Source organism: Nothobranchius furzeri, chromosome 17 (genome assembly GCF_043380555.1).
Source record: "Nothobranchius furzeri strain GRZ-AD chromosome 17, NfurGRZ-RIMD1, whole genome shotgun sequence".
Classification (NCBI taxonomy): Eukaryota; Metazoa; Chordata; class Actinopteri; order Cyprinodontiformes; family Nothobranchiidae; genus Nothobranchius; species Nothobranchius furzeri.
Window position 1 is genome coordinate 19,228,027 of NC_091757.1, and position 1,034,831 is coordinate 20,262,857.

Below are 1,034,831 nucleotides of genomic sequence, written 5' to 3' on the forward strand. Positions count from 1 at the left end.
TCAGTCAGACCCATTGTTGACATGTGGCAAGACGCTCCTCGGGGCGCGTCTTTCCTGGGCCTCTCTCCTGGTGGCGCTCAGTCAGACCGAGTGCTGACATGTGGCACGACGCTCCTCGGGGCGCGTCTTGCTTGGGCTTCTCTCCTGGAGGCGCTCAAAAAGACCCAGTGTTGACATGTGACAAGACGCTCCTCGGGGCGCGTCTTGCTTGGGCCTCTCTCCTGGAGGCGCTCAGTCAGAACCAGAGGTGACATGTGGCAAGACGCTCCTCGGGGCACGTCTTGCTTGGGCCTCTCTCCTGGAGGCCCTCTGTCAGACCCAGTGTTGACATGTGGCAAGAGGCTCCTCCGGGCGCATCTTGCTTGGGCCTCTCTCCTGGAGGCCCTCAGTCAGACCCATTGTTGACATGTGGCAAGACGCTCCTCGGGGCGATACTTGCTTGGGCCTCTCTCCTGGAGGCGCTCAGTCAGACCAAGTGCTGACATAAGGCAAGAGGCTCCTCGGGGCACGTCTTGCTTGGGCCTCTCTCCTGGAGGCGCCCCGAAGAGCATCTTGCCACATGTCACTACTCGGTCTGACTGAGCGCCTCCAGGAGAGAGGCCCAATCAAGACGTGCCCCGAGGAGCGTCTTGCCACATGTCAACAATGGGTCTGACTGAGGGCCTCCAGGAGAGAAGCCCAAGCAAGAAGCGCCCCGAGGAGCGTCTTGCAACATGTCAACACTGGGTCTGACTGAGCGCCTCCAGGAGAGAGGCCCAAGCAAGACACGCCCCGAGGAGCGTCTTGACACATGTCAACACTGGGTCTGACAGAGGGCATCCAGGAGAGAGAGCCAAGCAATACGCGCCCCGAGGAGCGTCTTGCCACATGTCACCACTGGGTCTGACTGAGCGCCTCCAGGAGAGAGGCCCGAGAAAGAAGCGCCCCGAGGAGCGTCTTGCCACGTGTCAACACTGGGTCTGATTGAGGCCCTTCTGGAGAGAGGCCCAAGCAAGACGCGCCCCGAGGAGCGTCTTGCCACATGTCAACAATGGGTCTGACTGAGGGCCTCCAGGAGAGAAGCCCAAGGAAGAAGCGCCCAGAGGAGCGTCTTGCCACATGTGAACACTGGGTCCTACTGAGCGCCTCCAGGAGAGAGGCCCAAGCAAGACGCGCCCGGAGAAGCGTCTTGCCACATGTCAGCACTCGGTCTGACTGAGCGCCTCCGGGAGAGAGGCCCAAGCAAGACGCGCCCCGAGGAGCATCTTGACACATGTCTCCTCTGGGTCTGACTGAGCGCCTCCAGGAGAGAGGCCCAAGCAAGACGCGCCCCGAGGAGCGTCTTGTCACATGTCACTACCCGGTCTGACTGAGCTCCTCCAGGAGAGAGGCCCAAGCAAGACGTGCCCCGAGGAGCGTCTTGCCACATGTCAACAATGGGTCTGACTGAGGGCCTCCAGGAGAGAAGCCCAAGCAAGACGAGCCCCGAGGAGAGTCTTGCCACATGTCAACACTGGGTCTGACAGAGGGCATTCAGGAGAGAGGCCCAAGCAATACGCGCCCCGAGGAGCGTCTTGCCACATGTCACCACTGGGTCTGACTGAGCGCCTCCAGGAGAGAGGCCCAAGCAAGAAGCGCCCCGAGGAGCGTCTTGCCACATGTCAGCACTCGGTCTGACTGAGCGCCTCCAGGAGAGAGGCCCAAGCAAGACGTGCCCCGAGGAGCGTCTTGCCACATGTCAACACTGGGTCTGACTGAGCGCCTCCAGGAGAGAGGCCCAAGCAAGACGCGCCCGGAGGAGTGTCTTGCCACATGTCAGCACTCGGTCTGACTGAGCGCCTCCAGGAGAGAGGCCCAAGCAAGACGCGCCCCGAGGAGCATTTTGACACATGTCTCCTCTGGGTCTGACTGAGCGCCTCCAGGAGAGAGGCCCAAGCAAGAAGAGCCCCGAGGAGCGTCTTGCCACGTGTCAACACTGCGTCTGATTGAGGGCCTTCTGGAGAGAGGCCCAAGCAAGACGCGCCCAGAGGAGCGTCTTGCCACATGTCAACAATGGGTCTGTCTGAGTGCCTCCAGGAGAGAGGCCCAAGCAAGACGTGCCCTGAGGAGCGTCTTGCCACATGTGAACACTGGGTCTGACTGAGCGCCTCCAGGAGAGAGGCCCAAGCAAGACGTGCCCCGAGGAGCGTCTTGCCACATGTCAACACTGGGTCTGACTGAGTGCCTCCAGGAGAGAGGCCCAAGCAAGACGTGCCCTGAGGAGCGTCTTGCCACATGTGAACACTGGGTCTGACTGAGCGCCTCCAGGAGAGAGGCCCAAGCAAGACGCGCCCGGAGGAGCGTCTTGCCACATGTCAGCACTCGGTCTGACTGAGCGCCTCCAGGAGAGAGGCCCAAGCAAGACGCCCCCCGAGGAGCATCTTGACACATGTCTCCCCTGGGTCTGACTGAGCGCCTCCAGGAGAGAGGCCCAAGCAAGACGTGCCCCGAGGAGCGTCTTGCCACATGTCAACACTGGGTCTGACTGAGTGCCTCCATGAGAGAAGCCCCAGCAAGACGCGCCCCGAGGAGCATCTTGCCACATGTCAACACTGGGTCTGACTGAGCACCTCCAGGAGAGAGGCCCAAGCAAGACGCGCCCCGAGGAGCGTCTTGTCACATGTCACTACTCGGTCTGACTGAGCGCCTCCAGGAGAGAGGCCCAAGCAAGAAGCGCCGTGAGGAGCGTCTTGCCACATGTCAACAATGGGTCTGACTGAGGGCCTCCAGGAGAGAGGCCCAAGCAAGACACGCCCCGAGGAGCGTTTTGACACATCTCAACACTGGGTCTGACTGAGGGCCTCCATGAGAGAAGCCCAAGCAAGACGCGCCCCGAGGAGAGTCTTGCCACATGTCAACACTGGGTCTGACAGAGGGCATCCAGGAGAGAGGCCCAAGCAATACTTGCCCCGAGGAGCGTCTTGCCACATGTCACCACTGGGTCTGACTGAGCGCCTCCAGGAGAGAGGCCCAAGCAAGAAGCGACCCGAGGAGCGTCTTGCCACATGTCAGCACTCGGTCTGACTGAGCGCCTCCAGGAGAGAGGCCCAAGCAAGACGTGCCCCGAGGAGCGTCTTGCCACATGTCAACACTGGGTCTGACTGAGTGCCTCCAGGAGAGAGGCCCAAGCAAGACGTGCCCTGAGGAGCGTCTTGCCACATGTGAACACTGGGTCTGACTGAGCGCCTCCAGGTGAGAGGCCCAAGCAAAACGCGCCCGGAGGAGCGTCTTGCCACATGTCAGCACTCGGTCTGACTGAGCGCCTCCAGGAGAGAGGCCCAAGCAAGACGCGCCCCGAGGAGCATCTTGACACATGTCTCCCCTGGGTCTGACTGAGCGCCTCCAGGAGAGAGGCCCAAGCAAGACGTGCCCCGAGGAGCGTCTTGCCACATCTCAACACTGGGTCTGACTGAGTGCCTCCATGAGAGAAGCCCCAGCAAGACGCGCCCCGAGGAGCATCTTGCCACATGTCAACACTGGGTCTGACTGAGCACCTCCAGGAGAGAGGCCCAAGCAAGACGCGCCCCGAGGAGCGTCTTGTCACATGTCACTACTCGGTCTGACTGAGCGCCTCCAGGAGAGAGGCCCAAGCAAGACGTGCCCCGAGGAGCGTCTTGCCACATGTCAACAATGGGTCTGACTGAGGGCCTCCAGGAGAGAAACCCAAGCAAGAAGCGCCGCGAGGAGCGTCTTGCCACATGTCAACACTGGGTCTGACTGAGCGCCTCCAGGAGAGAGGCCCAAGAAAGACACGCCCCGAGGAGCGTCTTGACACATCTCAACACTGGGTCTGACTGAGGGCCTCCATGAGAGAAGCCCAAGCAAGACGCGCCCCGAGGAGAGTCTTGCCACATGTAAACACTGGGTCTGACAGAGGGCATCCAGGAGAGAGGCCCAAGCAATACTCGCCCCGAGGAGCGTCTTGCCACATGTCACCACTGGGTCTGACTGAGCGCCTCCAGGAGAGAGGCCCAAGCAAGAAGTGACCCGAGGAGCGTCTTGCCACATGTCAGCACTCGGTCTGACTGAGCGCCTCCAGGAGAGAGGCCCAAGCAAGATGCGCCCCGAGGAGCATCTTGACACATGTCTCCTCTGGGTCTGACTGAGCGCCTCCAGGAGAGAACCCCAAGCAAGACGTGCCCCGAGGAGCGTCTTGCCACATGTCAACACTGGGTCTGACTGAGCGCCTCCAGGAGAGAGGCCCAAGCAAGACGTGCCCCGAGGAGCGTCTTGCCACATGTCAACACTGGGTCTGACTGAGCTTCTCCAGGAGAGAGGCCCAAGCAAGACGCGCCCCGAGGAGCGTCTTGCCACATGTCACCTCTGGGTCTGACTGAGCACCTCCAGGAGAGAGGCCAAAGCAAGACGCGCCCCGAGGAGCGTCTTGTCACATGTCAACACTGGGTCTGACTGAGCGCCTCCAGGAGAGAGGCCCAAGCAAGAAACGCCCGAGGAGCGTCTTGACACATGTCAACACTGGGTCTGACTGAGGGCCTCCATGAGAGAAGCCCAAGCAAGACGCGCCCCGAGGAGAGTCTTGCCACATGTCAACACAGGGTCTGACAGAGGGCATCCAGGAGAGAGGCCCAAGCAATACGCGCCCCGAGGAGCGTCTTGCCACATGTCACCACTGGGTCTGACTGAGCGCCTCCAGGAGAGAGGCCCAAGAAAGAAGCGCCCCGAGGAGCGTCTTGCCACGTGTCAACACTGGGTCTGATTGAGGGCCTTCTGGAGAGAGGCCCAAGCAAGACGCGCCCCGAGGAGCGTCTTGCCACATGTCAACAATGGGTCTGACTGAGGGCCTCCAGGAGAGAAGCCCAAGCAAGACGCGCCCCGAGGAGCGTCTTGCAAAATGTCAGCACTCGGTCTGACTGAGCGCCTCCAGGAGAGCGGCCCAAGCAAGACGCGCCCCGAGGAGCGTCTTGCCACATGTGAACACTGGGTCTGACTGAGCGCCTCCAGGAGAGAGGCCCAAGCAAGACGCGCCCGGAGGAGCGTCTTGCCACATGTCAGCACTCGGTCTGACTGAGCGCCTCCAGGAGAGAGGCCCAAGCAAGACGCTCTCCGAGGAGCATCTTGACACATGTCTCCTCTGGGTCTGACTGAGCGCATCCAGGAGAGAGGCCCAAGCAAGACGTGCCCCGAGGAGCGTCTTGCCACATGTCAACACTGGGACTGACTGAGTGCCTCCAGGAGAGAGGCCCAAGCAAGACGCGCCCCGAGGAGCGTCTTGCCACATGTGAACACTGGGTCTGACTGAGCGCCTCCAGGAGAGAGGCCCAAGCAAGACGCGCCTGGAGGAGCGTCTTGCCACATGTCAGCACTCGGTCTGACTGAGCGCCTTCAGGAGAGAGGCCCAAGCAAGACGCGCCCCGAGGAGCATCTTGACACATGTCAACACTGGGTCTGACTGAGTGCCTCCTTGAGAGAAGCCCCAGCAAGACGTGCCCCGAGGAGCATCTTGCCACATGTCAACACTGGGTCTGACTGAGAACCTCCAGGAGAGAGGCCCAAGCAAGACGCGCCCCGAGGAGCGTCTTGTCACATGTCACTACTCGGTCTGACTGAGCGCCTCCAGGAGAGAGGCCCAAGCAAGATGTGCCCCGAGGAGCGTCTTGCCACATGTCAACAATGGGTCTGACTGAGGGCCTCCAGGAGAGAAGCCCAAGCAAGAAGCGCCGCGAGGAGCGTCTTGCCACATGTCAACACTGGGTCTGACTGAGCGCCTCCAGGAGAGAGGCCCAAGCAAGACACGCCCCGAGGAGAGTCTTGCCACATGTCAACACTGGGTCTGACTGAGCGCCTCCAGGAGAGAGGCCCAAGCAAGACACGCCCCGAGGAGCGTCTTGACACATGTCAACACTGGGTCTGACAGAGGGCATCCAGGAGAGAGAGCCAAGCAATACGCGCCCCGAGGAGCGTCTTGCCACATGTCACCACTGGGTCTGACTGAGCCCCTCCAGGAGAGAGGCCCAAGAAAGACGCGCCCCGAGGAGCGTCTTGCCACATGTCAACAATGGGTCTGACTGAGGGCCTCCAGGAGAGAAGCCCAAGCAAGACGCGCCCAGAGGAGCGTCTTGCCACATGTCAGCACTCGGTCTGACTGAGCGCCTCCAGGAGAGAGGCCCAAGCAAGACGTGCCCCGAGGAGCGTCTTGCCACATGTCAACACTGGGTCTGACTGAGTGCCTCCAGGAGAGAGGCCCAAGCAAGACGCGCCCCGAGGAGCGTCTTGCCACATGTGAACACTGGGTCCTACTGAGCGCCTCCAGGAGAGAGGCCCAAGCAAGACGCGCCCGGAGAAGCGTCTTGCCACATGTCAGCACTCGGTCTGAATGAGCGCCTCCGGGAGAGAGGCCCAAGCAAGACGCGCCCCGAGGAGCATCTTGACACATGTCTCCTCTGGGTCTGACTGAGCGCCTCCAGGAGAGAGGCCCAAGCAAGACGCGCCCCGAGGAGCGTCTTGTCACATGTCACTACTCGGTCTGACTGAGCTCCTCCAGGAGAGAGGCCCAAGCAAGACGTGCCCCGAGGAGCGTCTTGCCACATGTCAACAATGGGTCTGACTGAGGGCCTCCAGGAGAGAAGCCCAAGCAAGAAGCGCCGCGAGGAGCGTCTTGCCACATGTCAACACTGGGTCTGACTGAGCGCCTCCAGGAGAGAGGCCCAAGCAAGACACGCCCCGAGGAGCGTCTTGACACATGTGAACACTGGGTCTGACTGAGGGCCTCCATGAGAGAAGCCCAAGCAAGACGCGCCCCGAGGAGAGTCTTGCCACATGTCAACACTGGGTCTTACAGAGGGCATTCAGGAGAGAGGCCCAAGCAATACGCGGCCCGAGGAGCGTCTTGCCACATGTCACCACTGGGTCTGACTGAGCGCCTCCAGGAGAGAGGCCCAAGCAAGAAGCGCCCCGAGGAGCGTCTTGCTACATGTCAGCACTCGGTCTGACTGAGCGCCTCCAGGAGAGAGGCCCAAGCAAGACGTGCCCCGAGGAGCGTCTTGCCACATGTCAACACTGGGTCTGACTGAGCGCCTCCAGGAGAGAGGCCCAAGCAAGACGCGCCCGGAGGAGCGTCTTGCCACATGTCAGCACTCGTTCTGACTGAGCGCCTCCAGGAGAGAGGCCCAAGCAAGACGCGCCCCGAGGAGCATTTTGACACATGTCTCCTCTGGGTCTGACTGAGCGCCTCCAGGAGAGAGGCCCAAGCAAGAAGAGCCCCGAGGAGCGTCTTGCCACGTGTCAACACTGGGTCTTACTGAGGGCCTCCAGGAGAGAAGCCCAAGCAAGACGCGCCCCGAGGTGCGTCTTGCCACATGTCAGCACTCGGTCTGACTGAGCGCCTCCAGGAGAGAGGCCCAAGCAAGACGTGCCCCGAGGAGCGTCTTGCCACATGTCAACACTGGGTCTGACTGAGTGCCTCCAGGAGAGAGGCCCAAGCAAGACGTGCCCTGAGGAGCGTCTTGCCACATGTGAACACTGGGTCTGACTGAGCGCCTCCAGGAGAGAGGCCCAAGCAAGACGCGCCCGGAGGAGCGTCTTGCCACATGTCAGCACTCGGTCTGACTGAGCGTCTCCAGGAGAGAGGCCCAAGCAAGACGCGCCCCGAGGAGCATCTTGACACATGTCTCCCCTGGGTCTGACTGAGCGCCTCCAGGAGAGAGGCCCAAGCAAGACGTGCCCCGAGGAGCGTCTTGCCACATGTCAACACTGGGTCTGACTGAGTGCCTCCATGAGAGCAGCCCCAGCAAGACGCGCCCCGAGGAGCATCTTGCCACATGTCAACACTGGGTCTGACTGAGCACCTCCAGGAGAGAGGCCCAAGCAAGACGCGCCCCGAGGAGCGTCTTGTCACATGTCACTACTCGGTCTGACTGAGCGCCTCCAGGAGAGAGGCCCAAGCAAGACGTGCCCCGAGGAGCGTCTTGCCACATGTCAACAATGGGTCTGACTGAGGGCCTCCAGGAGAGAAACCCAAGCAAGAAGCGCCGTGAGGAGCGTCTTGCCACATGTCAGCACTCGGTCTGACTGAGCGCCTCCAGGAGAGAGGCCCAAGCAAGACGCGCCCCGAGGAGCGTCTTGACACATCTCAACACTGGGTCTGCCTGAGGGCCTCCATGAGAGAAGCCCAAGCAAGACGCGCCCCGAGGAGAGTCTTGCCACATGTCAACACTGGGTCTGACTGAGCGCCTCCAGGAGAGAGGCCCAAGCAAGAAGCGACCCGAGGAGCGTCTTGCCACATGTCAGCACTCGGTCTGACTGAGCGCCTCCAGGAGAGAGGCCCAAGCAAGACGTGCCCCGAGGAGCGTCTTGCCACATGTCAACACTGGGTCTGACTGAGTGCCTCCAGGAGAGAGGCCCAAGCAAGACGTGCCCTGAGGAGCGTCTTGCCACATGTGAACACTGTGTCTGACTGAGCGCCTCCAGGAGAGAGGCCCAAGCAAGACGTGCCGTGAGGAGCGTCTTGCCACATGTCAACACTGGGTCTGACTGAGAACCTCCAGGAGAGAGGCTCAAGCAAGACGCACCCCGAGGAGCGTCTTGTCACATGTCACTACTCGGTCTGACTGAGCGCCTCCAGGAGAGAGACCCAAGCAAGACGTGCCCCGAGGAGCGTCTTGCCACATGTCAACAATGGGTCTGACTGAGGGTCTCCAGGAGAGAAGCCCAAGCAAGAAGCGCCCCGAGGAGCGTCTTACCACATGTCAACACTGGGTCTGACTGAGCGCCTCCAGGAGAGAGGCCCAAGCAAGACACGCCCCGAGGAGCGTCTTGACACATGTCAACACTGGGTCTGTTTCACACTCGCCCTTTCGACCGCAGCCCTCCGTGGGTCGCTCCCAGTTCTCTGGTGCGAGCGACGGCGGTAATGGCGTGAACCCAGTCCTCAGACGTTGTTCACGTGACCTCGAACACGCGTCCGCTGTCGGAACGCGCGCAAGAATGGTGCCGCTTTTGTCTCATGAGCAAATGGATATCGGACACCATTCAATGCGGTCACACACTCCATTTTCAGTCCGCTCCTCCTCCCTTCAACGGGATCGTGGAGACAACGTTCACGTCACAGGAACAGTCTCAGGCCCTGGAGCTGGAGCTACAGGAACTTCTGTCCATGGACGCCATTTCCCAAGTCCCTCGCGGACAAGAGCTCTCAGGCTTCTACTCCCACTACTTTGTAGTACCAAAGAAGTCAGGAGGAATGAGACCAATTCTCGACTGTTACGACCCCAACCTGTTCTAGAATCCAGGGAGGTCTAACACAGAAATGTGAGAATAAAAAGAAAATGATCTGACACCAAGTCACAACCAAAGAAGAAGTTTTATTAACAAAAATTCACTTATATTCAATTCAAGTTTATTTATAAAGCGCCAAATCACGACAAGAGTCGTCCCAAGGCACTTCACATAATAAACATTCCAATACAGGAAAGTTCATTAAGCCAATCAGAAATAATGTTTCCTATATAAGGAACCCAGCAAATTGCATCAAGTCACTGACTAGTGTCAGTGACTATACAGCAAAGAAGCAGGACTTAAGGGGAAAATGTTTGACGACACATCTTTATCATCTTAATTCGTTTCCGGAAGAGTAGAAGAGGGTGATTTAACGGGACTAGAAATGTCACTCTGAGAACCAAATAAACTGGAGATATCCAAAACCTCATGTGTTCTCTTAGCTTGAGATCGTGTACACACACAAGTGGGGAGCACTCCTGCGGGAGCCTCCTCACATTCTCCAGATGAGATGCCCTCATTGTTCACCACTGGGGGAGGAATGACCGCACCTCCAGCCAAGTCATTCCCTAAAAGAAGAGCTACACCTTCCACAGGCAAGGAAGGGCAGACTGCTACTTCACATGATGCAGTAAAAAGTCCACTCCGTGAGTAAAGTCCCGAGAAGGGGCAGCCAGAAACTCCTTCAAATTAAACATTCTCACGTTAACCCACAAAACCAGAAACAAAACACGGGTTCTCAAAGTAACACCACTAAACAAAATTAACCTGGACGAGCCCCCAATATGTTACGACCCCAACCTGGTCTAGGATCCAGGGAGGTCTAACACAGAAACGTGAGAATAAAAAGAAAATGATCTGACACCAAGTCACAACCAAAGAAGAAGTTTTATTAACAAAACGCGTCCCTAAGGGAGAAGCCCTGGTTAATAAACGAAGGGGAGTTTAACGTATGCTGCAGAGACTTAAAACTGAGGATTTAAGAAACTTAAAGAGCACTAAAATGAGAACTAAAACTCACTGGTTCCAAAAGTGAAACCAGGAACAACAGAAGCTTGCCCGGCGGCCTTACCAAAAAGTCCACTGGTGACTAACTCACCCACACAACCGACAGCTCTGTTAAGAGCAAAAGGAAAACGAATATCAGCCAGAATGTTTTCCCAAGCAGGTGGAAATTAACCATCCGGGGGCAACTATGACTTCTACAAGTTCTCAAACACAAGTCTCTTTAATCCTCTCCTCTCCAGTCCTCTCAAACTGTCCTTCTCCTTCCTCTCCCTGTCTCAAACTGTCCTTCTCCTTCCTCTCCCTGTCCTTCTCCTTCCTCTCCCTGTCCTTCTCCTTCCTCTCCCTGTCTCAATCTGTCTGTCTGTCTGTCTGTCTGTCTGTCTGTCTGTCTGTCTGTCTGTCTCTCTCTCTCTCTCTCTCTCTCTCTCTCTCTCTCTCTCTCTCTCTCTCTCTCTCTCTCTCTCTCTCCTCTTTCAGTTCTCTCCCCCCCTTTCCTCTCAAACTGTCCTTCTCCGTCCTCTCCGTGTCTCAATCTCTCCCTGTCTCAATCTGTCTCTCTCTCTCAGTCCTCTCTCTGTTCTCTCCTTCAGTCCTTCAGTGCAGCGCTGATTTTAGCTGCTCCAGCCGGGGATTTCCTGATGCGCATCAGCTGCGTGAGTGTGGCTGGGCGCTCTCCAGGGTGCTGACCATGGTGCTGCAACAGAGCGGAGTAGAAGCCGGGCGCTGGGGAACTCAGGGATCGTAACATCGACCTTTCCCTGTTCAACTGCTCCATAGCAGTGATGCATTTCCGTATGTTAACAATGAGGCAAGTTCTAGAATACGTGCGCTCCAGGGACTGGTTCACGTCAATAGACCTGAAAGATGCATACATTCACACCCCAGTAATTCCCAAACACCGGAAGTTCCTGCGTTTTTCATTCAAGGGAGTTCAATACCAGTTCAATCGTCTCCCTTTCGGCTACTCACTAGCCCCGCGCACCTTCTCCAAATGTCTGGAGACCACTCTGCAGCCATTGCGCACGGCGGGAATGAGGGTTTTATTTTACCTAGACGATCTGCTCCTATGCGCCCGGTCCAAGGACGAGGTGTCAGAGCAAACCAGGAAGTTAACAGAGCATCTGTCAACCCTGGGGTTTTCCATAAACTGGGAAAATAGCTCCATCCTTCCATCCCAGTCAATTGTGTTTCTTGGGGTGGAGCTGAACGCCTCCCTAATGAGAGCACGTTTGTCTCCGGCAAGAGCAGCAGATCTCACCACGGTGATCTCCCGCTTGCAACCCCGCAAGATCGGGAGAGCCCTGTTAGTCATGAAACTTCTGGGCATGATGGCTGCAGCCCATGCTGTGGTGCCATTAGGTTTACTGCACACGAGACACCTACAGCGTTGGTTCATCTGCCTCCGGGTACACCCGATACGTCAGAAGAGACGTATGAGGGTTCCCCCTTCAGTGGGCAGAGACCTCGCTCACTGAGGGAATCCCTGCATCCTCTCACACGGGGTCCCCATCGGACGTCCTACGTCACATGTATCTGTTTTTACGGATGCGTCACTGTTGGGATGGGGGGGGGGGGGCACGTGCTTGTCCCATATGGTGGCAGATCGCTGGCCCTCCCACATGCACGAACACATAAATGTGTTGGAGCTTATGACAGTGAGAAATGTGATCAGACACTTCGCTGCCCTTCTCGAGGGCCGTCATGTCGAAGTTCACACAGACAACCGGGTGGCGGCAGCCTACATAAATCTCCAAGGGGGAATTCGATCCCTCCCACTATTGCTCGTAGCCACAGATTTACTGTGTTGGACACATGTCCACCTGTTGTCCATCAAAGCCACCTACATTCCAGGGGTCCTGAATGTGGCAGGAGATATCCTGTCGAGAGGGGGACCCCGCGACTCCGACTGGCGTCTTAATCCCGCACTGATATCACAGATTTGGATCAAGTTCGGGGAACCCTCTGTGGATCTGTTCGCGGCTCGCGAAAACGCTCAGTGTCGCCTGTAGTTTTCCCTGAGTCCCAGGGACCAGCCCCTGCTTAGATCGGACGCCTTCTCACGCCAGCCCTGGCCTCAGACGCTCCTGTATGCGTTTCCTCCGGTCCCACTGATTCCCCGTCTCCTGGACCGAGTTCGGTCGGAACAGCTCTCGGTAATTCTGGTAGCTCCCAGACGCTTGTCCGCGTCATGGTTTCCGGACCTGCAAGCGCTAGTGTCCGGCTCCCCGTGGAGGCCCCCATGGAGGGCGGACACCCTTCTCCAGGCGGATGGGATAATCAAACATCCTCCAGAAAGAGGCCAACGGCTGTGGGTCTGGCCGCTGAGCGGTCACGCTTAGAGGCTTCTGGGTTGCCGCATGATGTGGTCGCCACAATTCAGAGTGCGCGGGCGCCTTCTACCGTCACATCCTATGCTGCTAAATGGGCAGCTTTCCAAAAATGGTGCACAGAGCGGAATGTTCAAGCGCTTTCCTGCCAGCTGGCGGATGTCCTATCATTTCTGCAGATACTGGTGGACAGGGGCCTCGCATTCAACACTATTAAATCATATGCTGCAGCTATCTCATCCTGTCACCAAGGTTTTGGAGATAGATCTGTTTTCAATCATCCCCTCACAAAACATTTTCTAAAAGGTGTCAGAAGGAACAGACCTGTGTCCCACCTGCTATTTCCTCAGTGGGACCTAACGGTGGTTCTGCGCGGCTTATCTGAAGCCTCATTTGAACCCTTGGACCAGTTCTCACTCAAGTTCCTGTCACTCAAAACTGCCTTGCTGCTGGCGCTAGCATCAGTCAAGAGAGGGAGCGACCTAACCGCCCTCTCAGTGGCTCCCGCATGCCTCAGGATCCGGGAAGATGGCGGAGCTGCTGTTCTATTCCCCAACCCAGCCTTTGTGCCCAAAAACATTTATACTTCCTTCAAATCCAGGTCATTTTCATTGGCTGGACTTTTTCCTCCTCCCCATAATTCTGATGAGGAGGCGGCTTCCCACCTTCTGTGCCCGGTGCGCGCGCTCGCACGATATGTGTCACACACTTCAGGGATTTGCCGCTCACAAAGCCTGTTTGTGCACTACAGAGACTCTTCCCTTGGACAAGCGCTGTCGACCCAGCATCTTTCACACTGGCTGTGTGACGCCATTTCACTCGCTTACACATCATCAGGGCGGGATCCTCCTGAGACACTCCGGGCTCACTCAACCAGAGGGATTTCCTCTTCTATGGTGCTCCACAGTGGTGTGTCGATGGAAGACATTTTTCAGGCTGCTTCATGGGCTTCCCCATGTCCCTTTACACGTTATTCACGAGATGTGTCTTCAGGTTCCTTCACTTGTTCAGTGCTTGGACCTCAGCAGGCTGAGTGAAAGCATTATGGCACCACATCAGCCCTACTTCAATGAAATTCATCCTTTTGTGGATGATAATTTTAGTGGGGGCCCCACTCTTCTCTCTGGCTGCCTCAGCCTTTTAAGCCCTGGGCTGAGAATGAGCGGCCCTCGCTAAAAGGAGACATGTTGGGTGTGTTCATTTGGTTGACCAGTGTGGCGTAAACCCATCCAGCTGTGCATTATTCCAATAGCAGTTAGCTTAAGGGCTAAGACTAGACAAAATAGAACGTTGGTTACGTATTGTAACCCCAGATTCTATGAGTCTAGTCGCAGCCCTTAAGCCAATGGCCCCACTGGTTCTGTTAGGACCAAGAGCCATCGGAGGCGAACAGTGGAGTCGCTCCACTTATATACCCACAAGGGGTGCCCTCCATTGGTGGGCGTACATTTAAGCTCTTCATGATTGGCTGATGCTGAGATCATCCTTCCAATAGCAGCTAGCTTAAGGGTTGTGACTAGACTCATAGAATCTGGGGTTACAATACGTAACCAACGTTCCTCTCACTATGGATATCAAAGCTAACAAACAGGTTGAATTTAACCACTCACTAACTAAACCCACCTTTCTCTGAAAAAACTGTGTGACATACTGACGCCCTCTCTTCTGCCTGTCCTCTTTCTCCTTTCTTTCTTTCCTTTTCCGTGACTCAGACATATTTTTACTGATGCCTCTGCTGTCTGACGGCTGCGTGAAATTAATTAGTCAAAATAAAGTAGGGACCTCTGAATAAATATACATTTCATTAAGATTAAAAGATTGTTTAATGTCTTAAATGAGCAAAAATACTGCAAAGTAAAGTACTTGTGATTTTTAAACTTTATTTATTTTTTATTCAACTTTGAAACTTTTTTGGGCCCCTGATGTCAAACTGGTCGGCTGGATACGGGAGTTGAGCTTGTAGAGAGCCTTGCCTCACAGACGCATAAGTGATAGCGTCGGTGAAACGCCGGCTCTCGGTTTAATCTAGGAATCCCCGAGCGTTCGAGCGTCAATGAAGTGACAAGGAAATGCTGGGTTTTCCCGAAGTAAGTAAGAACACTTACTGTGAGCTGAGAGTTCGTACGATGGATCGGTTGCTTGGAAACTCTGATCATACATCCGAAGAAACGATGACTGAGAGGTGAGCTGGGGAGGCGACTTCTGTATATAGTCGCGGTCCGTGACGTAGGTGCGACGTGGAGGGAATCACCGCAAGGGGTATACTGGGAGTTGTGGTCCATGGTGGAGGCCGGCTAGCTGGGAGAGGCTGGTTTGGGGACTTGGGTTCTGACAGGACAACCCCCCCCCCCCCCCCCCCCTGTCAGGGACGGCTTCTGAAGTCCCAGGGCCGCCCCGGCGGTTCCAGAAGTTAGAGATCAGGGCAGGGTCCAGGATGGAGCGGGCCGGTTCCCAGGAGCGTTCCTCAGGGCCGTAGTCCACCCAGTCCACGAGGTACTGCCATCCCCGACCCCTGCGACGGGCGTCCAGGATGCGCCGGATGGTGTAGATTGACTCACCGTCGAGGAAGCGGGCAGGCGGAGGCGCAGGAGCCGGAGGCGGAAGCAGGGAGGATTCCACATAGGGCTTGAGTCGGGAGATGTGGAAGGTGGGATGAATGCAGAAAGTCGCCGGTAACCGCAGCCGGTACGAGACTGGGTTGATGACCTTCTGTATTGTGTAAGGCCCGAGGAACCAGGGAGCGAGCTTTTTGGACCCTGCATGGAAGCGGAGTTCTGCGGTGGACTCCCAGACCTTATCCCCAGGGACATAGGAGGGACGAGGACGATGTCGGCTGAGTTGTTGGCGAACGGCCGTTGGCTCGGGTAATGGAAGCTCATGCTTTGATCCAGGCATTCTTGCAGCGCCTCACTAGGGATTGCGCGGCAGGTACAGCAACTTCTGTCTGCTGGTGGGCGAAGACCGGGGGTTGGTAGCCATAGCAGACCTCGAAAGGAGACATATGAGTGGTTGAAGAGGTGTGAAGGTTGTGGGACAGCTCTGCCCAGAGGAGGTATTTAGGCCATTGCGAGGGTTGGGCCGAGACAAAGCACCGGAGGTACCGATCTAGCTGTTGGTTAGCCCGCTCCGTCTGACCATTGGTCTGCGGGTGATAGCCTGAGGATAGGCTGACCGATGCACCCATTAGGTGGCAACAGGCTTTCCAGAATCGGGCCGTAAACTGGGGACCCCGGTCAGAGACCACATCAACAGGGAAGCCGTGCAGGCGCACCACGTTCTCCAGGAATATTTCCGCCATGCGTCAGGCCGAAGGGAGACCCGGAAGGGCGATGAAGTGGACCGCCTTAGAAAACCGGTCAGTGACTGTGAGGACCGTGTTGAGGTTGTTGACCGGGGGGGGGGAGTCCTGTCACGAAATCCAGACCCACCTGGGAGCACGGATGGCTGGGCACCGGAAGAGGTCTGAGGACACCAACAGGGGCCTGGCTGGGTGTTTTGGAGCAGGCGCAGATGTCACAGGCGCTAGTGTATTCCTTAACATCTCTTGCCATGCAAGGCCACCAGAGTGCTCGTTGGAGGAACCTCAGAGTTCGAGAGAACCCCGTGTGGCCAGACACGCGTGACGAGTGGGTCCAGGAGAGCGCCTCGCTGCGACATGATGTAGGGACATAGAGATGACCCGCGGGGGTCTCTGGAGGTGCGGGGTCTTCCCGGAGGGCGTTCTAGATAGCCTCCTCCAACGGCCACCTTAGGTGGACCAGGAAACGGTGCTCTGGGAGAATTGGTGCGGGCTCGGACGTGGGCGTGGAGTGTGTGAACTGGCGGGAGAGGGCATCAGCCTTCTGGTTCCTAGTCCCAGGGCGGTAGGCAAGATGGAACTCATAGGGCTCGAAGAAGACGGCCCAGCGGGCCTGGCGAGGATTGAGCTGCTTGACTGATCGGATGTGAGTCAGGTTCTGGTGGACCGTCCAGATAGTGAAAGGCTGGGTGGTGCCTAGAAGCCATTGTCTCCACTCCTCCAGCACCCATTTTATGGCCAGCAGTTCGCGATCACCCACGCTACACTTCTGCTGGGTGGCGGAAAACTTCCTAGAGAAGTAGGTGCAGGGATGGAGTCTGTCATCGGGATGGCACCGGCACGACGTCCGAGGCATCGACTTCGACCACGAAGGGCTCCGTAGTCTCTGGATGGCGGAGGATAGGGGCCGACGTGAACCGGGTGACCAGGTGGCGGAAGCCCGAATGACGTCTGGTGTCAGACGGAACGGTTGGCCGGGAGGGCTTGGTCGGGTGAGGAAGGTGAGCGGTGCCACAATGGTGCTGAAGTTCTTAATAAAACGGTGGTAAAAATTGCAGAAGCACAGAAAACTCTATAGCTGTTTTAGGCTCGTAGGAAGGGGCCAGTCAGCGACCGCCTGGACCTTCTGAGGGTCCATGGTTATGACCTGATCCGAGATCATGAAGCCCAGGAATGAGATAGCCCGCTGGTGGAAAGAGCATTTCTCGGGCTTGCAGTATAGGTTGTTGCTCAGAAGCCGGGTCAGGACGGCACGAACATGGTGGAGGTGTTCGGCCTTGGACTTGGAGTAAATCAAGATGTCATCCAGGTAGGCAAACACCCACCGGCCCAGCATGTAGCGGAGAACATCGTTAATGAGGCGTTGGAATACGGCGGGGCTATTGCACAACCCGAAGGGCATTCCCTGGTACTCCCAATGACCGGTGGGGGTGATGAATGTGGTCTTCCACTCATCCCCAGCTTTGATGCGGACCAGATTGTAGGCGCTCCGGAGGTCCAATTTTGTGAACATCCACGCCTAGGAGATGGAGTCCAGAGCAGTCGTGAGGAGTGGCAGGGGATGGCGGCCCCGATAGTGATTTTGTTTAGACCCCGGTAGTCTATACAGGGACGAAGGTCACCTTCCTTTTTCTTCACAAAGAAGAAGCCTGCAGCACCCAGGGAAGAGGAGTGAAACCCTGCTGGAGGGCCTGGTTGATATACTCCTTCATAGCTCTGGTTTCGGAGGGAGAGAGAGAGAAAAGGCGCCCACGGGGAGGACTGGTACCTGGTTGTAGCCTGATCTCCATGTCATATGGGCAGTGAGGCGGCAGTGTGGTGGCGCATCGCTTATCGAAGACTGCAGCCAGGTCTCGATAGGGTAGTGGCGGATTGGGCGGTAGAGGACCAAGACCACCAGCCGGGAGGTCTGCCATGGACGGAGGAGGAGAGAGGTGGGCCTGGCACTGGGTCCCCCAGCCTAAAAGGCAGTTCTGGGACCAGGAAATCTGGAGGTCGTGGAGACGGAGCCAGGGGAACCCCAAGATTAGAGGAGAGGAGGGAGCAGAGATGATGAGAAAGTGGAGGGTTTCCAAGTGGCCTTGGAGGACCATCTGGAGTGACTGGGTTCGTTCTTGGACAGGATAGGGCTGGAGAGGTCTGCCGTTCACCGAGGTCACCAAAACAACTCATTCCAGGGGAGTCAGGGGGATCCGTAGGCGTTTAGCCAGATCCACATCCATGAAGTTGTCGGCGGCCCCTGAGTCCACCAGAGCATGCACGTGATGTGAGGTCTCATCGTGTAGGAGGGTGACAGGAAGGAGGAGTCAGTGGGAAGAGGTAGAGGCAGAGGGTGACCCAGGCTGAGCTACCCCGATACTCAGTGGGTTCCTCCGTTTCCCGGCCGTAATTGGCAGTCCAGGCACCGGTGGTCGGGAGAGCCACAATAGGCACAGAGACCCTCGCGCCACCGTCGCTGTCTCTCCTCCGGGGAAAGGTGGCCTAGCTGCCTAGGCTCCTCAGTAGAAGTGGGTCTGGAAGCTGGCATTGGTGAACAAGGAAGAGGTCCGGGCGCTCTGAGTGGGCGAGTGGATGATCTGGGTCGAACCAGAACCTGCTGGTCGATGAGCAACGCCAGGTCGGCAACCTCATCCAGGGTCTGGGGTAGTTCTCTTCCTGCCATCTCGTCTCGGATGTAGGGCGCCAACCCCTCCAAAAAAACAGCTCGAAGGGCAGAGTCATCCCACTGTAGTTTGGCCGCGATGGTGCAAAACTCTGACGCATAGGCGCACACAGAGCGTTCACGTTGGCGGAGCTTTAAGAGACGTGCTTCAGCCCCCACTTCCCTACTGGGTGGAACGAAGGTCTTCCTGAGGGTGGCCACAAAAGCAGCATAGTCATTGCAGGTAGGGGATTTAGAATTATAAAGAGCAGCGGCCCACTCCTGAGCGCGTCCAGAAAGCAGGGAGGTGAGGTGCGCAACCCGAGAGCGGGCAGTGGGGAAGCGTCCCGGTTGGCACTCGAATTGCATATCGAGGGAGGCGAGCAGACCATCTGGGCTCCCAACCTCTCCATTCCACCTCTCCGGTAGGCTGAACTGCGGCTCCTCCTTAGGTGGAGCGAGGGCTTGCTGCCGGAGAGCATTGAGGGATGTGGTCAACTGAAGGGTGAGGTCGGTCAGGGAGTTCACCTTGGTGTTGAGCCGATCGACCAAGGCGTGGAGCTGAACTATCTCCTTCTTCATTTGCTCAAACTCCGCTGGGTTAACGGACTTAGTCATCCTGTCAGACTGGTCGGCTGGATACGGGAGTTGAGCTTGTAGAGAGCGTTGTCTCACAGACGCGGAAGTGATAGCGTTGGTGAAACGCCGGCTCTCGGTTTAATCTAGGAATCCCCGAGCGTTCGAGCGTCAATGAAGTGACACGGAAATGCTGGGTTTTCCCGAAGTAAGTAAGAACACTTACTGTGAGCTGAGAGTTCGTACGATGGATCGGTTGCTTGGAATCTCTGATCATAGATCCGAAGAAACGATGACTGAGTGGTGAGCTGGGGAGGCGACTTCCGTATATAGTCGCGGTTCGTGACGTAGGTGCGACGTGGGGGGAATCCCCGCGAGGGGCATGCTGGGAGTTGTGGTCCATGGTGGAGGCCGCCTAGCTGGGAGAGGCTGGTTTGGGGACTTGGGTTCTGACACCTGACAGCTGTGGGCCCTTAGAATCTTCCTAATCTTTCACCGCTTTACGGCGCCCCGGACGTTACTATTGTCTAACATCATTTTTTTGAAAAATAACCGTGTGACCAACACAGAAGGAAGACACTGAAAGAAAAGCTGTGTTGTGACCACAGCTAAACATCTGTTGAATGTCAGCAAAAACAAGCCCTGAAGTCCTATGAATCCATGATAACAGACATGCACGTTACTCAAACTTTGTTGTGGCCTTATATGATGCTTGGAAGTGTTCTTTTTGTTTTTAAGGGATAGTGAAAATGATGTTGAAAAAATCAAAAAGTTAATTATTGTGCATTTAATGGAGGTGTAAGAAACCCTAGTCCTGGAGAGCTGCTACCCAGCATGTTTAGAGGCTACACAGCACTAACACACCTGATGATAATCGGCAGGTGATTAACATGCCTCTGTAGAGCCTCATGAGCTGCTGAACATGTGAATCAAATGTGTTGAAGCAAGGAAACCTCTAAAATGAGCTAGATAGTTGCTCTCCAGGACCAGGGTTCCCTACCCCTGCTTTTATGTGTGAGTGACTGGATGAGTGACCAGCGGTTCACAACTTTTTCCCACAAGCACCCTCTTGTTTGTGTCCAACATGAGCCAAGCACCTTACAACCACAATCCCTACGCACCCACGCACATCAAAAGTGAATGATTCTACATTTTATATATCCATAAGGGTTGTAACTCTAATACACAGTGTTAATTGTACAATTGTTTGTGTCCTGAGCAGTTTATAAATTTAATTTTGAAAAATATCATCTTTAGAACCTCACAACTTCATCACAGACACAAGTGTGTGGACCCCCTGCAATCTTGTGGAGAACCCATTAGGGTGCCAGGTACCCAGGGTTGGGAAACACTGCTATATATGGTTTAATGGAAATAGAAGCCGTTTACTGTTTGCCCCTCTACTCATTTATTTGGTAGTACCTATGTAAAAAAAGATCCATTCCATCGGTATGTGACATGAGAAGATCTAAACACGTGTACTGATAATACCAATGATGTAAATTTTAACTGATCATTTGTAGTAAAGATTAACAGTTATGGCATGAAATTGAGACTATTACTTTACTCTGTCTACATCATCTGTTTACATAAGCATGATGATGGATATACTGACTGTCCCACAAACTAGGTACAGGTCTAGAGGTGACCGGGCTTTCTCGGTCTTGGCTCCTTCTCTCTGGAATGAGCTTCCACTTGATATTAAACTGTCACCGTCGCTGCATGTTTTTAAGAGTCGTTCGAAAACTCATTTTTATCGTTTAGCTTTTATGTGACTTGTATGCTTTTATGCTCCCTGTTTACATTTTGTATGGTGCTTTTATGTCTGTATGTTGTTTTTATCTCTTTTTTATTCTATCTGTGTTTTTACTGTATTTTATGTTCAGCGCCTTGGGCTCCTGCAAAGGCAGTGGAAGGTGCTGTACAAATAAAGATTGATTGATGATGCACATTATGGAAAACAGTTTTCACTTTTGATTCATAAGCAACGTATTACTATTTTGGGAGAGTTGAGTTTGTATTTTAAATCTTTTTCATTGTTCAGTCAACTATTTGTGTGTGTGTGTGTGTGTGTGTGTGTGTGTGTGTGTGTGTGTGTGTGTGTGTGTGTGTAGTACATTTTAGTGTATGGTGCCTTTTCAGTTGACATATTTGATTTGTGATTTGTTTTTGGAGAAGCAGAGATGAGCAGGTGCATTGTTTTGATCGGGGCGACGGTGGCACAGGAGTTAAGTGCTCGCCCCGTAATCGGAAGGTTGCTGGTTCGAGTCCCGCTCAGTCTGTCGCTGTCGTTGTGTCCTTGGGCAAGACACTTAACCCACGTTGCCTGCTGGTGGTGGTCGGAGGGACTGGTGGCGCCAGTGCTCGGCAGCCTCGCCTCTGTCAGTGCGCCCCAGGGCAGCTGTGGCTACATTGTAGCTCATCCCCACCAGTGTGTGAATGTGTGTGTGAATGGGTGAATGACTGATTGTGTTGTAAAGCGCCTTGGGGGGTTTCAGGACTCTAGAAGGCGCTATATCAAATACAGGCCAAATTATTTAACCTCGTAAAAACGTTCATATGCAAATGACCAAGTGTTAATGATCCAAAAATAAAAACTTTGACTGTTACATTTTGAAAGTATTGTTAAAGAGTACTAGGAAATTGGTTATCAGCAGGGGCCATTTGTGTGTCACTACAGTTTACAGTAAAATAAATGAAAAATCAGAGATGTATTTTTTTCACAAACGTGCTTGTTGGAGTATGTAGAGCCGGTTACTGTTGACCAGCAGGCATGATTTTGTGACAACAACTTTTACAGTGTAGGAGCTACAAACATTTCAATGATTTAAAAATTCAACAAAAATCAGACAAGTATGTTTTCTAAAAAGTAAATGCTGTAAATGCACAGTTAGAGATTATTTTTTAAATATTCTGTAGAAAAAATACCGAGGTCCAGACCTCAATGTCCTCAATGGTAGATACGGCCATGGTGGTGTCTAGTAGTGGGTAAATGTTTTGTTTTTACTCACGCAGCTCTACACAGATTTCCATGGGATCAGAAATCAAAACCTGCAACACTCCTTTTCTTGACTGGACCTGTAGGGTACAGGGTAGGGTACAGGGTCCTAACAGCCCTTACCCTCTGGGGGGTACTTCAGGATTATGGGGTACCAGGCCCTCTGATACGGGCTGTTAGGACCCTGTACGACTGGTGTCAGAGCTCGGTCCGCATTGCCGGCAGTTAGTCGAGTTCATTTCTGGTGAGAGTTGGCTGCCCTGATGCAACTGGGTTTGTACTAGGGATGTGACAAAATATCGCGATACAAAACATGACGAAATGCATCGAGGTAAAAAAATATGGACCACGAAATTAGGCTAGGCGGCACTGCTGCATGATTTGTGTAGTAGTAGGGCAGGCCTACAGTCTATGGTGACAGGCTGATAGCACCATCTCTGCTGATAAAGCAGGGTAAAACTAAACAAAATAAAATAAATAAATAAAAAACATCCGGGGAACGGTGCAGTGCGTCGTGACGTTAAGTCACAGCGCATGTTGTAACAACAACACTGCAGGCTACAGCGAGCGAACAAATATTAGCATTAGCACCAAGTTGGTGCCACCAACTGCCTTGCCCCGAAAGAGCAGAACAATGGAGTCAAATGAGGTCAAAACTGAGGATGCTCCTCCTGGATACAGGTCATCTGTCTGGCAGTATTTTGGCTTTCCTGTTAAAAAAGTCAATAACGGCAACAGAGTAACGGAAAAGACCAAGACTGTGTGTAAGCTATGCTATGCTGTCATTCCGTACACCACCTCCAACACAACAAACATGAACCACCACCTTCAACGTTACCATAAAAATGTGAAGACGGCCTTGGCGAAAACAAGCCTACCGAAAGGACAGCTGACCATGAAACAAGCACTGACACCAACTCTACCTCCGTCAAGTCCACGTGCAAAACAGATAACCCGGCTCATTGGTGAGTTCATAGCGGACTACATGGCTCCATTTAACATAGAAGCGAACAGAAAATTCATCCAAATGTTCAAGGTGCTGGAGCCCAAGTTTAAGATGCCATGCCGGGGACATTTTTCAGAGAAGGTAATCCCGGAAATTTACAATGAAACGAAACAAAGCGTGAAAGAGTGTCTAAAAAATGCCGACCGCGTCGCTCTGACCACCGACAGCTGGACCTCGCGTGCAACACAGAGTTATGTCACCATTACGGCACAAGTCATCATCGAAAAATGGGAGAGTAAAAGCTTTGTGTTGCAAACTCGTGAGCTAAGTGAAAGTCATACTGGTGTTAACATAGCTCAAGTGTTGAGAAATTCACTGAGTGAGTGGGAGCTAACAAGGCCACACACAACCATTGCTTGTGTCACAGACAACGCGAGCAACATGGACATTGCTGTGAGAGAGAGCGGTCTCCACCCTCACATCAAGTGCTTGGCGCATGTTGTGAATCTGGCCAGTAAGAGAGGCTTGGCTGTATCCCGCGTTGCGCGCCTTCTTGGTCGTGTGCGAAGAATAACTACATTTTTTCACAAGAGCACTACGGCCACCGCAGTCCTGACCAACAAGCAAACCCAGTTGTAACTGCCTCGGCATAAACTCATCACCGATGTCCAGACCAGGTGGAACAGCACGTAGGAAATGCTGGCGCGCAACCTGGAGCAGCAAGCAGCTGTCTCAGCAGCGTTGAGCTGCCCAGAAATCCGAAGGAATGCGAGAGAAATCGACACTCTGGATCACACTGATATATCAGATGTAGAAGACATAGTGAAACTGCTTAAGCCACTGAAGACAGCAGCAACTGTTGTCTGTGATGAAAAAGAGCCCACTGTTTCACTGATAATGCCACTGAAGTACATGATCGAGCAAAGCATGTCACCAAACGAAAATGACACACAGACCATCGCCAACATGAAATCTTACTCGACATCTCGGACCGATGCACCGGGGACTGTAATGATGTGCTGCAGGAGTGCACAGCGCTTGACCCACGATTCAGAAGCCTGTCCCATCTGAATGATGAACAACGTGAGTCCATCTATGCCCGAATATGTGAAAAAGCTTCAGCACTTCATGAGCAGCGCAACCAGGTAGGCTAACTTTTATTGGGGAAAAAGAGGTTTCCTGCTGCATGTGTGTAACTGTATGTATGTGCAGGCCAGAGTCTGAAAACTTAGTTCTCATGTTTTTTTATTAGTCCATCAGAGAGAGAGTGAATGAGAGTGAAGGACAGAAATGTTTAACTAGTTTTTCTATTTTATTTATTTTCAGACCAGTTACACTGATGAAAGAACCACTAGGGCCAGTGCTTCAACATCAGAGGCAGCAGCAGAGCAGGCCAGGGTCATGGTTGAGGCAGCACAGGGAGCAGAGCAGAGCCAGGAAGAGCCAGTAGAAGGAGAAAGGCAGATGCAGGATGCAACACAGCCTCCCCCACCAAAGAAGACAGCGTTGGAAGATCTCCTTGGGAGCTCCTACACTACTGTTGAGACAGTGCAGACCAGCAGAGGGATTGAAATGGAGATACTCTCCTACAGGAGTGGGATTCCCATCCCACTCAACAGAAGTCCACTTGAGTGGTGGAAAGTTAATGCTTATGCTTACCCCATACTTGCCTCCCTTGCCAAAGCCTACCTTTGCATTCCTGCTACATCAGTGCCCAGTGAGCGTCTTTTCCACAGCAGGAGACATTGTGTCTGCTCAGAGATCACTGATTACACCAGAACATGTTGATATGTTAGTTTTTTTGAAGAAGAACCAGTCCTGAGATAAGACAACCAAGGCCTACAGCAGCACTAAGGGTGTTCCTGTTTGTGTTTGGCCTGTTAGGCCTTGTGTTTCCCTGTGTGCAACTGGAAAAAAAATAAACAAGTTGTTATTATACAGTAATATTTTTTTTCTTTTTTTTCTTATCTGATATCGTATCGTGACGTATCGTTTCGTGCCTCAGACATATCGAGGTGCATCGTATCGTGAGTTTAGGTAGATCGTCCCATTCCTAGTTTGTACTGTATTGTATAATAAATAATTTTATATTTGACGTGTTTGATTAGAAACTATAAATGTTTACTAAATATATTTGTATATGTCATAACCTGCCTTCATTTTATTTCTTAAGAGTAAAATCCCTCTACTGTGGATTTAGTTCTGTGTTATAATCCAACCCCTCCTCTTTAATCCGGGCTTGGGACCGGCAGAAGTGACCCAAAAGGGAAACTCTGGCAGAGTTAGTTGGATTTTTTTTTTTTTTTTTTTTTTTGGTGCTGGACGAGAAGCTCGTCCATTTGCCCTTTTCTGTCTGCTGTTATCTTTTTAATGCGTAACAGATTTAGGTGTTACACCTCTGAGCCAGAATCTTCTCCAGAACAGAGTGAATGCTGCCCAGAAACAAGCTGTTTCCTCTCTTACTGAAATGCACTCTGTCTGGGAGAAAAAGGGTGTTGTTGAAGAACCTGAGCTCAGGATGCTCGATGACCAGGCCCCCAAAGCTCCTAACGGCCTTCCTCAGTAAAGAATTAACCTGTTTTCTGTTGCTGTTAATTCTTCCTGGTCGCCCGTATCGCCACGACTGCCGTTCGTTGATGGCGGAAAAGGCTATTCTCATTTCCGGAAAGTCCTTATGGAGGTGGGACAAATCCTTTTGGATCTGAGAAGCCAGTTCCACCGGGGAAACGAGACCCAGATCGTTTCCTCCGGCGTGGACGACCAGAATATCTGGAGGACCGTGTGTGGGAGCCTCGGAGTAAAACCTGGGAAGGACACCGCCCCAGCGCATGCCTCCTTTGCCAAACCATTGGACCTTAGCTCTGAGTCCAAAGTTTGTCCCAAACTGCCGCTGAGCCGCCTCTTCACCCCGTCTGATGTAACTGGATCCAATAATCCAGATTACTGGAGTTCGAGGCTTCTCAGACTTGATGGTAGATGCAGTTTTTGGGGGTTCGGAGACAGTTTTGGGTCCTGAATCCGTCCCTTTCCTACGACCTTTGAGACGGATCATAGTGGGACGTTTCTGCTGAGGTGTGCCTTCTGACAGCCGCAGCCTTTTAGCAGCGCTGGGGAAGTCAGAGTTCTCGTGACCTCCGTCACTCAAACGCTTTCTTTTCCCCAACAGCTGAATGCGAGGAGTATCCTGGAGTTGGACAGAGGACGTCTGTCTTTTCTCCACTAAGGAAATTCCTCGGTACCTTGCCAGCGTTTTATATCTTTGGTCTTGTCGATTAGCCCGTAAAACAGAGGAGTTTTTGCTGGAGATGGATGTTAAACCTCCACTGGTGTCCACAGACGCGGCTGTCTTGAAAAGGACACTTGGTTCCTCAAAGGGCTGAATCTGACGAGACTTGTCAGGTTTTGATGCAGACAGACACAGGTTTTGTGTTTCTGCAAAGCTAGTTCCTCTGTAGCTAGCCAGAAGCTCATATCTGCGTCGTTTGTGAAGCGACTGTAGCTCAGAGGACCTTAGCCCTGACTGGAAAGCTGGTTGGCTGTTTGACAGAACAAAGACCATTTTGCACTCTAGGATTTCCGAGCAGTGAATAATTTAGCTATAAATATTCACCAAATGCACCAGATTTCTCTGAAGGAAGCTGTTAAAAGATGTTGTTTACACAAAACCAACAAGTTTTCTGAGAGCAACAATCCGTCCAACCTCCTTCTTCAAAGCAAGTCTGATACTGACTGACCACTGACTGCAGACCTTTATGTATATGTCCATGCTGCCAGCGTCAGTCATAAAGGCTTTGTGACGTCATCACGCCACCTGCGCTTCTGTGCGTGCAGACGATTACAATTGTACTGCTGCGCATGCGTGAACGCTGTGGCCGTCTTGTGTGTCGGGTTTCTGTCTCCAGAGGGTCCGGTCCGGTCCAGTTGGGACAGAAAGAACGTTTAGCTGCTTCTGCAGGTTCTAATGAAACACTTTTAAACACTAAAGACTAGAAATGGCAGTCCTACCTGTAAATACGAGCTCAATGAAGCACGTAAAAGTAAATACTTGAACTTTGCGCACATGCAGCAAAAACAGTAGAATTTAACGAAGCACACGGCAGGTCTCCATGGCAACAAGGGCTCGCTTCCACGTTACGTAAAAGGGGTGGACAATGGTTTCCGGCGCTGAATCCAGGAAGTAGAGAAAACAAGACTGACCAAACAGAAAAACTGTCATTAGAAAATATCATTAACATGAAATCAGGCAGATGAAGTCAGTTGTCTTAACCACGGTGTTTCAGGTAAATGTAAACCGTCTGTTGGACCAATGTCGCCCTCCTGTGCCTGTTTGCTGGTACTGCACCTAAAATATTGACATTATTCTAATGGTTCTGAAAGAAAATGAAACAACTGTAATAAAACCAGAAAATACACCCATGCACCAAACATCTTCATCACGCTGTTGTAAAAACCATCTCTGACATTTCCTCTCCCTGGCTCGCACTGGTCAGCGAGGCGCTGTCTGCATTTTCACTGCTCATTAATGGCGCCCAGTCAGACGCAAGCACGTGCAGCATGGAACGAGACACGTGTGTTAAAATGTATTTGTACAGGATTTAAAAAGCTGACAGTGCTTCACAATAAATCTTAAGGCACCATAGATTAAATTAAGGACATAAATGCAAAAATAAAATAGATAAAACAAAAAGTCATACAGCCAAAATCTAGTTAAAACCATGATACATAAATCAGCTGCTGTTAAAAACAACATAGAGATGATTTTATTACCGGATGTAGTATGTTTGTGTCCCTGCTGCATAGTTCTGGAAACCCAGTTTTGTTATTGGTTGTTTTTAGTGGTTGAAGGTTACTATAATAGCTTACTGCCTTTGTGTGTTTACCTCTAATCTTATTAATTTCCCTTTTTCTTTTCTGTAAGTGTTTGTGCTGCTCTAGCAAATGAATTTCCCCACTGACATTACTGTTCTATTCTATTCATCCACCTGGGACCAGTGCTCTAAAACATCTCCTGTTGTGTGAAAAACGGGTGTGGGAGTTTCTACACCAGCCCACGACTAGAAGATCTTAGACTGTCCCCGTGTCCCCGTGATGGACTGACTGATGGAGTTCTGTAGCAGCTCCCTGAGACCACACTGAGAAATAAGCATGGGGGAGAGATAGTGGGTGGGTGGGGCTATTTTGATTGAATTTATTATTTATTCATTTTATTTATTTATTTACTTACTTTTTAATCTTCTGAGTCTTCTGAGTGACGTCAGCGTGACGCGTAACTTCATGTTTTGCTGCACATCTCGACATGTCATGGCAACATAATTGGGGTGGCTCGCTCTTGGTCTCTTAGTCTAAGTTGAATTACTGAAAAAGATGGACTTTTACACAATATTTACATTTTTCCAGTTTCACTTGCATGTCCTCCATCAGATTTCTAGATGACCTGGTGTGACTTTTCCAAAGTGATGATTTGTGCTGGTTATTGTTATAAAATTTAACCTCACGGTTATTGTGACCAAAATTATCACGGTTTTCGGTATTATCACGGTATTTTTTTAAATGTGTTACATTTTCAGACAACTAAATAATCCCTGTATACCAGGAATTTATTGTCCTCAGTTTGTGTCTAAGTTTTGCCTAAAGTTTGTCATTTTGTAATTATGTTGTTTATTCCTTTACATTTTTCCCCTTTAGTCTTTAAAATACCAATATTTGCCCATAACTTCTTAATGTTTGTCTGTTTGATGTCATCATTTTAAAAATATTAGATCAGATGATACTCAGGCCCTGTCCACACGTAGCCGGGGATCTGCCAAAACGTAGATATTTTTCTACGTTTTGGCCTGTCATCCACACGAAAACGGAGTTTTTTCACACGAAAACGGATCTTTTTAAAAACTCCGGCCAAAGTGAAGATCTGCGTTTTCTCCGTTTTGGGTGTCTGCGTGTGGACAGACAAAACCGGAGTTTTAAGGTCCGCAACGTCACTTTCCGTGACAAAAAAATGCTGACATCACGTGTGCGACCTGTGTTTACACTAGCCGACAGCATGGATGCCCTCAGAGCTGCGCTCGCTTTATCAATCGTCCAAGCGCTTTTTGCTTGTTTGTTTTTGCAAGCAGAATTACTGCTGCTTGCGGAAGACCACAGACGAAGGACGAGGTTAAGAACGGGGGAAGTACTGCCGCCTACAGGTCTGGCATGTCCTTAACAACGTATTTATCCGGGTACGTGTGGACAGAGTTTTTTTAAAACGAGGTGGTGTGGATGCAAGTTTTTGGAGGGGCGGATATTCGTTTTAAAAAGACCCGGCTACGTGTGGACTAGGCCTCAGTACGCCTTCTACTCAGATACCTTTTTACCCTTACTGTCATGAGCTGGGGTGAGTACTCTCTTCCTCTCAACCATCTGTGAGTCTCTTGCCAGGAGAGGGAGTGGCCCAGCTGTTCCTGATCAGTGGGGTGTTTTCCTATTTAAGGTGGATGGAGGACACAATTCGACGCCGGAAGATTGCCTCAGCGTGGTAGTAGCCAGCCACTCGAGTTATCTCTAGTATTTCTTGGATTAATGTTATTCGTAGTGTTTAGCTCTAGTATTTTTGGATGTTGACCTTTCTTGCTTCGCCTGGATCTGATTTGGATTTTTACCCTTCTTCAGGATTCCTGTCGGCCTCTTTAGATACTTACCTCTACTCCAGGATTTGGATTTTCAGCACGCGGACCATATCACCAACCTCCATAACCCACCTCTCATCTCAACCCAGTGCCCCATCCACCAGGACGCCCCGCTTCTCTCCACCTATGCTCCCTCTCCTGCGCTTCCCCCCGGCTCTCTACCTCTCCCTCCTCCAGCCAACATCTACACGCCCCACAGGATGTTCTGCTGAACACCTCTGCCTAGACCCCTGCACGGACCTAAAATCTGAGCCCCAGCCCGACCCGGCCCGAAAAGGTTTTCAGGATTCTCTGGCCCGACCCGAGCCTGACTTTTTTTAACCAACTAAATGAAAACAAAGTGCGTCAATCCTGACCAATGTGTTAAAAGACGAGCAGGATCCGATCAATTTGTTTTTCCCTCGTTTACCGCCACGGAGATAACGGCGCACTGGCTCTGGTGGTAATCAAGTTAAATTTGATCTCTTTCCAACAATTTTCACAAGCAAACAAAACAGTCTAAAGCAGGGCTTGTGTTGACCGGATAGTTACCGTGTTTGGCTGTTTATTTTGACAGAGAAAAAATAGAAAGAATTATCCCGACGCATGCAGACAAACTGACAATTTATTCGTTACACACATCGCAGATGTAGCTAAATCACCCAAGAAAAGATTCCCATCTGAACATCTGAGCTGCTCAGCGCATATGTGCACAGCGAGCTGAAGTTGTGGAGAGGGGCTTGGAGCGCATCGCAGAACCAGAGCGCATGCGGGAAGGTTCCTCCCACTGAAGCGAGTGTTTTCCAAACCCTGTCTCTCAGAGAGACTTGTCCCTTAGAAAATGTTCCCTGATTATGAAACTTTGGCTGAATAGTGCTTGTTCCTGTCTCCAATGTGCGACACATCCAGGAGGAGAATCCCAGAATCTCTTCAGCCCAGGAAGCGCCTATGATTACGCACAAGCGTGACCCGTCAACCCGGTCTCACAGTAAGACCGGGTTGGACCTGTTCAGGTTTACGCAGACAATCTTTACATAGAATTGACTTACAGATATAAAATTAATTCAGTAAAATATAAAACATTTTATTTAAATATCCATTCATTATTTTACAAGCACAGAGAGCCGCATCAGAAGGATGGGAGAGCCGCGGGTTGTGACATGTTTTCTCCAGGACCAGAGAGGACGCAAACTCAATACATCTCTTTTATTGTGAGGTAATAGGAGCGATTTGTGGCAGCGGCAGCACGAGTGGCACTTGCAGTGGCAGCTCTGACTCTTCCGGGTGGTGCCACGGCTTTTAGTGGCACCTGCCACTGCTGCCATGGCTGCTGCCACAGCTGCCACGGCCCATGCCACTGCTGCCAAGACACTTCCAGGTGGTGCCACGGCTTTTAGTGGCACTAGCCACGTCCCCTGCCTCTAAAAGTCGTGGCACCACCTGGAAGTGGTGCCACGACTTTTAGTGGCACCTGCCACTGCTGCCACGGTACCTGCGGCTGCCATAGGCTGTAGTGACCTCAGTAATTGCAGCACTTATTGCATCATCGGCCTCATCATGCCGTTTTTATTTTTTACTTTATTAACAAAATCAAAACAAACAAGGCTGTCACCGAAAATATTTGAAATATTTCAAGCGGTTGACAAATGCATTTCCCAGTCACTCCAGGCATATACAGTGTAATGCAATCAGAAGCATTAATGCATTTATTTTTTCCATCATTTTTATTGCTCCCACAGACGAATCTGTGACAGCTCTAGTGGAAGATCCACAGACACTTCCGGGTTGAAGACCGGCGGGTCACCGGCCTCCGGTACGGAGTCAGGAAGCAGGGGAGCACCAGAGGCAGATGAAGAGCTTCCAGAGCAGTTCTCAATTTCTGAAATAATTTATGACAACTGAAAACAACATGAAAATTACATTTAGAACTTGCAACAATTACCACATGACACTACACCATAAAATAAATTATGATGCAAAATAATAATAAAATAAAAATAAAATATCATCAACAAACAAAAAATGTTCAGAGGTTGATATTTCAGCATTATATTTCAAACATGTTTGATTCATTGGACTGTAATTTAAAGAACAAGAAACTCAGACATTGTTTCGTACAACTCAGTTATAGATTGGTTATTTTCTGATACTACTTTTAGAGATGTTGTAAATTGTTTTATTTCATTTTTAAAATGGTTAATGTTAGGCTTGCTGTTTTTCCATTTAGTTTTATGTATATGGTATTTTCCCATGATGAAAATAATATTCACCATTTTGGATATCTTTTTTGGCAGAGCATCCATGTAGATCAACACTTTAGATTTGTTAAGCCATACATCATTTCTCTCAATATTTAATAATCGATAAACATCCTCCCAAAAACCAGTTGTTACTGAACACGAGAAGAAAAGGTGCTCAATAGTTTCACATTCTGTCATACAAAAGACACACCGGTTCACTTCAAAATTAAATCTTTTTCTTAATGTTTCGGCAGCTGGATTGATATTATGTATTATTTTGAATTGAATTTCGTTCAACTTGGGTGCAATTGGCCATTTAAGATAGCTGCATGGCTGTAGTTTCCTTTCCTGTGATTTTTATTTTCTTTGATTTGTCAATATCATAGAATAACTATTTTTAACATACTTCCAAGTACTTTGTTTTTACATTTTTGTTCACCTTATTTAAATTTGCCAATTTTCAACTCAGGAAGTTTAATCACCACATTTGAATTAAGCAAGGTATTTTTAATCATGAATTTAAGGGAAGTGGAATAGCTCTACTGATTTGATTAAACTCTCTAACAGAGCATTTAAAATTAAATTTTTCGACAAAACATTCAAATTGTAACAAATTGCCATTTTTATCCATCAAATCTGTCACATATAAAATCTGTTTGTCATACCATTCTTCTTTGAATTTAGTCTTCCTATTAATTACAATGGCTCTATTATTCCACAAGGTGGAGCTATGCGGTGTAAAGTTGTGGCTGAATATCATTTTCCAGTAGAGCAGAATTTGTTTATGGAAGTCAGATAGTTTGATTGGTAATTTATATATTTCAAAGTCACATTTTAACAGGAATTCTAATCCTCCAACCTTTTGGAAAATATATTTTGGTTTGTGGAACCATATAGAATACCATATAGAATGTGTCTGTGAAGGTTCTCAGTCATCCAGGTCATTGTAGTCTAAGGAGCTTTGAAAGAAAAGCGTCTGGACTTAAAGCACCGTCCCTGTTACTCTCTAAATATGTACAGTAAATACAAATACAAATTTATACAATATTACTAAAAGAAGAATTACTAAACAGAGATTTATTCTACAGGATAAGGTGTAAATTGGCCATGGTAAAATTTATAAATAATGTGTTATTGACAAGAACGTACATTGGAAGTTATACAGAACTAAAGAATTTAATGACTTTCTCTCCAACCTCCCAATTAATTTTATAATTTTATTGTTCATTTATTATATTTATTACTTCCTGTTCCAGACTGAAACAATCATCCAGCATTTGGAAAGAGTCCTGTCACTTTCAGGAACTACATCTGTGGATCCTCATTTCATAACAGATGTTATTCTGCCCGAGGTATGTTTATATGACACTTATAAATATAAAAAAACACAACTTACTAGTATTTGTAATGTTTTGTAACACAAGCAGGAAGAAGTTGGATGCTAAAATTACATTTTCACCAACAGAAAATAGTGCCTTCACAATAATAATGTGGTCAAAGATCTGCATAATGTAGATTCTAACTTTTTCCAAATTAATTTGATGTAAAATTGTTTTATAGGCTCTGATTCAGTGGGTGCAGACTACAAATGTCATCTGCCGTTTTCAAGCAGAAGACTTGCTTATGAAGACCAAGCCATTCATTGACAATGAAGGGTATAGTAACATTTGGGTGCTGACTCCTGTTAGGAGCATGTATAATAAGCTGAAATTTTGAAACGCTATGATTTCTCTGACCTCACAGAAAAGCAGAACTGGCCATTAATGATGACACTCCAAAGGTAAAGCACACATAACAAGTATAGTATATAGTACATATGTATATATTTACAGTGAGGGCGGAGGGTGTTTGATGTCCCGGGAATTTTGCAACTTCTACTTCGAAATCAAAGAGGGGTTTTCAGCATACATGCATAAACATTGCATGTATATATATAAATATGTGTGTGTGTGTGTGTGTGTGTGTGTGTGTGTGTGTGTGTGTGTGTGTGTGTGTGTGTGTGTGTGTGTGTCTGTCATTTTCACAGGAAAGCGGTATTTTGGCAGACACGCTGGCAGCAGCCGAGTGGGTAAAGGGAACACTGTTCGAGGGAATGGTTAAAGTGCCATCCGTTCTGTCCATGGATGAGGAAGAACAGCAGGAAGTCCTTGAGGCAGTTCAAAGCTGGAACGAGGACCATGATTATGACTCTCCAGCAGAACATTTGACTTTTGCTTTTGAAAATAAAAATGACTATGACAAGTTCTGTTCCTTTATCATAGATGAGAAGAACCTCAAAGTTTTCTCCAGATTTGAGGTACAAGACTAAACAGCATAGGTCTTGGTTTTAATAAAGTTTTATTGTGTTCTAAGTCTTCTTTATTGGAGTCCCTTCACATTACAGAGAGTGATAAATCTATATACACAATACAAAACTTTATTGTTGTAAAATCACAATATCTATTAACAATAAACTACATTCCCAAATCTGTTGTAGTGACAAACAGCCTTTTCACTTCCAAGTTGTTTAAAATGTACTGCAATAACCATTTTAAGCCGGCAGCAGCGCTGGACTGACCATAGGGCATAGCGGGCAACTGCCCGCTGGGCCGACCCTTTCATCTTTTATGGGCCGGTGTCTTTTTTTTTTTTTCCTGGCCTCTAGTTGTTGCGGACAACTTGCCCGCGCCGCCCCACGCGACGCCTCGTAAAAGTTGGTGGATTGGCCAATTGGTAATAATACACTCTGGGCTGGACCAATAGCCAGAGGTCTGATGCACCCGCCAGTTGTTTGTGAATCTCAGTAAACAGACAGACGAGCTTTACAAAATGGAGAACAAAAAACGGAAAGGAGGAGCGGAGAAAATTCGACTAAAAAAGAAACTGGCCCTTCAGGCTGATGCTGGCACATGTGTTAAAATCTCACAGTTGTTTGGTAGTGAAGGTTCAAGTAAAATCAATTTAGGAAGTGATGGAGCCTCAGCCCAGCGACAGGTTGGAGAAGAAAAGAGGGAGGAGGAGGAGAAACCCGAGCCGGTGTTGTGCCATAAATTGACTCGCTGCCAAAAAATGATTAGCCACCGCGGGATCGCGCACGGTTAGGTAATTGCATTTCTAGACAAAATTCCCCAGGATTTCGCCCTAAAACTCGGCATATCTAGCAATATGGACATTCAGAAAGCAAAGATAACCTCTTCCGGTACTTAAACAGATGTTTATCGCGGATATTAGTGTGCAGTGTTTGTGGCACCCTGCGCGGGAGCACGAGGACGTGCTTGTGGAAAGAGGGAGGAAGATGTAGCTATGTGAGCGTCCTGTCACAATGTCCCGATTGATGATGCGCCCTGGCTACTGGGCTAAGGAGATGCCTCTTTGGCTGACTGGTTAGAGCGTATGACTCTCGCCCGGGAGTCTGGGGAACGAATCCTGCCCGGGCACTCCTTTCTGCACCTTGCCACATTAGTTTTTCCAGTTCGGAAGTTGTTTTAAGTGTTGCTATTTGTCTTAAACGTTCACAATGAGGATATATTAATCCTTTTTGCAATATTTGCGATTGAAAGATGGTTTGTGCCACAAACTTTGTGGTAAGAACTGGCTTTCTTTATGTTACAGCCTTGATACTAAAAAAATAAATAAACAATGTAAAATGGCACCCTGTATTGAATGTAAACGTTGTATAAATGGAAATAAACAATTCTCCAACGATTTAATTTTTCCCCCTTCCTTTCTTTAGTCCACTTGACATGGAGCCACAGTTAACTAGTTTGGGGCACATTTTTACTTGAAAAAAAGTATTTAAAATGATCAAGCTTTGGCTTTAATGACACTGTGTAGGTTGCTATCTATACATTACGTTGCTCTATTTAAAAGTAACAAGATAAAAGCACTTCAGCACATAAAATTAAGATTGTCACTTGCCAAATAGACTACACCCTCCCGTTTACCTATAAGAAATGCCTCAAAATATCTTTAAATTCTTTATTGATGATTTAATTGTAGACAACTAAAATGGCATTTTACTTGCCAAAAAGTGATTGAATCGCTAAGATTTTCATGGAGGCTAAAATTGACCAAATAAGGGTTTTATGTATTATCTGTTGATGTTACTGTACTCATACTGCCTACTGTATCATCAAAAACACCCCAAAAATGGCAAAAAAAGAAAAAAAAAGAAGATAATTTCCCTTGCCAAAAATTGATTACAGTGTCCTGGTCACGTGTAAAGGGTTACATTTACCTAAATATTACTTTATTTATTATCTCTTGATGTTATTAGTGCCATCACAGGACGCTGGGTGTCTTTCACATTCATAAACACTTCAAAAATGGCAACAAATGATCATTTCCCTTGCCAAAAATTGATTACAGTGTCCTGGTCACGTGTAAAGGGTTAAATTGACCTAAATATTACCTTATTTATTATCTCTTGATGTTATTAGTGCCATCACAGGATGCTGGGTGTCTTCCACATTCATAAACACCTAAAAAATGGCAACAAATGATAATTTCCCTTGCCAAAAATTGATCACAGAGTCCTGGTCACCCATAAAGGCTTAAATTGGCATAAATATTACTTCATTTATTATGATGTTGGGTGTGTTCCACAATCATATTCGAATAAACATGAAAATATTCTGTCCGAATATCTGTTTCTTGTTATAAATATAACAGCATGAAGGATTTACAGTTAAAATAGGAGAAACACGTGACTCCCCAGGAAGGGTCGTAACACCACTCGCCTCATGCACATAAGTGAACAAATCAAAGCAGCATGGAGACACTCCGTCTCCAACCACCTCTCAGGCAGCAGCCTGCACTCCCAAGTTCTATACGTCACCAGAACATAAACAACCGCAACACAATAAAAGCAGTGTTATACAAAATGGAAGGCCTGTAGTGTTTATTCTCTTACAGTAACAACTTATCAACTTTTTGGAGGAATTTATTTCAGAATTTTTTGGTTTTTATTAATTGTGCAATAGAAAAGTAATCACTAGATTAATCATCTAAATAGTCATTAGAATAGTCAACTATTCAATAAAATAATCGTCAGAATAATCATTTTAAAAATAATCAGTTACCCCCAACCCTACCTTTTAGAATACCAGGATAGGAAGGATGGTGTAGGTTTACGTTTATTAGATTGATACATAAATACTACCAATAAGAAAGTGTACGTTGGTGTGTGTCAGAAACAGCGTAAGGCTTACCCCCAAATTCCTCTACCTCCGCTCCGCTGCGCTCCGCTCCGACACGAACGCCGGAGCAAAATCGGTCCCGTTCTAGTCAATCAGAGCAATTCCACTACTGCGGCCGTGCTCCGGCAGTGCGGCGCCGTGCGGCGACCTCTGTTCCGGCGTCCGGCAAAAATAGAATCTATCCTATTTTTGCCGGACGCCGGAGCACCTCCGCAGTAAATGGACAGAAATCACAACGGCCCAACAGGAAAAGGAGCAAGCACATCTTCCGTTTTTCACAATAAATCGCTAAACAAAAGGCGTTTTTTGTTTCATATGCACAGGTTTAACAACTTTTAACAACTATCAATGGCGGCTGAAGTTTAAATGCACAAAAATAAGCCATAAATACAGTTGCCACTATCAAAGTAGTCACACTTTGTTGATCCAAACACTGCTGATCTCTCAACACAAATGATGGGCAGATTAAACAGCTCATTTCCGATGCTTCTCCCGCACAACGGGTGTTTGGATCTAACTTCCGCGTTTATTGCTCGGACTGTATCGCAAGATCTCGAAAATCCCGCGCATGCTTGTTTACACACCTCAGGTCTCCGCACCGGAGCGGAGCCGTTGTAGAGCGGGTACCAGTAAAAACTGAGTTCGGAAGCGAGCGGCTGCGGAAGGCGGGGGCGGACCGGAGCGGAGCGGAGCGGAGCGGAGCGGAGGTAGTGGAATTTGGGGGTTAATGTCTTTTCCAAAAAAAACAGGTGATGGGCCGGTCTCCAGTCAAAATGCCCGGGCTGAATTTTTGTCCCAGTCCAGCCCTGGCCGGCAGATGGCGTTATCTGCTGCGATTGCAATGACAGTATTGAGAAAACTAACAGTTTATCTCTTTTTATTCCACAATCCACATTGGTAGCAGTTGTCATAAATTATTTCAGAAATTGAGAACTGCTCTGGAAGCTCTTCATCTGCCTCTGGTGCTCCCCTGCTTCCTGACTCCGTACCGGAGGCCGGTGACCCGCCGGTCTTCAACCCGGAAGTGTCTGTGGATCTTCCACTAGAGCTGTCACGGATTCGTCTGTGGGAGCAATAAAAATGATGGAAAAAATAAATGCATTAACGCTTCTGATTGCATTACACTGTATATGCATGGAGTGACTGGGAAATGCATTTGTAAACCGCTTGAAATATTTCAAATATTTTTGGTGACAGCCTTGTTTGTTTTGATTTTGTTAATGAAGTAAAAAATAAAAACGTTGGCATGATGAGGCCGATGATGCAATAAGTGCTGCAATTACTGAGGTCACTACAGCCTGTGGCAGCTGCAGGTACTGTGGCAGCAGTGGCAGGTGCCACTAAAAGTCGTGGCACCACCACTTCCGGGTGGTGCCACGACTTTTAGAGGCAGGGGGTGTGGCTAGTGCCACTAAAAGCCGTGGCACCACCCGGAAGTGTCTTGGCAGCAGTGGCATGGGCTGTGGCAGCTGTGGCAGCAGTGACAGCGGCCATGGCAGCAGTGGCAGGTGCCACTAAAAGCCGTGGCACCACCCGGAAGTGTCTTGGCAGCAGTGGCATGGGCCGTGGCAGCTGTGGCAGCAGTGACAGCGGCCATGGCAGCAGTGGCAGGTGCCACTAAAAGCCGTGGCACCACCCGGAAGAGTCAGAGCTGCCAACGCAAGTGCCACTCGCGCTGCCGCTGCCACAAATTGCGCTCGATCCAGCTGCGTAATTTCTCCGAGTTTTGCGGTTGCGGGCGGGAGTAGATATGCACACTACGGGTGCGGGCGGGAGTAGATATGCACACTACGGGTGCGGGCGGGAGTAGATATGCACACTACGGGTGCGGGCGGGAGTAGATATGCACACTACGGGTGCGGGCGGGAGTAGATATGCACACCACGGGTGCGGGCGGGAGTAGATATGCACACTACGGGTGCGGGCGGGAGTAGATATGCACACCACGGGTGCGGGCGGGAGTAGATATGCACACTACGGGTGCGGGCGGGAGTAGATATGCACACTACGGGTGCGGGCGGGAGTAGATATGCACACTACGGGTGTGGGCGGGAGTTTAACGCAGGGGCGGCATTAGGCCTGGCTACTTGGGCAGAAGCCCCGGATCTAAATCGCAGAAGTAACATGCAGTACCAAAGTCCAACAGAGAGGGAGCAGCTGGCAGTAGTTTGTATACAGCCTGCCTGAGCCTCCACCACTGAAGAAGAAGCCCTTCAGCAGCCGGCTTCTTCTGCACTCTCTGCCTGAAACGCATGAGTGAAGATGGACATAAGGACGTTTTTTAGACCAAAAGTACGGCGACAGAACCGCAGCTTTGATGAGACTGGTGTTGACTCAGGTTTGTGAGTCTTGAAAATATTTGTTGTGCTGCTGGTTTGCCTAAAGCTAGCTTACTATCAGGTAAATTTGTTGGAGAAAGAAAGGGAATATTTACTATCATCTCACACTAAACACTAACAGGAACAATACTCTGACCTGAAAATGCTTAATATGTAGCTTCAGATTAAAAATTATGTGGTACAAGACAAATATGATGTTGACCAGTGCGTGTCACGTGTGTGTGTGTGTGTGTGTGTGTGTGTGTGTGTGTGTGTGTGTGTGTGTGTGTGTGTGTGTGTGTGAGCGTGTGTGTGTGCGTGTGTTAAGCCCCGGATGTTCTTCAGTCCTTTATCCGCCCCTGGTTTAACGCTGCAGTTGCAGGCGTTAATGGTCAGAAATTCAGCGGGAGCGGGATGAAGAAAACAGTCCCGCGCAGGGCTCTACTATGTTGCGTTTGTGTTTCGTTTTTTTAATGAAAAAGATTCGAAGGGAGAAAAAAATATAATATATATACTTTATATTAGTGTTTCAGTTTTGCTTAATTATGTAGGTCTACATGCATTCTTACTTATTTACATATCATTTTCACCAGCTGTCTCTCATTAAACAGTGAATTTCCTTCAACAGAATTAGCAATATCACTCCCAGGGGCTCCCAGGGGCAGATAAGAGTTGGTCTCTCTCCGAGAATAATTATGAATTTAACAATGATTACTGCCTGATGACATTTTCCCACATCTGCAAAGCTCACTGGAAGGACACAAACCGAGGACAATATTTTCCTGATATAGGGTTTATTACTCAAGTAAGTGTCATGTTTGGAGGAAGGTACCTAACCCAAGACATGCAGAATGCAACATAGACCAAAAACGGATGGTAAAATGATTTATTTATAAAGGAGGAACTTAGGATGCACAGATAAGTCTGTGATTGGAACTGCTACGACAGCTCAGCGTCTGGAGGAGGGAGAACACAGGTGAGCATAGGTTCTGATTCAGAAGTCCAATGTAGGCAGAGGTAGAGCCCTGCACTGAAGCCCTAGGCCCTCGTGTCGGCCCGGCCCGAGGGCCGTCGGGCCGGGCGCCTTTATTTTTAATCGAATTCATTAAAAAAACGAAACACAAACGCAACATAGTAGAGCCCTGCGCGGGACTGTTTTCTTCATCCCGCTCCCGCTGAATTTCTGACCATTAACGCCTGCAACTGCAGCGTTAAACCAGGGGCGGATAAAGGACTGAAGAACATCCGGGGCTTAACACACGCACACACACACGCTCACACACACACACACACACACACACACACACACACACACACACACACACACACACACACACACACACACACACGTGACACGCACTGGTCAACATCATATTTGTCTTGTACCACATAATTTTTAATCTGAAGCTACATATTAAGCATTTTCAGGTCAGAGTATTGTTCCTGTTAGTGTTTAGTGTGAGATGATAGTAAATATTCCCTTTCTTTCTCCAACAAATTTACCTGATAGTAAGCTAGCTTTAGGCAAACCAGCAGCACAACAAATATTTTCAAGACTCACAAACCTGAGTCAACACCAGTCTCATCAAAGCTGCGGTTCTGTCGCCGTACTTTTGGTCTAAAAAACGTCCTTATGTCCATCTTCACTCATGCGTTTCAGGCAGAGAGTGCAGAAGAAGCCGGCTGCTGAAGGGCTTCTTCTTCAGTGGTGGAGGCTCAGGCAGGCTGTATACAAACTACTGCCAGCTGCTCCCTCTCTGTTGGACTTTGGTACTGCATGTTACTTCTGCGATTTAGATCCGGGGCTTCAGCCCAAGTAGCCAGGCCTAATGCCGCCCCTGCGTTAAACTCCCGCCCACACCCGTAGTGTGCATATCTACTCCCGCCCGCACCCGTAGTGTGCATATCTACTCCCGCCCGCACCCGTAGTGTGCATATCTACTCCCGCCCGCACCCGTAGTGTGCATATCTACTCCCGCCCGCACCCGTGGTGTGCATATCTACTCCCGCCCGCACCCGTGGTGTGCATATCTACTCCCGCCCGCACCCGTGGTGTGCATATCTACTCCCGCCCGCACCCGTAGTGTGCATATCTACTCCCGCCCGCACCCGTAGTGTGCATATCTACTCCCGCCCGCACCCGTAGTGTGCATATCTACTCCCGCCCACACCCGTAGTGTGCATATCTACTCCCGCCCGCACCCGTAGTGTGCATATCTACTCCCGCCCGCAACCGCAAAACTCGGAGAAATTACGCAGCTGGACCGAGCGCAATTTGTGGCAGCGGCAGCGCGAGTGGCACTTGCGTTGGCAGCTCTGACTCTTCCGGGTGGTGCCACGGCTTTTAGTGGCACCTGCCACTGCTGCCATGGCCGCTGTCACTGCTGCCACAGCTGCCACGGCCCATGCCACTGCTGCCAAGACACTTCCGGGTGGTGCCACGGCTTTTAGTGGCACCTGCCACTGCTGCCATGGCCGCTGTCACTGCTGCCACAGCTGCCACAGCCCATGCCACTGCTGCCAAGACACTTCCGGGTGGTGCCACGGCTTTTAGTGGCACTAGCCACGCCCCCTGCCTCTAAAAGTCGTGGCACCACCCGGAAGTGGTGGTGCCACGACTTTTAGTGGCACCTGCCACTGCTGCCACAGTACCTGCAGCTGCCACAGGCTGTAGTGACCTCAGTAATTGCAGCACTTATTGCATCATCGGCCTCATCATGCCAACGTTTTTATTTTTTACTTCATTAACAAAATCAAAACAAACAAGGCTGTCACCAAAAATATTTGAAATATTTCAAGCGGTTTACAAATGCATTTCCCAGTCACTCCATGCATATACAGTGTAATGCAATCAGAAGCGTTAATGCATTTATTTTTTCCATCATTTTTATTGCTCCCACAGACGAATCCGTGACAGCTCTAGTGGAAGATCCACAGACACTTCCGGGTTGAAGACCGGCGGGTCACCGGCCTCCGGTACGGAGTCAGGAAGCAGGGGATTACCAGAGGCAGATGAAGAGCTTCCAGAGCAGTTCTCAATTTCTGAAATAATTTATGACAACTGCTACCAATGTGGATTGTGGAATAAAAAGAGATAAACTGTTAGTTTTCTCAATATTGTCATTGCAATCGCAGCAGATAACGCCATCTGCCGGCCAGGGCTGGACTGGGACAAAAATTCAGCCCGGGCATTTTGACTGGAGACCGGCCCATCACCTGTTTTTTTTGGAAAAGACATTAAGCCTTACGCTGTTTCTGACACACACCAACGTACACTTTCTTATTGGTAGTATTTATGTATCAATCTAATAAACGTAAACCTACACCATCCTTCCTATCCTGGTATTCTAAAAAGTAGGGTTGGGGGTAACTGATTATTTTTAAAATGATTATTCTGACGATTATTTTATTGAATAGTCGACTATTCTAATGACTATTTAGATGATTAATCTAGTGATTACTTTTCTATTGCACAATTAATGAAAACCAAAAAATTCTCAAATAAATTCCTCCAAAAAGTTGATAAGTTGTTACTGTAAGAGAATAAACACTACAGGCCTTCCATTTTGTATAACACTGCTTTTATTGTGTTGCGGTTGTTTATGTTCTGGTGACGTATAGAACTTGGGAGTGCAGGCTGCTGCCTGAGAGGTGGTTGGAGACGGAGTGTCTCCATGCTGCTTTGATTTGTTCACTTAGGTGCATGAGGCGAGTGGTGTTACGACCCTTCCTGGGGAGTCACGTGTTTCTCCTATTTTAACTGTAAATCCTTCATGCTGTTATATTTATAACAAGAAACAGATATTCGGACAGAATATTTTCATGTTTATTCGAATATGATTGTGGAACACACCCAACATCATAATAAATGAAGTAATATTTATGCCAATTTAAGCCTTTATGGGTGACCAGGACTCTGTGATCAATTTTTGGCAAGGGAAATTATCATTTGTTGCCATTTTTTAGGTGTTTATGAATGTGGAAGACACCCAGCATCCTGTGATGGCACTAATAACATCAAGAGATAATAAATAAGGTAATATTTAGGTCAATTTAACCCTTTACACGTGACCAGGACACTGTAATCAATTTTTGGCAAGGGAAATGATCATTTGTTGCCATTTTTGAAGTGTTTATGAATGTGAAAGACACCCAGCGTCCTGTGATGGCACTAATAACATCAAGAGATAATAAATAAAGTAATATTTAGGTAAATGTAACCCTTTACACGTGACCAGGACACTGTAATCAATTTTTGGCAAGGGAAATTATCTTCTTTTTTTTTCTTTTTTTGCCATTTTTGGGGTGTTTTTGATGATACAGTAGGCAGTATGAGTACAGTAACATCAACAGATAATACATAAAACCCTTATTTGGTCAATTTTAGCCTCCATGAAAATCTTAGCGATTCAATCACTTTTTGGCAAGTAAAATGCCATTTTAGTAGTCTACAATTAAATCATCAATAAAGAATTTAAAGATATTTTGAGGCATTTCTTATAGGTAAACGGGAGGGTGTAGTCTATTTGGCAAGTGACAATCTTAATTTTATGTGCTGAAGTGCTTTTATCTTGTTACTTTTAAATAGAGCAACGTAATGTATAGATAGCAACCTACACAGTGTCATTAAAGCCAAAGCTTGATCATTTTAAATACTTTTTTTCAAGTAAAAATGTGCCCCAAACTAGTTAACTGTGGCTCCATGTCAAGTGGACTAAAGAAAGGAAGGGGGGAAAATTAAATCGTTGGAGAATTGTTTATTTCCATTTATACAACGTTTACATTCAATACAGGGTGCCATTTTACATTGTTTATTTATTTTTTTAGTATCAAGGCTGTAACATAAAGAAAGCCAGTTCTTACCACAAAGTTTGTGGCACAAACCATCTTTCAATCGCAAATATTGCAAAAAGGATTAATATATCCTCATTGTGAACGTTTAAGACAAATAGCAACACTTAAAACAACTTCCGAACTGGAAAAACTAATGTGGCAAGGTGCAGAAAGGAGTGCCCGGGCGGGATTTGTTCCCCAGACTCCCGGGCGAGAGTCATACGCTCTAACCAGTCAGCCAAAGAGGCATCTCCTTAGCCCAGTAGCCAGGGCGCATCATCAATCGGGACATTGTGACAGGACGCTCACATAGCTACATCTTCCTCCCTCTTTCCACAAGCACGTCCTCGTGCTCCCGCGCAGGGTGCCACAAACACTGCACACTAATATCCGCGATAAACATCTGTTTAAGTACCGGAAGAGGTTATCTTTGCTTTCTGAATGTCCATATTGCTAGATATGCCGAGTTTTAGGGCGAAATCCTGGGGAATTTTGTCTAGAAATGCAATTACCTAACCGTGCGCGATCCCGCGGTGGCTAATCATTTTTTGGCAGCGAGTCAATTTATGGCACAACACCGGCTCGGGTTTCTCCTCCTCCTCCCTCTTTTCTTCTCCAACCTGTCGCTGGGCTGAGGCTCCATCACTTCCTAAATTGATTTTACTTGAACCTTCACTACCAAACAACTGTGAGATTTTAACACATGTGCCAGCATCAGCCTGAAGGGCCAGTTTCTTTTTTAGTCGAATTTTCTCCGCTCCTCCTTTCCGTTTTTTGTTCTCCATTTTGTAAAGCTCGTCTGTCTGTTTACTGAGATTCACAAACAACTGGCGGGTGCATCAGACCTCTGGCTATTGGTCCAGCCCAGAGTGTATTATTACCAATTGGCCAATCCACCAACTTTTACGAGGCGTCGCGTGGGGCGGCGCGGGCAAGTTGTCCGCAACAACTAGAGGCCAGGAAAAAAAAAAAAAGACACCGGCCCATAAAAGATGAAAGGGTCGGCCCAGCGGGCAGTTGCCCGCTATGCCCTATGGTCAGTCCAGCGCTGCTGCCGGCTTAAAATGGTTATTGCAGTACATTTTAAACAACTTGGAAGTGAAAAGGCTGTTTGTCACTACAACAGATTTGGGAATGTAGTTTATTGTTAATAGATATTGTGATTTTACAACAATAAAGTTTTGTATTGTGTATATAGATTTATCACTCTCTGTAATGTGAAGGGACTCCAATAAAGAAGACTTAGAACACAATAAAACTTTATTAAAACCAAGACCTATGCTGTTTAGTCTTGTACCTCAAATCTGGAGAAAACTTTGAGGTTCTTCTCATCTATGATAAAGGAACAGAACTTGTCATAGTCATTTTTATTTTCAAAAGCAAAAGTCAAATGTTCTGCTGGAGAGTCATAATCATGGTCCTCGTTCCAGCTTTGAACTGCCTCAAGGACTTCCTGCTGTTCTTCCTCATCCATGGACAGAACGGATGGCACTTTAACCATTCCCTCGAACAGTGTTCCCTTTACCCACTCGGCTGCTGCCAGCGTGTCTGCCAAAATACCGCTTTCCTGTGAAAATGACAGACACACACACACACACACACACACACACACACACACATATTTATATATATACATGCAATGTTTATGCATGTATGCTGAAAACCCCTCTTTGATTTCGAAGTAGAAGTTGCAAAATTCCCGGGACATCAAACACCCTCCGCCCTCACTGTAAATATATACATATGTACTATATACTATACTTGTTATGTGTGCTTTACCTTTGGAGTGTCATCATTAATGGCCAGTTCTGCTTTTCTGTGAGGTCAGAGAAATCATAGCGTTTCAAAATTTCAGCTTATTATACATGCTCCTAACAGGAGTCAGCACCCAAATGTTACTATACCCTTCATTGTCAATGAATGGCTTGGTCTTCATAAGCAAGTCTTCTGCTTGAAAACGGCAGATGACATTTGTAGTCTGCACCCACTGAATCAGAGCCTATAAAACAATTTTACATCAAATTAATTTGGAAAAAGTTAGAATCTACATTATGCAGATCTTTGACCACATTATTATTGTGAAGGCACTATTTTCTGTTGGTGAAAATGTAATTTTAGCATCCAACTTCTTCCTGCTTGTGTTACAAAACATTACAAATACTAGTAAGTTGTGTTTTTTTATATTTATAAGTGTCATATAAACATACCTCGGGCAGAATAACATCTGTTATGAAATGAGGATCCACAGATGTAGTTCCTGAAAGTGACAGGACTCTTTCCAAATGCTGGATGATTGTTTCAGTCTGGAACAGGAAGTAATAAATATAATAAATGAACAATAAAATTATACAATTAATTGGGAGGTTGGAGAGAAAGTCATTAAATTCTTTAGTTCTGTATAACTTCCAATGTACGTTCTTGTCAATAACACATTATTTATAAATTTTACCATGGCCAATTTACACCTTATCCTGTAGAATAAATCTCTGTTTAGTAATTCTTCTTTTAGTAATATTGTATAAATTTGTATTTGTATTTACTGTACATATTTAGAGAGTAACAGGGACGGTGCTTTAAGTCCAGACGCTTTTCTTTCAAAGCTCCTTAGACTACAATGACCTGGATGACTGAGAACCTTCACAGACACATTCTATATGGTATTCTATATGGTTCCACAAACCAAAATATATTTTCCAAAAGGTTGGAGGATTAGAATTCCTGTTAAAATGTGACTTTGAAATATATAAATTACCAATCAAACTATCTGACTTCCATAAACAAATTCTGCTCTACTGGAAAATTATATTCAGCCACAACTTTACACCGCATAGCTCCACCTTGTGGAATAATAGAGCCATTGTAATTAATAGGAAGACTAAATTCAAAGAAGAATGGTATGACAAACAGATTTTATATGTGACAGATTTGATGGATAAAAATGGCAATTTGTTACAATTTGAATGTTTTGTCGAAAAATTTAATTTTAAATGCTCTGTTAGAGAGTTTAATCAAATCAGTAGAGCTATTCCACTTCCCTTAAATTCATGATTAAAAATACCTTGCTTAATTCAAATGTGGTGATTAAACTTCCTGAGTTGAAAATTGGCAAATTTAAATTAGGTGAACAAAAATGTAAAAACAAAGTACTTGGAAGTATGTTAAAAATAGTTATTCTATGATATTGACAAATCAAAGAAAATAAAAATCACAGGAAAGGAAACTACAGCCATGCAGCTATCTTAAATGGCCAATTGCACCCAAGTTGAACGAAATTCAATTCAAAATAATACATAATATCAATCCAGCTGCCGAAACATTAAGAAAAAGATTTAATTTTGAAGTGAACCGGTGTGTCTTTTGTATGACAGAATGTGAAACTATTGAGCACCTTTTCTTCTCGTGTTCAGTAACAACTGGTTTTTGGGAGGATGTTTATCGATTATTAAATATTGAGAGAAATGATGTATGGCTTAACAAATCTAAAGTGTTGATCTACATGGATGCTCTGCCAAAAAAGATATCCAAAATGGTGAATATTATTTTCATCATGGGAAAATACCATATACATAAAACTAAATGGAAAAACAGCAAGCCTAACATTAACCATTTTAAAAATGAAATAAAACAATTTACAACATCTCTAAAAGTAGTATCAGAAAATAACCAATCTATAACTGAGTTGTACGAAACAATGTCTGAGTTTCTTGTTCTTTAAATTACAGTCCAATGAATCAAACATGTTTGAAATATAATGCTGAAATATCAACCTCTGAACATTTTTTGTTTGTTGATGATATTTTATTTTTATTTTATTATTATTTTGCATCATAATTTATTTTATGGTGTAGTGTCATGTGGTAATTGTTGCAAGTTCTAAATGTAATTTTCATGTTCCTCATCTGAGGTCATTTGTATTTGCTTTATTCTTCAGTACGTTGAATGTAGGTTACATTTTAAACTGAATGTATGTGAAAACGAAGATTGAAATAGTTACAAAAAAGTTGTTTAAAATGTACTGCAATAACCATTTTAAGCCGGCAGATGGCGTTATCTGCTGCGATTGCAATGACAATATTGAGAAAACTAACAGTTTATCTCTTTTTATTCCACAATCCACATTGGTAGCAGTTGTCATAAATTATTTCAGAAATTGAGAACTGCTCTGGCGCTCTCCATCTGCCTCTGGTAATCCCCTGCTTCCTGACTCCGTACCGGAGGCCGGTGACTCGCCGGTCCTCAACCCGGAAGTGTCTGTGGATCTTCCACTAGAGCTGTCACAGATTTGTCTGGGGGAGCAATAAAAATGATGGAAAAAATAAATGCATTGATGTTTCTGATTGCATTACACTGTATATGCCTGGAGTGACTGGGAAATGCATTTGTAAACCGCTTGAAATATTTCAAATATTTTCGGTGACAGCCTTGTTTGTTTTGATTTTGTTAATAAAGTAAAAAATAAAAACGTTGGCATGATGAGGCCGATGATGCAATAAGTGCTGCAATTACTGAGGTCACTACAGCCTGTGGCAGCCGCAGGTACCGTGGCAGCAGTGGCAGGTGCCACTAAAAGTCGTGGCACCACCTGGAAGTGTCTTGGCAGCAGTGGCATGGGCCGTGGCAGCTGTGGCAGCAGTGGCAGCAGCCATGGCAGCAGTGGCAGGTGCCACTAAAAGCCGTGGCACCACCCGGAAGAGTCAGAGCTGCCACTGCAAGTGCCACTCGTGCTGCCGCTGCCACAAATCGCTCCTATTACCTCACAATAAAAGAGATGTATTGAGTTTGCGTCCTCTCTGGTCCTGGAGAAAACATGTCACAACCCGCGGCTCTCCCATCCTTCTGATGCGGCTCTCTGTGCTTGTAAAATAATGAATGGATATTTAAATAAAATGTTTTATATTTTACTGAATTAATTTTATATCTGTAAGTCAATTCTATGTAAAGATTGTCTGCGTAAACCTGAACAGGTCCAACCCGGTCTTACTGTGAGACCGGGTTGACGGGTCACCCTTGTGCGTAATCATAGGCGCTTCCTGGGCTGAAGAGATTCTGGGATTCTCCTCCTGGATGTGTCGCACATTGGAGACAGGAACAAGCACTATTCAGCCAAAGTTTCATAATCAGGGAACATTTTCTAAGGGACAAGTCTCTCTGAGAGACAGGGTTTGGAAAACACTCGCTTCAGTGGGAGGAACCTTCCCGCATGCGCTCTGGTTCTGCGATGCGCTCCAAGCCCCTCTCCACAACTTCAGCTCGCTGTGCACATATGCGCTGAGCAGCTCAGATGTTCAGATGGGAATCTTTTCTTGGGTGATTTAGCTACATCTGCGATGTGTGTAACGAATAAAATGTCAGTTTGTCTGCATGCGTCGGGATAATTCTTTCTATTCTTTCTCTGTCAAAATAAACGGCCAAACACGGTAACTATCCGGTCGACACAAGCCCTGCTTTAGACTGTTTTGTTTGCTTGTGAAAATTGTTGGAAAGAGATCAAATTTAACTTGATTACCACCAGAGCCAGTGCGCCGTTATCTCCGTGACGGTAAACGAGGGAAAAACAAATTGATCGGATCCTGCTCGTCTTTTAACACATTGGTCAGGATTGACGCACTTTGTTTTCATTTAGTTGGTTAAAAAAAAGTCAGGCTCGGGTCGGGCCAGAGAATCCTGAAAACCTTTTCGGGCCGGGTCGGGCTGGGGCTCAGATTTTAGGTCCGTGCAGGGGTCTAGGCAGAGGTGTTCAGCAGAACATCCTGTGGGGCGTGTAGATGTTGGCTGGAGGAGGGAGAGGTAGAGAGCCGGGGGGAAGCGCAGGAGAGGGAGCATAGGTGGAGAGAAGCGGGGCGTCCTGGTGGATGGGGCACTGGGTTGAGATGAGAGGTGGGTTATGGAGGTTGGTGATATGGTCCGCGTGCTGAAAATCCAAATCCTGGAGTAGAGGTAAGTATCTAAAGAGGCCGACAGGAATCCTGACGAAGGGTAAAAATCCAAATCAGATCCAGGCGAAGCAAGAAAGGTCAACATCCAAAAATACTAGAGCTAAACACTACGAATAACATTAATCCAAGAAATACTAGAGATAACTCGAGTGGCTGGCTACTACCACGCTGAGGCAATCTTCCGGCGTCGAATTGTGTCCTCCATCCACCTTAAATAGGAAAACACCCCACTGATCAGGAACAGCTGGGCCACTCCCTCTCCTGGCAAGAGACTCACAGATGGTTAAGAGGAAGAGAGTACTCACCCCAGCTCATGACAGTAAGGGTAAAAAGGTATCTGAGTAGAAGGCGTACTGAGGCCTAGTCCACACGTAGCCGGGTCTTTTTAAAACGAATATCCGCCCCTCCAAAAACTTGCGTCCACACCACCTCGTTTTAAAAATAACTCTGTCCACACGTACCCGGATAAATACGTTGTTAAGGACATGCCAGACCTGTAGGCGGCAGTACTTCCCCCGTTCTTAACCTCGTCCTTCGTCTGTGGTCTTCCGCAAGCAGCAGTAATTCTGCTTGCAAAAACAAACAAGCAAAAAGCGCTTGGACGATTGATAAAGCGAGCGCAGCTCTGAGGGCATCCATGCTGTCGGCTAGTGTAAACACAGGTCGCACACGTGATGTCAGCATTTTTTTGTCACGGAAAGTGACGTTGCGGACCTTAAAACTCCGGTTTTGTCTGTCCACACGCAGACACCCAAAACGGAGAAAACGCAGATCTTCACTTTGGCCGGAGTTTTTAAAAAGATCCGTTTTCGTGTGGATGACAGGCCAAAACGTAGAAAAATATCTACGTTTTGGCAGATCCCCGGCTACGTGTGGACAGGGCCTGAGTATCATCTGATCTAATATTTTTAAAATGATGACATCAAACAGACAAACATTAAGAAGTTATGGGCAAATATTGGTATTTTAAAGTCTAAAGGGGGAAAATGTAAAGGAATAAACAACATAATTACAAAATGAAAAACTTTAGGCAAAACTTAGACACAAACTGAGGACAATAATTTCCTGGTATACAGGGATTATTTAGTTGTCTGAAAATGTAACACGTTTAAAAAAATACCGCGATAATACCGAAAACCGTGATAATTTTGGACACAATAACCGTGAGGTTAAATTTTATAACAATAACCAGCACAAATCATCACTTTGGAAAAGTCACACCAGGTCATCTAGAAATCTGATGGAGGACATGCAAGTGAAACTGGAAAAATGTAAATATTGTGTAAAAGTCCATCTTTTTCAGTAATGCAACTTAGACTGAGAGACCAAGAGCGAGCCACCCCAATTATGTTGCCATGACATGTCGAGATGTGCAGCAAAACATGAAGTTACGCGTCACGCTGACGTCACTCAGAAGACTCAGAAGATTAAAAAGTAAGTAAATAAATAAATAAAATGAATAAATAATAAATTCAATCTAAATAAGCCCCACCCACCCACTATCTCTCTCCCATGCTTATTTCTCAGTGTGGTCTCAGGGAGCTGCTACAGAACTCCATCAGTCAGTCCATCACGGGGACACGGGGACAGTCTAAGATCTTCTAGTCGTGGGCTGGTGTAGAAACTCCCACACCCGTTTTTCACACAACAGGAGATGTTTTAGAGCACTGGTCCCAGGTGGATGAATAGAATAGAACAGTAATGTCAGTGGGGAAATTCATTTGCTAGAGCAGCACAAACACTTACAGAAAAGAAAAAGGGAAATTAATAAGATTAGAGGTAAACACACAAAGGCAGTAAGCTATTATAGTAACCTTCAACCACTAAAAAACACCAATAACAAAACTGGGTTTCCAGAACTATGCAGCAGGGACACAAACATACTACATCCGGTAATAAAATCATCTCTATGTTGTTTTTAACAGCAGCTGATTTATGTATCATGGTTTTAACTAGATTTTGGCTGTATGACTTTTTGTTTTATCTATTTTATTTTTGCATTTATGTCCTTAATTTAATCTATGGTGCCTTAAGATTTATTGTGAAGCACTGTCAGCTTTTTAAATCCTGTACAAATACATTTTAACACACGTGTCTCGTTCCATGCTGCACGTGCTTGCGTCTGACTGGGCGCCATTAATGAGCAGTGAAAATGCAGACAGCGCCTCGCTGACCAGTGCAAGCCAGGGAGAGGAAATGTCAGAGATGGTTTTTACAACAGCGTGATGAAGATGTTTGGTGCATGGGTGTATTTTCTGGTTTTATTACAGTTGTTTCATTTTCTTTCAGAACCATTAGAATAATGTCAATATTTTAGGTGCAGTACCAGCAAACAGGCACAGGAGGGCGACATTGGTCCAACAGACGGTTTACATTTACCTGAAACACCGTGGTTAAGACAACTGACTTCATCTGCCTGATTTCATGTTCCTGATATTTTCTAATGACAGTTTTTCTGTTTGGTCAGTCTTGTTTTCTCTACTTCCTGGATTCAGCGCCGGAAACCATTGTCCACCCCTTTTACGTAACGTGGAAGCGAGCCCTTGTTGCCATGGAGACCTGCCGTGTGCTTCGTTAAATTCTACTGTTTTTGCTGCATGTGCGCAAAGTTCACGTATTTACTTTTACGTGCTTCATTGAGCTCGTATTTACAGGTAGGACTGACATTTCTAGTCTTTAGTGTTTAAAAGTGTTTCATTAGAACCTGCAGAAGCAGCTAAACGTTCTTTCTGTCCCAACTGGACCGGACCGGACCCTCTGGAGACAGAAACCCGACACACAAGACGGCCACAGCGTTCACGCATGCGCAGCAGTACAATTGTAATGGTCTGCACGCACGGAAGCGCAGGTGGCGTGATGACGTCACAAAGCCTTTATGACTGACGCTGGCAGCATGGACATATACATAAAGGTCTGCAGTCAGTGGTCAGTCAGTATCAGACTTGCTTTGAAGAAGGTGGTTGGACGGATTGTTGCTCTCAGAAAACTTGTTGGTTTTGTGTAAACAACATCTTTTAACAGCTTCCTTCAGAGAAATCTGGTGCATTTGGTGAATATTTATAGCTAAATTATTCACTGCTCGGAAATCCTAGAGTGCAAAATGGTCTTTGTTCTGTCAAACAGCCAACCAGCTTTCCAGTCAGGGCTAAGGTCCTCTGAGCTACAGTCGCTTCACAAACGACGCAGATATGAGCTTCTGGCTAGCTACAGAGGAACTAGCTTTGCAGAAACACAAAACCTGTGTCTGTCTGCATCAAAACCTGACAAGGCTCGTCAGATTCAGCCCTTTGAGGAACCAAGTGTCTTTTTCAAGACAGCCGCGTCTGTGGACACCAGTGGAGGTTTAACATCCATCTCCAGCAAAAACTCCTCTGTTTTACGGGCTAATCGACAAGACCAAAGATATAAAACGCTGGCAAGGTACCGAGGAATTTCCTTAGTGGAGAAAAGACAGACGTCCTCTGTCCAACTCCAGGATACTCCTCGCATTCAGCTGTTGGGGAAAAGAAAGCGTTTGAGTGACGGAGGTCACGAGAACTCTGACTTCCCCAGCGTTGCTAAAAGGCTGCGGCTGTCAGAAGGCACACCTCAGCAGAAACGTCCCACTATGATCCGTCTCAAAGGTCGTAGGAAAGGGACGGATTCAGGACCCAAAAGTGTCTCCGAACCCCCAAAAACTGCATCTACCATCAAGTCTGAGCAGCCTCGAACTCCAGTAATCTGGATTATTGGATCCAGTTACATCAGACGGGGTGAAGAGGCGGCTCAGCGGCAGTTTGGGACAAACTTTGGACTCAGAGCTAAGGTCCAATGGTTTGGCAAAGGAGGCATGCGCTGGGGCGGTGTCCTTCCCAGGTTTTACTCCGAGGCTCCCACACACGGTCCTCCAGATATTCTGGTCGTCCACGCCGGAGGAAACGATCTGGGTCTCGTTTCCCCGGTGGAACTGGCTTCTCAGATCCAAAAGGATTTGTCCCACCTCCATAAGGACTTTCCGGAAATGAGAATAGCCTTTTCCGCCATCAACGAACGGCAGTCGTGGCGATACGGGCGACCAGGAAGAATTAACAGCAACAGAAAACAGGTTAATTCTTTACTGAGGAAGGCCGTTAGGAGCTTTGGGGGCCTGGTCATCGAGCATCCTGAGCTCAGGTTCTTCAACAACACCCTTTTTCTCCCAGACAGAGTGCATTTCAGTAAGAGAGGAAACAGCTTGTTTCTGGGCAGCATTCACTCTGTTCTGGAGAAGATTCTGGCTCAGAGGTGTAACACCTGAATGTGTTACGCGTTAAAAAGATAACAGCAGACAGAAAAGGGCAAATGGACGAGCTTCTCGTCCAGCACCAAAAAAAAAAAAAAAAAAAAAAAAAAACAATCCAACTAACTCTGCCAGAGTTTCCCTTTTGGGTCACTTCTGCCGGTCCCAAGCCCGGATTAAAGAGGAGGGGTTGGATTATAACACAGAACTAAATCCACAGTAGAGGGATTTTACTCTTAAGAAATAAAATGAAGGCAGGTTATGACATATACAAATATATTTAGTAAACATTTATAGTTTCTAATCAAACACGTCAAATATAAAATTATTTATTATACAATACAGTACAAACTAGGAATGGGACGATCTACCTAAACTCACGATACGATGCACCTCGATATGTCTGAGGCACGAAACGATACGTCACGATACGATATCAGATAAGAAAAAAAAAGGAAAAAATATTACTGTATAATAACAACTTGTTTATTTTTTTTCCAGTTGCACACAGGGAAACACAAGGCCTAACAGGCCAAACACAAACAGGAACACCCTTAGTGCTGCTATAGGCCTTGGTTGTCTTATCTCAGGACTGGTTCTTCTTCAAAAAAACTAACATATCAACATGTTCTGGTGTAATCAGTGATCTCTGAGCAGACACAATGTCTCCTGCTGTGGAAAAGACGCTCACTGGGCACTGATGTAGCAGGAATGCAAAGGTAGGCTTTGGCAAGGGAGGCAAGTATGGGGTAAGCATAAGCATTAACTTTCCACCACTCAAGTGGACTTCTGTTGAGTGGGATGGGAATCCCACTCCTGTAGGAGAGTATCTCCATTTCAATCCCTCTGCTGGTCTGCACTGTCTCAACAGTAGTGTAGGAGCTCCCAAGGAGATCTTCCAACGCTGTCTTCTTTGGTGGGGGAGGCTGTGTTGCATCCTGCATCTGCCTTTCTCCTTCTACTGGCTCTTCCTGGCTCTGCTCTGCTCCCTGTGCTGCCTCAACCATGACCCTGGCCTGCTCTGCTGCTGCCTCTGATGTTGAAGCACTGGCCCTAGTGGTTCTTTCATCAGTGTAACTGGTCTGAAAATGAATAAAATAGAAAAACTAGTTAAACATTTCTGTCCTTCACTCTCATTCACTCTCTCTCTGATGGATAATAAAAAACATGAGAACTAAGTTTTCAGACTCTGGCCTGCACATACATACAGTTACACACATGCAGCAGGAAACCTCTTTTTCCCCAATAAAAGTTAGCCTACCTGGTTGCGCTGCCTATGAAGTGCTGAAGCTTTTTCACATATTCGGGCATAGATGGACTCACGTTGTTCATCATTCAGATGGGACAGGCTTCTGAATCGTGGGTCAAGCGCTGTGCACTCCTGCAGCACATCATTACAGTCCCCGGTGCATCGGTCCGAGATGTCGAGTAAGATTTCATGTTGGCGATGGTCTGTGTGTCATTTCCGTTTGGTGACATGCTTTGCTCGATCATGTACTTCAGTGGCATTATCAGTGAAACAGTGGGCTCTTTTTCATCACAGACAACAGTTGTGGCTGTCTTCAGTGGCTTAAGCAGTTTCACTATGTCTTCTACATCTGATATATCAGTGTGATCCAGAGTGTCGATTTCTCTCGCATTCCTTCGGATTTCTGGGCAGCTCAACGCTGCTGAGACAGCTGCTTGCTGCTCCAGGTAGCGCGCCAGCATTTCCTACGTGCTGTTCCACCTGGTCTGGACATCGGTGATGAGTTTATGCCAAGGCAGTTACAACTGGGTTTGCTTGTTGGTCAGGACTGCGGTGGCCGTAGTGCTCTTGTGAAAAAATGTAGTTATTCTTCGCACACGACCAAGAAGGCGCGCAACGCGGGATACAGCCAAGCCTCTCTTACTGGCCAGATTCACAACATGCGCCAAGCACTTGATGTGAGGGTGGAGACCGCTCTCTCTCACAGCAATGTCCATGTTGCTCGCGTTGTCTGTGACACAAGCAATGGTTGTGTGTGGCCTTGTTAGCTCCCACTCACTCAGTGAATTTCTCAACACTTGAGCTATGTTAACACCAGTATGACTTTCACTTAGCTCACGAGTTTGCAACACAAAGCTTTTACTCTCCCATTTTTCGATGATGACTTGTGCCGTAATGGTGACATAACTCTGTGTTGCACGCGAGGTCCAGCTGTCGGTGGTCAGAGCGACGCGGTCGGCATTTTTTAGACACTCTTTCACGCTTTGTTTCGTTTCATTGTAAATTTCCGGGATTACCTTCTATGAAAAATGTCCCCGGCATGGCATCTTAAACTTGGGCTCCAGCACCTTGAACATTTGGATGAATTTTCTGTTCGCTTCTATGTTAAATGGAGCCATGTAGTCCGCTATGAACTCACCAATGAGCCGGGTTATCTGTTTTGCACGTGGACTTGACGGAAGTAGAGTTGGTGTCAGTGCTTGTTTCATGGTCAGCTGTCCTTTCGGTAGGCTTGTTTTCGCCAAGGCCGTCTTCACATTTTTATGGTAACGTTGAAGGTGGTGGTTCATGTTTGTTGTGTTGGAGGTGGTGTACGGAATGACAGCATAGCATAGCTTACACACAGTCTTGGTCTTTTCCGTTACTCTGTTGCCGTTATTGTCTTTTTTAACCGGAAAGCCAAAATACTGCCAGACAGATGACCTGTATCCAGGAGGAGCATCCTCAGTTTTGACCTCATTTGACTCCATTGTTCTGCTCTTTCGGGGCAAGGCAGTTGGTGGCACCAACTTGGTGCTAATGCTAATATTTGTTCGCTCGCTGTAGCCTGCAGTGTTGTTGTTACAACATGCGCTGTGACTTAATGTCACGACGCACTGCACCGTTCCCCGGATGTTTTTTATTTATTTATTTTATTTTGTTTAGTTTTACCCTGCTTTATCAGCAGAGATGGTGCTATCAGCCTGTCACCATAGACTGTAGGCCTGCCCTACTACTACACAAATCATGCAGCAGTGCCGCCTAGCCTAATTTCGTGGTCCATATTTTTTTACCTCGATGCATTTCGTCATGTTTTGTATCGCGATATTTTGTCACATCCCTAGTACAAACCCAGTTGCATCAGGGCAGCCAACTCTCACCAGAAATGAGCTCGACTAACTGCCGGCAATGCGGACCGAGCTCTGACACCAGTCGTACAGGGTCCTAACAGCCCGTATCAGAGGGCCTGGTACCCCATACTCCTGAAGTACCCCCAGAGGGTACGGGCTGTTAGGACCCTGTACCCTACCCTGTACCCTACAGGTCCAGTCAAGAAAAGGAGTGTTGCAGGTTTGATTTCTGATCCCATGGAAATCTGTGTAGAGCTGCGTGAGTAAAAACAAAACATTTACCCACTACTAGACACCACCATGGCCGTATCTACCATTGAGGACATTGAGGTCTGGACCTCGGTATTTTTTCTGCAGAATATTTTAAAAATAATCTCTAACTGTGCATTTACAGCATTTACTTTTTAGAAAACATACTTGTCTGATTTTTGTTGAATTTTTAAATCATTGAAATGTTTGTAGCTCCTACACTGTAAAAGTTGTTGTCACAAAATCATGCCTGCTGGTCAACAGTAACCGGCTCTACATACTCCAACAAGAACGTTTGTGAAAAAAATACATCTCTGATTTTTCATTTATTTTACTGTAAACTGTAGTGACACACAAATGGCCCCTGCTGATAACCAATTTCCTAGTACTCTTTATCAATACTTTCAAAATTTAACAGTCAAAGTTTTTATTTTTGGATCATTAACACTTGGTCATTTGCATATGAACGTTTTTACGAGGTTAAATAATTTGATCAAAACAATGCACCTGCTCATCTCTGCTTCTCCAAAAACAAATCACAAATCAAATATGTCAACTGAAAAGGCACCATCCACTAAAATGTACTACACACACACACACACACACACACACACACACACACACACACACACACACACACACACACACACACACACACACAAATAGTTGACTGAACAATGAAAAAGATTTACAATACAAACTCAACTCTCCCAAAATAGTAATACGTTGCTTATGAATCAAAAGTGAAAACTGTTTTCCATAATGTGCATCATCAATCAATCTTTACTGGTACAGCACCTTCCACTGCCTTTGCAGGAGCCCAAGGCGCTGAACATAAAATACAGTAAAAACACAGATAGAATAAAAAAGAGATAAAAACAACATACAGACATAAAAGCACCATACAAAATGTAAACAGGGAGCATAAAAGCATACAAGTCACATAAAAGCTAAACGATAAAAATGAGTTTTCGAACGACTCTTAAAAACATGCAGCGACGGTGACAGTTTAATATCAAGTGGAAGCTCATTCCAGAGAGAAGGAGCCAAGACCGAGAAAGCCCGGTCACCTCTAGACCTGTACCTAGTTTGTGGGACAGTCAGTATATCCATCATCATGCTTATGTAAACAGATGATGTAGACAGAGTAAAGTAATAGTCTCAATTTCATGCCATAACTGTTAATCTTTACTACAAATGATCAGTTAAAATTTACATCATTGGTATTATCAGTACACGTGTTTAGATCTTCTCATGTCACATACCGATGGAATGGATCTTTTTTTACATAGGTACTACCAAATAAATGAGTAGAGGGGCAAACAGTAAACGGCTTCTATTTCCATTAAACCATATATAGCAGTGTTTCCCAACCCTGGGTACCTGGCACCCTAATGGGTTCTCCACAAGATTGCAGGGGGTCCACACACTTGTGTCTGTGATGAAGTTGTGAGGTTCTAAAGAAGATATTTTTCAAAATTAAATTTATAAACTGCTCAGGACACAAACAATTGTACAATTAACACTGTGTATTAGAGTTACAACCCTTATGGATATATAAAATGTAGAATCATTCACTTTTGATGTGCGTGGGTGCGTAGGGATTGTGGTTGTAAGGTGCTTGGCTCATGTTGGACACAAACAAGAGGGTGCTTGTGGGAAAAAGTTGTGAACCGCTGGTCACTCATCCAGTCACTCACACATAAAAGCAGGGGTAGGGAACCCTGGTCCTGGAGAGCCACTATCTAGCACATTTTAGAGGTTTCCTTGCTTCAACACATTTGATTTACATGTTCAGCAGCTCATGAGGCTCTACAGAGGCATGTTAATCACCTGCCGATTATCATCAGGTGTGTTAGTGCTGTGTAGCCTCTAAACATGCTGGGTAGCAGCTCTCCAGGAGTAGGGTTTCTTACACCTCCATTAAATGCACAATAATTAACTTTTTGATTTTTTCAACATCATTTTCACTATCCCTTAAAAACAAAAAGAACACTTCCAAGCATCATATAAGGCCACAACAAAGTTTGAGTAACGTGCATGTCTGTTATCATGGATTCATAGGACTTCAGGGCTTGTTTTTGCTGACATTCAACAGATGTTTAGCTGTGGTCACAACACAGCTTTTCTCTCAGTGTCGTCCTTCTGTGTTGGTCACACGGTTATTTTAAAAAAAAAACGATGTTAGACAATAGTAACGTCCGGGGCGCCGTAAAGCGGTGAAAGATTAGGAAGATTCTAAGGGCCCACAGCTGTCAGGTGTCAGAACCCAAGTCCGCAAACCAGCCTCTCCCAGCTAGCCGGCCTCCACCATGGACCACAACTCCCAGCATGCCCCTCGCGGGGATTCCCCCCACGTCGCACCTACGTCACGAACTGCGACTATATACGGAAGTCGCCTCCCCAGCTCACCACTCAGTCATCGTTTCTTCGGATCTATGATCAGAGATTCCAAGCAACCGATCCATCGTACGAACTCTCAGCTCACAGTAAGTGTTCTTACTTACTTCGGGAAAACCCAGCATTTCCGTGTCACTTCATTGACGCTCGAACGCTCGGGGATTCCTAGATTAAACCGAGAGCCGGCGTTTCACCAACGCTATCACTTCCGCGTCTGTGAGACAACGCTCTCTACAAGCTCAACTCCCGTATCCAGCCGACCAGTCTGACAGGATGACTAAGTCCGTTAACCCAGCGGAGTTTGAGCAAATGAAGAAGGAGATAGTTCAGCTCCACGCCTTGGTCGATCGGCTCAACACCAAGGTGAACTCCCTGACCGACCTCACCCTTCAGTTGACCACATCCCTCAATGCTCTCCGGCAGCAAGCCCTCGCTCCACCTAAGGAGGAGCTGCAGTTCAGCCTACCGGAGAGGTGGAATGGAGAGGTTGGGAGCCCAGATGGTCTGCTCGCCTCCCTCGATATGCAATTCGAATGCCAACCGGGACGCTTCCCCACTGCCCGCTCTCGGGTTGCGCACCTCACCTCCCTGCTTTCTGGACGCGCTCAGGAGTGGGCCGCTGCTCTTTATAATTCTAAATCCCCTACCTGCAATGACTATGCTGCTTTTGTGGCCACCCTCAGGAAGACCTTCGTTCCACCCAGTAGCGAAGTGGGGGCTGAAGCACGTCTCTTAAAGCTCCGCCAACGTGAACGCTCTGTGTGCGCCTATGCGTCAGAGTTTTGCACCATCGCGGCCAAACTACAGTGGGATGACTCTGCCCTTCGAGCTGTTTTTTTGGAGGGGTTGGCGCCCTACATCCGAGACGAGATGGCAGGAAGAGAACTACCCCAGACCCTGGATGAGGTTGCCGACCTGGCGTTGCTCATCGACCAGCAGGTTCTGGTTCGACCCAGATCATCCACTCGCCCACTCAGAGCGCCCGGACCTCTTCCTTGTTCACCAACGCCAGCTTCCAGACCCACTTCTACTGAGGAGCCTAGGCAGCTAGGCCACCTTTCCCCGGAGGAGAGACAGCGACGGTGGCGCGAGGGTCTCTGTGCCTATTGTGGCTCTCCCGACCACCGGTGCCTGGACTGCCAATTACGGCCGGGAAACGGAGGAACCCACTGAGTATCGGGGTAGCTCAGCCTGGGTCACCCTCTGCCTCTACCTCTTCCCACTGACTCCTCCTTCCTGTCACCCTCCTACACGATGAGACCTCACATCACGTGCATGCTCTGATGGACTCAGGGGCCGCCGACAACTTCATGGATGTGGATCTGTCTAAACGCCTACGGATCCCCCTGACTCCCCTGGAATGAGTTGTTTTGGTGACCTCGGTGAACGGCAGACCTCTCCAGCCCTATCCTGTCCAAGAACGAACCCAGTCACTCCAGATGGTCCTCCAAGGCCACTGGGAAACCCTCCACTTTCTCATCATCTCTGCTCCCTCCTCTCCTCTAATCTTGGGGTTCCCCTGGCTCCGTCTCCACGACCCCCATCTTGGGGTTCCCCTGGCTCCGTCTCCACGACCTCCAGATTTCCTGGTCCCAGAACCACCTTTTAGGCTGGGGGACCCAGTGCCAGGCCCACCTCTCTCCTCCTCCGTCCATGGCAGACCGCCCGGCTGGTGGTCTTGGTCCTCTACCGCCCAATCCGCCACTACCCTATCGAGACCTGGCTGCAGTCTTCGATAAGCGATGCGCCACCACACTGCCGCCTCACCGCCCATATGACATGGAGATCAGGCTACAACCAGGTACCAGTCCTCCCCGTGGGCGCCTTTTCTCTCTCTCTCCCTCCGAAACCAGAGCTATGAAGGAGTATATCAACCAGGCCCTCCAGCAGGGTTTCACTCCTCTTCCCTGGGTGCTGCAGGCTTCTTCTTTGTGAAGAAAAAGGAAGGTGACCTTCGTCCCTGTATAGACTACCGGGGTCTAAACAAAATCACTATCGGGGCCGCCATCCCCTGCCACTCCTCACGACTGCTCTGGATTCCATCTCCTAGGCGTGGATGTTCACAAAATTGGACCTCCGGAGCGCCTACAATCTGGTCCGCATCAAAGCTGGGGATGAGTGGAAGACCACATTCATCACCCCCACCGGTCATTGGGAGTACCAGGGAATGCCCTTCGGGTTGTGCAATAGCCCCGCCGTATTCCAACGCCTCATTAACGATGTTCTCCGCTACATGCTGGGCCGGTGGGTGTTTGCCTACCTGGATGACGTCTTGATTTACTCCAAGTCCAAGGCCGAACACCTCCACCATGTTCGTGCCGTCCTGACCCGGCTTCTGAGCAACAACCTATACTGCAAGCCCGAGAAATGCTCTTTCCACCAGCGGGCTATCTCATTCCTGGGCTTCATGATCTCGGATCAGGTCATAACCATGGACCCTCAGAAGGTCCAGGCGGTCGCTGACTGGCCCCTTCCTACGAGCCCAAAACAGCTATAGAGTTTTCTGTGCTTCTGCAATTTTTACCACCGTTTTATTAAGAACTTCAGCACCATTGTGGCACCGCTCACCTTCCTCACCCGACCAAGCCCTCCCGGCCAACCGTTCCGTCTGACACCAGACGTCATTCGGGCTTCCGCCACCTGGTCACCCGGTTCACGTCGGCCCCTATCCTCCGCCATCCAGAGACTACGGAGCCCTTCGTGGTCGAAGTCGATGCCTCGGACGTCGTGCCGGTGCCATCCCGATGACAGACTCCATCCCTGCACCTACTTCTCTAGGAAGTTTTCCGCCACCCAGCAGAAGTGTAGCGTGGGTGATCGCGAACTGCTGGCCATAAAATGGGTGCTGGAGGAGTGGAGACAACGGCTTCTAGGCACCACCCAGCCTTTCACTATCTGGACGGTCCACCAGAACCTGACTCACATCCGATCAGTGAAGCAGCTCAATCCTCGCCAGGCCCGCTGGGCCGTCTTCTTCGAGCCCTATGAGTTCCATCTTGCCTACCGCCCTGGGACTAGGAACCAGAAGGCTGATGCCCTCTCCCGCCAGTTCACACACTCCACGCCCACGTCCGAGCCCGCACCAATTCTCCCAGAGCACCGTTTCCTGGCCCACCTAAGGTGGCCGTTGGAGGAGGCTATCTAGAACGCCCTCCGGGAAGACCCCGCACCTCCAGAGACCCCCGCGGGTCATCTCTATGTCCCTACATCATGTCGCAGCGAGGCGCACTCCTGGACCCACTCGTCACGCGTGTCTGGCCACACGGGGTTCTCTCGAACTCTGAGGTTCCTCCAACGAGCACTCTGGTGGCCTTGCATGGCAAGAGATGTTAAGGAATACACTAGCGCCTGTGACATCTGCGCCTGCTCCAAAACACCCAGCCAGGCCCCTGTTGGTGTCCTCAGACCTCTTCCGGTGCCCAGCCGTCCGTGCTCCCAGGTGGGTCTGGATTTCCTGACAGGACTCCCCCCCCAGTCAACAACCTCAACACGGTCCTCACAGTCACTGACCGGTTTTCTAAGGCGGTCCACTTCATCGCCCTTCCGGGTCTCCCTTCGGCCTGACGCATGGCGGAAATATTCCTGGAGAACGTGGTGCGCCTGCACGGCTTCCCTGTTGATGTGGTCTCCAGACCGGGGTCCCCAGTTTACGGCCCGATTCTGGAAAGCCTGTTGCCATGTTTAGAATTTATAATTAAGAAATTAAAGATTCTCAAACGATCCCATCTCTCTCTCTTTTCTTGTCTCAAAGTCAATACAGAGTGTTTAATTAAACTCCCTGATGATAAAAATAGCCTATTCTTCTGATTATAAAAAGTGATCTACTTACAGTGTATTAAAATACAACTCTAGATAGTTACATCACTCTATTCCGTTACAGTTTCTTACACCTCCATTAAATGCACAATAATTAACTATTTGATTTTTTCAACATCATTTTCACTATCCCTTAAAAACAAAAAGAACACTTCCAAGCATCATATAAGGCCACAACAAAGTATGAGTAACGTGCATGTCTGTTTTCATGGATTCATAGGACTTCAGGGCTTGTTTTTGCTGACATTCAACAGATGTTTACCTGTGGTCACAACACAGCTTTTCTCTCAGTGTCTTCCTTCTGTGTTGGTCACACGGTTATTTTTCAAAAAAATGATGTTAGACAATAGTAACGTCCGGGGCGCCGTAAAGCGGTGAAAGAATAGGAAGATTCTAAGGGCCCACAGCTGTCAGGTGTCAGAACCCAAGTCCGCAAACCAGCCTCTCCCAGCTAGCCGGCCTCCACCATGGACCACAACTCCCAGCATGCCCCTCGCGGGGATTCCCTCCACGTCGCACCTACGTCACGAACCGCGACTATATACGGAAGTCGCCTCCCCAGCTCACCACTCAGTCATCGTTTCTTCGGATCTATGATCAGAGTTTCCAAGCAACCGATCCATCGTACGAACTCTCAGCTCACAGTAAGTGTTCTTACTTACTTCGGGAAAACCCAGCATTTCCGTGTCACTTCATTGACGCTCGAACGCTCGGGGATTCCTAGATTAAACAGAGAGCCGGCGTTTCACCGACGCTATCACTTCCGCGTCTGTGAGACAACGCTCTCTACAAGCTCAACTCCCGTATCCAGCCGACCAGTCTGACAGGATGACTAAGTCCGTTAACCCAGCGGAGTTTGAGCAAATGAAGAAGGAGATAGTTCAGCTCCACACCTTGGTCGATTTGCTCAACACCAAGGTGAACTCCCTGACCGACCTCACCCTTCAGTTGACCACATCCCTCAATGCTCTCCGGCAGCAAGCCCTCGCTCCACCTAAGGAGGAGCCGCAGTTCAGCCTACCGGAGAGGTGGAATGGAGAGGTTGGGAGCCCAGATGGTCTGCTCGCCTCCCTCGATATGCAATTCGAATGCCAACCGGGACGCTTCCCCACTGCCCGCTCTCGGGTTGCGCACCTCACCTCCCTGCTTTCTGGACGCGCTCAGGAGTGGGCCGCTGCTCTTTATAATTCTAAATCCCCTACCTGCAATGACTATGCTGCTTTTGTGGCCGCCCTCAGGAAGACCTTCGTTCCACCCAGTAGCGAAGTGGGGGCTGAAGCACGTCTCTTAAAGCTCCGCCAACGTGAACGCTCTGTGTGCGCCTATGCGTCAGAGTTTTGCACCATCGCAGCCAAACTACAGTGGGATGACTCTGCCCTTCAAGCTGTTTTTTTTTGGAGGGGTTGGCGCCCTACATCCGAGACGAGATGGCGGGAAGAGAACTACCCCAGACCCTGGATGAGGTTGCCGACCTGGCGTTGCGCATCGACCAGCAGGTTCTGGTTCGACCCAGATCATCCACTCGCCCACTCAGAGCGCCCGGACCTCTTCCTTGTTCACCAACGCCAGCTTCCAGACCCACTTCTACTGAGGAGCCTAGGCAGCTAGGCCACCTTTCCCCGGAGGAGAGACAGCGACGGTGGCGCGAGGGTCTCTGTGCCTATTGTGGCTCTCCCGACCACCGGCGCCTGGACTGCCCATTACGGCCGGGAAACGGAGGAACCCACTGAGTATCGGGGTAGCTCAGCCTGGGTCACCCTATGCCTCTACCTCTTCCCACTGACTCCTCCTTCCTGTCACCCTCTTACACAATGAGACCTCACATCAGGTGCATGCTCTGATGGACTCAGGGGCCGCCGACAACTTCATGGATGTGGATCTGGCTAAACGCCTACGGATCCCCCTGACTCCCCTGGAATGAGTTGTTTTGGTGACCTCGGTGAACGGCAGACCTCTCCAGCCCTATCCTGTCCAAGAATGAACCCAGTCACTCCAGATGGTCCTCCAAGGCCACTGGGAAACCCTCCACTTTCTCATCATCTCTGCTCCCTCCTCTCCTCTAATCTTGGGGTTCCCCTGGCTCCGTCTCCATGACCCCCATCTTGGGGTTCCCCTGGCTCCGTCTCCACGACCCCCAGATTTCCTGGTCACAGAACCGCCTTTTAGGCTGGGGGACCCAGTGCCAGGCCCACCTCTCTCCTCCTCCGTCCATGGCAGACCGCCCGGCTGGTGGTCTTGGTCCTCTACCGCCCAATCCGCCACTACCCTATCGAGACCTGGCTGCAGTCTTCGATAAGCGATGCGCCACCACACTGCCGCCTCACCGCCCATATGACATGGAGATCAGGCTACAACCAGGTACCAGTCCTCCCCATGGGCGCCTTTTCTCTCTCTCTCCCTCCGAAACCAGAGCTATGGAGGAGTATATAAACCAGGCCCTCCAGCAGGGTTTCACTCCTCTTCCCTGGGTGCTGCAGGCTTCTTCTTTGTGAAGAAAAAGGAAGGTGACCTTCGTCCCTGTATAGACTACCGGGGTCTAAACAAAATCACTATCGGGGCTGCCATCCCCTGCCACTCCTCACGACTGCTCTGGACTCCATCTCCTAGGCGTGGATGTTCACAAAATTGGACCTCCGGAGCGCCTAATCTGGTCCGCATCAAAGCTGGGGATGAGTGGAAGACCACATTCATCACCCCCACCGGTCATTGGGAGTACCAGGTCACGCCCTTCGGGTTGTGCAATAGCCCCGCCGTATTCCAACGCGTCATTAACGATGTTCTCCGCTACATGCTGGGCCGGTGGGTGTTTGCCTACCTGGATGACATCTTGATTTACTCCGAGGCTGAACACCTCCACCATGTTCGTGCCGTCCTGACCCGGCTTCTGAGCAACAACCTATACTGCAAGCCCGAGAAATGTTCTTTCCACCAGCGGGCTATCTCATTCCTGGGCTTCATGATCTCGGATCAGGTCATAACCATGGACCCTCAGAAGGTCCAGGCGGTCGCTGACTGGCCCCTTCCTACGAGCCTAAAACATCTACAGAGTTTTCTGTGCTTCTGCAATTTTTACCACCGTTTTATTAAGAACTTCAGCACCATTGTGGCACCGCTCACCTTCCTCAACCAACCAAGCCCTCCTGGCCAACCGTTCCGTCTGACACCAGACGTCATTCGGGCTTCCGCCACCTGGTCACCCGGTTCACGTCGGCCCCTATCCTCCGCCATCCAGAGACTACGGAGCCCTTCGTGGTCGAAGTCGATGCCTCGGACGTCGGTGTCGGTGCCATCCCGATGACAGACTCCATCCCTGCACCTACTTCTCTAGGAAGTTTTCCGCCACCCAGCAGAAGTATAGCATGGGTGATCGGGAACTGCTGGCCAGAAAATGGGTGCTGGAGGAGTGGAGACAGTGGCTTCTAGGCACCACCCAGCTTTTCACTATCTGGACGGTCCACCAGAACCTGACTCACATCCGATCAGTCAAGCAGCTCAATCCTCGCCAGGCCCGCTGGGCCCTCTTCTTCGAGCCCTATGATTTCCATCTTGCCTACCGCCCTGGGACTAAGAACCAGAAGGCTGATTTCCTCTCCTACCAGTTCACACACTCCACGCCCACGCCCGAGCCCGCACCAATTCTCCCAGAGCACCGTTTCCTGGCCCACCTAAGGTGGCCGTTGGAGGAGGCTATCCAGAACGCCCTCCGGGAAGACCCCGCACCTCCAGAGACCCCCGCGGGTCATCTCTATGTCCCTACATCATGTTGCAGCGAGGCGCTCTCCTGGACCCACCCGTCACGCCTGTCTGGCCACACGGGGTTCTCTCGAACTCTGAGGTTCCTCCAACGAGCACTCTGGTGGCCTTGCATGGCAAGAGATGTTACGGAATACACTAGCGCCTGTGACATCTGCGCCTGCTCCAAAACACCCAGCCAGGCCCCTGTTGGTGTCCTCAGACCTCTTCCGGTGCCCAGCCGTCCGTGGTCCCAGGTGGGTCTGGATTTCGTGACAGGACACCCCCCCGGTCAACAACCTCAACACGGTCCTCACAGTCACTGACTGGTTTTCTAAGGCGGTCCACTTCATCGCCCTTCCGGGTCTCCCTTTGGCCTGACGCATGGCGGAAATATTCCTGGAGAACGTGGTGCGCCTGCACGGCTTCCCTGTTGATGTGGTCTCCGACTGGGGTCCCCAGTTTACGGCCCGATTCTGGAAAGTCTTTTGCCACCTAATGGGAGCATCGGTCAGCCTATCCTCAGGCTATCACCCGCAGACCAATGGTCAGACGGAGCGGGCTAACCAACAGCTAGATCGGTACCTCCGGTGCTTTGTCTCGGCCCAACCCTCGCAATGGCCTAAATACGTCCTCTGGGCAGAGCTGTCCCACAACCTTCACACCTCTTCAACCACTCATATGTCTCCTTTCGAGGTCTGCTATGGCTACCAACCCCTGGTCTTCGCCCACCAGCAGACCGACGTTGCTGTACCTGCCGCGCAATCCCTAGTGAGGCGCTGCAAGAATGCCTGGATCAAAGCACGAGCTTCCATTACCCGAGCCAACGGCCGTTGCGCTCGCCACCAACTCAGCCGACATCGTCCTCGTCCCTCCTATGTCCCTGGGGATAAGGTCTGGGAGTCCACCGCAGACCTCCGCTTCCGTACAGGGTCCAAAAAGCTCGCTCCCTGGTTCCTCGGGCCTTACACAATACAGAAGGTCATCAACCCAGTCTCGTACCGGCTGCGGTTACCGGCGACTTTCTGCATTCATCCCACCTTCCACATCTCCCGACTCAAGCCCTATGTGGAATCCTCCCTGCTTCCACCTCTGGCTCCGGCACCTCCGCCTGCCCGCTTCCTCGACGGTGAGTCCATCTACACCATCCGGCGCATCCTGGACGCCTGTTGCAGGGGTCGGGGATGGCAGTACCTCGTGGACTGGGCGGACTACGGCCCAGAGGAACGCTCCTGGGAACCGGCCCACTCCATCCTGGACCCTGCCCTGATCTCTAACTTCTGGAACCGCCGGGGCGGCCCTGGGACTTCAGAAGCCGTCCCTGGACGGGGGGGGGGGGGGGGGGGGGGGGGGGTGTCCTGTCAGAACCCAAGTCCCCAAACCAGCCTCTCCCAGCTAGCCAGCCTCCACCATGGACCACAACTCCCAGTATACCCCTTGCGGTGATTCCCTCCACGTCGCACCTACGTCACGAACCGCGACTATATACAGAAGTCGCCTCCCCAGCTCACCTCTCAGTCATAGTTTCTTTGGATGTATGATCAGAGTTTCCAAGCAACCGATCCATCGTACGAACTCTCAGCTCACAGTAAGTGTTCTTACTTACTTCGGGAAAACCCAGCATTTCCTTGTCACTTTATTGACGCTCGAACGCTCGGGGATTCCTAGATTAAACCGAGAGCCGGCGTTTCACCGACGCTATCACTTATGCGTCTGTGAGGCAACGCTCTCTACAAGCTCAACTCCCGTATCCAGCCGACCAGTCTGACATCAGGGGCCCAAAAAAGTTTCAAAGTTGAATAAAAAATAAATAAAGTTTAAAAATCACAAGTACTTTACTTTGCAGTATTTTTGCTCATTTAAGACATTAAACAATCTTTTAATCTTAATGAAATGTATATTTATTCAGAGGTCCCTACTTTATTTTGACTAATTAATTTCACGCAGCAGTCAGACAGCAGAGGCATCAGTAAAAATATGTCTGAGTCACGGAAAAGGAAAGAAAGAAAGGAGAAAGAGGACAGGCAGAAGAGAGGGTGTCAGTATGTCACACAGTTTTTCTCAGAGAAAGGTGGGTTTAGTTAGTGAGTGGTTAAATTCAACCTGTTAGCTTTGATATCCATAGTGAGAGGAACGTTGGTTACGTATTGTAACCCCAGATTCTATGAGTCTAGTCGCAACCCTTAAGCTAGCTGCTATTGGAAGGATGATCTCAGCATCAGCCAATCATGAAGAGCTTAAATGTACGCCCACCAATGGAGGGCACCCCTTGTGGGTATATAAGTGGAGCGACTCCACTGTTCGCCTCCGATGGCTCTTGGTCCTAACAGAACCAGTGGGGCCATTGGCTTAAGGGCTGCGACTAGACTCATAGAATCTGGGGTTACAATACGTAACCAACGTTCTATTTTGTCTAGTCTTAGCCCTTAAGCTAACTGCTATTGGAATAATGCACAGCTGGATGGGTTTACGCCACACTGGTCAACCAAATGGACACACCCAACATGTCTCCTTTTAGCGAGGGCCGCTCAGCCTCAGCCCAGGGCTTAAAAGGCTGAGGCAGCCAGAGAGAAGAGTGGGGCCCCCACTAAAATTATCATCCACAAGAGGATGAATTTCATTCAAGTAGGGCTGATGTGGTGCCATAATGCTTTCACTCAGCCTGCTGAGGTCCAAGCACTGAACAAGTGATGGAACCTGAAGACACATCTCGTGAATAACGAGTAAAGGGATATGGGGAAGCCCATGAAGCAGCCTGAAAAATGTCTTCCATCGACACACCACTGTGGAGCACCATAGAAGAGGAAATCCCTCTGGCTGAGTGAGCCCGGAGTGTCTCAGGAGGATCCCGCCCTGATGATGTGTAAGCGAGTGAAATGGCGTCACACAGCCAGTGTGAAAGATGCTGGGTTGACAGCGCTTGTCCAAGGGAAGAGTGTCTGTAGTGCACAAACAGGCTTTGTGAGCGGCAAATCCCTGAAGTGTGTGACACATATCGTGCGAGCGCGCGCACCGGGCACAGAAGGTGGGAAGCCGCCCCCTCATCAGAATTATGGGGAGGAGGAAAAAGTCCAGCCAATGAAATTGACCTGGATTTGAAAGAAGTATTAATGTTTTTGGGCACAAAGGCTGGGTTGGGGCATAAAACAGCAGCTCCGCCATCTTCCCGGATCCTGAGGCATGCGGGAGCCACTGAGAGGGCGGTTAGGTCGCTCCCTCTCTTGACTGATGCTAGCGCCAGCAGCAAGGCAGTTTTGAGTGACTGGAACTTGAGTGAGACCTGGTCCAAGGGTTCAAATGAGGCTTCAGATAAGCCGCGCAGAACCACCGTTAGGTCCCACATTGGAAATAGCGGGCGGGACACAGGTCTGTTCCTTCTGACACCTTTTAGAAAACGTTTTGTGAGGGGATGATTGAAAACAGATCTACTCTGGAACCAGTTGCCACCCTCAGTTAGGCTGTCCCCTTCTCTGCCAGTCTTTAAGAATCACCTAAAAACACACCTCCTCCGCTTGGCGTTTCCAGAACATGTATGATTTTGGCCCTCTTTTATGTTGAATCCATTCCACAGTTTTCATTGGTACACTCAATCCATCCACTCAATCCAAATGTGTTTCACACATTTGTCCTTTACCAGAATGTTTCATCTATCTTGTAATTTCCATTTTGTATTTTGTAATTTGTATTTTGTAATTTGAATTTCTTTTATTGTTGATTTATTCAATATATTTACATACAACTGTACCATGTTTAGCGCTTTGGGCTTCCTGACAGGGTTGCGGAAGGCGCTTTATAAATAAAACTTTGATTGATTGATTGATTGATTGATTGATCTCCAAAACCTTGGTGACAGGATGAGATAGCTGCAGCATATGTTTTAATAGTGCTGAATGCGAGGCCCCTGTCCACCAGTATCTGCAGAAACGATAGGACATCCACCAGCTGGCAGGAAAGCGCTTGAACATTCCGCTCTGTACACCATTTTTGGAAAGCTGCCCATTTAGCAGCATAGGATGCGATGGTAGAGGGCGCCCGCGCACTCTGAATCGTGGCGACCACATCATGCGGCAGCCCAGAAGCCTCTAAGAGTGACCGCTCAGCGGCCAGACCCACAGCCGTTGGCCTATTTCTGGAGGATGTTTGATTATCCCATCCGCCTGGAGAAGGGTGTCCGCCCTCCATGGGGGCCTCCACGGGGAGCCGGACACTAGCGCTTGCAGGTCCGGAAACCATGACGCGGACAAGCGTCTGGGAGCTACCAGAATTACCGAGAGCTGTTCCGACCGAACTCGGTCCAGGAGATGGGGAATCAGTGGGACCGGAGGAAACGCATACAGGAGCATCTGAGGCCAGGGCTGGCGTGAGAAGGCGTCCGATCTAAGCAGGGGCTGGTCCCGGGGACTCAGGGAAAACTACAGGCGACACTGAGCGTTTTCGCGAGCCGCGAACAGATCCACAGAGGGTTCCCCGAACTTGATCCAAATCTGTGATATCAGTGCGGGATTAAGACGCCAGTCGGAGTCGCGGGGTCCCCCTCTCGACAGGATATCTCCTGCCACATTCAGGACCCCTGGAATGTAGGTGGCTTTGATGGACAACAGGTGGACATGTGTCCAACACAGTAAATCTGTGGCTACGAGCAATAGTGGGAGGGATCGAATTCCCCCTTGGAGATTTATGTAGGCTGCCGCCACCCGGTTGTCTGTGTGAACTTCGACATGACGGCCCTCGAGAAGGGCAGCGAAGTGTCTGATCACATTTCTCACTGTCATAAGCTCCAACACATTTATGTGTTCGTGCATGTGGGAGGGCCAGCGATCTGCCACCATATGGGACAAGCACGTGCCCCCCCCCCCCCCCATCCCAACAGTGACGCATCCGTAAAAACAGATACGTGTGACGTAGGACGTCCGATGGGGACCCCGTGTGAGAGGATGCAGGGATTCCCTCAGTGAGCGAGGTCTCTGCCCACTGAAGGGGGGAACCCTCATACGTCTCTTCTGACGTATCGGGTGTACCCGGAGGCAGATGAACCAACGCTGTAGGTGTCTCGTGTGCAGTAAACCTAATGGCACCACAGCATGGGCTGCAGCCATCATGCCCAGAAGTTTCATGACTAACAGGGCTCTCCCGATCTTGCGGGGTTGCAAGCGGGAGATCACCGTGGTGAGATCTGCTGCTCTTGCCGGAGACAAACGTGCTCTCATTAGGGAGGCGTTCAGCTCCACCCCAAGAAACACAATTGACTGGGATGGAAGGATGGAGCTATTTTCCCAGTTTATGGAAAACCCCAGGGTTGACAGATGCTCTGTTAACTTCCTGGTTTGCTCTGACACCTCGTCCTTGGACCGGGCGCATAGGAGCAGATCGTCTAGGTAAAATAAAACCCTCATTCCCGCCGTGCGCAATGGCTGCAGAGCGGTCTCCAGACATTTGGAGAAGGTGCGCGGGGCTAGTGAGTAGCCGAAAGGGAGACGATTGAACTGGTATTGAACTCCCTTGAATGAAAAGCGCAGGAACTTCCGGTGTTTGGGAATTACTGGGGTGTGAATGTATGCATCTTTCAGGTCTATTGACGTGAACCAGTCCCTGGAGCGCACGTATTCTAGAACTTGCCTCATTGTTAACATACGGAAATGCATCACTGCTATGGAGCAGTTGAACAGGGAAAGGTCGATGTTACGATCCCTGAGTTCCCCAGCGCCCGGCTTCTACTCCGCTCTGTTGCAGCACCATGGTCAGCACCCTGGAGAGCGCCCAGCCACACTCACGCAGCTGATGCGCATCAGGAAATCCCCGGCTGGAGCAGCTAAAATCAGCGCTGCACTGAAGGACTGAAGGAGAGAACAGAGAGAGGACTGAGAGAGAGAGACAGATTGAGACAGGGAGAGATTGAGACACGGAGAGGACGGAGAAGGACAGTTTGAGAGGAAAGGGGGGGAGAGAACTGAAAGAGGAGAGAGAGAGAGAGAGAGAGAGAGAGAGAGAGAGAGAGAGAGAGAGAGAGAGAGAGAGAGAGAGAGAGAGAGAGAGAGAGAGAGAGAGAGAGAGAGAGAGAGAGAGAGAGAGAGAGAGAGAGAGACAGACAGACAGACAGACAGACAGACAGACAGACAGACAGACAGACAGACAGACAGACAGACAGACAGACAGACAGACAGAGTGACAGACAGACAGACAGAGTGACAGACAGACAGAGTAAGGAGAAGGACAGTTTGAGACAGGGAGAGGAAGGAGAAGGACAGTTTGAGACAGGGAGAGGAAGGAGAAGGACAGTTTGAGACAGGGAGAGGAAGGAGAAGGACAGTTTGAGAGGACTGGAGAGGAGAGGATTAAAGAGACTTGTGTTTGAGAACTTGTAGAAGTCATAGTTGCCCCCGGATGGTTAATTTCCACCTGCTTGGGAAAACATTCTGGCTGATATTCGTTTTCCTTTTGCTCTTAACAGAGCTGTCGGTTGTGTGGGTGAGTTAGTCACCAGTGGACTTTTTGGTAAGGCCGCCGGGCAAGCTTCTGTTGTTCCTGGTTTCACTTTTGGAACCAGTGAGTTTTAGTTCTCATTTTAGTGCTCTTTAAGTTTCTTAAATCCTCAGTTTTAAGTCTCTGCAGCATACGTTAAACTCCCCTTCGTTTATTAACCAGGGCTTCTCCCTTAGGGACGCGTTTTGTTAATAAAACTTCTTCTTTGGTTGTGACTTGGTGTCAGATCATTTTCTTTTTATTCTCACGTTTCTGTGTTAGACCTCCCTGGATCCTAGACCAGGTTGGGGTCGTAACATATTGGGGGCTCGTCCAGGTTAATTTTGTTTAGTGGTGTTACTTTGAGAACCCGTGTTTTGTTTCTGGTTTTGTGGGTTAACGTGAGAATGTTTAATTTGAAGGAGTTTCTGGCTGCCCCTTCTCGGGACTTTACTCACGGAGTGGACTTTTTACTGCATCATGTGAAGTCGCAGTCTGCCCTTCCTTGACTGTGGAAGGTGTAGCTCTTCTTTTAGGGAATGACTTGGCTGGAGGTGCGGTCATTCCTCCCCCAGTGGTGAACAATGAGGGCATCTCATCTGGAGAATGTGAGGAGGCTCCCGCAGGAGTGCTCCCCACTTGTGTGTGTACACGATCTCAAGCTAAGAGAACACATGAGGTTTTGGATATCTCCAGTTTATTTGGTTCTCAGAGTGACATTTCTAGTCCCGTTAAATCACCCTCTTCTACTCTTCCGGAAACGAATTAAGATGATAAAGATGTGTCGTCAAACATTTTCCCCTTAAGTCCTGCTTCTTTGCTGTATAGTCACTGACACCAGTCAGTGACTTGATGCAATTTGCTGGGTTCCTTATATAGGAAACATTATTTCTGATTGGCTTAATGAACTTTCCTGTATTGGAATGTTTATTATGTGAAGTGCCTTGGGACGACTCTTGTCGTGATTTGGCGCTTTATAAATAAACTTGAATTGAATATAAGTGAATTTTTGTTAATAAAACTTCTTCTTTGGTTGTGACTTGGTGTCAGATCATTTTCTTTTTATTCTCACATTTCTGTGTTAGACCTCCCTGGATTCTAGAACAGGTTGGGGTCGTAACAGTCGAGAATTGGTCTCATTCCTCCTGACTTCTTTGGTACTACAAAGTAGTGGGAGTAGAAGCCTGAGAGCTCTTGTCCGCGAGGGACTTGGGAAATGGCGTCCATGGACAGAAGTTCCTGTAGCTCCAGCTCCAGGGCCTGAGACTGTTCCTGTGACGTGAACGTTGTCTCCACGATCCCGTTGAAGGGAGGAGGAGCGGACTGAAAATGGAGTGTGTGACCGCATTGAATGGTGTCCGATATCCATTTGCTCATGAGACAAAAGCGGCACCATTCTTGCGCGCGTTCCGACAGCGGACGCGTGTTCGAGGTCACGTGAACAACGTCTGAGGACTGGGTTCACGCCATTACCGCCGTCGCTCGCACCAGAGAACTGGGAGCGACCCACGGAGGGCTGCGGTCGAAAGGGCGAGTGTGAAACAGACCCAGTGTTGACATGTGTCAAGACGCTCCTCGGGGCGTGTCTTGCTTGGGCCTCTCTCCTGGAGGCGCTCAGTCAGACCCAGTGTTGACATGTGGTAAGACGCTCCTCGGGGCGCTTCTTGCTTGGGCTTCTCTCCTGGAGGCCCTCGGTCAGACCCATTGTTGACATGTGGCAAGACGCTCCTCGGGGCACGTCTTGCTTGGGTCTCTCTCCTGGAGGCGCTCAGTCAGACCGAGTAGTGACATGTGACAAGACGCTCCTCGGGGTGCGTCTTGCTTGAGCCTCTCTCCTGGAGGTTCTCAGTCAGACCCAGTGTTGATATGTGGCAAGATGCTCCTCGGGGCGCGTCTTGCTGGGGCTTCTCTCATGGAGGCACTCAGTCAGACCCAGTGTTGACATGTGGCAAGACGCTCCTCGCGGCACGTCTTGCTTGGGCCTCTCTCCTGGAGGCGCTCAGTCAGACACAGAGGAGACATGTGTCAAGATGCTCCTCGGGGCGCGTCTTGCTTGGGCCTCTCTCCTGGAGGCGCTCAGTCAGACCCAGTGTTCACATGAGGCAAGACGCTCCTCGGGGCGCGTCTTGCTTGGGCCTCTATCCTGGAGGCGCTCAGTCAGACCCAGTGTTGACATGTGGCAAAACTCTCCGCGGGGCGCGTCTTGCTTGGGCTTCTCTCTTGGAGGCCCTCAGTCAGACCCAGTGTTGACATGTGTCAAGACGCTCCTCGGGGCGCTTCTTGCTTGGGCTTCTCTCCTGGAGGCCCTCAGTCAGACCCATTGTTGACATGTGGCAAGACGCTCCTCGGGGCACGTCTTGCTTGGGCCTCTCTCCTGGAGGCGCTCAGTCAGACCGAGTAGTGACATGTGACAAGACGCTCCTCGGGGCGCGTCTTGCTTGGGCCTCTCTCCTGGAGGTTCTCAGTCAGACCCAGTGTTGACATGTGGCAAGATGCTCCTCGGGGCGCGTCTTGCTGGGGCTTCTCTAATGGAGGCACTCAGTCAGACCCACTGTTGACATGTGGCAACACGCTCCTCGGTGCACGTCTTGCTTGGGCCTCTCTCCTGGAGGCGCTCAGTCAGACCCAGAGGAGACATGTGTCAAGATGCTCCTCGGGGCGCGTCTTGCTTGGGCCTCTCTCCTGGAGGCGCTCAGTCAGACCTAGTGCTGACATGTGGCAAGACGCTCCTCCGGGCGCGTCTTGCTTGGGCCTCTCTCCTGGAGGCGCTCAGTCAGACCGCGTGCTGACATGTGGCAAGACGCTCCTCGGGGCGCATCTTGCTTGGGCTTCTCTCCTGGAGGCCCTCAGTCAGACCCATTGTTGACATGTGGCAAGACGCTCCTCGGGGCGCATCTTGCTTGGGCCTCTCTCCTGGAGGTGCTCAGTCAGACCGAGTGCTGACATGTGGCAAGACACTCCTCGGGGCACGTCTTGCTGGGGCTTCTCTCCTGGAGGCGCTCAGTCAGACCCAGTGTTGACATGTGACAAGACGCTCCTCGGGGCACGTCTTGCTTGGGCCTCTCTCCTGGAGGCCCTCTGTCAGACCCAGTGTCAGACCCCGTGTGGTAAGGACACGATCACGCCGACCCTATTGTTGGAGAACCTGCTGAGTTCGTCGAACAAGTAGACGCCGGATTGGGCGCGGGCACCCGCTTGTTTTAGAGGCGTTTTCGCGCAGCCTCTACCCTGCACAACCGCTCGTGGCCGCACTAGCTATATTTATCTTTATTTGTTTCACACACACACACACACACACACACACACACACACACACACACACACACACACACACACACACACACACACACACACAGGCCCTTGCGTGCAAACCCCGGTCAGGCCTGCAGTGTACACATCAGAGACATGATGTTCTTTCACAGAACTGAGGTTGTTCATTACTAAATGACTTTTACAGGAATATTGTTATTATACTATTCAACAGGTTGATCATAATAATGTGTATTAAACCCACAACCTAGCACTGAGGACAGAGGGACTTTATTTAAATTAGTACTTAATGGAAACGATACATAATGATACATAAGAGCCATGTCATACATTCAGCCTAGGAATAGTAGCATTGTGCACTATGAAAAATATACACATCAATTGCTCGAATCCCATTGTTGCAAAGTAAAACTCTAATAAAACTCTAGTCTGACATCAACAGAGAAGACTTAGTGTATGTACTACAAATACAGCATTAGGATTTCGAGTGGACCGTGCACCTTGTGAACCATCAGAGGCTTATGACGCAACATATCTTCCAGTTGCTATTAGACAAGTTATAATTCTCAACCATTTTTCGGAACTGGTTTCTTGGGTCCGTGAGTAAATGCCAAATGAGATGATAGTCCTTAAGTAAGTTCCTGTCGATCCCATGTCACGCTCTTGCCCATCAGCCGGTGAACGCTGAGACGGAACTCGATGAGAGCGATGTATTTTTTAAGTGCTCCGAATGTACTTCTAACAAGCGTGCGATTCACTTCGTGAGTAAACCGCAGCTGCAGCTGATTCAAACAGTCGAGCCAACTTTCTACATCACAATATGCGTTTTGTAGTTAGTCGAGTTACCTTTTGTGTGGCGTATGCACGGGTCGTTAGCGTCCAGCTCCCGGCTTATAGAGAGTCCTGCATTGACACAGACGTCAATACATCTCGATGTCATGCAACACACAAAGTCTGTCGCATACAGGTGGGTTAACACACATGTACGATGTTTGCAACGGCGCGCCCGTTTACAATGGGACACGACGATGATCATTGTTAACCAAACTCTTGTTTCTCACGACTGGTGGTAGCGTTGTCTCCTGCACCTGGTCTTCGTGCACAGAGGGTGTTGTAATGTGCTCGTCATAGTCGCAATCGTTGTCACTCGAATCCGTTGTTCTCACGACAGGTGGTAGCGTTGTCTCCTGCATGTTGTCTTTAAGTGCGGCAAGCGTTGTGCTGTGCTCGTTATAATGGTTGTCTTCGTACAAAGGGGGTGTTGAATACTCCTTCGCGAGTAGTCTAGGAGGTGGTGTGATGGGACGTATCTCAGAGGCGTTATGTGAGCGTACCACCATGGCCTGAGCAACTGCGACTACTGAGAGTACACCCAGTACAGACAGCGAGATCATTTTTTTCTTGGGTGTTGTACTTGTGGGTACAGCCGCTTTAATGGCAGTGAGAGCAAGTGGTCAAATGTATTAATAGGTCACTAGCAGAAACTAAGGCACGTGGTCAGAGTGTAATCGTAACCACCGTAGCTCTTGTCATAATTTAATATACATAGAAATCAGAAACGGGCATGTCAGGATAGACATCGCGAGTGATAATGCGGCCAGTATCTGTGTGCGCTTGAGAGCACCTTGTTGTTCTACTGTGGTGCCCACGCGCGCCGGGTCTGTAAATGTCATCGACCTTCTTTATATACGCATACGCTAAAGACCGTATATTCTCTATGGATTTGAACACGTCCTTTGTTTTGCGTAACGCTTTAGCTGTCTCGAGCGTGATGTTGTGAGTGTACGCCAGTGTTTCGCGTGCACCGAGGTCCGAAAGGGCGTGCGCTACAACTATTAACCTTGGTTTGGGAGTGTGGCGAAACGCTCGCTCCGCTGTAATGGGCAGATGCAATGTTATCACCTGGTACGTTTCGTTAGTCGGGTCGTAACACACCGGTCCGTGTCACGGACCGTCACATTGTATGGGGCAAAGTAAGGACAACACGCCGCCGACCGTGAGTTCGCACTCGACCGTGGTGGTGTTGTCGATTTGCAAAGGATCCCATATGCCTCTCCAGTCGCAATGAGGCACATTGTAGTCTACGCGACCGTCGGTCACCATAGCTTTCGTCAGCCAACACACTCAATTGCCCTTCGAAACATCGGCGATCAACGTGAGCGTAGAGGTCGCTGTCGCTTTACTGTACGCCAGGATATCCGTGTGTGAGTGCACGCTCGACGTCGATTGACAACCGGTCATGTCAGACCTGATCAGACCTTCCGAACACATGACCATTAGTTGTTGTGCGGCCGAGAGTATCGCAATCATACCGTTGAGATGTGTAGAAAGCGCGTACACGCCAGCCTTCCAGGTTTCAAAAGTTTCCAGCAGTCTAGAGGGACTTGTCTTAGCGCGCACGGCTGTGCTGAATTTGCGTTGGGTAGACACAACGGCTTCGACCTCGCTTAGGATCTTGTGGGCTCATGTACTCGTGGTAGGCCAAGACGTGTAAAGTCGAGCGCGGAGACGTCCCGAACACTTGACCCGGTTTTGTTGTGGCGATATGCGTGTCCAGTAACATGGCAAAGTCCGCGTGTCTAGCGTGTATTGATTTTACAGCTCGCTCATACCCCAACAGTACGGTCCGTAGAAGTTCGTTCACTTGTTTCCATGCGCTCGTGGAACACAGGACATCGCAACCTCTGTGATACTCAAGTAAAGCGTCACACACCAGCTGCTTGCACGTTGGAAATACAATCGTTAGTAACTTCTTACTCCAATCTATGTTGAACTCGTATAGTATGTATATGGGCGGTTGCGGCGGTTTGCGCATTTTCTATCTACCCTCCGCTAATATGACTCTGTGGTCTGTCTCCTGAGATGGTGCGGTTGGAACTTGCGAGAGTGCACTATCGACGGTCGGCGTTTCCATTTCGTCAACTGTGCCATTTTCAGCCGCTAGCAAACGGCAATCGACGGTCGATGCGAGACACCAACATAACGTTAGACAGCGACCCTCATGCCAGTTTTCTGTAGTACTGGTTGTAGTTTCTGGTGCACACTCGATACGCCATTACGATCACAATTACGTTGATTAATAAATCCAGTGTTGTAGCGACTGCAGCCAGCGCCGTCGCGCAACTCGTGTCGGTGTTATCTCTCGATACTTTCATTCGTATCCAAGCGTATGCAGAATCTACGGATCTGGTGAAGTTGCTTGTCAGTAGCTTGTGCACGTTTGATATGGCACTTTGCGCGAGACTCACACAACCTGCAGTGGCGACCGTCGCGTCAGTGCAAAGTTTTTCCGATATATCACTCGCAACATCGTTTGTCATTTGCTGTACACTGCGCACACTGGCCGCGAGGTCGCAGAGAGGGTCTTCGTTACGAGTTGTGTAATATCCGCTGACTTGCCGATTCAATTCTGGTGGCGCTGACCCAAACGAGAAAGCTTTTAAGGCGCATGTCGTGGTAACTCTGGTAGCGCCGTGGTTGACGAGGACGATCATCTTTAGCAATAGTTCATCTCGAAGCACAACGATGGTGAGGGCGACGGGTTGGCCGGTTCCGCCTTCAGGCCACTCGGTTGCCGCTAGATTGCCCAATGCCACACACGCAGACGAACCCTGTACACACTCAATGACCCGTGTGCGATCGTTGATTTCTGCTAGTACGTTTGCTAGTTCTACGTGCTTCCACGGATCGGGCGTGGGCACACGCTTGTTTTAGAGGCGTTTTCGCGCAGCCTCTACCCTGCACGACCGCTCGTGGCCGCACTAGCTATATTTGTCTTTATTTGTTTCACACACACACACACACGCACACACACACACACACACACACACACACACACACACACACACACACACACACACACACACACACACACACACACACAGGCCCTTGCGTGCAAACCCCGGTCAGGCCTGCAGTGTACACATCAGAGACATGATGTTCTTTCACAGAACTGAGGTTGTTCATTACTAAATGACTTTTATAGGAATATTGTTATTATACTATTCAACAGGTTGATCATAATAATGTGTATTAAACCCACAACCTAGCACTGAGGACAGAGGGACTTTATTTAAATTAGTACTTAATGGAAACGATACATAATGATACATAAGAGCCATGTCATACATTCAGCCTAGGAATAGTAGCATTGTGCACTATTAAAAATATACACATCAATTGCTCGAATCCCATTGTTGCAAAGTAAAACTCTAATAAAACTCTAGTCTGACATCAACAGAGAAGACTTAGTGTATGTACTACAAATACAGCATTAGGATTTCGAGTGGACCGTGCACCTTGTGAACCATCAGAGGCTTATGACGCAACATATCTTCCAGTTGCTATTAGACAAGTTATAATTCTCGACCATTTTTCGGAACTGGTTTCTTGGGTCCGTGAGTAAATGCCAAATGAGATGATAGTCCTTAAGTAAGTTCCTGGCGATCCCATGTCACGCTCTTGCCCATCAGCCGGTGAACGCTGAGACGGAACTCGATGAGAGCGATGTATTTTTTAAGTGCTCCGAATGTACTTCTAACAAGCGTGCGATTCACTTCGTGAGTAAACCGCAGCTGCAGCTGATTCAAACAGTCGAGCCAACTTTCTACATCACAATATGCGTTTTGTAGTTAGTCGAGTTACCTTTTGTGTGGCGCATGCACGGGTCGTTAGCGTCCAGCGCCCAGCTTATAGAGTCCTGTATTGACACAGACGTCAATACATCTCGATGTCATGCAACACACAAAGTCTGTCGTATACAGGTGGGTTAACACATGTACGATACCTTTTGTGTGGCGCATGCATGGGTCGTTAGCGTCCAGCTCCCGGCTTATAGAGAGTACTGTATTGACACAGACGTCAATACATCTCGATGTCATGCAACACACAAAGTCTGTCGCATACAGGTGGGTTAACACACATGTACAATGTGTGCGATGGCGCGCCCGTTTACAATGGGACACGACGATGATCATTGTTAACCAAACTCTTGTTTCTCACGACAGGTGGTAGCATTGTCTCCTGCACCTGGTCTTCGTGCACAGAGGGTGTTGTAATGTGCTCGTCATAGTCGCGATCGTTGTCACTCGAATCCGTTGTTCTCACGACAGGTGGTAGCGTTGTCTCCTGCATGTTGTCTTCGCGTGCGGCAAGCGTTGTGCTGTGCTCGTTATAATGGTTGTCTTCGTACAAAGGGGGTGTTGAATACTCCTTCGCGAGTAGTCTAGGAGGTGGTGTGATGGGACGTATCTCAGAGGCGTTATGTGAGCGTATCACCATGGCCTGAGATACTGCGACTACTGAGAGTACACCCAGTACAGACAGCGAGATCATTTTTTTTCTTGGGTGTTGTACGTGTGGGTACAGCCGCTTTAATGGCAGTGAGAGCAAGTGGGTATATGTATTTATAGGTCACTACCAGAAACTAAGGCACGTGGTCATAGTGTAATCGTAACCACCTAAAGTAGCTCTTGTCATAATTTAATGTACATAGAAATCAGAAACGGGCATGTCAGGATAGACATCACGAGTGATAATGCGGCCAGTATCTGTGTGCGCTTGAGAGTACCTTGTTGTTCTACTGTGGTGCCCATGCCGCCGGGTCTGTAAATGTCATCCACCTTCTTTATATACGCATACGCTAAAGACCGTATATTCTCTATGGATTTGAACACGTCCTTTGTTTCGCGTAACGCTTGAGCTGTCTCGAGCGTGATGTTGTGAGCGTACGCCAGAGTTTCGCGTGCACCGAGGTCCGAAAGGGCGTGCGCTACAACTATTAACCTTGGTTTGGGAGTGTGGCGAAACGCTCGCTCCGCTGTAATGGGCGGATGCAATGTTATCACCTGGTACGTTTCGTTAGTCGGGTCGTAACACACCGTTCCGTGTCACGGACCGTCACATTGTATGGGGCAAAGTAAGGACAACACGCCGCCGACCATGACTTCGCACTCGACCGCGGTGGTGTTGTCGATTTGCAAAGGATCACATACGCCTCTCCAGTCTCAATGAGGCACATTGTAGTCGACGCGACCGTCGGTCACCATAGCTTTCGTCAGCCAACACACTCGATTGCCCTTCGAAACATCGGCGATCAACGTTTGCGTAGAGGTCGCCGTCGCTTTACTGTACGCCAGGATATCCGTGTGTGAGTGCACGCTCGACGTCGACTGACAACCGGTCATGTCAGACCTGATCAGACCTTCCGAACACATGACCATTAGTTGTTGTGCGGCCGCGAGTATCGCGATCATACCGTTGAGATGTGTAGAAAGCGCGTACACGCCAGCCTTCCACGTTTCCAAAGTTTCCAGCAGTCTAGAGGGACTTGTCTTAGCGCTACGGCTGTGCTGAATTTGCGTTGAGTAGACACAACGGCTTCGACCTCGCTTAGGATCTGTGGGCTCATGTACTCGTGGTAGGCCAAGACGTGTATAGTCGAGCGCGGTGATGCCCCGAACACTTGACCCGGTTTTGTTCTGGCGATATGCGTGTCCAGTAACGCGGCAAAGTCCGCGTGTCTAGCGTGTATTGATTTTACAGCTCGCTCATACCCCAACAGTACGGTCCGTAGAAGTTCGTTCACTTGTTTCCATGCGCTCGTGGAACACAGGACATCGCAACCTCTGTGATACTCAAGTAAAGCGTCACACACCAGCTGCTTGCACGTTGGAAATAAAATCGGTAGTAACTTCTTACTCTACTCTATGTTGAACTCGTATAGTATGTATATGGGCGGTTGCGGCGATTTGCGCATTTTCTATCTACCCTCCGCTAATATGACTCTGTGGTCTGTCTCCTGAGATGGTGCGGTTGGAACTTGCGAGAGTGCACTATCGACGGTCGGCTTCTCCATTTCGTCAACTGTTCCATTTTCAGCCGCTGACAAACGGCCTTCGACGGTCGATGCGAGACACCAACATAACGTTAGACCGTGACCCTCATGCCAGTTTTCTGTAGTACTGGTTGTAGTTTCTGGTGCACACTCGATACGTCATTACGATCACAATTACGTTGATTAATAAATCCAGTGTTGTAGCGACTGCAGCCAGCGCCGTCGCGCAACTCGTGTCGGTGTTATCTCTCGATACTTTCATTTGTATCCGAGCGTATGCAGAATCTACGGATCTGGTGAAGTTGCTTGTCACTAGCTTGCGCACATTTGATATGTCACTTTGCGCGAGACTCACACAACCTGCAGTGGCGACCGTCGCGTCAGTGCAACGTTTTTCCGATATATAGCTCGCAACATCGTTTGTCATTTGCTGTACACTGCGCACACTGGCCGCGAGGTCGCGGAGAGGGTCTTCGTTACGAGTTGTGTAATATCCGCTGACTTGCCGATTCAATTCTGGTGGCGCTGACCCAAACGAGAACGCTTTTAAGGCGCATGTCGTGGTAACTCTGGTAGCGTCGTGGTTGATGAGGACGATCATCTTTAGCAATAGTTCATCTCGAAACGCAACGATGGTGAGGGCGACGGGTTGGCCGGTTCTGCCTTCAGGCCACTCGGTTGCCGCTAGATTGCCCAATGCCACACACGCAGACGAACCCTGTACACACTCAATGACCCGTGTGCGATCATTGATTTCTGCTAGTACGTTTGCTAGTTCTACGTGCTTCCACGGATCGGGCGTGGGCACGCGCTTGTTTTAGAGGCGTTTTTGCGCAGCCTCTACCCTGCACGACCGCTCGTGGCCGCACTAGCTATATTTATCTTTATTTGTTTCACACACACACACACACACACACACACACACACACACACACACACACACACACACACACACACAGGCCCTTGCGTGCAAACCCCGGTCAGGTCTGCAGTGTACACATCAGAGACATGATGTTCTTTCACAGAACTGAGGTTGTTCATTACTAAATGACTTTTACAGGAATATTGTTATTATACTATTCAACAGGTTGATCATAATAATGTGTATTAAACCCACAACCTAGCACTGAGGACAGAGGGACTTTATTTAAATTAGTACTTAATGGAAACGATACATAATGATACATAAGAGCCATGTCATACATTCAGCCTAGGAATAGTAGCATTGTGCACTATTAAAAATATACACATCAATTGCTCGAATCCCATTGTTGCAAAGTAAAACTCTAATAAAACTCTAGTCTGACATCAACAGAGAAGACTTAGTGTATGTACTACAGATACAGCATTAGGATTTCGAGTGGACCGTGCACATTGTGAACCATCAGAGGCTTATGACGCAACATATCTTCCAGTTGCTATTAGACAAGTTATAATTCTCGACCATTTTTCGGAACTGGTTTCTTGGGTCCGTGAGTAAATGCCAAATGAGATGATAGTCCTTAAGTAAGTTCCTGGCGATCCCATGTCACGCTCTTGCCCATCAGCCGGTGAACGCTGAGACGGAACTCGATGAGAGCGATGTATTTTTTAAGTGCTCCGAATGTACTTCTAACAAGCGTGCGATTCACTTCGTGAGTAAACCGCAGCTGCAGCTGATTCAAACAGTCGAGCCAACTTTCTACATCACAATATGCGTTTTGTAGTTAGTCGAGTTACCTTTTGTGTGGCGCATGCATGGGTCGTTAGCGTCCAGCTCCCAGCTTATAGAGTCCTGTATTGACACAGACGTCAATACATCTCGATGTCATGCAACACACAAAGTCTGTCGTATACAGGTGGGTTAACACATGTACGATACCTTTTGTGTGGCGCATGCATGGGTCGTTAGCGTCCAGCTCCCGGCTTATAGAGAGTCCTGTATTGACACAGACGTCAATACATCTCGTTGTCATGCAACACACAAAGTCTGTCGCATACAGGTGGGTTAACACACATGTACAATGTGTGCGATGGCGCGCCCGTTTACAATGGGACACGACGATGATCATTGTTAACCAAACTCTTGTTTCTCACGACAGGTGGTAGCGTTGTCTCCTGCACCTGGTCTTCGTGCACAGAGGGTGTTGTAATGTGCTCGTCATAGTCGCGATCGTTGTCACTCGAATCCGTTGTTCTCACGACAGGTGGTAGCGTTGTCTCCTGCATGTTGTCTTCGCGTGCGGCAAGCGTTGTGCTGTGCTCGTTATAATGGTTGTCTTCATACAAAGGGGGTGTTGAATACTCCTTTGCGAGTAGTCTAGGAGGTGGTGTGATGGGACATATCTCAGAGGCGTTATGTGAGCGTATCACCATGGCCTGAGCAACTGCGACTACTGAGAGTACACTCAGTACAGACAGCGAGATCATTTTTTTTCTTGGGTGTTGTACGTGTGGGTACAGCCGCTTTAATGGCAGTGAGAGCAAGTGGGTATATGTATTTATAGGTCACTAGCAGAAACTAAGGCACGTGGTCATAGTGTAATCGTAACCACCTAAAGTAGCTCTTGTCATAATTTAATATACATAGAAATCAGAAACGGGCATGTCAGGATAGACATCACGAGTGATAATGCGGCCAGTATCTGTGTGCGCTTGAGAGCACCTTGTTGTTCTACTGTGGTGCCCATGCCGCCGGGTCTGTAAATGTCATCCACCTTCTTTATATACGCATACGCTAAAGACCGTATATTCTCTATGGATTTGAACACGTCCTTTGTTTCGCGTAACGCTTGAGCTGTCTCGAGCGTGATGTTGTGAGCGTACGCCAGAGTTTCGCGTGCACCAAGGTCCGAAAGGGCGTGCGCTACAACTATTAACCTTGGTTTGGGAGTGTGGCGAAACGCTCGCTCCGCTGTAATGGGCGGATGCAATGTTATCACCTGGTACGTTTCGTTAGTCGGGTCGTAACACACCGGTCCGTGTCACGGACCGTCACATTGTATGGGGCAAAGTAAGGACAACACGCCGCCGACCGTGACTTCGCACTCGACCGTGATGGTGTTGTCGATTTACAAAGGATCACATACGCCTCTCCAGTCTCAATGAGGCACATTGTAGTCAACGCGACCGTCGGTCACCATAGCTTTCGTCAGCCAACACACTCGATTGCCCTTCGAAACATCGGCGATCAACGTGAGCTTAGAGGTCGCCGTCGCTTTACTGTACGCCAGGATATCCGTGTGTGAGTGCACGCTCGACGTCGATTGACAACCGGTCATGTCAGACCTGATCAGACCTTCCGAACACATGACCATTAGTTGTTGTGCGGCCGAGAGTATCGCGATCATACCATTGAGATGTGTAGAAAGCGCGTACACGCCAGCCTTCCACGTTTCCAAAGTTTCCAGCAGTCTAGAGGGACTTGTCTTAGCGCTACGGCTGTGCTGAATTTGCGTTGAGTAGACACAACGGCTTCGACCTCGCTTAGGATCTGTGGGCTCATGTACTCGTGGTAGGCCAAGACGTGTATAGTCGAGCGCGGTGATGCCCCGAACACTTGACCCGGTTTTGTTCTGGCGATATGCGTGTCCAGTAACGCTGCAAAGTCCGCGTGTCTAGCGTGTATTGATTTTACAGCTCGCTCATACCCCAACAGTACGGTCCGTAGAAGTTCGTTCACTTGTTTCCATGCGCTCGTGGAACACAGGACATCGCAACCTCTGTGATACTCAAGTAAAGCGTCACACACCAGCTGCTTGCACGTTGGAAATACAATCGGTAGTAACTTCTTACTCTACTCTATGTTGAACTCGTATAGTATGTATATGGGCGGTTGCGGCGATTTGCGCATTTTCTATCTACCCTCCGCTAATATGACTCTGTGGTCTGTCTCCTGAGATGGTGCGGTTGGAACTTGCGAGAGTGCACTATCGACGGTCGGCTTTTCCATTTCGTCAACTGTTCCATTTTCAGCCGCTGGCAAACGGCCGTCGACGGTCGATGCGAGACACCAACATAACGTTAGACCGTGACCCTCATGCCAGTTTTCTGTAGTACTGGTTGTAGTTTCTGGTGCACACTCGATACGTCATTACGATCACAATTACGTTGATTAATAAATCCAGTGTTGTAGCGACTGCAGCCAGCGCCGTCGCGCCGGTGTTATCTCTCGATACTTTCATTTGTATCCGAGCGTATGCAGAATCTACGGATCTGGTGAAGTTGCTTGTCACTAGCTTGCGCACGTTTGATATGGCACTTTGCGCGAGACTCACACAACCTGCAGTGGCGACCGTCGCGTCAGTGCAAAGTTTTTCCGATATATAGCTCGCAACATCGTTTGTCATTTGCTGTACACTGCGCACACTGGCCGCGAGGTCGCGGAGAGAGTCTTCGTTACGAGTTGTGTAATATCCGCTGACTTGCCGATTCAATTCTGGTGGCGCTGACCCAAACGAGAACGCTTTTAAGGCGCATGTCGTGGTAACTTTGGTAGCGTCGTGGTTGATGAGGACGATCATCTTTAGCAATAGTTCATCTCGAAACGCAACGATGGTGAGGGCGACGGGTTGGCCGGTTCTGCCTTCAGGCCACTCGGTTGTCGCTAGATTGCCCAATGCCACACACGCAGATGAACCCTGTACACACTCAATGACCCGTGTGCGATCGTTGATTTCTGCTAGTACGTTTGCTAGTTCTACGTGCTTCCACGGATCGGGCGTGGGCACGCGCTTGTTTTAGAGGCGTTTTTGCGCAGCCTCTACCCTGCACGACCGCTCGTGGCCGCACTAGCTATATTTATCTTTATTTGTTTCACTCACACACACACACACACATACACACACACACACACACACACACACACACACACACACACACACACACACACACACACACACACAGGCCCTTGCGTGCAAACCCCAGTCAGGCCTGCAGTGTACACATCAGAGACATGATGTTCTTTCACAGAACTGAGGATGTTCATTACTAAATGACTTCTACAGGAATATTGTTATTATACTATTCAACAGGTTGATCATAATAATGTGTATTAAACCCACAACCTAGCACTGAGGACAGAGGGACTTTATTTAAATTAGTACTTAATGGAAACGATACATAATGATACATAAGAGCCATGTCATACATTCAGCCTAGGAATAGTAGCATTGTGCACTATTAAAAATATACACATCAATTGCTCGAATCCCATTGTTGCAAAGTAAAACTCTAATAAAACTCTAGTCTGACATCAACAGAGAAGACTTAGTGTATGTACTACAAATACAGGATTAGGATTTCGAGTGGACCGTGCACCTTGTGAACCATCAGAGGCTTATGACGCAACATATCTTCCAGTTGCTATTAGACAAGTAATAATTCTCGACCATTTTTCGGAACTGGTTTCTTGGGTCCGTGAGTAAATGCCAAATGAGATGATAGTCCTTAAGTAAGTTCCTGGCGATCCCATGTCACGCTCTTGCCCATCAGCCGGTGAACGCTGAGACGGAACTCGATGAGAGCGATGTATTTTTTAAGTGCTCCGAATGTACTTCTAACAAGCGTGCGATTCACTTCGTGAGTAAACCGCAGCTGCAGCTGATTCAAACAGTCGATCCAACTTTCTACATCACAATATGCGTTTTGTAGTTAGTCGAGTTACCTTTTTGTGTGGCGCATGCACGGGTCGTTAGCGTCCAGCTCCCAGCTTATAGAGTCCTGTATTGACACAGACGTCAATACATCTCGATGTCATGCAACACACAAAGTCTGTCGTATACAGGTGGGTTAACACATGTACGATACCTTTTGTGTGGCGCATGCACGGGTCGTTAGCCTCCAGCTCCCGGCTTATAGAGAGTCCTGTATTGACACAGACGTCAATACATCTCGATGTCATGCAACACACAAAGTCTGTCGCATACAGGTGGGTTAACACACATGTACAATGTGTGCGATGGCGCGCCCATTTACAATGGGACACGACGATGATCATTGTTAACCAAACTCTTGTTTCTCACGACAGGTGGTAGCGTTGTCTCCTGCACCTGGTCTTCGTGCACAGAGGGTGTTGTAATGTGCTCGTCATAGTCGCGATCGTTGTCACTCGAATCCGTTGTTCTCACGACAGGTGGTAGCGTTGTCTCCTGCATGTTGTCTTCGCGTGCGGCAAGCGTTGTGCTGTGCTCGTTATAATGGTTGTCTTCGTACAAAGGGGGTGTTGAATACTCCTTCGCGAGTAGTCTAGGAGGTGGTGTGATGGGACGTATCTCAGAGGCGTTATGTGAGCGTATCACCATGGCCTGAGCAACTGCGACTACTGAGAGTACACCCAGTACAGACAGCGAGATCATTTTTTTTCTTGGGTGTTGTACGTGTGGGTACAGCCGCTTTAATGGCAGTGAGAGCAAGTGGGTATATGTATTTATAGGTCACTAGCAGAAACTAAGGCACGTGGTCATAGTGTAATCGTAACCACCTAAAGTAGCTCTTGTCATAATTTAATATACATAGAAATCAGAAACGGGCATGTCAGGATAGACATCACGAGTGATAATGCGGCCAGTATCTGTGTGCGCTTGAGAGCACCTTGTTGTTCTACTGTGGTGCCCATGCCGCCGGGTCTGTAAATGTCATCCACCTTCTTTATATACGCATACGCTAAAGACCGTATATTCTCTATGGATTTGAACACGTCCTTTGTTTCGCGTAACGCTTGAGCTGTCTCGAGCGTGATGTTGTGAGCGTACGCCAGTGTTTCGCGTGCACCGAGGTCCGAAAGGGCGTGCGCTACAACTATTAACCTTGGTTTGGGAGTGTGGCGAAACGCTCGCTCCGCTGTAATGGGCCGATGCAATGTTATCACCTGGTACGTTTCGTTAGTCGGGTCGTAACACACCGGTCCGTGTCACGGACCGTCACATTGTATGGGGCAAAGTAAGGACAACACGCCGCCGACCGTGACTTCGCACTCGACCGCGGTGGTGTTGTCGATTTGCAAAGGATCACATATGCCTCTCCAGTCTCAATGAGGCACATTGTAGTCGACGCGACCGTCGGTCACCATAGCTTTCGTCAGCCAACACACTCGATTGCCCTTCGAAACATCGGCGATCAACGTGAGCGTAGAGGTCGCCGTCGCTTTACTGTACGCCAGGATATCCGTGTGTGAGTGCACGCTCGACGTCGATTGACAACCGGTCATGTCAGACCTGATCAGACCTTCCGAACACATGACCATTAGTTGTTGTGCGGCCGAGAGTATCGCGATCATACCGTTGAGATGTGTAGAAAGCGCGTACACGCCAGCCTTCCACGTTTCCAAAGTTTCCAGCAGTCTAGAGGGACTTGTCTTAGCGCTACGGCTGTGCTGAATTTGCGTTGAGTAGACACAACGGCTTCGACCTCGCTTAGGATCTGTGGGCTCATGTACTCGTGGTAGGCCAAGACGTGTATAGTCGAGCGCGGTGATGCCCCGAACACTTGACCCGGTTTTGTTCTGGCGATATGCGTGTCCAGTAACGCGGCAAAGTCCGCGTGTCTAGCGTGTATTGATTTTACAGCTCGCTCATACCCCAACAGTACGGTCCGTAGAAGTTCGTTCACTTGTTTCCATGCGCTCGTGGAACACAGGACATCGCAACCTCTGTGATACTCAAGTAAAGCGTCACACACCAGCTGCTTGCACGTTGGAAATACAATCGGTAGTAACTTCTTACTCTACTCTATGTTGAACTCGTATAGTATGTATATGGGCGGTTGCGGCGATTTGCGCATTTTCTATCTACCCTCCGCTAATATGACTCTGTGGTCTGTCTCCTGAGATGGTGCGGTTGGAACTTGCGAGAGTGCACTATCGACGGTCGGCTTTTCTATTTCGTCAACTGTTCCATTTTCAGCCGCTGGCAAACGGCCGTCGACGGTCGATGCGAGACACCAACATAACGTTAGACCGTGACCCTCATGCCAGTTTTCTGTAGTACTGGTTGTAGTTTCTGGTGCACACTCGATACGTCATTACGATCACAATTACGTTGATTAATAAATCCAGTGTTGTAGCGACTGCAGCCAGCGCCGTCGCGCAACTCGTGTCGGTGTTATCTCTCGATACTTTCATTTGTATCCGAGCGTATGCAGAATCTACGGATCTGGTGAAGTTGCTTGTCACTAGCTTGCGCACGTTTGATATGGCACTTTGCGCGAGACTCACACAACCTGCAGTGGTGACCGTCGCGTCAGTGCAAAGTTTTTCCAATATATCGCTCGCAACATCGTTTGTCATTTGCTGTACACTGCGCACACTGGCCGCGAGGTCGCGGAGAGGGTCTTCGTTACGAGCTACTCTGGTAGCGCCGTGGTTGATGAGGACAATCATCTTTAGCAATAGTTCATCTCGAAGCGCAACGATGGTGAGGGCGACGGGTTGGCCGGTTCCGCCTTCAGGCCACTCGGTTGCCGCTAGATTGCCCAATGCCACACACGCAGACGAACCCTGTACACACTCAATGACCCGTGTGCGATCGTTGATTTCTGCTAGTACGTTTGCTAGTTCTACGTGCTTCCACGGATCGGGCGTGGGCACGCGCTTGTTATTAGAGGCGTTTTCGCGCAGCCTCTACCCTGCACGACCGCTCGTGGCCGCACTAGCTATATTTATCTTTATTTGTTTCACACACACACACACACACACACACACACACACACACACACACACACACACACACACACACACACACACACACACACACACACACAGGCCCTTGCGTGCAAACCCCGGTCAGGCCTGCAGTGTACACATCAGAGACATGATGTTCTTTCACAGAACTGAGGTTGTTCATTACTAAATGACTTTTACAGGAATATTGTTATTATACAATTCAACAGGTTGATCATAATAATGTGTATTAAACCCACAACCTAGCACTGAGGACAGAGGGACTTTATTTAAATTAGTACTTAATGGAAACGATACATAATGATACATAAGAGCCATGTCATACATTCAGCCTAGGAATAGTAGCATTGTGCACTATGAAAAATATACCATCAATTTCTCGAATCCCATTGTTGCAAAGTAAAACTCTAATAAAACTCTAGTCTGACATAAACAGAGAAGACTTAGTGTATGTACTACAAATACAGCATTAGGATTTCGAGTGGACCGTGCACCTTGTGAACCATCAGAGGCTTATGACGCAACATATCTTCCAGTTACTATTAGACAAGTTATAATTCTCGACCATTTTTCGGAACTGGTTTCTTGGGTCCGTGAGTAAATGCCAAATGAGATGATAGTCCTTAAGTAAGTTCCTGGCGATCCCATGTCACGCTCTTGCCCATCAGCCGGTGAACGCTGAGACGGAACTCGATGAGAGCGATGTATTTTTTAAGTGCTCCGAATGTACTTCTAATAAGCATGCGATTCACTTCGTGAGTAAACCGCAGCTGCAGCTGATTCAAACTGTCGAGCCAACTTTCTACATCACAATATGCGTTTTGTAGTTAGTCGAGTTACATTTTGTGTGGCGCATGCACGGGTCGTTAGCGTCCAGCTCCCAGCTTATAGAGAGTCCTGTATTGACACAGACGTCAATACATCTCGATGTCATGCAACACACAAAGTCTGTCGCATACAGGTGGGTTAACACACATGTACGATGTGTGCGATGGCGCACCCGTTTACAATGGGACACGACGATGATCATTGTTAACCAAACTCTTGTTTCTCACGACAGGTGGTAGCGTTGTCTCCTGCACCTGGTCTTCGTGCACAGAGGGTGTTGTAATGTGCTCGTCATAGTCGCGATCGTTGTCACTCGAATCCGTTGTTCTCACGACAGGTGGTAGCGTTGTCTCCTGCATGTTGTCTTCGCGTGCGGCAAGCGTTGTGCTGTGCTCGTTATAATGGTTGTCTTCGTACAAAGGGGGTGTTGAATACTCCTTCGCGAGTAGTCTAGGAGGTGGTGTGATGGGATGTATCTCAGAGGCGTTATGTGAGCGTATCACCATGGCCTGAGATACTGCGACTACTGAGAGTACACCCAGTACAGACAGCGTGATCATTTTTTTTCTTGGGTGTTGTACGTGTGGGTACAGCCGCTTTAATGGCAGTGAGAGCAAGTGGGTATATGTATTTATAGGTCACTAGCAGAAACTAAGGCACGTGGTCATAGTGTAATCGTAACCACCTAAAGTAGCTCTTGTCATAATTTAATATACATAGAAATCAGAAACGGGCATGTCAGGATAGACATCACGAGTGATAATGCGGCCAGTATCTGTGTGCGCTTGAGAGCACCTTGTTGTTCTACTGTGGTGCCCATGCCGCCGGGTCTGTAAATGTCATCCACCTTCTTTATATACGCATACGCTAAAGACCGTATATTCTCTATGGATTTGAACACGTCCTTTGTTTCGCGTAACGCTTGAGCTGTCTCGAGCGTGATGTTGTGAGCGTACGCCAGAGTTTCGCGTGCACCAAGGTCCGAAAGGGCGTGCGCTACAACTATTAACCTTGGTTTGGGAGTGTGGCGAAACGCTCGCTCCGCTGTAATGGGCCGATGCAATGTTATCACCTGGTACGTTTCGTTAGTCGGGTCGTAACACACCGGTCCGTGTCACGGACCGTCACATTGTATGGGGCAAAGTAAGGACAACACGCCGCCGACCGTGACTTCGCACTCGACCATGATGGTGTTGTCGATTTACAAAGGATCACATACGCCTCTCCAGTCTCAATGAGGCACATTGTAGTCAACGCGACCGTCGGTCACCATAGCTTTCGTCAGCCAACACACTCGATTGCCCTTCGAAACATCGGCGATCAACGTGAGCTTAGAGGTCGCCGTCGCTTTACTGTACGCCAGGATATCCGTGTGTGAGTGCACGCTCGACGTCGATTGACAACCGGTCATGTCAGACCTGATCAGACCTTCCGAACACATGACCATTAGTTGTTGTGCGGCCGAGAGTATCGCGATCATACCATTGAGATGTGTAGAAAGCGCGTACACGCCAGCCTTCCACGTTTCCAAAGTTTCCAGCAGTCTAGAGGGACTTGTCTTAGCGCTACGGCTGTGCTGAATTTGCGCTGAGTAGACACAACGGCTTCGACCTCGCTTAGGATCTGTGGGCTCATGTACTCGTGGTAGGCCAAGACGTGTATAGTCGAGCGCGGTGATGCCCCGAACACTTGACCCGGTTTTGTTCTGGCGATATGCGTGTCCAGTAACGCTGCAAAGTCCGCGTGTCTAGCGTGTATTGATTTTACAGCTCGCTCATACCCCAACAGTACGGTCCGTAGAAGTTCGTTCACTTGTTTCCATGCGCTCGTGGAACACAGGACATCGCAACCTCTGTGATACTCAAGTAAAGCGTCACACACCAGCTGCTTGCACGTTGGAAATACAATCGGTAGTAACTTCTTACTCTACTCTATGTTGAACTCGTATAGTATGTATATGGGCGGTTGCGGCGATTTGCGCATTTTCTATCTACCCTCCGCTAATATGACTCTGTGGTCTGTATCCTGAGATGGTGCGGTTGGAACTTGCGAGAGTGCACTATCGACGGTCGGCTTTTCCATTTCGTCAACTGTTCCATTTTCAGCCGCTGGCAAACGGCCGTCGACGGTCGATGCGAGACACCAACATAACGTTAGACCGTGACCCTCATGCCAGTTTTCTGTAGTACTGGTTGTAGTTTCTGGTGCACACTCGATACGTCATTACGATCACAATTACGTTGATTAATAAATCCAGTGTTGTAGCGACTGCAGCCAGCGCCGTCGCGCCGGTGTTATCTCTCGATACTTTCATTTGTATCCGAGCGTATGCAGAATCTACGGATCTGGTGAAGTTGCTTGTCACTAGCTTGCGCACGTTTGATATGGCACTTTGCGCGAGACTCACACAACCTGCAGTGGCGACCGTCGCGTCAGTGCAAAGTTTTTCCGATATATAGCTTGCAACATCGTTTGTCATTTGCTGTACACTGCGCACACTGGCCGCGAGGTCGCGGAGAGAGTCTTCGTTACGAGTTGTGTAATATCCGCTGACTTGCCGATTCAATTCTGGTGGCGCTGACCCAAACGAGAACGCTTTTAAGGCGCATGTCGTGGTAACTTTGGTAGCGTCGTGGTTGATGAGGACGATCATCTTTAGCAATAGTTCATCTCGAAACGCAACGATGGTGAGGGCGACGGGTTGGCCGGTTCTGCCTTCAGGCCACTCGGTTGTCGCTAGATTGCCCAATGCCACACACGCAGATGAACCCTGTACACACTCAATGACCCGTGTGCGATCGTTGATTTCTGCTAGTACGTTTGCTAGTTCTACGTGCTTCCACGGATCGGGCGTGGGCATGCGCTTGTTTTAGAGGCGTTATTGCGCAGCCTCTACCCTGCACGACCGCTCGTGGCCGCACTAGCTATATTTATCTTTATTTGTTTCACACACACACACACACACACACACACACACACACACACACACACACACACACACACACACACACACACACACACACACACACACACACACACACAGGCCCTTGCGTGCAAACCCCAGTCAGGCCTGCAGTGTACACATCAGAGACATGATGTTCTTTCACAGAACTGAGGATGTTCATTACTAAATGACTTCTACAGGAATATTGTTATTATACTATTCAACAGGTTGATCATAATAATGTGTATTAAACCCACAACCTAGCACTGAGGACAGAGGGACTTTATTTAAATTAGTACTTAATGGAAACGATACATAATGATACATAAGAGCCATGTCATACATTCAGCCTAGGAATAGTAGCATTGTGCACTATTAAAAATATACACATCAATTGCTCGAATCCCATTGTTGCAAAGTAAAACTCTAATAAAACTCTAGTCTGACATCAACAGAGAAGACTTAGTGTATGTACTACAAATACAGGATTAGGATTTCGAGTGGACCGTGCACCTTGTGAACCATCAGAGGCTTATGACGCAACATATCTTCCAGTTGCTATTAGACAAGTAATAATTCTCGACCATTTTTCGGAACTGGTTTCTTGGGTCCGTGAGTAAATGCCAAATGAGATGATAGTCCTTAAGTAAGTTCCTGGCGATCCCATGTCACGCTCTTGCCCATCAGCCGGTGAACGCTGAGACGGAACTCGATGAGAGCGATGTATTTTTTAAGTGCTCCGAATGTACTTCTAACAAGCGTGCGATTCACTTCGTGAGTAAACCGCAGCTGCAGCTGATTCAAACAGTCGATCCAACTTTCTACATCACAATATGCGTTTTGTAGTTAGTCGAGTTACCTTTTTGTGTGGCGCATGCACGGGTCGTTAGCGTCCAGCTCCCAGCTTATAGAGTCCTGTATTGACACAGACGTCAATACATCTCGATGTCATGCAACACACAAAGTCTGTCGTATACAGGTGGGTTAACACATGTACGATACCTTTTGTGTGGCGCATGCACGGGTCGTTAGCCTCCAGCTCCCGGCTTATAGAGAGTCCTGTATTGACACAGACGTCAATACATCTCGATGTCATGCAACACACAAAGTCTGTCGCATACAGGTGGGTTAACACACATGTACAATGTGTGCGATGGCGTGCCCATTTACAATGGGACACGACGATGATCATTGTTAACCAAACTCTTGTTTCTCACGACAGGTGGTAGCGTTGTCTCCTGCACCTGGTCTTCGTGCACAGAGGGTGTTGTAATGTGCTCGTCATAGTCGCGATCGTTGTCACTCGAATCCGTTGTTCTCACGACAGGTGGTAGCGTTGTCTCCTGCATGTTGTCTTCGCGTGCGGCAAGCGTTGTGCTGTGCTCGTTATAATGGTTGTCTTCGTACAAAGGGGGTGTTGAATACTCCTTCGCGAGTAGTCTAGGAGGTGGTGTGATGGGACGTATCTCAGAGGCGTTATGTGAGCGTATCACCATGGCCTGAGCAACTGCGACTACTGAGAGTACACCCAGTACAGACAGCGAGATCATTTTTTTTCTTGGGTGTTGTACGTGTGGGTACAGCCGCTTTAATGGCAGTGAGAGCAAGTGGGTATATGTATTTATAGGTCACTAGCAGAAACTAAGGCACGTGGTCATAGTGTAATCGTAACCACCTAAAGTAGCTCTTGTCATAATTTAATATACATAGAAATCAGAAACGGGCATGTCAGGATAGACATCACGAGTGATAATGCGGCCAGTATCTGTGTGCGCTTGAGAGCACCTTGTTGTTCTACTGTGGTGCCCATGCCGCCGGGTCTGTAAATGTCATCCACCTTCTTTATATACGCATACGCTAAAGACCGTATATTCTCTATGGATTTGAACACGTCCTTTGTTTCGCGTAACGCTTGAGCTGTCTCGAGCGTGATGTTGTGAGCGTACGCCAGTGTTTCGCGTGCACCGAGGTCCGAAAGGGCGTGCGCTACAACTATTAACCTTGGTTTGGGAGTGTGGCGAAACGCTCGCTCCGCTGTAATGGGCCGATGCAATGTTATCACCTGGTACGTTTCGTTAGTCGGGTCGTAACACACCGGTCCGTGTCACGGACCGTCACATTGTATGGGGCAAAGTAAGGACAACACGCCGCCGACCATGACTTCGCACTCGACCGCGGTGGTGTTGTCGATTTGCAAAGGATCACATATGCCTCTCTAGTCTCAATGAGGCACATTGTAGTCGACGCGACCGTCGGTCACCATAGCTTTCGTCAGCCAACACACTCGATTGCCCTTCGAAACATCGGCGATCAACGTGAGCGTAGAGGTCGCCGTCGCTTTACTGTACGCCAGGATATCCGTGTGTGAGTGCACGCTCGACGTCGATTGACAACCGGTCATGTCAGACCTGATCAGACCTTCCGAACACATGACCATTAGTTGTTGTGCGGCCGAGAGTATCGCGATCATACCGTTGAGATGTGTAGAAAGCGCGTACACGCCAGCCTTCCACGTTTCCAAAGTTTCCAGCAGTCTAGAGGGACTTGTCTTAGCGCTACGGCTGTGCTGAATTTGCGTTGAGTAGACACAACGGCTTCGACCTCGCTTAGGATCTGTGGGCTCATGTACTCGTGGTAGGCCAAGACGTGTATAGTCGAGCGCGGTGATGCCCCGAACACTTGACCCGGTTTTGTTCTGGCGATATGCGTGTCCAGTAACGCGGCAAAGTCCGCGTGTCTAGCGTGTATTGATTTTACAGCTCGCTCATACCCCAACAGTACGGTCCGTAGAAGTTCGTTCACTTGTTTCCATGCGCTCGTGGAACACAGGACATCGCAACCTCTGTGATACTCAAGTAAAGCGTCACACACCAGCTGCTTGCACGTTGGAAATACAATCGGTAGTAACTTCTTACTCTACTCTATGTTGAACTCGTATAGTATGTATATGGGCGGTTGCGGCGATTTGCGCATTTTCTATCTACCCTCCGCTAATATGACTCTGTGGTCTGTCTCCTGAGATGGTGCGGTTGGAACTTGCGAGAGTGCACTATCGACGGTCGGCTTTTCTATTTCGTCAACTGTTCCATTTTCAGCCGCTGGCAAACGGCCGTCGACGGTCGATGCGAGACACCAACATAACGTTAGACCGTGACCCTCATGCCAGTTTTCTGTAGTACTGGTTGTAGTTTCTGGTGCACACTCGATACATCATTACGATCACAATTACGTTGATTAATAAATCCAGTGTTGTAGCGACTGCAGCCAGCGCCGTCGCGCAACTCGTGTCGGTGTTATCTCTCGATACTTTCATTTGTATCCGAGCGTATGCAGAATCTACGGATCTGGTGAAGTTGCTTGTCACTAGCTTGCGCACGTTTGATATGGCACTTTGCGCGAGACTCACACAACCTGCAGTGGTGACCGTCGCGTCAGTGCAAAGTTTTTCCAATATATCGCTCGCAACATCGTTTGTCATTTGCTGTACACTGCGCACACTGGCCGCGAGGTCGCGGAGAGGGTCTTCGTTACGAGCTACTCTGGTAGCGCCGTGGTTGATGAGGACAATCATCTTTAGCAATAGTTCATCTCGAAGCGCAACGATGGTGAGGGCGACGGGTTGGCCGGTTCCGCCTTCAGGCCACTCGGTTGCCGCTAGATTGCCCAATGCCACACACGCAGACGAACCCTGTACACACTCAATGACCCGTGTGCGATCGTTGATTTCTGCTAGTACGTTTGCTAGTTCTACGTGCTTCCACGGATCGGGCGTGGGCACGCGCTTGTTATTAGAGGCGTTTTCGCGCAGCCTCTACCCTGCACGACCGCTCGTGGCCGCACTAGCTATATTTATCTTTATTTGTTTCACACACACACACACACACACACACACACACACACACACACACACACACACACACACACACACACACACACACACACACACACACACACACACACACAGGCCCTTGCGTGCAAACCCCGGTCAGGCCTGCAGTGTACACATCAGAGACATGATGTTCTTTCACAGAACGGAGGTTGTTCATTACTAAATGACTTTTACAGGAATATTGTTATTATACAATTCAACAGGTTGATCATAATAATGTGTATTAAACCCACAACCTAGCACTGAGGACAGAGGGACTTTATTTAAATTAGTACTTAATGGAAACGATACATAATGATACATAAGAGCCATGTCATACATTCAGCCTAGGAATAGTAGCATTGTGCACTATGAAAAATATACCATCAATTTCTCGAATCCCATTGTTGCAAAGTAAAACTCTAATAAAACTCTAGTCTGACATAAACAGAGAAGACTTAGTGTATGTACTACAAATACAGCATTAGGATTTCGAGTGGACCGTGCACCTTGTGAACCATCAGAGGCTTATGACGCAACATATCTTCCAGTTGCTATTAGACAAGTTATAATTCTCGACCATTTTTCGGAACTGGTTTCTTGGGTCCGTGAGTAAATGCCAAATGAGATGATAGTCCTTAAGTAAGTTCCTGGCGATCCCATGTCACGCTCTTGCCCATCAGCCGGTGAACGCTGAGACGGAACTCGATGAGAGCGATGTATTTTTTAAGTGCTCCGAATGTACTTCTAATAAGCATGCGATTCACTTCGTGAGTAAACCGCAGCTGCAGCTGATTCAAACTGTCGAGCCAACTTTCTACATCACAATATGCGTTTTGTAGTTAGTCGAGTTACCTTTTGTGTGGCGCATGCACGGGTCGTTAGCGTCCAGCTCCCAGCTTATAGAGAGTCCTGTATTGACACAGACGTCAATACATCTCGATGTCATGCAACACACAAAGTCTGTCGCATACAGGTGGGTTAACACACATGTACGATGTGTGCGATGGCGCGCCCGTTTACAATGGGACACGACGATGATCATTGTTAACCAAACTCTTGTTTCTCACGACAGGTGGTAGCGTTGTCTCCTGCACCTGGTCTTCGTGCACAGAGGGTGTTGTAATGTGCTTGTCATAGTCGCGATCGTTGTCACTCGAATCCGTTGTTCTCACGACAGGTGGTAGCGTTGTCTCCTGCATGTTGTCTTCGCGTGCGGCAAGCGTTGTGCTGTGCTCGTTATAATGGTTGTCTTCGTACAAAGGGGGTGTTGAATACTCCTTCGCGAGTAGTCTAGGAGATGGTGTGATGGGACGTATCTCAGAGGCGTTATGTGAGCGTACCACCATGGCCTGAGCAACTGCGACTACTGAGAGTACACCCAGTACAGACAGCGAGATCATTTTTTTTCTTGGGTGTTGTACGTGTCGGTGCAGCCGCTTTAATGGCAGTGAGAGCAAGTGGGCAAATGTATTTATAGGTCACTAGCAGAAACTAAGGCACGTGGTCATAGTGTAATCGTAACCACCTAAAGTAGCTCTTGTCATAATTTAATATACATAGAAATCAGAAACGGGCATGTCAGGATAGACATCACGAGTGAAAATGCGGCCAGTATCTGTGTGCGCTTGAGAGCACCTTGTTGTTCTACTGTCGTGCCCACGCCGCCGGGTCTGCAAATGTCATCGACCTTCTTTATATACGCATACGCTAAAGACCGTATATTCTCTATGGATTTGATCACGTCCTTTGTTTCGCGTAACGCTTGAGCTGTCTCGAGCTTGATGTTGTGAGCGTACGCCAGTGTTTCGCGTGCACCGAGGTCCGAAAGGGCGTGCGCTACAACTATTAACCTTGGTTTGGGAGTGTGGCGAAACGCTCGCTCAGCTGTAATGGGCGGATGCAATGTTATCACCTGGTACGTACATATCTACTCCCGCCCGCACCCGTAGTGTGCATATCTACTCCCGCCCGCACCCGTAGTGTGCATATCTACTCCCGCCCGCACCCGTGGTGTGCATATCTACTCCCGCCCGCACCCGTAGTGTGCATATCTACTCCCGCCCGCACCCGTGGTGTGCATATCTACTCCCGCCCGCACCCGTAGTGTGCATATCTACTCCCGCCTGCACCCGTAGTGTGCATATCTACTCCCGCCCACACCCGTAGTGTGCATATCTACTCCCGCCCGCACCCGTAGTGTGCATATCTACTCCCGCCCGCAACCGCAAAACTCGGAGAAATTACGCAGCTGGACCGAGCGCAATTTGTGGCAGCGGCAGCGCGAGTGGCACTTGCGTTGGCAGCTCTGACTCTTCCGGGTGGTGCCACGGCTTTTAGTGGCACCTGCCACTGCTGCCATGGCCGCTGTCACTGCTGCCACAGCTGCCACGGCCCATGCCACTGCTGCCAAGACACTTCCGGGTGGTGCCACGGCTTTTAGTGGCACCTGCCACTGCTGCCATGGCCGCTGTCACTGCTGCCACAGCTGCCACAGCCCATGCCACTGCTGCCAAGACACTTCCGGGTGGTGCCACGGCTTTTAGTGGCACTAGCCACGCCCCCTGCCTCTAAAAGTCGTGGCACCACCCGGAAGTGGTGGTGCCACGACTTTTAGTGGCACCTGCCACTGCTGCCACAGTACCTGCAGCTGCCACAGGCTGTAGTGACCTCAGTAATTGCAGCACTTATTGCATCATCGGCCTCATCATGCCAACGTTTTTATTTTTTACTTCATTAACAAAATCAAAACAAACAAGGCTGTCACCAAAAATATTTGAAATATTTCAAGCGGTTTACAAATGCATTTCCCAGTCACTCCATGCATATACAGTGTAATGCAATCAGAAGCGTTAATGCATTTATTTTTTCCATCATTTTTATTGCTCCCACAGACGAATCCATGACAGCTCTAGTGGAAGATCCACAGACACTTCCGGGTTGAAGACCGGCGGGTCACCGGCCTCCGGTACGGAGTCAGGAAGCAGGGGAGCACCAGAGGCAGATGAAGAGCTTCCAGAGCAGTTCTCAATTTCTGAAATAATTTTTGACAACTGCTACCAATGTGGATTGTGGAATAAAAAGAGATAAACTGTTAGTTTTCTCAATACTGTCATTGCAATCGCAGCAGATAACGCCATCTGCCGGCCAGGGCTGGACTGGGACAAAAATTCAGCCCGGGCATTTTGACTGGAGACCGGCCCATCACCTGTTTTTTTTGGAAAAGACATTAAGCCTTACGCTGTTTCTGACACACACCAACGTACACTTTCTTATTGGTAGTATTTATGTATCAATCTAATAAACGTAAACCTACACCATCCTTCCTATCCTGGTATTCTAAAAAGTAGGGTTGGGGGTAACTGATTATTTTTAAAATGATTATTCTGACGATTATTTTATTGAATAGTCGACTATTCTAATGACTATTTAGATGATTAATCTAGTGATTACTTTTCTATTGCACAATTAATAAAAACCAAAAAATTCTCAAATAAATTCCTCCAAAAAGTTGATAAGTTGTTACTGTAAGAGAATAAACACTACAGGCCTTCCATTTTGTATAACACTGCTTTTATTGTGTTGCGGTTGTTTATGTTCTGGTGACGTATAGAACATGGGAGTGCAGGCTGCTGCCTGAGAGGTGGTTGGAGACGGAGTGTCTCCATGCTGCTTTGATTTGTTCACTTATGTGCATGAGGCGAGTGGTGTTACGACCCTTCCTGGGGAGTCACGTGTTTCTCCTATTTTAACTGTAAATCCTTCATGCTGTTATATTTATAACAAGAAACAGATATTCGGACAGAATATTTTCATGTTTATTCGAATATGATTGTGGAACACACCCAACATCATAATAAATGAAGTAATATTTATGCCAATTTAAGCCTTTATGGGTGACCAGGACTCTGTGATCAATTTTTGGCAAGGGAAATTATCATTTGTTGCCATTTTTTAGGTGTTTATGAATGTGGAAGACACCCAGCATCCTGTGATGGCACTAATAACATCAAGAGATAATAAATAAGGTAATATTTAGGTCAATTTAACCCTTTACACGTGACCAGGACACTGTAATCAATTTTTGGCAAGGGAAATGATCATTTGTTGCCATTTTTGAAGTGTTTATGAATGTGAAAGACACCCAGCGTCCTGTGATGGCACTAATAACATCAAGAGATAATAAATAAAGTAATATTTAGGTAAATGTAACCCTTTACACGTGACCAGGACACTGTAATCAATTTTTGGCAAGGGAAATTATCTTCTTTTTTTTTCTTTTTTTGCCATTTTTGGGGTGTTTTTGATGATACAGTAGGCAGTATGAGTACAGTAACATCAACAGATAATACATAAAACCCTTATTTGGTCAATTTTAGCCTCCATGAAAATCTTAGCGATTCAATCACTTTTTGGCAAGTAAAATGCCATTTTAGTTGTCTACAATTAAATCATCAATAAAGAATTTAAAGATATTTTGAGGCATTTCTTATAGGTAAACGGGAGGGTGTAGTCTATTTGGCAAGTGACAATCTTAATTTTATGTGCTGAAGTGCTTTTATCTTGTTACTTTTAAATAGAGCAACGTAATGTATAGATAGCAACCTACACAGTGTCATTAAAGCCAAAGCTTGATCATTTTAAATACTTTTTTTCAAGTAAAAATGTGCCCCAAACTAGTTAACTGTGGCTCCATGTCAAGTGGACTAAAGAAAGGAAGGGGGAAAAATTAAATCGTTGGAGAATTGTTTATTTCCATTTATACAACGTTTACATTCAATACAGGGTGCCATTTTACATTGTTTATTTATTTTTTTAGTATCAAGGCTGTAACATAAAGAAAGCCAGTTCTTACCACAAAGTTTGTGGCACAAACCATCTTTCAATCGCAAATATTGCAAAAAGGATTAATATATCCTCATTGTGAACGTTTAAGACAAATAGCAACACTTAAAACAACTTCCGAACTGGAAAAACTAATGTGGCAAGGTGCAGAAAGGAGTGCCCGGGCGGGATTCGTTCCCCAGACTCCCGGGCGAGAGTCATACGCTCTAACCAGTCAGCCAAAGAGGCATCTCCTTAGCCCAGTAGCCAGGGCGCATCATCAATCGGGACATTGTGACAGGACGCTCACATAGCTACATCTTCCTCCCTCTTTCCACAAGCACGTCCTCGTGCTCCCGCGCAGGGTGCCACAAACACTGCACACTAATATCCGCGATAAACATCTGTTTAAGTACCGGAAGAGGTTATCTTTGCTTTCTGAATGTCCATATTGCTAGATATGCCGAGTTTTAGGGCGAAATCCTGGGGAATTTTGTCTAGAAATGCAATTACCTAACCGTGCGCGATCCCGCGGTGGCTAATCATTTTTTGGCAGCGAGTCAATTTATGGCACAACACCGGCTCGGGTTTCTCCTCCTCCTCCCTCTTTTCTTCTCCAACCTGTCGCTGGGCTGAGGCTCCATCACTTCCTAAATTGATTTTACTTGAACCTTCACTACCAAACAACTGTGAGATTTTAACACATGTGCCAGCATCAGCCTGAAGGGCCAGTTTCTTTTTTAGTCGAATTTTCTCCGCTCCTCCTTTCCGTTTTTTGTTCTCCATTTTGTAAAGCTCGTCTGTCTGTTTACTGAGATTCACAAACAACTGGCGGGTGCATCAGACCTCTGGCTATTGGTCCAGCCCAGAGTGTATTATTACCAATTGGCCAATCCACCAACTTTTACGAGGCGTCGCGTGGGGCGGCGCGGGCAAGTTGTCCGCAACAACTAGAGGCCAGGAAAAAAAAAAAAAGACACCGGCCCATAAAAGATGAAAGGGTCGGCCCAGCGGGCAGTTGCCCGCTATGCCCTATGGTCAGTCCAGCGCTGCTGCCGGCTTAAAATGGTTATTGCAGTACATTTTAAACAACTTGGAAGTGAAAAGGCTGTTTGTCACTACAACAGATTTGGGAATGTAGTTTATTGTTAATAGATATTGTGATTTTACAACAATAAAGTTTTGTATTGTGTATATAGATTTATCACTCTCTGTAATGTGAAGGGACTCCAATAAAGAAGACTTAGAACACAATAAAACTTTATTAAAACCAAGACCTATGCTGTTTAGTCTTGTACCTCAAATCTGGAGAAAACTTTGAGGTTCTTCTCATCTATGATAAAGGAACAGAACTTGTCATAGTCATTTTTATTTTCAAAAGCAAAAGTCAAATGTTCTGCTGGAGAGTCATAATCATGGTCCTCGTTCCAGCTTTGAACTGCCTCAAGGACTTCCTGCTGTTCTTCCTCATCCATGGACAGAACGGATGGCACTTTAACCATTCCCTCGAACAGTGTTCCCTTTACCCACTCGGCTGCTGCCAGCGTGTCTGCCAAAATACCGCTTTCCTGTGAAAATGACACACACACACACACACACACACACACACACACACACACACACACACACACACACACACACACACACATATTTATATATATACATGCAATGTTTATGCATGTATGCTGAAAACCCCTCTTTGATTTCGAAGTAGAAGTTGCAAAATTCCCGGGACATCAAACACCCTCCGCCCTCACTGTAAATATATACATATGTACTATATACTATACTTGTTATGTGTGCTTTACCTTTGGAGTGTCATCATTAATGGCCAGTGTTGCTTTTCTGTGAGGTCAGAGAAATCATAGCGTTTCAAAATTTCAGCTTATTATACATGCTCCTAACAGGAGTCAGCACCCAAATGTTACTATACCCTTCATTGTCAATGAATGGCTTGGTCTTCATAAGCAAGTCTTCTGCTTGAAAACGGCAGATGACATTTGTAGTCTGCACCCACTGAATCAGAGCCTATAAAACAATTTTACATCAAATTAATTTGGAAAAAGTTAGAATCTACATTATGCAGATCTTTGACCACATTATTATTGTGAAGGCACTATTTTCTGTTGGTGAAAATGTAATTTTAGCATCCAACTTCTTCCTGCTTGTGTTACAAAACATTACAAATACTAGTAAGTTGTGTTTTTTTATATTTATAAGTGTCATATAAACATACCTCGGGCAGAATAACATCTGTTATGAAATGAGGATCCACAGATGTAGTTCCTGAAAGTGACAGGACTCTTTCCAAATGCTGGATGATTGTTTCAGTCTGGAACAGGAAGTAATAAATGTAATAAATGAACAATAAAATTATAAAATTAATTGGGAGGTTGGAGAGAAAGTCATTAAATTCTTTAGTTCTGTATAACTTCCAATGTACGTTCTTGTCAATAACACATTATTTATAAATTTTACCATGGCCAATTTACACCTTATCCTGTAGAATAAATCTCTGTTTAGTAATTCTTCTTTTAGTAATATTGTATAAATTTGTATTTGTATTTACTGTACATATTTAGAGAGTAACAGGGACGGTGCTTTAAGTCCAGACGCTTTTCTTTCAAAGCTCCTTAGACTACAATGACCTGGATGACTGAGAACCTTCACAGACACATTCTATATGGTATTCTATATGGTTCCACAAACCAAAATATATTTTCCAAAAGGTTGGAGGATTAGAATTCCTGTTAAAATGTGACTTTGAAATATATAAATTACCAATCAAACTATCTGACTTCCATAAACAAATTCTGCTCTACTGGAAAATGATATTCAGCCACAACTTTACACCGCATAGCTCCACCTTGTGGAATAATAGAGCCATTGTAATTAATAGGAAGACTAAATTCAAAGAAGAATGGTATGACAAACAGATTTTATATGTGACAGATTTGATGGATAAAAATGGCAATTTGTTACAATTTGAATGTTTTGTCGAAAAATTTAATTTTAAATGCTCTGTTAGAGAGTTTAATCAAATCAGTAGAGCTATTCCACTTCCCTTAAATTCATGATTAAAAATACCTTGCTTAATTCAAATGTGGTGATTAAACTTCCTGAGTTGAAAATTGGCAAATTTAAATAAGGTGAACAAAAATGTAAAAACAAAGTACTTGGAAGTATGTTAAAAATAGTTATTCTATGATATTGACAAATCAAAGAAAATAAAAATCACAGGAAAGGAAACTACAGCCATGCAGCTATCTTAAATGGCCAATTGCACCCAAGTTGAACGAAATTCAATTCAAAATAATACATAATATCAATCCAGCTGCCGAAACATTAAGAAAAAGATTTAATTTTGAAGTGAACCGGTGTGTCTTTTGTATGACAGAATGTGAAACTATTGAGCACCTTTTCTTCTCGTGTTCAGTAACAACTGGTTTTTGGGAGGATGTTTATCGATTATTAAATATTGAGAGAAATGATGTATGGCTTAACAAATCTAAAGTGTTGATCTACATGGATGCTCTGCCAAAAAAGATATCCAAAATGGTGAATATTATTTTCATCATGGGAAAATACCATATACATAAAACTAAATGGAAAAACAGCAAGCCTAACATTAACCATTTTAAAAATGAAATAAAACAATTTACAACATCTCTAAAAGTAGTATCAGAAAATAACCAATCTATAACTGAGTTGTACGAAACAATGTCTGAGTTTCTTGTTCTTTAAATTACAGTCCAATGAATCAAACATGTTTGAAATATAATGCTGAAATATCAACCTCTGAACATTTTTTGTTTGTTGATGATATTTTATTTTTATTTTATTATTATTTTGCATCATAATTTATTTTATGGTGTAGTGTCATGTGGTAATTGTTGCAAGTTCTAAATGTAATTTTCATGTTCCTCATCTGAGGTCATTTGTATTTGCTTTATTCTTCAGTACGTTGAATGTAGGTTACATTTTAAACTGAATGTATGTGAAAACGAAGATTGAAATAGTTACAAAAAAGTTGTTTAAAATGTACTGCAATAACCATTTTAAGCCGGCAGATGGCGTTATCTGCTGCGATTGCAATGACAATATTGAGAAAACTAACAGTTTATCTCTTTTTATTCCACAATCCACATTGGTAGCAGTTGTCATAAATTATTTCAGAAATTGAGAACTGCTCTGGCGCTCTCCATCTGCCTCTGGTAATCCCCTGCTTCCTGACTCCGTACCGGAGGCCGGTGACCCGCCGGTCCTCAACCCGGAAGTGTCTGTGGATCTTCCACTAGAGCTGTCACAGATTCGTCTGTGGGAGCAATAAAAATGATGGAAAAAATAAATGCATTAATGCTTCTGATTGCATTACACTGTATATGCCTGGAGTGACTGGGAAATGCATTTGTAAACCGCTTGAAATATTTCAAATATTTTCGGTGACAGCCTTGTTTGTTTTGATTTTGTTAATAAAGTAAAAAATAAAAACGTTGGCATGATGAGGCCGATGATGCAATAAGTGCTGCAATTACTGAGGTCACTACAGCCTATGGCAGCCGCAGGTACCGTGGCAGCAGTGGCAGGTGCCACTAAAAGTCGTGGCACCACCTGGAAGTGGTGCCACGACTTTTAGAGGCAGGGGACGTGGCTAGTGCCACTAAAAGCCGTGGCACCACCTGGAAGTGTCTTGGCAGCAGTGGCATGGGCCGTGGCAGCTGTGGCAGCAGCCATGGCAGCAGTGGCAGGTGCCACTAAAAGCCGTGGCACCACCCGGAAGAGTCAGAGCTGCCACTGCAAGTGCCACTCGTGCTGCCGCTGCCACAAATCGCTCCTATTACCTCACAATAAAAGAGATGTATTGAGTTTGCGTCCTCTCTGGTCCTGGAGAAAACATGTCACAACCCGCGGCTCTCCCATCCTTCTGATGCGGCTCTCTGTGCTTGTAAAATAATGAATGGATATTTAAATAAAATGTTTTATATTTTACTGAATTAATTTTATATCTGTAAGTCAATTCTATGTAAAGATTGTCTGCGTAAACCTGAACAGGTCCAACCCGGTCTTACTGTGAGACCGGGTTGACGGGTCACGCTTGTGCGTAATCATAGGCGCTTCCTGGGCTGAAGAGATTCTGGGATTCTCCTCCTGGATGTGTCGCACATTGGAGACAGGAACAAGCACTATTCAGCCAAAGTTTCATAATCAGGGAACATTTTCTAAGGGACAAGTCTCTCTGAGAGACAGGGTTTGGAAAACACTCGCTTCAGTGGGAGGAACCTTCCCGCATGCGCTCTGGTTCTGCGATGCGCTCCAAGCCCCTCTCCACAACTTCAGCTCGCTGTGCACATATGCGCTGAGCAGCTCAGATGTTCAGATGGGAATCTTTTCTTGGGTGATTTAGCTACATCTGCGATGTGTGTAACGAATAAATTGTCAGTTTGTCTGCATGCGTCGGGATAATTCTTTCTATTTTTTCTCTGTCAAAATAAACAGCCAAACACGGTAACTATCCGGTCAACACAAGCCCTGCTTTAGACTGTTTTGTTTGCTTGTGAAAATTGTTGGAAAGAGATCAAATTTAACTTGATTACCACCAGAGCCAGTGCGCCGTTATCTCCGTGGCGGTAAACGAGGGAAAAACAAATTGATCGGATCCTGCTCGTCTTTTAACACATTGGTCAGGATTGACGCACTTTGTTTTCATTTAGTTGGTTAAAAAAAGTCAGGCTCGGGTCGGGCCAGAGAATCCTGAAAACCTTTTCGGGCCGGGTCGGGCTGGGGCTCAGATTTTAGGTCCGTGCAGGGGTCTAGGCAGAGGTGTTCAGCAGAACATCCTGTGGGGCGTGTAGATGTTGGCTGGAGGAGGGAGAGGTAGAGAGCCGGGGGGAAGCGCAGGAGAGGGAGCATAGGTGGAGAGAAGCGGGGCGTCCTGGTGGATGGGGCACTGGGTTGAGATGAGAGGTGGGTTATGGAGGTTGGTGATATGGTCCGCGTGCTGAAAATCCAAATCCTGGAGTAGAGGTAAGTATCTAAAGAGGCCGACAGGAATCCTGAAGAAGGGTAAAAATCCAAATCAGATCCAGGCGAAGCAAGAAAGGTCAACATCCAAAAATACTAGAGCTAAACACTACGAATAACATTAATCCAAGAAATACTAGAGATAACTCGAGTGGCTGGCTACTACCACGCTGAGGCAATCTTCCGGCGTCGAATTGTGTCCTCCATCCACCTTAAATAGGAAAACACCCCACTGATCAGGAACAGCTGGGCCACTCCCTCTCCTGGCAAGAGACTCACAGATGGTTGAGAGGAAGAGAGTACTCACCCCAGCTCATGACAGTAAGGGTAAAAAGGTATCTGAGTAGAAGGCGTACTGAGGCCTAGTCCACACGTAGCCGGGTCTTTTTAAAACGAATATCCGCCCCTCCAAAAACTTGCATCCACACCACCTCGTTTTAAAAAAACTCTGTCCACACGTACCCGGATAAATACGTTGTTAAGGACATGCCAGACCTGTAGGCGGCAGTACTTCCCCCGTTCTTAACCTCGTCCTTCGTCTGTGGTCTTCCGCAAGCAGCAGTAATTCTGCTTGCAAAAACAAACAAGCAAAAAGCGCTTGGACGATTGATAAAGCGAGCGCAGCTCTGAGGGCATCCATGCTGTCGGCTAGTGTAAACACAGGTCGCACACGTGATGTCAGCATTTTTTTGTCACGGAAAGTGACGTTGCGGACCTTAAAACTCCGGTTTTGTCTGTCCACACGCAGACACCCAAAACGGAGAAAACGCAGATCTTCACTTTGGCCGGAGTTTTTAAAAAGATCCGTTTTCGTGTGAAAAAACTCCGTTTTCGTGTGGATGACAGGCCAAAACGTAGAAAAATATCTACGTTTTGGCAGATCCCCGGCTACGTGTGGACAGGGCCTGAGTATCATCTGATCTAATATTTTTAAAATGATGACATCAAACAGACAAACATTAAGAAGTTATGGGCAAATATTGGTATTTTAAAGACTAAAGGGGAAAAATGTAAAGGAATAAACAACATAATTACAAAATGACAAACTTTAGGCAAAACTTAGACACAAACTGAGGACAATAATTTTCTGGTATACAGGGATTATTTAGTTGTCTGAAAATGTAACACGTTTAAAAAAATACCGCGATAATACCGAAAACCGTGATAATTTTGGTCACAATAACCGTGAGGTTAAATTTTATAACAATAACCAGCACAAATCATCACTTTGGAAAAGTCACACCAGGTCATCTAGAAATCTGATGGAGGACATGCAAGTGAAACTGGAAAAATGTAAATATTGTGTAAAAGTCCATCTTTTTCAGTAATTCAACTTAGACTAAGAGACCAAGAGCGAGCCACCCCAATTATGTTGCCATGACATGTCGAGATGTGCAGCAAAACATGAAGTTACGCGTCACGCTGACGTCACTCAGAAGACTCAGAAGATTAAAAAGTAAGTAAATAAATAAATAAAATGAATAAATAATAAATTCAATCTAAATAAGCCCCACCCACCCACTATCTCTCCCCCATGCTTATTTCTCAGTGTGGTCTCAGGGAGCTGCTACAGAACTCCATCAGTCAGTCCATCACGGGGACACGGGGACAGTCTAAGATCTTCTAGTCGTGGGCTGGTGTAGAAACTCCCACACCCGTTTTTCACACAACAGGAGATGTTTTAGAGCACTGGTCCCAGGTGGATGAATAGAATAGAACAGTAATGTCAGTGGGGAAATTCATTTGCTAGAGCAGCACAAACACTTACAGAAAAGAAAAAGGGAAATTAATAAGATTAGAGGTAAACACACAAAGGCAGTAAGCTATTATAGTAACCTTCAACCACTAAAAACAACCAATAACAAAACTGGGTTTCCAGAACTATGCAGCAGGGACACAAACATACTACATCCGGTAATAAAATCATCTCTATGTTGTTTTTAACAGCAGCTGATTTATGTATCATGGTTTTAACTAGATTTTGGCTGTATGACTTTTTGTTTTATCTATTTTATTTTTGCATTTATGTCCTTAATTTAATCTATGGTGCCTTAAGATTTATTGTGAAGCACTGTCAGCTTTTTAAATCCTGTACAAATACATTTTAACACACGTGTCTCGTTCCATGCTGCACGTGCTTGCGTCTGACTGGGCGCCATTAATGAGCAGTGAAAATGCAGACAGCGCCTCGCTGACCAGTGCGAGCCAGGGAGAGGAAATGTCAGAGATGGTTTTTACAACAGCGTGATGAAGATGTTTGGTGCATGGGTGTATTTTCTGGTTTTATTACAGTTGTTTCATTTTCTTTCAGAACCATTAGAATAATGTCAATATTTTAGGTGCAGTACCAGCAAACAGGCACAGGAGGGCGACATTGGTCCAACAGACGGTTTACATTTACCTGAAACACCGTGGTTAAGACAACTGACTTCATCTGCCTGATTTCATGTTAATGATATTTTCTAATGACAGTTTTTCTGTTTGGTCAGTCTTGTTTTCTCTACTTCCTGGATTCAGCGCCGGAAACCATTGTCCACCCCTTTTACGTAACGTGGAAGCGAGCCCTTGTTGCCATGGAGACCTGCCGTGTGCTTCGTTAAATTCTACTGTTTTTGCTGCATGTGCGCAAAGTTCACGTATTTACTTTTACGTGCTTCATTGAGCTCGTATTTACAGGTAGGACTGCCATTTCTAGTCTTTAGTGTTTAAAAGTGTTTCATTAGAACCTGCAGAAGCAGCTAAACGTTCTTTCTGTCCCAACTGGACCGGACCGGACCCTCTGGAGACAGAAACCCGACACACAAGACGGCCACAGCGTTCACGCATGCGCAGCAGTACAATTGTAATGGTCTGCACGCACAGAAGCGCAGGTGGCGTGATGACGTCACAAAGCCTTTATGACTGACGCTGGCAGCATGGACATATACATAAAGGTCTGCAGTCAGTGGTCAGTCAGTATCAGACTTGCTTTGAAGAAGGTGGTTGGACGGATTGTTGCTCTCAGAAAACTTGTTGGTTTTGTGTAAACAACATCTTTTAACAGCTTCCTTCAGAGAAATCTGGTGCATTTGGTGAATATTTATAGCTAAATTATTCACTGCTCGGAAATCCTAGAGTGCAAAATGGTCTTTGTTCTGTCAAACAGCCAACCAGCTTTCCAGTCAGGGCTAAGGTCCTCTGAGCTACAGTCGCTTCACAAACGACGCAGATATGAGCTTCTGGCTAGCTACAGAGGAACTGGCTTTGCAGAAACACAAAACCTGTGTCTGTCTGCATCAAAACCTGACAAGTCTCGTCAGATTCAGCCCTTTGAGGAACCAAGTGTCCTTTTCAAGACAGCCGCGTCTGTGGACACCAGTGGAGGTTTAACATCCATCTCCAGCAAAAACTCCTCTGTTTTACGGGCTAATCGACAAGACCAAAGATATAAAACGCTGGCAAGGTACCGAGGAATTTCCTTAGTGGAGAAAAGACAGACGTCCTCTGTCCAACTCCAGGATACTCCTCGCATTCAGCTGTTGGGGAAAAGAAAGCGTTTGAGTGACGGAGGTCACGAGAACTCTGACTTCCCCAGTGCTGCTAAAAGGCTGCGGCTGTCAGAAGGCACACCTCAGCAGAAACGTCCCACTATGATCCGCCTCAAAGGTCGTAGGAAAGGGACGGATTCAGGACCCAAAAATGTCTCCGAACCCCCAAAAACTGCATCTACCATCAAGTCTGAGCAGCCTCGAACTCCATTAATCTGGATTATTGGATCCAGTTACATCAGACGGGGTGAAGAGGCGGCTCAGCGGCAGTTTGGGACAAACTTTGGACTCAGAGCTAAGGTCCAATGGTTTGGCAAAGGAGGCATGCGCTGGGGCGGTGTCCTTCCCAGGTTTTACTCCGAGGCTCCCACACACGGTCCTCCAGATATTCTGGTCGTCCACGCCGGAGGAAACGATCTGGGTCTCGTTTCCCCGGTGGAACTGGCTTCTCAGATCCAAAAGGATTTGTCCCACCTCCATAAGGACTTTCCGGAAATGAGAATAGCCTTTTCCGCCATCAACGAACGGCAGTCGTGGCGATACGGGCGACCAGGAAGAATTAACAGCAACAGAAAACAGGTTAATTCTTTACTGAGGACGGCCGTTAGGAGCTTTGGGGGCCTGGTCATCGAGCATCCTGAGCTCAGGTTCTTCAACAACACCCTTTTTCTCCCAGACAGAGTGCATTTCAGTAAGAGAGGAAACAGCTTGTTTCTGGGCAGCATTCACTCTGTTCTGGAGAAGATTCTGGCTCAGAGGTGTAACACCTAAATCTGTTACGCGTTAAAAAGATAACAGCAGACAGAAAAGGGCAAATGGACGAGCTTCTCGTCCAGCACCAAAAAAAAAAAAAAAAAAAAATCCAACTAACTCTGCCAGAGTTTCCCTTTTGGGTCACTTCTGCCGGTCCCAAGCCCGGATTAAAGAGGAGGGGTTGGATTATAACACAGAACTAAATCCACAGTAGAGGGATTTTACTCTTAAGAAATAAAATGAAGGCAGGTTATGACATATACAAATATATTTAGTAAACATTTATAGTTTCTAATCAAACACGTCAAATATAAAATTATTTATTATACAATACAGTACAAACTAGGAATGGGACGATCTACCTAAACTCACGATACGATGCACCTCGATATGTCTGAGGCACGAAACGATACGTCACGATACGATATCAGATAAGAAAAAAAAGAAAAAAAATATTACTGTATAATAACAACTTGTTTATTTTTTTTCCAGTTGCACACAGGGAAACACAAGGCCTAACAGGCCAAACACAAACAGGAACACCCTTAGTGCTGCTGTAGGCCTTGGTTGTCTTATCTCAGGACTGGTTCTTCTTCAAAAAAACTAACATATCAACATGTTCTGGTGTAATCAGTGATCTCTGAGCAGACACAATGTCTCCTGCTGTGGAAAAGACGCTCACTGGGCACTGATGTAGCAGGAATGCAAAGGTAGGCTTTGGCAAGGGAGGCAAGTATGGGGTAAGCATAAGCATTAACTTTCCACCACTCAAGTGGACTTCTGTTGAGTGGGATGGGAATCCCACTCCTGTAGGAGAGTATCTCCATTTCAATCCCTCTGCTGGTCTGCACTGTCTCAACAGTAGTGTAGGAGCTCCCAAGGAGATCTTCCAACGCTGTCTTCTTTGGTGGGGGAGGCTGTGTTGCATCCTGCATCTGCCTTTCTCCTTCTACTGGCTCTTCCTGGCTCTGCTCTGCTCCCTGTGCTGCCTCAACCATGACCCTGGCCTGCTCTGCTGCTGCCTCTGATGTTGAAGCACTGGCCCTAGTGGTTCTTTCATCAGTGTAACTGGTCTGAAAATAAATAAAATAGAAAAACTAGTTAAACATTTCTGTCCTTCACTCTCATTCACTCTCTCTCTGATGGACTAATAAAAAAACATGAGAACTAAGTTTTCAGACTCTGGCCTGCACATACATACAGTTACACACATGCAGCAGGAAACCTCTTTTTCCCCAATAAAAGTTAGCCTACCTGGTTGCGCTGCTCATGAAGTGCTGAAGCTTTTTCACATATTCGGGCATAGATGGACTCACGTTGTTCATCATTCAGATGGGACAGGCTTCTGAATCGTGGGTCAAGCGCTGTGCACTCCTGCAGCACGTCATTACAGTCCCCGGTGCATCGGTCCGAGATGTCGAGTAAGATTTCATGTTGGCGATGGTCTGTGTGTCATTTTCGTTTGGTGACATGCTTTGCTCGATCATGTACTTCAGTGGCATTATCAGTGAAACAGTGGGCTCTTTTTCATCACAGACAACAGTTGTGGCTGTCTTCAGTGGCTTAAGCAGTTTCACTATGTCTTCTACATCTGATATATCAGTGTGATCCAGAGTGTCGATTTCTCTCGTATTCCTTCGGATTTCTGGGCAGCTCAACGCTGCTGAGACAGCTGCTTGCTGCTCCAGGTAGCGCGCCAGCATTTCCTACGTGCTGTTCCACCTGGTCTGGACATCGGTGATGAGTTTATGCCGAGGCAGTTACAACTGGGTTTGCTTGTTGGTCAGGACTGCGGTGGCCGTGGTGCTCTTGTGAAAAAATGTAGTTATTCTTCGCACACGACCAAGAAGGCGCGCAACGCGGGATACAGCCAAGCCTCTCTTACTGGCCAGATTCACAACATGCGCCAAGCACTTGATGTGAGGGTGGAGACCGCTCTCTCTCACAGCAATGTCCATGTTGCTCGCGTTGTCTGTGACACAAGCAATGGTTGTGTGTGGCCTTGTTAGCTCCCACTCACTCAGTGAATTTCTCAACACTTGAGCTATGTTAACACCAGTATGACTTTCACTTAGCTCACGAGTTTGCAACACAAAGCTTTTACTCTCCCATTTTTCGATGATGACTTGTGCCGTAATGGTGACATAACTCTGTGTTGCACGCGAGGTCCAGCTGTCGGTGGTCAGAGCGACGCGGTCGGCATTTTTTAGACACTCTTTCACGCTTTGTTTCGTTTCATTGTAAATTTCCGGGATTACCTTCTCTGAAAAATGTCCCCGGCATGGCATCTTAAACTTGGGCTCCAGCACCTTGAACATTTGGATGAATTTTCTGTTCGCTTCTATGTTAAATGGAGCCATGTAGTCCGCTATGAACTCACCAATGAGCCGGGTTATCTGCTTTGCACGTGGACTTGACGGAGGTAGAGTTGGTGTCAGTGCTTGTTTCATGGTCAGCTGTCCTTTCGGTAGGCTTGTTTTCGCCAAGGCCGTCTTCACATTTTTATGGTAACGTTGAAGGTGGTGGTTCATGTTTGTTGTGTTGGAGGTGGTGTACGGAATAACAGCATAGCATAGCTTACACACAGTCTTGGTCTTTTCCGTTACTCTGTTGCCGTTATCGTCTTTTTTAACCGGAAAGCCAAAATACTGCCAGACAGATGACCTGTATCCAGGAGGAGCATCCTCAGTTTTGACCTCATTTGACTCCATTGTTCTGCTCTTTCGGGGCAAGGCAGTTGGTGGCACCAACTTGGTGCTAATGCTAATATTTGTTCGCTCGCTGTAGCCTGCAGTGTTGTTGTTACAACATGCGCTGTGACTTAATGTCACGACGCACTGCACCGTTCCCCGGATGTTTTTTATTTATTTATTTTATTTTGTTTAGTTTTACCCTGCTTTATCAGCAGAGATGGTGCTATCAGCCTGTCACCATAGACTGTAGGCCTGCCCTACTACTACACAAATCATGCAGCAGTGCCGCCTAGCCTAATTTCGTGGTCCATATTTTTTTACCTCGATGCATTTCGTCATGTTTTGTATCGCGATATTTTGTCACATCCCTAGTACAAACCCAGTTGCATCAGGGCAGCCAACTCTCACCAGAAATGAGCTCGACTAACTGCCGGCAATGCGGACCGAGCTCTGACACCAGTCGTACAGGGTCCTAACAGCCCGTATCAGAGGGCCTGGTACCCCATACTCCTGAAGTACCCCCAGAGGGTACGGGCTGTTAGGACCCTGTACCCTACCCTGTACCCTACAGGTCCAGTCAAGAAAAGGAGTGTTGCAGGTTTTGATTTCTGATCCCATGGAAATCTGTGTAGAGCTGCGTGAGTAAAAACAAAACATTTACCCACTACTAGACACCACCATGGCCGTATCTACCATTGAGGACATTGAGGTCTGGACCTCGGTATTTTTACTGCAGAATATTTTAAAAATAATCTCTAACTGTGCATTTACAGCATTTACTTTTTAGAAAACATACTTGTCTGATTTTTGTTGAATTTTTAAATCATTGAAATGTTTGTAGCTCCTACACTGTAAAAGTTGTTGTCACAAAATCATGCCTGCTGGTCAACAGTAACCGGCTCTACATACTCCAACAAGAACGTTTGTGAAAAAAATACATCTCTGATTTTTCATTTATTTTACTGTAAACTGTAGTGACACACAAATGGCCCCTGCTGATAACCAATTTCCTAGTACTCTTTATCAATACTTTCAAAATTTAACAGTCAAAGTTTTTATTTTTGGATCATTAACACTTGGTCATTTGCATATGAACGTTTTTACGAGGTTAAATAATTTGATCAAAACAATGCACCTGCTCATCTCTGCTTCTCCAAAAACAAATCACAAATCAAATATGTCAACTGAAAAGGCACCATACACTAAAATGTACTACACACACACACACACACACACACACACACACACACACACACACACACACACACACACACACACACACACACACACACACACACACACACACACACACACACACAAATAGTTGACTGAACAATGAAAAAGATTTACAATACAAACTCAACTCTCCCAAAATAGTAATACGTTGCTTATGAATCAAAAGTGAAAACTGTTTTCCATAATGTGCATCATCAATCAATCTTTACTGGTACAGCACCTTCCACTGCCTTTGCAGGAGCCCAAGGCGCTGAACATAAAATACAGTAAAAACACAGATAGAATAAAAAAGAGATAAAAACAACATACAGACATAAAAGCACCATACAAAATGTAAACAGGGAGCATAAAAGCATACAAGTCACATAAAAGCTAAACGATAAAAATGAGTTTTCGAACGACTCTTAAAAACATGCAGCGACGGTGACAGTTTAATATCAAGTGGAAGCTCATTCCAGAGAGAAGGAGCCAAGACCGAGAAAGCCCGGTCACCTCTAGACCTGTACCTAGTTTGTGGGACAGTCAGTATATCCATCATCATGCTTATGTAAACAGATGATGTAGACAGAGTAAAGTAATAGTCTCAATTTCATGCCATAACTGTTAATCTTTACTACAAATGATCAGTTAAAATTTACATCATTGGTATTATCAGTACACGTGTTTAGATCTTCTCATGTCACATACCGATGGAATGGATCTTTTTTTACATAGGTACTACCAAATAAATGAGTAGAGGGGCAAACAGTAAACGGCTTCTATTTTCATTAAACCATATATAGCAGTGTTTCCCAACCCTGGGTACCTGGCACCCTAATGGGTTCTCCACAAGATTGCAGGGGGTCCACACACTTGTGTCTGTGATGAAGTTGTGAGGTTCTAAAGAAGATATTTTTCAAAATTAAATTTATAAACTGCTCAGGACACAAACAATTGTACAATTAACACTGTGTATTAGAGTTACAACCCTTATGGATATATAAAATGTAGAATCATTCACTTTTGATGTGCGTGGGTGCGTAGGGATTGTGGTTGTAAGGTGCTTGGCTCATGTTGGACACAAACAAGAGGGTGCTTGTGGGAAAAAGTTGTGAACCGCTGGTCACTCATCCAGTCACTCACACATAAAAGCAGGGGTAGGGAACCCTGGTCCTGGAGAGCCACTATCTAGCACATTTTAGAGGTTTCCTTGCTTCAACACATTTGATTTACATGTTCAGCAGCTCATGAGGCTCTACAGAGGCATGTTAATCACCTGCCGATTATCATCAGGTGTGTTAGTGCTGTGTAGCCTCTAAACATGCTGGGTAGCAGCTCTCCAGGAGTAGGGTTTCTTACACCTCCATTAAATGCACAATAATTAACTTTTTGATTTTTTCAACATCATTTTCACTATCCCTTAAAAACAAAAAGAACACTTCCAAGCATCATATAAGGCCACAACAAAGTTTGAGTAACGTGCATGTCTGTTATCATGGATTCATAGGACTTCAGGGCTTGTTTTTGCTGACATTCAACAGATGTTTAGCTGTGGTCACAACACAGCTTTTCTCTCAGTGTCGTCCTTCTGTGTTGGTCACACGGTTATTTTAAAAAAAAAACGATGTTAGACAATAGTAACGTCCGGGGCGCCGTAAAGCGGTGAAAGATTAGGAAGATTCTAAGGGCCCACAGCTGTCAGGTGTCAGAACCCAAGTCCCCAAACCAGCCTCTCCCAGCTAGCCGGCCTCCACCATGGACCACAACTCCCAGCATGCCCCTCGCGGGGATTCCCCCCACGTCGCACCTACGTCACGAACCGCGACTATATACGGAAGTCGCCTCCCCAGCTCACCACTCAGTCATCGTTTCTTCGGATCTATGATCAGAGATTCCAAGCAACCGATCCATCGTACGAACTCTCAGCTCACAGTAAGTGTTCTTACTTACTTCGGGAAAACCCAGCATTTCCGTGTCACTTCATTGACGCTCGAACGCTCGGGGATTCCTAGATTAAACCGAGAGCCGGCGTTTCACCAACGCTATCACTTCCGCGTCTGTGAGACAACGCTCTCTACAAGCTCAACTCCCGTATCCAGCCGACCAGTCTGACAGGATGACTAAGTCCGTTAACCCAGCGGAGTTTGAGCAAATGAAGAAGGAGATAGTTCAGCTCCACGCCTTGGTCGATCGGCTCAACACCAAGGTGAACTCCCTGACCGACCTCACCCTTCAGTTGACCACATCCCTCAATGCTCTCCGGCAGCAAGCCCTCGCTCCACCTAAGGAGGAGCTGCAGTTCAGCCTACCGGAGAGGTGGAATGGAGAGGTTGGGAGCCCAGATGGTCTGCTCGCCTCCCTCGATATGCAATTCGAATGCCAACCGGGACGCTTCCCCACTGCCCGCTCTCGGGTTGCGCACCTCACCTCCCTGCTTTCTGGACGCGCTCAGGAGTGGGCCGCTGCTCTTTATAATTCTAAATCCCCTACCTGCAATGACTATGCTGCTTTTGTGGCCACCCTCAGGAAGACCTTCGTTCCACCCAGTAGCGAAGTGGGGGCTGAAGCACGTCTCTTAAAGCTCCGCCAACGTGAACGCTCTGTGTGCGCCTATGCGTCAGAGTTTTGCACCATCGCGGCCAAACTACAGTGGGATGACTCTGCCCTTCGAGCTGTTTTTTTGGAGGGGTTGGCGCCCTACATCCGAGACGAGATGGCAGGAAGAGAACTACCCCAGCCCCTGGATGAGGTTGCCGACCTGGCGTTGCTCATCGACCAGCAGGTTCTGGTTTGACCCAGATCATCCACTCGCCCACTCAGAGCGCCCGGACCTCTTCCTTGTTCACCAACGCCAGCTTCCAGACCCACTTCTACTGAGGAGCCTAGGCAGCTAGGCCACCTTTCCCCGGAGGAGAGACAGCGACGGTGGCGCGAGGGTCTCTGTGCCTATTGTGGCTCTCCCGACCACCGGTGCCTGGACTGCCAATTACGGCCGGGAAACGGAGGAACCCACTGAGTATCGGGGTAGCTCAGCCTGGGTCACCCTCTGCCTCTACCTCTTCCCACTGACTCCTCCTTCCTGTCACCCTCCTACACGATGAGACCTCACATCACGTGCATGCTCTGATGGACTCAGGGGCCGCCGACAACTTCATGGATGTGGATCTGGCTAAACGCCTACGGATCCCCCTGACTCCCCTGGAATGAGTTGTTTTGGTGACCTCGGTGAACGGCAGACCTCTCCAGCCCTATCCTGTCCAAGAACGAACCCAGTCACTCCAGATGGTCCTCCAAGGCCACTGGGAAACCCTCCACTTTCTCATCATCTCTGCTCCCTCCTCTCCTCTAATCTTGGGGTTCCCCTGGCTCCGTCTCCACGACCCCCATCTTGGGGTTCCCCTGGCTCCGTCTCCACGACCTCCAGATTTCCTGGTCCCAGAACCGCCTTTTAGGCTGGGGGACCCAGTGCCAGGCCCACCTCTCTCCTCCTCCGTCCATGGCAGACCGCCCGGCTGGTGGTCTTGGTCCTCTACCGCCCAATCCGCCACTACCCTATCGAGACCTGGCTGCAGTCTTCGATAAGCGATGCGCCACCACACTGCCGCCTCACCGCCCATATGACATGGAGATCAGGCTACAACCAGGTACCAGTCCTCCCCGTGGGCGCCTTTTCTCTCTCTCTCCCTCCGAAACCAGAGCTATGAAGGAGTATATCAACCAGGCCCTCCAGCAGGGTTTCACTCCTCTTCCCTGGGTGCTGCAGGCTTCTTCTTTGTGAAGAAAAAGGAAGGTGACCTTCGTCCCTGTATAGACTACCGGGGTCTAAACAAAATCACTATCGGGGCCGCCATCCCCTGCCACTCCTCACGACTGCTCTGGACTCCATCTCCTAGGCGTGGATGTTCACAAAATTGGACCTCCGGAGCGCCTACAATCTGGTCCGCATCAAAGCTGGGGATGAGTGGAAGACTACATTCATCACCCCCACCGGTCATTGGGAGTACCAGGGAATGCCCTTCGGGTTGTGCAATAGCCCCGCCGTATTCCAACGCCTCATTAACGATGTTCTCCGCTACATGCTGGGCCGGTGGGTGTTTGCCTACCTGGATGACGTCTTGATTTACTCCAAGTCCAAGGCCGAACACCTCCACCATGTTCGTGCCGTCCTGACCCGGCTTCTGAGCAACAACCTATACTGCAAGCCCGAGAAATGCTCTTTCCACCAGCGGGCTATCTCATTCCTGGGCTTCATGATCTCGGATCAGGTCATAACCATGGACCCTCAGAAGGTCCAGGCGGTCGCTGACTGGCCCCTTCCTACGAGCCCAAAACAGCTATAGAGTTTTCTGTGCTTCTGCAATTTTTACCACCGTTTTATTAAGAACTTCAGCACCATTGTGGCACCGCTCACCTTCCTCACCCGACCAAGCCCTCCCGGCCAACCGTTCCATCTGACACCAGACGTCATTCGGGCTTCCGCCACCTGGTCACCCGGTTCACGTCGGCCCCTATCCTCCGCCATCCAGAGACTACGGAGCCCTTCGTGGTCGAAGTCGATGCCTCGGACGTCGTGCCGGTGCCATCCCGATGACAGACTCCATCCCTGCACCTACTTCTCTAGGAAGTTTTCCGCCACCCAGCAGAAGTGTAGCGTGGGTGATCGCGAACTGCTGGCCATAAAATGGGTGCTGGAGGAGTGGAGACAACGGCTTCTAGGCACCACCCAGCCTTTCACTATCTGGACGGTCCACCAGAACCTGACTCACATCCGATCAGTCAAGCAGCTCAATCCTCGCCAGGCCCGCTGGGCCGTCTTCTTCGAGCCCTATGAGTTACATCTTGCCTACCACCCTGGGACTAGGAACCAGAAGGCTGATGCCCTCTCCCGCCAGTTCACACACTCCACGCCCACGTCCGAGCCCGCACCAATTCTCCCAGAGCACCGTTTCCTGGCCCACCTAAGGTGGCCGTTGGAGGAGGCTATCTAGAACGCCCTCCGGGAAGACCCCGCACCTCCAGAGACCCCCGCGGGTCATCTCTATGTCCCTACATCATGTCGCAGCGAGGCACACTCCTGGACCCACTCGTCACGCGTGTCTGGCCACACGGGGTTCTCTCGAACTCTGAGGTTCCTCCAACGAGCACTCTGGTGGCCTTGCATGGCAAGAGATGTTAAGGAATACACTAGCGCCTGTGACATCTGCGCCTGCTCCAAAACACCCAGCCAGGCCCCTGTTGGTGTCCTCAGACCTCTTCCGGTGCCCAGCCGTCCGTGCTCCCAGGTGGGTCTGGATTTCGTGACAGGACTCCCCCCCCCGGTCAACAACCTCAACACGGTCCTCACAGTCACTGACCGGTTTTCTAAGGCGGTCCACTTCATCGCCCTTCCGGGTCTCCCTTCGGCCTGACGCATGGCGGAAATATTCCTGGAGAACGTGGTGCGCCTGCACGGCTTCCCTGTTGATGTGGTCTCCGACCGGGGTCCCCAGTTTACGGCCCGATTCTGGAAAGCCTGTTGCCATGTTTAGAATTTATAATTAAGAAATTAAAGATTCTCAAACGATCCCATCTCTCTCTCTTTTCTTGTCTCAAAGTCAATACAGAGTGTTTAATTAAACTCCCTGATGATAAAAATAGCCTATTCTTCTGATTATAAAAAGTGATCTACTTACAGTGTATTAAAATACAACTCTAGATAGTTACATCACTCTATTCCGTTACAGTTTCTTACACCTCCATTAAATGCACAATAATTAACTTTTTGATTTTTTCAACATCATTTTCACTATCCCTTAAAAACAAAAAGAACACTTCCAAGCATCATATAAGGCCACAACAAAGTATGAGTAACGTGCATGTCTGTTTTCATGGATTCATAGGACTTCAGGGCTTGTTTTTGCTGACATTCAACAGATGTTTACCTGTGGTCACAACACAGCTTTTCTCTCAGTGTCTTCCTTCTGTGTTGGTCACACGGTTATTTTTCAAAAAAATGATGTTAGACAATAGTAACGTCCGGGGCGCCGTAAAGCGGTGAAAGAATAGGAAGATTCTAAGGGCCCACAGCTGTCAGGTGTCAGAACCCAAGTCCGCAAACCAGCCTCTCCCAGCTAGCCGGCCTCCACCATGGACCACAACTCCCAGCATGCCCCTCGCGGGGATTCCCTCCACGTCGCACCTACGTCACGAACCGCGACTATATACGGAAGTCGCCTCCCCAGCTCACCACTCAGTCATCGTTTCTTCGGATCTATGATCAGAGTTTCCAAGCAACCGATCCATCGTACGAACTCTCAGCTCACAGTAAGTGTTCTTACTTACTTCGGGAAAACCCAGCATTTCCGTGTCACTTCATTGACGCTCGAACGCTCGGGGATTCCTAGATTAAACAGAGAGCCGGCGTTTCACCGACGCTATCACTTCCGCGTCTGTGAGACAACGCTCTCTACAAGCTCAACTCCCGTATCCAGCCGACCAGTCTGACAGGATGACTAAGTCCGTTAACCCAGCGGAGTTTGAGCAAATGAAGAAGGAGATAGTTCAGCTCCACACCTTGGTCGATTTGCTCAACACCAAGGTGAACTCCCTGACCGACCTCACCCTTCAGTTGACCACATCCCTCAATGCTCTCCGGCAGCAAGCCCTCGCTCCACCTAAGGAGGAGCCGCAGTTCAGCCTACCGGAGAGGTGGAATGGAGAGGTTGGGAGCCCAGATGGTCTGCTCGCCTCCCTCGATATGCAATTCGAATGCCAACCGGGACGCTTCCCCACTGCCCGCTCTCGGGTTGCGCACCTCACCTCCCTGCTTTCTGGACGCGCTCAGGAGTAGGCCGCTGCTCTTTATAATTCTAAATCCCCTACCTGCAATGACTATGCTGCTTTTGTGGCCGCCCTCAGGAAGACCTTCGTTCCACCCAGTAGCGAAGTGGGGGCTGAAGCACGTCTCTTAAAGCTCCGCCAACGTGAACGCTCTGTGTGCGCCTATGCGTCAGAGTTTTGCACCATCGCAGCCAAACTACAGTGGGATGACTCTGCCCTTCGAGCTGTTTTTTTTGGAGGGGTTGGCGCCCTACATCCGAGACGAGATGGCGGGAAGAGAACTACCCCAGACCCTGGATGAGGTTGCCGACCTGGCGTTGCGCATCGACCAGCAGGTTCTGGTTCGACCCAGATCATCCACTCGCCCACTCAGAGCGCCCGGACCTCTTCCTTGTTCACCAACGCCAGCTTCCAGACCCACTTCTACTGAGGAGCCTAGGCAGCTAGGCCACCTTTCCCCGGAGGAGAGACAGCGACGGTGGCGCGAGGGTCTCTGTGCCTATTGTGGCTCTCCCGACCACCGGCGCCTGGACTGCCCATTACGGCCGGGAAACGGAGGAACCCACTGAGTATCGGGGTAGCTCAGCCTGGGTCACCCTATGCCTCTACCTCTTCCCACTGACTCCTCCTTCCTGTCACCCTCTTACACAATGAGACCTCACATCAGGTGCATGCTCTCATGGACTCAGGGGCCGCCGACAACTTCATGGATGTGGATCTGGCTAAACGCCTACGGATCCCCCTGACTCCCCTGGAATGAGTTGTTTTGGTGACCTCGGTGAACGGCAGACCTCTCCAGCCCTATCCTGTCCAAGAATGAACCCAGTCACTCCAGATGGTCCTCCAAGGCCACTGGGAAACCCTCCACTTTCTCATCATCTCTGCTCCCTCCTCTCCTCTAATCTTGGGGTTCCCCTGGCTCCGTCTCCATGACCCCCATCTTGGGGTTCCCCTGGCTCCGTCTCCACGACCCCCAGATTTCCTGGTCACAGAACCGCCTTTTAGGCTGGGGGACCCAGTGCCAGGCCCACCTCTCTCCTCCTCCGTCCATGGCAGACCGCCCGGCTGGTGGTCTTGGTCCTCTACCGCCCAATCCGCCACTACCCTATCGAGACCTGGCTGCAGTCTTCGATAAGCGATGCGCCACCACACTGCCGCCTCACCGCCCATATGACATGGAGATCAGGCTACAACCAGGTACCAGTCCTCCCCATGGGCGCCTTTTCTCTCTCTCTCCCTCCGAAACCAGAGCTATGGAGGAGTATATAAACCAGGCCCTCCAGCAGGGTTTCACTCCTCTTCCCTGGGTGCTGCAGGCTTCTTCTTTGTGAAGAAAAAGGAAGGTGACCTTCGTCCCTGTATAGACTACCGGGGTCTAAACAAAATCACTATCGGGGCTGCCATCCCCTGCCACTCCTCACGACTGCTCTGGACTCCATCTCCTAGGCGTGGATGTTCACAAAATTGGACCTCCGGAGCGCCTAATCTGGTCCGCATCAAAGCTGGGGATGAGTGGAAGACCACATTCATCACCCCCACCGGTCATTGGGAGTACCAGGTCACGCCCTTCGGGTTGTGCAATAGCCCCGCCGTATTCCAACGCGTCATTAACGATGTTCTCCGCTACATGCTGGGCCGGTGGGTGTTTGCCTACCTGGATGACATCTTGATTTACTCCGAGGCTGAACACCTCCACCATGTTCGTGCCGTCCTGACCCGGCTTCTGAGCAACAACCTATACTGCAAGCCCGAGAAATGTTCTTTCCACCAGCGGGCTATCTCATTCCTGGGCTTCATGATCTCGGATCAGGTCATAACCATGGACCCTCAGAAGGTCCAGGCGGTCGCTGACTGGCCCCTTCCTACGAGCCTAAAACATCTACAGAGTTTTCTGTGCTTCTGCAATTTTTACCACCGTTTTATTAAGAACTTCAGCACCATTGTGGCACCGCTCACCTTCCTCAACCAACCAAGCCCTCCTGGCCAACCGTTCCGTCTGACACCAGACGTCATTCGGGCTTCCGCCACCTGGTCACCCGGTTCACGTCGGCCCCTACCCTCCGCCATCCAGAGACTACGGAGCCCTTCGTGGTCGAAGTCGATGCCTCGGACGTCGGTGCCGGTGCCATCCCGATGACAGACTCCATCCCTGCACCTACTTCTCTAGGAAGTTTTCCGCCACCCAGCAGAAGTATAGCATGGGTGATCGGGAACTGCTGGCCAGAAAATGGGTGCTGGAGGAGTGGAGACAGTGGCTTCTAGGCACCACCCAGCTTTTCACTATCTGGACGGTCCACCAGAACCTGACTCACATCCGATCAGTCAAGCAGCTCAATCCTCGCCAGGCCCGCTGGGCCCTCTTCTTCGAGCCCTATGATTTCCATCTTGCCTACCGCCCTGGGACTAAGAACCAGAAGGCTGATTTCCTCTCCTACCAGTTCACACACTCCACGCCGACGCCCGAGCCCGCACCAATTCTCCCAGAGCACCGTTTCCTGGCCCACCTAAGGTGGCCGTTGGAGGAGGCTATCCAGAACGCCCTCCGGGAAGACCCCGCACCTCCAGAGACCCCCGCGGGTCATCTCTATGTCCCTACATCATGTTGCAGCGAGGCGCTCTCCTGGACCCACTCGTCACGCCTGTCTGGCCACACGGGGTTCTCTCGAACTCTGAGGTTCCTCCAACGAGCACTCTGGTGGCCTTGCATGGCAAGAGATGTTACGGAATACACTAGCGCCTGTGACATCTGCGCCTGCTCCAAAACACCCAGCCAGGCCCCTGTTGGTGTCCTCAGACCTCTTCCGGTGCCCAGCCGTCCGTGGTCCCAGGTGGGTCTGGATTTCGTGACAGGACACCCCCCCGGTCAACAACCTCAACACGGTCCTCACAGTCACTGACTGGTTTTCTAAGGCGGTCCACTTCATCGCCCTTCCGGGTCTCCCTTTGGCCTGACGCATGGCGGAAATATTCCTGGAGAACGTGGTGCGCCTGCACGGCTTCCCTGTTGATGTGGTCTCCGACTGGGGTCCCCAGTTTACGGCCCGATTCTGGAAAGTCTTTTGCCACCTAATGGGAGCATCGGTCAGCCTATCCTCAGGCTATCACCCGCAGACCAATGGTCAGACGGAGCGGGCTAACCAACAGCTAGATCGGTACCTCCGGTGCTTTGTCTCGGCCCAACCCTCGCAATGGCCTAAATACGTCCTCTGGGCAGAGCTGTCCCACAACCTTCACACCTCTTCAACCACTCATATGTCTCCTTTCGAGGTCTGCTATGGCTACCAACCCCTGGTCTTCGCCCACCAGCAGACCGACGTTGCTGTACCTGCCGCGCAATCCCTAGTGAGGCGCTCCAAGAATGCCTGGATCAAAGCACGAGCTTCCATTACCTGAGCCAACGGCCGTTGCGCTCGCCACCAACTCAGCCGACATCGTCCTCGTCCCTCCTATGTCCCTGGGGATAAGGTCTGGGAGTCCACCGCAGACCTCCGCTTCCGTACAGGGTCCAAAAAGCTCGCTCCCTGGTTCCTCGGGCCTTACACAATACAGAAGGTCATCAACCCAGTCTCGTACCGGCTGCGGTTACCGGCGACTTTCTGCATTCATCCCACCTTCCACATCTCCCGACTCAAGCCCTATGTGGAATCCTCCCTGCTTCCACCTCTGGCTCCGGCACCTCCGCCTGCCCGCTTCCTCGACGGTGAGTCCATCTACACCATCCGGCGCATCCTGGACGCCTGTTGCAGGGGTCGGGGATGGCAGTACCTCGTGGACTGGGCGGACTACGGCCCAGAGGAACGCTCCTGGGAACCGGCCCACTCCATCCTGGACCCTGCCCTGATCTCTAACTTCTGGAACCGCCGGGGCGGCCCTGGGACTTCAGAAGCCGTCCCTGGACGGGGGGGGGGGGGGGGGGGGTGTCCTGTCAGAACCCAAGTCCCCAAACCAGCCTCTCCCAGCTAGCCAGCCTCCACCATGGACCACAACTCCCAGTATACCCCTTGCGGTGATTCCCTCCACGTCGCACCTACGTCACGAACCGCGACTATATACAGAAGTCGCCTCCCCAGCTCACCTCTCAGTCATAGTTTCTTTGGATGTATGATCAGAGTTTCCAAGCAACCGATCCATCGTACGAACTCTCAGCTCACAGTAAGTGTTCTTACTTACTTCGGGAAAACCCAGCATTTCCTTGTCACTTTATTGACGCTCGAACGCTCGGGGATTCCTAGATTAAACCGAGAGCCGGCGTTTCACCGACGCTATCACTTATGCGTCTGTGAGGCAACGCTCTCTACAAGCTCAACTCCCGTATCCAGCCGACCAGTCTGACATCAGGGGCCCAAAAAAGTTTCAAAGTTGAATAAAAAATAAATAAAGTTTAAAAATCACAAGTACTTTACTTTGCAGTATTTTTGCTCATTTAAGACATTAAACAATCTTTTAATCTTAATGAAATGTATATTTATTCAGAGGTCCCTACTTTATTTTGACTAATTAATTTCACGCAGCAGTCAGACAGCAGAGGCATCAGTAAAAATATGTCTGAGTCACGGAAAAGGAAAGAAAGAAAGGAGAAAGAGGACAGGCAGAAGAGAGGGTGTCAGTATGTCACACAGTTTTTCTCAGAGAAAGGTGGGTTTAGTTAGTGAGTGGTTAAATTCAACCTGTTAGCTTTGATATCCATAGTGAGAGGAACGTTGGTTACGTATTGTAACCCCAGATTCTATGAGTCTAGTCGCAACCCTTAAGCTAGCTGCTATTGGAAGGATGATCTCAGCATCAGCCAATCATGAAGAGCTTAAATGTACGCCCACCAATGGAGGGCACCCCTTGTGGGTATATAAGTGGAGCGACTCCACTGTTCGCCTCCGATGGCTCTTGGTCCTAACAGAACCAGTGGGGCCATTGGCTTAAGGGCTGCGACTAGACTCATAGAATCTGGGGTTACAATACGTAACCAACGTTCTATTTTGTCTAGTCTTAGCCCTTAAGCTAACTGCTATTGGAATAATGCACAGCTGGATGGGTTTACGCCACACTGGTCAACCAAATGGACACACCCAACATGTCTCCTTTTAGCGAGGGCCGCTCAGCCTCAGCCCAGGGCTTAAAAGGCTGAGGCAGCCAGAGAGAAGAGTGGGGCCCCCACTAAAATTATCATCCACAAGAGGATGAATTTCATTCAAGTAGGGCTGATGTGGTGCCATAATGCTTTCACTCAGCCTGCTGAGGTCCAAGCACTGAACAAGTGATGGAACCTGAAGACACATCTCGTGAATAACGAGTAAAGGGATATGGGGAAGCCCATGAAGCAGCCTGAAAAATGTCTTCCATCGACACACCACTGTGGAGCACCATAGAAGAGGAAATCCCTCTGGCTGAGTGAGCCCGGAGTGTCTCAGGAGGATCCCGCCCTGATGATGTGTAAGCGAGTGAAATGGCGTCACACAGCCAGTGTGAAAGATGCTGGGTTGACAGCGCTTGTCCAAGGGAAGAGTGTCTGTAGTGCACAAACAGGCTTTGTGAGCGGCAAATCCCTGAAGTGTGTGACACATATCGTGCGAGCGCGCGCACCGGGCACAGAAGGTGGGAAGCCGCCCCCTCATCAGAATTATGGGGAGGAGGAAAAAGTCCAGCCAATGAAATTGACCTGGATTTGAAAGAAGTATTAATGTTTTTGGGCACAAAGGCTGGGTTGGGGCATAAAACAGCAGCTCCGCCATCTTCCCGGATCCTGAGGCATGCGGGAGCCACTGAGAGGGCGGTTAGGTCGCTCCCTCTCTTGACTGATGCTAGCGCCAGCAGCAAGGCAGTTTTGAGTGACTGGAACTTGAGTGAGACCTGGTCCAAGGGTTCAAATGAGGCTTCAGATAAGCCGCGCAGAACCACCGTTAGGTCCCACATTGGAAATAGCGGGCGGGACACAGGTCTGTTCCTTCTGACACCTTTTAGAAAACGTTTTGTGAGGGGATGATTGAAAACAGATCTACTCTGGAACCAGTTGCCACCCTCAGTTAGGCTGTCCCCTTCTCTGCCAGTCTTTAAGAATCACCTAAAAACACACCTCCTCCGCTTGGCGTTTCCAGAACATGTATGATTTTGGCCCTCTTTGATGTTGAATCCATTCCACAGTTTTCATTGGTACACTCAATCCATCCACTCAATCCAAATGTGTTTCACACATTTGTCCTTTACCAGAATGTTTCATCTATCTTGTAATTTCCATTTTGTATTTTGTAATTTGAATTTCTTTTATTGTTGATTTATTCAATATATTTACATACAACTGTACCATGTTTAGCGCTATGGGCTTCCTGACAGGGTTGCGGAAGGCACTTTATAAATAAAACTTTGATTGATTGATTGATTGATTGATTGATCTCCAAAACCTTGGTGACAGGATGAGATAGCTGCAGCATATGTTTTAATAGTGCTGAATGCGAGGCCCCTGTCCACCAGTATCTGCAGAAACGATAGGACATCCACCAGCTGGCAGGAAAGCGCTTGAACATTCCGCTCTGTACACCATTTTTGGAAAGCTGCCCATTTAGCAGCATAGGATGCGATGGTAGAGGGCGCCCGCGCACTCTGAATCGTGGCGACCACATCATGCGGCAGCCCAGAAGCCTCTAAGAGTGACCGCTCAGCGGCCAGACCCACAGCCGTTGGCCTATTTCTGGAGGATGTTTGATTATCCCATCCGCCTGGAGAAGGGTGTCCGCCCTCCATGGGGGCCTCCACGGGGAGCCGGACACTAGCGCTTGCAGGTCCGGAAACCATGACGCGGACAAGCGTCTGGGAGCTACCAGAATTACCGAGAGCTGTTCCGACCGAACTCGGTCCAGGAGACGGGGAATCAGTGGGACCGGAGGAAACGCATACAGGAGCGTCTGAGGCCAGGGCTGGCGTGAGAAGGCGTCCGATCTAAGCAGGGGCTGGTCCCGGGGACTCAGGGAAAACTACAGGCGACACTGAGCGTTTTCGCGAGCCGCGAACAGATCCACAGAGGGTTCCCCGAACTTGATCCAAATCTGTGATATCAGTGCGGGATTAAGACGCCAGTCGGAGTCGCGGGGTCCCCCTCTCGACAGGATATCTCCTGCCACATTCAGGACCCCTGGAATGTAGGTGGCTTTGATGGACAACAGGTGGACATGTGTCCAACACAGTAAATCTGTGGCTACGAGCAATAGTGGGAGGGATCGAATTCCCCCTTGGAGATTTATGTAGGCTGCCGCCACCCGGTTGTCTGTGTGAACTTCGACATGACGGCCCTCGAGAAGGGCAGCGAAGTGTCTGATCACATTTCTCACTGTCATAAGCTCCAACACATTTATGTGTTCGTGCATGTGGGAGGGCCAGCGATCTGCCACCATATGGGACAAGCACGTGCCCCCCCCCCCATCCCAAAAGTGACGCATCCGTAAAAACAGATACGTGTGACGTAGGACGTCCGATGGGGACCCCGTGTGAGAGGATGCAGGGATTCCCTCAGTGAGCGAGGTCTCTGCCCACTGAAGGGGGGAACCCTCATACGTCTCTTCTGACGTATCGGGTGTACCCGGAGGCAGATGAACCAACGCTGTAGGTGTCTCGTGTGCAGTAAACCTAATGGCACCACAGCATGGGCTGCAGCCATCATGCCCAGAAGTTTCATGACTAACAGGGCTCTCCCGATCTTGCGGGGTTGCAAGCGGGAGATCACCGTGGTGAGATCTGCTGCTCTTGCCGGAGACAAACGTGCTCTCATTAGGGAGGCGTTCAGCTCCACCCCAAGAAACACAATTGACTGGGATGGAAGGATGGAGCTATTTTCCCAGTTTATGGAAAACCCCAGGGTTGACAGATGCTCTGTTAACTTCCTGGTTTGCTCTGACACCTCGTCCTTGGACCGGGCGCATAGGAGCAGATCGTCTAGGTAAAATAAAACCCTCATTCCCGCCGTGCGCAATGGCTGCAGAGCGGTCTCCAGACATTTGGAGAAGGTGCGCGGGGCTAGTGAGTAGCCGAAAGGGAGATGATTGAACTGGTATTGAACTCCCTTGAATGAAAAGCGCAGGAACTTCCGGTGTTTGGGAATTACTGGGGTGTGAATGTATGCATCTTTCAGGTCTATTGACGTGAACCAGTCCCTGGAGCGCACGTATTCTAGAACTTGCCTCATTGTTAACATACGGAAATGCATCACTGCTATGGAGCAGTTGAACAGGGAAAGGTCGATGTTACGATCCCTGAGTTCCCCAGCGCCCGGCTTCTACTCCGCTCTGTTGCAGCACCATGGTCAGCACCCTGGAGAGCGCCCAGCCACACTCACGCAGCTGATGCGCATCAGGAAATCCCCGGCTGGAGCAGCTAAAATCAGCGCTGCACTGAAGGACTGAAGGAGAGAACTGAAAGAGGAGAGAGAGAGAGAGAGAGAGAGAGAGAGAGAGAGAGAGAGAGAGAGAGAGAGAGAGAGAGAGACAGAGTGACAGACAGACAGAGTGACAGACAGACAGAGTGACAGACAGACAGAGTGACAGACAGACAGAGTGACAGACAGACAGACAGAGTGGCAGATTGAGACAGGGAGAGGAAGGAGAAGGACAGTTTGAGAGGACTGGAGAGGAGAGGATTAAAGAGACTTGTGTTTGAGAACTTGTAGAAGTCATAGTTGCCCCCGGATGGTTAATTTCCACCTGCTTGGGAAAACATTCTGGCTGATATTCGTTTTCCTTTTGCTCTTAACAGAGCTGTCGGTTGTGTGGGTGAGTTAGTCACCAGTGGACTTTTTGGTAAGGCCGCCGGGCAAGCTTCTGTTGTTCCTGGTTTCACTTTTGGAACCAGTGAGTTTTAGTTCTCATTTTAGTGCTCTTTAAGTTTCTTAAATCCTCAGTTTTAAGTCTCTGCAGCATACGTTAAACTCCCCTTAGTTTATTAACCAGGGCTTCTCCCTTAGGGACGCGTTTTGTTAATAAAACTTCTTCTTTGGTTGTGACTTGGTGTCAGATCATTTTCTTTTTATTCTCACGTTTCTGTGTTAGACCTCCCTGGATCCTAGACCAGGTTGGGGTCGTAACATATTGGGGGCTCGTCCAGGTTAATTTTGTTTAGTGGTGTTACTTTGAGAACCCGTGTTTTGTTTCTGGTTTTGTGGGTTAACGTGAGTATGTTTAATTTGAAGGAGTTTCTGGCTGCCCCTTCTCGGGACTTTACTCACGGAGTGGACTTTTTACTGCATCATGTGAAGTAGCAGTCTGCCCTTCCTTGCCTGTGGAAGGTGTAGCTCTTCTTTTAGGGAATGACTTGGCTGGAGGTGCGGTCATTCCTCCCCCAGTGGTGAACAATGAGGGCATCTCATCTGGAGAATGTGAGGAGGCTCCCGCAGGAGTGCTCCCCACTTGTGTGTGTACACGATCTCAAGCTAAGAGAACACATGAGGTTTTGGATATCTCCAGTTTATTTGGTTCTCAGAGTGACATTTCTAGTCCCGTTAAATCACCCTCTTCTACTCTTCCGGAAACGAATTAAGATGATAAAGATGTGTCGTCAAACATTTTCCCCTTAAGTCCTGCTTCTTTGCTGTATAGTCACTGACACCAGTCAGTGACTTGATGCAATTTGCTGGGTTCCTTATATAGGAAACATTATTTCTGATTGGCTTAATGAACTTTCCTGTATTGGAATGTTTATTATGTGAAGTGCCTTGAGACGACTCTTGTCGTGATTTGGCGCTTTATAAATAAACTTGAATTGAATATAAGTGAATTTTTGTTAATAAAACTTCTTCTTTGGTTGTGACTTGGTGTCAGATCATTTTCTTTTTATTCTCACATTTCTGTGTTAGACCTCCCTGGATTCTAGAACAGGTTGGGGTCGTAACAGTCGAGAATTGGTCTCATTCCTCCTGACTTCTTTGGTACTACAAAGTAGTGGGAGTAGAAGCCTGAGAGCTCTTGTCCGCGAGGGACTTGGGAAATGGCGTCCATGGACAGAAGTTCCTGTAGCTCCAGCTCCAGGGCCTGAGACTGTTCCTGTGACGTGAACGTTGTCTCCACGATCCCGTTGAAGGGAGGAGGAGCGGACTGAAAATGGAGTGTGTGACCGCATTGAATGGTGTCCGATATCCATTTGCTCATGAGACAAAAGCGGCACCATTCTTGCGCGCGTTCCGACAGCGGACGCGTGTTCGAGGTCACGTGAACAACGTCTGAGGACTGGGTTCGCGCCATTACCGCCGTCGCTCGCACCAGAGAACTGGGAGCGACCCACGGAGGGCTGCGGTCGAAAGGGCGAGTGTGAAACAGCTGGAAGAGGCTGATCCGCACCGCAGAGCGTGGAGTCCAAAGATAAAGGATGAGTGGGAGCCAGACCCGCGCATGGGAACGACAAAGTGCCAGCAGATGGAGCCGCTCACTGTGTCGCCGCGTGTGGTCGTGATAGCGCCATGACATCCCGTCCCACCCTACGTTGTGGGGGGAGCGGGATGTGTTGGGCCTGGCTGGAAGCTAAGGCCGGTGCGCAAATGGAGCGCACCCTTACAGCTGCTCGTGTAATATGACTGACTGTGTGAACATGCAGGTGTGTCGCAGTGCTTGGTGTGGGGAACATGTGTGAGGATTCGGCAGAGGATTCTGCAGAGGACTGTAGGATTGTGCTCTCAATGTGACGTTTTTTGGGTTTTATTTCAAAACCAAAATCATTCACAGAGTTAACATTACAGTCAGAAGCACACACATTCCCCCCAACGAGTCATTTTCGTGGTTGCTTTCGGCGAGGTTCTTGCGACTGTGACGGCCAAGACGGTGTCTGCTTCGGTTCCACCTCAGAGGGAGAACGGCTCTGTGGGGCGGACGGAGAAGCTGGGCGTCTGAAGTTTCAACACCGTTCGTCCCATCCTCTGGAGGAATGGCCAGAGTGAGAGGCGGATCTAGGGTGGCCCAGGTCTCGCACCGTGGCTGACAGTTCAGCTGTCTTCTGAGCCCTCTCGATGACGCTCCTAAGATGGGGTCAAACAGAACGTCAGAGGTGATGGGGCCTTCCTGCATCTCTCCATGCAGGTGTTCAGGAATGGAGGGCAGGGCCTTGAGCCACAAGGCCCGCTGGATAAGGGTCTGCCAGGCAGCAATGTGAGCAGAATCGGTGAGCACAGCAGCGCACAGATTGAGAATGGCATCAGCAGTTTTAGTAATGATGGTTGAGGACCCTGTGCTGGTCTGATGCGGAGAGACGGCATCCATCCCTCTTTGGATGGTGCAGCTCTTCTTTCTAGGAATATAGCCAGTTTTATCAGATCTCCATGACAACCCAGGGTCCAGACCAGGAAGCAGAGTCGTAGTTTAACCCACCCCTCTGCAGCTTCTGTACTGTTACCCACCCACTACCCCATAGAGACAGTGTCCTGCCCACGGCCAAAATCACACAGATTAAATATCAGGCTTAATAAAGCAAATAATGGAAATCTCATAAATATTAGAACAAATTCAACTGAGCAGAAAACTAGAAAAATTAAATGTGGGTTGTTGAACATTATATCCATTTTTTCTAAGACTTTGTTAGTTAATGAGTTGATTTATGATAATCAGATCTCTTTGCTCTCTCTCACAGAATCCTGGCTGCAGCAAGAGGACTATGTTAGCTTAAACGAGTCGACTCCTTCAAATTATTTAAATCATCACATTGCTCGAAGTACAGGGCGAGGAGGAGGAGTGGCAACCATTTTTCATTCGGATTTATTAATCAGTCCCTTACAGATTAATAGCTACAGTTCGTTTGAACATCTTATTCTTAGTTTTCCTAATCCAGATTGCAAAACTGTAAAACCACTCTTGTTTGTAGTTTTATATCGTCCACCAGGCCCTTACTCTGAGTTTTTGGATCAGATCTCTGATTTTTTTATCTGATTTGGTGCTAAATACTGATAAAGTCATTGTAGTGGGGGATTTCAACATTCATGTGGACATCGAAAATGATTGCCTCAATGTAGCCTTTAGTAATATCTTAGACTCAATTGGTTTTACTCAAAGAATACATAGCTCCACCCACTCCTGCCATCATACATTGGATCTTGTTCTGACTTATGGCATTGAGTGTGAGGAAATAACAATCTTTCCACATAATCCAGTCCTCTCGGACCACTTTCTGATAACCTTTGAGTTTTTTATAACTGAGTTCTCGAGACATGAAAGTAAATTTCATTATAGTCGGTCTCTATCTGACAACGCAGTTGCGTCTTTTAAATCAACTGTTCCATCTTTACTGTCCTCAGCATCTCAGAGGCATGTAGCAGAGGGCAATATTTTCAGTTCTAGCCCCTCACAAATTGATGCCTTAGTTCATCATGTGAATTCCTCTTTACGTGTGGCATTAGATGATGTTGCCCCTTTAAAAAAGAAGGTAATTAGGGACAGGAAGTTGGGGAACCCTCAACATCTGTGTCTTCTGACGTATCGGGTGTACCCGGAGGCAGATGAACCAACGCTGTAGGTGTCTCGTGTGTAGTAAACCTAACGGCACCACAGCGTGGGCTGCAGCCATCATGCCCAGAAGTTTCATGACTAACAGGGCTCTCCCAATCTTGCAGGGTTGCACGCGGGAGATCACCGTGGTGAGATCTGCTGCTCTCGTCGGAGACAAACGTGCTCTCATTAGGGAGGCTCCACCCCAAGAAACACAATCGACTGGGATGGAAGGATGGAGCTCTTTTCCCAGTTTATGGAAAACCCCAGGGTTGACAGATGCTCTATTAACTTCCTGGTTTGCTCTGACGCCTTGTCCTTGGACCGGGCGCATAGGAGCAGAACGTCCAGGTAAAATAAAACCCTCATTCCCGCCGTGCGCAATGGCTGCAGAGCGGTCTCCAGACATTTGGAGAAGGTGCGCGGGGCTAGCGAGTAGCCGAAAGGGAGACGATTGAACTGGTATTGAACTCCCTTGATTGAAAAGCACTGGAACTTCCGGTGTTTGGGTATTACTGGGACGTGAAAGTATGGGTCTTTCAGGTCAATCGACTTGAACCAGTCCCCGGAGCGCACGTATTCTAGGACTTGCCTCATTGTTAACATGCGGAAATGCATCACTGCTATGAAACAGGGAAAGGTCGAGAATTGGTCTCATTCCTCCTGACTTCTTCGGTACTACAAAGTAGCGGGAGTAGAAGCCTGAGAGCTCTTGTCCGCGAGGGACTTGGGAAATGGCGTTCATGGACAGAAGTTCCTGTAGCTCCAGCTCCAGGGCCTGAGATTGTTCCTGTGATGTGAACGTCGTCTCCACGATCCCGTTGAAGGGAGGAGGAGCGGACTGAAAATGGAGTGTGTGACTGCATTGAATGGTGTCCGATATCCATTTGCTCATGAGACAAAAGCGGCGCCATTCTTGCGCGCGTTCCGACAGCGGACGCGTGTTCGAAGTCACGTGAACAACGTCTGAGGACTGGGTTCGCGCCCTTATCGCCGTCGCTCGCACCAGAGAACTGGGAGCGACCCACAAAGGGCTGCGCTCGAAAGGGCGAGTGTGAAACAGCTGGAAGAGGCTAAACCGCACCGTAGAGCGTGGATTCCAAAGATAAAGGACGAGTGGGAGCCAGACCCATGCATGGGGACGACAAAGTGCCAGCAGATGGAGCCGCTCACTGTGTCGCTGCGTGTGGTCATGATAGCGCCATGACATCCCGTCCCACCCTACGTTGTGGGGGGAGCGGGATGTGTTGGGCCTGGCTGGAAGCTAAGGCCGGTGCGCAAATGGAGCGCACCCTTACAGCTGCTCGTGTAATATGACTGACTGTGTGAACATGCAGGTGTGTCGCAGTGCTTGGTGTGGGGAACATGTGTGAGGATTCGGCAGAGGACTGTAGGATTGTGCTCTCAATGTGACGTTTTTTGGGTTTTTTTTCAAAACCAAAATCATTCACAGAGTTAACATTACAGTCAGAAGCACACACATTCCCCCCCCAACGAGTCATTTTCGTGGTTGCTTTCAGCGAGGTTCTTGCGACTGTGACGGCCAAGATGGTATCTGCTGGCTCTTTCGAAACTGTTGGCTGCCAACTCTCTGGTCCCGCTGAGATGGAACCTAAGCAGGAGGCCGGCTCGGTGGGGTGGGCGGAGCAGCTGGGTGTCTGAAGTTTCCGCGCCATTCGTCCAATCCTCTGGAGGAACGGCCGGAGTGAGAGGCGGACCGAGGGTGGACCAGGTCTCACACCGTGGCTGACAGTTCAGCTGTCTTCTGAGCCCTCTCGATGACACTCCTAAGATGGGGACCAAACAGAACATCAGAGCTGATGGGGCCTTCCAGCATCTCTCTGTGCAGGTGTTCAGGAATGGAGGGCAGGGCCGTGAGACACAAGGCCCACTGGATAAGGGTCTGCCAGGCAGCAATGTGAGCAGAACCGCTGAGTACAGCAGCACACAGATTGAGAATGGAATCAGCAGTTTTAGTAATGATGGTTTTCGACTCGTCAGGAACGTCAAGCTCTTCCACCATTTTGGAAATGACAAAGGCAAGAAGGGCAATGTTATTTCCTGCAGCGCCGGTCTGGAAGGCACACTGGTGTGCGCGATCAGTGAGCTGCGTCAGCAGCTGGTCATGCTTAGAAGCGGGAACTGCTCGCGGGCCAGTGAGGTAGTTCTTGGCACCAAACAGCGAGGCCAAGTCCGGCTCCAGTGGAGGAACGGATGGCCAGCCCTGGTCGGAGAAGCACTTGACCTTGGTAATGGGCGCATATGTGGAAATTGCAAGTGGTGCTCGCTGCAGAACCACAAAGGCGGAGCTGCACCAGAAGGTGGAGCTGCACCAGAGTCAGCCCCGCCCATTCCAGAATCAGCCCCGCCCATTCTATCGGAGTCAGTCCAATTCCTTCCAGTTGTCAAGACTTTATAGCATTCTGGAACCAAAGAGGGTGTTATAGCTAAAAAATGCAAGATTGGGGAGGGAGTTGAGAAGTGAATTGAACAGTTTTTGTAAAGGTTCCATATAATTAAAAATCTAACTTTTGGAACTTTTAATCATGTTATATTGTCATTTCCTCATAAGAAACACGCCAAAGCCATTTTTGGCCTCATTCATGCATTTTCTTCCCATCTCAGCTTCAATTTGGTCTCCTCCCCCAAAGCGGGTCTGGTCTTGGTTCTCAAATCTGGATATTCTGTGAATTTTCTGACAAATTATTTCTGAAATGACTTCTACTGAGACAACGCCAGAAAAACCATACATCCCATCTACAAAGACACACCAAATAACATAATAAAATAAAACGCCCTCTAGGTTTTATCAGAAATGGTGGTGTAGTGGTGATGGTGTCAGGTTGACATGCAGTTTTGCGCAGGTTCGCCTCCCAGCAGTGGAAATATTCTATAATCTATTTTCCTCATTTCTAGCTACACTTGCCAGTACTATGTTTACAACAATTTACTGGTATGCCGTTTAACATATAATGACTAATGTGTTTTTTTTATTTATTCATTCGTTTATTTAGCCAGTGTGAGTCCATTTGTGAGCAGAGTTTCAACTAAAATGCTGTTTAGGAACGACCAAATTCAAAGAACTTGTAGAGACATAAATATTTTGCTGAAAATGAACATTACAACTAAAATATGAACAAATTAAATGTTTCAGCTGGCTGAATAGATTGTTGCCGACCCCACCGAGAATCGAACCAGCATCAGCTGAGGGGAAAGCAAAACGTAAGTCAGACGATCTTGCCACTGGACTACCAGAACCCACAGGGAGAGGGTACATGCTGTTGTACAGGACTTTTGTTAGAGCGGCTGTGGGCAGATATTCGCTACGAGAAACCTTTTTATTTCGGGATATATTCAGACTTTGTCATGTAGCAAGTTATATTTATCTTGTTTAACTGGAGCACAGAACATAGCATTAACGACTGTAAACTAGTAACAGCCGTAATTCATGTGGGTCAGGTCAGTTTGCGATAAAGTTGAAAACAAAAACGGAAGTCAGTGGGCTAGGCTGAGTTTGCGTGAATGGGCGGGGTTGACTCTGGTGCAGCTCCACCTTATGGTGCAGCTCCGCCTTTGTAGTTCTGCAGCGAGCACCCTCTCGGAAATTGGCAGTTTGACCTTAGCAGGTTCGGAGAATGCGGCGGACCAGCAGCTCATGGCAGCGGGGAAGCGCGGCCAGATGGGGTCTGGACAGCGCGTTTGTGTTGCCCCGAAAATTCCCGCCAAATCATCTGCTTCAGGCGGAGCCGGTTCTGGCACGGCTAGCCCCTTGCGGACTGCAGCCGCGGAGATGATGGCAGGTAGCTCCTGGAGCAAAATCGATTATCAATATCTAATCCGATCGATTCCGATCCGATATTGATTCAATTCAGGTCATCAATTTAAAAACATTTTTGCAGTTACCATAATTCCATGACTGCATAGTTGTGCAGTATATTGATAATATTGACATTCAATGATACATTAACTGCATTTGAATGTTTCTGGATACTTGAAGTGTGTAAGTTTTTGCACAAGACTGTGAAACAGTTGTTTAAGGTTCTGTACCTTTTAATTTCTATTTGCATAAAGTAAAACGAAAGCCGTTAATTTTAAGCTTTCTGCTTCTGTTTACATTTGCACTGGCAAATAATATCTTTTTTCATATGGTTAAACTTATCTGAATAAAAATGGCATTTGCTTTCAACAGCAATAGCTTTTGGCTGAATTCCTAACATCTGAATTTAATGATGTCCTAGAAAACACTGGAAACACTTAACATTCTTGGAGAGGAACTGGTCCTTACAACTGTTTTTAATGGCCAATATTTCATTAATGTATCATTGAATGTATCATTGAAAACTTCCAATGTACGTTCTTGTCAATAACACATTATTTATAAATTTTACCATGGCCAATTTACACCTTATCCTGTAGAATAAATCTCTGTTTAGTAATTCTTCTTTTAGTAATATTGTATAAATTTGTATTTGTATTTACTGTACATATTTAGAGAGTAACAGGGACGGTGCTTTAAGTCCAGACGCTTTTCTTTCAAAGCTCCTTAGACTACAATGACCTGGATGACTGAGAACCTTCACAGACACATTCTATATGGTATTCTATATGGTTCCACAAACCAAAATATATTTTCCAAAAGGTTGGAGGATTAGAATTCCTGTTAAAATGTGACTTTGAAATATATAAATTACCAATCAAACTATCTGACTTCCATAAACAAATTCTGCTCTACTGGAAAATGATATTCAGCCACAACTTTACACCGCATAGCTCCACCTTGTGGAATAATAGAGCCATTGTAATTAATAGGAAGACTAAATTCAAAGAAGAATGGTATGACAAACAGATTTTATATGTGACAGATTTGATGGATAAAAATGGCAATTTGTTACAATTTGAATGTTTTGTCGAAAAATTTAATTTTAAATGCTCTGTTAGAGAGTTTAATCAAATCAGTAGAGCTATTCCACTTCCCTTAAATTCATGATTAAAAATACCTTGCTTAATTCAAATGTGGTGATTAAACTTCCTGAGTTGAAAATTGGCAAATTTAAATAAGGTGAACAAAAATGTAAAAACAAAGTACTTGGAAGTATGTTAAAAATAGTTATTCTATGATATTGACAAATCAAAGAAAATAAAAATCACAGGAAAGGAAACTACAGCCATGCAGCTATCTTAAATGGCCAATTGCACCCAAGTTGAAAGAAATTCAATTCAAAATAATACATAATATCAATCCAGCTGCTGAAACATTAAGAAAAAGATTTAATTTTGAAGTGAACCGGTGTGTCTTTTGTATGACAGAATGTGAAACTATTGAGCACCTTTTCTTCTCGTGTTCAGTAACAACTGGTTTTTGGGAGGATGTTTATCGATTATTAAATATTGAGAGAAATGATGTATGGCTTAACAAATCTAAAGTGTTGATCTACATGGATGCTCTGCCAAAAAAGATATCCAAAATGGTGAATATTATTTTCATCATGGGAAAATACCATATACATAAAACTAAATGGAAAAACAGCAAGCCTAACATTAACCATTTTAAAAATGAAATAAAACAATTTACAACATCTCTAAAAGTAGTATCAGAAAATAACCAATCTATAACTGAGTTGTACGAAACAATGTCTGAGTTTCTTGTTCTTTAAATTACAGTCCAATGAATCAAACATGTTTGAAATATAATGCTGAAATATCAACCTCTGAACATTTTTTGTTTGTTGATGATATTTTATTTTTATTTTATTATTATTTTGCATCATAATTTATTTTATGGTGTAGTGTCATGTGGTAATTGTTGCAAGTTCTAAATGTAATTTTCATGTTCCTCATCTGAGGTCATTTGTATTTGCTTTATTCTTCAGTACGTTGAATGTAGGTTACATTTTAAACTGAATGTATGTGAAAACGAAGATTGAAATAGTTACAAAAAAGTTGTTTAAAATGTACTGCAATAACCATTTTAAGCCAGCAGATGGCGTTATCTGCTGCGATTGCAATGACAATATTGAGAAAACTAACAGTTTATCTCTTTTTATTCCACAATCCACATTGGTAGCAGTTGTCATAAATTATTTCAGAAATTGAGAACTGCTCTGGCGCTCTCCATCTGCCTCTGGTAATCCCCTGCTTCCTGACTCCGTACCGGAGGCCGGTGACTCGCCGGTCCTCAACCCGGAAGTGTCTGTGGATCTTCCACTAGAGCTGTCACAGATTTGTCTGGGGGAGCAATAAAAATGATGGAAAAAATAAATGCATTGACGCTTCTGATTGCATTACACTGTATATGCCTGGAGTGACTGGGAAATGCATTTGTAAACCGCTTGAAATATTTCAAATATTTTCGGTGACAGCCTTGTTTGTTTTGATTTTGTTAATAAAGTAAAAAATAAAAACGTTGGCATGATGAGGCCGATGATGCAATAAGTGCTGCAATTACTGAGGTCACTACAGCCTGTGGCAGCCGCAGGTACCGTGGCAGCAGTGGCAGGTGCCACTAAAAGTCGTGGCACCACCTGGAAGTGTCTTGGCAGCAGTGGCATGGGCCGTGGCAGCTGTGGCAGCAGTGGCAGCGGCCATGGCAGCAGTGGCAGGTGCCACTAAAAGCCGTGGCACCACCCGGAAGAGTCAGAGCTGCCACTGCAAGTGCCACTCGTGCTGCCGCTGCCACAAATCGCTCCTATTACCTCACAATAAAAGAGATGTATTGAGTTTGCGTCCTCTCTGGTCCTGGAGAAAACATGTCACAACCCGCGGCTCTCCCATCCTTCTGATGCGGCTCTCTGTGCTTGTAAAATAATGAATGGATATTTAAATAAAATGTTTTATATTTTACTGAATTAATTTTATATCTGTAAGTCAATTCTATGTAAAGATTGTCTGCGTAAACCTGAACAGGTCCAACCCGGTCTTACTGCGAGACCGGGTTGACGGGTCACCCTTGTGCGTAATCATAGGCGCTTCCTGGGCTGAAGAGATTCTGGGATTCTCCTCCTGGATGTGTCGCACATTGGAGACAGGAACAAGCACTATTCAGCCAAAGTTTCATAATCAGGGAACATTTTCTAAGGGACAAGTCTCTCTGAGAGACAGGGTTTGGAAAACACTCGCTTCAGTGGGAGGAACCTTCCCGCATGCGCTCTGGTTCTGCGATGCGCTCCAAGCCCCTCTCCACAACTTCAGCTCGCTGTGCACGTATGCGCTGAGCAGCTCAGATGTTCAGATGGGAATCTTTTCTTGGGTGATTTAGCTACATCTGCGATGTGTGTAACGAATAAAATGTCAGTTTGTCTGCATGCGTCGGGATAATTCTTTCTATTCTTTCTCTGTCAAAATAAACGGCCAAACACGGTAACTATCCGGTCGACACAAGCCCTGCTTTAGACTGTTTTGTTTGCTTGTGAAAATTGTTGGAAAGAGATCAAATTTAACTTGATTACCACCAGAGCCAGTGCGCCGTTATCTCCGTGACGGTAAACGAGGGAAAAACAAATTGATCGGATCCTGCTCGTCTTTTAACACATTGGTCAGGATTGACGCACTTTGTTTTCATTTAGTTGGTTAAAAAAAGTCAGGCTCGGGTCGGGCCAGAGAATCCTGAAAACCTTTTCGGGCCGGGTCGGGCTGGGGCTCAGATTTTAGGTCCGTGCAGGGGTCTAGGCAGAGGTGTTCAGCAGAACATCCTGTGGGGCGTGTAGATGTTGGCTGGAGGAGGGAGAGGTAGAGAGCCGGGGGGAAGCGCAGGAGAGGGAGCATAGGTGGAGAGAAGCGGGGCGTCCTGGTGGATGGGGCACTGGGTTGAGATGAGAGGTGGGTTATGGAGGTTGGTGATATGGTCCGCGTGCTGAAAATCCAAATCCTGGAGTAGAGGTAAGTATCTAAAGAGCCCGACAGAAATCCTGACGAAGGGTAAAAATCCAAATCAGTTCCAGGCGAAGCAAGAAAGGTCAACATCCAAAAATACTAGAGCTAAACACTACGAATAACATTAATCCAAGAAATACTAGAGATAACTCGAGTGGCTGGCTACTACCACGCTGAGGCAATCTTCCGGCGTCGAATTGTGTCCTCCATCCACCTTAAATAGGAAAACACCCCGCTGATCAGGAACAGCTGGGCCACTCCCTCTCCTGGCAAGAGACTCACAGATGGTTAAGAGGAAGAGAGTACTCACCCCAGCTCATGACAGTAAGGGTAAAAAGGTATCTGATTAGAAGGCGTACTGAGGCCTAGTCCACACGTAGCCGGGTCTTTTTAAAACGAATATCCGCCCCTCCAAAAACTTGCGTCCACACCACCTCGTTTTAAAAATAACTCTGTCCACACGTACCCGGATAAATACGTTGTTAAGGACATGCCAGACCTGTAGGCGGCAGTACTTCCCCCGTTCTTAACCTCGTCCTTCGTCTGTGGTCTTCCGCAAGCAGCAGTAATTCTGCTTGCGAAAACAAACAAGCAAAAAGCGCTTGGACGATTGATAAAGCGAGCGCAGCTCTGAGGGCATCCATGCTGTCGGCTAGTGTAAACACAGGTCGCACACGTGATGTCAGCATTTTTTTGTCACGGAAAGTGACGTTGCGGACCTTAAAACTCCGGTTTTGTCTGTCCACACGCAGACACCCAAAACGGAGAAAACGCAGATCTTCACTTTGGCCGGAGTTTTTAAAAAGATCCGTTTTCGTGTGGATGACAGGCCAAAACGTAGAAAAATATCTACGTTTTGGCAGATCCCCGGCTACGTGTGGACAGGGCCTGAGTATCATCTGATCTAATATTTTTAAAATGATGACATCAAACAGACAAACATTAAGAAGTTATGGGCAAATATTGGTATTTTAAAGTCTAAAGGGGGAAAATGTAAAGGAATAAACAACATAATTACAAAATGAAAAACTTTAGGCAAAACTTAGACACAAACTGAGGACAATAAATTCCTGGTATACAGGGATTATTTAGTTGTCTGAAAATGTAACACGTTTAAAAAAATACCGCGATAATACCGAAAACCGTGATAATTTTGGTCACAATAACCGTGAGGTTAAATTTTATAACAATAACCAGCACAAATCATCACTTTGGAAAAGTCACACCAGGTCATCTAGAAATCTGATGGAGGACATGCAAGTGAAACTGGAAAAATGTAAATATTGTGTAAAAGTCCATCTTTTTCAGTAATGCAACTTAGACTGAGAGACCAAGAGCGAGACACCCCAATTATGTTGCCATGACATGTCGAGATGTGCAGCAAAACATGAAGTTACGCGTCACGCTGACGTCACTCAGAAGACTCAGAAGATTAAAAAGTAAGTAAATAAATAAATAAAATGAATAAATAATAAATTCAATCAAAATAAGCCCCACCCACCCACTATCTCTCTCCCATGCTTATTTCTCAGTGTGGTTTCAGGGAGCTGCTACAGAACTCCATCAGTCAGTCCATCACGGGGACACGGGGACAGTCTAAGATCTTCTAGTCGTGGGCTGGTGTAGAAACTCCCACACCTGTTTTTCACACAACAGGAGATGTTTTAGAGCACTGGTCCCAGGTGGATGAATAGAATAGAACAGTAATGTCAGTGGGGAAATTCATTTGCTAGAGCAGCACAAACACTTACAGAAAAGAAAAAGGAAAATTAATAAGATTAGAGGTAAACACACAAAGGCAGTAAGCTATTATAGTAACCTTCAACCACTAAAAACAACCAATAACAAAACTGGGTATCCAGAACTATGCAGCAGGGACACAAACATACTACATACGGTAATGAAATAATCTCTATGTTGTTTTTAACAGCAGCTGATTTATGTATCATGGTTTTAACTAGATTTTGGCTGTATGACTTTTTGTTTTATCTATTTTATTTTTGCTTTTATGTCCTCAATTTAATATATGGCGCCTTAAGATTTATTGTGAAGCAATGTCAGCTTTTTAAATCCTGTACAAATACATTTTAACACACATGTCTTGTTCCATGCTGCACGTGCTTGCGTCTGACTGGGTGCCATTAATGAGCAGTGAAAATACAGACAGCGTGTCGCTGACCAGTGCGAGCCAGGGAGAGGAAATGTCAGAGATGGTTTTTACAACAGCGTGATGAAGATGTTAGGTGCATGGGTGTATTTTCTGGTTTTATTACAGTTGTTTCATTTTCTTTCAGAACCATTAGAATAATGTCAATATTTTAGGTGCAGTACCAGCAAACAGGCACAGGAGGGCGACATTGGTCCAACAGACGGTTTACATTTACCTGAAACACCGTGGTTAAGACAACTGACTTCATCTGCCTGATTTCATGTTCCTGATATTTTCTAATGACAGTTTTTCTGTTTGGTCAGTCTTGTTTTCTCTACTTCCTGGATTCAGCGCCAGAAACCATTGTCCACCCCTTTTACGTAACGTGGAAGCAAGCCCTTGTTGCCATGGAGACCTGCCGTGTGCTACGTTAACTGCTGTTCTCCCTCTACTGTTTTTGCTGCATGTGCGCAAAGTTCACGTATTTACTTTTACGTGCTTCATTGAGCTCGTATTTACAGGTAGGACTGACATTTCTAGTCTTTAGTGTTTAAAAGTGTTTCATTAGAACCTGCAGAAGCAGCTAAACGTTCTTTCTGTCCCAACTGGACCGGACCGGACCCTCTGGAGACAGAAACCCGACACACAAGACGGCCACAGCGTTCACGCATGCGCAGCAGTACAATTGTAATGGTCTGCACGCACGGAAGCGCAGGTGGCGTGATGACGTCACAAAGCCTTTATGACTGACGCTGGCAGCATGGACATATACATAAAGGTCTGCAGTCAGTGGTCAGTCAGTATCAGACTTGCTTTGAAGAAGGTGGTTGGACGGATTGTTGCTCTCAGAAAACTTGTTGGTTTTGTGTAAACAACATCTTTTAACAGCTTCCTTCAGAGAAATCTGGTGCATTTGGTGAATATTTATAGCTAAATTATTCACTGCTCGGAAATCCTAGAGTGCAAAATGGTCTTTGTTCTGTCAAACAGCCAACCAGCTTTCCAGTCAGGGCTAAGGTCCTCTGAGCTACAGTCGCTTCACAAACGACGCAGATATGAACTTCTGGCTAGCTACAGAGGAACTAGCTTCGCAGAAACACAAAACCTGTTTCTGTCTGCATCAAAACCTGACAAGTCTCGTCAGATTCAGCCCTTTGAGGAACCAAGTGTCTTTTTCAAGACAGTCGTGTCTGTGGACACCAGTGGAGGTTTAACATCCATCTCCAGCAAAAACTCCTCTGTTTTACAGGCTAATCGACAAGACCAAAGATATAAAACGCTGGCAAGGTACCGAGGAATTTCCTTAGTGGAGAAAAGACAGACATCCTCTGTCCAACTCCAGGATACTCCTCGCATTCAGCTGTTGGGGAAAAGAAAGCGTTTGAGTGACGGAGGTCACGAGAACTCTGACTTCCCCAGCGCTGCTAAAAGGCTGCGGCTGTCAGAAGGCACACCTCAGCAGAAACGTCCCACTATGATCCGCCTCAAAGGTCGTAGGAAAGGGACGGATTCAGGACCCAAAAGTGTCTCCGAACCCCCAAAAACTGCATCTACCATCAAGTCTGAGCAGCCTCGAACTCCAGTAATCTGGATTATTGGATCCAGTTACATCAGACGGGGTGAAGAGGCGGCTCAGCGGCAGTTTGGGACAAACTTTGGACTCAGAGCTAAGGTCCAATGGTTTGGCAAAGGAGGCATGCGCTGGGGCGGTGTCCTTCCCAGGTTTTACTCCGAGGCTCCCACACACGGTCCTCCAGATATTCTGGTCGTCCACGCCGGAGGAAACGATCTGGGTCTCGTTTCCCCGGTGGAACTGGCTTCTCAGATCCAAAAGGATTTGTCCCACCTCCATAAGGACTTTCCGGAAATGAGAATAGCCTTTTCCGCCATCAACGAACGGCAGTCGTGGCGATACGGGCGACCAGGAAGAATTAACAGCAACAGAAAACAGGTTAATTCTTTACTGAGGAAGGCCGTTAGGAGCTTTGGGGGCCTGGTCATCGAGCATCCTGAGCTCAGGTTCTTCAACAACACCCTTTTTCTCCCAGACAGAGTGCATTTCAGTAAGAGAGGAAACAGCTTGTTTCTGGGCAGCATTCACTCTGTTCTGGAGAAGATTCTGGCTCAGAGGTGTAACACCTGAATGTGTTACGCCTTAAAAAGATAACAGCAGACAGAAAAGGGCAAATGGACGAGCTTCTCGTCCAGCACCAAAAAAAAAAAAAAAAAAAAAAAAAAAAAATCCAACTAACTCTGCCAGAGTTTCCCTTTTGAGTCACTTCTGCCGGTCCCAAGCCCGGATTAAAGAGGAGGGGTTGGATTATAACACAGAACTAAATCCACAGTAGAGGGATTTTACTCTTAAGAAATAAAATGAAGGCAGGTTATGACATATACAAATATATTTAGTAAACATTTATAGTTTCTAATCAAACACGTCAAATATAAAACTATTTATTATACAATACAGTACAAACTAGGAATGGGACGATCTACCTAAACTCACGATACGATGCACCTCGATATGTCTGAGGCACGAAACGATACGTCACGATACGATATCAGATAAGAAAAAAAAGAAAAAAATATTACTGTATAATAACAACTTGTTTATTTATTTTCCAGTTGCACACAGGGAAACACAAGGCCTAACAGGCCAAACACAAACAGGAACACCCTTAGTGCTGCTATAGGCCTTGGTTATCTTATCTCAGGACTGGTTCTTCTTCAAAAAAACTAACATATCAACATGTTCTGGTGTAATCAGTGATCTCTGAGCAGACACAATGTCTCCTGCTGTGGAAAAGACGCTCACTGGGCACTGATGTAGCAGGAATGCAAAGGTAGGCTTTGGCAAGGGAGGCAAGTATGGGGTAAGCATAAGCATTAACTTTCCACCACTCAAGTGGACTTCTGTTGAGTGGGATGGGAATCCCACTCCTGTAGGAGAGTATCTCCATTTCAATCCCTCTGCTGGTCTGCACTGTCTCAACAGTAGTGTAGGAGCTCCCAAGGAGATCTTCCAACGCTGTCTTCTTTGGTGGGGGAGGCTGTGTTGCATCCTGCATCTGCCTTTCTCCTTCTACTGGCTCTTCCTGGCTCTGCTCTGCTCCCTGTGCTGCCTCAACCATGACCCTGGCCTGCTCTGCTGCTGCCTCTGATGTTGAAGCACTGGCCCTAGTGGTTCTTTCATCAGTGTAACTGGTCTGAAAATAAATAAAATAGAAAAACTAGTTAAACATTTCTGTCCTTCACTCTCATTCACTCTCTCTCTGATGGACTAATAAAAAAACATGAGAAATAAGTTTTCAGACTCTGGCCTGCACATACATACAGTTACACACATGCAGCAGGAAACCTCTTTTTCCCCAATAAAAGTTAGCCTACCTGGTTGCGCTGCTCATGAAGTGCTGAAGCTTTTTCACATATTCGGGCATAGATGGACTCACGTTGTTCATCATTCAGATGGGACAGGCTTCTGAATCGTGGGTCAAGCGCTGTGCACTCCTGCAGCACGTCATTACAGTCCCCGGTGCATCGGTCCGAGATGTCGAGTAAGATGGCGCTTTTCATGTTGGCGATGGTCTGTGTGTCATTTCCGTTTGGTGACATGCTTTGCTCGATCATGTACTTCAGTGGCATTATCAGTGAAACAGTGGGCTCTTTTTCATCACAGACAACAGTTGTGGCTGTCTTCAGTGGCTTAAGCAGTTTCACTATGTCTTCTACATCTGATATATCAGTGTGATCCAGAGTGTCGATTTCTCTCGCATTCCTTCGGATTTCTGGGCAGCTCAACGCTGCTGAGACAGCTGCTTGCTGCTCAAGGTAGCGCGCCAGCATTTCCTACGTGCTGTTCCACCTGGTCTGGACATCGGTGATGAGTTTATGCCGAGGCAGTTCTAACTGGGTTTGCTTGTTGGTCAGGACTGCGGTGGCCGTGGTGCTCTTGTGAAAAAATGTAGTTATTCTTCACACACGACCAAGAAGGCGCGCAACGCGGGATACAGCCAAGCCTCTCTTACTGGCCAGATTCACAACATGCGCCAAGCACTTGATGTGAGGGTGGAGACCGCTCTCTCTCACAGCAATGTCCATGTTGCTCGCGTTGTCTGTGACACAAGCAATGGTTGTGTGTGGCCTTGTTAGCTCCCACTCACTCAGTGAATTTCTCAACACTTGAGCTATGTTAACACCAGTATGACTTTCACTTAGCTCACGAGTTTGCAACACAAAGCTTTTACTCTCCCATTTTTCGATGATGACTTGTGCCGTAATGGTGACATAACTCTGTGTTGCACGCGAGGTCCAGCTGTCGGTGGTCAGAGCGACGCGGTCGGCATTTTTTAGACACTCTTTCACGCTTTGTTTCGTTTCATTGTAAATTTCCGGGATTACCTTCTCTGAAAAATGTCCCCGGCATGGCATCTTAAACTTGGGCTCCAGCACCTTGAACATTTGGATGAATTTTCTGTTCGCTACTATGTTAAATGGAGCCATGTAGTCCGCTATGAACTCACCAATGAGCCGGGTTATCTGTTTTGCACGTGGACTTGACGGAGGTAGAGTTGGTGTCAGTGCTTGTTTCATGGTCAGCTGTCCTTTCGGTAGGCTTGTTTTCGCCAAGGCCGTCTTCACATTTTTATGGTGTTGAGGGTCTGACCTCATGAGGAAATTACTATGCAGTGATTTTCTCCAAAATGACTGTGCTTAAATTGCTCTGAAAAGCAAATAATCACATCAGCGCCAAGAAACTTCATTTCCCATGATGCTTTGCACACGGAAGCATTGGGTGATGTCACTGCCTAGTACCAGAAACACGTTCTGCGCATGTGCGGGAAGCCGTGGAGCTTTTCCCGCGAACTAAGACCATAAATCTTCAGCAGAGACAAAGAAACCTCGTTCTTTTGCCCAGGATACCTGGCGGTAAGGACACGCTTGTCGAACGCTCCGACAACTTGAGCACGCGGAAGCTCTAAGTGCCCAAGTTGAGCCACGCAACCGCTGGAAACCACTCCACCATCATCGGGACCTGACTGGGAACGAGCGGAGCTCCATTCAGCTCTCAGAGACGCTGTAAGTTGTCAAACTCAGCACAAAAGAAACTTCGTTCTCTTTGTGTCCAGCCCGTGGAGAAACACTCGTGGAGCCAAACAACGGAGAAAGCATCAAACCGACGGATGACGCTGAAAACTGTGGAGAAAAACGGAGAACCGTCAAATCATAACAGCGGGGGACGCCTTGCTGCTCTTCTGGTGATCAGAAAACTCATTTTTTCTCTCTCCTTTTCTTCTCCCGTTTCCTCTATAGTCCAGAATAAGCAATAAAACCGCGCTATTGCTTAAAAAGTAGCTTCGTGTTTTCCTCTTTCGCTCCCAATTCGTCCTTCGGGTCATTTTGAATAAATAAACTGCTTATTGATCATTGTTTGGTATCTTTAAATGTTTTCTGCTTGGCCACGTGGTTAAACTAAAAGATATTATTCGTGATTAATCCTTTGTGTTGTTTCATGATCCTTTGAAATGTTTTGAGTGAATTTAAGGTTAAGTTACTGATGATTCTAAGTGCCTTGGAAGTTAAAGTGCAAGTTGCCACTCACACTTTAGCCAGACAAAGGGGTCAGCCATCTTGCATACAGACTCCATTTTAGAAACACACACACACATACATACACACAAAACACCTTGAACATTATTTTGAATATACATCCTTTTATTATATCACATGGTTATTATTCATTTATGCCACTGTCTATTCATTTGACAAATTGTTAATTAAACGTTATAAAATTCAGATTTTCGTCTCCAGTAGCTTTGTTGTGTCGAAGAGAAGTCTCTGCTCCAAGGATTCTACGAACTTCAAGAAAGACTGATAAGAGTTTTGGATTCAATTTTTCCCCGGTTAAAGGGGAATGGTGCCCCGTATATCTAAGAATATCTTAATTAATTAATAAATCAGTAAATATTTACATATTTACAGAATTTATTGAAGAATCCAAAAGTAAGTTGAAGCTTACTAATTGTTCGCTCCTAATAACCCCAACATTAATTGGTGCAGCCCGCGTGAGGCTTGGATACACAGAGATTTCTATCCGGCACAAACAAACAAATAAATCCAAAGAGCTTGAATTAAAAATAATCAGTTGTTCAGCCTTGAACCAGCAACAGAGTGGTGCTGATTTCGCTGAGCAGGAAGCTGCATCGAACTCTCACCAGTAACTCAGTGCTTCTTTAAAGGTGCAACGTGTAAATTAATTCTGGTTGACTTTTAGGTTAAAATTCAGTTTTTCCTTAAAGGTGCAACGTGTAATTAATTCTGGTTAACCTTTTAGGTTAAAATTCAGTTCTTCATTAAAGGTGCAGTGTGTAAGTAATTCTGACTAACCCTTTTAGGCTAAAATTAACTGCTAATTTAGCGACTTTAACTCACAGTGGCTATTATAACTAACTGAAACCTTCACTCAAAGACTGATAACACCCTGTTTGCTAATATTCTGAAGGAATAACTAGCATATTTAACACTGCAAGTGTTGTAAGACGTTGCTACGGCAACGCACCAGCTTTTGCTAAAATACTGAAAGGAATAGTATTTTAAGCGTCAGTCACGGCATTCCGTGCAATCTTAAAACGCTAAAACCTGTGCGCACAAAGGTTAATTTAGTGTTTTTCTGCTACAAAGCTAGCAGTTTGCTGCCAAAAGGTGCAGTTTGAGCTATCTGCAGAAGCTCTACTAGGCTATTTTGGTTCGGTTGTTAAAATGGAGGGACAGAGTAGTGAACTGACCAACTCCCAGCAACCAGGTGGCGCTGCGGCCCACAAATGTGAACCTGGCCTACTTTCTGGACAAATATTGTCCAAACTGGTCGCGGTTGCTCGAGAACCCGACTACCCTTCTAGGGATTTCACTGAAGAACAGCGTAGCGACGAGCTAGAAGCTGTAATTGACCAAATAGAAAACCTGGATGGTACAAAACCAATCCAGGTTCACTTAGCTAAGTTAGCCCTGATCCTCTATCAGAGAGGACTCCAACGTGGTCAGAAGATCATGAACCTCCAGAGTATGCTAGCTGAAAAACAGCGAAATGGAAGGCCGATCGAGGAAGACAACACCAGCACCGATTCTGGGGAAGATGGGGAGAAGACCCCGCCCCCCTCTGCTGATGACAACAGACAGTGGGAAGGGGGGAAACACCATGACTCTCTGGACGGACGCACGCCGCAGGGGAGAGATGAAGCTCATCTGTCCCAACCTGCGGCCCCGTTCCCTACACACACTATAGGGCATTCAGGACCACCTAGGGGCCGAGGGCAGTTCGCCCTCGAACCCCAGGTTGGACCACCACCCTCATCTTCACGGCCTTCTCAATTAGTGAGAAGCCGACCAGCCGAGCGGCACCTCTATTTAGACCGCTCCCCCAGTCCACGAAGGGTGCAAGGTGCCGATTGGGGTTATGCACCCCAAGCTGCACCTCAACCATCCACCCATCCTAGCTACTCCGGTATTTGGCATGCTGATAACCAGCTGCAGGACAAAGCATCATACGCCAGTCCGTACCCGGACAGAGCGTATTACGCAGATGCCCCAGTTGAAAGACGCAGGCTGCACTACGCAGACGTGCCCCGGGAGGAGGACCTCCCAAGACACCCACGTGACGTACCAGCAGCCCGCCACAGCATGCCGGACCCCAATTTGGGCCCCAGGAGTCAACATTGGGAGCCCAGAGCACACCAGCGATATCCAGCGCCCTCTGAGACAGACGGTGGGTCAGAGTCAGAGGATGACGCGCCGTACCGTGAGTCAGGGCTCCGTGTACGTCAAATTGAATCGCTAGCTAAAGACATAGAACGCTTTGATCCTAACACCAATGAATCCAATGTCGACGATTATCTCAGGGAGATAGAACGTTGTCTGCTTGATCTTCCAGCACCCTCTTCAAGGGAAAAGCTCAAGCTAATTTGGAAAACCACATCTAGAACGGTGCACGGTTTCATGGAAACTCTACCACCTGACATTCGAGATCGGTACTCCTCGCTCTGCCGAGCGTTGAGGGATGAATACGCCACGTATGCAGACTCTGCGTCAGCTACAATGGGGGCCTTCTCCATCAAACACTGGAGAAACGAACCCCCCAGAGAGTATTATCGCCGACTAAAAAGTGCTTATTTCCAAGGTCGAAACGGTCCTGGGCTCAAGGAAGACCCTGCCTTCAGATCCCTGTTCATTCACAACCTGCACGAGTGTGTTCGCTCCGAAGTCTCAATGTATTGTCGGATGAAAAAACTGACAACTCAGGAGGTTAGGAGATACGCCCAACAGGCTTGGGAAGCTGGCGGAAAGCCCCAAAAGCCTGACGCACATCACCGCGTCATGCACCTAGCTCCCGACACCGAGCCGCGTTTGGAGCTTGAAGGCACAGAAGCTCCACCCACTAAGCCAAAATCTGCTAAACCTAGACCTGCTAAACCGCGAGAGCAGTCCCAATCTCCTCAACAGGGGAAGGGGGGTGCTAATCGGCCGCCTAGGTCTGGACAATCAGACAGGAAGTGGCCCAACCAAAACCAACGGCAGGTAGGTTGGAACAGTGGAAGGTTTAAGGAGCGCCGCCAACAGGTAAGTCCCGAACGCAAGTCCGCAGAGGAGTACTTGACCAAAGCCGACCTCCAGGAGATGTTTCAGCAGTTCCTAGCTAAACAGAAGGAACAGCTGAGATCTGCAGAAGAGACCCCTGCACCAAAGTCTTCTTCTAAGAAGCCAGACCCAGAGCCAACGTCCGCATGACTAGGTGTGTCTCAAACCCCCAGCGTGGCCAGGACCTACCTGATCAGCTGGGGGAACACTACTGGTAGATCACAGGAGTCTCCTGAAATCTACCCCCCAGAGAAACCTGATACTAAATTTCTGAAGTTCCTTGGTGACTTAACAAACCATGATAATGCTCACCGTTTGTACTGTAGCACCAACGTAGGTGGATGCATACAGGTTGATGCTCTGCTGGATACCGGCTCAGAAATCACCCTGATGTGCTCCACACTGTTCCATCGCGTGTCTGACACCATGCGGTCGCTCGGGAAACCAGTCCAGGTAGAACCCTGTGACCTGAAAATCACCAGCTACACCCAGACCCGGGAGTGTATCACTCACCGGGCGTGGCTGGATATCACCTTCCAAGACATGACTCTGGTTCACCCGTTTTATGTCTGCCAGCTAGACACTGAACCACTTCTCATTGGTCAGGACCTGCTTGAACGTCTAGCTCCCCTCATCGACTGCCAGAAGGGTCAACTGTGGGCCCAGGTGGACACACCTAAGCCCTGGAACCCGGATAGCAGCCGACCATCCTCCATTCTTGAAGTCAGCATAAGTGAGCAGCAAAACCCTTGTTCCAAGGTCATGCCCCTCCCTACAGCTCCCACAGACGATGTCCGCCTGCAAAGGCATGAAACCGCTCCTGGAACTCCGTTCCGCACACATTCATCTTTTCTCTGCTCGCTGAAGAACGTCAGCCTGCAGCCATATGCACCACACATAGTTGGTGGTCTTACCATCAACTGCACCCACATCTCAGATGCTCGCCTTGCTCTTTGGTCTGAAAAGTCAGCCATCAGCCAGCAGACGTTTGAACACCTGCGTCAGAAGGACCCCCTTCTGGTCAGTGTGACACGTAGCCATCGGCTCTTGTCACCTACTTGGCCGCAGAGGCTCCTGAAAGCGCCAGAGGTCTGCTCTCTGACTATCCAACTTGGAGCAAGACAGCTCACACATACATTCAGCATCATACCACAGCTTGATCCACCTGCACTCATTGGAGCAGATCTGCTGGTTCGACTCGGTGCCCAGCTGGACACTTGCAATCAAGTCCTTTGGGCCCGGACCACACCATCCTCTGAGCCTGGCTCAGAAGGCCCTGAACACTTGCTGTCCGGTCAGACCATTCCACAGGCCTGCCGTGCAGTGGTTGAGGCCAGCACGGTTCTGCCCCCACTGGTCAAAGGAGTGCCTGTTCGTCTGACTCTGATGAAGCATCAGAAGCTGACAGGCACACAGGCCTTCTTCCAGCCATCACCACACTTCTTGGAGCTCAACTTAGCCGTCTGTGGCACGCCACTCTTGGAGCTGAACAATCGTTCTACCTACTTGTTGGTCGAAAATCCGACCCGGAGTCCTATCCACATGCCGGAAGGAAAGCCCTTGGGCATGCTGATAGATAGCTCATTCCATGACTTCGAACTTTCAGTCCCCGTGATCGGACAACTTCCGTTGTTCTTGAATGACAGACAGGTTGGTGCAGACACATTCAGTACGTTCCCCTCACAAATGATTACCATCAAGCGGCATGAAGCCCTTCCTGAGGAACCCATTTGCAGTGCAACCTTAGATACTGACGGCGGTCAGTGTCTAACGGTTTTTGCAATAAATACTCAACCCTCTGAGTCACCGGTTGAAAGCCCGGAACACCAGAGACCCTCCTCCTCTGAACCTTATGACGGCTTTGAAGCCGAAGTCAGCCAGCAGCTTGACAAAGCGGATGCGCTGGAATCAGAGGAGCAGAGAGCACAGCTTAGAAGCCTGTTCTATGAGTTTCAGTCCGTTTTATCCAGGGACTCCCTGGACTGTGGACTCACAAACCTGCATACGGTTCGCATTCCGACGAACCCAAATGCCCCTCCTACTTTTGTACGTCAGTACAAGATTCCCCTCGCTGCGTATGAGTCGATCCAGGAGATCCTCGATCAGCTGAAGGAGAAAAACATCATCAGAGAGTGTAACTCCACTTACAACTGTTGGGGTTATTAGGAGCGAACAATTAGTAAGCTTCAACTTACTTTTGGATTCTTCAATAAATTCTGTAAATATGGGAATATTTACTGATTTATTAATTAATTAAGATATTCTTAGATATACGGGGCACCATTCCCCTTTTTCCGGGGAAAAATTGAATCCAAAACTCTTATCAGTCTTTCTTGAAGTTCGTAGAATCCTTGGAGCAGAGACTTCTCTTCGACACAACAAAGCTACTGGACACAAAAATCTGAATTTTATAACATTTAATTAACAATTTGTCAAATGAATAAACAGTGGAATAGATGAATAATAACCGTGTGATATGATTGAAGATGGATGTGTTTGCATGTGATGGAGGATGTATGAATGGGGTCCTTTGTTCTCACAAAGGAGTAGTGTGTATGTGTGTGTGTGTGTGTGTGTGTGTGTGCGTGTGTATGGATTCAAAATGGAGTCTTGAATACAAGATGGCTGACCCCTTTGTCTGGCTAAAGTGTGGGTGGCAACTTGCACTTTAACTTCCAAAGCACTTAGAATCAGTAGTAACTTAACCTTAAATCACTCAAAACATTTCAAAAGATCATGAAACAACACAAAAGATTAATCACAAATTAATATCTTTTAGTTTCAGCCTGGCCATGACAGAAACCATTTTAAGATACCAAACAATGATCAATAAGCAGTTTATTCTTCAAAATGACCCGACTGACGTGTTTGGGACGAAAGAGGAAAGCACGAAGCTACTTTTTAAGCAATAGACGCGGTTTATTGCTTATTCGAGACTATAGAGGAAACGGGAGAAGAAAAGGAGAGAAAAAAATGAGTTTTCTGATCACCAAAGCAGCAAGGCGTCCCCCGCTGTTATGACTTGACGGTTCTCCGTTTTTCTCCGCAGTTTCCAGCGTCATCCGTCGGTTTGATGCTTTCTCCGTTGTTTGGCGTTCACGAGTGTTTCTCCACGGGCTCCGCAGTTCTGTGTCCTCAAACATCAGCTGGAGGGGAGCAGAAACGAGCAGATCTGATGGGCTTGCAGTTTAGTTTCCAGCAGTTCCGTGGGCTCAACTTGGCACTTAGAGCTTCCGCGTGCTCAAAGAAGTCGGAGCGTTCGACAAGCGTGTCCTCACCGCCAGGTATCCTGGGCAAAAGAACGAGGTTTCTTTGTCTCATTCATGATTTATAGTCTTTGAAGTCGCGGGAAAGCTCCAAGCTCCCGCCTCCCGCAGATCGTGTTTCTGGTATTAGGCGGTGACGTCATCACAATGCTTCCGTGTGCAAAGCATCATGGGAAATGAAGTTTCTTGGCGCTGATGTGATTATTTGCTTTTCAGAGCAATTTAAGCACAGTCATTTTGGAGAAAATCACTGCATAGTAATTTCCTCATGAGGTCAGACCCTCAACATTCCCCCTTTTGGTTTCGGGAATCGCGCCCAAAGCTCGATCGTCGGAAGCACAGATGGGTTTGTTCCTCATGAACGTAGGTCGACTTGATTGTCGGAAGCACAGGTGGGTTTGTCCCTTAGGACGTTGGTCTCCTTGGACGCCTTTGTCTTTGGTCTTTGTCTTGGATCCTGGCGCCTTTGGTCTTTGATCCTGGTCAGGCACAAAGAGGATAGGAAACGGGATAGTCCCCAACGCGCATAACGAGAAGAAGCCACTCACGCAAGTGGTACGCAATGATGATGTCGTCCATGCGAGAGGTAGTAGTGTAGAAGGAGGAAGGTCGGTGGGCGGTTAACTCCACGAGTGGACACAAAGGCATCTCACCGCCGGCCATACAGTTCAGTTTATGGAGCACGCGGTGATGTACGAGGTCCATAGTTCGCAAACGCGCATTGACCTATGTGGTCCCAAGATTCCCCCCTTTTTGGTCCAAAGGGTGGATCAGGACAGTCTTTGGGCTAAAACAAGGACCATAAAACTAAGAGGTACTACAATGTGCTGGTGTGTCAGACAGAGTCATTGACAGACTGAGCTGGGCCGGCACATAACCACTAGTCAATATGTGACCAAGTAAGAAACAAAAATACAGAAAACCCAAAAAAAAAAAAAAAAAAACATATAACATCCAAGAAAATTCATAGCAACCTTGAGGTCTCATAAAATACATTCTTAGGTCATACATTCAGTGTGTAGCTTATAAAGAATGTGACATACTGCAACACTCAGATAAATATGTGAGGTAGACTAAAATGAGAACTACTCTTAGGGTTACAAAATAATAAAGAAAATGTTGCTCACCCCCTTTAGACAGGTGTGGTACATTCACGCTTGGATTCTCCCCGAACGCGGTCACGAGGCACACCGTAGGTGAGCAAGTGCATCTTATCTTGGAGTTTCTTAACACGCCTGTAGGCGGAATAAGCTATCACGGCCGTGATGAGCCATCCCATCCCCAGGGCGACCAATGTGCAGATTAAGGTGGTATAATCTGTGTCAATGTAGCGTCTTGGGTATCTATTCATGGGCGTCAAAGTAAGTTCACGCGGGGTTTGTGTGAACTTAACAAGTTTGGTTCCTTCAATCAGTAATTGTTGGTCAATTTCTAAATCGATGGTAAAGTTATAACCCTGGAAAGTGTCCATGATCTCAATCTCCGAATCATGCTGTTCGAGGTTGAGGTGATGGAGTGCCAGGTTTTCCAGGTGTACAATTGCACCTGGCGGAACTGAGAGGAAAAAGGTTTGGTTCGGCAGTTGTAACTCAGTGGCAACGTTATGCTGGTCATAAGTTACAAGGGCCGAGTCTACTGGGGTGCTGATAAGCCATCTGTCGCCTGCACGTTCCACTCTGGTATCCATGTCAACATCTTTTAACGTGACCGTAGCTTGGCAATTCTGCAGGGGCGCATCGCTCCTGAGGCCGCATTGATAATTGGCAACGTCTCGGACAAATGGGTTACCAAGACACACCCAGTGAATATCTTTGGTTTTTGTGCATAAATCTAAGTTAGGAGTTAGATAGAGTTTGCTATCAGCATCTTGGTAAGCAAGGAAGCTCGGAGTTTTAAGGTGGAAATGTTTACCGTTTTTCCAAAAACCAACGTTTAGCATGGACTTAAGCCTATAGATGTGAGGTGTCTCAATTATGGGAACATTTAACAGGAAACCGAGTTCTAATTTTTCTGCATCAACGTGAATGGGAATTGCACTGCCTAGGCTGTACGCTAGGTGGATTTGTGAAGTGTGTACAGTGGAGGGAGTAGCAGCAGTCAAAACATCTTTGAGCAGATCCATTGGTACCAAATACGCAGGAATGCGACCTTCAACCAGGCTGTCCAGAGTAGAACCAATTTCCCTGAGCAGGTCCTGCATCAAATCTCTCACCACTCGTGTGTACACAATATCCTGATGTATGGTGTCAGACAAAGTCTTGATTGCACGTAGAGATTCATTAATCAGAGCAGAATGTAGGTTGACCGTTACAAGAGTACCCTGTAAGGTTTTAGTAAGAGCTTCCTGTTTGCGGTCTAGGAGGAGGAGGTTCCCCTGGATCTCTGGCATCTCATCCTGGAGTTCGGCAATGTGTCGTTGGACAGTCTTAAGACTAATTGTGTTAGCCGCCGAAAGTCCAACTGAAAAGAGGGAACCCACCGCGGACACCGCAGCGATGAGTCCACCTAGAAACCTTTTTGGGCGGTTATTTTCTCCGAGGTCATCTTCAGTGACTATAAATTTTTGAAGTTGTGCCAACATGTAAGCGGTGGTGCGCTTGGCATGTTGAACAGTACCAATAATGGACTTGTGAGGAGGAGGGGCCGGTATCACGTGTTTGTGATAGACGTCCCACGGGTCCAAACGGACAACGATACGTTGCGTATGAATGCGGCAGTGTGTGATCAACAATCCGGGGTTGTCTTGGAGGACCATCCCGGTTGGTGGTCCCGGTTTAATGATGGCTGATGGAGTGGCTGCCGTTGATCCAAAGAGGATGCAGAAGATCCAGAGGAACTCCATCCTGTAATGGAGAGACTCGTGGTTAGTGAAAAGAACGGCGGGGGGGGGCTTGGTTCTTTGTCGGTTAGTACATGTTAGTGGGTTAAACGTGCACTTCCCCCCCTTTTCCATTTCCATGCATAGAACTATATAGCGACTACGTCTACCTCCTGCGGGGAGTCTGGTCTCTGTACCCGCGGGGACGGTTTGACGTAGGGTTTGATTTGGTTTGCATGCACCCATTTGTAGACAGGCTCCTGTCTCGCTTTGGTGATGCGTAACCTGTATGCAACTGGAGAGAGTTTTGCCACGATCTCAAATGGTCCTGACCAGCAGGGCAGGAACTTCTTAGCTTTGCGTGCCGGTTGGGCGAACCGAAAGTAGAATACTTTGTCACCCACCTCGTATTCGCGGCTGGTTGTCTTTTGGTCGTAGTAGGCCTTAGCGCCTTCTACGTTGGTCTCCAGTTTCTTCTGAGCGTGCGCGAACGTAGCTCTGAGGTGTGTTTTCAAGTCTGCCACATACTGATGAGCGGTATAGGCAGTGGCAACACTGACATCCTCTGGGTGATACAGGAGGTGCAGTGGTAGAGTCATCAGTCTGCCGGTCATCATCTCAAAGGGCGTAACCCCCGTGGATCGCTGTGGAGTGGACCGTATGGCCATCAGGACCAGAGGGAGCTTGACGTCCCAGTCCTTCCCAGTGGAGCAGACGTACTTTTTGAGCATGGGGACGACCGTGCGGTTCATCCGTTCGACCTGTCCGGATGACTGTGGGTGATAGGGGAGGTGGAATCTCACTTCCACTCCCAGAAGTTCAAACAGGGACGTCATTACACTGGATGTGAAATGAGTTCCTCGGTCAGAGTCAATGCAGAGTGGAAGTCCCCATCGACTGAAAACGTGGTTAATCAGCAGTACAGCGGTTGTGACGGCTGTATCGTTTGGCGCTGGAAGGCACTCAACCCACTTTGTGAAACTGCAAGTTACAGTTAGCATATATTTGTTTCCTCTTGCCGATTTGGGAACCGGTCCAACCCAGTCGATCTGCAGGTGGGACCAAGGGAAGGTTATTCCCCTGCGTTGCAGTGGTGCTCTAGCAAGCGGCTGGGAGGGTTGAAACTGGGCACAGATGAGGCAGCCTTGGACATAGCTGTGTACGTCCTTGGACATCGACGGCCAATATGCTACTTCTGTCAGTGACGCGAGGGTAGCTTTTGCTCCGCGGTGACCTCCAACCGGAGTGTCGTGGGCGTAGGCAAGCATCACTCCTCTGTGGTCGAGTGGAACAACCCAGCGCGGCGGGCTGTGATCGTCACGTATGTAAACTAACAAATCGTTTTGTAGTTCCAGATGCGCGAGTTGACGATGCAGGGTTACCAAATCTCGGCTTGCGCCAGTAGGTGGTGACGGTTGTTTGGACATCGGGCCCTTTTGGAGAAGCTCGCGGATGAGCTTCAGGTCAGGATCTTGTTCCTGCATGGTGACTAGGTCCGCGTCATGTGGTCGTCTGCCTAGAAACACGGGTACCCCAATGTTCTGAGGTTCGTCTGCCTGGCTAGCATGGCGACGAGTAATCGCGCAGACCTCGTGAACGGCCTTGGGTGGAAGCCACTCGTCTTTGAATTCCCAGCAGGTTCCCTGGTCAGCACCGAGCTTAGCAAGGCGGTCCGCTTCGTCATTACCATCTTTCTCTGGACCTAGGGTCCTGGAGTGACCTTTGACCTTTTTCCAGTAGACCATTATGCCTTTCTCAGTGGTGAGCAGATCACACGCTAGGAATAACTCCGAGTGTTTCACGTCTCTGTTCCTGGCGTTTTTCATGTGGTTCTCCTTCCACATGGGGAAGTGAGAAATGAAGCTGTGTCTAGCGTAGTTTGAATCAGAGCAAAGGACGATTTGAGTGATGTCCAAGGCTGCCGCCTGCTGGAGGGTTATCAACACTGCAGCAATTTCGGCGTACTGACTAGACTTTTGGCCCAACAGGTAGTGATTTGGTTGCTTAGTGTCACAGTCCACCCAAACGACTCCAACCCCGGCACGGAGCTGGCCTTCGTGAAGGTAGGAGCATCCATCAGTGTAAACTTTCGGAAGCCCTTGGCAAACATTCTCATCAAAGTAGCGATGATTGGATGCGGTTGGGTAGACTGCGGCAGGTGTGTCCAGGGGGCCCATGACGGAGTCAGAGTCACAGTGCTGGCAGCCTGCTAGCCCTTGTCCTAGCGCTAGCTTGGTGTTCTGACCATACTTGACCTCAATGTTATATCCTTGGAGCACCATCATCCACGTCGCAATGCGGCTGTTTGACACTCTTCCTTCGCGCAGACGCTGGCTGTTTAGGAAGGTGACAGGCTGATGACACGTTTCAATGATCACTTTCTGTCCACCGATGTAACTACGAAAGTGTTCGACAGCCCAGACTGTAGAGAGGAGGGCTCTCTCACAGTCTGAGAACTGGAGTTCCACCTTGCTCAGAGGCTTGCTGGCGTATGCCACAACTCTCATGTCCTGGTCGTGTTTCTGCTTCAAAGCAGCGCTCAGGCAGTGAGAGGAGAAAGTCGCCTCTATGTAGAACTCTTTATCCTTGTCTGGGTAAGCCAGACAGGGTGCGGACGCCAACTTCTGTTTTAGGAACTGGAAGGAGAGTTCTTGGGGTCTGTCCCACACGAAAGGTGTGTCGTTCCGAAGCAGCTCAGTGAGGGGCCTCGCTGTTTCAGCGTACTCCTCAATGAACTGCCTGGAGTAGTTGCAGACTCCGAGGAAGCTCCTGAGTTCGGTCAGATTAGCTGGGGCTTTGATGTCCTGAATGGCTCTAATGCGTCCCGCTTGGGGCTCGACTCCATTAGGGCCAACCAGCAGTCCAACATACTCCACTTTGGTTCGACACCACTGTCCCTTGAGAATCGCCAATTTAGCTCCGGCGTCAGCGAGCTGTTGCAGCACGTGACGGAGTTCGGCCAGGTGCTCCTCGAAGGTTCGACTCCTCATCAAGATGTCATCGACATATATGAGGTTCCCTCTGGAAGCAGCATCTGACATGGCTTTGTGGAGGAAGATGTTGAACTCGGCAGGTGAGTTAGAGTAGCCAAAGGGGCAGCGAATCCAAGTATATTGGCGATTTCCAAAGGAGAAAGCCAGTTTATACTGGTCCGCCGGCTCAACCTTCATGGTCCAGAAGCCGTTGGCTACGTCAACCGTAGAGAAGAAACGAGCATCTCTGACTCTGGCTAGCTCCTGATCTAAATGGATCATAGGCCACCTGGAGAGAGGTACTTGTTTGTTCAGTGCACGATAGTCTATGGTGAGACGCCATTTCCCAGTCGGTTTCAGAACCGGCCAGATGGGAGAGTTGTAAGTGGAGTTACACTCTCTGATGATGTTTTTCTCCTTCAGCTGATCGAGGATCTCTTGGATCGACTCATAAGCAGCGAGGGGAATCTTGTACTGACGTACAAAAGTAGGAGGGGCATTCGGGTTCGTTGGAATGCGAACCGTGTGCAGGTTTGTGAGTCCACAGTCCATGGAGTCCCTGGATAAGACGGACTGAAACTCATAGAACAGGCTTCTAAGCTCTGCTCTCTGCTCCTCTGACTCCAGCGCATCCGCTTTGTCAAGCTGCTGGCTGACTTCGGCCTCGAAGCCGTCATAAGGTTCAGAGGAGGAGGGTCTCTGGTGTTCCGGGCTTTCAACCGGTGACTCAGAGGGTTGAGTATTTATTGCAAAAACCGTTAGACACTGACCGCTGTCAGTATCTAAGGTTGCACTGCAAATGGGTTCCTCAGGAAGGGCTTCATGTCGCTTGATGGTAATCATTTGTGAAGGGAAAGTACTGAATGTGTCTACACCAACCTGTCTGTCGTTCAAGAACAACGGAAGTTGTCCGATCACGGGGACTGACAGTTCGAAGTCATGGAATGAGCTATCTATCAGCATGCCCAAGGGCTTTCCTGCCGGCATGTGGATAGGACTCCGGGTCGGATTTTCGACCAACAAGTAGGCAGAACGATTGTTCAGCTCCAAGAGTGGCGTGCCACAGACGGCTAAGTTGAGCTCCAAGAAGTGTGGTGATGGCTGGAAGAAGGCCTGTGTGCCTGGCAGCTTCTGATGCTTCATCAGAGTCAGACGAACAGGCACTCCTTTGACCTGTGGGGGCAGAACCGTGCTGGCCTCAACCACTGCACGGCAGGCCTGTGGAATGGTCTGTCCGGACAGCAAGTGTTCACGGCCTTCTGAGCGAGGCTCAGAGGAAGGTGTGGCCCGGGCCCAAAGGACTTGATTGCAAGTGTCCAGCTGGGCACCTAGTCGAACCAGCAGATCTGCTCCAATGAGTGCAGGTGGATCAAGCTGTGGTATGATGCTGAATGTATGTGTGAGCTGTCTTGCTCCAAGTTGGATAGTCAGAGAGCAGACCTCTGGCGCTTTCAGGAGCCTCTGCGGCCAAGTAGGTGACAAGAGCCGATGGCTACGTGTCACACTGACCAGAAGGGGGTCCTTCTGACGCAGGTGTTCAAACGTCTGCTGGCTGATGGCTGACTTTTCAGACCAAAGAGCAAGGCGAGCATCTGAGATGTGGGTGCAGTTGATGGTAAGACCACCAACTATGTGTGGTGCATATGGCTGCAGGCTGACGTTCTTCAGCGAGCAGAGAAAAGATGAATGTGTGCGGAACGGAGTTCCAGGAGCGGTTTCATGCCTTTGCAGGCGGACATCGTCTGTGGGAGCTGTAGGGAGGGGCATGACCTTGGAACAAGGGTTTTGCGGCTCACTTATGCTGACTTCAAGAATGGAGGATGGTCGGCTGCTATCCGGGTTCCAGGGCTTAGGTGTTTCCACCTGGGCCCACAGTTGACCCTTCTGGCAGTCGATGAGGGGAGCTAGACGTTCAAGCAGGTCCTGACCAATGAGAAGTGGTTCAGTGTCTAGCTGGCAGACATAAAACGGGTGAACCAGAGTCATGTCTTGGAAGGTGATGTCCAGCCACGCCCGGTGAGTGATACACTCCCGGGTCTGGGTGTAGCTGGTGATTTTCAGGTCACAGGGTTCTACCTGGACTGGTTTCCCGAGCGACCGCATGGTGTCAGACACGCGATGGAACAGTGTGGAGCACATCAGGGTGATTTCTGAGCCGGTATCCAGCAGAGCATCAACCTGTATGCATCCACCTACGTTGGTGCTACAGTACAAACGGCGAGCATGATCATGGTTTGTTAAGTCACCAAGGAACTTCAGAAATTTAGTATCAGGTTTCTCTGGGGGGTAGATTTCAGGAGACTCCTGTGATCTACCAGTAGTGTTCCCCCAGCTGATCAGGTAGGTCCTGGCCACGCTGGGAGGTTGAGCCACGCCTAGTCATGCGGACGTTGGCTCTGGGTCTGGCTTCTTAGAAGCAGACTTTGGTGCAGGGGTCTCATCTGCAGATCTCAGCTGTTCCTTCTGTTTAGCTAGGAACTGCTGAAACATCTCCTGGAGGTCGGCTTTGGTCAAGTACTCACCTGCAGACTTGCGTTCGGGACTTACCTGTGGGCGGCGCTCCTTAAACCTTCCACTGTTCCGACCTGCCTGCCGTTGGTTTTGGTTGGGCCACTTCCTGTCTGATTGTCCAGACCTAGGCGGCCAATCAGCACCCCCCTTCCCCTGTTGAGGAGATTGGGACTGCTCTCGCGGTTTAACAGGTCTAGGTTTAGCAGATTTTGGCTTAGTGGGTGGAGCTTCTGTGCCTTCAAGCTCCAAACGCGGCTCGGCGTTGGGAGCTAGGTGCATGACGCGGTGATGTGCGTCAGGCTTTTGGGGCTTTCCGCCGGCTTCCCAAGCCTGTTGAGCGTATCTCCTAATCTCCTGAGTTGTCAGTTTTTTCATCCGACAATACATTGAGACTTCGGAGCGAACACACTCGTGCAGGTTGTGAATGAACAGGGATCTGAAGGCAGGGTCTTCCTCGAGCCCAGGGCCGTTTCGACCTTGGAAATAAGCACTTTTGAGTCGGCGATAATACTCTCTGGGGGGTTCGTTCCTCCCGTGTTTGATGGAGAAGGCCCCCATTGTAGCTGACGCAGAGTCTGCATACGTGGCGTATTCATCTCTCAACGCTCGGCAGAGCGAGGAGTACCGATCACGAATGTCAGGTGGTAGAGTTTCCATGAAACCGTGCACCGTTCTAGATGTGGTTTCCAAATTAGCTTGAGCTTTTCCCTTGAAGAGGGTGCTGGAAGATCAAGCAGACAACGTTCTATCTCCCTGAGATAATCGTCGACGTTGGATTCATTGGTGTTAGGATCAAAGCGTTCTATGTCTTTAGCTAGCGATTCAATTTGACGTACACGGAGCCCTGACTCACGGTACGGCGCGTCATCCTCTGACTCTGACCCACGGTCTGTCTCAGAGTGCGCTGGATATCGCTGGTGTGCTCTGGGCTCCCAATGTTGACTCCTGGGGCCCAAATCGGGGTTCGGCATGTTGTGGCAGGCTGCTGGCACGTCACGTGGGTGTCTTGGGAGGTCCTCCTCCCGGAGCACGTCTGCGTAGTGCAGCCTGCGTCTTTCAACTGGGGCTTCTGCGTAATACGCTCTGTCCGGGTACGGACTGGCGTATGATGCTTGGTCATGCAGCTGGTTATCGGCATGCCGAATACCGGAGTAGCTAGGATGGGTGGATGGTTGAGGTGCAGCTTGGGCTTGTGCATAACCCCAGCCGGCACCTTGCACCCTTCGTGGACTGGGGGAGCGGTCTAAATAGAGGTGCCGCTCAGCTGGTCGACTTCTCACAGATTGAGAAGGCCGTGAAGATGAGGGTGGTGGTCCAACCTGGGGTTCGAGGGCGAATTGCCCTCGGCCCCTAGGTGGTCCTGAATGCCCTATAGTGTGTGTAGGGAACGGGGCCGAAGGTTGGGACAGATAAGCTTCATCTCTCCCCTGCGGCGTGCGTCCGTCCAGAGAGTCCTGGTGTTTCCCCCCTTCCCACTGTCTGTTGTCATCAGCAGAAGGGGGCGGGGTCTCCTCCCCATCTTCCCCAGAATCGGTGTTGTCTTCCTCCTCGTCATCCTTCTGCCTTCCATTTTGCTGCCTTTCAGCTAGCATGCTCTGGAGCTTCATGATCTCTTGATCATGTTGGAGTTCTCTCTGATAGAGGATCAAGGCTAACTTAGCTAAGTGAACCTGGATTGGTTTTGTACCATCCGGGTTTTCTATTTGATCGATTACAGCTTCTAGCTCGTCGCTACGCTGTTCTTCAGTGAAATCCCTAGAAGGGTAGTCGGGTTCTCGAGCAACCGCGACCAGTTTGGACAATATTTGTCCAGAAAGTAGGCCAGGTTCATAGTCGTGGGCCGCAGCGCCACCTGGTTGCTGGGAGTTGGTCAGTTCACTACTCTGTCCCTCCATTTTTAACAACCGAACCAAAATAGCCTAGTAGAGCTTCTGCAGATAGCTCAAGCTGCACCTTTTGGGCAGCAACTGCTAGCTTTGTAGCAGAAAAACACTAAATTAACCTTTGTGCGCACAGGTTTTAGCGTTTTAAGATTGCACGGAATGCCGTGACTGACGCTTAAAATACTATTCCTTTCAGTATTTTAGCAAAAGCTGGTGCGTTGCCGTAGCAACGTCTTACAACACTTGCAGTGTTAAATATGCTAGTTATTCCTTCAGAATATTAGCAAACAAGGTGTTATCAGTCTTTGAGTGAAGGTTTCAGTTAGTTACAATAGCCACTGTGAGTTAAAGTCGCTAAATTAGCAGTTAATTTTAGCCTAAAAGGGTTAGTCAGAATTACTTACACGCTGCACCTTTAATGAGGAACTGAATTTTAACCTAAAAGGTTAGCCAGAATTAATTACACGTTGCACCTTTAAGGAAAACTGAATTTTAACCTAAAAGGTTAGCCAGAATTAATTACACGTTGCACCTTTAAGGAAAAGCTGAATTTTAACCTAAAAGGTTAGCCAGAATTAATTACACGTTGCACCTTTAAGGAAAACTTAATTTTTAACCTAAAAGGTCAACCAGAATTAATTTACACGTTGCACCTTTAAAGAAGCACTGAGTTACTGGTGAGAGTTCGATGCAGCTTCCTGCTCAGCGAAATCAGCACCACTCTGTTGCTGGTTCAAGGCTGAACAACTGATTATTTTTAATTCAAGCTCTTTGGATTTATTTGTTTGTTTGTGCCGGATAGAAATCTCTGTGTATCCAAGCCTCACACGGCCGCACCAATAAAATGTTGGGGTTATTAGGAGCGAACAATTAGTAAGCTTCAACTTACTTTTGGATTCTTCAATAAATTCTGTAAATATGGGAATATTTACTGATTTATTAATTAATTAAGATATTCTTAGATATACGGGGCACCATTCCCCTTTTTCCGGGGAAAAATTGAATCCAAAACTCTTATCAGTCTTTCTTGAAGTTCGTAGAATCCTTGGAGCAGAGACTTCTCTTCGACACAACAAAGCTACTGGACACAAAAATCTGAATTTTATAACATTTAATTAACAATTTGTCAAATGAATAAACAGTGGAATAGATGAATAATAACCGTGTGATATGATTGAAGATGGATGTGTTTGCATGTGATGGAGGATGTATGAATGGGGTCCTTTGTTCTCACAAAGGAGTAGTGTGTATGTGTGTGTGTGTGTGTGTGTGTGTGTGCGTGTGTATGGATTCAAAATGGAGTCTTGAATACAAGATGGCTGACCCCTTTGTCTGGCTAAAGTGTGGGTGGCAACTTGCACTTTAACTTCCAAAGCACTTAGAATCAGTAGTAACTTAACCTTAAATCACTCAAAACATTTCAAAAGATCATGAAACAACACAAAAGATTAATCACAAATTAATATCTTTTAGTTTCAGCCTGGCCATGACAGAAACCATTTTAAGATACCAAACAATGATCAATAAGCAGTTTATTCTTCAAAATGACCCGACTGACGTGTTTGGGACGAAAGAGGAAAGCACGAAGCTACTTTTTAAGCAATAGACGCGGTTTATTGCTTATTCGAGACTATAGAGGAAACGGGAGAAGAAAAGGAGAGAAAAAAATGAGTTTTCTGATCACCAAAGCAGCAAGGCGTCCCCCGCTGTTATGACTTGACGGTTCTCCGTTTTTCTCCGCAGTTTCCAGCGTCATCCGTCGGTTTGATGCTTTCTCCGTTGTTTGGCGTTCACGAGTGTTTCTCCACGGGCTCCGCAGTTCTGTGTCCTCAAACATCAGCTGGAGGGGAGCAGAAACGAGCAGATCTGATGGGCTTGCAGTTTAGTTTCCAGCAGTTCCGTGGGCTCAACTTGGCACTTAGAGCTTCCGCGTGCTCAAAGAAGTCGGAGCGTTCGACAAGCGTGTCCTCACCGCCAGGTATCCTGGGCAAAAGAACGAGGTTTCTTTGTCTCATTCATGATTTATAGTCTTTGAAGTCGCGGGAAAGCTCCAAGCTCCCGCCTCCCGCAGATCGTGTTTCTGGTATTAGGCGGTGACGTCATCACAATGCTTCCGTGTGCAAAGCATCATGGGAAATGAAGTTTCTTGGCGCTGATGTGATTATTTGCTTTTCAGAGCAATTTAAGCACAGTCATTTTGGAGAAAATCACTGCATAGTAATTTCCTCATGAGGTCAGACCCTCAACACAACTCTCCCATCTGGCCGGTTCTGAAACCGACTGGGAAATGGCGTCTCACCATAGACTATCGTGCACTGAACAAACAAGTACCTCTCTCCAGGTGGCCTATGATCCATTTAGATCAGGAGCTAGCCAGAGTCAGAGATGCTCGTTTCTTCTCTACGGTTGACGTAGCCAACGGCTTCTGGACCATGAAGGTTGAGCCGGCGGACCAGTATAAACTGGCTTTCTCCTTTGGAAATCGCCAATATACTTGGAACCGCTGCCCCTTTGGCTACTCTAACTCACCTGCAGAGTTCAACATCTTCCTCCACAAAGCCATGTCAGATGCTGCTTCTAGAGGGAACCTCATATATGTCGATGACATCTTGATGAGGAGTCGAACCTTCGAGGAGCACCTGGCCGAACTCCGTCACGTGCTGCAACAGCTCGCTGACGCCGGAGCTAAATTGGCGATTCTCAAGGGACAGTGGTGTCGAACCAAAGTGGAGTATGTTGGACTGCTGGTTGGCCCTAATGGAGTCGAGCCCCAAGCGGGACGCATTAGAGCCATTCAGGACATCAAAGCCCCAGCTAATCTGACTGAACTCAGGAGCTTCCTCGGAGTCTGCAACTACTCCAGGCAGTTCATTGAGGAGTACGCTGAAACAGCGAGGCCCCTCACTGAGCTGCTTCGGAACGACACACCTTTCGTGTGGGACAGACCCCAAGAACTCTCCTTCCAGTTCCTAAAACAGAAGTTGGCGTCCGCACCCTGTCTGGCTTACCCAGACAAGGATAAAGAGTTCTACATAGAGGCTACTTTCTCCTCTCACTGCCTGAGCGCTGCTTTGAAGCAGAAACACGATCAGGACATGAGAGTTGTGGCATACGCCAGCAAGCCTCTGAGCAAGGTGGAACTCCAGTTCTCAGACTGCGAGAGAGCTCTCCTCTCTACAGTCTGGGCCGTCGAACACTTTCGTAGTTACATTGGTGGACAGAAAGTGATCATTGAAACGTGTCATCAGCCTGTCACCTTCCTAAACAGCCAGCGTCTGCGCGAAGGAAGAGTGTTAAACAGCCGCATTGCGACGTGGATGATGGTGCTCCAAGGATACAACATTGAGGTCAAGTATGGTCAGAACACCAAGCTAGCGCTAGGACAAGGGCTAGCAGGCTGCCAGCACTGTGACTCTGACTCCGTCATGGGCCCCCTGGACACACCTGCCGCAGTCTACCCAACCGCATCCAATCATCGCTACTTTGATGAGAATGTTTGCCAAGGGCTTCCGAAAGTTTACACTGACGGATGCGCCTACCTTCACGAAGGCCAGCTCCGTGCCGGGGTTGGAGTCGTTTGGGTGGACTGTGACACTAAGCAACCAAATCACTACCGGTTGGGCCAAAAGTCTAGTCAGTACGCCGAAATTGCTGCAGTGTTGATAACCCTCCAGCAGGCGGCAGCCTTGGACATCACTCAAATCGTCCTTTGCTCTGATTCAAACTACGCTAGACACAGCTTCATCTCTCACTTCCCCATGTGGAAGGAGAATCACATGAAAAACGCCAGGAACAGAGACGTGAAACACTCTGAGTTATTCCTAGCGTGTGATCTGCTCACCACTGAGAAAGGCATAATGGTCTACTGGAAAAAGGTCAAAGGTCACTCCAGGACCATAGGTCCGGAGAAAGATGGTAATGACGAAGCTGACCACCTTGCTAAGCTCGGTGCTGACCAGGGAACCTGCTGGGAATTCAAAGACGAGTGGCTTCCTCCCAAGGCCGTTCACGAGGTCTGTGCGATTACTCGTCGCCATGCTAAACAGGCAGACGAACCTCAGAACATTGGGGTACCCGTGTTTCTAGGCAGACAACCACATGACGCGGACCTAGTCACCATGCAGGAACAAGATCCTGACCTGAAGCTCATCCGCGAGCTTCTCCAAAAGGGCCCGATGTCTAAACAACCATCACCACCTATTGGTGCAAGCCAAGATTTGGTAAACCTGCATCGTCAACTCACGCACCTGAAACTACAAAACGATTTGTTAGTTTACATGCGTGATGATCACCGCCCGCCTCGCTGGGTTGTTCCACTCGACCACAGAGGAGTGATGCTTGCCTACGCCCACGACACTCCGGTTGGAGGTCACCGCGGAGCAAAAGCTACCCTCGCGTCACTGACAGAAGTAGCATATTGGCCGTCGATGTCCAAGGACGTACACAGCTATGTCCAAGGCTGCCTCATCTGTGCCCAGTTTCAACCCTCCCAGCCGCTTGCTAGAGCACCACTGCAACGCAGGGGAATAACCTTCCCTTGGTCCCACCTGCAGATCGACTGGGTTGGACCGGTTCCCAAATCGGCAAGAGGAAACAAATATATGCTAACTGTAACTTGCAGTTTCACAAAGTGGGTTGAGTGCCTTCCAGCGCCAAACGATACAGCCGTCACAACCGCTGTACTGCTGATTAACCACGTTTTCAGTCGATGGGGACTTCCACTCTGCATTGACTCTGACCGAGGAACTCATTTCACATCCAGTGTAATGACGTCCCTGTTTGAACTTCTGGGAGTGGAAGTGAGATTCCACCTCCCCTATCACCCACAGTCATCCGGACAGGTCGAACGGATGAACCGCACGGTCGTCTCTATGCTCAAAAAGTACGTCTGCTCCACTGGGAAGCACTGGGACGTCAAGCTCCCTCTGGTCCTGATGGCCATACGGTCCACTCCACAGCGATCCACGGGGGTTACGCCCTTTGAGATGATGACCGGCAGACTGATGACTCTACCACTGCACCTCCTGTATCACCCAGAGGATGTCAGTGTTGCCACTGCTTATACCGCTCATCAGTATGTGGCAGACTTGAAAACACACCTCAGAGCTACGTTCGCGCACGCTCAGAAGAAACTGGAGACCAACGTAGAAGGCGCTAAAGCCTACTACGACCAAAAGACAACCAGCCGCGAATACGAGGTGGGTGACAAAGTATTCTACTTTCGGTTCGCCCAACCGGCACGCAAAGCTAAGAAGTTCCTGCCCTGCTGGTCAGGACCATTTGAGATCGTGGCAAAACTCTCTCCAGTTGCATACAGGTTACGCATCACCAAAGCGAGACAGGAGCCTGTCTACAAATGGGTGCATGCAAACCAAATCAAACCCTACGTCAAACCATCCCCGCGGGTACGGAGACCAGACTCCCCGCAGGAGGTAGACGTAGTCTCCACATAGTTCTATGCATGGAAATGGAAAGGGGGGGAAAGTGCACGTTTAACCCACTAACATGTACTAACCGACAAAGAACCAGGCCCCCCCCCCCCCCCCCCCCCCGCCGTCACTTTCACTAACCAAGAGAAACTCCTTCCTAGACCGCTAACAGGATGTACCTACTAAAACCTTACAGAGTACTCTGGTACCTACACTAGGCTCTGATTAATGAATCTCTACGTGCAATCAAGACTTTGTCTGAAACCATACCTCAGGATATTGTGTACACACGAGTGGTGAGAGATTTGATGTAGGACCTGCTCAGGAAAGTAAGTTCCACGCTGGACAGCTTGGTTGAAAGTCGTATTTCCCCGTACTTGGTACCACTGGACCTGCTCAAAGTTGGCTTGACAGCTGCTACCCCTCTACTGTGCACCTTTCACAAATCCACCTAGCGTACAGCCTAAGTAGTGCAATGCCCATTCACGATGAAAAAAAATTAGAACTCGGTTTCCTGTTAAACGTTCCCATAATTGTGACACCTCACATCTATAGGTTTAGGTCGATGCTGAACATTGGTATTTGAAAGGACGGTAGGCATTTCCACTTTGAACTAGAAACCTGACACTCCATCACCTCAACCTCGAACAGCATGACTCAGAGATTGAGATCATGGACGCTTTCCAGGGTTATAACTTTGCCTTCGATTTAGAAATTGACCAACAATTACTGATTGAAGGAACCAAATTTGTTAAGTTCACACAAAACCCACGTGAACTTACTTTGACGCCCAAGACGCTACATTGACACAGATTATACGACTTTAATCTGCACATTGGTCGCCCTGGGGATGGGATGGCTCATCACGGCCGTGATAGCTTATTCCGCCTACAGGCGTGTTAATAAACTCCAAGATAAGATGCACTTGCTCACCTACGGTGTGCCTCGTGACCGCGTTCGGGTAGACTCCAAGCGCGAATGTACCACACCTGTCTAAAGGGGGTGAGCAACATTTTCTTTGTTATTCTGTAACCCTAAGAGTAGTTCTCACTTTAGTCTACCTCACATTTTTTATCTGAGTGTTGCATTATGTCACATTCTTTATAAGCTACACACTGAATGTATGACCTAAGAATGTATTTTATGAGACTCAAGGTTGCTATGAATTTTCTTGGATGTTATATGTTTTTTTGGGGGGTTTTCTGTATTTTTGTTTCGTACTTGGTCACATAATAACTAGTGGTTATGTGCCGGCCCAGCTCAGTCTGTCAATGACTCTGTCTGACGCACCAGCACATTGTAGTACCTCTTAGTTTTATGGTCCTTGTTTTAGCCCAAAGACTGTCCTGATCCACCCTTTGGACCAAAAAAGGGGGGAATCTTGGGACCACATAGGTCAATGCGCGTTTGCGAACTATGGACCTCGTACATCACCGCGTGATCCATAAACTGAACTGTATGGCCGGCGGTGAGATGCCTTTGTGTCCCCTCGTGGAGTTAACCGCCCACCGACCTTCCTCCTTCTACACTACTACCTCTCGCATGGATGACATCATCATTGCGTACCACCTGCGTGAGTGGCTTCTTCTCGTTATGCGCGTTGGGGACTATCCCGTTTCCTATCCTCTTTGTGCCTGAACAGGATCAAAGACTAAAGGCGCCAGGATCCAAGACAAAGACCAAAGACAAAGGCGTCCAAGGAGACCAACGTCCTAAGGGACAAACCCACCTGTGCTTCCGACGATCAAGTCGACCTACGTTCATGAGGAAGAAACCCATCTGTGCTTCCGACGATCGAGCTTTGGGCGCGATCCCCGAAACCAAAAGGGGGAATGTTGAGGGTCTGACCTCATGAGGAAATTACTATGCAGTGATTTTCTCCAAAATGACTGTGCTTAAATTGCTCTGAAAAGCAAATAATCACATCAGCGCCAAGAAACTTCATTTCCCATGATGCTTTGCACACGGAAGCATTGGGTGATGTCACTGCCTAGTACCAGAAACACGTTCTGCGCATGTGCGGGAAGCCGTGGAGCTTTTCCCGCGAACTAAGACCATAAATCTTCAGCAGAGACAAAGAAACCTCGTTCTTTTGCCCAGGATACCTGGCGGTAAGGACACGCTTGTCGAACGCTCCGACAACTTGAGCACGCGGAAGCTCTAAGTGCCCAAGTTGAGCCACGCAACCGCTGGAAACCACTCCACCATCATCGGGACCTGACTGGGAACGAGCGGAGCTCCATCCAGCTCTCAGAGACGCTGTAAGTTGTCAAACTCAGCACAAAAGAAACTTCGTTCTCTTTGTGTCCAGCCCGTGGAGAAACACTCGTGGAGCCAAACAACGGAGAAAGCATCAAACCGACGGATGACGCTGAAAACTGTGGAGAAAAACGGAGAACCGTCAAATCATAACAGCGGGGGACGCCTTGCTGCTCTTCTGGTGATCAGAAAACTCATTTTTTCTCTCTCCTTTTCTTCTCCCGTTTCCTCTATAGTCCAGAATAAGCAATAAAACCGCGCTATTGCTTAAAAAGTAGCTTCGTGTTTTCCTCTTTCGCTCCCAATTCGTCCTTCGGGTCATTTTGAATAAATAAACTGCTTATTGATCATTGTTTGGTATCTTTAAATGTTTTCTGCTTGGCCACGTGGTTAAACTAAAAGATATTATTCGTGATTAATCCTTTGTGTTGTTTCATGATCCTTTGAAATGTTTTGAGTGAATTTAAGGTTAAGTTACTGATGATTCTAAGTGCCTTGGAAGTTAAAGTGCAAGTTGCCACTCACACTTTAGCCAGACAAAGGGGTCAGCCATCTTGCATACAGACTCCATTTTAGAAACACACACACACATACATACACACAAAACACCTTGAACATTATTTTGAATATACATCCTTTTATTATATCACATGGTTATTATTCATTTATGCCACTGTCTATTCATTTGACAAATTGTTAATTAAACGTTATAAAATTCAGATTTTCGTCTCCAGTAGCTTTGTTGTGTCGAAGAGAAGTCTCTGCTCCAAGGATTCTACGAACTTCAAGAAAGACTGATAAGAGTTTTGGATTCAATTTTTCCCCGGTTAAAGGGGAATGGTGCCCCGTATATCTAAGAATATCTTAATTAATTAATAAATCAGTAAATATTTACATATTTACAGAATTTATTGAAGAATCCAAAAGTAAGTTGAAGCTTACTAATTGTTCGCTCCTAATAACCCCAACAATGGTAACGTTGAAGGTGGTGGTTCATGTTTGTTGTGTTGGAGGTGGTGTACGGAATGACAGCATAGCATAGCTTACACACAGTCTTGGTCTTTTCCGTTACTCTGTTGCCGTTATTGTCTTTTTTAACCGGAAAGCCAAAATACTGCCAGACAGATGACCTGTATCCAGGAGGAGCATCCTCAGTTTTGACCTCATTTGACTCCATTGTTCTGCTCTTTCGGGGCAAGGCAGTTGGTGGCACCAACTTGGTGCTAATGCTAATATTTGTTCGATCGCTGTAGCCTGCAGTGTTGTTGTTACAACATGCGCTGTGACTTAACGTCACGACGCACTGCACCGTTTTTTTTTTTTTTTTTTTTTTTAGTTTTACCCTGCTTTATCAGCAGAGATGGTGCTATCAGCCTGTCACCATAGACTGTAGGCCTGCCCTACTACTACACAAATCATGCAGCAGTTCCGCCTAGCCTAATTTCGTGGTCCATATTTTTTACCTCGATGCATTTCGTCACATTTTGTATCGCGAGTTTTCGCCAAACGGTATTTTGTCACATCCCTAGTACAAACCCAGTTGCATCAGGGCAGCCAGCTCTCACCAGAAATGAGCTCGACTAACTGCCGGCAATGCGGACCGAGCTCTGACACCAGTCGTACAGGGTCCTAACAGCCCGTATCAGAGGGCCTGGTACCCCATACTCCTGAAGTACCCCCCAGAGGGTACGGGCTGTTAGGACCCTGTACCCTACCCTGTACCCTACAGGTCCAGTCAAGAAAAGGAGTGTTGCAGGTTTTGATTTCTGATCCCATGGAAATCTGTGTAGAGCTGCGTGAGTAAAAACAAAACATTTACCCACTACTAGACACCACCATGGCTGTATCTACCATTGAGGACATTGAGGTCTGGACCTCGGTATTTTTTCTGCAGAATATTTAAAAAATAATCTCTAACTGTGCATTTACAGCATTTACTTTTTAGAAAACATACTTGTCTGATTTTTGTTGAATTTTTAAATCATTGAAATGTTTGTAGCTCCTACACTGTAAAAGTTGTTGTCACAAAATCATGCCTGCTGGTCAACAGTAACCGGCTCTACATACTCCAACAAGCACGTTTGTGAAAAAAATACATCTCTGATTTTTCATTTATTTTACTGTAAACTGTAGTGACACACAAATGGCCCCTGCTGATAACCAATTTCCTAGTACTCTTTATCAATACTTTCAAAATGTAGCAGTCAAAGTTTTTATTTTTGGATCATTAACACTTGGTCATTTGCATATGAACGTTTTTACGAGGTTAAATAATTTGATCAAAACAATGCACCTGCTCATCTCTGCTTCTCCAAAAACAAATCACAAATCAAATATGTCAACTGAAAAGGCACCATACACTAAAATGTACTACACACACACACACACACACACACACACACACAAATAGTTGACTGAACAATGAAAAAGATTTAAAATACAAACTCAACTCTCCCAAAATAGTAATACGTTGCTTATGAATCAAAAGTGAAAACTGTTTTCCATAATGTGCATCATCAATCAATCTTTATTTGTACAGCACCTTCCACTGCCTTTGCAGGAGCCCAAGGCGCTGAACATAAAATACAGTAAAAACACAGATAGAATAAAAAAGAGATAAAAACAACATACAGACATAAAAGCACCATACAAAATGTAAACAGGGAGCATAAAAGCATACAAGTCACATAAAAGCTAAACGATAAAAATGAGTTTTCGAACGACTCTTAAAAACATGCAGCGACGGTGACAGTTTAATATCAAGTGGAAGCTCATTCCAGAGAGAAGGAGCCAAGACCGAGAAAGCCCGATCACCTCTAGACCTGTACCTAGTTTGTGGGACAGTCAGTATATCCATCATCATGCTTATGTAAACAGATGATGTAGACAGAGTAAAGTAATAGTCTCACAACATTTCAGTCATGCTGTGGTGTAGAGTACACCTCAGTGTTAAGACTTACAAAACAAAGACCCGCATATAGGCCTCCCTCACACACATACAAGTACTTGACAGATATGAGTAAAAAAGTGACATAGAGAACAATGACACTAATTGTAAATAATAAATTATCCATTCCAAAATACAAGTACTTTGCATATGAAAGAAAAGTTTGCGCTGCTTTCCTTAATGTGCATCATCATTCTTATGTAAACAAAGGACAATCAAGTCCTCGGCTCATAAATTTGAAGCTGTGCTGTCTTGTCCAGTACAACTCCATGTTCACACTTCCAACCAAACACCTACATGTTGTGGTCAGAAGTTTACATACACTTGTAAAAAATATAATATAATGGCTCTACTGAGTGTCCCGTTATTTCTAAAACTCTGATTTTTCTCTGATAGAGTGATTGGAACAGATACTTCTTTGTCACAAAAAACATTCATGAAGTTTGGTTCTTTAATGTCTTTATTATGGGTTAACAGAGAAAAGTGATCACATTTGCTGGGTCACAAATATACATACAGCAACATGAACTAGCAATTTTGGTGACTTAGAAACGTGTCAGTGAACTGAGCTTCATAGCATGGCCTCTTAACTTCTTGTGAGTGATTATGAGTGACTACAGCTGGTGACTTCTCTTAGGCCAGGTAAATAGGGCTCATTGGATACAAACGCCCACAAACGCTACAATGGGAAAGTCAAAGGAGCTCATCATGGATCTGAAAAAGCGAATTATTGACTTGAACAAGTCAGGAAAGTCACTTGGGGCCATTTCAAAGCAGCTGCAGGTCCCAAGAGCAACAGTGCAAACAGTTGTTTGTAAGTATAAGGTGCATGGCACTGTTTCATCACTGCCAAGATCAGGAAGAAAACGCAAGCTATCACCTGCTGCTGAGAGAAAATTGGTCAGGAGGGTAAAGAGACAACCAAGAATCACCAAAAAGCAGATCTGCCAAGAATTAGAAGCTGCTGGAACACAGTGTGTGTGTGTGTGTGTGTGTGTGTGTGTGTGTGTGTGTGTGTGTGTTACTTTCACATTCGCTAATAAAAAGTTAGAACAAGCAGTTGTTTAATTTATCACGTTTTGGATTCAAAGATGCACACACCAGCCAGAACATCTGGAGCCATGTGGCTTTAAGCATTTTAATTTTTATTTTTTGAGAAAAATAAACTGAAAAAAATATATATTTCATCATATTAATTTTATTCTAGACTAACAGAATGCAATAAAAAATTACAACATTTCTCGAAGAGCTATTTTCAAAATCTATTTCTTAATCATTTTTATTTTTACAGTAATTAAAAAAACTTGCAGTTACAACCTGCCTGATGACATTTTCCCACATCTGCAAAGCTCACTGGAAGGACACAAACCGAGGACGATATTTTCCTGATATAGGGTTTATTACTCAAGTGTCATGTTTGGAGGAAGGTACCTAACCCAAGACATGCAGAATGCAACACAGACCAAAAACGGATGGTAAAATGATTTATTTTTTTAATTACTGTAAAAATAAAAATGATTAAGAAATAGATTTTGAAAATAGCTCTTCGAGAAATGTTGTAATTTTTATTGCATTCTGTTAGTCTAGAATAAAATTAATATGATGAAATAAATATTTTTTTCAGTTTATTTTTCTCAAAAAATAAAAATTAAAATGCTTAAAGCCACATGGCTCCAGATGTTCTGGCTGGTGTGTGCATCTTTGAATCCAAAACGTGATAAATTAAACAACTGCTTGTTCTAACTTTTTATTAGCGAATGTGAAAGTAACACACACACACACACACACACACACACACACACACACACACACACACACACACACACACACACACACACACACTGTGTTCCAGCAGCTTCTAATTCTTGGCAGATCTGCTTTTTGGTGATTCTTGGTTGTCTCTTTACCCTCCTGACCAATTTTCTCTCAGCAGCAGGTGATAGCTTGCGTTTTCTTCCTGATCTTGGCAGTGATGAAACAGTGCCATGCACCTTATACTTACAAACAACTGTTTGCACTGTTGCTCTTGGGACCTGCAGCTGCTTTGAAATGGCCCCAAGTGACTTTCCTGACTTGTTCAAGTCAATAATTCGCTTTTTCAGATCCATGATGAGCTCCTTTGACTTTCCCATTGTAGCGTTTGTGGGCGTTTGTATCCAATGAGCCCTATTTACCTGGCCTAAGAGAAGTCACCAGCTGTAGTCACTCATAATCACTCACAAGAAGTTAAGAGGCCATGCTATGAAGCTCAGTTCACTGACACGTTTCTAAGTCACCAAAATTGCTAGTTCATGTTGCTGTATGTATATTTGTGACCCAGCAAATGTGATCACTTTTCTCTGTTAACCCATAATAAAGACATTAAAGAACCAAACTTCATGAATGTTTTTTGTGACAAAGAAGTATCTGTTCCAATCACTCTATCAGAGAAAAATCAGAGTTTTAGAAATAACGGGACACTCAGTAGAGCCATTATATTATATTTTTTACAAGTGTATGTAAACTTCTGACCACAACTGTAGGTGTTTGGTTGGAAGTGTGAACATGGAGTTGTACTGGACAAGACAGCACAGCTTCAAATTTATGAGCCGACGACTTGATTGTCCTTTGTTTACATAAGAATGATGATGCACATTAAGGAAAGCAGCGCAAACGTTTCTTTCATATGCAAAGTACTTGTATTTTGGAATGGATAATTTATTATTTACAATTAGTGTCATTGTTCTCTATGTCACTTTTTTACTCATATCTGTCAAGTACTTGTATGTGTGTGAGGGAGGCCTATATGCGGGTCTTTGTTTTGTAAGTCTTAACACTGAGGTGTACTCTACACCACAGCATGACTGAAATGTTGTGAGACTATTACTTTACTCTGTCTACATCATCTGTTTACATAAGCATGATGATGGATATACTGACTGTCCCACAAACTAGGTACAGGTCTAGAGGTGATCGGGCTTTCTCGGTCTTGGCTCCTTCTCTCTGGAATGAGCTTCCACTTGATATTAAACTGTCACCGTCGCTGCATGTTTTTAAGAGTCGTTCGAAAACTCATTTTTATCGTTTAGCTTTTATGTGACTTGTATGCTTTTATGCTCCCTGTTTACATTTTGTATGGTGCTTTTATGTCTGTATGTTGTTTTTATCTCTTTTTTATTCTATCTGTGTTTTTACTGTATTTTATGTTCAGCGCCTTGGGCTCCTGCAAAGGCAGTGGAAGGTGCTGTACAAATAAAGATTGATTGATGATGCACATTATGGAAAACAGTTTTCACTTTTGATTCATAAGCAACGTATTACTATTTTGGGAGAGTTGAGTTTGTATTTTAAATCTTTTTCATTGTTCAGTCAACTATTTGTGTGTGTGTGTGTGTGTGTGTGTGTGTGTGTGTGTGTGTGTAGTACATTTTAGTGTATGGTGCCTTTTCAGTTGACATATTTGATTTGTGATTTGTTTTTGGAGAAGCAGAGATGAGCAGGTGCATTGTTTTGATCAAATTATTTAACCTCGTAAAAACGTTCATATGCAAATGACCAAGTGTTAATGATCCAAAAATAAAAACTTTGACTGTTACATTTTGAAAGTATTGATAAAGAGTACTAGGAAATTGGTTATCAGCAGGGGCCATTTGTGTGTCACTACAGTTTACAGTAAAATAAATGAAAAATCAGAGATGTATTTTTTTCACAAACGTGCTTGTTGGAGTATGTAGAGCCGGTTACTGTTGACCAGCAGGCATGATTTTGTGACAACAACTTTTACAGTGTAGGAGCTACAAACATTTCAATGATTTAAAAATTCAACAAAAATCAGACAAGTATGTTTTCTAAAAAGTAAATGCTGTAAATGCACAGTTAGAGATTATTTTTTAAATATTCTGCAGAAAAAATACCGAGGTCCAGACCTCAATGTCCTCAATGGTAGATACGGCCATGGTGGTGTCTAGTAGTGGGTAAATGTTTTGTTTTTACTCACGCAGCTCTACACAGATTTCCATGGGATCAGAAATCAAAACCTGCAACACTCCTTTTCTTGACTGGACCTGTAGGGTACAGGGTAGGGTACAGGGTCCTAACAGCCCGTACCCTCTGGGGGGTACTTCAGGAGTATGGGGTACCAGGCCCTCTGATACGGGCTGTTAGGACCCTGTACGACTGGTGTCAGAGCTCGGTCCGCATTGCCGGCAGTTAGTCGAGCTCATTTCTGGTGAGAGCTGGCTGCCCTGATGCAACTGGGTTTGTACTAGGGATGTGACAAAATACCGTTTGGCGAAAACTCGCGATACAAAATGTGACGAAATGCATCGAGGTAAAAAATATGGACCACGAAATTAGGCTAGGCGGAACTGCTGCATGATTTGTGTAGTAGTAGGGCAGGCCTACAGTCTATGGTGACAGGCTGATAGCACCATCTCTGCTGATAAAGCAGGGTAAAACTAAAAAAAAAAAAAAAAAAAAAAACGGTGCAGTGCGTCGTGACGTTAAGTCACAGCGCATGTTGTAACAACAACACTGCAGGCTACAGCGATCGAACAAATATTAGCATTAGCACCAAGTTGGTGCCACCAACTGCCTTGCCCCGAAAGAGCAGAACAATGGAGTCAAATGAGGTCAAAACTGAGGATGCTCCTCCTGGATACAGGTCATCTGTCTGGCAGTATTTTGGCTTTCCGGTTAAAAAAGACAATAACGGCAACAGAGTAACGGAAAAGACCAAGACTGTGTGTAAGCTATGCTATGCTGTCATTCCGTACACCACCTCCAACACAACAAACATGAACCACCACCTTCAACGTTACCATTGTTGGGGTTATTAGGAGCGAACAATTAGTAAGCTTCAACTTACTTTTGGATTCTTCAATAAATTCTGTAAATATGTAAATATTTACTGATTTATTAATTAATTAAGATATTCTTAGATATACGGGGCACCATTCCCCTTTAACCGGGGAAAAATTGAATCCAAAACTCTTATCAGTCTTTCTTGAAGTTCGTAGAATCCTTGGAGCAGAGACTTCTCTTCGACACAACAAAGCTACTGGAGACGAAAATCTGAATTTTATAACGTTTAATTAACAATTTGTCAAATGAATAGACAGTGGCATAAATGAATAATAACCATGTGATATAATAAAAGGATGTATATTCAAAATAATGTTCAAGGTGTTTTGTGTGTATGTATGTGTGTGTGTGTTTCTAAAATGGAGTCTGTATGCAAGATGGCTGACCCCTTTGTCTGGCTAAAGTGTGAGTGGCAACTTGCACTTTAACTTCCAAGGCACTTAGAATCATCAGTAACTTAACCTTAAATTCACTCAAAACATTTCAAAGGATCATGAAACAACACAAAGGATTAATCACGAATAATATCTTTTAGTTTAACCACGTGGCCAAGCAGAAAACATTTAAAGATACCAAACAATGATCAATAAGCAGTTTATTTATTCAAAATGACCCGAAGGACGAATTGGGAGCGAAAGAGGAAAACACGAAGCTACTTTTTAAGCAATAGCGCGGTTTTATTGCTTATTCTGGACTATAGAGGAAACGGGAGAAGAAAAGGAGAGAGAAAAAATGAGTTTTCTGATCACCAGAAGAGCAGCAAGGCGTCCCCCGCTGTTATGATTTGACGGTTCTCCGTTTTTCTCCACAGTTTTCAGCGTCATCCGTCGGTTTGATGCTTTCTCCGTTGTTTGGCTCCACGAGTGTTTCTCCACGGGCTGGACACAAAGAGAACGAAGTTTCTTTTGTGCTGAGTTTGACAACTTACAGCGTCTCTGAGAGCTGGATGGAGCTCCGCTCGTTCCCAGTCAGGTCCCGATGATGGTGGAGTGGTTTCCAGCGGTTGCGTGGCTCAACTTGGGCACTTAGAGCTTCCGCGTGCTCAAGTTGTCGGAGCGTTCGACAAGCGTGTCCTTACCGCCAGGTATCCTGGGCAAAAGAACGAGGTTTCTTTGTCTCTGCTGAAGATTTATGGTCTTAGTTCGCGGGAAAAGCTCCACGGCTTCCCGCACATGCGCAGAACGTGTTTCTGGTACTAGGCAGTGACATCACCCAATGCTTCCGTGTGCAAAGCATCATGGGAAATGAAGTTTCTTGGCGCTGATGTGATTATTTGCTTTTCAGAGCAATTTAAGCACAGTCATTTTGGAGAAAATCACTGCATAGTAATTTCCTCATGAGGTCAGACCCTCAACATTCCCCCTTTTGGTTTCGGGGATCGCGCCCAAAGCTCGATCGTCGGAAGCACAGATGGGTTTGTTCCTCATGAACGTAGGTCGACTTGATCGTCGGAAGCACAGGTGGGTTTGTCCCTTAGGACGTTGGTCTCCTTGGACGCCTTTGTCTTTGGTCTTTGTCTTGGATCCTGGCGCCTTTGGTCTTTGATCCTGGTCAGGCACAAAGAGGATAGGAAACGGGATAGTCCCCAACGCGCATAACGAGAAGAAGCCACTCACGCAGGTGGTACGCAATGATGATGTCATCCATGCGAGAGGTAGTAGTGTAGAAGGAGGAAGGTCGGTGGGCGGTTAACTCCACGAGGGGACACAAAGGCATCTCACCGCCGGCCATACAGTTCAGTTTATGGATCACGCGGTGATGTACGAGGTCCATAGTTCGCAAACGCGCATTGACCTATGTGGTCCCAAGATTCCCCCCTTTTTTGGTCCAAAGGGTGGATCAGGACAGTCTTTGGGCTAAAACAAGGACCATAAAACTAAGAGGTACTACAATGTGCTGGTGCGTCAGACAGAGTCATTGACAGACTGAGCTGGGCCGGCACATAACCACTAGTTATTATGTGACCAAGTACGAAACAAAAATACAGAAAACCCCCAAAAAAAACATATAACATCCAAGAAAATTCATAGCAACCTTGAGTCTCATAAAATACATTCTTAGGTCATACATTCAGTGTGTAGCTTATAAAGAATGTGACATAATGCAACACTCAGATAAAAAATGTGAGGTAGACTAAAGTGAGAACTACTCTTAGGGTTACAGAATAACAAAGAAAATGTTGCTCACCCCCTTTAGACAGGTGTGGTACATTCGCGCTTGGAGTCTACCCGAACGCGGTCACGAGGCACACCGTAGGTGAGCAAGTGCATCTTATCTTGGAGTTTATTAACACGCCTGTAGGCGGAATAAGCTATCACGGCCGTGATGAGCCATCCCATCCCCAGGGCGACCAATGTGCAGATTAAAGTCGTATAATCTGTGTCAATGTAGCGTCTTGGGCGTCAAAGTAAGTTCACGTGGGTTTTGTGTGAACTTAACAAATTTGGTTCCTTCAATCAGTAATTGTTGGTCAATTTCTAAATCGAAGGCAAAGTTATAACCCTGGAAAGCGTCCATGATCTCAATCTCTGAGTCATGCTGTTCGAGGTTGAGGTGATGGAGTGTCAGGTTTCTAGTTCAAAGTGGAAATGCCTACCGTCCTTTCAAATACCAATGTTCAGCATCGACCTAAACCTATAGATGTGAGGTGTCACAATTATGGGAACGTTTAACAGGAAACCGAGTTCTAATTTTTTTTCATCGTGAATGGGCATTGCACTACTTAGGCTGTACGCTAGGTGGATTTGTGAAAGGTGCACAGTAGAGGGGTAGCAGCTGTCAAGCCAACTTTGAGCAGGTCCAGTGGTACCAAGTACGGGGAAATACGACTTTCAACCAAGCTGTCCAGCGTGGAACTTACTTTCCTGAGCAGGTCCTACATCAAATCTCTCACCACTCGTGTGTACACAATATCCTGAGGTATGGTTTCAGACAAAGTCTTGATTGCACGTAGAGATTCATTAATCAGAGCCTAGTGTAGGTACCAGAGTACTCTGTAAGGTTTTAGTAGGTACATCCTGTTAGCGGTCTAGGAAGGAGTTTCTCTTGGTTAGTGAAAGTGACGGCGGGGGGGGGGGGGGGGGGGGGGGGGCTGGTTCTTTGTCGGTTAGTACATGTTAGTGGGTTAAACGTGCACTTTCCCCCCCTTTCCATTTCCATGCATAGAACTATGTGGGTCTGCCAAACGCATAGTGAGGGTCTGCTGGGAACGCCTGGCAGAAGAACCTGTCAAGACGGTCTTCAACTCCCACCTCCGGCAGAGCTTTGACCACGTCCCGAGAGCAGTGGGGGACATTGAGTCCGAGTGGGCCTTGTTCCACTCTGCGATTGTCGAGGCGGCTGTTGCTAGCTGTGGTCGTAAGGTGGCCGGTGCCAGTCGTGGTGGCAACCCCCGTACCCGCTGGTGGACACCAGAGGTTCGGGGAGCCGTCAGGCTGAAGAAGGAGGCCTACAGGGCGTGGCTGGTCTGTGGGTCTCCGGAGGCAGCAGACAGGTACCGGATAGCCAAGCGGGGTGCAGCAGTGGCAGTTGCCGAGGCAAAATCTCGGGCGTGGGAGGAGTTTGGTGAGGCCATGGAGAAAGACTATCGATCGGCTCCAAAGAGGTTCTGGCAAACTGTCCGGCGCCTCAGGAGAGGAAGGCAGCAACTCGCTCACACTGTCTACAGTGGGGATGGGGAGCTGCTGACGTCAACTGAGGCTATAGTCGGACGGTGGAAGGAATACTTTGAGGAGCTCCTCAATCCCACCAATGCGCATTCCGAGGAGGAACCAGAGCTGGGAGGCCTGGGGATGGACTGTCCGATCTCGGGGGCAGAAGTTGCTGAGGTAGTCAAACAACTACACAGCGGCGGAGCCCCGGGGGCGGATGAGGTTCGTCCTGGGTATCTCAAGGCTATGGATGTTGTAGGGCTGTCATGGTTGACACGTCTCTACAACATTGCGTGGTCATCGGGGGCAGTTCCTAGGGAGTGGCAGACCGGGGTGGTGGTCCCCATCTTTAAGAAGGGTGACCTGAGGGTGTGTTCCAACTATAGGGGGATCACACTCCTCAGCCTCCCTGGAAAGGTCTACGCCAAGGTACTGGAGAGGAGGGTCCGATCGATAGTTGAATCTCAGATAGAGGAGGAGCAATGTGGTTTTCGTCCTGGCCGTGGAACTGTGGACCAGCTCTATACCCTTGCAAGGGTGATGGAGGGGGCATGGGAGTTTGCCCAACCAATCCACATGTGCTTTGTGGATTTGGAGAAGGCTTATGACCGTGTCCCCAGGGGCACCCTGTGGGGGACGCTCCAGGAGTATGGGGTGGGTGGCTTTCTGTTAAGGGCCATTCAGTCCCTTTACCAGAGGAGCGTGAGTTTGGTCCGCATAGCCGGTAGTAAGTCGGACCTGTTCCCAGTGAGGGTTGGACTCCGCCAGGGCTGCCCTTTGTCACCGGTTCTGTTCATCACTTTTATGGACAGAATTTCTAGACGCAGCCGTGGTGTGGAGTGTGTCGAGTTTGGTGGCAGGAGAATCTCGTCTCTGCTTTTTGCGGATGATGTGGTCCTCCTAGCTTCATCCAGCTCTGACCTTCAGCTCTTGCTGGGTAGGTTCGCGGCCGAATGTGAAGCGGCTGGGATGAGGATCAGCACCTCCAAATCTGAGACCATGGTTCTCGACCGGAAAAGGGTGGCTTGCCACCTCCGGGTCGGGGGAGAGGTCCTACCTCAAGTGGAGGAGTTTAAGTATCTCGGGGTCTTGTTCACGAGTGAGGGTAGGAGGGATCGGGAGATCGACAGGCGGATTGGTTCGGCGTCTGCAGTGATGCGGACGCTGAGCCGATCTGTCGTGGGGAAGAGGGAGCTGAGCCAGAAAGCCAGGCTCTCGATTTACCGGTCGATCTACGTCCCAATCCTCACCTATGGTCATGAGCTTTGGGTAATGACCGAAAGAACGAGATCGCGGATACAAGCGGCCGAAATGAGTTTCCTCCGTAGGGTGGCCGGGCTCAGCCTTAGAGATAGGGTGAGGAGCTCGGACATTCGGGAGGGACTCGGAGTAGAACCGCTGCTCCTCCGGATCGAAAGGAGCCAGTTGAGGTGGTTTGGGCATCTGGTCAGGATGCCTCCTGGACGCCTCCCCGGGGAGGTGTTTCGGGCATGTCCTGCCGGCAGAAGGCCCCCGGGTCGACCCAGGACACGTTGGAGAAGTTACATCTCCAATCTGGTCCGGGAACGCCTTGGGGTCCTGCCGGAGGAGCTGGTGGACAAGGCCGGGGAGAGGACGGCCTGGAGCTCCCTAGTTGGGATGCTGCCCCCGCGACCCGGACCCGGATAAGCGGAGGAAGACGACGACGACGACGAGAACTATGTGGAGACTACGTCTACCTCCTGCGGGGAGTCTGGTCTCTGTACCCGCGGGGATGGTTTGACGTAGGGTTTGATTTGGTTTGCATGCACCCATTTGTAGACAGGCTCCTGTCTCGCTTTGGTGATGCGTAACCTGTATGCAACTGGAGAGAGTTTTGCCACGATCTCAAATGGTCCTGACCAGCAGGGCAGGAACTTCTTAGCTTTGCGTGCCGGTTGGGCGAACCGAAAGTAGAATACTTTGTCACCCACCTCGTATTCGCGGCTGGTTGTCTTTTGGTCGTAGTAGGCTTTAGCGCCTTCTACGTTGGTCTCCAGTTTCTTCTGAGCGTGCGCGAACGTAGCTCTGAGGTGTGTTTTCAAGTCTGCCACATACTGATGAGCGGTATAAGCAGTGGCAACACTGACATCCTCTGGGTGATACAGGAGGTGCAGTGGTAGAGTCATCAGTCTGCCGGTCATCATCTCAAAGGGCGTAACCCCCGTGGATCGCTGTGGAGTGGACCGTATGGCCATCAGGACCAGAGGGAGCTTGACGTCCCAGTGCTTCCCAGTGGAGCAGACGTACTTTTTGAGCATAGAGACGACCGTGCGGTTCATCCGTTCGACCTGTCCGGATGACTGTGGGTGAGAGGGGAGGTGGAATCTCACTTCCACTCCCAGAAGTTCAAACAGGGACGTCATTACACTGGATGTGAAATGAGTTCCTCGGTCAGAGTCAATGCAGAGTGGAAGTCCCCATCGACTGAAAACGTGGTTAATCAGCAGTACAGCGGTTGTGACGGCTGTATCGTTTGGCGCTGGAAGGCACTCAACCCACTTTGTGAAACTGCAAGTTACAGTTAGCATATATTTGTTTCCTCTTGCCGATTTGGGAACCGGTCCAACCCAGTCGATCTGCAGGTGGGACCAAGGGAAGGTTATTCCCCTGCGTTGCAGTGGTGCTCTAGCAAGCGGCTGGGAGGGTTGAAACTGGGCACAGATGAGGCAGCCTTGGACATAGCTGTGTACGTCCTTGGACATCGACGGCCAATATGCTACTTCTGTCAGTGACGCGAGGGTAGCTTTTGCTCCGCGGTGACCTCCAACCGGAGTGTCGTGGGCGTAGGCAAGCATCACTCCTCTGTGGTCGAGTGGAACAACCCAGCGAGGCGGGCGGTGATCATCACGCATGTAAACTAACAAATCGTTTTGTAGTTTCAGGTGCGTGAGTTGACGATGCAGGTTTACCAAATCTTGGCTTGCACCAATAGGTGGTGATGGTTGTTTAGACATCGGGCCCTTTTGGAGAAGCTCGCGGATGAGCTTCAGGTCAGGATCTTGTTCCTGCATGGTGACTAGGTCCGCGTCATGTGGTTGTCTGCCTAGAAACACGGGTACCCCAATGTTCTGAGGTTCGTCTGCCTGTTTAGCATGGCGACGAGTAATCGCACAGACCTCGTGAACGGCCTTGGGAGGAAGCCACTCGTCTTTGAATTCCCAGCAGGTTCCCTGGTCAGCACCGAGCTTAGCAAGGCGGTCAGCTTCGTCATTACCATCTTTCTCCGGACCTATGGTCCTGGAGTGACCTTTGACCTTTTTCCAGTAGACCATTATGCCTTTCTCAGTGGTGAGCAGATCACACGCTAGGAATAACTCAGAGTGTTTCACGTCTCTGTTCCTGGCGTTTTTCATGTGATTCTCCTTCCACATGGGGAAGTGAGAGATGAAGCTGTGTCTAGCCTAGTTTGAATCAGAGCAAAGGACGATTTGAGTGATGTCCAAGGCTGCCGCCTGCTGGAGGGTTATCAACACTGCAGAAATTTCGGCGTACTGACTAGACTTTTGGCCCAACCGGTAGTGATTTGGTTGCTTAGTGTCACAGTCCACCCAAACGACTCCAACCCCGGCACGGAGCTGGCCTTCGTGAAGGTAGGCGCATCCGTCAGTGTAAACTTTCGGAAGCCCTTGGCAAACATTCTCATCAAAGTAGCGATGATTGGATGCGGTTGGGTAGACTGCGGCAGGTGTGTCCAGGGGGCCCATGACGGAGTCAGAGTCACAGTGCTGGCAGCCTGCTAGCCCTTGTCCTAGCGCTAGCTTGGTGTTCTGACCATACTTGACCTCAATGTTGTATCCTTGGAGCACCATCATCCACGTCGCAATGCGGCTGTTTGACACTCTTCCTTCGCGCAGACGCTGGCTGTTTAGGAAGGTGACAGGCTGATGACACGTTTCAATGATCACTTTCTGTCCACCGATGTAACTACGAAAGTGTTCGACGGCCCAGACTGTAGAGAGGAGAGCTCTCTCGCAGTCTGAGAACTGGAGTTCCACCTTGCTCAGAGGCTTGCTGGCGTATGCCACAACTCTCATGTCCTGATCGTGTTTCTGCTTCAAAGCAGCGCTCAGGCAGTGAGAGGAGAAAGTAGCCTCTATGTAGAACTCTTTATCCTTGTCTGGGTAAGCCAGACAGGGTGCGGACGCCAACTTCTGTTTTAGGAACTGGAAGGAGAGTTCTTGGGGTCTGTCCCACACGAAAGGTGTGTCGTTCCGAAGCAGCTCAGTGAGGGGCCTCGCTGTTTCAGCGTACTCCTCAATGAACTGCCTGGAGTAGTTGCAGACTCCGAGGAAGCTCCTGAGTTCAGTCAGATTAGCTGGGGCTTTGATGTCCTGAATGGCTCTAATGCGTCCCGCTTGGGGCTCGACTCCATTAGGGCCAACCAGCAGTCCAACATACTCCACTTTGGTTCGACACCACTGTCCCTTGAGAATCGCCAATTTAGCTCCGGCGTCAGCGAGCTGTTGCAGCACGTGACGGAGTTCGGCCAGGTGCTCCTCGAAGGTTCGACTCCTCATCAAGATGTCATCGACATATATGAGGTTCCCTCTAGAAGCAGCATCTGACATGGCTTTGTGGAGGAAGATGTTGAACTCTGCAGGTGAGTTAGAGTAGCCAAAGGGGCAGCGGTTCCAAGTATATTGGCGATTTCCAAAGGAGAAAGCCAGTTTATACTGGTCCGCCGGCTCAACCTTCATGGTCCAGAAGCCGTTGGCTACGTCAACCGTAGAGAAGAAACGAGCATCTCTGACTCTGGCTAGCTCCTGATCTAAATGGATCATAGGCCACCTGGAGAGAGGTACTTGTTTGTTCAGTGCACGATAGTCTATGGTGAGACGCCTTTTCCCAGTATGTTTCAGAACCGGCCAGATGGGAGAGTTGTAAGTGGAGTTACACTCTCTGATGATGTTTTTCTCCTTCAGCTGATCGAGGATCTCCTGGATCGACTCATAAGCAGCGAGGGGAATCTTGTACTGACGTACAAAAGTAGGAGGGGCATTTGGGTTCGTCGGAATGCGAACCGTATGCAGGTTTGTGAGTCCACAGTCCAGGGAGTCCCTGGATAAAACGGACTGAAACTCATAGAACAGGCTTCTAAGCTGTGCTCTCTGCTCCTCTGATTCCAGCGCATCCGCTTTGTCAAGCTGCTGGCTGACTTCGGCTTCAAAGCCGTCATAAGGTTCAGAGGAGGAGGGTCTCTGGTGTTCCGGGCTTTCAACCGGTGACTCAGAGGGTTGAGTATTTATTGCAAAAACCGTTAGACACTGACCGCCGTCAGTATCTAAGGTTGCACTGCAAATGGGTTCCTCAGGAAGGGCTTCATGCCGCTTGATGGTAATCATTTGTGAGGGGAACGTACTGAATGTGTCTGCACCAACCTGTCTGTCATTCAAGAACAACGGAAGTTGTCCGATCACGGGGACTGAAAGTTCGAAGTCATGGAATGAGCTATCTATCAGCATGCCCAAGGGCTTTTCTTCCGGCATGTGGATAGGACTCCGGGTCGGATTTTCGACCAACAAGTAGGTAGAACGATTGTTCAGCTCCAAGAGTGGCGTGCCACAGACGGCTAAGTTGAGCTCCAAGAAGTGTGGTGATGGCTGGAAGAAGGCCTGTGTGCCTGTCAGCTTCTGATGCTTCATCAGAGTCAGACGAACAGGCACTCCTTTGACCAGTGGGGGCAGAACCGTGCTGGCCTCAACCACTGCACGGCAGGCCTGTGGAATGGTCTGACCGGACAGCAAGTGTTCAGGGCCTTCTGAGCCAGGCTCAGAGGATGGTGTGGTCCGGGCCCAAAGGACTTGATTGCAAGTGTCCAGCTGGGCACCGAGTCGAACCAGCAGATCTGCTCCAATGAGTGCAGGTGGATCAAGCTGTGGTATGATGCTGAATGTATGTGTGAGCTGTCTTGCTCCAAGTTGGATAGTCAGAGAGCAGACCTCTGGCGCTTTCAGGAGCCTCTGCGGCCAAGTAGGTGACAAGAGCCGATGGCTACGTGTCACACTGACCAGAAGGGGGTCCTTCTGACGCAGGTGTTCAAACGTCTGCTGGCTGATGGCTGACTTTTCAGACCAAAGAGCAAGGCGAGCATCTGAGATGTGGGTGCAGTTGATGGTAAGACCACCAACTATGTGTGGTGCATATGGCTGCAGGCTGACGTTCTTCAGCGAGCAGAGAAAAGATGAATGTGTGCGGAACGGAGTTCCAGGAGCGGTTTCATGCCTTTGCAGGCGGACATCGTCTGTGGGAGCTGTAGGGAGGGGTATGACCTTGGAACAAGGGTTTTGCTGCTCACTTATGCTGACTTCAAGAATGGAGGATGGTCGGCTGCTATCCGGGTTCCAGGGCTTAGGTGTGTCCACCTGGGCCCACAGTTGACCCTTCTGGCAGTCGATGAGGGGAGCTAGACGTTCAAGCAGGTCCTGACCAATGAGAAGTGGTTCAGTGTCTAGCTGGCAGACATAAAACGGGTGAACCAGAGTCATGTCTTGGAAGGTGATATCCAGCCACGCCCGGTGAGTGATACACTCCCGGGTCTGGGTGTAGCTGGTGATTTTCAGGTCACAGGGTTCTACCTGGACTGGTTTCCCGAGCGACCGCATGGTGTCAGACACGCGATGGAACAGTGTGGAGCACATCAGGGTGATTTCTGAGCCGGTATCCAGCAGAGCATCAACCTGTATGCATCCACCTACGTTGGTGCTACAGTACAAACGGTGAGCATGATCATGGTTTGTTAAGTCACCAAGGAACTTCAGAAATTTAGTATCAGGTTTCTCTGGGGGGTAGATTTCAGGAGACTCCTGTGATCTACCAGTAGTGTTCCCCCAGCTGATCAGGTAGGTCCTGGCCACGCTGGGGGTTTGAGACACACCTAGTCATGCGGACGTTGGCTCTGGGTCTGGCTTCTTAGAAGAAGACTTTGGTGCAGGGGTCTCTTCTGCAGATCTCAGCTGTTCCTTCTGTTTAGCTAGGAACTGCTGAAACATCTCCTGGAGGTCGGCTTTGGTCAAGTACTCCTCTGCGGACTTGCGTTCGGGACTTACCTGTTGGCGGCGCTCCTTAAACCTTCCACTGTTCCAACCTACCTGCCGTTGGTTTTGGTTGGGCCACTTCCTGTCTGATTGTCCAGACCTAGGCGGCCGATTAGCACCCCCCTTCCCCTGTTGAGGAGATTGGGACTGCTCTCGCGGTTTAGCAGGTCTAGGTTTAGCAGATTTTGGCTTAGTGGGTGGAGCTTCTGTGCCTTCAAGCTCCAAACGCGGCTCGGTGTCGGGAGCTAGGTGCATGACGCGGTGATGTGCGTCAGGCTTTTGGGGCTTTCCGCCAGCTTCCCAAGCCTGTTGGGCGTATCTCCTAACCTCCTGAGTTGTCAGTTTTTTCATCCGACAATACATTGAGACTTCGGAGCGAACACACTCGTGCAGGTTGTGAATGAACAGGGATCTGAAGGCAGGGTCTTCCTTGAGCCCAGGACCGTTTCGACCTTGGAAATAAGCACTTTTTAGTCGGCGATAATACTCTCTGGGGGGTTCGTTTCTCCAGTGTTTGATGGAGAAGGCCCCCATTGTAGCTGACGCAGAGTCTGCATACGTGGCGTATTCATCCCTCAACGCTCGGCAGAGCGAGGAGTACCGATCTCGAATGTCAGGTGGTAGAGTTTCCATGAAACCGTGCACCGTTCTAGATGTGGTTTTCCAAATTAGCTTGAGCTTTTCCCTTGAAGAGGGTGCTGGAAGATCAAGCAGACAACGTTCTATCTCCCTGAGATAATCGTCGACATTGGATTCATTGGTGTTAGGATCAAAGCGTTCTATGTCTTTAGCTAGCGATTCAATTTGACGTACACGGAGCCCTGACTCACGGTACGGCGCGTCATCCTCTGACTCTGACCCACCGTCTGTCTCAGAGGGCGCTGGATATCGCTGGTGTGCTCTGGGCTCCCAATGTTGACTCCTGGGGCCCAAATTGGGGTCCGGCATGCTGTGGCGGGCTGCTGGTACGTCACGTGGGTGTCTTGGGAGGTCCTCCTCCCGGGGCACGTCTGCGTAGTGCAGCCTGCGTCTTTCAACTGGGGCATCTGCGTAATACGCTCTGTCCGGGTACGGACTGGCGTATGATGCTTTGTCCTGCAGCTGGTTATCAGCATGCCAAATACCGGAGTAGCTAGGATGGGTGGATGGTTGAGGTGCAGCTTGGGGTGCATAACCCCAATCGGCACCTTGCACCCTTCGTGGACTGGGGGAGCGGTCTAAATAGAGGTGCCGCTCGGCTGGTCGGCTTCTCACTAATTGAGAAGGCCGTGAAGATGAGGGTGGTGGTCCAACCTGGGGTTCGAGGGCGAACTGCCCTCGGCCCCTAGGTGGTCCTGAATGCCCTATAGTGTGTGTAGGGAACGGGGCCGCAGGTTGGGACAGATGAGCTTCATCTCTCCCCTGCGGCGTGCGTCCGTCCAGAGAGTCATGGTGTTTCCCCCCTTCCCACTGTCTGTTGTCATCAGCAGAGGGGGGCGGGGTCTTCTCCCCATCTTCCCCAGAATCGGTGCTGGTGTTGTCTTCCTCGATCGGCCTTCCATTTCGCTGTTTTTCAGCTAGCATACTCTGGAGGTTCATGATCTTCTGACCACGTTGGAGTCCTCTCTGATAGAGGATCAGGGCTAACTTAGCTAAGTGAACCTGGATTGGTTTTGTACCATCCAGGTTTTCTATTTGGTCAATTACAGCTTCTAGCTCGTCGCTACGCTGTTCTTCAGTGAAATCCCTAGAAGGGTAGTCGGGTTCTCGAGCAACCGCGACCAGTTTGGACAATATTTGTCCAGAAAGTAGGCCAGGTTCACATTTGTGGGCCGCAGCGCCACCTGGTTGCTGGGAGTTGGTCAGTTCACTACTCTGTCCCTCCATTTTAACAACCGAACCAAAATAGCCTAGTAGAGCTTCTGCAGATAGCTCAAACTGCACCTTTTGGCAGCAAACTGCTAGCTTTGTAGCAGAAAAACACTAAATTAACCTTTGTGCGCACAGGTTTTAGCGTTTTAAGATTGCACGGAATGCCGTGACTGACGCTTAAAATACTATTCCTTTCAGTATTTTAGCAAAAGCTGGTGCGTTGCCGTAGCAACGTCTTACAACACTTGCAGTGTTAAATATGCTAGTTATTCCTTCAGAATATTAGCAAACAGGGTGTTATCAGTCTTTGAGTGAAGGTTTCAGTTAGTTATAATAGCCACTGTGAGTTAAAGTCGCTAAATTAGCAGTTAATTTTAGCCTAAAAGGGTTAGTCAGAATTACTTACACACTGCACCTTTAATGAAGAACTGAATTTTAACCTAAAAGGTTAACCAGAATTAATTACACGTTGCACCTTTAAGGAAAAACTGAATTTTAACCTAAAAGTCAACCAGAATTAATTTACACGTTGCACCTTTAAAGAAGCACTGAGTTACTGGTGAGAGTTCGATGCAGCTTCCTGCTCAGCGAAATCAGCACCACTCTGTTGCTGGTTCAAGGCTGAACAACTGATTATTTTTAATTCAAGCTCTTTGGATTTATTTGTTTGTTTGTGCCGGATAGAAATCTCTGTGTATCCAAGCCTCACGCGGGCTGCACCAATTAATGTTGGGGTTATTAGGAGCGAACAATTAGTAAGCTTCAACTTACTTTTGGATTCTTCAATAAATTCTGTAAATATGTAAATATTTACTGATTTATTAATTAATTAAGATATTCTTAGATATACGGGGCACCATTCCCCTTTAACCGGGGAAAAATTGAATCCAAAACTCTTATCAGTCTTTCTTGAAGTTCGTAGAATCCTTGGAGCAGAGACTTCTCTTCGACACAACAAAGCTACTGGAGACGAAAATCTGAATTTTATAACGTTTAATTAACAATTTGTCAAATGAATAGACAGTGGCATAAATGAATAATAACCATGTGATATAATAAAAGGATGTATATTCAAAATAATGTTCAAGGTGTTTTGTGTGTATGTATGTGTGTGTGTGTTTCTAAAATGGAGTCTGTATGCAAGATGGCTGACCCCTTTGTCTGGCTAAAGTGTGAGTGGCAACTTGCACTTTAACTTCCAAGGCACTTAGAATCATCAGTAACTTAACCTTAAATTCACTCAAAACATTTCAAAGGATCATGAAACAACACAAAGGATTAATCACGAATAATATCTTTTAGTTTAACCACGTGGCCAAGCAGAAAACATTTAAAGATACCAAACAATGATCAATAAGCAGTTTATTTATTCAAAATGACCCGAAGGACGAATTGGGAGCGAAAGAGGAAAACACGAAGCTACTTTTTAAGCAATAGCGCGGTTTTATTGCTTATTCTGGACTATAGAGGAAACGGGAGAAGAAAAGGAGAGAGAAAAAATGAGTTTTCTGATCACCAGAAGAGCAGCAAGGCGTCCCCCGCTGTTATGATTTGACGGTTCTCCGTTTTTCTCCACAGTTTTCAGCGTCATCCGTCGGTTTGATGCTTTCTCCGTTGTTTGGCTCCACGAGTGTTTCTCCACGGGCTGGACACAAAGAGAACGAAGTTTCTTTTGTGCTGAGTTTGACAACTTACAGCGTCTCTGAGAGCTGAATGGAGCTCCGCTCGTTCCCAGTCAGGTCCCGATGATGGTGGAGTGGTTTCCAGCGGTTGCGTGGCTCAACTTGGGCACTTAGAGCTTCCGCGTGCTCAAGTTGTCGGAGCGTTCGACAAGCGTGTCCTTACCGCCAGGTATCCTGGGCAAAAGAACGAGGTTTCTTTGTCTCTGCTGAAGATTTATGGTCTTAGTTCGCGGGAAAAGCTCCACGGCTTCCCGCACATGCGCAGAACGTGTTTCTGGTACTAGGCAGTGACATCACCCAATGCTTCCGTGTGCAAAGCATCATGGGAAATGAAGTTTCTTGGCGCTGATGTGATTATTTGCTTTTCAGAGCAATTTAAGCACAGTCATTTTGGAGAAAATCACTGCATAGTAATTTCCTCATGAGGTCAGACCCTCAACACCATAAAAATGTGAAGACAGCCTTGGCGAAAACAAGCCTACCGAAAGGACAGCTGACCATGAAACAAGCACTGACACCAACTCTACCTCCGTCAAGTCCACGTGCAAAACAGATAACCCGGCTCATTGGTGAGTTCATAGCGGACTACATGGCTCCATTTAACATAGAAGCGAACAGAAAATTCATCCAAATGTTCAAGGTGCTGGAGCCCAAGTTTAAGATGCCATGCCGGGGACATTTTTCAGAGAAGGTAATCCCGGAAATTTACAATGAAACGAAACAAAGCGTGAAAGAGTGTCTAAAAAATGCCGACCGCGTCACTCTGACCACCGACAGCTGGACCTCGCGTGCAACACAGAGTTATGTCACCATTACGGCACAAGTCATCATCGAAAAATGGGAGAGTAAAAGCTTTGTGTTGCAAACTCGTGAGCTAAGTGAAAGTCATACTGGTGTTAACATAGCTCAAGTGTTGAGAAATTCACTGAGTGAGTGGGAGCTAACAAGGCCACACACAACCATTGCTTGTGTCACAGACAACGCGAGCAACATGGACATTGCTGTGAGAGAGAGCGGTCTCCACCCTCACATCAAGTGCTTGGCGCATGTTGTGAATCTGGCCAGTAAGAGAGGCTTGGCTGTATCCCGCGTTGCGCGCCTTCTTGGTCGTGTGTGAAGAATAACTACATTTTTTCACAAGAGCACCACGGCCACCGCAGTCCTGACCAACAAGCAAACCCAGTTGGAACTGCCTCGGCATAAACTCATCACCGATGTCCAGACCAGGTGGAACAGCACGTAGGAAATGCTGGCGCGCTACCTTGAGCAGCAAGCAGCTGTCTCAGCAGCGTTGAGCTGCCCAGAAATCCGAAGGAATGCGAGAGAAATCGACACTCTGGATCACACTGATATATCAGATGTAGAAGACATAGTGAAACTGCTTAAGCCACTGAAGACAGCCACAACTGTTGTCTGTGATGAAAAAGAGCCCACTGTTTCACTGATAATGCCACTGAAGTACATGATCGAGCAAAGCATGTCACCAAACGGAAATGACACACAGACCATCGCCAACATGAAATCTTACTCGACATCTCGGACCGATGCACCGGGGACTGTAATGACGTGCTGCAGGAGTGCACAGCGCTTGACCCACGATTCAGAAGCCTGTCCCATCTGAATGATGAACAACGTGAGTCCATCTATGCCCGAATATGTGAAAAAGCTTCAGCACTTCATGAGCAGCGCAACCAGGTAGGCTAACTTTTATTGGGGAAAAAGAGGTTTCCTGCTGCATGTGTGTAACTGTATGTATGTGCAGGCCAGAGTCTGAAAACTTATTTCTCATGTTTTTTTATTAGTCCATCAGAGAGAGAGTGAATGAGAGTGAAGGACAGAAATGTTTAACTAGTTTTTCTATTTTATTTATTTTCAGACCAGTTACACTGATGAAAGAACCACTAGGGCCAGTGCTTCAACATCAGAGGCAGCAGCAGAGCAGGCCAGGGTCATGGTTGAGGCAGCACAGGGAGCAGAGCAGAGCCAGGAAGAGCCAGTAGAAGGAGAAAGGCAGATGCAGGATGCAACACAGCCTCCCCCACCAAAGAAGACAGCGTTGGAAGATCTCCTTGGGAGCTCCTACACTACTGTTGAGACAGTGCAGACCAGCAGAGGGATTGAAATGGAGATACTCTCCTACAGGAGTGGGATTCCCATCCCACTCAACAGAAGTCCACTTGAGTGGTGGAAAGTTAATGCTTATGCTTACCCCATACTTGCCTCCCTTGCCAAAGCCTACCTTTGCATTCCTGCTACATCAGTGCCCAGTGAGCGTCTTTTCCACAGCAGGAGACATTGTGTCTGCTCAGAGATCACTGATTACACCAGAACATGTTGATATGTTAGTTTTTTTGAAGAAGAACCAGTCCTGAGATAAGATAACCAAGGCCTATAGCAGCACTAAGGGTGTTCCTGTTTGTGTTTGGCCTGTTAGGCCTTGTGTTTCCCTGTGTGCAACTGGAAAATAAATAAACAAGTTGTTATTATACAGTAATATTTTTTTCTTTTTTTTCTTATCTGATATCGTATCGTGACGTATCGTTTCGTGCCTCAGACATATCGAGGTGCATCGTATCGTGAGTTTAGGTAGATCGTCCCATTCCTAGTTTGTACTGTATTGTATAATAAATAGTTTTATATTTGACGTGTTTGATTAGAAACTATAAATGTTTACTAAATATATTTGTATATGTCATAACCTGCCTTCATTTTATTTCTTAAGAGTAAAATCCCTCTACTGTGGATTTAGTTCTGTGTTATAATCCAACCCCTCCTCTTTAATCCGGGCTTGGGACCGGCAGAAGTGACTCAAAAGGGAAACTCTGGCAGAGTTAGTTGGATTTTTTTTTTTTTTTTTTTTTTTTTTTTTGGTGCTGGACGAGAAGCTCGTCCATTTGCCCTTTTCTGTCTGCTGTTATCTTTTTAAGGCGTAACACATTCAGGTGTTACACCTCTGAGCCAGAATCTTCTCCAGAACAGAGTGAATGCTGCCCAGAAACAAGCTGTTTCCTCTCTTACTGAAATGCACTCTGTCTGGGAGAAAAAGGGTGTTGTTGAAGAACCTGAGCTCAGGATGCTCGATGACCAGGCCCCCAAAGCTCCTAACGGCCCTCCTCAGTAAAGAATTAACCTGTTTTCTGTTGCTGTTAATTCTTCCTGGTCGCCCGTATCGCCACGACTGCCGTTCGTTGATGGCGGAAAAGGCTATTCTCATTTCCGGAAAGTCCTTATGGAGGTGGGACAAATCCTTTTGGATCTGAGAAGCCAGTTCCACCGGGGAAACGAGACCCAGATCGTTTCCTCCGGCGTGGACGACCAGAATATCTGGAGGACCGTGTGTGGGAGCCTCGGAGTAAAACCTGGGAAGGACACCGCCCCAGCGCATGCCTCCTTTGCCAAACCATTGGACCTTAGCTCTGAGTCCAAAGTTTGTCCCAAACTGCCGCTGAGCCGCCTCTTCACCCCGTCTGATGTAACTGGATCCAATAATCCAGATTACTGGAGTTCGAGGCTGCTCAGACTTGATGGTAGATGCAGTTTTTGGGGGTTCGGAGACACTTTTGGGTCCTGAATCCGTCCCTTTCCTACGACCTTTGAGGCGGATCATAGTGGGACGTTTCTGCTGAGGTGTGCCTTCTGACAGCCGCAGCCTTTTAGCAGCGCTTGGGAAGTCAGAGTTCTCGTGATCTACGTCACTCAAACGCTTTCTTTTCCCCAACAGCTGAATGCGAGGAGTATCCTGGAGTTGGACAGAGGACGTCTGTCTTTTCTCCACTAAGGAAATTCCTCGGTACCTTGCCAGCGTTTTATATCTTTGGTCTTGTCGATTAGCCTGTAAAACAGAGGAGTTTTTGCTGGAGATGGATGTTAAACCTCCACTGGTGTCCACAGACACGGCTGTCTTGAAAAGGACACTTGGTTCCTCAAAGGGCTGAATCTGACGAGACTTGTCAGGTTTTGATGCAGACAGACACAGGTTTTGTGTTTCTGCGAAGCTAGTTCCTCTGTAGCTAGCCAGAAGTTCATATCTGCGTCGTTTGTGAAGCGACTGTAGCTCAGAGGACCTTAGCCCTGACTGGAAAGCTGGTTGGCTGTTTGACAGAACAAAGACCATTTTGCACTCTAGGATTTCCGAGCAGTGAATAATTTAGCTATAAATATTCACCAAATGCACCAGATTTCTCTGAAGGAAGCTGTTAAAAGATGTTGTTTACACAAAACCAACAAGTTTTCTGAGAGCAACAATCCGTCCAACCACCTTCTTCAAAGCAAGTCTGATACTGACTGACCACTGACTGCAGACCTTTATGTATATGTCCATGCTGCCAGCGTCAGTCATAAAGGCTTTGTGACGTCATCACGCCACCTGCGCTTCCGTGCGTGCAGACCATTACAATTGTACTGCTGCGCATGCGTGAACGCTGTGGCCGTCTTGTGTGTCGGGTTTCTGTCTCCAGAGGGTCCGGTCCGGTCCAGTTGGGACAGAAAGAACGTTTAGCTGCTTCTGCAGGTTCTAATGAAACACTTTTAAACACTAAAGACTAGAAATGTCAGTCCTACCTGTAAATACGAGCTCAATGAAGCACGTAAAAGTAAATACGTGAACTTTGCGCACATGCAGCAAAAACAGTTGAGGGAGAACAGCAGTTAACGTAGCACACGGCAGGTCTCCATGGCAACAAGGGCTTGCTTCCACGTTACGTAAAAGGGGTGGACAATGGTTTCTGGCGCTGAATCCAGGAAGTAGAGAAAACAAGACTGACCAAACAGAAAAACTGTCATTAGAAAATATCAGGAACATGAAATCAGGCAGATGAAGTCAGTTGTCTTAACCACGGTGTTTCAGGTAAATGTAAACCGTCTGTTGGACCAATGTCGCCCTCCTGTGCCTGTTTGCTGGTACTGCACCTAAAATATTGACATTATTCTAATGGTTCTGAAAGAAAATGAAACAACTGTAATAAAACCAGAAAATACACCCATGCACCTAACATCTTCATCACGCTGTTGTAAAAACCATCTCTGACATTTCCTCTCCCTGGCTCGCACTGGTCAGCGAGGCGCTGTCTGCATTTTCACTGCTCATTAATGGCGCCCAGTCAGACGCAAGCACGTGCAGCATGGAACAAGACATGTGTGTTAAAATGTATTTGTACAGGATTTAAAAAGCTGACATTGCTTCACAATAAATCTTAAGGCGCCATATATTAAATTGAGGACATAAAAGCAAAAATAAAATAGATAAAACAAAAAGTCATACAGCCAAAATCTAGTTAAAACCATGATACATAAATCAGCTGCTGTTAAAAACAACATAGAGATGATTTTATTACCGGATGTAGTATGTTTGTGTCCCTGCTGCATAGTTCTGGATACCCAGTTTTGTTATTGGTTGTTTTTAGTGGTTGAAGGTTACTATAATAGCTTACTGCCTTTGTGTGTTTACCTCTAATCTTATTAATTTTCCTTTTTCTTTTCTGTAAGTGTTTGTGCTGCTCTAGCAAATGAATTTCCCCACTGACATTACTGTTCTATTCTATTCATCCACCTGGGACCAGTGCTCTAAAACATCTCCTGTTGTGTGAAAAACGGGTGTGGGAGTTTCTACACCAGCCCACGACTAGAAGATCTTAGACTGTCCCCGTGTCCCCGTGATGGACTGACTGATGGAGTTCTGTAGCAGCTCCCTGAGACCACACTGAGAAATAAGCATGGGAGAGAGATAGTGGGTGGGTGGGGCTTATTTTGATTGAATTTATTATTTATTCATTTTATTTATTTATTTACTTACTTTTTAATCTTCTGAGTCTTCTGAGTGACGTCAGCGTGACGCGTAACTTCATGTTTTGCTGCACATCTCGACATGTCATGGCAACATAATTGGGGTGGCTCGCTCTTGGTCTCTCAGTCTAAGTTGAATTACTGAAAAAGATGGACTTTTACACAATATTTACATTTTTCCAGTTTCACTTGCATGTCCTCCATCAGATTTCTAGATGACCTGGTGTGACTTTTCCAAAGTGATGATTTGTGCTGGTTATTGTTATAAAATTTAACCTCACGGTTATTGTGACCAAAATTATCACGGTTTTCGGTATTATCGCGGTATTTTTTTAAACGTGTTACATTTTCAGACAACTAAATAATCCCTGTATACCAGGAATTTATTGTCCTCAGTTTGTGTCTAAGTTTTGCCTAAAGTTTGTCATTTTGTAATTATGTTGTTTATTCCTTTACATTTTCCCCCTTTAGACTTTAAAATACCAATATTTGCCCATAACTTCTTAATGTTTGTCTGTTTGATGTCATCATTTTAAAAATATTAGATCAGATGATACTCAGGCCCTGTCCACACGTAGCCGGGGATCTGCCAAAACGTAGATATTTTTCTACGTTTTGGCCTGTCATCCACACGAAAACGGATCTTTTTAAAAACTCCGGCCAAAGTGAAGATCTGCGTTTTCTCCGTTTTGGGTGTCTGCGTGTGGACAGACAAAACCGGAGTTTTAAGGTCCGCAACGTCACTTTCCATGACAAAAAAATGCTGACATCACGTGTGCGACCTGTGTTTACACTAGCCGACAGCATGGATGCCCTCAGAGCTGCGCTCGCTTTCTCAATCGTCCAAGCGCTTTTTGCTTGTTTGTTTTTGCAAGCGGAATTACTGCTGCTTGCGGAAGACCACAGACGAAGGACGAGGTTAAGAACGGGGGAAGTACTGCCGCCTACAGGTCTGGCATGTCCTTAACAACGTATTTATCCGGGTACGTGTGGACAGAGTTATTTTTAAAACGAGGTGGTGTGGACGCAAGTTTTTGGAGGGGCGGATATTCGTTTTAAAAAGACCCGGCTACGTGTGGACTAGGCCTCAGTACGCCTTCTAATCAGATACCTTTTTACCCTTACTGTCATGAGCTGGGGTGAGTACTCTCTTCCTCTTAACCATCTGTGAGTCTCTTGCCAGGAGAGGGAGTGGCCCAGCTGTTCCTGATCAGCGGGGTGTTTTCCTATTTAAGGTGGATGGAGGACACAATTCGACGCCGGAAGATTGCCTCAGTGTGGTAGTAGCCAGCCACTCGAGTTATCTCTAGTATTTCTTGGATTAATGTTATTCGTAGTGTTTAGCTCTAGTATTTTTGGATGTTGACCTTTCTTGCTTCGTCTGGAACTGATTTGGATTTTTACCCTTCGTCAGGATTTCTGTCGGGCTCTTTAGATACTTACCTCTACTCCAGGATTTGGATTTTCAGCACGCGGACCATATCACCAACCTCCATAACCCACCTCTCATCTCAACCCAGTGCCCCATCCACCAGGACGCCCCGCTTCTCTCCACCTATGCTCCCTCTCCTGCGCTTCCCCCCGGCTCTCTACCTCTCCCTCCTCCAGCCAACATCTACACGCCCCACAGGATGTTCTGCTGAACACCTCTGCCTAGACCCCTGCACGGACCTAAAATCTGAGCCCCAGCCCGACCCGGCCCGAAAAGGTTTTCAGGATTCTCTGGCCCGACCCGAGCCTGACTTTTTTTAACCAACTAAATGAAAACAAAGTGCGTCAATCCTGACCAATGTGTTAAAAGACGAGCAGGATCCGATCAATTTGTTTTTCCCTTGTTTACCGTCACGGAGATAACGGCGCACTGGCTCTGGTGGTAATCAAGTTAAATTTGATCTCTTTCCAACAATTTTCACAAGCAAACAAAACAGTCTAAAGCAGGGCTTGTGTTGACCGGATAGTTACCGTGTTTGGCTGTTTATTTTGACAGAGAAAGAATAGAAAGAATTATCCCGACGCATGCAGACAAACTGACATTTTATTCGTTACACACATCGCAGATGTAGCTAAATCACCCAAGAAAAGATTCCCATCTGAACATCTGAGCTGCTCAGCGCATATGTGCACAGCGAGCTGAAGTTGTGGAGAGGGGCTTGGAGCGCATCGCAGAACCAGAGCGCATGCGGGAAGGTTCCTCCCACTGAAGCGAGTGTTTTCCAAACCCTGTCTCTCAGAGAGACTTGTCCCTTAGAAAATGTTCCCTGATTATGAAACTTTGGCTGAATAGTGCTTGTTCCTGTCTCCAATGTGCGACACATCCAGGAGGAGAATCCCAGAATCTCTTCAGCCCAGGAAGCGCCTATGATTACGCACAAGCGTGACCCGTCAACCCGGTCTCACAGTAAGACCGGGTTGGACCTGTTCAGGTTTACGCAGACAATCTTTACATAGAATTGACTTACAGATATAAAATTAATTCAGTAAAATATAAAACATTTTATTTAAATATCCATTCATTATTTTACAAGCACAGAGAGCCGCATCAGAAGGATGGGAGAGCCGCGGGTTGTGACATGTTTTCTCCAGGACCAGAGAGGACGCAAACTCAATACATCTCTTTTATTGTGAGGTAATAGGAGCGATTTGTGGCAGCGGCAGCACGAGTGGCACTTGCAGTGGCAGCTCTGACTCTTCCGGGTGGTGCCACGGCTTTTAGTGGCACCTGCCACTGCTGCCATGGCTGCTGCCACAGCTGCCACGGCCCATGCCACTGCTGCCAAGACACTTCCAGGTGGTGCCACGGCTTTTAGTGGCACTAGCCACGTCCCCTGCCTCTAAAAGTCGTGGCACCACCCGGAACTGGTGGTGCCACGACTTTTAGTGGCACCTGCCACTGCTGCCACGGTACCTGCGGCTGCCATAGGCTGTAGTGACCTCAGTAATTGCAGCACTTATTGCATCATCGGCCTCATCATGCCAACGTTTTTATTTTTTTACTTTATTAACAAAATCAAAACAAACAAGGCTGTCACCGAAAATATTTGAAATATTTCAAGCGGTTTACAAATGCATTTCCCAGTCACTCCAGGCATATACAGTGTAATGCAATCAGAAGCGTTAATGCATTTATTTTTTCCATCATTTTTATTGCTCCCACAGACAAATCTGTGACAGCTCTAGTGGAAGATCCACAGACACTTCCGGGTTGAGGACCGGCGAGTCACCGGCCTCCGGTACGGAGTCAGGAAGCAGGGGATTACCAGAGGCAGATGGAGAGCGCCAGAGCAGTTCTCAATTTCTGAAATAATTTATGACAACTGCTACCAATGTGGATTGTGGAATAAAAAGAGATAAACTGTTAGTTTTCTCAATATTGTCATTGCAATCGCAGCAGATAACGCCATCTGCCGGCTTAAAATGGTTATTGCAGTACATTTTAAACAACTTTTTTGTAACTATTTCAATCTTCGTTTTCACATACATTCAGTTTAAAATGTAACCTACATTCAACGTACTGAAGAATAAAGCAAATACAAATGACCTCAGATGAGGAACATGAAAATTACATTTAGAACTTGCAACAATTACCACATGACACTACACCATAAAATAAATTATGATGCAAAATAATAATAAAATAAAAATAAAATATCATCAACAAACAAAAAATGTTCAGTGGTTGATATTTCAGCATTATATTTCAAACATGTTTGATTCATTGGACTGTAATTTAAAGAACAAGAAACTCAGACATTGTTTCGTACAACTCAGTTATAGATTGGTTATTTTCTGATACTACTTTTAGAGATGTTGTAAATTGTTTTATTTCATTTTTAAAATGGTTAATGTTAGGCTTGCTGTTTTTCCATTTAGTTTTATGTATATGGTATTTTCCAATGATGAAAATAATATTCACCATTTTGGATATCTTTTTTGGCAGAGCATCCATGTAGATCAACACTTTAGATTTGTTAAGCCATACATCATTTCTCTCAATATTTAATAATCGATAAACATCCTCCCAAAAACCAGTTGTTACTGAACACGAGAAGAAAAGGTGCTCAATGGTTTCACATTCTGTCATACAAAAGACACACCGGTTCACTTCAAAATTAAATCTTTTTCTTAATGTTTCGGCAGCTGGATTGATATTATGTATTATTTTGAATTGAATTTCTTTCAACTTGGGTGCAATTGGCCATTTAAGATAGCTGCATGGCTGTAGTTTCCTTTCCTGTGATTTTTATTTTCTTTGATTTGTCAATATCATAGAATAACTATTTTTAACATACTTCCAAGTACTTTGTTTTTACATTTTTGTTCACCTTATTTAAATTTGCCAATTTTCAACTCAGGAAGTTTAATCACCACATTTGAATTAAGCAAGGTATTTTTAATCATGAATTTAAGGGAAGTGGAATAGCTCTACTGATTTGATTAAACTCTCTAACAGAGCATTTAAAATTAAATTTTTCGACAAAACATTCAAATTGTAACAAATTGCCATTTTTATCCATCAAATCTGTCACATATAAAATCTGTTTGTCATACCATTCTTCTTTGAATTTAGTCTTCCTATTAATTACAATGGCTCTATTATTCCACAAGGTGGAGCTATGCGGTGTAAAGTTGTGGCTGAATATCATTTTCCAGTAGAGCAGAATTTGTTTATGGAAGTCAGATAGTTTGATTGGTAATTTATATATTTCAAAGTCACATTTTAACAGGAATTCTAATCCTCCAACCTTTTGGAAAATATATTTTGGTTTGTGGAACCATATAGAATACCATATAGAATGTGTCTGTGAAGGTTCTCAGTCATCCAGGTCATTGTAGTCTAAGGAGCTTTGAAAGAAAAGCGTCTGGACTTAAAGCACCGTCCCTGTTACTCTCTAAATATGTACAGTAAATACAAATACAAATTTATACAATATTACTAAAAGAAGAATTACTAAACAGAGATTTATTCTACAGGATAAGGTGTAAATTGGCCATGGTAAAATTTATAAATAATGTGTTATTGACAAGAACGTACATTGGAAGTTTTCAATGATACATTCAATGATACATTAATGAAATATTGGCCATTAAAAACAGTTGTAAGGACCAGTTCCTCTCCAAGAATGTTAAGTGTTTCCAGTGTTTTCTAGGACATCATTAAATTCAGATGTTAGGAATTCAGCCAAAAGCTATTGCTGTTGAAAGCAAATGCCATTTTTATTCAGATAAGTTTAACCATATGAAAAAAGATATTATTTGCCAGTGCAAATGTAAACAGAAGCAGAAAGCTTAAAATTAACGGCTTTCGTTTTACTTTATGCAAATAGAAATTAAAAGGTACAGAACCTTAAACAACTGTTTCACAGTCTTGTGCAAAAACTTACACACTTCAAGTATCCAGAAACATTCAAATGCAGTTAATGTATCATTGAATGTCAATATTATCAATATACTGCACAACTATGCAGTCATGGAATTATGGTAACTGCAAAAATGTTTTTAAATTGATGACCTGAATTGAATCAATATCGGATCGGAATCGATCGGATTAGATATTGATAATCGATTTTGCTCCAGGAGCTACCTGCCATCATCTCCGCGGCTGCAGTCCGCAAGGGGCTAGCCGTGCCAGAACCGGCTCCGCCTGAAGCAGATGATTTGGCGGGAATTTTCGGGGCAACACAAACGCGCTGTCCAGACCCCATCTGGCCGCGCTTCCCCGCTGCCATGAGCTGCTGGTCCGCCGCATTCTCCGAACCTGCTAAGGTCAAAGTGCCAATTTCCACATATGCGCCCATTACCAAGGTCAAGTGCTTCTCCGACCAGGGCTGGCCATCCGTTCCTCCACTGGAGCCGGACTTGGCCTCGCTGTTTGGTGCCAAGAACTACCTCACTGGCCCGCGAGCAGTTCCCGCTTCTAAGCATGACCAGCTGCTGACGCAGCTCACTGATCGCGCACACCAGTGTGCCTTCCAGACCGGCGCTGCAGGAAATAACATTGCCCTTCTTGCCTTTGTCATTTCCAAAATGGTGGAAGAGCTTGACGTTCCTGACGAGTCGAAAACCATCATTACTAAAACTGCTGATTCCATTCTCAATCTGTGTGCTGCTGTACTCAGCGGTTCTGCTCACATTGCTGCCTGGCAGACCCTTATCCAGTGGGCCTTGTGTCTCACGGCCCTGCCCTCCATTCCTGAACACCTGCACAGAGAGATGCTGGAAGGCCCCATCAGCTCTGATGTTCTGTTTGGTCCCCATCTTAGGAGTGTCATCGAGAGGGCTCAGAAGACAGCTGAACTGTCAGCCACGGTGTGAGACCTGGTCCACCCTCGGTCCGCCTCTCACTCCGGCCGTTCCTCCAGAGGATTGGACGAATGGCGCGGAAACTTCAGACACCCAGCTGCTCCGCCCACCCCACCGAGCCGGCCTCCTGCTTAGGTTCCATCTCAGCGGGACCAGAGAGTTGGCAGCCAACAGTTTCGAAAGAGCCAGCAGATACCATCTTGGCCGTCACAGTCGCAAGAACCTCGCTGAAAGCAACCACGAAAATGACTCGTTGGGGGGGGAATGTGTGTGCTTCTGACTGTAATGTTAACTCTGTGAATGATTTTGGTTTTGAAAAAAAACCCAAAAAACTTCACATTGAGAGCACAATCCTACAGTCCTCTGCCGAATCCTCACACATGTTCCCCACACCAAGCACTGCGACACACCTGCATGTTCACGCAGTCAGTCATATTACACGAGCAGCTGTAAGGGTGCGCTCCATTTGCGCACTGGCCTTAGCTTCCAGCCAGGCCCAACACATACCGCTCCCCCCACAACGTAGGGTGGGACGGGATGTCATGGCGCTATCATGACCACACGCAGCGACACAGTGAGCGGCTCCATCTGCTGGCACTTTGTCGTCCCCATGCATGGGTCTGGCTCCCACTCGTCCTTTATCTTTGGAATCCACGCTCTACGGTGCGGTTTAGCCTCTTCCAGCTGTTTCACACTCGCCCTTTCGAGCGCAGCCCTTTGTGGGTCGCTCCCAGTTCTCTGGTGCGAGCGACGGCGATAAGGGCGCGAACCCAGTCCTCAGACGTTGTTCACGTGATTTCGAACACGCGTCCGCTGTCGGAACGCGCGCAAGAATGGCGCCGCTTTTGTCTCATGAGCAAATGGATATCGGACACCATTCAATGCAGTCACACACTCCATTTTCAGTCCGCTCCTCCTCCCTTCAACGGGATCGTGGAGACGACGTTCACATCACAGGAACAATCTCAGGCCCTGGAGCTGGAGCTACAGGAACTTCTGTCCATGAACGCCATTTCCCAAGTCCCTCGCGGACAAGAGCTCTCAGGCTTCTACTCCCGCTACTTTGTAGTACCGAAGAAGTCAGGAGGAATGAGACCAATTCTCGACCTTTCCCTGTTTCATAGCAGTGATGCATTTCCGCATGTTAACAATGAGGCAAGTCCTAGAATACGTGCGCTCCGGGGACTGGTTCAAGTCGATTGACCTGAAAGACCCATACTTTCACGTCCCAGTAATACCCAAACACCGGAAGTTCCAGTGCTTTTCAATCAAGGGAGTTCAATACCAGTTCAATCGTCTCCCTTTCGGCTACTCGCTAGCCCCGCGCACCTTCTCCAAATGTCTGGAGACCGCTCTGCAGCCATTGCGCACGGCGGGAATGAGGGTTTTATTTTACCTGGACGATCTGCTCCTATGCGCCCGGTCCAAGGACAAGGCGTCAGAGCAAACCAGGAAGTTAATAGAGCATCTGTCAACCCTGGGGTTTTCCATAAACTGGGAAAAGAGCTCCATCCTTCCATCCCAGTCGATTGTGTTTCTTGGGGTGGAGCCTCCCTAATGAGAGCACGTTTGTCTCCGACGAGAGCAGCAGATCTCACCACGGTGATCTCCCGCGTGCAACCCTGCAAGATTGGGAGAGCCCTGTTAGTCATGAAACTTCTGGGCATGATGGCTGCAGCCCACGCTGTGGTGCCGTTAGGTTTACTACACACGAGACACCTACAGCGTTGGTTCATCTGCCTCCGGGTACACCCGATACGTCAGAAGACACAGATGTTGAGGGTTCCCCAACTTCCTGTCCCTAATTACCTTCTTTTTTAAAGGGGCAACATCATCTAATGCCACACGTAAAGAGGAATTCACATGATGAACTAAGGCATCAATTTGTGAGGGGCTAGAACTGAAAATATTGCCCTCTGCTACATGCCTCTGAGATGCTGAGGACAGTAAAGATGGAACAGTTGATTTAAAAGACGCAACTGCGTTGTCAGATAGAGACCGACTATAATGAAATTTACTTTCATGTCTCGAGAACTCAGTTATAAAAAACTCAAAGGTTATCAGAAAGTGGTCCGAGAGGACTGGATTATGTGGAAAGATTGTTATTTCCTCACACTCAATGCCATAAGTCAGAACAAGATCCAATGTATGATGGCAGGAGTGGGTGGAGCTATGTATTCTTTGAGTAAAACCAATTGAGTCTAAGATATTACTAAAGGCTACATTGAGGCAATCATTTTCGATGTCCACATGAATGTTGAAATCCCCCACTACAATGACTTTATCAGTATTTAGCACCAAATCAGATAAAAAAATCAGAGATCTGATCCAAAAACTCAAGAGTAAGGGCCTGGTGGACGATATAAAACTACAAACAAGAGTGGTTTTACAGTTTTGCAATCTGGATTAGGAAAACTAAGAATAAGATGTTCAAACGAACTGTAGCTATTAATCTGTAAGGGACTGATTAATAAGTCCGAATGAAAAATGGTTGCCACTCCTCCTCCTCGCCCTGTACTTCGAGCAATGTGATGATTTAAATAATTTGAAGGAGTCGACTCCTTTAAGCTAACATAGTCCTCTTGCTGCAGCCAGGATTCTGTGAGAGAGAGCAAAGAGATCTGATTATCATAAATCAACTCATTAACTAACAAAGTCTTAGAAAAAATGGATCTAATGTTCAACAACCCACATTTAATTTTTCTAGTTTTCTGCTCAGTTGAATTTGTTCTAATATTTATGAGATTTCCATGATTTGCTTTATTAAGCCTGATATTTAATCTGTGTGATTTTGGCCGTGGGCAGGACACTGTCTCTATGGGGTAGTGGGTGGGTAACAGTACAGAAGCTGCAGAGGGGTGGGTTAAACTACGACTCTGCTTCCTGGTCTGGACCCTGGGTTGTCATGGAGATCTGATAAAACTGGCTATATTCCTAGAAAGAAGAGCTGCACCATCCAAAGAGGGATGGATGCCGTCTCTCCGCATCAGACCAGGTTTTCCCCAAAAAGTTTTCCAATTATCAATATAGCCCACGTTGTTTTCAGGACACCACCTAGACAACCAGCGGTTGAAGGACAGCATGCGGCTAAACATGTCGTCACTGGTCCGATCAGGCAGGGGGCCAGAGAAAATTATGGAGTCTGACATTGTTTTGGCAAACTTACACACCGAAGCAAATTTAATTTTAGTGACCTCCGATTGGCGTAACCGGGTGTCGTTACCGCCAGCGTGAATAACAATCTTACTGTATTTACGCTTATGCTTAGCCAGCAGTTTCAGATAAGATTTAATGTCGCCCGCTCTGGCCCCAGGTAAACATTTAACTATGGTTGCTGGAGTCTCTAATGCCACGTTTCTGACTATGGAGCTGCCAATGATCAGAGTCGGCTTGTCAGTGGGTGCGTCACTGAGCGGGGAAAATCTATTAGAAACGTGGACGGGTTGGTGGTGGCCCACGGGCTGGGTTCTATGCTTCCTGCGTACCGTCACCCAGCCGGCCTGAGGTCCCGGCTGCTCGGGTTCCACTGGAGGGTCGCTACGGGGTTGTTCTGAGCTAGTTAGCCCCGCGCTAGCTAAGTAACTACGGCTGTTTACAGGTTTTTCAACAGCGCGGAGCCGGGACTCCAATTCTGACACCCTCGCCTCCAAAGCTACAAAAATGCTACATTTATTACACGTACCATTATCACTAAAGGAGGCAGAGGAGTAACTAAACATCTGACACAGAGAGCAAGAGATAGGAGACGGAGAAGCAGAGACAGAAGTAGCCATAGCCGTGCTGAGGCTAAGCTAACTGGACGAGCAGCAAACTGTTCAGTACCAAATAAACTGTGTGCAGACTCAAATGGTTCCCTAAAAGCTAGGTGGAACAACAGAAAATGTGCGTTTTAGCGTGCTTTTGTGCTACAATAACTCAGAGATATCCAAGTACAGAGAAATTAAATCAGCTTTAGCGAGCCCCAAACACCAAACAGCTACACGGAGTGCAACACTGAAAACAGGAAACAGGAAACGCCTTACCGCCAGGTGCAGCCTGTAATCCCAACGAATGAGGTGTCCCAGCAGCCATGCCGGAACCACAGTCGTCCAAGGCCAACGAGCCGGAGCACCACCCAGGAGTAGTCGATGCAGATGACGAGTCACGGATCCACCCCCAGGAAGCAGGATCCACACAAGCTCAGCAGAGGAGAGAGAGCACAGTGTAGGCACTTCAATGTAGACACGACAAAAGTGCATTTCATGTCATCAAAGAAATAAAAAATAATAAAAACCTAACTCTATGAGTGCCTTTTGTACTATGTGTTAGTTTTATGTGTAATTACCCATGAAGTGAAGAAATGGATGCAGCCCTGACTGTGTATGATGCAAAAAGGAATGATGCGAGAAGCAGAAAAATGAAAGAAACCCTAACTGGTATCAGTGAATCCTCACTGTAAATACTTGTGTCAGGACAGGGGCAAAATTGGTTATAGCCCCGTAGGATAAATCAAAGAATTGATAATCACAAACATAATTTTCACTGTAAAAATCAACTGGTCAAAGGTACTATAAAAAAACAGAAATGTAAATCAGTACTAAAATGTAAATCAGTGGTTAGTAATCATGTTCATGTTAATGTACCCTTAAGGAATTGTGATTAGTAAAGATTAAAAAAAAAAAAAATTTTGGACAACAGTACTATGTGACCTAACCCACTCACTGTTACCTGGCCTTCTACCTGACTCCAGGAGCCCACAGCACGTCCGTCTCAACACACCTTAAGTCTGCACGTGACGTATAACAGGAAAGACAACCATGTACACTCACAAACAAACAAATTTGTGTAACCAGAGATAGAAATCTGTGGAACCAACGGGACGTATTTATCACCCCCCTTTTGAAGTCGGTGGATTGTTGTTGTTGGTATCGGCCAAATCTGTGGGACCCTTGTGCAGTTTGATATGGTCCCTGTGTACCCATTTGTAGACGGGCGCCTTGTTTTTGTCGGCGATCTTGATCTGATACACGACCGGAGAGATCTTATCTGTAATCAGGTATGGACCCGACCATCTGGGCAAAAGTTTCTTAGCCAGCTTCCCCGAGGTCGCATTGTTGTTACCCGTTTTGGGAGCGAAAATGTAGTACCAGGCCTGGTCACCTACATCGAGTTCGGAATGTGAGGCTTTCTTATCGTAATAAGTTTTTCTGCCTACAGATGACTTTTCCAGAGATGCCTGTGCGAACGAGAATGCTGCAAGCAGGGGAGTTTGCAGGTTCTGGTCGTAGAAGTGATGGTTTAGAAGAGTCTGAGGGGGCCTGGCTGGCGGGACTGACGCGATGGCGTCGTCCGAGCAATGTTGGCACGAAGCCAAACCCATGCCAAGAGGGCTACGTCGGTTCTGGGCGTAGCGCACCTCGATATCGAAGCTTTGAAGAGCCAGCAGCCACGAAGCAATTCGCGAATTGGTCACCACACCATCTCTGATGCGCTGACTGTTAAGGAAGGTCACCGGCTGGTGCTGTGTCTCAATGATGATTTTCTGTCCGCCAATGTAGTTCGCAAAGTACTTAACGGCCCACATGGTGGAAAGCAAAGCCTTTTCACAGTCCGAGTATTTCAACTCAGGTCCAGGCAAGAGCTTACTAGCATAGGCCACGACACGCCTGTCGCAGTCATGAATCTGGTAGAGACCAGCACTCAAACAGTGAGCTGAGAAACCAACCTCAAGATGGAACTCCTTGTCACAGTCGGGGAGCGCCAAGCACGGAGCCGAGCACATGGCGGCCTTCAGGTCATCCATGGCCTGCTGGTGCTGCTCCGCCCACTCGAACGCCACATCCTTCTTCAACAGATTAGTCAGAGGTCGTGCCAACTCAGCGTAATGTTCCACGAACTGATGCGAGTAGTTACAGACCCCCAAGAAGCTGCGAAGTTCGGAGACGTTTGTCGGAGGTGTGATGGTGGCAACACCCTGAATCCTGCCAAGCTGAGGCTGCACTCCCTGTGGTCCCACAAGGAGGCCAACGTACTGAACTTGTGACCTGCACCACTGTCCCTTGGCGAGAGAGATCTTAGCACCCGCCGCCGCGAGCTGACCCATGACATGGTCCAGTTCGGCCAGGTGGTCATCCAACTTACGCCGACGAATAAGAATGTCGTCGACATAGATGAGTGTCCCACGCTCTCGAGCATCGGGGCAGGCCTTGTTCAAGAAGATGTTGAACTCAGCTGGCGAGTTGGAATGACCAAAAGGACACCGGGTGAAGGTGTACTGCCGGTTGGCGAAGGAGAAAGCAAGTTTGTGTTGGTCCGATTCGTGGAGGGGAATCGTCCAGAATCCAGACGCAATGTCAAGGGTGGAAAAGTACTTAACATCTTTCACTTTTGGAAGCTCCTGCTCCAGGCGTGCCATAGGCCACCTAGACAAGGGGACCTGTTTGTTGAGTTGCCGGTAGTCAATGGTAAGTCGCCACTTACCATTAGGCTTCAGTACCGGCCACAACGGAGCCGAGTAGGTGCTGTTGCAGGGTCGAATGACCCCGTTAGCCAAGAGGCTGTCTAGTCTTGGCCCTTAAGCTAGCTGCTATTGGAAGGATGATCTCAGCATCAGCCAATCATGAAGAGCTTAAATGTACGCCCACCAATGGTGGGCACCCCTTGTGGGTATATAAGTGGAGCAACTCCACTGGTAGCCTCCGTTATCTCTTCAAGCCAAGCTTAAGAGCTTTCTTTAAAGAGCAAATTATCTAGAAACAACATTCAACTCACCAGCCATGTCCAGCAATGCAAGGACCTGCCCGGCCTGCCAGACGGGCTCCATCTCCAGCGGCGACCTGCACGTCAAATGTGAGGTCTGTCTCGGGCTCATCACGCTGGCCTGGCCTTGACCCCCCAGGCCTCGTGCCCGTTTTGTGCTGCTCTGCCCATGGCTGAAAAGATCCGCCGGGTCGAGTACTTCACCCCCGCCGCTGACGAGGAATTTATGGTGGCTAACACATACTCGCTGGATAAGGCCTTACAGTTCTTCAATGTCGGCCAGGAGCCGGCTGGCTCCTGCCGACAAAACGATGTCATCGACAGTGAGGAGTACGGCGAGGTTGGCTGCCATAGCCCCTCTTCCCTCCTGGACAACACAGAGGTTGATGAGCTTCCCTCAGCGGGCTCCTCTGCTCCAGTTCCTTCTCGCTCCTCCCTGCCAGCAGTTAGAGCACTGCTCCAGGAGCTACCTGCCATCATTTTTGCGGCTGCAGTCCGCAAGGGGCTAGCCGTGGCAGAACCGTCTATGCCTGAAGCAGATGATTTGGCGGGAATTTTCGGGGCAACACAAATGCGCTGTCCAGACCACATCTGGCCCCGCTTCCCCGCTGCCATGAGCTGCTGGTCCGCCGCCTTCTCCGAACCTGCTAAGGTCAAAGCGCCAATTTCCACATATGCGCCCATTACCAAGGTCAAGTGCTTCTCCGACCAGGGCTGGCCATCCATTCCTCCACTGGAGCCCTTCTTGCCTTTGGCATTTCCAAAATGGTGGAAGAGCTTGACGTTCCTGACGAGTCGAAAACCATCATTACTAAAACTGCTGATGCCATTCTCAATCTGTGCGCTGCTGTGCTCACCGATTCTGCTCACATTGCTGCCTGGCAGACCCTTATCCAGCGGGCCTTGTGGCTCAAGGCCCTGCCCTCCATTCCTGAACACCTGCATGGAGAGATGCAGGAAGGCCCCATCACCTCTGACGTTCTGTTTGACCCCATCTTAGGAGCGTCATCGAGAGGGCTCAGAAGACAGCTGAACTGTCAGCCACGGTGCGAGACCTGGGCCACCCTCGATCCGCCTCTCACTCTGGCCATTCCTCCAGAGGATGGGACGAACGGTGTTGAAACTTCAGACGCCCAGCTTCTCCGCCCGCCCCACAGAGCCGGCCTCCCTCTGAGGTGGAACCGAAGCAGACACCGTCTTGGCCGTCACAGTCGCAAGAACCTCGCCGAAAGCAACCACGAAAATGACTCGTTGGGGGGAATGTGTGTGCTTCTGACTGTAATGTTAACTCTGTGAATGATTTTGGTTTTGAAATAAAACCCAAAAAACATCACATTGAGAGCACAATCCTACAGTCCTCTGCAGAATCCTCTGCCGAATCCTCACACATGTTCCCCACACCAAGCACTGCGACACACCTGCATGTTCACACAGTCAGTCATATTACACGAGCAGCTGTAAGGGTGCGCTCCATTTGCGCACCGGCCTTAGCTTCCAGCCAGGCCCAACACATCCCGCTCCCCCCACAACGTAGGGTGGGACGGGATGTCATGGCGCTATCACGACCACACGCGGCGACACAGTGAGCGGCTCCATCTGCTGGCACTTTGTCGTTCCCATGCGCGGGTCTGGCTCCCACTCATCCTTTATCTTTGGACTCCACGCTCTGCGGTGCGGATCAGCCTCTTCCAGCTGTTTCACACTCGCCCTTTCGACCGCAGCCCTCCGTGGGTCGCTCCCAGTTCTCTGGTGCGAGCGACGGCGGTAATGGCGCGAACCCAGTCCTCAGACGTTGTTCACGTGACCTCGAACACGCGTCCGCTGTCGGAACGCGCGCAAGAATGGTGCCGCTTTTGTCTCATGAGCAAATGGATATCGGACACCATTCAATGCGGTCACACACTCCATTTTCAGTCCGCTCCTCCTCCCTTCAACGGGATCGTGGAGACAACGTTCACGTCACAGGAACAGTCTCAGGCCCTGGAGCTGGAGCTACAGGAACTTCTGTCCATGGACGCCATTTCCCAAGTCCCTCGCGGACAAGAGCTCTCAGGCTTCTACTCCCACTACTTTGTAGTACCAAAGAAGTCAGGAGGAATGAGACCAATTCTCGACTGTTACGACCCCAACCTGTTCTAGAATCCAGGGAGGTCTAACACAGAAATGTGAGAATAAAAAGAAAATGATCTGACACCAAGTCACAACCAAAGAAGAAGTTTTATTAACAAAAATTCACTTATATTCAATTCAAGTTTATTTATAAAGCGCCAAATCACGACAAGAGTCGTCTCAAGGCACTTCACATAATAAACATTCCAATACAGGAAAGTTCATTAAGCCAATCAGAAATAATGTTTCCTATATAAGGAACCCAGCAAATTGCATCAAGTCACTGACTGGTGTCAGTGACTATACAGCAAAGAAGCAGGACTTAAGAGGAAAATGTTTGACGACACATCTTTATCATCTTAATTCGTTTCCGGAAGAGTAGAAGAGGGTGATTTAACGGGACTAGAAATGTCACTCTGAGAACCAAATAAACTGGAGATATCCAAAACCTCATGTGTTCTCTTAGCTTGAGATCGTGTACACACACAAGTGGGGAGCACTCCTGCGGGAGCCTCCTCACATTCTCCAGATGAGATGCCCTCATTGTTCACCACTGGGGGAGGAATGACCGCACCTCCAGCCAAGTCATTCCCTAAAAGAAGAGCTACACCTTCCACAGGCAAGGAAGGGCAGACTGCTACTTCACATGATGCAGTAAAAAGTCCACTCCGTGAGTAAAGTCCCGAGAAGGGGCAGCCAGAAACTCCTTCAAATTAAACATTCTCACGTTAACCCACAAAACCAGAAACAAAACACGGGTTCTCAAAGTAACACCACTAAACAAAATTAACCTGGACGAGCCCCCAATATGTTACGACCCCAACCTGGTCTAGGATCCAGGGAGGTCTAACACAGAAACGTGAGAATAAAAAGAAAATGATCTGACACCAAGTCACAACCAAAGAAGAAGTTTTATTAACAAAACGCGTCCCTAAGGGAGAAGCCCTGGTTAATAAACGAAGGGGAGTTTAACGTATGCTGCAGAGACTTAAAACTGAGGATTTAAGAAACTTAAAGAGCACTAAAATGAGAACTAAAACTCACTGGTTCCATAAGTGAAACCAGGAACAACAGAAGCTTGCCCGGCGGCCTTACCAAAAAGTCCACTGGTGACTAACTCACCCACACAACCGACAGCTCTGTTAAGAGCAAAAGGAAAACGAATATCAGCCAGAATGTTTTCCCAAGCAGGTGGAAATTAACCATCCGGGGGCAACTATGACTTCTACAAGTTCTCAAACACAAGTCTCTTTAATCCTCTCCTCTCCAGTCCTCTCAAACTGTCCTTCTCCTTCCTCTCCCTGTCTCAAACTGTCCTTCTCCTTCCTCTCCCTGTCTCAATCTGCCACTCTGTCTGTCTGTCTGTCTGCCACTCTGTCTGTCTGTCTGTCACTCTGTCTGTCTGTCTGTCTGTCTGTCTGTCTGTCTGTCTGTCTGTCTGTCTGTCTGTCTGTCTGTCTGTCTGTCTGTCACTCTGTCTGTCTCTCTCTCTCTCTCTCTCTCTCTCTCTCTCTCTCTCTCTCTCTCTCTCTCTCTCTCTCTCTCTCTCTCTCTCTCTCTCTCTCTCTCTCTCTCTCTCTCTCTCTCTCTCTCTCTCTCTCTCTCTCTCTCCTCTTTCAGTTCTCTCCCCCCCTTTCCTCTCAAACTGTCCTTCTCCGTCCTCTCCGTGTCTCAATCTCTCCCTGTCTCAATCTGTCTCTCTCTCTCAGTCCTCTCTCTGTTCTCTCCTTCAGTCCTTCAGTGCAGCGCTGATTTTAGCTGCTCCAGCCGGGGATTTCCTGATGCGCATCAGCTGCGTGAGTGTGGCTGGGCGCTCTCCAGGGTGCTGACCATGGTGCTGCAACAGAGCGGAGTAGAAGCCGGGCGCTGGGGAACTCAGGGATCGTAACATCGACCTTTCCCTGTTCAACTGCTCCATAGCAGTGATGCATTTCCGTATGTTAACAATGAGGCAAGTTCTAGAATACGTGCGCTCCAGGGACTGGTTCACGTCAATAGACCTGAAAGATGCATACATTCACACCCCAGTAATTCCCAAACACCGGAAGTTCCTGCGCTTTTCATTCAAGGGAGTTCAATACCAGTTCAATCGTCTCCCTTTCGGCTACTCACTAGCCCCGCGCACCTTCTCCAAATGTCTGGAGACCGCTCTGCAGCCATTGCACACGGCGGGAATGAGGGTTTTATTTTACCTAGACGATCTGCTCCTATGCGCCCGGTCCAAGGACGAGGTGTCAGAGCAAACCAGGAAGTTAACAGAGCATCTGTCAACCCTGGGGTTTTCCATAAACTGGGAAAATAGCTCCATCCTTCCATCCCAGTCAATTGTGTTTCTTGGGGTGGAGCTGAACGCCTCCCTAATGAGAGCACGTTTGTCTCCGGCAAGAGCAGCAGATCTCACCACGGTGATCTCCCGCTTGCAACCCCGCAAGATCGGGAAAGCCCTGTTAGTCATGAAACTTCTGGGCATGATGGCTGCAGCCCATGCTGTGGTGCCATTAGGTTTACTGCACACGAGACACCTACAGCGTTGGTTCATCTGCCTCCGGGTACACCCGATACGTCAGAAGAGACGTATGAGGGTTCCCCCCTTCAGTGGGCAGAGACCTCGCTCACTGAGGGAATCCCTGCATCCTCTCACACGGGGTCCCCATCGGACGTCCTACGTCACACGTATCTGTTTTTACGGATGCGTCACTGTTGGGATGGGGGGGGGGGGGGGGGGGGGGCACGTGCTTGTCCCATATGGTGGCAGATCGCTGGCCCTCCCACATGCACGAACACATAAATGTGTTGGAGCTTATGGCAGTGAGAAACGTGATCAGACACTTCGCTGCCCTTCTCGAGGGCCGTCATGTCGAAGTTCACACAGACAACCGGGTGGCGGCAGCCTACATAAATCTCCAAGGGGGAATTCGATCCCTCCCACTATTGCTCGTAGCCACAGATTTACTGTGTTGGACACATGTCCACCTGTTGTCCATCAAAGCCACCTACATTCCAGGGGTCCTGAATGTGGCAGGAGATATCCTGTCGAGAGGGGGACCCCGCGACTCCGACTGGCGTCTTAATCCCGCACTGATATCACAGATTTGGATCAAGTTCGGGGAACCCTCTGTGGATCTGTTCGCGGCTCGCGAAAACGCTCAGTGTCGCCTGTAGTTTTCCCTGAGTCCCCGGGACCAGCCCCTGCTTAGATCGGACGCCTTCTCACGCCAGCCCTGGCCTCAGACGCTCCTGTATGCGTTTCCTCCGGTCCCACTGATTCCCCGTCTCCTTGACCGAGTTCGGTCGGAACAGCTCTCGGTAATTCTGGTAGCTCCCAGACGCTTGTCCGCGTCATGGTTTCCGGACCTGCAAGCGCTAGTGTCCGGCTCCCCGTGGAGGCCCCCATGGAGGGCGGACACCCTTCTCCAGGCGGATGGGATAATCAAACATCCTCCAGAAATAGGCCAACGGCTGTGGGTCTGGCCGCTGAGCGGTCACTCTTAGAGGCTTCTGGGCTGCCGCATGATGTGGTCGCCACGATTCAGAGTGCGCGGGCGCCCTCTACCATCGCATCCTATGCTGCTAAATGGGCAGCTTTCCAAAAATGGTGTACAGAGCGGAATGTTCAAGCGCTTTCCTGCCAGCTGCTACAGAACTCCATCAGTCAGTCCATCACGGGGACAGTCTAAGATCTTCTAGTCGTGGGCTGGTGTAGAAACTCCCACACCCGTTTTTCACACAACAGGAGATGTTTTAGAGCACTGGTCCCAGGTGGATGAATAGAATAGAACAGTAATGTCAGTGGGGAAATTCATTTGCTAGAGCAGCACAAACACTTACAGAAAAGAAAAAGGAAAATTAATAAGATTAGAGGTAAACACACAAAGGCAGTAAGCTATTATAGTAACCTTCAGCCACTAAAAACAACCAATAACAAAACTGGGTATCCAGAACTATGCAGCAGGGACACAAACATACTACATACGGTAATGAAATAATCTCTATGTTGTTTTTAACAGCAGCTGATTTATGTATCATGGTTTTAACTAGATTTTGGCTGTATGACTTTTTGTTTTATCTATTTTATTTTTGCTTTTATGTCCTCAATTTAATATATGGCGCCTTAAGATTTATTGTGAAGCAATGTCAGCTTTTTAAATCCTGTACAAATACATTTTAACACACATGTCTTGTTCCATGCTGCACGTGCTTGCGTCTGACTGGGCGCCATTAATGAGCAGTGAAAATACAGACAGCGCCTCGCTGACCAGTGCGAGCCAGGGAGAGGAAATGTCAGAGATGGTTTTTACAACAGCGTGATGAAGATGTTAGGTGCATGGGTGTATTTTCTGGTTTTATTACAGTTGTTTCATTTTCTTTCAGAACCATTAGAATAATGTCAATATTTTAGGTGCAGTACCAGCAAACAGGCACAGGAGGGCGACATTGGTCCAACAGACGGTTTACATTTACCTGAAACACCGTGGTTAAGACAACTGACTTCATCTGCCTGATTTCATGTTCCTGATATTTTCTAATGACAGTTTTTCTGTTTGGTCAGTCTTGTTTTCTCTACTTCCTGGATTCAGCGCCAGAAACCATTGTCCACCCCTTTTACGTAACGTGGAAGCAAGCCCTTGTTGCCATGGAGACCTGCCGTGTGCTACGTTAACTGCTGTTCTCCCTCTACTGTTTTTGCTGCATGTGCGCAAAGTTCACGTATTTACTTTTACGTGCTTCATTGAGCTCGTATTTACAGGTAGAACTGACATTTCTAGTCTTTAGTGTTTAAAAGTGTTTCATTAGAACCTGCAGAAGCAGCTAAACGTTCTTTCTGTCCCAACTGGACCGGACCGGACCCTCTGGAGACAGAAACCCGACACACAAGACGGCCACAGCGTTCACGCATGCGCAGCAGTACAATTGTAATCGTCTGCACGCACAGAAGCGCAGGTGGCGTGATGACGTCACAAAGCCTTTATGACTGACGCTGGCAGCATGGACATATACATAAAGGTCTGCAGTCAGTGGTCAGTCAGTATCAGACTTGCTTTGAAGAAGGAGGTTGGACGGATTGTTGCTCTCAGAAAACTTGTTGGTTTTGTGTAAACAACATCTTTTAACAGCTTCCTTCAGAGAAATCTGGTGCATTTGGTGAATATTTATAGCTAAATTATTCACTGCTCGGAAATCCTAGAGTGCAAAATGGTCTTTGTTCTGTCAAACAGCCAACCAGCTTTCCAGTCAGGGCTAAGGTCCTCTGAGCTACAGTCGCTTCACAAACGACGCAGATATGAGCTTCTGGCTAGCTACAGAGGAACTAGCTTTGCAGAAACACAAAACCTGTGTCTGTCTGCATCAAAACCTGACAAGGCTCGTCAGATTCAGCCCTTTGAGGAACCAAGTGTCTTTTTCAAGACAGCCGTGTCTGTGGACACCAGTGGAGGTTTAACATCCATCTCCAGCAAAAACTCCTCTGTTTTACGGGCTAATCGACAAGACCAAAGATATAAAACGCTGGCAAGGTACCGAGGAATTTCCTTAGTGGAGAAAAGACAGACGTCCTCTGTCCAACTCCAGGATACTCCTCGCATTCAGCTGTTGGGGAAAAGAAAGCGTTTGAGTGACGGAGGTCACGAGAACTCTGACTTCCCCAGCGCTGCTAAAAGGCTGCGGCTGTCAGAAGGCACACCTCAGCAGAAACGTCCCACTATGATCCGTCTCAAAGGTCGTAGGAAAGGGACGGATTCAGGACCCAAAAGTGTCTCCGAACCCCCAAAAACTGCATCTACCATCAAGTCTGAGCAGCCTCGAACTCCAGTAATCTGGATTATTGGATCCAGTTACATCAGACGGGGTGAAGAGGCGGCTCAGCGGCAGTTTGGGACAAACTTTGGACTCAGAGCTAAGGTCCAATGGTTTGGCAAAGGAGGCATGCGCTGGGGCGGTGTCCTTCCCAGGTTTTACTCCGAGGCTCCCACACACGGTCCTCCAGATATTCTGGTCGTCCACGCCGGAGGAAACGATCTGGGTCTCGTTTCCCCGGTGGAACTGGCTTCTCAGATCCAAAAGGATTTGTCCCACCTCCATAAGGACTTTCCGGAAATGAGAATAGCCTTTTCCGCCATCAACGAACGGCAGTCGTGGCGATACGGGCGACCAGGAAGAATTAACAGCAACAGAAAACAGGTTAATTCTTTACTGAGGACGGCCGTTAGGAGCTTTGGGGGCCTGGTCATCGAGCATCCTGAGCTCAGGTTCTTCAACAACACCCTTTTTCTCCCAGACAGAGTGCATTTCAGTAAGAGAGGAAACAGCTTGTTTCTGGGCAGCATTCACTCTGTTCTGGAGAAGATTCTGGCTCAGAGGTGTAACACCTGAATGTGTTACGCCTTAAAAAGATAACAGCTGACAGAAAAGGGCAAATGGACGAGCTTCTCGTCCAGCACCAAAAAAAAAAAAAAAAAAAAAAAAAAATCCAACTAACTCTGCCAGAGTTTCCCTTTTGGGTCACTTCTGCCGGTCCCAAGCCCGGATTAAAGAGGAGGGGTTGGATTATAACACAGAACTAAATCCACAGTAGAGGGATTTTACTCTTAAGAAATAAAATGAAGGCAGGTTATGACATATACAAATATATTTAGTAAACATTTATAGTTTCTAATCAAACACGTCAAATATAAAACTATTTATTATACAATACAGTACAAACTAGGAATGGGATGATCTACCTAAACTCACGATACGATGCACCTCGATATGTCTGAGGCACGAAACGATACGTCACGATACGATATCAGATAAGAAAAAAAAGAAAAAAAATATTACTGTATAATAACAACTTGTTTATTTTTTTTCCAGTTGCACACAGGGAAACACAAGGCCTAACAGGCCAAACACAAACAGGAACACCCTTAGTGCTGCTATAGGCCTTGGTTATCTTATCTCAGGACTGGTTCTTCTTCAAAAAAACTAACATATCAGCATGTTCTGGTGTAATCAGTGATCTCTGAGCAGACACAATGTCTCCTGCTGTGGAAAAGACGCTCACTGGGCACTGATGTAGCAGGAATGCAAAGGTAGGCTTTGGCAAGGGAGGCAAGTATGGGGTAAGCATAAGCATTAACTTTCCACCACTCAAGTGGACTTCTGTTGAGTGGGACGGGAATCCCACTCCTGTAGGAGAGTATCTCCATTTCAATCCCTCTGCTGGTCTGCACTGTCTCAACAGTAGTGTAGGAGCTCCCAAGGAGATCTTCCAACGCTGTCTTCTTTGGTGGGGGAGGCTGTGTTGCATCCTGCATCTGCCTTTCTCCTTCTACTGGCTCTTCCTGGCTCTGCTCTGCTCCCTGTGCTGCCTCAACCATGACCCTGGCCTGCTCTGCTGCTGCCTCTGATGTTGAAGCACTGGCCCTAGTGGTTCTTTCATCAGTGTAACTGGTCTGAAAATAAATAAAATAGAAAAACTAGTTAAACATTTCTGTCCTTCACTCTCATTCACTCTCTCTCTGATGTACTAATAAAAAAACATGAGAAATAAGTTTGCAGACTCTGGCCTGCACATACATACAGTTACACACATGCAGCAGGAAACCTCTTTTCCCCCAATAAAAGTTAGCCTACCTGGTTGCGCTGCTCATGAAGTGCTGAAGCTTTTTCACATATTCGGGCATAGATGGACTCACGTTGTTCATCATTCAGATGGGACAGGCTTCTGAATCGTGGGTCAAGCGCTGTGCACTCCTGCAGCACGTCATTACAGTCCCCGGTGCATCGGTCCGAGATGTCGAGTAAGATTTCATGTTGGCGATGGTCTGTGTGTCATTTCCGTTTGGTGACATGCTTTGCTCGATCATGTACTTCAGTGGCATTATCAGTGAAACAGTGGGCTCTTTTTCATCACAGACAACAGTTGTGGCTGTCTTCAGTGGCTTAAGCAGTTTCACTATGTCTTCTACATCTGATATATCAGTGTGATCCAGAGTGTCGATTTCTCTCGCATTCCTTCGGATTTCTGGGCAGCTCAACGCTGCTGAGACAGCTGCTTGCTGCTCCAGGTAGCGCGCCAGCATTTCCTACGTGCTGTTCCACCTGGTCTGGACATCGGTGATGAGTTTATGCCGAGGCAGTTACAACTGGGTTTGCTTGTTGGTCAGGATGTCATGATCTGCCCCAGCCTCCCTGAATGTGTCTCTCCTGCCCTGATTAGCCAAATTGTTCTCTCCTGCCCCTGATTACTCTGCCCATGTGTTCCTGATTCCCTTGTGTATTTATACCTCCCTCCTGGTTGTTGTCTTTGTCGGTTCATTGTCGTTGTCCATGTTCGTTCGTCCTGTGCTCCTGTCCTACAATAAACATCTTTTTATTTTTTACATCCGTCTGCCTGCTCATCTGCCTCTGGAACCCACCACCACACATGGTCTGCCACCTCCACCCGCAGAACATGACAGAATGAACCGACCAAACCTGGACCTGTGGTGAGCTAACACACCTGTTCCTGGAGGATTATTTTTTCTTTTTGTCCCTTTCAGTTGTGGGAGATTTCTGGCCTGGAGTTTGTGTTCGGCGCATCCTACCTGTTCTCGGGGTGGTCGAAGTTCCTCTGGGAGATCCTGGCGCATCCTATTTATCTTCGGGGTGGCCAGGGTCGTTCTCCTCCAGCTGTTTTAGCCCCGTCCCATTCGTCTCCTGAAGCCGCGGATCCTGGAGCCTCAAGGGAGCTACACCGCCTACGCACGCCATTATTCTCCGGTGTGGTAGGGCTGGTCTCCCCGCTCTTCTCCGGCTTCCCTTCACCCGAGCCTCCGCTGATGGACCCAGCAGATCGGATGTGCACCTGCTCTGATTGGGATGTCGAGTACCTGCCGCCGAGCTGGGCTTCCACGCGTCGCTCCCGCTACTCAACCACTTCCTGGTCCACGCCTGCAGGTTCTCCACGCAGCAGTTCCTGCTGGGGCCTATGCCTGCTGCTGCAGTTCCTGCTGGGTCCCATGCCTGCTGCTGCAGTTCGTCTCTGTGTTCCTGGTGTCCTGTGTTCCTGGAGTCAAGTGTTCCAGTCAAGTCATCGTGTCAAGTCAAGTCATCGTGTCCAGTCTAGTCAAGTCATCGTGTCCAGTCTAGTCAAGTCATCGTGTCCAGTCTAGTCAAGTCATCGTGTCCAGTCTAGTCAAGTCATCGTGTCCAGTCTAGTCAAGTCATCGTGTCCAGTCTAGTCAAGTCATCGTGTCCAGTCTAGTCAAGCCATCGTGTCCAGTCTAGTCAAGTCTACGTGTCCAGTCTAGTCAAGTCTACGTGTCCAGTCTAGTCAAGTCTACGTGTCCAGTCTAGTCAAGTCTACGTGTCCCCTGTGCCCAAGTCTACGAGTCCCCTGTGCCCAAGTCTACGAGTCCGAGTTTCCCTGGACTGAGTTCTTGGACATGTCTGAGTGGTCGTAAGACGGAGTGCCGCCTGAACCAAGAGGCCTCTGCTCCGCAGCCTGGATGGTGTTCCTTGTTCCCTGGTCTCGTCTTCTGTGTTCCCTTGTCATGTGTGCCCTGGTCTGGTCTTCGTTCGTGTCTCCTGTGTTTTGTGGCTTGTGGGCGTCTGGTATCCGCCCCTTGAGGGGGGCGGTACTGTCATGATCTGCCCCAGCCTCCCTGAATGTGTCTCTCCTGCCCTGATTAGCCTAATTGTTCTCTCCTGCCCCTGATTACTCTGCCCATGTGTTCCTGATTCCCTTGTGTATTTATACCTCCCTCCTGGTTGTTGTCTTTGTCGGTTCATTGTCGTTGTCCATGTTCGTTCGTCCTGTGCTCCTGTCCTACAATAAACATCTTTTTATTTTTTACATCCGTCTGCCTGCTCATCTGCCTCCGGAACCCACCACCACACATGGTCTGCCACCTCCACCCGCAGAACATGACACAGGACTGCGGTGGCCGTGGTGCTCTTGTGAAAAAATGTAGTTATTCTTCGCACACGACCAAGAAGGCGCGCAACGCGGGATACAGCCAAGCCTCTCTTACTGGCCAGATTCACAACATGCGCCAAGCACTTGATGTGAGGGTGGAGACCGCTCTCTCTCACAGCAATGTCCATGTTGCTCGCGTTGTCTGTGACACAAGCAATGGTTGTGTGTGGCCTTGTTAGCTCCCACTCACTCAGTGAATTTCTCAACACTTGAGCTATGTTAACACCAGTATGACTTTCACTTAGCTCACGAGTTTGCAACACAAAGCTTTTACTCTCCCATTTTTCGATGATGACTTGTGCCGTAATGGTGACATAACTCTGTGTTGCACGCGAGGTCCAGCTGTCGGTGGTCAGAGCGACGCGGTCGGCATGTTTTAGACACTCTTTCACGCTTTGTTTCGTTTCATTGTAAATTCCCGGGATTACCTTCTCTGAAAAATGTCCCCGGCATGGCATCTTAAACTTGGGCTCCAGCACCTTGAACATTTGGATGAATTTTCTGTTCGCTACTATGTTAAATGGAGCCATGTAGTCCGCTATGAACTCACCAATGAGCCGGGTTATCTGTTTTGCACGTGGACTTGATGGAGGTAGAGTTGGTGTCAGTGCTTGTTTCATGGTCAGCTGTCCTTTCGGTAGGCTTGTTTTCGCCAAGGCCGTCTTCACATTTTTATGGTAACGTTGAAGGTGGTGGTTCATGTTTGTTGTGTTGGAGGTGGTGTACGGAATGACAGCATAGCATAGCTTACACACAGTCTTGGTCTTTTCCGTTACTCTGTTGCCGTTATTGTCTTTTTTAACCGGAAAGCCAAAATACTGCCAGACAGATGACCTGTATCCAGGAGGAGCATCCTCAATTTTGACCTCATTTGACTCCATTGTTCTGCTCTTTCGGGGCAAGGCAGTTGGTGGCACCAACTTGGTGCTAATGCTAATATTTGTTTGCTCGCTGTAGCCTGCAGTGTTGTTGTTACAACATGCGCTGTGACTTAACGTCATGACGCACTGCACCGTTCCCCGGATGTTTTTTTAATTTATTTTATTTTGTTTAGTTTTACCCTGCTTTATCAGCAGAGATGGTGCTATCAGCCTGCCACCATAGACTGTGGGCCTGCCCTACTACTACACAAATCATGCAGCAGTGCCGACTAGCCTAATTTCGTGGTCCATATTTTTTTACCTCGATGCATTTCGTCACATTTTGTATTGCGAGTTTTGGCCAAACGATATTTTGTCACATCCCTAGTACAAACCCAGTGGCATCAGGGCAGCCAACTCTCACCAGAAATGAGCTCGACTAACTGCCGGCAATGCGGACCGAGCTCTGACACCAGTCGTACAGGGTCCTAACAGCCCGTATCAGAGGGCCTGGTACCCCATAATCCTGAAGTACCCCCCAGAGGGTACGGGCTGTTAGGACCCTGTACCCTACCCTGTACCCTACAGGTCCAGTCAAGAAAAGGAGTGTTGCAGGTTTTGATTTCTGATCCCATGGAAATCTGTGTAGAGCTGCGTGAGTAAAAACAAAACATTTACCCACTACTAGACACCACCATGGCCGTATCTACCATTGAGGACCTTGAGGTCTGGACCTCGGTATTTTTTCTGCAGAATATTTAAAAAATAATCTCTAACTGTGCATTTACAGCATTTACTTTTTAGAAAACATACTTGTCTGATTTTTGTTGAATTTTTAAATCATTGAAATGTTTGTAGCTCCTACACTGTAAAAGTTGTTGTCACAAAATCATGCCTGCTGGTCAACAGTAACCGGCTCTACATACTCCAACAAGCACGTTTGTGAAAAAAATACATCTCTGATTTTTCATTTATTTTACTGTAAACTGTAGTGACACACAAATGGCCCCTGCTGATAACCAATTTCCTAGTACTCTTTATCAATACTTTCAAAATTTAACAGTCAAAGTTTTTATTTTTGGATCATTAACACTTGGTCATTTGCATATGAACGTTTTTACGAGGTTAAATAATTTGATCAAAACAATGCACCTGCTCATCTCTGCTTCTCCAAAAACAAATCACAAATCAAATATGTCAACTGAAAAGGCACCATACACTAAAATGTACTACACACACACACACACACACACACACACACACACACACACACAAATAGTTGACTGAACAATGAAAAAGATTTAAAATACAAACTCAACTCTCCCAAAATAGTAATACGTTGCTTATGAATCAAAAGTGAAAACTGTTTTCCATAATGTGCATCATCAATCAATCTTTATTTGTACAGCACCTTCCACTGCCTTTGCAGGAGCCCAAGGCGCTGAACATAAAATACAGTAAAAACACAGATAGAATAAAAAAGAGATAAAAACAACATACAGACATAAAAGCACCATACAAAATGTAAACAGGGAGCATAAAAGCATACAAGTCACATAAAAGCTAAACGATAAAAATGAGTTTTCGAACGACTCTTAAAAACATGCAGCGACGGTGACAGTTTAATATCAAGTGGAAGCTCATTCCAGAGAGAAGGAGCCAAGACCGAGAAAGCCCGGTCACCTCTAGACCTGTACCTAGTTTGTGGGACAGTCAGTGTATCCATCATCATGCTTATGTAAACAGATGATGTAGACAGAGTAAAGTAATAGTCTCACAACATTTCAGTCATGCTGTGGTGTAGAGTACACCTCAGTGTTAAGACTTACAAAACAAAGACCCGCATATAGGCCTCCCTCACACACATACAAGTACTTGACAGATATGAGTAAAAAAGTGACATAGAGAACAATGACACTAATTGTAAATAATAAATTATCCATTCCAAAATACAAGTACTTTGCATATGAAAGAAACGTTTGCGCTGCTTTCCTTAATGTGCATCATCATTCTTATGTAAACAAAGGACAATCAAGTCCTCGGCTCATAAATTTGAAGCTGTGCTGTCTTGTCCAGTACAACTCCATGTTCACACTTCCAACCAAACACCTACATGTTGTTTACATGCTGCTGTTTGCACATGTCACAACACCAAGGTGTCTTTTTGCTTGGCATCTGGAAGGCAGTCATTCCAAGGCAGAGCGTGTGAAACCATGTTGAACAACTTCCACGTTGAATCTAACAAGGACAAAGAAATGCATCCACATAACCTTTGTTACAGAGCACTTCATTACAATATTTGTGATCAATTTCATGCCATAACTGTTAATCTTTACTACAAATGATCAGTTAAAATCTACATCATTGGTATTATCAGTACACGTGTTTAGATCTTCTCATGTCACATACCGATGGAATGGATCTTTTTTTACATAGGTACTACCAAATAAATGAGTAGAGGGGCAAACAGTAAACGGCTTCTATTTTCATTAAACCATATATAGCAGTGTTTCCCAACCCTGGGTACCTGGCACCCTAATGGGTTCTCCACAAGATTGCAGGGGGTCCACACACTTGTGTCTGTGATGAAGTTGTGAGGTTCTAAAGATGATATTTTTAAAAATTAAATTTATAAACTGCTCAGGACACAAACAATTGTACAATTAACACTGTGTATTAGAGTTACAACCCTTATGGATTTATAAAATGTAGAATCATTCACTTTTGATGTGCGTGGGTGCGTAGGGATTGTGGTTGTAAGGTGCTTGGCTCATGTTGGACACAAACAAGAGGGTGCTTGTGGGAAAAAGTTGTGAACCGCTGGTCATTCATCCAGTCACTCACACATAAAAGCAGGGGTAGGGAACCCTGGTCCTGGAGAGCCACTATCTAGCTCATTTTAGAGGTTTCCTTAATTCAACACATTTGATTCCATTTTCAGCAGCTCATGAGGCTCTACAGAGGCATGTTAATCACCTGCTGATTATCATCAGGTGTGTTAGTGCTGTGTAGCCTCTAAACATGCTGGGTAGCAGCTCTCCAGGACTAGGGTTTCTTACACCTCCATTAAATGCACAATAATTAACTTTTTGATTTTTTCAACATCATTTTCACTATCCCTTAAAAACAAAAAGAACACTTCCAAGCATCATATAAGGCCACAACAAAGTTTGAGTAACGTGCATGTCTGTTATCATGGATTCATAGTACTTCAGGGCTTGTTTTTGCTGACATTCAACAGATGTTTACCTGTGGTCACAACACAGCTTTTCTCTCAGTGTCTTCCTTCTGTGTTGGTCACACGGTTATTTTTCAAAAAAATGATGTTAGACAATAGTAACGTCCAGGGGCGCCGTAAAGCAGTGAAAGATTAGGAAGATTCTAAGGGCCCACAGCTGTCAGGTGTCAGAACCCAAGTCCCCAAACCAGCCTCTCCCAGCTAGCCGGCCTCCACCATGGACCACAACTCCCAGCATGCCCCTCGCGGGGATTCCCTCCACGTCGCACCTACGTCACGAACCGCGACTATATACGGAAGTCGCCTCCCCAGCTCACCACTCAGTCATCGTTTCTTCGGATCTATGATCAGAGTTTCCAAGCAACCGATCCATCGTACGAACTCTCAGCTCACAGTAAGTGTTCTTACTTACTTCGGGAAAACCCAACATTTCGGTGTCACTTCATTGACGCTCGAACGCTCGGGGATTCCTAGATTAAACAGAGAGCCGGCGTTTCACCGACGCTATCGCTTCCGCGTCTGTGAGACAACGCTCTCCACAAGCTCAACTCCCGTATCCAGCCGACCAGTCTGACAGGATGACTGAGTCCGTTAACCCAGCGGAGTTTGAGCAAATGAAGAAGGAGATAGTTCAGCTCCACGCCTTGGTCGATCGGCTCAACACCAAGGTGAACTCCCTGACCGACCTCACCCTTCAGTTGACAACATCCCTCAATGCTCTCCGGCAGCAAGCCCTCGCTCCACCTAAGGAGGAGCCGCAGTTCAGCCTACCGGAGAGGTGGAATGGAGAGGTTGGGAGCCCAGATGGTCTGCTCGCCTCCCTCGATATGCAATTCGAGTGCCAACCGGGACGCTTCCCCACTGCCCGCTCTCGGGTTGCGCACCTCACCTCCCTGCTTTCTGGACTCGCTCAGGAGTGGGCCGCTGCTCTTTATAATTCTAAATCCCCTACCTGCAATGACTATGCTGCTTTTGTGGCCACCCTCAGGAAGACCTTCGTTCCACCCAGTAGTGAAGTGGGGGCTGAAGCACGTCTCTTAAAGCTCCGCCAACGTGAATGCACTGTGTGCGCCTATGCGTCAGAGTTTTGCACCATCGCGGCCAAACTACAGTGGGATGACTCTGCCTTTCGAGCTGTTTTTTTGGAGGGGTTGGCGCCCTACATCCGAAACGAGATGGCGGGAAGAGAACTGCCCGAGACCCTGGATGAGGTTGCCGACCTGGCGTTGTGCATTGACCAACGGGTTCTGGTTCGACCCAGGTCATCCACTCGCCCACTCAGAACGCACGGACCTCTTCCTCGTTCACCAACTCCAGCTTCCAGACCCATTTCTACTGAGGAGCCTAGGCAGCTAGGCCACCTTCCCCCGGAGGAGAGAGCGACGGTGGCGCGAGGGTCTCTGTGCCTATTGTGGCTCTCCCCACCACCGGCACCTGGACTGCCCATTACGGCCGGGAAACGGAGGAACCCACTGAGTATCGGGGTAGCTCATCCCGGGTTCACCCTCTGCCTCTACCTCTTCCTACCGACTCCTCCTTCCTGTCACCCTCCTACACGACGAGACCTCACATCAGGTACATGCTCTGGTGGACTAGAGGGCCGCCGACAACTTCATGGATGTGGATCTGGCTAAACGCCTACGGATCCCCCTGACTCACCTGGAATGAGTTGTTCCGGTGACCTCGGTGGACGGCAGACCTCTCCAGCCCTATCCTGTCCAAGACCGAACCCAGTCACTCCAGATGGTCCTCCAAGGCCTTTGGGAAACCCTCCACTTTCTCATCATCTCCGCTCCCTCCTCTCCTCTAATCTTGGGGTTCCCCTGGCTCCGTCTCCACGACCCCCAGATGTCCTTGTCCCAGAACCGCCTTTTAGGCTGGGGGACCCAGTGCCAGGTCCACCTCTCTCCTCCTCCGTCCATGGCAGGCCCCCCAGCTGGTGGTCTTGGTCCTCTACCGCCCAATCCGCCACTACCCTATCGAGACCTGGCTGCAGTCTTCAATAAGCGACGCACCACCACACTGCCGCCCACCCCCGGACCTTCGCATGGGCTCACCTGGGCTACAGCCCTGGGCCCCTGCGTGCTGGAGGCCCCGCCCTCGGTCCAAAATGCATTTTTATTTTTGTATGTAATTCTCTAACAAGATAGTACCATTTAGCTGAGAAGCACTGGGATTTGTTTTGGCAAACATCTATCATGAGTCATGACTGCTTATAATTGGTCCAAGTTTTTTCACTCTTTACTTCACGGTGGGCGTTTGCAGCCTGACACACCCCAGTGTGCGGCGGCTTGAACAGTGAGTGCTTCGTAATGGCGGACAAACCCAGAAAATACAATAGTGGAGCGCTAAAAAGAAAGAAGAAGAAGGAAAAGGGGGAACGCGACAAAGAGGTGCTTAAGAAAATACCCAAGCTAACAGGTTTTTTTAAACCACTGAGCGAAGATGGAGCTGCAGGATCTTCCTTGCGTTCTGTAAACATTAGCTTTGCTAGCAGCATTTCAGTTCGGCCAGCTGATGTTCTAGCAGTTGCAGAGGAAACAAAGACGCCAGACTTGGGGGAACCTGCTGAGACCATGTCCACCATGGATTATCTTTTCCCGCTGGAGAATGATTGTGGAAGATTGGCGGCAGAATCCGGGGCTGCAGAGAAGGCTAAGACGACGAACCCGGGGGGACCTACTGAGACCACGTCCACCATGGATTATCTTTTCCTGCCAGAGAGAGAATATGGAAGCTTGGCGGTTGAATCTGCAGCGGCAGAGGAAAAAAAAGATGCTGGACCCGACAGCACCTGCTGAGACCACCAACAACACAAATGATCTTTTCCTGTCAGTGAGTGATTGTGGAAAGTTGGCGGCTGAATCCGCGGCTGATGTTCCGGCAGCAGAGACGCTCGACCTGGAGGCATCGGAGACCACCACGTCCTCCATGGATTATCTTTTCCCATCGGAGAGTGATTGTGGAAAATTGGCGACCGAAAGTGCGTCTGGGCCACGGATTGAAACTTTGGATGAACCTTGTTACAGTACTAATCCAGCTTGCTGGGGAAAATGTGATGCATCTGTGCGTGCCTACTGGGCTGAGCGAGGACCGCAGAGCTGCCAACACATGGACGTAAATTTTAAAGCGTCCGAACGAGTGTACAAACAGCAGAAGCGGTTCTTCTCCAGATCGCACTTTAAACGCAGACTCGCCAATGGTGAGTATGTCCAAAGACAGTGGCTGCTTTTCTCTCCATCTACCGGAGCTGTGTTTTGTTTTGCATGCTGCATTTTCAGTGATGCTAAAAGCAAATAGTGCTTTGAAACTGGTTTCAGTGACTGGAAACATGCCACAAACCGGATGAAAGAGCATGAAAACAGTGAACATCACAGAAAAGCTATGCTAACATATGGGTCAGCTGCTGGAAGGATAGATACAGAGCTGGAAAAACAATTTGAATCTGAGAGTGCATATTGGACTGAAGTTTTGAGAAGACTTGTGTCTGTTGTGAAGTTTTTGGCAGAGAGAGGACTTGCTCTTAGAGGATCTAGTCATGTTTTTGGCAGGACTGATAATGGTAATTACCTGGGCCTTCTGGAGTTAATCAGCGAGTTTGATCCCTTTTTGAAGTCTCACATAGAGAAATATGGAAATGCAGGCGCAGGGACACCTTCATATCTGTCTTCTAAAATATGTGAAGAGTTTATTCAACTGATGGGTGATCGTGTTCTGTCTGAAATAGTCGGTGAAGTAAACATGGCCAAATACTATTCGATCTCTGTTGACTCCACACCAGATGTTTCCCACCTTGATCAGTTGACATTTATTCTGAGATATGTGTCACCTGAAGGGCACTCCCAGGAACGCTTTCTTAAATTTCTTCCCATAGAGAGCCATACTGGGGAAGCTTTACGTGAGCTTGTACTCAAGGTTTTGGGAGAAATGAACATTTACATTGCAAACTGTAGGGGGCAGTGTTATGATAATGCTGCCAACATGTCAGGAGTATATAAAGGACTGCAGGCACGTATAAAAGAAGTCAATGCCCTTGTTGAATGGGTTCCATGTGCAGCACACACCCTGAATTTGGTTGGGGTCAACAGTGTTAACTGTTGTTTTGAGACAGCTGATTTTTTCCAGTTTGTGCAAAACCTTTTTAACTTCTGCTCCAAGTCAACAGCACGGTGGAACATAGTGACAGCTGGACTCAAGCCCAATGCTAATAAGCGCATTGAAACATTGAAGTCACTTTCTAACACAAGTTGGGCTGCGCATGCAGATGCCACACAAGCAATATGTATAAACTATGCAAACATTCAGAAATCTTTAAAGAATATTGTACATGACACTTACCACAATGCAGCAACTAGAAATGAAGCCAGGTCACTTGATAAAAAACTGGACAAACTTGAAACTGCCTTCATGTGTCCTGTGTGGCATTTCATCCTCCAGCGCTTTGAAAAGACAAGTGTAGCGTTGCAGGCTGTGGAGCTAGACTTGTGCAAAGCTGTGGATTCGGTAAGATCCTTGAGGGACTACATTGGAGGTTTGAGAGATCAGTTTGACAGGTTTGAGTCGCAAGCAAAGGAGTTGTCTCCATCAGTTTCACATGTTTACAAAGGAAGCACTCAGAGACAAAAGAAAGCGAATGTAGCACTTGGTAAAGTGTACAGATAAAATGTCTGAAACATTGCATAAACCTGTTGAGAGTTGAAAAGTAAGTCAGCTACATTTGTTTCTGGTTAAGCTGTTACACATTTTCACCAGTAGAGGGCAGTTACAGTGCAGAAAGGAATGGGAAAAAAAGAAGAAAAAGAGGTCTCTAACATGCTTGGATCTGTATGATGATGACATGGTTCTGAGGTCCCCAATAAAACTCGGTTTTTCTACACCAAGTTGTCCTGGAGTGGTGTAACATTTTGGAGGTCCCACCGAGATCACGTTTAGGGACTACCTCATATAGTGGATTGGAAGACTGCAGAGAGACACGGTGACGGAGCGTGCCAGAAAAAGGAGGCTAATGCTAACGAAGAGCAACAGTCTAGCTAGCACAACGCAAGGTGTGCTTCTCCGGTCGGATACTCTGTAAGAGTATTTTTTTCGTCTTATTTGTCGTTCAAGCATGTCTGAGGACCGTGAAGATTTTTTGTTGGAGGTAGGGCAGAAGTTATGTGGACTATCCGTGGAAGAGCTGCTCAGAGTATGTGAACTGTGTGATATTACAGAAAAAAAAGATGAAGAAATTAAGAGTAAAACCCGCAGAGCTCTCGTTAAGCTTATTATCCAATTCTGTGAACGAGAAGATTTATTGCAGCGGGAGGATGAAGGCATGTCGGTGCTTCTGGAGCTAAATGATGAGCTGGTTTCGCTGGTGGAGGCGCGGTCAGCGGCTATCAGCGCGGGAGCGGTGGCCCAGTCGTTATCTTCAGACGCAAGGGCGTCAGTTTGTTTTCAGAATTGCTGGGGACAATAACCATACACTTGAGTGGGGTTTAAAAATTGCTGGGGACAATAAAGTAGGCTAGCACAGGGGTCGGCGGCTCTGGAGCCGCATGCGGCTCTTCCATCCATCTGATGCGGCTCTCTGTGCTTGTAAAATAATGAATGGATATTTAAATAAAATGCTTTATATTTTACTGCATTAATTTTACATCTGTATGCCAATTCTAAATGTAAAGACTGTCTGCGTAAACCTGAACAGGTCCAACCCGGTCTTACTGTGAGACCGGGTTGACGGGTCACGCTTGTGCGTAATCATAGGCGCTTCCTGAGCTGAAGACAATGTGAGATTCTGGGATTCTCCTCAGACGGCTCCTGGATGTGTCGCCACATTGGAGACAGGAACAAGCACTATTCAGCCAAAGTTTCATCATCAGGGAACATTTTCTAACCGACAAGTCTCTCTGAGAGACAGGGTTTGGAAAACACTCGCTTCAGTGGGAGGAATCTTCCCGCATGGCTCTGGGTGGCTCTGGGGTTAATCAAGTTTAATTGTTTCTCTTTGCAACAATCTTCACAGGAATGCAAAACAGTTAAACGGCAGGTTACATATATTTCCATTTGACTGTTTATTTTGACAGATGAACTCAAGGATGTTGGCTGGTTTGAAAGAATTACCCAGACGCACACTGATGCGCATGGATGAGCTGACATTTTAATCGTTAACGCACATCGCGGAGGTAAAATATTCCCATCAGAACATCAGAGCTTTATACTAGACACTGTGTTCAGCGCGGCTCGGAGCGCCCACGGTGGACAGTGAGCTGAAGATCTGGGGTTCGCAGCGCAGCACAGAACTGGCGCATGCGATAAGATTTCCTCCCACTGAAACAGTCTGGAAACCCGGTCTCTCTGAGGGATGTGTCACTTGGAAAAATGTTCTTTTTATGAAATTATGAAACTTTGGCTGAACAGCGCTTGTTCCCGTCTCTAATATGGAGACGCATGACGCGTAGAGACGTTTGATCACGCACAAAGTTTATGTGGAGCAGGAGCGGTCGGGCCACGGCAGGTGAAACGTTCCTAGCCTACATGAAGTGAAACTGTTTAATTGTAACATTAATATGTTACTGGACACACTGGTCTGGTTGCTTAGACCAGTGTTTGAAGTGGAACACACACACACACACACACACACACACACACACACACACACACACACACACACACACACACACACACACACACACACACACACACCAGTTAAATAATGCTGACAGCGTGGACTAGAAGCCAGGTGATGGTTTACGTATTTAAATGATGATCAGGCTGATGTAAAATGTAATCTCCATCCACATCCAGACACAATTCTCCTCTATTCTTTATCTATTTGCTCTGCTCTTGTCTGGGCTGACGTAGCTGATGGTGCGCGCGGCGCGCCTAACTAGTGGCTGATGCACATTTTATGCATTTGGAGAGGTGGGCTGGAAGCTTTGCTTTTACTGGAAGATGGTCCACTTAACGCACGGGTGTAGACTACATATTAATGACAAATGAATGAAAATTAAATTGTGAGTTTTTACTTCATATTTTAGAAATAAATATGACGGGGGAACACATTTATGACGTCTTTTTAAACGAAATTTTCTAGCGCGACCTGCCTGCTTCACTTAAGTCACTGCTTATTAAGGTTCGTACAGAATTACCGTGGGAAATGGGTAATAATGGCTCTTTGATGGGAACAGGTTGCAGACCCCTGGTATAAGATCTGAGCTGGTAAAACAAAAATCCTCATCAGCAGGCTTTTTTGAAAGTGGGGGGGACACAGCTGCCAATCACAAATTTTGCCGGGGACATGTCCCCGGCGTCCCCGGTTAAATTGATGCCTATGTTCAGACGGAGCGGGAAGGACGGCGGAGGCTGTGTACAAGGGGCGACTCGCAGCAGAGGGGGCGCTGTTGGAGCGGCGGCCAGGTTCTGATGACAACGCTGGAGCATCAGCCAGCTCAAGGGACATCAGCGGAGCACCAGGCGGCCATGATGACCTCGCGAGACAGCGAAATGCAGCGCCGAAGGAGAGACTCCATGGGCAACAGCGGCTGCAACGTTTCATCAGTGGGATTCAGAAAATGCTTCAGGATAAGTGGCCATGTGGGTGAGTCAGCAGCTAAAGACACACTGAGCTTCAGCAGCTTGGAGCACCAGATGGAAAGCGGATTGAAGAAGGGCTACTCTGAAGCTGAGATCGTGGAGGCTGTAGTGCGTGCCATCAGTCCTGGGTTAAAGCTAAGGAGCTACTTGGAGGTGTTGGGGTTATTAGGAGCGAACAGTTCGTAAGCTTTAACTTACTTTTGGATTCTTCAATAAATTCTGTAAATATGGGAATATTTACTGATTTATTAATTAATTAAGATATTCTTAGATATACGGGGCACCATTCCCCTTTAACCGGGGAAAATTGAATCCAAAACTCTTATCAGTCTTTCTTGAAGTTCGTAGAATCCTTGGAGCAGAGACTTCTCTTCGACACAACAAAGCTACTGGAGACGAAAATCGGAATTTTATAACGTTTAATTAACAATTTGTCAAATGAATAAACAGTGGCATAAATGAATAATAACCATGTGATATAATAAAAGGATGTATATTCAAAATAATGTTCAAGGTGTTTTGTGTGTATGTATGTGTGTGTGTTTCTAAAATGGAGTCTGTATGCAAGATGGCTGACCCCTTTGTCTGGCTAAAGTGTGGGTGGCAACATGCACTTTAACTTCCAAAGCACTTAGAATCAGTAGTAACTTAACCTTAAATCACTCAAAACATTTCAAAGGATCATGAAACAACACAAAAGATTAATCACAAGTTAATATCTTTTAGTTTATCAGCCTGGCCATGGCCGAAAACATTTAAAGATACCAAACAATGATCAATAAGCAGTTTATTTATTCAAAATGACCCGGCGGACGTGTTTTGGGAGCGAAAGAGGAAGACACGAAGCTACTTTTTAAGCAATAGCGCGGTTTTATTGCTTATTCTGGACTATAGAGGAAACGGGAGAAGAAAAGGAGAGAGAGAAATGAGTTTTCTGATCACCAGAACAGTGAAGCGTCCCTCACTGTTTTGATTTGACGGTTCTCCGTGTTTCTCCGCAGTTTGGCGTCATCCGTCGGTTTGATGCTTTCTCCGTTGTTTACCTCCACGAGTGTTTCTCCACGGGCTGGACACAAAGAGAACGAAGTTTCTTTTGTGCTGAGTTTGACAACTTACAGCGTCTCTGAGAGCTGGATGGAGCTCCGCTCGTTCCCAGTCAGGTCCCGATGGAGTTGGAGTGGTTTCCAGCGGTTGCGTGGCTCAATCTTGGGCACTTAGAGCTTCCGCGTGCTCAAGTTGTCGGAGCGTTCGACAAGCGTGTCCTTACCGCCAGGTATCCTGGGCAAAAGAACGAGGTTTCTTTGTCTCTGCTGAAGATTTATGGTCTTAGTTCGCGGGAAAAGCTCCACGGCCTCCCGCACATGCGCAGAACGTGTTTCTGGTATTAGGCGGTGACGTCATCACAATGCTTCCGTGTGCAAAGCATCATGGGAAATGAAGTTTCTTGGCGCTGATGTGATTATTTGCTTTTCATAGCAATTTAAGCACAGTCATTTTGGAGAAAATCACTGCATAGTAATTTCCTCATGAGGTCAGACCCTCAACATTCCCCCTTTTGGTTTCGGGGATCGCGCCCAAAGCTCGATCGTCGGAAGCACAGATGGGTTTGTTCCTCATGAACGTAGGTCGACTTGATTGTCGGAAGCACAGGTGGGTTTGTCCCTTAGGACGTTGGTCTCCTTGGACGCCTTTGTCTTTGTTCTTTGTCTTGGATCCTGGCGCCTTTGGTCTTTGTCTTTGTCTTGGATCCTGGTCAGGCACAAAACAAAAGAGGATAGGAAATGGGATAGTCCCCAACGCGCATAACGAGAAGAAGCCACTCACGCAGGTGGTACGCAATGATGATGTCGTCCATGCGAGAGGTAGTAGTGTAGAAGGAGGAAGGTCGGTGGGCGGTTAACTCCACGAGGGGACACAAAGGCATCTCACCGCCGGCCATACAGTTCAGTTTATGGAGCACGCGGTGATGTACGAGGTCCATAGTTCGCAAACGCGCATTGACCTATGTGGTTCCAAGATTCCCCCCTTTTTGGTCCAAAGGGTGGATCAGGACAGTCTTTGGGCTAAAACAAGGACCATAAAACTAAGAGGTACTACAATGTGCTGGTGCGTCAGACAGAGTCATTGACAGACTGAGCTGGGCCGGCACATAACCACTAGTTAATATGTGACCAAGTACGAAACAAAAATACAGAAAACCCAAAAAAAAAACATATAACATCCAAGAAAATTCATAGCAACCTTGAGGTCTCATACAATACATTCTTAGGTCATACATTCAGTGTGTAGCTTATAAAGAATGTGACATACTGCAACACTCAGATAAATATGTGAGGTAGACTAAAATGAGAACTACTGTTAGGGTTACAGAATAACAAAGAAAATGTTGCTCACCCCCTTTAGACAGGTGTGGTACATTCGCGCTTGGAGTCTCCCCGAACGCAGTTACGAGGCACACCGTAGGTGAGCAAGTGCATCTTATCTTGGAGTTTCTTAACACGCCTGTAGGCGGAATAAGCAATCACGGCCGTGATGAGCCATCCCATCCCCAGGGCGACCAATGTGCAGATTAAGGTGGTATAATCTGTGTCAATGTAGCGTCTTGGGCGTCAAAGTAAGTTCACGCGGGGTTTGTGTGAACTTAACAAATTTGGTTCCTTCAATCAGTAATTGTTGGTCAATTTCTAAATCGAAGGCAAAGTTATAACCCTGGAAAGCGTCCATGATCTCAATCTCCGAATCATGCTGTTCGAGGTTGAGGTGATGGAGTGCCAGGTTTCTAGTTCAAAGTGGAAATGCCTACCGTCCTTTCAAATACCAAAGTTCAGCATCGACTTAAACCTATAGATGTGAGGTGTCACAATTATGGGAACATGTAACAGGAAACCGAGTTCTAATTTTCTGCATCAACGTGAATGGGCATTGCACTACTTAGGCTGTACGCTAGGTGGATTTGTGAAAGGTGCACAGTAGAGGGGTAGCAGCTGTCAAGCTAACTTTGAGCAGGTCCAGTGGTACCAAGTACGGGGAAATACGACTTTCAACCAAGCTGTCCAGCGTGGAACTTACTTCCCTGAGCAGGTCCTACATCAAATCTGTCACCACTCGTGTGTACACAATATCCTGAGGTATGGTTTCAGACAAAGTCTTGATTGCACGTAGAGATTCATTAATCAGAGCCTAGTGTAGGTACCAGAGTACCCTGTAAGGTTTTAGTAAGTACTTCCTGTTAGCGTTCTAGGAGGAGTTTCTCTTGGTTAGTGAAAGTGACGGCGGGGGGGGGGGGGGTGGGGGTGGGGGTGGGGGGGGGTGGTGGGGGGGGGCCTGGTTCTTTGTTGGTTAGTACATGTTAGTGGGTTAAACGTGCACTTCCCCCCCTTTCCATTTCCATGCATAGAACTATGTAGAGACTACGTCTACCTCCTGCGGGGAGTCTGGTCTCTGTACCCGCGGGGATGGTTTGACGTAGGGTTTGATTTGGTTTGCATGCACCCATTTGTAGACAGGCTCCTGTCTCGCTTTGGTGATGCGTAACCTGTATGCAACTGGAGAGAGTTTTGCCACGATCTCAAATGGTCCTGACCAGCAGGGCAGGAACTTCTTAGCTTTGCGTGCCGGTTGGGCGAACCGAAAGTAGAATACTTTGTCACCCACCTCGTATTCGCGGCTGGTTGTCTTTTGGTCGTAGTAGGCTTTAGCGCCTTCTACGTTGGTCTCCAGTTTCTTCTGAGCGTGCGCGAACGTAGCTCTGAGGTGTGTTTTCAAGTCTGCCACATACTGATGAGCGGTATAGGCAGTGGCAACACTGACATCCTCTGGGTGATACAGGAGGTGCAGTGGTAGAGTCATCAGTCTGCCGGTCATCATCTCAAAGGGCGTAACCCCCGTGGATCGCTGTGGAGTGGACCGTATGGCCATCAGGACCAGAGGGAGCTTGACGTCCCAGTCCTTCCCAGTGGAGCAGACGTACTTTTTGAGCATGGAGACGACCGTGCGGTTCATCCGTTCGACCTGTCCGGATGACTGTGGGTGATAGGGGAGGTGGAATCTCACTTCCACTCCCAGAAGTTCAAACAGGGACGTCATTACACTGGATGTGAAATGAGTTCCTCGGTTAGAGTCAATGCAGAGTGGAAGTCCCCATCGACTGAAAACGTGGTTAATCAGCAGTACAGCGGTTGTGACGGCTGTATCGTTTGGCGCTGGAAGGCACTCCACCCACTTCGTGAAACTGCAAGTTACAGTTAGCATATATTTGTTTCCTCTTGCCGATTTGGGAACCGGTCCAACCCAGTCGATCTGCAGGTGGGACCAAGGGAAGGTTATTCCCCTGCGTTGCAGTGGTGCTCTAGCAAGCGGCTGGGAGGGTTGAAACTGGGCACAGATGAGGCAGCCTTGGACATAGCTGTGTACATCCTTGGACATCGATGGCCAATATGCTACTTCTGTCAGTGACGCGAGGGTAGCTTTTGCTCCGCGGTGACCTCCAACCGGAGTGTCGTGGGCGTAGGCAAGCATCACTCCTCTGTGGTCGAGTGGAACAACCCAGCGCGGCGGGCTGTGGTCGTCACGCATGTAAACTAACAAATCGTTTTGTAGTTTCAGATGCGCGAGTTGACGATGCAGGTTTACCAAATCTCTGCTTGCGCCCATAGGTAGTGATGGTTGTTCAGGCATCGGGCCCTTTTGGAGAAGCTTGCGGATGAGCTTCAGGTCAGGATCTTGTTCCTGCATGGTGACTAGGTCCGCGTCATGTGGTTGTCTGCCTAGACACACGGGTACCTCAACGGTCCGAGGTTCGTCCGCCTGTTTAGCATGGCGACGAGTAATCGCGCAGACCTTGTGAACGGCCTTGGGTGGAAGCCACTCGTCTTTGAATTCCCAGCAGGTTCCCTGGTCAGCACCGAGCTTAGCAAGGCGGTCAGCTTCATCATTACCATCTTTCTCTGGACCTAGGGTCCTGGAGTGATCTTTGACCTTTTTCCAGTAGACCATTATGCCTTTCTCGGTGGTGAGCAGATCACACGCTAGTAATAACTCCGAGTGTTTCACGTCTCTGTTCCTGGCGTTTTTCATGTGGTTCTCCTTCCACATGGGGAAGTGAGAAATGAAGCTGTGTCTAGCGTAGTTTGAATCTGAGCAAAGGACGATTTGAGTGATGTCCAAGGCTGCCGCCTGCTGGAGGGTTATCAACACTGCAGCAATTTCGGCGTACTGACTAGACTTTTGGCCCAACCGGTAGTGATTTGGTTGCTTAGTGTCACAGTCCACCCAAACGACTCCAACCCCAGCACGGAGCTGGCCTTCGTGAAGGTAGGCGCATCCGTCAGTGTAAACTTTCGGAAGCCCTTGGCAAACATTCTCATCAAAGTAGCGATGATAGGATGCGGTTGGGTAGACTGCGGCAGGTGTGTCCAGGGGGCCCATGACGGAGTCAGAGTCACAGTGCTGGCAGCCTGCTAGCCCTTGTCCTAGCGCTAGCTTGGTGTTCTGACCATACTTGACCTCAATGTTGTATCCTTGGAGCACCATCATCCACGTCGCAATGCGGCTGTTTGACACTCTTCCTTCGCGCATACACTGGCTGTTTAGGAAGGTGACAGGCTGATGACATGTTTCAATGATCACTTTCTGTCCACCGATGTAACTACGAAAGTGTTCGACAGCCCAGACTGTAGAGAGGAGGGCTCTCTCACAGTCTGAGAACTGGAGTTCCACCTTGCTCAGAGGCTTGCTGGCGTATGCCACAACTCTCATGTCCTGGTCGTGTTTCTGCTTCAAAGCAGCGCTCAGGCAGTGAGAGGAGAAAGTCGCCTCTATGTAGAACTCTTTATCCTTGTCTGGGTAAGCCAGACAGGGTGCGGACGCCAACTTCTGTTTTAGGAACTGGAAGGAGAGTTCCTGGGGTCTGTCCCACACGAAAGGTGTGTCGTTCCGAAGCAGCTCAGTGAGGGGCCTTGCTATTTCAGCGTACTCCTCAATGAACTGCCTGGAGTAGTTGCAGACTCCGAGGAAGCTCCTGAGTTCAGTCAGATTAGCTGGGGCTTTGATGTCCTGAATGGCTCTAATGCGTCCCGCTTGGGGCTCGACTCCAACAGGGCCAACCAGCAGTCCAACATACTCCACTTTGGTTCTACACCACTGTCCTTTGAGAATCGCCAATTTAGCTCCGGCGTCAGCGAGCTTTTGAAGCACGTGACGGAGTTCGGCCAGGTGCTCCTCGAAGGTTCGACTCCTCATCAAGATGTCATCGACATATATGAGGTTCCCTCTGGAAGCAGCATCTGACATGGCTTTGTGGAGGAAGATGTTGAACTCTGCAGGTGAGTTAGAGTAGCCAAAGGGGCAGCGGTTCCAAGTATATTGGCGATTTCCAAAGGAGAAAGCCAGTTTATACTGGTCCGCCGGCTCAACCTTCATGGTCCAGAAGCCGTTGGCTACGTCAACCGTAGAGAAGAAACGAGCATCTCTGACTCTGGCTAGCTCCTGATCTAAATGGATCATAGGCCACCTGGAGAGAGGTACTTGTTTGTTCAGTGCACGATAGTCTATGGTGAGACGCCATTTCCCAGTCGGTTTCAGAACCGGCCAGATGGGAGAGTTGTAAGTGGAGTTACACTCTCTGATGATGTTTTTCTCCTTCAGCTGATCGAGGATCTCCTGGATCGACTCATAAGCAGCGAGGGGAATCTTGTACTGACGTACAAAAGTAGGAGGGGCATTCGGGTTCGTTGGAATGCGAACCGTATGCAGGTTTGTGAGTCCACAGTCCAGGGAGTCCCTGGATAAGACGGACTGAAACTCATAGAACAGGCTTCTAAGCTCTGCTCTCTGCTCCTCTGACTCCAGCGCATCCGCTTTGTCAAGCTGCTGGCTGACTTCGGCCTCGAAGCCGTCATAAGGTTCAGAGGAGGAGGGTCTCTGGTGTTCTGGGCTTTCAACCGGTGACTCAGAGGGTTGAGTATTTATTGCAAAAACCGTTAGACACTGACCGCCGTCAGTATCTAAGGTTGCACTGCAAATGGGTTCCTCAGGAAGGGCTTCATGCCGCTTGATGGTAATCATTTGTGAGGGGAAAGTACTGAATGTGTCTGCACCAACCTGTCTGTCGTTCAAGAACAACGGAAGTTGTCCGATCACGGGGACAGAAAGTTCGAAGTCATGGAATGAGCTATCTATCAGCATGCCCAAGGGCTTTCCTGCCGGCACGTGGATAGGACTCCGGGTCGGATTTTCGACCAACAAGTAGGCAGAACGATTGTTCAGCTCCAAGAGTGGCGTGCCACAGACGGCTAAGTTGAGCTCCAAGAAGTGTGGTGATGGCTGGAAGAAGGCCTGTGTGCCTGGCAGCTTCTTATGCTTCATCAGAGTCAGACGAACAGGCACTCCTTTGACCAGTGGGGGCAGAACCGTGCTGGCCTCAACCACTGCACGGCAGGCCTGTGGAATGGTCTGACCGGACAGCAAGTGTTCACGGCCTCCTGAGCAAGGCTCAGAGGATGGTGTGGCCCGGGCCCAAAGGACTTGATTGCAAGTGTCCAGCTGGGCACCGAGTCGAACCAGCAGATCTGCTCCAATGAGTGCAGGTGGATCAAGCTGTGGTATGATGCTGAATGTATGTGTGAGCTGTCTTGCTCCAAGCTGGATAGTCAGAGAGCAGACCTCTGGCGCTTTCAGGAGCCTCTGCGGCCAAGTAGGTGACAAGAGCCGATGGCTACGTGTCACACTGACCAGAAGGGGGTCCTTCTGACGCAGGTGTTCAAACGTCTGCTGGCTGATGGCTGACTTTTCCGACCAAAGAGCAAGGCGAGCCTCTGAGATGTGGGTGCAGTTGATGGTAAGACCACCAACTATGTGTGGTGCATATGGCTGCAGGCTGACGTTCTTCAGCGAGCAGAGAAACGATGAATGTGTGCGGAGAGAAGTTCCAGGAGCGGTTTCCTGCCTTTGCAGGCGGACATCGTCTGTGGGAGCCGTAGGGAGGGGCATGACCTTGGAACAAGGGTTTTGCGGCTCACTTAGGCTGACTTCAAGAATGGAGGATGGTCGGCTGCTATCTGGGTTCCAGGGCTTAGGTGTGTCCACCTGGGCCCACAGTTGACCCTTCTGGCAGTCGATGAGGGGAGCTAGACGTTCAAGCAGGTCCTGACCAGTGAGAAGTGGTTCAGTGTCTAGCTGGCAGACATAAAACGGGTGAACCAGAGTCATGTCTTGGAAGGTGATGTCCAGCCACGCCCGGTGAGTGATACACTCCCGGGTCTGGGTGTAGCTGGTGATTTTCAGGTCACAGGGTTCTACCTGGACTGGTTTCCTGAGCGACCGCATGGTGTCGGACACGCGATGGAACAGTGTGGAGCACATCAGGGTGATTTCTGAGCCGGTATCCAGCAGAGCATCAACCTGTATGCATCCACCTACGTTGGTGCTACAGTACAAACGGCGAGCATGATCATGGTTTGTTAAGTCACCAAGGAACTTCAGAAATTTAGTATCAGGTTTCTCTGGGGGGTAGATTTCAGGAGATTCCTGTGATCTACCAGTACTGTTCCCCCAGCTGATTAGGTAGGTCCTGGCCACGCTGGGGGGTTGAGCCACGCCTAGTCATGCGGACGTTGGCTCTGGGTCTGGCTTCTTAGAAGAAGACTTTGGTGCAGGGGTTTCTTCTGCAGATCTCAGCTGTTCCTTCTGTTTAGCTAGGAACTGCTGAAACATCTCCTGGAGGTTGGCTTTGGTCAAGTACTCACCTGCGGACTTGCGTTCAGGACTTACCTGTTGGCGGCGCTCCTTAAACCTTCCACTGTTCCGACCTGCCTGCCGTTGGTTTTGGTTGGGCCACTTCCTGTCTGATTGTCCAGACCTAGGCGGCCAATCAGCACCCCCCTTCCCCTGTTGAGGAGATTGGGACTGCTTTCGCGGTTTAACAGGTCTAGGTTTAGCAGATTTTGGCTTAGTGGGTGGAGCTTCTGTGCCTTCGAGCTCCAAACGCGGCTCGGCGTCGGGAGCTAGGTGCATGACGCGGTGATGTGCGTCAGGCTTTTGGGGCTTTCCGCCGGCTTCCCAAGCCTGTTGAGCGTATCTCCTAATCTCCTGAGTTGTCAGTTTTTTCATCCGACAATACATTGAGACTTCGGATCGAACACACTCGTGCAGGTTGTGAATGAACAGGGATCTGAAGGCAGGGTCTTCCTCGAGCCCAGGGCCATTTCGACCTTGGAAATAAGCACTTTTGAGTCGGCGATAATACTCTCTGGGGGGTTCGTTTCTCCCGTGTTTGATGGAGAAGGTCCACATTGTAGCTGACGCGGAGTCTGCATACGTGGCGTATTCATCCCTCAACGCTCGGCAGAGCGAGGAGTACCGATCTCGAATGTCAGGTGGTAGAGTTTCCATGAAACCGTGCACCGTTCTAGATGTGGTTTTCCAAATTAGCTTGAGCTTTTCCCTTGAAGAGGGTGCTGGAAGATCAAGCAGACAACGTTCTATCTCCCTGAGATAATCGTCGACATTGGATTCATTGGTGTTAGGATCAAAGCGTTCTATGTCTTTAGCTAGCAATTCAATTTGACGTACACGGAGCCCTGACTCACGGTACGGCACGTCATCCTCTGACTCTGACCCACGGTCTGTCTCAGAGGGAGCTGGATATCGCTGGTGTGCTCTGGGCTCCCAATGTTGACTCCTGGGGCCCAAATCGGGGTTCGGCATGCTGTGGCGGGCTGCTGGCACGTCACGTGGGTGTCTTGGGAGGTCCTCCTCCCGGAGCACGTCTGCGTAGTGCAGCCTGCGTCTTTCAACTGGGGCTTCTGCGTAATACGCTCTGTCCGGGTACGGACTGGCGTAGGATGCTTTGTCCTGCAGCTGGTTATCGGCATGCCGAAAACCGGAGTAGCTAGGATGGGTGGATGGTTGAGGTGCAGGTTGGGGTGCATAACCCCAATCGGCACCTTGCACCCTTCGTGGACTGGGGGAGCGGTCTAAGTAGAGGTGCCGCTCAGCTGGTCGACTTCTCACTGATTGAGAAGGCCGTGAAGATGAGGGTGGTGGTCCAACCTGGGGTTCGAGGGCGAACTGCCTTCGGCCCCTAGGTGGTCCTGAATGCCCTAGAGTGTGTGTAGGGAACGGGGCCGAAGGTTGGGACAGATGAGCTTCATCTCTCCCCTGCGGCGTGCGTCCGTCCAGAGAGTCATGGTGTTTCCCCCCTTCCCACTGTCTGTTGTCATCAGCAGAGGGGGACGGGGTCTCCTCCCCATCTTCCCCAGAATCGGTGCGGTCTTCCTCCTCGTCATCCTTCTGCCTTCCATTTTGCTGCCTTTCAGCTAGCATGCTCTGGAGCTTCATGATCTCTCGATCATGTTGGAGTTCTCTCTGATAGAGGATCAAGGCTAACTTAGCTAAGTGAACCTGGATTGGTTTTGTACCATCCGGGTTTTCTATTTGATCAATTACAGCTTCTAGCTCGTCGCTACGCTGTTCATCAGTGAGATCCCTAGAAGGGTAGTCGGGTTCTCGAGCAACCGCGACCAGTTTGGACAATATTTGTCCAGAAAGTAGGCCAGGTTCATAGTCGTGGGCCGCAGCGCCACCTGGTTGCTGGGAGTTGGTCAGTTCACTACTCTGTCCCTCCATTTTAACAACCGAACCAAAAATAGCCTAGTAGAGCTTCTGCAGATAGCTCAAAACTGCACCTTTTGGCAGCAAACTACTAGCTTTGTAGCAGAAAAACACTAAATTAACCTTTGTGCGCACAGGTTTTAGCGTTTTAAGATTGCACGGAATGCCGTGACTAACGCCTAAAATACTATTCCTTTCAGTATTTTAGCAAAAGCTGGTGCGCTGCCGTAGCAACGTCTTACAACACTTGCAGTGTTAAATATGCTAGTTATTCCTTCAGAATATTAGCAAACAGGGTGTTATCAGTCTTTGAGTGAAGGTTTCAGTTAGTTATAATAGCCACTGTGAGTTAAAGTCGCTAAATTAGCAGTTAATTTTAGCCTAAAAGGGTTAGTCAGAATTACTTACACGCTGCACCTTTAATGAGTAACTGAATTTTAACCTAAAAGGTTAGCCAGAATTAATTACACGTTGCACCTTTAAGGAAAAACTGAATTTTAACCTAAAAGGTTAGCCAGAATTAATTACACGTTGCACCTTTAAGGAAAAACTGAGTTTTAACGTAAAAGGACAACCAGAATTAATTTACACGTTGCACCTTTAAAGAAGCACTGAGTTACTGGTGAGAGTTCGATGCAGCTTCCTGCTCAGCGAAATCAGCACCACTCTGTTGCTGGTTCAAGGCTGAACAACTGATTATTTTAATTCAAGCTAAGATTTATTTGTTTGTTTGTGCCGGATAGAAAATCTCTGTGTATCCAAGCCTCACACGGGCTGCACCAATTAATGTTGGGGTTATTAGGAGCGAACAATTCGTAAGCTTTAACTTACTTTTGGATTCTTCAATAAATTCTGTAAATATGGGAATATTTACTGATTTATTAATTAATTAAGATATTCTTAAATATACGGGGCACCATTCCCCTTTAACCGGGGAAAATTGAATCCAAAACTCTTATCAGTCTTTCTTGAAGTTCGTAGAATCCTCGGAGCAGAGACTTCTCTTCGACACAACAAATCTACTGGAGACGAAAATCTGAATTTTATAACGTTTAATTAACAATTTGTCAAATGAATAAACAGTGGCATAAATGAATAATAACCATGTGATATAATAAAAGGATGTATATTCAAAATAATGTTCAAGGTGTTTTGTGTGTATGTATGTGTGTGTTTCTAAAATGGAGTCTGTATGCAAGATGGCTGACCCCTTTGTCTGGCTAAAGTGTGGGTGGCAACATGCACTTTAACTTCCAAAGCACTTAGAATCAGTAGTAACTTAACCTTAAATCACTCAAAACATTTCAAAGGATCATGAAACAACACAAAAGATTAATCACAAGTTAATATCTTTTAGTTTATCAGCCTGGCCATGGCCGAAAACATTTAAAGATACCAAACAATGATCAATAAGCAGTTTATTTATTCAAAATGACCCGGCGGACGTGTTTTGGGAGCGAAAGAGGAAGACACGAAGCTACTTTTTAAGCAATAGCGCGGTTTTATTGCTTATTCTGGACTATAGAGGAAACGGGAGAAGAAAAGGAGAGAGAGAAATGAGTTTTCTGATCACCAGAACAGTGAAGCGTCCCTCACTGTTTTGATTTGACGGTTCTCCGTGTTTCTCCGCAGTTTGGCGTCATCCGTCGGTTTGATGCTTTCTCCGTTGTTTACCTCCACGTCTCAGCGTCTCTGAGAGCTGGATGGAGCTCCGCTCGTTCCCAGTCAGGTCCCGATGGAGTTGGAGTGGTTTCCAGCGGTTGCGTGGCTCAATCTTGGGCACTTAGAGCTTCCGCGTGCTCAAGTTGTCGGAGCGTTCGACAAGCGTGTCCTTACCGCCAGGTATCCTGGGCAAAAGAACGAGGTTTCTTTGTCTCTGCTGAAGATTTATGGTCTTAGTTCGCGGGAAAAGCTCCACGGCCTCCCGCACATGCGCAGAACGTGTTTCTGGTATTAGGCGGTGACGTCATCACAATGCTTCCGTGTGCAAAGCATCATGGGAAATGAAGTTTCTTGGCGCTGATGTGATTATTTGCTTTTCAGAGCAATTTAAGCACAGTCATTTTGGAGAAAATCACTGCATAGTAATTTCCTCATGAGGTCAGACCCTCAACAGAGGGGAAGGAAAACCTCACACTGACCAGTTTGAGACAAGTTCTAAAAGCCCATTATGCAGAAACGGATGCCACAGTACTGTATCAGCAGTTAACCAAGGCTACCCAGGGGGCGAATGAAACACCACTTGAGTTCCTGATTAGAGTCCTGGACTTATCCTTTTTGCATCTGAGCGTGCCCAGTCCAGCCTAAGGTACAACAAAGAACTTGTTCAGAGTCAATGTTTTCAGTCTATTAGAACGGGACTACTAAATGATAATGTCAGAGCAGAAATGAGATTGTATTTACAGGATGAAAACAGCAGTGATGAACTCTTGTTAATGAAAATGCAAACAGCACAGTACAATGAAAGCGAAAGGGCTTTGAAGGCAAAAGCCCACAGGTCATCATTTAGAACAGGACTAAATGTAGTTGAGCAGAATGTTGCCCATTCTGATCCGTGTACAAGCCAACCCGACACAAAGCCAGCTAAGTAATTTAGCAATCAGGGAACTTACAGGACAGGTAGCTTCACTTGTACAAACGGTTCAACAGGATAGGTCGAGTGACTCTGATGGGCAAACTAAGACATACAGAAAGTCAGCCCAGAGACCAAAAAGGCGGTGCGCTGCATGTCAACAAGAAAACAGGGACTGTGACCATTGCTTTAAGTGTGGCAGTAACTCTCACTGGGCAAAAGGATGTAAAGTAAGGGGAGCCCAGAAGCAGGGAAACTGGAAGGGGCTGTGACTGCGGGACAAGCCACAGCTTCAGCACCAATGTCCCAATGTGACAACATTCCCAAAGCCCAAAGGTTACTTCATGTATCACCAACAAGCTCAAGAAATCCCAAAATTAGGAACCAACCACAAAACATGTTTAATCTGAGTACCAAAAAAAGAAAAGTAGCGCAGCTAGTGGGTAAAAAGTGTCTAGTATGGTGTAAAATGAACAACTGTAAAACACAGGCCCTGTGGGACACGGGGGCCCAAGTTTCAATCATGAGTGCACGCTGGAAGTCAGATAACTTACCTGATTTAGAAGTCCACCCAATCAGTGATCTTCTAAGTGGGAATGAGCTTTTAGACCTGAGAGCTGTGAATGGATCAGAAGTTCCTTTCCAGGGTTGGGTAGAAGTTAGCCTTAGCCTTTGTGACCCAAAAGGGAAAACTTCTGCTCAGGATGAAGTTCTGGTTCCAATTCTAATAATTCGTGATGTGATGCAGAAACCAATAATAGGTTTTAATGCTACTGAGGAACTGATAAAAAGGGACACTACTCAGTCCAGTGAAAGTGTGTCTTTACTCTGAAATTCACTAAGAGTGGGATCAGGCAAAGCGGGAGCACTTTTGAACCTTATCCACACCTCAAGTAGTGAGACAGTTACCTACCCGATTAGATCAGGACGGACAGCTATTGTCGTACCCAGTGGACAGATGCATGGCATTAGTTGTTCCGTTAAAACAGGCTCAAAAGTACAACGTGAAATGCTTTTTGAGCCTGATGGAAACCTGTCATTAGATGAAGGCCTGAAATTTAACAGCCAGCTGCTGCTTGTATCAGGCAAGACCCGAAAAGCTAAGATCTATTTTACTAATGTTACCAAACATGACATTGTTTTGCCAGCTAAAACCCTTATAGGTAACAGAGAGAGTAACACACACCTTTCCCATGAACCTAAAAAAGCTCAGCTAGGTTCAGTTGGAGAAAAAGACAACTCACCTAGCTTACCTGAAGAGCCTTGGAACCCACCTGTCAGTCTGAGCCACCTTAACACAGAGCAGCAGGCAGCTGTCATGGAAATGTTGAAGGAGGAGTCAGGGGCATTTGCTAAACACAAAGAGGAAATTGGCCACATAAAAAATTTGAAAATGGATATTAAACTGACTGACCAGTTTCCTGTGGCCAAATCCTACAACGCGGTCCCTCGTGCTCTCTATGATGAAGTCAAAAATCACATTCAGGACTTGTTCAAGAAAGACTTTATTCGCAAATCAACCTCATCTTACGCTTCACCAGTAGTGTGTGTGTGTGAGGAAACGGGATGGAAGCCTGAGGCTGTGTATCGATTATAGGGGTCTCAATAAATAGACCATTCCAGACAGGCACCCTATACCGCAAATACAGGAGATAATTGATGGACTTGGCAGCAATATGTGGTTCAGTGTGCTCGACCAAGGTAAAGCGTACCATCAAGGTGAAATCAACGAGGATTCAAAAAAATACACAGCCTTTACAACACCTTGGGGGCTGTATGAATGGAATAGAATTCCATTTGGGCTTACCAATGCACCTTCAGCATTCCAGCGTAGTATGGAGGAAAGTCTAGAAGGCTTGAGGGACAAAATATGTACTCCATATTTAGATGATGTTTTGGTGTACAGTCAAACATTTGAACAGCATATTGAAGATTTGAGAACAGTTCTCAAACGCCAGCAGGCTTGGGGGATAAAACTAAGACCTGATGAATGTGACTTGTTCAAAAATGAAGTCCGCTATGTGGGCAAAATCATTTCAGCAGATGGACACAAAATGGATGAAAAAGAGGTGCAAGCAGTACAAGCTTTAAAAAACAACCCTCCAAAAAACATCAAAGAGCTGAGAAAGCTTTTGGGATTTTTGGGGTGTTATCGAAGTTATGTGCAAGATTTTTCAAGACATGCAAAGTGCTTGTACGATTTACTCTCAGAGGACATCAACCAAACACCAACGCAGTCAGCTAAGGCGGGACATGCTGCGCCCACCAAAAAAATCATATGGAGTGACAGTCACCAAAAAGCACTAGACTATCTGGTAGATGTTCTGACTAACCCACCTGTCATGGCTTATCCCAGGTTTGAGGACCCTTTCATCCTGCACATAGATGCATCGGAGGAAGGACTTGGGGCAGTTTTGTACCAGAGGCAGGACAGTAAGTTAAGAGTAATCGGATATGGATCGAGAACACTAACACAGGCTGAGAAAAACTACAGGTTGCACTCAGGGAAACTTGAGTTTTTAGCACTAAAGTGGGCCATTACTGAGCGCTTTAGAGACTATTTGTTCTATGCTCCCTCAGTGACAGTTTATAGTGACAACAACCCTTTAACCTATGTTTTAGGCACAGCTAGACTTAATGCGACAGGACACAGATGGGTTTCCGAGTTGGCAGATTTGAACATAACACTGAAATACCGCCCCGGGTAAAGTAACACTGATGCAGACTTTTTGTCCAGAACACCTTCTAATATGGACTCTTACATGCCAGAATGCACTGAGCTGTGCTCACCCGAAGTGTTAAGTGCATTACTAAATGCTATTGAAACACAGGAAGACCAGCAGCTGGATTGGATATCAGCTGTAACGTGCAGTCCAGAAGTAAATCAAATACTTACAGAAACCCAGCCAGATGTGAGGATCACAAAGCAGGAGCTACTACAAGCTCTAAAGCAGGACTCTACCATAGCTTATGTTCTAAACTTAAAGGGTAGGGGCACAAACTTTGACAAAACATTAGTGACCAAAGATCCCAAAGTAAAACAGCTGCTCCATGAGTGGAAAAAGCTTTTGATTTCTAATGACGGGTTGTTGATAAGAAAAACTGTGACTTACACTCAGATTGTGATTCCAGAATCATACAAAGAACTAGTCTATAAATACCTTCACTGTGAAATGGGTCACCTGGGGGTGGAGCGTGTGATGAATTTGGCAAGAAGTAGATTTTACTGGCCGAATATGTACAAAGATATTGAGTTTTTCATCACACTGGTGTGTAAATGTAACACACAGAAAAAGCCTACAGTTCAGTTGAGGGCCCCCATGAGTCACGTGCCTGCTACTGCACCCTTTGAAATGGTTTCAATAGACTATGTTCATCTCGAAAAAAGCAGGGGAGGGTATGAGTATATTTTAGTGTTACAGGACAACTTCACTAAGTTTGCTCAAGCGTACCCTACACGCAACAAGTCTGGCAAAACAGCAGCAGATAACATTTTTAATGACTTTTCCTTGAAATTTGGTTTTCCTGGTAAATTACACCATGATCAAGGCAGGGAATTTGAAAACCATTTATTCAAACAGCTGCAGACGTACACAGGAATGGCCAATTCGAAGACTACACCCTACCATCCACAGGGGAACTCAGTTGAAAGGTTTAATCGTACCTTGCTGTCGATGCTGCGGACCCTAGATGAGGAAAAGAAGGAACACTGGAGTGACTATGTAAACAAAGTTGTGCGTGCCTATAATTGTACAACCAGTGACTCAACAGGATACTCGCCCTTTTATTTACTCTTCAGTAGACATCCACGTCTCCCTATAGATGTAATTGTTGGACTGAGTGAGACTAACCAGTGCAAATCACATGAAGATTATGCTCACAAATGGAAACAGCAGATGAAAGAAGCATATGGCATTGCATCTAGAAACATTAAAAAGAACCTGGCAAGAGGAAAATCACATTATGACCAAAAGAGACAAAGTGCGGTACTCTCACCTGGGGACAGGGTACTCGTCAGGAACATGTCAGAGAGGGGAGGGCCTGGGAAGCTGCACTCTTATTGGGAGGATCAGGTTCACTTAGTGATCTCTCAGAGGGGGGAAATAGCCCTGTTTATGAGGTTAAGCCGGAGCGTGGTACAGGACGTGGTCGTATTCTCCACCGCAACATGCTAATGCCCTGTAACGCATTACCTCTCCCAAAAACAACAAGGGCTGAACCACGCCGCACTACGCAGACACAAAAACCAAGAGATCTCCCAGATGCATTGGACTATACAGAGAGTTCAGATGAGGAGGAACTGTATTGGTCTCAGGGAGCGAGGCACCACCGCTGCCAGCCTCAAGAGGATTTGATGGTGTCAGCCCCTGCTGCGGAAATTGCCCAGGACTCTCAGCAAATGAATTTGGAGCTCAGAGTGGATGCTGAAGAGTTCCAACCAGGCATGGGGAATGGGCAGGATAACACCGAACAAGACATCTTGGCATCAGCAAAAACTGCTGCTTCTCCAGATCAGCCCAGTGAGATGAACTCAGAACAGTCGGAACCACAGCTGAGAAGGTCTCAAAGAGAGAGATGCCCCCAGAAAATACTGACCTATGATGCGTTTGGGCAACCAGTTCAGGGAGTAATTGGTCATAGTGTTAACCCATTGTATGCCAGTGTACCCGCCTCTCCATTGTGTGAACAGTTTGGAGTACCTTGGACAGCTCTACATGGGTTTTACAATCCAGCCTATGTGCCAGTCAGTTACTGTTGAACTGTGAAGTACATTCCCAAATTTAAACTTATATAATTTTTTTTTGCACAAATGTATGAGTACTTTCAAGGTTTTACCAGTATGGTGACACAAGTATCTGATGCTTTTGGGATGGTAGCAGGATAAATGGGACTGATAGATGACAAGGTTAATTGTACAATGATGATTGCTATCTAAGTTGCTAGACTCCGGAGTGTGTGATGAAGTGATAGTAATGTGTCTAAGAGGGAAATATTTCTACATGGACCATTTAGGAAAAAACTCAGCATTGTTATAAGCCTATGCTTATCTGGTAAATGAGTAACATGTGATTCAGTCACTTGTGGTTCAATAGTTCAGTGTGAAAGTGATCTTAAACCACTGCTAAACCCTACCCTAATCCATACCATCTTGATATTGTCACTAAAAAAACAATAGTACATTTGTTTATTCTTGTTCAGTATTGTCATGTTTTGTCAATGTTGAGACAACATTTATTTAGCAGGGGAGGAATGTAGCACTTGGTAAAGTGTACAGATAAAATGTCTGAAACATTGCATAAACCTGTTGAGAGTTGAAAAGTAAGTCAGCTACGTTTGTTTCTGGTTAAGCTGTTACACATTTTCACCAGTAGAGGGCAGTTACAGTGCAGAAAGGAATGGGGAAAAAAGAAGAAAAAGAGGTCTCTAACATGCTTGGTTCTGTATGATGATGCCATGGTTCTGAGGTCCCCAATAAAACTCGGTTTTTCTACACCAAGTTGTCCTGGAGTGGTGTAACACAAATACAAAAGGAGAAAGTGCCACCACTTCAGAGGTGGAGCAGTCAGCGAGACACAAATTCTCCACAAGTGTTTTTTTGGTGGTTGTTGATAGACTACTTGCTGAAATGGATCGCAGGCAGAGGTGGAAAGAGTACTAAAATTTCCTACTTAATTACGAGTACCAATACTTTGATAATTTTTTACTCAAGGACAAGTAAAAGTACTTGCCTAAATCTTTACTCAAGTAAAAGTAAAAAGTATTGTAAATAAAATGTACTCAAAGTAAAAGTTACTTAGTTACATTTTTGTCAGCATCAGGGGCGGATTTAGGACTGAAGAAGATCCGGGGCTTAAGACACACGCGCGCGCGCGCACACAAACGTGACACGCACTGGTCAACATCATATTTGTCTTGTACCACATAATTTTTAATCTGAAGCTACATATTAAGCATTTTCAGGTCAGAGTATTGTTCCTGTTAGTGTTTAGTGTGAGATGATAGTAAATATTCCCTTTCTTTCTCCAACAAATTTACCTGATAGTAAGCTAGCTTTAGGCAAACCAGCAGCACAACAAATATTTTCAAATAAGACTCACAAACCTGAGTCAGCACCAGTCTCATCAAAGCTGGGGTTCTGTCGCCGTACTTTTGGTCTAAAAAACGTCCTTATGTCCATCTTCACTCATGCGTTTCAGGCAGAGACTGCAGAAGAAGCCGGCTGCTGAAGGGCTTCTTCTTCAGTGGTGGAGGCTCAGGCAGGCTGTATACAAACTACTGCCAGCTGCTCCCTCTCTGTTGGACTTTGGTACTGCATGTTACTTCTGCGATTTAGATCCGGGGCTTCAGCCCAAGTAGCCAGGCCTAACGCCGCCCCTGGTCAGCATAAAGATGGCTACATCAGTGCAAAACCACAACACCAGTTCACAACACGCTCATGTGTGCGCGCACGCACACACACACACACACACACACACACACACACACACACACACACACACACACACACACACACACACACACACACACACACACACACCATGACTAATTTAACTACACTGAACTGCTTTTTTGTCAACTTCAGGGTTCATTTCAAGATCCTGGTTCTGGTCTATAGGGCCTTACATGGACAAGCACCATCTTACATTGGTGATCTTCTTAGTCCCTACGCCCCCAGCAGGACCCTGAGGTCCAGTAATCAAAGCCTACTGGTTGTGCAGCACCAGGCTAAAGGTCAAAGGTGACAGATCATCTGCTGCTGTGGCCCCCAGACTCTGGAACTCTCTCCCCCTGAGCCTGAGATCAGTGGACTCAGTGGTCTCCTTTAAAAAGCAGCTGAAGACTCACTTGTTCAAGCTGGCTTTTGTATGACCTTCTTCACCTCTCTCTCTTTATTCTGCTCTCCCCACCTATCCCACCTTCCTCAGGATCCACTGATTTCCCTCTTTACTGTTCACTCTCTCTCTTTCTAACATTTATTTAATCACAATTGCCTATTTTTTGCTCATTTTAAATATATTTTTAAACATTTTCCAAATGTTTTTTTTTATAATTTGACATTTTTTGCTTTTGTGAAGCGCCTCGTGATTTTTATCTTGAGAGGCGCTATAGAAATGATATTTTCTTCTTCTTCTTCTTTTGTAATAATTTAATCTCTTATTCTGGAGTAAAATAAAGAAACAAGCTAAATCATCACATATGTGTGGCATCAAGGAGCAACTTCTGAGTTCAAACACAGGGATGGAGCACAATGTTTACACCTGAACAGTATCAGGATGTTTTAACTCACAGAGGCCTGCAGGTCTTCTGTTTTATGAGCTAAGCGCTGAGAATCCGCTTGTTCTGAGCGCTAAACATTATTTTGCCACTGCCGTGCGGAGCGGTAGGGAAACACGTTTCAAACACGGAACCGAGTCCGGCTACCGAACCGAGTGGAATTGTGATGACGTCACACCGGTGCGCGAAGGTGCGGATTCCAACCCACAGGAGAGGAGGGAGAGAGGAGGTAAACAGCGAGTGGATCACAGGGACTGATCTGATGTTTTGGAGCAGAAGTGTACACCCCCCCACCCCCCACGGTTCAGACGGGGCGCTCATGCAGGTGTCTCTTTCTGTTCCGACGCTGCTACACGTAATATTTTTACTGAATTAAGCCTATAATGTACTTTTAATCAGTAACGGATATGATTTAAAATGTAGCGAATTACAATTCTTTTTCAAAAACATACTCGAGTAAAAGTAAAAGTAAAACTACAGCTTTTAAAAACTGCTTAAAAAGTATAAATATACAAAAAAGCTACTCAATTACATTATAGTGAGTAAATGTAATCCGTTGCTTTCCACCTCTGATCGCAGGTATGCTGCATATGATAACCTCAACAACACTTTTGGCTTCCTGAACAACCTTTCTAATGTCACTGCCCAAGAACTACGAAACAAAGCCTCTAATCTCCAAAGAAAATATTCAGCCGATCTGGAGATGGACTTTGTAGAGGAGATTGTCCAGTTCAAAGATTTTATTCAGAGTAGAAGCTTCACTTCTGCTCCATTACTTTTACAGTTAATCAGAGAAAAAAACCTACAGAGCATCTTTCCGAATGTGGATATTGCATTTAGGCTTTACCTGACATTCCCTGTCACAAATGCAAGTGGTGAGAGATCATTCTCTAAGCTTAAAATAGTGAAGAACAGACTAAGATCAACAATGGGACAAGAAAGACTGAACAGTTTGGCTCTCATGTCCATTGAGAGTGATATAGTGAGAAGGCTGGACTTCAGTGATCTTGTCAAGGACTTTGCTGCCAAAAAATCCAGAAAAGTAAGCATGTTCTCAAAATGCTGATGGGTTTTAAAAACTTTGACAAATGAGTGAAAGAGCTTGGTTGCCTGATCCATCTTTTGCTTTGAGCACAGTCTTCTGTCTTAGTGGCAGATGAGTGCGCTTTTGCCTTTTGTTTATTTTTGTTTAAGTAATTTGACAGCAAAAGCAGAATTTGAATTGTATTAAAATGTTCAGTGTGTAAATGATGACCTAATGTTAGGTTATTGATTCACACAGCTTTTAGAAGCCAACGTTGAAATAACGTTTTCTTTCCATAAAATGCAAATCTATTCATTCAAGGATTATTGTATTGTGTGTGAATTGGTTTATTAAAGATGTGTGATCTAAAAAAAAGGTTTCAATTTGTAGTCCTTAAAATAATATAGTAAAATTATATGTGTGTGTGTGTGTGTGTGTGTGCGCGCGTGTGTGTGCGCGCGGGCGTGCGTCTATGCAACAATTTTGAAAAAGGGGGCCACCTAAATTGACTGAAGCCCATGGGCCCACAACCTCCTAAATCCGGCCCTGCTGCCGCCTCACTGCCCATATGACATGGAGATCAGGCTACAACAAGGTACCAGTCCTCCCCGTGGGTGCCTTTTCTCTCTCTCTCCCTCCGAAACCAGAGCTATGGAGGAGTATATCAACCAGGCCCTCCAGCAGGGTTTCACTCATCTTCCCCGGGTGCTGCAGGCTTCTTCTTTGTGAAGAAAAAGGAAGGTGACCTTCGTCCCTGTATAGACTACCGGGGTCTAAACAAAATCACTATCAGGGACCGCCATGCCCTGCCACTCCTCACGACTGCTCTGGACTCCATCTCCTAGGCGCGGATGTTCACAAAATTGGACCTCCAGAGCGCCTACAATCTGGTCCGCATCAAAGCTGGGGATGAGTGGAAGACCACATTCATCAACCTCATCAGTCATTGGGAGTACCAGGTCATGCCCTTCGGGTTGTGCAATAGCCCCGCCGTATTCCAACGCCTCATTAACGATGTCCTCCGCGACATGCTGGGGCGGTGGGTGTTTGCCTACCTGGATGACATCTCGATTTACTCCAAGTCCGAGGCCGAACACCTTCACCATGTTCGTGCCGTCCTGACCCGGCTCCTGAGCAACAACCTATACTGCAAGCCCGAGAAATGCTCTTTCCACCAGCGGACCATCTCATTCCTGGGCTTCACAATCTCGGATCAGGGCATAACCATGGACCCTCACAAGGTCCAGGCGGTCGCTGACTGGCCCCTTCCTATGAGCCTAAAACAGCTACAGAGTTTTCTGGGCTTCTGCAATTTTTATCGCCGTTTTATTAAGAACTTCAGCACCATTGTGGCACCGCTCACCTTCCTCACCTGACCAAGCCCTCCCAGCCAACCATTCCGTCTGACACCAGACGCCATTCGGGCCTTCCGCCACCTGGTCACCCAGTTCACGTCGGCCCCTATCCTCCACCATCCAGAGACTACGGAGCCCTTCGTGGTCGAAGTCGATGCCTCGGACTTCGGTGCCGGTGCCACCCTGTCCCAAGGTGGGCCCGACGACAGACTCCATCCCTGCGCCTACTTCTCTAGGAAGTTTTCCGCCACCCAGCAGAAGTATGGCATGGGTGATCGGGAACTGCTGGCCATAAAATGGGCGCTGGAGGAGTGGAGACAGTGGCTTCTAGGCACCATCCAGCCTTTCACTATCCGGACGGACCACCAGAACCTGACTCACATCCGATCCGCCAAGCAGCTCAATCCTCGCCAGGTCCGCTGGGCCCTCTTCTTCAAGCCCTATGGGTTCCATCTTTCCTACCGCCCTGGAACTAAGAACCAGAAGGCTGATGCCCTCTCCCGCCAGTTCACACACTCCACGCCCACGTCCGAGCCTGCACCAATTCTCCCAGAGCACCGTTTCCTGGCCCACCTAAGGTGGCCGTTGGAGGAGGCTATCCAGAACGCCCTCCGGAACGACCCCGCACCTCCAGAGACCCCCGCGGTTCGTCTCTATGCGCCTACATCATGTCGCAGTGAGGCGCTCTCCTGGACCCACTCCTCACGCCTGTCTGGCCACGCGGGGTTCTCTCGAACTCTGAGGTTCCTCCAGCGAGCACTCTGGTGGCCTTGCATGGCAAGAGATGTTAAGGAATACACTACCGCCTGTGACATCTGCGCCTGCTCCAAAGCACCCAGCCAGGCCCCTGTTGGTGTCCTCAGACCTCTTCCAGTGCCCTGCCGTCCGTGGTCCCACGTGGGTCTGGATTTCGTGACAGGACTCCCCCCGGTCAACAACCTCAACACGGTCCTCACAGTCACTGACTGGTTTTCTAAGGCGGTCCACTTCATCGCCCTTCCGGGTTTCCCTTTGGCCCGACGCACGGCGGAAATATTCCTGGAGAACGTGGTGCGCCTGCACGGCTTCCCTGTTGATGTGGTCTCCGGCCGGGGTCCCCAGTTTACGGCCCAATTCTGGAAAGCCTTTTGCCACCTAATGGGAGCATCAGTCAGCCTATCCTCAGGCTATCACCCGCAGACCAATGGTCAGACGGAGCGGGCTAACCAACAGCTGGGTCGGTACCTCCGGTGCTTTGTCTCGGCCCAACCCTCGCAATGGCCTAAATACCTCCTCTGGGCAGAGCTGTCCCACAACCTTCACACCTCTTCAACGACTCATTTGTCCCCTTTCGAGGTCTGCTATGGCTACCAACCCCCGGTCTTCGCCCACCAGCAGCCCAAAGTTGCTGTACCTGCCGCACAATCCCTAGTGAGGTGCTGCAAGAATGCCTGGATCAAAGCACGAGCTTCCATCACCCGAGCCAATGGCCATTACGCTCGCCAACATCTCCGCCGTCTTGTCCTTGTCCCTCTTATGTCCCTGGGGATAAGGTCTGGGTGTCCACTGCGGACCTCCGCTTCCGTGCAGGGTCCAAAAAGCTTGCTCCCTGGTTCCTCAGGCCTTACACAATACAGAAGGTCATCAACCCAGTCTCGTACCGGCTGCGGTTACCGGCGACTCTCCGCATTCATCCCACCTTCCACATCTCCCGACTCAAGCCCCATGTGGAATCCTCCCTGCTTCTGGCTCCGGCGCCTCCGCCTGCCCGCTTCCTCGACGGTGAGCCCATCTACACCATCCGATGCATCCTGGACGCCCGTCGCAGGGGTCAGGGATGTCAGTACCTCGTGGACTGGGCGGACTACGGCCCAGAGGAACGCTCCTGGGAACCGGCCCACTCCATCCTGGACCCTGACCTGATCTCTGACTTCTAGAACCGCCGGGGCCACCCTGGGACTTCAGGAGCAGTCCCTCGACGGGGTGGGTGGGGGGTGGGGGGGGTCCTGTCAGAACCCAAGTCCCCAAACCAGCCTCTCCCAGCTAGCCGGCCTCCACCATGGACCACAACTCCCAGCATGCCCCTCGCGGGGATTCCCTCCACGTCGCACCTACGTCACGAACTGTGACTATATACGGAAGTCGCCTCCCCAGCTCACCACAGTCATCGTTTCTTCGGATCTATGATCAGAGTTTCCAAGCAACCGATCCATCGTACGAACTCTCAGCTCACAGTAAGTGTTCTTACTTACTTCGGGAAAACCCAGCATTTCCGCATCACTTCATTGACGCTCGAACGCTCTGAGATTCTTAGATGAAACCGAGAGCCGGCATTTCACGGACGCTATCACTTCCGCGTCTGTGAGACAATGCTCTCCACAAGCTCAACTCCCGTATCCAGCCGACCAGTCTGACATCAGGGGCCAAAAAAAGTTTCAAAGTTGAATAAAAAATAAATACAATTTAAAAATCACAAGTACTTTACTTTGCAGTATTTTTGCTCATTTAAGACATTAAACAAACAATCTTTTAGTCTTTATGAAATGTAAATTTGTTCAGAGGTCCCTACTTTATTTTGACTAATTAATTTGACCCCCCCCCCCCCCCCCAACGGCATAAAATGGTACAGTTCACCTGGCCGAGGGTCGCGTAGCAGGCGAGGCCAGCTTCACGCAGCAGTCAGACAGCAGAGGCTGCAGTAAAAATATGTCTGAGTCACGGAAAAGGAAAGAAAGAAAGGAGAAAGAGGACAGGCAGAAGAGAGGGCGTCAGTATGTCACACAGTTTTTCTCAAAGAAAAGTGGGTTTAGTTAGTGAGTGGTTAAATTCAACCTGTTTGTTGGCTTTGATTTCCATAGTGAGAGGAATGTTGGTTACGTATTGTAACCCCAGATTTTATGAGTCTAGTCGCAACCCTTAAGCTAGCTGCTATTGGAAGGATGATCTCAGCATCAGCCAATCATGAAGAGCTTAAATGTACGCCCACCAATGGTGGGCACCCCTTGTGGGTATATAAGTAGAGCGACTCCACTGTTTGCCTCCAATGGCTCTTGGTCCTAACAGAACCAGTGGGGCCATTTGCTTAAGGGCTGCGATTAGACTCATAGAATCTGGGGTTACAATACGTAACCAACGTTCTATGTCGTATAGTCTTAGCCCTTAAGCTAACTGCTATTGGAATAATGCGCAGCTGGATGGGTTTACGCCACACTGGTTAGGTCAACCAAATGGACACACCCAACATGTCTCATTTTAGAGAGGGCCGCTCAGCCTCAGCCGAGGGCTTAAAAGGATGAGGCAGCCAGAGATAAGAGTGGGGCCCCCACTAAAATCATCATCCACAAGAGGATGAAATTCATTCAAGTAGGGCTGATGTGGTGCCATAATGCTTTCACTCAGCCTGCCTGAGGTCCAAGCACTGAACGATTGATGGAACCTGAAGACACATCTCATAAATAATAACGAGTAAAGGGACATGGGGAAGCCCATGAAGCAGCCTGAAAAATGTCTTCCATCGATCGACACACCACTGTGGAGCGCCATAGAAGAGGAAATCCCTCTGGCTGAGTGAGCCCGGAGTGTCTCAGGAGGATCCCGCCCTGATGATGTGTAAGCGAGTGAAATGGCGTCACACAGCCAGTGTGAAAGATGCTGGGTTGACAGCGCTTGTCCAAGGGAAGAGTCTCTGTAGTGCACAAACAGGCTTTGTGAGCGGCAAATCCCTGAAGTGCGTGACACATATCGTGTGAGCGCGTGCACCGGGCAGAGAAGATGGGAAGCCGCCTCCTCATCAGAATTATGGGGAGGAGGAAAAAGTCCAGCCAATGAAATTGACCTGGATTTGAAGGAAGTATTAATGTTTTTGGGCACAAAGGCTGGGTTGGGGCAGAAAACAGCAGACCCGCCATCTTCCCGGATCCTGAGGCATGCGGGAGCCACTGAGAGGGCAGTTAGGTCGTTCACTCTCTTGACTGATGCCAGCGCCAGCAGCAAGGCAGTTTTGAGTGACAGAAACTTGAGTGAGGCCTGGTCCAAGGGTTCAAATGAGGCTTCAGATAAGCCGCGCAGAACCACCGTTAGGTCCCACATTGGAAATAGCGGGCGGGACACAAGTCTGTACCTTCTGACACCTTTTAGAGACTCTCTTGGTTAGCTTGCTTCTCACACCAAACCTTCCGTCAGGAATCCTGGCGTGACCTTTGACCCAGCTCTCACCCTGGATTCTCATGTCAGTTCTCTTGTTGGCTCTTCCTTCTTCCATCTCAGGAACATTGCTAAGCTGAGTCCCATTCTGTCTCGCTCTGAACTTGAGACTGTTCTCTGCACCTTCATCTCCTCACGCTTAGACTACTGTAACTCTCTTTTCACGTGTCTGAGCAGAACCTCCCTGAACCGTCTACAGGTGGTTCAGAACGCCTGTGCTCGGCTTCTGACCAAGTCCTCCTAACACACCCACATCACCCCGCTTCTCCTCCAGCTTCACTGGCTGCCAGTGAACTTCAGGGTTCATTTCAAGATCCTGGTTCTGGTCTATAGGGCCTTACATGGACAAGCACCATCTTACATTGGTGATCTTCTTAGTCCCTACACCCCCAGCAGGTCCCTGAGGTCCAGTGATCAAAGCCTACTGGTTGTGCAGCGCACCAGGCTAAAGACCAAAGGTGACAGATCATTTGCTGCTGTGGCTCCCAGACTCTGGACCTCTCTCCCCCTGAGCCTGAGATCAGTGGACTCAGTGGTCTCCTTCAAAAAGCAGCTGAAGACTCACTTGTTCAAGCTGGCTTTTGTATGACCTTCTTCACCACTCTCTCTTTATTCGACTCTCCCCACCTATTCCACCTTCCTCAGGATCCACTGATTTCCCTCTTTCCTATTCACTCTCTCTCTTCCTTAACATTTTTTCTTTTAAATCGCAATTGCTTATTGCTCATTTTAAATATATTTTTAAACATTTTCAAAATGCTTTTTTCTATTTTTACAATTTTTATATTCTTTGTTTTTGTGAAACGCCTCATAATTTTTATCTTGAGGGGCGCTATAGAAATTATATTTTCTTCTTCTTCTTCTTTTAGAAAACGTTTTGTCAGGGGATGATTGAAAACAGATCTATCTCCAAAACCTTGGTGACAGGATGAGATAGCTGCAGCATATGTTTTAATAGTGCTGAATGCGAGGCCCCTGTCCACCAGTATCTGCAGAAATGATAGGACATCCGCCAGCTGGCAGGAGAGCGCTTTAACATTCCGCTCTGTGCACCATTTTTGGAAAGCTGCCCATTTAGCAGCATAGGATGCGACGGTAGAAGGCGCCTGCGCACTCCGAATCGTGGCGACCACATCATGCGGCAGCCCAGAAGCCTCTAAGCGTGACCGCTCAGCGGCCAGACCCACAGCCATTGGCCTATTTCTGGAGGATGTTTGATTATCCCATCCGCCTGGAGAAGGGCGTCCGCCCTCCACGGGAGCCTCCACGGGGAGTCGGACACTAGCGCTTGCAGGTCCGGAAACCATGACGCGGACAAGCGTCTGGGAGCTACCAGAATTACCGAGAGCTGTTCAGACCGAACTCGGTCCAGGAGACGGGGAATCAGTGGGACCGGCGGAAACGCATACAGGAGCGTCTGAGGCCAGGGCTGGCGTGAGAAGGTGTCCGCTCCAAGCGGGGGGTGGTCCCGGGGACTCAGGGAAAACCACAGGCGACACTGAGCGTTTTCGCGAGCTGCGAACAGATCCACAGAGGGTTCCCCGAACTTGATCCAGATCTGTGATATCAGTGCGGGATGCAGACGCCAGTCGGAGTCGCGGGGTCCCCCTCTCGACAGGATGTCTGCTGCCACATTCAGGAACCCAGGAATGTAGGTGGCTTTGATGGACAGCAGGTGGACATGTGCCCAACACAGTAAATCTGTGGCTACCGATTGAACTCCCCCATGGCGATTTATGTAGGCTGCCGCCACCTGGTTGTCTGTGTGAACTTCGACATGACGGCCCTCGAGAAGGGCAGCGATCTTTTCAGCCACGGGCAGAGCAGCACAAAATGGGCACGAGGCCTGGGGGGTCAAGGCCAGGCCAACGTGATGAGCCCCGAGACAGACCTCACATTTGATGTGCAGGTCGCCACTGGAGATGGAGCCCGTCTGGCAGGCCGGGCAGGTCCTTGCGTTGCTGGACATGACTGGTGAGTTGAATGTTGTTTCTAGATAATTTGCTCTTTAAAGAAAGCTCTTAAGCTTGGCTTGAAGAGATAACGGAGGCGAACAGTGGAGTTGCTCCACTTATATACCCACAAGGGGTGCCCACCATTGGTGGGCATACATTTAAGCTCTTTATGATTGGCTGATACTGAGATCATCCTTCCAATAGCAGCTAGCTTAAGGGCTAAGACTAGATGAAATAGAACTGTGTTTCATCTAATTATGGTAAATGGGTTGTTGTCCTAGTCCCTACCAGAATCAGCAGCTGATGATATGTCAGCAGGTGTCCCCTCACAACCCAATGAACCTCAAGAAGGTGAGCAATGTTGCATGTTAGCTAGCAGCCTCATTTAAGGGGTTCTCTGGGAATCACTTAAGGCTCTCTTCTCTATCAGTTATATTACAAAGGAATATAAAAAGGCTATTTTTGGTGATAAACACATTGTTTTTCCACATAATGATAATTATATATAAAAATCAGTAAAAATGTATAGATTGTTTTGGATGCTGGGCAGGTTGCAGTGTTGCCAACTCAGCGACTTTGTCACTGTTCCTAACAACTTTTTGACCCCCCTCAACGACTTTTTTTCCAAAAAGCGCCTAGCGACAAAGTTAGCGACATTTCTCAGGACCCGTTGCTACTTTCTGTAGAACTTTCATGTAGATATTCCCCACAGATTAGCAACAAAGAAACCATTTGCACTCTGAACCGTTCTTCCGGGAGTAAGGAAAGAGAACGATACTCTGCACATGTGCACGAGGACTGACCAATCATAAACCGTTTTCGGCCGGTCTGATTCGCTGAAGACAGAGCACAGCTGCAGAGCTGGAGACCGCCGATTTACGTCTGCTGCTTTCATATTACTGCAGGCTCACGCTTCTACTAGAGACGGCGCGGGGGCCATCTCTGGTTCTGCAGCCGTCAGACACTTTGGCTTTTCCTGCATTTGGCAAATGAAGTCATCGGGAGTTTCAACTACCGTCCCATTTAAACACGCAGCTCTGTGGCTCATCTGAATTTCCTTCAGTGACACAGGGATGGTTATACTATGAGACACCCGCTCCCTTTTGCTCGGTGCACCGTTATTATCACGATGGAGAGAATGCACAACAGAGAAGTTGAGAACCTATGAGGTGTAAAAAACAGCTTTTTAGGAAAATGTCTGTGAGAATGAGGAGAGCAGGAGGTCTGAGTTATATCCTACAACAGAACTGTTTGGATCACCACACCATATCTGTCTTAATGCCCCTTTATTGGTAGTTTTGGAATTTATTGTACATTTCAAAGCAATTTGGGCCCATTTTAATCATACTAATTAATAACTTTAACATATAACATAGTTTTTATTTTCCTCCCTTTTAGTCCTATATATATATATTAGATGCTATGGGGAAAACGAACGCTAATGTGGCGTGATGATGTCATCAATATGTAAATTAGCACGTGACATCATCTGGCGACATCTAGTGACTTTTGGGGGGAACTTCAGCTACTTTCAGTCAAAAACAGTTGGCAACACTGGCAGGTTGAAGCATTGTTATTTAGTCCGTCACTAAGTATGTCTCTCAGGAGCATTATTAATTATATCACTGTAAATAATAAATCTTGCTGTGTACAATCAGGCTGAATATATTTTTAGCTGTTTTTTTGTTGTTGAGAAAAATGGGGTTTCTAGAGACTTATAAACAAATTCATGCAAAGTTATCCAACTTTAAAATTTTATGTAACCCTAACTGACTTCGGCTTGAACTGTGTGCTTATTCATTTTGTGTCTGTGATGAAGGCATGGAGACTTAATAAAGAAGTCACCTTGTGAGCAGTGAATCCTTAATTTTTGTCAGTCATACAGAAATACTTGATTTCAAGAGGAAAGATGTCACATCCTGTCCTGTCTCCCCATTGTGTTCAACCTGCGTCTCTGTTAATTGCTCCCACCTGCCTCTCGTTTTCCAATCACCCAAGCTCCCACCCCGCTTGTATTTAAACCCCTCCAGTTCTGTGTCTCTGGTTGGCTCGTTGTTCCCATGTCCTGCGCGTGTTTATCATTAAAAGACTTTACCTGTCCCAGGTTGTCTTTCTGCCTGATTGCTTCCCAGCGTTTGGATCCTTACATCCGCTCCACTCACCAGCACGTCGTGATAGAAGACAGCTGAAAATGTAGTTATGTAAAGCTTTGACACAACATGGACATTTAATTAGATATCCAAATTTGAATTTGATCATCAAATAACATTTTAGAATAAACACATTTTAAGGGAGTAATAGGGAAAAGGAGATTAACACCTTTCAGCATTTCCTGCTTTTTCCAGCAGTGATATTGCTAATTCTGTTGAAGGAAATTCACTGTTTAATGAGAGACAGCTGGTGAAAATGATATGTAAATAAGTAAGAATGCATGTAGACCTACATAATTAAGCAAAACTGAAACACTAATATGAAGTATATATATTATGTTTTTTTCTCCCTTCTAATCTGGGAGGTTGGAACCCCAGCTCCAGCTATGGACAAGCCCCCAGGGGGCCCAACTTGATATTTTTTCATGGGGCCCAAAATCTCTGGCAGCCCCCCTGGTAATGTCACATATCAACATGCTGCCCCTGGAGTCTGCTTACAGCACTTGATGAGGGGACCAGGTGTGATGAATGAAGGCTGATGAGATGAATTATGGTGTATGCAGGTCAGGGCATGGCAGGGTCATGACAGTCCTTCCTCCACACGCTCTGTCTTTCCTTTTGTTGGTGTGGTTCATGCGCGGAGCGCGCTCCTGCATAAAATCCCGCGTCCTTGCTGGATTAACAGCCACTGCTTTCTCTTCACAAACAGTTTAATTTAAGATTTAAACATGAAACGGAAACCCTTCAGCAACGTGGGACAGTGTTTCAATTTGCGGGTAATTCTGGTCTCCCTTTACTACAGCAGCCACTCAGCTATGGAGGCTGCTGGCCTACGGAGGCTCGGAGCTGGACTCTGGCAAAGGTGAACAGGATCAAACTACTTTTGAGGAGGGAGAGCTTTGCTGCATTTTTGCTACTGAAATAAGACGTTTCAACCAAGCACTGTATGCTTTTTACATTTTACAAGTGTGATTAAAACATTTAGTAAAAATAAACCGTTTAAATTCTCACATTTTAGGGGTGCTGGGAGATGATTTAGGGGTGCTTCAGCACTCCCCAACATAGGCTAAAAACGCTCATGGTGCTGATGGCAATTCTGAACGAAATGAACAAGGTCCATGCCAAACCAACGGAAAAAAAGGTTAGAAGCAAGGTACGAAACAGACACTGTAAAATAATTATAAGTATTAAGATGTTAAAAGTATATAAATGTCAAAAGAAAACAATACATGAGCTAAGATCTACAACCAGGGGCAGTCCTAGCTCGTTTGGTGCCCTGGGCGATCACACTTCCTTATGCGTGATTTACTTGACCAACTTATTACAATATGTGATGCATTTATACCCCAAGGCATAAAGAAGGCAAGAGCAAAAAACCAAGTAGCCGTCGCCGCTGTAACATATGTTCTCCAAAAGTCACACAGCACTACCGAAAATAAAAAGGATTTTTCAATACCTAATACCCATTTTGCCGCCCCCATTGTCCAGGTCTAAAACTGCTACTGTTTACAGCAATATATTCCAATTCATGTTGATGAATATCTTTTATTCTTCATGTTTTCAAGGTTTCAAGTGTTTGAAATTTAAACAAAGTGCTTGAACTGTAAGTGATAGATACTGCAGGTGTGTGTGTGTGTGTGTGTGTGTGTGTGTGTGTGTGTGTGTGTGTGTGTGTGTGTGTGTGTGTGTGTGTGTGTGTGTGAACATGAGCAGCAAATTATCAGAAAGCAAAAGATCAGTCTTGATGAAATGTAGATTTGGGTTCTGATTAGGGTTGTCACGGTAACCGGTGTAGCGGTAAACCCCGGTACAAAAGTTGACAAAAATAATAACCGTCTTGTTTTAAAATATATATATTATCTTGGTGGGTTACCGTGGCTGCGGTGTAGGCGCGGTGACCCTTACCAGCCACCGTATCATCTGCTGAAGTTGCCGGCGGCACATGTGCGCTTTGTTTACGACCAAAACTTTCTTGAGGCTAAAGCTGAAATAATGACCAAAGGAGGAGACAGCAGCGCTCAGGACATTTATTATCCCTCAAAGAAGACAAAGTGGGAAGTACGGGCATTTTTTTTTGATATTTGAAGAATGCCGAGGGACAGTTGATAGAAGACGGCTATCCTGTTTGCAGCACGTGCAGAAAAAGTGTCTGTGAAAGGCAGCAACGCTTCAAATCTCATGACACATCTGCGTGACCATCACCCACAACTCTACAGTCAACGCAAGGCAAGCTAACGTTAGCGTTTTAGCTAAAATGCGTGATCCGAGGATTTGGGTTGAGGGAGAAAGCAACGAGTCGCTATATAAAGCAGCCGCAGCGCCGCTACCTGCATATAAACCGTGTCGCAGACACCCCCATGTTGAAATGACGCTATGCATTACGGGGCTCCCAGGGGCAGATAAGAGTTGGTCTCTCTCCGAGAATAATTATGAATTTAACAATGATTACTGCCTGATGACATTTTCCCACATCTGCAAAGCTCACTGGAAGGACACAAACCGAGGACAATATTTTCCTGATATAGGGTTTATTACTCAAGTAAGTGTCATGTTTGGAGGAAGGTACCTAACCCAAGACATGCAGAATGCAACATAGACCAAAAACGGATGGTAAAATGATTTATTTATAAAGGAGGAACTTAGGATGCACAGATAAGTCTGTGATTGGAACTGCTACGACAGCTCAGCGTCTGGAGGAGGGAGAACACAGGTGAGCATAGGTTCTGATTCAGAAGTCCAATGTAGGCAGAGGTAGAGCCCTGCACTGAAGCCCTAGGCCCTCGTGTCGGCCCGGCCCGAGGGCCGTCGGGCCGGGCGCCTTTATTTTTAATCGAATTCATTAAAAAAACGAAACACAAACGCAACATAGTAGAGCCCTGCGCGGGACTGTTTTCTTCATCCCGCTCCTGCTGAATTTCTGACCATTAACACCTGCAACTGCAGCGTTAAACCAGGGGCGGATTAAGGACTGAAGAACATCCGGGGCTTAACACACGCACACACACACGCTCACACACACACACACACACACACACACACACACGTGACACGCACTGGTCAACATCATATTTGTCTTGTACCACATAATTTTTAATCTGAAGCTACATATTAAGCATTTTCAGGTCAGAGTATTGTTCCTGTTAGTGTTTAGTGTGAGATGATAGTAAATATTCCCTTTCTTTCTCCAACAAATTTACCTGATAGTAAGCTAGCTTTAGGCAAACCAGCAGCACAACAAATATTTTCAAATAAGACTCACAAACCTGAGTCAACACCAGTCTCATCAAAGCTGGGGTTCTGTCGCCGTACTTTTGGTCTAAAAAACGTCCTTATGTCCATCTTCACTCATGCGTTTCAGGCAGAGAGAGCAGAAGAAGCCGGCTGCTGAAGGGCTTCTTCTTCAGTGGTGGAGGCTCAGGCAGGCTGTATACAAACTACTGCCAGCTGCTCCCTCTCTGTTGGACTTTGGTACTGCATGTTACTTCCGCGATTTAGATCCGGGGCTTTCCATCAAGCATCCGGGGCTTCAGCCCAAGTAGCCAGGCCTAACGCCGCCCCTGCGTTAAACTCCCGCCCGCACCCGTAGTGTGCATATCTGCTCCCGCCCGCACCCGTGGTGTGCATATCTACTCCCGCCCGCACCCGTGGTGTGCATATCTACTCCCGCCCGCACCCGTAGTGTGCATATCTACTCCCGCCCGCACCCGTAGTGTGCATATCTACTCCCGCCCGCACCCGTAGTGTGCATATCTACTCCCGCCCGCACCCGTAGTGTGCATATCTACTCCCGCCCGCACCCGTAGTGTGCATATCTACTCCCGCCCGCAACTGCAAAACTCGGAGAAATTACGCAGCTGGACCGAGCGCAATTTGTGGCAGCGGCAGCGCGAGTGGCACTTGCGTTGGCAGCTCTGACTCTTCCGGGTGGTGCCACGGCTTTTAGTGGCACCTGCCACTGCTGCCATGGCCGCTGTCACTGCTGCCACAGCTGCCACGGCCCATGCCACTGCTGCCAAGACACTTCCGGGTGGTGCCACGGCTTTTAGTGGCACTAGCCACGCCCCCTGCCTCTAAAAGTCGTGGCACCACCCGGAAGTGGTGGTGCCACGACTTTTAGTGGCACCTGCCACTGCTGCCACGGTACCTGCAGCTGCCACAGGCTGTAGTGACTTCAGTAATTGCAGCACTTATTGCATCATCGGCCTCATCATGCCAACGTTTTTATTTTTTACTTTATTAACAAAATCAAAACAAACAAGGCTGTCACCAAAAATATTTGAAATATTTCAAGCGGTTTACAAATGCATTTCCCAGTCACTCCATGCATATACAGTGTAATGCAATCAGAAGCGTTAATGCATTTATTTTTTCCATCATTTTTATTGCTCCCACAGACGAATCCGTGACAGCTCTAGTGGAAGATCCACAGACACTTCCGGGTTGAAGACCGGCAGGTCATTGGCCTCCGGTGCGGAGTCAGGAAGCAGGGGAACACCAGAGGCAGATGAAGAGCGCCAGAGCAGTTCTCAATTTCTGAAATAATTTATGACAACTGCTACCAATGTGGATTGTGGAATAAAAAGAGATAAACTGTTAGTTTTCTCAATATTGTCATTGCAATCGCAGCAGATAACGCCATCTGCCGGCTTAAAATGGTTATTGCAGTACATTTTAAACAACTTGGAAGTGAAAAGGCTGTTTGTCACTACAACAGATTTGGGAATGTAGTTTATTGTTAATAGATATTGTGATTTTACAACAATAAAGTTTTGTATTTTCTATATAGATTTATCACTCTCTGTAATGTGAAGGGACTCCAGAAGACTTAGAACACAATAAAACTTTATTAAAACCAAGACCTATGCTGTTTAGTCTTGTACCTCAAATCTGGAGAAAACTTTGAGGTTCTTCTCATCTATGATAAAGGAACAGAACTTGTCATAGTCATTTTTATTTTCAAAAGCAAAAGTCAAATGTTCTGCTGGAGAGTCATAATCATGGTCCTCGTTCCAGCTTTGAACTGCCTCAAGGACTTCCTGCTGTTCTTCCTCATCCATGGACAGAACGGATGGCACTTTAACCATTCCCTCGAACAGTGTTCCCTTTACCCACTCGGCTGCTGCCAGCGTGTCTGCCAAAATACTGCTTTCCTGTGAAAATGACAGACACACACACACACACACACACACACACACACACACACACACACACACACATTTATATATATACATGCAATGTTTATGCATGTATGCTGAAAACCCCTCTTTGATTTCGAAGTAGAAGTTGCAAAATTCCCGGGACATCAAACACCCTCCGCCCTCACTGTAAATATATACATATGTACTATATACTATGCTTGTTATGTGTGCTTTACCTTTGGAGTGTCATCATTAATGGCCAGTTCTGCTTTTCTGTGAGGTCAGAGAAATCATGGCGTTTCAAAATTTCAGCTTATTATACATGCTCCTAACAGGAGTCAGCACCCAAATGTTACTATACCCTTCATTGTCAATGAATGGCTTGGTCTTCATAAGCAAGTCTTCTGCTTGAAAACGGCAGATGACATTTGTAGTCTGCACCCACTGAATCAGAGCCTATAAAACAATTTTACATCAAATTAATTTGGAAAAAGTTAGAATCTACATTATGCAGATCTTTGACCACATTATTATTGTGAAGGCACTATTTTCTGTTGGTGAAAATGTAATTTTAGCATCCAACTTCTTCCTGCTTGTGTTACAAAACATTACAAATACTAGTAAGTTGTGTTTTTTTATATTTATAAGTGTCATATAAACATACCTCGGGCAGAATAACATCTGTTATGAAATGAGGATCCACAGATGTAGTTCCTGAAAGTGACAGGACTCTTTCCAAACGCTGGATGATTGTTTCAGTCTGGAACAGGAAGTAATAAATATAATAAATGAACAATAAAATTATACAATTAATTGGGAGGTTGGAGAGAAAGTCATTAAATTCTTTAGTTCTGTATAACTTCCAATGTACGTTCTTGTCAATAACACATTATTTATAAATTTTACCATGGCCAATTTACACCTTATCCTGTAGAATAAATCTCTGTTTAGTAATTCTTCTTTTAGTAATATTGTATAAATTTGTATTTGTATTTACTGTACATATTTAGAGAGTAACAGGGACGGTGCTTTAAGTCCAGACGCTTTTCTTTCAAAGCTCCTTAGACTACAATGACCTGGATGACTGAGAACCTTCACAGACACATTCTATATGGTATTCTATATGGTTCCACAAACCAAAATATATTTTCCAAAAGGTTGGAGGATTAGAATTCCTGTTAAAATGTGACTTTGAAATATATAAATTACCAATCAAACTATCTGACTTCCATAAACAAATTCTGCTCTACTGGAAAATGATATTCAGCCACAACTTTACACCGCATAGCTCCACCTTGTGGAATAATAGAGCCATTGTAATTAATAGGAAGACTAAATTCAAAGAAGAATGGTATGACAAACAGATTTTATATGTGACAGATTTGATGGATAAAAATGGCAATTTGTTACAATTTGAATGTTTTGTCGAAAAATTTAATTTTAAATGCTCTGTTAGAGAGTTTAATCAAATCAGTAGAGCTATTCCACTTCCCTTAAATTCATGATTAAAAATACCTTGCTTAATTCAAATGTGGTGATTAAACTTCCTGAGTTGAAAATTGGCAAATTTAAATAAGGTGAACAAAAATGTAAAAACAAAGTACTTGGAAGTATGTTAAAAATAGTTATTCTATGATATTGACAAATCAAAGAAAATAAAAATCACAGGAAAGGAAACTACAGCCATGCAGCTATCTTAAATGGCCAATTGCACCCAAGTTGAAAGAAATTCAATTCAAAATAATACATAATATCAATCCAGCTGCCGAAACATTAAGAAAAAGATTTAATTTTGAAGTGAACCGGTGTGTCTTTTGTATGACAGAATGTGAAACTATTGAGCACCTTTTCTTCTCGTGTTCAGTAACAACTGGTTTTTGGGAGGATGTTTATCGATTATTAAATATTGAGAGAAATGATGTATGGCTTAACAAATCTAAAGTGTTGATCTACATGGATGCTCTGCCAAAAAAGATATCCAAAATGGTGAATATTATTTTCATCATGGGAAAATACCATATACATAAAACTAAATGGAAAAACAGCAAGCCTAACATTAACCATTTTAAAAATGAAATAAAACAATTTACAACATCTCTAAAAGTAGTATCAGAAAATAACCAATCTATAACTGAGTTGTACGAAACAATGTCTGAGTTTCTTGTTCTTTAAATTACAGTCCAATGAATCAAACATGTTTGAAATATAATGCTGAAATATCAACCTCTGAACATTTTTTGTTTGTTGATGATATTTTATTTTTATTTTATTATTATTTTGCATCATAATTTATTTTATGGTGTAGTGTCATGTGGTAATTGTTGCAAGTTCTAAATGTAATTTTCATGTTCCTCATCTGAGGTCATTTGTATTTGCTTTATTCTTCAGTACGTTGAATGTAGGTTACATTTTAAACTGAATGTATGTGAAAACGAAGATTGAAATAGTTACAAAAAAGTTGTTTAAAATGTACTGCAATAACCATTTTAAGCCGGCAGATGGCGTTATCTGCTGCGATTGCAATGACAATATTGAGAAAACTAACAGTTTATCTCTTTTTATTCCACAATCCACATTGGTAGCAGTTGTCATAAATTATTTCAGAAATTGAGAACTGCTCTGGCGCTCTTCATCTGCCTCTGGTAATCCCCTGCTTCCTGACTCCGTACCGGAGGCCGGTGACCCGCCGGTCCTCAACCCGGAAGTGTCTGTGGATCTTCCACTAGAGCTGTCACAGATTTGTCTGGGGGAGCAATAAAAATGATGGAAAAAATAAATGCATTAACGCTTCTGATTGCATTACACTGTATATGCCTGGAGTGACTGGGAAATGCATTTGTAAACCGCTTGAAATATTTCAAATATTTTCGGTGACAGCCTTGTTTGTTTTGATTTTGTTAATAAAGTAAAAAATAAAAACGTTGGCATGATGAGGCCGATGATGCAATAAGTGCTGCAATTACTGAGGTCACTACAGCCTGTGGCAGCCGCAGGTACCGTGGCAGCAGTGGCAGGTGCCACTAAAAGTCGTGGCACCACCTGGAAGTGTCTTGGCAGCAGTGGCATGGGCCGTGGCAGCTGTGGCAGCAGTGGCAGCGGCCATGGCAGCAGTGGCATGTGCCACTAAAAGCCGTGGCACCACCCGGAAGAGTCAGAGCTGCCACTGCAAGTGCCACTCGTGCTGCCGCTGCCACAAATCGCTCCTATTACCTCACAATAAAAGAGATGTATTGAGTTTGCGTCCTCTCTGGTCCTGGAGAAAACATGTCACAACCCGCGGCTCTCCCATCCTTCTGATGCGGCTCTCTGTGCTTGTAAAATAATGAATGGATATTTAAATAAAATGTTTTATATTTTACTGAATTAATTTTATATCTGTAAGTCAATTCTATGTAAAGATTGTCTGCGTAAACCTGAACAGGTCCAACCCGGTCTTACTGTGAGACCGGGTTGACGGGTCACCCTTGTGCGTAATCATAGGCGCTTCCTGGGCTGAAGAGATTCTGGGATTCTCCTCCTGGATGTGTCGCACATTGGAGACAGGAACAAGCACTATTCAGCCAAAGTTTCATAATCAGGGAACATTTTCTAAGGGACAAGTCTCTCTGAGAGACAGGGTTTGGAAAACACTCGCTTCAGTGGGAGGAACCTTCCCGCATGCGCTCTGGTTCTGCGATGCGCTCCAAGCCCCTCTCCACAACTTCAGCTCGCTGTGCACATATGCGCTGAGCAGCTCAGATGTTCAGATGGGAATCTTTTCTTGGGTGATTTAGCTACATCTGCGATGTGTGTAACGAATAAAATGTCAGTTTGTCTGCATGCGTCGGGATAATTCTTTCTATTCTTTCTCTGTCAAAATAAACGGCCAAACACGGTAACTATCCGGTCGACACAAGCCCTGCTTTAGACTGTTTTGTTTGCTTGTGAAAATTGTTGGAAAGAGATCAAATTTAACTTGATTACCACCAGAGCCAGTGCGCCGTTATCTCCGTGACGGTAAACGAGGGAAAAACAAATTGATCGGATCCTGCTCGTCTTTTAACACATTGGTCAGGATTGACGCACTTTGTTTTCATTTAGTTGGTTAAAAAAAGTCAGGCTCGGGTCGGGCCAGAGAATCCTGAAAACCTTTTCGGGCCGGGTCGGGCTGGGGCTCAGATTTTAGGTCCGTGCAGGGGTCTAGGCAGAGGTGTTCAGCAGAACATCCTGTGGGGCGTGTAGATGTTGGCTGGAGGAGGGAGAGGTAGAGAGCCGGGGGGAAGCGCAGGAGAGGGAGCATAGGTGGAGAGAAGCGGGGCGTCCTGGTGGATGGGGCACTGGGTTGAGATGAGAGGTGGGTTATGGAGGTTGGTGATATGGTCCGCGTGCTGAAAATCCAAATCCTGGAGTAGAGGTAAGTATCTAAAGAGCCCGACAGAAATCCTGACGAAGGGTAAAAATCCAAATCAGTTCCAGGCGAAGCAAGAAAGGTCAACATCCAAAAATACTAGAGCTAAACACTACGAATAACATTAATCCAAGAAATACTAGAGATAACTCGAGTGGCTGGCTACTACCACGCTGAGGCAATCTTCCGGCGTCGAATTGTGTCCTCCATCCACCTTAAATAGGAAAACACCCCGCTGATCAGGAACAGCTGGGCCACTCCCTCTCCTGGCAAGAGACTCACAGATGGTTAAGAGGAAGAGAGTACTCACCCCAGCTCATGACAGTAAGGGTAAAAAGGTATCTGATTAGAAGGCGTACTGAGGCCTAGTCCACACGTAGCCGGGTCTTTTTAAAACGAATATCCGCCCCTCCAAAAACTTGCGTCCACACCACCTCGTTTTAAAAATAACTCTGTCCACACGTACCCGGATAAATACGTTGTTAAGGACATGCCAGACCTGTAGGCGGCAGTACTTCCCCCGTTCTTAACCTCGTCCTTCGTCTGTGGTCTTCCGCAAGCAGCAGTAATTCTGCTTGCGAAAACAAACAAGCAAAAAGCGCTTGGACGATTGATAAAGCGAGCGCAGCTCTGAGGGCATCCATGCTGTCGGCTAGTGTAAACACAGGTCGCACACGTGATGTCAGCATTTTTTTGTCACGGAAAGTGACGTTGCGGACCTTAAAACTCCGGTTTTGTCTGTCCACACGCAGACACCCAAAACGGAGAAAACGCAGATCTTCACTTTGGCCGGAGTTTTTAAAAAGATCCGTTTTCGTGTGGATGACAGGCCAAAACGTAGAAAAATATCTACGTTTTGGCAGATCCCCGGCTACGTGTGGACAGGGCCTGAGTATCATCTGATCTAATATTTTTAAAATGATGACATCAAACAGACAAACATTAAGAAGTTATGGGCAAATATTTGTATTTTAAAGTCTAAAGGGGGAAAATGTAAAGGAATAAACAACATAATTACAAAATGAAAAACTTTAGGCAAAACTTAGACACAAACTGAGGACAATAAATTCCTGGTATACAGGGATTATTTAGTTGTCTGAAAATGTAACACGTTTAAAAAAATACCGCGATAATACCGAAAACCGTGATAATTTTGGTCACAATAACCGTGAGGTTAAATTTTATAACAATAACCAGCACAAATCATCACTTTGGAAAAGTCACACCAGGTCATCTAGAAATCTGATGGAGGACATGCAAGTGAAACTGGAAAAATGTAAATATTGTGTAAAAGTCCATCTTTTTCAGTAATGCAACTTAGACTAAGAGACCAAGAGCGAGCCACCCCAATTATGTTGCCATGACATGTCGAGATGTGCAGCAAAACATGAAGTTACGCGTCACGCTGACGTCACTCAGAAGACTCAGAAGATTAAAAAGTAAGTAAATAAATAAATAAAATGAATAAATAATAAATTCAATCAAAATAAGCCCCACCCACCCACTATCTCTCTCCCATGCTTATTTCTCAGTGTGGTCTCAGGGAGCTGCTACAGAACTCCATCAGTCAGTCCATCACGGGGACACGGGGACAGTCTAAGATCTTCTAGTCGTGGGCTGGTGTAGAAACTCCCACACCCGTTTTTCACACAACAGGAGATGTTTTAGAGCACTGGTCCCAGGTGGATGAATAGAATAGAACAGTAATGTCAGTGGGGAAATTCATTTGCTAGAGCAGCACAAACACTTACAGAAAAGAAAAAGGAAAATTAATAAGATTAGAGGTAAACACACAAAGGCAGTAAGCTATTATAGTAACCTTCAACCACTAAAAACAACCAATAACAAAACTGGGTATCCAGAACTATGCAGCAGGGACACAAACATACTACATCCGGTAATGAAATAATCTCTATGTTGTTTTTAACAGCAGCTGATTTATGTATCATGGTTTTAACTAGATTTTGGCTGTATGACTTTTTGTTTTATCTATTTTATTTTTGCTTTTATGTCCTCAATTTAATATATGGCGCCTTAAGATTTATTGTGAAGCAATGTCAGCTTTTTAAATCCTGTACAAATACATTTTAACACACATGTCTTGTTCCATGCTGCACGTGCTTGCGTCTGACTGGGCGCCATTAATGAGCAGTGAAAATACAGACAGCGCCTCGCTGACCAGTGCGAGCCAGGGAGAGGAAATGTCAGAGATGGTTTTTACAACAGCGTGATGAAGATGTTAGGTGCATGGGTGTATTTTCTGGTTTTATTACAGTTGTTTCATTTTCTTTCAGAACCATTAGAATAATGTCAATATTTTAGGTGCAGTACCAGCAAACAGGCACAGGAGGGCGACATTGGTCCAACAGACGGTTTACATTTACCTGAAACACCGTGGTTAAGACAACTGACTTCATCTGCCTGATTTCATGTTCCTGATATTTTCTAATGACAGTTTTTCTGTTTGGTCAGTCTTGTTTCCTCTACTTCCTGGATTCAGCGCCAGAAACCATTGTCCACCCCTTTTACGTAACGTGGAAGCAAGCCCTTGTTGCCATGGAGACCTGCCGTGTGCTACGTTAACTGCTGTTCTCCCTCTACTGTTTTTGCTGCATGTGCGCAAAGTTCACGTATTTACTTTTACGTGCTTCATTGAGCTCGTATTTACAGGTAGGACTGACATTTCTAGTCTTTAGTGTTTAAAAGTGTTTCATTAGAACCTGCAGAAGCAGCTAAACGTTCTTTCTGTCCCAACTGGACCGGACCGGACCCTCTGGAGACAGAAACCCGACACACAAGACGGCCACAGCGTTCACGCATGCGCAGCAGTACAATTGTAATGGTCTGCACGCACGGAAGCGCAGGTGGCGTGATGACGTCACAAAGCCTTTATGACTGACGCTGGCAGCATGGACATATACATAAAGGTCTGCAGTCAGTGGTCAGTCAGTATCAGACTTGCTTTGAAGAAGGAGGTTGGACGGATTGTTGCTCTCAGAAAACTTGTTGGTTTTGTGTAAAATACATCTTTTAACAGCTTCCTTCAGAGAAATCTGGTGCATTTGGTGAATATTTATAGCTAAATTATTCACTGCTCGGAAATCCTAGAGTGCAAAATGGTCTTTGTTCTGTCAAACAGCCAACCAGCTTTCCAGTCAGGGCTAAGGTCCTCTGAGCTACAGTCGCTTCACAAACGACGCAGATATGAACTTCTGGCTAGCTACAGAGGAACTAGCTTCGCAGAAACACAAAACCTGTGTCTGTCTGCATCAAAACCTGACAAGTCTCGTCAGATTCAGCCCTTTGAGGAACCAAGTGTCTTTTTCAAGACAGTCGTGTCTGTGGACACCAGTGGAGGTTTAACATCCATCTCCAGCAAAAACTCCTCTGTTTTACGGGCTAATCGACAAGACCAAAGATATAAAATGCTGGCAAGGTACCGAGGAATTTCCGTAGTGGAGAAAAGACAGACGTCCTCTGTCCAACTCCAGGATACTCCTCACTTTCAGCTGTTGGGGAAAAGAAAGCGTTTGAGTGACGGAGGTCACGAGAACTCTGACTTCCCCAGCGCTGCTAAAAGGCTGCGGCTGTCAGAAGGCACACCTCAGCAGAAACGTCCCACTATGATCCGCCTCAAAGGTCGTAGGAAAGGGACGGATTCAGGACCCAAAAGTGTCTCCGAACCCCCAAAAACTGCATCTACCATCAAGTCTGAGCAGCCTCGAACTCCAGTAATCTGGATTATTGGATCCAGTTACATCAGACGGGGTGAAGAGGCGGCTCAGCGGCAGTTTGGGACAAACTTTGGACTCAGAGCTAAGGTCCAATGGTTTGGCAAAGGAGGCATGCGCTGGGGCGGTGTCCTTCCCAGGTTTTACTCCGAGGCTCCCACACACGGTCCTCCAGATATTCTGGTCATCCACGCCGGAGGAAACGATCTGGGTCTCGTTTCCCCGGTGGAACTGGCTTCTCAGATCCAAAAGGATTTGTCCCACCTCCATAAGGACTTTCCGGAAATGAGAATAGCCTTTTCCGCCATCAACGAACGGCAGTCGTGGCGATACGGGCGACCAGGAAGAATTAACAGCAACAGAAAACAGGTTAATTCTTTACTGAGGAGGGCCGTTAGGAGCTTTGGGGGCCTGGTCATCGAGCATCCTGAGCTCAGGTTCTTCAACAACACCCTTTTTCTCCCAGACAGAGTGCATTTCAGTAAGAGAGGAAACAGCTTGTTTCTGGGCAGCATTCACTCTGTTCTGGAGAAGATTCTGGCTCAGAGGTGTAACACCTGAATGTGTTACGCCTTAAAAAGATAACAGCTGACAGAAAAGGGCAAATGGACGAGCTTCTCGTCCAGCACCAAAAAAAAAAATAAAAAAAAAAAAATCCAACTAACTCTGCCAGAGTTTCCCTTTTGGGTCACTTCTGCCGGTCCCAAGCCCGGATTAAAGAGGAGGGGTTGGATTATAACACAGAACTAAATCCACAGTAGAGGGATTTTACTCTTAAGAAATAAAATGAAGGCAGGTTATGACATATACAAATATATTTAGTAAACATTTATAGTTTCTAATCAAACACGTCAAATATAAAACTATTTATTATACAATACAGTACAAACTAGGAATGGGATGATGGTAAATGGTAAATGGCCTGTATTTGATATAGCGCCTTCTAGAGTCCTGGAACCCCCCAAGGCGCTTTACAACACAATCAGTCATTCACCCATTCACACACACATTCACACACTGGTGGGGATGAGCTACAGTGTAGCCACAGCTGCCCTGGGGCGCACTGACAGAGGCGAGGCTGCCGAGCACTGGCGCCACCGGTCCCTCCGACCACCACCAGCAGGCAACGTGGGTTAAGTGTCTTGCCCAAGGACACAACGACAGCGACAGACTGAGCGGGTCTCGAACCTGCGACCTTCCGATTGCGAGGCGAGCACTTAACTCCTGTGCCACCGTCGCCCCACATGATCTACCTAAACTCACGATACGATGCACCTCGATATGTCTGAGGCACGAAACGATACGTCACGATACGATATCAGATAAGAAAAAAAAGAAAAAAAATATTACTGTATAATAACAACTTGTTTATTTTTTTTCCAGTTGCACACAGGGAAACACAAGGCCTAACAGGCCAAACACAAACAGGAACACCCTTAGTGCTGCTTAGGGATGAGTACCGAATTCGGTACTTTTTAAGGTACCGACCGAATTCCACAGTACCGACCGAACACCGATTCACGTCATTTCAAACGGTGCCACGTTTCGGTACTGCCAAGACAGGTGCGCATGCGCAAGAGCATTATGTCGCCGGTCCCTGCGAGCCAGTTGTAAACAGAGCAAGCATGGTAGAAAGAAGAACGCACGCTAAAGCTTGGGTCCACTTCACTAAATGTGATGGGTAACTGGGTGATGAAACTAGCGACAGACAACGATCTAAGTGAGACATCCTCATCTTAATCTGCTCCAGTAGGTAAATAAAATGTTTAAGATAACGTTACCTTGATTTGTTAGCTTCCGTTTCGCTAATGGTGCGTTCGCTTTCTCCTCGGAACTCCGAATTTCCGACTAGAAGAACATGAACGCGCTCTAAAGTTTGGCTTTACTTTACTAAATGCGACGGGTGAATGGGTGAAGGTAAAACCAGCGACAACGATCTAAGTTTGATCCATCATCGTTTTAATCTGCTCCAGCAGCTAAATAAACTGTTAAAGATAACGTTAGCTTGATATTTTAGCTTCCATTGCCACCGTTATCAGCTAATGGTGCGTTCGCTTTCTCCTCGGAAATTCTAACTTCCCAGTAGGAAAAATCATATGAAAAAGGACGGCAAAAGGAATGAAGATACACAGTAAATTTAGTTCACAGTAAAGATGTTTGCTTCAGTTTAATTATCAGCTTATAAAACTACAAGGACGAAGTTAAAATACAAACTTGTATGTTATTTATCATGATATTTATCAAATATGGTTATATATTGAGAAAAATATATATTTAATTATAAAAGAGAATTAAAATAATAAACACTCAAAAGTATCGAAAATTGGTACCGTTAAGTACCGGTATCGACTCGTAGGTACCGGGAATTAGTACCGGATCGATTCAAATGTCAAAGGTACCCATCCCTAGTGCTGCTATAGGCCTTGGTTATCTTATCTCAGGACTGGTTCTTCTTCAAAAAAACTAACATATCAACATGTTCTGGTGTAATCAGTGATCTCTGAGCAGACACAATGTCTCCTGCTGTGGAAAAGACGCTCACTGGGCACTGATGTAGCAGGAATGCAAAGGTAGGCTTTGGCAAGGGAGGCAAGTATGGGGTAAGCATAAGCATTAACTTTCCACCACTCAAGTGGACTTCTGTTGAGTGGGACGGGAATCCCACTCCTGTAGGAGAGTATCTCCATTTCAATCCCTCTGCTGGTCTGCACTGTCTCAACAGTAGTGTAGGAGCTCCCAAGGAGATCTTCCAACGCTGTCTTCTTTGGTGGGGGAGGCTGTGTTGCATCCTGCATCTGCCTTTCTCCTTCTACTGGCTCTTCCTGGCTCTGCTCTGCTCCCTGTGCTGCCTCAACCATGACCCTGGCCTGCTCTGCTGCTGCCTCTGATGTTGAAGCACTGGCCCTAGTGGTTCTTTCATCAGTGTAACTGGTCTGAAAATAAATAAAATAGAAAAACTAGTTAAACATTTCTGTCCTTCACTCTCATTCACTCTCTCTCTGATGTACTAATAAAAAAACATGAGAAATAAGTTTTCAGACTCTGGCCTGCACATACATACAGTTACACACATGCAGCAGGAAACCTCTTTTCCCCCAATAAAAGTTAGCCTACCTGGTTGCGCTGCTCATGAAGTGCTGAAGCTTTTTCACATATTCTGGCATAGATGCACTCACGTTGTTCATCATTCAGATGGGACAGGCTTCTGAATCGTGGGTCAAGCGCTGTGCACTCCTGCAGCACGTCATTACAGTCCCCGGTGCATCGGTCCGAGATGTCGAGTAAGATTTCATGTTGGCGATGGTCTGTGTGTCATTTTCGTTTGGTGACATGCTTTGCTCGATCATGTACTTCAGTGGCATTATCAGTGAAACAGTGGGCTCTTTTTCATCACAGACAACAGTTGTGGCTGTCTTCAGTGGCTTAAGCAGTTTCACTATGTCTTCTACATCTGATATATCAGTGTGATCCAGAGTGTCGATTTCTCTCGCATTCCTTCGGATTTCTGGGCAGCTCAACGCTGCTGAGACAGCTGCTTGCTGCTCCAGGTAGCGCGCCAGCATTTCCTACGTGCTGTTCCACCTGGTCTGGACATCGGTGATGAGTTTATGCCGAGGCAGTTACAACTGGGTTTGCTTGTTGGTCAGGATGTCATGATCTGCCCCAGCCTCCCTGAATGTGTCTCTCCTGCCCTGATTAGCCAAATTGTTCTCTCCTGCCCCTGATTACTCTGCCCATGTGTTCCTGATTCCCTTGTGTATTTATACCTCCCTCCTGGTTGTTGTCTTTGTCGGTTCATTGTCGTTGTCCATGTTCGTTCGTCCTGTGCTCCTGTCCTACAATAAACATCTTTTTATTTTTTACATCCGTCTGCCTGCTCATCTGCCTCTGGAACCCACCACCACACATGGTCTGCCACCTCCACCCGCAGAACATGACAGAATGAACCGACCAAACCTGGACCTGTGGTGAGCTAACACACCTGTTCCTGGAGGATTATTTTTTCTTTTTGTCCCTTTCAGTTGTGGGAGATTTCTGGCCTGGAGTTTGTGTTCGGCGCATCCTACCTGTTCTCGGGGTGGTCGAAGTTCCTCTGGGAGATCCTGGCGCATCCTATTTATCTTCGGGGTGGCCAGGGTCGTTCTCCTCCAGCTGTTTTAGCCCCGTCCCATTCGTCTCCTGAAGCCGCGGATCCTGGAGCCTCAAGGGAGCTACACCGCCTACGCACGCCATTATTCTCCGGTGTGGTAGGGCTGGTCTCCCCGCTCTTCTCCGGCTTCCCTTCACCCGAGCCTCCGCTGATGGACCCAGCAGATCGGATGTGCACCTGCTCTGATTGGGATGTCGAGTACCTGCCGCCGAGCTGGGCTTCCACGCGTCGCTCCCGCTACTCAACCACTTCCTGGTCCACGCCTGCAGGTTCTCCACGCAGCAGTTCCTGCTGGGGCCTATGCCTGCTGCTGCAGTTCCTGCTGGGTCCCATGCCTGCTGCTGCAGTTCGTCTCTGTGTTCCTGGTGTCCTGTGTTCCTGGAGTCAAGTGTTCCAGTCAAGTCATCGTGTCAAGTCAAGTCATCGTGTCCAGTCTAGTCAAGTCATCGTGTCCAGTCTAGTCAAGTCATCGTGTCCAGTCTAGTCAAGTCATCGTGTCCAGTCTAGTCAAGTCATCGTGTCCAGTCTAGTCAAGTCATCGTGTCCAGTCTAGTCAAGTCATCGTGTCCAGTCTAGTCAAGCCATCGTGTCCAGTCTAGTCAAGTCTACGTGTCCAGTCTAGTCAAGTCTACGTGTCCAGTCTAGTCAAGTCTACGTGTCCAGTCTAGTCAAGTCTACGTGTCCCCTGTGCCCAAGTCTACGAGTCCCCTGTGCCCAAGTCTACGAGTCCGAGTTTCCCTGGACTGAGTTCTTGGACATGTCTGAGTGGTCGTAAGACGGAGTGCCGCCTGAACCAAGAGGCCTCTGCTCCGCAGCCTGGATGGTGTTCCTTGTTCCCTGGTCTCGTCTTCTGTGTTCCCTTGTCATGTGTGCCCTGGTCTGTTCTTCGTTCGTGTCTCCTGTGTTTTGTGGCTTGTGGGCGTCTGGTATCCGCCCCTTGAGGGGGGCGGTACTGTCATGATCTGCCCCAGCCTCCCTGAATGTGTCTCTCCTGCCCTGATTAGCCTAATTGTTCTCTCCTGCCCCTGATTACTCTGCCCATGTGTTCCTGATTCCCTTGTGTATTTATACCTCCCTCCTGGTTGTTGTCTTTGTCGGTTCATTGTCGTTGTCCATGTTCGTTCGTCCTGTGCTCCTGTCCTACAATAAACATCTTTTTATTTTTTACATCCGTCTGCCTGCTCATCTGCCTCCGGAACCCACCACCACACATGGTCTGCCACCTCCACCCGCAGAACATGACACAGGACTGCGGTGGCCGTGGTGCTCTTGTGAAAAAATGTAGTTATTCTTCGCACACGACCAAGAAGGCGCGCAACGCGGGATACAGCCAAGCCTCTCTTACTGGCCAGATTCACAACATGCGCCAAGCACTTGATGTGAGGGTGGAGACCGCTCTCTCTCACAGCAATGTCCATGTTGCTCGCGTTGTCTGTGACACAAGCAATGGTTGTGTGTCGCCTTGTTAGCTCCCACTCACTCAGTGAATTTCTCAACACTTGAGCTATGTTAACACCAGTATGACTTTCACTTAGCTCACGAGTTTGCAACACAAAGCTTTTACTCTCCCATTTTTCGATGATGACTTGTGCCGTAATGGTGACATAACTCTGTGTTGCACGCGAGGTCCAGCTGTCGGTGGTCAGAGCGACGCGGTCGGCATTTTTTAGACACTCTTTCACGCTTTGTTTCGTTTCATTGTAAATTCCCGGGATTACCTTCTCTGAAAAATGTCCCCGGCATGGCATCTTAAACTTGGGCTCCAGCACCTTGAACATTTGGATGAATTTTCTGTTCGCTACTATGTTAAATGGAGCCATGTAGTCCGCTATGAACTCACCAATGAGCCGGGTTATCTGTTTTGCACGTGGACTTGACGGAGGTAGAGTTGGTGTCAGTGCTTGTTTCATGGTCAGCTGTCCTTTCGGTAGGCTTGTTTTCGCCAAGGCCGTCTTCACATTTTTATGGTAACGTTGAAGGTGGTGGTTCATGTTTGTTGTGTTGGAGGTGGTGTACGGAATGACAGCATAGCATAGCTTACACACAGCCTTGGTCTTTTCCGTTACTCTGTTGCCGTTATTGTCTTTTTTAACCGGAAAGCCAAAATACTGCCAGACAGATGACCTGTATCCAGGAGGAGCATCCTCAATTTTGACCTCATTTGACTCCATTGTTCTGCTCTTTCGGGGCAAGGCAGTTGGTGGCACCAACTTGGTGCTAATGCTAATATTTGTTTGCTCGCTGTAGCCTGCAGTGTTGTTGTTACAACATGCGCTGTGACTTAACGTCATGACGCACTGCACCGTTCCCCGGATGTTTTTTTAATTTATTTTATTTTGTTTAGTTTTACCCTGCTTTATCAGCAGAGATGGTGCTATCAGCCTGTCACCATAGACTGTGGGCCTGCCCTACTACTACACAAATCATGCAGCAGTGCCGACTAGCCTAATTTCGTGGTCCATATTTTTTTACCTCGATGCATTTCGTCACATTTTGTATCGCGAGTTTTGGCCAAACGATATTTTGTCACATCCCTAGTACAAACCCAGTGGCATCAGGGCAGCCAACTCTCACCAGAAATGAGCTCGACTAACTGCCGGCAATGCGGACCGAGCTCTGACACCAGTCGTACAGGGTCCTAACAGCCCGTATCAGAGGGCCTGGTACCCCATACTCCTGAAGTACCCCCAGAGGGTAAGGGCTGTTAGGACCCTGTACCCTACCCTGTACCCTACAGGTCCAGTCAAGAAAAGGAGTGTTGCAGGTTTGATTTCTGATCCCATGGAAATCTGTGTAGAGCTGCGTGAGTAAAAACAAAACATTTACCCACTACTAGACACCACCATGGCCGTATCTACCATTGAGGACATTGAGGTCTGGACCTCGGTATTTTTTCAGCAGAATATTTAAAAAATAATCTCTAACTGTGCATTTACAGCATTTACTTTTTAGAAAACATACTTGTCTGATTTTTGTTGAATTTTTAAATCATTGAAATGTTTGTAGCTCCTACACTGTAAAAGTTGTTGTCACAAAATCATGCCTGCTGGTCAACAGTAACCGGCTCTACATACTCCAACAAGCACGTTTGTGAAAAAAATACATCTCTGATTTTTCATTTATTTTACTGTAAACTGTAGTGACACACAAATGGCCCCTGCTGATAACCAATTTCCTAGTACTCTTTATCAATACTTTCAAAATTTAACAGTCAAAGTTTTTATTTTTGGATCATTAACACTTGGTCATTTGCATATGAACGTTTTTACGAGGTTAAATAATTTGATCAAAACAATGCACCTGCTCATCTCTGCTTCTCCAAAAACAAATCACAAATCAAATATGTCAACTGAAAAGGCACCATACACTAAAATGTACTACACACACACACACACACACACACACACACACACACACACACACACACACACACACACACACACACACACACACAAATAGTTGACTGAACAATGAAAAAGATTTAAAATACAAACTCAACTCTCCCAAAATAGTAATACGTTGCTTATGAATCAAAAGTGAAAACTGTTTTCCATAATGTGCATCATCAATCAATCTTTATTTGTACAGCACCTTCCACTGCCTTTGCAGGAGCCCAAGGCGCTGAACATAAAATACAGTAAAAACACAGATAGAATAAAAAAGAGATAAAAACAACATACAGACATAAAAGCACCATACAAAATGTAAACAGGGAGCATAAAAGCATACAAGTCACATAAAAGCTAAACGATAAAAATGAGTTTTCGAACGACTCTTAAAAACATGCAGCGACGGTGACAGTTTAATATCAAGTGGAAGCTCATTCCAGAGAGAAGGAGCCAAGACCGAGAAAGCCCGGTCACCTCTAGACCTGTACCTAGTTTGTGGGACAGTCAGTATATCCATCATCATGCTTATGTAAACAGATGATGTAGACAGAGTAAAGTAATAGTCTCACAACATTTCAGTCATGCTGTGGTGTAGAGTACACCTCAGTGTTAAGACTTACAAAACAAAGACCCGCATATAGGCCTCCCTCACACACATACAAGTACTTGACAGATATGAGTAAAAAAGTGACATAGAGAACAATGACACTAATTGTAAATAATAAATTATCCATTCCAAAATACAAGTACTTTGCATATGAAAGAAACGTTTGCGCTGCTTTCCTTAATGTGCATCATCATTCTTATGTAAACAAAGGACAATCAAGTCCTCGGCTCATAAATTTGAATCTGTGCTGTCTTGTCCAGTACAACTCCATGTTCACACTTCCAACCAAACACCTACAGTTGTGGTCAGAAGTTTACATACACTTGTAAAAAATATAATATAATGGCTCTACTGAGTGTCCCGTTATTTCTAAAACTCTGATTTTTCTCTGATAGAGTGATTGGAACAGATACTTCTTTGTCACAAAAAACATTCATGAAGTTTGGTTCTTTAATGTCTTTATTATGGGTTAACAGAGAAAAGTGATCACATTTGCTGGGTCACAAATATACATACAGCAACATGAACTAGCAATTTTGGTGACTTAGAATCGTGTCAGTGAACTGAGCTTCATAGCATGGCCTCTTAACTTCTTGTGAGTGATTATGAGTGACTACAGCTGGTGACTTCTCTTAGGCCAGGTAAATAGAGCTCATTGGATACAAACGCCCACAAACGCTACAATGGGAAAGTCAAAGGAGCTCATCATGGATCTGAAAAAGCGAATTATTGACTTGAACAAGTCAGGAAAGTCACTTGGGGCCATTTCAAAGCAGCTGCAGGTCCCAAGAGCAACAGTGCAAACAGTTGTTTGTAAGTATAAGGTGCATGGCACTGTTTCATCACTGCCAAGATCAGGAAGAAAACGCAAGCTATCACCTGCTGCTGAGAGAAAATTGGTCAGGAGGGTAAAGAGACAACCAAGAATCACCAAAAAGCAGATCTGCCAAGAATTAGAAGCTGCTGGAACACAGTGTGTGTGTGTGTGTGTGTGTGTGTGTGTGTGTGTGTGTGTGTGTGTGTGTGTGTGTGTGTGTGTGTGTGTGTGTGTGTGTGTGTGTGTGTTACTTTCACATTCGCTAATAAAAAGTTAGAACAAGCAGTTGTTTAATTTATCACGTTTTGGGTTCAAAGATGCACACACCAGCCAGAACATCTGGAGCCATGTGGCTTTAAGCATTTTAATTTTTATTTTTTGAGAAAAATAAACTGAAAAAAATATTTATTTCATCATATTAATTTTATTCTAGACTAACAGAATGCAATAAAAATTACAACATTTCTCGAAGAGCTATTTTCAAAATCTATTTCTTAATCATTTTTATTTTTACAGTAATTAAAAAAATAAATCATTTTACCATCCGTTTTTGGTCTGTGTTGCATTCTGCATGTCTTGGGTTAGGTACCTTCCTCCAAACATGACACTTACTTGAGTAATAAACCCTATATCAGGAAAATATCGTCCTCGGTTTGTGTCCTTCCAGTGAGCTTTGCAGATGTGGGAAAATGTCATCAGGCAGGTTGTAACTGCAAGTTTTTTTAATTACTGTAAAAATAAAAATGATTAAGAAATAGATTTTGAAAATAGCTCTTCGAGAAATGTTGTAATTTTTTATTGCATTCTGTTAGTCTAGAATAAAATTAATATGATGAAATAAATATTTTTTTCAGTTTATTTTTCTCAAAAAATAAAAATTAAAATGCTTAAAGCCACATGGCTCCAGATGTTCTGGCTGGTGTGTGCATCTTTGAATCCAAAACGTGATAAATTAAACAACTGCTTGTTCTAACTTTTTATTAGCGAATGTGAAAGTAACACACACACACACACACACACACACACACACACACACACACACACACACACACACACACTGTGTTCCAGCAGCTTCTAATTCTTGGCAGATCTGCTTTTTGGTGATTCTTGGTTCACTCTTTACCCTCCTGACCAATTTTCTCTCAGCAGCAGGTGATAGCTTGCGTTTTCTTCCTGATCTTGGCAGTGATGAAACAGTGCCATGCACCTTATACTTACAAACAACTGTTTGCACTGTTGCTCTTGGGACCTGCAGCTGCTTTGAAATGGCCCCAAGTGACTTTCCTGACTTGTTCAAGTCAATAATTCGCTTTTTCAGATCCATGATGAGCTCCTTTGACTTTCCCATTGTAGCGTTTGTGGGCGTTTGTATCCAATGAGCCCTATTTACCTGGCCTAAGAGAAGTCACCAGCTGTAGTCACTCATAATCACTCACAAGAAGTTAAGAGGCCATGCTATGAAGCTCAGTTCACTGACACGTTTCTAAGTCACCAAAATTGCTAGTTCATGTTGCTGTATGTATATTTGTGACCCAGCAAATGTGATCACTTTTCTCTGTTAACCCATAATAAAGACATTAAAGAACCAAACTTCATGAATGTTTTTTGTGACAAAGAAGTATCTGTTCCAATCACTCTATCAGAGAAAAATCAGAGTTTTAGAAATAACGGGACACTCAGTAGAGCCATTATATTATATTTTTTACAAGTGTATGTAAACTTCTGACCACAACTGTAGGTGTTTGGTTGGAAGTGTGAACATGGAGTTGTACTGGACAAGACAGCACAGCTTCAAATTTATGAGCCGAGGACTTGATTGTCCTTTGTTTACATAAGAATGATGATGCACATTAAGGAAAGCAGCGCAAACGTTTCTTTCATATGCAAAGTACTTGTATTTTGGAATGGATAATTTATTATTTACAATTAGTGTCATTGTTCTCTATGTCACTTTTTTACTCATATCTGTCAAGTACTTGTATGTGTGTGAGGGAGGCCTATATGCGGGTCTTTGTTTTGTAAGTCTTAACACTGAGGTGTACTCTACACCACAGCATGACTGAAATGTTGTGAGACTATTACTTTACTCTGTCTACATCATCTGTTTACATAAGCATGATGATGGATATACTGACTGTCCCACAAACTAGGTACAGGTCTAGAGGTGACCGGGCTTTCTCGGTCTTGGCTCCTTCTCTCTGGAATGAGCTTCCACTTGATATTAAACTGTCACCGTCGCTGCATGTTTTTAAGAGTCGTTCGAAAACTCATTTTTATCGTTTAGCTTTTATGTGACTTGTATGCTTTTATGCTCCCTGTTTACATTTTGTATGGTGCTTTTATGTCTGTATGTTGTTTTTATCTCTTTTTTATTCTATCTGTGTTTTTACTGTATTTTATGTTCAGCGCCTTGGGCTCCTGCAAAGGCAGTGGAAGGTGCTGTACAAATAAAGATTGATTGATGATGCACATTATGGAAAACAGTTTTCACTTTTGATTCATAAGCAACGTATTACTATTTTGGGAGAGTTGAGTTTGTATTTTAAATCTTTTTCATTGTTCAGTCAACTATTTGTGTGTGTGTGTGTGTGTGTGTGTGTGTGTGTGTGTGTGTGTGTGTGTGTGTGTGTGTGTGTGTGTGTGTGTGTAGTACATTTTAGTGTATGGTGCCTTTTCAGTTGACATATTTGATTTGTGATTTGTTTTTGGAGAAGCAGAGATGAGCAGGTGCATTGTTTTGATCAAATTATTTAACCTCGTAAAAACGTTCATATGCAAATGACCAAGTGTTAATGATCCAAAAATAAAAACTTTGACTGTTACATTTTGAAAGTATTGATAAAGAGTACTAGGAAATTGGTTATCAGCAGGGGCCATTTGTGTGTCACTACAGTTTACAGTAAAATAAATGAAAAATCAGAGATGTATTTTTTTCACAAACGTGCTTGTTGGAGTATGTAGAGCCGGTTACTGTTGACCAGCAGGCATGATTTTGTGACAACAACTTTTACAGTGTAGGAGCTACAAACATTTCAATGATTTAAAAATTCAACAAAAATCAGACAAGTATGTTTTCTAAAAAGTAAATGCTGTAAATGCACAGTTAGAGATTATTTTTTAAATATTCTGCAGAAAAAATACCGAGGTCCAGACCTCAATGTCCTCAATGGTAGATACAGCCATGGTGGTGTCTAGTAGTGGGTAAATGTTTTGTTTTTACTCACGCAGCTCTACACAGATTTCCATGGGATCAGAAATCAAAACCTGCAACACTCCTTTTCTTGACTGGACCTGTAGGGTACAGGGTAGGGTACAGGGTCCTAACAGCCCGTACCCTCTGGGGGGTACTTCAGGAGTATGGGGTACCAGGCCCTCTGATACGGGCTGTTAGGACCCTGTACGACTGGTGTCAGAGCTCGGTCCGCATTGCCGGCAGTTAGTCGAGCTCATTTCTGGTGAGAGCTGGCTGCCCTGATGCAACTGGGTTTGTACTAGGGATGTGACAAAATACCGTTTGGCGAAAACTCGCGATACAAAATGTGACGAAATGCATCAGGTAAAAAATATGGACCACGAAATTAGGCTAGGCGGAACTGCTGCATGATTTGTGTAGTAGTAGGGCAGGCCTACAGTCTATGGTGACAGGCTGATAGCACCATCTCTGCTGATAAAGCAGGGTAAAACTAAACAAAAAAAAAAAAAAAAAAACGGTGCAGTGCGTCGTGACGTTAAGTCACAGCGCATGTTGTAACAACAACACTGCAGGCTACAGCGAGCGAACAAATATTAGCATTAGCACCAAGTTGGTGCCACCAACTGCCTTGCCCCGAAAGAGCAGAACAATGGAGTCAAATGAGGTCAAAACTGAGGATGCTCCTCCTGGATACAGGTCATCTGTCTGGCAGTATTTTGGCTTTCCGGTTAAAAAAGACAATAACGGCAACAGAGTAACGGAAAAGACCAAGACTGTGTGTAAGCTATGCTATGCTGTCATTCCGTACACCACCTCCAACACAACAAACATGAACCACCACCTTCAACGTTACCATTGTTGGGGTTATTAGGAGCGAACAATTAGTAAGCTTCAACTTACTTTTGGATTCTTCAATAAATTCTGTAAATATGTAAATATTTACTGATTTATTAATTAATTAAGATATTCTTAGATATACGGGGCACCATTCCCCTTTAACCGGGGAAAAATTGAATCCAAAACTCTTATCAGTCTTTCTTGAAGTTCGTAGAATCCTTGGAGCAGAGACTTCTCTTCGACACAACAAAGCTACTGGAGACGAAAATCTGAATTTTATAACGTTTAATTAACAATTTGTCAAATGAATAGACAGTGGCATAAATGAATCATAACCATGTGATATAATAAAAGGATGTATATTCAAAATAATGTTCAAGGTGTTTTGTGTGTATGTATGTGTGTGTGTGTTTCTAAAATGGAGTCTGTATGCAAGATGGCTGACCCCTTTGTCTGGCTAAAGTGTGAGTGGCAACTTGCACTTTAACTTCCAAGGCACTTAGAATCATCAGTAACTTAACCTTAAATTCACTCAAAACATTTCAAAGGATCATGAAACAACACAAAGGATTAATCACGAATAATATCTTTTAGTTTAACCACGTGGCCAAGCAGAAAACATTTAAAGATACCAAACAATGATCAATAAGCAGTTTATTTATTCAAAATGACCCGAAGGACGAATTGGGAGCGAAAGAGGAAAACACGAAGCTACTTTTTAAGCAATAGCGCGGTTTTATTGCTTATTCTGGACTATAGAGGAAACGGGAGAAGAAAAGGAGAGAGAAAAAATGAGTTTTCTGATCACCAGAAGAGCAGCAAGGCGTCCCCCGCTGTTATGATTTGACGGTTCTCCGTTTTTCTCCACAGTTTTCAGCGTCATCCGTCGGTTTGATGCTTTCTCCGTTGTTTGGCTCCACGAGTGTTTCTCCACGGGCTGGACACAAAGAGAACGAAGTTTCTTTTGTGCTGAGTTTGACAACTTACAGCGTCTCTGAGAGCTGGATGGAGCTCCGCTCGTTCCCAGTCAGGTCCCGATGATGGTGGAGTGGTTTCCAGCGGTTGCGTGGCTCAACTTGGGCACTTAGAGCTTCCGCGTGCTCAAGTTGTCGGAGCGTTCGACAAGCGTGTCCTTACCGCCAGGTATCCTGGGCAAAAGAACGAGGTTTCTTTGTCTCTGCTGAAGATTTATGGTCTTAGTTCGCGGGAAAAGCTCCACGGCTTCCCGCACATGCGCAGAACGTGTTTCTGGTACTAGGCAGTGACATCACCCAATGCTTCCGTGTGCAAAGCATCATGGGAAATGAAGTTTCTTGGCGCTGATGTGATTATTTGCTTTTCAGAGCAATTTAAGCACAGTCATTTTGGAGAAAATCACTGCATAGTAATTTCCTCATGAGGTCAGACCCTCAACATTCCCCCTTTTGGTTTCGGGGATCGCGCCCAAAGCTCGATCGTCGGAAGCACAGATGGGTTTGTTCCTCATGAACGTAGGTCGACTTGATCGTCGGAAGCACAGGTGGGTTTGTCCCTTAGGACGTTGGTCTCCTTGGACGCCTTTGTCTTTGGTCTTTGTCTTGGATCCTGGCGCCTTTGGTCTTTGATCCTGGTCAGGCACAAAGAGGATAGGAAACGGGATAGTCCCCAACGCGCATAACGAGAAGAAGCCACTCACGCAGGTGGTACGCAATGATGATGTCATCCATGCGAGAGGTAGTAGTGTAGAAGGAGGAAGGTCGGTGGTTAACTCCACGAGGGGACACAAAGGCATCTCACCGCCGGCCATACAGTTCAGTTTATGGATCACGCGGTGATGTACGAGGTCCATAGTTCGCAAACGCGCATTGACCTATGTGGTCCCAAGATTCCCCCCTTTTTTGGTCCAAAGGGTGGATCAGGACAGTCTTTGGGCTAAAACAAGGACCATAAAACTAAGAGGTACTACAATGTGCTGATGCGTCAGACAGAGTCATTGACAGACTGAGCTGGGCCGGCACATAACCACTAGTTATTATGTGACCAAGTACGAAACAAAAATACAGAAAACCCCCCAAAAAAACATATAACATCCAAGAAAATTCATAGCAACCTTGAGTCTCATAAAATACATTCTTAGGTCATACATTCAGTGTGTAGCTTATAAGAATGTGACATAATGCAACACTCAGATAAAAAATGTGAGGTAGACTAAAGTGAGAACTACTCTTAGGGTTACAGAATAACAAAGAAAATGTTGCTCACCCCCTTTAGACAGGTGTGGTACATTCGCGCTTGGAGTCTACCCGAACGCGGTCACGAGGCACACCGTAGGTGAGCAAGTGCATCTTATCTTGGAGTTTATTAACACGCCTGTAGGCGGAATAAGCTATCACGGCCGTGATGAGCCATCCCATCCCCAGGGCGACCAATGTGCAGATTAAAGTCGTATAATCTGTGTCAATGTAGCGTCTTGGGCGTCAAAGTAAGTTCACGTGGGTTTTGTGTGAACTTAACAAATTTGGTTCCTTCAATCAGTAATTGTTGGTCAATTTCTAAATCGAAGGCAAAGTTATAACCCTGGAAAGCGTCCATGATCTCAATCTCTGAGTCATGCTGTTCGAGGTTGAGGTGATGGAGTGTCAGGTTTCTAGTTCAAAGTGGAAATGCCTACCGTCCTTTCAAATACCAATGTTCAGCATCGACCTAAACCTATAGATGTGAGGTGTCACAATTATGGGAACGTTTAACAGGAAACCGAGTTCTAATTTTTTTTTCATCGTGAATGGGCATTGCACTACTTAGGCTGTACGCTAGGTGGATTTGTGAAAGGTGCACAGTAGAGGGGTAGCAGCTGTCAAGCCAACTTTGAGCAGGTCCAGTGGTACCAAGTACGGGGAAATACGACTTTCAACCAAGCTGTCCAGCGTGGAACTTACTTTCCTGAGCAGGTCCTACATCAAATCTCTCACCACTCGTGTGTACACAATATCCTGAGGTATGGTTTCAGACAAAGTCTTGATTGCACGTAGAGATTCATTAATCAGAGCCTAGTGTAGGTACCAGAGTACTCTGTAAGGTTTTAGTAGGTACATCCTGTTAGCGGTCTAGGAAGGAGTTTCTCTTGGTTAGTGAAAGTGACGGCGGGGGGGGGGGGGGGGGGGGGGGGCTGGTTCTTTGTCGGTTAGTACATGTTAGTGGGTTAAACGTGCACTTTCCCCCCCTTTCCATTTCCATGCATAGAACTATGTGGAGACTACGTCTACCTCCTGCGGGGAGTCTGGTCTCTGTACCCGCGGGGATGGTTTGACGTAGGGTTTGATTTGGTTTGCATGCACCCATTTGTAGACAGGCTCCTGTCTCGCTTTGGTGATGCGTAACCTGTATGCAACTGGAGAGAGTTTTGCCACGATCTCAAATGGTCCTGACCAGCAGGGCAGGAACTTCTTAGCTTTGCGTGCCGGTTGGGCGAACCGAAAGTAGAATACTTTGTCACCCACCTCGTATTCGCGGCTGGTTGTCTTTTGGTCGTAGTAGGCTTTAGCGCCTTCTACGTTGGTCTCCAGTTTCTTCTGAGCGTGCGCGAACGTAGCTCTGAGGTGTGTTTTCAAGTCTGCCACATACTGATGAGCGGTATAAGCAGTGGCAACACTGACATCCTCTGGGTGATACAGGAGGTGCAGTGGTAGAGTCATCAGTCTGCCGGTCATCATCTCAAAGGGCGTAACCCCCGTGGATCGCTGTGGAGTGGACCGTATGGCCATCAGGACCAGAGGGAGCTTGACGTCCCAGTGCTTCCCAGTGGAGCAGACGTACTTTTTGAGCATAGAGACGACCGTGCGGTTCATCCGTTCGACCTGTCCGGATGACTGTGGGTGATAGGGGAGGTGGAATCTCACTTCCACTCCCAGAAGTTCAAACAGGGACGTCATTACACTGGATGTGAAATGAGTTCCTCGGTCAGAGTCAATGCAGAGTGGAAGTCCCCATCGACTGAAAACGTGGTTAATCAGCAGTACAGCGGTTGTGACGGCTGTATCGTTTGGCGCTGGAAGGCACTCAACCCACTTTGTGAAACTGCAAGTTACAGTTAGCATATATTTGTTTCCTCTTGCCGATTTGGGAACCGGTCCAACCCAGTCGATCTGCAGGTGGGACCAAGGGAAGGTTATTCCCCTGCGTTGCAGTGGTGCTCTAGCAAGCGGCTGGGAGGGTTGAAACTGGGCACAGATGAGGCAGCCTTGGACATAGCTGTGTACGTCCTTGGACATCGACGGCCAATATGCTACTTCTGTCAGTGACGCGAGGGTAGCTTTTGCTCCGCGGTGACCTCCAACCGGAGTGTCGTGGGCGTAGGCAAGCATCACTCCTCTGTGGTCGAGTGGAACAACCCAGCGAGGCGGGCGGTGATCATCACGCATGTAAACTAACAAATCGTTTTGTAGTTTCAGGTGCGTGAGTTGACGATGCAGGTTTACCAAATCTTGGCTTGCACCAATAGGTGGTGATGGTTGTTTAGACATCGGGCCCTTTTGGAGAAGCTCGCGGATGAGCTTCAGGTCAGGATCTTGTTCCTGCATGGTGACTAGGTCCGCGTCATGTGGTTGTCTGCCTAGAAACACGGGTACCCCAATGTTCTGAGGTTCGTCTGCCTGTTTAGCATGGCGACGAGTAATCGCACAGACCTCGTGAACGGCCTTGGGAGGAAGCCACTCGTCTTTGAATTCCCAGCAGGTTCCCTGGTCAGCACCGAGCTTAGCAAGGCGGTCAGCTTCGTCATTACCATCTTTCTCCGGACCTATGGTCCTGGAGTGACCTTTGACCTTTTTCCAGTAGACCATTATGCCTTTCTCAGTGGTGAGCAGATCACACGCTAGGAATAACTCCGAGTGTTTCACGTCTCTGTTCCTGGCGTTTTTCATGTGATTCTCCTTCCACATGGGGAAGTGAGAGATGAAGCTGTGTCTAGCGTAGTTTGAATCAGAGCAAAGGACGATTTGAGTGATGTCCAAGGCTGCCGCCTGCTGGAGGGTTATCAACACTGCAGCAATTTCGGCGTACTGACTAGACTTTTGGCCCAACCGGTAGTGATTTGGTTGCTTAGTGTCACAGTCCACCCAAACGACTCCAACCCCGGCACGGAGCTGGCCTTCGTGAAGGTAGGTGCATCCGTCAGTGTAAACTTTCGGAAGCCCTTGGCAAACATTCTCATCAAAGTAGCGATGATTGGATGCGGTTGGGTAGACTGCGGCAGGTGTGTCCAGGGGGCCCATGACGGAGTCAGAGTCACAGTGCTGGCAGCCTGCTAGCCCTTGTCCTAGCGCTAGCTTGGTGTTCTGACCATACTTGACCTCAATGTTGTATCCTTGGAGCACCATCATCCACGTCGCAATGCGGCTGTTTGACACTCTTCCTTCGCGCAGACGCTGGCTGTTTAGGAAGGTGACAGGCTGATGACACGTTTCAATGATCACTTTCTGTCCACCGATGTAACTACGAAAGTGTTCGACGGCCCAGACTGTAGAGAGGAGAGCTCTCTCGCAGTCTGAGAACTGGAGTTCCACCTTGCTCAGAGGCTTGCTGGCGTATGCCACAACTCTCATGTCCTGATCGTGTTTCTGCTTCAAAGCAGCGCTCAGGCAGTGAGAGGAGAAAGTAGCCTCTATGTAGAACTCTTTATCCTTGTCTGGGTAAGCCAGACAGGGTGCGGACGCCAACTTCTGTTTTAGGAACTGGAAGGAGAGTTCTTGGGGTCTGTCCCACACGAAAGGTGTGTCGTTCCGAAGCAGCTCAGTGAGGGGCCTCGCTGTTTCAGCGTACTCCTCAATGAACTGCCTGGAGTAGTTGCAGACTCCGAGGAAGCTCCTGAGTTCAGTCAGATTAGCTGGGGCTTTGATGTCCTGAATGGCTCTAATGCGTCCCGCTTGGGGCTCGACTCCATTAGGGCCAACCAGCAGTCCAACATACTCCACTTTGGTTCGACACCACTGTCCCTTGAGAATCGCCAATTTAGCTCCGGCGTCAGCGAGCTGTTGCAGCACGTGACGGAGTTCGGCCAGGTGCTCCTCGAAGGTTCGACTCCTCATCAAGATGTCATCGACATATATGAGGTTCCCTCTAGAAGCAGCATCTGACATGGCTTTGTGGAGGAAGATGTTGAACTCTGCAGGTGAGTTAGAGTAGCCAAAGGGGCAGCGGTTCCAAGTATATTGGCGATTTCCAAAGGAGAAAGCCAGTTTATACTGGTCCGCCGGCTCAACCTTCATGGTCCAGAAGCCGTTGGCTACGTCAACCGTAGAGAAGAAACGAGCATCTCTGACTCTGGCTAGCTCCTGATCTAAATGGATCATAGGCCACCTGGAGAGAGGTACTTGTTTGTTCAGTGCACGATAGTCTATGGTGAGACGCCATTTCCCAGTCGGTTTCAGAACCGGCCAGATGGGAGAGTTGTAAGTGGAGTTACACTCTCTGATGATGTTTTTCTCCTTCAGCTGATCGAGGATCTCCTGGATCGACTCATAAGCAGCGAGGGGAATCTTGTACTGACGTACAAAAGTAGGAGGGGCATTTGGGTTCGTCGGAATGCGAACCGTATGCAGGTTTGTGAGTCCACAGTCCAGGGAGTCCCTGGATAAAACGGACTGAAACTCATAGAACAGGCTTCTAAGCTGTGCTCTCTGCTCCTCTGATTCCAGCGCATCCGCTTTGTCAAGCTGCTGGCTGACTTCGGCTTCAAAGCCGTCATAAGGTTCAGAGGAGGAGGGTCTCTGGTGTTCCGGGCTTTCAACCGGTGACTCAGAGGGTTGAGTATTTATTGCAAAAACCGTTAGACACTGACCGCCGTCAGTATCTAAGGTTGCACTGCAAATGGGTTCCTCAGGAAGGGCTTCATGCCGCTTGATGGTAATCATTTGTGAGGGGAACATACTGAATGTGTCTGCACCAACCTGTCTGTCATTCAAGAACAACGGAAGTTGTCCGATCACGGGGACTGAAAGTTCGAAGTCATGGAATGAGCTATCTATCAGCATGCCCAAGGGCTTTCCTTCCGGCATGTGGATAGGACTCCGGGTCGGATTTTCGACCAACAAGTAGGTAGAACGATTGTTCAGCTCCAAGAGTGGCGTGCCACAGACGGCTAAGTTGAGCTCCAAGAAGTGTGGTGATGGCTGGAAGAAGGCCTGTGTGCCTGTCAGCTTCTGATGCTTCATCAGAGTCAGACGAACAGGCACTCCTTTGACCAGTGGGGGCAGAACCGTGCTGGCCTCAACCACTGCACGGCAGGCCTGTGGAATGGTCTGACCGGACAGCAAGTGTTCAGGGCCTTCTGAGCCAGGCTCAGAGGATGGTGTGGTCCGGGCCCAAAGGACTTGATTGCAAGTGTCCAGCTGGGCACCGAGTCGAACCAGCAGATCTGCTCCAATGAGTGCAGGTGGATCAAGCTGTGGTATGATGCTGAATGTATGTGTGAGCTGTCTTGCTCCAAGTTGGATAGTCAGAGAGCAGACCTCTGGCGCTTTCAGGAGCCTCTGCGGCCAAGTAGGTGACAAGAGCCGATGGCTACGTGTCACACTGACCAGAAGGGGGTCCTTCTGACGCAGGTGTTCAAACGTCTGCTGGCTGATGGCTGACTTTTCAGACCAAAGAGCAAGGCGAGCATCTGAGATGTGGGTGCAGTTGATGGTAAGACCACCAACTATGTGTGGTGCATATGGCTGCAGGCTGACGTTCTTCAGCGAGCAGAGAAAAGATGAATGTGTGCGGAACGGAGTTCCAGGAGCGGTTTCATGCCTTTGCAGGCGGACATCGTCTGTGGGAGCTGTAGGGAGGGGCATGACCTTGGAACAAGGGTTTTGCTGCTCACTTATGCTGACTTCAAGAATGGAGGATGGTCGGCTGCTATCCGGGTTCCAGGGCTTAGGTGTGTCCACCTGGGCCCACAGTTGACCCTTCTGGCAGTCGATGAGGGGAGCTAGACGTTCAAGCAGGTCCTGACCAATGAGAAGTGGTTCAGTGTCTAGCTGGCAGACATAAAACGGGTGAACCAGAGTCATGTCTTGGAAGGTGATATCCAGCCACGCCCGGTGAGTGATACACTCCCGGGTCTGGGTGTAGCTGGTGATTTTCAGGTCACAGGGTTCTACCTGGACTGGTTTCCCGAGCGACCGCATGGTGTCAGACACGCGATGGAACAGTGTGGAGCACATCAGGGTGATTTCTGAGCCGGTATCCAGCAGAGCATCAACCTGTATGCATCCACCTACGTTGGTGCTACAGTACAAACGGTGAGCATGATCATGGTTTGTTAAGTCACCAAGGAACTTCAGAAATTTAGTATCAGGTTTCTCTGGGGGGTAGATTTCAGGAGACTCCTGTGATCTACCAGTAGTGTTCCCCCAGCTGATCAGGTAGGTCCTGGCCACGCTGGGGGTTTGAGACACACCTAGTCATGCGGACGTTGGCTCTGGGTCTGGCTTCTTAGAAGAAGACTTTGGTGCAGGGGTCTCTTCTGCAGATCTCAGCTGTTCCTTCTGTTTAGCTAGGAACTGCTGAAACATCTCCTGGAGGTCGGCTTTGGTCAAGTACTCCTCTGCGGACTTGCGTTCGGGACTTACCTGTTGGCGGCGCTCCTTAAACCTTCCACTGTTCCAACCTACCTGCCGTTGGTTTTGGTTGGGCCACTTCCTGTCTGATTGTCCAGACCTAGGCGGCCGATTAGCACCCCCCTTCCCCTGTTGAGGAGATTGGGACTGCTCTCGCGGTTTAGCAGGTCTAGGTTTAGCAGATTTTGGCTTAGTGGGTGGAGCTTCTGTGCCTTCAAGCTCCAAACGCGGCTCGGTGTCGGGAGCTAGGTGCATGACGCGGTGATGTGCGTCAGGCTTTTGGGGCTTTCCGCCAGCTTCCCAAGCCTGTTGGGCGTATCTCCTAACCTCCTGAGTTGTCAGTTTTTTCATCCGACAATACATTGAGACTTCGGAGCGAACACACTCGTGCAGGTTGTGAATGAACAGGGATCTGAAGGCAGGGTCTTCCTTGAGCCCAGGACCGTTTCGACCTTGGAAATAAGCACTTTTTAGTCGGCGATAATACTCTCTGGGGGGTTCGTTTCTCCAGTGTTTGATGGAGAAGGCCCCCATTGTAGCTGACGCAGAGTCTGCATACGTGGCGTATTCATCCCTCAACGCTCGGCAGAGCGAGGAGTACCGATCTCGAATGTCAGGTGGTAGAGTTTCCATGAAACCGTGCACCGTTCTAGATGTGGTTTTCCAAATTAGCTTGAGCTTTTCCCTTGAAGAGGGTTCTGGAAGATCAAGCAGACAACGTTCTATCTCCCTGAGATAATCGTCGACATTGGATTCATTGGTGTTAGGATCAAAGCGTTCTATGTCTTTAGCTAGCGATTCAATTTGACGTACACGGAGCCCTGACTCACGGTACGGCGCGTCATCCTCTGACTCTGACCCACCGTCTGTCTCAGAGGGCGCTGGATATCGCTGGTGTGCTCTGGGCTCCCAATGTTGACTCCTGGGGCCCAAATTGGGGTCCGGCATGCTGTGGCGGGCTGCTGGTACGTCACGTGGGTGTCTTGGGAGGTCCTCCTCCCGGGGCACGTCTGCGTAGTGCAGCCTGCGTCTTTCAACTGGGGCATCTGCGTAATACGCTCTGTCCGGGTACGGACTGGCGTATGATGCTTTGTCCTGCAGCTGGTTATCAGCATGCCAAATACCGGAGTAGCTAGGATGGGTGGATGGTTGAGGTGCAGCTTGGGGTGCATAACCCCAATCGGCACCTTGCACCCTTCGTGGACTGGGGGAGCGGTCTAAATAGAGGTGCCGCTCGGCTGGTCGGCTTCTCACTAATTGAGAAGGCCGTGAAGATGAGGGTGGTGGTCCAACCTGGGGTTCGAGGGCGAACTGCCCTCGGCCCCTAGGTGGTCCTGAATGCCCTATAGTGTGTGTAGGGAACGGGGCCGCAGGTTGGGACAGATGAGCTTCATCTCTCCCCTGCGGCGTGCGTCCGTCCAGAGAGTCATGGTGTTTCCCCCCTTCCCACTGTCTGTTGTCATCAGCAGAGGGGGGCGGGGTCTTCTCCCCATCTTCCCCAGAATCGGTGCTGGTGTTGTCTTCCTCGATCGGCCTTCCATTTCGCTGTTTTTCAGCTAGCAAACTCTGGAGGTTCATGATCTTCTGACCACGTTGGAGTCCTCTCTGATAGAGGATCAGGGCTAACTTAGCTAAGTGAACCTGGATTGGTTTTGTACCATCCAGGTTTTCTATTTGGTCAATTACAGCTTCTAGCTCGTCGCTACGCTGTTCTTCAGTGAAATCCCTAGAAGGGTAGTCGGGTTCTCGAGCAACCGCGACCAGTTTGGACAATATTTGTCCAGAAAGTAGGCCAGGTTCACATTTGTGGGCCGCAGCGCCACCTGGTTGCTGGGAGTTGGTCAGTTCACTACTCTGTCCCTCCATTTTAACAACCGAACCAAAATAGCCTAGTAGAGCTTCTGCAGATAGCTCAAACTGCACCTTTTGGCAGCAAACTGCTAGCTTTGTAGCAGAAAAACACTAAATTAACCTTTGTGCGCACAGGTTTTAGCGTTTTAAGATTGCACGGAATGCCGTGACTGACGCTTAAAATACTATTCCTTTCAGTATTTTAGCAAAAGCTGGTGCGTTGCCGTAGCAACGTCTTACAACACTTGCAGTGTTAAATATGCTAGTTATTCCTTCAGAATATTAGCAAACAGGGTGTTATCAGTCTTTGAGTGAAGGTTTCAGTTAGTTATAATAGCCACTGTGAGTTAAAGTCGCTAAATTAGCAGTTAATTTTAGCCTAAAAGGGTTAGTCAGAATTACTTACACACTGCACCTTTAATGAAGAACTGAATTTTAACCTAAAAGGTTAACCAGAATTAATTACACGTTGCACCTTTAAGGAAAAACTGAATTTTAACCTAAAAGTCAACCAGAATTAATTTACACGTTGCACCTTTAAAGAAGCACTGAGTTACTGGTGAGAGTTCGATGCAGCTTCCTGCTCAGCGAAATCAGCACCACTCTGTTGCTGGTTCAAGGCTGAACAACTGATTATTTTTAATTCAAGCTCTTTGGATTTATTTGTTTGTTTGTGCCGGATAGAAATCTCTGTGTATCCAAGCCTCACGCGGGCTGCACCAATTAATGTTGGGGTTATTAGGAGCGAACAATTAGTAAGCTTCAACTTACTTTTGGATTCTTCAATAAATTCTGTAAATATGTAAATATTTACTGATTTATTAATTAATTAAGATATTCTTAGATATACGGGGCACCATTCCCCTTTAACCGGGGAAAAATTGAATCCAAAACTCTTATCAGTCTTTCTTGAAGTTCGTAGAATCCTTGGAGCAGAGACTTCTCTTCGACACAACAAAGCTACTGGAGACGAAAATCTGAATTTTATAACGTTTAATTAACAATTTGTCAAATGAATAGACAGTGGCATAAATGAATAATAACCATGTGATATAATAAAAGGATGTATATTCAAAATAATGTTCAAGGTGTTTTGTGTGTATGTATGTGTGTGTGTGTTTCTAAAATGGAGTCTGTATGCAAGATGGCTGACCCCTTTGTCTGGCTAAAGTGTGAGTGGCAACTTGCACTTTAACTTCCAAGGCACTTAGAATCATCAGTAACTTAACCTTAAATTCACTCAAAACATTTCAAAGGATCATGAAACAACACAAAGGATTAATCACGAATAATATCTTTTAGTTTAACCACGTGGCCAAGCAGAAAACATTTAAAGATACCAAACAATGATCAATAAGCAGTTTATTTATTCAAAATGACCCGAAGGACGAATTGGGAGCGAAAGAGGAAAACACGAAGCTACTTTTTAAGCAATAGCGCGGTTTTATTGCTTATTCTGGACTATAGAGGAAACGGGAGAAGAAAAGGAGAGAGAAAAAATGAGTTTTCTGATCACCAGAAGAGCAGCAAGGCGTCCCCCGCTGTTATGATTTGACGGTTCTCCGTTTTTCTCCACAGTTTTCAGCGTCATCCGTCGGTTTGATGCTTTCTCCGTTGTTTGGCTCCACGAGTGTTTCTCCACGGGCTGGACACAAAGAGAACGAAGTTTCTTTTGTGCTGAGTTTGACAACTTACAGCGTCTCTGAGAGCTGAATGGAGCTCCGCTCGTTCCCAGTCAGGTCCCGATGATGGTGGAGTGGTTTCCAGCGGTTGCGTGGCTCAACTTGGGCACTTAGAGCTTCCGCGTGCTCAAGTTGTCGGAGCGTTCGACAAGCGTGTCCTTACCGCCAGGTATCCTGGGCAAAAGAACGAGGTTTCTTTGTCTCTGCTGAAGATTTATGGTCTTAGTTCGCGGGAAAAGCTCCACGGCTTCCCGCACATGCGCAGAACGTGTTTCTGGTACTAGGCAGTGACATCACCCAATGCTTCCGTGTGCAAAGCATCATGGGAAATGAAGTTTCTTGGCGCATGTTGTGAATCTGGCCAGTAAGAGAGGCTTGGCTGTATCCCGCGTTGCGCGCCTTCTTGGTCGTGTGTGAAGAATAACTACATTTTTTCACAAGAGCACCACGGCCACCGCAGTCCTGACCAACAAGCAAACCCAGTTAGAACTGCCTCGGCATAAACTCATCACCGATGTCCAGACCAGGTGGAACAGCATGTAGGAAATGCTGGCGCGCTACCTTGAGCAGCAAGCAGCTGTCTCAGCAGCGTTGAGCTGCCCAGAAATCCGAAGGAATGCGAGAGAAATCGACACTCTGGATCACACTGATATATCAGATGTAGAAGACATAGTGAAACTGCTTAAGCCACTGAAGACAGCCACAACTGTTGTCTGTGATGAAAAAGAGCCCACTGTTTCACTGATAATGCCACTGAAGTACATGATCGAGCAAAGCATGTCACCAAACGGAAATGACACACAGACCATCGCCAACATGAAATCTTACTCGACATCTCGGACCGATGCACCGGGGACTGTAATGACGTGCTGCAGGAGTGCACAGCGCTTGACCCACGATTCAGAAGCCTGTCCCATCTGAATGATGAACAACGTGAGTCCATCTATGCCCGAATATGTGAAAAAGCTTCAGCACTTCATGAGCAGCGCAACCAGGTAGGCTAACTTTTATTGGGGAAAAAGAGGTTTCCTGCTGCATGTGTGTAACTGTATGTATGTGCAGGCCAGAGTCTGAAAACTTAGTTCTCATGTTTTTTTATTAGTCCATCAGAGAGAGAGTGAATGAGAGTGAAGGACAGAAATGTTTAACTAGTTTTTCTATTTTATTTATTTTCAGACCAGTTACACTGATGAAAGAACCACTAGGGCCAGTGCTTCAACATCAGAGGCAGCAGCAGAGCAGGCCAGGGTCATGGTTGAGGCAGCACAGGGAGCAGAGCAGAGCCAGGAAGAGCCAGTAGAAGGAGAAAGGCAGATGCAGGATGCAACACAGCCTCCCCCACCAAAGAAGACAGCGTTGGAAGATCTCCTTGGGAGCTCCTACACTACTGTTGAGACAGTGCAGACCAGCAGAGGGATTGAAATGGAGATACTCTCCTACAGGAGTGGGATTCCCATCCCACTCAACAGAAGTCCACTTGAGTGGTGGAAAGTTAATGCTTATGCTTACCCCATACTTGCCTCCCTTGCCAAAGCCTACCTTTGCATTCCTGCTACATCAGTGCCCAGTGAGCGTCTTTTCCACAGCAGGAGACATTGTGTCTGCTCAGAGATCACTGATTACACCAGAACATGGTGATATGTTAGTTTTTTTGAAGAAGAACCAGTCCTGAGATAAGATAACCAAGGCCTATAGCAGCACTAAGGGTGTTCCTGTTTGTGTTTGGCCTGTTAGGCCTTGTGTTTCCCTGTGTGCAACTGGAAAAAAAATAAACAAGTTGTTATTATACAGTAATATTTTTTTTCTTTTTTTTCTTATCTGATATCGTATCGTGACGTATCGTTTCGTGCCTCAGACATATCGAGGTGCATTTTATCGTGAGTTTAGGTAGATCGTCCCATTCCTAGTTTGTACTGTATTGTATAATAAATAGTTTTATATTTGACGTGTTTGATTAGAAACTATAAATGTTTACTAAATATATTTGTATATGTCATAACCTGCCTTCATTTTATTTCTTAAGAGTAAAATGCCTCTACTGTGGATTTAGTTCTGTGTTATAATCCAACCCCTCCTCTTTAATCCGGGCTTGGGACCGGCAGAAGTGACTCAAAAGGGAAACTCTGGCAGAGTTAGTTGGATTTTTTTTTTTTTTTTTTTTTTTTGGTGCTGGACGAGAAGCTCGTCCATTTGCCCTTTTCTGTCTGCTGTTATCTTTTTAAGGCGTAACACATTCAGGTGTTACACCTCTGAGCCAGAATCTTCTCCAGAACAGAGTGAATGCTGCCCAGAAACAAGCTGTTTCCTCTCTTACTGAAATGCACTCTGTCTGGGAGAAAAAGGGTGTTGTTGAAGAACCTGAGCTCAGGATGCTCGATGACCAGGCCCCCAAAGCTCCTAACGGCCTTCCTCAGTAAAGAATTAACCTGTTTTCTGTTGCTGTTAATTCTTCCTGGTCGCCCGTATCGCCACGACTGCCGTTCGTTGATGGCGGAAAAGGCTATTCTCATTTCCGGAAAGTCCTTATGGAGGTGGGACAAATCCTTTTGGATCTGAGAAGCCAGTTCCACCGGGGAAACGAGACCCAGATCGTTTCCTCCGGCGTGGACGACCAGAATATCTGGAGGACCGTGTGTGGGAGCCTCGGAGTAAAACCTGGGAAGGACACCGCCCCAGCGCATGCCTCCTTTGCCAAACCATTGGACCTTAGCTCTGAGTCCAAAGTTTGTCCCAAACTGCCGCTGAGCCGCCTCTTCACCCCGTCTGATGTAACTGGATCCAATAATCCAGATTACTGGAGTTCGAGGCTGCTCAGACTTGATGGTAGATGCAGTTTTTGGGGGTTCGGAGACACTTTTGGGTCCTGAATCCGTCCCTTTCCTACGACCTTTGAGGCGGATCATAGTGGGACGTTTCTGCTGAGGTGTGCCTTCTGACAGCCGCAGCCTTTTAGCAACGCTGGGGAAGTCAGAGTTCTCGTGACCTCCGTCACTCAAACGCTTTCTTTTCCCCAACAGCTGAATGCGAGGAGTATCCTGGAGTTGGACAGAGGATGTCTGTCTTTTCTCCACTAAGGAAATTCCTCGGTACCTTGCCAGCGTTTTATATCTTTGGTCTTGTCGATTAGCCTGTAAAACAGAGGAGTTTTTGCTGGAGATGGATGTTAAACCTCCACTGGTGTCCACAGACGCGGCTGTCTTGAAAAGGACACTTGGTTCCTCAAAGGGCTGAATCTGACGAGACTTGTCAGGTTTTGATGCAGACAGAAACAGGTTTTGTGTTTCTGCGAAGCTAGTTCCTCTGTAGCTAGCCAGAAGTTCATATCTGCGTCGTTTGTGAAGCGACTGTAGCTCAGAGGACCTTAGCCCTGACTGGAAAGCTGGTTGGCTGTTTGACAGAACAAAGACCATTTTGCACTCTAGGATTTCCGAGCAGTGAATAATTTAGCTATAAATATTCACCAAATGCACCAGATTTCTCTGAAGGAAGCTGTTAAAAGATGTTGTTTACACAAAACCAACAAGTTTTCTGAGAGCAACAATCCGTCCAACCACCTTCTTCAAAGCAAGTCTGATACTGACTGACCACTGACTGCAGACCTTTATGTATATGTCCATGCTGCCAGCGTCAGTCATAAAGGCTTTGTGACGTCATCACGCCACCTGCGCTTCCGTGCGTGCAGACCATTACAATTGTACTGCTGCGCATGCGTGAACGCTGTGGCCGTCTTGTGTGTCGGGTTTCTGTCTCCAGAGGGTCCGGTCCGGTCCAGTTGGGACAGAAAGAACGTTTAGCTGCTTCTGCAGGTTCTAATGAAACACTTTTAAACACTAAAGACTAGAAATGTCAGTCCTACCTGTAAATACGAGCTCAATGAAGCACGTAAAAGTAAATACGTGAACTTTGCGCACATGCAGCAAAAACAGTAGAGGGAGAACAGCAGTTAACGTAGCACACGGCAGGTCTCCATGGCAACAAGGGCTTGCTTCCACGTTACGTAAAAGGGGTGGACAATGGTTTCTGGCGCTGAATCCAGGAAGTAGAGAAAACAAGACTGACCAAACAGAAAAACTGTCATTAGAAAATATCAGGAACATGAAATCAGGCAGATGAAGTCAGTTGTCTTAACCACGGTGTTTCAGGTAAATGTAAACCGTCTGTTGGACCAATGTCGCCCTCCTGTGCCTGTTTGCTGGTACTGCACCTAAAATATTGACATTATTCTAATGGTTCTGAAAGAAAATGAAACAACTGTAATAAAACCAGAAAATACACCCATGCACCTAACATCTTCATCACGCTGTTGTAAAAACCATCTCTGACATTTCCTCTCCCTGGCTCGCACTGGTCAGCGAGGCGCTGTCTGTATTTTCACTGCTCATTAATGGCACCCAGTCAGACGCAAGCACGTGCAGCATGGAACAAGACATGTGTGTTAAAATGTATTTGTACAGGATTTAAAAAGCTGACATTGCTTCACAATAAATCTTAAGGCGCCATAGATTAAATTGAGGACATAAAAGCAAAAATAAAATAGATAAAACAAAAAGTCATACAGCCAAAATCTAGTTAAAACCATGATACATAAATCAGCTGCTGTTAAAAACAACATAGAGATTATTTCATTACCGTATGTAGTATGTTTGTGTCCCTGCTGCATAGTTCTGGATACCCAGTTTTGTTATTGGTTGTTTTTAGTGGTTGAAGGTTACTATAATAGCTTACTGCCTTTGTGTGTTTACCTCTAATCTTATTAATTTTCCTTTTTCTTTTCTGTAAGTGTTTGTGCTGCTCTAGCAAATGAATTTCCCCACTGACATTACTGTTCTATTCTATTCATCCACCTGGGACCAGTGCTCTAAAACATCTCCTGTTGTGTGAAAAACGGGTGTGGGAGTTTCTACACCAGCCCACGACTAGAAGATCTTAGACTGTCCCCGTGTCCCCGTGATGGACTGACTGATGGAGTTCTGTAGCAGCTCCCTGAGACCACACTGAGAAATAAGCATGGGAGAGAGATAGTGGGTGGGTGGGGCTTATTTTGATTGAATTTATTATTTATTCATTTTATTTATTTATTTACTTACTTTTTAATCTTCTGAGTCTTCTGAGTGACGTCAGCGTGACGCGTAACTTCATGTTTTGCTGCACATCTCGACATGTCATGGCAACATAATTGGGGTGGCTCGCTCTTGGTCTCTCAGTCTAAGTTGCATTACTGAAAAAGATGGACTTTTACACAATATTTACATTTTTCCAGTTTCACTTGCATGTCCTCCATCAGATTTCTAGATGACCTGGTGTGACTTTTCCAAAGTGATGATTTGTGCTGGTTATTGTTATAAAATTTAACCTCACGGTTATTGTGACCAAAATTATCACGGTTTTCGGTATTATCGCGGTATTTTTTTAAACGTGTTACATTTTCAGACAACTAAATAATCCCTGTATACCAGGAATTTATTGTCCTCAGTTTGTGTCTAAGTTTTGCCTAAAGTTTTTCATTTTGTAATTATGTTGTTTATTCCTTTACATTTTCCCCCTTTAGACTTTAAAATACCAATATTTGCCCATAACTTCTTAATGTTTGTCTGTTTGATGTCATCATTTTAAAAATATTAGATCAGATGATACTCAGGCCCTGTCCACACGTAGCCGGGGATCTGCCAAAACGTAGATATTTTTCTACGTTTTGGCCTGTCATCCACACGAAAACGGATCTTTTTAAAAACTCCGGCCAAAGTGAAGATCTGCGTTTTCTCCGTTTTGGGTGTCTGCGTGTGGACAGACAAAACCGGAGTTTTAAGGTCCGCAACGTCACTTTCCGTGACAAAAAAATGCTGACATCACGTGTGCGACCTGTGTTTACACTAGCCGACAGCATGGATGCCCTCAGAGCTGCGCTCGCTTTATCAATCGTCCAAGCGCTTTTTGCTTGTTTGTTTTTGCAAGCAGAATTACTGCTGCTTGCGGAAGACCACAGACGAAGGACGAGGTTAAGAACGGGGGAAGTACTGCCGCCTACAGGTCTGGCATGTCCTTAACAACGTATTTATCCGGGTACGTGTGGACAGAGTTATTTTTAAAACGAGGTGGTGTGGACGCAAGTTTTTGGAGGGGCGGATATTCGTTTTAAAAAGACCCGGCTACGTGTGGACTAGGCCTCAGTACGCCTTCTAATCAGATACCTTTTTACCCTTACTGTCATGAGCTGGGGTGAGTACTCTCTTCCTCTTAACCATCTGTGAGTCTCTTGCCAGGAGAGGGAGTGGCCCAGCTGTTCCTGATCAGCGGGGTGTTTTCCTATTTAAGGTGGATGGAGGACACAATTCGACGCCGGAAGATTGCCTCAGTGTGGTAGTAGCCAGCCACTCGAGTTATCTCTAGTATTTCTTGGATTAATGTTATTCGTAGTGTTTAGCTCTAGTATTTTTGGATGTTGACCTTTCTTGCTTCGCCTGGAACTGATTTGGATTTTTACCCTTCGTCAGGATTTCTGTCGGGCTCTTTAGATACTTACCTCTACTCCAGGATTTGGATTTTCAGCACGCGGACCATATCACCAACCTCCATAACCCACCTCTCATCTCAACCCAGTGCCCCATCCACCAGGACGCCCCGCTTCTCTCCACCTATGCTCCCTCTCCTGCGCTTCCCCCCGGCTCTCTACCTCTCCCTCCTCCAGCCAACATCTACACGCCCCACAGGATGTTCTGCTGAACACCTCTGCCTAGACCCCTGCACGGACCTAAAATCTGAGCCCCAGCCCGACCCGGCCCGAAAAGGTTTTCAGGATTCTCTGGCCCGACCCGAGCCTGACTTTTTTTAACCAACTAAATGAAAACAAAGTGCGTCAATCCTGACCAATGTGTTAAAAGACGAGCAGGATCCGATCAATTTGTTTTTCCCTCGTTTACCGTCACGGAGATAACGGTGCACTGGCTCTGGTGGTAATCAAGTTAAATTTGATCTCTTTCCAACAATTTTCACAAGCAAACAAAACAGTCTAAAGCAGGGCTTGTGTCGACCGGATAGTTACCGTGTTTGGCCGTTTATTTTGACAGAGAAAGAATAGAAAGAATTATCCCGACGCATGCAGACAAACTGACATTTTATTCGTTACACACATCGCAGATGTAGCTAAATCACCCAAGAAAAGATTCCCATCTGAACATCTGAGCTGCTCAGCGCATACGTGCACAGCGAGCTGAAGTTGTGGAGAGGGGCTTGGAGCGCATCGCAGAACCAGAGCGCATGCGGGAAGGTTCCTCCCACTGAAGCGAGTGTTTTCCAAACCCTGTCTCTCAGAGAGACTTGTCCCTTAGAAAATGTTCCCTGATTATGAAACTTTGGCTGAATAGTGCTTGTTCCTGTCTCCAATGTGCGACACATCCAGGAGGAGAATCCCAGAATCTCTTCAGCCCAGGAAGCGCCTATGATTACGCACAAGGGTGACCCGTCAACCCGGTCTCGCAGTAAGACCGGGTTGGACCTGTTCAGGTTTACGCAGACAATCTTTACATAGAATTGACTTACAGATATAAAATTAATTCAGTAAAATATAAAACATTTTATTTAAATATCCATTCATTATTTTACAAGCACAGAGAGCCGCATCAGAAGGATGGGAGAGCCGCGGGTTGTGACATGTTTTCTCCAGGACCAGAGAGGACGCAAACTCAATACATCTCTTTTATTGTGAGGTAATAGGAGCGATTTGTGGCAGCGGCAGCACGAGTGGCACTTGCAGTGGCAGCTCTGACTCTTCCGGGTGGTGCCACGGCTTTTAGTGGCACCTGCCACTGCTGCCATGGCCGCTGCCACTGCTGCCACAGCTGCCACGGCCCATGCCACTGCTGCCAAGACACTTCCAGGTGGTGCCACGACTTTTAGTGGCACCTGCCACTGCTGCCACGGTACCTGCGGCTGCCACAGGCTGTAGTGACCTCAGTAATTGCAGCACTTATTGCATCATCGGCCTCATCATGCCAACGTTTTTATTTTTTACTTTATTAACAAAATCAAAACAAACAAGGCTGTCACCGAAAATATTTGAAATATTTCAAGCGGTTTACAAATGCATTTCCCAGTCACTCCAGGCATATACAGTGTAATGCAATCAGAAGCGTTAATGCATTTATTTTTTCCATCATTTTTATTGCTCCCCCAGACAAATCTGTGACAGCTCTAGTGGAAGATCCACAGACACTTCCGGGTTGAGGACCGGCGAGTCACCGGCCTCCGGTACGGAGTCAGGAAGCAGGGGATTACCAGAGGCAGATGGAGAGCGCCAGAGCAGTTCTCAATTTCTGAAATAATTTATGACAACTGCTACCAATGTGGATTGTGGAATAAAAAGAGATAAACTGTTAGTTTTCTCAATATTGTCATTGCAATCGCAGCAGATAACGCCATCTGCCGGCTTAAAATGGTTATTGCAGTACATTTTAAACAACTTTTTTGTAACTATTTCAATCTTCGTTTTCACATACATTCAGTTTAAAATGTAACCTACATTCAACGTACTGAAGAATAAAGCAAATACAAATGACCTCAGATGAGGAACATGAAAATTACATTTAGAACTTGCAACAATTACCACATGACACTACACCGTAAAATAAATTATGATGCAAAATAATAATAAAATAAAAATAAAATATCATCAACAAACAAAAAATGTTCAGAGGTTGATATTTCAGCATTATATTTCAAACATGTTTGATTCATTGGACTGTAATTTAAAGAACAAGAAACTCAGACATTGTTTCGTACAACTCAGTTATAGATTGGTTATTTTCTGATACTACTTTTAGAGATGTTGTAAATTGTTTTATTTCATTTTTAAAATGGTTAATGTTAGGCTTGCTGTTTTTCCATTTAGTTTTATGTATATGGTATTTTCCCATGATGAAAATAATATTCACCATTTTGGATATCTTTTTTGGCAGAGCATCCATGTAGATCAACACTTTAGATTTGTTAAGCCATACATCATTTCTCTCAATATTTAATAATCGATAAACATCCTCCCAAAAACCAGTTGTTACTGAACACGAGAAGAAAAGGTGCTCAATGCTTTCACATTATGTCATACAAAAGACACACTGGTTCACTTCAAAATTAAATCTTTTTCTTAATGTTTCGGCAGCTGGATTGATATTATGTATTATTTTGAATTGAATTTCTTTCAACTTGGGTGCAATTGGCCATTTAAGATAGCTGCATGGCTGTAGTTTCCTTTCCTGTGATTTTTATTTTCTTTGATTTGTCAATATCATAGAATAACTATTTTTAACATACTTCCAAGTACTTTGTTATTACATTTTTGTTCACCCAATTTAAATTTGCCAATTTTCAACTCAGGAAGTTTAATCACCACATTTGAATTAAGCAAGGTATTTTTAATCATGAATTTAAGGGAAGTGGAATAGCTCTACTGATTTGATTAAACTCTCTAACAGAGCATTTAAAATTAAATTTTTCGACAAAACATTCAAATTGTAACAAATTGCCATTTTTATCCATCAAATCTGTCACATATAAAATCTGTTTGTCATACCATTCTTCTTTGAATTTAGTCTTCCTATTAATTACAATGGCTCTATTATTCCACAAGGTGGAGCTATGCGGTGTAAAGTTGTGGCTGAATATCATTTTCCAGTAGAGCAGAATTTGTTTATGGAAGTCAGATAGTTTGATTGGTAATTTATATATTTCAAAGTCACATTTTAACAGGAATTCTAATCCTCCAACCTTTTGGAAAATATATTTTGGTTTGTGGAACCATATAGAATACCATATAGAATGTGTCTGTGAAGGTTCTCAGTCATCCAGGTCATTGTAGTCTAAGGAGCTTTGAAAGAAAAGCGTCTGGACTTAAAGCACCGTCCCTGTTACTCTCTAAATATGTACAGTAAATACAAATACAAATTTATACAATATTACTAAAAGAAGAATTACTAAACAGAGATTTATTCTACAGGATAAGGTGTAAATTGGCCATGGTAAAATTTATAAATAATGTGTTATTGACAAGAACGTACATTGGAAGTTTTCAATGATACATTCAATGATACATTAATGAAATATTGGCCATTAAAAACAGTTGTAAGGACCAGTTCCTCTCCAAGAATGTTAAGTGTTTCCAGTGTTTTCTAGGACATCATTAAATTCAGATGTTAGGAATTCAGCCAAAAGCTATTGCTGTTGAAAGCAAATGCCATTTTTATTCAGATAAGTTTAACCATATGAAAAAAGATATTATTTGCCAGTGCAAATGTAAACAGAAGCAGAAAGCTTAAAATTAACGGCTTTCGTTTTACTTTATGCAAATAGAAATTAAAAGGTACAGAACCTTAAACAACTGTTTCACAGTCTTGTGCAAAAACTTACACACTTCAAGTATCCAGAAACATTCAAATGCAGTTAATGTATCATTGAATGTCAATATTATCAATATACTGCACAACTATGCAGTCATGGAATTATGGTAACTGCAAAAATGTTTTTAAATTGATGACCTGAATTGAATCAATATCGGATCGGAATCGATCGGATTAGATATTGATAATCGATTTTGCTCCAGGAGCTACCTGCCATCATCTCCGCGGCTGCAGTCCGCAAGGGGCTAGCCGTGCCAGAACCGGCTCCGCCTGAAGCAGATGATTTGGCGGGAATTTTCGGGGCAACACAAACGCGCTGTCCAGACCCCATCTGGCCGCGCTTCCCCGCTGCCATGAGCTGCTGGTCCGCCGCATTCTCCGAACCTGCTAAGGTCAAAGTGCCAATTTCCACATATGCGCCCATTACCAAGGTCAAGTGCTTCTCCGACCAGGGCTGGCCATCCGTTCCTCCACTGGAGCCGGACTTGGCCTCGCTGTTTGGTGCCAAGAACTACCTCACTGGCCCGCGAGCAGTTCCCGCTTCTAAGCATGACCAGCTGCTGACGCAGCTCACTGATCGCGCACACCAGTGTGCCTTCCAGACCGGCGCTGCAGGAAATAACATTGCCCTTCTTGCCTTTGTCATTTCCAAAATGGTGGAAGAGCTTGACGTTCCTGACGAGTCGAAAACCATCATTACTAAAACTGCTGATTCCATTCTCAATCTGTGTGCTGCTGTACTCAGCGGTTCTGCTCACATTGCTGCCTGGCAGACCCTTATCCAGTGGGCCTTGTGTCTCACGGCCCTGCCCTCCATTCCTGAACACCTGCACAGAGAGATGCTGGAAGGCCCCATCAGCTCTGATGTTCTGTTTGGTCCCCATCTTAGGAGTGTCATCGAGAGGGCTCAGAAGACAGCTGAACTGTCAGCCACGGTGTGAGACCTGGTCCACCCTCGGTCCGCCTCTCACTCCGGCCGTTCCTCCAGAGGATTGGACGAATGGCGCGGAAACTTCAGACACCCAGCTGCTCCGCCCACCCCACCGAGCCGGCCTCCTGCTTAGGTTCCATCTCAGCGGGACCAGAGAGTTGGCAGCCAACAGTTTCGAAAGAGCCAGCAGATACCATCTTGGCCGTCACAGTCGCAAGAACCTCGCTGAAAGCAACCACGAAAATGACTCGTTGGGGGGGGAATGTGTGTGCTTCTGACTGTAATGTTAACTCTGTGAATGATTTTGGTTTTGAAAAAAAACCCAAAAAACGTCACATTGAGAGCACAATCCTACAGTCCTCTGCCGAATCCTCACACATGTTCCCCACACCAAGCACTGCGACACACCTGCATGTTCACGCAGTCAGTCATATTACACGAGCAGCTGTAAGGGTGCGCTCCATTTGCGCACTGGCCTTAGCTTCCAGCCAGGCCCAACACATACCGCTCCCCCCACAACGTAGGGTGGGACGGGATGTCATGGCGCTATCATGACCACACGCAGCGACACAGTGAGCGGCTCCATCTGCTGGCACTTTGTTGTCCCCATGCATGGGTCTGGCTCCCACTCGTCCTTTATCTTTGGAATCCACGCTCTACGGTCCGGTTTAGCCTCTTCCAGCTGTTTCACACTCGCCCTTTCGAGCGCAGCCCTTTGTGGGTCGCTCCCAGTTCTCTGGTGCGAGCGACGGCGATAGGGGCGCGAACCCAGTCCTCAGACGTTGTTCACGTGATTTCGAACACGCGTCCGCTGTCGGAACGCGCGCAAGAATGGCGCCGCTTTTGTCTCATGAGCAAATGGATATCGGACACCATTCAATGCAGTCACACACTCCATTTTCAGTCCGCTCCTCCTCCCTTCAACGGGATCGTGGAGACGACGTTCACATCACAGGAACAATCTCAGGCCCTGGAGCTGGAGCTACAGGATCTTCTGTCCATGAACGCCATTTCCCAAGTCCCTCGCGGACAAGAGCTCTCAGGCTTCTACTCCCGCTACTTTGTAGTACCGAAGAAGTCAGGAGGAATGAGACCAATTCTCGACCTTTCCCTGTTTCATAGCAGTGATGCATTTCCGCATGTTAACAATGAGGCAAGTCCTAGAATACGTGCGCTCCGGGGACTGGTTCAAGTCGATTGACCTGAAAGACCCATACTTTCACGTCCCAGTAATACCCAAACACCGGAAGTTCCAGTGCTTTTCAATCAAGGGAGTTCAATACCAGTTCAATCGTCTCCCTTTCGGCTACTCGCTAGCCCCGCGCACCTTCTCCAAATGTCTGGAGACCGCTCTGCAGCCATTGCGCACGGCGGGAATGAGGGTTTTATTTTACCTGGACGATCTGCTCCTATGCGCCCGGTCCAAGGACAAGGCGTCAGAGCAAACCAGGAAGTTAATAGAGCATCTGTCAACCCTGGGGTTTTCCATAAACTGGGAAAAGAGCTCCATCCTTCCATCCCAGTCGATTGTGTTTCTTGGGGTGGAGCCTCCCTAATGAGAGCACGTTTGTCTCCGACGAGAGCAGCAGATCTCACCACGGTGATCTCCCGCGTGCAACCCTGCAAGATTGGGAGAGCCCTGTTAGTCATGAAACTTCTGGGCATGATGGCTGCAGCCCACGCTGTGGTGCCGTTAGGTTTACTACACACGAGACACCTACAGCGTTGGTTCATCTGCCTCCGGGTACACCCGATACGTCAGAAGACACAGATGTTGAGGGTTCCCCAACTTCCTGTCCCTAATTACCTTCTTTTTTAAAGGGGCAACATCATCTAATGCCACACGTAAAGAGGAATTCACATGATGAACTAAGGCATCAATTTGTGAGGGGCTAGAACTGAAAATATTGCCCTCTGCTACATGCCTCTGAGATGCTGAGGACAGTAAAGATGGAACAGTTGATTTAAAAGACGCAACTGCGTTGTCAGACTGAGACCGACTATAATGAAATTTACTTTCATGTCTCGAGAACTCAGTTATAAAAAACTCAAAGGTTATCAGAAAGTGGTCCGAGAGGACTGGATTATGTGGAAAGATTGTTATTTCCTCACACTCAATGCCATAAGTCAGAACAAGATCCAATGTATGATGGCAGGAGTGGGTGGAGCTATGTATTCTTTGAGTAAAACCAATTGAGTCTAAGATATTACTAAAGGCTACATTGAGGCAATCATTTTCGATGTCCACATGAATGTTGAAATCCCCCACTACAATGACTTTATCAGTATTTAGCACCAAATCAGATAAAAAATCAGAGATCTGATCCAAAAACTCAGAGTAAGGGCCTGGTGGACGATATAAAACTACAAACAAGAGTGGTTTTACAGTTTTGCAATCTGGATTAGGAAAACTAAGAATAAGATGTTCAAACGAACTGTAGCTATTAATCTGTAAGGGACTGATTAATAAGTCCGAATGAAAAATGGTTGCCACTCCTCCTCCTCGCCCTGTACTTCGAGCAATGTGATGATTTAAATAATTTGAAGGAGTCGACTCGTTTAAGCTAACATAGTCCTCTTGCTGCAGCCAGGATTCTGTGAGAGAGAGCAAAGAGATCTGATTATCATAAATCAACTCATTAACTAACAAAGTCTTAGAAAAAATGGATCTAATGTTCAACAACCCACATTTAATTTTTCTAGTTTTCTGCTCAGTTGAATTTGTTCTAATATTTATGAGATTTCCATGATTTGCTTTATTAAGCCTGATATTTAATCTGTGTGATTTTGGCCGTGGGCAGGACACTGTCTCTATGGGGTAGTGGGTGGGTAACAGTACAGAAGCTGCAGAGGGGTGGGTTAAACTACGACTCTGCTTCCTGGTCTGGACCCTGGGTTGTCATGGAGATCTGATAAAACTGGCTATATTCCTAGAAAGAAGAGCTGCACCATCCAAAGAGGGATGGATGCCGTCTCTCCGCATCAGACCAGGTTTTCCCCAAAAAGTTTTCCAATTATCAATATAGCCCACGTTGTTTTCAGGACACCACCTAGACAACCAGCGGTTGAAGGACAGCATGCGGCTAAACATGTCGTCACTGGTCCGATCAGGCAGGGGGCCAGAGAAAATTATGGAGTCTGACATTGTTTTGGCAAACTTACACACCGAAGCAAATTTAATTTTAGTGACCTCCGATTGGCGTAACCGGGTGTCGTTACCGCCAGCGTGAATAACAATCTTACTGTATTTACGCTTATGCTTAGCCAGCAGTTTCAGATAAGATTTAATGTCGCCCGCTCTGGCCCCAGGTAAACATTTAACTATGGTTGCTGGAGTCTCTAATGCCACGTTTCTGACTATGGAGCTGCCAATGATCAGAGTCGGCTTGTCAGTGGGTGCGTCACTGAGCGGGGAAAATCTATTAGAAACGTGGACGGGTTGGTGGTGGCCCACGGGCTGGGTTCTATGCTTCCTGCGTACCGTCACCCAGCCGGCCTGAGGTCCCGGCTGCTCGGGTTCCACTGGAGGGTCGCTACGGGGTTGTTCTGAGCTAGTTAGCCCCGCGCTAGCTAAGTAACTACGGCTGTTTACAGGTTTTTCAACAGCGCGGAGCCGGGACTCCAATTCTGACACCCTCGCCTCCAAAGCTACAAAAATGCTACATTTATTACACGTACCATTATCACTAAAGGAGGCAGAGGAGTAACTAAACATCTGACACAGAGAGCAAGAGATAGGAGACGGAGAAGCAGAGACAGAAGTAGCCATAGCCGTGCTGAGGCTAAGCTAACTGGACGAGCAGCAAACTGTTCAGTACCAAATAAACTGTGTGCAGACTCAAATGGTTCCCTAAAAGCTAGGTGGAACAACAGAAAATGTGCGTTTTAGCGTGCTTTTGTGCTACAATAACTCAGAGATATCCAAGTACAGAGAAATTAAATCAGCTTTAGCGAGCCCCAAACACCAAACAGCTACACAGAGTGCAACACTGAAAACAGGAAACAGGAAACGCCTTACCGCCAGGTGCAGCCTGTAATCCCAACGAATGAGGTGTCCCAGCAGCCATGCCGGAACCACAGTCGTCCAAGGCCAACGAGCCGGAGCACCACCCAGGAGTAGTCGATGCAGATGACGAGTCACGGATCCACCCCCAGGAAGCAGGATCCACACAAGCTCAGCAGAGGAGAGAGAGCACAGTGTAGGCACTTCAATGTAGACACGACAAAAGTGCATTTCATGTCATCAAAGAAATAAAAAATAATAAAAACCTAACTCTATGAGTGCCTTTTGTACTATGTGTTAGTTTTATGTGTAATTTCCCATGAAGTGAAGAAATGGATGCAGCCCTGCCTGTGTATGATGCAAAAAGGAATGATGCGAGAAGCAGAAAAATGAAAGAAACCCTAACTGGTATCAGTGAATCCTCACTGTAAATACTTGTGTCAGGACAGGGGCAAAATTGGTTATAGCCCCGTAGGATAAATCAAAGAATTGATAATCACAAACATAATTTTCACTGTAAAAATCAACTGGTCAAAGGTACTATAAAAAAACAGAAATGTAAATCAGTACTAAAATGTAAATCAGTGGTTAGTAATCATGTTCATGTTAATGTACCCTTAAGGAATTGTGATTAGTAAAGATTAAAAAAAAAAAAAAATTTGGACAACAGTACTATGTGACCTAACCCACTCACTGTTACCTGGCCTTCTACCTGACTCCAGGAGCCCACAGCACGTCCGTCTCAACACACCTTAAGTCTGCACGTGACGTATAACAGGAAAGACAACCATGTACACTCACAAACAAACAAATTTGTGTAACCAGAGATAGAAATCTGTGGAACCAACGGGACGTATTTATCACCCCCCTTTTGAAGTCGGTGGATTGTTGTTGTTGGTATCGGCCAAATCTGTGGGACCCTTGTGCAGTTTGATATGGTCCCTGTGTACCCATTTGTAGACGGGCGCCTTGTTTTTGTCGGCGATCTTGATCTGATACACGACCGGAGAGATCTTATCTGTAATCAGGTATGGACCCGACCATCTGGGCAAAAGTTTCTTAGCCAGCTTCCCCGAGGTCGCATTGTTGTTACCCGTTTTGGGAGCGAAAATGTAGTACCAGGCCTGGTCACCTACATCGAGTTCGGAATGTGAGGCTTTCTTATCGTAATAAGTTTTTCTGCCTACAGATGACTTTTCCAGAGATGCCTGTGCGAACGAGAATGCTGCAAGCAGGGGAGTTTGCAGGTTCTGGTCGTAGAAGTGATGGTTTAGAAGAGTCTGAGGGGGCCTGGCTGGCGGGACTGACGCGATGGCGTCGTCCGAGCAATGTTGGCACGAAGCCAAACCCATGCCAAGAGGGCTACGTCGGTTCTGGGCGTAGCGCACCTCGATATCGAAGCTTTGAAGAGCCAGCAGCCACGAAGCAATTCGCGAATTGGTCACCACACCATCTCTGATGCGCTGACTGTTAAGGAAGGTCACCGGCTGGTGCTGTGTCTCAATGATGATTTTCTGTCCGCCAATGTAGTTCGCAAAGTACTTAACGGCCCACATGGTGGAAAGCAAAGCCTTTTCACAGTCCGAGTATTTCAACTCAGGTCCAGTCAAGAGCTTACTAGCATAGGCCACGACACGCCTGTCGCAGTCATGAATCTGGTAGAGACCAGCACTCAAACAGTGAGCTGAGAAACCAACCTCAAGATGGAACTCCTTGTCACAGTCGGGGAGCGCCAAGCACGGAGCCGAGCACATGGCGGCCTTCAGGTCATCCATGGCCTGCTGGTGCTGCTCCGCCCACTCGAACGCCACATCCTTCTTCAACAGATTAGTCAGAGGTCGTGCCAACTCAGCGTAATGTTCCACGAACTGACGCGAGTAGTTGCAGACCCCCAAGAAGCTGCGAAGTTCGGAGACGTTTGTCGGAGGTGTGATGGTGGCAACACCCTGAATCCTGCCAAGCTGAGGCTGCACTCCCTGTGGTCCCACAAGGAGGCCAACGTACTGAACTTGTGACCTGCACCACTGTCCCTTGGCGAGAGAGATCTTAGCACCCGCCGCCGCGAGCTGACCCATGACATGGTCCAGTTCGGCCAGGTGGTCATCCAACTTACGCCGACGAATAAGAATGTCGTCGACATAGATGAGTGTCCCACGCTCTCGAGCATCGGGGCAGGCCTTGTTCAAGAAGATGTTGAACTCAGCTGGCGAGTTGGAATAACCAAAAGGACACCGGGTGAAGGTGTACTGCCGGTTGGCGAAGGAGAAAGCAAGTTTGTGTTGGTCCGATTCGTGGAGGGGAATCGTCCAGAATCCAGACGCAATGTCAAGGGTGGAAAAGTACTTAACATCTTTCACTTTTGGAAGCTCCTGCTCCAGGCGTGCCATAGGCCACCTAGATAAGGGGACCTGTTTGTTGAGTTGCCGGTAGTCAATGGTAAGTCGCCACTTACCATTAGGCTTCAGTACCGGCCACAACGGAGCCGAGTAGGTGCTGTTGCAGGGTCGAATGACCCCGTTAGCCAAGAGGCTGTCTAGTCTTGGCCCTTAAGCTAGCTGCTATTGGAAGGATGATCTCAGCATCAGCCAATCATGAAGAGCTTAAATGTACGCCCACCAATGGTGGGCACCCCTTGTGGGTATATAAGTGGAGCAACTCCACTGGTAGCCTCCGTTATCTCTTCAAGCCAAGCTTAAGAGCTTTCTTTAAAGAGCAAATTATCTAGAAACAACATTCAACTCACCAGCCATGTCCAGCAATGCAAGGACCTGCCCGGCCTGCCAGACGGGCTCCATCTCCAGCGGCGACCTGCACGTCAAATGTGAGGTCTGTCTCGGGCTCATCACGCTGGCCTGGCCTTGACCCCCCAGGCCTCGTGCCCGTTTTGTGCTGCTCTGCCCATGGCTGAAAAGATCCGCCGGGTCGAGTACTTCACCCCCGCCGCTGACGAGGAATTTATGGTGGCTAACACATACTCGCTGGATAAGGCCTTACAGTTCTTCAATGTCGGCCAGGAGCCGGCTGGCTCCTGCCGACAAAACGATGTCATCGACAGTGAGGAGTACGGCGAGGTTGGCTGCCATAGCCCCTCTTCCCTCCTGGACAACACAGAGGTTGATGAGCTTCCCTCAGCGGGCTCCTCTGCTCCAGTTCCTTCTCGCTCCTCCCTGCCAGCAGTTAGAGCACTGCTCCAGGAGCTACCTGCCATCATTTTTGCGGCTGCAGTCCGCAAGGGGCTAGCCGTGGCAGAACCGTCTATGCCTGAAGCAGATGATTTGGCGGGAATTTTCGGGGCAACACAAATGCGCTGTCCAGACCACATCTGGCCCCGCTTCCCCGCTGCCATGAGCTGCTGGTCCGCCGCCTTCTCCGAATCTGCTAAGGTCAAAGCGCCAATTTCCACATATGCGCCCATTACCAAGGTCAAGTGCTTCTCCGACCAGGGCTGGCCATCCATTCCTCCACTGGAGCCCTTCTTGCCTTTGGCATTTCCAAAATGGTGGAAGAGCTTGACGTTCCTGACGAGTCGAAAACCATCATTACTAAAACTGCTGATGCCATTCTCAATCTGTGCGCTGCTGTGCTCACCGATTCTGCTCACATTGCTGCCTGGCAGACCCTTATCCAGCGGGCCTTGTGGCTCAAGGCCCTGCCCTCCATTCCTGAACACCTGCATGGAGAGATGCAGGAAGGCCCCATCACCTCTGACGTTCTGTTTGACCCCATCTTAGGAGCGTCATCGAGAGGGCTCAGAAGACAGCTGAACTGTCAGCCACGGTGCGAGACCTGGGCCACCCTCGATCCGCCTCTCACTCTGGCCATTCCTCCAGAGGATGGGACGAACGGTGTTGAAACTTCAGACGCCCAGCTTCTCCGCCCGCCCCACAGAGCCGGCCTCCCTCTGAGGTGGAACCGAAGCAGACACCGTCTTGGCCGTCACAGTCGCAAGAACCTCGCCGAAAGCAACCACGAAAATGACTCGTTGGGGGGAATGTGTGTGCTTCTGACTGTAATGTTAACTCTGTGAATGATTTTGGTTTTGAAATAAAACCCAAAAAACGTCACATTGAGAGCACAATCCTACAGTCCTCTGCAGAATCCTCTGCCGAATCCTCACACATGTTCCCCACACCAAGCACTGCGACACACCTGCATGTTCACACAGTCAGTCATATTACACGAGCAGCTGTAAGGGTGCGCTCCATTTGCGCACCGGCCTTAGCTTCCAGCCAGGCCCAACACATCCCGCTCCCCCCACAACGTAGGGTGGGACGGGATGTCATGGCGCTATCACGACCACACGCGGCGACACAGTGAGCGGCTCCATCTGCTGGCACTTTGTCGTTCCCATGCGCGGGTCTGGCTCCCACTCATCCTTTATCTTTGGACTCCACGCTCTGCGGTGCGGATCGGCCTCTTCCAGCTGTTTCACACTCGCCCTTTCGACCGCAGCCCTCCGTGGGTCGCTCCCAGTTCTCTGGTGCGAGCGACGGCGGTAATGGCGCGAACCCAGTCCTCAGACGTTGTTCACGTGACCTCGAACACGCGTCCGCTGTCGGAACGCGCGCAAGAATGGTGCCGCTTTTGTCTCATGAGCAAATGGATATCGGACACCATTCAATGCGGTCACACACTCCATTTTCAGTCCGCTCCTCCTCCCTTCAACGGGATCGTGGAGACAACGTTCACGTCACAGGAACAGTCTCAGGCCCTGGAGCTGGAGCTACAGGAACTTCTGTCCATGGACGCCATTTCCCAAGTCCCTCGCGGACAAGAGCTCTCAGGCTTCTACTCCCACTACTTTGTAGTACCAAAGAAGTCAGGAGGAATGAGACCAATTCTCGACTGTTACGACCCCAACCTGTTCTAGAATCCAGGGAGGTCTAACACAGAAATGTGAGAATAAAAAGAAAATGATCTGACACCAAGTCACAACCAAAGAAGAAGTTTTATTAACAAAAATTCACTTATATTCAATTCAAGTTTATTTATAAAGCGCCAAATCACGACAAGAGTCGTCTCAAGGCACTTCACATAATAAACATTCCAATACAGGAAAGTTCATTAAGCCAATCAGAAATAATGTTTCCTATATAAGGAACCCAGCAAATTGCATCAAGTCACTGACTGGTGTCAGTGACTATACAGCAAAGAAGCAGGACTTAAGGGGAAAATGTTTGACGACACATCTTTATCATCTTAATTCGTTTCCGGAAGAGTAGAAGAGGGTGATTTAACGGGACTAGAAATGTCACTCTGAGAACCAAATAAACTGGAGATATCCAAAACCTCATGTGTTCTCTTAGCTTGAGATCGTGTACACACACACAAGTGGGGAGCACTCCTGCGGGAGCCTCCTCACATTCTCCAGATGAGATGCCCTCATTGTTCACCACTGGGGGAGGAATGACCGCACCTCCAGCCAAGTCATTCCCTAAAAGAAGAGCTACACCTTCCACAGGCAAGGAAGGGCAGACTGCTACTTCACATGATGCAGTAAAAAGTCCACTCCGTGAGTAAAGTCCCGAGAAGGGGCAGCCAGAAACTCCTTCAAATTAAACATTCTCACGTTAACCCACAAAACCAGAAACAAAACACGGGTTCTCAAAGTAACACCACTAAACAAAATTAACCTGGACGAGCCCCCAATATGTTACGACCCCAACCTGGTCTAGGATCCAGGGAGGTCTAACACAGAAACGTGAGAATAAAAAGAAAATGATCTGACACCAAGTCACAACCAAAGAAGAAGTTTTATTAACAAAACGCGTCCCTAAGGGAGAAGCCCTGGTTAATAAACGAAGGGGAGTTTAACGTATGCTGCAGAGACTTAAAACTGAGGATTTAAGAAACTTAAAGAGCACTAAAATGAGAACTAAAACTCACTGGTTCCATAAGTGAAACCAGGAACAACAGAAGCTTGCCCGGCGGCCTTACCAAAAAGTCCACTGGTGACTAACTCACCCACACAACCGACAGCTCTGTTAAGAGCAAAAGGAAAACGAATATCAGCCAGAATGTTTTCCCAAGCAGGTGGAAATTAACCATCCGGGGGCAACTATGACTTCTACAAGTTCTCAAACACAAGTCTCTTTAATCCTCTCCTCTCCAGTCCTCTCAAACTGTCCTTCTCCTTCCTCTCCCTGTCTCAAACTGTCCTTCTCCTTCCTCTCCCTGTCTCAATCTGCCACTCTGTCTGTCTGTCTGTCTGTCTGTCTGTCTGTCTGTCTGTCTGTCTGTCTGTCACTCTGTCTGTCTGTCACTCTGTCTGTCTGTCACTCTGTCTGTCTGTCACTCTGTCTCTCTCTCTCTCTCTCTCTCTCTCTCTCTCTCTCTCTCTCTCTCTCTCTCTCTCTCTCTCTCTCTCTCTCTCTCTCTCTCCCCCTTTCCTCTCAAACTGTCCTTCTCCGTCCTCTCCGTGTCTCAATCTCTCCCTGTCTCAATCTGTCTCTCTCTCTCAGTCCTCTCTCTGTTCTCTCCTTCAGTCCTTCAGTGCAGCGCTGATTTTAGCTGCTCCAGCCGGGGATTTCCTGATGCGCATCAGCTGCGTGAGTGTGGCTGGGCGCTCTCCAGGGTGCTGACCATGGTGCTGCAACAGAGCGGAGTAGAAGCCGGGCGCTGGGGAACTCAGGGATCGTAACATCGACCTTTCCCTGTTCAACTGCTCCATAGCAGTGATGCATTTCCGTATGTTAACAATGAGGCAAGTTCTAGAATACGTGCGCTCCAGGGACTGGTTCACGTCAATAGACCTGAAAGATGCATACATTCACACCCCAGTAATTCCCAAACACCGGAAGTTCCTGCGCTTTTCATTCAAGGGAGTTCAATACCAGTTCAATCGTCTCCCTTTCGGCTACTCACTAGCCCCGCGCACCTTCTCCAAATGTCTGGAGACCGCTCTGCAGCCATTGCGCACGGCGGGAATGAGGGTTTTATTTTACCTAGACGATCTGCTCCTATGCGCCCGGTCCAAGGACGAGGTGTCAGAGCAAACCAGGAAGTTAACAGAGCATCTGTCAACCCTGGGGTTTTCCATAATCTGGGAAAAGAGCTCCATCCTTCCATCCCAGTCAATTGTGTTTCTTGGGGTGGAGCTGAACGCCTCCCTAATGAGAGCACGTTTGTCTCCGGCAAGAGCAGCAGATCTCACCACGGTGATCTCCCGCTTGCAACCCCGCAAGATCGGGAGAGCCCTGTTAGTCATGAAACTTCTGGGCATGATGGCTGCAGCCCATGCTGTGGTGCCATTAGGTTTACTGCACACGAGACACCTACAGCGTTGGTTCATCTGCCTCCGGGTACACCCGATACGTCAGAAGAGACGTATGAGGGTTCCCCCCTTCAGTGGGCAGAGACCTCGCTCACTGAGGGAATCCCTGCATCCTCTCACACGGGGTCCCCATCGGACGTCCTACGTCACACGTATCTGTTTTTACGGATGCGTCACTGTTGGGATGGGGGGGGGGGGCACGTGCTTGTCCCATATGGTGGCAGATCGCTGGCCCTCCCACATGCACGAACACATAAATGTGTTGGAGCTTATGACAGTGAGAAATGTGATCAGACACTTCGCTGCCCTTCTCGAGGGCCGTCATGTCGAAGTTCACACAGACAACCGGGTGGCGGCAGCCTACATAAATCTCCAAGGGGGAATTCGATCCCTCCCACTATTGCTCGTAGCCACAGATTTACTGTGTTGGACACATGTCCACCTGTTGTCCATCAAAGCCACCTACATTCCAGGGGTCCTGAATGTGGCAGGAGATATCCTGTCGAGAGGGGGACCCCGCGACTCCGACTGGCGTCTTAATCCCGCACTGATATCACAGATTTGGATCAAGTTCGGGGAACCCTCTGTGGATCTGTTCGCGGCTCGCGAAAATGCTCAGTGTCGCCTGTAGTTTTCCCTGAGTCCCCGGGACCAGCCCCTGCTTAGATCGGACGCCTTCTCACGCCAGCCCTGGCCTCAGACGCTCCTGTATGCGTTTCCTCCGGTCCCACTGATTCCCCGTCTCCTGGACCGAGTTCGGTCGGAACAGCTCTCGGTAATTCTGGTAGCTCCCAGACGCTTGTCCGCGTCATGGTTTCCGGACCTGCAAGCGCTAGTGTCCGGCTCCCCGTGGAGGCCCCCATGGAGGGCGGACACCCTTCTCCAGGCGGATGGGATAATCAAACATCCTCCAGAAATAGGCCAACGGCTGTGGGTCTGGCCGCTGAGCGGTCACTCTTAGAGGCTTCTGGGCTGCCGCATGATGTGGTCGCCACGATTCAGAGTGCGCGGGCGCCCTCTACCATCGCATCCTATGCTGCTAAATGGGCAGCTTTCCAAAAATGGTGTACAGAGCGGAATGTTCAAGCGCTTTCCTGCCAGCTGGTGGATGTCCTATCGTTTCTGCAGATACTGGTGGACAGGGGCCTCGCATTCAGCACTATTAAAACATATGCTGCAGCTATCTCATCCTGTCACCAAGGTTTTGGAGATCAATCAATCAATCAATCAATCAATCAAAGTTTTATTTATAAAGCGCCTTCCGCAACCCTGTCAGGAAGCCCAAAGCGCTAAACATGGTACAGTTGTATGTAAATATATTGAATAAATCAACAATAAAAGAAATTCAAATTACAAAATACAAATTACAAAATACAAAATGGAAATTACAAGATAGATGAAACATTCTGGTAAAGGACAAATGTGTCCTGGAAGTGGTGCCACGACTTTTAGTGGCACCTGCCACTGCTGCCACGGTACCTGCGGCTGCCATAGGCTGTAGTGACCTCAGTAATTGCAGCACTTATTGCATCATCGGCCTCATCATGCCAACGTTTTTATTTTTTACTTTATTAACAAAATCAAAACAAACAAGGCTGTCACCGAAAATATTTGAAATATTTCAAGCGGTTTACAAATGCATTTCCCAGTCACTCCAGGCATATACAGTGTAATGCAATCAGAAGCATTAATGCATTTATTTTTTCCATCATTTTTATTGCTCCCACAGACGAATCTGTGACAGCTCTAGTGGAAGATCCACAGACACTTCCGGGTTGAGGACCGGCGAGTCACCGGCCTCCGGTACGGAGTCAGGAAGCAGGGGATTACCAGAGGCAGATGGAGAGCGCCAGAGCAGTTCTCAATTTCTGAAATAATTTATGACAACTGCTACCAATGTGGATTGTGGAATAAAAAGAGATAAACTGTTAGTTTTCTCAATATTGTCATTGCAATCGCAGCAGATAACGCCATCTGCCGGCTTAAAATGGTTCTACAGGATAAGGTGTAAATTGGCCATGGTAAAATTTATAAATAATGTGTTATTGACAAGAACGTACATTGGAAGTTATACAGAACTAAAGAATTTAATGACTTTCTCTCCAACCTCCCAATTAATTTTATAATTTTATTGTTCATTTATTATATTTATTACTTCCTGTTCCAGACTGAAACAATCATCCAGCGTTTGGAAAGAGTCCTGTCACTTTCAGGAACTACATCTGTGGATCCTCATTTCATAACAGATGTTATTCTGCCCGAGGTATGTTTATATGACACTTATAAATATAAAAAAACACAACTTACTAGTATTTGTAATGTTTTGTAACACAAGCAGGAAGAAGTTGGATGCTAAAATTACATTTTCACCAACAGAAAATAGTGCCTTCACAATAATAATGTGGTCAAAGATCTGCATAATGTAGATTCTAACTTTTTCCAAATTAATTTGATGTAAAATTGTTTTATAGGCTCTGATTCAGTGGGTGCAGACTACAAATGTCATCTGCCGTTTTCAAGCAGAAGACTTGCTTATGAAGACCAAGCCATTCATTGACAATGAAGGGTATAGTAACATTTGGGTGCTGACTCCTGTTAGGAGCATGTATAATAAGCTGAAATTTTGAAACGCCATGATTTCTCTGACCTCACAGAAAAGCAGAACTGGCCATTAATGATGACACTCCAAAGGTAAAGCACACATAACAAGTATAGTATATAGTACATATGTATATATTTACAGTGAGGGCGGAGTGTGTTTGATGTCCCGGGAATTTTGCAACTTCTACTTCGAAATCAAAGAGGGGTTTTCAGCATACATGCATAAACATTGCATGTATATATATAAATATGTGTGTGTGTGTGTGTGTGTGTGTGTGTGTGTGTGTGTGTCCGTCATTTTCACAGGAAAGCAGTATTTTGGCAGACACGCTGGCAGCAGCCGAGTGGGTAAAGGGAACACTGTTCGAGGGAATGGTTAAAGTGCCATCCGTTCTGTCCATGGATGAGGAAGAACAGCAGGAAGTCCTTGAGGCAGTTCAAAGCTGGAACGAGGAACATGATTATGACTCTCCAGCAGAACATTTGACTTTTGCTTTTGAAAATAAAAATGACTATGACAAGTTCTGTTCCTTTATCATAGATGAGAAGAACCTCAAAGTTTTCTCCAGATTTGAGGTACAAGACTAAACAGCATAGGTCTTGGTTTTAATAAAGTTTTATTGTGTTCTAAGTCTTCTTTATTGGAGTCCCTTCACATTACAGAGAGTGATAAATCTATATACACAATACAAAACTTTATTGTTGTAAAATCACAATATCTATTAACAATAAACTACATTCCCAAATCTGTTGTAGTGACAAACAGCCTTTTCACTTCCAAGTTGTTTAAAATGTACTGCAATAACCATTTTAAGCCGGCAGATGGCGTTATCTGCTGCGATTGCAATGACAGTATTGAGAAAACTAACAGTTTATCTCTTTTTATTCCACAATCCACATTGGTAGCAGTTGTCATAAATTATTTCAGAAATTGAGAACTGCTCTGGAAGCTCTTCATCTGCCTCTGGTGCTCCCCTGCTTCCTGACTCCGTACCGGAGGCCGCTGACCCGCCGGTCTTCAACCCGGAAGTGTCTGTGGATCTTCCACTAGAGCTGTCACGGATTCGTCTGTGGGAGCAATAAAAATGATGGAAAAAATAAATGCATTAACGCTTCTGATTGCATTACACTGTATATGCATGGAGTGACTGGGAAATGCATTTGTAAACCGCTTGAAATATTTCAAATATTTTTGGTGACAGCCTTGTTTGTTTTGATTTTGTTAATAAAGTAAAAAATAAAAACGTTGGCATGATGAGGCCGATGATGCAATAAGTGCTGCAATTACTGAGGTCACTACAGCCTGTGGCAGCTGCAGGTACTGTGGCAGCAGTGGCAGGTGCCACTAAAAGTCGTGGCACCACCACTTCCGGGTGGTGCCACGACTTTTAGAGGCAGGGGGCGTGGCTAGTGCCACTAAAAGCCGTGGCACCACCCGGAAGTGTCTTGGCAGCAGTGGCATGGGCTGTGGCAGCAGTGACAGCGGCCATGGCAGCAGTGGCAGGTGCCACTAAAAGCCGTGGCACCACCCGGAAGTGTCTTGGCAGCAGTGGCATGGGCCGTGGCAGCTGTGGCAGCAGTGACAGCGGCCATGGCAGCAGTGGCAGGTGCCACTAAAAGCCGTGGCACCACCCGGAAGAGTCAGAGCTGCCAACGCAAGTGCCACTCGCGCTGCCGCTGCCACAAATTGCGCTCGGTCCAGCTGCGTAATTTCTCCGAGTTTTGCGGTTGCGGGCGGGAGTAGATATGCACACTACGGGTGCGGGCGGGAGTAGATATGCACACTACGGGTGCGGGCGGGAGTAGATATGCACACTACGGGTGCGGGCGGGAGTAGATATGCACACTACGGGTGCAGGCGGGAGTAGATATGCACACCACGGGTGCGGGCGGGAGTAGATATGCACACTACGGGTGCGGGCGTGAGTAGATATGCACACTACGGGTGCGGGCGGGAGTAGATATGCACACTACGGGTGCGGGCGGGAGTAGATATGCACACTACGGGTGTGGGCGGGAGTTTAATGCAGGGGCGGCATTAGGCCTGGCTACTTGGGCTGAAGCCCCGGATCTAAATCGCATAAGTAACATGCAGTACCAAAGTCCAACAGAGAGGGAGCAGCTGGCAGTAGTTTGTATACAGCCTGCCTGAGCCTCCACCACTGAAGAAGAAGCCCTTCAGCAGCCGGCTTCTTCTGCACTCTCTGCCTGAAACGCATGAGTGAAGATGGACATAAGGACGTTTTTTAGACCAAAAGTACGGCGACAGAACCCCAGCTTTGATGAGACTAGTGTTGACTCAGGTTTGTGAGTCTTATTTGAAAATATTTGTTGTGCTGCTGGTTTGCCTAAAGCTAGCTTACTATCAGGTAAATTTGTTGGAGAAAGAAAGGGAATATTTACTATCATCTCACACTAAACACTAACAGGAACAATACTCTGACCTGAAAATGCTTAATATGTAGCTTCAGATTAAAAATTATGTGGTACAAGACAAATATGATGTTGACCAGTGCGTGTCACGTGTGTGTGTGTGTGTGTGTGTGTGTGTGTGAGCGTGTGTGTGTGCGTGTGTTAAGCCCCGGATGTTCTTCAGTCCTTTATCCGCCCCTGGTTTAACGCTGCAGTTGCAGGCGTTAATGGTCAGAAATTCAGCGGGAGCGGGATGAAGAAAACAGTCCCGCGCAGGGCTCTACTATGTTGCGTTTGTGTTTCGTTTTTTTAATGAATTCGATTAAAAATAAAGGCGCCCGGCCCGACAGCCCTCGGGCCGGGCCGACACGAGGGCCTAGGGCTTCAGTGCAGGGCTCTACCTCTGCCTACATTGGACTTCTGAATCAGAACCTATGCTCACCTGTGTTCTCCCTCCTCCAGACGCTGAGCTGTCGTAGCAGTTCCAACCACAGACTTATCTGTGCATCCTAAGTCCCTCCTTTATAAATAAATCATTTTACCATCCGTTTTTGGTCTGTGTTGCATTCTGCATGTCGTGGGTTAGGTACCTTCCTCCAAACATGACACTTACTTGAGTAATAAACCCTATATCAGGAAAATATTGTCCTCGGTTTGTGTCCTTCCAGTGAGCTTTGCAGATGTGGGAAAATGTCATCAGGCAGTAATCATTGTTAAATTCATAATTATTCTCGGAGAGAGACCAACTCTTATCTGCCCCTGGGAGCCCCGTAATGCATAGTGTTGGGGTTATTAGGAGCGAACAATTAGTAAGCTTCAACTTACTTTTGGATTCTTCAATAAATTCTGTAAATATGGGAATATTTACTGATTTATTAATTAATTAAGATATTCTTAGATATACGGGGCACCATTCCCCTTTAACCGGGGAAAAATTGAATCCAAAACTCTTATCAGTCTTTCTTGAAGTTCGTAGAATCCTTGGAGCAGAGACTTCTCTTCGACACAACAAAGCTACTGGAGACGAAAATCTGAATTTTATAACGTTTAATTAACAATTTGTCAAATGAATAAACAGTGGCATAAATGAATAATAACCATGTGATAAAATAAAAGGATGTATATTCAAAATAATGTTCAAGGTGTTTGTGTGGTGTGTGTGAGTGAGTGTGTGTGTGTGTGTGAGATGAATGGGTCTTTGTTTCCCCAGAGTAGGTGGGGGGGAGTGAGCTGTGAGTGTGTGTGGGGCTCTTCCCCTCCCCTCGCATTCAACAGGAGACCTGGATGTGTAAAGTTTTCTACTTTCCCGAACACTTAGTGGCTTAGAATCACAGTAAAACTTAATTCAAACACTTCAAAAGTTAACAAACAACAAAAGGGTCACTTGTAAATTATTTAATCTAAAAGGAGTCGGCAGCCTGGCCAGAGCTGACGACTAAAGATATTAGCGATGATCAATAAGCAGTTTATTCTTTCAAAATGACCCGAAGGACAAATTGGGAGCGAAAGAGGAAAACACGAAGCTACTTTTTAAGCAATAGCGCGGTTTTATTGCTTATTCTGGACTATAGAGGAAACGGGAGAAGAAAAGGAGAGAGAAAATGAGTTTTCTGATCACCAGATGAGCAGCAAGGCGTCCCCGCTGTTATGATTTGACGGTTCTCCGTTTTTCTCCGCAGTTTTCAGCGTCATCCGTCGGTTTGATGCTTTCTCCGTTGTTTGGCTCCACGTGTGTTTCTCCACGAGCTGGACACAAAGAGGACGAAGTTTCTTTTGTGCTGAGTTTGACAACTTACAGCGTCTCTGAGAGCTGAATGGAGCTCCGCTCGTTCCCAGTCAGGTCCCGATGGAGTTAAGAGTGGTTTCCAGCGGTTGCGTGGCTCAACTTGGCACTTAGAGCTTCCGCGTGCTCAAGTTGTCGGAGCGTTCGACAAGCGTGTCCTTACCGCCAGGTATCCTGGGCAAAAGAACGAGGTTTCTTTGTCTCTGCTGAAGATTTATGGTCTTAGTTCGCGGGAAAAGCTCCACGGCTTCCCGCACATGCGCAGAACGTGTTTCTGGTACTAGGCAGTGACATCACCCAATGCTTCCGTGTGCAAAGCATCATGGGAAATGAAGTTTCTTGGCGCTGATGTGATTATTTGCTTTTCAGAGCAATTTAAGCACAGTCATTTTGGAGAAAATCACTGCATAGTAATTTCCTCATGAGGTCAGACCCTCAACAATAGCGTCATTTCAACATGGGGGTGTCTGCGACACGGTTTATATGCAGGTAGCGGCGCTGCGGCTGCTTTATATAGCGACTCGTTGCTTTCTCCCTCAACCCAAATCCTCGGATCACGCATTTTAGCTAAAACGCTAACGTTAGCTTGCCTTGCGTTGACTGTAGAGTTGTGGGTGATGGTCACGCAGATGTGTCATGAGATTTGAAGCGTTGCTGCCTTTCACAGACACTTTTTCTGCACGTGCTGCAAACAGGATAGCCGTCTTCTATCAACTGTCCCTCGGCATTCTTCAAATATCAAAAAAAAATGCCCGTACTTCCCACTTTGTCTTCTTTGAGGGATAATAAATGTCCTGAGCGCTGCTGTCTCCTCCTTTGGTCATTATTTCAGCTTTAGCCTCAAGAAAGTTTTGGTCGTAAACAAAGCGCACATGTGCCGCCGGCAACTTCAGCAGATGATACGGTGGCTGGTAAGGGTCACCGCGCCTACACCGCAGCCACGGTAACCCACCAAGATAATATATATATTTTAAAACAAGACGGTTATTATTTTTGTCAACTTTTTTACCGGGGTTTACCGCTACACCGGTTACCGTGACAACCCTAATCAGAACCCAAATCTACATTTCATCAAGACTGATCTTTTGCTTTCTGATAATTTGCTGCTCATGTTTACACACACACACACACACACACACACACACACACACACACACACACACACACACACACACACACCTACCTGCAGTATCTATCACTTACAGTTCAAGCACTTTGTTTAAATTTCAAACACTTGAAACCTTGAAAACATGAAGAATAAAGATATTCATCAACATGAATTGGAATATATTGCTGTAAACAGTAGCAGTTTTAGACCTGGACAATGGGGGCGGCAAAATGGGTATTAGGTATTGAAAAATCCTTTTTATTTTCGGTAGTGCTGTGTGTCTTTTGGAGAACATATGTTACAGCGGCGACGGCTACTTGCTTTTTTGCTCTTGCCTTCTTTATGCCTTGGGGTATAAATGCATCACATATTGTAATAAGTTGGTCAAGTAAATCACGCATAAGGAAGTGTGATCGCCCAGGGCACCAAACGAGCTAGGACTGCCCCTGGTTGTAGATCTTAGCTCATGTATTGTTTTCTTTTGACATTTATATACTTTTAACATCTTAATACTTATAATTATTTTACAGTGTCTGTTTCGTACCTTGCTTCTAACCTTTTTTTCCGTTGGTTTGGCATGGACCTTGTTCATTTCGTTCAGAATTGCCATCAGCACCATGAGTGTTTTTAGCCTATGTTGGGGAGTGCTGAAGCACCCCTAAATCATCTCCCAGCACCCCTAAAATGTGAGAATTTAAAATGTTTATTTTTACTAAATGTTTTAATCACACTTGTAAAATGTAAAAAGCATACAGTGCTTGGTTGAAACGTCTTATTTCAGTAGCAAAAATGCAGCAAAGCTCTCCCTCCTCAAAAGTAGTTTGATCCTGTTCACCTTTGCCAGAGTCCAGCTCCGAGCCTCCGTAGGCCAGCAGCCTCCATAGCTGAGTGGCTGCTGTAGTAAAGGGAGACCAGAATTACCCGCAAATTGAAACTCTGTCCCACGTTGCTGAAGGGTTTCCGTTTCATGTTTAAATCTTAAATTAAACTGTTTGTGAAGAGAAAGCAGTGGCTGTTAATCCAGCAAGGACGCGGGATTTTATGCAGGAGCGCGCTCCGCGCATGAACCACACCAACAAAAGGAAAGACAGAGCGTGCGGAGGTAAGACTGTCATGACCCTGCCATGCCCTGACCTGCATGCACCATCATTCATCTCATCAGCCTTCATTCATCACACCTGGTCCCCTCATCAAGTGCTGTAAGCAAACTCCAGGGGCAGCATGTTGATATGTGACATTACCAGGGGGGCTGCCAGAGATTTTGGGCCCCATGAAAAAACATCAAGTTGGGCCCCCTGGGGGCTTGTCCATAGCTGGAGCTGGGGTTCCACCCTCCCAGATTTCAAAGGGAGAAAAAAATATAATATATATACTTCATATTAGTGTTTCAGTTTTGCTTAATTATGTAGGTCTACATGCATTCTTACTTATTTACATATCATTTTCACCAGCTGTCTCTCATTAAACAGTGAATTTCCTTCAACAGAATTAGCAATATCACTGCTGAAAAAAGCAGGAAATGCTGAAAGGTGTTAATCTCCTTTTCCCTATTACTCCCTTAAAATGTGTTTATTCTAAAATGTTATTTGATGATCAAATTCAAATTTGGATATCTAATTAAATGTCCATGTTGTGTCAAAGCTTTACATAACTACATTTTCAGCTGTCTTCTGTCACGACGTGCTGGTGAGTGGAGCGGATGTAAGGATCCAAACGCTGGGAAGCAATCAGGCAGAAAGACAACCTGGGACAGGTAAAGTCTTTTAATGATAAACACGCGCAGGACATGGGAACAACGAACCAACCAGAGACACAGAACTGGAGGGGTTTAAATACAAGCGGGGTGGGAGCTTGGGTGATTGGAAAACGAGAGGCAGGTGGGAGCAATTAACAGAGACGCAGGTTGAACACAATGGGGAGACAGGACAGGGTGTGACATCTTTCCTCTTGAAATCAAGTATTTCTGTATGACTGACAAAAATTAAGGATTCACTGCTCACAAGATGACTTCTTTATTAAGTCTCGATGCCTTCATCACAGACACAAAATGAATAAGCACACAGTTCAAGCCGAAGTCAGTTAGGGTTACATAAAATTTTAAAGTTGGTTAACTTTGCATGAATTTGTTTATAAGTCTCTAGAAACCCCATTTTTCTCAACAACAAAAAAACAGCTAAAAATATATTCAGCCTGATTGTACACAGCAAGATTTATTATTTACAGTGATATAATTAATAATGCTCCTGAGAGACATACTTAGTGACGGACTAAATAACAATGCTTCAACCTGCCAGTGTTGCCAACTGTTTTTGACTGAAAGTAGCTGAAGTTCCCCCCAAAAGTCACTAGATGTCGCCAGATGATGTCACGTGCTAATTTACATATTGATGACATCATCACGCCACATTAGCGTTCGTTTTCCCCATAGCATCTAATATATATATATAGGACTAAAAGGGAGGAAAATAAAAACTATGTTATATGTTAAAGTTATTAATTAGTATGATTAAAATGGGCCCAAATTGCTTTGAAATGTACAATAAATTCCAAAACTACCAATAAAGGGGCATTAAGACAGATATGGTGTGGTGATCCAAACAGTTCTGTTGTAGGATATAACTCAGACCTCCTGCTCTCCTCATTCTCACAGACATTTTCCTAAAAAGCTGTTTTTTACACCTCATAGGTTCTCAACTTCTCTGTTGTGCATTCTCTCCATCGTGATAATAACGGTGCACCGAGCAAAAGGGAGCGGGTGTCTCATAGTATAACCATCCCTGTGTCACTGAAGGAAATTCAGATGAGCCACAGAGCTGCGTGTGTAAACGGGACGGTAGTTGAAACTCCCGATGACTTCATTTGCCAAATGCAGGAAAAGCCAAAGTGTCTGACGGCTGCAGAACCAGAGATGGCCCCCGCGCCGTCTCTAGTAGAAGCGTGAGCCTGCAGTAATATGAAAGCAGCAGACGTAAATCGGCGGTCTCCAGCTCTGCAGCTGTACTCTGTCTTCAGCGAATCAGACCGGCCGAAAACGGTTTATGATTGGTCAGTCCTCGTGCACATGTGCAGAGTATCGTTCTCTTTCCTTACTCCCGGAAGAACGGTTCAGAGTGCAAATGGTTTCTTTGTTGCTAATCTGTGGGGAATATCTACATGAAAGTTCTACAGAAAGTAGCAACGGGTCCTGAGAAATGTCGCTAACTTTGTCGCTAGGCGCTTTTTGGAAAAAAAGTCGTTGAGGGGGGTCAAAAAGTTGTTAGGAACAGTGACAAAGTCGCTGAGTTGGCAACACTGCAACCTGCCCAGCATCCAAAACAATCTATACATTTTTACTGATTTTTATATATAATTATCATTATGTGGAAAAACAATGTGTTTATCACCAAAAATAGCCTTTTTATATTCCTTTGTAATATAACTGATAGAGAAGAGAGCCTTAAGTGATTCCCAGAGAACCCCTTAAATGAGGCTGCTAGCTAACATGCAACATTGCTCACCTTCTTGAGGTTCATTGGGTTGTGAGGGGACACCTGCTGACATATCATCAGCTGCTGATTCTGGTAGGGACTAGGACAACAACCCATTTACCATAATTAGATGAAACACAGTTCTATTTCATCTAGTCTTAGCCCTTAAGCTAGCTGCTATTGGAAGGATGATCTCAGTATCAGCCAATCATAAAGAGCTTAAATGTATGCCCACCAATGGTGGGCACCCCTTGTGGGTATATAAGTGGAGCAACTCCACTGTTCGCCTCCGTTATCTCTTCAAGCCAAGCTTAAGAGCTTTCTTTAAAGAGCAAATTATCTAGAAACAACATTCAACTCACCAGTCATGTCCAGCAACGCAAGGACCTGCCCGGCCTGCCAGACGGGCTCCATCTCCAGTGGCGACCTGCACATCAAATGTGAGGTCTGTCTCGGGGCTCATCACGTTGGCCTGGCCTTGACCCCCCAGGCCTCGTGCCCATTTTGTGCTGCTCTGCCCGTGGCTGAAAAGATCGCTGCCCTTCTCGAGGGCCGTCATGTCGAAGTTCACACAGACAACCAGGTGGCGGCAGCCTACATAAATCGCCATGGGGGAGTTCAATCGGTAGCCACAGATTTACTGTGTTGGGCACATGTCCACCTGCTGTCCATCAAAGCCACCTACATTCCTGGGTTCCTGAATGTGGCAGCAGACATCCTGTCGAGAGGGGGACCCCGCGACTCCGACTGGCGTCTGCATCCCGCACTGATATCACAGATCTGGATCAAGTTCGGGGAACCCTCTGTGGATCTGTTCGCAGCTCGCGAAAACGCTCAGTGTCGCCTGTGGTTTTCCCTGAGTCCCCGGGACCACCCCCCGCTTGGAGCGGACACCTTCTCACGCCAGCCCTGGCCTCAGACGCTCCTGTATGCGTTTCCGCCGGTCCCACTGATTCCCCGTCTCCTGGACCGAGTTCGGTCTGAACAGCTCTCGGTAATTCTGGTAGCTCCCAGACGCTTGTCCGCGTCATGGTTTCCGGACCTGCAAGCGCTAGTGTCCGACTCCCCGTGGAGGCTCCCGTGGAGGGCGGACGCCCTTCTCCAGGCGGATGGGATAATCAAACATCCTCCAGAAATAGGCCAATGGCTGTGGGTCTGGCCGCTGAGCGGTCACGCTTAGAGGCTTCTGGGCTGCCGCATGATGTGGTCGCCACGATTCGGAGTGCGCAGGCGCCTTCTACCGTCGCATCCTATGCTGCTAAATGGGCAGCTTTCCAAAAATGGTGCACAGAGCGGAATGTTAAAGCGCTCTCCTGCCAGCTGGCGGATGTCCTATCATTTCTGCAGATACTGGTGGACAGGGGCCTCGCATTCAGCACTATTAAAACATATGCTGCAGCTATCTCATCCTGTCACCAAGGTTTTGGAGATAGATCTGTTTTCAATCATCCCCTGACAAAACGTTTTCTAAAAGAAGAAGAAGAAGAAAATATAATTTCTATAGCGCCTCTCAAGATAAAAATCATGAGGCGTTTCACAAAAACAAAGAATATAAAAATTGTAAAAATAGAAAAAAGCATTTTGAAAATGTTTAAAAATATATTTAAAATGAGCAATAAGCAATTGCGATTTAAAAGAAAAAATGTTAAGGAAGAGAGAGAGTGAATAGGAAAGAGGGAAATCAGTGGATCCTGAGGAAGGTGGAATAGGTGGGGAGAGTCGAATAAAGAGAGAGTGGTGAAGAAGGTCATACAAAAGCCAGCTTGAACAAGTGAGTCTTCAGCTGCTTTTTGAAGGAGACCACTGAGTCCACTGATCTCAGGCTCAGGGGGAGAGAGGTCCAGAGTCTGGGAGCCACAGCAGCAAATGATCTGTCACCTTTGGTCTTTAGCCTGGTGCGCTGCACAACCAGTAGGCTTTGATCACTGGACCTCAGGGACCTGCTGGGGGTGTAGGGACTAAGAAGATCACCAATGTAAGATGGTGCTTGTCCATGTAAGGCCCTATAGACCAGAACCAGGATCTTGAAATGAACCCTGAAGTTCACTGGCAGCCAGTGAAGCTGGAGGAGAAGCGGGGTGATGTGGGTGTGTTAGGAGGACTTGGTCAGAAGCCGAGCACAGGCGTTCTGAACCACCTGTAGACGGTTCAGGGAGGTTCTGCTCAGACACGTGAAAAGAGAGTTACAGTAGTCTAAGCGTGAGGAGATGAAGGTGCAGAGAACAGTCTCAAGTTCAGAGCGAGACAGAATGGGACTCAGCTTAGCAATGTTCCTGAGATGGAAGAAGGAAGAGCCAACAAGAGAACTGACATGAGAATCCAGGGTGAGAGCTGGGTCAAAGGTCACGCCAGGATTCCTGACGGAAGGTTTGGTGTGAGAAGCAAGCTAACCAAGAGAGTCTCTAAAAGGTGTCAGAAGGTACAGACTTGTGTCCCGCCCGCTATTTCCAATGTGGGACCTAACGGTGGTTCTGCGCGGCTTATCTGAAGCCTCATTTGAACCCTTGGACCAGGCCTCACTCAAGTTTCTGTCACTCAAAACTGCCTTGCTGCTGGCGCTGGCATCAGTCAAGAGAGTGAACGACCTAACTGCCCTCTCAGTGGCTCCCGCATGCCTCAGGATCCGGGAAGATGGCGGGTCTGCTGTTTTCTGCCCCAACCCAGCCTTTGTGCCCAAAAACATTAATACTTCCTTCAAATCCAGGTCAATTTCATTGGCTGGACTTTTTCCTCCTCCCCATAATTCTGATGAGGAGGCGGCTTCCCATCTTCTCTGCCCGGTGCACGCGCTCACACGATATGTGTCACGCACTTCAGGGATTTGCCGCTCACAAAGCCTGTTTGTGCACTACAGAGACTCTTCCCTTGGACAAGCGCTGTCAACCCAGCATCTTTCACACTGGCTGTGTGACGCCATTTCACTCGCTTACACATCATCAGGGCGGGATCCTCCTGAGACACTCCGGGCTCACTCAGCCAGAGGGATTTCCTTTTCTATGGCGCTCCACAGTGGTGTGTCGATGGAAGACATTTTTCAGGCTGCTTCATGGGCTTCCCCATGTCCCTTTACTCGTTATTATTTATGAGATGTGTCTTCAGGTTCCATCAATCGTTCAGTGCTTGGACCTCAGGCAGGCTGAGTGAAAGCATTATGGCACCACATCAGCCCTACTTGAATGAATTTCATCCTCTTGTGGATGATGATTTTAGTGGGGGCCCCACTCTTATCTCTGGCTGCCTCATCCTTTTAAGCCCTCGGCTGAGGCTGAGCGGCCCTCTCTAAAATGAGACATGTTGGGTGTGTCCATTTGGTTGACCTAACCAGTGTGGCGTAAACCCATCCAGCTGCGCATTATTCCAATAGCAGTTAGCTTAAGGGCTAAGACTATACGACATAGAACGTTGGTTACGTATTGTAACCCCAGATTCTATGAGTCTAATCGCAGCCCTTAAGCAAATGGCCCCACTGGTTCTGTTAGGACCAAGAGCCATTGGAGGCAAACAGTGGAGTCGCTCTACTTATATACCCACAAGGGGTGCCCACCATTGGTGGGCGTACATTTAAGCTCTTCATGATTGGCTGATGCTGAGATCATCCTTCCAATAGCAGCTAGCTTAAGGGTTGCGACTAGACTCATAAAATCTGGGGTTACAATACGTAACCAACATTCCTCTCACTATGGATATCAAAGCCAACAAACAGGTTGAATTTAACCACTCACTAACTAAACCCACTTTTCTTTGAGAAAAACTGTGTGACATACTGACGCCCTCTCTTCTGCCTGTCCTCTTTCTCCTTTCTTTCTTTCCTTTTCCGTGACTCAGACATATTTTTACTGCAGCCTCTGCTGTCTGACTGCTGCGTGAAGCTGGCCTCGCCTGCTACGCGACCCTCGGCCAGGTGAACTGTACCATTTTATGCCGTTGGGGGGGGGGGGGGGGGTCAAATTAATTAGTCAAAATAAAGTAGGGACCTCTGAACAAATTTACATTTCATAAAGACTAAAAGATTGTTTGTTTAATGTCTTAAATGAGCAAAAATACTGCAAAGTAAAGTACTTGTGATTTTTAAATTGTATTTATTTTTTATTCAACTTTGAAACTTTTTTTGGCCCCTGATGTCAGACTGGTCGGCTGGATACGGGAGTTGAGCTTGTGGAGAGCATTGTCTCACAGACGCGGAAGTGATAGCGTCCGTGAAATGCCGGCTCTCGGTTTAATCTAAGAATCTCAGAGCGTTCGAGCGTCAATGAAGTGATGCGGAAATGCTGGGTTTTCCCGAAGTAAGTAAGAACACTTACTGTGAGCTGAGAGTTCGTACGATGGATCGGTTGCTTGGAAACTCTGATCATAGATCCGAAGAAACGATGACTGTGGTGAGCTGGGGAGGCGACTTCCGTATATAGTCACAGTTCGTGACGTAGGTGCGACGTGGAGGGAATCCCCGCGAGGGGCATGCTGGGAGTTGTGGTCCATGGTGGAGGCCGGCTAGCTGGGAGAGGCTGGTTTGGGGACTTGGGTTCTGACAGGACCCCCCCCACCCCCCACCCACCCCGTCGAGGGACTGCTCCTGAAGTCCCAGGGTGGCCCCGGCGGTTCTAGAAGTCAGAGATCAGGTCAGGGTCCAGGATGGAGTGGGCCGGTTCCCAGGAGCGTTCCTCTGGGCCGTAGTCCGCCCAGTCCACGAGGTACTGACATCCCTGACCCCTGCGACGGGCGTCCAGGATGCATCGGATGGTGTAGATGGGCTCACCGTCGAGGAAGCGGGCAGGCGGAGGCGCCGGAGCCAGAAGCAGGGAGGATTCCACATGGGGCTTGAGTCGGGAGATGTGGAAGGTGGGATGAATGCGGAGAGTCGCCGGTAACCGCAGCCGGTACGAGACTGGGTTGATGACCTTCTGTATTGTGTAAGGCCTGAGGAACCAGGGAGCAAGCTTTTTGGACCCTGCACGGAAGCGGAGGTCCGCAGTGGACACCCAGACCTTATCCCCAGGGACATAAGAGGGACAAGGACAAGACGGCGGAGATGTTGGCGAGCGTAATGGCCATTGGCTCGGGTGATGGAAGCTCGTGCCTTGATCCAGGCATTCTTGCAGTACCTCACTAGGGATTGTGCGGCAGGTACAGCAACTTTGGGCTGCTGGTGGGCGAAGACCGGGGGTTGGTAGCCATAGCAGACCTCGAAAGGGGACAAATGAGTCGTTGAAGAGGTGTGAAGGTTGTGGGACAGCTCTGCCCACAGGAGGTATTTAGGCCATTGCGAGGGTTGGGCCGAGACAAAGCACCGGAGGTACCGACCCAGCTGTTGGTTAGCCCGCTCCGTCTGACCATTGGTCTGCGGGTGATAGCCTGAGGATAGGCTGACTGATGCTCCCATTAGGTGGCAAAAGGCTTTCCAGAATTGGGCCGTAAACTGGGGACCCCGGCCGGAGACCACATCAACAGGGAAGCCGTGCAGGCGCACCACGTTCTCCAGGAATATTTCCGCCGTGCGTCGGGCCAAAGGGAGACCCGGAAGGGCGATGAAGTGGACCGCCTTAGAAAACCAGTCAGTGACTGTGAGGACCGTGTTGAGGTTGTTGACCGGGGGGAGTCCTGTCACGAAATCCAGACCCACGTGGGACCACGGACGGCAGGGCACTGGAAGAGGTCTGAGGACACCAACAGGGGCCTGGCTGGGTGCTTTGGAGCAGGCGCAGATGTCACAGGCGGTAGTGTATTCCTTAACATCTCTTGCCATGCAAGGCCACCAGAGTGCTCGCTGGAGGAACCTCAGAGTTCGAGAGAACCCCGCGTGGCCAGACAGGCGTGAGGAGTGGGTCCAGGAGAGCGCCTCACTGCGACATGATGTAGGCGCATAGAGACGAACCGCGGGGGTCTCTGGAGGTGCGGGGTCGTTCCGGAGGGCGTTCTGGATAGCCTCCTCCAACGGCCACCTTAGGTGGGCCAGGAAACGGTGCTCTGGGAGAATTGGTGCAGGCTCGGACGTGGGCGTGGAGTGTGTGAACTGGCAGGAGAGGGCATCAGCCTTCTGGTTCTTAGTCCCAGGGCGGTAGGCAAGATGGAACTCATAGGGCTCGAAGAAGAGGGCCCAGCGGGCCTGGCGAGGATTGAGCTGCTTGACTGATCGGATGTGAGTCAGGTTCTGGTGGACCGTCCAGATAGTGAAAGGCTGGGTGGTGCCTAGAAGCCACTGTCTCCACTCCTCCAGCACCCATTTTATGGCCAGCAGTTCCCGATCACCCATGCTATACTTCTGCTGGGTGGCGGAAAACTTCCTAGCGAAGTAGGTGCAGGGATGGAGTCTGTCATCGGGATGGCACCGGCACCGACGTCCGAGGCATCGACTTCGACCACGAAGGGCTCCGTAGTCTCTGGATGGCGGAGGATAGGGGCCGACGTGAACCGGGTGACCAGGTGGCGGAAGCCCGAATGACGTCTGGTGTCAGACGGAACGGTTGGCCGGGAGGGCTTGGTCGGGGGAGGAAGGTGAGTGGTGCCACAATGGTGCTGAAGTTCTTAATAAAACGGTGGTAAAAATAGCAGAAGCACAGAAAACTCTATAGCTGTTTTAGGCTCGTAGGAAGGGGCCAGTCAGCGTATGCCTGGACCTTCTGAGGGTCCATGGTTATGACCTGGTCCGAGATCATGAAGCCCAGGAATGAGATAGCCCGCTGGTGGAAAGAGCATTTCTCGGGCTTGCAGTATAGGTTGTTGCTCAGAAGCCGGGTCAGGACGGCACGAACATGGTGGAGGTGTTCGGCCTCGGACTTGGAGTAAATCAAGATGTCATCCAGGTAGGCAAACACCCACCGGCCCAGCATGTAGCGGAGAACATCGTTAATGAGGCGTTGGAATACGGCGGGGCTATTGCACAACCCGAAGGGCGTGACCTGGTACTCCCAATGACCGGTGGGGGTGATGAATGTGGTCTTCCACTCATCCCCAGCTTTGATGCGGACCAGATTGTAGGCGCTCCGGAGGTCCAATTTTGTGAACATCCACGCCTAGGAGATGGAGTCCAGAGCAGTCGTGAGGAGTGGCAGGGGATGGCGGCCCCGATAGTGATTTTGTTTAGACCCCGGTAGTCTATACAGGGACGAAGGTCGCCTTCCTTTTTCTTCACAAAGAAGAAGCCTGCAGCACCCAGGGAAGAGGAGTGAAACCCTGCTGGAGGGCCTGGTTGATATACTCCTCCATAGCTCTGGTTTCGGAGGGAGAGAGAGAGAAAAGGCGCCCACGGGGAGGACTGGTACCTGGTTGTAGCCTGATCTCCATGTCATATGGGCGGTGAGGCGGCAGTGTGGTGGCGCATCGCTTATCGAAGACTGCAGCCAGGTCTCGATAGGGTAGTGGCGGATTGGGCGGTAGAGGACCAAGACCACCAGCCGGGCGGTCTGCCATGGATGGAGGAGGAGAGAGGTGGGCCTGACACTGGGTCCCCCAGCCTAAAAGGTGGTTCTGGGACCAGGAAATCTGGGGGTCGTGGAGACTGAGCCAGGGGAACCCCAAGATGGTGGTCGTGGAGACGGAGCCAGGGGAACCCCAAGATTAGAGGAGAGGAGGGAGCAGAGATGATGAGAAAGTGGAGCGTTTCCCAGTGGCCTTGGAGGACCATCTGGAGTGACTGGGTTCGTTCTTGGACAGGATAGGGCTGGAGAGGTCTGCCGTTCACCGAGGTCACCAAAACAACTCATTCCAGGGGAGTCAGGGGGATCCGTAGGCATTTAGCCAGATCCACATCCATGAAGTTGTCGGCGGCCCCTGAGTCCATCAGAGCATGCACCTGATGTGAGGTCTCATCGTGTAGGAGGGTGACAGGAAGGAGGAGTCAGTGGGAAGAGGTAGAGGCAGAGGGTGACCCAGGCTGAGCTACCCCGATACTCAGTGGGTTCCTCCTTTTCCCGGCCGTAATGGGCAGTCCAGGCTCCGGTGGTCGGGAGAGCCACAATAGGCACAGAGACCCTCGCGCCACCGTCGCTGTCTCTCCTCCGGGGAAAGGTGGCCTAGCTGCCTAGGCTCCTCAGTAGAAGTGGGTCTGGAAGCTGGCGTTGGTGAACAAGGAAGAGGTCCGGGCGCTCTGAGTGGGCGAGTGGATTATCTGGGTCGAACCAGAACCTGCTGGTCGATGCGCAACGCCAGGTCGGCAACCTCATCCAGGGTCTGGGGTAGTTCTCTTCCCGCCATCTCGTCTCGGATGTAGGGCGCCAACCCCTCCAAAAAAACAGCTCGAAGGGCAGAGTCATCCCACTGTAGTTTGGCCGCGATGGTGCAAAACTCTGACGCATAGGCGCACACAGAGCATTCACGTTGGCGGAGCTTTAAGAGACGTGCTTCAGCCCCCACTTCGCTACTGGGTGGAACGAAGGTCTTCCTGAGGGTGGCCACAAAAGCAGCATAGTCATTGCAGGTAGGGGATTTAGAATTATAAAGAGCAGCGGCCCACTCCTGAGCGCGTCCAGAAAGCAGGGAGGTGAGGTGCGCAACCCGAGAGCGGGCAGTGGGGAAGCGTCCCGGTTGGCACTCGAATTGCATATCGAGGGAGGCGAGCAGACCATCTGGGCTCCCAACCTCTCCATTCCACCTCTCCGGTAGGCTGAACTGCAGCTCCTCCTTAGGTGGAGCGAGGGCTTGCTGCCGGAGAGCATTGAGGGATGTGGTCAACTGAAGGGTGAGGTCGGTCAGGGAGTTCACCTTGGTTTTGAGCCGATCAACCAAGGCGTGGAACTGAACTATCTCCTTCTTCATTTGCTCAAACTCCGCTGGGTTAACGGACTTAGTCATCCTGTCAGACTGGTCGGCTGGATACAGGAGTTGAGCTTTTAGAGAGCGTTGTCTCACAGACGCGGAAGCGATAGCGTCGGTGAAACGCCGGCTCTCGGTTTAATCTAGGAATCCCCGAGCGTTCGAGCGTCAATGAAGTGACACGGAAATGCTGGGTTTTCCCGAAGTAAATAAGAACACTTACTGTGAGCTGAGAGTTCGTACGATGGATCGGTTGCTTGGAAACTCTGATCATAGATCCGAAGAAACGATGACTGAGTGGTGAGCTGGGGAGGCGACTTCCGTATATAGTCGCGGTTCGTGACGTAGGTGCGACGTGGAGGGAATCCCCGCGAGGGGCATGCTGGGAGTTGTGGTCCATGGTGGAGGCCGGCTAGCTGGGAGAGGCTGGTTTGGGGACTTGGGTTCTGACACCTGACAGCTGTGGGCCCTTAGAATCTTCCTAATCTTTCACCGCTTTACGGCGCCCCTGGACGTTACTATTGTCTAACATCATTTTTTTGAAAAATAACCGTGTGACCAACACAGAAGGAAGACACTGAGAGAAAAGCTGTGTTGTGACCACAGGTAAACATCTGTTGAATGTCAGCAAAAACAAGCCCTGAAGTCCTATGAATCCGTGATAACAGACATGCACGTTACTCAAACTTTGTTGTGGCCTTATATGATGCTTGGAAGTGTTCTTTTTGTTTTTAAGGGATAGTGAAAATGATGTTGAAAAAATCAAAAAGTTAATTATTGTGCATTTAATGGAGGTGTAAGAAACCCTAGTCCTGGAGAGCTGCTACCCAGCATGTTTAGAGACTACACAGCATTAACACACCTGATGATAATCAGCAGGTGATTAACATGCCTCTGTAGAGCCTCATGAGCTGCTGAACATGGAATCAAATGTGTTGAAGCAAGGAAACCTCTAAAATGTGCTAGATAGTGGCTCTCCAGGACCAGGGTTCCCTACCCCTGCTTTTATGTGTGAGTGACTGGATGAGTGACCAGCGGTTCACAACTTTTTCCCACAAGCACCCTCTTGTTTGTTTCCAACATGAGCCAAGCACCTTACAACCACAATCCCTACGCACACACGCACATCAAAAGTGAATGATTCTACATTTTATATATCCATAAGGGTTGTAACTCTAATACACAGTGTTAATTGTACAATTGTTTGTGTCCTGAGCAGTTTATAAATTTAATTTTGAAAAATATCATCTTTAGAACCTCACAACTTCATCACAGACACAAGTGTGTGGACCCCCTGCAATCTTGTGGACAACCCATTAGGGTGCCAGGTACCCAGGATTGGGAAACACTGCTATATATGGTTTAATGAAAATAGAAGCCGTTTACTGTTTGCCCCTCTACTCATTTATTTGGTAGTACCTATGTAAAAAAAGATCCATTCCATCGGTATGTGACATGAAAAGATCTAAACACGTGTACTGATAATACCAATAATGTAGATTTTAACTGATCATTTGTAGTAAAGATTAACAGTTATGGCATGAAATTGATCACAAATATTGATCAAACAGCAGCATGTAAACAACATGTAGGTGTTTGGTTGGAAGTGTGAACATGGAGTTGTACTGGACAAGACAGCACAGCTTCAAATTTATGAGCCGAGGACTTGATTGTCCTTTGTTTACATAAGAATGATGATGCACATTAAGGAAAGCAGCACAAACTTTTCTTTCATATGCAAAGTACTTGTATTTTGGAATGGATAATTTATTATTTACAATTAGTGTCATTGTTCTCTATGTCACTTTTTTTACTCATATCTGTCAAGTACTTGTATGTGTGTGAGGGAGGCCTATATGCGGGTCTTTGTTTTGTAAGTCTTAACACTGAGGTGTACTCTACTCCACAGCATGACTGAAATGTTGTGAGACTATTACTTTACTCTGTCTACATCATCTGTTTACATAAGCATGATGATGGATATACTGACTGTCCCACAAACTAGGTACAGGTCTAGAGGTGATCGGGCTTTCTCGGTCTTGGCTCCTTCTCTCTGGAATGAGCTTCCACTTGATATTAAACTGTCACCGTTGCTGCATGTTTTTAAGAGTCGTTCGAAAACTCATTTTTATCGTTTAGCTTTTATGTGACTTGTATGCTTTTATGCTCCCTGTTTACATTTTGTATGGTGCTTTTATGTCTGTATGTTGTTTTTATCTCTTTTTTATTCTATCTGTGTTTTTATTGTATTTTATGTTCAGCGCCTTGGACTCCTGCAAAGGCAGTGGAAGGTGTTGTACAAATAAAGATTGATTGATGATGCACATTATGGAAAACAGTTTTCACTTTTGATTCATAAGCAACGTATTACTATTTTGGGAGAGTTGAGTTTGTATTTTAAATCTTTTTCATTGTTCAGTCAACTATTTGTGTGTGTGTGTGTGTGTGTGTGTGTGTAGTACATTTTAGTGTATGGTGCCTTTTCAGTTGACATATTTGATTTGTGATTTGTTTTTGGAGAAGCAGAGATGAGCAGGTGCATTGTTTTGATCAAATTATTTAACCTCGTAAAAACGTTCATATGCAAATGACCAAGTGTTAATGATCCAAAAATAAAAACTTTGACTGTTACATTTTGAAAGTATTGATAAAGAGTACTAGGAAATTGGTTATCAGCAGGGGCCATTTGTGTGTCACTACAGTTTACAGTAAAATAAATGAAAAATCAGAGATGTATTTTTTTCACAAACGTGCTTGTTGGAGTATGTAGAGCCGGTTACTGTTGACCAGCAGGCATGATTTTGTGACAACAACTTTTACAGTGTAGGAGCTACAAACATTTCAATGATTTAAAAATTCAACAAAAATCAGACAAGTATGTTTTCTAAAAAGTAAATGCTGTAAATGCACAGTTAGAGATTATTTTTTAAATATTCTGCTGAAAAAATACCGAGGTCCAGACCTCAATGTCCTCAATGGTAGATACGGCCATGGTGGTGTCTAGTAGTGGGTAAATGTTTTGTTTTTACTCACGCAGCTCTACACAGATTTCCATGGGATCAGAAATCAAACCTGCAACACTCCTTTTCTTGACTGGACCTGTAGGGTACAGGGTAGGGTACAGGGTCCTAACAGCCCTTACCCTCTGGGGGTACTTCAGGAGTATGGGGTACCAGGCCCTCTGATACGGGCTGTTAGGACCCTGTACGACTGGTGTCAGAGCTCGGTCCGCATTGCCGGCAGTTAGTCGAGCTCATTTCTGGTGAGAGTTGGCTGCCCTGATGCCACTGGGTTTGTACTAGGGATGTGACAAAATATCGTTTGGCCAAAACTCGCGATACAAAATGTGACGAAATGCATCGAGGTAAAAAAATATGGACCACGAAATTAGGCTAGTCGGCACTGCTGCATGATTTGTGTAGTAGTAGGGCAGGCCCACAGTCTATGGTGACAGGCTGATAGCACCATCTCTGCTGATAAAGCAGGGTAAAACTAAACAAAATAAAATAAATTAAAAAAACATCCGGGGAACGGTGCAGTGCGTCATGACGTTAAGTCACAGCGCATGTTGTAACAACAACACTGCAGGCTACAGCGAGCAAACAAATATTAGCATTAGCACCAAGTTGGTGCCACCAACTGCCTTGCCCCGAAAGAGCAGAACAATGGAGTCAAATGAGGTCAAAATTGAGGATGCTCCTCCTGGATACAGGTCATCTGTCTGGCAGTATTTTGGCTTTCCGGTTAAAAAAGACAATAACGGCAACAGAGTAACGGAAAAGACCAAGGCTGTGTGTAAGCTATGCTATGCTGTCATTCCGTACACCACCTCCAACACAACAAACATGAACCACCACCTTCAACGTTACCATAAAAATGTGAAGACGGCCTTGGCGAAAACAAGCCTACCGAAAGGACAGCTGACCATGAAACAAGCACTGACACCAACTCTACCTCCGTCAAGTCCACGTGCAAAACAGATAACCCGGCTCATTGGTGAGTTCATAGCGGACTACATGGCTCCATTTAACATAGTAGCGAACAGAAAATTCATCCAAATGTTCAAGGTGCTGGAGCCCAAGTTTAAGATGCCATGCCGGGGACATTTTTCAGAGAAGGTAATCCCGGGAATTTACAATGAAACGAAACAAAGCGTGAAAGAGTGTCTAAAACATGCCGACCGCGTCGCTCTGACCACCGACAGCTGGACCTCGCGTGCAACACAGAGTTATGTCACCATTACGGCACAAGTCATCATCGAAAAATGGGAGAGTAAAAGCTTTGTGTTGCAAACTCGTGAGCTAAGTGAAAGTCATACTGGTGTTAACATAGCTCAAGTGTTGAGAAATTCACTGAGTGAGTGGGAGCTAACAAGGCGACACACAACCATTGCTTGTGTCACAGACAACGCGAGCAACATGGACATTGCTGTGAGAGAGAGCGGTCTCCACCCTCACATCAAGTGCTTGGCGCATGTTGTGAATCTGGCCAGTAAGAGAGGCTTGGCTGTATCCCGCGTTGCGCGCCTTCTTGGTCGTGTGCGAAGAATAACTACATTTTTTCACAAGAGCACCACGGCCACCGCAGTCCTGTGTCATGTTCTGCGGGTGGAGGTGGCAGACCATGTGTGGTGGTGGGTTCCGGAGGCAGATGAGCAGGCAGACGGATGTAAAAAATAAAAAGATGTTTATTGTAGGACAGGAGCACAGGACGAACGAACATGGACAACGACAATGAACCGACAAAGACAACAACCAGGAGGGAGGTATAAATACACAAGGGAATCAGGAACACATGGGCAGAGTAATCAGGGGCAGGAGAGAACAATTAGGCTAATCAGGGCAGGAGAGACACATTCAGGGAGGCTGGGGCAGATCATGACAGTACCGCCCCCCTCAAGGGGCGGATACCAGACGCCCACAAGCCACAAAACACAGGAGACACGAACGAAGAACAGACCAGGGCACACATGACAAGGGAACACAGAAGACGAGACCAGGGAACAAGGAACACCATCCAGGCTGCGGAGCAGAGGCCTCTTGGTTCAGGCGGCACTCCGTCTTACGACCACTCAGACATGTCCAAGAACTCAGTCCAGGGAAACTCGGACTCGTAGACTTGGGCACAGGGGACTCGTAGACTTGGGCACAGGGGACACGTAGACTTGACTAGACTGGACACGTAGACTTGACTAGACTGGACACGTAGACTTGACTAGACTGGACACGTAGACTTGACTAGACTGGACACGATGGCTTGACTAGACTGGACACGATGACTTGACTAGACTGGACACGATGACTTGACTAGACTGGACACGATGACTTGACTAGACTGGACACGATGACTTGACTAGACTGGACACGATGACTTGACTAGACTGGACACGATGACTTGACTAGACTGGACACGATGACTTGACTTGACACGATGACTTGACTGGAACACTTGACTCCAGGAACACAGGACACCAGGAACACAGAGACGAACTGCAGCAGCAGGCATGGGACCCAGCAGGAACTGCAGCAGCAGGCATAGGCCCCAGCAGGAACTGCTGCGTGGAGAACCTGCAGGCGTGGACCAGGAAGTGGTTGAGTAGCGGGAGCGACGCGTGGAAGCCCAGCTCGGCGGCAGGTACTCGACATCCCAATCAGAGCAGGTGCACATCCGATCTGCTGGGTCCATCAGCGGAGGCTCGGGTGAAGGGAAGCCGGAGAAGAGCGGGGAGACCAGCCCTACCACACCGGAGAATAATGGCGTGCGTAGGCGGTGTAGCTCCCTTGAGGCTCCAGGATCCGCGGCTTCAGGAGACGAATGGGACGGGGCTAAAACAGCTGGAGGAGAACGACCCTGGCCACCCCGAAGATAAATAGGATGCGCCAGGATCTCCCAGAGGAACTTCGACCACCCCGAGAACAGGTAGGATGCGCCGAACACAAACTCCAGGCCAGAAATCTCCCACAACTGAAAGGGACAAAAAGAAAAAATAATCCTCCAGGAACAGGTGTGTTAGCTCACCACAGGTCCAGGTTTGGTCGGTTCATTCTGTCATGTTCTGCGGGTGGAGGTGGCAGACCATGTGTGGTGGTGGGTTCCAGAGGCAGATGAGCAGGCAGACGGATGTAAAAAATAAAAAGATGTTTATTGTAGGACAGGAGCACAGGACGAACGAACATGGACAACGACAATGAACCGACAAAGACAACAACCAGGAGGGAGGTATAAATACACAAGGGAATCAGGAACACATGGGCAGAGTAATCAGGGGCAGGAGAGAACAATTTGGCTAATCAGGGCAGGAGTGACACATTCAGGGAGGCTGGGGCAGATCATGACATCCTGACCAACAAGCAAACCCAGTTGTAACTGCCTCGGCATAAACTCATCACCGATGTCCAGACCAGGTGGAACAGCACGTAGGAAATGCTGGCGCGCTACCTGGAGCAGCAAGCAGCTGTCTCAGCAGCGTTGAGCTGCCCAGAAATCCGAAGGAATGCGAGAGAAATCGACACTCTGGATCACACTGATATATCAGATGTAGAAGACATAGTGAAACTGCTTAAGCCACTGAAGACAGCCACAACTGTTGTCTGTGATGAAAAAGAGCCCACTGTTTCACTGATAATGCCACTGAAGTACATGATCGAGCAAAGCATGTCACCAAACGAAAATGACACACAGACCATTGCCAACATGAAATCTTACTCGACATCTCGGACCGATGCACCGGGGACTGTAATGACGTGCTGCAGGAGTGCACAGCGCTTGACCCACGATTCAGAAGCCTGTCCCATCTGAATGATGAACAACGTGAGTGCATCTATGCCAGAATATGTGAAAAAGCTTCAGCACTTCATGAGCAGCGCAACCAGGTAGGCTAACTTTTATTGGGGGAAAAGAGGTTTCCTGCTGCATGTGTGTAACTGTATGTATGTGCAGGCCAGAGTCTGAAAACTTATTTCTCATGTTTTTTTATTAGTACATCAGAGAGAGAGTGAATGAGAGTGAAGGACAGAAATGTTTAACTAGTTTTTCTATTTTATTTATTTTCAGACCAGTTACACTGATGAAAGAACCACTAGGGCCAGTGCTTCAACATCAGAGGCAGCAGCAGAGCAGGCCAGGGTCATGGTTGAGGCAGCACAGGGAGCAGAGCAGAGCCAGGAAGAGCCAGTAGAAGGAGAAAGGCAGATGCAGGATGCAACACAGCCTCCCCCACCAAAGAAGACAGCGTTGGAAGATCTCCTTGGGAGCTCCTACACTACTGTTGAGACAGTGCAGACCAGCAGAGGGATTGAAATGGAGATACTCTCCTACAGGAGTGGGATTCCCGTCCCACTCAACAGAAGTCCACTTGAGTGGTGGAAAGTTAATGCTTATGCTTACCCCATACTTGCCTCCCTTGCCAAAGCCTACCTTTGCATTCCTGCTACATCAGTGCCCAGTGAGCGTCTTTTCCACAGCAGGAGACATTGTGTCTGCTCAGAGATCACTGATTACACCAGAACATGTTGATATGTTAGTTTTTTTGAAGAAGAACCAGTCCTGAGATAAGATAACCAAGGCCTATAGCAGCACTAGGGATGGGTACCTTTGACATTTGAATCGATCCGGTACTAATTCCCGGTACCTACGAGTCGATACCGGTACTTAACGGTACCAATTTTCGATACTTTTGAGTGTTTATTATTTTAATTCTCTTTTATAATTAAATATATATTTTTCTCAATATATAACCATATTTGATAAATATCATGATAAATAACATACAAGTTTGTATTTTAACTTCGTCCTTGTAGTTTTATAAGCTGATAATTAAACTGAAGCAAACATCTTTACTGTGAACTAAATTTACTGTGTATCTTCATTCCTTTTGCCGTCCTTTTTCATATGATTTTTCCTACTGGGAAGTTAGAATTTCCGAGGAGAAAGCGAACGCACCATTAGCTGATAACGGTGGCAATGGAAGCTAAAATATCAAGCTAACGTTATCTTTAACAGTTTATTTAGCTGCTGGAGCAGATTAAAACGATGATGGATCAAACTTAGATCGTTGTCGCTGGTTTTACCTTCACCCATTCACCCGTCGCATTTAGTAAAGTAAAGCCAAACTTTAGAGCGCGTTCATGTTCTTCTAGTCGGAAATTCGGAGTTCCGAGGAGAAAGCGAACGCACCATTAGCGAAACGGAAGCTAACAAATCAAGGTAACGTTATCTTAAACATTTTATTTACCTACTGGAGCAGATTAAGATGAGGATGTCTCACTTAGATCGTTGTCTGTCGCTAGTTTCATCACCCAGTTACCCATCACATTTAGTGAAGTGGACCCAAGCTTTAGCGTGCGTTCTTCTTTCTACCATGCTTGCTCTGTTTACAACTGGCTCGCAGGGACCGGCGACATAATGCTCTTGCGCATGCGCACCTGTCTTGGCAGTACCGAAACGTGGCACCGTTTGAAATGACGTGAATCGGTGTTCGGTCGGTACTGTGGAATTCGGTCGGTACCTTAAAAAGTACCGAATTCGGTACTCATCCCTAAGCAGCACTAAGGGTGTTCCTGTTTGTGTTTGGCCTGTTAGGCCTTGTGTTTCCCTGTGTGCAACTGGAAAAAAAATAAACAAGTTGTTATTATACAGTAATATTTTTTTTCTTTTTTTTCTTATCTGATATCGTATCGTGACGTATCGTTTCGTGCCTCAGACATATCGAGGTGCATCGTATCGTGAGTTTAGGTAGATCATCCCATTCCTAGTTTGTACTGTATTGTATAATAAATAGTTTTATATTTGACGTGTTTGATTAGAAACTATAAATGTTTACTAAATATATTTGTATATGTCATAACACTGCAGGCTACAGCGATCGAACAAATATTAGCATTAGCACCAAGTTGGTGCCACCAACTGCCTTGCCCCGAAAGAGCAGAACAATGGAGTCAAATGAGGTCAAAACTGAGGATGCTCCTCCTGGATACAGGTCATCTGTCTGGCAGTATTTTGGCTTTCCGGTTAAAAAAGACAATAACGGCAACAGAGTAACGGAAAAGACCAAGACTGTGTGTAAGCTATGCTATGCTGTCATTCCGTACACCACCTCCAACACAACAAACATGAACCACCACCTTCAACGTTACCATTGTTGGGGTTATTAGGAGCGAACAATTAGTAAGCTTCAACTTACTTTTGGATTCTTCAATAAATTCTGTAAATATGTAAATATTTACTGATTTATTAATTAATTAAGATATTCTTAGATATACGGGGCACCATTCCCCTTTAACCGGGGAAAAATTGAATCCAAAACTCTTATCAGTCTTTCTTGAAGTTCGTAGAATCCTTGGAGCAGAGACTTCTCTTCGACACAACAAAGCTACTGGAGACGAAAATCTGAATTTTATAACGTTTAATTAACAATTTGTCAAATGAATAGACAGTGGCATAAATGAATAATAACCATGTGATATAATAAAAGGATGTATATTCAAAATAATGTTCAAGGTGTTTTGTGTGTATGTATGTGTGTGTGTGTTTCTAAAATGGAGTCTGTATGCAAGATGGCTGACCCCTTTGTCTGGCTAAAGTGTGAGTGGCAACTTGCACTTTAACTTCCAAGGCACTTAGAATCATCAGTAACTTAACCTTAAATTCACTCAAAACATTTCAAAGGATCATGAAACAACACAAAGGATTAATCACGAATAATATCTTTTAGTTTAACCACTTGGCCAAGCAGAAAACATTTAAAGATACCAAACAATGATCAATAAGCAGTTTATTTATTCAAAATGACCCGAAGGACGAATTGGGAGCGAAAGAGGAAAACACGAAGCTACTTTTTAAGCAATAGCGCGTTTTTATTGCTTATTCTGGACTATAGAGGAAACGGGAGAAGAAAAGGAGAGAGAAAAAATGAGTTTTCTGATCACCAGAAGAGCAGCAAGGCGTCCCCCGCTGTTATGATTTGACGGTTCTCCGTTTTTCTCCACAGTTTTCAGCGTCATCCGTCGGTTTGATGCTTTCTCCGTTGTTTGGCTCCACGATTGTTTCTCCACGGGCTGGACACAAAGAGAACGAAGTTTCTTTTGTGCTGAGTTTGACAACTTACAGCGTCTCTGAGAGCTGAATGGAGCTCCGCTCGTTCCCAGTCAGGTCCCGATGATGGTGGAGTGGTTTCCAGCGGTTGCGTGGCTCAACTTGGGCACTTAGAGCTTCCGCGTGCTCAAGTTGTCGGAGCGTTCGACAAGCGTGTCCTTACCGCCAGGTATCCTGGGCAAAAGAACGAGGTTTCTTTGTCTCTGCTGAAGATTTAGGGTCTTAGTTCGCGGGAAAAGCTCCACGGCTTCCCGCACATGCGCAGAACGTGTTTCTGGTACTAGGCAGTGACATCACCCAATGCTTCCGTGTGCAAAGCATCATGGGAAATGAAGTTTCTTGGCGCTGATGTGATTATTTGCTTTTCAGAGCAATTTAAGCACAGTCATTTTGGAGAAAATCACTGCATAGTAATTTCCTCATGAGGTCAGACCCTCAACATTCCCCCTTTTGGTTTCGGGGATCGCGCCCAAAGCTCGATCGTCGGAAGCACAGATGGGTTTGTTCCTCATGAACGTAGGTCGACTTGATCGTCGGAAGCACAGGTGGGTTTGTCCCTTAGGACGTTGGTCTCCTTGGACGCCTTTGTCTTTGGTCTTTGTCTTGGATCCTGGCGCCTTTGGTCTTTGATCCTGGTCAGGCACAAAGAGGATAGGAAACGGGATAGTCCCCAACGCGCATAACGAGAAGAAGCCACTCACGCAGGTGGTACGCAATGATGATGTCATCCATGCGAGAGGTAGTAGTGTAGAAGGAGGAAGGTCGGTGGGCGGTTAACTCCACGAGGGGACACAAAGGCATCTCACCGCCGGCCATACAGTTCAGTTTATGGATCACGCGGTGATGTACGAGGTCCATAGTTCGCAAACGCGCATTGACCTATGTGGTCCCAAGATTCCCCCCTTTTTTGGTCCAAAGGGTGGATCAGGACAGTCTTTGGGCTAAAACAAGGACCATAAAACTAAGAGGTACTACAATGTGCTGGTGCGTCAGACAGAGTCATTGACAGACTGAGCTGGGCCGGCACATAACCACTAGTTAATATGTGACCAAGTACGAAACAAAAATACAGAAAACCCAAAAAAAACATATAACATCCAAGAAAATTCATAGCAACCTTGAGGTCTCATAAAATACATTCTTAGGTCATACATTCAGTGTGTAGCTTATAAAGAATGTGACATAATGCAACACTCAGATAAAAAATGTGAGGTAGACTAAAGTGAGAACTACTCTTAGGGTTACAGAATAACAAAGAAAATGTTGCTCACCCCCTTTAGACAGGTGTGGTACATTCGCGCTTGGAGTCTACCCGAACGCGGTCACGAGGCACACCGTAGGTGAGCAAGTGCATCTTATCTTGGAGTTTATTAACACGCCTGTAGGCGGAATAAGCTATCACGGCCGTGATGAGCCATTCCATCCCCAGGGCGACCAATGTGCAGATTAAAGTCGTATAATCTGTGTCAATGTAGCGTCTTGGGCGTCAAAGTAAGTTCACGCGGGTTTTGTGTGAACTTAACAAATTTGGTTCCTTCAATCAGTAATTGTTGGTCAATTTCTAAATCGAAGGCAAAGTTATAACCCTGGAAAGCGTCCATGATCTCAATCTCTGAGTCATGCTGTTCGAGGTTGAGGTGATGGAGTGTCAGGTTTCTAGTTCAAAGTGGAAATGCCTACCGTCCTTTCAAATACCAATGTTCAGCATCGACCTAAACCTATAGATGTGAGGTGTCACAATTATGGGAACGTTTAACAGGAAACCGAGTTCTAATTTTTTTTCATCGTGAATGGGCATTGCACTACTTAGGCTGTACGCTAGGTGGATTTGTGAAAGGTGCACAGTAGAGGGGTAGCAGCTGTCAAGCCAACTTTGAGCAGGTCCAGTGGTACCAAGTACGGGGGAATACGACTTTCAACCAAGCTGTCCAGCGTGGAACTTACTTCCCTGAGCAGGTCCTACATCAAATCTCTCACCACTCGTGTGTACACAATATCCTGAGGTATGGTTTCAGACAAAGTCTTGATTGCACGTAGAGATTCATTAATCAGAGCCTAGTGTAGGTACCAGAGTACTCTGTAAGGTTTTAGTAGGTACATCCTGTTAGCGGTCTAGGAAGGAGTTTCTCTTGGTTAGTGAAAGTGACGGCGGGGGGGGGGGGGGGGGGGGGGGGGGGGGCGCTGGTTCTTTGTCGGTTAGTACATGTTAGTGGGTTAAACGTGCACTTTCCCCCCCTTTCCATTTCCATGCATAGAACTATGTGGAGACTACGTCTACCTCCTGCGGGGAGTCTGGTCTCTGTACCCGCGGGGATGGTTTGACGTAGGGTTTGATTTGGTTTGCATGCACCCATTTGTAGACAGGCTCCTGTCTCGCTTTGGTGATGCGTAACCTTTATGCAACTGGAGAGAGTTTTGCCACGATCTCAAATGGTCCTGACCAGCAGGGCAGGAACTTCTTAGCTTTGCGTGCCGGTTGGGCGAACCGAAAGTAGAATACTTTGTCACCCACCTCGTATTCGCGGCTGGTTGTCTTTTGGTCGTAGTAGGCTTTAGCGCCTTCTACGTTGGTCTCCAGTTTCTTCTGAGCGTGCGCGAACGTAGCTCTGAGGTGTGTTTTCAAGTCTGCCACATACTGATGAGCGGTAAAAGCAGTGGCAACACTGACATCCTCTGGGTGATACAGGAGGTGCAGTGGTAGAGTCATCAGTCTGCCGGTCATCATCTCAAAGGGCGTAACCCCCGTGGATCGCTGTGGAGTGGACCGTATGGCCATCAGGACCAGAGGGAGCTTGACGTCCCAGTGCTTCCCAGTGGAGCAGACGTACTTTTTGAGCATAGAGACGACCGTGCGGTTCATCCGTTCGACCTGTCCGGATGACTGTGGGTGATAGGGGAGGTGGAATCTCACTTCCACTCCCAGAAGTTCAAACAGGGACGTCATTACACTGGATGTGAAATGATTCCTCGGTCAGAGTCAATGCAGAGTGGAAGTCCCCATCGACTGAAAACGTGGTTAATCAGCAGTACAGCGGTTGTGACGGCTGTATCGTTTGGCGCTGGAAGGCACTCAACCCACTTTGTGAAACTGCAAGTTACAGTTAGCATATATTTGTTTCCTCTTGCCGATTTGGGAACCGGTCCAACCCAGTCGATCTGCAGGTGGGACCAAGGGAAGGTTATTCCCCTGCGTTGCAGTGGTGCTCTAGCAAGCGGCTGGGAGGGTTGAAACTGGGCACAGATGAGGCAGCCTTGGACATAGCTGTGTACGTCCTTGGACATCGACGGCCAATATGCTACTTCTGTCAGTGACGCGAGGGTAGCTTTTGCTCCGCGGTGACCTCCAACCGGAGTGTCGTGGGCGTAGGCAAGCATCACTCCTCTGTGGTCGAGTGGAACAACCCAGCGAGGCGGGCGGTGATCATCACGCATGTAAACTAACAAATCGTTTTGTAGTTTCAGGTGCGTGAGTTGATGATGCAGGTTTACCAAATCTTGGCTTGCACCAATAGGTGGTGATGGTTGTTTAGACATCGGGCCCTTTTGGAGAAGCTCGCGGATGAGCTTCAGGTCAGGATCTTGTTCCTGCATGGTGACTAGGTCCGCGTCATGTGGTTGTCTGCCTAGAAACACGGGTACCCCAATGTTCTGAGGTTCGTCTGCCTGTTTAGCATGGCGACGAGTAATCGCACAGACCTCGTGAACGGCCTTGGGAGGAAGCCACTCGTCTTTGAATTCCCAGCAGGTTCCCTGGTCAGCACTGAGCTTAGCAAGGCGGTCAGCTTCGTCATTACCATCTTTCTCCGGACCTATGGTCCTGGAGTGACCTTTGACCTTTTTCCAGTAGACCATTATGCCTTTCTCAGTGGTGAGCAGATCACACGCTAGGAATAACTCCGAGTGTTTCACGTCTCTGTTCCTGGCGTTTTTCATGTGATTCTCCTTCCACATGGGGAAGTGAGAGATGAAGCTGTGTCTAGCGTAGTTTGAATCAGAGCAAAGGACGATTTGAGTGATGTCCAAGGCTGCCGCCTGCTGGAGGGTTATCAACACTGCAGCAATTTCGGCGTACTGACTAGACTTTTGGCCCAACCGGTAGTGATTTGGTTGCTTAGTGTCACAGTCCACCCAAACGACTCCAACCCCGGCACGGAGCTGGCCTTCGTGAAGGTAGGTGCATCCGTCAGTGTAAACTTTCGGAAGCCCTTGGCAAACATTCTCATCAAAGTAGCGATGATTGGATGCGGTTGGGTAGACTGCGGCAGGTGTGTCCAGGGGGCCCATGACGGAGTCAGAGTCACAGTGCTGGCAGCCTGCTAGCCCTTGTCCTAGCGCTAGCTTGGTGTTCTGACCATACTTGACCTCAATGTTGTATCCTTGGAGCACCATCATCCACGTCGCAATGCGGCTGTTTGACACTCTTCCTTCGCGCAGACGCTGGCTGTTTAGGAAGGTGACAGGCTGATGACACGTTTCAATGATCACTTTCTGTCCACCGATGTAACTACGAAAGTGTTCGACGGCCCAGACTGTAGAGAGGAGAGCTCTCTCGCAGTCTGAGAACTGGAGTTCCACCTTGCTCAGAGGCTTGCTGGCGTATGCCACAACTCTCATGTCCTGATCGTGTTTCTGCTTCAAAGCAGCGCTCAGGCAGTGAGAGGAGAAAGTAGCCTCTATGTAGAACTCTTTATCCTTGTCTGGGTAAGCCAGACAGGGTGCGGACGCCAACTTCTGTTTTAGGAACTGGAAGGAGAGTTCTTGGGGTCTGTCCCACACGAAAGGTGTGTCGTTCCGAAGCAGCTCAGTGAGGAGCCTCGCTGTTTCAGCGTACTCCTCAATGAACTGCCTGGAGTAGTTGCAGACTCCAAGGAAGCTCCTGAGTTCAGTCAGATTAGCTGGGGCTTTGATGTCCTGAATGGCTCTAATGCGTCCCGCTTGGGGCTCGACTCCATTAGGGCCAACCAGCAGTCCAACATACTCCACTTTGGTTCGACACCACTGTCCCTTGAGAATCGCCAATTTAGCTCCGGCGTCAGCGAGCTGTTGCAGCACGTGACGGAGTTCGGCCAGGTGCTCCTCGAAGGTTCGACTCCTCATCAAGATGTCATCGACATATATGAGGTTCCCTCTAGAAGCAGCATCTGACATGGCTTTGTGGAGGAAGATGTTGAACTCTGCAGGTGAGTTAGAGTAGCCAAAGGGGCAGCGGTTCCAAGTATATTGGCGATTTCCAAAGGAGAAAGCCAGTTTATACTGGTCCGCCGGCTCAACCTTCATGGTCCAGAAGCCGTTGGCTACGTCAACCGTAGAGAAGAAACGAGCATCTCTGACTCTGGCTAGCTCCTGATCTAAATGGATCATAGGCCACCTGGAGAGAGGTACTTGTTTGTTCAGTGCACGATAGTCTATGGTGAGACGCCATTTCCCAGTCGGTTTCAGAACCGGCCAGATGGGAGAGTTGTAAGTGGAGTTACACTCTCTGATGATGTTTTTCTCCTTCAGCTGATCGAGGATCTCCTGGATCGACTCATAAGCAGCGAGGGGAATCTTGTACTGACGTACAAAAGTAGGAGGGGCATTTGGGTTCGTCGGAATGCGAACCGTATGCAGGTTTGTGAGTCCACAGTCCAGGGAGTCCCTGGATAAAACGGACTGAAACTCATAGAACAGGCTTCTAAGCTGTGCTCTCTGCTCCTCTGATTCCAGCGCATCCGCTTTGTCAAGCTGCTGGCTGACTTCGGCTTCAAAGCCGTCATAAGGTTCAGAGGAGGAGGGTCTCTGGTGTTCCGGGCTTTCAACCGGTGACTCAGAGGGTTGAGTATTTATTGCAAAAACCGTTAGACACTGACCGCCGTCAGTATCTAAGGTTGCACTGCAAATGGGTTCCTCAGGAAGGGCTTCATGCCGCTTGATGGTAATCATTTGTGAGGGGAACGTACTGAATGTGTCTGCACCAACCTGTCTGTCATTCAAGAACAACGGAAGTTGTCCGATCACGGGGACTGAAAGTTCGAAGTCATGGAATGAGCTATCTATCAGCATGCCCAAGGGCTTTCCTTCCGGCATGTGGATAGGACTCCGGGTCGGATTTTCGACCAACAAGTAGGTAGAACGATTGTTCAGCTCCAAGAGTGGCGTGCCACAGACGGCTAAGTTGAGCTCCAAGAAGTGTGGTGATGGCTGGAAGAAGGCCTGTGTGCCTGTCAGCTTCTGATGCTTCATCAGAGTCAGACGAACAGGCACTCCTTTGACCAGTGGGGGCAGAACCGTGCTGGCCTCAACCACTGCACGGCAGGCCTGTGGAATGGTCTGACCGGACAGCAAGTGTTCAGGGCCTTCTGAGCCAGGCTCAGAGGATGGTGTGGTCCGGGCCCAAAGGACTTGATTGCAAGTGTCCAGCTGGGCACCGAGTCGAACCAGCAGATCTGCTCCAATGAGTGCAGGTGGATCAAGCTGTGGTATGATGCTGAATGTATGTGTGAGCTGTCTTGCTCCAAGTTGGATAGTCAGAGAGCAGACCTCTGGCGCTTTCAGGAGCCTCTGCGGCCAAGTAGGTGACAAGAGCCGATGGCTATGTGTCACACTGACCAGAAGGGGGTCCTTCTGACGCAGGTGTTCAAACGTCTGCTGGCTGATGGCTGACTTTTCAGACCAAAGAGCAAGGCGAGCATCTGAGATGTGGGTGCAGTTGATGGTAAGACCACCAACTATGTGTGGTGCATATGGCTGCAGGCTGACGTTCTTCAGCGAGCAGAGAAAAGATGAATGTGTGCGGAACGGAGTTCCAGGAGCGGTTTCATGCCTTTGCAGGCGGACATCGTCTGTGGGAGCTGTAGGGAGGGGCATGACCTTGGAACAAGGGTTTTGCTGCTCACTTATGCTGACTTCAAGAATGGAGGATGGTCGGCTGCTATCCGGGTTCCAGGGCTTAGGTGTGTCCACCTGGGCCCACAGTTGACCCTTCTGGCAGTCGATGAGGGGAGCTAGACGTTCAAGCAGGTCCTGACCAATGAGAAGTGGTTCAGTGTCTAGCTGGCAGACATAAAACGGGTGAACCAGAGTCATGTCTTGGAAGGTGATATCCAGCCACGCCCGGTGAGTGATACACTCCCGGGTCTGGGTGTAGCTGGTGATTTTCAGGTCACAGGGTTCTACCTGGACTGGTTTCCCGAGCGACCGCATGGTGTCAGACACGCGATGGAACAGTGTGGAGCACATCAGGGTGATTTCTGAGCCGGTATCCAGCAGAGCATCAACCTGTATGCATCCACCTACGTTGGTGCTACAGTACAAACGGTGAGCATGATCATGGTTTGTTAAGTCACCAAGGAACTTCAGAAATTTAGTATCAGGTTTCTCTGGGGGGTAGATTTCAGGAGACTCCTGTGATCTACCAGTAGTGTTCCCCCAGCTGATCAGGTAGGTCCTGGCCACGCTGGGGGTTTGAGACACACCTAGTCATGCGGACGTTGGCTCTGGGTCTGGCTTCTTAGAAGAAGACTTTGGTGCAGGGGTCTCTTCTGCAGATCTCAGCTGTTCCTTCTGTTTAGCTAGGAACTGCTGAAACATCTCCTGGAGGTCGGCTTTGGTCAAGTACTCCTCTGCGGACTTGCGTTCGGGACTTACCTGTTGGCGGCGCTCCTTAAACCTTCCACTGTTCCAACCTACCTGCCGTTGGTTTTGGTTGGGCCACTTCCTGTCTGATTGTCCAGACCTAGGCGGCCGATTAGCACCCCCCTTCCCCTGTTGAGGAGATTGGGACTGCTCTCGCGGTTTAGCAGGTCTAGGTTTAGCATATTTTGGCTTAGTGGGTGGAGCTTCTGTGCCTTCAAGCTCCAAACGCGGCTCGGTGTCGGGAGCTAGGTGCATGACGCGGTGATGTGCGTCAGGCTTTTGGGGCTTTCTGCCAGCTTCCCAAGCCTGTTGGGCGTATCTCCTAACCTCCTGAGTTGTCAGTTTTTTCATCCGACAATACATTGAGACTTCGGAGCGAACACACTCGTGCAGGTTGTGAATGAACAGGGATCTGAAGGCAGGGTCTTCCTTGAGCCCAGGACCGTTTCGACCTTGGAAATAAGCACTTTTTAGTCGGCGATAATACTCTCTGGGGGGTTCGTTTCTCCAGTGTTTGATGGAGAAGGCCCCCATTGTAGCTGACGCAGAGTCTGCATACGTGGCGTATTCATCCCTCAACGCTCGGCAGAGCGAGGAGTACCGATCTCGAATGTCAGGTGGTAGAGTTTCCATGAAACCGTGCACCGTTCTAGATGTGGTTTTCCAAATTAGCTTGAGCTTTTCCCTTGAAGAGGGTGCTGGAAGATCAAGCAGACAACGTTCTATCTCCCTGAGATAATCGTCGACATTGGATTCATTGGTGTTAGGATCAAAGCGTTCTATGTCTTTAGCTAGCGATTCAATTTGACGTACACGGAGCCCTGACTCACGGTACGGCGCGTCATCCTCTGACTCTGACCCACCGTCTGTCTCAGAGGGCGCTGGATATCGCTGGTGTGCTCTGGGCTCCCAATGTTGACTCCTGGGGCCCAAATTGGGGTCCGGCATGCTGTGGCGGGCTGCTGGTACGTCACGTGGGTGTCTTGGGAGGTCCTCCTCCCGGGGCACGTCTGCGTAGTGCAGCCTGCGTCTTTCAACTGGGGCATCTGCGTAATACGCTCTGTCCGGGTACGGACTGGCGTATGATGCTTTGTCCTGCAGCTGGTTATCAGCATGCCAAATACCGGAGTAGCTAGGATGGGTGGATGGTTGAGGTGCAGCTTGGGGTGCATAACCCCAATCGGCACCTTGCACCCTTCGTGGACTGGGGGAGCGGTCTAAATAGAGGTGCCGCTCGGCTGGTCGGCTTCTCACTAATTGAGAAGGCCGTGAAGATGAGGGTGGTGGTCCAACCTGGGGTTCGAGGGCGAACTGCCCTCGGCCCCTAGGTGGTCCTGAATGCCCTATAGTGTGTGTAGGGAACGGGGCCGCAGGTTGGGACAGATGAGCTTCATCTCTCCCCTGCGGCGTGCGTCCATCCAGAGAGTCATGGTGTTTCCCCCCTTCCCACTGTCTGTTGTCATCAGCAGAGGGGGGCGGGGTCTTCTCCCCATCTTCCCCAGAATCGGTGCTGGTGTTGTCTTCCTCGATCGGCCTTCCATTTCGCTGTTTTTCAGCTAGCATACTCTGGAGGTTCATGATCTTCTGACCACGTTGGAGTCCTCTCTGATAGAGGATCAGGGCTAACTTAGCTAAGTGAACCTGGATTGGTTTTGTACCATCCAGGTTTTCTATTTGGTCAATTACAGCTTCTAGCTCGTCGCTACGCTGTTCTTCAGTGAAATCCCTAGAAGGGTAGTCGGGTTCTCGAGCAACCGCGACCAGTTTGGACAATATTTGTCCAGAAAGTAGGCCAGGTTCACATTTGTGGGCCGCAGCGCCACCTGGTTGCTGGGAGTTGGTCAGTTCACTACTCTGTCCCTCCATTTTAACAACCGAACCAAAATAGCCTAGTAGAGCTTCTGCAGATAGCTCAAACTGCACCTTTTGGCAGCAAACTGCTAGCTTTGTAGCAGAAAAACACTAAATTAACCTTTGTGCGCACAGGTTTTAGCGTTTTAAGATTGCACGGAATGCCGTGACTGACGCTTAAAATACTATTCCTTTCAGTATTTTAGCAAAAGCTGGTGCGTTGCCGTAGCAACGTCTTACAACACTTGCAGTGTTAAATATGCTAGTTATTCCTTCAGAATATTAGCAAACAGGGTGTTATCAGTCTTTGAGTGAAGGTTTCAGTTAGTTATAATAGCCACTGTGAGTTAAAGTCGCTAAATTAGCAGTTAATTTTAGCCTAAAAGGGTTAGTCAGAATTACTTACACACTGCACCTTTAATGAAGAACTGAATTTTAACCTAAAAGGTTAACCAGAATTAATTACACGTTGCACCTTTAAGGAAAAACTGAATTTTAACCTAAAAGTCAACCAGAATTAATTTACACGTTGCACCTTTAAAGAAGCACTGAGTTACTGGTGAGAGTTCGATGCAGCTTCCTGCTCAGCGAAATCAGCACCACTCTGTTGCTGGTTCAAGGCTGAACAACTGATTATTTTTAATTCAAGCTCTTTGGATTTATTTGTTTGTTTGTGCCGGATAGAAATCTCTGTGTATCCAAGCCTCACGCGGGCTGCACCAATTAATGTTGGGGTTATTAGGAGCGAACAATTAGTAAGCTTCAACTTACTTTTGGATTCTTCAATAAATTCTGTAAATATGTAAATATTTACTGATTTATTAATTAATTAAGATATTCTTAGATATACGGGGCACCATTCCCCTTTAACCGGGGAAAAATTGAATCCAAAACTCTTATCAGTCTTTCTTGAAGTTCGTAGAATCCTTGGAGCAGAGACTTCTCTTCGACACAACAAAGCTACTGGAGACGAAAATCTGAATTTTATAACGTTTAATTAACAATTTGTCAAATGAATAAACAGTGGCATAAATGACTAATAACCATGTGATATAATAAAAGGATGTATATTCAAAATAATGTTCAAGGTGTTTTGTGTGTATGTATGTGTGTGTGTGTTTCTAAAATGGAGTCTGTATGCAAGATGGCTGACCCCTTTGTCTGGCTAAAGTGTGAGTGGCAACTTGCACTTTAACTTCCAAGGCACTTAGAATCATCAGTAACTTAACCTTAAATTCACTCAAAACATTTCAAAGGATAATGAAACAACACAAAGGATTAATCACGAATAATATCTTTTAGTTTAACCACGTGGCCAAGCAGAAAACATTTAAAGATACCAAACAATGATCAATAAGCAGTTTATTTATTCAAAATGACCCGAAGGACGAATTGGGAGCGAAAGAGGAAAACACGAAGCTACTTTTTAAGCAATAGCGCGGTTTTATTGCTTATTCTGGACTATAGAGGAAACGGGAGAAGAAAAGGAGAGAGAAAAAATGAGTTTTCTGATCACCAGAAGAGCAGCAAGGCGTCCCCCGCTGTTATGATTTGACGGTTCTCCGTTTTTCTCCACAGTTTTCAGCGTCATCCGTCGGTTTGATGCTTTCTCCGTTGTTTGGCTCCACGAGTGTTTCTCCACGGGCTGGACACAAAGAGAACGAAGTTTCTTTTGTGCTGAGTTTGACAACTTACAGCGTCTCTGAGAGCTGAATGGAGCTCCGCTCGTTCCCAGTCAGGTCCCGATGATGGTGGAGTGGTTTCCAGCGGTTGCGTGGCTCAACTTGGGCACTTAGAGCTTCCGCGTGCTCAAGTTGTCGGAGCGTTCGACAAGCGTGTCCTTACCGCCAGGTATCCTGGGCAAAAGAACGAGGTTTCTTTGTCTCTGCTGAAGATTTATGGTCTTAGTTCGCGGGAAAAGCTCCACGGCTTCCCGCACATGCGCAGAACGTGTTTCTGGTACTAGGCAGTGACATCACCCAATGCTTCCGTGTGCAAAGCATCATGGGAAATGAAGTTTCTTGGCGCTGATGTGATTATTTGCTTTTCAGAGCAATTTAAGCACAGTCATTTTGGAGAAAATCACTGCATAGTAATTTCCTCATGAGGTCAGACCCTCAACACCATAAACATGTGAAGACGGCCTTGGCGAAAACAAGCCTACCGAAAGGACAGCTGACCATGAAACAAGCACTGACACCAACTCTACCTCCGTCAAGTCCACGTGCAAAACAGATAACCCGGCTCATTGGTGAGTTCATAGCGGACTACATGGCTCCATTTAACATAGAAGCAAACAGAAAATTCATCCAAATGTTCAAGGTGCTGGAGCCCAAGTTTAAGATGCCATGCCGGGGACATTTTTCAGAGAAGGTAATCCCGGAAATTTACAATGAAACGAAACAAAGCGTGAAAGAGTGTCTAAAAAATGCCGACCGCGTCACTCTGACCACCGACAGCTGGACCTCGCGTGCAACACAGAGTTATGTCACCATTACGGCACAAGTCATCATCGAAAAATGGGAGAGTAAAAGCTTTGTGTTGCAAACTCGTGAGCTAAGTGAAAGTCATACTGGTGTTAACATAGCTCAAGTGTTGAGAAATTCACTGAGTGAGTGGGAGCTAACAAGGCCACACACAACCATTGCTTGTGTCACAGACAACGCGAGCAACATGGACATTGCTGTGAGAGAGAGCGGTCTCCACCCTCACATCAAGTGCTTGGCGCATGTTGTGAATCTGGCCAGTAAGAGAGGCTTGGCTGTATCCCGCGTTGCGCGCCTTCTTGGTCGTGTGTGAAGAATAACTACATTTTTTCACAAGAGCACCACGGCCACCGCAGTCCTGACCAACAAGCAAACCCAGTTGGAACTGCCTCGGCATAAACTCATCACCGATGTCCAGACCAGGTGGAACAGCACGTAGGAAATGCTGGCGCGCTACCTGGAGCAGCAAGCAGCTGTCTCAGCAGCGTTGAGCTGCCCAGAAATCCGAAGGAATGCGAGAGAAATCGACACTCTGGATCACACTGATATATCAGATGTAGAAGACATAGTGAAACTGCTTAAGCCACTGAAGACAGCCACAACTGTTGTCTGTGATGAAAAAGAGCCCACTGTTTCACTGATAATGCCACTGAAGTACATGATCGAGCAAAGCATGTCACCAAACGGAAATGACACACAGACCATCGCCAACATGAAAAGCGCCATCTTACTCGACATCTCAGACCGATGCACCGGGGACTGTAATGATGTGCTGCAGGAGTGCACAGCGCTTGACCCACGATTCAGAAGCCTGTCCCATCTGAATGATGAACAACGTGAGTGCATCTATGCCCGAATATGTGAAAAAGCTTCAGCACTTCATGAGCAGCGCAACCAGGTAGGCTAACTTTTATTGGGGAAAAAGAGGTTTCCTGCTGCATGTGTGTAACTGTATGTATGTGCAGGCCAGAGTCTGAAAACTTATTTCTCATGTTTTTTTATTAGTCCATCAGAGAGAGAGTGAATGAGAGTGAAGGACAGAAATGTTTAACTAGTTTTTCTATTTTATTTATTTTCAGACCAGTTACACTGATGAAAGAACCACTAGGGCCAGTGCTTCAACATCAGAGGCAGCAGCAGAGCAGGCCAGGGTCATGGTTGAGGCAGCACAGGGAGCAGAGCAGAGCCAGGAAGAGCCAGTAGAAGGAGAAAGGCAGATGCAGGATGCAACACAGCCTCCCCCACCAAAGAAGACAGCGTTGGAAGATCTCCTTGGGAGCTCCTACACTACTGTTGAGACAGTGCAGACCAGCAGAGGAATTGAAATGGAGATACTCTCCTACAGGAGTGGGATTCCCATCCCACTCAACAGAAGTCCACTTGAGTGGTGGAAAGTTAATGCTTATGCTTACCCCATACTTGCCTCCCTTGCCAAAGCCTACCTTTGCATTCCTGCTACATCAGTGCCCAGTGAGCGTCTTTTCCACAGCAGGAGACATTGTGTCTGCTCAGAGATCACTGATTACACCAGAACATGTTGATATGTTAGTTTTTTTGAAGAAGAACCAGTCCTGAGATAAGATAACCAAGGCCTATAGCAGCACTAAGGGTGTTCCTGTTTGTGTTTGGCCTGTTAGGCCTTGTGTTTCCCTGTGTGCAACTGGAAAAAAAATAAACAAGTTGTTATTATACAGTAATATTTTTTCCTTTTTTTTTCTTATCTGATATCGTATCGTGACGTATCGTTTCGTGCCTCAGACATATCGAGGTGCATCGTATCGTGAGTTTAGGTAGATCGTCCCATTCCTAGTTTGTACTGTATTGTATAATAAATAGTTTTATATTTGACGTGTTTGATTAGAAACTATAAATGTTTACTAAATATATTTGTATATGTCATAACCTGCCTTCATTTTATTTCTTAAGAGTAAAATCCCTCTACTGTGGATTTAGTTCTGTGTTATAATCCAACCCCTCCTCTTTAATCCGGGCTTGGGACCGGCAGAAGTGACTCAAAAGGGAAACTCTGGCAGAGTTAGTTGGATTTTTTTTTTTTTTTTTTTTTTTTTTTTTTTTTTTTGGTGCTGGACGAGAAGCTCGTCCATTTGCCCTTTTCTGTCTGCTGTTATCTTTTTAAGGCGTAACAGATTCAGGTGTTACACCTCTGAGCCAGAATCTTCTCCAGAACAGAGTGAATGCTGCCCAGAAACAAGCTGTTTCCTCTCTTACTGAAATGCACTCTGTCTGGGAGAAAAAGGGTGTTGTTGAAGAACCTGAGCTCAGGATGCTCGATGACCAGGCCCCCAAAGCTCCTAACGGCCCTCCTCAGTAAAGAATTAACCTGTTTTCTGTTGCTGTTAATTCTTCCTGGTCGCCCGTATCGCCACGACTGCCGTTCGTTGATGGCGGAAAAGGCTATTCTCATTTCCGGAAAGTCCTTATGGAGGTGGGACAAATCCTTTTGGATCTGAGAAGCCAGTTCCACCGGGGAAACGAGACCCAGATCGTTTCCTCCGGCGTGGACGACCAGAATATCTGGAGGACCGTGTGTGGGAGCCTCGGAGTAAAACCTGGGAAGGACACCGCCCCAGCGCATGCCTCCTTTGCCAAACCATTGGACCTTAGCTCTGAGTCCAAAGTTTGTCCCAAACTGCCGCTGAGCCGCCTCTTCACCCCGTCTGATGTAACTGGATCCAATAATCCAGATTACTGGAGTTCGAGGCTGCTCAGACTTGATGGTAGATGCAGTTTTTGGGGGTTCGGAGACACTTTTGGGTCCTGAATCCGTCCCTTTCCTACGACCTTTGAGGCGGATCATAGTGGGACGTTTCTGCTGAGGTGTGCCTTCTGACAGCCGCAGCCTTTTAGCAGCGCTTGGGAAGTCAGAGTTCTCGTGATCTACGTCACTCAAACGCTTTCTTTTCCCCAACAGCTGAATGCGAGGAGTATCCTGGAGTTGGACAGAGGACGTCTGTCTTTTCTCCACTAAGGAAATTCCTCGGTACCTTGCCAGCGTTTTATATCTTTGGTCTTGTCGATTAGCCTGTAAAACAGAGGAGTTTTTGCTGGAGATGGATGTTAAACCTCCACTGGTGTCCACAGACGCGGCTGTCTTGAAAAGGACACTTGGTTCCTCAAAGGGCTGAATCTGACGAGACTTGTCAGGTTTTGATGCAGACAGACACAGGTTTTGTGTTTCTGCGAAGCTAGTTCCTCTGTAGCTAGCCAGAAGTTCATATCTGCGTCGTTTGTGAAGCGACTGTAGCTCAGAGGACCTTAGCCCTGACTGGAAAGCTGGTTGGCTGTTTGACAGAACAAAGACCATTTTGCACTCTAGGATTTCCGAGCAGTGAATAATTTAGCTATAAATATTCACCAAATGCACCAGATTTCTCTGAAGGAAGCTGTTAAAAGATGTTGTTTACACAAAACCAACAAGTTTTCTGAGAGCAACAATCCGTCCAACCACCTTCTTCAAAGCAAGTCTGATACTGACTGACCACTGACTGCAGACCTTTATGTATATGTCCATGCTGCCAGCGTCAGTCATAAAGGCTTTGTGACGTCATCACGCCACCTGCGCTTCCGTGCGTGCAGACCATTACAATTGTACTGCTGCGCATGCGTGAACGCTGTGGCCGTCTTGTGTGTCGGGTTTCTGTCTCCAGAGGGTCCGGTCCGGTCCAGTTGGGACAGAAAGAACGTTTAGCTGCTTCTGCAGGTTCTAATGAAACACTTTTAAACACTAAAGACTAGAAATGTCAGTCCTACCTGTAAATACGAGCTCAATGAAGCACGTAAAAGTAAATACGTGAACTTTGCGCACATGCAGCAAAAACAGTAGAGGGAGAACAGCAGTTAACGTAGCACACGGCAGGTCTCCATGGCAACAAGGGCTTGCTTCCACGTTACGTAAAAGGGGTGGACAATGGTTTCTGGCGCTGAATCCAGGAAGTAGAGAAAACAAGACTGACCAAACAGAAAAACTGTCATTAGAAAATATCAGGAACATGAAATCAGGCAGATGAAGTCAGTTGTCTTAACCACGGTGTTTCAGGTAAATGTAAACCGTCTGTTGGACCAATGTCGCCCTCCTGTGCCTGTTTGCTGGTACTGCACCTAAAATATTGACATTATTCTAATGGTTCTGAAAGAAAATGAAACAACTGTAATAAAACCAGAAAATACACCCATGCACCTAACATCTTCATCACGCTGTTGTAAAAACCATCTCTGACATTTCCTCTCCCTGGCTCGCACTGGTCAGCGAAGCGCTGTCTGCATTTTCACTGCTCATTAATGGCGCCCAGTCAGACGCAAGCACGTGCAGCATGGAACAAGACATGTGTGTTAAAATGTATTTGTACAGGATTTAAAAAGCTGACATTGCTTCACAATAAATCTTAAGGCGCCATATATTAAATTGAGGACATAAAAGCAAAAATAAAATAGATAAAACAAAAAGTCATACAGCCAAAATCTAGTTAAAACCATGATACATAAATCAGCTGCTGTTAAAAACAACATAGAGATGATTTTATTACCGGATGTAGTATGTTTGTGTCCCTGCTGCATAGTTCTGGAAACCCAGTTTTGTTATTGGTTGTTTTTAGTGGTTGAAGGTTACTATAATAGCTTACTGCCTTTGTGTGTTTACCTCTAATCTTATTAATTTTCCTTTTTCTTTTCTGTAAGTGTTTGTGCTGCTCTAGCAAATGAATTTCCCCACTGACATTACTGTTCTATTCTATTCATCCACCTGGGACCAGTGCTCTAAAACATCTCCTGTTGTGTGAAAAACGGGTGTGGGAGTTTCTACACCAGCCCACGACTAGAAGATCTTAGACTGTCCCCGTGTCCCCGTGATGGACTGACTGATGGAGTTCTGTAGCAGCTCCCTGAGACCACACTGAGAAATAAGCATGGGAGAGAGATAGTGGGTGGGTGGGGCTTATTTTGATTGAATTTATTATTTATTCATTTTATTTATTTATTTACTTACTTTTTAATCTTCTGAGTCTTCTGAGTGACGTCAGCGTGACGCGTAACTTCATGTTTTGCTGCACATCTCGACATGTCATGGCAACATAATTGGGGTGGCTCGCTCTTGGTCTCTCAGTCTAAGTTGAATTACTGAAAAAGATGGACTTTTACACAATATTTACATTTTTCCAGTTTCACTTGCATGTCCTCCATCAGATTTCTAGATGACCTGGTGTGACTTTTCCAAAGTGATGATTTGTGCTGGTTATTGTTATAAAATTTAACCTCACGGTTATTGTGACCAAAATTATCACGGTTTTCGGTATTATCGCGGTATTTTTTTAAACGTGTTACATTTTCAGACAACTAAATAATCCCTGTATACCAGGAATTTATTGTCCTCAGTTTGTGTCTAAGTTTTGCCTAAAGTTTTTCATTTTGTAATTATGTTGTTTATTCCTTTACATTTTCCCCCTTTAGACTTTAAAATACCAATATTTGCCCATAACTTCTTAATGTTTGTCTGTTTGATGTCATCATTTTAAAAATATTAGATCAGATGATACTCAGGCCCTGTCCACACGTAGCCGGGGATCTGCCAAAACGTAGATATTTTTCTACGTTTTGGCCTGTCATCCACACGAAAACGGATCTTTTTAAAAACTCCGGCCAAAGTGAAGATCTGCGTTTTCTCCGTTTTGGGTGTCTGCGTGTGGACAGACAAAACCGGAGTTTTAAGGTCCGCAACGTCACTTTCCATGACAAAAAAATGCTGACATCACGTGTGCGACCTGTGTTTACACTAGCCGACAGCATGGATGCCCTCAGAGCTGCGCTCGCTTTCTCAATCGTCCAAGCGCTTTTTGCTTGTTTGTTTTTGCAAGCGGAATTACTGCTGCTTGCGGAAGACCACAGACGAAGGACGAGGTTAAGAACGGGGGAAGTACTGCCGCCTACAGGTCTGGCATGTCCTTAACAACGTATTTATCCGGGTACGTGTGGACAGAGTTATTTTTAAAACGAGGTGGTGTGGATGCAAGTTTTTGGAGGGGCGGATATTCGTTTTAAAAAGACCCGGCTACGTGTGGACTAGGCCTCAGTACGCCTTCTACTCAGATACCTTTTTACCCTTACTGTCATGAGCTGGGGTGAGTACTCTCTTCCTCTTAACCATCTGTGAGTCTCTTGCCAGGAGAGGGAGTGGCCCAGCTGTTCCTGATCAGCGGGGTGTTTTCCTATTTAAGGTGGATGGAGGACACAATTCGACGCCGGAAGATTGCCTCAGTGTGGTAGTAGCCAGCCACTCGAGTTATCTCTAGTATTTCTTGGATTAATGTTATTCGTAGTGTTTAGCTCTAGTATTTTTGGATGTTGACCTTTCTTGCTTCGTCTGGAACTGATTTGGATTTTTACCCTTCGTCAGGATTTCTGTCGGGCTCTTTAGATACTTACCTCTACTCCAGGATTTGGATTTTCAGCACGCGGACCATATCACCAACCTCCATAACCCACCTCTCATCTCAACCCAGTGCCCCATCCACCAGGACGCCCCGCTTCTCTCCACCTATGCTCCCTCTCCTGCGCTTCCCCCCGGCTCTCTACCTCTCCCTCCTCCAGCCAACATCTACACGCCCCACAGGATGTTCTGCTGAACACCTCTGCCTAGACCCCTGCACGGACCTAAAATCTGAGCCCCAGCCCGACCCGGCCCGAAAAGGTTTTCAGGATTCTCTGGCCCGACCCGAGCCTGACTTTTTTTAACCAACTAAATGAAAACAAAGTGCGTCAATCCTGACCAATGTGTTAAAAGACGAGCAGGATCCGATCAATTTGTTTTTCCCTTGTTTACCGTCACGGAGATAACGGCGCACTGGCTCTGGTGGTAATCAAGTTAAATTTGATCTCTTTCCAACAATTTTCACAAGCAAACAAAACAGTCTAAAGCAGGGCTTGTGTTGACCGGATAGTTACCGTGTTTGGCTGTTTATTTTGACAGAGAAAGAATAGAAAGAATTATCCCGACGCATGCAGACAAACTGACATTTTATTCGTTACACACATCGCAGATGTAGCTAAATCACCCAAGAAAAGATTCCCATCTGAACATCTGAGCTGCTCAGCGCATATGTGCACAGCGAGCTGAAGTTGTGGAGAGGGGCTTGGAGCGCATCGCAGAACCAGAGCGCATGCGGGAAGGTTCCTCCCACTGAAGCGAGTGTTTTCCAAACCCTGTCTCTCAGAGAGACTTGTCCCTTAGAAAATGTTCCCTGATTATGAAACTTTGGCTGAATAGTGCTTGTTCCTGTCTCCAATGTGCGACACATCCAGGAGGAGAATCCCAGAATCTCTTCAGCCCAGGAAGCGCCTATGATTACGCACAAGCGTGACCCGTCAACCCGGTCTCACAGTAAGACCGGGTTGGACCTGTTCAGGTTTACGCAGACAATCTTTACATAGAATTGACTTACAGATATAAAATTAATTCAGTAAAATATAAAACATTTTATTTAAATATCCATTCATTATTTTACAAGCACAGAGAGCCGCATCAGAAGGATGGGAGAGCCGCGGGTTGTGACATGTTTTCTCCAGGACCAGAGAGGACGCAAAGTCAATACATCTCTTTTATTGTGAGGTAATAGGAGCGATTTGTGGCAGCGGCAGCACGAGTGGCACTTGCAGTGGCAGCTCTGACTCTTCCGGGTGGTGCCACGGCTTTTAGTGGCACCTGCCACTGCTGCCATGGCCGCTGCCACTGCTGCCACAGCTGCCACGGCCCATGCCACTGCTGCCAAGACACTTCCAGGTGGTGCCACGGCTTTTAGTGGCACTAGCCACGCCCCCTGCCTCTAAAAGTCGTGGCACCACCCGGAACTGGTGGTGCCACGACTTTTAGTGGCACCTGCCACTGCTGCCACGGTACCTGCGGCTGCCACAGGCTGTAGTGACCTCAGTAATTGCAGCACTTATTGCATCATCGGCCTCATCATGCCAACGTTTTTATTTTTTACTTTATTAACAAAATCAAAACAAACAAGGCTGTCACCGAAAATATTTGAAATATTTCAAGCGGTTTACAAATGCATTTCCCAGTCACTCCAGGCATATACAGTGTAATGCAATCAGAAGCGTTAATGCATTTATTTTTTCCATCATTTTTATTGCTCCCCCAGACAAATCTGTGACAGCTCTAGTGGAAGATCCACAGACACTTCCGGGTTGAGGACCGGCGAGTCACCGGCCTCCGGTACGGAGTCAGGAAGCAGGGGATTACCAGAGGCAGATGGAGAGCGCCAGAGCAGTTCTCAATTTCTGAAATTTTTTATGACAACTGCTACCAATGTGGATTGTGGAATAAAAAGAGATAATCTGTTAGTTTTCTCAATATTGTCATTGCAATCGCAGCAGATAACGCCATCTGCCGGCTTAAAATGGTTATTGCAGTACATTTTAAACAACTTTTTTGTAACTATTTCAATCTTCGTTTTCACATACATTCAGTTTAAAATGTAACCTACATTCAACGTACTGAAGAATAAAGCAAATACAAATGACCTCAGATGAGGAACATGAAAATTACATTTAGAACTTGCAACAATTACCACATGACACTACACCGTAAAATAAATTATGATGCAAAATAATAATAAAATAAAAATAAAATATCATCAACAAACAAAAAATGTTCAGAGGTTGATATTTCAGCATTATATTTCAAACATGTTTGATTCATTGGACTGTAATTTAAAGAACAAGAAACTCAGACATTGTTTCGTACAACTCAGTTATAGATTGGTTATTTTCTGATACTACTTTTAGAGATGTTGTAAATTGTTTTATTTCATTTTTAAAATGGTTAATGTTAGGCTTGCTGTTTTTCCATTTAGTTTTATGTATATGGTATTTTCCCATGATGAAAATAATATTCACCATTTTGGATATCTTTTTTGGCAGAGCATCCATGTAGATCAACACTTTAGATTTGTTAAGCCATACATCATTTCTCTCAATATTTAATAATCGATAAACATCCTCCCAAAAACCAGTTGTTACTGAACACGAGAAGAAAAGGTGCTCAATGGTTTCACATTCTGTCATACAAAAGACACACTGGTTCACTTCAAAATTAAATCTTTTTCTTAATGTTTCGGCAGCTGGATTGATATTATGTATTATTTTGAATTGAATTTCTTTCAACTTGGGTGCAATTGGCCATTTAAGATAGCTGCATGGCTGTAGTTTCCTTTCCTGTGATTTTTATTTTCTTTGATTTGTCAATATCATAGAATAACTATTTTTAACATACTTCCAAGTACTTTGTTATTACATTTTTGTTCACCTAATTTAAATTTGCCAATTTTCAACTCAGGAAGTTTAATCACCACATTTGAATTAAGCAAGGTATTTTTAATCATGAATTTAAGGGAAGTGGAATAGCTCTACTGATTTGATTAAACTCTCTAACAGAGCATTTAAAATTAAATTTTTCGACAAAACATTCAAATTGTAACAAATTGCCATTTTTATCCATCAAATCTGTCACATATAAAATCTGTTTGTCATACCATTCTTCTTTGAATTTAGTCTTCCTATTAATTACAATGGCTCTATTATTCCACAAGGTGGAGCTATGCGGTGTAAAGTTGTGGCTGAATATCATTTTCCAGTAGAGCAGAATTTGTTTATGGAAGTCAGATAGTTTGATTGGTAATTTATATATTTCAAAGTCACATTTTAACAGGAATTCTAATCCTCCAACCTTTTGGAAAATATATTTTGGTTTGTGGAACCATATAGAATACCATATAGAATGTGTCTGTGAAGGTTCTCAGTCATCCAGGTCATTGTAGTCTAAGGAGCTTTGAAAGAAAAGCGTCTGGACTTAAAGCACCGTCCCTGTTACTCTCTAAATATGTACAGTACATACAAATACAAATTTATACAATATTACTAAAAGAAGAATTACTAAACAGAGATTTATTCTACAGGATAAGGTGTAAATTGGCCATGGTAAAATTTATAAATAATGTGTTATTGACAAGAACGTACATTGGAAGTTATACAGAACTAAAGAATTTAATGACTTTCTCTCCAACCTCCCAATTAATTGTATAATTTTATTGTTCATTTATTATATTTATTACTTCCTGTTCCAGACTGAAACAATCATCCAGCGTTTGGAAAGAGTCCTGTCACTTTCAGGAACTACATCTGTGGATCCTCATTTCATAACAGATGTTATTCTGCCCGAGGTATGTTTATATGACACTTATAAATATAAAAAAACACAACTTACTAGTATTTGTAATGTTTTGTAACACAAGCAGGAAGAAGTTGGATGCTAAAATTACATTTTCACCAACAGAAAATAGTGCCTTCACAATAATAATGTGGTCAAAGATCTGCATAATGTAGATTCTAACTTTTTCCAAATTAATTTGATGTAAAATTGTTTTATAGGCTCTGATTCAGTGGGTGCAGACTACAAATGTCATCTGCAGTTTTCAAGCAGAAGACTTGCTTATGAAGACCAAGCCATTCATTGACAATGAAGGGTATAGTAACATTTGGGTGCTGACTCCTGTTAGGAGCATGTATAATAAGCTGAAATTTTGAAACGCCATGATTTCTCTGACCTCACAGAAAAGCAGAACTGGCCATTAATGATGACACTCCAAAGGTAAAGCACACATAACAAGTATAGTATATAGTACATATGTATATATTTACAGTGAGGGCGGAGGGTGTTTGATGTCCCGGGAATTTTGCAACTTCTACTTCGAAATCAAAGAGGGGTTTTCAGCATACATGCATAAACATTGCATGTATATATATAAATGTGTGTGTGTGTGTGTGTGTGTGTGTGTGTGTGTGTGTGTGTGTGTCATTTTCACAGGAAAGCAGTATTTTGGCAGACACGCTGGCAGCAGCCGAGTGGGTAAAGGGAACACTGTTCGAGGGAATGGTTAAAGTGCCATCCGTTCTGTCCATGGATGAGGAAGAACAGCAGGAAGTCCTTGAGGCAGTTCAAAGCTGGAACGAGGACCATGATTATGACTCTCCAGCAGAACATTTGACTTTTGCTTTTGAAAATAAAAATGACTATGACAAGTTCTGTTCCTTTATCAAAGATGAGAAGAACCTCAAAGTTTTCTCCAGATTTGAGGTACAGACTAAACAGCATAGGTCTTGGTTTTAATAAAGTTTTATTGTGTTCTAAGTCTTCTTTATTGGAGTCCCTTCACATTACAGAGAGTGATAAATCTATATACACAATACAAAACTTTATTGTTGTAAAATCACAATATCTATTAACAATAAACTACATTCCCAAATCTGTTGTAGTGACAAACAGCCTTTTCACTTCCAAGTTGTTTAAAATGTACTGCAATAACCATTTTAAGCCGGCAGATGGCGTTATCTGCTGCGATTGCAATGACAATATTGAGAAAACTAACAGTTTATCTCTTTTTATTCCACAATCCACATTGGTAGCAGTTGTCATAAATTATTTCAGAAACTGAGAACTGCTCTGGCGCTATTCATCTGCCTCTGGTGTTCCCCTGCTTCCTGACTCCGTACCGGAGGCCAATGACCCGCCGGTCTTCAACCCGGAAGTGTCTGTGGATCTTCCACTAGAGCTGTCACGGATTCGTCTGTGGGAGCAATAAAAATGATGGAAAAAATAAATGCATTAACGCTTCTGATTGCATTACACTGTATATGCCTGGAGTGACTGGGAAATGCATTTGTAAACCGCTTGAAATATTTCAAATATTTTTGGTGACAGCCTTGTTTGTTTTGATTTTGTTAATAAAGTAAAAAATAAAAACGTTGGCATGATGAGGCCGATGATGCAATAAGTGCTGCAATTACTGAAGTCACTACAGCCTGTGGCAGCTGCAGGTACCGTGGCAGCAGTGGCAGTGCCACTAAAAGTCGTGGCACCACCAGTTCCGGGTGGTGCCACGACTTTTAGAGGCAGGGGGCGTGGCTAGTGCCACTAAAAGCCGTGGCACCACCCGGAAGTGTCTTGGCAGCAGTGGCATGGGCCGTGGCAGCTGTGGCAGCAGTGACAGCGGCCATGGCAGCAGTGGCAGGTGCCACTAAAAGCCGTGGCACCACCCGGAAGAGTCAGAGCTGCCAACGCAAGTGCCACTCGCGCTGCCGCTGCCACAAATTGCGCTCGGTCCAGCTGCGTAATTTCTCCGAGTTTTGCGGTTGCGGGCGGGAGTAGATATGCACACTACGGGTGCGGGCGGGAGTAGATATGCACACTACGGGTGCGGGCGGGAGTAGATATGCACACTACGGGTGCGGGCGGGAGTAGATATGCACACTACGGGTGCGGGCGGGAGTAGATATGCACACTACGGGTGCGGGCGGGAGTAGATATGCACACTACGGGTGCGGGCGGGAGTAGATATGCACACCACGGGTGCGGGCGGGAGTAGATATGCACACTACGGGTGCGGGCGGGAGTAGATATGCACACCACGGGTGCGGGCGGGAGTAGATATGCACACTACGGGTGCGGGCGGGAGTAGATATGCACACTACGGGTGTGGGCGGGAGTTTAACGCAGGGGCGGCATTAGGCCTGGCTACTTGGGCTGAAGCCCCGGATCTAAATCGTGGAAGTAACATGCAGTACCAAAGTCCAACAGAGAGGGAGCAGCTGGCAGTAGTTTGTATACAGCCTGCCTGAGCCTCCACCACTGAAGAAGAAGCCCTTCAGCAGCCGGCTTCTTCTGCACTCTCTGCCTGAAACGCATGAGTGAAGATGGACATAAGGACGTTTTTTAGACCAAAAGTACGGCGACAGAACCCCAGCTCTGATGAGACTGGTGTTGACTCAGGTTTGTGAGTCTTATTTGAAAATATTTGTCAAATGTTCTGCTGGAGAGTCATAATCATGGTCCTCGTTCCAGCTTTGAACTGCCTCAAGGACTTCCTGCTGTTCTTCCTCATCCATGGACAGAACGGATGGCACTTTAACCATTCCCTCGAACAGTGTTCCCTTTACCCACTCGGCTGCTGCCAGCGTGTCTGCCAAAATACTGCTTTCCTGTGAAAATGACACACACACACACACACACACACACACACACACACACACATTTATATATATACATGCAATGTTTATGCATGTATGCTGAAAACCCCTCTTTGATTTCGAAGTAGAAGTTGCAAAATTCCCGGGACATCAAACACCCTCCGCCCTCACTGTAAATATATACATATGTACTATATACTATACTTGTTATGTGTGCTTTACCTTTGGAGTGTCATCATTAATGGCCAGTTCTGCTTTTCTGTGAGGTCAGAGAAATCATGGCGTTTCAAAATTTCAGCTTATTATACATGCTCCTAACAGGAGTCAGCACCCAAATGTTACTATACCCTTCATTGTCAATGAATGGCTTGGTCTTCATAAGCAAGTCTTCTGCTTGAAAACGGCAGATGACATTTGTAGTCTGCACCCACTGAATCAGAGCCTATAAAACAATTTTACATCAAATTAATTTGGAAAAAGTTAGAATCTACATTATGCAGATCTTTGACCACATTATTATTGTGAAGGCACTATTTTCTGTTGGTGAAAATGTAATTTTAGCATCCAACTTCTTCCTGCTTGTGTTACAAAACATTACAAATACTAGTAAGTTGTGTTTTTTTATATTTATAAGTGTCATATAAACATACCTCGGGCAGAATAACATCTGTTATGAAATGAGGATCCACAGATGTAGTTCCTGAAAGTGACAGGACTCTTTCCAAACGCTGGATGATTGTTTCAGTCTGGAACAGGAAGTAATAAATATAATAAATGAACAATAAAATTATACAATAAATTGGGAGGTTGGAGAGAAAGTCATTAAATTCTTTAGTTCTGTATAACTTCCAATGTACGTTCTTGTCAATAACACATTATTTATAAATTTTACCATGGCCAATTTACACCTTATCCTGTAGAATAAATCTCTGTTTAGTAATTCTTCTTTTAGTAATATTGTATAAATTTGTATTTGTATTTACTGTACATATTTAGAGAGTAACAGGGACGGTGCTTTAAGTCCAGACGCTTTTCTTTCAAAGCTCCTTAGACTACAATGACCTGGATGACTGAGAACCTTCACAGACACATTCTATATGGTATTCTATATGGTTCCACAAACCAAAATATATTTTCCAAAAGGTTGGAGGATTAGAATTCCTGTTAAAATGTGACTTTGAAATATATAAATTACCAATCAAACTATCTGACTTCCATAAACAAATTCTGCTCTACTGGAAAATGATATTCAGCCACAACTTTACACCGCATAGCTCCACCTTGTGGAATAATAGAGCCATTGTAATTAATAGGAAGACTAAATTCAAAGAAGAATGGTATGACAAACAGATTTTATATGTGACAGATTTGATGGATAAAAATGGCAATTTGTTACAATTTGAATGTTTTGTCGAAAAATTTAATTTTAAATGCTCTGTTAGAGAGTTTAATCAAATCAGTAGAGCTATTCCACTTCCCTTAAATTCATGATTAAAAATACCTTGCTTAATTCAAATGTGGTGATTAAACTTCCTCAGTTGAAAATTGGCAAATTTAAATTAGGTGAACAAAAATGTAATAACAAAGTACTTGGAAGTATGTTAAAAATAGTTATTCTATGATATTGACAAATCAAAGAAAATAAAAATCACAGGAAAGGAAACTACAGCCATGCAGCTATCTTAAATGGCCAATTGCACCCAAGTTGAAAGAAATTCAATTCAAAATAATACATAATATCAATCCAGCTGCCGAAACATTAAGAAAAAGATTTAATTTTGAAGTGAACCAGTGTGTCTTTTGTATGACAGAATGTGAAACCATTGAGCACCTTTTCTTCTCGTGTTCAGTAACAACTGGTTTTTGGGAGGATGTTTATCGATTATTAAATATTGAGAGAAATGATGTATGGCTTAACAAATCTAAAGTGTTGATCTACATGGATGCTCTGCCAAAAAAGATATCCAAAATGGTGAATATTATTTTCATCATGGGAAAATACCATATACATAAAACTAAATGGAAAAACAGCAAGCCTAACATTAACCATTTTAAAAATGAAATAAAACAATTTACAACATCTCTAAAAGTAGTATCAGAAAATAACCAATCTATAACTGAGTTGTACGAAACAATGTCTGAGTTTCTTGTTCTTTAAATTACAGTCCAATGAATCAAACATGTTTGAAATATAATGCTGAAATATCAACCTCTGAACATTTTTTGTTTGTTGATGATATTTTATTTTTATTTTATTATTATTTTGCATCATAATTTATTTTACGGTGTAGTGTCATGTGGTAATTGTTGCAAGTTCTAAATGTAATTTTCATGTTCCTCATCTGAGGTCATTTGTATTTGCTTTATTCTTCAGTACGTTGAATGTAGGTTACATTTTAAACTGAATGTATGTGAAAACGAAGATTGAAATAGTTACAAAAAAGTTGTTTAAAATGTACTGCAATAACCATTTTAAGCCGGCAGATGGCGTTATCTGCTGCGATTGCAATGACAATATTGAGAAAACTAACAGATTATCTCTTTTTATTCCACAATCCACATTGGTAGCAGTTGTCATAAATTATTTCAGAAATTGAGAACTGCTCTGGCGCTCTCCATCTGCCTCTGGTAATCCCCTGCTTCCTGACTCCGTACCGGAGGCCGGTGACTCGCCGGTCCTCAACCCGGAAGTGTCTGTGGATCTTCCACTAGAGCTGTCACAGATTTGTCTGGGGGAGCAATAAAAATGATGGAAAAAATAAATGCATTAACGCTTCTGATTGCATTACACTGTATATGCCTGGAGTGACTGGGAAATGCATTTGTAAACCGCTTGAAATATTTCAAATATTTTCGGTGACAGCCTTGTTTGTTTTGATTTTGTTAATAAAGTAAAAAATAAAAACGTTGGCATGATGAGGCCGATGATGCAATAAGTGCTGCAATTACTGAGGTCACTACAGCCTGTGGCAGCCGCAGGTACCGTGGCAGCAGTGGCAGGTGCCACTAAAAGTCGTGGCACCACCAGTTCCGGGTGGTGCCACGACTTTTAGAGGCAGGGGGCGTGGCTAGTGCCACTAAAAGCCGTGGCACCACCTGGAAGTGTCTTGGCAGCAGTGGCATGGGCCGTGGCAGCTGTGGCAGCAGTGGCAGCGGCCATGGCAGCAGTGGCAGGTGCCACTAAAAGCCGTGGCACCACCCGGAAGAGTCAGAGCTGCCACTGCAAGTGCCACTCGTGCTGCCGCTGCCACAAATCGCTCCTATTACCTCACAATAAAAGAGATGTATTGACTTTGCGTCCTCTCTGGTCCTGGAGAAAACATGTCACAACCCGCGGCTCTCCCATCCTTCTGATGCGGCTCTCTGTGCTTGTAAAATAATGAATGGATATTTAAATAAAATGTTTTATATTTTACTGAATTAATTTTATATCTGTAAGTCAATTCTATGTAAAGATTGTCTGCGTAAACCTGAACAGGTCCAACCCGGTCTTACTGTGAGACCGGGTTGACGGGTCACGCTTGTGCGTAATCATAGGCGCTTCCTGGGCTGAAGAGATTCTGGGATTCTCCTCCTGGATGTGTCGCACATTGGAGACAGGAACAAGCACTATTCAGCCAAAGTTTCATAATCAGGGAACATTTTCTAAGGGACAAGTCTCTCTGAGAGACAGGGTTTGGAAAACACTCGCTTCAGTGGGAGGAACCTTCCCGCATGCGCTCTGGTTCTGCGATGCGCTCCAAGCCCCTCTCCACAACTTCAGCTCGCTGTGCACATATGCGCTGAGCAGCTCAGATGTTCAGATGGGAATCTTTTCTTGGGTGATTTAGCTACATCTGCGATGTGTGTAACGAATAAAATGTCAGTTTGTCTGCATGCGTCGGGATAATTCTTTCTATTCTTTCTCTGTCAAAATAAACGGCCAAACACGGTAACTATCCGGTCAACACAAGCCCTGCTTTAGACTGTTTTGTTTGCTTGTGAAAATTGTTGGAAAGAGATCAAATTTAACTTGATTACCACCAGAGCCAGTGCGCCGTTATCTCCGTGACGGTAAACAAGGGAAAAACAAATTGATCGGATCCTGCTCGTCTTTTAACACATTGGTCAGGATTGACGCACTTTGTTTTCATTTAGTTGGTTAAAAAAAGTCAGGCTCGGGTCGGGCCAGAGAATCCTGAAAACCTTTTCGGGCCGGGTCGGGCTGGGGCTCAGATTTTAGGTCCGTGCAGGGGTCTAGGCAGAGGTGTTCAGCAGAACATCCTGTGGGGCGTGTAGATGTTGGCTGGAGGAGGGAGAGGTAGAGAGCCGGGGGGAAGCGCAGGAGAGGGAGCATAGGTGGAGAGAAGCGGGGCGTCCTGGTGGATGAGGCACTGGGTTGAGATGAGAGGTGGGTTATGGAGGTTGGTGATATGGTCCGCGTGCTGAAAATCCAAATCCTGGAGTAGAGGTAAGTATCTAAAGAGCCCGACAGAAATCCTGACGAAGGGTAAAAATCCAAATCAGTTCCAGACGAAGCAAGAAAGGTCAACATCCAAAAATACTAGAGCTAAACACTACGAATAACATTAATCCAAGAAATACTAGAGATAACTCGAGTGGCTGGCTACTACCACACTGAGGCAATCTTCCGGCGTCGAATTGTGTCCTCCATCCACCTTAAATAGGAAAACACCCCGCTGATCAGGAACAGCTGGGCCACTCCCTCTCCTGGCAAGAGACTCACAGATGGTTAAGAGGAAGAGAGTACTCACCCCAGCTCATGACAGTAATGGTAAAAAGGTATCTGATTAGAAGGCGTACTGAGGCCTAGTCCACACGTAGCCGGGTCTTTTTAAAACGAATATCCGCCCCTCCAAAAACTTGCATCCACACCACCTCGTTTTAAAAATAACTCTGTCCACACGTACCCGGATAAATACGTTGTTAAGGACATGCCAGACCTGTAGGCGGCAGTACTTCCCCCGTTCTTAACCTCGTCCTTCGTCTGTGGTCTTCCGCAAGCAGCAGTAATTCCGCTTGCAAAAACAAACAAGCAAAAAGCGCTTGGACGATTGAGAAAGCGAGCGCAGCTCTGAGGGCATCCATGCTGTCGGCTAGTGTAAACACAGGTCGCACACGTGATGTCAGCATTTTTTTGTCATGGAAAGTGACGTTGCGGACCTTAAAACTCCGGTTTTGTCTGTCCACACGCAGACACCCAAAACGGAGAAAACGCAGATCTTCACTTTGGCCGGAGTTTTTAAAAAGATCCGTTTTCGTGTGGATGACAGGCCAAAACGTAGAAAAATATCTACGTTTTGGCAGATCCCCGGCTACGTGTGGACAGGGCCTGAGTATCATCTGATCTAATATTTTTAAAATGATGACATCAAACAGACAAACATTAAGAAGTTATGGGCAAATATTGGTATTTTAAAGTCTAAAGGGGGAAAATGTAAAGGAATAAACAACATAATTACAAAATGACAAACTTTAGGCAAAACTTAGACACAAACTGAGGACAATAAATTCCTGGTATACAGGGATTATTTAGTTGTCTGAAAATGTAACACGTTTAAAAAAATACCGCGATAATACCGAAAACCGTGATAATTTTGGTCACAATAACCGTGAGGTTAAATTTTATAACAATAACCAGCACAAATCATCACTTTGGAAAAGTCACACCAGGTCATCTAGAAATCTGATGGAGGACATGCAAGTGAAACTGGAAAAATGTAAATATTGTGTAAAAGTCCATCTTTTTCAGTAATTCAACTTAGACTGAGAGACCAAGAGCGAGCCACCCCAATTATGTTGCCATGACATGTCGAGATGTGCAGCAAAACATGAAGTTACGCGTCACGCTGACGTCACTCAGAAGACTCAGAAGATTAAAAAGTAAGTAAATAAATAAATAAAATGAATAAATAATAAATTCAATCAAAATAAGCCCCACCCACCCACTATCTCTCTCCCATGCTTATTTCTCAGTGTGGTCTCAGGGAGCTGCTACAGAACTCCATCAGTCAGTCCATCACGGGGACACGGGGACAGTCTAAGATCTTCTAGTCGTGGGCTGGTGTAGAAACTCCCACACCCGTTTTTCACACAACAGGAGATGTTTTAGAGCACTGGTCCCAGGTGGATGAATAGAATAGAACAGTAATGTCAGTGGGGAAATTCATTTGCTAGAGCAGCACAAACACTTACAGAAAAGAAAAAGGAAAATTAATAAGATTAGAGGTAAACACACAAAGGCAGTAAGCTATTATAGTAACCTTCAACCACTAAAAACAACCAATAACAAAACTGGGTTTCCAGAACTATGCAGCAGGGACACAAACATACTACATCCGGTAATAAAATCATCTCTATGTTGTTTTTAACAGCAGCTGATTTATGTATCATGGTTTTAACTAGATTTTGGCTGTATGACTTTTTGTTTTATCTATTTTATTTTTGCTTTTATGTCCTCAATTTAATATATGGCGCCTTAAGATTTATTGTGAAGCAATGTCAGCTTTTTAAATCCTGTACAAATACATTTTAACACACATGTCTTGTTCCATGCTGCACGTGCTTGCATCTGACTGGGCGCCATTAATGAGCAGTGAAAATGCAGACAGCGCCTCGCTGACCAGTGCGAGCCAGGGAGAGGAAATGTCAGAGATGGTTTTTACAACAGCGTGATGAAGATGTTAGGTGCATGGGTGTATTTTCTGGTTTTATTACAGTTGTTTCATTTTCTTTCAGAACCATTAGAATAATGTCAATATTTTAGGTGCAGTACCAGCAAACAGGCACAGGAGGGCGACATTGGTCCAACAGACGGTTTACATTTACCTGAAACACCGTGGTTAAGACAACTGACTTCATCTGCCTGATTTCATGTTCCTGATATTTTCTAATGACAGTTTTTCTGTTTGGTCAGTCTTGTTTTCTCTACTTCCTGGATTCAGCGCCAGAAACCATTGTCCACCCCTTTTACGTAACGTGGAAGCAAGCCCTTGTTGCCATGGAGACCTGCCGTGTGCTACGTTAACTGCTGTTCTCCCTCTACTGTTTTTGCTGCATGTGCGCAAAGTTCACGTATTTACTTTTACGTGCTTCATTGAGCTCGTATTTACAGGTAGGACTGACATTTCTAGTCTTTAGTGTTTAAAAGTGTTTCATTAGAACCTGCAGAAGCAGCTAAACGTTCTTTCTGTCCCAACTGGACCGGACCGGACCCTCTGGAGACAGAAACCCGACACACAAGACGGCCACAGCGTTCACGCATGCGCAGCAGTACAATTGTAATGGTCTGAACGCACGGAAGCGCAGGTGGCGTGATGACGTCACAAAGCCTTTATGACTGACGCTGGCAGCATGGACATATACATAAAGGTCTGCAGTCAGTGGTCAGTCAGTATCAGACTTGCTTTGAAGAAGGTGGTTGGACGGATTGTTGCTCTCAGAAAACTTGTTGGTTTTGTGTAAACAACATCTTTTAACAGCTTCCTTCAGAGAAATCTGGTGCATTTGGTGAATATTTATAGCTAAATTATTCACTGCTCGGAAATCCTAGAGTGCAAAATGGTCTTTGTTCTGTCAAACAGCCAACCAGCTTTCCAGTCAGGGCTAAGGTCCTCTGAGCTACAGTCGCTTCACAAACGACGCAGATATGAACTTCTGGCTAGCTACAGAGGAACTAGCTTCGCAGAAACACAAAACCTGTGTCTGTCTGCATCAAAACCTGACAAGTCTCGTCAGATTCAGCCCTTTGAGGAACCAAGTGTCCTTTTCAAGACAGCCGCGTCTGTGGACACCAGTGGAGGTTTAACATCCATCTCCAGCAAAAACTCCTCTGTTTTACAGGCTAATCGACAAGACCAAAGATATAAAACGCTGGCAAGGTACCGAGGAATTTCCTTAGTGGAGAAAAGACAGACGTCCTCTGTCCAACTCCAGGATACTCCTCGCATTCAGCTGTTGGGGAAAAGAAAGCGTTTGAGTGACGTAGATCACGAGAACTCTGACTTCCCAAGCGCTGCTAAAAGGCTGCGGCTGTCAGAAGGCACACCTCAGCAGAAACGTCCCACTATGATCCGCCTCAAAGGACGTAGGAAAGGGACGGATTCAGGACCCAAAAGTGTCTCCGAACCCCCAAAAACTGCATCTACCATCAAGTCTGAGCAGCCTCGAACTCCAGTAATCTGGATTATTGGATCCAGTTACATCAGACGGGGTGAAGAGGCGGCTCAGCGGCAGTTTGGGACAAACTTTGGACTCAGAGCTAAGGTCCAATGGTTTGGCAAAGGAGGCATGCGCTGGGGCGGTGTCCTTCCCAGGTTTTACTCCGAGGCTCCCACACACGGTCCTCCAGATATTCTGGTCGTCCACGCCGGAGGAAACGATCTGGGTCTCGTTTCCCCGGTGGAACTGGCTTCTCAGATCCAAAAGGATTTGTCCCACCTCCATAAGGACTTTCCGGAAATGAGAATAGCCTTTTCCGCCATCAACGAACGGCAGTCGTGGCGATACGGGCGACCAGGAAGAATTAACAGCAACAGAAAACAGGTTAATTCTTTACTGAGGAAGGCCGTTAGGAGCTTTGGGGGCCTGGTCATCGAGCATCCTGAGCTCAGGTTCTTCAACAACACCCTTTTTCTCCCAGACAGAGTGCATTTCAGTAAGAGAGGAAACAGCTTGTTTCTGGGCAGCATTCACTCTGTTCTGGAGAAGATTCTGGCTCAGAGGTGTAACACCTGAATCTGTTACGCCTTAAAAAGATAACAGCAGACAGAAAAGGGCAAATGGACGAGCTTCTCGTCCAGCACCAAAAAAAAAAAAAAAAAAAAAAAAAAAAAAAAAAAAAATCCAACTAACTCTGCCAGAGTTTCCCTTTTGAGTCACTTCTGCCGGTCCCAAGCCCGGATTAAAGAGGAGGGGTTGGATTATAACACAGAACTAAATCCACAGTAGAGGGATTTTACTCTTAAGAAATAAAATGAAGGCAGGTTATGACATATACAAATATATTTAGTAAACATTTATAGTTTCTAATCAAACACGTCAAATATAAAACTATTTATTATACAATACAGTACAAACTAGGAATGGGACGATCTACCTAAACTCACGATACGATGCACCTCGATATGTCTGAGGCACGAAACGATACGTCACGATACGATATCAGATAAGAAAAAAAAAGGAAAAAATATTACTGTATAATAACAACTTGTTTATTTTTTTTCCAGTTGCACACAGGGAAACACAAGGCCTAACAGGCCAAACACAAACAGGAACACCCTTAGTGCTGCTATAGGCCTTGGTTATCTTATCTCAGGACTGGTTCTTCTTCAAAAAAACTAACATATCAACATGTTCTGGTGTAATCAGTGATCTCTGAGCAGACACAATGTCTCCTGCTGTGGAAAAGACGCTCACTGGGCACTGATGTAGCAGGAATGCAAAGGTAGGCTTTGGCAAGGGAGGCAAGTATGGGGTAAGCATAAGCATTAACTTTCCACCACTCAAGTGGACTTCTGTTGAGTGGGATGGGAATCCCACTCCTGTAGGAGAGTATCTCCATTTCAATCCCTCTGCTGGTCTGCACTGTCTCAACAGTAGTGTAGGAGCTCCCAAGGAGATCTTCCAACGCTGTCTTCTTTGGTGGGGGAGGCTGTGTTGCATCCTGCATCTGCCTTTCTCCTTCTACTGGCTCTTCCTGGCTCTGCTCTGCTCCCTGTGCTGCCTCAACCATGACCCTGGCCTGCTCTGCTGCTGCCTCTGATGTTGAAGCACTGGCCCTAGTGGTTCTTTCATCAGTGTAACTGGTCTGAAAATAAATAAAATAGAAAAACTAGTTAAACATTTCTGTCCTTCACTCTCATTCACTCTCTCTCTGATGGACTAATAAAAAAACATGAGAAATAAGTTTTCAGACTCTGGCCTGCACATACATACAGTTACACACATGCAGCAGGAAACCTCTTTTTCCCCAATAAAAGTTAGCCTACCTGGTTGCGCTGCTCATGAAGTGCTGAAGCTTTTTCACATATTCTGGCATAGATAGACTCACGTTGTTCATCATTCAGATGGGACAGGCTTCTGAATCGTGGGTCAAGCGCTGTGCACTCCTGCAGCACGTCATTACAGTCCCCGGTGCATCGGTCCGAGATGTCGAGTAAGATGGCGCTTTTCATGTTGGCGATGGTCTGTGTGTCATTTCCGTTTGGTGACATGCTTTGCTCGATCATGTACTTCAGTGGCATTATCAGTGAAACAGTGGGCTCTTTTTCATCACAGACAACAGTTGTGGCTGTCTTCAGTGGCTTAAGCAGTTTCACTATGTCTTCTACATCTGATATATCAGTGTGATCCAGAGTGTCGATTTCTCTCGCATTCCTTCGGATTTCTGGGCAGCTCAACGCTGCTGAGACAGCTGCTTGCTGCTCCAGGTAGCGCGCCAGCATTTCCTACGTGCTGTTCCACCTGGTCTGGACATCGGTGATGAGTTTATGCCGAGGCAGTTCCAACTGGGTTTGCTTGTTGGTCAGGACTGCGGTGGCCGTGGTGCTCTTGTGAAAAAATGTAGTTATTCTTCACACACGACCAAGAAGGCGCGCAACGCGGGATACAGCCAAGCCTCTCTTACTGGCCAGATTCACAACATGCGCCAAGCACTTGATGTGAGGGTGGAGACCGCTCTCTCTCACAGCAATGTCCATGTTGCTCGCGTTGTCTGTGACACAAGCAATGGTTGTGTGTAGCCTTGTTAGCTCCCACTCACTCAGTGAATTTCTCAACACTTGAGCTATGTTAACACCAGTATGACTTTCACTTAGCTCACGAGTTTGCAACACAAAGCTTTTACTCTCCCATTTTTCGATGATGACTTGTGCCGTAATGGTGACATAACTCTGTGTTGCACGCGAGGTCCAGCTGTCGGTGGTCAGAGTGACGCGGTCGGCATTTTTTAGACACTCTTTCACGCTTTGTTTCGTTTCATTGTAAATTTCCGGGATTACCTTCTCTGAAAAATGTCCCCGGCATGGCATCTTAAACTTGGGCTCCAGCACCTTGAACATTTGGATGAATTTTCTGTTCGCTTCTATGTTAAATGGAGCCATGTAGTCCGCTATGAACTCACCAATGAGCCGGGTTATCTGTTTTGCACGTGGACTTGACGGAGGTAGAGTTGGTGTCAGTGCTTGTTTCATGGTCAGCTGTCCTTTCGGTAGGCTTGTTTTCGCCAAGGCCGTCTTCACATGTTTATGGTGTTGAGGGTCTGACCTCATGAGGAAATTACTATGCAGTGATTTTCTCCAAAATGACTGTGCTTAAATTGCTCTGAAAAGCAAATAATCACATCAGCGCCAAGAAACTTCATTTCCCATGATGCTTTGCACACGGAAGCATTGGGTGATGTCACTGCCTAGTACCAGAAACACGTTCTGCGCATGTGCGGGAAGCCGTGGAGCTTTTCCCGCGAACTAAGACCATAAATCTTCAGCAGAGACAAAGAAACCTCGTTCTTTTGCCCAGGATACCTGGCGGTAAGGACACGCTTGTCGAACGCTCCGACAACTTGAGCACGCGGAAGCTCTAAGTGCCCAAGTTGAGCCACGCAACCGCTGGAAACCACTCCACCATCATCGGGACCTGACTGGGAACGAGCGGAGCTCCATTCAGCTCTCAGAGACGCTGTAAGTTGTCAAACTCAGCACAAAAGAAACTTCGTTCTCTTTGTGTCCAGCCCGTGGAGAAACACTCGTGGAGCCAAACAACGGAGAAAGCATCAAACCGACGGATGACGCTGAAAACTGTGGAGAAAAACGGAGAACCGTCAAATCATAACAGCGGGGGACGCCTTGCTGCTCTTCTGGTGATCAGAAAACTCATTTTTTCTCTCTCCTTTTCTTCTCCCGTTTCCTCTATAGTCCAGAATAAGCAATAAAACCGCGCTATTGCTTAAAAAGTAGCTTCGTGTTTTCCTCTTTCGCTCCCAATTCGTCCTTCGGGTCATTTTGAATAAATAAACTGCTTATTGATCATTGTTTGGTATCTTTAAATGTTTTCTGCTTGGCCACGTGGTTAAACTAAAAGATATTATTCGTGATTAATCCTTTGTGTTGTTTCATGATCCTTTGAAATGTTTTGAGTGAATTTAAGGTTAAGTTACTGATGATTCTAAGTGCCTTGGAAGTTAAAGTGCAAGTTGCCACTCACACTTTAGCCAGACAAAGGGGTCAGCCATCTTGCATACAGACTCCATTTTAGAAACACACACACACATACATACACACAAAACACCTTGAACATTATTTTGAATATACATCCTTTTATTATATCACATGGTTATTAGTCATTTATGCCACTGTTTATTCATTTGACAAATTGTTAATTAAACGTTATAAAATTCAGATTTTCGTCTCCAGTAGCTTTGTTGTGTCGAAGAGAAGTCTCTGCTCCAAGGATTCTACGAACTTCAAGAAAGACTGATAAGAGTTTTGGATTCAATTTTTCCCCGGTTAAAGGGGAATGGTGCCCCGTATATCTAAGAATATCTTAATTAATTAATAAATCAGTAAATATTTACATATTTACAGAATTTATTGAAGAATCCAAAAGTAAGTTGAAGCTTACTAATTGTTCGCTCCTAATAACCCCAACAATGGTAACGTTGAAGGTGGTGGTTCATGTTTGTTGTGTTGGAGGTGGTGTACGGAATGACAGCATAGCATAGCTTACACACAGTCTTGGTCTTTTCCGTTACTCTGTTGCCGTTATTGTCTTTTTTAACCGGAAAGCCAAAATACTGCCAGACAGATGACCTGTATCCAGGAGGAGCATCCTCAGTTTTGACCTCATTTGACTCCATTGTTCTGCTCTTTCGGGGCAAGGCAGTTGGTGGCACCAACTTGGTGCTAATGCTAATATTTGTTCGATCGCTGTAGCCTGCAGTGTTGTTGTTACAACATGCGCTGTGACTTAACGTCACGACGCACTGCACCGTTTTTTTTTTTTGTTTAGTTTTACCCTGCTTTATCAGCAGAGATGGTGCTATCAGCCTGTCACCATAGACTGTAGGCCTGCCCTACTACTACACAAATCATGCAGCAGTTCCGCCTAGCCTAATTTCGTGGTCCATATTTTTTACCTCGAAGCATTTCGTCACATTTTGTATCGCGAGTTTTTGCCAAACGGTATTTTGTCACATCCCTAGTACAAACCCAGTTGCATCAGGGCAGCCAGCTCTCACCAGAAATGAGCTCGACTAACTGCCGGCAATGCGGACCGAGCTCTGACACCAGTCGTACAGGGTCCTAACAGCCCGTATCAGAGGGCCTGGTACCCCATACTCCTGAAGTACCCCCCAGAGGGTACGGGCTGTTAGGACCCTGTACCCTACCCTGTACCCTACAGGTCCAGTCAAGAAAAGGAGTGTTGCAGGTTTTGATTTCTGATCCCATGGAAATCTGTGTAGAGCTGCGTGAGTAAAAACAAAACATTTACCCACTACTAGACACCACCATGGCTGTATCTACCATTGAGGACATTGAGGTCTGGACCTCGGTATTTTTTCTGCAGAATATTTAAAAAATAATCTCTAACTGTGCATTTACAGCATTTACTTTTTAGAAAACATACTTGTCTGATTTTTGTTGAATTTTTAAATCATTGAAATGTTTGTAGCTCCTACACTGTAAAAGTTGTTGTCACAAAATCATGCCTGCTGGTCAACAGTAACCGGCTCTACATACTCCAACAAGCACGTTTGTGAAAAAAATACATCTCAGATTTTTCATTTATTTTACTGTAAACTGTAGTGACACACAAATGGCCCCTGCTGATAACCAATTTCCTAGTACTCTTTATCAATACTTTCAAAATGTAACAGTCAAAGTTTTTATTTTTGGATCATTAACACTTGGTCATTTGCATATGAACGTTTTTACGAGGTTAAATAATTTGATCAAAACAATGCACCTGCTCATCTCTGCTTCTCCAAAAACAAATCACAAATCAAATATGTCAACTGAAAAGGCACCATACACTAAAATGTACTACACACACACACACACACACACACACACACACACACACACACACACACACACACACACACACACACACACACACACACACACACACAAATAGTTGACTGAACAATGAAAAAGATTTAAAATACAAACTCAACTCTCCCAAAATAGTAATACGTTGCTTATGAATCAAAAGTGAAAACTGTTTTCCATAATGTGCATCATCAATCAATCTTTATTTGTACAGCACCTTCCACTGCCTTTGCAGGAGCCCAAGGCGCTGAACATAAAATACAGTAAAAACACAGATAGAATAAAAAAGAGATAAAAACAACATACAGACATAAAAGCACCATACAAAATGTAAACAGGGAGCATAAAAGCATACAAGTCACATAAAAGCTAAACGATAAAAATGAGTTTTCGAACGACTCTTAAAAACATGCAGCGACGGTGACAGTTTAATATCAAGTGGAAGCTCATTCCAGAGAGAAGGAGCCAAGACCGAGAAAGCCCGGTCACCTCTAGACCTGTACCTAGTTTGTGGGACAGTCAGTATATCCATCATCATGCTTATGTAAACAGATGATGTAGACAGAGTAAAGTAATAGTCTCACAACATTTCAGTCATGCTGTGGTGTAGAGTACACCTCAGTGTTAAGACTTACAAAACAAAGACCCGCATATAGGCCTCCCTCACACACATACAAGTACTTGACAGATATGAGTAAAAAAGTGACATAGAGAACAATGACACTAATTGTAAATAATAAATTATCCATTCCAAAATACAAGTACTTTGCATATGAAAGAAACGTTTGCGCTGCTTTCCTTAATGTGCATCATCATTCTTATGTAAACAAAGGACAATCAAGTCCTCGGCTCATAAATTTGAAGCTGTGCTGTCTTGTCCAGTACAACTCCATGTTCACACTTCCAACCAAACACCTACAGTTGTGGTCAGAAGTTTACATACACTTGTAAAAAATATAATATAATGGCTCTACTGAGTGTCCCGTTATTTCTAAAACTCTGATTTTTCTCTGATAGAGTGATTGGAACAGATACTTCTTTGTCACAAAAAACATTCATGAAGTTTGGTTCTTTAATGTCTTTATTATGGGTTAACAGAGAAAAGTGATCACATTTGCTGGGTCACAAATATACATACAGCAACATGAACTAGCAATTTTGGTGACTTAGAAACGTGTCAGTGAACTGAGCTTCATAGCATGGCCTCTTAACTTCTTGTGAGTGATTATGAGTGACTACAGCTGGTGACTTCTCTTAGGCCAGGTAAATAGGGCTCATTGGATACAAACGCCCACAAACGCTACAATGGGAAAGTCAAAGGAGCTCATCATGGATCTGAAAAAGCGAATTATTGACTTGAACAAGTCAGGAAAGTCACTTGGGGCCATTTCAAAGCAGCTGCAGGTCCCAAGAGCAACAGTGCAAACAGTTGTTTGTAAGTATAAGGTGCATGGCACTGTTTCATCACTGCCAAGATCAGGAAGAAAACGCAAGCTATCACCTGCTGCTGAGAGAAAATTGGTCAGGAGGGTAAAGAGACAACCAAGAATCACCAAAAAGCAGATCTGCCAAGAATTAGAAGCTGCTGGAACACAGTGTGTGTGTGTGTGTGTGTGTGTGTGTGTGTGTGTGTGTGTGTGTGTGTGTGTGTGTGTGTGTGTGTGTGTGTGTGTGTGTGTGTGTGTGTGTGTGTGTGTGTGTGTGTGTGTGTGTGTGTGTGTGTGTGTTACTTTCACATTCGCTAATAAAAAGTTAGAACAAGCAGTTGTTTAATTTATCACGTTTTGGGTTCAAAGATGCACACACCAGCCAGAACATCTGGAGCCATGTGGCTTTAAGCATTTTAATTTTTATTTTTTGAGAAAAATAAACTGAAAAAAATATTTATTTCATCATATTAATTTTATTCTAGACTAACAGAATGCAATAAAAATTACAACATTTCTCGAAGAGCTATTTTCAAAATCTATTTCTTAATCATTTTTATTTTTACAGTAATTAAAAAAATAAATCATTTTACCATCCGTTTTTGGTCTGTGTTGCATTCTGCATGTCTTGGGTTAGGTACCTTCCTCCAAACATGACACTTACTTGAGTAATAAACCCTATATCAGGAAAATATCGTCCTCGGTTTGTGTCCTTCCAGTGAGCTTTGCAGATGTGGGAAAATGTCATCAGGCAGGTTGTAACTGCAAGTTTTTTTAATTACTGTAAAAATAAAAATGATTAAGAAATAGATTTTGAAAATAGCTCTTCGAGAAATGTTGTAATTTTTTATTGCATTCTGTTAGTCTAGAATAAAATTAATATGATGAAATAAATATTTTTTTCAGTTTATTTTTCTCAAAAAATAAAAATTAAAATGCTTAAAGCCACATGGCTCCAGATGTTCTGGCTGGTGTGTGCATCTTTGAATCCAAAACGTGATAAATTAAACAACTGCTTGTTCTAACTTTTTATTAGCGAATGTGAAAGTAACACACACACACACACACACACACACACACACACACACACACACACACACACACACACACACACACACACACACTGTGTTCCAGCAGCTTCTAATTCTTGGCAGATCTGCTTTTTGGTGATTCTTGGTTGTCTCTTTACCCTCCTGACCAATTTTCTCTCAGCAGCAGGTGATAGCTTGCGTTTTCTTCCTGATCTTGGCAGTGATGAAACAGTGCCATGCACCTTATACTTACAAACAACTGTTTGCACTGTTGCTCTTGGGACCTGCAGCTGCTTTGAAATGGCCCCAAGTGACTTTCCTGACTTGTTCAAGTCAATAATTCGCTTTTTCAGATCCATGATGAGCTCCTTTGACTTTCCCATTGTAGCGTTTGTGGGCGTTTGTATCCAATGAGCTCTATTTACCTGGCCTAAGAGAAGTCACCAGCTGTAGTCACTCATAATCACTCACAAGAAGTTAAGAGGCCATGCTATGAAGCTCAGTTCACTGACACGTTTCTAAGTCACCAAAATTGCTAGTTCATGTTGCTGTATGTATATTTGTGACCCAGCAAATGTGATCACTTTTCTCTGTTAACCCATAATAAAGACATTAAAGAACCAAACTTCATGAATGTTTTTTGTGACAAAGAAGTATCTGTTCCAATCACTCTATCAGAGAAAAATCAGAGTTTTAGAAATAACGGGACACTCAGTAGAGCCATTATATTATATTTTTACAAGTGTATGTAAACTTCTGACCACAACTGTAGGTGTTTGGTTGGAAGTGTGAACATGGAGTTGTACTGGACAAGACAGCACAGCTTCAAATTTATGAGCCGAGGACTTGATTGTCCTTTGTTTACATAAGAATGATGATGCACATTAAGGAAAGCAGCGCAAACGTTTCTTTCATATGCAAAGTACTTGTATTTTGGAATGGATAATTTATTATTTACAATTAGTGTCATTGTTCTCTATGTCACTTTTTTACTCATATCTGTCAAGTACTTGTATGTGTGTGAGGGAGGCCTATATGCGGGTCTTTGTTTTGTAAGTCTTAACACTGAGGTGTACTCTACACCACAGCATGACTGAAATGTTGTGAGACTATTACTTTACTCTGTCTACATCATCTGTTTACATAAGCATGATGATGGATATACTGACTGTCCCACAAACTAGGTACAGGTCTAGAGGTGACCGGGCTTTCTCGGTCTTGGCTCCTTCTCTCTGGAATGAGCTTCCACTTGATATTAAACTGTCACCGTCGCTGCATGTTTTTAAGAGTCGTTCGAAAACTCATTTTTATCGTTTAGCTTTTATGTGACTTGTATGCTTTTATGCTCCCTGTTTACATTTTGTATGGTGCTTTTATGTCTGTATGTTGTTTTTATCTCTTTTTTATTCTATCTGTGTTTTTACTGTATTTTATGTTCAGCGCCTTGGGCTCCTGCAAAGGCAGTGGAAGGTGCTGTACCAGTAAAGATTGATTGATGATGCACATTATGGAAAACAGTTTTCACTTTTGATTCATAAGCAACGTATTACTATTTTGGGAGAGTTGAGTTTGTATTTTAAATCTTTTTCATTGTTCAGTCAACTATTTGTGTGTGTGTGTGTGTGTGTGTGTGTGTGTGTGTGTGTGTGTGTGTGTGTGTGTGTGTGTGTAGTACATTTTAGTGTATGGTGCCTTTTCAGTTGACATATTTGATTTGTGATTTGTTTTTGGAGAAGCAGAGATGAGCAGGTGCATTGTTTTGATCAAATTATTTAACCTCGTAAAAACGTTCATATGCAAATGACCAAGTGTTAATGATCCAAAAATAAAAACTTTGACTGTTACATTTTGAAAGTATTGATAAAGAGTACTAGGAAATTGGTTATCAGCAGGGGCCATTTGTGTGTCACTACAGTTTACAGTAAAATAAATGAAAAATCAGAGATGTATTTTTTTCACAAACGTGCTTGTTGGAGTATGTAGAGCCGGTTACTGTTGACCAGCAGGCATGATTTTGTGACAACAACTTTTACAGTGTAGGAGCTACAAACATTTCAATGATTTAAAAATTCAACAAAAATCAGACAAGTATGTTTTCTAAAAAGTAAATGCTGTAAATGCACAGTTAGAGATTATTTTTTAAATATTCTGCAGAAAAAATACCGAGGTCCAGACCTCAATGTCCTCAATGGTAGATACAGCCATGGTGGTGTCTAGTAGTGGGTAAATGTTTTGTTTTTACTCACGCAGCTCTACACAGATTTCCATGGGATCAGAAATCAAAACCTGCAACACTCCTTTTCTTGACTGGACCTGTAGGGTACAGGGTAGGGTACAGGGTCCTAACAGCCCGTACCCTCTGGGGGGTACTTCAGGAGTATGGGGTACCAGGCCCTCTGATACGGGCTGTTAGGACCCTGTACGACTGGTGTCAGAGCTCGGTCCGCATTGCCGGCAGTTAGTCGAGCTCATTTCTGGTGAGAGCTGGCTGCCCTGATGCAACTGGGTTTGTACTAGGGATGTGACAAAATACCGTTTGGCAAAAACTCGCGATACAAAATGTGACGAAATGCTTCGAGGTAAAAAATATGGACCACGAAATTAGGCTAGGCGGAACTGCTGCATGATTTGTGTAGTAGTAGGGCAGGCCTACAGTCTATGGTGACAGGCTGATAGCACCATCTCTGCTGATAAAGCAGGGTAAAACTAAACAAAAAAAAAAAAAAAAAAAAACGGTGCAGTGCGTCGTGACGTTAAGTCACAGCGCATGTTGTAACAACAACACTGCAGGCTACAGCGATCGAACAAATATTAGCATTAGCACCAAGTTGGTGCCACCAACTGCCTTGCCCCGAAAGAGCAGAACAATGGAGTCAAATGAGGTCAAAACTGAGGATGCTCCTCCTGGATACAGGTCATCTGTCTGGCAGTATTTTGGCTTTCCGGTTAAAAAAGACAATAACGGCAACAGAGTAACGGAAAAGACCAAGACTGTGTGTAAGCTATGCTATGCTGTCATTCCGTACACCACCTCCAACACAACAAACATGAACCACCACCTTCAACGTTACCATTGTTGGGGTTATTAGGAGCGAACAATTAGTAAGCTTCAACTTACTTTTGGATTCTTCAATAAATTCTGTAAATATGTAAATATTTACTGATTTATTAATTAATTAAGATATTCTTAGATATACGGGGCACCATTCCCCTTTAACCGGGGAAAAATTGAATCCAAAACTCTTATCAGTCTTTCTTGAAGTTCGTAGAATCCTTGGAGCAGAGACTTCTCTTCGACACAACAAAGCTACTGGAGACGAAAATCTGAATTTTATAACGTTTAATTAACAATTTGTCAAATGAATAGACAGTGGCATAAATGAATAATAACCATGTGATATAATAAAAGGATGTATATTCAAAATAATGTTCAAGGTGTTTTGTGTGTATGTATGTGTGTGTGTGTTTCTAAAATGGAGTCTGTATGCAAGATGGCTGACCCCTTTGTCTGGCTAAAGTGTGAGTGGCAACTTGCACTTTAACTTCCAAGGCACTTAGAATCATCAGTAACTTAACCTTAAATTCACTCAAAACATTTCAAAGGATCATGAAACAACACAAAGGATTAATCACGAATAATATCTTTTAGTTTAACCACGTGGCCAAGCAGAAAACATTTAAAGATACCAAACAATGATCAATAAGCAGTTTATTTATTCAAAATGACCCGAAGGACGAATTGGGAGCGAAAGAGGAAAACACGAAGCTACTTTTTAAGCAATAGCGCGGTTTTATTGCTTATTCTGGACTATAGAGGAAACGGGAGAAGAAAAGGAGAGAGAAAAAATGAGTTTTCTGATCACCAGAAGAGCAGCAAGGCGTCCCCCGCTGTTATGATTTGACGGTTCTCCGTTTTTCTCCACAGTTTTCAGCGTCATCCGTCGGTTTGATGCTTTCTCCGTTGTTTGGCTCCACGAGTGTTTCTCCACGGGCTGGACACAAAGAGAACGAAGTTTCTTTTGTGCTGAGTTTGACAACTTACAGCGTCTCTGAGAGCTGGATGGAGCTCCGCTCGTTCCCAGTCAGGTCCCGATGATGGTGGAGTGGTTTCCAGCGGTTGCGTGGCTCAACTTGGGCACTTAGAGCTTCCGCGTGCTCAAGTTGTCGGAGCGTTCGACAAGCGTGTCCTTACCGCCAGGTATCCTGGGCAAAAGAACGAGGTTTCTTTGTCTCTGCTGAAGATTTATGGTCTTAGTTCGCGGGAAAAGCTCCACGGCTTCCCGCACATGCGCAGAACGTGTTTCTGGTACTAGGCAGTGACATCACCCAATGCTTCCGTGTGCAAAGCATCATGGGAAATGAAGTTTCTTGGCGCTGATGTGATTATTTGCTTTTCAGAGCAATTTAAGCACAGTCATTTTGGAGAAAATCACTGCATAGTAATTTCCTCATGAGGTCAGACCCTCAACATTCCCCCTTTTGGTTTCGGGGATCGCGCCCAAAGCTCGATCGTCGGAAGCACAGATGGGTTTGTTCCTCATGAACGTAGGTCGACTTGATCGTCGGAAGCACAGGTGGGTTTGTCCCTTAGGACGTTGGTCTCCTTGGACGCCTTTGTCTTTGGTCTTTGTCTTGGATCCTGGCGCCTTTGGTCTTTGATCCTGGTCAGGCACAAAGAGGATAGGAAACGGGATAGTCCCCAACACGCATAACGAGAAGAAGCCACTCACGCAGGTGGTACGCAATGATGATGTCATCCATGCGAGAGGTAGTAGTGTAGAAGGAGGAAGGTCGGTGGGCGGTTAACTCCACGAGGGGACACAAAGGCATCTCACCGCCGGCCATACAGTTCAGTTTATGGATCACGCGGTGATGTACGAGGTCCATAGTTCGCAAACGCGCATTGACCTATGTGGTCCCAAGATTCCCCCCTTTTTTGGTCCAAAGGGTGGATCAGGACAGTCTTTGGGCTAAAACAAGGACCATAAAACTAAGAGGTACTACAATGTGCTGGTGCGTCAGACAGAGTCATTGACAGACTGAGCTGGGCCGGCACATAACCACTAGTTATTATGTGACCAAGTACGAAACAAAAATACAGAAAACCCCCAAAAAAAACATATAACATCCAAGAAAATTCATAGCAACCTTGAGTCTCATAAAATACATTCTTAGGTCATACATTCAGTGTGTAGCTTATAAAGAATGTGACATAATGCAACACTCAGATAAAAAATGTGAGGTAGACTAAAGTGAGAACTACTCTTAGGGTTACAGAATAACAAAGAAAATGTTGCTCACCCCCTTTAGACAGGTGTGGTACATTCGCGCTTGGAGTCTACCCGAACGCGGTCACGAGGCACACCGTAGGTGAGCAAGTGCATCTTATCTTGGAGTTTATTAACACGCCTGTAGGCGGAATAAGCTATCACGGCCGTGATGAGCCATCCCATCCCCAGGGCGACCAATGTGCAGATTAAAGTCGTATAATCTGTGTCAATGTAGCGTCTTGGGCGTCAAAGTAAGTTCACGTGGGTTTTGTGTGAACTTAACAAATTTGGTTCCTTCAATCAGTAATTGTTGGTCAATTTCTAAATCGAAGGCAAAGTTATAACCCTGGAAAGCGTCCATGATCTCAATCTCTGAGTCATGCTGTTCGAGGTTGAGGTGATGGAGTGTCAGGTTTCTAGTTCAAAGTGGAAATGCCTACCGTCCTTTCAAATACCAATGTTCAGCATCGACCTAAACCTATAGATGTGAGGTGTCACAATTATGGGAACGTTTAACAGGAAACCGAGTTCTAATTTTTTTTCATCGTGAATGGGCATTGCACTACTTAGGCTGTACGCTAGGTGGATTTGTGAAAGGTGCACAGTAGAGGGGTAGCAGCTGTCAAGCCAACTTTGAGCAGGTCCAGTGGTACCAAGTACGGGGAAATACGACTTTCAACCAAGCTGTCCAGCGTGGAACTTACTTTCCTGAGCAGGTCCTACATCAAATCTCTCACCACTCGTGTGTACACAATATCCTGAGTTATGGTTTCAGACAAAGTCTTGATTGCACGTAGAGATTCATTAATCAGAGCCTAGTGTAGGTACCAGAGTACTCTGTAAGGTTTTAGTAGGTACATCCTGTTAGCGGTCTAGGAAGGAGTTTCTCTTGGTTAGTGAAAGTGACGGCGGGGGGGGGGGGGGGGGGGGGGGGGGGGGCTGGTTCTTTGTCGGTTAGTACATGTTAGTGGGTTAAACGTGCACTTTCCCCCCCTTTCCATTTCCATGCATAGAACTATGTGGAGACTACGTCTACCTCCTGCGGGGAGTCTGGTCTCTGTACCCGCGGGGATGGTTTGACGTAGGGTTTGATTTGGTTTGCATGCACCCATTTGTAGACAGGCTCCTGTCTCGCTTTGGTGATGCGTAACCTGTATGCAACTGGAGAGAGTTTTGCCACGATCTCAAATGGTCCTGACCAGCAGGGCAGGAACTTCTTAGCTTTGCGTGCCGGTTGGGCGAACCGAAAGTAGAATACTTTGTCACCCACCTCGTATTCGCGGCTGGTTGTCTTTTGGTCGTAGTAGGCTTTAGCGCCTTCTACGTTGGTCTCCAGTTTCTTCTGAGCGTGCGCGAACGTAGCTCTGAGGTGTGTTTTCAAGTCTGCCACATACTGATGAGCGGTATAAGCAGTGGCAACACTGACATCCTCTGGGTGATACAGGAGGTGCAGTGGTAGAGTCATCAGTCTGCCGGTCATCATCTCAAAGGGCGTAACCCCCGTGGATCGCTGTGGAGTGGACCGTATGGCCATCAGGACCAGAGGGAGCTTGACGTCCCAGTGCTTCCCAGTGGAGCAGACGTACTTTTTGAGCATAGAGACGACCGTGCGGTTCATCCGTTCGACCTGTCCGGATGACTGTGGGTGATAGGGGAGGTGGAATCTCACTTCCACTCCCAGAAGTTCAAACAGGGACGTCATTACACTGGATGTGAAATGAGTTCCTCGGTCAGAGTCAATGCAGAGTGGAAGTCCCCATCGACTGAAAACGTGGTTAATCAGCAGTACAGCGGTTGTGACGGCTGTATCGTTTGGCGCTGGAAGGCACTCAACCCACTTTGTGAAACTGCAAGTTACAGTTAGCATATATTTGTTTCCTCTTGCCGATTTGGGAACCGGTCCAACCCAGTCGATCTGCAGGTGGGACCAAGGGAAGGTTATTCCCCTGCGTTGCAGTGGTGCTCTAGCAAGCGGCTGGGAGGGTTGAAACTGGGCACAGATGAGGCAGCCTTGGACATAGCTGTGTACGTCCTTGGGACATCGACGGCCAATATGCTACTTCTGTCAGTGACGCGAGGGTAGCTTTTGCTCCGCGGTGACCTCCAACCGGAGTGTCGTGGGCGTAGGCAAGCATCACTCCTCTGTGGTCGAGTGGAACAACCCAGCGAGGCGGGCGGTGATCATCACGCATGTAAACTAACAAATCGTTTTGTAGTTTCAGGTGCGTGAGTTGACGATGCAGGTTTACCAAATCTTGGCTTGCACCAATAGGTGGTGATGGTTGTTTAGACATCGGGCCCTTTTGGAGAAGCTCGCGGATGAGCTTCAGGTCAGGATCTTGTTCCTGCATGGTGACTAGGTCCGCGTCATGTGGTTGTCTGCCTAGAAACACGGGTACCCCAATGTTCTGAGGTTCGTCTGCCTGTTTAGCATGGCGACGAGTAATCGCACAGACCTCGTGAACGGCCTTGGGAGGAAGCCACTCGTCTTTGAATTCCCAGCAGGTTCCCTGGTCAGCACCGAGCTTAGCAAGGCGGTCAGCTTCGTCATTACCATCTTTCTCCGGACCTATGGTCCTGGAGTGACCTTTGACCTTTTTCCAGTAGACCATTATGCCTTTCTCAGTGGTGAGCAGATCACACGCTAGGAATAACTCCGAGTGTTTCACGTCTCTGTTCCTGGCGTTTTTCATGTGATTCTCCTTCCACATGGGGAAGTGAGAGATGAAGCTGTGTCTAGCGTAGTTTGAATCAGAGCAAAGGACGATTTGAGTGATGTCCAAGGCTGCCGCCTGCTGGAGGGTTATCAACACTGCAGCAATTTCGGCGTACTGACTAGACTTTTGGCCCAACCGGTAGTGATTTGGTTGCTTAGTGTCACAGTCCACCCAAACGACTCCAACCCCGGCACGGAGCTGGCCTTCGTGAAGGTAGGCGCATCCGTCAGTGTAAACTTTCGGAAGCCCTTGGCAAACATTCTCATCAAAGTAGCGATGATTGGATGCGGTTGGGTAGACTGCGGCAGGTGTGTCCAGGGGGCCCATGACGGAGTCAGAGTCACAGTGCTGGCAGCCTGCTAGCCCTTGTCCTAGCGCTAGCTTGGTGTTCTGACCATACTTGACCTCAATGTTGTATCCTTGGAGCACCATCATCCACGTCGCAATGCGGCTGTTTGACACTCTTCCTTCGCGCAGACGCTGGCTGTTTAGGAAGGTGACAGGCTGATGACACGTTTCAATGATCACTTTCTGTCCACCGATGTAACTACGAAAGTGTTCGACGGCCCAGACTGTAGAGAGGAGAGCTCTCTCGCAGTCTGAGAACTGGAGTTCCACCTTGCTCAGAGGCTTGCTGGCGTATGCCACAACTCTCATGTCCTGATCGTGTTTCTGCTTCAAAGCAGCGCTCAGGCAGTGAGAGGAGAAAGTAGCCTCTATGTAGAACTCTTTATCCTTGTCTGGGTAAGCCAGACAGGGTGCGGACGCCAACTTCTGTTTTAGGAACTGGAAGGAGAGTTCTTGGGGTCTGTCCCACACGAAAGGTGTGTCGTTCCGAAGCAGCTCAGTGAGGGGCCTCGCTGTTTCAGCGTACTCCTCAATGAACTGCCTGGAGTAGTTGCAGACTCCGAGGAAGCTCCTGAGTTCAGTCAGATTAGCTGGGGCTTTGATGTCCTGAATGGCTCTAATGCGTCCCGCTTGGGGCTCGACTCCATTAGGGCCAACCAGCAGTCCAACATACTCCACTTTGGTTCGACACCACTGTCCCTTGAGAATCGCCAATTTAGCTCCGGCGTCAGCGAGCTGTTGCAGCACGTGACGGAGTTCGGCCAGGTGCTCCTCGAAGGTTCGACTCCTCATCAAGATGTCATCGACATATATGAGGTTCCCTCTAGAAGCAGCATCTGACATGGCTTTGTGGAGGAAGATGTTGAACTCTGCAGGTGAGTTAGAGTAGCCAAAGGGGCAGCGGTTCCAAGTATATTGGCGATTTCCAAAGGAGAAAGCCAGTTTATACTGGTCCGCCGGCTCAACCTTCATGGTCCAGAAGCCGTTGGCTACGTCAACCGTAGAGAAGAAACGAGCATCTCTGACTCTGGCTAGCTCCTGATCTAAATGGATCATAGGCCACCTGGAGAGAGGTACTTGTTTGTTCAGTGCACGATAGTCTATGGTGAGACGCCATTTCCCAGTCGGTTTCAGAAACGGCCAGATGGGAGAGTTGTAAGTGGAGTTACACTCTCTGATGATGTTTTTCTCCTTCAGCTGATCGAGGATCTCCTGGATCGACTCATAAGCAGCGAGGGGAATCTTGTACTGACGTACAAAAGTAGGAGGGGCATTTGGGTTCGTCGGAATGCGAACCGTATGCAGGTTTGTGAGTCCACAGTCCAGGGAGTCCCTGGATAAAACGGACTGAAACTCATAGAACAGGCTTCTAAGCTGTGCTCTCTGCTCCTCTGATTCCAGCGCATCCGCTTTGTCAAGCTGCTGGCTGACTTCGGCTTCAAAGCCGTCATAAGGTTCAGAGGAGGAGGGTCTCTGGTGTTCCGGGCTTTCAACCGGTGACTCAGAGGGTTGAGTATTTATTGCAAAAACCGTTAGACACTGACCGCCGTCAGTATCTAAGGTTGCACTGCAAATGGGTTCCTCAGGAAGGGCTTCATGCCGCTTGATGGTAATCATTTGTGAGGGGAACGTACTGAATGTGTCTGCACCAACCTGTCTGTCATTCAAGAACAACGGAAGTTGTCCGATCACGGGGACTGAAAGTTCGAAGTCATGGAATGAGCTATCTATCAGCATGCCCAAGGGCTTTCCTTCCGGCATGTGGATAGGACTCCGGGTCGGATTTTCGACCAACAAGTAGGTAGAACGATTGTTCAGCTCCAAGAGTGGCGTGCCACAGACGGCTAAGTTGAGCTCCAAGAAGTGTGGTGATGGCTGGAAGAAGGCCTGTGTGCCTGTCAGCTTCTGATGCTTCATCAGAGTCAGACGAACAGGCACTCCTTTGACCAGTGGGGGCAGAACCGTGCTGGCCTCAACCACTGCACGGCAGGCCTGTGGAATGGTCTGACCGGACAGCAAGTGTTCAGGGCCTTCTGAGCCAGGCTCAGAGGATGGTGTGGTCCGGGCCCAAAGGACTTGATTGCAAGTGTCCAGCTGGGCACCGAGTCGAACCAGCAGATCTGCTCCAATGAGTGCAGGTGGATCAAGCTGTGGTATGATGCTGAATGTATGTGTGAGCTGTCTTGCTCCAAGTTGGATAGTCAGAGAGCAGACCTCTGGCGCTTTCAGGAGCCTCTGCGGCCAAGTAGGTGACAAGAGCCGATGGCTACGTGTCACACTGACCAGAAGGGGGTCCTTCTGACGCAGGTGTTCAAACGTCTGCTGGCTGATGGCTGACTTTTCAGACCAAAGAGCAAGGCGAGCATCTGAGATGTGGGTGCAGTTGATGGTAAGACCACCAACTATGTGTGGTGCATATGGCTGCAGGCTGACGTTCTTCAGCGAGCAGAGAAAAGATGAATGTGTGCGGAACGGAGTTCCAGGAGCGGTTTCATGCCTTTGCAGGCGGACATCGTCTGTGGGAGCTGTAGGGAGGGGCATGACCTTGGAACAAGGGTTTTGCTGCTCACTTATGCTGACTTCAAGAATGGAGGATGGTCGGCTGCTATCCGGGTTCCAGGGCTTAGGTGTGTCCACCTGGGCCCACAGTTGACCCTTCTGGCAGTCGATGAGGGGAGCTAGACGTTCAAGCAGGTCCTGACCAATGAGAAGTGGTTCAGTGTCTTGCTGGCAGACATAAAACGGGTGAACCAGAGTCATGTCTTGGAAGGTGATATCCAGCCACGCCCGGTGAGTGATACACTCCCGGGTCTGGGTGTAGCTGGTGATTTTCAGGTCACAGGGTTCTACCTGGACTGGTTTCCCGAGCGACCGCATGGTGTCAGACACGCGATGGAACAGTGTGGAGCACATCAGGGTGATTTCTGAGCCGGTATCCAGCAGAGCATCAACCTGTATGCATCCACCTACGTTGGTGCTACAGTACAAACGGTGAGCATGATCATGGTTTGTTAAGTCACCAAGGAACTTCAGAAATTTAGTATCAGGTTTCTCTGGGGGGTAGATTTCAGGAGACTCCTGTGATCTACCAGTAGTGTTCCCCCAGCTGATCAGGTAGGTCCTGGCCACGCTGGGGGTTTGAGACACACCTAGTCATGCGGACGTTGGCTCTGGGTCTGGCTTCTTAGAAGAAGACTTTGGTGCAGGGGTCTCTTCTGCAGATCTCAGCTGTTCCTTCTGTTTAGCTAGGAACTGCTGAAACATCTCCTGGAGGTCGGCTTTGGTCAAGTACTCCTCTGCGGACTTGCGTTCGGGACTTACCTGTTGGCGGCGCTCCTTAAACCTTCCACTGTTCCAACCTACCTGCCGTTGGTTTTGGTTGGGCCACTTCCTGTCTGATTGTCCAGACCTAGGCGGCCGATTAGCACCCCCCTTCCCCTGTTGAGGAGATTGGGACTGCTCTCGCGGTTTAGCAGGTCTAGGTTTAGCAGATTTTGGCTTAGTGGGTGGAGCTTCTGTGCCTTCAAGCTCCAAACGCGGCTCGGTGTCGGGAGCTAGGTGCATGACGCGGTGATGTGCGTCAGGCTTTTGGGGCTTTCCGCCAGCTTCCCAAGCCTGTTGGGCGTATCTCCTAACCTCCTGAGTTGTCAGTTTTTTCATCCGACAATACATTGAGACTTCGGAGCGAACACACTCGTGCAGGTTGTGAATGAACAGGGATCTGAAGGCAGGGTCTTCCTTGAGCCCAGGACCGTTTCGACCTTGGAAATAAGCACTTTTTAGTCGGCGATAATACTCTCTGGGGGGTTCGTTTCTCCAGTGTTTGATGGAGAAGGCCCCCATTGTAGCTGACGCAGAGTCTGCATACGTGGCGTATTCATCCCTCAACGCTCGGCAGAGCGAGGAGTACCGATCTCGAATGTCAGGTGGTAGAGTTTCCATGAAACCGTGCACCGTTCTAGATGTGGTTTTCCAAATTAGCTTGAGCTTTTCCCTTGAAGAGGGTGCTGGAAGATCAAGCAGACAACGTTCTATCTCCCTGAGATAATCGTCGACATTGGATTCATTGGTGTTAGGATCAAAGCGTTCTATGTCTTTAGCTAGCGATTCAATTTGACGTACACGGAGCCCTGACTCACGGTACGGCGCGTCATCCTCTGACTCTGACCCACCGTCTGTCTCAGAGGGCGCTGGATATCGCTGGTGTGCTCTGGGCTCCCAATGTTGACTCCTGGGGCCCAAATTGGGGTCCGGCATGCTGTGGCGGGCTGCTGGTACGTCACGTGGGTGTCTTGGGAGGTCCTCCTCCCGGGGCACGTCTGCGTAGTGCAGCCTGCGTCTTTCAACTGGGGCATCTGCGTAATACGCTCTGTCCGGGTACGGACTGGCGTATGATGCTTTGTCCTGCAGCTGGTTATCAGCATGCCAAATACCGGAGTAGCTAGGATGGGTGGATGGTTGAGGTGCAGCTTGGGGTGCATAACCCCAATCGGCACCTTGCACCCTTCGTGGACTGGGGGAGCGGTCTAAATAGAGGTGCCGCTCGGCTGGTCGGCTTCTCACTAATTGAGAAGGCCGTGAAGATGAGGGTGGTGGTCCAACCTGGGGTTCGAGAACTGCCCTCGGCCCCTAGGTGGTCCTGAATGCCCTATAGTGTGTGTAGGGAACGGGGCCGCAGGTTGGGACAGATGAGCTTCATCTCTCCCCTGCGAGGTGCGTCCGTCCAGAGAGTCATGGTGTTTCCCCCCTTCCCACTGTCTGTTGTCATCAGCAGAGGGGGGCGGGGTCTTCTCCCCATCTTCCCCAGAATCGGTGCTGGTGTTGTCTTCCTCGATCGGCCTTCCATTTCGCTGTTTTTCAGCTAGCATACTCTGGAGGTTCATGATCTTCTGACCACGTTGGAGTCCTCTCTGATAGAGGATCAGGGCTAACTTAGCTAAGTGAACCTGGATTGGTTTTGTACCATCCAGGTTTTCTATTTGGTCAATTACAGCTTCTAGCTCGTCGCTACGCTGTTCTTCAGTGAAATCCCTAGAAGGGTAGTCGGGTTCTCGAGCAACCGCGACCAGTTTGGACAATATTTGTCCAGAAAGTAGGCCAGGTTCACATTTGTGGGCCGCAGCGCCACCTGGTTGCTGGGAGTTGGTCAGTTCACTACTCTGTCCCTCCATTTTAACAACCGAACCAAAATAGCCTAGTAGAGCTTCTGCAGATAGCTCAAACTGCACCTTTTGGCAGCAAACTGCTAGCTTTGTAGCAGAAAAACACTAAATTAACCTTTGTGCGCACAGGTTTTAGCGTTTTAAGATTGCACGGAATGCCGTGACTGACGCTTAAAATACTATTCCTTTCAGTATTTTAGCAAAAGCTGGTGCGTTGCCGCAGCAACGTCTTACAACACTTGCAGTGTTAAATATGCTAGTTATTCCTTCAGAATATTAGCAAACAGGGTGTTATCAGTCTTTGAGTGAAGGTTTCAGTTAGTTATAATAGCCACTGTGAGTTAAAGTCGCTAAATTAGCAGTTAATTTTAGCCTAAAAGGGTTAGTCAGAATTACTTACACACTGCACCTTTAATGAAGAACTGAATTTTAACCTAAAAGGTTAACCAGAATTAATTACACGTTGCACCTTTAAGGAAAAACTGAATTTTAACCTAAAAGTCAACCAGAATTAATTTACACGTTGCACCTTTAAAGAAGCACTGAGTTACCCCCAAATTCCACTACCTCCGCTCCGCTGCGCTCCGCTCCGACACGGACGCCGGAGCAAAATCGGTCCCGTTCTAGTCAATCAGAGCAATTCCACTACTGCGGCCGTGCTCCGGCAGTGCGGCGCCGTGCGGCGCCCTCTGTTCCGACGTCCGGCAAAAATAGAATCAATCCTATTTTTGCCGGACGCCGGAGCACCTCCGCAGTAAAAGGACAGAAATCACAACGGCCCAACAGGAAAAGGAGCAAGCACATCTTCCGTTTTTCACAATAAATCGCTAAACAAAAGGCGTTTTTTGTTTCATATGCACAGGTTTAACAACTTTTAACAACTATCAATGGCGGCTGAAGTTTAAATGCACAAAAATAAGCCATAAATACAGTTGCCACTATCAAAGTAGTCACACTTTGTTGATCCAAACACTGCTGATCTCTCAACACAATGATGGGCAGATTAAACAGCTCATTTCCGATGCTTCTCCCGCACAACGGGTGTTTGGATCTAACTTCCGCGTTTATTGCTCGGACTGTATCGCAAGATCTCGAAAATCCCGCGCATGCTTGTTTGCCCCCCTCAGGTCTCCGCACCGGAGCGGAGCCGTTGTAGAGCGGGTACCAGTAAAATTGAGTTCGGAAGCGAGCGGCTGCGGAAGGCGGGGGCGGACCGGAGCGGAGCGGAGCGGAGGTAGTGGAATTTGGGGGTTACTGGTGAGAGTTCGATGCAGCTTCCTGCTCAGCGAAATCAGCACCACTCTGTTGCTGGTTCAAGGCTGAACAACTGATTATTTTTAATTCAAGCTCTTTGGATTTATTTGTTTGTTTGTGCCGGATAGAAATCTCTGTGTATCCAAGCCTCACGCGGGCTGCACCAATTAATGTTGGGGTTATTAGGAGCGAACAATTAGTAAGCTTCAACTTACTTTTGGATTCTTCAATAAATTCTGTAAATATGTAAATATTTACTGATTTATTAATTAATTAAGATATTCTTAGATATACGGGGCACCATTCCCCTTTAATCGGGGAAAAATTGAATCCAAAACTCTTATCAGTCTTTCTTGAAGTTCGTAGAATCCTTGGAGCAGAGACTTCTCTTCGACACAACAAAGCTACTGGAGACGAAAATCTGAATTTTATAACGTTTAATTAACAATTTGTCAAATGAATAGACAGTGGCATAAATGAATAATAACCATGTGATATAATAAAAGGATGTATATTCAAAATAATGTTCAAGGTGTTTTGTGTGTATGTATGTGTGTGTGTGTTTCTAAAATGGAGTCTGTATGCAAGATGGCTGACCCCTTTGTCTGGCTAAAGTGTGAGTGGCAACTTGCACTTTAACTTCCAAGGCACTTAGAATCATCAGTAACTTAACCTTAAATTCACTCAAAACATTTCAAAGGATCATGAAACAACACAAAGGATTAATCACGAATAATATCTTTTAGTTTAACCACGTGGCCAAGCAGAAAACATTTAAAGATACCAAACAATGATCAATAAGCAGTTTATTTATTCAAAATGACCCGAAGGACGAATTGGGAGCGAAAGAGGAAAACACGAAGCTACTTTTTAAGCAATAGCGCGGTTGTATTGCTTATTCTGGACTATAGAGGAAACGGGAGAAGAAAAGGAGAGAGAAAAAATGAGTTTTCTGATCACCAGAAGAGCAGCAAGGCGTCCCCCGCTGTTATGATTTGACGGTTCTCCGTTTTTCTCCACAGTTTTCAGCGTCATCCGTCGGTTTGATGCTTTCTCCGTTGTTTGGCTCCACGAGTGTTTCTCCACGGGCTGGACACAAAGAGAACGAAGTTTCTTTTGTGCTGAGTTTGACAACTTACAGCGTCTCTGAGAGCTGAATGGAGCTCCGCTCGTTCCCAGTCAGGTCCCGATGATGGTGGAGTGGTTTCCAGCGGTTGCGTGGCTCAACTTGGGCACTTAGAGCTTCCGCGTGCTCAAGTTGTCGGAGCGTTCGACAAGCGTGTCCTTACCGCCAGGTATCCTGGGCAAAAGAACGAGGTTTCTTTGTCTCTGCTGAAGATTTATGGTCTTAGTTCGCGGGAAAAGCTCCACGGCTTCCCGCACATGCGCAGAACGTGTTTCTGGTACTAGGCAGTGACATCACCCAATGCTTCCGTGTGCAAAGCATCATGGGAAATGAAGTTTCTTGGCGCTGATGTGATTATTTGCTTTTCAGAGCAATTTAAGCACAGTCATTTTGGAGAAAATCACTGCATAGTAATTTCCTCATGAGGTCAGACCCTCAACACCATAAAAATGTGAAGACGGCCTTGGCGAAAACAAGCCTACCGAAAGGACAGCTGACCATGAAACAAGCACTGACACCAACTCTACCTCCGTCAAGTCCACGTGCAAAACAGATAACCCGGCTCATTGGTGAGTTCATAGCGGACTACATGGCTCCATTTAACATAGTAGCGAACAGAAAATTCATCCAAATGTTCAAGGTGCTGGAGCCCAAGTTTAAGATGCCATGCCGGGGACATTTTTCAGAGAAGGTAATCCCGGAAATTTACAATGAAACGAAACAAAGCGTGAAAGAGTGTCTAAAAAATGCCGACCGCGTCGCTCTGACCACCGACAGCTGGACCTCGCGTGCAACACAGAGTTATGTCACCATTACGGCACAAGTCATCATCGAAAAATGGGAGAGTAAAAGCTTTGTGTTGCAAACTCGTGAGCTAAGTGAAAGTCATACTGGTGTTAACATAGCTCAAGTGTTGAGAAATTCACTGAGTGAGTGGGAGCTAACAAGGCCACACACAACCATTGCTTGTGTCACAGACAACGCGAGCAACATGGACATTGCTGTGAGAGAGAGCGGTCTCCACCCTCACATCAAGTGCTTGGCGCATGTTGTGAATCTGGCCAGTAAGAGAGGCTTGGCTGTATCCCGCGTTGCGCGCCTTCTTGGTCATGTGTGAAGAATAACTACATTTTTTCACAAGAGCACCACGGCCACCGCAGTCCTGACCAACAAGCAAACCCAGTTAGAACTGCCTCGGCATAAACTCATCACCGATGTCCAGACCAGGTGGAACAGCACGTAGGAAATGCTGGCGCGCTACCTTGAGCAGCAAGCAGCTGTCTCAGCAGCGTTGAGCTGCCCAGAAATCCGAAGGAATGCGAGAGAAATCGACACTCTGGATCACACTGATATATCAGATGTAGAAGACATAGTGAAACTGCTTAAGCCACTGAAGACAGCCACAACTGTTGTCTGTGATGAAAAAGAGCCCACTGTTTCACTGATAATGCCACTGAAGTACATGATCGAGCAAAGCATGTCACCAAACGGAAATGACACACAGACCATCGCCAACATGAAAAGCGCCATCTTACTCGACATCTCGGACCGATGCACCGGGGACTGTAATGACGTGCTGCAGGAGTGCACAGCGCTTGACCCACGATTCAGAAGCCTGTCCCATCTGAATGATGAACAACGTGAGTCTATCTATGCCCGAATATGTGAAAAAGCTTCAGCACTTCATGAGCAGCGCAACCAGGTAGGCTAACTTTTATTGGGGAAAAAGAGGTTTCCTGCTGCATGTGTGTAACTGTATGTATGTGCAGGCCAGAGTCTGAAAACTTATTTCTCATGTTTTTTTATTAGTCCATCAGAGAGAGAGTGAATGAGAGTGAAGGACAGAAATGTTTAACTAGTTTTTCTATTTTATTTATTTTCAGACCAGTTACACTGATGAAAGAACCACTAGGGCCAGTGCTTCAACATCAGAGGCAGCAGCAGAGCAGGCCAGGGTCATGGTTGAGGCAGCACAGGGAGCAGAGCAGAGCCAGGAAGAGCCAGTAGAAGGAGAAAGGCAGATGCAGGATGCAACACAGCCTCCCCCACCAAAGAAGACAGCGTTGGAAGATCTCCTTGGGAGCTCCTACACTACTGTTGAGACAGTGCAGACCAGCAGAGGGATTGAAATGGAGATACTCTCCTACAGGAGTGGGATTCCCATCCCACTCAACAGAAGTCCACTTGAGTGGTGGAAAGTTAATGCTTATGCTTACCCCATACTTGCCTCCCTTGCCAAAGCCTACCTTTGCATTCCTGCTACATCAGTGCCCAGTGAGCGTCTTTTCCACAGCAGGAGACATTGTGTCTGCTCAGAGATCACTGATTACACCAGAACATGTTGATATGTTAGTTTTTTTGAAGAAGAACCAGTCCTGAGATAAGATAACCAAGGCCTATAGCAGCACTAAGGGTGTTCCTGTTTGTGTTTGGCCTGTTAGGCCTTGTGTTTCCCTGTGTGCAACTGGAAAAAAAATAAACAAGTTGTTATTATACAGTAATATTTTTTCCTTTTTTTTTCTTATCTGATATCGTATCGTGACGTATCGTTTCGTGCCTCAGACATATCGAGGTGCATCGTATCGTGAGTTTAGGTAGATCGTCCCATTCCTAGTTTGTACTGTATTGTATAATAAATAGTTTTATATTTGACGTGTTTGATTAGAAACTATAAATGTTTACTAAATATATTTGTATATGTCATAACCTGCCTTCATTTTATTTCTTAAGAGTAAAATCCCTCTACTGTGGATTTAGTTCTGTGTTATAATCCAACCCCTCCTCTTTAATCCGGGCTTGGGACCGGCAGAAGTGACTCAAAAGGGAAACTCTGGCAGAGTTAGTTGGATTTTTTTTTTTTTTTTTTTTTTTTTTGGTGCTGGACGAGAAGCTCGTCCATTTGCCCTTTTCTGTCTGCTGTTATCTTTTTAAGGCGTAACACATTCAGGTGTTACACCTCTGAGCCAGAATCTTCTCCAGAACAGAGTGAATGCTGCCCAGAAACAAGCTGTTTCCTCTCTTACTGAAATGCACTCTGTCTGGGAGAAAAAGGGTGTTGTTGAAGAACCTGAGCTCAGGATGCTCGATGACCAGGCCCCCAAAGCTCCTAACGGCCTTCCTCAGTAAAGAATTAACCTGTTTTCTGTTGCTGTTAATTCTTCCTGGTCGCCCGTATCGCCACGACTGCCGTTCGTTGATGGCGGAAAAGGCTATTCTCATTTCCGGAAAGTCCTTATGGAGGTGGGACAAATCCTTTTGGATCTGAGAAGCCAGTTCCACCGGGGAAACGAGACCCAGATCGTTTCCTCCGGCGTGGACGACCAGAATATCTGGAGGACCGTGTGTGGGAGCCTCGGAGTAAAACCTGGGAAGGACACCGCCCCAGCGCATGCCTCCTTTGCCAAACCATTGGACCTTAGCTCTGAGTCCAAAGTTTGTCCCAAACTGCCGCTGAGCCGCCTCTTCACCCCGTCTGATGTAACTGGATCCAATAATCCAGATTACTGGAGTTCGAGGCTGCTCAGACTTGATGGTAGATGCAGTTTTTGGGGGTTCGGAGACACTTTTGGGTCCTGAATCCGTCCCTTTCCTACGACCTTTGAGGCGGATCATAGTGGGACGTTTCTGCTGAGGTGTGCCTTCTGACAGCCGCAGCCTTTTAGCAACGCTGGGGAAGTCAGAGTTCTCGTGACCTCCGTCACTCAAACGCTTTCTTTTCCCCAACAGCTGAATGCGAGGAGTATCCTGGAGTTGGACAGAGGATGTCTGTCTTTTCTCCACTAAGGAAATTCCTCGGTACCTTGCCAGCGTTTTATATCTTTGGTCTTGTCGATTAGCCTGTAAAACAGAGGAGTTTTTGCTGGAGATGGATGTTAAACCTCCACTGGTGTCCACAGACGCGGCTGTCTTGAAAAGGACACTTGGTTCCTCAAAGGGCTGAATCTGACGAGACTTGTCAGGTTTTGATGCAGACAGAAACAGGTTTTGTGTTTCTGCGAAGCTAGTTCCTCTGTAGCTAGCCAGAAGTTCATATCTGCGTCGTTTGTGAAGCGACTGTAGCTCAGAGGACCTTAGCCCTGACTGGAAAGCTGGTTGGCTGTTTGACAGAACAAAGACCATTTTGCACTCTAGGATTTCCGAGCAGTGAATAATTTAGCTATAAATATTCACCAAATGCACCAGATTTCTCTGAAGGAAGCTGTTAAAAGATGTTGTTTACACAAAACCAACAAGTTTTCTGAGAGCAACAATCCGTCCAACCACCTTCTTCAAAGCAAGTCTGATACTGACTGACCACTGACTGCAGACCTTTATGTATATGTCCATGCTGCCAGCGTCAGTCATAAAGGCTTTGTGACGTCATCACGCCACCTGCGCTTCCGTGCGTGCAGACCATTACAATTGTACTGCTGCGCATGCGTGAACGCTGTGGCCGTCTTGTGTGTCGGGTTTCTGTCTCCAGAGGGTCCGGTCCGGTCCAGTTGTGACAGAAAGAACGTTTAGTTGCTTCTGCAGGTTCTAATGAAACACTTTTAAACACTAAAGACTAGAAATGTCAGTCCTACCTGTAAATACGAGCTCAATGAAGCACGTAAAAGTAAATACGTGAACTTTGCGCACATGCAGCAAAAACAGTAGAGGGAGAACAGCAGTTAACGTAGCACACGGCAGGTCTCCATGGCAACAAGGGCTTGCTTCCACGTTACGTAAAAGGGGTGGACAATGGTTTCTGGTGCTGAATCCAGGAAGTAGAGAAAACAAGACTGACCAAACAGAAAAACTGTCATTAGAAAATATCAGGAACATGAAATCAGGCAGATGAAGTCAGTTGTCTTAACCACGGTGTTTCAGGTAAATGTAAACCGTCTGTTGGACCAATGTCGCCCTCCTGTGCCTGTTTGCTGGTACTGCACCTAAAATATTGACATTATTCTAATGGTTCTGAAAGAAAATGAAACAACTGTAATAAAACCAGAAAATACACCCATGCACCTAACATCTTCATCACGCTGTTGTAAAAACCATCTCTGACATTTCCTCTCCCTGGCTCGCACTGGTCAGCGAGGCGCTGTCTGTATTTTCACTGCTCATTAATGGCACCCAGTCAGACGCAAGCACGTGCAGCATGGAACAAGACATGTGTGTTAAAATGTATTTGTACAGGATTTAAAAAGCTGACATTGCTTCACAATAAATCTTAAGGCGCCATATATTAAATTGAGGACATAAAAGCAAAAATAAAATAGATAAAACAAAAAGTCATACAGCCAAAATCTAGTTAAAACCATGATACATAAATCAGCTGCTGTTAAAAACAACATAGAGATTATTTCATTACCGTATGTAGTATGTTTGTGTCCCTGCTGCATAGTTCTGGATACCCAGTTTTGTTATTGGTTGTTTTTAGTGGCTGAAGGTTACTATAATAGCTTACTGCCTTTGTGTGTTTACCTCTAATCTTATTAATTTTCCTTTTTCTTTTCTGTAAGTGTTTGTGCTGCTCTAGCAAATGAATTTCCCCACTGACATTACTGTTCTATTCTATTCATCCACCTGGGACCAGTGCTCTAAAACATCTCCTGTTGTGTGAAAAACGGGTGTGGGAGTTTCTACACCAGCCCACGACTAGATCTTAGACTGTCCCCGTGTCCCCGTGATGGACTGACTGATGGAGTTCTGTAGCAGCTCCCTGAAACCACACTGAGAAATAAGCATGGGAGAGAGATAGTGGGTGGGTGGGGCTTATTTTGATTGAATTTATTATTTATTCATTTTATTTATTTATTTACTTACTTTTTAATCTTCTGAGTCTTCTGAGTGACGTCAGCGTGACGCGTAACTTCATGTTTTGCTGCACATCTCGACATGTCATGGCAACATAATTGGGGTGTCTCGCTCTTGGTCTCTCAGTCTAAGTTGCATTACTGAAAAAGATGGACTTTTACACAATATTTACATTTTTCCAGTTTCACTTGCATGTCCTCCATCAGATTTGTAGATGACCTGGTGTGACTTTTCCAAAGTGATGATTTGTGCTGGTTATTGTTATAAAATTTAACCTCACGGTTATTGTGACCAAAATTATCACGGTTTTCGGTATTATCGCGGTATTTTTTTAAACGTGTTACATTTTCAGACAACTAAATAATCCCTGTATACCAGGAATTTATTGTCCTCAGTTTGTGTCTAAGTTTTGCCTAAAGTTTTTCATTTTGTAATTATGTTGTTTATTCCTTTACATTTTCCCCCTTTAGACTTTAAAATACCAATATTTGCCCATAACTTCTTAATGTTTGTCTGTTTGATGTCATCATTTTAAAAATATTAGATCAGATGATACTCAGGCCCTGTCCACACGTAGCCGGGGATCTGCCAAAACGTAGATATTTTTCTACGTTTTGGCCTGTCATCCACACGAAAACGGATCTTTTTAAAAACTCCGGCCAAAGTGAAGATCTGCGTTTTCTCCGTTTTGGGTGTCTGCGTGTGGACAGACAAAACCGGAGTTTTAAGGTCCGCAACGACACTTTCCGTGACAAAAAAATGCTGACATCACGTGTGCGACCTGTGTTTACACTAGCCGACAGCATGGATGCCCTCAGAGCTGCGCTCGCTTTATCAATCGTCCAAGCGCTTTTTGCTTGTTTGTTTTTGCAAGCAGAATTACTGCTGCTTGCGGAAGACCACAGACGAAGGACGAGGTTAAGAACGGGGGAAGTACTGCCGCCTACAGGTCTGGCATGTCCTTAACAACGTATTTATCCGGGTACGTGTGGACAGAGTTATTTTTAAAACGAGGTGGTGTGGACGCAAGTTTTTGGAGGGGCGGATATTCGTTTTAAAAAGACCCGGCTACGTGTGGACTAGGCCTCAGTACGCCTTCTAATCAGATACCTTTTTACCCTTACTGTCATGAGCTGGGGTGAGTACTCTCTTCCTCTTAACCATCTGTGAGTCTCTTGCCAGGAGAGGGAGTGGCCCAGCTGTTCCTGATCAGCGGGGTGTTTTCCTATTTAAGGTGGATGGAGGACACAATTCGACGCCGGAAGATTGCCTCAGTGTGGTAGTAGCCAGCCACTCGAGTTATCTCTAGTATTTCTTGGATTAATGTTATTCGTAGTGTTTAGCTCTAGTATTTTTGGATGTTGACCTTTCTTGCTTCGCCTGGAACTGATTTGGATTTTTACCCTTCGTCAGGATTTCTGTCGGGCTCTTTAGATACTTACCTCTACTCCAGGATTTGGATTTTCAGCACGCGGACCATATCACCAACCTCCATAACCCACCTCTCATCTTAACCCAGTGCCCCATCCACCAGGACGCCCCGCTTCTCTCCACCTATGCTCCCTCTCCTGCGCTTCCCCCCGGCTCTCTACCTCTCCCTCCTCCAGCCAACATCTACACGCCCCACAGGATGTTCTGCTGAACACCTCTGCCTAGACCCCTGCACGGACCTAAAATCTGAGCCCCAGCCCGACCCGGCCCGAAAAGGTTTTCAGGATTCTCTGGCCCGACCCGAGCCTGACTTTTTTTAACCAACTAAATGAAAACAAAGTGCGTCAATCCTGACCAATGTGTTAAAAGACGAGCAGGATCCGATCAATTTGTTTTTCCCTCGTTTACCGTCACGGAGATAACGGCGCACTGGCTCTGGTGGTAATCAAGTTAAATTTGATCTCTTTCCAACAATTTTCACAAGCAAACAAAACAGTCTAAAGCAGGGCTTGTGTCGACCGGATAGTTACCGTGTTTGGCCGTTTATTTTGACAGAGAAAGAATAGAAAGAATTATCCCGACGCATGCAGACAAACTGACATTTTATTCGTTACACACATCGCAGATGTAGCTAAATCACCCAAGAAAAGATTCCCATCTGAACATCTGAGCTGCTCAGCGCATATGTGCACAGCGAGCTGAAGTTGTGGAGAGGGGCTTGGAGCGCATCGCAGAACCAGAGCGCATGCGGGAAGGTTCCTCCCACTGAAGCGAGTGTTTTCCAAACCCTGTCTCTCAGAGAGACTTGTCCCTTAGAAAATGTTCCCTGATTATGAAACTTTGGCTGAATAGTGCTTGTTCCTGTCTCCAATGTGCGACACATCCAGGAGGAGAATCCCAGAATCTCTTCAGCCCAGGAAGCGCCTATGATTACGCACAAGGGTGACCCGTCAACCCGGTCTCGCAGTAAGACCGGGTTGGACCTGTTCAGGTTTACGCAGACAATCTTTACATAGAATTGACTTACAGATATAAAATTAATTCAGTAAAATATAAAACATTTTATTTAAATATCCATTCATTATTTTACAAGCACAGAGAGCCGCATCAGAAGGATGGGAGAGCCGCGGGTTGTGACATGTTTTCTCCAGGACCAGAGAGGACGCAAACTCAATACATCTCTTTTATTGTGAGGTAATAGGAGCGATTTGTGGCAGCGGCAGCACGAGTGGCACTTGCAGTGGCAGCTCTGACTCTTCCGGGTGGTGCCACGGCTTTTAGTGGCACCTGCCACTGCTGCCATGGCCGCTGCCACTGCTGCCACAGCTGCCACGGCCCATGCCACTGCTGCCAAGACACTTCCAGGTGGTGCCACGACTTTTAGTGGCACCTGCCACTGCTGCCACGGTACCTGCGGCTGCCACAGGCTGTAGTGACCTCAGTAATTGCAGCACTTATTGCATCATCGGCCTCATCATGCCAACGTTTTTATTTTTTACTTTATTAACAAAATCAAAACAAACAAGGCTGTCACCGAAAATATTTGAAATATTTCAAGCGGTTTACAAATGCATTTCCCAGTCACTCCAGGCATATACAGTGTAATGCAATCAGAAGCGTTAATGCATTTATTTTTTCCATCATTTTTATTGCTCCCCCAGACAAATCTGTGACAGCTCTAGTGGAAGATCCACAGACACTTCCGGGTTGAGGACCGGCGAGTCACCGGCCTCCGGTACGGAGTCAGGAAGCAGGGGATTACCAGAGGCAGATGGAGAGTGCCAGAGCAGTTCTCAATTTCTGAAATAATTTATGACAACTGCTACCAATGTGGATTGTGGAATAAAAAGAGATAAACTGTTAGTTTTCTCAATATTGTCATTGCAATCGCAGCAGATAACGCCATCTGCCGGCTTAAAATGGTTATTGCAGTACATTTTAAACAACTTTTTTGTAACTATTTCAATCTTCGTTTTCACATACATTCAGTTTAAAATGTAAACTACATTCAACGTACTGAAGAATAAAGCAAATACAAATGACCTCAGATGAGGAACATGAAAATTACATTTAGAACTTGCAACAATTACCACATGACACTACACCATAAAATAAATTATGATGCAAAATAATAATAAAATAAAAATAAAATATCACCACCATCAAAAAATGTTCAGAGGTTGATATTTCAGCATTATATTTCAAACATGTTTGATTCATTGGACTGTAATTTAAAGAACAAGAAACTCAGACATTGTTTCGTACAACTCAGTTATAGATTGGTTATTTTCTGATACTACTTTTAGAGATGTTGTAAATTGTTTTATTTCATTTTTAAAATGGTTAATGTTAGGCTTGCTGTTTTTCCATTTAGTTTTATGTATATGGTATTTTCCCATGATGAAAATAATATTCACCATTTTGGATATCTTTTTTGGCAGAGCATCCATGTAGATCAACACTTTAGATTTGTTAAGCCATACATCATTTCTCTCAATATTTAATAATCGATAAACATCCTCCCAAAAACCAGTTGTTACTGAACACGAGAAGAAAAGGTGCTCAATAGTTTCACATTCTGTCATACAAAAGACACACCGGTTCACTTCAAAATTAAATCTTTTTCTTAATGTTTCGGCAGCTGGATTGATATTATGTATTATTTTGAATTGAATTTCTTTCAACTTGGGTGCAATTGGCCATTTAAGATAGCTGCATGGCTGTAGTTTCCTTTCCTGTGATTTTTATTTTCTTTGATTTGTCAATATCATAGAATAACTATTTTTAACATACTTCCAAGTACTTTGTTTTTACATTTTTGTTCACCTTATTTAAATTTGCCAATTTTCAACTCAGGAAGTTTAATCACCACATTTGAATTAAGCAAGGTATTTTTAATCATGAATTTAAGGGAAGTGGAATAGCTCTACTGATTTGATTAAACTCTCTAACAGAGCATTTAAAATTAAATTTTTCGACAAAACATTCAAATTGTAACAAATTGCCATTTTTATCCATCAAATCTGTCACATATAAAATCTGTTTGTCATACCATTCTTCTTTGAATTTAGTCTTCCTATTAATTACAATGGCTCTATTATTCCACAAGGTGGAGCTATGCGGTGTAAAGTTGTGGCTGAATATCATTTTCCAGTAGAGCAGAATTTGTTTATGGAAGTCAGATAGTTTGATTGGTAATTTATATATTTCAAAGTCACATTTTAACAGGAATTCTAATCCTCCAACCTTTTGGAAAATATATTTTGGTTTGTGGAACCATATAGAATACCATATAGAATGTGTCTGTGAAGGTTCTCAGTCATCCAGGTCATTGTAGTCTAAGGAGCTTTGTTTGAAAAGCGTCTGGACTTAAAGCACCGTCCCTGTTACTCTCTAAATATGTACAGTAAATACAAATACAAATTTATACAATATTACTAAAAGAAGAATTACTAAACAGAGATTTATTCTACAGGATAAGGTGTAAATTGGCCATGGTAAAATTTATAAATAATGTGTTATTGACAAGAACGTACATTGGAAGTTATACAGAACTAAAGAATTTAATGACTTTCTCTCCAACCTCCCAATTAATTGTATAATTTTATTGTTCATTTATTATATTTATTACTTCCTGTTCCAGACTGAAACAATCATCCAGCGTTTGGAAAGAGTCCTGTCACTTTCAGGAACTACATCTGTGGATCCTCATTTCATAACAGATGTTATTCTGCCCGAGGTATGTTTATATGACACTTATAAATATAAAAAAACACAACTTACTAGTATTTGTAATGTTTTGTAACACAAGCAGGAAGAAGTTGGATGCTAAAATTACATTTTCACCAACAGAAAATAGTGCCTTCACAATAATAATGTGGTCAAAGATCTGCATAATGTAGATTCTAACTTTTTCCAAATTAATTTGATGTAAAATTGTTTTATAGGCTCTGATTCAGTGGGTGCAGACTACAAATGTCATCTGCCGTTTTCAAGCAGAAGACTTGCTTATGAAGACCAAGCCATTCATTGACAATGAAGGGTATAGTAACATTTGGGTGCTGACTCCTGTTAGGAGCATGTATAATAAGCTGAAATTTTGAAACGCCATGATTTCTCTGACCTCACAGAAAAGCAGAACTGGCCATTAATGATGACACTCCAAAGGTAAAGCACACATAACAAGCATAGTATATAGTACATATGTATATATTTACAGTGAGGGCGGAGGGTGTTTGATGTCCCGGGAATTTTGCAACTTCTACTTCGAAATCAAAGAGGGGTTTTCAGCATACATGCATAAACATTGCATGTAAATATATAAATGTGTGTGTGTGTGTGTGTGTGTGTGTCTGTCATTTTCACAGGAAAGCAGTATTTTGGCAGACACGCTGGCAGCAGCTGAGTGGGTAAAGGGAACACTGTTCGAGGGAATGGTTAAAGTGCCATCCGTTCTGTCCATGGATGAGGAAGAACAGCAGGAAGTCCTTGAGGCAGTTCAAAGCTGGAACGAGGACCATGATTATGACTCTCCAGCAGAACATTTGACTTTTGCTTTTGAAAATAAAAATGACTATGACAAGTTCTGTTCCTTTATCATAGATGAGAAGAACCTCAAAGTTTTCTCCAGATTTGAGGTACAAGACTAAACAGCATAGGTCTTGGTTTTAATAAAGTTTTATTGTGTTCTAAGTCTTCTGGAGTCCCTTCACATTACAGAGAGTGATAAATCTATATAGAAAATACAAAACTTTATTGTTGTAAAATCACAATATCTATTAACAATAAACTACATTCCCAAATCTGTTGTAGTGACAAACAGCCTTTTCACTTCCAAGTTGTTTAAAATGTACTGCAATAACCATTTTAAGCCGGCAGATGGCGTTATCTGCTGCGATTGCAATGACAATATTGAGAAAACTAACAGTTTATCTCTTTTTATTCCACAATCCACATTGGTAGCAGTTGTCATAAATTATTTCAGAAATTGAGAACTGCTCTGGCGCTCTTCATCTGCCTCTGGTGTTCCCCTGCTTCCTGACTCCGCACCGGAGGCCAATGACCTGCCGGTCTTCAACCCGGAAGTGTCTGTGGATCTTCCACTAGAGCTGTCACGGATTCGTCTGTGGGAGCAATAAAAATGATGGAAAAAATAAATGCATTAACGCTTCTGATTGCATTACACTGTATATGCATGGAGTGACTGGGAAATGCATTTGTAAACCGCTTGAAATATTTCAAATATTTTTGGTGACAGCCTTGTTTGTTTTGATTTTGTTAATAAAGTAAAAAATAAAAACGTTGGCATGATGAGGCCGATGATGCAATAAGTGCTGCAATTACTGAAGTCACTACAGCCTGTGGCAGCTGCAGGTACCGTGGCAGCAGTGGCAGGTGCCACTAAAAGTCGTGGCACCACCCGGAAGTGTCTTGGCAGCAGTGGCATGGGCCGTGGCAGCTGTGGCAGCAGTGATAGCGGCCATGGCAGCAGTGGCAGGTGCCACTAAAAGCCGTGGCACCACCCGGAAGAGTCAGAGCTGCCAACGCAAGTGCCACTCGCGCTGCCGCTGCCACAAATTGCGCTCGGTCCAGCTGCGTAATTTCTCCGAGTTTTGCGGTTGCGGGCGGGAGTAGATATGCACACTACGGGTGCGGGCGGGAGTAGATATGCACACTACGGGTGTGGGCGGGAGTAGATATGCACACTACGGGTGCGGGCGGGAGTAGATATGCACACTACGGGTGCGGGCGGGAGTAGATATGCACACTACGGGTGCGGGCGGGAGTAGATATGCACACCACGGGTGCGGGCGGGAGTAGATATGCACACCACGGGTGCGGGCGGGAGCAGATATGCACACTACGGGTGCGGGCGGGAGTAGATATGCACACTACGTGTGTGGGCGGGAGTAGATATGCACACTACGGGTGCGGGCGGGAGTTTAACGCAGGGGCGGCGTTAGGCCTGGCTACTTGGGCTGAAGCCCCGGATGCTTGATGGAAAGCCCCGGATCTAAATCGCGGAAGTAACATGCAGTACCAAAGTCCAACAGAGAGGGAGCAGCTGGCAGTAGTTTGTATACAGCCTGCCTGAGCCTCCACCACTGAAGAAGAAGCCCTTCAGCAGCCGGCTTCTTCTGCTCTCTCTGCCTGAAAGCATGAGTGAAGATGGACATAAGGACGTTTTTTAGACCAAAAGTACGGCGACAGAACCCCAGCTTTGATGAGACTGGTGTTGACTCAGGTTTGTGAGTCTTATTTGAAAATATTTGTTGTGCTGCTGGTTTGCCTAAAGCTAGCTTACTATCAGGTAAATTTGTTGGAGAAAGAAAGGGAATATTTACTATCATCTCACACTAAACACTAACAGGAACAATACTCTGACCTGAAAATGCTTAATATGTAGCTTCAGATTAAAAATTATGTGGTACAAGACAAATATGATGTTGACCAGTGCGTGTCACGTGTGTGTGTGTGTGTGTGTGTGTGTGTGTGAGCGTGTGTGTGTGCGTGTGTTAAGCCCCGGATGTTCTTCAGTCCTTAATCCGCCCCTGGTTTAACGCTGCAGTTGCAGGCGTTAATGGTCAGAAATTCAGCGGGAGCGGGCAGGAGCGGGATGAAGAAAACAGTCCCGCGCAGGGCTCTACTATGTTGCGTTTGTGTTTCGTTTTTTTAATGAATTCGATTAAAAATAAAGGCGCCCGGCCCGAGGGCCGTCGGGCCGGGCCGACACGAGGGCCTAGGGCTTCAGTGCAGGGCTCTACCTCTGCCTACATTGGACTTCTGAATCAGAACCTATGCTCACCTGTGTTCTCCCTCCTCCAGACGCTGAGCTGTCGTAGCAGTTCCAACCACAGACTTATCTGTGCATCCTAAGTTCCTCCTTTATAAATAAATCATTTTACCATCCGTTTTTGGTCTGTGTTGCATTCTGCATGTCTTGGGTTAGGTACCTTCCTCCAAACATGACACTTACTTGAGTAATAAACCCTATATCAGGAAAATATTGTCCTCGGTTTGTGTCCTTCCAGTGAGCTTTGCAGATGTGGGAAAATGTCATCAGGCAGTAATCATTGTTAAATTCATAATTATTCTCGGAGAGAGACCAACTCTTATCTGCCCCTGGGAGCCCCGTAATGCATAGCGTCATTTCAACATGGGGGTGTCTGCGACACGGTTTATATGCAGGTAGCGGCGCTGCGGCTGCTTTATATAGCGACTCGTTGCTTTCTCCCTCAACCCAAATCCTCGGATCACGCATTTTAGCTAAAACGCTAACGTTAGCTTGCCTTGCGTTGACTGTAGAGTTGTGGGTGATGGTCACGCAGATGTGTCATGAGATTTGAAGCGTTGCTGCCTTTCACAGACACTTTTTCTGCACGTGCTGCAAACAGGATAGCCGTCTTCTATCAACTGTCCCTCGGCATTCTTCAAATATCAAAAAAAAAAATGCCCGTACTTCCCACTTTGTCTTCTTTGAGGGATAATAAATGTCCTGAGCGCTGCTTTCTCCTCCTTTGGTCATTATTTCAGCTTTAGCCTCAAGAAAGTTTTGGTCGTAAACAAAGCGCACATGTGCCGCCGGCAACTTCAGCAGATGATACGGTGGCTGGTAAGGGTCACCGCGCCTACACCGCAGCCACGGTAACCCACCAAGATAATATATATATTTTAAAACAAGACGGTTATTATTTTTGTCAACTTTCGTACCGGGGTTTACCGCTACACCGGTTACCGTGACAACCCTAATCAGAACCCAAATCTACATTTCATCAAGACTGATCTTTTGCTTTCTGATAATTTGCTGCTCATGTTTACACACACACACACACACACACACACACACACACACACACACACACACACACACACACACACACACACACACACACACACACACACACACACACACACACACACCTGCAGTATCTATCACTTACTGTTCAAGCACTTTGTTTAAATTTCAAACACATGAAACCTTGAAAACATGAAGAAGAAAGATATTCATGAACATGAATTGGAATATATTGCTGTAAACAGTAGCAGTTTTAGACCTGGACAATGGGGGCGGCAAAATGGGTATTAGGTATTGAAAAATCATTTTTATTTTTGGGAGTGCTGTGTGTCTTTTGGAGAACATATGTTACAGCGGCGACGGCTACTTGGTTTTTTGCTCTTGCCTTCTTTATGCCTTGGGGTATAAATGCATCACATTTTGTAATAAGTTGGTCAAGTAAATCACGCATAAGGAAGTGTGATCGCCCAGGGCACCAAACGAGCTAGGACTGCCCTTGGTTGTAGATCTTAGGTTATGTATTGTTTTCTTTTGACATTTATATACTTTTAACATCTTAATACTTATAATTATTTTACAGTGTCTGTTTCGTACCTTGCTTCTAACCTTTTTTTCCGTTGGTTTGGCATGGACCTTGTTCATTTCGTTCAGAATTGCCATCAGCACCATGAGCGTTTTTAGCCTATGTTGGGGAGTGCTGAAGCACCCCTAAATCATCTCCCAGCACCCCTAAAATGTGAGAATTTGAAATGTTTATTTTTACTAAATGTTTTAATCACACTTGTAAAATGTAAAAAGCATACAGTGCTTGGTTGAAACGTCTTATTTCAGTAGCAAAAATGCAGCAAAGCTCTCCCTCCTCAAAAGTAGTTTGATCCTGTTCACCTTTGCCAGAGTCCAGCTCCGAGCCTCCGTAGGCCAGCAGCCTCCATAGCTGAGTGGCTGCTGTAGTAATGTCAGACTCGAAGACTGGGTTCGGGAGTGAGAGCTTTTATTATACAGACGGTGGGCTGAAAGCGGTGCTGGAAAGGCTGACGGATGAGGTCTGAGGAGGAAAGGTGGAGGTTTAGCTGTAGTAGCTTTGGAAATACTCTGATCATGGATCACGGTGGAACGATGACTGAGTGAAGAGCCGGTGTAGCGTCTTCCATAAATAGACATGGATTGACGCAGGTGAAACGTGGAGGGAATCCCCGCGAGGGGCATGCTGGGTAATGTGGTCCAAGACGGAAGCCGGTCAGCTGGGAGAGCCCGGCCTGTGGGCTTGGACTCTGACAGGACCCCCCGGTCCAGGGACGGCTCCAGAAGTCCCCGGGCCACCTCGGTGGGCCCAGAAGTCCGAGATGAGGGCAGGGTCCAAGATGGAGCGGGCCGGCTCCCAGGAGCATTCCTCGGGGCCGTAGTCCGCCCAATCTATGAGGTACTGCCAGCCCCGACCCCGGCGGCGAGCGTCCAGAATGCGCCGGACTGTGTAGATGGGCTCACCATCGAGGAAGCGGGCCGGCGGAGGTGGCAGGAGGGGGGATTCCACGTAAGGCTTGAGCCGGGAGGTGTGGAAGGTAGGATGGACACGAAGGCTTGTAGGCAGCCGCAGCCGGTACGTGACCGGGTTGATGACCTCTTGCACGGGGTAGGGCCCGAGGAACCGGGGAGTGAGCTTCCTGGAACCGGCGCGGATCCGGAGGCCTGCCGTGGACACCCAGACCTTGTCCCCTGGAGCATAGGAGGGACCCGGGCAGTGCCTGCGGAGGTGTTGGTGTGAGTAACAGGCGTTGGCCCGGGTAATGGAGGCCCGTGCCTTGATCCATGCATTCTTGCAGCGCCTCACCAGGGATTGAGCGGCTGGCACCGCGACTTCGGGTTCCTGGTGGGCGAAGACTGGGGTCTGGTAGCCATAGCTGACCTCGAAAGGGGACATCTGAGTGGCTGAAGAGGTGTGGAGATTATGAGACAGCTCCGCCCAGAGGAGGTACTTAGGCCACTGCGAGGGCTGGGCCGAGACAAAGCAGCGGAGGTACCGGCCCAACTGTTGGTTTGCCCGCTCCGTTTGACCGTTGGTCTGTGGGTGGTAGCCCGAAGACAGGCTGACAGAAGCTCCCACTAGATGGCAGAAGGCTTTCCAGAAACGGGCCGTGAACTGGGGACCACGATCTGAGACCACGTCGACCGGGAACCCGTGGAGACGCACCACATTCTCCAGAAACAGTTCTGCAGTGCGTCGGGCCGAGGGAAGGCCCGGGAGGGCGATGAAGTGAACAGCTTTGGAAAACCAGTCAGTGACCGTTAGGATGGTGTCGAGGTCGTTGACCGGCGGGAGACCTGTGACAAAGTCCAGCCCCACATGGGACCAGGGGCGGCTGGGCACCGGAAGAGGTCTGAGGGTGCCAACCGGAGCCTGGGTGGATGCCTTAGAGCGGGCGCAGACGTCACACGCGCTCGTGAATTCCTTAACGTCCCTCTCCATACGTGGCCACCAGAGAGCCCGTTTCAAGAGCTTGAGAGTCCGAGAGAAGCCCGCGTGACCAGACAGGCGTGATGAGTGGGCCCAGGCCAACGCCTCACTGCGATAGGCCGCAGGGACGTAGAGCTGACTGGCGGGGGTCTCTGGCAGCGCTGGGTCAACCCGGAGGGCGTTTTGGATGGCCTCCTCCAACGGCCACCCAAGCTGGGCCACGAAACGGTGCTCCGGGAGGATGGGCGCCGGCTCGGACGTGGGCGCTGAATGTGTGAACTGGCGGGAGAGGGCGTCCGCCTTCTGGTTTTTAGTCCCGGGGCGATAGGCGAGATGGAACTCGTAGGGTTCGAAGAAGAGGGCCCAGCGAGCCTGGCGAGGATTTAGCTGCTTGGCGGACCGGATGTGGGTTAGGTTCTGGTGGTCAGTCCAGATGGTGAACGGCTGAGTGGTGCCCAGAAGCCACTGCCTCCATTCCTCCAACGCCCATTTTATGGCCAGCAGCTCGCGATCCCCTACGCCGTACTTCTGCTGGGTGGTGGAAAACTTCCTGGAGAAGTAGGCGCAGGGATGTAGCCTGTCATCTGGGCCTCCTTGGGAAAGGATAGCGCCGGCGCCGACATCCGAAGCGTCGACCTCGACCACAAAAGGGACTGCCTGATCCGGATGACGCAGGATAGGAGCCGATGTGAAACGAGCGACTAGGTAGTGGAAGGTCCGAACGGCATCTGGGGTGAGCCGGAACGGTTGACCAGGAGGGCTCGGTCGGGTGAGAGAGGTGAGAGGCACCACAATGGTGCTAAAGTCTTTGATAAATCGACGGTAAAAGTTGCAGAAAGCCAGAAAACTCTGCAGTTGCTTCAGGCTGGTTGGTAGGGGCCAGTCCTTCACCGCCTGGACTTTCTGAGGGTCCTTAGTTAGACCTTGATCCGAAATCAGGTAGCCCAGGAATGAAACGGACCGCTGGTGGAAGGAGCACTTCTCGGGCTTACAGAACAGGTTGTTGTCCAGGAGCCGGGTCAGGACAGCGCGAACATGGTGGTGGTGTTCGGCCTCTGACTTGGAATAGATCAGAATGTCATCCAGGTAGGCAAACACCCACCGTCCCAACATGTCACGGAGGACATCATTGATGAAGCGTTGGAAAACGGCGGGGCTATTGCACAGTCTGAAGGGCATGACCTGGTACTCCCAGTGACCGGTGGGGGTGATGAACGCTGTCTTCCACTCATCTCCAGCTTTGATACGGACCAGGTTGTAGGCGCTCCGGAGGTCCAGCTTGGTGAAAATCCGCACCTGGGAGATGGCATCCAGGGCGGACGTGAGGAGCGGCAGAGGATGGCGATCTCTGACTGTGATCTTGTTCAGTCCTCTGTAATCTATACAGGGGCGGAGATCACCCTCCTTTTTCCTCACAAAGAAGAAGCCTGCGGCACCTGGGGACGACGAGGGTCAGATGAAACCCTGCCGGAGGGCCTGGTCAATATATTCCTCCATGGCTCTGGACTCGGCGGGAGAGAGAGAAAAAAGTCGCCCCCGGGGTGGACTGGTTCCTGGTTGCAGCTTGATTTCCATGTCGTACGGGCGGTGAGGCGGCAGTGTGGTGGCGCGCTGCTTGTCGAACACCGCAGCCAGGTCCCGGTAGGGCAGTGGCAGATTGGGCGGTGTTGGGCCAGGGTCACCGGCCGGGCAGTCTGGCATGGATGGAGGAGGAGAGAGGTGGGCCTGGCACTGGGCCCCCCATTCCAAAAGGCGGCCCTGGGACCGGGAAATCCGGGGGTCATGGAGACGGAGCCAGGGAAATCCCAGGATTAGAGGAGAGGAGGGAGCACATATGATCAGGAACTAGAGGGTCTCTCTGTGGCCTTGGACAATCATCTGGAGTGGCTGGGTTCGGTTTTGGACCGGATAGGGTTGGAGGGGCCTACCGTCCACCGAGGTCACTGGCACAACTCTCTCCAAGGGGGTCATGGGGATCCGTAGGCGCTTAGCCAGATCCATGTCCATAAAATTGTCAGCGGCCCCCGAGTCCACCAGCGCGTGCATCTGGAGTGAGGCCTCACCATGAAGGAGGGTAACATAAAGAAGGAGTCGATTTGAAGAGGCGGGGGCTGAAGGTGACCCAGGCTGAGCAACCCCGATACTCAGTGGGTTATTTCGTTTCCCAAACGTAATGGACAGTTCAGGCGCCTGTGGTGGGAGGAGCCACAATAGGCACAGAGACCCTCGCGTCACCGTCGCTGTCTCTCCTCTGGAGGAAGGTGGCCTAATTGCATGGGCTCATCAGTAGAAGCGGGTCCGGGAGCAGGCGTGGGAGAATGAGGAAGAGGTCCAGGCGCCCTGGATGGGCGAGTGAAGGGCTTGGGCCGAACCAGAACCCGCTGATCCATGCGCAACGCCAGATCCACCACTTCATCCAGGTTCTGGGGCAGCTCCTTTCCCGCCATCTCATCCCGGATGTAGGTTGCCAGTCCCTCCAAGAAGACGGCTCGAAGGGCAGAGTCATCCCACTGCAGTTTGGCGGACATAGTGCGGAACTCCGACGCATAAGCGCACACAGAGCGCTCCTTCTGGCGGAGTTTTAAGAGTCGTGCCTCTGCCCCCATTTCGCTGCTGGGTGGAACAAACGTCTTTCTGAGGGCAGCCACGAATGCAAAGTAGTCATTGCAGTCCGGTGATTTGGAATTATAGAGCGCAGCGGCCCACTCTGCAGCACGTCCGGTGAGCAGGGAGGTGAGCTGTGCCACTCGAGAACACACAGTGGGAAAGCGTCCTGGGTGGCACTTGAACTGCATCTCGAGGGTAGCGAGCAGACCGTCTGGACTCCCCGTCTCTCCATTCCACTTCTCCGGGAGACTGAAGTGTGGCTCTCCCGTCAGTGGAGTGAGGGCTTGCAGGTGGAGAGCATGAACCTGCTGCTGGAGTGCCGTGACGGCAGTAGACAACTGCATGGAGAGATCGGTCTGGGAGTTCAGTCTGGTGTTAAGCCGGTCGACCTGGGCGTGGAGCTGAACGTTCTTGTTCACCAGTTGCTCCATCTTTCTCTTCACCTGCTCTAACTCCGCTGGATTAATGGACTCAGTCATCCTGTCAGACTCGAAGACTGGGTTCGGGAGTAAGAGCTTTTATTATACAGACTGTGGGCTGAAAGCGGTGCTGGAAAGGCTGACAGATGAGGTCTGAGGAGGAAAGGTGGAGGTTTAGCTGTAGTAGCTTTGGAAATACTCTGATCATGGATCACGGTGGAACGATGACTGAGTGAAGAGCCGGTGTAGCGTCTTCCATATATAGACATGGATTGACACAGGTGAAACGTGGAGGGAATCCCCGCGAGGGGCATGCTGGGTAATGTGGTCCAAGACGGAAGCCGGTCAGCTGGGAGAGCCCGGCCTGGGGGCTTGGACTCTGACAAGTAAAGGGAGACCAGAATTATCCGCAAATTGAAACTCTGTCCCACGTTGCTGACGGGTTTCCGTTTCATGTTTAAATCTTAAATTAAACTGTTTGTGAAGAGAAAGCAGTGGCTGTTAATCCAGCAAGGACGCGGGATTTTATGCATCAGCGCGCGCCGTGCATGAACCACACCAACAAAAGGAAAGACAGAGCGTGTGGAGGTAAGACTGTCATGACCCTGCCATGCATGCACCATCACTCATCTCATCAGCCTTCATTCATCACACCTGGTCCCCTCATCAAGTGCTGTAAGCAGACTCCAGGGGCAGCATGTTGATATGTGACGTTACCAGGGGGGCTGCCAGAGATTTTGGGCCCCATGAAAAAATATCAAGTTGGGCCCCCTGGGGGCTTGTCCATAGCTGGAGCTGGGGTTCCAACCTCCCAGATTCGAAGGGAGAAAAAAATATAATATATATACTTTATATTAGCGTTTCAGTTTTGCTTAATTATGTAGGTCTACATGCATTCTTACTTATTTACATATCATTTTCACCAGCTGTCTCTCATTAAACAGGGAATTTCCTTGAACAGAATTAGCAATATCACTGCTGGAAAAAGCAGGAAATGCTGAAAGGTGTTAATCTCCTTTTCCCTATTACTCCCTTAAAATGTGTTTATTTATTCTAAATTTTTATTTGATGATAAAATTCAAATTTGGATATCTAATTAAATTTCCATGTTGTGTCAAAGCTTTACATAACTACATTTTCAGCTGTCTTCTGTCACGACGTGCTGGTGAGTGGAGCGGATGTAAGGATCCAAACGCTGGGGAGCAATCAGGCAGGCAGACAACCTGGGACAGGTAAAGTCTTTTAATGATAAACATGCGCAGGACATGGGAACAACGAGCCAACCAGAGACACAGAACTGGAGGGGTTTAAATACAAGCGGGGTGGGAGCTTGGGTGATTGGAAAACGAGAGGCAGGTGGGAGCAATTAACAGAGACGCAGGTTGAACAAAATGGGGAAACAGGACAGGGTGTGACATCTTTCCTCTTTCAGGACAGGGTGTGACATCTTCCTACATTTTTACTGATTGATATATATAATTATCATTATGTGGGAAAACAATGTGTTTATCACCAAAAATAGCCTTTTTATATTCCTATTAAGAAGAGAGCCTTAAGTGGTTCCCACAGACCCCCTTAAATGAGGCTGCTAGCTAACATGCAACATTGCTCACCTTCTTGAGGTTCATTGGGTTGTGAGGGGACACCTGCTGACATATCATCAGCTGCTGATTCTGGTAGGGACTAGGACAACAACCCATTTACCATAATTAGATGAAACATAGTTCTATTTCGTCTAGTCTTAGCCCTTAAGCTAGTTGCTATTGGAAGGATGATCTCAGCATCAGCCAATCATGAAGAACTTAAATGTACGCCCACCAATGGTGGGCACCCCTTGTGGGTATATAAGAGGAGCAACTCCACTGTTCGCCTCCGTTATCTCTTCAAGCCAAGCTTAAGAGCTTTCTTTAAAGAGCAAATTATCTAGAAACAACATTCAACTCACCAGCCATGTCCAGCAACGCAAGGACCTGCCCGGCCTGCCAGACGGGCTACATCTCCAGCGGTGACCTGCACGTCAAATGTGAGGTCTGTCTCGGGCTCATCACGCTGGCCTGGCCTTGACCCCCCAGGCCTCGTGCCCATTTTGTGCTGCTCTGCCCGTAGCTGAAAAGATCCGCCGGGTCGAGTACTTCACCCCCGCCGCTGATGAGGAATTTCCGGTGGCTAACAAGTAATCGCTGGACAAGGCCCTACAGTTCTTCAACGTCGACCAGGAGCCGGCTGGCTCCTGCCGACTAGATAATGTTATCGACAGCGAGGAGGCTGACACCAGCGAGGAGGCTGGCTGCCATAGCCCTTCTTCCCTCCTGGACAACACGGCGGTCTACGAGCTTCCCTCAGCGGGCTCCTCTGCTCCAGTGCCTTCTCGCTCCTCATTGCCAGCAGTTAGAGCACTGCTCCAGGAGCTACCTGCCATCATCTCCGCAGCTGCAGTCCGCAAGGGGCTAACTGTGCCAGAACCGGCTCCGCCTGAAGCAGATGATTTGGCAGGAATTTTCGGGGCAACACAAACGCGCTGTCCAGACCCCATCTGGCCGCGCTTCCCCGCTGCCATGAGCTGCTGGTCCGCCGCCTTCTCCGAACCTGCTAAGCTCAAAGCGCCAATTTCCACATATGCGCCCATTACCAAAGTCAAGTGCTTCTCCGACCAGGGCTGGCCATCCGTTCCTCCACTGGAGCCGGACTTGGCCTCGCTGTTTGGCGCCAAGAACAACCTCACTGGCCCGTGAGCAGTTCCCGCTTCTAAGCATGACCAGCTGCTGACGCGGCTCACCGATCGCGCACACCAGTGTGCCTTCCAGACCGGCGCTGCAGGAAATAATATTGCCCTTCTTGCCTTTGGCATTTCCAAAATGGTGGAAGAGCTTAACGTTCCTGACGAGTTGAAAACCATCATTACTAAAACTGCTGATTCCATTCTCAATCTGTGCGCTGCTGTACTCATCGGTTCTGCTCACATTGCTGCCTGGCAGACCCTTATCCAGCGGGCCTTGTGTCTCACGGCCCTGCCCTCCATTCCTGAACACCTGCACAGAGAGATGCTGGAAGGCCTCATCACCTCTGACGTTCTGTTTGGTCCCCATCTTAGGAGCGTCATCGAGAGGGCTCAGAAGACAGCTGAACTGTCAGCCACGGTGTGAGACCTGGTCCACCCTCGGTCCGCCTCTCACTCCGGCCGTTCCTCCAGAGGATTGGACGAACGGCGCGGAAACTTCAGACGCCCAGCTGCTCCGCCCGCCCCACGGAGCCGGCCTCCCGCTTCGGTTCCACCTCAGCGGGACCAGAGAGTTGGCAGCCAACGGTTTCGAAAGAGCCAGCAGATACCGTCTTGGCCGTCACAGTCGCAAGAACCTCCCCGAAAGCAACCACGAAAATGACTCGTTGGGGGGAATGTGTGTGCTTCTGACCGTAATGTTAACTCTGTGAATGATTTTGGTTTTGAAATAAAACCCAAAAAACGTCACATTGAGAGCACAATCCTACAGTCCTCTGCAGAATCCTCTGCCGAATCCTCACACATGTTCCCCACACCAAGCACTGTGACACACCTGCATGTTCACGCAGTCAGTCATATTACACGAGCAGCTGTAAGGGTGCGCTCCATTTGCGCACCGGCCTTAGCTTCCAGCCAGGCCCAACACATCCCGCTCCCCCCACAACGTAGGGTGGGACGGGATGTCATGTCGCTATCATGACCACACGCAGCGACACAGTGAGTGGCTCCATCTGCTGGCACTTTGTCGTCCCCATGCACGGGTCTGGCTCCCACTCGTCCTTTATCTTTGGACTCCACGCTCCATGCTCTGCTTTCGAGTGCAGCCCTTTGTGGGTCGCTCCCAGTTCTCTGGTGCGAGAGACGGCGATAAGGGCGCAAACCCAGTCCTCACGGGTCGTTAGCGTCCAGCTCCCAGCTTATAGAGTCCTGTATTGACACAGACGTCAATACATCTCGATGTCATGCAACACACAAAGTCTGTCGTATACAGGTGGGTTAACACATGTACGATACCTTTTGTGTGGCACATGCATGGGTCGTTAGCGTCCAGCTCCCGGCTTATAGAGAGTCCTGTATTGACACAGACGTCAATACATCTCGATGTCATGCAACACACAAAGTCTGTCGCATACAGGTGGGTTAACACACATGTACAATGTGTGCGATGGCGCGCCCGTTTACAATGGGACACGACGATGATCATTGTTAACCAAACTCTTGTTTCTCACGACAGGTGGTAGCGTTGTCTCCTGCACCTGGTCTTCGTGCACAGAGGGTGTTGTAATGTGCTCGTCATAGTCGCGATCGTTGTCACTCGAATCCGTTGTTCTCACGACAGGTGGTAGCGTTGTCTCCTGCATGTTGTCTTCGCGTGCGGCAAGCGTTGTGCTGTGCTCGTTATAATGGTTGTCTTCGTACAAAGGGGGTGTTGAATACTCCTTCGCGAGTAGTCTAGGAGGTGGTGTGATGGGATGTATCTCAGAGGCGTTATGTGAGCGTATCACCATGGCCTGAGATACTGCGACTACTGAGAGTACACCCAGTACAGACAGCGAGATCATTTTTTTTCTTGGGTGTTGTACGTGTGGGTACAGCCGCTTTAATGGCAGTGAGAGCAAGTGGGTATATGTATTTATAGGTCACTAGCAGAAACTAAGGCACGTGGTCATAGTGTAATCGTAACCACCTAAAGTAGCTCTTGTCATAATTTAATATACATAGAAATCAGAAACGGGCATGTCAGGATAGACATCACGAGTGATAATGCGGCCAGTATCTGTGTGCGCTTGAGAGCACCTTGTTGTTCTACTGTGGTGCCCATGCCGCCGGGTCTGTAAATGTCATCCACCTTCTTTATATACGCATACGCTAAAGACCGTATATTCTCTATGGATTTGAACACGTCCTTTGTTTCGCGTAACGCTTGAGCTGTCTCGAGCGTGATGTTGTGAGCGTACGCCAGAGTTTCGCGTGCACCAAGGTCCGAAAGGGTGTGCGCTACAACTATTAACCTTGGTTTGGGAGTGTGGCGAAACGCTCGCTCCACTGTAATGGGCGGATGCAATGTTATCACCTGGTACGTTTCGTTAGTCGGGTCGTAACACACCGGTCCGTGTCACGGACCGTCACATTGTATGGGGCAAAGTAAGGACAACACGCCGCCGACCGTGACTTCGCACTCGACCGTGGTGGTGTTGTCGATTTACAAAGGATCACATACGCCTCTCCAGTCTCAATGAGGCACATTGTAGTCAACGCGACCGTCGGTCACCATAGCTTTCGTCAGCCAACACACTCGATTGCCCTTCGAAACATCGGCGATCAACGTGAGCTTAGAGGTCGCCGTCGCTTTACTGTACGCCAGGATATCCGTGTGTGAGTGCACGCTCGACGTCGATTGACAACCGGTCATGTCAGACCTGATCAGACCTTCCGAACACATGACCATTAGTTGTTGTGCGGCCGAGAGTATCGCGATCATACCGTTGAGATGTGTAGAAAGCGCGTACACGCCAGCCTTCCACGTTTCCAAAGTTTCCAGCAGTCTAGAGGGACTTGTCTTAGCGCTACGGCTGTGCTGAATTTGCGTTGAGTAGACACAACGGCTTCGACCTGGCTTAGGATCTGTGGGCTCATGTACTCGTGGTAGGCCAAGACGTGTATAGTCGAGCGCGGTGATGCCCCGAACACTTGACCCGGTTTTGTTCTGGCGATATGCGTGTCCAGTAACGCTGCAAAGTCCGCGTGTCTAGCGTGTATTGATTTTACAGCTCGCTCATACCCCAACAGTACGGTCCGTAGAAGTTCGTTCACTTGTTTCCATGCGCTCGTGGAACACAGGACATCGCAACCTCTGTGATACTCAAGTAAAGCGTCACACACCAGCTGCTTGCACGTTGGAAATACAATCGGTAGTAACTTCTTACTCTACTCTATGTTGAACTCGTATAGTATGTATATGGGCGGTTGCGGCGATTTGCGCATTTTGTATCTACCCTCCGCTAATATGACTCTGTGGTCTGTCTCCTGAGATGGTGCGGTTGGAACTTGCGAGAGTGCACTATCGACGGTCGGCTTTTCCATTTCGTCAACTGTTCCATTTTCAGCCGCTGGCAAACGGCCGTCGACGGTCGATGCGAGACACCAACATAACGTTAGACCGTGACCCTCATGCCAGTTTTCTGTAGTACTGGTTGTAGTTTCTGGTGCACACTCGATACGTCATTACGATCACAATTACGTTGATTAATAAATCCAGTGTTGTAGCGACTGCAGCCAGCGCCGTCGCGCAACTCGTGTCGGTGTTATCTCTCGATACTTTCATTTGTATCCGAGCATATGCAGAATCTACGGATCTGGTGAAGTTGCTTGTCACTAGCTTGCGCACGTTTGATATGGCACTTTGCGCGAGACTCACACAACCTGCAGTGGCGACCGTCGCGTCAGTGCAAAGTTTTTCCGATATATAGCTCGCAACATCGTTTGTCATTTGCTGTACACTGCGCACACTGGCCGCGAGGTCGCGAAGAGTGTCTTCGTTACGAGTTGTGTAATATCCGCTGACTTGCCGATTCAATTCTGGTGGCGCTGACCCAAACGAGAACGCTTTTAAGTCGCATGTCATGGTAACTCTGGTAGCGTCGTGGTTGATGAGGACGATCATCTTTAGCAATAGTTCATCTCGAAACGCAACGATGGTGAGGGCGACGGGTTGGCCGGTTCTGCCTTCAGGCCACTCGGTTGCCGCTAGATTGCCCAATGCCACACACGCAGACGAACCCTGTACACACTCAATGACCCGTGTGCGATCGTTGATTTCTGCTAGTACGTTTGCTAGTTCTACGTGCTTCCACGGATCGGGCGTGGGCACGCGCTTGTTTTAGAGGCGTTTTTGCGCAGCCTCTACCCTGCACGACCGCTCGAGGCCGCACTAGCTATATTTATCTTTATTTGTTTCACACACACACACACACACACACACACACACACACACACACACACACACACACACACACACACACACACACACACACACACACACACACACACACAGGCCCTTGCGTGCAAACCCCGGTCAGGCCTGCAGTATACACATCAGAGACATGATGTTCTTTCACAGAACTGAGGTTGTTCATTACTAAATGACTTTTACAGGAATATTGTTATTATACTATTCAACAGGTTGATCATAATAATGTGTATTAAACCCACAACCTAGCACTGAGGACAGAGGGACTTTATTTAAATTAGTACTTAATGGAAACGATACATAATGATACATAAGAGCCATGTCATACATTCAGCCTAGGAATAGTAGCATTGTGCACTATTAAAAATATACACATCAATTGCTCGAATCCCATTGTTGCAAAGTAAAACTCTAATAAAACTCTAGTCTGACATCAACAGAGAAGACTTAGTGTATGTACTACAAATACAGCATTAGGATTTCGAGTGGACCGTGCACCTTGTGAACCATCAGAGGCTTATGACGCAACATATCTTCCAGTTGCTATTAGACAAGTTATAATTCTCGACCATTTTTCGGAACTGGTTTCTTGGGTCCGTGAGTAAATGCCAAATGAGATGATAGTCCTTAAGTAAGTTCCTGGCGATCCCATGTCACGCTCTTGCCCATCAGCCGGTGAACGCTGAGACGGAACTCGATGAGAGCGATGTATTTTTTAAGTGCTCCGAATGTACTTCAAACAAGCGTGCGATTCACTTCGTGAGTAAACCGCAGCTGCAGCTGATTCAAACAGTCGAGCCAACTTTCTACATCACAATATGCGTTTTGTAGTTAGTCGAGTTACCTTTTGTGTGGCGCATGCACGGGTCGTTAGCGTCCAGCTCCCAGCTTATAGAGTCCTGTATTGACACAGACGTCAATACATCTCGATGTCATGCAACACACAAAGTCTGTCGTATACAGGTGGGTTAACACATGTACGATACCTTTTGTGTGGCGCATGCATGGGTCGTTAGCGTCCAGCTCCCGGCTGATAGAGAGTCCTGTATTGACACAGACGTCAATACATCTCGATGTCATGCAACACACAAAGTCTGTCGCATACAGGTGGGTTAACACACATGTACAATGTGTGCGATGGCGCGCCCGTTTACAATGGGACACGACGATGATCATTGTTAACCAAACTCTTGTTTCTCACTACAGGTGGTAGCGTTGTCTCCTGCACCTGTTCTTCGTGCACAGAGGGTGTTGTAATGTGCTCGTCATAGTCGCGATCGTTGTCACTCGAATCCGTTGTTCTCACGACAGGTGGTAGCGTTGTCTCCTGCATGTTGTCTTCGCGTGTGGCAAGCGTTGTGCTGTGCCCGTTATAATGATTGTCTTCGTACAAAGGGGGTGTTGAATACTCTTTCGCGAGTAGTCTAGGAGGTGGTGTGATGGGACGTATCTCAGAGGCGTTATGTGAGCGTATCACCATGGCCTGAGATACTGCGACTACTGAGAGTACACCCAGTACAGACAGCGAGATCATTTTTTTTCTTGGGTGTTGTACCTGTGGGTACAGCCGCTTTAATGGCAGTGAGAGCAAGTGGGTATATGTATTTATAGGTCACTAGCAGAAACTAAGGCACGTGGTCATAGTGTAATCGTAACCACCTAAAGTAGCTCTTGTCATAATTTAATATACATAGAAATCAGAAACGGGCATGTCAGGATAGACATCACGAGTGATAATGCAGCCAGTATCTGTGTGCGCTTGAGAGCACCTTGTTGTTCTACTGTGGTGCCCATGCCGCCGGGTCTGTAAATGTCATCCACCTTCTTTATATACGCATACACTAAAGACCGTATATTCTCTATGGATTTGAACACGTCCTTTGTTTCGCGTGACGCTTGAGCTGTCTCGAGCGTGATGTTGTGAGCGTACGCCAGAGTTTCGCGTGCACCAAGGTCCGAAAGGGCGTGCGCTACAACTATTAACCTTGGTTTGGGAGTGTGGCGAAACGCTCGCTCCGCTGTAATGGGCGGATGCAATGTTATCACCTGGTACGTTTCGTTAGTCGGGTCGTAACACACCGGTCCGTGTCACGGACCGTCACATTGTATGGGAAAAAGTAAGGACAACACGCCGCCGACCGTGACTTCGCACTCGACCGCGGTGGTGTTGTCGATTTGCAAAGGATCACATACGCCTCTCCAGTCTCAATGAGGCACATTGTAGTCAACGCGACCGTCGGTCACCATAGCTTTCGTCAGCCAACACACTCGATTGCGCTTCGAAACATCGGCGATCAACGTGAGCGTAGAGGTCGCCGTCGCTTTACTGTACGCCAGGATATCCGTGTGTGAGTGCACGCTCGACGTCGATTGACAACCGGTCATGTCAGACCTGATCAGACCTTCCGAACACATGACCATTAGTTGTTGTGCGGCCGAGAGTATCGTGATCATACCGTTGAGATGTGTGGAAAGCGCGTACACGCCAGGCTTCCACGTTTCCAAAGTTTCCAGCAGTCTAGAGGGACTTGTCTTAGCGCTACGGCTGTGCTGAATTTGCGTTGAGTAGACACAACGGCTTCGACCTCGCTTAGGATCTGTGGGCTCATGTACTCGTGGTAGGCCAAGACGTGTATAGTCGAGCGCGGTGATGCCCCGAACACTTGACCCGGTTTTGTTCTGGCGATTAGCGTGTCTAGTAACGCGGCAAAGTCCGCGTGTCTAGCGTGTGTTGATTTCACAGCTCGCTCATACCCCAACAGTACGGTCCGTAGAAGTTCGTTCACTTGTTTCCATGCGCTCGTGGAACACAGGACATCGCAACCTCTGTGATACTCAAGTAAAGCGTCACACACCAGCTGCTTGCACGTTGGAAATAAAATCGGTAGTAACTTCTTACTCTACTCTATGTTGAACTCGTATAGTATGTATATGGGCGGTTGCGGCGATTTGCGCATTTTCTATCTACCCTCCGCTAATATGACTCTGTGGTCTGTCTCCTGAGATGGTGCGGTTGGAACTTTCGAGAGTGCACTATCGACGGTCGGCTTTTCCATTTCGTCAACTGTTCCATTTTCAGCCGCTGGCAAACGGCCGTCGACGGTCGATGCGAGACACCAACATAACGTTAGACCGTGACCCTCATGCCAGTTTTCTGTAGTACTGGTTGTAGTTTCTGGTGCACACTCGATACGTCATTACGATCACAATTACGTTGATTAATAAATCCAGTGTTGTAGCGACTGCAGCCAGCGCCGTCGCGCCGGTGTTATCTCTCGATACTTTCATTTGTATCCGAGCGTATGCAGAATCTACGGATCTGGTGAAGTTGCTTGTCACTAGCTTGCGCACGTTTGATATGGCACTTTGCGCGAGACTCACACAACCTGCAGTGGCGACCGTCGCGTCAGTGCAAAGTTTTTCCGATATATAGCTCGCAACATCGTTTGTCATTTGCTGTACACTGCGCACACTGGCCGCAAGGTCGCGGAGAGGGTCTTCGTTACGAGTTGTGTAATATCCGCTGACTTGCCGATTCAATTCTGGTGGCGCTGACCCAAACGAGAACGCTTTTAAGGCGCATGTCGTGGTAACTCTGGTAGCGTCGTGGTTGATGAGGACGATCATCTTTAGCAATAGTTCATCTCGAAACGCAACGATGGTGAGGGCGACGGGTTGGCCGGTTCTGCCTTCAGGCCACTCGGTTGCCGCTAGATTGCCCAATGCCACACACGCAGACGAACCCTGTACACACTCAATGACCCGTGTGCGATCGTTGATTTCTGCTAGTACGTTTGCTAGTTCTACGTGCTTCCACGGATCGGGCGTGGGCACGCGCTTGTTTTAGAGGCGTTTTTGCGCAGCCTCTACCCTGCACGACCGCTCGTGGCCGCACTAGCTATATTTATCTTTATTTGTTTCACACACACACACACACACACACACACACACACACACACACACACACACACACACACACACACACACACACACACACACACACACACACACACACACACAGGCCCTTGCGTGCAAACCCCAGTCAGGCCTGCAGTGTACACATCAGAGACATGATGTTCTTTCACAGAACTGAGGATGTTCATTACTAAATGACTTTTACAGGAATATTGTTATTATACTATTCAACAGGTTGATCATAATAATGTGTATTAAACCCACAACCTAGCACTGAGGACAGAGGGACTTTATTTAAATTAGTACTTAATGGAAACGATACATAATGATACATAAGAGCCATGTCATACATTCAGCCTAGGAATAGTAGCATTGTGCACTATTAAAAATATACACATCAATTGCTCGAATCCCATTGTTGCAAAGTAAAACTCTAATAAAACTCTAGTCTGACATCAACAGAGAAGACTTAGTGTATGTACTACAAATACAGCATTAGGATTTCGAGTGGACCGTGCACCTTGTGAACCATCAGAGGCTTATGACGCAACATATCTTCCAGTTGCTATTAGACAAGTAATAATTCTCGACCATTTTTCGGAACTGGTTTCTTGGGTCCGTGAGTAAATGCCAAATGAGATGATAGTCCTTAAGTAAGTTCCTGGCGATCCCATGTCAAGCTCTTGCCCATCAGCCGGTGAACGCTGAGACGGAACTCGATGAGAGCGATGTATTTTTTAAGTGCTCCGAATGTACTTCTAACAAGAGTGCGATTCACTTCGTGAGTAAACCGCAGCTGCAGCTGATTCAAACAGTCGATCCAACTTTCTACATCACAATATGCGTTTTGTAGTTAGTCGAGTTACCTTTTTGTGTGGCGCATGCACGGGTCGTTAGCGTCCAGCTCCCAGCTTATAGAGTCCTGTATTGACACAGACGTCAATACATCTCGATGTCATGCAACACACAAAGTCTGTCGTATACAGGTGGGTTAACACATGTACGACACCTTTTGTGTGGCGCATGCACGGGTCGTTAGCGTCCAGCTCCCGGCTTATAGAGAGTCCTGTATTGACACAGACGTCAATACATCTCGATGTCATGCAACACACAAAGTCTGTCGCATACAGGTGGGTTAAGACACATGTACAATGTGTGCGATGGCGCGCCCGTTTACAATGGGACACGACGATGATCATTGTTAACCAAACTCTTGTTTCTCACGACAGGTGGTAGCGTTGTCTCCTGCACCTGGTCTTCGTGCACAGAGGGTGTTGTAATGTGCTCGTCATTGTCGCGATCGTTGTCACTCGAATCCGTTGTTCTCACGACAGGTGGTAGCGTTGTCTCCTGCATGTTGTCTTCGCGTGCGGCAAGCGTTGTGCTGTGCTCGTTATAATGGTTGTCTTCGTACAAAGGGGGTGTTGAATACTCCTTCGCGAGTAGTCTAGGAGGTGGTGTGATGGGACGTATCTCAGAGGCGTTATGTGAGCGTATCACCATGGCCTGAGCAACTGCGACTACTGAGAGTACACCCAGTACAGACAGCGAGATCATTTTTTTTCTTGGGTGTTGTACGTGTGGGTACAGCCGCTTTAATGGCAGTGAGAGCAAGTGGGTATATGTATTTATAGGTCACTAGCAGAAACTAAGGCACGTGGTCATAGTGTAATCGTAACCACCTAAAGTAGCTCTTGTCATAATTTAATATACATAGAAATCAGAAACGGGCATGTCAGGATAGACATCACGAGTGATAATGCGGCCAGTATCTGTGTGCGCTTGAGAGCACCTTGTTGTTCTACTGTGGTGCCCATGCCGCCGGGTCTGTAAATGTCATCCACCTTCTTTATATACGCATACGCTAAAGACCGTATATTCTCTATGGATTTGAACACGTCCTTTGTTTCGCGTAACGCTTGAGCTGTCTCGAGCGTGATGTTGTGAGCGTACGCCAGAGTTTCGCGTGCACCGAGGTCCGAAAGGGCGTGCGCTACAACTATTAACCTTGGTTTGGGAGTGTGGCGAAACGCTCGCTCCGCTGTAATGGGCCGATGCAATGTTATCACCTGGTACGTTTCGTTAGTCGGGTCGTAACACACCGGTCCGTGTCACAGACCGTCACATTGTATGGGGCAAAGTAAGGACAACACGCCGCCGACCGTGACTTCGCACTCGACCGCGGTGGTGTTGTCGATTTGCAAAGGATCACATACGCCTCTCCAGTCTCAATGAGGCACATTGTAGTCGACGCGACCGTCGGTCACCATAGCTTTCGTCAGCCAACACACTCGATTGCCCTTCGAAACATCGGCGATCAACGTGAGCGTAGAGGTCGCCGTCACTTTACTGTACGCCAGGATATCCGTGTGTGAGTGCACGCTCGACGTCGATTGACAACCGGTCATGTCAGACCTGATCAGACCTTCCGAACACATGACCATTAGTTGTTGTGCGGCCGAGAGTATCGCGATCATACCGTTGAGATGTGTAGAAAGCGCGTACACGCCAGCCTTCCACGTTTCCAAAGTTTCCAGCAGTCTAGAGGGACTTGTCTTAGCGCTACGGCTGTGCTGAATTTGCGTTGAGTAGACACAACGGCTTCGACCTCGCTTAGGATCTGTGGGCTCATGTACTCGTGGTAGGCCAAGACGTGTATAGTCGAGCGCGGTGATGCCCCGAACACTTGACCCGGTTTTGTTCTGGCGATATGCGTGTCCAGTAACGCGGCAAAGTCCGCGTGTCTAGCGTGTATTGATTTTACAGCTCGCTCATACCCCAACAGTACGGTCCGTAGAAGTTCGTTCACTTGTTTCCATGCGCTCGTGGAACACAGGACATCGCAACCTCTGTGATACTCAAGTAAAGCGTCACACACCAGCTGCTTGCACGTTGGAAATACAATCGGTAGTAACTTCTTACTCTACTCTATGTTGAACTCGTATAGTATGTATATGGGCGGTTGCGGCGATTTGCGCATTTTCTATCCACCCTCCGCTAATATGACTCTGTGGTCTGTCTCCTGAGATGGTGCGGTTGGAACTTTCGAGAGTGCACTATCGACGGTCGGCTTTTCCATTTCGTCAACTGTTCCATTTTCAGCCGCTGGCAAACGGCCGTCGACGGTCGATGCGAGACACCAACATAACGTTAGACCGTGACCCTCATGCCAGTTTTCTGTAGTAATGGTTGTAGTTTCTGGTGCACACTCGATACGTCATTACGATCACAATTACGTTGATTAATAAATCCAGTGTTGTAGCGACTGCAGCCAGCGCCGTCGCGCAACTCGTGTCGGTGTTATCTCTCGATACTTTCATTTGTATCCGAGCGTATGCAGAATCTACGGATCTGGTGAAGTTGCTTGTCACTAGCTTGCGCACGTTTGATATGGCACTTTGCGCGAGACTCACACAACCTGCAGTGGTGACCGTCGCGTCAGTGCAAAGTTTTTCCAATGTATCGCTCGCAACATCGTTTGTCATTTGCTGTACACTGCGCACACTGGCCGCGAGGTCGTGGAGAGGGTCTTCGTTACGAGCTACTCTGGTAGCGCCGTGGTTGATGAGGACGATCATCTTTAGCAATAGTTCATCTCGAAGCGCAACGCTGGTGAGGGCGACGGGTTGGCCGGTTCCGCCTTCAGGCCACTCGGTTGCCGCTAGATTGCCCAATGCCACACACGCAGACGAACCCTGTACACACTCAATGACCCGTGTGCGATCGTTGATTTCTGCTAGTACGTTTGCTAGTTCTACGTGCTTCCACGGATCGGGCGTGGGCACGCGCTTGTTATTAGAGGCGTTTTCGCGCAGCCTCTACCCTGCACGACCGCTCGTGGCCGCACTAGCTATATTTATCTTTATTTGTTTCACACACACATACACACACACACACACACACACACACACACACACACACACACACACACACACACACACACACACACACACACACACACACACACACACACACACACACACACACACACACACACAGGCCCTTGCGTGCAAACCCCGGTCAGGCCTGCAGTGTACACATCAGAGACATGATGTTCTTTCACAGAACTGAGGTTGTTCATTACTAAATGACTTTTACAGGAATATTGTTATTATACTATTCAACAGGTTGATCATAATAATGTGTATTAAACCCACAACCTAGTACTGAGGACAGAGGGACTTTATTTAAATTAGTACTTAATGGAAACGATACATAATGATACATAAGAGCCATGTCATACATTCAGCCTAGGAATAGTAGCATTGTGCAGTTTTAAAAATATACCATCAATTGCTCGAATCCCATTGTTGCAAAGTAAAACTCTAATAAAACTCTAGTCTGACATAAACAGAGAAGACTTAGTGTATGTACTACAAATACAGCATTAGGATTTCGAGTGGACCGTGCACCTTGTGAACCATCAGAGGCTTATGACGCAACATATCTTCCAGTTGCTATTAGACAAGTTATAATTCTCGACCATTTTTCGGAACTGGTTTCTTGGGTCCGTGAGTAAATGCCAAATGAGATGATAGTCCTTAAGTAAGTTCCTGGCGATCCCATGTCACGCTCTTGCCCATCAGCCGGTGAACGCTGAGACGGAACTCGATGAGAGCGATGTATTTTTTAAGTGCTCCGAATGTACTTCTAATAAGCATGCGATTCACTTCGTGAGTAAACCGCAGCTGCAGCTGATTCAAACTGTCGAGCCAACTTTCTACATCACAATATGCGTTTTGTAGTTAGTCGAGTTACCTTTTGTGTGGCGCATGCACGGGTCGTTAGCGTCCAGCTCCCAGCTTATAGAGAGTCCTGTATTGACACAGACATCAATACATCTCGATGTCATGCAACACACAAAGTCTGTCGCATACAGGTGGGTTAACACACATGTACGATGTGTGCGATGGCGCGCCCGTTTACAATGGGACACGACGATGATCATTGTTAACCAAACTCTTGTTTCTCACGACAGGTGGTAGCGTTGTCTCCTGCACCTGGTCTTCGTGCACAGAGGGTGTTGTAATGTGCTTGTCATAGTCGCGATCGTTGTCACTCGAATCCGTTGTTCTCACGACAGGTGGTAGCGTTGTCTCCTGCATGTTGTCTTCGCGTGCGGCAAGCGTTGTGCTGTGCTCGTTATAATGGTTGTCTTCGTACAAAGGGGGTGTTGAATACTCCTTCGCGAGTAGTCTAGGAGATGGTGTGATGGGACGTATCTCAGAGGCGTTATGTGAGCGTACCACCATGGCCTGAGCAACTGCGACTACTGAGAGTACACCCAGTACAGACAGCGAGATCATTTTTTTTCTTGGGTGTTGTACGTGTCGGTGCAGCCGCTTTAATGGCAGTGAGAGCAAGTGGGCAAATGTATTTATAGGTCACTAGCAGAAACTAAGGCACGTGGTCAGAGTGTAATCGTAACCACCTAAAGTAGCTCTTGTCATAATTTAATATACATAGAAATCAGAAACGGGCATGTCAGGATAGACATCACGAGTGATAATGCGGCCAGTATCTGTGTGCGCTTGAGAGCACCTTGTTGTTCTACTGTCGTGCCCACGCCGCCGGGTCTGCAAATGTCATCGACCTTCTTTATATACGCATACGCTAAAGACCGTATATTCTCTATGGATTTGATCACGTCCTTTGTTTCGCGTAACGCTTGAGCTGTCTCGAGCGTGATGTTGTGAGCGTACGCCAGTGTTTCGCGTGCACCGAGGTCCGAAAGGGCGTGCGCTACAACTATTAACCTTGGTTTGGGAGTGTGGCGAAACGCTCGCTCCGCTGTAATGGGCGGATGCAATGTTATCACCTGGTACGTTTCGTTAGTCGGGTCGTAACACACCCGTCCGTCACACGGACCGTCACATTGTATGGGGCACAGTAAGGACAACACGCCGCCGACCGTGACTTCGCACTCGACCGCGGTGGTGTTGTCGATTTGCAAAGGATCACATACGCCACATATCCAGTCGCAATGAGGCACATTGTAGTCGACGCGACCGTCGGTCACCATAGCTTTCGTCAGCCAACACACTCGATTGCCCTTCGAAACATCGGCGATCAACGTGAGCGTAGAGGTCGCCGTCGCTTTACTGTACGCCAGGATATCCGTGTGTGAGTGCACGCTCGACGTCGATTGACAACCGGTCATGTCAGACCTGATCAGACCTTTCGAACACATGACCATTAGTTGTTGTGCGGCCGAGAGTATCGCGATCATACCGTTGAGATGTGTAGAAAGCGCGTACACGCCAGCCTTCCACGTTTCCAAAGTTTCCAGCAGTCTAGAGGGACTTGTCTTAGCGCTACGGCTGTGCTGAATTTGCGTTGAGTAGACACAACGGCTTCGACCTCGCTTAGGATCTGTGGGCTCATGTACTCGTGGTAGGCCAAGACGTGTATAGTCGAGCGCGGTGATGCCCCGAACACTTGACCCGGTTTTGTTCTGGCGATATGCGTGTCCAGTAACGCTGCAAAGTCCGCGTGTCTAGCGTGTATTGATTTTACAGCTCGCTCATACCCCAACAGTACGGTCCGTAGAAGTTCGTTCACTTGTTTCCATGCGCTCGTGGAACACAGGACATCGCAACCTCTGTGATACTCAAGTAAAGCGTCACACACCAGCTGCTTGCACGTTGGAAATACAATCGGTAGTAACTTCTTACTCTACTCTATGTTGAACTCGTATAGTATGTATATGGGCGGTTGCGGCGATTTGCGCATTTTGTATCTACCCTCCGCTAATATGACTCTGTGGTCTGTCTCCTGAGATGGTGCGGTTGGAACTTGCGAGAGTGCACTATCGACGGTCGGCTTTTCCATTTCGTCAACTGTTCCATTTTCAGCCGCTGGCAAACGGCCGTCGACGGTCGATGCGAGACACCAACATAACGTTAGACCGTGACCCTCATGCCAGTTTTCTGTAGTACTGGTTGTAGTTTCTGGTGCACACTCGATACGTCATTACGATCACAATTACGTTGATTAATAAATCCAGTGTTGTAGCGACTGCAGCCAGCGCCGTCGCGCAACTCGTGTCGGTGTTATCTCTCGATACTTTCATTTGTATCCGAGCATATGCAGAATCTACGGATCTGGTGAAGTTGCTTGTCACTAGCTTGCGCACGTTTGATATGGCACTTTGCGCGAGACTCACACAACCTGCAGTGGCGACCGTCGCGTCAGTGCAAAGTTTTTCCGATATATAGCTCGCAACATCGTTTGTCATTTGCTGTACACTGCGCACACTGGCCGCGAGGTCGTGGAGAGGGTCTTCGTTACGAGCTACTCTGGTAGCGCCGTGGTTGATGAGGACGATCATCTTTAGCAATAGTTCATCTCGAAGCGCAACGCTGGTGAGGGCGACGGGTTGGCCGGTTCCGCCTTCAGGCCACTCGGCTGCCGCTAGATTGCCCAATGCCACACACGCAGACGAACCCTGTACACACTCAATGACCCGTGTGCGATCGTTGATTTCTGCTAGTACGTTTGCTAGTTCTACGTGCTTCCACGGATCGGGCGTGGGCACGCGCTTGTTATTAGAGGCGTTTTCGCGCAGCCTCTACCCTGCACGACCGCTCGTGGCCGCACTAGCTATATTTATCTTTATTTGTTTCACACACACATACACACACACACACACACACACACACACACACACACACACACACACACACACACACACACACACACACACACACACACACACACACACACACAGGCCCTTGCGTGCAAACCCCGGTCAGGCCTGCAGTGTACACATCAGAGACATGATGTTCTTTCACAGAACTGAGGTTGTTCATTACTAAATGACTTTTACAGGAATATTGTTATTATACTATTCAACAGGTTGATCATAATAATGTGTATTAAACCCACAACCTAGCACTGAGGACAGAGGGACTTTATTTAAATTAGTACTTAATGGAAACGATACATAATGATACATAAGAGCCATGTCATACATTCAGCCTAGGAATAGTAGCATTGTGCAGTTTTAAAAATATACCATCAATTGCTCGAATCCCATTGTTGCAAAGTAAAACTCTAATAAAACTCTAGTCTGACATAAACAGAGAAGACTTAGTGTATGTACTACAAATACAGCATTAGGATTTCGAGTGGACCGTGCACCTTGTGAACCATCAGAGGCTTATGACGCAACATATCTTCCAGTTGCTATTAGACAAGTTATAATTCTCGACCATTTTTCGGAACTGGTTTCTTGGGTCCGTGAGTAAATGCCAAATGAGATGATAGTCCTTAAGTAAGTTCCTGGCGATCCCATGTCACGCTCTTGCCCATCAGCCGGTGAACGCTGAGACGGAACTCGATGAGAGCGATGTATTTTTTAAGTGCTCCGAATGTACTTCTAATAAGCATGCGATTCACTTCGTGAGTAAACCGCAGCTGCAGCTGATTCAAACTGTCGAGCCAACTTTCTACATCACAATATGCGTTTTGTAGTTAGTCGAGTTACCTTTTGTGTGGCGCATGCACGGGTCGTTAGCGTCCAGCTCCCAGCTTATAGAGAGTCCTGTATTGACACAGACGTCAATACATCTCGATGTCATGCAACACACAAAGTCTGTCGCATACAGGTGGGTTAACACACATGTACGATGTGTGCGATGGCGCGCCCGTTTACAATGGGACACGACGATGATCATTGTTAACCAAACTCTTGTTTCTCACGACAGGTGGTAGCGTTGTCTCCTGCACCTGGTCTTCGTGCACAGAGGGTGTTGTAATGTGCTTGTCATAGTCGCGATCGTTGTCACTCGAATCCGTTGTTCTCACGACAGGTGGTAGCGTTGTCTCCTGCATGTTGTCTTCGCGTGCGGCAAGCGTTGTGCTGTGCTCGTTATAATGGTTGTCTTCGTACAAAGGGGGTGTTGAATACTCCTTCGCGAGTAGTCTAGGAGATGGTGTGATGGGACGTATCTCAGAGGCGTTATGTGAGCGTACCACCATGGCCTGAGCAACTGCGACTACTGAGAGTACACCCAGTACAGACAGCGAGATCATTTTTTTTCTTGGGTGTTGTACGTGTCGGTGCAGCCGCTTTAATGGCAGTGAGAGCAAGTGGGCAAATGTATTTATAGGTCACTAGCAGAAACTAAGGCACGTGGTCAGAGTGTAATCGTAACCACCTAAAGTAGCTCTTGTCATAATTTAATATACATAGAAATCAGAAACGGGCATGTCAGGATAGACATCACGAGTGATAATGCGGCCAGTATCTGTGTGCGCTTGAGAGCACCTTGTTGTTCTACTGTCGTGCCCACGCCGCCGGGTCTGCAAATGTCATCGACCTTCTTTATATACGCATACGCTAAAGACCGTATATTCTCTATGGATTTGATCACGTCCTTTGTTTCGCGTAACGCTTGAGCTGTCTCGAGCGTGATGTTGTGAGCGTACGCCAGTGTTTCGCGTGCACCGAGGTACGAAAGGGCGTGCGCTACAACTATTAACCTTGGTTTGGGAGTGTGGCGAAACGCTCGCTCCGCTGTAATGGGCGGATGCAATGTTATCACCTGGTACGTTTCGTTAGTCGGGTCGTAACACACCCGTCCGTCACACGGACCGTCACATTGTATGGGGCACAGTAAGGACAACACGCCGCCGACCGTGACTTCGCACTCGACCGCGGTGGTGTTGTCGATTTGCAAAGGATCACATACGCCACATATCCAGTCGCAATGAGGCACATTGTAGTCGACGCGACCGTCGGTCACCATAGCTTTCGTCAGCCAACACACTCGATTGCCCTTCGAAACATCGGCGATCAACGTGAGCGTAGAGGTCGCCGTCGCTTTACTGTACGCCAGGATATCCGTGTGTGAGTGCACGCTCGACGTCGAATGACAACCGGTCATGTCAGACCTGATCAGACCTTTCGAACACATGACCATTAGTTGTTGTGCGGCCGAGAGTATCGCGATCATACCGTTGAGATGTGTAGAAAGCGCGTACACGCCAGCCTTCCACGTTTCCAAAGTTTCCAGCAGTCTAGAGGGACTTGTCTTAGCGCTACGGCTGTGCTGAATTTGCGTTGAGTAGACACAACGGCTTCGACCTTGCTTAGGATCTGTGGGCTCATGTACTCGTGGTAGGCCAAGACGTGTATAGTCGAGCGCGGTGATGCCCCGAACACTTGACCCGGTTTTGTTCTGGCGATATGCGTGTCCAGTAACGCTGCAAAGTCCGCGTGTCTAGCGTGTATTGATTTTACAGCTCGCTCATACCCCAACAGTACGGTCCGTAGAAGTTCGTTCACTTGTTTCCATGCGCTCGTGGAACACAGGACATCGCAACCTCTGTGATACTCAAGTAAAGCGTCACACACCAGCTGCTTGCACGTTGGAAATACAATCGGTAGTAACTTCTTACTCTACTCTATGTTGAACTCGTATAGTATGTATATGGGCGGTTGCGGCGATTTGCGCATTTTGTATCTACCCTCCGCTAATATGACTCTGTGGTCTGTCTCCTGAGATGGTGCGGTTGGAACTTGCGAGAGTGCACTATCGACGGTCGGCTTTTCCATTTCGTCAACTGTTCCATTTTCAGCCGCTGGCAAACGGCCGTCGACGGTCGATGCGAGACACCAACATAACGTTAGACCGTGACCCTCATGCCAGTTTTCTGTAGTACTGGTTGTAGTTTCTGGTGCACACTCGATACGTCATTACGATCACAATTACGCTGATTAATAAATCCAGTGTTGTAGCGACTGCAGCCAGCGCCGTCGCGCAACTCGTGTCGGTGTTATCTCTCGATACTTTCATTTGTATCCGAGCATATGCAGAATCTACGGATCTGGTGAAGTTGCTTGTCACTAGCTTGCGCACGTTTGATATGGCACTTTGCGCAAGACTCACACAACCTGCAGTGGCGACCGTCGCGTCAGTGCAAAGTTTTTCCGATATATAGCTCGCAACATCGTTTGTCATTTGCTGTACACTGCGCACACTGGCCGCGAGGTCGCGAAGAGTGTCTTCGTTACGAGTTGTGTAATATCCGCTGACTTGCCGATTCAATTCTGGTGGCGCTGACCCAAACGAGAACGCTTTTAAGTCGCATGTCATGGTAACTCTGGTAGCGTCGTGGTTGATGAGGACGATCATCTTTAGCAATAGTTCATCTCGAAACGCAACGATGGTGAGGGCGACGGGTTGGCCGGTTCTGCCTTCAGGCCACTCGGTTGCCGCTAGATTGCCCAATGCCACACACGCAGACGAACCCTGTACACACTCAATGACCCGTGTGCGATCGTTGATTTCTGCTAGTACGTTTGCTAGTTCTACGTGCTTCCACGGATCGGGCGTGGGCACGCGCTTGTTTTAGAGGCGTTTTTGCGCAGCCTCTACCCTGCACGAACGCTCGAGGCCGCACTAGCTATATTTATCTTTATTTGTTTCACACACACACACACACACACACACACACACACACACACACACACACACACACACACACACACACACAGGCCCTTGCGTGCAAACCCCGGTCAGGCCTGCAGTGTACACATCAGAGACATGATGTTCTTTCACAGAACTGAGGTTGTTCATTACTAAATGACTTTTACAGGAATATTGTTATTATACTATTCAACAGGTTGATCATAATAATGTGTATTAAACCCACAACCTAGCACTGAGGACAGAGGGACTTTATTTAAATTAGTACTTAATGGAAACGATACATAATGATACATAAGAGCCATGTCATACATTCAGCCTAGGAATAGTAGCATTGTGCACTATTAAAAATATACACATCAATTGCTCGAATCCCATTGTTGCAAAGTAAAACTCTAATAAAACTCTAGTCTGACATCAACAGAGAAGACTTAGTGTATGTACTACAAATACAGCATTAGGATTTCGAGTGGACCGTGCACCTTGTGAACCATCAGAGGCTTATGACGCAACATATCTTCCAGTTGCTATTAGACAAGTTATAATTCTCGACCATTTTTCGGAACTGGTTTCTTGGGTCCGTGAGTAAATGCCAAATGAGATGATAGTCCTTAAGTAAGTTCCTGGCGATCCCATGTCACGCTCTTGCCCATCAGCCGGTGAACGCTGAGACGGAACTCGATGAGAGCGATGTATTTTTTAAGTGCTCCGAATGTACTTCAAACAAGCATGCGATTCACTTCATGAGTAAACCGCAGCTGCAGCTGATTCAAACAGTCGAGCCAACTTTCTACATCACAATATGCGTTTTGTAGTTAGTCGAGTTACCTTTTGTGTGGCGCATGCACGGGTCGTTAGCGTCCAGCTCCCAGCTTATAGAGTCCTGTATTGACACAGACGTCAATACATCTCGATGTCATGCAACACACAAAGTCTGTCGTATACAGGTGGGTTAACACATGTACGATACCTTTTGTGTGGCGCATGCATGGGTCGTTAGCATCCAGCTCCCGGCTGATAGAGAGTCCTGTATTGACACAGACGTCAATACATCTCGATGTCATGCAACACACAAAGTCTGTCGCATACAGGTGGGTTAACACACATGTACAATGTGTGCGATGGCGCGCCCGTTTACAATGGGACACGACGATGATCATTGTTAACCAAACTCTTGTTTCTCACGACAGGTGGTAGCGTTGTCTCCTGCACCTGTTCTTCGTGCACAGAGGGTGTTGTAATGTGCTCGTCATAGTCGCGATCGTTGTCACTCGAATCCGTTGTTCTCACGACAGGTGGTAGCGTTGTCTCCTGCATGTTGTCTTCGCATGTGGCAAGCGTTGTGCTGTGCCCGTTATAATGGTTGTCTTCGTACAAAGGGGGTGTTGAATACTCTTTCGCGAGTAGTCTAGGAGGTGGTGTGATGGGACGTATCTCAGAGGCGTTATGTGAGCGTATCACCATGGCCTGAGATACTGCGACTACTGAGAGTACACCCAGTACAGACAGCGAGATCATTTTTTTTCTTGGGTGTTGTACCTGTGGGTACAGCCGCTTTAATGGCAGTGAGAGCAAGTGGGTATATGTATTTATAGGTCACTAGCAGAAACTAAGGCACGTGGTCATAGTGTAATCGAAACCACCTAAAGTAGCTCTTGTCATAATTTAATATACATAGAAATCAGAAACGGGCATGTCAGGATAGACATCACGAGTGATAATGCGGCCAGTATCTGTGTGCGCTTGAGAGCACCTTGTTGTTCTACTGTGGTGCCCATGCCGCCGGGTCTGTAAATGTCATCCACCTTCTTTATATACGCATACGCTAAAGACCGTATATTCTCTATGGATTTGAACACGTCCTTTGTTTCGCGTAACGCTTGAGCTGTCTCGAGCGTGATGTTGTGAGCGTACGCCAGAGTTTCGCGTGCACCAAGGTCCGAAAGGGCGTGCGCTACAACTATTAACCTTGGTTTGGGAGTGTGGCGAAACGCTCGCTCCGCTGTAATGGGCGGATGCAATGTTATCACCTGGTACGTTTCGTTAGTCGGGTCGTAACACACCGGTCCGTGTCACGGACCGTCACATTGTATGGGATAAAGTAAGGACAACACGCCGCCGACCGTGACTTCGCACTCGACCGCGGTGGTGTTGTCGATTTGCAAAGGATCACATACGCCTCTCCAGTCTCAATGAGGCACATTGTAGTCAACGCGACCGTCGGTCACCATAGCTTTCGTCAGCCAACACACTCGATTGCGCTTCGAAACATCGGCGATCAACGTGAGCGTAGAGGTCGCCGTCGCTTTACTGTACGCCAGGATATCCGTGTGTGAGTGCACGCTCGACGTCGATTGACAACCGGTCATGTCAGACCTGATCAGACCTTCCGAACACATGACCATTAGTTGTTGTGCGGCCGAGAGTATCGTGATCATACCGTTGAGATGTGTGGAAAGCGCGTACACGCCAGGCTTCCACGTTTCCAAAGTTTCCAGCAGTCTAGAGGGACTTGTCTTAGCGCTACGGCTGTGCTGAATTTGCGTTGAGTAGACACAACGGCTTCGACCTCGCTTAGGATCTGTGGGCTCATGTACTCGTGGTAGGCCAAGACGTGTATAGTCGAGCGCGGTGATGCCCCGAACACTTGACCCGGTTTTGTTCTGGCGATTAGCGTGTCTAGTAACGCGGCAAAGTCCGCGTGTCTAGCGTGTATTGATTTCACAGCTCGCTCATACCCCAACAGTACGGTCCGTAGAAGTTCGTTCACTTGTTTCCATGCGCTCGTGGAACACAGGACATCGCAACCTCTGTGATACTCAAGTAAAGCGTCACACACCAGCTGCTTGCACGTTGGAAATAAAATCGGTAGTAACTTCTTACTCTACTCTATGTTGAACTCGTATAGTATGTATATGGGCGGTTGCGGCGATTTGCGCATTTTCTATCTACCCTCCGCTAATATGACTCTGTGGTCTGTCTCCTGAGATGGTGCGGTTGGAACTTTCGAGAGTGCACTATCGACGGTCGGCTTTTCCATTTCGTCAACTGTTCCATTTTAAGCCGCTGGCAAACGGCCGTCGACGGTCGATGCGAGACACCAACATAACGTTAGACCGTGACCCTCATGCCAGTTTTCTGTAGTACTGGTTGTAGTTTCTGGTGCACACTCGATACGTCATTACGATCACAATTACGTTGATTAATAAATCCAGTGTTGTAGCGACTGCAGCCAGCGCCGTCGCGCCGGTGTTATCTCTCGATACTTTCATTTGTATCCGAGCGTATGCAGAATCTACGGATCTGGTGAAGTTGCTTGTCACTAGCTTGCGCACGTTTGATATGGCACTTTGCGCGAGACTCACACAACCTGCAGTGGCGACCGTCGCGTCAGTGCAAAGTTTTTCCGATATATAGCTCGCAACATCGTTTGTCATTTGCTGTACACTGCGCACACTGGCCGCGAGGTCGCGGAGAGGGTCTTCGTTACGAGTTGTGTAATATCCGCTGACTTGCCGATTCAATTCTGGTGGCGCTGACCCAAACGAGAACGCTTTTAAGGCGCATGTCGTGGTAACTCTGGTAGCGTCGTGGTTGATGAGGACGATCATCTTTAGCAATAGTTCATCTCGAAACGCAACGATGGTGAGGGCGACGGGTTGGCCGGTTCTGCCTTCAGGCCACTCGGTTGCCGCTAGATTGCCCAATGCCACACACGCAGACGAACCCTGTACACACTCAATGACCCGTGTGCGATCGTTGATTTCTGCTAGTACGTTTGCTAGTTCTACGTGCTTCCACGGATCGGGCGTGGGCACGCGCTTGTTTTAGAGGCGTTTTTGCGCAGCCTCTACCCTGCACGACCGCTCGAGGCCGCACTAGCTATATTTATCTTTATTTGTTTCACACACACACACACACACACACACACACACACACACACACACACACACACACACACACACACACACACACACACACACACACACACACAGGCCCTTGCGTGCAAACCCCAGTCAGGCCTGCAGTGTACACATCAGAGACATGATGTTCTTTCACAGAACTGAGGATGTTCATTACTAAATGACTTTTACAGGAATATTGTTATTATACTATTCAACAGGTTGATCATAATAATGTGTATTAAACCCACAACCTAGCACTGAGGACAGAGGGACTTTATTTAAATTAGTACTTAATGGAAACGATACATAATGATACATAAGAGCCATGTCATACATTCAGCCTAGGAATAGTAGCATTGTGCACTATTAAAAATATACACATCAATTGCTCGAATCCCATTGTTGCAAAGTAAAACTCTAATAAAACTCTAGTCTGACATCAACAGAGAAGACTTAGTGTATGTACTACAAATACAGCATTAGGATTTCGAGTGGACCGTGCACCTTGTGAACCATCAGAGGCTTATGACGCAACATATCTTCCAGTTGCTATTAGACAAGTAATAATTCTCGACCATTTTTCGGAACTGGTTTCTTGGGTCCGTGAGTAAATGCCAAATGAGATGATAGTCCTTAAGTAAGTTCCTGGCGATCCCATGTCACGCTCTTGCCCATCAGCCGGTGAACGCTGAGACGGAACTCGATGAGAGCGATGTATTTTTTAAGTGCTCCGAATGTACTTCTAACAAGAGTGCGATTCACTTCGTGAGTAAACCGCAGCTGCAGCTGATTCAAACAGTCGATCCAACTTTCTACATCACAATATGCGTTTTGTAGTTAGTCGAGTTACCTTTTTGTGTGGCGCATGCACGGGTCGTTAGCGTCCAGCTCCCAGCTTATAGAGTCCTGTATTGACACAGACGTCAATACATCTCGATGTCATGCAACACACAAAGTCTGTCGTATACAGGTGGGTTAACACATGTACGACACCTTTTGTGTGGCGCATGCACGGGTCGTTAGCGTCCAGCTCCCGGCTTATAGAGAGTCCTGTATTGACACAGACGTCAATACATCTCGATGTCATGCAACACACAAAGTCTGTCGCATACAGGTGGGTTAACACACATGTACAATGTGTGCGATGGCGCGCCCGTTTACAATGGGACACGACGATGATCATTGTTAACCAAACTCTTGTTTCTCACGACAGGTGGTAGCGTTGTCTCCTGCACCTGGTCTTCGTGCACAGAGGGTGTTGTAATGTGCTCGTCATTGTCGCGATCGTTGTCACTCGAATCCGTTGTTCTCACGACAGGTGGTAGCGTTGTCTCCTGCATGTTGTCTTCGCGTGCGGCAAGCGTTGTGCTGTGCTCGTTATAATGGTTGTCTTCGTACAAAGGGGGTGTTGAATACTCCTTCGCGAGTAGTCTAGGAGGTGGTGTGATGGGACGTATCTCAGAGGCGTTATGTGAGCGTATCACCATGGCCTGAGCAACTGCGACTACTGAGAGTACACCCAGTACAGACAGCGAGATCATTTTTTTTCTTGGGTGTTGTACGTGTGGGTACAGCCGCTTTAATGGCAGTGAGAGCAAGTGGGTATATGTATTTATAGGCCACTAGCAGAAACTAAGGCACGTGGTCATAGTGTAATCGTAACCACCTAAAGTAGCTCTTGTCATAATTTAATATACATAGAAATCAGAAACGGGCATGTCAGGATAGACATCACGAGTGATAATGCGGCCAGTATCTGTGTGCGCTTGAGAGCACCTTGTTGTTCTACTGTGGTGCCCATGCCGCCGGGTCTGTAAATGTCATCCACCTTCTTTATATACGCATACGCTAAAGACCGTATATTCTCTATGGATTTGAACACGTCCTTTGTTTCGCGTAATGCTTGAGCTGTCTCGAGCGTGATGTTGTGAGCGTACGCCAGTGTTTCGCGTGCACCGAGGTCCGAAAGGGCGTGCGCTACAACTATTAACCTTGGTTTGGGAGTGTGGCGAAACGCTCGCTCCGCTGTAATGGGCCGATGCAATGTTATCACCTGGTACGTTTCGTTAGTCGGGTCGTAACACACCGGTCCGTGTCACGGACCGTCACATTGTATGGGGCAAAGTAAGGACAACACGCCGCCGACCGTGACTTCGCACTCGACCGCGGTGGTGTTGTCGATTTGCAAAGGATCACATACGCCTCTCCAGTCTCAATGAGGCACATTGTAGTCGACGCGACCGTCGGTCACCATAGCTTTCGTCAGCCAACACACTCGATTGCCCTTCGAAACATCGGCGATCAACGTGAGCGTAGAGGTCGCCGTCACTTTACTGTACGCCAGGATATCCGTGTGTGAGTGCACGCTCGACGTCGATTGACAACCGGTCATGTCAGACCTGATCAGACCTTCCGAACACATGACCATTAGTTGTTGTGCGGCCGAGAGTATCGCGATCATACCGTTGAGATGTGTAGAAAGCGCGTACACGCCAGCCTTCCACGTTTCCAAAGTTTCCAGCAGTCTAGAGGGACTTGTCTTAGCCCTACGGCTGTGCTGAATTTGTGTTGAGTAGACACAACGGCTTCGACCTCGCTTAGGATCTGTGGGTTCATGTACTCGTGGTAGGCCAAGACGTGTATAGTCGAGCGCGGTGATGCCCCGAACACTTGACCCGGTTTTGTTCTGGCGATATGCGTGTCCAGTAACGCGGCAAAGTCCGCGTGTCTAGCGTGTATTGATTTTACAGCTCGCTCATACCCCAACAGTACGGTCCGTAGAAGTTCGTTCACTTGTTTCCATGCGCTCGTGGAACACAGGACATCGCAACCTCTGTGATACTCAAGTAAAGCGTCACACACCAGCTGCTTGCACGTTGGAAATACAATCGGTAGTAACTTCTTACTCTACTCTATGTTGAACTCGTATAGTATGTATATGGGCGGTTGCGGCGATTTGCGCATTTTCTATCCACCCTCCGCTAATATGACTCTGTGGTCTGTCTCCTGAGATGGTGCGGTTGGAACTTGCGAGAGTGCACTATCGACGGTCGGCTTTTCCATTTCGTCAACTGTTCCATTTTCAGCCGCTGGCAAACGGCCGTCGACGGTCGATGCGAGACACCAACATAACGTTAGACCGTGACCCTCATGCCAGTTTTCTGTAGTAATGGTTGTAGTTTCTGGTGCACACTCGATACGTCATTACGATCACAATTACGTTGATTAATAAATCCAGTGTTGTAGCGACTGCAGCCAGCGCCGTCGCGCAACTCGTGTCGGTGTTATCTCTCGATACTTTCATTTGTATCCGAGCGTATGCAGAATCTACGGATCTGGTGAAGTTGCTTGTCACTAGCTTGCGCACGTTTGATATGGCACTTTGCGCGAGACTCACACAACCTGCAGTGGTGACCGTCGCGTCAGTGCAAAGTTTTTCCAATATATCGCTCGCAACATCGTTTGTCATTTGCTGTACACTGCGCACACTGGCCGCGAGGTCGTGGAGAGGGTCTTCGTTACGAGCTACTCTGGTAGCGCCGTGGTTGATGAGGACGATCATCTTTAGCAATAGTTCATCTCGAAGCGCAACGCTGGTGAGGGCGACGGGTTGGCCGGTTCCGCCTTCAGGCCACTCGGTTGCCGCTAGATTGCCCAATGCCACACACGCAGACGAACCCTGTACACACTCAATGACCCGTGTGCGATCGTTGATTTCTGCTAGTACGTTTGCTAGTTCTACGTGCTTCCACGGATCGGGCGTGGGCACGCGCTTGTTATTAGAGGCGTTTTCGCGCAGCCTCTACCCTGCACGACCGCTCGTGGCCGCACTAGCTATATTTATCTTTATTTGTTTCACACACACATACACACACACACACACACACACACACACACACACACACACACACACACACACACACACACACACACACAGGCCCTTGCGTGCAAACCCCGGTCAGGCCTGCAGTGTACACATCAGAGACATGATGTTCTTTCACAGAACTGAGGTTGTTCATTACTAAATGACTTTTACAGGAATATTGTTATTATACTATTCAACAGGTTGATCATAATAATGTGTATTAAACCCACAACCTAGCACTGAGGACAGAGGGACTTTATTTAAATTAGTACTTAAGGAAACGATACATAATGATACATAAGAGCCATGTCATACATTCAGCCTAGGAATAGTAGCATTGTGCAGTTTTAAAAATATACCATCAATTGCTCGAATCCCATTGTTGCAAAGTAAAACTCTAATAAAACTCTAGTCTGACATAAACAGAGAAGACTTAGTGTATGTACTACAAATACAGCATTAGGATTTCGAGTGGACCGTGCACCTTGTGAACCATCAGAGGCTTATGACGCAACATATCTTCCAGTTGCTATTAGACAAGTTATAATTCTCGACCATTTTTCGGAACTGGTTTCTTGGGTCCGTGAGTAAATGCCAAATGAGATGATAGTCCTTAAGTAAGTTCCTGGCGATCCCATGTCACGCTCTTGCCCATCAGCCGGTGAACGCTGAGACGGAACTCGATGAGAGCGATGTATTTTTTAAGTGCTCCGAATGTACTTCTAATAAGCATGCGATTCACTTCGTGAGTAAACCGCAGCTGCAGCTGATTCAAACTGTCGAGCCAACTTTCTACATCACAATATGCGTTTTGTAGTTAGTCGAGTTACCTTTTGTGTGGCGCATGCACGGGTCGTTAGCGTCCAGCTCCCAGCTTATAGAGAGTCCTGTATTGACACAGACGTCAATACATCTCGATGTCATGCAACACACAAAGTCTGTCGCATACAGGTGGGTTAACACACATGTACGATGTGTGCGATGGCGCGCCCGTTTACAATGGGACACGACGATGATCATTGTTAACCAAACTCTTGTTTCTCACGACAGGTGGTAGCGTTGTCTCCTGCACCTGGTCTTCGTGCACAGAGGGTGTTGTAATGTGCTTGTCATAGTCGCGATCGTTGTCACTCGAATCCGTTGTTCTCACGACAGGTGGTAGCGTTGTCTCCTGCATGTTGTCTTCGCGTGCGGCAAGCGTTGTGCTGTGCTCGTTATAATGGTTGTCTTCGTACAAAGGGGGTGTTGAATACTCCTTCGCGAGTAGTCTAGGAGATGGTGTGATGGGACGTATCTCAGAGGCGTTATGTGAGTGTACCACCATGGCCTGAGCAACTGCGACTACTGAGAGTACACCCAGTACAGACAGCGAGATCATTTTTTTTCTTGGGTGTTGTACGTGTCGGTGCAGCCGCTTTAATGGCAGTGAGAGCAAGTGGGCAAATGTATTTATAGGTCACTAGCAGAAACTAAGGCACGTGGTCAGAGTGTAATCGTAACCACCTAAAGTAGCTCTTGTCATAATTTAATATACATAGAAATCAGAAACGGGCATGTCAGGATAGACATCACGAGTGATAATGCGGCCAGTATCTGTGTGCGCTTGAGAGCACCTTGTTGTTCTACTGTCGTGCCCACGCCGCCGGGTCTGCAAATGTCATCGACCTTCTTTATATACGCATACGCTAAAGACCGTATATTCTCTATGATTTGATCACGTCCTTTGTTTCGCGTAACGCTTGAGCTGTCTCGAGCGTGATGTTGTGAGCGTACGCCAGTGTTTCGCGTGCACCGAGGTCCGAAAGGGCGTGCGCTACAACTATTAACCTTGGTTTGGGAGTGTGGCGAAACGCTCGCTCCGCTGTAATGGGCGGATGCAATGTTATCACCTGGTACGTTTCGTTAGTCGGGTCGTAACACACCCGTCCGTCACACGGACCGTCACATTGTATGGGGCACAGTAAGGACAACACGCCGCCGACCGTGACTTCGCACTCGACCGCGGTGGTGTTGTCGATTTGCAAAGGATCACATACGCCACATATCCAGTCGCAATGAGGCACATTGTAGTCGACGCGACCGTCGGTCACCATAGCTTTCGTCAGCCAACACACTCGATTGCCTTTCGAAACATCGGCGATCAACGTGAGCGTAGAGGTCGCCGTCGCTTTACTGTACGCCAGGATATCCGTGTGTGAGTGCACGCTCGACGTCGACAGACAACCGGTCATGTCAGACCTGATCAGACCTTCCGGACACATGACCATTATATGTTGTGCGGCCGAGAGTATCGCGATCATACCGTTGAGATGTGTAGAAAGCGCGTACACGCCAGCCTTCAACGTTTCCAAAGTTTCCAGCAGTCTAGAGGGACTTGTCTTAGCGCGCACGACTGTGCTGAATTTGCATTGGGTAGACACAACGGCTTCGACCTCGCTTAGGATCTGTGGGCTCATGTACTCGTGGTAGGCCAAGACGTGTATAGTCGAGCGCGGTGACGCCCCGAACACTTGACCCGGTTTTGTTGTGGCGATATGCGTGTCCAGTAACGCGGCAAAGTCCGCGTGTCTAGCGTGTATTGATTTTACAGCTCGCTCATACCCCAACAGTACGGTCCGTAGAACTTCGTTCACTTGTTTTCATGTGCTCGTGGAACACAGGACATCGTAACCTCTGTGATACTCAAGTAAAGCGTCACACACCAGCTGCTTGCACGTTGGAAATACAATCAGTAGTAACTTCTTACTCCACTCTATGTTGAACTCGTATAGTATGTATATGGGCGGTTGCGGCGGTTTGCGCATTTTCTATCTACCCTCCGCTAATATGACTCTGTGGTCTGTCTCCTGAGAAGGTGCAGTTGGAACTTGCGAGTGCACTATCGACGGTCGGTGTTTCCATTTCGTCAACTGTGCCATTTTCAGCCGCTGGCAAACGGCCGTCGACGGTCGATGCGAGACACCAACATAACGTTAGACCGCGACCCTCATGCCAGTTTTCTGTAGTACTGGTTGTAGTTTCTGGTGCACACTCGATACGCCATTACGATCACAATTACGTTGATTAATAAATCCAGTGTTGTAGCGACTGCAGCCAGCGCCGTCGCACAACTCGTGTCGGTGTTATCTCTCGATACCTTCGTTTGTATCCGAGCGTATGCAGAATCTACGGATCTGGTGAAGTTGCTTGTCACTAGCTTGCGCACGTTTGATATGGCACTTTGCGCGAGACTCACACAACCTGCAGTGGCGACCGTCGCGTCAGTGCAAAGTTTTTCCGATATATCGCTCGCAACATCGTTTGTCATTTGCTGTACACTGCACACACTGGCCGCGAGGTCGCGGAGAGGGTCTTCGTTACGAGTTGTGTAATATCCGCTGACTTGCCGATTCAATTCTGGTGGCGCTGACCCAAACGAGAACGCTTTTAAGGCGCATGTCGTGGTAACTCTGGTAGCGCCGTGGTTGACGAGGACGATCATCTTTAGCAATAGTTCATCTCGAAACGCAACGATGGTGAGGGCGACGGGTTGACCGGTTCTGCCTTCAGGCCACTCGGTTGCCGCTAGATTGCCCAATGCCACACACGCAGACGAACCCTGTACACACTCAATGACCCGTGTGCGATCATTGATTTCTGCTAGTACGTTTGCTAGTTCTACGTGCTTCCACGGATCGGGCGTGGGCACGCGCTTGTTTTAGAGGCGTTTTTGCGCAGCCTCTACCCTGCACGACCGCTCGTGGCAGCACTAGCTATGTTTATCTTTATTTGTTTCACACACACACACACACACACACACACACACACACACACACACACACACACACACACACACACACACACACACACACACACACACACACACACACACACACACACACACACACAGGCCCTTGCGTGCAAACCCCGGTCAGGCCTGCAGTGTACACATCAGAGACATGATGTTCTTTCACAGAACTGAGGTTGTTCATTACTAAATGACTTTTACAGGAATATTGTTATTATACTATTCAACAGGTTGATCATAATAATGTGTATTAAACCCACAACCTAGCACTGAGGACAGAGGGACTTTATTTAAATTAGTACTTAATGGAAACGATACATAATGATACATAAGAGCCATGTCATACATTCAGCCTAGGAATAGTGGCATTGTGCACTATTAAAAATATACACATCAATTGCTCGAATCCCATTGTTGCAAAGTAAAACTCTAATAAAACTCTAGTCTGACATCAACAGAGAAGACTTAGTGTATGTACTACAAATACAGCATTAGGATTTCGAGTGGACCGTGCACCTTGTGAACCATCAGAGGCTTATGACGCAACATATCTTACAGTTGCTATTAGACAAGTTATAATTCTCAACCATTTTTCGGAACTGGTTTCTTGGGTCCGTGAGTAAATGCCAAATGAGATGATAGTCCTTAAGTAAGTTCCTGGCGATCCCATGTCACGCTCTTGCCCATCAGCCGGTGAACGCTGAGACGGAACTCGATGAGAGCGATGTATTTTTTAAGTGCTCCGAATGTACTTCTAACAAGCGTGCGATTCACTTCGTGAGTAAACCGCAATTGCAGCTGATTCAAACAGTCGAGCCAACTTTCTACATCACAATATGCGTTTTGTAGTTAGTCGAGTTACCTTTTGTGTGCTACATGCACGGGTTGTTAGCGTCCAGCTCCCAGCTTAGAGAGATTCCTGTATTGACACAGACGTCAATACATCTCGATGTCATGCAACACACAAAGTCTGTCGCATACAGGTGGGTTAACACACATGTACGATGTGTGCGATGGCGCGCCCGTTTACAATGGGACACGACGATGATCATTGTTAACCAAACTCTTGTTTCTCACGACAGGTGGTAGCGTTGTCTCCTGCACCTGGTCTTCGTGCACAGAGGGTGTTGTAATGTGCTCGTCATAGTCGCGATCGTTGTCACTCGAATCCGTTGTTCTCACGACAGGTGGTAGCGTTGTCTCCTGCATGTTGTCTTCGCGTGCGGCAAGCGTTGTGCTGTGCTCGTTATAATGGTTGTCTTCGTACAAAGGGGGTGTTGAATACTCCTTCGCGAGTAGTCTAGGAGGTGGTGTGATGGGACGTATCTCAGAGGCGTTATGTGAGCGTACCACCATGGCCTGAGCAACTGCGACTACTGAGAGTACACCCAGTACAGACAGCGAGATCATTTTTTTTCTTGGGTGTTGTACGTGTGGGTACAGCCGCTTTAATGGCAGTGAGAGCAAGTGGGCAAATGTATTTATAGGTCACTAGCAGAAACTAAGGCACGTGGTCAGAGTGTAATCGTAACCACCGTAGCTCTTGTCATAATTTAATATACATAGAAATCAGAAACGGGCATGTCAGGATAGACATCACGAGTGATAATGCGGCCAGTATCTGTGTGCGTTTGAGAGCCCCTTGTTGTTCTACTGTGGTGCCCACGCCGCCGGGTCTGTAAATGTCATCGACCTTCTTTATATACGCATACGCTAAAGACTGTATATTCTCTATGGATTTGAACACGTCCTTTGTTTCGCGTAACGCTTGAGCTGTCTCGAGCGTGATGTTGTGAGTGTACGCCAGTGTTTCGCGTGCACCGAGGTCCGAAAGGGCGTGCGCTACAACTATTAACCTTGGTTTGGGAGTGTGGCGAAACGCTCGCTCCGCTGTAATGGGCGGATGCAATGTTATCACCTGGTACGTTTCGTTAGTCGGGTCGTAACACACCCGTCCGTCACACGGACCGTCACATTGTATGGGGCACAGTAAGGACAACACGCCGCCGACCGTGACTTCGCACTCGACCGCGGTGGTGTTGTCGATTTGCAAAGGATCACATACGCCTCTCCAGTCGCAATGAGGCACATTGTAGTCGACGCGACCGTCGGTCACCATAGCTTTCGTCAGCCAACACACTCGATTGCCCTTCGAAACATCGGCGATCAACGTGAGCGTAGAGGTCGCCGTCGCTTTAATATCCGTGTGTGAGTGCACGCTCGACGTCGATTGACAACCGGTCATGTCAGACCTGATCAGACCTTCCGAACACATGACCATTAGTTGTTGTGCGGCCGAGAGTATCGCGATCATACCGTTGAGATGTGTAGAAAGCGCGTACACGCCAGCCTTCCACATTTCCATAGTTTCCAGCAGTCTAGAGGGACTTGTCTTAGCGCTACGGCTGTGCTGAATTTGCGTTGAGTAGACACAACGGCTTCGACCTCGCTTAGGATCTGTGGGCTCATGTACTCGTGGTAGGCCAAGACGTGTATAGGCGAGTGCGGTGACGCCCCTAACACTTGACCCGGTTTTGTTGTGGCGATATGCGTGTCCAGTAACGCGGCAAAGTCCGCACCCATAATTATGTTGCACGAAGCACAATTTCACATCATTCTGGGTTCATTTGTGTGAAAACAAGGTCCATTCAGGCTGAAACGTTACAGGAAGGTAGAATCTATTGAGTTGTAAGTGATATGAACGTTTCATGATGATAGCACTTTCCTAAGGGGGTCAAACCATGTCCCAAAGGTCACCGGGCCTGGTGTCAATTTAAAGAAGTAGTCCAGTTACACTTTTGTGGGCTTATAACTTGGCTTCTGAATGTCCTAGAGAGATCAGGTTTGTTTTAGTGTACTCCAATTAACAGCCCCTACAACCACAAAAAGAATGGAGTCATTAGCACTTATGGTTTTTAAATGGCACCCAGAATTATGTTGCACGAAGCACAATTTCACATCATTCTGGGTTCATTTGTGTGAAAACAAGGTCCAATCAGGCTGAAACGTTACAGGAAGGTAGAATCTATTGAGTTGTAAGTGATCTGAACGTTTCAAGATGATAGCAATTTCCTAAGGGGGTCAAACCATGTCCCAAAGGTCACCGGATCTGGTGTCAATTTAAAGAAGTAGTCCATTTACACATTTGTGGGCTTATAACTTGGCTTCTGAATGTCCTAGAGAGATCAGGTTTGTTTTAATGTACTCCAATCAACAGCCCCTACAACCACAAAAAGGAATGGAGTCATTAGCACTTATGGTTTGTAAGTGGCACCCAGAATTATGTTGCACGAAGCACAATTTCACATCATTCTGGGTCCATTTGTGTGAAAACAAGGTCCAATCAGGCTGAAACGCTACAAGAAGGTAGAATCTATTGAGTTGTAAGTGATCTGAACGTTTCAAGATGATCGCACATTCCTATAGGGGGTCAAACCATGTCCCAAAGGTCACCGGGCCTGGTGTCACTTTAAAGAAGTAGTCCAGTTACACCTTTGTGGGCTTATAACTTGGCTTCTGAATGTCCTAGAGAGGTTAGGTTTGTTTTAGTGTACTCCAATCAACAGCCCCTACAACCACAAACAGGAATGGAGTCATTAGCACTTATGGTTTGTAAATGGCACCCAGAATTATGTTGCACGAAGCACAATTTCACATCATTCTGGGTTCTTTTGTGTGAAAACAAGGTCCAATCAGGCTGAAACGTTACAGGAAGGTAGAATCTATTGAGTTGTAAGTTATCTGAACATTTCATGATGATAGAACTTTCCTAAGGGGGTCAAACCATGTCCCAAAGGTCACCAGATCTGGTGCCACTTTAAAGAAGTAGTCCAGTTACACATTTGTGGGCTTATAACTTGGCTTCTGAATGTCCTAGAGAGGTCAGGTTTGTTTTAGTGTACTCCAATCAACAGCCCCTACAACCACAAAAAGGAATGGAGTCATTAGCACTTATGGTTTGTAAATGGCACCCAGAATTATGTTGCACGAAGCACAATTTCACTTCATTCTGGGTTCATTTGTGTGAAAACAAGGTCCAATCAGGCTGAAACGTTACAGGAAGGTAGAATCTATTGAGTTGTAAGTGATCTGAACGTTTCATGATGATAGCACTTTCCTAAGGGGGTCAAACCATGTCCCAAAGGTCACCAGATCTGGTGCCACTTTAAAGAAGTAGTCCAGTTACACATTTGTGGGCTTATAACTTGGCTTCTGAATGTCCTAGAGAGGTCAGGTTTGTTTTAGTGTACTCCAATCAACAGCCCCTACAACCACAAAAAGGAATGGAGTCATTAGCACTTATGGTTTGTAAATGGCACCCAGAATTATGTTGCACGAAGCACAATTTCACATCATTCTGGGTCCATTTGTGTGAAAACAAGGTCCAACCAGGCTGAAACGTTACAGGAAGGTAGAATATATTGAGTTGTAAGTGATCTGAACGTTTCATGATGATAGCAATTTCCTAAGGGGGTCAAACCATGTCCCAAAGGTCACCGGATCTGGTGTCAATTTAAAGAAGTAGTCCAGTTACACATTTGTGGGCTTTTAACTTGGCTTCTGAATGTCCTAGAGAGATCAGGTTTGTTTTAATGTACTCCAATCAACAGCCCCTACAACCACAAAAAGGAATGGAGTCATTAGCACTTATGGTTTGTAAGTGGCACCCAGAATTATGTTGCACGAAGCACAATTTCACATCATTCTGGGTCCATTTGGGTGAAAACAAGGTCCAATCAGGCTGAAACGCTACAAGAAGGTAGAATCTATTGAGTTGTAAGTGATCTGAACGTTTCAAGATGATCGCACATTCCTATAGGGGGTCAAACCATGTCCCAAAGGTCACCGGGCCTGGTGTCACTTTAAAGAAGTAGTCCAGTTACACCTTTGTGGGCTTATAACTTGGCTTCTGAATGTCCTAGAGAGGTTAGGTTTGTTTTAGTGTACTCCAATCAACAGCCCCTACAACCACAAAAAGGAATGGAGTCATTAGCACTTATGGTTTGTAAATGGCACCCAGAATTATGTTGCACGAAGCACAATTTCACATCATTCTGGGTTCATTTGTGTGAAAACAAGGTCCAATCAGGCTGAAACGTTACAGGAAGGTAGAATCTATTGAGTTGTAAGTGATCTGAACGTTTCTTGATGATAGCACTTTCCTAAGGGGGACAAACCATATCCCATAGGTCACCGGATCTGGTGCCACTTTAAAGAAGTAGTACAGTTACACATTTGTGGGCTTATAACTTGGCTTCTGAATGTCCTGGAGAGGTCAGGTTTGTTTTAGTGTACTCCAATCAACAGTCCCTACAACCACAAAAAGGAATGGCGTCATTAGCACTTATGGTTTGTAAATGGCACCCAGAATTATGTTGCACGAAGCACAATTTCACATCATTCTGGGTCCATTTGTGTGAAAACAAGGTCCATTCAGGCTGAAACGTTACAGGAAGGTAGAATATTTTGAGTTGTAAGTGATCTGAACGTTTCATGATGATAGCAATTTCCTAAGGGGGTCAAACCATGTCCCAAAGGTCACCGGATCTGGTGTCAATTTAAAGAAGTAGTCCAGTTACACATTTGTGGGCTTATAACTTGGCTTCTGAATGTCCTAGAGAGATCAGGTTTGTTTTAATGTACTCCAATCAACAGCCCCTACAACCACAAAAAGGAATGGAGTCATTAGCACTTATGGTTTGTAAGTGGCACCCAGAATTATGTTGCACGAAGCACAATTTCACATCATTCTGGGTCCATTTGTGTGAAAACAAGGTCCAATCAGGCTGAAACGCTACAAGAAGGTAGAATCTATTGAGTTGTAAGTGATCTGAACGTTTCAAGATGATCGCACATTCCTATAGGGGGTCAAACCATATCCCAAAGGTCACCAGGCCTGGTGTCACTTTAAAGAAGTAGTCCAGTTACACCTTTGTGGGCTTATAACTTGGCTTCTGAATGTCCTAGAGAGGTTAGGTTTGTTTTAGTGTACTCCAGTCAACAGCCCCTACAACCACAAAAAGGAATGGCGTCATTAGCACTTATGGTTTGTAAATGGCACCCAGAATTATGTTGCACGAAGCACAATTTCACATCATTCTGGGTTCATTTGTGTGAAAACTTGGTCCAATCAGGCTGAAACGTTACAGGGAGGTAGAATCTATTGAGTTGTAAGTGATCTGAATGTTTCATGATGATAGCACTTTCCTAAGGGGGTCAAACCATGTCCCAAAGGTCACCGGATCTGGTGTCACTTTAAAGAAGTAGTCCAGTTACACATTTGTGGGCTTATAACTTGGCTTCTGAATGTCCTAGAGAGGTCAGGTTTGTTTTAGTGTACTCCAATCAACAGCCCCTACAACCACAAAAAGGAATGGAGTCATTAGCACTTATGGTTTGTAAATGGCATCCAGAATTATGTTGCACGAAGCACAATTTCACATCATTCTGGGTCCATTTGTGTGAAAACAAGGTCCAATCAGGCTGAAACGTTACAAGAAGGTAGAATCTATTGAGTTGTAAGTGATCTGAACGTTACATGATGATCGCACATTCCTATAGGGGGTCAAACCATGAGCCAAAGGTCACCGGGCCTGGTGTCACTTTAAAGAAGTAGTCCAGTTACACCTTTGTGGGCTTATAACTTGGCTTCTGAATGTCCTAGAGAGGTCAGGTTTGTTTTAGTGTACTCCAATCAACAGCCCCTACAACGACAAAAAGGAATGGAGTCATTAGCACTTATGGTTTGTAAATGGCACCCAGAATTATGTTGCACGAAGCACAATTTCACATCATTCTGGGTCCATTTGTGTTAAAACAAGGTCCAATCAGGCTGAAACGTTACAGGAAGGTAGAATCTATTGAGTTGTAAGTGATCTGAACGTTTCATGATGATAGCCCTTTCCTAAGGGGGTCAAACCATGTCCCAAAGGTCACCGGATCTGGTGTCAATTTAAAGTAGTCCAGTTACACATTTGTGGGCTTATAACTTGGCTTCTGAATGTCCTAGAGAGATCAGGTTTGTTTTAGTGTACTCCAATCAACAGCCCCTACAACCACAAAAAGGAATGGAGTCATTAGCACTTATGGTTTGTAAGTGGCACCCAGAATTATGTTGCACGAAGCACAATTTCACATAATTCTGGGTCCATTTGTGTGAAAACAAGGTCCAATCAGGCTGAAACGTTACAGGAAGGTAGAATCTATTGAGTTGTAAGTGATCTGAACGTTTCATGATGATAGCACTTTCCTAAGGGGGTCAAACCATGTCCCAAATGTCACCGGGCCTGGTGTCACTTTAAAGAAGTACTCCTGTTACACCTTTGTGGGCTTATAACTTGGCTTCTGAATGTCCTAGAGAGGTTAGGTTTGTTTTAGTGTACTCCAATCAAAAGCCCCTACAACCACAAAAAGGAACGGAGTCATTAGCACTTATGGTTTGTAAATGGCACCCAGAATTATGTTGCACGAAGCACAATTTCACATCATTCTGGGTAAATTTGTGTGAAAACAAGGTCCAATCAGGCTGAAACGCTACAAGAAGGTAGAATCTATTGACTTGTAAGTGATCTGAACGTTTCATGATGACAGCACTTTCCTAAGGGGGTCAAACCATGTCCCAAAGGTCACCGGATCTGGTGTCAATTTAAAGAAGTAGTCCAGTTACACCTTTGTGGGCTTATAACTTGGCTTCTGAATATCCTAGAGAGATCAGGTTTGTTTTAGTGTACTCTAATCAACATCCCCTACAACCTCCAAAAGGAATGGAGTTATTAGCACTTATGGTTTTTAAATGGCACCCAGAAATATGCTGCACTAAGCACAATTTCACATCATTCTGGGTTCATTTGTGTGAAAACAAGGTCCAATCAGGCTGAAACGTTACAGGAAGGTAGAATCTATTGAGTTGTAAGTGATCTGAACGTTTCATGATGATAGCACTTTCCTAAGGGGGTCAAACCATGTCCCAAAGGTCACCGGATCTGGTGTCAATTTAAAGAAGTAGTCCAGTTACACATTTGTGGGCTTATAACTTGGCTTCTGAATGTCCTAGAGAGATCAGGTTTGTTTTAATGTACTCCAACCAACAGCCCCTACAACCACAAAAAGTAATGGAGTCATTAGCACTTATGGTTTGTAAATGGCACCCAGAATTATGTTGCACGAAGCACAATTTCACATCATTCTGGGTTCATTTGTGTGAAAACAAGGTCCAATCAGGCTGAAACGTTACAGGAAGGTAGAATCTATTGAGTTGTAAGTGATCTGAATGTTTCATGATGATAGCACTTTCCTAAGGGGGTCAAACCATGTCCCAAATGTCACCAGATCTGGTGTCAATTTAAAGAAGTAGTCCAGTTACACATTTGTGGGCTTATAAATTGGCTTCTGAATGTCCTAGAGAGATCAGGTTTGTTTTAATGTGCTCCAATCAACAGCCCCTACAACCACATAAAGGAATGGAGTCATTAGCACTTATGGTTTGTAAATGGCACCCAGAATTATGTTGCACGAAGCACAATTTCACATCATTCTGGGTCCATTTGTGTGAAAACAAGGTCCAATCAGGCTGAAACGCTACAAGAAGGTAGAATCTATTGAGTTGTAAGTGATCTGAACGTTTCAAGATGATCGCACATCCCTATAGGTGGACAAACCATGTCCCAAAGGTCACCGGGCCTGGTGTCACTTTAAAGAAGTAGTCCAGTTACACCTTTGTGGGCTTATAACTTGGCTTCTGAATATCCTAGAGAGATCAGGTTTGTTTTAGTGTACTCCAATCAACATCCCCTACAACCTCAAAAAGGAATGGGGTCATTAGCACTTATGGTTTTTAAATGGCACCCAGAATTATGCTGCACTAAGCACAATTTCACATCATTCTGGGTTCATTTGTGTGAAAACAAGGTCCAATCAGGCTGAAACGTTACAGGAAGGTAGAATCTATTGAGTTGTAAGTGATCTGAACGTTTCATGATGATAGCACTTTCCTAAGGGGGTCAAACCATGTCCCAAAGGTCACCGGATCTGGTGTCAATTTAAAGAAGTAGTCCAGTTACACATTTGTGGGCTTATAACTTGGCTTCTGAATGTCCTAGAGAGATCAGGTTTGTTTTAATGTACTCCAACCAACAGCCCCTACAACCACAAAAAGGAATGGAGTCATTAGCACTTATGGTTTGTAAATGGCACCCAGAATTATGTTGCATGAAGCACAATTTCACATCATTCTGGGTCCATTTGTGTGAAAACAAGGTCCAATCAGGCTGAAACGTTACAGGAAGGTAGAATCTATTGAGTTGTAAGTGATCTGAACGTTTCATGATGATAGCACTTTCCTAAGGGGGTCAAACCATGTCCCAAAGGTCACCGGATCTGGTGTCAATTTAAAGTAGTCCAGTTACACATTTGTGGGCTTATAACTTGGCTTCTGAATGTCCTAGAGAGATCAGGTTTGTTTTAGTGTACTCCAATCAACATCCCCTACAACCTCAAAAAGGAATGGAGTCATTACCACTTATGGTTTTTAAATGGCACCCAGAATTATGCTGCATTAAGCACAATTTCACATCATTATGGGTTCATTTGTGTGAAAACAAGGTCCAATCAGGCTGAAACGTTACAGGAAGGTAGAATCTATTGAGTTGTAAGTGATCTGAACGTTTCATGATGATAGCACTTTCCTAAGGGTGTCAAACCATGTCCCAAAGGTCACCGGATCTGGTGTCAATTTAAAGAAGTAGTCCAGTTACACATTTGTGGGCTTAGAACTTGGCTTCTGAATGTCCTAGAGAGATCAGGTTTGTTTTAATGTACTCCAATCAACAGCCCCTACAACCACAAAAAGGAATGGAGTCATTAGCACTTATGGTTTGTAAATGGCACCCAGAATTATGTTGCACGAAGCACAATTTCACATCATTCTGGGTCCATTTGTGTGAAAACAAGGTCCAATCAGGCTGAAACGCTACAAGAAGGTAGAATCTATTGAGTTGTAAGTGATCTGAACGTTTCAAGATGATCGCACATCCCTATAGGTGGACAAACCATGTCCCAAAGGTCACCGGGCCTGGTGTCACTTTAAAGAAGTAGTCCAATTACACCTTTGTGGGCTTATAACTTGGCTTCTGAATATCCTAGAGAGATCAGGTTTGTTTTAGTGTACTCCAATCAACATCCCCTACAACCTCAAAAAGGAATGGGGTCATTAGCACTTATGGTTTTTAAATGGCACCCAGAATTATGCTGCACTAAGCACAATTTCACATCATTCTGGGTTCATTTGTGTGAAAACAAGGTCCAATCAGGCTGAAAAGTTACAGGAAGGTAGAATCTATTGAGTTGTAAGTGATCTGAACGTTTCATGATGATAGCACTTTCCTAAGGGGGTCAAACCATGTCCCAAAGGTCACCGGATCTGGTGTCAATTTAAAGAAGTAGTCCAGTTACACATTTGTGGGCTTATAACTTGGCTTCTGAATGTCCTAGAGAGATCAGGTTTGTTTTAATGTACTCCAACCAACAGCCCCTACAACCACAAAAAGGAATGGAGTCATTAGCACTTATGGTTTGTAAATGGCACCCAGAATTATGTTGCACGAAGCACAATTTCACATCATTCTGGGTCCATTTGTGTGAAAACAAGGTCCAATCAGGCTGAAACGTTACAAGAATGTAGAATCTATTGAGTTGTAAGTGATCTGAACATTTCATGATGATCGCACATTCCTATAGGGGGTCAAACCATGTCCCAAAGGTCACCGGGCCTGGTGTCACTTTAAAGAAGTAGTCCAGTTACACCTTTGAGGTCTTATAACTTGGCTTCTGAATGTCCTAGAGAGATCAGGTTTGTTTTAGTGTACTCCAATCAACAGCCCCTACAACCTCAAAAAGGAATGGAGTCATTAGCACTTATGGTTTTTAAATGGCACCCAGAATATTTTGCACGAAGCACAATTTCACATCATTCTGGGTCCATTTGTGTGAAAACAAGGTCCAATCAGGCTGAAACGCTACAAGAAGGTAGAATCTATTGAGTTGTAAGTGATCTGAACGTTTCATGATGATCGCACATTCCTATAGGGGGTCAAACCATGTCCCAAAGATCACCGGGCCTGGTGTCACTTTAAAGAAGTAGTCCAGTTACACCTTTGAGGTCTTATAACTTGGCTTCTGAATGTCCTAGAGAGATCAGGTTTGTTTTAGTGTACTCCATCAACAGCCCCTACAACCTCAAAAAGGAATGGAGTCATTAGCACTTATGGATTTTAAACGGCACCCAGAATTATGTTGCACGAAGCACAATTTCACATCATTCTGGGTTCATTTGTGTGAAAACAAGGTCCAATCAGGCTGAAACGTTACAGGAAGGTAGAATCTATTGAGTTGTAAGTGATCTGAACGTTTCATGATGATAGCACTTTCCTAAGGGGGTCAAACCATGTCCCAAAGGTCACCGGGCCTGGTGTCACTTTAAAGAAGTAGTCCAGTTACACCTTTGAGGGCTTATAACTTGGCTTCTGAATGTCCTAGAGAGATCAGGTTTGTTTTACTATACTCCAATCAACAGCCCCTACAACCACAAAAAGGAATGGAGTCATTAGCACTTATGGTTTTTAAATGGCACCCAGAATTATGTTGCACGAAGCACAATTTCACATCATTCTGGGTTCATTTGTGTGAAAACAAGGTCCAATCAGGCTGAAACGCTACAAGAAGGTAGAATCTATTGAGTTGTAAGTGATCTGAACGTTTCATGATGATAGATCTTTCCTAAGGGGGTCAAACCATGTCCCAAAGGTCACCGGACCTGGTGTCACTTTAAAAAGGTAGTCCAGTTACACCTTTGTGAGCTTATAACTTGGCTTCTGAATGTCCTAGAGAGATCAGGTTTGTTTTAATGTACTCCAATCAACAGCCCCTACAACCACAAAAAGGAATGGAGTCATTAGCACTTATGGTTTGTAAATGGCACCCAGAATTATGTTGCACGAAGCACAATTTCACATCATTCTGGGTCCATTTGTGTGAAAACAAGGTCCAATCAGGCTGAAACGCTACAAGAAGGTAGAATCAATTGAGTTGTAAGTGATCTGAACGTTTCAAGATAATCGCACATTCCTATAGGGGGTAAAACCATGTCCCAAAGGTCACCAGGCCTGGTGTCACTTTAAAGAAGTAGTCCAGTTACACCTTTGTGGGCTTATAACTTGGCTTCTGAATGTCCTAGAGAGGATAGGTTTGTTTTAGTGTACTCCAATAAACAGCCCCTACAACCACAAAAAGGAATGGAGTCATTAGCACTTATGGTTTGTAAATGGCACCCAGAATTATGTTGCCCGAAGCACAATTTCACATCATTCTGGGTTCATTTGTGTGAAAACAAGGTCCAATCAGGCTGAAACGTTACAGGAAGGTAGAATATATTGAGTTGTAAGTGATCTGGACGTTTCATGATGATAGCACTTTCCTAAGGGGGTCAAACCATGTCCCAAAGGTCACCGGATCTGGTGTCAATTTAAAGAAGTAGTCCAGTTACACATTTGTGGGCTTATAACTTGGCTTCTGAATGTCCTAGAGAGATCAGGTTTGTTTTAGTGTACTCCAATCAACATCCCCTACAACCACAAAAAGGAATGGAGTCATTAGCACTTATGGTTTTTAAATGGCACCCAGAATTATGTTGCACGAAGCACAATTTCACATCATTCTGGGTTCATTTGTGTGAAAACAAGGTCCAATCAGGCTGAAACGTTACAGGAAGGTAGAATCTATTGAGTTGTAAGTGATCTGAACGTTTCATCATGATAGCACTTTCCTAAGGGGGTCAAACCATGTCCCAAAGGTCACCGGATCTGGTGTCAATTTAAAGAAGTAGTCCAGTTACACATTTGTGGGCTTATAACTTGGCTTCTGAATGTCCTAGAGAGATCAGGTTTGTTTTAATGTACTCCAATCAACAGCCCCTACAACCACAAAAAGGAATGGAGTCATTAGCACTTATGGTTTGTAAATGGCACCCAGAATTATGTTGCACGAAGCACAACTTCACATCATTCTGGGTTCATTTGTGTGAAAACAAGGTCCAATCAGGCTGAAACGCTACAAGAAGGTAGAATCTATTGAGTTGTAAGTGATCTGAACGTTTCATGATGATAGAACTTTCCTAAGGGGGTCAAACCATGTCCCAAAGGTCACCGGACCTGGTGTCACTTTAAAGAAGTAGTCCAGTTACACCTTTGTGGGCTTATAACTTGGCTTCTGAATGTCCTAGAGAGATCAGGTTTGTTTTAATGTACTCCAATCAACAGCCCCTACAACCACAAGAAGGAATGGAGTCATTAGCCCTTATGGTTTTTAAATGGCACCTATGCTGCACTAAGCACAATTTCACATCATTCTGGGTTCATTTGTGTGAAAACAAGGTCCAATCAGGCTGAAATGTTACAGGAAGGTAGAATCTATTGAGTTGTAAGTGATCTGAACGTTTCATGATGATAGCACTTTCCTAAGGGGGTCAAACCATGTCCCAAAGGTCACCGGATCTGGTGTCAATTTAAAGAAGTAGTCCAGTTACACATTTGTGGGCTTATAACTTGGCTTCTGAATGTCCTAGAGAGATCAGGTTTGTTTTAATGTTCTCCAACCAACAGCCCCTACAACCACAAAAAGGAATGGAGTCATTAGCACTTATGGTTTGTAAATGGCACCCAGAATTATGTTGCACGAAGCACAATTTCACATCATTCTGGGTCCATTTGTGTGAAAACAAGGTCCAATCAGGCTGAAACGCTACAAGAAGGTAGAATCAATTGAGTTGTAAGTGATCTGAACGTTTCAAGATAATCACACATTCCTATAGGGGGTAAAACCATGTCCCAAAGGTCACCAGGCCTGGTGTCACTTTAAAGAAGTAGTCCAGTTACACCTTTGTGGGCTTATAACTTGGCTTCTGAATGTCCTAGAGAGGTTAGGTTTGTTTTAGTGTACTCCAATCAACAGCCCCTACAACCACAAAAAGGAATGGAGTCATTAGCACTTATGGTTTGTAAATGGCACCCAGAATTATGTTGCCCGAAGCACAATTTCACATTATTCTGGGTTCATTTGTGTGAAAACAAGGTCCAATCAGGCTGAAACGTTAGAGGAAGGTAGAATCTATTGAGTTGTAAGTGATCTGAACGTTTCATGATGATAGCACTTTCCTAAGGGGGTCAAACCATGTCCCAAAGGTCACCGGATCTGGTGTCAATTTAAAGAAGTAGTCCAGTTACACATTTGTGGGCTTATAACTTGGCTTCAGAATGTCCTAGAGAGATCAGGTTTGTTTTAGTGTACTCCAATCAACAGCCCCTACAACCACAAAAAGGAATGGAGTCATTAGCACTTATGGTTTTTAAATGGCACCCAGAATTATGTTGCACGAAGCACAATTTCACATCATTCTGGGTTCATTTGTGTGAAAACAAGGTCCAATCAGGCTGAAACGTTACAGGAAGGTAGAATCTATTGAGTTGTAAGTGATCTGAACGTTTCATCATGATAGCACTTTCTAAGGGGGTCAAACCATGTCCCAAAGGTCACCGGATCTGGTGTCAATTTAAAGAAGTAGTCCAGTTACACATTTGTGGGCTTATAACTTGGCTTCTGAATGTCCTAGAGAGATCGGGTTTGTTTTAATGTACTCCAATCAACAGCCCCTACAACCACAAAAAGGAATGGAGTCATTAGCACTTATGGTTTGTAAATGGCACCCAGAATTATGTTGCACGAAGCACAATTTCACATCATTCTGGGTTCATTTGTGTGAAAACAAGGTCCAATCAGGCTGAAACGTTACAGGAAGGTAGAATCTATTGAGTTGTAAGTGATCTGAACGTTTCATCATGATAGCACTTTCCTAAGGGGGTCAAACCATGTCCCAAAGGTCACCGGATCTGGTGTCAATTTAAAGAAGTAGTCCAGTTACACATTTGTGGGCTTATAACTTGGCTTCTGAATGTCCTAGAGAGATCAGGTTTGTTTTAATGTACTCCAATCAACAGCCCCTACAACCACAAAAAGGAATGGAGTCATTAGCACTTATGGTTTGTAAATGGCACCCAGAATTATGTTGCACGAAGCACAATTTCACATCATTCTGGGTTCATTTGTGTGAAAACAAGGTCCAATCAGGCTGAAACGCTACAAGAAGGTAGAATCTATTGAGTTGTAAGTGATCTGAACGTTTCATGATGATAGAACTTTCCTAAGGGGGTCAAACCATGTCCCAAAGGTCACCGGACCTGGTGTCACTTTAAAGAAGTAGTCCAGTTACACCTTTGTGGGCTTATAACTTGGCTTCTGAATGTCCTAGAGAGATCAGGTTTGTTTTAATGTACTCCAATCAACAGCCCCTACAACCACAAAAAGGAATGGAGTCATTAGCCCTTATGGTTTTTAAATGGCACCTATGCTGCACTAAGCACAATTTCACATCATTCTGGGTTCATTTGTGTGAAAACAAGGTCCAATCAGGCTGAAATGTTACAGGAAGGTAGAATCTATTGAGTTGTAAGTGATCTGAACGTTTCATGATGATAGCACTTTCCTAAGGGGGTCAAACCATGTCCCAAAGGTCACCGGATCTGGTGTCAATTTAAAGAAGTAGTCCAGTTACACATTTGTGGGCTTATAACTTGGCTTCTGAATGTCCTAGAGAGATCAGGTTTGTTTTAATGTTCTCCAACCAACAGCCCCTACAACCACAAAAAGGAATGGAGTCATTAGCACTTATGGTTTGTAAATGGCACCCAGAATTATGTTGCACGAAGCACAATTTCACATCATTCTGGGTCCATTTGTGTGAAAACAAGGTCCAATCAGGCTGAAACGCTACAAGAAGGTAGAATCAATTGAGTTGTAAGTGATCTGAACGTTTCAAGATAATCACACATTCCTATAGGGGGTAAAACCATGTCCCAAAGGTCACCAGGCCTGGTGTCACTTTAAAGAAGTAGTCCAGTTACACCTTTGTGGGCTTATAACTTGGCTTCTGAATGTCCTAGAGAGGTTAGGTTTGTTTTAGTGTACTCCAATCAACAGCCCCTACAACCACAAAAAGGAATGGAGTCATTAGCACTTATGGTTTGTAAATGGCACCCAGAATTATGTTGCCCGAAGCACAATTTCACATCATTCTGGGTTCATTTGTGTGAAAACAAGGTCCAATCAGGCTGAAACGTTAGAGGAAGGTAGAATCTTTTGAGTTGTAAGTGATCTGAACGTTTCATGATGATAGCACTTTCCTAAGGGGGTCAAACCATGTCCCAAAGGTCACCGGATCTGGTGTCAATTTAAAGAAGTAGTCCAGTTACACATTTGTGGGCTTATAACTTGGCTTCAGAATGTCCTAGAGAGATCAGGTTTGTTTTAGTGTACTCCAATCAACAGCCCCTACAACCACAAAAAGGAATGGAGTCATTAGCACTTATGGTTTTTAAATGGCACCCAGAATTATGTTGCACGAAGCACAATTTCACATCATTCTGGGTTCATTTGTGTGAAAACAAGGTCCAATCAGGCTGAAACGTTACAGGAAGGTAGAATCTATTGAGTTGTAAGTGATCTGAACGTTTCATCATGATAGCACTTTCTAAGGGGGTCAAACCATGTCCCAAAGGTCACCGGATCTGGTGTCAATTTAAAGAAGTAGTCCAGTTACACATTTGTGGGCTTATAACTTGGCTTCTGAATGTCCTAGAGAGATCGGGTTTGTTTTAATTTACTCCAATCAACAGCCCCTACAACCACAAAAAGGAATGGAGTCATTAGCACTTATGGTTTGTAAATGGCACCCAGAATTATGTTGCACGAAGCACAATTTCACATCATTCTGGGTTCATTTGTGTGAAAACAAGGTCCAATCAGGCTGAAACGCTACAAGAAGGTAGAATCTATTGAGTTGTAAGTGATCTGAACGTTTCATGATGATAGAACTTTCCTAAGGGGGTCAAACCATGTCCCAAAGGTCACCGGACCTGGTGTCACTTTAAAGAAGTAGTCCAGTTACACCTTTGTGGGCTTATAACTTGGCTTCTGAATGTCCTAGAGAGATCAGGTTTGTTTTAATGTACTCCAATCAACAGCCCCTACAACCACAAAAAGGAATGGAGTCATTAGCACTTATGGTTTAAAAATGGCACCCAGAATTATGTTGCACGAAGCACAATTTCACATCATTCTGGGTCCATTTGTGTGAAAACAAGGTCCAATCAGGCTGAAGCACTACAAGAAGGTAGAATCAATTGAGTTGTAAGTGATCTGAACGTTTCAAGATGATCGCACATTCCTATAGGGGGTAAAACCATGTCCCAAAGGTCACCGGGCCTGGTGTCACTTTAAAGAAGTAGTCCAGTTACACCTTTGTGGGCTTATAACTTGGCTTCTGAATGTCCTAGAAAGGTTAGGTTTGTTTTAGTGTACTCCAATCAACAGCCCCTACAACCACAAAAAGGAATGGAGTCATTAGCACTTATGGTTTGTAAATGGCACCCAGAATTATGTTGCACGAAGCACAATTTCACATCATTCTGGGTTCATTTGTGTGAAAACAAGGTCCAATCAGGCTGAAACGTTACAGGAAGGTAGAATCTATTGAGTTGTAAGTGATCTGAACGTTTCATGATGATAGCACTTTCCTAAGGGGGTCAAACCATGTCCCAAAGGTCACCGGATCTGGTGTCAATTTAAAGAAGTAGTCCAGTTACACATTTGTGGGCTTATAACTTGGCTTCTGAATGTCCTAGAGAGATCAGGTTTGTTTTAATGTTCTCCAACCAACAGCCCCTACAACCACAAAAAGGAATGGAGTCATTAGCACTTATGGTTTGTAAATGGCACCCAGAATTATGTTGCACGAAGCACAATTTCACATCATTCTGGGTTCATTTGTGTGAAAACAAGGTCCAATCAGGCTGAAACGTTACAGGAAGGTAGAATCTATTGAGTTGTAAGTGATCTGAACGTTTCATGATGATAGCACTTTCCTAAGGGGGTAAAACCATGTCCCAAAGGTCACCGGGCCTGGTGTCACTTTAAAGAAGTAGTCCAGTTACACCTTTGAGGGCTTATAACTTGGCTTCTGAATGTCCTAGAGAGATCAGGTTTGTTTTAATGTACTCCAATCAACAGCCCCTACAACCACAAAAAGGAATGGAGTCATTAGCACTTATGGTTTGTAAATGGCACCCAGAATTATGCTGCACTAAGCACAATTTCACATCATTCTGGGTTCATTTGTGTGAAAACAAGGTCCAATCAGGCTGAAACGTTACAGGAAGGTAGAATCTATTGAGTTGTAAGTGATCTAACGTTTCATGATGATAGCACTTTCCTAAGGGGGTCAAACCATGTCCCAAAGGTCACTGGATCTGGTGTCAATTTAAAGAAGTAGTCCAGTTACACATTTGTGGGCTTATAACTTGGCTTCTGAATGTCCTAGAGAGATCAGGTTTGTTTTAATGTACTCCAACCAACAGCCCCTACAACCACAAAAAGGAATGGAGTCATTAGCACTTATGGTTTGTAAATGGCACCCAGAATTAAGTTGCACGAAGCACAATTTCACATCATTCTTGGTCCATTTGTGTGAAAGCAAGGTCCAATCAGGCTGAAACGCTACAAGAAGGTAGAATCTATTGAGTTGTAAGTGATCCGAACGTTTCATGATGATAGCACTTTCCTAAGGGGGTCAAACCATGTCCCAAAGGTCACCGGATCTGGTGTCAATTTAAAGAAGTAGTCCAGTTACACATTTGTGGGCTTATAACTTGGCTTCTGAATGTCCTAGAGAGATCAGGTTTGTTTTAGTGTACTCCAATCAACAGCCCCTACAACCACAAAAAGGAATGGAGTCATTAGGACTTAAGGTTTGTAAATGGCACCCAGAATTATGTTGCACGAAGTACAATTTCACATCATTCTGGGTCCATTTGTGTGAAAACAAGGTCCAATCAGGCTGAAACGCTACAAGAAGGTAGACTCTATTGAGTTGTAAGTGATCTGAACGTTTCAAGATGATCGCACATTCCTTTAGGGGGTAAAACCATGTCCCAAAGGTCACCGGGCCTGGTGTCACTTTAAAGAAGTAGTCCAGTTACACCTTTGAGGGCTTATAACTTGGCTTCTGAATGTCCTAGAGAGGTCAGGTTTGTTTTAGTGTACTCCAATCAACATCCCCTACAACCTCAAAAAGGAATGGAGTCATTAGCACTTATGGTTTTTAAATGGCACCCAGAATTAAGCTGAACTAAGCACAATTTCACATCATTCTGGGTTCATTTGTGTGAAAACAAGGTCCAATCAGGCTGAAACGTTACAGGAAGGTAGAATCTATTGAGTTGTAAGTGATCTGAACGTTTCATGATGATAGCACTTTCCTAAGGGGGTCAAACCATGTCCCAAATGTCAACGGGCCTGGTGTCACTTTAAAGAAGTAGTCCTGTTACACCTTTGTGGGCTTATAACTTGGCTTCTGAATGTCCTAGAGAGGTTAGGTTTGTTTTAGTATACTCCAATCAAAAGCCCCTACAACCACAAAAAGGAATGGAGTCATTAGCAGTTATGGTTTGAAAATGTTACCCAGAATTATGTTGCACGAAGCACAATTTCACATCATTCTGGGTTCATTTGTGTGAAAACAAGGTCCAATCAGGCTGAAACGCTACAAGAAGGTAGAATCTATTGACTTGTATGTGATCTGAACGTTTCATGATGACAGCACTTTCCTAAGGGGGTCAAACCATGTCCCAAAGGTTACCGGATCTGGTGTCAATTTAAAGAAGTAGTCCAGTTACACCTTTGTGGGCTTATAACTTGGCTTCTGAATATCCTAGAGAGATCAGGTTTGTTTTAGTGTACTCTAATCAACATCCCCTACAACCTCCAAAAGGAATGGAGTTATTAGCACTCATGGTTTTTAAATGGCACCCAGAATTATGCTGCACTAAGCACAATTTCACATCATTCTGGGTTCATTTGTGTGAAAACAAGGTCCAATCAGGCTGAAACGCTACAAGAAGGTAGAATCTATTGAGTTGTAAGTGATCTGAACGTTTCAAGATGATCGCACATCCCTATAGGTGGACAAACCATGTCCCAAAGGTCACCGGGCCTGGTGTCACTTTAAAGAAGTAGTCCAGTTACACATTTGTGGGCTTATAACTTGGCTTCTGAATATCCTAGAGAGATCAGGTTTGTTTTAGTGTACTCCAATCAACATCCCCTACAACCTCAAAAAGGAATGGGGTCATTAGCACTTATGGTTTTTAAATGGCACCCAGAATTATGCTGCACTAAGCACAATTTCACATCATTCTGGGTTCATTTGTGTGAAAACAAGGTCCAATCAGGCTGAAACGTTACAGGAAGGTAGACTCTATTGAGTTGTAAGTGATCTGAACGTTTCATGATGATAGCACTTTCCTAAGGGGGTCAAACCATGTCCCAAAGGTCACCGGATCTGGTGTCAATTTAAAGTAGTCCAGTTACACATTTGTGGGCTTATAACTTGGCTTCTGAATGTCCTAGAGAGATCAGGTTTGTTTTAATGTACTCCAACCAACAGCCCCTACAACCACAAAAAGGAATGGAGTCATTAGCACTTATGGTTTGTAAATGGCACCCAGAATTATGCCTCACTAAGCACAATTTCACATCATTCTGGGTTCATTTGTGTGAAAACAAGGTCCAATCAGGCTGAAACGCTACAAGAAGGTAGAATCTATTGAGTTGTAAGTGATCTGAACGTTTCAAGATGATCGCACATCCCTATAGGTGGACAAACCATGTCCCAAAGGTCACCGGGCCTGGTGTCACTTTAAAGAAGTAGTCCAGTTACACCTTTGTGGGCTTATAACTTGGCTTCTGAATATCCTAGAGAGATCAGGTTTGTTTTAGTGTACTCCAATCAACATCCCCTACAACCACAAAAAGGAATGGGGTCATTAGCACTTATGGTTTTTAAATGGCACCCAGAATTATGCTGCACTAAGCACAATTTCACATCATTCTGGGTTCATTTGTGTGAAAACAAGGTCCAATCAGGCTGAAACGTTACAGGAAGGTAGAATCTATTGAGTTGTAAGTGATCTGAACGTTTCATGATGATAGCACTTTCCTAAGGGGGTCAAACCATGTCCCAAAGGTCACCGGATCTGGTGTCAATTTAAAGAAGTAGTCCAGTTACACATTTGTGGGCTTATAACTTGGCTTCTGAATGTCCTAGAGAGATCAGGTTTGTTTTAATGTACTCCAACCAACAGCCCCTACAACCACAAAAAGGAATGGAGTCATTAGCACTTATGGTTTGTAAATGGCACCCAGAATTATGTTGCACGAAGCACAATTTCACATCATTCTGGGTCCATTTGTGTGAAAACAAGGTCCAATCAGGCTGAAACGTTACAAGAAGGTAGAATCTATTGAGTTGTAAGTGATCTGAACGTTTCATGATGATCGCACATTCCTATAGGGGGTCGAACCATGTCCCAAAGGTCACCGGGCCTGGTGTCACTTTAAAGAAGTAGTCCAGTTACACCTTTGAGGGCTTATAACTTGGCTTCTGAATGTCCTAGAGAGATCAGGTTTGTTTTAGTGTACTCCAATCAACAGCCCCTACAACCTCAAAAAGGAATGGAGTCATTAGCACTTATGGTTTTTAAATGGCACCCAGAATTATGTTGCACGAAGCACAATTTCACATCATTCTGGGTTCATTTGTGTGAAAACAAGGTCCAATCAGGCTGAAACGTTACAGGAAGGTAGAATCTATTAAGTTGTAAGTGATCTGAATGTTTCATGATGATAGAACTTTCCTAAGGGGGTCAAACCATGTCCCAAAGGTCACCGGATCTGGTGTCAATTTAAAGAAGTAGTCCAGTTACACATTTGTGGGCTTATAACTTGGCTTCTGAATGTCCTAGACAGACCAGGTTTATTTTAATGTACTCCAATCAACAGCCCCTACAACCACAAAAAGGAATGGAGTCATTAGCACTTATGGTTTGTAAATGGCACCCAGAATTATGTTGCACGAAGCACAATTTCACATCATTCTGGGTCCATTTGTGTGAAAACAAGGTCCAATCAGGCTGAAATGCTACAAGAAGGTAGAATCTATTGAGTTGTAAGTGATCTGAACGTTTCTTGATGATCGCACATTCCTATAGGGGGTCAAACCATCCCAAAGGTCACCGGGCCTGGTGTCACTTTAAAGAAGTAGTCCAGTTACACCTTTGAGGTCTTATAACTTGGCTTCTGAATGTCCTAGAGAGATCAGGTTTGTTTTAGTGTACTCCATCAACAGCCCCTACAACCTCAAAAAGGAATGGAGTCATTAGCACTTATGGTTTTTAAATGGCACCCAGAATTATGCTGCACTAAGCAAAATTTCACATCATTCTGGGTTCATTTGTGTGAAAACATGGTCCAATAAGGCTGAAATGTTACAGGAAGGTAGAATCTATTGAGTTGTAAGTGATCTGAACGTTTCATGATGATAGCACTTTCCTGAGGGGGTCAAACCATGTCCCAAAGGTCACCGGATCTGGTGTCAATTTAAAGTAGTCCAGTTACACCTTTGTGGGCTTATAACTTGGCTTCTGAATGTCCTAGAGAGATCAGGTTTGTTTTAATGTGCTCCAATCAACAGCCCCTACAACCTCAAAAAGGAATGGGGTCATTAGCACTTATGGTTTTTAAATGGCACCCAGAATTATGCTGCACTAAGCAAAATTTCACATCATTCTGGGTTCATTTGTGTGAAAACAAGGTCCAATCAGGCTGAAACGTTACAGGAAGGTAGAATCTATTGAGTTGTAAGTGATCTGAACGTTTCATGATGATAGCACTTTCCTAAGGGGGTCAAACCATGTCCCAAAGGTCACCGGATCTGGTGTCAATTTAAAGTAGTCCAGTTACACATTTGTGGGCTTATAACTTGGCTTCTGAATGTCCTAGAGAGATCAGGTTTGTTTTAATGTACTCCAACCAACAGCCCCTACAACCACAAAAAGGAATGGAGTCATTAGCACTTATGGTTTGTAAATGGCACCCAGAATTATGCCTCACTAAGCACAATTTCACATCATTCTGGGTTCATTTGTGTGAAAACAAGGTCCAATCAGGCTGAAACGCTACAAGAAGGTAGAATCTATTGAGTTGTAAGTGATCTGAACGTTTCAAGATGATCGCACATCCCTATAGGTGGACAAACCATGTCCCAAAGGTCACCGGGCCTGGTGTCACTTTAAAGAAGTAGTCCAGTTACACCTTTGTGGGCTTATAACTTGGCTTCTGAATATCCTAGAGAGATCAGGTTTGTTTTAGTGTACTCCAATCAACATCCCCTACAACAACAAAAAGGAATGGGGTCATTAGCACTTATGGTTTTTAAATGGCACCCAGAATTATGCTGCACTAAGCACAATTTCACATCATTCTGGGTTCATTTGTGTGAAAACAAGGTCCAATCAGGCTGAAACGTTACAGGAAGGTAGAATCTATTGAGTTGTAAGTGATCTGAACGTTTCATGATGATAGCACTTTCCTAAGGGGGTCAAACCATGTCCCAAAGGTCACCGGATCTGGTGTCAATTTAAAGAAGTAGTCCAGTTACACATTTGTGGGCTTATAACTTGGCTTCTGAATGTCCTAGAGAGATCAGGTTTGTTTTAATGTACTCCAACCAACAGCCCCTACAACCACAAAAAGGAATGGAGTCATTAGCACTTATGGTTTGTAAATGGCACCCAGAATTATGTTGCACGAAGCACATTTTCACATCATTCTTGGTCCATTTGTGTGAAAACAAGGTCCAATCAGGCTGAAACGTTACAAGAAGGTAGAATCTATTGAGTTGTAAGTGATCTGAACGTTTCATGATGATCGCACATTCCTATAGGGGGTCGAACCATGTCCCAAAGGTCACCGGGCCTGGTGTCACTTTAAAGAAGTAGTCCAGTTACACCTTTGAGGGCTTATAACTTGGCTTCTGAATGTCCTAGAGAGATCAGGTTTGTTTTAGTGTACTCCAATCAACAGCCCCTACAACCTCAAAAAGGAATGGAGTCATTAGCACTTATGGTTTTTAAATGGCACCCAGAATTATGTTGCACGAAGCACAATTTCACATCATTCTGGGTTCATTTGTGTGAAAACAAGGTCCAATCAGGCTGAAACGTTACAGGAAAGTAGAATCTATTAAGTTGTAAGTGATCTGAATGTTTCATGATGATAGAACTTTCCTAAGGGGGTCAAACCATGTCCCAAAGGTCACCGGATCTGGTGTCAATTTAAAGAAGTAGTCCAGTTACACCTTTGTGGGCTTATAACTTGGCTTCTGAATGTCCTAGAGAGATCAGGTTTGTTTTACTATACTCCAATCAACAGCCCCTACAACCACAAAAAGGAATGGAGTCATTAGCACTTATGGTTTTTAAATGGCACCCATAATTATGTTGCACGAAGCACAATTTCACATCATTCTGGGTCCATTTGTGTGAAAACAAGGTCCAATCAGGCTGAAACGCTACAAGAAGGTAGAATCTATTGAGTTGTAAGTGATCTGAACGTTTCAAGATGATCGCACATCCCTATAGGTGGACAAACCATGTCCCAAAGGTCACCGGGCCTGGTGTCACTTTAAAGAAGTAGTCCAGTTACACCTTTGTTGGCTTATAACTTGGCTTCTGAATATCCTAGAGAGATCAGGTTTGTTTTAGTGTACTCCAATCAACATCCCCTACAACCTCAAAAAGGAATGGGGTCATTAGCACTTATGGTTTTTAAATGGCACCCAGAAATATGCTGCACTAAGCACAAATTCAAATCATTCTGGGTTCATTTGTGTGAAAACAAGGTCCAATCAGGCTGAAACGTTACAGGAAGGTAGAATCTATTGAGTTGTAAGTGATCTGAACGTTTCATGATGATAGCACTTTCCTAAGGGGGTCAAACCATGTCCCAAAGGTCACCGGATCTGGTGTCAATTTAAAGAAGTAGTCCAGTTACACATTTGTGGGCTTATAACTTGGCTTCTGAATGTCCTAGAGAGATCAGGTTTGTTTTAATGTACTCCAACCAACAGCCCCTACAACCACAAAAATGAATGGAGTCATTAGCACTTATGGTTTGTAAATGGCACCCAGAATTATGTTGCACGAAGCACAATTTCACATCATTCTGGGTCCATTTGTGTGAAAACAAGGTCCAATCAGGCTGAAACGTTACAAGAAGGTAGAATCTATTGAGTTGTAAGTGATCTGAACGTTTCATGATGATCGCACATTCCTATAGGGGGTCAAACCATGTCCCAAAGGTCACCGGGCCTGGTGTCACTTTAAAGAAGTAGTCCAGTTACACCTTTGAGGGCTTATAACTTGGCTTCTGAATGTCCTAGAGAGATCAGGTTTGTTTTAGTGTACTCCAATCAACAGCCCCTACAACCTCAAAAAGGAATGGAGTCATTAGCACTTATGGTTTTTAAATGGCACCCAGAATTATGTTGCACGAAGCACAATTTCACATCATTCTGGGTTCATTTGTGTGAAAACAAGGTCCAATCAGGCTGAAACGTTACAGCAAGGTAGAATCTATTAAAATGTAAGTGATCTGAACATTTCATGATGATAGAACTTTCCTAAGGTGGTCAAACCATGTCCCAAAGGTCACCGGATCTGGTGTCAATTTAAAGAAGTAGTCCAGTTACACCTTTGTGGGCTTATAACTTGGCTTCTGAATGTCCTAGGGAGATCAGGTTTGTTTTACTATACTCCAATCAACAGCCACTACAACCACAAAAAGGAATGGAGTCATTAGCACTTATGATTTTTAAATGGCACCCAGAATTATGTTGCACGAAGCACAATTTCACATCATTCTGGGTTCATTTGTGTGAAAACAAGGTCCAATCAGGCTGAAACGTTACAGGAAGGTAGAATCTATTGAGTTGTAAGTGATCTGAACGTTTCATCATGATAGCACTTTCCTAAGGGGGTCAAACCATGTCCCAAAGGTCACCGGATCTGGTGTCAATTTAAAGAAGTAGTCCAGTTACACATTTGTGGGCTTATAACTTGGCTTCTGAATGTCCTAGAGAGATCAGGTTTGTTTTAATGTACTCCAATCAACAGCCCCTACAACCACAAAAAGGAATGGAGTCATTAGCACTTATGGTTTGTAAATAGCACCCAGAATTATGTTGCACGAAGCACAATTTCACATCATTCTGGGTCCATTTGTGTGAAAACAAGGTCCAATCAGGCTGAAGCGCTACAAGAAGGTAGAATCAATTGAGTTGTAAGTGATCTGAACGTTTCAAGATGATCGCACATTCCTATAGGGGGTCAAACCATGTCCCAAAGTTCACCGGGCCTGGTGTCACTTTAAAGAAGTAGTCCAGTTACACCTTTGTGGGCTTATAACTTGGCTTCTGAATGTCCTAGAAAGGTTAGGTTTGTTTTAGTGTACTCCAATCAACAGCCCCTACAACCACAAAAAGGAATGGAGTCATTAGCACTCATGGTTTGTAAATGGCACCCAGAATAATGTTGCACGAAGCACAATTTCACATCATTCTGGGTTCATTTGTGTGAAAACAAGGTCCAATCAGGCTGAAACGTTACAGGAAGGTAGAATCTATTGAGTTGTAAGTGATCTGAACGTTTCATGATGATAGCACTTTCCTAAGGGGGTCAAACCATGTCCCAAAGGTAACCGGATCTGGTGTCAATTTTAAGAAGTAGTCCAGTTACACATTTGTGGGCTTATAACTTGGCTTCTGAATGTCCTAGAGAGATCAGGTTTGTTTTAGTGTACTCCAATCAACATCCCCTACAACCTAAAAAAGGAATGGAGTCATTAGCACTTATGGTTTTTAAATGGCACCCAGAATTATGCTGCACTAAGCACAATTTCACATTATTCTGGGTTCATTTGTGTGAAAACAAGGTCCAATCAGGCTTTAATGTAACAGGAAGGTAGAATCTATTGAGTTGTAAGTGATCTGAACGTTTCATGATGATAGCACTTTCCTAAGGGGGTCAAACCATGTCCCAAAGGTTACCGGATCTGGTGTCATTTTAAAGAAGTAGTCCAGTTACACATTTGTGGGCTTATAACTTGGCTTCTGAATGTCCTAGAGAGATCAGGTTTGTTTTAATGTACTCCAATCAACATCCCCTACAACCTCAAAAAGGAATGGGGTCATTAGCACTTATGGTTTTTAAATGGCACCCAGAATTATGCTGCACTAAGCACAAATTCACATCATTCAGGGTTCATTTGTGTGAAAACAAGGTCCAATCAGGCTGAAACGTTACAGGAAGGTAGAATCTATTGAGTTGTAAGTGATCTGAACGTTTCATGATGATAGCACTTTCCTAAGGGGGTCAAACCATGTCCCAAAGGTCACCGGATCTGGTGTCATTTTAAAGAAGTAGTCCAGTTACACATTTGTGGGCTTATAACTTGGCTTCTGAATGTCCTAGAGAGATCAGGTTTGTTTTAATGTACTCCAACCAACAGCCCCTACAACCACAAAAAGGAATGGAGTCATTAGCACTTATGGTTTGTAAATGGCACCCAGAATTATGTTGCACGAAGCACAATTTCACATCATTCTGGGTCCATTTGTGTGAAAACAAGGTCCAATCAGGCTGAAACGTTACAAGAAGGTAGAATCTATTGAGTTGTAAGTGATCTGAACGTTTCATGATGATCGCACATTCCTATAGGGGGTCAAACCATGTCCCAAAGGTCACCGGGCCTGGTGTCACTTTAAAGAAGTAGTCCAGTTACACCTTTGAGGGCTTATAACTTGGCTTCTGAATGTCCTAGAGAGATCAGGTTTGTTTTAGTGTACTCCAATCAACAGCCCCTACAACCTCAAAAAGGAATGGAGTCATTAGCACTTATGGTTTTTAAATGGCACCCAGAATTATGTTGCACGAAGCACAATTTCACATCATTCTGGGTTCATTTGTGTGAAAACAAGGTCCAATCAGGCTGAAACGTTACAGCAAGGTAGAATCTATTAAGTTGTAAGTGATCTGAACATTTCATGATGATAGAACTTTCCTAAGGGGGTCAAACCATGTCCCAAAGGTCACCGGATCTGGTGTCAATTTAAAGAAGTAGTCCAGTTACACATTTGTGGGCTTATAACTTGGCTTCTGAATGTCCTAGAGAGACCAGGTTTATTTTAATGTACTCCAATCAACAGCCCCTACAACCACTAAAAGGAATGGAGTCATTAGCACTTATGGTTTGTAAATGGCACCCAGAATTATGTTGCACGAAGCACAATTTCACATCATTCTGGGTCCATTTGTGTGAAAACAAGGTCCAATCAGGCTGAAACGCTACAAGAAGGTAGAATCTATTGAGTTATAAGTGATCTGAACGTTTCATGATGATCGCACATTCCTATAGGGGGTCAAACCATGTCCCAAAGTTCACCGGGCCTGGTGTCACTTTAAAGAAGTAGTCCAGTTACACCTTTGTGGGCTTATAACTTGGCTTCTGAATGTCCTAGAAAGGTTAGGTTTGTTTTAGTGTACTCCAATCAACAGCCCCTACAACCACAAAAAGGAATGGAGTCATTAGCACTCATGGTTTGTAAATGGCACCCAGAATAATGTTGCACGAAGCACAATTTCACATCATTCTGGGTTCATTTGTGTGAAAACAAGGTCCAATCAGGCTGAAACGTTACAGGAAGGTAGAATCTATTGAGTTGTAAGTGATCTGAACGTTTCATGATGATAGCACTTTCCTAAGGGGGTCAAACCATGTCCCAAAGGTAACCGGATCTGGTGTCAATTTTAAGAAGTAGTCCAGTTACACATTTGTGGGCTTATAACTTGGCTTCTGAATGTCCTAGAGAGATCAGGTTTGTTTTAGTGTACTCCAATCAACATCCCCTACAACCTAAAAAAGGAATGGAGTCATTAGCACTTATGGTTTTTAAATGGCACCCAGAATTATGCTGCACTAAGCACAATTTCACATTATTCTGGGTTCATTTGTGTGAAAACAAGGTCCAATCAGGCTTTAATGTAACAGGAAGGTAGAATCTATTGAGTTGTAAGTGATCTGAACGTTTCATGATGATAGCACTTTCCTAAGGGGGTCAAACCATGTCCCAAAGGTCACCGGATCTGGTGTTAATTTAAAGAAGTAGTCCAGTTACACCTTTGTGGGCTTATAACTTGGCTTCTGAATGTCCTAGAGAGATCAGGTTTGTTTTACTATACTCCAATCAACAGCCCCTACAACCACAAAAAGGAATGGAGTCATTAGCACTTATGGTTTTTAAATGGCACCCAGAATTATGTTGCACGAAGCACAATTTCACATCATTCTGGGTTCATTTGTGTGAAAACAAGGTCCAATCAGGCTGAAACGTTACAGGAAGGTAGAATATATTGAGTTGTAAGTGATCTGAACGTTTCATCATGATAGCACTTTCCTACGGGGGTCAAACCATGTCCCAAAGGTCACCGGATCTGGTGTCAATTTAAAGAAGTAGTCCAGTTACACATTTGTGGGCTTATAACTTGGCTTCTGAATGTCCTAGATAGATCAGGTTTGTTTTAATGTACTCCAATCAACAGCCCCTACAACCACAAAAAGGAATGGAGTCATTAGCACTTATGGTTTGTAAATAGCACCCAGAATTATGTTGCACGAAGCACAATTTCACATCATTCTGGGTCCATTTGTGTGAAAACAAGGTCCAATCAGGCTGAAGCGCTACAAGAAGGTAGAATCAATTGAGTTGTAAGTGATCTGAACGTTTCAAGATGATCGCACATTCCTATAGGGGGTCAAACCATGTCCCAAAGGTCACCGGGCCTGGTGTCACTTTAAAGAAGTAGTCCAGTTACACCTTTGTGGGCTTATAACTTGGCTTCTGAATGTCCTAGAAAGGTTAGGTTTGTTTTAGTGTACTCCAATCAACAGCCCCTACAACCACAAAAAGGAATGGAGTCATTAGCACTTATGGTTTGTAAATGGCACCCAGAATAATGTTGCACGAAGCACAATTTCACATCATTCTGGGTTCATTTGTGTGAAAACAAGGTCCAATCAGGCTGAAACGTTACAGGAAGGTAGAATCTATTGAGTTGTAAGTGATCTGAACGTTTCATGATGATAGCACTTTCCTAAGGGGGTCAAACCATGTCCCAAAGGTAACCGGATCTGGTGTCAATTTTAAGAAGTAGTCCAGTTACACATTTGTGGGCTTATAACTTGGCTTCTGAATGTCCTAGAGAGATCAGGTTTGTTTTAGTGTACTCCAATCAACATCCCCTACAACCTAAAAAAGGAATGGAGTCAGTAGCACTTATGGTTTTTAAATGGCACCCAGAATTATGCTGCACTAAGCACAATTTCACATCATTCTGGGTTCATTTGTGTGAAAACAAGGTCCAATCAGGCTTTAATGTAACAGGAAGGTAGAATCTATTGAGTTGTAAGTGATCTGAACGTTTCATGATGATAGCTCTTTCCTAAGGGGGTCAAACCATGTCCCAAAGGTCACCGGATCTGGTGTCAATTTAAAGAAGTTGTCCAGTTACACATTTGTGGGCTTATAACTTGGCTTCTGAATGTCCTAGAGAGATCAGGTTTGTTTTAATGTACTCCAACCAACAGCCCCTACAACCACAAAAAGGAATGGAGTCATTAGCACTTATGGTTTGTAAATGGCACCCAGAATTATGCCTCACTAAGCACAATTTCACATCATTCTGGGTTCATTTGTGTGAAAACAAGGTCCAATCAGGCTGAAACGCTACAAGAAGGTAGAATCTATTGAGTTGTAAGTGATCTGAACGTTTCAAGATGATCGCACATCCCTATAGGTGGACAAACCATGTCCCAAAGGTCACCGGGCCTGGTGTCACTTTAAAGAAGTAGTCCAGTTACACCTTTGTGGGCTTATAACTTGGCTTCTGAATATCCTAGAGAGATCAGGTTTGTTTTAGTGTACTCCAATCAACATCCCCTACAACCACAAAAAGGAATGGGGTCATTAGCACTTATGGTTTTTAAATGGCACCCAGAATTATGCTGCACTAAGCACAATTTCACATCATTCTGGGTTCATTTGTGTGAAAACAAGGTCCAATCAGGCTGAAACGTTACAGGAAGGTAGAATCTATTGAGTTGTAAGTGATCTGAACGTTTCATGATGATAGCACTTTCCTAAGGGGGTCAAACCATGTCCCAAAGGTCACCGGATCTGGTGTCAATTTAAAGAAGTAGTCCAGTTACACATTTGTGGGCTTATAACTTGGCTTCTGAATGTCCTAGAGAGATCAGGTTTGTTTTAATGTACTCCAACCAACAGCCCCTACAACCACAAAAAGGAATGGAGTCATTAGCACTTATGGTTTGTAAATGGCACCCAGAATTATGTTGCACGAAGCACAATTTCACATCATTCTGGGTCCATTTGTGTGAAAACAAGGTCCAATCAGGCTGAAACGTTACAAGAAGGTAGAATCTATTGAGTTGTAAGTGATCTGAACGTTTCATGATGATCGCACATTCCTATAGGGGGTCGAACCATGTCCCAAAGGTCACCGGGCCTGGTGTCACTTTAAAGAAGTAGTCCAGTTACACCTTTGAGGGCTTATAACTTGGCTTCTGAATGTCCTAGAGAGATCAGGTTTGTTTTAGTGTACTCCAATCAACAGCCCCTACAACCTCAAAAAGGAATGGAGTCATTAGCACTTATGGTTTTTAAATGGCACCCAGAATTATGTTGCACGAAGCACAATTTCACATCATTCTGGGTTCATTTGTGTGAAAACAAGGTCCAATCAGGCTGAAACGTTACAGGAAGGTAGAATCTATTAAGTTGTAAGTGATCTGAATGTTTCATGATGATAGAACTTTCCTAAGGGGGTCAAACCATGTCCCAAAGGTCACCGGATCTGGTGTCAATTTAAAGAAGTAGTCCAGTTACACATTTGTGGGCTTATAACTTGGCTTCTGAATGTCCTAGAGAGACCAGGTTTATTTTAATGTACTCCAATCAACAGCCCCTACAACCACAAAAAGGAATGGAGTCATTAGCACTTATGGTTTGTAAATGGCACCCAGAATTATGTTGCACGAAGCACAATTTCACATCATTCTGGGTCCATTTGTGTGAAAACAAGGTCCAATCAGGCTGAAATGCTACAAGAAGGTAGAATCTATTGAGTTGTAAGTGATCTGAACGTTTCTTGATGATCGCACATTCCTATAGGGGGTCAAACCATCCCAAAGGTCACCGGGCCTGGTGTCACTTTAAAGAAGTAGTCCAGTTACACCTTTGAGGTCTTATAACTTGGCTTCTGAATGTCCTAGAGAGATCAGGTTTGTTTTAGTGTACTCCATCAACAGCCCCTACAACCTCAAAAAGGAATGGAGTCATTAGCACTTATGGATTTTAAACGGCACCCAGAATTATGTTGCACGAAGCACAATTTCACATCATTCTGGGTTCATTTGTGTGAAAACATGGTCCAATAAGGCTGAAATGTTACAGGAAGGTAGAATCTATTGAGATGTAAGTGATCTGAACGTTTCATGATGATAGCACTTTCCTAAGGGGGTCAAACCATGTCCCAAAGGTCACCGGATCTGGTGTCAATTTAAAGAAGTAGTCCAGTTACACCTTTGTGGGCTTATAACTTGGCTTCTGAATGTCCTAGAGAGATCAGGTTTGTTTTACTATACTCCAATAAACAGCCCCTACAACCACAAAAAGGAATGGAGTCATTAGCACTTATGGTTTTTAAATGGCACCCAGAATTATGTTGCACGAAGCACAATTTCACATCATTCTGGGTCCATTTGTGTGAAAACAAGGTCCAATCAGGCTGAAACGCTACAAGAAGGTAGAATCTATTGAGTTGTAAGTGATCTGAACGTTTCAAGATGATCGCACATCCCTATAGGTGGACAAACCATGTCCCAAAGGTCACCGGGCCTGGTGTCACTTTAAAGAAGTAGTCCAGTTACACCTTTGTTGACTTATAACTTGGCTTCTGAATATCCTAGAGAGATCAGGTTTGTTTTAGTGTACTCCAATCAACATCCCCTACAACCTCAAAAAGGAATGGGGTCATTAGCACTTATGGTTTTTAAATGGCACCCAGAAATATGCTGCACTAAGCACAAATTCAAATCATTCTGGGTTCATTTGTGTGAAAACAAGGTCCAATCAGGCTGAAACGTTACAGGAAGGTAGAATCTATTGAGTTGTAAGTGATCTGAACGTTTCATGATGATAGCACTTTCCTAAGGGGGTCAAACCATGTCCCAAAGGTCACCGGATCTGGTGTCAATTTAAAGAAGTAGTCCAGTTACACATTTGTGGGCTTATAACTTGGCTTCTGAATGTCCTAGAGAGATCAGGTTTGTTTTAATGTACTCCAACCAACAGCCCCTACAACCACAAAAAGGAATGGAGTCATTAGCACTTATGGTTTGTAAATGGCACCCAGAATTATGTTGCACGAAGCACAATTTCACATCATTCTGGGTCCATTTGTGTGAAAACAAGGTCCAATCAGGCTGAAACGTTACAAGAAGGTAGAATCTATTGAGTTGTAAGTGATCTGAACGTTTCATGATGATCGCACATTCCTATAGGGGGTCAAACCATGTCCCAAAGGTCACCGGGCCTGGTGTCACTTTAAAGAAGTAGTCCAGTTACACCTTTGAGGGCTTATAACTTGGCTTCTGAATGTCCTAGAGAGATCAGGTTTGTTTTAGTGTACTCCAATCAACAGCCCCTACAACCTCAAAAAGGAATGGAGTCATTAGCACTTATGGTTTTTAAATGGCACCCAGAATTATGTTGCACGAAGCACAATTTCACATCATTCTGGGTTCATTTGTGTGAAAACAAGGTCCAATCAGGCTGAAACGTTACAGCAAGGTAGAATCTATTAAGTTGTAAGTGATCTGAACATTTCATGATGATAGAACTTTCCTAAGGGGGTCAAACCATGTCCCATAGGTCACCGGACCTGGTGTCAATTTAAAGAAGTAGTCCAGTTACACATTTGTGGGCTTATAACTTGGCTTCTGAATGTCCTAGAGAGACCAGGTTTATTTTAATGTACTCCAATCAACAGCCCCTACAACCACAAAAAGGAATGGAGTCATTAGCACTTATGGTTTGTAAATGGCACCCAGAATTATGTTGCACGAAGCACAATTTCACATCATTCTGGGTCCATTTGTGTGAAAACAAGGTCCAATCAGGCTGAAACGCTACAAGAAGGTAGAATCTATTGAGTTATAAGTGATCTGAACGTTTCATGATGATCGCACATTCCTATAGGGGGTCAAACCATGTCCCAAAGGTCACCAGGCCTGGTGTCACTTTAAAGAAGTAGTCCAGTTACGCCTTTGAGGTCTTATAACTTGGCTTCTGAATGTCCTAGAGAGATCAGTTTTGTTTTAGTGTACTCCATCAACAGCCCCTACAACCTCAAAAAGGAATGGAGTCATTAGCACTTATGGATTTTAAACGGCACCCAGAATTATGTTGCACGAAGCACAATTTCACATCATTCTGGGTTCATTTGTGTGAAAACATGGTCCAATAAGGCTGAAATGTTACAGGAAGGTAGAATCTATTGAGTTGTAAGTGATCTGAACGTTTCATAATGATAGCACTTTCCTAAGGGGGTCAAACCATGTCCCAAAGGTCACCGGATCTGGTGTCAATTTAAAGAAGTAGTCCAGTTACACCTTTGTGGGCTTATAACTTGGCTTCTGAATGTCCTAGAGAGATCAGGTTTGTTTTACTATACTCCAATCAACAGCCACTACAACCACAAAAAGGAATGGAGTCATTAGCACTTATGATTTTTAAATGGCACCCAGAATTATGTTGCACGAAGCACAATTTCACATCATTCTGGGTTCATTTGTGTGAAAACAAGGTCCAATCAGGCTGAAACGTTACAGGAAGGTAGAATCTATTGAGTTGTAAGTGATCTGAACGTTTCATCATGATAGCACTTTCCTAAGGGGGTCAAACCATGTCCCAAAGGTCACCGGATCTGGTGTCAATTTAAAGAAGTAGTCCAGTTACACATTTGTGGGCTTATAACTTGGCTTCTGAATGTCCTAGAGAGATCAGGTTTGTTTTAATGTACTCCAATCAACAGCCCCTACAACCACAAAAAGGAATGGAGTCATTAGCACTTATGGTTTGTAAATAGCACCCAGAATTATGTTGCACGAAGCACAATTTCACATCATTCTGGGTCCATTTGTGTGAAAACAAGGTCCAATCAGGCTGAAGCGCTACAAGAAGGTAGAATCAATTGAGTTGTAAGTGATCTGAACGTTTCAAGATGATCGCACATTCCTATAGGGGGTCAAACCATGTCCCAAAGGTCACCGGGCCTGGTGTCACTTTAAAGAAGTAGTCCAGTTACACCTTTGTGGGCTTATAACTTGGCTTCTGAATGTCCTAGAAAGGTTAGGTTTGTTTTAGTGTACTCCAATCAACAGCCCCTACAACCACAAAAAGGAATGGAGTCATTAGCACTTATGGTTTGTAAATGGCACCCAGAATTATGTTGCACGAAGCACAATTTCACATCATTCTGGGTCCATTTGTGTGAAAGCAAGGTCCAATCAGGCTGAAACGCTACAAGAAGGTAGAATCTATTGAGTTATAAGTGATCTGAACGTTTCATGATGATCGCACATTCCTATAGGGGGTCAAACCATGTCCCAAAGGTCACCAGGCCTGGTGTCACTTTAAAGAAGTAGTCCAGTTACACCTTTGAGGTCTTATAACTTGGCTTCTGAATGTCCTAGAGAGATCAGGTTTGTTTTACTATACTCCAATCAACAGCCCCTACAACCACAAAAAGGAATGGAGTCATTAGCACTTATGGTTTTTAAATGGCACCCAGAATTATGTTGCACGAAGCACAATTTCACATCATTCTGGGTTCATTTGTGTGAAAACAAGGTCCAATCAGGCTGAAACGTTACAGGAAGGTAGAATATATTGAGTTGTAAGTGATCTGAACGTTTCATCATGATAGCACTTTCCTACGGGGGTCAAACCATGTCCCAAAGGTCACCGGATCTGGTGTCAATTTAAAGAAGTAGTCCAGTTACACATTTGTGGGCTTATAACTTGGCTTCTGAATGTCCTAGAGAGATCAGGTTTGTTTTAATGTACTCCAGTCAACAGCCCCTACAACCACAAAAAGGAATGGAGTCATTAGCACTTATGGTTTGTAAATAGCACCCAGAATTATGTTGCACGAAGCACAATTTCACATCATTCTGGGTCCATTTGTGTGAAAACAAGGTCCAATCAGGCTGAAGCGCTACAAGAAGGTAGAATCAATTGAGTTGTGAGTGATCTGAACGTTTCAAGATGATCGCACATTCCTATAGGGGGTCAAACCATGTCCCAAAGGTCACCGGGCCTGGTGTCACTTTAAAGAAGTAGTCCAGTTACACCTTTGTGGGCTTATAACTTGGCTTCTGAATGTCCTAGAAAGGTTAGGTTTGTTTTAGTGTACTCCAATCAACAGCCCCTACAACCACAAAAAGGAATGGAGTCATTAGCACTTATGGTTTGTAAATGGCACCCAGAATTATGTTGCACGAAGCACAATTTCACATCATTCTGGGTTCATTTGTGTGAAAACAAGGTCCAATCAGGCTGAAACGTTACAGGAAGGTAGAATCTATTGAGTTGTAAGTGATCTGAACGTTTCATGATGATAGCACTTTCCTAAGGGGGTCAAACCATGTCCCAAAGGTAACCGGATCTGGTGTCAATTTTAAGAAGTAGTCCAGTTACACATTTGTGGGCTTATAACTTGGCTTCTGAATGTCCTAGAGAGATCAGGTTTGTTTTAGTGTACTCCAATCAACATCCCCTACAACCTAAAAAAGGAATGGAGTCATTAGCACTTATGGTTTTTAAATGGCACCCAGAATTATGCTGCACTAAGCACAATTTCACATCATTCTGGGTTCATTTGTGTGAAAACAAGGTCCAATCAGGCTTTAATGTAACAGGAAGGTAGAATCTATTGAGTTGTAAGTGATCTGAACGTTTCATGATGATAGCACTTTCCTAAGGGGGTCAAACCATGTCCCAAAGGTCACCGGATCTGGTGTTAATTTAAAGAAGTAGTCCAGTTACACATTTGTGGGCTTATAACTTGGCTTCTGAATGTCCTAGAGAGATCAGGTTTGTTTTAGTGTACTCCAATCAACATCCCCTACAACCTAAAAAAGGAATGGAGTCATTAGCACTTATGGTTTTTAAATGGCACCCAGAATTATGCTGCACTAAGCACAATTTCACATCATTCTGGGTTCATTTGTGTGAAAACAAGGTCCAATCAGGCTTTAATGTAACAGGAAGGTAGAATCTATTGAGTTGTAAGTGATCTGAACGTTTCATGATGATAGCACTTTCCTAAGGGGGTCAAACCATGTCCCAAAGGTCACCGGATCTGGTGTCAATTTAAAGAAGTAGTCCAGTTACACCTTTGTGGGCTTATAACTTGGCTTCTGAATGTCCTAGAAAGGTTAGGTTTGTTTTAGTGTACTCCAATCAACAGCCCCTACAACCACAAAAAGGAATGGAGTCATTAGCACTTATGGTTTGTAAATGGCACCCAGAATAATGTTGCACGAAGCACAATTTCACATCATTCTGGGTTCATTTGTGTGAAAACAAGGTCTAATCAGGCTGAAACGTTACAGGAAGGTAGAATCTATTGAGTTGTAAGTGATCTGAACGTTTCATGATGATAGCACTTTCCTAAGGGGGTCAAACCATGTCCCAAAGGTAACCGGATCTGGTGTCAATTTAAAGAAGTAGTCCAGTTACACATTTGTGGGCTTATAACTTTACTTCTGAATTTCCTAGAGAGATCAGGTTTGTTTTAGTGTACTCCAATCAACATCCCCTACAACCTAAAAAAGGAATGGAGTCATTAGCACTTATGGTTTTTAAATGGCACCCAGAATTATGCTGCACTAAGCACAATTTCACTTCATTCTGGGTTCATTTGTGTGAAAACAAGGTCCAATCAGGCTGAAATGTTACAGGAAGGTAGAATCAATTGAGTTGTAAGTGATCTGAACGTTTCATGATGATAGAACTTTCCTAAGGGGGTAAAACCATGTCCCAAAGGTCACCGGATCTGGTGTCAATTTAAAGAAGTAGTCCAGTTACACATTTGTGGGCTTATAACTTGGCTTCTGAATGTCCTAGAGAGATCAGGTTTGTTTTAATGTACTCCAACCAACACCCCCTACAACCACAAAAAGGAATGGAGTCATTAGAACTTATGGTTTGTAAATGGCACCCAGAATTATGTTGCACGAAGCACAATTTCACATCATTCTGGGTTCATTTGTGTGAAAACAAGGTCCAATCAGGCTGAAACGTTACAGGAAGGTAGAATCTATTGAGTTGTAAGTGATCTGAACGTTTCAAGATGATCACACATTCCTATAGGGGGTAAAACCATGTCCCAAAGGTCACCGGGCCTGGTGTCACTTTAAAGAAGTAGTCCAGTTACACCTTTGAGGGCTTATAACTTGGCTTCTGAATGGCCTAGAGAGATCAGGTTTATTTTAGTGTACTCCAATCAACAGCCCCTACAACCTCAAAAAGGAATGGAGTCATTAGCACTTATGGTTTTTAAATGGCACCCAGAATTATGTTGCACGAAGCACAATTTCACATCATTCTGGGTTCATTTGTGTGAAAACAAGGTCCAATCAGGCTGAAACGTTACAGGAAGGTAGAATCTATTGAGTTGTAAGTGATCTGAACGTTTCATCATGATAGCACTTTCCTAAGGGGGTCAAACCATGTCCCAAAAGTCACCGGATCTGGTGTCAATTTAAAGAAGTAGTCCAGTTACACATTTGTGGGCTTATAACTTGGCTTCTGAATGTCCTAGAGAGATCAGGTTTGTTTTAATGTACTCCAATCAACAGCCCCTACAACCACAAAAAGGAATGGAGTCATTAACACTTATGGTTTGTAAATGGCACCCAGAATTATGTTGCACGAAGCACAATTTCACATCATTCTGGGTTCATTTGTGTGAAAACAAGGTCCAATCAGGCTGAAACGCTACAAGAAGGTAGAATCTATTGAGTTGTAAGTGATATGACCGTTTCATGATGATAGCAATTTCCTAAGGGGGACAAACCATGTCCCAAAGGTCACCGGGCCTGGTGTCACTTTAAAGAAGTAGTCCAGTTACACCTTTGTGGGCTTATAACTTGGCTTCTGAATGTCCTAGAGAGGTTAGGTTCGTTTTAGTGTACTCCAATCAAAAGCCCCTACAACCACAAAAAGGAATGGAGTCATTAGCACTTAAGGTTTGTAAATGGCACCCAGAATTATGTTGCACGAAGCACAATTTCACATCATTCTGGGTCCATTTGTGTGAAAACAAGGTCCAATCAGGCTGAAACGCTACAAGAAGGTAGAATCTATTGAGTTGTAAGTGATCTGAACGTTTCAAGATGATCCCACATTCCTATAGGGGGTAAAACCATGTCCCAAAGGTCACCGGGCCTGGTGTCACTTTAAAGAAGTAGTCCAGTTACACCTTTGAGGGCTTATAACTTGGCTTCTGAATGTCCTAGAGAGATCAGGTTTGTTTTAGTGTACTCCAATCAACAGCCCCTACAACCTCAAAAAGGAATGGAGTCATTAGCACTTATGGTTTTTAAATGGCACCCAGAATTATGTTGCACGAAGCACAATTTCACATCATTCTGGGTTCATTTGTGTGAAAACAAGGTCCAATCAGGCTGAAACGTTACAGGAAGGTAGAATCTATTGAGTTGTAAGTGATCTGAACGTTTCATCATGATAGCACTTTCCTAAGGGGGTCAAACCATGTCCCAAAGGTCACCGGATCTGGTGTCAATTTAAAGAAGTAGTCCAGTTACACATTTGTGGGCTTATAACTTGGCTTCTGAATGTCCTAGAGAGATCAGGTTTGTTTTAATGTACTCCAATCAACAGCCCCTACAAGCACAAAAAGGAATGGAGTCATTAACACTTATGGTTTGTAAATGGCACCCAGAATTATGTTGCACGAAGCACAATTTCACATCATTCTGGGTTCATTTGTGTGAAAACAAGGTCCAATCAGGCTGAAACGCTACAAGAAGGTAGAATCTATTGAGTTGTAAGTGATATGACCGTTTCATGATGATAGCAATTTCCTAAGGAGGACAAACCATGTCCCAAAGGTCACCGGGCCTGGTGTCACTTTAAAGAAGTAGTCCAGTTACACCTTTGTGGGCTTATAACTTGGCTTCTGAATGTCCTAGAGAGGTTAGGTTTGTTTTAGTGTACTCCAATCAAAAGCCCCTACAACCACAAAAAGGAATGGAGTCATTAGCCCTTAAGGTTTGTAAATGGCACCCAGAATTATGTTGCACGAAGCACAATTTCACATCATTCTGGGTCCATTTGTGTGAAAACAAGGTCCAATCAGGCTGAAACGCTACAAGAAGGTAGAATCTATTGAGGTGTAAGTGATCTGAATGTTTCAAGATGATCCCACATTCCTATAGGGGGTAAAACCATGTCCCAAAGGTCACGGGGCCTGGTGTCACTTTAAAGAAGTAGTCCAGTTACACCTTTGAGGGCTTATTACTTGGCTTCTGAATGTCCTAGAGAGATCAGGTTTGTTTTAGTGTACTCCAATCAACAGCCCCTACAACCTCAAAAAGGAATGGAGTCATTAGCACTTATGGTTTTTAAATGGCACCCAGAATTATGTTGCACGAAGCACAATTTCACATCATTCTGGGTTCATTTGTGTGAAAACAAGGTCCAATCAGGCTGAAATGTTACAGGAAGGTAGAATCTATTGAGTTGTAAGTGATCTGAACGTTTCATGATGATAGCACTTTCCTAAGGTGGTCAAACCATGTCCCAAAGGTCACCGGATCTGGTGTCAATTTAAAGAAGTAGTCCAGTTACACCTTTGTGGGCTTATAACTTGGCTTCTGAATGTCCTAGAGAGATCAGGTTTGTTTTAATATACTCCAATCAACAGCCCCTACAACCACAAAAAGGAATGGAGTCATTAGCCCTTATGGTTTTTAAATGGCACCCAGAATTATGTTGCACGAAGCACAATTTCACATCATTCTGGGCTCATTTGTGTGAAAACAAGGTCCAATCAGGCTGAAACGTTACAGGAAGGTAGAATCTCATGAGTTGTAAGTGATCTGAACGTTTCATCATGATAGCACTTTCCTAAGGGGGTCAAACCATGTCCAAAAGATCACCGGATCTGGTGTCAATTTAAAGAAGTAGTCCAGTTACACATTTGTGGGCTTATAACTTGGCTTCTGAATGTCCTAGAGAGATCAGGTTTGTTTTAATGTACTCCAATCAACAGCCCCTACAACCACAAAAATGAATGGAGTCATTAGCACTTATGGTTTGTAAATGGCACCCAGAATTATGTTGCACGAAGCACAATTTCACATCATTCTGGGTTCATTTGTGTGAAAACAAGGTCCAATCAGGCTGAAACGCTACAAGAAGGTAGAATCTATTGAGTTGTAAGTGATCTGAACGTTTCTTGATGATAGCACTTTCCTAAGGGGGTCAAACCATGTCCCAAAGTTCAACGGGCCTGGTGTCACTTTAAATAAGTAGTCCAGTTACACCTTTGTGGGCTTATAACTTGGCTTCTGAATTTCCTAGAGAGATCGGGTTTGTTTTAATGTACTCCAATCAACAGCCCGTACAACCACAAAAAAAAAATGGAGTCAGTAGCACTTATGGTTTGTAAATGGCACCCAGAATTATGTTGCACGAAGCACAATTTCACATCATTCTGGGTCCATTTGTGTGAAAACAAGGTCCAATCAGGCTGAAACGCTACAAGAAGGTAGAATCTATTGAGTTGTAATTGATCTGAACGTTTCAAGATGATCACACATTCCTATAGGGGGTAAAACCATGTCCCAAAGGTCACCGGGCCTGGTGTCACTTTAAAGAAGTAGTCCAGTTACACCTTTGAGGGCTTATAACTTGGCTTCTGAATGTCCTAGAGAGATCAGGTTTGTTTTAGTGTACTCCAATCAACAGCCCCTACAACCTCAAAAAGGAATGGAGTCTTTAGCACTTATGGTTTTTAAATGGCACCCAGAATTATGTTGCACGAAGCACAATTTCACATCATTCTGGGTTCATTTGTGTGAAAACAAGGTCCAATCAGGCTGAAACGTTACAGGAAGGTAGAATCTATTGAGTTGTAAGTGATCTGAACGTTTCATCATGATAGCACTTTCCTAAGGGGGTCAAACCATGTCCCAAAGGTCACCGGATCTGGTGTCAATTTAAAGAAGTAGTCCAGTTACACATTTGTGGGCTTATAACTTGGCTTCTGAATGTCCTAGAGAGATCAGGTTTGTTTTAATGTACTCCAATCAACAGCCCCTACAACCACAAAAAGGAATGGAGTCATTAACACTTATGGTTTGTAAATGGCACCCAGAATTATGTTGCACGAAGCACAATTTCACATCATTCTGGGTTCATTTGTGTGAAAACAAGGTCCAATCAGGCTGAAACGCTACAAGAAGGTAGAATCTATTGAGTTGTAAGTGATATGACCGTTTCATGATGATAGCAATTTCCTAAGGGGGACAAACCATGTCCCAAAGGTCACCGGGCCTGGTGTCACTTTAAAGAAGTAGTCCAGTTACACCTTTGTGGGCTTATAACTTGGCTTCTGAATGTCCTAAAGAGGTTAGGTTTGTTTTAGTGTACTCCAATCAAAAGCCCCTACAACCACAAAAAGGAATGGAGTCATTAGCACTTAAGGTTTGTAAATGGCACCCAGAATTATGTTGCACGAAGCACAATTTCACATCATTCTGGGTCCATTTGTGTGAAAACAAGGTCCAATCAGGCTGAAACACTACAAGAAGATAGAATCTATTGAGTTGTAAGTGATCTGAATGTTTCAAGATGATCCCACATTCCTATAGGGGGTAAAACCATGTCCCAAAGGTCACCGGGCCTGGTGTCACTTTAAAGAAGTAGTCCAGTTACACCTTTGAGGGCTTATTACTTGGCTTCTGAATGTCCTAGAGAGATCAGGTTTGTTTTAGTGTACTCCAATCAACAGCCCCTACAACCTCAAAAAGGAATGGAGTCATTAGCACTTATGGTTTTTAAATGGCACCCAGAATTATGTTGCACGAAGCACAATTTCACATCATTCTGGGTTCATTTGTGTGAAAACAAGGTCCAATCAGGCTGAAATGTTACAGGAAGGTAGAATCTATTGAGTTGTAAGTGATCTGAACGTTTCATGATGATAGCACTTTCCTAAGGTGGTCAAACCATGTCCCAAAGGTCACCGGATCTGGTGTCAATTTAAAGAAGTAGTCCAGTTACACCTTTGTGGGCTTATAACTTGGCTTCTGAATGTCCTAGAGAGATCAGGTTTGTTTTAATATACTCCAATCAACAGCCCCTACAACCACAAAAAGGAATGGAGTCATTAGCCCTTATGGTTTTTAAATGGCACCCAGAATTATGTTGCACGAAGCACAATTTCACATCATTCTGGGCTCATTTGTGTGAAAACAAGGTCCAATCAGGCTGAAACGTTACAGGAAGGTAGAATCTAATGAGTTGTAAGTGATCTGAACGTTTCATCATGATAGCACTTTCCTAAGGGGGTCAAACCATGTCCAAAAGATCACCGGATCTGGTGTCAATTTAAAGAAGTAGTCCAGTTACACATTTGTGGGCTTATAACTTGGCTTCTGAATGTCCTAGAGAGATCAGGTTTGTTTTAATGTACTCCAATCAACAGCCCCTACAACCACAAAAAGGAATGGAGTCATTAGCACTTATGGTTTGTAAATGGCACCCAGAATTATGTTGCACGAAGCACAATTTCACATCATTCTGGGTTCATTTGTGTGAAAACAAGGTCCAATCAGGCTGAAACGCTACAAGAAGGTAGAATCTATTGAGTTGTAAGTGATCTAAACGTTTCTTGATGATAGCACTTTCCTAAGGGGGTCAAAACATGTCCCAAAGTTCAACGGGCCGGGTGTCACTTTAAAGAAGTAGTCCAGTTACACATTTGTGGGCTTATAACTTGGCTTCTGAATTTCCTAGAGAGATCGGGTTTGTTTTAATGTACTCCAATCAACAGCCCGTACAACCACAAAAAAAAAATGGAGTCAGTAGCACTTATGGTTTGTAAATGGCACCCAGAATTATGTTGCACGAAGCACAATTTCACATCATTCTGGGTCCATTTGTGTGAAAACAAGGTCCAATCAGGCTGAAACGCTACAAGAAGGTAGAATCTATTGAGTTGTAATTGATCTGAACGTTTCAAGATGATCACACATTCCTATAGGGGGTAAAACCATGTCCCAAAGGTCACCGGGCCTGGTGTCACTTTAAAGAAGTAGTCCAGTTACACCTTTGTGGGCTTATAACTTGGCTTCTGAATGTCCTAGAGAGGTTAGGTTTATTTTAGTGTACTCCAATAAACAGCCCCTACAACCACAAAAAGGAATGGAGTCATTAGCACTTATGGTTTGTAAATGGCACCCAGAATTATGTTGCACGAAGCACAATTTCACATCATTCTGGGTTCATTTGTGTGAAAACAAGGTCCAATCAGGCTGAAACGTTACAGGAAGGTAGAATCTATTGAGTTGTAAGTGATCTGAACGTTTCATGATGATAGCACTTTCCTAAGGGGGTCAAACCATGTCCCAAAGGTCACCGGGCCTGGTGTCACTTTAAAGTAGTCCAGTTACAACTTTGTGGGCTTATAACTTGGCTTCTGAATGTCCTAGAGAGGTTAGGTTTGTTTTAGTGTACTCCAATCAACAGCCCCTACAACCACAAAAAGGAATGGAGTCATTAGCACTTAAGGTTTGTAAATGGCACCCAGAATTATGTTGCACGAAGCACAATTTCACATCATTCTGGGTCCATTTGTGTGAAAACAAGGTCCAATCAGGCTCAAACGCTACAAGAAGGTAGAATCTATTGAGTTGTAAGTGATCTGAACGTTTCAAGATGATCGCACATTCCTATAGGGGGTAAAACCATGTCCCAAAGGTCACCGGGCCTGGTGTCACTTTAAAGAAGTAGTCCAGTTACACCTTTGAGGGCTTATAACTTGGCTTCTGAATGTCCTAGAGAGATCAGGTTTGTTTTAGTGTACTCCAATCAACATCCCCTACAACCACAAAAAGGAATGGAGTCATTAGCACTTATGGTTTGTAAATGGCACCCAGAATTATGTTGCACGAAGCACAATTTCACAACATTCTGGGTCCATTTGTGTGAAAACAAGGTCCAATCAGGCTGAAGCGCTACAAGAAGGTAGAATCAATTGAGTTGTAAGTGATCTGAACGTTTCAAGATGATCGCACATTCCTATAGGGGGTAAAACCATGTCCCAAAGGTCACCGGGCCTGGTGTCACTTTAAAGAAGTAGTCCAGTTACACCTTTGTGGGCTTATAACTTGGCTTCTGAATGTCCTAGAAAGGTTAGGTTTGTTTTGGTGTACTCCAATCAACAGCCCCTACAACCACAAAAAGGAATGGAGTCATTAGCACTTATGGTTTGTAAATGGCACCCAGAATAATGTTGCACGAAGCACAATTTCACATCATTCTGGGTTCATTTGTGTGAAAACAAGGTCCATTCAGGCTGAAACGTTACAGGAAGGTAGAATCTATTGAGTTGTAAGTGATCTGAACGTTTCATGATGATAGCACTTTCCTAACGGGGTCAAACCATGTCCCAAAGGTAACCGGATCTGGTGTCAATTTAAAGAAGTAGTCCAGTTAAACATTTGTGGGCTTATAACTTTACTTCTGAATTTCCTAGAGAGATCAGGTTTGTTTTAGTGTACTCCAATCAACATCCCCTACAACCTAAAAAAGGAATGGAGTCATTAGCACTTATGGTTTTTAAATGGCACCCAGAATTATGCTGCAATAAGCACAATTTCACTTCATTCTGGGTTCATTTGTGTGAAAACAAGGTCCAATCAGGCTGAAATGTTACAGGAAGGTAGAATCAATTGAGTTGTAAGTGATCTGAACGTTTCATGATGATAGAACTTTCCTAAGGGGGTCAAACCATGTCCCAAAGGTCACCGGATCTGGTGTCAATTTAAAGAAGTAGTCCAGTTACACATTTGTGGGCTTATAACTTGGCTTCTGAATGTCCTAGAGAGATCAGGTTTGTTTTAATGTACTCCAACCAACACCCCCTACAACCACAAAAAGGAATGGAGTAATTAGAACTTATGGTTTGTAAATGGCACTCAGAATTATGTTGCACGAAGCACAATTTCACATCATTCTGGGTTCATTTGTGTGAAAACAAGGTCCAATCAGGCTGAAACGTTACAGGAAGGTAGAATCTATTGAGTTGTAAGTGATCTGAACGTTTCAAGATGATCGCACATTCCTATAGGGGGTCAAACCATGTCCCAAAGGTCACCGGGCCTGGTTTCACTTTAAAGAAGTAGTCCAGTTACACCTTTGAGGGCTTATAACTTGGCTTCTGAATGTCCTAGAGAGATCAGGTTTGTTTTAGTGTACTCCAATCAACAGCCCCTACAACCTCAAAAAGGAATGGAGTCATTAGCACTTATGGTTTTTAAATGGCACCCAGAATTATGTTGCACGAAGCACAATTTCACATCATTCTGGGTTCATTTGTGTGAAAACAAGGTCCAATCAGGCTGAAACGTTACAGGAAGGTAGAATCTATTGAGTTGTAAGTGATCTGAACGTTTCATCATGATAGCACTTTCCTAAGGGGGTCAAACCATGTCCCAAAGGTCACCGGATCTGGTGTCAATTTAAAGAAGTAGTCCAGTTACACATTTGTGGGCTTATAACTTGGCTTCTGAATGTCCTAGAGAGATCAGGTTTGTTTTAATGTACTCCAATCAACAGCCCCTACAACCACAAAAAGGAATGGAGTCATTAACACTTATGGTTTGTAAATGGCACCCAGAATTATTTTGCACGAAGCACAATTTCACATCATTCTGGGTTCATTTGTGTGAAAACAAGGTCCAATCAGGCTGAAACGCTACAAGAAGGTAGAATCTATTGAATTGTAAGTGATATGACCGTTTCATGATGATAGCAATTTCCTAAGGGGGACAAACCATGTCCCAAAGGTCACCGGGCCTGGTGTCACTTTAAAGAGGTAGTCCAGTTACACCTTTGTGGGCTTATAACTTGGCTTCTGAATGTCCTAGAGAGGTTAGGTTTTTTTTAGTGTACTCCAATCAAAAGCCCCTACAACCACAAAAAGGAATGGAGTCATTAGCACTTAAGGTTTGTAAATGGCACCCAGAATTATGTTGCACGAAGCACAATTTCACATCATTCTGGGTCCATTTGTGTGAAAACAAGGTCCAATCAGGCTGAAACGCTACAAGAAGGTAGAATCTATTGAGTTGTAAGTGATCTGAACGTTTCAAGATGATCCCACATTCCTATAGGGGGTAAAACCATGTCCCAAAGGTCACCGGGCCTGGTGTCACTTTAAAGAAGTAGTCCAGTTACACCTTTGAGGGCTTATAACTTGGCTTCTGAATGTCCTAGAGAGATCAGGTTTGTTTTAGTGTACTCCAATCAACAGCCCCTACAACCTCAAAAAGGAATGGAGTCATTAGCACTTATGGTTTTTAAATGGCACCCAGAATTATGTTGCACGAAGCACAATTTCACATCATTCTGGGTTCATTTGTGTGAAAACAAGGTCCAATCAGGCTGAAACGTTACAGGAAGGTAGAATCTATTGAGTTGTAAGTGATCTGAACGTTTCATCATGATAGCACTTTCCTAAGGGGGTCAAACCATGTCCCAAAGGTCACCGGATCTGGTGTCAATTTAAAGAAGTAGTCCAGTTACACATTTGTGGGCTTATAACTTGGCTTCTGAATGGCCTAGAGAGATCAGGTTTGTTTTAATGTACTCCAATCAACAGCCCCTAGAACCACAAAAAGGAATGGAGTCATTAACACTTATGGTTTGTAAATGGCACCCAGAATTATGTTGCACGAAGCACAATTTCACATCATTCTGGGTTCATTTGTGTGAAAACAAGGTCCAATCAGGCTGAAACGCTACAAGAAGGTAGAATCTATTGAGTTGTAAGTGATATGACCGTTTCATGATGATAGCAATTTCCTAAGGGGGACAAACCATGTCCCAAAGGTCACCGGGCCTGGTGTCACTTTAAAGTAGTCCAGTTACACCTTTGTGGGCTTATAACTTGGCTTCTGAATGTCCTAGAGAGGTTAGGTTTGTTTTAGTGTACTCCAATCAAAAGCCCCTACAACCACAAAAAGGAATGGAGTCATTAGCACTTAAGGTTTGTAAATGGCACCCAGAATTATGTTGCACGAAGCACAATTTCACATCATTCTGGGTCCATTTGTGTGAAAACAAGGTCCAATCAGGCTGAAACGCTACAAGAAGGTAGAATCTATTGAGTTGTAAGTGATCTGAACGTTTCAAGATGATCCCACATTCCTATAGGGGGTAAAACCATGTCCCAAAGGTCACCGGGCCTGGTGTCACTTTAAAGAAGTAGTCCAGTTACACCTTTGAGGGCTTATTACTTGGCTTCTGAATGTCCTAGAGAGATCAGGTTTGTTTTAGTGTACTCCAATCAACAGCCCCTACAACCTCAGAAAGGAATGGAGTCATTAGCACTTATGGTTTTTAAATGGCACCCAGAATTATGTTGCACGAAGCACAATTTCACATCATTCTGGGTTCATTTGTGTGAAAACAAGGTCCAATCAGGCTGAAATGTTACAGGAAGGTAGAATCTATTGAGTTGTAAGTGATCTGAACGTTTCATGATGATAGCACTTTCCTAAGGTGGTCAAACCATGTCCCAAAGGTCACCGGATCTGGTGTCAATTTAAAGAAGTAGTCCAGTTACACCTTTGTGGGCTTATAACTTGGCTTCTGAATGTCCTAGAGAGATCAGGTTTGTTTTAATATACTCCAATCAACAGCCCCTACAACAACAAAAAGGAATGGAGTCATTAGCCCTTATGGTTTTTAAATGGCACCCAGAATTATGTTGCACGAAGCACAATTTCACATCATTCTGGGCTCATTTGTGTGAAAAAAAGGTCCAATCAGGCTGAAATGTTACAGGAAGGTAGAATCTAATGAGTTGTAAGTGATCTGAACGTTTCATCATGATAGCACTTTCCTAAGGGGGTCAAACCATGTCCAAAAGATCACCGGATCTGGTGTCAATTTAAAGAAGTAGTCCAGTTACACATTTGTGGGCTTATAACTTGGCTTCTGAATGTCCTAGAGAGATCAGGTTTGTTTTAATGTACTCCAATCAACAGCCCCTACAACCACAAAAAGGAATGGAGTCATTAGCACTTATGGTTTGTAAATGGCACCCAGAATTATGTTGCACGAAGCACAATTTCACATCATTCTGGGTTCATTTGTGTGAAAACAAGGTCCAATCAGGCTGAAACGCTACAAGAAGGTAGAATCTATTGAGTTGTAAGTGATCTGAACGTTTCTTGATGATAGTACTTTCCTAAGGGGGTCAAACCATGTCCCAAAGTTCACCGGGCCTGGTGTCACTTTAAAGAAGTAGTCCAGTTACACCTTTGTGGGCTTATAACTTGGCTTCTGAATTTCCTAGAGAGATCGGGTTTGTTTTAATGTACTCCAATCAACAGCCCCTACAACCACAAAAAAAATGGAGTCAGTAGCACTTATGGTTTGTAAATGGCACCCAGAATTATGTTGCACGAAGCACAATTTCACATCATTCTGGGTCCATTTGTGTGAAAACAAGGTCCAATCAGGCTGAAATGCTACAAGAAGGTAGAATCTATTGAGTTGTAATTGATCTGAACGTTTCAAGATGATCACACATTCCTATAGGGGGTAAAACCATGTCCCAAAGGTCACCGGGCCTGGTGTCACTTTAAAGAAGTAGTCCAGTTACACCTTTGTGGGCTTATAACTTGGCTTCTGAATGTCCTAGAGAGGTTAGGTTTATTTTAGTGTACTCCAATCAACAGCCCCTACAACCACAAAAAGGAATGGAGTCATTAGCACTTATGGTTTGTAAATGGCACCCAGAATTATGTTGCACGAAGCACAATTTCACATCATTCTGGGTTCATTTGTGTGAAAACAAGGTCCAATCAGGCTGAAACGTTACAGGAAGGTAGAATCTATTGAGTTGTAAGTGATCTGAACGTTTCATGATGATAGCACTTTCCTAAGGGGGTCAAACCATGTCCCAAAGGTCACCGGGCCTGGTGTCACTTTAAAGAAGTCCAGTTACAACTTTGTGGGCTTATAACTTGGCTTCTGAATGTCCTAGAGAGGTTAGGTTTGTTTTAGTGTACTCCAATCAACAGCCCCTACAACCACAAAAAGGAATGGAGTCATTAGCACTTAAGGTTTGTAAATGGCACCCAGAATTATGTTGCACGAAGCACAATTTCACATCATTCTGGGTCCATTTGTGTGAAAACAAGGTCCAATCAGGCTCAAACGCTACAAGAAGGTAGAATCTATTGAGTTGTAAGTGATCTGAACGTTTCAAGATGATCGCACATTCCTATAGGGGGTAAAACCATGTCCCAAAGGTCACCGGGCCTGGTGTCACTTTAAAGAAGTAGTCCAGTTACACCTTTGTGGGCTTATAACTTGGCTTCTGAATGTCCTAGAGAGATCAGGTTTGTTTTAGTGTACTCCAATCAACAGCCCCTACAACCTCAAAAAGGAATGGAGTCATTACCACTTATGGTTTTTAAATGGCACCCAGAATTATGTTGCACGAAGCACAATTTCACATCATTCTGGGTTCATTTGTGTGAAAACAAGGTCCAATCAGGCTGAAACGCTACAAGAAGGTAGAATCTATTGAGTTGTAAGTGATATGACCGTTTCATGATGATAGCAATTTCCTAAGGGGGACAAACCATGTCCCAAAGGTCACCGGGCCTGGTGTCACTTTAAAGTAGTCCAGTTACACCTTTGTGGGCTTATAACTTGGCTTCTGAATGTCCTAGAGAGGTTAGGTTTGTTTTAGTGTACTCCAATCAAAAGCCCCTACAACCACAAAAAGGAATGGAGTCATTAGCACTTAAGGTTTGTAAATGGCACCCAGAATTATGTTGCACGAAGCACAATTTCACATCATTCTGGGTCCATTTGTGTGAAAACAAGGTCCAATCAGGCTGAAACGCTACAAGAAGGTAGAATCTATTGAGTTGTAAGTGATCTGAACGTTTCAAGATGATCCCACATTCCTATAGGGGGTAAAACCATGTCCCAAAGGTCACCGGGCCTGGTGTCACTTTAAAGAAGTAGTCCAGTTACACCTTTGAGGGCTTATTACTTGGCTTCTGAATGTCCTAGAGAGATCAGGTTTGTTTTAGTGTACTCCAGTCAACAGCCCCTACAACCTCAGAAAGGAATGGAGTCATTAGCACTTATGGTTTTTAAATGGCACCCAGAATTATGTTGCACGAAGCACAATTTCACATCATTCTGGGTTCATTTGTGTGAAAACAAGGTCCAATCAGGCTGAAATGTTACAGGAAGGTAGAATCTATTGAGTTGTAAGTGATCTGAACGTTTCATGATGATAGCACTTTCCTAAGGTGGTCAAACCATGTCCCAAAGGTCACCGGATCTGGTGTCAATTTAAAGAAGTAGTCCAGTTACACCTTTGTGGGCTTATAACTTGGCTTCTGAATGTCCTAGAGAGATCAGGTTTGTTTTAATATACTCCAATCAACAGCCCCTACAACCACAAAAAGGAATGGAGTCATTAGCCCTTATGGTTTTTAAATGGCACCCAGAATTATGTTGCACGAAGCACAATTTCACATCATTCTGGGCTCATTTGTGTGAAAAAAAGGTCCAATCAGGCTGAAATGTTACAGGAAGGTAGAATCTAATGAGTTGTAAGTGATCTGAACGTTTCATCATGATAGCACTTTCCTAAGGGGGTCAAACCATGTCCAAAAGATCACCGGATCTGGTGTCAATTTAAAGAAGTAGTCCAGTTACACATTTGTGGGCTTATAACTTGGCTTCTGAATGTCCTAGAGAGATCAGGTTTGTTTTAATGTACTCCAATCAACAGCCCCTACAACCACAAAAAGGAATGGAGTCATTAGCACTTATGGTTTGTAAATGGCACCCAGAATTATGTTGCACGAAGCACAATTTCACATCATTCTGGGTTCATTTGTGTGAAAACAAGGTCCAATCAGGCTGAAACGCTACAAGAAGGTAGAATCTATTGAGTTGTAAGTGATCTGAACGTTTCTTGATGATAGTACTTTCCTAAGGGGGTCAAACCATGTCCCAAAGTTCACCGGGCCTGGTGTCACTTTAAAGAAGTAGTCCAGTTACACCTTTGTGGGCTTATAACTTGGCTTCTGAATTTCCTAGAGAGATCGGGTTTGTTTTAATGTACTCCAATCAACAGCCCCTACAACCACAAAAAAAATGGAGTCAGTAGCACTTATGGTTTGTAAATGGCACCCAGAATTATGTTGCACGAAGCACAATTTCACATCATTCTGGGTCCATTTGTGTGAAAACAAGGTCCAATCAGGCTGAAATGCTACAAGAAGGTAGAATCTATTGAGTTGTAATTGATCTGAACGTTTCAAGATGATCACACATTCCTATAGGGGGTAAAACCATGTCCCAAAGGTCACCGGGCCTGGTGTCACTTTAAAGAAGTAGTCCAGTTACACCTTTGTGGGCTTATAACTTGGCTTCTGAATGTCCTAGAGAGGTTAGGTTTATTTTAGTGTACTCCAATCAACAGCCCCTACAACCACAAAAAGGAATGGAGTCATTAGCACTTATGGTTTGTAAATGGCACCCAGAATTATGTTGCACGAAGCACAATTTCACATCATCCTGGGTTCATTTGTGTGAAAACAAGGTCCAATCAGGCTGAAACGTTACAGGAAGGTAGAATCTATTGAGTTGTAAGTGATCTGAACGTTTCATGATGATAGCACTTTCCTAAGGGGGTCAAACCATGTCCCAAAGGTCACCGGGCCTGGTGTCACTTTAAAGAAGTCCAGTTACAACTTTGTGGGCTTATAACTTGGCTTCTGAATGTCCTAGAGAGGTTAGGTTTGTTTTAGTGTACTCCAATCAACAGCCCCTACAACCACAAAAAGGAATGGAGTCATTAGCACTTAAGGTTTGTAAATGGCACCCAGAATTATGTTGCACGAAGCACAATTTCACATCATTCTGGGTCCATTTGTGTGAAAACAAGGTCCAATCAGGCTCAAACGCTACAAGAAGGTAGAATCTATTGAGTTGTAAGTGATCTGAACGTTTCAAGATGATCGCACATTCCTATAGGGGGTAAAACCATGTCCCAAAGGTCACCGGGCCTGGTGTCACTTTAAAGAAGTAGTCCAGTTACACCTTTGAGGGCTTATAACTTGGCTTCTGAATGTCCTGGAGAGATCAGGTTTGTTTTATTGTACTATAATCAACAGCCCCTACAACCTCAAAAAGGAATGGAGTCATTAGCACTTATGGTTTTTAAAGGGCACCCAGAATTATGTTGCACGAAGAACAATTTCACATCATTCTGGGTTAATTTGTGTGAAAACAAGGTCCAATCAGGCTGAAACGCTACAAGAAGGTACAATCTATTGAGTTGTAAGTGATCTGAACATTTCATGATGATAGCACTTTCCTAAGGGGGTCAAACCATGTCCCAAAGGTCACCGGGCCTGGTGTCACTTTAAAGAAGCAGTCCAGTTACACCTTTGTGGGCTTATAACTTGGCTTCTGAATGTCCTAGAGAGGTTAGGTTTGTTTTAGTGTTCTCCAATCAACAGCCCCTACAACCACAAAAAGGAATGGAGTCATTAGCACTTATCGTTTGTAAATGGCACCCAGAATTATGTTGCACGAAGCACAATTTCACATCATTCTGGGTTCATTTGTGTGAAAACAAGGTCCAATCAGGCTGAAACGCTACAAGAAGGTAGAATCTATTGAGTTGTAAGTGATCTGAACGTTTCAAGATGATCACACATTCCTATAGGGGGTAAAACCATGTCCCAAAGGTCACCAGGCCTGGTGTCACTTTAAAGAAGTAGTCCAGTTACACCTTTGTGGGCTTATAACTTGGCTTCTGAATATCCTAGAGAGATCAGGTTTGTTTTAGTGTACTCCAATCAACAGCCCCCACAACCTCAAAAAGGAATGGAGTCATTAGCACTTATGATTTTTAAATGGCACCCAGAATTATGTTGCACGAAGCACAATTTCACATCATTCTGGGTTCATTTGTGTGAAAACAAGGTCCAATCAGGCTGAAATGTTACAGGAAGGTAGAATCTATTGAGTTGTAAGTGATCTGAACGTTTCAAGATGATCGCACATTCCTATAGGGGGTAAAACCATGTCCCAAAGGTCATCGGGCCTGGTGTCACTTTAAAGAAGTAGTCCAGTTACACATTTGTGGGCTTATAACTTGGCTTCTGAATGTCCTAGGGAGGTTAGGTTTGTTTTAGTGTACTCCAATCAACAGCCCCTACAACCCAAAAAGGAATGGAGTCATTAGCACTTATGGTTTTTAAATGGCACCCAGAATTATGTTGCACAAAGCACAATTTCACGTCATTCTGGGTTCATTTGTGTGAAAACAAGGTCCAATATGGCTGAAACGTTACAGGAAGGTAGAATCTATTGAGTTGTAAGTGATCTGAACGTTTCATGATGATAGCACTTTCCTAAGGTGGTCAAACCATGTCCCAAAGGTCACCGGATCTGGTGTCAATTTAAAGAAGTAGTCCAGTTACACCTTTGTGGGCTTATAACTTGGCTTCTGAATGTCCTAGAGAGATCAGGTTTGTTTTAATATACTCCAATCAACAGCCCCTACAACCACAAAAAGGAATGGAGTCATTAGCCCTTATGGTTTTTAAATGGCACCCAGAATTATGTTGCACGAAGCACAATTTCACATCATTCTGGGCTCATTTGTGTGAAAAAAAGGTCCAATCAGGCTGAAATGTTACAGGAAGGTAGAATCTAATGAGTTGTAAGTGATCTGAACGTTTCATCATGATAGCACTTTCCTAAGGGGGTCAAACCATGTCCAAAAGATCACCGGATCTGGTGTCAATTTAAAGAAGTAGTCCAGTTACACATTTGTGGGCTTATAACTTGGCTTCTGAATGTCCTAGAGAGATCAGGTTTGTTTTAATGTACTCCAATCAACAGCCCCTACAACCACAAAAAGGAATGGAGTCATTAGCACTTATGGTTTGTAAATGGCACCCAGAATTATGTTGCACGAAGCACAATTTCACATCATTCTGGGTTCATTTGTGTGAAAACAAGGTCCAATCAGGCTGAAACGCTACAAGAAGGTAGAATCTATTGAGTTGTAAGTGATCTGAACGTTTCTTGATGATAGTACTTTCCTAAGGGGGTCAAACCATGTCCCAAAGTTCACCGGGCCTGGTGTCACTTTAAAGAAGTAGTCCAGTTACACCTTTGTGGGCTTATAACTTGGCTTCTGAATTTCCTAGAGAGATCGGGTTTGTTTTAATGTACTCCAATCAACAGCCCCTACAACCACAAAAAAAAATGGAGTCAGTAGCACTTATGGTTTGTAAATGGCACCCAGAATTATGTTGCACGAAGCACAATTTCACATCATTCTGGGTCCATTTGTGTGAAAACAAGGTCCAATCAGGCTGAAATGCTACAAGAAGGTAGAATCTATTGAGTTGTAATTGATCTGAACGTTTCAAGATGATCACACATTCCTATAGGGGGTAAAACCATGTCCCAAAGGTCACCGGGCCTGGTGTCACTTTAAAGAAGTAGTCCAGTTACACCTTTGTGGGCTTATAACTTGGCTTCTGAATGTCCTAGAGAGGTTAGGTTTATTTTAGTGTACTCCAATCAACAGCCCCTACAACCACAAAAAGGAATGGAGTCATTAGCACTTATGGTTTGTAAATGGCACCCAGAATTATCTCCTCCTTGAACCGTCACCTTATCGTGGTGGAGGAGTTTGAGTGCCCTAATGATCCTAGGAGCTATGTTGTCTGGGGCACTTAGTGCCCCTGGTAGGGTCTCCCATGACAAATTGGTCTTAGGTGAAGGGTGAGACAAAGAACGGTTCGAAGGATCTTTCATGGCGGTGAAAACGAAGAGTCGGAGTACCCGGCCCGGAGGGTTACCGGGGTCCCACCCTGGAGCCAGGCCTGGGGTTGGGGCCCGTGAGCGAGCGCCTGGTGGCCGGGCTTTCGCCCATGGGGCCCGGCCGGGCCCAGCCCGAACCGGATACATGGGCTCGTCCAACTGTGGACCCACCACCCGCAGGAGGAACATGAAGGGTCCGGTGCAATGTGAATCGGGTGGCAGACCAAGGCGGGAGCCTTGGCGGTCCAATCCCCGGACAAGAAAACTAGTTTTTGGGACATGGAACGTCACCTCGCTGGCGGGGAAGGAGCCGGAGCTTGTGGCAGAGGTTGAGCGGTACCGGCTAGATATAGTCGGACTCACCTCGACACATTGCATTGGCTCTGGAACCCGAGACCTGGAGAGGGGTTGGACACTCTACTTTGCTGGAGTTGCTCCGGGTGAGAGGCGGAGGGCTGGGGTTGGCTTTTTGTTAGCCCCGAGACTCTCTGCCTGTGTGTTGGGGTTTACCCCGGGGGACAAGAGGGTAGCTTCCTTGCGCCTTCGGGTCGGGGAACGGGTCCTGACTGTTGTTTGTGCTTATGGGCCAAATATCAGTTCAGAGTACCCACCCTTTTTGGAGTCCCTGGGACGAGTGCTAGATAGTGCTCCATCAGGGGACTCCATTGTCCTGCTGGGGGACTTCAATGCTCACGTGGGCAATGACAGCTTGACCTGGAGGGGTGTGATTGGGAGGAACGGCCCACCTGATCAGAACTCGAGCGGTGTTTTGTTATTGGACTTCTGTGCAAGCCGCAGTTTGGCCATAACGAACACCATGTTCGAACATAAGGATGCCCACCGGTACACTTGGTACCAGGGCAGCCTAGGTCACAGGTCGATGATAGATTTTGTAGTCGTATCATCTGACCTGCGGCCGTATGTTTTGGACACCCGAGTGAAGAGAGGGGCGGAGCTGTCAACTGATCACCACCTGGTGGTGAGTTGGATCAGATGGCAAGGGAACATGCCGCGTAGACCTGGCAGACCCAAACGCATAGTGAGGGTCTGCTGGGAACGCCTGGCAGAAGAACCTGTCAAGACGGTCTTCAACTCCCACCTCCGGCAGAGCTTTGACCACGTCCCGAGAGCAGTGGGGGACATTGAGTCCGAGTGGGCCTTGTTCCACTCTGCGATTGTCGAGGCGGCTGTTGCTAGCTGTGGTCGTAAGGTGGCCGGTGCCAGTCGTGGTGGCAACCCCCGTACCCGCTGGTGGACACCAGAGGTTCGGGGAGCCGTCAGGCTGAAGAAGGAGGCCTACAGGGCGTGGCTGGTCTGTAGGTCTCCGGAGGCAGCAGACAGGTACCGGATAGCCAAGCGGGGTGCAGCAGTGGCAGTTGCCGAGGCAAAATCTCGGGCGTGGGAGGAGTTTGGTGAGGCCATGGAGAAAGACTATCGATCGGCTCCAAAGAGGTTCTGGCAAACCGTCCGGCGCCTCAGGAGAGGAAGGCAGCAACTCGCTCACACTGTTTACAGTGGGGAGGGGGAGCTGCTGACGTCAACTGAGGCTATAGTCGGACGGTGGAAGGAATACTTTGAGGAGCTCCTCAATCCCACCAATGCACATTCCGAGGAGGAACCAGAGCTGGGAGGCCTGGGGATGGACTGTCCGATCTCGGGGGCAGAAGTTGCTGAGGTAGTCAAACAACTACACAGCGGCGGAGCCCCGGGGGCGGATGAGGTTCGTCCTGGGTATCTCAAGGCTATGGATGTTGTAGGGCTGTCATGGTTGACACGTCTCTACAACATTGCGTGGTCATCGGGGGCAGTTCCTAGGGAGTGGCAGACCGGGGTGGTGGTCCCCATCTTTAAGAAGGGTGACCTGAGGGTGTGTTCCAACTATAGGGGGATCACACTCCTCAGCCTCCCTGGAAAGGTCTACGCCAAGGTACTGGAGAGGAGGGTCCGATCGATAGTTGAATCTCAGATAGAGGAGGAGCAATGTGGTTTTCGTCCTGGCCGTGGAACTGTGGACCAGCTCTATACCCTTGCAAGGGTGATGGAGGGGGCATGGGAGTTTGCCCAACCAATCCACATGTGCTTTGTGGATTTGGAGAAGGCTTATGACCGTGTCCCCAGGGGCACCCTGTGGGGGACGCTCCAGGAGTATGGGGTGGGTGGCTTTCTGTTGAGGGCCATTCAGTCCCTTTACCAGAGGAGCGTGAGTTTGGTCCGCATAGCCGGTAGTAAGTCGGACCTGTTCCCAGTGAGGGTTGGACTCCGCCAGGGCTGCCCTTTGTCACCGGTTCTGTTCATCACTTTTATGGACAGAATTTCTAGACGCAGCCGTGGTGTGGAGTGTGTCGAGTTTGGTGGCAGGAGAATCTCGTCTCTGCTTTTTGCGGATGATGTGGTCCTCCTAGCTTCATCCAGCTCTGACCTTCAGCTCTTGCTGGGTAGGTTCGCGGCCGAATGTGAAGCGGCTGGGATGAGGATCAGCACCTCCAAATCTGAGACCATGGTTCTCGACCGGAAAAGGGTGGCTTGCCACCTCCGGGTCGGGGGAGAGGTCCTACCTCAAGTGGAGGAGTTTAAGTATCTCGGGGTCTTGTTCACGAGTGAGGGTAGGAGGGATCGGGAGATCGACAGGCGGATTGGTTCGGCGTCTGCAGTGATGCGGACGCTGAGCCGATCTGTCGTGGGGAAGAGGGAGCTGAGCCAGAAAGCCAGGCTCTCGATTTACCGGTCGATCTACGTCCCAATCCTCACCTATGGTCATGAGCTTTGGGTAATGACCGAAAGAACGAGATCGCGGATACAAGCGGCCGAAATGAGTTTCCTCCGTAGGGTGGCCGGGCTCAGCCTTAGAGATAGGGTGAGGAGCTCGGACATTCGGGAGGGACTCGGAGTAGAACCGCTGCTCCTCCGGATCGAAAGGAGCCAGTTGAGGTGGTTTGGGCATCTGGTCAGGATGCCTCCTGGACGCCTCCCCGGGGAGGTGTTTCGGGCATGTCCTGCCGGCAGAAGGCCCCCGGGTCGACCCAGGACACGTTGGAGAAGTTACATCTCCAATCTGGTCCGGGAACGCCTTGGGGTCCTGCCGGAGGAGCTGGTGGACAAGGCCGGGGAGAGGACGGCCTGGAGCTCCCTAGTTGGGATGCTGCCCCCGCGACCCGGACCCGGATAAGCGGAGGAAGACGACGACGACGACGACCCAGAATTATGTTGCACGAAGCACAATTTCACATCATTCTGGGTTCATTTGTGTGAAAACAAGGTCCAATCAGGCTGAAACGTTACAGGAAGGTAGAATCTATTGAGTTGTAAGTGATCTGAACGTTTCAAGATGATCGCACATTCCTATAGGGGGTAAAACCATGTCCCAAAGGTCACCGGGCCTGGTGTCACTTTAAAGAAGTAGTCCAGTTACACATTTGTGGGCTTATAACTTGGCTTCTGAATGTCCTAGGGAGGTTAGGTTTGTTTTAGTGTACTCCAATCAACAGCCCCTACAACCCAAAAAGGAATGGAGTCATTAGCACTTATGGTTTTTAAATGGCACCCAGAATTATGTTGCACAAAGCACAATTTCACGTCATTCTGGGTTCATTTGTGTGAAAACAAGGTCCAATATGGCTGAAACGTTACAGGAAGGTAGAATCTATTGAGTTGTAAGTGATCTGAACGTTTCATGATGATAGCACTTTCCTAAGGGGGTCAAACCATGTCCCAAAGGTCACCGGATCTGGTGTCAATTTAAAGAAGTAGTCCAGTTACACATTTGTGGGCTTATAACTTGGCTTCTGAATGTCCTAGAGAGATCAGGTTTGTTTTAGTGTACTCCAATCAACAGCCCCTACAACCACAAAAAGGAATGGAGTCATTAGCACTAATGGTTTTTAAATGGCACCCAGAATTATGTTGCACGAAGCACAATTTCACATCATTCTGGGTTCATTTGTGTGAAAACAAGATCCAATCAGGCTGAAACGTTACAGGAAGGTAGAATCTATTGAGTTGTAAGTGATCTGAACGTTTCAAGATGATAGCACTTTCCTAAGGGGGTCAAACCATGTCCCAAAGGTCACCTGATCTGGTGTCAATTTTAAGAAGTAGTCCAGTTACACATTTGTGGGCTTATAACTTGGCTTCTGAATGTCCTAGAGAGATCAGGTTTGTTTTAATGTACTCCAACCAACAACCCATACAACCACAAAAAGGAATGGAGTCATTAGCACTTATGGTTTGTAAATGGCACCCAGAATTATGTTGCACGAAGCACAATTTAACATCATTCTGGGTCCATTTGTGTGAAAACAAGGTCCAATCAGGCTGAAACGTTACAAGAAGGAAGAATCTATTGAGTTGTAAGTGATCTGAACGTTTCATGATGATCGCACATTCCTATAGGGGTCTAGCCATGTCCCAAAGGTCACCGGGCCTGGTGTCACTTTAAAGAAGTAGTCCAATAAAACCTTTGAGGGCTTATAACTTGGCTTCTGAATATCCTAGAGAGATCAGGTTTGTTTTAATGTATTCCAATCAACAGCCCCTACAACCCCAAAAAGGAATGGAGTCATTAGCACTTATGGTTTTTAAATGGCACCCAGAATTATTGTAGGAGCCAAAAAGCAGTGTTCTGTGTACGTGCATTTTGACAAGATGTTGATCAGCCCAGCATCCTGTGTACGTGCACTTTTAACATCTTGATTGTCCAGCTGCTGCGTACGTGCTCAACAACATGTTGTTCAGTCCAGCTTATGTAACTTCCAGTAAGTATTGGCTTACTTTGACCATATTGGGTAATAAAACAGCATCCCATCATTTCCCGAAATCATGAGGGTGGGGGCCAGAAGAGTATAACCGATGCTGCGTGGTGTAGGAGAGAGGGCTTTGCAGCAGGTTTCCAGCCGAGGCATTTAGTTCGAGGCTGAAGGCTGTCCCCATGAAGTGTTGGTGATGTATTGCTGAATTGTACAAATAAAGCCCCACGCTGAGATTGGATAAACTGTCTCTCTCTTGTTTTTGATAAGGAAAAAGAACCACAGTTGGTGACCACGAAGCGGGGAGTGGAGGTGTGCTCTTCGGATCATTTCTCAATCCACTGAAACCTGACTCCGGGGCCCTTATAGGTAAGAACAACTTTTGTTCAATTTTGGAGTTATTTTCGTGGACTGAGAAATGGTCTGGGAGAAAAAACATGCCCTACTCATAATTTAGAATAACAACAAGAGAAGGCGCTTGTCCAGAGCAGCGGTGAAATTATTCACACATGTGTGAAGTCAGCTGAGTCATTTTGATGACGGACAAAGTTTAAAGTGACAAATTAAAAGCTGGGACAGCGAGAATTGGAATAGAATTTGACAGCTGATAAAAAAAAGAGTCCAGGAAGGACAAGTAAAAGGTCGACAAGTGAGATCCATATGCCCCGGTGAGGCCGGGATAAGATTAGGATCTGAGAAAAAGCGCTGAAGTTGTGACAGATAAGCTTGCCAGTATTTCGGTTGAATCCTCGAGGATTGGTAAATTTCATGTGTTGTTGGCAAAAGGCACGTGTTGAACTCATAGGAGCAGCGGAGAGGCTGCAAGGGAAACGACAGACCCGGGTGCTCGGGGAAACTGTCTATTGAGTTTTTTTGTGTGTGTGTGTGTGTGTGTGTGCGCGCTGAGACAAGTGTGTGTGTGTGTGTTTGTGAAGACAAGCGTGTGTGTGAGTGAGAACAGCTGTGGGTGAGGCGCCAGAGGTTAGGAGGAAAAAAGGAGGAAAAACTAGGAGAAGCTTTAAAAAACGGTGTAAAACAAATCAATATTATTCACTGCAGTGCTACATTTTGATGTTTAATGTTATACAAATTTCAAAGTCTGTGATCTTGTTCTGATTAGCCTTTGAACAGAAAACCAGAAGTTAAAATAATAATAACAAGTTTTTAGAGTGACATATATATAAATAAAAAATATATGCTGAAGTGCACAAGCATGATAACTATTTTTACCAGCTGGGTTATGTGAAATATGAGAAATATAGATTATGAGTAAAAATAATAATGTGTATGTGTGTTGCTGTTTGGCATGAAACGTTGTTCCAGTGTCAAATCGCTTTGAAGTGTGTTTTTTATCTCTATGCAAGTGTGAAAGCTTTGTTGTGTGTGGTTGTTTTACTCGTGAAAGTTCAAATACTCTGATCTTGTTTAAACTATTGCTTGGATAAATTAGAGAGAAACTGATTTTTCTTCTGCTGATTCGGTCTCAATTGTGGTTGACTTTTTCCTGTGTTGTAATGTTATAAAGCTGTATGAGAGTTGCTAAATTCTGAAGACTGGGTGCGGTTGATGTCACCAGGGCTTGTTCGTTTCTCTGTACAGACATCCTTAGCGGTCAGACTCTCAGCTTAGACTGGGCAGAGAATCAGAATAGAAGTGTAAGCTCCACCCACCAGCTGTGTGTGCGTTAATCTCCTCACACACACAGACACAGAAGTACAGAGGCGATCCCGCCTCTGACTCCACCTCTGTGTGTGGATTGGTTGGTGAGCCGTAGGCATAGAGAAACCCTACCCTGTGGGCTGAACATTGCTCACACACAGCTCGGACCAAGGATACGGCTATTTTAGCCTGTCACACAAGCCTGCCTCTGCAGGACAGAAGATTTGAGTCAAACTCATCTTGCAGCTTAACTGCTGGAGAAATAAATACATCAGGCATTAAGTTTTCTTTCAACAATAAATAAAGCTTTTTGAACTAACTTTACTTTAGTGTTACATCAGAAGAGATTTGATTTTAAGGCATTTACAATAAGAAGATAAATTGTTCAACATTTGTGTAAACAGAGCAACAACAGATTACTCAAGACCACAGCATCATATGTCACCAGTATCTGTTTCAACTTTCAATTCTTGTGTTATTTTCAGGAGACTATAAATAAACAAACTAGTCAACTAATCAAAGGAATAATAGTGTCACTGAAACTTCAAAATGTCTGTCACGCCAGCAGGAATTTTGGCAGCGAAGAATCCGGCTTTAGCAAAAGAGATAAAGCACATGTCAGAGAAGTGGTCAAAACGGACGAGAAAACTATGCAATCCGTGGCCATCTGAAGGCACTTTTGACGTAGTGGCGTGTGATAATTTGGAGTTGAGAATTCAGGATCATAAAGCAGATGGATCCAAGAAAAGACAGCAGAAAAGAGAAAAAGAAATTCAGATCCTGGACTTATTCAGGAATGAAGGAAAGATTTACAGACAGAACTTTAAACATGCCATTCTCAAAATGAAAGACAAATTGGACAAACCCCAGAAGGAAGTGAAGGCCCCAGCAGAAGAGGGCCTGTATCCCCTCTTGGGAACCGTTACAATTACGGGAGATTTTGATTTGCGCGACACATTCGACAAAGGTCCTAAGGGTTTAGATGTCGACAATGCAATTTTAAAATTAACAACATCACAGCAATCAGATGAAGCACCTGGCAAAGAAAAGCATGCAAAAGGAAGTGAGGAAAGAGAATTCGAACAAACAACTCCACCTCGTGGAACGCATCCAAAATATTGCAGTACAGAACGTCGAGCGGTAAGGGAAGAAGGACGAAGGGAGATTGATTGTTTTGCAGAACATAAGGATTTTTTGAAAAGGCAACCGAAGGCTAACTCATACTGGATTGACCTTGAGAACAAGGATGAGGATGTACATGATGAGCTAAACGATGTTGACCAAATTATACAGGACATATCTGAAGGCCTGCGGAAATCCTTAAATCACATCACAGGCACACATTCAGATGAGGTTAGTGAGAACACCACTAGCACAAGCAAGGAGAAAAATTTCAAGCCTTTTTACAAACCAGGCATTCATTCACCAGAGCGTGGTGATCCAAATACAGGTCTGACTCAAGAGAAGGAAAAACCAGGTCCTAGCAATGAAAGCCGTGATCTGAGACCCAGACATGACTTAAAACCACCTATTCGATACACTAATGATGGTCAGTACCCAATTTTAATTAAGGGCACAAGAGCTAATTATATTCCCTGGCAGAGCCTCGACCTCACTGGTTTGGTTTCACGGCTGCCCCACATTCAAGATGGCGCTGGAAAGTGGATTCGGGCCTTCGAACAGGAGACAACTGGGCTAATGCTTGCCCTTGGAGATCTCAAAGCTATTTTGGCTCGAGTTGTTGGGACATCAGCTATGGGAACATTGCTCGCATCCAATGGAGTCCAATGGATGCTGGACCCAATGGCTGACGGCACGGAGTTTAACACACACAGAAATGCACTCTGGAACATACTAAGAGCAGCATATCCCAACAGGATTGACCCCAAAGCCTTGAAAGGTGAGCCACTTTCAGAGACTGAGAGTCCTGCGTCATTTGTTGACAGGCAGCTCAGACGGTGGAAGCTGGAGACGGAGGAGGGTCCTGAGGGGACGCCAATAATGACTTCTCTGTTCCGAACATCCCTGATTTCCACTCTCCCGACTCCTGTGCGAGACAAACTGGAGGATGTGGTGGGACTGGACTCAATGCCACATGCACAGTTCAGAGACCATGTAGTCCACGCCGTGGACCGCTATCGGAAAGACAATAACAAAATGATTGAGCAAGAAAAGTGTGCTCAAAGAAAACTCACGCAGCTGCACATAAATGATCTCCAGAGCAAGGCAAAAACTCAGGCAGCAGTGGTGAAAAGTGACAGCCAAGTCCAAGCATTGCAGACAGCTGTGGCCCCGCCTCAAACTCCATCTCAACCGGTTATCAATGTCTACCCAAACCAGTATGGTAGACAGCAGCCCGGACCACAGAGACGATTTCCAAATCGTTTCCCCAACCGCTACCCAACTCGACAAGGCTGGGTGCAGCAGAATCGACCCCCACTTCCAGGTTCATGTTGGGGGTGTGGCCAGATGGGTCACCTGTATCGAGACTGTCCGAATCCAATTCCAAACCCTGAATGGTCTGGGCGTGGTCGTGGAACACGACCAAACCGGGGAAGAGGAGGTCCAGTTAATCCATGGGCAGCACAACAAGGATTCTAGGGATGCCCGGAGGGCCCTGGGGGGGAGGAGCAACTACCAATTTTAACAGCTAACGCCGATAAAGAACCAGTGATCAATGTTAAAATAGAAGGCAAATCGGTCCCAATGTTAGTTGATACTGGGGCAACCTACTCGTGCATAAAATCAAATTATGCAACTCATCTCCCCATGTCTGAGAAAAGCGTAAAGACAACAGGGTTCTCGGGAGCAAAACAAATAAACCCCTTAACAGCTCCAGTAAGACTAGCAGTTGATGACAGTGAAATCGTAATCCCAATTCTGATTTCAGACCAAACTCCAGTTAATCTACTAGGAAGAGATGCATTGTGTAAACTAAAAACAAAAATCTGGTGCACACCAGAAGGAATTTATGTAGATAGCTCTGGAATAAACTTTCAAATGACTGCTCAGACAAAACACGCTAAGGTCTACTGGCTTGGTGACATTAACAAGCCAGTCTCCGAGATGTTTCAACAATGGGAGAAATTTATTGAAGCTCAAATTCCAGAAGCTACTGTACCATTCAGTGACTATCACTGCACAATGACTTATGATCCATCATGCAGTAGAATCTTTGAAGAAAAATGGGACAAAGAAACAAAAGACTTGCACGTTAGGCTAGTGTCACAATACATTGTGATAGGACAGCAAGGTGCAGCTGTGAATGTGGAAGAAAACCCATTTATTGAAAAATGGCACACTGTGCCAGAATCAGCACCACACATTACCTTAATGGTAAACAAAGGCTTTGAGTCAAAAGATCTTGGACCAATGATGTTAACAGCAACTAAAACAGAGTGGCAGAAAACAGATAACCCGCTAATCTACACTACAAAAAATGCAGAAATGATTAAAATTCTCTGCGGTACCACCATGATGTCAAAACCACAGGTTGTAACAGTCGCAAACAAAAAACACATGCAGGGTGTAGCAGAATCAGAAACAGTTCAAAACGAGTTGAAAGCTGACATGCTAAAACAGATTCCAGACCAGCTATGGTCCAAACATGACACGGATGTTGGACTGGTAACATCGGCAACTCCAGTTCAAGTGGAATTGAAGCCAAATGCACGACTGCCTTATCGACCCCAATACCCACTAAAGCCAGAAGCAGAAGAGGGTATAAATGCAACTATTGAAGGTCTAATTCAAGCAGGAGTACTAAAAGAAACCTATAGCACATGTAACACTCCAATTTTGCCAGTGCTGAAAGCAGACAAGCTCAAGTACAGACTGGTACATGATTTAAGAGCTGTAAATGAAGTGATCACTGACTTTGACGCAGACGTGCCAAATCCAAGCACATTACTGAGTAACATCGATGGAGAAGCTAAATACTTCACGGTAATTGATCTGTGTTCAGCATTTTTTAGCATCCCATTGGCCAAAGAATCACAATATCTTTTTGCATTCACGTTTCGTGGAAGACAGCTCACGTACAGAAGGCTACCACAAGGGCTAAAACACAGTCCACACATCTTCAATCAAATTTTGAAACAGAGCCTCGAAGGCATCGAGGTGAACAGCACTGTGATTCAGTATGTTGATGACCTACTGATTTGCGCACGAACAATCGATGATTGCCATCGTGACTCCATTAAAGTCCTACAGAAGTTAGCTCGGGGAGGACACAAAGCCTCCCTGACAAAGCTTCAGTACTGCCAACCACAGGTAGAGTACCTAGGGAGAGTAATCTCCCATGGGACTGTCGCCATCTCACCAGAACACGTGGAAGGTGTGAGCAAAGCTCCACAACCACAAACTGTTGGACAAATGATGACATTTCTGGGAATGACTGGTTTCAACTCCGAGTGGATTGAAAACTATGCTGAAAAAACCGCACCACTTAGGGCACTGATTAAAGATGCTGGAAGTGAGTCTTTAAAATCGACTCTAAAATGGACAAATGAAGCTAAGATAGCTTTTGAAACCATCAAACAAGACATGCAAACTGCGCCAAGTTTAGCAACACCTGACTACACAAAACCATTTTTGCTGTACGTCGCAAACAGACATGACATGTATGCCTCTGCAGTGTTAATGCAGGACACATGCAGTGGACGTCGGAAACAACCTATTGCGTACTACAGTGCAAAACTTGACAATGTGGCACAGGGATGGCCCCCTTGTTATCAAGGATTGGCTGCTTTGCATTATGCTTATGAGAAAGCCTCAGTGATAACAATGGGATATCCTGTCACCATCTACACACATCACAAAATATCTGAACTAATCAACCGAGGGAAGTTTGTGTTAAACCAAGCAAGATGCTTGCAGTATATGCCACTACTGACATATCCGGACGTTGTCATAAAGAGGTGTACCACGACAAACCCTGCTAACAGTGTTCCCTTTGAGTTCGAAGGAGAACCACATTGCTGCATAGCTGAGGTATCTAGATACACTAAGCTAAGGCCTGATTTGGAATCTACTCCTTTCGATCAATCTGATGTCACCTATTTTGTTGATGGTTCATGTTTTAGAGACTACTTAGGAAACCATGCAGCGTTTGCTGTTGTGGAAAAAGTAGATGACAGATTTGAAACAGTAAAAGCTGAAAAGTGTAACCAACCCTGTTCTGCACAGCTAGCGGAACTCAAAGCCCTGACCGAAGCTTGCAAGTTGGCAAGTGGCCAGGTAGCAACTATCTACACTGACTCTGCATACGCACATGGTGTTTGTCACCTGTTTGGAAGTGTGTGGAGGCAAAGAGGTTTTAAGAAGACGGACGGCACACCCATCCTTCATGGAAAGCAGATCAACGAGCTGATCTCAGCAATGATGCTTCCATCGAAACTGGCCATTGTAAAATGCCCTGCACACCGCAAGGGTAACTGCGATGTCATCAGAGGCAACAATGCAGCAGATGAGGCGGCAAAATCTGCCTCCAGGTGTGAAGAAGCCATTTTGACGCCTGTAATATCATTAGAACCTGTAATAACACCAGAAGACATCATTTTGATTCAGGAAAAGGCAGAGAAAAGCGAGCAGCAGTGTTGGAGAAAAAGAGGTGCAACAATGGACTCAAGCGGCTTGTGGAGGTCTCATGAGGGCTTGATCGTTGCACCTGTCTCCCTGCTGACAATGCTAATCTCAGAGAGCCACGGTCCTGATCATTGTGGTCGTACAGAGGTTCTGAAAAGACTTAACAAACAAGGTTACTGGTCACCCTACCTAAAAGCCATGGTTGAGGAAGTAATAGATCAGTGTGACATTTGTGCTGAGAACAATGTAAAAAAGGGCATCACAGTCCCAGCGGGACACATTCCAGTGCCCGAAGGTCCTTTCAAACATTTGGTCATTGACTATGTTGACATGATTAAGTCTGTGCATGGGAAGCGGTACATGTTGGTGATCATTGACAGATTCAGTCGGTGGATCGAAGCCGTTCCCTCCAAAGATCTAGGTTCAGAAACAGTGGTAAAGTTTCTAGTCAGAGAAGTGATTCCTCGCTTTGGTATCCCGTCGGAAATAAGCTCGGACAATGGTCCTGCTTTTGTTGAAAAAGTCCTTAAAGGTGTGTTGCAACAACTAAGGATAAAGCAACGATTAGGATCAGTTTATCACCCCCAGAGCCAAGGGATGGTCGAGCGAGCGAATCTGACGTTGAAGTCTAAAATCTGCAAAATCTGTGCTTGTACTAACCTTAACTGGGTTGATGCATTGCCGCTTGCCTTAATGAGCTATCGCATGCAAACTAACAGAAGCACGCATCTTTCACCTCATGAGGTCCTAACAGGCAGGCCAATGCCAGCTCCTCAGCTCAGAGGACCCCACAAGGGGCCTTCACTGGAGCAGCTAGAGCTTGAATTCAAAAGCTACATCAAGCAACTAACCAGCATCCATAAAGCCATCTATTTGCAGGAAAAGAGAAAGGAGCTCGTCTCTAGCGCAGGCGCAGACGGGCCAGTAGTTCCTGGAGACCAGGTGTACATCAAAGTTTTCAGGAGGAAGTGGCACGAACCGCGGCGAGAGGGTCCCTACAAAGTGGTTCGAGCAACGCCAACGGCAGTCCAGGTCGAAGGAGGATCGACGTGGCATCATCTGACACACTGCACGAAAGTCAAAGACAAAACTCAGGGCAGTATTGTGTCTGACGTAACAAACCGGCATGATGGCCGAGGAAAAGAAGGGCGTGCTAAGCCTGATAACAGTTCTGTTTTGGATGACACTAGGGGGTCTGATGGTGGTGCTGGAGGAGGTGAAGATGGAGACGATGGCCGAGGAGCAGATCGTCGACCCATCACAAGAGCATACGCTAGACGACTTGGTCAACGACGAGGCAGCACACCGTGATCAAGTTAAGTACAATCCAGCAGGCCGGATGCAACATAGGTCAGCATCCTTGCCTGCATTCGACGTAGCAGTTGTTAAAACTGGTGTTACAACCACGATTCCAAATAATGTTTTGACCACAATTAAGATAAATAAAATCCCTGACAGTGTGACCACAGTTCCAAATAATGTTTTAACTACTAGCGCTACTACTACTACTACTGTAATCCCTGATGTTTTGACTACCACAGCTCCTGTTGAAGAGGGGAGGTCCGACTGGAGCTCTTCCTCTCACTTACAGCTAGTGACTCCACTGATTTTAAGACCTGAAACAACGCCAGTTAGCAAGTTAAGAAGTGTAACTACTAAGCCACCTGTTAGTACTACAACTCCCACAGGAGATGTAAATGTGAAATCTGATTTTCCCACAGAAGCCTCTGGTAGTAACCATGTTTGTAATCTTACTCAGCAAGGCCAAAATGAACAAGAAGTGACCAATCGCAAAGCTGTGCCTAAGCCACTATTTGGGCCGATTAGACCTAGGCCCGGGAGTAACACAGGACCTATCTCCCCTAGAGCGGGCAGACCATTGCCGATAGAGGATAGGCTTTGGGATGCCGCCATGCAAAATAGTTGGTATAAATGGGCTTTGTATACGACGAGAGAAATGACTCCTAATGACTGCATAGTGTGCGCTCAAGCACCCGGAATGTTACCTGAGGTTGTTCCAGAAAAATATACTTCTAGTGAATGTGCCATTACACAACGACGCACTTGTAAGACTAGAAAGGAAATAGAGATAAATAAAAAGATTCCACCTATTCTTAAGTTGCCATTGTGCGGATTCCACTGCAGATTGCTCCATGGTACACGAGATAAGCACAAATATGTTAAAAAATATGCAGAATATAACATCTTAGAGGAATGTGCTGAATTTGCGATCCAAACAGACCAAAATGGTCCTCCAACGGACTACAAAATTGATTATAGTGCTGATTATGAATGTTTTGCAAGTGGAGGTTTCGCTGACAATGGAGGAGTGGACGTAGGTAATACATCTGTCAACTGTAACGTCACTTGGGTATTATCCTGGTTCCCGCATGCAAATATGACGCCACTTCTCATTGATACCCCTGTTTGGTATGAAAACCCTGTAACTCTTAGTCAGGACTGTGAAAACATATCGATGACGATCCCCACTCTGGATCTCATAGGTGAGCAAGACATTCCAGTGGCCGACAGCTACTGGATGTGTGGTGGTGATGTTTTAATGAATGTTTTGCCAAGTTTTTGGGTTGGGTTGTGTACGCTAGTACGTATGAAAGTTCCAGTGACTATCTTACATGAAGGTGTGAGTGAATTACTTCAGTTGGAGACTACCAATAGACGTAGAACAAAGAGGTATGATGTGTTTGATCATAAAGTGCATTTAAACGCCATAGGACTGCCAACAGGAATTCCCATAGAATTTCAAGCAAGAGATGAGGTAGTAGCTGGTTTAGAGTCAATTCTTCCTTGGATAACAATAAATAAGAATGTGAAATGGATCAACTATGTTTATTTTAATCAGCAAAGAATCTTAAATTACACAGTAAATAACCTTGGCCTCTTGGGTGAACAACTTCATGCCACAGTCAAGATGACTTTGCAGCATGACCAGGCTTTGGACTGGTTGCTGGCCGAGAAAGGTGGGCTCTGTAAGTTTCTGAACTCCAGTGGGCAAGAATGTTGCACCTACATTCCAAGTAATACGGCCCCTGATGGTGCATTTACTGAAGGAATGAGGAAATTGAAAGATTTAAAGATAGAGCTGAGGGAGAATGCAGGCAGGGAAAGCTGGTCCTTAGACTCCTTAGCCCTCAAATTGGGTCAGTGGGGAGCTATTTTGGTAAAAGCAGGAATTGGTGCAATAGTAGTACTAATTCTGATTTCTCTATTGGCATGTTGCATCCTACCTGTTGTGAGGAGACTGTGGGAGCGAACTCTGGCTGCCCAAATGAACCTTGCTGCGTCGTCTCAATACGTGCAAATGGAAATGGCCGCAATGGACTCAGCACGACACCCAATGTGCCTGAAGAATGGGACGGCTGATGAGATGGCGGTGGAGTAAGCTTTGCGTCTCATCAGAGATGTTGTTGTTGTGGTTACATGCACTCGACTAAGGAATCGGCCTCGAAGTCCTCTTCCAGCGACAAGACCCCTGCAGCAGTCATCAATGAAACTGAACTTGACTCTTGTGTTTTCTTCACTCCGTTTCTTTTTTCCAGCTCTGCAACTGAGACTCTGGCTCCGTTCTCTATTTCGGTTGAGCAGTTGTGTAGTTACATCTAGTATATTCGTATATTCATTACATTTACTGTTGTGTTTAACTTTTTATAGGTTTAGTCACATCAACATCTCTTAGTTGTTCATTCGTATCCACGTCAATCATTTATTTCATATGAGTTTGTATTTTTGATTGCATATTCACGTACAGTTACTGGTTGCAATATTGCTGAGGGTAATTAATGCACGATCGTACTCATGATTTTTTTTATTCTCTGTTGGAAGGTATCATCACTTCATTTTCTCTTATGTGTGTTCTTTTGTTAATTCAATGTTACCTAATGTCTGCCATATACTTAGGCTAGACTTGTATGCTCACTCTGTGCGTTACGTGATCGTCCTGTTGGGGCAGGAGGTCAAGGGGGAATTTTCCTGTTAAGAACAGCGGACAGGTTTTTCGCCCTCTTACAGTGTGCGCATGCATTTTTGATGTATTGCTGGGGTGGTTAGAGACGTCACATTCCATGTTGTGTCTTGCAGCTGATACTTACTTTGCAGTTACTTCGTCGTTACATTTATATCTATATAGTTTGGCTGAAGACTGCAGTATATTAGTCATTTTGTCATTTAACACCCATTTACTGGTCTATGTTAACATTCATTTATGTGTTATGTTATTTGTTATGTAGCCAGCTTGTTTATGGGGGTGGACACCCCCATGGGGGGGATCTGTAGGAGCCAAAAAGCAGTGTTCTGTGTACGTGCATTTTGACAAGATGTTGATCAGCCCAGCATCCTGTGTACGTGCACTTTTAACATCTTGATTGTCCAGCTGCTGCGTACGTGCTCAACAACATGTTGTTCAGTCCAGCTTATGTAACTTCCAGTAAGTATTGGCTTACTTTGACCATATTGGGTAATAAAACAGCATCCCATCATTTCCCGAAATCATGAGGGTGGGGGCCAGAAGAGTATAACCGATGCTGCGTGGTGTAGGAGAGAGGGCTTTGCAGCAGGTTTCCAGCCGAGGCATTTAGTTCGAGGCTGAAGGCTGTCCCCATGAAGTGTTGGTGATGTATTGCTGAATTGTACAAATAAAGCCCCACGCTGAGATTGGATAAACTGTCTCTCTCTTGTTTTTGATAAGGAAAAAGAACCACATTATGTTGCAGGAAGCACCATTTCACATCATTCTGGGTTCATTTGTGTGAAAACAAGGTCCAATCAGGCTGAAACGTTACAAGAAGGAAGAATCTATTGAGTTGTAAGTGATCTGAACGTTTCAAGATGATCACACATTCCTATAGGGGGTAAAACCATGTCCCAAAGGTCACCGGGCCTGGTGTCACTTTAAAGAAGTAATCCAGTTACACCTTTGTGGGCTTATAACTTGGCTTCTGAATGTCCTAGAGAGGTTAGGTTTATTTTAGTGTACTCCAATCAACAGCCCCTAAAACCACAAAAAGGAATGGAGTCATTAGCACTTATGGTTTGTAAATGGCACCCAGAATTATGTTGCACGAAGCACAATTTCACATCATTCTGGGTTCATTTGTGTGAAAACAAGGTCCAATCAGGCTGAAACGTTACAGGAAGGTAGAATCTATTGAGTTGTAAGTGATCTGAACGTTTCATCATGATAGCACTTTCCTAAGGGGGTCAAACCATGTCCCAAAGGTCACCGGATCTGGTGTCAATTTAAAGTAGTATTCCAGTTACACATTTTTGGGCTTATAACTTGGCTTCTGAATGTCCTAGAGAGATCAGGTTTGTTTTAATGTACTCCAATCAACAGCCCCTACAACCACAAAAAGGAATGGAGTCATTAGCACTTATGGTTTGTATATGGCACCCAGAATTATGTTGCACGAAGCACAATTTCACATCATTCTGGGTTAATTTGTGTGAAAACAAGGTCCAATCAGGCTGAAACGCTACAAGAAGGTAGAATCTATTGAGTTGTAAGTGATCTGAACGTTTCAAGATGATCACACATTCCTATAGGGGGTAAAACCATGTCCCAAAGGTCACCGGGCCTGGTGTCACTTTAAAGAAGTAGTCCAGTTACACCTTTGTGGGCTTATAACTTGGCTTCTGAATGTCCTAGAGAGGTTAGGTTTGTTTTAGTGTACTCCAACCAACAGCCCGTACAACCCCAAAAAGGAATGGAGTCATTAGCACTTATGGTTTGTAAACGGCACCCAGAATTATGTTGCACAAAGCACAATTTCACATCATTCTGGGTCCATTTATGTGAAAACAAGGTCCAATCAGGCTGAAACGCTACAAGAAGGTAGAATCAATTGAATTGTAAGTGATCTGAACGTTTCATGATGATCGCACATTCCTATAGGGGGTCAAACCATGTCCCAAAGGTCACCGGGCCTGGTGTCACTTTAAAGAAGTAGTCCAGTTACACTTTTGTGGGCTTATAACGATTCTTCTGAATGTCCTAGAGAGGTCAGGTTTGATTTAGAGTACTCCAATTAACAGCCCCTACAACCCCAAAAAGGAATGGAGTCATTAGCACTTATGGTTTGTAAACGGCACCCAGAATTATGTTGCACAAAGCACAATTTCACATCATTCTGGGTCCATTTATGTGAAAACAAGGTCCAATCAGGCTGAAACGTCACAGAAAAGTAGAATCTATTGAGTTGTAAGTGATCTGAACGTTTCATGATGATAGCACTTTCCTAAGGGGGTCAAACCATGTCCCAAAGGTCACCGGATCTGGTGTCAATTTAAAGAAGTAGTCCAGTTACACATTTGTGGGCTTATAACTTGGCTTCTGAATGTCCTAGAGAGATCAGGTTTGTTTTAGTGTACTCCAATCAACTACCCCTACAACCACAAAAAGGAATGGAGTCATTAGCACTTATGGTTTTTAAATGGCACCCAGAATTATGTTGCACGAAGCACAATTTCACATCATTCTGGGTTCATTTGTGTGAAAACAAGGTCCAATCAGGCTGAAACGTTACAGGAAGGTAGAATCTATTGAGTAGTAAGTGATCTGAACGTTTCATGATGATAGCACTTTCCTAAGGGGGTAAAACCATGTCCCAAAGGTCACCGGGCCTGGTGTCACTTTAAAGATGTAGTCCAGTTACACCTTTGTGGGCTTATAACTTGGCTTCTGAATGTCCTAGAGAGGTTAGGTTTGTTTTAGTGTACTCCAATCAAAAGCCCCTACAACCACAAAAAGGAATGGAGTCATTAGCACTTATGGTTTGTAAATGGCACCCAGAATTATGTTGCACGAAGCACAATTTCACATCATTCTGGGTTCATTTGTGTGAAAACAAGATCCAATCAGGCTGAAACGTTACAGGAAGGTAGAATCTATTGAGTTGTAAGTGATCTGAACGTTTCACGATGATAGCACTTTCCTAAGGGGGTAAAACCATGTCCCAAAGGTCACCGGATCTGGTGTCAATTTAAAAAAGTAGTCCAGTTACACATTTGTGGGCTTAAAACTTGGCTTCTGAATGTCCTAGAGAGATCAGGTTTGTTTTAATGTACTCCAATCAACAGCCCCTACAACCACAAAAAAGGAATGGAGTCATTAGCACTTATGGTTTCTAAATGGCACCCAGAATTATGTTGCACAAAGCATAATTTCACATCATTCTGGGTTCATTTGTGTGAAAACAAGGTCCAATCAGGCTGAAACGTTACAGGAAGGTAGAATCTACTGAGTTGTAAGTGATCTGAACATTTCATGATGATAGCACTTTCCTAAGGGGGTCAAACCATGTCCCAAAAGTCACCGGATCTGGTGTCAATTTAAAGAAGTAGTCCAGTTACACATTTGTGGGCTTATAACTTGGCTTCTGAATGTCCTAGAGAGATCAGGTTTGTTTTACTGTACTCCAGTCAACAGCCCCTACAACCACAAAAAGGAATGGAGTCATTAGCACTTATGCTTTGTAAATGGCACCCAGAATTATGTTGCACGAAGCACAATTTCAGATCATTCTGGGTCCATTTGTGTCAAAACAATGTCCAATCAGGCTGAAACGCTACAAGAAGGTAGAATCTATTGAGTTGTAAGTGATCTGAACGTTTCAAGATGATCGCACATTCCTACAGGGGGTAAAACCATGTCCCAAAGGTCACCGGGCCTTGTGTCACTTTAAAGAAGTAGTCCAGTTACACCTTTGTGGTCTTATAACTTGGCTTATGAATGTCCTAGAGAGGTTAGGTTTGTTTTAGTGTACTCCAATCAACAGCCCCTACAACCACAAAAAGGAATGGGGTCATTAGCACTTATGGTTTGTAAATGGCACCCAGAATTATGTTGCACGAAGCACAATTTCACATCATTCTGGGTTCATTTGTGTGAAAACAAGGTCCAATCAGGCTGAAACGTTACAGGAAGGTAGAATCTATTGAGTTGTAAGTGATCTGAACATTTCATGATGATAGCACTTTCCTAAGGGGGTCAAACCATGTCCCAAAGGTCACCGGATCTGGTGTCAATTTATAGAAGTAGTCCAGTTACACATTTGTGGGCTTATAACTTGGCTTCTGAATGTCCTAGAGAGGTCAGGTTTGTTTTAGTGTACTCCAACAAAAAGCCCCTACAACCACAAAAAGGAATGGAGTCATTAGCACTTATGGTTTGTAAATGGCACCCAGAATTATGTTGCACGAAGCACAATTTCACCTCATTCTGTGTCCATTTGTGTGAAAACAAGGTCCAATCAGGCTGAAACGCTACAAGAAGGTAGAATCTATTGAGTTGTAAGTGATCTGAACGTTTCAAGATGATCGCACATTCCTATAGGGGGTAAAACCATGTCCCAAAAGTCACCGGGCCTGGTGTCACTTTAAAGAAGTAGTCCAGTTACACATTTGTGGGCTTATAACTTGGCTTCTGAATGTCCTAGAGAGGTCAGGTTTGTTTTAGTGTACTCCAACAAAAAGCCCCTACAACCACAAAAAGGAATGGAGTCATTAGCACTTATGGTTTGTAAATGGCACCCAGAATTATGTTGCACGAAGCACAATTTCACATCATTCTGTGTCCATTTGTGTGAAAACAAGGTCCAATCAGGCTGAAACGCTACAAGAAGGTAGAATCTATTGAGTTGTAAGTGATCTGAACGTTTCAAGATGATCGCACATTCCTATAGGGGGTAAAGCCATGTCCCAAAAGTCACCGGGCCTGGTGTCACTTTAAAGATGTAGTCCAGTTACACCTTTGTGGGCTTATAACTTGGCTTCTGAATGTCCTAGAGAGGTTAGGTTTGTTTTAGTGTACTCCAATCAAAAGCCCCTACAACCACAAAAAGGAATGGAGTCATTAGCACTTATGGTTTGTAAATGGCACCCAGAATTATGTTGCACGAAGCACAATTTCACATCATTCATGGTTCATTTGTGTGAAAACAAGATCCAATCAGGCTGAAACGTTACAGGAAGGTAGAATCTATTGAGTTGTAAGTGATCTGAACGTTTCACGATGATAGCACTTTCCTAAGGGGGTAAAACCATGTCCCAAAGGTCACCGGATCTGGTGTCAATTTAAAGAAGTAGTCCAGTTACACATTTGTGGGCTTAAAACTTGGCTTCTGAATGTCCTAGAGAGATCAGGTTTGTTTTAATGTACTCCAATCAACAGCCCCTACAACCACAAAAAAGGAATGGAGTCATTAGCACTTATGGTTTCTAAATGGCACCCAGAATTATGTTGCACAAAGCATAATTTCACATCATTCTGGGTTCATTTGTGTGAAAACAAGGTCCAATCAGGCTGAAACGTTACAGGAAGATAGAATCTACTGAGTTGTAAGTGATCTGAACATTTCATGATGATAGCACTTTCCTAAGGGGGTCAAACCATGTCACAAATGTCACCAGATCTGGTGTCAATTTAAAGAAGTAGTCCAGTTACACATTTGTGGGCTTATAACTTGGCTTCTGAATGTCCTAGAGAGATCAGGTTTGTTTTACTGTACTCCAATCAACAGCCCCTACAACCACAAGAAGGAATGGAGTCATTAGCACTTATGCTTTGTAAATGGCACCCAGAATTATGTTGCACGAAGCACAATTTCAGATCATTCTGGGTCCATTTGTGTGAAAACAATGTCCAATCAGGCTGAAACGCTACAAGAAGGTAGAATCTATTGAGTTGTAAGTGATCTGAACGTTTCAAGATGATCCCACATTCCTATAGGGGGTAAAACCATGTCCCAAAGGTCACCGGGCCTTGTGTCACTTTAAAGAAGTAGTCCAGTTACACCTTTGTGGTCTTATAACTTGGCTTCTGAATGTCCTAGAGAGGTTAGGTTTGTTTTAGTGTACTCCAATCAAATGCCCCTACAACCACAAAAAGGAATGGAGTCATTAGCACTTATGGTTTGTAAATGGCACCCAGAATTATGTTGCACGAAGCACAATTTCACATCATTCTGGGTTCATTTGTGTGAAAACAAGGTCCAATCAGGCTGAAACGTTACAGGAAGGTAGAATCTATTGAGTTGTAAGTGATCTGAACATTTCATGATGATAGCACTTTCCTAAGGGGGTCAAACCATGTCCCAAAGGTCACCGGATCTGGTGTTAATTTAAAGAAGTAGTCCAGTTACACATTTGTGGGCTTATAACTTGGCTTCTGAATGTCCTAGAGAGGTCAGGTTTGTTTTAGTGTACTCCAACAAAAAGCCCCTACAACCACAAAAAGGAATGGAGTCATTAGCACTTATGGTTTGTAAATGGCACCCAGAATTATGTTGCACGAAGCACAATTTCACCTAACCTCTCTAGGACATTCAGAAGCCAAGTTATAAGCCCACAAATGGGTAACTGGACTACTTCTTTAAATTGACACCAGATCCGGTGACCTTTGGGACATGGTTTTACCCCCTTAGGAAAGTGCTATCATCATGAAACGTTCAGATCACTTACAACTCAATAGATTCTACCTTCCTGTAACGTTTCAGCCTGATTGGACCTTGTTTTCACACAAATGAACCCAGAATGATGTGAAATTGTGCTTCGTTCAACATAATTCTGGGTGCCATTTAAAAACCATAAGTGCTAATGACTCCATTCCTTTTTGTGGTTGTAGGGGCTTTTGATTGGAGTACACTAAAACAAACCTAACCTCTCTAGGACATTCAGAAGCCAAGTTATAAGCCCACAAAGGTGTAACTGGACTACATCTTTAAAGTGACACCAGATCCGGTGACCTTTGGGACATGGTTTGACCCCCTTAGGAAAGTGCTATCATCATGAAACGTTCAGATCACTTACAACTCAATAGATTCTACCTTCCTGTAACATTTCAACCTGATTGGGCCTTCTTTTCACACAAATGAACCCAGAATGATGTGAAATTGTGCTTCGTGCAACATAATTCTGGGTGCCATTTAAAAACCATAAGTGCTAATGACTCCGATCCTTTTTGTGGTTGTAGGGGCTGTTGATTGGAGTATACTAAAACAAACCTGATCTCTCTAGCACATTCAGAAGCCAAGTTATAAGCCCACAAATGTGTATCTGGACTACTTCTTTAAAGTGACACCAGATTCGGTGACATTTGGGACATGGTTTGACCCCCTTAGGAAAGTGCTATCATCATGAAACGTTCAGATCACTTACAACTCAATAGATTCTACCTTCCTGTAACGTTTCAGCCTGATTGGACCTTGTTTTCACACAAATGACCCCAGAATGATGTGAAATTGTGCTTCGTGCAACATAATTCTGGGTGCCATTTAAAAACCATAAGTGCTAATGACTCCATTCCTTTTTGTGGTTGTAGGGGCTGTTGATTGGAGTACACTAAAACAAACCTGATCGCTCCAGGACATTCAGAAGCCAAGTTATAAGCCCACAAATGTGTAACTGGACTACTTCTTTAAATTGACACCAGATCCGGTGACCTTTGGGACATGGTTTGACCCCCTTAGGAAAATGCTATCATCATGAAACGTTCAGATCACTTACAACTCAATAGATTCTACCTTCCTGTAACATTTCAGCCTGATTGGACCTTGTTTTCACACAAATGGACCCAGAATGATGTGAAATAGTGCTTCGTGCAACATAATTCTGGGTGCCATTTACAAACCATAAGTGCTAATGACTCCATTCCTTTTTGTGGTTGTAGGGGCTGTTGATTGGAGTACACTAAAACAAACCTGATCTCTCTAGGACATTCAGAAGCCAAGTTATAAGCCCACAAATGTGTAACTGGACTACTTCTTTAAATTGACACCAGATCTGGTGACCTTTGGGACATGGTTTGACCCCCTTAGGAAAGTGCTATCATCATGAAACGTTCAGATCACTTACAACTCAATAGATTCTACCTTCCTGTAATGTTTCAGCCTGATTGGACCTTGTTTTCACACAAATGGACCCAGAATGATGTGAAATAGTGCTTCGTGCAACATAATTCTGGGTGCCATTTACAAACCATAAGTGCTAATGACTCCATTCCTTTTTGTGGTTGTAGGGGCTGTTGATTGGAGTACACTAAAACAAACCTGATCTCTCTAGGACATTCAGAAGCCAAGTTATAAGCCCACAAATGTGTAACTGGACTACTTCTTTAAATTGACACCAGATCTGGTGACCTTTGGGACATGGTTTGACCCCCTTAGGAAAGTGCTATCATCATGAAACGTTCAGATCACTTACAACTCAATAGATTCTACCTTCTTGTAGCGTTTCAGCCTGATTGGACGTTGTTTTCACACAAATGGACCCAGAATGATGTGAAATTGTGCTTCGTGCAACATAATTCTGGGTGCCATTTACAAACCAAAAGTGCTAATGACTCCATTCCTTTTTGTGGTTGTAGGGGCTGTTTATTGGAGTACACTAAAACAAACCTGATCTCTCTAGAACATTCAGAAGCCAAGTTATAAGCCCACAAATGTGTAACTGGACTACTTCTTTAAATTGACACCAGATCCGGTGACCTTTGGGACATGGTTTGACCCCCTTAGGAAAGTGCTATCATCATGAAACGTTCAGATCATTTACTACTCAATAGATTCTACCTTCCTGTAACGTTTCAGCCTGATTGGACCTTGTTTTCACACAAATGAACTCAGAATGATGTGAAATTGTGCTTCGTGCAACATAATTCTGGGTGCCATTTAAAAACCATAAGTGCTAATGACTCCATTCCTTTTTGTGGTTGTAGGGGCTGTTGATTGGAGTACACTAAAAAAAACCTGATCTCTCTAGGACATTCAGAAGCCAAGTTATAAGCCCACAAATGTGTAACTGGACTACTTCTTTAAATTGACACCAGATCCGGTGACCTTTGGGACATGGTTTGACCCCCTTAGGAAAGGGCTATCATCATGAAACGTTCAGATCACTTACAACTCAATAGATTCTACTTTTCTGTGACGTTTCAGCCTGATTTGACCTTGTTTTCACATAAATGGACCCAGAATGATGTGAAATTGTGCTTTGTGCAACATAATTCTGGGTGCCGTTTAAAAACCATAAGTGCTAATGACTCCATTCCTTTTTGGGGTTGTAGGGGCTGTTAATTGGAGTACTCTAAATCAAACCTGACCTCTCTTGGACATTCAGAAGAAACGTTATAAGCCCACAAAAGTGTAACTGGACTACTTCTTTAAAGTGACACCAGGCCCGGTGACCTTTGGGACATGGTTTGACCCCCTATAGGAATGTGCGATCATCATGAAACGTTCAGATCACTTACAACTCAATAGATTCTACCTTCTTGTAGCGTTTCAGCCTGATTGGACTTTGTTTTCACGTAAATGGACCCAGAATGATGTGAAATTGTGCTTTGTGCAACATAATTCTGGGTGCCGTTTAAGAACCATAAGTGCTAATGACTCCATTCCTTTTTGGGGTTGTAGGGGCTGTTAATTGGAGTACTCTAAATCAAACCTGACCTCTCTAGGACATTCAGAAGAAACGTTATAAGCCCACAAAAGTGTAACTGGACTACTTCTTTAAAGTGACACCAGGCCCGGTGACCTTTGGGACATGGTTTGACCCCCTATAGGAATGTGCGATCATCATGAAACGTTCAGATCACTTACAACTCAATAGATTCTACCTTCTTGTAGCGTTTCAGCCTGAATGGACCTTGTTTTCACACAAATGAACCCAGAATTATGTGAAATTGTGCTTCGTGAAACATAATTCTGGGTGCCATTTACAAACCATAAGTGCTAATGTCTCCATTCCTTTTTGTGGTTGTAGGGGCTGTTGATTGGAGTACACTAAAACAAACCTGACCTCTCTAGGGCATTCAGAAGCCAAGTTATAAGCCCACAAATGTGTAACTGGACTACTTCTTTAAAATGACACCAGATCCGGTGACCTTTGGGACATGGTTTGACCCCCTTAGGAAAGTGCTATCATCATGAAACGTTCAGATCACTTACAACTCAATAGATTCTACCTTCCTGTAACGTTTCAGCCTGATTGGACCTTGTTTTCACACAAATGAACCCAGAATGATGTGAAATTGTGCTTCGTGCAACATAATTCTGGGTGCCATTTACAAACCATAAGTGCTATAGACTCCATTCCTTTTTGTGGTTGTAGGGGCTTTTGATTGGAGTACACTAAAACAAACCTAACCTCTCTAGGACATTCAGAAGCCAAGTTATAAGCCCACAAAGGTGTAACTGGACTACATATTTAAAGTGACACCAGGCCCGGTGACCTTTGGGACATGGTTTTACCCCCTATAGGAATGTGCGATCATTTTGAAACGTTCAGATCACTTACAACTCAATAGATTCTACCTTCCTGTAACGTTTCAGCCTGATTGGACCTTGTTTTCACACAAATGGACCCAGAATGATGTGAAATTGTGCTTCGTGCAACATAATTCTGGGTGCCATTTAAAAACCATAAGTGCTAATGACTCCATTCCTTTTTGTGGTTGTAGGGGCTGTTGGTTGAGTACACTAAAACAAACCTGATCCCTCCAGGACATTCAGAAGCCAAGTTATAAGCCCACAAATGTGTAACTGGACTACTTCTTTAAATTGACACCAGATCCGGTGACCTTTGGGACATGGTTTGACCCCCTTAGGAAAGTGCTATCATCTTGAAACGTTCAGATCACTTACAACTCAATAGATTCTACCTTCTTGTAGCGTTTAAGCCTGATTGGATCTTGTTTTCACACAAATGAACCCAGAATGATGTGAAATTGTGCTTCGTGCAACATCATTCTGGGTGCCATTTAAAAACCATAAGTGCTAATGTCTCTATTCCTTTTTGTGGTTGTAGGGGCTGTTGATTGGAGTACACTAAAACAAACCTGATCGCTCTAGGACATTCAGAAGCCAAGTTATAAGCCCACAAATGTGTAACTGGACAACTTCTTTAAATTGACACCAGATCCGGTGACCTTTGGGACATGGTTTGACCCCCTTAGGAAAGTGCTATCATCATGAAACGTTCAGATAACTTACAACTCAATAGATTCTACCTTCCTGTAACGTTTCAGCCTGATTGGACCTTGTTTTCACACAAATGAACCCAGAATGATGTGAAATTGTGCTTCGTGCAACATAATTCTGGGTGCCATTTAAAAACCATAAGTGCTAATGACTCCGATCCTTTTTGTAGTTGTAGGGGCTGTTGATTGGAGTATACTAAAACAAACCTGATCTCTCTAGGACATTCAGAAGCCAAGTTATAAGCCCACAAATGTGTAACTGGACTACTTCTTTAAAGTGACACCAGATCCGGTGACCTTTGGGACATGGTTTGACCCCCTTAGGAAAGTGCTATCATCATGAAACGTTCAGATCACTTACAACTCAATAGATTCTACCTTCCTGTAACGTTTCAGCCTGATTGGACCTTGTTTTCACACAAATGACCCCAGAATGATGTGAAATTGTGCTTCGTGCAACATAATTCTGGGTGCCATTTAAAAACCATAAGTGCTAATGACTCCATTCCTTTTTGTGGTTGTAGGGGCTGTTGGTTGGAGTACACTAAAACAAACCTGATCTCTCTAGGACATTCAGAAGCCAAGTTATAAGCCCACAAATGTGTAACTGGACTACTTCTTTAAATTGACACCAGATCCGGTGACCTTTGGGACATGGTTTGACCCCCTTAGGAAAGTGCTATCATCATGAAATGTTCAGATCACTTACAACTCAATAGATTCTACCTTCCTGTAACGTTTCAGCCTGATTGGACCTTGTTCTCACACAAATGAACCCAGAATGATGTGAAATTGTGCTTCGTGCAACATAATTCTGGGAGCCATTTACAAACCATAAGTGCTAATGACTCCATTCCTTTTTGTGGTTGTAGGGGCTGTTGATTAAAGAACACTAAAACAAACCTAACCTCTCTAGGACATTCAGAAGCCAAGTTATAAGCCCACAAAGGTGTAACTGGACTGCTTCTTTAAATTGACACCAGATCCGGTGACCTTTGGGACATGGTTTGACCCCCATAGGAAAGTGCTATCATCATGAAACGTTCAGATCACTTACAACTCAAGAGATTCTACCTTCCTGTAACATTTCAGCCTGATTGGACCTTGTTTTCACACAAATGAACCCAGAATGATGTGAAATTGTGCTTCGTGCAACATAATTCTGGGTGCCATTTAAAAACCATAAGTTCTAATGACTCCATTCCTTTTTGGGGTTGTAGGGGCTGTTGATTGGAGTACATTAAAACAAACCTGATCTCTCTAGGATATTCAGAAGCCAAGTTATAAGCCCTCAAAGGTGTAATTGGACTACTTCTTTAAAGTGACACCAGGCCCGGTGACCTTTGGGACATGGTTTGACCCCCTATATGAATGTGCGATCATCATGAAACGTTCAGATCACTTACAACTCAATAGATTCTTCCTTCTTGTAACATTTCAGCCTGACTGGACCTTGTTTTCACACAAATGAACCCAGAATGATGTGAAATTGTGCTTCGTGAAACATAATTCTGGGTGCCATTTACAAACCATAAGTGCTAATGTCTCCATTCCTTTTTGTGGTTGTAGGGGCTGTTCGTTGGAGTACACTAAAACAAACCTGACCTCTCTAGGACATTCAGAAGCCAAGTTATAAGCCCACAAATGTGTAACTGGACTACTTCTTTAAATTGACACCAGATCCGGTGACCTTTGGCACATGGTTTGACCCCCTTAGGAAAGTGCTATCATCATGAAACATTCAGATCACTTACAACTCAATAGATTCTACCTTCCTGTAACGTTTCAGCCTGATTGGACCTTGTTTTCACACAAATGAACCCAGAATGATGTGAAATTGTGCTTCGTGCAACATAATTCTGGGTGCCATTTACAAACCATAAGTGCTAATGACTCCATTCCTTTTTGTGGTTGTAGGGGCTTTTGATTGGAGTACACTAAAACAAACCTAACCTCTCTAGGACATTCAGAAGCCAAGTTATAAGCCCACAAAGGTGTAACTGGACTACATCTTTAAAGTGACACCAGGCCCGGTGACCTTTGGGACATGGTTTTACCCCCTATAGGAATGTGCGATCATCTTGAAACGTTCAGATCACTTACAACTCAATAGATTCTACCTTCTTGTAGCGTTTCAGCCTGATTGGACCTTGTTTTCACACAAATGGACACAGAATGATGTGAAATTGTGCTTCGTGCAACATAATTCTGGGTGCCATTTAAAAACCATAAGTGCTAATGACTCCATTCCTTTTTGTGGTTGTAGGGGCTGTTGATTGGAGTACACTAAAACAAACCTGATCTCTCTAGGACATTCAGAAGCCAAGTTATAAGCCCACAAATGTGTAACTGGACTACTTCTTTAAATTGACACCTGATCCGGTGACCTTTGGGACATGGTTTGACCCCCTTAGGAAAGTGCTATCATGATGAAACGTTCAGATCACTTACAACTCAATAGATTCTACCTTCCTGTAACGTTTCAGCCTGATTGGACCTTGTTTTCACACAAATGAACCCAGAATGATGTGAAATTGTGCTTCGTGCAACATCATTCTGGGTGCCATTTAAAAACCATAAGTGCTAATGTCTCCATTCCTTTTTGTGGTTGTAGGGGCTGTTGATTGGAGTACACTAAAACAAACCTGATTGCTCTAGGACATTCAGAAGCCAAGTTATAAGCCCACAAATGTGTAACTGGACAACTTCTTTATATTGACACCAGATCCGGTGACCTTTGGGACATGGTTTGACCCCGTTAGGAAAGTGCTATCATCATGAAACGTTCAGATCACTTACAACTCAATAGATTCTACCTTCCTTTAACGTTTCAGCCTGATTGGACCTTGTTTTCACACAAATGGACCCAGAATGATGTGAAATTGTGCTTCGTGCAACATAATTCTGGGTGCCATTTAAAAACCATAAGTGCTAATGACTCCATTCCTTTTTGTGGTTGTAGGGGCTGTTGGTTGGAGTACACTAAACTAAACCTGATCGCTCCAGGACATTCAGAAGCCAAGTTATAAGCCCACAAATGTGTAACTGGACTACTTCTTTAAATTGACACCAGATCCGGTGACCTTTGGGACATGGTTTGACCCCCTTAGGAAAGTGCTATCATCTTGAAATGTTCAGATCACTTACAACTCAATAGATTCTACCTTCCTGTAACGTTTCAGCCTGATTGGATCTTGTTTTCACACAAATGAACCCAGAATGATGTGAAATTGTGCTTCGTGCAACATAATTCTGGGTGCCATTTAAAAACCATAAGTGCTAATGACTCCATTCCTTTTTGTGGTTGTAGGGGCTGTTGATTGGAGTATACTAAAACAAACCTGATCTCTCTAGGACATTCAGAAGCCAAGTTATAAGCCCTCAAAGGTGTAAATGGACTACTTCTTTAAAGTGACACCAGGCCCGGTGACCTTTGGGACATGGTTTGACCCCCTATAGGAATGTGAGATCATCATGAAACGTTCAGATCACTTACAACTCAATAGATTCTACCTTCTTGTAACGTTTCAGCCTGATTGGACCTTGTTTTCACACAAATGGACCCAGAATGATGTGAAATTGTGCTTCGTGCAACATAATTCTGGGTGCCATTTACAAACCATAAGTGCTAATGACTACATTCCTTTTCGTGGTTGTAGGGGCTGTTGATTGGAGTACACTAAAACAAACCTAACCTCTCTAGGACATTCAGAAGCCAAGTTATAAGCCCACAAATGTGTAACTGGACTACTTCTTTAAAGTGACACCAGGCCTGGTGACCTTTGGGACATGGTTTGACCCCCTTAGGAAAGTGCTATCATCATGAAACGTTCGGATCACTTACATCTCAATAGATTCTACCTTCTTGTAGCGTTTAAGCCTGATTGGACCTTGTTTTCACACAAATGAACCCAGAATGATGTGAAATTGTGCTTCGTGCAACATCATTCTGGGTGCCATTTAAAAACCATAAGTGCTAATGTCTCCATTCCTTTTTGTGGTTGTAGGGGCTGTTGATTGGAGTACACTAAAACAAACCTGATCGCTCTAGGACATTCAAAAGCCAAGTTATAAGCCCACAAATGTGTAACTGGACAACTTCTTTAAATTGACACCAGATCCAGTGACCTTTGGGACATGGTTTGACCCCCTTAGGAAAGTGCTATCATCATGAAACGTTCAGATCACTTACAACTCAATAGATTCTACCTTCCTGTAACGTTTCAGCCTGATTGGACCTTGTTTTCACACAAATGAACCCAGAATGATGTGAAATTGTGCTTCGTGCAACATAATTCTGGGTGCCATTTAAAAACCATAAGTGCTAATGACTCCATTCCTTTTTGTGGTTGTAGGGGCTGTTGATTAAAGAACACTAAAACAAACCTAACCTCTCTAGGACATTCAGAAGCCAAGTTATAAGCCCACAAAGGTGTAACTGGACTGCTTCTTTAAATTGACACCAGATCCGGTGACCTTTGGGACATGGTTTGACCCCCATAGGAAAGTGCTATCATCATGAAACGTTCAGATCACTTACAACTCAAGAGATTCTACCTTCCTGTAACATTTCAACCTGATTGGACCTTGTTTTCACACAAATGAACCCAGAATGATGTGAAATGGTGCTTCGTGCAACATAATTCTGGGTGCCATTTAAAAACCATAAGTGCTAATGACTCCATTCCTTTTTGTGGTTGTAGGGGCTGTTGGTTGGAGTACACTAAAACAAACCTGATCGCTCCAGGACATTCAGAAGCCAAGTTATAAGCCCACAAATGTGTAACTGGACTACTTTAAATTGACACCAGATCCGGTGACCTTTGGGACATGGTTTGACCCCCTTAGGAAAGTGCTATCATCTTGAAACGTTCAGATCACTTACAACTCAATAGATTCTACCTTCCTGTAACGTTTCAGCCTGATTGGATCTTGATTTCACACAAATGAACCCAGAATGATGTGAAATTGTGCTTCGTGCAACATAATTCTGGGTGCCATTTAAAAACCATAAGTGCTAATGACTCCATTCCTTTTTGTGGTTGTAGGGGCTGTTGATTGGAGTACACTAAAACAAACCTGATCTCTCTAGGCCATTCAGAAGCCAAGTTATAAGCCCACAAATGTGTAACTGGACTACTTCTTTAAATTGACACCAGATCCGGTGACCTTTGGGACATGGTTTGACCCCCTTAGGAAAGAGCTATCATCATGAAACGTTCAGATCACTTACAACTCAATAGATTCTACCTTCCTGTAACGTTTCAGCCTGATTGGACCTTGTTTTCACACAAATGAACCCAGAATGATGTGAAATTGTGCTTCGTGCAACATCATTCTGGGTGCCATTTAAAAACCATAAGTGCTAATGTCTCCATTCCTTTTTGTGGTTGAAGGGGCTGTTGATTGGAGTACACTAAAACAAACCTGATCGCTCTAGGACATTCAGAAGCCAAGTTATAAGCCCACAAATGTGTAACTGGACAACTTCTTTATATTGACACCAGATCCGGTGACCTTTGGGACATGGTTTGACCCCGTTAGGAAAGTGCTATCATCATGAAACGTTCAGATCACTTACAACTCAATAGATTCTACCTTCCTTTAACGTTTCAGCCTGATTGGACCTTGTTTTCACACAAATGAACCCAGAATGATGTGAAATTGTGCTTCGTGCAACATAATTCTGGGTGCCATTTAAAAACCATAAGTGCTAATGACTCCGATCCTTTTTGTGGTTGTAGGGGCTGTTGATTGGAGTATACTAAAACAAACCTGATCTCTCTAGGACATTCAGAAGCCAAGTTATAAGCCCACAAATGTGTAACTGGACTAATTCTTTAAAGTGACACCAGATCCGGTGACCTTTGGGACATGGTTTGACCCCCTTAGGAAAGTGCTATCATCATGAAACGTTCAGATCACTTACAACTCAATAGATTCTACCTTCCTGTAACGTTTCAGCCTGATTGGACCTTGTTTTCACACAAATGGACCCAGAATGATGTGAAATTGTGCTTCGTGCAACATAATTCTGGGTGCCATTTAAAAACCATAAGTGCTAATGACTCCATTCCTTTTGTGGTTGTAGGGGCTGTTGGTTGGAGTACACTAAAACAAACCTGATCGCTCCAGGACATTCAGAAGCCAAGTTATAAGCCCACAAATGTGTAACTGGACTACTTCTTTAAATTGACACCAGATCCGGTGACCTTTGGGACATGGTTTGACCCCCTTAGGAAAGTGCTATCATCTTGAAATGTTCAGATCACTTACAACTCAATAGATTCTACCTTCCTGTAACGTTTCAGCCTGATTGGATCTTGTTTTCACACAAATGAACCCAGAATGATGTGAAATTGTGCTTCGTGCAACATAATTCTGGGTGCCATTTAAAAACCATAAGTGCTAATGACTCCATTCCTTTTTGTGGTTGTAGGGGCTGTTGATTGGAGTATACTAAAACAAACCTGATCTCTCTAGGACATTCAGAAGCCAAGTTATAAGCCCTCAAATGTGTAAATGGACTACTTCTTTAAAGTGACACCAGGCCCGGTGACCTTTGGGACATGGTTTGACCCCCTATAGGAATGTGAGATCATCATGAAACGTTCAGATCACTTACAACTCAATAGATTCTACCTTCTTGTAACGTTTCAGCCTGATTGGACCTTGTTTTCACACAAATGGACCCAGAATGATGTGAAATTGTGCTTCGTGCAACATAATTCTGGGTGCCATTTACAAACCATAAGTGCTAATGACTCCATTCCTTTTTGTGGTTGTAGGGGCTGTTGATTGGAGTACACTAAAACAAACCTAACCTCTCTAGGACATTCAGAAGCCAAGTTATAAGCCCGCAAATGTGTAACTGGACTACTTCTTTAAAGTGACACCAGGCCTGGTGACCTTTGGGACATGGTTTGACCCCCTTAGGAAAGTGCTATCATCATGAAACGTTCGGATCACTTACAACTCAATAGATTCTACCTTCTTGTAGCGTTTAAGCCTCATTGGACCTTGTTTTCACACAAATGAACCCAGAATGATGTGAAATTGTGCTTCGTGCAACATCATTCTGGGTGCCATTTAAAAACCATAAGTGCTAATGTCTCCATTCCTTTTTGTGGTTGTAGGGGCTGTTGATTGGAGTACACTAAAACAAACCTGATCGCTCTAGGACATTCAGAAGCCAAGTTATAAGCCCACAAATGTGTAACTGGACAACTTCTTTAAATTGACACCAGATCCGGTGACCTTTGGGACATGGTTTGACCCCCTTAGGAAAGTGCTATCATCATGAAACGTTCAGATCACTTACAACTCAATAGATTCTACCTTCCTGTAACGTTTCAGCCTGATTGGACCTTGTTTTCACACAAATGAACCCAGAATGATGTGAAATTGTGCTTCGTGCAACATAATTCTGGGTGCCATTTAAAAACCATAAGTGCTAATGACTCCGATCCTTTTTGTGGTTGTAGGGGCTGTTGATTGGAGTATACTAAAACAAACCTGATCTCTCTAGGACATTCAGGATCCAAGTTATAAACCCACAAATGTGTAACTGGACTACTTCTTTAAAGTGACACCAGATCTGGTGACCTTTGGGACATGGTTTGACCCCCTTAGGAAAGTGCTATCATCATGAAACGTTCAGATCACTTACAACTCAATAGATTCTACCTTCCTGTAACGTTTCAGCCTGATTGGACCTTGTTTTCACACAAATGACCCCAGAATGATGTGAAATTGTGCTTCGTGCAACATAATTCTGGGTGCCATTTAAAAACCATAAGTGCTAATGACTCCATTCCTTTTTGTGGTTGTAGGGGCTGTTGGTTGGAGTACACTAAAACAAACCTGATCGCTCCAGGACATTCAGAAGCCAAGTTATAAGCCCACAAATGCGTAACTGGACTACTTTAAATTGACACCAGATCCGGTGACCTTTGGGACATGGTTTGACCCCCTTAGGAAAGTGCTATCATCATGAAACGTTCAGATCACTTACAACTCAATAGATTCTACCTTCCTGTAACGTTTCAGCCTGATTGGACCTTGTTTTCACACAAATGACCCCAGAATGATGTGAAATTGTGCTTCGTGCAACATAATTCTGGGTGCCATTTAAAAACCATAAGTGCTAATGACTCCATTCCTTTTTGTGGTTGTAGGGGCTGTTGGTTGGAGTACACTAAAACAAACCTGATCGCTCCAGGACATTCAGAAGCCAAGTTATAAGCCCACAAATGCGTAACTGGACTACTTTAAATTGACACCAGATCCGGTGACCTTTGGGACATGGTTTGACCCCCTTAGGAAAGTGCTATCATCTTGAAACGTTCAGATCACTTACAACTCAATAGATTCTACCTTCCTGTAACGTTTCAGCCTGATTGGATCTTGTTTTCACACAAATGAACCCAGAATGATGTGAAATGGTGCTTCGTGCAACATAATTCTGGGTGCCATTTAAAAACCATAAGTGCTAATGACTCCATTCCTTTTTGTGGTTGTAGGGGCTGTTGGTTGGAGTACACTAAAACAAACCTGATCGCTCCAGGACATTCAGAAGCCAAGTTATAAGCCCACAAATGTGTAACTGGACTACTTTAAATTGACACCAGATCCGGTGACCTTTGGGACATGGTTTGACCCCCTTAGGAAAGTGCTATCATCTTGAAACGTTCAGATCACTTACAACTCAATAGATTCTACCTTCCTGTAACGTTTCAGCCTGATTGGATCTTGATTTCACACAAATGAACCCAGAATGATGTGAAATTGTGCTTCGTGCAACATAATTCTGGGTGCCATTTAAAAACCATAAGTGCTAATGACTCCATTCCTTTTTGTGGTTGTAGGGGCTGTTGATTGGAGTACACTAAAACAAACCTGATCTCTCTAGGCCATTCAGAAGCCAAGTTATAAGCCCACAAATGTGTAACTGGACTACTTCTTTAAATTGACACCAGATCCGGTGACCTTTGGGACATGGTTTGACCCCCTTAGGAAAGAGCTATCATCATGAAACGTTCAGATCACTTACAACTCAATAGATTCTACCTTCCTGTAACGTTTCAGCCTGATTGGACCTTGTTTTCACACAAATGAACCCAGAATGATGTGAAATTGTGCTTCGTGCAACATCATTCTGGGTGCCATTTAAAAACCATAAGTGCTAATGTCTCCATTCCTTTTTGTGGTTGAAGGGGCTGTTGATTGGAGTACACTAAAACAAACCTGATCGCTCTAGGACATTCAGAAGCCAAGTTATAAGCCCACAAATGTGTAACTGGACAACTTCTTTATATTGACACCAGATCCGGTGACCTTTGGGACATGGTTTGACCCCGTTAGGAAAGTGCTATCATCATGAAACGTTCAGATCACTTACAACTCAATAGATTCTACCTTCCTGTAACGTTTCAGCCTGATTGGACCTTGTTTTCACACAAATGGACCCAGAATGATGTGAAATTGTGCTTCGTGCAACATAATTCTGGGTGCCATTTAAAAACCATAAGTGCTAATGACTCCATTCCTTTTGTGGTTGTAGGGGCTGTTGGTTGGAGTACACTAAAACAAACCTGATCGCTCCAGGACATTCAGAAGCCAAGTTATAAGCCCACAAATGTGTAACTGGACTACTTCTTTAAAATTGACACCAGATCCGGTGACCTTTGGGACATGGTTTGACCCCCTTAGGAAAGTGCTATCATCTTGAAATGTTCAGATCACTTACAACTCAATAGATTCTACCTTCCTGTAACGTTTCAGCCTGATTGGATCTTGTTTTCACACAAATGAACCCAGAATGATGTGAAATTGTGCTTCGTGCAACATAATTCTGGGTGCCATTTAAAAACCATAAGTGCTAATGACTCCATTCCTTTTTGTGGTTGTAGGGGCTGTTGATTGGAGTATACTAAAACAAACCTGATCTCTCTAGGACATTCAGAAGCCAAGTTATAAGCCCTCAAATGTGTAAATGGACTACTTCTTTAAAGTGACACCAGGCCCGGTGACCTTTGGGACATGGTTTGACCCCCTATAGGAATGTGAGATCATCATGAAACGTTCAGATCACTTACAACTCAATAGATTCTACCTTCTTGTAACGTTTCAGCCTGATTGGACCTTGTTTTCACACAAATGGACCCAGAATGATGTGAAATTGTGCTTCGTGCAACATAATTCTGGGTGCCATTTACAAACCATAAGTGCTAATGACTCCATTCCTTTTTTTGGTTGTAGGGGCTGTTGATTGGAGTACACTAAAACAAACCTAACCTCTCTAGGACATTCAGAAGCCAAGTTATAAGCCCGCAAATGTGTAACTGGACTACTTCTTTAAAGTGACACCAGGCCTGGTGACCTTTGGGACATGGTTTGACCCCCTTAGGAAAGTGCTATCATCATGAAACGTTCGGATCACTTACAACTCAATAGATTCTACCTTCTTGTAGCGTTTAAGCCTCATTGGACCTTGTTTTCACACAAATGAACCCAGAATGATGTGAAATTGTGCTTCGTGCAACATCATTCTGGGTGCCATTTAAAAACCATAAGTGCTAATGTCTCCATTCCTTTTTGTGGTTGTAGGGGCTGTTGATTGGAGTACACTAAAACAAACCTGATCGCTCTAGGACATTCAGAAGCCAAGTTATAAGCCCACAAATGTGTAACTGGACAACTTCTTTAAATTGACACCAGATCCGGTGACCTTTGGGACATGGTTTGACCCCCTTAGGAAAGTGCTATCATCATGAAACGTTCAGATCACTTACAACTCAATAGATTCTACCTTCCTGTAACGTTTCAGCCTGATTGGACCTTGTTTTCACACAAATGAACCCAGAATGATGTGAAATTGTGCTTCGTGCAACATAATTCTGGGTGCCATTTAAAAACCATAAGTGCTAATGACTCCGATCCTTTTTGTGGTTGTAGGGGCTGTTGATTGGAGTATACTAAAACAAACCTGATCTCTCTAGGACATTCAGGATCCAAGTTATAAACCCACAAATGTGTAACTGGACTACTTCTTTAAAGTGACACCAGATCTGGTGACCTTTGGGACATGGTTTGACCCCCTTAGGAAAGTGCTATCATCATGAAACGTTCAGATCACTTACAACTCAATAGATTCTACCTTCCTGTAACGTTTCAGCCTGATTGGACCTTGTTTTCACACAAATGACCCCAGAATGATGTGAAATTGTGCTTCGTGCAACATAATTCTGGGTGCCATTTAAAAACCATAAGTGCTAATGACTCCATTCCTTTTTGTGGTTGTAGGGGCTGTTGGTTGGAGTACACTAAAACAAACCTGATCGCTCCAGGACATTCAGAAGCCAAGTTATAAGCCCACAAATGCGTAACTGGACTACTTTAAATTGACACCAGATCCGGTGACCTTTGGGACATGGTTTGACCCCCTTAGGAAAGTGCTATCATCTTGAAACGTTCAGATCACTTACAACTCAATAGATTCTACCTTCCTGTAACGTTTCAGCCTGATTGGATCTTGATTTCACACAAATGAACCCAGAATGATGTGAAATTGTGCTTCGTGCAACATAATTCTGGGTGCCATTTAAAAACCATAAGTGCTAATGACTCCATTCCTTTTTGTGGTTGTAGGGGCTGTTGATTGGAGTACACTAAAACAAACCTGATCTCTCTAGGCCATTCAGAAGCCAAGTTATAAGCCCACAAATGTGTAACTGGACTACTTCTTTAAATTGACACCAGATCCGGTGACCTTTGGGACATGGTTTGACCCCCTTAGGAAAGAGCTATCATCATAAAACGTTCAGATCACTTACAACTCAATAGATTCTACCTTCCTGTAACGTTTCAGCCTGATTGGACCTTGTTTTCACACAAATGAACCCAGAATGATGTGAAATTGTGCTTCGTGCAACATCATTCTGGGTGCCATTTAAAAACCATAAGTGCTAATGTCTCCATTCCTTTTTGTGGTTGTAGGGGCTGTTGATTGGAGTACACTAAAACAAACCTGATCGCTCTAGGACATTCAGAAGCCAAGTTATAAGCCCACAAATGTGTAACTGGACAACTTCTTTATATTGACACCAGATCCGGTGACCTTTGGGACATGGTTTGACCCCGTTAGGAAAGTGCTATCATCATGAAACGTTCAGATCACTTACAACTCAATAGATTCTACCTTCCTTTAACGTTTCAGCCTGATTGGACCTTGTTTTCACACAAATGAACCCAGAATGATGTGAAATTGTGCTTCGTGCAACATAATTCCGGGTGCCATTTAAAAACCATAAGTGCTAATGACTCCGATCCTTTTTGTGGTTGTAGGGGCTGTTGATTGGAGTATACTAAAACAAACCTGATCTCTCTAGGACATTCAGAAGCCAAGTTATAAGCCCACAAATGTGTAACTGGACTAATTCTTTAAAGTGACACCAGATCCGGTGACCTTTGGGACATGGTTTGACCCCCTTAGGAAAGTGCTATCATCATGAAACGTTAAGATCACTTACAACTCAATAGATTCTACCTTCTTGTAACATTTCAGCCTGATTGGACCTTGTTTTCACACAAATGGACCCAGAATGATGTGAAATTGTGCTTCGTGCAACATAATTCTGGGTGCCATTTACAAACCATAAGTGCTAATGACTCCATTCCTTTTTGTGGTTGTAGGGGCTGTTGATTGGAGTACACTAAAACAAACCTAACCTCTCTAGGACATTCAGAAGCCAAGTTATAAACCCACAAATGTGTAACTGGACTACTTCTTTAAAGTGACACCAGATCCGGTGACCTTTGGGACATGGTTTGACCCCCTTAGGAAAGTGCTATCATCATGAAACGTTCAGATCACTTACAACTCAATAGATTCTACCTTCCTGTAACGTTTCAGCCTGATTGGACCTTGTTTTCACACAAATGACCCCAGAATGATGTGAAATTGTGCTTCGTGCAACATAATTCTGGGTGCCATTTAAAAACCATAAGTGCTAATGACTCCATTCCTTTTTGTGGTTGTAGGGGCTGTTGGCTGGAGTACACTAAAACAAACCTGATCGCTCCAGGACATTCAGAAGCCAAGTTATAAGCCCACAAATGTGTAACTGGACTACTTCTTTAAATTAACACCAGATCCGGTGACCTTTGGGACATGGTTTGACCCCCTTAGGAAAGTGCTATCTTCTTGAAACGTTCAGATCACTTACAACTCAATAGATTCTACCTTCCTGTAACGTTTCAGCCTGATTGGATCTTGTTTTCACACAAATGAACCCAGAATGATGTGAAATTGTGCTTCGTGCAACATAATTCTGGGTGCCATTTAAAAACCATAAGTGCTAATGACTCCATTCCTTTTTGTGGTTGTAGGGGCTGTTGATTGGAGTACACTAAAACAAACCTGATCTCTCTAGGCCATTCAGAAGCCAAGTTATAAGCCCACAAATGTGTAACTGGACTACTTCTTTAAATTGACACCAGATCCGGTGACCTTTGGGACATGGTTTGACCCCCTTAGGAAAGAGTTATCATCATGAAACGTTCAGATCACTTACAACTCAATAGATTCTACCTTCCTGTAACGTTTCAGCCTGATTGGACCTTGTTTTCACACAAATGAACCCAGAATGATGTGAAATTGTGCTTCGTGCAACATAATTCTGGGTGCCATTTACAAACCATAAGTGCTAATGACTCCATTCCTTTTTGTGGTTGTAGGGGCTGTTGATTAAAGAACACTAAAACAAACCTAACCTCTCTAGGACATTCAGAAGCCAAGTTATAAGCCCACAAAGGTGTAACTGGACTGCTTCTTTAAATTGACACCAGATCCGGTGACCTTTGGGACATGGTTTGACCCCCATAGGAAAGTGCTATCATCATGAAACGTTCAGATCACTTACAACTCAAGAGATTCTACCTTCCTGTAACATTTCAACCTGATTGGACCTTGTTTTCACACAAATGAACCCAGAATGATGTGAAATGGTGCTTCGTGCAACATAATTCTGGGTGCCATTTAAAAACCATAAGTGCTAATGACTCCATTCCTTTTTGTGGTTGTAGGGGCTGTTGGTTGGAGTACACTAAAACAAACCTGATCGCTCCAGGACATTCAGAAGCCAAGTTATAAGCCCACAAATGTGTAACTGGACTACTTTAAATTGACACCAGATCCGGTGACCTTTGGGACATGGTTTGACCCCCTTAGGAAAGTGCTATCATCTTGAAACGTTCAGATCACTTACAACTCAATAGATTCTACCTTCCTGTAACGTTTCAGCCTGATTGGATCTTGATTTCACACAAATGAACCCAGAATGATGTGAAATTGTGCTTCATGCAACATAATTCTGGGTGCCATTTAAAAACCATAAGTGCTAATGACTCCATTCCTTTTTGTGGTTGTAGGGGCTGTTGATTGGAGTACACTAAAACAAACCTGATCTCTCTAGGACATTCAGAAGCCAAGTTATAAGCCCACAAATGTGTAACTGGACTACTTCTTTAAATTGACACCAGATCCGGTGACCTTTGGGACATGGTTTGACCCCCTTAGGAAAGAGCTATCATCATGAAACGTTCAGATCACTTACAACTCAATAGATTCTACCTTCCTGTAATGTTTCAGCCTGATTGGACCTTGTTTTCACCCAAATGAACCCAGAATGATGTGAAATTGTGCTTTGTGCAGCATAATTCTGGGTGCCATTTAAAAACCATGAGTGCTGATGACTCCATTCCTTTTTGAGGTTGTAGGGGATGTTGATTGGAGTACACTAAAACAAACCTGATTCCTCTAGGACATTCAGAAGCCAAGTTATAAGCCCACAAATGTGTAACTGGACTACTTCTTTAAATTGACACCAGATCCGGTGACCTTTGGGACATGGTTTGACCCCCTTAGGAAAGTGCTATCATCATGAAACATTCAGATCACTTACAACTCAATAGATTCTACCTTCCTGTAACGTTTCAGCCTGATTGGACCTTGTTTTCACACAAATGAACCCAGAATGATGTGAAATTGTGCTTCGTGCAACATAATTCTGGGTGCCATTTAAAAACCACAAGTGCTAATGACTCCATTCCTTTTTGGGTTGTAGGGGCTGTTGATTGGAGTATACTAAAACAAACCTGATCTCTCTAGGACATTCAGAAGCCAAGTTATAAGCCCTCAAAGGTGTAAATGGACTACTTCTTTAAAGTGAGACCAGGCCCGGTGACCTTTGGGACATGGTTTGACACCCTTAGGAAAGTGCTATCATCTTGAAATGTTCAGATCACTTACAACTCAATAGATTCTACCTTCCTGTAACGTTTCAGCCTGATTGGATCTTGTTTTCACACAAATGAACCCAGAATGATGTGAAATTGTGCTTCGTGCAACATAATTCTGGGTGCCATTTAAAAACCATAAGTGCTAATGACTCCATTCCTTTTTGTGGTTGTAGGGGCTGTTGATTGGAGTACACTAAAACAAACCTGATCTCTCTAGGCCATTCAGAAGCCAAGTTATAAGCCCACAAATGTGTAACTGGACTACTTCTTTAAATTGACACCAGATCCGGTGACCTTTGGGACATGGTTTGACCCCCTTAGGAAAGAGCTATCATCATGAAACGTTCAGATCACTTACAACTCAATAGATTCTACCTTCCTGTAACGTTTCAGCCTGATTGGACCTTGTTTTCACACAAATGAACCCAGAATGATGTGAAATTGTGCTTTGTGCAGCATAATTCTGGGTGCCATTTAAAAACCATGAGTGCTAATGACTCCATTCCTTTTTGAGGTTGTAGGGGATGTTGACTGGAGTACACTAAAACAAACCTGATTCCTCTAGGACATTCAGAAGCCAAGTTATAAGCCCACAAATGTGTAACTGGACTACTTCTTTAAATTGACACCAGATCCGGTGACCTTTGGGACATGGTTTGACCCCCTTAGGAAAGTGCTATCATCATGAAACGTTCAGATCACTTACAACTCAATAGATTCTACCTTCCTGTAACGTTTCAGCCTGATTGGACCTTGTTTTCACACAAATGAACCCAGAATGATGTGAAATTGTGCTTCGTGCAACATAATTCTGGGTGCCATTTAAAAACCATAAGTGCTAATGACTCCATTCCTTTTTGGGTTGTAGGGGCTGTTGATTGGAGTATACTAAAACAAACCTGATCTCTCTAGGACATTCAGAAGCCAAGTTATAAGCCCTCAAAGGTGTAAATGGACTACTTCTTTAAAGTGACACCAGGCCCGGTGACCTTTGGGACATGGTTTGACCCCCTTAGGAAAGTGCTATCATCTTGAAACGTTCAGATCACTTACAACTCAATAGATTCTACCTTCCTGTAACGTTTCAGCCTGATTGGATCTTGTTTTCACACAAATGAACCCAGAATGATGTGAAATTGTGCTTCGTGCAACATAATTCTGGGTGCCATTTAAAAACCATAAGTGCTAATGACTCCATTCCTTTTTGTGGTTGTAGGGGCTGTTGATTTGAGTACACTAAAACAAACCTGATCTCTCTAGGCCATTCAGAAGCCAAGTTATAAGCCCACAAATGTGTAACTGGACTACTTCTTTAAATTGACACCAGATCCGGTGACCTTTGGGACATGGTTTGACCCCCTTAGGAAAGAGCTATCATCATGAAACGTTCAGATCACTTACAACTCAATAGATTCTACCTTCCTGTAACGTTTCAGCCTGATTGGACCTTGTTTTCACACAAATGAACCCAGAATGATGTGAAATTGTGCTTTGTGCAGCATAATTCTGGGTGCCATTTAAAAACCATGAGTGCTAATGACTCCATTCCTTTTTGAGGTTGTAGGGGATGTTGATTGGAGTACACTAAAACAAACCTGATCTCTCTAGGACATTCAGAAGCCAAGTTATAAGCCCACAAATGTGTAACTGGACTACTTCTTTAAATTGACACCAGATCCGGTGACCTTTGGGACATGGTTTGACCCCATTAGGAAAGTGTTATCATCATGAAACGTTCAGATCACTTACAACTCAATAGATTCTACCTTCCTGTAACGTTTCAGCCTGATTGGACCTTGTTTTCACACAAATGAACCCAGAATGATGTGAAATTGTGCTTCGTGCAACATAATTCTGGGTGCCATTTAAAAACCATAAGTGCTAATGACTCCATTCCTTTTTGGGTTGTAGGGGCTGTTGATTGGAGTATACTAAAACAAACCTGATCTCTCTAGGACATTCAGAAGCCAAGTTATATGCCCTCAAGGTGTAAATGGACTACTTCTTTAAAGTGACACCAGGCCCGGTGACCTTTGGGACATGGTTTGACCCCCTATAGGAATGTGAGATCATCATGAAACGTTCAGATCACTTACAACTCAATAGATTCTACCTTCTTGTAACGTTTCAGCCTGATTGGACCTTGTTTTCACACAAATGGACCCAGAATGATGTGAAATCGTGCTTCGTGCAACATAATTCTGGGTGCCATTTACAAACCATAAGTGCTAATGACTCCATTCCTTTTTGTGGTTGTAGGGGCTGTTGATTGGAGTACACTAAAACAAACCTAACCTCTCTAGGACATTCAGAAGCCAAGTTATAAGCCCACAAATGTGTAACTGGACTACTTCTTTAAAGTGACACCAGGCCTGGTGACCTTTGGGACATGGTTTGACCCCCTTAGGAAAGTGCTATCATCATGAAACGTTCGGATCACTTACAACTCAATAGATTCTACCTTCTTGTAACGTTTCAGCCTGATTGGACCTTGTTTTCACACAAATGAACCCAGAATGATGTGAAATTGTGCTTCGTGCAACATAATTCTGGGTGCCATTTACAAACCATAAGTGCTAATGACTCCATTCCTTTTTGTGGTTGTAGGGGCTGTTGATTGGAGTACACTAAAACAAACCTGATCTCTCTAGGACATTCAGAAGCCAAGTTATAAGCCCACAAATGTGTAACTGGACTACTTCTTTAAATTGACACCAGATCCGGTGACCTTTGGGACATGGTTTGACCCCCTTAGGAAAGTGCTATCATGATGAAACGTTCAGATCACTTACAACTCAATAGATTCTACCTTCCTGTAACGTTTCAGCCTGATTGGACCTTGTTTTCACACAAATGAACCCAGAATGATGTGAAATTGTGCTTCGTGCAACATCATTCTGGGTGCCATTTAAAAACCATAAGTGCTAATGACTCCATTCCTTTTTGTGGTTGTAGGGGCTGTTGATTGGAGTATACTAAAACAAACCTGATCTCTCTAGGACATTCAGAAGCCAAGTTATAAGCCCTCAAATGTGTAAATGGACTACTTCTTTAAAGTGACACCAGGCCCGGTGACCTTTGGGACATGGTTTGACCCCCTATAGGAATGTGAGATCATCATGAAACGTTCAGATCACTTACAACTCAATAGATTCCACCTTCTTGTAACGTTTCAGCCTGATTGGACCTTGTTTTCACACAAATGGACCCAGAATGATGTGAAATTGTGCTTCGTGCAACATAATTCTGGGTGCCATTTACAAACCATAAGTGCTAATGACTCCATTCCTTTTTGTGGTTGTAGGGGCTGTTGATTGGAGTACACTAAAACAAACCTAACCTCTCTAGGACATTCAGAAGCCAAGTTATAAGCCCACAAATGTGTAACTGGACTACTTCTTTAAAGTGACACCAGGCCTGGTGACCTTTGGGACATGGTTTGACCCCCTTAGGAAAGTGCTATCATCATGAAACGTTCGGATCACTTACAACTCAATAGATTCTACCTTCTTGTAGCGTTTAAGCCTCATTGGACCTTGTTTTCACACAAATGAACCCAGAATGATGTGAAATTGTGCTTCGTGCAACATCATTCTGGGTGCCATTTAAAAACCATAAGTGCTAATGTCTCCATTCCTTTTTGTGGTTGTAGGGGCTGTTGATTGGAGTACACTAAAACAAACCTGATCGCTCTAGGAGATTCAGAAGCCAAGTTATAAGCCCACAAATGTGTAACTGGACAACTTCTTTAAATTGACACCAGATCCGGTGACCTTTGGGACATGGTTTGACCCCCTTAGGAAAGTGCTATCATCATGAAACGTTCAGATCACTTACAACTCAATAGATTCTACCTTCCTGTAACGTTTCAGCCTGATTGGACCTTGTTTTCACACAAATGAACCCAGAATGATGTGAAATTGTGCTTCGTGCAACATAATTCTGGGTGCCATTTAAAAACCATAAGTGCTAATGACTCCGATCCTTTTTGTGGTTGTAGGGGCTGTTGATTGGAGTATACTAAAACAAACCTGATCTCTCTAGGACATTCAGGATCCAAGTTATAAACCCACAAATGTGTAACTGGACTACTTCTTTAAAGTGACACCAGATCCGGTGACCTTTGGGACATGGTTTGACCCCCTTAGGAAAGTGCTATCATCATGAAACGTTCAGATCACTTACAACTCAATAGATTCTACCTTCCTGTAACGTTTCAGCCTGATTGGACCTTGTTTTCACACAAATGACCCCAGAATGATGTGAAATTGTGCTTCGTGCAACATAATTCTGGGTGCCATTTAAAAACCATAAGTGCTAATGACTCCATTCCTTTTTGTGGTTGTAGGGGCTGTTGGCTGGAGTACACTAAAACAAACCTGATCGCTCCAGGACATTCAGAAGCCAAGTTATAAGCCCACAAATGTGTAACTGGACTACTTCTTTAAATTAACACCAGATCCGGTGACCTTTGGGACATGGTTTGACCCCCTTAGGAAAGTGCTATCATCTTGAAACGTTCAGATCACTTACAACTCAATAGATTCTACCTTCCTGTAACGTTTCAGCCTGATTGGATCTTGTTTTCACACAAATGAACCCAGAATGATGTGAAATTGTGCTTCGTGCAACATAATTCTGGGTGCCATTGAAAAACCATAAGTGCTAATGACTCCATTTCTTTTTGTGGTTGTAGGGGCTGTTGATTGGAGTACACTAAAACAAACCTGATCTCTCTAGGCCATTCAGAAGCCAAGTTATAAGCCCACAAATGTGTAACTGGACTACTTCTTTAAATTGACACCAGATCCGGTGACCTTTGGGACATGGTTTGACCCCCTTAGGAAAGAGCTATCATCATGAAACGTTCAGATCACTTACAACTCAATAGATTCTACCTTCCTGTAACGTTTCAGCCTGATTGGACCTTGTTTTCACACAAATGAACCCAGAATGATGTGAAATTGTGCTTCGTGCAACATAATTCTGGGTGCCATTTACAAACCATAAGTGCTAATGACTCCATTACTTTTTGTGGTTGTAGGGGCTGTTGATTGGAGTACACTAAAACAAACCTAACCTCTCTAGGACATTCAGAAGCCAAGTTATAAGCCCACAAATGTGTAACTGGACTACTTCTTTAAAGTGACACCAGGCCTGGTGACCTTTGGGACATGGTTTGACCCCCTTAGGAAAGTGCTATCATGATGAAACGTTCAGATCACTTACAACTCAATAGATTCTACCTTCCTGTAACGTTTCAGCCTGATTGGACCTTGTTTTCACACAAATGAACCCAGAATGATGTGAAATTGTGCTTCGTGCAACATAATTCTGGGTGCCATTTACAAACCATAAGTGCTAATGACTCCATTCCTTTTTGTGGTTGTAGGGGCTGTTGATTGGAGTACACTAAAATAAACCTAACCTCTCTAGGACATTCAGAAGCCAAGTTATAAGCCCACAAAGCTGTAACTGGACTACTTCTTTAAAGTGACACCAGGCCTGGTGACCTTTGGGACATGGTTTGACCCCCTTAGGAAAGTGCTATCATCATGAAACGTTCGGATCACTTACAACTCAATAGATTCTACCTTCTTGTAGCGTTTAAGCCTCATTGGACCTTGTTTTCACACAAATGAACCCAGAATGATGTGAAATTGTGCTTCGTGCAACATCATTCTGGGTGCCATTTAAAAACCATAAGTGCTAATGTCTCCATTCCTTTTTGTGGTTGTAGGGGCTGTTGATTGGAGTACACTAAAACAAACCTGATCGCTCTAGGACATTCAGAAGCCAAGTTATAAGCCCACAAATGTGTAACTGGACAACTTCTTTAAATTGACACCAGATCCGGTGACCTTTGGGACATGGTTTGACCCCCTTAGGAAAGTGCTATCATCATGAAACGTTCAGATCACTTACAACTCAATAGATTCTACCTTCCTGTAACGTTTCAGCCTGATTGGACCTTGTTTTCACACAAATGAACCCAGAATGATGTGAAATTGTGCTTCGTGCAACATAATTCTGGGTGCCATTTAAAAACCATAAGTGCTAATGACTCCGATCCTTTTTGTGGTTGTAGGGGCTGTTGATTGGAGTATACTAAAACAAACCTGATCTCTCTAGGACATTCAGGATCCAAGTTATAAACCCACAAATGTGTAACTGGACTACTTCTTTAAAGTGACACCAGATCCGGTGACCTTTGGGACATGGTTTGACCCCCTTAGGAAAGTGCTATCATCATGAAACGTTCAGATCACTTACAACTCAATAGATTCTACCTCCCTGTAACGTTTCAGCCTGATTGGACCTTGTTTTCACACAAATGACCCCAGAATGATGTGAAATTGTGCTTCGTGCAACATAATTCTGGGTGCCATTTAAAAACCATAAGTGCTAATGACTCCATTCCTTTTTGTGGTTGTAGGGGCTGTTGGCTGGAGTACACTAAAACAAACCTGATCGCTCCAGGACATTCAGAAGCCAAGTTATAAGCCCACAAATGTGTAACTGGACTACTTCTTTAAATTAACACCAGATCCGGTGACCTTTGGGACATGGTTTGACCCCCTTAGGAAAGTGCTATCATCTTGAAACGTTCAGATCACTTACAACTCAATAGATTCTACCTTCCTGTAACGTTTCAGCCTGATTGGATCTTGTTTTCACACAAATGAACCCAGAATGATGTGAAATTGTGCTTCGTGCAACATAATTCTGGGTGCCATTTAAAAACCATAAGTGCTAATGACTCCATTTCTTTTTGTGGTTGTAGGGGCTGTTGATTGGAGTACATTTAAACAAACCTGATCTCTCTAGGCCATTCAGAAGCCAAGTTATATGCCCACAAATGTGTAACTGGACTACTTCTTTAAAGTGACACCAGGCCTGGTGACCTTTGGGACATGGTTTGACCCCCTTAGGAAAGTGCTATCATCATGAAACGTTCGGATCACTTACAACTCAATAGATTCTACCTTCTTGTAGCGTTTAAGCCTCATTGGACCTTGTTTTCACACAAATGAACCCAGAATGATGTGAAATTGTGCTTCGTGCAACATCATTCTGGGTGCCATTTAAAAACCATAAGTGCTAATGTCTCCATTCCTTTTTGTGGTTGTAGGGGCTGTTGATTGGAGTACACTAAAACAAACCTGATCGCTCTAGGACATTCAGAAGCCAAGTTATAAGCCCACAAATGTGTAACTGGACAACTGCTTTAAATTGACACCAGATCCGGTGACCTTTGGGACATGGTTTGACCCCCTTAGGAAAGTGCTATCATCATGAAACGTTCAGATCACTTACAACTCAATAGATTCTACCTTCCTGTAACGTTTCAGCCTGATTGGACCTTGTTTTCACACAAATGAACCCAGAATGATGTGAAATTGTGCTTCGTGCAACATAATTCTGGGTGCCATTTAAAAACCATAAGTGCTAATGACTCCGATCCTTTTTGTGGTTGTAGGGGCTGTTGATTGGAGTATACTAAAACAAACCTGATCTCTCTAGGACATTCAGGATCCAAGTTATAAACCCACAAATGTGTAACTGGACTACTTCTTTAAAGTGACACCAGATCCGGTGACCTTTGGGACATGGTTTGACCCCCTTAGGAAAGTGCTATCATCATGAAACGTTCAGATCACTTACAACTCAATAGATTCTACCTTCCTGTAACGTTTCAGCCTGATTGGACCTTGTTTTCACACAAATGACCCCAGAATGATGTGAAATTGTGCTTCGTGCAACATAATTCTGGGTGCCATTTAAAAACCATAAGTGCTAATGACTCCATTCCTTTTTTTGGTTGTAGGGGCTGTTGGCTGGAGTACACTAAAACAAACCTGATCGCTCCAGGACATTCAGAAGCCAAGTTATAAGCCCACAAATGTGTAACTGGACTACTTCTTTAAATTGACACCAGATCCGGTGACCTTTGGGACATGGTTTGACCCCCTTAGGAAAGTGCTATCATCATGAAACGTTCAGATCACTTACAACTCAATAGATTCTACCTTCCTGTAACGTTTCAGCCTGATTGGACCTTGTTTTCACACAAATGACCCCAGAATGATGTGAAATTGTGCTTCGTATAACATAATTCTGGGTGCCATTTAAAAACCATAAGTGCTAATGACTCCATTCCTTTTTGTGGTTGTAGGGGCTGTTGGCTGGAGTACACTAAAACAAACCTGATCGCTCCAGGACATTCAGAAGCCAAGTTATAAGCCCACAAATGTGTAACTGGACTACTTCTTTAAATTAACACCAGATCCGGTGACCTTTGGGACATGGTTTGACCCCCTTAGGAAAGTGCTATCATCTTGAAACGTTCAGATCACTTACAACTCAATAGATTCTACCTTCCTGTAACGTTTCAGCCTGATTGGATCTTGTTTTCACACAAATGAACCCAGAATGATGTGAAATTGTGCTTCGTGCAACATAATTCTGGGTGCCATTTAAAAACCATAAGTGCTAATGACTCCATTTCTTTTTGTGGTTGTAGGGGCTGTTGGTTGGAGTACACTAAAACAAACCTGATCTCTCTAGGCCATTCAGAAGCCAAGTTATAAGCCCACAAATTTGTAACTGGACTACTTCTTTAAATTGACACCAGATCCGGTGACCTTTGGGACATGGTTTGACCCCCTTAGGAAAGAGCTATCATCATGAAACGTTCAGATCACTTACAACTCAATAGATTCTACCTTCCTGTAACGTTTCAGCCTGATTGGACCTTGTTTTCACACAAATGAACCCAGAATGATGTGAAATTGTGCTTCGTGCAACATAATTCTGGGTGCCATTTACAAACCATAAGTGCTAATGACTCCATTACTTTTTGTGGTTGTAGGGGCTGTTGATTGGAGTACACTAAAACAAACCTAACCTCTCTAGGACATTCAGAAGCCAAGTTATAAGCCCACAAATGTGTAACTGGACTACTTCTTTAAAGTGACACCAGGCCTGGTGACCTTTGGGACATGGTTTGACCCCCTTAGGAAAGTGCTATCATGATGAAACGTTCAGATCACTTACAACTCAATAGATTCTACCTTCCTGTAACGTTTCAGCCTGATTGGACCTTGTTTTCACACAAATGAACCCAGAATGATGTGAAATTGTGCTTCGTGCAACATAATTCTGGGTGCCATTTACAAACCATAAGTGCTAATGACTCCATTACTTTTTGTGGTTGTAGGGGCTGTTGATTGGAGTACACTAAAATAAACCTAACCTCTCTAGGACATTCAGAAGCCAAGTTATAAGCCCACAAAGGTGTAACTGGACTACTTCTTTAAAGTGACACCAGGCCCGGTGACCTTTGGGACATGGTTTTACCCCCTATAGGAATGTGTGATCATCTTGAAACGTTCAGATCACTTACAACTCAATAGATTCTACCTTCTTGTAGCGTTTCAGCCTGATTGGACCTTGTTTTCACACAAATGGACCCAGAATGATGTGAAATTGTGCTTCGTGCAACATAATTCTGGGTGCCATTTACAAACCATAAGTGCTAATGACTCCATTCCTTTTTGTGGTTGTAGGGGCTGTTGATTGGAGTACACTAAAACAAACCTAACCTCTCTAGGACATTCAGAAGCCAAGTTATAAGCCCACAAATGTGTAACTGGACTACTTCTTTAAAGTGACACCAGGCCTGGTGACCTTTGGGACATGGTTTGACCCCCTTAGGAAAGTGCTATCATCATGAAACGTTCGGATCACTTACAACTCAATAGATTCTACCTTCTTGTAGCGTTTAAGCCTCATTGGACCTTGTTTTCACACAAATGAACCCAGAATGATGTGAAATTGTGCTTCGTGCAACATCATTCTGGGTGCCATTTAAAAACCATAAGTGCTAATGTCTCCATTCCTTTTTGTGGTTGTAGGGGCTGTTGATTGGAGTACACTAAAACAAACCTGATCGCTCTAGGACATTCAGAAGCCAAGTTATAAGCCCACAAATGTGTAACTGGACAACTTCTTTAAATTGACACCAGATCCGGTGACCTTTGGGACATGGTTTGACCCCCTTAGGAAAGAGCTATCATCATGAAACGTTCAGATCACTTACAACTCAATAGATTCTACCTTCCTGTAACGTTTCAGCCTGATTGGACCTTGTTTTCACACAAATGAACCCAGAATGATGTGAAATTGTGCTTCGTGCAACATAATTCTGGGTGCCATTTACAAACCATAAGTGCTAATGACTCCAATACTTTTTGTGGTTGTAGGGGCTGTTGATTAAAGAACACTAAAACAAACCTAACCTCTCTAGGACCTTCAGAAGCCAAGTTATAAGCCCACAAAGGTGTAACTGGACTGCTTCTTTAAATTGACACCAGATCCGGTGACCTTTGGGACATGGTTTGACCCCCATAGGAAAATGCTATCATCATGAAACGTTCAGATCACTTACAACTCAATAGATTCTACCTTCCTGTAACATTTCAACCTGATTGGACCTTGTTTTCACACAAATGAACCCAGAACGATGTGAAATGGTGCTTCGTGCAACATAATTCTGGGTGCCATTTAAAAACCATAAGTGCTAATGACTCCATTCCTTTTTGTGGTTGTAGGGGCTGTTGGTTGGAGTACACTAAAACAAACCTGATCGCTCCAGGACATTCAGAAGCCAAGTTATAAGCCCACAAATGTGTAACTGGACTACTTTAAATTGACACCAGATCCGGTGACCTTTGGGACATGGTTTGACCCCCTTAGGAAAGTGCTATCATCTTGAAACGTTCAGATCACTTACAACTCAATAGATTCTACCTTCTTGTAGCGTTTCAGCCTGATTGGACCTTGTTTTCACACAAATGAACCCAGAATGATGTGAAATTGTGCTTCGTGCAACATAATTCTGGGTGCCATTTACAAACCATAAGTGCTAATGACTCCATTCCTTTTTGTGGTTGTAGGGGCTGTTGATTGGAGTACACTAAAACAAACCTAACCTCTCTAGGACATTCAGAAGCCAAGTTATAAGCCCACAAATGTGTAACTGGACTACTTCTTTAAAGTGACACCAGGCCTGGTGACCTTTGGGACATGGTTTGACCCCCTTAGGAAAGTGCTATCATCATGAAACGTTCGGATCACTTACAACTCAATAGATTCTACCTTCTTGTAGCGTTTAAGCCTCATTGGACCTTGTTTTCACACAAATGAACCCAGAATGATGTGAAATTGTGCTTCGTGCAACATCATTCTGGGTGCCATTTAAAAACCATAAGTGCTAATGTCTCCATTCCTTTTTGTGGTTGTAGGGGCTGTTGATTGGAGTACACTAAAACAAACCTGATCGCTCTAGGACATTCAGAAGCCAAGTTATAAGCCCACAAATGTGTAACTGGACAACTTCTTTAAATTGACACCAGATCCGGTGACCTTTGGGACATGGTTTGACCCCCTTAGGAAAGTGCTATCATCATGAAACGTTCAGATCACTTACAACTCAATAGATTCTACCTTCCTGTAACGTTTCAGCCTGATTGGACCTTGTTTTCACACAAATGAACCCAGAATGATGTGAAATTGTGCTTCGTGCAACATAATTCTGGGTGCCATTTAAAAACCATAAGTGCTAATGACTCCGATCCTTTTTGTGGTTGTAGGGGCTGTTGATTGGAGTATACTAAAAGAAACCTGATCTCTCTAGGACATTCAGGATCCAAGTTATAAACCCACAAATGTGTAACTGGACTACTTCTTTATATTGACACCAGATCCGGTGACCTTTGGGACATGGTTTGACCCCGTTAGGAAAGTGTTATCATCATGAAACGTTCAGATCACTTACAACTCAATAGACTCTACCTTCTTGTAACGTTTCAGCCTGATTGGACCTTGTTTTCACACAAATGGACCCAGAATGATGTGAAATTGTGCTTCGTGCAACATAATTCTGGGTGCCATTTACAAACCATAAGTGCTAATGACTCCGATCCTTTTTGTGGTTGTAGGGGCTGTTGATTGGAGTATACTAAAACAAACCTGATCTCTCTAGGACATTCAGGATCCAAGTTATAAACCCACAAATGTGTAACTGGACTACTTCTTTAAAGTGACACCAGATCCGGTGACCTTTGGGACATGGTTTGACCCCCTTAGCAAAGTGCTATCATCATGAAACGTTCAGATCACTTACAACTCAATAGATTCTACCTTCCTGTAACTTTTCAGCCTGATTGGACCTTGTTTTCACACAAATGACCCCAGAATGATGTGAAATTGTGCTTCGTGCAACATAATTCTGGGTGCCATTTAAAAACCATAAGTGCTAATGACTCCATTCCTTTTTGTGGTTGTAGGGGCTGTTGGCTGGAGTACACTAAAACAAACCTGATCGCTCCAGGACATTCAGAAGCCAAGTTATAAGCCCACAAATGTGTAACTGGACTACTTCTTTAAATTAACACCAGATCCGGTGACCTTTGGGACATGGTTTGACCCCCTTAGGAAAGTGCTATCATCTTGAAACGTTCAGATCACTTACAACTCAATAGATTCTACCTTCCTGTAACGTTTCAGCCTGATTGGATCTTGTTTTCACACAAATGAACCCAGAATGATGTGAAATTGTGCTTCGTGCAACATAATTCTGGGTGCCATTTAAAAACCATAAGTGCTAATGACTCCATTTCTTTTTGTGGTTGTAGGGGCTGTTGATTGGAGTACACTAAAACAAACCTGATCTCTCTAGGCCATTCAGAAGCCAAGTTATAAGCCCACAAATGTGTAACTGGACTACTTCTTTAAAGTGACACCAGGCCTGGTGACCTTTGGGACATCGTTTGACCCCCTTAGGAAAGTGCTATCATCATGAAACGTTCGGATCACTTACAACTCAATAGATTCTACCTTCTTGTAGCGTTTAAGCCTCATTGGACCTTGTTTTCACACAAATGAACCCAGAATGATGTGAAATTGTGCTTCGTGCAACATCATTCTGGGTGCCATTTAAAAACCATAAGTGCTAATGTCTCCATTCCTTTTTGTGGTTGTAGGGGCTGTTGATTGGAGTACACTAAAACAAACCTGATCGCTCTAGGACATTCAGAAGCCAAGTTATAAGCCCACAAATGTGTAACTGGACAACTTCTTTAAATTGACACCAGATCCGGTGACCTTTGGGACATGGTTTGACCCCCTTAGGAAAGTGCTATCATCATGAAACGTTCAGATCACTTACAACTCAATAGATTCTACCTTCCTGTAACGTTTCAGCCTGATTGGACCTTGTTTTCACACAAATGAACCCAGAATGATGTGAAATTATGCTTCGTGCAACATAATTCTGGGTGCCATTTAAAAACCATAAGTGCTAATGACTCCGATCCTTTTTGTGGTTGTAGGGGCTGTTGATTGGAGTATACTAAAACAAACCTGATCTCTCTAGGACATTCAGGATCCAAGTTATAAACCCACAAATGTGTAACTGGACTACTTCTTTAAAGTGACACCAGATCCGGTGACCTTTGGGACATGGTTTGACCCCCTTAGCAAAGTGCTATCATCATGAAACGTTCAGATCACTTACAACTCAATAGATTCTACCTTCCTGTAACGTTTCAGCCTGATTGGACCTTGTTTTCACACAAATGACCCCAGAATGATGTGAAATTGTGCTTCGTGCAACATAATTCTGGGTGCCATTTAAAAACCATAAGTGCTAATGACTCCATTCCTTTTTGTGGTTGTAGGGGCTGTTGGCTGGAGTACACTAAAACAAACCTGATCGCTCCAGGACATTCAGAAGCCAAGTTATAAGCCCACAAATGTGTAACTGGACTACTTCTTTAAATTAACACCAGATCCGGTGACCTTTGGGACATGGTTTGACCCCCTTAGGAAAGTGCTATCATCTTGAAACGTTCAGATCACTTACAACTCAATAGATTCTACCTTCCTGTAACGTTTCAGCCTGATTGGATCTTGTTTTCACACAAATGAACCCAGAATGATGTGAAATTGTGCTTCGTGCAACATAATTCTGGGTGCCATTTAAAAACCATAAGTGCTAATGACTCCATTTCTTTTTGTGGTTGTAGGGGCTGTTGATTGGAGTACACTAAAACAAACCTGATCTCTCTAGGCCATTCAGAAGCCAAGTTATAAGCCCACAAATGTGTAACTGGACTACTTCTTTAAATTGACACCAGATCCGGTGACCTTTGGGACATGGTTTGACCCCCTTAGGAAAGAGCTATCATCATGAAACGTTCAGATCACTTACAACTCAATAGATTCTACCTTCCTGTAACGTTTCAGCCTGATTGGACCTTGTTTTCACACAAATGAACCCAGAATGATGTGAAATTGTGCTTCGTGCAACATAATTCTGGGTGCCATTTACAAACCATAAGTGCTAATGACTCCAATACTTTTTGTGGTTGTAGGGGCTGTTGATTAAAGAACACTAAAACAAACCTAACCTCTCTAGGACCTTCAGAAGCCAAGTTATAAGCCCACAAAGGTGTAACTGGACTGCTTCTTTAAATTGACACCAGATCCGGTGACCTTTGGGACATGGTTTGACCCCCATAGGAAAGTGCTATCATCATGAAACGTTCAGATCACTTACAACTCAAGAGATTCTACCTTCCTGTAACATTTCAACCTGATTGGACCTTGTTTTCACACAAATGAACCCAGAACGATGTGAAATGGTGCTTCGTGCAACATAATTCTGGGTGCCATTTAAAAACCATAAGTGCTAATGACTCCATTCCTTTTTGTGGTTGTAGGGGCTGTTGGTTGGAGTACACTAAAACAAACCTGATCGCTCCAGGACATTCAGAAGCCAAGTTATAAGCCCACAAATGTGTAACTGGACTACTTTAAATTGACACCAGATCCGGTGACCTTTGGGACATGGTTTGACCCCCTTAGGAAAGTGCTATCATCTTGAAACGTTCAGATCACTTACAACTCAATAGATTCTACCTTCCTGTAACGTTTCAGCCTGATTGGATCTTGTTTTCACACAAATGAACCCAGAATGATGTGAAATTGTGCTTCGTGCAACATAATTCTGGGTGCCATTTAAAAACCATAAGTGCTAATGACTCCATTCCTTTTTGTGGTTGTAGGGGCTGTTGATTGGAGTACACTAAAACAAACCTGATCTCTCTACGACATTCAGAAGCCAAGTTATAAGCCCACAAATGTGTAACTGGACTACTTCTTTAAATTGACACCAGATCCAGTGACCTTTGGGACATGGTTTGACCCCCTTAGGAAAGAGCTATCATCATGAAACGTTCAGATCACTTACAACTCAATAGATTCTACCTTCCTGTAATGTTTCAGCCTGATTGGACCTTGTTTTCACACAAATGAACCCAGAATGATGTGAAATTGTGCTTTGTGCAGCATATTTCTGGGTGCCATTTAAAAACCATGAGTGCTAATGACTCCATTCCTTTTTGAGGTTGTAGGGGATGTTGATTGGAGTACACTAAAACAAACCTGATTCCTCTAGGACATTCAGAAGCCAAGTTATAAGCCCACAAATGTGTAACTGGACTACTTCTTTAAATTGACACCAGATCCGGTGACCTTTGGGACATGGTTTGACCCCCTTAGGAAAGTGCTATCATCATGAAACGTTCAGATCACTTACAACTCAATAGATTCTACCTTCCTGTAACGTTTCAGCCTGATTGGACCTTGTTTTCACACAAATGAACCCAGAATGATGTGAAATTGTGCTTCGTGCAACATAATTCTGGGTGCCATTTAAAAACCATAAGTGCTAATGACTCCATTCCTTTTTGGGTTGTAGGGGCTGTTGATTGGAGTATACTAAAACAAACCTGATCTCTCTAGGACATTCAGAAGCCAAGTTATAAGCCCTCAAAGGTGTAAATGGACTACTTCTTTAAAGTGACACCAGGCCCGGTGACCTTTGGGACATGGTTTGACCCCCTTAGGAAAGTGCTATCATCTTGAAACGTTCAGATCACTTACAACTCAATAGATTCTACCTTCCTGTAACGTTTCAGCCTGATTGGATCTTGTTTTCACACAAATGAACCCAGAATGATGTGAAATTGTGCTTCGTGCAACATAATTCTGGGTGCCATTTAAAAACCATAAGTGCTAATGACTCCATTCCTTTTTGTGGTTGTAGGGGCTGTTGATTGGAGTACACTAAAACAAACCTGATCTCTCTAGGCCATTCAGAAGCCAAGTTATAAGCCCACAAATGTGTAACTGGACTACTTCTTTAAATTGACACCAGATCCAGTGACCTTTGGGACATGGTTTGACCCCGTTAGGAAAGTGTTATCATCATGAAACGTTCAGATCACTTACAACTCAATAGACTCTACCTTCTTGAAACGTTTCAGCCTGATTGGACCTTGTTTTCACACAAATGGACCCAGAATGATGTGAAATTGTGCTTCGTGCAACATAATTCTGGGTGCCATTTACAAACCATAAGTGCTAATGACTCCATTCCTTTTTGTGGTTGTAGGGGCTGTTGATTGGAGTACACTAAAACAAACCTAACCTCTCTAGGACATTCAGAAGCCAAGTTATAAGCCCACAAATGTGTAACTGCACTACTTCTTTAAAGTGACACCATGCCTGGTGACCTTTGGGACATGGTTTGACCCCCTTAGGAAAGTGCTATCATGATGAAACGTTCAGATCACTTACAACTCAATAGATTCTACCTTCCTGTAACGTTTCAGCCTGATTGGACCTTGTTTTCACACAAATGAACCCAGAATGATGTGAAATTGTGCTTCGTGCAACATAATTCTGGGTGCCATTTACAAACCATAAGTGCTAATGACTCCATTCCTTTTTGTGGTTGTAGGGGCTGTTGATTGGAGTACACTAAAATAAACCTAACCTCTCTAGGACATTCAGAAGCCAAGTTATAAGCCCACAAAGGTGTAACTGGACTACTTCTTTAAAGTGACACCAGGCCCGGTGACCTTTGGGACATGGTATTACCCCCTATAGGAATGTGTGATCATCTTGAAACGTTCAGATCACTTACAACTCAATAGATTCTACCTTCTTGTAGCGTTTCAGCCTGATTGGACCTTGTTTTCACACAAATGGACCCAGAATGATGTGAAATTGTGCTTCGTGCAACATAATTCTGGGTGTCATTTACAAACCATAAGTGCTAATGACTCCATTCCTTTTTGTGGTTGTAGGGGCTGTTGATTGGAGTACACTAAAACAAACCTGATCTCTCTAGGACATTCAGAAGCCAAGTTATAAGCCCACAAATGTGTAACTGGACTACTTCTTTAAATTGACACCAGATCCGGTGACCTTTGGGACATGGTTTGACCCCCTTAGGAAAGGGCTACCATCTTGAAATGTTCAGATCACTTACAACTCAATAGATTCTACCTTCCTGTAACATTTCAGCCTGATTGGACCTTGTTTTCACACAAATGAACCCAGAATGATGTGAAATGGTGCTTCGTGCAACATAATTCTGGGTGCCATTTAAAAACCATAAGTGCTAATGACTCCATTCCTTTTTGGGCTTGTAGGGGCTGTTGATTGGAGTACATTTAAACAAACCTGATCTCTCTAGGATATTCAGAAGCCAAGTTATAAGCCCTCAAAGGTGTAATTGGACTACTTTAAATTGACACCAGGCCTGGTGACCTTTGGGACATGGTTTGACCCCCTATAGGAATGTGCGATCATCATGAAACGTTCAGATGACTTACAACTCAATAGATTCTTCCTTCTTGTAACGTTTCAGCCTGATTGGACCTTGTTTTCACACAAATGGACCCAGAATGATGTTAAATTGTGCTTCGTGCAACATAATTCTGGGTGCCATTTACAAACCATAAGTGCTAATGACTCCATTCCTTTTTGTGGTTGTAGGGGTTGTTGGTTGGAGTACATTAAAACAAACCTGATCTCTCTAGGACATTCAGAAGCCAAGTTATAAGCCCACAAATGTGTAACTGGACTACTTCTTTAAATTGACACCAGATCAGGTGACCTTTGGGACATGGTTTGACCCCCTTAGGAAAGTGCTATCATCTTGAAATGTTCAGATCACTTACAACTCAATAGATTCTACCTTCCTGTAACGTTTCAACCTGATTGGATCTTGTTTTCACACAAATGAACCCAGAATGATGTGAAATTGTGCTTCGTGCAACATAATTCTGGGTGCCATTTAAAAACCATAAGTGCTAATGACTCCATTCCTTTTTGTGGTTGTAGGGGCTGTTGATTGGAGTACACTAAAACAAACCTGATCTCTCTAGGACATTCAGAAGCCAAGTTATAAGCCCACAAATGTGTAACTGGACTACTTCTTTAAATTGACACCAGATCTGGTGACCTTTGGGACATGGTTTGACCCCCTTAGGAAAGTGCTGTCATCATGAAACGTTCAGATCACTTACAACTCAATAGACTCTACCTTCTTGTAACGTTTCAGCCTGATTGGACCTTGTTTTCACACAAATAGACCCAGAATGATGTGAAATTGTGCTTCGTGCAACATAATTCTGGGTGCCATTTACAAACCATAAGTGCTAATGACTCCGATCCTTTTTGTGGTTGTAGGGGCTGTTGATTGGAGTATACTAAAACAAACCTGATCTCTCTAGGACATTCAGGATCCAAGTTATAAACCCACAAATGTGTAACTGGACTACTTCTTTAAAGTGACACCAGATCCGGTGACCTTTGGGACATGGTTTGACCCCCTTAGCAAAGTGCTATCATCATGAAACGTTCAGATCACTTACAACTCAATAGATTCTACCTTCCTGTAACGTTTCAGCCTGATTGGACCTTGTTTTCACACAAATGACCCCAGAATGATGTGAAATTGTGCTTCGTGCAACATAATTCTGGGTGCCATTTAAAAACCATAAGTGCTAATGACTCCATTCCTTTTTGTGGTTGTAGGGGCTGTTGGCTGGAGTACACTAAAACAAACCTGATCGCTCCAGGACATTCAGAAGCCAAGTTATAAGCCCACAAATGTGTAACTGGACTACTTCTTTAAATTAACACCAGATCCGGTGACCTTTGGGACATGGTTTGACCCCCTTAGGAAAGTGCTATCATCTTGAAACGTTCAGATCACTTACAACTCAATAGATTCTACCTTCCTGTAACGTTTCAGCCTGATTGGATCTTGTTTTCACACAAATGAACCCAGAATGATGTGAAATTGTGCTTCGTGCAACATAATTCTGGGTGCCATTTAAAAACCATAAGTGCTAATGACTCCATTTCTTTTTGTGGTTGTAGGGGCTGTTGATTGGAGTACACTAAAACAAACCTGATCTCTCTAGGCCATTCAGAAGCCAAGTTATAAGCCCACAAATGTGTAACTGGACTACTTCTTTAAATTGACACCAGATCCGGTGACCTTTGGGACATGGTTTGACCCCCTTAGGAAAGAGCTATCATCATGAAACGTTCAGATCACTTTCAACTCAATAGATTCTACCTTCCTGTAACGTTTCAGCCTGATTGGACCTTGTTTTCACACAAATGAACCCAGAATGATGTGAAATTGTGCTTCGTGCAACATCATTCTGGGTGCCATTTACAAACCATAAGTGCTAATGACTCCATTACTTTTTGTGGTTGTAGGGGCTGTTGATTAAAGAACACTAAAACAAACCTAACCTCTCTAGGACATTCAGAAGCCAAGTTATAAGCCCACAAAGGTGTAACTGGACTGCTTCTTTAAATTGACACCAGATCCGGTGACCTTTGGGACATGGCTTGACCCCCATAGGAAAGTGCTATCATCATGAAACGTTCAGATCACTTACAACTCAAGAGATTCTACCTTCCTGTAACATTTCAACCTGATTGGACCTTGTTTTCACACAAATGAACCCAGAACGATGTGAAATGGTGCTTTGTGCAACATAATTCTGGGTGCCATTTAAAAACCATAAGTGCTAATGACTCCATTCCTTATGGTGGTTGTAGGGGCTGTTGGTTGGAGTACACTAAAACAAACCTGATCGCTCCAGGACATTCAGAGGCCAAGTTATAAGCCCACAAATGTGTAACTGGACTACTTTAAATTGACACCAGATCCGGTGACCTTTGGGACATGGTTTGACCCCCTTAGGAAAGTGCTATCATCTTGAAACGTTCAGATCACTTACAACTCAATAGATTCTACCTTCCTGTAACGTTTCAGCCTGATTGGATCTTGTTTTCACACAAATGAACCCAGAATGATGTGAAATTGTGCTTCGTGCAACATAATTCTGGGTGCCATTTAAAAACCACAAGTGCTAATGACTCCATTCCTTTTTGTGGTTGTAGCGGCTATTGATTGGAGTACATTAAAACAAACCTGATCCCTCTAGGACATTCAGAAGCCAAGTTATAAGCCCACAAATGTGTAACTGGACTACTTCTTTATATTGACACCAGATTCGGTGACCTTTGGGACATGGTTTGACCCCGTTAGGAAAGTGTTATCATCATGAAACGTTCAGATCACTTACAACTCAATAGACTCTACCTTCTTGTAACGTTTCAGCCTGATTGGACCTTGTTTTCACACAAATGGACCCAGAATGATGTGAAATTGTGCTTCGTGCAACATAATTCTGGGTGCCATTTACAAACCATAAGTGCTAATGACTCCGATCCTTTTTGTGGTTGTAGGGGCTGTTGATTGGAGTATACTAAAACAAACCTGATCTCTCTAGGACATTCAGGATCCAAGTTATAAACCCACAAATGTGTAACTGGACTACTTCTTTAAAGTGACACCAGATCCGGTGACCTTTGGGACATGGTTTGACCCCCTTAGCAAAGTGCTATCATCATGAAACGTTCAGATCACTTACAACTCAATAGATTCTACCTTCCTGTAACTTTTCAGCCTGATTGGACCTTGTTTTCACACAAATGACCCCAGAATGATGTGAAATTGTGCTTCGTGCAACATAATTCTGGGTGCCATTTAAAAACCATAAGTGCTAATGACTCCATTCCTTTTTGTGGTTGTAGGGGCTGTTGGCTGGAGTACACTAAAACAAACCTGATCGCTCCAGGACATTCAGAAGCCAAGTTATAAGCCCACAAATGTGTAACTGGACTACTTCTTTAAATTAACACCAGATCCGGTGACCTTTGGGACATGGTTTGACCCCCTTAGGAAAGTGCTATCATCTTGAAACGTTCAGATCACTTACAACTCAATAGATTCTACCTTCCTGTAACGTTTCAGCCTGATTGGATCTTGTTTTCACACAAATGAACCCAGAATGATGTGAAATTGTGCTTCGTGCAACATAATTCTGGGTGCCATTTAAAAACCATAAGTGCTAATGACTCCATTTCTTTTTGTGGTTGTAGGGGCTGTTGATTGGAGTACACTAAAACAAACCTGATCTCTCTAGGCCATTCAGAAGCCAAGTTATAAGCCCACAAATGTGTAACTGGACTACTTCTTTAAATTGACACCAGATCCGGTGACCTTTGGGACATGGTTTGACCCCCTTAGGAAAGAGCTATCATCATGAAACGTTCAGATCACTTACAACTCAATAGATTCTACCTTCCTGTAACGTTTCAGCCTGATTGGACCTTGTTTTCACACAAATGAACCCAGAATGATGTGAAATTGTGCTTCGTGCAACATAATTCTGGGTGCCATTTACAAACCATAAGTGCTAATGACTCCATTCCTTTTTGAGGTTGTAGGGGATGTTGATTGGAGTACACTAAAACAAACCTGACCTCTCTAGGACATTCAGAAGCCAAGTTATAAGCCCACAAAGGTGTAACTGGACTGCTTCTTTAAATTGACACCAGATCCGGTGACCTTTGGGACATGGTTTGACCCCCATAGGAAAGTGCTATCATCATGAAACGTTCAGATCACTTACAACTCAAGAGATTCTACCTTCCTGTAACATTTCAACCTGATTGGACCTTGTTTTCACACAAATGAACCCAGAACGATGTGAAATGGTGCTTCGTGCAACATAATTCTGGGTGCCATTTAAAAACCATAAGTGCTAATGACTCCATTCCTTTTTGTGGTTGTAGGGGCTGTTGGTTGGAGTACACTAAAACAAACCTGATCGCTCCAGGACATTCAGAAGCCAAGTTATAAGCCCACAAATGTGTAACTGGACTACTTTAAATTGACACCAGATCCGGTGACCTTTGGGACATGGTTTGACCCCCTTAGGAAAGTGCTATCATCTTGAAACGTTCAGATCACTTACAACTCAATAGATTCTACCTTCCTGTAACGTTTCAGCCTGATTGGATCTTGTTTTCACACAAATGAACCCAGAATGATGTGAAATTGTGCTTCGTGCAACATAATTCTGGGTGCCATTTAAAAACCATAAGTGCTAATGACTCCATTCCTTTTTGTGGTTGTAGGGGCTGTTGATTGGAGTACACTAAAACAAACCTGATCTCTCTAGGACATTCAGAAGCCAAGTTATAAGCCCACAAATGTGTAACTGGACTACTTCTTTAAATTGACACCAGATCCGGTGACCTTTGGGACATGGTTTGACCCCCTTAGGAAAGAGCTATCATCATGAAACGTTCAGATAACTTACAACTCAATAGATTCTACCTTCCTGTAATGTTTCAGCCTGATTGGACCTTGTTTTCACACAAATGAACCCAGAATGATGTGAAATTGTGCTTTGTGCAGCATAATTCTGGGTGCCATTTAAAAACCATGAGTGCTAATGACTCCATTCCTTTTTGAGGTTGTAGGGGATGTTGATTGGAGTACACTAAAACAAACCTGATTCCTCTAGGACATTCAGAAGCCAAGTTATAAGCCCACAAATGTGTAACTGGACTACTTCTTTAAATTGACACCAGATCCGGTGACCTTTGGGACATGGTTTGACCCCCTTAGGAAAGTGCTATCATCATGAAACGTTCAGATCACTTACAACTCAATAGATTCTACCTTCCTGTAACGTTTCAGCCTGATTGGACCTTGTTTTCACACAAATGAACCCAGAATGATGTGAAATTGTGCTTCGTGCAACATAATTCTGGGTGCCATTTAAAAACCATAAGTGCTAATGACTCCATTCCTTTTTGGGTTGTAGGGGCTGTTGATTGGAGTATACTAAAACAAACCTGATCTCTCTAGGACATTCAGAAGCCAAGTTATAAGCCCTCAAAGGTGTAAATGGACTACTTCTTTAAAGTGACACCAGGCCCGGTGACCTTTGGGACATGGTTTGACCCCCTTAGGAAAGTGCTATCATCTTGAAACGTTCAGATCACTTACAACTCAATAGATTCTACCTTCCTGTAACGTTTCAGCCTGATTGGATCTTGTTTTCACACAAATGAACCCAGAATGATGTGAAATTGTGCTTCGTGCAACATAATTCTGGGTGCCATTTAAAAACCATAAGTGCTAATGACTCCATTCCTTTTTGTGGTTGTAGGGGCTGTTGATTGGAGTACACTAAAACAAACCTGATCTCTCTAGGCCATTCAGAAGCCAAGTTATAAGCCCACAAATGTGTAACTGGACTACTTCTTTAAATTGACACCAGATCCGGTGACCTTTGGGACATGGTTTGACCCCCTTAGGAAAGAGCTATCATCATGAAACGTTCAGATCACTTACAACTCAATAGATTCTACCTTCCTGTAACGTTTCAGCCTGATTGGACCTTGTTTTCACACAAATGAACCCAGAATGATGTGAAATTGTGCTTTGTGCAGCATAATTCTGGGTGCCATTTAAAAACCATGAGTGCTAATGACTCCATTCCTTTTTGAGGTTGTAGGGGATGTTGATTGGAGTACACTAAAACAAACCTGATCTCTCTAGGACATTCAGAAGCCAAGTTATAAGCCCACAAATGTGTAACTGGACTACTTCTTTAAATTGACACCAGATCCGGTGACCTTTGGGACATGGTTTGACCCTGTTAGGAAAGTGTTATCATCATGAAACGTTCAGATCACTTACAACTCAATAGACTCTACCTTCTTGTAACGTTTCAGCCTGATTGGACCTTGTTTTCACACAAATGGACCCAGAATGATGTGAAATTGTGCTTCGTGCAACATAATTCTGGGTGCCATTTACAAACCATAAGTGCTAATGACTCTATTCCTTTTTGTGGTTGTAGGGGCTGTTGATTGGAGTACACTAAAACAAACCTAACCTCTCTAGGACATTCAGAAGCCAAGTTATAAGCCCACAAATGTGTAACTGGACTACTTCTTTAAAGTGACACCAGGCCTGGTGACCTTTGGGACATGGTTTGACCCCCTTAGGAAAGTGCTATCATGATGAAACGTTCAGATCACTTACAACTCAATAGATTCTACCTTCCTGTAACGTTTCAGCCTGATTGGACCTTGTTTTCACACAAATGAACCCAGAATGATGTGAAATTGTGCTTCGTGCAACATAATTCTGGGTGCCATTTACAAACCATAAGTGCTAATGACTCCATTCCTTTTTGTGGTTGTAGGGGCTGTTGATTGGAGTACACTAAAATAAACCTAACCTCTCTAGGACATTCAGAAGCCAAGTTATAAGCCCACAAAGGTGTAACTGGACTACTTCTTTAAAGTGACACCAGGCCCGGTGACCTTTGGGACATGGTTTTACCCCCTTTAGGAATGTGTGATCATCTTGAAACGTTCAGATCACTTACAACTCAATAGATTCTACCTTCTTGTAGCGTTTCAGCCTGATTGGACCTTGTTTTCACACAAATGGACCCAGAATGAAGTGAAATTGTGCTTCGTGCAACATAATTCTGGGTGCCATTTACAAACCATAAGTGCTAATGACTCCATTCCTTTTTGTGGTTGTAGGGGCTGTTGATTGGAGTACACTAAAACAAACCTGATCTCTCTAGGACATTCAGAAGCCAAGTTATAAGCCCACAAATGTGTAACTGGACTACTTCTTTAAATTGACACCAGATCCGGTGACCTTTGGGACATGGTTTGACCCCCTTAGGAAAGGGCTACCATCTTGAAACGTTCAGATCACTTACAACTCAATAGATTCTACCTTCCTGTAACATTTCAGCCTGATTGGACCTTGTTTTCACACAAATGAACCCAGAATGATGTGAAATGGTGCTTCGTGCAACATAATTCTGGGTGCCATTTAAAAACCATAAGTGCTAATGACTCCATTCCTTTTTGGGCTTGTAGGGGCTGTTGATTGGAGTACATTTAAACAATCCTGATCTCTCTAGGATATTCAGAAGCCAAGTTATAAGCCCTCAAAGGTGTAATTGGACTACTTTAAAGTGACACCAGGCCCGGTGACCTTTGGGACATGGTTTGACCCCCTATAGGAATGTGCGATCATCATGAAACGTTCAGATCACTTACAACTCAATAGATTCTTCCTTCTTGTAACGTTTCAGCCTGATTGGACCTTGTTTTCACACAAATGGACCCAGAATGATGTGAAACTGTGCTTCGTGCAACATAATTCTGGGTGCCATTTACAAACCATAAGTGCTAATGACTCCGATCCTTTTTGTGGTTGTAGGGGCTGTTGATTGGAGTATACTAAAACAAACCTGATCTCTCTAGGACATTCAGGATCCAAGTTATAAACCCACAAATGTGTAACTGGACTACTTCTTTAAAGTGACACCAGATCCGGTGACCTTTGGGACATGGTTTGACCCCCTTAGCAAAGTGCTATCATCATGAAACGTTCAGATCACTTACAACTCAATAGATTCTACCTTCCTGTAACGTTTCAGCCTGATTGGACCTTGTTTTCACACAAATGACCCCAGAATGATGTGAAATTGTGCTTCGTGCAACATAATTCTGGGTGCCATTTAAAAACCATAAGTGCTAATGACTCCATTCCTTTTTGTGGTTGTAGGGGCTGTTGGCTGGAGTACACTAAAACAAACCTGATCGCTCCAGGACATTCAGAAGCCAAGTTATAAGCCCACAAATGTGTAACTGGACTACTTCTTTAAATTAACACCAGATCCGGTGACCTTTGGGACATGGTTTGACCCCCTTAGGAAAGTGCTATCATCTTGAAACGTTCAGATCACTTACAACTCAATAGATTCTACCTTCCTGTAACGTTTCAGCCTGATTGGATCTTGTTTTCACACAAATGAACCCAGAATGATGTGAAATTGTGCTTCGTGCAACATAATTCTGGGTGCCATTTAAAAACCATAAGTGCTAATGACTCCATTTCTTTTTGTGGTTGTAGGGGCTGTTGATTGGAGTACACTAAAACAAACCTGATCTCTCTAGGCCATTCAGAAGCCAAGTTATAAGCCCACAAATGTGTAACTGGACTACTTCTTTAAATTGACACCAGATCCGGTGACCTTTGGGACATGGTTTGACCCCCTTAGGAAAGAGCTATCATCATGAAACGCTCAGATCACTTACAACTCAATAGATTCTACCTTCCTGTAACGTTTCAGCCTGATTGGACCTTGTTTTCACACAAATGAACCCAGAATGATGTGAAATTGTGCTTCGTGCAACATAATTCTGGGTGCCATTTACAAACCATAAGTGCTAATGACTCCATTACTTTTTGTGGTTGTAGGGGCTGTTGATTAAAGAACACTAAAACAAACCTAACCTCTCTAGGACATTCAGAAGCCAAGTTATAAGCCCACAAAGGTGTAACTGGACTGCTTCTTTAAATTGACACCAGATCCGGTGACCTTTGGGACATGGTTTGACCCCCATAGGAAAGTGCTATCATCATGAAACGTTCAGATCACTTACAACTCAAGAGATTCTACCTTCCTGTAACATTTCAACCTGATTGGACCTTGTTTTCACCTAAATGAACCCAGAACGATGTGAAATGGTGCTTCGTGCAACATAATTCTGGGTGCCATTTAAAAACCATAAGTGCTAATGACTCCATTCCTTTTTGTGGTTGTAGGGGCTGTTGGTTGGAGTACACTAAAACAAACCTGATCGCTCCAGGACATTCAGAAGCCAAGTTATAAGCCCACAAATGTGTAACTGGACTACTTTAAATTGACACCAGATCCGGTGACCTTTGGGACATGGTTTGACCCCCTTAGGAAAGTGCTATCATCTTGAAACGTTCAGATCACTTACGACTCAATAGATTCTACCTTCCTGTAACGTTTCAGCCTGATTGGATCTTGTTTTCACACAAATGAACCCAGAATGATGTGAAATTGTGCTTCGTGCAACATAATTCTGGGTGCCATTTAAAAACCATAAGTGCTAATGACTCCATTCCTTTTTGTGGTTGTAGGGGCTGTTGATTGGAGTACACTAAAACAAACCTGATCTCTCTAGGACATTCAGAAGCCAAGTTATAAGCCCACAAATGTGTAACTGGACTACTTCTTTAAATTGACACCAGATCCGGTGACCTTTGGGACATGGTTTGACCCCCTTAGGAAAGAGCTATCATCATGAAACGTTCAGATCACCTACAACTCAATAGATTCTACCTTCCTGTAATGTTTCAGCCTGATTGGACCTTGTTTTCACACAAATGAACCCAGAATGATGTGAAATTGTGCTTTGTGCAACATAATTCTGGGTGCCATTTAAAAACCATGAGCGCTAATGACTCCATTCCTTTTTGAGGTTGTAGGGGATGTTGATTGGAGTACACTAAAACAAACCTGATTCCTCTAGGACATTCAGAAGCCAAGTTATAAGCCCACAAATGTGTAACTGGACTACTTCTTTAAATTGACACCAGATCCGGTGACCTTTGGGACATGGTTTGACCCCCTTAGGAAAGTGCTATCATCATGAAACGTTCAGATCACTTACAAATCAATAGATTCTACCTTCCTGTAACGTTTCAGCCTGATTGGACCTTGTTTTCACACAAATGAACCCAGAATGATGTGAAATTGTGCTTCGTGCAACATAATTCTGGGTGCCATTTAAAAACCATAAGTGCTAATGACTCCATTCCTTTTTGGGTTGTAGGGGCTGTTGATTGGAGTATACTAAAACAAACCTGATCTCTCTAGGACATTCAGAAGCCAAGTTATAAGCCATCAAAGGTGTAAATGGACTACTTCTTTAAAGTGACACCAGGCCCGGTGACCTTTGGGACATGGTTTGACCCCCTTAGGAAAGTGCTATCATCTTGAAATGTTCAGATCACTTACAACTCAATAGATTCTACCTTCCTGTAACGTTTCAGCCTGATTGGATCTTGTTTTCACACAAATGAACCCAGAATGATGTGAAATTGTGCTTCGTGCAACATAATTCTGGGTGCCATTTAAAAACCATAAGTGCTAATGACTCCATTCCTTTTTGTGGTTGTAGGGGCTGTTGATTGGAGTACACTAAAACAAACCTGATCTCTCTAGGCCATTCAGAAGCCAAGTTATAAGCCCACAAATGTGTAACTGGACTACTTCTTTAAATTGACACCAGATCCGGTGACCTTTGGGACATGGTTTGACCCCCTTAGGAAAGAGCTATCATCATGAAACGTTCAGATCACTTACAACTCAATAGATTCTACCTTCCTGTAACGTTTCAGCCTGATTGGACCTTGTTTTCACACAAATGAACCCAGAATGATGTGAAATTGTGCTTTGTGCAGCATAATTCTGGGTGCCATTTAAAAACCATGAGTGCTAATGACTCCATTCCTTTTTGAGGTTGTAGGGGATGTTGATTGGAGTACACTAAAACAAACCTGATCTCTCTAGGACATTCAGAAGCCAAGTTATAAGCCCACAAATGTGTAACTGGACTACTTCTTTAAATTGACACCAGATCCGGTGACCTTTGGGACATGGTTTGACCCCGTTAGGAAAGTGTTATCATCATGAAACGTTCAGATCACTTACAACTCAATAGACTCTACCTTCTTGTAACGTTTCAGCCTGATTGGACCTTGTTTTCACACAAATGGACACAGAATGATGTGAAATTGTGCTTCGTGCAACATAATTCTGGGTGCCATTTACAAACCATAAGTGCTAATGACTCCATTCCTTTTTGTGGTTGTAGGGGCTGTTGATTGGAGTACACTAAAACAAACCTAACCTCTCTAGGACATTCAGAAGCCAAGTTATAAGCCCACAAATGTGTAACTGGACTACTTTTTTAAAGTGACACCAGGCCTGGTGACCTTTGGGACATGGTTTGACCCCCTTAGGAAAGTGCTATCATGATGAAACGTTCAGATCACTTACAACCTTATAGATTCTACCTTCCTGTAACGTTTCAGCCTGATTGGACCTTGTTTTCACACAAATGAACCCAGAATGATGTGAAATTGTGCTTCGTGCAACATAATTCTGGGTGCCATTTACAAACCATAAGTGCTAATGACTCCATTCCTTTTTGTGGTTGTAGGGGCTGTTGATTGGAGTACACTAAAATAAACCTAACCTCTCTAGGACATTCAGAAGCCAAGTTATAAGCCCACAAAGGTGTAACTGGACTACTTCTTTAAAGTGACACCAGGCCCGGTGACCTTTGGGACATGGTTTTACCCCCTTTAGGAATGTGTGATCATCTTGAAACGTTCAGATCACTTACAACTCAATAGATTCTACCTTCTTGTAGCGTGTCAGCCTGATTGGACCTTGTTTTCACACAAATGGACCCAGAATGATGTGAAATTGTGCTTCGTGCAACATAATTCTGGGTGCCATTTACAAACCATAAGTGCTAATGACTCCATTCCTTTTTGTGGTTGTAGGGGCTGTTGATTGGAGTACACTAAAACAAACCTGATCTCTCTAGGACATTCAGAAGCCAAGTTATAAGCCCACAAATGTGTAACTGGACTACTTCTTTAAATTGACACCAGATCCGATGACCTTTGGGACATGGTTTGACCCCCTTAGGAAAGGGCTACCATCTTGAAACGTTCAGATCACTTACAACTCAATAGATTCTACCTTCCTGTAACATTTCAGCCTGATTGGACCTTGTTTTCACACAAATGAACCCAGAATGATGTGAAATGGTGTTTCGTGCAACATAATTCTGGGTGCCATTTAAAAACCATAAGTGCTAATGACTCCATTCCTTTTTGGGCTTGTAGGGGCTGTTGATTGGAGTACATTTAAACAAACCTGATCTCTCTAGGATATTCAGAAGCCAAGTTATAAGCCCTCAAAGGTGTAATTGGACTACTTTAAAGTGACACCAGGCCCGGTGACCTTTGGGACATGGTTTGACCCCCTATAGGAATGTGCGATCATCATGAAACGTTCAGATCACTTCCAACTCAATAGATTCTTCCTTCTTGTAACGTTTCAGCCTGATTGGACCTTGTTTTCACACAAATGGACCCAGAATGATGTTAAATTGTGCTTCGTGCAACATAATTCTGGGTGCCATTTACAAACCATAAGTGCTAATGACTCCATTCCTTTTTGTGGTTATAGGGGTTGTTGGTTGGAGTACACTAAAACAAACCTGATCTCTCTAGGACATTCAGAAGCCAAGTTATAAGCCCACAAATGTGTAACTGGACTACTTCTTTAAATTGACACCAGATCAGGTGACCTTTGGGACATGGTTTGACCCCCTTAGGAAAGTGCTATCATCTTGAAATGTTCAGATCACTTACAACTCAATAGATTCTACCTTCCTGTAACGTTTCAACCTGATTGGATCTTGTTTTCACACAAATGAACCCAGAATGATGTGAAATTGTGCTTCGTGTAACATAATTCTGGGTGCCATTTAAAAACCATAAGTGCTAATGACTCCATTCCTTTTTGTGGTTGTAGGGGCTGTTGATTGGAGTACACTAAAACAAACCTGATCTCTCTAGGACATTCAGAAGCCAAGTTATAAGCCCACAAATGTGTAACCGGACTACTTCTTTAAATTGACACCAGATCTGGTGACCTTTGGGACATGGTTTGACCCCCTTAGGAAAGTGCTATCATCATGAAACGTTCAGATCACATACAACTCAATAGAATCTACCTTCCTGTAACATTTCAGCCTGATTGGACCTTGTTTTCACACAAATGGACCCAGAATAGGGATGGGTACCTTTGACATTTGAATCGATCCGGTACTAATTCCCGGTACCTACGAGTCGATACCGGTACTTAACGGTACCAATTTTCGATACTTTTGAGTGTTTATTATTTTAATTCTCATTTATAATTAAATATATATTTTTCTCAATATATAACCATATTTGATAAATATCATGATAAATAACATACAAGTTTGTATTTTAACTTCTTCCTTGTAGTTTTATAAGCTGATAATTAAACTGAAGCAAACATCTTTACTGTGAACTAAATTTACTGTGTATCTTCATTCCTTTTGCCGTCCTTTTTCATATGATTTTTCCTACTGGGAAGTTAGAATTTCCGAGGAGAAAGCGAACGCACCATTAGCTGATAACGGTGGCAATGGAAGCTAACATATCAAGCTAACGTTATCTTTAACAGTTTATTTAGCTGCTGGAGCAGATTAAAACGATGATGGATCAAACTTAGATCGTTGTCGCTGGTTTTACCTTCACCCATTCACCCGTCGCATTTAGTAAAGTAAAGCCAAACTTTAGAGCGCGTTCATGTTCTTCTAGTCGGAAATTCGGAGTTCCGAGGAGAAAGCGAACGCACCATTAGCGAAACGGAAGCTAACAAATCAAGGTAACGTTATCTTAAACATTTTATTTACCTACTGGAGCAGATTAAGATGAGGATGTCTCACTTAGATCGTTGTCTGTCGCTAGTTTCATCACCCAGTTACCCATCACATTTAGTGAAGTGGACCCAAGCTTTAGCGTGCGTTCTTCTTTCTACCATGCTTGCTCTGTTTACAACTGGCTCGCAGGGACCGGCGACATAACGCTCTTGCGCATGCGCACCTGTCTTGGCAGTACCGAAACGAGGCACCGTTTGAAATGACGTGAATCGGTGTTCGGTCGGTACTGTGGAATTCGGTCGGTACCTTAAAAAGTACCGAATTCGGTACTCATCCCTAACCCAGAATGATGTGAAATTGTGCTTCGTGCAACATAATTCTGGGTGCCATTTACAAACCATAAGTGCTAATGACTCCATTCCTTTTTGTGGTTGTAGGGGCTGTTGATTGGAGTACACTAAAATAAACCTAACCTCTCTAGGACATTCAGAAGCCAAGTTATAAGCCCACAAAGGTGTAACTGGACTACTTCTTTAAAGTGACACCAGGCCCGGTGACCTTTGGGACATGGTTTGACCCCCTTAGGAAAGGGCTACCATCTTGAAACGTTCAGATCACTTACAACTCAATAGATTCTACCTTCCTGTAACATTTCAGCCTGATTGGACCTTGTTTTCACACAAATGAACCCAGAATGATGTGAAATGGTGCTTCGTGCAACATAATTCTGGGTGCCATTTAAAAACCATAAGTGCTAATGACTCCATTCCTTTTTGGGCTTGTAGGGGCTGTTGATTGGAGTACATTTAAACAAACCTGATCTCTCTAGGATATTCAGAAGCCAAGTTATAAGCCCTCAAAGGTGTAATTGGACTACTTTAAAGTGACACCAGGCCCGGTGACCTTTGGGACATGGTTTGACCCCCTATAGGAATGTGCGATCATCATGAAACGTTCAGATCACTTCCAACTCAATAGATTCTTCCTTCTTGTAACGTTTCAGCCTGATTGGACCTTGTTTTCACACAAATGGACCCAGAATGATGTTAAATTGTGCTTCGTGCAACATAATTCTGGGTGCCATTTACAAACCATAAGTGCTAATGACTCCATTCCTTTTTGTGGTTATAGGGGTTGTTGGTTGGAGTACACTAAAACAAACCTGATCTCTCTAGGACATTCAGAAGCCAAGTTATAAGCCCACAAATGTGTAACTGGACTACTTCTTTAAATTGACACCAGATCAGGTGACCTTTGGGACATGGTTTGACCCCCTTAGGAAAGTGCTATCATCTTGAAATGTTCAGATCACTTACAACTCAATAGATTCTACCTTCCTGTAACGTTTAAACCTGATTGGATCTTGTTTTCACACAAATGAACCCAGAATGATGTGAAATTGTGCTTCGTGTAACATAATTCTGGGTGCCATTTAAAAACCATAAGTGCTAATGACTCCATTCCTTTTTGTGGTTGTAGGGGCTGTTGATTGGAGTACACTAAAACAAACCTGATCTCTCTAGGACATTCAGAAGCCAAGTTATAAGCCCACAAATGTGTAACTGGACTACTTCTTTAAATTGACACCAGATCTGGTGACCTTTGGGACATGGTTTGACCCCCTTAGGAAAGTGCTATCATCATGAAACGTTCAGATCACTTACAACTCAATAGAATCTACCTTCCTGTAACATTTCAGCCTGATTGGACCTTGTTTTCACACAAATGGACCCAGAATGATGTGAAATTGTGCTTCGTGCAACATAATTCTGGGTGCCATTTACAAACCATAAGTGCTAATGACTCCATTCCTTTTTGTGGTTGTAGGGGCTGTTGGTTGGAGTACATTAAAACAAACCTGATCTCTCTAGGACATTCAGAAGCCAAGTTATAAGCCCACAAATGTGTAACTGGACTAATTCTTTAAATTGACACCAGATCCGGTGACCTTTGGGACATGGTTTGACCCCCTTAGGAAAGTGCTATCATCATGAAACGTTCAGATCACTTACAACTCAATGGATTCTACCTTCCCGTAACGTTTCAGCCTGATTGGACCTTGTTTTCACACAAATGAACCCAGAATGATGTGAAATTGTGCTTTGTGCAACATAATTCTGGGTGCCATTTAAAAACCATGAGTGCTAATGACTCCATTCCTTTTTGAGGTTGTAGGGGATGTTGAGTGGAGTACACTAAAACAAACCTGATCTCTCTAGGACATTCAGAAGCCAAGTTATAAGCCCACAAATGTGTAACTGGACTACTTCTTTAAATTGACACCAGATCCGGTGACCTTTGGGACATGGTTTGACCCCGTTAGGAAAGTGTTATCATCATGAAACGTTCAGATCACTTACAACTCAATAGACTCTACCTTCCTGTAACGTTTCAGCCTGATTGGACCTTGTTTTCACACAAATGGACCCAGAATGATGTGAAATTTTGCTTCGTGCAACATAATTCTGGGTGCCATTTACAAACCATAAGTGCTAATGACTCCATTCCTTTTTGTGGTTGTAGGGGCTGTTGATTGGAGTACACTAAAACAAACCTAACCTCTCTAGGACATTCAGAAGCCAAGTTATAAGCCCACAAATGTGTAACTGGACTACTTCTTTAAAGTGACACCAGGCCTGGTGACCTTTGGGACATGGTTTGACCCCCTTAGGAAAGTGCTATCATGATGAAACGTTCAGATCACTTACAACTCAATAGATTCTACCTTCCTGTAACGTTTCAGCCTGATTGGACCTTGTTTTCACACAAATGAACCCAGAATGATGTGAAATTGTGCTTCGTGCAACATAATTCTGGGTGCCATTTACAAACCATAAGTGCTAATGACTCCATTCCTTTTTGTGGTTGTAGGGGCTGTTGATTGGAGTACACTAAAACAAACCTAACCTCTCTAGGACATTCAGAAGCCAAGTTATAAGCCCACAAATGTGTAACTGGACTACTTCTTTAAAGTGACACCAGGCCTGGTGACCTTTGGGACATGGTTTGACCCCCTTAGGAAAGTGCTATCATGATGAAACGTTCAGATCACTTACAACTCAATAGATTCTACCTTCCTGTAACGTTTCAGTCTGATTGGACCTTGTTTTCACACAAATGAACCCAGAATGATGTGAAATTGTGCTTCGTGCAACATAATTCTGGGTGCCATTTACAAACCATAAGTGCTAATGACTCCATTCCTTTTTGTGGTTGTAGGGGCTGTTGATTGGAGTACAGTAAAATAAACCTAACCTCTCTAGGACATTCAGAAGCCAAGTTATAAGCCCACAAAGGTGTAACTGGACTACTTCTTTAAAGTGACACCAGGCCCGGTGACCTTTGGGAAATGGTTTTACCCCCTATAGGAATGTGTGATCATCTTGAAACGTTCAGATCACTTACAACTCAATAGATTCTACCTTCTTGTAGCGTTTCAGCCTGATTGGACCTTGTTTTCACACAAATGGACCCAGAATGATGTGAAATTGTGCTTCGTGCAACATAATTCTGGGTGCCATTTACAAACCATAAGTGCTAATGACTCCATTCCTTTTTGTGGTTGTAGGGGCTGTTGATTGGAGTACACTAAAACAAACCTAACCTCTCTAGGACATTCAGAAGCCAAGTTATAAGCCCACAAATGTGTAACTGGACTACTTCTTTAAAGTGACACCAGGCCTGGTGACCTTTGGGACATGGTTTGACCCCCTTAGGAAAGTGCTATCATGATGAAACGTTCAGATCACTTACAACTCAATAGATTCTACCTTCCTGTAACGTTTCAGCCTGATTGGACCTTGTTTTCACACAAATGAACCCAGAATGATGTGAAATTGTGCTTCGTGCAACATAATTCTGGGTGCCATTTACAAACCATAAGTGCTAATGACTCCATTCCTTTTTGTGGTTGTAGGGGCTGTTGATTGGAGTACACTAAAACAAACCTAACCTCTCTAGGACATTCAGAAGCCAAGTTATAAGCCCACAAATGTGTAACTGGACTACTTCTTTAAAGTGACACCAGGCCTGGTGACCTTTGGGACATGGTTTGACCCCCTTAGGAAAGTACTATCATGATGAAACGTTCAGATCACTTACAACTCAATAGATTCTACCTTCCTGTAACGTTTCAGCCTGATTGGACCTTGTTTTCACACAAATGAACCCAGAATGATGTGAAATTGTGCTTCGTGCAACATAATTCTGGGTGCCATTTACAAACCATAAGTGCTAATGACTCCATTCCTTTTTGTGGTTGTAGGGGCTGTTGATTGGAGTACAGTAAAATAAACCTAACCTCTCTAGGACATTCAGAAGCCAAGTTATAAGCCCACAAAGGTGTAACTGGACTACTTCTTTAAAGTGACACCAGGCCCGGTGACCTTTGGGAAATGGTTTTACCCCCTATAGGAATGTGTGATCATCTTGAAACGTTCAGATCACTTACAACTCAATAGATTCTACCTTCTTGTAGCGTTTCAGCCTGATTGGACCTTGTTTTCACACAAATGGACCCAGAATGATGTGAAATTGTGCTTCGTGCAACATAATTCTGGGTGCCATTTACAAACCATAAGTGCTAATGACTCCATTCCTTTTTGTGGTTGTAGGGGCTGTTGATTGGAGTACACTAAAACAAACCTGATCTCTCTAGGACATTCAGAAGCCAAGTTATAAGCCCACAAATGTGTAACTGGACTACTTCTTTAAATTGACACCAGATCCGGTGACCTTTGGGACATGGTTTGACCCCCTTAGGAAAGGGCTACCATCTTGAAACGTTCAGATCACTTACAACTCAATAGATTCTACCTTCCTGTAACATTTCAGCCTGATTGGACCTTGTTTTCACACAAATGAACCCAGAATGATGTGAAATGGTGCTTCGTGCAACATAATTCTGGGTGCCATTTAAAAACCATAAGTGCTAATGACTCCATTCCTTTTTGGGCTTGTAGGGGCTGTTGATTGGAGTACATTTAAACAAACCTGATCTCTCTAGGATATTCAGAAGCCAAGTTATAAGCCCTCAAAGGTGTAATTGGACTACTTTAAAGTGACACCAGGCCCGGTGACCTTTGGGACATGGTTTGACCCCCTATAGGAATGTGCGATCATCATGAAACGTTCAGATCACATACAACTCAATAGATTCTTCCTTCTTGTAACGTTTCAGCCTGATTGGACCTTGTTTTCACACAAATGGACCCAGAATGATGTTAAATTGTGCTTCGTGCAACATAATTCTGGGTGCCATTTACAAACCATAAGTGCTAATGACTCCATTCCTTTTTGTGGTTGTAGGGGTTGTTGGTTGGAGTACATTAAAACAAACCTGATCTCTCTAGGACATTCAGAAGCCAAGTTATAAGCCCACAAATGTGTAACTGGACTACTTCTTTAAATTGACACCAGATCAGGTGACCTTTGGGACATGGTCTGACCCCCTTAGGAAAGTGCTATCATCTTGAAATGTTCAGATCACTTACAACTCAATAGATTCTACCTTCCTGTAACGTTTCAACCTGATTGGATCTTGTTTTCACACAAATGAACCCAGAATGATGTGAAATTGTGCTTCGTGCAACATTATTCTGGGTGCCATTTAAAAACCATAAGTGCTAATGACTCCATTCCTTTTTGTGGTTGTAGGGGCTGTTGATTGGAGTACACTAAAACAAACCTGATCTCTCTAGGACATTCAGAAGCCAAGTTATAAGCCCACAAATGTGTAACTGGACTACTTCTTTAAATTGACACCAGATCTGGTGACCTTTGGGACATGGTTTGACCCCCTTAGGAAAGTGCTATCATCATGAAACGTTCAGATCACTTACAACTCAATAGAATCTACCTTCCTGTAACATTTCAGCCTGATTGGACCTTGTTTTCACACAAATGGACCCAGAATGATGTGAAATTGTGCTTCGTGCAACATAATTCTGGGTGCCATTTACAAACCATAAGTGCTAATGACTCCATTCCTTTTTGTGGTTGTAGGGGCTGTTGGTTGGAGTACATTAAAACAAACCTGATCTCTCTAGGACATTCAGAAGCCAAGTTATAAGCCCACAAATGTGTAACTGGACTAATTCTTTAAATTGACACCAGATCCGGTGACCTTTGGGACATGGTTTGACCCCCTTAGGAAAGTGCTATCATCATGAAACGTTCAGATCACTTACAACTCAATGGATTCTACCTTCCCGTAACGTTTCAGCCTGATTGGACCTTGTTTTCACACAAATGAACCCAGAATGATGTGAAATTGTGCTTTGTGCAACATAATTCTGGGTGCCATTTAAAAACCATGAGTGCTAATGACTCCATTCCTTTTTGAGGTTGTAGGGGATGTTGAGTGGAGTACACTAAAACAAACCTGATCTCTCTAGGACATTCAGAAGCCAAGTTATAAGCCCACAAATGTGTAACTGGACTGCTTCTTTAAATTGACACCAGATCCGTTGACCTTTGGGACATGGTTTGACCCCCTTAGGAAAGTGCTATCATCATGAAACGTTCAGATCACTTACAACTCAATAGATTCTACCTTCCTGTAACATTTCAGCCTGATTGGACCTTGTTTTCACACAAATGAACCCAGAATGATGTGAAATTGTGCTTCGTGCAACATAATTCTCGGTGCGCTTTACAAACCTTAAGTGCTAATGACTCCATTCCTTTTTGTGTTTGTAGGGGCTCTTGATTGGAGTACATTAAAACAAACCTGATCTCTCTAGGACATTCAGAAGCCAAGTTATAAGCCCACAAATGTGTAACTGGACTACTTCTTAAAATTGACACCAGATCCGGTGACCTTTGGGACATGGTTTGACCCCCTTAGGAATGTGCTATCTTCATGAAACGTTCAGATCACTTACAACTCAATAGATTCTACCTTCCTGTAACGTTTCAGCCTGATTGGACCTTGTTTTCACACAAATGAACCCAGAATGATGTGAAATTGTGCTTCGTGCAACATAATTCTGGGTGCCATTTAAAAACCATAAGCGCTAATGACTCCATTCCTTTTTGGGTTGTAGGGGCTGTTGATTGGAGTACACTAAAACAAACCTAACCTCTCTAGGACATTCAGAAGCCAAGTTATAAGCCCACAAATGTGTAACTGGACTACTTCTTTAAAGTGACACCAGGCCCGGTGACCTTTGGGACATGGTTTTAAACCCTATAGGAATGTGCGATCATCTTGAAACGTTCAGATCACTTACAACTCAATAGATTCTACCTTCTTGTAGCGTTTCAGCCTGATTGAACCTTGTTTTCACACAAATGGACCCAGAATGATGTGAAATTGTGCTTTGTGCAACATAATTCTGGGTGCCATTTACAAACCATAAGTGCTAATGACTCCATTCCTTTTTGTGGTTGTAGGGGCTGTTGTTTGGAGTACACTAAAACAAACCTAACCTCTCTAGGACATTCAGAAGCCAAGTTATAAGCCCACAAATGTGTAACTGGACTACTTCTTTAAAGTGACACCAGGCCCGGTGACCTTTGGGACATGGTTTTACCCCCTATAGGAATGTGCGATCATCTTGAAACGTTCAGATCACTTACAACTCAATAGATTCTACCTTCTTGTAGCGTTTCAGCCTGATTGGACCTTGTTTTCACACAAATGGACCCAGAATGATGTGAAATTGTGCTTCGTGCAACATAATTCTGGGTGCCATTTACAAACCATAAGTGCTAATGACTCCATTCATTTTTGTGGTTGTAGGGGCTGTTGATTGGAGTACATTAAAACAAACCTGATCTCTCTAGGACATTCAGAAGCCAAGTTATAAGCCCACAAAGGTGTAACTGGACTACTTCTTTAAAGTGACACCAGGCCCGGTGACCTTTGGGACATGGTTTGACCCCCTTAGGAAAGTGCTATCATCATGAAACGTTCAGATCACTTACAACTCAATAGATTCTACCTTCTTGTAGCGTTTAAGCCTGATTGGACCTTGTTTTCACACAAATGAACCCAGAATGATGTGAAATTGTGCTTCGTGCAACATAATTCTGGGTGCCATTTACAAACCATAAGTGCTAATGACTCCATTCCTTTTTGTGGTTCTAGGGGCTGTTGATTGGAGTACATTAAAACAAACCTGATCTCTCTAGGACATTCAGAAGCCAAGTTATAAACCCACAAATGTGTAACTGGACTACTTCTTTAAATTGACAACAGATCCGGTGACCTTTGGGACATGGTTTGACCCCCTTAGGAAAAAGCTATCAGGATGAAACGTTCAGATCACTTACAACTCAATAGATTCTACCTTCCTGTAACGTTTCAGCCTGATTGGACCTTGTTTTCACACAAATGAACCCAGAATGATGTGAAATTGTGCTTCGTGCAACATAATTCTGGGTGCCATTTAAAAACCATAAGTGCTAATGACTCCATTTCTTTTTGTGGTTGTAGGGGCTGTTTATTGGAGTATACTAAAACAAACCTGATCTCTCTAGGACATTCAGAAGCCAAGTTATAAGCCCACAAAGGTGTAACTGGACTACTTCTTTAAATTGACACCAGCTCCGGTGACCTTTGGGACATGGTTTGACCCCCTTAGGAAAGCGCTATCATCATAACGTTCAGATCACTTACAACTCAATAGATTCTACCTTCCTGTAACATTTCAGCCTGATTGGACCTTGTTTTCACACAAATGAACCCAGAATGATGTGAAATTGTGCTTCGTGCAACATAATTCTGGGTGCCATTTAAAAATCATAAGTGCTAATGACTCCATTCCTTTTTGAGGTTGTGGGGGCTGTTGACTGGAGTACACTAAAACAAACCTGATCTCTCTAGGATATTCAGAAGCCAAGTTATAAGCCCACAAAGGTGTAACTGGACTATTTCTTTAAAGTGACACCAGGCCCGGTGACCTTTGGGACATGGTTTTACCCCCTATAGGAATGTGTGATCATCTTGAAACGTTCAGATCACTTACAACTCAATAGATTCTACCTTCTTGTAGCGTTTCAGCCTGATTGGACCTTGTTTTCACACAAATGAACCCAGAATGATGTGAAATTGTGCTTCGTGCAACATAATTCTGGGTGCCATTTACAAACCATAAGTGCTAATGACTCCATTCCTTTTTGTGGTTGTCGGGGCTGTTGATTGGAGAACACTAAAACAAACCTAACCTCTCTAGGACATTCAGAAGCCAAGTTATAAGCCCACAAAGGTGTAACTGGACTGCTTCTTTAAATTGACACCAGGCCCGGTGACCTTTGGGACATGGTTTGACCCCCTTAGGAAAGTGCTATCATCATGAAACGTTCAGATCACTTACAACTCAATAGATTGTACCTTCTTGTAGTGTTTCAGCCTGATTGGACCTTGTTTTCACACAAATTAACCCAGAATGATGTGAAATTGTGCTTCGTGCAACATAATTCTGGGTGCCCTTTAAAAACCATAAGTGCTAATGACTCCATTCCTTTTTGAGGTTGTAGGGGCTGTTGATTATAGTAAACTAAAACAAACCTGATCTCTCCAGGACATTCAGAAGCCAAGTTATAAGCCCACAAAGTTGTAACTGGACTACTTCTTTAAAGTGACACCAGGCCCGGTGAACTTTGGGACATGGTTTGACCCCCTTAGGAAAGTGCTATCATCAAGAAACGTTCAGATCACTTACAACTCAATAGATTCTACCTTCCTGTAACGTTTCAGCCTGATTGGACCTTGTTTTCACACAAATGAACCCAGAATGATGTGAAATTGTGCTTCGTGCAACATAATTCTGGGTGCCATTTACAAACCATAGGTGCTAATGACTCCATTCCTTTTTGTGGTTGTAGGGGCTGTTGATTGGAGTACACTAAAATAAACCTAACCTCTCTAGGACATTCAGAAGCCAAGTTATAAGCCCACAAATGTGTAACTGGACTACTTCTTTAAAGTGACACCAGGCCTGGTGACCTTTGGGACATGGTTTGACCCCCTTAGGAAAGTGCTATCATGATGAAACGTTCAGATCACTTACAACTCAATAGATTCTACCTTCCTGTAACGTTTCAGCCTGATTGGACCTTGTTTTCACACAAATGAACCCAGAATGATGTGAAATTGTGCTTCGTGCAACATAATTCTGGGTGCCATTTACAAACCATAAGTGCTAATGACTCCATTCCTTTTTGTGGTTGTAGGGGCTGTTGATTGGAGTACACTAAAACAAACCTAACCTCTCTAGGACATTCAGAAGCCAAGTTATAAGCCCACAAATGTGTAACTGGACTACTTCTTTAAAGTGACACCAGGCCTGGTGACTTTTGGGACATGGTTTGACCCCCTTAGGAAAGTACTATCATGATGAAACGTTCAGATCACTTACAACTCAATAGATTCTACCTTCCTGTAACGTTTCAGCCTGATTGGACCTTGTTTTCACACAAATGAACCCAGAATGATGTGAAATTGTGCTTCGTGCAACATAATTCTGGGTGCCATTTACAAACCATAAGTGCTAATGACTCCATTCCTTTTTGTGGTTGTAGGGGCTGTTGATTGGAGTACAGTAAAATAAACCTAACCTCTCTAGGACATTCAGAAGCCAAGTTATAAGCCCACAAAGGTGTAACTGGACTACTTCTTTAAAGTGACACCAGGCCCGGTGACCTTTGGGAAATGGTTTTACCCCCTATAGGAATGTGTGATCATCTTGAAACGTTCAGATCACTTACAACTCAATAGATTCTACCTTCTTGTAGCGTTTCAGCCTGATTGGACCTTGTTTTCACACAAATGGACCCAGAATGATGTGAAATTGTGCTTCGTGCAACATAATTCTGGGTGCCATTTACAAACCATAAGTGCTAATGACTCCATTCCTTTTTGTGGTTGTAGGGGCTGTTGATTGGAGTACACTAAAACAAACCTGATCTCTCTAGGACATTCAGAAGCCAAGTTATAAGCCCACAAATGTGTAACTGGACTACTTCTTTAAATTGACACCAGATCCGGTGACCTTTGGGACATGGTTTGACCCCCTTAGGAAAGGGCTACCATCTTGAAACGTTCAGATCACTTACAACTCAATAGATTCTACCTTCCTGTAACATTTCAGCCTGATTGGACCTTGTTTTCACACAAATGAACCCAGAATGATGTGAAATGGTGCTTCGTGCAACATAATTCTGGGTGCCATTTAAAAACCATAAGTGCTAATGACTCCATTCCTTTTTGGGCTTGTAGGGGCTGTTGATTGGAGTACATTTAAACAAACCTGATCTCTCTAGGATATTCAGAAGCCAAGTTATAAGCCCTCAAAGGTGTAATTGGACTACTTTAAAGTGACACCAGGCCCGGTGACCTTTGGGACATGGTTTGACCCCCTATAGGAATGTGCGATCATCATGAAACGTTCAGATCACATACAACTCAATAGATTCTTCCTTCTTGTAACGTTTCAGCCTGATTGGACCTTGTTTTCACACAAATGGACCCAGAATGATGTTAAATTGTGCTTCGTGCAACATAATTCTGGGTGCCATTTACAAACCATAAGTGCTAATGACTCCATTCCTTTTTGTGGTTGTAGGGGTTGTTGGTTGGAGTACATTAAAACAAACCTGATCTCTCTAGGACATTCAGAAGCCAAGTTATAAGCCCACAAATGTGTAACTGGACTACTTCTTTAAATTGACACCAGATCAGGTGACCTTTGGGACATGGTCTGACCCCCTTAGGAAAGTGCTATCATCTTGAAATGTTCAGATCACTTACAACTCAATAGATTCTACCTTCCTGTAACGTTTCAACCTGATTGGATCTTGTTTTCACACAAATGAACCCAGAATGATGTGAAATTGTGCTTCGTGCAACATTATTCTGGGTGCCATTTAAAAACCATAAGTGCTAATGACTCCATTCCTTTTTGTGGTTGTAGGGGCTGTTGATTGGAGTACACTAAAACAAACCTGATCTCTCTAGGACATTCAGAAGCCAAGTTATAAGCCCACAAATGTGTAACTGGACTACTTCTTTAAATTGACACCAGATCTGGTGACCTTTGGGACATGGTTTGACCCCCTTAGGAAAGTGCTATCATCATGAAACGTTCAGATCACTTACAACTCAATAGAATCTACCTTCCTGTAACATTTCAGCCTGATTGGACCTTGTTTTCACACAAATGGACCCAGAATGATGTGAAATTGTGCTTCGTGCAACATAATTCTGGGTGCCATTTACAAACCATAAGTGCTAATGACTCCATTCCTTTTTGTGGTTGTAGGGGCTGTTGGTTGGAGTACATTAAAACAAACCTGATCTCTCTAGGACATTCAGAAGCCAAGTTATAAGCCCACAAATGTGTAACTGGACTAATTCTTTAAATTGACACCAGATCCGGTGACCTTTGGGACATGGTTTGACCCCCTTAGGAAAGTGCTATCATCATGAAACGTTCAGATCACTTACAACTCAATGGATTCTACCTTCCCGTAACGTTTCAGCCTGATTGGACCTTGTTTTCACACAAATGAACCCAGAATGATGTGAAATTGTGCTTTGTGCAACATAATTCTGGGTGCCATTTAAAAACCATGAGTGCTAATGACTCCATTCCTTTTTGAGGTTGTAGGGGATGTTGAGTGGAGTACACTAAAACAAACCTGATCTCTCTAGGACATTCAGAAGCCAAGTTATAAGCCCACAAATGTGTAACTGGACTGCTTCTTTAAATTGACACCAGATCCGTTGACCTTTGGGACATGGTTTGACCCCCTTAGGAAAGTGCTATCATCATGAAACGTTCAGATCACTTACAACTCAATAGATTCTACCTTCCTGTAACATTTCAGCCTGATTGGACCTTGTTTTCACACAAATGAACCCAGAATGATGTGAAATTGTGCTTCGTGCAACATAATTCTGGGTGCGCTTTACAAACCTTAAGTGCTAATGACTCCATTCCTTTTTGTGTTTGTAGGGGCTCTTGATTGGAGTACATTAAAACAAACCTGATCTCTCTAGGACATTCAGAAGCCAAGTTATAAGCCCACAAATGTGTAACTGGACTACTTCTTAAAATTGACACCAGATCCGGTGACCTTTGGGACATGGTTTGACCCCCTTAGGAATGTGCTATCTTCATGAAACGTTCAGATCACTTACAACTCAATAGATTCTACCTTCCTGTAACGTTTCAGCCTGATTGGACCTTGTTTTCACACAAATGAACCCAGAATGATGTGAAATTGTGCTTCGTGCAACATAATTCTGGGTGCCATTTAAAAACCATAAGCGCTAATGACTCCATTCCTTTTTGGGTTGTAGGGGCTGTTGATTGGAGTACACTAAAACAAACCTAACCTCTCTAGGACATTCAGAAGCCAAGTTATAAGCCCACAAATGTGTAACTGGACTACTTCTTTAAAGTGACACCAGGCCCGGTGACCTTTGGGACATGGTTTTAAACCCTATAGGAATGTGCGATCATCTTGAAACGTTCAGATCACTTACAACTCAATAGATTCTACCTTCTTGTAGCGTTTCAGCCTGATTGAACCTTGTTTTCACACAAATGGACCCAGAATGATGTGAAATTGTGCTTTGTGCAACATAATTCTGGGTGCCATTTACAAACCATAAGTGCTAATGACTCCATTCCTTTTTGTGGTTGTAGGGGCTGTTGTTTGGAGTACACTAAAACAAACCTAACCTCTCTAGGACATTCAGAAGCCAAGTTATAAGCCCACAAATGTGTAACTGGACTACTTCTTTAAAGTGACACCAGGCCCGGTGACCTTTGGGACATGGTTTTACCCCCTATAGGAATGTGCGATCATCTTGAAACGTTCAGATCACTTACAACTCAATAGATTCTACCTTCTTGTAGCGTTTCAGCCTGATTGGACCTTGTTTTCACACAAATGGACCCAGAATGATGTGAAATTGTGCTTCGTGCAACATAATTCTGGGTGCCATTTACAAACCATAAGTGCTAATGACTCCATTCATTTTTGTGGTTGTAGGGGCTGTTGATTGGAGTACATTAAAACAAACCTGATCTCTCTAGGACATTCAGAAGCCAAGTTATAAGCCCACAAAGGTGTAACTGGACTACTTCTTTAAAGTGACACCAGGCCCGGTGACCTTTGGGACATGGTTTGACCCCCTTAGGAAAGTGCTATCATCATGAAACGTTCAGATCACTTACAACTCAATAGATTCTACCTTCTTGTAGCGTTTAAGCCTGATTGGACCTTGTTTTCACACAAATGAACCCAGAATGATGTGAAATTGTGCTTCGTGCAACATAATTCTGGGTGCCATTTACAAACCATAAGTGCTAATGACTCCATTCCTTTTTGTGGTTCTAGGGGCTGTTGATTGGAGTACATTAAAACAAACCTGATCTCTCTAGGACATTCAGAAGCCAAGTTATAAACCCACAAATGTGTAACTGGACTACTTCTTTAAATTGACAACAGATCCGGTGACCTTTGGGACATGGTTTGACCCCCTTAGGAAAAAGCTATCAGGATGAAACGTTCAGATCACTTACAACTCAATAGATTCTACCTTCCTGTAACGTTTCAGCCTGATTGGACCTTGTTTTCACACAAATGAACCCAGAATGATGTGAAATTGTGCTTCGTGCAACATAATTCTGGGTGCCATTTAAAAACCATAAGTGCTAATGACTCCATTTCTTTTTGTGGTTGTAGGGGCTGTTTATTGGAGTATACTAAAACAAACCTGATCTCTCTAGGACATTCAGAAGCCAAGTTATAAGCCCACAAAGGTGTAACTGGACTACTTCTTTAAATTGACACCAGCTCCGGTGACCTTTGGGACATGGTTTGACCCCCTTAGGAAAGCGCTATCATCATAACGTTCAGATCACTTACAACTCAATAGATTCTACCTTCCTGTAACATTTCAGCCTGATTGGACCTTGTTTTCACACAAATGAACCCAGAATGATGTGAAATTGTGCTTCGTGCAACATAATTCTGGGTGCCATTTAAAAATCATAAGTGCTAATGACTCCATTCCTTTTTGAGGTTGTGGGGGCTGTTGACTGGAGTACACTAAAACAAACCTGATCTCTCTAGGATATTCAGAAGCCAAGTTATAAGCCCACAAAGGTGTAACTGGACTATTTCTTTAAAGTGACACCAGGCCCGGTGACCTTTGGGACATGGTTTTACCCCCTATAGGAATGTGTGATCATCTTGAAACGTTCAGATCACTTACAACTCAATAGATTCTACCTTCTTGTAGCGTTTCAGCCTGATTGGACCTTGTTTTCACACAAATGAACCCAGAATGATGTGAAATTGTGCTTCGTGCAACATAATTCTGGGTGCCATTTACAAACCATAAGTGCTAATGACTCCATTCCTTTTTGTGGTTGTCGGGGCTGTTGATTGGAGAACACTAAAACAAACCTAACCTCTCTAGGACATTCAGAAGCCAAGTTATAAGCCCACAACGGTGTAACTGGACTGCTTCTTTAAATTGACACCAGGCCCGGTGACCTTTGGGACATGGTTTGACCCCCTTAGGAAAGTGCTATCATCATGAAACGTTCAGATCACTTACAACTCAATAGATTGTACCTTCTTGTAGTGTTTCAGCCTGATTGGACCTTGTTTTCACACAAATTAACCCAGAATGATGTGAAATTGTGCTTCGTGCAACATAATTCTGGGTGCCCTTTAAAAACCATAAGTGCTAATGACTCCATTCCTTTTTGAGGTTGTAGGGGCTGTTGATTATAGTAAACTAAAACAAACCTGATCTCTCCAGGACATTCAGAAGCCAAGTTATAAGCCCACAAAGTTGTAACTGGACTACTTCTTTAAAGTGACACCAGGCCCGGTGAACTTTGGGACATGGTTTGACCCCCTTAGGAAAGTGCTATCATCAAGAAACGTTCAGATCACTTACAACTCAATAGATTCTACCTTCCTGTAACGTTTCAGCCTGATTGGACCTTGTTTTCACACAAATGAACCCAGAATGATGTGAAATTGTGCTTCGTGCAACATAATTCTGGGTGCCATTTACAAACCATAGGTGCTAATGACTCCATTCCTTTTTGTGGTTGTAGGGGCTGTTGATTGGAGTACACTAAAATAAACCTAACCTCTCTAGGACATTCAGAAGCCAAGTTATAAGCCCACAAAGGTGTAACTGGACTACTTCTTTAAAGTGACACCAGGCCCGGTGAACTTTGGGACATGGTTTGACCCCCTTAGGAAAGTGCTATCATCAAGAAACGTTCAGATCACTTACAACTCAATAGATTCTACCTTCTTGTAGCGTTTCAGCCTGATTGGACCTTGTTTATCACACAAATGAACCCAGAATGATGTGAAATTGTGCTTCGTGCAACATAATTCTGGGTGCCATTTACAAACCATAAGTGCTAATGACTCCATTCCTTTTTGTGGTTGTAGGGGCTGTTGATTGGAGTACATTAAAACAAACCTGATCTCTCTAGGACATTCAGAAGCCAAGTTATAAGCCCACAAATGTGTAACTGGACTACTTCTTTAAATTGACACCAGATCCGGTGACCTTTGGGACATGGTTTGACCCCCTTAGGAAAGTGCTGTCATGATGAAACGTTCAGATCACTTACAACTCATTAGATTCTACCTTCCTGTAACGTTTCAGCCTGATTGGACCTTGTTTTCACACAAATGAACCCAGAATGATGTGAAATTGTGCTTCGTGCAACATAATTCTGGGTGCCATTTAAAAACCATAAGGGCTAATGACTCCATTCCTTTTTGTGGTTGTAGGGGCTGTTGATTGGAGTATATTAAAACAAACCTGATCTCTCTAGGACATTCAGAAGCCAAGTTATAAGCCCACAAAGGTGTAACTGGACTACTTCTTTAAATTGACACCAGATCCGGTGACCTTTGGGACATGTTTTGACCCCCTTAGGAAAGTGCTATCATCATGAAACGTTCAGATCACTTACAACTCAATAGATTCTACCTTCCTGTAACATTTCAGCCTGATTGGACTTTGTTTTCACACAAATGAACCCAGAATGATGTGAAATTGTGCTTCGTGCAACATAATTCTGGGTGCCATTTAAAAACCATAAGTGCTAATGACTCCATTCCTTTTTGAGGTTGTAGGGGCTGTTGATTGGAGTACACTAAAACAAACCTGATCTCTCTAGGACATTCAGAAGCCAAGTAATAAGCCCTCAAAGGTGTAACTGGACTACTTCTTTAAAGAGACACCAGGCCCGGTGACCTTTGGGACATGGTTTTACCCCCTATAGGAATGTGGGATCATCTTGAAACGTTCAGATCACTTACAACTCAATAGATTCTACCTTCTTGTAGCGTTTCAGCCTGATTGGACATTGTTTTCACACAAATGGACCCAGAATGATGTGAAATTGTGCTTCGTGCAACATAATTCTGGGTGCCATTTACAAACCTTAAGTGCTAATGACTCCATTCCTTTTTGTGGTTGTAGGGGCTGTTGATTGGAGTACACTAAAACAAACCTAACCTCTCTAGGACATTCAGAAGCCAAGTTATAAGCCCACAAAGGTGTAACTGGACTACTTCTTTAAAGTGACACCAGGCCCGGTGACCTTTGGGACATGGTTTGTCCCCCTTAGGAAATTGCTATCATCATGAAACGGTTAGATCACTTACAACTCAATAGATTCTACCTTCTTGTAGCGTTTCAGCCTGATTGGACCTTGTTTTCACACAAATGAACCCAGAATAATGTGAAATTGTTCTTCGTGCAACATAATTCTGGGTGCCATTTACAAACCATAAGTGCTAATGACTCCATTCCTTTTTGTGGTTGTAGGGGCTGTTGATTGGAGTACATTAAAACAAACCTGATCTCTCTAGGACATTCAGAAGCCAAGTTATAAGCCCACAAATGTGTAACTGGACTACTTCTTTAAATTGACACCAGATCCGGTGACCTTTGGGACATGGTTTGACCCCCTTAGGAAAGTGCTATCATGATGAAATGTTCAGATCACTTACAACTCAATAGATTCTACCTTCCTGTAACGTTTCATCCTGATTGGACCTTGTTTTCACACAAATGAACCCAGAATGATGTGAAATTGTGCTTCGTGCAACATAATTCTGGGTGCCATTTAAAAACCATAAGTGCTAATGACTCCATTCCTTTTTGAGGTTGTAGGGGCTGTTGATTGGAGTACACTAAAACAAACCTGATCTCTCTAGGACATTCAGAAGCCAAGTTATAAGCCCACAAAGGTGTAACTGGACTACTTCTTTAAAGTGACACCAGGCCCGGTGACCTTTGGGACATGGTTTTACCCCCTATAGGAATGTGCGATCATCTTGAAACGTTCAGATCACTTACAACTCAATAGATTCTACCTTCCTGTAACGTTTCAGCCTGATTGGACCTTGTTTTCACACAAATGAACCCAGAATGATGTGAAATTGTGCTTCGTGCAACATAATTCTGGGTGCCATTTACAAACCATAAGTGCTAATGACTCCATTCCTTTTTGTGGTTGTAGGGGTAGTTGGTTGGAGTACATTAAAACAAACCTGATCTATCTAGGACATTCAGAAGCCAAGTTATAAGCCCACAAATGTGTAACTGGACTACTTCTTTAAATTGACACCAGATCCGGTGACCTTTGGGACATGGTTTGACCCCCTTAGGAAAGTGCTATCATCATGAAACGTTCAGATCTCTTACAACTCAATAGATTCTACCTTCCTGTAACATTTCAGCCTGATTGGACCTTGTTTTCACACAAATGAACCCAGAATGATGTGAAATTGTGCTTAGTGCAGCATAATTCTGGGTGCCATTTAAAAACCATAAGTGCTAATGACTCCATTCCTTTTTTAGGTTGTAGGGGATGTTGATTGGAGTACACTAAAACAAACCTGATCTCTCTAGGACATTCAGAAGCCAAGTTATAAGCCCACAAATGTGTAACTGGACTACTTCTTTAAATTGACACCAGATCCGGTGACCTTTGGGACATGGTTTGACCCCCTTAGGAAAGTGCTATCATCATGAAACGTTCAGATCACTTACAACTCAATAGATTCTACCTTCCTGTAACGTTTCAGCCTGATTGGACCTTGTTTTCACACAAATGAACCCAGAATGATGTGAAATTGTGCTTCGTGCAACCTTATTCTGGGTGACATTTACAAACCATAAGTGCTAATGACTCCATTCCTTTTTGTGGTTGTAGGGGCTGTTGATTGGAGTACACTAAAACAAACCTAACCTTTCTAGGACATTCAGAAGCCAAGTTATAAGCCCACAAAGGTGTAACTGGACTACTTCTTTAAAGTGACACCAGGTCCGGTGACCTTTGGGACATGGTTTGACCCCCTTAGGAAAGTTCTATCATCATGAAACGTTCAGATCCCATACAACTCAATAGATTCTACCTTCTTGTAGCGTTTCAGCCTGATTGGACCTTGTTTTCACACAAATGAACCCAGAATGATGTGAAATTGTGCTTCGTGCAACATAATTCTGGGTGCCATTTACAAACCATAAGTGCTAATGACTCCATTCCTTTTTGTGGTTGTAGGGGCTGTTGATTGGAGTACATTAAAAAAAACATGATCTCTCTAGGACATTCAGAAGCCAAGTTATAAGCCCACAAATGTGTAACTGGACTACTTCTTTAAATTGACACCAGATCCGGTGACCTTTGGGACATGGTTTGACCCCCTTAGGAAAGTGCTATCATGATGAAACGTTGAGATCACTTACAACTCAATAGATTCTACCTTCCTGTAACGTTTCAGCCTGATTGGACCTTGTTTTCACACAAATGAACCCAGAATGATGTGAAATTGTGCTTCGTGCAACATAATTCTGGGTGCCATTTAAAAACCATGAGTGCTAATGACTCCATTCCTTTTTGTGGTTGTAGGGGATGTTGATTGGAGTACACTAAAACAAACCTGATCTCTCTAGGACATTCAGAAGCCAAGTTATAAGCCCACAAATGTGTAACTGGACTACTTCTTTAAATTGACACCAGATCCGGTGACCTTTGGGACATGGTTTGACCCCCTTAGGAAAGTGCTATCATCATGAAACGTTCAGATCACTTACAACTCAATAGATTCTACCTTCCTGTAACGTTTCAGCCTGATTGGACCTTGTTTTCACACAAATGAACCCAGAATGATGTGAAATTGTGCTTCGGGCAACATAATTCTGGGTGCCATTTACAAACCATAAGTGCTAATGACTCCATTCCTTTTTGTGGTTGTAGGGGCTGTTGATTGGAGTACACTAAAACAAACCTAACCTCTCTAGGACATTCAGAAGCCAAGTTATAAGCCCACAAAGGTGTAACTGGACTACTTCTTTAAAGTGACACCAGGCCTGGTGACCTTTGGGACATGGTTTTACCCCCTATAGGAATGTGTGATTATCTTGAAACGTTCAGATCACTTACAACTCAATTGATTCTACCTTCTTGTAGCGTTTCAGCCTGATATGACCTTGTTTTCACACAAATGAACCCAGAATGATGTGAAATTGTGCTTTGTGCAACATAATTCTGGGTGCCATTTACAAACCATAAGTGCTAATGACTCCATTCCTTTTTGTGGTTGTAGGGGCTGTTGGTTGGAGTACATTAAAACAAACCTGATCTCTCTAGGACATTCAGAAGCCAAGTTATAAGCCCACAAATGAGTAACTGGACTACTTCTTTAAATTGACACCAGGCCCGGTGACCTTTGGGACATGGTTTGACCCCCTTAGGAAAGTGCTATCATCATGAAACGTTCAGATCACTTACAACTCAATAGATTCTACCTTCCTGTAACGTTTCAGCCTGATTGGACCTTGTTTTCACACAAATGAACCCAGAATGATGTGAAATTGTGCTTAGTGCAGCATAATTCTGGGTGTCATTTAAAAACCATAAGTGCTAATGACCCCATTCCTTTTTGAGGTTGTAGGGGATGTTGATTGGAGTACACTAAAACAAACCTGATCTCTCTAGGATATTCAGAAGCCAAGTTATAAGCCCACAAATGTGTAACTGGACTACTTCTTTAAATTGACACCAGATCCGGTGACCTTTGGGAAATAGTTTGACCCCCTTAGGAAAGTGCTATCATCATGAAACGTTCGGATCACTTACAACTAAATAGATTCTACCTTCTTGTAGCGTTTCAGCCTGATTGGACCTTGCTTTCACACAAATGAACCCAGAATGATGTGAAATTGTGCTTCGTGCAACATAATTCTGGGTGCCATTTAAAAACCATAAGTGCTAATGACTCCATTCCTTTTTGAGGTTGTAGGGGCTGTTGATTGGAGTACACTAAAACAAACCTGATCTCTCTAGGACATTCAGAAGCCAAGTTATAAGCCCACAAAGGTGTAACTGGACTACTTCTTTAAAGTGACACCAGGCCCGGTGACCTTTGGGACATGGTTTTACCCCCTATAGGAATGTGCGATCATCTTGAAACGTTCAGATCACTTACAACTCAATAGATTCTACCTTCCTGTAACGTTTCAGCCTGATTGGACCTTGTTTTCACACAAATGAACCCAGAATGATGTGAAATTGTGCTTCGTGCAACATAATTCTGGGTGCCATTTACAAACCATAAGTGCTAATGACTCCATTCCTTTTTGTGGTTGTAGGGGGTGTTGGTTGGAGTACATTAAAACAAACCTGATCTATCTAGGACATTCAGAAGCCAAGTTATAAGCCCACAAATGTGTAACTGGACTACTTCTTTAAATTGACACCAGATCCGGTGACCTTTGGGACATGGTTTGACCCCCTTAGGAAAGTGCTATCATCATGAAACGTTCAGATCTCTTACAACTCAATAGATTCTACCTTCCTGTAACATTTCAGCCTGATTGGACCTTGTTTTCACACAAATGAACCCAGAATGATGTGAAATTGTGCTTAGTGCAGCATAATTCTGGGTGCCATTTAAAAACCATAAGTGCTAATGACTCCATTCCTTTTTTAGGTTGTAGGGGATGTTGATTGGAGTACACTAAAACAAACCTGATCTCTCTAGGACATTCAGAAGCCAAGTTATAAGCCCACAAATGTGTAACTGGACTACTTCTTTAAATTGACACCAGATCCGGTGACCTTTGGGACATGGTTTGACCCCCTTAGGAAAGTGCTATCATCATGAAACGTTCAGATCACTTACAACTCAATAGATTCTACCTTCCTGTAACGTTTCAGCCTGATTGGACCTTGTTTTCACACAAATGAACCCAGAATGATGTGAAATTGTGCTTCGTGCAACCTTATTCTGGGTGACATTTACAAACCATAAGTGCTAATGACTCCATTCCTTTTTGTGGTTGTAGGGGCTGTTGATTGGAGTACACTAAAACAAACCTAACCTTTCTAGGACATTCAGAAGCCAAGTTATAAGCCCACAAAGGTGTAACTGGACTACTTCTTTAAAGTGACACCAGGTCCGGTGACCTTTGGGACATGGTTTGACCCCCTTAGGAAAGTTCTATCATCATGAAACGTTCAGATCACTTACAACTCAATAGATTCTACCTTCTTGTAGCGTTTCAGCCTGATTGGACCTTGTTTTCACACAAATGAACCCAGAATGATGTGAAATTGTGCTTCGTGCAACATAATTCTGGGTGCCATTTACAAACCATAAGTGCTAATGACTCCATTCCTTTTTGTGGTTGTAGGGGCTGTTGATTGGAGTACATTAAAAAAAACATGATCTCTCTAGGACATTCAGAAGCCAAGTTATAAGCCCACAAATGTGTAACTGGACTACTTCTTTAAATTGACACCAGATCCGGTGACCTTTGGGACATGGTTTGACCCCCTTAGGAAAGTGCTATCATGATGAAACGTTGAGATCACTTACAACTCAATAGATTCTACCTTCCTGTAACGTTTCAGCCTGATTGGACCTTGTTTTCACACAAATGAACCCAGAATGATGTGAAATTGTGCTTCGTGCAACATAATTCTGGGTGCCATTTAAAAACCATGAGTGCTAATGACTCCATTCCTTTTTGTGGTTGTAGGGGATGTTGATTGGAGTACACTAAAACAAACCTGATCTCTCTAGGACATTCAGAAGCCAAGTTATAAGCCCACAAATGTGTAACTGGACTACTTCTTTAAATTGACACCAGATCCGGTGACCTTTGGGACATGGTTTGACCCCCTTAGGAAAGTGCTATCATCATGAAACGTTCAGATCACTTACAACTCAATAGATTCTACCTTCCTGTAACGTTTCAGCCTGATTGGACCTTGTTTTCACACAAATGAACCCAGAATGATGTGAAATTGTGCTTCGGGCAACATAATTCTGGGTGCCATTTACAAACCATAAGTGCTAATGACTCCATTCCTTTTTGTGGTTGTAGGGGCTGTTGATTGGAGTACACTAAAACAAACCTAACCTCTCTAGGACATTCAGAAGCCAAGTTATAAGCCCACAAAGGTGTAACTGGACTACTTCTTTAAAGTGACACCAGGCCTGGTGACCTTTGGGACATGGTTTTACCCCCTATAGGAATGTGTGATTATCTTGAAACGTTCAGATCACTTACAACTCAATTGATTCTACCTTCTTGTAGCGTTTCAGCCTGATATGACCTTGTTTTCACACAAATGAACCCAGAATGATGTGAAATTGTGCTTTGTGCAACATAATTCTGGGTGCCATTTACAAACCATAAGTGCTAATGACTCCATTCCTTTTTGTGGTTGTAGGGGCTGTTGGTTGGAGTACATTAAAACAAACCTGATCTCTCTAGGACATTCAGAAGCCAAGTTATAAGCCCACAAATGAGTAACTGGACTACTTCTTTAAATTGACACCAGGCCCGGTGACCTTTGGGACATGGTTTGACCCCCTTAGGAAAGTGCTATCATCATGAAACGTTCAGATCACTTACAACTCAATAGATTCTACCTTCCTGTAACGTTTCAGCCTGATTGGACCTTGTTTTCACACAAATGAACCCAGAATGATGTGAAATTGTGCTTAGTGCAGCATAATTCTGGGTGTCATTTAAAAACCATAAGTGCTAATGACCCCATTCCTTTTTGAGGTTGTAGGGGATGTTGATTGGAGTACACTAAAACAAACCTGATCTCTCTAGGATATTCAGAAGCCAAGTTATAAGCCCACAAATGTGTAACTGGACTACTTCTTTAAATTGACACCAGATCCGGTGACCTTTGGGAAATAGTTTGACCCCCTTAGGAAAGTGCTATCATCATGAAACGTTCGGATCACTTACAACTAAATAGATTCTACCTTCTTGTAGCGTTTCAGCCTGATTGGACCTTGCTTTCACACAAATGAACCCAGAATGATGTGAAATTGTGCTTCGTGCAACATAATTCTGGGTGCCATTTAAAAACCATAAGTGCTAATGACTCCATTCCTTTTGAGGTTGTAGGGGCTGTTGATTGGAGTACACTAAAACAAACCTGATCTCTCTAGGACATTCAGAAGCCAAGTTATAAGCCCACAAAGGTGTAACTGGACTACTTCTTTAAAGTGACACCAGGCCCGGTGACCTTTGGGACATGGTTTTACCCCCTATAGGAATGTGCGATCATCTTGAAACGTTCAGATCACTTACAACTCAATAGATTCTACCTTCCTGTAACGTTTCAGCCTGATTGGACCTTGTTTTCACACAAATGAACCCAGAATGATGTGAAATTGTGCTTCGTGCAACATAATTCTGGGTGCCATTTACAAACCATAAGTGCTAATGACTCCATTCCTTTTTGTGGTTGTAGGGGGTGTTGGTTGGAGTACATTAAAACAAACCTGATCTATCTAGGACATTCAGAAGCCAAGTTATAAGCCCACAAATGTGTAACTGGACTACTTCTTTAAATTGACACCAGATCCGGTGACCTTTGGGACATGGTTTGACCCCCTTAGGAAAGTGCTATCATCATGAAACGTTCAGATCACTTACAACTCAATAGATTCTACCTTCCTGTAACGTTTCAGCCTGATTGGACCTTGTTTTCACACAAATGAACCCAGAATGATGTGAAATTGTGCTTAGTGCAGCATAATTCTGGGTGCCATTTAAAAACCATAAGTGCTAATGACCCCATTCCTTTTTGAGGTTGTAGGGGATGTTGATTGGAGTACACTAAAACAAACCTGATCTCTCTAGGATATTCAGAAGCCAAGTTATAAGCCCACAAATGTGTAACTGGACTACTTCTTTAAATTGACACCAGATCCGGTGACCTTTGGGACATGGTTTGACCCCCTTAGGAAAGTGCTATCATCATGAAACGTTCATATCACTTACAACTCAATAGATTCTACCTTCCTGTAACGTTTCAGCCTGATTGTACCTTGTTTTCACACAAATGAACCCAGAATGATGTGAAATTGTGCTTAGTTCAGCTTAATTCTGGGTGCCATTTAAAAACCATAAGTGCTAATGACTCCATTCCTTTTTGAGGTTGTAGGGGATGTTGATTGGAGTACACTAAAACAAACCTGACCTCTCTAGGACATTCAGAAGCCAAGTTATAAGCCCACAAAGGTGTAACTGGACTACTTCTTTAAAGTGACACCAGGCCCGGTGACCTTTGGGACATGGTTTTACCCCCTATAGGAATGTGTGATCATCTTGAAACGTTCAGATCACTTACAACTCAATAGATTCTACCTTCTTGTAGCGTTTCAGCCTGATTGGACCTTGTTTTCACACAAATGGACCCAGAATGATGTGAAATTGTGCTTCGTGCAACATAATTCTGGGTGCCATTTACAAACCTTAAGTCCTAATGACTCCATTCCTTTTTGTGGTTGTAGGGGCTGTTGATTGGAGTACACTAAAACAAACCTGATCTCTCTAGGACATTCAGAAGCCAAGTTATAAGCCCACAAATGTGTAACTGGACTACTTCTTTAAATTGACACCAGATCCAGTGACCTTTGGGAAATAGTTTGACCCCCTTAGGAAAGTGCTATCATCATGAAACGTTCGGATCACTTACAACTCAATAGATTCTACCTTCTTGTAGCGTTTCAGCCTGATTGGACCTTGCTTTCACACAAATGAACCCAGAATGATGTGAAATTGTTCTTCGTGCAACATAATTCTGGGTGCCATTTACAAACCATAAGTGCTAATGACTCCATTCCTTTTTGTGGTTGTAGGGGCTGTTGATTGGAGTACATTAAAACAAACCTGATCTCTCTAGGACATTCAGAAGCCAAGTTATAAGCCCACAAAGGTGTAACTGGACTACTTCTTTAAAGTGACACCAGGCCCGGTGACCTTTGGGACATGGTTTTACCCCCTATAGGAATGTGCGATCATCTTGAAACGTTCAGATCACTTACAACTCAATAGATTCTACCTTCCTGTAACGTTTCAGCCTGATTGGACCTTGTTTTCACACAAATGAACCCAGAATGATGTGAAATTGTGCTTCGTGCAACATAATTCTGGGTGCCATTTACAAACCATAAGTGCTAATGACTCCATTCCTTTTTGTGGTTGTAGGGGGTGTTGGTTGGAGTACATTAAAACAAACCTGATCTATCTAGGACATTCAGAAGCCAAGTTATAAGCCCACAAATGTGTAACTGGACTACTTCTTTAAATTGACACCAGATCCGGTGACCTTTGGGACATGGTTTGACCCCCTTAGGAAAGTGCTATCATCATGAAACGTTCAGATCACTTACAACTCAATAGATTCTACCTTCCTGTAACGTTTCAGCCTGATTGGACCTTGTTTTCACACAAATGAACCCAGAATGATGTGAAATTGTGCTTAGTGCAGCATCATTCTGGGTGCCATTTAAAAACCATAAGTGCTAATGACCCCATTCCTTTTTGAGGTTGTAGGGGATGTTGATTGGAGTACACTAAAACAAACCTGATCTCTCTAGGATATTCAGAAGCCAAGTTATAAGCCCACAAATGTGTAACTGGACTACTTCTTTAAATTGACACCAGATCCGGTGACCTTTGGGACATGGTTTGACCCCCTTAGGAAAGTGCTATCATCATGAAACGTTCATATCACTTACAACTCAATAGATTCTACCTTCCTGTAACGTTTCAGCCTGATTGGACCTTGTTTTCACACAAATGAACCCAGAATGATGTGAAATTGTGCTTAGTTCAGCTTAATTCTGGGTGCCATTTAAAAACCATAAGTGCTAATGACTCCATTCCTTTTTGAGGTTGTAGGGGATGTTGATTGGAGTACACTAAAACAAACCTGACCTCTCTAGGACATTCAGAAGCCAAGTTATAAGCCCACAAAGGTGTAACTGGACTACTTCTTTAAAGTGACACCAGGCCCGGTGACCTTTGGGACATGGTTTTACCCCCTATAGGAATGTGTGATCATCTTGAAACGTTCAGATCACTTACAACTCAATAGATTCTACCTTCTTGTAGCGTTTCAGCCTGATTGGACCTTGTTTTCACACAAATGGACCCAGAATGATGTGAAATTGTGCTTCGTGCAACATAATTCTGGGTGCCATTTACAAACCTTAAGTCCTAATGACTCCATTCCTTTTTGTGGTTGTAGGGGCTGTTGATTGGAGTACACTAAAACAAACCTGACCTCTCTAGGACATTCAGAAGCCAAGTTATAAGCCCACAAATGTGTAACTGGACTACTTCTTTAAATTGACACCAGATCCGGTGACCTTTGGGAAATAGTTTGACCCCCTTAGGAAAGTGCTATCATCATGAAACGTTCGGATCACTTACAACTCAATAGATTCTACCTTCTTGTAGCGTTTCAGCCTGATTGGACCTTGCTTTCACACAAATGAACCCAGAATGATGTGAAATTGTTCTTCGTGCAACATAATTCTGGGTGCCATTTACAAACCATAAGTGCTAATGACTCCATTCCTTTTTGTGGTTGTAGGGGCTGTTGATTGGAGTACATTAAAACAAACCTGATCTCTCTAGGACATTCAGAAGCCAAGTTATAAGCCCACAAATGTGTAACTGGACTACTTCTTTAAATTGACACCAGATCCGGTGACCTTTGGGACATGGTTTGACCCCCTTAGGAAAGCTCTATCATGATGAAATGTTCAGATCACTTACAACTCAATAGATTCTACCTTCCTGTAACGTTTCATCCTGATTGGACCTTGTTTTCACACAAATGAACCCAGAATGATGTGAAATTGTGCTTCGTGCAACATAATTCTGGGTGCCATTTAAAAACCATAAGTGCTAATGACTCCATTCCTTTTTGAGGTTGTAGGGGCTGTTGATTGGAGTACACTAAAACAAACCTGATCTCTCTAGGACATTCAGAAGCCAAGTTATAAGCCCACAAATGTGTAACTGGACTACTTCTTTAAATTGACACCAGATCCGGTGACCTTTGGGACATGGTTTGACCCCCTTAGGAAAGTGCTATCATCATGAAACGTTCGGATCACTTACAACTCAATAGATTCTACCTTCTTGTAGCGTTTCAGCCTGATTGGACCTTGCTTTCACACAAATGAACCCAGAATGATGTGAAATTGTTCTTCGTGCAACATAATTCTGGGTGCCATTTACAAACCATAAGTGCTAATGACTCCATTCCTTTTTGTGGTTGTAGGGTCTGTTGATTGGAGTACATTAAAACAAACCTGATCTCTCTAGGACATTCAGAAGCCAAGTTATAAGCCCACAAATGTGTAACTGGACTACTTCTTTAAATTGACACCAGATCCGGTGACCTTTGGGACATGGTTTGACCCCCTTAGGAAAGTGCTATCATGATGAAATGTTCAGATCACTTACAACTCAATAGATTCTACCTTCCTGTAACATTTCATCCTGATTGGACCTTGTTTTCACACAAATGAACCCAGAATGATGTGAAATTGTGCTTCGTGCAACATAATTCTGGGTGCCATTTAAAAACCATAAGTGCTAATGACTCCATTCCTTTTTGAGGTTGTAGGGGCTGTTGATTGGAGTACACTAAAACAAACCTGATCTCTCTAGGACATTCAGAAGCCAAGTTATAAGCCCACAAAGGTGTAACTGGACTACTTCTTTAAAGTGACACCAGGCCCGGTGACCTTTGGGACATGGTTTTACCCCCTATAGGAATGTGCGATCATCTTGAAACGTTCAGATCACTTACAACTCAATAGATTCTACCTTCCTGTAACGTTTCAGCCTGATTGGACCTTGTTTTCACACAAATGAACCCAGAATGATGTGAAATTGTGCTTCGTGCAACATAATTCTGGGTGCCATTTACAAACCATAAGTGCTAATGACTCCATTCCTTTTTGTGGTTGTAGGGGGTGTTGGTTGGAGTACATTAAAACAAACCTGATCTATCTAGGACATTCAGAAGCCAAGTTATAAGCCCACAAATGTGTAACTGGACTACTTCTTTAAATTGACACCAGATCCGGTGACCTTTGGGACATGGTTTGACCCCCTTAGGAAAGTGCTATCATCATGAAACGTTCAGATCTCTTACAACTCAATAGATTCTACCTTCCTGTAACATTTCAGCCTGATTGGACCTTGTTTTCACACAAATGAACCCAGAATGATGTGAAATTGTGCTTAGTGCAGCATAATTCTGGGTGCCATTTAAAAACCATAAGTGCTAATGACTCCATTCCTTTTTTAGGTTGTAGGGGATGTTGATTGGAGTACACTAAAACAAACCTGATCTCTCTAGGACATTCAGAAGCCAAGTTATAAGCCCACAAATGTGTAACTGGACTACTTCTTTAAATTGACACCAGATCCGGTGACCTTTGGGACATGGTTTGACCCCCTTAGGAAAGTGCTATCATCATGAAACGTTCAGATCACTTACAACTCAATAGATTCTACCTTCCTGTAACGTTTCAGCCTGATTGGACCTTGTTTTCACACAAATGAACCCAGAATGATGTGAAATTGTGCTTCGTGCAACATTATTCTGGGTGACATTTACAAACCATAAGTGCTAATGACTCCATTCCTTTTTGTGGTTGTAGGGGCTGTTGATTGGAGTACACTAAAACAAACCTAACCTTTCTAGGACATTCAGAAGCCAAGTTATAAGCCCACAAAGGTGTAACTGGACTACTTCTTTAAAGTGACACCAGGTCCGGTGACCTTTGGGACATGGTTTGACCCCCTTAGGAAAGTTCTATCATCATGAAACGTTCAGATCACTTACAACTCAATAGATTCTACCTTCTTGTAGCGTTTCAGCCTGATTGGACCTTGTTTTCACACAAATGAACCCAGAATGATGTGAAATTGTGCTTCGTGCAACATAATTCTGGGTGCCATTTACAAACCATAAGTGCTAATGACTCCATTCCTTTTTCTGGTTGTAGGGGCTGTTGATTGGAGTACATTAAAAAAAACATGATCTCTCTAAGACATTCAGAAGCCAAGTTATAAGCCCACAAATGTGTAACTGGACTACTTCTTTAAATTGACACCAGATCCGGTGACCTTTGGGACATGGTTTGACCCCCTTAGGAAAGTGCTATCATGATGAAACGTTGAGATCACTTACAACTCAATAGATTCTACCTTCCTGTAACGTTTCAGCCTGATTGGACCTTGTTTTCACACAAATGAACCCAGAATGATGTGAAATTGTGCTTCGTGCAACATAATTCTGGGTGCCATTTAAAAACCATGAGTGCTAATGACTCCATTCCTTTTTGTGGTTGTAGGGGATGTTGATTGGAGTACACTAAAACAAACCTGATCTCTCTAGGACATTCAGAAGCCAAGTTATAAGCCCACAAATGTGTAACTGGACTACTTCTTTAAATTGACACAAGATCCGGTGACCTTTGGGACATGGTTTGACCCCCTTAGGAAAGTGCTATCATCATGAAACGTTCAGATCACTTACAACTCAATAGATTCTACCTTCCTGTAACGTTTCAGCCTGATTGGACCTTGTTTTCACACAAATGAACCCAGAATGATGTGAAATTGTGCTTAGTGCAGCATAATTCTGGGTGCCATTTAAAATCCATAAGTGCTAATGACCCCATTCCTTTTTGAGGTTGTGGGGGATGTTGATTGGAGTACACTAAAACAAACCTGATCTCTCTAGGATATTCAGAAGCCAAGTTATAAGCCCACAAATGTGTAACTGGACTACTTCTTTAAATTGACACCAGATCCGGTGACCTTTGGGACATGGTTTGACCCCCTTAGGAAAGTGCTATCATCATGAAACGTTCATATCACTTACAACTCAATAGATTCTACCTTCCTGTAACGTTTCAGCCTGATTGGACCTTGTTTTCACACAAATGAACCCAGAATGATGTGAAATTGTGCTTAGTTCAGCTTAATTCTGGGTGCCATTTAAAAACCATAAGTGCTAATGACTCCATTCCTTTTTGAGGTTGTCGGGGATGTTGATTGGAGTACACTAAAACAAACCTGACCTCTCTAGGACATTCAGAAGCCAAGTTATAAGCCCACAAAGGTGTAACTGGACTACTTCTTTAAAGTGACACCAGGCCCGGTGACCTTTGGGACATGGTTTTACCCCCTATAGGAATGTGCGATCATCTTGAAACGTTCCGATCACTTACAACTCAATAGATTCTACCTTCCTGTAACGTTTCAGCCTGATTGGACCTTGTTTTCACACAAATGAACCCAGAATGATGTGAAATTTTGCTTAGTGCAGCATAATTCTGGGTGCCATTTACAAACCATAAGTGCTAATGACTCCATTCCTTTTTGTGGTTGTAGGGGCTGTTGATTGGAGTACATTAAAACAAACCTGATCTCTCTAGGACATTCAGAAGCCAAGTTATAAGCCCTCAAAGGTGTAACTGGACTACTTCTTTAAAGTGACACCAGGCCCGGTGACCTTTGGGACATGGTTTTACCCCCTATAGGAATGTGCGATCATCTTGAAACGTTCAGATCACTTACAACTCAATAGATTCTACCTTCCTGTAACGTTTCAGCCTGATTGGACCTTGTTTTCACACAAATGAACCCAGAATGATGTGAAATTGTGCTTCGTGCAACGTAATTCTGGGTGCCATTTACAAACCATAAGTGCTAATGACTCTATTCCTTTTTGTGGTTGTAGGGGCTGTTGGTTGGAGAACATTAAAACAAACCTGATCTCTCTAGGACATTCAGAAGCCAAGTTATAAGCCCACAAATGTGTAACTGGACTACTTCTTTAAATTGACACCAGATCCGGTGACCTTTGGGACATGGTTTGACCCCCTTAGGAAAGTGCTATCATCATGAAACGTTCAGATCACTTACAACTCAATAGATTCTACCTTCCTGTAACATTTCAGCCTGATTGGACCTTGTTTTCACACAAATGAACCCAGAATGATGTGAAATTGTGCTTAGTGCAGCATAATTCTGGGTGCCATTTAAAAACCATAAGTGCTAATGACTCCATTCCTTTTTTAGGTTGTAGGGGATGTTGATTGGAGTACACTAAAACAAACCTGATCTCTCTAGGACATTCAGAAGCCAAGTTATAAGCCCACAAATGTGTAACTGGACTACTTCTTTAAATTGACACCAGATCCGGTGACCTTTGGAACATGGTTTGACCCCTTTAGGAAAGTGCTATCATCATGAAACGTTCAGATCACTTACAACTCAATAGTTTGTAAATGGCATCCAGAATTACGTTGCACGAAGCACAATTTCACATCATTCTGGGTTCATTTGTGTGAAAACAAGGTCCAATCAGGCTGAAACGTTACAGGAAGGTAGAATCTATTGAGTTGTAAGTGATCTGAACGTTTCAAGATGATCGCACATTCCTATAGGGGGTAAAACCATGTCCCAAAGGTCACCGGGCCTGGTGTCACTTTAAAGAAGTAGTCCAGTTACACCTTTGAGGGCTTATAACTTGGCTTCTGAATGTCCTAGAGAGATCAGGTTTGTTTTAATGTACTCCAATCAACAGCCCCTACAACCACAAAAAGGAATGGAGTCATTAGCACTTATGGTTTGTAAATGGCACCCAGAATTATGCTGCACTAAGCACAATTTCACATCATTCTGGGTTCATTTGTGTGAAAACAAGGTCCAGTCAGGCTGAAACGTTACAGGAAGGTAGAATCTATTGAGTTGTAAGTGATCTGAACGTTTCATGATGATAGCACTTTCCTAAGGGGGTCAAACCATGTCCCAAAGGTCACCGGATCTGGTGTCAATTTAAAGAAGTAGTCCAGTTACACATTTGTGGGCTTATAACTTGGCTTCTGAATGTCCTAGAGAGATCAGGTTTGTTTTAATGTACTCCAACCAACAGCCCCTACAACCACAAAAAGGAATGGAGTCATTAGCACTTATGGTTTGTAAATGGCACCCAGAATTATGTTGCACGAAGCACAATTTCACATCATTCTGGGTTCATTTGTGTGAAAACAAGGTCCAATCAGGCTGAAACGTTACAGGAAGGTAGAATCTATTGAGTTGTAAGTGATATGAACGTTTCATGATGATAGCACTTTCCTAAGGGGGTCAAACCATGTCCCAAAGGTCACCGGATCTGGTGTCAATTTAAAGAAGTAGTCCAGTTACACATTTGTGGGCTTATAACTTGGCTTCTGAATGTCCTAGAGAGATCAGGTTTGTTTTAATGTGCTCCAATCAACAGCCCCTACAACCACAAAAAGGAATGGAGTCATTAGCACTTATGGTTTGTAAATGGCACCCAGAATTATGTTGCACGAAGCACAATTTCACATCATTCTTGGTCCATTTGTGTGAAAGCAAGGTCCAATCAGGCTGAAACGCTACAAGAAGGTAGAATCTATTGAGTTGAAAGTGATCCGAACTTTTCATTATGATAGCACTTTCCTAAGGGGGTCAAACCATGTCCCAAAGGTCACCGGATCTGGTTGTCAATTTAAAGAAGTAGTCCAATTACACATTTGTGGGCTTATAACTTGGCTTCTGAATGTCCTAGAGAGATCAGGTTTGTTTTAGTAAACTCCAATCAACAGCCCCTACAACCACAAAAAGGAATGGAGTCGTTAGCACTTATGGTTTGTAAATGGCACCCAGAATTATGCTGCACTAAGCACAATTTCCCATCATTCTGGGTTCATTTGTGTGAAAACAAGGTCCAGTCAGGCTGAAACGTTACAGGAAGGTAGAATCTATTGAGTTGTAAGTGATCTGAACGTTTCATGATGATCGCACTTTCCTAAGGGGGTCAAACCATGTCCCAAAGGTCACCGGATCTGGTGTCAATTTAAAGAAGTAGTCCATTTACACATTTGTGGGCTTATAACTTGGCTTCTGAATGTCCTAGAGAGATCAGGTTTGTTTTAATGTACTCCAACCAACAGCCCCTACAACCGCAAAAAGGAATGGAGTCATTAGCACTTATGGTTTGTAAATGGCACCCAGAATTATGTTGCACGAAGCACAATTTCACATCATTCTGGGTTCATTTGTGTGAAAACAAGGTCCAATCAGGCTGAAACGTTACAGGAAGGTAGAATCTATTGAGTTGTAAGTGATCCGAACGTTTCATGATGATAGCACTTTCCTAAGGGGGTCAAACTATGTCCCAAAGGTCACCGGATCTGGTGTCAATTTAAAGAAGTAGTCCAGTTACACATTTGTGGGCTTATAACTTGGCTTCTGAATGTCCTAGAGAGATCAGGTTTGTTTTAGTGTACTCCAATCAACAGCCCCTACAACCACAAAAAGGAATGGAGTCATTAGGACTTAAGGTTTGTAAATGGCACCCAGAATTATGTTGCACGAAGCACAATTTCACATCATTCTGGGTCCATTTGTGTGAAAACAAGGTCCAATCAGGCTGAAACGCTACAAGAAGGTAGAATCTATTGAGTTGTAAGTGATCTGAACGTTTCAAGATGATCACACATTCCTATAGGGGGTAAAACCATGTCCCAAAGGTCACCGGGCCTGGTGTCACTTTAAAGAAGTCGTCCAGTTACACCTTTGTGGGCTTATAACTTGGCTTCTGAATGTCCTAGAGAGGTCAGGTTTGTTTTAGTGTACTCCAATCAACATCCCCTACAACCTCAAAAAGGAATGGAGTCATTAGCACTTATGGTTTTTAAATGGCACCCAGAATTAAGCTGAACTAAGCACAATTTCACATCATTCTGGGTTCATTTGTGTGAAAACAAGGTCCAATCAGGCTGAAACGTTACAGGAAGGTAGAATCTATTGAGTTGTAAGTGATATGAACGTTTCATGATGATAGCACTTTCCTAAGGGGGTCAAACCATGTCCCAAAGGTCACCGGATCTGGTGTCAATTTAAAGAAGTAGTCCAGTTACACATTTGTGGGCTTATAACTTGGCTTCTGAATATCCTAGAGAGATCAGGTTTGTTTTAGTGTACTCCAATCAACATCCCCTACAACCTCAAAAAGGAATGGGGTCATTAGCACTTATGGTTTTTAAATGGCACCCAGAATTATGCAGCACTAAGCACAATTTCACATCATTCTGGGTTCATTTGTGTGAAACAAGGTCCAATCAGGCTGAAACGTTACAGGAAGGTAGAATCTATTGAGTTGTAAGTGATCTGAACGTTTCATGATGATAGCACTTTCCTAAGGGGGTCAAACCATGTCCCAAAGGTCACCGTATCTGGTGTCAATTTAAAGAAGTAGTCCAGTTACACATTTGTGGGCTTATAACTTGGCTTCTGAATGTCCTAGAGAGATCAGGTTTGTTTTAATGTACTCCAACCAACAGCCCCTACAACCACAAAAAGGAATGGAGTCATTAGCACTTATGGTTTGTAAATGGCACCCAGAATTATGTTGCACAAAGCACAATTTCACATCATTCTGGGTTCATTTGTGTGAAAACAAGGTCATATCAGGCTGAAACGCTACAAGAAGGTAGAATCAATTGAGTTGTAAGTGATCTGAACGTTTCAAGATAATCACACATTCCTATAGGGGGTAAAACCATGTCCCAAAGGTCACCAGGCCTGGTGTCACTTTAAAGAAGTAGTCCAGTTACACCTTTGTGGGCTTATAACTTGGCTTCTGAATGTCCTAGAGAGGTTAGGTTTGTTTTAGTGTACTCCAATCAACAGCCCCTACAACCACAAAAAGGAATGGAGTCATTAGCACTTATGGTTTGTAAATGGCACCCAGAATTATGTTGCCCGAAGCACAATTTCACATCATTCTGGGTTCATTTGTGTGAAAACAAGGTCCAATCAGGCTGAAACGTTACAGGAAGGTAGAATCTATTGAGTTGTAAGTGATCTGAACGTTTCAAGATGATCACACATTCCTATAGGGGGTAAAACCATGTCCCAAAGGTCACCGGGCCTGGTGTCACTTTAAAGAAGTAGTCCAGTTACACCTTTGTGGGCTTATAACTTGGCTTCTGAATGTCCTAGAGAGGTCAGGTTTGTTTTAGTGTACTCCAATCAACATCCCCTACAACCTCAAAAAGGAATGGAGTCATTAGCACTTATGGTTTTTAAATGGCACCCAGAATTAAGCTGAACTAAGCACAATTTCACATCATTCTGGGTTCATTTGTGTGAAAACAAGGTCCAATCAGGCTGAAACGTTACAGGAAGGTAGAATCTATTGAGTTGTAAGTGATATGAACGTTTCATGATGATAGCACTTTCCTAAGGGGGTCAAACCATGTCCCAAAGGTCACCGGATCTGGTGTCAATTTAAAGAAGTAGTCCAGTTACACATTTGTGGGCTTATAACTTGGCTTCTGAATATCCTAGAGAGATCAGGTTTGTTTTAGTGTACTCCAATCAACATCCCCTACAACCTCAAAAAGGAATGGGGTCATTAGCACTTATGGTTTTTAAATGGCACCCAGAATTATGCTGCACTAAGCACAATTTCACATCATTCTGGGTTCATTTGTGTGAAACAAGGTCCAATCAGGCTGAAACGTTACAGGAAGGTAGAATCTATTGAGTTGTAAGTGATCTGAACGTTTCATGATGATAGCACTTTCCTAAGGGGGTCAAACCATGTCCCAAAGGTCACCGGATCTGGTGTCAATTTAAAGAAGTAGTCCAGTTACACATTTGTGGGCTTATAACTTGGCTTCTGAATGTCCTAGAGAGATCAGGTTTGTTTTAATGTACTCCAACCAACAGCCCCTACAACCACAAAAAGGAATGGAGTCATTAGCACTTATGGTTTGTAAATGGCACCCAGAATTATGTTGCACAAAGCACAATTTCACATCATTCTGGGTTCATTTGTGTGAAAACAAGGTCATATCAGGCTGAAACGCTACAAGAAGGTAGAATCAATTGAGTTGTAAGTGATCTGAACGTTTCAAGATAATCACACATTCCTATAGGGGGTAAAACCATGTCCCAAAGGTCACCAGGCCTGGTGTCACTTTAAAGAAGTAGTCCAGTTACACCTTTGTGGGCTTATAACTTGGCTTCTGAATGTCCTAGAGAGGTTAGGTTTGTTTTAGTGTACTCCAATCAACAGCCCCTACAACCACAAAAAGGAATGGAGTCATTAGCACTTATGGTTTGTAAATGGCACCCAGAATTATGTTGCCCGAAGCACAATTTCACATCATTCTGGGTTCATTTGTGTGAAAACAAGGTCCAATCAGGCTGAAACGTTACAGGAAGGTAGAATCTATTGAGTTGTAAGTGATCTGAACGTTTCATGATGATAGCACTTTCCTAAGGGGGTCAAACCATGTCCCAAAGGTCACCGGATCTTGTGTCAATTTAAAGAAGTAGTCCAGTTACACATTTGTGGGCTTATAACTTGGCTTCTGAATGTCCTAGAGAGATCAGGTTTGTTTTAGTGTACTCCAATCAACATCCCCTACAACCACAAAAAGGAATGGAGTCATTAGCACTCATGGTTTTTAAATGGCACCCAGAATTATGTTGCACGAAGCACAATTTCACATCATTCTGGGTTCATTTGTGTGAAAACAAGGTCCAATCAGGCTGAAACGTTACAGGAAGGTAGAATCTATTGAGTTGTAAGTGATCTCAACGTTTCATCATGATAGCACTTTCCTAAGGGGGTCAAACCATGTCCCAAAGGTCACCGGATCTGGTGTCAATTTAAAGAAGTAGTCCAGTTACACATTTGTGGGCTTATAACTTGGCTTCTGAATGTCTTAGAGAGATCATGTTTTTTTTAATGTACTCCAATCAACAGCCCCTACAACCACAAAAAGGAATGGAGTCATTAGCACTTATGGTTTGTAAATGGCACCCAGAATTATGTTGCACGAAGCACAATTTCACATCATTCTGGGTTCATTTGTGTGAAAACAAGGTCCAATCAGGCTGAAACGCTACAAGAAGGTAGAATCTATTGAGTTGTAAGTGATCTGAACGTTTCATGATGATAGAACTTTCCTAAGGGGGTCAAACCATGTCCCAAAGGTCACCGGACCTGGTGTCACTTTAAAGAAGTAGTCCAGTTACACCTTTGTGGGCTTATAACTTGGCTTCTGAATGTCCTAGAAAGGTTAGGTTTGTTTTAGTGTACTCCAATCAACAGCCCCTACAACCACAAAAAGTAATGGAGTCATTAGCACTTATGGTTTGTAAATGTCACCCAGAATAATGTTGCACGAAGCACAATTTCACATCATTCTGGGTTCATTTGTGTGAAAACAAGGTCCAATCAGGCTGAAACGTTACAGGAAGGTAGAATCTATTGAGTTGTAAGTGATCTGAACGTTTCATGATGATAGCACTTTCCTAAGGGGGTCAAACCATGTCCCAAAGGTCACCGGATCTGGTGTCAATTTAAAGAAGTAGTCCAGTTACACATTTGTGGGCTTATAACTTGGCTTCTGAATGTCCTAGAGAGATCAGGTTTGTTTTAGTGTACTCCAATCAACATCCCCTACAACCTAAAAAAGGAATGGAGTCATTAGCACTTATGGTTTTTAAATGGCACCCAGAATTATGCTGCACTAAGCACAATTTCACATCATTCTGGGTTCATTTGTGTGAAAACAAGGTCCAATCAGGCTGAAATGTTACAGGAAGGTAGAATCTATTGAGTTGTAAGAGATCTGAACGTTTCATGATGATAGCACTTTCCTAAGGGGGTCAAACCATGTCCCAAAGGTCACCGGATCTGGTGTCAATTTAAAGAAGTAGTCCAGTTACACATTTGTGGGCTTATAACTTGGCTTCTGAATGTCCTAGATAGATCAGGTTTGTTTTAATGTACTCCAACCAACACCCCCTACAACCACAAAAAGGAATGGAGTCATTAGCACTTATGGTTTGTAAATGGCACCCAGAATTATGTTGCACGAAGCACAATTTCACATCATTCTGGGTTCATTTGTGTGAAAACAAGGTCCAATCAGGCTGAAACGTTACAGGAAGGTAGAATCTATTGAGTTGTAAGTGATCTGAACGTTTCAAGATGATCGCACATTCCTATAGGGGGTAAAACCATGTCCCAAAGGTCACCGGGCCTGGTGTCACTTTAAAGAAGTAGTCCAGTTACACCTTTGTGGGCTTATAACTTGGCTTCTGAATGTCCTAGAGAGATCAGGTTTGTTTTAGTGTACTCCAATCAACAGCCCCTACAACCTCAAAAAGGAATGGAGTCATTAGCACTTATGGTTTTTAAATGGCACCCAGAATTATGTTGCACGAAGCACAATTTCACATCATTCTGGGTTCATTTGTGTGAAAACAAGGTCCAATCAGGATGAAATGTTACAGGAAGGTAGAATCTATTGAGTTGTAAGTGATCTGAACATTTCATCATGATAGCACTTTCCTAAGGGGGTCAAACCATGTCCCAAAGGTCACCGGATCTGGTGTCAATTTAAAGAAGTAGTCCAGTTACACATTTGTGGGCTTATAACTTGGCTTCTGAATGTCCTAGAGAGATCAGGTTTGTTTTAATGTACTCCAATCAACAGCCCCTACAACCACAAAAAGGAATGGAGTCATTAGCACTTATGGTTTGTAAATGGCACCCAGAATTATGTTGCACGAAGAACAATTTCACATCATTCTGGGTTCATTTGTGTGAAAACAAGGTCCAATCAGGCTGAAACGCTACAAGAAGGTAGAATCTATTGAGTTGTAAGTGATCTGAACATTTCAAGATGATCACACATTCCTATAGGGGGTAAAACCATGTCCCAAAGGTCACCGGGCCTGGTGTCACTTTAAAGAAGTAGTCCAGTTACACCTTTGTGGGCTTATAACTTGGCTTCTGAATGTCCTAGAGAGGTCAGGTTTGTTTTAGTGTACTCCAATCAACATCCCCTACAACCTCAAAAAGGAATGGAGTCATTAGCACTTATGGTTTTTAAATGGCACCCAGAATTAAGCTGAACTAAGCACAATTTCACATCATTCTGGGTTCATTTGTGTGAAAACAAGGTCCAATCAGGCTGAAACGTTACAGGAAGGTAGAATCTATTGAGTTGTAAGTGATATGAACGTTTCATGATGATAGCACTTTCCTAAGGGGGTCAAACCATGTCCCAAAGGTCACCGGATCTGGTGTCAATTTAAAGAAGTAGTCCAGTTACACATTTGTGGGCTTATAACTTGGCTTCTGAATATCCTAGAGAGATCAGGTTTGTTTTAGTGTACTCCAATCAACATCCCCTACAACCTCAAAAAGGAATGGGGTCATTAGCACTTATGGTTTTTAAATGGCACCCAGAATTATGCTGCACTAAGCACAATTTCACATCATTCTGGGTTCATTTGTGTGAAAACAAGGTCCAATCAGGCTGAAACGTTACAGGAAGGTAGAATCTATTGAGTTGTAAGTGATCTGAACGTTTCATGATGATAGCACTTTCCTAAGGGGGTCAAACCATGTCCCAAAGGTCACCGGATCTGGTGTCAATTTAAAGAAGTAGTCCAGTTACACATTTGTGGGCTTATAACTTGGCTTCTGAATGTCCTAGAGAGATCAGGTTTGTTTTAATGTACTCCAACCAACAGCCCCTACAACCACAAAAAGGAATGGAGTCATTAGCACTTATGGTTTGTAAATGGCACCCAGAATTATGTTGCACAAAGCACAATTTCACATCATTCTGGGTTCATTTGTGTGAAAACAAGGTCATATCAGGCTGAAACGCTACAAGAAGGTAGAATCAATTGAGTTGTAAGTGATCTGAACGTTTCAAGATAATCACACATTCCTATAGGGGGTAAAACCATGTCCCAAAGGTCACCAGGCCTGGTGTCACTTTAAAGAAGTAGTCCAGTTACACCTTTGTGGGCTTATAACTTGGCTTCTGAATGTCCTAGAGAGGTTAGGTTTGTTTTAGTGTACTCCAATCAACAGCCCCTACAACCACAAAAAGGAATGGAGTCATTAGCACTTATGGTTTGTAAATGGCACCCAGAATTATGTTGCCCGAAGCACAATTTCACATCATTCTGGGTTCATTTGTGTGAAAACAAGGTCCAATCAGGCTGAAACGTTACAGGAAGGTAGAATCTATTGAGTTGTAAGTGATCTGAACGTTTCATGATGATAGCACTTTCCTAAGGGGGTCAAACCATGTCCCAAAGGTCACCGGATCTTGTGTCAATTTAAAGAAGTAGTCCAGTTACACATTTGTGGGCTTATAACTTGGCTTCTGAATGTCCTAGAGAGATCAGGTTTGTTTTAGTGTACTCCAATCAACATCCCCTACAACCACAAAAAGGAATGGAGTCATTAGCACTCATGGTTTTTAAATGGCACCCAGAATTATGTTGCACGAAGCACAATTTCACATCATTCTGGGTTCATTTGTGTGAAAACAAGGTCCAATCAGGCTGAAACGTTACAGGAAGGTAGAATCTATTGAGTTGTAAGTGATCTGAACGTTTCAAGATGATCACACATTCCTATAGGGGGTAAAACCATGTCCCAAAGGTCACCGGGCCTGGTGTCACTTTAAAGAAGTAGTCCAGTTACACCTTTGTGGGCTTATAACTTGGCTTCTGAATGTCCTAGAGAGGTCAGATTTGTTTTAGTGTACTCCAATCAACATCCCCTACAACCTCAAAAAGGAATGGAGTCATTAGCACTTATGGTTTTTAAATGGCACCCAGAATTAAGCTGAACTAAGCACAATTTCACATCATTCTGGGTTCATTTGTGTGAAAACAAGGTCCAATCAGGCTGAAACGTTACAGGAAGGTAGAATCTATTGAGTTGTAAGTGATATGAACGTTTCATGATGATAGCACTTTCCTAAGGGGGTCAAACCATGTCCCAAAGGTCACCGGATCTGGTGTCAATTTAAAGAAGTAGTCCAGTTACACATTTGTGGGCTTATAACTTGGCTTCTGAATATCCTAGAGAGATCAGGTTTGTTTTAGTGTACTCCAATCAACATCCCCTACAACCTCAAAAAGGAATGGGGTCATTAGCACTTATGGTTTTTAAATGGCACCCAGAATTATGCTGCACTAAGCACAATTTCACATCATTCTGGGTTCATTTGTGTGAAAACAAGGTCCAATCAGGCTGAAACGTTACAGGAAGGTAGAATCTATTGAGTTGTAAGTGATCTGAACGTTTCATGATGATAGCACTTTCCTAAGGGGGTCAAACCATGTCCCAAAGGTCACCGGGCCTGGTGTCAATTTAAAGAAGTAGTCCAGTTACTCATTTGTGGGCTTATAACTTGGCTTCTGAATGTCCTAGAGAGATCAGGTTTGTTTTAATGTACTCCAACCAACAGCCCCTACAACCACAAAAAGGAATGGAGTCATTAGCACTTATGGTTTGTAAATGGCACCAAGAATTATGTTGCACAAAGCACAATTTCACATCATTCTGGGTTCATTTGTGTGAAAACAAGGTCATATCAGGCTGAAACGCTACAAGAAGGTAGAATCAATTGAGTTGTAAGTGATCTGAACGTTTCAAGATAATCACACATTCCTATAGGGGGTAAAACCATGTCCCAAAGGTCACCAGGCCTGGTGTCACTTTAAAGAAGTAGTCCAGTTACACCTTTGTGGGCTTATAACTTGGCTTCTGAATGTCCTAGAGAGGTTAGGTTTGTTTTAGTGTACTCAAATCAACAGCCCCTACAACCACAAAAAGGAATGGAGTCATTAGCACTTATGGTTTGTAAATGGCACCCAGAATTATGTTGCCCGAAGCACAATTTCACATCATTCTGGGTTCATTTGTGTGAAAACAAGGTCCAATCAGGCTAAAACGTTACAGGAAGGTAGAATCTATTGAGTTGTAAGTGATCTGAACGTTTCATGATGATAGCACTTTCCTAAGGGGGTCAAACCATGTCCCAAAGGTCACCGGATCTGGTGTCAATTTAAAGAAGTAGTCCAGTTACACATTTGTGGGCTTATAACTTGGCTTCTGAATGTCCTAGAGAGATCAGGTTTGTTTTAGTGTACTCCAATCAACATCCCCTACAACCACAAAAAGGAATGGAGTCATTAGCACTCATGGTTTTTAAATGGCACCCAGAATTATGTTGCACGAAGCACAATTTCACATCATTCTGGGTTCATTTGTGTGAAAACAAGGTCCAATCAGGCTGAAACGTTACAGGAAGGTAGAATCTATTGAGTTGTAAGTGATCTCAACGTTTCATCATGATAGCACTTTCCTAAGGGGGTCAAACCATGTCCCAAAGGTCACCGGATCTGGTGTCAATTTAAAGAAGTAGTCCAGTTACACATTTGTGGGCTTATAACTTGGCTTCTGAATGTCCTAGAGAGATCATGTTTTTTTTAATGTACTCCAATCAACAGCCCCTACAACCACAAAAAGGAATGGAGTCATTAGCACTTATGGTTTGTAAATGGCACCCAGAATTATGTTGCACGAAGCACAATTTCACATCATTCTGGGTTCATTTGTGTGAAAACAAGGTCCAATCAGGCTGAAACGCTACAAGAAGGTAGAATCTATTGAGTTGTAAGTGATCTGAACGTTTCATGATGATAGAACTTTCCTAAGGGGGTCAAACCATGTCCCAAAGGTCACCGGACCTGGTGTCACTTTAAAGAAGTAGTCCAGTTACACCTTTGTGGGCTTATAACTTGGCTTCTGAATGTCCTAGAAAGGTTAGGTTTGTTTTAGTGTACTCCAATCAACAGCCCCTACAACCACAAAAAGGAATGGAGTCATTAGCACTTATGGTTTGTAAATGTCACCCAGAATAAGGTTGCATGAAGCACAATTTCACATCATTCTGGGTTCATTTGTGTGAAAACAAGGTCCAATCAGGCTGAAACGTTACAGGAAGGTAGAATCTATTGAGTTGTAAGTGATCTGAACGTTTCATGATGATAGCACTTTCCTAAGGGGGTCAAACCATGTCCCAAAGGTCACCGGATCTGGTGTCAATTTAAAGAAGTAGTCCAGTTACACATTTGTGGGCTTATAACTTGGCTTCTGAATGTCCTAGAGAGATCAGGTTTGTTTTAGTGTACTCCAATCAACATCCCCTACAACTTAAAAAAGGAATGGAGTCATTAGCACTTATGGTTTTTAAATGGCACCCAGAATTATGCTGCACTAAGCACAATTTCACATCATTCTGGGTTCATTTGTGTGAAAACAAGGTCCAATCAGGCTGAAATGTTACAGGAAGGTAGAATCTATTGAGTTGTAAGAGATCTGAACGTTTCATGATGATAGCACTTTCCTAAGGGGGTCAAACCATGTCCCAAAGGTCACCGGATCTGGTGTCAATTTAAAGAAGTAGTCCAGTTACACATTTGTGGGCTTATAACTTGGCTTCTGAATGTCCTAGATAGATCAGGTTTGTTTTAATGTACTCCAACCAACTACCCCTACAACCACAAAAAGGAATGGAGTCATTAGCACTTATGGTTTGTAAATGGCACCCAGAATTATGTTGCACGAAGCACAATTTCACATCATTCTGGGTTCATTTGTGTGAAAACAAGGTCCAATCAGGCTGAAACGTTACAGGAAGGTAGAATCTATTGAGTTGTAAGTGATCTGAACGTTTCAAGATGATCGCACATTCCTATAGGGGGTAAAACCATGTCCCAAAGGTCACCGGGCCTGGTGTCACTTTAAAGAAGTAGTCCAGTTACACCTTTGTGGGCTTACAACTTGGCTTCTGAATGTCCTAGAGAGATCAGGTTTGTTTTAATGTACTCCAATCAACAGCCCCTACAACCACAAAAAGGAATGGAGTCATTAGCACTTATGGTTTGTAAATGGCACCCAGAATTATGTTGCACGAAGAACAATTTCACATCATTCTGGGTTCATTTGTGTGAAAACAAGGTCCAATCAGGCTGAAACGCTACAAGAAGGTAGAATCTATTGAGTTGTAAGTGATCTGACCGTTTCATGATGATAGCAATTTCCTAAGGGGGACAAACCATGTCCCAAAGGTCACCGGGCCTGGTGTCACTTTAAAGAAGTAGTCCAGTTACACCTTTGTGGGCTTATAACTTGGCTTCTGAATGTCCTAGAGAGGTTAGGTTTGTTTTAGTGTACTCCAATCAACAGCCCCTACAACCACAAAAAGGAATGGAGTCATTAGCACTTAAGGTTTGTAAATGGCACCCAGAATTATGTTGCACGAAGCACAATTTCACATCATTCTGGGTCCATTTGTGTGAAAACAATGTCCAATCAGGCTGAAACGCTACAAGAAGGTAGAATCTATTGAGTTGTAAGTGATCTGAACGTTTCAAGATGATCCCACATTCCTATAGGGGGTAAAACCATGTCCCAAAGGTCACCGGGCCTGGTGTCTCTTTAAAGAAGTAGTCCAGTTACACCTTTGAGGGCTTATTACTTGGCTTCTGAATGTCCTAGAGAGATCAGGTTTGTTTTAGTGTACTCCAATCAACAGCCCCTACAACCTCAAAAAGGAATGGAGTCATTAGCACTTATGGTTTTTAAATGGCACCCAGAATTATGTTGCACGAAGCACAATTTCACATCATTCTGGGTTCATTTGTGTGAAAACAAGGTCCAATCAGGCTGAAATGTTACAGGAAGGTAGAATCTATTGAGTTGTAAGTGATCTGAACGTTTCATGATGATAGCACTTTCCTAAGGGGGTCAAACCATGTCCCAAAGGTCACCGGATCTGGTGTCAATTTAAAGAAGTAGTCCAGTTACACCTTTGTGGGCTTATAACTTGGCTTCTGAATGTCCTAGAGAGATCAGGTTTGTTTTAATATACTCCAATCAACAGCCCCTACAACCACAAAAAGGAATGGAGTCATTAGCCCTTATGGTTTTTAAATGGCACCCAGAATTATGTTGCACGAAGCACAATTTCACATCATTCTGGGTTCATTTGTGTGAAAACAAGGTCCAATCAGGCTGAAACGTTACAGGAAGGTAGAATCTAATGAGTTGTAAGTGATCTGAACGTTTCATCATGACAGCACTTTCCTAAGGGGGTCAAACCATGTCCCAAAGGTCACCGGATCTGGTGTCAATTTAAAGAAGTAGTCCAGTTACACATTTGTGGGCTTATAACTTGGCTTCTGAATGTCCTAGAGAGATCAGGTTTGTTTTAATGTACTCCAATCAACAGCCCCTACAACCACAAAAAGGAATGGAGTCATTAGCACTTATGGTTTGTAAATGGCACCCAGAATTATGTTGCACGAAGCACAATTTCACATCATTCTGGGTTCATTTGTGTGATAAACAAGGTCCAATCAGGCTGAAACGCTACAAGAAGGTAGAATCTATTGAGTTGTAAGTGATCTGAACGTTTCTTGATGATAGCACTTTCCTAAGGGGGTCAAACCATGTCCCAAAGTTCACCGGGCCTGGTGTCACTTTAAAGAAGTAGTCCAGTTACACCTTTGTGGGCTTATAACTTGGCTTCTGAATGTCCTAGAGAGGTTAGGTTTATTTTAGTGTACTCCAATCAACAGCCCCTACAACCACAAAAAGGAATGGAGTCATTAGCACTTATGGTTTGTAAATGGCACCCAGAATTATGTTGCACGAAGCACAATTTCACATCATTCTGGGTTCATTTGTGTGAAAACAAGGTCCAATCAGGCTGAAACGTTACAGGAAGGTAGAATCTATTGAGTTGTAAGTGATCTGAACGTTTCTTGATGATAGCACTTTCCTAAGGGGGTCAAACCATGTCCCAAAGTTCACCGGGCCTGGTGTCACTTTAAAGAAGTAGTCCAGTTACAACTTTGTGGGCTTATAACTTGGCTTCTGAATGTCCTGGAGAGATCAGGTTTGTTTTAGTGTACTATAATCAACAGCCCCTACAACCTCAAAAAGGAATGGAGTCATTAGCACTTATGGTTTTTAAAGGGCACCCAGAATTATGTTGCACGAAGCACAATTTCACATCATTCTGGGTTAATTTGTGTGAAAACAAGGTCCAATCAGGCTGAAACACTACAAGAAGGTACAATCTATTGAGTTGTAAGTGATCTGAACGTTTCATGATGATAGCACTTTCCTAAGGGGGTCAAACCATGTCCCAAAGGTCACCGGGCCTGGTGTCAATTTAAAGAAGCAGTCCAGTTACACCTTTGTGGGCTTATAACTTGGCTTCTGAATGTCCTAGAGAGGTTAGGTTTGTTTTAGTGTTCTCCAATCAACAGCCCCGACAACCACAAAAAGGAATGGAGTCATTAGCACTTATGGTTTGTAAATGGCACCCAGAATTATGTTGCACGAAGCACAATTTCACACCATTCTGGGTTCATTTGTGTGAAAACAAGGTCCAATCAGGCTGAAACGCTACAAGAAGGTAGAATCTATTGAGTTGTAAGTGATCTGAACGTTTCAAGATGATCACACATTCCTATAGGGGGTAAAACCATGTCCCAAAGGTCACCGGGCCTGGTGTCACTTTAAAGAAATAGTCCAGTTACACCTTTGTGGGCTTATAACTTGGCTTCTGAATATCCTAGAGAGATCAGGTTTGTTTTAGTGTACTCCAATCAACAGCCCCCACAACCTCAAAAAGGAATGGAGTCATTAGCACTTATGATTTTTAAATGGCACCCAGAATTATGTTGCACGAAGCACAATTTCACATCATTCTGGGTTCATTTGTGTGAAAACAAGGTCCAATCAGGCTGAAACGTTACAGGAAGGTAGAATCTATTGAGTTGTAAGTGATCTGAACGTTTCATGATGATAGCACTTTCCTAAGGGGGTCAAACCATGTCCCAAAGGTCACCGGAGCTGGTGTCAATTTAAAGAAGTAGTCCAGTTACACCTTTGTGGGCTTATAACTTGGCTTCTGAATGTCCTAGAGAGATCAGGTTTGTTTTAGTATACTCCAATAAACAGCCCCTACAACCACAAAAAGAAATGGAGTCATTAGCACTTATGGTTTTTAAATAGCACCCAGAATTATGTTGCACGAAGCACAATTTCACATCATTCTGGGTTCATTTGTGTGAAAACAAGGTCCAATCAGGCTGAAACGTTACAGGAAGGTAGAATCTATTGAGTTGTAAGTGATCTGAACGTTTCATCCTGATAGCTTTTTCCTAAGGGGGTCAAACCATGTCCCAAAGGTCACCGGATCTGTTGTCAATTTAAAGAAGTAGTCCAGTTACACATTTGTGGGTTTATAACTTGGCTTCTGAATGTCCTAGAGAGATCAGGTTTGTTTTAATGTACTCCAATCAACAGCCCCTAGAACCACAAAAAGGAATGGAGTCATTAGCACTTATGGTTTGTAAATGGCACCCAGAATTATGTTGCACGAAGCACAATTTCACATCATTCTGGGTTCATTTGTGTGAAAACAAGGTCCAATCAGGCTTAAACGCTACAAGAAGGTAGAATCTATTGAGTTGTAAGTGATCTGAACGTTTCATGATGATAGCACTTTCCTAAGGGGGTCAAACCATGTCCCAAAGGTCACCGGGCCTGGTGTCACTTTAAAGAAGTAGTCCAGTTACACCTTTGTGGGCTTATAACTTGGCTTCTGAATGTCCTAGAGAGATCAGGTTTGTTTTAATGTACTCCAATCAACAGCCCCTACAACCACAAAAATGAATGGAGTCATTAGCACTTATGGTTTGTAAATTTCACCCAGAATTATGTTGCACGAAGCACAATTTCACATCATTCTGGGTCCATTTGTGTGAAAACAAGGTCCAATCAGGCTGAAACGCTACAAGAAGGTAGAATCTATTGAGTTGTAAGTGATCTGAACGTTTCAAGATGATCGCACATTCCTATAGGGGGTAAAACCATGTCCCAAAGGTCACCGGGCCTGGTGTCACTTTAAAGAAGTAGTCCAGTTACACATTTGTGGGCTTATAACTTGGCTTCTGAATGTCCTAGAGAGGTTAGGTTTGTTTTAGTGTACTCCAAACAACAGCCCCTACAACCACAAAAAGGAATGGAGTCATTAGCACTTATGGTTTGTAAATGGCACCCAGAATTATGTTGCACAAAGCACAATTTCACATCATTCTGGGTCCATTTGTGTGAAAACAAGGTTCAATCAGGCTGAAACGCTACAAGAAGGTAGAATCTATTGAGTTGTAAGTGATCTGAACGTTTCAAGATGATCGCACATTCCTATAGGGTTTAAAACCATGTCCCAAAGGTCACCGGGCCTGGTGTCACTTTAAAGAAGTAGTACAGTTACACATTTGTGGGCTTATAACTTGGCTTCTGAATGTCCTAGAGAGGTTAGGTTTGTTTTAGTGTACTCCAATCAACAGCCCCTACAACCCAAAAAGGAATGGAGTCATTAGCGCTTATGGTTTTTAAATGGCACCCAGAATTATGTTGCACGAAGCACAATTTCACATCATTCTGGGTTCATTTGTGGGAAAACAAGGTCCAATCAGGCTGAAACGTTACAGGAAGGTAGAATCTATTGAGTTGTAAGTGATCTGAACGTTTCATGAAGATAGCACATTCCTAAGGGGGTCAAACCATGTCCCAAAGGTCACCGGATCTGGTGTCAATTTTAAGAAGTAGTCCAGTTACACATTTGTGGGCTTATAACTTGGCTTCTGAATGTCCTAGAGAGATCAGGTTTGTTTTAATGTACTCCAATCAAGAGCCCCTACAAACACAAAAAGGAATGGAGTCATTAGCACTTAAGGTTTGTAAAGCGCACCCAGAATTATGTTGCACGAAGCACAATTTCACATCATTCTGGGTTCATTTGTGTGAAAACAAGGTCCAATCAGGCTGAAATGTTACAGGAAGGTAGAATCTATTGAGTTGTAAGTGATCTGAACGTTTCATGATGATAGCACTTTCCTAAGGGGGTCAAACCATGTCCCAAAGGTCAACGGATCTGGTGTCAATTTAAAGAAGCAGTCCAGTTACACATTTGTGGGCTTATAACTTGGCTTCTGAATGTCCTAGAGAGATCAGGTTTGTTTTAGTGTACTCCACTCAACATCCCCTACAACCTCAAAAAGGAATGGAGTCATTAGCACTCATGGTTTTTAAATGGCACCCAGAATTATGTTGCACAAAGCACAATTTCACATCATTCTGGGTTCATTTGTGTGAAAACAAGGTCCAATCAGGCTGAAACGTTACGGGAAGGTAGAATCCATTGAGTTGTAAGTGATCTGAACGTTTCATGATGATAGCACTTTCCTAAGGGGGTCAAACCATGTCTCAAAGGTCACCGGATCTGGTGTCAATTTAAAGAATTAGTCCAGTTACACATTTGTGGGCTTATAACTTGGCTTCTGAATGTCCTAGAGAGATCAGGTTTGTTTTAATGTACTCCAACCAACAGCCCCTACAACCACAAAAAGGAATGGAGTCATTAGCACTTATGGTTTGTAAATGGCACCCAGAATTATGTTGCACGAAGCACAATTTCACATCATTCTGGGTCCATTTGTGTGAAAACAAGGTCCAATCAGGCTGAAATGTTACAGGAAGGTAGTTTCTATTGAGTTGTAAGTGATCTGAACGTTTCATGATGATAGCACTTTCCTAAGGGGGTCAAACCATGTCCCAAAGGTCACCAGATCTGGTGTCAATTTAAAGAAGTAGTCCAGTTACACATTTGTGGGCTTATAACTTGGCTTCTGAATGTCCTAGAGAGATCAGGTTTGTTTTAGTGTACTCCAATCAACAGCCCCTACAACCACAAAAAGGAATGGAGTCATTAGCACTTATGGTTTTTAAATGGCACCCAGAATAATGTTGCACGAGCACAATTTCACATCATTCTGGGTTCATTTGTGTGAAAACAAGATCCAATCAGGTTGAAACGTTACAGGAAGGTAGAATCTATTGAGTTGTAAGTGATCTGAACATTTCAAGATGATAGCACTTTCCTAAGGGGGTCAGACCATGTCCCAAAGGTCACCTGATCTGGTGTCAATTTAAAGAAGTAGTCCAGTTACACATTTGTGGGCTTATAACTTGGCTTCTGAATGTCCTAGAGAGATCAGGTTTGTTTTAATGTACTCCAACCAACAACCCCTACAACCACAAAAAGGAATGGAGTCATTAGCACTTATGGTTTGTAAATGGCACCCAGAATTATGTTGCACGAAGCACAATTTAACATCATTCTGGGTCCATTTGTGTGAAAACAAGGTCCAATCAGGCTGAAACGTTACAAGAAGGAATAATCTATTGAGTTGTATGTGATCTGAACGTTTCATGATGATCGCACATTCCTATAGGGGGTCAAACCATGTCCCAAAGGTCACCGGGCCTGGTGTCACTTTAAAGTAGTCCAATTACACCTTTGAGGGCTTATAACTTGGCTTCTGAATATCCTAGAGAGATCAGGTTTGTTTAAATGTACTCCAATCAACAGCCCCTACAAGCCCAAAAAGGAATGGAGTCATTAGCACTTATGGTTTTTAAATGGCACCCAGAATTATGTTGCACGAAGCACCATTTCACATCATTCTGGGTTCATTTGTGTGAAAACAAGGTCCAATCAGGCTGAAATGTTACAGGAAGGTAGAATCTATTGAGTTGAAAGTGATCTGAACGTTTCAAGATGGTAGCCCTTTCCTAAGGGGGTCAAACCATGTCCCAAAGGTCACCGGATCTGGTGTCAATTTAAAGAAGTAGTCCAGTTACACATTTGTGGGCTTATAACTTGGCTTCTGAATGTCCTAGAGAGATCAGGTTTGTTTTAGTGTACTCCAATCAACAGCCCCTACAACCACAAAAAGGAATGGAGTCATTAGCACTTATGGTTTGTAAATGGCACCCAGAATTATGTTGCACGAAGCACAATTTCACATCATTCTGGGTGCCATTTGTGTGAAAACAAGGTCCAATCAGGCTGAAACGCTACAAGAAGGTAGAATCTATTGAGTTGTAAGTGATCTGAACGTTTCAAGATGATCACACATTCCTATAGGGGGTAAAACCATTTCCCAAAGGTCACCGGGCCTGGTGTCACTTTAAAGAAGTAGTCCAGTTACACCTTTGTGGGCTTATAACTTGGCTTCTGAATGTCCTAGAGAGGTTAGGTTTATTTTACTGTACTCCAATCAACAGCCCCTACAACCACAAAAAGGAATGGAGTCATTATCACTTATGGTTTGTAAATGGCACCCAGAATTATGTTGCACGAAGCACAATTTCACATCATTCTGGGTTCATTTGTGTGAAAACAAGGTCCAATCAGGCTGAAACGTTACAGGAAGGTAGAATCTATTGAGTTGTAAGTGATCTGAACGTTTCATCATGATAGCACTTTCCTAAGGGGGTCAAACCATGTCCCAAAGGTCACCAGGCCTGGTGTCACTTTAAAGAAGTAGTCCAGTTACACATTTGTGGGCTTATAACTTGGCTTCTGAATGTCCTAGAGAGGTTAGGTTTGTTTTAGTGTACTCCAATCAACAGCCCCTACAACCACAAAAAGGAATGGAGTCATTAGCACTTATGGTTTGTAAATGGCACCCAGAATTATGTTGCACGAAGCACAATTTCACATCATTCTGGGTTCATTTGTGTGAAAACAAGGTCCAATCAGGCTGAAACGTTACAGGAAGGTAGAATCTATTGAGTTGTAAGTGATCTGAACGTTTCATCATGATAGCACTTTCCTAAGGGGGTCAAACCATGTCCCAAAGGTCACCAGGCCTGGTGTCACTTTAAAGAAGTAGTCCAGTTACACATTTGTGGGCTTATAACTTGGCTTCTGAATGTCCTAGAGAGGTTAGGTTTGTTTTAGTGTACTCCAATAAACAGCCCCTACAACCACAAAAAGGAATGGAGTCATTAGCACTTATGGTTTGTAAATGGCACCCAGAATTATGTTGCACGAAGCACAATTTCACATCATTCTGGGTCCATTTGTGTGAAAACAAGGTCCAATCAGGCTGAAACGCTACAAGAAGGTAGAATCTATTGAGTTGTAAGTGATCTGAACGTTTCAAGATGATCACACATTCCTATAGGGGGTAAAACCATTTCCCAAAGGTCACCGGGCCTGGTGTCACTTTAAAGAAGTAGTCCAGTTACACCTTTGTGGGCTTATAACTTGGCTTCTGAATGTCCTAGAGAGGTTAGGTTTATTTTACTGTACTCCAATCAACAGCCCCTACAACCACAAAAAGGAATGGAGTCATTAGCACTTATGGTTTGTAAATGGCACCCAGAATTATGTTGCACGAAGCACAATTTCACATCATTCTGGGTTCATTTGTGTGAAAACAAGGTCCAATCAGGCTGAAACGTTACAGGAAGGTAGAATCTATTGAGTTGTAAGTGATCTGAACGTTTCATCATGATAGCACTTTCCTAAGGGGGTCAAACCATGTCCCAAAGGTCACCAGGCCTGGTGTCACTTTAAAGAAGTAGTCCAGTTACACATTTGTGGGCTTATAACTTGGCTTCTGAATGTCCTAGAGAGGTTAGGTTTGTTTTAGTGTACTCCAATCAACAGCCCCTACAACCACAAAAAGGAATGGAGTCATTAGCACTTATGGTTTGTAAATGGCACCCAGAATTATGTTGCACGAAGCACAATTTCACATCATTCTGGGTTCATTTGTGTGAAAACAAGGTCCAATCAGGCTGAAACGTTACAGGAAGGTAGAATCTATTGAGTTGTAAATGATCTGAACGTTTCATCATGATAGCACTTTCCTAAGGGGGTCAAACCATGTCCCAAAGGTCACCAGGCCTGGTGTCACTTTAAAGAAGTAGTCCAGTTACACATTTGTGGGCTTATAACTTGGCTTCTGAATGTCCTAGAGAGGTTAGGTTTGTTTTAGTGTACTCCAATCAACAGCCCCTACAACCACAAAAAGGAATGGAGTCATTAGCACTTATGGTTTGTAAATGGCACCCAGAATTATGTTGCACGAAGCAAAATTTCACATCATTCTGGGTCCATTTGTGTGAAAACAAGGTCCAATCAGGCTGAAACGTTACAGGAAGGTAGAATCTATTGAGTTGTAAGTGATCTGAACATTTCAAGATGATAGCACTTTCCTAAGGGGGTCAGACCATGTCCCAAAGGTCACCTGATCTGGTGTCAATTTAAAGAAGTAGTCCAGTTACACATTTGTGGGCTTATAACTTGGCTTCTGAATGTCCTAGAGAGATCAGGTTTGTTTTAATGTACTCCAACCAACAACCCCTACAACCACAAAAAGGAATGGAGTCATTAGCACTTATGGTTTGTAAATGGCACCCAGAATTATGTTGCACGAAGCACAATTTAACATCATTCTGGGTCCATTTGTGTGAAAACAAGGTCCAATCAGGCTGAAACGTTACAAGAAGGAATAATCTATTGAGTTGTATGTGATCTGAACGTTTCATGATGATCGCACATTCCTATAGGGGGTCAAACCATGTCCCAAAGGTCACCGGGCCTGGTGTCACTTTAAAGTAGTCCAATTACACCTTTGAGGGCTTATAACTTGGCTTCTGAATATCCTAGAGAGATCAGGTTTGTTTAAATGTACTCCAATCAACAGCCCCTACAAGCCCAAAAAGGAATGGAGTCATTAGCACTTATGGTTTTTAAATGGCACCCAGAATTATGTTGCACGAAGCACCATTTCACATCATTCTGGGTTCATTTGTGTGAAAACAAGGTCCAATCAGGCTGAAATGTTACAGGAAGGTAGAATCTATTGAGTTGAAAGTGATCTGAACGTTTCAAGATGGTAGCCCTTTCCTAAGGGGGTCAAACCATGTCCCAAAGGTCACCGGATCTGGTGTCAATTTAAAGAAGTAGTCCAGTTACACATTTGTGGGCTTATAACTTGGCTTCTGAATGTCCTAGAGAGATCAGGTTTGTTTTAGTGTACTCCAATCAACAGCCCCTACAACCACAAAAAGGAATGGAGTCATTAGCACTTATGGTTTGTAAATGGCACCCAGAATTATGTTGCACGAAGCACAATTTCACATCATTCTGGGTGCCATTTGTGTGAAAACAAGGTCCAATCAGGCTGAAACGCTACAAGAAGGTAGAATCTATTGAGTTGTAAGTGATCTGAACGTTTCAAGATGATCACACATTCCTATAGGGGGTAAAACCATTTCCCAAAGGTCACCGGGCCTGGTGTCACTTTAAAGAAGTAGTCCAGTTACACCTTTGTGGGCTTATAACTTGGCTTCTGAATGTCCTAGAGAGGTTAGGTTTATTTTACTGTACTCCAATCAACAGCCCCTACAACCACAAAAAGGAATGGAGTCATTATCACTTATGGTTTGTAAATGGCACCCAGAATTATGTTGCACGAAGCACAATTTCACATCATTCTGGGTTCATTTGTGTGAAAACAAGGTCCAATCAGGCTGAAACGTTACAGGAAGGTAGAATCTATTGAGTTGTAAGTGATCTGAACGTTTCATCATGATAGCACTTTCCTAAGGGGGTCAAACCATGTCCCAAAGGTCACCAGGCCTGGTGTCACTTTAAAGAAGTAGTCCAGTTACACATTTGTGGGCTTATAACTTGGCTTCTGAATGTCCTAGAGAGGTTAGGTTTGTTTTAGTGTACTCCAATCAACAGCCCCTACAACCACAAAAAGGAATGGAGTCATTAGCACTTATGGTTTGTAAATGGCACCCAGAATTATGTTGCACGAAGCACAATTTCACATCATTCTGGGTTCATTTGTGTGAAAACAAGGTCCAATCAGGCTGAAACGTTACAGGAAGGTAGAATCTATTGAGTTGTAAGTGATCTGAACGTTTCATCATGATAGCACTTTCCTAAGGGGGTCAAACCATGTCCCAAAGGTCACCAGGCCTGGTGTCACTTTAAAGAAGTAGTCCAGTTACACATTTGTGGGCTTATAACTTGGCTTCTGAATGTCCTAGAGAGGTTAGGTTTGTTTTAGTGTACTCCAATCAACAGCCCCTACAACCACAAAAAGGAATGGAGTCATTAGCACTTATGGTTTGTAAATGGCACCCAGAATTATGTTGCACGAAGCACAATTTCACATCATTCTGGGTCCATTTGTGTGAAAACAAGGTCCAATCAGGCTGAAACGCTACAAGAAGGTAGAATCTATTGAGTTGTAAGTGATCTGAACGTTTCAAGATGATCACACATTCCTATAGGGGGTAAAACCATTTCCCAAAGGTCACCGGGCCTGGTGTCACTTTAAAGAAGTAGTCCAGTTACACCTTTGTGGGCTTATAACTTGGCTTCTGAATGTCCTAGAGAGGTTAGGTTTATTTTACTGTACTCCAATCAACAGCCCCTACAACCACAAAAAGGAATGGAGTCATTAGCACTTATGGTTTGTAAATGGCACCCAGAATTATGTTGCACGAAGCACAATTTCACATCATTCTGGGTTCATTTGTGTGAAAACAAGGTCCAATCAGGCTGAAACGTTACAGGAAGGTAGAATCTATTGAGTTGTAAGTGATCTGAACGTTTCATCATGATAGCACTTTCCTAAGGGGGTCAAACCATGTCCCAAAGGTCACCAGGCCTGGTGTCACTTTAAAGAAGTAGTCCAGTTACACATTTGTGGGCTTATAACTTGGCTTCTGAATGTCCTAGAGAGGTTAGGTTTGTTTTAGTGTACTCCAATCAACAGCCCCTACAACCACAAAAAGGAATGGAGTCATTAGCACTTATGGTTTGTAAATGGCACCCAGAATTATGTTGCACGAAGCACAATTTCACATCATTCTGGGTTCATTTGTGTGAAAACAAGGTCCAATCAGGCTGAAACGTTACAGGAAGGTAGAATCTATTGAGTTGTAAGTGATCTGAACGTTTCATCATGATAGCACTTTCCTAAGGGGGTCAAACCATGTCCCAAAGGTCACCAGGCCTGGTGTCACTTTAAAGAAGTAGTCCAGTTACACATTTGTGGGCTTATAACTTGGCTTCTGAATGTCCTAGAGAGGTTAGGTTTGTTTTAGTGTACTCCAATCAACAGCCCCTACAACCACAAAAAGGAATGGAGTCATTAGCACTTATGGTTTGTAAATGGCACCCAGAATTATGTTGCACGAAGCAAAATTTCACATCATTCTGGGTCCATTTGTGTGAAAACAAGGTCCAATCAGGCTGAAACGTTACAGGAAGGTAGAGTCTATTGAGTTGTAAGTGATCTGAACGTTTCATGATGATAACACTTTCCTAACGGGGTCAAACCATGTCCCAAAGGTCACCGGATCTGGTGTCAATTTAAAGAAGTAGTCCAGTTACACATTTGTGGGCTTATAACTTGGCTTCTGAATGTCCTAGAGAGATCAGGTTTGTTTTACTATACTCCAATCAACAGCCACTACAACCTCAAAAAGGAATGGAGTCATTAGCACTCATGGTTTTTAAATGGCACCCAGAATTATGTTGCACAAAGCACAATTTCACATCATTCTGGGTTCATTTGTGTGAAAACAAGGTCCAATCAGGCTGAAACGTTACGGTAAGGTAGAATCCATTGAGTTGTAAGTGATCTGAACGTTTCATGATGATAGCACTTTCCTAAGGGGGTCAAACCATGTCCCAAAGGTCACCGGATCTGGTGTCAATTTAAAGAATTAGTCCAGTTACACATTTGTGGGCTTATAACTTGGCTTCTGAATGTCCTAGAGAGATCAGGTTTGTTTTAATGTACTCCAACCAACAGCCCCTACAACCACAAAAAGGAATGGAGTCATTAGCACTTATGGTTTGTAAATGGCACCCAGAATTATGTTGCACGAAGCACAATTTCACATCATTCTGGGTCCATTTGTGTGAAAACAAGGTCCAATCAGGCTGAAATGTTACAGGAAGGTAGATTCTATTGAGTTGTAAGTGATCTGAACGTTTCATGATGATAGCACTTTCCTAAGGGGGTCAAACCATGTCCCAAAGGTCACCAGATCTGGTGTCAATTTAAAGAAGTAGTCCAGTTACACATTTGTGGGCTTATAACTTGGCTTCTGAATGTCCTAGAGAGATCAGGTTTGTTTTAGTGTACTCCAATCAACAGCCCCTACAACCACAAAAAGGAATGGAGTCATTAGCACTTATGGTTTTTAAATGGCACCCAGAATTATGTTACACGAAGCACAATTTCACATCATTCTGGGTTCATTTGTGTGAAAACAAGATCCAATCAGGTTTAAACGTTACAGGAAGGTAGAATCTATTGAGTTGTAAGTGATCTGAACATTTCAAGATGATAGCACTTTCCTAAGGGGGTCAAACCATGTCCCAAAGGTCACCTGATCTGGTGTCAATTTAAAGAAGTAGTCCAGTTACACATTTGTGGGCTTATAACTTGGCTTCTGAATGTCCTAGAGAGATCAGGTTTGTTTTAGTGTACTCCAACCAACAACCCCTATAACCACAAAAAGGAATGGAGTCATTAGCACTTATGGTTTGTAAATGGCACCCAGAATTATGTTGCACGAAGCATAATTTAACATCATTCTGGGTCCATTTGTGTGAAAACAAGGTCCAATCAGGCTGAAATGTTACAAGAAGGAAGAATCTATTGAGTTGGAAGTGATCTGAACGTTTCATGATGATCGCACATTCCTATAGGGGGTCAAACCATGTCCCAAAGGTCACCGGGCCTGGTGTCACTTTAAAGTAGTCCAATTACACCTTTGAGGGCTTATAACTTGGCTTCTGAATATCCTAGAGAGATCAGGTTTGTTTAAATGTACTCCAATCAACAGCCCCTACAAGCCCAAAAAGGAATGGAGTCATTAGCACTTATGGTTTTTAAATGGCACCCAGAATTATGTTGCACGAAGCACCATTTCACATCATTCTGGGTTCATTTGTGTGAAAACAAGGTCCAATCAGGCTGAAATGTTACAGGAAGGTAGAATCTATTGAGTTGTAAGTGATCTGAACGTTTCAAGATGGTAGCCCTTTCCTAAGGGGGTCAAACCATGTCCCAAAGGTCACCGGATCTGGTGTCAATTTAAAGAAGTAGTCCAGTTACACATTTGTGGGCTTATAACTTGGCTTCTGAATGTCCTAGAGAGATCAGGTTTGTTTTAGTGTACTCCAATCAACAGCCCCTACAACCACAAAAAGGAATGGAGTCATTAGCACTTATGGTTTGTAAATGGCACCCAGAATTATGTTGCACGAAGCACAATTTCACATCATTCTGGGTCCATTTGTGTGAAAACAAGGTCCAATCAGGCTGAAACGCTACAAGAAGGTAGAATCTATTGAGTTGTAAGTGATCTGAACGTTTCAAGATGATCACACATTCCTAAAGGGGGTAAAACCATGTCCCAAAGGTCACCGGGCCTGGTGTCACTTTAAAGAAGTAGTCCAGTTACACCTTTGTGGGCTTATAACTTGGCTTCTGAATGTCCTAGAGAGGTTAGGTTTATTTTAGTGTACTCCAATCAACAGCCCCTACAACCACAAAAAGGAATGGAGTCATTAGCACTTATGGTTTGTAAATGGCACCCAGAATTATGTTGCACGAAGCACAATTTCACATCATTCTGGGTTAGGGATGAGTACCGAATTCGGTACTTTTTAAGGTACCGACCGAATTCCACAGTACCGACCGAACACCGATTCACGTCATTTCAAACGGTGCCTCGTTTCGGTACTGCCAAGACAGGTGCGCATGCGCAAGAGCGTTATGTCGCCGGTCCCTGCGAGCCAGTTGTAAACAGAGCAAGCATGGTAGAAAGAAGAACGCACGCTAAAGCTTGGGTCCACTTCACTAAATGTGATGGGTAACTGGGTGATGAAACTAGCGACAGACAACGATCTAAGTGAGACATCCTCATCTTAATCTGCTCCAGTAGGTAAATAAAATGTTTAAGATAACGTTACCTTGATTTGTTAGCTTCCGTTTCGCTAATGGTGCGTTCGCTTTTTCCTCGGAACTCCGAATTTCCGACTAGAAGAACATGAACGCGCTCTAAAGTTTGGCTTTACTTTACTAAATGCGACGGGTGAATGGGTGAAGGTAAAACCAGCGACAACGATCTAAGTTTGATCCATCATCGTTTTAATCTGCTCCAGCAGCTAAATAAACTGTTAAAGATAACGTTAGCTTGATATGTTAGCTTCCATTGCCACCGTTATCAGCTAATGGTGCGTTCGCTTTCTCCTCGGAAATTCTAACTTCCCAGTAGGAAAAATCATATGAAAAAGGACGGCAAAAGGAATGAAGATACACAGTAAATTTAGTTCACAGTAAAGATGTTTGCTTCAGTTTAATTATCAGCTTATAAAACTACAAGGACGAAGTTAAAATACAAACTTGTATGTTATTTATCATGATATTTATCAAATATGGTTATATATTGAGAAAAATATATATTTAATTATAAAAGAGAATTAAAATAATAAACACTCAAAAGTATCGAAAATTGGTACCGTTAAGTACCGGTATCGACTCGTAGGTACCGGGAATTAGTACCGGATCGATTCAAATGTCAAAGGTACCCATCCCTATTCTGGGTCCATTTGTGTGAAAACAAGGTCCAATCAGGCTGAAATGTTACAGGAAGGTAGATTCTATTGAGTTGTAAGTGATCTGAACGTTTCATGATGATAGCACTTTCCTAAGGGTGTCAAACCATGTCCCAAAGTTCACCAGATCTGGTGTCAATTTAAAGAAGTAGTCCGGTTACACATTTGTGGGCTTATAACTTGGCTTCTGAATGTCCTAGAGAGATCAGGTTTGTTTTAGTGTACTCCAATCAACAGCCCCTACAACCACAAAAAGGAATGGAGTCATTAGCACTTATGGTTTTTAAATGGCACCCAGAATTATGTTACACGAAGCACAATTTCACATCATTCTGGGTTCATTTGTGTGAAAACAAGATCCAATCAGGTTGAAACGTTACAGGAAGGTAGAATCTATTGAGTTGTAAGTGATCTGAACATTTCAAGATGATAGCACTTTCCTAAGGGGGTCAAACCATGTCCCAAAGGTCACCTGATCTGGTGTCAATTTAAAGAAGTAGTCCAGTTACACATTTGTGGGCTTATAACTTGGCTTCTGAATGTCCTAGAGAGATCAGGTTTGTTTTAGTGTACTCCAATCAACATCCCCTACAACCACAAAAAGGAATGGAGTCATTAGCACTTATGGTTTGTAAATGGCACCCAGAATTATGTTGCACGAAGCACAATTTAACATCATTCTGGGTCCATTTGTGTGAAAACAAGGTCCAATCAGGCTGAAACGTTACAAGAAGGAAGAATCTATTGAGTTGGAAGTGATCTGAACGTTTCATGATGATCGCACATTCCTATAGGGGGTCAAACCATGTCCCAAAGGTCACCGGGCCTGGTGTCACTTTAAAGTAGTCCAATTACACCTTTGAGGGCTTATAACTTGGCTTCTGAATATCCTAGAGAGATCAGGTTTGTTTAAATGTACTCCAATCAACAGCCCCTACAAGCCCAAAAAGGAATGGAGTCATTAGCACTTATGGTTTTTAAATGGCACCCAGAATTATGTTGCACGAAACACCATTTCACATCATTCTGGGTTCATTTGTGTGAAAACAAGGTCCAATCAGGCTGAAATGTTACAGGAAGGTAGAATCTATTGAGTTGTAAGTGATCTGAACGTTTCAAGATGGTAGCCCTTTCCTAAGGGGGTCAAACCATGTCCCAAAGGTCACCGGATCTGGTGTCAATTTAAAGAAGTAGTCCAGTTACACATTTGTGGGCTTATAACTTGGCTTCTGAATGTCCTAGAGAGATCAGGTTTGTTTTAGTGTACTCCAATCAACAGCCCCTATAACCACAAAAAGGAATGGAGTCATTAGCACTTATGGTTTGTAAATGGCACCCAGAATTATGTTGCACGAAGCACAATTTAACATCATTCTGGGTCCATTTGTGTGAAAACAAGGTCCAATCAGGCTGAAACGTTACAAGAAGGAAGAATCTATTGAGTTGGAAGTGATCTGAACGTTTCATGATGATCGCACATTCCTATAGGGGGTCAAACCATGTCCCAAAGGTCACCGGGCCTGGTGTCACTTTAAAGTAGTCCAATTACACCTTTGAGGGCTTATAACTTGGCTTCTGAATATCCTAGAGAGATCAGGTTTGTTTAAATGTACTCCAATCAACAGCCCCTACAAGCCCAAAAAGGAATGGAGTCATTAGCACTTATGGTTTTTAAATGGCACCCAGAATTATGTTGCACGAAACACCATTTCACATCATTCTGGGTTCATTTGTGTGAAAACAAGGTCCAATCAGGCTGAAATGTTACAGGAAGGTAGAATCTATTGAGTTGTAAGTGATCTGAACGTTTCAAGATGGTAGCCCTTTCCTAAGGGGGTCAAACCATGTCCCAAAGGTCACCGGATCTGGTGTCAATTTAAAGAAGTAGTCCAGTTACACATTTGTGGGCTTATAACTTGGCTTCTGAATGGCCTAGAGAGATCAGGTTTGTTTTAGTGTACTCCAATCAACAGCCCCTACAACCACAAAAAGGAATGGAGTCATTAGCACTTATGGTTTTTAAATGGCACCCAGAATTATGTTGCACGAAGCACAATTTCACATCATTCTGGGTTCATTTGTGTGAAAACAAGATCCAATCAGGCTGAAACGTTACAGGAAGGTAGAATCTATTGAGTTGTAAGTGATCTGAACGTTTCAAGATGATAGCACTTTCCTAAGGGGGTCAAACCATGTCCCAAAGGTCACCGGGCCTGGTGTCAATTTAAAGAAGTAGTCCAGTTACACATTTGTGGGCTTATAACTTGGCTTCTGAATGTCCTAGAGAGATCAGGTTTGTTTTAGTGTACTCCAATCAACAGCCCCTATAACCACAAAAAGGAATGGAGTCATTAGCACTTATGGTTTGTAAATGGCACCCAGAATTATGTTGCACGAAGCACAATTTAACATCATTCTGGGTCCATTTGTGTGAAAACAAGGTCCAATCAGGCTGAAACGTTACAAGAAGGAAGAATCTATTGAGTTGGAAGTGATCTGAACGTTTCATGATGATCGCACATTCCTATAGGGGGTCAAACCATGTCCCAAAGGTCACCGGGCCTGGTGTCACTTTAAAGTAGTCCAATTACACCTTTGAGGGCTTATAACTTGGCTTCTGAATATCCTAGAGAGATCAGGTTTGTTTAAATGTACTCCAATCAACAGCCCCTACAAGCCCAAAAAGGAATGGAGTCATTAGCACTTATGGTTTTTAAATGGCACCCAGAATTATGTTGCACGAAACACCATTTCACATCATTCTGGGTTCATTTGTGTGAAAACAAGGTCCAATCAGGCTGAAATGTTACAGGAAGGTAGAATCTATTGAGTTGTAAGTGATCTGAACGTTTCAAGATGGTAGCCCTTTCCTAAGGGGGTCAAACCATGTCCCAAAGGTCACCGGATCTGGTGTCAATTTAAAGAAGTAGTCCAGTTACACATTTGTGGGCTTATAACTTGGCTTCTGAATGGCCTAGAGAGATCAGGTTTGTTTTAGTGTACTCCAATCAACAGCCCCTACAACCACAAAAAGGAATGGAGTCATTAGCACTTATGGTTTTTAAATGGCACCCAGAATTATGTTGCACGAAGCACAATTTCACATCATTCTGGGTTCATTTGTGTGAAAACAAGATCCAATCAGGCTGAAACGTTACAGGAAGGTAGAATCTATTGAGTTGTAAGTGATCTGAACGTTTCAAGATGATAGCACTTTCCTAAGGGGGTCAAACCATGTCCCAAAGGTCACCGGGCCTGGTGTCACTTTAAAGAAGTAGTCCATTTACACCTTTGATGGCTTATAACTTGGCTTCTGAATGTCCTAGAGAGATCAGGTTTGTTTTAGTATACTCCAATCAACAGCCCCTACAACCCAAAAAGGAATGGAGTCATTAGCACTTATGGTTTTTAAATGGCACCCAGAATTATGTTGCACGAAGCAAGATTTCACATCATTCTGGGTTCATTTGTGTGAAAACAAGGTCCAATCAGGCTGAAACGTTACAGGAAGGTAGAATCTATTGAGTTGTAAGTGATCTGAACGTTTCATGATGATAGCACTTTCCTAAGGGGGTCAAACCATGTCCCAAAGGTCACCGGATCTGGTGTCAATTTAAAGAAGTAGTCCAGTTACACATTTGTGGGCTTATAACTTGGCTTCTGAATGTCCTAGAGGAATCAGGTTTGTTTTAGTGTACTCCAATCAACATCCCCTACAACCTCAAAAAGGAATGGAGTCATTAGCGCTCATGGTTTTTAAATGGCACCCAGAATTATGCTGCACAAAGCACAATTTCACATCATTCTGGGTTCATTTGTGTGAAAACAAGGTCCAATCAGGCTGAAACATTACAGGAAGGTAGAATCTATTGAGTTGTAAGTGATCTGAACGTTTCATGATGATAGCTCTTTCCTAAGGGGGTCAAACCATGTCCCAAAGGTCACCGGATCTGGTGTCAATTTAAAGAAGTAGTCCAGTTACACATTTGTGGGCTTATAACTTGGCTTCTGAATGTCCTAGAGAGATCAGGTTTGTTTTAGTGTACTCCAATCAACAGCCCCTACAACCACAAAAAGGAATGGAGTCATTAGCACTTATGGTTTTTAAATGGCACCCAGAATTATGTTGCACGAAGCACAATTTCACATCATTCTGGGTTCATTTGTGTGAAAACAAGATCCAATCAGGCTGAAACGTTACAGGAAGGTAGAATCTATTGAGTTGTAAGTGATCTGAACGTTTCAAGATGATAGCACTTTCCTAAGGGGGTCAAACCATGTCCCAAAGGTCACCGGATCTGGTGTCAATTTAAAGTAGTCCAGTTACACATTTGTGGGCTTATAACTTGGCTTCTGAATGTCCTGGAGCGATCAGGTTTGTTTTAGTGTACTCCAACCAACAGCCCCTACAACCACAAAAAGGAATGGAGTCATTAGCACTTATGGTTTTTAAATGGCACCCAGAATTATGTTGCACGAAGCACCATTTCACATCGTTCTGGGTTCATTTAGGTGAAAACAAGGTCCAATCAGGTTGAAATGTTACAGGAAGGTAGAATCTCTTGAGTTGTAAGTGATCCGAACGTTTCATGATGATAGCACTTTCCTATGGGGGTCAAACCATGTCCCAAAGGTCACCGGATCTGGTGTCAATTTAAAGAAGCAGTCCAGTTACACCTTTGTGGGCTTATAACTTGGCTTCTGAATGTCCTAGAGAGGTTAGGTTTGTTTTAGTGTTCTTTAATCAACAGCCCCTACAACCACAAAAAGTAATGGAGTCATTAGCACTTATGGTTTGTAAATGGCACCCAGAATTATGTTGCACGAAGCACAATTTCACATCATTCTGGGTTCATTTGTGTGAAAACAAGGTCCAATCAGGCTGAAACGTTACAGGAAGGTAGAATCTATTGAGTTGTAAGTGATCTGAGCGTTTCATGATGATAGCTCTTTCCTAAGGGGGTCAAACCATGTCCCAAAGGTCACCAGATCTGGTGTCAATTTAAAGAAGTAGTCCAGTTACACATTTGTGGGCTTATAACTTGGCTTCTGAATGGCCTAGAGAGATCAGGTTTGTTTTAGTGTACTCCAATCAACAGCCCCTACAACCACAAAAAGAAATGGAGTCATTAGCACTTATGGTTTTTAAATGGCACCCAGAATTATGTTGCACGAAGCACAATTTCACATCATTCTGGGTTCATTTGTGTGAAAACAAGATCCAATCAGGCTGAAACGTTACAGGAAGGTAGAATCTATTGAGTTGTAAGTGATCTGAACGTTTCAAGATGATAGCACTTTCCTAAGGGGGTCAAACCATGTCCCAAAGGTCACCGGATCTGGTGTTAATTTAAAGAAGTAGTCCAGTTACACATTTGTGGGCTTATAACTTGGCTTCTGAATGTCCTGGAGCGATCAGGTTTGTTTTAGTGTACTCCAGCCAACAGCCCCTACAACCACAAAAAGGAATGGAGTCATTAGCACTTATGGTTTTTAAATGGCACCCAGAATTATGTTGCACGAAGCACAATTTCACATCATTCTGGGTTCATTTGTGTGAAAACAAGATCCAATCAGGCTGAAACGTTACAGGAAGGTAGAATCTATTGAGTTGTAAGTGATCTGAACGTTTCAAGATGATAGCACTTTCCTAAGGGGGTCAAACCATGTCCCAAAGGTCACCGGATCTGGTGTTAATTTAAAGAAGTAGTCCAGTTACACATTTGTGGGCTTATAACTTGGCTTCTGAATGTCCTGGAGCGATCAGGTTTGTTTTAGTGTACTCCAGCCAACAGCCCCTACAACCACAAAAAGGAATGGAGTCATTAGCACTTATGGTTTGTAAATGGCACCCAGAATTATGTTGCACGAAGCACAATTTCACATCATTCTGGGGTCATTTGTGTGAAAACAAGGTCCAATCAGGCTGAAACGTTACAGGAAGGTAGAATCTATTGAGTTGTAAGTGATCTGAACGTTTCATGATGATAGCACTTTGCTAAGGGGGTCAAACCATGTCCCAAAGGTCACCGGATCTGGTGTCACTTTAAAGAAGTAGTCCAGTTACACATTTGTGGGTTTATAACTTGGATCCTGAATGTCCTAGAGAGATCAGGTTTGTTTTAGTATACTCCAATCAACAGCCCCTACAACCACAAAAAGGATCGGAGTCATTAGCACTTATGGTTTGTAAATGGCACCCAGAATTATGTTGCACGAAGCACAATTTCACATCATTCTGGGTCCATTTGTGTGAAAACAAGGTCCAATCAGGCTGAAACGTTACAAGAAGGAAGAATCTATTGAGTTGTAAGTGATCTGAACGTTTCATGATGATCGCACATTCCTATAGGGGGTCAAACCATGTCCCAAAGGTCACCGGGCCTGGTGTCACTTTAAAGTAGTCCAATTACACCTTTGAGGGCTTATAACTTGGCTTCTGAATATCCTAGAGAGATCAGGATTGTTTAAATGTACTCCAATCAACAGCCCCTACAAGCCCAAAAAGGAATGGAGTCATTAGCACTTATGGTTTTTAAATGGCACCCAGAATTATGTTGCACGAAGCACCATTTCACATCATTCTGGGTTCATTTGTGTGAAAACAAGGTCCAATCAGGCTGAAATGTTACAGGAAGGTAGAATCTATTGAGTTGTAAGTGATCTGAACGTTTCAAGATGGTAGCCCTTTCCTAAGGGGGTCAAACCATGTCCCAAAGGTCACCGGATCTGGTGTCAATTTAAAGAAGTAGTCCAGTTACACATTTGTGGGCTTATAACTTGGCTTCTGAATGTCCTAGAGAGATCAGGTTTGTTTTAGTGTACTCCAATCAACAGCCCCTACAACCACAAAAAGGAATGGAGTCATTAGCACTTATGGTTTGTAAATGGCACCCAGAATTATGTTGCACGAAGCACAATTTCACTTCATTCTGGGTCCATTTGTGTGAAAACAAGGTCCAATCAGGCTGAAACGCTACAAGAAGGTAGAATCTATTGAGTTGTAAGTGATCTGAACGTTTCAAGATGATCACACATTCCTAAAGGGGGTAAAACCATGTCCCAAAGGTCACCGGGCCTGGTGTCACTTTAAAGAAGTAGTCCAGTTACACCTTTGTGGGCTTATAACTTGGCTTCTGAATGTCCTAGAGAGGTTAGGTTTATTTTAGTGTACTCCAATCAACAGCCCCTACAACCACAAAAAGGAATGGAGTCATTAGCACTTATGGTTTGTAAATGGCACCCAGAATTATGTTGCACGAAGCACAATTTCACATCATTCTGGGTTCATTTGTGTGAAAACAAGGTCCAATCAGGCTGAAACGTTACAGGAAGGTAGAATCTATTGAGTTGTAAGTGATCTGAACGTTTCATCATGATAGCACTTTCCTAAGGGGGTCAAACCATGTCCCAAAGGTCACCAGGCCTGGTGTCACTTTAAAGAAGTAGTCCAGTTACACATTTGTGGGCTTATAACTTGGCTTCTGAATGTCCTAGAGAGGTTAGGTTTGTTTTAGTGTACTCCAATCAACAGCCCCTACAACCACAAAAAGGAATGGAGTCATTAGCACTCATGGTTTGTAAATGGCACCCAGAATTATGTTGCACGAAGCACAATTTCACATCATTCTGGGTCCATTTGTGTGAAAACAAGGTCCAATCAGGCTGAAACGTTACAAGAAGGTAGAGTCTATTGAGTTGTAAGTGATCTGAACGTTTCATGATGATAACACTTTCCTAACGGGGTCAAACCATGTCCCAAAGGTCACCGGATCTGGTGTCAATTTAAAGAAGTAGTCCAGTTACACATTTGTGGGCTTATAACTTGGCTTCTGAATGTCCTAGAGAGATCAGGTTTGTTTTAGTGTACTCCAATCAACATCCCCTACAACCTCAAAAAGGAATGGAGTCATTAGCACTCATGGTTTTTAAATGGCACCCAGAATTATGCTGCACAAAGCACAATTTCACATCATTCTGGGTTCATTTGTGTGAAAACAAGGTCCAATCAGGCTGAAACGTTACAGGAAGGTAGAATCTATTGAGTTGTAAGTGATCTGAACGTTTCATGATGATAGCTCTTTCCTAAGGGGGTCAAACCATGTCCCAAAGGTCACCGGATCTGGTGTCAATTTAAAGAAGTAGTCCAGTTACACATTTGTGGGCTTATAACTTGGCTTCTGAATGGCCTAGAGAGATCAGGTTTGTTTTAGTGTACTCCAATCAACAGCCCCTACAACCACAAAAAGGAATGGAGTCATTAGCACTTATGGTTTTTAAATGGCACCCAGAATTATGTTGCACGAAGCACAATTTCACATCATTCTGGGTTCATTTGTGTGAAAACAAGATCCAATCAGGCTGAAACGTTACAGGAAGGTAGAATCTATTGAGTTGTAAGTGATCTGAACGTTTCAAGATGATAGCACTTTCCTAAGGGGGTCAAACCATGTCCCAAAGGTCACCGGGCCTGGTGTCACTTTAAAGAAGTAGTCCATTTACACCTTTGAGGGCTTATAACTTGGCTTCTGAATGTCCTAGAGAGATCAGGTTTGTTTTAGTATACTCCAATCAACAGCCCCTACAACCCAAAAAGGAATGGAGTCATTAGCACTTATGGTTTTTAAATGGCACCCAGAATTATGTTGCACGAAGCACAATTTCACATCATTCTGGGTTCATTTGTGTGAAAACAAGGTCCAATCAGGCTGAAACGTTACAGGAAGGTAGAATCTATTGAGTTGTAAGTGATCTGAACGTTTCATGATGATAGCACTTTCCTAAGGGGGTCAAACCATGTCCCAAAGGTCACCGGATCTGGTGTCAATTTAAAGAAGTAGTCCAGTTACACATTTGTGGGCTTATAACTTGGCTTCTGAATGTCCTAGAGGAATCAGGTTTGTTTTAGTGTACTCCAATCAACATCCCCTACAACCTCAAAAAGGAATGGAGTCATTAGCACTCATGGTTTTTAAATGGCACCCAGAATTATGCTGCACAAAGCACAATTTCACATCATTCTGGGTTCATTTGTGTGAAAACAAGGTCCAATCAGGCTGAAACATTACAGGAAGGTAGAATCTATTGAGTTGTAAGTTATCTGAACGTTTCATGATGATAGCTCATTCCTAAGGGGGTCAAACCATGTCCCAAAGGTCACCGGATCTGGTGTCAATTTAAAGAAGTAGTCCAGTTACACATTTGTGGGCTTATAACTTGGCTTCTGAATGTCCTAGAGAGATCAGGTTTGTTTTAGTGTACTCCAATCAACAGCCCCTACAACCACAAAAAGGAATGGAGTCATTAGCACTTATGGTTTTTAAATGGCACCCAGAATTATGTTGCACGAAGCACAATTTCACATCATTCTGGGTTCATTTGTGTGAAAACAAGATCCAATAAGGCTGAAACGTTACAGGGAGGTAGAATCTATTGAGTTGTAAGTGATCTGAACGTTTCAAGATGATAGCACTTTCCTAAGGGGGTCAAACCATGTCCCAAAGGTCACCGGATCTGGTGTCAATTTAAAGTAGTCCAGTTACACATTTGTGGGCTTATAACTTGGCTTCTGAATGTCCTGGAGCGATCAGGTTTGTTTTAGTGTACTCCAACCAACAGCCCCTACAACCACAAAAAGGAATGGAGTCATTAGCACTTATGGTTTTTAAATGGCACCCAGAATTATGTTGCACGAAGCACCATTTCACATCGTTCTGGGTTCATTTGTGTGAAAACAAGGTCCAATCAGGTTGAAATGTTACAGGAAGGTAGAATCTCTTGAGTTGTAAGTGATCTGAACGTTTCATGATGATAGCACTTTCCTATGGGGGTCAAACCATGTCCCAAAGGTCACCGGATCTGGTGTCAATTTAAAGAAGCAGTCCAGTTACACCTTTGTGGGCTTATAACTTGGCTTCTGAATGTCCTAGAGAGGTCAGGTTTGTTTTAGTGTACTCCAATCAACATCCCCTACAACCTCAAAAAGGAATGGAGTCATTAGCACTTATGGTTTGTAAATGGCACCCAGAATTATGTTGCACGAAGCACAATTTCACATCATTCTGGGTTCATTTGTGTGAAAACAACGTCCAATCAGGCTGAAACGTTACAGGAAGGTAGAATCTATTGAGTTGTAAGTGATCTGAACGTTTCATGATGATAGCTCTTTCCTAAGGGGGTCAAACCATGTCCCAAAGGTCACCGGATCTGGTGTCAATTTAAAGAAGTAGTCCAGTTACACATTTGTGGGCTTATAACTTGGCTTCTGAATGGCCTAGAGAGATCAGGTTTGTTTTAGTGTACTCCAGTCAACAGCCCCTACAACCACAAAAAGAAATGGAGTCATTAGCACTTATGGTTTTTAAATGGCACCCAGAATTATGTTGCACGAAGCACAATTTCACATCATTCTGGGTTCATTTGTGTGAAAACAAGATCCAATCAGGCTGAAACGTTACAGAAAGGTAGAATCTATTGAGTTGTAAGTGATCTGAACGTTTCAAGATGATAGCACTTTCCTAAGGGGGTCAAACCATGTCCCAAAGGTCACCGGATCTGGTGTTAATTTAAAGAAGTAGTCCAGTTACACATTTGTGGGCTTATAACTTGGCTTCTGAATGTCCTGGAGCGATCAGGTTTGTTTTAGTGTAATCCAGCCAACAGCCCCTACAACCACAAAAAGGAATGGAGTCATTAGCACTTATGGTTTTTAAATGGCACCCAGAATTATGTTGCACGAAGCACAATTTCACATCATTCTGGGGTCATTTGTGTGAAAACAAGGTCCAATCAGGCTGAAACGTTACAGGAAGGTAGAATCTATTGAGTTGTAAGTGATCTGAACGTTTCATGATGATAGCACTTTGCTAAGGGGGTCAAACCATGTCCCAAAGGTCACCGGATCTGGTGACACTTTAAAGAAGTAGTCCAGTTACACATTTGTGGGTTTATAACTTGGATCCTGAATGTCCTAGAGAGATCAGGTTTGTTTTAGTATACTCCAATCAACAGCCCCTACAACCACAAAAAGGATCGGAGTCATTAGCACTTATGGTTTGTAAATGGCACCCAGAATTATGTTGCACGAAGCACAATTTCACATCATTCTGGGTCCATTTGTGTGAAAACAAGGTCCAATCAGGCTGAAACGTTACAAGAAGGTAGAGTCTATTGAGTTGTAAGTGATCTGAACGTTTCATGATGATAACACTTTCCTAACGGGGTCAAACCATGTCCCAAAGGTCACCGGATCTGGTGTCAATATAAAGAAGTAGTCCAGTTACACATTTGTGGGCTTATAACTTGGCTTCTGAATGTCCTAGAGGGATCAGGTTTGTTTTAATGTACTCCAATAAATAGCCGCTACAACCACAAAAAGGAATGGAGTCATTAGCACTTGTGGTTTTTAAATGGCACCCAGAATTATGTTGCACGAAGCACCATTTCACATCGTTCTGGGTTCATTTGTGTGAAAACAAGGTCCAATCAGGTTGAAATGTTACAGGAAGGTAGAATCTCTTGAGTTGTAAGTGATCTGAACGTTTCATGATGATAGCACTTTCCTATGGGGGTCAAGCCATGTCCCAAAGGTCACCGGATCTGGTGTCAATTTAAAGAAGCAGTCCAGTTACACCTTTGTGGGCTTATAACTTGGCTTCTGAATGTCCTAGAGAGGTTAGGTTTGTTTTAGTGTTCTTTAATCAACAGCCCCTACAACCACAAAAAGTAATGGAGTCATTAGCACTTATGGTTTGTAAATGGCACCCAGAATGATGTTGCACGAAGCACAAATTCACATCATTCTGGGTTCATTTGTGTGAAAACAAGGTCCAATCAGGCTGAAACGTTACAGGAAGGTAGAATCTATTGAGTTGAAAGTGATCTGAACGTTTCATGATGATAGCTCTTTCCTAAGGGGGTCAAACCATGTCCCAAAGGTCACCGGATCTGGTGTCAATTTAAAGAAGTAGTCCAGTTACACATTTGTGGGCTTATAACTTGGCTTCTGAATGGCCTAGAGAGATCAGGTTTGTTTTAGTGTACTCCAATCAACAGCCCCTACAACCACAAAAAGAAATGGAGTCATTAGCACTTATGGTTTTTAAATGGCACCCAGAATTATGTTGCACGAAGCACAATTTCACATCATTCTGGGTTCATTTGTGTGAAAACAAGATCCAATCAGGCTGAAACGTTACAGGAAGGTAGAATGTATTGAGTTGTAAGTGATCTGAACGTTTCAAGATGATAGCACTTTCCTAAGGGGGTCAAACCATGTCCCAAAGGTCACCGGATCTGGTGTTAATTTAAAGAAGTAGTCCAGTTACACATTTGTGGGCTTATAACTTGGCTTCTGAATGTCCTGGAGCGATCAGGTTTGTTTTAGTGTACTCCAGCCAACAGCCCCTACAACCACAAAAAGGAATGGAGTCATTAGCACTTATGGTTTTTAAATGGCACCCAGAATTATGTTGCACGAAGCACAATTTCACATCATTCTGGGGTCATTTGTGTGAAAACAAGGTCCAATCAGGCTGAAACGTTACAGGAAGGTAGAATCTATTGAGTTGTAAGTGATCTGAACGTTTCATGATGATAGCACTTTGCTAAGGGGGTCAAACCATGTCCCAAAGGTCACCGGATCTGGTGTCACTTTAAAGAAGTAGTCCAGTTACACATTTGTGGGTTTATAACTTGGATCCTGAATGTCCTAGAGAGATCAGGTTTGTTTTAGTATACTCCAATCAACAGCCCCTACAACCACAAAAAGGATCGGAGTCATTAGCACTTATGGTTTGTAAATGGCACCCAGAATTATGTTGCACGAAGCACAATTTCACATCATTCTGGGTCTATTTGTGTGAAAACAAGGTCCAATCAGGCTGAAACGTTACAAGAAGGTAGAGTCTATTGAGTTGTAAGTGATCTGAACGTTTCATGATGATAACACTTTCCTAACGGGGTCAAACCATGTCCCAAAGGTCACCGGATCTGGTGTCAATATAAAGAAGTAGTCCAGTTACACATTTGTGGGCTTATAACTTGGCTTCTGAATGTCCTAGAGAGATCAGGTTTGTTTTAGTGTACTCCACTCAACATCCCCTACAACCTCAAAAAGGAATGGAGTCATTAGCACTCATGGTTTTTAAATGGCACCCAGAATTATGTTGCACAAAGCACAATTTCACATCATTCTGGGTTCATTTGTGTGAAAACAAGGTCCAATCAGGCTGAAACGTTACGGGAAGGTAGAATCCATTGAGTTGTAAGTGATCTGAACGTTTCATGATGATAGCACTTTCCTAAGGGGGTCAAACCATGTCCCAAAGGTCACCGGATCTGGTGTCAATTTAAAGAATTAGTCCAGTTACACATTTGTGGGCTTATAACTTGGCTTCTGAATGTCCTAGAGAGATCAGGTTTGTTTTAATGTACTCCAACCAACAGCCCCTACAACCACAAAAAGGAATGGAGTCATTAGCACTTATGGTTTGTAAATGGCACCCAGAATTATGTTGCACGAAGCACAATTTCACATCATTCTGGGTCCATTTGTGTGAAAACAAGGTCCAATCAGGCTGAAATGTTACAGGAAGGTAGATTCTATTGAGTTGTAAGTGATCTGAACGTTTCATGATGATAGCACTTTCCTAAGGGGGTCAAACCATGTCCCAAAGGTCACCAGATCTGGTGTCAATTTAAAGAAGTAGTCCAGTTACACATTTGTGGGCTTATAACTTGGCTTCTGAATGTCCTAGAGAGATCAGGTTTGTTTTAGTGTACTCCAATCAACAGCCCCTACAACCACAAAAAGGAATGGAGTCATTAGCACTTATGGTTTTTAAATGGCACCCAGAATTATGTTGCACGAAGCACAATTTCACATCATTCTGGGTTCATTTGTGTGAAAACAAGATCCAATCAGGTTGAAACGTTACAGGAAGGTAGAATCTATTGAGTTGTAAGTGATCTGAACGTTTCAAGATGATAGCACTTTCCTAAGGGGGTCAAACCATGTCCCAAAGGTCACCTGATCTGGTGTCAATTTAAAGAAGTAGTCCAGTTACACATTTGTGGGCTTATAACTTGGCTTCTGAATGTCCTAGAGAGATCAGGTTTGTTTTAATGTACTCCAACCAACAACCCCTACAACCACAAAAAGGAATGGAGTCATTAGCACTTATGGTTTGTAAATGGCACCCAGAATTATGTTGCACGAAGCACAATTTAACATCATTCTGGGTCCATTTGTGTGAAAACAAGGTCCAATCAGGCTGAAACGTTACAAGAAGGAAGAATCTATTGAGTTGTAAGTCATCTGAACGTTTCATGATGATCGCACATTCCTATAGGGGGTCAAACCATGTCCCAAAGGTCACCAGGCCTGGTGTCAATTTAAAGTAGTCCAATTACACCTTTGAGGGCTTATAACTTGGCTTCTGAATATCCTAGAGAGATCAGGTTTGTTTAAATGTACTCCAATCAACAGCCCCTACAAGCCCAAAAAGAAATGGAGTCATTAGCACTTATGGTTTTTAAATGGCACCCAGAATTATGTTGCACGAAGCACCATTTCACATCATTCTGGGTTCATTTGTGTGAAAACAAGGTCCAATCAGGCTGAAATGTTACAGGAAGGTAGAATCTATTGAGTTGTAAGTGATCTGAACGTTTCAAGATGGTAGCCCTTTCCTAAGGGGGTCAAACCATGTCCCAAAGGTCACCGGATCTGGTGTCAATTTAAAGAAGTAGTCCAGTTACACATTTGTGGGCTTATAACTTGGCTTCTGAATGTCCTAGAGAGATCAGGTTTGTTTTAGTGTACTCCAATCAACAGCCCCTACAACCACAAAAAGGAATGGAGTCATTAGCACTTATGGTTTGTAAATGACACCCAGAATTATGTTGCACGAAGCACAATTTCACATCATTCTGGGTCCATTTGTGTGAAAACAAGGTCCAAACAGGCTGAAACGCTACAAGAAGGTAGAATCTATTGAGCTGTAAGTGATCTGAACGTTTCAAGATGATCACACATTCCTATAGGGGGTAATACCATGTCCCAAAGGTCACAGGGCCTGGTGTCACTTTAAAGAAGTAGTCCAGTTACACCTTTGTGGGCTTATAACTTGGCTTCTGAATGTCCTAGAGAGGTTAGGTTTATTTTAGTGTACTCCAATCAACAGCCCCTACAACCACAAAAAGGAATGGAGTCATTAGCACTTATGGTTTGTAAATGGCACCCAGAATTATGTTGCACGAAGCACAATTTCACATCATTCTGGGTTCATTTGTGTGAAAACAAGGTCCAATCAGGCTGAAACGTTACAGGAAGGTAGAATCTATTGAGTTGTAAGTGATCTGAACGTTTCATCATGATAGCACTTTCCTAAGGGGGTCAAACCATGTCCCAAAGGTCACCAGGCATGGTGTCACTTTAAAGAAGTAGTGCAGTTACACATTTGTGGGCTTATAACTTGGCTTCTGAATGTCCTAGAGAGGTTAGGTTTGTTTTAGTGTACTCCAATCAACAGCCCCTACAACCACAAAAAGGAATGGAGTCATTAGCACTTATGGTTTGTAAATGGCACCCAGAATTATGTTGCACGAAGCACAATTTCACATCATTCTGGGTCCATTTGTGTGAAAACAAGGTCCAATCAGGCTGAAACGTTACAAGAAGGTAGAGTCTATTGAGTTGTAAGTGATCTGAACGTTTCATGATGATAACACTTTCCTAACGGGGTCAAACCATGTCCCAAAGGTCACTGGATCTGGTGTCAATTTAAAGAAGTAGTCCAGTTACACATTTGTGGGCTTATAACTTGGCTTCTGAATGTCCTAGAGAGATCAGGTTTGTTTTAGTGTACTCCAATCAACATCCCCTACAACCTCAAAAAGGAATGGAGTCATTAGCACTCATGGTTTTTAAATGGCACCCAGAATTATGCTGCACAAAGCACAATTTCACATCATTCTGGGTTCATTTGTGTGAAAACAAGGTCCAATCAGGCTGAAACGTTACAGGAAGGTAGAATCTATTGAGTTGTAAGTGTTCTGAACGTTTCATGATGATAGCTCTTTCCTAAGGGGGTCAAACCATGTCCCAAAGGTCACCGGATCTGGTGTCAATTTAAAGAAGTAGTCCAGTTACACATTTGTGGGCTTATAACTTGGCTTCTGAATGGCCTAGAGAGATCAGGTTTGTTTTAGTGTACTCCAATCAACAGCCCCTACAACCACAAAAAGGAATGGAGTCATTAGCACTTATGGTTTTTAAATGGCACCCAGAATTATGTTGCACGAAGCACAATTTCACATCATTCTGGGTTCATTTGTGTGAAAACAAGATCCAATCAGGCTGAAACGTTACAGGAAGGTAGAATCTATTGAGTTGTAAGTGATCTGAACGTTTCAAGATGATAGCACTTTCCTAAGGGGGTCAAACCATGTCCCAAAGGTCACCGGGCCTGGTGTCACTTTAAAGAAGTAGTCCATTTACACCTTTGAGGGCTTATAACTTGGCTTCTGAATGTCCTAGAGAGATCAGGTTTGTTTTAGTATACTCCAATCAACAGCCCCTACAACCCAAAAAGGAATGGAGTCATTAGCACTTATGGTTTTTAAATGGCACCCAGAATTATGTTGCACGAAGCACAATTTCACATCATTCTGGGTTCATTTGTGTGAAAACAAGATCCAATCAGGCTGAAACGTTACAGGAAGGTAGAATCTATTGAGTTGTAAGTGATCTGAACGTTTCAAGCTGATAGCACTTTCCTAAGGGGGTCAAACCATGTCCCAAAGGTCACCGGGCCTGGTGTCACTTTAAAGAAGTAGTCCATTTACACCTTTGAGGGCTTATAACTTGGCTTCTGAATGTCCTAGAGAGATCAGGTTTGTTTTAGTATACTCCAATCAACAGCCCCTACAACCCAAAAAGGAATGGAGTCATTAGCACTTATGGTTTTTAAATGGCACCCAGAATTATGTTGCACGAAGCACAATTTCACATCATTCTGGGTTCATTTGTGTGAAAACAAGGTCCAATCAGGCTGAAACGTTACAGGAAGGTAGAATCTATTGAGTTGTAAGTGATCTGAACGTTTCAAGATGATCACACATTCCTATAGGGGGTAATACCATGTCCCAAAGGTCACCGGGCCTGGTGTCACTTTAAAGAAGTAGTCCAGTTACACCTTTGTGGGCTTATAACTTGGCTTCTGAATGTCCTAGAGAGGTTAGGTTTATTTTAGTGTACTCCAATCAACAGCCCCTACAACCACAAAAAGGAATGGAGTCATTAGCACTTATGGTTTGTAAATGGCACCCAGAATTATGTTGCACGAAGCACAATTTCACATCATTCTGGGTTCATTTGTGTGAAAACAAGGTCCAATCAGGCTGAAACGTTACAGGAAGGTAGAATCTATTGAGTTGTAAGTGATCTGAACGTTTCATCATGATAGCACTTTCCTAAGGGGGTCAAACCATGTCCCAAAGGTCACCAGGCATGGTGTCACTTTAAAGAAGTAGTGCAGTTACACATTTGTGGGCTTATAACTTGGCTTCTGAATGTCCTAGAGAGGTTAGGTTTGTTTTAGTGTACTCCAATCAACAGCCCCTACAACCACAAAAAGGAATGGAGTCATTAGCACTTATGGTTTGTAAATGGCACCCAGAATTATGTTGCACGAAGCACAATTTCACATCATTCTGGGTCCATTTGTGTGAAAACAAGGTCCAATCAGGCTGAAACGTTACAAGAAGGTAGAGTCTATTGAGTTGTAAGTGATCTGAACGTTTCATGATGATAACACTTTCCTAACGGGGTCAAACCATGTCCCAAAGGTCACTGGATCTGGTGTCAATTTAAAGAAGTAGTCCAGTTACACATTTGTGGGCTTATAACTTGGCTTCTGAATGTCCTAGAGAGATCAGGTTTGTTTTAGTGTACTCCAATCAACATCCCCTACAACCTCAAAAAGGAATGGAGTCATTAGCACTCATGGTTTTTAAATGGCACCCAGAATTATGCTGCACAAAGCACAATTTCACATCATTCTGGGTTCATTTGTGTGAAAACAAGGTCCAATCAGGCTGAAACGTTACAGGAAGGTAGAATCTATTGAGTTGTAAGTGTTCTGAACGTTTCATGATGATAGCTCTTTCCTAAGGGGGTCAAACCATGTCCCAAAGGTCACCGGATCTGGTGTCAATTTAAAGAAGTAGTCCAGTTACACATTTGTGGGCTTATAACTTGGCTTCTGAATGGCCTAGAGAGATCAGGTTTGTTTTAGTGTACTCCAATCAACAGCCCCTACAACCACAAAAAGGAATGGAGTCATTAGCACTTATGGTTTTTAAATGGCACCCAGAATTATGTTGCACGAAGCACAATTTCACATCATTCTGGGTTCATTTGTGTGAAAACAAGATCCAATCAGGCTGAAACGTTACAGGAAGGTAGAATCTATTGAGTTGTAAGTGATCTGAACGTTTCAAGATGATAGCACTTTCCTAAGGGGGTCAAACCATGTCCCAAAGGTCACCGGGCCTGGTGTCACTTTAAAGAAGTAGTCCATTTACACCTTTGAGGGCTTATAACTTGGCTTCTGAATGTCCTAGAGAGATCAGGTTTGTTTTAGTATACTCCAATCAACAGCCCCTACAACCCAAAAAGGAATGGAGTCATTAGCACTTATGGTTTTTAAATGGCACCCAGAATTATGTTGCACGAAGCACAATTTCACATCATTCTGGGTTCATTTGTGTGAAAACAAGGTCCAATCAGGCTGAAACGTTACAGGAAGGTAGAATCTATTGAGTTGTAAGTGATCTGAACGTTTCATGATGATAGCACTTTCCTAAGGGGGTCAAACCATGTCCCAAAGGTCACCGGATCTGGTGTCAATTTAAAGAAGTAGTCCAGTTACACATTTGTGGGCTTATAACTTGGCTTCTGAATGTCCTAGAGGAATCAGGTTTGTTTTAGTGTACTCCAATCAACATCCCCTACAACCTCAAAAAGGAATGGAGTCATTAGCACTCATGGTTTTTAAATGGCACCCAGAAATATGCTGCACAAAGCACAATTTCACATCATTCTGGGTTCATTTGTGTGAAAACAAGGTCCAATCAGGCTGAAACATTACAGGAAGGTAGAATCTATTGAGTTGTAAGTGATCTGAACGTTTCATGATGATAGCTCTTTCCTAAGGGGGTCAAACCATGTCCCAAAGGTCACTGGATCTGGTGTCAATTTAAAGAAGTAGTCCAGTTACACATTTGTGGGCTTATAACTTGGCTTCTGAATGTCCTAGAGAGATCAGGTTTGTTTTAGTGTACTCCAATCAACAGCCCCTACAACCACAAAAAGGAATGGAGTCATTAGCACTTATGGTTTTTAAATGGCACCCAGAATTATGTTGCACGAAGCACAATTTCACATCATTCTGGGTTCATTTGTGTGAAAACAAGATCCAATCAGGCTGAAACGTTACAGGAAGGTAGAATCTATTGAGTTGTAAGTGATCTGAACGTTTCAAGATGATAGCACTTTCCTAAGGGGGTCAAACCATGTCCCAAAGGTCACCGGATCTGGTGTCAATTTAAAGTAGTCCAGTTACACATTTGTGGGCTTATAACTTGGCTTCTGAATGTCCTGGAGCGATCAGGTTTGTTTTAGTGTACTCCAACCAACAGCCCCTACAACCACAAAAAGGAATGGAGTCATTAGCACTTATGGTTTTTAAATGGCACCCAGAATTATGTTGCACGAAGCACCATTTCACATCGTTCTGGGTTCATTTGTGTGAAAACAAGGTCCAATCAGGTTGAAATGTTACAGGAAGGTAGAATCTCTTGAGTTGTAAGTGATCTGAACGTTTCATGATGATAGCACTTTCCTATGGGGGTCAAACCATGTCCCAAAGGTCACCGGATCTGGTGTCAATTTAAAGAAGCAGTCCAGTTACACATTTGTGGGCTTATAACTTGGCTTCTGAATGTCCTAGAGGAATCAGGTTTGTTTTAGTGTACTCCAATCAACATCCCCTACAACCTCAAAAAGGAATGGAGTCATTAGCACTCATGGTTTTTAAATGGCACCCAGAAATATGCTGCACAAAGCACAATTTCACATCATTCTGGGTTCATTTGTGTGAAAACAAGGTCCAATCAGGCTGAAACATTACAGGAAGGTAGAATCTATTGAGTTGTAAGTGATCTGAACGTTTCATGATGATAGCTCTTTCCTAAGGGGGTCAAACCATGTCCCAAAGGTCACTGGATCTGGTGTCAATTTAAAGAAGTAGTCCAGTTACACATTTGTGGGCTTATAACTTGGCTTCTGAATGTCCTAGAGAGATCAGGTTTGTTTTAGTGTACTCCAATCAACAGCCCCTACAACCACAAAAAGGAATGGAGTCATTAGCACTTATGGTTTTTAAATGGCACCCAGAATTATGTTGCACGAAGCACAATTTCACATCATTCTGGGTTCATTTGTGTGAAAACAAGATCCAATCAGGCTGAAACGTTACAGGAAGGTAGAATCTATTGAGTTGTAAGTGATCTGAACGTTTCAAGATGATAGCACTTTCCTAAGGGGGTCAAACCATGTCCCAAAGGTCACCGGATCTGGTGTCAATTTAAAGTAGTCCAGTTACACATTTGTGGGCTTATAACTTGGCTTCTGAATGTCCTGGAGCGATCAGGTTTGTTTTAGTGTACTCCAACCAACAGCCCCTACAACCACAAAAAGGAATGGAGTCATTAGCACTTATGGTTTTTAAATGGCACCCAGAATTATGTTGCACGAAGCACCATTTCACATCGTTCTGGGTTCATTTGTGTGAAAACAAGGTCCAATCAGGTTGAAATGTTACAGGAAGGTAGAATCTCTTGAGTTGTAAGTGATCTGAACGTTTCATGATGATAGCACTTTCCTATGGGGGTCAAACCATGTCCCAAAGGTCACCGGATCTGGTGTCAATTTAAAGAAGCAGTCCAGTTACACCTTTGTGGGCTTATAACTTGGCTTCTGAATGGCCTAGAGAGATCAGGTTTGTTTTAGTGTACTCCAATCAACAGCCCCTACAACCACAAAAAGAAATGGAGTCATTAGCACTTATGGTTTTTAAATGGCACCCAGAATTATGTTGCACGAAGCACAATTTCACATCATTCTGGGTTCATTTGTGTGAAAACAAGATCCAATCAGGCTGAAACGTTACAGGAAGGTAGAATCTATTGAGTTGTAAGTGATCTGAACGTTTCAAGATGATAGCACTTTCCTAAGGGGGTCAAACCATGTCCCAAAGGTCACCGGATCTGGTGTTAATTTAAAGAAGTAGTCCAGTTACACATTTGTGGGCTTATAACTTGGCTTCTGAATGTCCTGGAGCGATCAGGTTTGTTTTAGTGTACTCCAGCCAACAGCCCCTACAACCACAAAAAGGAATGGAGTCATTAGCACTTATGGTTTTTAAATGGCACCCAGAATTATGTTGCACGAAGCACAATTTCACATCATTCTGGGGTCATTTGTGTGAAAACAAGGTCCAATCAGGCTGAAACGTTACAGGAAGGTAGAATCTATTGAGTTGTAAGTGATCTGAACGTTTCATGATGATAGCACTTTGCTAAGGGGGTCAAACCATGTCCCAAAGGTCACCGGATCTGGTGTCACTTTAAAGAAGTAGTCCAGTTACACATTTGTGGGTTTATAACTTGGATCCTGAATGTCCTAGAGAGATCAGGTTTGTTTTAGTATACTCCAATCAACAGCCCCTACAACCACAAAAAGGATCGGAGTCATTAGCACTTATGGTTTTTAAATGGCACCCAGAATTATGTTGCACGAAGCATAATTTCACATCATTCTGGGTTCATTTGTGTGAAAACAAGGTCCAATCAGGCTGAAACGTTACAGGAAGGTAGAATCTATTGAGTTGTAAGTGATCTGAACGTTTCATGATGATAGCACTTTCCTAAGGGGGTCAAACCATGTCCCAAAGGTCACCGGATCTGGTGTCAATTTAAAGAAGTTGTCCAGTTACACATTTGTGGGCTTATAACTTGGCTTCTGAATGTCCTAGAGCGATCAGGTTTGTTTTAGTGTACTCCAATCAACAGCCCCTACAACCACAAAAAGGAATGGAGACATTAGCACTTATGGTTTTTAAATGGCACCCAGAATGATGTTGCACGAAGCACAATTTCACATCATTCTGGGTTCATTTGTGTGAAAACAAGGTCCAATGAGGCTTAAACGCTACAAGAAGGTAGAATCTATTGAGTTGTAAGTGATCCGAACGTTTCATGATGATAGCACTTTCCTAAGGGGGTCAAACGATGTCCCAAAGGTCACCAGGCCTGGTGTCACTTTAAAGAAGTAGTCCAGTTACACATTTGTGGGCTTATAACTTGGCTTCTGAATGGCCTAGAGAGATCAGGTTTGTTTTAGTGTACTCCAATCAACAGCCCCTACAACCACAAAAAGAAATGGAGTCATTAGCACTTATGGTTTTTAAATGGCACCCAGAATTATGTTGCACGAAGCACAATTTCACATCATTCTGGGTTCATTTGTGTGAAAACAAGATCCAATCAGGCTGAAACGTTACAAGAAGGTAGAATCTATTGAGTTGTAAGTGATCTGAACGTTTCAAGATGATAGCACTTTCCTAAGGGGGTCAAACCATGTCCCAAAGGTCACCGGATCTGGTGTTAATTTAAAGAAGTAGTCCAGTTACACATTTGTGGGCTTATAACTTGGCTTCTGAATGTCCTGGAGCGATCAGGTTTGTTTTAGTGTACTCCAGCCAACAGCCCCTACAACCACAAAAAGGAATGGAGTCATTAGCACTTATGGTTTTTAAATGGCACCCAGAATTATGTTGCACGAAGCACAATTTCACATCATTCTGGGGTCATTTGTGTGAAAACAAGGTCCAATCAGGCTGAAACGTTACAGGAAGGTAGAATCTATTGAGTTGTAAGTGATCTGAACGTTTCATGATGATAGCACTTTCCTAAGGGGGTCAAACCATGTCCCAAAGGTCACCGGATCTGGTGTCACTTTAAAGAAGTAGTCCAGTTACACATTTGTGGGTTTATAACTTGGATCCTGAATGTCCTAGAGAGATCAGGTTTCTTTTAGTATACTCCAATCAACAGCCCCTACAACCACAAAAAGGATCGGAGTCATTAGCACTTATGGTTTTTAAATGGCACCCAGAATTATGTTGCACGAAGCACAATTTCACATCATTCTGGGTTCATTTGTGTGAAAACAAGGTCCAATCAGGCTGAAACGTTACAGGAAGGTAGAATCTATTGAGTTGTAAGTGATCTGAACGTTTCATGATGATAGCACTTTCCTAAGGGGGTCAAACCATGTCCCAAAGGTCACCGGATCTGGTGTCAATTTAAAGAAGTTGTCCAGTTACACATTTGTGGGCTTATAACTTGGCTTCTGAATGTCCTAGAGCGATCAGGTTTGTTTTAGTGTACTCCAATCAACAGCCCCTACAACCACAAAAAGGAATGCAGACATTAGCACTTATGGTTTTTAAATGGCACCCAGAATGATGTTGCACGAAGCACAATTTCACATCATTCTGGGTTCATTTGTGTGAAAACAAGGTCCAATGAGGCTTAAACGCTACAAGAAGGTAGAATCTATTGAGTTGTAAGTGATCCGAACGTTTCATGATGATAGCACTTTCCTAAGGGGGTCAAACCATGTCCCAAAGGTCACCAGGCCTGGTGTCACTTTAAAGAAGTAGTCCAGTTACACATTTGTGGGCTTATAACTTGGCTTCTGAATGTCCTAGAGAGGTTAGGTTTGTTTTAGTGTACTCCAATCAACAGCCCCTACAACCACAAAAAGGAATGGAGTCATTAGCACTTATGGTTTGTAAATGGCACCCAGAATTATGTTGCACGAAGCACAATTTCACATCATTCTGGGTTCATTTGTGTGAAAACAAGGTCCAATCAGGCTGAAACGCTACAAGAAGGTAGAATCTATTGAGTTGTAAGTGATCTGAACGTTTCAAGATGATAGCACTTTCCTAAGGGGGTCAAACCATGTCCCAAAGGTCACCGGATCTGGTGTCAATTTAAAGTAGTCCAGTTACACATTTGTGGGCTTATAACTTGGCTTCTGAATGTCCTGGAGCGATCAGGTTTGTTTTAGTGTACTCCAACCAACAGCCCCTACAACCACAAAAAGGAATGGAGTCATTAGCACTTATGGTTTTTAAATGGCACCCAGAATTATGTTGCACGAAGCACCATTTCACATCGTTCTGGGTTCATTTGTGTGAAAACAAGGTCCAATCAGGTTGAAATGTTACAGGAAGGTAGAATCTATTGAGTTGTAAGTGATCTGAACGTTTCATGATGATAGCACTTTCCTATGGGGGTCAAACCATGTCCCAAAGGTCACCGGATCTGGTGTCAATTTAAAGAAGCAGTCCAGTTACACCTTTGTGGGCTTATAACTTGGCTTCTGAAGGTCCTAGAGAGGTTAGGTTTGTTTTAGTGTTCTTTAATCAACAGCCCCTACAACCACAAAAAGTATTGGAGTCATTAGCACTTATGGTTTGTAAATGGCACCCAGAATTATGTTGCACGAAGCACAATTTCACATCATTCTGGGTTCATTTGTGTGAAAACAAGGTCCAATCAGGCTGAAACGTTACAGGAAGGTAGAATCTATTGAGTTGTAAGTGATCTGAACGTTTCATGATGATAGCTCTTTCCTAAGGGGGTCAAACCATGTCCCAAAGGTCACCGGATCTGGTGTCAATTTAAAGAAGTAGTCCAGTTACACATTTGTGGGCTTATAACTTGGCTTCTGAATGGCCTAGAGAGATCAGGTTTGTTTTAGTGTACTCCAATCAACAGCCCCTACAACCACAAAAAGAAATGGAGTCATTAGCACTTATGGTTTTTAAATGGCACCCAGAATTATGTTGCACGAAGCACAATTTCACATCATTCTGGGTTCATTTGTGTGAAAACAAGATCCAATCAGGCTGAAACGTTACAGGAAGGTAGAATCTATTGAGTTGTAAGTGATCTGAACGTTTCAAGATGATAGCACTTTCCTAAGGGGGTCAAACCATGTCCCAAAGGTCACCGGATCTGGTGTTAATTTAAAGAAGTAGTCCAGTTACACATTTGTGGGCTTATAACTTGGCTTCTGAATGTCCTGGAGCGATCAGGTTTGTTTTAGTGTACTCCAGCCAACAGCCCCTACAACCACAAAAAGGAATGGAGTCATTAGCACTTATGGTTTTTAAATGGCACCCAGAATTATGTTGCACGAAGCACAATTTCACATCATTCTGGGGTCATTTGTGTGAAAACAAGGTCCAATCAGGCTGAAACGTTACAGGAAGGTAGAATCTATTGAGTTGTAAGTGATCTGAACGTTTCATGATGATAGCACTTTGCTAAGGGGGTCAAACCATGTCCCAAAGGTCACCGGATCTGGTGTCACTTTAAAGAAGTAGTCCAGTTACACATTTGTGGGTTTATAACTTGGATCCTGAATGTCCTAGAGAGATCAGGTTTGTTTTAGTATACTCCAATCAACAGCCCCTACAACCACAAAAAGGATCGGAGTCATTAGCACTTATGGTTTTTAAATGGCACCCAGAATTATGTTGCACGAAGCATAATTTCACATCATTCTGGGTTCATTTGTGTGAAAACAAGGTCCAATCAGGCTGAAACGTTACAGGAAGATAGAATCTATTGAGTTGTAAGTGATCTGAACGTTTCATGATGATAGCACTTTCCTAAGGGGGTCAAACCATGTCCCAAAGGTCACCGGATCTGGTGTCAATTTAAAGAAGTTGTCCAGTTACACATTTGTGGGCTTATAACTTGGCTTCTGAATGTCCTAGAGCGATCAGGTTTGTTTTAGTGTACTCCAATCAACAGCCCCTACAACCACAAAAAGGAATGGAGACATTAGCACTTATGGTTTTTAAATGGCACCCAGAATGATGTTGCACGAAGCACAATTTCACATCATTCTGGGTTCATTTGTGTGAAAACAAGGTCCAATGAGGCTTAAACGCTACAAGAAGGTAGAATCTATTGAGTTGTAAGTGATCCGAACGTTTCATGATGATAGCACTTTCCTAAGGGGGTCAAACGATGTCCCAAAGGTCACCAGGCCTGGTGTCACTTTAAAGAAGTAGTCCAGTTACACATTTGTGGGCTTATAACTTGGCTTCTGAATGGCCTAGAGAGATCAGGTTTGTTTTAGTGTACTCCAATCAACAGCCCCTACAACCACAAAAAGAAATGGAGTCATTAGCACTTATGGTTTTTAAATGGCACCCAGAATTATGTTGCACGAAGCACAATTTCACATCATTCTGGGTTCATTTGTGTGAAAACAAGATCCAATCAGGCTGAAACGTTACAGGAAGGTAGAATCTATTGAGTTGTAAGTGATCTGAACGTTTCAAGATGATAGCACTTTCCTAAGGGGGTCAAACCATGTCCCAAAGGTCACCGGATCTGGTGTTAATTTAAAGTAGTCCAGTTACACATTTGTGGGCTTATAACTTGGCTTCTGAATGTCCTGGAGCGATCAGGTTTGTTTTAGTGTACTCCAGCCAACAGCCCCTACAACCACAAAAAGGAATGGAGTCATTAGCACTTATGGTTTTTAAATGGCACCCAGAATTATGTTGCACGAAGCACAATTTCACATCATTCTGGGGTCATTTGTGTGAAAACAAGGTCCAATCAGGCTGAAACGTTACAGGAAGGTAGAATCTATTGAGTTGTAAGTGATCTGAACGTTTCATGATGATAGCACTTTCCTAAGGGGGTCAAACCATGTCCCAAAGGTCACCGGATCTGGTGTCACTTTAAAGAAGTAGTCCAGTTACACATTTGTGGGTTTATAACTTGGATCCTGAATGTCCTAGAGAGATCAGGTTTCTTTTAGTATACTCCAATCAACAGCCCCTACAACCACAAAAAGGATCGGAGTCATTAGCACTTATGGTTTTTAAATGGCACCCAGAATTATGTTGCACGAAGCACAATTTCACATCATTCTGGGTTCATTTGTGTGAAAACAAGGTCCAATCAGGCTGAAACGTTACAGGAAGGTAGAATCTATTGAGTTGTAAGTGATCTGAACGTTTCATGATGATAGCACTTTCCTAAGGGGGTCAAACCATGTCCCAAAGGTCACCGGATCTGGTGTCAATTTAAAGAAGTTGTCCAGTTACACATTTGTGGGCTTATAACTTGGCTTCTGAATGTCCTAGAGCGATCAGGTTTGTTTTAGTGTACTCCAATCAACAGCCCCTACAACCACAAAAAGGAATGGAGACATTAGCACTTATGGTTTTTAAATGGCACCCAGAATGATGTTGCACGAAGCACAATTTCACATCATTCTGGGTTCATTTGTGTGAAAACAAGGTCCAATGAGGCTTAAACGCTACAAGAAGGTAGAATCTATTGAGTTGTAAGTGATCCGAACGTTTCATGATGATAGCACTTTCCTAAGGGGGTCAAACCATGTCCCAAAGGTCACCAGGCCTGGTGTCACTTTAAAGAAGTAGTCCAGTTACACATTTGTGGGCTTATAACTTGGCTTCTGAATGTCCTAGAGAGGTTAGGTTTGTTTTAGTGTACTCCAATCAACAGCCCCTACAACCACAAAAAGGAATGGAGTCATTAGCACTTATGGTTTGTAAATGGCACCCAGAATTATGTTGCACGAAGCACAATTTCACATCATTCTGGGTCCATTTGTGTGAAAACAAGGTCCAATCAGGCTGAAACGCTACAAGAAGGTAGAATCTATTGAGTTGTAAGTGATCTGAACGTTTCAAGATGATCACACATTCCTATAGGGGGTAAAACCATGTCCCAAAGGTCACCGGGCCTGGTGTCACTTTAAAGAAGTAGTCCAGTTACACCTTTGTGGGCTTATAACTTGGCTTCTGAATGTCCTAGAGAGGTTAGGTTTATTTTAGTGTACTCCAATCAACAGCCCCTACAACCACAAAAAGGAATGGAGTCATTAGCACTTATGGTTTGTAAATGGCACCCAGAATTATGTTGCACGAAGCACAATTTCACATCATTCTGGGTTCATTTGTGTGAAAACAAGGTCCAATCAGGCTGAAACGTTACAGGAAGGTAGAATCTATTGAGTTGTAAGTGATCTGAACGTTTCATCATGATAGCACTTTCCTAAGGGGGTCAAACCATGTCCCAAAGGTCACCAGGCCTGGTGTCACTTTAAAGAAGTAGTCCAGTTACACATTTGTGGGCTTATAACTTGGCTTCTGAATGTCCTAGAGAGGTTAGGTTTGTTTTAGTGTACTCCAATCAACAGCCCCTACAACCACAAAAAGTAATGGAGTCATTAGCACTTATGGTTTGTAAATGGCACCCAGAATTATGTTGCACGAAGCACAATTTCACATCATTCTGGGTTCATTTGTGTGAAAACAAGGTCCAATCAGGCTGAAACGTTACAGGAAGGTAGAATCTATTGAGTTGTAAGTGATCTGAACGTTTCATGATGATAGCTCTTTCCTAAGGGGGTCAAACCATGTCCCAAAGGTCACCGGATCTGGTGTCAATTTAAAGAAGTAGTCCAGTTACAAATTTGTGGGCTTATAACTTGGCTTCTGAATGGCCTAGAGAGATCAGGTTTGTTTTAGTGTACTCCAATCAACAGCCCCTACAACCACAAAAAGTAATGGAGTCATTAGCACTTATGGTTTGTAAATGGCACCCAGAATTATGTTGCACGAAGCACAATTTCACATCATTCTGGGTTCATTTGTGTGAAAACAAGATCCAATCAGGCTGAAACGTTACAGGAAGGTAGAATCTATTGAGTTGTAAGTGATCTGAACGTTTCAAGATGATAGCACTTTCCTAAGGGGGTCAAACCATGTCCCAAAGGTCACCGGATCTGGTGTTAATTTAAAGAAGTAGTCCAGTTACACATTTGTGGGCTTATAACTTGGCTTCTGAATGTCCTGGAGCGATCAGGTTTGTTTTAGTGTACTCCAGCCAACAGCCCCTACAACCACAAAAAGGAATGGAGTCATTAGCACTTATGGTTTTTAAATGGCACCCAGAATTATGTTGCACGAAGCACAATTTCACATCATTCTGGGGTCATTTGTGTGAAAACAAGGTCCAATCAGGCTGAAACGTTACAGGAAGGTAGAATCTATTGAGTTGTAAGTGATCTGAACGTTTCATGATGATAGCACTTTCCTAAGGGGGTCAAACCATGTCCCAAAGGTCACCGGATCTGGTGTCAATTTAAAGAAGTAGTCCAGTTACACATTTGTGGGCTTATAACTTGGCTTCTGAATGTCCTGGAGCGATCAGGTTTGTTTTAGTGTACTCCAGCCAACAGCCCCTACAACCAAAAAAAGGAATGGAGTCATTAGCACTTATGGTTTTTAAATGGCACCCAGAATTATGTTGCACGAAGCACAATTTCACATCATTCTGGGGTCATTTGTGTGAAAACAAGGTCCAATCAGGCTGAAACGTTACAGGAAGGTAGAATCTATTGAGTTGTAAGTGATCTGAACGTTTCATGATGATAGCACTTTCCTAAGGGGGTCAAACCATGTCCCAAAGGTCACCGGATCTGGTGTCACTTTAAAGAAGTAGTCCAGTTACACATTTGTGGGTTTATAACTTGGATCCTGAATGTCCTAGAGAGATCAGGTTTGTTTTAGTATACTCCAATCAACAGCCCCTACAACCACAAAAAGGATCGGAGTCATTAGCACTTATGGTTTTTAAATGGCACCCAGAATTATGTTGCACGAAGCACAATTTCACATCATTCTGGGTTCATTTGTGTGAAAACAAGGTCCAATCAGGCTGAAACGTTACAGGAAGGTAGAATCTATTGAGTTGTAAGTGATCTGAACGTTTCATGATGATAGCACTTTCCTAAGGGGGTCAAACCATGTCCCAAAGGTCACCGGATCTGGTGTCAATTTAAAGCAGTTGTCCAGTTACACATTTGTGGGCTTATAACTTGGCTTCTGAATGTCCTAGAGCGATCAGGTTTGTTTTAGTGTACTCCAATCAACAGCCCCTACAACCACAAAAAGGAATGGAGACATTTGCACTTATGGTTTTTAAATGGCACCCAGAATGATGTTGCACGAAGCACAATTTCACATCATTCTGGGTTCATTTGTGTGAAAACAAGGTCCAATGAGGCTTAAACGCTACAAGAAGGTAGAATCTATTGAGTTGTAAGTGATCCGAACGTTTCATGATGATAGCACTTTCCTAAGGGGGTCAAACCATGTCCCAAAGGTCACCAGGCCTGGTGTCACTTTAAAGAAGTAGTCCAGTTACACATTTGTGGGCTTATAACTTTGCTTCTGAATGGCCTAGAGAGATCAGGTTTGTTTAAGTGTACTCCAATCAACAGCCCCTACAACCACAAAAAGAAATGGAGTCATTAGCACTTATGGTTTTTAAATGGCACCCAGAATTATGTTGCACGAAGCACAATTTCACATCATTCTGGGTTCATTTGTGTGAAAACAAGATCCAATCAGGCTGAAACGTTACAGGAAGGTAGAATCTATTGAGTTGTAAGTGATCTGAACGTTTCAAGATGATAGCACTTTCCTAAGGGGGTCAAACCATGTCCCAAAGGTCACCGGATCTGGTGTTAATTTAAAGAAGTAGTCCAGTTACACATTTGTGGGCTTTTAACTTGGCTTCTGAATGTCCTGGAGCGATCAGGTTTGTTTTAGTGTACTCCAGCCAACAGCCCCTACAACCACAAAAAGGAATGGAGTCATTAGCACTTATGGTTTTTAAATGGCACCCAGAATTATGTTGCACGAAGCACAATTTCACATCATTCTGGGGTCATTTGTGTGAAAACAAGGTCCAATCAGGCTGAAACGTTACAGGAAGGTAGAATCTATTGAGTTGTAAGTGATCTGAACGTTTCATGATGATAGCACTTTCCTAAGGGGGTCAAACCATGTCCCAAAGGTCACCGGATCTGGTGTCACTTTAAAGAAGTAGTCCAGTTACACATTTGTGGGTTTATAACTTGGATCCTGAATGTCCTAGAGAGATCAGGTTTGTTTTAGTATACTCCAATCAACAGCCCCTACAACCACAAAAAGGATCGGAGTCATTAGCACTTATGGTTTTTAAATGGCACCCAGAATTATGTTGCACGAAGCACAATTTCACATCATTCTGGGTTCATTTGTGTGAAAACAAGGTCCAATCAGGCTGAAACGTTACAGGAAGGTAGAATCTATTGAGTTGTAAGTGATCTGAACGTTTCATGATGATAGCACTTTCCTAAGGGGGTCAAACCATGTCCCAAAGGTCACCGGATCTGGTGTCAATTTAAAGAAGTTGTCCAGTTACACATTTGTGGGCTTATAACTTGGCTTCTGAATGTCCTAGAGCGATCAGGTTTGTTTTAGTGTACTCCAATCAACAGCCCCTACAACCACAAAAAGGAATGGAGACATTAGCACTTATGGTTTTTAAATGGCACCCAGAATGATGTTGCACGAAGCACAATTTCACATCATTCTGGGTTCATTTGTGTGAAAACAAGGTCCAATGAGGCTTAAACGCTACAAGAAGGTAGAATCTATTGAGTTGTAAGTGATCCGAACGTTTCATGATGATAGCACTTTCCTAAGGGGGTCAAACCATGTCCCAAAGGTCACCAGGCCTGGTGTCACTTTAAAGAAGTAGTCCAGTTACACATTTGTGGGCTTATAACTTGGCTTCTGAATGTCCTAGAGAGGTTAGGTTTGTTTTAGTGTACTCCAATCAACAGCCCCTACAACCACAAAAAGGAATGGAGTCATTAGCACTTATGGTTTGTAAATGGCACCCAGAATTATGTTGCACGAAGCACAATTTCACATCATTCTGGGTCCATTTGTGTGAAAACAAGGTCCAATCAGGCTGAAACGCTACAAGAAGGTAGAATCTATTGAGTTGTAAGTGATCTGAACGTTTCAAGATGATCACACATTCCTATAGGGTGTAAAACCATGTCCCAAAGGTCACCGGGCCCGGTGTCACTTTAAAGAAGTAGTCCAGTTACACCTTTGTGGGCTTATAACTTGGCTTCTGAATGTCCTAGAGAGGTTAGGTTTATTTTAGTGTACTCCAATCAACAGCCCCTACAACCACAAAAAGGAATGGAGTCATTAGCACTTATGGTTTGTAAATGGCACCCAGAATTATGTTGCACGAAGCACAATTTCACATCATTCTGGGTTCATTTGTGTGAAAACAAGGTCCAATCAGGCTGAAACGTTACAGGAAGGTAGAATCTATTGAGTTGTAAGTGATCTGAACGTTTCATCATGATAGCACTTTCCTAAGGGGGTCAAACCATGTCCCAAAGGTCACCAGGCCTGGTGTCACTTTAAAGAAGTAGTCCAGTTACACATTTGTGGGCTTATAACTTGGCTTCTGAATGTCCTAGAGAGGTTAGGTTTGTTTTAGTGTACTCCAATCAACAGCCCCTACAACCACAAAAAGTAATGGAGTCATTAGCACTTATGGTTTGTAAATGGCACCCAGAATTATGTTGCACGAAGCACAATTTCACATCATTCTGGGTTCATTTGTGTGAAAACAAGGTCCAATCAGGCTGAAACGTTACAGGAAGGTAGAATCTATTGAGTTGTAAGTGATCTGAACGTTTCATGATGATAGCTCTTTCCTAAGGGGGTCAAACCATGTCCCAAAGGTCACCGGATCTGGTGTCAATTTAAAGAAGTAGTCCAGTTACACATTTGTGGGCTTATAACTTGGCTTCTGAATGGCCTAGAGAGATCAGGTTTGTTTTAGTGTACTCCAATCAACAGCCCCTACAACCGCAAAAAGAAATGGAGTCATTAGCACTTATGGTTTTTAAATGGCACCCAGAATTATGTTGCACGAAGCACAATTTCACATCATTCTGGGTTCATTTGTGTGAAAACAAGATCCAATCAGGCTGAAACGTTACAGGAAGGTAGAATCTATTGAGTTGTAAGTGATCTGAACGTTTCAAGATGATAGCACTTTCCTAAGGGGGTCAAACCATGTCCCAAAGGTCACCGGATCTGGTGTTAATTTAAAGAAGTAGTCCAGTTACACATTTGTGGGCTTATAACTTGGCTTCTGAATGTCCTGGAGCGATCAGGTTTGTTTTAGTGTACTCCAGCCAACAGCCCCTACAACCACAAAAAGGAATGGAGTCATTAGCACTTATGGTTTTTAAATGGCACCCAGAATTATGTTGCACGAAGCACAATTTCACATCATTCTGGGGTCATTTGTGTGAAAACAAGGTCCAATCAGGCTGAAACGTTACAGGAAGGTAGAATCTATTGAGTTGTAAGTGATCTGAACGTTTCATGATGATAGCACTTTCCTAAGGGGGTCAAACCATGTCCCAAAGGTCACCGGATCTGGTGTCACTTTAAAGAAGTAGTCCAGTTACACATTTGTGGGTTTATAACTTGGATCCTGAATGTCCTAGAGAGATCAGGTTTGTTTTAGTATACTCCAATCAACAGCCCCTACAACCACAAAAAGGATCGGAGTCATTAGCACTTATGGTTTTTAAATGGCACCCAGAATTATGTTGCACGAAGCACAATTTCACATCATTCTGGGTTCATTTGTGTGAAAACAAGGTCCAATCAGGCTGAAACGTTACAGGAAGGTAGAATCTATTGAGTTGTAAGTGATCTGAACGTTTCATGATGATAGCACTTTCCTAAGGGGGTCAAACCATGTCCCAAAGGTCACCGGATCTGGTGTCAATTTAAAGAAGTTGTCCAGTTACACATTTGTGGGCTTATAACTTGGCTTCTGAATCTCCTAGAGCGATCAGGTTTGTTTTAGTGTACTCCAATCAACAGCCCCTACAACCACAAAAAGGAATGGAGACATTAGCACTTATGGTTTTTAAATGGCACCCAGAATGATGTTGCACGAAGCACAATTTCACATCAATCTGGGTTCATTTGTGTGAAAACAAGGTCCAATGAGGCTTAAACGCTACAAGAAGGTAGAATCTATTGAGTTGTAAGTGATCCGAACGTTTCATGATGATAGCACTTTCCTAAGGGGGTCAAACCATGTCCCAAAGGTCACCAGGCCTGGTGTCACTTTAAAGAAGTAGTCCAGTTACACATTTGTGGGCTTATAACTTGGCTTCTGAATGTCCTAGAGAGGTTAGGTTTGTTTTAGTGTACTCCAATCAACAGCCCCTACAACCACAAAAAGGAATGGAGTCATTAGCACTTATGGTTTGTAAATGGCACCCAGAATTATGTTGCACGAAGCGCAATTTCACATCATTCTGGGTCCATTTGTGTGAAAACAAGGTCCAATCAGGCTGAAACGTTACAAGAAGGTAGAATCTATTGAGTTGTAAGTGATCTGAACGTTTCATGATGATCTCACATTCCTATAGGGGGTCAAACCATGTCCCAAAGGTCACCGGGCCTGGTGTCACTTTAAAGAAGTAGTCCATTTACACATTTGAGGGCTTATAACTTGGCTTCTGAATGTCCTAGAGAGATCAGGTTTGTTTTAGTATACTCCAATCAACAGCCCCTACAACCACAAAAAGGAATGGAGTCATTAGCACTGATGGTTTTTAAATGGCACCCAGAATGATGTTGCACGAAGCACAATTTCACATCATTCTGGGTTCATTTGTGTGAAAACAAGGTCCAATCAGGCTGAAACGTTACAGGAAGGTAGAATCTATTGAGTTGTAAGACATCTGAACGTTTCATCATGATAGCACTTTCCTAAGGGGGTCAAACCATGTCCCAAAGGTCACCGGATCTGGTGTCAATTTAAAGAAGTAGTCCAGTTACACATTTGTGGGCTTATAACTTGGCTTCTGAATGTCCTAGAGAGATCAGGTTTGTTTTAGTGTACTCCAATCAACAGCCCCTACAACCACAAAAAGGAATGGAGTCATTAGCACTTATGGTTTGTAAATGGCACCCAGAATTATGTTGCACGAAGCACAATTTCACATCATTCTGGGTTCATTTGTGTGAAAACAAGGTCCAATCAGGCTGAAACGTTAAAAGAAGGTAGAATCTATTGAGTTGTAAGTGATCCGAACGTTTCATGATGATAGCACTTTCCTAAGGGGGTCAAACCATGTCCCAAAGGTCACCAGGCCTGGTGTCACTTTAAAGAAGTAGTCCAGTTACACATTTGTGGGCTTATAACTTGGCTTCTGAATGTCCTAGAGAGGTTAGGTTTGTTTTAGTGTACTCCAATCAACAGCCCCTACAACCACAAAAAGGAATGGAGTCATTAGCACTTATGGTTTGTAAATGGCACCCAGAATTATGTTGCACGAAGCACGATTTCACATCATTCTGGGTCCATTTGTGTGAAAACAAGGTCCAATCAGGCTGAAACGTTACAAGAAGGTAGAATCTATTGAGTTGTAAGTGATCTGAACGTTTCATGATGATCTCACATTCCTATAGGGGGTCAAACCATGTCCCAAAGGTCACCGGGCCTGGTGTCACTTTAAAGAAGTAGTCCATTTACACCTTGAGGGCTTATAACTTGGCTTCTGAATGTCCTAGAGAGATCAGGTTTGTTTTAGTATACTCCAATCAACAGCCCCTACAACCCAAAAAGGAATGGAGTCATTAGCACTTATGGTTTTTAAATGGCACCCAGAATTATGTTGCACGAAGCACAATTTCACATCATTCTGGGTTCATTTGTGTGAAAACAAGGTCCAATCAGGCTGAAACGTTACAGGAAGGTAGAATCTATTGAGTTGTAAGTGATCTGAACGTTTCATGATGATAACACTTTCCTAACGGGGTCAAACCATGTCCCAAAGGTCACCGGATCTGGTGTCAATTTAAAGAAGTAGTCCAGTTACACATTTGTGGGCTTATAACTTGGCTTCTGAATGTCCTAGAGAGATCAGGTTTGTTTTAGTGTACTCCAATCAACATCCCCTACAACCTCAAAAAGGAATGGAGTCATTAGCACTCATGGTTTTTAAATGGCACCCAGAATTATGCTGCACAAAGCACAATTTCACATCATTCTGGGTTCATTTGTGTGAAAACAAGGTCCAATCAGGCTGAAACGTTACAGGAAGGTAGAATCTATTGAGTTGTAAGTGATCTGAACGTTTCATGATGATAGCTCTTTCCTAAGGGGGTCAAACCATGTCCCAAAGGTCACCGGATCTGGTGTCAATTTAAAGAAGTAGTCCAGTTACACATTTGTGGGCTTATAACTTGGCTTCTGAATGGCCTAGAGAGATCAGGTTTGTTTTAGTGTACTCAAATCAACAGCCCCTACAACCACAAAAAGGAATGGAGTCATTAGCACTTATGGTTTTTAAATGGCACCCAGAATTATGTTGCACGAAGCACAATTTCACATCATTCTGGGTTCATTTGTGTGAAAACAAGATCCAATCAGGCTGAAACGTTACAGGAAGGTAGAATCTATTGAGTTGTAAGTGATCTGAACGTTTCAAGATGATAGCACTTTCCTAAGGGGGTCAAACCATGTCCCAAAGGTCACCGGGCCTGGTGTCACTTTAAAGAAGTAGTCCATTTACACCTTTGAGGGCTTATAACTTGGCTTCTGAATGTCCTAGAGAGATCAGGTTTGTTTTAGTATACTCCAATCAACAGCCCCTACAACCCAAAAAGGAATGGAGTCATTAGCACTTATGGTTTTTAAATGGCACCCAGAATTATGTTGCACGAAGCACAATTTCACATCATTCTGGGTTCATTTGTGTGAAAACAAGGTCCAATCAGGCTGAAACGTTACAGGAAGGTAGAATCTATTGAGTTGTAAGTGATCTGAACGTTTCATGATGATAGCACTTTCCTAAGGGGGTCAAACCATGTCCCAAAGGTCACCGGATCTGGTGTCAATTTAAAGAAGTAGTCCAGTTACACATTTGTGGGCTTATAACTTGGCTTCTGAATGTCCTAGAGGAATCAGGTTTGTTTTAGTGTACTCCAGTCAACATCCCCTACAACCTCAAAAAGGAATGGAGTCATTAGCACTCATGGTTTTTAAATGGCACCCAGAATTATGCTGCACAAAGCACAATTTCACATCATTCTGGGTTCATTTGTGTGAAAACAAGGTCCAATCAGGCTGAAACGTTACAGGAAGGTAGAATCTATTGAGTTGTAAGTGATCTGAACGTTTCATGATGATAGCTCTTTCCTAAGGGGGTCAAACCATGTCCCAAAGGTCACCGGATCTGGTGTCAATTTAAAGAAGTAGTCCAGTTACACATTTGTGGGCTTATAACTTGGCTTCTGAATGGCCTAGAGAGATCAGGTTTGTTTTAGTGTACTCCAATCAACAGCCCCTACAACCACAAAAAGGAATGGAGTCATTAGCACTTATGGTTTTTAAATGGCACCCAGAATTATGTTGCACGAAGCACAATTTCACATCATTCTGGGTTCATTTGTGTGAAAACAAGATCCAGTCAGGCTGAAACGTTACAGGAAGGTAGAATCTATTGAGTTGTAAGTGATCTGAACATTTCAAGATGATAGCACTTTCCTAAGGGGGTCAAACCATGTCCCAAAGGTCACCGGGCCTGGTCTCACTTTAAAGAAGTAGTCCATTTACACCTTTGAGGGCTTATAACTTGGCTTCTGAATGTCCTAGAGAGATCAGGTTTGTTTTAGTATACTCCAATCAACAGCCCCTACAACCCAAAAAGGAATGGAGTCATTAGCACTTGTGGTTTTTAAATGGCACCCAGAATTATGTTGCACGAAGCACAATTTCACATCATTCTGGGTTCATTTGTGTGAAAACAAGGTCCAATCAGGCTGAAACGTTACAGGAAGGTAGAATCTATTGAGTTGTAAGTGATCTGAACGTTTCATGATGATAGCACTTTCCTAAGGGGGTCAAACCATGTCCCAAAGGTCACCGGATCTGGTGTCAATTTAAAGAAGTAGTCCAGTTACACATTTGTGGGCTTATAACTTGGCTTCTGAATGTCCTAGAGGAATCAGGTTTGTTTTAGTGTACTCCAATCAACATCCCCTACAACCTCAAAAAGGAATGGAGTCATCAGCATTCATGGTTTTTAAATGGCACCCAGAATTATGCTGCACAAAGCACAATTTCACATCATTCTGGGTTCATTTGTGTGAAAACAAGGTCCAATCAGGCTGAAACATTACAGGAAGGTAGAATCTATTGAGTTGTAAGTGATCTGAACGTTTCATGATGATAGCTCTTTCCTAAGGGGGTCAAACCATGTCCCAAAGGTCACCGGATCTGGTGTCAATTTAAAGAAGTAGTCCAGTTACACATTTGTGGGCTTATAACTTGGCTTCTGAATGTCCTAGAGAGATCAGGTTTATTTTAGTGTACTCCAATCAACAGCCCCTACAACCACAAAAAGGAATGGAGTCATTAGCACTTATGGTTTTTAAATGGCACCCAGAATTATGTTGCATGAAGCACAATTTCACATCATTCTGGGTTCATTTGTGTGAAATCAAGATCCAATCAGGCTGAAACGTTACAGGAAGGTAGAATCTATTGAGTTGTAAGTGATCTGAACGTTTCAAGATGATAGCACTTTCCTAAGGGGGTCAAACCATGTCCCAAAGGTCACCGGATCTGGTGTCAATTTAAAGTAGTCCAGTTACACATTTGTGGGCTTATAACTTGGCTTCTGAATGTCCTGGAGCGATCAGGTTTGTTTTAGTGTACTCCAACCAACAGCCCCTACAACCACAAAAAGGAATGGAGTCATTAGCACTTATGGTTTTTAAATGGCACCCAGAATTATGTTGCACGAAGCACCATTTCACATCATTCTGGGTTCATTTGTGTGAAAACAAGGTCCAATCAGGTTGAAATGTTACAGGAAGGTAGAATCTCTTGAGTTGTAAGTGATCTGAACGTTTCATGATGATAGCACTTTCCTATGGGGGTCAAACCATGTCCCAAAGGTCACCGGATCTGGTGTCAATTTAAAGAAGCAGTCCAGTTACACCTTTGTGGGCTTATAACTTGGCTTCTGAATGTCCTAGAGAGGTTAGGTTTGTTTTAGTGTTCTTTAATCAACAGCCCCTACAACCACAAAAAGGAATGGAGTCATTAGCACTTATGGTTTGTAAATGGCACCCAGAATTATGTTGCACGAAGCACAATTTCACATCATTCTGGGTTCATTTGTGTGAAAACAAGGTCCAATCAGGCTGAAACGTTACAGGAAGGTAGAATCTATTGAGTTGTAAGTGATCTGAACGTTTCATGATGATAACTCTTTCCTAAGGGGGTCAAACCATGTCCCAAAGGTCACCGGATCTGGTGTCAATTTAAAGAAGTAGTCCAGTTACACATTTGTGGGCTTATAACTTGGCTTCTGAATGGCCTAGAGAGATCAGGTTTGTTTTAGTGTACTCCAATCAACAGCCCCTACAACCACAAAAAGGAATGGAGTCATTAGCACTTATGGTTTTTAAATGGCACCCAGAATTATGTTGCACGAAGCACAATTTCACATCATTCTGGGTTCATTTGTGTGAAAACAAGGTCCAATCAGGCTGAAACGTTACAAGAAGGTAGAATCTATTGAGTTGTAAGTGATCCGAACGTTTCATGATGATAGCACTTTCCTAAGGGGGTCAAACCATGTCCCAAAGGTCACCAGGCCTGGTGTCACTTTAAAGAAGTAGTCCAGTTACACATTTGTGGGCTTATAACTTGGCTTCTGAATGTCCTAGAGAGGTTAGGTTTGTTTTAGTGTACTCCAATCAACAGCACCTACAACCACAAAAAGGAATGGAGTCATTAGCACTTATGGTTTGTAAATGGCACCCAGAATTATGTTGCACGAAGAACGATTTAACATCATTCTGGGTCCATTTGTGTGAAAACAAGGTCCAATCAGGCTGAAACGTTACAAGAAGGTAGAATCTATTGAGTTGTAAGTGATCTGAACGTTTCATGATGATCTCACATTCCTATAGGGGGTCAAACCATGTCCCAAAGTTCACCGGGCCTGGTGTCACTTTAAAGAAGTAGTCCATTTACACCTTGAGGGCTTATAACTTGGCTTCTGAATGTCCTAGAGAGATCAGGTTTGTTTTAGTATACTCCAATCAACAGCCCCTACAACCCAAAAAGGAATGGAGTCATTAGCACTTATGGTTTTTAAATGGCACCCAGAATTATGTTGCACGAAGCACAATTTCACATCATTCTGGGTTCATTTGTGTGAAAACAAGGTCCAATCAGGCTGAAACGTTACAGGAAGGTAGAATCTATTGAGTTGTAAGTGATCTGAACGTTTCATGATGATAACACTTTCCTAACGGGGTCAAACCATGTCCCAAAGGTCACCGGATCTGGTGTCAATTTAAAGAAGTAGTCCAGTTACACATTTGTGGGCTTATAACTTGGCTTCTGAATGTCCTAGAGAGATCAGGTTTGTTTTAGTGTACTCCAATCAACATCCCCTACAACCTCAAAAAGGAATGGAGTCATTAGCACTCATGGTTTTTAAATGGCACCCAGAATTATGCTGCACAAAGCACAATTTCACATCATTCTGGGTTCATTTGTGTGAAAACAAGGTCCAATCAGGCTGAAACGTTACAGGAAGGTAGAATCTATTGAGTTGTAAGTGATCTGAACGTTTCATGATGATAGCTCTTTCCTAAGGGGGTCAAACCATGTCCCAAAGGTCACCGGATCTGGTGTCAATTTAAAGAAGTAGTCCAGTTACACATTTGTGGGCTTATAACTTGGCTTCTGAATGGCCTAGAGAGATCAGGTTTGTTTTAGTGTACTCAAATCAACAGCCCCTACAACCACAAAAAGGAATGGAGTCATTAGCACTTATGGTTTTTAAATGGCACCCAGAATTATGTTGCACGAAGCACAATTTCACATCATTCTGGGTTCATTTGTGTGAAAACAAGATCCAATCAGGCTGAAACGTTACAGGAAGGTAGAATCTATTGAGTTGTAAGTGATCTGAACGTTTCAAGATGATAGCACTTTCCTAAGGGGGTCAAACCATGTCCCAAAGGTCACCGGGCCTGGTGTCAATTTAAAGAAGTAGTCCAGTTACACATTTGTGGGCTTATAACTTGGCTTCTGAATGGCCTAGAGAGATCAGGTTTGTTTTAGTGTACTCAAATCAACAGCCCCTACAACCACAAAAAGGAATGGAGTCATTAGCACTTATGGTTTTTAAATGGCACCCAGAATTATGTTGCACGAAGCACAATTTCACATCATTCTGGGTTCATTTGTGTGAAAACAAGATCCAATCAGGCTGAAACGTTACAGGAAGGTAGAATCTATTGAGTTGTAAGTGATCTGAACGTTTCAAGATGATAGCACTTTCCTAAGGGGGTCAAACCATGTCCCAAAGGTCACCGGATCTGGTGTCACTTTAAAGAAGTAGTCCATTTACACCTTTGAGGGCTTATAACTTGGCTTCTGAATGTCCTAGAGAGATCAGGTTTGTTTTAGTATACTCCAATCAACAGCCCCTACAACCCAAAAAGGAATGGAGTCATTAGCACTTATGGTTTTTAAATGGCACCCAGAATTATGTTGCACGAAGCACAATTTCACATCATTCTGGGTTCATTTGTGTGAAAACAAGGTCCAATCAGGCTGAAACGTTACAGGAAGGTAGAATCTATTGAGTTGTAAGTGATCTGAACGTTTCATGATGATAGCACTTTCCTAAGGGGGTCAAACCATGTCCCAAAGGTCACCGGATCTGGTGTCAATTTAAAGAAGTAGTCCAGTTACACATTTGTGGGCTTATAACTTGGCTTCTGAATGTCCTAGAGGAATCAGGTTTGTTTTAGTGTACTCCAGTCAACATCCCCTACAACCTCAAAAAGGAATGGAGTCATTAGCACTCATGGTTTTTAAATGGCACCCAGAATTATGCTGCACAAAGCACAATTTCACATCATTCTGGGTTCATTTGTGTGAAAACAAGGTCCAATCAGGCTGAAACGTTACAGGAAGGTAGAATCTATTGAGTTGTAAGTGATCTGAACGTTTCATGATGATAGCTCTTTCCTAAGGGGGTCAAACCATGTCCCAAAGGTCACCGGATCTGGTGTCAATTTAAAGAAGTAGTCCAGTTACACATTTGTGGGCTTATAACTTGGCTTCTGAATGGCCTAGAGAGATCAGGTTTGTTTTAGTGTACTCCAATCAACAGCCCCTACAACCACAAAAAGGAATGGAGTCATTAGCACTTATGGTTTTTAAATGGCACCCAGAATTATGTTGCACGAAGCACAATTTCACATCATTCTGGGTTCATTTGTGTGAAAACAAGATCCAATCAGGCTGAAACGTTACAGGAAGGTAGAATCTATTGAGTTGTAAGTGATCTGAACATTTCAAGATGATAGCACTTTCCTAAGGGGGTCAAACCATGTCCCAAAGGTCACCGGGCCTGGTCTCACTTTAAAGAAGTAGTCCATTTACACCTTTGAGGGCTTATAACTTGGCTTCTGAATGTCCTAGAGAGATCAGGTTTGTTTTAGTACACTCCAATCAACAGCCCCTACAACCCAAAAAGGAATGGAGTCATTAGCACTTGTGGTTTTTAAATGGCACCCAGAATTATGTTGCACGAAGCACAATTTCACATCATTCTGGGTTCATTTGTGTGAAAACAAGGTCCAATCAGGCTGAAACGTTACAGGAAGGTAGAATCTATTGAGTTGTAAGTGATCTGAACGTTTCATGATGATAGCACTTTCCTAAGGGGGTCAAACCATGTCCCAAAGGTCACCGGATCTGGTGTCAATTTAAAGAAGTAGTCCAGTTACACATTTGTGGGCTTATAACTTGGCTTATGAATGTCCTAGAGGAATCAGGTTTGTTTTAGTGTACTCCAATCAACATCCCCTACAACCTCAAAAAGGAATGGAGTCATCAGCACTCATGGTTTTTAAATGGCACCCAGAATTATGCTGCACAAAGCACAATTTCACATCATTCTGGGTTCATTTGTGTGAAAACAAGGTCCAATCAGGCTGAAACATTACAGGAAGGTAGAATCTATTGAGTTGTAAGTGATCTGAACGTTTCATGATGATAGCTCTTTCCTAAGGGGGTCAAACCATGTCCCAAAGGTCACCGGATCTGGTGTCAATTTAAAGAAGTAGTCCAGTTACACATTTGTGGGCTTATAACTTGGCTTCTGAATGTCCTAGAGAGATCAGGTTTGTTTTAGTGTACTCCAATCAACAGCCCCTACAACCACAAAAAGGAATGGAGTCATTAGCACTTATGGTTTTTAAATGGCACCCAGAATTATGTTGCATGAAGCACAATTTCACATCATTCTGGGTTCATTTGTGTGAAATCAAGATCCAATCAGGCTGAAACGTTACAGGAAGGTAGAATCTATTGAGTTGTAAGTGATCTGAACGTTTCAAGATGATAGCACTTTCCTAAGGGGGTCAAACCATGTCCCAAAGGTCACCGGATCTGGTGTCAATTTAAAGTAGTCCAGTTACACATTTGTGGGCTTATAACTTGGCTTCTGAATGTCCTGGAGCGATCAGGTTTGTTTTAGTGTACTCCAACCAACAGCCCCTACAACCACAAAAAGGAATGGAGTCATTAGCACTTATGGTTTTTAAATGGCACCCAGAATTATGTTGCACGAAGCAGCATTTCACATCATTCTGGGTTCATTTGTGTGAAAACAAGGTCCAATCAGGTTGAAATGTTACAGGAAGGTAGAATCTCTTGAGTTGTAAGTGATCTGAACGTTTCATGATGATAGCACTTTCCTATGGGGGTCAAACCATGTCCCAAAGGTCACCGGATCTGGTGTCAATTTAAAGAAGCAGTCCAGTTACACCTTTGTGGGCTTATAACTTGGCTTCTGAATGTCCTAGAGAGGTTAGGTTTGTTTTAGTGTTCTTTAATCAACAGCCCCTACAACCACAAAAAGGAATGGAGTCATTAGCACTTATGGTTTGTAAATGGCACCCAGAATTATGTTGCACGAAGCACAATTTCACATCATTCTGGGTTCATTTGTGTGAAAACAAGGTCCAATCAGGCTGAAACGTTACAGGAAGGTAGAATCTATTGAGTTGTAAGTGATCTAAACGTTTCATGATGATAACACTTTCCTAAGGGGGTCAAACCATGTCCCAAAGGTCACCGGATCTGGTGTCAATTTAAAGAAGTAGTCCAGTTACACATTTGTGGGCTTATAACTTGGCTTCTGAATGGCCTAGAGAGATCAGGTTTGTTTTAGTGTACTCCAATCAACAGCCCCTACAACCACAAAAAGGAATGGAGTCATTAGCACTTATGGTTTTTAAATGGCACCCAGAATTATGTTGCACGAAGCACAATTTCACATCATTCTGGGTTCATTTGTGTGAAAACAAGATCCAATCAGGCTGAAACGTTACAGGAAGGTAGAATCTATTGAGTTGTAAGTGATCTGAACGTTTCAAGATGATAGCACTTTCCTAAGGGGGTCAAACCATGTCCCAAAGGTCACCGGATCTGGTGTTAATTTAAAGAAGTAGTCCAGTTACACATTTGTGGGCTTATAACTTGGCTTCTGAATGTCCTGGAGCGATCAGGTTTGTTTTAGTGTACTCCAGCCAACAGCCCCTACAACCACAAAAAGGAATGGAGTCATTAGCACTTATGGTTTTTAAATGGCACCCAGAATTATGTTGCACGAAGCACAATTTCACATCATTCTGGGGTCATTTGTGTGAAAACAAGGTCCAATCAGGCTGAAACGTTACAGGAAGGTAGAATCTATTGAGTTGTAAGTGATCTGAACGTTTCATGATGATAGCACTTTCCTAAGGGGGTCAAACCATGTCCCAAAGGTCACCGGATCTGGTGTCACTTTAAAGAAGTAGTCCAGTTACACATTTGTGGGCTTATAACTTGGCTTCTGAATGGCCTAGAGAGATCAGGTTTGTTTTAGTGTACTCCAATCAACAGCCCCTACAACCACAAAAAGGAATGGAGTCATTAGCACTTATGGTTTTTAAATGGCACCCAGAATTATGTTGCACGAAGCACAATTTCACATCATTCTGGGTTCATTTGTGTGAAATCAAGATCCAATCAGGCTGAAACGTTACAGGAAGGTAGAATCTATTGAGTTGTAAGTGATCTGAACGTTTCAAGATGATAGCACTTTCCTAAGGGGGTCAAACCATGTCCCAAAGGTCACCGGATCTGGTGTCAATTTAAAGTAGTCCAGTTACGCATTTGTGGGCTTATAACTTGGCTTCTGAATGTCCTGGAGCGATCAGGTTTGTTTTAGTGTACTCCAACCAACAGCCCCTACAACCACAAAAAGGAATGGAGTCATTAGCACTTATGGTTTTTAAATGGCACCCAGAATTATGTTGCACGAAGCACAATTTCACATCATTCTGGGGTCATTTGTGTGAAAACAAGGTCCAATCAGGCTGAAACGTTACAGGAAGGTAGAATCTATTGAGTTGTAAGTGATCTGAACGTTTCATGATGATAGCACTTTCCTAAGGGGGTCAAACCATGTCCCAAAGGTCACCAGATCTGGTGTCACTTTAAAGAAGTAGTCCAGTTACACATTTGTGGGTTTATAACTTGGATCCTGAATGTCCTAGAGAGATCAGGTTTGTTTTAGTATACTCCAATCAACAGCCCCTACAACCACAAAAAGGATCGGAGTCATTAGCACTTATGGTTTTTAAATGGCACCCAGAATGATGTTGCACGAAGCACAATTTCACATCATTCTGGGTCCATTTGTGTGAAAACAAGGTCCAATCAGGCTGAAACGTTACAGGAAGGTAGAATCTATTGAGTTGTAAGTGATCTGAACGTTTCATGATGATAGCACTTTCCTAAGGGGGTCAAACCATGTCCCAAAGGTCACCAGATCTGGTGTCAATTTAAAGAAGTTGTCCAGTTACACATTTGTGGGCTTATAACTTGGCTTCTGAATGTCCTAGAGCGATCAGGTTTGTTTTAGTGTACTCCAATCAACAGCCCCTACAACCACAAAAAGGAATGGAGACATTAGCACTTATGGTTTTTAAATGGCACCCAGAATGATGTTGCACGAAGCAGCATTTCACATCATTCTGGGTTCATTTGTGTGAAAACAAGGTCCAATCAGGTTGAAATGTTACAGGAAGGTAGAATCTCTTGAGTTGTAAGTGATCTGAACGTTTCATGATGATAGCACTTTCCTATGGGGGTCAAACCATGTCCCAAAGGTCACCGGATCTGGTGTCAATTTAAAGAAGCAGTCCAGTTACACCTTTGTGGGCTTATAACTTGGCTTCTGAATGTCCTAGAGAGGTTAGGTTTGTTTTAGTGTTCTTTAATCAACAGCCCCTACAACCACAAAAAGGAATGGAGTCATTAGCACTTATGGTTTGTAAATGGCACCCAGAATTATGTTGCACGAAGCACAATTTCACATCATTCTGGGTTCATTTGTGTGAAAACAAGGTCCAATCAGGCTGAAACGTTACAGGAAGGTAGAATCTATTGAGTTGTAAGTGATCTAAACGTTTCATGATGATAACACTTTCCTAAGGGGGTCAAACCATGTCCCAAAGGTCACCGGATCTGGTGTCAATTTAAAGAAGTAGTCCAGTTACACATTTGTGGGCTTATAACTTGGCTTCTGAATGGCCTAGAGAGATCAGGTTTGTTTTAGTGTACTCCAATCAACAGCCCCTACAACCACAAAAAGGAATGGAGTCATTAGCACTTATGGTTTTTAAATGGCACCCAGAATTATGTTGCACGAAGCACAATTTCACATCATTCTGGGTTCATTTGTGTGAAAACAAGATCCAATCAGGCTGAAACGTTACAGGAAGGTAGAATCTATTGAGTTGTAAGTGATCTGAACGTTTCAAGATGATAGCACTTTCCTAAGGGGGTCAAACCATGTCCCAAAGGTCACCGGATCTGGTGTTAATTTAAAGAAGTAGTCCAGTTACACATTTGTGGGCTTATAACTTGGCTTCTGAATGTCCTAGAGAGGTTAGGTTTGTTTTAGTGTACTCCAATCAACAGCCCCTACAACCACAAAAAGGAATGGAGTCATTAGCACTTATGGTTTGTAAATGGCACCCAGAATTATGTTGCACGAAGCACAATTTCACATCATTCTGGGTCCATTTGTGTGAAAACAAGGTCCAATCAGGCTGAAATGTTACAAGAAGGTAGAATCTATTGAGTTGTAAGTGATCTGAACGTTTCATGATGATAGCACTTTCCTAAGGGGGTCAAACCATGTCCCAAAGGTCACCAGGCCTGGTGTCACTTTAAAGAAGTAGTCCAGTTACACATTTGTGGGTTTATAACTTGGCTTCTGAATGTCCTAGAGAGGTTAGGTTTGTTTTAGTGTACTCCAATCAACAGCCCCTACAACCACAAAAAGGAATGGAGTCATTAGCACTTATGGTTTGTATATGGCACCCAGAATTATGTTGCACGAAGCACAATTTCACATCATTCTGGGTCCATTTGTGTGAAAACAAGGTCCAATCAGGCTGAAATGTTACAAGAAGGTAGAATCTATTGAGTTGTAAGTGATCTGAACGTTTCATGATGATCTCACATTCCTATAGGGGGTCAAACCATGTCCCAAAGGTCACCGGGCCTGGTGTCACTTTAAAGAAGTAGTCCATTTACACCTTTGAGGGCTTATAACTTGGCTTCTGAATGTCCTAGAGAGATCAGGTTTGTTTTAGTATACTCCAATCAACAGCCCCTACAACCAAAAAAAAAGGAATGGAGTCATTAGCACTTATGGTTTGTAAATGGCACCCAGAATTATGTTGCACGAAGCACAATTTCACATCATTCTGGGTTCATTTGTGTGAAAACAAGATCCAATCAGGCTGAAACGTTACAGGAAGGTAGAATCTATTGAGTTGTAAGTGATCTGAACATTTCAAGATGATAGCACTTTCCTAAGGGGGTCAAACCATGTCCCAAAGGTCACCGGATCTGGTGTCAATTTAAAGAAGTAGTCCAGTTACACATTTGTGGGCTTATAACTTGGCTTCTGAATGTCCTGGAGCGATCAGGTTTGTTTTAGTGTACTCCAACCAACAGCCCCTACAACCACAAAAGGAATGGAGTCATTAGCACTTATGGTTTTTAAATGGCACCCAGAATTATGTTGCACGAAGCACAATTTCACATCATTCTGGGTCCATTTGTGTGAAAACAAGGTCCAATCAGGCTGAAACGTTACAGGAAGGTAGAATCTATTGAGTTGTAAGTGATCTGAACGTTTCATGATGATAGCACTTTCCTAAGGGGGTCAAACCATGTCCCAAAGGTCACCGGATCTGGTGTCACTTTAAAGAATTAGTCCAGTTACACATTTGTGGGCTTATAACTTGGCTTCTGAATGTCCTAGAGAGATCAGGTTTGTTTTAGTATACTCCAATCAACAGCCCCTACAACCACAAAAAGGATCGGAGTCATTAGCACTTATGGTTTTTAAATGGCACCCAGAATTATGTTGCACGAAGCACAATTTCACATCATTCTGGGTTCATTTGTGTGAAAACAAGGTCCAATCAGGCTGAAACGTTAAAGGAAGGTAGAATCTATTGAGTTGTAAGTGATCTGAACGTTTCATGATGATAGCACTTTCCTAACGGGGTCAAACCATGTCCCAAAGGTCACCGGATCTGGTGTCAATATAAAGAAGTTGTCCAGTTACACATTTGTGGGCTTATAACTTGGCTTCTGAATGTCCTAGAGCGATCAGGTTTGTTTTAGTGTACTCCAATCAACAGCCCCTACAACCACAAAAAGGAATGGAGACATTAGCACTTATGGTTTTTAAATGGCACCCAGAATGATGTTGCACGAAGCACAATTTCACATCATTCTGGGTTCATTTGTGTGAAAACAAGGTCCAATCAGGCTGAAACGTTACAGGAAGGTAGAATCTATTGAGTTGTAAGTGATCTGAACGTTTCATGATGATAGCTCTTTCCTAAGGGGGTCAAACCATGTCCCAAAGGTCACCGGATCTCGTGTCAATTTAAAGAAGTAGTCCAGTTACACATTTGTGGGCTTATAACTTGGCTTCTGAATGGCCTAGAGAGATTAGGTTTGTTTTAGTGTACTCCAATCAACAGCCCCTACAACCACAAAAAGGAATGGAGTCATTAGCACTTATGGTTTTTAAATGGCACCCAGAATTATGTTGCACGAAGCACAATTTCACATCATTCTGGGTTCATTTGTGTGAAATCAAGATCCAATCAGGCTGAAACGTTACAGGAAGGTAGAATCTATTGAGTTGTAAGTGATCTGAACGTTTCAAGATGATAGCACTTTCCTAAGGGGGTCAAACCATGTCCCAAAGGTCACCGGATCTGGTGTCAATTTAAAGTAGTCCAGTTACGCATTTGTGGGCTTATAACTTGGCTTCTGAATGTCCTGGAGCGATCAGGTTTGTTTTAGTGTACTCCAACCAACAGCCCCTACAACCACAAAAAGGAATGGAGTCATTAGCACTTATGGTTTTTAAATGGCACCCAGAATTATGTTGCACGAAGCACAATTTCACATCATTCTGGGGTCATTTGTGTGAAAACAAGGTCCAATCAGGCTGAAACGTTACAGGAAGGTAGAATCTATTGAGTTGTAAGTGATCTGAACGTTTCATGATGATAGCACTTTCCTAAGGGGGTCAAACCATGTCCCAAAGGTCACCAGATCTGGTGTCACTTTAAAGAAGTAGTCCAGTTACACATTTGTGGGTTTATAACTTGGATCCTGAATGTCCTAGAGAGATCAGGTTTGTTTTAGTATACTCCAATCAACAGCCCCTACAACCACAAAAAGGATCGGAGTCATTAGCACTTATGGTTTTTAAATGGCACCCAGAATTATGTTGCACGAAGCACAATTTCACATCATTCTGGGTCCATTTGTGTGAAAACAAGGTCCAATCAGGCTGAAACGTTACAGGAAGGTAGAATCTATTGAGTTGTAAGTGATCTGAACGTTTCATGATGATAGCACTTTCCTAAGGGGGTCAAACCATGTCCCAAAGGTCACCAGATCTGGTGTCAATTTAAAGAAGTTGTCCAGTTACACATTTGTGGGCTTATAACTTGGCTTCTGAATGTCCTAGAGCGATCAGGTTTGTTTTAGTGTACTCCAATCAACAGCCCCTACAACCACAAAAAGGAATGGAGACATTAGCACTTATGGTTTTTAAATGGCACCCAGAATGATGTTGCACGAAGCACAATTTCACATCATTCTGGGTTCATTTGTGTGAAAACAAGGTCCAATGAGGCTGAAACGCTACAAGAAGGTAGAATCTATTGAGTTGTAAGTGATCCGAACGTTTCATGATGATAGCACTTTCCTAAGGGGGTCAAACCATGTCCCAAAGGTCACCAGGCCTGGTGTCACTTTAAAGAAGTAGTCCAGTTACACATTTGTGGGCTTATAACTTGGCTTCTGAATGTCCTAGAGAGGTTAGGTTTGTTTTAGTGTACTCCAATCAACAGCCCCTACAACCACAAAAAGGAATGGAGTCATTAGCACTTATGGTTTGTAAATGGCACCCAGAATTATGTTGCACGAAGCACAATTTCACATCATTCTGGGTCCATTTGTGTGAAAACAAGGTCCAATCAGGCTGAAACGTTACAAGAAGGTAGAATCTATTGAGTTGTAAGTGATCTGAACGTTTCATGATGATCTCACATTCCTATAGGGGGTCAAACCATGTCCCAAAGGTCACCGGGCCTGGTGTCACTTTAAAGAAGTAGTCCATTTACACATTTGAGGGCTTATAACTTGGCTTCTGAATGTCCTAGAGAGATCAGGTTTGTTTTAGTATACTCCAATCAACAGCCCCTACAACCACAAAAAGGAATGGAGTCATTAGCACTTATGATTTTTAAATGGCACCCAGAATTATGTTGCACGAAGCACAATTTCACATCATTCTGGGTTCATTTGTGTGAAAACAAGATCCAATCAGGCTGAAACGTTACAGGAAGGTAGAATCTATTGAGTTGTAAGTGATCTGAACATTTCAAGATGATAGCACTTTCCTAAGGGGGTCAAACCATGTCCCAAAGGTCACCGGATCTGGTGTCAATTTAAAGAAGTAGTCCAGTTACACCTTTGTGGGCTTATAACTTGGCTTCTGAATGTCCTGGAGCGATCAGGTTTGTTTTAGTGTACTCCAACCAACAGCCCCTACAACCACAAAAGGAATGGAGTCATTAGCACTTATGGTTTTTAAATGGCACCCAGAATTATGTTGCACGAAGCACAATTTCACATCATTCTGGGTCCATTTGTGTGAAAACAAGGTCCAATCAGGCTGAAACGTTACAGGAAGGTAGAATCTATTGAGTTGTAAGTGATCTGAACGTTTCAAGATGATAGCACTTTCCTAAGGGGGTCAAACCATGTCCCAAAGGTCACCGGATCTGGTGTCACTTTAAAGAATTAGTCCAGTTACACATTTGTGGGCTTATAACTTGGCTTCTGAATGTCCTAGAGAGATCAGGTTTGTTTTAGTATACTCCAATCAACAGCCCCTACAACCACAAAAAGGATCGGAGTCATTAGCACTTATGGTTTTTAAATGGCACCCAGAATTATGTTGCACGAAGCACAATTTCACATCATTCTGGGTTCATTTGTGTGAAAACAAGGTCCAATCAGGCTGAAACGTTAAAGGAAGGTAGAATCTATTGAGTTGTAAGTGATCTGAACGTTTCATGATGATAGCACTTTCCTAACGGGGTCAAACCATGTCCCAAAGGTCACCGGATCTGGTGTCAATATAAAGAAGTTGTCCAGTTACACATTTGTGGGCTTATAACTTGGCTTCTGAATGTCCTAGAGCGATCAGGTTTGTTTTAGTGTACTCCAATCAACAGCCCCTTCAACCACAAAAAGGAATGGAGACATTAGCACTTATGGTTTTTAAATGGCACCCAGAATGATGTTGCACGAAGCACAATTTCACATCATTCTGGGTTCATTTGTGTGAAAACAAGGTCCAATCAGGCTGAAACGTTACAGGAAGGTAGAATCTATTGAGTTGTAAGTGATCTGAACGTTTCATGATGATAGCGCTTTCCTAAGGGGGTCAAACCATGTCCCAAAGGTCACCGGATCTGGTGTCAATTTAAAGAAGTAGTCCAGTTACACATTTGTGGGCTTATAACTTGGCTTCTGAATGGCCTAGAGAGATCAGGTTTGTTTTAGTGTACTCCAATCAACAGCCCCTACAACCACAAAAAGGAATGGAGTCATTAGCACTTATGGTTTTTAAATGGCACCCAGAATTATGTTGCACGAAGCACAATTTCACATTATTCTGGGTTCATTTGTGTGAAATCAAGATCCAATCAGGCTGAAACGTTACAGGAAGGTAGAATCTATTGAGTTGTAAGTGATCTGAACGTTTCAAGATGATAGCACTTTCCTAAGGGGGTCAAACCATGTCCCAAAGGTCACCGGATCTGGTGTCAATTTAAAGTAGTCCAGTTACACATTTGTGGGCTTATAACTTGGCTTCTGAATGTCCTGGAGCGATCAGGTTTGTTTTAGTGTACTCCAACCAACAGCCCCTACAACCACAAAAAGGAATGGAGTCATTAGCACTTATGGTTTTTAAATGGCACCCAGAATTATGTTGCACGAAGCACCATTTCACATCATTCTGGGTTCATTTGTGTGAAAACAAGGTCCAATCAGGTTGAAATGTTACAGGAAGGTAGAATCTCTTGAGTTGTAAGTGATCTGAACGTTTCATGATGATAGCACTTTCCTATGGGGGTCAAACCATGTCCCAAAGGTCACCGGATCTGGTGTCAATTTAAAGAAGCAGTCCAGTTACACCTTTGTGGGCTTATAACTTGGCTTCTGAATGTCCTAGAGAGGTTAGGTTTGTTTTAGTGTTCTTTAATCAACAGCCCCTACAACCACAAAAAGGAATGGAGTCATTAGCACTTATGGTTTTTAAATGGCACCCAGAATTATGTTGCACGAAGCACAATTTCACATCATTCTGGGTTCATTTGTGTGAAAACAAGGTCCAATCAGGCTGAAACGTTACAGGAAGGTAGAATCTATTGAGTTGTAAGTGATCTGAACGTTTCATGATGATAGCACTTTCCTAAGGGGGTCAAACCATGTCCCAAAGGTCACCGGATCTGGTGTCAATTTAAAGAAGTTGTCCAGTTACACATTTGTGGGCTTATAACTTGGCTTCTGAATGTCCTAGAGCGATCAGGTTTGTTTTAGTGTACTCCAATCAACAGCCCCTACAACCACAAAAAGGAATGGAGACATTAGCACTTATGGTTTTTAAATGGCACCCAGAATGATGTTGCACGAAGCACAATTTCACATCATTCTGGGTTCATTTGTGTGAAAACAAGGTCCAATCAGGCTTAAACGCTACAAGAAGGTAGAATCTATTGAGATGTAAGTGATCCGAACGTTTCATGATGATAGCACTTTCCTAAGGGGGTCAAACCATGTCCCAAAGGTCACCAGGCCTGGTGTCACTTTAAAGAAGTAGTCCAGTTACACATTTGTGGGCTTATAACTTGGCTTCTGAATGTCCTAGAGAGGTTAGGTTTGTTTTAGTGTACTCCAATCAACAGCCCCTACAACCACGAAAAGGAATGTAGTCATTAGCACTTATGGTTTGTAAATGGCACCCAGAATTATGTTGCACGAAGCACAATTTCACATCATTCTGGGTCCATTTGTGTGAAAACAAGGTCCAATCAGGCTGAAACGTTACAAGAAGGTAGAATCTATTGAGTTGTAAGTGATCTGAACGTTTCATGATGATCTCACATTCCTATAGGGGGTCAAACCATGTCCCAAAGGTCACCGGGCCTGGTGTCACTTTAAAGAAGTAGTCCATTTACACCTTTGAGGGCTTATAACTTGGCTTCTGAATGTCCTAGAGAGATCAGGTTTGTTTTAGTATACTCCAATCAACAGCCCCTACAACCACAAAAATGAATGGAGTCATTAGCACTTATGGTTTTTAAATGGCACCCAGAATTATGTTGCACGAAGCACAATTTCACATCATTCTGGGTTCATTTGTGTGAAAACAAGATCCAATCAGGCTGAAACGTTACAGGAAGGTAGAATCTATTGAGTTGTAAGTGATCTGAACATTTCAAGATGATAGCACTTTCCTAAGGGGGTCAAACCATGTCCCAAAGGTCACCGGATCTGGTGTCAATTTAAAGAAGTAGTCCAGTTACACATTTGTGGGCTTATAACTTGGCTTCTGAATGTCCTGGAGTGATCAGGTTTAGTTTAGTGTACTCCAACCAACAGCCCCTACAACCACAAAAAGGAATGGAGTCATTAGCACTTATGGTTTTTAAATGGCACCCAGAATTATGTTGCACGAAGCACAATTTCACATCATTCTGGGTCCATTTGTGTGAAAACAAGGTCCAATCAGGCTGAAACGTTAAAGGAAGGTAGAATCTATTGAGTTGTAAGTGATCTGAACGTTTCATGATGATAGCACTTTCCTAACGGGGTCAAACCATGTCCCAAAGGTCACCGGATCTGGTGTCAATATAAAGAAGTTGTCCAGGTACACATTTGTGGGCTTATAACTTGGCTTCTGAATGTCCTAGAGAGATCAGGTTTGTTTTAGTGTACTCCAATCAACAGCCCCTACAACCACAAAAAGGAATGGAGTCATTAGCACTTATGGTTTTTAAATGGCACCCAGAATTATGTTGCACGAAGCACAATTTCACATCATTCTGTGTCCATTTGTGTGAAAACAAGGTCCAATCAGGCTGAAACGCTACAAGAAGGTAGAATCTATTGAGTTGTAAGTGATCTGAACGTTTCAAGATGATCGCACATTCCTATAGGGGGTAAAACCATGTCCCAAAGGTCACCGGGCCTGGTGTCACTTTAAAGATGTAGTCCAGTTACACCTTTGTGGGCTTATAACTTGGCTTCTGAATGTCCTAGAGAGGTTAGGTTTGTTTTAGTGTACTCCAATCAAAAGCCCCTACAACCACAAAAAGGAATGGAGTCATTAGCACTTATGGTTTGTAAATGGCACCCAGAATTATGTTGCACGAAGCACAATTTCACATCATTCTGGGTTCATTTGTGTGAAAACAAGGTCCAATCAGGCTGAAACGTTACAGGAAGGTAGAATCTATTGAGTTGTAAGTGATCTGAATGTTTCATGATGATAGCACTTTCCTAAGGGGGTCAAACCATGTGCCAAAGGTCACCGGATCTGGTGTCAATTTAAAGAAGTAGTCCAGTTACACATTTGTGGGCTTATAACTTGGCTTCTGAATGTCCTAGAGAGGTCAGGTTTGTTTTAGTGTACTCCAACGAACAGCCCCTACAACCACAAAAAGGAATGGAGACATTAGCACTTATGGTTTGTAAATGGCACCCAGAATTATGTTTCACGAAGCACAATTTCACATCATTCTGGGTTCATTTGTGTGAAAACAAGGTCCAGTCAGGCTGAAATGTTACAAGAAGGAAGAATCTATTGAGTTGTAAGTGATCTGAACGTTTCATGATGATCGCACATTCCTATAGGGGGTCAAACCATGTCCCAAAGGTCACCGGGCCTGGTGTCACTTTAAAGAAGTAGTCCAATTACACCTTTGAGGGCTTATAACTTGGCTTCTGAATATCCTAGAGAGATCAGGTTTGTTTTAATGTACTCCAATCAACAGCCCCTACAACCCCAAAAAGGAATGGAGTCATTAGAACTTATGGTTTTTAAATGGCACCCAGAATTATGTTGCACGAAGCACAATTTCACATCATTCTGGGTTCATTTGTGTGAAAACAAGGTCCAATCAGGCTGAAATGTTACAGGAAGGTAGAATCTCTTGAGTTGTAAGTGATCTGAACGTTTCATGATGATAGCACTTTCCTATGGGGGTCAAACCATGTCCCAAAGGTCACCGGATCTGGTGTCAATTTAAAGAAGCAGTCCAGTTACACCTTTGTGGGCTTATAACTTGGCTTCTGAATGTCCTAGAGAGGTTAGGTTTGTTTTAGTGTTCTTTAATCAACAGCCCCTACAACCACAAAAAGGAATGGAGTCATTAGCACTTATGGTTTGTAAATGGCTCCCAGAATTATGTTGCACGAAGCACAATTTCACATCATTCTGGGTTCATTTGTGTGAGAACAAGGTCCAATCAGGCTGAAACGTTACAGGAAGGTAGAATCTATTGAGTTGTAAGTGATCTGAACATTTCATGATGATAGCACTTTCCTAAGGGGGTCAAACCATGTCCCAAAGGTCACCGGATCTGGTGTCAATTTAAAGAAGTAGTCCAGTTACACATTTGTGGGCTTATAACTTGGCTTCTGAATGTCCTAGAGAGATCAGGTTTGTTTTAGTGTACTCCAACCAACAGCCCCTACAACCACAAAAAGGAATGGAGTCATTAGCACTTATGGTTTTTAAATGGCACCCAGAATTATGTTGCACGAAGCACAATTTCACATCATTCTGGGGTCATTTGTGTGAAAACAAGGTCCAATCAGGCTGAAACGTTACAGGAAGGTAGAATCTATTGAGTTGTAAGTGATCTGAACGTTTCATGATGATAGCACTTTCCTAAGGGGGTCAAACCATGTCCCAAAGGTCACCGGATCTGGTGTCACTTTAAAGAAGTAGTCCAGTTACACATTTGTGGGCTTATAACTTGGCTTCTGAATGTCCTAGAGAGATCAGGTTTGTTTTAGTATACTCCAATCAACAGCCCCTACAACTACAAAAAGGATCGGAGTCATTAGCACTTATGGTTTTTAAATGGCACCCAGAATTATGTTGCACGAAGCACAATTTCACATCATTCTGGGTTCATTTGTGTGAAAACAAGGTCCAATCAGGCTGAAACGTTACAGGAAGGTAGAATCTATTGAGTTGTAAGTGATCTGAACGTTTCATGATGATAGCACTTTCCTAAGGGGGTCAAACCATGTCCCAAAGGTCACCGGATCTGGTGTCAATTTAAAGAAGTTGTCCAGTTACACATTTGTGGGCTTATAACTTGGCTTCTGAATGTCCTGGAGCGATCAGGTTTGTTTTAGTGTACTCAACCAACAGCCCCTACAACCACAAAAAGGAATGGAGTCATTAGCACTTATGGTTTTTAAATGGCACCCAGAATTATGTTGCACGAAGCACAATTTCACATCATTCTGGGTCCATTTGTGTGAAAACAAGGTCCAATCAGGCTGAAACGTTACAGGAAGGTAGAATCTATTGAGTTGTAAGTGATCTGAACGTTTCAAGATGATCGCACATTCCTATAGGGGGTAAAACCATGTCCCAAAGGTCACCGGGCCTGGTGTCACTTTAAATATGTAGTCCAGTTACACCTTTGTGGGCTTATAACTTGGCTTCTGAATGTCCTAGAGAGGTTAGGTTTGTTTTAGTGTACTCCAATCAAAAGCCCCTACAACCACAAAAAGGAATGGAGTCTATAGCACTTATGGTTTGTAAATGGCACCCAGAATTATGTTGCACGAAGCACAATTTCACATCATTCTGGGTTCATTTGTGTGAAAACAAGGTCCAATCAGGCTGAAACGTTACAGGAAGGTAGAATCTATTGAGTTGTAAGTGATCTGAACGTTTCATGATGATAGCACTTTCCTAAGGGGGTCAAACCATGTCCCAAAGGTCACCGGATCTGGTGTCATTTTAAAGAAGTAGTCCAGTTACACATTTGTGGGCTTATAACTTGGCTTCTGAATGTCCTAGAGAGGTCAGGTTTGTTTTAGTGTACTCCAATCAACAGCCCCTACAACCACAAAAAGGAATGGAGACATTAGCACTTATGGTTTATAAATGGCACCCAGAATTATGTTTCACGAAGCACAATTTCACATAATTCTGGGTTCATTTGTGTGAAAACAAGGTCCATTCAGGCTGAAACGCTACAAGAAGGTAGAATCTATTGAGTTGTAAGTGATCTGAACGTTTCATGATGATCGCACATTCCTATAGGGGGTCAAACCATGTCCCAAAGGTCACCGGGCCTGGTGTCACTTTAAAGAAGTAGTCCAGTTACACTTTTGTGGGCTTATAACATTTCTTCTGAATGTCCTAGAGAGGTCAGGTTTGATTTAGAGTACTCCAATTAACAGCCCCTACAACCCCAAAAAGGAATGGAGTCATTAGCACTTATGGTTCTTAAACGGCACCCAGAATTATGTTGCACAAAGCACAATTTCACATCATTCTGGGTCCATTTACGTGAAAACAAAGTCCAATCAGGCTGAAACGCTACAAGAAGGTAGAATCTATTGAGTTGTAAGTGATCTGAACGTTTCATGATGATCGCACATTCCTATAGGGGGTCAAACCATGTCCCAAAGGTCACCGGGCCTGGTGTCACTTTAAAGAAGTAGTCCAGTTACACTTTTGTGGGCTTATAACGTTTCTTCTGAATGTCCAAGAGAGGTCAGGTTTGATTTAGAGTACTCCAATTAACAGCCCCTACAACCCCAAAAAGGAATGGAGTCATTAGCACTTATGGTTTTTAAACGGCACCCAGAATTATGTTGCACAAAGCACAATTTCACATCATTCTGGGTCCATTTATGTGAAAACAAGGTCAAATCAGGCTGAAACGTCACAGAAAAGTAGAATCTATTGAGTTGTAAGTGATCTGAACGTTTCATGATGATAGCCCTTTCCTAAGGGGGTCAAACCATGTCCCAAAGGTCACCGGATCTGGTGTCAATTTAAAGAAGTAGTCCAGTTACACATTTGTGGGCTTATAACTTGGCTTCTGAATGTCCTAGAGAGATCAGGTTTTTTTTAGTGTACTCCAATCAACAGCCCCTACAACCACAAAAAGGAATGGAGTCATTAGCACTTATGGTTTTTAAATGGCACCCAGAATTATGTTGCACGAAGCACAATTTCACATCATTCTGGGTTCATTTGTGTGAAAACAAGGTCCAATCAGGCTGAAATGTTACAGGAAGGTAGAATCTATTGAGTAGTAAATGATCTGAACGTTTCATGATGATAGCACTTTCCTAAGGGGGTCAAACCATGTCCCAAAGGTCACCGGATCTGGTGTCAATTTAAAGAAGTAGTCCAGTTACACATTTGTGGGCTTATAACTTGGCTTCTGAATGTCCTAGAGAGATCAGGTTTGTTTTAGTGTACTCCAATAAACAGCCCCTACAACCACAAAAAGGAATGGAGTCATTAGCACTTTTGGTTTGTAAATGGCACCCAGAATTATGTTGCACGAAGCACAATTTCACATCATTCTGGGTCCATTTGTGTGAAAACAACGTCCAATCAGGCTGAAACGCTACAAGAAGGTAGAATCTATTGAGTTGTAAGTGATCTGAACGTTTCATGATGATAGCACTTTCCTAAGGGGGTCAAACCATGTCCCAAAGGTCACCAGATCTGGTGTCAATTTAAAGAAGTAGTCCAGTTACACATTTGTGGGCTTATAACTTGGCTTCTGAATGTCCTAGAGAGATCAGGTTTGTTTTAGTGTACTCCAATCAACAGCCCCTACAACCACAAAAAGGAATGGAGTCATTAGCACTTATGGTTTGTAAATGGCACCCAGAATTATGTTGCACGAAGCACTATTTCACATCATTCTGGGTCCATTTGTGTGAAAACAAGGTCCAATCAGGCTGAAACATTACAGGAAGGTAGAATCTATTGAGTTGTAAGTGATCTGAACGTTTCATGATGATAGCACTTTCCTAAGGGGGTCAAACCATGTCCCAAAGGTCACCAGATCTGGTGTCAATTTAAAGAAGTAGTCCAGTTACACATTTGTGGGCTTATAACTTGGCTTCTGAATGTCCTAGAGAGATCAGGTTTGTTTTAGTGTACTCCAATCAACAGCCCCTACAACCACAAAAAGGAATGGAGTCATTAGCACTTATGGTTTGTAAATGGCACCCAGAATTATGTTGCACGAAGCACTATTTCACATCATTCTGGGTCCATTTGTGTGAAAACAAGGTCCAATCAGGCTGAAATGTTACAGGAAGGTAGAATCTATTGAGTTGTAAGTGATCTGAACGTTTCATGATGATAGCATTTTCCTAAGGGGGTCAAACCATGTCCCAAAGGTCACCGGATCTGGTGTCAATTTAAAGAAGTAGTCCAGTTACACATTTGTGGGCTTATAACTTGGCTTCTGAATGTCCTGGAGCGATCAGGTTTGTTTTAGTGTACTCCAATCAACAGCCCCTACAACCACAAAAAGGAATGGAGTCATTAGCACTTATGGTTTTTAAATGGCACCCAGAATTATGTTGCACGAAGCACAATTTCACATCATTCTGGGGTCATTTGTGTGAAAACAAGGTCCAATCAGGCTGAAACGTTACAGGAAGGTAGAATCTATTGAGTTGTAAGTGATCTGAACGTTTCATGATGATAGCACTTTCCTAAGGGGGTCAAACCATGTCCCAAATGTCACCGAATCTGGTGTCACTTTAAAGAAGTAGTCCAGATACACATTTGTGGGCTTATAACTTGGCTTCTGAATGTGCTAGAGAGATCAGGTTTGTTTTAGTATACTCCAATCAACAGCCCCTACAACCACAAAAAGGATCGGAGTCATTAGCACTTATGGTTTTTAAATGGCACCCAGAATTATGTTGCACGAAGCACAATTTCACATCATTCTGGGTTCATTTGTGTGAAAAGAAGGTCCAATCAGGTTGAAATGTTACAGGAAGGTAGAATCTATTGAGTTGTAAGTGATCTGAACGTTTCATGATGATAGCACTTTCCTAAGGGGGTCAAACCATGTCCCAAAGGTCACCGGATCTGGTGTCACTTTAAAGATGTAGTCCAGTTACACCTTTGTGGGCTTATAACTTGGCTTCTGAATGTCCTAGAGAGGTTAGGTTTGTTTTAGTGTACTCCAATCAAAAGCCCCTACAACCACAAAAAGGAATGGAGTCATTAGCACTTATGGTTTTTAAATGGCACCCAGAATTATGTTGAACGAAGCACAATTTCACATCATTCTGGGTTCTTTTGTGTGAAAACAAGGTCCAATCAGGCTGAAACGTTACAGGAAGGTAGAATCTATTGAGTTGTAAGTGATCTGAACGTTTCATGATGATAGCACTTTCCTAAGGGGGTAAAACCATGTCCCAAAGGTCACCGGATCTGGTGTCAATTTAAAGAAGTAGTCCAGTTACCCATTTGTGGGCTTATAACTTGGCTTCTGAATGTCCTAGAGAGGTTAGGTGAAATTGTGCTTCGTGCAACATAATTCTGGGTGCCATTTACAAACCATAAGTGCTAATGACTCCATTCCTTTTTGTGGTTGTAGGGGCTTTTTGTTGGAGCACACTAAAACAAACCTGACCTCTCTAGGACATTCAGAAGCCAAGTTATAAGCCCACAAATGTGTAACTGGACTACTTCTTTAAATTAACACCAGATCCGGTGACCTTTGGGACATGGTTTGACCCCCTTAGGAAAGTGCTATCATCATGAAATGTTCAGATCACTTACAACTCAATAGATTCTACCTTCCTGTAACGTTTCAGCCTGATTGGACCTTGTTTTCACACAAATGAACCCAGAATGATGTGAAATTGTGCTTCGTGCAACATAATTCTGGGTGCCATTTACAAACCATAAGTGCTAATGACTCCATTCCTTTTTGTGGTTGTAGGGGCATTTGATTGGAGTACACTAAAACAAACCTAACCTCTCTAGGACATTCAGAAGCCAAGTTATAAGACCACAAAGGTGTAACTGGACTACTTCTTTAAAGTGACACAAGGCCCGGTGACCTTTGGGACATGGTTTTACCCCCTATAGGAATGTGGGATCATCTTGAAACGTTCAGATCACTTACAACTCAATAGATTCTACCTTCTTGTAGCGTTTCAGCCTGATTGGACATTGTTTTCACACAAATGGACCCAGAATGATCTGAAATTGTGCTTCGTGCAACATAATTCTGGGTGCCATTTACAAAGCATAAGTGCTAATGACTCCATTCCTTTTTGTGGTTGTAGGGGCTTTTGATTGGAGTACACTAAAACAAACCTAACCTCTCTAGGACATTCAGAAGCCAAGTTATAAGCCCACAAAGGTGTAACTGGACTACATCTTTAAAGTGACACCAGGCCCGGTGACTTTTGGGACATGGTTTTACCCCCTATAGGAATGTGCGATCATCTTGAAACGTTCAGATCACTTACAACTCAATAGATTCTACCTTCTTGTAGCGTTTCAGCCTGATTGGACCTTGTTTTCACACAAATGGACACAGAATGATGTGAAATTGTGCTTCGTGCAACATAATTCTGGGTGCCATTTACAAACCATAAGTGCTAATGACTCCATTCCTTTTTGTGGTTGTAGGGGCTTTTTGTTGGAGTACACTAAAACAAACCTGACCTCTCTAGGACATTCAGAAGCCAAGTTATAAGCCCACAAATGTGTAACTGGACTACTTCTTTAAAGTGACACCAGGCCCGGTGACTTTTGGGACATGGTTTTACCCCCTATAGGAATGTGCGATCATCTTGAAACGTTCAGATCACTTACAACTCAATAGATTCTACCTTCTTGTAGCGTTTCAGCCTGATTGGACCTTGTTTTCACACAAATGGACACAGAATGAGGTGAAATTGTGCTTCGTGCAACATAATTCTGGGTGCCATTTAAAAACCATAAGTGCTAATGACTCCATTCCTTTTTGTGGTTGTAGGGGCTTTTTGTTGGAGTACACTAAAACAAACCTGACCTCTCTAGGACATTCAGAAGCCAAGTTATAAGCCCACAAATGTGTAACTGGACTACTTCTATAAATTGACACCAGATCCGGTGACCTTTGGGACATGGTTTGACCCCCTTAGGAAAGTGCTATCATCATGAAATGTTCAGATCACTTACAACTCAATAGATTCTACCTTCCTGTAACGTTTCAGCCTGATTGGACCTTGTTTTCACACAAATGAACCCAGAATGATGTGAAATTGTGCTTCGTGCAACATAATTCTGGGTGCCATTTACAAACCATAAGTGCTAATGACTCCATTCCTTTTTGTGGTTGTAGGGGCTGTTGATTGGAGTACACTAAAACAAACCTAACCTCTCTAGGACATTCAGAAGCCAAGTTATAAGACCACAAAGGTGTAACTGGACTACTTCTTTAAAGTGACACAAGGCCCGGTGACCTTTGGGACATGGTTTTACCCCCTATAGGAATGTGCGATCATCTTGAAACGTTCAGATCACTTACAACTCAATAGATTCTACCTTCTTGTAGCGTTTCAGCCTGATTGGACATTGTTTTGACACAAATGGACCCAGAATGATCTGAAATTGTGCTTCGTGCAACATAATTCTGGGTGCCATTTACAAAGCATAAGTGCTAATGACTCCATTCCTTTTTGTGGTTGTAGGGGCTGTTGACTGGAGTACAGTAAAACAAACCTGATCTCTCTAGGACATTCAGAAGCCAAGTTATAAGCCCACAAATGTGTAACTGGACTACTTCTTTAAATTGACACCAGATCCGGTGACTTTTGGGACATGGTTTGACCCCCTTAGGAAAGTGCTATCATCATGAAATGTTCAGATCACTTACAACTCAGTAGATTCTACCTTCCTGTAACGTTTCAGCCTGATTGGACCTTGTTTTCACACAAATGAACCCAGAATGATGTGAAATTATGCTTTGTGCAACATAATTCTGGGTGCCATTTAGAAACCATAAGTGCTAATGACTCCATTCCTTTTTTGTGGTTGTAGGGGCTGTTGATTGGAGTACATTAAAACAAACCTGATCTCTCTAGGACATTCAGAAGCCAAGTTTTAAGCCCACAAATGTGTAACTGGACTACTTTTTTAAATTGACACCAGATCCGGTGACCTTTGGGACATGGTTTTACCCCCTTAGAAAAGTGCTATCATCGTGAAACGTTCAGATCACTTACAACTCAATAGATTCTACCTTCCTGTAACGTTTCAGCCTGATTGGATCTTGTTTTCACACAAATGAACCCAGAATGATGTGAAATTGTGCTTCGTGCAACATAATTCTGGGTGCCATTTACAAACCATAAGTGCTAATGACTCCATTCCTTTTTGTGGTTGTAGGGGCTTTTGATTGGAGTACACTAAAACAAACCTAACCTCTCTAGGACATTCAGAAGCCAAGTTATAAGCCCACAAAGGTGTAACTGGACTACATCTTTAAAGTGACACCAGGCCCGGTGACTTTTGGGACATGGTTTTACCCCCTATAGGAATGTGCGATCATCTTGAAACGTTCAGATCACTTACAACTCAATAGATTCTACCTTCTTGTAGCGTTTCAGCCTGATTGGACCTTGTTTTCACACAAATGGACACAGAATGATGTGAAATTGTGCTTCGTGCAACATAATTCTGGGTGCCATTTACAAACCATAAGTGCTAATGACTCCATTCCTTTTTGTGGTTGTAGGGGCTGTTGATTGGAGTACACTAAAACAAACCTGATCTCTCTAGGACATTCAGAAGCCAAGTTATAAGCCCACAAATGTGTAACTGGACTACTTCTTTAAATTGACACCTGATCCGGTGACCTTTGGGACATGGTTTGACCCCCTTAGGAAAGTGCTATCATGATGAAACGTTCAGATCACTTACAACTCAATAGATTCGACCTTCCTGTAACGTTTCAGCCTGATTGGACCTTGTTTTCACACAAATGAACCCAGAATGATGTGAAATTGTGCTTCGTGCAACATAATTCTGGGTGCCATTTAAAAACCATAAGTGCTAATGTCTCCATTCCTTTTTGTGGTTGTAGGGGCTGTTGATTGGAGTACACTAAAACAAACCTGATCGCTCTAGGACATTCAGAAGCCAAGTTATAAGCCCACAAAGGTGTAACTGGACTACATCTTTAAAGTGACACCAGGCCCGGTGACCTTTGGGACATGGTTTTACCCCCTTAGGAAAGTGCTATCATCATGAAACGTTCAGATCACTTACTACTCAATAGATTCTACCTTCCTGTAACGTTTCAGCCTGATTGGACCTTGTTTTCACACAAATGAACCCAGAATGATGTGAAATTGTGCTTCGTGCAACATAATTCTGGGTGCCGTTTACAAACCATAAGTGCTAATGACTCCATTCCTTTTTGGGGTTGTAGGGGCTGTTAATTGGAGTACTCTAAATCAAACCTGACCTCTCTAGGACATTCAGAAGAATCGTTATAAGCCCACAAAAGTGTAACTGGACTACTTCTTTAAAGTGACACCAGGCCCGGTGACCTTTGGGACATGGTTTGACCCCCTATAGGAATGTGCGATCATCATGAAACGTTCAGATCACTTACAATTCAATTGATTCTACCTTCTTGTAGCGTTTCAGCCTGATTGGACCTTGTTTTCACATAAATGGACCCAGAATGATGTGAAATTGTGCTTTGTGCAACATAATTCTGGGTGCCGTTTACAAACCATAAGTGCTAATGACTCCATTCCTTTTTGGGGTTGTAGGGGCTGTTGGTTGGAGTACACTAAAACAAACCTAACCTCTCTAGGACATTCAGAAGCCAAGTTATAAGCCCACAAAGGTGTAACTGGACTACTTCTTTAAAGTGACACCAGGCCCGGTGACCTTTGGGACATGGTTTTACCCCCTATAGGAATGTGTGATCATCTTGAAACGTTCAGATCACTTACAACTCAATAGATTCTACCTTCTTGTAGCGTTTCAGCCTGATTGGACCTTGTTTTCACACAAATTAACCCAGAATGATGTGAAATTGTGCTTCGTGCAACATAATTCTGGGTGCCATATACAAACCATAAGTGCTAATGACTCCATTCCTTTTTGTGGTTGTAGGGGCTGTTGATTGGAGTACATTAAAACAAACCTGATCTCTCAAGGACATTCAGAAGCCAAGTTATAAGCCCAAAAATGTGTAACTGGAATACTACTTTAAATTGACACCAGATCCGGTGACCTTTGGGACATGGTTTGACCCCCTTAGGAAAGTGCTATCATGATGAAACGTTCAGATCACTTACAACTCAATAGATTCTACCTTCCTGTAACGTTTCAGCCTGATTGGACCTTGTTTTCACACAAATGAACCCAGAATGATGTGAAATTGTGCTTCGTGCAACATAATTCTGGGTGCCATTTACAAACCATAAGTGCTAATGACTCCATTCCTTTTTGTGGTTTTAGGGGCTGTTGATTGGAGTACACTAAAATAAACCTAACCTCTCTAGGACATTCAGAAGCCAAGTTATAAGCCCACAAAGGTGTAACTGGATTACTTCTTTAAAGTGACACCAGGCCCGGTGACCTTTGGGACATGGTTTTACCCCCTATAGGAATGTGTGATCATCTTGAAACGTTCAGATCGTTTACAACTCAATAGATTCTACCTTCTTGTAGCGTTTCAGCCTGATTGGACCTTGTTTTCACACAAATGGACCCAGAATGATGTGAAATTGTGCTTCGTGCAACATAATTCTGGGTGCCATTTACAAACCATAAGTGCTAATGACTCCATTCCTTTTTGTGGTTGTAGGGGCTGTTGATTGAAGTACATTAAAACAAACCTGATCTCTCTAGGATATTCAGAAGCCAAGTTATAAGCCCTCAAAGCTGTAATTGGACTACTTCTTTAAAGTGACACCAGGCCCGGTGACCTTTGGGACATGGTTTGACCCCCTATAGGAATGTGCGATCATCATGAAACGTTCAGATCACTTACAACTCAATAGATTCATCCTTCTTGTAACGTTTCAGCCTGATTGGACCTTGTTTTCACACAAATGAACCCAGAATGATGTGAAATGGTGCTTCCTGCAACATAATTCTGGGTGCCATTTAAAAACCATAAGTGCTAATGACTCCATTCCTTTTTGGGGTTGTAGGGGCTGTTGATTGGAATACATTAAAACAAACCTGATCTCTCTAGGATATTCAGAAGCCAAGTTATAAGCCCTCAAAGGTGTTATTGGACTACTTCTTTAAAGTGACACCAGGCCCGGTGACCTTTGGGACATGGCTAGACCCCTATAGGAATGTGCGATCATCATGAAACGTTCAGATCACTTACAACTCAATAGATTCTTCCTTCTTGTAACGTTTCAGCCTGATTGGACCTTGTTTTCACACAAATGGACCCAGAATGATGTTAAATTGTGCTTCGTGCAACATAATTCTGGGTGCCATTTACAAACCATAAGTGCTAATGACTCCATTCCTTTTTGTGGTTGTATGGGTTGTTGGTTGGAGTACATTAAAACAAACCTGATCTCTCTAGGACATTCAGAAGCCAAGTTATAAGCCCACAAATGTGTAACTGGACTACTTCTTAAAATTGACACCAGATCAGGTGACCTTTGGGACATGGTTTGACCCCCTTAGGAAAGTGCTATCATCTTGAAACGTTCAGATCACTTACAACTCAATAGATGCTACCTTCCTGTAACGTTTCAGCCTGATTGGATCTTGTTTTCACACAAATGAACCCAGAATGATGTGAAATTGTGCTTCGTGCAACATAATTCTGGGTGCCATTTAAAAACCATAAGGTGCTAATGACTCCATTCCTTTTTGTGGTTGTAGGGGCTGTTGATTGGAGTACACTAAAACAAACCTGATCTCTCTAGGACATTCAGAAGCCAAGTTATAAGCCCACAAATGTGTAACTGGACTACTTCTTTAAATTGACACCAGATCCGGTGACCTTTGGGACATGGTTTGACCCCCTTAGGAAAGTGCTATCATCATGAAACGTTCAGATCACTTACAACTCAATAGATTCTTCCTTCTTGTAACGTTTCAGCCTGATTGGACCTTGTTTTCACACAAATGGACCCAGAATGATGTTAAATTGTGCTTCGTGCAACATAATTCTGGGTGCCATTTACAAACCATAAGTGCTAATGACTCCATTCCTTTTTGTGGTTGTATGGGTTGTTGGTTGGAGTACATTAAAACAAACCTGATCTCTCTAGGACATTCAGAAGCCAAGTTATAAGCCCACAAATGTGTAACTGGACTACTTCTTAAAATTGACACCAGATCAGGTGACCTTTGGGACATGGTTTGACCCCCTTAGGAAAGTGCTATCATCTTGAAACGTTCAGATCACTTACAACTCAATAGATGCTACCTTCCTGTAACGTTTCAGCCATATTGGACCTTGTTTTCACACAAATGAACCCAGAATGACGTGAAATTGTGCTTTGTGCAACATAATTCTGGGTGCCATTTAAAAACCATAAGTGCTAATGACTCCATTCCTTTTTGGGTTGTAGGGGCTGTTGATTGGAGTACACTAAAACAAACCTAACCTCCCTAGGACATTCAGAAGCCAAGTTATAAGCCCACAAATGTGTAACTGGACTACTTCTTTAAAGTGACACCAGGCCCGGTGACCTTTGGGACATGGTTTTACCCCCTATAGGAATGTGCGATCATCTTGAAACGTTCAGATCACTTACAACTCAATAGATTCTACCTTCCTGTAACATTTCAGCCTGATTGGACCTTGTTTTCACACAAATGAACCCAGAATGATGTGAAATTGTGCTTCGTGCAACATAATTCTGGGTGCCATTTAAAAATCATAAGTGCTAATGACTCCATTCCTTTTTGTGGTTGTAGGGGCTGTTGATTGGAGAACACTAAAACAAACCTAACCTCTCTAGGACATTCAGAAGCCAAGTTATAAGCCCACAAAGGTGTAACTGGACTGCTTCTTTAAAGTGACACCAGGCCCGGTGACCTTTGGGACATGGTTTGACCCCCTTAGGAAAGTGCTATCATCATGAAATGTTCAGATCACTTACAACTCAATAGATTGTACCTTCTTGTAGCGTTTCAGCCTGATTGGACCTTGTTTTCACACAAATTAACCCAGAATGATGTGAAATTGTTCTTCGTGCAACATAATTCTGGGTGCCCTTTAAAAACCATAAGTGCTAATGACTCCATTCCTTTTTGAGGTTGTAGGGGCTGTTGATTATAGTACAATAAAACAAACCTGATCTCTCCAGGACATTCAGAAGCCAAGTTATAAGCCCTCAAAGGTGTAACTGGACTACTTCTTTAAAGTGACACCAGGCCCGGTGACCTTTGGGACATGGTTTTACCCCCTATAGGAATGTGCGATCATCTTGAAACGTTCAGATCACTTACAACTCAATAGATTCTACCTTCTTGTAGCGTTTGAGCCTGATTGGACCTTGTTTTCACACAAATGGACCCAGAATGATGTGAAATTGTGCTTCGTGCAACATAATTCTGGGTGCCATTTACAAACCTTAAGTGCTAATGACTCCATCCTTTTTGTGGTTGTAGGGGCTGTTGATTGGAGTACACTAAAACAAACCTAACCTCTCTAGGACATTCAGAAGCCAAGTTATAAGCCCACAAAGTTGTAACTGGACTTCTTTAAAGTGACACCAGGCCCGGTGACCTTTGGGACATGGTTTGACCCCCTTAGGAAAGTGCTATCATCATGAAACGTTCAGATCACTTACAACTCAATAGATTCTACCTTCCTGTAACGTTTCAGCCTGATTGGACCTTGTTTTCACACAAATGAACCCAGAATGATGTGAAATTGTGCTTCGTGCAACATAATTCTGGGTGCCATTTACAAACCATAAGTGCTAATGACTCCATTCCTTTTTGTGGTTGTAGGGGCTGTTGATTGGAGTACACTAAAATAAACCTAACCTCTCTAGGACATTCAGAAGCCAAGTTATAAGCCCACAAAGGTGTAACTGGACTACTTCTTTAAAGTGACATCAGGCCCGGTGACCTTTGGGACATGGTTTTACCCCCTATAGGAATGTGTGATCATCTTGAAACGTTCAGATCAATTACAACTCAATAGATTCTACCTTCTTGTAGCGTTTCAGCCTGATTGGACCTTGTTTTCACACAAATGGACCCAGAATGATGTGAAATTGTGCTTCGTGCAACATAATTCTGGGTGCCATTTACAAACCATAAGTGCTACTGACTCCATTTTTTTTTTTGTGGTTGTAGGGGCTGTTGATTGGAGTACATTAAAACAAACCCGATCTCTCTAGGAAATTCAGAAGCCAAGTTATAAGCCCACAAAGGTGTAACTGGACTACTTCTTTAAAGTGACACCAGGCCCGGTGAACTTTGGGACATGGTTTGACCCCCTTAGGAAAGTACTATCATCAAGAAACGTTCAGATCACTTACAACTCAATAGATTCTACCTTCTTGTAGCGTTTCAGCCTGATTGGACCTTGTTTTCACACAAATGAACCCAGAATGATGTGAAATTGTGCTTCGTGCAACATAATTCTGGGTGCCATTTACAAACCATAAGTGCTAATGACTCCATTCCTTTTTGTGGTTGTAGGGGCTGTTGATTGGAGTACATTAAAACAAACCTGATCTCTCTAGGACATTCAGAAGCCAAGTTATAAGCCCACAAATGTGTAACTGGACTACTTCTTTAAATTGACACCAGATCCGGTGATCTTTTGGACATGGTTTGACCCCCTTAGGAAAGTGCTATCATGATGAAACGTTCAGATCACTTACAACTCATTAGATTCTACCTTCCTGTAACATTTCAGCCTGATTGGACCTTTTTTTCACACAAATGAGCCCAGAATGATGTGAAATTGTGCTTCGTGCAACATAATTCTGGGTGCCATTTAAAAACCATAAGGGCTAATGACTCCATTCCTTTTTGTGGTTGTAGGGGCTGTTGATTGGAGTATATTAAAACAAACCTGATCTCTCTAGGACATTCAGAAGCCAAGTTATAAGCCCACAAAGGTGTAACTGGACTACTTCTTTAAATTGACACCAGATCCGGTGACCTTTGGGACATGGTTTGACCACCTTAGGAAAGTGCTATCATCATGAAACGTTCAGATCACTTACAACTCAATAGATTCTACCTTCCTGTAACATTTCAGCCTGATTGGACCTTGTTTTCACACAAATGAACCCAGAATGATGTGAAATTGTGCTTCGTGCAACATAATTCTGGGTGCCATTTAAAAACCATAAGTGCTAATGACTCCATTCCTTTCTGAGGTTGTAGGGGCTGTTGATTGGAGTACACTAAAACAAACCTGATCTCTCTAGGACATTCAGAAGCCAAGTAATAAGCCCTCAAAGGTGTAACTGGACTACTTCTTTAAAGTGACACCAGGCCCGGTGACCTTTGGGACATGGTTTTACCCCCTATAGGAATGTGGGATCATCTTGAAACGTTCAGATCACTTACAACTCAATAGATTCTACCTTCTTGTAGCGTTTCAGCCTGATTGGACCTTGTTTTCACACAAATGGACCCAGAATGATGTGAAATTGTGCTTCGTGCAACATAATTCTGGGTGCCATTTACAAACCTTAAGTGCTAATGACTCCATTCCTTTTTGTGGTTGTAGGGGCTTTTGATTGGAGTACACTAAAACAAACCTAACCTCTCTAGGACATTCAGAAGCCAAGTTATAAGCCCACAAAGGTGTAACTGGACTACTTTAAAGTGACACCAGGCCCGGTGACCTTTGGGACATGGTTTGTCCCCCTTAGGAAATTGCTATCATCATGAAACGGTCATATCACTTACAACTCAATAGATTCTACCTTCTTGTAGCGTTTCAGCCTGATTGGACCTTGTTTTCACACAAATGAACCCAGAATGATGTGAAATTGTGCTTCGTGCAACATAATTCTGGGTGCCATTTACAAACCATAAGTGTTAATGACTCCATTCCTTTTTGTGGTTCTAGGGGCTGTTGATTGGAGTACATTAAAACAAACCTGATCTCTCTAGGCCATTCAGAAGCCAAGTTATAAGCCCACAAATGTGTAACTGGACTACTTCTTTAAATTGACACCAGATCCGGTGACCTTTGGGACATGGTTTGACCCCCTTAGGAAAGTGCTATCATGATGAAACGTTCAGATCACTTACAACTCAATAGATTCTACCTTCCTGTAACGTTTCAGCCTGATTGGACCTTGTTTTCACACAAATGAACCCAGAATGATGTGAAATTGTGCTTCGTGCAACATAATTCTGGGTGCCATTTAAAAACCATAAGTGCTAATGACTCCATTCCTTTTTGAGGTTGTAGGGGCTGTTGATTGGAGTACACTAAAACAAACCTGATCTCTCTAGGACATTCAGAAGCCAAGTTATAAGCCCTCAAAGGTGTAACTGGACTACTTCTTTAAAGTGACACCAGGCCCGGTGACCTTTGGGACATGGTTTTACCCCCTATAGGAATGTGGGATCATCTTGAAACGTTCAGATCACTTACAACTCAATAGATTCTACCTTCTTGTAGCGTTTCAGCCTGATTGGACCTTGTTTTCACACAAATGGACCCAGAATGATGTGAAATTGTGCTTCGTGCAACATAATTCTGGGTGCCATTTACAAACCTTAAGTGCTAATGACTCCATTCCTTTTTGTGGTTGTAGGGGCTTTTGATTGGAGTACACTAAAACAAACCTAACCTCTCTAGGACATTCAGAAGCCAAGTTATAAGCCCACAAAGGTGTAACTGGACTACCTCTTTAAAGTGACACCAGGCCCGGTGACCTTTGGGACATGGTTTGTCCCCCTTAGGAAATTGCTATCATCATGAAACGGTCATATCACTTACAATTCAATAGATTCTACCTTCTTGTAGCGTTTCAGCCTGATTGGACCTTGTTTTCACACAAATGAACCCAGAATGATGTGAAATTGTGCTTCGTGCAAAATAATTCTGGGTGCCATTTACAAACCATAAGTGTTAATGACTCCATTCCTTTTTGTGGTTGTAGGGGCTGTTGATTGGAGTACATTAAAACAAACCTGATCTCTCTAGGACATTCAGAAGCCAAGTTATAAGCCCACAAATGTGTAACTGGACTACTTCTTTAAATTGACACCAGATCCGGTGACCTTTGGGACATGGTTTGACCCCCTTAGGAAAGTGCTATCATGATGAAACGTTCAGATCACTTACAACTCAATAGATTCTACCTTCCTGTAACGTTTCAGCCTGATTGGACCTTGTTTTCACACAAATGAACCCAGAATGATGTGAAATTGTGCTTCGTGCAACATAATTCTGGGTGCCATTTAAAAACCATAAGTGCTAATGACTCCATTCCTTTTTGAGGTTGTAGGGGCTGTTGATTGGAGTACACTAAAACAAACCTGATCTCTCTAGGACATTCAGAAGCCAAGTTATAAGCCCTCAAAGGTGTAACTGGACTACTTCTTTAAAGTGAAACCAGGCCCGGTGACCTTTGGGACATGGTTTTACCCCCTATAGGAATGTGCGATCATCTTGAAACGTTCAGATCACTTACAACTCAATAGATTCTACCTTCCTGTAACGTTTCAGCCTGATTGGACCTTGTTTTCACACAAATGAACCCAGAATGATGTGAAATTGTGCTTCGTGCAACATAATTCTGGGTGCCGTTTAAAATCCATAAGTGCTAATGACTCCATTCCTTTTTGTGGTTGTAGGGGCTTTTGATTGGAGTACACTAAAACAAACCTAACCTCTCTAGGACATTCAGAAGCCAAGTTATAAGCCCACAAAGGTGTAACTGGACTACTTCTTTAAAGTGACACCAGGCCCGGTGACCTTTGGGACATGGTTTGTCCCCCTTAGGAAATTGCTATCATCATGAAACGGTCATATCACTTACAACTCAATAGATTCTACCTTCTTGTAGCGTTTCAGCCTGATTGGACCTTGTTTTCACACAAATGAACCCAGAATGATGTGAAATTGTGCTTCGTGCAACATAATTCTGGGTGCCATTTACAAACCATAAGTGTTAATGACTCCATTCCTTTTTGTGGTTGTAGGGGCTGTTGATTGGAGTACATTAAAACAAACCTGATCTCTCTAGGACATTCAGAAGCCAAGTTATAAGCCCACAAATGTGTAACTGGACTACTTCTTTAAATTGACACCAGATCCGGTGACCTTTGGGACATGGTTTGACCCCCTTAGGAAAGTGCTATCATGATGAAACGTTCAGATCACTTACAACTCAATAGATTCTACCTTCCTGTAACGTTTCAGCCTGATTGGACCTTGTTTTCACACAAATGAACCCAGAATGATGTGAAATTGTGCTTCGTGCAACATAATTCTGGGTGCCATTTAAAAACCATAAGTGCTAATGACTCCATTCCTTTTTGAGGTTGTAGGGGCTGTTGATTGGAGTACACTAAAATAAACCTGATCTCTCTAGGCCATTCAGAAGCCAAGTTATAAGCCCTCAAAGGTGTAACTGGACTACTTCTTTAAAGTGACACCAGGCCCGGTGACCTTTGGGACATGGTTTTACCCCCTATAGGAATGTGTGATCATCTTGAAACGTTCAGATCACTTACAACTCAATAGATTCTACCTTCCTGTAACGTTTCAGCCTGATTGGACCTTGTTTTCACACAAATGAACCCAGAATGATGTGAAATTGTGCTTCGTGCAACATAATTCTGGGTGCCATTTACAAACCATAAGTTCTAATGACTCCATTCCTTTTTGTGGTTGTAGGGGGTGTTGGTTGGAGTACATTAAAACAAACCTGATCTCTCTAGGACATTCAGAAGCCAAGTTATAAGCCCACAAATGTGTAACTGGACTACTTCTTTAAATTGACACCAGATCCGGTGACCTTTGGGACATGGTTTTACCCCCTTAGGAAAGTTCTATCATCATGAAACGTTCAGATCACTTACAACTCAATTGATTCTACCTTCCTGTAACATTTCAGCCTGATTGGACCTTGTTTTCACACAAATGAACCCAGAATGAAGTGAAATTGTGCTTAGTGCAGCATAATTCTGGGTGCCATTTAAAAACCATAAGTGCTAATGACTCCATTCCTTTTTTAGGTTGTAGGGGATGTTGATTGGAGTACACTAAAACAAACCTGATCTCTCTAGGAAATTCAGAAGTAAAGTTATAAGCCCACAAATGTGTAACTGGACTACTTCTTTAAATTGACACCAGATCCGGTTACCTTTGGGACATGGTTTGACCCCCTTAGGAAAGTGCTATCATCATGAAACGTTCAGATCACTTACAACTCAATAGATTCTACCTTCCTGTAACGTTTCAGCCTGATTGGACCTTGTTTTCACACAAATGAACCCAGAATGATGTGAAATTGTGCTTCGTGCAACATTATTCTGGGTGCCATTTACAAACCATAAGTGCTAATGACTCCATTCCTTTTTGTGGTTGTAGGGGCTGTTGATTGGAGTACACTAAAACAAACCTAACCTTTCTAGGACATTCAGAAGCCAAGTTATAAGCCCACAAAGGTTTAACTGGACTACTTCTTTAAATTGACACCAGATCCGGTGACCTTTGGGACATGGTTTGACCCCCTTAGGAAAGTGCTATCATCATGAAACGTTCAGATCACTTACAACTCAATAGATTCTACCTTCCTGTTACATTAAAGCCTGATTGGACCTTGTTTTCACACAAATGAACCCAGAATGATGTGAAATTGTGCTTAGTGCAGCATAATTCTGGGTGCCATTTAAAAACCATAAGTGCTAATGACTCCATTCCTTTTTTAGGTTGTAGGGGATGTTGATTGGAGTACACTAAAACAAACCTGATCTCTCTAGGACATTCAGAAGCCAAGTTATAAGCCCACAAATGTGTAACTGGACTACTTCTTAAAATTGACACCAGATCCGGTTACCTTTGGGACATGGTTTGACCCCCTTAGGAAAGTGCTATCATCATGAAACGTTCAGATCACTTACAACTCAATAGATTCTACCTTCCTGTAACGTTTCAGCCTGATTGGACCTTGTTTTCACACAAATGAACCCAGAATGATGTGAAATTGTGCTTCGTGCAACATAATTCTGGGTGCCATTTACAAACCATAAGTGCTAATGACTCCATTCCTTTTTGTGGTTGTAGGGGCTGTTGATTGGAGTACACTAAAACAAACCTAACCTTTCTAGGACATTCAGAAGCCAAGTTATAAGCCCACAAAGGTGTAACTGGACTACTTCTTTAAAGTGACACCAGGCCCGGTGACCTTTGGGACATGGTTTGACCCCCTATAGGAATGTGCGATCATCTTGAAACGTTCAGATCACTTACAACTCAATTGATTCTACCTTCTTGTAGCGCTTCAGCCTGATTGGACCTTGTTTTCACACAAATGGACCCAGAATGATGTGAAATTGTGCTTCGTGCAACATAATTCTGGGTGCTATTTACAAACCATAAGTGCTAATGACTCCATTCCTTTTTGTGGTTGTAGGGGCTGTTGACTGGAGTACATTAAAACAAACCTGATCTCTCTAGGGCATTCAGAAGCCAAGTTATAAGCCCACAAATGTGTAACTGGACTACTTCTTTAAATTGACACCAGATCCGGTGACCTTTGGGACATGGTTTGACCCCCGTAGGAAAGTGCTATCATGATGAAACGTTCAGATCACTTACAACTCAATATATTCTACCTTCCTGTAACGTTTCAGCCTGATTGGACCTTGTTTTCACACAAATGAACCCAGAATGATGTGAAATTGTGCTTCGTGCAACATAATTCTGGGTGCCATTTAAAAACCATAAGTGCTAATGACTCCATTCCTTTTTGTGGTTGTAGGGGCTGTTGATTGGAGTATAGTAAAACAAACCTGATCTCTCTAGGACATTCAGAAGCCAAGTTATAAGCCCACAAAGGTGTAACTGGACTACTTCTTTAAATTGACACCAGATCCGGTGACCTTTGGGACATGGTTTGACCCCCTTAGGAAAGTGCTATCATCATGAAACGTTCAGATCACTTACAACTCAATAGATTCTACCTTCCTGTAACATTTCAGCCTTATTGGACCATGTTTTCACACAAATGAACCCAGAATGATGTGAAATTGTGCTTCGTGCAACATAATTCTGGGTGCCGTTTAAAATCCATAAGTGCTAATGACTCCATTCCTTTTTGAGGTTGTAGGGGCTGTTGATGGAGTACACTAAAACAAACCTGATCTCTCTAGGACATTCAGAAGCCAAGTTATAAGACCTCAAAGGTGTTACTGGACTACTTCTTTAAAGTGACACCAGGCCTGGTGACCTTTGGGACATGGTTTGACCCCCTATAGGAATGTGCGATCATCATGAAACGTTCAGATCACTTATAACTCAATAGATTCTACCTTCTTGTAGCGTTTCAGCCTGATTGGACCTTGTTTTCACACAAATGGACCCAGAATGATGTGAAATTGTGCTTCGTGCAACATAATTCTGGGTGCCATTTACAAACCATAAGTGCTAATGACTCCATTCCTTTTTGTGGTTGTAGGGGCTGTTGATTGGAGTACATTAAAATAAACCTGGTCTCTCTAGGACATTCAGAAGCCAAGTTATAAGCCCACAAATGTGTAACTGGACTACTTCTTTAAATTGACACCAGATCCGGTGACCTTTGGGACATGGTTTGACCCCCTTAGGAAAGTTCTATCATCATGAAATGTTCAGATCACTTACAACTTAATAGATTCTACCTTGCTGTAACGTTTCAGCCTGATTGGACCTTGTTTTCACACAAATGAACCCAGAATGATGTGAAATTGTGCTTCGTGCAACATAATTCTGGGTGCCATTTAAAAACCATAAGTGCTAATGACTCCATTCCTTTTTGAGGTTGTAGGGGCTGTTGATTGGAGTACACTAAAACAAACCTGATCTCTCTAGGACATTCAGAAGCCAAGTTATAAGCCCTCAAAGGTGTAACTGGACTACTTCTTTAAAGTGACACCAGGCCCGGTGACCTTTGGGACATGGTTTGACCCCCTATAGGAATGTGCGATCATCATGAAACGTTCAGATCACTTACAACTCAATAGATTCTACCTTCTTGTAACGTTTCAGCCTGATTGGACCTTGTTTTCACACAAATGGACCCAGAATGATGTGAAATTGTGCTTCGTGCAACATAATTCTGGGTGCCATTTACAAACCATAAGTGCTAATGACTCCATTCCTTTTTGTGGTTGTAGGGGCTGTTGGTTGGAGTACATTAAAACAAACCTGATCTCTCTAGGACATTCAGAAGCCAAGTTATAAGCCCACAAATGTGTAACTGGACTACTTCTTTAAATTGACACCAGATCCGGTGACCTTTGGGACATGGTTTGACCCCCTTAGGAAAGTGCTATCATCATGAAACGTTCAGATCACTTACAACTCAATAGATTCTACCTTCCTGTAACGTTTCAGCCTGATTGGACCTTGTTTTCACACAAATGAACCCAGAATGATGTGAATTTGTGCTTAGTGCAGCATAATTCTGGGTGCCATTTAAAAACCATAAGTGCTAATGACCCCATTCCTTTTTGAGGTTGTAGGGGATGTTGATTGGAGTACACTAAAACAAACCTGATCTCTCTAGGACATTCAGAAGCCAAGTTATAAGCCCACAAATGTGTAACTGGACTACTTCTTTAAATTAACACCAGATCCGGTGACCTTTGGGACATGGTTTGACCCCCTTAGGAAAGTGCTATCATCATGAAACGTTCAGATCACTTACAACTCAATAGATTCTACCTTCCTGTTACATTAAAGCCTGATTGGACCTTGTTTTCACACAAATGAACCCAGAATAATGTGAAATTGTGCTTAGTGCAGCATAATTCTGGGTGCCATTTAAAAACCATAAGTGCTAATGACTCCATTCCTTTTTTAGGTTGTAGGGGATGTTGATTGGAGTACACTAAAACAAACCTGATCTCTCTAGGACATTCAGAAGCCAAGTTATAAGCCCACAAATGTGTAACTGGACTACTTCTTAAAATTGACACCAGATCCGGTTACCTTTGGGACATGGTTTGACCCCCTTAGGAAAGTGCTATCATCATGAAACGTTCAGATCACTTACAACTCAATAGATTCTACCTTCCTGTAACGTTTCAGCCTGATTGGACCTTGTTTTCACACAAATGAACCCAGAATGATGTGAAATTGTGCTTCGTGCAACATTATTCTGGGTGCCATTTACAAACCATGAGTGCTAATGACTCCATTCCTTTTTGTGGTTGTAGGGGCTGTTGATTGGAGTACACTAAAACAAACCTAACCTTTCTAGGACATTCAGAAGCCAAGTTATAAGCCCACAAAGGTGTAACTGGACTACTTCTTTAAAGTGACACCAGGCCCGGTGACCTTTGGGACATGGTTTGACCCCCTATAGGAATGTGCGATCATCTTGAAACGTTCAGATCACTTACAACTCAATTGATTCTACCTTCTTGTAGCGCTTCAGCCTGATTGGACCTTGTTTTCACACAAATGGACCCAGAATGATGTGAAATTGTGCTTCGTGCAACATAATTCTGGGTGCTATTTACAAACCATAAGTGCTAATGACTCCATTCCTTTTTGTGGTTGTAGGGGCTGTTGATTGGAGTACATTAAAACAAACCTGATCTCTCTAGGACATTCAGAAGCCAAGTTATAAGCCCACAAATGTGTAACTGGACTACTTCTTTAAATTGACACCAGATCCGGTGACCTTTGGGACATGGTTTGACCCCCTTAGGAAAGTGCTATCATGATGAAACGTTCAGATCACTTACAACTCAATAGATTCTACCTTCCTGTAACGTTTCAGCCTGATTGGACCTTGTTTTCACACAAATGAACCCAGAATGATGTGAAATTGTGCTTCGTGCAACATAATTCTGGGTGCCATTTAAAAATCATAAGTGCTAATGACTCCATTCCTTTTTGTGGTTGTAGTGGCTGTTGATTGGAGTATAGTAAAACAAACCTGATCTCTCTAGGACATTCAGAAGCCAAGTTATAAGCCCACAAAGGTGTAACTGGACTACTTCTTTAAATTGACACCAGATCCGGTGACCTTTGGGACATGGTTTGACCCCCTTAGGAAAGTGCTATCATTATGAAACGTTCAGATCACTTACAACTCAATAGATTCTACCTTCCTGTAACATTTCAGCCTTATTGGACCATGTTTTCACACAAATGAACCCAGAATGATGTGAAATTGTGCTTCGTGCAACATAATTCTGGGTGCCGTTTAAAATCCATAAGTGCTAATGACTCCATTCCTTTTTGAGGTTGTAGGGGCTGTTGATGGAGTACACTAAAACAAAACTGATCTCTCTAGGACATTCAGAAGCCAAGTTATAAGACCTCAAAGGCGTAACTGGACTACTTCTTTAAAGTGACACCAGGCCTGGTGACCTTTGGGACATGGTTTGACCCCCTATAGGAATGTGCGATCATCATGAAACGTTCAGATCACTTATAACTCAATAGATTCTACCTTCTTGTAGCGTTTCAGCCTGATTGGACCTTGTTTTCACACAAATGGACCCAGAATGATGTGAAATTGTGCTTCGTGCAACATAATTCTGGGTGCCATTTACAAACCATAAGTGCTAATGACTCCATTCCTTTTTGTGGTTGTAGGGGCTGTTGATTGGAGTATGCTAAAATAAACCTGGTCTCTCTAGGACATTCAGAAGCCAAGTTATAAGCCCACAAATGTGTAACTGGACTACTTCTTTAAATTGACACCAGGTCCGGTGACCTTTGGGACATGGTTTGACCCCCTTAGGAAAGTTCTATCATCATGAAATGTTCAGATCACTTACAACTTAATAGATTCTACCTTGCTGTAACGTTTCAGCCTGATTGGACCTTGTTTTCACACAAATGAACCCAGAATGATGTGAAATTGTGCTTCGTGCAACATAATTCTGGGTGCCATTTAAAAACGATAAGTGCTAATGACTCCATTCCTTTTTGAGGTTGTAGGGGCTGTTGATTGGAGTACACTAAAACAAACCTGATCTCTCTAGGACATTCAGAAGCCAAGTTATAAGCCCACAAAGGTGTAACTGGACTACTTCTTTAAAGTGACACCAGGCCCGGTGACCTTTGGGACATGGTTTGACCCCCTTAGGAAAGTGCTATCATGATGAAACGTTCAGATCACTTACAACTCAATAGATTGTACCTTCTTGTAGGGTTTCAGCCTGATTGGACCTTGTTTTCACACAAATTAACCCAGAATGATGTGAAATTGTTCTTCGTGCAACATAATTCTGGGTGCCCTTTAAAAACCATAAGTGCTAATGACTCCATTCCTTTTTGAGGTTGTAGGGGCTGTTGATTATAGTACAATAAAACAAACCTGATCTCTCCAGGACATTCAGAAGCCAAGTTATAAGCCCTCAAAGGTGTAACTGGACTACTTCTTTAAAGTGACACCAGGCCCGGTGACCTTTGGGACATGGTTTTACCCCCTATAGGAATGTGCGATCATCTTGAAACGTTCAGATCACTTACAACTCAATAGATTCTACCTTCTTGTAGCGTTTGAGCCTGATTGGACCTTGTTTTCACACAAATGGACCCAGAATGATGTGAAATTGTGCTTCGTGCAACATAATTCTGGGTGCCATTTACAAACCTTAAGTGCTAATGACTCCATTCCTTTTTGTGGTTGTAGGGGCTGTTGATTGGAGTACACTAAAACAAACCTAACCTCTCTAGGACATTCAGAAGCCAAGTTATAAGCCCACAAAGTTGTAACTGGACTTCTTTAAAGTGACACCAGGCCCGGTGACCTTTGGGACATGGTTTGACCCCCTTAGGAAAGTGCTATCATCATGAAACGTTCAGATCACTTACAACTCAATAGATTCTACCTTCCTGTAACGTTTCAGCCTGATTGGACCTTGTTTTCACACAAATGAACCCAGAATGATGTGAAATTGTGCTTCGTGCAACATAATTCTGGGTGCCATTTACAAACCATAAGTGCTAATGACTCCATTCCTTTTTGTGGTTGTAGTGGCTGTTGATTGGAGTACACTAAAATAAACCTAACCTCTCTAGGACATTCAGAAGCCAAGTTATAAGCCCACAAAGGTGTAACTGGACTACTTCTTTAAAGTGACATCAGGCCCGGTGACCTTTGGGACATGGTTTTACCCCCTATAGGAATGTGTGATCATCTTGAAACGTTCAGATCAATTACAACTCAATAGATTCTACCTTCTTGTAGCGTTTCAGCCTGATTGGACCTTGTTTTCACACAAATGGACCCAGAATGATGTGAAATTGTGCTTCGTGCAACATAATTCTGGGTGCCATTTACAAACCATAAGTGCTACTGACTCCATTTTTTTTGTGGTTGTAGGGGCTGTTGATTGGAGTATATTAAAACAAACCTGATCTCTCTAGGACATTCAGAAGCCAAGTTATAAGCCCACAAAGGTGTAACTGGACTACTTCTTGAAATTGACACCAGATCCGGTGACCTTTGGGACATGGTTTGACCACCTTAGGAAAGTGCTATCATCATGAAACGTTCAGATCACTTACAACTCAATAGATTCTACCTTCCTGTAACATTTCAGCCTGATTGGACCTTGTTTTCACACAAATGAACCCAGAATGATGTGAAATTGTGCTTCGTGCAACATAATTCTGGGTGCCATTTAAAAACCATAAGTGCTAATGACTCCATTCCTTTCTGAGGTTGTAGGGGCTGTTGATTGGAGTACACTAAAACAAACCTGATCTCTCTAGGACATTCAGAAGCCAAGTAATAAGCCCTCAAAGGTGTAACTGGACTACTTCTTTAAAGTGACACCAGGCCCGGTGACCTTTGGGACATGGTTTTACCCCCTATAGGAATGTGGGATCATCTTGAAACGTTCAGATCACTTACAACTCAATAGATTCTACCTTCTTGTAGCGTTTCAGCCTGATTGGACCTTGTTTTCACACAAATGGACCCAGAATGATGTGAAATTGTGCTTCGTGCAACATAATTCTGGGTGCCATTTACAAACCTTAAGTGCTAATGACTCCATTCCTTTTTGTGGTTGTAGGGGCTTTTGATTGGAGTACACTAAAACAAACCTAACCTCTCTAGGACATTCAGAAGCCAAGTTATAAGCCCACAAAGGTGTAACTGGACTACTTTAAAGTGACACCAGGCCCGGTGACCTTTGGGACATGGTTTGTCCCCCTTAGGAAATTGCTATCATCATGAAACGGTCATATCACTTACAACTCAATAGATTCTACCTTCTTGTAGCGTTTCAGCCTGATTGGACCTTGTTTTCACACAAATGAACCCAGAATGATGTGAAATTGTGCTTCGTGCAACATAATTCTGGGTGCCATTTACAAACCATAAGTGTTAATGACTCCATTCCTTTTTGTGGTTCTAGGGGCTGTTGATTGGAGTACATTAAAACAAACCTGATCTCTCTAGGCCATTCAGAAGCCAAGTTATAAGCCCACAAATGTGTAACTGGACTACTTCTTTAAATTGACACCAGATCCGGTGACCTTTGGGACATGGTTTGACCCCCTTAGGAAAGTGCTATCATGATGAAACGTTCAGATCACTTACAACTCAATAGATTCTACCTTCCTGTAACGTTTCAGCCTGATTGGACCTTGTTTTCACACAAATGAACCCAGAATGATGTGAAATTGTGCTTCGTGCAACATAATTCTGGGTGCCATTTAAAAACCATAAGTGCTAATGACTCCATTCCTTTTTGAGGTTGTAGGGGCTGTTGATTGGAGTACACTAAAACAAACCTGATCTCTCTAGGACATTCAGAAGCCAAGTTATAAGCCCTCAAAGGTGTAACTGGACTACTTCTTTAAAGTGACACCAGGCCCGGTGACCTTTGGGACATGGTTTTACCCCCTATAGGAATGTGGGATCATCTTGAAACGTTCAGATCACTTACAACTCAATAGATTCTACCTTCTTGTAGCGTTTCAGCCTGATTGGACCTTGTTTTCACACAAATGGACCCAGAATGATGTGAAATTGTGCTTCGTGCAACATAATTCTGGGTGCCATTTACAAACCTTAAGTGCTAATGACTCCATTCCTTTTTGTGGTTGTAGGGGCTTTTGATTGGAGTACACTAAAACAAACCTAACCTCTCTAGGACATTCAGAAGCCAAGTTATAAGCCCACAAAGGTGTAACTGGACTACCTCTTTAAAGTGACACCAGGCCCGGTGACCTTTGGGACATGGTTTGTCCCCCTTAGGAAATTGCTATCATCATGAAACGGTCATATCACTTACAATTCAATAGATTCTACCTTCTTGTAGCGTTTCAGCCTGATTGGACCTTGTTTTCACACAAATGAACCCAGAATGATGTGAAATTGTGCTTCGTGCAAAATAATTCTGGGTGCCATTTACAAACCATAAGTGTTAATGACTCCATTCCTTTTTGTGGTTGTAGGGGCTGTTGATTGGAGTACATTAAAACAAACCTGATCTCTCTAGGACATTCAGAAGCCAAGTTATAAGCCCACAAATGTGTAACTGGACTACTTCTTTAAATTGACACCAGATCCGGTGACCTTTGGGACATGGTTTGACCCCCTTAGGAAAGTGCTATCATGATGAAACGTTCAGATCACTTACAACTCAATAGATTCTACCTTCCTGTAACGTTTCAGCCTGATTGGACCTTGTTTTCACACAAATGAACCCAGAATGATGTGAAATTGTGCTTCGTGCAACATAATTCTGGGTGCCATTTAAAAACCATAAGTGCTAATGACTCCATTCCTTTTTGAGGTTGTAGGGGCTGTTGATTGGAGTACACTAAAACAAACCTGATCTCTCTAGGACATTCAGAAGCCAAGTTATAAGCCCTCAAAGGTGTAACTGGACTACTTCTTTAAAGTGAAACCAGGCCCGGTGACCTTTGGGACATGGTTTTACCCCCTATAGGAATGTGCGATCATCTTGAAACGTTCAGATCACTTACAACTCAATAGATTCTACCTTCCTGTAACGTTTCAGCCTGATTGGACCTTGTTTTCACACAAATGAACCCAGAATGATGTGAAATTGTGCTTCGTGCAACATAATTCTGGGTGCCGTTTAAAATCCATAAGTGCTAATGACTCCATTCCTTTTTGTGGTTGTAGGGGCTTTTGATTGGAGTACACTAAAACAAACCTAACCTCTCTAGGACATTCAGAAGCCAAGTTATAAGCCCACAAAGGTGTAACTGGACTACTTCTTTAAAGTGACACCAGGCCCGGTGACCTTTGGGACATGGTTTGTCCCCCTTAGGAAATTGCTATCATCATGAAACGGTCATATCACTTACAACTCAATAGATTCTACCTTCTTGTAGCGTTTCAGCCTGATTGGACCTTGTTTTCACACAAATGAACCCAGAATGATGTGAAATTGTGCTTCGTGCAACATAATTCTGGGTGCCATTTACAAACCATAAGTGTTAATGACTCCATTCCTTTTTGTGGTTGTAGGGGCTGTTGATTGGAGTACATTAAAACAAACCTGATCTCTCTAGGACATTCAGAAGCCAAGTTATAAGCCCACAAATGTGTAACTGGACTACTTCTTTAAATTGACACCAGATCCGGTGACCTTTGGGACATGGTTTGACCCCCTTAGGAAAGTGCTATCATGATGAAACGTTCAGATCACTTACAACTCAATAGATTCTACCTTCCTGTAACGTTTCAGCCTGATTGGACCTTGTTTTCACACAAATGAACCCAGAATGATGTGAAATTGTGCTTCGTGCAACATAATTCTGGGTGCCATTTAAAAACCATAAGTGCTAATGACTCCATTCCTTTTTGAGGTTGTAGGGGCTGTTGATTGGAGTACACTAAAATAAACCTGATCTCTCTAGGCCATTCAGAAGCCAAGTTATAAGCCCTCAAAGGTGTAACTGGACTACTTCTTTAAAGTGACACCAGGCCCGGTGACCTTTGGGACATGGTTTTACCCCCTATAGGAATGTGTGATCATCTTGAAACGTTCAGATCACTTACAACTCAATAGATTCTACCTTCCTGTAACGTTTCAGCCTGATTGGACCTTGTTTTCACACAAATGAACCCAGAATGATGTGAAATTGTGCTTCGTGCAACATAATTCTGGGTGCCATTTACAAACCATAAGTTCTAATGACTCCATTCCTTTTTGTGGTTGTAGGGGGTGTTGGTTGGAGTACATTAAAACAAACCTGATCTCTCTAGGACATTCAGAAGCCAAGTTATAAGCCCACAAATGTGTAACTGGACTACTTCTTTAAATTGACACCAGATCCGGTGACCTTTGGGACATGGTTTTACCCCCTTAGGAAAGTTCTATCATCATGAAACGTTCAGATCACTTACAACTCAATTGATTCTACCTTCCTGTAACATTTCAGCCTGATTGGACCTTGTTTTCACACAAATGAACCCAGAATGAAGTGAAATTGTGCTTAGTGCAGCATAATTCTGGGTGCCATTTAAAAACCATAAGTGCTAATGACTCCATTCCTTTTTTAGGTTGTAGGGGATGTTGATTGGAGTACACTAAAACAAACCTGATCTCTCTAGGAAATTCAGAAGTAAAGTTATAAGCCCACAAATGTGTAACTGGACTACTTCTTTAAATTGACACCAGATCCGGTTACCTTTGGGACATGGTTTGACCCCCTTAGGAAAGTGCTATCATCATGAAACGTTCAGATCACTTACAACTCAATAGATTCTACCTTCCTGTAACGTTTCAGCCTGATTGGACCTTGTTTTCACACAAATGAACCCAGAATGATGTGAAATTGTGCTTCGTGCAACATTATTCTGGGTGCCATTTACAAACCATAAGTGCTAATGACTCCATTCCTTTTTGTGGTTGTAGGGGCTGTTGATTGGAGTACACTAAAACAAACCTAACCTTTCTAGGACATTCAGAAGCCAAGTTATAAGCCCACAAAGGTGTAACTGGACTACTTCTTTAAATTGACACCAGATCCGGTGACCTTTGGGACATGGTTTGACCCCCTTAGGAAAGTGCTATCATCATGAAACGTTCAGATCACTTACAACTCAATAGATTCTACCTTCCTGTTACATTAAAGCCTGATTGGACCTTGTTTTCACACAAATGAACCCAGAATGATGTGAAATTGTGCTTAGTGCAGCATAATTCTGGGTGCCATTTAAAAACCATAAGTGCTAATGACTCCATTCCTTTTTTAGGTTGTAGGGGATGTTGATTGGAGTACACTAAAACAAACCTGATCTCTCTAGGACATTCAGAAGCCAAGTTATAAGCCCACAAATGTGTAACTGGACTACTTCTTAAAATTGACACCAGATCCGGTTACCTTTGGGACATGGTTTGACCCCCTTAGGAAAGTGCTATCATCATGAAACGTTCAGATCACTTACAACTCAATAGATTCTACCTTCCTGTAACGTTTCAGCCTGATTGGACCTTGTTTTCACACAAATGAACCCAGAATGATGTGAAATTGTGCTTCGTGCAACATAATTCTGGGTGCCATTTACAAACCATAAGTGCTAATGACTCCATTCCTTTTTGTGGTTGTAGGGGCTGTTGATTGGAGTACACTAAAACAAACCTAACCTTTCTAGGACATTCAGAAGCCAAGTTATAAGCCCACAAAGGTGTAACTGGACTACTTCTTTAAAGTGACACCAGGCCCGGTGACCTTTGGGACATGGTTTGACCCCCTATAGGAATGTGCGATCATCTTGAAACGTTCAGATCACTTACAACTCAATTGATTCTACCTTCTTGTAGCGCTTCAGCCTGATTGGACCTTGTTTTCACACAAATGGACCCAGAATGATGTGAAATTGTGCTTCGTGCAACATAATTCTGGGTGCTATTTACAAACCATAAGTGCTAATGACTCCATTCCTTTTTGTGGTTGTAGGGGCTGCTGACTGGAGTACATTAAAACAAACCTGATCTCTCTAGGACATTCAGAAGCCAAGTTATAAGCCCACAAATGTGTAACTGGACTACTTCTTTAAATTGACACCAGATCCGGTGACCTTTGGGACATGGTTTGACCCCCGTAGGAAAGTGCTATCATGATGAAACGTTCAGATCACTTACAACTCAATATATTCTACCTTCCTGTAACGTTTCAGCCTGATTGGACCTTGTTTTCACACAAATGAACCCAGAATGATGTGAAATTGTGCTTCGTGCAACATAATTCTGGGTGCCATTTAAAAACCATAAGTGCTAATGACTCCATTCCTTTTTGTGGTTGTAGGGGCTGTTGACTGGAGTATAGTAAAACAAACCTGATCTCTCTAGGACATTCAGAAGCCAAGTTATAAGCCCACAAAGGTGTAACTGGACTACTTCTTTAAATTGACACCAGATCCGGTGACCTTTGGGACATGGTTTGACCCCCTTAGGAAAGTGCTATCATCATGAAACGTTCAGATCACTTACAACTCAATAGATTCTACCTTCCTGTAACATTTCAGCCTTATTGGACCATGTTTTCACACAAATGAACCCAGAATGATGTGAAATTGTGCTTCGTGCAACATAATTCTGGGTGCCGTTTAAAATCCATAAGTGCTAATGACTCCATTCCTTTTTGAGGTTGTAGGGGCTGTTGATGGAGTACACTAAAACAAACCTGATCTCTCTAGGACATTCAGAAGCCAAGTTATAAGACCTCAAAGGTGTTACTGGACTACTTCTTTAAAGTGACACCAGGACTGGTGACCTTTGGGACATGGTTTGACCCCCTATAGGAATGTGCGATCATCATGAAACGTTCAGATCACTTATAACTCAATAGATTCTACCTTCTTGTAGCGTTTCAGCCTGATTGGACCTTGTTTTCACACAAATGGACCCAGAATGATGTGAAATTGTGCTTCGTGCAACATAATTCTGGGTGCCATTTACAAACCATAAGTGCTAATGACTCCATTCCTTTTTGTGGTTGTAGGGGCTGTTGATTGGAGTACATTAAAATAAACCTGGTCTCTCTAGGACATTCAGAAGCCAAGTTATAAGCCCACAAATGTGTAACTGGACTACTTCTTTAAATTGACACCAGATCCGGTGACCTTTGGGACATGGTTTGACCCCCTTAGGAAAGTTCTATCATCATGAAATGTTCAGATCACTTACAACTTAATAGATTCTACCTTGCTGTAACGTTTCAGCCTGATTGGACCTTGTTTTCACACAAATGAACCCAGAATGATGTGAAATTGTGCTTCGTGCAACATAATTCTGGGTGCCATTTAAAAACCATAAGTGCTAATGACTCCATTCCTTTTTGAGGTTGTAGGGGCTGTTGATTGGAGTACACTAAAACAAACCTGATCTCTCTAGGACATTCAGAAGCCAAGTTATAAGCCCTCAAAGGTGTAACTGGACTACTTCTTTAAAGTGACACCAGGCCCGGTGACCTTTGGGACATGGTTTGACCCCCTATAGGAATGTGCGATCATCATGAAACGTTCAGATCACTTACAACTCAATAGATTCTACCTTCTTGTAACGTTTCAGCCTGATTGGACCTTGTTTTCACACAAATGGACCCAGAATGATGTGAAATTGTGCTTCGTGCAACATAATTCTGGGTGCCATTTACAAACCATAAGTGCTAATGACTCCATTCCTTTTTGTGGTTGTAGGGGCTGTTGGTTGGAGTACATTAAAACAAACCTGATCTCTCTAGGACATTCAGAAGCCAAGTTATAAGCCCACAAATGTGTAACTGGACTACTTCTTTAAATTGACACCAGATCCGGTGACCTTTGGGACATGGTTTGACCCCCTTAGGAAAGTGCTATCATCATGAAACGTTCAGATCACTTACAACTCAATAGATTCTACCTTCCTGTAACGTTTCAGCCTGATTGGACCTTGTTTTCACACAAATGAACCCAGAATGATGTGAATTTGTGCTTAGTGCAGCATAATTCTGGGTGCCATTTAAAAACCATAAGTGCTAATGACCCCATTCCTTTTTGAGGTTGTAGGGGATGTTGATTGGAGTACACTAAAACAAACCTGATCTCTCTAGGACATTCAGAAGCCAAGTTATAAGCCCACAAATGTGTAACTGGACTACTTCTTTAAATTAACACCAGATCCGGTGACCTTTGGGACATGGTTTGACCCCCTTAGGAAAGTGCTATCATCATGAAACGTTCAGATCACTTACAACTCAATAGATTCTACCTTCCTGTTACATTAAAGCCTGATTGGACCTTGTTTTCACACAAATGAACCCAGAATAATGTGAAATTGTGCTTAGTGCAGCATAATTCTGGGTGCCATTTAAAAACCATAAGTGCTAATGACTCCATTCCTTTTTTAGGTTGTAGGGGATGTTGATTGGAGTACACTAAAACAAACCTGATCTCTCTAGGACATTCAGAAGCCAAGTTATAAGCCCACAAATGTGTAACTGGACTACTTCTTAAAATTGACACCAGATCCGGTTACCTTTGGGACATGGTTTGACCCCCTTAGGAAAGTGCTATCATCATGAAACGTTCAGATCACTTACAACTCAATAGATTCTACCTTCCTGTAACGTTTCAGCCTGATTGGACCTTGTTTTCACACAAATGAACCCAGAATGATGTGAAATTGTGCTTCGTGCAACATTATTCTGGGTGCCATTTACAAACCATGAGTGCTAATGACTCCATTCCTTTTTGTGGTTGTAGGGGCTGTTGATTGGAGTACACTAAAACAAACCTAACCTTTCTAGGACATTCAGAAGCCAAGTTATAAGCCCACAAAGGTGTAACTGGACTACTTCTTTAAAGTGACACCAGGCCCGGTGACCTTTGGGACATGGTTTGACCCCCTATAGGAATGTGCGATCATCTTGAAACGTTCAGATCACTTACAACTCAATTGATTCTACCTTCTTGTAGCGCTTCAGCCTGATTGGACCTTGTTTTCACACAAATGGACCCAGAATGATGTGAAATTGTGCTTCGTGCAACATAATTCTGGGTGCTATTTACAAACCATAAGTGCTAATGACTCCATTCCTTTTTGTGGTTGTAGGGGCTGTTGATTGGAGTACATTAAAACAAACCTGATCTCTCTAGGACATTCAGAAGCCAAGTTATAAGCCCACAAATGTGTAACTGGACTACTTCTTTAAATTGACACCAGATCCGGTGACCTTTGGGACATGGTTTGACCCCCTTAGGAAAGTGCTATCATGATGAAACGTTCAGATCACTTACAACTCAATAGATTCTACCTTCCTGTAACGTTTCAGCCTGATTGGACCTTGTTTTAACACAAATGAACCCAGAATGATGTGAAATTGTGCTTCGTGCAACATAATTCTGGGTGCCATTTAAAAATCATAAGTGCTAATGACTCCATTCCTTTTTGTGGTTGTAGTGGCTGTTGATTGGAGTATAGTAAAACAAACCTGATCTCTCTAGGACATTCAGAAGCCAAGTTATAAGCCCACAAAGATGTAACTGGACTACTTCTTTAAATTGACACCAGATCCGGTGACCTTTGGGACATGGTTTGACCCCCTTAGGAAAGTGCTATCATTATGAAACGTTCAGATCACTTACAACTCAATAGATTCTACCTTCCTGTAACATTTCAGCCTTATTGGACCATGTTTTCACACAAATGAACCCAGAATGATGTGAAATTGTGCTTCGTGCAACATAATTCTGGGTGCCGTTTAAAATCCATAAGTGCTAATGACTCCATTCCTTTTTGAGGTTGTAGGGGCTGTTGATGGAGTACACTAAAACAAAACTGATCTCTCTAGGACATTCAGAAGCCAAGTTATAAGACCTCAAAGGCGTAACTGGACTACTTCTTTAAAGTGACACCAGGCCTGGTGACCTTTGGGACATGGTTTGACCCCCTATAGGAATGTGCGATCATCATGAAACGTTCAGATCACTTATAACTCAATAGATTCTACCTTCTTGTAGCGTTTCAGCCTGATTGGACCTTGTTTTCACACAAATGGACCCAGAATGATGTGAAATTGTGCTTCGTGCAACATAATTCTGGGTGCCATTTACAAACCATAAGTGCTAATGACTCCATTCCTTTTTGTGGTTGTAGGGGCTGTTGATTGGAGTACATTAAAATAAACCTGGTCTCTCTAGGACATTCAGAAGCCAAGTTATAAGCCCACAAATGTGTAACTGGACTACTTCTTTAAATTGACACCAGATCCGGTGACCTTTGGGACATGGTTTGACCCCCGTAGGAAAGTGCTATCATGATGAAACGTTCAGATCACTTACAACTCAATATATTCTACCTTCCTGTAACGTTTCAGCCTGATTGGACCTTGTTTTCACACAAATGAACCCAGAATGATGTGAAATTGTGCTTCGTGCAACATAATTCTGGGTGCCATTTAAAAACCATAAGTGCTAATGACTCCATTCCTTTTTGTGGTTGTAGGGGCTGTTGATTGGAGTATAGTAAAACAAACCTGATCTCTCTAGGACATTCAGAAGCCAAGTTATAAGCCCACAAAGGTGTAACTGGACTACTTCTTTAAATTGACACCAGATCCGGTGACCTTTGGGACATGGTTTGACCCCCTTAGGAAAGTGCTATCATCATGAAACGTTCAGATCACTTACAACTCAATAGATTCTACCTTCCTGTAACATTTCAGCCTTATTGGACCATGTTTTCACACAAATGAACCCAGAATGATGTGAAATTGTGCTTCGTGCAACATAATTCTGGGTGCCGTTTAAAATCCATAAGTGCTAATGACTCCATTCCTTTTTGAGGTTGTAGGGGCTGTTGATGGAGTACACTAAAACAAACCTGATCTCTCTAGGACATTCAGAAGCCAAGTTATAAGACCTCAAAGGTGTTACTGGACTACTTCTTTAAAGTGACACCAGGCCTGGTGACCTTTGGGACATGGTTTGACCCCCTATAGGAATGTGCGATCATCATGAAACGTTCAGATCACTTATAACTCAATAGATTCTACCTTCTTGTAGCGTTTCAGCCTGATTGGACCTTGTTTTCACACAAATGGACCCAGAATGATGTGAAATTGTGCTTCGTGCAACATAATTCTGGGTGCCATTTACAAACCATAAGTGCTAATGACTCCATTCCTTTTTGTGGTTGTAGGGGCTGTTGATTGGAGTACATTAAAATAAACCTGGTCTCTCTAGGACATTCAGAAGCCAAGTTATAAGCCCACAAATGTGTAACTGGACTACTTCTTTAAATTGACACCAGATCCGGTGACCTTTGGGACATGGTTTGACCCCCTTAGGAAAGTTCTATCATCATGAAATGTTCAGATCACTTACAACTTAATAGATTCTACCTTGCTGTAACGTTTCAGCCTGATTGGACCTTGTTTTCACACAAATGAACCCAGAATGATGTGAAATTGTGCTTCGTGCAACATAATTCTGGGTGCCATTTAAAAACCATAAGTGCTAATGACTCCATTCCTTTTTGAGGTTGTAGGGGCTGTTGATTGGAGTACACTAAAACAAACCTGATCTCTCTAGGACATTCAGAAGCCAAGTTATAAGCCCTCAAAGGTGTAACTGGACTACTTCTTTAAAGTGACACCAGGCCCGGTGACCTTTGGGACATGGTTTGACCCCCTATAGGAATGTGCGATCATCATGAAACGTTCAGATCACTTACAACTCAATAGATTCTACCTTCTTGTAACGTTTCAGCCTGATTGGACCTTGTTTTCACACAAATGGACCCAGAATGATGTGAAATTGTGCTTCGTGCAACATAATTCTGGGTGCCATTTACAAACCATAAGTGCTAATGACTCCATTCCTTTTTGTGGTTGTAGGGGCTGTTGGTTGGAGTACATTAAAACAAACCTGATCTCTCTAGGACATTCAGAAGCCAAGTTATAACCCCACAAATGTGTAACTGGACTACTTCTTTAAATTGACACCAGATCCGGTGACCTTTGGGACATGGTTTGACCCCCTTAGGAAAGTGCTATCATCATGAAACGTTCAGATCACTTACAACTCAATAGATTCTACCTTCCTGTAACGTTTCAGCCTGATTGGACCTTGTTTTCACACAAATGAACCCAGAATGATGTGAATTTGTGCTTAGTGCAGCATAATTCTGGGTGCCATTTAAAAACCATAAGTGCTAATGACCCCATTCCTTTTTGAGGTTGTAGGGGATGTTGATTGGAGTACACTAAAACAAACCTGATCTCTCTAGGACATTCAGAAGCCAAGTTATAAGCCCACAAATGTGTAACTGGACTACTTCTTTAAATTAACACCAGATCCGGTGACCTTTGGGACATGGTTTGACCCCCTTAGGAAAGTGCTATCATCATGAAACGTTCAGATCACTTACAACTCAATAGATTCTACCTTCCTGTTACATTAAAGCCTGATTGGACCTTGTTTTCACACAAATGAACCCAGAATAATGTGAAATTGTGCTTAGTGCAGCATAATTCTGGGTGCCATTTAAAAACCATAAGTGCTAATGACTCCATTCCTTTTTTAGGTTGTAGGGGTTGTTGATTGGAGTACACTAAAACAAACCTAACCTTTCTAGGACATTCAGAAGCCAAGTTATAAGCCCACAAAGGTGTAACTGGACTACTTCTTTAAAGTGACACCAGGCCCGGTGACCTTTGGGACATGGTTTGACCCCCTATAGGAATGTGCGATCATCTTGAAACGTTCAGATCACTTACAACTCAATTGATTCTACCTTCTTGTAGCGCTTCAGCCTGATTGGACCTTGTTTTCACACAAATGGACCCAGAATGATGTGAAATTGTGCTTCGTGCAACATAATTCTGGGTGCTATTTACAAACCATAAGTGCTAATGACTCCATTCCTTTTTGTGGTTGTAGGGGCTGTTGATTGGAGTACATTAAAACAAACCTGATCTCTCTAGGACATTCAGAAGCCAAGTTATAAGCCCACAAATGTGTAACTGGACTACTTCTTTAAATTGACACCAGATCCGGTGACCTTTGGGACATGGTTTGACCCCCTTAGGAAAGTGCTATCATGATGAAACGTTCAGATCACTTACAACTCAATAGATTCTACCTTCCTGTAACGTTTCAGCCTGATTGGACCTTGTTTTCACACAAATGAACCCAGAATGATGTGAAATTGTGCTTCGTGCAACATAATTCTGGGTGCCATTTAAAAATCATAAGTGCTAATGACTCCATTCCTTTTTGTGGTTGTAGTGGCTGTTGATTGGAGTATAGTAAAACAAACCTGATCTCTCTAGGACATTCAGAAGCCAAGTTATAAGCCCACAAAGGTGTAACTGGACTACTTCTTTAAATTGACACCAGATCCGGTGACCTTTGGGACATGGTTTGACCCCCTTAGGAAAGTGCTATCATTATGAAACGTTCAGATCACTTACAACTCAATAGATTCTACCTTCCTGTAACATTTCAGCCTTATTGGACCATGTTTTCACACAAATGAACCCAGAATGATGTGAAATTGTGCTTCGTGCAACATAATTCTGGGTGCCGTTTAAAATCCATAAGTGCTAATGACTCCATTCCTTTTTGAGGTTGTAGGGGCTGTTGATGGAGTACACTAAAACAAAACTGATCTCTCTAGGACATTCAGAAGCCAAGTTATAAGACCTCAAAGGCGTAACTGGACTACTTCTTTAAAGTGACACCAGGCCTGGTGACCTTTGGGACATGGTTTGACCCCCTATAGGAATGTGCGATCATCATGAAACGTTCAGATCACTTATAACTCAATAGATTCTACCTTCTTGTAGCGTTTCAGCCTGATTGGACCTTGTTTTCACACAAATGGACCCAGAATGATGTAAAATTGTGCTTCGTGCAACATAATTCTGGGTGCCATTTACAAACCATAAGTGCTAATGACTCCATTCCTTTTTGTGGTTGTAGGGGCTGTTGATTGGAGTACATTAAAATAAACCTGGTCTCTCTAGGACATTCAGAAGCCAAGTTATAAGCCCACAAATGTGTAACTGGACTACTTCTTTAAATTGACACCAGGTCCGGTGACCTTTGGGACATGGTTTGACCCCCTTAGGAAAGTTCTATCATCATGAAATGTTCAGATCACTTACAACTTAATAGATTCTACCTTGCTGTAACGTTTCAGCCTGATTGGACCTTGTTTTCACACAAATGAACCCAGAATGATGTGAAATTGTGCTTCGTGCAACATAATTCTGGGTGCCATTTAAAAACGATAAGTGCTAATGACTCCATTCCTTTTTGAGGTTGTAGGGGCTGTTGATGGAGTACACTAAAACAAAACTGATCTCTCTAGGACATTCAGAAGCCAAGTTATAAGACCTCAAAGGCGTAACTGGACTACTTCTTTAAAGTGACACCAGGCCTGGTGACCTTTGGGACATGGTTTGACCCCCTATAGGAATGTGCGATCATCATGAAACGTTCAGATCACTTATAACTCAATAGATTCTACCTTCTTGTAGCGTTTCAGCCTGATTGGACCTTGTTTTCACACAAATGGACCCAGAATGATGTGAAATTGTGCTTCGTGCAACATAATTCTGGGTGCCATTTACAAACCATAAGTGCTAATGACTCCATTCCTTTTTGTGGTTGTAGGGGCTGTTGATTGGAGTACATTAAAATAAACCTGGTCTCTCTAGGACATTCAGAAGCCAAGTTATAAGCCCACAAATGTGTAACTGGACTACTTCTTTAAATTGACACCAGATCCTGTGACCTTTGGGACATGGTTTGACCCCCGTAGGAAAGTGCTATCATGAAGAAACGTTCAGATCACTTACAACTCAATATATTCTACCTTCCTGTAACGTTTCAGCCTGATTGGACCTTGTTTTCACACAAATGAACCCAGAATGATGTGAAATTGTGCTTCGTGCAACATAATTCTGGGTGCCATTTAAAAACCATAAGTGCTAATGACTCCATTCCTTTTTGTGGTTGTAGGGGCTGTTGATTGGAGTATAGTAAAACAAACCTGATCTCTCTAGGACATTCAGAAGCCAAGTTATAAGCCCACAAAGGTGTAACTGGACTACTTCTTTAAATTGACACCAGATCCGGTGACCTTTGGGACATGGTTTGACCCCCTTAGGAAAGTGCTATCATCATGAAACGTTCAGATCACTTACAACTCAATAGATTCTACCTTCCTGTAACATTTCAGCCTTATTGGACCATGTTTTCACACAAATGAACCCAGAATGATGTGAAATTGTGCTTCGTGCAACATAATTCTGGGTGCCGTTTAAAATCCATAAGTGCTAATGACTCCATTCCTTTTTGAGGTTGTAGGGGCTGTTGATGGAGTACACTAAAACAAACCTGATCTCTCTAGGACATTCAGAAGCCAAGTTATAAGACCTCAAAGGTGTTACTGGACTACTTCTTTAAAGTGACACCAGGCCTGGTGACCTTTGGGACATGGTTTGACCCCCTATAGGAATGTGCGATCATCATGAAACGTTCAGATCACTTATAACTCAATAGATTCTACCTTCTTGTAGCGTTTCAGCCTGATTGGACCTTGTTTTCACACAAATGGACCCAGAATGATGTGAAATTGTGCTTCGTGCAACATAATTCTGGGTGCCATTTACAAACCATAAGTGCTAATGACTCCATTCCTTTTTGTGGTTGTAGGGGCTGTTGATTGGAGTACATTAAAATAAACCTGGTCTCTCTAGGACATTCAGAAGCCAAGTTATAAGCCCACAAATGTGTAACTGGACTACTTCTTTAAATTGACACCAGATCCGGTGACCTTTGGGACATGGTTTGACCCCCTTAGGAAAGTTCTATCATCATGAAATGTTCAGATCACTTACAACTTAATAGATTCTACCTTGCTGTAACGTTTCAGCCTGATTGGACCTTGTTTTCACACAAATGAACCCGGAATGATGTGAAATTGTGCTTCGTGCAACATAATTCTGGGTGCCATTTAAAAACCATAAGTGCTAATGACTCCATTCCTTTTTGAGGTTGTAGGGGCTGTTGATTGGAGTACACTAAAACAAACCTGATCTCTCTAGGACATTCAGAAGCCAAGTTATAAGCACTCAAAGGTGTAACTGGACTACTTCTTTAAAGTGACACCAGGCCCGGTGACCTTTGGGACATGGTTTGACCCCCTATAGGAATGTGCGATCATCATGAAACGTTCAGATCACTTACAACTCAATAGATTCTACCTTCTTGTAACGTTTCAGCCTGATTGGACCTTGTTTTCACACAAATGGACCCAGAATGATGTGAAATTGTGCTTCGTGCAACATAATTCTGGGTGCCATTTACAAACCATAAGTGCTAATGACTCCATTCCTTTTTGTGGTTGTAGGGGCTGTTGGTTGGAGTACATTAAAACAAACCTGATCTCTCTAGGACATTCAGAAGCCAAGTTATAAGCCCACAAATGTGTAACTGGACTACTTCTTTAAATTGACACCAGATCCGGTGACCTTTGGGACATGGTTTGACCCCCTTAGGAAAGTGCTATCATCATGAAACGTTCAGATCACTTACAACTCAATAGATTCTACCTTCCTGTAACGTTTCAGCCTGATTGGACCTTGTTTTCACACAAATGAACCCAGAATGATGTGAATTTGTGCTTAGTGCAGCATAATTCTGGGTGCCATTTAAAAACCATAAGTGCTAATGACCCCATTCCTTTTTGAGGTTGTAGGGGATGTTGATTGGAGTACACTAAAACAAACCTGATCTCTCTAGGACATTCAGAAGCCAAGTTATAAGCCCACAAATGTGTAACTGGACTACTTCTTTAAATTAACACCAGATCCGGTGACCTTTGGGACATGGTTTGACCCCCTTAGGAAAGTGCTATCATCATGAAACGTTCAGATCACTTACAACTCAATAGATTCTACCTTCCTGTTACATTAAAGCCTGATTGGACCTTGTTTTCACACAAATGAACCCAGAATAATGTGAAATTGTGCTTAGTGCAGCATAATTCTGGGTGCCATTTAAAAACCATAAGTGCTAATGACTCCATTCCTTTTTTAGGTTGTAGGGGATGTTGATTGGAGTACACTAAAACAAACCTGATCTCTCTAGGACATTCAGAAGCCAAGTTATAAGCCCACAAATGTGTAACTGGACTACTTCTTAAAATTGACACCAGATCCGGTTACCTTTGGGACATGGTTTGACCCCCTTAGGAAAGTGCTATCATCATGAAACGTTCAGATCACTTACAACTCAATAGATTCTACCTTCCTGTAACGTTTCAGCCTGATTGGACCTTGTTTTCACACAAATGAACCCAGAATGATGTGAAATTGTGCTTCGTGCAACATTATTCTGGGTGCCATTTACAAACCATGAGTGCTAATGACTCCATTCCTTTTTGTGGTTGTAGGGGTTGTTGATTGGAGTACACTAAAACAAACCTAACCTTTCTAGGACATTCAGAAGCCAAGTTATAAGCCCACAAAGGTGTAACTGGACTACTTCTTTAAAGTGACACCAGGCCCGGTGACCTTTGGGACATGGTTTGACCCCCTATAGGAATGTGCGATCATCTTGAAACGTTCAGATCACTTACAACTCAATTGATTCTACCTTCTTGTAGCGCTTCAGCCTGATTGGACCTTGTTTTCACACAAATGGACCCAGAATGATGTGAAATTGTGCTTCGTGCAACATAATTCTGGGTGCTATTTACAAACCATAAGTGCTAATGACTCCATTCCTTTTTGTGGTTGTAGGGGCTGTTGATTGGAGTACATTAAAACAAACCTGATCTCTCTAGGACATTCAGAAGCCAAGTTATAAGCCCACAAATGTGTAACTGGACTACTTCTTTAAATTGACACCAGATCCGGTGACCTTTGGGACATGGTTTGACCCCCTTAGGAAAGTGCTATCATGATGAAACGTTCAGATCACTTACAACTCAATAGATTCTACCTTCCTGTAACGTTTCAGCCTGATTGGACCTTGTTTTCACACAAATGAACCCAGAATGATGTGAAATTGTGCTTCGTGCAACATAATTCTGGGTGCCATTTAAAAATCATAAGTGCTAATGACTCCATTCCTTTTTGTGGTTGTAGTGGCTGTTGATTGGAGTATAGTAAAACAAACCTGATCTCTCTAGGACATTCAGAAGCCAAGTTATAAGCCCACAAAGGTGTAACTGGACTACTTCTTTAAATTGACACCAGATCCGGTGACCTTTGGGACATGGTTTGACCCCCTTAGGAAAGTGCTATCATTATGAAACGTTCAGATCACTTACAACTCAATAGATTCTACCTTCCTGTAACATTTCAGCCTTATTGGACCATGTTTTCACACAAATGAACCCAGAATGATGTGAAATTGTGCTTCGTGCAACATAATTCTGGGTGCCGTTTAAAATCCATAAGTGCTAATGACTCCATTCCTTTTTGAGGTTGTAGGGGCTGTTGATGGAGTACACTAAAACAAAACTGATCTCTCTAGGACATTCAGAAGCCAAGTTATAAGACCTCAAAGGCGTAACTGGACTACTTCTTTAAAGTGACACCAGGCCTGGTGACCTTTGGGACATGGTTTGACCCCCTATAGGAATGTGCGATCATCATGAAACGTTCAGATCACTTATAACTCAATAGATTCTACCTTCTTGTAGCGTTTCAGCCTGATTGGACCTTGTTTTCACACAAATGGACCCAGAATGATGTAAAATTGTGCTTCGTGCAACATAATTCTGGGTGCCATTTACAAACCATAAGTGCTAATGACTCCATTCCTTTTTGTGGTTGTAGGGGCTGTTGATTGGAGTACATTAAAATAAACCTGGTCTCTCTAGGACATTCAGAAGCCAAGTTATAAGCCCACAAATGTGTAACTGGACTACTTCTTTAAATTGACACCAGGTCCGGTGACCTTTGGGACATGGTTTGACCCCCTTAGGAAAGTTCTATCATCATGAAATGTTCAGATCACTTACAACTTAATAGATTCTACCTTGCTGTAACGTTTCAGCCTGATTGGACCTTGTTTTCACACAAATGAACCCAGAATGATGTGAAATTGTGCTTCGTGCAACATAATTCTGGGTGCCATTTAAAAACGATAAGTGCTAATGACTCCATTCCTTTTTGAGGTTGTAGGGGCTGTTGATTGGAGTACACTAAAACAAACCTGATCTCTCTAGGACATTCAGAAGCCAAGTTATAAGCCCACAAAGGTGTAACTGGACTACTTCTTTAAAGTGACACCAGGCCCGGTGACCTTTGGGACATGGTTTTACCCCCTATAGGAATGTGTGATCATCTTGAAACGTTCAGATCACTTACAACTCAATAGATTCTACCTTCTTGTAGCGTTTCAGCCTGATTGGACCTTGTTTTCACACAAATGGACCCAGAATGATGTGAAATTGTGCTTCGTGCAACATAATTCTGGGTGCCATTTACAAACCATAAGTGCTAATGACTCCATTCCTTTTTGTGGTTGTAGGGGCTGTTGGTTGGAGTACATTAAAACAAACCTGATCTCTCTAGGACATTCAGAAGCCAAGTTATAAGCCCACAAATGTGTAACTGGACTACTTCTTTAAATTGACACCAGATCCGGTGACCTTTGGGACATGGTTTGACCCCCTTAGGAAAGTGCTATCATTATGAAACGTTCAGATCACTTACAACTCAATAGATTCTACCTTCCTGTAACGTTTCAGCCTGATTGGACCTTGTTTTCACACAAATGAACCCAGAATGATTTGAATTTGTGCTTAGTGCAGCATATTTCTGGGTGCCATTTAAAAACCATAAGTGCTAATGACCCCATTCCTTTTTGAGGTTGTAGGGGCTGTTGATTGGAGTACACTAAAACAAACCTGATCTCTCTAGGATATTCAGAAGCCAAGTTATAAGCCAACAAAGGTGTAACTGGACTACTTCTTTAAAGTGACACCAGGCCCGGTGACCTTTGGGACATGGTTTGTCCACCTATAGGGATGTGCGATCATCTTGAAACGTTCAGATCACTTACAACTCAATAGATTCTACCTTCTTGTAGCGTTTCAGCCTGATTGGACCTTGTTTTCACACAAATGGACCCAGAATGATGTGAAATTGTGCTTCGTGCAACATAATTCTGGGTGCCATTTAAAAACCATAAGTGCTAATGACTCCATTCCTTTTTGTGGTTGTAGGGGCTGTTGATTGGAGTATAGTAAAACAAACCTGATCTCTCTAGGACATTCAGAAGCCAAGTTATAAGCCCACAAAGGTGTAACTGGACTACTTCTTTAAATTGACACCAGATCCGGTGACCTTTGGGACATGGTTTGACCCCCTTAGGAAAGTGCTATCATCATGAAACGTTCAGATCACTTACAACTCAATAGATTCTACCTTCCTGTAACATTTCAGCCTTATTGGACCATGTTTTCACACAAATGAACCCAGAATGATGTGAAATTGTGCTTCGTGCAACATAATTCTGGGTGCCGTTTAAAATCCATAAGTGCTAATGACTCCATTCCTTTTTGAGGTTGTAGGGGCTGTTGATGGAGTACACTAAAACAAACCTGATCTCTCTAGGACATTCAGAAGCCAAGTTATAAGACCTCAAAGGTGTAACTGGACTACTTCTTTAAAGTGACACCAGGCCCGGTGACCTTTGGGATGGTTTGACCCCCTATAGGAATGTGCGATCATCAAGAAACGTTCAGATCACTTACAACTCAATAGATTCTACCTTCTTGTAGCATTTCAGCCTGATTGGACCTTGTTTTCACACAAATGGACCCAGAATGATGTGAAATTGTGCTTCGTGCAACATAATTCTGGGTGCCATTTACAAACCATAAGTGCTAATGACTCCATTCCTTTTTGTGGTTGTAGGGGCTGTTGATTGGAGTACATTAAAATAAACCTGGTCTCTCTAGGACATTCAGAAGCCAAGTTATAAGCCCACAAATGTGTAACTGGACTACTTCTTTAAATTGACACCAGATCCGGTGACCTTTGGGACATGGTTTGACCCCCTTAGGAAAGTTCTATCATCATGAAACATTCAGATCACTTACAACTTAATAGATTCTACCTTCCTGTAACGTTTCAGCCTGATTGGACCTTGTTTTCACACAAATGAACCCAGAATGATGTGAAATTGTGCTTCGTGCAACATAATTCTGGGTGCCATTTAAAAACCATAAGTGCTAATGACTCCATTCCTTTTTGAGGTTGTAGGGGCTGTTGATTGGAGTACACTAAAACAAACCTGATCTCTCTAGGACATTCAGAAGCCAAGTTATAAGCCCTCAAAGGTGTAACTGGACTACTTCTTTAAAGTGACACCAGGCCCGGTGACCTTTGGGACATGGTTCGACCCCCTATAGGAATGTGCGATCATCATGAAACGTTCAGATCACTTACAACTCAATAGATTCTACCTTCTTGTAACGTTTCAGCCTGATTGGACCTTGTTTTCACACAAATGGACCCAGAATGATGTGAAATTGTGCTTCGTGCAACATAATTCTGGGTGCCATTTACAAACCATAAGTGCTAATGACTCCATTCCTTTTTGTGGTTGTAGGGGCTGTTGGTTGGAGTACATTAAAACAAACCTGATCTCTCTAGGACATTCAGAAGCCAAGTTATAAGCCCACAAATGTGTAACTGGACTACTTCTTTAAATTGACACCAGATCCGGTGACCTTTGGGACATGGTTTGACCCCCTTAGGAAAGTGCTATCATCATGAAACGTTCAGATCACTTACAACTCAATAGATTCTACCTTCCTGTAACGTTTCAGCCTGATTGGACCTTGTTTTCACACAAATGAACCCAGAATGATGTGAAATTGTGCTTAGTGCAGCATAATTCTGGGTGCCATTTAAAAACCATAAGTGCTAATGACCCCATTCCTTTTTGTGGTTGTAGGGGATGTTGATTGGAGTACACTAAAACAAACCTGATCTCTCTAGGATATTCAGAAGCCAAGTTATAAGCCCACAAAGGTGTAACTGGACTACTTCTTTAAAGTGACACCAGGCCCGGTGACCTTTGGGACATGGTTTGTCCACCTATAGGGATGTGCGATCATCTTGAAACGCTCAGATCACTTACAACTCAATAGATTCTACCTTCTTGTAGCGTTTCAGCCTGATTGGACCTTGTTTTCACACAAATGAACCCAGAATGATGTGAAATTGTGCTTAGTGAGGCATAATTCTGGGTGCCATTTACAAACCATAAGTGCTAATGACTCCATTCCTTTTTGTGGTTGTAGGGGCTGTTGGTTGGAGTACATTAAAACAAACCTGATCTCTCTAGGACATTCAGAAGCCAAGTTATAAGCCCACAAATGTGTAACTGGACTACTTTAAATTGACACCAGATCCGGTGACCTTTGGGACATGGTTTGACCCCCTTAGGAAAGTGATATCATCATGAAACGTTCAGATCACTTACAACTCAATAGATTCTACCTTCCTGTTACATTAAAGCCTGATTGGACCTTGTTTTCACACAAATGAACCCAGAATGATGTGAAATTGTGCTTAGTGCAGCATAATTCTGGGTGCCATTTAAAAACCATAAGTGCTAATGACTCCATTCCTTTTTTAGGTTGTAGGGGATGTTGATTGGAGTACACTAAAACAAACCTGATCTCTCTAGGACATTCAGAAGCCAAGTTATAAGCCCTCAAAGGTGTAACTGGACTACTTCTTTAAAGTGACACCAGGCCCGGTGACCTTTGGGACATGGTTTGACCCCCTATAGGAATGTGCGATCATCATGAAACGTTCAGATCACTTACAACTCAATAGATTCTACCTTCTTGTAACGTTTCAGCCTGATTGGACCTTGTTTTCACACAAATGGACCCAGAATGATGTGAAATTGTGCTTCGTGCAACATAATTCTGGGTGCCATTTACAAACCATAAGTGCTAATGACTCCATTCCTTTTTGTGGTTGTAGGGGCTGTTGGTTGGAGTACATTAAAACAAACCTGATCTCTCTAGGACATTCAGAAGCCAAGTTATAAGCCCACAAATGTGTAACTGGACTACTTCTTTAAATTGACACCAGATCCGGTGACCTTTGGGACATGGTTTGACCCCCTTAGGAAAGTGCTATCATCATGAAACGTTCAGATCACTTACAACTCAATAGATTCTACCTTCCTGTAACGTTTCAGCCTGATTGGACCTTGTTTTCACACAAATGAACCCAGAATGATGTGAATTTGTGCTTAGTGCAGCATAATTCTGGGTGCCATTTAAAAACCATAAGTGCTAATGACCCCATTCCTTTTTGAGGTTGTAGGGGATGTTGATTGGAGTACACTAAAACAAACCTGATCTCTCTAGGACATTCAGAAGCCAAGTTATAAGCCCACAAATGTGTAACTGGACTACTTCTTTAAATTAACACCAGATCCGGTGACCTTTGGGACATGGTTTGACCCCCTTAGGAAAGTGCTATCATCATGAAACGTTCAGATCACTTACAACTCAATAGATTCTACCTTCCTGTTACATTAAAGCCTGATTGGACCTTGTTTTCACACAAATGAACCCAGAATAATGTGAAATTGTGCTTAGTGCAGCATAATTCTGGGTGCCATTTAAAAACCATAAGTGCTAATGACTCCATTCCTTTTTTAGGTTGTAGGGGATGTTGATTGGAGTACACTAAAACAAACCTGATCTCTCTAGGACATTCAGAAGCCAAGTTATAAGCCCACAAATGTGTAACTGGACTACTTCTTAAAATTGACACCAGATCCGGTTACCTTTGGGACATGGTTTGACCCCCTTAGGAAAGTGCTATCATCATGAAACGTTCAGATCACTTACAACTCAATAGATTCTACCTTCCTGTAACGTTTCAGCCTGATTGGACCTTGTTTTCACACAAATGAACCCAGAATGATGTGAAATTGTGCTTCGTGCAACATTATTCTGGGTGCCATTTACAAACCATGAGTGCTAATGACTCCATTCCTTTTTGTGGTTGTAGGGGTTGTTGATTGGAGTACACTAAAACAAACCTAACCTTTCTAGGACATTCAGAAGCCAAGTTATAAGCCCACAAAGGTGTAACTGGACTACTTCTTTAAAGTGACACCAGGCCCGGTGACCTTTGGGACATGGTTTGACCCCCTATAGGAATGTGCGATCATCTTGAAACGTTCAGATCACTTACAACTCAATTGATTCTACCTTCTTGTAGCGCTTCAGCCTGATTGGACCTTGTTTTCACACAAATGGACCCAGAATGATGTGAAATTGTGCTTCGTGCAACATAATTCTGGGTGCTATTTACAAACCATAAGTGCTAATGACTCCATTCCTTTTTGTGGTTGTAGGGGCTGTTGATTGGAGTACATTAAAACAAACCTGATCTCTCTAGGACATTCAGAAGCCAAGTTATAAGCCCACAAATGTGTAACTGGACTACTTCTTTAAATTGACACCAGATCCGGTGACCTTTGGGACATGGTTTGACCCCCTTAGGAAAGTGCTATCATGATGAAACGTTCAGATCACTTACAACTCAATAGATTCTACCTTCCTGTAACGTTTCAGCCTGATTGGACCTTGTTTTCACACAAATGAACCCAGAATGATGTGAAATTGTGCTTCGTGCAACATAATTCTGGGTGCCATTTAAAAATCATAAGTGCTAATGACTCCATTCCTTTTTGTGGTTGTAGTGGCTGTTGATTGGAGTATAGTAAAACAAACCTGATCTCTCTAGGACATTCAGAAGCCAAGTTATAAGCCCACAAAGGTGTAACTGGACTACTTCTTTAAATTGACACCAGATCCGGTGACCTTTGGGACATGGTTTGACCCCCTTAGGAAAGTGCTATCATTATGAAACGTTCAGATCACTTACAACTCAATAGATTCTACCTTCCTGTAACATTTCAGCCTTATTGGACCATGTTTTCACACAAATGAACCCAGAATGATGTGAAATTGTGCTTCGTGCAACATAATTCTGGGTGCCGTTTAAAATCCATAAGTGCTAATGACTCCATTCCTTTTTGAGGTTGTAGGGGCTGTTGATGGAGTACACTAAAACAAAACTGATCTCTCTAGGACATTCAGAAGCCAAGTTATAAGACCTCAAAGGCGTAACTGGACTACTTCTTTAAAGTGACACCAGGCCTGGTGACCTTTGGGACATGGTTTGACCCCCTATAGGAATGTGCGATCATCATGAAACGTTCAGATCACTTATAACTCAATAGATTCTACCTTCTTGTAGCGTTTCAGCCTGATTGGACCTTGTTTTCACACAAATGGACCCAGAATGATGTAAAATTGTGCTTCGTGCAACATAATTCTGGGTGCCATTTACAAACCATAAGTGCTAATGACTCCATTCCTTTTTGTGGTTGTAGGGGCTGTTGATTGGAGTACATTAAAATAAACCTGGTCTCTCTAGGACATTCAGAAGCCAAGTTATAAGCCCACAAATGTGTAACTGGACTACTTCTTTAAATTGACACCAGGTCCGGTGACCTTTGGGACATGGTTTGACCCCCTTAGGAAAGTTCTATCATCATGAAATGTTCAGATCACTTACAACTTAATAGATTCTACCTTGCTGTAACGTTTCAGCCTGATTGGACCTTGTTTTCACACAAATGAACCCAGAATGATGTGAAATTGTGCTTCGTGCAACATAATTCTGGGTGCCATTTAAAAACGATAAGTGCTAATGACTCCATTCCTTTTTGAGGTTGTAGGGGCTGTTGATTGGAGTACACTAAAACAAACCTGATCTCTCTAGGACATTCAGAAGCCAAGTTATAAGCCCACAAAGGTGTAACTGGACTACTTCTTTAAAGTGACACCAGGCCCGGTGACCTTTGGGACATGGTTTTACCCCCTATAGGAATGTGTGATCATCTTGAAACGTTCAGATCACTTACAACTCAATAGATTCTACCTTCTTGTAGCGTTTCAGCCTGATTGGACCTTGTTTTCACACAAATGGACCCAGAATGATGTGAAATTGTGCTTCGTGCAACATAATTCTGGGTGCCATTTACAAACCATAAGTGCTAATGACTCCATTCCTTTTTGTGGTTGTAGGGGCTGTTGGTTGGAGTACATTAAAACAAACCTGATCTCTCTAGGACATTCAGAAGCCAAGTTATAAGCCCACAAATGTGTAACTGGACTACTTCTTTAAATTGACACCAGATCCGGTGACCTTTGGGACATGGTTTGACCCCCTTAGGAAAGTGCTATCATCATGAAACGTTCAGATCACTTACAACTCAATAGATTCTACCTTCCTGTAACGTTTCAGCCTGATTGGACCTTGTTTTCACACAAATGAACCCAGAATGATTTGAATTTGTGCTTAGTGCAGCATATTTCTGGGTGCCATTTAAAAACCATAAGTGCTAATGACCCCATTCCTTTTTGAGGTTGTAGGGGCTGTTGATTGGAGTACACTAAAACAAACCTGATCTCTCTAGGATATTCAGAAGCCAAGTTATAAGCCAACAAAGGTGTAACTGGACTACTTCTTTAAAGTGACACCAGGCCCGGTGACCTTTGGGACATGGTTTGTCCACCTATAGGGATGTGCGATCATCTTGAAACGTTCAGATCACTTACAACTCAATAGATTCTACCTTCTTGTAGCGTTTCAGCCTGATTGGACCTTGTTTTCACACAAATGGACCCAGAATGATGTGAAATTGTGCTTCGTGCAACATAATTCTGGGTGCCATTTAAAAACCATAAGTGCTAATGACTCCATTCCTTTTTGTGGTTGTAGGGGCTGTTGATTGGAGTATAGTAAAACAAACCTGATCTCTCTAGGACATTCAGAAGCCAAGTTATAAGCCCACAAAGGTGTAACTGGACTACTTCTTTAAATTGACACCAGATCCGGTGACCTTTGGGACATGGTTTGACCCCCTTAGGAAAGTGCTATCATCATGAAACGTTCAGATCACTTACAACTCAATAGATTCTACCTTCCTGTAACATTTCAGCCTTATTGGACCATGTTTTCACACAAATGAACCCAGAATGATGTGAAATTGTGCTTCGTGCAACATAATTCTGGGTGCCGTTTAAAATCCATAAGTGCTAATGACTCCATTCCTTTTTGAGGTTGTAGGGGCTGTTGATGGAGTACACTAAAACAAACCTGATCTCTCTAGGACATTCAGAAGCCAAGTTATAAGACCTCAAAGGTGTAACTGGACTACTTCTTTAAAGTGACACCAGGCCCGGTGACCTTTGGGATGGTTTGACCCCCTATAGGAATGTGCGATCATCAAGAAACGTTCAGATCACTTACAACTCAATAGATTCTACCTTCTTGTAGCATTTCAGCCTGATTGGACCTTGTTTTCACACAAATGGACCCAGAATGATGTGAAATTGTGCTTCGTGCAACATAATTCTGGGTGCCATTTACAAACCATAAGTGCTAATGACTCCATTCCTTTTTGTGGTTGTAGGGGCTGTTGATTGGAGTACATTAAAATAAACCTGGTCTCTCTAGGACATTCAGAAGCCAAGTTATAAGCCCACAAATGTGTAACTGGACTACTTCTTTAAATTGACACCAGATCCGGTGACCTTTGGGACATGGTTTGACCCCCTTAGGAAAGTTCTATCATCATGAAACATTCAGATCACTTACAACTTAATAGATTCTACCTTCCTGTAACGTTTCAGCCTGATTGGACCTTGTTTTCACACAAATGAACCCAGAATGATGTGAAATTGTGCTTCGTGCAACATAATTCTGGGTGCCATTTAAAAACCATAAGTGCTAATGACTCCATTCCTTTTTGAGGTTGTAGGGGCTGTTGATTGGAGTACACTAAAACAAACCTGATCTCTCTAGGACATTCAGAAGCCAAGTTATAAGCCCTCAAAGGTGTAACTGGACTACTTCTTTAAAGTGACACCAGGCCCGGTGACCTTTGGGACATGGTTCGACCCCCTATAGGAATGTGCGATCATCATGAAACGTTCAGATCACTTACAACTCAATAGATTCTACCTTCTTGTAACGTTTCAGCCTGATTGGACCTTGTTTTCACACAAATGGACCCAGAATGATGTGAAATTGTGCTTCGTGCAACATAATTCTGGGTGCCATTTACAAACCATAAGTGCTAATGACTCCATTCCTTTTTGTGGTTGTAGGGGCTGTTGGTTGGAGTACATTAAAACAAACCTGATCTCTCTAGGACATTCAGAAGCCAAGTTATAAGCCCACAAATGTGTAACTGGACTACTTCTTTAAATTGACACCAGATCCGGTGACCTTTGGGACATGGTTTGACCCCCTTAGGAAAGTGCTATCATCATGAAACGTTCAGATCACTTACAACTCAATAGATTCTACCTTCCTGTAACGTTTCAGCCTGATTGGACCTTGTTTTCACACAAATGAACCCAGAATGATGTGAAATTGTGCTTAGTGCAGCATAATTCTGGGTGCCATTTAAAAACCATAAGTGCTAATGACCCCATTCCTTTTTGTGGTTGTAGGGGATGTTGATTGGAGTACACTAAAACAAACCTGATCTCTCTAGGATATTCAGAAGCCAAGTTATAAGCCCACAAAGGTGTAACTGGACTACTTCTTTAAAGTGACACCAGGCCCGGTGACCTTTGGGACATGGTTTGTCCACCTATAGGGATGTGCGATCATCTTGAAACGCTCAGATCACTTACAACTCAATAGATTCTACCTTCTTGTAGCGTTTCAGCCTGATTGGACCTTGTTTTCACACAAATGAACCCAGAATGATGTGAAATTGTGCTTAGTGAGGCATAATTCTGGGTGCCATTTACAAACCATAAGTGCTAATGACTCCATTCCTTTTTGTGGTTGTAGGGGCTGTTGGTTGGAGTACATTAAAACAAACCTGATCTCTCTAGGACATTCAGAAGCCAAGTTATAAGCCCACAAATGTGTAACTGGACTACTTTAAATTGACACCAGATCCGGTGACCTTTGGGACATGGTTTGACCCCCTTAGGAAAGTGATATCATCATGAAACGTTCAGATCACTTACAACTCAATAGATTCTACCTTCCTGTTACATTAAAGCCTGATTGGACCTTGTTTTCACACAAATGAACCCAGAATGATGTGAAATTGTGCTTAGTGCAGCATAATTCTGGGTTCCATTTAAAAACCATAAGTGCTAATGACTCCATTCCTTTTTTAGGTTGTAGGGGATGTTGATTGGAGTACACTAAAACAAACCTGATCTCTCTAGGACATTCAGAAGCCAAGTTATAAGCCCACAAATGTGTAACTGGACTACTTCTTAAAATTGACACCAGATCCGGTTACCTTTGGGACATGGTTTGACCCCCTTAGGAAAGTGCTATCATCATGAAACGTTCAGATCACTTACAACTCAATAGATTCTACCTTCCTGTAACGTTTCAGCCTGATTGGACCTTGTTTTCACACAAATGAACCCAGAATGATGTGAAATTGTGCTTCGTGCAACATTATTCTGGGTGCCATTTACAAACCATAAGTGCTAATGACTCCATTCCTTTTTGTGGTTGTAGGGGCTGTTGATTGGAGTACACTAAAACAAACCTAACCTTTCTAGGACATTCAGAAGCCAAGTTATAAGCCCACAAAGGTGTAACTGGACTACTTCTTTAAAGTGACACCAGGCCCGGTGACCTTTGGGACATGGTTTGACCCCCTATAGGAATGTGCGATCATCTTGAAACGTTCAGATCACTTACAACTCAATTGATTCTACCTTCTTGTAGCGCTTCAGCCTGATTGGACCTTGTTTTCACACAAATGGACCCAGAATGATGTGAAATTGTGCTTCGTGCAACATAATTCTGGGTGCTATTTACAAACCATAAGTGCTAATGACTCCATTCCTTTTTGTGGTTGTAGGGGCTGTTGGTTGGAGTACATTAAAACAAACCTGATCTCTCTAGGACATTCAGAAGCCAAGTTATAAGCCCACAAATGTGTAACTGGACTACTTTAAATTGACACCAGATCCGGTGACCTTTGGGACATGGTTTGACCCCCTTAGGAAAGTGATATCATCATGAAACGTTCAGATCACTTACAACTCAATAGATTCTACCTTCCTGTTACATTAAAGCCTGATTGGACCTTGTTTTCACACAAATGAACCCAGAATGATGTGAAATTGTGCTTAGTGCAGCATAATTCTGGGTGCCATTTAAAAACCATAAGTGCTAATGACTCCATTCCTTTTTTAGGTTGTAGGGGATGTTGATTGGAGTACACTAAAACAAACCTGATCTCTCTAGGACATTCAGAAGCCAAGTTATAAGCCCACAAATGTGTAACTGGACTACTTCTTAAAATTGACACCAGATCCGGTTACCTTTGGGACATGGTTTGACCCCCTTAGGAAAGTGCTATCATCATGAAACGTTCAGATCACTTAAAACTCAATAGATTCTACCTTCCTGTAACGTTTCAGCCTGATTGGACCTTGTTTTCACACAAATGAACCCAGAATGATGTGAAATTGTGCTTCGTGCAACATTATTCTGGGTGCCATTTACAAACCATAAGTGCTAATGACTCCATTCCTTTTTGTGGTTGTAGGGGCTGTTGATTGGAGTACACTAAAACAAACCTAACCTTTCTAGGACATTCAGAATCCAAGTTATAAGCCCACAAAGGTGTAACTGGACTACTTCTTTAAAGTGACACCAGGCCCGGTGACCTTTGGGACATGGTTTGACCCCCTATAGGAATGTGCGATCATCTTGAAACGTTCAGATCACTTACAACTCAATTGATTCTACCTTCTTGTAGCGCTTCAGCCTGATTGGACCTTGTTTTCACACAAATGGACCCAGAATGATGTGAAATTGTGCTTCGTGCAACATAATTCTGGGTGCTATTTACAAACCATAAGTGCTAATGACTCCATTCCTTTTTGTGGTTGTAGGGGCTGTTGATTGGAGTACATTAAAACAAACCTGATCTCTCTAGGACATTCAGAAGCCAAGTTATAAGCCCACAAATGTGTAACTGGACTACTTCTTTAAATTGACACCAGATCCGGTGACCTTTGGGACATGGTTTGACCCCCGTAGGAAAGTGCTATCATGATGAAACGTTCAGATCACTTACAACTCAATATATTCTACCTTCCTGTAACGTTTCAGCCTGATTGGACCTTGTTTTCACACAAATGAACCCAGAATGATGTGAAATTGTGCTTCGTGCAACATTATTCTGGGTGCCATTTACAAACCATAAGTGCTAATGACTCCATTCCTTTTTGTGGTTGTAGGGGCTGTTGATTGGAGTACACTAAAACAAACCTAACCTTTCTAGGACATTCAGAAGCCAAGTTATAAGCCCACAAAGGTGTAACTGGACTACTTCTTTAAATTGACACCAGATCCGGTGACCTTTGGGACATGGTTTGACCCCCTTAGGAAAGTGCTATCATCATGAAACGTTCAGATCACTTACAACTCAATAGATTCTACCTTCCTGTTACATTAAAGCCTGATTGGACCTTGTTTTCACACAAATGAACCCAGAATGATGTGAAATTGTGCTTAGTGCAGCATAATTCTGGGTGCCATTTAAAAACCATAAGTGCTAATGACTCCATTCCTTTTTTAGGTTGTAGGGGATGTTGATTGGAGTACACTAAAACAAACCTGATCTCTCTAGGACATTCAGAAGCCAAGTTATAAGCCCACAAATGTGTAACTGGACTACTTCTTAAAATTGACACCAGATCCGGTTACCTTTGGGACATGGTTTGACCCCCTTAGGAAAGTGCTATCATCATGAAACGTTCAGATCACTTACAACTCAATAGATTCTACCTTCCTGTAACGTTTCAGCCTGATTGGACCTTGTTTTCACACAAATGAACCCAGAATGATGTGAAATTGTGCTTCGTGCAACATAATTCTGGGTGCCATTTACAAACCATAAGTGCTAATGACTCCATTCCTTTTTGTGGTTGTAGGGGCTGTTGATTGGAGTACACTAAAACAAACCTAACCTTTCTAGGACATTCAGAAGCCAAGTTATAAGCCCACAAAGGTGTAACTGGACTACTTCTTTAAAGTGACACCAGGCCCGGTGACCTTTGGGACATGGTTTGACCCCCTATAGGAATGTGCGATCATCTTGAAACGTTCAGATCACTTACAACTCAATTGATTCTACCTTCTTGTAGCGCTTCAGCCTGATTGGACCTTGTTTTCACACAAATGGACCCAGAATGATGTGAAATTGTGCTTCGTGCAACATTATTCTGGGTGCTATTTACAAACCATAAGTGCTAATGACTCCATTCCTTTTTGTGGTTGTAGGGGCTGTTGACTGGAGTACATTAAAACAAACCTGATCTCTCTAGGACATTCAGAAGCCAAGTTATAAGCCCACAAATGTGTAACTGGACTACTTCTTTAAATTGACACCAGATCCGGTGACCTTTGGGACATGGTTTGACCCCCGTAGGAAAGTGCTATCATGATGAAACGTTCAGATCACTTACAACTCAATATATTCTACCTTCCTGTAACGTTTCAGCCTGATTGGACCTTGTTTTCACACAAATGAACCCAGAATGATGTGAAATTGTGCTTCGTGCAACATAATTCTGGGTGCCATTTAAAAACCATAAGTGCTAATGACTCCATTCCTTTTTGTGGTTGTAGGGGCTGTTGATTGGAGTATAGTAAAACAAACCTGATCTCTCTAGGACATTCAGAAGCCAAGTTATAAGCCCACAAAGGTGTAACTGGACTACTTCTTTAAATTGACACCAGATCCGGTGACCTTTGGGACATGGTTTGACCCCCTTAGGAAAGTGCTATCATCATGAAACGTTCAGATCACTTACAACTCAATAGATTCTACCTTCCTGTAACATTTCAGCCTTATTGGACCATGTTTTCACACAAATGAACCCAGAATGATGTGAAATTGTGCTTCGTGCAACATAATTCTGGGTGCCGTTTAAAATCCATAAGTGCTAATGACTCCATTCCTTTTTGAGGTTGTAGGGGCTGTTGATGGAGTACACTAAAACAAACCTGATCTCTCTAGGACATTCAGAAGCCAAGTTATAAGACCTCAAAGGTGTAACTGGACTACTTCTTTAAAGTGACACCAGGCCTGGTGACCTTTGGGACATGGTTTGACCCCCTATAGGAATGTGCGATCATCATGAAACGTTCAGATCACTTATAACTCAATAGATTCTACCTTCTTGTAGCGTTTCAGCCTGATTGGACCTTGTTTTCACACAAATGGACCCAGAATGATGTGAAATTGTGCTTCGTGCAACATAATTCTGGGTGCCATTTACAAACCATAAGTGCTAATGACTCCATTCCTTTTTGTGGTTGTAGGGGCTGTTGATTGGAGTACATTAAAATAAACCTGGTCTCTCTAGGACATTCAGAAGCCAAGTTATAAGCCCACAAATGTGTAACTGGACTACTTCTTTAAATTGACACCAGATCCGGTGACCTTTGGGACATGGTTTGACCCCCTTAGGAAAGTTCTATCATCATGAAATGTTCAGATCACTTACAACTTCATAGATTCTACCTTGCTGTAACGTTTCAGCCTGATTGGACCTTGTTTTCACACAAATGAACCCAGAATGATGTGAAATTGTGCTTCGTGCAACATAATTCTGGGTGCCATTTAAAAACCATAAGTGCTAATGACTCCATTCCTTTTTGAGGTTGTAGGGGCTGTTGATTGGAGTACACTAAAACAAACCTGATCTCTCTAGGACATTCAGAAGCCAAGTTATAAGCCCTCAAAGGTGTAACTGGACTACTTCTTTAAAGTGACACCAGGCCCGGTGACCTTTGGGACATGGTTTGACCCCCTATAGGAATGTGCGATCATCATGAAACGTTCAGATCACTTACAACTCAATAGATTCTACCTTCTTGTAACGTTTCAGCCTGATTGGACCTTGTTTTCACACAAATGGACCCAGAATGATGTGAAATTGTGCTTCGTGCAACATAATTCTGGGTGCCATTTACAAACCATAAGTGCTAATGACTCCATTCCTTTTTGTGGTTGTAGGGGCTGTTGGTTGGAGTACATTAAAACAAACCTGATCTCTCTAGGACATTCAGAAGCCAAGTTATAAGCCCACAAATGTGTAACTGGACTACTTCTTTAAATTGACACCAGATCCGGTGACCTTTGGGACATGGTTTGACCCCCTTAGGAAAGTGCTATCATCATGAAACGTTCAGATCACTTACAACTCAATAGATTCTACCTTCCTGTAACATTTCAGCCTGATTGGACCTTGTTTTCACACAAATGAACCCAGAATGATGTGAATTTGTGCTTAGTGCAGCATAATTCTGGGTGCCATTTAAAAACCATAAGTGCTAATGACCCCATTCCTTTTTGAGGTTGTAGGGGATGTTGATTGGAGTACACTAAAACAAACCTGATCTCTCTAGGACATTCAGAAGCCAAGTTATAAGCCCACAAATGTGTAACTGGACTACTTCTTTAAATTAACACCAGATCCGGTGACCTTTGGGACATGGTTTGACCCCCTTAGGAAAGTGCTATCATCATGAAACGTTCAGATCACTTACAACTCAATAGATTCTACCTTCCTGTTACATTAAAGCCTGATTGGACCTTGTTTTCACACAAATGAACCCAGAATAATGTGAAATTGTGCTTAGTGCAGCATAATTCTGGGTGCCATTTAAAAACCATAAGTGCTAATGACTCCATTCCTTTTTTAGGTTGTAGGGGATGTTGATTGGAGTACACTAAAACAAACCTGATCTCTCTAGGACATTCAGAAGCCAAGTTATAAGCCCACAAATGTGTAACTGGACTACTTCTTAAAATTGACACCAGATCCGGTTACCTTTGGGACATGGTTTGACCCCCTTAGGAAAGTGCTATCATCATGAAACGTTCAGATCACTTACAACTCAATAGATTCTACCTTCCTGTAACGTTTCAGCCTGATTGGACCTTGTTTTCACACAAATGAACCCAGAATGATGTGAAATTGTGCTTCGTGCAACATTATTCTGGGTGCCATTTACAAACCATGAGTGCTAATGACTCCATTCCTTTTTGTGGTTGTAGGGGCTGTTGATTGGAGTACACTAAAACAAACCTAACCTTTCTAGGACATTCAGAAGCCAAGTTATAAGCCCACAAAGGTGTAACTGGACTACTTCTTTAAAGTGACACCAGGCCCGGTGACCTTTGGGACATGGTTTGACCCCCTATAGGAATGTGCGATCATCTTGAAACGTTCAGATCACTTACAACTCAATTGATTCTACCTTCTTGTAGCGCTTCAGCCTGATTGGACCTTGTTTTCACACAAATGGACCCAGAATGATGTGAAATTGTGCTTCGTGCAACATAATTCTGGGTGCTATTTACAAACCATAAGTGCTAATGACTCCATTCCTTTTTGTGGTTGTAGGGGCTGTTGATTGGAGTACATTAAAACAAACCTGATCTCTCTAGGACATTCAGAAGCCAAGTTATAAGCCCACAAATGTGTAACTGGACTACTTCTTTAAATTGACACCAGATCCGGTGACCTTTGGGACATGGTTTGACCCCCTTAGGAAAGTGCTATCATGATGAAAGGTTCAGATCACTTACAACTCAATAGATTCTACCTTCCTGTAACGTTTCAGCCTGATTGGACCTTGTTTTCACACAAATGAACCCAGAATGATGTGAAATTGTGCTTCGTGCAACATAATTCTGGGTGCCATTTAAAAATCATAAGTGCTAATGACTCCATTCCTTTTTGTGGTTGTAGTGGCTGTTGATTGGAGTATAGTAAAACAAACCTGATCTCTCTAGGACATTCAGAAGCCAAGTTATAAGCCCACAAAGGTGTAACTGGACTACTTCTTTAAATTGACACCAGATCCGGTGACCTTTGGGACATGGTTTGACCCCCTTAGGAAAGTGCTATCATTATGAAACGTTCAGATCACTTACAACTCAATAGATTCTACCTTCCTGTAACATTTCAGCCTTATTGGACCATGTTTTCACACAAATGAACCCAGAATGATGTGAAATTGTGCTTCGTGCAACATAATTCTGGGTGCCGTTTAAAATCCATAAGTGCTAATGACTCCATTCCTTTTTGAGGTTGTAGGGGCTGTTGATGGAGTACACTAAAACAAAACTGATCTCTCTAGGACATTCAGAAGCCAAGTTATAAGACCTCAAAGGCGTAACTGGACTACTTCTTTAAAGTGACACCAGGCCTGGTGACCTTTGGGACATGGTTTGACCCCCTATAGGAATGTGCGATCATCATGAAACGTTCAGATCACTTATAACTCAATAGATTCTACCTTCTTGTAGCGTTTCAGCCTGATTGGACCTTGTTTTCACACAAATGGACCCAGAATGATGTGAAATTGTGCTTCGTGCAACATAATTCTGGGTGCCATTTACAAACCATAAGTGCTAATGACTCCATTCCTTTTTGTGGCTGTAGGGGCTGTTGATTGGAGTACATTAAAATAAACCTGGTCTCTCTAGGACATTCAGAAGCCAAGTTATAAGCCCACAAATGTGTAACTGGACTACTTCTTTAAATTGACACCAGGTCCGGTGACCTTTGGGACATGGTTTGACCCCCTTAGGAAAGTTCTATCATCATGAAATGTTCAGATCACTTACAACTTAATAGATTCTACCTTGCTGTAACGTTTCAGCCTGATTGGACCTTGTTTTCACACAAATGAACCCAGAATGATGTGAAATTGTGCTTCGTGCAACATAATTCTGGGTGCCATTTAAAAACCATAAGTGCTAATGACTCCATTCCTTTTTGAGGTTGTAGGCGCTGTTGATTGGAGTACACTAAAACAAACCTGATCTCTCTAGGACATTCAGAAGCCAAGTTATAAGCCCTCAAAGGTGTAACTGGACTACTTCTTTAAAGTGACACCAGGCCCGGTGACCTTTGGGACATGGTTTGACCCCCTATAGGAATGTGCGATCATCATGAAACGTTCAGATCACTTACAACTCAATAGATTCTACCTTCTTGTAACGTTTCAGCCTGATTGGACCTTGTTTTCACACAAATGGACCCAGAATGATGTGAAATTGTGCTTCGTGCAACATAATTCTGGGTGCCATTTACAAACCATAAGTGCTAATGACTCCATTCCTTTTTGTGGTTGTAGGGGCTGTTGGTTGGAGTACATTAAAACAAACCTGATCTCTCTAGGACATTCAGAAGCCAAGTTATAAGCCCACAAATGTGTAACTGGACTACTTCTTTAAATTGACACCAGATCCGGTGACCTTTGGGACATGGTTTGACCCCCTTAGGAAAGTGCTATCATCATGAAACGTTCAGATCACTTACAACTCAATAGATTCTACCTTCCTGTAACGTTTCAGCCTGATTGGACCTTGTTTTCACACAAATGAACCCAGAATGATTTGAATTTGTGCTTAGTGCAGCATATTTCTGGGTGCCATTTAAAAACCATAAGTGCTAATGACCCCATTCCTTTTTGAGGTTGTAGGGGATGTTGATTGGAGTACACTAAAACAAACCTGATCTCTCTAGGATATTAAGAAGCCAAGTTATAAGCCAACAAAGGTGTAACTGGACTACTTCTTTAAAGTGACACCAGGCCCGGTGACCTTTGGGACATGGTTTGTCCACCTATAGGGATGTGCGATCATCTTGAAACGTTCAGATCACTTACAACTCAATAGATTCTACCTTCTTGTAGCGTTTCAGCCTGATTGGACCTTGTTTTCACACAAATGGACCCAGAATGATGTGAAATTGTGCTTCGTGCAACATAATTCTGGGTGCCATTTAAAAACCATAAGTGCTAATGACTCCATTCCTTTTTGTGGTTGTAGGGGCTGTTGATTGGAGTATAGTAAAACAAACCTGATCTCTCTAGGACATTCAGAAGCCAAGTTATAAGCCCACAAAGGTGTAACTGGACTACTTCTTTAAATTGACACCAGATCCGGTGACCTTTGGGACATGGTTTGACCCCCTTAGGAAAGTGCTATCATCATGAAACGTTCAGATCACTTACAACTCAATAGATTCTACCTTCCTGTAACATTTCAGCCTTATTGGACCATGTTTTCACACAAATGAACCCAGAATGATGTGAAATTGTGCTTCGTGCAACATAATTCTGGGTGCCGTTTAAAATCCATAAGTGCTAATGACTCCATTCCTTTTTGAGGTTGTAGGGGATGTTGATGGAGTACACTAAAACAAACCTGATCTCTCTAGGACATTCAGAAGCCAAGTTATAAGACCTCAAAGGTGTAACTGGACTACTTCTTTAAAGTGACACCAGGCCCGGTGACCTTTGGGATGGTTTGACCCCCTATAGGAATGTGCGATCATCAAGAAACGTTCAGATCACTTACAACTCAATAGATTCTACCTTCTTGTAGCATTTCAGCCTGATTGGACCTTGTTTTCACACAAATGGACCCAGAATGATGTGAAATTGTGCTTCGTGCAACATAATTCTGGGTGCCATTTACAAACCATAAGTGCTAATGACTCCATTCCTTTTTGTGGTTGTAGGGGCTGTTGATTGGAGTACATTAAAATAAACCTGGTCTCTCTAGGACATTCAGAAGCCAAGTTATAAGCCCACAAATGTGTAACTGGACTACTTCTTTAAATTGACACCAGATCCGGTGACCTTTGGGACATGGTTTGACCCCCTTAGGAAAGTTCTATCATCATGAAACATTCAGATCACTTACAACTTAATAGATTCTACCTTCCTGTAACGTTTCAGCCTGATTGGACCTTGTTTTCACACAAATGAACCCAGAATGATGTGAAATTGTGCTTCGTGCAACATAATTCTGGGTGCCATTTAAAAACCATAAGTGCTAATGACTCCATTCCTTTTTGAGGTTGTAGGGGCTGTTGATTGGAGTACACTAAAACAAACCTGATCTCTCTAGGACATTCAGAAGCCAAGTTATAAGCCCTCAAAGGTGTAACTGGACTACTTCTTTAAAGTGACACCAGGCCCGGTGACCTTTGGGACATGGTTCGACCCCCTATAGGAATGTGCGATCATCATGAAACGTTCAGATCACTTACAACTCAATAGATTCTACCTTCTTGTAACGTTTCAGCCTGATTGGACCTTGTTTTCACACAAATGGACCCAGAATGATGTGAAATTGTGCTTCGTGCAACATAATTCTGGGTGCCATTTACAAACCATAAGTGCTAATGACTCCATTCCTTTTTGTGGTTGTAGGGGCTGTTGGTTGGAGTACATTAAAACAAACCTGATCTCTCTAGGACATTCAGAAGCCAAGTTATAAGCCCACAAATGTGTAACTGGACTACTTCTTTAAATTGACACCAGATCCGGTGACCTTTGGGACATGGTTTGACCCCCTTAGGAAAGTGCTATCATCATGAAACGTTCAGATCACTTACAACTCAATAGATTCTACCTTCCTGTAACGTTTCAGCCTGATTGGACCTTGTTTTCACACAAATGAACCCAGAATGATGTGAAATTGTGCTTAGTGCAGCATAATTCTGGGTGCCATTTAAAAACCATAAGTGCTAATGACCCCATTCCTTTTTGTGGTTGTAGGGGATGTTGATTGGAGTACACTAAAACAAACCTGATCTCTCTAGGATATTCAGAAGCCAAGTTATAAGCCCACAAAGGTGTAACTGGACTACTTCTTTAAAGTGACACCAGGCCCGGTGACCTTTGGGACATGGTTTGTCCACCTATAGGGATGTGCGATCATCTTGAAACGCTCAGATCACTTACAACTCAATAGATTCTACCTTCTTGTAGCGTTTCAGCCTGATTGGACCTTGTTTTCACACAAATGAACCCAGAATGATGTGAAATTGTGCTTAGTGAGGCATAATTCTGGGTGCCATTTACAAACCATAAGTGCTAATGACTCCATTCCTTTTTGTGGTTGTAGGGGCTGTTGGTTGGAGTACATTAAAACAAACCTGATCTCTCTAGGACATTCAGAAGCCAAGTTATAAGCCCACAAATGTGTAACTGGACTACTTTAAATTGACACCAGATCCGGTGACCTTTGGGACATGGTTTGACCCCCTTAGGAAAGTGCTATCATCATGAAACGTTCAGATCACTTACAACTCAATAGATTCTACCTTCCTGTTACATTAAAGCCTGATTGGACCTTGTTTTCACACAAATGAACCCAGAATGATGTGAAATTGTGCTTAGTGCAGCATAATTCTGGGTGCCATTTAAAAACCATAAGTGCTAATGACTCCATTCCTTTTTTAGGTTGTAGGGGATGTTGATTGGAGTACACTAAAACAAACCTGATCTCTCTAGGACATTCAGAAGCCAAGTTATAAGCCCACAAATGTGTAACTGGACTACTTCTTAAAATTGACACCAGATCCGGTTACCTTTGGGACATGGTTTGACCCCCTTAGGAAAGTGCTATCATCATGAAACGTTCAGATCACTTACAACTCAATAGATTCTACCTTCCTGTAACGTTTCAGCCTGATTGGACCTTGTTTTCACACAAATGAACCCAGAATGATGTGAAATTGTGCTTCGTGCAACATTATTCTGGGTGCCATTTACAAACGATAAGTGCTAATGACTCCATTCCTTTTTGTGGTTGTAGGGGCTGTTGATTGGAGTACACTAAAACAAACCTAACCTTTCTAGGACATTCAGAAGCCAAGTTATAAGCCCACAAAGGTGTAACTGGACTACTTCTTTAAAGTGACACCAGGCCCGGTGACCTTTGGGACATGGTTTGACCCCCTATAGGAATGTGCGATCATCTTGAAACGTTCAGATCACTTACAACTCAATTGATTCTACCTTCTTGTAGCGCTTCAGCCTGATTGGACCTTGTTTTCACACAAATGGACCCAGAATGATGTGAAATTGTGCTTCGTGCAACATAATTCTGGGTGCTATTTACAAACCATAAGTGCTAATGACTCCATTCCTTTTTGTGGTTGTAGGGGCTGTTGATTGGAGTACATTAAAACAAACCTGATCTCTCTAGGACATTCAGAAGCCAAGTTATAAGCCCACAAATGTGTAACTGGACTACTTCTTTAAATTGACACCAGATCCGGTGACCTTTGGGACATGGTTTGACCCCCGTAGGAAAGTGCTATCATGATGAAACGTTCAGATCACTTACAACTCAATATATTCTACCTTCCTGTAACGTTTCAGCCTGATTGGACCTTGTTTTCACACAAATGAACCCAGAATGATGTGAAATTGTGCTTCGTGCAACATAATTCTGGGTGCCATTTAAAAACCATAAGTGCTAATGACTCCATTCCTTTTTGTGGTTGTAGGGGCTGTTGATTGGAGTATAGTAAAACAAACCTGATCTCTCTAGGACATTCAGAAGCCAAGTTATAAGCCCACAAAGGTGTAACTGGACTACTTCTTTAAATTGACACCAGATCCGGTGACCTTTGGGACATGGTTTGACCCCCTTAGGAAAGTGCTATCATCATGAAACGTTCAGATCACTTACAACTCAATAGATTCTACCTTCCTGTAACATTTCAGCCTTATTGGACCATGTTTTCACACAAATGAACCCAGAATGATGTGAAATTGTGCTTCGTGCAACATAATTCTGGGTGCCGTTTAAAATCCATAAGTGCTAATGACTCCATTCCTTTTTGAGGTTGTAGGGGCTGTTGATGGAGTACACTAAAACAAACCTGATCTCTCTAGGACATTCAGAAGCCAAGTTATAAGACCTCAAAGGTGTAACTGGACTACTTCTTTAAAGTGACACCAGGCCTGGTGACCTTTGGGACATGGTTTGACCCCCTATAGGAATGTGCGATCATCATGAAACGTTCAGATCACTTATAACTCAATAGATTCTACCTTCTTGTAGCGTTTCAGCCTGATTGGACCTTGTTTTCACACAAATGGACCCAGAATGATGTGAAATTGTGCTTCGTGCAACATAATTCTGGGTGCCATTTACAAACCATAAGTGCTAATGACTCCATTCCTTTTAGTGGTTGTAGGGGCTGTTGATTGGAGTACATTAAAATAAACCTGGTCTCTCTAGGACATTCAGAAGCCAAGTTATAAGCCCACAAATGTGTAACTGGACTACTTCTTTAAATTGACACCAGATCCGGTGACCTTTGGGACATGGTTTGACCCCCTTAGGAAAGTTCTATCATCATGAAATGTTCAGATCACTTACAACTTAATAGATTCTACCTTGCTGTAACGTTTCAGCCTGATTGGACCTTGTTTTCACACAAATGAACCCAGAATGATGTGAAATTGTGCTTCGTGCAACATAATTCTGGGTGCCATTTAAAAACCATAAGTGCTAATGACTCCATTCCTTTTTGAGGTTGTAGGGGCTGTTGATTGGAGTACACTAAAACAAACCTGATCTCTCTAGGACATTCAGAAGCCAAGTTATAAGCCCTCAAAGGTGTAACTGGACTACTTCTTTAAAGTGACACCAGGCCCGGTGACCTTTGGGACATGGTTTGACCCCCTATAGGAATGTGCGATCATCATGAAACGTTCAGATCACTTACAACTCAATAGATTCTACCTTCTTGTAACGTTTCAGCCTGATTGGACCTTGTTTTCACACAAATGGACCCAGAATGATGTGAAATTGTGCTTCGTGCAACATAATTCTGGGTGCCATTTACAAACCATAAGTGCTAATGACTCCATTCCTTTTTGTGGTTGTAGGGGCTGTTGGTTGGAGTACATTAAAACAAACCTGATCTCTCTAGGACATTCAGAAGCCAAGTTATAAGCCCACAAATGTGTAACTGGACTACTTCTTTAAATTGACACCAGATCCGGTGACCTTTGGGACATGGTTTGACCCCCTTAGGAAAGTGCTATCATCATGAAACGTTCAGATCACTTACAACTCAATAGATTCTACCTTCCTGTAACGTTTCAGCCTGATTGGACCTTGTTTTCACACAAATGAACCCTGAATGATGTGAATTTGTGCTTAGTGCAGCATAATTCTGGGTGCCATTTAAAAACCATAAGTGCTAATGACCCCATTCCTTTTTGAGGTTGTAGGGGATGTTGATTGGAGTACACTAAAACAAACCTGATCTCTCTAGGACATTCAGAAGCCAAGTTATAAGCCCACAAATGTGTAACTGGACTACTTCTTTAAATTAACACCAGATCCGGTGACCTTTGGGACATGGTTTGACCCCCTTAGGAAAGTGCTATCATCATGAAACGTTCAGATCACTTACAACTCAATAGATTCTACCTTCCTGTTACATTAAAGCCTGATTGGACCTTGTTTTCACACAAATGAACCCAGAATAATGTGAAATTGTGCTTAGTGCAGCATAATTCTGGGTGCCATTTAAAAACCATAAGTGCTAATGACTCCATTCCTTTTTTAGGTTGTAGGGGATGTTGATTGGAGTACACTAAAACAAACCTGATCTCTCTAGGACATTCAGAAGCCAAGTTATAAGCCCACAAATGTGTAACTGGACTACTTCTTAAAATTGACACCAGATCCGGTTACCTTTGGGACATGGTTTGACCCCCTTAGGAAAGTGCTATCATCATGAAACGTTCAGATCACTTACAACTCAATAGATTCTACCTTCCTGTAACGTTTCAGCCTGATTGGACCTTGTTTTCACACAAATGAACCCAGAATGATGTGAATTTGTGCTTCGTGCAACATTATTCTGGGTGCCATTTACAAACCATGAGTGCTAATGACTCCATTCCTTTTTGTGGTTGTAGGGGCTGTTGATTGGAGTACACTAAAACAAACCTAACCTTTCTAGGACATTCAGAAGCCAAGTTATAAGCCCACAAAGGTGTAACTGGACTACTTCTTTAAAGTGACACCAGGCCCGGTGACCTTTGGGACATGGTTTGACCCCCTATAGGAATGTGCGATCATCTTGAAACGTTCAGATCACTTACAACTCAATTGATTCTACCTTCTTGTAGCGCTTCAGCCTGATTGGACCTTGTTTTCACACAAATGGACCCAGAATGATGTGAAATTGTGCTTCGTGCAACATAATTCTGGGTGCTATTTACAAACCATAAGTGCTAATGACTCCATTCCTTTTTGTGGTTGTAGGGGCTGTTGATTGGAGTACATTAAAACAAACCTGATCTCTCTAGGACATTCAGAAGCCAAGTTATAAGCCCACAAATGTGTAACTGGACTACTTCTTTAAATTGACACCAGATCCGGTGCCCTTTGGGACATGGTTTGACCCCCTTAGGAAAGTGCTATCATGATGAAACGTTCAGATCACTTACAACTCAATAGATTCTACCTTCCTGTAACGTTTCAGCCTGATTGGACCTTTTTTCACACAAATGAACCCAGAATGATGTGAAATTGTGCTTCGTGCAACATAATTCTGGGTGCCATTTAAAAATCATAAGTGCTAATGACTCCATTCCTTTTTGTGGTTGTAGTGGCTGTTGATTGGAGTATAGTAAAACAAACCTGATCTCTCTAGGACATTCAGAAGCCAAGTTATAAGCCCACAAAGGTGTAACTGGACTACTTCTTTAAATTGACACCAGATCCGGTGACCTTTGGGACATGGTTTGACCCCCTTAGGAAAGTGCTATCATTATGAAACGTTCAGATCACTTACAACTCAATAGATTCTACCTTCCTGTAACATTTCAGCCTTATTGGACCATGTTTTCACACAAATGAACCCAGAATGATGTGAAATTGTGCTTCGTGCAACATAATTCTGGGTGCCGTTTAAAATCCATAAGTGCTAATGACTCCATTCCTTTTTGAGGTTGTAGGGGCTGTTGATGGAGTACACTAAAACAAAACTGATCTCTCTAGGACATTCAGAAGCCAAGTTATAAGACCTCAAAGGCGTAACTGGACTACTTCTTTAAAGTGACACCAGGCCTGGTGACCTTTGGGACATGGTTTGACCCCCTATAGGAATGTGCGATCATCATGAAACGTTCAGATCACTTATAACTCAATAGATTCTACCTTCTTGTAGCGTTTCAGCCTGATTGGACCTTGTTTTCACACAAATGGACCCAGAATGATGTGAAATTGTGCTTCGTGCAACATAATTCTGGGTGCCATTTACAAACCATAAGTGCTAATGACTCCATTCCTTTTTGTGGTTGTAGGGGCTGTTGATTGGAGTACATTAAAATAAACCTGGTCTCTCTAGGACATTCAGAAGCCAAGTTATAAGCCCACAAATGTGTAACTGGACTACTTTAAATTGACACCAGAGCCGGTGACCTTTGGGACATGGTTTGACCCCCTTAGGAAAGTTCTATCATCATGAAATGTTCAGATCACTTACAACTTAATAGATTCTACCTTGCTGTAACGTTTCAGGCTGATTGGACCTTGTTTTCACACAAATGAACCCAGAATGATGTGAAATTGTGCTTCGTGCAACATAATTCTGGGTGCCATTTAAAAACCATAAGTGCTAATGACTCCATTCCTTTTTGAGGTTGTAGGGGCTGTTGATTGGAGTACACTAAAACAAACCTGATCTCTCTAGGACATTCAGAAGCCAAGTTATAAGCCCTCAAAGGTGTAACTGGACTACTTCTTTAAAGTGACACCAGGCCCGGTGACCTTTGGGACATGGTTTGACCCCCTATAGGAATGTGCGATCATCATGAAACGTTCAGATCACTTACAACTCAATAGATTCTACCTTCTTGTAACGTTTCAGCCTGATTGGACCTTGTTTTCACACAAATGGACCCAGAATGATGTGAAATTGTGCTTCGTGCAACATAATTCTGGGTGCCATTTACAAACCATAAGTGCTAATGACTCCATTCCTTTTTGTGGTTGTAGGGGCTGTTGGTTGGAGTACATTAAAACAAACCTGATCTCTCTAGGACATTCAGAAGCCAAGTTATAAGCCCACAAATGTGTAACTGGACTACTTCTTTAAATTGACACCAGATCCGGTGACCTTTGGGAAATGGTTTGACCCCCTTAGGAAAGTGCTATCATCATGAAACGTTCAGATCACTTACAACTCAATAGATTCTACCTTCCTGTAACGTTTCAGCCTGATTGGACCTTGTTTTCACACAAATGAACCCAGAATGATTTGAATTTGTGCTTAGTGCAGCATATTTCTGGGTGCCATTTAAAAACCATAAGTGCTAATGACCCCATTCCTTTTTGAGGTTGTAGGGGATGTTGATTGGAGTACACTAAAACAAACCTGATCTCTCTAGGATATTCAGAAGCCAAGTTATAAGCCAACAAAGGTGTAACTGGACTACTTCTTTAAAGTGACACCAGGCCCGGTGACCTTTGGGACATGGTTTGTCCACCTATAGGGATGTGCGATCATCTTGAAACGTTCAGATCACTTACAACTCAATAGATTCTACCTTCTTGTAGCGTTTCAGCCTGATTGGACCTTGTTTTCACACAAATGGACCCAGAATGATGTGAAATTGTGCTTCGTGCAACATAATTCTGGGTGCCATTTAAAAACCATAAGTGCTAATGACTCCATTCCTTTTTGTGGTTGTAGGGGCTGTTGATTGGAGTATAGTAAAACAAACCTGATCTCTCTAGGACATTCAGAAGCCAAGTTATAAGCCCACAAAGGTGTAACTGGACTACTTCTTTAAATTGACACCAGATCCGGTGACCTTTGGGACATGGTTTGACCCCCTTAGGAAAGTGCTATCATCATGAAACGTTCAGATCACTTACAACTCAATAGATTCTACCTTCCTGTAACATTTCAGCCTTATTGGACCATGTTTTCACACAAATGAACCCAGAATGATGTGAAATTGTGCTTCGTGCAACATAATTCTGGGTGCCGTTTAAAATCCATAAGTGCTAATGACTCCATTCCTTTTTGAGGTTGTAGGGGCTGTTGATGGAGTACACTAAAACAAACCTGATCTCTCTAGGACATTCAGAAGCCAAGTTATAAGACCTCAAAGGTGTAACTGGACTACTTCTTTAAAGTGACACCAGGCCCGGTGACCTTTGGGATGGTTTGACCCCCTATAGGAATGTGCGATCATCAAGAAACGTTCATATCACTTACAACTCAATAGATTCTACCTTCTTGTAGCATTTCAGCCTGATTGGACCTTGTTTTCACACAAATGGACCCAGAATGATGTGAAATTGTGCTTCGTGCAACATAATTCTGGGTGCCATTTACAAACCATAAGTGCTAATGACTCCATTCCTTTTCTTGGTTGTAGGGGCTGTTGATTGGAGTATAGTAAAACAAACCTGATCTCTCTAGGACATTCAGAAGCCAAGTTATAAGCCCACAAATGTGTAACTGGACTACTTCTTTAAATTGACACCAGATCCGGTGACCTTTGGGACATGGTTTGACCCCCTTAGGAAAGTTCTATCATCATGAAACATTCAGATCACTTACAACTTAATAGATTCTACCTTCCTGTAACGTTTCAGCCTGATTGGACCTTGTTTTCACACAAATGAACCCAGAATGATGTGAAATTGTGCTTCGTGCAACATAATTCTGGGTGCCATTTAAAAACCATAAGTGCTAATGACTCCATTCCTTTTTGAGGTTGTAGGGGCTGTTGATTGGAGTACACTAAAACAAACCTGATCTCTCTAGGACATTCAGAAGCCAAGTTATAAGCCCTCAAAGGTGTAACTGGACTACTTCTTTAAAGTGACACCAGGCCCGGTGACCTTTGGGACATGGTTCGACCCCCTATAGGAATGTGCGATCATCATGAAACGTTCAGATCACTTACAACTCAATAGATTCTACCTTCTTGTAACGTTTCAGCCTGATTGGACCTTGTTTTCACACAAATGGACCCAGAATGATGTGAAATTGTGCTTCGTGCAACATAATTCTGGGTGCCATTTACCAACCATAAGTGCTAATGACTCCATTCCTTTTTGTGGTTGTAGGGGCTGTTGGTTGGAGTACATTAAAACAAACCTGATCTCTCTAGGACATTCAGAAGCCAAGTTATAAGCCCACAAATGTGTAACTGGACTACTTCTTTAAATTGACACCAGATCCGGTGACCTTTGGGACATGGTTTGACCCCCTTAGGAAAGTGCTATCATCATGAAACGTTCAGATCACTTACAACTCAATAGATTCTACCTTCCTGTAACGTTTCAGCCTGATTGGACCTTGTTTTCACACAAATGAACCCAGAATGATGTGAAATTGTGCTTAGTGCAGCATAATTCTGGGTGCCATTTAAAAACCATAAGTGCTAATGACCCCATTCCTTTATGTGGTTGTAGGGGATGTTGATTGGAGTACACTAAAACAAACCTGATCTCTCTAGGATATTCAGAAGCCAAGTTATAAGCCCACAAAGGTGTAACTGGACTACTTCTTTAAAGTGACACCAGGCCCGGTGACCTTTGGGACATGGTTTGTCCACCTATAGGGATGTGCGATCATCTTGAAACGTTCAGATCACTTACAACTCAATAGATTCTACCTTCTTGTAGCGTTTCAGCCTGATTGGACCTTGTTTTCACACAAATGAACCCAGAATGATGTGAAATTGTGCTTAGTGAGGCATAATTCTGGGTGCCATTTACAAACCATAAGTGCTAATGACTCCATTCCTTTTTGTGGTTGTAGGGGCTGTTGGTTGGAGTACATTAAAACAAACCTGATCTCTCTAGGACATTCAGAAGCCAAGTTATAAGCCCACAAATGTGTAACTGGACTACTTTAAATTGACACCAGATCCGGTGACCTTTGGGACATGGTTTGACCCCCTTAGGAAAGTGCTATCATCATGAAACGTTCAGATCACTTACAACTCAATAGATTCTACCTTCCTGTAACATTTCAGCCTTATTGGACCATGTTTTCACACAAATGAACCCAGAATGATGTGAAATTGTGCTTCGTGCAACATAATTCTGGGTGCCGTTTAAAATCCATAAGTGCTAATGACTCCATTCCTTTTTGAGGTTGTAGGGGCTGTTGATGGAGTACACTAAAACAAACCTGATCTCTCTAGGACATTCAGAAGCCAAGTTATAAGACCTCAAAGGTGTAACTGGACTACTTCTTTAAAGTGACACCAGGCCCGGTGACCTTTGGGATGGTTTGACCCCCTATAGGAATGTGCGATCATCAAGAAACGTTCAGATCACTTACAACTCAATAGATTCTACCTTCTTGTAGCATTTCAGCCTGATTGGACCTTGTTTTCACACAAATGGACCCAGAATGATGTGAAATTGTGCTTCGTGCAACATAATTCTGGGTGCCATTTACAAACCATAAGTGCTAATGACTCCATTCCTTTTTGAGGATGTAGGGGCTGTTGATTGGAGTACACTAAAACAAACCTGATCTCTCTAGGACATTCAGAAGCCAAGTTATAAGCCCTCAAAGGTGTAACTGGACTACTTCTTTAAAGTGACACCAGGCCCGGTGACCTTTGGGACATGGTTCGACCCCCTATAGGAATGTGCGATCATCATGAAACGTTCAGATCACTTACAACTCAATAGATTCTACCTTCTTGTAACGTTTCAGCCTGATTGGACCTTGTTTTCACACAAATGGACCCAGAATGATGTGAAATTGTGCTTCGTGCAACATAATTCTGGGTGCCATTTACAAACCATAAGTGCTAATGACTCCATTCCTTTTTGTGGTTGTAGGGGCTGTTGGTTGGAGTACATTAAAACAAACCTGATCTCTCTAGGACATTCAGAAGCCAAGTTATAAGCCCACAAATGTGTAACTGGACTACTTCTTTAAATTGACACCAGATCCGGTGACCTTTGGGACATGGTTTGACCCCCTTAGGAAAGTGCTATCATCATGAAACGTTCAGATCACTTACAACTCAATAGATTCTACCTTCCTGTAACGTTTCAGCCTGATTGGACCTTGTTTTCACACAAATGAACCCAGAATGATGTGAAATTGTGCTTAGTGCAGCATAATTCTGGGTGCCATTTAAAAACCATAAGTGCTAATGACCCCATTCCTTTTTGTGGTTGTAGGGGATGTTGATTGGAGTACACTAAAACAAACCTGATCTCTCTAGGATATTCAGAAGCCAAGTTATAAGCCCACAAAGGTGTAACTGGACTACTTCTTTAAAGTGACACCAGGCCCGGTGACCTTTGGGACATGGTTTGTCCACCTATAGGGATGTGCGATCATCTTGAAACGTTCAGATCACTTACAACTCAATAGATTCTACCTTCTTGTAGCGTTTCAGCCTGATTGGACCTTGTTTTCACACAAATGAACCCAGAATGATGTGAAATTGTGCTTAGTGAGGCATAATTCTGGGTGCCATTTACAAACCATAAGTGCTAATGACTCCATTCCTTTTTGTGGTTGTAGGGGCTGTTGGTTGGAGTACATTAAAACAAACCTGATCTCTCTAGGACATTCAGAAGCCAAGTTATAAGCCCACAAATGTGTAACTGGACTACTTTAAATTGACACCAGATCCAGTGACCTTTGGGACATGGTTTGACCCCCTTAGGAAAGTGCTATCATCATGAAACGTTCAGATCACTTACAACTCAATAGATTCTACCTTCCTGTAACGTTTCAGCCTGATTGGACCTTGTTTTCACACAAATGAACCCAGAATGATGTGAAATTGTGCTTAGTGCAGCATAATTCTGGGTGCCATTTAAAAACCATAAGTGCTAATGACCCCATTCCTTTTTGAGGTTGTAGGGGATGTTGATTGGAGTACACTAAAACAAACCTGATCTCTCTAGGATATTCAGAAGCCAAGTTATAAGCCCACAAATGTGTAACTGGACTACTTCTTTAAAGTGACACCAGGCCCGGTGACCTTTGGGACATGGTTTGTCCACCTATAGGGATGTGCGATCATCTTGAAACGTTCAGATCACTTACAACTCAATAGATTCTACCTTCTTGTAGCGTTTCAGCCTGATTGGACCTTGTTTTCACACAAATGAACCCAGAATGATGTGAAATTGTGCTTAGTGCAGCATAATTCTGGGTGCCATTTAAAAACCATGAGTGCTAATAACTCCATTCCTTTTGGAGGTAGTAGGGGATGTTGATTAGAGTACACTAAAACAAACCTGATCTCTCTAGGATATTCAGAAGCCAAGTTATAAGCCCACAAAGGTGTAACTGGACTACTTCTTTAAATTGACACCAGATCCGGTGACCTTTGGGACATGGTTTGACCCCCTTAGGAAAGTGCTGTCATCATGAAACGTTCAGATCACATACAAGTCAATAGATTCTACCTTCTTGTAGCGTTTCAGCCTGATTGGACCTTGTTTTCACACAAATGAACCCAGAATGATGTGAAATTGTGCTTCGTGCAACATAATTCTGGGTAACATTTTCAAACCATAACTGCTAATGACTCCATTCCTTTTTGTGGTTGTAGGGGCTTTTGATTGGAGTATACTAAAACAAACCTAACCTCTCTAGGACATTCAGAAGCCAAGTTATAAGCCCACAAAGGTGTAACAGGACTACTTCTTTAAAGTGACACCAGGCCCGTTGACATTTGGGACATGGTTTGACCCCCTTAGGAAAGTGCTATCATCATGAAACGTTCAGATCACTTACAACTCAATAGATTCTACCTTCCTGTAACGTTTCAGCCTGATTGGACCTTGTTTTCACACAAATGAACCCAGAATGATGTGAAATTGTGCTTAGTTCAGCTTAATTCTGGGTGCCATTTAAAAACCATAAGTGCTAATGACTCCATTCCTTTTTGAGGTTGTAGGGGATGTTGATTGGAGTACACTAAAACAAACCTGACCTCTCTAGGACATTCAGAAGCCAAGTTATAAGCCCTCAAAGGTGTAACTGGACTACTTCTTTAAAGTGACACCAGGCCCGGTGACCTTTGGGACATGGTTTTACCCCCTAAAGGAATGTGCGATCATCTTGAAACGTTCAGATCACTTACAACTCAATAGAGTCTACCTTCTTGTAGCGTTTCAGCCTGATTTGACCTTGTTTTCACACAAATGGACCCAGAATGATGTGAAATTGTGCTTCGTGCAACATAATTCTGGGTGCCATTTACAAACCATAAGTGCTAATGACTCCATTCCTTTTTGAGGTTGTAGGGGCTGTTGATTGGAGTACACTAAAACAAACCTGATCTCTCTAGGACATTCAGAAGCCAAGTTATAAGCCCTCAAAGGTGTAACTGGACTACTTCTTTAAAGTGACACCAGGCCCGGTGACCTTTGGGACATGGTTCGACCCCCTATAGGAATGTGCGATCATCATGAAACGTTCAGATCACTTACAACTCAATAGATTCTACCTTCTTGTAACGTTTCAGCCTGATTGGACCTTGTTTTCACACAAATGGACCCAGAATGATGTGAAATTGTGCTTCGTGCAACATAATTCTGGGTGCCATTTACAAACCATAAGTGCTAATGACTCCATTCCTTTTTGTGGTTGTAGGGGCTGTTGGTTGGAGTACATTAAAACAAACCTGATCTCTCTAGGACATTCAGAAGCCAAGTTATAAGCCCACAAATGTGTAACTGGACTACTTCTTTAAATTGACACCAGATCCGGTGACCTTTGGGACATGGTTTGACCCCCTTAGGAAAGTGCTATCATCATGAAACGTTCAGATCACTTACAACTCAATAGATTCTACCTTCCTGTAACGTTTCAGCCTGATTGGACCTTGTTTTCACACAAATGAACCCAGAATGATGTGAAATTGTGCTTAGTGCAGCATAATTCTGGGTGCCATTTAAAAACCATAAGTGCTAATGACCCCATTCCTTTTTGTGGTTGTAGGGGATGTTGATTGGAGTACACTAAAACAAACCTGATCTCTCTAGGATATTCAGAAGCCAAGTTATAAGCCCACAAAGGTGTAACTGGACTACTTCTTTAAAGTGACACCAGGCCCGGTGACCTTTGGGACATGGTTTGTCCACCTATAGGGATGTGCGATCATCTTGAAACGTTCAGATCACTTACAACTCAATAGATTCTACCTTCTTGTAGCGTTTCAGCCTGATTGGACCTTGTTTTCACACAAATGAACCCAGAATGATGTGAAATTGTGCTTAGTGAGGCATAATTCTGGGTGCCATTTACAAACCATAAGTGCTAATGACTCCATTCCTTTTTGTGGTTGTAGGGGCTGTTGGTTGGAGTACATTAAAACAAACCTGATCTCTCTAGGACATTCAGAAGCCAAGTTATAAGCCCACAAATGTGTAACTGGACTACTTTAAATTGACACCAGATCCAGTGACCTTTGGGACATGGTTTGACCCCCTTAGGAAAGTGCTATCATCATGAAACGTTCAGATCACTTACAACTCAATAGATTCTACCTTCCTGTAACGTTTCAGCCTGATTGGACCTTGTTTTCACACAAATGAACCCAGAATGATGTGAAATTGTGCTTAGTGCAGCATAATTCTGGGTGCCATTTAAAAACCATAAGTGCTAATGACCCCATTCCTTTTTGAGGTTGTAGGGGATGTTGATTGGAGTACACTAAAACAAACCTGATCTCTCTAGGATATTCAGAAGCCAAGTTATAAGCCCACAAATGTGTAACTGGACTACTTCTTTAAAGTGACACCAGGCCCGGTGACCTTTGGGACATGGTTTGTCCACCTATAGGGATGTGCGATCATCTTGAAACGTTCAGATCACTTACAACTCAATAGATTCTACCTTCTTGTAGCGTTTCAGCCTGATTGGACCTTGTTTTCACACAAATGAACCCAGAATGATGTGAAATTGTGCTTAGTGCAGCATAATTCTGGGTGCCATTTAAAAACCATGAGTGCTAATAACTCCATTCCTTTTGGAGGTAGTAGGGGATGTTGATTAGAGTACACTAAAACAAACCTGATCTCTCTAGGATATTCAGAAGCCAAGTTATAAGCCCACAAAGGTGTAACTGGACTACTTCTTTAAATTGACACCAGATCCGGTGACCTTTGGGACATGGTTTGACCCCCTTAGGAAAGTGCTGTCATCATGAAACGTTCAGATCACATACAAGTCAATAGATTCTACCTTCTTGTAGCGTTTCAGCCTGATTGGACCTTGTTTTCACACAAATGAACCCAGAATGATGTGAAATTGTGCTTCGTGCAACATAATTCTGGGTAACATTTTCAAACCATAACTGCTAATGACTCCATTCCTTTTTGTGGTTGTAGGGGCTTTTGATTGGAGTATACTAAAACAAACCTAACCTCTCTAGGACATTCAGAAGCCAAGTTATAAGCCCACAAAGGTGTAACAGGACTACTTCTTTAAAGTGACACCAGGCCCGTTGACATTTGGGACATGGTTTGACCCCCTTAGGAAAGTGCTATCATCATGAAACGTTCAGATCACTTACAACTCAATAGATTCTACCTTCCTGTAACGTTTCAGCCTGATTGGACCTTGTTTTCACACAAATGAACCCAGAATGATGTGAAATTGTGCTTAGTTCAGCTTAATTCTGGGTGCCATTTAAAAACCATAAGTGCTAATGACTCCATTCCTTTTTGAGGTTGTAGGGGATGTTGATTGGAGTACACTAAAACAAACCTGACCTCTCTAGGACATTCAGAAGCCAAGTTATAAGCCCTCAAAGGTGTAACTGGACTACTTCTTTAAAGTGACACCAGGCCCGGTGACCTTTGGGACATGGTTTTACCCCCTAAAGGAATGTGCGATCATCTTGAAACGTTCAGATCACTTACAACTCAATAGAGTCTACCTTCTTGTAGCGTTTCAGCCTGATTGGAACTTGTTTTCACACAAATGGACCCAGAATGATGTGAAATTGTACTTCGTGCAACATAATTCTGGGTGCCATTTACAAACCTTAAGTCCTAATGACTCCATTCCTTTTTGTGGTTGTAGGGGCTGTTGATTGGAGTACACTAAAACAAACCTGATCTCTCTAGGACATTCAGAAGCCAAGTTATAAGCCCACAAATGTGTAACTGGACTACTTCTTTAAATTGACACCAGATCCGGTGACCTTTGGGACATGGTTTGACCCCCTTAGGAAAGTGCTATCATCATGAAACGTTCGGATCACTTACAACTCAATAGATTCTACCTTCTTGTAGCGTTTCAGCCTGATTGGACCTTGCTTTCACACAAATGGACCAAGAATGATGTGAAATTGTGCTTCGTGCAACTTAATTCTGGGTGCCATTTACAAACCATAAGTGCTAATGACTCCATTCCTTTTTGTGGTTGTAGGGGCTGTTGGTTGGAGTACATTAAAACAAACCTGATCTCTCTAGGACATTCAGAAGCCAAGTTATAAGCCCTCAAAGGTGTAACTGGACTACTTCTTTAAAGTGACACCAGGCCCGGTGACCTTTGGGACATGGTTTTACCCCCTATAGGAATGTGCGATCATCTTGAAACGTTCAGATCACTTACAACTCAATAGATTCTACCTTCCTGTAACGTTTCAGCCTGATTGGACCTTGTTTTCACACAAATGAACCCAGAATGATGTGAAATTGTGCTTCGTGCAACATAATTCTGGGTGCCATTTACAAACCATAAGTGCTAATGACTCCATTCCTTTTTGTGGTTGTAGGGGCTGTTGGTTGGAGAACATTAAAACAAACCTGATCTCTCTAGGACATTCAGAAGCCAAGTTATAAGCCCACAAATGTGTAACTGGACTACTTCTTTAAATTGACACCAGATCCGGTGACCTTTGGGACATGGTTTGACCCCCTTAGGAAAGTGCTATCATCATGAAACTTTCAGATCACTTACAACTCAATAGATTCTACCTTCCTGTAACGTTTCAGCCTGATTGGACCTTGTTTTCACACAAATGAACCCAGAATGATGTGAAATTGTGCTTCGTGCAACATAATTCTGGGTGCCATTTACAAACCATAAGTGCTAATGACTCCATTCCTTTTTGTGGTTGTAGGGGCTGTTGATTGGAGTACACTAAAACAAACCTAACCTTTCTAGGACATTCAGAAGCCAAGTTATAAGCCCACAAAGGTGTAACTGGACTACTTCTTTAAAGTTACACCAGGCCCGGTGACCTTTGGGACATGGTTTTACCCCCTATAGGAATGTGCGATCATCTTGAAACGTTCAGATCACTTACAACTCAATTGATTCTACCTTCTTGTAGTGCTTCAGCCTGATTGGACCTTGTTTTCACACAAATGGACCCAGAATGATGTGAAATTGTGCTTCGTGCAACATAATTCTGGGTGCCATTTACAAACCATAAGTGCTAATGACTCCATTCCTTTTTGTGGTTGTAGGGGCTGTTGATTGGAGTACATTAAAACAAACCTGATCTCTCTAGGACATTCAGAAGCCAAGTTATAAGCCCACAAAGGTGTAACTGGACTACTTCTTTAAAGTGACACCAGGTCCGGTGACCTTTGGGACATGGTTTGACCCCCTTAGGAAAGTTCTATCATCATGAAACGTTCAGATCACTTACAACTCAATAGATTCTACCTTCTTGTAGCGTTTCAGCCTGATTGGACCTTGTTTTCACACAAATGAACCCAGAATGATGTGAAATTGTGCTTCGTGCAACATAATTCTGGGTGCCATTTACAAACCATAAGTGCTAATGACTCCATTCCTTTTTGTGGTTGTAGGGGCTGTTGATTGGAGTAAATTAAAACAAACCCGATCTCTCTAGGACATTCAGAAGCCAAGTTATAAGCCCACAAATGTATAACTGGACTACTTCTTTAAATTGACACCAGATCCGGTGACCTTTGGGACATGGTTTGACCCCCTTAGAAAGTGCTATCATGATGAAACGTTCAGATCACTTACAACTCAATAGATTCTACCTTCCTGTAACGTTTCAGCCTGATTGGACCTTGTTTTCACACAAATGAACCCAGAATGATGTGAAATTGTGCTTCGTGCAACATAATTCTGGGTGCCATTTAAAAACCATAAGTGCTAATGACTCCATTCCTTTTTGTGGTTGTAGGGGCTGTTGATTGGAGTACACTAAAACAAACCTAACCTCTCTAGGACATTCAGAAGCCAAGTTATAAGCCCACAAAGGTGTAACTGGACTACTTCTTTAAAGTGACACCAGGCCTGGTGACCTTTGGGACATGGTTTTACCCCCTATAGGAATGTGTGATTATCTTGAAACGTTCAGATCACTTACAACTCAATTGATTCTACCTTCTTGTAGCGTTTCAGCCTGATTGGACCTTGTTTTCACACAAATGGACCCAGAATGATGTGAAATTGTGCTTCGTGCAACATAATTCTGGGTGCCATTTACAAACCATAAGTGCTAATGACTCCATTCCTTTTTGTGGTTGTAGGGGCTGTTGGTTGGAGAACATTAAAACAAACCTGATCTCTCTAGGACATTCAGAAGCCAAGTTATAAGCCCACAAATGTGTAACTGGACTACTTCTTTAAATTGACACCAGATCCGGTGACCTTTGGGACATGGTTTGACCCCCTTAGGAAAGTGCTATCATCATGAAACGTTCAGATCACTTACAACTCAATAGATTCTACCTTCCTGTAACAATTCAGCCTGATTGGACCTTGTTTTCACACAAATGAACCCAGAATGATGTGAAATTGTGCTTAGTGCAGCATAGGTGCCATTTAAAAACCATAAGGGCTAATGACTCCATTCCTTTTTGTGGTTGTAGGGGCTGTTGATTGGAGTACATTAAAACAAACCTGATCTCTCTAGGACATTCAGAAGCCAAGTTATAAGCCCACAAAGGTGTAACTGGACTACTTCTTTAAAGTGACACCAGGTCCGGTGACCTTTGGGACATGGTTTGACCCCCTTAGGAAAGTTCTATCATCATGAAACGTTCAGATCACTTACAACTCAATAGATTCTACCTTCTTGTAGCGTTTCAGCCTGATTGGACCTTGTTTTCACACAAATGAACCCAGAATGATGTGAAATTGTGCTTCGTGCAACATAATTCTGGGTGCCATTTACAAACCATAAGTGCTAATGACTCCATTCCTTTTTGTGGTTGTAGGGGCTGTTGATTGGAGTACATTAAAACAAACCTGATCTCTCTAGGACATTCAGAAGCCAAGTTATAAGCCCACAAATGTGTAACTGGACTACTTCTTTAAATTGACACCAGATCCGGTGACCTTTGGGACATGGTTTGACCCCCTTAGGAAAATGCTATCATGATGAAACGTTCAGATCACTTACAACTCAATAGATTCTACCTTCCTGTAACGTTTCAGCCTGATTGGACCTTGTTTTCACACAAATGAACCCAGAATGATGTGAAATTGTGCTTCGTGCAACATAATTCTGGGTGCCATTTACAAACCATAAGTGCTAATGACTCCATTCCTTTTTGTGGTTGTAGGGGCTGTTGATTGGAGTACATTAAAACAAACCCGATCTCTCTAGGACATTCAGAAGCCAAGTTATAAGCCCACAAATGTGTAACTGGACTACTTCTTTAAATTGACACCAGATCCGGTGACCTTTGGGACATGGTTTGACCCCCTTAGAAAGTGCTATCATGATGAAACGTTCAGATCACTTACAACTCAATAGATTCTACCTTCCTGTAACGTTTCAGCCTGATTGGACCTTGTTTTCACACAAATGAACCCAGAATGATGTGAAATTGTGCTTCGTGCAACATAATTCTGGGTGCCATTTAAAAACCATAAGTGCTAATGACTCCATTCCTTTTTGTGGTTGTAGGGGCTGTTGATTGGAGTACACTAAAACAAACCTGATCTCTCTAGGACATTCTGAAGCCAAGTTATAAGCCCACAAATGTGTAACTGGACTACTTCTTTAAATTGACACCAGATCCGGTGACCTTTGGGACATGGTTTGACCCCCTTAGGAAAGTGCTATCATCATGAAACGTTCAGATCACTTACAACTCAATAGATTCTACCTTCCTCTAACGTTTCAGCCTGATTGGACCTTGTTTTCACACAAATGAACCCAGAATGATGTGAAATTGTGCTTCGGGCAACATAATTCTGGGTGCCATTTACAAACCATAAGTGCTAATGACTCCATTCCTTTTTGTGGTTGTAGGGGCTGTTGATTGGAGTACACTAAAACAAACCTAACCTCTCTAGGACATTCAGAAGCCAAGTTATAAGCCCACAAAGGTGTAACTGGACTACTTCTTTAAAGTGACACCAGGCCTGGTGACCTTTGGGACATGGTTTTACCCCCTATAGGAATGTGTGATTATCTTGAAACGTTCAGATCACTTACAACTCAATTGATTCTACCTTCTTGTAGCGTTTCAGCCTGATTGGACCTTGTTTTCACACAAATGGACCCAGAATGATGTGAAATTGTGCTTCGTGCAACATAATTCTGGGTGCCATTTACAAACCATAAGTGCTAATGACTCCATTCCTTTTTGTGGTTGTAGGGGCTGTTGGTTGGAGAACATTAAAACAAACCTGATCTCTCTAGGACATTCAGAAGCCAAGTTATAAGCCCACAAATGTGTAACTGGACTACTTCTTTAAATTGACACCAGATCCGGTGACCTTTGGGACATGGTTTGACCCCCTTAGGAAAGTGCTATCATCATGAAACGTTCAGATCACTTACAACTCAATAGATTCTACCTTCCTGTAACATTTCAGCCTGATTGGACCTTGTTTTCACACAAATGAACCCAGAATGATGTGAAATTGTGCTTAGTGCAGCATAGGTGCCATTTAAAAACCATAAGGGCTAATGACTCCATTCCTTCTTGTGGTTGTAGGGGCTGTTGATTGGAGTACATTAAAACAAACCTGATCTCTCTAGGACATTCAGAAGCCAAGTTATAAGCCCACAAAGGTGTAACTGGACTACTTCTTTAAAGTGACACCAGGTCCGGTGACCTTTGGGACATGGTTTGACCCCCTTAGGAAAGTTCTATCATCATGAAACGTTCAGATCACTTACAACTCAATAGATTCTACCTTCTTGTAGCGTTTCAGCCTGATTGGACCTTGTTTTCACACAAATGAACCCAGAATGATGTGAAGTTGTGCTTCGTGCAACATAATTCTGGGTGCCATTTACAAACCATAAGTGCTAATGACTCCATTCCTTTTTGTGGTTGTAGGGGCTGTTGATTGGAGTACATTAAAACAAACCTGATCTCTCTAGGACATTCAGAAGCCAAGTTATAAGCCCACAAATGTGTAACTGGACTACTTCTTTAAATTGACACCAGATCCGGTGACCTTTGGGACATGGTTTGACCCCCTTAGGAAAGTGCTATCATGATGAAACGTTCAGATCACTTACAACTCAATAGATTCTACCTTCCTGTAACGTTTCAGCCTGATTGGACCTTGTTTTCACACAAATGAACCCAGAATGATGTGAAATTGTGCTTCGTGCAACATAATTCTGGGTGCCATTTAAAAACCATAAGTGCTAATGACTCCATTCCTTTTTGTGGTTGTAGGGGATGTTGATTGGAGTACACTAAAACAAACCTGATCTCTCTAGGACATTCAGAAGCCAAGTTATAAGCCCACAAATGTGTAACTGGACTACTTCTTTAAATTGACACCAGATCCGGTGACCTTTGGGACATGGTTTGACCCCCTTAGGAAAGTGCTATCATCATGAAACGTTCAGATCACTTACAACTCAATATATTCTACCTTCCTGTAACGTTTCAGCCTGATTGGACCTTGTTTTCACACAAATGAACCCAGAATGATGTGAAATTGTGCTTCGGGCAACATAATTCTGGGTGCCATTTACAAACCATAAGTGCTAATGACTCCATTCCTTTTTGTGGTTGTAGGGGCTGTTTATTGGAGTACACTAAAACAAACCTATCCTCTCTAGGACATTCAGAAGCCAAGTTATAAGCCCACAAAGGTGTAACTGGACTACTTCTTTAAAGTGACACCAGGCCTGGTGACCTTTGGGACATGGTTTTACCCCCTATAGGAATGTGCGATTATCTTGAAACGTTCAGATCACTTACAACTCAATTGATTCTACCTTCTTGTAGCGTTTCAGCCTGATTGGACCTTGTTTTCACACAAATGGACCCAGAATGATGTGAAATTGTGCTTCGTGCAACATAATTCTGGGTGCCATTTACAAACCATAAGTGCTAATGACTCCATTCCTTTTTGTGGTTGTAGGGGCTGTTGATTGGAGTACATTAAAACAAACCTGATCTCTCTAGGACATTCAGAAGCCAAGTTATAAGCTCACAAAGGTGTAACTGGACTACCTTTTTAAAGTGACACCAGGTCCGGTGACCTTTGGGACATGGTTTGACCCCCTTAGGAAAGATCTATCATCATGAAACGTTCAGATCACTTACAACTCAATAGATTCTACCTTCTTGTAGCGTTTCAGCCTGATTGGACCTTGTTTTCACACAAATGAACCCAGAATGATGTGAAATTGTGCTTCGTGCAACATAATTCTGGGTGCCATTTAAAAACCATAAGTGCTAATGACTCCATTCCTTTTTGTGGTTGTAGGGGCTGTTGATTGGAGTATAGTAAAACAAACCTGATCTCTCTAGGACATTCAGAAGCCAAGTTATAAGCCCACAAAGGTGTAACTGGACTACTTCTTTAAATTGACACCAGATCCGGTGAACTTTGGGACATGGTTTGACCCCCTTAGGAAAGTGCTATCATCATGAAACGTTCAGATCACTTACAACTCAATAGATTCTACCTTCCTGTAACATTTCAGCCATATTGGACCATGTTTTCACACAAATGAACCCAGAATGATGTGAAATTGTGCTTCGTGCAACATAATTCTGGGTGCCGTTTAAAATCCATAAGTGCTAATGACTCCATTCCTTTTTGAGGTTGTAGGGGCTGTTGATGGAGTACACTAAAACAAACCTGATCTCTCTAGGACATTCAGAAGCCAAGTTATAAGACCTCAAAGGTGTAACTGGACTACTTCTTTAAAGTGACACCAGGCCCGGTGACCTTTGGGACATGGTTTGACCCCCTATAGGAATGTGCGATCATCATGAAACGTTCAGATCACTTACAACTCAATAGATTCTACCTTCTTGTAGCGTTTCAGCCTGATTGGACCTTGTTTTCACACAAATGGACCCAGAATGATGTGAAATTGTGCTTCGTGCAACATAATTCTGGATGCCATTTACAAACCATAAGTGCTAATGACTCCATTCCTGTTTGTGGTTGTAGGGGCTGTTGATTGGAGTACATTAAAACAAACCTGATCTCTCTAGGACATTCAGAAGCCAAGTTATAAGATCACAAAGGTGTAACTGGACTACCTTTTTAAAGTGACACCAGGTCCGGTGACCTTTGGGACATGGTTTGACCCCCTTAGGAAAGTTCTATCATCATGAAACGTTCAGATCACTTACAACTCAAAGGATTCTACCTTCTTGTAGCGTTTCAGCCTGATTGGACCTTGTTTTCACACAAATGAACCCAGAATGATTTGAAATTGTGCTTCGTGCAACATAATTCTGGGTGCCATTTAAAAACCATAAGTGCTAATGACTCCATTCCTTTTTGTGGTTGTAGGGGCTGTTGATTGGAGTATAGTAAAACAAACCTGATCTCTCTAGGACATTCAGAAGCCAAGTTATAAGCCCACAAAGGTGTAACTGGACTACTTCTTTAAATTGACACCAGATCCGGTGAACTTTGGGACATGGTTTGACCCCCTTAGGAAAGTGCTATCATCATGAAACGTTCAGATCACTTACAACTCAATAGATTCTACCTTCCTGTAACATTTCAGCCTTATTGGACCATGTTTTCACACAAATGAACCCAGAATGATGTGAAATTGTGCTTCGTGCAACATAATTCTGGGTGCCGTTTAAAATCCATAAGTGCTAATGACTCCATTCCTTTTTGAGGTTGTAGGGGCTGTTGATGGAGTACACTAAAACAAACCTGATCTCTCTAGGACATTCAGAAGCCAAGTTATAAGACCTCAAAGGTGTAACTGGACTACTTCTTTAAAGTGACACCAGGCCCGGTGACCTTTGGGACATGGTTTGACCCCCTATAGGAATGTGCGATCATCATGAAACGTTCAGATCACTTACAACTCAATAGATTCTACCTTCTTGTAGCGTTTCAGCCTGATTGGACCTTGTTTTCACACAAATGGACCCAGAATGATGTGAAATTGTGCTTCGTGCAACATAATTCTGGGTGCCATTTAAAAACCATAAGTGCTAATGACTCCATTCCTTTTTGAGGTTGTAGGGGCTGTTGATTGGAGTACACTAAAACAAACCTGATCTCTCTAGGACATTCAGAAGCCAAGTTATAAGACCTCAAAGGTGTAACTGGACTACTTCTTTAAAGTGACACCAGGCCCGGTGACCTTTGGGACATGGTTTGACCCCCTATAGGAATGTGCGATCATCATGAAATGTTCAGATCACTTACAACTCAATAGATTCTACATTCTTGTAACGTTTCAGCCTGATTGGACCTTGTTTTCACACAAATGGACCCAGAATGATGTGAAATTGTGCTTCGTGCAACATAATTCTGGGTGCCATTTACAAACCATAAGTGCTAATGACTCCATTCCTTTTTGTGGTTGTAGGGGCTGTTGGTTGGAGTACATTAAAACAAACCTGATCTCTCTAGGACATTCAGAAGCCAAGTTATAAGCCCACAAATGTGTAACTGGACTACTTCTTTAAATTGACACCAGATCCGGTGACCTTTGGGACATGGTTTGACCCCCTTAGGAAAGTGCTATCATCATGAAACGTTCAGATCACTTACAACTCAATAGATTCTACCTTCCTGTAACGTTTCAGCCTGATTGGACCTTGTTTTCACACAAATGAACCCAGAATGATGTGAAATTGTGCTTAGTGCAGCATAATTCTGGGTGCCATTTAAAAACCATAAGTGCTAATGACCCCATTCCTTTTTGAGGTTGTAGGGGATGTTGATTGGAGTACACTAAAACAAACCTGATCTCTCTAGGATATTCAGAAGCCAAGTTATAAGCCCACAAAGGTGTAATTGGACTACTTCTTTAAAGTGACACCAGGCCCGGTGAACTTTGGGACATGGTTTGTCCACCTATAGGGATGTGCGAGCATCTTGAAACGTTCAGATCACTTACAACTCAATAGATTCTACCTTCTTGTAGCGTTTCAGCCTGATTGGACCTTGTTTTCACACAAATGGACCCAGAATGATGTGAAATTGTGCTTCGTGCAACATAATTCTAGGTGCCATTTACAAACCATAAGTGCTAATGACTCCATTCCTTTTTGTGGTTGTAGGGGCTGTTGATTGGAGTACATTAAAACAAACCCGATCTCTCTAGGACATTCAGAAGCCAAGTTCTAAGCCCACAAATGTGTAACTGGACTACTTCTTTAAATTGACACCAGATCCGGTGACCTTTGGGACATGGTTTGACCCCCTTAGGAAAGTGCTATCATCATGAAACGTTCAGATCACTTACAACTCAATAGATTCTACCTTCCTGTAACGTTTCAGCCTGATTGGACCTTGTTTTCACACAAATGAACCCATAATGATGTGAAATTGTGCTTAATGCAGCATAATTCTGGGTGCCATTTAAAAACCATAAGTGGTAATGACTCCATTCCTTTTTGAGGTTGTAGGGGATGTTGATTGGAGTACACTAAAACAAACCTGATCTCTCTAGGACATTCAGAAGCCAAGTTATAAGCCCACAAATGTGTAACTGGACTACTTTAAATTGACACCAGATCCGGTGACCTTTGGGACATGGTTTGACCCCCTTAGGAAAGTGCTATCATCATGAAACGTTCAGATCACTTACAACTCAATAGATTCTACCTTCCTGTAACGTTTCAGCCTGATTGGACCTTGTTTTCACACAAATGGACCCAGAATGATGTGAAATTGTGCTTCATGCAACATAATTCTGGGTGCCATTTACAAACCATAAGTGCTAATGACTCCATTCCTTTTTGTGGTTGTAGGGGCTGTTGGTTGGAGTACATTAAAACAAACCTGATCTCTCTAGGACATTCAGAAGCCAAGTTATAAGCCCACAAATGTGTAACTGGACTACTTCTTTAAATTGACACCAGATCCGGTGACCTTTGGGACATGGTTTGACCCCCTTAGGAAAGTGCTATCATCATGAAACGTTCAGATCACTTACAACTCAATAGATTCTACCTTCCTGTAACGTTTCAGCCTGATTGGACCTTGTTTTCACACAAATGAACCCAGAATGATGTGAAATTGTGCTTCGTGCAACATAATTCTGGGTGCCATTTACAAACCATAAGTGCTAATGACTCCATTCCTTTTTGTGGTTGTAGGGGCTGTTGGTTGGAGTACATTAAAACAAACCTGATCTCTCTAGGACATTCAGAAGCCAAGTTATAAGCCCACAAATGTGTAACTGGACTACTTCTTTAAATTGACACCAGATCCGGTGACCTTTGGGACATGGTTTGACCCCCTTAGGAAAGTGCTATCATCATGAAACGTTCAGATCACTTACAACTCAATAGATTCTACCTTCCTGTAACGTTTCAGCCTGATTGGACCTTGTTTTCACACAAATGAACCCAGAATGATGTGAAATTGTGCTTAGTGCAACATAATTCTGGGTGCCATTTAAAAACCATAAGTGCTAATGACCCCATTCCTTTTTGAGGTTGTAGGGGATGTTGATTGGAGTACACTAAAACAAACCTGATCTCTCTAGGACATTCAGAAGCCAAGTTCTAAGCCCACAAAGGTGTAACTGGACTACTTCTTTAAATTGACACCAGATCCGGTGACCTTTGGGACATGGTTTGACCCCCTTAGGAAAGTGCTATCATCATGAAACGTTCAGATCACTTACAACTCAATAGATTCTACCTTCCTGTAACGTTTCAGCCTGATTGGACCTTGTTTTCACACAAATGAACCCATAATGATGTGAAATTGTGCTTAATGCAGCATAATTCTGGGTGCCATTTAAAAACCATAAGTGGTAATGACTCCATTCCTTTTTGAGGTTGTAGGGGATGTTGATTGGAGTACACTAAAACAAACCTGATCTCTCTAGGACATTCAGAAGCCAAGTTATAAGCCCACAAATGTGTAACTGGACTACTTTAAATTGACACCAGATCCGGTGACCTTTGGGACATGGTTTGACCCCCTTAGGAAAGTGCTATCATCATGAAACGTTCGGATCACTTACAACTCAATAGATTCTACCTTCTTGTAGTGTTTCAAACTGATTGGACCTTGCTTTCACACAAATGGACCAAGAATGATGTGAAATTGTGCATCGTGCAACATAATTCTGGGTGCCATTTACAAACCATAAGTGCTAATGACTCCATTCCTTTTTGTGGTTGTAGGGGCTGTTGATTGGAGCACATTAACACAAACCTGATCTCTCTAGGACATTCAGAAGCCAATTTATAAGCCCACAAATGTGTAACTGGACTACTTCTTTAAATTGACACCAGATCTGGTGACATTTGGGACATGGTTTGACCCCCTTAGGAAAGTGCTATCATCATGAAACGTTCAGATCACTTACAACTCAATAGATTCTACCTTCCTGTAACGTTTCAGCCTGATTGGACCTTGTTTTCACACAAATGAACCCAGAATGATGTGAAATTGTGCTTCGTGCAACATAATTCTGGGTGCCATTTACAAACCATAAGTGCTAATGACCCCATTCCTTTTTGAGGTTGTAGGGGATGTTGATTGGAGTACACTAAAACAAACCTGATCTCTCTAGGACATTCAGAAGCCAAGTTCTAAGCCCACAAAGGTGTAACTGGACTACTTCTTTAAATTGACACCAGATCCGGTGACCTTTGGGACATGGTTTGACCCCCTTAGGAAAGTGCTATCATCATGAAACGTTCAGATCACTTACAACTCAATATGTTCTACCTTCCTGTAACGTTTCAGCCTGATTGGACCTTGTTTTCACACAAATGAACCCATAATGATGTGAAATTGTGCTTAATGCAGCATAATTCTGGGTGCCATTTAAAAACCATAAGTGGTAATGACTCCATTCCTTTTTGAGGTTGTAGGGGATGTTGATTGGAGTACACTAAAACAAACCTGATTTCTCTAGGACATTCAGAAGCCAAGTTATAAGCCCACAAATGTGTAACTGGACTACTTTAAATTGACACCAGATCCGGTGACCTTTGGGACATGGTTTGACCCCCTTAGGAAAGTGCTATCATCATGAAACGTTCGGATCACTTACAACTCAATAGATTCTACCTTCTTGTAGTGTTTCAAACTGATTGGACCTTGCTTTCACACAAATGGACCAAGAATGATGTGAAATTGTGCATCGTGCAACATAATTCTGGGTGCCATTTACAAACCATAAGTGCTAATGACTCCATTCCTTTTTGTGGTTGTAGGGGCTGTTGATTGGAGCACATTAACACAAACCTGATCTCTCTAGGACATTCAGAAGCCAATTTATAAGCCCACAAATGTGTAACTGGACTACTTCTTTAAATTGACACCAGATCTGGTGACATTTGGGACATGGTTTGACCCCCTTAGGAAAGTGCTATCATCATGAAACGTTCAGATCACTTACAACTCAATAGATTCTACCTTCCTGTAACGTTTCAGCCTGATTGGACCTTGTTTTCACACAAATGAACCCAGAATGATGTGAAATTGTGCTTCGTGCAACATAATTCTGGGTGCCATTTACAAACCATAAGTGCTAATGACTCCATTACTTTTTGTGGTTGTAGGGGCTGTTGGTTGGAGTACATTAAAACAAACCTGATCTCTCTAGGACATTCAGAAGCCAAGTTATAAGCCCACAAAGGTGTAACAGGAGTACTTCTTTAAAGTGACACCAGGCCCGGTGACATTTGGGACATGGTTTGACCCCCTTAGGAAAGTGCTATCATCATGAAACGTTCAGATCACTTACAACTCAATAGATTCTACCTTCCTGTAACATTTCAGCCTGATTGGACCTTGTTTTCACACAAATGAACCCAGAATGATGTGAAATTGTGCTTCGTGCAACATAATTCTGGGTGCCATTTACAAACCATAAGTGCTAATGACTCCATTCCTTTTTGTGGTTGTAGGGGCTGTTGATTGGAGTACACTAAAACAAACCTGACCTCTCTAGGACATTCAGAAGCCAAGTTATAAGCCCACAAATGTGTAACTGGACTACTTCTTTAAAGTGACACCAGGCCCGGTGACCTTTGGGACATGGTTTGACCCCCTATAGGAATGTGCGATCATCATGAAACGTTCAGATCACTTACAACTCAATAGATTCTACCTTCTTGTAACGTTTCAGCCTGATTGGACCTTGTTTTCAAACAAATGGACCCAGAATTATGTGAAATTGTGCTTCGTGCAACATAATTCTGGGTGCAACTTACAAACCATAAGTGCTAATGACTCCATTCCTTTTTGTGATTGTAGGGGCTGTTGATTGGAGTACACTAAAACAAACCTGATCTCTCTAGGACATTCAGAAGCCAAGTTATAAGCCAACAAATGTGTAACTGGACTACTTTAAATTGACACCAGATCCGGTGACCTTTGGCTCATGGTTTGACCCCCTATAGGAATGTGCGATCATCATGTAACGTTCAGATCACTTACAACTCAATAGATTCTACCTTCTTGTAACGTTTCAGCCTGATTGGACCTTGTTTTCACACAAATGGACCCAGAATGATGTTAAATTGTGCTTCGTGCAACATAATTCTGGGTGCCATTTACAAACCATAAGTGCTAATGACTCCATTCCTTTTTGTGGTTGTAGGGGCTGTTGATTGGAGTACACTAAAACAAACCTGACCTCTCTAGGACATTCAGAAGCCAAGTTATAAGCCCACAAATGTGTAACTGGACTACTTCTTTAAAGTGACACCAGATCCGGTGACCTTTGGGACATGGTTTGACCCCCTTAGGAAAGTGCTATCATCATGAAACATTCAGATCACTTACAACTCAATAGATTCTACCTCCCTGTAACGTTTCAGCCTGATTGGACCAAGTTTTCACACAAATGAACCCAGAATGATGTGAAATTGTGCTTCGTGCAACATAATTCTGGGTGCCATTTACAAACCATAAGTGCTAATGACACCATTCCTTTTTGTGGTTGTAGGGGCTGTTTACTGGAGTACACTAAAACAAACCTAACCTCTCTAGGACATTCAGAAGCCAAGTTATAAGCCCACAAAGGTGTAACTGGACTACTTCTTTAAAGTGACACCAGGCCTGGTGACCTTTGGGATATGGTTTGACCCCCTATAGGAATGTGCGATCATCTTGAAACGTTCAGATCACTTACAACTCAATAGATTCTACCTTCTTGTAGCGTTTCAGCCTGATTGGACCTTGTTTTCACACAAATGGACCCAGAATGATGTGAAATTGTGCTTCGTGCAACATAATTCTGGGTGCCACTTACAAACCATAAGTGCTAATGACTCCATTCCTTTTTGTGGTTGTAGGGGCTGTTGATTGGAGTACATTAAAACAAACCTGATCTCTCTAGGACATTCAGAAGCCAAGTTATAAGCCCACAAATGTGTAACTGGACTACTTCTTTAAATTGACACCAGATCCGGTGACCTTTGGGACATGGTTTGACCCCCTTAGGAAATTGCTATCATCATGAAACGTTCAGATCACTTACAACTCAAAATATTCTACCTTCCTGTAACGTTTCAGCCTGAATGGACCTTGTTTTCACACAAATGGACCCAGAATGATGTGAAATTGTGCTTCGTGCAACATAATTCTGGGTGCCATTTACAAACCATAAGTGCTAATGACTCCATTCCTTTTTGTGGTTGTAGGGACTGTTGATTGGAGTACACTAAAACAAACCTGACCTCTCCAGGACATTCAGAAGCCAAGTTATAAGCCCACAAATGTGTAACTGTACTACTTCTTTAAAGTGGCACCAGATCCGGTGACCTATGGGATATGGTTTGTCCCCCTTAGGAAAGTGCTATCATCAAGAAACGTTCAGATCACTTACAACTCAATAGATTCTACCTTCCTGTAACGTTTCAGCCTGATTGGACCTTGTTTTCACACAAATGAACCCAGAATGATGTGAAATTGTGCTTCGTGCAACATAATTCTGGGTGCCATTTACAAACCATAAGTGCTAATGACTCCATTCCTTTTTGTGGTTGTAGGGGCTGTTGATTGGAGTACACTAAAACAAACCTAACCTCTCTAGGACATTCAGAAGCCAAGTTATAAGCCCACAAAGGTGTAACTGGACTACTTCTTTAAAGTGACACCAGGCCCGGTGACCTTTGGGACATGGTTTGACCCCCTATAGGAATGTGCGATCATCTTGAAACGTTCAGATCACTTACAACTCAATAGATTCTACCTTCTTGTAGCGTTTCAGCCTGATTGGACCTTGTTTTCACCCAAATGGACCCAGAATGATGTGAAATTGTGCTTCGTGCAACATAATTCTGGGTGCCACTTACAAACCATAAGTGCTAATGACTCCATTCCTTTTTGTGGTTGTAGGGGCTGTTGATTGGAGTACACTAAAACAAACATGACCTCTCTAGGACATTCAGAAGCCAAGTTATAAGCCCACAAATGTGTAACTGGACTACTTCTTTAAAGTGGCACCAGATCTGGTGACCTTTGGGACATGGTTTGACCCCCTTAGGAAAGTTCTATCATCATGAAACGTTCAGATCACTTACAACTCAATAGATTCTACCTTCCTGTAACGTTTCAGCCTGATTGGACCTTGTTTTCACACAAAAGAACCCAGAATGATGTGAAATTGTGCTTCGTGCAACATAATTCTGGGTGCCATTTACAAACCATAAGTGCTAATGACTCCATTCCTGTTTGTGGTTGTAGGGGCTGTTGATTGGAGTACACTAAAACAAACCTAACCTCTCTAGGACATTCAGAAGCCAAGTTATAAGCCCACAAAGGTGTAACTGGACTACTTCTTTAAAGTGACACCAGGCCCGGTGACCTTTGGGACATGGTTTGACCCCCTATAGGAATGTGCGATCATCTTGAAACGTTCAGATCACTTACAACTCAATAGATTCTACCTTCTTGTAGCGTTTCAGCCTGATTGGACCTTGTTTTCACACAAATGGACCCAGAATGATGTGAAATTGTGCTTCGTGCAACATAATTCTGGGTGCCACTTACAAACCATAAGTGCTAATGACTCCATTCCTTTTTGTGGTTGTAGGGGCTGTTGATTGGAGTACATTAAAACAAACCTGATCTCTCTAGGACATTCAGAAGCCAAGTTATAAGCCCACAAATGTGTAAATGGACTACTTCTTTAAATTGACACCAGATCCGGTGACCTTTGGGACATGGTTTGACCCCCTTAGGAAATTGCTATCATCTTGAAACGTTCAGATCACTTACAACTCAATAGATTCTACCTTCCTGTAACGTTTCAGCCTGATTGGACCTTGTTTTCACACAAATGAACCCAGAATGATGTGAAATTGTGCTTGGTGCAACATAATTCTGGGTGCCATTTAAAAACCATAAGTGCTAATGACTCCATTCTTTTTGTGATTGTAGGGGCTGTTAATTGGAGTACACTAAAACAAACCTGATCTCTCTAGGACATTCAGAAGCCAAGTTATAAGCCCACAAAAGTGTAACTGGACTACTTCTTTAAATTGACACCAGGCCCGGTGACCTTTGGGACATGGTTTGACCCCCTTAGGAAAGTGCTATCATCATGAAACGTTCATATCACTTACAACTCAATAGATTCTACCTTCCTGTAACGTTTCAGCCTGATTGGACCTTGTTTTCACACAAATGAACCCAGAATGATGTGAAATTGTGCTTCGTGCAACATAATTATGGGTGCGGACTTTGCCGCGTTACTGGACACGCATATCGCCACAACAAAACCGGGTCAAGTGTTAGGGGCGTCACCGCACTCGACTATACACGTCTTGGCCTACCACGAGTACATGAGCCCACAGATCCTAAGCGAGGTCGAAGCCGTTGTGTCTACTCAACGCAAATTCAGCACAGCCGTAGCGCTAAGACAAGTCCCTCTAGACTGCTGGAAACTATGGAAATGTGGAAGGCTGGCGTGTACGCGCTTTCTACACATCTCAACGGTATGATCGCGATACTCTCGGCCGCACAACAACTAATGGTCATGTGTTCGGAAGGTCTGATCAGGTCTGACATGACCGGTTGTCAATCGACGTCGAGCGTGCACTCACACACGGATATTAAAGCGACGGCGACCTCTACGCTCACGTTGATCGCCGATGTTTCGAAGGGCAATCGAGTGTGTTGGCTGACGAAAGCTATGGTGACCGACGGTCGCGTCGACTACAATGTGCCTCATTGCGACTGGAGAGGCGTATGTGATCCTTTGCAAATCGACAACACCACCGCGGTCGAGTGCGAAGTCACGGTCGGCGGCATGTTGTCCTTACTGTGCCCCATACAATGTGACGGTCCGTGTGACGGACGGGTGTGTTACGACCCGACTAACGAAACGTACCAGGTGATAACATTGCATCCGCCCATTACAGCGGAGCGAGCGTTTCGCCACACTCCCAAACCAAGGTTAATAGTTGTAGCGCACGCCCTTTCGGACCTCGGTGCACGCGAAACACTGGCGTACACTCACAACATCACGCTCGAGACAGCTCAAGCGTTACGCGAAACAAAGGACGTGTTCAAATCCATAGAGAATATACAGTCTTTAGCGTATGCGTATATAAAGAAGGTCGATGACATTTACAGACCCGGCGGCGTGGGCACCACAGTAGAACAACAAGGGGCTCTCAAACGCACACAGATACTGGCCGCATTATCACTCGTGATGTCTATCCTGACATGCCCGTTTCTGATTTCTATGTATATTAAATTATGACAAGAGCTACGGTGGTTACGATTACACTCTGACCACGTGCCTTAGTTTCTGCTAGTGACCTATAAATACATTTGCCCACTTGCTCTCACTGCCATTAAAGCGGCTGTACCCACACGTACAACACCCAAGAAAAAAAATGATCTCGCTGTCTGTACTGGGTGTACTCTCAGTAGTCGCAGTTGCTCAGGCCATGGTGGTACGCTCACATAACGCCTCTGAGATACGTCCCATCACACCACCTCCTAGACTACTCGCGAAGGAGTATTCAACACCCCCTTTGTACGAAGACAACCTTTATAACGAGCACAGCACAACGCTTGCCGCACGCGAAGACAACATGCAGGAGACAACGCTACCACCTGTCGTGAGAACAACGGATTCGAGTGACAACGATCGCGACTATGACGAGCACATTACAACACCCTCTGTGCACGAAGACCAGGTGCAGGAGACAACGCTACCACCTGTCGTGAGAAACAAGAGTTTGGTTAACAATGATCATCGTCGTGTCCCATTGTAAACGGGCACGCCATCGCACACATCGTACATGTGTGTTAACCCACCTGTATGCGACAGACTTTGTGTGTTGCATGACATCGAGATGTATTGACGTCTGTGTCAATACAGGAATCTCTCTAAGCTGGGAGCTGGACGCTAACAACCCGTGCATGTAGCACACAAAAGGTAACTCGACTAACTACAAAACGCATATTGTGATGTAGAAAGTTGGCTCGACTGTTTGAATCAGCTGCAATTGCGGTTTACTCACGAAGTGAATCGCACGCTTGTTAGAAGTACATTCGGAGCACTTAAAAAATACATCGCTCTCATCGAGTTCCGTCTCAGCGTTCACCGGCTGATGGGCAAGAGCGTGACATGGGATCGCCAGGAACTTACTTAAGGACTATCATCTCATTTGGCATTTACTCACGGACCCAAGAAACCAGTTCCGAAAAATGGTTGAGAATTATAACTTGTCTAATAGCAACTGTAAGATATGTTGCGTCATAAGCCTCTGATGGTTCACAAGGTGCACGGTCCACTCGAAATCCTAATGCTGTATTTGTAGTACATACACTAAGTCTTCTCTGTTGATGTCAGACTAGAGTTTTATTAGAGATTTACTTTGCAACAATGGGATTCGAGCAATTGATGTGTATATTTTTAATAGTGCACAATGCCACTATTCCTAGGCTGAATGTATGACATGGCTCTTATGTATCATTATGTATCGTTTCCATTAAGTACTAATTTAAATAAAGTCCCTCTGTCCTCAGTGCTAGGTTGTGGGTTTAATACACATTATTATGATCAACCTGTTGAATAGTATAATAACAATATTCCTGTAAAAGTCATTTAGTAATGAACAACCTCAGTTCTGTGAAAGAACATCATGTCTCTGATGTGTACACTGCAGGCCTGACCGGGGTTTGCACGCAAGGGCCTGTGTGTGTGTGTGTGTGTGTGTGTGTGTGTGTGTGTGTGTGTGTGTGTGTGTGTGTGTGTGTGTGTGTGTGAAACAAATAAAGATAAACATAGCTAGTGCTGCCACGAGCGGTCGTGCAGGGTAGAGGCTGCGCAAAAACGCCTCTAAAACAAGCGCGTGCCCACGCCCGATCCGTGGAAGCACGTAGAACTAGCAAACGTACTAGCAGAAATCAATGATCGCACACGGGTCATTGAGTGTGTACAGGGTTCGTCTGCGTGTGTGGCATTGGGCAATCTAGCGGCAACCGAGTGGCCTGAAGGCAGAACCGGTCAACCCGTCGCCCTCACCATCGTTGCGTTTCGAGATGAAGTATTGCTAAAGATGATCGTCCTCGTCAACCACGGCGCTACCAGAGTTACCACGACATGCGCCTTAAAAGCGTTCTCGTTTGGGTCAGCGCCACCAGAATTGAATCGGCAAGTCAGCGGATATTACACAACTCGTAACGAAGACCCTCTCCGCGACCTCGCGGCCAGCGTGTGCAGTGTACAGCAAATGACAAACGATGTTGCGAGCGATATATCGGAAAAACTTTGCACTGACGCGACGGTCGCCACTGCAGGTTGTGTGAGTCTCGCGCAAAGTGCCATATCAAACGTGCGCAAGCTAGTGACAAGCAACTTCACCAGATCCGTAGATTCTGCATACGCTCGGATACAAACGAAGGTATCGAGAGATAACACCGACACGAGTTGTGCGACGGCGCTGGCTGCAGTCGCTACAACACTGGATTTATTAATCAACGTAATTGTGATCGTAATGGCGTATCGAGTGTGCACCAGAAACTACAACCAGTACTACAGAAAACTGGCATGAGGGTCGCGGTCTAACGTTATGTTGGTGTCTCGCATCGACCGTCGACGGCCGTTTGCCAGCGGCTGAAAATGGCACAGTTGACGAAATGGAAACACCGACCGTCGATAGTGCACTCGCAAGTTCCAACTGCACCTTCTCAGGAGACAGACCACAGAGTCATATTAGCGGAGGGTAGATAGAAAATGCGCAAACCGCCGCAACCGCCCATATACATACTATACGAGTTCAACATAGAGTGGAGTAAGAAGTTACTACTGATTGTATTTCCAACGTGCAAGCAGCTGGTGTGTGACGCTTTACTTGAGTATCACAGAGGTTACGATGTCCTGTGTTCCACGAGCACATGAAAACAAGTGAACGAACTTCTACGGACCGTACTGTTGGGGTATGAGCGAGCTGTAAAATCAATACACGCTAGACACGCGGACTTTGCCGCGTTACTGGACACGCATATCGCCACAACAAAACCGGGTCAAGTGTTCGGGGCGTCACCGCGCTCGACTATACACGTCTTGGCCTACCACGAGTACATGAGCCCACAGATCCTAAGCGAGGTCGAAGCCGTTGTGTCTACCCAATGCAAATTCAGCACAGTCGTGCGCGCTAAGACAAGTCCCTCTAGACTGCTGGAAACTTTGGAAACGTTGAAGGCTGGCGTGTACGCGCTTTCTACACATCTCAACGATATGATCGCGATACTCTCGGCCGCACAACATATAATGGTCATGTGTTCGGAAGGTCTGATCAGGTCTGACATGACCGGTTGTCTGTCGACGTCGAGCGTGCACTCACACACGGATATCCTGGCGTACAGTAAAGCGACGGCGACCTCTACGCTCACGTTGATCGCCGATGTTTCGAAAGGCAATCGAGTGTGTTGGCTGACGAAAGCTATGGTGACCGACGGTCGCGTCGACTACAATGTGCCTCATTGCGACTGGATATGTGGCGTATGTGATCCTTTGCAAATCGACAACACCACCGCGGTCGAGTGCGAAGTCACGGTCGGCGGCGTGTTGTCCTTACTGTGCCCCATACAATGTGACGGTCCGTGTGACGGACAGGTGTGTTACGACCCGACTAACGAAACGTACCAGGTGATAACATTGCATCCGCCCATTACAGCGGAGCGAGCGTTTCGCCACACTCCCAAACCAAGGTTAATAGTTGTAGCGCACGCCCTTTCGGACCTCGGTGCACGCGAAACACTGGCGTACGCTCACAACATCACGCTCGAGACAGCTCAAGCGTTACGCGAAACAAAGGACGTGATCAAATCCATAGAGAATATACGGTCTTTAGCGTATGCGTAAATAAAGAAGGTCGATGACATTTGCAGACCCGGCGGCGTGGGCACGACAGTAGAACAACAAGGTGCTCTCAAGCGCACACAGATACTGGCCGCATTATCACTCGTGATGTCTATCCTGACATGCCCGTTTCTGATTTCTATGTATATTAAATTATGACAAGAGCTACTTTAGGTGGTTACGATTACACTCTGACCACGTGCCTTAGTTTCTGCTAGTGACCTATAAATACATTTGCCCACTTGCTCTCACTGCCATTAAAGCGGCTGCACCGACACGTACAACACCCAAGAAAAAAAATGATCTCGCTGTCTGTACTGGGTGTACTCTCAGTAGTCGCAGTTGCTCAGGCCATGGTGGTACGCTCACATAACGCCTCTGAGATACGTCCCATCACACCATCTCCTAGACTACTCGCGAAGGAGTATTCAACACCCCCTTTGTACGAAGACAACCATTATAACGAGCACAGCACAACGCTTGCCGCACGCGAAGACAACATGCAGGAGACAACGCTACCACCTGTCGTGAGAACAACGGATTCGAGTGACAACGATCGCGACTATGACAAGCACATTACAACACCCTCTGTGCACGAAGACCAGGTGCAGGAGACAACGCTACCACCTGTCGTGAGAAACAAGAGTTTGGTTAACAATGATCATCGTCGTGTCCCATTGTAAACGGGCGCGCCATCGCACACATCGTACATGTGTGTTAACCCACCTGTATGCGACAGACTTTGTGTGTTGCATGACATTGAGATGTATTGACGTCTGTGTCAATACAGGACTCTCTATAAGCTGGGAGCTGGACGCTAACGACCCGTGCATGCGCCACACAAAAGGTAACTCGACTAACTACAAAACGCATATTGTGATGTAGAAAGTTGGCTCGACAGTTTGAATCAGCTGCAGCTGCGGTTTACTCACGAAGTGAATCGCATGCTTATTAGAAGTACATTCGGAGCACTTAAAAAATACATCGCTCTCATCGAGTTCCGTCTCAGCGTTCACCGGCTGATGGGCAAGAGCGTGACATGGGATCGCCAGGAACTTACTTAAGGACTATCATCTCATTTGGCATTTACTCACGGACCCAAGAAACCAGTTCCGAAAAATGGTCGAGAATTATAACTTGTCTAATAGCAACTGGAAGATATGTTGCGTCATAAGCCTCTGATGGTTCACAAGGTGCACGGTCCACTCGAAATCCTAATGCTGTATTTGTAGTACATACACTAAGTCTTCTCTGTTTATGTCAGACTAGAGTTTTATTAGAGTTTTACTTTGCAACAATGGGATTCGAGCAATTGATGGTATATTTTTAAAACTGCACAATGCTACTATTCCTAGGCTGAATGTATGACATGGCTCTTATGTATCATTATGTATCGTTTCCATTAAGTACTAATTTAAATAAAGTCCCTCTGTCCTCAGTGCTAGGTTGTGGGTTTAATACACATTATTATGATCAACCTGTTGAATAGTATAATAACAATATTCCTGTAAAAGTCATTTAGTAATGAACAACCTCAGTTCTGTGAAAGAACATCATGTCTCTGATGTGTACACTGCAGGCCTGACCGGGGTTTGCACGCAAGGGCCTGTGTGTGTGTGTGTGTGTGTGTGTGTGTGTGTGTGTGTGTGTGTGTGTGTGTGTGTGTGTGTGTGTGTGTGTGTGTGTGTGTGTGTGTGTGTGTGTGTGTATGTGTGTGTGAAACAAATAAAGATAAATATAGCTAGTGCGGCCACGAGCGGTCGTGCAGGGTAGAGGCTGCGCGAAAACGCCTCTAATAACAAGCGCGTGCCCACGCCCGATCCGTGGAAGCACGTAGAACTAGCAAACGTACTAGCAGAAATCAACGATCGCACACGGGTCATTGAGTGTGTACAGGGTTCGTCTGCGTGTGTGGCATTGGGCAATCTAGCGGCAACCGAGTGGCCTGAAGGCGGAACCGGCCAACCCGTCGCCCTCACCAGCGTTGCGCTTCGAGATGAACTATTGCTAAAGATGATCGTCCTCATCAACCACGGCGCTACCAGAGTAGCTCGTAACGAAGACCCTCTCCACGACCTCGCGGCCAGTGTGCGCAGTGTACAGCAAATGACAAACGATGTTGCGAGCGATATATTGGAAAAACTTTGCACTGACGCGACGGTCACCACTGCAGGTTGTGTGAGTCTCGCGCAAAGTGCCATATCAAACGTGCGCAAGCTAGTGACAAGCAACTTCACCAGATCCGTAGATTCTGCATACGCTCGGATACAAATGAAAGTATCGAGAGATAACACCGACACGAGTTGCGCGACGGCGCTGGCTGCAGTCGCTACAACACTGGATTTATTAATCAACGTAATTGTGATCGTAATGACGTATCGAGTGTGCACAAGAAACTACAACCATTACTACAGAAAACTGGCATGAGGGTCACGGTCTAACGTTATGTTGGTGTCTCGCATCGACCGTCGACGGCCGTTTGCCAGCGGCTGAAAATGGAACAGTTGACGAAATGGAAAAGCCGACCGTCGATAGTGCACTCTCGCAAGTTCCAACCGCACCATCTCAGGAGACAGACCACAGAGTCATATAAGCGGAGGGTGGATAGAAAATGCGCAAATCGCCGCAACCGCCCATATACATACTATACGAGTTCAACATAGAGTAGAGTAAGAAGTTACTACCGATTGTATTTCCAACGTGCAAGCAGCTGGTGTGTGACGCTTTACTTGAGTATCACAGAGGTTGCGATGTCCTGTGTTCCACGAGCGCATGGAAACAAGTGAACGAACTTCTACGGACCGTACTGTTGGGGTATGAGCGAGCTGTAAAATCAATACACGCTAGACACGCGGACTTTGCCGCGTTACTGGACACGCATATCGCCAGAACAAAACCGGGTCAAGTGTTCGGGGCATCACCGCGCTCGACTATACACGTCTTGGCCTACCACGAGTACATGAACCCACAGATCCTAAGCGAGGTCGAAGCCGTTGTGTCTACTCAACGCAAATTCAGCACAGCCGTAGCGCTAAGACAAGTCCCTCTAGACTGCTGGAAACTTTGGAAACGTGGAAGGCTGGCGTGTACGCGCTTTCTACACATCTCAACGGTATGATCGCGATACTCTCGGCCGCACAACAACTAATGGTCATGTGTTCGGAAGGTCTGATCAGGTCTGACATGACCGGTTGTCAATCGACGTCGAGCGTGCACTCACACACGGATATCCTGGCGTACAGTAAAGTGACGGCGACCTCTACGCTCACGTTGATCGCCGATGTTTCGAAGGGCAATCGAGTGTGTTGGCTGACGAAAGCTATGGTGACCGACGGTCGCGTCGACTACAATGTGCCTCATTGAGACTGGAGAGGCGTATGTGATCCTTTGCAAATCGACAACACCACCGCGGTCGAGTGCGAAGTCACGGTCGGCGGCGTGTTGTCCTTACTTTGCCCCATACAATGTGACGGTCCGTGACACAGACCGGTGTGTTACGACCCGACTAACGAAACGTACCAGGTGATAACATTGCATCGGCCCATTACAGCGGAGCGAGCGTTTCGCCACACTCCCAAACCAAGGTTAATAGTTGTAGCGCACGCCCTTTCGGACCTCGGTGCACGCGAAACACTGGCGTACGCTCACAACATCACGCTCGAGACAGCTCAAGCGTTACGCGAAACAAAGGACGTGTTCAAATCCATAGAGAATATACGGTCTTTAGCGTATGCGTATATAAAGAAGGTGGATGACATTTACAGACCCGGCGGCATGGGCACCACAGTAGAACAACAAGGTGCTCTCAAGCGCACACAGATACTGGCCGCATTATCACTCGTGATGTCTATCCTGACATGCCCGTTTCTGATTTCTATGTATATTAAATTATGACAAGAGCTACTTTAGGTGGTTACGATTACACTATGACCACGTGCCTTAGTTTCTGCTAGTGACCTATAAATACATATACCCACTTGCTCTCACTGCCATTAAAGCGGCTGTACCCACACGTACAACACCCAAGAAAAAAAATGATCTCGCTGTCTGTACTGGGTGTACTCTCAGTAGTCGCAGTTGCTCAGGCCATGGTGATACGCTCACATAACGCCTCTGAGATACGTCCCATCACACCACCTCCTAGACTACTCGCGAAGGAGTATTCAACACCCCCTTTGTACGAAGACAACCATTATAACGAGCACAGCACAACGCTTGCCGCACGCGAAGACAACATGCAGGAGACAACGCTACCACCTGTCGTGAGAACAACGGATTCGAGTGACAACGATCGCGACAATGACGAGCACATTACAACACCCTCTGTGCACGAAGACCAGGTGCAGGAGACAACGCTACCACCTGTCGTGAGAAACAAGAGTTTGGTTAACAATGATCATCGTCGTGTCCCATTGTAAACGGGCGCGCCATCGCACACATTGTACATGTGTGTTAACCCACCTGTATGCGACAGACTTTGTGTGTTGCATGACATCGAGATGTATTGACGTCTGTGTCAATACAGGACTCTCTATAAGCCGGGAGCTGGACGCTAACGACCCGTGCATGCGCCACACAAAAGGTGTCGTACATGTGTTAACCCACCTGTATACGACAGACTTTGTGTGTTGCATGACATCGAGATGTATTGACGTCTGTGTCAATACAGGACTCTATAAGCTGGGAGCTGGACGCTAACGACCCGTGCATGCGCCACACAAAAAGGTAACTCGACTAACTACAAAACGCATATTGTGATGTAGAAAGTTGGATCGACTGTTTGAATCAGCTGCAGCTGCGGTTTACTCACGAAGTGAATCGCACTCTTGTTAGAAGTACATTCGGAGCACTTAAAAAATACATCGCTCTCATCGAGTTCCGTCTCAGCGTTCACCGGCTGATGGGCAAGAGCGTGACATGGGATCGCCAGGAACTTACTTAAGGACTATCATCTCATTTGGCATTTACTCACGGACCCAAGAAACCAGTTCCGAAAAATGGTCGAGAATTATTACTTGTCTAATAGCAACTGGAAGATATGTTGCGTCATAAGCCTCTGATGGTTCACAAGGTGCACGGTCCACTCGAAATCCTAATGCTGTATTTGTAGTACATACACTAAGTCTTCTCTGTTGATGTCAGACTAGAGTTTTATTAGAGTTTTACTTTGCAACAATGGGATTCGAGCAATTGATGTGTATATTTTTAATAGTGCACAATGCTACTATTCCTAGGCTGAATGTATGACATGGCTCTTATGTATCATTATGTATCGTTTCCATTAAGTACTAATTTAAATAAAGTCCCTCTGTCCTCAGTGCTAGGTTGTGGGTTTAATACACATTATTATGATCAACCTGTTGAATAGTATAATAACAATATTCCTGTAAAAGTCATTTAGTAATGAACATCCTCAGTTCTGTGAAAGAACATCATGTCTCTGATGTGTACACTGCAGGCCTGACTGGGGTTTGCATGCAAGGGCCTGTGTGTGTGTGTGTGTGTGTGTGTGTGTGTGTGTGTGTGTGTGTGTGTGTGTGTGTGTGTGTGTGTGTGTGTGTGTGTGTGTGTGTGTGTGTGTGAAACAAATAAAGATAAATATGGCTAGTGCGGCCACGAGCGGTCGTGCAGGGTAGAGGCTGCGCAAAAACGCCTCTAAAACAAGCGCGTGCCCACGCCCGATCCGTGGAAGCACGTAGAACTAGCAAACGTACTAGCAGAAATCAACGATCGCACACGGGTCATTGAGTGTGTACAGGGTTCGTCTGCGTGTGTGGCATTGGGCAATCTAGCGGCAACCGAGTGGCCTGAAGGCAGAACCGGCCAACCCGTCGCCCTCACCATCGTTGCGTTTCGAGATGAACTATTGCTAAAGATGATCGTCCTCATCAACCACGACGCTACCAGAGTTACCACGACATGCGCCTTAAAAGCGTTCTCGTTTGGGTCAGCGCCACCAGAATTGAATCGGCAAGTCAGCGGATATTACACAACTCGTAACGAAGACCCTCTCCGCGACCTCGCGGCCAGTGTGCGCAGTGTACAGCAAATGACAAACGATGTTGCGAGCTATATATCGGAAAAACTTTGCACTGACGCGACGGTCGCCACTGCAGGTTGTGTGAGTCTCGCGCAAAGTGCCATATCAAACGTGCGCAAGCTAGTGACAAGCAACTTCACCAGATCCGTAGATTCTGCATACGCTCGGATACAAATGAAAGTATCGAGAGATAACACCGGCGCGACGGCGCTGGCTGCAGTCGCTACAACACTGGATTTATTAATCAACGTAATTGTGATCGTAATGACGTATCGAGTGTGCACCAGAAACTACAACCAGTACTACAGAAAACTGGCATGAGGGTCACGGTCTAACGTTATGTTGGTGTCTCGCATCGACCGTCGACGGCCGTTTGCCAGCGGCTTAAAATGGAACAGTTGACGAAATGGAAAAGCCGACCGTCGATAGTGCACTCTCGAAAGTTCCAACCGCACCATCTCAGGAGACAGACCACAGAGTCATATTAGCGGAGGGTAGATAGAAAATGCGCAAATCGCCGCAACCGCCCATATACATACTATACGAGTTCAACATAGAGTAGAGTAAGAAGTTACTACCGATTTTATTTCCAACGTGCAAGCAGCTGGTGTGTGACGCTTTACTTGAGTATCACAGAGGTTGCGATGTCCTGTGTTCCACGAGCGCATGGAAACAAGTGAACGAACTTCTACGGACCGTACTGTTGGGGTATGAGCGAGCTGTGAAATCAATACACGCTAGACACGCGGACTTTGCCGCGTTACTAGACACGCTAATCGCCAGAACAAAACCGGGTCAAGTGTTCGGGGCATCACCGCGCTCGACTATACACGTCTTGGCCTACCACGAGTACATGAGCCCACAGATCCTAAGCGAGGTCGAAGCCGTTGTGTCTACTCAACGCAAATTCAGCACAGCCGTAGCGCTAAGACAAGTCCCTCTAGACTGCTGGAAACTTTGGAAACGTGGAAGCCTGGCGTGTACGCGCTTTCCACACATCTCAACGGTATGATCACGATACTCTCGGCCGCACAACAACTAATGGTCATGTGTTCGGAAGGTCTGATCAGGTCTGACATGACCGGTTGTCAATCGACGTCGAGCGTGCACTCACACACGGATATCCTGGCGTACAGTAAAGCGACGGCGACCTCTACGCTCACGTTGATCGCCGATGTTTCGAAGCGCAATCGAGTGTGTTGGCTGACGAAAGCTATGGTGACCGACGGTCGCGTTGACTACAATGTGCCTCATTGAGACTGGAGAGGCGTATGTGATCCTTTGCAAATCGACAACACCACCGCGGTCGAGTGCGAAGTCACGGTCGGCGGCGTGTTGTCCTTACTTTTTCCCATACAATGTGACGGTCCGTGACACGGACCGGTGTGTTACGACCCGACTAACGAAACATACCAGGTGATAACATTGCATCCGCCCATTACAGCGGAGCGAGCGTTTCGCCACACTCCCAAACCAAGGTTAATAGTTGTAGCGCACGCCCTTTCGGACCTTGGTGCACGCGAAACTCTGGCGTACGCTCACAACATCACGCTCGAGACAGCTCAAGCGTTACGCGAAACAAAGGACGTGTTCAAATCCATAGAGAATATACGGTCTTTAGCGTATGCGTATATAAAGAAGGTGGATGACATTTACAGACCCGGCGGCATGGGCACCACAGTAGAACAACAAGGTGCTCTCAAGCGCACACAGATACTGGCCGCATTATCACTCGTGATGTCTATCCTGACATGCCCGTTTCTGATTTCTATGTATATTAAATTATGACAAGAGCTACTTTAGGTGGTTTCGATTACACTATGACCACGTGCCTTAGTTTCTGCTAGTGACCTATAAATACATATACCCACTTGCTCTCACTGCCATTAAAGCGGCTGTACCCACAGGTACAACACCCAAGAAAAAAAATGATCTCGCTGTCTGTACTGGGTGTACTCTCAGTAGTCGCAGTATCTCAGGCCATGGTGATACGCTCACATAACGCCTCTGAGATACGTCCCATCACACCACCTCCTAGACTACTCGCGAAAGAGTATTCAACACCCCCTTTGTACGAAGACAACCATTATAACGGGCACAGCACAACGCTTGCCACATGCGAAGACAACATGCAGGAGACAACGCTACCACCTGTCGTGAGAACAACGGATTCGAGTGACAACGATCGCGACTATGACGAGCACATTACAACACCCTCTGTGCACGAAGAACAGGTGCAGGAGACAACGCTACCACCTGTAGTGAGAAACAAGAGTTTGGTTAACAATGATCATCGTCGTGTCCCATTGTAAACGGGCGCGCCATCGCACACATTGTACATGTGTGTTAACCCACCTGTATGCGACAGAATTTGTGTGTTGCATGACATCGAGATGTATTGACGTCTGTGTCAATACAGGACTCTCTATCAGCCGGGAGCTGGATGCTAACGACCCATGCATGCGCCACACAAAAGGTATCGTACATGTGTTAACCCACCTGTATACGACAGACTTTGTGTGTTGCATGACATCGAGATGTATTGACGTCTGTGTCAATACAGGACTCTATAAGCTGGGAGCTGGACGCTAACGACCCGTGCATGCGCCACACAAAAGGTAACTCGACTAACTACAAAACACATATTGTGATGTAGAAAGTTGGCTCGACTGTTTGAATCAGCTGCAGCTGCGGTTTACTCATGAAGTGAATCGCATGCTTGTTTGAAGTACATTCGGAGCACTTAAAAAATACATCGCTCTCATCGAGTTCCGTCTCAGCGTTCACCGGCTGATGGGCAAGAGCGTGACATGGGATCGCCAGGAACTTACTTAAGGACTATCATCTCATTTGGCATTTACTCACGGACCCAAGAAACCAGTTCCGAAAAATGGTCGAGAATTATAACTTGTCTAATAGCAACTGGAAGATATGTTGCGTCATAAGCCTCTGATGGTTCACAAGGTGCACGGTCCACTCGAAATCCTAATGCTGTATTTGTAGTACATACACTAAGTCTTCTCTGTTGATGTCAGACTAGAGTTTTATTAGAGTTTTACTTTGCAACAATGGGATTCGAGCAATTGATGTGTATATTTTTAATAGTGCACAATGCTACTATTCCTAGGCTGAATGTATGACATGGCTCTTATGTATCATTATGTATCGTTTCCATTAAGTACTAATTTAAATAAAGTCCCTCTGTCCTCAGTGCTAGGTTGTGGGTTTAATACACATTATTATGATCAACCTGTTGAATAGTATAATAACAATATTCCTGTAAAAGTCATTTAGTAATGAACAACCTCAGTTCTGTGAAAGAACATCATGTCTCTGATGTGTACACTGCAGGCCTGACCGGGGTTTGCACGCAAGGGCCTGTGTGTGTGTGTGTGTGTGTGTGTGTGTGTGTGTGTGTGTGTGTGTGTGTGTGTGTGAAACAAATAAAGATAAATATAGCTAGTGCGGCCTCGAGCGTTCGTGCAGGGTAGAGGCTGCGCAAAAACGCCTCTAAAACAAGCGCGTGCCCACGCCCGATCCGTGGAAGCACGTAGAACTAGCAAACGTACTAGCAGAAATCAACGATCGCACACGGGTCATTGAGTGTGTACAGGGTTCGTCTGCGTGTGTGGCATTGGGCAATCTAGCGGCAACCGAGTGGCCTGAAGGCAGAACCGGCCAACCCGTCGCCCTCACCATCGTTGCGTTTCGAGATGAACTATTGCTAAAGATGATCGTCCTCATCAACCACGACGCTACCAGAGTTACCATGACATGCGACTTTAAAGCGTTCTCGTTTGGGTCAGCGCCACCAGAATTGAATCGGCAAGTCAGCGGATATTACACAACTCGTAACGAAGACACTCTTCGCGACCTCGCGGCCAGTGTGCGCAGTGTACAGCAAATGACAAACGATGTTGCGAGCTATATATCGGAAAAACTTTGCACTGACGCGACGGTCGCCACTGCAGGTTGTGTGAGTCTCGCGCAAAGTGCCATATCAAACGTGCGCAAGCTAGTGACAAGCAACTTCACCAGATCCGTAGATTCTGCATATGCTCGGATACAAATGAAAGTATCGAGAGATAACACCGACACGAGTTGCGCGACGGCGCTGGCTGCAGTCGCTACAACACTGGATTTATTAATCAACGTAATTGTGATCGTAATGACGTATCGAGTGTGCACCAGAAACTACAACCAGTACTACAGAAAACTGGCATGAGGGTCACGGTCTAACGTTATGTTGGTGTCTCGCATCGACCGTCGACGGCCGTTTGCCAGCGGCTGAAAATGGAACAGTTGACGAAATGGAAAAGCCGACCGTCGATAGTGCACTCTCGCAAGTTCCAACCGCACCATCTCAGGAGACAGACCACAGAGTCATATTAGCGGAGGGTAGATACAAAATGCGCAAATCGCCGCAACCGCCCATATACATACTATACGAGTTCAACATAGAGTAGAGTAAGAAGTTACTACCGATTGTATTTCCAACGTGCAAGCAGCTGGTGTGTGACGCTTTACTTGAGTATCACAGAGGTTGCGATGTCCTGTGTTCCACGAGCGCATGGAAACAAGTGAACGAACTTCTACGGACCGTACTGTTGGGGTATGAGCGAGCTGTAAAATCAATACACGCTAGACACGCGGACTTTGCAGCGTTACTGGACACGCATATCGCCAGAACAAAACCGGGTCAAGTGTTCGGGGCATCACCGCGCTCGACTATACACGTCTTGGCCTACCACGAGTACATGAGCCCACAGATCCTAAGCGAGGTCGAAGCCGTTGTGTCTACTCAACGCAAATTCAGCACAGCCGTAGCGCTAAGACAAGTCCCTCTAGACTGCTGGAAACTTTGGAAACGTGGAAGGCTGGCGTGTACGCGCTTTCTACACATCTCAACGGTATGATCGCGATACTCTCGGCCGCACAACAACTAATGGTCATGTGTTCGAAAGGTCTGATCAGGTCTGACATGACCGGTTGTCAATCGACGTCGAGCGTGCACTCACACACGGATATCCTGGCGTACAGTAAAGCGACGGCGACCTCTACGCTCACGTTGATCGCCGATGTTTCGAAGGGCAATCGAGTGTGTTGGCTGACGAAAGCTATGGTGACCGACGGTCGCGTTGACTACAATGTGCCTCATTGCGACTGGATATGTGGCGTATGTGATCCTTTGCAAATCGACAACACCACCGCGGTCGAGTGCGAAGTCACGGTCGGCGGCGTGTTGTCCTTACTGTGCCCCATACAATGTGACGGTCCGTGTGACGGACGGGTGTGTTACGACCCGACTAACGAAACGTACCAGGTGATAACATTGCATCCGCCCATTACAGCGGAGCGAGCGTTTCGCCACACTCCCAAACCAAGGTTAATAGTTGTAGCGCACGCCCTTTCGGACCTCGGTGCACGCGAAACACTGGCGTACGCTCACAACATCACGCTCGAGACAGCTCAAGCGTTACGCGAAACAAAGGACGTGATCAAATCCATAGAGAATATACGGTCTTTAGCGTATGCGTATATAAAGAAGGTCGATGACATTTGCAGACCCGGCGGCGTGGGCACGACAGTAGAACAACAAGGTGCTCTCAAGCGCACACAGATACTGGCCGCATTATCACTCGTGATGTCTATCCTGACATGCCCGTTTCTGATTTCTATGTATATTAAATTATGACAAGAGCTACTTTAGGTGGTTACGATTACACTCTGACCACGTGCCTTAGTTTCTGCTAGTGACCTATAAATACATTTGCCCACTTGCTCTCACTGCCATTAAAGCGGCTGCACCGACACGTACAACACCCAAGAAAAAAAAATGATCTCGCTGTCTGTACTGGGTGTACTCTCAGTAGTCGCAGTTGCTCAGGCCATGGTGGTACGCTCACATAACGCCTCTGAGATATGTCCCATCACACCATCTCCTAGACTACTCGCGAAGGAGTATTCAACACCCCCTTTGTACGAAGTGTTGGTCTCTCTTCCTTTAGACCAAGCACGGGTACGGAGTAGATGGAGTTAAACACCTTTTAAGTTGACAGAACGAGGAAACAAATGATCAGAAGTCCATTCACTGTTTCGCCGCTCATGAGGGGGAGAGCCTCTGCAGCAAGTCCCGCGACCTGCTCTTGCCAGATGCTTCGGACAGACTCTCGCCGTTCTACTGAAAACGGCTGATTTTTATTGAAGATTACAGGAATGTTACATACGCAGTTTGCCATGTACATACGTCAATGATCATGACAGGTGAAAATAACAGCCTTGTTAGCGGACAGTTTCCTTGAGATTACCAGGAACATCCTGATATATTCATGACAGGAGAAGATACATTCACTGGTACCGAGAGGCACTGAGTGGAGATGGAATGTGCACACTCCTTTCTCTTGTGCAGGAGAAGATACACAGCTATTAATCTTTGTGTGAAGGCCTTGAGTATCTGAGCGAGTTTCCATAGCATAGATAATAAAATGAGCTTATAAGGTAAATATATATATATATTGCCTTGTTAGGCAGGATCTAACATGTCACAAGAACTTGTAATTCTTAAGATAAGCAGAAACATCCTTGGTAACCTGGTGCAAGAAGAGACTGCAATGTCTCACTCCCTTTTGGAGTTCCTGCAGCTGTTTTAAGAGCTTGTGCAGGAGAGAAACACAGAGAGACCTTTATATTATAACATGATCCCATAATGAAAAGAGTAGCATGTAACAATGAATAATAAAAGAGCTTATATGAGAGTTACATATATTTTCAATCCCCCTTTTGAACTCTTTTAAGAGTTCAACAAAGATGTAGGAAATCAAAACAATAACAACTCCAAATTCCATCAAAAAGAATATAATAAGCAGAGTTTTAAAACACCAATACAAACAATCAATCAGATTACATTTTCTCATATCTCTAGCAGTAAACTAATACAAAAAACATGATTATACTTTCAACTGAACATGTCACAACATGTATGGATCGCATGCAACTCCATATGAGGGCGAAAAACCCTAATTATCATATGTTTATAGGGAAAATTCCCCCATGTCCCCCCTTTTGTCATATCTCAATTTTGGGGCGAACGCCTGTTGGCATAGAGTGTGCATGCCTAGGACATCAATGATCAAAAGAAACAAAAACAATAAAAACAAAAAACTCATAGAAATAAACAGTTTAAGGGATTGTTACAGAAATCACTCAATATTCTCACACTCTAACAACATCTTCTTCATCATGAGAGTCATCACTTTCATCAGAGGGTTCCCCTCCCAAATAGATGTTAGGATTGGCTAGTAACAAGGGCATCTGTATAATTGGGTCAGCAGGTGGAGGGTGTAAAATATAATCCTTGTAAAATAAATGAGGGTGTTAAATACAACCCTTGTAGAATGTTCATAGGGTGGTTACTTCTTCCCCCTGTTGAGGACCCTTCACTGGCTCCAGGCAGCTGCAGGGGGTGATGATGTCATGATTCTCGTCCTGCAGGATGTGGTGGTAGCTTGGCATGCTACTGCAGTCAGCTACTTCTCTTCCTGGTTTTTGGATCCTTTCTCTGGTTGGTCAGATGTCAGCTGCTTCTCGTCCTGGTCCTTGGGTACTTCTTCTGGTCAGGCAGATGTCGGCTGCTTCTCTTCCAGGTTAGGCTCCTCCCGTCCAGCCGGACAGCGTGTGATGTCCTCTCCGTGATCCTGTATGGCCCGGTCCACCTTGGTTCCGTCCACTTTCTTTTGGTGACCTTCAGCAGGACCCAGACGCCTGGCACCGAAGGCGAAGTATCTTCGTGTGCGTGGTTTTGGTCCAATGAAGGCTTTCTCGACTTGTGCAGTCCAATTGAGCTTTGGCAGATAGTTGGTAGGAAGATTCACACTCCGGCCGGACCAGAAGTTCCCCGAACCGATCGCCTAGGGATTAAAGGTTATGCACAAAAATGTCCTAGCTCTTACTGACCCTAGCCTCTGATACCTTCAACATCAGACACATACAGTTACGAACAGCAAGCGCAATTAAAGGTACAGTGACATCACGACATGGACACACAGACACACAAACACATACACATGCACATACACACACAGAGAGAGGGAGAGAGTAAGAATGTGTGTGGGAGAAAGAAATGAGTGGGATCCACTTCGCCACCAGCATCTCCACCTGTGTCACAGGGAAAAAATTACAAAGAAATTAAAACACAAAGCAAACAACAATAATTCAATGAGTATAAATGATCAAACTAAAATATACAACCATGCATGGGTTTTATAACAGTTCCGGCAACACTGGAGAGGAAGCCTTGTACAATGAATTCTTAAGATGTCCTTCATCAATTAGAGGTTATAGCCAAATTGTTTCAGGATCCTGAAGTTGAATTGGTCAATTTACTCAGAATAGTCCAATGTCTTTGTTGATGTTTCTCAAGGCTCAGCCACGCCCATATAGATAAATAAACAAACAAACAAGACAAACACAGTCAAACACACGGTCCATACACGTCTCTGTGCCCTCACACACCAAGCAAATGTCAGACTGAAGCGAAAGTGTGAAAACACTTAACCTAACGCTAAATCAGTGGAAAGAAAAAAAAATAAGACCTAAAGCGTGTAATCAAATTAATCCAACAAAACTTCCCATAACTGCCGTTCTAAACTCATGTTGCGGTGTGATCTCTCCAATTAAAAATTAGGACAACCACTTTTACTATCAATTCAACCAAATAGTTTCAGGTTGTCCCTTACCTAAACTACCTGTCTTTCTTACCTTCTTTCTTTCTTTCTTTCTTTCTTTTTTAGGAACACTACTCGCACAAGAAATCCTAAGAATTAATTCACTACTTAAGGTTAATTCATAAATAACGAAACTGCAGTTACAGGTTTGTTTGTGCATAGTATTGGTAATCAGCAGTTTTTTTCCTTATCTCCTCATCTAGAAGTGTTTCTGTGCTACTCCTCCATCTATAACACAAGTTAGTATCATCCTTAAAGCATCTGAAATTAAGCTGCATTGCTAAATCAATAACGTGATTTGTGCTAAGAAATACTCCCCTATCCTCTTCCTTTTTCCAGTGGCGCTGAATGACAGATTTTAGATCACTTTAACTTTTTATCACTATTACGTTTCATTTAATTAATTTTGCTTTTTCTCTCTTATTTTTGTCTATTTATTTATTTATGTTATTTACTTATTTATCATGCCATCCTGTGATGATAATCTTAAAGACTTTTTAGCCAATTGTCGTCAAAACGGCCATTTAAAAATATTATGTTAAAGATTTCACAAGATAAAAATGTGAACATAATTTTTATCGAATGAGGGGTACAATTATTCAATATTTTTGTGACATTATTTTCTACGTTAGAACTTACAGCTGATAGAAAAATATAGGATCAGCTAGGTTTGGCTAGATCTGTTGGGAAACTCAACGGAGCTGAAACAACACTGTTGTCTCGGATGAGATGTTCCATGAATCATTTAGTCAGCTGGATGCCAAATTATTCATTTAATGTTTATTTTTATGCAATGAATGGAATGGGATGGAACGTTACTATAAACTATCCGGAAATTTGCGCATGTTTGCTCGAAGGAGAGAACTGTTGAAGCCTAAAGCGTTCTCCTAGACTTATAAATAGACACCGTTTCCTTAACCAATGAAAATAAGTGATGACGCTGATGTATTCCGTTTTGAAAAGAAAATAAAGCTTTACTGCATGTCCGCTGCAGCTGAGAATCCTAGGACAATAAAGATTATATTGACGTCCAATGGTGAGTTGGGCTGAAATCCAGGTTACTAATCCTATTATTTATTTATTTATTGATATTATTATTATCTTTTTTTAGGCTAACTTTTTCAGTTAACTATGTTCTACAGTAGTTTAGTAAATTTTCCACAGTTCTGACATTTCATCAATTCAACTGGTTGTTGCCAAAAAGCCTTGTTCATTACCTGACTGCAGCAAGCAATCTTTTACTGGGTGTAACCATAGGAAACAGTCTCTTTTGAGCCTCTCTTTGTAAGTCCAGGATGACCACCGTCATTGATTGAAGTTCACATGTTGGCACACATGCTCCCCCTTTTGTACTTTGTTTCATCAGCAGCAGGGCAAATAAGTTTCTGCCTCTTTGTCCATCTTGTAGTGCTCCCCGTCTTGATGTTATAAGTCACAGTTTTTGGTGAGGGCTTCCAGGTTCTCTTTGTATAGAAGTCAGAGCCAAACATTCTTTGCAGCTGGTTGTGACAGGCCCACCCAGTAAAGTTCATGCCCGCCACAATGCACAGCAAACGTTTTCCTTAAATATGTTGATTGGGTTGAAATGACAGAACTTTCTCTTTTTACAAATCAAAATCAACGATGGTTTCTAATATTTAGTCGACTTTATTGACTCAAAAATAAATCTGGACTACTTCCTATGCACAATTTGTTCTGAATCATCAAATCAGTTCTACACAGGTTTTAAACATTAAGCACAATCTATCCCAAATGCAAGATCCCTCCTTTCATTTTTTATTTATCTATTTTATTTTGGGAAAATAACTACCAGTTTTTAACTCAAAACAGCCTAGTACAGTTTCTAGCCAGGTTACAGGAAATAATACTTAGTTTATCTGTTTTTTTCATTATTCAGCATCTCAAAATCCAGCCATTAACGTTAATGGTTCTTAAAGTTGAGGCAAGACAATTATTGGATTTTGTTTTATAGCAAGATTTAACAAATATTTTATTTCCTTACTGATTATTTGTTAATTTTATGGTTTTCATAAAGATGATCCTGAGAGGTTCAGAGCTGCTTTTCGCAGCACCCTGTGCTATTTTTAGACTGCGGAACTCCTGTGTGTAAAAGTGGGTGGAGTCAGGTCCCCAGGCTGAAACTCCAGTCATTCTCACTAGATCTGCCCGAGAGGAAGGATCTCCTGAATACCCTAACCAGAAGCCTTAAGGTACGTCCAAAACACCGAAAAATATCCTTTCTAAAGTCACAAATTGCTTAAAACTGCATGTTACACAGAAAAACTGTGAGAGCGAGGGAGTCCAGCTGACTCCACGGCCCATAATCAGACAAAATACTTCCTTTATAACCACGACCATACAACTTTTGTATTTTAAGGGATTTTCTTGTCCTCACACTAACGATAAATTCTTTTTCTATTGTTTCCACAGTCTCTTGAACTAAATAACCGTCTAGTAAAAACATGGACCGCACCCTGTTTCTCAAGCAGCTGCTCCCTCTATTAAAAACTGCGTCATTCAGAAGATCCAGCGAAAGCAGCATTTACTTCTTATGCAAGAAGACACACATTCACTCATTCACAAGGCACAGAGACATTCTTTGTTTGTCACAGTCTCTTTTTATTATTATTATTATTATTTTTTTTTAAAGTAAGTCAGTTCGTCACTTATTTATTCTCTCTCTATATATATATAATATTTTAAGCACAGAATTTATTTAACACTGTACTGGTTATTTTCAGAATTTAATGCTTACTATGCTTTTAAGCAGGCCTTATGTAACATTAGAGCAAATCCAATTGCAATTTTTTGAGAGCGCTCTGAGGAATAGTTTATATATTTATTTTCTGCAGATCTGTTTTGATTTTACTGTTTAGCAGCTATATGACTATATTTCTAAAATAAAGCTGTCATTTACATCCTTACTTGCGTTTCTTGGTGGTTTTTTCCCTTTTTTCATCTCCAGGTCACTTAACCCCCAGATCGGGGTCACTCACATGCTGCCCCACACACAAATGATTATCACGCTTCTACACTACATATGTATATATGTATACACATATACATACATACACACATACATATGCATATGTTACTTTAAAAACCTTTTATTTATTAACTTATGGTGTTCTGTTCAAAGACTGATCAGAACAGGGTTGCAGAATTTGAATTTTGCGTAGCTCCAAACATTAATTTTAGCACTGCAGTGTAATTTACATATACGAGTTGCAACTTTTTAAAGCTCTTATTTATCTTATTTATTTATTTTCTGGTACCGCATCAGGCCTTCACACACACACCCAGCGCTGTACACACACACGCACACACATGGAGCTCCCAAAACTCTGCTCTGCATTCTGCACTCTCCTAGTGCTGCACTTTCAATCCAGAGCCGTAAGCAGCCTCTTGCTGCGCCTCACACACACAGGCTGAACTCAGCTTACACACACAGTGAAGCTTGTCTACAGCTGTGCCTTTTTTCTCTCGATTCTGCAGCCTTCACTTCCCAAATCTTTCTCCAGTTACCTCTACTGTTAACATCTACCCCTTTTTTCTTCATCGCCTCTTCCGCTGACTTTCTCAATAAAACCTTATTTCTCGTGGCTTCAACTGGGCTGCTTGTCATATTTAAACATTGCTCATTTTATGCAAAAACAGCCAAAAGCACGCAGAAATAGCCAAAAGCACTGCTCTCTTCACACAGAAGCAGTCAAAACATTTATCATCTTATGCAAAAACAGTTACCTCAGAACATTTTTCTCATCTCATGCAAAAGGTCCTTGACCTTAAAAATCCAGGGAGCTCTCTTTAGCCTCCCCTTCCCTTAACACAAAACCAGGTCCTTGACCTTAAAATCCAGGGAGCTCTCTTTAGCCTCCCCTTCCCTTAACATAAAACCAGGTCCTTGACCTTAAAATCCAGGGAGCTCTCTTTAGCCTCCCCTTCCCTTAACATAAAACCAGGTCCTTGACCTGTGGACTTTTAGGGTTCCCACACCTATGGATCCAGCCAAGCATTATATAACCTCGTTATATATTCTATCCGCTCGTCAGCAAATAGTGTGGTCAGCCACGACCTGGAAAATGGAACTTTAGAGCTATTCTATTAGCCCTGGGTCACCATCCCTTCTTCTGTACTATTTCCTTTTCTCATTTACTCATTATACCATTAGAAAAATCCTCATTTCATTTCACCATTAAACCATTACAAAAAAAAATCTCTTATTCTTTCTGCACTTGTCTCCACTTTCTTCTCCAACTATTATTTTAGGACCACAGCTACTGTGATTCTGGACACAAATGCTTTGGATAAATCCAATGAGCAGATTTTAGATAATAGGCTCTGCTTACCTTATTTCCACCGCGGTGTTTTTGTGCCAAGATCTGTTCGCTGGGTCAGTGGGTCGAATCGTCCTCCAAAAAACTCCTTTTTCTTCAAAAAGAAAAAATCCTGTTCGTGACGCCAAATTTGTTGGTCTCTCTTCCTTTAGACCAAGCACGGGTACGGAGTAGATGGAGTTAAACACCTTTTAAGTTGACAGAACGAGGAGACAAATGATCAGAAGTCCATTCACTGTTTCGCCGCTCATGAGGGGGAGAGCCTCTGCAGCAAGTCCCGCGACCTGCTCTTGCCAGATGCTTCGGACAGACTCTCGCCGTTCTACTGAAAACGGCTGATTTTTATTGAAGATTACAGGAATGTTACATACGCAGTTTGCCATGTACATACGTCAATGATCATGACAGGTGAAAATAACAGCCTTGTTAGCGGACAGTTTCCTTGAGATTACCAGGAACATCCTGATATATTCATGACAGGAGAAGATACATTCACTGGTACCGAGAGGCACTGAGTGGAGATGGAATGTGCACACTCCTTTCTCTTGTGCAGGAGAAGATACACAGCTATTAATCTTTGTGTGAAGGCCTTGAGTATCTGAGCGAGTTTCCATAGCATAGATAATAAAATGAGCTTATAAGGTAAATATATATATATATTGCCTTGTTAGGCAGGATCTAACATGTCACAAGAACTTGTAATTCTTAAGATAAGCAGAAACATCCTTGGTAACCTGGTACAAGAAGAGACTGCAATGTCTCACTCCCTTTTGGAGTTCCTGCAGCTGTTTTAAGAGCTTGTGCAGGAGAGAAACACAGAGAGACCTTTATATTATAACATGATCCCATAATGAAAAGAGTAGCATGTAACAATGAATAATAAAAGAGCTTATATGAGAGTTACATATATTTTCAGAAGACAACCATTATAACGAGCACAGCACAACGCTTGCCGCACGCGAAGACAACATGCAGGAGACAACGCTACCACCTGTCGTGAGAACAACGGATTCGAGTGACAACGATCGCGACTATGACAAGCACATTACAACACCCTCTGTGCACGAAGACCAGGTGCAGGAGACAACGCTACCACCTGTCGTGAGAAACAAGAGTTTGGTTAACAATGATCATCGTCGTGTCCCATTGTAAACGGGCGCGCCATCGCACACATCGTACATGTGTGTTAACCCACCTGTATGCGACAGACTTTGTGTGTTGCATGACATCGAGATGTATTGACGTCTGTGTCAATACAGGACTCTCTATAAGCTGGGAGCTGGACGCTAACGACCCGTGCATGCGCCACACAAAAGGTAACTCGACTAACTACAAAACGCATATTGTGATGTAGAAAGTTGGCTCGACAGTTTGAATCAGCTGCAGCTGCGGTTTACTCACGAAGTGAATCGCATGCTTATTAGAAGTACATTCGGAGCACTTAAAAAATACATCGCTCTCATCGAGTTCCGTCTCAGCGTTCACCGGCTGATGGGCAAGAGCGTGACATGGGATCGCCAGGAACTTACTTAAGGACTATCATCTCATTTGGCATTTACTCACGGACCCAAGAAACCAGTTCCGAAAAATGGTCGAGAATTATAACTTGTCTAATAGCAACTGGAAGATATGTTGCGTCATAAGCCTCTGATGGTTCACAAGGTGCACGGTCCACTCGAAATCCTAATGCTGTATTTGTAGTACATACACTAAGTCTTCTCTGTTGATGTCAGACTAGAGTTTTATTAGAGTTTTACTTTGCAACAATGGGATTCGAGCAATTGATGTGTATATTTTTAATAGTGCACAATGCTACTATTCCTAGGCTGAATGTATGACATGGCTCTTATGTATCATTATGTATCGTTTCCATTAAGTACTAATTTAAATAAAGTCCCTCTGTCCTCAGTGCTAGGTTGTGGGTTTAATACACATTATTATGATCAACCTGTTGAATAGTATAATAACAATATTCCTGTAAAAGTCATTTAGTAATGAACAACCTCAGTTCTGTGAAAGAACATCATGTCTCTGATGTGTACACTGCAGGCCTGACCGGGGTTTGCACGCAAGGGCCTGTGTGTGTGTGTGTGTGTGTGTGTGTGTGTGTGTGTGTGTGTGTGTGTGTGTGTGTGTGTGTGTGTGTGTGTGTGTGTGTGTGTGTGTGTATGTGTGTGTGAAACAAATAAAGATAAATATAGCTAGTGCGGCCACGAGCGGTCGTGCAGGGTAGAGGCTGCGCGAAAACGCCTCTAATAACAAGCGCGTGCCCACGCCCGATCCGTGGAAGCACGTAGAACTAGCAAACGTACTAGCAGAAATCAACGATCGCACACGGGTCATTGAGTGTGTACAGGGTTCGTCTGCGTGTGTGGCATTGGGCAATCTAGCGGCAACCGAGTGGCCTGAAGGCGGAACCGGCCAACCCGTCGCCCTCACCAGCGTTGCGCTTCGAGATGAACTATTGCTAAAGATGATCGTCCTCATCAACCACGGCGCTACCAGAGTAGCTCGTAACGAAGACCCTCTCCACGACCTCGCGGCCAGTGTGCGCAGTGTACAGCAAATGACAAACGATGTTGCGAGCTATATATCGGAAAAACTTTGCACTGACGCGACGGTCGCCACTGCAGGTTGTGTGAGTCTCGCGCAAAGTGCCATATCAAACGTGCGCAAGCTAGTGACAAGCAACTTCACCAGATCCGTAGATTCTGCATATGCTCGGATACAAATGAAAGTATCGAGAGATAACACCGACACGAGTTGCGCGACGGCGCTGGCTGCAGTCGCTACAACACTGGATTTATTAATCAACGTAATTGTGATCGTAATGACGTATCGAGTGTGCACCAGAAACTACAACCAGTACTACAGAAAACTGGCATGAGGGTCACGGTCTAACGTTATGTTGGTGTCTCGCATCGACCGTCGACGGCCGTTTGCCAGCGGCTGAAAATGGAACAGTTGACGAAATGGAAAAGCCGACCGTCGATAGTGCACTCTCGCAAGTTCCAACCGCACCATCTCAGGAGACAGACCACAGAGTCATATTAGCGGAGGGTAGATACAAAATGCGCAAATCGCCGCAACCGCCCATATACATACTATACGAGTTCAACATAGAGTAGAGTAAGAAGTTACTACCGATTGTATTTCCAACGTGCAAGCAGCTGGTGTGTGACGCTTTACTTGAGTATCACAGAGGTTGCGATGTCCTGTGTTCCACGAGCGCATGGAAACAAGTGAACGAACTTCTACGGACCGTACTGTTGGGGTATGAGCGAGCTGTAAAATCAATACACGCTAGACACGCGGACTTTGCAGCGTTACTGGACACGCATATCGCCAGAACAAAACCGGGTCAAGTGTTCGGGGCATCACCGCGCTCGACTATACACGTCTTGGCCTACCACGAGTACATGAGCCCACAGATCCTAAGCGAGGTCGAAGCCGTTGTGTCTACTCAACGCAAATTCAGCACAGCCGTAGCGCTAAGACAAGTCCCTCTAGACTGCTGGAAACTTTGGAAACGTGGAAGGCTGGCGTGTACGCGCTTTCTACACATCTCAACGGTATGATCGCGATACTCTCGGCCGCACAACAACTAATGGTCATGTGTTCGAAAGGTCTGATCAGGTCTGACATGACCGGTTGTCAATCGACGTCGAGCGTGCACTCACACACGGATATCCTGGCGTACAGTAAAGCGACGGCGACCTCTACGCTCACGTTGATCGCCGATGTTTCGAAGGGCAATCGAGTGTGTTGGCTGACGAAAGCTATGGTGACCGACGGTCGCGTCGACTACAATGTGCCTCATTGCGACTGGATATGTGGCGTATGTGATCCTTTGCAAATCGACAACACCACCGCGGTCGAGTGCGAAGTCACGGTCGGCGGCGTGTTGTCCTTACTGTGCCCCATACAATGTGACGGTCCGTGTGACGGACGGGTGTGTTACGACCCGACTAACGAAACGTACCAGGTGATAACATTGCATCCGCCCATTACAGCGGAGCGAGCGTTTCGCCACACTCCCAAACCAAGGTTAATAGTTGTAGCGCACGCCCTTTCGGACCTCGGTGCACGCGAAACACTGGCGTACGCTCACAACATCACGCTCGAGACAGCTCAAGCGTTACGCGAAACAAAGGACGTGATCAAATCCATAGAGAACATACGGTCTTTAGCGTATGCGTATATAAAGAAGGTCGATGACATTTGCAGACCCGGCGGCGTGGGCACGACAGTAGAACAACAAGGTGCTCTCAAGCGCACACAGATACTGGCCGCATTATCACTCGTGATGTCTATCCTGACATGCCCGTTTCTGATTTCTATGTATATTAAATTATGACAAGAGCTACTTTAGGTGGTTACGATTACACTCTGACCACGTGCCTTAGTTTCTGCTAGTGACCTATAAATACATTTGCCCACTTGCTCTCACTGCCATTAAAGCGGCTGCACCGACACGTACAACACCCAAGAAAAAAAATGATCTCGCTGTCTGTACTGGGTGTACTCTCAGTAGTCGCAGTTGCTCAGGCCATGGTGGTACGCTCACATAACGCCTCTGAGATACGTCCCATCACACCATCTCCTAGACTACTCGCGAAGGAGTATTCAACACCCCCTTTGTACGAAGACAACCATTATAACGAGCACAGCACAACGCTTGCCGCACGCGAAGACAACATGCAGGAGACAACGCTACCACCTGTCGTGAGAACAACGGATTCGAGTGACAACGATCGCGACTATGACAAGCACATTACAACACCCTCTGTGCACGAAGACCAGGTGCAGGAGACAACGCTACCACCTGTCGTGAGAAACAAGAGTTTGGTTAACAATGATCATCGTCGTGTCCCATTGTAAACGGGCGCGCCATCGCACACATCGTACATGTGTGTTAACCCACCTGTATGCGACAGACTTTGTGTGTTGCATGACATCGAGATGTATTGACGTCTGTGTCAATACAGGACTCTCTATAAGCTGGGAGCTGGACGCTAACGACCCGTGCATGCGCCACACAAAAGGTAACTCGACTAACTACAAAACGCATATTGTGATGTAGAAAGTTGGCTCGACAGTTTGAATCAGCTGCAGCTGCGGTTTACTCACGAAGTGAATCGCATGCTTATTAGAAGTACATTCGGAGCACTTAAAAAATACATCGCTCTCATCGAGTTCCGTCTCAGCGTTCACCGGCTGATGGGCAAGAGCGTGACATGGGATCGCCAGGAACTTACTTAAGGACTATCATCTCATTTGGCATTTACTCACGGACCCAAGAAACCAGTTCCGAAAAATGGTCGAGAATTATAACTTGTCTAATAGCAACTGGAAGATATGTTGCGTCATAAGCCTCTGATGGTTCACAAGGTGCACGGTCCACTCGAAATCCTAATGCTGTATTTGTAGTACATACACTAAGTCTTCTCTGTTTATGTCAGACTAGAGTTTTATTAGAGTTTTAATTTGCAACAATGGGATTCGAGCAATTGATGGTATATTTTTAAAACTGCACAATGCTACTATTCCTAGGCTGAATGTATGACATGGCTCTTATGTATCATTATGTATCGTTTCCATTAAGTACTAATTTAAATAAAGTCCCTCTGTCCTCAGTGCTAGGTTGTGGGTTTAATACACATTATTATGATCAACCTGTTGAATAGTATAATAACAATATTCCTGTAAAAGTCATTTAGTAATGAACAACCTCAGTTCTGTGAAAGAACATCATGTCTCTGATGTGTACACTGCAGGCCTGACCGGGGTTTGCACGCAAGGGCCTGTGTGTGTGTGTGTGTGTGTGTGTGTGTGTGTGTGTGTGTGTGTGTGTGTGTGTGTGTGTGTGTGTGTGTGTGTGTGTGTGTGTGTGTGTGTGTGTGTGTGTATGTGTGTGTGAAACAAATAAAGATAAATATAGCTAGTGCGGCCACGAGCGGTCGTGCAGGGTAGAGGCTGCGCGAAAACGCCTCTAATAACAAGCGCGTGCCCACGCCCGATCCGTGGAAGCACGTAGAAGTAGCAAACGTACTAGCAGAAATCAACGATCGCACACGGGTCATTGAGTGTGTACAGGGTTCGTCTGCGTGTGTGGCATTGGGCAATCTAGCGGCAACCGAGTGGCCTGAAGGCGGAACCGGCCAACCCGTCGCCCTCACCAGCGTTGCGCTTCGAGATGAACTATTGCTAAAGATGATCGTCCTCATCAACCACGGCGCTACCAGAGTAGCTCGTAACGAAGACCCTCTCCACGACCTCGCGGCCAGTGTGCGCAGTGTACAGCAAATGACAAACGATGTTGCGAGCGATATATTGGAAAAACTTTGCACTGACGCGACGGTCACCACTGCAGGTTGTGTGAGTCTCGCGCAAAGTGCCATATCAAACGTGCGCAAGCTAGTGACAAGCAACTTCACCAGATCCGTAGATTCTGCATACGCTCGGATACAAATGAAAGTATCGAGAGATAACACCGACACGAGTTGCGCGACGGCGCTGGCTGCAGTCGCTACAACACTGGATTTATTAATCAACGTAATTGTGATCGTAATGACGTATCGAGTGTGCACCAGAAACTACAACCATTACTACAGAAAACTGGCATGAGGGTCACGGTCTAACGTTATGTTGGTGTCTCGCATCGACCGTCGACGGCCGTTTGCCAGCGGCTGAAAATGGAACAGTTGACGAAATGGAAAAGCCGACCGTCGATAGTGCACTCTCGCAAGTTCCAACCGCACCATCTCAGGAGACAGACCACAGAGTCATATTAGCGGAGGGTGGATAGAAAATGCGCAAATCGCCGCAACCGCCCATATACATACTATACGAGTTCAACATAGAGTAGAGTAAGAAGTTACTACCGATTGTATTTCCAACGTGCAAGCAGCTGGTGTGTGACGCTTTACTTGAGTATCACAGAGGTTGCGATGTCCTGTGTTCCACGAGCGCATGGAAACAAGTGAACGAACTTCTACGGACCGTACTGTTGGGGTATGAGCGAGCTGTAAAATCAATACACGCTAGACACGCGGACTTTGCCGCGTTACTGGACACGCATATCGCCAGAACAAAACCGGGTCAAGTGTTCGGGGCATCACCGCGCTCGACTATACACGTCTTGGCCTACCACGAGTACATGAGCCCACAGATCCTAAGCGAGGTCGAAGCCGTTGTGTCTACTCAACGCAAATTCAGCACAGCCGTAGCGCTAAGACAAGTCCCTCTAGACTGCTGGAAACTTTGGAAACGTGGAAGGCTGGCGTGTACGCGCTTTCTACACATCTCAACGGTATGATCGCGATACTCTCGGCCGCACAACAACTAATGGTCATGTGTTCGGAAGGTCTGATCAGGTCTGACATGACCGGTTGTCAATCGACGTCGAGCGTGCACTCACACACGGATATCCTGGCGTACAGTAAAGTGACGGCGACCTCTACGCTCACGTTGATCGCCGATGTTTCGAAGGGCAATCGAGTGTGTTGGCTGACGAAAGCTATGGTGACCGACGGTCGCGTCGAATACAATGTGCCTCATTGAGACTGGAGAGGCGTATGTGATCCTTTGCAAATCGACAACACCACCGCGGTCGAGTGCGAAGTCACGGTCGGCGGCGTGTTGTCCTTACTTTGCCCCATACAATGTGACGGTCCATGACACGGACCGGTGTGTTACGACCCGACTAACGAAACGTACCAGGTGATAACATTGCATCGGCCCATTACAGCGGAGCGAGCGTTTCGCCACACTCCCAAACCAAGGTTAATAGTTGTAGCGCACGCCCTTTCGGACCTCGGTGTACGCGAAACACTGGCGTACGCTCACAACATCACGCTCGAGACAGCTCAAGCGTTACGCGAAACAAAGGACGTGTTCAAATCCATAGAGAATATACGGTCTTTAGCGTATGCGTATATAAAGAAGGTGGATGACATTTACAGACCCGGCGGCATGGGCACCACAGTAGAACAACAAGGTGCTCTCAAGCGCACACAGATACTGGCCGCATTATCACTCGTGATGTCTATCCTGACATGCCCGTTTCTGATTTCTATGTATATTAAATTATGACAAGAGCTACTTTAGGTGGTTACGATTACACTATGACCACGTGCCTTAGTTTCTGCTAGTGACCTATAAATACATATACCCACTTGCTCTCACTGCCATTAAAGCGGCTGTACCCACACGTACAACACCCAAGAAAAAAAATGATCTCGCTGTCTGTACTGGGTGTACTCTCAGTAGTCGCAGTTGCTCAGGCCATGGTGATACGCTCACATAACGCCTCTGAGATACGTCCCATCACACCACCTCCTAGACTACTCGCGAAGGAGTATTCAACACCCCCTTTGTACGAAGACAACCATTATAACGAGCACAGCACAACGCTTGCCGCACGCGAAGACAACATGCAGGAGACAACGCTACCACCTGTCGTGAGAACAACGGATTCGAGTGACAACGATCGCGACAATGACGAGCACATTACAACACCCTCTGTGCACGAAGACCAGGTGCAGGAGACAACGCTACCACCTGTCGTGAGAAACAAGAGTTTGGTTAACAATGATCATCGTCGTGTCCCATTGTAAACGGGCGCGCCATCGCACACATTGTACATGTGTGTTAACCCACCTGTATGCGACAGACTTTGTGTGTTGCATGACATCGAGATGTATTGACGTCTGTGTCAATACAGGACTCTCTATAAGCCGGGAGCTGGACGCTAACGACCCGTGCATGCGCCACACAAAAGGTGTCGTACATGTGTTAACCCACCTGTATACGACAGACTTTGTGTGTTGCATGACATCGAGATGTATTGACGTCTGTGTCAATACAGGACTCTATAAGCTGGGAGCTGGACGCTAACGACCCGTGCATGCGCCACACAAAAAGGTAACTCGACTAACTACAAAACGCATATTGTGATGTAGAAAGTTGGATCGACTGTTTGAATCAGCTGCAGCTGCGGTTTACTCACGAAGTGAATCGCACTCTTGTTAGAAGTACATTCGGAGCACTTAAAAAATACATCGCTCTCATCGAGTTCCGTCTCAGCGTTCACCGGCTGATGGGCAAGAGCGTGACATGGGATCGCCAGGAACTTACTTAAGGACTATCATCTCATTTGGCATTTACTCACGGACCCAAGAAACCAGTTCCGAAAAATGGTCGAGAATTATTACTTGTCTAATAGCAACTGGAAGATATGTTGCGTCATAAGCCTCTGATGGTTCACAAGGTGCACGGTCCACTCGAAATCCTAATGCTGTATTTGTAGTACATACACTAAGTCTTCTCTGTTGATGTCAGACTAGAGTTTTATTAGAGTTTTACTTTGCAACAATGGGATTCGAGCAATTGATGTGTATATTTTTAATAGTGCACAATGCTACTATTCCTAGGCTGAATGTATGACATGGCTCTTATGTATCATTATGTATCGTTTCCATTAAGTACTAATTTAAATAAAGTCCCTCTGTCCTCAGTGCTAGGTTGTGGGTTTAATACACATTATTATGATCAACCTGTTGAATAGTATAATAACAATATTCCTGTAAAAGTCATTTAGTAATGAACATCCTCAGTTCTGTGAAAGAACATCATGTCTCTGATGTGTACACTGCAGGCCTGACTGGGGTTTGCACGCAAGGGCCTGTGTGTGTGTGTGTGTGTGTGTGTGTGTGTGTGTGTGTGTGTGTGTGTGTGTGTGTGTGTGTGTGTGTGTGTGTGTGTGTGTGTGTGTGTGTGTGTGTGTGTGTGAAACAAATAAAGATAAATATAGCTAGTGCGGCCACGAGCGGTCGTGCAGGGTAGAGGCTGCGCAAAAACGCCTCTAAAACAAGCGCGTGCCCACGCCCGATCCGTGGAAGCACGTAGAACTAGCAAACGTACTAGCAGAAATCAACGATCGCACACGGGTCATTGAGTGTGTACAGGGTTCGTCTGCGTGTGTGGCATTGGGCAATCTAGCGGCAACCGAGTGGCCTGAAGGCAGAACCGGCCAACCCGTCGCCCTCACCATCGTTGCGTTTCGAGATGAACTATTGCTAAAGATGATCGTCCTCATCAACCACGACGCTACCAGAGTTACCACGACATGCGCCTTAAAAGCGTTCTCGTTTGGGTCAGCGCCACCAGAATTGAATCGGCAAGTCAGCGGATATTACACAACTCGTAACGAAGACCCTCTCCGCGACCTCGCGGCCAGTGTGCGCAGTGTACAGCAAATGACAAACGATGTTGCGAGCTATATATCGGAAAAACTTTGCACTGACGCGACGGTCGCCACTGCAGGTTGTGTGAGTCTCGCGCAAAGTGCCATATCAAACGTGCACAAGCAACTTCACCAGATCCGTAGATTCTGCATACGCTCGGATACAAATGAAAGTATCGAGAGATAACACCGGCGCGACGGCGCTGGCTGCAGTCGCTACAACACTGGATTTATTAATCAACGTAATTGTGATCGTAATGACGTATCGAGTGTGCACCAGAAACTACAACCAGTACTACAGAAAACTGGCATGAGGGTCACGGTCTAACGTTATGTTGGTGTCTCGCATCGACCGTCGACGGCCGTTTGCCAGCGGCTGAAAATGGAACAGTTGACGAAATGGAAAAGCCGACCGTCGATAGTGCACTCTCGAAAGTTCCAACCGCACCATCTCAGGAGACAGACCACAGAGTCATATTAGCGGAGGGTAGATAGAAAATGCGCAAATCGCCGCAACCGCCCATATACATACTATACGAGTTCAACATAGAGTAGAGTAAGAAGTTACTACCGATTTTATTTCCAACGTGCAAGCAGCTGGTGTGTGACGCTTTACTTGAGTATCACAGAGGTTGCGATGTCCTGTGTTCCACGAGCGCATGGAAACAAGTGAACGAACTTCTACGGACCGTACTGTTGGGGTATGAGCGAGCTGTGAAATCAATACACGCTAGACAAGCGGACTTTGCCGCGTTACTAGACACGCTAATCGCCAGAACAAAACCGGGTCAAGTGTTCGGGGCATCACCGCGCTCGACTATACACGTCTTGGCCTACCACGAGTACATGAGCCCACAGATCCTAAGCGAGGTCGAAGCCGTTGTGTCTACTCAACGCAAATTCAGCACAGCCGTAGCGCTAAGACAAGTCCCTCTAGACTGCTGGAAACTTTGGAAACGTGGAAGCCTGGCGTGTACGCGCTTTCCACACATCTCAACGGTATGATCACGATACTCTCGGCCGCACAACAACTAATGGTCATGTGTTCGGAAGGTCTGATCAGGTCTGACATGACCGGTTGTCAATCGACGTCGAGCGTGCACTCACACACGGATATCCTGGCGTACAGTAAAGCGACGGCGACCTCTACGCTCACGTTGATCGCCGATGTTTCGAAGCGCAATCGAGTGTGTTGGCTGACGAAAGCTATGGTGACCGACGGTCGCGTTGACTACAATGTGCCTCATTGAGACTGGAGAGGCGTATGTGATCCTTTGCAAATCGACAACACCACCGCGGTCGAGTGCGAAGTCACGGTCGGCGGCGTGTTGTCCTTACTTTTTCCCATACAATGTGACGGTCCGTGACACGGACCGGTGTGTTACGACCCGACTAACGAAACGTACCAGGTGATAACATTGCATCCGCCCATTACAGCGGAGCGAGCGTTTCGCCACACTCCCAAACCAAGGTTAATAGTTGTAGCGCACGCCCTTTCGGACCTTGGTGCACGCGAAACTCTGGCGTACGCTCACAACATCACGCTCGAGACAGCTCAAGCGTCACGCGAAACAAAGGACGTGTTCAAATCCATAGAGAATATACGGTCTTTAGTGTATGCGTATATAAAGAAGGTGGATGACATTGACAGACCCGGCGGCATGGGCACCACAGTAGAACAACAAGGTGCTCTCAAGCGCACACAGATACTGGCCGCATTATCACTCGTGATGTCTATCCTGACATGCCCGTTTCTGATTTCTATGTATATTAAATTATGACAAGAGCTACTTTAGGTGGTTACGATTACACTATGACCACGTGCCTTAGTTTCTGCTAGTGACCTATAAATACATATACCCACTTGCTCTCACTGCCATTAAAGCGGCTGTACCCACAGGTACAACACCCAAGAAAAAAAATGATCTCGCTGTCTGTACTGGGTGTACTCTCAGTAGTCGCAGTATCTCAGGCAGTGGTGATACGCTCACATAACGCCTCTGAGATACGTCCCATCACACCACCTCCTAGACTACTCGCGAAAGAGTATTCAACACCCCCTTTGTACGAAGACAATCATTATAACGGGCACAGCACAACGCTTGCCACACGCGAAGACAACATGCAGCAGACAACGCTACCACCTGTCGTGAGAACAACGGATTCGAGTGACAACGATCGCGACTATGACGAGCACATTACAACACCCTCTGTGCACGAAGAACAGGTGCAGGAGACAACGCTACCACCTGTAGTGAGAAACAAGAGTTTGGTTAACAATGATCATCGTCGTGTCCCATTGTAAACGGGCGCGCCATCGCACACATTGTACATGTGTGTTAACCCACCTGTATGCGACAGACTTTGTGTGTTGCATGACATCGAGATGTATTGACGTCTGTGTCAATACAGGACTCTCTATCAGCCGGGAGCTGGACGCTAACGACCCATGCATGCGCCACACAAAAGGTATCGTACATGTGTTAACCCACCTGTATACGACAGACTTTGTGTGTTGCATGACATCGAGATGTATTGACGTCTGTGTCAATACAGGACTCTATAAGCTGGGAGCTGGACGCTAACGACCCATGCATGCGCCACACAAAAGGTAACTCGACTAACTACAAAACGCATATTGTGATGTAGAAAGTTGGCTCGACTGTTTGAATCAGCTGCAGCTGCGGTTTACTCACGAAGTGAATCGCACGCTTGTTTGAAGTACATTCGGAGCACTTAAAAAATACATCGCTCTCATCGAGTTCCGTCTCAGCGTTCACCGGCTGATGGGCAAGAGCGTGACATGGGATCGCCAGGAACTTACTTAAGGACTATCATCTCATTTGGCATTTACTCACGGACCCAAGAAACCAGTTCCGAAAAATGGTCGAGAATTATAACTTGTCCAATAGCAACTGGAAGATATGTTGCGTCATAAGCCTCTGATGGTTCACAAGGTGCACGGTCCACTCGAAATCCTAATGCTGTATTTGTAGTACATACACTAAGTCTTCTCTGTTGATGTCAGACTAGAGTTTTATTAGAGTTTTACTTTGCAACAATGGGATTCGAGCAATTGATGTGTATATTTTTAATAGTGCACAATGCTACTATTCCTAGGCTGAATGTATGACATGGCTCTTATGTATCATTATGTATCGTTTCCATTAAGTACTAATTTAAATAAAGTCCCTCTGTCCTCAGTGCTAGGTTGTGGGTTTAATACACATTATTATGATCAACCTGTTGAATAGTATACTAACAATATTCCTGTAAAAGTCATTTAGTAATGAACAACCTCAGTTCTGTGAAAGAACATCATGTCTCTGATGTGTATACTGCAGGCCTGACCGGGGTTTGCACGCAAGGGCCTGTGTGTGTGTGTGTGTGTGTGTGTGTGTGTGTGTGTGTGTGTGTGTGTGTGTGTGTGTGTGTGTGTGTGTGTGTGTGTGTGTGTGTGTGTGTGTGTGTGTGAAACAAATAAAGATAAATATAGCTAGTGCGGCCTCGAGCGGTCGTGCAGGGTAGAGGCTGCGCAAAAACGCCTCTAAAACAAGCGCGTGCCCACGCCCGATCCGTGGAAGCACGTAGAACTAGCAAACGTACTAGCAGAAATCAACGATCGCACACGGGTCATTGAGTGTGTACAGGGTTCGTCTGCGTGTGTGGCATTGGGCAATCTAGCGGCAACCGAGTGGCCTGAAGGCAGAACCGGCCAACCCGTCGCCCTCACCATCGTTGCGTTTCGAGATGAACTATTGCTAAAGATGATCGTCCTCATCAACCACGACGCTACCAGAGTTACCATGACATGCGACTTAAAAGCGTTCTCGTTTGGGTCAGCGCCACCAGAATTGAATCGGCAAGTCAGCGGATATTACACAACTCGTAACGAAGACACTCTTCGCGACCTCGCGGCCAGTGTGCGCAGTGTACAGCAAATGACAAACGATGTTGCGAGCTATATATCGGAAAAACTTTGCACTGACGCGACGGTCGCCACTGCAGGTTGTGTGAGTCTCGCGCAAAGTGCCATATCAAACGTGCGCAAGCTAGTGACAAGCAACTTCACCAGATCCGTAGATTCTGCATATGCTCGGATACAAATGAAAGTATCGAGAGATAACACCGACACGAGTTGCGCGACGGCGCTGGCTGCAGTCGCTACAACACTGGATTTATTAATCAACGTAATTGTGATCGTAATGACGTATCGAGTGTGCACCAGAAACTACAACCAGTACTACAGAAAACTGGCATGAGGGTCACGGTCTAACGTTATGTTGGTGTCTCGCATCGACCGTCGACGGCCGTTTGCCAGCGGCTGAAAATGGAACAGTTGACGAAATGGAAAAGCCGACCGTCGATAGTGCACTCTCGCAAGTTCCAACCGCACCATCTCAGGAGACAGACCACAGAGTCATATTAGCGGAGGGTAGATACAAAATGCGCAAATCGCCGCAACCGCCCATATACATACTATACGAGTTCAACATAGAGTAGAGTAAGAAGTTACTACCGATTGTATTTCCAACGTGCAAGCAGCTGGTGTGTGACGCTTTACTTGAGTATCACAGAGGTTGCGATGTCCTGTGTTCCACGAGCGCATGGAAACAAGTGAACGAACTTCTACGGACCGTACTGTTGGGGTATGAGCGAGCTGTAAAATCAATACACGCTAGACACGCGGACTTTGCAGCGTTACTGGACACGCATATCGCCAGAACAAAACCGGGTCAAGTGTTCGGGGCATCACCGCGCTCGACTATACACGTCTTGGCCTACCACGAGTACATGAGCCCACAGATCCTAAGCGAGGTCGAAGCCGTTGTGTCTACTCAACGCAAATTCAGCACAGCCGTAGCGCTAAGACAAGTCCCTCTAGACTGCTGGAAACTTTGGAAACGTGGAAGGCTGGCGTGTACGCGCTTTCTACACATCTCAACGGTATGATCGCGATACTCTCGGCCGCACAACAACTAATGGTCATGTGTTCGGAAGGTCTGATCAGGTCTGACATGACCGGTTGTCAATCGACGTCGAGCGTGCACTCACACACGGATATCCTGGCGTACAGTAAAGCGACGGCGACCTCTAAGCTCACGTTGATCGCCGATGTTTCGAAGGGCAATCGAGTGTGTTGGCTGACGAAAGCTATGGTGACCGACGGTCGCGTTGACTACAATGTGCCTCATTGAGACTGGAGAGGCGTATGTGATCCTTTGTAAATCGACAACACCACCACGGTCGAGTGCGAAGTCACGGTCGGCGGCGTGTTGTCCTTACTTTGCCCCATACAATGTGACGGTCCGTGACACGGACCGGTGTGTTACGACCCGACTAACGAAACGTACCAGGTGATAACATTGCATCCGCCCATTACAGTGGAGCGAGCGTTTCGCCACACTCCCAAACCAAGGTTAATAGTTGTAGCGCACACCCTTTCGGACCTTGGTGCACGCGAAACTCTGGCGTACGCTCACAACATCACGCTCGAGACAGCTCAAGCGTTACGCGAAACAAAGGACGTGTTCAAATCCATAGAGAATATACGGTCTTTAGCGTATGCGTATATAAAGAAGGTGGATGACATTTACAGACCCGGCGGCATGGGCACCACAGTAGAACAACAAGGTGCTCTCAAGCGCACACAGATACTGGCCGCATTATCACTCGTGATGTCTATCCTGACATGCCCGTTTCTGATTTCTATGTATATTAAATTATGACAAGAGCTACTTTAGGTGGTTACGATTACACTATGACCACGTGCCTTAGTTTCTGCTAGTGACCTATAAATACATTTGCCCACTTGCTCTCACTGCCATTAAAGCGGCTGTACCCACACGTACAACACCCAAGAAAAAAAATGATCTCGCTGTCTGTACTGGGTGTACTCTCAGTAGTCGCAGTATCTCAGGCCATGGTGATACGCTCACATAACGCCTCTGAGATACATCCCATCACACCACCTCCTAGACTACTCGCGAAGGAGTATTCAACACCCCCTTTGTACGAAGACAACCATTATAACGAGCACAGCACAACGCTTGCCGCACGCGAAGACAACATGCAGGAGACAACGCTACCACCTGTCGTGAGAACAACGGATTCGAGTGACAACGATCGCGACTATGACGAGCACATTACAACACCCTCTGTGCACGAAGACCAGGTGCAGGAGACAACGCTACCACCTGTCGTGAGAAACAAGAGTTTGGTTAACAATGATCATCGTCGTGTCCCATTGTAAACGGGCGCGCCATCGCACACATTGTACATGTGTGTTAACCCACCTGTATGCGACAGACTTTGTGTGTTGCATGACATCGAGATGTATTGACGTCTGTGTCAATACAGGACTCTCTATAAGCCGGGAGCTGGACGCTAACGACCCATGCATGTGCCACACAAAAGGTATCGTACATGTGTTAACCCACCTGTATACGACAGACTTTGTGTGTTGCATGACATCGAGATGTATTGACGTCTGTGTCAATACAGGACTCTATAAGCTGGGAGCTGGACGCTAACGACCCGTGAGGACTGGGTTTGCGCCCTTATCGCCGTCTCTCGCACCAGAGAACTGGGAGCGACCCACAAAGGGCTGCACTCGAAAGCAGAGCATGGAGCGTGGAGTCCAAAGATAAAGGACGAGTGGGAGCCAGACCCATGCATGGGGACGACAAAGTGCCAGCAGATGGAGCCACTCACTGTGTCGCTGCGTGTGGTCATGATAGCGACATGACATCCCGTCCCACCCTACGTTGTGGGGGGAGCGGGATGTGTTGGGCCTGGCTGGAAGCTAAGGCCGGTGCGCAAATGGAGCGCACCCTTACAGCTGCTCGTGTAATATGACTGACTGCGTGAACATGCAGGTGTGTCACAGTGCTTGGTGTGGGGAACATGTGTGAGGATTCGGCAGAGGATTCTGCAGAGGACTGTAGGATTGTGCTCTCAATGTGACGTTTTTTGGGTTTTATTTCAAAACCAAAATCATTCACAGAGTTAACATTACGGTCAGAAGCACACACATTCCCCCCAACGAGTCATTTTCGTGGTTGCTTTCGGGGAGGTTCTTGCGACTGTGACGGCCAAGACGGTATCTGCTGGCTCTTTCGAAACCGTTGGCTGCCAACTCTCTGGTCCCGCTGAGGTGGAACCGAAGCGGGAGGCCGGCTCCGTGGGGCGGGCGGAGCAGCTGGGCGTCTGAAGTTTCCGCGCCGTTCGTCCAATCCTCTGGAGGAACGGCCGGAGTGAGAGGCGGACCGAGGGTGGACCAGGTCTCACACCGTGGCTGACAGTTCAGCTGTCTTCTGAGCCCTCTCGATGACACTCCTAAGATGGGGACCAAACAGAACGTCAGAGGTGATGAGGCCTTCCAGCATCTCTCTGTGCAGGTGTTCAGGAATGGAGGGCAGGGCCGTGAGACACAAGGCCCGCTGGATAAGGGTCTGCCAGGCAGCAATGTGAGCAGAACCGATGAGTACAGCAGCGCACAGATTGAGAATGGAATCAGCAGTTTTAGTAATGATGGTTTTCAACTCGTCAGGAACGTTAAGCTCTTCCACCATTTTGGAAATGCCAAAGGCAAGAAGGGCAATATTATTTCCTGCAGCGCCGGTCTGGAAGGCACACTGGTGTGCGCGATCGGTGAGCCGCGTCAGCAGCTGGTCATGCTTAGAAGCGGGAACTGCTCACGGGCCAGTGAGGTTGTTCTTGGCGCCAAACAGCGAGGCCAAGTCCGGCTCCAGTGGAGGAACGGATGGCCAGCCCTGGTCGGAGAAGCACTTGACTTTGGTAATGGGCGCATATGTGGAAATTGGCGCTTTGAGCTTAGCAGGTTCGGAGAAGGCGGCGGACCAGCAGCTCATGGCAGCGGGGAAGCGCGGCCAGATGGGGTCTGGACAGCGCGTTTGTGTTGCCCCGAAAATTCCTGCCAAATCATCTGCTTCAGGCGGAGCCGGTTCTGGCACAGTTAGCCCCTTGCGGACTGCAGCTGCGGAGATGATGGCAGGTAGCTCCTGGAGCAGTGCTCTAACTGCTGGCAATGAGGAGCGAGAAGGCACTGGAGCAGAGGAGCCCGCTGAGGGAAGCTCGTAGACCGCCGTGTTGTCCAGGAGGGAAGAAGGGCTATGGCAGCCAGCCTCCTCGCTGGTGTCAGCCTCCTCGCTGTCGATAACATTATCTAGTCGGCAGGAGCCAGCCGGCTCCTGGTCGACGTTGAAGAACTGTAGGGCCTTGTCCAGCGATTACTTGTTAGCCACCGGAAATTCCTCATCAGCGGCGGGGGTGAAGTACTCGACCCGGCGGATCTTTTCAGCTACGGGCAGAGCAGCACAAAATGGGCACGAGGCCTGGGGGGTCAAGGCCAGGCCAGCGTGATGAGCCCGAGACAGACCTCACATTTGACGTGCAGGTCACCGCTGGAGATGTAGCCCGTCTGGCAGGCCGGGCAGGTCCTTGCGTTGCTGGACATGGCTGGTGAGTTGAATGTTGTTTCTAGATAATTTGCTCTTTAAAGAAAGCTCTTAAGCTTGGCTTGAAGAGATAACGGAGGCGAACAGTGGAGTTGCTCCTCTTATATACCCACAAGGGGTGCCCACCATTGGTGGGCGTACATTTAAGTTCTTCATGATTGGCTGATGCTGAGATCATCCTTCCAATAGCAACTAGCTTAAGGGCTAAGACTAGATGAAATAGAACTATGTTTCATCTAATTATGGTAAATGGGTTGTTGTCCTAGTCCCTACCAGAATCAGCAGCTGATGATATGTCAGCAGGTGTCCCCTCACAACCCAATGAACCTCAAGAAGGTGAGCAATGTTGCATGTTAGCTAGCAGCCTCATTTAAGGGGGTCTGTGGGAACCACTTAAGGCTCTCTTCTTAATAGGAATATAAAAAGGCTATTTTTGGTGATAAACACATTGTTTTCCCACATAATGATAATTATATATATCAATCAGTAAAAATGTAGGAAGATGTCACACCCTGTCCTGAAAGAGGAAAGATGTCACACCCTGTCCTGTTTCCCCATTTTGTTCAACCTGCGTCTCTGTTAATTGCTCCCACCTGCCTCTCGTTTTCCAATCACCCAAGCTCCCACCCCGCTTGTATTTAAACCCCTCCAGTTCTGTGTCTCTGGTTGGCTCGTTGTTCCCATGTCCTGCGCGTGTTTATCATTAAAAGACTTTACCTGTCCCAGGTTGTCTGCCTGCCTGATTGCTCCCCAGCGTTTGGATCCTTACATCCGCTCCACTCACCAGCACGTCGTGACAGAAGACAGCTGAAAATGTAGTTATGTAAAGCTTTGACACAACATGGAAATTTAATTAGATATCCAAATTTGAATTTTATCATCAAATAAAAATTTAGAATAAATAAACACATTTTAAGGGAGTAATAGGGAAAAGGAGATTAACACCTTTCAGCATTTCCTGCTTTTTCCAGCAGTGATATTGCTAATTCTGTTCAAGGAAATTCCCTGTTTAATGAGAGACAGCTGGTGAAAATGATATGTAAATAAGTAAGAATGCATGTAGACCTACATAATTAAGCAAAACTGAAACGCTAATATAAAGTATATATATTATATTTTTTTCTCCCTTCGAATCTGGGAGGTTGGAACCCCAGCTCCAGCTATGGACAAGCCCCCAGGGGGCCCAACTTGATATTTTTTCATGGGGCCCAAAATCTCTGGCAGCCCCCCTGGTAACGTCACATATCAACATGCTGCCCCTGGAGTCTGCTTACAGCACTTGATGAGGGGACCAGGTGTGATGAATGAAGGCTGATGAGATGAGTGATGGTGCATGCATGGCAGGGTCATGACAGTCTTACCTCCACACGCTCTGTCTTTCCTTTTGTTGGTGTGGTTCATGCACGGCGCGCGCTGATGCATAAAATCCCGCGTCCTTGCTGGATTAACAGCCACTGCTTTCTCTTCACAAACAGTTTAATTTAAGATTTAAACATGAAACGGAAACCCGTCAGCAACGTGGGACAGAGTTTCAATTTGCGGATAATTCTGGTCTCCCTTTACTTGTCAGAGTCCAAGCCCCCAGGCCGGGCTCTCCCAGCTGACCGGCTTCCGTCTTGGACCACATTACCCAGCATGCCCCTCGCGGGGATTCCCTCCACGTTTCACCTGCGTCAATCCATGTCTATATATGGAAGACGCTACACCGGCTCTTCACTCAGTCATCGTTCCACCGTGATCCATGATCAGAGTATTTCCAAAGCTACTACAGCTAAACCTCCACCTTTCCTCCTCAGACCTCATCTGTCAGCCTTTCCAGCACCGCTTTCAGCCCACAGTCTGTATAATAAAAGCTCTTACTCCCGAACCCAGTCTTCGAGTCTGACAGGATGACTGAGTCCATTAATCCAGCGGAGTTAGAGCAGGTGAAGAGAAAGATGGAGCAACTGGTGAACAAGAACGTTCAGCTCCACGCCCAGGTCGACCGGCTTAACACCAGACTGAACTCCCAGACCGATCTCTCCATGCAGTTGTCTACTGCCGTCACGGCACTCCAGCAGCAGGTTCATGCTCTCCACCTGCAAGCCCTCACTCCACTGACGGGAGAGCCACACTTCAGTCTCCCGGAGAAGTGGAATGGAGAGACGGGGAGTCCAGACGGTCTGCTCGCTACCCTCGAGATGCAGTTCAAGTGCCACCCAGGACGCTTTCCCACTGTGTGTTCTCGAGTGGCACAGCTCACCTCCCTGCTCACCGGACGTGCTGCAGAGTGGGCCGCTGCGCTCTATAATTCCAAATCACCGGACTGCAATGACTACTTTGCATTCGTGGCTGCCCTCAGAAAGACGTTTGTTCCACCCAGCAGCGAAATGGGGGCAGAGGCACGACTCTTAAAACTCCGCCAGAAGGAGCGCTCTGTGTGCGCTTATGCGTCGGAGTTCCGCACTATGTCCGCCAAGCTGCAGTGGGATGACTCTGCCCTTCGAGCCGTCTTCTTGGAGGGACTGGCAACCTACATCCGGGATGAGATGGCGGGAAAGGAGCTGCCCCAGAACCTGGATGAAGTGGTGGATCTGGCGTTGCGCATGGATCAGCGGGTTCTGGTTCGGCCCAAGCCCTTCACTCGCCCATCCAGGGCGCCTGGACCTCTTCCTCATTCTCCCACGCCTGCTCCCGGACCCGCTTCTACTGATGAGCCCATGCAATTAGGCCACCTTCCTCCAGAGGAGAGACAGCGACGGTGACGCGAGGGTCTCTGTGCCTATTGTGGCTCCTCCCACCACAGGCGCCTGAACTGTCCATTACGTTTGGGAAACGAAATAACCCACTGAGTATCGGGGTTGCTCAGCCTGGGTCACCTTCAGCCCCCGCCTCTTCAAATCGACTCCTTCTTTATGTTACCCTCCTTCATGGTGAGGCCTCACTCCAGATGCACGCGCTGGTGGACTCGGGGGCCGCTGACAATTTTATGGACATGGATCTGGCTAAGCGCCTACGGATCCCCATGACCCCCTTGGAGAGAGTTGTGCCAGTGACCTCGGTGGACGGTAGGCCCCTCCAACCCTATCCGGTCCAAAACCGAACCCAGCCACTCCAGATGATTGTCCAAGGCCACAGAGAGACCCTCTAGTTCCTGATCATATGTGCTCCCTCCTCTCCTCTAATCCTGGGATTTCCCTGGCTCCGTCTCCATGACCCCCGGATTTCCCGGTCCCAGGGCCTCCTTTTGGAATGGGGGGCCCAGTGCCAGGCCCACCTCTCTCCTCCTCCATCCATGCCAGACTGCCCGGCCGGTGACCCTGGCCCAACACCGCCCAATCTGCCACTGCCCTACCGGGACCTGGCTGCGGTGTTCGACAAGCAGCGCGCCACCACACTGCCGCCTCACCGCCCGTACGACATGGAAATCAAGCTGCAACCAGGAACCAGTCCACCCCGGGGGCGACTTTTTTCTCTCTCTCCCGCCGAGTCCAGAGCCATGGAGGAATATATTGACCAGGCCCTCCGGCAGGGTTTCATCTGACCCTCGTCGTCCCCAGGTGCCGCAGGCTTCTTCTTTGTGAGGAAAAAGGAGGGTGATCTCCGCCCCTGTATAGATTACAGAGGACTGAACAAGATCACAGTCAGAGATCGCCATCCTCTGCCGCTCCTCACGTCCGCCCTGGATGCCATCTCCCAGGTGCGGATTTTCACCAAGCTGGACCTCCGGAGCGCCTACAACCTGGTCCGTATCAAAGCTGGAGATGAGTGGAAGACAGCGTTCATCACCCCCACCGGTCACTGGGAGTACCAGGTCATGCCCTTCAGACTGTGCAATAGCCCCGCCGTTTTCCAACGCTTCATCAATGATGTCCTCCGTGACATGTTGGGACGGTGGGTGTTTGCCTACCTGGATGACATTCTGATCTACTCCAAGTCAGAGGCCGAACACCACCACCATGTTCGCGCTGTCCTGACCCGGCTCCTGGACAACAACCTGTTCTGTAAGCCCGAGAAGTGCTCCTTCCACCAGCGGTCCGTTTCATTCCTGGGCTACCTGATTTCGGATCAAGGTCTAACTAAGGACCCTCAGAAAGTCCAGGCGGTGAAGGACTGGCCCCTACCAACCAGCCTGAAGCAACTGCAGAGTTTTCTGGCTTTCTGCAACTTTTACCGTCGATTTATCAAAGACTTTAGCACCATTGTGGTGCCTCTCACCTCTCTCACCCGACCGAGCCCTCCTGGTCAACCGTTCCGGCTCACCCCAGATGCCGTTCGGACCTTCCACTACCTAGTCGCTCGTTTCACATCGGCTCCTATCCTGCGCCATCCGGATCAGGCAGTCCCTTTTGTGGTCGAGGTCGACGCTTCGGATGTCGGCGCCGGCGCTATCCTTTCCCAAGGAGGCCCAGATGACAGGCTACATCCCTGCGCCTACTTCTCCAGGAAGTTTTCCACCACCCAGCAGAAGTACGGCGTAGGGGATCGCGAGCTGCTGGCCATAAAATGGGCGTTGGAGGAATGGAGGCAGTGGCTTCTGGGCACCACTCAGCCGTTCACCATCTGGACTGACCACCAGAACCTAACCCACATCCGGTCCGCCAAGCAGCTAAATCCTCGCCAGGCTCGCTGGGCCCTCTTCTTCGAACCCTACGAGTTCCATCTCGCCTATCGCCCCGGGACTAAAAACCAGAAGGCGGACGCCCTCTCCCGCCAGTTCACACATTCAGCGCCCACGTCCGAGCCGGCGCCCATCCTCCCGGAGCACCGTTTCGTGGCCCAGCTTGGGTGGCCGTTGGAGGAGGCCATCCAAAACGCCCTCCGGGTTGACCCAGCGCTGCCAGAGACCCCCGCCAGTCAGCTCTACGTCCCTGCGGCCTATCGCAGTGAGGCGTTGGCCTGGGCCCACTCATCACGCCTGTCTGGTCACGCGGGCTTCTCTCGGACTCTCAAGCTCTTGAAACGGGCTCTCTGGTGGCCACGTATGGAGAGGGACGTTAAGGAATTCACGAGCGCGTGTGACGTCTGCGCCCGCTCTAAGGCATCCACCCAGGCTCCGGTTGGCACCCTCAGACCTCTTCCGGTGCCCAGCCGCCCCTGGTCCCATGTGGGGCTGGACTTTGTCACAGGTCTCCCGCCGGTCAACGACCTCGACACCATCCTAACGGTCACTGACTGGTTTTCCAAAGCTGTTCACTTCATCGCCCTCCCGGGCCTTCCCTCGGCCCGACGCACTGCAGAACTGTTTCTGGAGAATGTGGTGCGTCTCCACGGGTTCCCGGTCGACGTGGTCTCAGATCGTGGTCCCCAGTTCACGGCCCGTTTCTGGAAAGCCTTCTGCCATCTAGTGGGAGCTTCTGTCAGCCTGTCTTCGGGCTACCACCCACAGACCAACGGTCAAACGGAGCGGGCAAACCAACAGTTGGGCCGGTACCTCCGCTGCTTTGTCTCGGCCCAGCCCTCGCAGTGGCCTAAGTACCTCCTCTGGGCGGAGCTGTCTCATAATCTCCACACCTCTTCAGCCACTCAGATGTCCCCTTTCGAGGTCAGCTATGGCTACCAGACCCCAGTCTTCGCCCACCAGGAACCCGAAGTCGCGGTGCCAGCCGCTCAATCCCTGGTGAGGCGCTGCAAGAATGCATGGATCAAGGCACGGGCCTCCATTACCCGGGCCAACGCCTGTTACTCACACCAACACCTCCGCAGGCACCGCCCGGGTCCCTCCTATGCTCCAGGGGACAAGGTCTGGGTGTCCACGGCAGGCCTCCGGATCCGCGCCGGTTCCAGGAAGCTCACTCCCCGGTTCCTCGGGCCCTACCCCGTGCAAGAGGTCATCAACCCGGTCACGTACCGGCTGCGGCTGCCTACAAGCCTTCGTGTCCATCCTACCTTCCACACCTCCCGGCTCAAGCCTTACGTGGAATCCCCCCTCCTGCCACCTCAGGCTCCAGCACCTCCGCCGGCCCGCTTCCTCGATGGTGAGCCCATCTACACAGTCCGGCGCATTCTGGACGCTCGCCGCCGGGGACGGGGCTGGCAGTACCTCATAGATTGGGCGGACTACGGCCCCGAGGAATGCTCCTGGGAGCCGGCCCGCTCCATCTTGGACCCTGCCCTCATCTCGGACTTCTGGGCCCACCGAGGTGGCCCGGGGACTTCTGGAGCCGTCCCTGGACCGGGGGGTCCTGTCAGAGTCCAAGCCCACAGGCCGGGCTCTCCCAGCTGACCGGCTTCCGTCTTGGACCACATTACCCAGCATGCCCCTCGCGGGGATTCCCTCCACGTTTCACCTGCGTCAATCCATGTCTATTTATGGAAGACGCTACACCGGCTCTTCACTCAGTCATCGTTCCACCGTGATCCATGATCAGAGTATTTCCAAAGCTACTACAGCTAAACCTCCACCTTTCCTCCTCAGACCTCATCCGTCAGCCTTTCCAGCACCGCTTTCAGCCCACCGTCTGTATAATAAAAGCTCTCACTCCCGAACCCAGTCTTCGAGTCTGACATTACTACAGCAGCCACTCAGCTATGGAGGCTGCTGGCCTACGGAGGCTCGGAGCTGGACTCTGGCAAAGGTGAACAGGATCAAACTACTTTTGAGGAGGGAGAGCTTTGCTGCATTTTTGCTACTGAAATAAGACGTTTCAACCAAGCACTGTATGCTTTTTACATTTTACAAGTGTGATTAAAACATTTAGTAAAAATAAACATTTCAAATTCTCACATTTTAGGGGTGCTGGGAGATGATTTAGGGGTGCTTCAGCACTCCCCAACATAGGCTAAAAACGCTCATGGTGCTGATGGCAATTCTGAACGAAATGAACAAGGTCCATGCCAAACCAACGGAAAAAAAGGTTAGAAGCAAGGTACGAAACAGACACTGTAAAATAATTATAAGTATTAAGATGTTAAAAGTATATAAATGTCAAAAGAAAACAATACATAACCTAAGATCTACAACCAGGGGCAGTCCTAGCTCGTTTGGTGCCCTGGGCGATCACACTTCCTTATGCGTGATTTACTTGACCAACTTATTACAAAATGTGATGCATTTATACCCCAAGGCATAAAGAAGGCAAGAGCAAAAAACCAAGTAGCCGTCGCCGCTGTAACATATGTTCTCCAAAAGACACACAGCACTCCCAAAAATAAAAATGATTTTTCAATACCTAATACCCATTTTGCCACCCCCATTGTCCAGGTCTAAAACTGCTACTGTTTACAGCAATATATTCCAATTCATGTTCATGAATATCTTTATTCTTCATGTTTTCAAGGTTTCAAGTGTTTGAAATTTAAACAAAGTGCTTGAACAGTAAGTGATAGATACTGCAGGTGTGTGTGTGTGTGTGTGTGTGTGTGTGTGTGTGTGTGTGTGTGTGTGTGTGTGTGTGTGTGTGTGTGTGTGTGTGTGTGTGTGTGTGTGTGTGTGTGTGTGTGTGTGTGTGTGTGTGTGTGTAAACATGAGCAGCAAATTATCAGAAAGCAAAAGATCAGTCTTGATGAAATGTAGATTTGGGTTCTGATTAGGGTTGTCACGGTAACCGGTGTAGCGGTAAACCCCGGTACAAAAGTTGACAAAAATAATAACCGTCTTGTTTTAAAATATATATATTATCTTGGTGGGTTACCGTGGCTGCGGTGTAGGCGCGGTGACCCTTACCAGCCACCGTATCATCTGCTGAAGTTGCCGGCGGCACATGTGCGCTTTGTTTACGACCAAAACTTTCTTGAGGCTAAAGCTGAAATAATGACCAAAGGAGGAGACAGCAGCGCTCAGGACATTTATTATCCCTCAAAGAAGACAAAGTGGGAAGTACGGGCATTTTTTTTTGATATTTGAAGAATGCCGAGGGACAGTTGATAGAAGACGGCTATCCTGTTTGCAGCACGTGCAGAAAAAGTGTCTGTGAAAGGCAGCAACGCTTCAAATCTCATGACACATCTGCGTGACCATCACCCACAACTCTACAGTCAACGCAAGGCAAGCTAACGTTAGCGTTTTAGCTAAAATGCGTGATCCGAGGATTTGGGTTGAGGGAGAAAGCAACGAGTCGCTATACAGGTGCTGGCCAGTAAATTAGAATATCATCAAAAGGTTGAAAATATTTCAGTAATTCCATTCAAAACGTGAAACTTGTACATTATATTCATGCAATGCACACAGACCAATGTATTTCCGATGTTTATTACGTTTAATTTTGATATTTATAGGTGACAACCAATGAAAACATCAAATCTGGTATCTCAGAAAATTAGAATATTCTAAAGGCCAATGAAAAAATGTTTGTTTCTCTAATGTTGGCCAACTGAAAAGAATGAACATGAAAAGAATGTGCATGTATAGCACTCAATACTTAGTCGGGGCTCCTTTTGCCTCAATAACTGCAGTAATGCGGCGTGGCATGGACTCGATCAGTCTGTGGCACTGCTCAGGTGTTATGAGAGCCCAGGTTGCTCTGATAGTCGTCTTCAGCTCCTCTGCATTGTTGGGTCTAGCGTATTGCATCCTCCGCTTCACAATACCCCATAGATTTTCTATGGGGTTAAGGTCAGGCGAGTTTGCTGGCCAATCAAGGACAGGGATACCATGGTCCTTGAACCAGGTGCTGGTGGTTTTGGCACTGTGTGCAGGTGCCAAGTCCTGTTGAAAGGTGAAGTCTGCATCCCCATAAAGTTGGTCAGCAGCAGGAAGCATGAAGTGCTCTAAAACTTCCTGGTAGACGGCTGCATTGACCCTGGACCTCAGGAAACAGAGTGGGCCAACACCGGCAGATGACATGGCACCCCACACCATCACTGACGGTGGAAACTTTACACTGGACCTCATGCAACGTGGATTCTGTGCTTCTCCGCTCTTCCTCCAGACTCTGGGTCCTTGATTTCCAAAGGAAATGCAGAACTTGCTTTCATCAGAAAACATAACTTTGGACCACTCAGCATCAGTCCAGTCCTTTTTGTCCTTGGCCCAGGCGAGACGCTTCTTGCGCTGTTTCTTGTTCAAGAGTGGCTTGACACACGGAATGCGACACCTGAATCCCATGTCTTTCATGAGTCTCCTCGTGGTGGTTCTTGAAGCGCTGACTCCAGCTGCAGTCCACTCTTTGTGGATCTCCCCCACATTTTTGAATGGGTTTGTCGTCACAATTCTCTGCAGGGTGCGGTTATCCCTAGAGCTTGTACACTTTTTTCTACCACATTTTTTCCGTCCCTTCGCCTGTCTGTTAATGTGCTTGGACACAGAGCTCTGCGAACAGCCAGCTTCTTTAGCAATCACCTTTTGTGTCTTGCCCTCCTTGTGCAAGGTGTCAATGATTGTCTTTTGGACAGCTGTTAAGTCAGAAGTCTTCCCCATGATTGTGGTGCCTTCAAAACAAGACTGAGGGACCTTTTAAAGGCCTTTGCAGGTGTTTTGAGTAAATCAGCTGATTAGAGTGGCAGCAGGTGTCTTCTATATTCAGCCTTTTCAGAATATTCTAATTTTTTGAGATACCAAATTTGGAGTTTTCACTAGTTGTCACTTATGAATATCAAATTTAAATGTAATGAACATTGGAAATACATTGGTCTGTGTGCATTGCATGAATATAATGTACAAGTTTCACGTTTTGAATGGAATTACTGAAATATTTTCAACCTTTTGATGATATTCTAATTTACTGGCCAGCACCTGTATAAAGCAGCCGCAGCGCCGCTACCTGCATATAAACCGTGTCGCAGACACCCCCATGTTGAAATGACGCTATGCATTACGGGGCTCCCAGGGGCAGATAAGAGTTGGTCTCTCTCCGAGAATAATTATGAATTTAACAATGATTACTGCCTGATGACATTTTCCCACATCTGCAAAGCTCACTGGAAGGACACAAACCGAGGACAATATTTTCCTGATATAGGGTTTATTACTCAAGTAAGTGTCATGTTTGGAGGAAGGTACCTAACCCAAGACATGCAGAATGCAACATAGACCAAAAACGGATGGTAAAATGATTTATTTATAAAGGAGGAACTTAGGATGCACAGATAAGTCTGTGGTTGGAACTGCTACGACAGCTCAGCGTCTGGAGGAGGGAGAACACAGTGAGCATAGGTTCTGATTCAGAAGTCCAATGTAGGCAGAGGTAGAGCCCTGCACTGAAGCCCTAGGCCCTCGTGTCGGCCCGGCCCGACGGCCCTCGGGCCGGGCGCCTTTATTTTTAATCGAATTCATTAAAAAAACGAAACACAAACGCAACATAGTAGAGCCCTGCGCGGGACTGTTTTCTTCATCCCGCTCCTGCCCGCTCCCGCTGAATTTCTGACCATTAACGCCTGCAACTGCAGCGTTAAACCAGGGGCGGATTAAGGACTGAAGAACATCCGGGGCTTAACACACGCACACACACACGCTCACACACACACACACACACACACACACACACACACGTGACACGCACTGGTCAACATCATATTTGTCTTGTACCACATAATTTTTAATCTGAAGCTACATATTAAGCATTTTCAGGTCAGAGTATTGTTCCTGTTAGTGTTTAGTGTGAGATGATAGTAAATATTCCCTTTCTTTCTCCAACAAATTTACCTGATAGTAAGCTAGCTTTAGGCAAACCAGCAGCACAACAAATATTTTCAAATAAGACTCACAAACCTGAGTCAACACCAGTCTCATCAAAGCTGGGGTTCTGTCGCCGTACTTTTGGTCTAAAAAACGTCCTTATGTCCATCTTCACTCATGCGTTTCAGGCAGAGAGAGCAGAAGAAGCCGGCTGCTGAAGGGCTTCTTCTTCAGTGGTGGAGGCTCAGGCAGGCTGTATACAAACTACTGCCAGCTGCTCCCTCTCTGTTGGACTTTGGTACTGCATGTTACTTCCGCGATTTAGATCCGGGGCTTTCCATCAAGCATCCGGGGCTTCAGCCCAAGTAGCCAGGCCTAACGCCGCCCCTGCGTTAAACTCCCGCCCGCACCCGTAGTGTGCATATCTACTCCCGCCCACACACGTAGTGTGCATATCTGCTCCCGCCCGCACCCGTAGTGTGCATATCTGCTCCCGCCCGCACCCGTAGTGTGCATATCTACTCCCGCCCACACACGTAGTGTGCATATCTACTCCCGCCCGCACCCGTAGTGTGCATATCTGCTCCCGCCCGCACCCGTAGTGTGCATATCTACTCCCGCACGCACCCGTGGTGTGCATATCTACTCCCGCCCGCACCCGTAGTGTGCATATCTACTCCCGCCCGCACCCGTAGTGTGCATATCTACTCCCGCCCGCACCCGTAGTGTGCATATCTACTCCCGCCCGCACCCGTAGTGTGCATATCTACTCCCGCCCGCAACCGCAAAACTCGGAGAAATTACGCAGCTGGACCGAGCGCAATTTGTGGCAGCGGCAGCGCGAGTGGCACTTGCGTTGGCAGCTCTGACTCTTCCGGGTGGTGCCACGGCTTTTAGTGGCACCTGCCACTGCTGCCATGGCCGCTGTCACTGCTGCCACAGCTGCCACGGCCCATGCCACTGCTGCCAAGACACTTCCGGGTGGTGCCACGGCTTTTAGTGGCACTAGCCACGCCCCCTGCCTCTAAAAGTCGTGGCACCACCCGGAAGTGGTGGTGCCACGACTTTTAGTGGCACCTGCCACTGCTGCCACGGTACCTGCAGCTGCCACAGGCTGTAGTGACTTCAGTAATTGCAGCACTTATTGCATCATCGGCCTCATCATGCCAACGTTTTTATTTTTTACTTTATTAACAAAATCAAAACAAACAAGGCTGTCACCAAAAATATTTGAAATATTTCAAGCGGTTTACAAATGCATTTCCCAGTCACTCCATGCATATACAGTGTAATGCAATCAGAAGCGTTAATGCATTTATTTTTTCCATCATTTTTATTGCTCCCACAGACGAATCCGTGACAGCTCTAGTGGAAGATCCACAGACACTTCCGGGTTGAAGACCGGCAGGTCATTGGCCTCCGGTGCGGAGTCAGGAAGCAGGGGAACACCAGAGGCAGATGAAGAGCGCCAGAGCAGTTCTCAATTTCTGAAATAATTTATGACAACTGCTACCAATGTGGATTGTGGAATAAAAAGAGATAAACTGTTAGTTTTCTCAATATTGTCATTGCAATCGCAGCAGATAACGCCATCTGCCGGCTTAAAATGGTTATTGCAGTACATTTTAAACAACTTGGAAGTGAAAAGGCTGTTTGTCACTACAACAGATTTGGGAATGTAGTTTATTGTTAATAGATATTGTGATTTTACAACAATAAAGTTTTGTATTTTCTATATAGATTTATCACTCTCTGTAATGTGAAGGGACTCCAGAAGACTTAGAACACAATAAAACTTTATTAAAACCAAGACCTATGCTGTTTAGTCTTGTACCTCAAATCTGGAGAAAACTTTGAGGTTCTTCTCATCTATGATAAAGGAACAGAACTTGTCATAGTCATTTTTATTTTCAAAAGCAAAAGTCAAATGTTCTGCTGGAGAGTCATAATCATGGTCCTCGTTCCAGCTTTGAACTGCCTCAAGGACTTCCTGCTGTTCTTCCTCATCCATGGACAGAACGGATGGCACTTTAACCATTTCCTCGAACAGTGTTCCCTTTACCCACTCGGCTGCTGCCAGCGTGTCTGCCAAAATACTGCTTTCCTGTGAAAATGACAGACACACACACACACACACACACACACACACACATTTATATATATACATGCAATGTTTATGCATGTATGCTGAAAACCCCTCTTTGATTTCGAAGAAGAAGTTGCAAAATTCCCGGGACATCAAACACCCTCCGCCCTCACTGTAAATATATACATATGTACTATATACTATGCTTGTTATGTGTGCTTTACCTTTGGAGTGTCATCATTAATGGCCAGTTCTGCTTTTCTGTGAGGTCAGAGAAATCATGGCGTTTCAAAATTTCAGCTTATTATACATGCTCCTAACAGGAGTCAGCACCCAAATGTTACTATACCCTTCATTGTCAATGAATGGCTTGGTCTTCATAAGCAAGTCTTCTGCTTGAAAACGGCAGATGACATTTGTAGTCTGCACCCACTGAATCAGAGCCTATAAAACAATTTTACATCAAATTAATTTGGAAAAAGTTAGAATCTACATTATGCAGATCTTTGACCACATTATTATTGTGAAGGCACTATTTTCTGTTGGTGAAAATGTAATTTTAGCATCCAACTTCTTCCTGCTTGTGTTACAAAACATTACAAATACTAGTAAGTTGTGTTTTTTTATATTTATAAGTGTCATATAAACATACCTCGGGCAGAATAACATCTGTTATGAAATGAGGATCCACAGATGTAGTTCCTGAAAGTGACAGGACTCTTTCCAAACGCTGGATGATTGTTTCAGTCTGGAACAGGAAGTAATAAATATAATAAATGAACAATAAAATTATAAAATTAATTGGGAGGTTGGAGAGAAAGTCATTAAATTCTTTAGTTCTGTATAACTTCCAATGTACGTTCTTGTCAATAACACATTATTTATAAATTTTACCATGGCCAATTTACACCTTATCCTGTAGAATAAATCTCTGTTTAGTAATTCTTCTTTTAGTAATATTGTATAAATTTGTATTTGTATTTACTGTACATATTTAGAGAGTAACAGGGACGGTGCTTTAAGTCCAGACGCTTTTCTTTCAAAGCTCCTTAGACTACAATGACCTGGATGACTGAGAACCTTCACAGACACATTCTATATGGTATTCTATATGGTTCCACAAACCAAAATATATTTTCCAAAAGGTTGGAGGATTAGAATTCCTGTTAAAATGTGACTTTGAAATATATAAATTACCAATCAAACTATCTGACTTCCATAAACAAATTCTGCTCTACTGGAAAATGATATTCAGCCACAACTTTACACCGCATAGCTCCACCTTGTGGAATAATAGAGCCATTGTAATTAATAGGAAGACTAAATTCAAAGAAGAATGGTATGACAAACAGATTTTATATGTGACAGATTTGATGGATAAAAATGGCAATTTGTTACAATTTGAATGTTTTGTCGAAAAATTTAATTTTAAATGCTCTGTTAGAGAGTTTAATCAAATCAGTAGAGCTATTCCACTTCCCTTAAATTCATGATTAAAAATACCTTGCTTAATTCAAATGTGGTGATTAAACTTCCTGAGTTGAAAATTGGCAAATTTAAATTAGGTGAACAAAAATGTAATAACAAAGTACTTGGAAGTATGTTAAAAATAGTTATTCTATGATATTGACAAATCAAAGAAAATAAAAATCACAGGAAAGGAAACTACAGCCATGCAGCTATCTTAAATGGCCAATTGCACCCAAGTTGAAAGAAATTCAATTCAAAATAATACATAATATCAATCCAGCTGCCGAAACATTAAGAAAAAGATTTAATTTTGAAGTGAACCAGTGTGTCTTTTGTATGACAGAATGTGAAACCATTGAGCACCTTTTCTTCTCGTGTTCAGTAACAACTGGTTTTTGGGAGGATGTTTATCGATTATTAAATATTGAGAGAAATGATGTATGGCTTAACAAATCTAAAGTGTTGATCTACATGGATGCTCTGCCAAAAAAGATATCCAAAATGGTGAATATTATTTTCATCATGGGAAAATACCATATACATAAAACTAAATGGAAAAACAGCAAGCCTAACATTAACCATTTTAAAAATGAAATAAAACAATTTACAACATCTCTAAAAGTAGTATCAGAAAATAACCAATCTATAACTGAGTTGTACGAAACAATGTCTGAGTTTCTTGTTCTTTAAATTACAGTCCAATGAATCAAACATGTTTGAAATATAATGCTGAAATATCAACCTCTGAACATTTTTTGTTTGTTGATGATATTTTATTTTTATTTTATTATTATTTTGCATCATAATTTATTTTATGGTGTAGTGTCATGTGGTAATTGTTGCAAGTTCTAAATGTAATTTTCATGTTCCTCATCTGAGGTCATTTGTATTTGCTTTATTCTTCAGTACGTTGAATGTAGGTTACATTTTAAACTGAATGTATGTGAAAACGAAGATTGAAATAGTTACAAAAAAGTTGTTTAAAATGTACTGCAATAACCATTTTAAGCCGGCAGATGGCGTTATCTGCTGCGATTGCAATGACAATATTGAGAAAACTAACAGATTATCTCTTTTTATTCCACAATCCACATTGGTAGCAGTTGTCATAAAAAATTTCAGAAATTGAGAACTGCTCTGGCGCTCTCCATCTGCCTCTGGTAATCCCCTGCTTCCTGACTCCGTACCGGAGGCCGGTGACTCGCCGGTCCTCAACCCGGAAGTGTCTGTGGATCTTCCACTAGAGCTGTCACAGATTTGTCTGGGGGAGCAATAAAAATGATGGAAAAAATAAATGCATTAACGCTTCTGATTGCATTACACTGTATATGCCTGGAGTGACTGGGAAATGCATTTGTAAACCGCTTGAAATATTTCAAATATTTTCGGTGACAGCCTTGTTTGTTTTGATTTTGTTAATAAAGTAAAAAATAAAAACGTTGGCATGATGAGGCCGATGATGCAATAAGTGCTGCAATTACTGAGGTCACTACAGCCTGTGGCAGCCGCAGGTACCGTGGCAGCAGTGGCAGGTGCCACTAAAAGTCGTGGCACCACCAGTTCCGGGTGGTGCCACGACTTTTAGAGGCAGGGGGCGTGGCTAGTGCCACTAAAAGCCGTGGCACCACCTGGAAGTGTCTTGGCAGCAGTGGCATGGGCCGTGGCAGCTGTGGCAGCAGTGGCAGCGGCCATGGCAGCAGTGGCAGGTGCCACTAAAAGCCGTGGCACCACCCGGAAGAGTCAGAGCTGCCACTGCAAGTGCCACTCGTGCTGCCGCTGCCACAAATCGCTCCTATTACCTCACAATAAAAGAGATGTATTGACTTTGCGTCCTCTCTGGTCCTGGAGAAAACATGTCACAACCCGCGGCTCTCCCATCCTTCTGATGCGGCTCTCTGTGCTTGTAAAATAATGAATGGATATTTAAATAAAATGTTTTATATTTTACTGAATTAATTTTATATCTGTAAGTCAATTCTATGTAAAGATTGTCTGCGTAAACCTGAACAGGTCCAACCCGGTCTTACTGTGAGACCGGGTTGACGGGTCACGCTTGTGCGTAATCATAGGCGCTTCCTGGGCTGAAGAGATTCTGGGATTCTCCTCCTGGATGTGTCGCACATTGGAGACAGGAACAAGCACTATTCAGCCAAAGTTTCATAATCAGGGAACATTTTCTAAGGGACAAGTCTCTCTGAGAGACAGGGTTTGGAAAACACTCGCTTCAGTGGGAGGAACCTTCCCGCATGCGCTCTGGTTCTGCGATGCGCTCCAAGCCCCTCTCCACAACTTCAGCTCGCTGTGCACATATGCGCTGAGCAGCTCAGATGTTCAGATGGGAATCTTTTCTTGGGTGATTTAGCTACATCTGCGATGTGTGTAACGAATAAAATGTCAGTTTGTCTGCATGCGTCGGGATAATTCTTTCTATTCTTTCTCTGTCAAAATAAACAGCCAAACACGGTAACTATCCGGTCAACACAAGCCCTGCTTTAGACTGTTTTGTTTGCTTGTGAAAATTGTTGGAAAGAGATCAAATTTAACTTGATTACCACCAGAGCCAGTGCGCCGTTATCTCCGTGACGGTAAACAAGGGAAAAACAAATTGATCGGATCCTGCTCGTCTTTTAACACATTGGTCAGGATTGACGCACTTTGTTTTCATTTAGTTGGTTAAAAAAAGTCAGGCTCGGGTCGGGCCAGAGAATCCTGAAAACCTTTTCGGGCCGGGTCGGGCTGGGGCTCAGATTTTAGGTCCGTGCAGGGGTCTAGGCAGAGGTGTTCAGCAGAACATCCTGTGGGGCGTGTAGATGTTGGCTGGAGGAGGGAGAGGTAGAGAGCCGGGGGGAAGCGCAGGAGAGGGAGCATAGGTGGAGAGAAGCGGGGCGTCCTGGTGGATGGGGCACTGGGTTGAGATGAGAGGTGGGTTATGGAGGTTGGTGATATGGTCCGCGTGCTGAAAATCCAAATCCTGGAGTAGAGGTAAGTATCTAAAGAGCCCGACAGAAATCCTGACGAAGGGTAAAAATCCAAATCAGTTCCAGACGAAGCAAGAAAGGTCAACATCCAAAAATACTAGAGCTAAACACTACGAATAACATTAATCCAAGAAATACTAGAGATAACTCGAGTGGCTGGCTACTACCACACTGAGGCAATCTTCCGGCGTCGAATTGTGTCCTCCATCCACCTTAAATAGGAAAACACCCCGCTGATCAGGAACAGCTGGGCCACTCCCTCTCCTGGCAAGAGACTCACAGATGGTTAAGAGGAAGAGAGTACTCACCCCAGCTCATGACAGTAAGGGTAAAAAGGTATCTGAGTAGAAGGCGTACTGAGGCCTAGTCCACACGTAGCCGGGTCTTTTTAAAACGAATATCCGCCCCTCCAAAAACTTGCATCCACACCACCTCGTTTTAAAAAAACTCTGTCCACACGTACCCGGATAAATACGTTGTTAAGGACATGCCAGACCTGTAGGCGGCAGTACTTCCCCCGTTCTTAACCTCGTCCTTCGTCTGTGGTCTTCCGCAAGCAGCAGTAATTCCGCTTGCAAAAACAAACAAGCAAAAAGCGCTTGGACGATTGAGAAAGCGAGCGCAGCTCTGAGGGCATCCATGCTGTCGGCTAGTGTAAACACAGGTCGCACACGTGATGTCAGCATTTTTTTGTCATGGAAAGTGACGTTGCGGACCTTAAAACTCCGGTTTTGTCTGTCCACACGCAGACACCCAAAACGGAGAAAACGCAGATCTTCACTTTGGCCGGAGTTTTTAAAAAGATCCGTTTTCGTGTGGATGACAGGCCAAAACGTAGAAAAATATCTACGTTTTGGCAGATCCCCGGCTACGTGTGGACAGGGCCTGAGTATCATCTGATCTAATATTTTTAAAATGATGACATCAAACAGACAAACATTAAGAAGTTATGGGCAAATATTGGTATTTTAAAGTCTAAAGGGGGAAAATGTAAAGGAATAAACAACATAATTACAAAATGAAAAACTTTAGGCAAAACTTAGACACAAACTGAGGACAATAAATTCCTGGTATACAGGGATTATTTAGTTGTCTGAAAATGTAACACGTTTAAAAAAATACCGCGATAATACCGAAAACCGTGATAATTTTGGTCACAATAACCGTGAGGTTAAATTTTATAACAATAACCAGCACAAATCATCACTTTGGAAAAGTCACACCAGGTCATCTAGAAATCTGATGGAGGACATGCAAGTGAAACTGGAAAAATGTAAATATTGTGTAAAAGTCCATCTTTTTCAGTAATTCAACTTAGACTGAGAGACCAAGAGCGAGCCACCCCAATTATGTTGCCATGACATGTCGAGATGTGCAGCAAAACATGAAGTTACGCGTCACGCTGACGTCACTCAGAAGACTCAGAAGATTAAAAAGTAAGTAAATAAATAAATAAAATGAATAAATAATAAATTCAATCAAAATAAGCCCCACCCACCCACTATCTCTCTCCCATGCTTATTTCTCAGTGTGGTCTCAGGGAGCTGCTACAGAACTCCATCAGTCAGTCCATCACGGGGACACGGGGACAGTCTAAGATCTTCTAGTCGTGGGCTGGTGTAGAAACTCCCACACCCGTTTTTCACACAACAGGAGATGTTTTAGAGCACTGGTCCCAGGTGGATGAATAGAATAGAACAGTAATGTCAGTGGGGAAATTCATTTGCTAGAGCAGCACAAACACTTACAGAAAAGAAAAAGGGAAATTAATAAGATTAGAGGTAAACACACAAAGGCAGTAAGCTATTATAGTAACCTTCAACCACTAAAAACAACCAATAACAAAACTGGGTTTCCAGAACTATGCAGCAGGGACACAAACATACTACATCCGGTAATAAAATCATCTCTATGTTGTTTTTAACAGCAGCTGATTTATGTATCATGGTTTTAACTAGATTTTGGCTGTATGACTTTTTGTTTTATCTATTTTATTTTTGCTTTTATGTCCTCAATTTAATATATGGCGCCTTAAGATTTATTGTGAAGCAATGTCAGCTTTTTAAATCCTGTACAAATACATTTTAACACACATGTCTTGTTCCATGCTGCACGTGCTTGCGTCTGACTGGGCGCCATTAATGAGCAGTGAAAATGCAGACAGCGCTTCGCTGACCAGTGCGAGCCAGGGAGAGGAAATGTCAGAGATGGTTTTTACAACAGCGTGATGAAGATGTTAGGTGCATGGGTGTATTTTCTGGTTTTATTACAGTTGTTTCATTTTCTTTCAGAACCATTAGAATAATGTCAATATTTTAGGTGCAGTACCAGCAAACAGGCACAGGAGGGCGACATTGGTCCAACAGACGGTTTACATTTACCTGAAACACCGTGGTTAAGACAACTGACTTCATCTGCCTGATTTCATGTTCCTGATATTTTCTAATGACAGTTTTTCTGTTTGGTCAGTCTTGTTTTCTCTACTTCCTGGATTCAGCGCCAGAAACCATTGTCCACCCCTTTTACGTAACGTGGAAGCAAGCCCTTGTTGCCATGGAGACCTGCCGTGTGCTACGTTAACTGCTGTTCTCCCTCTACTGTTTTTGCTGCATGTGCGCAAAGTTCACGTATTTACTTTTACGTGCTTCATTGAGCTCGTATTTACAGGTAGGACTGACATTTCTAGTCTTTAGTGTTTAAAAGTGTTTCATTAGAACCTGCAGAAGCAGCTAAACGTTCTTTCTGTCCCAACTGGACCGGACCGGACCCTCTGGAGACAGAAACCCGACACACAAGACGGCCACAGCGTTCACGCATGCGCAGCAGTACAATTGTAATGGTCTGCACGCACGGAAGCGCAGGTGGCGTGATGACGTCACAAAGCCTTTATGACTGACGCTGGCAGCATGGACATATACATAAAGGTCTGCAGTCAGTGGTCAGTCAGTATCAGACTTGCTTTGAAGAAGGTGGTTGGACGGATTGTTGCTCTCAGAAAACTTGTTGGTTTTGTGTAAACAACATCTTTTAACAGCTTCCTTCAGAGAAATCTGGTGCATTTGGTGAATATTTATAGCTAAATTATTCACTGCTCGGAAATCCTAGAGTGCAAAATGGTCTTTGTTCTGTCAAACAGCCAACCAGCTTTCCAGTCAGGGCTAAGGTCCTCTGAGCTACAGTCGCTTCACAAACGACGCAGATATGAACTTCTGGCTAGCTACAGAGGAACTAGCTTCGCAGAAACACAAAACCTGTGTCTGTCTGCATCAAAACCTGACAAGTCTCGTCAGATTCAGCCCTTTGAGGAACCAAGTGTCCTTTTCAAGACAGCCGCGTCTGTGGACACCAGTGGAGGTTTAACATCCATCTCCAGCAAAAACTCCTCTGTTTTACAGGCTAATCGACAAGACCAAAGATATAAAACGCTGGCAAGGTACCGAGGAATTTCCTTAGTGGAGAAAAGACAGACGTCCTCTGTCCAACTCCAGGATACTCCTCGCATTCAGCTGTTGGGGAAAAGAAAGCGTTTGAGTGACGTAGATCACGAGAACTCTGACTTCCCAAGCGCTGCTAAAAGGCTGCGGCTGTCAGAAGGCACACCTCAGCAGAAACGTCCCACTATGATCCGCCTCAAAGGTCGTAGGAAAGGGACGGATTCAGGACCCAAAAGTGTCTCCGAACCCCCAAAAACTGCATCTACCATCAAGTCTGAGCAGCCTCGAACTCCAGTAATCTGGATTATTGGATCCAGTTACATCAGACGGGGTGAAGAGGCGGCTCAGCGGCAGTTTGGGACAAACTTTGGACTCAGAGCTAAGGTCCAATGGTTTGGCAAAGGAGGCATGCGCTGGGGCGGTGTCCTTCCCAGGTTTTACTCCGAGGCTCCCACACACGGTCCTCCAGATATTCTGGTCGTCCACGCCGGAGGAAACGATCTGGGTCTCGTTTCCCCGGTGGAACTGGCTTCTCAGATCCAAAAGGATTTGTCCCACCTCCATAAGGACTTTCCGGAAATGAGAATAGCCTTTTCCGCCATCAACGAACGGCAGTCGTGGCGATACGGGCGACCAGGAAGAATTAACAGCAACAGAAAACAGGTTAATTCTTTACTGAGGAGGGCCGTTAGGAGCTTTGGGGGCCTGGTCATCGAGCATCCTGAGCTCAGGTTCTTCAACAACACCCTTTTTCTCCCAGACAGAGTGCATTTCAGTAAGAGAGGAAACAGCTTGTTTCTGGGCAGCATTCACTCTGTTCTGGAGAAGATTCTGGCTCAGAGGTGTAACACCTGAATCTGTTACGCCTTAAAAAGATAACAGCAGACAGAAAAGGGCAAATGGACGAGCTTCTCGTCCAGCACCAAAAAAAAAAAAAAAAAAAAAAAAAAAAAAAAAAAAAATCCAACTAACTCTGCCAGAGTTTCCCTTTTGAGTCACTTCTGCCGGTCCCAAGCCCGGATTAAAGAGGAGGGGTTGGATTATAACACAGAACTAAATCCACAGTAGAGGGATTTTACTCTTAAGAAATAAAATGAAGGCAGGTTATGACATATACAAATATATTTAGTAAACATTTATAGTTTCTAATCAAACACGTCAAATATAAAACTATTTATTATACAATACAGTACAAACTAGGAATGGGACGATCTACCTAAACTCACGATACGATGCACCTCGATATGTCTGAGGCACGAAACGATACGTCACGATACGATATCAGATAAGAAAAAAAAAGGAAAAAATATTACTGTATAATAACAACTTGTTTATTTTTTTTCCAGTTGCACACAGGGAAACACAAGGCCTAACAGGCCAAACACAAACAGGAACACCCTTAGTGCTGCTATAGGCCTTGGTTATCTTATCTCAGGACTGGTTCTTCTTCAAAAAAACTAACATATCAACATGTTCTGGTGTAATCAGTGATCTCTGAGCAGACACAATGTCTCCTGCTGTGGAAAAGACGCTCACTGGGCACTGATGTAGCAGGAATGCAAAGGTAGGCTTTGGCAAGGGAGGCAAGTATGGGGTAAGCATAAGCATTAACTTTCCACCACTCAAGTGGACTTCTGTTGAGTGGGATGGGAATCCCACTCCTGTAGGAGAGTATCTCCATTTCAATTCCTCTGCTGGTCTGCACTGTCTCAACAGTAGTGTAGGAGCTCCCAAGGAGATCTTCCAACGCTGTCTTCTTTGGTGGGGGAGGCTGTGTTGCATCCTGCATCTGCCTTTCTCCTTCTACTGGCTCTTCCTGGCTCTGCTCTGCTCCCTGTGCTGCCTCAACCATGACCCTGGCCTGCTCTGCTGCTGCCTCTGATGTTGAAGCACTGGCCCTAGTGGTTCTTTCATCAGTGTAACTGGTCTGAAAATAAATAAAATAGAAAAACTAGTTAAACATTTCTGTCCTTCACTCTCATTCACTCTCTCTCTGATGGACTAATAAAAAAACATGAGAAATAAGTTTTCAGACTCTGGCCTGCACATACATACAGTTACACACATGCAGCAGGAAACCTCTTTTTCCCCAATAAAAGTTAGCCTACCTGGTTGCGCTGCTCATGAAGTGCTGAAGCTTTTTCACATATTCGGGCATAGATGCACTCACGTTGTTCATCATTCAGATGGGACAGGCTTCTGAATCGTGGGTCAAGCGCTGTGCACTCCTGCAGCACATCATTACAGTCCCCGGTGCATCGGTCTGAGATGTCGAGTAAGATGGCGCTTTTCATGTTGGCGATGGTCTGTGTGTCATTTCCGTTTGGTGACATGCTTTGCTCGATCATGTACTTCAGTGGCATTATCAGTGAAACAGTGGGCTCTTTTTCATCACAGACAACAGTTGTGGCTGTCTTCAGTGGCTTAAGCAGTTTCACTATGTCTTCTACATCTGATATATCAGTGTGATCCAGAGTGTCGATTTCTCTCGCATTCCTTCGGATTTCTGGGCAGCTCAACGCTGCTGAGACAGCTGCTTGCTGCTCAAGGTAGCGCGCCAGCATTTCCTACGTGCTGTTCCACCTGGTCTGGACATCGGTGATGAGTTTATGCCGAGGCAGTTCCAACTGGGTTTGCTTGTTGGTCAGGACTGCGGTGGCCGTGGTGCTCTTGTGAAAAAATGTAGTTATTCTTCACACACGACCAAGAAGGCGCGCAACGCGGGATACAGCCAAGCCTCTCTTACTGGCCAGATTCACAACATGCGCCAAGCACTTGATGTGAGGGTGGAGACCGCTCTCTCTCACAGCAATGTCCATGTTGCTCGCGTTGTCTGTGACACAAGCAATGGTTGTGTGTGGCCTTGTTAGCTCCCACTCACTCAGTGAATTTCTCAACACTTGAGCTATGTTAACACCAGTATGACTTTCACTTAGCTCACGAGTTTGCAACACAAAGCTTTTACTCTCCCATTTTTCGATGATGACTTGTGCCGTAATGGTGACATAACTCTGTGTTGCACGCGAGGTCCAGCTGTCGGTGGTCAGAGTGACGCGGTCGGCATTTTTTAGACACTCTTTCACGCTTTGTTTCGTTTCATTGTAAATTTCCGGGATTACCTTCTCTGAAAAATGTCCCCGGCATGGCATCTTAAACTTGGGCTCCAGCACCTTGAACATTTGGATGAATTTTCTGTTTGCTTCTATGTTAAATGGAGCCATGTAGTCCGCTATGAACTCACCAATGAGCCGGGTTATCTGTTTTGCACGTGGACTTGACGGAGGTAGAGTTGGTGTCAGTGCTTGTTTCATGGTCAGCTGTCCTTTCGGTAGGCTTGTTTTCGCCAAGGCCGTCTTCACATGTTTATGGTGTTGAGGGTCTGACCTCATGAGGAAATTACTATGCAGTGATTTTCTCCAAAATGACTGTGCTTAAATTGCTCTGAAAAGCAAATAATCACATCAGCGCCAAGAAACTTCATTTCCCATGATGCTTTGCACACGGAAGCATTGGGTGATGTCACTGCCTAGTACCAGAAACACGTTCTGCGCATGTGCGGGAAGCCGTGGAGCTTTTCCCGCGAACTAAGACCATAAATCTTCAGCAGAGACAAAGAAACCTCGTTCTTTTGCCCAGGATACCTGGCGGTAAGGACACGCTTGTCGAACGCTCCGACAACTTGAGCACGCGGAAGCTCTAAGTGCCCAAGTTGAGCCACGCAACCGCTGGAAACCACTCCACCATCATCGGGACCTGACTGGGAACGAGCGGAGCTCCATTCAGCTCTCAGAGACGCTGTAAGTTGTCAAACTCAGCACAAAAGAAACTTCGTTCTCTTTGTGTCCAGCCCGTGGAGAAACACTCGTGGAGCCAAACAACGGAGAAAGCATCAAACCGACGGATGACGCTGAAAACTGTGGAGAAAAACGGAGAACCGTCAAATCATAACAGCGGGGGACGCCTTGCTGCTCTTCTGGTGATCAGAAAACTCATTTTTTCTCTCTCCTTTTCTTCTCCCGTTTCCTCTATAGTCCAGAATAAGCAATAAAACCGCGCTATTGCTTAAAAAGTAGCTTCGTGTTTTCCTCTTTCGCTCCCAATTCGTCCTTCGGGTCATTTTGAATAAATAAACTGCTTATTGATCATTGTTTGGTATCTTTAAATGTTTTCTGCTTGGCCACGTGGTTAAACTAAAAGATATTATTCGTGATTAATCCTTTGTGTTGTTTCATTATCCTTTGAAATGTTTTGAGTGAATTTAAGGTTAAGTTACTGATGATTCTAAGTGCCTTGGAAGTTAAAGTGCAAGTTGCCACTCACACTTTAGCCAGACAAAGGGGTCAGCCATCTTGCATACAGACTCCATTTTAGAAACACACACACACATACATACACACAAAACACCTTGAACATTATTTTGAATATACATCCTTTTATTATATCACATGGTTATTAGTCATTTATGCCACTGTTTATTCATTTGACAAATTGTTAATTAAACGTTATAAAATTCAGATTTTCGTCTCCAGTAGCTTTGTTGTGTCGAAGAGAAGTCTCTGCTCCAAGGATTCTACGAACTTCAAGAAAGACTGATAAGAGTTTTGGATTCAATTTTTCCCCGGTTAAAGGGGAATGGTGCCCCGTATATCTAAGAATATCTTAATTAATTAATAAATCAGTAAATATTTACATATTTACAGAATTTATTGAAGAATCCAAAAGTAAGTTGAAGCTTACTAATTGTTCGCTCCTAATAACCCCAACATTAATTGGTGCAGCCCGCGTGAGGCTTGGATACACAGAGATTTCTATCCGGCACAAACAAACAAATAAATCCAAAGAGCTTGAATTAAAAATAATCAGTTGTTCAGCCTTGAACCAGCAACAGAGTGGTGCTGATTTCGCTGAGCAGGAAGCTGCATCGAACTCTCACCAGTAACTCAGTGCTTCTTTAAAGGTGCAACGTGTAAATTAATTCTGGTTGACTTTTAGGTTAAAATTCAGTTTTTCCTTAAAGGTGCAACGTGTAATTAATTCTGGTTAACCTTTTAGGTTAAAATTCAGTTCTTCATTAAAGGTGCAGTGTGTAAGTAATTCTGACTAACCCTTTTAGGCTAAAATTAACTGCTAATTTAGCGACTTTAACTCACAGTGGCTATTATAACTAACTGAAACCTTCACTCAAAGACTGATAACACCCTGTTTGCTAATATTCTGAAGGAATAACTAGCATATTTAACACTGCAAGTGTTGTAAGACGTTGCTACGGCAACGCACCAGCTTTTGCTAAAATACTGAAAGGAATAGTATTTTAAGCGTCAGTCACGGCATTCCGTGCAATCTTAAAACGCTAAAACCTGTGCGCACAAAGGTTAATTTAGTGTTTTTCTGCTACAAAGCTAGCAGTTTGCTGCCAAAAGGTGCAGTTTGAGCTATCTGCAGAAGCTCTACTAGGCTATTTTGGTTCGGTTGTTAAAATGGAGGGACAGAGTAGTGAACTGACCAACTCCCAGCAACCAGGTGGCGCTGCGGCCCACAAATGTGAACCTGGCCTACTTTCTGGACAAATATTGTCCAAACTGGTCGCGGTTGCTCGAGAACCCGACTACCCTTCTAGGGATTTCACTGAAGAACAGCGTAGCGACGAGCTAGAAGCTGTAATTGACCAAATAGAAAACCTGGATGGTACAAAACCAATCCAGGTTCACTTAGCTAAGTTAGCCCTGATCCTCTATCAGAGAGGACTCCAACGTGGTCAGAAGATCATGAACCTCCAGAGTATGCTAGCTGAAAAACAGCGAAATGGAAGGCCGATCGAGGAAGACAACACCAGCACCGATTCTGGGGAAGATGGGGAGAAGACCCCGCCCCCCTCTGCTGATGACAACAGACAGTGGGAAGGGGGGAAACACCATGACTCTCTGGATGGACGCACGCCGCAGGGGAGAGATGAAGCTCATCTGTCCCAACCTGCGGCCCCGTTCCCTACACACACTATAGGGCATTCAGGACCACCTAGGGGCCGAGGGCAGTTCGCCCTCGAACCCCAGGTTGGACCACCACCCTCATCTTCACGGCCTTCTCAATTAGTGAGAAGCCGACCAGCCGAGCGGCACCTCTATTTAGACCGCTCCCCCAGTCCACGAAGGGTGCAAGGTGCCGATTGGGGTTATGCACCCCAAGCTGCACCTCAACCATCCACCCATCCTAGCTACTCCGGTATTTGGCATGCTGATAACCAGCTGCAGGACAAAGCATCATACGCCAGTCCGTACCCGGACAGAGCGTATTACGCAGATGCCCCAGTTGAAAGACGCAGGCTGCACTACGCAGACGTGCCCCGGGAGGAGGACCTCCCAAGACACCCACGTGACGTACCAGCAGCCCGCCACAGCATGCCGGACCCCAATTTGGGCCCCAGGAGTCAACATTGGGAGCCCAGAGCACACCAGCGATATCCAGCGCCCTCTGAGACAGACGGTGGGTCAGAGTCAGAGGATGACGCGCCGTACCGTGAGTCAGGGCTCCGTGTACGTCAAATTGAATCGCTAGCTAAAGACATAGAACGCTTTGATCCTAACACCAATGAATCCAATGTCGACGATTATCTCAGGGAGATAGAACGTTGTCTGCTTGATCTTCCAGCACCCTCTTCAAGGGAAAAGCTCAAGCTAATTTGGAAAACCACATCTAGAACGGTGCACGGTTTCATGGAAACTCTACCACCTGACATTCGAGATCGGTACTCCTCGCTCTGCCGAGCGTTGAGGGATGAATACGCCACGTATGCAGACTCTGCGTCAGCTACAATGGGGGCCTTCTCCATCAAACACTGGAGAAACGAACCCCCCAGAGAGTATTATCGCCGACTAAAAAGTGCTTATTTCCAAGGTCGAAACGGTCCTGGGCTCAAGGAAGACCCTGCCTTCAGATCCCTGTTCATTCACAACCTGCACGAGTGTGTTCGCTCCGAAGTCTCAATGTATTGTCGGATGAAAAAACTGACAACTCAGGAGGTTAGGAGATACGCCCAACAGGCTTGGGAAGCTGGCAGAAAGCCCCAAAAGCCTGACGCACATCACCGCGTCATGCACCTAGCTCCCGACACCGAGCCGCGTTTGGAGCTTGAAGGCACAGAAGCTCCACCCACTAAGCCAAAATATGCTAAACCTAGACCTGCTAAACCGCGAGAGCAGTCCCAATCTCCTCAACAGGGGAAGGGGGGTGCTAATCGGCCGCCTAGGTCTGGACAATCAGACAGGAAGTGGCCCAACCAAAACCAACGGCAGGTAGGTTGGAACAGTGGAAGGTTTAAGGAGCGCCGCCAACAGGTAAGTCCCGAACGCAAGTCCGCAGAGGAGTACTTGACCAAAGCCGACCTCCAGGAGATGTTTCAGCAGTTCCTAGCTAAACAGAAGGAACAGCTGAGATCTGCAGAAGAGACCCCTGCACCAAAGTCTTCTTCTAAGAAGCCAGACCCAGAGCCAACGTCCGCATGACTAGGTGTGTCTCAAACCCCCAGCGTGGCCAGGACCTACCTGATCAGCTGGGGGAACACTACTGGTAGATCACAGGAGTCTCCTGAAATCTACCCCCCAGAGAAACCTGATACTAAATTTCTGAAGTTCCTTGGTGACTTAACAAACCATGATCATGCTCACCGTTTGTACTGTAGCACCAACGTAGGTGGATGCATACAGGTTGATGCTCTGCTGGATACCGGCTCAGAAATCACCCTGATGTGCTCCACACTGTTCCATCGCGTGTCTGACACCATGCGGTCGCTCGGGAAACCAGTCCAGGTAGAACCCTGTGACCTGAAAATCACCAGCTACACCCAGACCCGGGAGTGTATCACTCACCGGGCGTGGCTGGATATCACCTTCCAAGACATGACTCTGGTTCACCCGTTTTATGTCTGCCAGCTAGACACTGAACCACTTCTCATTGGTCAGGACCTGCTTGAACGTCTAGCTCCCCTCATCGACTGCCAGAAGGGTCAACTGTGGGCCCAGGTGGACACACCTAAGCCCTGGAACCCGGATAGCAGCCGACCATCCTCCATTCTTGAAGTCAGCATAAGTGAGCAGCAAAACCCTTGTTCCAAGGTCATGCCCCTCCCTACAGCTCCCACAGACGATGTCCGCCTGCAAAGGCATGAAACCGCTCCTGGAACTCCGTTCCGCACACATTCATCTTTTCTCTGCTCGCTGAAGAACGTCAGCCTGCAGCCATATGCACCACACATAGTTGGTGGTCTTACCATCAACTGCACCCACATCTCAGATGCTCGCCTTGCTCTTTGGTCTGAAAAGTCAGCCATCAGCCAGCAGACGTTTGAACACCTGCGTCAGAAGGACCCCCTTCTGGTCAGTGTGACACATAGCCATCGGCTCTTGTCACCTACTTGGCCGCAGAGGCTCCTGAAAGCGCCAGAGGTCTGCTCTCTGACTATCCAACTTGGAGCAAGACAGCTCACACATACATTCAGCATCATACCACAGCTTGATCCACCTGCACTCATTGGAGCAGATCTGCTGGTTCGACTCGGTGCCCAGCTGGACACTTGCAATCAAGTCCTTTGGGCCCGGACCACACCATCCTCTGAGCCTGGCTCAGAAGGCCCTGAACACTTGCTGTCCGGTCAGACCATTCCACAGGCCTGCCGTGCAGTGGTTGAGGCCAGCACGGTTCTGCCCCCACTGGTCAAAGGAGTGCCTGTTCGTCTGACTCTGATGAAGCATCAGAAGCTGACAGGCACACAGGCCTTCTTCCAGCCATCACCACACTTCTTGGAGCTCAACTTAGCCGTCTGTGGCACGCCACTCTTGGAGCTGAACAATCGTTCTACCTACTTGTTGGTCGAAAATCCGACCCGGAGTCCTATCCACATGCCGGAAGGAAAGCCCTTGGGCATGCTGATAGATAGCTCATTCCATGACTTCGAACTTTCAGTCCCCGTGATCGGACAACTTCCGTTGTTCTTGAATGACAGACAGGTTGGTGCAGACACATTCAGTACGTTCCCCTCACAAATGATTACCATCAAGCGGCATGAAGCCCTTCCTGAGGAACCCATTTGCAGTGCAACCTTAGATACTGACGGCGGTCAGTGTCTAACGGTTTTTGCAATAAATACTCAACCCTCTGAGTCACCGGTTGAAAGCCCGGAACACCAGAGACCCTCCTCCTCTGAACCTTATGACGGCTTTGAAGCCGAAGTCAGCCAGCAGCTTGACAAAGCGGATGCGCTGGAATCAGAGGAGCAGAGAGCACAGCTTAGAAGCCTGTTCTATGAGTTTCAGTCCGTTTTATCCAGGGACTCCCTGGACTGTGGACTCACAAACCTGCATACGGTTCGCATTCCGACGAACCCAAATGCCCCTCCTACTTTTGTACGTCAGTACAAGATTCCCCTCGCTGCTTATGAGTCGATCCAGGAGATCCTCGATCAGCTGAAGGAGAAAAACATCATCAGAGAGTGTAACTCCACTTACAACTCTCCCATCTGGCCGGTTCTGAAACCGACTGGGAAATGGCGTCTCACCATAGACTATCGTGCACTGAACAAACAAGTACCTCTCTCCAGGTGGCCTATGATCCATTTAGATCAGGAGCTAGCCAGAGTCAGAGATGCTCGTTTCTTCTCTACGGTTGACGTAGCCAACGGCTTCTGGACCATGAAGGTTGAGCCGGCGGACCAGTATAAACTGGCTTTCTCCTTTGGAAATCGCCAATATACTTGGAACCGCTGCCCCTTTGGCTACTCTAACTCACCTGCAGAGTTCAACATCTTCCTCCACAAAGCCATGTCAGATGCTGCTTCTAGAGGGAACCTCATATATGTCGATGACATCTTGATGAGGAGTCGAACCTTCGAGGAGCACCTGGCCGAACTCCGTCACGTGCTGCAACAGCTCGCTGACGCCGGAGCTAAATTGGCGATTCTCAAGGGACAGTGGTGTCGAACCAAAGTGGAGTATGTTGGACTGCTGGTTGGCCCTAATGGAGTCGAGCCCCAAGCGGGACGCATTAGAGCCATTCAGGACATCAAAGCCCCAGCTAATCTGACTGAACTCAGGAGCTTCCTTGGAGTCTGCAACTACTCCAGGCAGTTCATTGAGGAGTACGCTGAAACAGCGAGGCTCCTCACTGAGCTGCTTCGGAACGACACACCTTTCGTGTGGGACAGACCCCAAGAACTCTCCTTCCAGTTCCTAAAACAGAAGTTGGCGTCCGCACCCTGTCTGGCTTACCCAGACAAGGATAAAGAGTTCTACATAGAGGCTACTTTCTCCTCTCACTGCCTGAGCGCTGCTTTGAAGCAGAAACACGATCAGGACATGAGAGTTGTGGCATACGCCAGCAAGCCTCTGAGCAAGGTGGAACTCCAGTTCTCAGACTGCGAGAGAGCTCTCCTCTCTACAGTCTGGGCCGTCGAACACTTTCGTAGTTACATCGGTGGACAGAAAGTGATCATTGAAACGTGTCATCAGCCTGTCACCTTCCTAAACAGCCAGCGTCTGCGCGAAGGAAGAGTGTCAAACAGCCGCATTGCGACGTGGATGATGGTGCTCCAAGGATACAACATTGAGGTCAAGTATGGTCAGAACACCAAGCTAGCGCTAGGACAAGGGCTAGCAGGCTGCCAGCACTGTGACTCTGACTCCGTCATGGGCCCCCTGGACACACCTGCCGCAGTCTACCCAACCGCATCCAATCATCGCTACTTTGATGAGAATGTTTGCCAAGGGCTTCCGAAAGTTTACACTGACGGATGCACCTACCTTCACGAAGGCCAGCTCCGTGCCGGGGTTGGAGTCGTTTGGGTGGACTGTGACACTAAGCAACCAAATCACTACCGGTTGGGCCAAAAGTCTAGTCAGTACGCCGAAATTGCTGCAGTGTTGATAACCCTCCAGCAGGCGGCAGCCTTGGACATCACTCAAATCGTCCTTTGCTCTGATTCAAACTACGCTAGACACAGCTTCATCTCTCACTTCCCCATGTGGAAGGAGAATCACATGAAAAACGCCAGGAACAGAGACGTGAAACACTCGGAGTTATTCCTAGCGTGTGATCTGCTCACCACTGAGAAAGGCATAATGGTCTACTGGAAAAAGGTCAAAGGTCACTCCAGGACCATAGGTCCGGAGAAAGATGGTAATGACGAAGCTGACCGCCTTGCTAAGCTCAGTGCTGACCAGGGAACCTGCTGGGAATTCAAAGACGAGTGGCTTCCTCCCAAGGCCGTTCACGAGGTCTGTGCGATTACTCGTCGCCATGCTAAACAGGCAGACGAACCTCAGAACATTGGGGTACCCGTGTTTCTAGGCAGACAACCACATGACGCGGACCTAGTCACCATGCAGGAACAAGATCCTGACCTGAAGCTCATCCGCGAGCTTCTCCAAAAGGGCCCGATGTCTAAACAACCATCACCACCTATTGGTGCAAGCCAAGATTTGGTAAACCTGCATCATCAACTCACGCACCTGAAACTACAAAACGATTTGTTAGTTTACATGCGTGATGATCACCGCCCGCCTCGCTGGGTTGTTCCACTCGACCACAGAGGAGTGATGCTTGCCTACGCCCACGACACTCCGGTTGGAGGTCACCGCGGAGCAAAAGCTACCCTCGCGTCACTGACAGAAGTAGCATATTGGCCGTCGATGTCCAAGGACGTACACAGCTATGTCCAAGGCTGCCTCATCTGTGCCCAGTTTCAACCCTCCCAGCCGCTTGCTAGAGCACCACTGCAACGCAGGGGAATAACCTTCCCTTGGTCCCACCTGCAGATCGACTGGGTTGGACCGGTTCCCAAATCGGCAAGAGGAAACAAATATATGCTAACTGTAACTTGCAGTTTCACAAAGTGGGTTGAGTGCCTTCCAGCGCCAAACGATACAGCCGTCACAACCGCTGTACTGCTGATTAACCACGTTTTCAGTCGATGGGGACTTCCACTCTGCATTGACTCTGACCGAGGAATCATTTCACATCCAGTGTAATGACGTCCCTGTTTGAACTTCTGGGAGTGGAAGTGAGATTCCACCTCCCCTATCACCCACAGTCATCCGGACAGGTCGAACGGATGAACCGCACGGTCGTCTCTATGCTCAAAAAGTACGTCTGCTCCACTGGGAAGCACTGGGACGTCAAGCTCCCTCTGGTCCTGATGGCCATACGGTCCACTCCACAGCGATCCACGGGGGTTACGCCCTTTGAGATGATGACCGGCAGACTGATGACTCTACCACTGCACCTCCTGTATCACCCAGAGGATGTCAGTGTTGCCACTGCTTTTACCGCTCATCAGTATGTGGCAGACTTGAAAACACACCTCAGAGCTACGTTCGCGCACGCTCAGAAGAAACTGGAGACCAACGTAGAAGGCGCTAAAGCCTACTACGACCAAAAGACAACCAGCCGCGAATACGAGGTGGGTGACAAAGTATTCTACTTTCGGTTCGCCCAACCGGCACGCAAAGCTAAGAAGTTCCTGCCCTGCTGGTCAGGACCATTTGAGATCGTGGCAAAACTCTCTCCAGTTGCATAAAGGTTACGCATCACCAAAGCGAGACAGGAGCCTGTCTACAAATGGGTGCATGCAAACCAAATCAAACCCTACGTCAAACCATCCCCGCGGGTACAGAGACCAGACTCCCCGCAGGAGGTAGACGTAGTCTCCACATAGTTCTATGCATGGAAATGGAAAGGGGGGGAAAGTGCACGTTTAACCCACTAACATGTACTAACCGACAAAGAACCAGCGCCCCCCCCCCCCCCCCCCCCCCCCGCCGTCACTTTCACTAACCAAGAGAAACTCCTTCCTAGACCGCTAACAGGATGTACCTACTAAAACCTTACAGAGTACTCTGGTACCTACACTAGGCTCTGATTAATGAATCTCTACGTGCAATCAAGACTTTGTCTGAAACCATACCTCAGGATATTGTGTACACACGAGTGGTGAGAGATTTGATGTAGGACCTGCTCAGGGAAGTAAGTTCCACGCTGGACAGCTTGGTTGAAAGTCGTATTCCCCCGTACTTGGTACCACTGGACCTGCTCAAAGTTGGCTTGACAGCTGCTACCCCTCTACTGTGCACCTTTCACAAATCCACCTAGCGTACAGCCTAAGTAGTGCAATGCCCATTCACGATGAAAAAAAATTAGAACTCGGTTTCCTGTTAAACGTTCCCATAATTGTGACACCTCACATCTATAGGTTTAGGTCGATGCTGAACATTGGTATTTGAAAGGACGGTAGGCATTTCCACTTTGAACTAGAAACCTGACACTCCATCACCTCAACCTCGAACAGCATGACTCAGAGATTGAGATCATGGACGCTTTCCAGGGTTATAACTTTGCCTTCGATTTAGAAATTGACCAACAATTACTGATTGAAGGAACCAAATTTGTTAAGTTCACACAAAACCCGCGTGAACTTACTTTGACGCCCAAGACGCTACATTGACACAGATTATACGACTTTAATCTGCACATTGGTCGCCCTGGGGATGGAATGGCTCATCACGGCCGTGATAGCTTATTCCGCCTACAGGCGTGTTAATAAACTCCAAGATAAGATGCACTTGCTCACCTACGGTGTGCCTCGTGACCGCGTTCGGGTAGACTCCAAGCGCGAATGTACCACACCTGTCTAAAGGGGGTGAGCAACATTTTCTTTGTTATTCTGTAACCCTAAGAGTAGTTCTCACTTTAGTCTACCTCACATTTTTTATCTGAGTGTTGCATTATGTCACATTCTTTATAAGCTACACACTGAATGTATGACCTAAGAATGTATTTTATGAGACCTCAAGGTTGCTATGAATTTTCTTGGATGTTATATGTTTTTTTTGGGTTTTCTGTATTTTTGTTTCGTACTTGGTCACATATTAACTAGTGGTTATGTGCCGGCCCAGCTCAGTCTGTCAATGACTCTGTCTGACGCACCAGCACATTGTAGTACCTCTTAGTTTTATGGTCCTTGTTTTAGCCCAAAGACTGTCCTGATCCACCCTTTGGACCAAAAAAGGGGGGAATCTTGGGACCACATAGGTCAATGCGCGTTTGCGAACTATGGACCTCGTACATCACCGCGTGATCCATAAACTGAACTGTATGGCCGGCGGTGAGATGCCTTTGTGTCCCCTCGTGGAGTTAACCGCCCACCGACCTTCCTCCTTCTACACTACTACCTCTCGCATGGATGACATCATCATTGCGTACCACCTGCGTGAGTGGCTTCTTCTCGTTATGCGCGTTGGGGACTATCCCGTTTCCTATCCTCTTTGTGCCTGACCAGGATCAAAGACCAAAGGCGCCAGGATCCAAGACAAAGACCAAAGACAAAGGCGTCCAAGGAGACCAACGTCCTAAGGGACAAACCCACCTGTGCTTCCGACGATCAAGTCGACCTACGTTCATGAGGAACAAACCCATCTGTGCTTCCGACGATCGAGCTTTGGGCGCGATCCCCGAAACCAAAAGGGGGAATGTTGAGGGTCTGACCTCATGAGGAAATTACTATGCAGTGATTTTCTCCAAAATGACTGTGCTTAAATTGCTCTGAAAAGCAAATAATCACATCAGCGCCAAGAAACTTCATTTCCCATGATGCTTTGCACACGGAAGCATTGGGTGATGTCACTGCCTAGTACCAGAAACACGTTCTGCGCATGTGCGGGAAGCCGTGGAGCTTTTCCCGCGAACTAAGACCCTAAATCTTCAGCAGAGACAAAGAAACCTCGTTCTTTTGCCCAGGATACCTGGCGGTAAGGACACGCTTGTCGAACGCTCCGACAACTTGAGCACGCGGAAGCTCTAAGTGCCCAAGTTGAGCCACGCAACCGCTGGAAACCACTCCACCATCATCGGGACCTGACTGGGAACGAGCGGAGCTCCATTCAGCTCTCAGAGACGCTGTAAGTTGTCAAACTCAGCACAAAAGAAACTTCGTTCTCTTTGTGTCCAGCCCGTGGAGAAACAATCGTGGAGCCAAACAACGGAGAAAGCATCAAACCGACGGATGACGCTGAAAACTGTGGAGAAAAACGGAGAACCGTCAAATCATAACAGCGGGGGACGCCTTGCTGCTCTTCTGGTGATCAGAAAACTCATTTTTTCTCTCTCCTTTTCTTCTCCCGTTTCCTCTATAGTCCAGAATAAGCAATAAAAACGCGCTATTGCTTAAAAAGTAGCTTCGTGTTTTCCTCTTTCGCTCCCAATTCGTCCTTCGGGTCATTTTGAATAAATAAACTGCTTATTGATCATTGTTTGGTATCTTTAAATGTTTTCTGCTTGGCCACGTGGTTAAACTAAAAGATATTATTCGTGATTAATCCTTTGTGTTGTTTCATGATCCTTTGAAATGTTTTGAGTGAATTTAAGGTTAAGTTACTGATGATTCTAAGTGCCTTGGAAGTTAAAGTGCAAGTTGCCACTCACACTTTAGCCAGACAAAGGGGTCAGCCATCTTGCATACAGACTCCATTTTAGAAACACACACACACATACATACACACAAAACACCTTGAACATTATTTTGAATATACATCCTTTTATTATATCACATGGTTATTATTCATTTATGCCACTGTCTATTCATTTGACAAATTGTTAATTAAACGTTATAAAATTCAGATTTTCGTCTCCAGTAGCTTTGTTGTGTCGAAGAGAAGTCTCTGCTCCAAGGATTCTACGAACTTCAAGAAAGACTGATAAGAGTTTTGGATTCAATTTTTCCCCGGTTAAAGGGGAATGGTGCCCCGTATATCTAAGAATATCTTAATTAATTAATAAATCAGTAAATATTTACATATTTACAGAATTTATTGAAGAATCCAAAAGTAAGTTGAAGCTTACTAATTGTTCGCTCCTAATAACCCCAACAATGGTAACGTTGAAGGTGGTGGTTCATGTTTGTTGTGTTGGAGGTGGTGTACGGAATGACAGCATAGCATAGCTTACACACAGTCTTGGTCTTTTCCGTTACTCTGTTGCCGTTATTGTCTTTTTTAACCGGAAAGCCAAAATACTGCCAGACAGATGACCTGTATCCAGGAGGAGCATCCTCAGTTTTGACCTCATTTGACTCCATTGTTCTGCTCTTTCGGGGCAAGGCAGTTGGTGGCACCAACTTGGTGCTAATGCTAATATTTGTTCGATCGCTGTAGCCTGCAGTGTTATGACATATACAAATATATTTAGTAAACATTTATAGTTTCTAATCAAACACGTCAAATATAAAACTATTTATTATACAATACAGTACAAACTAGGAATGGGATGATCTACCTAAACTCACGATACGATGCACCTCGATATGTCTGAGGCACGAAACGATACGTCACGATACGATATCAGATAAGAAAAAAAAGAAAAAAAATATTACTGTATAATAACAACTTGTTTATTTTTTTTCCAGTTGCACACAGGGAAACACAAGGCCTAACAGGCCAAACACAAACAGGAACACCCTTAGTGCTGCTTAGGGATGAGTACCGAATTCGGTACTTTTTAAGGTACCGACCGAATTCCACAGTACCGACCGAACACCGATTCACGTCATTTCAAACGGTGCCACGTTTCGGTACTGCCAAGACAGGTGCGCATGCGCAAGAGCATTATGTCGCCGGTCCCTGCGAGCCAGTTGTAAACAGAGCAAGCATGGTAGAAAGAAGAACGCACGCTAAAGCTTGGGTCCACTTCACTAAATGTGATGGGTAACTGGGTGATGAAACTAGCGACAGACAACGATCTAAGTGAGACATCCTCATCTTAATCTGCTCCAGTAGGTAAATAAAATGTTTAAGATAACGTTACCTTGATTTGTTAGCTTCCGTTTCGCTAATGGTGCGTTCGCTTTCTCCTCGGAACTCCGAATTTCCGACTAGAAGAACATGAACGCGCTCTAAAGTTTGGCTTTACTTTACTAAATGCGACGGGTGAATGGGTGAAGGTAAAACCAGCGACAACGATCTAAGTTTGATCCATCATCGTTTTAATCTGCTCCAGCAGCTAAATAAACTGTTAAAGATAACGTTAGCTTGATATTTTAGCTTCCATTGCCACCGTTATCAGCTAATGGTGCGTTCGCTTTCTCCTCGGAAATTCTAACTTCCCAGTAGGAAAAATCATATGAAAAAGGACGGCAAAAGGAATGAAGATACACAGTAAATTTAGTTCACAGTAAAGATGTTTGCTTCAGTTTAATTATCAGCTTATAAAACTACAAGGACGAAGTTAAAATACAAACTTGTATGTTATTTATCATGATATTTATCAAATATGGTTATATATTGAGAAAAATATATATTTAATTATAAAAGAGAATTAAAATAATAAACACTCAAAAGTATCGAAAATTGGTACCGTTAAGTACCGGTATCGACTCGTAGGTACCGGGAATTAGTACCGGATCGATTCAAATGTCAAAGGTACCCATCCCTAGTGCTGCTATAGGCCTTGGTTATCTTATCTCAGGACTGGTTCTTCTTCAAAAAAACTAACATATCAACATGTTCTGGTGTAATCAGTGATCTCTGAGCAGACACAATGTCTCCTGCTGTGGAAAAGACGCTCACTGGGCACTGATGTAGCAGGAATGCAAAGGTAGGCTTTGGCAAGGGAGGCAAGTATGGGGTAAGCATAAGCATTAACTTTCCACCACTCAAGTGGACTTCTGTTGAGTGGGACGGGAATCCCACTCCTGTAGGAGAGTATCTCCATTTCAATCCCTCTGCTGGTCTGCACTGTCTCAACAGTAGTGTAGGAGCTCCCAAGGAGATCTTCCAACGCTGTCTTCTTTGGTGGGGGAGGCTGTGTTGCATCCTGCATCTGCCTTTCTCCTTCTACTGGCTCTTCCTGGCTCTGCTCTGCTCCCTGTGCTGCCTCAACCATGACCCTGGCCTGCTCTGCTGCTGCCTCTGATGTTGAAGCACTGGCCCTAGTGGTTCTTTCATCAGTGTAACTGGTCTGAAAATAAATAAAATAGAAAAACTAGTTAAACATTTCTGTCCTTCACTCTCATTCACTCTCTCTCTGATGTACTAATAAAAAAACATGAGAAATAAGTTTTCAGACTCTGGCCTGCACATACATACAGTTACACACATGCAGCAGGAAACCTCTTTTCCCCCAATAAAAGTTAGCCTACCTGGTTGCGCTGCTCATGAAGTGCTGAAGCTTTTTCACATATTCTGGCATAGATGCACTCACGTTGTTCATCATTCAGATGGGACAGGCTTCTGAATCGTGGGTCAAGCGCTGTGCACTCCTGCAGCACGTCATTACAGTCCCCGGTGCATCGGTCCGAGATGTCGAGTAAGATTTCATGTTGGCAATGGTCTGTGTGTCATTTTCGTTTGGTGACATGCTTTGCTCGATCATGTACTTCAGTGGCATTATCAGTGAAACAGTGGGCTCTTTTTCATCACAGACAACAGTTGTGGCTGTCTTCAGTGGCTTAAGCAGTTTCACTATGTCTTCTACATCTGATATATCAGTGTGATCCAGAGTGTCGATTTCTCTCGCATTCCTTCGGATTTCTGGGCAGCTCAACGCTGCTGAGACAGCTGCTTGCTGCTCCAGGTAGCGCGCCAGCATTTCCTACGTGCTGTTCCACCTGGTCTGGACATCGGTGATGAGTTTATGCCGAGGCAGTTACAACTGGGTTTGCTTGTTGGTCAGGATGTCATGATCTGCCCCAGCCTCCCTGAATGTGTCACTCCTGCCCTGATTAGCCAAATTGTTCTCTCCTGCCCCTGATTACTCTGCCCATGTGTTCCTGATTCCCTTGTGTATTTATACCTCCCTCCTGGTTGTTGTCTTTGTCGGTTCATTGTCGTTGTCCATGTTCGTTCGTCCTGTGCTCCTGTCCTACAATAAACATCTTTTTATTTTTTACATCCGTCTGCCTGCTCATCTGCCTCTGGAACCCACCACCACACATGGTCTGCCACCTCCACCCGCAGAACATGACAGAATGAACCGACCAAACCTGGACCTGTGGTGAGCTAACACACCTGTTCCTGGAGGATTATTTTTTCTTTTTGTCCCTTTCAGTTGTGGGAGATTTCTGGCCTGGAGTTTGTGTTCGGCGCATCCTACCTGTTCTCGGGGTGGTCGAAGTTCCTCTGGGAGATCCTGGCGCATCCTATTTATCTTCGGGGTGGCCAGGGTCGTTCTCCTCCAGCTGTTTTAGCCCCGTCCCATTCGTCTCCTGAAGCCGCGGATCCTGGAGCCTCAAGGGAGCTACACCGCCTACGCACGCCATTATTCTCCGGTGTGGTAGGGCTGGTCTCCCCGCTCTTCTCCGGCTTCCCTTCACCCGAGCCTCCGCTGATGGACCCAGCAGATCGGATGTGCACCTGCTCTGATTGGGATGTCGAGTACCTGCCGCCGAGCTGGGCTTCCACGCGTCGCTCCCGCTACTCAACCACTTCCTGGTCCACGCCTGCAGGTTCTCCACGCAGCAGTTCCTGCTGGGGCCTATGCCTGCTGCTGCAGTTCCTGCTGGGTCCCATGCCTGCTGCTGCAGTTCGCCTCTGTGTTCCTGGTGTCCTGTGTTCCTGGAGTCAAGTGTTCCAGTCAAGTCATCGTGTCAAGTCAAGTCATCGTGTCCAGTCTAGTCAAGTCATCGTGTCCAGTCTAGTCAAGTCATCGTGTCCAGTCTAGTCAAGTCATCGTGTCCAGTCTAGTCAAGTCATCGTGTCCAGTCTAGTCAAGTCATCGTGTCCAGTCTAGTCAAGTCATCGTGTCCAGTCTAGTCAAGCCATCGTGTCCAGTCTAGTCAAGTCTACGTGTCCAGTCTAGTCAAGTCTACGTGTCCAGTCTAGTCAAGTCTACGTGTCCAGTCTAGTCAAGTCTACGTGTCCCCTGTGCCCAAGTCTACGAGTCCCCTGTGCCCAAGTCTACGAGTCCGAGTTTCCCTGGACTGAGTTCTTGGACATGTCTGAGTGGTCGTAAGACGGAGTGCCGCCTGAACCAAGAGGCCTCTGCTCCGCAGCCTGGATGGTGTTCCTTGTTCCCTGGTCTCGTCTTCTGTGTTCCCTTGTCATGTGTGCCCTGGTCTGGTCTTCGTTCATGTCTCCTGTGTTTTGTGGCTTGTGGGCGTCTGGTATCCGCCCCTTGAGGGGGGCGGTACTGTCATGATCTGCCCCAGCCTCCCTGAATGTGTCTCTCCTGCCCTGATTAGCCTAATTGTTCTCTCCTGCCCCTGATTACTCTGCCCATGTGTTCCTGATTCCCTTGTGTATTTATACCTCCCTCCTGGTTGTTGTCTTTGTCGGTTCATTGTCGTTGTCCATGTTCGTTCGTCCTGTGCTCCTGTCCTACAATAAACATCTTTTTATTTTTTACATCCGTCTGCCTGCTCATCTGCCTCCGGAACCCACCACCACACATGGTCTGCCACCTCCACCCGCAGAACATGACACAGGACTGCGGTGGCCCTGGTGCTCTTGTGAAAAAATGTAGTTATTCTTCGCACACGACCAAGAAGGCGCGCAACGCGGGATACAGCCAAGCCTCTCTTACTGGCCAGATTCACAACATGCGCCAAGCACTTGATGTGAGGGTGGAGACCGCTCTCTCTCACAGCAATGTCCATGTTGCTCGCGTTGTCTGTGACACAAGCAATGGTTGTGTGTGGCCTTGTTAGCTCCCACTCACTCAGTGAATTTCTCAACACTTGAGCTATGTTAACACCAGTATGACTTTCACTTAGCTCACGAGTTTGCAACACAAAGCTTTTACTCTCCCATTTTTCGATGATGACTTGTGCCGTAATGGTGACATAACTCTGTGTTGCACGCGAGGTCCAGCTGTCGGTGGTCAGAGCGACGCGGTCGGCATGTTTTAGACACTCTTTCACGCTTTGTTTCGTTTCATTGTAAATTCCCGGGATTACCTTCTCTGAAAAATGTCCCCGGCATGGCATCTTAAACTTGGGCTCCAGCACCTTGAACATTTGGATGAATTTTCTGTTCGCTACTATGTTAAATGGAGCCATGTAGTCCGCTATGAACTCACCAATGAGCCGGGTTATCTGTTTTGCACGTGGACTTGATGGAGGTAGAGTTGGTGTCAGTGCTTGTTTCATGGTCAGCTGTCCTTTCGGTAGGCTTGTTTTCGCCAAGGCCGTCTTCACATTTTTATGGTAACGTTGAAGGTGGTGGTTCATGTTTGTTGTGTTGGAGGTGGTGTACGGAATGACAGCATAGCATAGCTTACACACAGTCTTGGTCTTTTCCGTTACTCTGTTGCCGTTATTGTCTTTTTTAACCGGAAAGCCAAAATACTGCCAGACAGATGACCTGTATCCAGGAGGAGCATCCTCAATTTTGACCTCATTTGACTCCATTGTTCTGCTCTTTCGGGGCAAGGCAGTTGGTGGCACCAACTTGGTGCTAATGCTAATATTTGTTTGCTCGCTGTAGCCTGCAGTGTTGTTGTTACAACATGCGCTGTGACTTAACGTCATGACGCACTGCACCGTTCCCCGGATGTTTTTTAATTTATTTTATTTTGTTTAGTTTTACCCTGCTTTATCAGCAGAGATGGTGCTATCAGCCTGCCACCATAGACTGTGGGCCTGCCCTACTACTACACAAATCATGCAGCAGTGCCGACTAGCCTAATTTCGTGGTCCATATTTTTTTACCTCGATGCATTTCGTCACATTTTGTATTGCGAGTTTTGGCCAAACGATATTTTGTCACATCCCTAGTACAAACCCAGTGGCATCAGGGCAGCCAACTCTCACCAGAAATGAGCTCGACTAACTGCCGGCAATGCGGACCGAGCTCTGACACCAGTCGTACAGGGTCCTAACAGCCCGTATCAGAGGGCCTGGTACCCCATAATCCTGAAGTACCCCCCAGAGGGTAAGGGCTGTTAGGACCCTGTACCCTACCCTGTACCCTACAGGTCCAGTCAAGAAAAGGAGTGTTGCAGGTTTGATTTCTGATCCCATGGAAATCTGTGTAGAGCTGCGTGAGTAAAAACAAAACATTTACCCACTACTAGACACCACCATGGCCGTATCTACCATTGAGGACCTTGAGGTCTGGACCTCGGTATTTTTTCTGCAGAATATTTAAAAAATAATCTCTAACTGTGCATTTACAGCATTTACTTTTTAGAAAACATACTTGTCTGATTTTTGTTGAATTTTTAAATCATTGAAATGTTTGTAGCTCCTACACTGTAAAAGTTGTTGTCACAAAATCATGCCTGCTGGTCAACAGTAACCGGCTCTACATACTCCAACAAGCACGTTTGTGAAAAAAATACATCTCTGATTTTTTATTTATTTTACTGTAAACTGTAGTGACACACAAATGGCCCCTGCTGATAACCAATTTCCTAGTACTCTTTATCAATACTTTCAAAATTTAACAGTCAAAGTTTTTATTTTTGGATCATTAACACTTGGTCATTTGCATATGAACGTTTTTACGAGGTTAAATAATTTGATCAAAACAATGCACCTGCTCATCTCTGCTTCTCCAAAAACAAATCACAAATAAAATATGTCAACTGAAAAGGCACCATACACTAAAATGTACTACACACACACACACACACACACACACACACACACACACACACACACACACACACACACACACACACACACAAATAGTTGACTGAACAATGAAAAAGATTTACAATACAAACTCAACTCTCCCAAAATAGTAATACGTTGCTTATGAATCAAAAGTGAAAACTGTTTTCCATAATGTGCATCATCAATCAATCTTTATTTGTACAACACCTTCCACTGCCTTTGCAGGAGCCCAAGGCGCTGAACATAAAATACAGTAAAAACACAGATAGAATAAAAAAGAGATAAAAACAACATACAGACATAAAAGCACCATACAAAATGTAAACAGGGAGCATAAAAGCATACAAGTCACATAAAAGCTAAACGATAAAAATGAGTTTTCGAACGACTCTTAAAAACATGCAGCGACGGTGACAGTTTAATATCAAGTGGAAGCTCATTCCAGAGAGAAGGAGCCAAGACCGAGAAAGCCCGGTCACCTCTAGACCTGTACCTAGTTTGTGGGACAGTCAGTATATCCATCATCATGCTTATGTAAACAGATGATGTAGACAGAGTAAAGTAATAGTCTCACAACATTTCAGTCATGCTGTGGTGTAGAGTACACCTCAGTGTTAAGACTTACAAAACAAAGACCCGCATATAGGCCTCCCTCACACACATACAAGTACTTGACAGATATGAGTAAAAAAGTGACATAGAGAACAATGACACTAATTGTAAATAATAAATTATCCATTCCAAAATACAAGTACTTTGCATATGAAAGAAACGTTTGCGCTGCTTTCCTTAATGTGCATCATCATTCTTATGTAAACAAAGGACAATCAAGTCCTCGGCTCATAAATTTGAAGCTGTGCTGTCTTGTCCAGTACAACTCCATGTTCACACTTCCAACCAAACACCTACATGTTGTTTACATGCTGCTGTTTGCACATGTCACAACACCAAGGTGTCTTTTTGCTTGGCATCTGGAAGGCAGTCATTCCAAGGCAGAGCGTGTGAAACCATGTTGAACAACTTCCACGTTGAATCTAACAAGGACAAAGAAATGCATCCACATAACCTTTGTTACAGAGCACTTCATTACAATATTTGTCATCAATTTCATGCCATAACTGTTAATCTTTACTACAAATGATCAGTTAAAATCTACATCATTGGTATTATCAGTACACGTGTTTAGATCTTCTCATGTCACATACCGATGGAATGGATCTTTTTTTACATAGGTACTACCAAATAAATGAGTAGAGGGGCAAACAGTAAACGGCTTCTATTTTCATTAAACCATATATAGCAGTGTTTCCCAATCCTGGGTACCTGGCACCCTTATGGGTTCTCCACAAGATTGCAGGGGGTCCACACACTTGTGTCTGTGATGAAGTTGTGAGGTTCTAAAGATGATATTTTTAAAAAATTAAATTTATAAACTGCTCAGGACACAAACAATTGTACAATTAACACTGTGTATTAGAGTTACAACCCTTATGGATTTATAAAATGTAGAATCATTCACTTTTGATGTGCGTGGGTGCGTAGGGATTGTGGTTGTAAGGTGCTTGGCTCATGTTGGACACAAACAAGAGGGTGCTTGTGGGAAAAAGTTGTGAACCGCTGGTCATTCATCCAGTCACTCACACATAAAAGCAGGGGTAGCGAACCCTGGTCCTGGAGAGCCACTATCTAGCTCATTTTAGAGGTTTCCTTGCTTCAACACATTTGATTCCATTTTCAGCAGCTCATGAGGCTCTACAGAGGCATGTTAATCACCTGCTGATTATCATCAGGTGTGTTAGTGCTGTGTAGCCTCTAAACATGCTGGGTAGCAGCTCTCCAGGACTAGGGTTTCTTACACCTCCATTAAATGCACAATAATTAACTTTTTGATTTTTTCAACATCATTTTCACTGTCCCTTAAAAACAAAAAGAACACTTCCAAGCATCATATAAGGCCACAACAAAGTTTGAGTAACGTGCATGTCTGTTATCATGGATTCATAGGACTTCAGGGCTTGTTTTTGCTGACATTCAACAGATGTTTACCTGTGGTCACAACACAGCTTTTCTCTCAGTGTCTTCCTTCTGTGTTGGTCACACGGTTATTTTTCAAAAAAATGATGTTAGACAATAGTAACGTCCAGGGGCGCCGTAAAGCGGTGAAAGATTAGGAAGATTCTAAGGGCCCACAGCTGTCAGGTGTCAGAACCCAAGTCCCCAAACCAGCCTCTCCCAGCTAGCCGGCCTCCACCATGGACCACAACTCCCAGCATGCCCCTCGCGGGGATTCCCTCCACGTCGCACCTACGTCACGAACTGCGACTATATACGGAAGTCGCCTCCCCAGCTCACCACTCAGTCATCGTTTCTTCGGATCTATGATCAGAGTTTCCAAGCAACCGATCCATCGTACGAACTCTCAGCTCACAGTAAGTGTTCTTACTTACTTCGGGAAAACCCAACATTTCGGTGTCACTTCATTGACGCTCGAACGCTCGGGGATTCCTAGATTAAACCGAGAGCCGGCGTTTCACCGACGCTATCGCTTCCGCGTCTGTGAGACAACGCTCTCCACAAGCTCAACTCCCGTATCCAGCCGACCAGTCTGACAGGATGACTGAGTCCGTTAACCCAGCGGAGTTTGAGCAAATGAAGAAGGAGATAGTTCAGCTCCACGCCTTGGTCGATCGGCTCAACACCAAGGTGAACTCCCTGACCGACCTCACCCTTCAGTTGACAACATCCCTCAATGCTCTCCGGCAGCAAGCCCTCGCTCCACCTAAGGAGGAGCCGCAGTTCAGCCTACTGGAGAGGTGGAATGGAGAGGTTGGGAGCCCAGATGGTCTGCTCGCCTCCCTCGATATGCAATTCGAGTGCCAACCGGGACGCTTCCCCACTGCCCGCTCTCGGGTTGCGCACCTCACCTCCCTGCTTTCTGGACGCGCTCAGGAGTGGGCCGCTGCTCTTTATAATTCTAAATCCCCTACCTGCAATGACTATGCTGCTTTTGTGGCCGCCCTCAGGAAGACCTTCGTTCCACCCAGTAGCGAAGTGGGGGCTGAAGCACGTCTCTTAAAGCTCCGCCAACGTGAACGCTCTGTGTGCGCCTATGCGTCAGAGTTTTGCACCATCGCGGCCAAACTACAGTGGGATGACTCTGCCCTTCGAGCTGTTTTTTTTGGAGGGGTTGGCGCCCTACATCCGAGACGAGATGGCGGGAAGAGAACTACCCCAGACCCTGGATGAGGTTGCCGACCTGGCGTTGCGCATCGACCAGCAGGTTCTGGTTCGACCCAGATCATCCACTCGCCCACTCAGAGCGCCCGGACCTCTTCCTTGTTCACCAACGCCAGCTTCCAGACCCACTTCTACTGAGGAGCCTAGGCAGCTAGGCCACCTTTCCCCGGAGGAGAGACAGCGACGGTGGCGCGAGGGTCTCTGTGCCTATTGTGGCTCTCCCGACCACCGGCGCCTGGACTGCCCATTACGGCCGGGAAACGGAGGAACCCACTGAGTATCGGGGTAGCTCAGCCTGGGTCACCCTATGCCTCTACCTCTTCCCACTGACTCCTCCTTCCTGTCACCCTCTTAGACAATGAGACCTCACATCAGGTGCATGCTCTCATGGACTCAGGGGCCGCCGACAACTTCATGGATGTGGATCTGGCTAAACGCCTACGGATCCCCCTGACTCCCCTGGAATGAGTTGTTTTGGTGACCTCGGTGAACGGCAGACCTCTCCAGCCCTATCCTGTCCAAGAATGAACCCAGTCACTCCAGATGGTCCTCCAAGGCCACTGGGAAACCCTCCACTTTCTCATCATCTCTGCTCCCTCCTCTCCTCTAATCTTGGGGTTCCCCTGGCTCCGTCTCCATGACCCCCATCTTGGGGTTCCCCTGGCTCCGTCTCCACGACCCCCAGATTTCCTGGTCACAGAACCGCCTTTTAGGCTGGGGGACCCAGTGCCAGGCCCACCTCTCTCCTCCTCCGTCCATGGCAGACCGCCCGGCTGGTGGTCTTGGTCCTCTACCGCCCAATCCGCCACTACCCTATCGAGACCTGGCTGCAGTCTTCGATAAGCGATGCGCCACCACACTGCCGCCTCACCGCCCATATGACATGGAGATCAGGCTACAACCAGGTACCAGTCCTCCCCATGGGCGCCTTTTCTCTCTCTCTCCCTCCGAAACCAGAGCTATGGAGGAGTATATAAACCAGGCCCTCCAGCAGGGTTTCACTCCTCTTCCCTGGGTGCTGCAGGCTTCTTCTTTGTGAAGAAAAAGGAAGGTGACCTTCGTCCCTGTATAGACTACCGGGGTCTAAACAAAATCACTATCGGGGCTGCCATCCCCTGCCACTCCTCACGACTGCTCTGGACTCCATCTCCTAGGCGTGGATGTTCACAAAATTGGACCTCCGGAGCGCCTAATCTGGTCCGCATCAAAGCTGGGGATGAGTGGAAGACCACATTCATCACCCCCACCGGTCATTGGGAGTACCAGGTCACGCCCTTCGGGTTGTGCAATAGCCCCGCCGTATTCCAACGCGTCATTAACGATGTTCTCCGCTACATGCTGGGCCGGTGGGTGTTTGCCTACCTGGATGACATCTTGATTTACTCCGAGGCTGAACACCTCCACCATGTTCGTGCCGTCCTGACCCGGCTTCTGAGCAACAACCTATACTGCAAGCCCGAGAAATGTTCTTTCCACCAGCGGGCTATCTCATTCCTGGGCTTCATGATCTCGGATCAGGTCATAACCATGGACCCTCAGAAGGTCCAGGCGGTCGCTGACTGGCCCCTTCCTACGAGCCTAAAACATCTACAGAGTTTTCTGTGCTTCTGCAATTTTTACCACCGTTTTATTAAGAACTTCAGCACCATTGTGGCACCGCTCACCTTCCTCAACCAACCAAGCCCTCCTGGCCAACCGTTCCGTCTGACACCAGACGTCATTCGGGCTTCCGCCACCTGGTCACCCGGTTCACGTCGGCCCCTATCCTCCGCCATCCAGAGACTACGGAGCCCTTCGTGGTCGAAGTCGATGCCTCGGACGTCGGTGCCGGTGCCATCCCGATGACAGACTCCATCCCTGCACCTACTTCTCTAGGAAGTTTTCCGCCACCCAGCAGAAGTATAGCATGGGTGATCGGGAACTGCTGGCCAGAAAATGGGTGCTGGAGGAGTGGAGACAGTGGCTTCTAGGCACCACCCAGCTTTTCACTATCTGGACGGTCCACCAGAACCTGACTCACATCCGATCAGTCAAGCAGCTCAATCCTCGCCAGGCCCGCTGGGCCCTCTTCTTCGAGCCCTATGATTTCCATCTTGCCTACCGCCCTGGGACTAAGAACCAGAAGGCTGATTTCCTCTCCTACCAGTTCACACACTCCACGCCCACGCCCGAGCCCGCACCAATTCTCCCAGAGCACCGTTTCCTGGCCCACCTAAAGGTTGGTTTATGCTTGACGCGTCCGCGAGGTCCGCACGGCTCCGCGCGGAAAAGTTGCGTCATTTTGCGTCATTTTAACAACCACGCCCCTCCACCGCGTCTCCGCACGGCCCAAGATTTCCGCAACGCGCACCTCGGAAAATTTCTAACCACGCGGACGGTCGGACGCGGAAAAACATGGCGGACCGGCACGGCAGAGGTTCGTAAATACAGACATTTGTATGATTCAGCTCTCAAAGATCACCGTGATCAACATGTTGTTAATAATTCTTGGAGAGAAATGGCTCGCACTGTCGGAAAAGACGAGAACGCTGTTAAAAATGCTGAAATGCCATGTTGTAAACAGTGATTTCTACTTCTACTATGGTGTAGTGTTGGATGCATGCTGTAGAGCTCCATGCTGCCCCGTTCAGTTTGGGAGAATATTGTCTCACCGCAGAGACGAGCCGCACAAACCATAAACACTGCGAGTTGTGAAGCGCGTTCCAGCCGCGAGCCGCATCACCGCGCGGAAAGTGAATGCGTCAAGCATAAACCAAGCTTTAGGTGGCCGTTGGAGGAGGCTATCCAGAACGCCCTCCGGGAAGACCCCGCACCTCCAGAGACCCCCGCGGGTCATCTCTATGTCCCTACATCATGTTGCAGCGAGGCGCTCTCCTGGACCCACTCGTCACGCCTGTCTGGCCACACGGGGTTCTCTCGAACTCTGAGGTTCCTCCAACGAGCACTCTGGTGGCCTTGCATGGCAAGAGATGTTACGGAATACACTAGCGCCTGTGACATCTGCGCCTGCTCCAAAACACCCAGCCAGGCCCCTGTTGGTGTCCTCAGACCTCTTCCGGTGCCCAGCCGTCCGTGGTCCCAGGTGGGTCTGGATTTCGTGACAGGACACCCCCCCGGTCAACAACCTCAACACGGTCCTCACAGTCACTGACTGGTTTTCTAAGGCGGTCCACTTCATCGCCCTTCCGGGTCTCCCTTTGGCCTGACGTATGGCGGAAATATTCCTGGAGAACGTGGTGCGCCTGCACGGCTTCCCTGTTGATGTGGTCTCCGGCTGGGGTCCCCAGTTTACGGCCCGATTCTGGAAAGTCTTTTGCCACCTAATGGGAGCATCGGTCAGCCTATCCTCAGGCTATCACCCGCAGACCAATGGTCAGACGGAGCGGGCTAACCAACAGCTAGATCGGTACCTCCGGTGCTTTGTCTCGGCCCAACCCTCGCAATGGCCTAAATACGTCCTCTGGGCAGAGCTGTCCCACAACCTTCACACCTCTTCAACCACTCATATGTCTCCTTTCGAGGTCTGCTATGGCTACCAACCCCTGGTCTTCGCCCACCAGCAGACCGACGTTGCTGTACCTGCCGCGCAATCCCTAGTGAGGCGCTGCAAGAATGCCTGGATCAAAGCACGAGCTTCCATTACCCGAGCCAACGGCCGTTGCGCTCGCCACCAACTCAGCCGACATAGTCCTCGTCCCTCCTATGTCCCTGGGGATAAGGTCTGGGAGTCCACCGCAGACCTCCGCTTCCGTACAGGGTCCAAAAAGCTCGCTCCCTGGTTCCTCGGGCCTTACACAATACAGAAGGTCATCAACCCAGTCTCGTACCGGCTGCGGTTACCGGCGACTTTCTGCATTCATCCCACCTTCCACATCTCCCGACTCAAGCCCTATGTGGAATCCTCCCTGCTTCCACCTCTGGCTCCGGCACCTCCGCCTGCCCGCTTCCTCGACGGTGAGTCCATCTACACCATCCGGCGCATCCTGGACGCCTGTTGCAGGGGTCGGGGATGGCAGTACCTCGTGGACTGGGCGGACTACGGCCCAGAGGAACGCTCCTGGGAACCGGCCCACTCCATCCTGGACCCTGCCCTGATCTCTAACTTCTGGAACCGCCGGGGCGGCCCTGGGACTTCAGAAGCCGTCCCTGGACGGGGGGGGGGGTGTCCTGTCAGAACCCAAGTCCCCAAACCAGCCTCTCCCAGCTAGCCAGCCTCCACCATGGACCACAACTCCCAGTATACCCCTTGCGGTGATTCCCTCCACGTCGCACCTACGTCACGAACCGCGACTATATACAGAAGTCGCCTCCCCAGCTCACCTCTCAGTCATAGTTTCTTTGGATGTATGATCAGAGTTTCCAAGCAACCGATCCATCGTACGAACTCTCAGCTCACAGTAAGTGTTCTTACTTACTTCGGGAAAACCCAGCATTTCCTTGTCACTTTATTGACGCTCGAACGCTCGGGGATTCCTAGATTAAACCGAGAGCCGGCGTTTCACCGACGCTATCACTTATGCTTCTGTGAGGCAACGCTCTCTACAAGCTCAACTCCCGTATCCAGCCGACCAGTCTGACATCAGGGGCCCAAAAAAGTTTCAAAGTTGAATAAAAAATAAATAAAGTTTAAAAATCACAAGTACTTTACTTTGCAGTATTTTTGCTCATTTAAGACATTAAACAATCTTTTAATCTTAATGAAATATATATTTATTCAGAGAACCCTACTTTATTTTGACTAATTAATTTCACGCAGCAGTCAGACAGCAGAGGCATCAGTAAAAATATGTCTGAGTCACGGAAAAGGAAAGAAAGAAAGGAGAAAGAGGACAGGCAGAAGAGAGGGTGTCAGTATGTCACACAGTTTTTCTCAGAGAAAGGTGGGTTTAGTTAGTGAGTGGTTAAATTCAACCTGTTAGCTTTGATATCCATAGTGAGAGGAACGTTGGTTACGTATTGTAACCCCAGATTCTATGAGTCTAGTCGCAACCCTTAAGCTAGCTGCTATTGGAAGGATGGTCTCAGCATCAGCCAATCATGAAGAGCTTAAATGTACGCCCACCAATGGAGGGCACCCCTTGTGGGTATATAAGTGGAGCGACTCCACTGTTCGCCTCCGATGGCTCTTGGTCCTAACAGAACCAGTGGGGCCATTGGCTTAAGGGCTGCGACTAGACTCATAGAATCTGGGGTTACAATACGTAACCAACGTTCTATTTTGTCTAGTCTTAGCCCTTAAGCTAACTGCTATTGGAATAATGCACAGCTGGATGGGTTTACGCCACACTGGTCAACCAAATGGACACACCCAACATGTCTCCTTTTAGCGAGGGCCGCTCAGCCTCAGCCCAGGGCTTAAAAGGCTGAGGCAGCCAGAGAGAAGAGTGGGGCCCCCACTAAAATTATCATCCACAAGAGGATGAATTTCATTCAAGTAGGGCTGATGTGGTGCCATAATGCTTTCACTCAGCCTGCTGAGGTCCAAGCACTGAACAAGTGATGGAACCTGAAGACACATCTCGTGAATAACGAGTAAAGGGATATGGGGAAGCCCATGAAGCAGCCTGAAAAATGTCTTCCATCGACACACCACTGTGGAGCACCATAGAAGAGGAAATCCCTCTGGCTGAGTGAGCCCGGAGTGTCTCAGGAGGATCCCGCCCTGATGATGTGTAAGCGAGTGAAATGGCGTCACACAGCCAGTGTGAAAGATGCTGGGTTGACAGCGCTTGTCCAAGGGAAGAGTGTCTGTAGTGCACAAACAGGCTTTGTGAGCGGCAAATCCCTGAAGTGTGTGACACATATCGTGCGAGCGCGCGCACCGGGCACAGAAGGTGGGAAGCCGCCTCCTCATCAGAATTATGGGGAGGAGGAAAAAGTCCAGCCAATGAAATTGACCTGGATTTGAAAGAAGTATTAATGTTTTTGGGCACAAAGGCTGGGTTGGGGCATAAAAAAGCAGCTCCGCCATCTTCCCGGATCCTGAGGCATGCGGGAGCCACTGAGAGGGCGGTTAGGTCGCTCCCTCTCTTGACTGATGCTAGCGCCAGCAGCAAGGCAGTTTTGAGTGACTGGAACTTGAGTGAGACCTGGTCCAAGGGTTCAAATGAGGCTTCAGATAAGCCGCGCAGAACCACCGTTAGGTCCCACATTGGAAATAGCGGGCGGGACACAGGCCTGTTCCTTCTGACACCTTTTAGAAAACGTTTTGTGAGGGGATGATTGAAAACAGATCTACTCTGGAACCAGTTGCCACCCTCAGTTAGGCTGTCCCCTTCTCTGCCAGTCTTTAAGAATCACCTAAAAACACACCTCCTCCGCTTGGCGTTTCCAGAACATGTATGATTTTGGCCCTCTTTTTTGTTGAATCCATTCCACAGTTTTCATTGGTACACTCAATCCATCCACTCAATCCAAATGTGTTTCACACATTTGTCCTTTACCAGAATGTTTCATCTATCTTGTAATTTCCATTTTGTATTTTGTAATTTGTATTTTGTAATTTGAATTTCTTTTATTGTTGATTTATTCAATATATTTACATACAACTGTACCATGTTTAGCGCTTTGGGCTTCCTGACAGGGTTGCGGAAGGCGCTTTATAAATAAAACTTTGATTGATTGATTGTATGATTGATTGATCTCCAAAACCTTGGTGACAGGATGAGATAGCTGCAGCATATGTTTTAATAGTGCTGAATGCGAGGCCCCTGTCCACCAGTATCTGCAGAAACGATAGGACATCCACCAGCTGGCAGGAAAGCGCTTGAACATTCCGCTCTGTACACCATTTTTGGAAAGCTGCCCATTTAGCAGCATAGGATGCGATGGTAGAGGGCGCCCGCGCACTCTGAATCGTGGCGACCACATCATGCGGCAGCCCAGAAGCCTCTAAGAGTGACCGCTCAGCGGCCAGACCCACAGCCGTTGGCCTATTTCTGGAGGATGTTTGATTATCCCATCCGCCTGGAGAAGGGTGTCCGCCCTCCATGGGGGCCTCCACGGGGAGCCGGACACTAGCGCTTGCAGGTCCGGAAACCATGACGCGGACAAGCGTCTGGGAGCTACCAGAATTACCGAGAGCTGTTCAGACCGAACTCGGTCCAGGAGACGGGGAATCAGTGGGACCGGAGGAAATGCATACAGGAGCGTCTGAGGCCAGGGCTGGCGTGAGAAGGCGTCCGATCTAAGCAGGGGCTGGTCCCGGGGACTCAGGGAAAACTACAGGCGACACTGAGCGTTTTCGCGAGCCGCGAACAGATCCACAGAGGGTTCCCCGAACTTGATCCAAATCTGTGATATCAGTGCGGGATTAAGACGCCAGTCGGAGTCGCGGGGTCCCCCTCTCGACAGGATATCTCCTGCCACATTCAGGACCCCTGGAATGTAGGTGGCTTTGATGGACAACAGGTGGGCATGTGTCCAACACAGTAAATCTGTGGCTACGAGCAATAGTGGGAGGGATCGAATTCCCCCTTGGAGATTTATGTAGGCTGCCGCCACCCGGTTGTCTGTGTGAACTTCGACATGACGGCCCTCGAGAAGGGCAGCGAAGTGTCTGATCACATTTCTCACTGTCATAAGCTCCAACACATTTATGTGCTCGTGCGTGTGGGAGGGCCAGCGATCTGCCACCATATGGGACAAGCACGTGCCCCCCCCCCCCCCCCCCCATCCCAACAGTGACGCATCCGTAAAAACAGATACGTGTGACGTAGGACGTCCGATGGGGACCCCGTGTGAGAGGATGCAGGGATTCCCTCAGTGAGCGAGGTCTCTGCCCACTGAAGGGGGAACCCTCATACGTCTCTTCTGACGTATCGGGTGTACCCGGAGGCAGATGAACCAACGCTGTAGGTGTCTCGTGTGCAGTAAACCTAATGGCACCACAGCATGGGCTGCAGCCATCATGCCCAGAAGTTTCATGACTAACAGGGCTCTCCCGATCTTGCGGGGTTGCAAGCGGGAGATCACCGTGGTGAGATCTGCTGCTCTTGCCGGAGACAAACGTGCTCTCATTAGGGAGGCGTTCAGCTCCACCCCAAGAAACACAATTGACTGGGATGGAAGGATGGAGCTATTTTCCCAGTTTATGGAAAACCCCAGGGTTGACAGATGCTCTGTTAACTTCCTGGTTTGCTCTGACACCTCGTCCTTGGACCGGGCGCATAGGAGCAGATCGTCTAGGTAAAATAAAACCCTCATTCCCGCCGTGCGCAATGGCTGCAGAGCGGTCTCCAGACATTTGGAGAAGGTGCGCGGGGCTAGTGAGTAGCCGAAAGGGAGACGATTGAACTGGTATTGAACTCCCTTGAATGAAAAGCACTGGAACTTCCGGTGTTTGGGAATTACTGGGGTGTGAATGTATGCATCTTTCAGGTCTATTGACGTGAACCAGTCCCTGGAGCGCACGTATTCTAGAACTTGCCTCATTGTTAACATACGGAAATGCATCACTGCTATGGAGCAGTTGAACAGGGAAAGGTCGATGTTACGATCCCTGAGTTCCCCAGCGCCCGGCTTCTACTCCGCTCTGTTGCAGCACCATGGTCAGCACCCTGGAGAGCGCCCAGCCACACTCACGCAGCTGATGCGCATCAGGAAATCCCCGGCTGGAGCAGCTAAAATCAGCGCTGCACTGAAGGACTGAAGGAGAGAACAGAGAGAGGACTGAGAGAGAGAGACAGATTGAGACAGGGAGAGATTGAGACACGGAGAGGACGGAGAAGGACAGTTTGAGAGGAAAGGGGGGGAGAGAACTGAAAGAGGAGAGAGAGAGAGAGAGAGAGAGAGAGAGAGAGAGAGAGAGAGAGAGAGAGAGAGAGAGAGAGAGAGAGACAGACAGACAGACAGACAGACAGACAGACAGACAGACAGACAGACAGACAGACAGACAGACAGACAGACAGACAGACAGACAGACAGACAGACAGACAGACAGACAGACAGACAGACAGAGGAAGGAGAAGGACAGGGAGAGGAAGGAGAAGGACAGGGAGAGGAAGGAGAAGGACAGGGAGAGGAAGGAGAAGGACAGTTTGAGACAGGGAGAGGAAGGAGAAGGACAGTTTGAGACAGGGAGAGGAAGGAGAAGGACAGTTTGAGACAGGGAGAGGAAGGAGAAGGACAGTTTGAGAGGACTGGAGAGGAGAGGATTAAAGAGACTTGTGTTTGAGAACTTGTAGAAGTCATAGTTGCCCCCGGATGGTTAATTTCCACCTGCTTGGGAAAACATTCTGGCTGATATTCGTTTTCCTTTTGCTCTTAACAGAGCTGTCGGTTGTGTGGGTGAGTTAGTCACCAGTGGACTTTTTGGTAAGGCCGCCGGGCAAGCTTCTGTTGTTCCTGGTTTCACTTTTGGAACCAGTGAGTTTTAGTTCTCATTTTAGTGCTCTTTAAGTTTCTTAAATCCTCAGTTTTAAGTCTCTGCAGCATACGTTAAACTCCCCTTCGTTTATTAACCAGGGCTTCTCCCTTAGGGACGCGTTTTGTTAATAAAACTTCTTCTTTGGTTGTGACTTGGTGTCAGATCATTTTCTTTTTATTCTCACGTTTCTGTGTTAGACCTCCCTGGATCCTAGACCAGGTTGGGGTCGTAACATATTGGGGGCTCGTCCAGGTTAATTTTGTTTAGTGGTGTTACTTTGAGAACCCGTGTTTTGTTTCTGGTTTTGTGGGTTAACGTGAGAATGTTTAATTTGAAGGAGTTTCTGGCTGCCCCTTCTCGGGACTTTACTCACGGAGTGGACTTTTTACTGCATCATGTGAAGTAGCAGTCTGCCCTTCCTTGCCTGTGGAAGGTGTAGCTCTTCTTTTAGGGAATGACTTGGCTGGAGGTGCGGTCATTCCTCCCCCAGTGGTGAACAATGAGAGCATCTCATCTGGAGAATGTGAGGAGGCTCCCGCAGGAGTGCTCCCCACTTGTGTGTGTACACAATCTCAAGCTAAGAGAACACATGAGGTTTTGGATATCTCCAGTTTATTTGGTTCTCAGAGTGACATTTCTAGTCCCGTTAAATCACCCTCTTCTACTCTTCCGGAAACGAATTAAGATGATAAAGATGTGTCGTCAAACATTTTCCCCTTAAGTCCTGCTTCTTTGCTGTATAGTCACTGACACTAGTCAGTGACTTGATGCAATTTGCTGGGTTCCTTATATAGGAAACATTATTTCTGATTGGCTTAATGAACTTTCCTGTATTGGAATGTTTATTATGTGAAGTGCCTTGGGACGACTCTTGTCGTGATTTGGCGCTTTATAAATAAACTTGAATTGAATATAAGTGAATTTTTGTTAATAAAACTTCTTCTTTGGTTGTGACTTGGTGTCAGATCATTTTCTTTTTATTCTCACATTTCTGTGTTAGACCTCCCTGGATTCTAGAACAGGTTGGGGTCGTAACAGTCGAGAATTGGTCTCATTCCTCCTGACGTCTTTGGTACTACAAAGTAGTGGGAGTAGAAGCCTGAGAACTCTTGTCCGCGAGGGAATTGGGAAATGGCGTCCATGGACAGAAGTTCCTGTAGCTCCAGCTCCAGGGCCTGAGACTGTTCCTGTGACGTGAACGTTGTCTCCACGATCCCGTTGAAGGGAGGAGGAGCGGACTGAAAATGGAGTGTGTGACCGCATTGAATGGTGTCCGATATCCATTTGCTCATGAGACAAAAGCGGCACCATTCTTGCGCGCGTTCCGACAGCGGACGCGTGTTCGAGGTCACGTGAACAACGTCTGAGGACTGGGTTCACGCCATTACCGCCGTGGCTCGCACCAGAGAACTGGGAGCGACCCACGGAGGGCTGCAGTCGAAAGGGCGAGTGTGAAACAGACCCAGTGTTGACATGTGTCAAGACGCTCCTCGGGGCGCGTCTTGCTTGGGCCTCTCTCCTGGAGGCGCTCAGTCAGACCCAGTGTTCACATGTGGCAAGACGCTCCTCGGGGCGCGTCTTGCTTGGGCCTCTATCCTGGAGGCGCTCAGTCAGACCCAGTGTTGACATGTGGCAAGACGCTCCTCGGTGCACGTCTTGCTTGGGCTTCTCTCCTGGAGGCACTCAGTCAGACCCATTGTTGACATGTGGCAAGACGCTCCTCGGGGCGCGTCTTGCTTGGGCCTCTCTCCAGAAGGCCCTCAATCAGACCCAGTGTTGACACGTGGCAAGACGCTCCTCGGGGCGCTTCTTGCTTGGGCCTCTCTCCTGGAGGCGCTCAGTCAGACCCAGTGGTTACATGTGGCAAGACGCTCCTCGGGGCGCGTATTGCTTGGGCCTCTCTCCTGGATGCCTTCTGTCAGACCCAGTGTTGACATGTGGCAAGACTCTCCGCGGGGCGCGTCTTGCTTGGGCTTCTCTCTTGGAGGCCCTCAGTCAGACCCAGTGTTGACATGTGTCAAGACGCTCCTCGGGGCGTGTCTTGCTTGGGCCTCTCTCCTGGAGGTGCTCAGTCAGACCCAGTGTTGTCATGTGGCAAGACGCTCCTCGGGGCGCTTCTTGCTTGGGCTTCTCTCCTGGAGGCCCTCAGTCAGACCCAGTGTTGACATGTGGCAAGACGCTCCTCGGGGCGCTTCTTGCTTGGGCTTCTCTCCTGGAGGCGCTCAGTCAGACCGAGTAGTGACATGTGACAAGACGCTCCTCGGGGCGCGTCTTGCTTGGGCCTCTCTCCTGGAGGTTCTCAGTCAGACCCAGTGTTGACATGTGGCAAGATGCTCCTCGGGGCGCGTCTTGCTGGGGCTTCTCTAATGGAGGCACTCAGTCAGACCCAGTGTTGACATGTGGCAACACGCTCCTCGGTGCACGTCTTGCTTGGGCCTCTCTCCTGGAGGCGCTCAGTCAGACCCAGAGGAGACATGTGTCAAGATGCTCCTCGGGGCGCGTCTTGCTTGGGCCTCTCTCCTGGAGGCGCTCAGTCAGACCCAGTGTTCACATGTGGCAAGACGCTCCTCGGGACGCGTCTTGCTGGGGCTTCTCTCCTGGAGGCGCTCAGTCAGACCCAGTGTTGACATGTGACAAGACGCTCCTCGGGGCGCGTCTTGCTTGGGCCTCTCTCCTGGAGGCGCTCAGTCAGACCGCGTGCTGACATGTGGCAAGACGCTCCTCGGGGCGCATCTTGCTTGGGCCTCTCTCCTGGAGGCCCTCAGTCAGACCCATTGTTGACATGTGGCAAGACGCTCCTCGGGGCACGTCTTGCTGGGGCTTCTCTCCTGGAGGCGCTCAGTCAGACCCAGTGTTGACATGTGACAAGACGCTCCTCGGGGCGCGTCTTGCTTGTGTCTCTCTCCTGGAGGCGCTCTGTCAGACCCAGAGGTGACATGTGGCAAGACGCTCCTCGGGGCACGTCTTGCTTGGGCCTCTCTCCTGGAGGCCCTCTGTCAGACCCAGTGTCAGACCCCGTGTGGTAAGGACACGATCACGCCGACCCTATTGTTGGAGAACCTGCTGAGTTCGTCGAACAAGTAGACGCCGGATTGGGCGCGGGCACCCGCTTGTTTTAGAGGCGTTTTCGCGCAGCCTCTACCCTGCACAACCGCTCGTGGCCGCACTAGCTATATTTATCTTTATTTGTTTCACACACACACACACACACACACACACACACACACACACACACACACACACACACACACACACAACACACACACACACACACACACACACACACACACACACACACACACACACACACACACACACACACACACACAGGCCCTTGCGTGCAAACCCCGGTCAGGCCTGCAGTGTACACATCAGAGACATGATGTTCTTTCACAGAACTGAGGTTGTTCATTACTAAATGACTTTTACAGGAATATTGTTATTATACTATTCAACAGGTTGATCATAATAATGTGTATTAAACCCACAACCTAGCACTGAGGACAGAGGGACTTTATTTAAATTAGTACTTAATGGAAACGATACATAATGATACATAAGAGCCATGTCATACATTCAGCCTAGGAATAGTAGCATTGTGCACTATGAAAAATATACACATCAATTGCTCGAATCCAATTTGTTGCAAAGTAAAACTCTAATAAAACTCTAGTCTGACATCAACAGAGAAGACTTAGTGTATGTACTACAAATACAGCATTAGGATTTCGAGTGGACCGTGCACCTTGTGAACCATCAGAGGCTTATGACGCAACATATCTTCCAGTTGCTATTAGACAAGTTATAATTCTCGACCATTTTTCGGAACTGGTTTCTTGGGTCCGTGAGTAAATGCCAAATGAGATGATAGTCCTTAAGTAAGTTCCTGTCGATCCCATGTCACGCTCTTGCCCATCAGCCGGTGAACGCTGAGACGGAACTCGATGAGAGCGATGTATTTTTTAAGTGCTCCGAATGTACTTCTAACAAGCGTGCGATTCACTTCGTGATTAAACCGCAGCTGCAGCTGATTCAAACAGTCGAGCCAACTTTCTACATCACAATATGCGTTTTGTAGTTAGTCGAGTTACCTTTTGTGTGGCGTATGCACGGGTCGTTAGCGTCCAGCTCCCGGCTTATAGAGAGTCCTGCATTGACACAGACGTCAATACATCTCGATGTCATGCAACACACAAAGTCTGTCGCATACAGGTGGGTTAACACACATGTACGATGTGTGCAACGGCGCGCCCGTTTACAATGGGACACGACGATGATCATTGTTAACCAAACTCTTGTTTCTCACGACTGGTGGTAGCGTTGTCTCCTGCACCTGGTCTTCGTGCACAGAGGGTGTTGTAATGTGCTCGTCATAGTCGCAATCGTTGTCACTCGAATCCGTTGTTCTCACGACAGGTGGTAGCGTTGTCTCCTGCATGTTGTCTTTAAGTGCGGCAAGCGTTGTGCTGTGCTCGTTATAATGGTTGTCTTCGTACAAAGGGGGTGTTGAATACTCCTTCGCGAGTAGTCTAGGAGGTGGTGTGATGGGACGTATCTCAGAGGCGTTATGTGAGCGTACCACCATGGCCTGAGCAACTGCGACTACTGAGAGTACACCCAGTACAGACAGCGAGATCATTTTTTTCTTGGGTGTTGTACTTGTGGGTACAGCCGCTTTAATGGCAGTGAGAGCAAGTGGTCAAATGTATTAATAGGTCACTAGCAGAAACTAAGGCACGTGGTCAGAGTGTAATCGTAACCACCGTAGCTCTTGTCATAATTTAATATACATAGAAATAAGAAACGGGCATGTCAGGATAGACATCGCGAGTGATAATGCGGCCAGTATCTGTGTGCGCTTGAGAGCACCTTGTTGTTCTACTGTGGTGCCCACGCGCGCCGGGTCTGTAAATGTCATCGACCTTCTTTATATACGCATACGCTAAAGACCGTATATTCTCTATGGATTTGAACACGTCCTTTGTTTTGCGTAACGCTTTAGCTGTCTCGAGCGTGATGTTGTGAGTGTACGCCAGTGTTTCGCGTGCACCGAGGTCCGAAAGGGCGTGCGCTACAACTATTAACCTTGGTTTGGGAGTGTGGCGAAACGCTCGCTCCGCTGTAATGGGCAGATGCAATGTTATCACCTGGTACGTTTCGTTAGTCGGGTCGTAACACACCGGTCCGTGTCACGGACCGTCACATTGTATGGGGCAAAGTAAGGACAACACGCCGCCGACCGTGAGTTCGCACTCGACCGTGGTGGTGTTGTCGATTTGCAAAGGATCCCATACGCCTCTCCAGTCGCAATGAGGCACATTGTAGTCGACGCGACCGTCGGTCACCATAGCTTTCGTCAGCCAACACACTCGATTGCCCTTCGAAACATCGGCGATCAACGTGAGCGTAGAGGTCGCTGTCGCTTTACTGTACGCCAGAATATCCGTGTGTGAGTGCACGCTCGACGTCGATTGACAACCGGTCATGTCAGACCTGATCAGACCTTCCGAACACATGACCATTAGTTGTTGTGCGGCCGAGAGTATCGCGATCATACCGTTGAGATGTGTAGAAAGCGCGTACACGCCAGTCTTCCACGTTTCAAAAGTTTCCAGCAGTCTAGAGGGACTTGTCTTAGCGCGCACGGCTGTGCTGAATTTGCGTTGGGTAGACACAACGGCTTCGACCTCGCTTAGGATCTTGTGGGCTCATGTACTCGTGGTAGGCCAAGACGTGTATAGTCGAGAGCCGTGACGTCCCGAACACTTGACCCGGTTTTGTTGTGGCGATATGCGTGTCCAGTAACATGGCAAAGTCCGCGTGTCTAGCGTGTATTGATTTTACAGCTCGCTCATACCCCAACAGTACGGTCCGTAGAAGTTCGTTCACTTGTTTCCATGCGCTCGTGGAACACAGGACATCGCAACCTCTGTGATACTCAAGTAAAGCGTCACACACCAGCTGCTTGCACGTTGGAAATACAATCGTTAGTAACTTCTTACTCCAATCTATGTTGAACTCGTATAGTATGTATATGGGCGGTTGCGGCGGTTTGCGCATTTTCTATCTACCCTCCGCTAATATGACTCTGTGGTCTGTCTCCTGAGATGGTGCGGTTGGAACTTGCGAGAGTGCACTATCGACGGTCGGCGTTTCCATTTCGTCAACTGTGCCATTTTCAGCCGCTAGCAAACGGCCATCGACGGTCGATGCGAGACACCAACATAACGTTAGACAGCGACCCTCATGCCAGTTTTCTGTAGTACTGGTTGTAGTTTCTGGTGCACACTCGATACGCCATTACGATCACAATTACGTTGATTAATAAATCCAGTGTTGTAGCGACTGCAGCCAGCGCCGTCGCGCAACTCGTGTCGGTGTTATCTCTCGACACTTTCATTCGTATCCAAGCGTATGCAGAATCTACGGATCTGGTGAAGTTGCTTGTCAGTAGCTTGTGCACGTTTGATATGGCACTTTGCGCGAGACTCACACAACCTGCAGTGGCGACCGTCGCGTCAGTGCAAAGTTTTTCCGATATATCGCTCGCAACATCGTTTGTCATTTGCTGTACACTGCGCACACTGGCCGCGAGGTCGCGGAGAGGGTCTTCGTTACGAGTTGTGTAATATTCGCTGACTTGCCGATTCAATTCTGGTGGCGCTGACCCAAACGAGAAAGCTTTTAAGGCGCATGTCGTGGTAACTCTGGTAGCGCCGTGGTTGACGAGGACGATCATCTTTAGCAATAGTTCATCTCGAAGCACAACGATGGTGAGGGCGACGGGTTGGCCGGTTCCGCCTTCAGGCCACTCGGTTGCCGCTAGATTGCCCAATGCCACACACGCAGACGAACCCTGTACACACTCAATGACCCGTGTGCGATCGTTGATTTCTGCTAGTACGTTTGCTAGTTCTACGTGCTTCCACGGATCGGGCGTGGGCACGCGCTTGTTTTAGAGGCGTTTTCGCGCAGCCTCTACCCTGCACGACCGCTCGTGGCCGCACTAGCTATATTTGTCTTTATTTGTTTCACACACACACACACACGCACACACAAACACACACACACACACACACACACACACACACACACACACACACACACACACACACACACACACACACACACACACAGGCCCTTGCGTGCAAACCCCGGTCAGGCCAGCAGTGTACACATCAGAGACATGATGTTCTTTCACAGAACTGAGGTTGTTCATTACTAAATGACTTTTACAGGAATATTATTATACTATTCAACAGGTTGATCATAATAATGTGTATTAAACCCACAACCTAGCACTGAGGACAGAGGGACTTTATTTAAATTAGTACTTAATGGAAACGATACATAATGATACATAAGAGCCATGTCATACATTCAGCCTAGGAATAGTAGCATTGTGCACTATTAAAAATATACACATCAATTGCTCGAATCCCATTGTTGCAAAGTAAAACTCTTATAAAACTCTAGTCTGACATCAACAGAGAAGACTTAGTGTATGTACTACAAATACAGCATTAGGATTTCGAGTGGACCGTGCACCTTGTGAACCATCAGAGGCTTATGACGCAACATATCTTCCAGTTGCTATTAGACAAGTTATAATTCTCGACCATTTTTCGGAACTGGTTTCTTGGGTCCGTGAGTAAATGCCAAATGAGATGATAGTCCTTAAGTAAGTTCCTGGCGATCCCATGTCACGCTCTTGCCCATCAGCCGGTGAACGCTGAGACGGAACTCGATGAGAGCGATGTATTTTTTAAGTGCTCCGAATGTACTTCTAACAAGCGTGCGATTCACTTCGTGAGTAAACCGCAGCTGCAGCTGATTCAAACAGTCGAGCCAACTTTCTACATCACAATATGCGTTTTGTAGTTAGTCGAGTTACCTTTTGTGTGGCGCATGCACGGGTCGTTAGCGTCCAGCTCCCAGCTTATAGAGTCCTGTATTGACACAGACGTCAATACATCTCGATGTCATGCAACACACAAAGTCTGTCGTATACAGGTGGGTTAACACATGTACGATACCTTTTGTGTGGCGCATGCATGGGTCGTTAGCGTCCAGCTCCCGGCTTATAGAGAGTACTGTATTGACACAGACGTCAATACATCTCGATGTCATGCAACACACAAAGTCTGTCGCATACAGGTGGGTTAACACACATGTACAATGTGTGCGATGGCGCGCCCGTTTACAATGGGACACGACGATGATCATTGTTAACCAAACTCTTGTTTCTCAGGACAGGTGGTAGCATTGTCTCCTGCACCTGGTCTTCGTGCACAGAGGGTGTTGTAATGTGCTCGTCATAGTCGCGATCGTTGTCACTCGAATCCGTTGTTCTCACGACAGGTGGTAGCGTTGTCTCCTGCATGTTGTCTTCGCGTGCGGCAAGCGTTGTGCTGTGCTCGTTATAATGGTTGTCTTCGTACAAAGGGGGTGTTGAATACTCCTTCGCGAGTAGTCTAGGAGGTGGTGTGATGGGACGTATCTCAGAGGCGTTATGTGAGCGTATCACCATGGCCTGAGATACTGCGACTACTGAGAGTACACCCAGTACAGACAGCGAGATCATTTTTTTTCTTGGGTGTTGTACGTGTGGGTACAGCCGCTTTAATGGCAGTGAGAGCAAGTGGGTATATGTATTTATAGGTCACTAGCAGAAACTAAGGCACGTGGTCATAGTGTAATCGTAACCACCTAAAGTAGCTCTTGTCATAATTTAATGTACATAGAAATCAGAAACGGGCATGTCAGGATAGACATCACGAGTGATAATGCGGCCAGTATCTGTGTGCGCTTGAGAGCACCTTGTTGTTCTACTGTGGTGCCCATGCCGCCGGGTCTGTAAATGTCATCCACCTTCTTTATATACGCATACGCTAAAGACCGTATATTCTCTATGGATTTGAACACGTCCTTTGTTTCGCGTAACGCTTGAGCTGTCTCGAGCGTGATGTTGTGAGCGTACGCCAGAGTTTCGCGTGCACCGAGGTCCGAAAGGGCGTGCGCTACAACTATTAACCTTGGTTTGGGAGTGTGGCGAAACGCTCGCTCCACTGTAATGGGCGGATGCAATGTTATCACCTGGTACATTTCGTTAGTCGGGTCGTAACACACCGGTCTGTGTCACGGACCGTCACATTGTATGGGGCAAAGTAAGGACAACACGCCGCCGACCGTGACTTCGCACTCGACCGCGGTGGTGTTGTCGATTTGCAAAGGATCACATACGCCTCTCCAGTCTCAATGAGGCACATTGTAGTCGACGCGACCGTCGGTCACCATAGCTTTCGTCAGCCAACACACTCGATTGCCCTTCGAAACATCGGCGATCAACGTTTGCGTAGAGGTCGCCGTCGCTTTACTGTACGCCAGGATATCCGTGTGTGAGTGCACGCTCGACGTCGACTGACAACCGGTCATGTCAGACCTGATCAGACCTTCCGAACACATGACCATTAGTTGTTGTGCGGCCGCGAGTATCGCGATCATACCGTTGAGATGTGTAGAAAGCGCGTACACGCCAGCCTTCCACGTTTCCAAAGTTTCCAGCAGTCTAGAGGGACTTGTCTTAGCGCTACGGCTGTGCTGAATTTGCGTTGAGTAGACACAACGACTTCGACCTCGCTTAGGATCTGTGGGCTCATGTACTCGTGGTAGGCCAAGACGTGTATAGTCGAGCGCGGTGATGCCCCGAACACTTGACCCGGTTTTGTTCTGGCGATATGCGTGTCCAGTAACGCGGCAAAGTCCGCGTGTCTAGCGTGTATTGATTTTACAGCTCGCTCATACCCCAACAGTACGGTCCGTAGAAGTTCGTTCACTTGTTTCCATGCGCTCGTGGAACACAGGACATCGCAACCTCTGTGATACTCAAGTAAAGCGTCACACACCAGCTGCTTGCACGTTGGAAATAAAATCGGTAGTAACTTCTTACTCTACTCTATGTTGAACTCGTATAGTATGTATATGGGCGGTTGCGGCGATTTGCGCATTTTCTATCTACCATCCGCTAATATGACTCTGTGGTCTGTCTCCTGAGATGGTGCGGTTGGAACTTGCGAGAGTGCACTATCGACGGTCGGCTTCTCCATTTCGTCAACTGTTCCATTTTCAGCCGCTGGCAAACGGCCGTCGACGGTCAATGCGAGACACCAACATAACGTTAGACCGTGACCCTCATGCCAGTTTTCTGTAGTACTGGTTGTAGTTTCTGGTGCACACTCGATACGTCATTACGATCACAATTACGTTGATTAATAAATCCAGTGTTGTAGCGACTGCAGCCAGCACCGTCGCGCAACTCGTGTCGGTGTTATCTCTCGATACTTTCATTTGTATCCGAGCGTATGCAGAATCTACGGATCTGGTGAAGTTGCTTGTCACTAGCTTGCGCACATTTGATATGTCACTTTGCGCGAGACTCACACAACCTGCAGTGGCGACCGTCGCGTCAGTGCAACGTTTTTCCGATATATAGCTCGCAACATCGTTTGTCATTTGCTGTACACTGCGCACACTGGCCGCGAGGTCGCGGAGAGGGTCTTCGTTACGAGTTGTGTAATATCCGCTGACTTGCCGATTCAATTCTGGTGGCGCTGACCCAAACGAGAACGCTTTTAAGGCGCATGTCGTGGTAACTCTGGTAGCGTCGTGGTTGATGAGGACGATCATCTTTAGCAATAGTTCATCTCGAAACGCAACGATGGTGAGGGCGACGGGTTGGCCGGTTCTGCCTTCAGGCCACTCGGTTGCCGCTAGATTGCCCAATGCCACACACGCAGACGAACCCTGTACACACTCAATGACCCGTGTGCGATCATTGATTTCTGCTAGTACGTTTGCTAGTTCTACGTGCTTCCACGGATCGGGCGTGGGCACGCGCTTGTTTTAGAGGCGTTTTTGCGCAGCCTCTACCCTGCACGACCGCTCGTGGCCGCACTAGCTATATTTATCTTTATTTGTTTCACACACACACACACACACACACACACACACACACACACACACACACACACACACACACACACACACACACAGGCCCTTGCGTGCAAACCCCGGTCAGGCCTGCAGTGTACACATCAGAGACATGATGTTCTTTCACAGAACTGAGGTTGTTCATTACTAAATGACTTTTACAGGAATATTGTTATTATACTATTCAACAGGTTGATCATAATAATGTGTATTAAACCCACAACCTAGCACTGAGGACAGAGGGACTTTATTTAAATTAGTACTTAATGGAAACGATACATAATGATACATAAGAGCCATGTCATACATTCAGCCTAGGAATAGTAGCATTGTGCACTATTAAAAATATACACATCAATTGCTCGAATCCCATTGTTGCAAAGTAAAACTCTAATAAAACTCTAGTCTGACATCAACAGAGAAGACTTAGTGTATGTACTACAAATACAGCATTAGGATTTCGAGTGGACCGTGCACCTTGTGAACCATCAGAGGCTTATGACGCAACATATCTTCCAGTTGCTATTAGACAAGTTATAATTCTCGACCATTTTTCGGAACTGGTTTCTTGGGTCCGTGAGTAAATGCCAAATGAGATGATAGTCCTTAAGTAAGTTCCTGGCGATCCCATGTCACGCTCTTGCCCATCAGCCGGTGAACGCTGAGACGGAACTCGATGAGAGCGATGTATTTTTTAAGTGCTCCGAATGTACTTCTAACAAGCGTGCGATTCACTTCGTGAGTAAACCGCAGCTGCAGCTGATTCAAACAGTCGAGCCAACTTTCTACATCACAATATGCGTTTTGTAGTTAGTCGAGTTACCTTTTGTGTGGCGCATGCACGGGTCGTTAGTGTCCAGCTCCCAGCTTATAGAGTCCTGTATTGACACAGACGTCAATACATCTCGATGTCATGCAACACACAAAGTCTGTCGTATACAGGTGGGTTAACACATGTACGATACCTTTTGTGTGGCACATGCATGGGTCGTTAGCGTCCAGCTCCCGGCTTATAGAGAGTCCTGTATTGACACAGACGTCAATACATCTCGATGTCATGCAACACACAAAGTCTGTCGCATACAGGTGGGTTAACACACATGTACAATGTGTGCGATGGCGCGCCCGTTTACAATGGGACACGACGATGATCATTGTTAACCAAACTCTTGTTTCTCACGACAGGTGGTAGCGTTGTCTCCTGCACCTGGTCTTCGTGCACAGAGGGTGTTGTAATGTGTTCGTCATAGTTGCGATCGTTGTCACTCGAATCCGTTGTTCTCACGACAGGTGGTAGCGTTGTCTCCTGCATGTTGTCTTCGCGTGCGGCAAGCGTTGTGCTGTGCTCGTTATAATGGTTGTCTTCGTACAAAGGGGGTGTTGAATACTCCTTCGCGAGTAGTCTAGGAGGTGGTGTGATGGGATGTATCTCAGAGGCGTTATGTGAGCGTATCACCATGGCCTGAGATACTGCGACTACTGAGAGTACACCCAGTACAGACAGCGAGATCATTTTTTTTCTTGGGTGTTGTACGTGTGGGTACAGCCGCTTTAATGGCAGTGAGAGCAAGTGGGTATATGTATTTATAGGTCACTAGCAGAAACTAAGGCACGTGGTCTTAGTGTAATTGTAACCACCTAAAGTAGCTCTTGTCATAATTTAATATACATAGAAATCAGAAACGGGCATGTCAGGATAGACATCACGAGTGATAATGCGGCCAGTATCTGTGTGCGCTTGAGAGCACCTTGTTGTTCTACTGTGGTGCCCATGCCGCCGGGTCTGTAAATGTCATCCACCTTCTTTATATACGCATACGCTAAAGACCGTATATTCTCTATGGATTTGAACACGTCCTTTGTTTCGCGTAACGCTTGAGCTGTCTCGAGCGTGATGTTGTGAGCGTACGCCAGAGTTTCGCGTGCACCAAGGTCCGAAAGGGCGTGCGCTACAACTATTAACCTTGGTTTGGGAGTGTGGCGAAACGCTCGCTCCGCTGTAATGGGCGGATGCAATGTTATCACCTGGTACGTTTCGTTAGTCGGGTCGTAACACACCGGTCCGTGTCACGGACCGTCACATTGTATGGGGCAAAGTAAGGACAACACGCCGCCGACCGTGACTTCGCACTCGACCGTGGTGGTGTTGTCGATTTACAAAGGATCACATACGCCTCTCCAGTCTCAATGAGGCACATTGTAGTCAACGCGACCGTCGGTCACCATAGCTTTCGTCAGCCAACACACTCGATTGCCCTTCGAAACATCGGCGATCAACGTGAGCTTAGAGGTCGCCGTCGCTTTACTGTACGCCAGGATATCCGTGTGTGAGTGCACGCTCGACGTCGATTGACAACCGGTCATGTCAGACCTGATCAGACCTTCCGAACACATGACCATTAGTTGTTGTGCGGCCGAGAGTATCGCGATCATACCATTGAGATGTTTAGAAAGCGCGTACACGCCAGCCTTCCACGTTTCCAAAGTTTCCAGCAGTCTAGAGGGACTTGTCTTAGCGCTACGGCTGTGCTGAATTTGCGTTGAGTAGACACAACGGCTTCGACCTCGCTTAGGATCTGTGGGCTCATGTACTCGTGGTAGGCCAAGACGTGTATAGTCGAGCGCGGTGATGCCCCGAACACTTGACCCGGTTTTGTTCTGGCGATATGCGTGTCCAGTAACGCTGCAAAGTCCGCGTGTCTAGCGTGTATTGATTTTACAGCTCGCTCATACCCCAACAGTACGGTCCGTAGAAGTTCGTTCACTTGTTTCCATGCGCTCGTGGAACACAGGACATCGCAACCTCTGTGATACTCAAGTAAAGCGTCACACACCAGCTGCTTGCACGTTGGAAATACAATCGGTAGTAACTTCTTACTCTACTCTATGTTGAACTCGTATAGTATGTATATGGGCGGTTGCGGCGATTTGCGCATTTTCTATCTACCCTCCGCTAATATGACTCTGTGGTCTGTCTCCTGAGATGGTGCGGTTGGAACTTGCGAGAGTGCACTATCGACGGTCGGCTTTTCCATTTCGTCAACTGTTCCATTTTCAGCCGCTGGCAAACGGCCGTCGACGGTCGATGCGAGACACCAACATAACGTTAGACCGTGACCCTCATGCCAGTTTTCTGTAGTACTGGTTGTAGTTTCTGGTGCACACTCGATACGTCATTACGATCACAATTACGTTGATTAATAAATCCAGTGTTGTAGCGACTGCAGCCAGCGCCGTCGCGCCGGTGTTATCTCTCGATACTTTCATTTGTATCCGAGCGTATGCAGAATCTACGGATCTGGTGAAGTTGCTTGTCACTAGCTTGCGCACGTTTGATATGGCACTTTGCGCGAGACTCACACAACCTGCAGTGGCGACCGTCGCGTCAGTGCAAAGTTTTTCCAATATATAGCTCGCAACATCGTTTGTCATTTGCTGTACACTGCGCACACTGGCCGCGAGGTCGCGGAGAGAGTCTTCGTTACGAGTTGTGTAATATCCGCTGACTTGCCGATTCAATTCTGGTGGCGCTGACCCAAACGAGAACGCTTTTAAGGCGCATGTCGTGGTAACTTTGGTAGCGTCGTGGTTGATGAGGACGATCATCTTTAGCAATAGTTCATCTCGAAACGCAACGATGGTGAGGGCGACGGGTTGGCCGGTTCTGCCTTCAGGCCACTCGGTTGCCGCTAGATTGCCCAATGCCACACACGCAGATGAACCCTGTACACACTCAATGACCCGTGTGCGATCGTTGATTTCTGCTAGTACGTTTGCTAGTTCTACGTGCTTCCACGGATCGGGCGTGGGCACGCGCTTGTTTTAGAGGCGTTTTTGCGCAGCCTCTACCCTGCACGACCGCTCGTGGCCGCACTAGCTATATTTATCTTTATTTGTTTCACACACACACACACACACACACACACACACACACACACACACACACACACACACACACACACACACACACACACACACACACACACACACACACACACACACACACACACACACACACAGGCCCTTGCGTGCAAACCCCAGTCAGGCCTGCAGTGTACACATCAGAGACATGATGTTCTTTCACAGAACTGAGGATGTTCATTACTAAATGACTTCTACAGGAATATTGTTATTATACTATTCAACAGGTTGATCATAATAATGTGTATTAAACCCACAACCTAGCACTGAGGACAGAGGGACTTTATTTAAATTAGTACTTAATGGAAACGATACATAATGATACATAAGAGCCATGTCATACATTCAGCCTAGGAATAGTAGCATTGTGCACTATTAAAAATATACACATCAATTGCTCGAATCCCATTGTTGCAAAGTAAAACTCTAATAAAACTCTAGTCTGACATCAACAGAGAAGACTTAGTGTATGTACTACAAATACAGGATTAGGATTTCGAGTGGACCGTGCACCTTGTGAACCATCAGAGGCTTATGACGCAACATATCTTCCAGTTGCTATTAGACAAGTAATAATTCTCGACCATTTTTCGGAACTGGTTTCTTGGGTCCGTGAGTAAATGCCAAATGAGATGATAGTCCTTAAGTAAGTTCCTGGCGATCCCATGTCACGCTCTTGCCCATCAGCCGGTGAACGCTGAGACGGAACTCGATGAGAGCGATGTATTTTTTAAGTGCTCCGAATGTACTTCTAACAAGCGTGCGATTCACTTCGTGAGTAAACCGCAGCTGCAGCTGATTCAAACAGTCGATCCAACTTTCTACATCACAATATGCGTTTTGTAGTTAGTCGAGTTACCTTTTTGTGTGGCGCATGCACGGGTCGTTAGCGTCCAGCTCCCAGCTTATAGAGTCCTGTATTGACACAGACGTCAATACATCTCGATGTCATGCAACACACAAAGTCTGTCGTATACAGGTGGGTTAATACATGTACGATACCTTTTGTGTGGCGCATGCACGGGTCGTTAGCCTCCAGCTCCCGGCTTATAGAGAGTCCTGTATTGACACAGACGTCAATACATCTCGATGTCATGCAACACACAAAGTCTGTCGCATACAGGTGGGTTAACACACATGTACAATGTGTGCGATGGCGCGCCCGTTTACAATGGGACACGACGATGATCATTGTTAACCAAACTCTTGTTTCTCACGACAGGTGGTAGCGTTGTCTCCTGCACCTGGTCTTCGTGCACAGAGGGTGTTGTAATGTGCTCGTCATAGTCGCGATCGTTGTCACTCGAATCCGTTGTTCTCACGACAGGTGGTAGCGTTGTCTCCTGCATGTTGTCTTCGCGTGCGGCAAGCGTTGTGCTGTGCTCGTTATAATGGTTGTCTTCGTACAAAGGGGGTGTTGAATACTCCTTCGCGAGTAGTCTAGGAGGTGGTGTGATGGGACGTATCTCAGAGGCGTTATGTGAGCGTATCACCATGGCCTGAGCAACTGCGACTACTGAGAGTACACCCAGTACAGACAGCGAGATCATTTTTTTTCTTGGGTGTTGTACGTGTGGGTACAGCCGCTTTAATGGCAGTGAGAGCAAGTGGGTATATGTATTTATAGGTCACTAGCAGAAACTAAGGCACGTGGTCATAGTGTAATCGTAACCACCTAAAGTAGCTCTTGTCATAATTTAATATACATAGAAATCAGAAACGGGCATGTCAGGATAGACATCACGAGTGATAATGCGGCCAGTATCTGTGTGCGCTTGAGAGCACCTTGTTGTTCTACTGTGGTGCCCATGGCGCCGGGTCTGTAAATGTCATCCACCTTCTTTATATACGCATACGCTAAAGACCGTATATTCTCTATGGATTTGAACACGTCCTTTGTTTCGCGTAACGCTTGAGCTGTCTCGAGCGTGATGTTGTGAGCGTACGCCAGTGTTTCGCGTGCACCGAGGTCCGAAAGGGCGTGCGCTACAACTATTAACCTTGGTTTGGGAGTGTGGCGAAACGCTCGCTCCGCTGTAATGGGCCGATGCAATGTTATCACCTGGTACGTTTCGTTAGTCGGGTCGTAACACACCGGTCCGTGTCACGGACCGTCACATTGTATGGGGCAAAGTAAGGACAACACGCCGCCGACCGTGACTTCGCACTCGACCGCGGTGGTGTTGTCGATTTGCAAAGGATCACATACGCCTCCCCAGTCTCAATGAGGCACATTGTAGTCGACGCGACCGTCGGTCACCATAGCTTTCGTCAGCCAACACACTCGATTGCCCTTCGAAACATCGGCGATCAACGTGAGCGTAGAGGTCGCCGTCGCTTTACTGTACGCCAGGATATCCGTGTGTGAGTGCACGCTCGACGTCGATTGACAACCGGTCATGTCAGACCTGATCAGACCTTCCGAACACATGACCATTAGTTGTTGTGCGGCCGAGAGTATCGCGATCATACCGTTGAGATGTGTAGAAAGCGCGTACACACCAGCCTTCCACGTTTCCAAAGTTTCCAGCAGTCTAGAGGGACTTGTCTTAGCGCTACGGCTGTGCTGAATTTGCGTTGAGTAGACACAACGGCTTCGACCTCGCTTAGGATCTGTGGGCTCATGTACTCGTGGTAGGCCAAGACGTGTATAGTCGAGCGCGGTGATGCCCCGAACACTTGACCCGGTTTTGTTCTGGCGATATGCGTGTCCAGTAACGCGGCAAAGTCCGCGTGTCTAGCGTGTATTGATTTTACAGCTCGCTCATACCCCAACAGTACGGTCCGTAGAAGTTCGTTCACTTGTTTCCATGCGCTCGTGGAACACAGGACATCGCAACCTCTGTGATACTCAAGTAAAGCGTCACACACCAGCTGCTTGCACGTTGGAAATACAATCGGTAGTAACTTCTTACTCTACTCTATGTTGAACTCGTATAGTATGTATATGGGCGGTTGCGGCGATTTGCGCATTTTCTATCTACCCTCCGCTAATATGACTCTGTGGTCTGTCTCCTGAGATGGTGCGGTTGGAACTTGCGAGAGTGCACTATCGACGGTCGGCTTTTCCATTTCGTCAACTGTTCCATTTTCAGCCGCTGGCAAACGGCCGTCGACGGTCGATGCGAGACACCAACATAACGTTAGACCGTGACCCTCATGCCAGTTTTCTGTAGTACTGGTTGTAGTTTCTGGTGCACACTCGATACGTCATTACGATCACAATTACGTTGATTAATAAATCCAGTGTTGTAGCGACTGCAGCCAGCGCCGTCGCGCAACTCGTGTCGGTGTTATCTCTCGATACTTTCATTTGTATCCGAGCGTATGCAGAATCTACGGATCTGGTGAAGTTGCTTGTCACTAGCTTGCGCACGTTTGATATGGCACTTTGCGCGAGACTCACACAACCTGCAGTGGTGACCGTCGCGTCAGTGCAAAGTTTTTCCAATATATCGCTCGCAACATCGTTTGTCATTTGCTGTACACTGCGCACACTGGCCGCGAGGTCGCGGAGAGGGTCTTCGTTATGAGCTACTCTGGTAGCGCCGTGGTTGATGAGGACAATCATCTTTAGCAATAGTTCATCTCGAAGCGCAACGATGGTGAGGGCGACGGGTTGGCCGGTTCCGCCTTCAGGCCACTCGGTTGCCGCTAGATTGCCCAATGCCACACACGCAGACGAACCCTGTACACACTCAATGACCCGTGTGCGATCGTTGATTTCTGCTAGTACGTTTGCTAGTTCTACGTGCTTCCACGGATCGGGCGTGGGCACGCGCTTGTTATTAGAGGCGTTTTCGCGCAGCCTCTACCCTGCACGACCGCTCGTGGCCGCACTAGCTATATTTATCTTTATTTGTTCGTGTGACCCATGACATGGTCCAGCTCGGCCAGGTGGTCATCCAATGTACGCCGACGAATAAGAATGTCGTCGACATAGATGAGGGTCCCACGCTCTCGAGCATCGGGGCAGGCCTTGTTCAAGAAGATGTTGAACTCAGCTGGCGAGTTGGAATAACCAAAAGGACACCGGGTGAAGGTGTACTGCCGGTTGGCAAAGGAGAAAGCAAGTTTGTGTTGGTCCGATTCGTGGACGGGAATCGTCCAAAATCCAGACGCAATGTCAAGGGTGGAAAAGTACTTAGCATCTTTCACTTTTGGAAGCTCCTGCTCCAGGCGTGCCATAGGCCACCTAGACAAGGGGACCTGTTTGTTGAGTTGCCGGTAGTCAATGGTAAGTCGCCACTTACCATTAGGCTTCAGTACCGGCCACAACGGAGCCGAATAGGTGCTGTTGCAGGGTCGAATGACCCCGTTAGCCAAGAGGCTGTCAATGATTTCCTGGACCGGTTCTATGGATGCCAGGGGAATCTTGTATTGCCGCACAAAGGACGGCGGTGCATCTGGCCTGGTAGGAATCCGGACTTCATGGATAGTGGTCAGACCACAGTCCAAGGAGTCAAGTGAAAGAAAATCCTGGTACTTCAGCAAAAGTTGTCGTAGCTTGTCTCGCTCGACCTCGTTTGTGAGAGCATCTGCTTGGTCTATTACCTTCTCAATCTGGGACAGAAGTTCTGGGGGTCTACCCGGTGCTTCGAGAGTGGTGGTGCGGTCAAAATCGCGTCCCCCCGCAAAAGACTTGCCACAGAAAGGCGTCCGCCTGTGTCAGGCCACGGTTTGTACGGCTTTGGCTTCCTCATATGTGCAAACAGTTGTCCGGACGCGCAGCTGATTCTAGCGTCAAGGCGTTGGAGACAGTCCAACCCTATGAGCATGGGCATCCGCATCTCCTCGCTGATGTACACAAGGTGTTTAAAGGACATGCCTCCTATCGAGATGTTGACCTCAGTCGTCGCAGCCGCGGACGAGGGAGCGCCATAGAAATCGTCAAAATCCTTTGGGCCCGAAATGAGTGTGGGGGATGAGATGTCCTCCCCCCTTTGTTCGCACATGCTGCTGTAAAGAGCTCCGCTGATGAGCGAAATGTCCGCTCCTGTGTCTAATAATGCGACACAGCGATGTCTCTGATTTACAGTGACCTCCACTGCCGGCCTATTAGATCCCTTTCTCACGACCAGAGGTGCAAGCAAATTTTTTTCAGTCACGGCGGTAGCAGTAGTGGTACTGGGGTCGTCATCTGCGGGTTCGTCGCCTAACATCGCCACGGATGGAACGACCGGTGAGGTGTTGTTGCTTTCCTTTGAGGTGTTGGTGGTTTCCTGTGAATCAGAACCTGTGAAAACATCAGCCTGCAGCATTTCAGTCTCATTTTGCGGCTTCTCAGGCAAACACGGAGTCGCTGACCGGGTCGCCTGAGAATCACGCACAAATTGTTTGACGCCCTCGACGTCTGTCTGAAGATTGCAGATCATGTTCATCATGTTAGTCATCATTGGAAGGAAAGTGTTTTGCATCATTGGCAGGAGAGCGCTTTGCATCGCCGCCTGAATTTGGGATGTTAATTGCATCGTTTCCTCTGAGTCCATTTTCCAAAATAGTAATTAGTCTTCTAATTCACCAATTTTCTCTTTGAATTTGTTTCAGTTTAGATGTTTATTTAGAAACAACCGTACCTGTAGACTTATTAAAGAATTAGTTAAAGGGAAGCTTGGCTGTTGAATGAATATTTTGGGCAAAATTGTTCAATAATGCCAAAAATAACATTGTCATTTGACCTGCCCAAGATGGCGGGTCAAGCTACGTGTCGGGCACCTAAGATGGCGGATTGTCGCGCATGCGCAGTCCGGCACTCGGTGTTTGTCCGTCGTAGCAGAATCACGATTCTACACACCGGAACGTTATTTAGAACCGCCGCTAACGTTATCCAAAAGTACTCCGTACCGGAAGGTTTAGCGGATTAAAGGACGCAGAATCGCTGCGTCGGAACAGCTTGAAAGCTTCGCGGGACGCGTTCCCGAGCTTCCCACCGAGAGTGGCTAGTTAGCTCATCGGCTAATGCTAGCGAACGCCCTGGAGCGACCAGGGTCTTAAAATTGCCCGATCAACCAACGGGCATCCCGCTCCGTGGTTAAAAGGGTTTCAACAGCGTACGCAATCTGGATGCAGTATCGCTCTACGGTAATAACCCGACTTACAGCGTTTACCTAGCAAGTTAAGCTACGGTAGGTGCTAACGAGTATTCCGACAAGGAACAGCGCGGATCAGGCGCTTATTGAACGGAAATAAATTTCCGACGGAGTCTTCTGTCTCCGATTACACAAATGGATGCACACAGTGTCACAAACACCGCGACAAACAATAAACAGACGGTTCCAACGTAGTAACACAGGAGAAATGTTTACCCTCAGATGTAGGCCTCAAAATGGCCGTCAGCACACGTCAGCACTTAAGGTGTTTTGATGAAACAGCGCCTCCTGTTGGAGGGTGATGAATGTGCACCCCCCCTTTCTGAGAAGCTGAATGAGGGAAATGCTCGCCTTTCCTCTCTCTGAACTCACACTGAACCAAAAATCCCAAAATATGTCTCAAAATCGGCACAAAGTGTAATAAACTGTGCAGATATCATGCATGGCTCGCCACTTGTAACAGAATAGAGTGATGTAACTATCTAGAGTTGTATTTTAATACACTGTAAGTAGATCACTTTTTATAATCAGAAGAATAGGCTGTTTTTATCATCAGGGAGTTTAATTAAACACTCTGTATTGACTTTGAGACAAGAAAAGAGAGAGAGTTGGGATCGTTTGAGAATCTTTAATTTCTTAATTATAAATTCTTAACAATCTACCAGGACTAACTCTGTGATGGATGAAAATGGATTTGGATGTTGTGTTGGTGCGTGTGTGTGTGTGTGTGTGTGTGTGTGGTTGGTTCAGACTCCTTAGGCTGACGTCATTGAATCTGGTAGTCTTTGTTATGACTAGATATCACGAGGCTTATAAAGTGATGACATGAGCCGCCATTTTGCCATGTACGTACCCAGTGGGGGCCTCCCAGGTAGATCAGGAAATGCCAGGTCTGGAGACCTCGGATGTGTACTGGAGCTGTCGGAGCAGCGGTCGCAGCACGTCAAAGCCCGTCTGAAGGGTCGACCCCGGTACCGATCGGCAGCGTCAGCAGGTGCTCTTATTTTGAAAGGATGTCGTCTGGTTGTTAAACGACGAAAATCTCCAACTTCACAGTTCTTAGTTTAAAGAAGAAAACACATCTGGCCAGGCTGTGCTTTTGTTTAGAATGACGGTGAATAAAACTGAAGTCAAAATGGAACTGAGCTTAAAATGGCGTTGCCTTGTTTTATATCTCTGAATTGTTTTAAGTTTCAGTAAACGGGATTGGACACTTTAAGTCAACAAGCTAGATTCTCCTGCGGCAGCCGAAAGCTCTGATTGGTTGGAACAATGTGTCATGCGTTTCTATGGAGATGAGGATCAGTCTGTCTGTGCAATAGTCCTGTTTTCATTAAACATAAATCATGACATATTTATTTCACAGATCATTCACTCTAATATTATTGATCAACATCTGTTTCGAATAGCTTTAATCACAAATTAAGTACTTTGATTATTGAAAAGCGTTCTTCTTCTCCTTCTGACTCTTCTCCTGGAATGTAAACAGTCTGAGGAACACCCGACCTTGGCGTTTTCAACACGGGTGTTACTGTGCACAGGGGGCAGCTGTGTGGAGCTGAAAATGATGAACTTCATAACCTAGTCCTGGAGAGCTGCTACCCAGCATGTTTAGAGGCTACACAGTGTAACGGAATTGAAGTGATGTAACTATCTAGAGTTGTATTTTAATACACTGTAAGAAGATCACTTTTTATAAACAGAAGAATAGGCTATTTTTATCATCAGGGAGTTTAATTAAACACTCTGTATTGATTTTGAGACAAGAAAAGAGAGAGAGTTGGGATCGTTTGAGAATCTTTAATATCTTAATTATAAATTCTAAACAATCTACCAGGACTAACTCTGTGATGGATGAAAATGGATTTGGATGTTGTGTTGGTGCGTGTGTGTGTGTGTGTGGTTGGTTCAGACTCTTTAGGATGACGTAATTGAATCTGGTAGTCTTTGTTATGACTAGATATCACGAGGCTTATAAAGTGATGACATGAGCCGCTATTTTGCCGTGTACGTACCCAGTGGGGGGTCTCCCAGGTAGATCAGGAAATGCCAGGTCCAAGAACCTCGGATGTACGCTGGAGCTGTCGGTGCAGCGGTCACAACGTTTCAAAGCCCGTCTGGAGGGTCGACCCCGGTACCGTTCGGCGGCGCGTCAGCAGGTGCTCTTATTTTGAAAGGATGTCGTCTGGTTGTTAAACGACGAAAATATCCAGCTTCACAGTTCTTAGTTTAAAGAAGAAAACACATCTGGCCAGTCTGTGCTTATCTTTAGGATGACGATGACTAGAACTGAAGTCAAAATGGAACTGACTTTAAAATGGCGTTGCCTTGTTTTATATCTCTGAATTGTTTTAAGTTTCAGTAAAGTGGATTGGACACTTGAAGTCAACACCAGATTCTCCTGCGGCAGCCGAAAGCTCTGATTGGTTGGAACAATGTGTCATGCGTTTCTATGGAGATGAGGATCAGTATGTCTGTGCCGTAGTCCTGTTTTCATTAAACATAATTCATGACATATTTATTTCACAGATCATTCACTTGATTATTATTGATCAACATCTGTTTTGCTTAATAATTTTAATCACAAATAAAGTACTTTGATTAAGTAAAGTTTCTTCTTCTCCTTCGGACTCTTCTCCTGGAATGTAAACAGTCTGAGGAACACCCGACCTTGGTTTTTCTACACGGGTGTTATTGTGCACAGGGGGCAGCTGTATGGAGTTGAAAACAATGAACTTCATAACCTTACAACAGCATTAACACACCTGATGATAATTAGCAGGTGATTAACATGCCTCTGTAGAGCCTCATGAGATGCTGAACATGTGAATCAAATGTGTTGAAGCAAGGAAACCTCTAAAATGTGCTAGATAGTGGCTCTCCAGGACCAGGGTTCCCTACCCCTGCTTTTATGTGTGAGTGACTGGATGAATGACCAGCGATTCACAACTTTTTCCCACAAGCACTCTCTTGTTTGTGTCCAACATGAGCCAAGCACCTTACAACCACAATCCCTACGCACCCACGCACATCAAAAGTGAATGATTCTACATTTTATATATCCATAAGGGTTGTAACTCTAATACACAGTGTTAATTGTACAATTGTTTGTGTCCTGAGCAGTTTATAAATTTAATTTTGAAAAATATCATCTTTAGAACCTCACAACTTCATCACAGACACAAGTGTGTGGACCCCCTGCAATCTTGTGGAGAACCGATTAGGGTGCCAGGTACCCAGGGTTGGGAAACACTGCTATATATGGTTTAATGAAAATAGAAGCCGTTTACTGTTTGCCCCTCTACTCATTTATTTGGTAGTACCTATGTAAAAAAAGATCCATTCCATCGATATGTGACATGAGAAGATCTAAACACGTGTACTGATAATACCAATGATGTAAATTTTAACTGATCATTTGTAGTAAAGATTAACAGTTATGGCATGAAATTGATCACAAATATTGTAATGAAGTGCTCTGTAACAAAGGTTATGTGGATGCATTTCTTTGTCCTTGTTAGATTCAACGTGGAAGTTGTTCAACATGGTTTCACACGCTCTGCCTTGGACTGACTGCCTTCCAGATGCCAAGCAAAAAGACACCTCGGTGTTGTGACATGTGCAAACAGCAGCATGTAAACAACATGTACAGTTGTGGTCAGAAGTTTACATACACTTGTAAAAAATATAATATAATGGCTCTACTGAGTGTCCCGTTATTCCTAAAACTCTGATTTTTCTCTGATAGAGTGAATGGAACAGATACTTCTTTGTCACAAAAAACATTCATGAAGTTTGGTTCTTTAATGTCCATATTATGGGTTAACAGAGAAAAGTGATCACATTTGCTGGGTCACAAATATACATACAGCAGTGCTAATATTTGGTTACATGTCCCTTAGCCATTTTCACTTCAATCAGGCGCTTTTGGTAGCCATCCACAAGCTTCTGGCAAGCTTCTGGTTGATTGTTTGACCACTCCTCTTGACAGAATTGGTGAAGTTCAGTTAAATTTGATGGCTTTCTGACATGGACATGTTTCTTCAGCACTGTCCACATGTTTTCAATGGGGTTTAAGTCAGGATTTTGGGAAGGCCATTCTAAAACCCTTATTCTAGCCTGATTTAGCCATTCCTTTACCACTTTTGATGTGTGTTTGGGGTCATTGTCCTGTTGGAACACCCAACTGCGCCCAAGACCCAACCTTCGTGCTGATGATTTTAGGTTATGTTGAAGAATGTGAAGGTAATCCTCCTTCTTCATTATCCCATTTACTCTCTGTAAAGCACCAGTTCCATTGGCAGCAAAACAGCCCCACAGCATAATATTCCCACCACCATGCTTGACTGTAGGCATGGTGTTCTTGGGGTTAAAGGCCTCACCTTTTCTCCTCCAAACATATTGCTGGGCATTGTGGCCAAAAAGCTCGATTTTTGTTTCGTCTGACCACAGAATTTTCCTCCAGAAGGTCTTATCTTTGTCCATGTGATCAGCAGCAAACTTCAGTCGAGCCTTAAGGTGCCGCTTTTGGAGCAAGGGCTTACTTCTTGCACGGCAGCCTCTCAGTCCATGGAGATGCAAAACACGTTTGACTGTGGACAATGACACCTGTGTTCCAGCAGCTTCTAATTCTTGGCAGATCTGCTTTTTGGTGATTCTTGGTTCACTCTTTACCCTCCTGACCAATTTTCTCTCAGCAGCAGGTGATAGCTTGCGTTTTCTTCCTGATCTTGGCAGTGATGAAACAGTGCCATGCACCTTATACTTACAAACAACTGTTTGCACTGTTGCTCTTGGGACCTGCAGCTGCTTTGAAATGGTCCCAAGTGACTTTCCTGACTTGTTCAAGTCAATAATTCGCTTTTTCAGATCCATGATGAGCTCCTTTGACTTTTCCATTGTAGCGTTTGTGGGCGTTTGTATCCAATGAGCTCTATTTACCTGGCCTAAGAGAAGTCACCAGCTGTAGTCACTCATAATCACTCACAAGAAGTTAAGAGGCCATGCTATGAAGCTCAGTTCACTGACACGTTTCTAAGTCACCAAAATTGCTAGTTCATGTTGCTGTATGTATATTTGTGACCCAGCAAATGTGATCACTTTTCTCTGTTAACCCATAATAAAGACATTAAAGAACCAAACTTCATGAATGTTTTTTGTGACAAAGAAGTATCTGTTCCAATCACTCTATCAGAGAAAAATCAGAGTTTTAGAAATAACGGGACACTCAGTAGAGCCATTATATTATATTTTTTACAAGTGTATGTAAACTTCTGACCACAACTGTAGGTGTTTGGTTGGAAGTGTGAACATGGAGTTGTACTGGACAAGACAGCACAGCTTCAAATTTATGAGCCGAGGACTTGATTGTCCTTTGTTTACATAAGAATGATGATGCACATTAAGGAAAGCAGCGCAAACGTTTCTTTCATATGCAAAGTACTTGTATTTTGGAATGGATAATTTATTATTTACAATTAGTGTCATTGTTCTCTATGTCACTTTTTTACTCATATCTGTCAAGTACTTGTATGTGTGTGAGGGAGGCCTATATGCGGGTCTTTGTTTTGTAAGTCTTAACACTGAGGTGTACTCTACACCACAGCATGACTGAAATGTTGTGAGACTATTACTTTACTCTGTCTACATCATCTGTTTATATAAGCATGATGATGGATATACTGACTGTCCCACAAACTAGGTACAGGTCTAGAGGTGACCGGGCTTTCTCGGTCTTGGCTCCTTCTCTCTGGAATGAGCTTCCACTTGATATTAAACTTTCACCGTCGCTGCATGTTTTTAAGAGTCGTTCGAAAACTCATTTTTATCGTTTAGCTTTTATGTGACTTGTATGCTTTTATGCTCCCTGTTTACATTTTGTATGGTGCTTTTATGTCTGTATGTTGTTTTTATCTCTTTTTTATTCTATCTGTGTTTTTACTGTATTTTATGTTCAGCGCCTTGGGCTCCTGCAAAGGCAGTGGAAGGTGCTGTACAAATAAAGATTGATTGATGATGCACATTATGGAAAACAGTTTTCACTTTTGATTCATAAGCAACGTATTACTATTTTGGGAGAGTTGAGTTTGTATTTTAAATCTTTTTCATTGTTCAGTCAACTATTTGTGTGTGTGTGTGTGTGTGTGTGTGTGTGTGTGTGTGTGTGTGTGTGTGTGTGTGTGTGTGTGTGTGTGTGTGTGTAGTACATTTTAGTGTATGGTGCCTTTTCAGTTGACATATTTGATTTGTGATTTGTTTTTGGAGAAGCAGAGATGAGCAGGTGCATTGTTTTGATCAAATTATTTAACCTCGTAAAAACGTTCATATGCAAATGACCAAGTGTTAATGATCCAAAAATAAAAACTTTGACTGTTACATTTTGAAAGTATTGATAAAGAGTACTAGGAAATTGGTTATCAGCAGGGGCCATTTGTGTGTCACTACAGTTTACAGTAAAATAAATGAAAAATCAGAGATGTATTTTTTTCACAAACGTGCTTGTTGGAGTATGTAGAGCCGGTTACTGTTGACCAGCAGGCATGATTTTGTGACAACAACTTTTACAGTGTAGGAGCTACAAACATTTCAATGATTTAAAAATTCAACAAAAATCAGACAAGTATGTTTTCTAAAAAGTAAATGCTGTAAATGCACAGTTAGAGATTATTTTTTAAATATTCTGCAGAAAAAATACCGAGGTCCAGACCTCAATGTCCTCAATGGTAGATACAGCCATGGTGGTGTCTAGTAGTGGGTAAATGTTTTGTTTTTACTCACGCAGCTCTACACAGATTTCCATGGGATCAGAAATCAAAACCTGCAACACTCCTTTTCTTGACTGGACCTGTAGGGTACAGGGTAGGGTACAGGGTCCTAACAGCCCGTACCCTCTGGGGGGTACTTCAGGAGTATGGGGTACCAGGCCCTCTGATACGGGCTGTTAGGACCCTGTACGACTGGTGTCAGAGCTCGGTCCGCATTGCCGGCAGTTAGTCGAGCTCATTTCTGGTGAGAGCTGGCTGCCCTGATGCAACTGGGTTTGTACTAGGGATGTGACAAAATACCGTTTGGCGAAAACTCGCGATACAAAATGTGACGAAATGCATCGAGGTAAAAAATATGGACCACGAAATTAGGCTAGGCGGAACTGCTGCATGATTTGTGTAGTAGTAGGGCAGGCCTACAGTCTATGGTGACAGGCTGATAGCACCATCTCTGCTGATAAAGCAGGGTAAAACTAAACAAAAAAAAAAAAAAAAAAAAAAACGGTGCAGTGCGTCGTGACGTTAAGTCACAGCGCATGTTGTAACAACAACACTGCAGGCTACAGCGATCGAACAAATATTAGCATTAGCACCAAGTTGGTGCCACCAACTGCCTTGCCCCGAAAGAGCAGAACAATGGAGTCAAATGAGGTCAAAACTGAGGATGCTCCTCCTGGATACAGGTCATCTGTCTGGCAGTATTTTGGCTTTCCGGTTAAAAAAGACAATAACGGCAACAGAGTAACGGAAAAGACCAAGACTGTGTGTAAGCTATGCTATGCTGTCATTCCGTACACCACCTCCAACACAACAAACATGAACCACCACCTTCAACGTTACCATTGTTGGGGTTATTAGGAGCGAACAATTAGTAAGCTTCAACTTACTTTTGGATTCTTCAATAAATTCTGTAAATATGTAAATATTTACTGATTTATTAATTAATTAAGATATTCTTAGATATACGGGGCACCATTCCCCTTTAACCGGGGAAAAATTGAATCCAAAACTCTTATCAGTCTTTCTTGAAGTTCGTAGAATCCTTGGAGCAGAGACTTCTCTTCGACACAACAAAGCTACTGGAGACGAAAATCTGAATTTTATAACGTTTAATTAACAATTTGTCAAATGAATAGACAGTGGCATAAATGAATCATAACCATGTGATATAATAAAAGGATGTATATTCAAAATAATGTTCAAGGTGTTTTGTGTGTATGTATGTGTGTGTGTGTTTTTAAAATGGAGTCTGTATGCAAGATGGCTGACCCCTTTGTCTGGCTAAAGTGTGAGTGGCAACATGCACTTTAACTTCCAAGGCACTTAGAATCATCAGTAACTTAACCTTAAATTCACTCAAAACATTTCAAAGGATCATGAAACAACACAAAGGATTAATCACGAATAATATCTTTTAGTTTAACCACGTGGCCAAGCAGAAAACATTTAAAGATACCAAACAATGATCAATAAGCAGTTTATTTATTCAAAATGACCCGAAGGACGAATTGGGAGCGAAAGAGGAAAACACGAAGCTACTTTTTAAGCAATAGCGCGGTTTTATTGCTTATTCTGGACTATAGAGGAAACGGGAGAAGAAAAGGAGAGAGAAAAAATGAGTTTTCTGATCACCAGAAGAGCAGCAAGGCGTCCCCCGCTGTTATGATTTGACGGTTCTCCGTTTTTCTCCACAGTTTTCAGCGTCATCCGTCGGTTTGATGCTTTCTCCGTTGTTTGGCTCCACGAGTGTTTCTCCACGGGCTGGACACAAAGAGAACGAAGTTTCTTTTGTGCTGAGTTTGACAACTTACAGCGTCTCTGAGAGCTGGATGGAGCTCCGCTCGTTCCCAGTCAGGTCCCGATGATGGTGGAGTGGTTTCCAGCGGTTGCGTGGCTCAACTTGGGCACTTAGAGCTTCCGCGTGCTCAAGTTGTCGGAGCGTTCGACAAGCGTGTCCTTACCGCCAGGTATCCTGGGCAAAAGAACGAGGTTTCTTTGTCTCTGCTGAAGATTTATGGTCTTAGTTCGCGGGAAAAGCTCCACGGCTTCCCGCACATGCGCAGAACGTGTTTCTGGTACTAGGCAGTGACATCACCCAATGCTTCCGTGTGCAAAGCATCATGGGAAATGAAGTTTCTTGGCGCTGATGTGATTATTTGCTTTTCAGAGCAATTTAAGCACAGTCATTTTGGAGAAAATCACTGCATAGTAATTTCCTCATGAGGTCAGACCCTCAACATTCCCCCTTTTGGTTTCGGGGATCGCGCCCAAAGCTCGATCGTCGGAAGCACAGATGGGTTTGTTCCTCATGAACGTAGGTCGACTTGATCGTCGGAAGCACAGGTGGGTTTGTCCCTTAGGACGTTGGTCTCCTTGGACGCCTTTGTCTTTGGTCTTTGTCTTGGATCCTGGCGCCTTTGGTCTTTGATCCTGGTCAGGCACAAAGAGGATAGGAAACGGGATAGTCCCCAACGCGCATAACGAGAAGAAGCCACTCACTCAGGTGGTACGCAATGATGATGTCATCCATGCGAGAGGTAGTAGTGTAGAAGGAGGAAGGTCGGTGGGCGGTTAACTCCACGAGGGGACACAAAGGCATCTCACCGCCGGCCATACAGTTCAGTTTATGGATCACGCGGTGATGTACGAGGTCCATAGTTCGCAAACGCGCATTGACCTATGTGGTCCCAAGATTCCCCCCTTTTTTGGTCCAAAGGGTGGATCAGGACAGTCTTTGGGCTAAAACAAGGACCATAAAACTAAGAGGTACTACAATGTGCTGGTGCGTCAGACAGAGTCATTGACAGACTGAGCTGGGCCGGCACATAACCACTAGTTATTATGTGACCAAGTACGAAACAAAAATACAGAAAACCCCCCAAAAAAACATATAACATCCAAGAAAATTCATAGCAACCTTGAGTCTCATAAAATACATTCTTAGGTCATACATTCAGTGTGTAGCTTATAAAGAATGTGACATAATGCAACACTCAGATAAAAAATGTGAGGTAGACTAAAGTGAGAACTACTCTTAGGGTTACAGAATAACAAAGAAAATGTTGCTCACCCCCTTTAGACAGGTGTGGTACATTCGCGCTTGGAGTCTACCCGAACGCGGTCACGAGGCACACCGTAGGTGAGCAAGTGCATCTTATCTTGGAGTTTATTAACACGCCTGTAGGCGGAATAAGCTATCACGGCCGTGATGAGCCATCCCATCCCCAGGGCGACCAATGTGCAGATTAAAGTCGTATAATCTGTGTCAATGTAGCGTCTTGGGCGTCAAAGTAAGTTCACGTGGGTTTTGTGTGAACTTAACAAATTTGGTTCCTTCAATCAGTAATTGTTGGTCAATTTCTAAATCGAAGGCAAAGTTATAACCCTGGAAAGCGTCCATGATCTCAATCTCTGAGTCATGCTGTTCGAGGTTGAGGTGATGGAGTGTCAGGTTTCTAGTTCAAAGTGGAAATGCCTACCGTCCTTTCAAATACCAATGTTCAGCATCGACCTAAACCTATAGATGTGAGGTGTCACAATTATGGGAACGTTTAACAGGAAACCGAGTTCTAATTTTTTTTCATCGTGAATGGGCATTGCACTACTTAGGCTGTACGCTAGGTGGATTTGTGAAAGGTGCACAGTAGAGGGGTAGCAGCTGTCAAGCCAACTTTGAGCAGGTCCAGTGGTACCAAGTACGGGGAAATACGACTTTCAACCAAGCTGTCCAGCGTGGAACTTACTTTCCTGAGCAGGTCCTACATCAAATCTCTCACCACTCGTGTGTACACAATATCCTGAGGTATGGTTTCAGACAAAGTCTTGATTGCACGTAGAGATTCATTAATCAGAGCCTAGTGTAGGTACCAGAGTACTCTGTAAGGTTTTAGTAGGTACATCCTGTTAGCGGTCTAGGAAGGAGTTTCTCTTGGTTAGTGAAAGTGACGGCGGGGGGGGGGGGGGGGCTGGTTCTTTGTCGGTTAGTACATGTTAGTGGGTTAAACGTGCACTTTCCCCCCCTTTCCATTTCCATGCATAGAACTATGTGGAGACTACGTCTACCTCCTGCGGGGAGTCTGGTCTCTGTACCCGCGGGGATGGTTTGACGTAGGGTTTGATTTGGTTTGCATGCACCCATTTGTAGACAGGCTCCTGTCTCGCTTTGGTGATGCGTAACCTGTATGCAACTGGAGAGAGTTTTGCCACGATCTCAAATGGTCCTGACCAGCAGGGCAGGAACTTCTTAGCTTTGCGTGCCGGTTGGGCGAACCGAAAGTAGAATACTTTGTCACCCACCTCGTATTCGCGGCTGGTTGTCTTTTGGTCGTAGTAGGTTTCAGCGCCTTCTACGTTGGTCTCCAGTTTCTTCTGAGCGTGCGCGAACATAGCTCTGAGGTGTGTTTTCAAGTCTGCCACATACTGATGAGCGGTATAAGCAGTGGCAACACTGACATCCTCTGGGTGATACAGGAGGTGCAGTGGTAGAGTCATCAGTCTGCCGGTCATCATCTCAAAGGGCGTAACCCCCGTGGATCGCTGTGGAGTGGACCGTATGGCCATCAGGACCAGAGGGAGCTTGACGTCCCAGTGCTTCCCAGTGGAGCAGACGTACTTTTTGAGCATAGAGACGACCGTGCGGTTCATCCGTTCGACCTGTCCGGATGACTGTGGGTGATAGGGGAGGTGGAATCTCACTTCCACTCCCAGAAGTTCAAACAGGGACGTCATTACACTGGATGTGAAATGAGTTCCTCGGTCAGAGTCAATGCAGAGTGGAAGTCCCCATCGACTGAAAACGTGGTTAATCAGCAGTACAGCGGTTGTGACGGCTGTATCGTTTGGCGCTGGAAGGCACTCAACCCACTTTGTGAAACTGCAAGTTACAGTTAGCATATATTTGTTTCCTCTTGCCGATTTGAGAACCGGTCCAACCCAGTCGATCTGCAGGTGGGACCAAGGGAAGGTTATTCCCCTGCGTTGCAGTGGTGCTCTAGCAAGCGGCTGGGAGGGTTGAAACTGGGCACAGATGAGGCAGCCTTGGACATAGCTGTGTACGTCCTTGGACATCGACGGCCAATATGCTACTTCTGTCAGTGACGCGAGGGTAGCTTTTGCTCCGCGGTGACCTCCAACCGGAGTGTCGTGGGCGTAGGCAAGCATCACTCCTCTGTGGTCGAGTGGAACAACCCAGCGAGGCGGGCGGTGATCATCACGCATGTAAACTAACAAATCGTTTTGTAGTTTCAGGTGCGTGAGTTGACGATGCAGGTTTACCAAATCTTGGCTTGCACCAATAGGTGGTGATGGTTGTTTAGACATCGGGCCCTTTTGGAGAAGCTCGCGGATGAGCTTCAGGTCAGGATCTTGTTCCTGCATGGTGACTAGGTCCGCGTCATGTGGTTGTCTGCCTAGAAACACGGGTACCCCAATGTTCTGAGGTTCGTCTGCCTGTTTAGCATGGCGACGAGTAATCGCACAGACCTCGTGAACGGCCTTGGGAGGAAGCCACTCGTCTTTGAATTCCCAGCAGGTTCCCTGGTCAGCACCGAGCTTAGCAAGGCGGTCAGCTTCGTCATTACCATCTTTCTCCGGACCTATGGTCCTGGAGTGACCTTTGACCTTTTTCCAGTAGACCATTATGCCTTTCTCAGTGGTGAGCAGATCACACGCTAGGAATAACTCCGAGTGTTTCACGTCTCTGTTCCTGGCGTTTTTCATGTGGTTCTCCTTCCACATGGGGAAGTGAGAGATGAAGCTGTGTCTAGCGTAGTTTGAATCAGAGCAAAGGACGATTTGAGTGATGTCCAAGGCTGCCGCCTGCTGGAGGGTTATCAACACTGCAGCAATTTCGGCGTACTGACTAGACTTTTGGCCCAACCGGTAGTGATTTGGTTGCTTAGTGTCACAGTCCACCCAAACGACTCCAACCCCGGCACGGAGCTGGCCTTCGTGAAGGTAGGCGCATCCGTCAGTGTAAACTTTCGGAAGCCCTTGGCAAACATTCTCATCAAAGTAGCGATGATTGGATGCGGTTGGGTAGACTGCGGCAGGTGTGTCCAGGGGGCCCATGACGGAGTCAGAGTCACAGTGCTGGCAGCCTGCTAGTCCTTGTCCTAGCGCTAGCTTGGTGTTCTGACCATACTTGACCTCAATGTTGTATCCTTGGAGCACCATCATCCACGTCGCAATGCGGCTGTTTGACACTCTTCCTTCGCGCAGACGCTGGCTGTTTAGGAAGGTGACAGGCTGATGACACGTTTCAATGATCACTTTCTGTCCACCGATGTAACTACGAAAGTGTTCGACGGCCCAGACTGTAGAGAGGAGAGCTCTCTCGCAGTCTGAGAACTGGAGTTCCACCTTGCTCAGAGGCTTGCTGGCGTATGCCACAACTCTCATGTCCTGATCGTGTTTCTGCTTCAAAGCAGCGCTCAGGCAGTGAGAGGAGAAAGTAGCCTCTATGTAGAACTCTTTATCCTTGTCTGGGTAAGCCAGACAGGGTGCGGACGCCAACTTCTGTTTTAGGAACTGGAAGGAGAGTTCTTGGGGTCTGTCCCACACGAAAGGTGTGTCGTTCCGAAGCAGCTCAGTGAGGGGCCTCGCTGTTTCAGCGTACTCCTCAATGAACTGCCTGGAGTAGTTGCAGACTCCGAGGAAGCTCCTGAGTTCAGTCAGATTAGCTGGGGCTTTGATGTCCTGAATGGCTCTAATGCGTCCCGCTTGGGGCTCGACTCCATTAGGGCCAACCAGCAGTCCAACATACTCCACTTTGGTTCGACACCACTGTCCCTTGAGAATCGCCAATTTAGCTCCGGCGTCAGCGAGCTGTTGCAGCACGTGACGGAGTTCGGCCAGGTGCTCCTCGAAGGTTCGACTCCTCATCAAGATGTCATCGACATATATGAGGTTCCCTCTAGAAGCAGCATCTGACATGGCTTTGTGGAGGAAGATATTGAACTCTGCAGGTGAGTTAGAGTAGCCAAAGGGGCAGCGGTTCCAAGTATATTGGCGATTTCCAAAGGAGAAAGCCAGTTTATACTGGTCCGCCGGCTCAACCTTCATGGTCCAGAAGCCGTTGGCTACGTCAACCGTAGAGAAGAAACGAGCATCTCTGACTCTGGCTAGCTCCTGATCTAAATGGATCATAGGCCACCTGGAGAGAGGTACTTGTTTGTTCAGTGCACGATAGTCTATGGTGAGACGCCATTTCCCAGTCGGTTTCAGAACCGGCCAGATGGGAGAGTTGTAAGTGGAGTTACACTCTCTGATGATGTTTTTCTCCTTCAGCTGATCGAGGATCTCCTGGATCGACTCATAAGCAGCGAGGGGAATCTTGTACTGACGTACAAAAGTAGGAGGGGCATTTGGGTTCGTCGGAATGCGAACCGTATGCAGGTTTGTGAGTCCACAGTCCAGGGAGTCCCTGGATAAAACGGACTGAAACTCATAGAACAGGCTTCTAAGCTGTGCTCTCTGCTCCTCTGATTCCAGCGCATCCGCTTTGTCAAGCTGCTGGCTGACTTCGGCTTCAAAGCCGTCATAAGGTTCAGAGGAGGAGGGTCTCTGGTGTTCCGGGCTTTCAACCGGTGACTCAGAGGGTTGAGTATTTATTGCAAAAACCGTTAGACACTGACCGCCGTCAGTATCTAAGGTTGCACTGCAAATGGGTTCCTCAGGAAGGGCTTCATGCCGCTTGATGGTAATCATTTGTGAGGGGAACGTACTGAATGTGTCTGCACCAACCTGTCTGTCATTCAAGAACAACGGAAGTTGTCCGATCACGGGGACTGAAAGTTCGAAGTCATGGAATGAGCTATCTATCAGCATGCCCAAGGGCTTTCCTTCCGGCATGTGGATAGGACTCCGGGTCGGATTTTCGACCAACAAGTAGGTAGAACGATTGTTCAGCTCCAAGAGTGGCGTGCCACAGACGGCTAAGTTGAGCTCCAAGAAGTGTGGTGATGGCTGGAAGAAGGCCTGTGTGCCTGTCAGCTTCTGATGCTTCATCAGAGTCAGACGAACAGGCACTCCTTTGACCAGTGGGGGCAGAACCGTGCTGGCCTCAACCACTGCACGGCAGGCCTGTGGAATGGTCTGACCGGACAGCAAGTGTTCAGGGCCTTCTGAGCCAGGCTCAGAGGATGGTGTGGTCCGGGCCCAAAGGACTTGATTGCAAGTGTCCAGCTGGGCACCGAGTCGAACCAGCAGATCTGCTCCAATGAGTGCAGGTGGATCAAGCTGTGGTATGATGCTGAATGTATGTGTGAGCTGTCTTGCTCCAAGTTGGATAGTCAGAGAGCAGACCTCTGGCGCTTTCAGGAGCCTCTGCGGCCAAGTAGGTGACAAGAGCCGATGGCTACGTGTCACACTGACCAGAAGGGGGTCCTTCTGACGCAGGTGTTCAAACGTCTGCTGGCTGATGGCTGACTTTTCAGACCAAAGAGCAAGGCGAGCATCTGAGATGTGGGTGCAGTTGATGGTAAGACCACCAACTATGTGTGGTGCATATGGCTGCAGGCTGACGTTCTTCAGCGAGCAGAGAAAAGATGAATGTGTGCGGAACGGAGTTCCAGGAGCGGTTTCATGCCTTTGCAGGCGGACATCGTCTGTGGGAGCTGTAGGGAGGGGCATGACCTTGGAACAAGGGTTTTGCTGCTCACTTATGCTGACTTCAAGAATGGAGGATGGTCGGCTGCTATCCGGGTTCCAGGGCTTAGGTGTGTCCACCTGGGCCCACAGTTGACCCTTCTGGCAGTCGATGAGGGGAGCTAGACGTTCAAGCAGGTCCTGACCAATGAGAAGTGGTTCAGTGTCTAGCTGGCAGACATAAAACGGGTGAACCAGAGTCATGTCTTGGAAGGTGATATCCAGCCACGCCCGGTGAGTGATACACTCCCGGGTCTGGGTGTAGCTGGTGATTTTCAGGTCACAGGGTTCTACCTGGACTGGTTTCCCGAGCGACCGCATGGTGTCAGACACGCGATGGAACAGTGTGGAGCACATCAGGGTGATTTCTGAGCCGGTATCCAGCAGAGCATCAACCTGTATGCATCCACCTACGTTGGTGCTACAGTACAAACGGTGAGCATGATCATGGTTTGTTAAGTCACCAAGGAACTTCAGAAATTTAGTATCAGGTTTCTCTGGGGGGTAGATTTCAGGAGACTCCTGTGATCTACCAGTAGTGTTCCCCCAGCTGATCAGGTAGGTCCTGGCCACGCTGGGGGTTTGAGACACACCTAGTCATGCGGACGTTGGCTCTGGGTCTGGCTTCTTAGAAGAAGACTTTGGTGCAGGGGTCTCTTCTGCAGATCTCAGCTGTTCCTTCTGTTTAGCTAGGAACTGCTGAAACATCTCCTGGAGGTCGGCTTTGGTCAAGTACTCCTCTGCGGACTTGCGTTCGGGACTTACCTGTTGGCGGCGCTCCTTAAACCTTCCACTGTTCCAACCTACCTGCCGTTGGTTTTGGTTGGGCCACTTCCTGTCTGATTGTCCAGACCTAGGCGGCCGATTAGCACCCCCCTTCCCCTGTTGAGGAGATTGGGACTGCTCTCGCGGTTTAGCAGGTCTAGGTTTAGCAGATTTTGGCTTAGTGGGTGGAGCTTCTGTGCCTTCAAGCTCCAAACGCGGCTCGGTGTCGGGAGCTAGGTGCATGACGCGGTGATGTGCGTCAGGCTTTTGGGGCTTTCCGCCAGCTTCCCAAGCCTGTTGGGCGTATCTCCTAACCTCCTGAGTTGTCAGTTTTTTCATCCGACAATACATTGAGACTTCGGAGCGAACACACTCGTGCAGGTTGTGAATGAACAGGGATCTGAAGGCAGGGTCTTCCTTGAGCCCAGGACCGTTTCGACCTTGGAAATAAGCACTTTTTAGTCGGCGATAATACTCTCTGGGGGGTTCGTTTCTCCAGTGTTTGATGGAGAAGGCCCCCATTGTAGCTGACGCAGAGTCTGCATACGTGGCGTATTCATCCCTCAACGCTCGGCAGAGCGAGGAGTACCGATCTCGAATGTCAGGTGGTAGAGTTTCCATGAAACCGTGCACCGTTCTAGATGTGGTTTTCCAAATTAGCTTGAGCTTTTCCCTTGAAGAGGGTGCTGGAAGATCAAGCAGACAACGTTCTATCTCCCTGAGATAATCGTCGACATTGGATTCATTGGTGTTAGGATCAAAGCGTTCTATGTCTATAGCTAGCGATTAAATTTGACGTACACGGAGCCCTGACTCACGGTACGGCGCGTCATCCTCTGACTCTGACCCACCGTCTGTCTCAGAGGGCGCTGGATATCGCTGGTGTGCTCTGGGCTCCCAATGTTGACTCCTGGGGCCCAAATTGGGGTCCGGCATGCTGTGGCGGGCTGCTGGTACGTCACGTGGGTGTCTTGGGAGGTCCTCCTCCCGGGGCACGTCTGCGTAGTGCAGCCTGCGTCTTTCAACTGGGGCATCTGCGTAATATGCTCTGTCCGGGTACGGACTGGCGTATGATGCTTTGTCCTGCAGCTGGTTATCAGCATGCCAAATACCGGAGTAGCTAGGATGGGTGGATGGTTGAGGTGCAGCTTGGGGTGCATAACCCCAATCGGCACCTTGCACCCTTCGTGGACTGGGGGAGCGGTCTAAATAGAGGTGCCGCTCGGCTGGTCGGCTTCTCACTAATTGAGAAGGCCGTGAAGATGAGGGTGGTGGTCCAACCTGGGGTTCGAGGGCGAACTGCCCTCGGCCCCTAGGTGGTCCTGAATGCCCTATAGTGTGTGTAGGGAACGGGGCCGCAGGTTGGGACAGATGAGCTTCATCTCTCCCCTGCGGCGTGCGTCCGTCCAGAGAGTCATGGTGTTTCCCCCCTTCCCACTGTCTGTTGTCATCAGCAGAGGGGGGCGGGGTCTTCTCCCCATCTTCCCCAGAATCGGTGCTGGTGTTGTCTTCCTCGATCGGCCTTCCATTTCGCTGTTTTTCAGCTAGCATACTCTGGAGGTTCATGATCTTCTGACCACGTTGGAGTCCTCTCTGATAGAGGATCAGGGCTAACTTAGCTAAGTGAACCTGGATTGGTTTTGTACCATCCAGGTTTTCTATTTGGTCAATTACAGCTTCTAGCTCGTCGCTACGCTGTTCTTCAGTGAAATCCCTAGAAGGGTAGTCGGGTTCTCGAGCAACCGCGACCAGTTTGGACAATATTTGTCCAGAAAGTAGGCCAGGTTCACATTTGTGGGCCGCAGCGCCACCTGGTTGCTGGGAGTTGGTCAGTTCACTACTCTGTCCCTCCATTTTAACAACCGAACCAAAATAGCCTAGTAGAGCTTCTGCAGATAGCTCAAACTGCACCTTTTGGCAGCAAACTGCTAGCTTTGTAGCAGAAAAACACTAAATTAACCTTTGTGCGCACAGGTTTTAGCGTTTTAAGATTGCACGGAATGCCGTGACTGACGCTTAAAATACTATTCCTTTCAGTATTTTAGCAAAAGCTGGTGCGTTGCCGTAGCAACGTCTTACAACACTTGCAGTGTTAAATATGCTAGTTATTCCTTCAGAATATTAGCAAACAGGGTGTTATCAGTCTTTGAGTGAAGGTTTCAGTTAGTTATAATAGCCACTGTGAGTTAAAGTCGCTAAATTAGCAGTTAATTTTAGCCTAAAAGGGTTAGTCAGAATTACTTACACACTGCACCTTTAATGAAGAACTGAATTTTAACCTAAAAGGTTAACCAGAATTAATTACACGTTGCACCTTTAAGGAAAAACTGAATTTTAACCTAAAAGTCAACCAGAATTAATTTACACGTTGCACCTTTAAAGAAGCACTGAGTTACTGGTGAGAGTTCGATGCAGCTTCCTGCTCAGCGAAATCATCACCACTCTGTTGCTGGTTCAAGGCTGAACAACTGATTATTTTTAATTCAAGCTCTTTGGATTTATTTGTTTGTTTGTGCCGGATAGAAATCTCTGTGTATCCAAGCCTCACGCGGGCTGCACCAATTAATGTTGGGGTTATTAGGAGCGAACAATTAGTAAGCTTCAACTTACTTTTGGATTCTTCAATAAATTCTGTAAATATGTAAATATTTACTGATTTATTAATTAATTAAGATATTCTTAGATATACGGGGCACCATTCCCCTTTAACCGGGGAAAAATTGAATCCAAAACTCTTATCAGTCTTTCTTGAAGTTCGTAGAATCCTTGGAGCAGAGACTTCTCTTCGACACAACAAAGCTACTGGAGACGAAAATCTGAATTTTATAACGTTTAATTAACAATTTGTCAAATGAATAAACAGTGGCATAAATGAATCATAACCATGTGATATAATAAAAGGATGTATATTCAAAATAATGTTCAAGGTGTTTTGTGTGTATGTATGTGTGTGTGTGTTTCTAAAATGGAGTCTGTATGCAAGATGGCTGACCCCTTTGTCTGGCTAAAGTGTGAGTGGCAACTTGCACTTTAACTTCCAAGGCACTTAGAATCATCAGTAACTTAACCTTAAATTCACTCAAAACATTTCAAAGGATCATGAAACAACACAAAGGATTAATCACGAATAATATCTTTTAGTTTAACCACGTGGCCAAGCAGAAAACATTTAAAGATACCAAACAATGATCAATAAGCAGTTTATTTATTCAAAATGACCCGAAGGACGAATTGGGAGCGAAAGAGGAAAACACGAAGCTACTTTTTAAGCAATAGCGCGGTTTTATTGCTTATTCTGGACTATAGAGGAAACGGGAGAAGAAAAGGAGAGAGAAAAAATGAGTTTTCTGATCACCAGAAGAGCAGCAAGGCGTCCCCCGCTGTTATGATTTGACGGTTCTCCGTTTTTCTCCACAGTTTTCAGCGTCATCCGTCGGTTTGATGCTTTCTCCGTTGTTTGGCTCCACGAGTGTTTCTCCACGGGCTGGACACAAAGAGAACGAAGTTTCTTTTGTGCTGAGTTTGACAACTTACAGCGTCTCTGAGAGCTGAATGGAGCTCCGCTCGTTCCCAGTCAGGTCCCGATGATGGTGGAGTGGTTTCCAGCGGTTGCGTGGCTCAACTTGGGCACTTAGAGCTTCCGCGTGCTCAAGTTGTCGGAGCGTTCGACAAGCGTGTCCTTACCGCCAGGTATCCTGGGCAAAAGAACGAGGTTTCTTTGTCTCTGCTGAAGATTTATGGTCTTAGTTCGCGGGAAAAGCTCCACGGCTTCCCGCACATGCGCAGAACGTGTTTCTGGTACTAGGCAGTGACATCACCCAATGCTTCCGTGTGCAAAGCATCATGGGAAATGAAGTTTCTTGGCGCTGATGTGATTATTTGCTTTTCAGAGCAATTTAAGCACAGTCATTTTGGAGAAAATCACTGCATAGTAATTTCCTCATGAGGTCAGACCCTCAACACCATAAAAATGTGAAGACGGCCTTGGCGAAAACAAGCCTACCGAAAGGACAGCTGACCATGAAACAAGCACTGACACCAACTCTACCTCCGTCAAGTCCACGTGCAAAACAGATAACCCGGCTCATTGGTGAGTTCATAGCGGACTACATGGCTCCATTTAACATAGTAGCGAACAGAAAATTCATCCAAATGTTCAAGGTGCTGGAGCCCAAGTTTAAGATGCCATGCCGGGGACATTTTTCAGAGAAGGTAATCCCGGAAATTTACAATGAAACGAAACAAAGCGTGAAAGAGTGTCTAAAAAATGCCGACCGCGTCGCTCTGACCACCGACAGCTGGACCTCGCGTGCAACACAGAGTTATGTCACCATTACGGCACAAGTCATCATCGAAAAATGGGAGAGTAAAAGCTTTGTGTTGCAAACTCGTGAGCTAAGTGAAAGTCATACTGGTGTTAACATAGCTCAAGTGTTGAGAAATTCACTGAGTGAGTGGGAGCTAACAAGGCCACACACAACCATTGCTTGTGTCACAGACAACGCGAGCAACATGGACATTGCTGTGAGAGAGAGCGGTCTCCACCCTCACATCAAGTGCTTGGCGCATGTTGTGAATCTGGCCAGTAAGAGAGGCTTGGCTGTATCCCGCGTTGCGCGCCTTCTTGGTCGTGTGTGAAGAATAACTACATTTTTTCACAAGAGCACCACGGCCACCGCAGTCCTGACCAACAAGCAAACCCAGTTAGAACTGCCTCGGCATAAACTCATCACCGATGTCCAGACCAGGTGGAACAGCACGTAGGAAATGCTGGCGCGCTACCTTGAGCAGCAAGCAGCTGTCTCAGCAGCGTTGAGCTGCCCAGAAATCCGAAGGAATGCGAGAGAAATCGACACTCTGGATCACACTGATATATCAGATGTAGAAGACATAGTGAAACTGCTTAAGCCACTGAAGACAGCCACAACTGTTGTCTGTGATGAAAAAGAGCCCACTGTTTCACTGATAATGCCACTGAAGTACATGATCGAGCAAAGCATGTCACCAAACGGAAATGACACACAGACCATCGCCAACATGAAAAGCGCCATCTTACTCGACATCTCGGACCGATGCACCGGGGACTGTAATGATGTGCTGCAGGAGTGCACAGCGCTTGACCCACGATTCAGAAGCCTGTCCCATCTGAATGATGAACAACGTGAGTCCATCTATGCCCGAATATGTGAAAAAGCTTCAGCACTTCATGAGCAGCGCAACCAGGTAGGCTAACTTTTACTGGGGAAAAAGAGGTTTCCTGCTGCATGTGTGTAACTGTATGTATGTGCAGGCCAGAGTCTGAAAACTTATTTCTCATGTTTTTTTATTAGTCCATCAGAGAGAGAGTGAATGAGAGTGAAGGACAGAAATGTTTAACTAGTTTTTCTATTTTATTTATTTTCAGACCAGTTACACTGATGAAAGAACCACTAGGGCCAGTGCTTCAACATCAGAGGCAGCAGCAGAGCAGGCCAGGGTCATGGTTGAGGCAGCACAGGGAGCAGAGCAGAGCCAGGAAGAGCCAGTAGAAGGAGAAAGGCAGATGCAGGATGCAACACAGCCTCCCCCACCAAAGAAGACAGCGTTGGAAGATCTCCTTGGGAGCTCCTACACTACTGTTGAGACAGTGCAGACCAGCAGAGGGATTGAAATGGAGATACTCTCCTACAGGAGTGGGATTCCCATCCCACTCAACAGAAGTCCACTTGAGTGGTGGAAAGTTAATGCTTATGCTTACCCCATACTTGCCTCCCTTGCCAAAGCCTACCTTTGCATTCCTGCTACATCAGTGCCCAGTGAGCGTCTTTTCCACAGCAGGAGACATTGTGTCTGCTCAGAGATCACTGATTACACCAGAACATGTTGATATGTTAGTTTTTTTGAAGAAGAACCAGTCCTGAGATAAGATAACCAAGGCCTACAGCAGCACTAAGGGTGTTCCTGTTTGTGTTTGGCCTGTTAGGCCTTGTGTTTCCCTGTGTGCAACTGGAAAAAAAATAAACAAGTTGTTATTATACAGTAATTTTTTTTTCTTTTTTTTCTCATCTGATATCGTATCGTGACGTATCGTTTCGTGCCTCAGACATATCGAGGTGCATCGTATCGTGAGTTTAGGTAGATCGTCCCATTCCTAGTTTGTACTGTATTGTATAATAAATAATTTTATATTTGACGTGTTTGATTAGAAACTATAAATGTTTACTAAATATATTTGTATATGTCATAACCTGCCTTCATTTTATTTCTTAAGAGTAAATCCCTCTACTGTGGATTTAGTTCTGTGTTATAATCCAACCCCTCCTCTTTAATCCGGGCTTGGGACCGGCAGAAGTGACCCAAAAGGGAAACTCTGGCAGAGTTAGTTGGATTTTTTTTTTTTTTTTTTTTTTTTGGTGCTGGACGAGAAGCTCGTCCATTTGCCCTTTTCTGTCTGCTGTTATCTTTTTAACGCGTAACAGATTTAGGTGTTACACCTCTGAGCCAGAATCTTCTCCAGAACAGAGTGAATGCTGCCCAGAAACAAGCTGTTTCCTCTCTTACTGAAATGCACTCTGTCTGGGAGAAAAAGGGTGTTGTTGAAGAACCTGAGCTCAGGATGCTCGATGACCAGGCCCCCAAAGCTCCTAACGGCCGCCCTCAGTAAAGAATTAACCTGTTTTCTGTTGCTGTTAATTCTTCCTGGTCGCCCGTATCGCCACGACTGCCGTTCGTTGATGGCGGAAAAGGCTATTCTCATTTCCGGAAAGTCCTTATGGAGGTGGGACAAATCCTTTTGGATCTGAGAAGCCAGTTCCACCGGGGAAACGAGACCCAGATCGTTTCTTCCGGCGTGGACGACCAGAATATCTGGAGGACCGTGTGTGGGAGCCTCGGAGTAAAACCTGGGAAGGACACCGCCCCAGCGCATGCCTCCTTTGCCAAACCATTGGACCTTAGCTCTGAGTCCAAAGTTTGTCCCAAACTGCCGCTGAGCCGCCTCTTCACCCCGTCTGATGTAACTGGATCCAATAATCCAGATTACTGGAGTTCGAGGCTGCTCAGACTTGATGGTAGATGCAGTTTTGGGGGGTTCGGAGACACTTTTGGGTCCTGAATCCGTCCCTTTCCTACGACCTTTGAGACGGATCATAGTGGGACGTTTCTGCTGAGGTGTGCCTTCTGACAGCCGCAGCCTTTTAGCAACGCTGGGGAAGTCAGAGTTCTCGTGACCTCCGTCACTCAAACGCTTTCTTTTCCCCAACAGCTGAATGCGAGGAGTATCCTGGAGTTGGACAGAGGACGTCTGTCTTTTCTCCACTAAGGAAATTCCTCGGTACCTTGCCAGCGTTTTATATCTTTGGTCTTGTCGATTAGCCCGTAAAACAGAGGAGTTTTTGCTGGAGATGGATGTTAAACCTCCACTGGTGTCCACAGACGCGGCTGTCTTGAAAAGGACACTTGGTTCCTCAAAGGGCTGAATCTGACGAGACTTGTCAGGTTTTGATGCAGACAGAAACAGGTTTTGTGTTTCTGCAAAGCTAGTTCCTCTGTAGCTAGCCAGAAGCTCATATCTGCGTCGTTTGTGAAGCGACTGTAGCTCAGAGGACCTTAGCCCTGACTGGAAAGCTGGTTGGCTGTTTGACAGAACAAAGACCATTTTGCACTCTAGGATTTCCGAGCAGTGAATAATTTAGCTATAAATATTCACCAAATGCACCAGATTTCTCTGAAGGAAGCTGTTAAAAGATGTTGTTTACACAAAACCAACAAGTTTTCTGAGAGCAACAATCCGTCCAACCACCTTCTTCAAAGCAAGTCTGATACTGACTGACCACTGACTGCAGACCTTTATGTATATGTCCATGCTGCCAGCGTCAGTCATAAAGGCTTTGTGACGTCATCACGCCACCTGCGCTTCCGTGCGTGCAGACGATTACAATTGTACTGCTGCGCATGCGTGAACGCTGTGGCCGTCTTGTGTGTCGGGTTTCTGTCTCCAGAGGGTCCGGTCCGGTCCAGTTGGGACAGAAAGAACGTTTAGTTGCTTCTGCAGGTTCTAATGAAACACTTTTAAACACTAAAGACTAGAAATGTCAGTCCTACCTGTAAATACGAGCTCAATGAAGCACGTAAAAGTAAATACGTGAACTTTGCGCACATGCAGCAAAAACAGTAGAATTTAACGAAGCACACGGCAGGTCTCCATGGCAACAAGGGCTCGCTTCCACGTTACGTAAAAGGGGTGGACAATGGTTTCTGGCGCTGAATCCAGGAAGTAGAGAAAACAAGACTGACCAAACAGAAAAACTGTCATTAGAAAATATCAGGAACATGAAATCAGGCAGATGAAGTCAGTTGTCTTAACCACGGTGTTTCAGGTAAATGTAAACCGTCTGTTGGACCAATGTCGCCCTCCTGTGCCTGTTTGCTGGTACTGCACCTAAAATATTGACATTATTCTAATGGTTCTGAAAGAAAATGAAACAACTGTAATAAAACCAGAAAATACACCCATGCACCAAACATCTTCATCACGCTGTTGTAAAAACCATCTCTGACATTTCCTCTCCCTGGCTCGCACTGGTCAGCGAGGCGCTGTCTGCATTTTCACTGCTCATTAATGGCACCCAGTCAGACGCAAGCACGTGCAGCATGGAACGAGACACGTGTGTTAAAATGTATTTGTACAGGATTTAAAAAGCTGACAGTGCTTCACAATAAATCTTAAGGCACCATAGATTAAATTAAGGACATAAATGCAAAAATAAAATAGATAAAACAAAAAGTCATACAGCCAAAATCTAGTTAAAACCATGATACATAAATCAGCTGCTGTTAAAAACAACATAGAGATGATTTTATTACCGGATGTAGTATGTTTGTGTCCCTGCTGCATAGTTCTGGAAACCCAGTTTTGTTATTGGTGTTTTTTAGTGGTTGAAGGTTACTATAATAGCTTACTGCCTTTGTGTGTTTACCTCTAATCTTATTAATTTCCCTTTTTCTTTTCTGTAAGTGTTTGTGCTGCTCTAGCAAATGAATTTCCCCACTGACATTACTGTTCTATTCTATTCATCCACCTGGGACCAGTGCTCTAAAACATCTCCTGTTGTGTGAAAAACGGGTGTGGGAGTTTCTACACCAGCCCACGACTAGAAGATCTTAGACTGTCCCCGTGTCCCTGTGATGGACTGACTGATGGAGTTCTGTAGCAGCTCCCTGAGACCACACTGAGAAATAAGCATGGGAGAGAGATAGTGGGTGGGTGGGGCTTATTTTGATTGAATTTATTATTTATTAATTTTATTTATTTATTTACTTACTTTTTAATCTTCTGAGTCTTCTGAGTGACGTCAGCGTGACGCGTAACTTCATGTTTTGCTGCACATCTCGACATGTCATGGCAACATAATTGGGGTGGCTCGCTCTTGGTCTCTCAGTCTAAGTTGAATTACTGAAAAAGATGGACTTTTACACAATATTTACATTTTTCCAGTTTCACTTGCATGTCCTCCATCAGATTTCTAGATGACCTGGTGTGACTTTTCCAAAGTGATGATTTGTGCTGGTTATTGTTATAAAATTTAACCTCACGGTTATTGTGACCAAAATTATCACGGTTTTCGGTATTATCGCGGTATTTTTTTAAACGTGTTACATTTTCAGACAACTAAATAATCCCTGTATACCAGGAAAATATTGTCCTCAGTTTGTGTCTAAGTTTTGCCTAAAGTTTGTTATTTTGTAATTATGTTGTTTATTTGTTTACATTTTTCCCCTTTAGTCTTTAAAATACCAATATTTGCCCATAACTTCTTAATGTTTGTCTGTTTGATGTCATCATTTTAAAAATATTAGATCAGATGATACTCAGGCCCTGTCCACACGTAGCCGGGGATCTGCCAAAACGTAGATATTTTTCTACGTTTTGGCCTGTCATCCACACGAAAACGGAGTTTTTTCACACGAAAACGGATCTTTTTAAAAAGTGAAGATCTGCGTTTTCTCCGTTTTGGGTGTCTGCGTGTGGACAGACAAAACCGGAGTTTTAAGGTCCGCAACGTCACTTTCCGTGACAAAAAAATGCTGACATCACGTGTGCGACCTGTGTTTACACTAGCCGACAGCATGGATGCCCTCAGAGCTGCGCTCGCTTTATCAATCGTCCAAGCGCTTTTTGCTTGTTTGTTTTTGCAAGCGGAATTACTGCTGCTTGCGGAAGACCACAGACGAAGGACGAGGTTAAGAACGGGGGAAGTACTGCCGCCTACAGGTCTGGCATGTCCTTAACAACGTATTTATCCGGGTACGTGTGGACAGAGTTATTTTTTAAAACGAGGTGGTGTGGATGCAAGTTTTTGGAGGGGCGGATATTCGTTTTAAAAAAGACCCGGCTACGTGTGGACTAGGCCTCAGTACGCCTTCTACTCAGATACCTTTTTACCCTTACTGTCATGAGCTGGGGTGAGTACTCTCTTCCTCTTAACCATCTGTGAGTCTCTTGCCAGGAGAGGGAGTGGCCCAGCTGTTCCTGATCAGCGGGGTGTTTTCCTATTTAAGGTGGATGGAGGACACAATTCGACGCCGGAAGATTGCCTCAGCGTGGTAGTAGCCAGCCACTCGAGTTATCTCTAGTATTTCTTGGATTAATGTTATTCGTAGTGTTTAGCTCTAGTATTTTTGGATGTTGACCTTTCTTGCTTCGCCTGGAACTGATTTGGATTTTTACCCTTGGTCAGGATTTCTGTCGGCCTCTTTAGATACTTACCTCTACTCCAGGATTTGGATTTTCAGCACGCGGACCATATCACCAACCTCCATAACCCACCTCTCATCTCAACCCAGTGCCCCATCCACCAGGACGCCCCGCTTCTCTCCACCTATGCTCCCTCTCCTGCGCTTCCCCCCGGCTCTCTACCTCTCCCTCCTCCAGCCAACATCTACACGCCCCACAGTAAGTTCTGCTGAACACCTCTGCCTACATTGGACTTCTGAATCAGAACCTATGCTCACCTGTGTTCTCCCTCCTCCAGACGCTGAGCTGTCGTAGCAGTTCCAACCACAGACTTATCTGTGCATCCTAAGTTCCTCCTTTATAAATAAATCATTTTACCATCCGTTTTTGGTCTGTGTTGCATTCTGCATGTCTTGGGTTAGGTACCTTCCTCCAAACATGACACTTACTTGAGTAATAAACCCTATATCAGGAAAATATCGTCCTCGGTTTGTGTCCTTCCAGTGAGCTTTGCAGATGTGGGAAAATGTCATCAGGCAGGTTGTAACTGCAAGTTTTTTTAATTACTGTAAAAATAAAAATGATTAAGAAATAGATTTTGAAAATAGCTCTTCGAGAAATGTTGTAATTTTTTATTGCATTCTGTTAGTCTAGAATAAAATAAATATGATGAAATAAATATTTTTTTCAGTTTGTTTTTCTCAAAAAATAAAAATTAAAATGCTTAAAGCCACATGGCTCCAGATGTTCTGGCTGGTGTGTGCATCTTTGAACCCAAAACGTGATAAATTAAACAACTGCTTTTTGTTCTAACTTTTTATTAGCGAATGTGAAAGTAACACACACACACACACCTGCAATATCTATCACTTACAGTTCAAACACTTGAAACCTTGAAAACATGAAGAATAAAGATATTCATGAACATGAATTGGAATATATTGCTGTAAACAGTAGCAGTTTTAGACCTGGACAATGGGGGCGGCAAAATGGGTATTAGGTACTGAAAAATCATTTTTATTTTCGGGAGTGCTGTGTGTCTTTTGGAGAACATATGTTACAGCGGCGACGGCTACTTGCTTTTTTGCTCTTGCCTTCTTTATGCCTTGGGGTATAAATGCATCACATTTTGTAATAAGTTGGTCAAGTAAATCACGCATAAGGAAGTGTGATCGCCCAGGGCACCAAACGAGCTAGGACTGCCCCTGGTTGTAGATCTTAGCTTATGTATTGTTTTCTTTTGACATTTATATACTTTAAACATCTTAATACTTATAATTATTTTACAGTGTCTGTTTCGTACCTTGCTTCTAACCTTTTTTTCCGTTGGTTTGGCATGGACCTTGTTCATTTCGTTCAGAATTGCCATCAGCACCATGAGCGTTTTTAGCCTATGTTGGGGAGTGCTGAAGCACCCCTAAATCATCTCCCAGCACCCCTAAAATGTGAGAATTTAAAATGTTTATTTTTACTAAATGTTTTCATCACACTTGTAAAATGTAAAAAGCATACAGTGCTTGGTTGAAACGTCTTATTTCAGTAGCAAAAATGCAGCAAAGCTCTCCCTCCTCAAAAGTAGTTTGATCCTGTTCACCTTTGCCAGAGTCCAGCTCCGAGCCTCCGTAGGCCAGCAGCCTCCATAGCTGAGTGGCTGCTGTAGTAAAGGGAGACCAGAATTACCCGCAAATTGAAACACTGTCCCACGTTGCTGACGGGTTTCCGTTTCATGTTTAAATCTTGAATTAAACTGTTTGTGAAGAGAAAGCAGTGGCTGTTAATCCAGCAAGGACGCGGGATTTTATGCAGGAGCGCGCGCCGCGCATGAACCACACCAACAAAAGGAAAGACAGAGCGTGCGGAGGTAAGACTGTCATGACCCTGCCATGCCTTGACCTGCATACACCATAATTCATCTCATCAGCCTTCATTCATCACACCTGGTCCCCTCATCAAGTGCTGTAAGCAGACTCCAGGGGCAGCATGTTGATATGTGACATTACCAGGGGGGCTGCCAGAGATTTTGGGCCCCATGAAAAAATATCAAGTTGGGCCTCCTGGGGGCTTGTCCATAGCTGGAGCTGGGGTTCCAACCTCCCAGATTAGAAGGGAGAAAAAAACATAATATATATACTTCATATTAGTGTTTCAGTTTTGCTTAATTATGTAGGTCTACATGCATTCTTACTTATTTACATATCATTTTCACCAGCTGTCTCTCATTAAACAGTGAATTTCCTTCAACAGAATTAGCAATATCACTGCTGGAAAAAGCAGGAAATGCTGAAAGGTGTTAATCTCCTTTTCCCTATTACTCCCTTAAAATGTGTTTATTTATTCTAAAATTTTATTTGATGATAAAATTCAAATTTGGATATCTAATTAAATTTCCATGTTGTGTCAAAGCTTTACATAACTACATTTTCAGCTGTCTTCTGTCACGACGTGCTGGTGAGTGGAGCGGATGTAAGGATCCAAACGCTGGGGAGCAATCAGGCAGGCAGACAACCTGGGACAGGTAAAGTCTTTTAATGATAAACACGCGCAGGACATGGGAACAACGAGCCAACCAGAGACACAGAACTGGAGGGGTTTAAATACAAGCGGGGTGGGAGCTTGGGTGATTGGAAAACGAGATGCAGGTGGGAGCAATTAACAGAGACGCAGGTTGAACAAAATAGGGAAACAGGACAGGATGTGACATCTTCCTACATTTTTACTGATTGATATATATAATTATCATTATGTGGGGAAACAATGTGTTTATCACCAAAAATAGCCTTTTTATATTCCTATTAAGAAGACAGCCTTAAGTGATTCCCACAGACCCCCTTAAATGAGGTTGCTAGCTAACATGCAACATTGCTCACCTTCTTGAGGTTCATTGGGTTGTGAGGGGACACCTGCTGACATATCATCAGCTGCTGATTCTGGTAGGGACAAGGACAACAACCCATTTACCATAATTAGATGAAACATAGTTCTATTTCGTCTAGTCTTAGCCCTTAAGCTAGTTGCTATTGGAAGGATGATCTCAGCATCAGCCAATCATGAAGAGCTTAAATGTACGCCCACCAATGGTGGGCACCCCTTGTGGGTATATAAGTGGAGCAACTCCACTGTTCGCCTCCGTTATCTCTTCAAGCCAAGCTTAAGAGCTTTCTTTAAAGAGCAAATTATCTAGAAACAACAGTCAACTCACCAGCCATGTCCAGCAACGCAAGGACCTGCCCGGCCTGCCAGACGGGCTACATCTCCAGCGGCGACCTGCACGTCAAATGTGAGGTCTGTCTCGGGCTCATAACGCTGGCCTGGCCTTGACCCCCCAGGCCTCGTGCCCGTTTTGTGCTGCTCTGCCCGTGGCTGAAAAGATCCGCCGGGTCGAGTACTTCACCCCCGCCGCTGACGAGGAATTTCCGGTGGCTAACAAGTAATCGCTGGACAAGGCCCTACAGTTCTTCAAAGTCGACCAGGAGCCGGCTGGCTCCTGCCGACTAGACGATGTCATCGACAGCAAGGAGTACGGCGAGGCTGGCTGCCATAGCCCTTCTTCCCTCCTGGACAACACGGAGGTCGACGAGCTTCCCTCAGCGGGCTCCTCTGCTCCAGTTCCTTCTCGCTCCTCATTGCCAGCAGTTAGAGCACTGCTCCAGGAGCTACCTGCCATCATCTCCGCGGCTGCAGTCCGCAAGGGGCTAGCCGTGCCAGAACCGGCTCCGCCTGAAGCAGATGATTTGGCGGGAATTTTCGGGGCAACACAAACGCGCTGTCCAGACCCCATCTGGCCGCGCTTCCCCGCTGCCATGAGCTGCTGGTCCGCCGCATTCTCCGAACCTGCTAAGGTCAAAGTGCCAATTTCCACATATGCGCCCATTACCAAGGTCAAGTGCTTCTCCGACCAGGGCTGGCCATCCGTTCCTCCACTGGAGCCGGACTTGGCCTCGCTGTTTGGTGCCAAGAACTACCTCACTGGCCCGCGAGCAGTTCCCGCTTCTAAGCATGACCAGCTGCTGACGCAGCTCACCAATCGCGCACACCAGTGTGCCTTCCAGACCGGCGCTGCAGGAAATAACATTGCCCTTCTTGCCTTTGTCATTTCCAAAATGGTGGAAGAGCTTGACGTTCCTGACGAGTCGAAAACCATCATTACTAAAACTGCTGATTCCATTCTCAATCTGTGTGCTGCTGTACTCAGCGGTTCTGCTCACATTGCTGCCTGGCAGACCCTTATCCAGTGGGCCTTGTGTCTCATGGCCCTGCCCTCCATTCCTGAACACCTGCACAGAGAGATGCTGGAAGGCCCCATCAGCTCTGATGTTCTGTTTGGTCCCCATCTTAGGAGTGTCATCGAGATGGCTCAGAAGACAGCTGAACTGTCATCCACGGTGTGAGACCTGGTCCACCCTCGGTCCGCCTCTCACTCCGGCCGTTCCTCCAGAGGATTGGACGAATGGCGCGGAAACTTCAGACACCCAGCTGCTCCGCCCACCCCACCGAGCCGGCCTCCCGCTTAGGTTCCATCTCAGCGGGACCAGAGAGTTGGCAGCCAACAGTTTCGAAAGAGCCAGCAGATACCATCTTGGCCGTCACAGTCGCAAGAACCTCGCTGAAAGCAACCACGAAAATGACTCGTTGGGGGGGGAATGTGTGTGCTTCTGACTGTAATGTTAACTCTGTGAATGATTTTGGTTTTGAAAAAAAAAACCAAAAAACGTCACATTGAGAGCACAATCCTACAATCCTCTGCAGAATCCTCTGCCGAATCCTCACACATGTTCCCCACACCAAGCACTGCGACACACCTGCATGTTCACGCAGTCAGTCATATTACACGAGCAGCTGTAAGGGTGCGCTCCATTTGCGCACTGGCCTTAGCTTCCAGCCAGGCCCAACACATCCCGCTCCCCCCACAACGTAGGGTGGGACGGGATGTCATGGCGCTATCATGACCACACGCAGCGACACAGTGAGCGGCTCCATCTGCTGGCACTTTGTCGTCCCCATGCACGGGTCTGGCTCCCACTCGTCCTTTATCTTTGGACTCCACGCTCTACGGTGCGGTTTAGCCTCTTCCAGCTGTTTCACACTCGCCCTTTCGAGCGCAGCCCTTTGTGGGTCGCTCCCAGTTCTCTGGTGCGAGCGACGGCGATAAGAGCGCGAACCCAGTCCTCAGACGTTCACGTGACTTCGAACACGCGTCCGCTGTCGGAACGCGCGCAAGAATGGCGCCGCTTTTGTCTCATGAGCAAATGGATATCGGACACCATTCAATGCAGTCACACACTCCATTTTCAGTCCGCTCCTCCTCCCTTCAACGGGATCGTGGAGACGACGTTCACATCACAGGAACATTCTCAGGCCCTGGAGCTGGAGCTACAGGAACTTCTGTCCATGAACGCCATTTCCCAAGTCCCTCGCGGACAAGAGCTCTCAGGCTTCTACTCCCGCTACTTTGTAGTACCGAAGAAGTCAGGAGGAATGAGACCAATTCTCGACCTTTCCCTGTTTCATAGCAGTGATGCATTTCCGCATGTTAACAATGAGGCAAGTCCTAGAATACGTGCGCTCCGGGGACTGGTTCACGTCGATTGACCTGAAAGACCCATACTTTCACGCCCCAGTAATTCCCAAACACCGGAAGTTCCAGTGCTTTTCAATCAAGGGAGTTCAATACCAGTTCAATCGTCTCCCTTTCGGCTACTCGCTAGCCCCGCGCACCTTCTCCAAATGTCTGGAGACCGCTCTGCAGCCATTGCGCACGGCGGGAATGAGGGTTTTATTTTACCTGGACGATCTGCTCCTATGCGCCCGGTCCAAGGACAAGGCGTCAGAGCAAACCAGGAAGTTAATAGAGCATCTGTCAACCCTGGGGTTTTCCATAAACTGGGAAAAGAGCTCCATCCTTCCATCCCAGTCGATTGTGTTTCTTGGGGTGGAGCCTCCCTAATGAGAGCACGTTTGTCTCCGACGAGAGCAGCAGATCTCACCACGGTGATCTCCCGCGTGCAACCCTGCAAGATTGGGAGAGCCCTGTTAGTCATGAAACTTCTGGGCATGATGGCTGCAGCCCACGCTGTGGTGCCGTTAGGTTTACTACACACGAGACACCTACAGCGTTGGTTCATCTGCCTCCGGGTACACCCGATACGTCAGAAGACACAGATGTTGAGGGTTCCCCCTTCAGTGGGCAGGGACCTCGCTCATTGGGGGAATCCCTGCATCCTCTCACACGGGGTCCCCATCGGACGTTCTACGTCACACGTATCTGTTTTTCTGGATGCGTCACTGTTGGGATGGGGGGGGGGGCACGTGCTTGTCCCATATGGTGGCAGATCGCTGGCCCTCCCACACGCACGAGCACATAAATGTGTTGGAGCTTATGACAGTGAGAAATGTGATCAAACACTTCGCTGCCCTTCTCGAGGGCCGTCATGTCGAAGTTCACACAGACAACCAGGTGGCGGCATCCTACATAAATCGCCATGGGGGAGTTCGATCCCTCCCACTATTGCTCGTAGCCACAGATTTACTGTGTTGGGCACATGTTCACCTGCTGTCCATCAAAGCCACCTACATTCCAGGGGTCCTGAATGTGGCAGCAGACATCCTGTCGAGAGGGGGACCCCGCGACTCCGACTGGCATCTGCATCCCGCACTGATATCACAGATCTAGATCAAATTTTGGGAACCCTCTGTGGATCTGTTCGCGGCTCGCGAAAACGCTCAGTGTCGCCTGTGGTTTTCCCTGAGTCCCCGGGACCACCCCCCACTTGGAGCGGACGCCTTCTTACGCCAGCCCTGGCCTCAGACGCTCCTGTATGTGTTTCCGCCGGTCCCACTGATTCCTCGTCTCCTGGACCGAGTTCGATCAGAACAGCTCTCGGTAATTCTGGTAGCTCCCAGACGCTTGTCCACGTCATGGTTTCCGGACCTGCAAGCGCTAGTGTCTGGCTCCCCGTGGAGGGCGGACGCCCTTCTCCAGGTGGATGGGATAATCAAACATCCTCCAGAAATAGGCCAACGGCTGTGGGTCTGGCCGCTGAGCGGTCACTCTTAGAGGCTTCTGGGCTGCCGCATGATGTGGTCGCCACGATTCAGAGTGCGCGGGCACCCTCTACCATCGCATCCTATGCTGCTAAATGGGCAGCTTTCCAAAAATGGTGCACAGAGCGGAATGTTCAAGCGCTTTCCTGCCAGCTGGCGGATGTCCTATCGTTTCTGCAGATACTGGTGGACAGGGGCCTCGCATTCAGCACTATTAAAACATATGCTGCAGCTATCTCATCCTGTCACCAAGGTTTTGGAGATCAATCAATCAATCAATCAATCAATCAAAGTTTTATTTATAAAGCGCCTTCCGCAACCCTGTCAGGAAGCCCAAAGCGCTGAACATGGTACAGTTGTATGTAAATATATTGAATAAATCAACAATAAAAGAAATTCAAATTACAAAATACAAATTACAAAATACAAAATGGAAATTACAAGATAGATGAAACATTCTGGTAAAGGACAAATGTGTGAAACACATTTGGATTGAGTGGATGGATTGAGTGTACCAATGAAAACTGTGGAATGGATTCAACATAAAAGAGGGCCAAAATCATACATGTTCTGGAAACGCCAAGCGGAGGAGGTGTGTTTTTAGGTGATTCTTAAAAACTGGCAGAGAAGGGGACAGCCTAACTGAGGGTGGCAACTGGTTCCAGAGTAGATCTGTTTTCAATCATCCCCTCACAAAACGTTTTCTAAAAGGTGTCAGAAGGAACAGACCTGTGTCCCGCCCGCTATTTCCAATGTGGGACCTAACGGTGGTTCTGCGCGGCTTATCTGAAGCCTCATTTGAACCCTTGGACCAGGTCTCACTCAAGTTCCAGTCACTCAAAACTGCCTTGCTGCTGGCGCTAGCATCAGTCAAGAGAGGGAGCGACCTAACCGCCCTCTCAGTGGCTCCCGCATGCCTCAGGATCCGGGAAGATGGCGGAGCTGCTGTTTTATGCCCCAACCCAGCCTTTGTGCCCAAAAACATTAATACTTCTTTCAAATCCAGGTCAATTTCATTGGCTGGACTTTTTCCTCCTCCCCATAATTCTGATGAGGGGGCGGCTTCCCACCTTCTGTGCCCGGTGCGTGAGTGAAAGCATTATGGCACCACATCAGCCCTACTTGAATGAAATTCATCCTCTTGTGGATGATAATTTTAGTGGGGGCCCCACTCTTCTCTCTGGCTGCCTCAGCCTTTTAAGCCCTGGGCTGAGGCTGAGCGGCCCCGCTAAAAGGAGACATGTTGGGTGTGTCCATTTGGTTGACCAGTGTGGCGTAAACCCATCCAGCTGTGCATTATTCCAATAGCAGTTAGCTTAAGGGCTAAGACTAGACAAAATAGAACGTTGGTTACGTATTGTAACCCCAGATTCTATGAGTCTAGTCGCAGCCCTTAAGCCAATGGCCCCACTGGTTCTGTTAGGACCAAGAGCCATCGGAGGCGAACAGTGGAGTCGCTCCACTTATATACCCACAAGGGGTGCCCTCCATTGGTGGGCGTACATTTAAGCTCTTCATGATTGGCTGATGCTGAGATCATCCTTCCAATAGCAGCTAGCTTAAGGGTTGCGACTAGACTCATAGAATCTGGGGTTACAATACGTAACCAACGTTCCTCTCACTATGGATATCAAAGCTAACAGGTTGAATTTAACCACTCACTAACTAAACCCACCTTTCTCTGAGAAAAACTGTGTGACATACTGACACCCTCTCTTCTGCCTGTCCTCTTTCTCCTTTCTTTCTTTCCTTTTCCGTGACTCAGACATATTTTTACTGATGCCTCTGCTGTCTGACTGCTGCGTGAAATTCGTCTCGTCTCGTCTCGTCTTCCTCCGCTTATCCGGGTCCGGGTCGCGGGGGCAGCATCCCAACTAGGGAGCTCCAGGCCGTCCTCTCCCCGGCCTTGTCCACCAGCTCCTCCGGCAGGACCCCAAGGCGTTCCCGGACCAGATTGGAGATGTAACTTCTCCAACGTGTCCTGGGTCGACCCGGGGGCCTTCTGCCGGCAGGACATGCCCGAAACACCTCCCCAGGGAGGCGTCCAGGAGGCATCCTGACCAGATGCCCAAACCACCTCAACTGGCTCCTTTCGATCCGGAGGAGCAGCGGTTCTACTCCGAGTCCTTCCCGAATGTCCGAGCTCCTCACCCTATCTCTAAGGCTGAGCCCGGCCACCCTACGGAGGAAACTCATTTCGGCCGCTTGTATCCGCGATCTCGTTCTTTCGGTCATTACCCAAAGCTCATGACCATAGGTGAGGATTGGGACGTAGATCGACCGGTAAATCGAGAGCCTGGCTTTCTGGCTCAGCTCCCTCTTCCCCACGACAGATCGGCTCAGCGTCCGCATCACTGCAGACGCCGAACCAATCCGCCTGTCGATCTCCCGATCCCTCCTACCCTCACTCGTGAACAAGACCCCGAGATACTTAAACTCCTCCACTTGAGGTAGGACCTCTCCCCCGACCCGGAGGTGGCAAGCCACCCTTTTCCGGTCGAGAACCATGGTCTCAGATTTGGAGGTGCTGATCCTCATCCCAGCCGCTTCACATTCGGCCGCGAACCTACCCAGCAAGAGCTGAAGGTCAGAGCTGGATGAAGCTAGGAGGACCACATCATCCGCAAAAAGCAGAGACGAGATTCTCCTGCCACCAAACTCGACACACTCCACACCACGGCTGCGTCTAGAAATTCTGTCCATAAATGTGATGAACAGAACCGGTGACAAAGGGCAGCCCTGGCGGAGTCCAACCCTCACTGGGAACAGGTCCGACTTACTACCGGCTATGCGGACCAAACTCACGCTCCTCTGGTAAAGGGACTGAATGGCCCTTAACAGAAAGCCACCCACCCCATACTCCTGGAGCGTCCCCCACAGGGTGCCCCTGGGGACACGGTCATAAGCCTTCTCCAAATCCACAAAGCACATGTGGATTGGTTGGGCAAACTCCCATGCCCCCTCCATCACCCTTGCAAGGGTATAGAGCTGGTCCACAGTTCCACGGCCAGGACGAAAACCACATTGCTCCTCCTCTATCTGAGATTCAACTATCGATCGGACCCTCCTCTCCAGTACCTTGGAGTAGACCTTTCCAGGGAGGCTGAGGAGTGTGATCCCCCTACAGTTGGAACACACCCTCAGGTCACCCTTCTTAAAGATGGGGACCACCACCCCGGTCTGCCACTCCCTAGGAACTGCCCCCGATGACCACGCAATGTTGTAGAGACGTGTCAACCACAACAGCCCTACAACATCCATAGCCTTGAGATACCCAGGACGAACCTCATCCGCCCCCGGGGCTCCGCCGCTGTGTAGTTGTTTGACTACCTCAGCAACTTCTGCCCTCGAGATCGGACAGTCCATCCCCAGGCCTCCCAGCTCTGGTTCCTCCTCGGAATGCGCATTGGTGGGATTGAGGAGCTCCTCAAAGTATTCCTTCCACCGTCCGACTATAGCCTCAGTTGACGTCAGCAGCTCCCCATCCCCACTGTAAACAGTGTGAGCGAGTTGCTGCCTTCCTCTCCTGAGGCGCCGGACAGTTTGCCAGAACCTCTTTGGAGCCGATCGATAGTCTTTCTCCATGGCCTCACCAAACTCCTCCCACGCCCGAGATTTTGCCTCGGCAACTGCCACTGCTGCACCCCGCTTGGCTATCCGGTACCTGTCTGCTGCCTCCGGAGACCCACAGACCAGCCACGCCCTGTAGGCCTCCTTCTTCAGCCTGACGGCTCCCCGAACCTCTGGTGTCCACCAGCGGGTACGGGGGTTGCCACCACGACTGGCACCGGCCACCTTACGACCACAGCTAGCAACAGCCGCCTCGACAATCGCAGAGTGGAACAAGGCCCACTCGGACTCAATGTCCCCCACTGCTCTCGGGACGTGGTCAAAGCTCTGCCGGAGGTGGGAGTTGAAGACCGTCTTGACAGGTTCTTCTGCCAGGCGTTCCCAGCAGACCCTCACTATGCGTTTGGGTCTGCCAGGTCTACGCGGCATGTTCCCTTGCCATCTGATCCAACTCACCACCAGGTGGTGATCAGTTGACAGCTCCGCCCCTCTCTTCACTCGGGTGTCCAAAACATACCGTCGCAGGTCAGATGATACGACTACAAAATCTATCATCGACCTGTGACCTAGGCTGCCCTGGTACCAAGTGTACCGGTGGGCATCCTTATGTTCGAACATGGTGTTCGTTATGGCCAAACTGCGGCTTGCACAGAAGTCCAATAACAAAACACCGCTCGAGTTCTGATCAGGTGGGCCGTTCCTCCCAATCACACCCCTCCAGGTCAAGCTGTCATTGCCCACGTGAGCATTGAAGTCCCCCAGCAGGACAATGGAGTCCCCTGATGGAGCACTATCTAGCACTCGTCCCAGGGACTCCAAAAAGGGTGGGTACTCTGAACTGATATTTGGCCCATACGCACAAACAACAGTCAGGACCCGTTCCCCGACCCGAAGGCGCAAGGAAGCTACCCTCTTGTCCCCCGGGGTAAACCCCAACACACAGGCAGAGAGTCTCGGGGCTAACAAAAAGCCAACCCCAGCCCTCCGCCTCTCACCCGGAGCAACTCCAGCAAAGTAGAGTGTCCAACCCCTCTCCAGGTCTCGGGTTCCAGAGCCAATGCAATGTGTCGAGGTGAGTCCGACTATATCTAGCCGGTACCGCTCAACCTCTGCCACAAGCTCCGGCTCCTTCCCCGCCAGCGAGGTGACGTTCCATGTCCCAAAAACTAGTTTCCTTGTCCGGGGATTGGACCGCCAAGGCTCCCGCCTTGGTCTGCCACCCGATTCACATTGCACCGGACCCTTCATGTTCCTCCTGCGGGTGGTGGGTCCACAGTTGGACGAGCCCATGTATCCGGTTCGGGCTGGGCCCGGCCGGGCCCCATGGGCGAAAGCCCGGCCACCAGGCGCTCGCTCACGGGCCCCAACCCCAGGCCTGGCTCCAGGGTGGGACCCCGGTAACCCTCCGGGCCGGGTACTCCGACTCTTCGTTTTCACCGCCATGAAAGATCCTTCGAACCGTTCTTTGTCTCACCCTTCACCTAAGACCAATTTGTCATGGGAGACCCTACCAGGGGCACTAAGTGCCCCAGACAACATAGCTCCTAGGATCATTAGGGCACTCAAACTCCTCCACCACGATAAGGTGACGGTTCAAGGAGGAGGCTGCGTGAAATTAATTAGTCAAAATAAAGTAGGGACCTCTGAATAAATATACATTTCATTAAGATTAAAAGATTGTTTAATGTCTTAAATGAGCAAAAATACTGCAAAGTAAAGTACTTGTGATTTTTAAACTTTATTTATTTTTTATTCAACTTTGAAACTTTTTTGGGCCCCTTATGTCAGACTGGTCGGCTGGATACGGGAGTTGAGCTTGTAGAGAGCGTTGCCTCACAGACGCATAAGTGATAGCGTCGGTGAAACGCCGGCTCTCGGTTTAATCTAGGAATCCCCGAGCGTTCGAGCGTCAATAAAGTGACAAGGAAATGCTGGGTTTTCCCGAAGTAAGTAAGAACACTTACTGTGAGCTGAGAGTTCGTACGATGGATCGGTTGCTTGGAAACTCTGATCATACATCCAAAGAAACTATGACTGAGAGGTGAGCTGGGGAGGCGACTTCTGTATATAGTCGCGGTTCGTGACGTAGGTGCGACGTGGAGGGAATCACCGCAAGGGGTATACTGGGAGTTGTGGTCCATGGTGGAGGCTGGCTAGCTGGGAGAGGCTGGTTTGGGGACTTGGGTTCTGACAGGACCCCCCCCCCCCCCCCCCCCCCCCCCCCCGTCCAGGGACGGCTTCTGAAGTCCCAGGGCAGCCCCGGCGGTTCCAGAAGTTAGAGATCAGGGCAGGGTCCAGGATGGAGGATGGAGTGGGCCGATTCCCAGGAGCGTTCCTCTGGGCCGTAGTCTGCCCAGTCCACGAGGTACTGCCATCCCCGACCCCTGCAACAGGCGTCCAGGATGCGCCGGATGGTGTAGATGGACTCACCGTCGAGGAAGCGGGCAGGCGGAGGTGCCGGAGCCAGAGGTGGAAGCAGGGAGGATTCCACATAGGGCTTGAGTCGGGAGATGTGGAAGGTGGGATGAATGCAGAAAGTCGCCGGTAACCGCAGCCGGTACGAGACTGGGTTGATGACCTTCTGTATTGTGTAAGGCCCGAGGAACCAGGGAGCGAGCTTTTTGGACCCTGTACGGAAGCGGAGGTCTGCGGTGGACTCCCAGACCTTATCCCCAGGGACATAGGAGGGACGAGGACGATGTCGGCTGAGTTGGTGGCGAGCGCAACGGCCGTTGGCTCGGGTAATGGAAGCTCGTGCTTTGATCCAGGCATTCTTGCAGCGCCTCACTAGGGATTGCGCGGCAGGTACAGCAACGTCGGTCTGCTGGTGGGCGAAGACCAGGGGTTGGTAGCCATAGCAGACCTCGAAAGGAGACATATGAGTGGTTGAAGAGGTGTGAAGGTTGTGGGACAGCTCTGCCCAGAGGACGTATTTAGGCCATTGCGAGGGTTGGGCCGAGACAAAGCACCGGAGGTACCGATCTAGCTGTTGGTTAGCCCGCTCCGTCTGACCATTGGTCTGCGGGTGATAGCCTGAGGATAGGCTGACCGATGCTCCCATTAGGTGGCAAAAGACTTTCCAGAATCGGGCCGTAAACTGGGGACCCCAGTCGGAGACCACATCAACAGGGAAGCCGTGCAGGCGCACCACGTTCTCCAGGAATATTTCCGCCATGCGTCAGGCCAAAGGGGGACCCGGAAGGGCGATGAAGTGGACCGCCTTAGAAAACCAGTCAGTGACTGTGAGGACCGTGTTGAGGTTGTTGACCGGGGGGGAGTCCTGTCACGAAATCCAGACCCACCTGGGACCACGGACGGCTGGGCACCGGAAGAGGTCTGAGGACACCAACAGGGGCCTGGCTGGGTGTTTTGGAGCAGGCGCAGATGTCACAGGCGCTAGTGTATTCCGTAACATCTCTTGCCATGCAAGGCCACCAGAGTGCTCGTTGGAGGAACCTCAGAGTTCGAGAGAACCCCGTGTGGCCAGACAGGCGTGACGAGTGGGTCCAGGAGAGCGCCTCGCTGCAACATGATGTAGGGACATAGAGATGACCCGCGGGGGTCTCTGGAGGTGCGGGGTCTTCCCGGAGGGCGTTCTGGATAGCCTCCTCCAACGGCCACCTTAGGTGGGCCAGGAAACGGTGCTCTGGGAGAATTGGTGCGGGCTCGGACGTGGGCGTGGAGTGTGTGAACTGGCAGGAGAGGGCATCAGCCTTCTGGTTCTTAGTCCCAGGGCGGTAGGCAAGATGGAACTCATAGGGCTCGAAGAAGAGGGCCCAGCGGGCCTGGCGAGGATTGAGCTGCTTGACTGATCGGATGTGAGTCAGGTTCTGGTGGACCGTCCAGATAGTGAAAAGCTGGGTGGTGCCTAGAAGCCACATTCTCCACTCCTCCAGCACCCATTTTCTGGCCAGCAGTTCCCGATCACCCATGCTATACTTCTGCTGGGTGGCGGAAAACTTCCTAGAGAAGTAGGTGCAGGGATGGAGTCTGTCATCGGGATGGCACCGGCACCGACGTCCGAGGCATCGACTTCGACCATGAAGGGCTCCGTAGTCTCTGGATGGCGGAGGATAGGGGCCGACGTGAACCGGGTGACCAGGTGGCGGAAGCCCGAATGACGTCTGGTGTCAGACGGAACGGTTGGCCGGGAGGGCTTGGTTGGTTGAGGAAGGTGAGCGGTGCCACAATGGTGCTGAAGTTCTTAATAAAACGGTGGTAAAAATTGCAGAAGCACAGAAAACTCTGTAGATGTTTTAGGCTCGTAGGAAGGGGCCAGTCAGCGACCGCCTGGACCTTCTGAGGGTCCATGGTTATGACCTGATCCGAGATCATGAAGCCCAGGAATGAGATAGCCCGCTGGTGGAAAGAGCATTTCTCGGGCTTGCAGTATAGGTTGTTGCTCAGAAGCCGGGTCAGGACGGCACGAACATGGTGGAGGTGTTCGGCCTCGGAGTAAATCAAGATGTCATCCAGGTAGGCAAACACCCACCGGCCCAGCATGTAGCGGAGAACATCGTTAATGACGCGTTGGAATACGGCGGGGCTATTGCACAACCCGAAGGGCGTGACCTGGTACTCCCAATGACCAGTGGGGGTGATGAATGTGGTCTTCCACTCATCCCCAGCTTTGATGCGGACCAGATTAGGCGCTCCGGAGGTCCAATTTTGTGAACATCCACGCCTAGGAGATGGAGTCCAGAGCAGTCGTGAGGAGTGGCAGGGGATGGCGGCCCCGATAGTGATTTTGTTTAGACCCCGGTAGTCTATACAGGGACGAAGGTCACCTTCCTTTTTCTTCACAAAGAAGAAGCCTGCAGCACCCAGGGAAGAGGAGTGAAACCCTGCTGGAGGGCCTGGTTTATATACTCCTCCATAGCTCTGGTTTCGGAGGGAGAGAGAGAGAAAAGGCGCCCATGGGGAGGACTGGTACCTGGTTGTAGCCTGATCTCCATGTCATATGGGCGGTGAGGCGGCAGTGTGGTGGCGCATCGCTTATCGAAGACTGCAGCCAGGTCTCGATAGGGTAGTGGCGGATTGGGCGGTAGAGGACCAAGACCACCAGCCGGGCGGTCTGCCATGGACGGAGGAGGAGAGAGGTGGGCCTGGCACTGGGTGCCCCAGCCTAAAAGGCGGTTCTGTGACCAGGAAATCTGGGGGTCGTGGAGACGGAGCCAGGGGAACCCCAAGATGGGGGTCGTGGAGACGGAGCCAGGGGAACCCCAAGATTAGAGGAGAGGAGGGAGCAGAGATGATGAGAAAGTGGAGGGTTTCCCAGTGGCCTTGGAGGACCATCTGGAGTGACTGGGTTCATTCTTGGACAGGATAGGGCTGGAGAGGTCTGCCGTTCACCGAGGTCACCAAAACAACTCATTCCAGGGGAGTCAGGGGGATCCGTAGGCGTTTAGCCAGATCCACATCCATGAAGTTGTCGGCGGCCCCTGAGTCCATGAGAGCATGCACCTGATGTGAGGTCTCATTGTGTAAGAGGGTGACAGGAAGGAGGAGTCAGTGGGAAGAGGTAGAGGCATAGGGTGACCCAGGCTGAGCTACCCCGATACTCAGTGGGTTCCTCCGTTTCCCGGCCGTAATGGGCAGTCCAGGCGCCGGTGGTCGGGAGAGCCACAATAGGCACAGAGACCCTCGCGCCACCGTCGCTGTCTCTCCTCCGGGGAAAGGTGGCCTAGCTGCCTAGGCTCCTCAGTAGAAGTGGGTCTGGAAGCTGGCGTTGGTGAACAAGGAAGAGGTCCGGGCGCTCTGAGTGGGCGAGTGGATGATCTGGGTCGAACCAGAACCTGCTGGTCGATGCGCAACGCCAGGTCGGCAACCTCATCCAGGGTCTGGGGTAGTTCTCTTCCCGCCATCTCGTCTCGGATGTAGGGCGCCAACCCCTCCAAAAAAAACAGCTCGAAGGGCAGAGTCATCCCACTGTAGTTTGGCCGCGATGGTGCAAAACTCTGACGCATAGGCGCACACAGAGCGTTCACGTTGGCGGAGCTTTAAGAGACGTGCTTCAGCCCCCACTTCGCTACTGGGTGGAACGAAGGTCTTCCTGAGGGCGGCCACAAAAGCAGCATAGTCATTGCAGGTAGGGTATTTTGAATTATAAAGAGCAGCGGCCCACTCCTGAGCGCGTCCAGAAAGCAGGGAGGTGAGGTGCGCAACCCGAGAGCGGGCAGTGGGGAAGCGTCCCGGTTGGCATTCGAATTGCATATCGAGGGAGGCGAGCAGACCATCTGGGCTCCCAACCTCTCCATTCCACCTCTCCGGTAGGCTGAACTGCGGCTCCTCCTTAGGTGGAGCGAGGGCTTGCTGCCGGAGAGCATTGAGGGATGTGGTCAACTGAAGGGTGAGGTCGGTCAGAGAGTTCACCTTGGTGTTGAGCCGATCGACCAAGGTCGTCGTCGTCGTCTTCCTCCGCTTATCCGGGTCCGGGTCGCGGGGGCAGCATCCCAACTAGGGAGCTCCAGGCCGTCCTCTCCCCGGCCTTGTCCACCAGCTCCTCCGGCAGGACCCCAAGGCGTTCCCGGACCAGATTGGAGATGTAACTTCTCCAACGTGTCCTGGGTCGACCCGGGGGCCTTCTGCCGGCAGGACATGCCCGAAACACCTCCCCGGGGAGGCGTCCAGGAGGCATCCTGACCAGATGCCCAAACCACCTCAACTGGCTCCTTTCGATCCGGAGGAGCAGCGGTTCTACTCCGAGTCCCTCCCGAATGTCCGAGCTCCTCACCCTATCTCTAAGGCTGAGCCCGGCCACCCTACGGAGGAAACTCATTTCGGCCGCTTGTATCCGCGATCTCGTTCTTTCGGTCATTACCCAAAGCTCATGACCATAGGTGAGGATTGGGACGTAGATCGACCGGTAAATCGAGAGCCTGGCTTTCTGGCTCAGCTCCCTCTTCCCCACGACAGATCGGCTCAGCGTCCGCATCACTGCAGACGCCGAACCAATCCGCCTGTCGATCTCCCGATCCCTCCTACCCTCACTCGTGAACAAGACCCCGAGATACTTAAACTCCTCCACTTGAGGTAGGACCTCTCCCCCGACCCGGAGGTGGCAAGCCACCCTTTTCCGGTCGAGAACCATGGTCTCAGATTTGGAGGTGCTGATCCTCATCCCAGCCGCTTCACATTCGGCCGCGAACCTACCCAGCAAGAGCTGAAGGTCAGAGCTGGATGAAGCTAGGAGGACCACATCATCCGCAAAAAGCAGAGACGAGATTCTCCTGCCACCAAACTCGACACACTCCACACCACGGCTGCGTCTAGAAATTCTGTCCATAAAAGTGATGAACAGAACCGGTGACAAAGGGCAGCCCTGGCGGAGTCCAACCCTCACTGGGAACAGGTCCGACTTACTACCGGCTATGCGGACCAAACTCACGCTCCTCTGGTAAAGGGACTGAATGGCCCTTAACAGAAAGCCACCCACCCCATACTCCTGGAGCGTCCCCCACAGGGTGCCCCTGGGGACACGGTCATAAGCCTTCTCCAAATCCACAAAGCACATGTGGATTGGTTGGGCAAACTCCCATGCCCCCTCCATCACCCTTGCAAGGGTATAGAGCTGGTCCACAGTTCCACGGCCAGGACGAAAACCACATTGCTCCTCCTCTATCTGAGATTCAACTATCGATCGGACCCTCCTCTCCAGTACCTTGGCGTAGACCTTTCCAGGGAGGCTGAGGAGTGTGATCCCCCTATAGTTGGAACACACCCTCAGGTCACCCTTCTTAAAGATGGGGACCACCACCCCGGTCTGCCACTCCCTAGGAACTGCCCCCGATGACCACGCAATGTTGTAGAGACGTGTCAACCATGACAGCCCTACAACATCCATAGCCTTGAGATACCCAGGACGAACCTCATCCGCCCCCGGGGCTCCGCCGCTGTGTAGTTGTTTGACTACCTCAGCAACTTCTGCCCCCGAGATCGGACAGTCCATCCCCAGGCCTCCCAGCTCTGGTTCCTCCTCGGAATGCGCATTGGTGGGATTGAGGAGCTCCTCAAAGTATTCCTTCCACCGTCCGACTATAGCCTCAGTTGACGTCAGCAGCTCCCCATCCCCACTGTAAACAGTGTGAGCGAGTTGCTGCCTTCCTCTCCTGAGGCGCCGGACAGTTTGCCAGAACCTCTTTGGAGCCGATCGATAGTCTTTCTCCATGGCCTCACCAAACTCCTCCCACGCCCGAGATTTTGCCTCGGCAACTGCCACTGCTGCACCCCGCTTGGCTATCCGGTACCTGTCTGCTGCCTCCGGAGACCCACAGACCAGCCACGCCCTGTAGGCCTCCTTCTTCAGCCTGACGGCTCCCCGAACCTCTGGTGTCCACCAGCGGGTACGGGGGTTGCCACCACGACTGGCACCGGCCACCTTACGACCACAGCTAGCAACAGCCGCCTCGACAATCGCAGAGTGGAACAAGGCCCACTCGGACTCAATGTCCCCCACTGCTCTCGGGACGTGGTCAAAGCTCTGCCGGAGGTGGGAGTTGAAGACCGTCTTGACAGGTTCTTCTGCCAGGCGTTCCCAGCAGACCCTCACTATGCGTTTGGGTCTGCCAGGTCTACGCGGCATGTTCCCTTGCCATCTGATCCAACTCACCACCAGGTGGTGATCAGTTGACAGCTCCGCCCCTCTCTTCACTCGGGTGTCCAAAACATACGGCCGCAGGTCAGATGATACGACTACAAAATCTATCATCGACCTGTGACCTAGGCTGCCCTGGTACCAAGTGTACCGGTGGGCATCCTTATGTTCGAACATGGTGTTCGTTATGGCCAAACTGCGGCTTGCACAGAAGTCCAATAACAAAACACCGCTCGAGTTCTGATCAGGTGGGCCGTTCCTCCCAATCACACCCCTCCAGGTCAAGCTGTCATTGCCCACGTGAGCATTGAAGTCCCCCAGCAGGACAATGGAGTCCCCTGATGGAGCACTATCTAGCACTCGTCCCAGGGACTCCAAAAAGGGTGGGTACTCTGAACTGATATTTGGCCCATAAGCACAAACAACAGTCAGGACCCGTTCCCCGACCCGAAGGCGCAAGGAAGCTACCCTCTTGTCCCCCGGGGTAAACCCCAACACACAGGCAGAGAGTCTCGGGGCTAACAAAAAGCCAACCCCAGCCCTCCGCCTCTCACCCGGAGCAACTCCAGCAAAGTAGAGTGTCCAACCCCTCTCCAGGTCTCGGGTTCCAGAGCCAATGCAATGTGTCGAGGTGAGTCCGACTATATCTAGCCGGTACCGCTCAACCTCTGCCACAAGCTCCGGCTCCTTCCCCGCCAGCGAGGTGACGTTCCATGTCCCAAAAACTAGTTTTCTTGTCCGGGGATTGGACCGCCAAGGCTCCCGCCTTGGTCTGCCACCCGATTCACATTGCACCGGACCCTTCATGTTCCTCCTGCAGGTGGTGGGTCCACAGTTGGAATCGACCAAGGTGTGGAGCTGAACTATCTCCTTCTTCATTTGCTCAAACTCCGCTGGGTTAACGGACTTAGTCATCCTGTCAGACTGGTCGGCTGGATACGGGAGTTGAGCTTGTAGAGAGCGTTGTCTCACAGATGCGGAAGTGATAGCGTCTGTGAAACGCCGGCTCTCTGTTTAATCTAGGAATCCCCGAGCGTTCGAGCGTCAATGAAGTGACACGGAAATGCTGGGTTTTCCCGAAGTAAGTAAGAACACTTACTGTGAGCTGAGAGTTCGTACGATGGATCGGTTGCTTGGAAACTCTGATCATAGATCCGAAGAAACGATGACTGAGTGGTGAGCTGGCGAGGCGACTTCCGTATATAGTCGCGGTTCGTGACGTAGGTGCGACGTGGAGGGAATCCCCGCGAGGGGCATGCTGGGAGTTGTGGTCCATGGTGGAGGCCGGCTAGCTGGGAGAGGCTGGTTTGCGGACTTGGGTTCTGACACCTGACAGCTGTGGGCCCTTAGAATCTTCCTATTCTTTCACCGCTTTACGGCGCCCCGGACGTTACTATTGTCTAACATCATTTTTTTTTTTAAATAACCGTGTGACCAACACAGAAGGAAGACACTGAGATAAAAGCTGTGTTGTGACCACAGGTAAACATCTGTTGAATGTCAGCAAAAACAAGCCCTGAAGTCCTATGAATCCATGAAAACAGACATGCACGTTACTCATACTTTGTTGTGGCCTTATATGATGCTTGGAAGTGTTCTTTTTGTTTTTAAGGGATAGTGAAAATGATGTTGAAAAAATCAAAAAGTTAATTATTGTGCATTTAATGGAGGTGTAAGAAACTGTAAGGGAATAGAGTGATGTAACTATCTAGAGTTGTATTTTAATACACTGTAAGTAGATCACTTTTTATAATCAGAAGAATAGGCTATTTTTATCATCAGGGAGTTTAATTAAACACTCTGTATTGACTTTGAGACAAGAAAAGAGAGAGAGATGGGATCGTTTGAGAATCTTTAATTTCTTAATTATAAATTCTAAACAATCTACCAGGACTAACTCTGTGATGGATGAAAATGGATTTGGATGTTGTGTTGGTGCGTGTGTGTGTGTGGTTGGTTCAGACTCCTTAGGCTGACGTCATTGAATCTGGTAGTCTTTGTTATGACTAGATATCAGGAGGCTTATAAAGTGATGACATGAGCCGCTATTTTGCCGTGTACGTACCCAGAGGGGGCCTCCCAGGTAGATCAGGAAATGCCAGGTCTGGAGACCTCGGATGTGTACTGGAGCTGTCGGAGCAGCGGTCGCAGCACGTCAAAGCCCGTCTGAAGGGTCGACCCCGGTACCGATCGGCAGCGTCAGCAGGTGCTCTTATTTTGAAAGGATGTCGTCTGGTTGTTAAACGACAAAAATCTCCAACTTCACAGTTCTTAGTTTAAAGAAGAAAACACATCTGGCCAGGCTGTGCTTTTCTTTAGGATGACGGTGAATAGAACTGAAGTCAAAATGGAACTGAGCTTAAAATGGCGTTGCCTTGTTTTATATCTCTGAATTGTTTTAAGTTTCAGTAAACGGGATTGGACACTTTAAGTCAACAAGCTAGATTCTCCTGCGGCAGCCGAAAGCTCTGATTGGTTGGAACAATGTGTCATGCGTTTCTATGGAGATGAGGATCAGTCTGTCTGTGCAATAGTCCTGTTTTCATTAAACATAAATCATGACATATTTATTTCACAGATCATTCACTTGATTATTATTGATCAACATCTGTTTCGAATAGCTTTAATCACAAATTAAGTACTTTGATTATTGAAAAGCGTTCTTCTTCTCCTTCGGACTCTTCTCCTGGAATGTAAACAGTCTGAGGAAGACCCGACCTTGGCGTTTTCAACACGGGTGTTACTGTGTACAGGGGCAGCTGTGTGGAGCTGAAAATGATGAACTTCATAACCTTACATATCCCCCCTTTTCAAGGTCAATGTGGTCCTTCAAGAGACCACTTGGTCGTTGAACAAACCCAAGTTATGAAGAATCTTGACAACATAACCGGATGCGATCCCAAGGGAACAGCCATCTGTGGTGAGGTACGAACCCCACGCCGGAGAACAGTCTTGCATACTCCTCAGGAAGAACACAAGTCAGCAGGTTATTAATTATTCCCCATGGAAGCCATAAACGAAGCAACAGCAACTTCATATCCTCACGGGCAATAAAGCAAAGCAGGAGCATATCTTGTACGTATCCACGAACAGGGTAGTATTCCAATTAAAAATCGATTGTTGTATCCGCAGGCAGGGTAATATTCCAAATAAAAATTGAACTTTGAAAGAGTACTTATCGTAATCCACAAAAAGGGAAGAGCAGTTGACAGTAATCCCAACGAATGAGGTGTCCCAGCAGCCATGCCGGAACCACAGTCGTCCAAGGCCAACGAGCTGGTGCACCCTCAGGAGTAGTCGATGCAGAGAACGAGTCACGGATCCACCCCCAGGAAGCAGGATCCTCACAAGCTCAGCAGAGGAGAGAGAGCACAGTGTAGGCACTTCAATGTAGACACGACAAAAGTGCATTTCATGTCATCAAAGAAATAAAAAATAATAAAAACCTAACTCTGAGTGCCTTTTGTACTATGTGTTAGTTTTAAGTGTAATTACCCATTAAGTGAAGAAATGGATGCAGCCCTGTCTGTGTTAGATGCAAAAAGGGATGATGCGAGAAGCAGAAAAATGAAAGAAACCCTAACCGGTATCAGTGAATCCTCACTGTAAATACACACTGTCAGGACAGGGGCAAAATTGGTTATAGCCCCGTAGGATAAATCAAAGAATTGATAATCACAAACATAATATTCACTGTAAAAATCAACTGGTCAAAGGTACTATAAAAAAACAGAAATGTAAATCAGTACTAAAATGTAAATCAGTGGTTAGTAATCATGTTCATGTTAATGTACCCCTAAGGAATTGTGATTAGTAAAGATAAAAAAAAAAAAAATTTTGAACAACAGTACTATGTGGCCTAACCCACTCACTGTTACCTGGCCGTTTACCTGACTCCAGGAGCCCACAGCACGTCCGTCTCAACACACCTTAAGTCTGCACGTGACGTATAACATGGAAGACAACCATGCACTCTCACAAACAAACAAATTTGTGTAATCAGAGATATAAATCTGTGGAACCAACGGGACGTATTTATCACCCCCCTTTTGAAGTCGGTGGATTGTTGTTGTCGGTATCGGCCAAATCTGTGGGACCCTTGTATAGTTTGATATGGTCCCTGTGTAACCATTTGTAGACGGGCGCCTTGTTTTTGTCGGCGATCTTGATCTGATACACGACCGGAGAGATCTTATCTGTAATCAGGTATGGACCCGACCATTTGGGCAAAAGTTTCTTAGCCAGCTTCCCCGAGGTCGCATTATTGTTACCCGTTTTGGGAGCGAAAATGTAGTACCAGGCCTGATCACCTACATCGAGTTCGGAATGTGAGGCTTTCTTATCGTAATAAGTTTTTCTGCCTTCAGCTGACTTTTCCAGAGATGCCTGTGCGAACGAGAATGCTGCAAGCAGGTGAGTTCTCAGGTCCTGCAAGTATTGGCCGCTCGTACAAGCCGGGGCTGTGTCGGACCGAACCGGTCGTTGATACAGCAGGTGAAGCGGTAGAGTCATTTGTCTGCCCGTCATCATTTCAAACGGGGAGACTCCTGTAGACTCATGGGGGGTAGCCCGTATGGCCATAAGGACCAACGGAAGTTTCACATCCCAATCTCGGTGGTTAGCTTTCACGTACTTTTTTAACATGCTGATAACCGTGCGGTTCACCCTTTCGACCTGTCCAGAGGACTGGGGCCGGTGGCTAATGTGGAACTTAGCCTTGACACCCAAAAGTTCCCAAAGATGTTTCATCACGTCAGAGGTGAAATGGGTACCCCTGTCCGAGTCGACCCTTGTGGGCAAACCGAAGCGGGCAAAAACGTGATTCAGCAAGAGGATCGCTGTAGTCTTAGCCGTGTCATCAGGTGCTGGCAAACATTCAACCCATTCGGTGATTGCGCAGGTGACAGTCAGTATGTACTTACTTCCTCTGGTTGATTTGGTCAGAGGCCCCACCCAATCGAATTGCAAGTCCGACCATGGAGTGGTCGGCCCTTTTTCTTGTAGGGGAGCTCTGTGCGTAGGGTTGGACGGCTGAAACTGACAACAGACCAAGCAACGCTCGACGTGGTCTGAGATGTCACGACGCATCCCCGGCCAATAAGCAACCTGGCACAGGGCACCGAACGTGGCCTTGACGCCTTTGTGACCGGCGGATGGAGAGTCATGAGCCTGCGAGATCATGCCCCTCCTCAGCGGTTTTGGAGTAACAAGGACAGGCGGCAAAGGAGGCTTGGCGGCGTGCATCAGCAGCCCTTTGACGATCCTCAGTGTGGACCGCACACGAAAGAGAGAGCGAAGCTCAGGAACGGAGTCAAGCTCGACGGAAGTTGGTAGCTGGGTTTTAGGATCAGAAATGTCCTTGATCATCCTGCTGATAGCAGGGTCTTGGGATTGAAGACTGACAAGATCGGTATCCGAATAGGCAGGTTGAATGGCCACCGCACCTTTGGGTGGTTCCGAGGCGGACGCTTTAGCAGCCCGAGCTCGAGTAAAACCACACACCTGGTTTTCATCAGGGAAAGACCACACATGTCCCTCAAGCCACCCGGGGTCAAAAACCCACAGGGGACCATCGGTCGCGCCCTGTTTGGCCAAAGAGTCTGCAAGATCGTTCAACTCCTTTTCAGGACCGGGTGCGCGAGAGTGACCTTTGACTTTACGCCAGTAAATGTGCATTTGTCAAGTGCAGACACCAGAATGTCACATGCTCTGAAGAGTGCCTGATTTTTGACGGGCTTCCGGTTAGCGGTCTGGTACCCGTTACTCTTCCACGTTGGTAGATGACATAAGAAACTGAGACGCGCGTAGTCCGAGTCAGTGCAAATCACCAGTTCACGGAAGCCACGGTCCCTAGCGCTACGTAGCGCTATCACGATCCCCGCTACTTCAGCATACTGTGAGGTCTTCTCACCCAGAGAGTAACATCGGGACTCCCTGTGGTCACCGTCTACCCAGACGACACCCACGCCCGCACTAGGCGCAGAACCGTGCCGAAAAGCACTGCCATCCACGTATACGGTCGGTAAACCCACACAGTATGACTGGTCGTAGTAGTGGTGGTTGTGGTTTAGAAGAGCCTGAGGGGGCCTGGCTGGCGGGACTGACGCGATGGCGTCGTCCGAGCAGTGTTGGCACGCAGCCAAACCCATGCCAAGAGGGCTACGTCGGTTCTGGGCGTAGCGCACCTCGATATTGAAGCTTTGAAGAGCCAGCAGCCACGAAGCGATTCGAGAATTGGTCACCACACCATCTCTGATGCGCTGACTGTTAAGGAAGGTCACCGGCTGGTGCTGTGTCTCAATGATGATTTTCTGTCCGCCAATGTAGTTCGCAAAGTACTTAACGGCCCACATGGTGGAAAGCAAAGTCTTTTCACAGTCCGAGTATTTCAACTCAGGTCCAGTCAAGAGCTTACCAGCATAGGCCACGACACGCCTGTCGCAGTCATGAATCTGGTAGAGACCAGCACTCAAACAGTGAGCTGAGAAACCAACCTCAAGGTGGAACTCCTTGTCACAGTCGGGGAGCGCCAAGCACGGAGCCGAGCACATGGCGGCCTTCAGGTCATCCATGGCCTGCTGGTGCTGCTCCGCCCACTCGAACGCCACATCCTTCTTCAACAGATTAGTCAGAGGTCGTGCCAACTCAGCGTAATGTTCCACGAACTGACGCGAGTAGTTGCAGACCCCCAAGAAGCTGCGAAGTTCGGAGACATTCGTCGGAGGTGTGATGGTGGCAACACCCTGAATCCTGCCAAGCTGAGGCTGCACTCCCTGTGGTCCCACAAGGAGGCCAACATACTGAACTCGCGACCTGCACCACTGTCCTTTGGCGAGAGAGATCTTTGCACCTGCCGCCGCGAGTTGACCCATGACATGGTCCAGCTCGGCCAGGTGGTCATCCAATGTACGCCGACGAATAAGAATGTCGTCGACATAGATGAGGGTCCCACGCTCTCGAGCATCGGGGCAGGCCTTGTTCAAGAAGATGTTGAACTCAGCTGGCGAGTTGGAATAACCAAAAGGACACCGGGTGAAGGTGTACTGCCGGTTGGCAAAGGAGAAAGCAAGTTTGTGTTGGTCCAATTCGTGGACGTGAATCGTCCAAAATCCAGATGCAATGTCAAGGGTGGAAAAGTACTTAGCATCTTTCACTTTTGGAAGCTCCTGCTCCAGGCGTGCCATAGGCCACCTAGACAAGGGGACCTGTTTGTTGAGTTGCCGGTAGTCAATGGTAAGTCGCCACTTACCATTAGGCTTCAGTACCGGCCACAACGGAGCCGAGTAGGTGCTGTTGCAGGGTCGAATGACCCTGTTAGCCAAGAGGCTGTCAATGATTTCCTGGACCGGTTCTATGGATGCCAGGGGAATCTTGTATTGCCGCACAAAGGACGGCGGTGCATCTGGCCTGGTAGGAATCCGGACTTCATGGATAGTGGTCAGACCACAGTCCAAGGAGTCAAGTGAAAGAAAATTCTGGTACTTCAGCAAAAGTTGTCGTAGCTTGTCTCGCTCGACCTCGTTTGTGAGAGCATCTGCTTGGTCTATTACCTTCTCAATCTGGGACAGAAGTTCCGGGGGTCTACCCGGTGGCTTCGAGAGTGGTGGTGCGGTCAAAATCGCGTCCCCCCGCGAAAGACTTGCCACAGAAAGGCGTCCGCCTGTGTCAGGCCATGGTTTGTACGGCTTTGGCTTCCTCATATGTGCAAACAGTTGTCCGGACGCGCAGCTGATTCTAGCGTCAAGGCGTTGGAGACAGTCCAACCCTATGAGCATGGGCATCCGCATCTCCTCGCTGATGTACACGAGGTGTTTAAAGGACATGCCTCCTATCGAGATGTTGACCTCAGTCGTCGCAGCCACGGACGAGGGAGCGCCATAGAAATCGTCAAAATCCTTTGGGCCCGAAATGAGTGTGGGGGATGAGATGTCCTCCCCCCTTTGTTCGCACATGCTGCTGTAAAGAGCTCCGCTGATGAGCGAGATGTCCGCTCCTGTGTCTAATAATGCGACACAGCGATGTCTCTGATTTACAGTGACCTCCACTGCGGGCCTATTAGATCCCTTTCTCACGACCAGAGGTGCAAGCAAAATTTTTTCAGTCACGGCGGTAGCAGTAGTGGTACTGGGGTCGTCATCTGCGGGTTCGTCGCCTAACATCGCCACGGATGGAACGACCGGTGAGGTGTTGTTGCTTTCCTTTGAGGTGTTGGTGGTTTCCTGTGAATCAGAACCTGTGAAAACATCAGCCTGCAGCATTTCAGTCTCACTTTGCGTCTTCTCAGGCAAACACGGAGTCGCTGACCGGGTCGCCTGAGAATCACGCACAAATTTTTTGACGCCCTCGACGTCTGTCTGAAGATTGCAGATCATGTTCATCATGTTAGTCATCATTGGAAGGAAAGTGTTTTGCATCATTGGCAGGAGAGCGCTTTGCATCGCCGCCTGAATTTGGGATGTTAATTGCATCGTTTCCTCTGAGTCCATTTTCCAAAATAGTAATTAGTCTTCTAATTCACCAATTTTCTCTTTGAATTTGTTTCAGTTTAGATGTTTATTTAGAAACAACCGTACCTGTAGACTTATTAAAGAATTAGTTACAGGGAAGCTTGGCTGTTGAATGAATATTTTGGGCAAAATTGTTCAATAATGCCAAAAATAACATTGTCATTTGACCTGCCCAAGATGGCGGGTCAAGCTACGTGTCGGGCACCTAAGATGGCGGATTGTCGCGCATGCGCAGTCCGGCACTCGGTGTTTGTCCGTCGTAGCAGAATCACGATTCTACACACCGGAACGTTATTTAGAACCGCCGCTAACGTTATCCAAAAGTACTCCGTACCGGAAGGTTTAGCGGATTAAAGGACGCAGAATCGCTGCGTCGGAACGGCTTGAAAGCTTCGCGGGACGCGTTCCCGAGCTTCCCACCGAGAGTGGCTAGTTAGCTCATCGGCTAATGCTAGCGAACGCCCTGGAGCGACCAGGGTCTTAAAATTGCCCGATCAACCAACGGGCCTCCCGCTCCGTGGTTAAAAGGGTTTCAACAGCGTACGCAATCTGGATGCAGTATCGCTCTACGGTAATAACCCGACTTACAGCGTTTACCTAGCAAGTTAAGCTACGGTAGGTGCTAACGAGTATTCCGACAAGGAACAGCGCGGATCAGGCGCTTATTGAACGGAAATAAATTTCCGACGGAGTCTTCTGTCTCCGATTACACAAATGGATGCACACAGTGTCACAAACACCGCGACAAACAATAAACAGACGGTTCCAACGTAGTAACACAGGAGAAATGTTTACCCTCAGATGTAGGCCTCAAAATGGCCGTCAGCACACGTCAGCACTTAAGGTGTTTTGATGAAACAGCGCCTCCTGTTGGAGGGTGATGAATGTGCACCCCCCCTTTCTGAGAAGCTGAATGAGGGAAATGCTCGCCTTTCCTCTCTCTGAACTCACACTGAACCAAAAATCCCAAAATATGTCTCAAAATCGGCACAAAGTGTAATAAACTGTGCAGATATCATGCATGGCTCGCCACTTGTAACAGAATAGAGTGATGTAACTATCTAGAGTTGTATTTTAATACACTGTAAGTAGATCACTTTTTATAATCAGAAGAATAGGCTGTTTTTATCATCAGGGAGTTTAATTAAACACTCTGTATTGACTTTGAGACAAGAAAAGAGAGAGAGTTGGGATCGTTTGAGAATCTTTAATTTCTTAATTATAAATTCTTAACAATCTACCAGGACTAACTCTGTGATGGATGAAAATGGATTTGGATGTTGTGTTGGTGCGTGTGTGTATGTGTGTGTGTGTGGTTGGTTCAGACTCCTTAGGCTGACGTCATTGAATCTGGTAGTCTTTGTTATGACTAGATATCACGAGGCTTATAAAGTGATGACATGAGCCGCTATTTTGCCGTGTACGTACCCAGTGGGGGCCTCCCAGGTAGATCAGGAAATGCCAGGTCTGGAGACCTCGGATGTGTACTGGAGCTGTCGGAAAAGCGGTCGCAGCACGTCAAAGCCCGTCTGAAGGGTCGACCCCGGTACCGATCGGCAGCGTCAGCAGGTGCTCTTATTTTGAAAGGATGTCGTCTGGTTGTTAAACGACGAAAATCTCCAACTTCACAGTTCTTAGTTTAAAGAAGAAAACACATCTGGCCAGGCTGTGTTTTTCTTTAGGATGACGGTGAATAGAACTGAAGTCAAAATGGAACTGAGCTTAAAATGGCGTTGCCTTGTTTTATATCTCTGAATTGTTTTAAGTTTCAGTAAAGTGGATTGGACACTTGAAGTCAACACCAGATTCTCCTGCGGCAGCCGAAAGCTCTGATTGGTTGTAACAATGTGTCATGCGTTTCTATGGAGATGAGGATCAGTATGTCTGTGCCGTAGTCCTGTTTTCATTAAACATAATTCATGACATATTTATTTCACAGATCATTCACTTGATTATTGTTGATCAACATCTGTTTTGCTTAATAATTTTAATCACAAAGAAAGTACTTTGATTAAGTAAAGTTTCTTCTTCTCCTTCGGACTCTTCTCCTGGAATGTAAACAGTCTGAGGAACACCCGACCTTGGTTTTTCTACACGGGTGTTATTGTGCACAGGGGGCAGCTGTATGGAGTTGAAAACAATGAACTTCATAACCTTACATATCCCCCCTTTTCAAGGTCAATGTGGTCCTTCAAGAGACCACTTGGTCGTTGAACAAACCCAAGTTATGAAGAATCTTGACAACAGAACCGGATGCGATCCCAAGGGAACAGCCATCTGTGGTGAGGTACGAATCCCACGCCGGAGAACAGTCTCGCATACTCCTCAGGAAGAACACAAGTCAGCAGGTTATTAATTATTCCCCATGGAAGCCATAAACGAAGCAACAGCAACTTCATATCCCCACGGGCAATAAAGCAAAGCAGGAGCAAATCTTGAACGTATCCACGAACAGGGTAGTATTCCAATTAAAAATCGATTGTTGCATCCGCAGGCAAGGTAATATTCCAAATAAAAAATTGAACTTTGAAAGAGTACTTATCGTAATCCACAAAAAGGGAAGAGCAGTTGACAATTCAATTCAATTCAATTCAATTCAAGTTTATTTATACAGCGCCAAATCACGACAAGAGTCGTCTCAAGGCACTTCACATAATAAACATTCCAATTCACAGTTCATTAAGCCAATCAGAAATAATGTTTCCTATATAAGGAACCCAGCAAATTGCATCAAGTCACTGACTAGTGTCAGTGACTATACAGCAATCCTCATACTAAGCAAGCATGCAGCGACAGTGGAGAGGAAAACTCCCTTTTAACAGGAAGAAACCTCCAGAGAATCCTGGCTCAGTATAAGCAGCCATCCTCCACGACTCACTGGGGATCGAGAAGACAGAGCAGGCAGACACACACACACACACACACACACACACACACACACACACACACACACACACACACACACACACACACACACACACACACACAAGTAATGAGTCTATAGTTATATTGTGATGTCTTAGTAAATATTGTATTTGGTGAAAGATAAACTTTATTGTATTTATCCTAGTGGATCTATAATTAAACGGATAAACTAGTATTAGCACATCAAAAGTCAATGAAAACAAAAAGTTATTATCAGGAGAGAGAGAATGTATTAGTGGTTAGCAGTAGTGTGCTAGTCGATGGCCCCCTCCATGAGGCCACCACAGCTCAGCAGAACGTCATCGCAGCTTCTTCTGGGGAGAAAAACACTCACAGAGAAAATAAAGTTAACAGCTGAAATTGCACAAAATAGTACAGTTAAAGAGCAGACTGTAGAAGAAAGCAGTAGAGTGTGAAAAGTGGTCAGTGTGTCCTCCAGCAGTCTAAGCCTATAGCAGCATAACTACAGAGTTAACTCTGGATAACCTATCCTATTTAGATGGAAGCATGTTGGAGGCAGGGCAAGGGAGAGCCGTCTTTACCGACTGTACACTCCACCTCCCTGTAATCCCCCACTTATCCTGATTTAGGCTAACATCAGATTTTAACCATAGGCCCTATCAAATAAAAATGTTTTAAGCCTATTCTTAAAAGTAGACAAAGTGTCTGCCTCACGGACTAAAGCTGGGAGCTGGTTCCACAGGAGAGGAGCCTGATAACTAAAAGATCTGCCTCCCATCCTAAGTTTAGATATTCTTGGAACCACCAGTAGACCTGCAGTCTGAGAGCGAAGTGCTCGGTTAGGAACATATGGAACAATCAGATTACTGATGTATGATGGACCTTGATTATTAAGAGCTTTATATGTGAGAAGAAGGATCTTAAAATCTATTCTGAATTTAACAGGTAGCCAATGTAGGGAAGCTAAGACAGGAGAGATATGATCTCTCTTTTTAATTCTCATCAGAACTCTAGCTGCAGCATTTTGGACAAGCTGAAGACTTTTAACTACATTCTGTGGACTTCCTGAGAGTAATGAAGTCAGCAATCCAGTCTTGATGTAATAAAAGCATGAACTAGTTTTTCAGCATCACTCCTGGAAAGTATGCTTCTAATCTTAGCAATATTCCAAAGGTGGAAAAAGGAAATCCGACAAACTTGTGAAACCTGGGATTTGAATGACATGTCCTGGTCAAAGATAACACCAAGGTTCCTTGCTTTGTTCTCGGAGATTAATGTAATGCCATTAAGGTCAGGCGATTGGCTAAGCAATTTCCTTTTCTGGATTTCTGGTCCAAAGATGAGAACTTCCGTCTTGTCTTGATTTAAAAGCAAGAAGTTAAGAGTCATCCAATTTTTTATGTCCTCAAGACAAGCCTGTAATCTACCCAACCGATTAGGTTCATCAGGGTTAATGGATAAATATAACTGAGTATCGTCAGCATAACAGTGGAAGTTTATCCCATGCTGTCTAATTATTTTACCAATCGGGAGCATATATATAGTAAAAAGAATTGGTCCAAGCACTGAACCCTGTGGTACTCTGCAAGTAACCCTGGAGTATGAAGAAGATTTGTCATGTACATTTACAAAATGAAATCTGTCAGACAGGTAGGATTTAAACCAGCCTAACGCTGCTCCTTTGATCCCTACAACATGTTCAAGTCTTTCTAAAAGAACATTGTGATCAACTGTGTCAAAGGCAGCACTGAGATCTAACAAGACTAGAACAGACACAAGATTCTTATCTGAGGCCATAAGAATATCATTTGTAACTCTCACTAATGCAGTTTCAGTGCTGTGATACTCTCTAAAACCAGACTGAAATTCCTCAAACAGAGCATTAGTGTTTAAATGGTGACATACTTGGATGGCCACTATTTTCTCCAGGACTTTGGATAAAAATGGAAGGTTAGATATTGGTCTGTAATTCATTGGGTCATCTGGATCCAGAGAAGGCTTCTTAAGTGAAGGTTTGATTACAGCAACCTTAAAATCTCGTGGTACATACCCATTTACTAAGGATGGATCGATTATATCTAGAATGGGGGCAGTAACCAAAGGAAACAGTGTTGCCAACTGTTTTTGACTGAAAGTAGCTGAAGTTCCCCCCGAAAGACGTTAGATGTCACCAGATGACGTCACGTGCTCATTTGCATAAGACGTGATGACGTCACCACGTCTGCGTCGTGACGTAATCGGTCTTGTAGAGTAAATCAATCAAATAAAACCCACGTGATTTTATAAAAAATGTATTTAATTTATTTTTTAATATTTTATTAAAATGAAAAACCCATAGAATACAAAACAGCACCTTTTTATAAAAGTTTAAAATGTGCAATGTTTATGAACTCATCATAGAGTTCCAATGTTCCTTGATCGCACCACAAGTGGTGCGAGCATCGACATGGGTGTGAGAAGCCAGCAGCCATGTGCGATAGCGACGCTGCCCTGCGGTCAGCCTACCAGTGCCAACTGAGCTCAGCTGCCGAAATGCGGCAGGATGGCGGAAGGAGTGGTTGCCCTTTATCTAGCTCCGGTGGCTATAATGAACTTGTTAATAAACTATTTGCATGCGAGAGAAAAAAACTCACTGGTCATATTATATCACCCTTCACAACCAGACGAAGGAGTTTCAGCAAAACGTAAAGTGTGTGTGAGTCAACAAAGGAAGAAGAAAATGGCTAAAGCTAACAACAAAGCTAACAAAGCTACTCACGATGACTACCTCGCCCCAGCGAAGATGAGCACAAACTCAAAAGGTAAGAAAACTTATCATCACCCTGCAAAGCTGTAACTATTTCAATATTTACACTATTAACAACAATGAAACAGTTTTATCTATTAGTTTCAGTTCAGATGTTTTATTAACAATAGATTAACTATTTAACATATTTATTTAAAGGCCAACCACATGAACTATTGACATATTTACAGTATTAACAAAAAGGATTTTTTATTGTAGTTCCAGTTGATATTTTTTACTTACAATAAATTAGCTATTATACAGCTTGATTTAAAGGCCAATCACATGAACTATTGACTTATTTACAATATTAACAGAGTTTTTTTTTAATTGGAGTTCCAATTTATTTTTTTTTATTAACATATCACATAAACTATTGACAAATATTTACAAAGTTAACTAATTTTAATGTTTTTTTTTTAAATCTGCTTACTCTAGATCGTCGAGGGCCCTGAGGCAGAACTCCATGTCCTCTATACAAGCACTATCAGTGCTTTCCCTCTGAGAAGCAGTGCTGGATGACTGCATGCTTGGACCTGGACAACTGTCTGCTTTAAAAGAGTAGGCAGCAGACGTGGCAAAGAGATTTAGCACCTTATCTGGCAACTTGTGCTCATAACACGTGTTCCCAGCTAGTCTTAAGCCATATCTTATGTGGAGGATGGAGGTGAGAGTTTGGAGGGACATGCGGCTTCTTAATTTGTTTTTAATGACACCCATTTGGCTGAAGAGTCTTTCTACTGCAGCATTTGAGTGAGGCAGCGAAAGAACTGCAACTGCTGCAGACGCCAACTCTTCAAATGGGTTAAGGCCTGCTGCATCCCTGTGCTTTTTGACCTCAAACCAGAACCCAGTGGTGTTGGCTGTTTCCTCCCATCTCTGAAAATGGACACTTCTCCACTGATTAATTATGCGGTCAGTTGTTTCAGGATCATATCCTAATAAGACCATCAGCTTTGCCATGTCATCTGGGTTCTTGTTTTGTTTCAGGGTCTCTCCGACGCTGAACAATGACATGTGCTGAAGAATTTCCAGACTGTCCGGAAGTCTTGCTCGAAGCTCATTGGCTAGGGCAACGGTGTAACTAATACACCTCCGTCTCACACAGTCCTCATCCTCAGGGGAGATGGTAAGCTCTGCTGTTTTGGACTCAAATGCAAAGCCAAGATACGGCCTGGGTGAGATGTGGTTCTCTATTGGGTCTTTCAGGATGTCAATTGTAGCCCCAGGATGAAGAACTCTGCTGCACACAGATTTAATTAGTAGAATTAAACAGTCCAGGAGCTTGAGAGGATCTGTTTGCTCTCCCTCAAAGGCCTTCACTGCAGCCTGCACCTCACCAAGGATTGATTTCAGGTAGGTCAAGTACAGTAGGTTCTGTGGGTCAGCATACATTGAATGCAAAACGTCTGCCATGTAGCAATGCTCGCTTGTCTTGGTCAGACTAAAATGGAGCTTTAGCTCCTCCCACTGACTGAGTAGTCTTGATACAGCAGGTTCTATTGAAAGCCAGCGTGTGGCACAGACTCTTGTTATGGCCAATGGCCTCTCGCCACAGTTTATGGTTTCATAAACTGTCCTGTATGCTTCTTTTCTTTTAGGGGAGATGGAGAACCAATTGTAGGTTTCCCTGACCAGGAACTCAACACTGCGAGGAAGAGTGGTTTTGGAAGCAGAGCTGACAGCCAGTTGCAAGGAGTGACATACACAGCGGATGAGAACAAGGTGTTTTATTTCTTCTTTAAGAATTTTGTGAACACCATTGTATATCCCTGTCATTACTGATGCATTGTCTGTTCCAATGCCAAGCAGGTTCTCCTTCTCAAGGCCAGACTGATGGAGAAAGGAGAGAACTGCCTTGGCGATGCTCTTCGCATCCCCTCCCTCCAGCTCAAGAAGGCCAAGGAAGGTGTCCACCACGTGTCCCTTTCCCTCACTAAAATAGCGAACCACAATGCCCAGATATTTGGAGACACTGACATCTGTGCTTTCATCAAGCAAAAGGCTGTATTTGTTACTGCCAATGTCAGCCACCAACCGCTGTATGAAATATGGAGCCAAAACACCATTTATCATCTCAGTGCATTTGGTACGGTGCATCCGAAAATTTTGGGCAATAGTAGAATCAGGGAAAGCTGCTTTGCATGCTAAACCAATGTGGTCACATGACAAAATTGAGCAGTGATCACTGATAGCCAAAGCAATTGTGGCCTCTGCCTGCTTCAGTGTGTCCGTTTTTTTGGCAACGAATGTCAGTTTGGGTTGGCTTGCCTGATTGTAAGGCTTAGCCTTCTCGATGTGCTTCTGGGTAGCTGCATGCTTTTTAATGTCTGACAACTTTGCATAGAGGTCTGTTTTGCAGTACATGCAGGTAGCTCTAATGTCACTACCTGCATGTGGTTTCAGCCAACCTTTAAATTCAGGTAGTGACTCCCATTCTTTGCGGTACTTTTGGAAATAGGATTTTGGTTGTGTCATTGTTGTAATGTATTTACTTTGCCAATTTGTCTAATAAAATGTTAAATGTCTGTTTTTTATCGAAATCTGTGTCACTATGATGAAGGGAAAACAAGGAGGTGGGACAGGATGAAAGAAGTAAAAACAATTTTTTTAATTTTGAGTTGGGGAAAATGTGAGGTGAACTGAGAAATTAATAAATGGTAAGCAATAAAAAAAGGCTGGGGACACTTTAGAAAGAGGAAGGAGAAATAAATGTTTAAAAGATGAAAAAACGTATATAGGAATTAAAGAAATTATTGCTTTCTAAGCAAAAGTAAACAGTGTAAAGTAGCCTTTAAAAAGGCTGTTTAATGTATGTTCAATTCTCTATAGAACTGATACAAAGTCTGAAAATAGGTGGATATCTGTTGGTGGGTGGCCAGTGTGTGACTAACAAAAGGAAAAAATTGGTCTTAAATACTTGGATATTTCTTTTGTACAATTAAATTTATTTTCTCTGTAAAACAAATTTATTAGTTGGAGGGTGAAAACCCACAAATGGTTTGATTGGTCAATGGGGGTAGCATGATCATGCTGCATGCACATGCGCAGATCATTTTCTTTCTGATCATATGGAGGAAGGACACGGTCCTGTCGCTTCAAATGCATCTCTAATCTGCAGGTAAAGTCGGCATCTCGGCAACAAAGTTGTAGTCGAAGTAGCTAAGGAGGGTCGGAAATGTCACCAGAATTGTCGCTAGTCGCTTTTTTGAAAAACAGTCGTTAAGGGGGTCTGAAAAGTCGTTATAAATGGTGACAGATTCGCTAAGTTGGCAACACTGAAAGGAAATGCATCTTTAAATAATTTGGTTGGGATTGGATCCAAAATGCAAGTTGAAGGTTTAGATGAAGCTAATATTTTGATAACTCTGAAAGCTCAACTGGATCAAAACGGTTCAAGCACAGATGAGGTTCTAGAGTCACCTCTGAAGCTGCCTCACTTACTGAGGAAGAAGAAATCGCATTAGGGAGGATGCTAAAGATTTTGTTTCTAATAGAATTAATTTTACTTGTAAAAAATCCCATGAAGTCATTGCTGCTGAGGGCTAAGGGAATAGATGGCTCAGAGCTACGATTCTGTGTAAGTTTAGCAACTGTACTGAAAAGAAATTTAGGATTATGCTTATTCTCCTCAATTAATGCTGAAAAATAAGCAGTTCTAGTTTGTTGAAGCTTATTTTTATAAAGCAAAAGACTATTTTTCCAGGACAGGTAGGCCTCCTCATGGTGCGTAGAGCGCCATGTTCTCTCCAATTTCCTAGAGTTTTGTTTTAAGGCTCGTAGATGAGAGTTAAACCAGGGAGCCAACTTCCTGTCCCTAATTACCTTCTTTTTTAAAGGGGCAACATCATCTAATGCCACACGTAAAGAGGAATTCACATGATGAACTAAGGCATCAATTTGTGAGGGGCTAGAACTGAAAATATTGCCCTCTGCTACATGCCTCTGAGATGCTGAGGACAGTAAAGATGGAACAGTTGCTTTAAAAGACGCAACTGCGTTGTCAGATAGAGACCGACTATAATGAAATTTACTTTCATGTCTCGAGAACTCAGTTATAAAAAACTCAAAGGTTATCAGAAAGTGGTCCGAGAGGACTGGATTATGTGGAAAGATTGTTATTTCCTCACACTCAATGCCATAAGTCAGAACAAGATCCAATGTATGATGGCAGGAGTGGGTGGAGCTATGTATTCTTTGAGTAAAACCAATTGAGTCTAAGATATTACTAAAGGCTACATTGAGGCAATCATTTTCGATGTCCACATGAATGTTGAAATCCCCCACTACAATGACTTTATCAGTATTTAGCACCAAATCAGATAAAAAAATCAGAGATCTGATCCAAAAACTCAGAGTAAGGGCCTGGTGGACGATATAAAACTACAAACAAGAGTGGTTTTACAGTTTTGCAATCTGGATTAGGAAAACTAAGAATAAGATGTTCAAACGAACTGTAGCTATTAATCTGTAAGGGACTGATTAATAAGTCCGAATGAAAAATGGTTGCCACTCCTCCTCCTCGCCCTGTACTTCGAGCAATGTGATGATTTAAATAATTTGAAGGAGTCGACTCGTTTAAGCTAACATAGTCCTCTTGCTGCAGCCAGGATTCTGTGAGAGAGAGCAAAGAGATCTGATTATCACAAATCAACTCATTAACTAACAAAGTCTTAGAAAAAATGGATCTAATGTTCAACAACCCACATTTAATTTTTCTAGTTTTCTGCTCAGTTGAATTTGTTCTAATATTTATGAGATTTCCATGATTTGCTTTATTAAGCCTGATATTTAATCTGTGTGATTTTGGCCGTGGGCAGGACACTGTCTCTATGGGGTAGTGGGTGGGTAACAGTACAGAAGCTGCAGAGGGGTGGGTTAAACTACGACTCTGCTTCCTGGTCTGGACCCTGGGTTGTCATGGAGGACTGATAAAACTGGCTATATTCCTAGAAAGAAGAGCTGCACCATCCAAAGAGGGATGGATGCCGTCTCTCCGCATCAGACCAGGTTTTCCCCAAAAAGTTTTCCAATTATCAATATAGCCCACGTTGTTTTCAGGACACCACCTAGACAACCAGCGGTTGAAGGACAGCATGCGGCTAAACATGTCGTCACTGGTCCGATCAGGCAGGGGGCCAGAGAAAATTACGGAGTCTGACATTGTTTTGGCAAACTTACACACCGAAGCAAATTTAATTTTAGTGACCTCCGATTGGCGTAACCGGGTGTCGTTACCGCCAGCGTGAATAACAATCTTACTGTATTTACGCTTATGCTTAGCCAGCAATTTCAGATAAGATTTAATGTCGCCCGCTCTGGCCCCAGGTAAACATTTAACTATGGTTGCTGGAGTCTCTAATGCCACGTTTCTGACTATGGAGCTGCCAATGATCAGAGTCGGCTTGTCAGTGGGTGCGTCACTGAGCGGGGAAAATCTATTAGAAACGTGGACGGGTTGGTGGTGGCCCACGGGCTGGGTTCTATGCTTCCTGCGTACCGTCACCCAGCCGGCCTGAGGTCCCGGCTGCTCGGGTTCCACTGGAGGGTCGCTACGGGGTTGTTCTGAGCTAGTTAGCCCCGCGCTAGCTAAGTAACTACGGCTGTTTACAGGTTTTTCAACAGCGCGGAGCCGGGACTCCAATTCTGACACCCTCGCCTCCAAAGCTACAAAAATGCTACATTTATTACACGTACCATTATCACTAAAGGAGGCAGAGGAGTAACTAAACATCTGACACAGAGAGCAAGAGATAGGAGACGGAGAAGCAGAGACAGAAGTAGCCATAGCCGTGCTGAGGCTAAGCTAACTGGACGAGCAGCAAACTGTTCAGTACCAAATAAACTGCGTGCAGACTCAAATGGTTCCCTAAAAGCTAGGTGGAACAACAGAAAATGTGCGTTTTAGCGTGCTTTTGTGCTACAATAACTCAGAGATATCCAAGTACAGAGAAATTAAATCAGCTTTAGCGAGCCCCAAACACCAAACAGCTACACGGAGTGCAACACTGAAAACAGGAAACAGGAAACGCCTTACCGCCAGGTGCAGCCTGTAATCCCAACGAATGAGGTGTCCCAGCAGCCATGCCGGAACCACAGTCGTCCAAGGCCAACGAGCCGGAGCACCACCCAGGAGTAGTCGATGCAGATGACGAGTCACGGATCCACCCCCAGGAAGCAGGATCCACACAAGCTCAGCAGAGGAGAGAGAGCACAGTGTAGGCACTTCAATGTAGACACGACAAAAGTGCATTTCATGTCATCAAAGAAATAAAAAATAATAAAAACCTAACTCTATGAGTGCCTTTTGTACTATGTGTTAGTTTTATGTGTAATTACCCATGAAGTGAAGAAATGGATGCAGCCCTGACTGTGAATGATGCAAAAAGGGATGATGCGAGAAGCAGAAAAATGAAAGAAACCCTAACTGGTATCAGTGAATCCTCACTGTAAATACTTGTGTCAGGACAGGGGCAAAATTGGTTATAGCCCCGTAGGATAAATCAAAGAATTGATAATCACAAACATAATTTTCACTGTAAAAATCAACTGGTCAAAGGTACTATAAAAAAACAGAAATGTAAATCAGTACTAAAATGTAAATCAGTGGTTAGTAATCATGTTCATGTTAATGTACCCTTAAGGAATTGTGATTAGTAAAGATTAAAAAAAAAAAAAAATTTTGGACAACAGTACTATGTGACCTAACCCACTCACTGTTACCTGGCCTTCTACCTGACTCCAGGAGCCCACAGCACGTCCGTCTCAACACACCTTAAGTCTGCACGTGACGTATAACAGGAAAGACAACCATGTACACTCACAAACAAACAAATTTGTGTAACCAGAGATAGAAATCTGTGGAACCAACGGGACGTATTTATCACCCCCCTTTTGAAGTCGGTGGATTGTTGTTGTTGGTATCGGCCAAATCTGTGGGACCCTTGTGCAGTTTGATATGGTCCCTGTGTACCCATTTGTAGACGGGCGCCTTGTTTTTGTCGGCGATCTTGATCTGATACACGACCGGAGAGATCTTATCTGTAATCAGGTATGGACCCGACCATCTGGGCAAAAGTTTCTTAGCCAGCTTCCCCGAGGTCGCATTGTTGTTACCCGTTTTGGGAGCGAAAATGTAGTACCAGGCCTGGTCACCTACATCGAGTTCGGAATGTGAGGCTTTCTTATCGTAATAAGTTTTTCTGCCTACAGATGACTTTTCCAGAGATGCCTGTGCGAACGAGAATGCTGCAAGCAGGGGAGTTTGCAGGTTCTGGTCGTAGAAGTGATGGTTTAGAAGAGTCTGAGGGGGCCTGGCTGGCGGGACTGACGCGATGGCGTCGTCCGAGCAATGTTGGCACGAAGCCAAACCCATGCCAAGAGGGCTACGTCGGTTCTGGGCGTAGCGCACCTCGATATCGAAGCTTTGAAGAGCCAGCAGCCACGAAGCAATTCGCGAATTGGTCACCACACCATCTCTGATGCGCTGACTGTTAAGGAAGGTCACCGGCTGGTGCTGTGTCTCAATGATGATTTTCTGTCCGCCAATGTAGTTCGCAAAGTACTTAACGGCCCACATGGTGGAAAGCAAAGCCTTTTCACAGTCCGAGTATTTCAACTCAGGTCCAGTCAAGAGCTTACTAGCATAGGCCACGACACGCCTGTCGCAGTCATGAATCTGGTAGAGACCAGCACTCAAACAGTGAGCTGAGAAACCAACCTCAAGATGGAACTCCTTGTCACAGTCGGGGAGCGCCAAGCACGGAGCCGAGCACATGGCGGCCTTCAGGTCATCCATGGCCTGCTGGTGCTGCTCCGCCCACTCGAACGCCACATCCTTCTTCAACAGATTAGTCAGAGGTCGTGCCAACTCAGCGTAATGTTCCACGAACTGACGCGAGTAGTTGCAGACCCCCAAGAAGCTGCGAAGTTCGGAGACGTTTGTCGGAGGTGTGATGGTGGCAACACCCTGAATCCTGCCAAGCTGAGGCTGCACTCCCTGTGGTCCCACAAGGAGGCCAACGTACTGAACTTGTGACCTGCACCACTGTCCCTTGGCGAGAGAGATCTTAGCACCCGCCGCCGCGAGCTGACCCATGACATGGTCCAGTTCGGCCAGGTGGTCATCCAACTTACGCCGACGAATAAGAATGTCGTCGACATAGATGAGTGTCCCACGCTCTCGAGCATCGGGGCAGGCCTTGTTCAAGAAGATGTTGAACTCAGCTGGCGAGTTGGAATAACCAAAAGGACACCGGGTGAAGGTGTACTGCCGGTTGGCGAAGGAGAAAGCAAGTTTGTGTTGGTCCGATTCGTGGAGGGGAATCGTCCAGAATCCAGACGCAATGTCAAGGGTGGAAAAGTACTTAACATCTTTCACTTTTGGAAGCTCCTGCACCAGGCGTGCCATAGGCCACCTAGACAAGGGGACCTGTTTGTTGAGTTGCCGGTAGTCAATGGTAAGTCGCCACTTACCATTAGGCTTCAGTACCGGCCACAACGGAGCCGAGTAGGTGCTGTTGCAGGGTCGAATGACCCCGTTAGCCAAGAGGCTGTCTAGTCTTGGCCCTTAAGCTAGCTGCTATTGGAAGGATGATCTCAGCATCAGCCAATCATGAAGAGCTTAAATGTACGCCCACCAATGGTGGGCACCCCTTGTGGGTATATAAGTGGAGCAACTCCACTGGTAGCCTCCGTTATCTCTTCAAGCCAAGCTTAAGAGCTTTCTTTAAAGAGCAAATTATCTAGAAACAACATTCAACTCACCAGCCATGTCCAGCAATGCAAGGACCTGCCCGGCCTGCCAGACGGGCTCCATCTCCAGCGGCGACCTGCACGTCAAATGTGAGGTCTGTCTCTGGCTCATCACGCTGGCCTGGCCTTGACCCCCCAGGCCTCGTGCCCGTTTTGTGCTGCTCTGCCCATGGCTGAAAAGATCCGCCGGGTCGAGTACTTCACCCCCGCCGCTGACGAGGAATTTATGGTGGCTAACACATACTCGCTGGATAAGGCCTTACAGTTCTTCAATGTCGGCCAGGAGCCGGCTGGCTCCTGCCGACAAAACGATGTCATCGACAGTGAGGAGTACGGCGAGGTTGGCTGCCATAGCCCCTCTTCCCTCCTGGACAACACAGAGGTTGATGAGCTTCCCTCAGCGGGCTCCTCTGCTCCAGTTCCTTCTCGCTCCTCCCTGCCAGCAGTTAGAGCACTGCTCCAGGAGCTACCTGCCATCATTTTTGCGGCTGCAGTCCGCAAGGGGCTAGCCGTGGCAGAACCGTCTATGCCTGAAGCAGATGATTTGGCGGGAATTTTCGGGGCAACACAAATGCGCTGTCCAGACCACATCTGGCCCCGCTTCCCCGCTGCCATGAGCTGCTGGTCCGCCGCCTTCTCCGAACCTGCTAAGGTCAAAGCGCCAATTTCCACATATGCGCCCATTACCAAGGTCAAGTGCTTCTCCGACCAGGGCTGGCCATCCATTCCTCCACGGGAGCCCTTCTTGCCTTTGGCATTTCCAAAATGGTGGAAGAGCTTGACGTTCCTGACGAGTCGAAAACCATCATTACTAAAACTGCTGATGCCATTCTCAATCTGTGCGCTGCTGTGCTCACCGATTCTGCTCACATTGCTGCCTGGCAGACCCTTATCCAGCGGGCCTTGTGGCTCAAGGCCCTGCCCTCCATTCCTGAACACCTGCATGGAGAGATGCAGGAAGGCCCCATCACCTCTGACGTTCTGTTTGACCCCATCTTAGGAGCGTCATCGAGAGGGCTCAGAAGACAGCTGAACTGTCAGCCACGGTGCGAGACCTGGGCCACCCTCGATCCGCCTCTCACTCTGGCCATTCCTCCAGAGGATGGGACGAACGGTGTTGAAACTTCAGACGCCCAGCTTCTCCGCCCGCCCCACAGAGCCGGCCTCCCTCTGAGGTGGAACCGAAGCAGACACCGTCTTGGCCGTCACAGTCGCAAGAACCTCGCCGAAAGCAACCACGAAAATGACTCGTTGGGGGGAATGTGTGTGCTTCTGACTGTAATGTTAACTCTGTGAATGATTTTGGTTTTGAAATAAAACCCAAAAAACATCACATTGAGAGCACAATCCTACAGTCCTCTGCAGAATCCTCTGCCGAATCCTCACACATGTTCCCCACACCAAGCACTGCGACACACCTGCATGTTCACACAGTCAGTCATATTACACGAGCAGCTGTAAGGGTGCGCTCCATTTGCGCACCGGCCTTAGCTTCCAGCCAGGCCCAACACATCCCGCTCCCCCCACAACGTAGGGTGGGACGGGATGTCATGGCGCTATCACGACCACACGCGGCGACACAGTGAGCGGCTCCATCTGCTGGCACTTTGTCGTTCCCATGCGCGGGTCTGGCTCCCACTCATCCTTTATCTTTGGACTCCACGCTCTGCGGTGCGGATCAGCCTCTTCCAGCTGTTTCACACTCGCCCTTTCGACCGCAGCCCTCCGTGGGTCGCTCCCAGTTCTCTGGTGCGAGCGACGGCGGTAATGGCGCGAACCCAGTCCTCAGACGTTGTTCACGTGACCTCGAACACGCGTCCGCTGTCGGAACGCGCGCAAGAATGGTGCCGCTTTTGTCTCATGAGCAAATGGATATCGGACACCATTCAATGCGGTCACACACTCCATTTTCAGTCCGCTCCTCCTCCCTTCAACGGGATCGTGGAGACAACGTTCACGTCACAGGAACAGTCTCAGGCCCTGGAGCTGGAGCTACAGGAACTTCTGTCCATGGACGCCATTTCCCAAGTCCCTCGCGGACAAGAGCTCTCAGGCTTCTACTCCCACTACTTTGTAGTACCAAAGAAGTCAGGAGGAATGAGACCAATTCTCGACTGTTACGACCCCAACCTGTTCTAGAATCCAGGGAGGTCTAACACAGAAATGTGAGAATAAAAAGAAAATGATCTGACACCAAGTCACAACCAAAGAAGAAGTTTTATTAACAAAAATTCACTTATATTCAATTCAAGTTTATTTATAAAGCGCCAAATCACGACAAGAGTCGTCTCAAGGCACTTCACATAATAAACATTCCAATACAGGAAAGTTCATTAAGCCAATCAGAAATAATGTTTCCTATATAAGGAACCCAGCAAATTGCATCAAGTCACTGACTGGTGTCAGTGACTATACAGCAAAGAAGCAGGACTTAAGGGGAAAATGTTTGACGACACATCTTTATCATCTTAATTCGTTTCCGGAAGAGTAGAAGAGGGTGATTTAACGGGACTAGAAATGTCACTCTGAGAACCAAATAAACTGGAGATATCCAAAACCTCATGTGTTCTCTTAGCTTGAGATCGTGTACACACACAAGTGGGGAGCACTCCTGCGGGAGCCTCCTCACATTCTCCAGATGAGATGCCCTCATTGTTCACCACTGGGGGAGGAATGACCGCACCTCCAGCCAAGTCATTCCCTAAAAGAAGAGCTACACCTTCCACAGGCAAGGAAGGGCAGACTGCTACTTCACATGATGCAGTAAAAAGTCCACTCCGTGAGTAAAGTCCCGAGAAGGGGCAGCCAGAAACTCCTTCAAATTAAACATTCTCACGTTAACCCACAAAACCAGAAACAAAACACGGGTTCTCAAAGTAACACCACTAAACAAAATTAACCTGGACGAGCCCCCAATATGTTACGACCCCAACCTGGTCTAGGATCCAGGGAGGTCTAACACAGAAACGTGAGAATAAAAAGAAAATGATCTGACACCAAGTCACAACCAAAGAAGAAGTTTTATTAACAAAACGCGTCCCTAAGGGAGAAGCCCTGGTTAATAAACGAAGGGGAGTTTAACGTATGCTGCAGAGACTTAAAACTGAGGATTTAAGAAACTTAAAGAGCACTAAAATGAGAACTAAAACTCACTGGTTCCAAAAGTGAAACCAGGAACAACAGAAGCTTGCCCGGCGGCCTTACCAAAAAGTCCACTGGTGACTAACTCACCCACACAACCGACAGCTCTGTTAAGAGCAAAAGGAAAACGAATATCAGCCAGAATGTTTTCCCAAGCAGGTGGAAATTAACCATCCGGGGGCAACTATGACTTCTACAAGTTCTCAAACACAAGTCTCTTTAATCCTCTCCTCTCCAGTCCTCTCAAACTGTCCTTCTCCTTCCTCTCCCTGCCTCAAACTGTCCTTCTCCTTCCTCTCCCTGTCCTTCTCCTTCCTCTCCCTGTCCTTCTCCTTCCTCTCCCTGTCCTTCTCCTTCCTCTCCCTGTCTCAAACTGTCCTTCTCCTTCCTCTCCCTGTCTCAAACTGTCCTTCTCCTTCCTCTCCCTGTCTCAAACTGTCCTTCTCCTTCCTCTCCCTGTCTCAATCTGTCAGTCACTCTGTCTGTCTGTCACTCTGTCTGTCTGTCACTCTGTCTGTCACTCTGTCTGTCACTCTGTCTGTCTGTCTGTCACTCTCTCTCTCTCTCTCTCTCTCTCTCTCTCTCTCTCTCTCTCTCTCTCTCTCTCTCTCTCTCTCCTCTTTCAGTTCTCTCCCCCCCTTTCCTCTCAAACTGTCCTTCTCCGTCCTCTCCGTGTCTCAATCTCTCCCTGTCTCAATCTGTCTCTCTCTCTCAGTCCTCTCTCTGTTCTCTCCTTCAGTCCTTCAGTGCAGCGCTGATTTTAGCTGCTCCAGCCGGGGATTTCCTGATGCGCATCAGCTGCGCGAGTGTGGCTGGGCGCTCTCCAGGGTGCTGACCATGGTGCTGCAACAGAGCGGAGTAGAAGCCGGGCGCTGGGGAACTCAGGGATCGTAACATCGACCTTTCCCTGTTCAACTGCTCCATAGCAGTGATGCATTTCCGTATGTTAACAATGAGGCAAGTTCTAGAATACGTGCGCTCCAGGGACTGGTTCACGTCAATAGACCTGAAAGATGCATACATTCACACCCCAGTAATTCCCAAACACTGGAAGTTCCTGCGCTTTTCATTCAAGGGAGTTCAATACCAGTTCAATCGTCTCCCTTTCGGCTACTCACTAGCCCCGCGCACCTTCTCCAAATGTCTGGAGACCGCTCTGCAGCCATTGCGCACGGCGCGAATGAGGGTTTTATTTTACCTAGACGATCTGCTCCTATGCGCCCGGTCCAAGGACGAGGTGTCAGAGCAAACCAGGAAGTTAACAGAGCATCTGTCAACCCTGGGGTTTTCCATAAAATGGGAAAATAGCTCCATCCTTCCATCCCAGTCAATTGTGTTTCTTGGGGTGGAGCTGAACGCCTCCCTAATGAGAGCACGTTTGTCTCCGGCAAGAGCAGCAGATCTCACCACGGTGATCTCCCGCTTGCAACCCCGCAAGATCGGGAGAGCCCTGTTAGTCATGAAACTTCTGGGCATGATGGCTGCAGCCCATGCTGTGGTGCCATTAGGTTTACTGCACACGAGACACCTACAGCGTTGGTTCATCTGCCTCCGGGTACACCCGATACATCAGAAGAGACGTATGAGGGTTCCCCCTTCAGTGGGCAGAGACCTCGCTCACTGAGGGAATCCCTGCATCCTCTCACACGGGGTCCCCATCGGACGTCCTACGTCACACGTATCTGTTTTTACGGATGCGTCACTGTTGGGATGGGGGGGGGGGGGCACGGGCTTGTCCCATATGGTGGCAGATCGCTGGCCCTCCCACACGCACGAGCACATAAATGTGTTGGAGCTTATGACAGTGAGAAATGTGATCAGACACTTCGCTGCCCTTCTCGAGGGCCGTCATGTCGAAGTTCACACAGACAACCGGGTGGCGGCAGCCTACATAAATCTCCAAGGGGGAATTCGATCCCTCCCACTATTGCTCGTAGCCACAGATTTACTGTGTTGGACACATGTCCACCTGTTGTCCATCAAAGCCACCTACATTCCAGGGGTCCTGAATGTGGCAGGAGATATCCTGTCGAGAGGGGGACCCCGCGACTCCGACTGGCGTCTTAATCCCGCACTGATATCACAGATTTGGATCAAGTTCGGGGAACCCTCTGTGGATCTGTTCGCGGCTCGCGAAAACGCTCAGTGTCGCCTGTAGTTTTCCCTGAGTCCCCGGGACCAGCCCCTGCTTAGATCGGACGCCTTCTCACGCCAGCCCTGGCCTCAGACGCTCCTGTATGCGTTTCCTCCGGTCCCACTGATTCCCCGTCTCCTGGACCGAGTTCGGTCGGAACAGCTCTCGGTAATTCTGGTAGCTCCCAGACGCTTGTCCGCGTCATGGTTTCCGGACCTGCAAGCGCTAGTGTCCGGCTCCCCGTGGAGGCCCCCATGGAGGGCGGACACCCTTCTCCAGGCGGATGGGATAATCAAACATCCTCCAGAAATAGGCCAACGGCTGTGGGTCTGGCCGCTGAGCGGTCACGCTTAGAGGCTTCTGGGTTGCCGCATGATGTGGTCGCCACAATTCAGAGTGCGCGGGCGCCTTCTACCGTCACATCCTATGCTGCTAAATGGGCAGCTTTCCAAAAATGGTGCACAGAGCGGAATGTTCAAGCGCTTTCCTGCCAGCTGGCGGATGTCCTATCATTTCTGCAGATACTGGTGGACAGGGGCCTCGCATTCAACACTATTAAATCATATGCTGCAGCTATCTCATCCTGTCACCAAGGTTTTGGAGATAGATCTGTTTTCAATCATCCCCTCACAAAACATTTTCTAAAAGGTGTCAGAAGGAACAGACCTGTGTCCCACCCGCTATTTCCTCAGTGGGACCTAACGGTGGTTCTGCGCGGCTTATCTGAAGCCTCATTTGAACCCTTGGACCAGGTCTCACTCAAGTTCCTGTCACTCAAAACTGCCTTGCTGCTGGCGCTAGCATCAGTCAAGAGAGGGAGCGACCTAACCGCCCTCTCAGTGGCTCCCGCATGCCTCAGGATCCGGGAAGATGGCGGAGCTGCTGTTCTATTCCCCAACCCAGCCTTTGTGCCCAAAAACATTTATACTTCCTTCAAATCCAGGTCATTTTCATTGGCTGGACTTTTTCCTCCTCCCCATAATTCTGATGAGGAGGCGGCTTCCCACCTTCTGTGCCCGGTGCGCGCGCTCGCACGATATGTGTCACACACTTCAGGGATTTGCCGCTCACAAAGCCTGTTTGTGCACTACAGAGACTCTTCCCTTGGACAAGCGCTGTCGACCCAGCATCTTTCACACTGGCTGTGTGACGCCATTTCACTCGCTTACACATCATCAGGGCGGGATCCTCCTGAGACACTCCGGGCTCACTCAACCAGAGGGATTTCCTCTTCTATGGTGCTCCACAGTGGTGTGTCGATGGAAGACATTTTTCAGGCTGCTTCATGGGCTTCCCCATGTCCCTTTACACGTTATTCACGAGATGTGTCTTCAGGTTCCTTCACTTGTTCAGTGCTTGGACCTCAGCAGGCTGAGTGAAAGCATTATGGCACCACATCAGCCCTACTTCAATGAAATTCATCCTTTTGTGGATGATAATTTTAGTGGGGGCCCCACTCTTCTCTCTGGCTGCCTCAGCCTTTTAAGCCCTGGGCTGAGAATGAGCGGCCCTCGCTAAAAGGAGACATGTTGGGTGTGTTCATTTGGTTGACCAGTGTGGCGTAAACCCATCCAGCTGTGCATTATTCCAATAGCAGTTAGCTTAAGGGCTAAGACTAGACAAAATAGAACGTTGGTTACGTATTGTAACCCCAGATTCTATGAGTCTAGTCGCAGCCCTTAAGCCATTCAGAAGCCAAGTTATAAGCCCCCAAAGGTGTGTTTAGAACGCCGCCTTTAAGGAACAAGTGATCCGGTGACCTTTATGACCTAACTTGACCCCCTTAGGAATGTGCTATCATCATGAAACACAGGAATCATTTACAACTCAATAGATTCTACTTTTCTGTGACGTTTCGGCCTGATTGAAGCTTTTTTCTGAGAAATGGACCAGGAATGATGTGAAATTGTGCTTTGTGCGACATAATTCTGGGTGCCACTTAATAACCATAAGTGCTAATGACTCCATTCCTTTTTGGGTTTATAGGGGCTGTTAACTGGAGTAATCTAAAACAAACCTGACCTCTCTAAGACATTAAGAAGAAAGGTTATAAGCCCACAAAGGTGTAACTGGACTACTTCTTAAAAGTGACACCAGGCCCGGTGACCTTTGGGACATGGTTTGACCCCCTTAGGAATGTGCTATCATCATGAAACACAGGAATCACTTACAACTCAATAGATTCTACTTTTCTGTGATGTTTCAGCCTGATTGAAGCTTTTGTCTGAGAAATGGACCCGGAATGATGTGAAATTGTGCTTTGTGCGACATAATTCTGGGTGCCATCTAATAACCATAAGTGCTAATGACTCCATTCTTTTTTGGGGTTATAGGGGCTGTTATATGGAGTACTCTCACACAAACCTGACCTCTCTAGGACATTCAGAAGAAAAGTTATAAGCCCACAAAGGTGTAACTGGACTACTTCTTTAAAGTGACACCAGGCCCGGTGACATTTGGGACATGGTTTGACCCCCTTAAGAATGTGCTATCATCATGAAACATTCAGATCACTTACAACTCAATAGATTGTACCTTCCTGTAACGTTTCAGCCTGATTGGACCTTGTTTTCACACAAATCGACCCAGAATGATGTGAAATTGTGCTTCGTGCAACATAATTCTGGGTGCCATTTAAAAGCCATAAGTGCTAATGACTCCAGTCCTTTTTGGGCTAATAGGGGCTGTTTATTTGAGTACCCTAAAATAAACCTGACCTCTTTGAGACATTCAGAAGCCAAGTTATAAGCCCCCAAAGGTGTGTTTAGAACGCCGCCTTTAAGGAACAAGTGATCCGTTGACCTTTACGACCTAACTTGACCCCCTTAGGAATGTGCTATCATCATGAAACACAGGAATCATTTACATCTCAATAGATTCTACTTTTCTGTGACGTTTCAGCCTGATTGAAGCTTTTTTCTGAGAAATGGACCCGGAATGATGTGAAATTGTGCTTTGTGCGACATAATTCTGGGTGCCACTTAATAACCATAAGTGCTAATGACTCCATTCCTTTTTGGGTTTATATGGGCTGTTAACTGGAGTAATCTAAAACAAACCTGACCTCTCTAAGACATTCAGAAGAAAGGTTATAAGCCCACAAAGGTGTAACTAGACTACTTCTTTAAAGTGACACCAGGCCCGGTGACCTTTGGGACATGGTTTGACCCCCTTAAGAATGTGCTATCATCATGAAACGTTCAGATCACTTACAACTCAATAGATTGTACCTTCCTGTAACGTTTCAGCCTGATTGGACCTTGTTTTCACACAAATGGACCCAGAATGATGTGAAATTGTGCTTCGTGCAACATAATTCTGGGTGCCATTTAAAAACCATAAGTGCTAATGACTCCATTCCTTTTTGGGGTTATAGGGGCTGTTAATTGGAGTACTCTAACACAAACCTGACCTATCTAGGACATTCAGAAGAAAAGTTATAAGCCCACAAAGGTGTAACTGGACTACTTTAAAGTGACACCAGGCCCGGTGACCTTTGGGACATGGTTTGACCCCCTTAGGAATGTGCTATCATCATGAAACACAGGAATCACTTACAACTCAATAGATTCTACCTTTCTGTGACGTTTCAGCCTGATTGAAGCTTTTTTCTGAGAAATGGACCCGGAATGATGTGAAATTGTGCTTTGTGCGACATAATTCTGGGTGCCATCTAATAACCATAAGTGCTAATGACTCCATTCCTTATTGGGGTTATAAGGGCTGTTAATTGGAGTACTCTAACACAAACCTGACCTATCTAGGACATTCAGAAGAAAAGTTATAAGCCCACAAATGTGTAACTGGACTACTTCTTTAAAGTGACACCAGGCCCGGTGACATTTGGGACATGGTTTGACCCCCTTAGGAATGTGCTATCATCATGAAACATTCAGATCACTTACAACTCAATAGATTGTACCTTCCTGTAACGTTTCAGCCTGATTGGACCTTGTTTTCACACAAATCGACCCAGAATGATGTGAAATTGTGCTTCGTGCAACATAATTCTGGGTGCCATTTAAAAGCCATAAGTGCTAATGACTCCAGTCCTTTTTGGGCTAATAGGGGCTGTTTATTTGAGTACCCTAAAATAAACCTGACCTCTTTGAGACATTCAGAAGCCAAGTTATAAGCCCCCAAAGGTGTGTTTAGAACGCCGCCTTTAAGGAACAAGTGATCCGTTGACCTTTACGACCTAACTTGACCCCCTTAGGAATGTGCTATCATCATGAAACACAGGAATCATTTACAACTCAATAAATTCTACGTTTCTGTGACGTTTCAGCCTGATTGAAGCTTTTTTCTGAGAAATGGACCCGGAATGATGTGAAATTGTGCTTTGTGCGACATAATTCTGGGTGCCACTTAATAACCATAAGTGCTAATGACTCCATTCCTTTTTGGGTTTATATGGGCTGTTAACTGGAGTAATCTAAAACAAACCTGACCTCTCTAAGACATTCAGAAGAAAGGTTATAAGCCCACAAAGGTGTAACTAGACTACTTCTTTAAAGTGACACCAGGCCCGGTGACCTTTGGGACATGGTTTGACCCCATTAGGAATGAGCTATCATCATGAAACACAGGAATCACTTACAACTCAATAGATTCTACTTTTCTGTGATGTTTCAGCTGGATTGAAGCTTTTTTCTGAGAAATGGACCCGGAATGATGTGAAATTGTGCTTTGTGCGACATAATTCTGGGTGCCATCTAATAACCATAAGTGCTAATGACTCCATTCTTTTTTGGGGTGATAGGGGCTGTTATATGGAGTACTCTCACACAAACCTGACCTCTCTAGGACATTCAGAAGAAAAGTTAAAAGCCCACAAAGGTGTAACTGGACTACTTCTTTAAAGTGACACCAGGCCCGGTGACATTTGGGACATGGTTTGACCCCCTTAAGAATGTGCTATCATCATGAAACGTTCAGATCACTTACAACTCAATAGATTGTACCTTCCTGTAACGTTTCAGCCTGATTGGACCTTGTTTTCACACAAATGGACCCAGAATGATGTGAAATTGTGCTTCGTGCAACATAATTCTGGGTGCCATTTAAAAACCATAAGTGCTAATGACTCCATTCCTTTTTGGGGTTATAGGGGCTGTTAATTGGAGTACTCTAACACAAACCTGACCTATCTAGGACATTCAGAAGAAAAGTTAAAAGCCCACAAAGGTGTAACTGGACTACTTCTTTAAAGTGACACCAGGCCCGGTGACATTTGGGACATGGTTTGACCCCCTTAAGAATGTGCTATCATCATGAAACGTTCAGATCACTTACAACTCAATAGATTGTACCTTCCTGTAACGTTTCAGCCTGATTGGACCTTGTTTTCACACAAATGGACCCAGAATGATGTGAAATTGTGCTTCGTGCAACATAATTCTGGGTGCCATTTAAAAACCATAAGTGCTAATGACTCCATTCCTTTTTGGGGTTATAGGGGCTGTTAATAGGAGTACTCTAACACAAACCTGACCTATCTAGGACATTCAGAAGAAAAGTTATAAGCCCACAAAGGTGTAACTGGACTACTTTAAAGTGACACCAGGCCCGGTGACCTTTGGGACATGGTTTGACCCCCTTAGGAATGTGCTATCATCATGAAACACAGGAATCACTTACAACTCAATAGATTCTACCTTTCTGTGACGTTTCAGCCTGATTGAAGCTTTTTTCTGAGAAATGGACCCGGAATGATGTGAAATTGTGCTTTGTGCGACATAATTCTGGGTGCCATCTAATAACCATAAGTGCTAATGACTCCATTCCTTATTGGGGTTATAAGGGCTGTTAATTGGAGTACTCTAACACAAACCTGACCTATCTAGGACATTCAGAAGAAAAGTTATAAGCCCACAAAGGTGTAACTGGACTACTTCTTTAAAGTGACACCAGGCCCGGTGACATTTGGGACATGGTTTGACCCCCTTAGGAATGTGCTATCATCATGAAACGTTCAGATCACTTACAACTCAATAGATTGTATCTTCCTGTAACGTTTCAGCCTGATTGGACCTTGTTTTCACACAAATGGACCCAGAATGATGTGAAATTGTGCTTCGTGCAACATAATTCTGGGTGCCATTTAAAAACCATAAGTGCTAATGACTCCATTCCTTTTTGGGTTTATAGGGGCTGTTAATTGGAGTACGCTAAAAGAAATGTGACCTCTCTAGGACATTCAGAAGAAAAGTTATAAGCCCACAAAGGTGTAACTGGACTACTTCTTTAAAGTGACACCAGGCCCGGTGACCTTTGGGACATGGTTTGACCCCCTTAGGAATGAGCTATCATCGTGAAACATTCAGATCACTTTCAACTCAATAGATTTTACCTTCCTATAACGTTTCGGCCTGATTGGACCTTGTTTTCAAACAAATGGACCCAGAATGATGTGAAATTGTGCTTCATGCAACATAATTCTGGGTGCCATTTAAAAGCAATAAGTGCTAATGACTCCATTCCTTTTTGGGCTAATAGGGGCTGTTGATTTGAGTACCCTAAAATAAACCTGACCTCTTTGAGACATTCAGAAGCCAAGTTATAAGCCCCCAAAGGTGTGTTTAGAACGCTGCCTTTAAGGAATAAGTGATCCGGTGAACTTTATGACCTAACTTGACCTCCTTAGGAATGTGCTATCACCATGAAACACAGGAATCATTTACAACTCAATAAATTCTACGTTTCTGTGATGTTTCAGCTTGATTGAAGCTTTTTTCTGAGAAATGGACCCGGAATGATTGTGAAATTGTGCTTTGTGCGACATAATTCTGGGTGCCATTTAATAACCATAAATGCTAATGACTCCATTCCTTTTTGGGGTGATAGGGGTTGTTAATTGGAGTACTCTAAAACAAACCTGACCTCTCTAGGACATTCAGAAGAAAAGTTATAAGCCCACAAAGGTGTAACTGGACTACTTCTTTAAAGTGACACCAGGCCCGGTGACCTTTGGGACATGGTTTGACCCCCTTAGGAATGTGCTATCATCATGAAACACATGAATCACTTACAACTCAAGAGATTCTACCTTTATGTGACGTTTCAGCCTGATTGAAGCTTTTTTCTGAGAAATGGACCCGGAATGATGTGAAATTGTGCTTTGTGCGACATAATTCTGGGTGCCATCTAATAACCATAGTGCTAATGACTCCATTCTTTTTTGGGGTTATAGGGGCTGTTATTTGGAGTACTCTCACACAAACCTGACCTCTCTAGGACATTCAGAAGAAAAGTTATATGCCCACAAAGGTGTAACTGGACTACTTCTTTAAAGTGACACCAGGCCCGGTGACATTTGGGACATGGTTTGACCCCCTTAGGAATGTGCTATCAACATGAAACGTTCAGATCACTTACAACTCAATAGATTGTACCTTCCTGTAACGTTTCAGCCTGATTGGACCTTGTTTTCACACAAATGGACCCAGAATGATGTGAAATTGTGTTCGTGCAACATAATTCTGGGTGCCATTTAAAAGCCATAAGTGCTAATGACTCCAGTCCTTTTTGGGCTAATAGGGGGTGTTTATTTGAGTACCCTAAAATAAACCTGACCTCTTTGAGACATTCAGAAGCCAAGTTATAAGCCCCCAAAGGTTTGTTTAGAACGCAGCCTTTAAGGAACAAGTGATCCGGTGGCCTTTATGACCTAACTTGACCCCCTTAGGAATGTGCTATCATCATGAAACACAGGAATCATTTACAACTCAATAGATTCTACTTTTCTGTGACGTTTCAGCCTGATTGAAGCTTTTTTCTGAGAAATGGACCCGGAATGATGTGAAATTGTGCTTTGTGCGACATAATTCTGGGTGCCATTTAATAACCATTAGTGCTAATGACTCCATTCCTTTTTGGGTTTATAGGGGCTGTTAATTGGAGTACTCTAACACAAACCTGACCTCTCTAGGACATTCAGAAGAAAAGTTATAAGCCCACAAAGGTGTAACTGGACTACTTCTTTAAAGTGACACCAGGCCCGGTGACATTTGGGACATGGTTTGACCCCCTTAGGAATATGCTATCATCATGAAACACAGGAATCACTTACAACTCAATAGATTCTACCTTTCTGTGACGTTTCAGCCTGATTGAAGCTTTTTTCTGAGAAATGGACCCGGAATGATGTGAAATTGTGCTTTGTGCGACATAATTCTGGGTGCCATCTAATAACCATAAGTGCTAATGACTCCATTCTTTTTTGGGGTTATAGGGGCTGTTATTTGGAGTACTCTCACACAAACCTGACCTCTCTAGGGCATTCAGAAGAAAAGTTATAAGCCCACAAAGGTGTAACTGGACTACTTCTTTAAAGTGACACCAGGCCCGGTGACATTTGGGACATGGTTTGACCCCCTTAGGAATGTGCTATCATCATGAAACGTTCAGATCACTTACAACTCAATAGATTGTACCTTCCTGTAACGTTTCAGCCTTATTGGACCTTGTTTTCACACAAATGGACCCAGAATGATGTGAAATTGTGTTCGTGCAACATAATTCTGGGTGCCATTTAAAAGCCATAAGTGCTAATGACTCCAGTTCTTTTTGGGCTAATAGGGGCTGTTTATTTGAGTACCCTAAAATAAACCTGACCTCTTTGAGACATTCAGAAGCCAAGTTATAAGCCCCCAAAGGTGTAACTGGACTTCTTCTTTAAAGTGACACCAGGCCCGGTGACCTTTGGGACATGGTTTGACCCCCTTAGGAATGAGCTATCATCATGAAACACAGGAATCACTTACAACTCAATAGATTCTACTTTTCTGTGATGTTTCAGCCTGATTGAAGCTTTTTTCTGAGAAATGGACCCAGAATGATGTGAAATTGTGCTTTGTGCGACATAATTCTGGGTGCCATCTAATAACCATAAGTGCTAATGACTCCATTCCTTTTTGGGGTTATAGGGGCTGTTAATTGGAGTACTCTCACACAAACCTGACCTCTCTAGGACATTCAGAAGAAAAGTTATAAGCCCACAAAGGTGTAACTGGACTACTACTTTAAAGTGACACCAGGCCCGGTGACATTTGGGACATGGTTTGACCCCCTTAGGAATGTGCTATCATCATGAAACGTTCAGATCACTTACAACTCAATAGATTGTACCTTCACCAATTTCACAGCAGAAATAAACATGTTTAGAGCCTGGTACCAGAACATGTTTTTGGTTTAAATGATCTAGTTTACACTCAGGACAACTCTGAGGGGGGTGAATTTTTTTCTCACTCTTCTGTTTAAGTGTATTAAAAGCCTAAAATTCTGTATATTTGATGAGCATCAGACCCACGTGACCACAGAGCTAGCTCCGTGGAAAGGCGTCAGTAGATCCTCGGTCTGGCTTGGAAACTGTTTCGGGATTTTGAGTCTCTGTGATTGTGTATTCTGTTTTGGATATTTTTTGTGTAATTGTTGGACAAAATGACTTGCTGTGGCATTAATTGCACTAATAGAGCGTCCAAGGAGTCTCCGCTTCATTTTTTTCGGTAAGTAAAATTATATTTATGTATTTTAGGTCACTGCCGAGCTGAGCTTAGATTTTAACATGTACTGTTTAACCATGAAATTTAAATGTAATAGGGTAAAACCCATTGCATTTAACATAATGCTGCACTTTAGAAAATGGGTTGAAATATAACATGTTGGTGGAGCTGGGTTCCGACTATCGGCTTGTGGAGCTCTCGGGAGACCGATGTTTTCCACCCGTTCTCGCCTCCCCGCAGCTCGGCACATCTCTGATCGCGGCTTCTGTCTGCAGCGCGGGCTGCCGGCTTGCGGAGCTCTGGGATGGAAACCTTTCCACCCGGCTCTCCCCAGCGGCAGCTCTGCACATCTCAGATCGCAGCGGCGCTTGTCTGCTGTGCGGCTGCCAGCTTGTGGAGGTCTCGGAGACCTCTGTGTTCCACCCGGTTTTACCCAGCAGTCAGCCCCGTGTATCTCTGACTCAGAAGCTCTGGTGTTGTGCACAGTTAACTCCAGTTGTAGCTAGGTTGCTACCTCCGTTAGTTTAGTTTAGTTTAGTTTAGTTTATTTGTCATATGCAAGTTAGCACAGGGTCGACATTGCAATGAAATGTGTTGGACGAGCAGCGGTCTCTCAGCAGCATAATACAATAGAAAAAAAGAACAAGGTATAATACAGTAAAAGCAAAATATTAGAGAGTCATGCTAAAAGTAAAAGCTTACTAAATAGATAAGTAAGTATAGATGACTAAATATAAATATATCTAAAAAAAGTGAGTAGTAACATTAAAATGAAGTAACCAGTGCAGGTTAAATTTTACTTGTGGAGCTGCAGGGTAACATCTGTATCCTGTGTTGTGTGTGTTTAAGTGTAATGGTTGAGGTGTCGTATGGCTTGGTGGTAGAAACTGTTTTTAAGTCTCGTAGTCCGAGCAGGCAGACTCCTGTAACGCCTGCCAGATGGTAACGAGGAGAACAGCTGATGCGCTGGGTGGCTGTGGTCCTTGATGATGCTGTGTGCTTTCCGGAGGCATCGCTGGAGATAAATGTCCTGAATGGCAGGAAGCCTTGTGCCAGTGATGTGCTCTGCTACTTTCACCACCCTCTGTAGTGATTTACGGCTGCTAGCAGAGCAGCTTCCATACCAAACTGTGATGCAGCTCGACAGCAAGCTCTCAATAGCACACCTGTAGAACTTTGATATGATACTCGTATTCATGCCAAACTTCCTTAGCCTCCTGAGGAAGTAAAGCCGCTGGCGAGCTTTCTTGATAACAGCGTCTGTGTGGAGGGTCCAGGAGAAGTCCTCAGTGATGTTGACTCCAAGGAACTTGAAGCTGCTGACCCTTTCGACCATGACACCGTTGATGTGGATGGGTCGGTGTTCCCTGACTGGTCGTTTCCGGTAGTCCACTATCATTTCTTTGGTTTTGCTGATGTTGAGAGACAGGATATTATCCAGGCACCACTCGTGAAATGCCGTCACCTCCTCTCTATAGGCCGTCTCATCATTCCCTGTGATGAGGCCTATGATGGTCGTATCATCCGCAAACTTGATGATGATGTTTTGCAACACAGTCGTGTGTGAACAGGGAATATAGGAGGGGGCTAAGCACACAACCCTGGGGCGTACCTGTGTTTAGGATGAGTGATGAGGAAGTGTGTTTACCCACTCTCACCACCTGGGGCCTGTTTGTAAGGAAGTTTAGAATCCATCAGCAGATCGGTGTTCCCAGGCCAAGGTCGACAAGCTTCATGGCAAGTTGTGAGGGTATAATGGTGTTAAATGCCGAGCTGTAGTCGATGAAGAGCGTTCTTGCATATGTATTCCCTTTCTCCAGGTGAGTGAGGGTGGTATGTGTTGCTAGGGCGATGGCATCCTCTGTGGCTCTGTTTGTCCTATAGGCAAACTGAAGAGGGTCCAGTGTGTCAGGGAGAGAGGAGCAGATGTGACATTTGACCAGCCGCTCCAGGCACTTCATGATGACGGATGTCAGCGCCACAGGACGGTAGTCATTCAGACAGGAGACCACTGATTTTTTGGGAACAGGAATGATGGTGGATGCTTTGAGAGCCGTGGGGACCACCGACTGCCTCAGGGAGAGGTTGAAGATGTTGGTAAAAACCTCTGCCAGCTCGTCTGCACACACTCTGAGTAGCCGGCCTGGTATGCCGTCCGGTCCTGGAGCTTTGTGAGGATTGACCTTTTTAAAGGTCCATCTCACAGCCTCTGTTTTCAGAGTTAAGGTTGCAGCCCCACTGTCCTCCTGAGGGTAGAGGATCTGCTCTCTGTTATCTTCATCGAAACAAGCATAAAAGTTGTTGAGCTCGTCTGCGAAAGATGCAGTGGGCTGAACACCAACTGTGCTGACCTTCTTGTAATCAGTGATGCAGCGCAGTCCATTCCACAGTCGCCTGGTGTCGAAGCTGTGGTAGCTGGACTCCGTTTTGTCCCTGTAGTCCTTCTTGGCCTTTTTTATGGACTTCCGGAGGTCATACCTGGCTGCTTTATATGCATCAGCATCCCCGGAATTAAAGGCAGAGGTCCGCACTTTTAACTTGGCGCGAACATCTTTGTTCACCCAGGGTTTCTGATTTGGATATATGCAGACAGTGGTTTTTGTGATGATTTCATCCATGCTCTTCCCAATATATCCAGAGTCCGTGAGTTCATTGATGTTACCATCAGCTGCATCCACAAATATCTGCCAGTCAGTTGTCTCAAAGCAGTCCTGCAGGACCCCCTCAACCTCGGTGTCCCATTTGTGAACAACCCTGGAAGCTGGTTTTTCCTGTTTTAGTCTTTGTCTGTATGCAGGCAGCAGCAGAATGGAACAGTGGTCTGCCTTACCAAAAGCTGGGCGGGGGAGGGGTTTGTAACACTCTTTGAAAGGAGTGTAACAATGGTCCAACGTTTGATCACCTCTTGTGGGGAAGGGGATGTGCTGATAGTACTTAGGGAGAACCTTCTTCATGTTGGCTCTATTGAAGTCTCCCAGCACAATAAAGGCAGCTTCTGGATTGATATTCTCAAGTCCAGTAATGATGTCATACAGTTCGTCCATAGCCGTAGCTCTATTTGCGTGTGGTGGAATGTACACAGCTGAGAGGAGAACTGAGCTGAACTCCCTCGGGAGGTAAAAAGGCCTGACTTTAATGGACAGCAGCTCGAGGCTCTGAGAGCAGTAAGATTTAATAATACTCACATCTCCAGCCCACAAGGAGTTAACCATAAAGCACACCCCTCCTCCCCTCTTCTTGCCTGAGGCCTTTGTTCGGTCTCCCCGGTAAACAGTGAATCCCTCCGGCGTGATGGCGCAGTCGGGGATGCTGGGCTCCAGCCATGTCTCTATGAAGGCCAGAACACAGCAGTTCCTGATGTCCTGTTGGTGTTTAATCCGAGCGCACATCTCATCAAGTTTGTTGTCCAGAGACTGAAGATTCGCGAGCAGGATGCTGGGGAGAGGTGGCTTGCCGTTTCGTCGTCGCGTTCGGCACAAAACTCTGGCGCGCTTTCCCCTCTTTGTTTTCCCTCGACGCTGCGCGAGCAAACAAAGGATCCCAGGCAGCACAGCATCCACGGAGTCGAAACCTGCTGTAAAGTCCAAACTGGCTGATGATCGTAGCTCCAGAAGCGATTGTCTGTCATACCGAGTGTATGATTGCACTGTGCGCACAGTAATAGAAAGCAGAACAAAGTAAATAATAACATTTTTGCTAAGATGACTGGGAGCTCTCGTCGGTGCAGCCATCCTACGCGCAACCGGATAGCTTAACTCCCACCTCCGCATTAGCTTTGGGTTTGCTTCAGCTTAGCTTGTAGCTAGTTCGACCGGGTGTCGTCAGTTGATCCAGCCTTACAGCCCCACCCTCAGCTCCTCCTCTCTTCCCTTTTGTGGAATTGTCTGGGCTTGACGGAGCCTGTGACACGGTCAAAATGGCGGTGATGGCCACCTCCCATTTGGCCTCAAAAACATTGGATGTTATTGGAGTCTATGTAAATGAATTGTCCAGTATTTATATGTCAATGGATGATACACTGTAGTGTAAAGCGCTTTGGAGTCCTTACTCTGAAAGGTGCTATACAAGTGTGGTTCATTTATCATTCATTTAAAGGTTTTGTTTGAAGGAGTGAACGTTGTAAATTTGCATCAGTGAGGAAGGATCCATGGGAACATAGACTCCTAGGGGGCAGCAGGAGGGTCAGGATGGTTCTGTGATCATGTGTGGGGTAGCATTAATGTGTCACTGGCCACCAAAACCACACGCCTCAATATTTTAACAAGAAAGGCCGAATGCACTCACCTAAAGGATTATTAGGACCACCACACTAATACGGTGTTTGACCCCCTTTCACCTTGAGATCTGCCTTAATTCTACGTGGCATTGATTCAACAAGGTGCTGAAAGACTTCTTTAGAAATGTTGGCCCACATTGATAGGATAGCATCTTGCAGTTGATGGAGATGCACATCCAGGGCTCAAAGCTCCCGTTCCACCACATCCCAAAGATGCTCTATCAAGTTGAGATCTGGTGACTGTGGGGGCCGTTGTAGTACAGTGAACTCATCGTCATGTTCAAGAAACCAGTTTGAAATGATTGGAGCTTTATGACATGGTGCATTATCCTGCTGGAAGTAGCCATCAGAGGATGGTACTTTGGTATGCCAGGTAATCAACACTTTAGAATAATCTGGCACAGAGTTAAAAATATAGTTTACTGAGACAATGAACTAACTCTGATGAAATATGACATGTATGTTATAAGAGCTTAATTAAGTGACTCAGAAAGATGTGAAGTCTGGGTTTATAAAAGAAATCTGGCTGTATGTTTAATAAGGTTTAACAAGTTTTCAAAATAAATATTAAACCATCCAATGCCAGGTGAGAGACTACGATACCCTTGCAGTAGTTCTAGGTAGATCCAGCTGGCCTGAAGTCATCTTGAACCTGTTTATGGGAGGAATTGGACTTCTGTGGTATACAGAGGTCGTATTCACTTTGAATCCACATGGCTGGCCGATGAGATACTACTCAGGTGACTTGGAAAAGGATGGTTTTCATGCTGTTAAAATTATTCCACTGAAAGATGTGGTTTAATCCCTAAAGAATGGCAATTGAACATAAGCTGGAGCTTTGACTGAACTGAATTTTAGAGGAAATGACTGATCTTTTAAAGATTAATTGTTTATAAGTTCGGAGTCTTGTCCAACCTTCACCTGGTGGCGCCAATTCCTGGCCTGTGGGGGCACTGGAGACAGCGATTTTTGGGAGAGACACAATGTGCGCAGCTGCTCTCTCGGAATCTGCGCTCTCTCTCCTTGGTTGAGGGGCATCCCAACTGCATTGGCTCCTCTGTGGTTGAGGGGCTCGGGTCCATCCATGGAGCAGGACCAGAGTCGTCTTCTGGAATCAGAGGTGGATTCTTGGAGGACTATGAACTGGGGAACAAGCACGCAAGAATCTGCCGGTCGATTTTTTTGGGCCAAGTCTACCACGTCATCTAGATACCTCCTGGCCAACAATCTCATCTGGAATGTATGAGGGTAGCCCCTCCATGAATACCTCTTTGAGTGTCCCAACTGAACCCTGGCCACCAGCGAGAGGAAATGCGAGACATAAAAACTCACGGCTTGAGTAATGGGAGGGTTGGCCTTCAAACATCATGTCCAGAGTAGGGGCAGCCTTGAGTGACAACCCACTTCTCTGACAGCTCTATGTGTGGCTCTTCCGTGGTGGTTGACTGTCGCTCGAGGGCAGTGGACATTTGGATAACCAGGGACTCAATTTGCTCATTTGTAGTCTGCTGGGTCATAGGCGGACTCAGTCATCATGTCAGGCAGGCTACAGACCGTACTGACATGATCAGGAGGTCTAATGTACCGTCAGTGTGACTCAGACACAGAGTGCTAGCTGTGGGTAGGATTGACACGCGCTTAGATCTGAGAACAGCTGTATGCCACTTGAGAAGAAACAAGAGCAGAAAGCCCTTCCATGAGTAAATATAACTGACTTACTGGGTAAAGACATGTTGATAGAAGAGTAGGGTAACAGTCATGATTTCTTCTGAACTGAGCCTAGAGTTCTAAGTGAGGATGGAAGTGCAGGACTTTAGTTTACAGATGGTGGTGATCACATTAGTGATGAATGTCCAGTGAGGGCGTGAGGGCTAAGGGAGTTCAGACGGTGGTTTGGTGCCTGTCAGAGGATGATTTAAAAATTACATCAGAACAGACATTTAGCACAATACTGAACACCATAATAGTACATATCGTACTACTGAATGTGCAATACACAAGATACACATCTTAATAACAGTCTTGTCCTGGAGGCCTCACTGACACACACACACACACACACACACACACACACACACACACACACACACACACACACACACACACACACACACACACAGTTTCTCTTCACTTACTTTTGACTCTGTGCCATTGACATATATATCGGGCAATTTGTTTCCATAGGCTCCATTTATATGTTTTTGAGCTAAAATGGGAGGTGGCCACCACCGCCATTTTGACCATGTCACAGGTTCCGTCAAACTTAGACAACTCCATAAAAAGGGAAAAGAGTTTGAGCTGAGGGTGGGGCTGTAAGGCTGTGATCAAATGACAACACCCGTCAAACTGAAGCAATGTAGCTACAAGCTAACGCGGAGGTGGGAGCAAAGCTAACGGAGGTCGCTGCCTAGCTACAACCGGAGTTAACTTGCACAACCCCGGAGCTTCTGAGTCATAGATACGCCGAGCTGACTGCTGGGGAAAACCGAATGGAACACAGAGGTCTCCCGAGAGCTCCACAGGCCGGCAGCCGCACACCAGACAGGCACCGCTGCAATCAAAGATGCGCCGAGCTGCCGCTGGGGAGAGCTGGGTGGAAAATATCGGTTTCCATCCGAGAGCTGCAAGCCGGCAGCCCGTGCAGCAGACAGGCGCCGCTGCGGTCAGAGATGTGCCGAGCTGCCGCTGAGTGGGAGGGAGACCATACCGATAGTCGGAACCCAGCTCCGCCAATCATATTTCAATCCATTTTCAAAAATGCAGCGACATGTTAAATGCACTGGGTTTTACCCTATTACATTTAAATTTCATGGTTAAACAGTACACGTTAAAATCTAAGCTCAGCTAGCGCAAGAGCGCCAGTGACCTAAAATACATAAATATAATTTCACTTACCGAAATACATGAAGTGGAGACTCCTTGGACGCTCTATTAGTGCAATTAATGCCACAGCAAGTCCTTTTGTCCAACAATTGCACAAAAAATATCCAAAAAAGAACGCACAAACGCTACAACTAATGGTCTAAGTTGAGAGACTGAAAATGGCAGAAAAGTTTTCAGGCGAGGCCGAGGCTCAGACTGAGGCCTTTCCCCTGTGGTCACATGGGTCTGATGCTCATTAATTATTCAGAATTTTAGGCTTAAACAGAAGAGTGAGAAAAAATTCACCCCCCTCAGAGTTGTCATGAGTGTAAACTAGATCATTTAAACCAAAAACATGTTTTGGTACCAGGCTGTAAACATGTTTATTTCTGCTGTGAATTTGGTATTTTTAACATGGGAATCAATGAGGATTTGCTCGCTTCTGACACCAGCCCCTAGTGGATGAGGGTGGAACTGCAATTTTTGGTAATTCCGTGTTGGCTTCATTTTCAGACCCGAATGATGGGGACTTGCTCTGTGCTCCTGTATAAACTGACTATTTGTATGATTAGGTGATTATCTGTCCAGGTGTCAGCCCCTCAGAAATCTGACCACAGAACTGACCTTGTTTATTTGCTGGATGTGCATTTGCATTTGGAAATAATAAAAGGCTTGTATTTGATATAGCTCCTTCTATGATTTTACACCCCCTCCCCCTCAAACCAGTCATTCACCCACTCACACACATTCACATAACTGCATTCTGGGATTTGTAGTTTTACTGGTGTGTGCTGTTCACCTGGTACATTTATATGTGATGTGATCCGTGGGCCCGTCTGATTTAAAACTTTCACACCAACTGGACAAAAACTGGTTAATCAAGTTTCTGATGAAAACACAACATTCTCTTTGAGTCAGACGGATGAAGCGGTTGTGTGCTGTTTTAGCTTTGGAGGAGCCAATCACAACACGCTGTCTGATGTCTATGTCAGCATTCTAGGCACTCCCACACAGTGAGATCAGGGAGAAGGAGAACCACGCTCATCCTGCTTCGCATGCAGTCGCTAGGACTCCTGTGTGTATTAGTGTCAACACTGTCCTCCTCTACACAGACTGAGGCTTTTGCAGCTCACCACCTGCAAGGGGAGACAGAGACACTCCGAAATGTATAAAAAGACATTTAAAAAAATATACATGTACATACATACAAAATATACATGTACATACATACATATATATATGTATATATATATATATATATTTGGATGGATCTTTAGAGAATTTTCTGTTACATATGAGTGAACAAATTTAAGACATCCGACCGCGACCATTTTTGGCCGTGGACACCGCGTTGCCTTTTTGTTTGTTGTTTGCTGTTAGCGTCAACCGGCGTGGCCATGTTTGTTTTGCTTAGCCGGGCGCAATCATCAAAACTAACTCCCACCCTACAGCACAGTACCGACACATGATTGGTCCGGTCTATTTTAGGCCGGGCATCAGACAGTTTGAGCTGGAGTGGTACAAGATGGATTCTCCTGAGTTTAGAAAACTCCAAATCTTGCAAGAATTCATCATGCAGCGTAAGGTTACCCTGGTTAACCTGTTTCTGTATCAAAGCTTGATCTGGAAAGAATAAAAAAAAGAAGTCAATTAGAAGCATATTTACATGGGGATACATAAGGCAGAATAAAGAGAGCAAGAGAGAGAGGAGGGGGGGGATAGACAGAGGTGAATGGTCTCCTTTGGTCGCAACATATGGCGGTCACACAGCGGAAGGCCCCCTCCCATTACGGGATCAGTCTCTGGGGCAGCAGGCAGAAAATATTTTATCTTCACCATGCGTCTGTTGATGTTCTAGCAGGTACTGCGTTGATGGTCGGACTCCAGACAACAAACATTACCTTCTTAGATCCTCAGGCCTTGGTTTGTAGTGGCGATGAACTCAAGCGTTTGTTTACCATCATGGTTTGAACATCTGGAAAGTACGAGTCGTCTTTTGCCATCTTATTAGAATACAGCTTCTTTCATCAGTTATCAGTATAATCAGTTTCTTGTTGTATCTTAAAGTAGACATGCAGTCATTAGTAGCAGCACACTAGAACAGATGCTGCAGGTCGATCATGAACTGTCCTCTATGCTGATTTCTTTGAGAGCATTGCATTTGATTTTAGTTTTTTGTTGAAATTGAAATGACCATCGTTGCTACGATGTTTCTCTGAACAGTGAGCAACAATAATTTTTATGTATTTTCACTTTACAGTAAGGTACGCTAAATTGTGCTTCGTTAGTAGGGTACGACTTAGGGGGTACTGAGTAATGAAGCAGG

At 45.4% G+C, this 1,034,831-nt stretch overlaps 5 protein-coding genes across 8 annotated transcripts; 3 read left to right on the top strand and 2 right to left on the bottom strand.

Moving 5' to 3' along the window:
• Positions 1-233,657: 233,657 nt before the first annotated feature.
• On the bottom strand, positions 233,658-277,970 carry LOC139063675 (uncharacterized). 4 transcript variants are annotated; one of them, XM_070546286.1, is made up of 4 exons: positions 277,616-277,970; positions 274,298-274,387; positions 268,679-268,754; positions 233,658-234,653 (listed from the first exon to the last, which is right to left on the bottom strand). In XM_070546286.1, the coding sequence occupies exons 1-4, from the start codon at positions 277,689-277,691 to the stop codon at positions 234,602-234,604; spliced, it is 294 nt and encodes a 97-aa protein (XP_070402387.1). In that variant the 5' UTR covers positions 277,692-277,970; the 3' UTR covers positions 233,658-234,601. The 4 variants fall into 4 exon arrangements, with proteins under 4 accessions (XP_070402387.1, XP_070402386.1, XP_070402385.1 ...); XM_070546285.1 differs by having other exon boundaries at positions 268,679-274,387; XM_070546284.1 differs by having other exon boundaries at positions 268,679-277,970.
• Positions 277,971-332,308: 54,338 nt separating this feature from the next.
• On the top strand, positions 332,309-974,639 carry LOC139063677 (uncharacterized). Its single transcript, XM_070546291.1, has 2 exons — positions 332,309-332,740; positions 973,809-974,639. Exons 1-2 carry the CDS (start codon positions 332,309-332,311, stop codon positions 974,040-974,042), a joined length of 666 nt encoding a protein of 221 aa, XP_070402392.1. The 3' UTR covers positions 974,043-974,639.
• Positions 379,594-398,013, bottom strand: LOC139063673 (uncharacterized). Its single transcript, XM_070546281.1, has 2 exons — positions 397,905-398,013; positions 379,594-380,978 (listed from the first exon to the last, which is right to left on the bottom strand). The coding sequence occupies exon 2, from the start codon at positions 380,787-380,789 to the stop codon at positions 379,614-379,616; it is 1,176 nt and encodes a 391-aa protein (XP_070402382.1). The 5' UTR covers positions 380,790-380,978; positions 397,905-398,013; the 3' UTR covers positions 379,594-379,613.
• LOC139063671 (uncharacterized) lies at positions 380,839-399,262 on the top strand. Its single transcript, XM_070546279.1, has 2 exons — positions 380,839-380,947; positions 397,874-399,262. Exon 2 carries the CDS (start codon positions 398,063-398,065, stop codon positions 399,236-399,238), a length of 1,176 nt encoding a protein of 391 aa, XP_070402380.1. The 5' UTR covers positions 380,839-380,947; positions 397,874-398,062; the 3' UTR covers positions 399,239-399,262.
• On the top strand, positions 427,059-886,272 carry LOC139063672 (uncharacterized). The gene is made up of 2 exons (XM_070546280.1): positions 427,059-427,162; positions 884,864-886,272. The coding sequence occupies exon 2, from the start codon at positions 885,053-885,055 to the stop codon at positions 886,226-886,228; it is 1,176 nt and encodes a 391-aa protein (XP_070402381.1). The 5' UTR covers positions 427,059-427,162; positions 884,864-885,052; the 3' UTR covers positions 886,229-886,272.
• Positions 974,640-1,034,831: the final 60,192 nt, after the last annotated feature.

What these genes read in the sequence shown, in the direction of transcription:
- LOC139063675 (XM_070546283.1), bottom strand. Translation starts at nt 270,133, where the DNA reads ATGTGGGACCTAACGGTGGTTCTGCGCGGCTTATCTGAAGCCTCATTT.
- LOC139063677 (XM_070546291.1), top strand. Translation starts at nt 332,309, where the DNA reads ATGTCATGGCGCTATCACGACCACACGCGGCGACACAGTGAGCGGCTC. An exon ending in CGTCACAGGAACAGTCTCAG is followed by an intron (nt 332,741 to 973,808) that starts GCCCTGGAGCTG and finishes GAACATTCTCAG; the next exon opens with GCCCTGGAGCTGGAGCTACA.
- LOC139063671 (XM_070546279.1), top strand. Translation starts at nt 398,063, where the DNA reads ATGGTCTTTGTTCTGTCAAACAGCCAACCAGCTTTCCAGTCAGGGCTA.
- LOC139063673 (XM_070546281.1), bottom strand. Translation starts at nt 380,789, where the DNA reads ATGGTCTTTGTTCTGTCAAACAGCCAACCAGCTTTCCAGTCAGGGCTA.
- LOC139063672 (XM_070546280.1), top strand. Translation starts at nt 885,053, where the DNA reads ATGGTCTTTGTTCTGTCAAACAGCCAACCAGCTTTCCAGTCAGGGCTA.